At 39.8% G+C, this 852299-nt stretch overlaps 4 protein-coding genes, 1 non-coding gene and 3 pseudogenes across 12 annotated transcripts; 5 read left to right on the top strand and 3 right to left on the bottom strand.

Annotated features, from left to right (window-relative positions):
• The first annotated feature begins 9759 nt into the window (after positions 1-9759).
• Positions 9760-577309, top strand: SLC25A21 (solute carrier family 25 member 21). Of its 5 annotated transcripts, none has more exons than XM_066277782.1 (10): positions 9762-11938; positions 345058-345106; positions 426314-426397; positions 520799-520865; positions 527864-527923; positions 531857-531964; positions 545505-545669; positions 571424-571605; positions 572511-572563; positions 575724-577309. In XM_066277782.1, exons 1-10 carry the CDS (start codon positions 11869-11871, stop codon positions 575783-575785), a joined length of 900 nt encoding a protein of 299 aa, XP_066133879.1. In that variant the 5' UTR covers positions 9762-11868; the 3' UTR covers positions 575786-577309. The 5 variants fall into 5 exon arrangements, with proteins under 5 accessions (XP_066133880.1, XP_066133879.1, XP_066133884.1 ...); XM_066277784.1 differs by lacking the exon at positions 9762-11938 and adding an exon at positions 138728-138883; XM_066277785.1 differs by lacking the exon at positions 9762-11938 and adding an exon at positions 234258-234321.
• LOC136335069 (histone H3.3A-like) lies at positions 228430-229345 on the bottom strand (annotated as a pseudogene).
• Positions 320887-325533, top strand: LOC136333949 (protein PBDC1 pseudogene; annotated as a pseudogene).
• Positions 571458-597733, bottom strand: PAX9 (paired box 9). Of its 4 annotated transcripts, none has more exons than XM_066277781.1 (6): positions 597346-597732; positions 593342-593735; positions 591965-592591; positions 588939-589081; positions 579930-580152; positions 571458-571544 (listed from the first exon to the last, which is right to left on the bottom strand). In XM_066277781.1, the coding sequence occupies exons 2-6, from the start codon at positions 593343-593345 to the stop codon at positions 571534-571536; spliced, it is 1008 nt and encodes a 335-aa protein (XP_066133878.1). In that variant the 5' UTR covers positions 593346-593735; positions 597346-597732; the 3' UTR covers positions 571458-571533. The 4 variants fall into 4 exon arrangements, with proteins under 4 accessions (XP_066133878.1, XP_066133877.1, XP_066133876.1 ...); XM_066277780.1 differs by lacking the exon at positions 571458-571544 and adding an exon at positions 578025-579715 and having other exon boundaries at positions 597346-597733; XM_066277779.1 differs by lacking the exon at positions 571458-571544 and having other exon boundaries at positions 578025-580152; positions 588939-589078; positions 597346-597730.
• A 54544-nt stretch (positions 597734-652277) lies between these two features.
• Positions 652278-653510, top strand: LOC136335065 (heterogeneous nuclear ribonucleoprotein H-like; annotated as a pseudogene).
• Positions 653511-679787: 26277 nt separating this feature from the next.
• Positions 679788-681163, top strand: NKX2-8 (NK2 homeobox 8). The gene is made up of 2 exons (XM_066272191.1): positions 679788-679944; positions 680607-681163. Exons 1-2 carry the CDS (start codon positions 679788-679790, stop codon positions 681161-681163), a joined length of 714 nt encoding a protein of 237 aa, XP_066128288.1.
• Positions 681164-697505: 16342 nt separating this feature from the next.
• On the bottom strand, positions 697506-697579 carry TRNAP-UGG (transfer RNA proline (anticodon UGG)). Its single transcript has one exon. It is a non-coding gene; the product is annotated as a tRNA-Pro (tRNA).
• A 68160-nt stretch (positions 697580-765739) lies between these two features.
• Positions 765740-767748, top strand: NKX2-1 (NK2 homeobox 1). The gene is made up of 2 exons (XM_066276802.1): positions 765740-766112; positions 767015-767748. Exons 1-2 carry the CDS (start codon positions 765740-765742, stop codon positions 767746-767748), a joined length of 1107 nt encoding a protein of 368 aa, XP_066132899.1.
• The last annotated feature ends 84551 nt before the right edge of the window (positions 767749-852299 follow it).

The raw sequence follows: 852299 nt of genomic DNA, 5'->3' as shown, positions 1-852299 counted from the left end.
TCAAAAGTCACAGCAAAAGAAGAAAATTTGTAAAGCAGCAGAATGAAGGCAAACTTGTCATGTACAAAGGAGATTCTATGAGATAATCAGATTTATCAGCTGAAACCTTGAAGGCTGCAAGGTAGTAGACTGATATATTCAAAATGCTGGAAAAAAAAACCTGTTAGTCAAAAATATTATATTCTGAAAAACTGTCCTTCAATCTTGAAAAAGAAATTAAGACTTTCCTAAATCTGGAGTAGTTCATCACCACTAGACCTACACTATATAAAATGCTGATGGGAACCATTCAAGGTGAAGCAACAAGATGATTAACAGCACTGCATAACCATGTAAAAATATAAACCTCCCTGGTAAAGGGAAATGTATAGACAAATATAGAATCCTTAGTATTGTAATGTAGGTGCATAAATCACTTTTAAGTGTGGTGGGGAATTTAAAAAACAAAAGCATAAAAAGTAATTGCAAATCTATGTTAATACTATGTAACATAAAGTAATTTTTGTCATCAGTCACATCAAGGGTGGGTCAGAGATGTAGTTTTATATGTGGCTGAATTTACGTTATTAAGTTAAAAAAGATTTTTTTGTAATTCTAAGATGATATATGTAATTGTAAGGTGACCACTAGAAAAAATAAAATAAAATAATCAATAAAACAAAATAATTGAGACGACAAAGGAAAACATTGGGAAAAAATTACAAGACATACAGAAAGCAATGAACAAAATGGCAATAGTAAGTCCTTCCTGATCAGTAATTACTTTAAATGCAAATATATTAAATGCCCCATTTTAAATACATTGATCAGCTGAATGGATGAGAAAGCAAGATCCTGCTATATGCTGCTTACAAGGAACTGATTTTAGATCTGAGGAAGCATAGCCTAGATGTGAAAGAATGGGAAAAGATGTTTTATGAAAACAAGACCTAAAGAGAGCAGGGGTGGTCAATACTTATGTCAGAAACTGTCACAAGGGATAAAGGGCATTATATGATGATAAAAGGGTAAATTCACACATACTATATAATAAATTATAAATATATATAAACCTACATTAGAATTTTAAGATACAGGGGTGGGCAAAAGTAGGTTTATAGTTGTGAGTATGCAAAACAGTTACTAAAGCTATTATAATAATTATAACCTGCATGTCTTTTTACATACAAACAACTGTAAACCTGTATTTGCCAACCTCTATATATGAAATGAACATTGAGAGAACTTAAGGGAGAAATAGATTACAACAGAATTTTGATATTTAACTTTCAATTATGGATAGAATAAGACAGAAGATCAGTAAAGAGACAGAAGAGTTGAATGACACTATAGACCACTTAGACCTAACAGACATAAAGAACACTACACCTAACAATATCAGAATATATAATCTTCTCAAGCACACATGGAACATTCTCTAACATATGTTAGGCTACAAAACAAGTCTTAACAAATTTGAGAAGACTGAAATAATTCAAAGTATCTTCTCTGACCACAATGAAATAAAGCTAGAAAATCAATAGCAGAAGGAAAACAGGAAAATCTGCAAATATATGGACGTTAAACAATTCACTCTTAACCAATAGGTCAAAGAAGAAATCACAAGAGAATTTAGAAATCTGGAAACAAATGAAAATAAAAACTTTATATATCAAAACTATGGGATACATACTGCAAAAAAGAGTATTAAGAAGGAAGTTTATAGTAGTAAATACATGTATTAAAAATAAAGATCTCAAGTCAGCAACCTAACTTCATATCTCAAGGACTAGGAAAAGAGAAATAAACTAAACCTGAAGTTATAGCAAGAGAGGAATTAATAAAGATTAGAGGAGAGATAAATAGAAAATAGAAAAATCAAGGAAATCAAAAGTTGATTTTTAAAAACAAATCTCATTGATTTGAGAAAAAGAGGAAAGGAGTATGAAAGAGAGAGAGAGAGAGAGAGAGAAGCATCAACTCATCCCACTTGGTTCCATTTAGTTGTGCACTCATTGATTGCTTCTCATATGTATCCTGATCAGGAATTGAACCTGTGACCTCCATTTGCTGGGGCAACATTCTATCCACTGAGCAATCTGGTCACAGCAAGTTTATTTTTAGTAATAGCAAAAAATAAAAAATTGACATGCCCTTAGCCCTGGCCGGTTGGCTCAGTGGTAAAGCATCAGCCTGGTGTGCAGGAGTCCTGGGTTTGATTCCTGGCCAGGGCACACAGGAGAAGCGCCCATCTGCTTCTCCACCCCTCCCCCTCTCCTTCCTCTCTGTCTCTCTCTTTCCCTCCTGCAGCCAAGGCTTCATTGGAGCAAAGTTGGCCCGGGCGCTGAGGATGGCTCTGTGGCCTCTGCCTCAGGTGCTGGAATGGCTCTGGTTGCAACAGAGCGATGCCCCAGATGGGCAGAGCATTGCCCCCTGGTGGGCGTGCCGGGTATATCCTGGTCAGATGCATGCGGGAGTCTGTCTGATTGCCTCCCCATTTCCAACTTCAGAAAAATACAAAAAATAAAATAAAATAAAATAAAATTGACATACCCTTATCGAGATTAAGAGAAGAAGACTCTAATAACTAAAATTACAAATGAAAGGGGACATTGCCACTCATGTTACAGTATTAAAAAGGATTATAAGAAACTACATACTGTGAATAACTGTACACCAACAAATTGGTTAACCTGGAAGAAATTGATAAATTCCTAGAAACATGTAACCTACCAATACTGAAACAAAAGGAAATTTTTTAAAAAATGAACTGATCTGTAACTAGGAAGAAGATTGAAGCAGTAATGAAAAACCTCCCAATGAGGAAATGTCCAGAAGTAGATGGCTTCACTTGAGAATTCTAAATAAATAAGAATTAACAGCATTTCCTCTAAAACTCTTCCACAGGATTGAAGAACACTTCAAAACTCATTTGATGAGACCAGCATACTCTGATACCAAAACCAAAGACATAGAAAGATAAATGCAAACCAATATCTCTGATGAATATTGATGAAAAGTTCTCAAGAAAATACTAGTAAATTGAATTCAGTAGCACAGTAGAAGGATTTACCATGACACATTGAACAAACTGACAGCTGTTAGAAGGAAGGAGGGTTAGGGGACTGGGTGAAAGAAGGAGAGAGAACTAAGCAAACACACAAATAATACCCTAATGACCTCATTTTAATTTGATTACTCTGTAAAGACCCTATTTCCAAATAAGGTCGTACTGAGGTTCTGAGGGCTAGGACTGCAACACATCTGTTTTAGGGGAACACGACCTTTAACAATATCTGGAGCAACATGAAAATGAAAATACAACATACCAAAAGGTATAGGATGCAGCAAAAGCAGTGCTAAAAGGAAAATTTATAGCTGTAGATGCATATATGAAATATTCAGAACAGGTAAATCCATTGAGACAGAAATTATATTAGTATTTGCCAGGGGATGGGAGAAGGGTAAATGGAAAATAATTACTTAAAGGGTATGAGGTGTTTTTCTGTTGTGACTGATTCATTCACAGAATTAATATTTCTTATTTGCCTACTATGTTCTGGGCACTATTTCAGTCACCTTTGCAAGGATTTCTGAATTCAAAAGAAGGAAAAGACTAAGAATAAATAATACAGAATACATCTAAATGTTGAAAATTGTAATGAAGGGAAATAAATCCGCCTACCTAAAGAGTGAAAAGGTTGAGGAGAAGTGCAATTTTAGACAAATAGAAGCTGCCTATTGAAGTAATGTTTGTACAGATGCTTGAAAGTCATGGTAATGTCTAGGAAAAGAACATTCCTGGAATGCCAAGAGGGGAGCATGCTTAGGAATGCTGAAAGGAATGCCAAGAAAATCAGTGTGATAAGAGCAGAGTGAAAGGGTGTTAGGAAATGAGTCTGGAGAGGTAGGGAAGCCAAATTCTGTAGGATCTTTTGGGCTATTGCTAGGACTTTGGATTCAATTCTAAGGATGACAGGAAGCCACTAGATAGCTTAGAACAGGTGAAAAATATCTGAAACGTTCTTTAAACGGATCACTATTGGTGCTGTAACTACAGTATTCAATTTATGGTAGTGTCCCAGACATCAATGTCTAGATGATCAGTTTTAAAATCAGGAAATGTCTGGCTTTCCCACCCAACTCTTCCCCTAAGTAGTTTGGTAAATTAGACGAGGGCCTCAATCTCTTCCTGTCACCTAAGGAACTGATCTCTTCCAGGTCTATCATTCTATGGTTCTAGAAAGTTAAAACAGACTTCACTTACTAGCACTTTAACGTAACCAGTTATTCTTAGCTGTTGGGCAGATAGAGTATATTATGCTCACTTTGTTAAATATGACGCTGCCCACGAAGAGGCCGTTGCCCAGGTGATATTAATGTGTGTTGAGAATCCTTGTAGCCTGGGGCTTGGTTTTGGGATTAAGCCTTTCCCACCCCATTTTGATGTGGGGTGGTACAATCCAATCATGCCTCAGAGAAGTGACTTTGTATTAGAGACTTCCCTACTTTGTATATTGGATTAGAGGTTGTGAAGCTACAGTATAAAGTGGGGGCCGAACGGGAGTTTGCTCTCTTGGTTCCTGAGATTATCATTAGAGGAGAGAGCAGAGCAGAGAGCAGAAGGAGGCCACATGGAGTAGGCCAGGAGAAGCAGCCAAGATGGCGGAGTACTGAGTGAGATGCCAGTTTGTGTAGAGTTTGTATCTGGGATAAGGAAGGAGATGGGGAACTGAGGAGAATAAGGCTGGTGAGCTAGAAACCTTTGATTCTAGGAAACTCGGATAAGTCAGTGGCTTTGTGAGCACTGAATGTGATTGGATTTGGGAGCCCAGTGTGTGTTTTTTACTTGCCCGTCGGGTGCAGGCTAGAATGAAAGACTATGGCCCACCAGTTTGTGGCTCCGTTGTTTCTTTACCGACTGTCCGAATCCAATGCGAACCTGCTTGGGCTGGGCTGCTTTGATGGTGGTGGCTCCGGCCCCGGCTTCTGGCCTTACATTAGCTAAGGGCAGTTTTGCCTACAAGGGACATTTGGCATATCTGAAGACATTTTCGATTGTTACAACTGGGGAGTGAGTTACTCCTGGCAGCTGGTGGGCAGAGGCCAGGGATGCTGCTGAATACCCTGCATTGCTCAGGGTATCTGGCAGCACTCCCACAACAAGGAAGTATCTGTCCCCAAATGTCAGTGTTGCTGTTATTGAGAAACTCTGACATAATAAATGGAAAATTCACACCATTCACATTTACATGACTTATAGCACTGAAGTAAAGTGTTTTTCTAACTGCAGATATATAAGGGTTTTGATCCAGCTTATCAGTGCATTGTTTCTCAAAGTCAGGGATGACACAAGCTTTTTACTATGAATAAATTTACATCTTGAGTCTTTTCTGTATGGGTAAAAAGCTGAAATTAAAATTAGACTATTATAATAAGTTAGGGATTCAGAAAGAGGCCTCTAAATTATACATAATTAGGTTCAAATAATACCTCAGTAAAATACTCAATGTGACTTAAGGCAAGATACTTAATCTCTGTGATAGAGTTTCTACATTTGTAAAATGAAGATAAGAATATCTTTGTTAAAGGGATATTGTGAATGAGATAACAGGTTATAAAATGCTTAGCCCAATGCATGGCATAAGGCGGCTGTTTTCAACCTTTTTGCACTTGGGGACTGGTGAAAATAGAATTATTTCAGGGACTGCTAAGGCAGAAATCACCCTGAGCATAAGTGAATTCAACTTAAGATCACTGGGTCTATAATCTTAATACAACATCAGGGTGGTTAACTCTCTTGTGGACCAGCATGAAATTTCTGGCAGTCCAGTCTGTGGACTGGCAGTTGAAAAACACTGGGATAAGGTAAACATTAAACAAATGTTGTAATTATTACAATTTGCTAGGTAGGTGGAATGTGGCCTGGAGGTTGCAGGTTGCTCTTCACTCTCCTAGAATCTTCCTGATTTTCCCCTCCCCTATTCACTTTTATTCTTTCTAATTTGCCATGAAACAAGATATTACATACCCATCCTACCAACCTTTTAGAATTGTGTCTAAAATTAGTTATAAGTGAAGACCTGGTAGGCTCCTAGGAGGAAAGTGCATGAATTTCTACATGTTGACTGCTCAAGGCCTTAATTCCTAGATTCCCCGCTGTGTCCCAAATAAGAGAACTGTCATATAGGGGTAAGGAAAAGTAGGCTTACAGTTGTAAGTACATGAAAGTATATTCTTGTATTATTATGTATTAATTATAGTATTTTCCATACAAACAATGAAACCTACCTTTGCCCACCCTGTATAAACGACCTCCATGTGTTGTTTCTATTATATCACAATAAAATACTGAAAAAAGTTTTCCAAGTCATTCTTTTGTCACACTGCCCAGTAAAGTTTCTTGGAATTTAGAAATGCTCTGTTAGGTGATGGGATACTCTAATACCCCCGAACCTAAGACATGTCCTAAATAATAACAGGATGGCTTGGTATTTGTATGTGATAAGCCACTGAGACCTTACTTAGAGCAATGATGCTCAGAGCCACAGGTTTTAAAGCACATAAGAGTCTTCCTTGCAAACAGCACATTTGAATACTTCTAATACTTTTGCATAAGAATAATATACAATAATCTTTTACATAGTTCAAGAGTTATAATCTCTTCTACAGAGTGAGGCAAAAGCCGGCTTACATTTGTAAACCTGTTCCATGAATGCCAAAATTTGCATTTGTGTATCTATATATGCACAGTGTAGACATATAAAGGAAGAATCTCTGGGCCTGCAACAGCTATGTATCTTTCAGTGAATGGTATTTTAAAATGTGTTTCCAGTCATAGTATGTTGAGTACCATAGGATTATATTGTATCCTCTAGTTATACATTGATTAAGATAAACTTTAGACTGGAGGAGAACAAACTCTTTTAGTTAGACATTGATGAAGGCAAACTTTAGACTGGAGAACAAAATCTTTCTTTTTTCTTTCTTTTTTTTTTTTTTTTTCTGAAGCTGGAAACGGGGAAAGACAGTCAGACAGACTCCCGCATGCGCCCGACCGGGATCCACCCGGCACGCCCACCAGGGGCGACGCTCTGCCCACCAGGGGGCGATGCTCTGCCCCTCCGAGGCGTCGCTCTGCCGTGACCAGAGCCACTCTAGCGCCTGGGGCACAGGCCAAGGAGCCATCCCCAGTGCCCGGGCCATCTTTTGCTCCAATGGAGCCTTGGCTGAGGGAGGGGAAGAGAGAGACAGAGAGGAAGGAGGGGGTGGGGGTGGAGAAGCAAATGCACGCTTCTCCTATGTGCCCTGGCTGGAATCGAACCCGGGACTTCTGCACGCCAGGCCGACGCTCTACCGCTGAGCCAACCGGCCAGGGCTGAGAACAAAATCTTTCAATGTGAGCAAATACTGACATTTTAAAGGATGGTTCTTCACTCCCTAACTTTTCCCTAAACTGTGGTGGACACTGCTGGTTCTCAATGTTTTCCCCTTCTTGCATATATATATATATATAATTTATTTATTATTTATTTTTTAATTTCTTTATTTTCCTGTAAACACTGCAACCCAGCACAATACTACTTTTCCCAGTCTAGGGATAGCTCTCATGACCAAGTGAGATTTGTATAATTTCCAGGGCTTTCTTTATTCTTGTCACCTTTCTTCCTCTCTGCTGGATGGAGCCTTATTTCATGGCTTACAATTAGTCTATTAAATGAGGGAGAAAGTACATTTCTGTCTTGTATAAGCCACTATTATTTTGGTCTTGAACAATAGCTGATCCAAAGACCTAATAACAAAAATTTTAAAGACATTGAAGAAATTGTCAGAAGATTTAGTTTCCAGCCACTCAGCAAACTGATAAATCAATAATTCAATTATGTAATTCTGAACAAAGATCAGCTAAATAAATAATAATTTTAAAAATATAAGCTTGATACATTAGCACTTTAATCTCAAGATATTGCATATCATATAAAATAATTATATAAAATGAGTGTGTGATAGAATGTAGGGAAAATGAAATAGTAGTAAATCAAGTACATTTTATTATTGTTTTGCTCCAGTGCTAAATTTCCCAGCATTACAGGGATATATCCTATAACCAGAGCCCTTAGAACATTGGGTATTTGTTGACTTTGAATTGACACTGGCTGATTCCCAAACTCCAGAATGTTCTTATTTATTTATTTATTTATTTATCCAAGAAAGAGGAAGGGAGATAGACTCCCACAAGCACCCCCACCCAGCAAACCCTTATGGGGGGCCATGCTTGCAACAGAGCTATCTTGAGCACCTCAGGCAGAGGCTCCAGAGAGCCATCCTCAGCACCTGGGGCCAATGTGCTCAACCATGGATTTGGGAGGGGAAGGGAGAGAGAGGAGCGGGATGGATGGAGAAGCAGATGGTCCCTTCTCCTGTGTGCCCTGACCAGAATCAATCTGGGACATCCATGTACCGGGCTGATGCTCTACCACTGAGCCAACTAGCCAGGACCCAGAACAGTCTTATACCTAGATTGCTCAACTATTCTAGAAATGTTCAACTAGCTTACATGTGATATCAGGTCTTTTTTACTCAAAGAAATCTGTTCTAGTCAAGAATTTTAAGAGGTGGCAATTTTCTAACAAGGTATTTGGAAGGATGTCTGTGAGGGTCTTCTGAATGAATCCATTGGGGTCTTGAGATTGAGTGTTTAGTGAGATTGCAAACATGTATCTACCTCCTCAGGTTAAGATTTAGATTTTAAGGTACTTACTCATAGAAATAATACATTGATAACATCAAAAGCCTGCTTTTAAATCTTTATTGACCTCAGAGTATTATTGTTTTTCCTAAAATAATCTAGGGAAGGCACAATTTTACTTACATTGCAAGATGGTAGGAATATGTGCTCTGCTAGGGATTCTAACTATTACATTGCCAGCACATAGGAAAGTGATGAAATTTAGTAAATTCTCAATGAATGAATGAATGTAGAATTTGGTTCACTGTATTCCTTGGGGTTTAATAGTTGTGACTTTTTTTTTTTTACTTTAAAATATCCCTTCTTATATAGTATTAATAAAAAATTAAATTGGGGGACATTTAATTATTTTAAACTTCTGTGTGATAGAATGTAATTTGGCTTGTGGTTAATATTTAAATATATAATCCCATTGCTATTAGGAGAGGAAATCCTGGAATTGAATTCCACCTATATTTTTTACTTATTGTGTGATCTTGGGAAACTCAGTTTCCTCATTGGAAAGTGAGGAAAATGTTTTCTATAAGCTCTGAGATTTTGACTTTAGTGCTTAATATATTATAGATTCTCAATATTTGTTGAATAAGTAATTCTTTATTGCACTCAAGACCTAATTTTTATTATTTATTTATTTATTTATTTTTGTATTTTTTCTGAAGCTGGAAATGGGGAGACAGACAGACTCCCACATGTGCCCAACCGGGATCCACCTGGCACGCCCACCAGGGGGCGATGCTCTGCCCCTCCGGGGCGTCGCTCTGCCGCAACCAGAGCCACTCTAGTGCCTGGGGCAGAAGTCAAGGAGCCATCCCCAGCGCCTGGGCCATCCTTGCTCCAATGGAGCCTCGGCTGTGGAGGGGAAGAGAGAGACAGAGAGGAAGGAGAGGGGGAGGGGTGGAGAAGCAGATGGGCGCTTCTCCTGTGTGCCCTGGCCAGGAATCGAACCCAGGACCTTTGCACGCCAGGCCAACGCTCTACCACTGAGCCAACCGGCCAGGGCAAGACCTAATTTTTAAGTAGTAAAAGACTGAGAGTGCTAAAAAGCTTTATCTGAATAGGAAAAATGTTTGAAAACTATTTCTTGGTAAACATTTCAAACTTAGTAATTTTATTTTTATTATTTTTTAATTTTAAGGGTTTATTTCATGACTAATTTTTAGAGAGATGAGAGAGAGAAGGGAGGGGGAGAGGAGCAGAAAGCATCAACTCATAGTTGCTTCCCACATGTGCCTTGACTCTGCAAGCCCAGGGTTTTGAACCTGAGACCTCAGCATTCCAGGTCGACGCTTTATCCACTGTGCCAGCACAGCTCAGGCCAAACTTAGTACTTTTAATAAAAACTATAATCAAATGAGAAACTAGCAGTAAGTCTCCCCAATTTATCACTAAATTTGCCAGTTAGGTATCATCATTAACAGCTTTTAATAGTTCAGCCTAAGAAATAAAAATGTATGAACCAGTGTTTGTTTTGTGCATTTAACTGGAAGTTATATATATATCAAATTGAACCATACTATATTGCTGATATTCATATTTTGGCCTTCAAAAAATGGCAATTTTATGTTTCAAACTAAATATATTTAGTACTGTATATCATGTTTAAGAAATAATATAATGGGGTACCAATGTTTCTTGTTTTCCCTTGTACTTATATCATGCCTGTTAAAAGGTGTGGTATTTTTCTAAAATTTTATCTTTACTTTCAATTTTATTTCATATGTTTCAGGTGTATAGCTTAGTGGTTTGACAATATATATACTTTACATATTGTTCCCTTCCATATTTCCATTACTGCAACATACATAGTTATCACAGTATTGACTGTATTTCCTGTGCTCTACTTATTTCTCTGTGACTATTTTGTAGTTACCAATTTGTTTCTTAGTCCCTTCACCCAGTTCTGCAACCCTCCCTTCCCTCTGGCAACCACCAGTTCTGTGTCCGAGTCTGTTTCAATTTTGTTTGTTCATTTTTTAGATTCCATATATAAGTGAAATCAGATAGTACTTGTCTTTCTCTATTTCACGAACATAACACCCTGTAGGCCCATTAAAATATTAGAATGTTTTTCTCCTGTATAGTATTTGCAAGTTGTGGTTTAAAGAGTATAAATTAGTATTTCTCTTTTGCTAACTATCCTAAAGGGGTGGTAATTAAACTTTTTATAGAGAGACTACACTAGTATTTCCTTAACTTCCTTGATTATTTAGGTCAGTGGTTCACAAACTTCAGTGTGTGATAATCACTGGAGAACGTATTCAAGCACAGGTGAGCCCTATGTCCAGAGATTCTGGTTCCGTAGGTCCTGGTGGGATCATGAATTTGCCTTTCTTAGAAAGTCCCACATCACGCTGATGCTGCCTGGGATATTTTGAAAACCACTGACCTCTAGGGTACAGAAGACACTTACTTGTCATAATGCCTCTTCTACCTTTTTTTTTTTCCTTTTTGATCTTTCAGTAAATAAAACTCAATTTAATGAGGTATAAGATAAATTTCCTTCAGCCCAAACCATTTTTGGTATAGTTACTATATTAGCTCAATTGTATGACAATTGTAAATTGGATTTGCTCTGAGTTAGTTGCTACAGTCCACAATTTCCGGACAGCTAACTGCAGGGAGTTTGTCCACCTGTCCTATCTTTAGAACCGCACTGTGTCTGGCTTGCCAGGAGGAGCAAGGGTCGCGGCAGCACTGCGGAGGGAACTCCAGACCAGGGCCACTTCTCCACTTGCTTTATCAGAGGCGGCACGTGCAGCCTGACAAACTGCAGGACGCTCCCGATAGGGAAGCGTGTGGGCGCCAATCTAGGAGCCCAAACACGACCTGCTGCGGTTGGCCGAGCCGAGCCCCTCCGCGCGTCTCCTCCGCTCCAGAGTCCCTCGTGGAGCCAGCCGAGCCAAGCGGGGACGAGAAGGAGCCCCTGCAGCAGCGCGGCGGGCCGGCTCCGACCCGCGGGAAATCGCGCAGTGAGTCTGCGCGCGGAACCGCAGCTCCCGAGCAGTCGCGGGGTCGCCGCTGCTCGGTGCCAGGCCCAGCCTAGCGCGGATCCCAGGCTCCGGAGCCCCGGCTCTGCAGGCCGGCGTTCAGCCGCGAGCTCGTCCCGCAGCTCAGCCCGCTCCGCCGTCCCGGCTGCGGAGATGTCGGCCCAGACCAACGTCGGCTTCGCGAAAGAGGCTTCTCGGCAGATCCTGGCCGGTGGTTCCGCTGGTAAGGTTGCCCTGCAGGGGACTCGTCGCTCTTCATTTTTGCGTGTCTGCAAAACGTTTCTCGGACAAGGTTCCCGACTGAAGTTTCCACTTCTTTCCTGAAAGTCCGAGCGGCCGACGCTGAGTCTGAGCCGGCGGAGAATGCAAAGCAGGCCGGGAGCGGGCGGCGAGGGCGGGTGCCCCGGGGTCAAGGCGCCGGGCGCTCTCGGCGGTCGCTCTCAAGTTCCCCTCCTTCTCGGTTCCTAGCCTGAGAAGCAAGGCAGGCGGCCCTGGGCCTGCAACTTGGAGGAGGCCTCTTTGCCTGGCTGGGTGTTTGACTTGAAATGATCCCGTTTCTGGTAGACTTAGTTTTGCTATCAATTGTAGCCTCTTTCTTCGGAGTTAACTCACATCTTGCAAATCCTCTCTCATTAAAGTGTGTACCTCAGGACTCCACAGGTCTTACTGTATACTGTGCTTGCTGGAGGCTATTCGTGTCTTAAATAGGCATATTAAAATTAAATGCATATGTTAACACATATAAACACCTTTAATAGAATGGGCTCACATTAATTTATGGAGAGTTATGCTATGGAAAAAAAATGTTTAGGAAAAAAATCTGTGAAACTAATCGTGGAAATAATTACTAAGTGTGGCTAGAGAAAGTTACCCATGAGATTATGTTATGTGAACATATTTTAAAGATATTCTAAAATATAAATTATGAGTTGATTGAAAAATTAATTGTACTGTGATGCACTTTTATTATAAGTAAATTACTATAATTCACTCCTCACTAGAAAACATTTATATAAATGTAGATGTTTTCTTAATATATTATATTATGGTAACACTAATAAATCATATTAATTGCAATGACTAGATGTCTAATGTTTAACTTCTACTAGTAAAATTTACATTATTTTCAAACAAATTTAGACTTTTTATAAGGCACTACTAAAAATTATGACTTGTGTCCATTATATCATAAACTTCATGAACTGCTTGCATCTCAGGGGTACCACAAGCAGCCAGATGTATCACTTAAAATCTGTACATTTTCATAAAGATGGTATTTCATTAATATGGTAACAAGGCATGAATTTATTACTGTAATCGTGCTATGTGTCTCCATTATTATGATATTAGTGGCTCCACTGTCTACTCTTTTAGTTGTTTCCCTGTAGAGATAAATTTGCACCAACTTAGTAGCCATTTTGGTCAAATTCCACAATGTTCAAAATTCTACCAGCTGTCCTTGATTCACTTGATTCGGAGCCCCTGATCAAAGAAAACTGGCCCAATAGGAAAGTGAAATTAGTTGGTGAACATCCTAAATGATGACTGTTTATTCACGATCATCAGCATATTTGCTTAGATAATCATACTCTGTATTACATACAGCTCAACTCAAGGGATGTTAAAAGTAGATCAAATTCTAATCCTACTTACATTGTTTTGTTGGATGATAAATATTTGGCACAAATATAACGTGATTTCACCATGTTCTTATAATTTTAACTAATATGAATGAAAAATAGTACATTTATAAGATAAATTAAACATTGCATAGTTGATTTATACATTTAGTACTATGGAATTGTTGGTAAATGATAAGAGTAATTTACACTTTCATTACAGTGAAAAAAAAGTCATTCTCTTTTTTGGTTGGCCAATAACATTTTCATAAAATTTTATATTTATTGGACTTTAATAAGTGCAAGCTAATCTTATTCCATATGCCTGGTCAGGGCCAAAAAGAAGTTAATATACAAGAGAATTAGAATTTTAATGAATACAAAAAATGTATTAGAGTTTTGATTACAGATGCTGCCATCAAATGGAACACTTCTGTCTGTGTATACATTATATGATCTTTTGATGGTAAAGACTAAATATACATTCTAGAGTTCTTAAGGGGAAAGAAAAAGTAGCTGTGGAGGCTTATTAGAGAAATAGCAGGGTATTTTATGGAATTCAGCCTCTGGGATGCATTCCTGGAACAGAGTGGAATCAGGAGCTGCAGCACTAAGAGGAACTCAGAAAATGAACTCTCTCTCTCTTTTAATTGATTTGAGAGAGAGAGAGAGAGAGAGAGAGAATTGATTTGTTGTTCGTTATATGCATTCATTGGTTGATTTCTTGCATGTGTCCTGAACGGGAATCGAACCTGGCACCTTGGCATATTGGGACAATGCTCTAACCAGCTGAGTTAGCTGGCCAGGGCCAAAAGTGAACTCTTGCCATCTTTTCCTTTTTGTCTTTGTCAAATAGTTAAGCATTTCCAAGGTAGCATGGTAGTGGCTAATAATAGGGTCACAAGTAATATTACTACAGCTGTTAAAATGGCGTGCTATACTTTCATAGACTTTCCTGGTAAGGAGTAAAATTGCCCAAATGGATTCAGACATTTAATTACTTACACAGACCGCAAAAACAAGTCATTATGTTGTCAGTTCCCCATGTCCCTTGTTCCACAGCTAAAATACCAAACTGAACAGGCAGATGATGGACAGTATGAGCATTAGTTTTCTCTGCTGTTGGTCCCTCAGAACCACAGCCAGAAAGTTTTATAGATTTGCACTGAAGTCTGCAGCTTTATCCTAAGTAGGAGTGAGGTGGAAAAGTCTTGTGCTCAGCTCAACAGAGGGAGATTGATGAGAAATGGCCTTGTGAAAGCATTCCACACGATGACTCTCAGCAGCTCCTCAGCAGGCAGCTAATCTTTCCTTAGGCTAGAAGAAACAGCGAACCAGCAAGGCTAGTAATTCCAGGTCCTGAGTGGGAACTGCGTGGAATACGCTTAAAGAAATAAAAGGATGGGTTTGGGAGGGCTCTGCAATGCTGCTAGCAAGAATAGAGCACGTTCAAAAACCACTTCCTCCTTTAATTATAGAACAAAGTGGACCATTAGCAAATCAATGAGATCTCTGATCTTATCTCCAAGGCAACCCAAGAATTTTACCAAGTGCAGAAAACCCACCATACATAACATCTTAACTTCACATACATAACATCTTAACTTCACACAAAACAGGATAGAAGAAACTTGCCTTCAGTCTTTCCGGGTGACATGGGGTAGGATGAGTATAAACAATCCAGCACCACAGCTTAACAGCCTTTAGTAACTTCACAGAACAAGTGAGGTGGGGGGTTGGGCAGACTGTTAACTTACAGCCAGTTCCCTACACCTCTGTCCCCCTAAAGTCTAAACTGCAAAAACCCTGTTGGCTTTTCAGTTCCAACATTTCCAAGACTCAGGTCAGGCTGTGGTTTAAGCCTTGCCTCATGGCCGATGTGGAGATATGCAAGGTTGTCAGGGGCCACACTGTGGGTCTGTCTCCTGATGCTTTTCTGATGTCTCTGTCAGTCTTCTTTTCTGCACTTGTCTGCTCTTCAGTCCACAGAACAGAAGATGTTCCCAGCAGCTCCTGATTTATGTGACTTTGATTTCTGTTCTGTAGGGAGAGCAAGAGACTGACTGGCTATTTTCAGTTCTAGTGTAAAATCCTAAGGAAAGACTCAGAATAACCAAGTATTAGTCAGGGACCCACCTCTGCACCAATCAATTACAGCTAGTGCCCATGTGGATGGTTGGGGCAAGGGTGGGATGGGGATCTTAGATGAGATTTTTTCCAGAGAAGTTTCACACATCATGAGAGGGGCTATAGATGTCTTTTATAATGACATAAGCCTATCTTATATTAAAAAATGGTTTGTAATATTTGTATTAAAAGACCAAAGAGATTGGTGCACTGACAGTTGCTTAGACAGTGCACTTCTGAAGACTGGCCTTGAATTTGTTGCTAGCTCTTATACATAGATATTGTTCTCAATGGCAACTTGGTTTTATATGATAAAAGCTGTGCTTAGGACAAGTCAATATATACTGGAGTTTTACAGGCTTCTAGTCTGCATTCTCAGCTTCATGTAGTAGCATAAGCTTCAGGTGAGAGAACAAAAGCCAAAGATAAGAGCTTTAGGAAGATCACTAAGGCCTAATACCATAGAGGGGTTAAGGATGAGAAATGAGGAGAGAACATGGGATCAGACCCTTGGTACTCAACATGGTCCAGGGATAAGCAGCAGGGGCATGATATAGCACCTGGAAGCTTGGTAAAAATGTAGGATTTCAGGTCTCACTCCAGACCTACCATATCAGAATCTACATTTTAGGAAGGTCCCCGGGTCATTGGTTTGTACTTCCAAGTTTTAGAAGCACTGCACTAGAAGACCTTTGAGAAAAGAGAGTCCATAGGGTTGCAAAGGGTTGCCAGTTAAATTCCTTGGTTTTTATTTCTGACTAGAGAGAGAGAGGAATGAATTCTACATGCCTTGTTAATTGCCCTCAATTTACGTAACTTTCAGATTTATTTTCTACCCTTCTCCTACACATTCCATTTGTTTTCTGCTAAATAGATCTGTTAACCATTCTTGAATGTTGCCTGTACCTTTCCACCTTTATTTCCAATGCCTGGAATGCCTTCCCCTTGTTTTCTCTACCTATTGAAATCCTATCCATTTTCCAAGGCTTAGCTTGAAAAGTATTTTCTGTATAAATGTTTCCCAGATGGCCTCTACAGCCCCATCCAGCTTTAACTTTCTCATTAACATGTGAAAATAATAAAAATGGCTAACATTTATTGAGTCAATACTAAATGCCAGAGCCAGTTCTAAGCTTTACATGTATTAACATTTTTAATCCTTATTGCAATTCCGGGATGAAGAAACTGAGGCACAAAGGGCCTAATTAACTTGCCTATGGTTGCACAAGCATGCAACCATTTCTATAGAAAATCAGGTTAGGAGAAGGACTAGTAGAATACTATTTCCATTAGAAGTTGGAGAGATCGCCTGACCAGGTGGTGGCGCAGTGGATAGAGCGTCGGACTGGGATGCAGAGGACCCAGGTTCGAGACCCCGAGGTCGCCAGCTTGAGCGTGGGCTCATCTGGTTTGAGGAAAAGCCCACCAGCTTGAACCCAAGGTCGCTGGCTCCAGCAAGGGGTTTCTCGGTCTTCTGAAGGCCCGTGGTCAAGGCACATATGAGAAAGCAATCAATGAACAACTAAGGTGTTGCAACGCGCAATGAAAAACTAATGATTGATGCTTCTCATCTCTCTCCGTTCCTGTCTGTCAGTCCCTGTCTATCCCTCTCTCTGACTCACTCTCTGTCTCTGTAAAAAAATAAATAAAAATTAGCCTGACCTGTGGTGGCGCAGTGGATAAAGCGTCGACCTGGAAATGCTGAGGTTGCCGGTTCGAAACCCTGGGCTTGCCTGGTCAAGGCACATATGGGAGTTGATGCTTCCAGCTCCTCCCCCTCTTCTCTCTCTCTCTGTCTCTCCTCTTTCTCTCTCTATCTCTCCCTCTCCTCTCTAAAAAAATGAATAAATAAAAAAAAAATTAAAAAAAAAATAAATAAAAATAAAAAAAAAAGAAGTTGGAGAGATCAAGTCAAGTATGCTATCCCTTATAATTTTTGTACCTCTTATTAGTTTATGTCTCTTAGAAGAACTTTTATCTATGAATACAATCTTTATAGTCTTTATGCTAAATAGTATCTTGCTCCTTCCAAATAGTTTCATGTGTGGGGGCACAAATTAGCTTTTAGCCAAAAGAAAATTCTCAGTCTACCCAGGGCCTCTATGTGCAGTTGGACGGATGGTTGCCTTCAAAAGGACTGGCCATGGTGCAAGTGGGAACCAAAATGTGGCCCATTCTCTGATTCATCATCTATTAATACCTGAGCAGAGATTTGTCCACCTAGAGTAGAAGGGACACCTTTTTCTGTTTCTAACAAAAGACACCAAATGGGTTGGCGGCAAACCTGATGGCAACAGTGATTGAATTTCCCCAAACTAGCTAGAGCCCCTGAGGTCCCTGGGCCTCAAGACCCCCCAGATCCTACATCATTACACTGCTCATCAGCATAGCTCCAGAAAGTTCTCTTTTATGCACATCTCTTCCTTGGAGCCAGGAATATCGCTCATCTCAGACATGGTCCCTAATGCCCAGTGTGGCTTTTCCACGTGTTTCCAAATCTCATGCGGTTCTTATGTCAGGTAAAAACCTGTGAGGCCCACTCAGATGAGTTTTCCCTACAAGTTCTCATAGGGTTTTTGCATCCAAGGTCATCTGCCAGGGTCTCTAATGAATTCCCCTCGGAGCTCTGAGAGACCCAGCTCTTACCAGGGTTGTCAGGCTCCTTCTTGAAGGCATGCCGAGGACCTGTCCGTACTGAGTTCCCTTCAAACACTGGTATTTCCAGGACCCGCCTGCTTTGCCTCCCAGAGTCTTATATTCCTCCAAGTCTGTAAATTCCATTCAGACTATTTCCTAGAACTTTCCCCCTCTAGATATCACTGACACAATCCGGGCTGCTGTCTCTTCCTCTCCAGCCCTTCCCTAGTCCCTGGATTCTGTAGGCGCACACGCCAATTACTGTCTTTATTTTGTGCATCTCCCTGGAGAAGTTTTAGTCAAATTGTTCAATCAAAGTATCTTGGAAACAAGTTCTCCAGTTTTGCATTAGACACAATTTTAAGTACTTTGTGCAGTTTATCTAATTAATCACTTTCAAGGAGTGAAATGAGGAAGTGGAAAGAAAGACCTTCTATTGGGGGAGGGAAACCTGGGTTCATGAACAGGCTTCTGGGATGTTAACTATTGAGAGTATACGTATATGACATGTGCATTGAACTGATGTGCAGGAGTCTCAGGCTTTCAACCCGGATAGGTTACTAAAAAGGTAGAGGTTAATTTTAAATCTTATTTTTTTTAAACTCCTGATCTTATTTACTGTATTTCCCCATGTATAAGATGCAACTTTTTTCAAAAAATTTGGGGCCTAAAAACTGAGTGAATCTTAGATAGTGGTTATAGAAGTATGGCATTTCAAATGCCGTAGATGGAGCTCAGGATGACGCAATATATGAAGACAGTGATTTGTCGTCAGACACAGATGAAGACAAGCTAATGGATGGGAGTTTTGACAGTGATGAGGAGTTGTGTGAATTTTATGATGAATAAAACTTGAGTTCAATAACTTTATGTAATACATTTTTTTTTCAAATTTTGGGCCCCAAAATTAAGGTGCGTCTTATACATGGGAGCATCTTATATATGGGGAAATACGGTATCTTCCTTTTCACAAGATTTCTACCTTTTTTCACCCTAACCCATAATAGTTAAAATGCAGTAAAGAAAATGCCTTAATGGGCAGTATGTATACTAGTAGTCCTCTGGATTTTAATTTGGACTAGGTAATAAAAGGCCTGATGCACCCAGGGTGGTAATCAAGTTTAAAATTTTGATCAAGGAACATTCTTTTTCAGAGTGGGTACAAAGGGGACACACATGTGATTTGGATAAATGGCACCTTTGGAAATTCAGAATTTTGGAAAATGCAATTGTTTGATAATAAATAGCAGGTTGTAGTGAAACAGGTGAGCCTTTATGACACATCAAAGGGAGGCTGGAACCCATTATCTGGGTAATTAGGGAGGGAAAATATCTCTTTATTTCAACCACATAGGAGGAAGCAACTCTACTGCTCAAATTAATTATAAAATACCTTTAGGGATGTGTTTTAATTAAAATGTAGTCCTATCTCTTAAAGAAAATCTTGATCTCCAAAGTATGAATTTAAGAACAAATGAAATGTGAATTGCATAGCCACATTTCAAAGCATTTTTTATTTTACTATCCTTTGCTGAAAGACATTTTAGAAGTATAAGTGTAGTGTCTGGGTACATGATTCAGTTGACATAAAACAGCTTCTATACAACATTTTAGGAAAACCTTGTTAGAGCAGCCCCTTTTCACCCCCTCCTCCTGCACCCCTCCCATTCTGTTCTTGACTACACATCTCAGAGCAATGAGGACCTGCTGTTTTAGGTATACTACAGTAGGTACACAGAAATGATTGTTGACTGTATTAGTGAGTAAATATCAGAAGCACAAGCCACGGAATATTATTCTTAGGGTTCTAGTCATCAGACAACTTGCGACAGTACTTTTAGCAATACGTTCTTTCATTGTAATCATTCAGTAAACTAGGTGAAAAAAATTGCCTTCAGGTCTAAAATCTCTGCCATCTTCTGAGAGAGGCCCATGGTCATTTTTTAAAATTTATGTATCATTTTTCATTCCAGGACCCAAACTGAAAAGAGATGCAAAAATCACTTTCAGCCCTGGCCGGTTGGCTCAGCAGCAGAGCGTCGGCCTGGCGTGCGGGGGACTCGGGTTCGATTCCCGGCCAGGGCACATAGGAGAAGCGCCCATTTGCTTCTCCACCCCCTCCCCTCCTTCCTCTCTGTCTCTCTCTTCCCCTCCCGCAGCCAAGGCTCCATTGGAGCAAAGATGGCCCGGGCGCTGGGGATGGCTCCTTGGCCTCTGCCCCAGGCTCTAGAGTGGCTCTGGTTGCGGCAGAGCCACGCCCCGGAGGGGCAGAGCATCGCCCCTTGGTGGGCAGAGCCTAGCCCCTGGTGGGCGTGCCGGGTGGATCCCAGTCGGGCGCATGCGGGAGTCTGTCTGACTGTCTCTCCCTGTTTCCAGCTTCAGAAAAATACAAAAAAAAAAAAAAAAAAAAAAAAATCACTTTCAAATGTTGTCATGGTTAAAGTAGGGGGCATCTTAAAATGGCAATTTAATGACACAATAAACTGAGGAACAAAATAGAAACAAAGGCAGGGTCACAGGGAGCAGATGGACAGCCGTCAGAGGGAAAGGGGGAAGAGAGAGTGGGATCAAGGAAGGTGAAGGGATTAGCCAAGTTATGTGTGCAGAACATATAGACACAGACAACAGGGTAGCAAGTCCCAGAGGGAAAGGGGGATGGATGTAGGGGTAGGGGGACTGAAGGGGGTAAAATGGGAATGGTAAGAGTCTTTGCATGGGTCATGGGGGCACGATGCAGGGGTTGAGGGTGTTATAGTGAATAGGACACTTTAAACCATGTCAACACAATAAATTAAAAATTAGAAATAGCAATAAATGAAACCAGGTTAAGGGACTTCTACAGGATTATTCATAATTATTCTAGATAGTAACTGATTTTTCTTCCTAATTGTCTTTTTTCCTTTTGCTTTTGAATTACTGTATTATGTTTGTGTCAATGATTTCCATACTTCGATGTGATTATGGTATGCTCATCATAATTATTCTGTTAGGTCTGTATCTTTTGGATTGTTATCGACAGTCTGTATTAGTTTGCCAGGGCTGTTTGAATAGTGCTCCACAAACTGGTTGGCTCATAATAACAGGACTTCATTGTCTCACAGTCCTGGAGATTGTAAGTCTGAAACCAAAGTGTGGGCAGGGCTGGTTCCTTCTGGAGGCACTGAGAGAGAATCTGTTCCGTGGTACTCTTCTAGCTTTTGGCAGTTTCCAATAATCCCTGTGTTCTTTGGCTGTTGACAGGTGGCTTTCTCTCCCTCTTTGCCTCTGTGTCCACATTTCTCTCTTCTGATGAGGACAGCACTCATTGGATTAGGGCCCACTCTAATCCAGTATCACTTCATCTTCACCTGATAGCTTCTGCAAAGACCTTATTTTCAAATAAGGTCACATTTTCAGATACCAGAAGTTAGGAATTAAACATTTCTTTTTGGGGGACACAATTCAACCTACAGTAGGCATTCAGTTGTATTTTTACCTTCATAATTGTGTTTCTCAAATTCATGTCACATATCTGAAGCTATGGTCCTGTGTTTCTTTTCCTTTTCATGTAAAACTTTGTGAAAAGTTTCTCACTCAATTTTCAACTACTGTAGTTGGCATATCTGACTTTCTGCTGAAACTGTTAACTACTGGTTTTCATTTTTAATTTTATTTAATATTTGTGGAATTTCACATGTCTGACCAATTTTTCCCTTTCAAGTTGCCTCTGCTGTTGATTTTTACCCCCTTCTTCATATCTCATCACTTTCTTATTGTTCCTCTTCTTTCTCATTCCTCAAAAATGCTGTCCTGCTTTCCGTCAAGGTGGTGGCATAGGTAAACACTGTGCTCATCTCCTCCCACAACCACATCACATTACAACCAAACTACAGAACCGCCACCATTTAGAACCACCTGTAATCTAGCCGAAGAGAAGTTCTGTAATTTAAAGATATACAGAAAAAGCCATGTCAGACTGGAAGAAGGGGCAGAGACTGGGGTCGGGGTGGCCTCACGCCCATGTGTGGCAGTTAGAAATTGGGAGGGGCACCTCAACTCTGAAAGTCCTCCCTGAGTAGTGAGGGGTCCCAGCCCCATACCAGGCCTCACAGCCCAGGGTTCCAGTGTCGAGAAGAGAAGTCCTCATAACTTCTGATTTTGAAAACCATCAGGGATTGTGGCTGAGTGGCTGATTGTAGATGGTGGCTGGAGTCCCAGGCATTTCTTTTAATGGCCTCACAAATGAACTTGAACTTACTTGCTCTGAACTCCAGAGCTGGGCAGCAGCTCGAAAGCCATCAGAGACATAGGGAGAGGACCTGGATTGCCTGGTTTGACATGAGGGCTAGAGGGGCAGCTTTCTCTCAGACACAAGAGATGGCAGAGGCGATTGTTCCTTTGCTGAGCCCTCGCATTGCAGGCACAGGCTGGGTCATATCTGAGTCTCTATCATATCTTTTAGCCCCTCCCTGGTGTTTTCCTGAGACCCTGCTTTGCCCAACATGCAAGTGCTGCCTACAAAGAAACTCACTTTTGGTTGGATGGCACACATAGTAAAGGGATGGAAAAAGATATTTCATGAAAATGGAAACAGCAACATGCTGGGTAGCAATACGTATACCAGACAAACTAGACCTTAAAACAAAGGCTATCACAAGAGGCAGAGAAGGACCCAGCATCGCCACTTCAGGTATTTATCTAAAGAAACCCAAAACACTAAATCGAAAAGACATATGCATCTATATGTTCACTGCAGTATTATTTACAGTAGCTAAGCTATGGAAGCAACTTAAGTGTCCATCGTTTGATGAAAGGGTAAAGAAGAAGTGGTGCATATATACCATAAAATATGAGTCCACCCTAAAAATGAATGAAATTTTGCCATCTGCAACAACATAGGTTGTGTTGAATAATATAAGTCAGACAGAGAAAGATAAATGTTATACGATTCCATATAGCAGAATCTAAACAAAATAAATGAACAAACAAAATAGAAACAGACTTATAGATACAGAGAACATTTTGACAGTTGCCATATGAGAAAAGGTTTAGGAGGATGGATAACAAGGTGAAGGGATCATGAAGTACAAATTGGTAGTTAAAGATAGTCATGGGGATGCAAAGTACAGCACAGGGAAGAATATAGTCAATAAAATTGTAATAACTATATGTGGTGTCAGATGGGTATTATTGAGGTGAAAACTTCCTAAGTTATATAAATGTTAATTGGTGGGTTGTATACCTGAAACTAATAATAATATTGTATTTCAAGTGTAATTGAAAAATAACACATTTTTTTTTTCAAAATTATGTTTTACAGTGTATTAAAGTTCTTTGCCCTATATCCGCTATTATTTCCATGAACAAGCCTATCTGCTTTTTGGCTTCAGCATTATCCATTTTCAAATAACTCTTGGATTTATATATTCAAATCCTCTCTGCCCTGCAGACAAATTTCTAACTTGTACAGTTAAAATAGCGTGGAATCAACAGTCACGTGGACTAATGATTTTCAAGAAATGTTTCAGAGCTAAGTGTTTTTGTTTGTTTTTTAAATTATTATTATTTTTTATTTTTATTTATTCATTTTAGAGGAGAGAGAGAGAGAGAGGAGGGGGGAGGAGCAGGAAGCTTCAACTCCCATATGTGCCTTGACCAGGCAAGCCCAGGGTTTTGAACCGGCAACCTCAGCATTCCAGGTCGATGCTTTATTCACTGCGCCACCACAGGTCAGGCTCAGAGCTAAGTTTTGAAACTGATATTAGGTGCTCAGATATCATATTCTCTTTTTGTATAGTTAAACTCATACTTATTTTGAGTTCAGTCCTTTTCATTCATTCTTTTTTGCTATCTTAAGAAGTTACATGCCTGACCAATGGTGGCACAATGGATAGAGCATTGACCTAGAATGCTGAAGTCCCAGGTTTGAAACCCTGGGTTGCCAGCCTGAGCGTGGGCTCATGCAGCTTGAGCGTAGGGCCACCAGCTTAAGAGTGGGATCACCAGCTTGAGCATGGGATCATAGACATGACTCCATGGTCACTGGCTTGAGCCCAAGATCACTGGCTTGAGCAAGGGGTCACTGGCTGAGCTGGAGCCTCCCAGTCAAGGCACATATGAGAAGCAATCAATGAACAACTAATATGCACAATTACTAGTTGATACTTCTCATCTCTCTTCTTCTTGTCTCTCTTGCTGTTTCTCACTCATTCGCTCTCATGTGCGTGCACGCAAAATAAATAAATAAATAAATAAATAAATAAACGTGGGCGTTTGTTTGGGTTAGGTGGATCAGACCTAGTTAGCCAATAATTTTGATAAGGCTAATGGGAAACTGAGATAAATCTTTAGTACTAACATTCCTTGGATGATTACTATGTGCAGGGCATCTTACTTGACTTAAATCATCAATATTTTCTTGAGTATGAGGAAAGAAATTAAATAACTTGCTTGAGACCAGTTACAGAGCATGAACTCAACTCTGTTTTCCTTGCTTTCAAAGCTTGTACTCCTACCCACTACCCCACCCTGCCTCACAGTGTGCAGAACAAAAAATCAGGTTGGCAGCTGCATACAGCGTATTACTTTCCTAAGGCCTCTTGTCTTTCTGTTTGGGGTAAATATTGCCGCTGCTCTTGAGCTCGAGTACTGATGCACAAGCAGGGTCTGCCCTTGGTAAAACAGGGCATTTCTTGTGTTAGCCAGGTCTCTAATGCCAGCCACAGCATAAGTATGAAATCCTCTATGTCACCCATCAAGGGCTCTGTCATCGTCAGTGGGTTCCCTCTTTTCTGCCGGCCCCTACAGACAATTCATTAGGAATGAACTGAATCTCAGTCCTCAAGTAGTTGAACCCTTGTGTAACTAGGCAGGACACCAGAATGACTCACTATAATGAGAACAGCACGAAAGCAGACTGGACAAACCTGACTATGAAAAAGGGGGGAATTTAATTTGAATAAAATAGGTGTCTTGAGCCTTTTTGTTTGCATGAATCTGGTAGCTTTAGGTTAGAAGCAAGGGTGAGTTTAGTTGAATGTCCATAAAAACTAGAATGGACGCCTGACCAGGTGGTAGCGCAGTGGATAGATCATCGAACTGGGATGCGGAAGGACCCAGGTTTGAGACCCCGAGGTCGCCAGCTTGAGTGCGGGCTCATCTGGTTTGAGTAAGGCTCACCGGCTTGAGCCCAAGGTCGCTGGCTCAAGCAAGGGGTCACGCAGTCTGCTGTAGCCCCGGTGGTCAAGGCACATATGAGAAATCAATCAATGAACAACTAAGGAACCGCAACGAAGAATAGATGTTTTTCATCTCTCTCCCTTCCTGTCTGTCTGTCCCTATCTGTCTCTCTTTCTGTCTCTGCCAAAAAAAAACAAAAACAAAAACAAAAACTAGACTATTGTAGGAGAAAGATATCACTTTGGGGAAAGTATAATAAAATATGTATTTAGTAGAATTGAATGACAACTAAAATAGAATTGTGGCACAAAATTTGAAAGATAGAGAGAGAGAGAGAAGAAGAAGAAGAAGAAGAAGAAGGAGGAGGAGGAGGAGGAGGAGGAGGAGGAGGAGGAGGAGGAGGAGAAGAAGAAGAAGAAGAAGAAGAAGAAGAAGAAAAGAGGGAAAGAGGAAGCAGAAACTGAAAGAAAAAAAACCTGACCAGTGGTGGCACAGTGCCTAGAGCGTCAACCTGGGAGGCTGTGGTCCCAGTTTCAAAACGCCAAGGTCACTGGCTTGAGTGCAGGCTTATCTGGCTTTAGCTCAGGATCATCATGATCCCAAGGTCCTTGGCTTGAGTCCCCTGCCCCCCCTTAGGCACAATATGAGAATCAGTCAATGAACAACTAAAGTGATGCAACTACAAGTTGATGCTTCTCATCTCTCCCCCTTTCTCTTTTGGTGTGGGGGGGGGAGAGAAGACACATGCCATCAAGTGTGCAAAATCAGAGGAGCACAATTATAGGAAACATTGGTTTTTATTATTGTTGCTGTGATTGTTATTATTATAATCACTACTTTGGAGAATGATTATAGAGATAAATTAAAACACTGAAATAAATTACAGGTACTTCTCCAGAGATTCAAGATTGAGCAGGGTTGTTTTAGAGCAGTGGTTCTCAATCTTTCTAATGCTGTGACCCCGCAATACAGTTCCTCATGTTGCAGTGACCCCAAACCAAAAAATAATTTTGGTAGCTACTTCATAACTGTAATTTTGCTACAGTTATGATTCGGAATGTAAATACCTGATATGCATTATGTATTCCATTACTACAAATCAAACATAATTTAAACAGTGATTAATCACAAAAACAATATTTAATTATATATTGAGAAATATTTATTACTAATGGACCTCCTTACCTAGTGTATTGGAGCTACCATTCTGTAAATAGCTGCTTAACTAATGGATCTGTTTTTTCCAGATTAGTGGCAAGTTTTCTATATAGAACAGTGTGAACTACGTCATAGGATATACTGCAGTTTCTGCACAGCATGGTATCTTTCAGGGCTCTTTCACACTATAAAGCAGCGGTTTCAGCAGTGGAAGCCACATCTCATTTACTTCAATGGGAGACCCGTGGGTTCCGCAGAAGGGAGATTCCCCCGTATGGCAGAAATGCAGTTCCGACACATTTCTTCCTCTCCTATTCAAGTCAATGGGAGGCCGCAGCAGATTCCGCTCAAATATAGACCATGTTGCTTAATTTTTTCCACGCTAGAACTTTTCCTAGAGCAGAAAAATTCCAAAGGTGGAATCTGCCACCCCCAATAGACTTCTATAGGAGGCAGATCTTTTACACTGCAGAATCCGCACAGCAGATTCCTCAGTGTGAGGCCTCTTTCAGTCTATTGGGGGTGGCGGATTCCACCTTTGGAATTTTTCTGCTCGAGGAAAAGTTCTAGCGTGGAAAAAATTAAGCAACATGGTCTATATTTGAGCGGAATCTGCTGCGGCCTCCCATTGACTTGAATAGGAGAGGAAGAAATGTGTTGGAAACTGTCATTTCTCCGCCTCTTATTGAAATCAAAAGGAGACTGCAGCGGATTGTGTGGTAACCCGAGATTCTTGGGAGCGCTCTTCCACAAAATCTGCCGCACTCCCAATGAAATCAATAGGAGGCAGATTCAATGCAGGAAACCGCTGATTTCAGCAGTTTCCTCATTCAGAATATGGGAAAATAGTGGGAGATATGGGAGATAATTATCCATTGGGGAACAGTGTGAACTACATCTTACAGTGGTCTCTTATAGTATAAGACCGATGTAGTTCACACTGTGTAAATGTATGGTGCTTTGTGTAAGTGAAAGTTGCTTTGTGTACTGTGTAATGATTACACACAAAGCACCTTACACTTACACAGTATTGTGTGTATGGTGTGTGTACTGTTTTTACATTATTAACCTTTTTTACACCAGCAGGCTGTCTCGCAGGCTCTCTTGGCTCTCTGCCTCTTGCCTCTCCGCCTCCTAGGCTTCTGTCCTCCGGCGCTTGCTGCCCCCGCCCGCTGATGACGTCAGCAAGCGCCGGACACAGGTAATGCGCTGCTATGGACTGTGGAGCGTCCCCCCCTTCCCCTGCCCCTTAGGCCCCCAACGGATCATGCAATCACGTCTGCGCATGACCGCAGGCATTCAGTTTGGAACGCACATCCATAACGGCGTGCGTTCAAGCTGCATAGTGCTGCTGTGGATGCTAGCGCGGCTTCTCAGCGGCTAAAGCCATCGGGAAATATGTATTTTACGATGACTTTAGGTGACCCCTGTGTTTTGTTCGTTCGACCCCCGCCGGGGTCACGACCCACAGGTTGGGAACCGCTGAGAGCTTCCTTCTAGGGCAGTTACATTTGCTTTGCTACTATGTCACAGTGGGCAGTCACATCCAAAACTAAGAACTCCATTCACTACTGTGTATACCTATAGATGGCGCTGTCTTCCTAGAATTTTGGTGATTTGCTAAAAAAAGAAAAAAAGGCTTTCTGCAAACATTTGTAAAAGTGTATTAACTTCTAATTAGATTTTAGCTTCCACTGTTGTAAAACATTTGGATCAGTTGCTTTGCATAGATCATAGAGGATTATACATTTGAAAAATATAAAGGATTATAGTTTTTAATTAATTTTTAACTTATGATTCTTATTTTTGGAAAAATAGGTTCATGTATCTAAGTAAAGGAGATGGAAGGAACAGTGTTGCTATAATATTTATTTTCTTTGTGGTGGTTTTGCTTTCATAATTTGAGTACTAGGCCAAACAAAATTGTTGATGAGCTTAGCATAAATGTCATATTAATTTAATTTAATTACTTGTCGGTCTTGGAGATTCCTTGTGAAGGTGAAACTCCTAGATTACAGAATTTTGTTTCTTTAAATTTTCGGTTAGAGTGTATATTACACTAATAGTAAATATAAGCTTCAGTGAGCAGGGTCAGGAGTGCTGAATGTATAGTTCTTTATTTCTCTCTGAGGCAGCCACTCAGAATGACATTTTTGTTTTGTTTTGTTTTAATCTAGCAGGCTTTAACATAAGAAAGTAAGTGAGATATGTGAAGAATATATTTTTCTTAAACATAAGTTCCAAACAGGAAAATATTTTTTTAGATTAATACACACTGTACTATAGAGTTAAAGGGAAATACCAGAAGTCCTTGCTCATGTAAATGAATTTTTAACCACAAGATGGCAATATAACTTTCCCATATCTCTTAAAACATTTTTTAAAATGATTACTAAATTAAACAAAGTATTTCTTTCTTAATGAGAAGTCTATGCAGCTATGACTTTTTTGGAAAATTATAAAAAAGTTGAATATTGAAAGTACTTAATATAAGAAATGCTAAAGATCCAGTGATTCATTTTTCTTTGAGCAATTATAATTGCACTAAGAAAATTTTTATTTTATATTAAGTTGAAAGTGGGAATGTGATGGTATCAAAATTATAAGATATATCAGCATCTTTCTTTTAGAGAGCAATATAATCTCATGTTTTCCTGATGGGGCATCAAGAAATAAGACTTTTTTTTCCAGTTTCCTTAATGTTTTCATGGAGATCTGCATTGGCCTGTTCCTTCTATTCTTTCAAGCACACACATGCTGGAGATTAGAAGGTCAAAACAGAGAAGCAAAGAAGGGAGAAAAACAGTAGAGACACAGGCACCAAATTTATTTAAAAAAGAAAAAGCAGTGGTAATAATATCTATGTGACCCTTACTGGATTTATATTTTCCAAAATTTAAAATGTATTATTTGTCCATTCAATAGTGGGTATTTATTTTTTTATTATTTTTTTATTTTATTTATTTATTTATATTTTTTTTACAGAGAGAGAGAGTCAGAGTGAGGGATAGACAGGGATAGACAGACAGGAACGGAGAGATGAGAAGCATCAATCATTAGTTTTTCGTAGCGCATTGCGACACCTTAGTTGTTCATTGATTGCTTTCTCATATGTGCCTTGACTGTGGGCCTTCAGCAGACTGAATAACCCCTTGCTTGAGCCAGTGACTTTGGGTTCAAGCTGGTGAGCTTTTTACTCAAGCCAGAGGAGCCTGCGCTCAAACTGGCAACCTCGGGGTCTCAAACCTGGGTCTTCCGCATCCCAGTCTGATGCTCTATCCACTGCGCCACCGCCTGGTCAGGCAATAGTAGGTATTTAAATAGCCATTATCTAGTATTATATGTATTTATAATGCTTTTGTTGGTATGCTGACATATTGCATAGTATTATGGTTTACATGGATGCTTGCCATAATTACTTTATTTATTTTTTTATTATTATATATGATTAATTAAAAAGATTGTATTGGAGCTATTTCTTGTTCTTTTTTTTTTTTAAGTGACCAAGTTTTATTTATTTATTTTATCTCCAGGCCTATTGCAGTGTTTAGACTATAGTAGCCACTCAATAAATCTGTTTTTATTCAAATTGCATTTGTCATCAAGCAATACAGTTCTACTGAGATCTGTTTTGCTAATGTGTCATTAATGTGGGAGAGGTGAACACAATGCCTTCAAATTCAGAAGCCAAGTACTCTGAACTCTTACATAGCATCTTATTTTGCTGATCATGGAAGGAATGTTCTTTATAGGAGTGATAATTTCACATAACAGCACTGAAAGTAAAACTTTTGACCTAAGGTGTTTCTCAGTGCAAATGGACCTGTGCTAGACAGCGTGATTTCTAGAATGGAATATAGGATGTATAACCAATATAAGATGCCCGATGGCTGTTTGTATGTAATTGTACACAGAAATACTTTGTATTTTAAACTCAAAAGGGAAGTCTGTTACTTTCCATGATTTATGTAAGTTAGAAATGGATGGCAAGTTTTTTTTGTAAGCAAGTTACATGAAAAAAAAAAAGATGAATGGTTACCATGTATAGTAAAAACATAGAAGACAACTATATAACAAAAAATAGGAAATGCAGTTACTATGGATTAGAAAAAATATAGTTTCATGTAACATTATAAATGTCTGGATAATGTACCAGAAATCTCTAGTTTTAGATTAGTTATTTGCAATCAGGGTGCATTTCCCTCTAGAACAATATTATGTAATTTGTGGGTGAGCCATGAAAACCTTATTATTTTAAACTTGTACTAAGTGTGTAAATACCACTAATAGGAGCCCTGAACCTCAGGGCGTTTAGGACCCTTAACCCCAATTCTTGGGTCCTTCAGAGGTTTGCTTCCATGAACATTTCCAGGGATCTAAGCAGTAGGGAAAGAGAGTGAGTGACTCACATGTGCAGATTGCCTGGTGTCTTTTCTTTGGCAATGAGATAGGAATGTGCCAGAAGCCAAGAGGAAAAGGGTGTGAGCAGGACCAGGAGGGCCGTTGGAATGAGGCTTCACATTCACAAAGAGCACCTCATAAATGTAAACTTTTGACATTGCTTTTAAGTAAATCTAGACACAAAGTCATTGCCTTTGTCATTGCAATTGTATGTGTTAAAAGCATTTACATGTAAAATGTAGGTATCTAAAACGACGTTTTAATAAGTCTGTTAGTTGGCATTTCTTTTTTGCATATTGAGAGTCTTAGTAAATAGAAGTGTCTTAGGTCTCTTTCAACCTCTGTGAGAGTCTGGTCCTAAGGGAAAAGGGTGAATGGATCCCAGAGGTTCCTGGCACATACAGACTTGTGCAGTTAATAATGGATGGATGGATAAGTGTATGTATGTATGTATGTATGTATGTATGTATGTTGAATATTCAGACAGCAGCGGAGGATCAAAGGGGAAGTGGAAACCAAAGAATTGTAATAGAGGAGGCTTCAAGGTTGGAGAAAATGGGGGTTGTAGTGGTCATTGATATGTATAAGTTGTTAGCAAATTAACTATTTCTACATTGGAATATGTCCGCTTTTGGTTTTACTTTGTGCAGTTTATATGAATTCATATATTCTTGTATTTGAGGAAACATGAGAGAGGTCATACTTTTAATATTAATACATTTATATATATTTTTAGCATTGTGTAGCTAAGAAAAGAACCCTATATTTAATTTTCAAAAAATTCTAGTTTTTATATTGTGTTGAACTATAACGTCGACATGTTTATTTAAATGTAAAAATGCATAATATTAGTTGTTAAATAAATGATGTAGAATAGTGTCAGATATTAAAATATTCTCTTCTTATTTCTATCAGTAAATGATAAACTCCCTGAAGATAAGAATCATGGTCTGTTTGGTACCCTGCTATATCCCCAGTGCCTAAAACAGAACCTGGCATAGGATAGCTACTCAATCAATATTTGTTGAATGAATGAATGAATGAATGTCCAAATTATTTTGGTTCTCAATTTTGAATGTTAACTTAAAAAACTTTAAGCCTTTCATCCAGATACTGGAGCATATATTGCTTCCAAAATGATCTGGACAAGTCGGTGCATATCCCTCCATGCCTGATGCATGTCATGGGTGATGAAGAGAATCATTGCTACTCACCTGCCCCCAATGTCAGACATTACCCCAGAAACCACACACTACTAGTTATTTTATTCCTAATAGCTTGGAAAGGGAAAAAAGGAAATCCAAAGAATCTTAGTTTTCTTGCTCTGGTTATACTAAGTAAATCTTGGAGGGACTTTAATCCTAGGTATTTAAATTCTCATTGATTCTGCACTCCTGAATGCATGTCTTCCTGGACCTTGACTATGCATGGATATAGACCTCTTTCTTCCCAATATCTGGTTCCCTTGGAATGTTAATAAGAAATATGGACTATCTAATTGTTAAGTTGCTTATTGTTGGAAGTAGTTTTATTTTCTCTAGTTCAAAGGCCACTGCATTAGTTGTATTTGCCCCACTCTCCCTCAGGAGGAGCTGAGTCACTCCTGCTTGTGTTGTAGACACAGAGAGAAACATGTAGTCACATGATGGACACTTCAGTGGGTTCAACGTAACCTAATATTTTTAATTTTTTAAAATTTATTTATTGATTTCAAAGAGAGAAGAAAGGAGAGAGAAAGAAACATCAATTTGTTGTTCCACTTATTTATGCGTTCATTGGTTGATTCTTGTATTTGCCCTGACTGTGGATTGAACCCACAACCTTGGCATGTTGGGATGATGCTCTCTAACCAACCCAGCTAGGGCCACAGAAACTTAATCTTTTTTTTTGGTAATAGACAGAGAGAGGGACAGATAGGGACAGACAGACAGAAAGAGATAAGAAGCATCAATTCTTCGTTGTGGCTCTTTTGTCTCAGTTGTTCATTGATTGATTTCTCATATGTGCCTTGATGAAGAGGGGCTACAGCAGAGCAAGTGACCCCTTGCTTAAGCCAGCGACCTTGGGCTTCAAGCCAGTGACCCTGTGCTTCATGCCAGTGACCTTCGGCTCAAGCCAGCAACCATGGCGTCATGTCTATGATCTCATGCTCAAGACAGCGACCCCACACTCAAGCTGGTGAGCCCCTGCTCAAGCCAGATGAGCCTTCACTCAAGCCAGCGACCTCAGGGTTTTGAACCCGGGTCCTTCATGTCCCAGTCTGATACTCTATCTACTGCGCTACCTCTTTGTCAGGCCGTAGCAACCTAATCTTAATTTTCTCTTCTGGTCTGTTAATTTTCTACTCTGGTGTCCCAAGGAGTTATTTAACCCATTTGTGTGTGTGTGTGTGTGTGTGTGTGTGTGTGTCTGTATTTTCTTCACACACACATACACAAATTGATCAACCTTATTTTTGTTCTCAGGTCTTTGTTTTGGAATTACACAGCTTTCCAAAAATAATTACATAGATGGCAAACTTTTGAGTACACTTATGGGAGTTAAGCAATTAAATAGGTACAAATGAGATCAACAAAGAAGGAAATATGCCACCCTACCCAGAGGCACCCATGTTTTAATAGTGCACTTTACCTTATAAAGAGAGTAGAGGTAATACAGGTAGGTAGTGTCCTGAGGGCATCCTGATGCTTTACCTGGCATCAGATTCTGGCTCTGATACTCACTAGCTATGCTACCTTGAGCAGGCAGTTTAACATTTCTGTGCTTCATCCATAAAATAGAGATACATAGCAATCTACTTTATAAGGGCGTTGGAAGGATCAGTTGGGTTAATACATGAAAGTGCTTATAATTGTGCACTCAGTTAGTGGTAGTTACTATTAATGAAGAGGGAAAATGTAGGAGTATTTAGGCATATTCCAAACATTTAAAAATATCTACATAGATGAGTGACACATTATATGAACATATGCTAAATGTAATTCTCTTCTACAATTTATAATGTAAACTGTATTTTTTTGTTTACTTTCTAGAAACCTAATCTTATTTTTGCTTAATTCTAATTTGGGGTGGTAAAGTTTTGTTTTGTTCTCAAACCTGGATATCATTAATATAATTTTAGTTTTCACCAGATGTAGTGGTCTTTCTATTCCCAAATAGTCATTAGGTTGCTTCTGGGAATTTCCTTTTCAATATTCCTTAGAGAGTCTATGAGAGTGATTTTCAAATCACATTCCAGGGTCACCTATCAAATAACTTGAGTCATTCCCTTCCCTCATGACCAACTTTTTTTTTTAGTGAGAGAGACAGAGAGAGAGATAGGGACAGACAGACAAAAAGGGAGAGAGATGAGAAGCATCAATTCTTCATTGCAGCACCTTAGTTATTCATCGATTGCTTTCTCAAATGTGCCTTGACTGGGGGGCTGCAGCTGAACCAGTGACCCACTGCTCAAGCCAGTGATCTTGGGCTCAAGCCAGCGACCATGGAGTCACATCTATGATTCCATACTCAATCCAGTGACCCCGCACTCAAGCTGGTGAGCCCACGCTCAAGCCGGATGAGCCCGCGCTCAAGCCAGATGAGCCCGTGCTCAAAGCCAGTGACCATAGGTATTTGAACCTGGGTCCTCTGCGACCCAGGCCAATGCTTTATTTACTGTGCCACCACCTGGACAGGCACAACCTACTTTCTTAAGAAGAAAAAGGCATTTATATTTTTGTGGGTATTCAATTATATTTGTCATTCATAGTAACTTTTGGGATCTTAAAATTGGAGAGTATTATTTGGAGCAAATTTTATCAAGCATTATTAACCAAGACAAGTAATAAAGGCCTTGTCCTTAATTTATAATAGTTATTTCAATATCTCACCCAAGTGATAGAGACCAAGTGATTGACAACTGCTTATTTATAGATTAACTAGGATCGTCAGTCCTTTTTTCAGGATTTGAAAGCAAAATTATTACCAAAGTATGTAATTAACTGTTTATCCTTTTCTCATTAGTTTCTGTGTTTTTTCCTGATCCCTCAACCCCAGTGTTTAGTATTCTCACTCGGGGAGTGTCCAGGGCTATCCTCCGTGGCATCCCATACTTTTCTGGCTCTTGTCAATAGCAGTCTAACCTGATTTTTTTAAGTGAGAAGAGGGGAGATAGTGAAACAGACTCCTGCATGCACCCCCCCAGGATCCACCCAGTGGGGTTGCAGATGCTCGAATCAACTGAGCTATTTTTAGCACCTGAAGCTGTCATGCTGGGACAAACTGAGTTATCCTCAGCACCAAGTGGCATACTCAAACCAAGCAAAACCACTGGCTGCAGGAGGGGAAAGAGAGAGAAGGGGGAGGGGGTGGGTGAGAGAAGCAGATGGTCACTTCTCTTCTATGCCTTGTCCAGGGATTGTACCCAGGACATCTGTATGCCCGGTGATGCTCTATCCACTGGCCCAACTGACCAGGGCCCTAATCTGATTTTTTAAGACCCTCTTTTTACCCTAGGAAAATTCTATTGTAGCTAAATTGATAAATGTAATTATTTATATTTTATTCCATGGGATGGGGTCTAAACAGTGCCTTTCCCCACAAAAACTCAAAGTTACGACAGGACAATCAGGGAAAAGGCTTTTGAGCCACCTATAAGATAAAGTGGTCCTGTCTGTTTCATTGCCCCAAATGTTGGAGAAAACACAATAGGTATCTTTCATGGAAACCCAAGTATCTGATTCTTGCTGCTAATGGTTACACAATTGTCAGTTAAATGCCTTCTCATCTTTTCCTCTTAGTTTCTCCCAAGCAACACACACACACACACACACACACACACACACACACACACAGATAAGCATATACACCAAAGTACTTTTTAGCTGGGCTTTAAGCTGCTGACCTATTATTTACATGATGCCATTGTTGTCACTGTGGATATAATTTTATTTTCAGAAAACTTTTTTGAATTAGTTTTCCCCAATGTCCATGAATTCATTCAGAAAACATTTCTTTTTTTGGGGTGGGGGTGGGACATCAGGGAGAGAAATGAGAAGCATCAACTTATAGTTGTGGCACTTTACTTGTTCATTGACTACTTTCTAATATGTGCCTTGACTGGGGGCCTCCAGGCAAACCAGTGACCCCTTGCTCAAGCCAGCAATCTTGGGCTCAAGCCAGTGACCATGGGTTTATATGTATGATCCCAAGCTCAAGCCAGGGACCTCACGCCCCAGCTGGCGAGCCCATGCTCAAGTCCTTGACCTTGTGGTCTCAAACCTGGGTCCTCAGCATCCCAGTCGATGCTTTATCCACTGCACTACCATTTGGTCAGGCTCAGAAAGCATTTCTTAAGTGTCATGTGTATACCCGGCCCTGTGATAACAGGTATGTGTGCCTGATCGGACTTTTTTTTTTTTTTAAGATTTTATTTATCCATTTTTATTGGCGAGAGAGAGAGAGAGAGAGAGAGTGGAAAGAGATAGAGAGAACAAGGGAAGGAGCAGGAAGCATCAACTCCCATATGTGCCTTGACAGGGAAGCCCAGGGTTTTGAACTGGCAACCTCAGCATTCCAGGTCAACGCTTTATCAACTGCGCCACCACAGGTCAGGCCTGATCGGATTTTAACCATGAAGAATGTGCAGCATGGAAAGGCTGGTATCAGTTGACTAGTCTGCTTGCCAGGAGATTGGTGCTTAGTTTACCAAGCTTCACTAAAATGTGGTATTTTGATTTTGTAAGCTGGTTAGAAACATTGCATTAAAATACAATGGGGACAAATTTTGTCCCTTTTTGGCCAAACTTTTTTTTTTAACTTGAAAAAGGAATTTCAGTGTGTAAAACTTTCCATTATAAGGCCACCTGTAAACTTAAAACAGTGAAGCTGCTTTTTCAGCTGCCTGCATCTCTGTTTCTGAACTGACTAATATTGACAGATAAAGATGGCTTCCCCCTGAGAAAGACGGTCTTGTTTGTGGTAATTCTGTCAGGACCAGGAGGAACAGGTCTCCGGATTTGAAGGGAATGCAGAGATGCAGTTTACACACAGAATCATATGCTGGCTAGCAACTAAAAAATAATAGTCAAATAATGATTTCATTGTTCCTTCCTGTGTCCATGACGACCGAGAGGTATGCAGCTGGACTAGAACACTGCCTGGGAGTGTTCTTTGCTTCAAATACTACACTTTTGAGAAAGTTTGCAATTTATTCTACAATCAGGCAAAGGAGAAAACTGGATTAGAAAACATTTCTAATATCTTGCTAATTTTAGTGCTTTTTATATCCCTGAAGGTAATTTTTCCGTCACTTCTCTTCACTGTGACTCTGACATTCTCTTATAAAAGAATGTGATGTATGGCATAGCTTCTACCATGATGGCAATCAGTCATGAAGAGATACCACCTGGGCATTGGACGGAGCTGTCATTGAGTTCTTTCAGCTGGTGAACAGCAGTAGTGGGCAATTTCTTAATTTTTCTAATTGTCATGTGCTTATTGATAAAGTAGGAGTTAGTAACAGTTTTTTCCCATAAGGTCGTTGCAAGTTAAATGAGATATTACACGAAATACTTAGCCTGCTGCTTGGCATAAGTATGTACTGCATAAATAGGTGGTTTGTTGGTTTTTTAAGTAATCTTCCCTCCAAGACTGGAAACTTCCATCAAGGCAGTGGTTTTCAGTCTGGATGGCACCTTAGAAACACCTGGGTAACTTGAAAAGATACTGATACTCAGGGCCACACTCCAGATTGACTAAATCAGCATCTTTGGGGGAGGGCAGATTTGGCCCAGGATTTAGAATTTTTAAAATTGCTCCAGCCCCTCCTTCTCCCCTTCTCTTCCTCTTCTGCTCCCGTAGCCAGTGGCTTGATTGGTTTGAGCATGGCCCTGGTTACTAAGGATAGCTGGTTGGAGTGCATCAGTCTCAGGTGCTAAAAATAGATCGGTACTCGAGCATCAGCCCCAGATGGGGTTGCTAGGTGTATCTGTTCGAGATGCATGCAGGAGGAGTCTGTCTCACTATCTCCCCTCCTCTCACCTAAAAAAAAAAAAATTGCTCTAGCCGATTCCAATGTGCAGTCTGTTGAAATCAGGTTGAGAAATACTGTCCCTGAAGATGGGGTCTATATCATATTAAAACATTTAGATGAAAATGTGTGAAAAACTTACTGATGTGAATATTTTGAAAAAGTAAAACTCAGGCCCTGGCTGGTTGGCTCAGTGGTAGAGCGTCGACCTGGCATGCAAGAGTCCCGGGTTCGATTCCCGGCCAGGGCACATAGGAGAAGCGCCCATAACCTCCCCCTCTCCTTCCTCTCTGTCTCTCAGTTCCCCTCCTGCAGCCAAGGCTCCATTGGAGCAAAGTTGGCCCGGGTGCTGAGGATGGCTCTGTGGCCTCTGCCTCAGGTGCTAGAATGGCTCTAGTTGCAACAGAGCGACGCCCCAGATGGGCATGCTAGGTGGATCCCGGTCGGGCGCATGCGGAAGTCTGTCTGACTGCCTCCCTGTTTCCAACTTCAGAAAAATACAAAAAAAAAAAAAAAAAAAGTTAAAATAAATAAATAAATAAATAAAACTCAGCATGATCTAGAACAGGGGTTGGGAACCTTTTTGGCTGAGAGCTATGAACGCCACATATTTTAAAATGTAATTCCGTGAGAGCCATACAACGACTCGTGTATGTTATGCATTATCCAATAAAAATTTGGTGTTGTGGCCCTGGCCGGTTGGCTCAGTGGTAGAGCATCAGCCTGGCATGCAGGAGTCCCAGGTTTGATTCCCGGCCAGGGCACACAGGAGAAGCGTCCATCTGCTTCTCCCCCCTTCCCCCCCTCCTTCCTCTCTGTCTCTCTCTTCCCCTCCCGCAGCCAAGGCTCCATTGGAGCAAAGTTGGCCCAGGTGCTAAGGATGGCTCTATGGCCTCTGCCTCAGGTGCCAGAATGGCTCTGGTTGCAACAGAGCAACGGCCCAGATGGGTGGAGCATCGCCCCCTGGTGGGTATGCCGGGTGGATCCCGGTCAGGCACATGCGGGAGTCTGTCTGACTGCCTCCCCATTTCCAACTTCAGAAAAATACAAAAAAAAAAAAAATTTTTTTTTGGTTTTGTCCAGGAGGAGAGCTGTGATTGGCTCCAGCCACTCGCAACCATGAACATGAGCAGTAGGAAATGAATGGATTGTAATACATGAGAATGTTTTTTTTTTAACATTATTTTTTTATTAAAGATTTGTCTGCAGGCCAGATGCAGCCATCAAAAGAGCCACATCTGGCTTGCAAGCCATAGGTTCCCGACCCCTGATCTAGAAAAAGAGTGACACAGTACCCTGCATATCTTGTTACAGGTATTTTGAGTAACTGAATGGGGAAAGCTAAATTAAGTCATTTTTCAAGGGACCACTTACTATCACATCATGTAGAGCAAATCCACTGAGAAAGGAATGGAAAATTATAAAAGATATAGGAACCCAAATTTTGAATGTGAGAGTACACAAATGGAAACTATACTAAAGCCAAATTATTTTTTATAGTTTAGTATTTTTTTTTTTGTATTTTTCTGAAGCTGGAAACGGGGAGAGACAGTCAGACAGACTCCCGCATGCGCCCGACCGGGATCCACCCGGCACGCCCACCAGGGGCAATGCTCTGCCCACCAGGGGGCGATGCTCTGCCCCTCTGGGGCGTCGCTCTGCCACGACCAGAGCCACTCTAGCGCCTGGGTCACAGGCCAAGGAGCCATCCCCAGCGCCCGGGCCATCTTTGCTTCAATGGAGCCTTGGCTGCAGGAGGGGAAGAGAGAGACAGAGAGGAAGGAGGGAGGGGGGTGGAGAAGCAAATGGGCGCTTCTCCTATGTGCCCTGGCCGGGAATCAAACCTGGGACTCCTGCATGCCAGGCTGATGCTCTACCACTGAGCCAACCGGCCAGGGCCTAGTTTAGTATTTTTTAAAATGAGTTAATTGAAAGAAATAATAATAAAATAAATCTGTTTTATTTTAACACAAAGATCTTCAAACACTTCCTACTTAGATCATATCATATCTGTGCTTGTTTAAATTTTGGGGAAAACACAAGAATATATGCTTTTTATATTGCTTATGCTGAATAGTCATCTTTAGCCACCTAGTATAGCATTAAATCTTTAGGAATGGGAAGGCTAAAATCTGAGATAAACTCAGTTGTATTAACTATATAAGAAAACTTGAATTTCTTACTGGAAATCTAAAAAAAATTAATTATTAAGTTTTCAAGATCTTATGAAGTTTAAAACAATGCTATCACGACTTAACATTTTTGAAGGGATTTCTTAGCCCCCCCCCCCCAAGTTCTTCATTTCCAAAGTGAATTTCTCTATATTTCAACTTATTACATTATTTTGGTAAGCAAGCTAACTCAATTTTAAGCTTCTTCAAAAGAATATTTCAAATAAATCCGTTATCTCACATTCAGTATTTGTTTCCCTGCATATATAGTTTTAACCTGCATATACAGGGTGGGGAAAAAGTAGGTTTATGGTTGCTCATATGGAAAATAATACAATAATTAATAAATAATAGCCTGACCTGTGGTGGCGCAGTGGATAAAGCATCAACCTGGAAATGCTAAGGTCGCCGGTTCGAAACCCTGGGCTTGCCTGGTTAAGGCACATATGGGAGTTGATGCTTCCAGCTCCTCCCCCCTTCTCTCTCTCTGTCTTGCTCTCCTCTCTCTCTCTGTCTCTCTCTCTCTCCTCTCTAAAAATGAATAAAAAAAATAATGCAAGAATAAACTGTTTCAGCTACTCATAACTGTAAACCTACTTTTGCCCCATTCTGTATTGCTGCTAATCATCATAATAACTGCACTGGTTCACTATGTGAGTTTTCCAGATACTTTTGTATATACATCTCTTATTCATTTTTCACTAAAACTCACTGACGATGGATGTCAAAAATTAGCCTCATTTTATAGGTGGGAAATCTAAGGCAGTTTATTAGTAGACAGTTTTAACTGAAGCGGGCAACTTTTTAAAAAATTTTTAGTCAGATGTTTCTTTCATTAACTCACTTATTTATTTACCAAGCATCACCAAGCTACAGATATGTGTCAGATGCAGTTTTAGGCTATGGGCATCCAAGATGAGTAAGACAGACACACTTCATGACTTTAAGTAGTTCCATACACAGTGCCATCAAGTTCTTAGCCTGAATCTATTACCGGGGTGAATACATGACCTGAAATTGCCATAGCCCATGCTACCACCTCTTCTAAAACATAGGCAGAAAGAAGAAAAGAACTGAGATGGTTCAGAAAAACCATAACTACCACCTTCTATGGTTACATATTGTGACAACCTACTAGATGCAAGATCAGCCTGGACTCTAAATACCATTTTCAGCCGTACTTCTTGGTGATTTCTGCTGTGGTGTTTTATTTTTTATTTTTTTGCTTTGTTTTCTTTTTAAATGTATTATTCAGTAATGTTTTAATTTGTTTTTTTCCAGCTTTTCAACTGCTAATGTTTGTTTACTTTTTAGAAACTGTTTTGAAGATTAAGTATTTTGGTTTATTTTTAATGCTAATTCAACTCACATATTAGCTGGCTTTTGAAGTAATCCTGTGGCTGAATTAAAATACTCTCTCTAGACACAGATGAAAATCTACAATAAGGTATAGAGTTTAAATTTCATTAAGTTGTCTTTAAAATATATTAATTTTTTTTGCTGATTGTAAAGTCTTGGAGTGAAGTTATTGCCTTAACTGTCTTTTGTAATTAGCCATATTTATTTTATTTTAAAACATAAAGCAGGATTCAATTAAATGAATAGAGCTATTTTAGTTCTTGTTAAGTATTCATATTTGCCTTAAAGGAAGGAAAGTTCAGAAAAAATATCATTAGTATTTTAGTTACTGAGTGGAAACATTTTATGTCTTGAAAATTTTTCTTAACTATTTTGCATTTAAGAATATATGAAGAGATAAAGGAATAAGGTATGATGTTGGAAAGTTAAAACATAAGTATTATTAAGCAGCAAATAAATGAAATATTTTTGTATGAAACTAGTTTAAGTTAATGTCAATAAAGTTTAAATTAGTTCAGACTTTTCTTATTAGAATAAATGTTTCCTTTTAAAATGCATGATAATCATAATCAAGACAAATTTGTCCTGTTATTTATTTTCAAAATGATTGTACATGTTTAGCAGACTTTTGATTTAAGTCCCCAGTGATATATTGGAGACAGATGTTTAGATGACCTCATGTTTAAAGTAATGTTATATTTAGAAACAAGATTAAATTTTCCTTAAAATCTTTCCTTATAAGCTAAACTGTATGGTAGTATACAAAAACTAATCAATGATTTGCAGTGGATTAATGCAATTTCTGGATTTTAAATAAAATTTTCTATCTTTTATGAAATTCCACATAGTACAAAAGAGCTGATTATGAAACAGCTGTTTACAAATGAAAATATTGTTTTTGGCTGACCAGCTAAATGGGAAACAGATTTGAAAAGTTCCATGAATTTGAATGCAAATGTACCATATCATTTATATCAAACCAAAAACATTGGTAAAAAGCTGCAACATGGTTTACCAAAAAAATTCAGTTCAAGACTGTTTCATAGGTTATAATATAAACATTTAAAATAGCTTTTCCTTTTTCAAAATGAATTTTTCCTTATGAAAATCAATATAACTCAATATGTAGTTAGTGTATTGGGAAGGTTTTTAAGGAACTCATGAGCAATATTTAACATTTCGGTGAAGAGCAATTAGCAGACCAAGTTACTAGAAGTGTATAGGCAATTGAGTAGCATGAAATAGATAAAAGATAAGAGATATTGCTTAAAGCCAGCAAATTAATATATGTGGCAAATGTGTGTAAGGTAGAGCCATATAGATATTAGAATATTGTCATTTTCAGCAGCGGCTAGAATGTTATATTGAAAATCACATTAATTTGGAAATTATAATTTCAAAAACTTGGTACAATGGAAACCGTAATCTTTTCTCTGAAACTTTCAAGTTATTAAAAATTGTTTACTTTGAACATTAGTTTACATAAAAAGAGATTATTTAAAGTCCTTAGGAATTGTGAATATGACTATTGAATGCTAAAGTAAGTACATAGCCTACTTGGGGCAGTTCATGATTTAAAACTTCTAGAAGACCTAGTGTTTCTTTCTTTTATTTATTTGTTTATCTCTCCTACTGTCTTTGTTTTTGTCTCCATTTTCTATTTATTTATTTATTTATTTATTTATTATTATTTTTTTGTATTTTTCTGAAGCTGGAAACGGGGAGAGACAGTCAGACAGACTCCCGCATGCGCCCGACCGGGATCCACCCGGCACGCCCACCAGGGGCGACGCTCTGCCCACCAGGGGGCGATGCTCTGCCCCTCCGGGGTGTCGCTCTGCCACGACCAGAGCCACTCTAGCGCCTGGGGCAGAGGCCAAGGAGCCATCCCCAGCGCCCGGGCCATCTTTGCTCCAATGGAGCCTTGGCTGTGGGAGGGGAAGAGAGAGACAGAGAGGAAGCAGGGGGTGGGTGGAGAAGCAAATGGGCGCTTCTCCTATGTGCCCTGGCCGGGAATTGAACCCGGGTCCCCCGCACGCCAGGCCGACGCTCTACCGCTGAGCCAACCGGCCAGGGCTTCATTTTCTAAAAGTGTGATCATGTTTCTATAGTAGCTTTTTAAAAAATCACCTGGGGAAGTAATGCCTTTTGGGGGGAGGGATATTACATTTAGTTCTGTTGTCACTACACTATAACAAAGTGACTGATGATCACTTAAGAGAGAAGCAAGTGGAATATGTGCAGATATTTTCAGAAACAAAATTTGGGGCAAAACAAAGACAAAAAGAGTCTAGGAATGCAAGCAACATAAGTAAAAGCACTTTAAACTGGGATACTGTTTTTTTTGATATTGATGAATGTGCCCATACCTGACTTGTTTTCGACATAGCCTGTTGAGTGTCAGTAGTCAATGAATACTTGTAAAATTCATTAACTGACATCAGACATGCTAAATGGTAATGGACTGTAAATTATGAAGAAGGGTTGGTGTCTCATGGCTCCTTTAATGAGTTAGCCTTTACTTTTGAGACTAGCAGAGCTCATTGCCACTTCTTGATAAGGGTGACTATATCATTGTGCTGGCTTATATTGCATCATCCCATTCTTTGTGCTTCACTCATAATCCTATAATGCAGCAGTGTATAAAAATCAAGCAGCTGGCACAAATGATGCATTTAAGAGCCACTAAAAAAAGTTTTCTTATTTGCTTATATTTCAGCGTAATATAGTCACACTCTTGACATAAACAAAAGAAAATTTTACAGAAAATCAGCTTATGTCTATGTTTCTAACAAGGGGCTAAAATTGGAATTTTTGTATATGGCCATAGTCAAATTTTGGAAAGAAACGTACTTGACACATGAATAAATAAAAATTCTTAAACATAAATGTAACATTTTAATACTAGTACAGTATTTAAAAAGCATTACCATACTGATTTTGTCAAATGTTTCATTGTCTTAAAATTCTCTGTTATACCTATGTATCTCTCCCCCAACCCCATATAACCCCTGACAGCTATGACCTTTTTACTATCTATATTATTTTCTTTTTCTGGTATCTGTCATACAATATGTTGCCTTTTCAGACTGGTTTCTTTCACTAAGAAATATGCATTTAAGGAACCCCCTGTCTTTTCATGCCTAATAACAGTCCATTTTATGAGATACACCACAATTTGTTTATTGATTTACCTACCTATTGAAGATACCTTAGTTGCTTTCAAGTTTTGACTATTTGAATAAAAGCTGCTATAAACATTTGTGTGCAGATTTTTGTGTGGGTATCTTTTGAATTTATTTGGATAAATACCTAGGAGTGTGCTTGCTAGATTGTTGAGATATATATTAGAGACAGAATGAGGAGAGAAATGAGAAGCATCAACTCGTAGTGCCTTCACTTTAGTTGTTCATTGATTGCTTCTTGTATGTGACTTGACCAGGGTACTCAAGCTGAGCCAGTGAACCCTTGCTCAAGTCAGTGGCTTTGGGCTCAAGCCAGCAACCTTGGGATCTTGTCAATGATCCTAAATCAAGCTGGCGACCCTGCGCTCAAGCTGTTGACTTCAGTTTCAAACCAGGGACCTCAGCATTCTGGGTCAACTTAATTGTAATAATGACTCTGATACATAGAAATATCCGCAATTTTAATAGTAAGAGAGGCAAAAATTCGTTTCCTGTATTCATATAGTTGATTTTTAAATAAATACTTTTTGTTTCTTCCTACATAGAATGCATAGGAATGATAAGCTATTTAAATTTATGCTTTTCCACTGTTTGTTTATTTTTTATGGTATGTCAGTGTAAGATCAACTAATAATTTGATAAGACCCTTAAAATTAATAGTTGAGGATGATTTATCTTAAAGATAGTGGAGAACAGGGCACATAATAAGATGACTAAAAGTCATCATATTATTAGTTATAATAGAATTTATTTATTTATTTATTTTTGTAGTTTTCTTGAGTGAGAAGCAAGGAAGCAGAGAAACAGACTCTTCAGTGTACCCAACTGGGATCCACCTGGTAAGCCCAGTAGGGGGTGATATTCTGTCCATCTGGGGCCCTTGCTCTGTTGCAACCAGAGCTATATTAGCTCCTGAGGTGGAGGCCATGGAGCCATCCTCAGTGCCTGGGCCAACTTGCTCCAGTGGAGCCTTGGCTGCAAGAGAGGAAGAGAGAGACAGAGGAAAGGAGAGGGGGAAGGATGGAGAAGCAGATGGACACTTCTCTTGTGTGCCCAGACTGGGAATCGAACCTGGGACATCAACAAGCTGGGCTGATGCTCTACCACTGAGCAAACTGACCAGGGATAGTAGAATTTAGTTCTGTGCTAAGTATTATTCAGAACTTTTGATTCAATGTACATCCTTCTATCCCCCATCCGTCAAATAATCAAGGAATTTTTTTTTTTTTTTTGCATTTTTCTGAAGCTGGAAACAGGGAGAGACAGTCAGACTGACTCCCGCATGCGCCCGACCGGGATCCACCCGGCACGCCCACCAGGGGCGATGCTCTGCCCACCAGGGGGCGATGCTCTGCCCATCCTGGGCATCGCCATGTTGCGACCAGAGCCACTCTAGCGCCTGAGGCAGAGGCCACAGAGCCATCCCCAGCGCCCGGGCCATCTTTGCTCCATTGGAGCCTTGGCTGCGGGAGGGGAAGAGAGAGACAGAGAGGAAGGCGCAGCGGAGGGGTGGAGAAGCAAATGGGCGCTTCTCCTATGTGCCCTGGCCGGGAATCGAACCCGGGTCCTCCGCACGCTAGGCCGACGCTCTACCACTGAGCCAACCGGCCAGGGCTAATCAAGGAATTTTTAAGCTAAGGTAGATATCAGTAATATAGATATTCAAGATGAATTTAGTCACTGAATTATCACAACTATACAAATGACAATTATTTATATAATTTTCACAATGCCTAACATTATTAAGCACTTACCATGTGCTTAATAAAGACATGTCATCTTTCTATCTTCCTTCCTTCCTTCCTTCCTTCCTTCCTTCCTTCCTTCCTTCCTTCCTTCCTTCCTTCCTTCCTTCTTTCTTTCTTTCTTTCTTTTTAAGCGAGAGGAGGGGAGATAGTGAGACAGACTTCCACATGCACCCTGACTGGGATCTACCTGGGAACCCCTATCTTGGGCTGATGCTTGAATCAGCCAAGCTATCCTCAGCACCCGGGCCAATGCTCAAACCAGTTGAGCCACAGGCTGTGAGAGGGGAAAGAGAAAGGGGGAAGGGTGGGGGAAAAAAGCAGATGGTCGCTTCTCATGTGTGCCCTGACCTGGGATTGAACCTGGGGCATCTGCACACTGGGCTGATGCTTTATGTACTGAGATAACTGGGTAGGGCCCATAATTTTTATTTCATTGTGGTCAGAATACTTCTCTCACTGCACTGGCCAGTGCCAACAATGATATATACCTACAAGGTCGTCCACATATGTCTGCTAACTGACAACTGCATTAGTTAGTACCAGTCAACTATAAAACATCGTGTTTAGAATACAGCAATGAACTTGGGCTAATAGCACCAGAATGTTCACACAGGGACTTAGTAAATGAAATGTCATCATAACAGCACATGTCTGACTCAATGACATGGGCTAGCATTACACTAAATAAAGTCTTTTGCTTCTTTCATAGACACCCACAAAAATTCTGAGGTTAGTCAGTATGACTGTTAAGGCAGGAAGTGCTTAATTTCTTTACATTAAAAAAAAATTTAAGTTTGACATTTACACATAAAAATACACAGATTTTTAAGTATAAAGCTGGACAAATTATTTCAAGTTTACAGATTTGTGTAGCCATTTCCCCAGTCAAGAAATTGAGAACTCTAATCAGGCAGTGGTGCAGTGGATGGAGCATCATCCTGGGACACAGAGGACCCAGGTTTGAAACCCCAAAGTTGCCGGCTTGAGTGTGGCCTCACCAGCTTGAGTGCAAAGTTGCTGGCTTGAGTGTGGGATCATAGACATGACCCCAAGGTTCCTAGTTTGAGCCCAAGGTCACTGGCTTGAGCAAGGGGTCACTCACTCTGCTGTAGCCCCCCCCCATCAAGGCACAAATGAGAGAGCAATTATTGAACAACTAAGGTGCCACAACTATGAGTTGATGCTTCGCATCTCCCTTCCTGTCTGTCTATCCCAATCTCTCTCCTTCACTTAAAAAAAATAGAAATAGAGTATTACCAGCAACCCAGAAGCCTCGCCTTGGGCCTTCCTCCAATCATTACCTTCTTTCTCTCCCCTAGTAGTAGGGCATTTAACTTTGGCTCTTTCTTTTTAGCAGCCAGATATCCCCAAGCCTTTTTGATGAGGCATATTTTGCTTGCCCTTTAGGAGAACCCTTTACAATCTGACCAAAGCCGGCACCTCCTTTCTATGGTTATTTTCCCCATCTGTTTAGAGCTCATATCCACAGTGTATTGTTGCCTCGTTTAATCAAGCAAGGAATGTCTCAGAAGTATGTGTTTCATAAACTACTTAATTATCTGAAATAGTCACTGCCAGAGGCTTAGTGAGAGGCCACCAAATCTTTGGCTTTATGTCTCGATCGGGGCTGATGTTTCTCAAAAAGAGCCATGCCATACACATAAGCTTCTGTGAATTTTAAGAAATAATTTCCTTTAATTTTTGCTTAGGTCAGAGTTTCTACCATATTTGTAGTTGTAGTAATATATTGTATTATTTTTTCTTAGATTTATGCTTTTAATACCGTAACATGTTGCATAAGCTTGTTATAAGTAGAAAAGTTAAAAGTTATCAAAGGGCAGATCCAGTTCTCATGTTAAACACAGCAAACGTGTTCTGCTGCTGTCTCAAGGATCTATGTCATGCCATCTATAGACTCAGACAGGTCATTGCTTTCTTTTAGTGAGATACTCTGTTACAGAATGAATCTAGGCTGCCTTAACAGCAGGATTCAGCTTTATTTTTATTCTTTGTCATTCTTACAGTATACTATCGGTATTGAGCCCTTGTTTAGAAAAAAAATGTCTTTTAAAAGTTTTTGATAAATGCCCAAAACATTGGTCTTAAGAAAAATTATTGAAATACTTTTCTTCTTCTTTTTTATAAGTGAGAGGAGAGGAGCTACAGAGACAGATTCCCATAGGCATTCCCACCGGGATCAATGCAGCAACCCTTGTTCTGGACCAATGCTCCCAACTGAGCTATTTTTAGCACCTGAGGCAGAGTCTCCTTGGAGCCATGTGCTCAAACCAATTGAGCTGTGGCTGTGGGAGGGGAAGAGAGAGTGAGAGAGAAGAGGAGGGGAAGGGATGGAGAAGCAGATGGTTGCTTCTCTTGTGTGCCCTGACCAGGAATTGAACCCAGGATATCCACATGCTGGGCCAATGCTCTACCATTGAACCAACTGACTAGAGCCTTAAGATACTTTTCAAATGAATTTGGAGACTTTAATTCAGGCAAGAAACAAATATGCATTCTTTAATTATAATTATGAGAACTTTGTAACCATATAATCTAATCAGAAAAGACTCTAAACCTATTTTGAAAGCTATAGGCACACTGGAGTATTGATTGTCTGCCTTCTGGGTGAACTGTTTTGAGCACTCATTTAAAATGTACTTAATACAGTGTTTCTATCTCAATGACAGAATGTGGGAATTTGAGAAATATGTAGCTTCTCTCTATTCAGAATCAATCCTTTTATATCTCAAGGGCTTAGTTATGGTTTTTGTGAAGTTCAGGGCTGTTGCTGGTCTAAATGTGCTTCTTAGTCACTTAAGAATAATCCTGAAAGGAATACTGGGTAATTCTGGGTCATTGCTGAAGGGGGAATATCATGTTTTCCTTTTTCTCACCCCAACAATTATGTTCCAATCCAGACAAATGGGAGTACACAAAGTAGCTTGCCAGCAGGAAGGTCCAGACAATAGCATCGCCAGACTAGATGGTGACTTGAAGCTGGGGTGTAATAAAGCACCAGTAGGTAGGTTCCTCTTGGTCGTCAATCCAAGAAAGTGATATTTATGGGACTGTGAGTATGGCTGTCATTATACAATTCTGTTCTGAAGTTAGCATTGGAGGATAAGCTGGGAATTTCTGTAAATAGCAGCTGTGGTTGTAGCAGTGATTCCCTGCTCTCTGTCTCTTGTCCTTCTAGACCAGCATTTTCCAGTGGGTCTCTCTGCATTGATAGAAGTGCTCGACATCTGTGCTGTCCAACATGGTAGTTACTAGCTACATGTGGCTACTGAACATTTAAAATGTGGCCAGTGAAATTGAAAAACTGAATTTTTGGACCTGGCCGGTTGGCTCAGTGGTAGAGTGTCGGCTTGGTGTGCAGGAGTCCCGGGTTCAATTCCAGGCCAGGGCACACAGGAGAAGCACCCATCTGCTTCTCCACCCCTCCCCCTCTCCTTCCTCTCTGTCTCTCTCTTCCCCTCCCGCAGCTAAGGCTCCGTTGGAGCAAAGTTGGCCCAGGCACTGAGGATGGCTCTGTGGCCTCTGCCTCAGGCGCTAGAATGGCCCTGGTTGCAATAGAGCAACGTCTCAGATGGGCAGAGCATCGCCCCCTGGTGGGCATGCTGGGTGGATCCCGGTCGGGCACATGCGGGAGTCTGTTTGCCTCCCCATTTCCAACTTCAGAAAAATACAAAAAAATAAAATAAAAAAATAAAAAAAGAAAAAGTGAAATTTTCATTTTATTTCAATATTAGCATTAATTCAAATAACCATGTGTGACACTGGTAGCTACTGTATTGGTGGCACCATTTAGATTATGCATTTGTGAAAACCAAGAAATAATTGTTTCAGATATAGAATAATGGACCACATTGACTTGGAGACTTACAGTTCTTTGGACTGGGGGGGGGTTTCCTTTGTATAACACATCAAAATAATGTAATGCAGTCTAACTCATGCTTCACTTTAAGAGAGAAATCCTTGCTAAACAACCTAATTTTGGGGGACTTAAAGCACCAGATAGTTATTGTCTCAGTTCTGGAGGCTAGAAGTCTAAATGTTTCAACAGGATTGGTTCCTTCTGGAGGCAGTGGGGAGAAGCTACTCCGTGCCTCCCCGGCTTCTGGTGGTGGCTGGTGAGGCTAGGCACTTCCTGGCTTAATTTGAACATAGGATTTTTAAACCATTGCAGTGTGGGTATTTCTGAGGAATGCCTGTTGATCTGAAAGTAAGGAGATACAGACAGGAATTTCTGTTTCTATAGGAATGGTGGTATTTAACACAGGCCAGATAAAATCATCTTCCAACTGCTAAAGAGAGAGTATAATATGACTTTGCTCTTGGTAAGTTTGCTTGTTGAAGTCTTAGGTTTTTTATATTAGAATTGCATTCTCATTGCTTTTTTGGCCAATAGCAAAATATTTGGTTTCTTCTCGTCTTTAAAAAATTTAATAGCCTCTTCTCCTTATGACAACTTGATATAGCCCTTACTGATGTCAGTGTAACCCATCCCTACCAAAATAAATCCACAACTATTCAAAACTGGAATAATAAATTATGTTGGTTTTAGTCCACTCTGGCTCCCTGAACAGATTTTTAGTGTTGAGTGTTCTACGTGCCAGTGTATATGGCTTGAGACAAGACAATTGAATGTAGCAGTCAGCTAGAGAACTAACTGGTCTTTGTGGTCTTGAAATTTTACTTTGCATTGATCAGTGAAAGTATAGGATTTTAGTTTTATAAAAGTTAAAAAGAGCAATTTGAAACCCATTCTGATTCTGTGCCAATAATTAGTAATTGCCACATACTCTTTCAAGCGTTTGCCTTTGAGGGGGAGAAAGGCAAGAGAATCACTAGTTGTGAAAGAGAAGGTCTCAGTTACAGAGAACTGAGGGTGCTGGAAATGCCTTATGTAGCATCAAATTAAAGTTCAAATCCAAGAACTTTGTTTCGACTACATGAGAGCTATTCACATAGGTATCCATAGAGGGGTCTTTCTGGAGAGGCAACTGATGAGCAGAAATTACTGGAGTTTGCAGTGAGACATTCCTGGCTTTGAGTCCTGGTTCTGCCACTCATAACTATGTGTCCTCGGGCAAATTTCCTAAGCCCTTTGGGCCTCAGTTCCTTCATTTGTAGAACAAGGTAAAAATACCCACTTTTCAGGGTATATAGAATAATGCTTGTAAATATGCTTTGGACTAGTTGACATTCAAACAAGGTAGTTTTTATTATTAGTCCTACCTAATTTGGGGCTGTGTTATTATGACAAGTGCTACTTCTACCACTATGTTGCTTTTCTCTTTTGCTTCACTTTAAATGAACCCAATGCTCTTCAAATCAGACTGGACAAGAAATTGCCCTTTAACATTAGTGTTGTAGAAACGTGTTTCAGTTGGCTATTTTTTTCAAAGCAGACCTAGTACCATGGTCTTTTTTCCCAAACACAGGCCTGGAGCAAAAAGTACAAATTATTAGTTTACAGAAGAACCTCTTTCTGTGAATTCCATTAAAGACAAAAAATAAAAGAACCATGGATTTTTAGGATTTTCTTCACAAGGGAAACTCCTTGAGAGTAGGGAGGTGACTAGCATATCCTGAATGTTCCTTTGTGCCTGTATCTAGCAGCTAGTTTATAAATGCTTGTTAAATTGTATCAGACTGACAAGTCCTGTGAGCTTTTTGCTATAACTGAACTACGCATGGAAAACAAGGTGGTGACAAACAGCTTCTTACTTTTTGTTGCATTGCATATATTGCATAATTTTGCCAAAAATATAAAATTACACACATGTACATTCTTCCTTGCTACAGATTCTTTTGACTGTCTCAGTAGCTTGTAATGTGAAATATACACATTGGCAAAGTGACATCACAAACAGAGAGTGAAGGTTAAATACTATGTGTATAATTAAGTTCCGCAAATGAGTTTCCTCCCTTAATTTAGGTATAGAATGATAAGGGCATGGATATTGGTCAGATTCCATTTCAGTGACTCTAGTAAAGCATCAGTGCTATCAAGCCTTGATTGATGGCTTTGTAATGATGGCCTGTTGATCCAATGTCTGAACTCCCACTTCCATGACAGGCAGTACAACGAATGCTCGTTCCAGCCCTCATTAATGACAAAGCTATTGAACTCCTGATTGTAGTGTATACATAGCAGGGAGGAAAGCCCTCAGCCAGGTCACAGTGGAGCAGTGCCCTGACTTATGAGTCAAATTAGAACATAGACAATATTTTTAACCTAAGTTGTGTATAGAATAATAAGAAATATGATGAAAGACCTTGGGACTACTTCCTTATATATTACCCATATTTTTGAAAATTTTGTTATCATCCATGGGACTATAGTTCAAATAACATAGTTACTGCTAATATATCTGAGCAAAAAATACTTCTTCTAAATTGTTAGGTGTAAAGCCAGTAGCCACAGCCGCCATCACAGCTGCCTGGCCCGTGCAGGTTCACATTTGATTCAGACAGACAGTTATGAAACAGCGGAGCCAAGAACGCGGGTGAGAAATACACACAGTGGGAAAACACTTCCCTTTCCATTCAGGGCTCCCAAAGCCACTGACTCATCCCAGTATTCCTAGAATCAAAGGTTTCTAGCTCACCAGCCTTATTTGTCTCTGTTCCCATCTCCTTCTCTCTGCACAAACTCTCTTCTCTTTCAGCACTCCACTGTCTTGACTACCTCTCTTCTGCAATGCCAATGGCAAGAACCGAGAGAGAAAGTGCCATGTTTTATAGTGTAGAAATGGAAGCCTTTAAGCCAGCCTTTAAGAACCGCTGTTTTAAGCCAATATACAAATAAGGAAGTCTCTGATACAGAGCCACTCATCTGACGCATAAATGGGATTCCTCGTAAGAGTGCACCACCTCACATCATGCAACAGTTAAGGGTGTGGGGAAAAGCTTAGTTTTGAAAAGATCTTAGTATTAAAAGGATGGGAAAGGCTTAGTCTTAAAACTAAGCCTTACCAGGGGTCCCTAAACTTTTTACACAGGGGGCCAGTTCACTGTCCCTCAGACCATTGGAGGGCCGGACTATAAAAAAAACTATGAACAAATCCCTATGCACACTGCGCATATCTTATTTTAAAGTAAAAAAAAAAAAAAAAAAAAAGGGAACAAATATAATATTTAAAATAAAGAACAAGTAAATTTAAATCAACAAACTGACCAGTATTTCAATGGGAACTATGCTCCTCTCACTGACCACCAATGAAAGAGGTGCCCCTTCCGGAAGTGCGGTGGGGGCCGGATAAATGGCCTCAGGGGGCCACATGTGGCCCGTGGGCCGTAGTTTGGGGACCCCTGCCTTAGGCTATAAGGACCTTGCCGACTTACAGCCTATCCCCCACACCCAATGCAAACTATAAGTGAGCAAACATAGATATCATATTTACAAACTTATTTGACTGACATTAGATTTCCTTGACAAGAGTTCCTCTTGACAATACAATGAGGTCTTGCCACAGATTTGGGCAGTCTAACTGAAATTCTGCGTATCCCAGTAGGCTCCTCCTCACTGTGCTAAACCATAAAAATATAATGGCTGTTTCATGGGTCCATAGACTTGGAGTCTTTTAAAACACCAAAAGAAAGGGATTTTGAAAAACTAGAATTCTCCCCTGAAGACTGTCTACTCCTGATCATCCTTGTTCAGATAGAACAACAGTAATTATAACTCATAAAGTAAATATTTAATAAGAACTTGCAAGCGGCCAAAAAGTGCTAGGTGGGTATGCCTCTGGAGCTAATTATTATATGTAAAGTAATAGTTAGCATTTGGATAAATGATTTTCTGCCTCTTAACCTAATTATAATTGTTCTGTGTTTTTAAATAATTGCTATCCTCCCATCAACTGGAGTGCAGGAGTTACCCTCACTTATCTAACTCCACCAAATAACACAATTAAAGAAAATCTAACCCAATGTAAAAACAAAAAAGTCAGAGAATTTTATGATTATTTTAATCCTTTTTTTTACCTTGTTTCCCATTTGTCCTCACTAGATTCATATTTGAAATCCAAATAATAGACATTTCTGTCTGTCTGACTCTGTCTGACTACCTACCTACCTACCTACCTACCTATCTACCTACCTATCTGTTTTTAAGAATAAACAATATGCCTTGGCAGGATGGCTTAGTTGGTTAGAGCAGTGGTAGTCAACCTGGTCCCTACTGCCTACTAGTGGGCGTTCCAGCTTTCATGGTGGGCAGTAGCAGAGCAACCAAAGTATAAATAAAAGATAGATTTAACTATAGTAAGTTGTTTTATAAAGATTTATTCTGCCAAACTTAGCGAAAATCTGACATAAAGTACTTGGTAAGTAATTGTTATGATATGCTTTAACTTGCTGTAACTCTGCTTTATAAATTTTATAAAGTAAAGTTACTTCCCTACTTTATAAATCACCATTACTGTGGAACCGGTGGGCGGTTAGAAAATGTTACTACTAACAGAGATACAAAAGTGGGCAGTAAGTATAAAAAGGTTGACTACCCCTGGGTTAGAGTGTCATCCTGAAGAGGTTGCATGTTCGATCCCTGGTCAGGGCACAAACAGGAACAGATCGGTGTGTCTGTCTCAGTTTCTTCCTTCCTTTCTCTCTGAAATCAATAAAAAATCAAATTTAAAAAAAGTGTGTCATTAAAAAAAAGTAAGCAATATATTGTGAGATTTAAAAGCTTGGGCATTGGAAACAGATGCACCTAAGTTTTGCTCAGTAACTTTCAGAAAATAATTTCTTTAAGCTTTAGTTTCCTCTCCTGTAAATTGGTGTAATGATAATGTCTACCTTAAAGGATTATTATGATGGTTAAATGACATAATCCATAAAGAGTGTACACACAGTGCCTGGTTCATGCCTTATGTTCAACTCATGTTAGCTCTTACTAGTTTTGCTTACTAATTGCTACATAGGTTGGAAAACAGTGACCCACAGGTAGACATCTGAGGGGGTGCTATAGTACTGTGACATGACTTTTACCTAGCGCAGAGCTCTTTCTGTTGCCAATATTTGCATAACAGTAACATCTGTATGCAAAAAAGACCCAAAAAGAGGTCTGATGTTGCTTTAGTATTATTGCATTATTTTACTGATTACTGACGAATGACTTCTCTAGCCAGGTAAGTTTTCCTTCCACGTGCTTCTGTAGTACTTTGTTATTTCATGTATTTGTTTTTGTCCTCATATTAATTCTCTCTTATAAATCTTTCTTTCCCATTTCTGGTGGGAAGATTTTTAAGAATATTGATAAAATATAAGATACACTTAAATGGATGACAAAGATGACAAAGGGTCTTAGGAACCATTTCTGACGGGAAGGTGTTTAGTCCAGAAAATAAAACATAATGAAAGATTATACCATGAAAGTTAGATTGGACTTCTGTGTAGCTCTACAATGCATAGTTTGAATCTGTGGGTAAGGGTTACAGCTCCTGGTATGTAATGAAGCTAGCACTTTCTAATTTAAAATGGATTACATGCTGGAATCAATAAGTTATAAATTATGTGCCCCTCTTGCTCTTTTTTCCATTTTCCTTTACTCATTTGCATTTACAGGTCAGTGAAATTAGGAATTTGGGATTAATTGAGCTCATGTTCATACAACTGACCACAGGGTGAAAATCATGCGCCATCCTGACATCAGCCAAAAGGAAGGGCCCAATACCGAAGACATGATCATTCCAATAGAGTATTATGAAAACCAGGGCCACGCTATTCAAAAATTGTCATAAGCTGTACCTAGGAGGAAGTGTGGTCGTTAAACTAGACCCAGCAGAAGTGATCTAGAGTTCTGGAAAAGTTTGAAAGCCACTTTTAAAGGGTGCACGGTCACCCTCAGTGTGACATTTGGGTACTTTATGAAGTCACTAAGATTAAAAGGCCTGTATTAGCTATGATACAGTTTGCAAAGAAACGTTTATTTGGCCCTTTTATTAGTTTCAGACTGTCCTGTCCTCATTTAGCAAGTGACCTCAGTTCTATAACACCCACAGAGCTCTTTGAGTTTCCCCTTTATAAGAGGAAATAATGAAGGATGAAGCTGACAGTGTTTACACTAGTCAGGACGTTTTCACTCCTCAAGGTGCAGCATATATATTTTTTCCTACTGAGTTTATATATGGAGAAACTTTGGGTTGTGTTCTTTTATTATTACTGCTGGGCCTGCCAATGGGAATGCTGCCACTTCCTAACACCTGGAAGAGGGCACTAGATAAAATAGCCCAGCTCTAACTGTTTCCCTCCACTATTTTTTTTTCTTTTGTATTTTTCTGAAGTTGGAAATGGGGAGGCAGTCAGACAGACTCCCACATGTACCCGACTGGGATCCACCTGGCACGCCCACCAGGGGACGATGCTCTGCCCATCTGGGGCGTTGCTCTTTTGCGACCAGAACCATTCTAGCACCTGAGGCAGAGGCCATGGAGCCATCCTCAGTGCCTGGGCCAACTTTGCTCCAGTGGAGCCTTGGCTGCAGGAGGGGAACAGAGAGACAGAGAAGAAGGAGAGGGGGGGGGTGGAGAAGCAGATGGGCGCTTCTCCTGTGTGCCCTGGCCGGGAATCGAACCCGGGACTCCTGCACGCCAGGCTGACGCTCTACCACTGAGCCAACCGGCCAGGGCCTCCCTCCACTATTTTTATCCCCACAATTGAGCCAACATGCCTGGCAGTGAAACTTGAGGAATGGCAGACATTGTAGTCTACAGTGGCTTTTTATTCAAGACACCAAGGTGAAGTCCATAGACCTGATGCTCCATGTGCTGCGCTGTTGCCCCACCTGTGTCCTCTGCATCACCGTGTGGTGACTATGCTTAGTGTTCTATGTTTCTAACTCTGGATGAATTCTAAAACTAGGCATTGCTTTCTTAGAGAACTAAAGGCAGTCTTGATAAATGTTAAGTCCCCTTCGGTTATTTAAAAACATTTGCCATTTTTACTTTTTGTAATACATTTCATAATAAATTTCCAAGACAGATTTGTTCAAATGACATTAAATGCATGAAGAATATATGTTTCTCATTCAAATGTCTAAGGCCCAAATGTTTAAAACACAGATTAAACTTGGAAGTGGTAGGTGAAAAGATAATTTGCTCCAGTAACTTTTACATAAAAATTCCTAGTTATTAGAGGAAAGGGAAACTACTGTTACATCTAATTAATTTCATAGTCAGTTTACATAAAGAAAAACTTTTAAGTTTTGAATTACTGAATTTAGAAGGTATAAAAACATTATCATATCATTATATTTTGTGGTTAAATTTTAATACAATTTATGTAGTTTATGTGAAGTGTGTTCTTCATTTGATAGAGTCACAGAAATATTCCCATCTTATTTTCTATTTCCAAAGTCTGAACACTGCATCTTTGCAGCACTTAGGTTGTTAGAGTGTCGGTCCTCTATGACTTCTTCGTAGAAGAGAGCACATCCTCTTTCTCCCTTGTGGATCAGTGGCCCTTCTTCAGTTTGGACCCCACCTTTAAGTATGTGGGCTTTTTATGTATTAGGTCAACAGAGCTGTTCTGTTGATGAGTAAACTGTCCAACAGCTAACAGGAAGGTAACTTTCCTGGTTCCTTTTAGACTTCTTTCATAGATCTCAATATGCCAGTGGGAGAAAAAGTGTTTTGCTTTTGTGAGAGTGCACATGGTGGAGCAGTGCCCCGCCCAGCTCTGACCCAGGCTGATTCTGAATGTGTCCATTCCTCCTTGCTTTGGATCTGAGAAATGACGACAGCAGTAATCTATCTAGTTCGGGAACGAGGGATTCCAAATTAGCATATTTTTGAATAAGATAAGTTGCTCAAAAAGTTATTGCTTTAACAAATCCAGTGCTTTAATATTTATTTTTGCTAAATATATTTTTTACTCTAGTCAACTGAGATTGTGTTGCACTTTATACTACAGGGGTTTTGCCCTGTAAGTTCTATTAATGTAACACCAAAATGGTTCCCTGAAAAGCACTCTTCACCTTGACATTCCCACTCTACTTCTCTTCACCCACTCAGTTTGATAACGGCCCCCTGTTTGCCACAGTGGTCTTCTCTCTTTGGCTAAACCATGCCCTCAAGGACCCAACACTAGGATAATCTTCTAATTTATCAAGATCAGTAAAGTGGAGTTTTTAAATAATTATTCTGGGAGAAGAGGCATCAGCTGGCACTGTCCAGGAATTGACTGTCACCCTAAAGCAGAACAAGGCACCGTGAGATCTATGGCATTGATATAAATCACAAATTTACTTCTAGTTGTATGTCAGGAGAGCTTAAAACTTTCAGTTAAAAAGGGATTATAATGGTGGATTTTCAGGTATCAATTTCTAGGTAAGGAAACCATTAGAGTCAGAAAATAATGAGCCCGTAAAATACAACTCACTGAATTACTCTGCTGAAATTTAAGGCTGACTTCATTGACTGCCTGAGAAGTCATCTCAATCCTTAAATATCTTCAAAATAAGAAAAATAACTTGAACTGTTATCAATGATACATTGAATAAGTTAGCTATATATTTTGCCTTTTGAGGGGAGGAGGGAATCTAGAAAAAATATTAGTCATTTTGTAGTTAAAATATTTGTTGATTTAATAGAACATATATACTGTCTTAGTGATTGGACCTCCTTCTAAATTGACAAACATAAAAATGATGTGTTTGGTGAATAGGATGTTTCCAGTAGCTACTAATTTTTCTTGGTTATTCTGTATTTTTATCCTGAGATTTTTCCTTGTATTTTAACATTTAAGAAGGAGATGGCAGTATTGAGCTTTGGCTCTGACTTGACACTTTGAAAGAGCTTGGAAATCATCATAAAGAAGTATCTCTTTAGCTAAATTCAATTTCATCTCTTGAGATTTTATTTTCTACCCTTACTTCCCTCTGTAATTCCATCTGGAGAATGAAAGAGTGCTCTAATATATGTTATATTAGATCTGTCACACAAGATACTATTAAATTTCTTATTCTCATTTCTGCACATCTAAGAGTGCTGTTGATTTATGGAACACACAGAAACAACCCCTTCTGAAATAAAACAAGGGCCAGCTCTAGAATGCAAAAGTGTGTTTACGATGTGCCCATTTTCCTAAGGCTTTGACAGGAAGAATTAACTGTACATTTCCAGAACACAAAACACTTCACTGAGCCACATCGTATAGTAAATATACTGCTCTCTGGGAATAAATTTTTCGTTATTTCTTTTCTTAGGGCAATAGGCAACTGCTAAGAAGATGACTTTCTCCAGGGCTGATGCCCTGAAACAAGGTTTAGATGATGAGAGGAATTATTTACTTAGTCTCCATTCACATCCACTGTTTTGCCTGCATTCCAAGTTTCAATAGAATGATTCATGTGCCTTTTAGCTGCATGTTCAAAAATAAAATAAGTAACAATGCCCTTTGTCAATATCAAAAGCAAGTTAACAGTGCATTTTTTAGGTTATAAACTCTGAGAAAGATAGAATGCTATCACGTAAAGTTGTAGTAAGTTGTTTTTAAAAGTATAAGCCAAGATTAACAAACTAAGCTGCCATGTCAAAGGATCTTGAAACGGCAGTTGGAATAGCACCCAATACTCCAGGTTAATGTTTTGAAACACTGTCCTGCCATGCTTAAAATATATGAGAACAATATGTGAGATTATGTGGCTTTCTTTGAAATCTGGGCAATTAAATCACATACAAAAAAAGATGTGTAATTGTTTATTTGATTATCATTGAGTGTGGGATTTTCTTTTGTACCTTTATTTTTATGTTTAAAATTATTGTTGAAATGCTATGCGATGAATAATTTATGGATTTAGCTAAGCCAGCAAGCCTCTTTGGTTTCCCTTACAAGTGAAGGACCCAACAACAACATCTTCATTTCATATTGTTCCGATAAATTTAATGACATTATTATTATTATTATTATTATTTGAACCAAAAGGAAATTTCTTCTCAGCTGGATTCTTTCACTGTAGGTTTTAATCGCAAACTTTGAAAATGAAAACATAGTTATTATTTTTTATTAAAAGGATAGTTAGTTCCTTTCTGGTTAGTTTGGAAAGATCTGTCTGGTAAGGGTTTCCAATAATGTTTCTAAGGACCTAAAAAATGTAATGCTGAGTTAGAGAATGTAACATAGACCTTTAGTATCGGTGTATCTTGTGGGCTGTAAGATGCACACACAATGAATGTATAGGCATAAGACAGTTCTTTAAATTCCCAAAACTCTCATTAAGAGTAGGCTACTTAAAGATTAGCTACTCTGGCGAGGACATAGGTCTGTGCATTCGGGACCATGCTCATCTGTGAGGTGGGTACAAGTGAGAGGTTGTACGTTGCCACCATGACCCTTGTAATGCAGTGTCTTATATATAACATATGTTCACCTAAGGTTTGTTGATCAATGTAAGTTTTGTGACTATCCTTGCTCAATTTTAACTTTTCTTTTAAAGAGCTGAGCTCATCATTGAAAAGTCTTTTTCAACTTTCCTATCCTTTGTTATAGAATTGTTCTTCTGGTCTTATTTTACATAAATAAGTCTAAATATATTTTTATTACATGTATTTTTAAATTTTAATTCTTAATGTCAATTTAAGTAGAGGAAATACTTCAAATCTTTAAATATTTTACTTGAAGTGCTAAATAATTACAATTATAATATCTGAGGCATTTCTTGTTTTTTTGCTCAATTAGAATGTGCTTTAGCTTTTACTAGATATGAAATCTTATACTGGTATAGAATGAAACAATTCATTAGACTTGATGTTTCTTCCATGCTTTAGTTATCACACCAGAATTTTAAGCCACTTAAATATCTGGAGACTGAACGCAGTTATCAGTAGAATTTCCTTAACTCTTTTGTCAGCAGCTTGAATAGGCATGATATGAAATATAGTCTCCTAACCCCAGGAGGGTTTCTAGGAGAAACAATTAATATTAGGAAAATGCTCTTTACTTGGATTGTTAGTGTTTATATATAAAGTAAATAAACCTTGAGAAAAGGCTTTGAGTACTTTGGAGTTACTCAATAATGAGATTTTAAAAATCAGTGCGTTTTCTAAACCCTTTCTTCCAGTCCTTCCTGTGTCTTCTGTGCACAGGAAGGCTTTCGATACTTTTGCCAGTGATGTGTGATCTTTATGGGAAACAATTCCTCTCGATGTTTATTTATTAATGTGTTCATCAGACTTTCCTACAAACTAGTGAAGCAGAGAAGGAGACCTGAGAAGGGCCCTGTCCTGTTTCTAATTCTATGTAGGATCAATTCTTGGCCAACTTCATTGCGACCTTGGCAGTGCTGCTCTCCCAGACCTGTGCCTCACTGCCATGTGTAAAGAGCCACCTCTTTTAGCCAGGGTTGCGAGGATATAGCCCAGGGAGAAGATGTCAAAGAGCTTAGGACACTTGGTTTTGAAGAAACTCTCTTTGATTGAGTGGTCATGGTACACACATTAGCCAAAGACTTGGTGATATGCTCTTATCTGGCAAGCCCACATTTGGGGCAGGATATTATTCTGGATAAAAAGGACATTATTTCAATCTCTTTGGAGCCAGAACAACTGTTATCTTCAGCTGAAGTGCCTATAGTATCTAGATATGTACCCAAAAGAACTCACCAGAATACCATAGAATTTGTTTCTGAAAAACAAAAATAAAAACAAACAATAACCCTCCCCAATAAAATGACATTTAGTTTAAGTTGCCCCACACTTCCTCACAGCTACTTCCTTTCATATGCTAATTTGAAGAAACTCTATGATATACTGATAATGTGAAATTAAACAGATTGTTTACTCTTAAAAATAGCATGTTTTATTAGAACAACATCAGAGGGCCATTAGAAAAATGATTTAAGTATTGCACAACAACAAATAATAGTGTCTAGTAAAACTGGATCTATTCTTTATCTTTGAAATTTCTAATATAGTTGGTCTATTTAGAAAAATGTATTTACTTGTTCATCTCTTAAATATGTCTATTAAGTTCAGTTTTAGCTACAGTACAAATAAATTGGTCTTAGTTACATTGACTTCTTGCAAACATCATTTCAAAGTAGGGCTTAATGTGGTTGAACATATTGCCAGAGCAGTCATCTTATTTTTGTCTGAGGGTGGTTGATTACATCTATCTTTTCCAGCTTACAAATGCCAATATATTTAGAAGAATGCAAACCCAACGGAGGCCATTTGTCATCACACGTTGATTGTAACTCTGTTTTATTATGGTACATACGAGGAAAAGCAAACAATGAAAGTCTGAAGAAAAATGGAGTGTCAAGACATGCTAAACACTTTTATTATACTACCATGTTTTTTTTATATTTAAGTCTGAACGATGTTTTATTTTTATTATTTTTAATTAATTTTAATGGGGTGACATGGATAAATCAGGGTACATATGTTCAGAGAAAACATCTCTAGGTTATTTTGACATTTGATTATGCTGCATTCCCATCACCCAAAGTCCAATTGTCTTCTGTCACCTTCTATGTGGTTTTCTTTGTGCCCCTCCCCTCCCTCAACCCTCTCCATCTCCTCCTCCCCCACCCCGTAACCCCCACACTCTTGTCCATGTCTCTGAATTTCATTTTTATGTCCCACCTATGTATGGAATCATATAGTTCTTAGTTTTTTCTGATTTACTTATTTTGCTCAGTATAACGTTATCAAAGTCCATTCATGTTGCTGTAAATGATCCGATGTCATCATTTCTTATGGCTTAGTATTCCATAGTATATATGTACCAAAGCTTTTTAATCCACTCGTCCACTGACGGACACTTGGGCTGTTTCCAGATCTTCGCTATTGTGAACAATGCTGCCATAAACATGGGGGTACATTTCTTCTTTTCAAACAGTGCTATGGTGTTCTTGGGGTATATTCCTAAAAGTGGTATAGCTGGGTCAAAAGGCAGTTCGATTTTTAATTTTTTTTTTTTCATTTTTCTGAAGCTGGAAACAGGGAGAGACAGTCAGACAGATTCCTGCATGCGCCTGACCGGGATACACCCGGCACGCCCACCAGGGGCTACGCTCTGCCCACCAGGGGGCAATGCTCTGCCCCTCCGGGGCATCGCTCTGCCGCGACCAGAGCCACTCCAGGGCCTGGGGCAGAGGCCAAGGAGCCATCCCCAGTACCCGGGCCATCTTTGCTCCAATGGAGCCTTGGCTGCGGGAGAGGAAGAGAGAGACAGAGAGGAAAGCACGGCGGAGGGTTGGAGAAGCAAATGGGCACTTCTCCTGTGTGCCCTGGCCGGGAATCGAACCCGGGTCCTCCGCACGCTAGGCCGACGCTCTATCGCTGAGCCAACCGGCCAAGGCCGATTTTTAATTTTTTAAGGAATCTCCATACTGTTTTCTACAGTGGCTGCACCAGTTTAACATTTTTTTTTCTCTACCACTTTTGATGCTTAATAACCTGGATTATTAAAATATATATAAGTATTTTTTCATGTTGAACTCATAAATAGCTTTCAATATCTTAGTAGTAAATATACAGGCAGATATAAAACATAATGAATGTATGAGTTCAAAGCATAAGATTTAAATATTATATATGGTATTCTCCAAATAACTAGAGAAAAGTCTCTGAGGAAGGAAGGCAATCTCAGTAATAAAATATAATTGGTTTGTGCCTACATATATACTGTATTCTGTGTCTATATTTGCCCAGTTCATGTACACAGTCTTTGTAATTGACTCTATCACTATTTTACTGTCATGAGGAATGAAACAAAAAACTAAAGAGGAGAAGATAAAGGGGTGATAAATAGTAATGGAAAGAGAAAGGACTTGGACTGGTGAACACAGAATACCATAGACAGATGGTAGAAGGAACACAGAATCCCATATACAACCATATCAAGATGGTAGAAGGAATTTATGTTAATCAGAGTATAATCTAAGCTTCCATAACAAAAAGACTCTAAAATATAGTGACACAAAAGAAAGAAGACACACAGGAGTTTCTTTTCCATAAGGTCAAGGAATAGAGGTTACTTTAATTTTTTCTGATTTCCCTAGAATATGATCCCCACATGCATAAAACTAGCTGGATTACCACCACTGTTTCTTTGTCCCAGCCTGCGTCGGTGGTGATGGAGTCATAAGGGGGTTGGGAACGCAACTTTCTTTCTTTCTTTTTTTTTTAAAATTTTATTTTTTAATGGGGCGACATCAACAAATCAGGATACATATATATATTCAAAGATAACAAGTCCAGGTTATCTTGTCGTTCAATTATGTTGCATACCCATCACCCAAAGTCAGATTGTCCTCTGTCACCTTCTATCTAGTTTTCTTTGTGCCCCTCCCCCTCCCCCTTTCCCTCTCCCCCCCCCTCCCGTAACCACCACACTCTTATCAATGTCTCTTAGTTTCACTTTTATGTCCCACCTACGTATGGAATAATGCAGTTCCTGTTTTTTTCTGATTTACTTATTTCACTTCGTATAATGTTATCAAGGTCCATCCATGTTGTTGTAAATGATCCGATGTCATCATTTCTTATGGCTGAGTAGTATTCCATAGTGTATATGTGCCACATCTTCTTTATCCAGTCGTCTATTGAAGGGCTTTTTGGTTGTTTCCATGTCCTGGCCACTGTGAACAATGCTGCAATAAACATGGGGCTGCATGTGTCTTTACGTATCAATGTTTCTGAGTTTTTGGGGTATATACCCAGTAGAGGGATTGTTGGGTCATAAGGTAGTTCTATTTTCAGTTTCTTGAGGAACCATCATACTTTCTTTCATAATGGTTGTACTACTTTACATTCCCACCAACAGTGGATGAGGGTTCCTTTTTCTCCACAGCCTCTCCAACATTTGCTATTACCTGTCTTGTTAATAATAGCTAATCGAACAGGTGTGAGGTGGTATCTCATTGCAGTTTTGATTTGCATTTCTCTAATAGCTAAAGAAGATGAGCATCTTTTCATATATCTGTTGGCCATTTGTATTTCTTCCTGGGAGAAGTGTCTGTTCATATCCTCTTCCCATTTTTTTATTGGATTGTTTGTTTGTTTGTTGTTGAGTTTTATGAGTTCTTTGTATATTTTGGATATTAGGCCCTTATCTGAGCTGTTGTTTGAAAATATCATTTCCCATTTAGTTGGCTTTCTGTTTATTTTGTTATCAGTTTCTCTTGCTGAGCAAAAACTTCTTAGTCTGATGTAGTCCCATTCATTAATTTTTGCCTTCACTTCTCTTGCCTGTGAAGTCAAATTCATAAAATGCTCTTTAAAACCCAGGTCCATGAGTTTAGTACCTATGTCTTCTTCTATGTACTTAATTGTTTCAGGTCTTATGTTTAGATCTTTGATCCATTTTGAGTAAATTTTTGTACAGGGGGACAAACTGTAGTCCAGTTTCATTCTTTTGCATGTGGCTTTCCAGTTTTGCCAGCACCATTTATTGAAGAGGCTTTCTTTTCTCCATTGTGTGTTGTTGGCCCCTTTATCAAAAATTATTTGACTATATATATGTGGTTTTATTTCTGGACTTTCTATTCTGTTCCATTGGTTTGAGTGTCTATTTTTCCGCCAATACCATTCTGTTTTGATTGTCGTGGCCCTATAATATAGTTTGAAGTCAGGTATTGTAATGCCCCCAGCTTCATTCTTTTTCTTTAGGATTGCTTTGGCTATTCGGGGTTTTTTATAGTTTATCATATAAATCTGATGATGTTTTGCTCTATTTCTTTAAAAAATGTCATTGGAATTTTGATGGGAATTGCATTAAATTTGTATATTGCTTTGGGTAATATAGTCATCTTGATTATATTTATTCTTCCTAACCAAGAACAAGGTATATTCTTCCATCTCATTATATCTTTTTCGATTTCCCTTAACAATGGTTTATAGTTTTCATTATATAAGTCCTTTACATTCTTTGTTATGTTTATTCCTCAGTATTTTATTTTTTTTGTTGCAATCGTGAAGGGGATTATTCTTTTGAGTTCGTTCTCAATTGTTTCATTGTTGGCATATAGAAAGGCTATTGACTTCTGTATGTTAATTTTGTATCCTGCGACCTTACTGTATTGCCTTAGTGTTTCTAGTAGTCTTTTTGTGGATTCTTTGGGGTTTTTGATGTATAGGATCATATCATCTGTAAAAAGTGATACCTTTACTTCTTCTTTTCCGATATGGATGCCTTTTATTTCTTTGTCTTGTCTGATTGCTCTGGCTAGAACCTCTAGTACCACATTAAATAAGAGTGGAGAGAGTGGACAACCCTGTCTTGTTCCTGATTTAAGAGGGAAAGCCTTCAGTTTAGTGCCATTTAATATGATGTTAGCTGATAGTTTATCATATATGGCCTTTATCATGTTGAGATATTTTCCTTCTATACCCATTTTGTTGAGAGTCTTAGACATAAAATTGTGTTGTATTTTATCGAAAGCCTTTTCTGCGTCTATTGATAAGATCATGTGGGTTTTGTTCTTTGTTTTGTTGATATGGTGTATTACGTTAACCGTTTTACTAACTGTTTTACGTATGTTGAACCATCCTTGAGATTCTGGGATGAATCCCACTTGATCATGATGTATTATTTTTTTAATATGTTGTTGTATTCGATTTGCTAGTATTTTGTTTAGTATTTTAGCATCTGTATTCATTAGAGATATTGGTCTGTAGTTTTCTTTTTTTGTGCCATCCTTGCCTGGTTTTGGTATGAGGGTTATGTTGGCCTCATAAAATGTGTTTGGAAGTATTGCTTCTTCTTCAATTTTTTGGAAGACTTTGAATAGAATAGGAACCAAGTCTTCTTTGAATGTTTGATAAAATTCGCTGGTATAGCCGTTAGGTCTGGACTTTTGTTTTTGGGGAGGTTTTTAATGGTTTTTTCTATTTCTTCTCTACTGATAGGTCTGTTTAGGCTTTCTGCTTCTTCTTGACTCAGTCTAGGAAGGTTGTATTGTTCTAGGAATTTATCCATTTCTTCTAGGTTGTTGAATTTAGTGGCATAAACTTTTTCATAGTATTCTACAATAATTCTTTGTATATCTACAGTGTCTGTGGTGATTTCTCCTCTTTCATTTTGGATTTTGTTTATATGAGTTCTTTCTCTCTTTTCCTTGGTAAGTCTTGCCAAGGGTTTGTCAATTTTGTTGATCTTTTCAAAGAACCAGCTCCTTGTTCTATTAATTTTTTCTATAGTTTTTCTGTTCTCTATTTCATTTATTTCTGCTCTGATTTTTACTATCTCCTTTCTTCGGCTGGTTTTGGGTTGTCTTTGTTCTTCTTTTTCTAGTTCCTTAAGGTGGGAAGTTAAGTGGTTCACTTGGGCTCTCTCTTGTTTGTTCATATATGCCTGGAGTGATATGAACTTCCCTCTTATCACTGCTTTTGCTGCATCCCATAGATTCTGATATGTCGTATTGTCATTTTCATTAGTCTGTATATATCTTTTGATCTCTGCACTTATTTCTTCTTTGATCCATTCATTTTTTAAAAGTATGTTGTTTAGTTTCCACATTTTTGTTGGATTTTTTCCCTCTTTTTTGCAGTTGAATTCTAGTTTCAAGGCTTTATGATCAGAAAATATGCTTGGTACAACTTCAATTTTTCTGAATTTGCTGATGTTGTTTTTGTGGCCCAACATATGGTCAATTCTTGAGAATGATCCATGTACACTGGAGAAAAATGTATACTCATTCACTTTGGGATGAAATGTCCTGTAGATGTCTATCATATCCAGGTGCTCTAGTGTTTTGTTTAAGGCCACTATGTCTTTGTTGATTCTCTGTTTGGATGACCGATCTAGAGCCGTCAGCGGTGTATTGAGGTCTCCAAGTATGATTGTATTTTTGTCAGTTTTTGTTTTAAGGTCAATTAGTAGCTGTCTTATATATTTTGGTGCTCCTTGGTTTGGTACATATATATTAAGAATTGTTATGTCTTCTTGATTCAGTGTCCCCTTAGCCATTATGAAATGTCCATTTTTGTCTCTGAGTACTTTTGCTGTCTTGCAGTCAGCATTATCCGATATGAGTATTGCTACGCCTGCTTTTTTTTGGATGTTATTTGCTTGGAGTATTGTTTTCCAGCCTTTCACTTTGAATTTTTTTTTATTCTTGTTACTTAGATGAGTTTCCTGTAGGCAGCATACAGTTGGATTTTTTTTTTAATCCATTCTGCTACTCTGTGCCTTTTTATTGGTGAGTTTAATCCGTTTACATTTAGTGTAATTATTGACACCTGTGAGTTCCCTATTGCCATTTTATAGATTGCTTTCTGTTAGTTTTGTGTCTTGTTTGATCCTTCTCTTTCGTTTTTTAAATTTTTGAGTCTCTTTCTTCTTCTCTCTGTTGTGCCTCAAGTTGCTTGTCTTCTATTTAACTAATCCTCTCTTCTATCTGGCCTGTTCTATTACCTAAGCTTGTTACTTCGTTTTTCAACTCGTGAATTGAGTTTTTCATCTCTGTTTGATTTGTTTTTATAGTTTCAATTTCCTTGGACATATATTCTTTGTGTTCATTGAGTTGTTTTCTGAGCTCCCTAAATTGCCTTTCTGTGTTTTCTTGTATATCTCTGAGTATTTGTAGGATTTCTGTCTTGAATTCTCTGTCATTTAGCTCCAAGGTTTCCAATATCTTAAATTTTTTCTCCATAGATTTTTCCTCATCAAGCTGTGTTACCTCTCTTTCTTTTGTATCCATGATATTCGATTTTCCCTTCCTTAATGGCATCTGAGGGTGGTTTTGTTGATAGTATTAATGAGATTTAATAAAGAATAAAAAGTTAAAAAAATAAAAAATCGAAAAGAGTTGGTTTTTTAAAAAAAATTAATAATGAAATAAAGAAAAATAAATAAAATAAAAATTTTAAATAAAGGAAAGTATCCCCCCCCCTCCTTTTTTCCTCCCCTCTCCTCTCTCCTCTTTCTTGAGAAAATCTTGTGGTGAACTGTGAATTATAACAAACAATGCCTGTGATGGAGGGCCTGAATTGGGGAAAAGTAATAAAGGGGCAAAAAAAAAAAAAAGAAAGAAAAAAGAAGGGGGTATGGACCCAGAAAAAGCAAATAAGGAAAAAATTTGGATCAAGAATAAAATGATTTGCTTTTAGGTGTTGGTTGACTAAGATTTATGATGAGAAGAGTAAGAGGGAAACAGAAAAATGGGGGGACAAATTAAAAAATTACTATTGTATTTAGTGGAACAAGAACTAGATAAAATGGAGAGCCAGGGATGGGAGCACTGCTAGTGAGTTAAAAAGGTGAAGTAAAACCCCCCCAGAATGCCACAAACATAAGTTTGAGTCCCAGATAAGATAATTTGTTTGTTATTGAGGTTTGAATGAGAGGAGATGTAAAGGAGAGAGGAAGAAACTAATATAGAGGGAGAAAAGAAAGAGAGAGAGAGAGAAAAAAGAGGGAACCACTAAAAGAAGAAAAAAGAAAAAAGAGGAGAGAGAGAGAGAGAGAGAGAGTTAAGGGTTTTGGAGTGCAACCCTCATAGAGAGAAAGGAAGAGGAAAGAAAAGATAATGGGAGATGTAACACTTATGGGTAGTGTAGTTCAAGGAGAGGAGAGAGTAAGACCGGCAGAGAGTTAATCGGCCAAATTGGAGGAAAAAAAAAATCAAGAATGAAGATAAGAGAAACAAATGAACAAATATAATAAAATGGGATAGGTTATAAAGTCTGCAGATTATTCTTGATTTTGAGAGGTTATCTTCTTGCTTTTTCTTTTCTCTCCCTCTTCCTGGTCGGTGACTCTGTATCCCGGGTTCTGCCCCTTTGGCACGCTCAGGTAGAGGTTTGCAGTTGATAAGTCTCTATGGCGATATCATGTATTGTGCTTTAGTCTCGTTGGCAGTCGAGGCTCATTAGCATTTATAGGGTTCGACAGTGAGAGAGTCCGTGTTCCTGGAGCCTTTCTCCTAGTCTTTCCTTCCTCAATTAGTAGCCTGAGAATCCAGCTATAGGGTTGCTGCTGCCTCTGCCTGGATAGTAAGAGGTTCAAAGAGCTGGCAACTCTCCACTCTATTTCCACTCAGCACAGGGCTCTGGATAAGGCTCAGTCAGAGCTGCTAGCGTAATCAGGCGGGGCTTCCGCCCACTCAAAGACCTCTGACTCTGCCACTCTGTCCAGTAACACAGGCGGGCGCCCACTCCCGGGCGCTTGGAGGAAACTCTCGCTCACTATCTGCGCGTGCAGACCAGGATATCCGGCCAGCAGTCTCACGCTCTGAGTGAAACCCCCAACCGCATGGAAAAATTCCAGCGTTGGAATTGCCTCTCTCTTCGTCCCCATGTGCGGCTTTGCAAGGCGCTGGGGTGGCCCAAGATTCCGCTTTTTGGCCCACGCAAAGGCCCCTAAGTCTGCCCCTCTTTGTGGTAACACGGGCACGCACTGCCAAGGCACTCGGAGGAATCTCTCGCTCACTATTTGCGTGCACAGACCAGGATATGAGGCCGGCCGCGTTTCCCTCTGAGTGAAACCCCCACCAGCACAGAAAAGTTCCACCATTGGAATTAGTTCTCACTCCCTCCCGTGCGCGGCTTTCCTAGGGCGCTGGGGCTGCCCAGAGATTCCGCTTTCGGCCTACACAAAGGCCTCTGACTCTGCCTTTCTGTGGGACAAACCGGATGCCCACTCCCGGGGCTTTGGAAGGAATCTCTCACCCACTATCTGCGCGCGCCGACCAGGGGATCGGGGAAAATGGCTGCCCCGCTTGTCTTTCTTTGTCTGAGTTTGGCGCTAGTGTTAGCTTGTATTGCCCGGGTTGCCACAGGAACAGTTTTTCCTCAGCTTGGACCCCCGTGCCACAGCCTGGTTTGGCCATTTGTGCTGCGGCCTGGATCTATTCACCCCCTTTGCCCGCCTCAGTTTCTATATTCACAGATCCCAGAGAAAGCCGCCCTGTTTAGATTAGTGAGGAAGGCGGAGCATTTCTTACTCCCTATTTCCTTCGGGGTTTGGTTATATATTTAGCCAATTTTTCGCTCGACAATACCTTCGGTTGTATTGCGAAACATCTGGAGGCTCCAAGGATAGGTTTTTTTTGTTTCTGGTTGAAGACCTTGTTGAGTTTTGGGGGAGATTTATCGGTATCGCTTCCTACCCTGCCATTACTCTCGCAACTTTCTTAATAAAGATGTGAACTGAAATTGCTTATATCACTTCCTGTTATATTGCATTGGCTGGAAATTAGTCATTTGGCCATAACTGGCTACAAGGGAATCTGGGATGTATAGTTGGGAATAGGCAATTATGTGCCCAAAAGGAAGGAAGGACTATTGGAGAGCTCTTTCTGGGCTCTGTCAAAGCTGTCTCTGATAACGGTGATCTTATGTAATTCAAATTTCTGATTTTATTTATATTTTATTTTTAAGATATGGTTTATTTAAAAAATTTTTGAGTAAGTGAATTTATTGGGGATGACATTGGTTTGCAAATCCATACTGGTTTCAAGTGTACGACTCTGATTTTCTTTATTTCCTTTCCCCTCCCCCCCTTCATTCTTATTCTTCTTTGCTTTCACTCCCTTGTTTTATACTATAGTAATGACAGTGCTAATATTTAACCTAAATAGCTAGGGTTCACCAGTGGCTTGTTCTTTTCAAAGAAGGCTATAGTGTTTCTCTGGGCCTGCAAACTTTAAGTTAACTTTTTATTTCATAGAATATATTACCCTTGTCAGCTTTAGTTCTTTATGGAAAAAGGTGAAATATAGCAAAGAGAAGGAGGAAGGGAGAAAAGAAAGAGAGAAAGAGAGAAAAAGAAAAAAATAAAGGAAAAGAATGAATAAAGGAAACAATGAGAATATGTATAAGCTTTATGAAGGCAGGTATTTTTGTCTGTTTCATAGCTATATTTCCAACATTTCAAATATTTCCCAGCTCATTGGTGCTCAAATAATATTTGTTAAATAAATGAATGAAACATTTTTTTTCCCGTCTCACTAAATTATCCTCAAGTTTGTTTCAAACTTTCATCAAACACACTAGTTTTTCATTAGAAAGATCTTTCCTGAATGCCAAATAGTAGGAATTTGCTATCTGCAGATTCAGCTTAATATTGTCTTGAACTGCCGCTTGATAAGGGACTTAACTCTGTTTTAGTTTGGACTTCATCTTTCTTTCTTTCCTTTTTTCTTCTTTTCCAACTGAGAGGAGGGGATAAAGAGACAGACTCTCGCATGTGCCCTGACTGGGATCCACCTGGCAACCCCTGCCTGGGGCCAATGATCTGCCCATCTAGGGCTATGCTTGCAACTGAGCTGTTTTTAGCACCTGAGGTGGAGGCTCCTTGGAACCATCCTTAGTGCCTGGGCCAATGTGCTTGAACCAGTGGAGCCATGGCTGCGGGAGGTGAAGAGAGAGACAAAGAGAATGAGAAAAGGAAGAGGGGAAGGGGTGGAGAGGAGATAGTGGCTTCCCCTGTGTGCCCTGACCAGGAATTGAACCCGGGACATACACATGCCGGGTAGATAATCTACCACTGAGCCAACTGGCCAGGGCCAGATTTCATCTTTCAATTTAGTTATTGCTCTAAGGCAGTGAGTGGTCCCCAATCCCTGGGCCGTGGACTGGTACTGGTCCGTGGGCCATTTGGTACTGGTCTGCAGAGAAAGAATAAATAACTTACATTATTTCCATTTTATTTATATTTAAGTCTGAACAATGTTTTATTTTTTAAAAATGACCAGATTCCCTCTGTTACATCCGTCTAAGACTCATTCTTGACGCTTGTCTTGGTCATGTGATGCATTTATCCGTCCCACCCTAAAGGCTGGTCCGTGAAAATACTTTCTGACATTAAACCGGTCTGTGGCCCAAAAAAGGTTGGGAACCACTGCTCTAAAGCATGTTTGGGATAGGCTTACTATATACCAGAGGAAATGTACTGGAGGCACCCTATGCCTTAAACATCCTTTGGTTTTCTGTGGAGAGTGACCTAACACAGATAATAATATGACATTCATTACAATAAAATTATACTTTCTAATTGACTCTATTATTTGACTGTTCTGGGTTTTCAAACCAAAAGTAAGTGATAGAGAAAATGGGTTTCCTAAAACAAGGCCCCAGTAGCCAGAGTCTAGAAACACTAGAGATGGCCATCAATGCCTTCCCTCTCTCTTTATCTTACACTCTTTTCCAGAGCCTCAGACAGCTCATTATCAGCCTTTAAAAACTAGTATCTGCTTTATTTATTTTCTTTTTCATCCACATGGAGTTACAGAAGGTACCTTAGAGATTCTAAAGCTTAGTGATTTGCAGTCTGAACTGGGGGCTAGACAGGAAGGTGACGGGCGAAGCTCGGGTTTCCTGTGCTCTTTCCAACCAGAGCGCGTTCGCTCATCATTTGAACAGGTTGGGTTTGTTAGTACATTTTGCTGAAAAAAAGAAAGAGAGTTTTTATTTTAACAAAAGTTTAGAAACCTTCCATTGAGCTCAACTGCCTGACTCTGTACATTAAAATGTTGAGACTGGTAGAGAATTAATTTTTCAAAGATTTCAAAAGCAGAGCCAGGCCCAGAATTTCCTTCTCCTTGCTCCTGGGCTGCATATCTTCCATGACGTTGGGCATGCACTGACTCCAAAGCATCCTTGTATCAGTGACTTGTCAGTATTCAAAAATGAATGGTTTTAGTTTCTGAAATTAAATAGTGAGGTATGGCATAAAATAGGGAACCAAGCGCTTCCAGTATCTTAAAACCAGATAACATGTGATAAGTGTTGGTTTAAACAGTCTATTGCTCCATTGTGAATATTATCAGTTACCAATAAAGTTATTTAGGAATGAAATATTTTCATTGCCATGCATTTAACTGACAATGATTAAGCACAATGTGATGGGGCCCTTTATAGAACTGGATCGTATATTGTATAAAGTTATGTAACTAGATATAACTGCTGGGGAGATCCTGTGGGTGGAGTTGACCCTGGCGAAGTAAGCACAGGGGCTGGCCTAAGGAGATGTGGTTAGGCGTGATCCCATGGTCCTCTCTCCTGTGCTTGTCAACCCAAGCTAGCACTGTCGTCCTTGTATCTTTACCATATCTTATATCTGTACATGTTATGTTTCGGGTTCTGTGAAATAAAAGATGAAGATTCCTTCATGCTTAAAAGAGTCTATCTTATGCCCCGTTTCAAGAGGATGTGCTTAATACTAGAGTCTGATGATAATTACCTGTTCTCTGTAAACCTGTTAGGTAATTTTGATAAAACTGAAAGTTGCTTTCATCCTACTATTTAATATCTTATTTTGCATTTAATAATGAAGCAAGTTCTCTAGGAAGTAGTTTTCTTACTAACTAATGCCTTTGCAAACCAATATAACCTCCTAACATAAAACATAATTGCCTGTCTGGATAGCTCAGGTGGTTAGAATCGTCCTGAAGCACAGAGATTGCCGGTTTGATCCCCGGTCAGGACACATACAAGAAAAGATCAATGTTCCTGTCTCTCTCTATCCCTTTCTCTCTCACTAAAATCAATAAAATAAACATTAAAAGTAATTAAAAAAATAAAACATAATTAATATGCCCTGGCCGGTTGGCTCGGTTGGTTGGAGCATTGCCCCGAAGCACAGAGGTTGCCAATTCAATCCCTGGTCAGGGCACATACAGGGACAGGTCGATGTTCCTGGCTCTCTCTCTCTCTCTGTCTCTCTCCCTTCCTCTCTCTAAAATCAATGAAATAAAAATTTTAAAAAAATATATAACTAATAGAAATTCACAAAAAATGAGCTCTTTGATTCCATAGAACATGGTTAGAAAGTCTGAAGGTAGTGTTCACAAACTATTGTTTTATAACAAGTATACAGTTTTTTCACAAGTATTGAAATGTTCCTTATAGAAAGCAGAGGTCAACAAAGTCATAAGCTTTGGTTCTTGGAATACTATGAAGTTATAAAAAATACTCTCTCTCTCTCTCTCTCTCTATATATATATATACATACATACATACATACATACATATATATTTTTGAGAGAGAGGGACAGACAAAGGGAGAGAGATGAGAAACATTAATTCTTCATTGCAGCACCTTAGTTGTTCATTGATTGCTTGCTCATATGTGCCTTGACTGGGGGGGCTGTAGCAGAGTGAGTGACCCATTTGTCAAGCCAAGGACCTTGGGTTCAAGCCAGCGACCTTGGGCTTCAAGCCAGCAACCTTTGGGCTCAAGCCAGCGACTGTAGGGTCATGTCTATGATCCCATGCTCAAGCCAGCAACCCTATGCTCAAGCTGGTGACCCTATGCTCAAGCCCATGAGCCTGCGCTCAAGCTGGGTGACCCTGCACTTAAGCCAGTGACTTCGGGGTTTTGAACTTGGGTCCTCTGCATCCCAGTCTGACACTCTATCCACTGTGCCACCACCTGGTCAGGCTCAAAATATTTTTAATAATAATATGTATTATAATCTTTTACTTTCATTATAAGCGTTTAAGCTATTTTGATTTTAGACATGCAATGTTAATAATTTTCACATCTTTGTGAGAGATCTAACTGGAAAAATATTATTCATTAAATTTCTGGGTTTTTTTCTTTCATAAAGACCCCAGATTATCAGTAAAAAACAATTAGTCAACTGTATGGCAGTTTTACAATGTGAAATTTGTGAAAGAGTGTAGTTATAATCCCTACAATTATTCCCATTCTGAGAGATGCCTCAGGAACCATGACAAAACCCAGGTCTATAAAAACCAGGTGACTTGCTTGTTCTTAGGCAAGTGTTAGAAGTAGAGCTAAGGCACATACCGACTATATGACATCATTTGCTGTCACAAGCACTCTTTATAACAGGTAAAGATGAAAAGACTTTTCAAAAAGCCAAAATTGTTTTTATATATATTGGCTTTGTATTTCTCATTCTAATGCCTAACAAATCAAATTTCATTGGAGCAATTGGGAAATGTCTCAAATCTGACATGTTTGTTTTAGATGCTGAAAGGTTTTCTCCTTTCCTCCTTCCATTTCTCTTTTTCTCCCTTCCTTTGGTTTTTTCTTTTCCTTATTGATCAGAGATTTATTGCTTAACTGAAGTAGAGTTAGTTGTTACGGTACTACCCCACCTCCAAAGCAAGGTAGAATAGTCCACACCATCATATATCCTTGTCTCAGTCTAAAGCATTTATTAAGAGCCCTCTATTCACATGATATATTGTGACTTACAAAGCTGTGAATTTTATAGGGATTAACTGATTGAGACTTCTCAATTTATAGGTGAGGAAATTGACCCAAATTCTGCTTTTGTGAAGTGGGACAAGTTTAAGAATAAACACAATGAATATATTTAAATTTATTCTCTTATTTTCAATCAAGGAGATGAGTACACTTAATGAGATGATAAATTAAAATGGAATAAAGGAAGTTATAGACTATGATGAAATGGTCAGTATGTCAGAAATTAAGGTGAGGGGAATGAATGGATGGAGATAGGGAACCAGAAGTTGAAAACTGAGGATGTAATATCTTATCCATTTTAGATGTTCCCCCTTCTATTATTGTGAATTTGCAGATCAAAAAATCAGAACACAAAGAGGTCCACACATACACATACATGTACATGTCATGATAGAGCTCACACTGTTTAATTCCCGATATGTAGATGATTTTCTGAATTTTGACTAATTGCTAGAGCAACAAGGTCTCAATAGCCTTTTTCTTTGTAAAGTGCATATGTAGCTTTTCTTTCTGATGAATTACTTAGCAGTACTAGCCTTTTAAATTATTTTAAATATCAAGACAGTTTATTTTTAAATTCTGGTCCTTTTTCTTGTGTATATGGAAATAATGAGTCAACCAGAAAGTGGATGTTATATAATGAAATTAACAAAGCTTCCTTTTCAAGTTTCTTTACATAGTTTCTGATTCAGTAATAATGGTTAAGAATGACTTCATGATTTGTTTGTGCTCTTTTCTGACACCAAGGTTTCTATTACAAATGTTTGTTTTGTAACAATAAAATAAAAGGCATTATGTACTCATGAACAAAAAGTTCGTTAACAAATTTAATGCATCTCCCTTCATACACTGCACATGATGGGAGCTCAGCAGTTCTAGAAGTTTCCTATACAGCAGTTTGACACTTGTAACACTTCAAAATATTTTACATTTATGTTCTTCTTCATAATAACACAATAATATCATCTTGGAAAGCAGGAAGAGAGCAAACATTAGCATTCCCAATTTTCACATAGGGAAATTATGGATAACAAAGCTTAAGAGGTTCTCCCAAGGTAGTGGAATAGAGCTTTTCTAACAGGTCAACTCTGTAATCTCTTGCCCAAACTTGGACATTATTGACATTGACAAGAGCTGCTATTGATAATTAAACTGGGATAAGAGATATGAAGTTGGACTGTCTCAGGGAAACTGAGACTTGTTGCCACTTTACTAGGATCCACAGCTGATTCTCACATATTTCTCGGTGGTTCTCAGACTTCACCTGCGTTGTATGTATACGCGAGTACAAGCAAAGGCATGTAATGGTTATAGGAGAGGGAATAGTCAAGTTTCTACTCTGGAAACTTCACTAATTGATGTGAGTTCTGGGGCACACCTCAAGCATGTTAACACCTCTCTGCTTCAGTTCTTTCTTAGTGAAATAGGGATGGATAATAATAATAATAATAATACTTATGGGGATGATATAGTACTTGAATGAGAAAAAATCTTGAAGTAGTAGTGTCTTGTACTTAGTAGGCACTATGTGTATTTGATAAATAAAAACACGAATATTGACCTTGGTAACTACTTTTTTTTTTAAACTTAATTCATTTTGGAGAGGAGAAAAAGAGAGAGAGAGAGAGAGAGAGAGAAGGGGGAAAGGAGCAGGAAGCATCAACTCCCATATGTGTCTTGACCAGGCAAGCCCAGGGTTTTGAACCGGCGACCTCAGTGTTCCCGGTCGACGTTTTATCCACTGCGCCACCACAGGTCAGGCAGTAACTACTTTTTTAATAGGAGAATTTAGAAGCTGTTTAGCTACGAATATTAGTTTTATTTCCGGGCCACATTTCTGAATCAATTCTTGGAATATTGTCTACTTCATACTTTTAAAGCTAAATCAGCTTTTTATCTAAAGCTATATAAAATTACTAATGTCTATTTTAATGCCATTGAGGGCTCTGATCTGATTATTGTTTTATTATGTAGCACTATTCACAGATACATGGTCAGACAGCAGAGGCAAGCTAATTCTCATCTTGGACTATTCTGAATTTGTGATTAAATAAAATTTCATCATAATCTATAATTTTATGAATTTTACTAATAGAATTCTATTTCAGTTCTGTTTTATAGATCTTTATGTATTTATGATATATACTCTGTTACACTTGTATTACTTAGTTTCTTCATCTTAATAACTCAAAATATCTGGGTTTTTTTTTCTTTTGGAATAGATAACCTTATTTCTGAAAATTAAAAATAGAAACAGTCAAAGATGGGAAACATAAAGAAAGGCATTTACCCTGCAGTTAGTGTCGTGGTGACTTGGCACTGAGAAATATAACCCACATGTCTGGGTCATTTTTTTTTTTGTCCCTACTGGGACACCTCGAGCTTCTGTTTTGTGTTCAGTGTTGGACACCTCATTCCCTCTTAGCCCTTTGGTTTGCCCAGGCAGAGGCAGTTCAGTCAGGCTGCCTCTGCCTGAAGTCATTGCTGATATGATGTCCAATACTCTGAGATGTTCATTATCTATTTTATTTGGTGTGTGAATGATTCTAAACCTCCTGTTTTCCTGTGCTTTAGAGTTTTGCTTTGCTCTCTGTTATGTGGCTAAAATGGAATCCAGTTCTGAATATTCTATTTGATCTTCTTTCTATCTCCTTCCATAAATTACCACCCTTCTTAATACTTCCCCAGCTTTCTCAGTGATAACAATGCCACAGCTAGAAGATGGAGGTGAAGGAGCAGAAATCCTAGGGAACTGGTCAAAGTCCCAGAAGAAAGAACTATATGTGTATTATGTTTTCTTTAACACTTATAAACAAACAGGTAAATTTTCCAATCCTAACTGCTGTAATCATATAAGTAATAAAGTTATATTGTTTTCTAATAATTTAATATTTAAACATTACCTTTAAAATTTATCAATTATTTTAATGTTTTTTTAATGATACGTTATATAATACTGCGAAACAGATAGTCTCATTGTCTTTATTTTACAGAAAAGGAAACTGAAATGTCAGGGAATTCACATAAGTTATTTAACACAGTTAATAAAATTAAAATCTAGTACTATTTATAATAAGGAAAATAAAACACCCATAATTTATTTTATTATCCATTTTAACATTTAGTGCATTTTTTGTTGCTTTTATTATACATATAATGTTAGTATAAATATATTTAAATACACAGTAACTTTACATAGTTAAAAGCATTTCTGTATTCTGATTTTTAAAATTACCATTGTGTTAAAATGTCATTTAAAAATCTTTGCAAACAATTATCTAAATTCCATTGTACAGGTAGAAAGTTTATTAGACCAGTCTCCTATTATTGAACATTTTCTTAATTTTTTTTTTTTTTTGTATTTTTCTGAAGCTGGAAACGGGGAGAGACAGTCAGACAGACTCCCGCATGCGCCCGACCGGGATCCACCCGGCACGCCCACCAGGGGTGAAGCTCTGCCCACCAGGGGGCGATGCTCTGCCCCTCCGGGGCGTCGCTCTGCCGCGACTAGAGCCACTCCAGCGCCTGGGGCAGAGGCCAAGGAGCCATCCCCAGCGCCCGGGCCATCTTTTGCTCCAATGGAGCCTCGGCTGCGGGAGGGGAAGAGAGAGACAGAGAGGAAGGAGGGGGAGGGGGTGGAGAAGCAAATGGGCCCTTCTCCTATGTGCCCTGGCCGGGAATTGAACCCGGGTCCTCCGCATGCCAGGCCGACACTCTACCACTGAGCCAACCGGCCAGGGCCTTAATTTTTTTTTTAATAATTAGAAATAACATTATAATGGATGGCTTTGAATGTGAGTAGTTTCCATTTATCCAGTTATTACATTTTAATAGATGTTGAAGGTTTTTAAAGTGTAGAATGGTATTCTCACCCACTGACACCTCTTGTGATCAATGATTTTCATCAGTAGCATTGGCCAAGATTTAGGGTATATTCTGCCGCCATCAGTGAACAATCTACTTGCAAAGGGAGTGAGTTTATGACTTTGGCCTCATCAACATTTTCTGTGTTCATGCAGAGTCAGACAAGCAGACTTAGAAGAAATACGAAAGGAAAAATAAAAACGAAGAGTTTAGTAAAAATGTTAAAGGTGAAAAAGAAGAGCTATATCTATGTTGGGAGAAAAGAGTGGTCAATTAATAGTTGTGCTTAGTGTAAAACTTCTCAACATTCTAAACCTGTTTGGTCAGGCATTTTTAGATAGCATTAATACATTACTTCACAATACATGATAAAACGTCTTCATAGTATGTGAAACAATTATATTAGATCATTTCACTAAATTTGTAAGTTTATAATGGCTAATTAAGTTGTTTAGCAATGAAAGAGGAACAAATAGGCTGGATGAGACAGAGAATGATAATAATAGCTTATATTTATTTAACTCAATTTTTACATGTAATGTCTACAATATAAATCATGTTCTGCAACTATCCAATCAGGTAGGTATTTTCCTCATTTCATTCATATGGAAACCGAGGTTAAGTCAATTGTCCAAAGTCAAGTGGGTGGGCTGAGTCCATTGTCTAATCACTTGACTACTGTTTCATACTGTCTCCAATGGCCAGCTTTACTTTACTGGTCTATGTTCCAAAGGAAATATACACTCAATAGGAAGTAGAGAAGTAGGCTTCCAGCCTGATTAATGTTGAGTGCAGGAGGTGATCTGCTTATTTTAGCTTACCGTATGTCCAGTGCCTTGAATGGGTAATGAACCATGAATGACATCTGCACCTCAATCTCAACTAGGAGATATCCAGTTTAACAGACATCTATTAAGTGTCTACTCTGGGTTGGGGTCTGGTAAGACAAAGATGAATAAGACATAACCCTGACTCAAGAAACTCATAGTCTAAAAGGAAAATGGATATGAAAACTATTATTATATTACAGTGTGCTGTGACAAAGAAGGATGTACAGTACAGCAAAGAGGAGGGAAACCTTGGAAAAGGAGGTGACATTTGAAATTGGGAGGAATAAAGTTTGCCTGGAGATAAGGGTGAGGGGGTCTGCTAATGATGCTTGTAGCTACAGAAGTTAAAGCATCACCTGTTGTTTGTTTTCATTTAATTTAGAAGGCATGCTGTGCTGTGTTTGGAGTTAGTCTCACACTTTTTAAACTATGGGATTTCAGATAAATTATTTAATTTCACAGAGCTTTGGGTTCTGAATCTAGAAAATTAGGGGAAAGTATGCTTATCTCAATTTGAAGATTAAAGAAGATACATATACATTCTTTGCCTGCCATTGTTGATGCCCTGCAAATAGTGATTATATAACAAAAAGAACATTAAAAAGTGTCTCAGAACAAAGACTTTCTTACCTCAGGGCAGAAAAGCCTGGCAAGGTCTACCAAATAAGTGAGGAATAATAAAAATAAAGAGCTCTCCTTCTGGAGTTCAGATTCTATTTATGACTGCTAAATGGAGACTGCTAAGAATAAAAAGCCTTAAAAAGACTCAGGAGGATTCTTATGACAACAAATGACTGTTACAACCGAATATTTCGATGCATTAAGTGTAAATTACTCAGAAGCATGTGGATTAAATTTCCTTTCAGCAGTTCACAGGCCGAAACGTTAAGGGGAAAGAGATGTGAGAACAGGCCCTACTGGGTTAGGCCCAGGAGGGGTCTAGGTAGACGCAGAGACCCAGCTGACAGTGCTCCCTGGGGAGGGGAGGGAGCAGAAGGGGCAGGGAAAGAATACCATACCCTTAGTCTAATTTTGGGGAAGTTCATATTATTCGGAATCAATGTGGGCTTAGCTTCAAAGGTTTAAGAAACATTTAATTACAAAAAAAAATTAGGTTTCTTTCTTCCCCCAGTTTTATTGAGAAATACATAATTGACAAACATCACTGTGTAAGTTTAAGGCATGCAGCATGATGGTTTGATTTACATATATTGTGAAATAATTACTACAATAGGTTTGGCTAACATCCATCTTCTAATATAGATACAATAAAAAGAAAAGAAATAAAAACCATTTAAATTTGTATCAGGAGATTAGATGACAGTCTTTGGCCCTGAAAATTATAAAATACAGAAGAACTCTTCATGTTAAAGGAGATAATATCCTGGAAAACCAAACTTCTTTTGCAGCAAAAATGGACTGGTAAAAAATCATGGTTGCAGTCTCTCATTTTTGAGACGAGATTTGAGGCCCAAGGAAGTGAAATGACTGGTCCAGCATCCCCAGTGAGTTTGTGACAGGGTTAGGAATAGAAACTGAGGTTGTCTAAGGACTTTCGGACTCAAGAAAATCACTTGGCTTGGTCAAGACCACACCCTGAGCAGAGTGGGCACTGATGGGATGTTAGTCCATGCCTTTCAGACTCCAGAAGGGCACACACTGACTCCACACTGCTGCTTTAAAATTAATTGGCATTGCCTTTATTACAAAGGTAGTTCATGTTAAATTAGATGGTATAGATGGATATTAAATGAGAGCCAAGAATCTCCCTTCCTCTCAACAATCCCATACCCCACCCCACCCCCAAAACCATGCATTTCCATTCCCTGGAGCTAAATACTGTGATGTTTTTTGGTATTTACTTATAGAAATTGCATGTATGTATCTTTTTAAAGAGTTTTTATTTAGGAAAAAGCTCAAACTTACAAAAAAGTTGGAAGAAATATAGAAAAAATCTTTTACTCAGATTCATTGCTGTTGACATTTTTCCTTATTTGATTTATCATTTCTTCTTTAAAGTTCTGTCTCTCCATATGCCCATCCATCCATCTGTTCGTCCATCCATCCATCCATCCATCCATGTATCCATTCATCCACATTATTTCTTTCTGAACCAATTGAAAGCAAACTGCGAACATTGTGGTCTTTAATGTCTGTCTTAAACTATTTGGGCTGCTTTAATGAAATATCATAGACTGGTGGCTTATAAACAACAGAAATTTATTTCTCACAGTTCTGGAGGCTGGGAAATCCAAGGTCAAAGTACAGGCAGATTCAGTGTCTACTAAGGATCAGCTTCTTGGTCCATATATGGTTGTCCTTCTCACTGTGTCCTCATGTGGTTCAAGGGTGATACTCTCTGGCATCTTTTCTTATAAGGGCACTAATCTCATTCATGAGAGCTCCACACCAATGACCTAGCCATCTCTTTAAGGCCCCACCTCCAAATATTGTCGCATTGGGCATTAGGATTGAACATATGAATTTGGTAGAGACATAATCATTAAATCTATAGCAGTCCCTAAATATTTCAGCTTGTATTCCTGTGATTAAGGATATTCATAAACACCACACTGTTGTCAACTTCAATGTAACTTCAATAACTTTGTCATTGATAAAAAACTCTTATAAAAATTGGTCCAACAAGATACTGTATGTATCTTTTCAATATTGTCTAGTTTAGCCTCATGTATTGTACTTTGTTGTTATATCTCATTAGTCCCTGTTAAACTGGAACAGTTTTTCAGCAGTTATTTAACATTGGCATTTTTGAAGAATTTAATCAACTGATTCTTTTTTTTTTTTCTTCATTTTTCTGAAGCTGGAAACAGGGGAGGCAGTCAGACAGTCTCCCGCATGTGCCCGACCAGGATCAACCCGGCATGCCCACCAGGGGGCGATGCTCTGCCCCTCTGGGGCGTCGCTCTGTTGCATCCAGAGCCATTCTAGCACCTGAGGCAGAGGCCACAGAGCCATCCTCAGCGCCCGGGCCATCTTTGCTCCAATGGAGCCTCGGCTGCGGGAGGGGAAGAGAGAGACAGAGAGGAAGGAGAGGGGGAGGGGTGGAGAAGCAGATGGGCACTTCTCCTGTGTGCCCTGGCCGGGAATCGAACCTGGGACTCCTACATGCCAGGCTGATGACCTACCGCTGAGCCAACCGGCCAGGGCCTCAACTGATTCTTGTTTTGGGTTTATGTGATGTTTCTTTATGCATTCTTGGGTGGAATACTATATAAGTGATAATGTGTTCTTGTAGGATACCATAACTAGACACACACATACATGTTCATGGGTACCTCATTTGTGATGCTAATTTTGAACACTGGGTCAAGGTGTTGTTAATTTCTGTCTTTTCTATTCATGCCTTTTCTGCAGTATCTTTTTACTGAATATCCTAGTTATTTCAATTCAACAATATCTATTGAGGTACTGTGTGCTATATGGTGTTCTAGAGCCAGATGATAGAGCAGTGATCAAAATAGACAAAATTTTTGCTTCTCACTGGCTTATATTTTATTTTGGACATGTATTTGGTATATATTCCATATATTTCAATATGGAAAGTGATTTCATTTTTCAAAAAACTGGATATTAGTATTTTACTTTGCTGCACTTACATCCTATAATTTATTTAATCACCATGATGACCATTAGATTGTTTCCACTTTTGTTTTTCTTTTTTGTTATTACCAACCATGATGCAATAAGCACCCTGCAATGTGGTATCTTCATTTAGATGCACATGTGTACCTGTATGTATGTGTGAGTATTTATGTGTGAGTATATGTATATATCTGTATGTGAGAATGCTTGTATATGTGCACGTATACAAACTTATGTATCTGTAGCATAAGTTCCTAGAGGAGAAATTTATGGTTCAAACACATTTGGTTTTTACATTTTGATGCTACAATTTTTCTCTAATTTTTGTTCTCAGGACAGTGTATTTTGTTCTCAGCACAGCACTGATGTCATCCTTTTCTCACCAAACTGGACACTATCAGCTGTTTTCATCTTTTCCCTACTAACAGGAATCATCTTAGCTGGATGGTAATGAAGAGTCCAGCATTTTCCTAGTCTGGTGTGTAGACAGCCTGTCTGCTGCAGTTCTCCTAGTCTGTAGTTCCGTAGAGCCCTGCCTCTGGTGAACAGGACAGATCACGGGTGGCAACTTTAGAAAAATTGCCTAATTCTTTTTTTTTTTTATTCTATCCTTAATGAGATATACTAGACAAATAAAAACTGTATGTATTGAAGATGTACCATGTAATGTTTTGATACATGTATACATTATGAAATGGTTAGCATAGTAAGCCAATTAATATATCCTTTACTTCACACAGTTACATTTTTGTGTATGTGAAAACAATTAAGATCTACTCCCTTAGATTTCAAGTATATAGTACAATATTTTTGAGAATAATTACCATGGTTTACATTAGGTCTCCAGACCTTGTTTATTCTACATATCTGAGCCTTGTACCCTTTGACCAAGAATTCTTCGTTTCCCCCTTCCTGCTACCCGGTAATTGCCATTCTCTCTGCTCCTAAGAGTTCAACTTTTTAGATTCTGCATGTGAATGAGAACATGGAGTATTTGTCTTTCCATATCTGGCTTTATCTTGCTTTGCATAATGTTCTCCACGTTTATCTGGATTGTTGCAAATAACAAGATTTTATTTTTTAAAGCTGAATGATATTCCATTATATTTACATATACATATCTTATCTGTTTATTTGCTGATGAACAAACACTTAGGTAGTTTCACATAACATATGAAGTGCTTTTACATTGTGGTTTTGATTTGCACTTTCCATAGTACTTTTTCATATAACTGTTATCTTCTTTTGAAAAATGTCTATTCATGTCCTTTGTTTTATTTATTTATTTATTTATTTATTTATTTATTTATTTATTTTTATTATCATTTAAGTAAGAGGAGGAGAGATAGAGAGACAGACTCTCACATGTGCCCCCACTGGAGTTCACACAGCAGCCCCCATCTGGGGACTATTCTCTGCCTATCTGGTGTCATGCATAAATGAGCTATTTTTAGCATCTGAAGTGGAGACTCCACGGAGTTATCCTTAGTGCCTTGGACCAATGCGCTTGAGTCAATCGAGCCATGGCTGTGGGAGAAGAAGAGAGAGAGAGACAAAGAGAGAAAAGGGTGGAGGGGTGGAGAAGCAGATGGTCGCTACTCCTGTGTGCCCTGACTGGGAATCAAACCTGGGACTTCCACACATCGGGTCAACAATCCACCACTGAGCCAACCAGCCGGGGCCTCCTTTGTCTGTTTTTAAATTGGGTAGCTTGTTTTCTTGCTGTTATTTGAGTTCCTTATATATTTTGGATATTAACTCCTTATCAGATGGTTTGCAAATATTTTCTTCCATTCTGCAGATTGTTGCTTCACTCTGTGGATTATTTCCTTTGTGGTGCAGAAGCTTATTAGTTTGATGCTGTCCTATGTATCTATTTTTTAATTTTGTTGCTTGTGCTTTGGGGTTTATATTTAAAAACTCATTGCTCAGACCAATGTCAAGAAGCATTTTTCCTGTTTCCTTCTAGTAGCTTTAGTTTCAGGTTTTATGTTTAAGTCTTTAATCCATTTTGAAATGATTTTTGTACATGGTGTGAGATAATGGTCCAATTTCATTTTTCTGCATGTGATTGTGCAGTTTTCTCAACACCATTTAATGAAGAGACTGTCCTCTTCCCTTTGAGTGTTCTTGGAACCTGTGTCAAAGATCAGCTAGATAGAAATATGTAGATTTACTTCTAAGCTCTGCACTCAGTTCCGTTGCTGTTCTGTAACTGTTTTTGTGCCAGTTGCGTGCTGTTATGATTACTCTAGCTCTTGTGCATTCTGAAATCAGGCAGTGTGATGCCTCCTGCTTTGCTCTTCTTGCTCAAGATTGCTTTGGCTTCTGAGGGCCTTTTGTCGTCCCATAGAAATTTTAGAATTGATTTCTTCTATTTCTGTAAAAAATTGCCATTGGGATGTTGATAAGAATTGCATTGATTTGTAGATCATATTGGTGGTACAGACATTTTAACACCTAAGTCTCAATTGAAGCCTGTTATGGAAAGAAATCTTTAAAATTTAAATTCTACACTTGACCATGTTACTATGATATAGGAATGTTATCTAGGGCTTAGAGACATTTTTGTAGGAAGCTAATGAAATAGTGTAATTATGGATTAATAACTGAAAAAATATACATTTTAAGTACAACTCTTATGCAATTTCTATATGATATGAAGAATGTGTTAAAATAGTCTCCAAAACTGCTAGTGTATCACTCAAATATTTCTGAAACATATATGAAACTAAAGAGAAAATATTTGTTTATGGAACATCTTCCTTAGAATTATTTAAACTGTTTAGCTAGATGGCCTGAGCTCTCTTTAAGGTTATTACTGTAGTTTATTTTGTGGGGGCTTATTGGGTGGAATTCTACCACTTTGGGAGAAAAAGCAGATTAAATTATTTGTTTGTTGAAGAAACCATTAATTTTTCCATTTACGTCTTATCCATTCACACCTCCCCCCTTTTTCCTGTAAGTCCTCTCTTTTCCATTCATCCTCCAAAAGGGAGGTGTGGATATTTTGAAAAGGAAGCCTCTTTCTTACATGCTATGAATTGTGCCTACAATGGGCTAATTGCCAAAGCAGTTGGCCACCTGTGGGAGTAATTAGTCACTTGTCAGTCCTTCTGAGGTTAGTCAATTGCAGTTGCAATTTATTATACACACAGTGTTGCATCCGCAAATAACTATGGCTGTTAAAACCACCCATAGAGGGAGAAAAAAAGCTGGGAAAATTTTTTAAAAAGTTGGGGTATTACTTTACATTTATAAATGAAGCTTGATTTTCAGACTATGGCACTATCTTACTAAAATAACTCAGAGGGAAATCTAAGGCCACTGTATATGTATGAATGTATATACAGTTGATCCTCATTATTTGCAGATTTAGTACTTGTGAATTTGCCTACTTGCCAAAATTTATTTGTAATCTCAAAACCAATATGTGCGGTGTTTTCATGGTCATTCACAGATGTGCAGAATTATAAAAAATTTTAGTCATCTGAAGTCATGTTTCCAGCTAAGGTTGAATAAGATGACACTCTGCCTTCCTGTTTAACTCTTATACTGTAAACAAGTGGCCCTTTCATGGTCTATTTAGTGCAGTGTTTTTCACATTTTGTTGCTTTTTTGGTTGGTGATTTTACTGTTTAATGTGGTCCCCACGCATAGTGCTGAAATGCTGTCTAGTGTTCCTAAAAACGCAAGAAGGCTGTGATGTATCATGAGAATATTCATGTGTCTGATAAGCTTTATTCGAGTGTGAGGTATAGTGCTGTTGGTTGTGGGTCAATGTTAATAAATCAACAATATATAAAATAAGGTGTCTTTAAACAGATAACACAAAACACACATAAAATAAGGTTGCATACCAATCAGTTGATGAAAAGGCTGAGACCAGAGGCTCACGGGAACTTAACGTAGGTTCAGAATTCACTAATTCAGTGCTCATGTTGACTTTACGGAGTGTAACTCAGACAAAAATGAGAAGATGGTGCTTATGTGGCTGCACTTATGAATGAAGAAACGGTCACCTGGCTCTAATACCCAGGAAGGGAATTAACTACAGAGTCCCAGTATGTAACGGTGTAAACCAGGGGTAGTCAACCTTTTTATACCTACCGCTCACTTTTGTATCTCTGTTAGTAGTAAAATTTTCTAACCGCCCACCGGTTCCACAATAATGGTGATTTATAAAGTAGGGAAGTAACTTTGCTTTATAAAATTTATAAAGCAGAGTTACAGCAAGTTAAAGCATATAATAATAATTACTTACCAAGTACTTTATGTGGGCTTTTTGCCAAGTTTGGCAGAATAAATCTTTATAAAACAACTTACTATAGTTAAATCTTTTTATTTATACTTTAGTTGCTCCGCTATTGCCCACTAGTGGGCGGTAGGGGCCAGGTTGACTACCACTGGTATAAACATTCATTTTTATTCCTCTTGGTTGAAAGAAAGGAGTTCAGAGTTTCTAAGTAGTCTATTTGGGGGTCATACCCAATCTATCTGCAAGCTATCTTTCTCTCCATCTGGGCCCTTCCAACTATACCCTCTTTAGCTTCTCTGAAATTATAGGCCAGGATTTACAAGCTTCAACCAAATATTGAAAGCTAAGCAGCATCAGCTTCCTAGGATGCAGTTAAAAATAACACATGATGAAATTCCCAATCTCATCACAGACCACATTTGTTACCTTTTTTGCACTTATATCCTCAATGAAATGCAGTAAACCTTTGAGCTGCAACAGGAGATCACAAGAGTGAGCCCCGCTAACTAAATCGTTCTGGGTAGTGTGTGAAGGTGTCTTCTGTATCTGGGGCTCTGCTTGCATCATTCCATTTGGCTTTTGTTTCTCTCAGGCTTGGGGCTATGTTGCCAGCAGCAAGTATGCTGACTGAAAACTGTCACAACAGCGATCATTACAATCCGGGAGTTGAATTTGACTGGAACATATGTCTTCAATTTTAATAGCTCAGCTTCCCAGATGCCCTAAAGGAGAATATTGCCTGAGAAGGAGCTTTTCATGTAAGAATAATTTGTGTTAAGTAGCTCAGTGATCTGTTTGTTAGGTTAGAGCTGACAGTTTGTTTATATTTCTAAAGGGGTATGATGAATGGGGGAGAAGTTGATGCTAATTAGCCTAAATTGTTCCTAAGAATGTAGAGGGTTTTGCCAGTTTCATTGTTTCTGTTTCTTTGCACATTTTAAATAATTGAATGGAGCTCAGACCATTCATCATACTATCAGGCAAGATGGAAATAAATGAATTTAGCACGGGTCCATATGTGTGATGGAAGATGTCACTATAGGGCAATTAGATAAGACATCAACTTGGGGCTAATGCAGACTATTCTAACCCATTTGCATAAAAATATCAAACATGAATGTTTTCATTTACTCTATTAATTATCTCTGTCATCACAGGAGAATATAATCCTTCTTTTTGAAAACCCACCTACCTGCATTAAACAAGTAATGCCACGGAATGAAATTTTGGCCCATGGCTTCTGGACAAGATCTCCGGCCATAATTTCTAAGAAAGTTCCCTCCCCTCTCCCTGATGTCATCAAGTACCATTAGGAGACCTGTTTGAGGATGGGCTCAGCGTCTGGCCATGTAGGTAACAGAAAAGGCAGCCGAGGAACATTTTTGAAAGTTGGGAATCATGTAATGGCATGAATTCTAATTGAATTCACAGTAAGAGCTGAAGTACCAGTAGGGCATATTTTAGCTATTTCTCAAGAGTTGTCAGATGTTTATTTCTCATATATGCTGGTTACATGGGCCTGAGTTGAGCCAGCATTTCCTCTAGGTAATAAGGCTAACAAGAATGGATTATTTTATGAGTGTAGGAAAATATATTTGTTATATATATTTTGTTAACACACATATTTTGAGAATTAAAATAAGAAAAAGGATATGAAATTTAGAAAGTCTATAGTATTTTTCAACCTTTTAATTCTCATTGGAGGCCATTCTTTTTTAATTTATGCACATAAAACACCACAGGAAGAGATGGTATAAATCTGTGGACTGTGGAGAATGAGTGAACATTTTTGAATCAGGATCTTTAAAAGGGGTGAAATTTGAGTATGATTAAGTTAGGAAAAAGCCTCGCTTACGGCGGAAGTCAGAGACTCTGTATACATTATGGGCATGTCATGGCTTTTAAAAAGTTATGTTAGACTTCTATACAAATTGTGAAGGAATTTGTATAACCCCAAACAAAATTCTGTGTGGTTCTGAACTTTTCCAAAGTTGAAAAAAAGAGGGAGAGAAATAATACTGGTTGGTATTCCGATCAGAAGCAAGTCTTACTGTCGGGTGGGCTGGTCACTTGCACTGCCTGGGTGTTTTCTTGGTCACCAGTTTTCTCAGAAGGAAGTGATCCGATGGCTTATGCTAGCCACGTCTGTGCATATATGCCCTATAATTGGCATTTACTAAGGAGACCTTCAGTTTGATGGATGACTGTCAGAGCCGGGCTTGCTGGCTTTGAAGAGAGTTGACTTTGCTTGAGTTTTGTTATATTAACTCATTAGGACTCTGCATTGCTTCAACCCGCTCTTTGTTTACTTTCTTATAATTAAGATTTTCGAACAATCGATTTTCAGAGACTTGGCAGGGATCCATTCTCAACCCAGAGACGTTGCCTGACAGAAAAGTCTGCAGCAGACCTGTATTCACAGGAAGAACCCCTGAGCATTAGGAAGGATTTTGTACTCTTTCATTTAGCTGCCCAGTTAGCTAATTGATTTTAAACATAAAATGATTTATTAATTATCTTTACTTTATAGCATTACCTCTATAATTATCTTTATGTTATATCAAGATATCATTATTCCTCAACTTTTTTAAAAAAGTGAATCCTACAGAGACAGCATCTGCAAATTAAAGTATTTAAAATAAGAGCTTGTTAGGTATTATGATATTTTAACAACAACTTAAGCAAATAATTAAAAAATAATTAGGGATGTAAAAGGCCATCTGAATCTAAAGATACATTTTTCAAGAGAAACATTCTAATATATACTTAAACATTCAACTGTGAATTTTCAATAAGTCCCAACTGTGTTTTTAATTTTATGATATGAAAATCCCCAAAGCTGTAGTGACATATTTAATGTTAAAACTGATTGACTTTCTTTTTGGAAACCCCAAAGAAAGTGCACCTGAAAATGAGGGTCTTTTTCAGTATGCATTGGTGAGGCAGTGTTTCCTGTAGGGTTTGATGTAACTCCCACAAACTACGTGGAGAGGCATAAAACGATGATGTTGTGTTCGATGTATGTGTTTTTAAAAATAGTTTTAGCTGCTATCTAGAAAAACTAAGGGCTTGAAAAGAAAGGACGTGCTTTTACAAAAAGCAAACATGGTTAGAGTGTTTGCACTACGATTACAGACTAACTCATGGTTGTCTCATTTCTGACTTGTTAAAACTAGTTGATGAGTTGATTATCTATGATGTCTGTTTAACAGAGAAGGTAGCTTGATGAGTAGATGCATTCATCATGTCATCCCAGTATCTAGATGAGTGAGAAAGGAAAATAAAGAATGAATGAGGAAGGAAAAATAAATAACCTCTGTTTGTGAAAATGAATGTGGTGCTAGATCATACCTGGTAGGCAATGCTCTAAGTAATGAGTTCTTTTAGAGTAATTTTATGAGGAGTGCTTCTTTAGAACTGTAGTAGGTCTCTTGACTAGCCTTTACAGAAGAAAAGGGAAAATGAAACTCATTGTTTTCAGGTCACAGATAATTCAACTTTCCTTACTTTCTAAAAGGAACTTGAATTAGCAGAACAATGTTTAGACTCCTTTGCCAATGAAGACAACCTTTTAAGTTTAGTGATGAAGTTGATTCATTTTTATTTCAGTCAGATGATGGAAAACATAACTAATTGGCTCCTTATTTGGTCCATGATGCTCAGTTAATGTATTCAAAGTTATTACTAGATTTAAAAAAATGAATTCACAGGTCAAAACTTCTTTTATTGTGGAGGAAACTGGCAGTCATCAAAAGGGCCATTAAAAAACAGTTTAATGAAGAAATATGTGACTGTTTAAGGAAAGCGTCTAGTCTAAACTTAGCAGGAGGGCCAAGGATTCTTTTTTTTCTACTAGGTTGCAAAAGTATAAGAAAACAATCTTGCATCTTTTAGGTTTCTGCCTAAATTTTCCTTTCAGAAAGTCATTACTTTAGCTGCAAAAATAGAGTATTATTATACATTAAAAATCTGAGGCTAAAATCAAGTCTTCCTACTCATTTTATATTAAAATGTGTGAAATGGTATCTTTTTATTTTTAATTGATGTATTAGTGGTAACTAAGCCTTTAATTTTAAGTCTTTTTCCTTTCAACCTAAAAAAATGGCTAGCACTTATTGATAGCATCCTCTGTAACAAGCACTGTTTTAAGTACCCCACATGAATTAATTTATTTAATCATCAAAACCCTTTGAGATGGGTACTGTTATTATCTTTACCTTAAAAGTTCATAAAAATGAGGTATAGAAAGGATAAGTAAATTGAACAACGTGGCAGTGAGTAAATGGTAGGTTGGGGATTCGAACATAGGCATTCTGACTTCAGATCCAAAGCCTTTAACCATCTGTAAAGCAGCCTTTAGTTTGGTTAAGTAGCTGAGGAGCTACACAAAATCTCAATCCACCAAATTTATCATTCAAAAGATATTATGGAACAGTATTCCAAAGAATATAAGGGATATTATGTTAAAATAACTGTACATATAGTAATATCCTTTTTTTCTTAACTTTCATATCCCAGCTTATGACTAACTGAAAGGTTATAGGCTAACAATGTGATCAAGTTTATACTATGTATGATTGTCATGTTTTGGGAGGGACAGGATTTGACCTGTGGCCTACCTGAACAATTATAATATTGAACCACATTACAACAGAGTTCTGCTTTGTTTTAAATATATAACTATTATTTTGAAAAGGAGATAAAATAACAATAATAAAAAGAAAATCTAGACTCTAAGAAGTAGTTTCTATAAAAATTTGTCAAGTTTTCAAAAGTGAATGTTTTGAAATCTGTTTAACAAAGTCCAGAAATATTTAGGTTCAATAAAGGAGACTGGTTTTTATCACTAGGCTAGAGTAATGAATTCTGGTATAATCTAAGCTGATTAGCTTTAAAAAATTTTGTTTTATTTTTGTAACATTAAGAAAGAAACATTGCAGAGTTGAATGGATTACAACTCATAAGCCTCATTGAAGACAATGAATGCAAAGGTATAAAATTTCATACATTTTTTTTAAATTTTAAACTCCTAGACAAAGGGATTTTGATTGTCTAAATATCTTTGAAGTTTCTAGCAGAATATGATGTCCACATACCCCTGATGAGAAGAGTCAGATCAATGTTTTTATCTCAAAGTAAAAAGAAAACAAAAACAAATTGTGCACAAAGATAAAACTATTTTTAAATCATTTTTGTAGGTGAATGTAAGCAATAGCTATTATTTTTTTTTTTTGCTATTTTTTTTAGTGTTTATTTATTCATCAAAAATTGACTGAATGTATACCAGAATGAACAAGGCAGGTAGTCCTTTAATGAACTAATATTCTAATAAAGGAGAATAAACATTCTAATAAAAAGAATAAACAAAGCAAGAATATAATATTTAAAATGATAAAAGTTATGAAGAAAGTAAAGCTAAATAAGGGGATAGAAAGTGATGTCATTTGGGGCATGAAGTGGTATCTATTCTAAAAAGAGTGGTTAGAGAATGTTTCTGAGATGCTGATATTTGAGCAAAATCTAAATAATAAAACAAAGCAACTGACATTTCTAGACTACCACCTAGGATGAATAATTTTTAATATTCACTTCCTCTTTAACCAAAATTATTTTTAGGAGTAATCAGGTAATGAAAAGAATGATAATAATAGCCAGAAATAAATATTACAGGAGAGTAATGGATTAGTACATTTTAATGACATTGTCTTTTTTTAGAAGAGGAAAATAACATATCTTACATAGTATGCTGTTTGCATTGTGCTTCAGTGTTTTAAACCTCTATTATTTGAACAACTCTGTTGAGATACACATACTATTTAATAAATTTGCTCTCATTTATGACCAGCATCTTTCACTTAACATCATGTTTTGAATGTTCATTTGTATTGTAGCATGTATCAGTATTCATTCTTTTTCATTGCTGAATAATATTCTAGTATGGATATACCACATTTGATTTATCCATTCATCAATTGGTAGACATTTTGGGTTGTTTCCACAGTTTTGTTATTATGGATACTTAATGCTACTATAAACACTAATATACAAGTTTTTATGTGAACACATGTTTGTAGTTTGGAGGGTATATAACCAGAGTGGAATTGCCAGGTTATATGACAACTTTATGTTAAATCTTTTGAGGAACTGCCAGAATGTTTTCCAGACTGAATGATACCCTATTTTACATTCCCACCAGCAATGTATGAGGGTTCTAACTTTTTCATATTCTTGTCAATACTTGTTATTATCTTGACATTTTGATTCTGTGCATCCTAGTGGGTATGAAGTGGTAGTTCGTTGTGATTTTGATTTGCGTTTCCATGATGACTAATGATGTCAAGCATCTTTTCATTTTCTTACTGGCATTTGTATATTTTCTTTGCCTATTTTTAATTGCATTATTTGTCTTTTTATTATTGAGTTGTAAAGATTATTTATATATTTTAGATACAAGTTCTATATCAGATATATGATTTACAATATTTTCTCTATTGGCTGTCTTTTGCTCTTTTTGATGGTATCCTTTCAAGGTAAATGTTTTCAATTTTCATGAATTAATTTTCCCTTTGTTGTTTGTGCTGTTGGTGTAATACCTAAGAAACTATAATTTAATCCAAGCCTGACCTGTGGTGGCATAGTAGATAAAGCATCGGCCTGGAACGCTGAGGTCACTGGTTCAAAACCCTGGCTTCCCTGGTCCAGGCACATATGAGAATTGAGGCTTCCTGCTCCTCCCCCTGCTTCTCTCTCTCTCTCTCCTCTCTAAAATCAATAAATCTTTAAAAAAGAAAGTTTTAAAAGATATCATAAAGATTTAAACCTATCTTCTTTTATTATATACTCTTATATTGTTTATATTTTTTCAATTTTTTATTTTATATTCCTTAGTTGCACACCAATTTCAAAAGCTATATGCCTCCTGTGTTCAATTGTAGCATTATTTACAATAGCCAAGATACGGAAGCAACCTAAATATATGCCTCTCGTCTTTTCAAAAGTTTTATAGTTTGCATTTAGGTCTTTGGTACATTTTGAGTTGATTTGAGATGCAGATCCAACTTTATTCTTCTGCATATGGATATCCAGTTGTTCCAGCACTATGTGCTGAAACGACTTTTTTCCCCATTGAATTGTTTTGGCACTTTTGTCAAAAATTAATTGAGTGTAAATGTGAGCATTTATTTCTGTACTCTCAACTCCATTTCAATGACATATGTGACAGTCCTGATGCCAGTACCACATTGTCTTGATTACTGCAGCTTTGAGGAAATTTTTGAAATTGAGAAGTGTGAATTCCCCAACTTTGTTTCTTTTGAAGACTATTTTGGCTATTCTGGCTCCCTTGGATTTCCCTATGTTTTAAATATTGAACACAAATAAAAATCACAAGAAGTTAAAAACAAGCATGACAGAACTGAAGTAACTCAAGTTCTGTTTCTTCATCTTTTCAATCACTGTGCTACCATAATTTATTTCGATTTTATTGCTTAAACTGAGCAATGTAGTAACATAGGGTTTAGAGACACAAGCTACTCAAAATATAACTATTCTAAGTCTATTAGTGATTTTCTTTTGAGATGAATGTAATTATCTATGTCTTTGTTTGTTGAAGTCTACCTGTATACCTGGGATTTCTCCGAATTAGCTTCCTTGAAGAATACAATGTTTATTAAAGGGCAAGTAACAATTTTTTTGGGGGGGAAGGGAGCAGTATATTTTCACTAACATTATTAAGAATTGCTGATGACCGTGTTCTAGTTGCTTTTACTATTGTTATAAAATTCTCTAAATTACCTGTACACAGGGTGGCTGCTCCTATCATCTTACTCTTGGGGTGCCACTGAGGAGGAGCAGATCATTCTGAGATCTAGAGGAAGAGCCTCCCCGGAAGAAGGAACAGAAGTGTTAAGCCCTTTCATTACGAGTGAGTTTGAAAATGAAAGGAACTGAAAGAAAACTATGATTGTCGCTAGTACACAGAAGTGATGGATGAATGGGAGAACATGAAGTTGAAGAGAGTGGCACCAGGGCAAGGAGTGGTTTATAGGTAGGGCCGCCCTGTGATTTCTAACCCAAACTATGGCACTTGTGAGAGTGAAAGGTTACAGTTAATTATATCAAGGCAACAAGTTTGATGGGGCTGTGCCAGGAGAATTAGGATGCATAGTCATCCTGCTTAAAGAATATGGTGCAAAGTTGTATTTTCACCAACCCAAAAGGACAACTGCGATGAAAGCTAAAAATTCTTAAATGCAAGCAAGCAATAATATGATCTAGTACCATTAGTAATTTGTGAATTAGGGAAGCTAAAAAGCATATGTAGAATAGTGGTTTAGAGCAACACTGATCCAACTTTAGCGTGCATAAGATCACATGGAGGGCTTGTCAAAACCATGGCTGGGCCACACTTCTTGAGATTATGATTCAGTAGTTTCTGTATTTCTAACAAGCTCCCAGGAGCTGTTGACACTGCCAGCCCATGGAGGATCAGACTTTGAGTAGCCTGATTTAGACTTTAGAGACTTGGTTTGTATTTGGGTTTGTTTTGGTTGTCAGCTGGGTGACCTTGGACGCATTAAATATTCTTTCCACATCTTTTTTTCTTCATCTGGTAAAATGGGGACTATAATAACTCCTGCCTTATATAATTGTTGTGAAGAGTAAATGATGTAAAGTACTTGGTATTATAGTAAGTACTTAGCATATGTTGTTGCTATAGTTAGGAAGAAGACTAATCATGGTGGATAATACTTGTTAGATAAAACTATGAACTTGTTTCAGATACTACATTATCTCTAGAAGTACATAGATGTACATGCCCTAGAACAGTGTATCAGTGCCTGACATATAGTAGGCTCAATATACTCTTTGAATGAATAAACAAATTTGTGAATCCACTTAATAGTACTGTGTGGTCTGAAAGAATTGATTCCTGTTCTGTTATAACTCTTATTCTCAGGGTAAACAAACCTTCAACAAAATGAAGAGACAACCCACTGAATGGGAGAATATATTCACCAGTGATACATTTGATAAGTGGTTAATATCCAAAATTTATAAGGAATTTATACAACTCAACACCAAAAAACCCCCCAAAAAACAAAACAACAAAAAACCCAACTTCCAAAACAATGAATTAAAAAATGGGCAACAAACCTGAATAGACACTTCTCCAAAGAGGACATACAGATGGCCAATAGGCAGATGAAAAAATGCTCAACATCACTAATCATTAGAGAAATGCAAATTAAAACCACCATGAGCTATCACCTCACACCTGTCAGAATGGCTACCATTTATCTCTAAACCAGCAAACAACAAGTGTTGGTGAGGATGTGGAGAAAAGGCAACCCTTGTGGCCTGTTGGTGGGAATGCAGACTGGTGCAGCCGATATTGAAAACAATATGAAATTACCTCAAAAAATTAAAAGTGGAACTGCCTATGACACAGCAGTAGATAGCATATAAAAGAATTGTGGTACATTTACACAATGGGATACTACTTAGCTGTAGAAAAAAAGAAGGAAATCTTAACTTTTGCAACAGCATGGATGGACCTGGAGATTATTATGTTAAGTGAAATAAGCCAGACAGAGAAAGACAAATATTATATGATTTTACTCATATATGGAATCTAATGAACAAAATAGAAACAGCCTCAAAGATGTAGAGAACAGACTGACAGCTATCAGAGGGGTGTGGGGGGGGCTGGGAGGCTTGGTGTGAAAGGTGAAGGTATTAAGCAAAAAAAAAAAAATACAGACAGGGTTGGGGGGAGATTGAAGAGGGTATAGTGGAGCTAAATGGTGATGGTAGGAGACTTGACTTGGAGTGGTAAACACAATACAATATACAGATGATATATTTTAGAATTGTACACCTGGAACCTATATAAAGTTTTATTAAACAATAAGTGATTTTACTTAAGTTGCTGTACTGAATTATTTATTTATTTATTCATTTTTAGAGAGGAGAGAGAGACAGAGAGGGAGAGAGAGGAGAGAGAGACAGAGAGAGAGAAGGGGGGAGGAGCTGGAAGCATCAACTCTCATATGTGCCTTGACAAGGCAAGCCAGGGTTTCGAATCGGTGACCTCAGCATTCCAGGTCGACGCTTTATCCACTGCGCCACCACAGGTCAGGCCACTGTACTGAATTTTAGCTGTGTTAAACACAAAATTATAAAATATCCCTTATTTATTATTGTGGAAGAACCACTTAAAAAAAACAACAATCCCTAATTTCTATAGGAAAAATAATACACCAAACTGCTGTGAAGATGACCTACAGAATGAAACCTGCTAAGATCAGATCTGAATGTTTCCTGTTTTGTACAGTGGCTGTGTGATTTCCACATGGTAACTGTAGGTACCTGAGGGGGACTTGAGAACGGAAGAAGAAAGAAAACAAACATTTTTTGAATACTTACTATGGGCTAGGTCCTTTACCTTGTGCCAGGAGATTTATAGGTACTAATTCAGTGCTCGCAGTCATCATGTGAGATAGGCAGGCATCACCACTCCCTTTTGCCAAAGCTTTAAGGAAGGAGACAGGGCGAAATAGGTGGAATCAAAGTTCTAGTCTAGGTGTGTTTACAAAGCCCACTCTTTTACTACTACCTTTGGAAGGGCCACTTAGAAAGTCACTATGGTTTTCCAAGCAGTGTGGCAGAGTTGCTGCATTTTTATACTCTCCTAGCTTTATTCTAAAGACAACTTAGGTACCGAGGAGTTTCTAATGTGGTGTTTAGTTGCAGTTAATATGGCAAACGTGGTCTCTGTTGTCATGGAGCATAAAGTGAAGAAAACACTGTACACAATTACAACAGTATGTGATGAGTGATACAATAGAAGTTAGCGTGATTTACAAGCATAGCCAGGACCTTGATCTAGGTTTACGCAAAGAAAGATGGCCCTAAAAAGGTGACATTTGAATTGGGGATTGCAGTGAGAACAGTATGTTTCAGCTGAAAGTATGGCAGGTTCTGGGGACTGAAGGATGCTCAATGTGAATGGAAAGGAAACGAAATAAAGTTGAAGCAGCTGGGAAGTGGCACAGGTTAGATAAAGTCTTTTAAATGAAGGTGTTTAGACTTGATTATAGCATAATGAGAAATTACTGAGGAGCATTAACGGAGTGTCATGACCAGATTTGTGTTTTATGAGGATTAATTACTTCAAGAAGGATTCCCACAAGGGTTTTGTGAGAGTAAATGGATTCGATAGGAGTAATATTAATGGCAAATAGACTGACTAGGATGCTGTTTTGGCAAAATTGGCAGAGATAGTGATGACTTAGGATCATGGTGGAGATGGAGATACATGGATATCAAAGTGGTATTTGAGAAGGCTGGTTGACAGGGCTTGGTCATGACTAGGATGAGACAGAAGAGTCAAAGAGATCCTTGGATTAAATCATTTGTGCTACATGCATAGACACTGAAGGCAAGGAACATAGGGGGAAAGCTGGGGAAGGGAAGAGACAGAGAAGAAGGACATGAGTTCACTTCTGAACATGATGCATTGGAGGGCTTATGAGATACCAAGTAAGCTGTTGTTTATTAGAAATTTAGATGAGCAGGTCCAAAGAGGGTGACTACTAGTATCGATACATGGATGGTAATTGAAGCTCTGGAAGTCAGTGCAGTTACACAAAGTGCATAGGATGAGAAAAATAGGCCCTATGTTGTATTTTCTGAAGTTGGAAACGGGGAGGCAGTCAGACAGACTCCCGCATGCGCCCGACCGGGATCCACCCGGCATGCCCACCAGGGGGCAATGCTCTGCCCATCTGGGGCATCGCTGTGTTGCAACCAGAGCCATTCTAGCGCCTGAGGCAGAGGCTATAGAGCCATCCTCAGTGCCTGGGCCAACTTTGCTCCAATGGAGCCTCGGCTGCGGTAGGGGAAGAGAGAGATAGAGAGGAAGGAGAGGAGGAGGGGTGGAGAAGCAGATAGGCGCTTCTCCTGTGTGCCCTGGCCGGGAATCGAACCCGGGATTCCTGCATGCCAGGCTGATGCTCTACCACTGAACCAACCGGCCAGGGCTAAAGGATCTTTTTCAAAGTGATGATTTATTTATTTTTTTAGCAAGAGAAATTGAAAGAGAGATACAAGAAGGGAGAGAGATGAAAAGCATCAACTTGTAGTTGTCGCATTTGAGTTGTTCATTGATTGCTTTCTCATATGTGCCTTGACTGTAGAGCTACAACTGAGCCAAGTGACACCCTGCTCAAGCCAGCGACCTTGGGCTCAAGCCAGTAACCATGAGGTCATGTCTATGATCCCATGCTCAAGTTACTGATCCTGCACTCAAGCTGGTGAGCCTGCACTCAAGCCAGATGAGCCCAAGCTGGCGACCTTGGGGTTTTGAATCTGTGTCCTCAGCGTCCTAGGCTGAAGCTCTATCCTTAGTGTCACCACTTGGTCAGGCTTAAAGTGCTGATTTAAAGATAATATTAGGGTGAAAATAATTCTAAAATGTTTTTAAGAAAAAGAGGAAGTCTTGTGAGCCTGACTGTTTCCTTTCTTTTTCAGAATTGATTTCCTTTTTACTTCCACCTCAAGTGAAGTCATACAAGTTCTAAGTCAGAGTCTCTTCTGTTGCGGTTAAATTGATTCTTGAACACAAACCATTTTAAAACATTAGATGAAAAATATGGAAAACGAAGGAAAACCAAAGCATCAAATTAATCATGCCTAAAACTTTTTGAATTTAGCACAGCATCAAAGCAATCAGGAAAGGGAGTACTGCCAACATTCGGTGATGGCGAAGAAGGACCTTGCTCCTTTCCCCCCTTTCTACTCCTGACTTCCAGTATCGTTCCCTTTAAAAAATCCTTCAGAGATAGGGATCTCTTTGTATTCTCTCCCATCTGGATGTCACAGGTGTGTGGCAGAAACCAAGAACAATGGCTCTCAATTAGCTCTTTAAAGCAGGTCCTCTGACTAAATGGCAAAGCCAATCTTCTGTTTTATTTTTTTATTTATTTTTATTTTTTGTATTTTTCCGAAGCTGGAAACAGGGAGGCAGTCAGACAGACTCCCGCATGCGCCCAACCGGGATCCACCAGCATGCCCACCAGGGGGCGATGCTTTGCCATCTTGGGGCGTCGCTCTCCCGCAATCAGAGCCATTCTAGCGCCTGAGGCAGAGGCCATAGAGCCATCCCCAGCGCCTGGGCCATCTTTGCTCCAATGGAGCCTTGGCTGCGGGAGGGGAAGAGAGAGACAGAGAGGAAGGAGAGGGGGAGGGGTGGAGAAGCAGATGGGCACTTCTCCTGTGTTCCCTGGCCGGGAATCGAACCCGGGATTCCTGCACGCCAGGCCGACGCTCCACCACTGAGCAAACTGGCCAGGGCCGCCAATCTTCTGTTTTATGTGGACAAACGCATGTCCTCAAAGTTTGACCTTTGGTGGGATTGCCTGGACCCTTCTTCCTTAAACACATGGTGTATCTATACCTTATTCTGACATATCATCCAACTTTGTTTCTGTTTTTGCCTCTGGGGAAGATAATGTGGTTTACATTCTTTTAGAAGTCTCGGACACCAAGAATGTTGAGGTCAGCTCAACTGGGGAAGTGAAGAAAATGTCAGCTAACCCAGTGGTGAAGCCTTGGGAGTGTGCTCCGTGTAGGCTATTTTCTCCATTTTCCTTTTTTTTGGTTTTCTTTTTCCTTTTGTGTGTGTGTGTGTTTTAATTTTTTTTATTTTTCCTAAGTGAGAAGTGGGGAAGCAGAGAGACAGACTCCCGCATGTGCCAGACTGGGATCCACCCAGCATGCCCACCAAGGGGTGATGCTCTGCCCATCTGGGGCGTTGCTCCATTGCAACCGGAGCCATTCTAGCACCTGAGGTGGAGGCCATGGAGCCTTCCTCAGCGCCTGGGCCAACTTTGCTCCAATGGAGCCTTGGCTGCAGGAGGGGAGGAGAAAGATAGAAAGAAAGGAACAGGGGAAGGATGGAGAAGCAGATGGGCGCTTCTCCTGTGTGCCCTGGCCAGGAATCAAACCTGGGACTTCCACATGCTGGGCTGACGCTCTGCTGCTGAGCCAATTGGCCAGGGCCTCCTTTTGTATATTAACCACAAATAACCTAAGTGTTTAAAATCAGTTTTATAAGAAGCCACCAAAAATGTTGGAAGCTTCTCAACAGGTTTTCAAGGAAGCCCTGAATAAAATTGATTTTGTATCATGACTGATAGATCAGCTTTCTTTCTTTACCTGATGTCTCCTGTTGATGCAAAATTTATGGAAATCTCAAATCAAGAAGTGTAGCAGAAGAAATGGTTACATTTCTCTAAGGTAATTTTTATTAAATGAAATAAAGATTGCTTAGTCAGAAAGATCAAGGAATGAGAGACTTGTATGCCCTTCACAGAAATTGGACACTGGTGTGTTTTATGGGCAGCTCTCATTGAATGCAAAGAAATAGCTTTCTTTGAAAATTTAGAAAACATTTATAAAATGTCTTTGGTTTTAAATCCTTTTGACTTAGAAGAAAGAAGGCAAATTCCAGTGGAGTATATTAACATTGAGGATGTTGTTCCCAGCAGATTTTAGTGTCCTTGCTTTTTTTTTTTTTTTGGTCAAAATTTGGGGATTTACTGAACATTATTTAATACTCTCATTTGGTTTTGGGAAAAACACAGCAACACTCTTACACATACACACATATGTGTAAAAAAAAATTATTTATTTTTCTTTAAGAAATACTTTCATACTATTTAGCAAAAATTGTGAGTGGCATGTAAATAACTGGTGCTGGATGGTTTTGGAAAGAACAATATATGCTTTTGAGTATTTTTATGGAGGGGTGTGCTCCTTATACACCTGGCTTTTGTTTTGAGGCATATTTCCGTATACTGTGTCCCATGTTCTAAAATCCCTTTGTTATTCTTGCCATAGAGATTTTCATGGGTTCATAGATGATGCCTCAGTGTATAACTTAGGGAAAGTAAAGCAGTTCCCTTGAAATCCAGAGACCTTTCCAATGCCGAAAAGTAAGTAAAAGCAGATGTTGTAAAGTTTAGAAAATCAAGACATTATTTTCCTGTTTCCATTGAATTTTTTCTAAACACATTATAAATAAGCTTTGAAGTAATACAAAGTCCTCTGTTTATTTGATAGCATCTTTTGTAAAACACTTTATCAATGATTGTTTGAGTTACAGACTGACTGACAGTCGGTAAAAGAACTGTGCTAGTAAATACTGTACAACACGACAGTGCTGAAATTACCTACAGTGTCTGAGTCACTTAGGTTTCTCTTTCATTAAACCTTTGGGGGTTTAATGTTAAACAGCTCAAATATGCTATAAGAATACAAATATGGAACCTCAATATTTTATTATCACATTTAATTTGATATTTGTGGGTACATTAGTTTACTATGCAGTAGAGAGAACCTGATTTATTAATCTTTAGAATTATTCTGCAGAGGGTGGCCCAGGAGTTTGAAGATAAGGCTATGTAGGCCACACTCTTGCCTTCCCCTCATTCTCTAAAGCAGACTCCTATTAAACTTTTAAAACTCTTACAATGTGGTCTCTAGAAAGGAAGGCTATTTAAATGAACTGTCATTCTCTAGACTGCTTCTAAAACTTAATATTTAAAAGAACCCCAGGGAGAGATCATTGCCAGAGTAAGGTGTTGGCCAGCTCGGGGAGGGCCCAGGACAGGTGCCCATCCTCACACGTTCCCCCTGGCGCTCACCATTTAGAGTCACTGAATGTCTTCCAGCTGTTAGAGGATGTCCCAGACTCAGGACAGCATCCCTGGTGGGGATGTTTTCAGGGTCTAAAGCCAATTCTGGAAATGACTGGCTGCTAAAATAAGAAATGAGGGAAATCAGTTCATATCCATGACATATACCTTCATCTGTCTGTTATTATATTCATTCAGCTAGGTCACATATGGCTCAATAATCAAATTACCACCCTATATATCTTCAATCTGCAGGTTCATTTAACTACCATGTGAACATGGGAAAACAAAGATAATCTAGGCTGTCTTCTCTTTATTTTTTCTTTTAAATATATCTTTTTTTTTTCATATGTAAGTAAAATTCTTGTAGCATTTCCTTTTTTTAATTATTTTTTTTAAGTGAGAGGCAGGGAGGCATAGAGATAGACTTCCACATGCATCCTGACCCAGATCTACCCTGTAAGTCCCCTACTGGGTGATGCTCTGCCTGTCTGGGGCTGCTGCTCCCTAGCTTGGTCATTGAGCTACTTCAGTGCCTGAGGCGAGGCCATGGTGCCATCCTCAGTGCCTGGGGCCAACTTACTCCAACAGAACCATGGTTATGAGAGGAGAAGAGAGAAATATGGAGAGGGAAGGGGAGGGAAGGGGATAAGCAGATGGTCGCTTCTCCTGTGTGCCCTGACTGGGAATTGTACCCAGGACTTCCACACAATGGACCAACTGGCCAGGGGATAACATTTCAAAAATTGTATAATATAGAAAGCTAATATCTGCAGTGGCATCCTTTCTCCATTCTCATTTCTTGACTTATATATATTGTTAATAGTTTGGTGTGTATCAAGTACTTTTGAATGATTAATGGAATTTTCTATTATAATACTATTATGACTTTTTAAAATTAATTTAAATGAAAAATGGGCTGGATCTATCAACATTTCAAAGATATATAAAATTTAAGTGGGGGGGAAAGCAATCTGTTGTTTTGTTATTTATACTTCAAATTCTTTTAAGTACCATTTGCAACAGCTTATAGTAAAAAAACTAGGGCAAAGGAAAATGTGGCCAAGGATTATTCAGTGAGTGGAAAGGAAGGGAAAGAAAAGGAAAGGGAGATATTCAGTGAAGAAGAGAAATGCTAAGGCAAGAAGTGCTAGTGTTGGAAAGCTATACCATTCGATAAAAAACATTGCACAAAGTTTCAGAGAGGGCCCTGGCCGGTTGGCTCAGCGGTAGAGCGTCGGCCTGGTATGCGGGGGACCCGGGTTCAATTCCCGGCCAGGGCACACAGGAGAAGTGCCCATTTGCTTCTCCACCCCCCTCCCTCCTTCCTCTCTGTCTCTCGCTTCCCCTCCCGCAGCCAAGGCTCCATTGGAGCAAAGATAGCCCGGGCGCTGGGGATGGCTCCTTGGCCTCTGTCCCAGGCGCTAGAGTGGCTCTGGTCGCGGCAGAGCGACGCCCCGGAGGGGCAGAGCATCGCCCCCTGGTGGGCAGAGCGTCGCACCTGGTGGGCGTGCCGGGTGGATCCCGGTCAGGCGCATGCGGGAGTCTGTCTGACTTTCTCTCCCCGTTTCCAGCTTCAGAAAAAAATACAAAAAAAAAAAAAATGATTAAGGTAGTACATTAAAAAAAAAAAGTTTCAGATGGGTCTTTGCACTTCTTTCTGGGGTGCAAAAGGAAACCAGTTCCTTTGAGAAAAATTTGTATGAGTAACTCATCTACAGTGAAAATATGACCTGCATAGGGTCCACATAATCAACAATGCTGCTTTTAGGCAGGGACAGGGCCTCACACAACTTTGTGTTTCCAGGACCTTGCTGTCCAACAGCCCTAAACGTTTGATAGAACAGTAGATGAATGGGATACTGAATGAAGCAATGGGAGTGTATATTTATAATGCACATGTGTTCTAACTGATTGTTTCTTATTGCTTCATTACCCATTAAATTCAAGAGCATGATGCTAAGTTTGTTAATTTTTTTAAACAAATATTATTTAGTCTCATAGTTTTAGGGGCTATAAATACTAATGTGTGTAAGTTAGTGTGTGCCCTCATAGAGCTTATAATCTAGTGGCACAATAGATAAGTTAATAAAAACACCCAGCTATACTATAGAGAGAGAATAGACAGCAAGTTCTGGGTGCGGGGAGAGCCCTCAGGAAGAGTAGCTCCTGCAAACCAGGTAAAGGGAGGAGTCACATACCAGCTCTGCAAGGGGTGAGCAGAGTTTGAGGCATATAGCTTCCTTGTCATCTGCCCAAGCGAGGATAACAGCACTTGGATTCTTGAAGAGAGAGTGGTCCTCTTCACTGTCAGATATTTCAGGCAGGATTTCACAGTAGTAAAATGGTTAAGTACTTCTAATGATTGAAAATTGCGGTTACTAGCAAGTATCTGCACAAGAGGTATCCTTAGCTTTAAACTGAAGAAAAGATACACACAAAGCAGTAGAGAACAGGTATGATTGTAAAATCTGATGTATCAATCAGGTTCCAGCAGGAAATGTCACACTGAAGAGAGATTGGTAGAAGAACTATTGAGAAGATTGGGCAGATTTTAGGAATCAACAAGGGACAGTGCAGTACCATGGTCTGGCAACAACAAGGGGAGATTGTTAGCAGCCCTGGCCATGGCTAACGCAGGAGGGGAAGGCTGCTTTGTAGGAGCTGGATCTTTTTTTTTTCTTTATTCTTTTACTTTTTTCTTTTGTATTTTTCTTTTTTTTTTTCATTTTTCTGAAGCGGGAAACAGGGAGAGACAGTCAGACAGACTCCCGCATGCGCCTGACCGGGATCCACCCGGCACGCCCACCAGGTGCGACGCTCTGCCCACCAGGGGGCGATGCTCTGCCCATCCTGGGCGTCGCCATGTTGCGACCAGAGCAACTCTAGCACCTGAGGCAGAGGCCACAGAGCCATCCCCAGCGCCCGGGCCATCTTTGCTCCAATGGAGCCTTGGTTGCGGGAGGAGAAGAGAGAGACAGAGAGGAAAGCACGGCAGAGGGGTGGAGAAGCAAATGGGCGCTTCTCCTGTGTGCCCTGGCCAGGAATCGAACTCGGGTCCTCTGCACGCTAGGCCGACGCTCTACCGCTTAGCCAACCGGCCAGGGCCATGTATTTTTCTGAAGTTTGAAGCAGGGAGGCAGTCAGACTTCTGCATGTGCCCAACCAGGATCCACCTGCCATGCCCACCAGGAGGCGATGTTCTGCCCATCTGGGGCATTGCTCTGCTGAGGCCGGAGCCATTCTAACATCTAAGGTGGAGACCATGGAGCCATCCTCAGTGCCCAGGCCAGTTTTGCTCCAATGGAACCTTTGATTGCGGGAGGGGAAGAGAGAGACAGAGAGAAAGGAGAGGGGGAAGGGTGGAGAAACAGATGGGCGCTTCTCCTGTGTGCCCTGGCCAAGAATAGAACCTTGGACTTCTACACGCCAGGCCAATGCTTTACCACTGAGCCAACCGGCCAGGGCTGGAGCTGGATCTTAATTAGAAAGAAACCATTTGAAGCTATGCCTGGAGAGGATTTAGCTGGGGAAATACTCAACCTTCTCCCTCCTCCTGCCTTTGAATTCTTATAGGTACATTCAGTTGGTCAAATTCAAGTGGAAACCAGACAAGAGGGAATGCAGTTTACAAAGTCATTAGAAATTAGCCTTCAGGGAAGGAAGTCAGGTGGAAAGCTTCAGAAAAGTGAATCTGGAGAGGCAAATGAAGAATATCTAGCACAACTGAGGATCTTGGTTTCTAATTCCATTAATGGAATGCTATCCCATTTTCATTCAATAACGGATATAAGTTGTAGGTTATAAAATACAGAAAACATCATTTTCAACCCTAGAAAAAGAGTACCAAGTCCTTAAACACAAACTTCTCTGTTGTGAGAAAGCAGTTTTTCTTGTTACTATTCCTGAAAGGGTTTTATTGTTAGTGCTACAGAAAGGGTTAAGATTTATCCATTTGTATTAAGTCGTGTATATGAGTAATAGTTATTTCTTCTTTCCTTATTTTCTGAAGTAAGATGCTACCTGATCTATTTGGACAGAGATGAACATCATTCCTGGGGAGATATGGAGACTGATTCTAGAAAGGATTAAAAAACTAGGTTTCTCGGCTTCTTTCTAGAGCTTTCTGGGGATTTTCTATCTCAGATGTACAAAGGTTTTATTTATCTATTTTGTTGATGTAGAAGAAAGGCAGGAGGTTATTTGGACATTACAGATGTGTTCCAAGAGTACAGAAGTCTGGAGAAATGATTAATTTCAGTGGGATCACAGGAGGCCACTCTGGTTTATGCCCAAATAAGACAAGTCAGCATTTTTTCTTGAGCAATTGCCAGAGAGCATGGTGGCAGAGCCTTTAACTAGGATAACTAGGATACTGTGTTTCCAGATCCTAAAAGAGCCTTTTGTAGCAGTGGCAGGCTGGCCGGGATGAGCCTGAGAACCATGCTTAAGGGTGACACCTTCTCCCAGGACAAATATGACAACTATGTCACATAACTGTATATGGTTTTCATTATTGTTGTTATTTTTGGTACTTAACGATAATATATCTGATGGTGACTGTGTTATCTATACATGCATGGGGGGTTGAAAGGGCTACTTTATGAGCAGTGGTTCTTATAAGCTTGCTAGACATGGGCTGATTTCTTGTGTTAAGTGATATTTCTGGAAACTAGTCTCATGACTCTTCATTTTTTTGTAGTCAACCAGAGAGAGGCCTTGTCTCAGGTAAATCCCTACTTCGTACCTATTTCTGACTGAGTGTGGAAGGTTCCTGACAGTGATACACTTTCCCCAACTTCACTATTGAAGAAGCCTCTAGGACAGCCTGAGGGTACTGGAAATTAGACAGTGGGTTCCAGGAGAAGGAGTGCTGTCGAACTTGGAGCTTAATCTGGGGAAAACACAATGAGCATGAAAACAACATATTTCATAGATTTCAAGATAAAGTTCCTTGAAATCAAGGTGTATTTTATTATTGCTGTGGCCTTACAAATAACTAGCATTTTTCTTCTTTAGTGGCCAGTGGTACATGTGATGGTTGGCGTCTTTGAGTGTTAAAACACTGAACCTTGAAAGGACGTTTGTAAATAGAATTCGGATATTTCCCTTTCTTGAATAGAAACCGGGATATTTCTTACGACTCAAATATAACCTATGAATGTGATACCTAGTTAATGACTAGTTAACTTGGTAATATTTTGTGATGACTATCAAAAATACTGTATTAGCAGACATTCTGAAGCTGCATTCTGGCTCAGCGCTTGTTCAGTTTAGAAGGTAAGTCTTCAATGGGTAGGTAGTAGAGAAGTGTCTGCATGGGACCCAGGCATTTACCTTCTTTCTTACAAATTAATTGAAAATGAATGGTTACAAGAAGTGTATATTTTAAAAAAGAGGAAGGGTGGATTGGAAGTCAATTACTTTAAACTGTTTAGTGCTGCTGGGCCTCTGAAAAAGTGGCTGATAGACACACATTGTCTGGTAATGACACTGACGTATTGTATTCTGAGGTAGGATTAATTTAGCGTGTTTTTAATTTTCCTCAATACCATGTAAACATCTTTGCTTTGTTTCTGTACATGCCAAGAAACTTTCTAAGTTAGCTTTCCAGGGGATTTATGCCCTTGAACTTCTATTGGATGTTTTATAAGTGGGTAATCACTTCGGAATGCGGCTTAATATGATCATAAATGGACAAATATTCTAGTATTTTTCTCCTTTGCCTTTTGTATGGTCACTGTACTTAAGCCTGTCTTGCAGGATTATTTGAAAATTCTGCTTTCAAAAAACCCCAGAACTCTTGATATTTCAAAGTCTTGTGTGAAGAAGCCTTACTCTGGGAAACCCGATGTGACATCTTGGCCAGTGGGGAAGGCAGCTCTGGATTAGAGGGGGTTAGCCTGATCGGGGCAGCTTGCTTCTCACCTCTACACCCTGTCTTCGCTGACAAGCGCCATTTCACCCAAAGCCCTTCTTGATTCCAGTATATGTGGTGATTCCATAAGTATCTTAATCATTTCCAGGCTTGCTTATAAATTGTTTAAGAATAAACAATCTCTCTTTGTGCCTTGCTATGTACCAGAAACATGGTGTGCAGTTCTGGTCAGTAACCCTCAATAAAGACATGATTAAAGTGAAAGTTCACTGACATGGGCAAAAGAATAGGATCCTATACTGATTAATTTGCTTAAATTAGTGAATTCACTCATTAAATTTGTTCTGAGTGTAGCATAAAAAAAGAAGGGCCTTTTTATGTTTACAAAGGAAGAAGGCTATGAACGGGCACATAATTAAAATCCATAGAATTATGAAAACTATGCTTTCTTATTTATTGAATCCTGGCTCACTAGAACTTAGGGCATTCTCAGAAGCTTAAAAGAGATCTATGATGAGTAGAAACTTGTGGAATGCATTATCCCAGGATGTGGGAGAGATTGAAAATATATGAATTTATTAAAAGTTTAGATAAGCTCATGAATAACAGATTGAGTAAAACAATGACACTTTGGTATATGTCTATCACTCTTGAATGAGATCAGACATATTCTTCTTTTATTTAATTTATTTTTTAATTTTTAAACTTTTTTTAGAGAGAGAGAGAGTCAGAGAGAAGGATAGATATGGACGGACAGACAGGAATGGAGTGAAATGAGAAGCATCAATCATTAGTTTTTTGTTGCGACACCTTAGTTGTTCATTAATTGCTTTCTCATATGTACCTTGACCATGGGGATAGCAGACTGAGTGACCCCTTGCTCGAACCAGAGACCTTGGGTCCAAGCTGGTGAGCTTTGCTCACACCAGATGAGCCCCACACTCAAACTGGCGACCTCGGAGTCTCGAACCTGGGTCTTCTGCATCCCAGTCCGATGCTCTATCTACTGTGCACCACCTGGTCAGGCCAGACATATTCTTTTACCACATGTTTCTTGTATACCCATCAAAGAAGGAATATTGTTTTGAATTGGCCATTGGTCGGATATATTGTATATTAGTTTAATTAGGTAGGTAAGACAACTGCTAAAATGTGTGTGTTGGGGGGAAACTGGACTCATTGATTATCTGGATTCCAAAGACACGTAAATAAAATACCTGTGTGTGAATTCCAAGACAGTGGTGGTGGGAAGTTATGAAAGAGTGTACCTCTTATGATAGGGGCAGCTGATCTTTGTTACCAGAGGAGCAAACAGTAACGTGAATAGGTTGGACACAGCCAGAGTTAGGGATCAAGGACCCATTTGTTTCCTAAACCACCATGTTGCTCATGTCAAGCCTTTTTGTGTGTGTGTGTGCAGAGAACCAAGGTTTTGTCTGCAATTAATGCATAATAAATGAGACCCAGCCATATACTATATAAAAAAAGAAATAAAAGTTTCCCTTAAACTATATCCTTTAAAAATGTTCCTGGAAAGGGGCCTCTTTTCTTTTATTTAAAACAACACTGGAAATGTGGTAGAAATATTTTTGTAGTAATTTCTTGTTTTACAAATAAATTTTATTGGCATTCTTTGTTGTCTCTCCCAGTATGAATTAGTTCCTTACATGATTTACTTCTGTTTTCAACGAAGAAGGCTGAAACTAATTTAAATTAAAACAGCCTGTCTTTCTATTAGAATGCATGAGGTACTGTTTCTCACCTTCTGGCTTCACTGATGACGGTATGTTTTTTTCTTTCATCAATTTGCTCTCATGTTTTAAAACCATATCTCTAAATGTGTTCCTAAACATGCATTTATCCACACATGAGCGACAGAGGCATATAAAAGTTATGGGGGCATAAACTATTACTGCAACATATATTCTATAACATGTCACAACCAAGTTCTGTTCTCAGCACTTGTCTTATGAGATCGGGGTATGGATGGGTGCTCTCAAAAACCATGTCCCTAAATCTGCAAAAGGATCAGCAATGAGACGTAGATACTTATCATAATTAAGCATCCTAAATAGTAACAAGAGAAATACCTTAAGTTTTTTTTTTTTAAAGACTTGAATTGCTTTATTTAGCTCCTAATGTTTTGGGAGTCTCATGAAGTATAAGAAAATATAAATTTGTGGTTAGAGACCTTTTTCTGCCATATTGGTTCTTTATGTCTTCTTATGTCTTTTACACAAGATACAGGGGGTCCTCGGATTATGACAGTATCAACATACAACATTTCGAGTTTATGATGCTCACTTGCATAAAAATTTAAAAAATTGAGACTTGAGTCATTTTTTCTGTTACTGTAGTATAGTGTACATTATAGTATTTTATGTCCTTTTTTTTTTACAGAGACAGAGAGAGAGTCAGAGAGAGGGATAGATAGGGACAGACAGACAGGAACAGAGGGAGATGAGAAGCATCAATCATCAGTTTTTCGTTGCGACACCTTAGTTGTTCATTGATTGCTTTCTCATATGTGCCTTGACCAGGGAACTACAGCAGACCGAGTAACCCCTTGCTCAAGCCAGCGACCTTGAGTCCAAGCTGGTGAGCTTTACTCAAACCAGATGAGCCCGCGCTCAAGCTGGCGACCTCGGGGTCTCGAGCCTAGGTCCTCCGCGTCCAACACTCTATCCACTGCGCCACCGCCTGGTCAGGACCTTTTCTTTTTTCTATGGCTTAGTTGTGTTTCTTTTTTGTTCTAGATTATGATTTTACAAATGTGTTAGGATAGGTAAGTGACTTAAGCTAGGGTGTGTTTTGACTTACACGAAAATTCAGATTACGTTATTGTCTAGGAACAGAACTGTGTTGTAACCCGAGGATCCCTTTTATACATATTAGGTGTTAATAAGAAGTAAAGGCCTGAATCTAGAAGCATTTAGAAGTATTTTTCCAGTCAAGTGACTTAAGTGGTTTTAAATCAATTAATACAATTAAATCACCTCTAAAATTTGATACCAAATGATTTCTTTATGACACAATTATACATGATGTATTAATATCAAAGAATGCAACTGAAAAAGAGGTTGTAAATAAATAAATAAATAAATAAATAAATATATCTCCTTCTAAGATATATATTTAATGAAAATTTACTGCAGGTAAAATCATCATACATTAATTTATGTTGCTTTGACAGTTTAAGAAGCATTTCATTACACATTATTGCATTTGACCCACCAAAAAACTATGAATTATCACTCCCACTTTATAGACAAGGAAGTTGGTCTCAGAGAAAGCACTTTAATCAACATAACACACACAAAAAAATTCTCGTAATCAGCTTCCCTTTCTTCAGGCTTCTCTCCTCAATTCCATTTCCTGCATGGCTGCCAGAGTAGCATTTCTTCTGCTTAAAATCCTTTGAAGACTCCCCACTGCCTCTATATTCATGTGCATAGTATGGTGACTGTACTCACCTGTACCTGCCCATGTTCAAGTCCAAGGCTTAGAAAACTTTTTCTGTAAGGCCCCATATAACAAATATTTTAGACTTCACGGTCTGTACGTCTGCCAGACTATGCAGCTGTTCTTGTGGCGTGAAAGCAGTCATAGACAATATGCAAACAAATGAGCATGACTATGTTCCAATAAGACTTTATTTACGAAAAAAGGTGATATGCCAGATTTGGCCTGCAGGCCAGTTTGCTAACCCTTGGTTGTGTACAAGTCAATTCCTTAGAATATGGGAAGGAGAAATCAGAAATTCTAATTATATTTTGTTTTTAATCCCATCCTCTTGAATTTTAATTTTTTGTACGTTTTTTATAATATATAGTATATTCACTTAAAAATCTATCTTCAGAGAACATGATTAATTTTATTTTTCAGTAATAGGATTTGTATTTTATAAGGTTGAGAGACTAACTTTGCTCCATTGACTCACACCCGAGCTCCTCCTGGTAAGTGTCAAGACATACCAGGCAGTTTTCCACCTCTGTGCCTTTATTCATTCTGTCTACTCACGTATTTGGCATGCTTTTTGCTGTTGCTTTTTCTTGTATCTCAGACTTTCCATCTCGAATCCTTTTCCTTCTTGAAGTATAAATTGTTAAAATTCCTTTCAGAAGGATCTGCTAGAAGAAAAATCTCTTTATTTGCCTGAAAACATCTTTATAATAAAGATATCTTTGCTGGCTATAGAATTTTAGGTTGGTGTTCTTTTCTCAACACATTGAAGATATAATTCTACTGCCTTTGGCTTCACTATTTTTGTGAAGTCAGCTGTCAAACTACTGCTATTTTGGAGAGAATTTGCCCTGTACTTTTCCGGCTGCTTTCACTTTGCCTTTTACTATGATGCTTATTCATGAGCATTTTACCTTATTTTCTGCTCAAGATTCATTCATATATGAATTTGGATTGGTGTCTTGTACTAGTTCTCCAAAATAGTTAGAACTGATAAAATTTTATTTCTTCAAATTTTGTCGCTGCTCCTGCCTCATTTTATTCCCTCTCCTTCTGGAACTCCAGTTAAACATATATTAGCCCTCATTCCTTATTTCATCTATCATAACCTATCTTTCAATATTTGTATCTTTTTCCTCTTTGCTGCATTCTGAATAATTTCTTCTGCTTTATTTTCCCTCATCTATGTCTACACTGTTGAATTTATGTTCCTTTTTAGCCTTTTTATTTGAAAATAACTTCAAAGATTTAAAACATAAAGATAGGTTGCAAAAATAAGAACAGTACAAAGAACACCTGCAAACCCTTTGCCCAGATATATCTATTAACAAGATTTGCTTTATACTTTGTGCCCCATCTCTTTGTCTCTCTATGTATAATTATTACATATAATTTATATATAGATATTCAATATACAGATATGTGTGTATATATATGTAAATATTTTTTCTGAAGCATTTGTGGATAAGGTACATACATCATGGCCCTTGAGTACTTCAGTTTATTTCTGAAGTATAAGGATATTTTCATGTAACTACAGTGAAGTAATCAATTTTAATAGCTTTTTACATGATTAATTTAAATTTAACAATTAGAAATTATTGGTACACTGCTTTTCTCTAATCTACTGCCATATTCAATTTTCTCCATTGATTTAATATGGTCCTTTATTGCATTTTTTTTTTTTTGAATTTTTCTGAAGCTGGAAACAGGGAGAGACAGTCAGACAGACTCCTGCATGCGCCCGACCGGGATCCACCCGGCACGCCCACCAGGGGCGACGCTCTGCCCACCAGGGGGCGATGCTCTGCCCATCCTGGGTATCGCCCTGTTGCGACCAGAGCCACTCTAGCGCCTGAGGCAGAGGCCACAGAGCCATCCCCAGCGCCTGGGCCATCTTTGCTCCAATGGAGCCTTGGCTGCGGGAGGGGAAGAGAGAGACAGAGAGGAAGGCGTGGCGGAGGGGTGGAGAAGCAAATGGGCGCTTCTCCTGTGTGCCTTGGCCGGGAATCGAACCCGGGTCCTCCGCACGCTAGGCCGACTGCATTTTTTCTCTTCAGTACAGTGACCTGTCTAGACTCAGGTACTGCATTTAGTTGTCATTTCTTCTAAGACTCTTTTAGTCTAGGACATATATTTAACCTTTCTTTGTCTTTAATGACATTTTACATTTTGGGAGACCATAGCCACCATGCTCAACTTTTAAAAACAGAATATTCCTAATTTGGGGTTTGTCTGATGTTTCTGTGTGATTCGATTCAGGCTATGCATTCTTGCCAAAATACTATGTCAAGGAGTGATACTGTATCTTTCTCAGGGTATTATATCTGGAGATAGTGATGTTAATTTTGATCAATCAGTCAATTTATGCAATTTCTTCACAGTATAATTATTGACCCCCTTTGCAACTAATAAGCAGTTTGTGTGGTAATATTTTCAAATTGTATATATATCCTACTCCTGGGAGGGGGAGATGGGGATTTCTTGTTCAAAGGGTTTAATATTTCAATTATGTGAGAAGAATAAGTTCTAGAGATCTACTGTATAACATTGTGCCTATAGTTAATAGAACTGTATTGAACACTTAAAAATTTGTTAAGAGGGTAGAACTCATGTCGTATTCTTACCATAATTAAAACAAAATTAAGCATATATCAGTGGAAAGTAATAAAATCAAATAAATAAATTAGCTTTGCATGCAAAACCAAACAAAAACAACAAACCCCAATATCCTGCCATTTACAAAAATCTTGTCCTTAGTACAGCATTCACTGATAATTCTTACCGGATCTAATTCTTACTACAATTGCAAAAACTATGCATTTTAAATTAATTTGAATTTTAGATCTCTAATTCTTTTCAAATTTGCTAGGGCACATTCTGATACTTCCCTTTTCCTTTTAAATTTTATGTCCACTTTTTCTTTACTTTATATACCATAAGAATACATTTTTTAGGCCCTGGCCGGTTGGCTCAGTGGTAGAGCGTTGGCCTGGCGTGCAGAAGTCCCGGGTTCGATTCCCGGCCAGGGCACACAGGAGAGGCGCCCATCTGCTTCTCCACCCCTCCCCTTCTCCTTCCTCTCTGTCTCTCTCTTCCCCTCCCGCAGCTGAGGCTCCATTGGAGCAAAAGATGGCCCGGGCACTGGGGATGGCTCCTTGTCCTCTTCCCCAGGCGCTAGAGTGGCTCTGGTGGCGACAGAGCGATGCCCTGGAGGGGCAGAGCATTGCCCCCTGGTGGGCGTGCCGGGTGGATCCCAGTCGGGCGCATGCGGGAGTCTGTCTGACTTCCTCCCCGTTTCCAGCTTCAGAAAAAAAAAAAAAAAGAATACATTTTTTAATATTTTATGTCCAAAGATTCAATACCTGAAGTCTTTGAAGATCTGTTTCTGCATTTTACCCCTGCTGCTGGTTCTAGTGAGGTACTTTTCTTTTTTTAAATGATGTGAATTTGGTCTTCAGATTCACTCAAAGACATCTATGACTAGTACGTCTCAGGAACTTTTTCTTCTAGGCTGCTCAGCAAAAACCAAAAGTATACTTGGTCCCCTGGGATATAGGGTGAGTTTATTTCTAGTTCCACTCTTCCCTTGAGGGTGTAGCCCTTTTGGGAAAATAGTTTAGTGTAGAAATCTCTTCAATTAGTTTCCTTACCTGGCAGAACCTAAGCTTTGATTTCTATTTCCCCTCACCCTGAGAGGGCTACAAATGAAAACTCAGTTACAGGGCCCTCCAATTATGACAGTCTTGACATAGAACCTTTCAAGTTTATGACTTTCACTCCCATAAAAACTGAAAAAATTGGGTCGTCATTTTTTTTCTGTTCTTATAGTACAGTATACAATACAGTATATTTATGTTCTTTTCCTTTTTCTGTAGCTTAGTTGTGTTTTTATGATCTAGATTATGATTTAACAACTGTGTTAGGATAGGTAAGTGACAGGCTAGGGTGTGTTTCAACTTACACCAAAATTTGGGTTACGTCAGTGTTGTAGGAATGCAACTATGTTGTAACTCCAGGACCCCCTGTATTTAACAAATATCCTAGACGAAAAGCAACGCCAGAGTTCTGCTTACTTCTCTGAGCTCCTGTTTCACCTGAATTTTAGCCTAGTTATTTCATAGTTTCTTGTCAGCTTCTTTAACATTTTTTATGTTATTCCATATTATTGTTTTCAGTGGGAAGACTGTTTTGAATAACTGAGGGAGCCATATTCCCCTCCTCCACTGGGATTATATCTGCATTGAGTGTTTTTCTCCACGTGGTCTGTCTCAAACATCTCCTTAGGTTCTAATCTCGGCTCATGTAGCAGCCCCCCCACCCCCCAGAAGCTGATTAAGGTCAGTTGAGGCCCTGGACGCAGAAGAAAATATTGGGCCCCTTAAAAAAAAAGAGAGACAGGGAAAATAAAAATACATTTTAACTATATTTTAAAATAAATAAAAATTATTATGTATTATTAACGTTAAAGTTGTACATATGAAACCAAACATGGTGTCATTAGAAAAAAGTGTAAAGCTGGGGTTTTGCGGGGCCCTTCAGAAGTCGGGGCCAGGGCGCACACCCCATGTGCCCACTGTTAAATTCGCCTCTACAGCCCCCCATAAAGACTTTCTTGAACAAATGTGTCCCCCAAGGTACAAGAGATTATTTCCTCAGTGTAGTTTGTTCTAGTGTGTATGCTGCTTTATTGTGTGGTCTCTTTGTTTTGCCTTCCTCTCTGTCTCTTCCAAATAGACCACAAGTTCTTTGAGAGCAGGTACCATGTGTATGCATTTTTGTGTTCCCAAGGCTGAATGCTGTGGCTGGCATATAAGGGGGACTTAACTGAGGTCAAATGAATGAATAAAGGCAGATCCAGCTTCCTGTTGGACTGTATCATTGAGAATGGTTGTCTTATTTGTCTTTGTGACCTCAGTGTTTAGTGCAGTATCTGTCACATAGTTGGTGTCTAATAATTGCAACAGAAATGTTTCCAACCTGGAACTGAGACAAGGTAAAGGAGAGAATGACTAGTACAGTATACAGGCCAGGGAACACAAGCAGGCTAATTCATAGAATGGGGTCGTAGCAATGGTGACAGAAGTACTGTGAGTCCTGAAGGGTTACGGTCTGGTTTGTCCAGCCACACAGAAGCACATTTGTAATGTTTTGGTATTTATAATTCACAGCAGTTTAGAGGTTCAGGCTAGGGAGGAAGATCTAGATAGGAGACATAATTGAATCAACTCCAGAACTAGGAAACATAAGTGGTGACACTTGATGGCACAATGAAGGTAGTTTCAGAAAAGGTCTTCTTTGACTGGCATTCTGGTCTTACGATTGGGTGGTTGTGTGGGACTGTTGTGTGTGTTTTTAGCAGTACATGGGTTGCCTCTTAGGGAAAGTCAAACTTCTTTTGGGTTAGCCATTGCATCAGGGCTAAATTACCTGGAAAGAGGTCTTACTTCTGCCAGTCCAGCATTTAAGACTTTAGAGTTCAGCTACTTCTATCCTGATTCACCTGGCTGCCCCAACTCAGGAAATGCCAGTCAAGCTGAAGTGTCCACAAATTTATGGTAATTGCTGCTCTTGGCCCTCCCTATACAATTTATCCCCCAATTTTTGTCTTTGCTGTTATATTTTTCCATTCTAGTATGCCTCTCTCTGTCTACTCAGGGTTCAAGGCCCAACTAAAATTCTATGTTTGCTGATACCCTTTACTACTTTAGCCCATTGACCAAACTCCCATAGCTTCTCTGAACCCTCAGCATTCTACAGTACATTTAATTATATTCAATTTTGACCTGCTTCTTAATTATTTCCCAATCTTAGATTTATTTCTCTTTCCCAAGCTTTTTCTTTCCAACTTCTATTTATTTATTTTTTCTTTAGACAATTAAATTTAACAGGATGACATTGGTCAACCAGAGTACATAGATTTAGAGAAAAAAACTCCATATCATTTGGACAATCGATTATGCTGTATACCCATCACCCAAACTCAAATCATCTTCTGTCACCCTATATTTTATTTCTCTTTAAGCTCCTTCCCTTCCCACACCCCCCTCCCTCTTCTCTCTTCCCCTCCCCTTGGTAACCATTGTACTTTTATCTATGTCCATGAGTCTCAATTTTGTGTCCCAGCTATATATGAAATTATACAGTTTTTAGCTTTTTCTGATTTATTTATTTCACTCAGTATAATGTTATCAAGGTCCATCCATGTTGTCGTACATGGTACTGTGTCATCATTTCTTATGGCTGAGTAGTATTCCATAGTATATATGTACCACATCTTCTTTGTCCAATCTTCTATTGAATGACATTTTGGCTGTTTCTATGTCTTGGTCACTGTGAACAATGCTGCAATGATCATGGGGGTAGATGTGTCTTTACATACTCATGTTTTTTAGTTTTGGGGTATATTCCCAGTAGAGGGATTTTTGGGTCATATGGTAGTTCTATTCTTAATTTTTTGAGGAACCACCATACTTTCTTCCATAATGGTTGTACTACTTTACATTCCCACTAACAGTGGATGAGCGTTCCTTTTCAAGAATAATTATACAGTGTGTTCGTAAAGTCATGGCGCACTTTTGACCAGTCACAGGAAAGCAACAAAAGACGATAGAAATGTGAAATCTGCACCAAATAAAAGGAAAACTCTCCCAGTTTCATACTTATTCAGTGCAGTTCGATGTGGGCTCATGTACAGATTTTTTAGGGCTCCTTAGGTAGCTATCCCATATAGCCCTACAGACTCGTCACTGACTGATGGCCTACCAGAATGGAGTTTCTCCACCAAACTGCCAGTTTCCTTCAACTGCTTATCCCACCGAATAAACGTGCTGATATTCACGTTGCACTTTGCTCACGGATTCAAATTTAGCGAGCCACGGAACACACTGAACTTGCCTCTGTACTGTCCACATCTTCACTGGCATGGCTGTGGGCTGCTCTGCTGTATACACGGTGTTACGTCATCATCTGCACATGCACACATGCTGCCACATCATCCTACAGAAACTGGGAGTGTTCCTTTTATTTGGCGCATATTTCACATTTCTATCATCTTTTGTTGCTTTCCTGTGACCGGTCAAAAGTGCACCATGACTTTACAGATACACTATAGTTAAAATGACCATATATACTAATTTAATGCAATTCCCATCAAAATTCCAATGTCAGCCCTGGCCGATTGGCTCAGTGGTAGAGTGTTGGCCTGGCGTGCAGAAGTCCCAGGTTTGATTCCTGGCCAGGGCACACAGGAGAGGCACCCATCTGCTTCTCCACCCCTCCCCCTCTCCTTCCTCTCTGTCTCTCTCTTCCCTTTCCGCAGCCAAGGCTCCATTGGAGCAAAGATGGCCCGGGCACTGGGGATGGCTCTGTGGTCTCTGCCTCAGGCACTAGAATGGCTCTGGTCGCAACAGAGCGACACCCCGATGGGCAGAGCATCGCCCCCTGGTGGGCGTGCCGGGTGGATCCTGCCCAGTCAGGCGCATGCGGGAGTCTGTCTGTCTCCCCGTTTCCAGCCTCAGAAAAATACAAACCGCCCCCCCCAAAAAAAATTCCAATGTCATTTTTTAAAGAAATGGAACAAAAAATCATCAGGTTTATATGGAACCATAAAACAACCTTGAATAACCAAAGTAATTCTAAGGAAAAAAAATGAAGCTAGAGACATTACAATACCTGAAACTATACTACAGTACCACGATAATCAAAACAGCATGGTACTGGTAGAAAAATAGACACACAGACCAATGGAACAGAATAGAAAGCCCAGAAATAAAACCACTTATATATGGTCAAGTCATCTTTGATAAAGGAGCCAAAAACACACAATGGAGGACAGAAAGCCTCTTCAATCAGTGGTGCTGGGAAATTGGAAAGCCGCATGCAAAACGAATTAAACTTGACTACAGTTTATCTCCTTGCACAAAAATTAATTCAAAATAGATCAAAGACCTAAATATAAGATCTGAAACAATAAATTACATAGAAGAAAACATAGGTACTAAACTCATGGACCTTGGCCATAAAGAACATTTTATGAATTTGACTCCAAAGGCAAGGGAAGTGAAGGCAAAGATAAATGAATGGGACTGCATCAGACTAAGAAGCTTCTGCACAGCAAAACAAACTGACAACAAAACAAATGGGAGATGATATTTTCAAACAACAACTCAGATAAGGGGCTAATATCCAAAATATATAAGGAACTCACAAAACTCAGCAACAAACAAATAAACAATCCAATAAAAAAATGGAAAGAGGACATGAACAGACACTTCTCCCAGGAAGAAATACAAATGGCCAACAGATAAATGAAAAGATGCTCATCTTCGCTAGCTATTAGAGAAATGCAAATCAAAATTGCAATGAGATAGCACCTCACACCTGTTGGATTAGCTATTATCAACAGGACAGGTAATAACAAGTGTTCTTTCCCAATCTTGATTCCCTAATGACTGTTGTATTCACCCTGCTGGACCATTGACCTATTTGTGGTACCTGTTATGCACTCAGGAAGTACTAGTTGACCTTTTGAGTACAGATAGAGACCAGTTCTCACATCTCTCTAAACATCCTGTCCCATATGTGCTAAAACCTCAGAGAATTTTAGTTGTATTGGATAGAGGGTTCTCTTTATTTTATTTTATAATCTGTTTTATTTTATTTTATTTTTTTTATTTTTTTATTTTTTTCATTTTTTCTGAAGCTGGAAATGGGGAGAGACAGTCAGACAGACTCCCGCATGCGCCCGACCGGGATCCACCCGGCACGCCCACCAGGGGCGACGCTCTGCCCACCAGGGGGCGATAATCTGCCCATCCTGGGCGTCGCCATGTTGCGACCAGAGCCACTCTAGCGCCTGGGGCAGAGGCCACAGAGCCATCCCCAGCGCCCGGGCCATCTTTGCTCCAATGGAGCCTTGGCTGCGGGAGGGGAAGAGAGAGACAGAGAGGAAAGCGCGGCGGAGGGGTGGAGAAGCAAATGGGCGCTTCTCCTGTGTGCCCTGGCCGGGAATCGAACCCGGTATAATCTGTTTTATAAATGTATGATAAGCAATCTTGTGGTTTTCCCCAGCTTCAGGCATTCACAGACTTAAATCTTCCAGAGGTGCACGGCCAGAATGGGCAGAATCACCATCTATAGATAAAGGCTGTGATTTAGGACTTATTCTATTCATGACTCTTCAGTGAGAACACAGGCATAGTATCTTTACCCTGGAATAGCTACTATACCATGGAGATACGGTGTTGCTCTCCTTCCCTGGCTGCCAGTGCCTGTAGAATTTGGTTTAAATCAACACGTTGGTGAAAATTATACCAATTGGATTTGTTTAATCCGTTCATACTTAAAATTAAAGAATCACCAAAACAAAGTATTTCATTTCTTTTTTTCTGTTTACAGGCTCTCTGCAGTGCTTTATTTAGACTGCCACAGCTACTCTATATATGGCAGGAGCTCTCAGTGGATTATTGTATGTGGGCTTTCTGCAGGGGCTGTGCTCTTCTCACCATTTTCCCATGGCAAGCTCTGCCAGCCCTCACAGTGCCCTGGTGCTTTAAGTCTCCTTTCAGAGGTGGCTTCCCCTTAGGCAGTCATTCCGAAGAGCCTTTCAAGAACCTGAAATGTTGCCATTGGAGCGTTTCCCAGAAGGAAATTGAACCACAATTTTTTGAAGTTCAGGGAACTCTCTACCAGGAGTATGTCATGTGTCTAGACATATTCTGATGTGTTTTTCATTACAGTAATGCAATAACATGGGCTGCACTAAGTGATAGGGTAAATTCATTAAGACTGTTTCTGTGTCCCTTGCTTTCACATTGGGGGAAGGACACCATGAACTGGGCACCACCTATGTGCAGCACCTGCCCTCTTGTTTTCTTTCTCTTCTAATCATGTTTGTACTTATTTCTTTTCTCTCCCTATTTTTGCTCCTCACTTTTTTCCAAGTAGAATAGAAAAGTAAAAGATGATCAATTCCATTGTAGTTTTCGGCTGATTAGAGAGAAAAAAACCCAAATCTTACTGAGCTGACTAATAAAGAGTTAGGGAATTACCAGTAAATCAGAAGTTGCATAAGGGAGAGAACAAAACTCAGCTAAGGAAATTGGGATCTCTGCTGCCATGAATAAAATAAATGAGACAGTGTAGAATTATTGTACAAAGACTGGGTGGTCTACAAGAAAGAGGGCAGATTGTGCAAACTGACATTTGAGGAATCAGCCTGAATGTTGTTGCTTGGGACCAGTGCTGTTTGCTGGTGTCATAGCAAAATATGCTTTATTTGTGGAACATTAAGGAGCCCTGGCCGACAAGGGAAGCTCTGAAATATAGGAGGGCTTAACCTCTTTCTCTCTGAGGTGTGCTTCCTATTTAGAATGGAAAGTTCAGAGACCTTTGCCTTAAGAATTCCCCTGGAATCCCAGCTGGACCTGCAGGGAGAAGACATTCTTTCCAACTATCTGCGTTCACTTCCTGGTGCAAACTTTAGTTTCAGGGGTGGCTACCACCCACTGTCAGCTTCAGTTTACAGCTAGAAAGAATGGCTCTGTTGGGCAAAACATCCCCTGGCTCAAACTGCTCTTTCTGGTTTGGATTTCTGATACTATTGTCTTAACCCAGTGAATTTCCTGACTTCTGGGCTCTCCCCTGCTTTAACCTCTAGGATTACTGTGCTTTTCCTCACCTTGTCTAATTTGCTTAACTCTATTCTCCATTTTTATTTTTTATTCTTTTTTTTTTTTTTTTTTGTATTTTTCTTGAAGTTGGAAACGGGGAGGCAGTAAGACAGACTCCGCCTGCTCCTGACCGGGATCCACCCGGCATGCCCACCAGGGGGCGATGCTCTGCCCATCTGGGGCATGGCTGTGTTGCAACCAGAGCCATTCTAATGCCTGAGGCAGAGGCCACAGAGCCATCCTCAGCATCCGGGCCAACTTTTGCTAAAATGGAGCCTTGTCTGCGGGAGGGGAAGAGAGAGACAGAGAGGAAGGAGAGGGGGGAGGGGTGGAGAAGCAGATGAGCGCTTCTCTTGTGTGCCCTGGCCAGGAATCGAACCCAGGACTCCTGCATGCCAGGCCGATGCTCTACCACTGAGCAATCTGGCCAGGGCCATTCTTTTTTTTTTTTTTTTTAATTCAGTGAGAGGAGGGGAAGCAGAGACAGACTCCTGCATGTGCCCTGACCTGGATCCACCAGGCAAGCCCACTAGGCCCTTGGGGATGATGCTCTGCTCATCTGTGGCATTGCTTGGTTGCTCAGCAACTGAGCTCTTATTAGCACCTGAGTTGGAGTCCATGGAGCCATCCTCAGGGTCGGGGGCCTACTTGCTCCAATCGAGTCATGGTTGCAAGGGTGGGGGAGAGAGAAGAGAGAGAGAGAGAGAGAGAGAGAGAGGGAGAGAGAGAGAGAGAGAGGAGCAAGAGGGGGAGGAGAGAGGGAGGGCTAAAGAAGCAGCTGGATGTTTCTCCTGTGTGCCCTGACCAGGAATCAAACCCCAGACATCTTTTCCATTTCTTTTTTCCCCCCTTATTTCTGACCTCAAGTAGCCATGAATGCCCATGAAATTGTTTTCTGTGAACTTGGAGTCTCTATTTCAAGGCTGCAAACTTGGTGAGCTGTGGACAAAATCTGATTTGCAGTTACATTTTGTTCCACACTTAGGGTTTATTTACATGGTGTGTGTGTGTGTGTGTGTGTGTGTGTGTGTGTTTGTGGGTTCTAATGGAATCAATTGCTAATATTTTAACAATTGGAAGATTTCACATTAAAATCTAGACTTCTGATGACCTATGAAGAATTGAAAGATTTGACAAGCAAGGCCTGGGCTGGTATTTCAGTTTCCCCCTTTAGTTCTCTGTGGTTCCTACCATGCCTTGTTTTTCCCGTGGATATTATTAATTTTTAATGTAACAGAGTTAAGAGAGAAATGAAATACTTATTTCAGTCTTTGTAAATAGTTTCATAACAAGATATCCTTCAGTCTTGTTAGCTGCCTGGTCCCTTTGAAAGCCCTTGAATTTGTGACCAGACCTTGCTGGTGTGGGGCTTGCTGAGTGTTTTCTAGGTTTGGATCCAGAACTGTGGCACAGTTCTCCTCTAGCCTGATGGTCCCAACTCTGCCAGTGCCGTCACCTCGAGTAGCTATTGGAAAATGGCATTTCAGATGCCAGATTCCACCTGCAGGAGGCCCTGTTTACACTTGTCAGCTCTGTGAAGATTGTCAAAGAGGCTGATGCATGCAGGTGCACCTTTGTGGCCATTTTCTCCTGGCGATAAACACCAACACCCCCCCCCAATAAAAACTCTGTTCTTTATGTTTTTGTTTTTTATTGTTTGCTTGTTTCTTAACCTCTTCCATATGGAATTATAATGTTTTAAAAAATATAGTTTGAATTCATATAACATCATCCGGAAGCCCAGCCTAGGAACAATATACCTTGTCTCAGAAGGAGGGAAGAACAGTTTGAGTGATAGTAACGTATTGAAAGGTGCTATCACATATTAATTAATCACTACATAATAGTTAATAGTGCAGACTACAGAGCCAGAGTCTTTGGATTCATATTTTTACGCTGCTACTATCTACCTGAGTGTAACTGTGGACAAGTTACTTAACCTTTTGACTTAGTTTATCTGTAAAATGGTGATGATAATAACAATATAGACTTCATAAGGACCATAAGGTTAAAAGCTCTTTATAAAGTGCCTGCAACTTTAAAAATACCCTATAAATGTTGGCTATTACTATTATTTGAATGTCTCCTATATGGGGGCTGTTGTGTTAGATACGAGATAAATAAGACGTGATCCTTACCCTGAAGAAACAGATGGTTTAACCTATGAGAAGAGACCTAAATAATGATAGTAAAATATAACCACAGATTCATTCAAGTTATAATAGTGACCAGGGAGGAAGGGACCCCTATCTGAAAAAGCCCCAGAAGGCTTCATGTAGATGTTTATCCTTTCTTGAGAGAAGAATTCCTTAAAGAAGAATTTTTGAGAGAGGGAACGGGCCACCCCCAGTGCAGATAGCATTCACATTCATCTGACCTAGGAGTGCAAGGCTAGGCAAGGCTCTCAGAAGCAGATGGACAACGGTACCAGTTTGTACATTCCTCTGAGTGGAAAAGGACCAGTCTCCCAGACCAACTGCCAGCTTCTGCAAAAACTTGACCGTATGTGAGAGATCGTCAGAAGATCTTGCTATGGCCTTCAAGCCCTAATGTCCCCAAATCCAGTCATATTTCATATATTGTTATGGTACATTTCAGAGCTACATCTGTCTAGGTCAGATAAGGCTCCTTCTTACCAGTGACAGAACAGAATCCATGTTCCCTAAAACTGGAAAAGGCTTTGAATATCATCTGGTCAAACAAACCCCTTCATCTTTTATCTCCCGTCCAAGTACTAACCAGGCCCGACCCTGCTTAGCTTCCGAGATCAGACAAGATCAGGCACGTTCGGGGTGGTATCGCCATAGACCATCTTTTATCTAAGAACATTAAAACTCATGGAGGATAAGTAACTTTTATAAAATGACTGATTACCATACCTGACAGGCCTGGACCTAAAAGAGATGACTTTATAATTTTATATTGTTTTATGAAAATGATATAAAACCAAGACAGCCATTGAAGGTCTACTTTAACAGTTGCACACACAGGGTGGTCAAATGAGTTGTATCTTTACTGAAGTAAAGTTTACCATATGATAAACTAATGGTAGTAGATATAAGGCTTTGTTAGGTAGTATGGACTGTGTTTTTCATAATAAATGCCTGGCATTTAATAAATATTTGCCAAATTGACTTCAACAGATTTGATTGAATTGTATGAATATTTTAGTAAAATGTGGAGACTAATTTGCCACTGATATGCTTCATTTATTTTTTAAAATTATTTTTGAAAACCTGGAAAGCTTTGGATCAATAGATTGTAGTTCTACTATGACTTGAGTCTGGAAAGTCCAGCTCTAGGATCTCATGTACACATTCCAAATTCAAAATTGCACAGATATGATCATTGCTGCACTGGCAGAAAGCTGTTTCTATGCTTATACTTAAGAATAAAACCCAGCCTGACCAGGTGGTGACACAGTGGATAGAGCATTGGACTGGGATGCAGAGGACCCAGGTTCGAGACACCGAGGTCGCCAGCTTGAGCGCGGGCTCATCTGGTTTGAGCAAAAGCTCACCAGCTTGAACCCAAGGTCACTGGCTTGAGTAAGGGGTTACTCAATCTGCTGAAGGCTCACGGTCAAGGCACAGATGAGAAAACAATCAATGAACAACTAAGGTGTTGCAACGCACAATGAAAAACTAATGAGTGATGCTTCTCATCTCTCTTGTTCCTGTCTGTCTGTCCCTGTCTGTCCCTCTCTCTGCCTCTCTCTCTCTCTCTGTAAAAAAATTAAATAAATAAATAAATAAATAAAATAAAATAAAACCCATTCTAGGCCCTGTGAATTGAGGTTTGGGCTGAAGTTCCCTCTGTGTAATCTGTGTGGGTCTCTGGGTTCTTGATATTTATTTGTTAAGATATTATTAGTGTTCTAGATCTTATTATGCATATATTGTTAAAATGGAGAAAGCACTTGAACACCAAAGCCTCCACTGACATGAAGAGCAGCTTGTACTTGTATGAAAAACTCTAATTAACATAACAGTCTAAAAAATGACAACAATGTAATTCATCAGTAGAGAGAAAAAAAGGAGAATAAGATTGAGTTTACTTCCAATTATTCATTAGAATCAGTCAATGCTGTAAGCCTTTTGTTTTCAAAGGACTGTTACAGTTTATCTCATAATTGCTAAATGTTGAATTGATTGGGAGAATTGTACAAGATTTTTAGGTCCAGTGACATTTTGAGGATATGAGTAGGGAGCTAGAAAAGTCAAAGGAAATCGTACTACAGTTAACTATGCAAGTTCTGCATTTATAACAATTTGTCCAATCTGTAGCTGGACTTGCTAAAATTTTCCTAATTTAAATGTATAAAATTGATTGGTCAGAGAAAATAAATACTGTATAAAGGAAAAGGAAATCGGGACCCATCTGTAATCCTGAGTTAGGTTCTAGCTGTCATATTGTATCATAGATGAAAGCAAAACGAATTTGTTTTTTTCTAAAACAGACATGAGGTGAGGAATGTCAACATTGCAAAAGCTAAAAACAGTTAGAAAGCCCATGACTAAAGAGAGGTTATTGTAGCAATGCACACATATTTGAAAGTTCTAAATCCAAAGGGAAGATAGTGGTACTGCCTTACTTTAGATATAATAGTAAAAAATTAGAGGAGGATTTACATTAAATTTGAAATAAATAAAATAATTTATGACATTATCTAAAATGGTCTTTGATTTTCTTTTGAGATGGGGTTAAAAAAAAATCCAACTGTCCACATGCAGAAATTTATTTAGATGCTTTCAGAGATGGGAATGAGAAGATTTTGAAGTATGTGAGTCTTTTTGGATTCAGGGTTAAAATCAATACCTTGGCTAGATAAAGGTTTTTAGACATTTGTAGGGGAGAAAGAACAGCCTGCGGGTTTGGAAAGGTGTGATGGATATGGATGAATGCTTGCCCCTTATGTTTAAAAATAAATTATCTTTCAGTGTTGACTTGGTTACAGACTCCAAGTCTGTAGTTTTAGGTCAGTGCACAGCAGGGTGGCAGCCAGAATGTATGGCAGGCCCGTTGTGTGTGGACCTTGTGGGAAAGGGTTGTGAGTCGTTTCATGAACTGGGAGAATGTGTAAATTATGGAGATGTGTGTATCTGTCCTTTTATGCAAACAGATTTGGTATGTTATTCAAGAGAATTTTTACTACTTATGCAGTCTCATGGTGTCTTCTTTTAGGCCTTTATCTAAACTTTTAAAGAAAAGAGGGGATAGGAATCTTTGTCTCCGGTCTGCAACTCCGATGCTCACTTATGTCTAGGTCCTTAATGGGGATGGTTGAATCTCACCTAGAACTGTCACCTGGGGAGCCTACCTCCTGGTTCGCCAGCAGGAAGGTCTCAAGAGTAGTTGGCTTTCTGTGTATGGCAGATCCTGTCTATCAGAAAGAATGCTTTAAAGGGCTAGGAGCAAATTTCAAGGCTTCTAAGTCAGAAGAAATCCTAAGATATCACTTCTTCTGTATTCTCTGACCTAATAAGCTACTAAAGCCAGCCTAGATTCAAGGAGAAGGAAGTGAGATCCACCTTTCCATGGGAGGAGCAGTGTGAATTAGTGGCTACACATAATCTACTTCAGGCTGCCCTCTGTCAGAGTATTTATATCCCTGCATTCCCTCCATGTACAAAATGTAGTTAGTTATTTCCTTCCCAATTCCTCCCAAACTCTCATGAATGGAAATAGGGCCCTTATAAGAAGAGACAGCTGACACTAGACACTAGATAACTTGCTTCCACTTTCTCTGCTCTCTGCCACATGATGACATGGCCAGAAGACTGCCATCTGCAAAGCAGAAAGTGCGTAGGTTCTCACCAGAACCGAATCTGCCAGCACCTTGATATTGGACTTCCTAGCTTCCTAATTGTAAGAAAGAATATGTTTGTCAAATCACTCAGTTTATGATAATTTGTTGTAACAGCCTGAATGAAGACATTATCTAAATCAGATACAGATGCTAATGAAGTTCTTTGGGTGTGATTTCTCAGTGTAGTGTTCTCTGGCATAGTTCCTTTTGATCTAATGGTCTCTGAATTAGAGACAAGTTTATCTGTCTGCTTCATTTCCCACCCTATACTCCTGACATATGATGGTGACAAAGGCATAAGATAATCTACAATATACATTTCCATTCACAAAGGTTGGTAAAACTGGAGGCACATAGCCATGAAGGTCTATAGCAATTATGAACTCTACCTGGTCAGATGTCATTCAGTCCTTGGTTAGGGCTAGGTCGTTCTCTTTGGAAATAATTCTCTATGGCTCTTGACATTACCCTTTGGGATTTTGTCTTCACACTCTGAACTATTCTTCCTTTTTCTTGCTATGTTTACAAAGGAATAACCTTGCCAATTTGATTCTTGCCAGTGTTAATTTGGAGGTCCAATTCTCCTTTTCCTTTTGGATGGTCTTTGTGTCTATTAGACAGAGCTGATACAATTTTTTGGGGGGGTATTTTTCTGAAGTGAGAAGCAGGGAGGCAGAGGAACAGACTTCCGCATGTGCCCAACCAGGTCCACCTAGCATGAACTGGGAGCACCCAACCAGTTCACCAGGGGGCGATGCTCAGGCCATCTGGGGCGTTGCTCCATTGCAACCGGAGAATTCTAGTACCTGAGGTGGCAGCCATGGAACCATCCTCAGCGCCTGGGCCAACTTTGCTCCAATGGAACCTTGATTGTGGGAGGGGAAGAGAGAAATAGAGGGGGAAGGGTGGAGAAGCAGATGGGCACCTCTCCTGTGTGCCCTGGCTGGGAATTGAACCCAAGACTTCCACACTCTGGGCTGACGCTCTACCACTGAGCAAACTGGCCAGGGCTGATACAATTTCTTTTTTAAAAATGTGGTCTTCCTGTTATAGTCCACTTAATTAAACAGAAGCCAATCTGCATTTTATTCCAAAACCTTGCCCTTCTTAACCTTAAGCTGAATGTCTGTGATCTGTGGGGCAATGACTTTAAAATTATTAGAAGCCTATTTTCTAGTTGAAAAAGTCTGTGAGGCACAACTTCAAGATTTTTGGAGCCTTCATTGTCTAGCAGAGGGAGTCTAAGAGGCATACCTGCAGGATACTTAAAGACTCTACTATGCAGGCACTGAAATGTTCTGGACGGCTCACCAAAGGAGTTTAGAGCCCCATGCAACAACTTTGTTTTGCTGGCAGGCTTTTTTTGTAGGGCTCTAAATTTGACTTTTGCCCTGGGGCAATTCTGACTTGAGAATACTTTGCTGAGAAACATTAGAGATGAAAAGCAATTTTATAATATTTAAAAATAGAAAGTCCTAGATTTTTTTTCCTTTCTAAATTCTGCTAAAAACATGAAAATATTGTTTTTTTCAAAAGTTCATTTCTATTTTTTGATTATTGAAAGCCACAGATGTGTCAAGTTTTTGGCCATATAGAAGTGTCCCCCTTGACCCCCCAAACCCCCTTAGCTTTCTCTTACTGCCTCCCAAGTCCTTACACTCTGCCCAGATTTTTTAGTCATCCATACTGGTGTTCTGCAAGCTCTTCCAGCTTCCCCCCACCACCTAGTCCCATAACCAGGGTCACATAACTAAGGTTTTGTTACTGCAAACTCTGTGTTCAGGTATAAACATTTGTTTTAGTTATCTATTGATGCATAACAGTTATTCCAAAACTTAGTGGCTTAAAATAAAAATTATTTTATTATGTCACGTAACTTTATAGGTCAGGAATTTGGTCAGGGCTCATCTGGATGATTCTTTTGTTCCATGTGACACCAGCTTAAGTCACTTGGTGGTATTCAGTTGTAGATGAATTAGTTTGAGAGATCCAAGATGTTGTTACATGTTTGATGACTTGGTGAGGACGGCTGGGAGGGTAGGTTATTTGGAACTGCCTTATAATGATAGCTCAGGTCTTCCAGGGAGAATGTTCTAGGAGAACCAGAAAGAGGTTATAAAGCTTAATATAATCTAGGCATTTAAGGACCAGAATGTTACTTCCATTGCATCTATTGTTCAGGAAAGTCACTAAAGCCAGACCATGATAACAGAAGGGAATTAGATTTCATGTCTAATGGGAAGAATAACAAAGAATTTGTGTTCATCTTTAATCTACCATATGTTTTATTCCAAGAAGACCATTTAAAGAAAGGGCTAATTACTAATTCATGGATTTAAATATATTTGATGTGCTTTAAGCATTGCATCTATTTTTAAAAAAATTGATGCTCAAATTGTCCATTTTTGGTTAATATGAGCCTCCTCAAGTTGACCCCTAGATTCTTTTGATCTGAAGTGCCACAACTGAGTTGATGCTTCTCATCTCTCTCCCTTCCTGTCTGTCCATCTCTCTCTGTTTCTCTCTCTTAAAAAAAAAGCATAAAAACAAACATGGAAAAATAAAAATGGTTTTTAAAGAACCAAGATATTTAACATTTATAAGGAGAATTCTAAAATATTAGTTCCAAACTCCATGTGCAGTAAGCAGATTTGCCCCTTTAAAAATGCTCTTCAGGTTATTTTGACCCATTGCTGTAATTGGAACCACTGGCCTAAAGTTCACACTATCAACTCTTCAAAGTTCTATAACTCCATCACTGTAGCAAGTTATATGTTGCAAAACACACTTCTTTAGTTCTTCATTTAAATGCTTTAACAGAACTCTAATGCTGTGAGTTCAGTTTTATCATAGCATGGATAAAAATGCTTGCTCGCTTGCTTTCTGCTGCTAGCCATCATGCCTTCTGTAACCAAGGACGCTGGACCTTGTGCACTGCCTTAATGTGAGCACCTTATATAATCAAGGACACAGCTCTTGGCCTCTTGGTCAAAAGCCACTTCTCTTCAGGCAGCCCATAGAAGTTTGGGGCACTTGCCCCAGCCCACTTTCTTGAGAAGCAGCTCTTTTCCCTGCCTGCATGCCCACATGCAGAGAAGCGGTTTCTCCCTGTTCTCTAGCTCCTTTCCTGGCCTGGTCTCTCCTTCCCCGCCAGACTATGGTAAATCAGGGGTCCCCAAACTTTTTACACAGGGGGCCAGTTCACTGTCCCTCAGACCGTTGGAGGGCCGGACTATAAAAAAAACTATGAACAAATCTCTATGTGTACTGCACATATCTTATTTTAAAGTAAAAAACAAACAAACAAACAAAAAAACCAGGAACAAATACAATATTTAAAATAAAGAACAAGTAAATTTAAATCAACAAACTGACCAGTATTTCAATGGGAACTATGGACCTGCTTTTGGCTAATGATATGGTCAATGTGCTCCTCTCACTGACCACCAATGAAAGAGGTGCCCCTTCCGGAAGTGCGGCGGGGGCCGGATAAATGGCCTCAGGGGGCCGCATGTGGCCCGCGGGCCATAGTTTGGGGACCCCTGAAAATGGCAGTGACACACCGCCCTACGGCCCATATATGTTCTTTGTTCTGACTGAATCCAGTCTGAACCTACAGGGCCTCGACCTCCTGCATTACGCATAGTTAAGGAAATTTATTAAGTATATATAACTTGCCTTTTTGAATTTAGTGTCAACAGTTCTAAATTTAAATAATTCAAATAATGGTTTTAACCTGAGAGTGAAAAATGAAGCAATGTCAAACCTCCTTTCATGCATTTCACAGGGTGTGCTGGGTACTCTCCCTGTCCACACTTCACTCTTCCCAGCCTGCTCTGCAACCAGGGCTGCCGCTGTGCTGCTCGGTGGGCCCCGTGGGCTCCCTTCCTCTCACTTCTAGTTGATTTTAGCCAATGGGAGGCCCTGGGGGAGATCAGGTGGGTGGAAGCAGAACAGGGCCAGAATTCTTACTTATCCCCTGTGTTCCTCCTGGTCATAGTGGTTTGGCTGTGTCCCTTGGACAAAGACCACGTCTTCTATCAGACAGCCCTTTTCATGCAGCTGTCCTCTTAGGGCCTAGATGTCCCTTGCCCTGTTAGCTTCAGGGGTGGGAATAACTCCGCTTATCTTGGGGTGCTGAAGGATCCATTGTTTATTTCCTCAAACACTGCCCACGTAGCTGTAAATAGACCCTTTCTCAAATTATCCTGTTTTCAATCGCAATCTGTTTCTCACCTATTCTGACCGAATCGTAGGTCATTGTTGCCTAAAAGTTTCGTCTAGGTAAATTCACTTAGTCTTACTTTATTTACTCTTTTTTTTATTTCGCTTAAGACATAGACTTTTGAACTTTATTGTGCAAAACACGGAAAGTCAAAATATATATATACCAAATATATAAAATTGTGATGAGTTTTGGATTTCCATTTTAGATCAATGACTATTGTAAAAATACACATAATAGATTTGAGGAGGATGATAACTGTAATAGGAACTAAAAGGACAATATCTAAAGGACCATACACTTTTGTAAATAGTTGCTAACAAATGTTATTTTTTAAATTCATTTTAATTTATTGTGTTAACATGGATTCAAGTTCCCACTGAATATAACACCCTCACCCACCACCCCCATGTTCTAATTTACACCCCTTTAGCTCCCCTCTCCCTAACTTTTTCTTCCTTTCCTTCTGGGATTTGCTGTCCTGTATCTGTATCTATGTGTTACGTATATATAATTTCACTAATCCTTCATCTTCTCTGATCCCATCCCCTCATTCCTCTTCTCTCTGACAGCTGTCCCTCTGCTCCCTGTGACCCCACCTCTGCCTCTATTCCGTTCCTCAGTTCACTTTTGTTCATTAGATTCCACATATAAGTGAGATCATAGGATATTTGTCTTTCTCTGCCTGGTTTATTTCACTTAGCATAATAATCTCCAGGTCCATCCATGCCATTGCAAAAGGTAAGATTTTCTTCTCTTTCACTGCTGCGTAGTATTCCATTGTGTGTATGTACCACTGCTTTTTAATCCATTCACCCACTGATGGATACTTGGGCTGTTTCCAGATCTTGGCTATTGTAAACAATGCTGCCATAAACATGGGGGTGCATTTCTTTTTTTGAATCAGTGATTTGGTATTCTTAGGATGTATTCCTAAAAGTGGGATAGCTGGATCAAAAGGCAGTTCCATTTTTAATTCTTTGAGGAATCTCCATACTGTTTTCCACAGTGGCTGCACCAGTCTGCATTCCCACCAGCAGTGCAGGAGGGTTCCCTTTTCTCCACATCCTTGCCAGCACTTACTCTGTGTTGTTTTGTTAATGAGCGCCATTCTGACAGGTGTGAGGTGGTATCTCATTGTGGTTTTAATTTGCATTTCTCTGATAATTAGTGATGTTGAGGATTTTTTCATATGCGTATTGGCCATCTGTATGTCCTCTTTGGAGAAGTGTCTATTCATTTCTTTTGCCATTTTTAAATTGGATTGTTTACCTTCTTGGTGTTGAGTTCTAGAAGTTCTTTATAAATTTTGGCTATTAACCCCTTATCAGACATATTGTTGAATATGTTCTCCCATTGTGTGGGTTGTCTTTTTATTTTGTTAATGGTGTCTTTTGCTGTACAAAACCTTTTTAGTTTGATATAGTCCCATATGTTTATTTTGTCCTTTATTTCACTTGCCCGTGGAGATAAATCGGCAAAAAATATTGCTATGAGAGATGTCGGCAAGCTTACTGCCTCTGTTTTCTTCCAAGATGTTTATGGTTTCATGACTTACGTTTATTACTTTACTTACTTTTTACTTTATCTATGTTGGGTCACTTCTAGTGTTGCCTGGTAGCTGGGAAATGAGTTCTGCCCTTCCCTCCCACTGAAGCTAGTGCTCCCATCAGTGTATTTCCTGTCTGTACTGTTCAGAGCCAGCTGTGCTCTTCCCGGCCACTGTGCCATCACACGTGGTGCCCTTGCTGCTCCTGCCTTCTCAGTGATCTTCGACAGCAGAAAAGAACCCAGGGATATTTCTTCAAAACATTATTCTAAAGAGTATTTATGGAGTACTTAGGTTTATGGAGTGGGAATAAAGCAGAAAAGATAAACGAAGTTCCTTTTCTCATGGAGCTTTATATTGCTGGAGGTCCCCAGTGTTAAAGAGGTAAACAAATACGCGAACAAGGTAGTGAGCTAGTACTCAGTCCAATGGGAAAAGGTGGGATAAGGTAGATTGATGGGAATATTTGGGGTATAGGGGGTGGTTATTTTGGATTGAGAAGCCTGAAGGGTAGGTATTATGTACTATTATACTTTAAAAACCAAACACATAGGTGGTAAACCTGACTTTTAGTCAGGAAAACTAAAATTCTGATTTGCCTTATGCTCAGAGAGTGGGCCATTCCAACTTCTTACAAGTATAGACTGCAGGTTAGTATTTTCATAGGAAGCTACCTTGAATTTGAGAACTACTGAGCTACCCCTTCTATTCTGCAAAGTAGAGATGATTTTGGCTTGGGAAACGATGGGAGATGGGCCTGATTTGTCATCTCCTTGTACTCAAATGAATGAATTCTATTAAAGCAGCTTGTGCTTCTAAGACTTAGTACAACCACAGGAATATATGGTCCCACGTTGCTGCTGTATTAGGAAAATTGTAGCCCTCAGGTTTAGGCTGATTAATTAGGAAAAGGATCCAAGGCACCTCTCTACTTGGTAAGCAGAAGGAGAGCTGCCTTCCAGCTCCAGCTTGCACTCTCTATTGTGAATCTATGTGCAGTGCAAAAACTGGTCAACTCCATGTTCCACATTTCAGGTTATTACATGGAGTCACTTAGTACATATGTGAAGATATATGAAAGATGTCCAATTTCCTAGGAAAAGCAATTTTCTAGGAAACATATTTTTGCGAAACTTCATTAAAGGTACACTTTATTTTCTACCCTTCTTATTATATATTTTTGCACTAATACTAACTTTGTACTTCTAGAAGTACTAATCCTTTTCCTAATTAATCAGCCTAAACCTGAGGGCTACAATTTTCCTAATACAGCAGCAACACGGGACCATATATTCCTGTGGTTGTAGTAAGTCTTAGAAGCACAAGCTGCTTTAATAGAATTCATTCATTTGAGTAGAAGGAGATGACAAATCAGGCCCATCTCCCATCGTTTCCCAAGCCAAAATCATCTCTACTTTGCAGAATAGAAGTGGTAGCTCAGTAGTTCTCAAATTCAAGGTAGCTTCCTACGAAAATACTAACCCGCAGTTAAATCGCTTTGAACTCACTTCACACTAAGTAAAATAAATCATGACCAGGAGCTTTTGAAAATAATCATAGGCTTTCTTATTTCATATGACAGTCATTCCATATTTCATACCCGTTTCATACAAGTATGAAAAATTATATTAATGTAGTATTTTGGGGCTTTATGAACTATATCACATACTATGTTTATAGGTACATATAGTTAACAGCTGTGCTGTCCAGTACAGTAGCCACTAGCCACATGTGGTTATTGAGCACTGGAAATGTTGCTCATTAAAATTGAGCAGTGCTCTAAGTGTAAAATACACTCCAGATTTTAAAGACTTAGTACAAAAACAATGTAAAATATCTCAATACTTTTTATATTGATTACTTGTTGAAATGATTATATTGGATATATTATGATAATTAAGATATATTATTAAAATTCACTTTTTAAAAAGTGTGGCTACTAGATTAGAAATTATACATATGATTCCAGTTATGGTTCATTATATATCTATTACTCAACATTGTCTAAAGTGTGTACCTTTTTGTTGTTATTTTAATAATTCTTGAATCCATTGTGATCTGGGATGACTCTCAATCTTTTTATATTCATGATTTTTTTTTTTTTTGGCAAGACTTACTGACTTGATTTATTCAGTTACTATGTGTTGAAGTATTGGAATTTCAAGAACATTTGACAGGTTACGTTAGTAGTTCTTAACCCTGACTGCTTTATAATCTTCTGTGGAGATTTAAAATAAATAAAAATTACCTTAACCCTACCCTTGCAGTTTCTGACTCAGAGGTTTCTGGATGGGTGGGAGGAGTGGTCCAACATATGTTTTAAGAACAAACCCCCTTCAGGTGAGTCAGAGTTGAAAATAGCTAGTTACAAGGCTCCAAGAGGACATCTACTATTTGAAGTTAAGGCAGCCAGGGTAAAACTAGAGGGTATGGCTGCTCTGGTTATTAGTCTGAGTGGCTAAATCTCAGGTTCCCACTGAGATTTAAGCCTGAAAAGTTGAGTGCTCACAAGACATCAGCTCCCTTGATCCGCTCAGGAACTCTGAGACAGACAGGCTCACCTCTGTTCACAGATGAGCAAGATGGAAACTCGGAGCATTTAGGTAAGTACTCTCTCATTGAACTAATATGAGAGTGAAGTTTTGAATTATTCTGTGGATATTTCAGCTGTCATATCATAGACAGGCAGCCAGTGACATATCAATGGTTATGGACAAGCTTTGCATTTTTAAGTCTATTGAATGATGTAGGTCTCTTGCACCTTCTCACCAGAGTGCAGAGCTACACTTTTTGTTTTTGAAAATAAGGAAGATATGGAAAGTTTGTACTGCCTCTTCCCTTCCCCAGTCCCATAGCTTTCCTTGAATAGAATGTAGTTGATTGAAACACATGAGCCAGTTTATGGTTACAGTAGTTTCCTACCTATGTGTTAATATAAAGTGGTGGTTAGCATATGGGAAATGACATGGCTGCTGACAGAAATATGTATTTGTATGGTCTACCTTAATCTTGCAAAATCTAAATGTGTTACTGTTCTTATAAGTTCTCAGGCGATAGCATTCTTTTTTTTTTAATTAATTAATTTATTTTTTATCTTTCTGAAGCTGGAAACCGGGAGAGACAGTCAGACAGATTCCTGCATGCGCTCGACCGGGATCCACCCGGCACGCCCACCAGGGGGCGATGCTCTGCCCCTCCTGGGGTGTCGCTCTGCCGCAACCAGAGCCACTCTAGCACCTGGGGCAGAGGCCAAGGAGCCATCCCCAGCTCCCGGGCCATCTTTGCTCCAATGGAGCCTCGCTGCGGGAGGGGAAGAGAGAGACAGAGAGGAAGGAGAGGGGGAGGGGTGGAGAAGCAGATGGGCGCTTCTCCTGTGTGCCCTGGCCGGGAATCGAACCCGGGACCCCTGCACGCCAGGCCGACGCTCTACCACTGAGCCAACCAGCCAGGGCCTCAGGCGATAGCATTCTTTCCTGAAGGTCTTCTTTGGCTCCCTTTCAGATATGTTGAGGGAAGTAGCGGTCATTTTTTAAAAGAGTCCAAATAGATAAACATTGTAGACAGTTGAAGAACTTTGTGATGAGGGCTAGACACAAGATTATTTTGTTTTAAGGAAAGAAATTTGTAAGGAATAATTTTCTGTCTATAATAGGAAGAGTCTTCATTCTTTGGGTAATTGTGGTGAGTTCCACATTAATTTTAAGTGTTGCTTTTCTTTTCCTCTAAAAATAAGGCAAATCAAAATATATATTCCTTTTAGGGCTAGTATGAAATTCAACACCAATAGTTCTGTGCTATGAATGTATTTGCTTTGTTTCCCCTGATACGCCTGATGAAGACAATTTGGGCCTGTCACAGAGTGGGCAGTACATTGAAAACTGCATCCACTTCTCATGAAATTCAGGAAAGGTTTTGCTTTCTGTCACCATATATGGATATTGTTAAAACACTTGTTTTCTAAGAGCAAAGCAAATTAAAAGCACAAGATTGCATTTTGATTTTTGACCAGTCTGAACTTCTTTACTGCCCCATTTCAAAAATCTGCTGGGACTGATTTAATAGTTCTTGTAATGTTACATATTTTCCGTGTTTCTGAAATGATTGTGCTGTCTGATAAGTAATTACTCAGCATTCATTCATATTTTTGTGTTAGAATCTGGGTTTGGTGAGATCCAGAGCCTCCTGCTTCTGCCTCTTAGTGAAGTACCGCAAAGGTCCACAGTCCGCCCTTTGCTACAGTGCCACTTTAGGTCATGTTTTCTTATTGTTTTCGTACTTCTGACTTTGTACTGCCTTCACAACAGTTGATTAGGATCAGGTATCCTTGCATTCTTACACAAAACCTACACTTCAAATCATATCTCAGTTGCCTGGCCGAAGTGTCTTCTTTGCATGTTTTGAGGGTCTGCACTTGACAGCCAGGCTTTATTTCCTCCACCTGCAGTGCGCTCTTTCCAGACTCATGTGAGTTGATTTCCACCTTGGTTTGGGGTTCATACAACTACGGAAGTATGTGTTTCTTTAGCCTCAAGGCCTTTCAAATTCTTTGACTTGTTGTGACTTTTAGAACTTATTGAACTTCTTGGAAGAAATATTTTCGTAGTTCCTGTATAAGAGATTTCTTTGTGATTAGTGCAACTCAGTAGTTGCTTAGAGGCTTTTGAACTACAGTGTCTTAAAACAAACTACAGTAAGGCCAAATGTTTCAGATACCATTGTCCTATTTAAGGCAGACTCGGGGAACCATTACAGAGTAGGACCAGGGGCGTTGTGAGAGCGGCAGACATAGTTCAACATTTCAACTGCCTATAACAGTGTGGTTCACTTTCAGTTGTTTTCTTGTTTCTGCTAGGATTTAAGAGTCCCTTATCCTGTACAATCTGATGGTGATGGAACTTGTAATTAGTGAGAGAGGGGCGAAAGTAAAAGTGGAGCACAATCATGAATGTATGCAGATTTTAAGAAATTAGTCTGACATCTCCTTCACGGACATACAGAGAATGCCTGCGACAGGTTTCACTTTACAGTCTTTTATCTCTTTGGCACTTTGATATTAATCACAAAGTATCTCTAACAGAAACTTTAGAATTTGCAATTATTATTAAAAGTATTAGTGGAAGTTTGATTTAATTTAAAGTGCCATTTTGAAGCTTAAATTTAATACCTCTTCCTTCAGCTATCTGCATGGTGCAAAGCATTAACATCCTTCTTTAGGGGACGGAAAAAGTATACGGCCAATATATGTATGTCATAGTCTGTAATAGTGTGAGAGCAAACCAGTTCATATGGATAGACAAGCAATTTTCGAACCTTTTTCATCTCATGTAACACATAAACTAATTACTAAAATTCTGTGGCGCACTAAAAAATATATTTTTCACCATTCTGACAGAAAAGGGGGGGCATAATTTTGATTCATTCACACCAGATGGCTATTGTTGTGTTGGCAGTTGTCATTTTTTTCCTTGACAATCCAAGAGAAAAGAGGTCAGTGCCCCTGACTAAAATAGTCAGGTGTTTTAAAAATCTTTGCAGCACATTGGTTAAAAATCACTGGATTATACAGGCAATTAAGGCATCATATATGCTCTGGCCTTCCTGTTCATGGCAATAGATTTGGGAAAACTTGACAGCTTCCATGGTGGAATAGTGAAGCCAGATCATTGCAAATGAGGATTATAATATACCTAAATAATGGGGTTGTAAGGATTAAGCAAATTAATTTATGTAAAGCACTTAAAACAGGTCTGGCACAGAATAATCCTTCGGTAAAGTGATAACTGTTGTTATATTTAGGTATTGAAATGAAAACATTGGTAATAAAGTGTCAATGTGATCATCTTGAGCATATTTTGAAGTACTAGGACACCATAATCTCTGTAATTCCTCATCCAGAGGGAAAAGATCATTTCATGGATACTGGAGTGGAGAAATTGTTACTCTTCAAACACCCCAGAGTGAGTCAATCACAGAGTCGGATAGAGAACCCATGTTTCCTACCTCCTCATCAGGTGTGCACCATGATCAGTATGACTGATGTTGAACAATGGTTTTGCTGTTCAGAGCCTGACCTTCCAGATCCAAATGGAGATTACAAAGCAAACAAACATGAGTTCTTGTTTTTGTTACCCTGGGGTGGAAACTGCTTGAGACTTTGGGGAATTCAACTCATTACTTTGAGTCTCTGAATGTCTGGGGGTTTCTTCAAACTCAGTTCCTGTCATTATTCTGTGGTTCTCGATGAAATGCACTCTTTTCACTTTCCAATTTTGAATATCAGTGTAGTTTTTTCCAGCAGTTGGTCTTTTCTTTCAACTGTCCATACTCTCACAGACTCCTTTAAATGATGGAAAGTAATAGATGAAATAGTAATTACAAAAGCATTACAGAGCCCATTAGTTCTATGGTAATGATTCCCAGAGATCTCTTCTTTGTACTGTAGTAATTTAAAACGCGCCTGTATCACGCCACACACTTTCATGTCCCCTCGGAAGTCCCAGTATAGGGATTTGATTATTTAGCGTCTCCGTTCCAGAGAACTGCGTATACAGAAATGTTTGTGAATTTTAGAATCATATTACTTCAGATTTGAAAGGGATCTTTGGAGATATCACACACAATTGGTTTTAAAGCTACGCTTCATGGAATTTCTGGCACTTTAGAAGCAGCACACTGTGGGGGTAAGGCAGTAGGAAACAAGATCTTCCTTTTTCATTTCCCCAATATATATTTTTAATATTTTATATCTAAGTCATCATAATATTTATTTTTAAAGAAGGAAAGGTTTTTCTGTTGGACAATGTTTGGGAAATATTGATCTAGACCAGCAATTTTCTTCTTTATTTTTTTCATGTTTTTTAAGTGAGAGAAGGGGAAATCGACTCTTGCATGTGCTCCGACTGGGGTCCACTTGGCAACCCCACCTGGGGCTGATGCTTAAATAAATTGAGCCATCCTCAGCATCCAGGGCCAACACTCAAACCAATCGAGCCACTGGCTGCAGGAGGGGAAGAGAGAGAAGGGTGAGAAGAAGGGGGAGAGAAGCAAATGTTCATTTCTCATGTGTGCCCTGACTAGAGATTGAACCTGGGACATCCACATGCTGGGCTGATGCTCTATCCACTGAGTCAACAAGCCAGGGCCAAGACCAGCGATTTTCAATCTATTTCATCTCATGGTACACATACACTACTAAAATTCTGTGGCACACCAAAAAATATATGTTTTGCTGATTTGAAAAAACAATAGGTATAATTTTGATTCATACACACTGGATGGGTATTGTTGTATTAGCTGTTGTGTTAACTGTGCCCCTATGTGATCAGGTATTGCATGTATTAAAATTTTTTGTGGTGCACCAGTTGAAAATAATTTATTTAGACCAATTTTCTCATCTTGCCCAAAAGGAAATAAATGGCAAATAAATACCATAATCTTCAGGGTTAGAGATTTTGTCACAAGTTTTAAAACCAAAAAATGTTGGAAATCACTACTTAATTTAAGTCAAGACAGAGTTAGTGCCACTGCGCCACCACAGGTCAGAAGACAGAGTTAGTGCCACTGTGCCACCACAGGTCAGAAGACAGAGTTAGTGGTGTAGTTTCAAAATTTACTTTTCTCACAAACTTGAAATATTTCTTGCTTTTTAGTACTTCATGACTGTACTCTACCTTAAGAAAGCCCAATAGTGTACATAAAAATTTAAGTTGCTGAAACTAAAGAGAATGATTAGTCGCTTAACGCAAAGTCAGTGTTCCCATAAATACTGAGGCAGTAGTTCCAAAGGTACATTCAAAACTGACAGTATTTCTGATATCTGCTTACTTGTAATCTTTCAGAATCCCTTTTATGATATGTATCAAAGTATTGAAATTTCTATGGATATATGGAAGTATTTTTTTAGTTTGTTTTTTTATTAAATTTATTGGAGTTACATTGGTTAATAGGATCTTATAGGTTTTAAGTATACGTTTTTATGATACGTGATCTCTATACTGCATTGTATGCCCATCACACAAAGTCAAACTAGTTTCTAGCACCTTTTTTTGGTCCCCTTTTCCCTTCCCTCTGGTAACCACCATATGGTTACCTGTGGTTGTCTATGACTGTGAGTTTCAGTTTTATATCCCACAGAAGAGTAAAATCATATAGTTCTTAACTTTTTCTGACTGACTTATTTTGCTTAGCATAATATTCTTAAGGTCCATCCATGTTGTTGCAAATGGCAGAATTTCATCTTTTCTTATGGCTGAGTAGTATTCCATAATATATATGTACCATATCTTTATCCAGTCCTTTTTCAAAGGACACTTTGGTTGTCTCCATGTCTTGGCCACCGTGAATAATGCTGTAATGAACATAGGGGTGCATGTATCTTTGCAAATAGATGTTTTTGAGTTTTTCAGGTAGACACTCAGAAGAGGGATTGCTGGGTCATATGGTAACCCTATTCTTAGGTTTTGTTTTGTGTTGTTTTATATCTTATTTGTTCGCTTTAGAGAGAGGATAGAAAGAAAAGGGTAAGAGGAATGGGAAGCATCAACTCAAGTAGTTGCTTCTCATATCCCCAGTAAGCCTGAGGTTTTGAACCGACTTCAGCTGTGGACAAGGCCCACCGGGGGTGAGGACGATGGAGATGCAGAGACCCGACTCTGGAGACCAGGCTCAGTGATGCAGATCCACTTTATTCAGGAAGTAAGCTAGCTTATATACATGGGTTCAGCCTATAGGGTGTTACAGCGTGTTCTTCAAATCCAATGGCTAAAAAGATCAGGAAGCTGCCTGCTTGGCGCTGAGTTACTTCCTTACAGCGGGGGAGCTCCTTTCTGGGTGTGCCTAGGAGGGTTTCAGGAGCTGGAGTATTCTCACAGCATTGCATCAGCCACAGCTGCTAGGAATGCGCTCTGCGCTCTACCTACATTCAGCATTCCAGGTGTACCCTTATCCACAGTGCCACCACAGGTCAGGCTATTCTTAGCTATTTGAGGAACTGCCATACTGTTTTTCATAATGTCTGTACCAGTTTACATTCTCATCAGCAGTGAATGAGGGATTCCTTTTCTTTACAACCTCTCCAACACTTTTTATTTCTTGTCTTGTTGATAATAGCTCATCTAAGGTGTCAAGTGTTATCTCATTGTAGTTTTGCCTTGCATTTCTTGAATAGCTAGTGAAGATAAGCATTTTTTCATATATCCGTTGGCCGTTTGTATGTCTTCTTGAGAGAAGTGTCTGTTTAGGTCCTCTCCCCAATTTTTAATTGGATTATTTGCTTATTTGTTGTTGATCTTTGTGAGTTCTTTATATATTTTGGATATTAATCCCTTTTCAGAGCTGTTGTTTGTAAATATCATCTCCCATTTGGTTGGTTGCCTTTTCCTTTTGTTGTTGGTTTCTTTTGCTGTACAGAATCTTTTTAGTTTGATATAGTACCATTCATTTATTTTTGGTTTTACTTTTTGCTTTTGGGTCAAATTCATAAAATTCATAAGATGTTCTCTTTGACCAAGGCCCATAAGTTTATAACATATATTTCCTTTATGTAATTAATTGCTTCAGATCTTATATTTAGATCTTTGATCCATTTTGAATTAACTCTTGTGCGTGGGACAAACTATAGTCTAGTTTCACTTTCTTGCACGTGGCTTTCCAATTTTTCCAGCACTACTTATTGAAGAGACTTTCTTTTCTCCAGTGTGTGTTTTTGACTCCTTGGTCAAAAATTATTTGCCCATTTATGTGTGGTTTTATTTCTGAGCCCTTAATTATGTTTCATTGGTCTCTGGGTCTGCTTTTCTGCCAATATCATGCCATTTAAATTATCGTAGTTCTGCGGTATAATTTGAAGTCAAGTAGTTTTTTGTTTTGTTTTGTTTTTTTTCCTGAAGCTGGAAACGGGGAGAGACAGTCAGACAGACTCCCAAATGCGCCCCACCGGGATCCACCCGGCATGCCCACCAGGGGCGACGCTCTGCCCACCAGGGGGCGATGCTCTGCCTCTCTGGGGCGTCGCTCTGCCGCGACCAGAGCCACTCTAGTGCCTGGGGCAGAGGCCAAGGAGCCATCCCCAGCGCCCGGGCCATCTTTGCTCCAATGGAGCCTTGGCTGCGGGACGGGAAGAGAGAGAGGAAGGAGGGGGAGGGGGTGGAGAAGCAAATGGGCGCTTCTCCTATGTGCCCTGGCCAGGAATCGAACCCGGGTCCCCCCGCATGCCAGGTCGACGCTCTACCGCTGAGCCAACCGGCCAGGGCCTGAAGTCAAGTAGTTTGATACTGCTAACTTTGTTCTTTTTTTTCAGGATTGCTTTAGCTATTCAGTGTCTTTAGGGGTTCCATAAATTCTGATGAACTTTTTTTGTTATATGTCTTTAAAAAATGATACTGGGATTTTTAATGGAAATTACATTAAAACTATGTATTGCTTTACACAGTAAGACCATTTTAACTATGTTGGTTCTTCTAATCCATGAACATGGAGTATCTTTCCATTTTGTTGTGTCTTTTTCGATCTCTTTAAATTGTGCTTAGTAGTTTTCAGTATGTAGGTCATCATTCACATCCTTTGTTAAGTTTATTCCTAGATATTTTATTCTTTTGGTTGCAATTGCAAAAGGAATTGTATTTTGCATTTCTTTTTCTGAAGGTTCAGTGTTAGTATACAAGAGAGCAGTGGATTTTTGTACACTGATTTTATATCCAGTATTTCTTTAGTTTAAAGTAATAGTTTACTGTTTGTTTTTAGAAGAAGAAACATGTTTAAGTTTGCATTTAAATAAATAAGAAAAGGAAACATTTTGTATTTTAATTTTAAGTGTTTTATTTATTGGGAAACTAAGATCATGCTATTATATAAAAAAGAAAGCTAAATACACTGAATTAAACATATCATTAATAACAAAATGGGGAAAATTGCCTTTTAATCCTTGACTTATGTTGATTCTTAAATACTTTTATCTAACTGCTGAGTGACTTGGTTTTTGGCACTGGGGTTGTATTGGAAAGAAAGGCACAGTCCCTATCCCCAAGAAACTGGTAGTCTAAAGGAGGAGACAGGCAAGTAAACAAGCAGTTATGAGAAAGGGTGGTAAGTGCAATAATCTGGGTCAGTACAGGGAACTTCCAGAACGTGTAGGAGGGGCACTGTCCTCTGTATGTAAGGAGTGGTGACTAGTCAGAGGAAACTTCCTGGAAAGGTAATATCCTAAAATGAGACATCAAGGGCAAATAAGCAGAAGCAGTTGTGAAAGCGTTTAAGAGGGTCACAAATTCATCCTAGGCAGAACACGTGAGGTAACAGTGAGGAGGCACATAGGAGGCTGCAGGTAGCTCTGTATGGTTGAGGCTCAAACAGGAATGTGAGGAGAAAAGGAAACAGGCTATTGTAAGTAATACTACAGTGAACATAGGGGTGTATATATCTCTTCAAATTAGTGTTTTAAATTTATTCAGCTAACTACCCAGAGGTGGAATTGCTGGATCATATGGGTGTTCTATTTTTAATTTTTTGAGTTTTGATATTTATCAGTTTTGATAAAAAACTGATTTCCATACAGTTTTTTATAATGGCTACACCAATTACAATCCTATCAACAGTGCACAAGGGTTCCCTTTTCTCCACATCCTTGCCAATAATGACAAGACATAGAAACAACCTAAATGTCCATCAGTAGAGGACTAATTAAGATGTGGTACATGTAAACAGTGAGGAATATTACTCAGCCATAATAAAATGAAACCATTTGTGACACATGGATAGACCTAGAGGGTATTTCTCTAAGTAAAATAAGTCAGACAAGGAAAGATAAATACCATATAATTTCACCTATATGTGAAATCTAAAGAACAAAACAAACAAAAAACAGAAACAAACTTATAGACACAGAGAACAAATTAGTGATCACCAGATGGGAGAGGGGTTAGGGTATGGGTGAAAAAGGTGAAATATTAAGAAGTACATATTGCCTATTATAAAGATAGTCACAGGATATATAGTACAATGTAGGGAATATAATCAATAATATGTAATAATTCTGTATGGTGTTAGATGGGTATTAGACTTATTTGGGATGACCACTTAATAAGGTATATAAATATCTAATTACTATGCTGTATACCTGAAACTCATATAATAGTTTATGTCAACTGTAATTGAAAAATAAAAATAAAAGAACTAATAAATAAAATAAAAAAGAATTTAAGCAGGAATGACTTACTTAGATTTGCGGCTTAAAATTTCACTGGCTGTGATCCGGGGAGCAGATTAGAGAGCAGTACAGCTGGCTGGCTGGCTGTGCCTTTGTGTAGGGGAGTGGAGTCAGTCTGAGTTAAGATGAAAGGTAAGAGCAAGGTAAGTAGGTGCATTTAACTAATATTAAGGAGGTGGAAAATACCAGGACTTGCATTGTCTCTGAGGCTACAGGAGGAGTGGATCTGGGATGACCCCAGGATCCTAACTTGGACTGTTGGTGGCCAGTTGAGCAGAACCTAGAAGGGGAGCAGGCTTGGAAAGTGAAATGATGCCATCATCCTGAATGCACTGAATGTATATTTCCAAGGGTTAAAAAGTGGTGATGATGTGTCTTAAAGAGTAAAATACATAGGTCTAGAGAGCAGGAAAAATGATCTGACCTGGTGGCACAGAGTTGGTAGGCTCTGGCATGTTAGGAAGAAATTGAATATGTAAAAGGTAGCAGAAGAGAATGATAGCTTAAGTATAATGGACTCACTGTTATAAAAGAAATTCACACATGCCTTGGATTACACAATAAGCATGTTTCCCCAAATGTTGTGTGAACAAAAGCTTTATAAATTAATTTTTAAAATTTTATTTATAAAATTACATTTAAAGGGGTGACATTGATCAATAAGAGTACTTAAGTTTCAGGTAAACATTTCTATAGCATGTGAACTGTCAATTATGTTATGTACTCATTACCCAAAGTCAAATCATTTTCCATCACTGTATATTTGTCCTTCTTTTCGCCCTTCACCCTTTTTAAAAGTTTACTGAAGAGATTAGTATATTGTAGAATCTAGTAATGTAAGAATGCTTTTTAAATATATAATAAATATTCTCCTAACTTATCTTTTTCAGAAATATTTTGTGTATTGATTTTTTAAAATCAAAGTATATCTAAATAAGATTTCTGTAAAGAGTTAGGAAGTGTACCTGGAACTCAAACTACATTCGTGTTTTCTATTTTGTACAAGAAACTTCAAAAATCAACAAACACGAGGGTGTGGAGAGAAGGGAACCCTCCTGCACTGCTGGTGGGAATGCAGAGTGGTGAAGCCACTGTGGAAAACAGTATAGAGATTCCTCAAAGAATTAAAAATGGAACTGCCTTTTGACCCAGCCATCCCACTTTTAGGAATATACCCCAAGAACACCATATCACTGATTCAAAAAAAGAAATGCACCCCCATGTTTATGGCAGCATTGTTCACAATAGCGAAGATCTGGAAACAGCCCAAGTTTTCATCAGTGGACGAGTGGATTAAAAAGCAGTGATACATATACACAATGGAATACTATGGGGCCATGAAAAAGAAGGAAATCTTACCTTTTGTGATGGCATGGATGGACCTGGAGATTATTATGTTAAGTGAAATAAGTCAGCAGAGAATGACAAATATCATATGATCTCACTTATATGTGGAATCTAATGAACAAAGTGAACTGAGGAACAGAATAGAGGCAGAGGTGGGGACACAGGGAGCAGAGGGACAGCTATCACAGGGAAGGGGGATGAGGGGATGGGATCAGAGAAGGTGAAGGGATTAGTGAAATTATATATACATAACACATAGATACCAGATAACAGGACAGCAAATCCCAAGGGGACGGGAGGATGGGGACAATGGGGGACAAATGGGTGGGGATGAGGGAGTTATATTCAGTGGGACACTTGAACTCATGTTAACACAATAAATTAAAATTAATAAAAAATTGAAAAACAAAACAAAATAAAACAAAAAACCATGAGACAGTCTAAGAAATTCCTTTAAAATTTGTTAGTCATCTTTTGGAGATGGTAAAATTAAATTTGTTTTTATTTCATATGTAAAGTTCTCTACCCAGAAGGAATTAGAGGACATTTTGGAAACAATAGGTTGATGATATCATGAGTAAGAATTTTTGTCCCTCAACACAACTGAATATTTTTGCTGTTCTTGGAAATCAGAATAGACAGTTTACTGTGTCCTGAACCCAGCTTCCAGCTAGCCATGTGGCAGTTGAAGCAAAAATATTTTACATTCTGCACTCTATTTGCTCACCAGCTTTAAAAACACATCAACAAACTCAGAGTATTGGATTCCAATATCTGTTTTTCTATGGCAAGTAAAGGTCACCCCTTAATGTTTTACAGGGGAGAGGCAGTGGAGGAAGAGCGTTACCAGGGAAGCACTTTCCCTAGCAGAAATTGCTTAAATCCCTGCTTCTCCACTTGATGTGTTGAGAAAATGAGGATTGATTCACTGAAGTTTTCCTGACCTTCTTACACTCATTTACTGCAAGTTAGTCTAGTTTAAAGATAGAATATCTTCATATTTAATGCAGACCAGAGGCTTTCCTAGTTTTGGTGGTGGTGCTGTTGAGAGAATTGGGATTTTTAATCATTTAAGCAAAAATGTATCTAAATTGTCACCTGCTAAGTTCTGCATGATGTGAAAAAAATGGCAAAATTGATGTTCAACATGACATTTCAGTGTTTACTTAACTGTATATTTAAGCCCATTGCTGCACTTGACTGGCATGGACTCTGCCAAAGTCACCTTACTGGAATTGAAACTGGAAGCACTTTCCCCTTTTACATATTTAGTAAAGTGTCAGAAAATTCTGTAATTGCCAGGTTGCTCCTACTCAGCAGAAATTGATCTCATCCATGTGGAGGTGAAAACTCACACCCTCACCCTCACACACCTGTGCTTCAGCATTTTAGTGTGCCACATGGGTCTCTCCCAGAAAGAGCAAATTATAGCCAGACTGATTATATTTCCAATTGGCAAATAATTAATTAGTTTTGAACCCCTTCTCTGTCAGAGACACTGAGTTGCTGGAAAGTTAGGGGCAAAGCCTTTTCTTCAGGAACTTACAAACCAGTTGAATAGCAAAATTAAGATACAAGAGCTCATTTCTCCCCACAGAAGCTGTGTTTCCAAGAGCTATATTTTAAGCCTTTTGCTCTTGTCCATTCTCTGTCCTTTTTCTTCTTCAAGCCTGAAACTGTGAGGAAAAGTATATGTCCATCTCCAAACTTCTGTGTAGTATAAACCCATATTTACATCCACCTAAATTCTGGACTTCTCCCTTTGAATGTCCCACACAACCTTGAACTAAAAATATTAGAATAAATTTGTCATCTTCCCCCGCCCTACTTTCACTCCTCAACCCATTGTCTATTTACTTAGTTGCTTGAGCCTTCACTCTGGGAATCTCCTGGACTCTTCTCTACACGTTCACTCAATCAGTGAGTACTTGGAATTCTCTTTCCTCTGTCACTTCCTCTCTGGTCGTTCCACTTCCTTCAGTCTCTACATCTGCCATTTGAGTCTCAGCCTTCGTCCTTTCTTGTTAGTCTACTTTGATATCCTTTTAATTGGTCTTCCTATCACTAGCCTAGTTTTCTTCCACAGTAAAAAATAAATTTAATGATGTTATTCAATTGCTGTTTTAATACCTTTAATAATTAGTTTCTTACCTAGCATAAAAGGTTCTCCAACTAACCTCATCTATCCCCACCATGCCAGGCATATAGAACTACTTGTATCTCTTTGACCTTACCCTGTGGCAAATTTCTGCCTAACCATCTAAACCTTAAGCATTAGTTCCTCTAAGAGGCTTTGCTGAACCTCCCCCTGTGTCTGATTTACATGGTCTTTGCAGAGGCCCCCAAAGCCCTGTGTTTCCTATAATCATCAAGTTTTTACCATAAACTTTACTATAATCATCAAGTTACTTTTCTGTCTCCACATTAGACACTAAATAGATCTTTGAGGGCTGGAACCTAGCCTTTAGTGCCTGTATATTCCGGAGCCTAGCACAGTACCTGCTACATATTAGAGGCTCAATAAATGCCTCTCAGAGAGGCACATCCGTGCGATGGGAGACGACTGAGCAACAAAAGTAAACATGCTAGTGGTACATACAACAACACGGTGAATCTCTGAATAATTGTGCTGAGTGAAAGAAGTCAGACCAGAATGGGCACATGCAATAGGATTCCACTTATGTAAGATTCTAGAAAATATAAATTAATTTGTAGTGACAGAAAACAAATCAGTGGTTGCCTAGGCAGAGGCAGGAATGGGAAAGAGGGTTGACAAAGGGTTGTGGGCACTTTTGTGGGTGATGAATATGTTCCTTAGCATCTTGAATTGTAATGGTTTCACAGGAGTATGCAATGTAAAAAATTGTCAAGTTGTACCTTTTAAATACAGGTGCAAAAATAGCTTTATATTTGTAGTACAAATCAATAATATAATAATTGATTCATAATTAAAAAGTTAAGAAATTAATAGTAATACAGGAGTGAACTCTGTTGTACACACCCACAACTGTAAACCTCCTTTTGCCCACCCCTGTATATGCTGTTTGTTGTATGTCAATTTTACCTCCGTTAAAAATAATGCCGCCCTGGCCAGTTGGCTAAGTGGTAGAGCGTCGGCCTGGCGTGCAGAAGTCCCGGATTCGATTCCCGGACAGAGCACACAGGAGAGGCACCCATCTGCTTCTCCACCCCTCCCCCTCTCCTTCCTCTCTGTCTCTCTCTTCCCCTCCCACAGCGGAGGCTCCATTGGAGCGAAGATGGCCCGGGCGCTGGGGATGGCTCCTTGGCCTCTGCCCCAGGCACTAGCGTGGCTTTGGTCACAGCAGAGCGATGCCCTGGAGGGGCAGAGCATCGCCCCCTGGTAGGCAGAGCATCGCCCCTGGTGGGCGTGCCGGGTGGATCCCGGTCGGGCTTATGTGGGAGTCTGTCTGACTGTCTCTCCCCATTTCCAGCTTCAGAAAAAATACAAATAATAATAATAATAATAATAATAATAATGCCAATAAGAAAGAAGACTGAATGTGTCACTGAATGCTTTAAACTTTATTGGGAGGCCTGACCTGTGGTGGTGTAGTGGATCAAACGTCGACCTGAAATGCTGAGGTTGCCGGTTCAAAACCCTGGGCTTGCCTGGTCAAGGCACATATGGGAGTTGATGCTCCTCCCTCCTTCTCTCTCTCCCTCTCTCTCTCTGTCTCTCTTCCCTAAAATGAATAAAATAAAATAAAAATAATTTAAAACAAAAATAATTAAATTTTATTGGGAGACGCTCCCAGGGACTTGGTCAGAGAGGCAGAGTAGTATCTGCTAATTACCATGGTGCTTTGACAATGGAACCATGTCTGGACTTGGGCTGCTGGTCCTCACTCCCACCTCTCTGTCGTTGTACCTTACCTAATAACTACTTAGCAACTGTTCCCTGCTTCCCTGGTGTCCGGTTCAGTTGTTTGGGGTATTGGAAATAACTGAAACTTTGAATCATGGGGTTATGAATTATTTTCCAGAGGAAGGAAAGAGGAGACTGGGGAAGTGCATGTAGGTGTACGAATGGCACTGATGCGAGGAGTCCAGGCCAGGGTGCAGATACAGGCCTCTGGCAACTGTGACTCTTAGGGTGCAGGAATCTTGTATTAAGGAAAGTAGAAAGTGACTTGCTGTACTAGTCCCTTACTAAGAAAAGTCCCCCCCAGAATGAATGCAAGTTCACTCTACGATCTGTAAGGCCCAAAATACCCCCCCAATATTTTTCTCAACTCCTCTCTCTGGAGATACTTTATTCCATAATAGAAAATGAGGTTTAAAATCGAAAACCCTTAAAAGAGTAAATATTTTTATGATATTTCGTTTCAGTTGAAGTTTAAGTAATATCACCTCTTGCTGTTTTTATTGGAGAAGTTATAAATTAGGAAAGCACGTAACACCTGAGTTTGGGAAAGGAGAGAGGACTCTTACAAATGCTGGAGGGCCGACTCGAGGGGAGAAAAACAACATTTCAGATGTTATGATTTCTCAGCTCTTTTATCCTTCATTTTTATACAGATAGAAGGTGGGTCTACCTTATGTTACCTCAGAAATCTTGAGTCCAATGGACATGACAAATATGTCTAGGTGACAACAAAGGTCAGTAAGTGGCCATTAGAGATATGCTTAGCTCTAAGAGACCCGAGAGCATGACAACCAGAAAAGCAATTTCAGACTTTGGCTCAGTCAGATGTCCATGTTTCTTGATTTTCCTTTTTACAGTATAGCAAACACAGGAGGGAGAGCTCTAGAAACACACAAAAAGTTTTTGATACGATCTTTCTGAATCCACAAGAAGCTTTACATTTAAATTAGGGCAAGAAGATGCATACAAATGGAAAAACAAAAGAACAGGAGCTGAAGAATCATAGAAAAAAATAGAAAACATCTGCACAACGTAGAAACATCTTCCTGAGTGATTTCTCCTGTCAGTGTGCAAACAGCATGGCCAACGTTATTCGGTTGAACAGAACCATATGGGGTTAGTGTGGGAGATGATTCCTAGCAGCCTGCTGAAGGAGGGACATGAGTTGATATGGATGATCTGTGAAGACTTCTGGAATGGGCAAATGTAGAGGTAGGGGGAAATGACTTTGAAATTCTCTGGAAATGTGTAATATGATGAGGATCAGATTCTGCTGAAATGTAAGCTGGAAATGTGTCAGGAGGACAGGGTTAGAACATGAGCAAGAGAAAAGGGAAGAGATCACTGACTTTTTTGAGAAATATTATTAATAGGACAAAAGTGAAAGACATGCAATTAGCGTGAGAAAGGGAGAAGGAAAAGAGATGGAATACTAGCCTTAGTTGCTAAGTGATCAAGAAATGGCTTCTTCGTATGAAAGCGACGTTGCTCATTTTAGGCTTTCCTCCTGTAGAGAATTTGGGTAAGACTCAGAATCAAATGAACTGCTTTTTAAAAAAGACTGGTTATTAGCAGTAAATGTAAGATTATCGTGATGTCAGTACTGTACAGTAAAGGGGAACTTTTGAAAAATTCAAGTCTGTTACATTGCGAGAATAGCCAGGACTGAGAAACTCTGCCAGAGAAGGGGACTGGGAGGTACCTGTCTGCAGGCTGAAGAGCACAATGACTTACCTCTTTGTAAACGTTTGAAAAACTTAGAACAATTTGCTTCACCAAGAACTCTGAAGCCAAGTTCCTCACAGCCCCTCCCCACACTCAGCTCCCCCCTGCACTCGACTCCCTCACCCCCACCTCCCTCATCTCTGCTTCGAGATTGTCTTTAACCTCCAACCTGTCATGATGTATGCACCAGGGCACATTGTAAAATAATTTGATGTTCATTTATGGTGAGCAAAAACAATTCCTAAATCATTTTTCCAGGCCACCTGTAAACCAGTGACAGAGCTTGCTAAGTAAACAGGAAAGCCAGCATCCTCGGCTGCAGAAATCACACACTCACACAAGAATCAGTTCTCTGGGTAGGTAGGCCGGTCACGTCCAAACAGCTGCTTTCCTTAGGCTTTCCTCTCCTTTCTCCTCCCTTGATGTAGAAAGTCCTTAACTTCCTATATTCGTGTGAAAAAAAATTTTCCTTCATTAATAATGAAATGGAAGCAGAGCTATTTGACTTGAGCTTGACAATTTTGGAAAGGACAGAAAAAGAAACCAATCAGATCACTGATGGAAGAGCATACAGAAGAATTCCTTATAAGGAGATAAGCATTTTGGAATTTTTTTTAAACTGAGAAGATATTTTATCTTGTTGGTGAATGTTGGGTACGTGTGGTAAAGGAGTTAAGAGAGCAGGTGTATTTTAAAACTGCCTGCAGTAACGGGAAAGGAAGGAAGAAATCCACTTATCATTGCATAAGAGTCAGCTTGAATCTCTGGATCTGCAGTTACTTTCTGAGTATAGCACAGCGTTGGCAGAAGACTCCAACTTGCTAAGAGTGTTAAAAAGAAAAAAGAAAGGAAAAGAAAAAAAGAAAAGATCAACTCTGGCATTTCCTATTGGTTGGAAGCTCTTTGGCTTTCTGCTTGACTATTTCATGTTATCATTGGCCAAGCACCTTTGCTGGGAGAAAAATACTAGTGTAAATTTTACTGGCGATGCGGGAGTAGAAGCCATAAAAATTCTCAATTTCCCTTTTAAAAACTTAACTCATTTATCCAAGAGAAATGAATACAGAAGGACAAGAGATTTTAAACTTCCCGTCCATCTGGGTGCAGCAGTGTATTTTGACTCCAAGCACAATAAAACAACCTTACTTGCTGGTGGTATATGACATAATGACCCAAATATGTTTTTAAAAAATCATTTATTGCTGTACATAAACAACGAAGTTAGCGCAAGGGATGATAAAATAACACGGGTAATTCTTCCTTCGCTGGGAACCATTGGCGGCCCATTAGGATTCCAGATGGAGCTGTGTGTGCTTTCCCATTTGTTTTCCAATGTCTAGTGCTGATGCCCTTGGTACCTTGATGGTGCTTGTCAGGCATGTTGGCTTTTCAGCTTGAGGTCTTCCGTGGAGAAACACACCGGACAGGCTCTGGGCTATAAAGCACACTATTGTCTTGGGCCCAGTTTGTTGAGAATATAAGACCCAGGGCAGCCTCCTGCCAAAGGTCAAATACCAGCTAGACCAGAGTTCCTCAAGTCAACACTGGACCTCCCTACGCAAGAGATACTTCAATTCTTGCTGAAGAAAACATGTTTTGCTATTTTTATCACTTCATAATAGCAGAGATTGTTACAGTACAAATATGCTGAAATGCAATTTGATAAATTATTTAGTGTAGTTTTTTTTTCATTAAAAACAGCTCACAGATGAAATAAAAAAATAAAATTTGTTCCAGTGTTTGGAGCATATAAAAAAGAAGTAATCTCACAGCCCAAGAGACAGTTTAATAAGCAATAGTAGAGGGTGTGGTTGTAAAACTATACAGATAGAATCATTGTATTTCAGGCAGAGAAAGAAAACAGTTAAAAATAGAACCATAGCTAATTCAGCGAGTACCTTGACTGCCAAAAATGCATGTCTGAAATCAGGTGGGTGTTTCTTTATGAGACACTTAGCCAAATGTAAAATTTATAGCCAGGTCTTGTACAGACTCTAGCAAAGATTCAGAGCATCAGGTTATTACAGGGCTACCATTAAAGATGCTTTAAATTCCCCAGCTTTACTCTCCTCACTCCAGGGGTCTAGCCTTAGCTAGTTATGATTGGGCCTGGCCCAAATGCTCCTATTAGACAGGGATTTTGATATTTGACAATACAGTTAGTTGTGGAGCTGAACGCTCTTCCTCCTGGGGAGCTCAACTCACCCCTCCTGTGTCCAACAACAGCAACTTCCCTTTGCTTCTCACCACGTTTCACCTGTGCCCTGGCCTAGCCAGTAGTAGGAAATAATGCTTAAAGAAAACAAAATAACTAGCAGATGGCTGAGTGTACTCTGGGATGAATAAATTATAGCCGCGAAGGGGGAAAGTGAGTTGGTGGATGTACACTGCTGTATTTGCCGCCGACATACAGGATGCTCAGCACAATGACCTCAACATGTACGAGCTTCACCGCCATTAATCACTTCACATAATTCAAGCCAGAAATTTAATGAGCCCAAGGGATCAGTGACCCCTTGGAGTGGAAGCTGAGAAAGTGAACTAGAGGCAAAAGACAGAATTGACTTCAGATAAGATGGCAATGGCTTCTCAGTTCCCAAGAAACTCAAGTGATTTTAGATGGATTTTATCCCATGTGGAATCAAGTAGAGTACAGTCATCTGAAGAGCTGCACACTCTATGGTAGGTTTATTCTCTCTAATAAATAATAAATAGTTATCGCCCCATGACATCACAGTGTCATTTAGGAAACTTTTCTAAGTTGCTAAATGGAACACAATGCGCAGCCTTTAGAAAGCAAAGGGCCAATTTAATTCATCATCAGAATAAACCAGGGCATACCTGTACTGTATATAACACCTTTAATTTGAAACAGATTTGAGATTTAAATGTAATTTTTGTCCCTTCTTTTCCAAGTGAGAGTAGGGGAGATACAGAGTCAGACTCCCACATGCGCCCCAACCAGAACCCACTTGTCAACCCCCATCTGGGCTCTATGCTCTGCCCATCTGGGGCCATGCTCACAACCGAGCTATTTTTAGCACCTGAGGTGGAGGCTCCATGGAGCCATTCTCAGTGCCTAGGGCCGATGCACTCAAACCAATTGAGCCATGGCTGTGGGAGGAGAAGAGAGAGATAAGGGGAAGAGGGAAGGAGAAAGAAGCAAATGGTCACTTCTTCTGTGTCCCCTGACCAGGAATGGAACCTAGGACATCCACATGCTGGGCTGATGCTCTACCACTGAGCAAACTGGCCAGGACAAATGTAATTTTTTTTAATCACAAAATTTTTAGTCTGAAAAATTTGGAATTTTCCGAATCTTGATCCATTTATCCATCCATGGTACCTTCTCAGTCAAGCCACATGTTTTATAGCTATCTCCCTAGACTAAGGAAATAAAAATGTATTTACATTTATTAATATTTTCTGAATAGTTCCATCAACAAAGGATACCAAAATAAAAGGGTATTAGAAAACAAAAGTAGATTAAAAATACACTTAGTTTCTTATAGACCCACTGACTCATTTCTATTAGTTATGCCCAGTTTCTTGTGACCCTGAAGTGAGGAATATCAAGTGGATAGACTTTGTTCTAATTATTGTGTGTCTTTTTTCTCCTTGTTGCTTTGTTAAGTTTTTCTCACAGCATCTTTTGTTTCAGTTTCCTCAGAAAATATATTAAGATTTTTTGAGGTGCAAGTAATCCAGATGCCCATTGGTGGATAAATAGACAAAGAAAAAATGTAGCATTTACATACAATGGATTGTCATTCATACTTAAAAAGGAAGAAAATCCTATCACATGCTACAACAGGAATGAACCTAAGGCCATTATGCTAAGTGAAATAAACCAGTCACAAAAAGCCAAATACTGTATGATTCTACTTGCATGCAATATTTAAAGTAATCAAATTCATGGAAGCAAGAAATAGTGGTTGCCAGGGGCTGAGGGAAGGGGAAATGGGGAGCTGTTATTTAATGGGTTGTTCCAATGTTATTTAATGAGTTATTATTTAGTGAGGAGTTTACAGTTTTGCAAAATGAAAATGTTCTGGATGTCTATTGCACTACAATGTGATTAAACTTAACATTGTTGAACTAGTCACTTAAAAAATGGTTAAGACAGTTAAGGTCATGTTATATGATTTTTTTATACAATTAATAGAAAAAATGAAGACGTTGATTTTATTTTCTTTACCTTTTTACTATTGATTAGAACAGTCCCACTGATATAAATTGAGATTTGTTTAAGTTCTCCCCAAAGGCAGGAAATACATGGATTGAAGTTTAAAATAAACATTTTATTATAAAAAATATCAAATATTTACTGAATAAAGTAGTATAATAAACCACATATATCCATTACCAACTATAATTTTATAACAGTTATAATTAAATTATAAGTATAATTTTGTTAATCTTGTTTCATCTATGTCTTCACTTTTTATCAGGAGTATTTTAAAACAATAAGTTTTTATTTTCAATTTTTTAAAATTGAATTTATTGGGGTGACACCAGTTAACAAAATTTTATAGGTTTCAGGTGCCCAATTCTGCAACACATCTCTATATACCATATTGTGTCTCACCTTCCTTAGTCAAGTCTTTGTCCATCAATCACAATTTATCCCCAGTATACTACCCCATTTCCCCTTAACCCCCAGCAGTACATTTCACACTTATTTCAGAAACTCAGAATGTATTGTTTAAAAATCTTGTCACATAAAAATAATATTTGTAACTTACATGTAATGTTTTTGTAGGACTTTAATTTTTTTAAATGCAAAATTCCAACAGCTTTATAAAAAACTATAGAGAAAGTCTGAGATTAAAGAAATAGGAATGTTTGAATAGGAGTGATCTGACCCTTCATTTTTTGTGTGTGTGACAGAGACAGATAGGGACAGACAGTCAGGAAGGGAGAGAGATGGGAAGCATCAATTCTTCATTGCGGTTCCTTAGTCTCCTTTTTTTTTCTCTTTTTTTTGCATTTTTCCGAAGCTGGAAATGGGGAGGCAGTCAGACAGACGACGGACTCTCGCATGTGCCCAACCAGGACCCACCCGGCATACCCACCAGGGGGCAATGCTCTGCCCCTCTGGGGTGTCACTCTGTTGCATCCAGAGCCATTCTAGTGCCTGAGGCAGAGGCCATGGAGCCATCCTCAGTGCCCGGGCCATCTTTGCTCCAATAGAGCCTTGGCTGTGGGAGGGGAAGAGAGAGACAGAGAGGAAGGAGAGGGGGAGGGGTGGAGAAGCAGACGGGCGCTTCTCCTGTGTGCCCTGGCTGGGAATCGAACCTGGGACTTCTGCACACCAGGCCGATGCTCTACCACTGAGCCAACCGGCCAGGGCCTTCCTTAGTCTCCTTGGTTGTTCACTGATTGCTTTCTCATATGTGTCTTGACCAGGGGCTACAGCAGAGCCAGTGACCCCTTGCTCAAGCCAGTGACCTTGGTCTTAAGACAGTGACCTTGTGCTTCAAGCCAATGACCATGGGCTCATGTACTTCTTTATGTCCGAATTTGTTACTGCTTAGAAAGTGCTAAAGAGTAGAGGACTAAAATGTTTAATTTAAGGAATTGGGATTTCATAAATAGAACATATTTGTCTTTTATGGATAAAATTGGAAGAGAAAGCTCTTCTAAAGTGTGGTTGTTTTACCACTACTGCCTGGAGAAGAGGAAAGCACTACTCTGGGCCCATCTACTGACCAACCGGGTGACATGGGATGAGTTGCTTCAACTCTCATGGCTTTAATATCCTCAGATGTAAAATGATGACTTTGGAAAGGATAGTTACTAAGGGCATTTCCAATTAAAAAATTCTGTGGTTTGAGAGTAGGAATAAATATTTTACTATAAAAAATTTCAAGTGATTATATTCATGGCTGAATTTTCTGTAGTAAAGGCTCTATAGCCTTTTTTTTAAAAAAAAAGATTGTTTATTTATTTCAGAGAGAGGGCGGAGAGAGAGACAGCAACAGCAGGCGAGGAGCGGGAGGCATCCACTCAGTCATATGTGCCCTGACCAGGCAAGCCCAGGGTTTTGAATCAGTCATCAGCATTCCAGGTCTACGCTTTATCCACTGTACCTCCACAGGCCAGGCTAAAGGCCCTAGCTTTCGACATGGTTGCCACTATTCACAGGTTATAGAAGTTGAGACATCTCATATTTCAGCCATCATCAAGTGAGGAAGTATTTGTGATGCAAAGAAACTTGTATATTAGTGTAGAATAGTTGCCTAAATATCTTTCTAAGTTCTTTTAATAAAGGTTTTATAGAAGTAGATATGATAAAACAGTATTTTATATTCTATACCCATTTTACATTCTAAATTTTTTAAACTTGAAATGAAAATAACATATAGCCTGACCTGTGATAGCACAGTAGGTAAAGCATCGACCTGGAATGCTGAGGTCGCTGGTTGGAAACCCCAGGCTTGCCTGGTCAAGGCACATATGAGAAGCAGCTACTACGAGTTGATGTTTCCTGCTCTCCCCTCTTCCCTCCCCCCCCCCCGCCTTTCTCTTTTCTTTTCTCTCTCTCCCCTCTCTCTGAAATCAATAAATAAAATCTTTTTTAGAAAAGAAAATAATAAATAATGAAATATTGTGAACTGAGTTGTTACTTGGTCACTTTGAGTCAAGGACTTCTTTAGAACATGAATTTCTTCATTCAAGAATTCAAGAGGAAACGGAAGAATGCGTGGGAAATATGCTTTGAAATGACTGGCTGCAAGGGTGCAAACATTGTGGTTGTAAAAAGATACTGTTCACACCTTTCAAGTGCAGTTGTTCTTCAGGGTGGTCTGTGTGCTTCATCTATCTAATCTCATTTTTATACAAGGTGTCATGTCTTTCTTTAATGAGCACACGCAGAAATGCTTGCTGTTGGAAGGCTCTGGGTTGTTAGAGAGTGGCTCTGTGTTTAGCCCAGAAGAAAATAGGGAAGAAGGTGGAGGAGTGTAAAGAATGCCAATCTTGAAAACTCCACTTTCCTTCAAAAATGTCCAGCTCATCCTCAGAGTATACGCATATGGTCAAGGAAACAAAGGAAGAAGTAGAGTACCATTTCACATGGATTTTGCTTCATGACAGAGGACTCTCTTTTTTTTTTTTCTTTTACACCCTTCTGAAGCTAGAAGCAGGGAGGCAGTCAGACTCCCGCATGCGCTCGACCGGGATCCACCCGGCATGCCCACCAGAGGCTGATGCTCTGCCCATCTGGTGTTGCTCTGTTGTGGCTGGAGCCATTCTAGCACCTGAGGCAGAGGCCATGGAGCCATCCTCAGCATCCTCAGCACCCAGGCCAACCTTGCTCCAATGGAGCCTTGGCTGCAGGAGGGGAAGAGAGAGATAGAGAGGAAGGAGAGGGGTAGGGGTGGAGAAGCAGATGGGCGCTTCTCCTGTGTGCCCTGACTGGGAATCGAACCTGGGTTCCACATGCTAGGCCGATGCTCTACTGCTGAGCCAACTGGCCAGGGCCAGGACTCTCTTTCTGAATAAATTCTTCAAAAAAAGTTGGATCAGATTCCCAGTCTCGAGGTACCCATACTGAAATATCCAATGGTTGATTTCAATTTCCTTGAGCCACCTGGTGCCAGTTTATCCACTGAGATTTAGAGACCTTGGATCAAACCCAGACAGTCCAGGACCTTCACCTATATACAACGTGACCAACCAAGTGGTTATAGGAACACTTTTCTCAACAAATACGTATGAAAGGTCTGAAGCCCTCAGCCCATCACATTAGTCACTATGGGTGTCCATTTTCTCGCTTCCTGCTATGTGTCCTCTCTGAAGCTGAGCACTAGGTCCAAAGCAAATTTCTAAATCAACAAATTCATCATTGATGCTAATTACTTAGTTTCCACTAGATTTATCCCTGGAATTCTGTCAAGAAGAGAGGAAAATAGTAATATCTTAGGAGACTAATCCAGAAAAAAATAGGAAAAAAGTATAAATATGGAGCAAGACATTTTCAGTGTAGATTCAGGAAAGATTTGTTCCCAAAATGGAGCTCAAGAACTTGTGGCAACTGAACTATTATTCAAAGGTGTAGAAATATCAGGAGTAACTGCGAAAGCTGGAGAGAGATTAGGGTCTCAAAAGAAGTATTTGAGAGGAAGGGAACTGACTTTTCAAAGAGGGAGCTTCTCCCTTTAGCATAGGGAGTCTATCTGAAAGTACTGCTCCAACACTGCTTCTGGAAACATGTCTACAGAGAACGCAATGAATCTGACCTCATACTTTGACTCAGTAATTAAAGATGCATTATTTACTTGGCTCCAAGGGAGCAGACTTTCTTGATAAATTAGAGTTAATGGCATTTGCCTATTCACTGAGATTTATGCAGTAACAACAGCAGGCTTTGTGTTTCCTGAAAGGAAAACACTGTGTGAAGTGGTGGGACCCTTCTCCTATTGTCCCCTCCTCAGACTACAGACAGCTAAGAAGGTAGACTTGCTCCTTGTGCCCTGTCACCTTTGAAGATCTACCTTAATAGAATTTATGTTAACTGTTATGAAGGGGAAAAAGTAAACGTTCTTTTAGAATTTATGTTAACTGTCATGAAGGGGAAAAAGTGAACCTTCCTTTTAAATAGCGTATTTCCCCATGTATAAGACACACACGTTTTTGAAAAATCTGGGGTCTAAAAACTGGGTACGTCTTGTACAGTGGTGGTAGATTTTTTACTTGCATTTCCTGCTTTTTCACGCTTGTTTTTGTGCTCATTGTTGAAGACAGTGATTCATCATTAGACACAGATGAGGACAAGGACAAGCTAATGGATGGGAGTTTTGACAGTGATGAGGAGTTGTATTAATTTTATGATGAATAAAACTTGAGTTCTATAATTTTATGTAATACTTTTTTTTTTCTCAAATTTTGGGCCCCCAAATCAAGGTGCGTCTTATACATGGGAGCATCTTATACCTGGGGAAGTACAGTACTACCTTTCACTGAGTGCCTCTCTAATTCTTAGGTTAGTTGTACACTGTTGATCTAATTCCACAACACAGTTTCTGAATGGAAACCCCAAACATGATATTTTTTTCATGAAAGAATATTGACCCACCCCAAAAAGGATCTTAATGCCGAAACATTTTGGAGAAATAAGAAACACGTGACTCTGCTGTTTCTGTTACTCTGGTGTGCTGGCAGACACTGGTTAGGATGACTGGCAAGGATGAGCAAGAAACACCACCTAGACTTAGTAAAGCTACAAAACTATCCCACTGGAAAGGTAAACATGTCATATTTTACAGCCAACAATAATAATTATAACAAGAACATCTGAGACTTTCCCCTGAGCTTTACATGACCTACATAATTTTCTTTAAAATATTAATTTTCTGATGCAATCTTTTTCCTCTCCTTCTCCTTTTTTTTTTGTTGGGAACTAAGTTGAATGTACCTTAGTGAACTAAAATGCTCAAAAGATGTCACTTTATTGAAGAATTGTTATTCTATAATTTAAGTAGTTTTTAGGGTGTATTATTATTTGTTCAGACATTTAGTATCCATCCAGTGGTATAATGGAAGTTGACTTAAAAATTCACAGTGTCCAAGACTTTCAGTCATTGTTTTCTTCAAAAACTTAACATCTTATATCAGATATATATATATTATATATATACATATATAATATAATATATATTATATATATATTTTAGTGAGAGGGACAGAGAGAGGGTCAAATAGGGACAGACATGAAGGAGAGAGATGAGAAGAATCAATTCTTTGTTGCAGCACCTTAGTTGTTCATTGATTGCTTTCTCATATGTGCCTTGATGGGGAGAGAAGCTGCAGCCAAGCCAGTGACCTCTTCCTCAAGCCAGTGACCTTTGGCTTTAACCCAGTGACCTTTGAGCTCAAGCCAGTGACCATGGGGTCATGCCTATAATCCCACGCTCCAGCCAGTGACCCCATGCTCAACCCAGCAACCTTGGGTTTTGAACATAGGTTTTATGCATCCTAGTCTGATGCTGTATTCACTGTGCCACCACCTTGTCAGGCCAGATAATATTTTTAAAAAATATTTTAGACATTTAAAAATAATTACTGGAAAATAAAAACAAACAAACATCAACAACCTGTCATTGTTTTGTCCATTGTTACCAGAGACAAGCAGAAGTAGGAATAAAGTGCTGAAATAAGGGAGAAATAGCAATAATGATGATGCTTGAAAAATCAAAAGCAAAAGTCCACAAAGAAGAAATGGAACCTGAAGCTACTTGAGTAAGTTATTTTACTGTGAAGTAGGTTCAACACAGGAACCTCTTCTTCAAGAGTATTCCTTTGATCGAATTCTTCATTAAAATTTTTTCTTCTCTACCACTATTGGTATGCCAAGACTGAATTAAAAAAATAAAAATGATGTACACTATTAATGAGACTTGTTTGGGGACTCAAGAAATAGTTATTCACTGGTTAATCTTAATAAAAAAAATCTCTATACAAAAAATGATTTTTACAGATATTTAGGCATTAGGAAATAATACATTATTTCAGTAAAACTTGAAGAACTTAGTGTTTTAAATTTAAATATTAGAATATTTTCTCAGCATAGACACTAAAAGTTATTACTATAATATAATTATGTATTGAGTAATTATGTCTTGAAAGATTTAATCAATTGGTATTTGAAAAGGTTTCTAGGTAAAGTTTTTAGAAGATTACGTTTCTGGAATTTTTATACAGTGGAATTTCTGATGCTACAGTAAATTAAAATGTTGGATGATTTTCATGTGATATCCTATTTCACTAATACAGAACAACCTTGAACTACACTAGAGCAATAATTACTTAACCTAAATCAGAGACCAAGCCAGGCCAAACAGCTGTTTTCATTTTGTTAGGAGATCCATCTGATTTGCTCTTTTAGTCAACTTTCATTAGTGTAGAAGACAAAACTTCACTGGAGTTTTTAACCCTGAGTTCTCTGCCTTGTTTGCTGCCTGCTATAAAATTGCATGGTTGAGCTGCCACAGCCGCTGGACACGCGCCGGAGCTACTGTGGTATCGTGGGAGGCTCCGCTGCAGCCCAGCAAAGGGGCTTCATGAAAACAGAGAAAGTCTAGGCGCTTCCCTCTGTCCTTGCAAAAAACAAAACAGGCAAAACTGGTCATCTTTATTCTGATTATAGGAAAAGGCTTCTGGAATGAACAGCTGGGTTGAGCTTCTATAGTAGCAGAAACTGTCATCTGACAGTTGTCACCAGCCAAGTAATGGCTGAACAGTCTGGGAAACTAAGGAAAGAATGTCAGAGACACAGAGATAGGATATTTGATTTCAAATATGAGTTCCTGGAGGGTAGATATAGATGATTGGGTATTAAGTCATTAACCCTAAATGTTACCTCCTACATGCGGTTGTACGTTGTTGGGCAAATAAGTTTATAAAATTTGTATTTGGTTTTGCTCACTCTTATTGTTAAAAATGGCCACTGACCATGTGGTTGCATTGCCAGGTGATACTGTTGATTGCCTTCATGCTTGGGAAGGAGCTTGGTTATGCTAATATGTGCTGGAGGAGGTGTTTTCTGCAGAAAGTTTGTGAAGAGGGAGGAGCTAGGAGGCCATTTTGGGAAGAGGCCACGTGGTTGCAGAGGAGAGAGGAGGCATTCAATATGGCCAGATGCTGAAGGCGAACAGAGGTGAGGGGCTTTGTGAGCTCCTCTGGACTGGTGGTAAGGGCCTTTGATTCTAGGAACAACCAGAAAGAATGGGTTTTGGTGCCCTATGTGTTTGTTTTTACTGGCTAGCAGAGTGTGAGCTAGAATAAAAGGATTGCCCACCAGTTCTTAGCTCTGTTGTTTCATTAGCGTCTATCCAAATCTTACGGGAACCTGCATGTGCCAGGTGGCTGTGACAGTGGCCGCAAATACTGGATTTACATACATCCTCTCTTAAATTGTGAAACCAGTTTCTGAGAATTTCTAGAAATGAAAATGCACAAGTATTTTATGGTTTGTGTCATGACTTTAGTAGTTCTGTGAACGTGTGGTCCCTACTCTCTCTCCAGTTAAATTAAGGTGAAACAATATTGAGGCCCTTGTGACTTCATGGAAAAGGTAGCTTAAACCATTTAAGATTGTTGTTATTAGGAACAAAATCCTTGGAATTGTTGGTACTGATCAAATCTGGTTTTCTCTCCTCTCAAAGCAATCTATATAAACTCCTTAAATAAACAGAACCTGGCAAGACAATAGGTTCTCTGTGGCTACATAGATTGGCCTAAGTAGAATTAACCACATGAAGACATCTATTAGTCACGATGAACGCTGACATATTTCTGCCATATTACAGACCTACATTTCTTAACCACATTTCTTTCAGAAAAAGAATTTCATAACTAAATTTTTTAAATCCTTTTTTTAGAATAATCACAGTATATGATAGCATACTGTAGCTCTGAGAAATCCAACAGAAAAAATGTCTTTTAAACCTAGTTAATTTAGTGTTTCCCAAACTTATTTGAGTATGAAACACTTTTTTTCCCTCACATGACATCATAATATCCCACAAAATAGTTTTGATCACTCATTTAGGTTGGAGCACATGTTATATTGATATTATCTAATTTAATTATTTCTTCATAGGCAGAAATATGTGGAATTTAAAGTTGATGGGGGAAAGCAGCTCCTTTTGGTTCCTATTTTTTTAAATAACAAAATACTTCACAGGTCGTTTTCCTGCTGCTAGTGAAGAAAGCCAATGGGAGGTTACCAGCTCAGCCAGGACTCTTCATAAATACCTTTATTAAAGGCTTATCATTTTGACAAAACCCAGAGAATTACAGTAATGCCTCTGCCTTTTCTGGAAAACCCACAACATTTAGTGTTGGAGAAAAGTCTTACTGAGAATAATTGAGAACTAATGATATGCAGATTATTTCCTGTGGTGCAACAGAATCCTTACCAAGAGCCATAGATTGCTTCCTGGATGTTAGCAAGCTGAAAAGAGAGAAACCTAGTTAAAGATTGCTTCTTTCTTTAGGAAGTCTAGTCTTTAGGACCATTGTTGGTATCCTCTGGGTGCTTTCCTGTTACATAAAACACAGTGGATTGTGTCTGGGTTAGCTCCTGGCACCTATGGTGAAGTATCAATGACTGTATACCTGGACTAAGGCTTCTTTCCTTTGTGCAGGTTCCGGTAGTGACCACCTGGTGTTCTGTTTAGTTTTTTTTTCACACCAGTTTGAATTTATTCACTAGCCTCTTTATTACACCTCTTTTTTCTTTTTTCTTCCCTTTCTCCTTCCCTTTTTTTCTCTCTGCCTCCCTCCCTTCCTTTCTCCCTCCTTCCTTCTTCCTTCTCTCCCTCCCTCCCTCCTTCCCTCCCTTCCTTTTTTTAGGAAGCTTGAACAGGAGTTGCTAAAATTGCATCTGTAACATGCAAATCAAAGGATCCTAGACCTGAAAATCTGTCTGAAGTTTACTCTTTCACAGTCAATTTAATAAAAAAAGAAGGTTGCTAACACGTTTGTTTGTCCTACAAGAATGAGGAGAAAGCCAGATGAGAAGAGGACTCTTTAATTTGAAGAAATACATCTTTTCTTCAAATACATCTTTTGGAGGGCAGAGCTATACAGTATATGTGTTTGTTTGTTATCCTCTAGTTTTTCACTTGGTGTTGAAACAAATATTTCAGCCTTGCCGATGGCTGAATCTGAACAAAAGTTAATTTGCTGTTATGATCATTGCATTAATTAAAAGCAGAGCATTAGCAACATGTCTGATGGTAAACCTCAGGTCATTACTTTCACCATGTTGGGCAGATAAAATATATTATGCTCACTTTGTTAAAGATGGCGTTGCCCAGGTGAAATTAATGTGTGTCTCTGTGGGCAGGCAGGATCTTTGTAGCCTGGGGCTTGGTTTTGGGATTAAGCCTTTCCCACCCTTTTTGATGTGGGGTGGTACAATCCCATCATGACTCAGAGAAGTGACTTTGTATTGTATATTGGATTAAAGGTTGTGAAGCTACACTATAAAATAGGGGCAGAACAGGAGCTGGCTCTCTTGGTTCCTGAGATTAGCAGAGAGGAGAGAGTAGAGCCAGCAGCAGAAGGAGGCCACGTGGAGTAGGCCAGGAGAAGCAGCCAAAATGGTGGAATGCTGAGTGAGATGCGATGGGGAACTGAGGAGAATAAGACTGGTGAGCTAGAAACCTTTGATGCTAGGAAACTCGGATAAGTCAGTGGCTTTGTGAGCACTGAGTGTGACTGGGTTTTGGAGCCCAGTGTGTATTTTTACTTGCCCGCCAGGTGCAAGCTAGGATTAAAGGCTATGGCCCACCAGTTTTTGGCTCCATGGTTTCTTTACCGACTGTCCGAATCCAATGCGAACCTTCATGGGCCGGGCGGCTGCTGTGATGGTGGCCCTGGCCGTGGCTTCTGGCTTTACACACCATCACCAGCAACATCCACAGCCAAAACAATTAGAATTATGTTTTTATATTGTATTGTTTTCTTTAGTTTCAAAACAACATTCATTTATTTTTTAAAAGATTTTATTTATTCACTTTAGAGAGGAGTGGAGGGAGCAGGAAGCATCAACTACCATGTGTGCCTTGACCAGGCAAGCCCAGGGTTTTGAACTGGTGACCACAGTGTTCCAGGTTGATGCTTTACCCACTATGCTACCACAGGTCAGGCCAAAAATTACTTTCACTTATTGTATGGCCAGTAACCGCTGCCGTTGTGGCCATTCACATGCAGGTTCTCAGTGGATTCGGGCAGACAATAAAGAAACAGTGGAGCCAAAAAATGGTGGGCCATTCCTTTATTCAAGTCTCCTACTGGCCGACAAGCAAACACAGAGAAAACACTTCCCTCTTCATTCAGAGCTCACAAAGTTACTGACGCATTATCCGGTTCCACAACCAGGAGAATCTTCTCCACCTTCTCCTAGAATCCAAGGCCTCAGCAGTCCCAAAGCCCCTCACCTCTGGTTTTCCATATGCACTCACTCTGCCAACACAGCTTCTTTCTCTGCAAAACTGGCTTCTCTCTCTTTCCTTCTCCTTTTTCTTCCTTTTAAAACTTTTCTGGCACAAAAACCTCTCCTCCAGTACACATTAACATAACAATGGCCCTTCCCAAGCAGGAAAGTAATTTGCAATTTCACAGATCACATATACCTGGTGCTGCCCAGTGCCATTTTTAATAATACAAGTGAGCAAACTAAAAAAACACAAATTTTACAAACTCATTTGCCCAATATTTATGTTATCTCATGTTCTCAAAACAACCTCAAGAATTAGATAAGGTTGAAACTATTATTTCTATTTAGATGTGAGCAAAGTGAGGTTCATAAAGTTTCCATGACTAGCCCACTGTCTCAAAAGTTCATGACCACTGAAGTTGAGACTTCAAACTAGGTTTTTTCTGATATCCAGATTCTCTCTACTACTCTATACTGTCTACAATTGTATAGTTCGGTCTTGTAGTTCTCAGCAAATATTTTGTCTCACACTAACTTAAAAAAGTACTCATCCTGCTTTTAATAAGCTTTTAGAGAGCTTTAAAAAACCCTTTAAGTTTGACAGTATTGATCTCGAATATAGTTATATATTTAATGTAGTTTCTTCAGTTATTCGCAAACAAAATAACAGCTTGTAAGTTGAAAGATTTACATTTACAAACACAAAGTGTTTTCTAAAAATTTTGCTGCCTCATGGAACACAATAAAAACTCCTCTGCCTCATTTCTGAAGCTAGACACAGGTACATAAGGAAATTAATCACAGTCACAGAATGACAAAAGATTAGAGGTCAAGTATTTAAATTTCTACTCTGTTGCTTAGTTGTGTAAGTTTGCTTTTCCTGCTTAGATCAAATACAAATGAACCAGAAAAGAAAAGATGCCAACACCTATATACATCATCAGTAACAAACCTATTGTTCTGTGTAAAAAGCAACATTATTTTCCTCCTCTAATAGTCTTTAAAAATTGATAAAAGTTTATCTTCATCCCAAGGGTAAATATATATATTGAGATACCCACCTTATTTCTTATCTAGAGGATGATGCAGACTTCATTCAGAGAAACCATATGCTAAAAGTTGAATTAATTATGCAAGCTGCTGACTTTGGTGTATAAAGAAGATACCAGTGACTCACTATAGTACTCGGGCGTGGTCTTTAAAATGTGGGTCCAATCATGGGTTACACAGAACTGTCTACACACTGCCCTCAAATGACCCTGCTTGGAACCACCGGCACTCCCATGAGACAGGGATTAGGATGCGATTTTTGTCCTGTGCACAAGAGGTGTAGGGTATGTTCATCATCAGTCCAAAACAGATGACTCAGTTATAATACAAAGCACGGGAGAGAATAGGCCTGCCTCACAAAGGTCAAATTGCCATTAACAAAGCTCAACATTGGAATGAAATGATGGATTAGTTCAGTTAGGCAAAATCTTGCTTACTCACTTTGCCCAAATTAGCACATTTTTTTTTTTTTTTTTTGTCTTCAGTGATCTGGATAATTGCTTCATTTTGCTGCTGTCCTCTGAGGAGGCCTGGCCTTAAACAGTAATTAGCATGGCATGAATAGCAATTTGTCAGTCCAATTCAATTCAGCAAATAAATTTATGGAGCACTCAGTACGTGTTAACTACTATGCTGTGTTTTGAAATTCAGAGGTGGCTAAAACATGGTCCCTGTCTCAGGAGTTCCCAGACCATGCCAGCCAGGAGGAAACAGACTCACCACCCCTGTAACACAATGTGTAAGTGCTACATTAGTGAGAGGGGACTGTTAGTCAGAAGTCAAGGAAGTACTGTTTGAAGTAAGTGTAAGCAGGAATAAAGAGTATTTGGAAGGGTGTTCTGAAGTTCAGCATTCATTATTTACTTTTGAGACTGTAAATGTCAGATAGTAGAGAATTAAACCTCTTGCATACAAAGGCAATGATAGTTTTAGAAAAATATTTACTGATGAATCAATGATAGAGAAAAGGGAATCCTTTATTTTTAATTTCTTTACTATTGTGAAGGTAAATTAGTGCTCTTTCTAACAGAGGAAATAACTATGAACTCTTGACCAAAGGTGCAGGGAAATTGGATCTTTTTAAGCACTGATATTTAAAAAGGTTCCTCTTGAACTTTAGAGATGGGGCACCAATTTAAAACAAACACACATTCTTAAAGCAGCACAGTGGTGCCCACCTGTACCCTAAGGCTGTTTCTTCCATTTAAAAGTGAGTCCACATTTTTCCGGCAGCATGGGAAAGTCCCTACATAATAATCCACGCTAAGGAAAAGGTTGACTTTTGGAATAAAGATTGACAGTGAGATCCCCTCCAGACAACCAACTGCAGCAAAGATTGTTATAAAATGCCACTCAGGTTTCCTTTCTTACTTTATTATTATTATTTTTTTTTTGCGAGGGGTGGGGATAGACAAGAACAGAGAAATGAAGGGAGATGGGAAGCATCAACACATAGCTGTGGCTTATTAGTTGTTCATTGATAACTTTTTCATATGTGCCTTGACTGGGGGGGGGGTAGGAGGGCTACAGAAGAGCCAGTGACCCCTTGCTTATGCCAGTGACCATAGGCTCAAGCTAGTGACCTTGGGCTTCAAGCCAGTGACCTTTGCGCTTAATCCAGCAAACATGGAGTCATGTCCATGGTCCCATGCGTAAGCCGGCTTCCCCCTGCTCAAGCTGAATGACCCTGCTCTCAAGCTGGTGACTTTAGGGTTTGAACCTGGGTCCTCAGTATCCCAGGCTGATGCTCTATCCACTGCACCACCGCTTGGCCAGGCAAGAATGCACTCAGGTTTTCATCAGAGGTGCATACCCATCCTGGAGGTGTGTTTAGCCTGCTGGTAATCACAGTACTCAAAGGCAATGTTTGAGAGTTGGGCTGAAGAAGTGAGGCTGGAAGAGGAAAAGGACCCTGTAAGAAATCACCTTAAAGTGATAATCATGCCTGCATCAAGGTTTCCATTAGGTTATCTTCTAAAACCTCTTCTAGTTTAGTAATGTTGATTAACAAAAGCATTTGCTTGGTGTAGTTTGTCTAGAAGAAGTGATTTGTTCTATTCCATTCATAGACGACATTAATTTTCAGAATTTTTGGGCGAAGTCAAAGGTTGTGCCCTGGGACCATAAAACTAAGAAAAGGCAATTATCTCATATTCCAGATTCCATGATTAGCGTACTCTCTTAGGAGGATTAATTGGAAATGTGTGCCTAGGCTGAAAATATAGGATAAACTCAAAGCAAAAAGTATATACAGAATGAAATAGTAGTATTCTAGGGTAGAGGTGATGACACCCGGTACTAGGATGAAGGTAGTAGGAAAAAAAAAAAGTAGAAAAACCCCCTCAAAGTAGGAAATATAATAAAAGAAGGAGGGGCAAGATTAAGTAACAATTCAATGAAGGTTGAATATGGTACTGAGTAAAGTTGGAGTGCTGGTTATAGAAGCCGCCACTGGTAAAGTTACAAAGTGAAAATAATTTGAGAAGAAAAGAGGAGAAAGATGAAGTGTTGATTTAGGACCAGGCTGGTAGAGAGGGGTAGAAAGGCAGAGAGGAAAAGATTTATCTTATGTATTGATAATAATAATAAAAGAGTTTTCTGTTAAACACACATCTCAAGTGATAAGGTCTTACATGGAACTGACCTTCAAAAACAATTTTAAAACATTTTTATGATTTTAGAGAGTGAGAGGAAGGAAGAAAGAGAGAGAGAATTTATGCATTCATTGATTGATTCTTGTATGTGCCTTGAGCAGGGATTGAATCCACAGCATTGGCATATGTGTACCACGCTCCAACCACCAAACAACCTGGCCAGAGCAGAAGCAATTTGCTTTGGAATATTAAACTGCTTTCCCTGTCTCTGTTCTTCTCACAGTTGTTCTATATCAATAAACACTTGGTTCAAATTGACCATAATGTTAACATTTTTTATAAGGAACATTTCAAACCAAATTATGTTGGGTTTTGTTTTTTTTTTTAAGAGAGAGAGAAAGAGAGAGAGGCAAGCGAGAGAGAGACAGGGACATCCAGTCAGCTGTTTTTTTATGTGACCTGACCTGGGAATCACTCTCTGGGACGATACTCCAACCAACCTAGCTGTCTGGCCAGTGCTTAATTTTTATTGATTTTTAGAGAGACAGAGAGGAAGGGAAAGAGGAGGAGGGGGAAGGGAAGCATTTGTTGTTTCACTCAGTCCTGCATTTTTTTGGTTGCTTCCTGTGTGTGCCCTTGTTGGTCAAATAAGTTTGTAAATTGATATATATGTTTACTCGCTTATAGATTGATTGTGTGTGGGGGAGAGGCTGTAAGCAGGCCAAGTCATTATAGCCTGAGGCTTAGTTTTAAGACTAAGCTTTTCCCCATACCCTTGACTGTTGCATGATGTGGAGTGGTGCACTCTTATGAGGAATCCCATTATGCCTCAGATAAGTGACTTTGTATCAGAGACTTCCTTGTTTGTATATTCCATTAAAAGGTTTTGATTTTGATACTATAAAGTGAGGCAGACTGGGAGCTTGCTCTCTCTTGGTTCCTGCTATCACCATTGCAGGGGCCTCCCTGATCCCTTGCCCTTCATGAGAAAAGCAGGTTTTCTGCTTTTCCCTTGGCTTCTCTTGTGGCTTGCCTGTCTTGGTGAGACACCAGTAAACAGAATGGCCCACCATCCTCTGACTCCACCATTTCTTTACCATCTGCCCAAATCCAATGGGAACCTGCATGTGAATGTCCACGATGGCGGCTCTTGGCCATACAGCCCTGATCGGGGATCGAACCCACAACCTGTTGTTTCGGGACAACACTCTTAGCCGACTGAGCTAACCAGTCAGGGCCACATGTTGAATTTTTAATAATGGAAATACATGAAAGACTATTTCCTAATGTGATTGGCATTAGTATAATATATGTAAAATATTCTTATTACAAAATAAGTTTTTCTATAATTAGCTATGTTTTACATTCTAATTGTTATCATTACCTATTATTTTAATGATATTTGTACTACATAAAAAATGATAATAGTAATCTCTCAGATTTCTTCTACTTTATCAGTGGATTTCTAGAGGATTTTTTATTTTTTTGAATAAGAAAGGTATATAAACCCTGTAAGAAAATAAATCCCCTATGAGCCATCTAATTCTCAAAGGTGTAGTTTGGAAATAATCCCCCTACCTCTGTCATCTAACATCACTTTATTTTTTTAAATGCTATATCTCCTTTAGAAATCTTATCTCCAAGGAGGCTAACTTTAATCTTCTGATGCACTCTGCTAGGTCTGTTAGAATCCTTTGGGAATATTCTAGGGAGAGAATCTCCTTCGATGTACTTTTCAATCCCTGTTATTTTTGGACCTCTCTTCTGTATCAAGGCACAATAGTTACTGGATAAAGTTAACAAAAGCACAAATTGTATTATAAGCTCTTTTCCTGGAACTTACTCTGGTACCAAACTCTCCTTCCCCTTCCCATTTCCAGCCTCACCAATTTGCAAGTTGTTCCAGTTTACATCAAGCTGTGATTTAAAATCTGTTAGAGAGCTCAGCCTGTTGATTTACAGAGTTGAAGTCTGCATGGAGGAATCATCTGTAATGGGATTCTTTGCTCCCTGGAGAGTTATTATCTAGCAAAGATGTAAATTACTGCAGAAATAGAGGAGGAGGAAGAGGAGGGAGGGGGAGTATGCTTGGTAAGAAAATGATATACTATTGATCAGAGCAGTTGTTTTATATCTTTTTATTTTTCAGTGTAAAATTAAGTGTGTGTCCTGAGAAAAAGAAGAAGGGAATATTTAGAAAATTGAGCGTACTGTATCTGTTGCCCCTTTCACTTAGTAGACAATGTTTTGATTTGTTTGGTTGACCAGTTGTGTCTTCATTAAATTCTCCCTGTCTCTCCCTATCCCTTCTGCCCTTGCTTGGATTACTTTTTAAGGTACTAGTTTTCTGTAATTTTATGTGACAGTGTATTTGAATCTGATTTGCAGCCAGGATTCATCACAATCTGCCTTTGCCCTCTCTGTGTTATCCCTGAATCAGATGACAATATTGGCTTGATCAAGGTAATATACAAGGTATGGTAATATACAGTTCTAAGTGAAAATGTCCTAAATACATTGCCAGTATAATGAAACTGGCCAAGAGAGAAATAGGTGACCTCAGGAAATGTCTGGCTTAACAAATGTATATCTTTAAATTGGAAATCTAATTATTTGCCTTAGATTTGCACTGCTGGGAACCTAATGCAAGACCATGTTAAATAAACTTATTATTTCCGTTTTTTATTTAACCTGTGGGTTGTAGTATGACCAATCTGTTTTCTATCCTCAATCAACAGATGATTGTATTTGGTAATAATTTATCAAGAATAAAAATCTGTTTTTGAAACTAATCACCTCATGTTAGGTCTGCCCTTTTTCAAAACCACCATCTGATATTCATTTTGTCTGCAAGACAAACATACTGATGAAAATGCATATAGCACAGGATACAGCCATTGGAATGAAGTGTTTCCACTCTTTGTATATATTTAGAACATTTTCTGTTTTCCCAACAGATGGACCAAATTTTAGTATTAAAGAAAAAAAAAAATCAATTTTACATAGTACAAACAAATTGAACAAGTACATTGTGTATTTCTAATTACTTTCTAACAGAATATCCAGTGGAATTTGGGGTCAAATCAGGTCATAGCTAAACCCTGTGATTTGAAAAAATGTGCCTTTTTTTTTTTCATATTTACTAGGGTTTTTTTTCCTCCCAGATTTCTGGGTTAATCTCTAAATGGGAAATATGAAGTTTCATGTATTTTCCAAGCCTTTAAAATTTTTTTCAATTTATAACTTGTTTATGTATAAGTATCTTGAGCTGGTTTCTTTATTTTTCTTTTTAATTTTTCTTAAGTGAGAAGCAGGGAGGCAGAGAGACAGACTCCCACATGCGTCCAACTGGGATCCACCCAGCAAGCAATGCTCTGCCCATCTGGGGCCATTGCTCCATTGCTCGGCAACTGAGCTATTTTAGTGCCTGAGCCAAGGCCATAGAGTCATCCTCAGTGCCTGGGGCCAACTTGCTCCAACTGAGGCATGGCTGCAGGAGGGGAAGAGAGATATAGAGAGAAGGGAAAGGGGGAGGGGTGGAGAAGCAGATGGTTGCTTCTTTTGTGTGTTCTGACCTGGAATTGAACCCGGGACTCCCACATGCCAGGCCAGTGCTCTTCTGCTGAGCCAACTGGCCAGGACCTTGAGCTGTTTTCATTTTTCTGGGATTCAGCAACCTTACTATGTAAAGTTTACCAAAGTGATACATGGATGATAATCCTCAAAAACATTTTTTAAATTGTTATTTAGGGCAAATAACTCTGCCCTTCTTCCTATAAATGAGCTACATGGCCTGACTTTTATCTAGCCCAGTTTTGGCACTAGTTCTTTTACATAATTGACCAACATTCCCAAATCTACATTATTAAAAAATATATTAACTTCTTCAGATATATTTGAATTTATATTAAATATTTACATGTGTTTTTCTTATAGATTTAAATTTAATGAAAACTATATTAATTTTATCTCATGTTTTAGACTGTGTTCCATATCTTTATTTTATTAATGAGAAGAGTTCTAAAATTTTATTTTTAGAAGATAAATTCTAGTCTTTTTTCCTCCTCATTCAAAAAATCATGAATGTAGTTATTTCATTCTCTTTCTTTAAGCTTTCTGTGGCTCCCCAGTATTTGCAGGATAAGGGGGCTCCTTAGTCCTTCCTCATCTGGTTGCACCTATCTTTCCAGCTTCAGTGTTCCCCTCCAGCCTCAATGACCTCTTCCTCACTTCCTTTGCTAGGTCCCAAAGAAACAGTCTTCTGGAATTTGATATCCTCTTACACGCTTTTGTCTAGCTTCACCAGTTGTCCATTTGACCTTTCCCATTTCCTTTCCTAGCATATTTCCTTAAGTTCAAGACTTAATATTATATTCCAAGAGTTCCTCCTGATTCTGCAGGCCTGACTCACAGCTCCCCAGTGCCTCTATTATGTCTGTGTTTCATAGGATTTCCAGAGTATTGGGAAGATGGATGGCAAATAAGTAAACAAACAATTTCAATTTGTATCAAGTGGTATAAAGAGAATGCATAAGTGCAAGGAGAAATAAAAGTAGGAGTAGGCTACTTAGAAGTCAAGGAAGGATTGTCTGAAAAAATTACATGTAAGCTGAGACCAAAGATTTGAGAAGGAGCTAGCCATCTCAAGTGTGGAAGGAAAATGTTTCAGACAGAGAAGCACATACAAAGTTCTAAGATGAAGAAGAGATTGTGTATTTGAGCAACTGAGAAGAACCCACTTGGCTCAAGTGTAGTAAAATCACGGCTACAATGGCATGACATAAGATTGGAGAGCTAGATGGGGGCCAGTTCAGGCTGATATACACCATTAAAGGCTTTTAAATAAAGGAATGACGTGAATAGATTACATTTCTTGATACTGTGTGGAGAATAGATTGAAAGGGAACAAGAATCCCAGAGAAACCAATAAAAAGGCACAGGTCTGGGCAAGAGCTAAATTTGATTTTGTAATAAACCCATTGCTATCTTCAGAGTAGTTACTGAAAGTTGTAGTTCTTAAACAGTTCTTTTGAAACCTAGATGAGACAATATTTTATTTCTGCTACAGTAACAGTGACCTTGGCTGGAGAAGTAGTCAGTTTTGTGTTAATGCAGGTGATACAGTCTAAGAAAGGAAGAGTAGATTTTTCTCTAAGTGCAAGGTGACACCATGGAGGGTGTTAGGCATGGAGCGAGAGGATCCAAACTGTGTTTTAGAAAGGAGTATAAAATGAATTAGAAAATTGTGATAGTAGAAGAAAGCAAATAAGATAGGAGGTTATTGTAAAAACCAAGTGAAACTTGATGGAGACTGAAACAGGGTAATGGCAATGGAGACAGTGAGGAGTAGACAGGTCTGAAACATGTTTAGGGTTGGATTGGAAGTGGGGAATAAGAGAAGAAGATGTCCCTGGTCTCTTGAGTGAACAAGTGAGTAGAGAAAGGTTTTGTTTAGTAAGATAGGGCAAAGTGTTGAAGGAAAGATTAGTAGTTCAATTTTGGAGTCATTAAATTTGAGTCATTTGTGCCTAAATATTTTTTTGAGTAGACAACTAAATATATGAATCTGAAAATACACATGCATGTATGTATTTGTAAATTAAAGAAAGATTGCACTATGGATATTATTTTGCTATTTGATATTTTTCATTAAAAATATGGAATTTTTTTCATATCTATAATACAGATTTACTCTATTATTTTTTAAAGTGGCACATTAGTATAGCTATAGCATAATTTAATCAACAGTTCCTATACATGATTGTTATAATGCAGGGGTCCCCAAACTTTTTACACAGGGGGCCAGTTCACTGTCCCTCAGACTGTTGGAGGGCCATACTATAAAAAAAACAACTATGAACAAATCCCTATGCACACTGCACATATCTTATTTTAAAGTAAAAAAACAAAACAGGAACAAATACAATATTTAAAATAAAGAACAAGTAAATTTAAATCAACAAACTGACCAGTATTTCAATGGGAACTATGCTCCTCTCACTGACCACCAATGAAAGAGGTGCCCCTTCCAGAAGTGCAGCGGGGGCCGGATAAATGGCCTCAGGGGGCCGCAGTTTGGGGACCCTTGTTATAATGGATAGTATTGTATAGTTTTACAAGTATTTCTGTAGGATAGATTTTGAAAAGTGGAGTTGCTGGATCAAAAGGTAGGCACATTTTAAAAATTTTTATTTAGAAAATTTAATTGGGTGATATTGATCAATAAGAATACACAGATTTCGCCTGACCAAGTGGTGGTGCAGTGGATACAGCGTTGGACTGGGATGTGGAGGACCCAGGTTCGAGACCCCGAGGTCACCAGCTTGAGTGCAGGCTCATCTGGTTTGAGCAAAGCTCACCAAGGTCGCTGGCTCGAGCAAGGGGTCACTTGGTCTGCTGTAACCCCCCCTTCAAGGCACAGATGAGAAATCAATCAACTAAGGAGCTGCAACAAAGAATTGATGTTTCCCATCTCTCTCCATTCCTGTCTGTCTGTTCCTATCTGTCCCTCTCTGACTCTCTCTGTCTCTGCCACACACACACACAAAATGTTGGTCAAATAAGTTTTTAAATATGATATATATGTTTGCTCGCTTATAGTTTGTATTGGATGTGGGGGACAGGCTGTGAGCAGGCTGGGTCATTATAACCTGAGGCTTAGTTTTAAGACTAAACTTTTCCCCACACCCTTGACTGATTGCATGATGTGGGGTGGTGCACTCTCATGAGGAATCCAATTATGCCTTAGATAAGTGACTTTGTATCAAAGACTTCCTTGTTTGTATATTGGATTAAAGGTTTTGATTTCTACACTATAAAATGGGGGCAGACCGGGAACTTGCTCTCTCTCGGTTCCTGAGATTAGCATTAGAGGAGAGAGCAGAGAAAGGCCATGTGGAGGAGAGGAGAAGCAGCCAAGATGGCAGAGTGCTGAAGGAGAAGCCAGTTTGTGTAGAGTTTGTGCAGAGTGAAGGGGATGGGTAACAGAGGTGAATAAGTCTGGTGAGCTAGAAACCTTTGATTCTAGGAAAACTCGGATAAGTCAGTAGCTTTGTGAGCACTGAATGTGAGTGGGTTTTGGAGCCCAGTGTGTGTTTTTACTTGCCCGCCAGATGCAAGCTAGGATTAAAGCTAATGGCCCACCAGTTCTTGGCTCCATTGTTTCATTACTGTCTGTCCGAATCCAGTGCGAACCTGCATGGGCCAGGCGGCTGTGATGGTGGCCGTGGCTACTGGCTTTACAAAAGAATACACGGGTTTTAGGTAAACATTTCTATAGTATTTGAACTGTTGGTTGCTTTGTGTACTTATCATCCAACGTCAAATCATTTTATATCATGGAGTAAATGTCCCTCTTTACTCCCCTTTCCCCTTCCTCCTTCCCCCCAAGCTCCTTCCCCTGGTAACTACTCCACTTTTATCTATGCCCATAGGCTTCATTTTTATATCCCTCCTATGTGTGAGATCATATATATAGTTCTTAGTTTTTTCTGATTTAGTAGTTTCACTTACTGTAATGTTCTCAAGGTCCACCCATGTTGCTGTAAATGGCAATATGTCATTATTTCTTATGGCTGAGCAGTACTCCATTGTATATATGTACCACACCTTCTATATCCAATCCTCTACCAAAGGATACTTTGGTTGTTTTCACATCTTGTATACTACGAATAATGCTGTGATGAACATGAGGATGCATGTGTCTTTGTGTACCAAAATTTTTGAGTTTTTTAGGTAAATACCCAATAAAGAGATTGCTGGGTCATATGGTAGCTCTATTCTTAATTTTTTGAGGAACCATCATACTTTTCTCCATAATGGCCGTACCAGTTTACATTCTCACCAGCAGTGAACGAAGGTTCCCTTTTCTCCACAGCCAATCCAACACTTGTTATTAGTTGTCTTACTGGTAGTAAGATAGCTGAGAGGTGATATCTCATTGTAGTTTTGATTTGCATTTCTTGAATAGCTAGCAAAGATGAGCATCTTTTCATTTATCTGTTGGCCATATATATATCTTCTTGGGAGAAGTGTCTGTTCAAGTCCTTTCCCCATTTTTTAATTGGATTGTTTGCTTGTTTGTTGCTGAGCTTTGTGAGTTCTTTATATATTTTGGATATTAACTCCTTATATGAGCTGTTGTTTATAAGTATAATCCCCCTTTGGTTGGCTACCTTTTTATTTTGTTGTCAGTTTCTTTTGCTTTGTAGAAGCTTTTTAGTTTGATATAGTCCCATTCATTTATTTTTGCCTTTATTTCCCTTGCATTTGGGGTCAAATTTATAAAATGTTCTGTATGGCTAAGATCCATGAGTTTAGTAGCTACATTTTCTTCTATGTAATTTATTATTTCAGATCTTATATTTAGGTGTTTGATCCATTTTGAATTAATTTTTGTGCAGGGGGACAAGATGTAATCAAGTTTCATTCGTTTACCTATGGCTTTCCAATTTTCCTAGCATCATTTACTGGAGAGGCTTTCTTTTCTCTGTTGTGTATTTTTGGCTTTTTTGTTGAAGATTATTTGCCCATATATATGTGGTTTTATTTCTGGGCTTACAATTCTGTTCCATTGGTCTGTATGTCTGTTTTTCTGCCAGTACCATGCCGTTTTGATTATCATGGCTCTATAGTATAATTTGAAATCAGGCAGTGTGATACCTCGAGCTTCATTTTTTTTTCCTCAGGATTGCTTGGGCTATTTGAGGTTTTTTATGTTTTATACTAACCTGGTGATTTTTTGTTCTATTTCTTTAGAAAATGATATTGGGATTTCAGTGGAAATTATATTACATTTATATTGCTTTAGGTAATATGACCATTTAACTAGGTTGATTCTGCACATTTTGGATTCAGATAGAAACTGCTACCTTTGAAAGGAACTGCACCATTATTCATGTATTAGGGCGCCAACTTCCCTAACATTGGAGCCTATCAATTTATTTTATGTTTTACAATCTGAAAGGAGTGTTACCTTAGTGTTATTTTATCTTCCTTAACAACTTCCGATCCATGCTTTTGACTGTCTTTTCATATGTGTATCAGCCATTCCATTTTTTGGTCTTATGTTAAAAGATATGAAATGATTCTAGAAATCAAGAAGCAAAATAATATTCAGATATTTAAGAGAATGAAAATGAGAAATTTAAAAATGAATGAAGAGAGGAAGGGAATGGGAAGAACAAAAGGAAGGTTATTGGATGACATGAGAATTTTGGAGAGTGGTTGGTAAGGGGAGGGTTTAATATTTTACAGAAAATATCATTTATGCTTATTGTGAAAGTTGTACACTAACAAAATATTAGAGATAGCTCTTAGGACTCAAAATTTTAATGTCTTCTTTTTAACCTGGATATTAAGAGACTTTTGGAAACAAATCTGCACATGCTCAAGAAACTTTGATGGTTAAAGATAAAGTTACCATGGAGTCTGAAGAAGTACTTTTCCCAAGAGCAGCCCGGTATACTCACAGAGCAGCTCCGCTTGCAGGCGCTACGGCAGTTACAGTGATCCTGGTAAGAGGTCTCCCACCGCCCTGTGCATCCTGTTCTATTAATAAAGGAAATGTCAACTAAGGCACTGGGGATTAGACACAACTAATTTTCTAAAATGCCATTGAGTTGATCTTTATCTGTAAAGCCAACACAGACATATGAATGGTTAAAACGAGCTCTTTGCTTCTCAGATTTCAGTGGGATAAAGTCTGGTTTTTTATTTCACACTCATAGAACAGCAGCTCTGGATGGTAAGAAGTTTTATTTTTTGAAGCTGTTATTTTCAAATACTTCTCCAATTATTAGGGTCCTTTTGAGTATATATTTTTAAATTAAACAGCAATTTAACTTTTGTTTAACTAGACTGTGAGCTCCACATTCCACCACTATTTCCCCAAGAAGTCTGATACTGTGCTCTCAAAGTTACAAGTTCATGGTGGTTGGACCAAACTGGCATATCCCCAAAGCACACTGGCCTTCTCTGGAGACTATTTATGATCAAATAGGTTTTGTCATTTTAACACTAGGAATGACAAGCTAAACACAGCCCAACACTGTGGATTCTTTGTGGTGACCCTTTTAACTCCAAGAGCTCTTGTTTTTACACTGAATACCCTAAGTGCTGGGTCTATTCTAAAAATTGAGTCCTTTAAGCCAAATAACTACAATTAAAATTTGGAATTTTGGCTACTGCACACATGCAGACATGTTCTAAAAGTGTTACGTGTATTAAATGATGGTATCATGAAATACTAAGAGTCAGGATTCAACTAAAATTTATCAAAACCCTAGAAAGTATTAAACATTCTGTTGATGCCTTGAAACTGAGGTTAACATCTGTGATAATGGAGAGTTGTTTACTACTTTCTGCATATACAGTTTATGCTATTTGTGGACATGTTTGTTATTTTTCGGATATATAATTTAGCTTCTAATTTCCTTTTTTCCCCCTTCTTTTTAAGTGGGAGGAGGAGAGGTAGAGAGACAGACTCCCACATGCCCTCTGACTGGGGTCCACTCGGCAACCCCTGTCTTGGGCCGATGCTCTGCCTATCTGGGACCATGCTGGCAATAGAGCTATTTTTATCTCCTGGAGCGGAGGCTCCACAAGCCATCCTCAGCACTCAGGGCTGATGTGCTTGAACCAGTCGAGCCATGGCTGCAGGAAGAAGAAAGAGAGAGAGAGGGAGAAGGGGAAGAGGGAGGGGTGGAGAAGCAGATGGTCACTTCTCCTGTGTACCCTGTCTGGGAATTGAACCCAGGACACCCCCACACTGGGCCAATGCTCTACTACTGATCTTTTGGCCAGGGCTAGCTTCTAATTTCCTAATCATCTTATTTTAAGGGTGGTAGAGGCAGAAGTTTCTTTTTTTTTTTTTTTTTTTTAATAAATTTTTATTAATGGTAATGGGATGACATTAATAAATCAGGGTACATATATTCAAAGAAAACATGTCTAGGTTATTTTGTCATCAAATTATGTTGCAAACCCCTCGCCCAAAGTCAGATTGTCCTCCGTCACCCTCCATCTAGTTCTCTGTGCCCCTCCCCCTCCCCCTAACTCTCTCCCTCCCTCCCTCCCATGTCCTCCCTCCCCCCCCCACCCTTGGTAACCACCACACTCTTGTCCATGTCTCTTAGTCTCATTTTTATGTTCCACCAATGTATGGAATCATGTAGTTCTTGTTTTTTTCTGATTTGCTTATTTCACTCCTTATAATGTTATCAAGATCCCACCATTTTGCTGTAAATGATCTGATGTCATCATTTCTTATGGCTGAGTAGTATTCCATAGTGTATATGTGCCACATCTTCTTTATCCAGTCTTCTATTGAAGGGCTTTTTGGTTGTTTCCATGTCTTGGCCACTGTGAACAGTGCTGCAATGAACATAGGGCTACATGTGTCTTCACGTATCAATGTTTCTGAGGTTTTGGGGTATATACCCAGTAGAGGGATTGCTGGGTCATAAGGTAGTTCTATTTGCAGTTTTTTGAGGAACCACCATACTTTCCTCCATAGTGGTTGTACTACTTTACAGTCCCACCAACAGTGAATGAGGGTTCCTTTTTCTCCACAGCCTCTCCAACATTTGCTATTACCCGTCTTGTTGATAATAGCTAATCTAACAGGGGTGAGGTGGTATCTCATTGTAGTTTTGATTTGCATTTCTCTAATAACTAATGAAGCTGAGCATCTTTTCATATATCTGTTGGCCATTTGTATCTCTTCCTGGGAGAAGTGTCTGTTCATGTCCTCTTCCCATTTTTTTATTGGATTGCTTGTTTGTTTGTTGTTGAGTTTTATGAGTTCTTTGTAAATTTTGGATATTAGGCCCTTATCTGAGCTGTCGTTTGAAAATATCAGTTCCCATTTAGTTGGCTGTCTGTTTATTTTGATATCAGTTTCTCTTGCTGAGCAAAAACTTTTAATTCTGATGTAGTCCCATTCATTTATCTTTGCCTTCACTTCTCTTGCCATTGGAGTCAAGTTCATAAAATGTTCTTTAAAACCCAGGTCCATGATTTTAGTACCTATGTCTTCTTCTATGTACTTTATTGTTTCAGGTCTTATATTTAGGTCTTTGATCCATTTTGAATTAATTTTAGTACACGGGGACAGGCTGTAGTCGAGTTTCATTCTTTTGCATGTGGCTTTCCAGTTTTCCCAACACCATTTGTTGAAGAGGCTTTCTTTTCTCCATTGTGTGTTGTTGGCCCCTTTATCAAAGATTATTTGACCATATATATGTGGTTTTATTTCTGGGCTTTCTATTCTGTTCCATTGGTCTGAGTGTCTATTTTTCTGCCAATACCATGCTGTTTTAATTATCGTGGCCCTATAATATAGTTTAAAGTCAGGTATTGTAATGCCCCCAGCTTCATTCTTTTTCCTTAGGATTGTTTTGGCTATTCGGGGTTTTTTATAATTCCATATAAATCTGATGATTTTTTGTTCCATTTCTTTAAAAAGCAGAAGTTTCAATGTTAAATTTTTCTTATAGTAGGTTAATTGCAAATGGGATGAAATATGTGAATTACATATACAAAATACACATTTGATGCATCAAGATAACATAAAAATGAAATTTGATAGCAGTGGCTTTTAAACTTTATTCTTATATATTACAGCTATGTTTTCATTACATAGATTATACATCAAGCTGTCTTCTAACATCAGTGATCATATACAATAATAGACTTTTGGATTTAATATCCTTGATTTCACACTTCATACATAGTCCCAAAGTCCTGGCAGGTACTTATTTGTCATTTTGCTGAAGCGTGGACCGGAATCACTTGTGCAGGATGGGAGCAGATCACTTTCATCAGGGAGTGAGCCCAGCTGACACTCTGTAAGAATTTACCAGCGCAACTTGGTTATTCCAGTCTGGTCATCACTGTATTATACCTTCTGTGAAGAGTGAACATTTAGTTTATTTGTGAAAAGTTGTCCAGAGAAAAAAACTAAGTGGTATGGTATGAAGTGAGAATGCAAAAGCCTATGAGAAATGATACTTATTTCAGTATGATTTAGTTGTATGAAGTGACCCTATTATATGCTTACAAAGAAATCAGAAGTGCTTTGTAAATCTGTGTTGGGAGTGTTCCAGCCAATGGGAAGGTGGTTTATCAGGTAAGAAATCTAGCAAAATTGAAAAAGCCATTGATTTTTGGTTTGAGAACATGTTTATCATTTGGGGGACAAACGGGCTCCCATCTACTTATTAGGTACTTTCAACAGGATTTAGTACATAAACACTGTACATGTATTAGCTGTGATGGTGATGGAAAATGATGATGGTGTGATTCTGGATGGAGCTGTTTTGAGAGAAAACTGACTTCCACGGGTATTTCCATACACCAGTTTCCAAGGGTCTGCTGTATTGTCTTGGGTTAATGACAAGTATAGAAAAGTAGAATGTTTGATGTGATTTTGTCAATTGATTCCCATCACTGCTCATTCCTATAGAGCAGCGGTTCTCAACTTGTGGGTCACGACCCTGGTGGGGGTCGAACGACCAAAACACAGGGGTCGCCGAAAACCATCGGAAAATGCATATTTATTATACAATACATTTTTAAATAAAATATGTATTTCCCATGGCTTTAGGCGACCCCTGTGTTTTGGTCGTTCGACCCCCGCTGGGGTCGTGACCCACAGGTTGAGAACCGCTGCTAAAGAGGGTCTTATGTAGTGGTGCCCAAACCTTTTACACAGGGGGCCAGTTCACTGTCCCTCAGACCATTGGAGGGCCGGACTATAAAAAAAACTATGAACAAATCCCTATGCACAGTGCACATATCTTATTTTAAAGTAAAAAAACAAAACGAGAACAAATACAATATTTAAAATAAAGAACAAGTAAATTTAAATAAACAAAATGACCAGTATTTCAATGGGAACTATGGGCCTGCTTTTGGCTAATGAGATGGTCAATGTCCAGTTTCATATTTCTCACTGCTAGCCGTAACAAGTGATATGACGCGCTTCCAAAGCCGTGTGTCCTGCGTCACTGGAAGTAGTACTGTACGTGAGCGATGCCGCGCTTTGTGGCATCCGCATCCTGTGCTCCTCTCACTGCCCACCAATGAAAGAGGTGCCCCTTCCAGAAGTGCGGCGGGGCTGGATAAATGGCCTCAGTAGGCCGCATGCGGCCTGCGGGCTATAGTTTGGGGACCCCTGGTCTTATGAATCTCAAAAGACAAATATCTCTATTACTTTTAATATTATCTCAATTAGAGTCACTGGGGAAAAATGCGTGCAATTATGAATGATTTCAAATAGACACAAAATCTCATAGAAAGTTAGAATTAAGGCATTTTCAAAAAGGTCTTTTTAAAGATTTAGAAATATTTTAGAGTTTGGATATATGTCTTTCTTTAAATTCTGTCTGGAAAACTTCTCTCTCATGCATGTCTGGCAGATTTCTCCTCTGATTCCCAAGCCTGAGTCCAAGTCCTGCTTCTCGCTGAAGCATCCCAGGCTCCCTCAGGCTCATGTACCCTCCCCCTGCTGCCCACGTTCCTCCGGCCCCTCTTTCGCCCAGTAGCCAACAGTCTGCCTTGTTGTGGCTGTTACATCCTGGATTGCAGTAATTTGTGTTTCTTATGCTACACTGCAAACCTGTTGAGGAAGAAAGTAGGTCCTCACTAAAATGTGAATGAACCTCAAATCATTTCACATATGACAATAATATTTCAAGCGATGCAGGTGTCAGGCAATAACTGTATCAGAAAGAATATGAGTTCCTCCCCACCCCCTGAAAGAAGATTTTGATATGAGTTGATAACACATAACTTCTGTGGAGGAAAATTGTTTCTGTAAAACATTTATTGAGTATCTAGTGCATTTCAGGTGCTATGCTATTATATTTCATGTTTCCTCTTACTGAATACTCTTGACAATCCCATTATGTATGAACTTATATGTTCCAAATTTTTGATAAGGAAATTAAGGCTAAAAGGGTCAGTGTGTCCAAAGTCACAGGTATTATAAATGGCAGGGTAAGATTTGAACCAGATGTTCTTACTCTAAGTTGAGTTTTCTGCCCACCATTCTATTCAAACTGAGTTTTGATTTTTTTAAAAGACTTTATTCATTTTAGAGAGAAGAGAGGGAGAGAAAGAAGCAGGGAGGAGCAGGAAGCATCAACTCCTATACATACCTTGACTAGTCAAGGCTGGGGTTTTGAACCGGCGACCTAAGCATTCCAGGTCGACACTTTATCCACTGTGCCACCACAGGTCAGGCAAGTTTTTAATTCTTATTCCACTTAGTCTAGACAATTATTTGAGCTCTAGAGACAGTTTTCATACTATGTCAAAATATCTTAAGTTGTTAAAGCCTACAAAACTATGATATATTTCCTAAACCCTGTCTCTCCCCACTATCTATAATATGGATTTATAGTTAACTTTGCCTGTTTGATCCTGTCTTGTAAACATGAATGCCTGGACTAGTTGGACCACTGAGAAGATAATGTCAAGACAGCAATCTATCTGTAACATTCAGTGAGCGTTCCAGGACTAGGCAGTTGCTTTTACTGGGGGCAACAAATGAGTCAGATGATTTTCATTACAATTAGACAACACACCAATTCAGAGATGTCTCAGAGATGGTAAATTAACACTTAGGGACAAATGGAAGCCTCCTTCCTTTTTTCATTCTTTTCACCAGATCTTTCTGAATTAATATTTTTCGTACAAAACCAAATTAAATTTTTTGATCTTTAATATCCCTTAGTTCTCCAAGGAAAAGCATTTACTCTATCATTGAGGTAAATGAATATATTGGCTCCGAGCAGCGACCTCACTTATATGTGGAATTTAATGTACAAAATAAACTGATGAACAAAATAGAATCAGAGGCATGGACACAGGCAACAGACTGACAGCTGTCAGAGGGAAACAGATTTGGGGGACTGGGTGAAAGAAGGTGAAGGGATTAGCCAAAGAACATATACGTAACACACAGACGCACACAACAGTGTGGTGATGGCCAGAAGGAAGGGCAGAGGTGGGCAGAGGTCAGGAGGATGGGGACACAGAGACGTGGCAAGGGGCAGAGGGTGCAAATGCACTGGGCAGATGTGGTTTGTGGAGTGGGGCACTTTGTTGTTTGCTGGATTTCTTTGGTCACACAAGAATAAATGTATTAGAAGCAATAAAATATATTTGCAGTTTGGGTATAAATTATTTTTTGTTCTAAACAATTCTTTACCTAACTTCATTGTTAAAATAATTCAGACATGAAACTGAGGGAAGAACTTTAAAGGAGGAACAGCAAACAGCATTTTTTTTTTTTTTTTTTTTTTTTTATAATTTTATTTTTTTAATGGGGTGACATCAATAAATCAGGATACATATATTCAAAGATAACAAGTCCAGGTTATCTTGTCGTTCAATTATGTTGCCTACCCACCACCCAAAGTCAGATTGTCCTCTGTCACCTTCTATCTTGTTTTCTTTGTGCCCCTCCCACCCCCTATCCCTCTCCCATTCCCCCCCCCCCGTAACCACCACACTCTTATCAATGTCTCTTAGTTTCACTATTATGTCCCACCTACGTATGGAATAATACAGTTCCTGTTTTTTTCTGATTTACTTATTTCGCTTCGTATCATGTTATCAAGATCCCACCATTTTGCTGTAAATGTTCCGATGTCATCATTTCTTATGGCTGAGTAGTATTCCATAGTGTATATGTGCCACATCTTCTTTATCCAGTCATCTATTGATGGGCTTTTTGGTTGTTTCCATGTCCTGGCCACTGTGAACAATGCTGCAATAAACATGGGGCTGCATGTGTCTTTACGTATCAATGTTTCTGAGTTTTGGGGATATATACCCAGTAGAGGGATTGCTGGGTCATAAGGTAGTTCTATTTGCAGTTTTTTGAGGAACCACCATACTTTCTTCCATAATGGTTGTACTACTTTACATTCCCACCAACAGTGGATGAGGGTTCCTTTTTCTCCACAGCCTCTCCAACATTTGCTATTACCTGACTTGCTAATAACAGCTAATCGAACAGGTGTGAGGTGGTATCTCATTGCCGTTTTGATTTGCATTTCTCTAATAGCTAAAGAAGATGAGCATCTTTTCATATATCTGTTGGCCATTTGTATTTCTTCCTGGGAGAAGTGTCTATTCATATCCTCTTCCCATTTTTTTATTGGATTGTTTGTTTGTTTGTTGTTGAGTTTTATGAGTTCTTTGTATATTTTGGATATTAGGCCCTTATCTGAGCTGTTGTTTGAAAATATCATTTCCCATTTAGTTGGCTTTCTGTTTATTTTGTTATCAGTTTCCCTTGCTGAGCAAAAACTTCTTAGTCTGATACTTAGGAATAAACATAACAAAGAATGTAAAGGACTTATATAATGAAAACTATAAACCATTGTTAAGGGAAATCGAAAAAGATATAATGAGATGGAAGAATATACCTTGTTCTTGGCTAGGAAGAATAAATATAATCAAGATGGCTATATTACCCAAAGCAATATACAAATTTAATGCAATTCCCATCAAAATTCCAATGACATTTTTTAAAGAAATAGAGCAAAAAATCATCAGATTTATATGGAACTATAAAAAAATTAATGAATGGGCAAACAGCATTTAATGAAAGTGTCTCCCCCTACTCCAGTATCATCTCCTAGTGGATGGTGAGCTGAGCTGTACAGTATTTCTTTGTCAGGTCATCTCTGCATTACACCAGATAGTGAAAATTATGGGTGCTACTCTACCAAATGGATCAGGCGAGTCATCATAAGACAAACTTTAAAAATCAATGGTAGGAGAGGTGCCTTTATACTGATGTTGTTTTCAGTTGGCTGCAGGACACTGTGAGCTTTGGGGCTTCTTGCAATGGCTGGAATCACCCCATTCCCCCCCCACACACACACACACATCTACACTCAGTGGTGGGATTCCTCTGGTTCCCACAAGTTTGGCAGAACTGATACCTAATTTTCTGTTCAGTCCGGCGAAACGGTTGTTAAAATGGCACTTGTAATCAGAGTTCTCTCTAAGGTGGGCGCCTGGGCAGCTGCCCAATGTGGAAATCACAAATTTATATTCCTTACTCTTTTTTAACATTCATCTGTGCAACAGTGTATTCTAAGCGCCCGTAGTGATGTTCATTCAGTTTATAGGTGAAAAAAATTTGACAGAACTGTGCTTGTAATATTTATTTATTCATTTCATAAAACTCATTATACCTTTGATGAAAACTACATTTTAATTCCCTTGTATTTGTTACTTCAGTAAACAAACATATAACTGTAAAGAGAAAAAGTCCCAAACAAGCAGGGGTAACAACTTGTATTGTTTTTTGTCAGGTAATATTTAATAGCTTTTCATTAATACATTGTGTCCATAAAGTCATGGTGCACTTTTGACCAGTCATAGGAAAGCAACAAAAGACGATAGAAATGTGAAACCTGCACCAAATAAAAAGAAAACTCTCCCAGTTTCATAACTATTCAGTGCAGTTCAATGTGGGCTCACGCACAGATTCTTTAGGGCTCCTTAGGTAGCTATCCCGTATAGCCTCTATAGACTCACACTGACTGATGGCCTACCAGAACGGGGTTTCTCCACCAAACTGCCGGTTTCCTTCAACTGCTTATCCCACTGAGTAATGTTATTCCTATGTAGTGGCGCTTCGTTATAAATGCGCCGATATTCACGTTGCACTTTGGTCACAGATTCGAATTTAGCAAGCCACAGAACACACTGAACTTTTCTCTGTACTGTTCACATCTTGACTGGCATGGCCGTGGGCTGCTCTGCTGTATACATGGTGTTACGTCATCATCTGCGCATGCGCACATGCTGCCACATCATCCTACAGAAACTGGGAGGGTGTTCCTTTTATTTGGTGCAGATTTCACATTTCTATCATCTTTTGTTGCTTTCCTGTGACCGGTCAAAAGTGCACCATGACTTTACGGACACACTGTACTTTAAAACTCTTTCTTAAAACATAATTGAGTTTTGTGTACCTCTTCTATGGTTCTTATTTAAATATTAAACGCGTGAAATAATAAACTACCTTATAGTATATCGTTTTTTTATACATAAAATGGTCATTAGGGCAGAGAACCAGTTATTAAATTATTTAAATCGCACCACTGCCTACACACATACCTTCTTTTTCAGGCTCTGGAGGGTCAGAGAAGTATCAAGATTATATATCTAACTGTACATATTTTACACAAATATGAATAAAAATAATTAAGGCAAATATCTAGAACTCTGTTTAGTTATTCAGCCCAATATGCTCTTGCTTTGGAGCAAAGGATACACTCATTGATATTTGGAGGAATGAGAAGCCTGACAAATTCATCTGGTAGTCTTCTCCCGCAATCAGTGTTAGGCAGTCTGAAAATCCAGAAGGTCCTTCTAGCCTGAGGGTTATTTCGAGGGGGGGGGTGAGTAATGATAGTGGGAGAATGCGTACAATCAGAAGTAAATGCAGAATCCTTGAGCGGGTAGAGATTTTAAATGGAATTTAGTATATTTTAAAATGTGCCCATCCTACTTTTGTTGAAAAGATGAGTGACTATATGATAGATGAATGGCTATCAATAATATCTTCTCTTAAAGTGTGCCAGTAAAATCAAGATAGATGAACAAGGCTTTTTTTTTCTTATCAAGAAAAATTGGTTTCTTGGGCAAGTTCTGAGTGGCCTGGAAGTTCTTAATGCCAAAATAAGTTCCAGGACATCAGAGGTTACTTGTAGCAAGGCTTTTGCATGAATAGTGATGGAAAGGGCTGCATATAATCTGGCCAAGCTAGGTGATGGTGATGGCCAGTTCTTGGAATAACAATGCCATTTTATAAGAGAGTCCTCTGCAACAGATAATTCATATGTCAGTTTGGCAACTAACCTCTTTATTTTTCAGTAAGCTTTTCTTTGTCCCTATTATCTATTTTTCTACTCTCCAGATTACTGTCTTGTTCCTTCACATTGGTAAGTGATAAATGACTAGACATTGCTTGCTATTGTAGAAAAAAAATGTTTAAAAAAATTGATTTTTTCCAGGGTTATGCCATTTCTTTGTTTTAGGAGATCGTTGGTAGGGTGAATAGTAACTTTAATGACTATTACTAGAAGAAATGGCAAATTAGGGAGCACTTAAATAAAAGTTTTCCTTGATAAGTAATAATATATTTATGTGATTCTGAATTTCTATCTCTTGTCAGACTTGACATTAATTTAGTATGGCTTTCTTTTTAAAAATGGAAACTACCATAAAACATATATATTCTTTGTAAAACAATCCCGATTTTAGAAACATTAAAATGCGGGAGGAAATAGGTATTAAGGAAATAATTTTGTTTGAGGTTTGTCTGCAATTCAGGAGCAGTGTTTTAGGAAATTAAATATTGATCAATTTGGGCAATATGGAATTTTACAGACACTCTCCCCCCCTCCACCTTCCAGCCAGTATAATAAATTATTGAGTGGCTCTGCTAGAGGTTTCCTTGTCATCAGTCTTGATTTTGCACAATTTTGATAAATCTTTTTACAGGTACTTTACTTTAGCAAGTTGTTTAATAAGCATATAAATATGTTTGCTGTTATACACAATTTTAAGATTGCAGTGTAATTTGAAGTGTAGACAGAAATATAGAGCTATTCTTCAAAATACAATGCTGAAACTAATACATGAAATTTTTATTCAACATTTGAAAACACCATAACAGGTTTAGAAAATGAGGTCAATGACTGTGCTTCGAATGGATGAGACAATGGTGGGAAACGCCCACACTTCTCAAATATGAGACAGTGTTTATTATTCAGATATTTAAACAAAAATATATTTATTTAAACAATTTACATTATATTTCACGTAAAGGTTTTTTTCTAAAATTTTTAACTGAGAAGTGGGGAGGCAGAGAGACAGACTCCCGGACACGCTCTGACAGGGATCTACCCAACATGCCCCCTACAGGCAATGCTCTGACCATCTGAGGCTGTTGCTCCATTGCTTGGTAACCTAGCTATTTTAGCACCTGAGGCAAGGCCATTGAACCATCCTTAGTGCTGGGGGCCAACTTGCTCCAACTGAGCCATGGCTGCAGGAGGCAAAGAGAGAGCTAAAGAGAGAGAAGGGAGAGGGGGAGGGGTGGAGAGGCAGATCGGTGCTCCTTCTGTGCCCTGACTGGGAATCAAACCTGAGACATCCACATGCCCAGCCAATGCTCTTCCACTGAGCCACCTGGCCAGTGTTAAAGGTCTTTTTGTTTGTTTGTTTGTTTTTTAATTGCTTTGTAATAGTAATACGTAGATGGTGGGCTGAAGCCAAGAACATAATAAATTTACCAATACCTAGAAAATTGATTTTATAAAACTTCATTGTTATTTACTCAGCCAGTAGATAATGAGCTCTGTTTTATAAGGAAAAAAAAAGGAAAAAATATTCTAGGGATAGTATGGCTATATACTCTGTTTTATATAGGCAAGATACATACTATCTGTGTTTTATGCTATTATTCTTTCCCTTTTGTATGCAATGTGCTTAAATTCTACATGCACTGATTTTGTATATATACCTTTGAAAAATATTAACTTTGAATCACATTTTATATATATATATGCGTGAAAAGTATATAATATATTTATTCATAAGGGAATATAAATTGCAAAACATACATAAAACAAATCTAATCCATTAAGTGCAGTATTTAAAAGCAAAATGTATGATAACTAGCTAAATGCGTTCAATTCTTAACAGATGCTGTATTAGATTTCATAGTATTTAACAAACCTTTTTAAAAACTTTTATGTATCATTATATTATCTAATCATGGCTACTTAATAAAGTATAATAGATGGATATTGAGGTAGTTCTTAAAGAATAAGTAAGAGAAACCAAACAAGAGACCACATTGGCTACAGATGGGAACTAAGAACCAAAAACAAGAGATTAGTTTTGAAAAGCTGCTTTGAGCTGCCTGTGGATCAAAATGAGATTGAACGTGAAGACTTGCAACTCTGACCTTAGCTGTCTTCAGAATTCTTTTTTGTCATGATGTGTTTGCATGTGTGCACAGAGGTATGAAGGACAACAACCTAATGGAATAGCTTGGAAAGTAACATTATGAAGAGCAGTATCCTTAGAGGATTGACTGATTTCACATAAGTTTGTCGCCTGGAGCCCTACTGCCCTTGAATGGCTGGTTGAGACCCTGAGCTGGGATCTGAAGGGATGGGTATGAATCATAATGAAGCCCTTGACTTTGCCCTGTTCTTATTCTTTTTTCTAGAAAGGAGGCAAAAAAAATGGTGTTTTAAATTAGAAAGCAGTGCTGTGTAATAGTTGTGAGACTGGGCCTTGAAATCAGCAAACTTGCTTTGAGTCCTGGCTCTACCCCACACTGGTTTCTCCACAGCAGGTGCTTCTGGCTAATGAGCTATTTACTAGGCTCTTAAGGGTGGGAAGGAGGGTGTGACCTCCCAGGGGCTCTGCAGCTGGTCCCTCTTCTGGAGGACCCCTCAGCAGGCTAATGGCTACTCACGCCAGAGGCAAGAGGTGCTTAGAAAACGGCTGGAACAATTCTGGATTTTGTTTTTCTCAGAGGTGTTTACCTGATCATTAGCACAGAAATAGTAGCATAGAAAATGTTCAATCCATCCATCTTCCTGTCTGGTGGGTTTTTCAGTTACTTCATGAATTATGCATTTTCACTGACTTCACACATAACTGTGGCCCAGGTGCCCTCAGATGCAGCCCTAACATGAAATCCATATGTTGACTCTGCAGCCATTTTTATTTTTGTTTGAGACAGGTTTCATGTTGGTAGATAAAACACTCTTGACATCTTTAATACCTTTTACAGGGTCTTCTATAAATAATAGTCAGTTGATAGTTTTTCCTCCCAAGCAATGATGATATTTCAAAATAGAATTTGGTGGCTGGCTGCAGGTTGTTTTTAGAAAATAAAGACGAGCTATTTACTTGCTTTACCACCAGATGCCTCTTTTATTATTTTGCCATTTAAAAATGTTGTCTTAATGCCTCATAGAACATGTGGCACCAATGAGCTAATCATAATCAAAGGATATATTTATTCTAAGAGTGTTTGCAGGTAGTGTTTTATTGAAAAAAATCACATACATTAAAAAAGTATATATCTTAAATATACAGTTTGACCAATTTTTACCAATTGCTTATGCCACGTGACTGGTGCTCAGAGCAAGAAGCAGACATTACCAAAACTCCAGGAGCCCTTCTTTGTAACTCTTTCTCATTACTATGCCCTCTAAGAAACCACTAACCGAACTTCTAACATCATATAGATTACTGTTGCTGTTTTTGGACTTCATAAATATAGTGGTAGAGAATGTTCATTTTGTGCCTGGCTCCTTTGCTCGGCATTGTCTGTGACATTCATCCATGTTGTTGCATGAGTTTTGATTGGTTTATTATAACTGCTCTCTGGTGTTGAGTGAATATTTATACTATCGTTTCTATTGATGAGTATATGGGTAATTTCCAGTTTTTACCGATTATGAGTAGTCCCATTATGAATCTTCTTATAAATGTTTCTTGGTGAACATATGAACGTTTCTGTTGGGTATATGATGAGGAGGAAGAATTACTAAGAACTGATGCAGTGCTCAGCTTTCCTCGATACTCTCAGTTTTTCATCGTATCTATTACCTTTTAAAAATGCAAATAATCACTGAAGCTCTTTTGCTACACTATGGTTTCTAAACTAGGGACTTAACAGAAAAGCTGCACCAGAATGTCATGTACTAGACCTTATCTCTAATAAAGACAATGGATTTATGTAGCTATACACTATTTACTATACACACAATATTCACTAGACTGTTAGCAGTTTGTGATAGTTTTACCTGAATGTTATTGCATTTTACCTATTTAAGTGGCCTTGGTTTTTGCCCTGCTTAGTAATCATCTTTGTAACCTTCACACCTATCACTATGCTGTAGATTCTCTTATTAAAGCTGCTTTACAGATAAGGTACAGAGAAGTTAAGTAACTCAAAGCTATAGAGGAAGGCATATGGGAGAATGTGGCTCCTTCTTCACATGTAAGTCATATTAGATCTTTAGTAGCCTGACCAGAGTATAATCCTGAAGACCAGACCTGTGTGCAGAGAAAGCTTATAGGGCTGGTGGGGCCTCTACTCCACAAAAGAGAAAGCATTTGGACAGTTTATATTAAAATGGCTGAGATGAAAACTTTGTTTCTTATAGTATTTACCAATGCTAAATTCACACCAACCTGAGTGAGCATAGCAGAGAGAGATGATTAAGAATAAGGGCCCTTGGCCCTGGCCGATTGGCTCAGTGGTAGAGTGTTGGCCTGGCGTGTGGGGGACCCGGGTTCGATTCCCGGCCAGTGCACATGGGAGAGGCGCCCATTTGCTTCTCCACCCCCCCCTTCCTCTCTGTCTCTCTCTTCCCCTCCCGCAGCCAAGGCTCCATTGGAGCAGAGATGGCCCGGGCGCTGGGGATGGCTCCTTGGCCTCTGCCCCAGGCGCTAGAGTGGCTCTGGTCGCGGCAGAGCGACGCCCCGAGGGGCAGAGCGTCGCCCCCTGGTGGGCAGAGCGTCGCCCCTGGTGGGCGTGCCGGGTTAATCCCAGTCGGGCGCATGCAGGAGTCTGTCTGACTGTCTCTCCCCGTTTCCAGCTTCAGAAAAATACAAAAAAAAAAAAAAAAAAAAAAATGAATAAGGGCCCTGGCCCCGGGGTTGAATCCCCAACATCCCACCCAGAGGTCTGGGTCTCTGCACACTCATCACACCTGCACTTTCCTTATGATGCTTTTTGCTGGGGTCACGCACTACACTTGTGTCTTCCCGGCTTCTCTGCCTGACCGTGAGCTCACTGAAGAGCAGATGCCATGTCACAGTCATCTTTATTCCCTCACTGTGCTCGGGGCTGTGCCTTGATGATAAATATCAATATGTATTTGTGTAAGGAACAATAAAATAGTATTTTATGTGGTTTACTATTTATATTTCATCTACTTTCCAAAGAACCAGAAACAACTTGCAAGAAAAAAAAAATGCAGAATATTGTATTTACATGCTTTGTGGCAGTTGAGCTAAGCAGGTTACAACATTTAGGAAATGACTTTGACTAAAACTTCTTGTAGTTTAATGCAGAGTGGAAAATACGCTGAGTAAAATGACTCCTGTTTTCTGAGAGAAAATAAATATATATCTTGGAAATATGGTTTATATGTCTGGCTCCCCCCTCTAGACAGAGCAACTTTTGGTGAGTAGGGTATGTGTCTTATTTAAATTTGTATCCCTGGAGCCATTCACAGTGCTTAACATGGAATGAATGAAAAAGAGGAAGAAAGAAGGAAGAAAAAGAGGAAGGAAGGCAGAGAGATAATACATTTCTGGGAACAATCATTAAAGCAAGACTGTTAGAATGACTGACACATGTCAGTTAAATCATGACTCCTTTACTTGCTAGATGTGTCCCCTTGAGCAAGCGACAACCTCTCTGGGCATCAATCATTATCTATAGTGTTGGTTAATAATACCAACTACCTCTTAAGGCCCATATGAAATAATACACTTAAAGATCCCGGCATATATGATTACTTGACAAACAAGTAATTGATTTATTGAGCACATTTTATCAGGGGCTACAACATACCAGACACTGTTCTGTGTGCTGAAGCTACAGAATTAAGCAAAAACAGTGCCCCGATTTTTATGGCACTTGCATTCTAGTGGGCTATGAAGGCAGAAAAGAGCCATATAAAGTCAGAGAGTGGCAAGTGCTATGAAAAAAGTTAAGATAAAAGCATGGAAGGCATCATGGTGGTGAGGCTGCTCTTCTACATGGTGTGGTCAGAGGATTTCTCCGGGTGATTTGGCATCTGAGATAGCTGAAGGCAGGAGGGACTGGAGCGCAGAGGTCTGGGGGAAGAGAGAGCAGGTGGAGGAGCAGTGATGTAAAGGCCTGGCAGGTGGAGTGTGCATGTAACTACAGACAGCCGGGAGGCCAGCGAGCCTGGAACACAATGAGTGAGAGGGACAGAGGGGAGCTGAGTCCGGGCAGGAGCTGGGGCTTGATCATGACCTTCCCTGTAAGGACTTCTGAGTTTGATGGAAAGCCATTGAAGGGTTTGGGGCACGGGAGTAATGGAACCTGATTTATCCCTGAAAAAGATAACTCTGGCTGCTCTATGGAGAAGAGATGGTAGCAGGGTGTGTGAGGAAATAGGGAGAACAATCAGGAGGCTATTGAAATAGGACAGACAAGAGTTGATGTTGGCATAGACCAGGATGGTAACAGCGGAGATGGGAAGAAGAGAATCAAGTGGGATACATATAAATGTAGACTTGAACAGATGGGGGTGAGAGAGAAAGAAGAGTTACTTTGTGAAAGAAAACTACAGACCAATATCTCTAATGAATACAGATGCTAAAATACTAAACAAAATACTGGCAAATCGAATACAACAATATATTAAAAAAATAATACATCATGATCAAGTGGGATTCATCCCAGAATCTCAAGGATGGTTCAACATACGTAAAACGGTTAACGTAATACACCATATCAACAAAACAAAGAACAAAAACCACATGATCTTATCAATAGACGCAGAAAAGGCTTTCGATAAAATACAACACAATTTTATGTTTAAGACTCTCAACAAAATGGGTATAGAAGGAAAATATCTCAACATGATAAAGGCCATATATGATAAACCATCAGCCAACATCATATTAAATGGCATAAAACTGAGGACTTTCCACCTTAAATCAGGAACAAGACAGGGTTGTCCACTCTCTCCACTCTTATTTAACGTGGTGCTAGAAGTTCTGGCCAGAGCAATCAGACAAGACAAAGAAATAAAAGGCATCCATATCGGAAAAGACGAAGTAAAGCTATCACTTTTTGCTGATGATATGATCCTATACATCGAAAACCCAAAGGACTCCACAAAAAAATTACTAGAAACAATAAACCAATACAGTAAGGTCGCAGGATACAAAATCAACATACAAAAGTCCACAGCCTTTCTATATGCCAACAATGAAATATTAGAAAACGAACTCAAAAAAATAATCCCCTTCACGATTGCAACAAAAAAAATAAAATACCTAGGAATAAACATAACAAAGAATGTAAAGGACCTATATAACGAAAACTACAAGACATTGCTAAGAGAAATAGAAAAAGACACAATGAGATGGAAAAATATTCCTTGTTCTTGGATAGGAAGAATAAATATAATTAAAATGGCCATATTACCCAAAGTAATATATAAATTTAATGCAATTCCCATCAAAATTCCTATGACATTTTTTGAAGAAATGGAACAAAAAATCATAAGATTTATATGGAATTATAAAAAACCCCGAATAGCTAAAGCAATCCTAAGGAAAAAGAATGAAGCTGGGGGCATTACAATACCTGACTTTAAACTATATTATAGGGCCACAATAATCAAAACTGTATGGTACTGGCAGAAAAATAGACACTCAGACCAATGGAACAGAATAGAAAGCCCAGAAATAAAACCACATATATATGGTCAAATAATCTTTGATAAGGGGGCCAACAACGCAAAATGGAGAAAAGAAAGCCTCTTCAACAAATGGTGTTGGGAAAACTGGAAAGCCACATGCAAAAGAATAAAACTCGACTACAGCCTGTCCCCGTGTACTAAAATTAATTCAAAATGGATCAAAGACCTAAATATAAGATCTGAAACAATAAAGTACATAGAAGAAGACATAGGTACTAAACTCATGGACCTGGGTTTTAAAGAACATTTTATGAACTTGACTCCAATGGCAAGAGAAGTGAAGGCAAAGATAAATGAATGGGACTACATCAGAATAAAAAGTTTTTGCTCAGCAAGAGAAACCGATACCAAAATAAACAGACAGCCAACTAAATGGGAACTGATATTTTCAAACAATAGCTCAGATAAGGGCCTAATATCCAAAATTTACAAAGAACTCATAAAACTCAACAACAAACAAACAAACAATCCAATAAAAAAATGGGAAGAGGACATGAACAGACACTTCTCCCAGGAAGAAATACAAATGGCCAACAGATATATGAAAAGATGCTCAGCTTCATTAGTTATTAGAGAAATGCAAATCAAAACTACAATGAGATACCACCTCACCCCTGTTAGATTAGCTATTATCAACAAGACGGGTAATAGCAAGTGTTGGAGAGGCTGCGGAGAAAAACGAACCCTCATACACTGTTGGTGGGAATGTAAAGTAGTGCAACCATTGTGGAAGAAAGTATGGTGGTTCCTCAAAAAACTGCAAATAGAACTACCTTATGACCCAGCAATCCCTCTACTGGGTATATAACCCCAAAACCTCAGAATCATTGATACGTAAAGACACATGTAGCCCTATGTTCATTGCAGCACTGTTCACAGTGGCCAAGACATGGAAACAACCAAAAAGCCCTTCAATAGAAGACTGGATAAAGAAGATGTGGCACATATACACTATGGAATACTACTCAGCCATAAGAAATGATGACATCAGATCATTTACAGCAAAATGGTGGGATCTTGATAACATCGTACGGAGTGAAATAAGTAAATCAGAAAAAAACAAGAACTACCTGATTCCATACATTGGTGGAATATAAAAACGAGACTAAGAGACATGGATAAAAGAGTGGTGGTTACCAGGGTTGGTGGGAGGGAGGACGCAGGAGGGAGGGAGGGAAAGAGTTAGGGGGAGGGGGAGGGGCACAGAGAAAACTAGACAGAGGGTGACGGAGGACAATCTGACTCTGGGTGAGGGGTATGCAACATAATTTAATGACAAGATAACCTAGACATGTTTTCTTTGAATATATGTACCCTGAAATATTAATGTCATCCCATTAACATTAATAAAAATTTATAAAAAAAAAAAAAAAAAAAAAGAGTTACTTTGTAAACTCCAAGATTTTGAGCCCAGAGAACTGGGTCAACTGGAGTTATCATTAACTAAAATGGGAAAAGATAAAAAATATTTATTTTTTTGTTTCTGAGTGGTGGAGAGAACAAAGATTCTTATTTGAGTATTCTTTTATTCATTTATTCACTCACTGTTCATTGATCTGCTGTATGATAGGCACTGTTCTAGGTTCGGGGTAGATCAGTGAGAGGGAAAAAAAATGACAAAAATTGCTTCCTTTTAGAAGTTCTCATTCATATGGGAGGAAGACTATAAGTAATAAATAATGCATAAGTAAATTTGCTGCTACTGTTTCAATTCCCTTGTGAGTTCTTTATTTACTTCTCAAGCAGGTGGGCCATAACATCTTCCATTGTCTCTGATGAGACTTTCTTTCCAATTTGCATCTCTTTTTTTTTTTCTCAGCCCTCTTCAGATGCAATAAACAGACTCCTCTTTGGCACACAATTCACACCAAATACTGTCTCTAGACATCATTCATATATGAATTTTCCACAATGAAATATGTGTATGCATACTTATCAGACTTAGTGTTGCCTAGATAGTTGTGGAGGTGAGGTGATCTAATTTCAGGGTAGCAGCTCCTTCCTGCTTAATGGTAAGTTTTTCCAAGTGGATTATTCATTCCAGAATCATCTTGTCAATTTTTTGCCTCAAATTTATATTTCTCTGCCCATACTCAAAACCTGTATAACTTCTTGTTCACCTCAGTACACATTAGTGCAGCACTTTCCAATGTATTTCACATTACTCTAAATCCAAGAGACAGACCATAGAAAAAGTGTTCTTTGATCAAATAAATTTAAGAAAGTCACATGCCACATACCCTGCTTAAAAATTCACATTGTGCGTGCGAGATCATTTTTGAGGCTTTGAGAAGTCTCCCAGTAAGAAACTTGTTTAAAACTCTGTTTGCTCAGCATATATAAGGCTTACTTTATCATAAAATAGGAACCTGCTAACATTCTGCAGAACTAGTATTTTAGAGTTCACACTTGGGGAAAATGCTGAGTGGGCGGACAGCTCTGTAGGTGAGAAATCCAGAGAAATGGGTTCCAATATTGAAGCTGGCTTTGTTTGTGTAACCTTAAGCAAGTGGCTAACCTCTCAGTTCCCTAGATTTCTCTTTTGAAATGGTGGTAATAAGCAGGCTCTCTCCTAAGAATGCTTTAGGCTTCTCCTAGCATCTCTAAGTGTATAAAACATAAATGAAAGCACTTTACGCACGTTCAAGTAGTATAGTTTAAACCTTACTTTTTGTGACTTGTCAGTCAAGCACTTAATTTCCATGTCATGTATATACTAAAGTAATATTTATTTTTACCTTACACAGTAATTTTCTTGCCGAGTTAAGTTTCTCTCTCATCTCCAGCAGTCTAATCTGTACTTGTTATTCATAGCTAAGTGTAAATTCTTCCTTTCTGCAGGAAGCCATCCTCAGTTCAGCCTCCTCTCCTCTGTCCCCTCTTTACTCTTTCGGTCACTCATTGAGAAAGTCTGTCTCTCCTCTAGTATGTAGCTCTGCAAGGGCACAGACCTTCTTCAGTGCCTGGCGCACAAATAGGGGTTTAATTAATATTGCACCGAATCCTAAATTGTTTCATTTTTAAGAATTACATCATTCTGTTTCAATTTTGGCATACATGAAATTGGGGGCAGGGAACTCTCTTTCCTTCATCTTGAGTGTGTTTATCATCAGGGTTCCCACAAGCTAACCCTTCACGAACCTGCTTTGGGTCTGAGAACACACTGCCCCGCGGTTCAGGCACTGCCTGCTCCCCAGCCCAGGTCTGGGCAGGCCCTTCCCTCTTCTTCCTTCCTTTTCCCTGAGTGAAGTTAAACACTGATCAGTAGAAGTAGGAACAACTCCAAGGCTTCCTTTTCTCTCCTTTCTTTTGAAATACTTGTTCCTCATTTGAACCTCATTACTATTTGTTTTAGTTTCATACCCTGTGTCTTTGTCACCCGTTCCTGTGTAAAGACGCTTGGAGGAGACAGAGCCTATGGCCTCCGCTTTGCCTGCGAGTCTTCAGAGAATGCTGAACAGCCTAGCTGAGGAGCTCTCCGTTTTCAGCCCACTGTTTTTTATTTCTCAACTGAATTGTTTTGGTTCCTTTGCTTCTAAGTTCTCTGTAAGGCCGTTTCCTCACACAGACAATAACTGAGGGGAAGTTAAGGAGAGGAGAGTAAACATTTGAACAGTAAAAAGGAGAACAAATAGGACCTATTGTAGCCATTGTGACTAGTCAACAAGTTATATTTGCTGCTCACAACAATATATTATTATCTCTACCTTTTCCTTGAAATAGTCACAAGGAGGTTAAGTAACTTTCCCAAGCTAGAAAGTAGAGAGTCCAGGCTGTGGCCCGCAGACATCTGGCTTCAGAGGCCTTTCTTTACCCGCTGTATGTACTGTTACCATATGAAGTAGGCAGCCATTAATGTCTGATGCTGTGCATCTGTGAGGACCTGCTCAGGGCTGGCTAGCATGACTTCCATATGAGCAGATGAAGCACGGAGAACTTAGAAGATGAATATTTGGTGGGCCAAGAGAAGTTAGCTGAACAAAGTACTAGTTATTAATGAAGACATTAACCAAGAGAAAACACAAGGAGTGTGATAGAGTGTGAGGACAGGAATAGTGCAAGCCAGCTATGGCAGTGACAGAAACAAAGGACGGATAGTATGTAGACTGGTTAAAAACTCTGGAGACGTGGCTGGGAAACCAGGCTCTACCGATTTTAGCTGGCTCATAGGTGAGTCATCTACGACGGTGCTGTAAAGGCAGTAGTTGACCATTCCAAGGTCTGAGTGACATGGTCACTCTATATCATGGACTGCTTTCTTAAAGATTTTCACAAGTATTTAGAGTCTCTACACTATTTTATAATAAACGTGTCAAATTTGGGAATGGATCATGATGAGCCAATAAAGCATCTTAATTCCCAATGAGGAGAAAAGATGTTTCATATCATTTGTAGTGGCTGTCATAGACCCTACATGAAATTAAATGTCCTGTGTCCCTTTTAATATTTCTGTCCCAGGAAATGTCAAATAGTCTCAAAATCTGATATTAGATAAATATTTTTATAAGGCTTAACTTTTTTTGTATATTTCAACTCAATAAATATAAGCCTTTTAAAAAAAGATTTTACTTATTCATTTTAGAGAGAAGAGAGAAAGAGAGAGAGAGAGAGAGGGAGGGAGAGAGATAAAGAGAGAGAGAGAGAGAGAGAAGGTGGGGAGGAGCAGGAAACATCAACTCCTATATGTGCCTTGCCCAGGCAAACCCAGGGTTTTGTACCAGTGACCTCAGCATTCCAGGTTCATGCTCCATCCACTGCGCCACCACAGGTCAGGCAAATATAAGCTTTTAATAGTACCCATGTACAGTGTGCCCGTAAAGTCATGGTGCACTTTTGACCGGTCACAGGAAAGCAACAAAAGATGATAGAAATGTGAAATCTGCACCAAATAAAAGGAAAACTCTCCCAGTTTCATACCTATTCAGTGCAGTTCCATGTGGGCTCACACACAGATTTTTTTACGGCTCCTTAGGTAGCTATCCCGTATAGCCTCTACAGACTCGTCACTGACTGATGGCCTACCAGAACGGGGTTTCTCCACCAAACTGCCGGTTTCCTTCAACTGCTTATCCCACTGAGTAATGTTATTCCTATGTGGCGGCGCTTCATTATAAACGCGCCGATATTCATGTTGCACGTTGGCCACGAATTCGAATTTAGCGAGCCACAGAACACACTGAACTTTCCTCTGTACTGTCCACATCTCGACTGGCATGGTCGTGGCCTGCTCCGCTGTATACACGGTGTTACGTCATCATCTGCGCATGCGCACATGCTGCCACATCATCCTACAGAAACTGGGAGGGTTTTCCTTTTATTTGGTGCAGATTTCACATTTCTATCGTCTTTTGTTGCTTTCCTGTGACTGGTCAAAAGTGCACCATGACTTTACAGACACACTGTATGTGGGTCTGGTTTGCTTTTGGTCTGGGAGGTAATCTTTTACTAAAGAAACATAAGAGTCCTCTCTATATTGATAACTCTGTGATAAAAACAAAATATTACCTGGATAAAGAGAAAAACCTGAAAAATGAGATTTTAAAAATCCACATCAGGCATGTAGGAGCCATCATTTTACTCCTCCCTTTTGCCTCAAATAATAAAATGGAAAGGGACTTAAGGGAAAACTTGAATAATATCAAAGCTGGATAAAGAGGAAGAACAGTGAGATAGTCACCCAGGGCACCAAAACATTACACAAAAGGTCACCTCTGTGAATGAGTTGCTTGGGTTGGGCCCCGAAAAGATATTCCGCATAGTAACAGATGATTGCCATTGGGTTGACTTCCAAGGACAGTGGGTCCTGTTCATTGTGGGCCTTTGGTGCACAAATGGAGATCTGGTGGTCCTCCAACCCCCAGTCCTTCCAGCTCCCCGAGTGCGTGGGTCTCATCAGTGTTATGTGACTATTTAATAACCTCAGTTTGAACGGGTCCAATAATTAGTGTTCTTGGGTGCGGAGGGAATCCAGTGTTTTGATCAGGCTGTGCCCTATCTACACAAACTTATTAAAGTGACAAGTCTTAATTCACTTGGTATTGCAAAAATGCTGAAGCTAACAACTTGGCTCTTTATGATGACAAGAGGTGGCATTGTGCAGATAAGACAATACAATGACTAGTCAAGGGTTTCAGTCCAGAACCTGATCTCTAATTAACACAGGGGATTTGGGCTAATCATTTGGACCTGTGTCAACTGCATTTTTTACTTAATTCTCTTTATGTCACTTATAATACCTCAAGAGATCCTAATGATAAGCATGCTAAGCAAAAAAGGTTTCTTTGGAAAACCCTGAAAAGTCATAAGCTTCCAGGTAGATTATATACTGTTGGGCAAATACGTTTGTGGAATCTGTATTTGGGGGGTTTACTTACTTTTATTGTTAAAAATGGTACTGCCCACATGAATGGCCATTGCCAGGTGATACAGCTAATTACTTTCCTGCTTGGGAAGGGGCTTGGTTATGCTAATGTGTGCTGGAGGAGGGCTTTTGCGATGAAAAGTTTGAAAAGGAGGATCTAGGAGGTCATTTTTGGAGAGGAGAGACCACTTTGTTTTAGGAAAGAGAGGCCACTGGATGGCAGAGGAGGCAGACAGCAAGATAGCAGGAAGCTGAAGGAGAAGCCAGTTTGTGCAGAAAGAAGGAGATGGGGAACATAGGTGAATAAGGTTGGTGGGGCCTTTGAATCTAGGAAAACCTGGATGCGTCAGTAGCTTTGTGAGCCTTGAAGGAGTGGGTTTTGTTGCCCAGTGTGTTTTTACTTGTTGGCTGGTAGGAGTCTAGAATAAAGGATGGCCCACCAGTTCTTGGCTGCGTTGTTTCATTATTGTCTGTCTGAATTAAATGGGAACCTGCACAGGCCAGGCTGCTGTGATGGTGGCTGCAGCTACTGGCCCTACATATACCAAGGAAGAAAATATAATAGTTATAAAATCTCACAGACTTGACTAAAGTGGATGTTTTTTATGAATTTGAAGCATTTTATTGCTGAAAGAAATCTCTGAGAGTAGATAGAGTCTAATTTGCTCAATACATTGAAGCCTAGAGAGGTTGCCTAAGGCCACAGAGATTTGCCCTGATGTTTCAAGTTGCCAAATGTTTTGAAAACACCTTCGCAAAAGAAGTAATTGCCCTTGGAATTGCAAATAGAGCAGGAGGGGGAGATTTTAGTGCTTTCCCCTAAGTAGCCCATAGTTTCCAGCTTCTTTTCTTTTCTTATTTTTATTCAGGGAGAGGAGGGGAGACAGAAACAGACTCCTGCATGCACCTCTGAACAGAATCCATTAGGCAAGCCCACTAGGGGGTGATGCTTTGCCCATCTGGGGTGTTGCTCTGTTGCTCAGCAACTGAGCTCTTCTTAATGCCTGAGGCGGGGGCTATGAAGCCATCCACAGTGCCTGGTGCCAGCTCCCTCCAATCAAGCCATGGCTGTAGGAGGGGAAGAGAGAGAGAGGGAGAGAGTGAAAGAAACGAGAAGGGGAAGGGTGGAGAAGCAGATGGGCATTTCTTCTGTGTGCCCTGACTGGGAATCGAACATGGGACATCCACACGCCAGGCCAATGCTGTACCACTGAGCCAACCAGCCAGGGCCCAGCTTCTTTTCTTTAAACATGAAATGAAGGAATGCATTTATGAATTCTGCTGCCTTAATTTTGCCCTGGTGTTTTTTATTTCACGTGAAATGTTGCAATCAGTGATTCTCACTACATAGCTTTTCTGATGAGTTTGGCCCAAAACCCTCACTACTTAAATATTATGTACTATTTATGGTGCAAAACGGAAACGTTGAAACTGAACAGAAAACTAGCTTGAATCAATAAAATTAATGTAGAAACCATATTGTAGGCTTAGAAGGGCAGGGTGAAACTCATTGTGACTTTCAGTCATTTGATCACAGCCAGGTTTCATGGCCAAAGGAAATAATTTTAGAAGAAGAATCCTAGAATGTCCTCTTAGGGTCCTTCAAGCAGATACTAACTTAGATTAGATGTGTAAGGATTTTACTAGAAGATACCAGGGTCAGCCTCATGGGTGAGGTACACAAAGCTCTGCATTTAGAATACTTGCTTTAATGCTCTGCTCTCCCTGTCTTGAAATTCTTTTCTTTCCCATCACCAAAATGGATTTGTTCAGAAAAAAACAAAGGGTTACAATCTATTGCACAAAAATGTGACAAACTGCGTGCACACTGTTGAAATTCTTAATGATTTTTTCAGTTATATTTCATTTTTAAAATTTTTAATTAATTTTATTTTATTGTGTTAACATGGATTCAAATGTCCCACTCAATATAACACCCTCACCCCTCCTGCTTGTCCCCATTATGCCTCCTTTGCCCCCCTCCCCCTAACTCACTCCCCCCTTCCTTTTGGGATTTGCTGTCCTGTTATCTGTATCTATGTGTTATGTATATATAATTTCACTTCACCTTCTCTGATCCCATGCCCTCATCCCCCTTCCCTCTGACAGCTGTCCCTCTGGTCCCTGTGACCCCACCTCTGCCTCTATTCCGTTCCTCAGTTCACTTTGTTCATTAGATTCCACATATAAGTGAGATCATAAGATATTTGTCTTTCTCTGCCTGGCTTATTTGAACAAAGAGTCTCACATTTTCATTTTGTACTCAGATTGTGTAGTTGATCCTGAAGGAAATGTCTGTGCAAGAAAATGGGGAGGGAGCCAGGAGAGATGGCATAGTTCTGCCTGAGCTCTGTGTAAATTGGACCCTGAGTGAAGGTCAGAGGAAGAAAGGACAATTGGTAGAAGCCCCTCAACTTCAGTACAGTCTGAGGAATGTTCCGCATAGCCATCACAGAATAGAGTCCACAAGCCGAGTTGCCAGTCAGAGGAGCCCGGAGCTCAGTGACTCCCGGGAACCTTCCTGCTTCCGCACTGCTGCCGGCTCAGTCATTGGCTGGGAGTGGCCATGGGAGGCATGGTCTCGGCACCAACAGCAAGGTGGAGTTCAGAGCAGCAGCTGGGGCCCTGGGTCATTTATGCTCCCTGTTGGAGGTCTGTGTGACATAATCACGTGATTCCATATAACACTCCCTTAGCTCTGCCTGTTGATTCTCCGTATCAGTACTAGTTTCCTATGGCTGCTATAACAAACTGCCACACTCAGTGGGTTAAAAGAACACAACTTTTTATCTTAGAACTCTGTAGGTCAGAAATTCCAACATCCTGGACCAAGTCACGGTGTCAGCAGGGATGTATTCCTTTCGACGTGCTCTAGGGAAGAATGTATTTCCTTACCATTCTTCAGCTCCTGGAGGCCTGCAGTCTTTGGCTCATGGCCTCATTTCTCCATCTTCAAAGGAAGCACCATTGCATCTCTCTACATCTTTATTCTATAGTTAGAATATCCTCTGACCACAGCTGGGAAATGTTCTTTGGTTTTAAGGATCCATGTGATTAGAATGGGCCCACCTGAGTGATTCTGGATATTTTCTCCATTTCAAGTTTTTCATTTATTCACATCTGTAAAATTCCTTTTTCCATGTAAAGAAGCTTATTCATGGGCTCCAGAGGTTAATATGGAACATCTTTGGGAGCCATTGTTTTGCCTGCTACACGATTTTCCCCTTCAAACTAGCTTTCTTCTCAAATTTCTCTCTCATCTTTCTTTCTTCCTTTTATTGCAAGGGGGTGTTTTGGTTGTTTTTATGCCACTTAGGTCATGAAAGAGGTGGCAGTTTGTGACCTATGCAGTGGACATAAATGATATTGATGTCAAATGAATGAATGAAGTACTATGTTTTACCTCAAATTAATGGTAAGACACTTAAAGGAAAACTTATAAATTCATTAATTGTGAATGTATGTGTTGTATAATTTCATTCTAAATACACTTTCATTTTTAACCTTGCACTTACATCACCTTGGGTGTGTTTTTAAATCCTGATATCCAGGCACACAAAGGACTAATTAAATCAGAATCACTGAGGCTAAAACCCATCCATGGTTTTTCAAAGCTTCTGGTTGATTCCAGTATGTAGCCATAGTGATAATGCTTCATATGCTGTAAACTGTGTAATCTATTTTTTTAATGTGGGCAAGGGCAAATGAAAAGTTTTTAAAATTAGATTTTTCCACAGTAGGTGTTCTTTGCAGTGAATAACTTTGATTTGTAAGATCTAATAGACTGATGAATAGTAAATAGTTTTATCAGAGGCTACCCATGACCTATAGTCAAAGACTAAAGACACCAATGGTTTATTTGTATTTTTAGAATAATAGAGAATAAGTTATGATTTTGTTCATGTTCTCTCTGTCAAAGCCTCCACTGCTATAAAAACCTGAAAGGCATTAACATTGCGAGACTTTGAAGCAAAATAAGTTAACAGACCAAGAAGATATTAAAATTGCACAAAATAGGGGTGGAGTTCACTTCTGGGGCTGCTGTGGCATCTGGGGACCGTAGGTGTCCCGGGGTCAGGCACGGAGCCAGACACCATGCGGCTCCCCGCTACACAGCACCTGCTGCTGTGGTGGGCGAGCCCCAGGAACTGCATCAACCACCGGAGTCTGCGTGGCTCGCCCATGCTCCTCCTCTCCTCAGCGCATGCTGCAGCTGAAGACTGACCCCAAAGCGCTCCAGCCCAAGGAGAACTTTGGGCTCTGTACTGAATCACAGGAGAAATTGGTTTCTCCAGGAGACTCTGATGTCTGAGCAGGAGAGACAGATTACAGCTAGAGAAGGGGCCAGCAGGAAAATTCCTGAAGATGGCAGCAGAGTAGGCAGACACACAAACTCCCAGCTCTCACCACCAAACTGGAATACAAATCAATTTAGGAACAATCAGCGTGAAAAACCAACTCTGGACTACAAGAACAGCTCTCAAAAACCAAGGAGCAAAGAATAAGCCACAAAAACCTGGTAGGGAGTGCCTGTATCTCCCCTGCTTACAGGAACTGAGGTGGGGGGAGTGTCTGAATCTCCCCTGCTTACAGGAACAGGGTAGGGGTGGTGAGGCTGAGAGCCCAGAGGGTCTCTCACTCCAGGGAAAAGAGCAGAAAATACTGCTCACAGCCACTTGCCTTGCAACCAGAGAGCGAGGTGTGTTGAAAGGGCCAGCTTGTCTTCCAAGAGGAAAGGGAACAGAGAGGGACAGACAGTGAGGGGCAGAGGAATGCAGGGGATGACCTGAGGAGCTGACTCATCCAGTGCTGGAGGTGGCCATAGCTGGGGGAGGGGCTGATCCTTCCACAAAACAAAAGACTAAATTGCTTTTGGGGCACAGATCTCCAGACATCTCTCCAGTTCCAATCAGCACAACAAGACATAGCTGAAAACAAGAAGTAGGGAGGAGGGGCAGTAACTTAGGTCTCCATGGACATCTGAGATACACCTCCTCCTACTGAAGCTGAGAAAACACCCTTCCACCAGAGAGATTAACTGGTACAAGAGACCTTCAGAGTCTTAGGTTACACCTACCTCATTCCTGAATACAGTTTCAAATTAGCCCCCTGCTGAGATCAGTAAACAAGACTACCACCTGTTAAAAAACAAACAAATCAAGACTTCAATGCAGCCCAAATCCGAAAGTGGATTACAAATAATAGCTGATGCCAACCTAGAAGACCTAGAAATAACACAATTGAAAACTGGAGGCAGACAACACCAAGCCTAGACTCAACCAGCTCTACAAACAACACACCCAAACACACAGACATAATGAGGAGACAAAGAAGTCCAATCCAAATGAAACCACAAGAAAAACCTTTAGGAGATGAGCTGAGTGATATGGAAATAACCAAACTTCCAGATGCGGAGTTCAAAATAATGATTGTAAGGATGCTTAGGGATCTTAGAACAACAATGGATGGTCATTACGAACACCTCAATAAAGAAATAGCAAGTATAAAAAAAGATATTGAAATATTAAAAAAGAATCAGTCGGAAATGACAAATACAATATTAGAAATGAAGAACACAATGTAATGAATTAAAAACAAGACAGATAGAGCTGAGGATCAAATCAGCGAGTTGGAGGACAACTTGAATGAAGGCAAGAAAACAGAGAAGAAAAAAGAGAAGAGACTCAAAAAGTCTGAGGAGACTCTGAGAGAGCTCTGTGACAACATGAAGAGAAACAACATCTGCATCATAGGGGTTCCTGAAGAAAAAGAGAAAGAACAAGGGATAGAGACTTTGTTCAATCATATCATAGCTGAAAACTTCCCTAAATTAATGCAGGAGAAACTCTCAAAAGTTCAAGAAGCATGGAGAACTCTATTAAAGAGAAACCCAAAGAAACCTACACCAAGACACATCATAATTAAAATACCAAAGCTAAGCGATAAAGAGAAAATATTAAAAGCTGCAAGAGAAAAAAAAGTTATCACCTACAAAGGAGCCTCCATAAGGATGACATCCGACTTCTCAACAGAAACACTTGAGGCCAGAAGGGAATGGCAAGAAATATTCAAAGTAATGCAGAACAAGAACCTACAACCAAGACTACTTTATCCAGCAATTTAAAATTGAAGGAGAAATAGAAAGCTTCCCAGACAAAAAAACAAAAACAACTCAAGGTATTCATTACAACCAAACCAATGCTGCAGGAAATGTTAAAGGCCCTGTTGTAAACAGATCAAAGTGGGAAAAGAATATAGCAAAAGAGGAATACAGCTTTAAAGAATAAAACAGCAATAAACAACTACATATCAATAATAACCTTAAATGTAAATGGATTAAATGATCCAATCAAAAGACATAGAGTAGCTGCATGGATAAGAAAACAGGACCCGTACTTATGCTGTCTACAAGAGACACACCTTAAAACAAAAGATGCACTTAGATTGAAGGTAAAAGGATGGAAAAAAAACATTTCATGCAAATGGAAATGTAAAAAAAGCTGGGTTAGCAATACTTATATCAGACAACATGGACTTTAAAACAAAGGATATTTTAAGAGATAAAGAAGGCCACTACATAATGATAAAGGGAGTAATCCAACAGGAAGATATAACTATTGTAAATATCTATGCACCCAATATAGGAGCACCTAAATATATAAAGCAGACTTTGATGGATATAAAGGGCAAAATCAACAGCAATACTATAATAGTAGGGGATTTCAATACCCCACTAACATCACCAGATAGATCCTCAAGAAAGAAAATAACAAAGAAAGAGCAGACTTAAAGGACACACTAGATCAACTTGATTTAATAGATAGCTTCAGAACCTTTCACCCTAAAGCAGCAGAATATACATTCTTTTCAAGTGCTCATGGTACATTCTCTAGGATAGACCACATGTTAGGGCAAAAAAGTGGTCTCAACAAATTTAAGAAGATTGAAATCATATCAAGCATTTCTCTGATGACAATGGCATGAATCTAGAAATGAACCACAACAGAAAAGCTAAAAAAAATTCTCAAACACATGGAAACTAAATAGCAGGTTGTTAAATAACAAATGGATTAAGAATGAGGTCAAAGAAGAAATAAAAAAATTCCTAGAAATGAATGACAATGAGCATACAACAATTCAAAATTTATGGGACACAGCAAAAGCAGTACCGAAAGGGAAGTTCATATTCTGAGGAGGCAAGTCTGGTACAATATTTGCAAATCAATCAATGTATCATCACATAAACAAAAGGAAGGAGAAAAACCACATGATAATTTCAGTAGATGCAGAAAAAGCATTTGATAAAATCCAGCACCCATTCATGATCAAAACTCTCAGCAAAGTGGGAATACAGGGAACATACCTCAACATAATAAAAGCTATCTAGGACAAACCCACAGCCAACATCATACTCAATGGGCAAAAATTAAAAGCAATTCCCTTAAGATCAGGAACAAGGCAGGGGTGCCCCCTTTCACCACTCTTATTCAGCATAGTCCTGGAAGTCCTAGCCACAGCAATCAGACAACAAGAAGAAATAAAAGGCATTCAAGTTGTAAAAGAAGAAGTAAAACTGTCACTATTTGCAGATGATATGATATTGTACATAGAAAACCCTAAAGTTTCATTCAAAAACTACTGGACCTGATAAATGAATTCAGCAAAGTGGGAGGATATAAAATTAATATTCAGAAATCAGAGGCATTTTTATACACCAACAATGAACAGTCAGAAAGAGAAATTAAGGAAACAATCCCCTTCTCTATTACAACCAAAAAAATAAAGTACCTAGGAGTAGATTTAACCAAGGAGACTAAAGACTTGTACTCAGAAAATTATAAAACATTGATAAAAGAAATCAAGGAAGATACAAACAAGTGGAAGCATATACTGTGCTCATGGTTAGGAAGAATAAACATCATTAAAATGTCTATATTACCCAAAGCAATCTATAAATTCAATGCAATACCAATTAAAATACCAATGACATACTTCAAAGATATAGATCACATATTCCAAAAATTTATATGGAACCAAAAAAGAAGACGAATAGCAATCTTAAAAAAGAAGAAGAAAGTGGGAAGTATCACACTTCCTGATATCAAGTTATACTACAAGGCCATTGTACTCAAAACAGCCTGGTACTGGCATAAGAACAGGCATATAGATCAATGGAACAGAACAGAGAACCCAGAAATAATCCCACAGCTCTATAGACAACTGACATTTGACAAAAGAGGTATGGAAATACAATGGAGTAAAGACAGCCTCTTTAATAAATGGTGTTGGGAAAATTGGGCATCTAACTGAAAAAAAATGAAACTAGATCACTAACTTACACTATTCATAAGAATAAACTCAAAATGGATAAAGGACTTTAATGTAAGCCGTGAAACCATAAGCATCTTAGAAGAAAACATAGGCAGTAAGCTCTCCGCCATCTCTCGGAGCAATATATTTGCTGATTTATCTCCATGGGCAAGGGAAATAAAGGACAGAATAAACAAATGGAATGATATCAAACTAAAAAGCTCTTGCACAGCTAAAGACAATAAGAACAGAATAAAAAGACAAACTATACAATAGGAGAACATATTTGACAATACATCTGATAAGGGGTTAATAACCAAAATTTATAAAGAACTCGTAAAACTCAACACCAGGAAGACTAATAATCCAATCAAAATATGGGAAAAAGAAATGAATAGACACTTCTCCAAAGAGGACATACAGATGGCCAATAGGCATATGAAAAAATGCTCAACATCACTAATCATTAGAGAAATGCAAATTAAAACCACAATGGGGTATCACCTCACACTGGTCAGAATGGCGCTCATCAACAAAACAACACAGAATAAGTGCTGGTGAGAGTGTGGAGAAAAGAGAACCCTCCTGCACTGCTGGTGAGAATGCAGACTGGTGCAGCCTCTGTGGAAAACAGTATGGAGATTCCTCAAAAATTTGAAAATCAAACTGCCTTTTGACCCAGCTATTCCACTTTTAGGAGTATACACCAAGAACACCATAGAACTATTCCAAAAGAGAAATGCACCCCCATGTTTATGGCAGCATTGTTCACAATAGCGAAGATCTGGAAACAGCCCAAGTGTCCGTCAGAGGACGAGTGGATTAAAAAGCTTTGGTACATATATACTATGGAATACTACTCAGCCATAAGAAATGATGACATCGGATCATTTACAATAACATGAATGGACCTTGATAACATTATACAGAGTGAAATAAATCAGAAAAAACTAAGAACATATAAATCCATACATAGATGGGACATAAACAGAGACTCAGAGACATGGACAAGAATGTGATATTAACGGGGGTGGGGCGAGGAAGGAGAGGGGGGAGGGGCACAAAGAAACCAGATAGGTGACGGAAGACAATTTGACTTTGGGGGAGGGGTATGTAGCATAATCAAATGTCAAAATAATCTGGAGATGTTTTCTCTCAACATATGTACCCTGATTTATCAATGTCACTGCATTAAATTTAATAATAATAAAAAATAAAATAATAAAAAATTGCACAAAATAGAAAGGTAATTCACAAATGGAAGACTTAGAATAAACATATATTTAGAATATGGAATCCATAATTGTAAATAGGAAATTGTAGGACATTCACATTTTCTAGTGTTAAATTTTTATAATCCCAAGATTTGCCAGCCAGTATCACTTTAAATTGGATTAAACCAAGTACCACTGCAACACACTTTGGGAAGTATTTGGGGGCATCATAAAAATAACCCAAAAGAAGCCTCTGGCCAGACATGCTTGGGAATCACTTCAGAGAAACTTAAGGAACCATTTGACCCAGCATTGGGGAAACGGAAAGAGAACTTCAGTTATTTGCTTATTTAACTATTTTTAAAGACATAATTAGTTCTATTGAATTATTGCAGTGGAAGAAGGCTAGAAATGTGAGAACTAGTGCAAAGTAAGAGGAGAAATAAAGGCAGTGGTAATTCACTTTGAAAATGTTGAGAGTTAATGTTGAAATAAGAACTCTGATGGTTTAATGGGTTGTTTCCCTTTGTTTATTGCTGGACACTGAACAAGAGGTTTTAGGATCCGTATATGGAAGAGGTGTTGGTAGGATCAGTGTACCTGCCTTGCTCTGTTCCTGGTGCTGCTCAGGGTCAGTTGAGGGCAGATCCAGACAGAAGGATCTATTACCCCAGGGTCCCACTCAGCTGTTGTAGAATGGACTTAGTCCCCCTGCAGAGCATGTAAAGCTGCTTAGGAGCGAACAGCAAGGATGCATCAAACTGCAGACAGAATGTTGACTCAGTTTTCCTCTTTAGTGAATGGTCACCTGCAGAAACAAAAATTAATTTTCCAGCCCTTTTATTGAACACACCTCACAAATTTCAACATTCTTGAATAAGTAGCAGTGAAAGGGAAATGTCTTGATTACTTTATTTTCCCCATTCTCACAAAGAGATGCATCCATCTCCTTTTCTCTATCTAATTTCTGTTCTTGACTTCTTCTTGCAAAGGGAACAAACATAACAGAATGCAGAATCTTTGGGAGCACCTTTAAGTTATAGTGCATGTTTTTTCTGTATACCTTTTTCTAAACTGTGAAGCAGAGAATATAACATGGTTTTGGGAAGGACATTTCTTTTACTCCCTGAGATAAATCAGTTGTTAGAAAGTGAAGTGTCTTCTTCGTACAGAATTCATTATCTCTGAGATTGCTAATACAGTGTGTGGCTGATTTATCATTATGTGTAAATGAAAAATAGTTCTTCTCTTTACGAAGGCACTGCAAAAACTCTCGTCTTTTTTCAGTAAGTGGATTGTTTTCCTTACAGACTTGTTGTAGTTCTCATTGAGTGTAGTCATTTTCTGGGTTTATGGTAAACTTAGGTGAGCGACTGACAAGTGGCCACATTTAGGGGATTGATGAAGTGTTCCATTCCCTCCTTATAAATTCACCCTCAAGTACACATATTTTCTGGGGACCTTCTTTCCACGAAGAGAGTTGTATTAATCTCAAATTAGTTAACATTTATGATGAAAACAACAATAAAATTTATTGTCTGGAAGTGAAAATATCAATTCCTCATACCCAATTTGCCTGCTGTGCTTTGGTATAACCTCAATCAAAACTGAGTCAATCAGGAATGACCTCATAGGGTCACTAACTCCAAAATTAATTCTGGTTTTAATGATATATGTCTTTAATTTATACCTAAAAAGTGTGGACCACCTGTGTTGTTGACTGGTTGTGATCATCTTGAGACCTAAGGGATTTGTATCAGGAGAAAATCCAGACATGCAGGATACATGTTTCTTTAAAGAAATCTTATAAAAATTATTTTCTCAATTAAATCTTAGTTACATTTTATTTGGTAAAGCCATAAAACTTGTGGCTTTGAAATGATTGAATATATGTTTGTGATTTCTTTTCACTAGTTTCTTTTCTTATTACCCTTCTCCAATGACACCATTCATGTAGCATAACCACAAGCCTTTTAAAGCACATTTCCTAGGCAGGGCTGTGTTTGGCAGTGGGCTATAGCTTACAGTGATACAATTTTATAGAAAATAACAGAATTAATAAGATATATTCTGGTGAGCTAGAAGTAAATGTTTATGATTATTGTCCAAAGCCAAACAGGAAAATGTTAAAGCAATAATAAATATGCACCCTGTCCTTCCAGTATACCAGCTTAAGCAAATTTTTGGCTGGAAAAGCATAAGTGAGTAATTAGATAATTGCTGCCTTGATTGAGCTTAATAGGAAACATTTCAATTAGGCTAAAACTACACAGAAAGGAAGTGGGTTTTTTACAAAGGGAAACATTCCTTGTCATGCAACTGTCAGCTCGTGCCCACACTAAGAGATGGGATTAAGTGGATCTCTGCAAAGGAAACAAAAAAAGAAATGATTGCGGTAATTAGACCTATACTTAAACATTGTGTCTTCTGATAGAATTTCTTGATGATTCTAGCTCCGATAACGATAACGTAGCCCCTATAAATGTCTTGCCTGTAACAAATTACTGCCTTAAATCTGTGGCAAAACAAGTTCCTGGGGAAAAAAAGTTATGATTTTCTCATACTACAAAAACTAACATTCTAGAATTGCAGTTTTCTTCGCCAAGCCACCTGCATGCTAACAAATAATCAGAAAAGCCATTTGGGGCTAGTATGCATGGTTAATAATTTCTCCTTAGTATACCTTGAGTATATATATCCAGTTGCTGACTCAGCGCTTGGGCCAGATGTAAAAAGACTCCTTTCTCTGAACAAGTGTCCAAGGAATAGTGCTATTCTCAATAACCTGGGAGTCCAAGTACTGATATGACCCCTCTGACCTGTCAACATAGGGGTTTTCTCCACTGGGAGGGCAAACGGGTCCACCCATAGGTGGTTAAATTCTTATAAATGATGCAATTACTGATGGCCTCTAGCAAGTTGCAAAGTGCCCAGCCCAGGGCCTCACACATACAGACATTTACTGAATCATTAATATTATTTTACTGCTGCTTTCTATGAAAAAGAAAATAGCTTGAGCTCTTGCTAAATGAGAAAAGGATAAGCTACTGCTAGAACACTGAACTGCTATACCACCTCTATAGAAATGTGACACGCCACCCAAATTTCATAAAAATTTTGACAAGACAAACGTAAGTCTCATTTAAGGTATGCTGAGTCCAAGGCACTGAGTTAATGAAACAGCCCAAAAAGCAGTCTGTTCTTCCTGTCTCTCTTGGGGGACTATTTTCTCCTTCAGTGTACCTGCCCTTGCAGGGGAAGTAGCGTGAACAGCCCAGGTTAGGGAACAGCAGCCCTGAAGAAGCCATTAACTTCCTTGTATTGCGTAGTGGTCCAGAGCATGGCCTTAGGATGGTTTTTAATTTGTTCTCTGCTACTAGCCTTGTGACCTCTGGCAAGTTACTTCACTTTTTCAAACTTGGGTTCTTTGTGTATGAAATGGGTGTAATGCTATTACCTCCCTCCTAGTTGTGAGGAATTAGTGCAGTAATGTTGGTAAGACCTAGGCACATTGAAGCACTCCAGCCCTTGGCTCCTAAGATTACTAGAAGCCAAGAGTTCTCATAACAGAGCACAGTGCTTAAGAAATGCTTTTGGAAGCCAGCAGTGCCAAGGGTTTGCTGCCACATGCCCTTCTGTACTCAGCAGCCAAGTTTACAGGTATTGAATGCCATGTGCTGGCCACCTTTTGTCTGCTTCTGTCCGTCCTGCAGAACGGAAGTCTGGTGTAAAGGTTGACAAGACAGAACCGAGAGGAGCTGAAACCCCGCATCAGGCGGCCACTGTGAATGGTCCTCTTATTTCCGATTGGTGTCGTTCAGCAATCTGACAGGTAGGCCTTCTCCCATTGTGGTCAAGAGCTCTGTGCAGAAAGCAGCACTCAGTCACTCCCAGGTGAGGCAGTCGGATATATGACGTTCATTCCATTCAGTGCTAATGACTGGAGATGTTTCATTTGATGACTGACACTATTAGGACTTGACCATAAACAGGCTTCAGTTGTAGTTGACTTTTTAGGGTCCATTTGAAGGGTAAAGTGTGAGCTGTTGAATAGAATGATTTGCATTGTATTTCCTGACCATAAGGTTGGAGAACTTGGGACAGGGCTGACTCTAAATTGTTGGAATAATATTCTTACAAATCGGCACTATAGTTTGTATAGTAGGCAGGGTAGTGAAAGTTTCTTGGGAGGATAAATTTATAATCATTTCATGTACCCCATATGGAGTTATTTCAATTTCTTTTTTCTCTCTGTTCAAAACCAATGTAAGTTAAATTAAAAGGAACTTCAGACTTTCATTTAGTAAGTAAAACCTTAGTTTTTTCCTTTGGGGTGGTGGCCTAGTAAATGAGGAAGCATAGGGGAATCCATGATGAGTTCCACAGAGAGAGCTGGGATCAGTCCCATGGAGAGACGTAGGACAGTGCTGTTAGGGCCGGGAGGGCTCTGTTCAGTGACAGGCCTTTGTTTTTCATGAGGAGCTGATAGAGATCTGTCCCCCCTGTCCCCGTTTGTCTTTAGACTAGTTATGATCAATTTTTCTGCATGGAGATGCCAGCCTGAATCCCAAGTGGAAAAACCTCCCTTTTGCAGGAAGGCGCGGGTGCTGCCTGTGCCTTAAAGGACAGAGAAGGCTTGTCTTTTCCCGGATGCTTCTTCTCGGCTGGTTGTGTCAGGACAGCGCCCCGTCCCTAGGACCCTCTTTCCCTGAGGTTTCTGCTCTATGACAGCAGCTTGACTTGCTGCCAGAGAAGCTGGAAATGAAGGAAGTTTAAGATAAATATCAATGGTAATTTTTTTCTTGGTCACTCTTTCTTGCTGTGTCTTTTTGTTTTGTTTTTTTAAAGGAAAATCATGTGTTCATATCCTAGCTTGTCCCTGTAGAGGGTCAATTACAACCAGTTGGCTATAAATCTAATCCAAGAAAAACACCAAGAGGAGGAACTGTAGCACTAGATACTGAGGCCTTCTAGAACCAATATAATGTTCAGAACGTGTCGGCTGTGAACTAAGGGCCTTTAAGCAACACTTTAAGACCCAGCACTTCCCAGCATGGCCCCAAATGAATAAGAATTAGCCAGGCATTTGTGTACAGTTAGGTTTTTTGTGTTTTGGGTTTTTAAAAAAAAAAACTTTTAGAAGTTAAAATAATACTTCAGTGAAAACTTTACAAATAATGTGATTAAAAGTTCATTAGCAGGCTGTCCATAGTCAAAATAAAACTGTAAAAAGTTGGTTTGGTTAAGTCCTTTTCCTACCCAAAGTCTTTGATGTCATCCTGCTTCCACTATTGTATACTTAAGCAACTTGCTACATTCACTGCCCTAACCGTTAATATCTAGTGAAGAAACAGTATATATTAAGAAAGAGGTCTTCACAAAGTTCATGGAAATATGAATAATTACATTTTAGAAACTAAAAAGAGTTTTGGAGGTGGCAGCCAATGGAAACCTTCCTGAAACATCTAAACTCCGATCACTGCACATGCAAACAGTTTTGAAAACCAGAAAATTTCAGAGGACTTCCTGTACAGAGGACAACAATAGTGCAGCTGCAGTCACCACTTCCTGGGAGAGCAAATGGCAAAGCAAGCATTTTTTGGCCTTCCATACAGGTGAGAACGGAGATCTAATTTCTTCATTCTGCATATACATACAGTATGAAATATCATTTGAAAATGAGAGCAGTAAAGACCCCATGCCAAATGGCAGTACTTTTTAAAAATTGATATTTGCATTCTTTGAGACATTTGTCTTCTATCTAATAAGCTTCTTGAAGACATTCTGACAATGTGCTAGAATTCTAGGGGGTTTTTTTGGTTTTTTTTTTTTTTTGCATTTTTCTGAAGCTGGAAACAGGGAGAGACAGTCAGACAGACTCCCGCATGCGCCCGACCAGGATCCACCTGGCACGCCCACCAGGGGGCGACGCTCTGCCCACCAGGGGGCGATGCTCTGCCCATCCTGGGCATCGCCATGTTGCGACCCTCCTGGGTGTCGCCATGTTGCGACCAGAGCCACTCTAGCGCCTGGGGCAGAGGCCACAGAGCCATCCCCAGCGCCCGGGCCATCTTTGCTCCAATGGAGCCTTGGCTGCGGGAGGGGAAGAGAGAGACAGAGAGGAAGGCGCGGCGGAGGGGTGGAGAAGCAAATGGGCGCTTCTCCTATGTGCCCTGGCCGGGAATCGAACCCGGGTCCTCCGCAAGCTAGGCCGACGCTCTACCGCTGAGCCAACCGGCCAGGGCCGAATTCTAGGTTTTTATCTTATTATTGCCAAACCATGTGATGGTGAGCAAGTAACTGAACCTCTGTTGGTCTTAGTTTCTAATCTATAAATCAAGGGTGTTTAATTAAAGGTTTAGGTGACCATTTCCAACTTTTACTTTCCAGAATCCATGAATCACATTATCCGTTAAACCTCAGCCTTGACCGTGACTCAGAATCAACTAGGGAGCTTTGAAAATTACAGATACCAGAGCGCCATCCCACAGAAGTTCCAATTCAGTAGGTCTGAGGGAAGCTTTTAAAGGCTTTTTAAAAGTAGATATACATCAGGGGTGGGATCCAGTCATTTGGAATGTGATGAAATAGCTTATGAAAAACTACCTATTTTGGTTTTTATATCCTGGGTGACCACTTCTCTAGGAAAGGCTTTTGAAAGCTCCTGTTTTCATGCTGCCACAGTACAAACATGCCAACATCCAATATACCAAGTTACATTATATCAAGTCAGAGAAATGGTAGGAGAGTGTATATACTAACAATGACCTGTGGGAAAAGCCTATCCTGTTTTATCTAGCTCATAAAATTGTCTTAAGCGTAGATATGCAAGCTTGATAGGAAGGATTAATTAGGCCCTGGCTGGTTGGCTTAGTGGTAGAACATCAGCCAGATGTGTAGATGTGGAAGTCTGGAGTTTGATTCCGGGTCAGGGCACACAGGAGAAGTGACCATCTGCTTCTCCACCCCTCCCCTTCCTCTCTCTCTCTCTTTCTCTCTCCCCATCTCCCATAGCCATGGCTCTATTGGCTCAAGCAAGTTGGCCCCAGTAGCTGAGGATGGCTCCCTGTCCTCCACCTCAGGCATTAAAAGTAGCTCGGTTATGGAGTAATGGAGCAAGGCCCAGATGGGCAGAGCATCACCCAATAGGGGGCTTGCTGGGTGGATCTCAGTGGAGGTGTGTGTGGGAGTCTTGTCTCTATGCCTCCCTTGATCTCACTTAATTTTTTTTTTTAAAAAGAAAGAAATATTAAGCAATTTTGCATTTAAACATTTCAATCAAATAGGTTACCTCTCTTATCCAAGATTACACAGCTAATAAGAATGCAACATTTCTGTTATGTCTCACTCATGAGCTTGTGATCTCCACACAAGCTATGTTGCCACAAGGAGGAGAAGATGGGTTATTCCGCATACACATGACTTTCACTTGCTCCTGTGGTCATTCTTACACAAATCTCTCTGGTTGGAGGGCTGTCTGTGTAATCCCCAGCCTCCATTCTATACTTCAAGAGCCCTTTAACTTGGAATTTTAGAAAAATAATGAATGAGAATGGTCAAACCCAAATAGAAGACCATGATAAGGACATGATGAGATCAGCTCTCTTAAACCCAGCTGTGAGTAGATTAAAATGTATCTTTTTGGAAAGTAATTTGGCAGTATATATCAGGAATCTTAATTATAGTCACATTCTTTGACTTAGTACTTCTACTTCTAGAAATCTGTTTTTAGGGAATAATCATTGGTATAGACTAATATTAAATAAAAAATTGTATTCTTTAAAACATTATGTGTAGTTGGAAAAAATGGAACAATCTAAATATTTAGTGAAGGTGAATAGTTCACTATACTTAAGTACATCCATATGATGAAATATTATGTAGCATCAAAAATAATGCTTCTAAAGAGATTTTAATGAAGTGAGGAAATATTAATGATATTATATGAAAAAAGACACAAAACTATATGGTATGACCTCAGCTATGAAAATAAAAGATGTAAGCATTAAAAACTCCAAAATGTTAACAGTAGTATCTCCAGGTAGTAGGATTATAAATAAAGTTTATTTTCTTTCTACTTTTTATGCTTTTGAACATTTTTTCTAAAATAATTATGTATTATTTTAAACATTAAAACATGCTTATGAAAAAAGCATAATAAAGTTTGGTTAGAAAATGAAGATTGGACAGAAATAAATGAGGGATAGTAGATGAGAGAGCTGAGTTCTAAATAAATCTAAGCAAGCCCACCAAAATGCCATTTACTTTGGTAGAAATTCTTTCTTTCTGGACTGCATTTTCCCCATGTTTAAATTAAGGGAGTGGCCTGACCAGCAGGGGCACAGTGGAGAGAGCATCAGCCTGGGATGCTGAGGTCCCAGATTCAAAACCCCAAGGTCGCTGGCTTGAACATGGGCTCATCCAGCTTGAGTACAGGCTCACCAGCTTGAGTGCAGGGTTGCCGGCTTGAGCCCATGATCATCAAGAAGATCCCATGGTCACTGGCTTGAGCCCAAGGTTGCTGGCTTGAGCAAGGGGTCACTGGCTTGACTGGAGCCCCCCCACCCCCATCAAGGCATGTATGAGAAGCAATCAATGAACAACTAAAGTGATGCGACTATAAGATAATGTTTCTTATCTCTCTCCCTTCCTGTCTCTCCCTCTCTGTCTCTGGCTCTCTCTCTCTAAAATAAAATTAAATAAATAAATAAATTAGGAGAGTAAATCAAAAGAATGTTAAAGAACTTTTTTATCTTTAAGATTTTAAAAAAGACTTATTCCAATCACAACCTTGCTATAAAGAATTCCTATTTTCTGATAAGAACAAAATAGAAGTGTTACCCAATAATTTCTGTAGTCCTACTTTTTTTTCCTGCCTTGAAATAGTAACCAGGCTATTGCAGAGATGGTGTTTCAAATGCATTAATAGTTTAGTGGCATAGGAAAAGATCAATTCAGATAAGCATATGGATACATAAAGGGAAACTATGGCTGATTAGATACTCTGAAGGTATTTACTTTTACTGGATCTGGATAAATTAGAAGCCTGATTTTCAAAGCATCTGTAGGATTGTAAGAAGCCAGTGAATGTCTGTAATATTAAAACAAAGCAATAAAGAAACAAAGAGCAGCCAAAAACAAAACAAAGCAAAAAAACAAACAAAAACAAACAAAAAAATAACAAAAACAAAGAAACAAAACACCCACTCTCCAGTGCCTGACCAGGCAGTGGCACAGTGGATAATGCATTGGCCTGGGACACTGAGGACCCAGGTTTGAAACCCCGAGGTTGCTGGCTTGAGTGTGGGCTCACCAGCTTGAGTGTTGGGTTGCCTGCTTGAGCATGGGATAATAGACCTGACCCCATGGTTGCTGGCAGAGCCCAAAGATTGTTGGCTTGAAGCCCAAGGTCACTGACTTGAGAAAGGGGTAACTGGCTCACCTAGCATTTCCTTCTCCCATCAAGGAACATATGAGAAAGCAATCAATAAACAACTGAGGTGCTACAACCAAGAATTGATGCTTCTCATCTCTCTCTACCAGTCTGTCTGTCTCTCGTGATTAAAAAAACAAACAAACAAAAAAACCCATTCTCCAAAAAAATTATTTCTCTTATCATGAGAACTGAAATCAGAAAGGGCAAGAGATGAGATTAGGAGAGCTAGACTGAGGCTTGCTGTATTATGAGATTACTAACCTAAAACTTCTGAGTTAATCAGTATTGCTGTAAAGAGGAATTACATTATTTCGTGCTAGTTATGCCTTAGGCTCCTGGCGGAAGGAAACCCAAATCTTCCATAGGAAATTGAACTCATTGTAGGCTTCCAGGATTCCCACAGATTGAGTCCAATTAAATATGAGTTCATTAGGATTGGCCAAGTAGGGCAAAAGCCCAGAAGGGTCAGGACATTGGTTACACACAGGTGGGTCAAGTAAATAATTGAATGGATTGAGGATAATGGGAATAATAGTCTTACTTTTGGGGATGGATGTTACTAATATGAAAAGGGGAAATATAGGATGCACCTTCTGGCATTGGACTAAATTGCAGTTAATGGATGAATTTATGATTTTCAATATATGTAGCTAAATATAGAAATAAATACAAATGTAAAATTGTGTATATATAGACATGCATGTATATGTCTGCATACATACATTTGTTGCTCTGTCCACTTAAGAGTTGAGAAATCTCAGTAGTAAAGAGCACACCTGACACAGAGATCTTCATTTCTAATACCATTCTTCACTAAAAAATACCTAAAGCTGTTTGGAGAAATGTCTTGATTTCAGGGTTGAGGCAGGGATAATATAAGATAAACATCTTATATCAAAAAATATATACTCAACAAATGATGAGGATATGGGGAAAATATATGTAAAATAGTTTGAAGGGGCTCTGATTGGCCAAATCTGGGACAATTCAAGCATTAAAATAACAATACTAATGGATTCTATCACATTGAATAAAATAGGAATCCATGAATCCTCACTGATATTAATAAATAAATAAGTACATGGAGATAAGAAAGTCTTTTCTATAGTAGAATGATGAGTATTAAAATGTAGAGGAAGTAATATATTTAGAAAATTATAGCTACCATTATAGTAATAATTCAGTCAAGAAATAGAAACATATACTAAAATTTAATATCATGTGCCTCTCATGTTGTCCTGAGATAACAGCATAATAGTTTTAGAATCTGAATCTTATCATGAAGAAGCATCATAAAAACCCAAACTGAGAAGCATTCTATGAAATCACTGGCCTGTAATCTTAAAGGAATGGCAATACCATGAAGATTTTTTTTTTTTTTTAGTTGCCATCAATAAGAAATTTACTTGTTTTAAAAAAATCCAAATGCTGGCATTGTCCAGAAAAATTTAACAGGTTTATTTATATTGTTATAAAGTTGAACTGCTGAAACTTGTTCAATACTTTATGTCCCCACATTTATATTTAAAAAATTCACACATAAATGAAAATGGAAAAACCACCAATACCTGATTTCTGTCCCCTATTTTCAACTTGCAATCATATACTTAGGTACCTTTTGACCCCATGGAAAAAAAATATCTAATGTTCAGAACTACCAATAACAGGAAGAAGAGAAATTTTTTTTTAAAGAATGAAATGTTTCCCATCATAGTGGATTCTTCAGCACGTTCTCCACGTATGTGGTGTGCTAGCTGGATGTCTTTTGGCACAATTGTTACACGTTTGGCATGGATAGCACACAGGTTGGTGTCTTCAAAAAGGCCAACCAGGCTCAGTGGTAGAGCATCGGCCTGGCATGCGGGGGACCCGGGTTCGATTCCCGGCCAGGGCACATAGGAGAAGCGCTCATTTGCTTCTCCACCCCCCCCCCCCTTCCTCTCTGTCTCTTTCTTCCCCTCCCGCAGCCAAGGCTCCATTGGAGCAAAGATGGACCGGGCGCTGAGGATGGCTCCTTGGCCTCTGCCCCAGGCACTAGAGTGGCTCTGGTCGCGGCAGAGTGATGCCCCGGAGGGGCAGAGCATTGCCCCCCCTTGGTGGGCAGAGCATCGCCCCTGGTGGGCGTGCCGGGTGGATCCCAGTTGGGCGCATGCGGGAGTCTGTCTGGCTGTCTCTCCCTGTTTCCAGCTTCAGAAAAATACAAAAAAAAAAAAAAAAAAAGGCCAACCAGATAGGCCTCACTTGTCTCCTGCAAAGCACCAATAGCTGTACTCTGGAAGCGCAGATCTGTTTTGAAGTCCTGAGCAATTTCTCGCACCAGGCGCTGTAACGATGAGGTTTCTTCACCCCTCCAGTAGAGGGCGCACTCTTGCGAGCGGCTTTGGTGGTCAGTTGCTTCCTCGGTGCTTTACTACCGGTCGATTTGCAGGCAGTCTGCTTGGTACGAGCCATGGTATACCATGGTATAGAGACCTCTTTACTTACCCCCCTTCTCCTTCGGCTGGAGCTCGACGAGCTAGAGGCAGCGCTGGCATTGGAGAGCCAATACCATGAAGATTAAAGAAGGATTGAAGAACTATTTGAGACTTAAAGAGACAGGAAAGATGTAGGAATGAGGTACACTGTGTGATCCTTGATTATATTCTTGGGAAAAATTTGGGGATCTCTTGATAAGGAGTATAGGAAAATCCTCTGTATTATTCTTGCAGTTCTTCTCAGTTTGAATTTATTTAAAAATAAAACATTAAAAAAATTATATAGTTTTTTTTAACATCGTCAAATAAGAAACAAGAGCCATTGGAAACAAAATCCAAAACTTAAACTTATGAAAGATTTAGATATTTGAATTATAAGGTAAAAATATTAAATAATGCTATAAAATATTTAAATAAAATTTCAAAAGAAAAAGTGTACAAATATCAAGAGATTCTTTTAAAAGTATGAAGCAGGTTAGAAAAAGAACTAAATTTGTAGAAGTGAAAAAAATAGTTGATGTTAAAAAGTCAATGTACAGGCCAAACAGAAGATCAAAAACTTGAAAATACTATTAATGAACTGGAAGTACGAGCTAAAGAAATTATCAAAATGTGGCTTAAAGAGATAAAGAAAATTAAAAATAGAATTGAGAAGTTAAGAGACATGGAAAATGCAGGGTATTCCAGTATATGTCTAATAGAATGCCCAGATGATATAATAAGGGGAATAGAGGGGCAACAATATTAATAGAAAATAACTATGTGGTGCATATATACAATGGACTACTACTCAGTCATAAGAAATGATGACATATAGCCATTTATGACAACGTGGATGGACCTTGAAAACATTATACTGAGTGAAATAAGTACATCAGGAAAAACTAAGAACTATATAATTTCACATATAAGTGGGATATAAAACAGACTCATGGACATAGATAAAAGTGAAGTGGTTGCCAGGGGGTGGGGGCTATTAGGGAGGGCGTGGGAGGAGGAAGTAAAGAGGGACAAATACATGGTGATGGAAAATGATTTGACTTTGGGTGTTGGGTACACAACACAATCAACAGTTCAAATGCTATAGAAACTTTTACCTGAAACCCATGTCCTCTTACTGATCAATATCACCCTGTTAAAATTAATTTTCTTTCTTTTTTTTTTTTTTTTTTTTTTTGTATTTTTCTGAAGCTGGAAACGGAGAGAGACAGTCAGACAGACTCCCGCATGTGCCCGACCGGGATCCACCCGGCATGCCCACCATGGGGCGACGCTCTGCCCACCAGGGGGCGATGCTCTGCCCCTCCGGGGCATTGCTCTGCCGCAACCAGAGCCACTCTAGCACCTGGGGTAGAGGCCAAGGAGCCATCCCCAGCGCCTGGTCCACCTTTGCTCCAATGGAGCCTTGGCTGCGGGAGGGGAAGAGAGAGACAGAGAGGAAGGGGGGGGGTGTGGAGAAGCAAATGGGCGCTTCTCCTGTATGCCCTGGCCGGGAATCGAACCCGGGTCCCCCACACGCCAGGCCGACGCTCTACTGCTGAGCCAACCGGCCAGGGCCTAAAATTAATTTTCTAAATAAAATTTAAAAAAAGAATGAATCACACTTAAAAAAAGAAAGAAATAACTGATCTTTAAAACATGAAAAATATAACTCCACAAATCAAGCTATTTCTACCATATACCAAGCAGGAAAATATTTATAAGTCTATACATAGATATATCATAATAAAACTGCAGAACATTAAAGAGACAAATTTAAAAACAGCCAAAGAGAAAATACAAATTTTCTAAAAAGGAATAAAACTTGGAAACGAACAACCTTATAAACAGTAACAGTGGAAGCCAGGAAACAGTGAAATAACATTCATACAATGCTGTCAACTTAGAATTTTGTAACCAGCCGAAATATATTTAATAATGAGAATGAAGTAAAGATATTTTCACAAGAAAACAGAGTTTATCTGTAGTAGTATTATGGATTGATTTGTTCACTCTCACAATTCCTATTTTGAAGTCCTAACACCAGAATGTGAATGTAAAGAAGTAATTAAGTTAAAATGAGACCATTTGTGTGGGCCCTGATTCAAAATAACGTCCTTACGAGAATAAGAAATTAAGATACCAGGGTGCATGTGTGCACAGACAACCATGTGAGAACAAAGCAGCTAGAATGTGGCCACCTGCAAGGCAAAAAAAATGCCTCAAGAGAAATCAGTCCTACCAGGACCTTGATCTGTAGTTCAAGCCACCTGAGTCTGGGGCATTTTGTTATGGTAACTGTAGCAAATTAACACAGAAGGTCTTTCCATTTACCAGAGGAACTTTTAGAAACACAATTTATACTTCAAGAAGAAAAAATGACCTTAATAGGAATGTTTGAGAAGAATTTGTTCTTTGTTTCATGTATGCAAGTTCAAAAGGATGAAAATAAGGTTACTGTGTTGTCATTTTTGTGGGTATTATACTTTCTAATTTTAGATTAGATTGTACATTCTACATTGAGGTGTGAGTATTATCATGGGAAATAAAATTTGTGTGTGTGTGTGTGTGTGTGTATTATGGACACACATAGAGATATATATCATCCATTAAAAATTGTCATCTTAGTGTCACCCATTCCACAGTATTGTTCTGGGTTCTTTGGCTCTTATCTTCTTGAGAGAACAATTTCAGTTGAGAAACACAAATAGCAAAGCAGATTCATTTAGCAAAGAGAAAGTGCACTTGAAAGATTTCCGGAGAAGACAACTCAGACCAGTCTGAGTGCTCCACTTGGTTACATAATCAGGTTTTTATGCTGAACTGGGTACCTCCCCCACCTCCTGACTCCTCCTTCCCAGTCAGTAGGCTCCTGGCCATTGCATGCACACACCTTTGCCAGTAGTGGGCAGTCGTATACCTGCACTGTTCGTATTTTGAGGCCATGAGCATGTCTTTTTCTGTCATTTTGCCCTTGTGCCTAGTGTCATAGCCTTGTCAGTCCCATAGCGCATACTCCCCCATGGGTGTGTAGCTGCCTGGGCCATATCAGAGGCTGGGAACCACAGTCAGTCATCTGGTTATCAGATGATAGTTATGTTTAAGGTTGATACTCTCTTCCCCTTTCTGTCCCCCTCTCCCCATTCATGTCTGATTAGTTATCTGCTCTAACATTACAAGTGTTGCAGTAGTTCTGCCACTGCTCAAAATTTTTGTTATGCCCTTAGATCCATTTTGAGTCACAGAATCAAGCATCTAATTGTTCATATAAATGAGGTACTTTATATTATAATCACATCTTGACTTTAGCCAAATGCTAGTCAGCTTATGTTTTTTACCATAATTTCCTCCGATGGACATTTAGATTTTTATATAAATTTAATTAAATTCTCAAAAGAAAAGCTTTGTAATCACTGAAGGGAGTATGGAAAAGAGAAAGAAAAAGAAAGAAAGAAAGAAAGAAAGAAAGAAAGAAAGAAAGAAAGAAAGAAAGAAAGAGAAAGAAAGAGAGAAAGAAAAGAAAGAGAGAGGGAAAGGGAGGGAGGGAGGAGGGAGGGACAGAGAGAAGGAGGGAGGAAAAGAGGGAAGAAGGAAGGAAGGAAGGAAGGAAGGGAGGGAGGGAGGGAGGGAGGAAGGAAGGAAGGAAGGAAGGAAAAGGGAGGGAGGGAGGGAAAACAAAAGAAAGAAGTCTAAGGGCCAGCCAAAGGATTTTTTTAAAGTGTCATGTGAAAAGAGAATGCTGATGCTATGTGTTTGTCTTAACAAGACACAACTTTGAAAGAGAAAAAAATCTGTTTCAGTTTTGAAAATTAAGTATCTTTATCTTTTAAATAATATCTTCTGTCTCACTTTGAGAATGTATGATGTAAATAATGGTGCCATATACTGTGCTATATCAGAGAAGCTCTAAGAAAACACTTTATTCGAACACTGCACTTGTGTTAGAACAGACAGAAATTCCTTCTGTTTGAGAGGTTTTCCTCTGGAAGCTGTGTTGCTGTAGGAGAGGAGAGGTGCGACGACCACCATGCGTCCCCCAGAGTTTGGGGAGAGCCAGTGGCCGTTATTCCAGAGCTCAAGATCCCCGTCCTGCTTGTGTTTTCTTTTTAGGAAAAAGCTACATTATTTCTGGTGGTTTTATGATACAGCACACATTCTGAATAAGATGTTTCCTGAAAGTCTTGTTTTTTAATTACTTATTAAAACCCTTGAGCATTTACTATGTGTTGGTGGGTCTACAAAACAAAAAAAATAAAACTGAGTTTTCCTCTCTGATCAATAAAAAAAAAAGCCTCATTTGTATCAGGTGAAGGAAGGAAGTGTTTGTTTAAAAATGAGCCAACTCTCCTCCCCCTGACCCCCTGTCCTGGGCCCCACCAAATTTCAAAAAGCAAAAACAAAACTGTTGAGGACAGATCAGGCAATGGGTCACTAGATCAGAAAATAAATTAAAAGAGCATGAAACAAGTAATCAAATCAAGTTAGAAAAAAAAAGTGCCTTGAAAGCAAACTCCTAAATATAAAAGTGTAACATGTTTTAGAGGAAACAGAGGTCATGTAAACATTTTGTCCTCCATGTACACAAAGGGAAAAATAATGATTTTTAAATTTTCTGAGTAATATTTAGTCTGAGTACATATGTTCCGGCTGAGAAATAACTTGAGAGGCTGCGATGATGAGTAGCTGGTGGGAAATGGGGCCCAAGGACTTGGGTTCAGCAGGGAGGCAGGAAGTGCTTTTCACGCAGGGCTCCCAAAGCAGGACAATGAACTCCTTGGTGTGGCAGGTGTGACCACACAGGAGGAGGAGCATGCCTGAGGTGCAGATCTTAAATGAAACTTGGTTCCTTCTGAGGCTGAGTCTCTGCTGTCCTACCTGGTGCCTGGGCAGTGACTCAGCAGTTCCTAAGGGCCCTAGCCTGAACTGGCCTCACCCTAGGGGCGAGGTCCTCCCAAGCTTGGAGTAGCAGGAGAGGTAAGATGCAAATCCTGTTACCATATTCTGATCCTGCATTGCACAGGCACTTTGTATTTGAGTTTTTTTCATCGACAGGCCATGGCTTGTCCTTAAGTTCCCACTCATCATTTAATTTCAGTGATGCCTAAAATATGGGCTAAACAAAATCGAGTAATAGTATAGGCAACAACAGAAAGAAGTCTGAGAAGTGAGTGTGTGGCTATGAGCCTTGTGAAGATATTTGAAATAGGGTAGGGTTTGCCCACTGGAATTACTCAGGTCCATGGGGCACCTTCTGACCAGTCCAGGCCGGGTTCTCAGATGACATGTACAGGAGGGGGCCCCACCCCTTGCTGGGAACCTGCCTACAATTATTTCATGGGCTCTTTGCATGTTACTTCTCTCCTGTGCTGCGTGATTGGTGGTCTGCCGTACACTGTCCAGATGTTTTCCTGTGCTATTTCATGATTATTTTTCAAGTGGTCTCTTAGTCAAGGGATGGTAGGTCAGCACATGGAAACATCTGCTCTTACCATTTTTCTAAGCAAACAGCAGATGGCATTGCTGCTGTCCTTTTGATCTGGAGCAAAAATTCCCATGGCTGAGTGTTGGTTTAAGTTGATGCTGCCTGGCAAGGGACTGCCGGAGGGTTGCCTCCCCCAACAGTAGCACTGCCTGCAGATGTTTTCTCTGCAACTCTCATTTTTAGTTTGCTTCTTCCTGTGACTCTACTTCTGCAGGGTGTCATGAACTTTGATTCTTCCTCCTGTGTCTGTTACTTGATCAGCCTCCGATATCAACTATGGCCCCCAGGTTTTCTCCCATTTGTCACCTGTCAGGTTCTACTAGTGTTGCCAAAGAGAAGACAGTAGAACTGTCTGTCTTGGTCACCTTAGGATTTGTACATACCATGGACTAAATAAGTTTATTTGGAAAATAGCTGAACTACCAAGCTTTCTGTAGGTGCTTCCTCAGCCAAACAAGATCATTTTAAAAGTCCATTTTTAATAGTTGAGTTTGTAAAACTTTAATGTATGTGTTCTTTTAATTTGTACTCACTGAACAACTGTTATCTTTATGAACAGCACAAATGTACAATTTTTTTAAAATTTTTGTTTTCTGGATGGAGTGTTAGTGTGTTGGAAGAAAAAAATATATACCTTAAATTTTGTCTTGATTTATATTGTATTTTCAATGTATATATTTCATTGTGATATAACATTTAGTCATCTGTTGTACTTCCTCATTCTCTAGCATCTTTCTATGGTAGGTATTTCTTCTTTGATGTCATTAGTCAAGTTCTTTATGTATGTTTTTATTTCTTCTGCCTGGTTTCATATGTCCTGTCAAGAGTTCTGGGAAGCTTCAATTTCCTCATTTGCAAAATGGAATAATTAGAATATTTTCTTTTCAGTATTGTTCTGAAGACTATATGAGATAATATGTGCTGGAAAAGTGTTTTTAGAATGGCACTCATCTTCTTCGTCATCATCATCATCATCATCATTACATCATTAGTAGGTCAAGAAGTCAGAGGACCCAGCTTGATTATTTTCTAGCTAAAATTTTGGGCACCATAATTATTTCTTTTTCATCACAGTTTCATTTATTTTTTATTGCTTTTCATTATGTGCTTGGTTTTTTGTTTTATGTATTCAAGCTCTGAACTAATTTTTGTATATCCCTGGAGAAATACATTCAGATATAGTTATTAAAAATTTTTTTAATTTCATTTGATATAAATATTATAGTTTTGGGCTAAAAAATTCCCAGGTTCATACTTGTAACTTAAACATGGTATAGTAGTTACACATATAATATGTATTATTCTAATCTTTTCATTTGGTTGTTGGCGATATAAAAAATATATATAGCCATATTAAACTTTTACAGAGAAACTTATATATAATGCGGCATGCTGCAGATAATCCCGTGCCTTTACATGTATTCCCAGTTTGCTCTCTCTCATCGGAGTTCCACCGCTGCTCTGCACAGGCCATGATGATACACAGTGCCAGGCATGTATGCCTGGAATTGCTTCTTGTGTATCAGATGGCCAAGTTGCGGTAGCTCCACTCAATGTTTGGGGGTTTTTTTGTTTGTTTTGTTTTGAGATTTTATTTATTGATTTTAGAGAGAGGAGAGAGAAGTCGGGCAAGGAGTGGGAAGCAACAACTCATAGTAGTTGCTTCTTATATCTGCTTTGACCCAGCAAGCCTAGGGTTTTGATCCAGCAACCTCAACCTTCCAGATCGACGATGGGTCAGGCTGATGTCTGGTTATATTCTCACAAAATTAGACTTCAAATGGCCCAATTATTTATGATACAAAATTTTACATAGCAGAGGAAATATAAGCTTTTGGAATATTAAGCAACCCCTGAAGTTTTCAGAAAAAAAAAATACGTGTATCTGCTATTTTTAAAGACAAGTTCTCAAATGCAGAAGAGTTGTTGAAGGTTTGTACACGCCATTCTTTTAGAATTACATTAGCAAATAAAAAGGGAGGAGTAGAGGGAATATTTAAAGAGAAAGAGTGACTCATGTTTCTAACAAGAAAAGGCAGTCACTGACTTTGTGTGGAAACAATGCAGGAGCACGTCTGTTAACGGCTAAGTCATTCTAGAAGTTGGGATTACTGAGAGTCAGTAAAGTTTAAATACTGGTGATTAGTTTATGTAACACTGGAAAAACAAATCTCCTGCTATCTTTCAAACAAATATTTCTGGTGGGCCCATCCCAGTGTCCTTTTATTTCACTTCTACTCAACTCTTTTGGAGTCTGTCAAATCCTTTTATTAATATGTTGCTCTCCCCACCCCCATCTGCCATATGTAGCTTTGGACACAAATGTGAATAGGGCTGTCCCAGAGATTCACCTATTCTTAGCTAAGGTTAGCACTACATCTGACTTTGTCCATGCAAATTTTGATTTCAAAATGTGATTTGTCACACTTTCATTTCCTTTTGCTCTAGTTAGGCTCCCAATTTTCATCCTTTCAATACATTTTCTTGTGCTATTTCTTTTCCTTTTTCTCTTTAGAACTTTCAGTTCATTTCTACATCTATTTTGTTTCCTTTGATCTTCAAAGCTTATTTTACTATCCAATTGAATTTATTTAAGAACCTGTTGTAATTTATTGTTACTTCAAGTTTCATTCTCCAAGGAAACTTTTTCTCTTATGAGTTTTCTAACATTTTTTTTCTGAATCAGTAAATTGGTCCATTTTCAACTCTAGGAAATAGACTCCAAAATTGTCCTTGACTTCTCTCCTGAACCCAAATCTGTATTTTTCATTCCCTCCTAAACAGGTGTATGTTAGTGTCCCTCCAATATGATGTCACCACGTTTGGTAAGGAAACCACTCAGTCATCCTAGCCAGGAAATTTGGCATTTTCTTCATCTTATTCCTTTTCCTCTTGCTCTGCATTCAACTGCTTGCCACATCCTATTAAGTCAGCTTTCTGTTTCTCACACTGATTTGCACAGGTCCATGATCATGACATTGTATTCACTCAGCCCCTAACCACTTTTCTCTTCCTCCAGTGTTCCTGATTGACAGCTCATCTTCCTGCTCTTCCACCATTCCCACCACATGTGTCATCCTCAGCTGCTCTACCCCTTGTACTTACAGTCCATTTTACAGCTGTCATATTTTTCTTCCTAAAACGTCTCTCTAATAGTTGTTTATTTCTGCTCTAGATCTTTCAGTTCTTCTCTCCTCCCCCCCCCCCAGTTTTCAGCTGACAGGTCAAATACTACTCAGTAAAGCCATCCTTGGCCCTATAATGTTGCCTCTAAGCCTACTGCTCAGTCTTCACTTTTCTTGTTCCTCTTTCCTATTCTGTCAGTCGTTACCTCCCCTTATAGCTTATTGTGTTTGTTTCTTTCTTTTTGGCTTAAGATCTATGAAGGTGGGACCATTGCCCTAATTATTCTTGTATTCTCCATGGTGCCCAGAAAATGCTTTGTGCATGCTTGGTACTTGATAAATACATTGTATGTTGAAATATATATATATTTATATTAAATATATATATTTATATATATAAAATATAAATATATATATAATTATACAGTAATCTCCAAGATCTCCACTTATTTATTTTCTTTTTAACACAATATACACAGCCAGTGTTTCATATTTTCACATGACTCCAAGACTCAGGACCTCTCTTTCCAAACCAGGACTTGTATTTCGAGAAGGAAGTGGGAATGAACCCCTGAAAAGCCTGTTCTTGTCACTTCTGGATTAATGGGGAAATGCTGAAGGAATCTGGAAAGCTCATTCCAGTTTGCCTTTCCAAGCAAGCTAACGTATTTACCTGAACCTTAAAATTTGCGGTTTTATGTGTTTATATAATTATAATTATGTAAAAAATATAATTATTTTCTCTGCTAAGAGGTCTGAGTTCCTGTGGGAAGAGATTGGTTGAATATATTCAATGTGTAAATGTTGAATGTACAAATGAATATATAAACATAGGTTGTATAAATGCAAAAAAGTGAAAAATTTTAACATAATTTCTTTTAAGATATCTTCAGAGAGCAAAAGATTAATGATATACCTAACCTATAGGAAATTGTTACAATTATTTTTATCTCACAAGGATACCTACATGAAAATGTTAGGTTGAACTATATGAAGCTGATAATGTTTGGGTGTTTTAACAAAAGCAGCAGTTTTACATGGTCAGCCTACTCAGGCACAGAGTGGCCTTAGTCTTAAATCTGTGGAACTTCATGTTAGTGCTGGTGATCTGTGCGCAGCTGTTTTTTTTCTTCACCCTGACCTGGGTTATTATTTCACTTTTGACTCACCCAGTGGAGATGGAGTGTTAATTAGTAATGCTGTTCGTTTGGCATTACTGGTAATTATTGGCTTAATTCCCTGATAGTAATTGGTTCATATTCGTTCATAATTAGTTGGGTTTATTATACCAGTAATTAAAATATAAAATTAATTGAGCATTTCCTTTACTTTGAAGTTGGCCTAAAGGTATAGACATGCAATGTCATGACCCTGACTCAGTAACCTCCATACTTGTTGGTGAATTCTGCTCTTTGGCTCATCCATTAATTTATGATTTCATCAGCAAATGTTCCTGATGAAACAGCATGCCATGTCAAACAGCAGAGGGTTCCTGACCTCAGGAGAGATGGTATGAAAAGTGCCTGCCTGAGATCTTTGCTCAACGACAACCACTGTGAAAATGATTATTATGTTGATGGTCATAATCCCAACTGATAGTTAGATATATTTTAAAATTTTTCTCCTTATAATAAAAGAATCATTGATACATCAATTTTTTTCTTCTGTCATTTTCATGACTAAGGAGAATGAGAAGAATCCAAAGAGATGACTTTATTAAGTACATACTAAGTTGTATCTACTTTATAAGAATCTATTTAGATCTTCATCAACGGAATCAGGCACAGTGGAATTCCGAGATTCCCCCTGTTCTGCTCTTCCCCTGTCCTAAGGCTCTGAAACAGCTAAGAAACATTACACCTGTGACAACATGCTTCAAAACTGTATCTGCCTCTGTCAACCTGCTTGCAATGGAAGAATTAAAGTACAAAAGTAAGGGTCTAGGGTTTGGGGGGCCCTAGTAGTTCAGTTGGTAGTATTAAAAAAACCGGAGTGTGATTTCAGGACCCTAAATGTCAAGTAGGTTCACTGTGGTTCAGCCCCTAATTGCATGGAAGTCCTCCACAGCCACAGACTGTACAATAGGAGAGCAGAGCTCAACAAACCTATTCCCAGTCCTGGAAAAGCAGCTCACGTCACAAGCTCAGAGAAAACCCCCAGAACATCAACCTTGGGTATCAAAGGCCACATAACCATTTATGTAATTCATTTATATCTTCTTTGTACATGAGAATCACATTTCCCAAAATTTAATTGGAATTGTTATGAAAATTGTTCAGAAGAGGAAAAAGCTGAATTTTCTTAATTTCCATACTACTTCTCTTCTGGCACTGTCCTTTGCTTTTCATGTCTTTGCAACTTCATAATGTAGAAGAGTTCAAGCCTGAATGAACTCTAACACCTTTGTTCATGTTCGACTTTATTAAATCTGCTTTATTGAGAAGAATTGACCCCCTCGGTGCTTTCTGTAGGGAGTGGTCTGTATTTCACTTTATTTGCTTTGTTATATGTGCAGGAAAACATCAGACCCTCAAATAAAATCCCTTGCTCAGCTGCTTCACCCTGGAAAGAATACACTTTCTGGCCAGATGGCATGGCATCATGTCTCCCTGTTGGGGTAGCTCAGAAAAGACAACATCCCTGGACACTCTCCACTCTCAGTCGGCGGAGGCGCCTTAGTTTTGTCAGGTGCTGTAACTTGGACCCGACACTGAGCTACAGCTCAGGAGACAAAACAGTTGGAAAACTTGGGGAAAGGCTCTCAGGGTCAGTGAAATTTACTGTGGGCAGCTGCCGCTTCAAAGCCACTCTCTGTGCAGAAGCCTATTAAGAAGTAGTCGGTGGCGTCCCCGCCGTTTCCCCCAGCATGATGGATGATGCCCCGAGAAGAGAAAAGGCTTCCTGTTCCGTGGCGGTGGCTGTCCTCTCAGCCGCCTCGCCGCCGTTCTTAGGCTTTTTGTGTTCCGTTTCTAACCATTGCATTCACCGCTCCACTACATTCAATAATAACCCGGGTTTGTCGGAAATAACCGACTGTGACTCGCCGGTGACGGCTTGTCCATCAGCAGGACCTCCCACTCTCAGGCAGGCAAGCCGTGAGGTCGGTGCAGGCGACAAGGGCAATGTGGGAAAAGAATCCGGCTGCGTAAAGACGAATAACAGAAGTTACTTTAGAAGTGCCTTGACCTTTTGCCTAGAAAAATTTTCCTTTTGTCTCACATTAAGAAGCTGCTCTTCCCTGCCCCGCTCTCGGCCCGGTACTTGTCCGGCTAGCTTCCACTATGGAGCTTTGCTCCACGCTGGCCCTCGGCTACGCCTGCTCTTCTCTCCTGGTTCGCTGTCTTTGCTGCTACTGATTTTTCCATGATCAGGTTTGGAGCCTTCTTGCTTAGGTCAGAGCACCCAAACCCAGGTGCTCATACGACAGTGCCCCTTCCTTGAGGCGCAATGACCACACGCCCTACCCAACTGCGCGTTTTTCAAGGGCAGGGACAATGAGAATGATGAGTCCGTCCTCATCATGGTACCTTCAGTGCCCAGTGTTCAACGTATATTTGTTGCTGCTGGATACAGCTGAGACTTAATTTCCATATCATTAAGGAAACAAACGTACTTTTATATCCTTTACTTAGGCATAAATAGATAGACAACATTCACACTAGTGGGTACATTTTAAGAGCAAGGCCAAGTTGCTTTCTTAGTAACAAATATAGCAGCCCTTCCTTTTGTGTGTGAAGAAAGGTTATAAAAAAATCTCAGTATTTGTGTATCAAATGCATTTGTATATTTTGAATCAATTTCTGTCTTATTTACCTTATCAAACAATGGCTACCAGGTGCTGCTGTGTGTTTAGGACAGGCAGCCCTTTGCTGTTGTGGAGAGATGACTGACACAGACAAGATCCCTGCTCTCCTGAAGCTCACCAGCTAGGAACATCAGATAAAGACCAGAAAAGAAAGTACTCCTTTGTGGTAGGAGAATCACAGTACAAAGTACTGTGTAGGAGAATCACAGTACAAAGTACTGTGTAGGAGAATCACAGTACAAAGGAGAGAAAGGTCGAATTCTCTCCCCTTTTAGAAGGTCCAATCTGTGGAATCATGAAGGTGAAAATGAAACTGAACCTCAGTTCGTGGTGACTTGGGGATGGTAGCAAGTGCATTTTGTTGTTTTGTTTAGATGAAGCTGATGAGTGAAATATTCGGGAAAGTAAGAGTTCACAGGAAGGTTTCCCTTTTCTATCTGATTTAGAGATTTCCTATTCCCTGTGAAATTACTGCAGGGATTTCTGAAGGTGATGTCTGAAAAGGAGAAACTCAAAGAAGAAAGGTCTGGTTCCTTCCAGTTCTCCAGCCAGAGTAGCCCCATGTTGTCTTAGAATCTCACTAGAAGAAAGAGTTCTGCTGCCATGATTTGCTAACTTTTACTTAGACTGCAGAGTCCAAGAATTCTTGTGCAGCGCTGATGACAGTTGTTAGTCAATCTGAATGTCAGAGGAGAAGCTAACAAGCTGGGAGGTGTCAGTATAGTGTATGGACACAGAGAGAAGCAGAAACATTTCCTATGAAAAAAGCAAGGGATTGACGATAAGATTTTGACACTGATCTACTGATCAGTTGGGATGTTAGACTGTGCTGAATCTGCCCCAGAGCACACAGGGTTCTTCCTTGAGATAACTGATTTGAAGAGAAAAAAAACGACCCAAACAATTTCTTTGATCAACTCAGGAATTTCTCTGAATTTGTCTTTACATTGCTTACAGGTCCATTCTCTGGGGTGAAAAATAGTAGGAAGGCTTGGAATATCAGTGTAATCATAGAAAAGTGTGTTGATGGGCCCTGGCCGGTTGGCTCAGTGGTGGAGCGTCGGCCTTGTGTACGGAGTCCCGGGTTTGATTCCCGGCCAGGGCACACAGGAAAAGCGCCCATCTGCTTCGCCACCCCTCCCCCTCTCCTTCCTCTCTGTCTCTCTCTTCTCCTCCCGCAGGGAGGTTCCATTGGAGCAAAGATAGCCCGGGTGCTGGGGATGGCTCCTTGGCCTCTGCCCCAGGCGCTGAAGTGGCTCTGGTTGCAACAGAGCGACGCCCCGGAGGGGCAGAGCATCGCCCCTTAGTGGGCAGAGCGTCGCCCCTTGGTGGGTGTGCCAGGTGGATCCCGGTCGGGCACATGCGGGAGTCTGTCTGACTGTCTCTCCCCGTTTCCAGCATCAGAAAAATACAAAAAAAAAAAAAAAAAGGAAAGTGTGTTGATGAACAACTCCTTCCACTTTTTGTACACTTCCTTGAAGTGTTTCTTTGGGATAATAAATGAGGCTTAAGAGCAAGAGGGGAGAAGCCACCTTGAAAATGGAGATTCAGCCTGACCAGGCGGTGGCGCAGTGGATAGAGCGTTGGACTGGGATGCGGAGGACCCAGGTTGAGACCCCGAGGTTGCCAGCTTGAGCATGGGCTCATTGGGTTTGAGCGAGGCTCATCAGCCTGAACCCAAGGTTGCTGGCTCAAGCAAGGGGTCACTTGGTCTGCTGTTGCCCCCTGGTCAAGGCACATATGAGAAAGCAATCAATGAACAACTGAGGAACCACAATGAAGAATTAATGTTTCTCGTCTCTCTCCCTTCCTGTCTGTCTGCCCCTATCTGTCCCTCTCTCTGACTCTCTCTGCCACAAAAAAAAAATTAAAAAAAAAAAAAAAAATGGAGATTCAGCTGTTCCTCATGCCTGTAACGCCACGAACCTATCTGCTTTCTTATCTTCAATATGCTGCTTATCCCAAACCAAAGCTAGATTTACAAATTGTTGTCAGATGGTTAGGGCTGTCTTATAAACTGTGATTGTTTTTATTTTTGAATATTATATTTAAATGGAAATATAAAATTTTCATAAGAATATGAAGATTATTTGTCATAATTTAACAAGAATCTATTGCAGTGAGAGAATAGGAAATAAACCCAGAAGGAAACAACTTCTGGTCTAATGTACTCTAAGAAATATTGTAGTTGCTCCAAAATATTCTACTTTTATTTCTGATAGAATAAATAAGAATGTTATATTTTTTATTTGGAACATATTTCTATGTATAATTGGTGTGTATCTATATACCAAAACCAAAATGAAATGATTCAAACATTTGCATGTTAAAGATTATAAAATTCTTTATAAATATTATTATCTCATGGGATCTTTGTCCTTTGTTAAAAGAAAAGAAATTTAAATATATATTAACTATTCTTAAAAATAGAAGAATCTACATCTGAAACTAACAACAATTATAATCAAGATTCACTGATCTGGTTGAGAAGATGATTATTTTTAAAAGAAGCTAGCCTAAGACAATAAATTTAGTGAAGTGAAAAAGATGGACAATAACTATGGAATTGTTGAATTTATGTTTACATGGAAAGTCAAAGTGATTGTAATATGAAATATGATGTCCTTTGATTAAGGCATAACTCTATTCCATAGGTCAGGATCCAAAAGAAGCATTTTCAGTTTACCTTCAATTTGATCAATTCTGCAGATTCCAAAAGGGAAACAAAGCTAACAGATATTTGCAAAAAGAATCAAATTAGCACATCTGATAGCCAATTGAAACATATCTTTTGAAAGTAACAACATTTAAAACTGAATAATGAATAGTTCTTTGGAAGACAAAGAGCCCAACCAGAACCATTTCTTTAAGTGACTTAAAAAATCCCTTTCTTAATTTAGAGAAACATCCACGTGGATAGAAAAAACAAACTAAACTAATAAAACACATCAGAACTAAATTGATAAAACAGATAAAAGCAAGTCATTACCCTCCCCATCACGAGTAAGTCTATAATTCTGGTAAAACGAAGCTGAATAGATTATGTCAAAGTTGAATAGTTTATTGTCTTGAAATGCATAACTAAATTATAGTTCTGGGTGAGCACACTGAATGGGATTATGTGATTATACTATAGGCACCAATTGTATTTATATTTATATTTTCTAATGCTTAATACCTAAGCATATTTTTTGAGTGTTGACAAGGTACCATCAAAATTATTTTGTCCTTTTACTGCATCTCTCATGAGAGGATCTTTAAGAGCTTTATTCACATTAGTATGTTATTCCCAGGATTACTCTTCCTGTTTTATAACTGAGGAAACTGCTTTCCATGTATATAAGTAACTTATTCAAAGGCTCAAACCAAGTCTCTAATAGGGCTTCAAAGGCTCTCCTGATTCCAGGTCTTGACTGTTCCACTCTCGTGATTAACACTTGAAGGAGGTGTTTTGCAATGGTTTTCACTAAAGAACGGTCATGTGGACCCCATTAAATGAAGAATTTCTGAACATTCATGAGGGATCTGTTTTGTATAGTCTATACAGAAAGGGGTTGCTGATCAAATGAATTTATACACACACAAATTGTTAACTTGCTGCATAGAATGGTTGCCAAACATTTCATGTGCATTGGCTTATACTCAATATACTGATTATAAACAAACTATTGATTCATAAATTAGGATGCATATAATTAGAAACATTTTATTGGGATTTGGTTTGAGTCCATGATAATTAGTATTTATGAGAAAGTAATAAAACTATATTCATTTAAAAACATACTAACCCATTTTAGTTTTTCAAGGAATTTGACTAGGAAATTGTACATGTTCAGAAGCAGTCTTGGAAAATTAAAGCACTAAATATTCTTTGTATATAGAGCAAAAGTGCATTTCAAAAGGAGTTTTCTTTTCTTTTTCTTTTGTTCTTTTTTTTTTTTAAGTGAGAGGAGGGGAAATAGTGAGACAGACTCCCACATGTGCCCTGACCAGGATCCACCCGGCAAGCCCTGTCTAGGCTCGATGCTCGGATCAATTGAGCTATCCTCAGTGCCCAGAGCCAGTGCTCAGACCAGTTGAGCCACTGGCTGCGAGAAGAGAGAGGGAGAGAAGGGGGAGAGGAAAGGGGACAGAAGCAAATGGTTTTATCTCCTGTGTGCCCTGACTGGAGATCAAACCCAGGACGTTTGTATGCCGGGCCAACGCTCTGTCTACTGAGCCAACCAGCCAGGCCTCAAAAGGCGTTTTCAAGGGAGGGATGGAGAAGAGTATGTGAAATTGTGAATGTAGCCAATCTACTGGACAAGAAAAGCCATTCTTCACTAAGTGTTTTTAGTGTCTCTTCACTTCAGTTAGCAACTTTCTTCACAAACAAAAAGCAGTGATGTTCTATCTAGGATCCCTTAGGATCCCTCTGGACTGTGCCATGTAACTAGAGGCTATAGGGTACACCTGGCACTCTGAGCAAGCCTGGGAAGTCAGAGCAAGCCAGGCCTGGCTTGGAATGAAGGTAGGTACACTTTTCTGCATGAAGCTTTGGTAACTCATTTTGTAGGAAGGGTTAAAGGGTATAGTAGTCCCATTTCCCACCAGCAAAGAGTCAAAACATGCCTTCTACCAAGAAGGTACGGAATACCAGGTACAATAGCCTGTATGGCCAAGTACATCGATTCAACTATTTTTATCACAACCCTATGCATGGTTTTGTATCTTTGTGTTTAAGGCAGATAGAGTTATTATGGTCACTACACAAATAATCTATTATTTTAAAATAGAAATTACCCTGTTACCCTGTCAGCATGAATACCTTCTTTGCTAACATGCTGCTTAGAATCAACATAATCTGAGGAGGGCCATATTCTAGCCTCTGTTCACATGATCTAAGCAGCATTTTTGTGTGACTTTGGGGACTAAAACAAGAAAGGAGGAAAATATTTAAAATAGAATAAGCTTACTGGCCTTTTCTCACTTACTGTTTCTTTAACCGCTCTAAAATACTGTGGGAGGATATGTCCTAACCTTTGGTGGAAAGGGAGGCCTATTTGTAACCAAAAGAAAGTGGAAAATATTCCTGGAGCATTATGATGTTCTTTTTCAACATCTTAAAAGACTAAAAAAAATGATATAATAAAACTTCAAAGTCTGCCAACTCAGGTCTCAAAATAGCTTTTGTGCCAAAAACTAAAATTGCCGTTATTTATATTAATCGTTCTACTGCACTACCAAAAATAAGGAAGAAAGAAAGAAAGAAAGAAAGAAAGAAAGAAAGAAAAGAAAAGAAAAAGAAAAAATAGAAAAAGAGAGAAAAGAAATTTTGGTTGAGTCAAAACAACATATCTGCTACCTACACACCAAATTCTAGAATTCCAGAAAGAAGTAAATTATAAATTATTAAAAGAAAATTTCATTGTGTTTGGTATGCCTAACCCTTAAAAGAGACTTCTTTATTTTAATTTTTAATTTTTATTTTTTTCAGTAAGAAGAGGGGAGATAGTGAGACAGATTCCCGCATGCTCCCTGACTGGAATCCACCTGGCAGCCCCCATCTAGGGCCAATGCTCAAATTAACTGAGCTAACCTCAGCACCTGAGGCTGACAGCCCAACCGAGCCATTTTCAGTGCCCAGGGCTGATGCTTGAGCCAATCGAGCCACTGGCTGCGAGAGGGAAAGAGAGAGAAAACGGGGAGAGGGATGGGGAGAGAAGCAGATGGTCTCTTCTTTTGTGTGCCCTGACTGGAAATCCAACCCAGGACATTCATACGCCGGGCTGACACTCTATCCACTGAGCAACTGACTGGCGCCAAAAGACACTTATCTTTAAAGACAAGAAAAGCTGGATGGTTACTGGGTATTTTATTATCTTTTATTAAACTAAGGAATACTTTCTAGAGTCCTTTCTGGATAAAACATACACTACTACTATCATTTCCTTTTCAGCTATTTCAGCTGCTGATTTTCATTTTGTACCACATATTTGATTATGTTTTTAAAGCACTGCACTAAAGAATAGCATGGAGCCGAGTAGATGGAAACAAGGATATTAACACTAATAAAAAATAGATATGTGAGAGAAATAACTTTGGCAGCAGGCTTGAGAAAGAATGGATGGTAGGAGAGAGTGGAGGTAGTAAGCCACTTTGAAAGCTGTTGCAATTGTCCAGACAAAAAATGAGGAGATCTAAGACCACAACTATGGAGATGGAGTTGAAATACTTCCAAAAGGTAGCATTGTTCATAGGGCTGACCTGGGGTTCTAATTCCCTTTCTGTCATTTCTATTTGAAATGTTGCTTCTATGAGAAATTATGTTTTAAGACAGAGGAAGGTGGAGATGTGTCTGTCCTAGAGATAGCTCTCACAACTGCCTCAACATCTGGTGGTTTCAAGGAGTTCAGAGTAGGCCCTGGCCGGTTGGCTCAGTGGTAGAGCATTGACCTGGGGTTTAATTCCCAGTCAGGGCACAAAAGAGAGGTGATTATATGCTTCTCCTTCCCTTCCCCTCCCTGTTCTCTCTCTTCCCCTTCTGTAGACATGGCTTAGGAGGATAGCTAGTTGAACCTTTGCCTCAGGTGCTAAAAATGGCTCAGTTGCAAGAGGCCCCAGGTAGGTAGAGTGTCAGTCCCAGATAGGGGTTACTGGATGGATACTGGCCGGGTATATGCAGGAGTCTGTGTCTGTTTCCCCTACTTTAGAGAAAGAAAAAAAAGAAAGAAAAAATAAAAGGATTCTGAGTAGAAGGTCTGGGAATACTTCTTATATCCCCTACTTCACGTCTGGTATATATTCATATGCAAAGGGCATTTTTGAGACATTGTTACATTACTCTGGACAGGCCTGTATTTCCCTTGCTCTTGCCCTACACAGACAATAGCTTTGGGTGTCTATTAGAGAGCCTAGCTGCTGTCTACTCCTCACCAGCAATGGAGCATGTGTGTCAGGAAGGGAATTCTTCCATAGCCTATGGGGCAAGACTGAGGCTAAGGTCAGAAAATGGGTCAGCAGCATACCTGGAGCCAAAATGACCCTCTAAAGACCATGCCTTTTTAGAAGGTCTTCCAGGCCTTGTGTAGTAGTGGTGACTTTCTCATCAAAGGTTTAGAGCAGTGTTTTTCAAAGTTTGGCCTTTGGATGACTTTTATCTGAAACACCTGGAGAAGCTTGCTAAAACCATCGATTCCCAGGTCTCCTTCCAGACCGTCAGAATCAGACTCTCAGGAGGTGGGTTTTTACAAGCTCACTCAAATAATTCTGCACATGAATGTTGGAGAACCATTGTCTTAAACCTTCTCACATTCATACATTGTCATTAGTTTAAAAACCAGTACAGTGATGACAGCATTATGGCTGTCAGAGTTCTACTGGAGCAATTAGGCTCCTGTATGAACCACCCTTTTTTTGATTTTTTGGCACATAGAAGAGTTACACATCACAAGCGTGGCTCCATGCTCAGGATGGCTTGAAGCACGGACTCACCAGGGCTATTTAAATAGGTGTTCCCACAGATGATCTTGCTTATTTTGGCTATAGCTATGTTTGATGCTGCCGAGCCAGACTGTGCCTATAACTACAGTCTATGACTTTACATTTCTCATGCTGGAGGGATCTGATGCAAAGGTACCAGCTAGAAAAGAAATCAGGGAATAATGCCAAGGCCTTCTTCAAGGAGAGTGGCTCAGAGAAGGGAGAGAAAGAAAGGACCGAGGTGACCGGTTAAGGCAACAAGGGTGAAATATAACACAAAAGAGACAGCAAAAGCATGACATCAGCACCAAGTTTACATAAGAGCATAGGGGAATGTATATGAGAAAGGTATTCTCAAGAAATAGAAGTAATTATTTTATTAATGACTTGAAACACGTAGGTATTCATCTGATACTACCTCTACCTGTTTTCCTCTGCTTTCTCCACTTCTCTCTGCTAGCCCCAAACAGAGCTCTGGTTCTGTTTTATGAACACAAATTTTTTTCATCCTGACTTGTTCTTCATTGTTATTTTAGAAATTCTGGATTGCTTTCTCAGCCACAAACGCATGTCTATGTGCGCTTATGTGGTCAGAAATGAAAATTAGAATATTTAAAGACACTTTCGGGGGGGTTTAGAAAAAGTGAAGAGGTGAATGTCCTGATATGAGTGAATAGAATCACATACAGAGGACTTGGGACCTAGCAGTCCAACCAGTCAACTCCACTTGCGTTCACTCCATGATAGGATTTCTGGTGGAGGGGAGGAAGGGAGGAGAATGAGGGGCATTTGGTGGAGGAAGCAGTGGGTCAGCTGCCCCCTCAGTCAGTGTGCCATGGAGGAGTGGGACACAGCACCACCCACTGAAAGCAAAACTGAGGCTTGAATTCATGCCACACACTCTGGACTCCCTCCAAAGACATTTGCAACTGTTGGCGCAACCACAAGAAGTACATGACAGTGATTTTCTTACTCCATGTTTTGAATGGTAGAATAATTTATTTAGCATTTAGTTACTAAGCAACTAAAAGGCTAAAAGTTTGTGGAGTCAATATGTACAACCTGATAAGACAGTTAAAAAAAATCAGGCCTGAAGAAGTGTGTTAATCTACCAAGAAGCTAGTTCCAGAAGATAATGTTGGAAAGTGGTCCTGTACTGGAGGCTTCCTGCAGGTGATTTGACTCTTTCAACTCTGTTCTGATTTATATGGATGGCAGCCTCATATAAGCTCTTGAGAACCAAGTGCCCATACTCAGTGTCCTAACTCTGGCTCCTTTGCAGGTGTGTGTGAGTGTGAGTGTGTGTGTCTACACACATGCATGTGTGAACCTGACAGTATTATGTGGGAGGAGATTGTCAGTCTCCCATATCTGGGTAAGGCCGCAACACCTGGTGACAAGACTAGTTTCCACAAGGCATAGTTAATAGCTCTTAATGTCTCCAATGTCAGGAAGCTCGCCTCTGAGCCAGTGCTCAGTGTTCACTGCATAAGGACCATAATGAAACACATACCTGCAGGAAGACTTCAAAGGAGTTTGATCTTTGTGTTTCCTAATGGGACAGTCTCTTAAGTAGTTTCTTAATTATGAAACTTTTTTCAGACTCACTTTATTCTTCAGTATGTAAAAGAAGTGTGTGTACTGATCACATAGGGCGAAATATAAAATTGAATGTTGCTGGAGCTGGAGCTGGAGCTGTCTGTGTTTCTGAGTATTGTCTGTCTTAGACAGGGGGACCCAGAGAGCTGGGTATGGTTACTGCGTGTGCTGTATGGCATGCAGGCAGTTAGGCAACAGGGGTTAATAGAGGCAGTTGTAACTGTTTTGGCAGTTTGGCTGTCTGGGAAACACACCTGGAAATGGCCTTGTTGAATTATCCTTAGTAGCTGTTTATGTGTATGTAAAGGCCTAATGGCCTAATGCCTGAGTGTTTTTTTTTTTAAAAAAAAGAGCCTTAAAAAGTAATTCCTGGCCAGTTGGCTCAATAGTATAGTGTTGGCCTGGCATGCAGACATTCGGGTTTGTTCCCCAGTCAGGGCACACATGAGAAGAAGCGACCATCTGCTTCTCTTCCCCTCCCTCTCTCCCTTCTCTCTTCTTACAGCCAGTGGCTCAGTTGGTTCAAGCATTGGCCCCAGGTGTTAAGGATATAGCTCAGTTGATTGGAACATCAGCCCAGACAGTGGTTGCTGCGTGGATCCTGGTTGGGGCACATGTGGGAGTTTGTCTATTTCTCTCCTCTCACTTAAAAAAACATTTTCTGGAAACCTTCTTTCCTTTTCCTCTGGTAACATGTAACCCAATCATGTCCTGTGTTATATGTGTTCAAGGTAATCAGCACTATAGTTTATCACTTCCAATGGAAATGTTAGACTTTTGCCTAGTTATTGAAGAGAGAAAGCTATACACACATACATACACACACACACATCTGCATATATACATATATAAAATCATTGAACATAAGCAAAATTCTATATTAATGAATATCCTTATAAGAACAGGTTGATAGTGTAACATCAAAGGGGTACCAGAAGGAGAAGAGAGAGAGCAAGGGATCAAGAACCTATTTGAAGAAATAATGACCAACAACTTTACTAATCTGGGGAAGAAAAAGAACACACAAGTACAGGAAGCACAGTGAGTCCCAAACAAGATGAACCCGAAGAGGCCCACATCAAGGCACATCACAATTCAATGCCAAAGGTTCAAGACAGACAGAATCTTAAAACCACAAGAGAAAGACAGTGACCTACAAGAGAGTGCCCAAAAGGCTTTCAGGTGATTTCTCAACAAAAACATTTAGGCCAGAAGCAATATTCAAAGTGATGAAAGCAAGGACCTACAACCAAGACTACTTTACCCAGCAAGGCTATCATTTAAAATTGAGGGAGAAATAAAGAGCTTCCCACACAAGAAAAAAACTAAAGGAATTTATTACAACCAAACAGCTATTACAATAATGTTAAAGGGCCTCTTTTAAGAAAGAAAAAAAAGGAAGAAAAAAAGAGCACAGTTAACAGAATAAAATGGCAATAAATACATACCTATCAATAATCACTTTAGTTGTATAGGACTTAAATGCTTCGATCAAAAGACATAGGGTAGCTGAATGGATAAGAAAACAAGACCCACGTATAAACTGTCTAGAAGAGACCCACCTCAGAATGGAAAATATAAACAGACTAAAAGTAAAGAGATGGGAAAATATATTTCATGCAAATAGAAATGAAAATAAAGCTGGGAAAGCAATACTTATGTCAGATAAAATAGACATTAAAACAAAGGCTATAGTAAGAGACAAAGAAGGACACGACATAGTGATAAAGGGAGCAATCCAACAAGAGGATACAGCCCTTGTAAACATTTATGCACCCAACATAGGAGCACCTAAATATGTAAAGCAAATCTTGATGGACATAAAGGGAGAGATCAACAGTAATACATAATAGTAGGGGATTTTAATACCTCACTGACTTCAGTGGATACATTTTTTAGCCAGAAAATAAAAAAGACAACAGTGACCTTAAATGACACACTAGATCAGATGGATTTATTGATATCTTTACAGCATTTCACACCAAAGCAGTAGAATTTATATATTTTTTAAGGGTACATGGAACATTTTTTAAGATAGACCACATTAGGACACAAAACAAGTCTTAATTAATTTAAGAAGATTGAAATCATATTAAGTATCTTCTCTGACCACCATGGTTTGAAATTAGAAATCAATAACAAGAAAAAAAAACTAAAAAAACATACACATACATGGAGGCTAAAGGATATGTTACTAAACAATGAATCCAATGAGATCAGGAAGAAATCAAAAGATACCAGTAAACAAATGAAAATGAACACACAAAAACCCAAAGTCTCTGGACACAACGAAAACAATTCTAAGAAGAAAATTGATAGCCTTATAGGCCTACATAAAGAAACAAGAAAAATCTCACCTAAGCAATCTAACTTAACATTTAAAGGAACTTGAAAAAGAACAACAAACAGAGCCCAAAGTGAGTAGAAGTAAGGAAATAATAAAGATCAGAGCAGAAATAAGTGAGATAGATTTTCAAAAATGTACAAAAGATCAATGAAACCAAGAACTGGTTCTTTGAAAAGATGAACAGTATTGGCATATCTTTTACCAGATGCATCAAGAAAAAAAAGAGACAGGACCCAAATAAATAAAATCAGAAATAAAAGGAGAAGTAACAACTGGCAGCAAAGAAACACAAAAGAATGTAAGAAAACATTACAAACAACTATATGTCAACAAATTGGGCAATCTGGAAGAAACATAAATTTCTAGAAAGATATAATCTTTCAGAATGAATCAAGAAGAATGAGAGAATCTGAATAGACAGATTATAACTAGTGAAATCAAAGCAGTAATAAAAAAATTCCTAAAAAACAAAAGTCCTGAACCGGATAGCTTCATAGGTAAATTCTACCAAACAGAAATATTGCTGTTTCAATATGATATTTATACCAGCAGCTGCATTTGAAACCCTAATCAAAGTTATTTTGTTCAGGCAATGTGATTGGTTTCTCATATTGGGGGGCTTTATGTCATTTTAGTTCTGGTTGATGAAAATGGTTTCTGACTGTTGGCACTTGCCTGGAAAGGAGGAGTCAAGTCAGAACTGACTGTGGAGCAGGAAAGATCTGTAGAGATTACCTGTGTTACCCTCATACCTAAACAACTTGCATGATGAGTGAAGAAATAAAAATCCAGACAAGTGGATTCCTTTATCCAGGATCACATAGCATGTTAGTGAGTGAGCCATGACAGGGACTCACTCAGAGTTCCGGACTCAGTCAGCATGGCTCATTTCAGCATCAGCTGTGAACACTTCCCACAGACATGCTGGTGAACGCTGGCCTAGGCACCTCTTGCTCCCTAAGGCCTCTTCATGTTGCAGTGCCCCTTATTTAAGTGGGTCTGTGCCAGTAGCAGCACCTGACCCAGGAATGTGAGGGAAGCAGAAGAGGAGAAAGGAGGGGATAGGGATGATGGCCATGGAAGAGTGTCCTGTATCTCTAAAACAGATGGACTTTCTTTTCTGTGACCTGCAAAGGATCTCTGATGGCCAAAATGCTTTGAGCAGCGGACAGTATCATTAAAATATTCATTCAGCCTTTCATTGTGGTGCCTTTCAAGAATAATACAGATTTGGGTGAAAAACTCTGATTTCATTTCTGTTTGTATACATACAGAGACATGAAACTGGGGGTGCCTAAGCATTTTGGCCTTATCTCTGTAGCAGATGCTATGTCACCATGGGCAAGCCACATGACATAATATATAAATGAAATGATCTATTTTTGTCACTCTGAAAAATGACTGTTGGATGATATAGCATGTACCATAAAAATTTTATAAAACAAATATCAGGTTTTTTCTTTTTCTTTCAGCTTTGATGGATATCTTTGTGATTAGTGAGTTATGTCTGCTGAGACCCTTAGGGAACTCATAAAAACTGATAGAAATAGTTTGATGTTCTATATATCTAAAAACTAACATAATTCCTCTTTAGCTACATAAAGTAGGTTTATGATAAATATTCTATTTGTTGAAGAAATAAATGAGTGAATGAGAGAATGCTAGAAGATAAAAGTGGCTGGCTAAGTTACCAGAGTTTGAACTACTTTAAAAAAACAACAACATTGAACAACATGAACTTGATGCGTTTGGTAGACACAGGTACAGTATGCATTACTAAGTTCCAAATAAAATGCTATACTTTTCACCATTTCTACAAGAGATTTTATTAGATTTTCTTAACTAGTGTCATATTTTTTGGCCAGGGCATTTTTAAACCAATTCCACATAAATAAAGTTCTATTTTGTCACCATGTCATAGTAAAATAAACTGCTTGTACTCTGCATCCCTGCCAAAGCCAGAGCAGACGGGAAAGCATATAAATGTGTCAGTATTCAGGGAGAGAAAACACATAAATGCGCATGGCGACTCTTAACTCCGAGGCCCAGCATGATACTAATTCATTTGGGTGACATTTAGAAAGTTACTCCCAACATAAATAATATGTATATGGTGGGGGGTATCTCTGACAGACACAAAGTTGAAAAAAATGGTCTGAAAGAATGTAGATCAGATTTTACAGGTGCTTGGAACCTTAATGTACAGTGATAGATGACCGTTTTGCTGAAGGTTGACATAATGTTGAATGGAATGTTTTGTTTATCTCTGGTACCAAGTTTATTGACCAGCACCGAAGGGTAAGACTAAGCTGAGGATTGGAATGGTCTTTAGTTTTTTTCTTTTTGTGGAAACTGTTTTCTATGTCCCACCCCCTCATGGGCAACAGTTCTTAAGTTGTTTCACAGATATCATTCCACAAGATGGATTACTCTTTTAAAAAAAATCTTAGGTCTAAGTATTCATTACCAGAGGTGCAATTGTTGATGGGTAAATATGAAAAAATAAGCAGAGAAGATTTTTTTACCACATTTATCATATGTCTTTAATCTTGATTTGTCATCTCTAATGTGTCTACAGTTAAATTCCCTTGATTAATGTTGAGTTGCTACCGGGAGTGCCTATAGATAAAAATCACAAAACTCAGAAATATACAAGACCAGCAAGTCAACCAGGCCATCTGAGTGACAGCATAGACTTGTCCCCATGGTGCCCTTTCCCATGTGGATGGAAATAGTTGTAATGAAAAATAGAAAAAAACTTTCAGTATCAATCCTAGTGATAATTTCCTTTCATCACTTAGTAGGAAATTATCATGATACAAAAGTAAATCCTTTGGGAAAATTTTCTAAGTACTTAGCATAAATTATTTCTTTAAAATGTCAACCCTTATATATATCTAGTCATTATAACCTCTTGAGCAATACTGTACATTCTTCTTTCCTTATGGTTGTACCTTTCGATTTAATTTTGTTATTTTCATCTTTAGTCACTTTTAGTTTGTTTGCTCAGTTCACTCATTCATTCATTCAATAGGTATTTTTGAATGCCTGCACTATGCCAAGTTTTGGGGAGGCTACAAAGATGCATCAGGAAAGGAAATGTCAGCTGGCTTAAAACATAGTAGAGCAGATAAAACAGATGCAAAAAAAAAAAGCCCCAGTATAAGGAAGAATGTGATCCATTTCTTTAGAGTTACAGATAGAGTTGGGAAAGGCAGATGCAGAAATGATGATTAGTTCTTACTGGAGGGCCCTGGGAAGGCTTTCTAGAAATGGTACTACTGGAGGTGGACTTTCAAGAATATCTGGAATTCCCACCTCCAGAGAGCAGGAAGAGGTAGAGAATAGTGGTCACAGGCACAATGAAAAACAGGAAAAGCACAGAGGGAGGGAAGAAAGGGAGAAGGGAAGGAGTCAGAAAATAGTGGAAACGTAAGTTGGGAGTAGATCAGCAAGGAGCTTGAGAATCCAAGCCAAAGATTTCAGGCCTGCTTCTGGAGTCAGGGAAGAATTGAAAGTCTATAGCTGAAACCAACTTGGTCAGAACTGTGCACAGGAAGAACTCGCTAGGATGGAGTGATGGATAAAGAGACCAAAAAGTGAGGAGGCCAGTTGGGAGGGCTTGAGGAGAGGGAGAGAATTTCTATAAAAGCACATGGACAAAAGGGGGGAAGTGGGGTAGAAAGATGAAGCAGTGGTCACAGGAGAGGTTCAGAGACATTTCTTACTGGTGGTGATGCATCATGGTTGGGTTTCAAGGTGTCAGCCAAGTGACCAGGAGAGACAGGAAGAATGCAAGCACATTCACAAGAGATGGAATGATAAAACTGGTTCTGGACACCAGCATAATCTGGTTCTATGGAATCATGTTGTATATGTCTTTGAATCTTCAATTTCTAATAATGTGTGAATGCTGAATAAGGTTGGAAGATTTTTAACAAGCAAAATTATCCATGTTAAGATGTCTGTTTGGAAAATCAAGCAAATCATAATTGATTTTCTCTCTTCATAATGTCTGATACATAGTATACATACACTTAAACATATGTTAACTAACTAATAACCGTAGGAGTGGTTTAAATGCATAAATGGTAAATAAATATTTTTTTAATTTTTATTTATTTATTTTTTAATTTTTATTTTTATTTATTTTTATTTTTTTATTTATTATTTTTTCTTTTTATTTTTCTGAAGCTGGAAACAGGGAGAGACAGTCAGACAGACTCCCGCATGTGCCCGACTGGGATCCACCCGGCACGCCCACCAGGGGTGATGCTCTGCCCACCAGGGGGCGATGCTCTGCCCATCCTGGGCGTCGCCATGTTGCGACCAGAGCCACTCTAGTGCCTGGGGCAGAGGCCAAGGAGCCATCCCCAGCGCCCGGGCCATCCTTGCTCCAATGGAGCCTTGGCTGCGGGAAGGGAAGAGAGAGACAGAGAGGAAAGCGCGGCGGAGGGGTGGAGAAGCAAATGGGCGCTTCTCCTGTGTGCCCTGGCCGGGAATCGAACCCGGGTCCTCCGCACACTAGGCTGACGCTCTACCGCTGAGCCAACCGGCCAGGGCCTATTTTATTTTTTTGTATTTTCCCGAACAGAAACGGGGAGGCAGTCAGACAGACTCCCTCATGCGTCTGACTGGGATCCACCCGGCACTCCCACCAGGGGGCGATGCTCTGCCCATTCGGGGCGTCGCTCTGTTGTGACCAGAGCCACTCTAGCGCCTGAGGCAGAGGCCACAGAGCCATCCTCAGCGCCCAGGCAAACTTTGCTCCAATGGAGCCTTGGCTCCGGGAGGGGAAGAGAGAGACAGAGAGGAAGGAGAGGGGGAGGGGTAGAGAAGCAGATGGGCGCTTCTCCTGTGTGCCCTGGCCGGGAATCGAACCCCGGGATGCCTGCACACCAGGCCGACGCCAACACTCTACCACTGAGCAAACCGGCCAGGGCCTATAAATATTTTCGAATAAGTTTTTCTATTATTGGAATAATTTCCAAAGTGATAGATTTATCCCCTCTTTGTACAGTTGTGTATACTGAACACAATATTTGAAATATGGTTTTATGCTGAAAAACTGTCAAAATTAGTGTCAGCCAGTAAAAAACATGAACTTTCAGCCATTTATTTGCAATATGAAAGAAAGAAAATTACCTAAAAGTTTTTACTTCTCTTAGTTTTGTCATCTATTGAATATCACTTTGAGTAAACACGAATATATGTTTTTCAGTTTGATGCTAACCATTTAATAACTTTTTACATGCTGGTGTGTTCTGTTTTGGCTTTTTTTTTGAGGGGGGTATTTCTTATTCCTGACTTGATATATGCTTTAAGATTTTATTTTATCAGATGTTTATGCCATATTCATATTTATTCCATATTCATAGTTAATGTGAATTTTATGAGTTACGAAACAGTGACTATTAATACAATCACTGTTATTTGGCCCAGTCTGCCATTTACACAAAGTAGCCTGAAAGTTCCCTGCTGTATTTATGTGAAATTCAAAAGTTGGTGATCAAGAAATATATATATCTTAAAGTCCAGGCACATTGCTGATGAGTAATAGCTTATAGCATTTCTTGTTATCATTAACCAAATATTTTCTGATACGCTACTCCTGATAAGCAAAAGCTTTTTGGTCATGCACCATAATACAAGTCAATTGACACTTCAAAACTAAATAGGTACAGGTAAGATTGAATAGCAAAATGATAAATATCAAATTCTGTAACACCACTGAAGGATCCAGAGAACACGGGTAACTACAGCTAGATGACAGATGAGTAACCAGATCTAAATGTTCTGTAAATACCCGGTCATTTAAGCAAAGTCTTATTGCATATCCTGTTCTTCATATCTGAAACATGACAACCTGGAAAGTGAGCCCAGACTATAGAAGGTGTAGTCTTTTTGCCAAGAGACCTGTAAATATAGGAATCTTTAAGAACATCAAATAATAGACAATCTCCCTCCCCCATAAAACTGATGCTCCATTTCCTGCTTTATTATCTGTACTGCCAGGAACTGAAAGGATGAAGACAGTCTTTCATTCCACTGTGATCCTCTTTTTTCGGTTTATGTTTACCTGCATTCATTGTACCTGAAGCAACACTACCTGAAGGATATAGGCAAAAATGAAGCTATTGCAAGATTCCTTGCCCAGGCTCTATATAACCAGTGAATCATTCCATGGGATTCCAGAATGCAAAGTTGTAGCTGGAGAAATCTCTGGATACCCCAAAAGCCTATAATCTGAAACTCTGAATTGGTTCTGTGTTTTTGTGTGGATCTGTGCTGTATATCCACAAGGGTAGATCAAGATTGATCTCTTAGTTATGCACCTTCTTTGTAGGGGTATCAGGTGCGCACTGCTGTCTCTTTCCACAGGCGGGAAAAACAGGCTGACTCTTGGAATTGAGTAAGCATGTCTGGTGTGCCTGAGTTTCATTTATTTATTTGTTTATTCCTCCACTGATTTATTCTCTTATTCATTCACTCACTCATTCATTTATTCATAAAATATTTACAAAATTTTTACCTTAGGCACTGAAGTCAGAAGACAAAAAAAAAATTCTTGTCCTTGTCTAGTAGGACACTAGAAATGAACATCTATATGATACAGTGTCATTACTTCTAAAATAGTATTAATATGAGTGAAATGTTATATGATACATTGTCACTACATCTAAAATAGAATTAATATGAGTGAAATGATAAGTAAGGGAAATCGAGAAGGAAAATAGGCTGTTGAGGTAGAATTAAGAAAAGGTTACACAGTAAATCAGTGACTCCCAAATGTTGCTACTTGAACCATGCCTATTCATAATGAAGTCTTTTCTAAGTGGGTGTGAAATAAGGAAAATCAAGACTACATCTTCATAAAATTAGTTTTAATTCAAAGAACTGTCATTTTAAAGATTGTCTTCTTTCTGCTTCTGTACTATTAAATTTTTCTTTCATGAAATAATGGTGAGAGTAGATAAGGGTAATCTAAAATTTTTTCTTGCTTGGCAAAATAAAACTTGGAAACTCTTTGTTACTCTTCATGATTAAAAATAAATTTAGGTATGTAAAATATTGTAGTTTGAGGGCCACCAATATTTGAGGAGTCTTTTTTCTTAGGATTACTTATTTTCCAAATCCTGATACCAGTTAAAAACTAGTAAATCCAAGCAACTTAATTTATTTCAAAAGGTAAGACTACCTGGCCCTGGCCGGTTGGCTCAGCGGTAGAGCGTCGGCCTGGCGTGCGGGAGACCCGGGTTCGATTCCCAGCCAGGGCACACAGGAGAAGCGCTCATTTGCTTCTCCACCCCCCCCCCCTCCTTCCTCTCTGTCTCTCTCTTCCCCTCCCGCAGCCAAGGCTCCATTGGAGCAAAGATGGCCCGGGCGCTGGGGATGGCTCCTTGGCCTCTGCCCCAGGCGCTAGAGTGGCTCTGGTCGTGGCAGAACGACGCCCCGGAGGGGCAGAGCATCGCCCCTGGTGGGCAGAGCTTTGCCCCTGGTGGGCGTGCCGGGTGAATCCCCGTCGGGCGCATGCGGGAGTCTGTCTGACTGTCTCTCCCATTTCCAGCTTCAGAAAAATACAAAAAAAAGAAAAAAAAGAAAAAGATAAGACTACCTGAAAATATATTACTTTTAAAGAGGGCAAAGTATCTTCACAGACAGTTCTTAAGAGGCAAAGTCATTATCGAATTAGTTTTTGACAAACATCCTTATGTGCATCCTCTTTTTGAACTCACGATGGTTAACCATGCTTTACCATAAAACTAATAGACAGGAAAATTTGAAGTATGGACTAATGTCTGCTTCAGTGAGATGTATTTCTACAGTAAGTGGATTTGTTTGTGCTTCCACTATAATCATTAAAAAACCTCCAAATTCATCTGCCCCATTGATAAAGAATTGCTGAACTGGCTAGAGTTTCCTAACACCTATCGCTCATCTGAAATGCCAAGTTTTCCTCACTGTGATCCACATCCGTGGGAAAACTCTGGAACTACAACCAGATGGTTACTATCTGTGCAGGTAGTGAACGCCCAAACTAAGGTCCAGGCACCCCAGCCCCACACTCTCTGGGTCCTGGGTATGTCCAATAACAGAACAGGGATGAAGAGCAACAAATATGTCCTTAATGGGATAATTTTACTCTGCATGGTATTGAAATGCCAATTCTTACCCAACCACAAGGCAGAGTATTTGAAAACAATGTGAGCATGCACAATGATATTTAAGAATGAAAATAAAATATTATATTTAACTGTTGTTATATAAGCACACATAATTTATTTGTACAAATCTCAGATTCTTTTCTTTCAAGAGACTGGCCTTCTCTCTTTCTAGAAAGAAAATAGTAGCAAGCAGTTGGCATGGTTTTGCTTTTTCTTATTGTTCAAATTAGCAATGGCTAAAATTGGAGTAGAACTAGCTTATTTTCTTAGTGTCTCATGATATGCCTAAAATTTAAAATTGCAAAGTGTAAGAGGGAACAGATTTTAACAATAGCTTTACAGTTTAAGTTTCAAGAAAGAATTTTTTTATTCAGTCATGGCACTTTGGGATATTTTAGAAATCAAATACTTTTTATTTTGTGTTTGAGGAAACTGAGGCTCAAAGATGATAAATAAGCATAACCAGATCTAGACTATATAATCACAATAGCAATTGAATTGTTTTAATAGTATTATATTTTAATTGTTTGTTGATGGTTTTGCAAATCAATTCTTTGCAAAACAATATCTGTTTCTTGCACAAATATTTTGACAAAATAAATTACGTTGTTTAATGAACAGCATGGATAAAGGAAGCCCTATTTCTTTTATTTGCTCTAGTGACATGGCTAGAGTGATTGACCGTGTCTGCGCATTGTTTAGTAGAGAGTTTGGAATTTTAAGATACAAGGTGTTGCAATGATTCAGAGACAGTGCTGTGGAAAAAGTAGTAGAAATAACATAACACCAATAGTCTCCAAATTTCCTGTTTTTTAATGTACTCACTCTATTTTAAGTTGTTATGTTGCTTAAACCCTATTTCTGAACACAACTATTGATTGCTTAAAAATAGCTATTTGTCTTGGTAATAATTAGCTATTTTCTTTTTTATAATGGCAAGAGAGAAATCAAATTATTGCTCTTTTTGTGTAATTTTAAAGCAAGGAAGAATAGTTCATGGTGTGTGGCTTAGTCACCAAAACGTTGTCTCTGAGACAGACAAGAAAGCCGCCCCTGTAGCATGTGGCAGATGGGTGGCTCCAGATCACTGCCTTGTTTTCTGGAGATTCAAGGGCAGAGGGTGCTCCCCATGTGGTTCCAGCAACCACAGCGGAAGAAATGTAGGAGTTTAGGATGTGGAGCTTTTGCATTTGGACTCCTGGGAAACTGTTGTGGGAGGAGCATGGAATATATATTCCTCACTTCCTGGTTGGAATATCCTTCCACACTCTGCAATAAGAGTGGAGGGACTCAGGCTTTGATTCCTGCTAGAAAAGGGGAGAGAGAGAGTGAAGAAGTGCAACTGGCCCATTTCTTCAAGTAAGAATTTACAAAACAAGTAATTTGATTATCCCCTGCAATGAGAATAGAAATTGGAAGGTAAGCTATGGGGCAAGTTGTAGTTGACCCTGAGGCAAATAATTTTTTGTTTTAACACCAGAAAGTTACTCAGTGTTTCCCATATCCCCCTTGAATTAGGATGAAAACTTTTACTGGCCAAGGACTGTGTTTGTTTGTTCATCATTTGTATCCCCTAAAACATGATAGAAGCTATGGATTAGTCTGCTAGGGCAGCAATAACAAAACACTGCAGACTGGGTGCCTGAAACAAAAGAAATTTATGTTCTACAGTTCTAGAAGACAAAAGTTCAAGATCAGAGTGCCAGTAGAGTAGGTTTCTGGTGAGATCTCTCTTCCTGGCTTGCAGACAGCTGCCTTCTCACTGTGTCCTCACATGGCCTTTGGAAAGAGAACTAGATCTCTAGTGTCTCTTCATCTTCTTATAAAGAACATCAGTCCTACCAGCTTAAGGCCTCACCCTATGACCTCATTTAACCTTAACTACCTCCTTAAAAGACCTATCTCTAAAATACAGTCACTTTGGGAGAGTGGGGTAGCGCTTAGGGCTTCAATCTATGAATTTGAGAAGTGGACGCTGTACAATCTGTAACAAGCTAGTAAAAGTTTATTGGATAAATTACTAGATAAAATAAATGTTATTCCACAACAATATACGGTATGTGTTTTTATAAAAGTATCTTGCAGGAAATGCTGTGGTCCAGGGTTTCCCCAAATGTGTTCTATGGGATACTTTCAAGATGCTCTGTGAGAACAAAATTTACATCATTTAAATAGATTTGAAGAACTCGGCATATGCATCCCTCTCTTGGAGAGTCAGATTATACATCAGCACATTAAAGTTTCTGAGATCTACTTCAGAAAAGAAAGCTGTTTTACTGTACTGAACCTGGAGTTCCATGTTATATCCACATGTTGGATACAGAACTCTCTCTCTTTTTTCATATATATACAGGGTGGGGCAAAAGTAGGTTAAGCTTTTCACATGGAAAATAATACAATAATTAATAAATAATACAAGAATAAACTATGTTTTGTTTACTCACAACTGTAAACCTCTTTTTGCCCAATGCTTTATATACGTACATCAGTAGATGTCCTTAAAGAAACCCATTGTCTGTCTGCCAGCTTTGGAAATTTCTTCAACCCATGCTGAGGGGGAATATTCTCACAGTTAAGGAGATTTCTAGTTTATTTTGTTTTTCATTTGCATCTCAACTCAGTTCCAGACTCCAGACAAGGGGAATCTAGAAATAGACATTACTATATAAACTTAAAATTGGTATCATGGCAATACAGTGTGTCCGTAAAGTCATGATGCACTTTTGACTGGTCACAGGAAAGCAACAAAAGACAATAGAAATGTGAAATCTGCACCAAATAAAAGGAAAACCCTCCCAGTTTCTGTAGGATGATGTGGCAGCATGTGCGCATGCGCAGATGATGATGTAACACTGTGTATACAGAGGAGCAGCCCACGGCCATGCCAGTCGAGATGTGGATGGTACAGAGGAAAGTTCAGTGTGTTCTGTGGCTCGCTAAATTCGAGTCCATGACCAAAGTGCAACGTGAATATTGGCGCATTTATAATGAAGCGCCACTACATAGGAATAACATTACTCGGTGGGATAAGCAGTTGAAGGAAACCGGCAGTTTGGTGGAGAAACCCCGTTCTGGTAGGCCATCAGTCAGTGACGAGTCTGTAGAGGCTATACGGGATAGCTACCTAAGGAGCCCTAAAAAATCTGTGCGTGAGCCCACATCGAATTGCACTGAATAGGTATGAAACTGGGAGAGTTTTCCTTTTATTTGGTGCAGATTTCACATTTCTATCATCTTTTGTTGCTTTCCTGTGACCGGTCAAAAGTGCACCATGACTTTACGGACACATTGTAGTGATAAAAATGAAAGTTATTTAACTAAAATAAAAATTTATCCCATAAATGTGGAAATGACTAGAAAGGAGAAGCCCTTCAGACATGGGGCTTGGAAGGAATGAGGTATGATTGGGGGGGGGGGTGAGTAGAAAATTCCCCAGAAAGAAAAGGAGCTTGTGTGAAAGATGATTTAACTTTTATTGTGCTTTAAAGACAAATAAAAACCTTATATTGAATTGCCTCAGTTTACAAACTTGCTCAGCTTTTAATTAACTTATTTTAGTGCATGACATGAATTGCAACTCTTCATTGAAATACACATGAATACTGGTAACAGTGCATAAAAGGCACGGCTGTAGTGAGTTTCCACCATCAGATCAAGAGGAGCATGAAGACAAGTGCACCAACGACTATAAGTGAAGATCAGGGTTCTTTCATTATATCTCAAAAATAAGGGTGTTGAAACTGCCTGGAAGTAGAGAATTTTTCATTGTAGCGATTGAGACAAGTCATTGTTTTTCCTTCGTGTGACTCTCAATAGAGAGCTGAGCTGGTCAACACTGGCCTTTTAAATACTCTATAGTTAATTCTGGGCTTAACTGGACCCCATTACTTTATCTACCTAAGCCTCAATTTCCTTGTTGATAAAATGTAGAGTTTAGACAAGGTGATTATTAAGTTCTTAACCAGCTTTCACATTCTGTAACTTTTATCCATTAGATTAATTATTGTAAAACAGATACATAATGCAAACCACATGTGTAAATTCAAATTTTCAAGCAGTCACACTTAAACAAATTCACGCTAGCCATATTTCAGGTGCTCAATCGACACTATTGCTAGTAGCTGTCATATTTGACTGGACAGGCTCAGACATAGAGCATTAGAAAGCCAAATTTTTCATCACTATTTGATACCTTAGAGTACCTTTACTCTGCTTTTCAATGGTGGTTATTTTAATTGTATTCTATTAGATGTCTGGCTGCTTCCATTATCTTTAAACAGGTTTTCATTTAATGATTTCTTAGTTTTTTCTACCTCTTTTCCACTTAGCACTATAGAACAGTTTCCTCTGAGTGTAAACTTGTTAGTTATGCCACACTATCTGCGATGGATTTGTAACTTATCCTTGTTGAGAATGACAAGCTTAACAGAATCCATTCATATGCTAATTTAGCATAAAAACTCATTCTACCGCATATATCTAAGAGAAGTATATCAATCTATACACCAGTGAACTCTAAAAATGTATTGTTTTCTGATTTGTATTATCCCATCTGACTAGAGTAGCGAGTTATAAAAATTGGAACCTTTGGCTTTATATACATATTCTGAGCATGTAGGTATAGCATATATAAGGCAGTACTTACAACTGTGTCTATAGTTGAATGTATGATATAGATCTGAAGGCATAGTTGCATACTTAAAAACTGGAATTTCTAAACTGATGCATCCAAATTTCCATCAGAGCTAAAACTCCTTATTAATACTCTATTTTTCTGTGCTCTTACAGAATGTTCGTACTTTCTTAAGTAATGATGGTTCCTTCTTAGAAGAAAAATAAGTATCTAGTTACTAATACAACATTCCCTGAGAAGCTCTCACTATTTCCACATACATATTTAAAATAGAGTAATGCCTAAAATGTGTTTTGGGTGCAATACTTCTAAGTCTTAAAAACAGTCCCTTCTAAGAGGAAAAATGAGTATCAGGTTACTAACCCCATGAAACCAGAGAGGCTTTTGCTATATATGTTCAGATACATATCGTTTAAAATAAAGTACTCCCTAAAATGTGTTTTGAGTGTCACATTTGAGAGAGAAAATGTGTGCAGGTGACGAAAATGCTCTGGTTTTAGTGGCACAAAAGTAAATCAGACCTGAAGTCCCATCAGATGTGGGTGTCTTATATGGGAGACGGCTGTGGAACAGTCTGTGTCATGCATTTCGGAGCCGACATGATAAATCATCATAAGCTGAGGACCACCACTGTGTTTGTGGAGCGAAACCCCAGCCTTTCTTTGCTGGATAATAAATGACTGCACGGCTGGAAAGGAGTCATATGTTTCAGACTGGCCAAAGACAAACTATTTCTGAATCCAGTCTTTTTAATTCACCTGTGCATCCCACATTATTACTCAGGTGCGAAGCAGAAGTGCTTTTTGTCTTCAAGGCTGAAAGACCCTTTAGTTTAAATTATGAACCTTCTCTGGATTTTTTTTTTTTTTTAGAAAGTAAAATAAATGCTGTAGTGGTTACTAGTTGTAAAAAGTTGTTAAAATACACAGGTTCTGCCCCATTTCCAGTGAAATGCTGTGATTTAAGAATGCCTGTTTATTGTTACTTGGTGTGCAACTGAGCTATGCAGGTAGATGTAATTGGATTCCCTTTCTCATTCCTTTTTATGCATTTCATTATCACTTATGGGCTGTTTCAAAAGGTGAGAGTTGAAATAGCCTAAGAAAAAAGTACTAAATAATTTTTAGAAACCTTTGGTGATCATGTGAGAAGGGTGAGGAGGGTTGGAGGATTCGGAATTAAGTTCTCAGCATTAAAAATATATATATTATAAAAGAGAAATCATTTCCAGAATGGGGTTGTGACATGACAGAGTGAAAAAAAATGTTGTAATATTATGCCACGTAATATTTTAACATATAAAATATTAAAACATGTTCCAAGAACAGGTTGGTTTGTGTTAATAGCTCATTTCCATTATCTGTCAAGTTAAATTTCATGCTCAGGCCAAGATACGCTGACAAGCTAGAGGTATTATTAAGATTACAGGGGTGGTCATCTTTCACTGGACTGCTAGGTTGGACAGTTGTTGAGTAAAACCAACTGTTACTTGGATTTTAATTAACTGGATATTTGAGAATTGTGACAACACATTTGAAGTAATGATTTATGGAAGAAAAATTTTACCTACTCAGTATTTAGCAGGTCTTTTTCTTAATACTGATTATATCAGGCAGGCAGATGCGTATATAAAATAGAAGTTTAAGGGAACACTTGTTCATGTCATTGAAAGATATAAAAACACAAATGCTAAGTGTTTTTTGGAATTGCTATTGCTGTCATTTGCTTATGGGATCATATATTTATTGGCATCAATAACTGATAAAACATGAGTTTATTTATGGTACACTTAATTTTACTTTATGAATGACATTTAAAATAACCACATACACATGCTTACTTCTACATTGATATAGGCTAGTGGCTAGTAAATATAGAAATTATTTAGAAAAAAGAGAAGTTAATCCTTGAATGTACCTATAGTGCGTAAAATTTCAGACTTTTTTTTTCAAGCTTTAATATTCTATTTTAGTAAACTTTTTACTATATTAGTAAGTGTGAAAACGAAGTAAATTTGCATTTGCAAACTTATTTCATGTATTATTTATGATTGCTAACATTATTTTGCTTGTTTCTTGTTCTGATCTAATATTATTTTTATATTTACAACATCTTCAAGGTAAGTTTTCACTAATTCATCTGATGCCTTTATCTTGTACTAACAGAAGCATGAACATGATTTACAACAAAGGTACATTATAGGACCAGAGAATATGTTGCTAGCTTGCTTATATTCATAAATTCAAACTCCTAGATTTTGAACAGTGAAATGGGGGATCATGATTTTTATTGAATAATATTAGGTATGTTGTGATAAATACACATAACATAAAATTTACCATGTTAACCATATATAAGTGTACGTACAGTTCAGTGGCATTAAGTGTGTTCGTGTTGTTTTGCATTCTCTCTTTCATCTTGTAAAACCAAAACTCTGTTCCCATCATACAATGACTCTCCATCTCCCCTCCTCCTAGCCCCTGGGAACCACTCTTCTGCTTTTTGTCTTTATGAATTTGACTACCCTAGGAACCTTGTATAAGTGAAATAATAAAATATTGGTCCCTTTGTGACTGCTTGTTTCATTTAGCACAATGTCTTCAAGGTTCATCTATGTTGTTGCTTGTGTCAGAATTTCCTTTCTTTTTAGGGCTTAATATTCCATTGTATGTTTATACCACATTTTGATCATCTATTCATCTGTCAAACACTTGGGTTACTTTTAACCTTTTGGCTATTATAAACACTGCTGCTATGTGTACAAATATTTCTAGTTCCTGCTTTTAATTCTTCTGAGTCTTTGACCAGTAGTGGATTTGCTTGATTATAAGGTTAAAATTTGTTTTAAATAAGCTAAAAATGAAATATATCACTTATGTACATGGTATCAATTCATATTTCTATGTCCTTTTTAAGCAATACTCTTAACTTTACTTTCTTCATTAAAATTCTTATGTCCTTCATTGAATAAAGATAATTTTCCTCATTACCTGGTAGTTTTGAATTAAGTATGGGAATGTTCAATTAATTAATTAATTTTAAGTTGATTTTTAAATTTTATTTACTTTTTTTACAGAGACAGAGAGAGAGAGAGTCAGAGAGAGGGATAGATAGGGACAGACCGACAGGAACAGAGAGATGATTTCGTTGCGACACCTTAGTTGTTCATTGATTGCATTCTCATATGTGCCTTGACCGTGGGGCTACAGCAGACCAAGCAACCCCTTGCTCAAGCCAGCAACCTTGGATCCAAGCTGGTGAGCTTTGCTCAAACCAGATGAGCCTGCGCTCAAGCTGGCGACCTGGGGGTCTCGAACCTGGGTCCTCTGCATCCCAGTCCGACGCTCTATCCACTGCTCCACTGCCTGGTCAGGCAAGTTGATTTTAGAGAGAGAGGAGGAGGATGGAGGAAGAGAGAGAGAGAGATCAACTTGTTATTCCACTTATTTATGTATTCATTAGTTGATTCTTGTATGCGCCCTGACCTGGGATCAAACCTACAACCTTGGCACATCAGGATGACACTAACCAACTGAGCTACCTGGCCAGGGCCTGGGAGCATTTTATAATGAATAACAACCTCTGCTTTTACACTCAAAGGTAGTCCCAAAAGACTAGAATAATAACCTTGGTCAAAGGAAGGAAGGTTTTATGTGGACCTAATTTTAGAGTACATAGTCTTGGCTTTCTGTTTTATTGGTTTGGTTTGTGAAGTAATGCTCATTGTACTTGAAAAATGACAAGAGATAGAATGGGCTGGGAGAACAAGAGAAACAATTGTGGGGGTGTGTAATGGGGGTGGTGGAGGAGGGTAAAGTGGGCAGAAGTGGTGAAGGAAGGAAACTTGACTTGCTGTGGTGAACACACAATACAGTGTACAGATGAGGAGTTGTGGAATTGTGCACCTGAAAGCTATATAATTTTAACCAGTGTCACCCAAATAAAGTCAGTAAAATGGGAAAAAAGAGAGAGAGAAGCATGAAATTTATCACTGTTAATGAGGTCACAGGTCATTTCTGTGGGCTTTGAACTGTTTACAAATGTACAGTGATTTTTTTCAATAGTAGTTGTTTGTTCATGCCTGTGCCCTGATTGGCCACTTGGAGCCCCACCCTTCTGATGCTGGAGCAGATATATTGCTCCTCAGACTGTCTGAGGGGGAATATCCTGTCACCACGTGCAGTGTTTCCTCATCTACAGTTTGCTCTTCTGCTATCGCAGTTCCCCAAGTCATCGCATCTCTATGTCCTTCGCAGTCTTCCCTGAAACAATCATTTTAACCACCACTTAGAGCTGAAAGCACCACCCTTGCTCGGAATTTTCACAGCAGTTCATCTGAGCCCACTGTGGCTATCATTTTTTTCTTCCTGCTATTTGTCACATGTCTTTCTCCTCCCACTAATGGCGGGCTCTGACGTGGGTCGATCCTGCTCTGTCCCACAGCATGCTGGGCCGCGGGCCTACATGTGGACAGGCTTCAGGACCGGACCCTGACAACCAGCCTGAGAGCGCAGAGTGCTCCACCTCTTCATCAGGGTCACCTGCAAAAGTGCAGAGGGGAACACAAGACCGTGGCTCTGGGATGTGACTGGGCTGGGAGGAGGGCAGAACTTACGTTCCTGCTAAGTTCAGATTTCAGAGAGAATTATGTCCTTTGAAGGAAGCTTCTCTTGCCAGTGAACTAGACCTATCAGTTTATTTTTTCTCCTTTTATTCCTTCTCTTTTAAATGTACTACTAATAATTTCAATCAATATAAAAAAATCTATTACTATATATTTTCTCCATCAATCAATCAAAGTTCTTATTAGGTTTCTTAGCCAGCTAAAGGATGCTTGCTAACTGGAAGGCAGTCAGGTGGTCTAGGACAGTGGTCCCCAAACCCCGGGCCACTGACCGGTACTGGTCCGTGGGCCATTTGATACCGGTCCACAGAGAAAGAATAAATAACTTACATTATTTCCGTTTTATACCAGATTCCCTCTGTTACATCTGTCTAAGACTCATTCTTGACGGTTGTCTCGGTCACATGGTACATTTATTCGTCCTACCCTAAAGGCCGGTCCGTGAAAATATTTTCTGACATCAAACCGGTCCGTGGCCCAAAAAAGGTTGGGGACCACTGGTCTAGGACATGAGTCCTGTTCTAGCGCTAAGTTTTCTATAAGAACCATTCTGACCTGAGATGACAGAGCTTCGGGGTAGCTACTCAGTTCACTGGATGGAGCCGAAGGGGTTATGCTGGTATGAGCCTGGGCTGTCTCACCACCCTGCAGTCTCACAAGAACCAGAGGTACAAGGGGCAGTTGGTCTGGTTCTCTCATCCTGCAGCAAGGCAGGGACTTTGAGGGACAGAGACACAGCCCTTCACTGGTGTGATACTGAGAATAGTTCATTCATGCTCTCTGATATAAACTTACAGATGTGTAAAATATGATATGAAAAAACCCAATTATATTAGCTAAAATATTATTTTTTAAATTGAGCATCAGTATAGTGTATACAATAAACCTTAAGCATATGGTTAAGTGTGAGATATCTGTTTAATGCATAGGTTGAAAATAGGATGCTCTCCATGATTAAAGATGAGGGAAAGACTATTAATAAGAAAGAATGTATGTATGAACCTCTCTCATCATGTATGAACTAAATAAACATTAGCCCAGCTATCTAAAACAATATAGCTGTCTTTTTTTTATTATTGATTTGAGAGAGAGTGAGAGGAAGGACTAAAAAGGGAGAGGTGGGGTTAAAGGGGAGAGAGAGAGAGAGAAAGAAAGAGAGAGTGGTATCAACTCATTGGTTGCTTCTCGTATGTGCCCTAACTGGGGATGGAACCTGAGACCTTAGTGCTCAGGGACGACTGCTTTATCCAATGAGCCACGTGGCCAGGGCTCATGTAGCGCTTGATAAAGCAAAGCCGATCTAGAGTAAATAGTGGGGTACTTGCACTTTAGTCACCTAAATCAGTATGCAGTTATGGAAAGCTTGACACCTGACTTACCAAAGGTAAGTCCTGTTATAACCATAGTATGATTTGATCTTTCTGTGTCTTCATCATAAATATTTACCAACTATATCATCAGTAACAATAAATTAGGGGATATATGTAGTCCTTGAAACATTTATAGGGACAGTACACTAAATTCCATTTCTTTTTTTTTATTTAGAAAATTATATTTAACAGGGTGATATTGATCAAGAAGAGTACATAGGTTTCAGGTAAACATCTCTATAGCATTGGAACTGTTGACTGTGTTGTGTGCCCATCACCCAAAGTCAAACCATTTTCTGTTGCTGTGTATTTGTCCCTCTTTACAAGTTTCCTTCACCCCCTTCCCCATATCTTCCTTCCCCTAGTAACCTCTTCATTTTTATCTATGTCCATGAGTTTCAGTTTCATATCCCACCTATATGTGAAATCATACAGTTCTTAGCTTTTTATGATTCATCCATTTTCTAATGTAGAAAAATGTAATAAGACATTTCTTTAGGAAATCATAGAGTCTCACAATTGGAAGAGACCAAGAAGGCACTAGGGAAGCTTAAGTGCTGCCTGACTCCCCTGGTGAGTGTAGGGACGCTGCCTTCGCTGGCTCACGTTGAGCTGGGGACTCACTGCTCCAAAGGCAGAAGCTGTCCAATAGAACCATACCTTCCCAGTCCCAAAAGACATGGGAGGCGTGGCTCAAATTTAAATTTGCCTTTCTACTAAAAATGCTCTGAAGGAAAAATAGGTATACTTCTGTACATAATATTGACATTTGAAAATTCCAATTCACTGTTAAGAGATGTGTGTAGGTAGTGTTTGGTGACTTGTGTCCCAAATACAGACAGAACCTGACCAACAGGCTATCACTTGATTTCATGAAAATTGTTTGCCTGACAGAGAATAGACTAGGGTGACCAGCTTTGGCAGAATTTTATCAAGAGAAAAGAAAATTGCGCAATTCTTATTTTCACTATGTTATATTCTCACACAGCTGGTCTTGTTACTCCTTGTCACCTCTACCCCTCTGACTTCTCTGTTTGTCTTTGCAGAAAATTAAAATCATGAGATTTGGGCGCATCCTTGGAATAAGTCACCCCAGATACTTTCCACTTATGTTTTTTTCAGAGGTGTGTGATAGAAAGCACGGGTTAAAATAATGTGTTCTTTTCATGGTCATGCCTCTGAGACCCCAAAGAAAGAGACTCGTGCACTGTCTCTTCCACTAGGGGCCAGCACAGCTCTGCTCCCTGCTTTTTTCCTTTTCTGGAGACAGTTCAGCTGATCCTCCAGCCTCTCCAGTGACGTGGACTTTGAAGGTCTGCTTTATTTGTTTTGTGTGTTAAGTTTTACTAACTTTTACCAAAAATATTCTCCTTAGACTGGCTTTCTAATCACTAAGAATTTCAGTTTCAAACACTATTCAGAGTCTTATGAATTTAACTCATTACAAACAGCAAGAGCTTTTATTTTTAGTCTGAAGTCAGTATTAATTGTGAAAGAATGAATAATGGTCAAATTAAAAAAACTGTGATATAAATAAATTTCAAGAGGCATGGCATATTTCTGAATAAGAACACACTTATAGTTGCTTACCAGTTTGTTATTCAGGAATTAGTTTTTGAACTTGCTAATAGCTATTCTTCCTTTAAAGTTGTTGATGTAATTTGGTGTATTATTTGTTTTGCTTCATCTGATTACAGTTCAAATTTATTTGAAAAACTTCTTACATATTTCAAAATGAAGATAATACTACCATATTTACATTCAGTTATTCACTTGTTATAGTATTTATTCTACATATGTAACAACCTCTCAAATTAAGTATTTGTTGTTCATCTACTCTCAAAGGTTTATTTCTTTTTAAATTTAGTTTTTTAAATAAAAATTTGAATTTTTCAATAATTACCTTTTAATATTTTGATTATTAATGAAGAATAGCATGTAATATTATTCTGTGAACTAAAGCATAGTTTTACTTAATTTTGTATATTTTAAGCTATATAAGAAAATACAATAAAAATATTTCATACTGTAACTAAATATATACCAAAGATCTTCTACCAAAAAATACCATCAAAAATGCACATTAATGTGGTAAAAGTATTTATTTAAATGATGGGAATGAGATGATTCAAGATTATAACCAAATTCTATAAATTTTAATTTTATTTGCCATTATCTTGGTAATATAAGTTAAAGCTTTGCCATTATTGTTGTTGCCATTATGCCTATTTTTTTATGTCAAATATATAGTCAAAATATTTTCTGTATAATTGTGTGCAATGTAATGTTTGAAAATGATGAGCCATGAAATGCTGACTTCTTTAACTGTATATTTAAGCTGATGGCATAGCTTGATTAATAAAAATGTGAGATGACTTCTTTTTTCTGTTTTCTGATATAATATGAGATAGAATCACTGATGTTACTGATCACACACACATTCTAGAAAAGACCACTGTGTGTGCTCAGAGAGTTTGATTTGATACTTCTTAGTGGCATTTTGAGTAAAACTAGGATTATTCAAATTTCAGAAACCTTCTGGACCTATGTAGGTACAATACATGCTGCATAATTCTACTCAATTCTGCTTGTTTCTTTTAATCTGTGTAAGTATTTTGTGTTCAGAGAAAAAGAAAACAAAAAGCAATGAAGAACTGTTTAATCTGAAACAGAGGTTTTTTAAGTTCAGCCTCAGAAGCAAGATCAAATGATCTATCCAGTCATTCTATATCTATAATTCCTTCCCAGTTTTCTCATATTTCTCAGATCAGCCCAAATCCTGGTTGAAATACTGTATTTTGTACTTTGTCCATTTTCAGTATCAGGCAATCATAGTATGATCAAGGTTCTATCTAACATCAAAGATAATCATCTGTAAGTTTGAAATTCTTTGTTGCTGTGAAGTTCAATAAAAAGATTTTAGTGTTGAATTCAACCCAGACCACAGAATAATTAAATTCATTGTTTTTGATATGTTGCATGGGAATATGTTATGTAATTCAGTTACTTGCATCTTTGCAATTTATTTTCTAAAAGGAAAAAGTCAGGCTATTAGCTATATATGGCAACTAAAGAAAAGTGCACTGAATGCCCTTGCAATGTATTACCTTTTTGTGTGTTTGATTCAGGTGCCTGTGAAAGGATGCCACTCATACCTTCATGGTTAAAATGCTGTCATTTCTACCATGTACACCTATTCTTAGGACTTTTGGTATATAACTCAACCATTTAAAAAAAAGCTCAACCTATATTCAGGTTAGTAAATTTCTTTTTTAATCTGATGAGAACCGTGAAATCATTGTACAATAGTTTCATTCCTTTAAATTGAATAGAAACTAAATTTAAAAAAAACCATGTCAATGGTTTCAAATACATTTTTGTTCTTTTTCAACTCCAAACTAGCTAGTTGTATGGTAAGATAATGTTATAATTTATTGATTCAAAGAGACTACTGAAAGTTTTTAAAGTTGACTGAACTTAAGAGCAATTATGAAACTTTTTCAATAGGCATTTTAGAGTCTATATTTTAAATTTTCTTATTAGATTTCCTTTCTATAAAACTGTGTGGGAAAGTAGGTGTGTCTCCATAGCTAAGGTGATTTTTAAAGTTACTGCTCTAGGATAATCTGAAGAGGAAAAGGATCCTGAGTATAAAAAAGAAATATAAAATAATCAGTAACTAGATTTCCTTATTTGTTACAGTTCATATTCTTAGTGAATAACCTTGTCTATGTTTTCTATTTATTCATTTAAGACTTTTGCTCTTTAAGTGTTGCTGATGGTACTCTGGTTCTTTTAAGACCCCGTGTCTTCTGAATTAATTTTGCTTCCTTTGGTGAAATTAATAAAACATAAGTAGAAATGCACATTTACAACTTATTTACATATGTATGTAAATATTGAATACCTTTCCTTCAAATAACCTATTGATCTCTTTGGTATAAAATACATTTTTAAAAAAAGGCTTCTTCACATAGGACAACAAGAGGCAGGTGGTTATGAAAGTATAAGAAAGGAGAGGGACTGGTCTCTGGGAGATTTGAAAAAGCTCCAGGTAACCTGGAGATGGTATGTCAGAAAGATTTAAGTGGACAAGAAGATTATGAGATGAATGAGAAAGAGGGACAGTCAGTCATGTTTACCCAACAGAGCCATTTAACAAAAACACTGTCTTGACAATACATGTGAATGTACTCTTTTAAATCATATTGTGGCCCAAACCCTCCCTCTGTCCCAGTTCTTGACGGAGGAAGAAACCAGCTGTCCTTCTTCCATCCTTTATGTAGAGAAACTCATCTTTCTTTCCTTTTTCTCATAAATGCCTTACCACAAATTTTAGTTTACTAAAACTGGTTACAAATTATATGGGAAATAGAATTTTACAACAAAACCTCATTATTAAGCAAAATCTGTTGTATGAAATTAATATACACACCAGTCACATGTGTGAGGAGACTTCATTAATTATAAACAGTTGATAATTTAAGTAGTAGTAAAATCCGTTAATATATTTAACTATGATCAGATTTGCTAAGATTTGCTATTTAAATGTATTACTCGTTGATACATTTCCGACCTGGGCCGGTTCACCCCTCCTTAGGCAACCTGGTGGTCCCTCACTCCCGGGAGGTCACCATATTGATGCTGAACTTAGTGCAGACATGCCATCAGCATAGCGCACTACAGCCCAGAACTCCTGGGCTCAAGCGATCCTCCCGCCTCAGCCTCTCGAGTAGCTGGGACTATAAGCGTGCGCCACCACACCCGGCTCGTTGATATATTTCAATGATGCAATGAGAAAAATAGATTTCTGGTGTGTTTATTTATAAATTTGTGTTTTACTCATCATATAAACCATACTTTCAAACAATCCTAACTTGACTGTTTTTCATCAGGTTCTTGTTTAGAAGTTTGTGAGATTAACTAATTGCTAAAGAGTGCAAGTTTTTTCATGGCTCATTCTGTTTGGTCATTACAATGAGCAAAATAACCAGATGTGATCTTGGTGATCAAATTGGACTGACTATTCAATGACCCAATTGATTGTTTGGCAATCGTTTGTTGTTATGTGTTGAAAACCAAAATCAATTAAACAGAAGAAAGCCTATTGGATCCCACACATAGACAAAAGCTTAGTGGGACACAGACTTGGAAGGGGGTGGTACAGACATGCCAAGGATGCCTTCCTGCTTTCCCTCTGACACTGTCCAGAGCTTGCTGGTCTCCAACAGCACCTTGCCCTATCACACAAACAAGGTGGTCTTTCCTTTGTGAAAACTGTGTCACCTGGCACCAAGTAAGCCTGCCTGATTAGAGTGCTAGATCAGTAGACTCCTGGGGAGTCCTGGTCAAAGCCAGAACCAGGGGGTCTGTGCCATGGGGACTTGAGTGGGTACCATCCAATGGTCAACTTAAATCAATGTCTAGGTGTTGCCAGGAGAAAACTTCTCTAAGAAAGAGAAAGTAAGAAGAGGTTCAACTGTGGGCCCAGTATAAAGCTTAACAACATGTTTTCAGGGGCCATGTTTGAGAAAATAGTCTAAATCAATAGTAGACCTTCAGGCCTTTCCTGAGTGCTCAAAGGGAAATAAAAGCCAAATATTATATTTAGTTCCTGGAAAAAAAAAAGAGAGAGAAAGAATAATAATAAAGTGTCCTCTTCAGAAAATATCCAAAGTAACAGATTGATTAAAAAAATAAACATATTTAGTTATCCTATTCTTGTTTATTATATACTTTTATTTCTTTGTTTCTTAGCTCTCTATCACAAACTCAGTCCTCAAAACAACAACAAATAACCTTTACCTCTGTGCCCGGAGATTTTGAGCATTTTCTAGTGTCTCTCACCTCACGGCTTTGCATGTGCCTGGATTGCCCTCTGCCCCCTTGCATGGAGTTCTTTTTCTATTGGATAGACTATCAACTCTATATTAACTTGTCTCTCTCTGCCCTGTGTTATTCTATATATTATTTTTGTTTGTTTCTTTATGATCCGAAATTAGGTTGGCATGGTTTTCTTTACTGTCTCACTCTCTGCCACTGTATTTCCTTCATCTTGAACAGTGACAGGAGCATCGTAGGTGTTGAAAGACAGTCAGGGGAGAGAGTGCTGCCCTTTGAAACCTACACATCACATACATGTTGCCAGTGCACAGCCATGTCCAAAGGACACCAGTGTCACTCTCGACTCTGCTGCCCCAGTCATTGGTTTTTGATATGGTTAAGCAAAAGCATTTTAGTTTTTCCCTTGGCATTATTTGTACAGGCATTCTTAACTTAGTCTGGTGTCCTTTGGAAGGAAAAGTTAAGTCAAGCTACACATGTCCACTCCAAGTTAATCCAAAGGGGAACACTTCAGAGGGCTCCTCCTTGGCTGTATTCTGTCTAGCACCCAAGACAATGTGGAACAGTGTGGGACAAGGCATCGTCAGTATTACTACTGTTTAGATAGACATAGCAGTTTCTACAATGTGACTACATGGTTTTATTTGACAAAAGGCATTCAATCAACTAGCAGAAGAAAAGCTAGCAGCGCTCTGAACAGAAGCAAATATTTAGCAAACCCTCTGGCCTTTATTTTTCCTTTTAGCCTCTTGAGCTGAATGAAGTGTAGCATCTATCTGTCCTTGTACCTCAGAAAGAATTCTGGCTGCATCCTCGTACCTCCAGCAGCATGAGTGTACACGCAGCAGGATGAAGGAAAATATGTTCTCTCCCTGTATAAGTATTTATTACATATCTAGTAGCTAAATAAAAGGCAGTTTGTAACTCTTCTAGAATGTCAAATTGAGAAATTAAATTATTTTCTTCTGAATAATCTAAAGAGATAAAGTAGGAAAAATAAAATCATTTTTAAATTATCATATTGACCTCCCCCCATTCTAAAAAAAGCCCAGGATGTATACCTATATTATTGTTCTGGGTATTTCTGCTGATTAAAAAGCATTGAAAATAGATCTTGCCTTATAATTCACACATGCTTTGAAAAGATCTGTGGGTGAAATCCTTAGGAAAATGTTCCCAGAGAAGCTTTGGGTATTTTTTCCACTCATTCTGAGAAGTTCTGGTCTGTGCTTTAGTTATCATTTTACATTGTCAACACTTGTATCACAAATCAGTTACTAAACGTGGAAAAATTGCCAATGGTCTTGAAAGCTAATGCAGGGTGGTAGTAATCATTTAAAGGGCTTATCTGTCTTCCTTGAGCAACACAGAAACTGAGAAAAGGCAAACAGTACAAATGGTGGCCAGGATACCGGAAATGGGGAGGGGTTTGAGGGGAGGGATAATGAAAAGCATTCCATTCTGTTTGGGTCCTTCACAAATCCTAAGGAGATAATAGCTCATCCAGTCAAGTTTATTCCTTACTTTCAGGAAATGCCACACAGGTAAATGAAGAAATTATTTGAAGAGGGATCATGATGGGTGTGGACTGTTTGTGATTCAGCTTGGAAGAAATGCAGATGCAAGTTTCTTTAGCCTGACTAGGATTGATTTCCCCTAATGGGGTTCTCTCAGCCTCTAGGATTGTTGGCCTAAGGTCTGCAAAACTGATAGTACAGACTGATAAAAGCCCACTACCAATAACTGAAGGAAACGTGGAATAATTTACCTTGGAGTAACTATGCCATCATTTTTAAATTATAATTTACATGTTATTTAGAAATTAAATTTGATGGGGTGACATTGGTCCATAAGAACACATAGGTTTTAGGTAAACATCTCTATAGCATTTGAACTGTTGATTGTGTTGTGTGCCCATCACCCAAAGTCAAATCATTTTTCATCATTGTTTATTTGTGTATCTCTACTTCCCTCCCCCAGCCCTTCCCCCACAACCCTCTCCCACTGGTAACCACTTCACTTTTGTCTATGTCCATGAGTTTCAGTTTTATATCCCACCTATGTATGAAATCATATAGCTCTTAGCTTTTACTGATGTACTTATTTCACTTAGTATAATGTTCTCAGTGTCCATCCATGTTGTCATAAATGGCAATATACCATCATTTCTTATGGCTTGGAAGTCCATTGAATATATGTGCCACATCTTCTTTATCCAGTCTTCTATCTAAGGACACTTTGGTTGTTTCCATGTCTTGGCCACTGTGAACAATGCTGTGATGAACATGGTTTGCATGTGTTTTTACATACCAATGTTTTTGAGTTTTTCCAGTAGATACCCAAAAGGGGATTTGCTGTGATACATGGTAGTTCCATTCTTAATTTTTTGAGGAACTGCCATACTGTCTTCCATAATGGTTGTACTACTTTACATTCCCACCAGCAGTGAATAAGTGTTTCCTTTTCTCCACAGCTTCTCCAACACTTGTTACTACCTATGTTGTTTATAACAGTCAGTTTAACAAGTGAGAGGTAGTATCTCATTTTTTTTTTTTTTTTTTTTTGCATTTCTCTAATAGCTAACAAAGATGAGCATCTTTTCATATATCTGTTGGCCATTTGTATATCTTTTTGGGAGAAATGTCTGTTCAGGTCCTCTTTCCATTAATTGAATTGTTTACTTGTTTGTTGTTGAGCTTTGTGATTTCTTTATGTATTTTGGATATTAACCCCTTGTCAGAGTTGTTGTTTGTGAATATCAATTCTCATTTGACGACTGCCTTTTTCTTTTCTTATTGGTTTCTTTTGCTGTGAAGAAGCTCTTAGTTTAATAAAATGTTCTCTACAGCCAAGGTCCATAAGTTTAGTACCTATGTTTCCTTCTTTGTAATTTATTATTTCAGACCTTATATTTAGGTCTTTGATACATTTAGAATTAGTTTTTCTGCATGGGAACAAAATGTATTCAAATTTTATTCCTTTTTCATATGACTTTCCAATTTTCCCAGCACCATTTATTGAAGAGGCTTTCTTTTCTCCATTGTGTTTTTGGCTACTTTGTCAAAGATTATTTGCCCACAGATATGTGGTTTTATTTCTAAACAAATTGTTTTTTCCTTGACATTCAAAGCATGCAGAATTCTGTGCTTTAAACTCTTAGAACTATATAAAATGTCCCTTTTTGTTTCTAGAGAATCCAAATATATTTTCCTTTTACTTACTTATTTTTCTAATTGCTTTTGTTGAAGTGACACTGGTTGACATAGTTATACAGATTTCGTGAGTCCAATTCTACAACACATATCTGTACATTATGTATATTTATCTTTCAAAGGAAAAGCCAAAAATATCTTATTTTACAGAGACCCTGAAATTTAAAATGGAGAAGATAAAAAAGCTGTCACTGTACATAACATTTTTTTCAGAACTAGTTTCAAACATTTATCACAATAATACTTGAAGGGTACTCCCTCTCTCCAGGTTTCTATGCTGGATTTGCAAACAGAGTTTCATTCTGTTTAAAATAGGCTATAATCTGATATACTCAAGAAGATGACAGTGAGGAAAACTTGGAGTTAAATTATCTAATCTATCAGATGTTAAACAGTGACAATAATGAAATAATGTAGCTCTACTTCACTAAAAATTCATGATGAATATAGATTGTAGGTGGCTCCCTTATGAACCTGTTTGCTCCTCAAACTAATTCAGTTATCAGAGCTAATCTAGAAAGAGAATCATAGTGTCAATAGTGATGCCATCTTTCACATAGTGAGGGAACCCAACACAGTTACCATATTAGAGTTCATGTCAGCATACAGGGGGTTCTCTCATGCTAAGCTTGAGATCAGTCCCTTGTCTGGGCAACTTGCTCCAAATTGAAATGGAAAGATGTGAGGAATAAAATGATTTAATTATGATTCAAAATTATCCTGTTAGGAGATTCCTATAGAAGATTAAAAGCTTTAGCCAGAACAGCATTCTGGATATTGTATGGACAGTTAGAAAATATACACCAGCCCAAAGCTTTAGGGTCCTGAGTGGATGTTTGGAGGTGGCAGTGGCAAAGTATGGAATCTAGATTGGATTGAAATCCTTCTAGGATATCTTGAATTAATCACCCCCATTTAAAATATGCTGATAAGAGTATTGAGAGTTCTCGTGACAGCTCAGAGGAACCAAGAGGTTTCAGCTGCTGGGTATGTATGGGTGTATGTCTACATATATCATATATGTATGTATGAATGGATTTGACAGGGGTAGTGGTGGGTAGGTTGCAGTTCAGGGGTAGTCAACCTTTTGATACCTACCGCCTACTTTTGTATCTCTGTTAGTAGTAAAATTTCCTAACCAACCACCGATTCCACAGTAATGGTGATTTATAAAGTAGGGAAGTAACTTTACTTCATAAAATTTATAAAGCAGAGATACAGCAAGTTAAAGCATATAATAATAATTATTTACCAGTACTTTATGTCAGATTTTCGCTAAGTTTGGCAGAATAAGTCTTTATAAAACAACTTATTATAGTTAAATCTATCCTTTTATTTATTAACCAAAGTTGGTTGCTCTGCTACCACCCACCATGAAAGCTGGAATGCCCATTAATGGACGGTAGGGACCAGGTTGACTACCACTGTGTAGTTGCTGTATATATGTATGTACATATGTATGTATGTATGTATTTGACAGGTTAGTTGTGAGTAGGTTGTTTGAAGTATCTTGTGAAATGAAACCCCAAAAGTGAAAAATCAAGAGTACTAACATGGAAAGAGTACCTAGAAAATGTAGTAGGTGCTTAATAAATATATCTTGAACAAAGTTTTGGAAATAAAAGACATTAAATATATAAAAGTTTTAAGTTCTCAGCTCTTCTACTGTGTATATGTGTGTGTGTAAAATGTAATTAGAGAGCAAGAATGAGAATTTTAATAACTGCATTTTATAAACTAAAAGCAGAGAGTTCTACCACCTTCTTTTCACCCCATGAGGCCTGGAGAATTGGAAGCTAAGTTGAAATGCCATAGGAACTAGGATGATTAATTTCAGTCAGTGGTTGGTGGCTGGTGATTTATAACTTTAATATAAATGAAGAGTTAATTTCCAAGGGATGACATTCTTTTATGTTTCTTTTTAATCTCCCAAGATAAAAGAGATATAGATTTGGTATAAGGGAAAAATTGAGTCTACTGCTCAGAATGTTGTGTAAGTTATTAGAATTTGTGGGCTTGTTCTTGCTTACTTTAATTATAGACATTCACCTTTCTGAAGAAATCAGTTAACCCTTCCAAAAAGTATGTGAGGTCACCTGGGTTAGAATCAATAGTAAAAGGCCTATGCTTTGCCTGAGATTCAAACAGTAGGTCATCTACTCAAGTCCTAAAAGATTAATAATAATATAATTCTCACTTGTTATCCAAATAAGTCTATTTTGAAACAGCTTGGGTTTTACCAAATATAGCTTTTAAAAACACTATTATGGAACTTTAAAAGACCTAGTTAAAGTTTGATATTTTTCTAGCCAATAATTTTGTATCCACTCTACTTGAATGCAAGCTTGTGGTTGAAAGCAATTCCTGAGGTTTGCTTTCAACTGTCAGCCATGCTTAGCATCGGAAGATCTTAGGGTGCTAAATTCTTGGGATCCAAAACTCTCCTTGCCCCATCTCTGTTGTTGATTCCCTTTCTCGGAAACGACAAGAATTACTGTGAGTGAGGTGGAAAGAGAAAGGAAACCCCATTCTGGTCATTTTTTATCCACATATCTACAGCACAGAAGCAGAAAGAGAAAGAAACACCTCCAAATGACTCAGTTTGTTATTTGCCTTGCCAGGAAGTCTTTCCATCCTGGGACGCGAGGAGGGCACTGAACAGTTTCTTGATTCCTCTTGCTGAGCTCAGAGATAGATCTGTAGCCGAGGCAGGTGGAGAGTTAGTAAGTTTAGGTTCTTTGTTGAGTGTCAGTGTCTCCTTCAGTTTTGAGTGTCTCAGCCAGAAAACATTTGTGAGAAATTCTCTTCTTTGAGGGCCCAGATATTTGATAATAAGATACTTAAACCAAACCTAAAAATTTTGAGCAGAGATAAATGAATTTTATTACAGTTAACCTCCTAAGATTAAAAAACAGTTCTGCCTTTGAAGCTACTATGGAACAAATACCCTGGTGTAGCAATGTTCTTGTTTTGGCACTTGAGAGCTGGTAGTGTGACCTTCAATGGAGGAATAATCCCACCAGTCAGGGGTTTTTCTCCGAAAGCTGCAACCAGATGATTTGTTTTAAAACAAATCAAGGGTGGTCAACCCAAATTGAGCTCATGCTCGCCGTCTCAACTTCATAGACACAAACTAGACATCTAGTTAGTTCTGTCCTGTGTGAGGAACCATCTTTCAGTCATTCGGCCAATTTCAGCTTTAATTTCAGTTCCTAACTTGATCTGACTAGGAGTGGGTCCTGATTTTAGTCCTTCAACTCACCCCGCTTTCATCTTGGGATTTAAACTTCCATTAGAATAACTACAGTATGCTTTTGACTTTAATGTGATTTTTATGTAATGCTACCAAACAACAATACCTAATATTTATTTAGTGCTTTTTTTAAAGCTCAAAGTAATTAATGTGTTTTAACTTGTTTAATCCTTATAATATCTTGTTAGGAATATTAGAAGTAAACTTTATGATCTTCATTTTGTAGCTAAGGAAATGGAGTCACAAAGTAGTCAGTGACTTTGCTAATGGTCTCAGTTCCAAGTGCACTCATGAGGATTTTTCAGTGTTTCTGCCTCCCCTCTTCAGGGGATCTTGTTGCCTTGCTAGGTACTATAAATACATTATACAGTGTATAGTTTTACTATTCTCAGGCCCATCAAGTTTAATGGGATAGCCTGGCATGGTTCCTAGAGCAGGATCATGTACATGATAAATATTACTTTATAAGATGATGTATTTTGGATTGAATATGGATTACAGTTTTTTTTTTAAATGCAACCAAGGGGAGAATGTCTTATTTAATTTTGTTTCTCAAGTATCCAGTGTGGTACCTGGCACATAGTAGGCTCTCAATAATAGTGGTTAAACAAATGAAAACATCTTATTTAAAAGTAGCATGATAATCAACAGAATACTATTAAGACAAATAAAAGGAAATACTACTTCACTCAGCAGGAAGTGCTTAAATAAGACAACCTATCTCCACATAAATCCCTTGGTTCTTGTTGAGGATCAACTACTGATCTGGGTAGAATGTAACTCCGACCAAGTGTTCTGACTTATAGAGTCACTGATCTTTAGAGCTGGAAGGACCATTTGAAATCTCATAAGCCTTCTCCTTTAAAAAACATTTTTTTTAATAGAGCTAGAAATTGAGACTGTATTTTATTTTGCCTTTAGGAACAAAAATTAATACACTGACAAATTTAACTTTTGAATTGCTTCATTGAATTATCTGGGAGGTATATATTTTTTCTTATTTCTGTGGAGGAATTCATTAGACTGAGGTCCAAAAAATTTAAATGACGCTTTGGGAATCACATAAGAATTTATTACTTAATCCAAAAGGATTATATTTTAAGATTATTTCACAGACAATGGACACCAATGTCAGAAGCACCTCTTTCCAAATAGCATGTCTTTTATATTACAAAACATCTTTTATTTATTTATTTTTGTATTTTTCTGAAGCTGGAAACGGGAGAGACAGTCAGACAGACTCCCGCATGTGCCCAACTGGGATCCACTCGGCATGCCCACCAGGGGGCGACGCTCTGCCCACCAGGGAGCGATGCTCTGCCCCTCCGGGGCATCGCTCTGCTGCGACCAGAGCCACTCTAGCGCCTGGGGCAGAAGCCAAGGAGCCATCCCCAGCGCCCGGGCCATCTTTGCTCCAATGGAGCCTCGGCTGTGGGAGGGGAAGAGACAGAGAAGAAGGAGAGGGGGAGGGGTGGAGAAGCAGATGGGCGCTTCTCCTGTGTGCCCTGGCCGGGAATCGAACCTGGGACTTCTGAATGCCAGGCCGACGCTCTACCACTGAGCCAACCGGCCAGGGCCTACAAAACATCTTTAATGAGCACAAAATACATGGTTAAATTCTCAAAAGCCATTGGAAATTAATTTAGTTATATATTTTTAAATTTAAAATTTTATTTTTTAAAAATTTCTTATTATAGTTTCAGGGTACAACACATTGATTAGGCATTTATATACTTTACAAAGTGATCACTCCAAAAAGTCTGGGGCCTATCTGACACCATCTGTAATTATTACAATATTATTGACTATATTCTTTATGCTGTACTTTACATCCCTGTGACTATTTTTATAACTAAAAATTTTTTTTTTTTTTTTTTTTACAGAGACAGAGAGTGAGTCAGAGAGAGGGATAGACAGGGACAGACAGACAGGAATGGAGAGAGATGAGAAGCATCAATCATTAGTTTTTCATTGCGCGTTGCAACACCTTAGTTGTTCATTGATTGCTTTCTCATATGTGCCTTGACCGCGGGCCTTCAGCAGACTGAGTAACCCCTTGCTGGAGCCAGCGACCTTGGGTTCAAGCTGGTAGGCTTTTTTTTTTGCTCAAACAAGATGAGCCCACGCTCAAGCTGGTGACGTCGGGGTCTCGAACCTGGGTCCTCTGCATCCCAATCCAACGCTCTATCCACTGCGCCACTGCCTGGTGAGGCATAACTAGAAAATTTTAAATTTAGCTACTCCTTTAATAATGTACATAAGGGTTTTTACTAAATTTTCAGTATTACAAATGTTACAGTGAACATTTTTGAATGCTATGTGATTGCAAACACTTGTTATAATTTTTTTTTTTTGCTTGTTTACTTCAGTCAATTTTATTTACATCTACTCTTTTCTATTACATTTACTGGTTTTTACTTCAAATAGCTTTCAATATAAATATGGGTATTGACTATTTTTTTTTTACTTTTTTTTTTTTAATAATTTTATTTTTTTAATGGGGTGACATCAATAAATCAGGATACATATATTCAAAGATAACAAGTCCAGGTTATCTTGTCGTTCAATTATGTTGCATACCCACCACCCAAAGTCAGATTGTCCTCTGTCACCTTCTATCTTGTTTTCTTTGTGCCCCACCCGACCCCCTATCCCTCTCCCATTCCCCCCTCCCCCCCGTAACCACCACACTCTTATCAATGTCTCTTAGTTTCACTATTATGTCCCACCTACGTATGGAATAATACAGTTCCTGGTTTTTTCTGATTTACTTATTTCGCTTCGTATCATGTTATCAAGATCCCACCATTTTGCTGTAAATGTACTGATGTCTCATTTCTTATGGCTGAGTAGTATTCCATAGTGTATATGTGCCACATCTTCTTTATCCAGTCATCTATTGATGGGCTTTTTGGTTGTTTCCATGTCCTGGCCACTGTGAACAATGCTGCAATAAACATGGGGCTGCATGTGTCTTTATGTATCAATGTTTCTGAGTTTTTGGGATATATACCCAGTAGAGGGATTGATGGGTCATAAGGTAGTTCTATTTTCAGTTTTTTGAGGAACCACCATACTTTCTTCCATAATGGTTGTACTACTTTACATTCCCACCAACAGTGGATGAGGGTTCCTTTTTCTCCACAGCCTCTCCAACATTTGCTATTACCTGTCTTGCTAATAACAGCTAATCGAACAGGTGTGAGGTGGTATCTCATTGCCGTTTTGATTTACATTTCTCTAATAGCTAAAGAAGATGAGCATCTTTTCATATATCTGTTGGCCATTTGTATTTCTTCCTGGGAGAAGTGTCTATTCATATCCTCTTCCCATTTTTTTATTGGATTGTTTGTTTGTTTGTTGTTGAGTTTTATGAGTTCTTTGTATATTTTGGATATTAGGCCCTTATCTGAGCTGTTGTTTGAAAATATCATTTCCCATTTAGTTGGCTTTCTGTTTATTTTGTTATCAGTTTCTCTTGCTGAGCAAAAACTTCTTAGTCTGATGTAGTCCCATTCATTAATTTTTGCCTTCACTTCTCTTGCCATTGGAGTCAAACTCATAAAATGCTCTTTAAAACCCAGGTCCATGAGTTGAGTACCTATGTCTTCTTCTATGTACTTAATTGTTTCAGGTCTTATGTTTAGATCTTTGATCCATTTTGAGTTAATTTTTGTACAGGGGGAGAGACTGTAGTCCAGTTTCATTCTTTTGCATGTGGCTTTCCAGTTTTCCCAACACCATTTATTGAAGAGGCTTTCTTTTCTCCATTGTGTGTTGTGGGCCCCTTTATCAAAAATTATTTGACTATATATATGTGGTTTTATTTCTGGACTTTCTATTCTGTTCCATTGGTCTGAGTGTCTATTTTTCTGCCAATGCCATGCTGTTTTGATTGTTGTGGCCCTATAATATAGTTTGAAGTCAGGTATTGTAATGCCCCCAGCTTCATTCTTTTTCTTTAGGATTGCTTTGGCTATTCGGGGTTTTTTATAGTTCCATATAAATCTGATGATTTTTTGCTCTATTTCTTTAAAAAACATCATTGGAAGTTTGATGGGAATTGCATTAAATTTGTATATTGCTTTGGGTAATATAGCCATCTTGATTATATTTATTCTTCCTAACCAAGAACAAGGTATATTCTTCCATCTCATTATATCTTTTTCAATTTCCCTTAACAATGGTTTATAGTTTTCATTATATAAGTCCTTTACATTCTTTGTTATGTTTATTCCTAAGTATTTTATTTTTTTTGTTGCAATCGTGAAGGGGATTATTCTTTTGAGTTCTTTCTCAGTTCTTTCATTGTTGGCATATAGAAAGGCTATTGACTTCTGTATGTTAATTTTGTATCCTGCAACCTTACTGTATTGGCTTATTGTTTCTAGTAGTCTTTTTGTGGATTCTTTGGGGTTTTCGATGTATAGGATCATATCATCTGCAAAAAGTGATACCTTTACTTCTTCTTTTCCGATATGGATGCCTTTTATTTCTTTGTCTGGTCTGATTGCTCTGGCTAGAACCTCTAGTACCACATTAAATAAGAGTGGAGAGAGTGGACAACCCTGTCTTGTTCCTGATTTAAGAGGGAAAGCTTTCAGTTTAGTGTCATTTAATATGATGTTAGCTGATGGTTTGTCATATATGACCTTTATCATGTTGAGATATTTTCCTTCTATACCCATTTTGTTGAGAGTCTTAAACATAAAATTGTGTTGTATTTTATCGAAAGCCTTTTCTGCGTCTATTGATAAGATCATGTGGTTTTTGTTCTTTGTTTTATTGATATGGTGCATTATGTTAACCATTTTACGTATGTTGAACCATCCTTGAGATTCTGGGATGAATCCCACTTGATCATGATGTATTATTTTTTTAATATGTTGTTGTATTCGATTTGCTAGTATTTTGTTTAGTAGTTTAGCATCTGTATTCATTAGAGATATTGGTCTGTAGTTTTCTTTTTTTGTGCCATCCTTGCCTGGTTTTGGTATGAGGGTTATGTTGGCCTCATAAAATGTGTTTGGAAGTATTGCTTCTTCAATTTTTTGGAAGACTTTCAGTAGAATAGGAACCAAGTCTTCTTTGAATGTTTGATAAAATTCGCTGGTATAGCCGTCAGGGCCTGGACTTTTATTTTGGGGGAGGTTTTTAATGGTTTTTTTCTATTTCTTCTCTACTGATAGGTCTGTTTAGGATTTCTGCTTCTTCTTGACTCAGTCTAGGAAGGTTGTATTTTTCTAGGAATTTATCCATTTCTTCTAGGTTGTTGAATTTAGTGGCATAAACTTTTTCATAGTATTCTACAATAATTCTTTGTATATCTACTATGTCCGTGGTGATTTCTCCTCTTTCATTTTGGATTTTGTTTATATGAGTTCTTTCTCTTTTTTCCTTGGTAAGTCTTGCCAAGGGTTTGTCAATTTTGTTGATCTTTTCAAAGAACCAGCTCCTTGTTCTATTAATTTTTTCTATAGTTTTTCTGTTCTCTAATTCATTTATTTCTGCTCTGATTTTTATTATCTCCTTTCTTCGGCTGGTTTTGGGTTGTCTTTGTTCTTCTTTTTCTAGTTCCTTAAGGTGGGAAGTTAAGTGGTTCACTTGGGCTCTCTCTTGTTTGTTCATATATGCCTAAAGTGATATGAACTTCCCTCTTATCACTGCTTTTGCTGCATCCCATAGATTCTGATATGTCGTATTGTCATTTTCATTAGTCTGTATATATCTTTTGATCTCTGCACTTATTTCTTCTTTGACCCATTCATTTTTTAAAAGTATGTTGTTTAGTTTCCACATTTTTGTTGGATTTTTTTCCTCTTTTTTGCAGTTGAATTCTAGTTTCAAGGCTTTATGATCAGAAAATATGCTTGGTACAACTTCAATTTTTCTGAATTTGCTGATGTTGTTTTTGTGGCCCAACATATGTTCAATTCTTGAGAATGATCCATGTACACTGGAGAAAAATGTATACTCAGTCACTTTGGGATGAAATGTCCTGTAGATGTCTATCATATCCAGGTGCTCTAGTGTTTTGTTTAAGGACACTATGTCTTTATTGATTCTCTGTTTGGATGACCGATCTAGAGCCGACAGCGGTGTATTGAGATCTCCAAGTATGATTGTGTTTTTGTCAGTTTTTGTTTTAAGATCAATAAGTAGCTGTCTTATATATTTTGGTGCTCCTTGGTTTGGTGCATATATATTAAGAATTGTTATGTCTTCTTGATTCAGTGTCCCCTTAGCCATTATGAAATGGCCATTTTTGTCTCTGAGTACTTTTCCTGTCTTGTAGTCAGCATTATCCGATATGAGTATTGTTACACCTGCTTTTTTTTTGGATGTTATTTGCTTGGAGTATTGTTTTCCAGCCTTTCACTTTGAATTTGTTTTTATCCTTGTTACTTAGATGAGTTTCCTGTAGGCAGCATACAGTTGGATTTTCTTTTTTAATCCATTCTGCTACTCTGTGCCTTTTTATTGGTGAGTTTAATCCGTTTACATTTAGTGTAATTATTGATACTTGTGAGTTCCCTATTGCCATTTTATATCTTGCTTTCTGTTAGTTTTGTGTCTTGTTTGATCCTTCTCTTTCGTTTTTCTATCTTTTGTTTTTATTTGGTTGTATTCCATACATCTTTCCTCTGTTGCTATCTTTTTTTATCTCATGTGCTTCTGTGGTGGTTTTTTCAATGGTGGTTACCTTTGAGTAATGAAAAGGGTCCCTACCCTGTTCATTGTAGCGAACTATTTTGTGAGTACTTTTGCACTCCATTGTCCTTTGCTACTGTTAATCTCCATCTTCTCCCCCTCTTTCTTTTTGTTGTTGTCACAGTTTAAATTTGGTTTTATTGTGTTCTTCTTGGAGCTTTTACTTGTGGCTCTGTTTTTTTCTGTTCTTTGTATCTGATTGGAGAACCCCCTTTAGTAATTCCTGGAGTGGGGGTTTTCTGATGATAAATTCCCTCATCTTTTCTGTATCTGTGAATGTTTTTATTTCTCCTTCATATTTGAAGGATAGCTTTGATGGGTATAGTTCTCGTGGCTGAAAGCTCCTCTCTTTCAGGACTTTAAATATTGGGGTCCACTCTCTTCTAGCTTGTAGAGTTTCTGCTGAGAAATCTGATGATAATCTAATGGGCCTTCCTTTATATGTTGTATTCTTCTTTTCCCTGGCTGCCTTGAGAATTTTTTCTTTGCTGTTGGTTTCTGTCAATTTCATTATGATATGCCTTGGAGTAGGTTTGTTGGGGTTAAGAAAACTCGGAGTTCTGTTTGCTTCTTGAACTTGAGGCTTTAGTTCTTTCCACAGGCTTGGGAAGTTCTCATCTATTATTTGTTTGAGTATGTTCTCCATTCCATTTTCTCTCTCTTCTCCCTCTGATATACCTATTATTCTTATGTTATTCTTTTTGATGGAGTCAGATAATTCTTATAGGGCTATCTCATTTTTTTTTAATTTTTGAGTCTCTTTCTTCTTCTCTCTGTTGTGCCTCAAGTTGTTTGTCTTCTATTTCACTAATCCTCTCTTCTATCTTACCTGTTCTATTAGCTAAGCTTCATTTTTCAAGTAACATTTTCAATGTTACTTCATTTTTCAGCTCGTGAATTGAGTTTTTCATCTCTGTTTGATTTGTTTTTATAGTTTCAATTTCCTTGGACATATATTCTTTGTGTTCATTGAGTTGTTTTCTGAGCTCCCTAAATTGCCTTTCTGTGTTTTCTTGTATATCTCGGAGGATTTTTAGGATTTCTATCTTGAATTCTCTGTCATTTATCTCCAAGGTTTCCAATATATTAAATTTTTTCTCCATAGATTTTTCCTCATCTATCTGTGTTACCTCTCTTTCTTTTTTATCCATGATATTTGATTTTCTCTTCCTTAATGGCTTCTGAGGGTGGTTTTGTTGATAGTATTAATGAGATTTAATAAAGAATAAAAAGTTAAAAAAAAATAATAAAAAAATAAAAAATCGAAAAGAGTTGTTTTTTTTAAAAAAAATTAATAATGAAATAAAGAAAAATAAAATAAAATAAAAATTTTAAAAAAAGGAAATTATTCCCCCCCTCCTTTTTTCCTCTCCTCTCCTCTGCCCTCTTTCTTGAGAAAATCTTGTGGTGAACTGTGAATTATAACAAATAATGCCTGTGATGGAGGGCCTGAATTGGGGAAAAGTAATAAAGGGGCAAAAAAAAAAAAAGAAAAAAAAGAAAAAAGAAAAAAAAAGAGCGTATGGACCCACAAAAAGCAAATAAGGAAAAAATTTGGGTCAAGAATAAAATGATTTGCTTTATGTGTTGGTTGTCTAAGAGTTATGATGAGAGGAATAAGAGGAAAATGGAAAAATGGGGGGACAAATTTAAAAATTACTATTGTATTTAGTGGAACAAGAACTAGATAATATGGAGAGCCAGGGATGGGAGCACTGCTAGTGAATTAAAAAGGTGAAGTAAAAACCCTCCAAAATGCCACAAACATAAGTTTGAGTCCCAGATAAGATAATTTGTTTGTTATTGAGGTTTGAATGAGAGGAGATGTAAAGGAGAAAGGAAGAAACTAATATAGAGGGGGAAAAGAAAGAGAGAGAGAGAAAAAAAGAGGGAACCACTAAAAGAAGAAAAAAGAACGGAGAGAGAGGGAGAGAGAGTTAAGGGTTTTGGAGTGCAACCCTCATAGAGAGAAAGGAAGAGAAGAGAAAAGATAATGGGAGATGTAACACTTATGGGTAGTGTAGTTCAAGGAGAGGAGAGAGTAAGACCGGCAGAGAGTTAATCGGTCAAATTGGAGGAGGAAAAAAAGTATCAAGAATGAAGATAAGAGAAACAAACGAACAAATATAATAAAATGGGATAGGTTATAAAGTCTGCAGATTATTCTTGATTTTGAGAGGTTATCTTCTTGCTTTTTCTTTTCTCTCCCTCTTCCTGGTCGGTGACTCTGTACCCCGGGTTCTGCCCCTTTGGCACGCTCAGGTAGAGGTTTGCAGTTGATAAGTCTCTATGGTAATGTCATGTATTGTGCTTTAGTCTCTTTGGCAGTCGAGGCTCATTAGCATTTATAGGCTCCGACAGTGAGAGAGTCCGTGTTCCTGGAGCCTTTCTCCTAGTCTTTCCTTCCTCAATTAGTAGCCTGAGAATCCAGGTATGGGGTTGCTGCTGCCTCTGCCTGGATAGTAAGAGGCTCAAAGAGCTGGCAACTCCCCACTCTATTTCCACTCAGCACAGTGCTCTGGGTAAGGCTCAGTCAGTCAGAGCTGCTAGCATAATCAGGCGGGCTTTCTGCCCACTCAAAGACCTCTGGCTCTGCCACTCTGTCCGGTAACACAGGCGGGCGCCCACTTCCGGGGCGCTTGGAGGAAACTCTCACTCACTGTCTGCGACCAGGATATCCGGCCAGCAGTCTCACGCTCTGAGTGAAACCCCCAACCACAGGGAAAAGTTGCAGCGTTGGAATTGAGTCTCGCTCCGTCCCCGTGCGCGGCTTTTGCAAGGCGCTGGGGCGGCCCGAGATTCCGCTTTGGCCCACACAAAGGCCCCTGACTCTGCCCCTCTGTGCGATAACACCAGCGCGCACTACCGAGGCACTCGGAGGAATCTCTCATTCCCTGTCTGCGCGCACAAACCAGGATATGAGGCCGGCCGCGTTTCCCTCTGAGTGAAACCCCCGCCCGCACGGAAAATCTCCACCGTTGGAATTAGTTCTCCCTCCCTCCCATGCGTGGCTTTCCCAGGGCGCTGGGGCTGCCCAGAGACTCTGCCCTCGGCCCACTGAAAGGCCTCTGACTCTGCCTCTCCATGGGGCAACACGGGCACCCACTCTCGGGGCCTAGGAAGAAATCTCTCGCCCACTAACTGCGCACTGACCAGGGATCAGGTAAAATGGCTTCCCCGCTTGTCTTTCTTTGTTTGGGTTTGGCGTGAGTGTTAGCTTGTATTGCCCGGTTTGCCACAGGATCAGTTTTTCCTCGGCTTGGATCTCCGTGCCACAGCCTGATTCGGCCGTTTGTGCCACGGCCTGGATCTATTCACCCCCTTTGTCCGCCTCAGTTTCTATATTCACAGTTACCAGAGAAAGCCGTCCTGTTTAGGTTAGTGAGGAAGGCAGAGCATTTCTTACTCCCTATTTTCTTCGGGGTTTGGTTATATATTTAGCCAATTTTTCACTCAACCATACCTTTGGGTGTATTGCGAAGCATCTGGAGGCTCCAAGTATAGGTTTTTCTGCTTCTGGTTGAAGATCTTGTTGAGTTTTGGGGGAGATTTATCGGTATCACTTCCTACCCCGCCATTACTCTGACGTCATATTTTCACTTGTTATAATTTTTTAAAGAAACAAAAAACTCCTAAAAATGTAATATATATTTTAAAATTTGATAAGAATTGCTAAAACATCCTGCAAAATAGTTGTGCTTTTGTACACTCCTATCCAACAGTATAGCATCATTTTTCTCTCCACACCATTATAAATTTAACTATATTATAATTTGGCGTCACCATTCTCAAAATGATGCAAGCAAAAATTCTGAGAGGCATTCCAGTTGCTGCTCCCATATATCCAGTCAGTTAGTATATCCTGTCAATTCTAATTCCATGTCTTTTTAATTTACCTGAATTATTATTGCCTTAGAGGACTAGCTGTTCCGTCCTCCTTCCTATGCCTCCTTTAGTCTATTTTCTACACTTCAGCTTTGTAACATGTAACCCCAAACATTCTCTTTGGCTGAACATCTATTAACGACTCCCCATTGCCTCCGTAATAAAGTATAATGTACTTCTCAGAGCCACCCATCCTCTGGTTTCAGCCCATTATACAGCCTCCCATTCCTGGGCCCCTCCCACTCTGCACTCTGTCTGGCAAGCTCTTCTCATCATTGCTCAGGTGTCCTCCTCTGAGAGACTTCTTATTTGCCTATAATTTGAATTGCATGCTCCTCCTCCGAGAAACAATTTCCTACTCATAGTTAAAGTGATATTTGTGATTTTTCACTGCATAAATGAAAATAACATGGCTTTCAAGAATTCATTTATTTCTTCAAGGAATATTTATTGAGGGCCTTATATGTGTCAGACATGATCCCAGCCTCCACACTTAATTAAGAGAGTCAGGAAATTAATGCAAGGTGCACTAACCTCACAAGCGGGAAAGCAAACTAATTATGGGAGTCCAGACAAGAGGTGTGCAAATTTGATAGAACAGTTCAGGGAAGCCTTTCTACAAGAGCTGAATTTTGAAGAACAAATAGGAATTATTGAAAAAGGCAAAGGCGTGGGTTATGAAAAAGAATATAGAGCATTTGGCAAAGCCAACACTCAGGTAACTACTGACTCCCACAGATAGCTCCAAGAACTTTGATATGGTGAGATGGACTTACAAGGAAGGGCATGGTGGGGGCTGCCACTTGAGAGGTAAGGGGATGCCAGAATGTGAAGGCTCTCATGTGTTAGACTGGAGGGCTTAAACTTCATTGTAACCATCACTGAGAGCCATTGAAGGATTTTAGGTAGAAAGATGAGAGGCTTGAATTATCTGTAAAAATACTATTTGAGTAGTGGCATGAGGAATATAGAGGATTGGGTTATAGATGATAGAGCAGGGGTTTGATGGAAGGTTTAAACAGCCTGAAGGGAAAAATGAGTTGTATAATAAACGAGTTCAGATTTCTATAAGGTGACGACAATGTGAGTGAGGAGGAGTAGGTAGAATTGAGCAACAGTGAGAAGGTTCATGGAAAAATTTGGCGACTCATCCGGATGAGCGGATGACTGAAAGGGGAGAGTTTAACATGACTCCCAGTTTTCCAATTTTAGCAACTTGTGGAATAGTGAGCAGTAGTTAGGTTCCTACCTTATATCCTTATATTATTCTAAAAATCTCACTGATATTTAAAACATTGAGCAATAGAAGACTGTTCATAGTTACTCTGAGACCCTGACTAATGTTGTTTGTTGTGGTGTTTTTCAGCTTGCCAAACTTTAGTGGCTTGAAACAACAACTTATTAATACATCTCCTGTTTCTGAGGATTGGTAAGCTCTGCAAATCAGTTCTCACGTGGGATTCAGCTAGATGTATTTGAGGCTGGGACCATCGGAAGGCTCTCAACTCACATGTCCAGTGCCAGGCAATAATGACTGGTTAGACATTTCTCTCTCAAGAGTCATCCTCATGTGGCTGCCTAGGGTATCCTCACAGCATGACATTCTCAGAATAGTTAGACTTGTTAAGCATTAGTTGGCTCCCCCCAGAAGTGAGAGTTTCAATAGATTAGGTGGAAGCTACCTGTCTTCTCATAAACTAATCTGGGAAATCATCTGGTGTCATATTCTGCTGATCAATGCAGTTATAGACCTGCCCAGATTCAAGAGAATGAAAGAATAGTCTCCAGTTCACAAAAGTGGGATGGTTGCACATACACGGAAGGAAAAAACTGATTGCAGCTATCTTGGAGGAAGGACATGTTACAACTTCTTGTCACAGTTCTTTCTTGAGTGAGTCAAAGTATCTCACCTTGTCCCCTTAAGTATTTTTTTCTGTATCCTAGAGGTAAGAGACTCCAAGCACCACCTTTTATGTCAGATTTACATGATGTTTATTCTATTGAACATTTACGCAAATGTGCTATTTCTAACCCATAAAATTTCTATCACTTTTCCATTATCATACATGAAACCTTCTTTTATTTAATATTGGATAATTGGAAACAGACTTACCTTTTAAGAAGAGGAAAAAATAATTACAATGTTTACTTTTTCCAATCACCTCCAAGATAGCAGTAGCCAATGAACTAAAGCAATGAAAAGCACATTTAAAACATTATTGATCCAAATACATTATCTTTATAAAAGGCCCTGTTAATAACTACTTAAGGTGGGAATCTAATTCTCTACCTTTTTGTTAGGAACAAAAGTCTCAGGAACTGTGAGTGGGGTGTTCCAGTCCTCCTGGGAGAAATATTTACCACAGACCACTATATCCCAGGCATCTTCCTAGGCAGAGAGTAATTCATTTTTTCCTGGGAACCTCAGAATATGCTCACTTGTTTAGAACAGGTTTATTTTCCATTTATTTTTATGGAGGCCTTACTTGGTGTTAGGTACTAAATTACCATGACTTTGAACTTTCTATAAAACATGATGATATTAATTTTGCTCTTCCTTATATGTTGATAGAGTCGTACGAGATTGTTTATGGTGATTTGAAGTTTTCAAAAATGCTTCAAAATAATAAATGCAACGTTTCCATTTTCTCTGTGTAGTTATTTCTAACAAGGCTGCCATTATGCAGAATGAGGGAGTTCTTTCTTTATTTCCCTCTAAGTGCTGTTGATATTTATAGTGTTAGTTTTTCCCGCAAATAAACTTCTTGAACAACCAGGCAAACTGTTCACATTTCTCCAAAATGATTCGTGGCCAGGAAAATGGGGTACGTTTTAGGAAGAGGATTTTTTTTGCAGGGATTTTGTTCTGATTGAATAACCAGATGGAGAGTCACGGATTTGAGAATGTTTAGCTGAGCAGTTCGGCATTCTCTACTGGGTTCCACAGTAGGGTGCCAAATAAAAATCACAATTTAAGCTGTTATGAATTAATGAGAGTCTGCAATACACATACCTACTCATTCTAAGCCAGACCTAAATGTGCATGCATTGTGAAGAAATACGTCTGAGGATAAACACAGATCCGGAGTGTACAACATTTAACCTCCCGTTAGTTAACCATGGTCAAGTTTGGAAAAGTGCTTCCATTATTAAAAAAACAAAAAAAAAAACCCAAAAAACCCTCTACTTAGAAGCTTAATCCTGTCATAAAAATTTATTGAAATCTGGCAAAAAAAAACTCAAAATGAATAATAATCAAATTAACCACATTTTTTTTTAAAGCAAAACTGTCACACTTAATGTTTCTGGCATTATTCCTTAAGTGAATTAGTCCTCTTTGGAGTACCTGTTTATTTTTCACATGTGACTATTATAATTTCTTATGCTGTGAATATTGTCGGGATTTAAGAATTATTCTGAGTTGTTTTAAATACAAGGGTATTCACCTGATGTTGTCATAATAAGCCAGAGCATATATCACAAGGGAGAATTTACCTTCCCCTGGGAAAGATTAGATACTTTAGGAAATCAGCATTCATGCTTTTGGGCCTCTAGGGGGTCATTAAGAAATCACCATTTTAGTTATACTTTCCATTGCCTCAACTTGTGTACCGGGTACCGAGAAGTCCTGGTTTCTACGATGAAGGGGTAGAGGAGGAATTTTTTCCCCAAGTAGTTGCTCATTCTCTGCTGTAAGGATATTAACTGTCACATCTGTGTTCTTAGCCACCTCAGAGAAGATATTTTATTGTTAATATTTTGGGGGACATACACAAAGCTGGATTGAAGTCAGTTTTGGTTGCTATTTCCATGCTTATATTAGGCAGAGCATTGTGGATATACATAATGACTTTGCTTTAAAAGATCAAGTATTTCCCCAGAAACTACATACTAGACTCCATGTCTGTAGAGTCACCATTTCCTGATCATCTAAATAGAAGTAGCATCAGAATCTATATTGAGCCCAGCCTGTGGTGGCACAATGGATAAAACATCAATCTGGAATGCTGAGGTTGCTGGTTTGAAACCCTGTGCTTGCCTGGTCAAGGCACATATGACAAGCAACCAGTGAACAACTAAACTGAAGCAACTTTTAATTGATACTTCTCACTCCCACCATCCTTCTCCCCTCTCTCTGTAAAATCAATAAATAAATTTTTAAAATAAGTAATCTATATTGAGTAAAATGTGGCCACAGTAAAAAATTTCAAGGGTCTGCTATTGCTACAGACTCCCACGGGGATGCCTAGCCCTGCCACAGTTGTCAATGTCCTTAATATCCGACGGGAAAACAAAGCAGGAGAGAAGCCCCTGTGTCCCTCACCTGTGAGTCTTTAGAGCCCCAAACAGAGAGGTGACCCTTGGAAGAGAGAATAAGTGATAAAGAAAAGGTTCAGGCTACCCATGGGTTGAAATAGCTACATAGGTCTTGAAAATGTTCAGATTATTTATTTATTTATTTATTTATTTATTTATTTAGTGTGTGTGTGTGTGTGTGTGTGTGTGTGTGTGTGTGTGTGTGTGTATGAGAGAGAGAGAGAGAGAGAGAGAGAAGCATCAACTCATTGTCCCAGCTAGTTGTGTCACAATTACTTCTCATATGTGCCCTGACCAGGGCTCAAACCAGCGACCTTGGGGGTTGAGCCAGTGACTTTAGAATCTAGCCCATGACCATGGGCTTGTACCAGTGAGCTCTAAGGCAGCACTCTACGCACTGTGCCACCATCCAGGGTTCCTCACATTATTTTAAATGTCTAAAATATTATTTTATGAAATGAATAATTTGACTTGTTTTTTGTCCATCAGTGGCATCAGTGCAACCTAAGAAATAATCTCTAATGTGCCAAAATGAAGAAATGATGCATATTCTACATGGGCTTTGTCATTTTTAACTTTCCAGTGATACAGAATTACTGTATAAATGCCCTCTTTAGATTTAGTGGAAAACTGCAGATAGTTTTTACAATTCATTCTTGGGCGGGGGGCAGGGAGCAGCATAGAAAGATTAAGGATGTATTCTAAAATATTTAGTCTATAATTCAAGTGCCAGTGAATACCTAAACTGCTGTCTGAGACCGTGTTCTGATGACCTCTTCCAAATCCACTGAATTGGTCCTCACCCAGGTGCTCTTTCACATACCAACTTTAGTGAGTTTCATCACCTATGTTTATGCCCTCTCTGATGTCCCTGTTACCTGACTTCTTGGTTTTTTTGATTTGGCATCTTAATATAAGTCACTCCACCTGTATCCTTAAATAGTTCTGACAAGTTCCCTAATAGTGTCACACTTAACCTCTACTGATATATCTTTGCTCTTCCTTTTCCATCGTTCTCCATCCTCTGCTCTCTCTCAAATGTCGTTGTTTAAATTCTTTGTTTAAAATCACTTTTTTAAGTGGTGAATGCGTGTTTTGTGTCCTAAGAAATTGTTGCCTACCACAAGGTCAAATTGTGGTTTTTCATTATTATTCAGCTAAAAATATTTTATAATTTTTCTTGATTTCTTTTTTTGTGACCTGAGTTATTTTCAATTATATTCTTTAATTTCTTATCTGTTATTGATTTTATTTAATTCAGCATGGTTGAAGAACATACTTCTGATTTCAGTCTCATCAAATTTGTAAGTGTTTGGTGTTCTTTTTTAATGTGTTTTAGTTTGTCCCTCCCCCCACACGCTTCCCTCCCCCACAATTAAGTTACTTGTGGATCATCTTGGTTCTTTCAAAGCTTGTTTTCAAGTTCTTAGGGATAGATATAATGTATCTCTTATTCCAGAGCTACTTCACCTGGCAAAAGGTGTGACCCTTTTGGACTTTCTACTTAGGGCTCCATGTTTTCTATGACATCTCTATTCTGGCTATTTAAATTATTTGAACATATCACAGCCCTAGTGAGCTCTGGGACATTTTAGCTCCAGCTTCCTCAAGTTCTTTGCAAGTCTTGTAGAATTTTATTACGTATATGTCTGCACCCTACAATTTAGAAAAAAAAAAACCAAAAGGACTCCCATGAAGATTTCTGGAGCTGCTTCTCTGCGTAGATGATTCCTATTTGGTATTGTTTTTCCAAATTACAGCTGCCTTGGCCTTCCTCAGTTCTAATTTCTGTCTCCTCAGTTCAACAAGACCATGATACCTTGGTTGGTGCCTGTCCCTTCCTGCACTGCAGTTTAGAAATATAAGGTGATGGAAAATGATTTGACTTTGGGTGATAGGCATACAACATAATCAACAGGTCAAATGCTATAGAAATGTTCACCTGAAACCTATGTCCTCTTATTGATCAATGCTACCCTGTTAAATTTCATTTTCTAAATTAAAAAAGAAAAGTTGATTCCAGGAGAAATGCAGGAGCAACCACAGAGATAACTTCATTTATTTCCCTTCTTTTAGGGAAATGAGCCCCAAATTGCTGGTCATCAATCATCTGAAAACAGCTGCTCCATATTTTGTCTGCTTTTCTAGTTGTTTTTGGTGGGAGGGCAAGTTCTCCTGTGAGAACAAATGATGAACAAAATTAGAAGCTTCTATACTGTAATTTTAAAAGTGACTTAAATCAAAGCATAGCATACATACAGAAAAGTGCATAAATCATGAGTGTTTGGCCTAACAAAATTTTTGCAAAGTGAACACATCTATCTAAACCAGAATCCCAGAACCTAACACCCAGAAGTCCCTTTTTGTCCCCTTCAAGTCATTAGGTCCTCCCTAGGGAAGTTAACCAGTATTCTAGTACCTACTGCCCTAAGTTAGTCCTGCCTTCTTTTGACCTTTATAGAAGTGGAATTATACAGTATGTGCTTTATGGCGGTCTGTCTTCTCTAATTCAGTATTACATTTTGAGATTCACCCATTTTGTTTTATATAGCTCTCTGGTTCAGCGATTTTCAAAGTTTTTCATCTCTCGGCACACATATACAATTACTAAAACCCAGTGGCACACAAAGATATTTTTTGCCAATTTGACAAAAAAAATTGGTATCATTTTGATTCACTCACACTGGACAGCTATTGTGTTTGTTGACTGTTGTTATTTTTTTATTTATCAATCTAAGGAAAAAGAGGTCAGTGCCCCCTGACTAAATAGTCAGATACTACATATTTTAAAAATTCTTGTGGCCCATTGGTTAAAAATCACTGCTCTAGTTTATTTAATTTATTGCAGTAGAGTATTATTACAATGTCAATTAATTTATTCATTCTGATTCTAATGATTTTATTTGATGAAATAATATTTATTACATTATCACTTATATATATTTTTTGGTAAGTATATTTTATCTTTCTCTGTTGGGTCTATTCCTAGAATGGAACTGTTTCTCTTTATTTATTTATTTATTTATTTTTATTTATTTTTTTAAATTTAAGTGAGAGGAGAGAAGATAGAGAGACAGACTCCTGCATGAACCCTGACCATGTCCACCCAGCAAACCCTGTCTGGGGCTGATGCTCTGCCCATCTGGGGCCATGCTTGCAACCAAGCTGTTTTTTGCACCTGAGGTGGAGGCCTCACGGAGCCATCCTCAGTGCCCAGAGACAACACACTCAAATCAATTGAGCCATGGCTTGGAAGAGGAAGAAAGAGAGAGAGAGAGAAGGGGGAGGAGTAGAGAAGTAGATGGTCGCTTCTCCTGTGTGCCCTGATCAGGAATTGAATCAGGGACATCCACATGCAGGGCGAATACTCTACCACTGAGCCAGGCAGCCAGGGCCAAATCTATTTTGTTTGCTAGTTTATATTGTTCATTAGGTTCCACATTTAAGTGAAATAATATGATACTTGTCTTTCTTTGCCTGGCTTATTTCACTTAGCATAATACTCTCTAGGTCCATCAGTGCTGTTGCAAAGGGTAATATTTCCTTCTTTTTTTAAAGCTCAGTAGTATTTCATTACATAAATGCACCACAGCTTTTTTGTACACTCTTCTACTGAAGGCACTGGGGTGCTTCCACATCTTGGCAATTGTAAATAACACTGCAGTAAACATAGGGGCACATAATTTCTTTTGAATTAGTGTTTCAGGTTTCTTCGGATATATTCCCAGAAGTAGAATCTCTGAGACATAAAGCATTTCCATTTTTAATTTTTTTTTTTTAACAGGGACAGAGAGAGAGTCAGAGAAAGGAATAGATAGGGACAGACAGACAGGAATGGAGAAAGATGAGAAGCATCAATCATCAGTTTTTCGTTGTGACACCTTAGTTGTTCATTGATTGCTTTCTCATATGTGCCTTGACCACGGGCCTTCAGCAGACCGAGTAACCCCTTGCTTGAGCCAGTGACCTGGGTCCAAGCTGGTGAGCTTTTTGCTCAAACCAGATGAGCCCGCGCTCAAGCCGGTGACCTCGGGTTTTCAAACCTGGGTTCTCCATATCCCATTCCTACGCTCTATCCACTGCACCACTACCTGGTCAGGTCATTTTTAATTTTTGGAGGTAACTTTATACTATTTTCCACAGTGACTGCACCAGTCTGCATTCCCACCAACAATACACAAGGGTAGAGAACTTTTTTACATGTTTGTTTATACAAGATGACATATCTTCTGTCCCCTTTTAACCTGACTTTTTAATATTGATTTGTAAGAAGTATTTACTTGTTCAAGGTAGGAGTCATTTATTGGTATATGTATTACAAATATCTTCTCCCATCCTAGAAATTTCCTTTTCACAGTCTCAACTATTCTTCTGATGACAGTTTAAAAATTTAGTACAACCAAATTTATCATTTTTTCCCTTTATGTAGCTTTTACTGTGTCCTGTTTAATAAATCTTTGCCAACCTCAAATTTCTGAAGATTATCTTCTATGGTTTTTCTTTTTTTTAAAGTTTTATTGTTTTACTTTTGATGTTTAGATGTACAATCTCTACATGATTTTTATATACAGCATGGTGCAAAAGTCAAGATTCATTTTTCTTTTATATGAATATTTAATTGTCCCAGTACCATTTATTGAAAAGACCTTTCTTTCCTTACTGTTCTACAGTGGCACATTTGTTATAAATCATGTGATCCTATATACATAAATTTATTAGTGAATTTAAAAATTGTTTCCTTGGTCTATTTGTTTATAATTATGCCAACATCACAATGTCTTAGTTACTACAGCTTTCTCACGCATATGTAGTACTGTCAGGCCTCGGACTTTGTTCCTAATCATGATTGCTTTGGTTCTTCTTGGCTTTTGCATTTCTTTCTTTCTTTTTTTAAAATCTTTTTGTGACTAGAGTCAGAGAGAGACAGAGAGAGGGACAGATAGGGACAGACAGACAGGAAGAGAGAGAGATAAGAAGCATCAATTCTTCATTGTGGCTCCTTAGTTGTTCATTGATAGTTGTTCATTGATTGCATTCTCATATGTGCCCTGACCTGAGGGGTACAGCAGACCGAGTGACCCCTACCTCAAGCCAGCAACCTTGGGCTCATACTGATGAGCCTTGCTCAAACCAGATGATTCTATCCTCAAGCTGGCGACCTTAGGGTTTCAAGCCTGGGTCCTCTGGGTCCCAGTCCGATGCTCTATGCACTGCGCCACCATCTGGTCAGACTAAATTTTTAAGTGGCTTTTGCATTTTTATGACAAGAATTAGCTTGACAAATTTTTATGAACATATTATTTTAGCATCTCTAAGAACTAATAGTATGTACCTTGCATGTAGAAAGTACTCAATATCTGAATGAACAAGTGAAATAATATTCACTTCAATGGAGAAATAATTGCTACTACTATTTTCTCATTTGAATATAAAGTTCGTTGGACTACAATTTCTAGCTTGTATGTTAGAAGAAGTTGTTAAACAACCTTAAAGGAAGACCTAATTTTTAAGACTGCATTAGACCTAAACATCCTTAAGTTGCTTTACAGAACACTGAAAAGCAAGCAGATTCACTTTCCCATATGTAATTGATTTTAAATTATGAATTAATAATTATCAATTTAATTTTTTTCCTAATACAGAGGTGGTATGTGAACAATATTTATTGAACAAAGAAAAAATGATGAGTAAATTAACTCTGGTTAACTTCAGAATTTCTTTTGGATAAAGTACTTTAACATTTCCCATAATATTAATGGGATTACTAGTGTTCTTCCTTTTCTACTTTTTTTCCTCTTCTTTTCCAAGTGAGAGGAGGGGAGATAGAGAGACAAACTCCTGCATGCACCCCGACTGGGATCTACCTGGCAACCCTTGTCTGAGGCCGATGCTCTGGCCATCTGGGGCCATGCTCCAAGCTATTTTTTTAATGCCTGAGGCAGAGGCTCCATGGAGCCATCCTCAGTGCCCAGGGCCAATGTGCTTGAACCTCTGGAGCCACAGCTGTGGGTGGAGAAGAGAGACAGAGAGAAAGGGGGAGGGGAGGAGTAGAAAAGCATATGGGCGCCTCTCCTGTGTGCCCTGACTGGGAATCACACTTGGGACATCTTCATACCAGGCCAACACTCTACCACTGAGCCAACTGACCAGGGCCCTTTATATTTTTATAGCTTTTAGCTACTGTAATTATCTCTAATACCCAAACTGCAAGAATGAAGGTAAAAAATAATTAAAAATTTTATTCAGTGTAACATCACTATAGAAAACACATTTCTCTTCCCTGTCTGTGCATTTCTTACAGGTACACTTAAAGAAGGTGTGATATAAAGTCTATGCTTGGGAATGGCCCAATTTTTGGAAGACATATGGCACTTTCTCAACATGTGGAGTCTCTCAAATAATATTTACATGAGTTTGTTTAGAGTTTGTTAGGGTAGCTGTCCTGATTATAAAGAATACTTAACTTGCCATGATTTTAAAATGATGTAAATATAAACATTGTTAAAATAGCTTGAATCCATATTTTCAGAAATTATATCTCAGTCCTGACACTTGAATGTGAACATAAAATTTCAAAGAAATGTTTTCTGATTCTAAATTTTCTATGGAAATAAAAGTGTATTTGATACCAAGAGTGAATTTACCAAAATATATATTTTTTTCAGGCATGTATCTCTGTAATAGGACATATATATATTTTGTTCAAAGCACATTTTGTCCTTCCATAAATGTAGCTAGAAAACAAATACTTATAAAATTAACACAGTATCTGCAAGAAATGTTAACTGGTGCACGTCCCCAATTTAGCAGAACTTTGAAACTTGCTTCTTCAGCTACGTTTTGAGTGTTTGTTTTTATTTGACTGATTTCCAGAGTTGAAATGAGCAATCAGAAATGAAAACTTTGGAGAACTGACAAAACAAAATATCTTCAGGACATCTATACAGAATAAGAGCTTTCATGGTAGTGTAATTTCACTTATAGGGAATGAAATTCATTGGCAAGATTTGCTTTCATTCATCACAATTATTTGTCTTTTTGTCCTTAAGTATGTGATATGATAATGTGGTCTGTGGTCTTTACTAAGGAAACATTTTGATTGCAAATCAAGTGAGAGCATTACATACCTGATTCAATCAAAATTTTTACTATTTGTTCTTTGGTCTCCTGAATAATTACCAAAAATTATTTACATACACACATGTACACACACACACACACATACACACACACATTTGTCCCATTCAATGGAAGGAATAGCAAAGAGAAATTTTAAAATTTGAGGAGATAGAGAAATGGCTTTGGACATAGGAAGTACCATTATAATAGTAGTCTGAACCTGGAGTAATGTATCATTCCAGTTCTAGTTTGCTATACCTCTTAGCAGGTGTTCATCAAAGGTTAAAATACACTTAAATTTAATTCAGTGCTTCTGCAGATGGGTTAAGGATTTTTACCCAAAAATATGACTCCATAAAAAAATCATGTTTAAACAAGTATAAATAAACCTAATGAAGGTATAACCTAATAAGAAATCCCCTAATTTCTAACATGGAAATGGCTGTTTAAATCTTACTGTGAAGCACTTTAAAGTATTATATCTAATGCCAAGTGGATTTGGTGAAGAGTTTTGGTTTAAAGGGATTTAGAGAAGACTTGACCATCTGAACTGATAATAATGATAATTTCTCGTATTTACCTTTTTGCGATAAATAGTTCTAAGAGCAGGGGAAGAACATGAACTCTGCACTGGACTCTTTCTTTTTTTATTGTCTGTTCCCCCTGTTTTAGTTACTATCTAGAAGTACTGTCTGATCCTATAAAACCTTTTTTCACAGAGGAGGGTTGTTAAAAAAAGAAAAGAAAAAAGAAAAATTTATGTGTCTTACACTTAAAAGGATCTTTTGGGCTTTTCTTTTTACAGCTTCTGCCCCCCCCCCCATTTGGATTTGGTGTTTTTTGGAGGGAGGAGTGAATGTTTTTCATTAGTTATTTTTAAAGGTAATAAACATGACAAAGTTATAGCTTCCCCATTTTTTTCCTACTTTTACAGTTGTGTTGGTTTCTGATCATTTACAATGAAAAAGTATGAAATTTATTGATACTAAATCAATGGTGATTTTTAAAACATGGCTCTAGATTTACACAATTATTGTGGACAGTATTTCTCTGCTTTTGGAGAAATCCTTTTAAAGCCCTCTGTGTTGGGCTTTCTCATCCTGCAATTCTGAAAAAAATTTTGATTCAAGTCCAGCCAATTCCTTATGTCTAAATCGGGAGTCTGTAATAAATTTTGTTTTTCAGGAAGGATTTAAATCAGCTTGAGGATGATAGCTTTTCAATAAGTTATTTGGGAAACTGGGAATGTTTGAGAAGTACTTCTTATCATGTTGAGTTTGGGCATTTTGGAGGAAACCCATGGCATCCCACAGTCATCCCTTGATCTCTGTAAAGACATGTGATTTTGGGTGGGTGACCCATGGGTCTGACTCAGTGTAGCATGGCTATTTGTGGACATCTGGAGCTCAAAGTATGTCTAACATCTGCTATACTTATGTTAAAATTTTTTGCAACTCTTTCAGCTCAATCTTTATAGTAACCCTTATGCAATAAGAACGCTGGCCTGAGCGAAGGAACTCATGGGCCTTTCCATTTTATATACCTTTCTGGAGAGTCTACTTGTGCATCACCATCATGAAAGCCTTTGTCTCTCCCCCAAGGTCTAGGACCTTGAACACTGTAGATATTCGTGCAGAAAAATTGATGCTAAAGGGTATATCTCAGACCCCAAAAACACTTGTAATCACAAAATGGCAGAAAATGGTAGGATTATAATGCCAGTTTCCAGTTTTCAAATGAAAACAGTTCATTTACCCTTAGTCAGGTAGCAACTAACTGAAAATAAAATCTGCATTTCCTGAAACTTCATCTTTATCTGTAAGTATTTTTAATATTTTCTACTAATGGTGCCATACAAGTGGTAGGTATCGCCTAGCTTTTTATAAAATTAACATTGCATATATTAGACTCTTAATTTTCTTATACTATTTTAATACTATTTCAGTAATGTTTGATTAGGAACCATTCTAACTGTATATGCTGCCAATTTGCCTCTATATTTTCTGTATTATTTATGTAGCTTTGAAGCCAAGCATGGAAGCATCGTTCAATGTGCAGTATTGGTTCCTTTGTTTATTTAACTGTTCAGCATTAGTCAGTTGCCTCTTATGCACCATGCCTTGTGATGGATGCTGAACATCTATCACAGTACATGGGTTCTGTTTTTTGAGGAGCTCACAGTTTGGTGGGAAAGAGAATAGAGAGCTATAAAATTATTATAAGAAATAAGATGTAAACAAGGAACTGTGGAAAGGAGGATTCATTTTGTTTGAAGGTACCCAGTGGGTATTCATCAGGCAGAGAAGGTACCCCAGGCATTCCCACCCCAGCTGGCTAGAGGGCCAGGGTAAAACAACCTGCAGCTATTTTCTTGGGCCCAGAAAGCAGGAGGCCCGCCTAAGAGAGAGATAAGATCGGAGTCCTGGACAACGAGATGGGATTGAATGAGTCATCCTCCTCCGTGTAGTAGGCAGCCACTGAGGTAACGGACCAGACACGCATGAAGAGTGAAGAGAAAGTTGAAGCAGAAGGAGGTGTAGTAGAGGATATTGTTAAAATCTAGTCAAGAAATCATGAAGGCCTGAGAAGAATTGTAGAAATGGAGAGAAGGGAAGAGATTTGAGAGAAACCAGATTTAGAAATCCCAGGATTTAGAGACATGCTTGGACCTGAGGGGTAAGGACATCTAGGATAACGTCCAGTTTTCTGACCGGGATTACTGCATGTGGAACGCATGCACGGGGAGAGCCAGTGGAGGAACAGATTGATCAGGGTGGGGGACTGTGGGAAGAGGGATGAGAGATTCTGGGCCTGTCAGAAGGTTCAGGTGTCCGAGACACATCCAGGTGCAGCTGTCTAGGAGGCAATTTAAAAGCCAGGTCTGGGCCTTAGATTCTATCTGGACATACAAATCTGAAAGTCAACATTCAAAGGCAGTAGTGTAAGCTAATTAATTATCTTAGTAATTGCTACAATTCTGTCAAGGTCTCTACACATTCTTTCAAAATTAATTGTTCAAATGTATGTTATTTATACAAAATCAACACTTCATGCCTTTATGGATAGCATCTGACAATTAGATAGCATCTCTTTAGGGGTTTCAGTAGACTCCACCAGCATCTTCACATAATCCTCAGTTGTTAAATAATAGATTTAAATGAAGCTTAATCAAAATTATGTTGGAAAAACATTTTGTTTTGTTTGTTTTTTGCTAGAACAGTATGAATAGCTTTAGCTTTGAATTATATACACACAAGAAAGAATGAGAAATATATATATATATATATATATATATATATATATATATATATATATATATCCCGACAGTACTGGTATAAAAATTAATTTTTGAGAGGACAAAAGATAAATAGCTCAAATGAGAAGTGATCTCTTCAAGAGACAATATCTGAGCTCTTTTCATTCCATTTTATGATCCCCAAGATGCTGTTAGCATCATCAGAAAATGCTTGTATTAACAACTGCCCACATCTCTAGGTCTCTGCTCTTCTCAGTGACAGTATCTCATAACTGAGAATCCCAGAAGTGCTGGATTCATCTGAACCATCCTGTGGTGGGTTTTTTTTTCTGCAAACTACTTTTTTTTTTCTGTTTTCTCAAACCTTACCAAAAGTTTTGAACATTTTCTTTTATTTCTGTAGTCTTTCCACAGAAATCCTTAAATTTGCTTCTTATCTGAAAAAGATTTTAAGTATGCAGGCAGCAATGTCCCTCCAGTGGGTGGCTCTCAACTTGACTCTGATAAATTATTTAGAGATGCTGATTAGGTTACATGGGGGCCATGACCTTCAAGGATTTTGTTGATTTGTCCTGTGATTACCTACCAGTCATTTTTCAAGGTCAACGTACGTGCAGCAGTGCTAAGGGAAGCTATCATATAGTGTGTAACTTGGCTTGAGATAGAATGTTGATGTCTTGTTATTAAAGGGGACACGGGGCAGAGTACATAGCCAAGGCTGGTGCCTGAAAGTGTGATGATACCTCTAGGATGTCACAGCAGGAACCTCAATAGCTCTTCAATGAAAGTCAGATGTCCCACAGAGGAAGGGACATGGCATGCATCTCAATAAGCTGATGGGCATGATCCTTTCACTTTGCAGGGATAGAATTTTACTCAGATGGCCATGTGGTTCTTAATTAAAAGAGTTTGCTCTTTGACAAGACCAACAATATTATTTTCTAGTTTCATAGTTAAAACGTTGATGGTAAATTTTGTGAGATTGTCTTGTCTTTTGGTTATAGAATTGTCTCTAGCATCTTCTCATCCCCCCCTTCACCCCTGTTTTCTGAACTTCTGGTGTAATTAAGTTTTGAGAAAGAAGAGAGAGTATGCAAGTTTGCCCTTGTTAAAGACAGGTTAATTCTGGACATGGCTTTCCATGTTGATATTCCCCAGTTAGCTCACAGCTCATAGTAGAATTCTGTTGAAACTGTGCCATGATATACTGCCAGCAAGTGGGAGTGGTGAAAAATACTAGGAAGACTAGTGACGGCTAAAATAACACAAAATAGTACTGCTGTCATCACCTGTTTCAGAAACACAGACCTTACCGAAAGTGCAACAAGAGGACCCTTACATATTTGATAGTATTTTAAGGAGAATAGTTAGCTTGCATTTCTCTGACCATTTTTAGGATGAAAAAATACTAATTTTTAAAAAACAAAAAATAAAAGGAAACTAAATCATGTTGTATTAAACAAGCTGGCCACCGGATGATTTACCTACCCCCTCTATTTATTTTTATTTAAAATGCTTCGTCTCTATTAATTCTTGCAATTCGAAATCAACTTTTAGTTTCTTTCCTTCAGGGAAAAGACAATCATTTAGTCTTTTAAAGTCCTTGCTTTGTGTAATAGCCAAATTTCAGGGAAATATAAATGAAAACCACTTGCTGTGATTAAATCTGAAACTAACAAATACTTCCATGCATGCAACATAACCACTTTTTTTTTTTTAACTGACATGATTATTTGGTGCAAGATACCCTATTTGTAAAATGTTTGCATTTGGCTCATCATAAAAGGTGTTTTCTTTTTTTCTCCTTTCTGAATAAAAAAACAACAACCCCAATTAGTCCTGATTATGTGTTGTCACTCACTTTATGTTCTTTTTCCAATGCAAAGAAAAAATAAACAAAACACAGAAGTGAGTCTTAAATATCAAAGATCAAACAAAATGAAGGAAAAAAATTCATTACCCTATGGACTCTTGGAAATGAAAATGTAAAGTCTCCCGGAACCACCCTGCTGGATGTAATGTTGCTGCGAAGCACAGGCAAAATGCTGTTTATATTAATCATCCTTCCCTGGAGCTTCCATTGGCAATCAACTGCTGTGTTTCAGCTGCAGAGCTTACCTTCCCGATGTTTTCTGTCACTGGCTAGTGCTGGAAAATGTTTCCACAGGCCTCAAATAAACCAGATGGAGACCGTACTGTCTTCTACAGCACTGACAAATCACTTATTAATTTTTGTTATGGTGATTAAAATCAATCAAATAGAAGGGAACATGGAAGCAAACTAAACATGTATTTTATGCTAATCTGGAAGTTTTTTTTAAAGTCTTTCTGATTTTTAGATAGTTTATGTTCATTTGTTCTTGTCCACCTTTTGCCAATGTCAGTGCATTTAGCTTTAGGTTAAAAAAAATCGCCTTGGAAAAGTTACTTGTTAATTTATGTAATTGCAACTGTACCATATTGTTACTTCTTATTACATGACTTAACAATATTCTGCATAATCACATCTTGTAAATGCCTAATATTTCTTGGAGTCTTTTGATCCTTGTCAGACTGCTCCTCAAACCTTACTTTATTGTGATAATTTAAAATGTTTTGACTTCTCTAATTCTGAATTTCAATCTCTATCAAAGACATACCCATTCAGTGCTTTCCATTCATGTTTCAATACAGTATTTAATTTCATATTAAGATAATTAATACATAATATTTGCAGTGATTAATTTAATGAGAATTTAATGATCCAAAAAAGATTCTTTTGACAACATATGATTTACCATAGTCTAAGAAATCTCTTCACTCAGACTTCTTAACATCTGTTTTTCTACCATGAATGATGAGAAGGATATAGACATCTACTCAGACATTCATTCTTATCTCTCAAAATTCATGTCAGATATTTGACTGCTTCTACCTCTACTTTAAGGTTTTCTTTCTTCCCAAGGTATGTTTTATACTTTAACTATCTAAACAATATAGAAGCTTATACAGTTGCCTTTGTTTTAGGGACTTCTCTTTCTTTCTTTCTTTCTTTTTTTTTTTTTTCTGAAGTGGGAAGTGGGAGGCAGATAGACAGACTCCCACATGTGCCCGACTGGGATCCACCCAGCATGCCCACCAGGGGGTGATGCTTAGGCCATCTGGGGCGTTGCTCTGCTGCAACGGAGCCATTCTAGTGCCTGAGACAGAGGCCATGGAACCATTCTTAGCGTCTGGGCCAACTTTGCTCCGGTGGAGTCCTTGCTGCTCGAGGGGAAGAGAGAGGCAGAGAGAAAGTAGAGGAGGAAGGGTAGAGAAGCAAATCAGAGCTCCTGTGTGCCCTGGCTGGGAATTGAATCTGGGACTTCCACACGCCAGGCCGACGCTCTAACCCTAAGCTAGCTGGACAGGACTGGGACTTCTCTTTCTTAAATATCATTTTCAGATCTTTAAACCCATATTGTATAAGTAAATAGAAAAGATAATGACCTTAAATAATGAAAACTTAAAGTTTCGTTATGACTTGAAGTTGGTATTACTGTTATTTCTCAAGAGAACAAACGAATTTTCTCTGCCAGTGACAGGTGGGAGTGCCGCCCAAGTTGATGGGGAGAGGACCTAGAAATTGGGGGGAATGTGCCTTCTACTTAGGGAGTTCTTCTTTCATCAAAGATGCTATGACAACATACATTTTTAAAAATGTATTTCTTGTTCTCAAAGTCCTCACAGTCCTGTGTGGGTGGAGAAAATTAGGAGGTAGATTGGTGAATAGAACATTACAATCCACTGTGATGCATTTTATGAGAGCTAAGGTATACACCTAACTTCACTGGGATAGTCCAGGTTCGTCAATTGCCTAAGGAGGAGAGAATTGAGCTAATAATTTAAGCATTGACTTTAGCCAAGCAGAAGCTTAAAATATTTACAAAATAATGTGTGGGCAAACTTTATGCACAAAAATTCATTTTATGCGTTAAACATTAACTTGTGTTTGTATGTCCATTTGTTCAAAAATAACCTATAGAGTTTTATTTTATGATGCAGACTGTATCAATTCAAATTTAAACTAAGAATATGCACATTTGAATGCCTTTGTAATGAGACTAGATACTCAGTCATAATCCACTAGGAGCTGATTAGTGCCTGTTACTTGAATGGCAGCATCAAGTACAGCAGAGTGTGGGTGAAGAGCTGGGGCTCTAAAGTTAGATGAACTTGAGCCCCAGATTTTGGCTCTGCAGCTCACCAGCTATAACCTCAGGCATGGATGCTGGTACATCACCATTTCTTATAAACCTTATGGTTGTTAGGAGCAAAATGTATGTAAGACAGCTCAGCATGGTCACTGGCAGACAGTATTTGTTCACTAAATGTTCACTATTCGTAGAGTGATAGAATAAGTGACTAAACATTATTATAAATTCTTAAGACTTAATTAAATAGATCTAATTCTTTCAACAAATTATGTCTCGGGGTAAAACTGAACTTTTTTGGCAATGGATGGGTAGTTTATTAGTTTTTTTCTTTGTTTGTTTACTTTTTTCTGAAGTGAGAAACAGGGAGGCAGAGAGACAGACTTTCGCATGTGCCCAACCAGGATCCACCTGGCATGCCCACCAGTGGGCGATGCTCTGCCCATCTAGGGCATTGCTCCGTTGCAACCAGAGTCATTCTAGCACCTGAGCAGAAGCCATGGAGCCATCCTCAGTGCCTGGGCCAACTTTGCTCCAATGGAGCCTAGGCTGTGGGAGGGGAAGAGAGAGAGAGAGAGAGAGAGAGAGAGAGAGAGAGAGAGAGAGAGAGAGAAAGGAGAGGGGGAAGGTTGGAGAAACAAATGGGCTCCTCTCCTGTGTGCCCTGGCTGGGAATCAAACCTGGGACATCTATATGCCGGACTGACACTCTATCACTGAGCCAACCAACCAGGGCAGTAGTTTATTAGTTTTTAATTCCCAGGATACATTTTATATTTAAGGTAGAAATTAATAATGAGTAGTATAGTATACCATATAGAGAAGACAAATTTTATAAATACATAGATTTAAAATAATAAGTAGTTATAGTAGGTACATAGTAAATAAATACTCAAAAGTTTTATATATATATATATATAGAGAGAGAGAGAGAGAGAGAGAGAGAGGCTTATGGTTGTTCATATGGAAAATAATACAAGAATTAATAATAATACAAGAATAAGCTGTTTTGCATACTCACAACTATAAACCTACTTTTTTTGCCCTGTCCTGTGTATGAGTATATGTAATAATTATTTAGAAGATAACTTTAGTTCAGGAGAGCAAAGTGGTTAAGAGCATAGACTTGGGCACCATACTATTGGGTGTGGTTTGCTTTTTCTATAACTAATCACTTCCAAAATTTAGTTGCTTAAAACAACAACCATTTTTATTATTTCTCACAGCTCTGGGGTTGCTTGGACTCACATGGGCTGTTCTCCAGCTGGTCTTGACTGGAATTGTCTATGCAGTTACACTGAGCTGGTGGCTGGGGCTGTAAAGGGCAACATGACTCCCTCACATGGCTGGAAGTTGGTGCAGGGTTTTGGCTGGGACTGGCGGGCCTCGGGTCTCTTTAGTGTGACCTCTCCACATGGTGTGTGTTTTTCTCTATATGGTGGCTGGGTCCCAAAAAGAACTCTGCCAGCTTATGAGCAGACACCAATGTGCGAGTGGCTCGTCAAGCCTTTCCTTGTGCAATATATATATACTTCATGTCTTCTTGTCAGAGCAAGTACATGGAGACAACCTTCCACCAAGGCAGGGATACTGAGCAGTGTGGTTTATTAGTGACACCGAAGTAACAGTCTCTACAAAAGAACTGGATCCCAACTTCGCCCTTTAGTAGCTGTGTGACCTTGGGCAAATTATTTCTTCTCCTTCTTAGCCAGTTTCAGTCGTGGTGCTGATGAGAGTAGTAGGTATAGTAAGAGTAATGGTAGTGTAGTAATGGTATAGTAGTACTGCCCTTATCTAGAGCTTCACTTTCCACAGTTTCATTACCCACAGTCAATCATTATTGGAAAATATTACCTGGAAAATTCTAGAAATAAACAATTCTTAAGTTTTAAATTGCAGGTCAGTATGAGTAATATAAATGAAATCTTGTGATATTCTATCTGGGATATATCCATGCTGTATATATAAACTCCCTGCCCATTAGTTACTTAGTAACCATCTTGGTTATTAGGTCAACTGTCACCATATCACAGTGCTTGTGTTCAAATAAGTCTTGTTTTACTTAACAGTAGCCCCAAAGCATGAGAGTAGTAATGCTGGCAACTCAGATATGCCAAAGAGAAGCTGTAAAGGGCTTCCTTCAGATGAAAAACTGAGTGTCCAATAAGATGTTTTGAGAGAGACCACATTCATGACTTTTATTATAGCATATTATTATAATTATCCTATTTTATTATTAGTCATTGTTAATTCTTACTGTGCACAATTTATAAACTATATTTTATCACAGATATGTATGTATAGAAAAAACATAATATATATAATATATATAGTATATATATACTATGTTTTTTTCTATACATACATATTATATATATATGGGGTTCAGTACTATCTGTGGTTTTGGCGTGCACGGGGGATCATGGAGGTATCTCCCGTGGATAAGGAGGGACTACCATAACAGGCATAATAGAAGAAATACCATCCTCAGATGAGAGCAAAGCTTCATGACAACTGCTGATTTGGTTTTACTAGACCTTTTAAAAATCTATGGTATTTTGACTCATAGAACACTAACAGGTTGAGTTTACTTTCCCTTTTACCATATTAAAAACAACTAAACTTTTTCTTATAGTTCAGGAATAAAAAACACACTGAATTTAGAGAAGCAAATCATAATTTACTAATGACAATAAATGGAGCTTTGATTTAAAGACTTAATATAAAGAGTTCTTCCTGGTTTAGTTAAGAGTTTTACAGATCATTAACCACTTGACTGCTATTCAATGAAGAAATGACTATATTTCCAAAATAAGCCAATAATGAGTGCTTAGCACTTTTGTGACATTTCTAGGGGAGTACCACAAATAGTGGCCAAGAATTACTTAGTAATATCTTTGTTTTATTTTATTTATTTATTTTTTTATGGGAGACAGACACAGAGAGAGAGGAACAGATAGGGACAGACAGACAGGAAGGGAGAAAGGTGAGAAGCATCAATTCTTCATTGGGGCACCTTAGTTGTTCATTGATTGTCTTCTCATATGTGTCTTGACTGGGGCTACAGCAGAGCAAAGGATCCCTTACTTAAGCCAGTGACCTTGGGCTCAAGCCAGAAACTTTTGGGCTCAGCCAGTGACCATGGGGTCATGTCTATGATACCACACTCAAGCCAGCAACCTTGGGGTTTTGAACCTGGGTCCCCTGCATCCCAGACCAATGCTCTATCCACTGCACTACTACCTCGTCAGGCCAGAAATATTTTGTCTTATATACAATTATTAATTAATTATTTTGTAGCCACATTTCTTTTAATAGCTAAGGTGATATGATACAGTCTGAGCACCATTTGTATTCACCATTCTTGGTTTCATCTGATACTTTGTTCTTCCTAGAAACTGAGTCTAACTTCAAAGTTACTACTTTAGGTTTTTAAAAGTTACATGCCACATGCTCAGGGGAATCCCATAAAGTCCAAAATGTCTTAAACAGTGGCAGCACCTTTTTAATGTGTTTGGAGACGGTGAAGGTGACAACTTCGAAAAGAATAACTCTCACTTGTGTTGGTTAGTTCTAGTATGTTTCCTTAGAAACAACGCAAGCCAAAAACCTATATTCTACTTTATTGTCCTTTTTCATATTTTTCCTTGGCACACTACTTGCATTAAAAAGTTGAGCTTATTTTCAAATATTAATTAATATTTTATTTTTATGTTGTACCTCTAAGTATATGATTAAAGCTCCTTGAAGATAGGTCCTTATTCATTTTTAGTGTCTTCCATGTCATCTCAATTACTACTAATAATAGTTAATAAATAATTGATACTTTGTGATTTCCAAAGCATTCCTAGAGATGTGAGCCCAGATTTCCTTCCACAATCGTGTGCAGGCAGGATTTTCCCCTTATGATCTCCAATCTCCATTCAAGAGAAAGTAGTGGAAGTTGGGTCATTTAGAGCACCATTCTGGGTCTGTAACAAGTAAGCTAACAGGCAGACACAGGAGCTGTCCAAACATTTTGGGGATTATAGAGGATTCAGTGACTTTTCTTTTATCCATGTTGGAGATGCATTTTTAAGGGGCCAGCACAGACCCTAATAGCCATTTTCCAGGTGTTGGCAGAGGTTAATAACTTGTTAGGACCCAGACAGTTTACTTCATCATGCATGGGTTGTAGCCATTGTGACCATCTACACACAAAGGCATCATGCACATCGCATGGTTTTTACTTTGTAGTACGTACCCAAAATTTCCCCCTTGGTTTAAATATAAATCATAACAGGATTCTCTCAGAAACTGCGTTTTTATGGAGTGCTATTATCTTTCTCATATGTCTCTGGGATTTTCCAAGTATTTACAATGAACATGTATTGCTTTCTTTTGTGTGTGTGTGTGTGTGTGTGTGTGTGTGTGTGTGTGTGTGTGTGATAGAGACAGAGAGAGACACAGAGACGGACAAATAGAGACAGACAGACAGGAAAGGAGAGAGATGAGAAGCATCAATTCTTCATTGCGGCACCTTAACTTTTGACTGATTGCTTTCTCATATGTGCCTTGACCGGGGGGGGGGGGAGGGGGAATACAGCAGACAGAGTGACACCTTGCTCAAGCCAGCGACCTTGGGCTCAAACTGGTGAACCTTGCACTCAAGCTGGCAACCTCGGGGTTTCAAATCTGGTTCCTCTGAGTCCCAGTTTGATGCTCCATCCACTGTGCCACCGCCTGGTCAGGTGAACATGTGTTGCTTTTAAAATTAGAAAATGTTATGTTTTGCTTGAATGATTTAGATTTTTAATAACATTTTTTAATATAGGAACAATTATGAACATTCTTTTAAGTTTAAATACTAGATAATGTTAAAAGTATTCTTTTTTTGTGTGGCAGAGAGTGAGAAACAAAGAGAGGCACAGCTAGGGACAGACAGGAAGGGAGAGAGATAAGAAGCATCAATTCTTTGTTGCGGCTCTTTGGTTGTTCATTGATTGCTTTCTCATATGTGCCTTCATGGGGGGGGGACTACAGCAGAGCAAGTGACCCCTTGCTCAAGCCAGTGATCATGAGGTTACGTCTATGATCCCACACTCAAGCCAGTAACCCTGTGCTCAAGCTGGTGAGCTTGTGCTCAAGCCAGATGAGCCTATGTTCAAGCGGGCAACCTTGGGGTTTTGAACCTGGGTCTTCTCTGTCTCAGTCCAACAATCTACCCATTGTGCCACCACCTGGTCAGGCCTATTAAAAGTATTCTTAATTCATTTTCTTTCAAACTGGAGCAGGATAAGTATTCCATTTCATCTCTCAAATGTTACCTTTTCTAATCTGATTATCTACCTCTACCTCTTTATAACAAACTGCTTTGTTTTCAATGTGGGGAAAAACTCAGACTAGAGTGAGAATTCCAGGCAGTGTCTCCTTATCCCAGGTCACTCCACTTTCACTGTGTTCTTTTTCCACATCACTTCCTCTTCCTTAAGCCACACCCTGAACATTTCTCCCTTTTTTCTATCAGTATATATTTTGAGATGTATCCATTTCTCAGGTTTGGTGACAGTTCAGGACCAAGGGACAAGGTCACAGAGATTATAGACTGTCGAATGTGTGACAAGGCGGCTCATAAAGAATCTAGTCAGATGTCCTTTATTTGCCTTTAATTAACTACAGCTGCTTTTTATGTTTCGAGCTGATCTTTGATCTGCTTTCCCCTTCAGACCTCTGTGCGCAAGGTAGTTAAAAACGAACTAGGAGGCCAATTTTAAAGACAAAAAAAGAATAAAGAAAAGAAAATCCCTCTGGGGTAATCAAATGACAGTCAGTCGAAGCAGCAATGAGCTGCTAGCCTTATTCATTAGAGAACTTAAACATGTCAAAAAAGTGGAATAACATCCCTGCTGTTAGATCAGCCTCAACAATGAAGATTACAGCAGCTTTGGGATGCATGAGTGGGCATACTTCTTGTGAAAACAAGTTTATTGAGGAGCATTTTACAGTGGCACAGAATCTAGTTTACCCAGTTTCATAGCAGTAATATTGGTTCAATATGCACTGAGAAATTTTACCCTCTAAGAATGGCAGATTTATAGCGTAACCTTGCTCTAACTCAGTGGGCCTTACAATTAGGTTTAGAAAAACTTCCTACAGGTTACATTGCTTGAATGGATGGCCTCTGTTATACCACTTTACTTTTTGCCGAAGTATTTACTATATAGTACATGATCTGGCATAAATTTTAGTTTGGTAATGACTTTTTAAATCTTGGAATCTTTCACAAGTCAGGGTCATTGATAGAGTCTTCTTTTGAATCAAAATTCCAACAACAGCATCATCAGTTGAGTAAAAAAATCAAGTGTTCCTTGGAGCAGATAATGTTGGACTAGAGTTTAAGAACTGTTTTAGAAAGAAGTCTATTCTAATCATATACAAATGGCTTTCCCTGTGACATTTTTTTTCTTTATTGTAATCTGTTGGAGCCTGCTTATTATTTGAGGGCCCTTAATAACTTGAGAGAACATTCATTGATTTAAAAAGGAGAAGACCAAGAACTTCCCAATCCTTAGTTTTTCACCGTGCATTTTCAGTTTTCATAGTGACTCTTCCTCCTAGTAAATTCCAGGAACAAAAATCAACTGCGGGAAATCTCTTTAACCTATAAAATTTAAGGGAAACAAACACTATTTTCTTATCCTTAATAGTGACATTTTTGTTGAGGCTAAAACTAGGAAGCCCTTTTGAGTTGCTTCATTTCAAGTTTTCCCAGATGATATGTTATCGTTTTGTTTATTTCTCCAAATTTATTGACTTGTGCATGGTCAAACTATGAGTCAGGGTTAGGACTTCTCATTAGCAAACCTGTTGCTTTTTCCCATCACATCACTTGCTTGGATCTTATAGTCATGTCCTGGGTCTTGCCCTCCACTATTACTGTTAGAGGATGTTCTTTTAAAAGACAAAAATTCATTAGTAGGAAAAGCAATGTATGTGAAAAATATAGACACTTTGTCCTCAATTAGCTTAATGTTTATTTTAACTCTTCTGTATTTGAAGTTTGAAAGAACTGTCTAAGAACAAAAAGAGGGCAAGGTGAGACTTTATTTTATATCTTTTCAAAGCTCAGCAGTTATGCTCAATTAAGATTTAGAATTAGCATCTATAGGGTTGGGGCACTTATGTGGTCAAACAGTCAAAGGAAGGAAGCAGGAGAGTAAGATTCAACAGAACGGGAGGAGCGTGTGTCCCTGAACTCAGTTCAGACAGATGTAACCTTGTGTGTGTGTGTGTGTGGGGGGGGGGGGGGTGACTCAGAGATGCTAGAGAGTTCAGCTTTTCAATTAACCCAGAGATCTAATTTTTTTTAAATGTGAAAACTCATAATTTCTAGATGTTAACAATAATTCATGTTTAAAAGAACACTATGTGAACTGAACAAAACACATCTGTAGACTATTTTCCAAGGGTAGTGCCTCAATCTTCTTTTCACTGTTTACTGCTTGGACAAGCTATAACATGGCTTTCAAAAAGTAGGTGAGCAATTTTGATTTCCTTATGAATGACACTGTGTAATAAAAAATGTTCATGCAAACTGATAAAAAATATGGTGGCAAGGTTAGTTACAGATAACACTGCATAGTGATGACTTACAATGTGTTCGTACACTCTTTAAACGGCTCCTCAGGACAACCCTGACAGGCCAACAAGACTGTTGTTGCTTTTTTACATTTCCATTTTACACAGAAGACCATTGAAGCTCAGTTCTTGATCATTTTCAAGACACAGAATCTTTGGGAAAATTGGTGAGAGTCATGGACTTCTCTTGCATGAAAAAAAAAATACTAAAATAATTAGCATTTAATTATTAGGAGTTCAGGGATACCTTTCTCTTTCCAAAGTCTAACCACAAGTTAAGAACCCCTGGATAGAGAACTTGAACTGAGGTTTTCAGAGCCCTGTGTATATGTCTGTTATTTCTACTACATAATGCTTTCCTCCTTACAGAAGATCTCAGTTGAGACAGCGGCCACCAGAGTAGAGCCAGCCCAGACTGAAGAGTCACCTGCAGTCCCTCCTGTGCTGCTGCCACCAGGGTGGCTGGACTCGGAAATGCGGCTGGGACCGGGGAGGATGGTCTCAGCGGTGCAGCGGGCCCCTCATCACTGAGTCTCTAGAGGTCTCAGGGTTGTCTGAAAGGTCCCAGAATAACAAATGAGAGTAGCCACTCTAGCCCATGCCTGTATGCCAGACACTGTGCTGAGTTCTGAAGTCAGTCCAGTTTTTACCTCCATCGCACAGACAGGGAAACAGCTAAACCAACATTATCATCCTGACGCCACGTCTGACACTATTAACCGCTTTGTGATTCTGGTTTTCATTTTAGAGTGAGAGAAGAAGGCACAGGGCAGGGTGCTCTAGTTGGTTGTCATTCTTAAAATACATAATACTGTAATAAAAGTTCCTGAAAAGTCCATTGCTTTTTCTTCTAAGAAAAAATGGATCCCCCCCCCAACAGATAGCATAAATTAAAAAGAAAATACTGTGTACTTAAGAAGGTAAAGGAAAAAAAATATTTAATTGTACCTAGTATAGGGGTAATTTTCATATATATATATATAAAATTAGTCATTGCTAAACCCTTGTTAAATTGCCAAAATCACTGATAATCTGTAGTAATCTTCGATGTCCCTTAAAGGCAAGTAATAATATATTCATCTGCAACACAACTGAGTGGCCAGTATTTCCAAAAATTGAGGGAAATAATACATTATGCAGTTAATTTCTATACTTTCCATGCATACTTTTGTGTCGCATAAAATGAGATATCTACCAAATTAAAATGCCATACATGAAACTTATACAAGATACAGATTTAATCATATTATTTATGTGGAAAACTTCAGTACTCAAGAATATAGCACCTTAAAAGAAATGTATAACTGTTTTTTCTATTTTTAAATTATATTTTTAATTACAGTTTATGTCCAATATTATTTTGTATTAATTTTAGGTGTACAACATAGTGATTAGATAATCATATACTTTACAAAGTTCCCAAATTATAGAGTGATTCTCTCTGATAAGTCTAGTATCCACCTGGCATCATACATAGTTATTACAATATTATTGACTATATTCCCTTTGCTGTACTTTACATCCCCGTGACTATTTTATACCAGTAGACAAATGCATAACTCTTAATGAGTTATGTAAACCCCTTGTTAATTGAATAGCCTTGGAGTTTATGGAACATTAATAATGTTTATTCTGCAATCTGTGCATAGATTAATTTGCTATGTGAATGATACTTGAAATGGAAATTTAAATTTCAAGTTAAGATTCAAAATGGAGAATCTGAATTCTAAAAAATATTTCACTATTATTTAAATGTTAGGAAACTTAAATAAAGCATCATTTTCCCCCTCTATATTCTTGGGAGTAATTTCCATTTGAAATTATATTTAGGTTTTAAAGCAAGATTTTCTTTTTTACTTAGTGAAAGGAGGGAACGCAGAGATAGACTCCTGCATGTGCCCCAACCAGAATCCACCTGGTAAGCCCACTAAGGGGCGATGCTCTGCCTATCTGGGGCCTTTGCTCCATTTGCAATGGTAGCTAGTTTTTAGTGCCTGAGGTAGAGGCCACGGAACCATCCTCAGCGCCCAGAGCCAATTCACTCAAATCAAGCCACGGTTGCAGGAGGGGAAGAGAGAGAGAAGTGAGAGGGTGAGGGGGGAAAAAGCAGATACGCATTTCTCCTGTGTGCCCTGACCAGAATTAAACCTGAGACATCTATAGATCTGGCCGATACTCTACCACTGAGCCAAACAGCCAGGGCCAAAAGCAGAATTTCTATTGCAGATCTTGTTTACGTACAACACTCTCTGTTGTCACTTGTTAAATAAAGTTCCCCATTAACTAGTACTTCTTGGACTCAAAATAAAATAAAAATTGATATTTTGTGGTGGTGTTTTTTTTTTTCAACAAAAAGCCAGGCAAGATTCTAAAAGTATGTGGTCTAATTTGTTTTTTAGTACTGAATATATTTTGTAAAAATCTATGCATTTTTAAATGCACAATTCATGTATAGTGTTTATGCTTATGAAATTAGCTTTTACAGTGCATCTCTTCCCTAACCTGTCAAGAAAATAGTTCACCATAATCCAGGTTAACACACAGCACATCATTTTATTATCTTGACCCCGTATTAGTTGAGATTACTAATCTTGTGTAATTATACCGCTACTTTGAAAGTTTGTTAGCTTCCATTTCATACTTTTTCAGTTTAAATAACTTCTGCTATCATTGATACGTAAAGACACATGTAGCCCCATGTTCATTGCAGCACTGTTCACAGTGGCCAAGACATGGAAACAACCAAAAAGCCCTTCAATAGAAGACTGGATAAAGAAGATGTGGCACATATACACTATGGAATACTACTCAGCCATAAGAAATGATGACATCAGATCATTTACAGCAAAATGGTGGGATCTTGATAACATTATACGGAGTGAAATAAGTAAATCAGAAAAAAACAAGAACTACATGATTCCATACATTGGTGGAACATAAAAACGAGACTAAGAGACATGGACAAGAGAGTGGTGGTTACCAGGGGTGGGGGGAGGGAGGACACAGGAGGGAGGGAGGGAGAGAGTTAGGGGGAGGGGGAGGGGCACAGAGAAAACTAGACAGAGGGTGACGGAGGACAATCTGACTCTGGGTGAGGGGTATGCAACATAATTTAATGACAAGATAACCTAGACATGTTTTCTTTGAATATATGTACCCTGAATTATTAATGTCATCCCATCAACATTAATAAAAATTTATAATAAAAAAAGAATCTATGTAAACACAATAAATTAAAATTAAAAAAAGAAAAAAAAAGCAAGCAAAAAAAAAAAAAAAGAAAGATTTACTGAAACTCTGCCATATCCATCTGTTTAATTATTGTCTGTGGCACAGTCCTTGCTACAATGGCAGGGCTGAGTAGTTTCAACAGTGACTATGTGGGCTACAAGTTTAAAATATTTACCATATGGCCCTTTATAGAGATGTCTGATGACCCTGTCCTCAGAACCACACCAAAGGGCGTACTATGGGAAGCTCAGTCACAGGGTCTGAGCTGTGGCACCTGTGGCGTCTTGGGACCATCCTCATCACATTCTCTTCAGATGAGGAATAAGCAAGACCAGGTTTCCAGGGAGCAGGTGTGGGTGGCCCATGCCATCTCTCTCCCGGGGGAGCCGTCTCTCTCCCGGGGGAGCCGTCTCTCTCCCGGGGGAGCCGTACAGCAGCGATCCTGACACTGAGATGGTGTGGGCCCTGAGGGCACACCAACGGCGGACACAGGCCGATTTCACCAGCTGACCCACAGTTCCTGAACCTCACCAAGGTGGATGACTAAATCCACTCTGAATTTTCAAAAATATTTTGAGAAAATAGGGGTAGATGTATTGGACCCAGAAGAACTCAAATCAGTACCAACTAAAGCGAAGAAGTAGAGGCCATTCTGTTTGAAGTTTGATGGGGTTAGAGAAGACTTCAAGCTATGGTGCTTTGCTATGACTGGATTGTTCTCAAGGCTACACTGAGGAAAACACCATCTTTTCCCCCAAGATACAATTTTTTTGATACAATATATATATTGCCATTGAAATTGCCTGAACTAGAAAGGCCATAACAAAGCAGTTTACAACAGTACTCAGGACAAAGAAGGAAAAGGGCCCAACAGAGAAGAAAAAGAGAAAACCAACAAAGGAGAAAAGAGAGAAAAAGAAACCAACAAAAAAATCAACAGAAGTGGTGACAGAGAATAGTACTCTGGAAACTGTGACTCAGGTGAGCGACAGCCATGATGCCACCTGCGGAAACCCCTGTGGTGACCTGCACGTCCTTGATCCTGCAGACGGACACGTTTCGTAGCCTGATGGTCAGGAGCTGCTCTGGTCGTTCTCTGGTCTGAGCTGACTGAAAGACTATGAACACGGTCATGGCTGACTGTTTCTTGGTGTATTTTTTCTTGGTGCTCTCCACTGGTCAAGTAAGACATTTTCTAAGTAAATTTCTTTGGGTTCTTAAAAAAAAATGTAGGAGATTTAATTGTTATAGCTATTCTGAAGTAACCCATAAAATATGCCTCTCAAAATTCTGATACACTATCAAAAAAGAGTTTTGACAGGTATCTCCATCACATTTCTCATGATAAATTATAACTACCATGTCAAGATAATTTAAAAATCAAGGCGTTTTCTTAACAGCTTTTAAAACAGGAGCTGTCTGGGTGCAAGATTCCTTTCTCTGCTGACAGACGTGCTATTGTTTTATAGCTTCCGGGAACTTACAGAAATGAAGAACTGAGATCTAAGCAGTGTTTACCCAATCTTTTCTCCTGTGCAACATTTATGGTACCATTTCAAGATAAAGAATTCATAATCTCTCAAAATAAATAAATAAATAAATAAATAAATAAATAAATAAATTCTGCTACTGCTTCTTTGGCTTATATAAAAAAATTGTCTCATTCTCAACCTTTTTCAGACAGAAGGTATGTGATTTTTTTAGCTTATCACAGACTTATCTTTAAAGGTTACAAATTAATGTGTGTCCTTTCTTACCCATCTTCCCTCTTCTCCCTCCTGTTACCCTAGTGGTTCAGGCCTCCTAAGTTCTCCTTCAGATTCCCATCTCATGACCTAATGCCTGAGGTTTTCTTCTTTTTCTTTTCCTTTTTTCCATGATGCAATGTTCGCAATAGCTGTTCTGTAATGTATAGCATATATTGGTTTGAGAATGAAAATTTCACTTCTGTAAAGTGGTTTGGGACACACTTTTGTGTGAGATTCTATGCCAAACTGAACTGTGGATTGCAACATGCAGCCAAAGGTGCCTCTCTTTGCCACTCCAGGAAGTGATTTACAGTTTGGGCAATTACAATGCCCGATTGCAATGGCTGCCAGAGTTATTATGTGAACCTTCCAAACAGGGGTCATGTCTTCCCTCTTTCTGCACACCTTTTCTGATACAATAAATACTTTATAAATGGCATGTTTAGGTGAGCCGAGGCCTTATCCACAAGTTGACATAACATCTTATGCTGTTTATGCATATTTAAAACTTGAGCCATTTTATTTCCTTTCCAAGTTTGCTAAGCTCACAGGAATATAAAATAACCAAAGTATAAACTAGAGTTCCTTATAGGAAAGTATTTTTTTGTGATGAAGTGCAATTAATTAGTCCCAGTACTGTTGTCAGTGGATGGTTAGTAGTGGGGCAAGGAGTTGATGAATTAGGATTAAAACTTAACTATTAAGAGAAGGAAGCAGCAAGAGTATTATTAAAATATTCTAAACCCAGTCTTATGTTTCAGACTACGAGGGAAAGCATGCTACAACGAGATTTAACACTCTGAAATTCTCTTTCCTATGGCCCTCTATTGAGGGATACACATATGATTCAAGCCCCACTCATCTGATGTTCACAAACTCCTGCCCATAGTGATTGGCCCAGGGATTTACATGTGATCAATGTGTGGCCAATCAAAGCTCTTTCAGCAATTCTTCTGTTGCCCCAGCATAGAAGAGTCCAGCTTGCCTCCTGCGTATTAAGGATGACAAGACAGGAATTGGGGGTTCTCTGAAGCAGCATGCCTCTCTGCTAGGGAAGCTCGGTAGTAGAAGTGGATAAAGACAAGCAGAGACAAGCAGATGAGGGAAGGGGAGAGAGAGTCGTGGAGCCAAACATCCCTGCCATTTCCGTCACTTCAGTGATGAGCCAATAAATTCCCCTTTTGTGTTGAAGCTGATTTGTGTTGAATTTTATCTAAAACAACCAAAAGAAGAGCTCTGGCAAATTCTTTTGATTGAAATAGAACATCTACATGAATAAGAAAGAGTTGTTTCTCTCATACAAATTCTTCCAGCTGTTCACTGGTAAGGTAAAACAGAAAACATGGAATATGTATGTATTCATATAAAATGGAAAATGCCATTTTAAAATACAAATTAAACTCTGCAGTGGAAGAAACAGTACCATTTTATTTTTTGGCATTTTAGACTCTTTGCTCATTTTAATAATTGTGTTATGGCTCAACTTGAGGTATATCTTCCACATCAACTTTAAATCTCTTGTTTTTAAATTTGGTTCTCAATTACTAGTGCTTCAGATGCCAAGGCGAGAGAAGCATTCGGTGCTGCTTAAGTGAACACAGTGTCAGCTCACAGCCTTGGGTCCACTTACTTCATAATGTCACCCTTCTTTTCTGAAGAGAGGGTAATACCCTTTCCTCCGTGGTGGTAAGTTGAATTTAGTTCAGAAAAGTTGCCATTTGTGAATTCATAATACAGTTGGCAACTGTGTGGTAGTGCTGTTTGATATAGCATCTGTATGTGTCAGGGTTAAGATTAACCGCTTCAGAGAGACCCAACATACCATGGCTGAAAAAATAAAATGTTTCTGTTTTTTCCATGTATGTCTTGCTATTGATAGTTCAGGTCAGCATGGAATTTCTGGTCCTCGTCGACACTCTGGGACATGAGTTCCTTCCATTAGCTCTTCCACTACACCCTAGGACACTGTGTTGTCATCTGTAAGATATAACTTAAGTCACTACCACACTGACATTCCAGTTATCAAGAAGAGGTAATTAGTTTTGAAAGAGGTATATTCATAGCCTTAGGCTCTCTGATTCACACAATCCACAGGTGAAAACCTAGCCACGTGGCCACACAGAATGGATGCTGGGAAAGACCATCTTCCTGAGATGTCACAGACCCTGGAAGAAAGAGAAAATGGGTTCTGGTGGAGCACCATGTTGTTCCCAGGACTGTAGATCCCCTGTTAGTTGCTGCCATTGTTTTACGTCTCCTATATTATTTTGTTTATAAGAGGAAAATGAAAAAATTTAATCTTGTAGCATCAAAGTAAAACGTGAAGAAATTAGAGTTAAAAAAGAAATACTGCTCTTCACTTTTTATTTATTCAGAAATTATGTGGTCACTAAATCTAGTCCTTGAGTAAATATAGAAGTCACTCCTCTACTATGAAGTCATCCACAGAGTATTTGTACAGTCTGCAAAGTAGATAACATTAATTTACCTTTTTACAGATTGGCAATGCCCTCATGACATTACGTTTATTTGTCTATATTTTTAGATTTTGTAGGAACCCTGCAGAATTCCAGGGTACATTGTCATTGTTTTAATTTTCAACCAGGAAGATATTCTAATGAGGACACATTTTAAGTTGCTTGACAAGAAGTTGGGACTGCCTTTCCTAGAAAAGATGATAAAGTCTTTTAAAATGTATATTTTATCAATTACTGTCTAACCTTGCCTCAGAATATGAATATGAATGTGTTCATTTATTTTTGAGGACTTAATCTTGTAGTTTCAAAATCTTTCACAATAATTTTGTTTGGGGGCTTAAGCCATCTTTGAAGGCTTGTATTTGTATAATTGTTTTATTCAGTGTTTCACACTTCCAGCAATTCCCTATGATGTGTTGTTGATTAAATATATTAACTTCTTTTTTTATTAAATTTAATGCAGTAACATTGATAAATCAGGGTACATATGTTGAGAGAAATAATCTCCAGATTATTTTGACATTTGATTATGCTGTATACCCCTCACCCAAAGTCAAATTGTCTTCTGTCACCTTCTATCTGGTTTTCTTTGTGCCCCTCCCCTCCCCCACCCCCTCTCTCCTTCCTCGCCCCATCCCCCTCCCCCCAACCCCTCACCCCTGTTGCCATCACCTTCTTGTCCATGTCTCTGAGTCTCATTTTTATGTCCCATCTATGTATGGATTCATATAGTTCTTAGTTTTTTCTGATTTACTTATTTCACTCCGTATAATGTTATCAAGGTCCATCCATGTTATTGTAAATGATCCGATGTCATCATTTCTTATGGCTGAGTAGTATTCCATAGTATATATGTACCAAAGCTTTTTAATCCACTCGTCCTCTGACGGACACTTGGGCTGTTTCCAGATCTTCGCTATTGTGAACAATGCTGCCATAAACATGGGGGTGCATTTCTCCTTTTGGAGCCGTTCTGTGGTGTTCTTGGGGTATATTCCTAAAAGTGAGATAACTGGGTCAAAAGGCAGTTCGATTTTCAATTTTTTGAGGAATCTCCATGCTGTTTTCCACAGTGGCTGCACCAGTCTGCATTCCCACCAGCAGTGCAGGAGGATCCCCTTTTCTCCACATCCTCGCCAGCACTTATTCTGTGTTGTTTTGTTGATGAGCGCCATTCTGACTGGTGTGAGGTGATATCTCATTGTGGTTTTAATTTGCATTTCTCTAATGGTTAGTGATGTTGAGCATTTTTTTATATGCCTATTGGCCATCTGTATGTCCTCTTTGGAGAAGTGTCTATTCATTTCTTTTTCCCATTTTTTGATTGGATTGTCTGTCTTCCTGGTGTTGAGATTTACAAGTTCTTTATAAATTTTGGTTATTAACCCCTTATCAGATGTACTGTCAAATATGTTCTCCCATTGTGTAATTTGTCTTTTTATTCTGTTCTTATTGTCTTTAGCTGTGCAAAAGCTTTTTAGTTTGATATAGTCTCATTTCTTTATCCTGTCTTTTATTTCACTTCCCCGTGGAGATAAATCAGCAAATATATTGCTCCGAGAGATGTCAGAGAGCTTACTGCCTATGTTTTCTTCTAAGATGTTTATGGTTTCACGGCCTGCATTTCAGTCTTTTATCCATTTTGAGTTTATTTTTGTGAGTGGTGTAAGTTGGTGGTCTAGTTTCATTTTTTTTGCAGGTAGTTATCCAATTTTCCCAACACCATTTGTTAAAGAGGCTGTCTTTACTCCATTGTATTTCCTTACCTCCTTTGTCAAATATCAGTTGTCCATAAAGCTGTGGGATTATTTCTGGGTTCTCTGTTCTGTTTCATTGATCTATATGCCTATTCCTATGACAGTACCAGGCTGTTTTGAGTACAATGGCCTTGTAGTATAACTTGATATCAGGAAATGTGATACCTCCCACTTTATTCTTCTTTTTTAAGATTGCTGAGGCTATTCATGTTCTTTTTTGGTTCCATATAAATTTTTGGAATATGTGAGCTATATCTTTGAATTATGTCATTGGTATTTTAATTGGTATTGCGTTGAATTTATAAATTGCTTTGGGTGATATAGACATTTTAATGATGTTTATTCTTCCTAACCATGAGCACGGTATATGCTTACACTTGTTTGTATCTTCCTTGATTTCTTTTATCAATGCTTTGTAATTTTCCGAGTACAAGTCTTTAGTCTCCTTGGTTAAGTTTACTCCTAGGTACTTTATTATTTTTTTTGTAATAGTGAAGGGGATTGTTTCCTTAATTTCTCTTTCTGACTGTTCATTGTTGGCGTATAAAAATGCCTCTGATTTCTGAGTATTGATTTTATATCCTGCCACTTTGCTGAATTCATTTATCAGGTCCAGTAGTTTTTTGACTGAGACTTTAGGGTTTTCTATATACAATATCATATCATCTGCAAATAATGATAGTTTTACTTCTTCTTCTCCAACTTGAATGCCTTTTATTTCTTCTTCTTGTCTGATTGCTGTGGCTAGGACTTCCAGGACTATGTTAAATAAGAGTGGTGAAAGGGGGCACCCCTGCCTTGTTCCTGATCTTAAGGGAATTGCTTTTATTTTTGCCCATTGAGTATGTTGGCTGTGGGTTTCTCATAGATGGCTTTTATCATGATATGTTCCCTGTATTCCCACTTTGCTGAGAGTTTTGAACATGAATGGGTGCTGGATTTTATCAAATGCTTTTTCTGCATCTATTGAAATTATCATATGTTTTCTCCTTCTTTTTGTTTATGTGATGAATCACATTGATTGATTTATGAATGTTGTACCAGTCTTGCCTCCCTAGAATAAATCCCACTTGTTCATGGTGTATGATTTTTTCCATATATTGTTGGATCCGGTTTGCTAATATTTTGTTGAGGATTTTAGCATCTATAATCATCAAAGATATTGGCCTATAATTTTCTTTCTTTGTGTTGTCTTTGCCTGGTTTTGGAATCAGAATTATGCTCGCCTCATAAAAGGAGCTTGGAAGTCTTCCTTCCTCTTGAATTTTTTGAAATAGTTTGAGAAGGATAGGAGTTAGTTCTTCTTTGAATATTTGGTAGAATTCAGTTGTGAAGCCATCAGGCCCTGACTTTTCATTGTTGGGAGTTTTTTGATAATTGTTTCGATCTTATTTGGTGTAATCAGTCTGTTTAGGTTTTCTGATTCTTCCAGATTGATTTTTGGAAGATTGTATGTTTCAAGGAATTTGTCCATTTCATCTAGGTTGTCTAGTTTTTTGGCATACAGTTCTTCATAGTATTTTCTTACAATATTTTGTATTTCTGTTGTGTCAGTTGTTATTTCTCCTCTCTCATTTCTAATTTTATTTATTTGAGTCCTCTCTCTCTTTTTCTTGGTGAGTCTAGTTAAAGGTTCATTGATCTTGTTTACCTTTTCAAAGAACCAGCTCCTAGTTTCATTGATTCTCTGTATTGTTTCTTTAGCCTCTATGTCATTTATTTCTGCTCTGATCTTTATTATTTTCTTCCTTCTACTACATTTGAGCTTTACTTGCTGTTCTTTTTCTAGTTCTTTTAGATGCAGGGTTAAGTTGTTTATTTGAGCTCTTTCTAGCTTCTTAAAGTGTGCCTGTAGTTCTATGAACTTCCCTTTCAGTACTGCTTTTGCTGTGTCCCATAAATTTTGTGTGGTTGTATGCTCATTGTCATTCGTTTCTAGGAATATTTTTATTTCTTCTTTTTTTTTTTTTTTTTTTACAGAGACAGAGAGTCAGAGAGAGGGACAGACAGGGACAGACAGACAGGAACGGAGAGATGAGAAGCATCAATCATTAGTTTTTCGTTCTGCATTGCGACACCCTAGTTGTTCATTGATTGCTTTCTCATATGTGCCTTGACCGTGGGCCTTCAGCAGACCGAGCAACCCCCTGCTTGAGTCTGCGACCCTGGGCCCAAGCTGGTGAGCTTTTTGCTCAAACCAGATGAGCACGCGCTCAAGCTGGCGACCTCGGGGTCTCAAACCTGGATCCTCAGCATCCCAGTCCAACACTCTATTCACTGCGCCACCGCCTGGTCAGGCTTTTATTTCTTCTTTGATCTCATTCTTAATCCATTCGTTTTTTAACAACCTGCTATTTAGTTTCCATGTGTTTGAGAATTTTTTTAGGTTTCTGTTGTGGTTCATTTCTAGTTTCATGCTGTTGTGCTCGGAGAAAGTGCTTGATATGATTTCAATCTTCTTAAATTTGTTGAGACCACTTTTTTGCCCTAACATGTGGTCTATCCTAGAGAATGTACCATGAGCACTGGAAAAGAATGTATATTCTGCTGCTTTAGGGTAAAAGGTTCTGAAGATATCTATTAAATCGAGTTGATCTAGTGTTTCCAGTAAGTCTGCTGTTTCTTTGTTAATTTTCTTTCTTGAGGATCTATTTAGTGATGTTAGTGGGATATTGAAATCCTCTACTATTATAGTATTGCTGTTGATCTTGCCCTTTAAATCCATCAAAGTTTGCTTTATATAGTTAGGTGCTCCTATATTAGGTGCATAGATATTTATAATAGTTATATCTTCCTGTTGGATTACTCCCTTTATCATTATGTAGTGGCCTTCTTTATCTCTTACTATATCCTTTGTTTTAAAGTCCAATTTGTCTGATATAACTATTGCTACCCCGGCTTTTTTTTTCATTTCCATTTGCATAAAATGGTTTTTTTCCATCCTTTTACCTTCAATCTATGTGTATCTTTTGTTCTAAGGTGTGTCTCTTGTAGACAGCATATGTACGGGTCCTGTTTTCTTATCCACGCAGCTACCCTATGTCTTTTGATTGGATCATTTAATCCATTTACATTTATGGTTATTATTGATATGTAGTTGTTTATTGCCATTTTATTCTTTAAAGCTGTATTCCTTTTTGCTATATTCTTTTCCCACTTTGATCTGTTTACAACAGGCCCCTTAACATTTCCTGCAGCATTGGTTTTGTTGTAATGAATTCCTTGAGTTATTTTTTGTCTGGGAAGCTTTTTATTTCTTCTTCGATTTTAAACGATAGCCTTGCTGGATAAAGTAGTCTTGGTTGTAGGTTCTTGTTCTGCATTACTTTTAATATTTCTTGCCATTTCCTTCTGGCCTCAGGTGTTTCTATTGAGAAGTCGGATGTCATCCTTATGGGGCTCCTTTGTAGATGATGGCTTTTTTTCTCTTGCAGCTTTTAATATTTTCTCTTTATCACTTAGCTTTGGTATTTTAATTATGATGTGTCTTGGTGTAGGTTTCTTTGGATTTCTCTTTAATGGAGTCATCTGTGCTTCTAGAACTTGTGAGAGTTTCTCCTGCATTAATTTAGGGAAGTTTTCAGCTATGATATGATTGAACAAAGTCTCTATCCCTTGTTTTTTTTCTTCTTCTTCAGGAACCCCTGTGATGCGGATGTTATTTCTTTTCATGTTGTCACAGAGCTCTCTAAGAGTTTCTTCAGACTTTTTGAGTCTCTTTTCTTTTTTCTTCTCTGCTTTCTTGCCTTCATTCAAGTTGTCCTCCAGCTCACTGATTTGATCCTCAGCTCTATCCATCCTATTTTTAATTCCTTCTATTGTGGTCTTTATTTCTGATATTGTATTTGTCATCTCCAACTGATTCTTTTTTATACCCGCTATTTCTTTATTTAGGTGTTCATAATGACCATCCATTGTTGTTCTAAGATCCCTAAGCATCCTTACAATCATTATTTTGAACTCTGCATCTGGAAGTTTGATTATTTCCATATCACTCAGTTTATCTCCTAAAGGTTTCTCTTGTGGTTTCATTTGGATTACACTTTTTGTCATCTCATTTTCTGTGTTTGGGTGTTTTGTTTGTAGAGTTGGTTGAGTCTAGGCTTGGTGTTGTCTGCCTCCAGTTTTCAGTTGTCTTATTTCTATGTCTTCTTGGGTTGGTATCAGCTATTATTTGTAATCCACTTTCAGATTTGGGCAGCTTTGAAGTCTTGATTTGTTTGTTTTCTTAACAAGTGATAGTCTTGTTTACTGATCTCAGCAGGAGGCTTCCTTGAAACTGTATCCAGGAATGCGATGGGTGTAACCTAAGACTCTGAAGGCCTCTTCCACCAACTAATCTCTCTGGGGGCAGGGTGTTTTCTCAGCTTCAGTAGGGGGAGGTGTATCTCAGATCTCCATGGAGACCTGAGTTACTGCTCGTCCTCCCCACTTCTTGTTTTTAACTGTGTCTTTTTGTGCTGATTGGAGCTGGAGAGATGTCTGGAGATCTCTGATCTGGGAGCAATTCAGTACTGTTTTGTGGAAGGATCAGTCCCTTTCCCAGCTATGGCCGCCTCCAGCACGGATGAGTCAGCTTTTTTAGTTTGTTTCCTGCATTCCTTAGCCCCTCACAGTCTGTCCCTCTCTCTTTCCTTTCCACTTGGGAGATAAGCTGGTCTTTTCAACACACCTTGCTCCCTGGTCGCCAGACAAGTGGCTGTGAGCAGTATTTTCTGCTCTTTTCCCTGGAGTGAGATCCCCACTGGGCTCTCAGCCTCACCCCCCCCCCTCGTTCCTGTAAGCAGGGGAGATTCAGGTGCTCCCTTCCAGGTTTGTTATGGCTTCTTCTTTGCTCCTTGGTTTTTGAGAGCTGTTCTTGTAGTCCAGAGTTGGTTTTTCATGCTAATTTTTCCTAAATTGATTTGTATTCCAGTTTGGTGGTGAGAGCTGGGCATCTGTGTGTCCGCTTACTCTGCTGCCATCTTCAGGTCCCTACCTAAGGTATTATTAACTTCTTTTTAAAAATAGTTTTTTTTAAGTGAGAAGAGGGGAAATAGAGAGACAGACTGTTGCATGTGCCCCAACTGGGATCTACCCAGCAACCCCTCTCTTGGGCCGATGCTCAAATCAGTTGAGCTATTTTTAGTGCCTGAGGCTAATGCTTGAGGTAGTTGAGCTACTGGCTGTGAGAGGGGAAGACAGAGAGGAGGGGAAGAGGGAGGGAAGAGAAGCAGATGGTTGCTTCTCATGTGTGTCCTGACCAGGAATCAAACCCAGGACGTATGCTGGGCCAATACTCTATCCACTAAACCAACCAACCAGGGCCTATTTACTTCTTAAGGTGTACACATTCTGGTCATTATAGGATCTTAGTTAAATATCAATATTTATAAAACCATAAACTGAAAAAAACCTTGAAGATCAAATAAAAACAAGGAATATCTGCTGAATCCTGTTCAGGAAATGGTGAATATCCTATCCATTGATGTAGTTATTTACAAACTTGGTATTACTCAATCATACAATCAAAATTTTGTTCATTCAATATTTTTATTCAATATGTAGATGATGTGCCATACCTTGTTCTAGAAACTGGGCATACAGAGAAAAAACTTCAAACTTTAGGTACAATGTATTAATAAAAATGGGACGTAGTAGTTATCTCAAAGTTAATTCATTCCTCCTCATCTTTCCAGCTCTCTCCTGTGGTATCCTGACTCAGACAGAGCCAACAAGTTCTTTTTTTGTTGCCAGAGAGACAGAGAGATAGAGAGAGGGACAGACAGAGACAGATAGACAGGAAAGGAGAGAGATGAGAAGCATCAATTCATAGTTGCAGCCTATATGTTTTTCATTGATTGCTCTCTCAAATGTATCTTGACTGAGGAGTTCCAGCTGAGCCAGTGACCCCTTGGGCTCAAGCCAACAACCTCGGGCTTCAAGCCAGTGACCCTTAAGCTCAAGCCAGGGACAATCAAATTATGTCTATGAACCCAGACTCAAGCCAGCAACCCCACACTCAAGCCAGCAACCTTGGGTTCAAGCCAGTGACCTGGGGCTTCAAGCCCGTGACCATGGGGTCATGTGTATGATCCTTCACTCAAGCCATCAACCCCTCGCTCAACCTGGTGAGCCCGCACTCAAGCCAGATGAACAATGCTCAAGCTGGTGACCTTGGGGTTTTGAAGCTAGGTCCTCAGCATACCAGGCCAATGCTCTATTTACTCTGCCACCACCTGGTCAGGCCAGAGCCAACAAGTTCTTACCACCATGTCCTGATCCCTGTCATGCTCTCACTTCCATTCTTCCTAGCTTAAGTTCTATGTTTAATCATTGTTTTGCACACAGTCTTTCCTTTGGTCTCTCTCACTTTCTCATATTCACGTGGCAAACCTCATTCTGGTTTAATCTTACTCTGCTTGCACCTAAACAGCCAAACGCAGCAAAAAGTGACACTTTTAAATTCATGACTATTGTCCTCACCTGGACTCTTATTGCCAACTAGTAATCACAGTACATTTCCCTGCTCAAACCTTCCCTCAGTCCCAAAGATCACTATTTCATGCCTTCTATCTGGTCTCTCCAACTCCTTCTCCCTCATTCTGACTCTTAGTTGATGACCTTGCTCCCCATTCTCCGGAGGAAGTGGTAGCAAGCAAAAGAGAACCAGAATCTACAGCTATGTGGGGGAAACTGTGCACTGCCTTCAGATATGTGCTCACAGATACTGCTGAGTGTTAGTTTTATTAGAAAAATACGTTCTCATCATCAACATCTATGAAAATATTTGCTTCAGATTTTTCAAGGAAGGCTGTGGCTTGACTTGCCCCAAAAGCATAACTTTTAACTATATCTTTCAAACCTACCAAATCACATTGCTTATTTAGCCAATCCTGTGTGCATAATATTAATTTACTGTGCCACAAAGGTAGTGTGCCTTAACTGTTATTGGAGGAAAGCATAATATATTCTATTTCCCTTTATGAGTCTCACATTGCTTATAATTGAATAGGGCTACCACATTTTCTGGGCAGGCTATCAAATAGGATGTTGTAATGATTCGCATGACTAGTAGAGTAGATGAAAAAATATCAGTTCTGTCTGTAGCTGTTCTATTTTTGAATTTCAAATTTGCAAAGTTTGAAATCGTTTATTTCTCTGGTTCTTATTAAAAACTAAAAAGATTCTTTTATATTTTAAAGAGTTAAACATGTCTAACAAAATCAGTTAAGTTATGTTATTAACAGTATGAATTTCAAAGGACAAAAGAGAAGTCTTAGATTTAATTTGAACACACCCTGGAAGGGGCTACAGTACAATGCAGAATTGTTTTTTTTGTTTTTTTTTTTGCTTGATAAATAGGTGGCATAGGCTTCACCTGTAACTGACATCTTCGAGATGCTTGAATGCCTCAATTCTCTGTCTGCACCACTATCCTTTTGCAGTTCATGGAGATAGTAAGATGTTTCCTGCTTTATAAAATGTTATCTTAATTATCTTTGGAATATATCTGTTCTACTTAGAAGATAGGTATGGATCAGTAGACTTACTTCATATTTTAAACATGACATGGGTTCCTTGAATGACTGAGGGAGTCCCCCTCCTATAAACTAAATTGATGAAATTTTGTCTCCTTCATACCTGGAAAGGAATCTCATCATTGTAGTAGGTGTATTCTTTTATATAATGAAGTTTCTTTTTCAACAAGTATTTATTGAGCCACTGTTATGTATCAGTCATGCTCTGAATAGTTAGTGCATATTGGTGGGTAGTACAAAGATCTATGCCCTGATGAAGATTACACCCCAATGGAAGATATAGGAAACAAGCATAATAAATTAGTATATAATGGAATGTGTTGGAAGTTGACAAGTACCATTGAAAAGGGAAATGACATAGCAGCATGAAGAGTTTTATTAGTGGCAGAGTAAGGAGGGACAGACCTCTGTGCTATAGTGGTCAGGGTTACCCACTGATTATGTAAAGGAAGTTGGTCAAGTAAAATCCAGGGGAAGGTCACTCCAGGCAGAGGAAACAGCTAGCACAAAGGCTGAAAGCTGAAGTATAGTCCTGGAAAGTTTGGGAAATAGCAACGATGCCCCTGTGGCTGGAGTAGAATGAGTGAGTGTCAGAATAGAAGGAGAGTTGATGAGAGAAAGAATGCATACCAGGATGTCTTTTCTCTGAGTGAAATGGGGAACCAGTGCTGACGAGAGGAATGATGTGAAATGACTTACACTTTTAAAGGCTCACTCTGGCTGCAGATAGAAGGGAAAAGACCAGTTACTGGGGTGCTGCAGCTAATCAGCTGAGAAATAATGTTCCTGGCTCGGACCAGAGTATGGGGCAGTGGAGGAAGTGAAAGGTGAAGGAAATCGGGATATATTTTAAAGTAAAGCCAATGGGATTTCCAGATAGATTGGAAGAAGGTTTTGATAGGAAAAAGAGTCCACAATAATTATAAAGTTGAACAGGTTGATTTTTGTTTTCTTTTATTTTTTGTTTTTGAGTAGAGTGAGAAGGGTTGGGATCCTGTTTCAGACATGGGCATTGTGAGATGGATATTAAATATCCAAGTAGAGATATCAAATGAGCAATAAGATATTTAAATCTAGACTTTGAAAGAAAAGTCTGGACTGGAAATGTGACCTGGTAAGTTGTTAGCATATAGATGGTAATTAAAACAATGGGTTGGGTAAGATCACCAAAAAAGCGAGTGTAGATAGAGACTTTCTTGAGTGCATTTCATGTATTTGATATTATTTACTCAGGGGGCCTATAAAATTAAAGACTTCCTTTTCTTAAAGAGCTCGTTGTTTGTATTTGATCACATATTTTCACAAAGCTAGACAATGTCATTCACATAGACTAGAATGTCTTGATATATATTTCTACATATTTCTAACCATAGCATGGTATGATAAATGGTATTCTTGATATTTGCAGTGTAACATAATGTAATATAATTGGTCACATAAAATGGAATTGTAGAGAAAGAAACAATATATTGACAGTGATAAGAGGGCAGAGTAAATTTTGAATACTTTGTTTTCAAATAACATATCTTAGAACAGATTAATCTAGAATTACATTGTGAATAGTTAAGATTAAGACCTTACTTGAAGGATCACTTTACATTATTCTTTAATAAATGATGTTCAAGTCAACGTCTGGGCACCCAGTTTGTCTTTTACATTCTCCCATCCTACTGCTAAAAAGGCTGGAGCTTACGGCAGCACTATTCCGGGTGAAGACAGGGTGGGCGGAAAGGAAGGCAGAGGAGTGAACCGCAGTGCGGGTTTCTGTACTTTAGGACTGCATTAGGAGTGAGCATGTGTGGGCATGTCGCATAGTCGGTCAGTCACCAGTGTGGTGGTGCCCTCTCTGTGGTCTTTTTACCGTGGCCCAGGTTGTAGAGAGATGGATAAACATGTGAATCTTCTGCTTTATGTGATAAGCATTTTAAATCTCCAAAATAAGACCACTCTCATCCTTTCTGGGAAGAGATGCCCTTAATGTGGTTTTCTATCCCCAGTTCTAAGGAAAAAGGATATTCTTGAGGTATACATTATCTACCAGTGATCACTGGCAAAGTAGGTGAAAACTGTAAGAACTGCTTCCTGGTGAGATTCCTATTTATATTCATATTTACATATGACATATATAGATTTTCAAGTGGCCTTTGCCTCACATATATCAACCTTGTGACCTAGGACCAGTAATCTCAATTATAAGGAATGCCCAGGCAACAGATGAATTAAAACATTACTTAAAAATTTTTAAATAGTTGTCCACTTTTTCTGTTACTAGTTTTATGAGAACAATAACGTAGCTCCTTAAAAATAGTTGACAGTTTGAGATAAAAGTAAATAGTAAAGCAAGGTTAGAATTGATGTAGAACATAAACAGCAACATTGCTTAATGGAAATAGCAGCAGTAACTCACTGGGCTTGAAACATTGTTTTATGCATATTTCTATTCTCTGCTCAACATCCCCTTCACTTAAGAGGCCATTCTCAATGTGTCATGTCTGCGTTTGTATTTGAAGTCCATCAGCCTTGCAGGCACCCTCACTATTGTATGGGTATGACCCCAGCACCTAGCCCAGCACTCTTGCAGCACTCAGCTCCCAAGAATCATCGGGGAATCATGAGGTGCTGACTGACTAGTTGCTTTCTCACATATCAACAATAGTTCAATTCTGCATTTTCAGTTCTTTCAAGAACATTCTGTGCTGTAAGTCATATAATTTTTCCCGACTTATCTTTAATTGCTTATTTGGATAATGTTCAAACTAATGAAGTATATACAGAATAAATAGCTGCCAGTTTGGTTTATGTGGAGAGTCAGCTGATGTGATGGTCTATACAGGAACCCTGATCAACGTTTATTTATTTATTCAATGAATTTGAGTGCTGGCCATTGTGTAAAGTGATGAGAATGCAGAGGTGAATAAGGCAGGCAGAGAATCGGTCCTCACTGAGCTTTCACACAAGAAAACAGTCACAGTGACATGCAGTAACCCAAGTTCAGGGTACTGGGGAACACATCAGAGGGTTCCTATATCAGAATTAAGTTCTAGTAAAAATGGAAGAAAACCCAGATAGCTATTGTTTAAAGAGAATAGACATTTTTCTCTAACAGGAGCATTTGGAGGTAGACAAACCAGGACACCACCATGTCAGGGACTACTTCTATTTTGTTACTTGCTGTGTGTGGCCTCTATGACCAAAGTCACCTTTTTGTCTAAAATTGCTACTCTAGCCCTATGTCCACATTCCACCAGCAGGAAGGAAGGGAAGGGAGGAAAGGAGCAGCCTCCTACCTTTAGAAAACTTACCCAAAGTTGCTAAAACCACTTTCTTGCATTCCATTGGCCACAGTTAGTCACATGGTCATGCCTAGCAAAAAGGAGGCTGGGAAATGCCATCTTTATTCTGAGTAGCCAGAAGGAAAAGGGGATGAGTACTAGCAGTCTGTGCCCCAGGATGTCTAGGGCAATGGCTACCCAAATTGAGAACTCAAGGTACGTTTCTCAGAAATTTATGTTTGTGTGTGACCTCACAGAAGGACAGCATTCCAGAGAAAAGGAAAAGCACAGGGACCACTGAGAAAAACACTGTTCTTTCACCAATCATGACTAATCATTGCACTTTTCTTAGGAAACGAGGTGTGGTTCAGATTATATAAGAGGAAGGGGATGCAGGTGATGTCTAGTGCAGATTTGTGGTTAAACAGGCCAAGAGACCTTGTCACAAGAGGTAGAGGCTGGAGCAAGGTCTGTGACAGAGTGGTGTTAATCTTTTCCCTGAAGTGTTGGCTCGGGAAGGCATGTACTTGAGTCAACTCAAAGAAGGGAGCATCAAGGACTCTTCAAGGGTACAGCTTCTCTGTGCTCATGATAGGTCAGATTAACATTACCAGTTCCACTTGAATCCTACTGAAGTGTCACGAATCTGTAGAAACACTAAAACCATTTACAATATGATAAATTCACAATGTCAATCTGCTTTGGGCTTTCTTAGTTTGCGTAAGGTCCAGCTTTATAAAATTAGTCTTTTGTCTAATTTTTAAAAATCCAATAGCAACTCTTGCTTGCTTGTTATTGTGATAAATAAGCAATTGCCTCAAATAAAAATAACTATTCTCCGGGAAGAGAAAAATTATTAAAATCTTACTCCAAAAATGCACATCAACATACTAGAACAAATTCACAAATAAACTGGTATATATAAATTTGAACAGATTCTCAAAGTTCTGCTGTTTTTTTTTTCTTTATGGTTTCTATTTCCTTTATTTTTAATTTTTAAAATTTTTATTAATTTAAATTTATTGTGTTAACATGGATTCAAGTGCCCCACTCAGTATAACACCTTCACCCCCACCCCTGTGTCCCTGATTACACCCTCATTGTCCCCCTTCCCCTCACTCCCTTCTCCCTTCCCCCTTCCCTCTGGGATTTGCTGTCCTGTTATCTGTATCTATGTGTTATGTATATATTATTTTACTAATCCTTTCACCTTCTCTGATCCCATCCCCTCATCCCCTTTCCCTCTGACTGCTGTCCCTCTGCTCCCTGTAACCCCATCTCTGCCTCTATTCCATTCCTCAGTTCACTTTGTTCATTAGATTCCACATATAAGTGAGATCATTTGATTTTTTCTTTCTCTGCCTGGCTTATTTCACTTAGCACAATAGCTGTTAGTTTTAATAAGTCGCTGAATTATTGGTTCTTTCAGTAAACTTTTAAAGAGGTATATCAACTAGTGTTGTTCGGTGTTTATTATTTTGCTCCTTTTCTAATGCCAAGTCAATGGGAGAAGCTGTGTGTACTTTCTTTGGTAAACTGATTCTTGATGACTTATTCCTTTATGCTCATGAGATGCACAGAAGTACCCTTAGTAGACATCTACCTGCTGCAGTGCTTGGTAAGAATGTTATTTTGTAAGTTTGAGTTTCTGGGGTCAATCTTGTTGATGGATTAGAACTTTATCCTCTTTTAGCTAATATAACACAGCATAAATTAGAATAATAACATTCAAGAACAAAGACACAAACATAGAATACTAGATCTCCAAGGTATTAAAGACCATTAAACCTTTCCCTTTACAAATAAGGAACTGATGCCCCTAGCTGTAAGTTATGATTTCCTGAAGACACCAGAACAAGAACTCGGGTCACTTGATTCTTACTTCAAGGTTCAAGGTGAATGTGAGTTTTCAAGCTCGAGGAAGTGTATTGAGACCTTACTGTTTGCAAGGAAGAAACCCATCCATGGGATCTTGAATGACAAGGTTTATTCATAAAGCAAAGACAGTGGCTCAAAGGCCTGCTTTTGTGCCCAGTAATTCTGTTACTTCTGTTCTCTGCTCCTTTCTCCAGTCTCCAGGCAATTAGTCAGATTTGGCCAGTGACTTGGTTACCAATGACTAAAGAGCATTCTTGCTGGAATGAAATTAATATTAAATCTTGTTAGTTTTAGCCAAAAGAAGTCAAAATATAACTTTGTAAACTATAGCAGTCTTATGCAGGAACAACTTCCGAAAGCTTCTTTGGAAGCAAAGCTGGCCTTTAGGAAGGTTCAAGACCTTTGATCTCCCTAGATCTGACCAGTAGAGGAGTAAAAGACATTTGTGTCTATAAATATGATGGGAATGAACTAAATTACAGGTAAGATCAAATTGACTTTGTTTGCAAATGAAAGAGAGGTTAGTGCTCTGCCCTTAAGAAACTACCCACAAATACTGTAGGGTGGCTTTAGGGCAAATAGTTAAGATTGTCAACCTTAGTTTGGTTCTCTTCAAGTAAAGATGCTGGTGATACTGACTTTATCCAGTAGTGGTACAGATCAGGGATAATGTGTGTTAAATGACCATCACTGTGTAAGGACTGCAGGTAAAGTCACTGTTATGATTATTACTACTACTCTTGTCTGCTCAAACAATAGGAAGGACTTTACAGTGGATTTGCAAAAAGCTGTAAAAATACTTGCTCGTTGTACAATGGTTAAGATCATGGGCTATGTGGGATTAAAAGTACTTCCTAGCTCTGAGATTTTAGACAATTTATTTAATCTATGTGCCTCAATGATCTCAGCTGTAAAATTAGGATAATATTACTTTCTACCACAAGGAGCTCTTGTGGTGATTAAATAAGATGAACTAAGTACTGCTTAGAAGAATGCCTAGCATACAATAAACACTTAATACCTGTTCTCTCTCTTTTTTTAAGTGAGAGGAGGGGAAATAGTGAAACAGACTCCCACATGCGCCCCAACTGAAATCCACCCAGCAACCCCATCTGGGGACGATGCTCGAGTACTGAGCTATTTTTAGCACATCAGACTGATGTAGTCACTCCCACAGAGCTATCCTCAGCGCCAGGGCCACACTTAAAACAATTGGGTCACTAGCTGCATGAGGCAAAGAGGGAGAGAAGGGGGAGAGGGAGGAGGAGATAAGCAGATGGTCACTTCTCCTATGTGCCCTGACCGGTTGGCTCAGTGCATAGGGTGTCAGCCTGGCATGTGGACATCTCAGGTTCAATACATGTTCTCTATTAAGCTATCAATCATTATCTTTAGTTCATGAATGTTGAAACTGAGGCTCATGATTTGCCATGTTGGTAGGTGGTGTAGGGGATGCTGAAAGACCTCTCTCCCTTCTTTCTTCTTTTCTTCCCTCCCTTTATTCCTCATATATCTGTATATTGGACTGGATTGAAATAACAGTAATTCCTGCCTACTTGATTGGGGTTCAGGACACCTGACTCCTTTTTATTTTCTTTTCCCTGCAGCCCCAGCTCCCTGCTGTGCCTAGGTACTCACATATCTTGCTTCCACTATACTAAAATCACATTATACTTTTGTCTTTTGTCACTAGCCTACAACTACTACCTGCCATGTCCAAAGTCCCAAATGTTTTATTTGAATCTTCATACTTGAGAAATCAGTAGGGTCAAGGAAATAAGAACGAGTGTTTACATAAGTGTTTATTGGACTTTTCTTTATCATATTTCAGGTCTTGTGGAAATCTGCCTGATGCACCCCCTCGATGTGGTGAAAACCAGGTAAGGTTCTGCATGAACAAGTTTTATTGACTTTGGCTGATATCCAAATTAAGGTCTGTCAGAGTACTAAATGCTAGAACTTGTCCCAGGCCAGTAGCTTCTCCCAATAATGCCATTAATATTTACTTCTTAAAGAAAATACTATTTGACAGATAAAATGTGAACAGTGAAATTTCTGGATTGAGGTCATTTAAAGTTATATAATATTTTACTGCCTTCACATGACAACCATAAGGGATGACTTCTGGCTAAACTGGTTAAGTGAGTTAAATTTATCAAAATGCTATAAAAAAACCCCTAAACTTTATGAATTATTATAGCAGACTTTCATTTGGCATTGTGTATAACAGATTGTTATTTAATAGTCAGCATTTTGATGTGAGACTCCAAAAATTTCAAGTCAACTTCTTAAATGGTGCTTAGAGAATGTATTCCTAGAACTGTTTGCCAGTGCAAAATACCATATTTCCAAGAAAATGCATTTGCTCTTGAAGGTAGAGACAAATAAGGGCAATGCATTAAATCTGTTTACCAAAAGAAAACAATCTTATGGATTTTAATATGATCTAAAACATTTTGAAAAGTTATCCTGTGGTTGAATTATTAAATTCTCTGTTTTTTCAAATGAGATGTTCTTAACATGTAGTGAAATTGTTCATTTATTTGTATTGTGTAAAACCCAAGAACATGATCCCTGGGTTATAGCGTAATAGCAAACAGTGCCATATAACAATGGGTTTGAACACAGCCTTACTGCCGCAAGTAGGAAATACAACAGTCCCCTTTATCCATGGCTTCTCTTTTTGAGGTTTCAGTTACCCATGGTCAACCATGGTGCAAACATATTAAATAAAAAATTTCAGAAATAGGCCCTGGCCTGTTGGCTCAGTGGTAGAGCGTCAGCCTGGCGTGCGGAAGTCCCGGGTTCGATTCCCGGCCGGGGCACACAGGAGAGGCGCCCATCTGCTTCTCCACCCCTCCCCCTCTCCTTCATCTCTGTCTCTCTCTTCCTCTCCCACAGCTGAAGCTCCATTGGAGCAAAAGATGGCCTGGGCGCTGGGGATGGCACCTTGGCCTCTGCCCCAGGCGCTGGAGTGGCTCTGGTAGCCACAGAGCAACGCCCCGGATGGGCAGAGCATCACCCCTGGTGGGCGTGCTGGGTGGATCCCGGTGGGGCGCATGTGGGAGTCTGTCTGACTGCCTCCCTGTTTCCAGCTTCAGAAAAATACAAAAAAAATTTTTTTTTCAGAAATAAACCATTTATAAGTTTTGAATTGTGTGCCTTTCTGAGTAACGTGGTGAAATCTCTCACTGTCACCCTTTGTTCTGCCCAGGACCTGAATCCTCCCTATGTCCAGCATATCCACACTGTGTGTGCAGTGCCATAGGTTTCCTGAGAGAGAGAGACCATATTCACATCACTTTTATTGCAGTGTACTGTTTTAATTGTTCTATTATTAGTTATTGTTGTTAATCTTTCACTATACTTAATTTATTAACTAATCTTTATCATGAGTATGTATGTACAGTCATCCCTTACCATGTTGCAGTTCACTTTTTGCAGTCTCACTGTATCATGGATTTTTAAATTATATATATCTAATTTTGTATTGTGGATTTTTTGCTATATTGCAGGATTTTGTGGTATATAGGTATTTTTATATATTTATTATTTTAATTATTTTTGCAGTAAAATAAACATTTTGTAGCCTAAAACATTGAAAACAATATAAAAATATTGAAAATATTAAAACATCATCAATCAAGTGTAGTATATTCACTGGTGAGTACTCATATAGAATTTTATATGTTATTAAAATTATGTAGGTTTAAGAGTGTAGAAAGTGTTTAAGAGCATAGGAAGTGTTTATAAGAGTGTGGGAAAGGTTAATAACAGTGTGGGAAAAGTTTATAAGAATATGAGGAGGGTTTATAAAACCTTAAAATATATATAAATAATAAAATAAATATAAGGTTGCTACTTGGCGGACTTTTGCCTATGGGGGGGGGTTCTGGAACCTAACCCCCATGATAGAAGAAGGACCACTATATTGGAAAAAACAGTATTTATAGGGTTTGGTAAAATCCATGGTTTCAGGCATTCACTTAGGGTCTTGGAATGTATCCCCCCACAGATGAGGGGGGATTATTATTGTACTTGAGGAGCCAGGCTGGTCACTGAATGAACATTTTGCTCAATTTACTAAAGAGGCTGCAGAATCTCAAGCTGGTTGCTGAAAGCAAGGGAGGGTGACTATGACGTGCATACCATATTATACTTCTAATAGTGATAAAGATGAGAATTTGGCCTGTGTTTTAATTCAGGCTTTAAAACAAAATACCACAGACTACGTGGCTTAAGCAAGAGACATTTATTTCTGACAATTCTGGAGGCTGGGAAATCTAAGACCAAGGTACCTATCAATTTGGTTCTTGATGTGGGTCTTCTTGACTTGCAGACAGTCAACTTCTTTCTCTGTATTCTCACATAGCAGAAAGAGAGATCTCTAATGTCTCTTCTTTTTCTTATACGGGCACTAATCCCATCACAAGGGGCTCCATCCTCATGACCTCATCTAAACCAAATTACTTCCCTAAAGTCCCACCTCTAAATACCATCCCATTGCAGGTGGGGTGGGGAGGGCTAGGGCTTCACAATATGAATTTGGGGGTTTTCCAACATTCAGTCCATAACAGCCTCAAGTCACCAAACCCAAACAGAGAAAGAATAAAACCACACATATTTAAATGTAAAATGTGTGTACTCCCTGGACCATCTTTGTAGAGTTTGCAAACATAAAGCAAAATTCACTGGCATGTCCTTAAATTTCGTGTTAACCTTCTTTGAAAAGCCGAAATATTTTTGCTAGTCTCACTAAGGAGTAAAAGTGTCTTTTTCATTTAAGGGCAATTGCCTAAATTTGTGAAGTTTTCAGATGAGCATGGAGGAGAAGAAACAAGAATGATTTAAACAAGATATCATATTGAAATTAAGGTTATACACTCACTCAGTCCTTCATTCATCCATTTAGCAAACATTTTGAGTAGCTAGTATGTGTGGGTTCCAGTCTAGCTTTGCCCTCAAGGACTTCATAAGAATTTCATCACAATGAATTTCAAAAACTAGTACAGTTGACCCTGGAACAGTGGGGGTTAGGGGCGCTGACCACTTGCACAGTCCAAAATCTGCATACAACTATTATTTCATTTCTTTGTATTGGATTTAAATAGAATAATTCTTAAAATGGATGTGCCAAGTTACTGGAGCTTTAAACCTTCTTCGATGTATTTTCATGCAAATGGATTTATTTATTGGGATTAGTCACATGCCTTTGCCTTCTCTCAAGGGATAGGGAAAATCCTTCCAGGTGCCCTAAAAGAGGAGGGAAGTATATTGAATAAAACCCCACAATCAGAGAATAAAAGCTCAAAATATGTGCAACTGATTCTGCAACAGAAGTAGAATATGTAAGATTGGTAGATTTATCACTGGGCCCTAACACATAGGTGACCGGAAGTAGACAGGACAAACTAAATAATGCTAAAATCTTTTCAGTATTATAGGAGATAACTACATTTCTAAATAAGATAAACTGTAAACTAGAAGCGATGATATATAAGGTCTACTGGAAAGTTCTGTCCATTTCTATCACAACAAGTTTCCACACGTAAGCACATGTTTATTTGGTGCATGTGTGCCTCTCTATTTTTATCACTTAATGTATACATACTGACATAGCAAATTAACTAAAACAAAGTTGATTCACGTTAGTCTTATGTATGAAGCGATAGTGTACCCATGGCTACTGATAAAGTTCATTTACGCCACTGTATTGTATACGAATTTCAACAAGGAAGAAATGCTACAGAAGCATGTAGAAATTTATTGAAAGTGTTTCGTGAAGGAACAGTTTCTGATAGGACATGCAGAAGATGGTTCGAAAAATTCAAAACAAGTAATTTCGACCTTTCTGATAAGCCACGTTCTGGGTGCCATCTTTGATCAATGACGATGTTAAGACCATGTTGGAGCAAGATCCTTTTCTGACAACATCGGAGATTGCAGAAAGGCTTAGTTCAGCTCAGCAAACCATTTTGGACTATATTCGGAAGATAGGATTGGTGTGGAAATATATTATTTAATAAAGTTTATTGACGTTAAGAAAAATTTGTATTTTGTTTTATTCCAAAAATGGACAGAACTTTCCGGTAGACCTTATATAAAACTATGTAGCATTATTTAAGCAGGTCACTTTCCTAAATGACATCTAAGGGCACTGAGTTCTGAGTTGTTGCAGACATTGTCCAAGTAGGGCATGGCAAGCCAATTCTCACTTGATTTACAGGGTTTTCTTGTGGGCTGTTTTTGCCTATTCGTAGATATTGCTTGAAGGCTGGTGCACTTAATTAACCTGAGTATAGAAATAGCTCATTTCCCACAATATCTCATGTGCTGGAGTATGGCAAAATAAATGTGTTTACTTCTTGAAGTCTAGTCTTTTGGGGTTTTTGTGCCTTATTTATTTATTTTAAATTGAGAAATTAAATTTAATGGGGTGACATTGGTCCGTAGAAGCACACAGGTTTCCAGTGTACATTGCCAAGGCATGTGAACTATTCATTGTATTGTGTGCCCATCATGTGAAGTCAAGTCCACTTTCTAGCACTGTATATTTGACCCCCTTTATTTTCCTTCCCCTCATCCTCCTCCCTCTGGTAACCACTTCACCTTCTGTCTATGAGACTCAGTTTTATATCCCACCCATGAGTGAGTGAAATCATACCTTTCTTAGCTTTTTTTCTGATTTACTTCTCTTTTTTTAATGAAAGAGAACAGAATCTAATAATGTATTTTCAAATTCTTTCTTCACAGGAGTTTTTCTTTCATTATTTGTTTCACTTTGTAAATGATCAGTTTTCTTACTCCAGGCTGGAGGGTGAAGGGGAGTAAGCGGTGGTGATCCTGAAGGCAGGGACCGGGCGACCTGCCCGAGACTGGAACCATTAGCAGATCAGTCTAGTGCCAGCTGAAGGCTCAGAGGAACACCAGCTGTGGCCTAAAACTCACTGCCTGACGCAGACAAGGAGGGAGAACAGTGGTGGGATTCAGCCGGTTCGCACCGGTTTGCGCGAAAATTAGACAGATACCTAATTTTTTGTTGAGTTCAGTGAACTGGTTGTTAAAATGGCACCTGTAATCAGGGTTCTCTCTAAGGTGAGCGCCTGGGCAGCCGCCCAATGTGAAAATCACAAATTTACATTCCTTATTCTTTTATAATGTTCATCTGCACAACAGCATAATCTAAGTGCCCATGGTGATGTTCATTCGTCCATAGATGAAGAAAATTACAAGTGAGGATGCCAATCAAGAAGCAATATGGAAATATCTTAAATAACAGTTTTATTGTTTTTTTGTCAGGTATTATTTAATATTTTTATTAACATTTTAAAAGTCTTATAATCTAGTTTTTTGTACTGTTTATTCTTATGTAAGTATTAAGTGCATGAAATAATAAATTACCTTTCAGTATATAATTTTTTTATACTTAAAATGGTCATTAGTGCAGAGAACTGGTTGTTAAATTATTTGAACCCCACCACTGCAGGGAGGGCTCTGATCTCACTTCCCCTACTCTTCAGTCTCCCAGTAGTGCCGCTTCTGCATCTGAACGCACGGAAGCCTGGACAGCCCAGCCTGGCACATGGCAGTCCCTCTGCGTAATGGAGCAGAGCAAAACAAGGGAAGGGTGAGAAATGAGTCTGCAGACAAACAGAACCAGGACTGACATATTGTCATTTTACTGGGTTTGGAGAAAAAGCTGACATAGCATGAATATTTTACTGAAATATTATTGACATATAATGTTCTATTCGTTTCAGATGTGCAACATAATGATTCCATATTTGTGTACATTGCAAAAGGATAGCACAATAAATCTAGTTAACATCCATCACCACATAGTTACACATTATTTTCTTGTGATGAGAACTTTTAAGATCTCTTCTCTTAGCATTTTTCAAATATACAAAATAGTATTACTAACTATAGTTACCATGCTGGAAATCATACTCCCAGGACTTACTTACTTTATAACTGCGAGTTTGTTCCTATCGATCACCTTTGCCCATGTGACTCATCCCCAACCACATAGGCTCTGGTAACCATCAGTCTGTTCTGTGTTTCTGTGAACTTGGTGGGTTTTTTTTCTTCTTTCTTTTTTAGAGTCTATTTATAAGTGAGAGCGCATGGTATTTGTCTTTTTTATTAAACTTATTGGAATGAAATTGGTTAATAAAATTATATAGGTTTCAGGTGCACAATTCTATAATACATAACCTGTATATTGTATTGTGTGTTCACCACCCCAAGTCAAGTGTCTATCACTGTTTATCCTTCCTTCACATTCTTCTTCCTCCTCCACTGCCCCCCTTTCTCTCTGGTAATCACCACACTGTTGTCTGTGTCTATGAGTTGCTTTTTTTTTTCTTTGCTTCATCCCTTCACCTTTTGCACCCGCTATTTGTCTTTGTCTAAGTCATGTCACTTAGCGAAATGTCCTCAAAGGCTATTTATCATCCGTGTTGTTACAAAGGGCAAAATTTTTTTCTTTTTTATGGCTGAAGTGATATATATCACTTCTTCTTTTTCATTTATCAATATTTAAAAAGTTATCAGTTCAATCCCCAATCCATGCAGAAACAGATCATTGTTCCTGACTCTCTTTCTCTCTCTTTCTTTTTCTCTCTCTTTCCCCTTCCTCTCTCTCTAAAATCAATAAATCTGGTATGAATGAATAAAAAAATTTAGACATTTAGATTGTAAGCACGCATTTTTAATTCATTATGCTTAACAGAAACTCACTTTGCATTTAAAAGATTAGAAATTATAATAAAAAAATCTTTGATGGAGAGATTTTAGGCACTGTGGCACCAGGCTTTATAAGAAATAGCTTTGCTACTCCACGTAAGTATAGCTCCAGGAGCAGACGTAAGGTAAGCAGAGGATGGCCACATGAGAGTTGCTTTGCACTAAGGGTCCTCACCAAATGCTAGTGCAGGAGATTAACTACAATGCTGTACACATGGCAGTTAAGTAGAGTCATAGTCTCCTTTGAGAGTCTCCTCAGAGATTTTCATATATACTGTTTTATAGTTCTGTTCATACACAGAGAACTTTGTGTACAATTGTGGTGTCAACTGATGGTAGATGGTCACTGGTACCAATTCACTGCCAACAGGAATCCCCAATTTAGGGTGCGGGGAAGAAGATAAGTTTATTTAGTGCAAAACAGCTCAATTGTGATACAGCCTGGCTTAGAAACAGCATGGTTGTGAGGCAGCTCTGGGCCCAGGCCCCTTTCTAGCTAGACAGTTCTACTGTGCTCCTCACCAATCTGCTCCGTTCTGTGTCGGTCTTCTCTGCTTTAGGACAGCTTCATGTTTCAGCTCGGCCATGAAAACTCAGTCTTTCATAGAAAGGGAAAGTGTGCTTTCAGAGACAGACAGGAGCTGGCATATAGAGAGAAGTCCCCATCCTGTCCCCTGATTGGTCCATCCTCATGCAAATGAGGACTCCAAGTCCACACAGTTTGATTGGTTTAAAAGATAGTGTCCTGACTGGTCAGAATGGAGCCACTCTGACAGGTTAGTGAAGATGTTGATGGAGATATAACTATGCAGCTCCAATTGCATGGGGAAACCCTCTGTCCTTTTTGTTGAAATAGAATTCTAGGAGCTTCTTTATAAGGGCTGGCTCACATGGTAGCAACACAGTGCAGGCAGGCAGTTCAGTGCAGAGGCAGATAGTTCACTACAGGTGTCTCCCAGAAGTGCAGTCTTCATGAGAGGCCCCTGTGCTAGGATCTTCTTTTCAGTAGATAATCTTCTTTCTTGGTATCCACAACCCTCTGGTTAAGAACCCATAGCTACAAATGACAAAGACCCTATTTACTTACATAACTAGGAAGACCAACAGTAGTTTCTGTCTTTGTATTCTCCAGGAATTTAGCACTTTTGTTTGCTTGATTGTTTGTTTGTTTTTAAGATTTTATTTATCGATTGTTTTAGAGAGAGAAGTGGGAGGCTGGAAAAGTGGCAGCCACTCATAGTGGTTGTTCTTGTATGTGCCTTGACCGAGCAAGCCCAGAGTTTTGAACCTGTGACCTCAGTATTCCCAGTTGATGCTCCATTCACTACACCACCACAGGTCAGGCTAAAATAATCAGTAATATCTCATATCTCTGATATTGTCTCTTATTCTTTCTCTCACTCTTGCTCACTTCCTCTCTCCCCTTCTCCCTTCAGCTTTTCTTTTACTCTATGGGCTTCATTTTAGGGTGGCTTTTCTTACTTGGCACCAGATATCCCCAACAGCTTCAAGTGTACACAGTCCTTGGTGTTTCCTTGACTCTCTCTGAGGATAACCTACCTAACAGTTAAGAACTCTGGGGGGAATACATCTAACTGGAAAATTCTAGAGTGAAGCTGTCTGGATTCAAATCTTGTTTCATATTATCCATGTAACCACAGGTCAGGTAAGTTGTTTACCTTCCCTGTGTCTTAGTTTTCTCATCGTGTGTGTGTGTGTGTGTGTGTGTGTGTGTGTGTGTGAGAGAGAGAGAGAGAGAGAGAGAGAGACAGAGAGAGACAGAGAGAGACAGAGACAGAGAGAGAAAGAGAGAAGGACAGATAGGGCAGACAGACAGGAAAGGAGAGAGATGAGAAGCATCAGTTCTTCATTGTGGCACCTTAGTTGTTCATTGATTGCTTTCTCATATGTGCCTTGACCCGGGGGGTTCCAGCCGAGCCAGTGACCCCTTGCTCAAGCCAGCGACCTTGGGCTCAAGCTGATGAGCCTTGCTCAAACCAGATGAGCCTGCTCTCAAGCTGGCAACCTCGGGGTCTCAAACCTGGGTCCTCCGCATCCCAGTCTGACGCTCTATCCACTGCGCCACCGCCTGGTCAGGCTTCTGATCTTTAAATGAGAACAATAATGATATCTGCATTATTGTGAGAAATAAATGACTGCATAGGTGTATATGTATATACGTATATATATATAAATACTTATACATACATGCATATATAAATACTTATACACACACACATATATGTATATCATGTTCAAAACTTTTCAGCAAAGGAAAGGAAAGGGGACTACAAAGATAAATGGAGTTTATAAGGTAGTCAGGGAAACACAAGGGTGAATACAAAGTGTGGGAGAGGGAAAATGCTTGATATGGAGTCAGGCGGTTTCAAGTTTCCAAGCCAGAAGATGTGTGTTCTGTGAACACTGCATTTAAACTCTTCCTGAGCAGGGTGCTTGCAAGTAGAGAGTCCTTCTGGGCCAGAGAGCATTGGTTTAGTCTATATGTTCCTGTTGACATCATTCCACGCTTCATTTTAGGACTGTGTGCTGACATTGTTAGGTAACCCAAGGCTAGCACAGTGCCTGGCCTTCTGGAGGTGCCAGCAAATGCTGTGGAATAAATGAGGTTTTGGTAACAATCAGAAATAATAGCCCTATGAATTGTACCTCCAAAGTAGAAGTCTAGAAAGTGAAAAATGTGGAGTTCTGTTGTCTCCATTTTCAAAATGTATAGAAAGGGAGAAATTAATGGATAGGATGGTGGGCAAAAGCATCTCAAACTATGGTGGAGTTTCAGGGTCAGAATTGGGAATGAGTGAGGTGAGAGGGGTCCCACTGGTGTGTGCCAGGAGAGGTGGGCGGCCAACCAGCACGAGGGATCGAAGGTGCCAGGGAGCATGGCTGTCAAGCTTCAGGATGGACTCCATCTGGTACCACATTGGCTAATCAAAATAAAATGTATGCACATTTTTAATTTTGAGTTTTCTAGGAACCACATTTTTAAAAAGTTAAAATAAAAGTGAAATTAATTTTAACAATTTATCTTCTTTAACATCACATACCCAAAACATTGTCATAGCAACATTTAACCAATATAAAAATTATTGATAAGATATTTTGCATTTTTTTATATCAATCCTTGAAATCTGGTGCACATTTTACACTTAAAGCACTTCTCAGTACTGACTGGTCAGTCACCTATCAATGCTCAGTAACAACAACATGGAGCTAGAGGTGAACAGATAAGACAGTCCAGGCCTGAAGTATGATGGGAAGGAAGTTCTTTCAGAAGAAGGAGACGTGGTCCAGTGGCTCCTTTGTAAGAATACTCTTGTTTGGAATGGGGTTGACAGTTGTAAATAAGCAGGCTCCTAGGTGGGAGGGAATTTTACCACATATGTATGTGAAGGTTTGTACCTGTGTTCAGAAAGTGGCATTCAAAGCCCCAAAGATTTCTCATAGTTACAGCCCAAGGGGGTTTTAGCCTACATCCCTTTCATACTTTTATTTCCAGGAAGGGAAATAGTTCATTGTGCTTCAGGAAGAAAGAATTACTGAGGCATTTATTCTGTTTCCCTCCACACACAATCATTTTCATCATTTTTGTTTTATTTCATTTTTGAAAGGGGCATAAATCAGGTGCAAACTAAATTAATTAGCGATCCTGTAAGGACTGGTCCTTTAGAAGCACATGCTGCTACAGAGCTGCAAGGCACATGTTCTGGAGAGCGTTGGGAAGGGAGGAGAGAGGCACTTCACGTCTCCTTACAGACTCAGGCTGCTGGTGAGTGGACAGGTCAGTGCATACCTTGCCTTTCATCCTCCCTCCCATCAGGACTTAACTTGCACTGAAAAGTCTTATCATACTTCTCTCATAGCATATCAATCACTGTGTGAATTCTAAAGACTCACATGGGTTAAAAACTTGGCATCCATGTGTCATTATATATGTGCTTATGGGGCTTTTACTCAAACTGTTGAGATTGATTTACACTCTATCAGTGGCCGCCAAACTCCCCCGAATCCAAAACTTTAAGGGTTGGACCCACCAATATTTATGTTTAACACCCTCCTGGGTGAATCTTTAGCAGCGAGCCCAGACTGGTCACTGGGTCAGCCTTTGGAAACCAGTGCTGAATACCCTATAAGGCAGTTCAGTAAAAAGTCTTCACGTAAAGAATTTCTCGTGTGTGTGTGTGTGTGTGTGTGTGTGTGTTTGTGTGTGTCACATCTCATTGACCTGTGGTTCTCATTGGTTTCATTTATGGAAACTGCTTTGTTAGCAGTGAATGAAGGTGAAAGGGCAGAAGTTCCTTGCAGAGTTAATCATGTGGTTTGTGAGAACAATATGAGAATATATTATCTACAGCCAGAAAAAAAAGAACTACAAAAAACACATTTTGTCCTACTGAGTGGAGTTACAGGGACAAAAACCAATGCCAGAAAATAGGAGAAGAGTGAGTACTGGTTGCTATGGAGAGAAGGTAAATGTCTCTGATGGGTAAAAATGATTTAGAGGCATAATCACACCACAAACTTTAATAAAAAGAAATCTGAGGATGGGCTATGGTGAAGGGCTGCTTTGTGGGGAGTCCAACAGAGTGAAGAGATGAGGACGTAGAACACTATGGCCCTCTTTGCGGGGGCAGAGAGAGAGGGGAGAAAAGCCGTGAACTGGAAAATGAACACTTAATTTAGAAGTTGGACTGGGACGTTGAACAACCATCAGGGCCAACAAAACAGCAGGATAGAAACAAAGAAATGAAGAATGCTTTCCCCCAATAGGTCCTCTTTCTTAAAGGAAAGGAATCCTTTTAAATGGGGACACAACAGTGGAAAAGCTTAGGATGGAGTAGTAAAGGCAGCAGTCTATAGGATTAAAACAATATTAATGGGGGCAGCTGAGAAGTTTATTTACATATGTTAATGATTTGTCCATGGTATAAAACATCAAGATCACATTCAGAGTTACATCATGGTTATGACTGATTTCTCACTGTGCGTAGACATTCAGGGCTAGACCACTTATCATGGCTTGTTTCTAACCACAGAGAAAATGTGTCTGAGGTAAAGCATGCAAGGAGTAGAACCACAGTCCTGTAAACTATATTTTTTTATTGGGACTTTGTCATGTAACTAATTCAATCAACAGCAACATATGATAGTATAAAATGGTTACAGGTATCCTCAAATACATGTGAGTGTAAGTTCGACTGTGCATTGGAGTTGCTTGACTCTTTTAGGGTTTCTCTGGGATTTGGTTCATAATTGAAATGTTTTTTTGTAGTGACTGAGCTATAGCAAGGAAGTACTGGGTGGGGAGCACCGGCAACTCTGCATTCATTATGTAATTCTTTTCCATACAGTCATCAGTAGAGATTTTATGTATTAACATAATCAAATAAAAATGGTGCACAAGCTGGATATATTTGGAAGGGATAGAGGTGACAATTAACTATGTTCTTCTTGGCACATTGTAGGTCTACAGTGAATATGTGTTAAGTGAATAAATGTGTGCTTTAAAATGACATTTGTTCTCACCTAACTGCTTTATTACAAATTAAATTCATCATGGCTAATGAGTTCACGGCAGACTTTAAAAGGCCCCACATTTCCAAAGTGATTTAATTCAGAAAACTAATATAACCTCAGCATCACCCTAAAACCAGAGAAAACAATCCTATTCCGTGCACTGTTCAGAATGCTGCATGTCTACATGTTGGATAGGCGTCCCTTTCTGGAGAAAGGCAGGGGGTTTGGGGGTAATGGCCATGGCCCATGAAGAGGTTTCATTAATATTTATGCTGGGATTTTTTTTTACTTGGATATTGTTCTGCCTCTCTTTAGGATAACAAGGGTTGTATAGGAACTGTGGAAAACTCAGAAGGGTCCCCACTCGAAAGTCTTGTTGCCCCCTCACATCTGGTGGTCCTCTCCACTTGAGCATGAGGCAGTCGCGATTGTTTCCTTATCCATAGGGAGTGTTCCACGCGTGTCAGCCTTGGCTGCTACTGCTCAGTTTAATCACTTGTCCAGGAGCCCAAGAGCGATGAGGAGGAGACAGAATGAGGAGACACATAAGGACTTGTTTCCCTGGGGCAGTGGGGGGCAATCAGTCCCAAAGATCTTATACAAAACAATCTTGCTACCATAGGCTAAAGTTATTTTTCAGATCAATTAATAAGGAGAAAATCATTTCCTTTTACAAAATTCAGTCAGCGCCCCATACATAAAATAACTAAGTTTTATTATGTTAAATCAACTGTAACTCACTTTATAATCTTTCACTGTTGTTTCTAATATTTTTCTTTCTTTTTGTATATGGAATTCTTTTTAAAACCACTCCCTACAGAAGCATGCTGTTTTTATGATTCACGTTGTGGAAACTTTGTAAAGTGTTCCATCTTTCCTTAAATGGTGTTTTTGTCTATATTCATAAGGTAAGGTTTTGGCGTTTATTTAAAGTACAGTAGTGGCTATTCCTCAGCTAACTAAATAAGCTGAGGAGATTCTCCCTTAGCTGGTTGCACAAGGTATGTTCTGCTGGCACTCTCTTTTCCTTCTGCTTAACTTTACCAATGGTCCTAGCCTGGAGCATGAGAAGGAAAAGCACTAATGTGTCCTTTTTCATTTTTTAAAATATAGTTAATATATGGTATTATATCAACCTATACACTCTTAATGATCATCAATGGGCTTCTCCAGACATTTTTTTTTTTTAGATGATAGGTAAATGATTTTTAAATAAGTTTCTTATCTTTGTCAAGGGAAAACAAATTCTTTTTTTTTAATTAAGTAAGAATATGTGAAACAGAGAGACAGACTCCCGCATACTCCCTGGGATCCACCCAGCAAGTCCCCTGGCAAGCCCCCTAATGGGGATGCTATGCCCATCTGGGGCCGCTGCTCCATTGCTTGGCAACTGAGCTATTTTAGTGCCTGAGGCAAGGCCATGGAGCCATCCTCAGTGCCCAGGGCCAACTTGCTCAAACCAATGGAGCCATAGCTACAGGAGGGGAGGAGAGAGAGAGAGAAAGAAGGGGGAGGAGAGAGGTAGAGAAGCAGATGGTCACTTCTCCTGTGTGTCCTGACTGGGCATCAAACCCGAGACTTCCACATGCCAAGCCAATGCTCTACCACTGAGCCAACTGGCCAGGGTGAAAGCAAATTCTGAAATGAGCATTAGTATGAAGGCTATCTCGCCACCACCACCCCACTGCCCCCTAGTCCCATTTAAGATTTTATCCCAATTGCTTTTAAATTATGAGCAACTTCATTCATCTACTTATTTAGTCAGCTCATCACAGGTTCCCCTACAATGAGATATTTTGTCTTAGCCATGGCTTAGATTTCCATTTGGGGTTACTAGAACTTAATCTAACAATAAAATATATGAATAAAATAAATTGATTTGGGATCATTTTGAATTAAAAACCAAAGTGAATATTTTTCTCAGTGTTTTTTGTGCCATCATAAATTTTTCTCAGATGATCTATTTTAAGTACAGGGGGGTGGATTTGGAACTGATACATGTTTATTTTCAAGTGGCTATTTAAAGGCTATTTGAGATAAAACCTAGCTCTAAATTCAAGAAATAAAGTGAGAATTAAAAATGTTTTCTATGGCCCTGGCCAGATCAATTAGAACATTGTCCTGATACCTTAAGGTTGTGGGTTGGATCCCTGGTCAGAGCACATGCAAGAATCAACCAGTGAATGCAGAAACAAATCAGTGTTTCTCTCTCTCTCTAAAATCAATAAATATATTTTTAAAAAATGTTTGCTACCTTTTTTTTTAGATGTAATACTTATTTTATTGTAAACTATTTCTAGTTAGCTCTAAGCAGTTTGCCACCAGTGAAAATAAAATTGTCTTACCCAGGAGTGTTTGCTCTTCAGCTGTGTCTATTTAAAAGACAACAACACAGGTGCTTGTCTCATGAGGGCTGGAATATGACTCAGGAAGTCAGGTGTAATGGAGGAAATACTTTAGGATACTTAGTTGGGCTTTTCCTGTAGCGTGAGAAAACTTGCAAGTGCTGAGAGAGAAGCCACTTGAGAAGAGAAAGCTCTGACTGTGAGCTGACCCTGAGACGCTCACTCCGACCGTACCCATGGGAGAGCTGCCTGTGAGTTGAGCATATAGTGGGAATCAAGCCTAATGAAATCTAAATTGTTGGGGTCGTAGCACAGCTTCAAGCCTTGGTTATCATGGATATTCTAGAAGATTGTTTTTCCTCCCTGTGAAACAAAAATAAAAAATAATAAATTTCTTTAGACAAACATAAATTTAAGGCTAATGATGTAATATCATAACTGTGAACCTTGACCAAAATTGATAAAACTGTTTAACAGTCCTGGAAAATCGATTAATTCTCAAAAATATTCTTGTTGAGATGGCTAAAATAGGCTTATTGTTTTTGCTTCACAGTCAGGGCGCAGCTGAGATTTAGTTTTGACATAATGAAGAAGTTTGCAAAATGATAAATAGGGCTGTATATTCTCTCGATGCAATTCTACATACTCTGGGCCAAGTTCTTACAGAAGAAAATTTTCCCATTTGGGGTTATTGAATAATATTTTCTGCAGTGAAACTTTTGTGAGTACCTAATAGGTTGCATACTTTCCTTTTATAGCAAAAACAATCCAAAATTAAACTAAATATCCTCAGTTTGGGCTAATGAAGATCTATCTAGGATATACATTTCTATTTTTTTATGAAAGAAAACAACATATCATAGTAGACAGCTCACTTTCAGATGTAATTCTGTACAACTAAATACTCAAAGAAAAAAAATAGGCTTTAGAATCTGTTATCCTTCTATTTGTCTCCTTTTAAATTCTGAAAAGTAACAAGTATGCTCAAGGTTTCTTTTCTAGATGTTCTAAAATGGGAGCTGGTTAGAATTCTGGCCGTTTTGCTTCCAAAGGACAGGTCAGCAGAGGCGATCCCTCTGTGGCCAGGCTTTCGGTGTTAAGGGAGATAGTGATGAACACACGTCAACCCCGGGAGGCAGCAGGGCATGCGGGAACGTGAAGACTGGAGACCGGTGGCCCAGTGTAGCACTGTCGGCCCCAGAAGTTCGTCAACAGAACTGCTCTGGGACTTTATTTCTCACCTGGAAAGTAAGGGTATACCTCCAAATGACCTCACAGGCTTCTTCCAATTTGATATTGTTTCTAAATCTATGTTTTCATTGCTTAAAAATAACATGATCTGAGCACATATGTCGCAGTGGAATTTCTCTACCCCTTGAACATGCCATGCTATCTGCTGGGCTCAGTTGTCATCTTCCGTGAAGGTCTTCTCTGGCCATGTCATCTAAAGTGGCCTCCTGTGTTCCTCTTCCTCATTGCCCTATTTATCTTCTCTCTAGTCTTTGATCTTGTCAAGTTGGTTTGCTTGTCTACTCACTAACTGCCCACCTCCACTGGAATGTAGGATTCTAAAAGCAAAGAACCATCTTCCTTTCTGTTCATTACTGTATGTGTACAGTGTCTAGAAGAGTGTTAGCACACGAAGAAATTGTCATTTGAACCTGGGATGGTGGCGCCTCTCTCAATTCTGTCTATTCTCTTCTGCCAAGGTTCTACCTTCCTTCTTCAGTCCAGTGCACTGGTGACCACCTCACCGACTAGACTAGAGCAAGAAGGACTCATCTTCTGGGTGATTCTAGGATTGCCGGGCAGGGCGCTGGTGACAGATGGGCCTCGTGAGGCCATCCTGGATGCTCCTTAGATAAATGTGTTTAGTGCACACAATATTTTATTTCACCTTTGCACCTCATAAGCCTGTTTTTTAAATAAATAATGCCAGTTGGAGTAGGCAGAGCTGTTGCATTTCTCAAATTAGTTCTTTTTGTTAGCTTAGTAATTGGCCTAACTCTTATTTATTTAAAGAGTGTAGAAATATTTTTTACATCAGGATTTGTTAGGCATCTTAAACATTTTTTCTTTCAGATCCGACTAGGATTAGTAGTGTCAAGCAGGGCTCCAGCTGTATTTCAAAACAAAAATAATGTGTGACTTCCAAAAGTAATATTTTCTAGTTTCTTCTCCTAGAATCTGGGAGGTGGACTGGGTGGGGGAGAAGAGTGAGAGGAAGGACTTTATTAAGAAAATGTTAATCACTACTTCTGAAACAATAATCTTGGAATAATTTTTGTATTTACACTATGTTTGGTCCTAACGAATTCTAAATTAGCATTTCTATTTCCCTATTACATACTAAAAACTTAAGTAGATTATTTATTTTATTTTATTTTATTCTAGTACTAAAATGAGGAAACTTCTTTTATATTTAAAAACACAAAAAAAATGACCCTGAAATTTATCTTCAGGTTGAAGAATTGGAAAAGAACTATTGTCTGGCATTTTGATGTCCCAGAGTGTGCGAACACTGTCCCTGTCCAGCTGCTGCCCAGCCGGGTTCTGGGGGAACATTCAGAGTGGTGTTTGGGCAGCACAGGGAGTGGCGAGCATAGTCAGGGTCCTGTATCAGGCAGCTGTTCCAGGCTGCACACTGTAACAAGGGAATGGGAGGAAAGAGAGAAGCATTCCCAAATGAAACATCATTCTCAGGAAATGAGCCAAAACACCTGTGAGAGGTCGGGGGTCAGAAAATACACACTCAGGGTTCAATATTTTGATCACATTGCACAAAAGAAAATGATCATAGATAGTGGAGAAAAGAACGTCTGAAATTTTATGAAGAGACTGGGAACTAAACAGTTTTTCTCCCATGACTCTGATGTTTTAGAAAATGTTTCCAGAATTGACACTGAAACTTTCTGGTGGCCTCTTATTTCTTAAGCATCGCGTTGAGAAGTTATTTATCTTTTTCTGTTAATTCCCAGAGGTTCACTCTGGGAACCTTCTGCACCAGTTCCTTGGCCTGTGCTTCCAGGGCGCTGAGAGGGGTGGGGGAGGTCCGGCAGCAGAGATGGAGAGACAGCTCGGTCCTGAATCGTGGGCAGCTCACTTCTATGGAGGAAAAAGTGGTTTGGAAACATTACTTCATGGGACCGCCAAGTGAAAAAGAGGGTGTTTTTTCCATCTCATTTCCCAGCTCTACAGTCTCTGAAATCTGCCTGATTCTTGCCAGGTGTCGAAGTATAACCTTTTCTTGTCAACCACGCATGACTAATGATTAATCTAATGACTGTGCAAAGTTTGAAATTCACATTTTAACTCACTGGCTACAGTATGTCTTCATAAATTGTAAAAATAAATAAATAAATAAATATGTTTCCCTGGAAAAAAGCCAATAAAAACCAAGTTTTAGTCTTGATTGCTACATTCACTTGCAGTTGTTGACCCTGTAGGTGGTCAAGGAGAAATAAAATGGCAGCCCCCACCAGCTTGTCTTCAGGCCTGTGACCCCAGCCCAGCACGTAAGGCCAGGGCCTGTCCCCTACAGGGGTCTTCATGATGTCAGCATCATTGGGCAGAGCAATATTTGACTCTTAAACTGCTTCCCTTACAAGCCACAGTTTTTCTCTTTTCACTGTTGCCTGAAGGCAGCAGGAGGGCTGAAATATCCCGTCCTCTTTTAAATCCCCCAAGATGATTTGAAACTTTAAATGAAGAAAGACCACTTTGATCATTGGCCATTTACTAATTAGGTAGTCATTCTCAAAAAACCTCTGCAAAATTGTCTTTTCTCTACCCTATGTGTCAAAGAAGCAAGATCTCGAGGAGTCTTCTCTGTGTTCATGCCTGCCCCAGGGCCTGCCTTGAGTGCTTATAAAAACAAATCTGCCTCTAGCCAAGCAGTGGGTAATGGGACCTGGAGCCTCTCTGCAAGGTCACCTGTTTAAATAGAGACTCCTGTAGACCTGCCCGGAAGGTGTTGCCATCAGAGGGCTTCTCACTCACTTGCTCTTGGGGTCTTATAGGAGGTGAACTTCCAGCGTTGGTCCTGTCTTCCAGAGCTCTCTTCAGATGGCCCATCTTCCTTGCAATTGAGTATAAGAAGTATGGAGTACCAAACCCAGGCAGGTCTAGACCCCAGGCAGAAGATGAAGCACACTTTAATGCAAAGAGTTTCCTTTAAAATTAAAATAGAACGATTCCATTTGGCTACTGGAGTGTGTTATAGAGCCATCAAACAGTGGCAAATGTAAAAAGACCCCATGGAAATGTGAGGCCTGTAAAAATCATTGCAAAAAAATGATGCCAAAATTGTTCACAGAATTAGATGGCTTCTGCACCAGCAGCAAGCTTCCTTGGACAGTACAGCAGATGAGCCTCTCCCAAATTACATTAAAAGATAACAAGCCTGGATGTGAGGGTGATCTGGCTGCGACATCTGTCACCCCATTGATCGTCAGGGTTGATTTGGCTGATCTGGCTGGCTAGGTGGGTGTCCCCTTCCTCCCTCACCACTCTGTGTGCATCCCTCCTGAAGCTGCAGGCTCGATCCAAGAGGATGACCTTCCCCAACAGAGAAGAGGACCATTCTTCGGTCAAGGGTATACAAGTAGCTGCACTCCCCTGCTGGAACCTCCAAACAAGTGTCAAGATAACAAGCCAAATATTTGTGACTCTCTCATTCTTTCTATCTTGATTCCACATTTTCTGTGTGGGATATGTTTCCAGTGCCCAGCTTCCAATCTCTATAAATCCATCTTCTTCCTGTCCCCACCGTTAAGTGCAGTCCCTGTCTCATTCAGATTCTAGCTGTATTCACTCAAGGAAAACAGCCCTGTTGTTGTCCGCCTCTGCTATACCAGCAATGTCCCAGGATGTGGAGATCTCAGGATTTCCACATATTGGTCGCCACCAGCCCCGGTTCTGGCACAGCCCTAATTAGCTACAGAGCTCTCCAAACTGGTGTCAGTTGTCCCCTTTCTTCCCAGTTTATGGAGGGAGGGTATCTTAGCATCAGCATTTCAGTGAGGTTGACCCCTAAGCCCCACTAGCAGAACTAGCAGGCTCCAAAAACCCTCTCTTCTTCCAAGTCATGTCTGAGCAGCCAGGACTGCAGCCTGAGCTGAGATCCAGATCAGGACTGGCCTGACTGCTTTGGAATCAAAGAATGAAGTCCGGGTAGAAACAATATACAGAAGGACAAGCTCAAGAGAAGGAGAGCAAACAAAGTCAGCAGTTCCTGGTTAGGGTCATAAAGCTCCTACTTCCTTTACGGACCAACAATAAACAGAGTCAGTCACCAATCAGTAAACATTCCTCTCCACATGAGTAGGATTTGTGTTCAAAGACACCAGATTGGATGCCGCCTTCCCTACCTTGCTTTTTTCTTCCCCCAAGAAACCTTTTTTTTTTTTTTTTTTTTTTTTTAAGGTTAACCACAGTTTCTCGACCTCAGCTCTGTTGACACTTGGGCTGGTAAATTCTCTGTTGTGGTCTGTCCTGGGCTTTGTAGAATGTTTTAGCAACATCCATTGCCTCTACTCACCAAATGCCAGTAGTACCTTCTCCTAGTGTGATAACCAGAAGTCTCCAGACATTGTCAAATACTCTTTGGGGGATAAAATCACACTCCACCCTTGTTGAGAACTACTGAGTTAAGCAAAGAAATGAATGCATTGGTCTCATTTATAACAGTCATACGTACTGATATGACAAATATCACAAATACCAGTGAGTCATCAGATTAAGATATGATCCAGAAGACATGGTACCATGTTTCAGGAGTTGCTCCACAGTTGGGAGGTCTGTAATTCTCAAACTCTAGTGTATGTCACATTCATCTGGAGGTCTGGTTTAAACACAGGTAGTTGGGGCTGTGGAGGTGGGGCAGGGCAGGCCAATAATTTGCATTTCTGACAAGGTGATGTTGATACTGGTGTTTCCAAAACACTACTGGGCTAGACCTTTCTAGATTGACACTTGACCTACCAATGGTGAGGAGGAAGCTATATTATTTTAAGCCTTCTGTGTGTCTATATCTTCCTCTTCATTGCCCACCATCCAGGGTCATTTGGCCTCTTTTTCCCAGGAGTCCCTTGACAGTGCCTCCCCTTTTGACATCATATTCTCTTTGAGAGATATCCCAAACTTTTCTCAATTACTTTGCTTCAATAAAACTGTTTGGCTGTTTGATCCTTAGGACCATTTTTTGCTTCTTTTTTAAAAAAGATTTATTCAGAAAATTAAATTTAATGATATGACATTGATCAATAAGAGTACATAGGTTTCAGGGAAATATTTCTATAGCATTTGAACTGTTGATTGTGTTGTGTGCCTATCACTCAAAGTCAAGTCATTTTCCATCACTGTATATTTGTCCCTCTATACTTCCCCCTCACCCTGGCAACCCTCCACCCCCTAACAACCACTTCACTTTTATCTACATCCATGAGCCTCAGTTTTATATCCCACCTATGTGTGAAATTATATAGTTCTTAGCTTTTTCTGATCTACTTGTTTCACTTAGTTTAATGTTCTCAAGGTCCATAAATGCAATATGTCATCATTTCTTATAGCTGAGTAGTATCCCATTGTATATATGTACCACATCTTCTTTATCCAGTCCTCTATTGAAGGATACTTTGATTGTTTCCAAGTCTTGGCCACTGTGAATAATGCTGTGATGAATGTGGGGGTACATGTGACTTTGAGTATCAATGTTTTTGAGTTTTGGGGGTATATACCCAGTAGAGGGATTGCTGGGTCAGATGGTAGTTCTATCCTTAATTTTTTGAGGAACCACCATACTTTTCTCCGTAATTGCTTTAGCAGTTTACATCCCCACCAGCAGTGAGGGTTCCTTTTTCTTTACAGCCTCTCTCACACTTGTTACCTGTCTCAATGACAATAGCCAATCTAATTTGACTACACCTTGTCCTCCTGCACAAAAATTAATTCAAAATGGATCAAAGACCTAAATATAAGATCTGAAACAGGCCCTGGCTGGTTGGCTCAGCAGTAGTGTCAGCTCAGTGTGTGGAAGTCCCAGGTTCAGTTCCCAGTTCTCTCTCTCTCTCTCTCTCTCTTTCTCTCTCTTTCTCTCTCATATTCTCTCCTATAGCATGGCTCCAATGGTTGAGCAAGCTGGCCCCAGGGCACTGAGGATGGTTCCATGGCCTCACCTCAGGTGCTAAAATAGCTCTGTTGATGAGCAGCAAACCAATGGCCCCAGATAGGCATAGCATCGCCTGGTAAAGGCTTGCTGTGGGTCCCACTTGGGGCACATATGGGAGTCTGTCTCTCTGCCTCCATGCCTCTTAATAAAATAAAATAAAGTAAAATAGAAATGAAATATCCAAAAAAATAAATTACATAGAAGAAAACATAGGTACTAAACTCATGGACCCTGACTAGGATCCACCCTGCAAGCTCTCCATAGGGCAATGCTTGCCCATCTGGGGCTGCCACTTTATTGCTTGGCAACCGACCTATTTCAGCACTTGAGGTGAGGCCATGGAGCCCTCCTCAGTGCCCAGAGCCAAATTGCTTGAACAATTCGAGCCATGGCTGCAGGAAGGAAAGAGAGAAAAAAAGAGGGAGAGAGAAGGAGGAAGAGGGAAGGAAAAGCAGATGGTCACTTCTCCTGTGTGCCCAGACTGGGAATCAAACCTGAGATTTCCACACACCAGGCTGACACTCTACCACTGAGCCAACCGGCCAAGGCCCACATTTTCTGCTTTTGAATTAACCCATGCCTAAGCATCAGAAAGTACTAATGGGCACCCAGTCTCTGCGCACTTGTTAATCCTCCTTAGATTTAACAAAACAAACTATGAAATCATAGAATACTGAGGGGATGGCTTGCCCAGTACAGGAAAACATGTTTTATCATTGACATTTTGTCATAATTACTAAGAAATGGTGATAATAAAAAGCAATCCAAAGTTTATGATTTTTTATAAATTCTTTATAGACAACACACCCCCGTATTGCTTGCACCTCAAGCAAACCACTATCACCACTTTCCCTTGGTAGTTTTCAAAGATGGACAAATGCCTCCTCTGCCTCATACCCTATAAAATTACAAAAGAGATCATCCCCTTCCTATACTACAGGTTTCTGTACACTGTAGGTTTCTTAACAGGTGCTTGACTGAACACTGTGACTATCTATGTTCCTCCTTTATTGATGAGATCACATCCAGACTCCTTGGTATGACATCTGAGGAATTTTGAGCAGGACACCACTCTATGATTTTCAGAATCCACTAACTCAGATGCAGCTACATTCTACCTGCATTAGACTATCATTTATTATTTTTCAAACACAACCTGTAACTACACATAATGGTGATAGTAACAATAATTAAACAATTAGCAACTACCTTATGGAGCATTTGCTATGTGCTATGTATATTTATTTATTAGGTTGTCTATTTTAATCCTTCCAGCAAGCCCATGAAAGAAGCACTATTATTATCCCCATTTTACAGATGAGGAACATGGAACTTAGAGTCAAGAAATGATGTAAAGGAGACAGCCAGGATTCAAATCTAGGCAGTCTAACTTTATCCACTGGACTTTTCTGGGTTGGTACTTGACCTGCCAATAGTGAGGTAGGTACAGATGAGGCAGCTGAAGTGTTTTCAGCCCTCTTCTTCCCATCTCTTTCTGTGTTAAGCACTCTATACACCAGGGGTCCCCAAACTTTTTACACAGGGGGCCAGTTCATTGTCCCTCAGACCATTGGAGTGCCAGACTATAAAAAAAAAACTATGAACAAATCCCTATGCACATTGCATAAATCTTATTTTAAAGTAAAAAAACAAAATGGGAACAAATACAATATTTAAAATAAAAAAACAAGTAAATTTAAATCAACAAACTGACCAGTATTTCAATGGGAACTATGGGCCTGCTTTTGGTTAATGAAATGGTCAATGTTCTGTTCCATATTTGTCACTGCTAGCTGTAACAAGTGATATGACGCGCTTCCGGAGCCGTGACGCGTGCGTCCTGCGTCACCAGAAGTAGTACTGTACTTGAGCGATGCCGTGCTTTGCGGCGCCGCCACATACAGTACTCCAGGAGCACAGAATGCGGTCATCTCTCACTGACCACCAATGAAAGAGGTGCCCCTTCCGGAAGTGCGGTGGGGGCCGGATAAATGGCCTCAGGGGGCCGCATGTGGCCCGCGGGCCATAGTTTGGGGACCCCTGCTATACACTATTTGTATTTGCAAAGATTACTCTCATCCAGCTTCTGCTTGGGGACGTTCTCCCATCATTCAAGATACAACTCAAATATGACTACTTCTGTGATTCCTCTTCTACATCTCCAGGTTCAATTAACCCTTCTTTCCTCTGACACTGAATAAAACTGTGTCTGTGTGTGTCTATAATGAATATAATATGTATGTTTCCCACCATAACGTTATTAGAGTTTTGTAGTCCCCTCTGTGAAAATATAAGATCATGTCACATTTATATTATAGTTATTCCTAGCATCTAGTACCGTTTGTCTTACCAATAGATATTATATAAGTGCTAATCAAAGGAATGAATAAATGAAAGGAATGCTGTATCTCAACTTCAAATATTGCTTTTGCTTTAAATGATCACAGGTCACATCAATTTACCATGATTGTCAAACATGAGTTGAAATGAACACTTGTACCTGTACTACTGGTTTCTAGAGTTTGAAAGATTTTCACTCACAATATATGGACTGTGTTCTCTAATCCAAGTGGAACAAAAGCACAAGATGCATAATGCAGCAGGGTTTGTTCAGGGGTCTCAGAGGACACCTAAGACCTCTGAAAAATAGGGTGTTGGCTGATAAAAGTCCCAGGGATCAGACCTTTAAAAAGTGGTGGCATTTGTCACTGGTCCAGCAAAATCAGGAGTATACAAGCTGGAGCAACTGCAGCCGTCAAAGCGCATTTCCCTGTATAACCGATTATTTAGTCGAGTAAAATGCACAGTTGCATGTCCAAATGGGCAGAGCAGGAGCTTCTCAGGAGTGAGATAGCAGTCCGGCCCCACACAGGAACTGAGTGTGATGACCTGGGCCGGGAGCAACAGTTCTAGGAGTTGAGGGAATCAGGCTGGTCCTGGTGCTGCTTCGCAAATTAGGAAGTGATTTCTAGAAGTTTGAAATGAATGCTCAGATGTAAAAAACAGTGTGCCCTAGCCACACCATACTTTAGAGAGGGCTAAGTGTTTGTGCATAAGAGGTTGACAAACTGAAATAGGGTTGTGTTCTGTTGGGGAGTGTTCAGACAATCGGCTGTGAAATTGTTCTACTTGAGCACAGTTTCCACTGAGACAGCGTCTCGCGTTTTGCAATTTTAGGGTTGTCCTTGGGAGAGTTCAATGGAAGCAGAACCCTGCCAAAACATTTATCTGGAATATATGATTCATATTTTATCATTACCATTTTCAAGCAAACGATTTAATCATACTATTTCCTGCTGAATAATTGTTTTGGTTGTAGAGCCAAATTCTTTTGTAATATTCTGTTTTATTTTGGCTACTGAAACAATCTTACAGTGTAAGTACTTTATAGCACTCCTGATTTTCACAATAAGAATTTATTGTCAGAATTTATTAGCAGGGATATATGTTCTAACAGATTTACAATTTTTTTTTCCAGTGCATGGAAGCAATTTGATCCTGTTTCATGTTTATGATATTCATTATATTTATATTCAGTCTATTGGGTTTCAATGTAAAATTTAAGGAGTGTTTCCTGTATGGTTTTTAAATATATATGTAAAACTGAATATGCTGAGCTGTGTATTTGTCTTGGAAATATTAGAGTGACAATTTTCTTATCCAAGATTTTATGTATTATGCCTAACACATGATAGTAGACTCCCAAAGAGTACAATCACTATGTTCTTCACACACAAACAAAAGAGCCAATAAGAATTTATTAGTGTATGTGAAGGTACACTTTTATTTTCCTAAGTTTTTATATCTTGTGAAAATTGCATATTTCATGTAATATTTGAATTCTGGGCACTCTAAATGAGCCCAATTCAGTTATATAATGCTAAGACCTCTAATAGTACTTCAGCTGTTATAGACACATAATGCAAAGAAATTGCATTGACATTTTAATATGCTGTCACTTTAGGATACACCATGAAGTGTGAACAGAGCACAGGGCGCTTTATGCAGGTGTGTCTAATTGTTAGGGTTTTTTTTTTTTCCTAAATAGTAATGGTATAGTTAATAAAAGATGTAGAATTGCGGAAGAGTGTTTCCTTGCTAAAGCAAATGAACCAGGTTCACTTTTACTGGCTGGTGGAAACAGATTGGATCTTATCATGGTTTTTGTTTTGCTCTGTGCAGATGGTTTGCTTGGTAGATTCTTCCTGTTCCATACAATAGAAGAAAGGATACATAGCATGCTCATTTGGATAGCAGTGAGTGTATTTCCAGTACTTTTTTGGCTTTGAATTAAAGTCTGCAACTGCAAAAATAATCCTAAATTTGGGGGAGGTAGATCTATTTTTTTTTAAATTATGTAACAGTGTTTTCATTAACTCTTCCAAATGTTTAATATGCTTGGTATCCTTCCAGAGTACCATGTTCATTATTTAGGAATTAGGGAAATCTCCATAAAGTAGCTGATCTGTCCCAGGAAAAGACTGTTTTTGGATGTGGTCATCATGTTGGCAAGCAAGCGAGCAAACGAACATCAGTATATATAAAGCAACCCTTCGTGGGGTTCTGGGGATTAACAGCTCAGAGAAGACTCTTAGCTGCTCATTTGGAGGACACACATTCAAATGTAAGTCTCTCTCTCTCTCTCTCTTTTTTAAATAGGAGATACAATATTTTGAATGCCTAAATATTATGTCGTTAAAAATAATGATTTTCATAACTTTTCCTAGTCCCCATTTTTAATCTAGTTTATAAGTTTATTTTATAATCATCCATATTTAGCTGATTAATTCTCCTGACATAGGATTGAGCATTTTGTTACCAAACAAATTATATTATTCATAAAAAAATAGTTTGCCTTATCCCAAACTAACAGGTGTCCCTGTTCCTTGATGTGACATGGTTTAGAACTCTGGAGTACTCCAAGGTGACTTACTTTTCTGGGTTCTTAAATTCTTGCTGCTTGATTATAGAAACTCATGGGTATCACCTTGTTAGGCAGGCTCCAGTTAGGTAAAGGAATTCTGATCAATTTGCTCAGAATTGTCTCCAGCTGTGCGGGTTTCCGTCCTCGGTGGAACAGAAGCTGACCAAACTCTCCCTTAATTGCTTGCCTCTTTTTCTTCAGCCACTGAAATTAGGTGTGATTGGGCCCTAACAAATCATGTGACACATATGGCCCCCAGGTTATTTTACATACTTTATTTTGTGCATAGTAAAGAGTAAGTTTAATAAACGATTAAAGACTCCAGCCTCTGTCAGCTTGTTCATAATTAGACAATGTTCCTTTAAATAAATTTACCACACAATTTTCAACACTGTAACATAAAATCTTAAGTTGTATCTCTTATTTACAAAGGACTATAGAGTGTCACAATCTTCACCATTTCCACCGTTTCCACTGAGGAAGAATCAGTGGAGAAAACAGAATTTTCTGTCACCTGCCAAGTACTCTGCATACTCCCTGTGTTATGCATCAACTCTGAATTTCTAGCAGTGAATGCAGAAGTTCCATGGAGCATAATCAAGTCCAAAATATTGCTTCCTAAATAGATGCTGAATCCCTACTCTCCTTTTAGGCGGAAAGGTGCTGAAATCTATTCAGAGATTTTAGGAAGCTTCCGTGCCCTGTGCTTATGGTGCTATGAAGTGCCTGGGGAGAACCGGTAATGTGGAGAAATTTATATGTTATAACAAAGCAATCAACTATCATTCATTTTTCCAGTGTGGTTACAAGGTGCCCTGGTGAACATTATTTTTGAGGGATTGAAAGAAAAGGTAGACAACTCTGAGTTCTGAGTGAGTAGCCTTCTGTGATCAGAAGCCTTTTTCTTAAGAGAAACTGTTGACAAAGGTTTTTATTTTCATCTTCTTCAAATGCTGGTAAGCTAAGTATGGAAGGAATTTTAGTTTTAGAGCAATACAGGCCTGGGTTTGAGTCTTGACTCTATGACTAACAGCATGAATCGACCAATTACTTAACTCATCCCAGGTTTTCTAATCTGTAGAAGAGAGATCATGATATTCACCTAATGGAACTTGTATTAGATCCTATGATGTGTGTAAAAGGCCATGCAATTTCTGGCAAAGAGTCAGTCATTGGTGGCAATCATTACATCTCTTCAAATACAGATTGGTATGGTTGGAAGCACACATGAATATCTTGTTTGCTTTCTAAGCCAGGAAGTAAGGATAACATCTGTTTAGGTAAAGTTCAGGCTCCTCGCCGATCTTCGGGGCTCAGGCCACCCCTTTTCCTTGGGATAAAGTCCACGGTCCTCAGCTGTGTCCGCTGTCGGGCCTTTGTCACATCTGGCCTTCGCATGCTTTTCTCTCCTCTTCTCCCGTCATTTTCCCTGTTGTACTCTGTGCCCCCAAAATGGTTTTTTTGTTTTGCTCTGTCCTCTTCCTCTGCCCACACTGCTTTCTCTGAGTGGAACAGTCTTCTCCCTTCACCTTATCACCGTATTCCTCTAGTCATCCCCTTGGCTAATTCCTCATCCTTTAGGTCTTTGCTTACCCATCACTTCCTCTGGAAGGCCCTCTTTCTCTCATCTGTTAGGGTCATGGATCCACCTGCTACTGTGTGCTCCCTCATGTTCCCTTCTCACAGCACTTCAGTATGCAAAGTATTGCCAATTACATGTTTATGTACCTATATCTACCTGAAACTGAAGGTTCTGTGGCTATAGGACATACACGTCATTCACTTGGACCAGAGACTGGCACAGAACTGGAGAACAATAAAGATATGAATTAATGGGAAAATTAATTAATTAAACAGTAAATTAACAAGTAACTGGAAGTAAGTGCAACTTGAGAAAAAAAGTATAAGCCCTTGATTACGAGAAATGAACTCAGCAAGATAACAGATCATAAGGATTCTGTCCTAGTCTGGCATGAATTAGAGCAGCAGATAAGCCCTGGTAACTGACTTGTAGGATCCACCAGTGATGTAGATAGACTGTCCCAAATATTAGCACAGTCCCAAACTTTGGAAATGTTCTTTCTTTTTTTTACTTTGTATCTCTTGGAGTTATTAGATGAGGTTTTGTACATGACAGACTATCCAGAAACTTCCATTTCATTAAATTGATATAAAAGAACCAAGTTCTCGCTTCTCCCTCAGGGATGGTATTGGTAAAATAAGTTACTTCACCTGGAGTTAGATTGTTTTGACTTACTTGCAGACCAGTAGTGATAGTTTTTGCTTGTTGTAAAACATAGATGAGCCCCTTTTATCACTGTTATTTCCTTAATGTCTGATTTGTTACATCAGGCTGTCATTTCAAAAATGTATAATTCATCCCCTGGCAGTCCAAAAGAGCCATGCTTTAAAACTAAATGTACTTATTATGAAACTGTCTTATAAAACTATCCCCTAAAGTCCTCCCCGTACCAAATGAAAGGGGTACAAATGCAGACGGGTTGGCGGAGGCAGGGAGAAGCAAGAGGAGACCTGTCCAGGGAGGTCGTGGAGTAGCCCACACAAGCTCATCTTCCCATATTTTATCTCTACAGTTTATTTCAATGTTACATTACACTTTGTAATGTATCAACTTTTGTATTTATCCCAAGTATTACAATAAATTAGGAGCGCCAAGAATATTCACAGTATTGATTTTACAACTTTGTCAGTTCCCTACTTTCCTTAGTTGGAAAAGCATGAAATTAAGAAAGAGTTTTAGGGGTTTAGCGTGATTACCTGGGCCTGAACTAACAGGGAAAGAAATGAAAATTTAGAATTGGATCAAGTTAAAGTCCTTTCAAAAATCCCAAATGGAGATAACAACAAAACACACACACACGCACACGCACGCACACACACGCACACACGAGTGGATTTGAGCACATGGGATTCCAGACAGCCTGATTTGATTCAATTTCACTATTGTTTGTTGGTCTCTTAATACTTGAAAAAAGGAAAGAGGGTCTGCTTCACCCCACTATGCTCTGGTCAACTATCAAGGAAGCCATTACCAAAATAAGAAACGTAATTTGAAATATAGAACTGCTTTTCTTAGACAAAGAACTAGTACTGATTCCATTCACAGGGATTCCATTCACAGGGATCTTTTGTAAGCAAGAGAAATCTGTTGATTGTTTGAGGATAAGAATGCCTTGACTGCATTTCTACCAAGAGTAGATGAGACCCTGCTCTGGGCCAACTTCCGTTTTGGGGAATTGCATTCCTTAGACTCGAGTGCTGCGAGGAGCCCGTGGAGACCCCGCGTCCTCCCTCTGTTCCGTCCCTGTGGCAGAATGCTGCTGACAGCTGTTGGACAGCTGAGGCAATTCACCTCCAAAGTTGCATAATTTGGAAAGGGCTTTGGGATCCATTTGGTTGAAAGGTTGTTAATTATGATGATTTATTGACACTGGGAATGAATCTGGGTCTTGACAGTATGGAGAATGTACTTAATGTCTAATTCTTTTGCTTGTCCCACTGCTAAGTCCCTGAGTACCAGAAAAAAAATTCTAATCTCTTTGTGCCTTATGAATAGGGTCCACAGTTGCATAAAACAGAATCTCACTGACCTTGTGAGGTGGGGGATAGCTTAAAAAGGAGAACATTGCTTATTAACAGTACATTATGATTATCTCAGTTTCTAGTGGTTTTCTGCACCTCGTCTTTCAACTTTGACACCCTGCTCTTCTCTCTTCCCCTTTGCACGTGGCTGCTAGGAATGTCTCTGTCTGTCCTTCAGTTCACACTGCCCTTTTCACGGGTTAGCCTTTAACACCTCTTCCTTGAGGCCCGCCTCCACTATTGGTCCATATTCAGACTTAACCTTTGTATTGCTTCCAGACATATCTTCCTAAAGCAAACAAACAAAAAAAGAACTAAAGCAAAAATCTGAATGTTTCATTCACCTTTATACCTGAAAACATTCTATTAAAAAAAAATTAGCATTTTTGCAAAGCCACAGACAGACCTTGTCCTGGCTCCAGTGTTTTCCAGCTCCTAGCTGTCTAATCCTGTGCACACTCTGCTTCCACCACAGTGACCTTCTCACCTTTCCTCAAACATGCATGCCCTTCTCAAATTCTGGGAGCCTTTACACATAAAAACCCACCTCCTGGAGGGTCCTCTTTTACCTTCTCTGTCTGGAAAACACCTACTCATCTTTCAGCGCTCCTCAAATGTCACCTCCTCTGTTCAGTTCTCCCAAGTAGAATAAGATGATTGTGGCATTTCTTACATTGCATGACATTCTTCTGTTTCTGTATCTATTTCCTCTACTACATTATATTTTACAAAGATGGGGCCTAGGCTGTACTCATTTTAGTCTCCTCAGTAGACAAGGTAAATACTAATAAACGAACTAATAAATGTTAGATTCAGTTACTACCTAATAACCTGGCTTTAAGTTCTAGACATTGCAAAATGTATAAATCCAATGGCTGTGTATTTGAATGAAATGATCAGATTTACCTGAAAAAATATTTATAAACATCTGTTTATGCATTCATCCATGCATCTGTTCATTCACTCCCAGACATCATGGTATACACATTCCTTAACCAAAACTCTTGTACACTCCTGGTGGGAATGTAAAATGGTACAGCTGCTTTGGAAAACAGTGTGGAAGCTATTCAAAATTTAAAAATAGAACTACTGTATGACCCAGAAGTCCTATTTCTAGTTATAGTATATCCAAACAAAATTAAATCCAGATCTCAAAAAGATATCAGCACTCTCATTTTCATTGTAGATTTTGATTATAGCTTCACTCACAAAAGCCAAGATTTGGAAACAACTGAGATGTCTACCAACAGATAAATAGAAAAAGAAAATGAGTATTATTCATAGCATTAAAATGAAGGAGATCCTGCCAATTATACCTCAATAAAATTGGTTTAAAAAAACTCTTGAGGACAGAGATGTTTTAGAATTCAGAAATGTTATATTTTATAAAAGTAACATAGTGGACTTACTTATTATGTATATTACAAATACCCAATTAGGGTCTGGGGTATCACTCCATAATCCTTCACAGTAATTCTGACCCTAAACATAAGCACATTCACACTGAATGTAATACAAATTACACATAACTTCACTTCTGGTTCAGGTAAGGTTTTCCCACCAAATGAGTTTGCCACAAACTTGGGGGGAAATTATGGTTTTTGGATGTTTTGAGTGTCTGGATTTGGGAACTGTGGAAAAGGATTAGGACCTGTGTGTGTATTTGCCTATTTATTTTTTCTCTTCCTTAAAGTGTAACCTCATTGGGGTCATAGACTTTGTCTTGTTCACTTGTATCAGTAGAACTGTGTCTGACATTTACTATGAACTCAATAAATTTCTGTTGAATGTTTAGATAATAGAAGGATACATGGATATATGAATTAACAGAAGCCTGGCTTAGCCTGATTAGAGGTGGCACAGTTGATAGAGCATCATCAAGTTCGAAATCCAAGGTCTCCAGCTTGAGCACAGGCCCTCCAGCTTGAGCGCGGGGTCACAGGCTTGAGCAAAGGATCATCAACGTGATCCCAAGGTCGCTGCTGCATCGAGGCCAAAGGTCACTGGCTTGGAGCCCAAGATTGCTGGCTTGAATTTAAGGTCGCTGGATTGAGCAAGGGGTCACTGGCTCAGCTTGAGCCCCCCAGTCAAGACACATATGAGAAGCAATCAATAAACAACTAAAGTAACACAACTATAAGTTGATGCTTCTCTCCCCCTTTCTGTCTGTCCCTATCTCTTTCTTTCTCTCTCTCTCACATGTGTGCTCTCTCCCAAAATAAATAAATAATAAATAAATAGTCTGGTTTAATGTAGAGAGAATCCAAATAATGGAGCCTATCTTGTGTTCCTAAGCATGGGGTTTTTTTCATGGACTGTAAGTTCTTAGGGATCTGAAGCACTTTGTTTTGATCATGTCTTGCTCTCTGATGCTTTATATAGTTTAGTAAGTGTTGTCTGTGTATAAGGAATTATAAATTCCTTTTATAACTAGAAAGTAGTAGTTTGAATTTTTTGAGAATATTGAAATTCCTTCTAGAAAGTTCCCTAAGTTGCAAAAAAACAGAGTAATGTGCTTTGGGTTTAAAAGTAAACACTATCAGTCACTCTTCACTGGAGCTCTGGGTATAAAAGGAGCAAATAAATATTCTAATCACCATGTTTTAGAAATATATTGCTTTACACTCCAGTTTACTGTCCATGTCCAGTGCTGAACTATAAACTTTTATTTCCCTCATACAAACCCCCAAACATTTATCACATTAAAAATGAATCGTCTGTTACGTTCCAACCATAAACTGAATATAAACAGAGGCAGGAATTATGATCTCTGGAAAACTGGAGAAGCGCCGGTGTGCGATCACAATATTTCACCCCATAAATCTTCAAATCCATATTTACATTGAATTCCCAGACTTGCCCAGACTTGTCAAAAGAATGTCTAAAATCCTACCTGATTTTTTTGTTTACAAGAATAGGTGGAAGCCCATAGCAAGTCCTATTTGTCAAAAGAGGAGTTTGAGGCAAATCTAGTTATTTAGCCATCAATTGAATCATATTCTTCTACAAAAGTTTTATTTAAAGTAGTTCAACTTGAGACACTTTTCAGTATGGAAAACTTCTCTGCATTCCTGAAAATCCCAGCGCCTCATACATGGCTTGGCACATTTCACATTTCTCTTATGTGTAAGAGAGAGCACTTTTAGAATATGATTTGACTTATGGCATATCTAACTTTCTGTACTAGTTAACTAGAGTATAATTTCTACTATATTTTAAAGTGAATCTCAAGGATGTAAGGTTTGCATTCATCCATGTAAAAATTGTACTTGATCTTTGTGTTTTTCTATATGTTTTCTTTCATGTACTATGAAAATGATGTCTACTTTTTTCAGAAATCCATCCATTTATGTTGCTATTCTAGGCAATTAGGATAGTCAGATTTTAAAATTAATATAAAACAAACCCATGCTTTATTCCCTGGGAGAAGTGAATTTTTCCAGGGTCAGCTTTAGTTAAATTGTTAGCTTGCCTCACACACATACGCTCCTCGTAAGATGGAGAAGCTACTTTGCAGGCTGGCTTTGTACCATGTTTACATGATTACAATAGGTCAAATCTGACATGGCGTTGAAAGAAAGTTCCTTTTGCAGCTAATTAATTAAATGCCGCACAAAGCATGCCATCACCTAATAAAAACATCAGCTTGTGAGAAATGTTTACTGCCCTTTTCAAAAACTTCCCCTTGGATTTGGGCATATGGAATATTACATTTCATGTACAGCTCTGGCTTCCCGTGCAGCTTTCAAACGCTTGCTGTGTCCCAGCCAACGGGGAGATTCTGTAAGGAAATTATTAGCCCTTGGCTAGGCTCTCAGGCTCATGATTCAAAATGACCAGCATTCATTAAACTTTATTACTGAGCTGCGTGAAGTTCTTTGGATTAGGAGACGGCATGACCCTCTGTCCAGATTTTTGAATGGTGCTGAAGCTTTTCATTAACCTGGAAGCCTTCTATTTACATGGTTCACAGCCTGGTCTCAGCTCACTTGGAGGTAACAAAGGGTGTCCGGACAGGAGGGCAGTGGGGGTCCCACTTCTCTAAGACTTCCATCTGACTCTGATCAGGTCAGCATTCTAACTCCTGCCTCATTAGCTAAAATAAAATGGGACTGATTGAGTAGTCAGGGATCATAGTTCAGATTAGGCTTCATCTCTTGCTCACGCCATCTCTGGGTAGCACAGTTTTTATGGGACCGAGTCTGCTGGGTCCTCCCCCAGTGTGCTGGCGGCCATGCTGGCACCCCGTGTGCCAGCGGCTGGAAGGGCACCTGGAAGGACACTGAGTGAGGCTGTGCCCACATAGTATCTGGAGCAGGAGCAATTAATTCTCCTTGACAGAAAACTTGCCCTGAACGAAAAAACACTTATTTCTGTAATGAAATGGGAATTATAAGTTAAGTGTGATATGTTCTTAAAGCGTGACAAGAAAGTAAGTACTGAATAAATTTTTACTAACCTGATTAATGCTTGATTCAAATACTAATAAGTTAGGTACTTTTGAAACAGCTGACTTATTTAGTACTGCAGAGTATTAAAATCTGTAGCTCTGCTCACCTCTAATGGGACAGACTGCCTTAGTATGCCTCCTCACATGATTTGTGGAAAGAACGCACCATCATCTATGTACTATTTTTATCAAAAGTTTTTCTGTTGAACCTGGAAAATTGTAAGGAACCGATGATCAGTCAAATTCAAATTGTGACACATTCCATAAACAACTGGACTGTATTCTTCAAAAAGGTCAGTGTCTTGAAAGACCAAATAAAAGGTCAGGGAGCTCTCTTACGTTAAGGGATGGATACTAAAGAGACACGGCAATTAAATGTAATCTCTGGCACTGAGCACAATAAACAAACACAAACTACAAAGGGCATTATTAGGAATATTGGGGCAGTTTGAATATGGATTGAATATTAGATAATATTATTGCACCCATGCTGAATTTTGCAAATGAATTTGCTTCTGTTAGAGAATGTCCTTATTCTCAGGAGATGGATACTGAAGTATTTAGGGCTGAAGTATCCTGATGTCTTCAACTTAATATCAAGCTATTCAGCAAAATATGCATGTTTTACACACACACACACAGAGTGAAAGAGAGGGAGAAAAAAATGTGTGGCAAAATGTTAAGAACCAGTGACTCTAGATGAGTTCTACCAAGGAGACTCATAATATTTACCTCATGGAACTGTTTTAATCATTAAATTAAAATGACAGAGACAAAGTGAATAGCACACTGCTTAGCTAAATGTGCCCATGGGGCTAACAGTGAATTCTGACAGCTCCCCCTTCCTTGGGTAAGCCACGGAGTTCTTTCATACAATATCCTACCTAATTAGCTTCTCAGGTTGAATTGACAGCTATTGTGAATATTCTTACTTGACACATGAATTTTTTTAAGCAAGAATTTCTGTGTAGTATTTATTAGCCAGGCTCCAGTCCATATGGTGCCAAACATGTCCCCTAGCAAGTTGTTTCCTCTTCACATTCAGGGCCAGTCACCTGAGAATAATGGGTCCTGGCGCCTCTTGTGCCCTGGCCCCACCTCTTCCTGTCCCCACGCCCAGGTTTCTGTTCCTGGAGCATTGCAACGGGACTGCCATGTAGGTGCGACCCCTCATACTCCCTGTTTGTAAATCTCACTTTATTCATTTCCTGCTTATAACAAAGATTGTGATTTCCTCCTCACTTCATGCCACCTTACACTCCAGCCACTTTTTCCCTTATTGGCACCAGTGTAAGTTAGGTATTGTGTTTAGCTGTAAATAATGGAGAGTCCTCCTTTCCAAATAAATCAGGAATGTAACCCTTTGATTTCACCTGGGACCCAGACTCCTTCTACCTTCTGCCTTCTCTGTTCTTCATCTCTGGTTCCCATCCTTTTGCAAAGTCACTTCATAGTGCAAAATGGCTGCCAGGGCTCCGCCTGCAGGTCCAGCCTCCAGGCAAAAGGAATATGCTTCCCAGCTGAGTCAGCCACCTTCAAAGTAAGCTCCTGAGAGCCTCACCTAATAATTTCTGCCAGCACCTCACCAAGTTGCATGGAAGATTAAGAATTGTAGTCTTTCCTTGGGCATATTGTTGCCCCAAATAAAATTAGGAAGAAGAGGAGAAAGAACATTGTCTAGGCAACTAGCAATCTGGCACTCCAGCATCTGCCAGTATATGATTGGATCTGATATTTGAGTATAGATTATAGGCTGAGGGGGAAGGCATACAAAATAGGACACATCTCCCCTGGAAACTTATACCTTATTCAAGGAAGCAAACATGTAGAAAAATTAGAGGAAATTTTGTCACTAATTTAAATGAAACTTAGAGAAGAGAAATGGAGGGGGGCGGGGCTTAGTCAGGGTTTCTGGCTATGCATAAGATTTCTTTTTTATTTTTTTAAAAGATTTTATTTATTGATTTTAGAGATAGGTTAGAGAGAGAGAGAAAGGTGGCGGGAGGAGTGGGAAGCATTTACTTAGTAGAAGCATTTACTGAGAAGAAGTAGTTGCTTCTCATTTATGCCATGACCAGGCAAGCCCAGGGTTTCAAACTGGTGACCTCAGCATTCCAGGTTGAGGCTTTATTCACAGCACCGCCACAGGTCAGGCAGATTTACTTTTATACTGAATTTATTGGGATGACACTGGATAGCACAATTATACAGGTTTCGGGTGCCCAGTTCTACAACACATCTCTGTACACTGTGTTGTGTGCTCCCCCCCCCCCCAAGCAAAGTCTATCATTCCTAACAGATAGGGCAAGAGAATTGTCCAAGGAGAAGAAGCAGCACAAGTAAATTAGAGGAAATGAGTAGTCTGGGTCAGTGCCTTGGCCTCACTTAGCTGGACAGAAGAGCAGAAACTAAAATGACAGGGGGAGTGGGGATGGGCTATGGAGGATATTGATGATAAGAAATAGCATTTGATCCTGATGAGCTAGGCAATAAAGAGATATTGTAGGTTCTTGAGGAAGGTATTAGTTAGGTAAAGGTAGTATTACAGGAAGACTGTTAGTTAACAAATAAAAGTAAATAAAGAGGCTGGAATTAATAAGTGAGCATAGGTGTGAGTTAACATAGACCCTGTATTGAGAAGTCAGTGGAAACAGAGAGGAAAGGACAAACCTGGAAAAATGTTTGAAAGAAAATTTGATGATCATGCAATATAAGGAAAGGAAAAATACAGGATGATTCTGAGGTTTCTGGCCTGTGAGAAGAGTAGAGCTTTTGGGCAAAGTGGGTAGGTGTGTATCCTAGAGGACTTCATACATTTGAGAAAGAACCTTGAAGAGAGGGTAGAAGAGATATAACAGAAGTCATTAATAATTGTTATAGAAGTGAGAGCCCAAAAGTTATTACTACTGAGTTCATTGAGACTTGAGTGATGCTTTTGTGTATTTAGCTATGTGTATTTTTCAGTTAAAAGGTGTCCACTAGTTTTTTGTTTGTTTGTTTGTTTGTTTGTTTTGTATTTTTCTGAAGCTGGAAACGGGGAGAGACAGTCAGACAGACTCCCGCATGCGCCCGACCGGGATCCACCCGGCACGCCCACCAGGGGCGATGCTCTGCCCCTCTGGGGTGTCGCTCTGCCGTGACCAGAGCCACTCTAGCTCCTGGGGCAGAGGCCAAGGAGCCATCCCCAGTGCCCGGGCCATCTTTGCTCCAATGGAGCCTTGGCTGCGGGAGGGGAAGAGAGAGACAGAGATGAAGGAGGGGGAGGTGGGGGGTGGAGAAGCAAATGGGCGCTTCTCCTATGTGCCCTGGCCAGAAATCGAACCTGGATCCCCTGCACGCCAGGCCGACGCTCTACCGCTGAGCCAACCGGCCAGGGCCTCCACTAGTTTTTTTTTAAAGGATAATGTCTTCATGAGCGAGACAACTGACATTTTTGAAATCCTTGTGTACTACATATAATAGACCAACTAAGGACATCTTGATACCTTATACTTCAAGAAACTCAAGGTTTACTGTGTTGATTCTTCATAAGAAATGAGTATTTCATTTACTCAAAATTCAAAAGAGAAAAAAATTATAATTTAATTGGTGTTTGCATCACGTCAAATACATTGCCATACATAATTTCATTTCATCCCCCAATAACTTTGTCTTTAGAATCAGCACAAGCGTGTGTTGTCCTCAGTTACACAGCCAGGTGATGGAACTAGCATTCAAACTCAAAATACTAACGTCAAACCTGTCACCACCCTGTGCTGTCCCTCTGGCCGTCTTGATCTTTCCCTTCTCACTGGCTCATCAGGCAGGCTTCAAATCTAATGGAAAGTTATTCATCTTCAATTTCTGGAACTCACAGCTTAGCCTTGTGTGTTATCTATTTCTATTTTACAATATTAAGTGAGGAAATTTTTGGATAGACATTTGGTGGTTCCGAACCTAACCTAAAGAAATTGATGTTATCAAGCCATTTGAAGGACAATACATTTCCTGAAATTTCATGTAAATTAATCTGTCCAAAACAAACTGATTCGGTTTTCTCATTAATGAGGCCAGTAAGGAATTATCTCAAGTTACCCATTTGGAGAACTTTTTAAAAAATGATGTTGAAAACACTGAAATATTTGTTAGATAAAAGATAATTTCAAATAGGGGTAATATAACAGTTATTTTGCTTCAAAGTTTCAAAAGATAAAGATAAATGCATTTGTGCTTGAAATAAACTCTTCCTTTTGTTACTCATTTTAAAAGTTTGTCTCTAATTACAGAGGGATTGAATCGCCTATGTTTTTCCCAGTGACTTCTTTATTAATCATTTTTCTTTTAAAGCTCTTGTTTTTACTCTTGACTGTGACTTTAGTTCTACCCTGACATGTGACAATGAAACCTGTCAAAGAATGTTCTCCTGGAGTTAGCTCTGTGAGGCCAGTTTCCCTCTGAAAGGTCACCTCTGTGGTGCTGCTGCTGGGACAGCTAGGGCTTAAGTCACATCTTTCCCTTCAAGTCACAGCCCATTCCTCACCAGCTTTTAACCATCTCCCAGAAGTGAACTAGATTCTCTGAATCTCCAGAGGACATTTCTTTTGCATTGGAGTGTTTTTCCCAGGTGTATTTGCCATTGTTTGACTGCTTTCAAGGGCAGACAGGAATGACTTTCTGATATGTCAGATTAACTCGTCAGAGTGAAAGGGTGTCATTAGAAAATCCACCTCATAGTAGATACTCAGTGAATGGTTATTATATGCCCCCTAGTACATACAAATGCACGTGCTCTCTGTTTTGAAATTTAGTTCAAGAGATGAGTTGATGTGTTACAACCATGGGGATTTATCATATAGTGTGTCAGGATAATTTAAATAAGAGCTACTCACGGTTGACTGTAAATGCACTTTAATTGATGTCTAATAACCTTCCTATGGAAAATGGAGAATTACTGTAAGTGATCTTGGCTAAACCTCAGTGACTTCTTTAAATGATACATCAAATAAAATTATCAAATATATTTTATATAGTAATTATGTGGATTAAAGAACTTCATTTAGCTGGATGCAGTTAGGTAAATTACAGAATGCATACTCCATAGCAAGTGAGATGTTAGAAAAAACACTAACTTTGTAGCAACTTGAAATTTCCATTTAGAGATGAGTAGATGTCCTGGTATAATGTACTTAATCAACTAAAATGCTTATGAAAAGGGACAGGTGTGTTTCTTCTGTCAGCTCATGACTACTAACCAACTCGGCCCTGGAGATAAGCATCACTGTTTCATGCCACCATACACAAGAATGCTGACTCATGTGCTAAATAATATCTCCCTGATTCTGCAACCTAGACTATCAGTCCATGTAATGAAAATTGCTTCTGCCAGTGATCTTTTTCCATCTTCCAGTCTCCCTGAAATTTACTCTGTCCATCTCTAAAGTTGATTCCTCCAGACCAGGTCATCTTTTGAGGGTGTGAGGCTGTTGATGTCGCATCCTGTCCTTTACACCCCAGCCATATGACCTCAAGTGGGCTACAGCTTGGCAGGAACAGATTCTGTAAGGTCTCTATTATAGGCCTAATTTATTTAGCAAAAGCTACACAACCTCAGTATATGCCGAGTGGTCATCCAGAGGAGATGCAAGTGCCATGTGCCCCAGCATGGCTTCCTAGAGAGCCTGGCAGGGCTGTGCAGCTGCCAGCACCGGTGTCTGGGAAGGTACCATCATGTGGCTCTGCAGCTCTCCAAAAACACGCAATCAATTCAGTCTTAAGGAGGAAGGAAGGGAATCTTTATAGCTATCTAGGACCCTGTGTTTTTCAGCTAAATGCTGCATCAGCAAGCTCACACCTCACCCGGAGGAGAAGGCAGAGTGAGGGCTCCAGCAGCTCTGAGCACTCTGCCACCTCTGGCCAGCTCTGTTTCTCCCTAGCACACTTCCTAATGCCTCTGACTGAAATCCCTCCATGATCGCTCTTGGTGTTTGTGACACTAGTTTGGTTTGGTACCACAATCCTAAAAGCACTTACTTCCATCCACCTTCCATGTGGAAAGCTTTAGAACACCTGGATCTATCATCTTTTCCAGTGATTCTAGGATGACGGCTCGGTTCCCAGTGCTCATCACTGATGAGGACCTGGAGCTTGTCCGCAGACCTTGCTGCCCAGGAGTGAGCGGTGGGGATGGAAAGCTGACCCTGGGTCTCGGGACTGAAGAGCTTATTCAGTAGAAAACGGGAGGGCAAGACAGCAGCACGGCAATGAGTTCACGGTCTCGAAAGTTTCCCAGTGTGACGCAGGCAGAGTCTAGCTGTATGAGTGAGTCATGGAAGTGTAGTGTGCGAACACGTCACAGGAACAGAGAAAGCTAGGAGCTGCAAAGCCAGGACGTCTGCAGCTGCCTCCTGCTCTCTGCTCCCAGGTGCGGCCACCTCCAGGTCTCCCTAGATTTGCCACACCTCTAATCACTGCTCGCTAGCCCCATCATTTTCTCACCAGACATTTCCCCCACCCCTTCCTTTGCCCTTTACCTGACCCTTCCCGACCCTCCTCACTACCCTCTGGAAGAGGCTGCTGCTTCCTCTTCTCAACACACATAGGTTGGCATGCTTCTCACTTGCCCTGGCCATCATTCTTGATCTTCATTCAGCCTCGTTCTCTTTCCCTCCTTGATCATTTACCGACTGCCTGCTCATGGCCACATGACTTTCCAGCACTCCAGAGCCTGTTTCCCGATGACACTGTCAGGCTTCCCACCAGGCACTTAACCTCCATCCTCACAGTCCCTGCACCAGCTCTGGCTTTCTTCTCCTTGCGGGTGGGGCCTGGAAACTCACGTTCCTAATGTCAAATCTGAAATTTCCCTCGCGGTGCTCTCCCCCTGTCCCCCTCCCCATATGCTGCACCTGCTGTCTCTCCTGTTCAGGACTGCTGCCCTTTGACCCCTTCTCCTAGTCCTCCACTCCCTTGTGCCTCACCTGGCTCTCAATCTGGATGCCCTTGGCCAGCCATTTCTGTCACGTGTAATCCTAGCTGTGTTCTCTAGTCCCACAGCAATTTGACAATACTTCTAATTAATTTCCCTTTGAGTCCTCAGTCTCTTTAGGCTCCCCTTTCATTCCACAAGCCACCGGTCAGTCGTACACCCACCCATCACTGTCTGCAGGTGAACTGGCCTTCCTTTCTACTGAGGAAGTTGGGGCCATCTGACATGATTTCCTTCAAAAACCCTCTGGTCTGGCTTAAGCCTGTTGCTTCTCTTGTCTTCCTTTTTCTTTTTTTAATTTTCAATTACAGTTGATATATAATGTTATATTAGTTTCAGGTATACGACACAGTCTTTATTTTTGTTTTTAAAGAAGTATCTTGTCTCTTTTCTAAGATGGGTTCCTCCTGCTTCCACTTCTCTAGGACTGACTCTAGCTCTTCTTTCTTTTGCTTCTTCAGTTTTTTCCTTCTAATCTGATTTTCCTAACTACAAATATGCTCATCTCCCTCATCCTTTAAAAAAATATCTTCCTATTAATTCCTCTTATTATTTTCCCCTTCCCCCTTTTCTTAACTACTAAACTTTTCAATGAAGAGTACTTACTGTCCACACCTATTTTCTTTGCCACCTGCTTATTCCATACCGGGTATGCTGATCCCCACCTCCACCATTCTGCTGAAACTGCCTTCTTGAACACAGATTCATGTAGTGCTTTAGTCTAGCAGAGCATAGAGTCCAAAGCTTAGATCCCTCTGTCTTCATTACAGAATGCTTCCAAGTTAGCATCCAACACCTCTGTGTTTAAGAACTACATTTCTATTAGTCTGAGACTATCCATGAAATGCAACAAGATCGTAATGAGCCCAGTTCTAAAGCCTTCAAACTGGCAAATGAGAATGTGAATACACGGAAACATTATCCACTGTTCACAAAACAATATTTTGAAAAGAGTTGCACTGATACATCATGAGACAACTATCTTGTGCTTCGCATAAGATTTGTGGTTTGACCCAAGTTGGGTTGTAGCAAATATCAATGGATCTCCTACACATTTCACATATTCCTTCCTGCTGCTTACTATTAGCAAGTTCCAGAAGCAGCAGTTGAGCTCAGTAACAGAAGAGCTCCTTAAAAAAAGCATCCTAATTTACACTAAACACTCCTGAATTATAACTTCATACAGAGCAGGAACCGCCTATCCTGCATGTCCATTAGATTTTCTCTGCTCCAAACATTGTACAGTGGAATCAGGATATGGTCGAATGCAGAGACTGGGTTCGGTTCAGTTTGCCAACAGTAGCGGAGTGTCCACTCTGTGAAGATATTCGGTCAGACTCTAGAGGGGACACAAAGGCAAGTTGAGATGAACTCCCCGCTCTCAGGGAGCTTACAGTCAAGTAGTAGAAACAAGACAAGTACCTAGAGACCACAACTGATGGGACACAAGACGATGGTGAGTGCCATACAGAGAAGAAAGGAACCACTACATGGAGGGGACTCTATTCTAACTCCCAGCAGGAAAAGGTGAGCCTCTGAAAATGAAGACTGAGAAAAAGCCAATAGTTTGACCTTTATGAATATTCTTGTTCTTTCCGGAAGGCTATTGAGAAAAGGACACTTTTATTTAAAAGCCAGAAATATCTATGAACGCATATTTTAACAAATGCTAAACCATTAAATTCTTATTTAGAAAATGTTAGGTCCTTGTGAATTTGTCAAAAATGAATTGTATCATTTGTGTTTTCTGGAAGGTGGCTTTTTGTGGGCTAAGTGTTTGTACTAAAATGTTTCTATCTCTTGGCATTGTGTCCATGTAGAGTCTTCCTAACCAAAGAAAGGTTTCAGCAGAGGAGGCAGGGGCCCCCCTAGGGAGATAAAATGCCTGTGTTTCCTTGCAGGAGGTCCAGCTCTCTCAGACAAGTTTAATAGCCATTCAGGCACTGAGAAGATCTTATCTCATGTCCCTATTGGTTCAGGGTCACTTGCTGGCTCACATTATATTGAAATGTGGGCAGAAAGAGGGAGTAATTTGTTAATGTCATGTAGGATGAACTTGGTTGGAAAGGGAAGTGTACCCGCTTTATAATAACACCAGTGTTTCCTTGCTAATCCCTTGGCAGGTTCATTATCTGTGCCGCCCCAGGCGACGGTTAGCTTATCGTGAAAGTGAAATTTAACCCTCAGCGTGAAATTAATCCTCAAAGACTTATGTCTGTTCAGTCTAGAAATAATACAGTCTACGTGATTTTATAATCCCTGACTCTTTTTGCATAGGTGCTAAATTGTTATCAAGATGTTATAGTGCAAGCCAGGGAATTGATTTTTGTTTACCAGAGAAAACTAGACAAATCTACAAGAACAAAGAGACCGATTTCTTACTTCAGGGTTGCAGTTGTAAACCCCACATGGTGGATGGCTGTTTATTTAAGCATTAACAGGGTTACCATTTGTGGGTAATCATACTCACACTAGCACTGTGTTTTATATAATATATGAAATAATAAAGAATTTTTGTAAAAAATATCACTGGACAAGCAAGGCTCTTTTGCTCAGCTTTTTGGACATTTGATGTGGAAAAACTGGGAAACATTGTGAGAATGCCAAATGAGTGTGAGTGGTTCCTTGTCCAGTCAGGAAAGCTTTCACAAGGGTTTAAGAGTATAAGAGGAAGTGAGGCTGTGTCCCTTTTCCTGTTTCACAATATAGGGCTTATTCTTAGCCTTTTCATGTCTCCTCCTTTCTGAGGTGCCTGGGCAGTGAGGGGGAGAGATGGGGGGACAGGTTAGGATTGAGAAGAAGGGGGAGAGAGCCAATATTTACTGAGAAGTATACGTACCAAACAGTTTACACAAATTGTCTTATTTCATCCTCACTGCAAAAGACAAAGGAGGTATCACTTTTTCAGGTAATGAAACAGAAAGCTTTAATATTCCTGTCCAAGTTTGTGCATTGAGTAAGTGGCATAGGCAGGGTTTGAACCCAGGTCTTTCAGACTCCAGAGGCTTTTTTCTATTTCCACTGTGTCACAGACCTTATCCTAAGAAAAGTTGAAAGATTTGAAAAATCAGTAAAATCTTGCCTGATTGAAATTCACTATTTTCTCCCCAAACTGCAAGAGTCTCTTGCATTTTACCTAGTTGCAGATTATTTATATTTATTTTTTCTTTTTATTTAGTTTACTGGGGTGACACTGGTTAACAAAATTATACAGGTTTCAAGTGCATAATTCTACGACACATCATCTGTGCACTGTATTGTGTGCTCACCACCCCAAGTCAGGTCTCTGTCCATCACCTTGTCTCCCCCCCACCCTCCTCTGCCTCCCCAGTTCCAGTTAGAGTATAAATGTTCCCCTGTGCAATGTGATGACTTATTTTTATTACATTCTCAGGTTCCTTGTAGTTCTACATACTGCATTAGTACAAAATTAACCCATACCTTCACTTTTTGCACTTTAAAAGATGGTTGTGAGATAAATGCTCAAAAGGCTCGAGGGTGGAGGATAAGCATAGAATTTACAGAACTCTTTATTCTTAAATATTTTAAAGAGGCCTTGGCCGGTTGGGTCAGTGGTAGAACAACAGCCCAGCATGTGGATGTCCCAGGTTCAATTTCCAGTGAGGGCACACAGGAGAAGTGACCACTGCTTCTATACCACTCTCCTCCCTCTTCTCTCTCTCTCTCTTTTTCTCTTGCAGTCATGGCTCTATTGGTTCAAGTGCATTGGCCCTGGGCACTAAGGATGTCTCCTTGGGGCCTCTGCCTCAGCTACTAAAAAAACTCAGTCGTGAGCATGGCCTCAGAGGGCAGAGCCTGGTGGATCTGGGTCGGAGCACATGCGGGAGTCTGTCTACTCCCCCTCCTCTTACTTGGAAAAAGAAAAAACATGTATCTATTAAGGCAAGGTCTTCTGAATTTAGGATATATATCTGATTTGTTATTTTAATTCAGCAACTGCACATTTATTAGCAGTCTACCACTGCCTTGTTATCTACGTTACACAATTTTCAATAATGTTTGCTGAGAGAACGTGGACTTTTAAGAGTTACAGCTGTACCTGTGTACATCCCTACTCTGCCAAACACTTTTATCAAATTTGCGTTCCAGAATTGATTCTCTCATGCCTGGGCTATTCTAACATCCTTATTTACTGTTGCTTCCTGTGGTTGACGTTGCTTGTCACTCTTCAATGGGAGGAAATTAAATTGGTCTGGCACAATCCTCCCTTCACAGAGCCCAGTTTGGTGGAAGCCAATGCTCTTTCCTAAATAGATACAAATAAACTATTTGATAATTTACTCTCATTTCAGCCTATTTTTTGTTACCTACTTCTTTTTGACTCTACATGTGCTTTTCCCCCTAAACTTCTAGAACATTCCTCCTAATCTTTCAAAAATCATATGTTTAGTTCTCAGGACAAGGTGATTAGTCCTTAATTCCTTTTAAAACTCTAACAAGGCTCTGTCCCGTGCTGGGTTAAATCCTGCGAATCCACCTATGAGAGCATTCTGCTCACTGCCCCAGAACCGTCCTTGTTGGCATCACAAGTTAACTGCTTCAAATAAGTTTTCTCCGTTTAACCCCGTCTATTCTCTAATCCATCAACTCAATTTATATATCCTATCTCTTTTAAGTGTTTATTTATTTTCTGTGTGTGTATATATGAAATTTATTTGAATAGTACTGTATATTTACTTTGAATTCCCTTCTCATTGATTTTTAAGCTTTCTTATGTACCATTTTTTTTTGTCTCCTTATGCCTGGTATAGTTTACTACATATCTTATAGAGGAATTAAAAAATTAACTTTAATTGGCTTAGATGGAAATTTTACATTTTAGTGAAATCAGTATTTTTTCTAATTTTAAGTAAATTATTCAGACTCTGGTAAACAATAAGCATTTATTTTAGTAAAGGTAAAAGTAGATTCTGATAAAAATGTTACTTGTTTAAATACACAAGAAAGGGTGGCATCTATTTTGTTTTCTGATATTTGTTTAGTCATTGTAGAGTGCCACAGAATGTTCCTTTGAAGTGATGATTTTCACAAGGGTAGGAACAGTCATTTATAGTGTTTAAAAAAATAATCTTAAAAAGGCATAAAGCTGCAAACAAGCAGTAAAAATTTGTTGCGAAGTCGATTCTTTTGAGAACCCAAGGATACCTTCCTGTTGGCATTTGTTTATAATTTTGTTTGTTTTTCTTAAAATTACTTCCAAATTGTCAGCCTGCAGAAAAGCATGAAAAGGTGTAATAATCACACTTCAGATCCGTTAAGTTAATGCAGAATATTATGGAAAATTGTTTTAACTCTTGAAAATCCCTCTACAACTATAAAAGTGCAAATGAGATTGTCCCTGCTGTTTTAGCTAGGCCTGTGAGCCTCAAAGCAATAGGATATTTATAAGAAAATTCCAGGCATAGCAGTGCTGCCATGATCCATATGACCCAAAGTTTCCAGTTTTTGTCTCTTGCCCTGTCTAAAGAGAAACAAAGAGGCATAAATTTTCATTGGAAGATTCCAGACCATTGTTATGACTCATTATAATGAAGATTTGCATGTTATTTTATTAAGTCATTAGGGCGATTTGGAAGAAAAAACACTTTCATTTTGATTGCATTTTGGTGATTTTCACATACTCATCTCTCCAGAAACAGCCTCAGCTTCTCCACAGCACTGATCTGAGTAACTGGCTCTTCCTGTTTTCCACGGAGGAATTTGGCTTTCTTTAAGGCTATACTGACAATCCCTGATGTTTGGAAGATTTTATTTAATTCTTATCAAACGAGCAAAGACACAAGCATGGAAAGGATGAAGATATCTGTGTATTGATCTTTTTCAAATTTTATATTTGGAAAAGACTACAGTGATATCTTCAACTGTGACTCAAATAGCTTGACGGAAAAAAATATTGCGTATTTTAGTCTTTCCAATGTTCCTAATTTGGTTTGGAATTTAATTCAGTAGATTCCATTCTGAATTTCTCAGAAAACATTTTTGCCAGCCTTATAGGCATTGTAGTTTCATCCTAGGGATTGGCACATCTCATAGAACAATCATAAAAAATTGTTTAAGAAACACCAGGGAAGCGTCTTTATCTTTACTCAGTTGAAAACTGTCATAGCAAAATTATCGTGTGGTGAAAACTTCTTTTTTTTTTTTTTTTCATTTTTCTGAAGCTGGAAACAGGGAGAGACAGTCAGACAGACTCCCGCATGCGCCCGACCGGGATCCACCCGGCACGCCCACCATGGGGCGACGCTCTGCCCATCCTGGGCGTCGCCATGTTGCGACCAGAGCCACTTTAGCGCCTGAGGCAGAGGCCACAGAGCCATCCCCAGCGCCCAGGCCATCTTTGCTCCAATGGAGCCTTGGCTGCAGGAGGGGAAGAGAGAGACAGAGAGGAAAGCGCGGCGGAGGGGTGGAGAAGCAAATGGGCGCTTCTCCTGTGTGCCCTGGCTGGGAATTGAACCTGGGTCCTCCTGAAAACTTATTTTAAACATATAAACAACTCAAGTAATGAGGAACTATTCAATAAGTAGCACCAAGCTTATAAGAAGAGAACTGAATTTGAAATTTAGAATATTTTCCTAATTCTTGTGCCTACTCTATGTACTAGATATTTCCCCACAACAAACAAAACAAAACAAAACCCTGTATTTTAGCCTTAAATCAGCTTTTTAAGCCAGAGCATTCCAATAGAAATATAGTGTGAGGCATATATATAATTTTAAATATGCCACATTTTAAAAAGTAAAAAGTCCATACTCTCTAAAATACATCTTATAGAATGCAACAGTTAAAGTTTTTGTTTGTTTAAGTGAAAGGCAGGAAGACAGAGATTTCCCTGATCAGGATCCACCCAGCAAGCCCCCTACCAGACAATGCTCTGCCCATATGTTGCCGCTGCTCCGTTGCTCAGCAAACGAGCTATTCAACCTCAGCCAATTGAACCATAGCTGCAGGAAGGGAAGAGAGGGAGAGAGAGAGAGAAAGGAGGGGGAGGGGTGGAGAAGTAGATGGTCACTTCTCCTGTATGCCCTGACCAGGAATTGAACCTGGGACTACCCCACACAAGGCCAACGCTCTACCACTGAGCCAAGTGGCCAGGGCCCAATGGTTAAGGTTTAGTCCCAGCAAAATGCTAAAGTTAGGTTTAATGGGAAAAGCTTTTGTACTTCTTTACCTTTTAAATTAAGTCTACATTGGTCAAAATAGATTTATTTCCTCAGTTACTCTAGCCACATTTCAACTGCTCAGTAGCCATATATGACTACCAAATAGGACAGTGCAGTTTTAAACCTTTGTGGATTTTAGTTCTAGTGCTATTTATTTATATATAAATATTTGTGACAGTGACAGAGAGAGGGACAGATACGGACAGACAGACAGGAAGGGAGAGAGATGACAAGCATCAATTCTTTGTTGCCGTACCTTAGTTGTTCATTGATTGCTTTCTCATATGTGCCTTGTCTGGGGGGGCTACAGCAGAGCGAGTGACCCCTTTCTCAAGGCAGGGACACTGGGCTCAAGCTGGTGAGCCTTGCTCAAACCAGATGAGCCCACACTCAAGCTGGCAGCCTAGGGATTTCGAACCTGTGTCCTCCACATCCCAGTCTGACACTCTATCCACTGTGCCACCACCTGGTCAGGTTCTAGTGCTATTTTAATAGTCTTTTTGTAGGTAGTTATTGTTTAGAAGAAACATAAAATAAAGATAAATTGCTTTCTACAGATCCACTAGAAATCAGCATAAATAAAGTGCCTTTGTACTGGACTAATTTCTCAGTGTGCTTATGTTCCTGGTTTTAGCTGGGTATGTGTGTGTGTGGGGAGGCTTGGCAGGGAGAGTGGGGAAGTGTGATAGAGGGGAAACTGGCTATAGGATCAAGCTATTACTTTTCAAAACAGAGAGCCACTCCTACTTTGAATTCGATCCCATGAAGTCTGGTAAATTGAAGCTCCTGCATATATTCCAAGTCATGAAATTGATGGTGTGGGGTATTGAGGAGGGGTCAGTGGGGGTTTCCCATGTATGGTGAAGGGCAAGGAGAATGTTCCATAAGAATATATTAATTTGGAAAAAGAACTGTCCTTTGATCTTAAGCTTATTACAGCTTATATAAAACACAAACTTTAGAGTAAAAATATTTTTTCTCTCATTTTGCTTTTTCCTAGGGAAGCAATGTATTTTCTAGTTTCCCTTTTTCTGAAATAAGCAAACGGGCTCGACTGTTATCACCAAAATCTTACTAGTATAAAATTATTCAGAGAAAAATAAAACCTTAAAAATGGAACTTTGAATTCTGTACCTGAATGTTCACACAATGTGTACAGTATCTTAAGACAGACACTTTTCCAGAACGGCCTGGTCTCCCATGGTGAGACACTTCACAGCAAACGAGAATGGAGAGATATTTGATATAAAAATAATTTTTCATTCATTTGGGTGCTTATGTAGCATCGTTTTGTTGGGAACTAATGACAGTAAAAAGAGTGTGAATAATACCAAGTAAATGTGGAAGAGGACATTGTGATTAGCTCTTTGCTAAAACTGTGTGACGTACCCATGGTTTATCCAGGCTAACACAAAGATGGTTTCCCCAGAAAGAGTAACAGGGAAAAAACATGACCCTGTTTATTTATACTTTTTCTCCCTGTTTGTTTTTAAGAACATTTCTATTTCTAAATGTAAAGGCTTACATTCTAAATGGTGTGCTGGGCTTTGCACTGTGTACAATGCACAACCCTGTGAAAAGTACCGATGTTCTCTCAGTAGTGAAGCAAACCCCTGGGGGGAAATGCAATAGCAAATGACGGCACTCAAATAGGTGAGGAGGAGTGAAGAGAAGGGAAAGTCTTACCAGAAGAAATGAAGGCGAGCTTCTGGTAGACCTAGTTTGCGGTGCCTGCAAACTCCCCCCATTGGTGTGAGTTGCCATCACTCAGAGTCTGGACTGAAGGGATGGGCCTGAGGACCACGTGTGCAGAAAACTCCATCCCCTGAATGGAGCGAGCCATTGGGAGAAAGGAGACGCCCTAAAGAATTTTAAATGTGTAATGGTTTTGCAGTGAGAAAACCTACAGAAAACAGCTGACATTCTCAAATTTAGGTAATTTGAAGAGGATATATAAATGGGTTTATTACAAAGGTAGGTATGGGCAGGGTATAAAGAAACCAGAAGGAGGAACTCAGGATCCCAGGGCTACCAGCAGCAGGAGGTAAAGCTGTCACTACTCGAGCTCAGATGCATGTGTGAAGGGAAAGGTTGCCCAAACTTGAAAGAGGGTCACGAAGAGAGGGCTCCTTGGGAGGAGCAGTGAACATCTGTTGACAGAGACAAGCCCGAGGAAGCCTCACAGGAAGGACCCAGACAAATAAATACCACAAACTCATTTTCCTCTTTTCTCTGTCACCTGCCAGGGCTTTCCAGTGACCAAACCTGACTGCAAGGCAAAGAACATAGGAGTCTTTGAGGCAATCCACGCAGATCATCTCGTGGGGCACTGAAAAGGGTAGAACAGGGGTGAGAGGGACTCCGGAGGAGCAAATGAAAGATACTTGGCACATGTCGTGGCAGAAAGGAGTCAATGGTGGTTACTGGGTCTGTGTCACTTGACAGCATGGCTGGGTTGCTCTATGAGAGTCGCTGCTATTGGGAGCAGGGAGCATGCATAACCAGAAGGAACTGGTCTGCAGATCAGTTAGGGCAAATGGAGAAGCAGTGACAAATAAACCCCTATATTTCAGTGGTTTACCCCAATAAAATATACTCACATTATAGTCCAATGTGAGTATTACGAGGTGATAGGAATTTTTCCCCAGTGTATGATTTGGACTTCTTTCAGCTCGTGACACTGCACCCACTAGAGCTTCCTCTTTGCAAGTGATTCTGACTTGATGTCAGATGGAGCTAGATGATAAAATGTGTCTTGCAAAGTACATCTTGCAGGTGGAACAGTATAGAGAAGCCAGAATTGTTTTCTAAAAAGTCTCAGTCTAAACTAGATAGAGGGTGGCGGAGGACAATCTGACTTTGGGCGAGGGGTACGCAACATAATTTAATGACAAAATAACCTAGACATGTTTTCTTTGAATATATGTACCCTGATTTATTAATGTCATCCCATTACCATTAATAAAAATTTATTAAAAAAAAAAGTCTCAGTCTAGAGTGGCACACATCACTTCAATTCCATTGAAAAGAACTAAATTACCTACACCTGGGTATACGGGGGGTTCAGGATCTGCTTATCTGGCTGTATAGGTACCTCCCGGCATCAACTCCACACAATGAGAAAGGGAGCAGGAGGTTTTAGGTGGACAGCTTATCTCTTTCACCACAGTCCCTGCTGGATTTCCCCTGTCCCAGTCCCAGGTCCAGGAGACCTGTTACCCCTTCTTGTCACATACAATCTCTGTAATGGCCCCCTTCCTCTCTCCAATGTGTATTGCCTTGAGACATATCAATTATAGCCTCCAAAGCTTGTGGTGAAGGCATGCTTATTTAGGATAGGTATTGCAGTGTAGCAAAAATGTTATCTGTTTGTGCCTCATAGTTCTAGAATAGTCAAACGTGGGATTTTAAAGAAAATCTTCATCTCATTTGTATCCAAAAGTCTGGTACCTTGAGTTGTATACTTGTTTACCTATGGCAAATATTTTCTTAAGTCATAAAAACTTTTAGAAATTGTATAGCTTTTAATTCTCTTGATAGTTGAAACTCAATTAGACACAGTAATGTTTCTAAAAAAATAATATCTGTTTGAACCAATCTTAATTGCAGAAAGTCCTCTTGGTATTGCATATTCAAAGTTATGAATATGACTAAACCATTGAGAATACTCATTTCTTCCAATCTCGTTTTTTCCAAGTTGTCTACATTCAAGGGAATGAAAAAAATTAGGGAATATGTGCCAACAATTCTATAAATTATATGAAGATTTTTTAAAGAGACATTTCAAATTGTGGAATTGCAGCTGTTCCATGATTTCTGCCAAAATTTGACCCAACACACATGCGTGGGAGTGAGTGGACTTAGCAGTTCCAAAAGTGTTTGTGCTGGGAAGTAGAATCTTTGCAGTGACTCTCTCTCTCTCTCTCTCTCTCTCTCTCTCTCTCTCTCTCTCTCTCTCCTTCTCCCAGAAGGGATAGTGTAGTACTACCAGAACCAATATAAAACCACAGTAATTTGGTCAGAATTCTGAAAACACGTAGGTTTTTCAAAAATCGTTTTTATCTTTTTCTTAAAATTTCCAACCAAACATGTGTCTGTGAGAATCTAAATAACAGACACCACACAGTCCATGGGGAAGAAGTGTGTTGGTCAAATAGGTTTGTAAATATGGTATATATGTTTGCTCGCTTATAGTTTGTATTGGGTGTGGGGACAGGCTGTAAGCAGGCCGGGTCGTTATAGCCTGAGGCTTAGTTTTTAGACTAAGCTTTTCCCCATACCCTTGACTGTTGCATGATGTAGGTTGGTGCATTTTCATGAGGAATCCCATTTATGCCTCAGATAAGTGACTTTGTATCAGAGACTTCCTTGTTTGTATATTGGATTAAAGGTTTTGATCTTGACACTATAAAATGGGGGCAGACTGGGAGCTTGTTCTCTCTCGGTTCCTGAGATTAGCATTAGAGGAGAGAGCAGAGAAAGGAGAGCAGAGAAAGGCCATGTGGAGCAGAGGAGAAGTAGCCAAGATGGTGGAGTGCTGAAGGAGCAGCCAGTTTGTGCAGAGTTCGTACAGAGAGAAGGAGATGGGGAACAGAGGTGAATAAGGCTGGTGAGGTAGAAACCTTTGATTTTAGGAAACTCAGACAAGTCAGTGGCTTTAGGAGCCCTGAATGGAAAGGGAAGTGTTTTCCCACTGTTTGTATTTCTTGCCCACCGGGTGCAAGCTAGGATAAAGATGATGGCCCACTTGTTTTTGGCTCTGTTGTTTCATTACTACCTGTCCGAATCCAATGCAAACCTGCATGGGCCAGGCGGCTGAGATGGTGGCCGTGGCTACTGGCCTTACAAAGTGGAAAACAAACACAAAAACAGGGAAGGACATTTTATCCACTGAAACAGAATGTGCAAAACAAATAGGGGAACAGAATGAAGAAGGGATCCTTAAGGCTGTAGCCAGCTGTACACTGTGTCATCATCCTCAGGAATCCTTCCACCAGGAAAGGAGACTGTGCCTGCCACCTGCCGGAGGGGCTCTACCTGAGCATGAGCACAGAGCCTAGGGGAGAGAACACTAGAGGAAAACCGGAGGCTGCAGGCTGAGTGCTCCTTCCCCTCTTTCAGAGCAGCTCATTCTCCGGGAAAGTTCAAACTCAGCCACAAGCCACTTATCTCAGAACCTCAAGTCCCTGGCACAGAACTGAGAAGTAAAACGCATGTGTGAATGGCCTCTGAACAGCCAAAATAGAAGTTGCGACGGGCTGAGGAGCGTGTAGGACAAAACCATACAAAGGAAATGAAAAACCAGCAAAGCACCGAGGCCATTAAATATGGAGTAGCCTGGCCAAGCCTTGGGAGGCCTGAGGAGATCAGTAACACAGGAGACTCCCTTTCAGAAGGGAGTCCCATCAACCTTAGGCAGTGCAGAAATGCTATGTGGGGTTCCCTATGTACTATCTAAGAAGGCAAGGAAGAATATGACAGATTGGGAAGGGCTCCATATGATTAACACTTTAATGCTGTTTAATCTCCAATTGGAATGCAAACTACTTTTTTGTAAAAGGGTTGATGTCTGAGTTAAGCCAAGTGTATAACCTAAGTCACCCACACAGAGTAGGTCCACAAATGATAGCTGACTTCAATTCTCTGTCAGTGTCACAATTTTGCTCCTTTATTATACTCAGTGATAAGGTTTTACTTGTGAAGGGAGGGGCTAAATTTCCAAAAGGTTAAATTTAACCTTTACACTTATTTGATGATTAATTGAATGAGAGTGTGCAGTTTAATTGGACACAACCAGAATTCACCATAACCAAAGTTTGAAGGAGGGAGTTTAAATCTTATGTATTCACTACCATCTTCTTACTTCAGTCTCGTTTTACTTTTTTAAAAATTGATTTTAGAGAGAGCAGGGAAGGAAGAGAGACAGAAAATATCAATATTGAATTGTTGATCCATTCATTTATGCAGTCATTGGCTGATGCTTATATGTGCCCTGACTGGGACTGAACCCACTGATCAGGATAATGCTCTAACCAACTGAGCTATCCGCACCCCCCTCCCCGGGGGGCCAGGTCTCATTTTAAATGAATGCCTTATGTTTTGTTTTTAAGATTTTAGGCAACCTAGATTAACTAAGATATCCAAATATCTGCATCTTAATTTGTGGAATAGAGAGAGTTGTTTTTTTAAGGTAATTAAGTCTTAAAATACAAGGTTACATTTATGCAAAAGCTGTTAGTTGGAATAAGATCAGCATTTTATAAAATTAAATAACTTAAACTGTCTTGTAGTGCTTTGCTACCTGCCAAAGTACTCACCTGTAATTCTGCCAAAAATATTAGTTGTTTTCTATGAAACATTTGGTTAGTTAGTGAAGCTTAGTTTTCTGTACAAGTTCTGTAGACAAGTTAAGCCTGCTCCTGGTGGGAATAATCCATGCATCTCTTTGGTTGCCACTGTTCTAAGTGATTTTTAATTATTTTTAGGATGTTATTTGATGATAATGAGGAAAACACACCCTTCCACTGGGCCTCTTCTGAGCATGGGTCATGAAATAATGGAATAGTCATCATCAAAGCATTCAGCTGAGAGAAAGAGAGGAAGGAAGGGAAAGAGGGAGAGAGCAAGAAGGAGAGAGAGTTGCAAAGCTCATTAGTTGATACTGGCCTTGAGGATGCTCCTCAGTCACACAGTAGAGACCTACACATTTGGAAATAAGTAAACACCATAGAATAGGTGCTAGATAAATTAAGAAAAAAGTTGGGGGAAAGGGGGTAGTCCAGAATATATCAAACCAGTTGTCTACAGTGAGAGGGCTGAAAGGAATCATGTGATATCTTTTGATCTTCAAATAAGACAGCATCTAAATTCTTCTAAAAGATATCCATCCCACCTCCCTATGAAGAGATCTCTTTCCATCCACTGTTGGTGCTCTAGACCAGTGATTTTCAACCCTCTTACACTTGGAGACTGGTGAAAATATAATTATTTTGGGGACTGCTAAGACTGAAATCACCTTAAGCATAAGTAAATTTGAGTGACATCATTGGGTCTATAATCTTCAAACAACATCAGGGTAGTTAACTCTTCGCAGACCAACGCATAATTTCTGGAGACCAGTGGTGGTTGAAAAACACTGCTCTAGACAGTGAAGGATCAAATGAAATGGACACATTGGTGCATCTCTGAAAGCTGGCTCTCCCCACCACAGTTAATTCAGGACTAATTTCTTTAGAGTTCCAGAGATAAACATCAAAGGCAATGCAAGTAATGTTATTACCTTTTTGACAACTGAAAAAGCTTCACTTCTAGAACCAACTTTACTGATCATTCACAGAACTAGAGAGACAAATCTTCAGGAAACCTATTCCCTCTAGTCTGATTCTTTTCAAGCTTCAATCTGATAGTTTTTGGGGGTGTTTTTTCTTCCAAGTGATTTTAACCTTAAAAATACAAGGAACTGTGAAACTAAGGGGCAATCTGAGATGAGATCTTACATGTAAAAGTGCTCTTAGAGGTAAAAGTGATTTACAACCAAGCAGAATGATGACCACTTCTTTTCATGTGGGGGTGATCCACATATGAAGTGCTTTTGAAGACTGCCCACATTTGAAACTGATAATTTATTCAAATCTTGGTAACATAAGAGATCATCTTAGTGTAAAGATGAAAATGTTCCTTGAAATTTTCTTCAACTATGATGAACTTGAACTTGTTTTCTTCCTTATTAACCCAGTTTATTTATCTCCATTCCCCAACTTTCTAGCATAGGCATTTATGCTTACAAATGCAAAGAAACAACCCACTCTTTTCAACTTTATTTCTTTGACATTGTGAAAACTATCCTTCCTTATGAGTGCTAAATAAACCATGAAATAGGCACATTTAATCAGTTAAAATAAAATGGAATAGTACATTGGGTCTCCAGAGACTATATATTCTTTGACAACCTCCTCACTGAGAACCTGGGTTTTGGTCTCTAGTGCATAATTAGTTTCTGTGAAATGGCTCAGCTCCCAGGGTCAATAGAAGGTTCTGGTACATTTGACTGCTTTCTAATTCTCTGTTCTGGAAATCTTTTATGGAGACCAGAAATCAAGAACTTCGGTTTCATTTCGAGCAATGAGCTGACATTGAACAGGTAAGAATGATATCACGTTGTCCTCTGTCACCACGCAGTAGGTGCTATTGGTGAATGCTAGCACCCAAGGAAGTAGGTGGGGAGGATCAGAAAGAGGAAGAATATAGCTAATTTTTCTCCGGTTTTTGGGTTGGGAGGTCAATTTATTATCATTTTTTAATTTTACAATTATAATTGACATACATATTATATTAATTTCAGGTGTTTACCCCCGTGATGAGATATTATATAACTTACGAAGTGATCATCCCAATAAATCTTGTACCCATCTAAAGCCATACACAGTCTTCAGAGTATTATTGACTATATTCCCTATGCTGTACTTTACATCCCATGACTATCCTGTAACAATCAAATTGTACTTTTTAAAAAATGTTATTTATAAAATTAACAGGGTGCCATTGAACAATAAGAGTATGTAGATTTCAGGTGAACGTTTCTATAGCATTTGAATTGTTGATTATGTTGTATATACCATCACCCAAAGCCATATCATTTTCTGTCACCTTATATTTGTCCCTCTTTACACCCTTCCCCTCACCCCTTCCTACCTATCATTCACTTAAGTCCCCTTCCCCCTCCCCCACATTCTCTTCCCCCTGGTAACCACTTCATTTTTTCTTTTTTTTTTAATTAATTTTAATGGGGTGACATTGATAAATCAGGGTACATATGTTCACAGAAAACATCTCTAGGTTATTTTGACATTTGATTATGCTGCATTCCCATCACCCAAAGTCCAATTGTCCTCCATCACCTTCTAACTGGTTTTCTTTGTGCCCATCCCTTACCCAACCCCTCCCTCTCCTCCCCCTCACCCTGTAACCCCCACACTCTTGTCCATGTCTCTGAGTCTCATTTTTATGTCCCACCTATGTATGGAATCATATAGTTCTTACTTTTTTCTGATTTACTTATTTCGCTCAGTATAACGTTATCAAGGTCCATTCATGTTGCTGTAAATGATCCAATGTCATCATTTCTTATGGCTGAGTAGTACTCCATAGTATATATGTACCAAAGCTTTTTAATCCACTCACCCACTGACGGACACTTGGGCTGTTTCCAGATCTTCGCTATTGTGAACAATGCTGCCATAAACATGGGGGTGCATTTCTTCTTTTCAAACAGTGCTATGGTGTTCTTGGGGTATATTCCTAAAAGTGGTATAACTGGGTCAAAAGGCAGTTTGATTTTTAATTTTTTTTTAAGATTTTTTTAATTCTTTGCTTTAATTTTTTTTAATTTTTCTTTTATTAATTTTTAGAAAGGAGAGAGAATGAGAGAGAGAGAGAGAGAGAGAGAGAGAGAGAGAGAAGGGGGAGGGAGGAGCAGGAAGCATCAATTCCCATATGTGCCTTGACCAGGCAAGCCCAGGGTTTTGAACTGGCGACCTCAGCGTTCCAGGTCGACGCTTTATCCACTGTGCCACCACAGGTCAGGCAGATTTTTAATTTTTGAGGAATCTCCATACTGTTTTCCACAGTGGCTGCACCAGTCTGCATTCCCACCAGCAGTGCAGGAGGGTTCCCTTTTCTCTATATCCTCACAAGCACTTATTCTGTGTTGTTTTGTTGATGAGCGCCATTCTGACTGGTGTGAGGTTGTATCTCATTGTGGTTTTAATTTGCATTTCTCTAATGATTAGTGATGTTGAGCATTTTTTCATATGCCTATTGGCCATCTATATATCCTCTTTGGAGAAGTGTCTATTCATTTCTTTCGCCCATTTTATGACTGGATTGTTTGTCTTCCTGGTATTGAGTTTTACAAGTTCTTTATAAATTTTGGTTATTAACCCCTTTTCAGACATATTGTCAAATATATTCTCCCATTGTGTAGTTTGTCTTTATATTCTGTTCTTATTGTCTTTAGCTGTGCAAAAGCTTTTTAGTTGGATATAGTTCCATTCGTTTATCCTGTCTTTTATTTCACTTGCCCGTGGAGACAAATCGGCAAATATATTGCTGCGAGAGATGTCAGAGAGCTTACTGCCTATGTTTTCTTCTAAGATGCTTATGGTTTTACGGCTTACATTTAAGTCTTTTATCCATTTTGAGTTTATTTTTGTGAATGGTGTAAGTTGGTGGTCTAGTTTCATTTTTTTTTTCAGGTAGCTGTCCAATTTTCCCAACACCATTTGTTGAAGAGGCTGTCTTTACTCCAATGTATGCTCTTACTTCCTTTGTCAAATATCAGTTGTCCATAAAAGTGTGGGTTTATTTCTGGGTTCTCTGTTCTGTTCCATTGATCTATATGCCTGTGTTATGCCAGTACCAGGCTGTTTTGTTTACAATGACCTTGTAGTATAACTTGATATCTGGAAGTGAAATACCTCCCACTTTATTCTTCCTTTTCAAGATTGCTTAGGCTATTTGTGTTCTCTTTTGGTTCCATATAAATTTTTGGAATATGTGTTCTATATCTTTGAAGTAAGTCATTGGTATTTTAATCAGTATTGTATTGAATTTATAAATTACTTTGGGTAATATAGACATTTTAATGATGTTTATTCTTCCTAACTATGAGCACGGTATATGCTTCCACTTGTTTGTATCTTCCCTGATTTCTTTTATCAATGTTTTATAATTTTCCGAGTACAATCTCCCTGGTTAAATTTATTCCTAGGTACTTTAGTTTTTTGGTTGCAATGGTGAAGGGGATTTCTTCCTTAATTTCTCCTTCTGACAGTTCATTGTTAGTGTATAAAAATGCCTCTGATTTCTGAGTATTGATTTTATATCCTGCCACCTTGCTGAATTCATTCATCAGGTCCAGTAGTGTTTTGACTGAGACTTTAGGGTTTTCTATATACAATATCATATCATCTGCAAATAATAATAGTTTTACTTCTTCTTTACAATTTGGATGCCTTTTATTTCTTTTTCTTGTCTGATTGCTGTGGCTAGGACTTCCAGAACTATGTGGAATAAGAGTGGTGAAAGGGGGCACCCCTGCCTTGTTCCTGATCTTCAGGAGATTGCTTTTACCACTACACTTGTATCTATGACCCTAATCTCAGTTTTATATTCCATCACTGGTTAAAAACTACAGTTCTTAGCTTTTTCTGATTTACTTATTTCACTCAGTATAATGTTCTCAAGGTCCATCCATGTTGTCATAAATGTCACTATGTCATCATTTCTTATGGCTGAGTAGTATTCCATAGTATATATGTACCACATCTTCTTTATCCAGTTCTCTATCGAGATATACTGTGGTTGTTTCCATATCTTGGCCACCGTGAACAGTGCTGCAATGAACATGGGGGTGCATGTGTCCTTACATACCAATGCTTTCAAGTTCTTTGGGTAGATACCCAGTAGAGGGATTGCTGGGTCATATGGTAAATCTATTTTTAGTTTTTTGAAGAACCACCATACTTTCTTCCATAATGGTTGTACTAATTTCCATTCTTACCGGCAGTGGATGAGGGTTCCTTTTTCTCCAACACTTGTTATTACCTGTCCTGTTGATAATAGCCACTCTAACAGATGTGAGGTGGTATCTCATTTGTAGTTTTGATTTGCATTTCTCGAATAGCTAGAGTCATGTATCTGTTGTTCATTTGAATATCCTCTTGGGAGAAGTGTCTGTTCTGGTCTTCTCCCCATTTTTTAAATTGGATTGTTTGCTTGTTTGTTGCTGAGCTTCTTAATCCCTTCACCCTTTTTCACCCATCCCCCCAACCAGAGATGGATTTAACTGCAGGTGCATCAGGCATGTGCCCTGGGCCCTGACTTCTGAAGGGTCCCACAAAACCCCAATTTTACACTTTTTCTAATGACACCAAATTTGGTTTCATATGTGCAATTTTAACATTAATAGTACATAATATTTTTTATTTATTTAAAAATATGGTTAACATGTATTTTTATTTTCCCTGTCTCTCTTTTTTTAAGGGGCCCAATATTTTCTTCTGTGCCCGGGGCCTCGACTGACCTTAATCGGCCTCTGCCCACCCACCCAACCTCCCCCCCCCCGGGCAGCTGTCAAAATGCTCTCTGTATCTGTGATTCTATTTCTGTTCTGCTGATTCATTTATTTTGATTTTTAGATTCAATTGTTGATAAAACTGCAGTTATTTTGGGAATATGGGGAAATGATGGTACTTGTCCTGACTATTATAATTTTAATATTTCATTGATGAAGTTGATTAGCTCTCTCTATCCTCATTTCCGCAATAATGGGTTTTATTTCTAATCAGTGAGCCACCCTTCCGTTACTCTCACATGCAAGTTAGTTTCATACTAATTGACCACTGCAATGGCCAGCCTATTTCCCAGTACACTAGGGAGAATGTAGGTGATGTATCTGGGTATGAGGTAATTTGTTGATGACATTAAATGAAAATTTAATCAAATATATGTATAATACACATATGTATATTCAGAGAGTGATAGTACTATCATCTAATATTAAGCATAGTTTTATTTTATGACATATATTTTACAAAGAAAAATGTCTGAAAGCCATGCTAGTCAAGCTTTTGTTTAATTGAGACCAGTCTATGCTTGGAGCATTTTCGTTAACAACTATGTCAATTAGCCTGTTTTATTGCTTGCGGTTTAGCATTATTAGATTTAAATTGTAATCTCTAATGATCATTTGTCTCTGATATGTTAATTAGTATATTATCATTAAAATAGTTTCAGAATTATATTGTCAGCACACTTAGTTATTATCCCTTAAGTAATATACCTGTATACAACTGGAAGAACTTGTGCCAAATGACAAAATAAACTCTCTTACCATGATTCATTTTACACTGTCAAATTTTATGCATATTCTAAATACTAGAAATACCCTATGTCTTATAAATGTGTAAGATGCACAAAACTGGACCTATTTCATCACAATAATCAGGGACACATAGGTAAATGTTTATTGTAACAAAGTTTGTGGCTGCGAAAATGATGTAGCATTTATAGGATATTAAAGTGTACTGTTAAAGTATAGATTGCAAAATGGACAGTCACAGAATGTCAGACTAAATTTCCCTGGCTTGTGAAATGAGACTGCAGTTAGATGTGTCTAGGATCACAGGAAATTGCAGGCTCTATGGGTTCATCTGATATTTCAGAGAGATCATGTTTTTGAGATTTTGTTCAAAATTCCACGGCACAGAGTTCCCTTGCTTCTGTGGTCTCGCCAATATGTTGTTACTTTATCTGAAGTAATTATCTAGGCTGACTGAGCACTCCAGGTTACATATTTCTTCAAATTATAAACTGTTTTATAATCACATTGAGAAATTTATTGGTCTCCTTTACAGTATCATAAACGCTAAGCTGTTCACCTAGCCCTACCTATGCCTAGCAAAGACATCCACACTTTAAACAGGCAAAGGACTTTTTATTTTTACCAGGTATAGCTTTCTATTTCTTTTATAATCAGGCTCTCCTAGGAAAGTGTCTTTATTTTTCCTGAATTTTTAGAATAATTTGATAAATAGCCAAGTATGTATAAGTGCAGCTTTTGAACTTCAGTTAGTGATCACTGCTGGGGCAGAGCCAAACTCAAGACGCTTGTGGATTTGTTAGCATTATTTTATGGTGTTAATTGATGCCAGGCTCCTATTGTGAACCCAGCAGCAAAGGCAATGTTTAAAGTGCAGGTGAATGAAGTTCCTAGAATCTCTATTTAAGATTTGTATTCTGCCTTATCATAATTATTTACTAACACCTCCCTGCCCTCGCTTGTTTGTTCTCTTCTAGAAGGCAAGATCTGTGGTTTATTCATCTCTGGGTCCCTAAAACTCTTAACCATGCCCCTTCTGCAGATGAGGATGTCAGGAAATGTGTGGACGGAAATCTGTCTAGAACTGTAACCCACACCCTTCCAGTGTGATTAAAGGACTCCGTGCTCATTGTTGCTAAGGCAGTGCTATGTGGATTAGTATTATAATCTGAAGGAAAACAAAATACTCATAGGTAACTTTTTTTTCTAATTGCCATTCACAAGCACCAGGTACTTAAAATTGGAACAATAAAACTATGAACATAGAGAAATGTTAGAAGGAAGCTTTTCTTTCCAGCGTTTGCTAAATAAATACCTGGCAGAATCATCCCCAGAATCAGCAGACTCGTCTCCCTGCTGTCTAATGTGGTCTTTCTGCAGGATAGCAAATGCAGGGGCCCCGTTCCGCTGCAGTTCAGTGGTTAGCTACTCATGGGAACAGGAACTTCTTCCCCTGGGCAAAATTCACCGGTGACTTTTCAGAGTTCAGGAAACAAATATACATGATGGGAATTTTTCTAAAGATGTGCTTTCTAAGGCCTTTCCTCGGAGTTTGTTGAGTGGGTGTGTACACCTAAATTTCAAAAATTTAGATGTGCCTTTGCATGTTCAGTCTGATTTTGACCATGCTCAATCAACCAGTAAGAAAACAAACATACTCCTTAGAAGTAGCATCTTATTTGGTCAGATTGGCTAATTACAGTGAATTAAAATCTTTATTTAATCTTTCTACAGTTATCCTTTTAATGTGTTCTGTAATTGCAAACCTTTAGTCTGTTAATCTCAGATTCATTAGTGGGTTTTCTAAGTGTTTATTAAGGAGCACATGTAGCATTCCTGTAATTATTAATAATCTTTGTTCATTCCACATTTACGAAGATCTCTGCAGGGAGCTCCATTAGGGTGCATCACCACTTATCGTTAGTGAGTAATTTTTATTAGCAGTCCCCACTTTGGGCTTTACAAAACAGAATGAAATCTCTCTTCTCTTCTATGACTAACAAACTCAAATATTGCCTGGGTCACTGTCCCTTCAAAGCCAAAGTGTCCTCTAATTTCTGCTGTCCTACTTGACTGCTAGGAGAAAGGCAACAAGATATTAAATTACAGATTTCACCAGTGATTGCTATTTATTGGTGACAACATTAGAGTCATAGCTGGTGGCTCTTAGTCTGTTTCAGTTCCCCAAAGTGCCTCACCTCCTTTGACACAAAGGTGTTATTTTTATGAAGCCCAGTGCATTATGGTAACATAAAATTCCACTCAGGAAAAAAAAATGTGCCATTTAGGACTGTTTGGGTTAGTAAAGGTCCTCTGCATACCCACCCTAAACAAAAACCAAGTCTTCCTGCATCATCTTTGGTAGCTGAAGTCTCTTTAACAGGGACAAGTTCTGAGAGAAACAGTATACTATATCAAATTAAAAGCCACAAAAAGGAAAAATTATTGATGTAAGTACTTTTCTGAGTGCAGGGTTGAATAGGGGAAGTAGCACAAGAATACTATTGAACTGGAAAATTATCCAGATGTGATGCTAAAAATAAACTTGACCTGTCTCACTGCTTTGGTCAAGATTAGTGGCAGTGGTCCTGGCTGGTTTGCTCAGTGGATAGAGCATCAGCCTGGTATATAGATATCCAGGATTCAATCTCTGTCAGGGCATACATGAGAAATGACCAACTGCTTTTCCCTCATCCCTCTCCCCCTTCTCTCCCTCTTTCCCTCCTACAGCCAGTAGCTCGGTTGGTCCAAGTGTCAGCCTCAGGCTCTAAGGATAGCTCAATTGATTTAAGCATCGGTCCTAGAAGAGGGTTGCCAGGTGGATCTTGGTCAAGGACCATGCAGGAGTCTGTCTCACTATCTCCCCTCCTATCACTTAAAAAAAAGAAAAGATAAAAATATAAAAAGATTAGTGGCAGTGTCACAGGGATGGCTTGGTCTGGCTTTTGCCCCACCGTCACCCCCAAATCTCCATTCCTTCCCTAAAGCACCACAAATGATCATCTGATCTAAGTAAAAAGCAGAGTGCATCCTATGCAAATATAGCTTCAGGACAAATCTCATGGTCTACCCTAATCTGATTTTTGCCATTTAAGTGCTGCCCTTCATACAAATATATAAATTACATATACATGTATACATACATATATACATATGTGTGTGTGCATGTGTTGGGGGTGGGGGGTCCTAAAGGCTTTACTACCAAGAATAGACTCCATCTGACATCAGTATTTTTAAAGAATATGGTAGATTACAAAATTACTTTGTGATTTTGGAATTTTCAAACAACCTCATCCCATGGCTTGTAAAGCAGCACAGCCACTGTACTAATTACAGACGTGGCTCTTTTCTGGCCATAGCTTAAGTGTTCTAACAAGCTGAATGCCTGAAGTGGCATTCTAACTGTCCTGAGAATCAACAACAGACCAGTTTAAAATCTGGTATCATTACTGAGCACACAATTGAGTTGGTGGGAAATGCTGCAGTCATGGCTCTAACTGGGTTAGAGAAAATTATTTTAGGGAGTGAGATCATTCTCTAGCTTTTAAATTTTTTCTTTTGTAACCGTTAAGCACCCCTTTCTTGCCCTGACAGAGCAGTTCTTATACATTTGCAGGGAGTGTAGGGCTGTGTGCCCTGGTATCATGGCTGACAGGACTGCTGGCCTCTGGGCAGTAGAGTGTAGCTTTTGAGCCACGCTCCATTCCATTGTGTGGTTTTTAAAATTTATTTTTAATTTACTGTGTTGACATGGTTTCAAGTGTCCTACTCAATATGACACCCTCTGCCCACTGCATCCTGCCCCCCATTCTCCATGCAAAGTCTCTTTCCATTCTCATTTACCCATTTGCTCTTCACTCCTCCTAACTCCATCCCCCTTTCCTTCTGGGACTTGCTACCCTGTTGTCTGTATCTATGCATTATGTGTGTATAATCCCTTCACCTCCTTTAATCCCATCCCCTCTACCCCCTTTCCCTTTGACAGCTGTCCATCTGTTCCCTGTGACCCTGCCTCTGTTTCTATTTTGTTCCTCAGTTTATTGTGTTCATTACATTCCACATGTAAGTGAGATCATATGATATTTGTCTTTCTCTTCCTGGCTTACTTCACTTAGCATAATAATTTCCAGGTCCATCCATGCTGTCGCAAAAGGTAAAATTTCCTTCATTTTTATGGTCATGTACTATTCCACTGGTATAAATGTACCACAGCTTTTTTATCCACTCGTCCACTGATGGACACTTGGGCTGTTTCCAGACCTTGGCTATTGTAAAAAATGCTGCAATAAATATGGCGGTGCATATCTTCTATTGAATTAATGTTTTGGGATTCTTAGGATATATTCTAGACCTGGGATAGCTGGGTCAAAAGGCAGTTCCATTTTTAATTTTTTGAGGAAACCCCATACAGTTCTCCACAGTAGCTGCACAAGCCTGCATTCCCACCAGCAGTGCAGGAGGGTTCCCTTTTCTCCACTCCCTCACCAGCACTTGTTGTTTGTTGATTTGTTAATGAGTGCCATTCTGACAGGTGTGAAGTCATATCTCATTATGGTTTTAATTTGCATCTCTCTAATGATTAGTGACATTGAGCATTTTTTCATATGCCTATTGGCCATCTATATGCCCTCTTTGGAGAAGTATCTATTGAATCCTTTTGCCCATTTTTTAATTGGATTGTTTACCTTCCTGGTGTTGAGTTTTAGAAGTTCTTTATAAATTTTGGTTATTAATCCCTTATCAGACATATCAGAGAATATGTTCTCCCATTGTGTGGGTTGTCTTTTTATTTTGTTAGTGGTGTCTTTCACTGTGCAAAAGCTTTTTAGTTTGGTATAGTCCCATTTTTTTATTTTGTACTTTATTTCACTTGCCCAAAGAGATATATTGACAAAGATATTGCTATAAGAGATGTCTGAGACTCTACTATGTTTTATTCCAGGATTTATAGGGTTTTGCAACTTATATTTAAGTTTTTTATCCATTTTGAATTTATTTTTGTGAATGGTGTAAGTTGGTGGTCTAGTTTCATTTTATTGCATGCACCTGTCTAATTTTCCCAACACCTTTTGTTAAGGAGACTGTCTTTACTCCACTGTATACACTTGCCTCTTTTGACAAATATTAATTGACCATAAAGGAATGGGTTCATTTCTGGGTTCTCTATTCTGTTCCATTGATCTGTATGCCTGTTCTTATGCCAGTACCAGGCTGTTTTGAGTACAGTAGCCTTGTAGTATAACGATATCAGGAAGTGTGATACCTCCCACTTTCTTCTTCATTTTTAAGATTGCTGAGGCTATTTGGGTTCTTTTTTGGTTCCATATAAATTTTTGGAATATTTTTAGATCTGTGAAGTATGCCATTGGTTTTTTAACAAGAATTGCTTTGGGTAGTATGGACTATTTAATGCTGTTAATTCTTCCCATTCATGAATATGGTATATCCTTTCACTTGTTTTTATCTTTGTTGATTTCCTTTTTCAGTGTCTTATAACTTTCTGAGTACAAGTCTTTTACCTCATTGGTTAAATTTATTCTTAGGTACTTTTTTGTTGTTGTTGTTACAATAGTGAATGGGATTGTTTACTTAATTTCTCTGACAGTTTATTATCGGTGTATAAAAATGCCACTCATTTCTGAATATTAATTGTATATTCTGCCACTTTGCTGAATTCATTTATCAGATCTAGTAGTTTTTTGGCTGAGACTTTAGGGTTTTCTATATACAATATCATATTGTCTGCAAATAATGATAGTTTTACTTCTTTTCCAATTTGGATGCCTTTTATTTCTTCTTCTTGTCTAATTGCTGTGGCTTGGACTTCCAGGACTATGTTGAATAAGAGGGTGAAAGGGGCACCCCTGCCTTGTTCTTCATCTTAAGGGGATTGCTTTTAATTTTTATCCATTGAGTATGATGTTGGTTGTCGGTTTGTCATAGATGGCCTTTATCATGTTGAGATATGTTCCCTGTATTCCCACTTTGCTGAGAGTTTTGATCATAAATGGGTGCTGGGTTTTATCAAATGGTTTTTATGTATCTCTTAGTAAAATTATGGGATTTTTATTCTCCATTTTGTTTATGTGATGAATCATATTTATTGATTTGTGAGCATTGTACCAGCCTTGCCTCCCTGGAAAAAATCTACTTTATCATGTTTTATAATCTTTTTAAAGTGTTGCTAGATCCAATTTGCTAATATTTTGTTGAGAATTTTAGCATCTGTGTTAATCAAGGATATTGGTCTATAGTTTTTGTTCTTTGTAGTGTCTTCACCTAGTTTTGGAATTAGGATAATGCATGCCTTGTAAATGAGCTTGGAAGTCTTCCCTCCTCTTGAATTTTTTGGAATAGCTTGAAAAGGATAAATGTTGGTTCTTCTTTGAATGTTTGGTAAAATTTGCCTGTGAAGCCATCCAGTCCAGGACTTTTGTTTACTGGGAGTTTTTTGATAACTTTCCATTTCATTTGTTGTAATCAGTCTACTCAAGTTTTCTGAATCTTCCAGATTCAGTTTTTCCAGATTGTATGTTTCTAGGAAATTATTCATTCACCCTGTTTGTCCAATTTTTTGGCATATAGTTCTTCATAGTATTTTCTTATAATCCTTTGTATTTCTGTGATGTCAATTGTTACTTCTCCTCTTTAATTTCTGATTTTATTTATTCGAGTCCTCTCTCTTTTCTTCTTGATGAGTCTGGTTAAAGATTCATCAATTTTGTTTACCTTTTCAAAGAACCAGCTCTTAGTTTCATTGATCTTTTGTACTGTTTATTTGGCCTCTATGTCACTTATTTCTGATCTGATCTTTATTATTTCCTTCCTTTTACTTCCTCTGGGCTTTGTTGGTTATTCTTTCCTAGTTCTTTTAGGTGCAGGGTTAGATTGTTTACTTGAGATTTTTCTTGTTTCTTAAGTTGTGTCTGAAATACCATCAACTTCCTTCTCAGGACTACTTTCACTGTATCTCATAAATTTGAGGGTTATATATGTTCATTTTTATTTGTTTTCAGGAAATTTTTATTTCATCCTCAATCTCATTGTTAACCTATTTGTTATTTAATAACATGCTATTTAGCCTCCTAGTGTTTGAATGTTTTTCAGTTTTTTTATTGTAATTGATTTCTAGTCTGATGCCATTGTAGTCAGAGAAGATGGTTAATATGGTTTCAATCTTCTTAAATTTATTGAGACTTGTTTTCTGTCCTAACATGTGGTCTGTCTTAGAAAATGTACCATGAACACTCGAAGAGAATGCAGATTCTGCTGCTTTGGGGTGAAATGTTTTTGAGATATCAATTAAATCCAGTTGATCTAGTGTGTCATTTAAGGCCACTGTTTCTTTGTTGATTTTCTGTCTAGAGGATCTATCCATTAATGTTAGTGAGGCATTAAAATCTCCTACTGTTATTGTATTGCTGTATATCTCTCCCCTATGCCCTTATGTCCATCAAAATCTGCCATATATATATATTTTTTTATTTTTTCCTGAGGTGAGAAATGGGGAGGCAAGGCAGAGAGATGGACTCCTGCATGCACCCGACCGGGATCCACCTGGCATGCCCACCAGGGGACAATACTCTGCCCATCTGGAGCGCTGCTCCATTGCAACCAGAACCATTCTAGCACCTGAGATGGAGGCTATGGAGCCATCCTCAGCACCCTGGCCAACTGTGCTCCAGTGGAGCCTTGGCTGTGGGAGGGGAAGAGAGAGACAGAGAGAGAGGTGAGGGGGAAGGGTGGAGAAGCAGGTGGACGCTTCTCCTGTGTGCCCTGGTTGGGAATTGAACCTGGGACTTCCACATGCTGGGCAATGCTCTACCACTGAGCCAACCAGCCAGGGCTGCTTTATATATAAATATTTAGGTGATTCTATATTAGGCACATAAGTATTTACAATGGTTATATCCTCCTGTTGGACTGCTCCCTTTATCATTATGTGGTGACCTTCTTGTCCCTTGCTATAGCCTTTGTTTTAAAAGATGTTTTGTCAGATATAAGTATTGCTACCCTAGCTTTTTTTTTTCCTTTTTAAATTTCCATTTGCATGGAATATTTTTCCATCCATTTACTTTCAGTTTATGTGTATCTTTTGTTCTGATGTGGGTCACTCATAGACAGCATATATATAGGTCTTGCTTTCTTATCCATGCAGCTACCCTATGTCTTTTTATTGGAGCCAGAGGCAGATTAAGGTTGGTTGAGGTCCTGGGCACAGAACAAAATATTAGGTCCCTGGTCATTAGAAAAAAGTATAAAGTTGGGTTTTTGTGGGCCCCAGGGTACACGCCCAGTGCACTTGCCGTTAAATCTGTCTCTGATTGGAGCATTTAATTCATTTACATTTAAGGTTATAATTGATATATACTTATTTATTGCCATTTTATTCTTTAAACCTATAATCCTCTTTCTCTTTATTTCTTTTTTTCTTTCCTCTTCTTATAGCAAGCCCTTTAACATTTCTTGCAGTACTGGGTTTGTGGTAATGAACTCCTGTATATTTGAATAATTTCTTGCCATCCCTCTGGCCTGAAGTGTTTCTGTTGAGAAGTCATATGTCAGCCTTATGGGGCTTTTTTGTGGATAATTGCTTTTCTCTTGTAGCTTTTAATATTCTTTTTTTGTCTATAATCTTTGGCATTTTAATTATGATGTGTATTGGTGTAGGCATCTTTCAGTTTATCTTTGATAGGATTCTCTGTACTTCTTGAACTTTTGTGACTTTTTCCTTCATCAATTTAGGGAAGTCTTTAGCTATAATTTTTTTAAACAAGTTCTCTGTCCCTTGTTCATACTCTTCTCCTTTAGGAATCTCTATAATGCAGATGTTGTTTTTCTTCATGTTGTCTCAGTGGTCTCTTAGAGTTCCCTCAGCCTTATTGAACCTCCTTTTTTTGCTGCTCTACTTCTGTGCTTACATTTACCTTGTTCTCTAAATTGCTGATTCGATCCTCTGCTTTATCCAACCTGTTGTTGATGCCTTCTAGTGCAATCTTTATTTCAGATATTGTATTTGACATTCCTGGCTGGTTCTTTTCTATGGTTTTAATGTCCTTTTTAATGCTTACTAAGTTCTCATTGTGATCATTCATTCTTACTCTAAGATCCTTGAGCATCCTAATCACCATTACTTTAAACTCTGTGTCTGATCATTTGGTTACTTTCATTTTATTTAATTCTCTTCCTGAGGATTTCTCTTGTTGATTCACGTCAACAAGATTTGGGTCATATTTCTTTGTCTGCTCATTTTGTCTATGTTATTAGCTCTGCTCTGACTCCCAAATTTATTGTGACATCTTTATGAGGAAGATGAACTCAGTGGTACTACCCTCCAAACTCCTTGATCTAGGAATGTTTCTTGAGGGTTATATTTACCCCCCTGTAGTATGTGAGTCTTGAATGCTGTTGGCCCTTTTATGGGTGGAATTAATCCCTCAGGCTGGCCAGCTTTAAAGGTCAACCCTGATCACATGTATTAGATGCAGTGCAGTGTCTGTCCTATGGAGTGTAGTTATTCTCTGCAGGGTCTGGCGCCTGCTGGACTCCTTCTTTGGGTGTGCTGTTTGTGTGGCTATTTGAGTCTACCATAGATGTAGTATGCCACTCACTACTGGTTTTGTTGGTTCTGGGTCCTATTGGGTGTGGTTCAGGTACAAGTTGATGTCAGACATTGTTTATAACCCACTGTGAGCTACCTGTCTTCAGCTACCCCTCTATTCACTGTTTGTATCTGTGTTTTCTGTGCCTGGATAGTGTGGGAGGGGACAACCTGTGTATAAGGATCAGCTTCCTCCTGCTTAGAGCTGACAGAAACTCTGTGAAAGGGCCCAAGCTCCTTAAGATTTGCCTCCATTTTTTAGCTGCTACACCTCCTCTTGCAGTTGCCTGGTCTTCCCACAGAGTCTTCTGTAGAAAGACTGTAGTGTGGGCTCAGACTGGCCTCACCCCACCAACCCCTCCACAGGTTACAAGCTTGGTAGATTAGGGCAGCTGAGGTCTGGATTACATTGTTAATTGTAATCAGGGGTCTCTTGGTCAGTAGTTCAGTATGGGGAAAGCAGCCCCTACCTCAGAGCCTAATCCATCAGCCACTGCTGGATACTGCAACTCCATTTCTCCCCGGCGAGATGAGCAGCAGGTTCAGGTGGGTGGGGCCTACAGTCCCCTCTGCAGAAGTTCTTTCAGCTGGGGAGCCCCTGGTCTTAGGGAGGAATATTGAGAGAGTCTTCCACTGTAGCTGATTGTGCCCCTCTGAAAGGTCGCTAAGCCCCTTGACCCAACAGTAGGCTCCAAGGAACTCACACTTTGAATGTCTGTGCCCTAACCCTCTCTCCCTTCCCTCTGTGGAAGTTAGCCCAGCGGGGCAGGATATTTGGCACTTGGCCTGGCTGATTGTGAAGTTCTACTTTGGCTAATGCATTGTGAGCTGCTGTGCAGGTGTTGACAACAGAAAGCAGAATTCACCTCAGCTGGGTTTGCTGTCTAATGAGCTGTCCCTTTAGATATGCTGCTAGTGATGGTAGTTGGGTGCTGCTCTGATGTTGTTCATAGCTAGTCACAGGAAGTGTTGCTTCTGGGTCTCTAAGGAGGGAACCCAGCACAGACCAGTGTAAGACACTGCCGGTGACTGGCCCTCAGCAACCTGTTTGGAGCTATAATCAAACCAGAGTTTGTGGCCGCCTCTACTGGGCTTAGGTTCACATGGAAGGGCAAAGCTACACATCAAAGCTGGCTTTTACCCACACTAGGCCTGAGGGAAGGTCAGCAAAAGGCCCAAGTTTCCCTGAATCCACCTGCCTCCTGGTGCTCCTGTCTGCTGGCTGCTTGTTGAAGAGTTTGGCCACTGAAAAAATGCTGGTAGAGTCTAGATATTGGGGAAATTTAGGGATAAGGAAAGATGGCAGGTATGGCTCCCACCCCAGGGCCCCAGTTGTCAGTCTTTCCTAAATTTTTTCAGACCTCAGTATTGTGTGGCCCCCAGGAGTCCAGTGGGTATGAGCTCTAAAACTAAACAATTTGGTCTGCCCACAGTCCAGACAGTTACTAGGGAGTCTCCCTTGAGGTGGAAGCACCAATCATATTATTGGGAAAGTGAGGGGGAAAGCTCCGGCCTTGACACCAGACAACTGTGTCACTGTCATGCCCTGTGCTTCCTCACCAAGGCTGCTTACTTCTCAGTCTGACCCAGTCTCTATGATTGGGGCAGGAGAGACTCCTGAGGGTGGGGCAGTTGCTTCTCCCCAGGCTGATGCTGCATGGAGGGGACTTCTCCACCCAAGGCAGAAGGCAACTGCAGTACTGGAGAGTGACTCAGCACCGGGGATCTGGTGGCCGTCCCCCATTACATCTCTCCCCAAGTCTCCCAATTTCACACTCTTGTTGCAGCTCTAGTCTTCTCAGCCCTTCCTCACAAGAGCCCCGGGTAAGTGGCTATGAATGAAATTTTCTGTGCTGGCCCATTAAGATAGAGCCTGCATATCCGAGAGCTCCATCTCTTTCTCGTGGGCAGGAACCTTGGCTCTTTTCACTGCCAAACTAGGCCCCTCTACAAGGTTCTAGGGCTCTAGGCTGGGGCACTGGCCTGGGCTGAGGATCCTCCCCTCTTAGGGCAACCGTCCCCACAGTGAGAGTCCCTCCAGACCTTCCACCCGCTTGCTCCTGGAAGCCAGCAGCCCTTTCCTCGTTTTCGCCTTTCCTACCAGTCTCGGTGTGGCTTTTTCTGTGATCCTTGATGATGGATTCCTCTTCATTTAGTCTGAAGTTGGTTTCTCAGGATGATTGTTCTTAAATTTAGTTATAACTCCAATTTGGTCCTGGGAGAAGACAAGTGGAATGTCCATCCACCTACTCCCTTGCCATCTTGGCATCCCCCTTTCCCTTGTGTTTTATTCTGACTGGATGTCAGACACTAAATGTTTCTTGAATGTTGTACTTCATTGTCCAATTTGTCAGTTTGGCAGCAATTTTTCCTTTTAATAAAAGAAATTACTCAGATGGAGATTCCAGATATGTCTAAGCTGTTTTTATTAGGACAATGGAAAAGTCCAACCTTTTTTTCCAAATACAATCAAAAGTAGTAGGACTTTGCCTTTGTAATTCTACAAAGAGTAGTATTATGTAACTAGAAAATTATCTCCCCAAAGCACAAGAGGGAATTTGTTAGCACAGAATACAGCTTGGAAGATGCTGATATAAAACTTCACTCCAAAAGAGAAACCTTTTCAGCTGCTGAAATGTAGTAGAAAGGAGAAAGGAAGTAGCTGCTTTACATGAATGACCAAAATGCACTATAATTATATCAACTTGAAACAGATAAACTGATAACTCTGTGATCACAATAAGTCATGTGTAGTGGAACTAAATACTGCATGTACTATCTCTGCAATGTGTAGACAAGCAGTGAGTGCAATGTACAATAGAAGAGGCAGTTGCCTGACCAGGTGGTGGTGCAGTGGATAGAGCGTCGGACTGGGATGCAGAGGACCCAGGTTCGAGACCTCGAGGTCGCCAGCTTGAGCGCGGGCTCATCTGGTTTGAGCAAAAGCTCACCAGCTTGAACCCAAGGTCGCTGGGTTCAACAAGGGGTTACTCGGTCTGCTGAAGGCCTGTGGTGAAGGCACGTATGAGAAAGCAAACAATGAACAACTAAGGTATCACAACGAAAAACTGAAGATGGATGCTTCTCATCTCTCTCCGTTCCTGTCTGTCTGTCCCTGTTTATCCCTCTCTCTGACTCTCTCTCTGTAAAAAAAAAAAAAGAAGAGGCAGCTATTTTTGCCTTAGCCTGTTTCATGGGACCTTCAGCTGCATAAGCAGTAGAGAATGGCAGGGAGGCCTTCCTGAGTAATTAGTATTTACCATGCCTGTCTTTCCTGTTGTACTGCTCAACAAGGCACTTGTGGACTCTCCTCATGTAATGCTATTTGGATGTTGTCACTCCTGTTTGTAATTAACATAGCATTATTCATCAGACAGTCAGCCTCTACATGGAACACTCCTCAAGGATTCCACTGACTGTCTTTGTTGCCGGTTCTAATGTGGATGGGTAAAGTTTAATCCCAGTTATCTAGCCCAAAGAGATCCCTCCCTTTTTCCTTCTTCCCTCCAGTGTCTCTGCATCATACTGTTTTCTGTCGGCCACAGCCACTCATAGAGAGGAGATTGTCTCCAGTGAGAGTGATACATTTGTTTATTCAGTAACTATAAAAAGTCATTGGCTGACATCAGATTCTGTTCACCAACATTATTGCTTGCATATAATAATCTATTGGCACCAAACTTATCTTAACTTTAAGCTTCTAAACAGTAGGATTATGTCTTATTTCTTCATAATGCCTCAAATAGTGGAGTGCCTAATATATAGTAAATGTTCAAGACCTCTTATCAGCTTAATAAATAGTGATTTGGAAATACCATCTGTTGGATTCTGAAAAAAAGAAAGAAATTGCAACTGGTAAGTGAAGTGCTTAGACTTCCAATGGCCAGGTTAGAAAACTAGTTAATTATTAAATAACTATCCTCTGTATTTGTCTTTGTTTAAGCTGCCAGAAGACCCACCTTACCCACGCGTGCAGACAGCAGATGAGGCTGATGTCTTCGGCGCAGCAGGACAGTTCCCAGGCATTAGGTCCCCTTGCTGACTCTTTCACAGACCCTTCTAGGAGCAGAGTCACATAACTGAAACGGCCACACAGAGTTAGCTGAAGTGCTTAGCTGAGGAACAGAAGAAAAACAACTGGCCTATATTTTATCTTGTAAATGTCCTCCTCTAACCCTCTCAGGTCAAGGAAGTAGCTCTGAGCAACTGAAAACCACCAGCAGAGTGCCATCATTCCTGTCCTGAGGCAAACCTGGGAGGTTCCCACGGTGGGGGAGCTTTTCCTTCACTTGCTTGAAAGGACACTTTTTCCTCATGGGCTTTGTTTTTCTCCTCTCCCACCTGAAAAGCTGCCTCCTGGCTTGCTCTTTTGCTTCCGTAAATCCTACAGGACCAGCTCAAATCCCTTCTCCTTCCTGAAATCCTTCCTGGTCTCCTCAGGGAGCAGTAACTGCTCCTCTGACGAACACCTGGGCAATGTGGTGCTGTTGCTACTTGACATTTCAGCTGTTTTTCCCTTATATTATTAATTTTTTTCTCACCTATTTACTGTGCTTCTTGAGAGATAATGTCTTGGGTTTTTGAAAAACCTGTAACATCTTATTTCATATGACAAATATTTTTAGAATACTTGTAACTTGGGAGAAAAGCATCTAGAAAGTATTTTGACTGAGGTAAATTAACTTAATAAGAATTATTATAGCTATTATGAGAAAAATCTATGAGCATATAACACTTTTATAATATATAAAACCATTTTAAATTATTTTCTTAAAAGAGTAGAGAACACTCTTGGACTTCCCAGCTAGAAATAAGAAAATGTTTCATACTCAGCAATGAATGTAGGTTACACACGTGCAAACAAAGAAACGGAGCTTGTGTTATCCCATCTACATGCAGTAGTCCAGAAATACCAAGTCCATGGTCCATCTACTTAACCATCAAACCACGTTCTTGATTCTAGACAGAACTGCTTGCTGAGTCTTCTTGGCCAGTGATAATGCACACACCAAATGTATGTCTGGATTCACACTAGTTTAAATGTTCTGGTCTAGGCCCTGGCCGGTTGGCTCAGTGGTAAGCATCGGCCTGGCGTGCAGGAGTCCCGGGTTTGATTCCTGGCCAGGGCACACAGGAGAAGTGCCCATCTGCTTCTCCACCCTTCCTGTTCTCCTTCCTCTCTCTCTCTTCCCCTCCCGCAGCCGAGGCACCATTGGAGCAGAGTAGGCCTGGGCGCTGGGGATGGCTCCATGGCCTCTGCCTCAGGCAGTAGAGTGGCTCTGATCGCAACAGAGCGACGCCCCAAATGGGCAGAGCATCGCCCCCTGGTGGGCATGCCGGGTGGATCCTGGTCGGGCGCATGCGGGAATCTGTTTGCCTCCCTGTTTCCAACTTCAGAAAAAAAAAAAAGTTCTGATCTAGTATCTTCTGATAAGCTCCAATCAATTGAAGTTTCAGAGGTATGGTTTTTGCTTACAAACTAACCTTCTAAATACTATCATGCTAATACAGGTATAAGTTTGACACAACAAGTATGAAGATGAATATGACATTTGCAACTTTGACAATAGTAGATCTAGGGCTGTGTAGTATTACTTGCTGGTTTGACAAGGCTCAAGAGGTGCCCGTGTTAAATGTATCATTTTTCAGGTTCATTCCTTTTGTTTCATTTTTTATTGCCGTCATACATATTCTGACACTATTATCTTCACTTCGACTATTGTATTGCTTTCGAGTTCTGCCCTCCATACTCTCATTCTAATACACCCACTCAAGCACTAAATACTTTTTAAGGATTTAAATGTGCCAAGCAGTCTGCTGGAAGACTTAGCTCCCGCATTTCAGAAAAGCTAGTCTCCTAAACAATAATATTCAACAACTCTCCACTTGACAAAATCAGATGTAAGCCAGCCTCTCTTTCCAATCTTATTATATACTGTTTCACTCATATGCCCTACCACTTCAAAGTAAATCATTCACTGTCTTCTGTGATATATGTGTCAGTTTTCAGCATAATTCCCCAGGGCCTAGAACTATAGAATAAATCACTCTTAGAGGTAGAAGTCATGTTCCTATCATAAATCTAACAATCTGAGGGAAAAAAAGTATCTCAATGTAGGCAACATTAGAGGTGCTTTTGAAAATTATTTTTTAAATGCTTGGTAAAATTGAAGAGGCAGTATGAACAGGAATAGGGCCTTCCTTCAAAATTGGAACAAGGAAGTTAAACACTCAGAGTAGGTGGAATAAAGAAATTCAAATACAGAGAACAACTGGGGTGTGGGGAAATGAGAGCACTTTTCCTAAATCTCTTTAGAAACAAACCCCAGGGTAAAGGCTATATAAAAGTAAAGTGAGGAAATTAAGACCCTCACACTGAAAACTTCCACATTTTGAAGGTTAGAGTTCCAAGATGTATGATCATACCCAAAGAGAAGAAGAAAAAAGAATTTAGCATTTTAAATGGACACATTTGTATTGAGCACCAACTGTATGCAGAGCATTGTACTTCTGCATAAAGACCCAGGTAGACTGAACTACCCACAGCAGGGGTCGCCAAACTATGGCCACGGGCTGCATGCGGCCCCTTGAGGCCATTTTCCGGCCCCCGCCGCAATTCCAGAAGGGGCACCTCTTTCATTGGTGGTGAGAGGGGCACATTGACCATCTCATTAGCCAAAAGCAGGCCCATAGTTCCCATTGAAATACTGGTCAGTTTGTTGATTTAAATTTACTTGTTCTTTATTTTAAATATATTTGTTCCCGTTTTGTTTTTTTACTTTAAAATAAGATATGTGCAGTGTGCATAGGAATTTGTTCATAGTTTTTTTTTTATAGTCTGGCCCTCCAACGGTCTGAGGGACAGTAAACTGGCCCCCTGTGTAAAAAGTTTGGGGACCCCTGACCCACAGCGACCATCTCTGCTCCTTCATGAAGCAGTGAGAGTAAACTGCATCACAATACAGTGCCAACTCTTGCTCTAGCACAGGCTTGGGTTCACCAGGATGAACTCCAAATTTACAATCAGGATCAGAATGAGGCTACAATCGCTGCTCTGTATTCTTAACCTGTGTGTTAAATTACCATCAAAGAGCCCTAATTAAGATACAAAATAGAGCTACTTCTTTGTTTCATATGCATCTTCAGATTTCTGAGTTATACATTAAGACAATCTGTGACATCTGTGTATGCTTTTCACAAAAGAAAAAAGCATAAATGCCTCAGGGTGCATCTGTCTGGCAAAGAAACAGATGGAAGAAAAAAACCTGTTTTAGTTTCTATTAAAGTACAGTGAAATATAATAATTTTAAAGGTTGATAAACCATCAGCCAACATCATATTAAACGGCATAAAACTGAGGACTTTCTACCTTAAATCAGGAACAAGACAGGGTTGTCCACTCTCTCCACTCTTATTCAACGTGGTGCTAGAAGTTCTGGCCAGAGCAATCAGACAAGACAAAGAAATAAAAGGCATCCATATCGGAAAAGAACAAGTAAAGCTATCACTTTTTGCTGATGATATGATCCTATACATCGAAAACCCGAAGGACACCACAAAAAGATTATTAGAAACAATAAACCAATACAGTAAGGTCGCAGGATACAAAATTAACATACAAAAGTCCATAGCCTTTCTATATGCCAACAATGAAATATTAGAAAACGAACTCAAAAAAATAATCCCCTTCACGATTGCAACAAAAAAAATAAAATACCTAGGAATAAACATAACAAAGAACGTAAAGGACCTATATAATGAAAATTACAAAGCATTGTTAAGGGAAATCGAAAAAGATACAATGAGATGGAAAAATATTCCTTGTTCTTGGATAGGAAGAATAAATATAATCAAAATGGCCATATTACCCAAAGCAATATACAAATTTAATGCAATTCCCATCAAAATCCCTATGAGATTTTTTAAAGAAATGGAACAAAAACTCATCAGATTTATATGGAACTATAAAAAACCCCGAATAGCCAAAACAATCCTAAGGAAAAAGAATGAAGCTGGGGGCATTACAATACCTGACTTTAAACTATATTATAGGGCCACGATAATCAAAACAGCATGGTATTGGCAAAAAATAGACACTCAGACCAATGGAACAGAATAGAAAGCCCAGAAATAAAACCACATATATATGGTCAAATAATCTTTGATAAAGGGGCCAACAACACACAATGGAGAAAAGAAAGCCTCTTCAACAAATGGTGCTGGGAAAACTGGAAAGCCACATGCAAAAGAATGAAACTCGACTACAGCCTGTCCCCGTGTACTAAAATTAATTCAAAATGGATCAAAGACCTAAATATAAGACATGAAACAATAAAGTACATAGAAGAAGACATAGGTACTAAAATCATGGACCTGGGTTTTAAAGAACATTTTATGAACTTGACTCCAATGGCAAGAGAAGTGAAGGCAAAGATAAATGAATGGGACTACATCAGAATTAAAAGTTTTTGCTCAGCAAGAGAAACTGATATCAAAATAAACAGACAGCCAACTATATGGGAACTGATATTTTCAAACGACAGCTCAGATAAGGGCCTAATATCCAAAATTTACAAAGAACTCATAAAACTCAACAACAAACAAAAAAACAATCCAATAAAAAAATGGGAAGAAGACATGAACAGACACTTCTCCCAGGAAGAGATACAAATGGCCAACAGATATATGAAAAGATGCTCAGCTTCATTAGTTATTAGAGAAATGCAAATCAAAACTACAATGAGATACCACCTCACTCCTGTTAGATTACCTATTATCAACAAGACGAGTAATAGCAAATGTTGGAGAGGCTGTGGAGAAAAAGGAACCCTCATTCACTGTTGGTGGGACTGTAAAGTAGTACAACCATTATGGAGGAAAGTATGGTGGTTCCTCAAAAAACTGAAAATAGAACTACCTTATGACCCAGCAATCCCTCTACTGGGTATATACCCCAAAACCTCAGAAACTTTGATACGTGAAGACACATGTAGCCCCATGTTCATTGTAGCACTGTTCACAGTGGCCAAGACATGGAAACAACCAAAAAGCCCTTCAATAGAAGATGTGGCACATATACACTATGGAATACTACTCAGCCATAAGAAATGATGACATCAGATCATTTACAGCAAAATGGTGGGATCTTGATAACATTATAAGGAGTGAAATAAGTAAATCAGAAAAAAACAAGAACTACATGATTCCATACATTGGTGGAACATAAAAATGAGACTAAGAGACATGAACAAGAGTGTGGTGGTTACCAAGGGTGGGGGGGGAGGGAGGACATGGGAGGGAGGGAGGGAGAGAGTTAGGGGGAGGGGGAGGGGCACAGAGAACTAGATAGAGGGTGACGGAGGACAATCTGACTTTGGGCGAGGGGTTTGCAACATAATTTGATGACAAAATAACCTAGACATGTTTTCTTTGAATATATGTACCCTGATTTATTAATGTCATCCCATTACCATTAATAAAAATTTATTAAAAAAATAAAAATAAAAAAAAAATAAAGGTTATAAAATAAGGTGAAGGCTATATAAAAATACATCAATAAATTCTATGACAAAAACGAGAGAATATTTTGGATTAATCTGAAAAGGCTGAGTTTCCTAAGACTTTGAAAAATGAGAAAAACCATTTGGCAAAATCCTTAACGTGTAATTTTTTTTGTTTGGTTTTGTTTTAGGTTCCAGATTCAGCGATGTTCAACTGATCCAAACAGTTATAAAAGTTTAGGAGACAGCTTTCGAACAATTTTCCGAACAGAAGGGTATGTATGGTTCTAAGCATATGTTGATAGAGAGATTTAAATATATTATTACATAACATGTTTTTTTATTTTGAATTGTTTCCTTTCTTATTAGGGGAAAATGTTTAAAGGGGTGCCTTTCTAGATTTTTAAGTTGTTCCTGATAATGTAATTGAAAATTAAATATGTATACAATAAAACTTATCATAAAAATGATATTAATAGTTAGTTTGATAACTAGAGGACAATTTCTGTTTCTTTTTAGAGTTCTCAGTAACTGGGATTATGTAAACATCATAGTTCCTTATTTTGATTCCAAACTATACTGCCCAGATGTGTTCCTTGTTTGCATTGTGGTTCATGAATATTCAATGAAAGCTGATTTATGTCAGAAATTGATGTGTCAAATTCATTATCCTATTAGATGAACAAATAAATAGAACATTTATATAAGCAAAACTTGTCTTTGATGCATAGATTCAGTTAAAGACTTTAGCATAATCAACCAAAGAATATTAGATTTGCTTTTCGAAGTTGTTTTCATAAGAGAATTGGTTGAAAATAATTATACAAAAATGATGATAACAATAGTGATAATTAGTGTATTTAGCCTCATCATGTACTAGGAATCCTTATAACTCTATGGGTTCAGTTCTATTAAGAGCCATCCCAGGTGGATCGATAAAGAAACCAAGACTCAGAGAAGTTTATAATATTTATATATCTGGGGATCATGGAGCTGGGACTCAAGTCTAGGTCTGTTTGACTAGAATTTGAGTTTTCATTTTTTCACATCCTCTCAAACACTGGACATTGTCAACCATTATTTGGTGTATCTTCTACTCACATCTATCTCTTATTCCTAATATAATAGGTAAAAAATGAAAAAGTTTTAATAATATTCCTTTGAAGTAATTTGAATTAAGCATCTTTATGTCATAAAGTATAATTTCTTTTGTGAGTTGCTTATTTGTGTCCTTTATCCATTTCTCTTAGGTTATATTTTTTTAATGATTTGTAGGAGCTCAGTATATTGTTATAGGTGCTAATCTTTTGACTTGGGAATGCAAATATTTTTCATAACTTGTCATTTGTCTTATAACTACAGTGTCCTACACCTTTCAGACATTTGTATTTTTTGAAGATTGTAATTTTGTGACTATATTTGTCTGTCTTTCTTTGTGATATCTTGATGTTACTTTTTTAAAATTTTATTTAGAAAACTAAATTTAACAGAATGACATTGATCAAGAAGAGTAGCTAGGTTTCACATAAACATTTCTATAGCATTTGAACTGTTGATTATGTTGTGTACCCATCACCCAAAGTCAGTTCATTTTCCGACAACTTATATCTGTCCCTCTTTACACCTTTCACCCCACCCCTCCTCCATCTCTCCCCTATATCCCCCTCCCCACCCCCACCCCCGGTACTTTTTTTTTTTTCTTTTTTCTTTTTTTTCTTGTATTTATTTTTAATGGGGTGACATCAGTAAATCAAGATACATATATTCAAAGATAATATGTCCAGGTTATCTTAAAGTTCAATTATGTTGCATACCCATCACCCAAAGTCAGATTGTCCTGTCACCCTCTATCTAGTTCTCTTTGTGCCCCTCCCCCTCCCCCTTTCCTCTCCCTCTCCCCCCTCCCCCCGTAACCACCACACTCTTATCAATGTCTCTTGGTCTCACTTTTATGTCCCATCTACGTATGGAAAAATGCAGTTCCTGTTTTTTTCTGATTTACTTATTTCACTCCGTATAATGTTATCAAGATCCCACCATTTTGCTATAAATGATCCAATGTCATCATTTCTTATGGCTGAGTAGTATTCCATAGTGTATATGTGCCACATCTTCTTTATCCAGTCATCTATTGATGGGCTTTTTGGTTGTTACCATGTCCTGGCCACTGTGAACAATGCTGCAATGAACATGGGGCTGCATGTGTCTTTACAAGTCAATGTTTCTGAGTTTTTGGGGTATATACCCAGTAGAGGGATTGCTGGGTCATAAGGTAGTTCTATTTTCAGTTTTTTGAGGAACCACCATACTTTCTTCCATAATGGTTGTACTACTTTACATTCCCACCAACAGTGGATGAGGGTTCCTTTTTCTCCACAACCTCTCCAACATTTGCTATTACCTGTCTTGTTAATAATAGCTAGTCTAACAGGTGTGAGGTGGTATCTCATTGCAGTTTTGATTTGCATTTCTCTAATAACTAAAGAAAATGAGCATCTTTTCATATATCTGTTGGCCATTTGTATTTCTTCCTGGGAGAAGTGTCTGTTCATATCCTCTTCCCATTTTTTTATTGGATTGTTTGTTTGTTTGTCGTTGAGTTTTATGAGTTCTTTGTATATTTTGGATATTAGGCCCTTATCTGAGCAGGTGTTTAAAAATATCATTTCCCAATTAGTTGGCTGTCTGTTTATCTTGTTATCAATTTCTCTTGCTGAACAAAAACTTCTTAGTCTGATGTAGTCCCATTCATTAATTTTTGCTTTCACTTCTCTTGCCTGTGGAGTCAAATTCATAAAATGCTCTTTAAAGCCCAGGTCCATGAGTTTGGTACCTATGTCTTCTTCTATGTACTTTATTGTTTCAGGTCTTATGTTTAGATCTTTGATCCATTTTAAGTTAATTTTAGTACAGGGGGACAAACTGTAGTCCAGCTTCATTCTTTTGCATGTGGCTTTCCAGTTTTCCCAGCACCATTTGTTGAAGAGGCTTTCTTTTCTCCATTGAGTGTTGTTGGCCCCTTTATCAAAAATTATTTGACTATATATATGTGGTTTTATTTCTGGGCTTTCTATTCTGTTCCATTGGTCTGAGTGTCTATTTTTTTGCCAATACCATGTTGTTTTGATTGTCGTGGCCCTATAATAGAGTTTGAAGTCAGGTATTGTAATGCCCCCAGCTTCATTCCTTTTCTTTAGGATTGCTTTGGCTATTCGGGGCTTTTTATAGTTCCATATAAATCTGATTATTTTTTGCTCCATTTCTTTAAAAAATGTCATTGGAATTTTGATGGGAATTGCATTAAATTTGTATATAGCTTTGGGTAATATGGCCGTCTTGATTATATTTATTCTACCTAACCAAGAACAAGGTATATTCTTCCATCTCATAATGTCTTTTAGATTTCCCTTAACAATGGTTTATAGTTTTCATTGTATAAGTCCTTTACATTCTTTGTTATGTTTATTCCTAGGTATTTTATTTTTTTTGTTGCAATCGTGAAGGGGATTATTCTTTTGAGTTCATTCTCAGATGTTTCATTGTTGGCATATAGAAAGGCTATTGACTTCTGTATGTTAATTTTGTATCCTGCGACCTTACTGTATTGGCTTATTTTTTCTAGAAGTCTTTTTGTGGATTCTTTGGGGTTTTCGATGTATAGGATCATATCATCTGCAAAAAGTGATACCTTTACTTCTTCTTTTCCGATATGGATGCCTTTTATTTCTTTGTCTTGTCTGATTGCTGTGGCAAGAACCTCTAGTACCACATTAAATAACAGTGGAGAGAGTGGACAACCCTGTCTTGTTCCTGATTTAAGGGGGAAAGCCTTCAGTTTTGTGCCATTTAGTATGATGTTAGCTGATGGTTTATCATATATGGCCTTTATCATGTTGAGATATTTTCCTTCTATACCCATTTTGTTGAGAGTCTTAAACATAAAATTGTGTTGTATTTTATCAAAAGCCTTTTCTGCATCTATTGATAATATCATGTGGTTCTTGTTCTTTATTTTGTTGATATGGTGTAATTACGTTAACCGTTTTACGTATGTTGAACCATCCTTGAGATTCTGGGATGAATCCCACTTGATCATGATGTATTATTTTTTTAATATGTTGTTGTATTTGATTTGCTAGTATTTTGTTTAGTATTTTAGCATCTGTATTCATTAGAGATATTGGTCTGTAGTTTTCTTTTTTTGTGCCATCCTTACCTGGTTTTGGTATAAGGGTTATGTTTGCCTCATAAAATGTGTTTGGAAGTATTGCTTCTTCTTCAATTTTTTGGAAGACTTTCTGTAGAATAGGAACCAAGTCTTCTTTGAAGGTTTGATAAAATTCGCTGGTATAGCCGTCTGGGCCTGGACTTTTATTTTTGGGGAGGTTTTTAATGTTTTTTCTATTTCTTCTCTACTAATAGGTCTGTTTAGGCTTTCTGCTTCTTCTTGACTCAGTCTAGGAAGGTTGTATTGTTCTAGGAATTTATCCATTTCTTCTAGGTTGTTGAATTTAGTGGCATAAAGTTTTTCATAGTATTCTACAATAATTCTTTGTATAGCTACGATGTCCGTGGTGATTTCTCCTCTTTCATTTTGGATTTTGTTTATATGAGTTCTTTCTCTTTTTTCCTTGGTAAGTCTTGCCAAGGGTTTGTCAATTTTGTTGATCTTTTCAAAGAACCAGCTCCTTGTTCTATTAATTTTTTCTATAGTTTTTCTGTTCTCTATTTCATTTATTTCTGCTCTGATTTTTATTATCTCCTTTCTTCGGCTGGTTTTGGGTTGTCTTTGTTCTTCTTTTTCTAGTTCCTTAAGGTGGGAAGTTAAGTGGTTCACTTGGGCTCTCTCTTGTTTGTTCATATATGCCTGAAGTGATATGAACTTCCCTCTTATCACTGCTTTTGCTGCATCCCATAGATTCTGATATGTCGTATTATCATTTTCATTTGTCTGTATATATCTTTTGATCTCTGCACTTATTTCTTCTTTGACCCATTCATTTTTTAAAAGTATGTTGTTTAGTTTCCACATTTTTGTGGGATTTTTTCCCTCTTTTTTGCTGTCGAATTCTAGTTTCAAGGCTTTATGATCAGAAAATATGCTTGGTACAACTTCAATTTTTCTGAATTTGCTGATGTTGTTTTTGTGGCCCAGCATATGGTCAATTCTTGAGAATGATCCATGTACACTGGAGAAAAATGTATACTCAGTCACTTTGGGATGAAATGTCCTGTAGATGTCTATCATATCCAGGTGCTCTAGTGTTTTGTTTAAGGCCACTATGTGTTTGTTGATTCTCTGTTTGGATGACCGACCTAGAGCCGTCAGCGGTGTATTGAGGTCTCCAAGTATGATTGTATTTTTGTCAGTTTTTGTTTTAAGGTCAATAAGTAGCTGTCTTATATATTTTGGTGCTCCTTGGTTTGGTGCATATATATTAAGAATTGTTATGTCTTCTTGATTCAGTGTCCCCTTAGCCATTATGAAATGGCCATTTTTGTCTCTGAGTACTTTTGCTGTCTTGTAGTCAGCATCATCAGATATGAGTATTGCTACGCCTGCTTTTTTGTGGATGTTATTTGCTTGGAGTATTGTTTTCCAGCCTTTCACTTTGAATTTGTTTTTATCCTTGTTACTTAGATGAGTTTCTTGTAGGCAGCATACAGCTGGATTTTCTTTTTTGATCCATTCGGCTACTCTGTGCCTTTTTATTGGTGAATTTAATCCATTTACATTTAGTGTAATTATTGACACTTGTGAGTTCCTCATTGCCATTTTATAGATTGCTTTCTGTTAGTTTTGTGCCTTGTTTGATTCTTCTCTTTCGTTTTTCTATCTTTTGTTTTTATTTGGTTGTGTTCCATACATCTTTCCTCTGTTGCTATCTTTTTTAAATCATGTGCTTCTGTGGTGGTTTTTTCAATGGTGGTTACCATTAAGTAATGAAAAGGGTCCCTACCCTGTTCATTGTAGTGAACTATTTTGTGAGTACTTTTGCCCTCCATCGCCCTTTGCCACTGTTAATCTTCATCCTCTCCCCCCCTTTCTTATTGTTGTCACAGTTTAAAGTTGGTTTTGTTATGTTCTTCTTGGAGCTTTTACTTGTGGCTTTGTTGTTGTTGTTTTTTTATTCTTTGTATCTGATTGGAGAACCCCCTTTAGTATTTCCTGGAGTGGGGGTTTTCTGGTGATAAATTCTCTCATCTTTTCTGTATCTGTGAATGTTTTTATTTCTCCTTCATATTTGAAGGTTAGCTTTGATGGGTATAGTATTCGTGGCTGAAAGTTCCTCTCTTTCAAGACTTTAAATATTGGGGTCCACTCTCTTCTAGCTTGTAGAGTTTCTGTTGAGAAATCTGATGATAATCTAATGGGCCTTCCTTTATATGTTGTATTCTTCTTTTCCCTGGCTGCCTTGAGAATTTTTTCTTTGCAGTTGGTTTGTGCCAATTTTATTATGATGTGCCTTGAAGTAGGTTTGTTGGGGTTAAGAAAACTTGGAGTTCTGTTTGCTTCTAGAATTTGAGGTTTTATTTCTTTCCAGAGGCTTGGGAAGTTCTCATCTATTATTTGTTTGAGTATGTTCTCCATTCCATTTTCTCTCTCTTCTCCCTCTGATATACCTATTATTCTTATGTTATTCTTTTTGATGGAGTCAGATAATTCCTGTAGGGCTATTTCATTTTTTTTAATTTTTGAATCTCTTTCTTCTTCTCTTTGTTGAGCCTCAAGTTGCTTGTCTTCTATTTCGCTGATCCTCTCTTCTATCTGGCCTGTTCTATTAGCTAAGCTTGTTACCTCATTTTTCAGCTCATGAATTGAGTTTTTCATCTCTGTTTGATTTGTTTTTATGGTTTCAATTTCCTTGGAGATATACTCTTTGTGTTCATCTAGTTGTTTTCTGAGCTCCCTAAATTGCCTTTCTGTGTTTTCTTGTATATCTCTGAGTATTTTTAGAATTTCTATTTTAAATTCTCTGTCATTTAACTCCAAGGTTTCCAATATCTTAAATTTTTTCTCCATAGATTTTTCCTCATCTCTCTGTGTTACCTCTCTTTCTTTTGTATCCATGATATTCGATTTTCTCTTCTTTAATGGCATCTGAGGATGGTTTTCTTGATAGCATTAATGAGATTTTATAAGGAATAAAAGGATAAAAAAATAAAAATAAAAATAAAAAATTGCGCGTTTTTTTTAAAAAAAATTAATCATTAAATAAAGAAAAATAAAATAAGATAAAAATTTGAGGAAAAAAAGGGAATAATTCCTTCCCCTCCTTTTTTCCTCTCCTCTCCTCTCCCCTCTTTTTTGAGAAAATCTTGTGATTAACTGTGAATTATATTGTACTAAATAGAACAAACAATACCTGTAGTGGAGGGCCTGAGTTGGGGAGAAGTAATATAGGGGTAAAGGAAAAAGAAAAAAAAGAAAAAAAAATACAAGATATAAAAATTTTTTATATATAAAAAAGGGGGGAGCAGTATAGACCCACAAAAAGCAAATTAGGAAAAAATTTGGGTCAAGAATAAAATGATTTGCTTTTAGGTGTTGGCTGACTCAGAGTTATGATGAGAGGAATAAGAGGGAAACAGGAAAAAGGGGTGGAAAATTAAAAAATTACTATTGTATTTAGTGGAACAAGAACTAGATAAAATGGAGAGCCAGGGATGGGAGCACTGCTAATGTGTTAAAAAGGTGAAGTAAAAACCCTCCAAAATGCCACAAACTTAAGTTTGAGTCCCAGATAAGATAATTTGTTCGTTATTGAAGTTTGAATGAGAGAAGACGTAAAGGAGAGAGGAAGAGACTAATATAGAGGGAGAAAAGAGAGAGAGAGAGAGAGAAAAGATGGAACAACTTATAGAAGAAAAAAGAAAAAGGAGGAGAGAGAAAGAGAGAGTTAGGGGTTTTGGATTGCAACCCTCAAAGAGAGAAAGGAGGAGGAAAGAAAAGATAATGGGAGATGTAACACTTATGGGTAGTGTAGTTCAAAGAGAGGCGAGAGTAAGACTGAGAGAGAATTAAATGACCAAATTGGAGTAGAAAAAAAAAATCAAGAATGAAGAAAAGAGACACAGACGAACAAATATAATACAATGGGATAGGTTATAAAATCTGCAGATTATTCTTGATTTTGAGAGGTTGTCGTCTTGCTTTTTCTTTTCTGTCTTTCTGGTCGGTGACTTTGTACCCCGGGTTCTGCCCCTGTGGCACGCTCTGGAAGAGGTTTGCAGTTGATAATTCTCTATGGTAATGTCATGTATTGGGCTTCAGTCTCGTTGGCAGTCGAGGTTCATTAGTGTTTATAGGCTCCAACAGTGAGAGGATCTCTCACTGTGAGAGTGTTCCTGGAGCCTCTCTCCTAGTCTTTCCTTCCACAATTAGAAGCCTGATAATCCAGCTATGGGGTTGCTGCTGCCTCTGCCTGGATAGTAAGAGTCTCAAAGAGATGGCAACTCCCCACTCTATTCCCACTAAGCACAGGGCTCTGAGTAAGGCTCAGTCAGTCAGACCTGCCAGCATAATCAAGCGTGGCTTCCTCTCACTCAAAGACCTCTGGCTCTGCCCCTCTGTGGGATAACTCGAGTGCCCACTCCTGAGGCGTTCGGAGTAATCTCTTGCCCACTCTCTGTGCGCACCCACCAGGATGTCAGACCAGACAGGTCACACTTCGAGTGAAATCCCTACCCACACGGAAAAGATCGAGTTTTGGAATTGGCTTTCGCTCTATCCTCGTGCGGCTTTCCCAAGGGGCTAGGGCTGCCTGAGATTCCACTCCTGGCCCGCTCACAGACCTGCTCCTCTGTGGGAAAAACACGGGCGCCCACCTCTGAGGAGTTCGGAAGAATCTCCTGTCCACTCTTCCTGTGTGCGCACTGACCAGATTATGAGTTTCAGGCGGGACGCCTCTCACTCCGAGAAAGCCCTCTGCCCACACGGAAAAGTTACTGGGTTGGAATTGGCTTTCGCTCTGTCCCCGTGCGGCTTTCCCAGGGCGCTGGGGCTTCCGCTCCTGGCCCGCTCACAGGCCTCTGACTCTGCTCCTCTGAGGGAAAACACGGGCGCCCACCTCTGAGGAGTTCGGAGGAATCTCCTGCCCACTCTTTGTGCGTGCGCACTGACCAGATTATGAGGATCGGGCGGGACGCCTCTCGCTCCGCGAAAGCCCTCCTCCCGCACAGAAAAGTTACGCCGTTGGAGTTGGCTCCAGCTCCCTCCCTGTGCCCGGTCCCCTCAGGGCGCTGGGGCTCCTAGGGGATGCTGCTTTTTGCCCACACAGAGGCCTCTGACTCTGCTTCTCTGTGGGTTAGCACGGGCGGCGCCCACCCCTGAAGTGTTCGTAGGAATCTCTTGCCCACTAACCACGCCAACCAGGAGATGCGGAAAATGGCTGCCCCACTTGTCTTTCTTTGTCTGGGTTTGGCGCGCGCGTGTTAGCTTGAATTGCCCAGGTTTTTCCATGGCTTGGATCTCCGTGCCACAGCCTGGTTTAGCTGTTTGTACCACAGCCTGGAACTATCCACTCCCTATGCCCGCCTTAGTTTCTATATTCTCAGTTCTCAGTGAAAGCCATCCTGCTTGGATTAGAGAGGAAGGCGGAGCATTTCTTACTCCTTATTTCCCCTGGAGTTTGACCATATATTTAGCCAATCTTTCGCTCGATCCTACCTTCGGGTGTGTTGTGAAGCATCTGAAGACTCCAAGGATAGGTTTTTCTGTTTCTGGTTGAAGAACTTGTTGAGTTTATGGGGAGATTTTCGGTATCGCTTCCTACCGCGCCATCACTGTGACGTCTCTCTCCCCCGGTACTTTTAAAAAGGCAACCATCCACTAACCCCAAGATTATAATCACTTTTTTTTTGGTACTTTCTACATTTAAATCTTTATAAAAGATTTTTTTTTTCATGTGAAGTGTGGTAGATAAGAATTAAATTTTATTTTCAAGTGATTAAATTGTCCAGACACTAGTTGTTGAAAAGAATCCAAACTTTTCTCATTAAATGGAAATGCTAGCTTATTTCACATATTAAACTTTCATGTATGTCATCGAATTTTTCTATTCTGTTTCTCCATTTCCTGTTTTATCTCATTAACTTATTATCTCTATCATACTATTTTCATTATTTTATCTTTGGAGTATTTTGGGAATATGTAAAAATATGGCCTACAGTATAAGTGTAAATTCTTTATCCTTGTGTACAGAGCCCTTCTAATATGGCCGTCTCTTCTTCTTCAGGCTCATCCACACATCTGCTCTAGGAATAGCAAACGGTTCAGCCCCTGGTCTCTCACAGTCTTATGGCTTTGCATGTCATTCCCTATTCCTGGAGGAACAACCCCTAATTCACACTAGAAACTACAGCTCTTCGTTCCTGGGAGCCCTTAGGTTTTACCCTCTCTGACCTCCTTTTCTCTACCACATGCTTTCTTTACTAGTCTTTCCTTCTTTATATACATATGCTATATAAAGTAGAGTACTCATCACCCTGATTTATTGTGCTCATTTTCCGTTTCCCTTCTCCCACTCCAAAAATGTATTTCCCTAAGGGCCATGTCTCATTCACCTCTGTGTTTCTGATGCCTGTATTTGCACTGGGTAGAGAGACTCAGTAAGCATGAGCGGAACAAGTGAGTGAGTGTCCTTGCACCAACATTGTAATGATGCAAAATGGAACAGGGATCACAATTCTTGCTGTAGACCACCCACTCTGAAGTTATGATAATGATCTTGATGCTTGATTAAATATTTTGAGGTCACCTAGTGACATAGGATTAGCAAGTTTTTGCTGTGACACTGGTGGTGGGACGCCTAAGTTCCATAAATTGATAGTGTACCTACTGTACAACAAGTATGGTCAAATTTATGTTTATGTTACCTAAAATATATATCATAGAAATAAGTCCCACTATATTATGTACTTAAATAGCATGTCCTTTTCCAGTAAAACTGTGGTGTCTGCATTGCCAAGTTCTGTAAGCTGTAACAGATATCTCTGATTTGGATGTGGGAGTTCCTTAGCCAGCCTCTTCATTTCATGTGTGTTTTAGGAAGAATTTGATGTTTCTGCTTTGATATCAAGTAATATAACAAACATACAGTATGTGTGGTCCTTGCATAGTAAAATTGCCCTTTTCCTAGACTATATGTGTAATTGCTTCTAGAGCAAATTGACATTCTTTCTGTACTGCCGTTAGATCTGGACATGCTGTTAGCCAAAAGCCAGAATGCTCCACTTTTAGAGATGGAAATATTTGTAAAAGAAAAAACTGCCTGTTATTTTTGATACAGACTAAGAGCATTTAATGGCCTTAGGTTAAAAAAGAAAAGAAACCCTTTTAACACATACTGTGTTGAATTTTTTTTTCTAGTAAAAGCAGTTCCTTTTGATTTTCTTATTTAGCTTTTAGAGTAGAGTCAGCTTTCCAGTGTATTCCTCTCCGTCAGGTACAGAGCAGCCAGTTTTAGTCCGTGGTATGCAAGCACAAGTAGTAGTCAATTTGACTATTTGCATATTTAAGACAATTCATCTCTCCTGGTTTTTCCTGTCTTCCCCAGGTTAAATGTTTTGAAAGCTAGTCCTTTTCTGTTGTTTGAAAACGTTAAACTTTGTTAAGATACTTAGAATTTTCACAAATGTCCCATTTCCCCTCTGGAAGAAAATGAACTGATGGTTCTTAGAGATGTAATACCCCATCTTCCCAGAATCCACCTGTTTCCAAGAGACAATAGCTCAATCACCTGGCTCCAAAACCCTTTACTGCTTCTAAGATTCCTTTTCTCCATAAAAGCATAGATACATCGTACTTTCATTAAAGGCATACTTTTTCAACCTAGCTTTACCGAGGTGAAATTAATTTCAAGTAAAAATAAACACTTTCCAAACTCTGAGTAAAGATTTCTACAATATGAAATCATCATAATTAGTTAGCTTTCACCATCACTGTTTCCTCTAAAAAAGAAGAGAGAGCTCGGAGGAAAAGGAACTTGCCACTGTTAAGAGTACCTTCATCATCACCGTGATTCTTCATCTTACTCTGATTTGACAAAAATAAACGAACAGGTCTGTCTACTGTAATTGTGAGCCCAGAAAGACACAAAGATGTAGCTTAGCTGATTAGGTGCCTTTAAAACCAATAGGTTTGTTTTGTACTCTCACCATGAAGAGTGGCTGGTATCTCTACTGTGTTTCCATGCATTGTGCCTCACTTGTGTCTGCTTCAGAGCATCTCATAAATGTTTGTCTAGTCTCTTTCATACTTGTCCTTCCTTTAAAGCAAATGATTGAGATGTTTGCAGATGGTGAGGGGATTATAAATATGCTAATAAAAAACTGGAACAGCCCACCCTCTTACTCTTCCTCCTCTGAAAGTGCCTAGTGGCCATTTTTCCTGAAATAAAAGAGAAAAAAGTATTAAACAGAACTTACAATATTCTGGTGACATAAATAAAGACAAGAAACTAATATTTATTTTCCTCAGTGTAGACACTATGCTAGGTACTTTTTCATTCATTATTCTCCACACAGGGCTGTTCTCAACACAACACAGCATCATTATGTCTGCCTTATGTATGAGGATACTGAAAATCTGAGAAATTAAGTAATTTGCCCAAAGCCACCCAGGTATTAGTGATGTATCATGGTTTTTCTATTATACTATATCACCTTTCACTAAACACCGAATTCTGTTATGCATTGAATGTAAAGAAGACAGTGTGGAAGTAGTGGCTGTAAATGCCTAATTTTTAAGTACCTTTGGTATATACCTACCCTCAAATCACACAGCAATTTAAAGTAGCTTTCATCTCCTCCTTCAAGTGAAGTCTGAAAGCTCGGAGACACCAGTATATGTTCAGTCAGCCAAATCTTGTTGATTCTGGGGCGGCACCACAAACCTCTAACAACTTGAGACTTAATCCAGTCATTGCCCCATCCCTTACAGATAGCTCTGTATCCCTGAAAAGTTCATGGTTTTCCATCCGTCTCCTCTTATCCTGCATGCGCCTTAGTTTTCTTATGAGAAAAATTCTTGGGCATTGGTTTGCCCAAGGCAAATAACTAGGAAACAACTAGGCCAGATTAAACTTAGTTTCAAATGAGAAACATGTTGATTGCTGGTGCCTTCAGAAATATGGTATTCTTCAGAAAGTAGAAAATATGTGGTTGCATTTGAGGGCATTTGAACTGTGTTTTGTTTCACGATTTGTTTTCTGTAACCACTGATGCTGCCCTAAGTATCATCTTACAATCAGACCACTTGGTGATTATAATATTTTCTAGTTAAATGACATTTAAGGCCTTGTTTTATGAGCTCCAGCGTAATTGGCTAATTTGGTAAACTCCAGATGTGTGAGATAATGTGCCACTCGTTGAAGTGCCTTTCAGACAACATAAATGGCACAGCCCCAGGAGGTATAATCACCCCTCTTGTTTTCATTAAGAGGGGGAATGAGTGGCTTTTGACACAGACAAAGGAAGTGGGGCGTCTACAAGTCAAAATCAACAACAACCTGGTAAGATTTAGACATTTTCTTTTTACAGGTGAACTCACTACAAGATCTTTGGCTTTGTTGGTGTCTTAGTGGGTCTACTTTTTAAAAAGTGGCTTGTGTAATCTAACATGGCAGGTGATTTTGAAACCACTCTGAAAATAGAAAGACCGACCCCTACAGAAACTCCCCTAAGTAAGGCACTCTCTGGAAACTGTCCCTCACTGTCAGATGGAAGTGACGAGGGGGACAGAGTTGAAGGGACAATGGAGGAGCTGACCCTCACCCACAGCAAGGAGTATTGGTCATTTGAGCAATCAACAGCTTCACCACCCAAAGCAAGTTCCAACTTGACAGGGCCCAGCAGTTGCTGCTTTTTCTTTCTTCCTTCTACCCTCTTTATTATCCAACAGAAACCGACTCATCTACCCAGCATTGCCAACCGAGAGTGGGCAAGTGTTTCTTGGCGTTCCTGTTCCCTAGAGCAGTGGTCCCCAACCTTTTTTGGGCCACAGACCGGTTTAATGTCAGAAAATATTTTCACGGACCGGCCTTTAGGGTGGGATGGATAAATGCACAAAATAAAATTATGCGACCAGCGTAAAAACTGTGGTATTTTTAAATATAATTGTCGAACTTACGAGGAAAGCATCAAGAGTGAGTCTTAGATGGATGTAACAGAGGGAATCTGGTCATTTTTTTAAAATAAAACATTGTTCAAACTTAAATATAAATAAAATGGAAATAATGGAAGTTATTTATTCTTTCTCTGCAGACCAGTACCAAATGGCCCATGGACCGGTACCGGTCTGTGGCCCGGGGGTTGGGGACCACTGCCCTAGATCCTAGGGCTGGTCTCCCCTATCACTCTATATAGATCAGTGGATTTCACAAAAGTTGAGCCACAGGGCACTGTGGGCTCACTGCCTCTTAACCAATGCATTTTTCACTCAGATGAATATTTACAGAATGTACCCCAGGCCACCTAAACAGATAACCTGCAGGGAATAGCAAGTGTATGTAGAGCACTGGGGGTTGACTGGGGTTGCCCAAGTGAATTCATTCTTGAGTTGGTGCCAGCTGTGCACGGTGACTTCCGTAATAAGTTTCCTGATGCCTAGAGTAACTTATCTCCTTTCTTTTTGGTTTTACCACAGAGACCCTTCTTGGGACCCTCTAGACCTCCTTTGAGTGCTCTGTTTTTTGTTTTTGTTTTTGTTTGTTTCCAGCTTTATTGAGATATAATTGACATATATAACATTGTGTAAGTTTAAGTGTACAATATGATGATTTGATGCACACGTATATATTGAGAAACGATTACCACAACAGGGTTAGTTAACACCTCCATCACCTCATACGTGTGTGGTGAGAACATTTAAGATCGATTCTCTTAGCAACTTTCAAGTGCACAGTGAAGTATTGGTAACTGTAGCCGCCGTGCTGTGCACTGGATCCATGCTCCTCTGTTTTACGTGAGGAGGAAGAGGGGCACAGACAGTTCCAGCTGCTCCTGCTCCCATGCTACGGAGTTCAGCCTGGCCTGCACAGGCTGCTGCATGATGGCACAGTGTCTGCTTTCGCTAGGAAAGAAGGAAACCAGAAAGAAAATAGCACAGAATGTGAGAGTTTGGAGAATAAACTATAGCAAAGCTGTCATCTAAGTGATAGGCCCAGGTCCACTGTAGGTGTGGCATCCTGGAGACTGAAGCCACAAGTCTTTTCTTGTTTTGGAAAGAGAGGAAATGGGTGATCTTAATTCAGGCATGAGCCTATGATTATTTATCCTAAATAATCTGTGTTTCTTTTAAAAATGATTTGTCAATGCTTTAGGACAGTACCCTCATAAGTTTTCAGTCATAAAATATATATAGTTGCTTTTCACAGAAAGTTTATGCTGTGTTCTAAGAACTTTAAACTCTGATTATTTAGCAATTCAAGTTTGAAAATGAAAGGATGAAGAGTAAGGAGGAAGAATATTGAAGAAGCATAGAAAGTAGTTAATTTTTATATTTTTTAAAAAGCCAGACAGTTGAACTATTGGTACATTATTTGGCATTTCTATTTTACCAGATTGTTTAACACCATTACGAAAGCAAGAGTTGTGGATTTAAGCTGTGTTGGGCTGTAAAGTCGTCTATACATTCATGGAGTGGGTAATGCATTTTCAGATGCTCAGAAAGCAGCCTCCTGAGGGCCCTGAGTTCTGTTTCCTTTCCTAAATCAGAGGCCTTTTGTTCTGCCCACAGAGCGACCTTTAAAAAGATTTCAGCTCCTAGATTTCCCTCCTATCATCACCACAGATTGTTAGCTGACAGTCACACTCCCACTCCCCCAGCCTCTCCCTAACAATGCTTTCTGAATTACTGACTGGCTTTTGGCAAGGATTTAACTGTTGCCAAAGAGTAAGTGAAAACGTTTGCAGTGATGTCAGCCCGTCAGCAAGGCCTGATTAAGAGACTCTCAGCTCTCTGTGCTGACAAGAAGGGAAGGAGGACCAGTTGTTTGGGTGGAAGCAGTTGTCTTTTGGGAAGGTTTGCTTCTAAATTCAGAGCCTGAGCAGATATCCCCTGTGCTTTATAGAGTGTGTGTTAATGGGAGGTGAGGAGATTTCATAGTCAGTGGGAGATATCCCACTGGAATTTTTTTTAAGCCTTATAGTAACTCTGGATTTCTGATGGGCTAGAATCATAGTCACCTCGGGAAAAAGAATGTATCTTTACCAAAAGCAAAATTCTTTTTCTAGTGGCGGTGAAACTGAACATTTTCAAATGAAAACGAAGAAGAAAATCTCCTAAAAACTCTTCTATTTATTCTAAATCTCCTTTTGTAGAAAGTAACTTAGGCATGATTTCAAACAGATGAGGTTAAAGGAAGTAATATTTCATTTTCATCACTGATTTCATCTAGTGTCTCTGGCTTTGTAGAATTACATCATTTAATATACTACCATTTTGGTAGGATCTTCTATTCCTAACCATATGCAAATTTGCTGCCATTTTATTTTCCTGAGGAAAAAAAGGTCACTTAAGAAGTTATGTACACACATACATATACACACATGCACATGCATGTATTTAAATTCTAACTGAATTGCTTATGCATAGTTTGGATTGGTATATTTTCTCTGTAAATCTTGTGAATCAGACGCCATTGGAGTTTTTACTCAGTTGCTGCTTTATAATCTGTTTAGTCACCCAATTACACTGCTGTAATCACTGGTCCATGAATTTTTTGTCTAGTACAATGACTTTAGCTTTACTTTTCTCCAGGTCTTTCAGATTTGATACTGGAGGAAAGGAGAAAATTCAGACAATATTGTTATAGTAATGATTGTATTCAGAACCACTGTTATCATTTTAGCCCTTTACTGTTTATAGAATGTGTCCACATGTGTTAACTCACTTGACACTTATAAGAACGCTGACAGGTAGGAAGGTGGGGAGTATGAACTCTAGTATGCTAGCCAAGAAACTGATAAAATGTTAAGGGACTTGCCCAGCATCTCACAGCTGTCATTTGCTGGAGTAAGGATTTATCCAAGATATTCTGCATCCAATACCATGCTCCCCAACCCTATCAATAACTTAATGGTAATATTAGCAATAATAGAAGCGATACCTGAGATTTATACTGTTGCCATTATTATGGATTCGAAGCATTGTCGCATCTCATCTCACTTGGCTGAATAACATTTGGGGAAGGTAGGGAAGAGCTGTGGTTGATTATATTCTATGAACTGGAAGACATCAGCAGAAAGGAGTTCAGTGAGATTCCCAAATAAGAGTTGGGGTCCGAAGATCAGCACTCACAGAATACAAAGGTATAATTATTTAATGCTATCTTGGGCAAATGAAATTGGACTAAAATGTATTTTTAAGTGTGGCACCATCAAAGATAGAGGCCCATGATCCTTAGGACAGGGCTGACTCCAAAAGGAAGTTACAGGATTCAGTTTAAGGTTAAGGCTTAATGCAGTTATTGGATCTGTCTGTGTTTTTGCCTAACTCAACTTGAGTATTGGGTAATAACCAGGAAAACCTCATGAAACACAAGATAAGACATTTAACTAAAATTCCTTGCATGAATTGTCAGAAGGATGAAAACTCTTTTAATTGCAGTGTGTGTTGAAATATGTGGTCACTAAAACCTAGAGCAGATGTCAGCTGTATGCAGCAGTCTTGTTCTCCTCCTTATAAACAATATATGTTCTTAATTCTCCTGTCTGGCCACAGAGAACTCATAGGAAAACAAAGACCCAGTACAAGGAATTCTAATGTAGACACAGTCTCAGTAGTGACAAAAAATGAGATAAAGTGTGAGATTAACTTTGGAAACTCTTAAAGAGACTTTGTAAGTTTATGTTAAATGAATGGGTTCTTTGATTTCTTTACATAAAACCTTTCTTAAATTAGAAGAATCAAGAACCAAAATGAAAGAAAAGAATGTGCTCTGTTGTCATTACCATTTGGTATCCTTTAAATTTTCAGTGAATAGGTCAATGTGCATTTCATAATCCACATAACAAAATTCCCATAAATGGGCACTATTTATAAAGGAACCAAAATTAAAAGAATATTGCAATGTAATCCATTAAGCAATAGGACAAATAGTACTGAGCCCTACCAATACTGTTTTCTCTTATACATACACAACTATGATAAAGTTTAATTTATAAATTAGGCAGTTTCACAGATGGAAGATTTGTTCTTATTTAGATCTTACCAATATCAACATATGATTTTTTTTCTTTCTTTTTTAAGCCCAAGACTTTCTCTTTTGCACTAGAAGGGAGCACTTTATGACTTCTCTTTGGCATATCCAAATTGCCAGCACTATTACTCTTGGGCTTTGGGTCCATTGTTAAGTAAAATAAGGGCTATTTGAACATAGGCACTGCTACACCATGACAGTCAATCTGATAACCAAGAGAGCTATTAAGTGAGCAATAGGCAGGTAGCATGTGCAGAATGGAGACCCTGGACAAAGGAATGATTCAAGTGCCAGGTAGGATGGGGATGGAGTGGGGTGTTGCAATCTTCCTTCCTTCCTTCCTTCCTCCCTCCCTCCCTCCCTCCCTCCCTCCCTCCCTCCCTCCCTCCCTCCCTCCCTTCTTCCTTCTTTCCTTCCTTCCTTCCTTCCTTCCTTCCTTCCTTCCTTCCTTCCTTCCTTCCTTCCTTCCTTCCTTCCTTCCTTTTCTTTCTAGTGAGAGGTGAGAAGGCAAAGACAGACTCCCACATGCGCCCCAATCGGATCCACCTGGCATGCCTCCCGCCCACTGGACAATGCTCTGCTCATTTAGAGCCACTGCTCTGTTGTTGCTCAGCTATCTAGATATTTTAGCACCTGAGCCATAGGGCCATTCTCAGTACCCAGGGCTAACTTGCTCCAACTGAGCAATTGCTGCAGGGGGAAGGGGGAGAGAGAGAGAGAGAAAGAGAAAGAGAGAAGAAGAGAGGGAGGAGTAGAGAAGCAGATGATGGCTTCTCCTGTGACTTCTACATGCTGGGCCAATGCTCTACCACTGAGCAAACCAGCCAGGGCCATTGCAAGATTTCATCACACTACCCAGAATGATGAACAATTTAAAACTTATGATTTCTTATTTCTGGAATTTTCCATTTAATATTTTAGACCATGGTTGAACATGGGTAACTGGAGAGGTGGAAAGCACTACTATAGATCTGGCTTCATGTACAAAATAAAATGTATGTTAGACTGCAAAAATTTTTCTTAATCACTTATTCACTCCTTAATTCCCATGATCAGGCTTTTGTCTACACCCATCTTGGCAACCTGCTCTCTCAGAAGCCAATACAATCCTCTATCCTTTTGCATAGAATCTGAGACATTGAAGATTATAAAATGTGCTATTATTTTATGTACCATTGGAAAAAATATGATGACAAGTAAGCCCCTTAGAATGACTTAACAATGGATATGGGTTGAGTGAGAAGGAGGTACTTTAAATGACTTTCTAATTTTTGACATGCATGTGTAGTGATGGACAAATTACACTACTTGCACATTCATAGATTTTTTATTATTTCCCATTGATGCTAGGCTACCAACAACCACCCCAGTGATCCCCAACCCCTTGTGTTGATGCTGTTGTATAATCTCCTACTTTTGATCATGGACTAGGCTTATTGACTCTCTTCTAATGAAGAGAAAATGGAAGAAGTGATGAGATGTCACTTTTTTTTTTTTTTGGTATTTTTCTGAAGCTGGAAATGGGGAGAGACAGTCAGACAGACTCCTGCATGCGCCCGACCGGGATCCACCCGGCACGCCCACCAGGGGCGATGCTCTGCCCACCAGGGGGTGATGCTCTGCCCATCCTGGGCGTTGCTATGTTGTGACCAGAGCCACTCTAGCGCCTGAGGCAGAGGCCACAGAACCATCCCCAGCGCCTGGGCCATCTTTGTTCCAATGGAGCCTTAGCTGCGGGAGGGGAAGAGAAAGACAGAGAGGAAGGAGAGGGGGAGGGGTGGAGAAGCAGATGGGTGCCTCTCCTGTGTGCCCTGGCCGGGAATCGAACCCGGGACTTCTGCACGCCAGGCCGACACTCTACCACTGAGCCAACCGGCCAGGGCTGAGATATCACTTTTAAGATAACTATTTTCAAAGACTGGCTTTCATTTTCATATTCCTGTATTACTCTTCTTGCTCTTTTGGTTTCTGGCTTTTCCATTACTTTGAGGGAAGCTCCCCTATGGAGAAACCTATGTCACAAGGGAATGAAGATGAGTCTGAGCAATAACCAATGAGGACTTGAGGCCCTCATCCCATCAACAACCTGGGAGAAACTGAATCCTGCCAATAACCACATGAAGTGAATCAGCCCTCCACCAGTCAAGCCTTAAACTAAGACCTCAGGTCCAGCTTGTTCTTGATGGCAATCTCATGGGAGACTTTGATTCAGGGGCACATGTAAACCATGCTCAGTTTCCTGACCCACATAAATTGTGTAATAATAAAATTTTACTGTTGAAGAAATTTGTTACACACAAATAGTTAAATAACACAATACACAAGAGCAAATTTGAAACCTCTGACATATTTATTTGGGGCCCACCATATCTGAATCAAATCTTTCAGGCTTTATCTTAACTAGAGTCATCCCATACGTTTTATTTTCAAGCCCTTCTAGACCAATTATAACTCCTTAAGCAATTTTTCTCTGCATGTTTATAAAAAAAATGGTATCCCCACTTTTGTTCAACTATGAAAATTCTGGTCATACATAAATGCCCAACTCATATGCTATCTTCTCTCCAATGCTTTCTCTCATCATCCAAGATGGAAATAATTTGCTCCATCTGTTCTGTTGTGGCACTTTAATCTTCCATGATAACATTTCTCTTTGCAGTCAGGTATACCTGGATTAGAATCCCACATATAAGTTTTAAAACCTTGGGAAAATCATTCTATCTCATTATACTTCAGTTTCTTAATTTGTAATATGGAAATAATAGTATTGACTTGACTGTGTTGCTAGCACTCAGTATGTAAGTTAGTCCATAAATATTGTAGTTAATATAAAATTATTATAGTATATCTAAAGTAAAAATTATTGTAGAAAATATAATGATGAAATCATCTTTGGGCCTCCTAAGGTATGTTACACAGTTCTTTGTATATAAATATCACCCTGTCTGGCCTGTGGTGACACAGTGGATAGAATGTCAACCTGGAATGCTGAGGTCACTGGTTCAAACACCTGACTTGCCTGGTCAAGGCACATACTAGAAGCAACCAATGAGTGAAGCAAAGGCTAGAGTGAAGCAGCTACTTTTTGTCCCATCCATCGTAAAATCAACCAACCAATCAATCAATCAATATATAATCATCCCCCAACTTAAGTTTGCTGATTTTAATTGAATGATGGGTGGTTTTGTATACTCAGCTATTCTAGCCACATTAATACAGAAAATAAATATAGTCAAATTAAAACTAATGTGAAGAAAAATTCATTACCCCTGTGGTATCATTAAGACCAAGACTCTAAAGATAAATTTCCTGTCTCTCCAAAAAATAACTTTTTTATAACAGCTTCAAGAAGATAATAAGATATTGTTAATGCCCATGTATGTGTCTCAAGGTAGAGGGTTGGATTTTGGCATATAGTTGATGAGACTCACCATTGACAAGTATTGCTGGGTGGTTTTTAAGGACTTTAGTTGGGGAACATGTTCTGTCTTCACTACAGTCCTTCAGACTTCCTGCCTAAAGTTTCATAAGCACAGGGACCTAAAATAGTATAAATAAAAGCCAATATTCTGGTCAATACAAAAGTGAAATAGAATAAAATCAAAAGAATATTTAAAACAGAATCAAAGACAAATCAAGAGTTAGAATTTTAAAAGCCAGTGTTAATACACTTATGGTTCCAGAAACCACAGAGTAGCCGGTATCAGAACCACCCTCCTACTTAAAACAACTGTGGCTATTGTATAAACTACACAAAACTACCTTTCTGAACATATTAGAAAAGCAGGCAGAGCTCATGAGGGACTACAACACCTAAGGAAAGGAAGCCCACTGCAGTGAGCTCTACGGTTAGTCCTGTCAGAAAGGTTGAGGAAGGAGTTAAGACTTAAGTCTTGGTTGAGGACAGGAGTTAGAGTTGGCATTCAAGGTTGCCAAATGGCTGGGACCTAAGGGTCAAAAATCCCAGAGAAGAGGGAAACTGCAGAGAATGGAACCAAAGATCTACCATATATGTTATTTTCCCTTGAAGCATTTGCCAACCCTTACGCTTCATGTCAGTTGCAAAGCAAATACAAAAACAAGTTGGGAAGCTATAGAGATGAGCAGAAATTTCAGCAGCCCCATGATACTGGGGAAACAAATTTTTGAATAATCTGACAGGGATTTTTAATTTAATTTTCATATTGGGAAAATATACATAAAATTTATCATTTCAACCATGTTTAAGTGTACAATTCAGTGGCATTAAGTACATTCATTTTCTTGTGAAACTATCACCACCATCCATCTCCAGAATTTTTTCATATTCCCAGATTGAACTCTGTATCCATTACACAATAACCTTCCCTTCTCCCTCCCTCCAGCCTCTGGCAACCACAGTTCTACTTTCTGTCTCTGCATTTGACTATGCTAAGTACTTCATATCAGGGGAATCATACAGTATCTATCTTTTTATGTGACTGTCTTATTTCACTTAACATAATTTAAGGTTTATTCATGTTGTAGCATGTGTCAGAATTTCCTTCCTTTTTAAGGTTAATACTCCATTTTATGTATATACCACATTTTGTTTATCCATTTATATGTCAATGTTCACTTGGGTGGTTTTCACCCTCAGCTGTTGTGAACAGTGCTGCTGTGAACATAGTGTACAAATTGTTTCCTTGAATCCCTGCTTTCCATTATTTGGGTTGTATGCACAGAACAGGAATTGCTGGATCATATGATAATGGTATATTTAACAGACAGGTAATTTTTAAAAGATAAAATAAATATGTTTAAGAAAGTAAAAGATGGAAAATTTCATCAGATATATGAAATCTGTTTTAAAAAGTACTCAAATGGGAATCTTGCAACATACTATAACAGAATTCAATAGGTGGGTTTTCAGCCCACTTTTTTGAGATTTATTAAAAAGATTTTATTTTATTGATTTTAGAGGGAGGAGAGAGAAAAGTGGGAGTGGGGGTGAAGGAACAGGAAGCATCAGCTACTGGACAAGCCCAGGGCTTCCCAGCATTCCAGTGGCCCATGTTCCAGGTCGATGCTGTGCTCACTGCACTACCACAGGTCCACAGTTTTCATCCCACTTATTGTATTTTCATGCGTAATGTGTGAAATGATTTTTTATGTTCTTAAATATTAGGGACCATGATAGGTGCTAAGCACTTTGCTAAGTGCTCTACATACATTAACTTAGTTCTCACAAAAAACTACGGGGGGGGGGACCACCATTCTTCTCATTTTATCAACAAGTCAATGGAGGCCAGAGAATTTATGTAATTTCTCTAATGTTTCATAGGTTGTAGAAATCTGAACCCAGGTAATCTGGCTTCAGCTCTTTTTTTTTTTTTCAATTTTTTTTTTTTTTTTTTTACAGAGACAGAGAGAGAGAGAGAGAGTCAGAGAGAGGGATAGACAGGGACAGACAGGAATGGAGAGATGAGAAGCATCAATCATTAGTTTTCCATTGCACATTGCAACACCTTAATTGTTCATTGATTGCTTTCTCATATGTGCCTTTACCGTGGGCCTTCAGCAAACCAAGTAACCCCTTGCTTGAGTCAGTGACCTTGGGCTCAAGCTGGTGAGTTTTTTGCTCAAGCCAGATGAGCCCACACTCAAGCTGGTGACCTCGGAGTCTCGAACCTGGGTCTTCCACATCCCAGTCCGAAGCTCTATCCACTGCGCCACCGCCTGGTCAGGCTGGCTTCAGCTCTTTATCTCTACATTTTTTTTTTTGTATTTTTCTGAAGTGAGAAGCAGGGAGGTAGAGAGACAGACTCCTGCATGCACCTGACTGGGATCCACCCGGCATGCCCACTAGGGGGCGATGCTTTGCCCATCTGGGTTGTTGCTAGCACCTGAGGCGGAGGCCATGGAGCCATCCACAGTGCCAGGGCCAACTTTGTTCCAATGGAGCCTTGGCTGTTGGAGGGGGAAGAGAGAGAGAGAAAGGAGAGGGGGAAGGGGGAAGAAGCAGATTGGTGCTTCTGTGTGCCCTGGCCAGGAATCAAACCTGGAGCTTCCACACACTGGGCCAATGCTCTACTGCTGAGCCAACTGGCCAGGGCACTTTATTTATTTATTTATTTATTTATTTATTTATTTATTTATTTATTGACAGAGTCAGAGAGAGGGACAGACAGGGATAGACAGAAAGGGAGAGAGATGAGAAGCAACAGTTCTTCATTGCAGCATCTTAGTTGTTCAATGATTGCTTTCTCATATGTGCCTTGCCCAGGGGGCTACAGCAGACTAAGTGACCCCTTGCTCAGGCCAGTGACCTTGGGCTTCAAGCCAGCAACCATGGGGTCACGTCTATGATCCCGAGCTCAACCCAGCAACGCCATGCTCACACTAGTGAGCCCACGCTCAAGCTAGTGGCCTCAAGATTTCGAACCTGGGTCCTCCACATCCCAGTTTGATGTTCTTTCCACTGCACCACCACCTGGTCAGGCACCTCTACATTATTTTGAAAGAAATTAAAAAAAGAAAAAATGGTTCTGCTGTGGCTGATTGGCTGGAAATTTAGTATATAAATGGAATATTAAGAAACCAAACTGCTTGGTCACATCTGCTAGGGCACTGGACTCTTATTGCAATGTGACTTTTACAATTTTTCAGATGTTCCTTCTGGACCATGGAGCACTATTTTATAAATTTTGGCATGGTTTTTTTTTTTAAATGCATGTTTGACACATAAGGAACACTACAACAATGAACAGAACATCCCGTCTTTTTCCTTAAACTCTAAATTGCTCAGGGCCACAAAATACAAACCCAGGGTTTAAAGTTGACACTTTCAATTTCCTGGTTTTGTGTTTGTGGATCTCATTTTCAGGATGCTGACATTTTCCCTTTTCTACATCTCCGTCTTCGCCTCTTCCTCTCCCCCATCACTTGTCTTAAATTTTTAATCTTTTTGCCACACCTCCTCAGAGCATGATAGCTTTTGATGGCCGATTTCTTCTCCAGTGATGGGACATTCCTTGGGGAAATCCATTTTCCTTCAGCTTTGGCACAGAAGATCATAGTCTATTATATAGAACAAAAGGAGTATTCATCAGGACTTGAAGATTCCCAGTATATTTGCCTTCAGCTCTCTCTTCCTCAAAGTCTTTATTCACTCAGGTTACATTTCTAAGTGTCCCACATCCTATTTTATTCTCTTGTTTTGGACCCTGTACTACAAAAAAAAAATTCTTTTCCTTTTTTTTTTCTTTTTTTCTTTCTTTCTCTGTCTATAAAGAAAAAGAGCTTCTCACTTCAGACAGAATTAAAATAAATAAAATTAGAAGAGTATATCTTTTTGTGATATTGAACAGTCACATTATTAAGTATTCCCAAATTTCTCTATGGGGTAAGACCCCATTTTCCAAAGTTTACAGAGCTTTTCGATACAGAAGGTGAAGAGCGAAGAATAACATTATTCCAGAAAAGAATAGATAGGAGGATCTTGTTTATATTTGTGCCGTTTCTTTACCAGTCTTAGAAGAATACCGAACTCATCAAGCAAATAGTACTTAGTGGCTGCCCATGTGTACATAATCCTCTGTTAGCCAGCACACAGCATACATTAAAAAAAAGACATAGATGTGACCTTCTAAAAGTTTAATTCTGCAATGAGAAGGACTGAATAAGCAAAAATTATTGTTTCAGTCATATGATTCTATTAGCTTTTGTGGAAAAATCTTTCTGAAAGCAACTACAAAAATGGTAGTGATCCGACCACTTGGAAAATAGATTTGCTTTTCAATACCTCCACATCTCTTTACATCCCTTCACATCTCTTATATAGCCTTTCTCAATCACAGAAGACCCACAAAAGCTGTGAAGGGACTTTCCAGACAGAAGTAAACTGTACCCATAGGGAATAAAAATCTTCAAAGTGTCCCTTTCATTGAACTTATCGCTTTTCCTACAACAAATGGACACATCAGACATAAAATTTAATTGAGACACACTAAAGTAAGGGTCTGGCTTACCTGAATAGGAGAGGTTACAGCATTCCATTAAGGAGACAGCAAGGCGCTAACAACGTATTGACTACTTTATATCACAGTATATTGAACTTCTAATCACCATCGACTATTTGGACCATCATTTATTTAGGATTTCAACAACCTCTCATTAAACTCTGCTGTGTGATTCTATTTTACATTTCTTTTCCTGTGTGTTTGTTTTAATTTAAGAGCTAGTGTGCATATTGACAATTCTTTGACAGCAAGAGTAAAACCACCAGGAGTGTATCTGTTTATTGAGGACTGACAGCTTTATAGCTAACATAAAAATAATCTAATGTTTATTGGGGCAAATGTTTGGACTGAGGATTAAGTGAAACTACTGAATAGAGAAAACGTTTTCATCCTATTTAGACTTCTCAATAAAGTTTGGAATCAACTACATTAAAACTTTTTGGTGTTGATTTCTTTAATGCTCCTCCCTTAATTCATTCCACACCCCACCCCCTCCACTTCACCACCCCAAATTATATTTACAACAGGGGTTTTGAAGTAAGTAAAAACTTGAAAAGGAAGATGCTACCGTGTGGAGATTTGTTGCTGCAGCAGTTACATGGGCCATGCAAACTTGCAAGATAACAGTAAAGCAGAGGCCAAACCACATTGCTCACATTATAAACTGCTTTTTCTAATGTTTCCTGTAACTTACATATAGTAAGAGCTCTTAAATTTTTTTGTTTGGGGTTTGTTTGTTTGTTCCTGTTACTTTTTGTGTATGTGTGACAGGGACAAAGAGACAGAGAGAGGGACAGATAGGGACAGACAGACAGGAAGGGAGAGAGATGAGAAGCATCAATTCTTTGTTGCGGCTCCTTTGTTGTTCACTGATTGCTTTCTCATATGTGCCTTGACTGGGGGGCTATAGCAGAGCAAGTGAAGCCCTTGTTCAAGCCAGCAACTGTAGGTTTAAGCCAGCAACCCTGGGCTTCAAGTCAGCAACCATGGGGTTATGTCTATTATCCTATGCTCAAACTGGCAACCCCACTCTCAATCTGGTGAGCCCACACTCATGCCGGCGATCTCAGGGTTTCAAATCTGGGTCCTCCACATCCAAGTCTGATGCTCTATCCACAGCGCCGCCATCTGGTTGGGCTGTTTCTGTTACTTTTAATTATTGTTGGCGGGGAAGAGGAACAGAAATGGCTTTAAACTGTTAAGTTGTGTGTTTTTAGTTTTGTCTTTAGCTAAGTATCAATAGTGTTCGATTGTTGTCTTTCTTTTAAATGAGACATCTAAAAGGTTTAAAAAATAAGCTCTTCTCTCTATAAGTAGAAATATTATCCACTTGGAACTAATCTATTAGTTTAAAGTCGTTCATTAAACTATTATTAAATTAACAGTGCTTAACTTTAATTTTTTAACTTAATGTTAATTCAGATTACCACTAATAATGTTTTCCTAACATCTTTGTTCCAAAAAATAAAGAATATTATACACATCTAACTCATCCTAGCAATGTTTAGGTCGGCTATTACTAATCCTCTCTTTCACCCCCCAAAACACACACACCTGATCCTATTTTGCATTGAGCAAAATAAATGGGAGAGAAAAAAATTAAGCAACTTGTTAAAGTTTGCTAAGGAGTGGCTGCGGACCCAGAAATGAAAACCAGGTTTAATAGCTGAGTTCAGCACCCTGAGATAATGACGTAAAATACATTGGCTCTTTCACTTGAAAAAAACTGTGTATCTCCTGACAAAGTTGATATGTGAACATTCAACCAGCTCAGTTTTCAGTTTCACCATGGGAACTAAATGACACTATGGATATGGGTAAGTTTTTGTATAAGTGTGCTCTTTATCATGCATACAATGTGAACAGACCAAAGGGATTCTGGGAATATCAGAATCTTCTAGCAGCTGAAAGGTAGCTTTGACAAAGAATCATATACCAAATATGCATCTAAAATGAATTAACATGTCACCACCAGACAGTAGTTAGCTATTCAAGAGTCAGGTTCCTGTTGCACCCATCTTGGTGTCCCTAGGAACTGCCTGACGTATGCCTGAATCACAGATGGAATTCAACAAATGTTTGTTGAACTCAACTAAACTTAACTCTGTTTGTATAGATTTGGTCTTGAAAGAGGAAGGAAGGGAGGAAGGAAGGAATCTAAAAATGTGTGTTTTCCTGTGAGAAGGAAGAAGAGTTACTTCTGGGAATGAAATTTACATTTCTGTTTATCCTTGCTTGTAGTCCTTGAAACTTGATTATTGAATTCATCATTAATGCAAAGTACAGATAGAGCAGGGAGTTAACAATAACTTCCTAACTGGCAATATTTCTGATGGACTAAACAGGCACTATAAGATTACTCCCTGTCACCCCTGGCCGGTTGGCTCAGTGGTAGAGCATTGGCCTGGCGTGCAGAGGTCCCGGGTTCGATTCCCGGCCAGGGCACACAGGGGAAGCGCCCATCTGCTTCTCCACCCCTCCCCCTCTCCTTCCTCTCTGTCTCTCTTTTCCCCTCCCGCAGCCGAGGCTCCATTGGAGCAAAGATGGCCCGGGTGCTGGGGATGGCTCCTTGGCCTCTGCCCCAGGCGCTAGAGTGGCTCTGGTCGCGACAGAACGACGCCCCGGAGGGACAGAGCATCGCCCCCTGGTGGGCAGAGCATCGCCCCCTGGTGGGCAGAACGTCGCCCCCTGGTGGGCGTGCCGGGTGGATCCCGGTCGGGCGCATGCGGGAGTCTGACTGTCTCTCCCCGTTTCTAGCTTCAGGAAAAAAAAAAAAAAAAAAAAATCACTCCCTGAAACTATTTACTTAAAAATAAAAGACTTGGAGTGAAAATCACCAAAGTATCTCTCTCTCTCTCTCTCTCTCTCTCTCTCTCTCTCTCCACAAAATAAGGAAGGAAGGAAGGAAGGAAGGAAGGAAGGGAGGGAGAGGAATATGGCCTTGGCCAGTTAGTTCAGTCAGTTAAGAGCATCATCTTGACACAACAAGGTTGTGGGTTCTATTCCCGCTCAAGGCACACACAGGAAGCAACCAAAAAATGCACGACTGAGTGGAACAACAAATGCTTCCCTTCCCTTCCCCCTCCCCTCTCTCTCCCTTCCTCTTTCTGTCTCTCTAAAAATCAATAAAAATTAAGCCCTAGACAGATAGCTCAATTGGAGTATCGTCCTGGAGCATGGAGGTTGCTGGTTCGATCCCAGGTCAGGGCACATACAAGAATAGCTCGATGTTCTTATCTCTCTCCCCCTGCCTCTCTTTCAAAAAACAAAAACAAGCAACAAAAACACTATCATTTTCTTCACTAAATTGAACACATAATTTATTCCTCAATAGATTTCATTTAACCTTAATTCTTTTCTGCATCATGTCCATGGTGGTGATGAGTGCCTAACATTTTAAAGTGCTACAATGTTTCATCATGCAGAGATTGCTATTAAATGTATAGTTATGGAGTTTATAATTAATGCATCAACTTGTTAGCTCTTTTGAGAGTTAACTGACTTAGAGCCTTATGGGCTTTTCTGATTTACATAGTGTAACACTTCACTTTCTTAGTAAATGAGGGAAGGCATTTCTTCCCTTGGTCAGGCACCACCATGGTTGTCCTTTATCATATTTCTCGTGACTTTGCTGCCCTGGAACAATTCCTGGCATAGGTTATGCTTGTTCTCGGGGTTATGCGCATGCTGTGTTGCAGGTGTAAGGTCTGCTCCTCTTCCCCCACCCCCCAGCCCATCTACATGAACTGCTTGCCTGTTAGTTTTCAGGCACAGCTCATGACACTGCAAGGTTGTCTGCTTCATTCTGTGAGCTTGGTCCCTGGTTTCTCCTCTGGGTTGGTGACAGGAATCTGCACAGCAAACAGTTGGCTCCTGCCTGTCATCCCAGGCAGGGCCAATGGGCTTAATTATGGCAAGCAAGTCACACCACGCAGACCCAGCCTGTCAGTCTTGAGTCCACACTGGCCTGTTTTAGAAATAAATTTTTCCATCTTGAGTTTCTGTGATTGGAAATCTAGAGATCATAAATAACCTTTTGTAAATACATCCTTGCTTTAAAACCCAAATCAAAAACCTCTAGTGACATGCTCAGTCTAAGTGATCCACATTTTATTTTACACTTCCCGTAAGATGTCTGGACCTTTGTTAGAATCTGTTCGGCAGGCAGATTTGTGAGGCCAGCTAAATACCAGTCTCTCCTCAAGAGGCTGGACTTAGGAAATCCCCCCAGGGAATCCAATAGCTCAACAAAACTGCCCCAAGCAAAATTTTGATCACAATGGATTGATCTACTTGTCATTTAAACTTACCAAACTGACCATTTTATTTATGATTCTTAGGACTTAATAATGAAGTAAATCATTTTCTACCTGTATACTGCTCAGCAACATTTAAAAACTATGTTCTAATTGTGGGTGGGTTTTTTTAAAGCAGTTTTCTTAAAAGTCCTCATAAGAAAAAGATCAATTTAAATAAATGAATTTTTATTGTACCTTTAAGGTGATGATAATAAGCTATGGTCATATAGGTGGTCTGAGAATTCCTTTATTTGCCCTTGATTCACAGGTCATAAAAAATAAAGCTGTCTCCAGAATGGTCTAGTCACCTCCATATCATGGCGTATGATAAAAACAAGGCAACCAGTGCATACATTCTGCTGCAAGCAAAATTTGAATTATTTGAAATTTATGAGATTTTCATGTTGTTGATTTTGAGTCAGTTTCATGCATGAGTCATTGACATAAACAAACCTTTAGTGTTATTACTTGGACAAGAGTCTTTTTTTACTAAGATGTTTATATATATCATCGATTAGCAGGTATACAATTAGAATTTTGAGTTACATAATCATATTTCTTCATCTTGTTTCCGTCTGGAACAAGTGTGTTACATATTGGTGTCGTATGTCTGTTAAAAGACTCATTGCAACATATTTTATTAAAACCCATTCATTAAAAGTGAGGTTTCTTTAAAGCAAACTTTTTTCTCCTTTGGTTTTTTGAGGAAATGAAAACACTTTTAGAGAGAAGTGAAAATGACTAACTGTGGATCCACTTCATACTCACTGCTACGCCCCTGCTCTCACACTCTGTGCCCCAGCCCTGATTGTGTGCGTTCCTCGCCTGTGTGGTATTGTATCTGCACAACCTTGGCCACAGACCCATTTTTATGCCTTTGCCTTGATTTTGCTGATTGACGCCTTCATCTCTATTAACTATTTATTTTCCTTTGAGGTAACATCATGTTCACTTTCCAAATCTGTATTTTTTTCATAGCCCAATAAAATAAATGTGTTTCATGAACTTCTTTGATTTGCTTCTTCTTGCCAAGTTTTTTCTGCTCCTTTACGGAGCTCAACAATGCGTATTTTACACTGGATCTCTTGAAAGTAAGTGTGTGTGTCCTGATGAAGTTCCATTGTATAAATAAAACCAAGCCAAAACTTGCCATTCAAACGATAAGCCAGCAGAGAATAAAGGCCATATGTCAATACAGAGAAAAGACTGGCTGCAGCTATTTTCCCGTGCTTGGTATTTACAGTGATTTCTATGGAGACCGTACATGAATTTCTGAGGATTGAAATTGTCCCTGGGGATGTACACAAGTAACTCTGAAAACAGTTGGTCTTTTAACTTTGGGTTCATCACATACTTATGCTTGTCCTTTTCCTTAACTCCTAATTGCAAATAACATGACATGTATGAGACCATCATGATATTCATGCAGGGAGATTTGTGTGTGTGTCACATGGGCAAGGGAGGGGGGCAGAGGGTGAAGAGGTGTGGGAAGAGGCTGCTCCTTCAGGATGATTATGAGGCACAGAATAATGCAGTAGCTTCTTCACTGCTTAGAGGCTCATCCACTTAGTCTGTTTATTCAGATTTTTCTGTTAGTGGCTTTGCCAGGACCAAAAGCAATCTGCCTCGATAGCTCTTCTATCTCCATTCTCCCCACATCCTACCTCTGTTTTCTCTCAGTAAATAACTGATTAAGAGATTTCAAATTGTGAGGGGATTTTCCTTTTGTATTCCCTACATAGTACTGAGAGATGATTGGATCTCAATTCTTTGCCTATATGCTGCCTGTTTATATCCAGACCTTTTATTTTATTTTTGAGCTAAGCATGTGCACATATATGTATGCTTAAAGATAATTATTTTTATTTTACTCAGATTTGGAGGAAAAAAACAGAAAAATAAAGCCAGTTTAGGGCCCTATTTCAAGGGATAAGGACAACTATAGGAAAACAAGGATTAACAAATAATATGAAAGAGGAGTTTTATGAAAGGAGAAGTGGAGAGAAGTGCTTTTAAGATGTGGGTTTAAGATACGGTAGGATCTGTGTTAGTGGGAAAAATATTTTCCTTGATGGAAATCCTGGGGGTGCTGGGCAAATGAGTACTATTTCAGAATGCATGATACCAAAAATTAATCCTATACATTCTTTTTATTTTTTGTAATGAGAAAAGAAGTATTACAGGGTAGGGCAAAAGTAGGCTTACAGTTGTTTATGTGGAAAATAATACAATAACTAATGAATAATAACACAAGAATAAACGTGTTTCATATAGTCATAACTGTAAACCTATTTTTGCCCCACCCTGTGTATTGGGAAAATGCTTTTGTGCTGACAGATTAAACTTTAGACTTTTAAATACCAAAATTCACAGCACAAATGTACAAATTAAGCTTTTGGTATACACAGGATCCTCTTAATGTGTCCAATTCTACATTTTCAGAGGGTGGTTAGCTGGATCTTTGCTCGCCCTGCTGTTGCCCACGCTTTGGACGTTTCACAGTTTATTAGCAACTAAAACATAGACCAATCTTTTATTTATTTAATACTTGGGCCCCCATTTTCATGGGGGAAGAGTTTGTTCCAGCCTGTGACTATAGGTTTTCAATTACCCATGTGGTCTGCCTCCCATTAACAGGAATAATTGGGAACTGGATGTACAGAAAACAGATTCACAGCCATTAAAAAATTCTGCTGTGAATATGAATTTTACAGACTTTTTAAGTTTCTTCAGAAAGATCATGTTTTGTGAAGATTTCAGATACGAGGTCACAGATATACACTGTTGCACACACTCATGTCTCTCTCCTACAGTGTAAAATCTCTGCTTCCTTAGGGTCAGCATGGGACGCATCACATGAGCCATTGGCACAACTTTTAGTTCTGTAGTAAATAGCTTTGTGGGAAAATACTTCCTAGTCCAACTATACCTTAGAGTATTTATAAAACAGAGAGTACTTATCTAGTTGCACTAAAATTTCTCTCATACTATTATTAAAAAGACAGCATACAATCTCTTTCTGAAAGCTTTCATTGACGTATAATATGGAAAGTACATGTAAGTGTACAGTTACAGTGAATTTTAGCAGGCTGGATACCCCTGTATACAACACTCAGATCGAAAAACAGAATAGTCTCAACTCCCAGAAGCCTCCTGGTGCTTCCTTCCATTCACCATTGCACCCCACCCCCACCAAAGGTAAGGACCATCCCAATGTTGACTCTCTTTAATTTTCAAATATCCAGCGTTTTCTCACCAGGTTTATTGGCTGATTTTTGTGGGAGAGCAAAGGGAGGTGGTTAATCCCCTATGGCTGACTTCTTTGCATTGTGGGATTTTTCTAGCTGTTAATTATTAACTTTTCCTTAAAATAAAACTTCCATTGTGTAAGGAGAAAAACTACATGAGCACAGTACATGTGATATAAATCACTTTTATGTCTGTGAAACAGCTGAGTTTACATTTTTATTACATTGTTTGAAAAAGTATCTTTTCATCTGGAAAGAATCAGTTTAAAATGTGATTGTCAACACAACTAAACCAGTTTTCTGTTTAAAATGGCTGCTAGTGGAGCTAAGAACTATAATTAAGCCAGGTTTTTCTCCATAGACATTAGTGACTAAAACCTGGAGGTCTTCTATGATTTATAAAAGAAATTTTTAGATTTTAAAAGTCAGGTAATGTGTTTTTGTTTAGATGGAGGAAGTAAATAAGTAATAAACAAGAATATTATTGTAAAGAGAAGAATGTTTTCCCCTGAAAGGTGATTTAGTGGTGCAGTTTTAAGTTAAATTCAAAGTAATACATGCAATTATAAAGTATTGCCTAATAGGATTAATTTAGTTTGAAAAAGATGCTTACTTATTAATTAGCAACTTGCTGCATAACTTTTTTCTCTAAAAATGTTTAGATTTAAATAATTCTGAGAGGATCCTTTTAGAAATATGCTACAATTCAATTAGATTAACCATTCTAATATAAGTATAAACAGTAGTATTAAAGCCTATAGCCATTTGCTGCATTTAATTTTGAACTCAAATATTAAATGAAAATTGATATATAACATGTTCATTTTATTATTGAAATACTGTCTTTGGAAGATCTAATATAGATTTTGGCTATACACTTTCCCTTGCTTCCAGTGTCGTGATGCTATGATATATGTAGTTTTGTAATAGTCCAACCTTCCAAAATTCCTGCTTTGAAAAGTTTATTTTTCAAAATGTAGGGCAATCATCACTGTGCAATTGTGTGTGCTAGCTAACCTTTCATCTTAAAGCAGATTTCCCAAGTCCCATTATTTTGTGGTTTTCTAACAGAGGACTTATTTTTAAACTCTTGAAAATGTTGCATGCTTTTTGGAGAATAAAAAGTCTCGATAATACATAATTGAGTGAACTCTCTGTTTAAACATGAGCGAATAGAGACCATTTTAAAGATCCCATATGGGTTTATGTGCAAAAGAATTTTGTGAATTAAGAATCCTTCCTCCATAGTTGTTTTTTCTTTTTCTTTCTTTCTTTTTTTTTATGAGCTAAAGCAGAATAAATTCAGCATTTACCCGGCACGAGTAGACGTGGCAGAACTCCAAAGGCAGAGGAGAGATATGGACAATTTATAGATTGAAACGGAATAATGCTCCAACCCTCAAAAATTAGGTTTGGAAAGATTTGAAATTTTTGCACAGATCTGAAATCTTTGATGATGATAATTTGTTTTTGTTGGGATACTTCCTTGGAGCTAGTTATTAATTATTATTCTGCTTATTACTTTTGAATTATTACTGTAAATATACGTACATCCTAAGATGCCACCATACTGAGAAGGAAAATTTAACCTTAACAAAAACACTTCTAGGTACCAAGGCCAGAAGATATTAAATGCCCCTCCATGAAGCTACAGATCTCATCTCAAAAGTTCCAAACAGTACTTTGTACCAACCATTCTCTTTTTATCAACTATTGATTTGGCTGGAAGTACTCTTTTTCATTAGAAAAAAATATGAAATCTGTAGTAGAAAATGAATATTTACATGGGCAAGATAAACTTTTTTTCAAACTTATCTTTTAGTTTTCTATATATTTTCTTAAACATTGTATATTTATCCAATCTTGCCTATAAATGAGTTTCTGCCTAACAACAGGCATAGGGTATAGTGAATGCTGCCTGGTTTCTTGGAGGAGAATTGAGGAAATTAATTTTTTTTTAGGAGGGAAAGGTGCTAGCAAAATGGAAGCATAATGACCACTTTAAATACGTATATGTGTATCAAACTCCCAAAACTTTTCTTTTCAAAAAATTTCCATTGATTTGAGAGAGAGAGAGAAGCATCAACTTGCTGTTTCACTTAGTTGTCCCATTTAGTTGTGTCCTCATTGATTCCTTCTCATATGTGCCCTGACCGGGATTGAACCAGTGACCTCAGTGTGTTGGGACAATGCTTCATCCACTGAACCACCCAGCCAGGACCCAATAGTTTTCGTTAAAAAAAGTTACATGTTCATCCTTCAGTCCAATCCTTGTCCTTTTTTTCTTAAAGATATTTACTTCTCCCACCTCCAACTCACCCCCAAAATATTTCAAGGAAAACAGATTATCAGTAGAAGAATTTCAAACATCAAATGAATTCTACCATTTATTTTATTAAATTTAACTATTTATGAAATATTTTCATAGTAATACAATGTCGGTATAACTCCAAATAATGAAACTTCCTGTAATTTTTTTTTAATTTCTGTTATAAAGTTAATAGATGTATGCATTATACTTATTAGTTCATAAATGAAATTAAGTATATATTAGACAATAAGTTCAAATGTTTACACATAATTGAAATAAAATACATGTACAAAAACAACAAGGAAACATTAGGTAAATATCTTTTTCTGGGAAATCTGTTCATATTTTATTTGGTGGCATTCACAGTAAAATGAGTAAAACCAAATCTACAAAAATCCTGCATCACCTGGAATTTATAAATTTGACAAGTCCATTAAACCATAACCTTTATGGCTAGAAAACTGATCTTTTCTAAGTAAGTAAAACAACTACAGAGAGAAAGCGGTGACTTACTTTTCATGAGGGCCAAACCAGTAAGACAAGTTTAGCTTCTCAGGGATATGAGGTCTTCTCAGGAAAGGAGAAGAAAGACAGATGACAGCAAAGCACATACTCGCAATATTGGTAGAATCCAAAGATTTCCATCAGGATTTCAAATATATGCACAGGCATTTCCTTAGTTGGTTGTGAAATGAAAGATGCAGCTTAAAAGCTAAATAGTTTATAGTATTTACAAGAGTATGTTTGGAGCCTTTTTGTTTTTCAACACGTGCAGATGGAGGGTGCCTCTCCTCAGTGCTGTGGCCATCCTCGATTTAAAGGGTGGTGTCGCGCTTGGGCCCAGGTGATCCTCAAAAGGGTGGGCTGGGCTGTGGAGAGGCAGCGTCCCCAGCGCCAACCCTGGTGGCTCATCCTTCTATGACCGCTGCTCTTTGTTGAGAATTTTTGGCAGTGGCAGAAGTTTGCAGCTTCAGATAAGAGCGGCTGTTCTCAGGTAATGCCCTCCATCAGAGCCCTGATGACAGACTCTGGAGTGCAAGTTTTTTCAGGTGCTCTGTTTGCTCAGTAATCTTTCAGTGCCAATCTCTCCCCAAGAGTGAACGGGACCCATCGGTAATGGACATCAGCCATTAAGCTCGTAATATTTGTCATATATCAGGTTACGGCTTTGTTACTCTCAAGTGATGAATGGAGGCCGTTATGCTTTGAGAAAATGAAGCAATGCTGTAAATATGTCCGAACTTATCAAAGTGGTTGCTTTATTTCTTCCATTTCTTGAGAAATAAATGCAGTGCCCCACAAATGTTGGTCGTTTTCTTTCAAAGTATGAGGAGCAATGTGCTTTAAGTTAGTGTTTGTAGTTGCTTAGGGTCCACATCAAACAAATAATTCTCAGAGTGTCTACCCCGTGTTTGCCTTGGTTTGATACAGCTGAGTTTACGTGTTGCACAAGCAGTCTGATTAAAACAGGCATGTTTGCAAAGAACTATTCAAAGAAACCATTTGTTCCTACATGAAAAAAAAAAACAAAAACAAAAAATCAAGAATGAAGGTGTTAAAAAATAGCTTGAGAACAAAGCAATTCTCTGTCTTAATTATTTCTATATTAACCAGACATGCGTCTATGTCACAAGAGGAAGTAATCCTTTTAAAAGACTTCTTAATGTATTTCAGTAGGAGATAGTTTCTAAAAAATGATATCCTACTTAATATTATTTTGTACACACATTTGCATCTGTTTTGTTAATGCACTCATGCAGTTATTTGGAATAATATTAATTCCATATAGCCTAGGGGAAAAATGTGTATGCATTCTTTTCATCTTTTCTACACTGATGTCAATTCCAGCATTAATTTTTTAATTCATCAAGAAAGTTCGTCTTTTTTTTTAAACATCTAGAGGTTAAGTTCTAGAACTGGCATGCTGAGTATGTTTTAAAAGCAGTTGAATTTCATCTGTTGTTTTTGTAATTAAAAAAGAATTAATCCCATTGACCCCTTTGTAAAGAAAAGGAAAAGTCCTGAGGTATATAATAAAAGAGGACCCGATCCAGGATTGACTAAGTGGCTGCTCCCTGCCACACCCCACCATAGTTTTCATGGCTTCTCAGGATATTCTGAATAGAGCGTATTTGAAGAGGCACTTCATTGACTGTATCTTGATCGCCTCTCACCTCCTTTCCTCTCCTCCTCTGCTCCTGCCAAATAATGCAGAACTCCCTCAAGTCGGAGAGCAGGTGTCTGGGCATGATGCATGAATCCAGCTCATCTGAAGCCACTGAGTAAATGTTAAAGAGCCTCCCCAGTCCCTGTCCCCGCACTCTAGCTTTCATTCTCAAGGCTCTCCATATTGACTCTGCAACCCTCAAGCAAGAAAACTTGTGGAGGACAGTGGCTGCGTGTGTTTATTTTACTACCACAGGCTCATAATTGCCAGAGAGGTGAGGGCTTCACCTCCATCAGTTCTAATTGCTGTGAAAGCCTGCGGGCCTCTACCGAGGTCGGAGCATGGCTCAAAACATTTCCTGTAAGAGGCTGGGGCCCGGGGTGCAGGGCCATATGCCAAGCTCTTTCAAAGTTTCCCCTCACCCCACCCCCACTTTATGTCATTTCTCTCTCCTTTTTTAGATGACCCTTAAAAGGCTTTTAAAGTGCAAGGGCATCCAGTTGGAAGAAGGGAGCAGTACCTTGCATGGGACCCCTGTGTTCTAAAAGAGAATTAGCCTGGTCTCAGGACTCAGAGAAAGAATTTTGCAGAGGCGTTGTTGGAGGGATACAACTGGCTAAGAATTTCTGCTCTACCTACAAAATGATGTCCCCAGGAATTTAGACATACATTAGGAATATTCTGCAATTCATATAGTAGCAATTCTCAGGATTAGTTTTCTGATGGAGCTGTTCTAATCAGCCTGTCCTAATTGGAGAAACAGTGCAGAATATCTTTTTAGTGAGTTATTTATAGAAAAGAAAGTCATCCCTAGGTTTCCCAGCATTTAGATTCAGCTATTCAAAAATGAGTGTTTGTTGTTGTTGATTTTTAAATGCCAGCATAGCAATTATATTTGAAAAATAATATAGATGCTTGAAACGTGCCGAACAGCAGGGAACAAGAATAATCTCTAATGAGTGCCTACTCCGGTGCTGGGTTCTTTATACACGTTACATTATGTGATCTTCACAACAACCTTTGAGGTAGATTTTTATTGTCCTCATTTTATAGGTGGAAACCAAGGTGCCCGAGGTCCCACAGCTAATAAATAAACCCATGCGTGTCTGACTCCAGAGCCCACGCTCCTGCCTGTGCACCAGGGTGCCTCCCAGGATCAAACCCGCAGGCAGGGTCTTAAATAAATAGAAATATCCCACTTATCCCCAAGAATGTTCAGTGATACCACATTTTTAGTTTCTATCAAAATGCTTCACTTATCAAAGCAAAATTTCAGTGTCTATTTCTAGCCGGTCTCAGGTCACATAATCTGTACATTAAGCACTCAATAAAGGCTTGCAAGAGTTTCCCCACTCTACCACAGTGGGACTTTGTAGTATAAACATGCATTACAGAAATGAAAGCTCAAACATCCATTTCCACAGGTGTTACCTGTGCATGTCTGTTCTTGCACCTTCATTATTCTTCTTACGGGGTGACTACATCTGGCCCCTTGAATGTGCTTTCATCAAAAGAATGCTTTAATATAGGACCTGAGTGTGCAAAGACAACCAACTTCAAATTGAACTTGAATTATGTAGGATGCTGACACATGGATCTATATACCCTGCTTTTTGTATTGTAATTTTAAACCACAGAACAATGGTAATGCTAATAATAATTTGTATTCCAGTAGCAACTTTCGACAAGAAGCTCAAAAAGCTTTATGGCTATTGTCTTTGTAAGCCTTTCACCATCCCTCTGGGGAGGATGGGGGGGAAGAGATATCTCCACTCTTCACAGGCAGGGCAGGCACAGCAAGGTTATTTTCTAGATGGTTGGCAGAGGCATGGGTCAGACTAGTCAATATATTTTGATGAAGCCAACAAGCATATATTTTTGTTGGTTTGGTTAGTTTGGTTTGTTGTCAAACCCAAGACTCAGAGTCAGAATCTCAGGGGAAAGGAGGAACAGCCGGGAGCACATGGCTGCCCTGCTCCACCCAGTAGCACCTGCCCCCATGCCAGAGAGGAGGAGTCAGCTCTTAATGGATTTCCTTGATCCTTTCTTGTGGGAGGAAGGACCACATGTTCTCAGGCCAGTGTTGCACCCCATGAGGGTATAGTAACTCCTTGAAACACTGTGTTGGACCATCTTTTCCCAGCTACCTCCCTTCCTGAGAGCCAGCCCCTCAGGCCAAGGAATAGTGAGGACAGCTGACCTTTCCGGAGCATCTAAATAGCTCATTATAACTATCAGTTTCAATGTTGCACCTCTTTGCTTCCTACATGAAACATTTTTTAAACAGCAAACTGCCAAAAGTAGGTAGTATATTAAGTAAGCTTACAGAACCCTAAAACTCTGTTTCTATATCTTTGAAATGGGATTCATGATAGCTGGTTCATGGTGTTAGACAGCAAGTGGCACATGGCAAATGCTCAGTAGATGCTTTTATTTCCATGTCTCCTCCACCTCCGTGGAGGGAAGAGAGAGAAAAAGCTGAACCCATCCGATTTGGCCCCTTACTTCTGCTCCTCCACTCTTGTGTCTAGATGTTGCCTGGTTGACCTTAGTTTACAGATCTGTTCCCAAAAAGAAGCAATGTGTGCTCCCATCTGCGCACACCTGAAGTCACTGCCCCCAGCCTAGTCTAGGTATCTCAAATCCTGAAAAAGATTAAGGTTGGCCATAAAGCTAAAACTCGTAAGTGAAGATTTTTTCTAGACTGTGTGGTGTGTTCTCAGGCCACTCACACGTAGAAACAATGCTTGCCACTGTTGAACTAACTCTCGGGATATCTCCAGCCCAGAAAACTAGCACATAATAGCATGTGGGTCATTCAGACTATGCAGGTGTATGTTTCTATTGGGAACTATTGAACTTCTTGCATAAGAAGTCTGATTTAAAGTACTGTCTCTTTAAATGTGAGGCTGATCAAATGTGTCTGCTGAATTCTATGCTGGAAAATGCCAGAAACCACAGCTTAATTTAAACATTGCCCAAATCTGTCATTAAGAGGTTAACGTAATGCACCATATCAACAAAACAAAGAACAAAAACCACATGATCTTATCAATAGATGCAGAAAAGGCTTTTGATAAAATACAACACAATTTTATGTTTAAGACTCTCAACAAAATGGGTATAGAAGGAAAATATCTCAACATGATAAAGGCCATATATGATAAACCATCAGCCAACATCATATTAAACGGCATAAAACTGAGGACTTTCTACCTTAAATCAGGAACAAGACAGGGTTGTCCACTCTCTCCACTCTTATTTAATGTGGTGCTAGAAGTTCTGGCCAGAGCAATCAGACAAGACAAAGAAATAAAAGGCATCCATATCGGAAAAGAAGAAGTAAAGGTATCACTTTTTGCTGATGATATGATCCTATACATCGAAAACCCGAAGGACTCCACAAAAAGATTATTAGAAACAATAAACCAATACAGTAAGGTCGCAGGATACAAAATTAACATACAAAAGTCCATAGCCTTTCTATATGCCAACAATGAAATATTAGAAAACGAACTCAAAAGAATAATCCCCTTCACGATTGCAACAAAAAAAATAAAATACCTAGGAATGAACATAACAAAGAATGTAAAGGACCTATATAACGAAAACTACAAGGCATTATTAAGAGAAATAGAAAAAGACACAATGAGATGGAAAAATGTTCCTTGTTCTTGGATAGGAAGAATAAATATAATTAAAATGGCCATATTACCCAAAGCAATATATAAATTTAATGCAATTCCCATCAAAATTCCTATGAGATTTTTTAAAGAAATGGAACAAAAAATCATCAGATTTATATGGAACTATAAAAAACCCCGAATAGCCAAAACAATCCTAAGGAAAAAGAATGAAGCTGAGGGCATTACAATACCTGACTTTAAACTATATTATAGGGCCACGATAATCAAAACAGCATGATATTGGCAGAAAAATAGACACTCAGACCAATGGAACAGAATAGAAAGCCCAGAAATAAAACCACATATATATGGTCAAATAATCTTTGATAAAGGGGCCAACAACACACAATGGAGAAAAGAAAGCCTCTTCAACAAATGGTGTTGGGAAAACTGGAAAGCCACATGCAAAAGAATGAAACTCAACTACAGCCTGTCCCCGTGTACTAAAATTAATTCAAAATGTATCAAAGACCTAAATATAAGACCTGAAACAATAAAGTACATAGAAGAAGACATAGGTACTAAAATGGACCTGGGTTTTAAAGAACATTTTATGAACTTGACTCCAATGGCAAGAGAAGTGAAGGCAAAGATAAATGAATGGGACTACATCAGAATAAAAAGTTTTTGCTCAGCAAGAGAAATTGATATCAAAATAAACAGACAACCAACTAAATGGGAAATGATATTTTCAAACAACAGCTCAGATAAGGGCCTAATATCCAAAATTTACAAAGAACTCATAAAACTCAACAACAAACAAACAATCCAATAAAAAAATGGGAAGAGGACATGAACAGACACTTCTCCCAGGAAGAGATACAAATGGCCAACAGATATATGAAAAGATGCTCGGCTTCATTAGTTATTAGAGAAATGCAAATCAAAACTACAATGAGATACCACCTCACCCCTGTTAGATTAGCTATTATCAACAAGACGGGTAATAGCAAATGTTGGAGAGGCTGCAGAGAAAAGGGAACTCTCATCCACTGGTGGTGGGACTGTAAAGTAGTACAACCATTATGGAGAAAAGTATGGTGGTTCCTCAAAAAACTGCAAATAGAACTATCTTATGATCCAGCAATCCCTCTACTGGGTATATACCCCAAAACCTCAGAAACATTGATACGTAAAGACACATGTAGCCCCATGTTCATTGCAGCACTGTTCACAGTGGCCAAGACATGGAAACAACCAAAAAGCCCTTCAATAGAAGACTGGATAAAGAAGATGTGGCACATATACACTATGGAATACTACTCAGCCATAAGAAATGATGACATCAGATCATTTACAGCAAAATGGTGGGATCTTGATAACATTATATGGAGTGAAATAAGTAAATCAGAAAAAAACAAGAACTACATGATTCCATACATTGGTGGAACATAAAAGTGAGACTAAGAGACATGGACAAGAGTGTGGTGGTTACCAGGGGTGGGGGGAGGGAGGACTTGGGAGGGAGGGAGAGAGTTAGGGGGAGGGGGAGGGGCACAGAGAACTAGATAGAGGGTGGCGGAGGACAATCTGACTTTGGGCGAGGGGTATGCAACATAATTTAATGACAAAATAACCTAGACATGTTTTCTTTGAATATATGTACCCTGATTTATTAATGTCATCCCATTACCATTAATAAAAATTTATTAAAAAATAAATAAATAAATAAAATTAAAAAAATTTTTTAAAAATTTAAAACATTAAATAAAAAAAATTAAAAATACAAATTAAAAAAAATTTAAAAAAAAAAGCTCCTCTGGGATGCCTAGGCTTCTCTGGTAAACTCTAAAAACTTATCAACAAAGTGTCTGACAACCTGAGTAATAATTTTTGGTGGTACAGGGTGACTTTCAACAGAAAAGATGAAAAGACTGTCCAAGCCTTAAAATGTTCTTTCATATTTTTATTATTTTTTTAATTTTAAAAAATTTTCTCATCCCAGAAACAGTTGGGCATGTGCCTCACTGACTGGTGAAGACTCTAGGGGTGAAAGGGAGGGAACAGAACCCAGGATGTAGTTCCTGATTTGCATTTAGTTCACACTGACTCCTTGTCCAGCTTAGGGCCATTCTGGACACCCTGGGGCCTCCATTCTAATGGTAAGACTGCAGCCCGCCAGTGGTAGTTTGAATGTGTCTTTATTGAATCTGTTTTCTGAACAATTAGAACTCTCTACTTTAAGTAAAAAAGTAAGAGTGAGTTGATCTCCTCATCCACCCCGCGTCAAATTTAAATTCATGCCCATTTTAACTTAAAATGATTGAGCACAATGGAGAATGCTTTAGACACTTTTCATAGTTTGCATCATCCCATAGTCAATAAAGGTACTTGATCACTTCGTTTCTACTTGTACCTGTTACTGTACATGGGTACATGCAGCTTGGCCCAAGGTGGGGGCAATTTGATATGTGTGTGAGGAACCTGGGGCACCAAGATGCTACTGCTGCTTCTGTTTAAACACACTTATATGCCTATGGAAAAGCTTGTGATGAGTGACGGTCTCCTGTGAGAGTGTCCTTTGATGCAAGCTGTGTACCTTTAGATGGTGCCAGGATCAAAAATGCTGGGCATGCCTTTTTAAGAATTGGAAGTGGAGTTCTATGAAGCCAGTACACATGCTATTGTTCAGACTACTTTAGGCAGCAGAATGGAAACATGACTAATGATTAAATGCTGTTGCATTAAAATCAGGTTCTGTGCAAGAGGGACACTGTTCTCTAAGGTGTTTTTCATGTGGGCATTTTGATGGACATCCAGAAAATGTTGCTCATGTATTTGTTTCACTCAAAATTTGTTAGAACTGACTTCAGGTTTTCGATAAGTATATTGGATACATACATTGATGTCTAGTTTGGACTGTAAGTTGGCAAAGACTTGCTCTGCTGGTTTTAGTGGGTGCACAGCATACCAGCCCATGAAGGAGGTATCACCCATGGATTTGCTCCCTTCTCCATTGATCCTGCCATCTCCTAGGCTCTTTCCAATCCTAGGTCTCTTAATTGATCCCTCACCAATTCCTGGTTCTTCTGAAACTTTCCTCTGGTTCTTTCTGCCTCTCCATTCCCACTACTTCCATTGTAGCTGCTTTAACCACCCTTTCTGTTTCCTTCCCCCTTTCTATTCTCTTCTGTATCTGCTTGTCTCAACATCGCTATCATCATGTCTTTCCTCTACTCAGAAATTTATATAGGTGCCTCATTACTTTCTATGTGAAGTCAATTTTTTTTTTGTATTTTTCTGAAGCTGGAAACGGGGAGAGACAGTCAGACAGACTCCTGCATGCGCCCAACCGGGATCCACCCGGCACGCCCACCAGGGGCAATGCTCTGCCCACCAGGGGGCGATGCTCTGCCCCTCTGGGGCGTTGCTCTGTTGCGACCAGAGCCACTCTAGCGCCTGGGGCAGAGGCCAAGGAGCCATCCCCAGCGCCTGGGCCATCTTTGCTCCAATGGAGCCTTGGCTGAGGGAGGGGAAGAGAGAGACAGAGAGGAAGGAGGGGGGAAGGGGGGAGAAGCAGATGGGCGCTTCTCCTGTGTGTCCTGGCCGGGAATCGAACCCGGGACTTCTGCACGCCAGGCCGACGCTCTACCACTGAGCCAACCGGCCAGGGCCATGTAAAGTCAAATTTGACACTACTCTACACTCCTGCATAACTTTCACACAAACCCCAAGTATCCTCTTCTATCTCTTTGAGTCGGTCACCTTGATGTCCTTCACATCATGCCTTTATTCATGCTTTTCCTCCTTTCTTGGATACTCTTTTCCCTCCTCTGCTTTTCCAATCCTATCCATACCTGAAAATCTAGAACAAGCCCCGCTTTAATTGAGTCTTGTCAAATCACTTCTACCCTCACTAACCTGCATATTGTGTAAGTAGCATTTCAGTTACATTCATAGGTAGGAAGTGGGGTGCACACATACTGCTTTCCAGGCTGGTAATCAGTGTTCAGAGAGCAAGGATCTTAGCTTAGGGTTCACAGACCTCTGGAGGGGTAATACAACACCATCAGATGTTTTTGTGTGTAAGTGTGTTTTTCCGAGGAGAATCCATATTCTTCATTGATTCTAAAAAGAGTCCTTGACTTGACACTTGAAACAATGTCAACACAATAAATCAAATAAAATTTAAAAAGGGGGTCCTTGACAGAAGAGGAAAAAATAAAGTTAGAACCGTGATTGCTGTTAGGAAATATTAGGGTGCTGCCACTGCCCTCAGTGTAATTGGGATCTTAACTAGAACTCGTCTTAACCCCACATGGAATAACAGAATGGAGTATTAGTCAAGCACTTGATTAGCCAGAGAAAAGCATAGCTACAGGCTTCAAGGCTTTTGCAGCGAACCCGGAAAGCAGTCACATGGGCTGTGGTGGGTGCCGGTGCTGGGGAACAGAGGGCAGGGACTTGGTGTGCCAAGGGTGAGGGTAACAGACATGAAGTGGTAAAAGACAGAAATAAATTAGCTGTATAGTCCCAGGAGCTTTTACTGGGGCGATGAAGAGAGATATGCCATCATCTAAGAGTAACTAAAGTTTTGGAAGAATGGGGGTGTTGAATTGAGTTGGAGGTGGAAAGGAGACATCAAAATGGACATATGCCCTGGGTCATCAGCACAGAACAAAAAACTAAGAGAGATTTGGGCATTTTTGAACACAGTCTTGTTCAAGTGTTTTAGTTGTGCCCCTAAAGCTAACTTTAATTATCAGAGGACAGATGCTTCTACTTTTCTTGTTTCTAAGCATTGAGTTCAGGTAAATCCAGGTTTAAAGCACAGCCATACCACTTTGAAACCAAATGCATGGATTCTCTCTAAGCCTCCGTTTCTCTCTCTCTCTCTCTGAAAATAGGAGGTAATTATTTTGGCAAGTGACTATGAACACCAAATTTAAAAATATATGTGTATTTATATACTCAAGCTGCCATAACAAAATATCACAGACTGGGCAGCCCAAACAACAGAAATGTATTTTTCACAGTTCTAGAGGCTGGGAGTCTGAGATCAAGGAGCCAGCATGGCCAGTTTCTGGTGAGAGCTCTCTTCTAGGCTTATAGATGGCCACCTTCTCATATACCCTCACATGGCCTTTCCTCTATGCATACATGGAGATTGGGCTCCCTAGTGTTTCTTCCTTTATAAGGACACTAATCTCTTTGGTTAGGGTCCCACCCTTATGATATCATTTAACTTTAATTACTTCTCTGAAAGCCTGTCTCTAAATATCATTACATTAGGGGATAGGGCTTCAACATATGAATTTTGAGGGAACATAAACATTCAGTTCATAATTGTATGCAAAAAGCATAGTTTAGTTCCTGGCTTAAAGTAAGTACTCAAAATACATTTAACAGATCCTCATTCATTCAACAGTGATTTTTTTTTCAGCTGCAGTTGACATACAATATTAGTTTCAGATGTACAACATAGTGATTAGACATTTTTATAATTTACAAAGTGATTACCCAGGTAAGTTTAGTGCTCATCTGCCACTATTCGTAGCAATTACCCTATTATTGACTATATTTTTGAACTGTACTTTACACCCCCATGACTGTTTTTAATAACCGGCAATTTGTACTTCTTAATCCTTTCAGTTTTTTACCCCTTCTCCTAATCCCCTCCCATCTGGCAACCATCAATTTGTTCTCTGTATCTATAAGTTTATTTCTGTTGTATTTGTTTATTTATTTTGCTGTTTTGTTTTGTTTTTGTTTTTTTTATTCTACATATAAGTGAAATTATATGGTCTTTGTCTTTGTGAACTGAACACTGAGTGATGAGAAGCCAGCTTATTTCACTTAACATAATACCTTCTAGGTCCATCCATGTTGTTGCAAATGACAAGAGTAATATTCCATTGTATATATGTACCACAACTTTATCCATTGAATAAGAGTCCCTCGGCATGTTTGGTATTGTGTTAAGTGCTGAGATAAATGTAAATCTGACAGAGTGTCACCTTTGAGCCATTCACAGTCTAGTCAGGGAGAAGATACTTTAATTGATGATGGCTGTAGTGATAGATGTGTCCATGAGGTGGAAAGGTGGGTGTAGTGTTCAAGAGTAAATGATTCCTGCTTCAACCTGTCCCTAGCATCTAAGAACAGAAGGGCCTACCTGGCATTCCATGTCACACTGAAGTGAACAAGACTTATGATATTTTGTAAAATGAGGAAAGCAGGTGTTGACATTTACTCACTGGCCACCTCAGCAGAGATCCCCCAAGTCTACATGAGAAAGCAGAAACGCACACCAGGAGGATGGCGAGGCCTCTATCCACGCTGGTTTTTGCCAGAAATCTCCTTACTTTGACACTTGGACCCTTCCATAGCCTGTTGGAGTGGCCTCATTTCATGGCATCTTGCTTCTAACAGAAGTGATTCAGGAGGGAAAGAAATGTAAGCGGGATCCATGAGGTACTAAGATGTTGGAGCATGGCTTAGCTGTGGCAACATCAGGAATTGGGAGACTGACTGAATCTAAAAATAACATGGAAGAAAAACCTGCAGACTTCAAGAAGTCTGCACGAATAGGGATGACTCCTTGGACACCAGGGCAATGAAGAAGAATTGGTGCAGGAGTCCTGGAAAAACAGCCCTCCACACCAGATCATTAACTCTCTGTATCAGATTTTAGAACTTTTTGTTTCCTTTCTCTTTGTATATAAACCTCCCTTTCAGACTCCTCAAAGGACATTATCTTTTTCACCATGGGAGGCAAGTTTAGGTTTTCTCCCTGGCTCCTCATTTGGTTACCTCTTGAAATGAAATAAACTGTCTTTGTTACATTAAAAAAAAGAGAGAGAGTGAGTGAGAGAGTAAATGACACCCAAGCTGAATCTTGACTGGATGGTAGAAAGAGCCAGGTAAGGACAGGAGAAAGAGTGTTGTGGGCAGAGGGAAAACCACATGCAAAATTGTGATCTATGAGTGAACGTGGCATGTTCCAGGACAGTGGGTATTCTGGTGTATCTGGGGGCAGTCAAAGCTGGGAAGCGACATAGAGACAGATGATGAAATAGCTAACACTTTAATCCTGACAGTCCTCTAGTCCACTGAAGAATTTAAGGCAGGACAGTGACTCGACCAGATTTATGTTCAAATCCCACTTTTTAGGTTTGGATTTCAATGTCATCACATACTATCTTTATGATTCATGTAAATTACTTAATCTCTCATGTCTTGTTTGTTCCATTAAATGAGATAATAGATAACTACTTCATAGGGTTACTGTGATATTGCTCAACATATGGAAAGCTCTCAGTATCTAATACATTTAATATGCTTCATAAATGTTATATATTATTATTTTAATAAAATCACTCTGGCAACAATAGGAATGTTTCAAAGTGGAAAGATCCCTGCAAGGACAGCTCCTTTAATCAATTATAATCATCCAGCTGAAAGATTGTGACCCTCTTTTCTTCACTACGCCTCGAATACAGGGACCTCCTTTCTAGTCTCAACTCCACCATGCTCACCCCTAATTTATTCCTCTGCCGTTTCGATTTCTTCTACCTGAAATGCTCTTTCTCCCAGCTCTTTGCAGGGATGGCTTCTCATCACTCAGTATTCAGTTCACATGTATCTTTTTCAAAGAGATATTCCCTGACCATTCTACCTAAGGTAAACCCCCTTCCTGGTCATTCTCTGTGACATCAGTCTACTTGTTTTTCCTTTATAGAAGTCATCGTGTCTGAAATGCTCTTTTGTATTTATGTGTTTGTTTTCTTTTTCTTTCACTAGAATGTATTCAAACTAGTGCACCTAAGACTAGGCCTGTTCATAATAGTGCTCAATAAATATTATTGGAGTGAAGGAAAGTATGAACATTTGAACTAAGAAGATGGGAAAGAGGAAGGAACTAATATATGTTGAGTAGGCATTGTACTACATACTTTTTGAGTCTTGTGGGCAGCCCTATAAGTTGGTGGCCTCATCATAATATTAAGGAGGAAACTAAAGCTCAGAGAGATTCGTAAGTATCCAATTCCTCTTTCTACTCACCATCCTCTTCTGACTGTTTTACTTATTACAGGAGTGGGGAGGAAGGAGTAGAGATATGTGTGGAATAGTGAAATCAAAATGCCTTGGAGAATGAGGAGAAGACCAAGGAATAAGCCTGGATATGCTGAAATTTAAGACAAAAAAGAGAGAAGTGAGTCCAGTGGAGGGACCTTGAAGGAGCGATCAGGAAAGTAGTAAATACCTGGGGGAGGTAGCTATCGTGGAAGCCGAACGAGAAGAACGTTGTAAAGAACAAGGAAGCATCATCGGTGTGAATACAGCAGAAAGCTCACTAAAGGACTGGGAGTTCCCACTCCAGGTGGCTATTGGAAGATAATGACTTTGGGAGCATGGGTTCAGCATCACAGTCAGGGTAAGAGACAATATAATGAGTATAGACTCTTAAAAAAGAATGAAAAAGACGAAGTCATTGATAAGTAGAGAGGCTTCTGGAGGGTGTATTAATTTCTTAGGGCTGCTGTAACAAATTAGCACAAACCATATGACTTGAAACAACAGAAATTTATGTCACTCAAGTCTGAAAGTCAGCAGGGTGTAGAATTGGTGCCTTCTGGATGCTCTGAGGGGAAATCCGTTCCGTGTCTTTCTCCTAGCCCCTGGACTGTTTCTGGCCTTGGCATTCTCTAGCTTTGGAAGTATAACTCCAGTCTCTGCATCCATCTTCACATGACCTTCTCTATGTGTCTTCTCCTTTTCTCTCTTTTATAAAAATACCTATCATTCACAATGAAATGGAAAGATATTCTGTGTTCATGGATTGTAAGAATCAATGTAGTTAAAATGGCCATATTACCCAAAGCAATATACAGATTTAATGCAGTCCCCATCAAATTCCCAATGACATTTTTAAAAGCAATAGAACAAAAAAAAAGTCATCATATTTGTGTAGAACCACAAAAGACCCAAAAAGGCAAAGCAAGCCTGAGAAAAAAGAACAAAGCCGAGGGATCACACTGCCTGACTCCAAATTATACTATAGAGCTACAGTAATCAAAACAGCATGGTACTGGTGGGAAAACAGACACCAGACCAATGGAATGGAACTGAGAGCCCAGAAATAAAATCACATATATATGAGTAAATAATGTTTGACAAAGGAGCCAAAAACATACAATGGAGAAAAGAAAGCCTCTTCAATAATGGTGCTGGGAAAACTGGAAAGCCTCATGCAAAAGAATGATACTAGACCACAGTTTGCTTCCATGTATAATAATTAATTCAAAATGGGTCAAAGATCTAAATATAAGATCTGAAACAATAAATTAAATAGAAGAAAACATAGGTACTAAACTTATGTACCTTAGCCATAGAGAACATCTTATGAATTTGAATCCAAAGGCAAGGGAGATAAAGACAAAAATGAATGGATGGGACTATATCAAACTAAAAAGCTTCTGCACAGCAAGAAAAACCAAAAAAGCAACTATCTGAATGAATGGGAGGTGATAATTGCAAACAGCAGTTTCAACAAGGGGTTACTATCTAAAATATATAAAGGACTCATGAAAACCAAACAATCCAATTAAAAAATGGGCAGAGGACCTGAACAGATACCTCTCTGCAGAAGACAAATGACCAATAGATATATGAAAAGATGCTTAACTTTGCTAGCTATTAGGGAAATGCAAATCAAAACTATAACATCACACCTGTTAGATTGGCTGTTATCAATAAGACAGGTAATAACAAGTGTTGGAAAGGTTGTGGAGAAAAGGGAACCCTTACTCACTGATTGTGGGAATGTAGATTGGTACAACCATGGTGGAAAACAGTCTGGCAGTTATTCAAAAAATTAGTAATAGAGCTACCATATGACCCAGCAATCCCTCTACCTGAAAAACTTGAAAACATATGTTCACAAAGACATATGCACCCCCATGTTCATCACAGCATTATTCACAGTGGTCAAGACATAGAAACAACTAAAGTGTTCTTTGATAAAGGATTGTATAAAGAAGATGTGGTACATATATACAATGGAATACTACTCAGCCATAACAAAAGATGAAATACTACTATTTGTGACAACATCGATAGACCTTGAGAATATTATGCTAAGTGAAATAAGACAGTCAGAAAAAGCTAAGAACTACATGGTTTCATTCACATGGCATACAAAATTGAGACTCATAGACATCGACAATAGTAGGGTGGCTACCAGAGGGAGGTGGGTGGGAGGATCGGCTGGGGGTAAATATACAGTAATGGAAGATGATTTGACTTTGGGTGATGGGCACCCAATATAATATACAGATCATGTATCATAGAAAAGTACAACTGTCTATAGCCATACCTCCCTGAATGTACCCGATCTTGTCTGATCTTGTAAGCTAAGCAGGGTCGGACCTGGTTAGTACTTGGATGGCTATCCAAGAAACATAAAACTGAAGCCTATATGATCCTATTAACCAATGTCACCCTAAAATTTTAATTTTAAAAAAAGGTGGGATCATACAGTAAAACAAAAACAAAAATCACCCAACATAGAATTTAGGGCCCACTCTAATCCACGATGATCTAATCTCAAGATCCTTTCATTATATCTGCAAAGACCTTATTTTCACATAAAGTCACATTCACAGGTTCCAGGAGTTAGGATTTGGACATATCTCTTTGAGACCACTATTCAACCCACTACAGAGGTCAGGTTTTGTTGTTGTTGTTTTGTTTTGTTTAAAATAAAAGGGACTTAAGCTAATTTTTATGTGAGAAAGGCAATAACTGACAGATCAAAACCTCTGAAGAAGCATGAGCTGATGATGCTGATAGAGAAGCACACTGACAGGAGGAGGAGTCTCTAATTCTCTGAGACAGGATGTGTGAAGGTAAATAGATTTGAAGGAGAGGAGCTAGCTGTTGACAGATATCCTCCCTGATAACCACTATTTACTCTGTGAAATAGGAGGCAAGATTATCTGCTGAGAATGGAGGGGAAACTTGAGAAAAGTGGTGTGAAGGTTAGAAATAGCACTTCAGAGAATAGAAAAAAGACCAAGAATTCATAGCGTGATTGTCAAGTCATTTTGAGTTCCCAGTTGATATTGGGCTCTATACATTTGCGGGAGCACCAAACTTCAGGTCATGTGATGTTCCCCAGTGATGCCAGAACCTGAGGATAGGAGCAAAATAAGCAGTTGATGGAAATTTTTAAGGATTGATGGGTTGAGTATAATTGTAAAAAAAAAAAAAATTAGAGAGGATGGTAATCCATGAGCAGTTCTAATAGACTGAGTTGAGTGGTCACAATGAGAGGAGTAGGCCCAGGTATGGTTAAAGGGCAGATGTAATTGAATCAAGGCAGTGAGAGGAGCAGGGCAAGGATAAAAGATAATGCTGGTGACAATGTCTCAAAGCGTCTCAAGTCCCAGTGATGCAATGCCCAGGCCTTGGGAACAGGTTGCTAAATTGAGGTGGTGGTAAAGAATTTTGACAGTATAAAGTCAAGAAAATATCGAGCTAGGGTTTTTGGATAGGGATGGGGAGATTGCTAAATATGATAGCTAGTATTGATGAGTACAAAGTGAAAGAATTAAAATCCTCCTCGCTAAATGTGAGCAACTGGCACAAAGGTCACTCACAGCCCTGAACAATGGGAGAAAGCAGAATGAATACCCCTCTGCTTAGAGACAGTCAAGAAATGTCCAACCAAATGGTTGCTTGGTTATGAATATAGAAGATTCTCTTTGAATGGGTTTCAAACACATATAGTCTCCCAAATCCTCTTTTATGCCAATGACTTCATAGTGGGAACGCCATGCAGCCCAATGCTCAGACCGGTGTCTCTTTTTCCACAACTAGAGTTGACTGTTTTTACTTGCAAAGCCTTTGTCAAATTGTAAGAGTATATAAATTAGCTGGGAAAGATCTTTTCCAGGAGGCAATACAGACTTCATGTCCTTGGTTACTTTAAACAGTTCTTATGTATAACTTTTAAGTGTTCTGAGAACCAAACTTAAACATAGGACTGAGTTTCTACTCTTCCCCTTTTCCACTGTTGATTTTCTGAGTGGCAACCATTTACCTTTCACTAAGTATTCACTAAATACTTCCTTTTACAAGTCCTATGGGAATTAATTCCTCCTCAAACAGTTCTTTGCAAATGAGCAATTTGCAACTCTAGAGTGAGGGGGGTAAAATCTCATGACTGGTAAGAATAAAGCACACAATTACTGTTGTTATATTTATTAATATTATGCTGCACGAATGATTTAAATAAGATTTTACATAAGCACCAATGGGATCCATTTTAAATTATTTTAAATATTTACTTAAACATGTTGAATACGGCTTATATCTAAAATACAAACATGAACATTTTCCTCTAATTTGTAACAATTTGTTTAAACAGAACAACAGGATAGTTGACACAACGTATGTTGCTAAGGAAAGAAAGAAAGGTTTCTAGGCTTAGTCAATGTCCTCAAAAGCCAACAGAACCTAAATTCTTACTGTACCTTTTTGTTTTTCACTTAAAACTAGTCACTAAAATAACTCAACTTGTGTTAGTTAATAAGATAGATATAGAGCCTTCTGTTTATTTTAGAATTTGGAGTCCTGAATCAAAATTTATCTAGCAAGCTATCAGTTCTTTTCCTCTTTCTGGCTTTACCTGAAGTAATCTCAGGAATGATAGTGGTGGGGGGTGGATTTTTTATTTTTGTCTGCTTTTAATACTTTTTCCAATGTAACATGGAATGATATCTGCTACCATGCAAGTCAAAGCAATTTGTAGAAACTAACAATATAATCAAAGAAATCAAAAGTGCACATTAGATGACTATTTTCTATACCTGCTGAGTAATTGATTAGACTGTTAGAATTTACAAATATCAAGTTTCTACTATATAATAGATATTTCTGAATATTAATAAAGGAACCAAATTCTTTTTGTTCAAGAGTTTACAGTCTAGTAGAGAATTATACCTACATAAATCACTACAATAAGTGGCAAAAGGTGACATATGCTATTAGAGGAATACAAAGAAAGCACTCCTAGAACTTTCTTCTACAGAGGAAAGAAGAAATCTGAGCTGACATCTGGGCATTCACCTCACTTGCTCAGTTGAGGTAGACATATTAATCCAAGACATCTACAAATGTCCATCAAATAGACATTTACTACAATGCATGTTTATTCATTACATAAAGCATCAATGAATACCACTGAACCTTCACCTTGTTACAGTTCTGTTTTTTCCCACTGTCATGTATGTGTGTGTGTGCCTATGTATATATGTATGTATGTAAAGGTTAAGAGCGTGTTCTTTGAAGTCAGAGAGACCTGATTGGACAAGTTATTTAACTTTGCTAAGCCTTGGTGTTCTCGTGTATATCCTGTTGACAACCTTAGAACTTATCCATTGGATTATCATGAGTATTAAATGAACTTGCATAGCAGTGGGCATCTGGTAAGCATTCAACAAATGTTACTTTTGGCCCTGGCCAGTTAGCTCAGTTGGTTAAGAGTGCTGTCCCAAAACAACAAGGTTGCAGGTTTGATCCCTGGTCAGGGCACACATGGGAAGCAACCAATGAATGCACGACTGAGTGGAACAACATATGAATGCTTCCCTTCCCCCTCCTCTCTCTCCCTTCCTCTCTCTGTCTCTATCAGTAAATAAAAAAATTAAGATTTGGCTGGATAGCTGGTTTGGTTTGAGTGTTGTCCTGTAGAGTGGAGGTTGCCGGTTCAAATCCCCAGTCAGGGCACATACAGGAGCAGCTTGATGATCCTGTATCTCTCTCTCCAAAAATAGTACTATTATATTTACTATTAGTTTGCTGCTTCTTGTCAATATTATGAGATTTTGAGCTCCTTTAGTACAGGGATCATTTATTTTTCTTTTTTAAAAACTTATTCAAAACATAGTTCTAGATTTCAAATACATAATAGATGTATGTTGCTTTGACTTTTAAACTTTCTAACACATTCCCTCTGAGACCGGTGAAATCTGAGGACGAGGCAAGTGCAGAGTCTTTTTCTACCACATACTCTATTTCTGACTTACCACTTATATGCCCATTAGGGGTCTTTCCAAGTGAATGTTAATTCGGTGACATGGGTGCCTTCGATGGTGAGGCTGGTATTACAGCAATGTCTGGGGGCACTAACTCATCACTCACAGCTAAGAAGACACAAACATTCCACATTGTTGTTTAGCCAACCAGAGATTTATTTTTTTTTCCATCTCAAAATCTGTCAGCATGAATGCAACCAGGCAAAATATTTTAAGTTTACTTTGAAAGAACGTGAAATCCTCAAGAATGCTGGTAAATGCAAGATATTTTTTTTCTTTAGCATAGGGCTTCAACACTAACAACACCTTTAATGAGCTTTTTCTTCTGAACAATGTACAGTGATCTCCCATTTCTTAATTCAGAATATCTATCTATTGCCGTGCCAATTCATAGTCAGAACAAGAGATATCCATGTGTGCAACCTGTATATTCATTTAAAAATTTTTTCTTTCCTTTTATTTTATTGTGCTTTGAATTGCAACAAACGAAGATGTAGTTAGTGATTGTTACCATTCCCAACAGCAGTGTGGGTTTCTCACCCTAAATTATGTAACACTGAACTGCCAGAGAGCTGTGCAGGAGACCCTTGGCATTCACAGATTTAACACTGTAGGTTTTGAATATTTGCAATCGACCATGAAGGTTTGTGATGTGTTAATTGGCAGTTTTGCTGAGGTTCAAATTTGAATCACATGTACTTTGAAGCTAGTGTTGTTAGGGAATGATTGAGGAGCCAGTGAGTTAGCCTAGTCAGCCGCGTAGTGTCCCTCTCCAGTCGGAGTTTTTGTTCTCTGGTCCTGATGTAGTCAGTAATTTGGTGATTAAAAACTTGGTTTCTGTGAATAAGGAAAATAGTCATCATATGAAAGATAAAATAAGTAAATATTTCAGAGATATTTGGTTGGTTTGGAAAGATATGTTTTGGAAATAAGTACATGTCTGTCAAAAACAACAACAAACATTCTTGAAAATGTCAGGAGCTGGAACCCTGACCAGTTGGTTCAGTGGATAGAGTGTCAGCCTGGCATGTGGAAGTGCCAGGTTTGACCCCTAGTCAGGGTACACAGGAGAAGCACCCATCGCTTTTCTCCCCTTCCCTCCCCCCTTCTCTGTGTCCTCCCCTCTCGCAGCCAGTAGCTCAATTGATTTGAGCATTGGCCCCAGACCAGGGTTGCCAGTGGTTCCCAGTTGGGGCACATGTGGAAGTCTCTCTGTCTCCCTTCCTTTCACTTAAAAAACAAAAAGTGGCCCAGTTGGCTCAGTGGTAGAGCATCAGCCTGGTGTGTGGATGTCTCGGGTTCCATTCCTGATCAGGGCACACATGGATCTGCTTCTCCTCCCCTACACGTGATCCTTCTCTCTCTCTTCCCCCCTCGCAGACAAGGCTCAGATGGTTCAAGCGCATCAACCCTGGCACTGAGGATGGCTCTGTGGAGCCTCTACCTCAACTGCTAAAAATAGCTTGGTTGTGAGTATGGCCCCAAATGAGCAGAGCATAGGTCCCAGACGGGGGTTGCGGGGTGGATCCCAGTTGGGGCGCATGCAGAGTCTGTTTATCTCCCCGCCTCTCATTTGGAAAAGAAGAAGAAAAAAGTGAGGAGCCTGTGCAAATACCTCCATATTCAAAGACTTGGAGAATTTTTATGCCTCAGGATTTACCCCTTGCAAATATCAAGGATTTCTAAACATGTAGTTTAGAGCAGTGATTCCCAACCCCGGGACTGCGGACCGGTACTGGTCCGTGGGCCATTTGGTACCGGTCCGCAGAGAGAGAATAAATAACTTACATTATTTTTGTTTTATTTATATTTAAGTCTGAACGATGTTTTATTTTTTAAAAATGACCAGATTCCCTCTGTTACATCTGCCTAAGACTCACTCTTTTTTTTTTTTTTTTAATAAATTTTTATTAATGGTAATGGGATGACATTAATAAATCAGGGTACATATATTCAAAGAAAACATGTCTAGGTTATTTTGTCATCAAATTATTTTGCAAACCCCTCGCCCAAAGTCAGATTGTCCTCCGTCACCCTCTATCTAGTTCTCTGTGCCCCTCCCCCTCCCCCTAACTCTCTCCCTCCCTCCCTCCCATGTCCTTCCTCCCCCCCCCCACCCTTGGTAACCACCACACTCTTGTCCATGTCTCTTAGTCTCATTTTTATGTTCCACCAATGTATGGAATCATGTAGTTCTTGTTTTTTTCTGATTTACTTGTTTCACTCCGTATAATGTTATCAAGATCCCACCATTTTGCTGTAAATGATCCGATGTCATCATTTCTTATGGCTGAGTAGTATTCCATAGTGTATATGTGCCACATCTTCTTTATCCAGTAAGACTCACTCTTGATGCTTGTCTTGGTCACATGATACATTTATTCATCCCACCCTAAAGGCCGGTCCGTGAAAATATTTTCTGACATTAAACCGGTCTGTGGCCCAAAAAAAAAAAGTTGGGGACTACTGGTTTAGAGGGTCTAGATGAGATTTTGATGTACTAAAACATCTCCTTGCTCCGATTCTGATACACTTGAAATATGGCTGCTGAGTGCCAGGCTCCCCGAGTTCTCTCTGACCTATATGGAGGCCCCCAGTGGTATGGCTCGCTCCTGCAGGAGCTCCTGCAGCCTGAGAGCAGTGCTTGGTGGTCCTGAAGCACACATTCTGGGAATGTAAAATCTCGTGTTCGGGCAGCTCTCCCACCCTTTGGGCCGGAGGAAAATGGTGCCCCATCTGATCCCGCTTGTGAGCTCAAGCTTTTGTGCATCAGGAATCTGCACTTACCGGACAGGGTTGAGGCCAGGGGACCCAGACACCATGCTGGGTAACATGTGTTCTCTGGTACACTGCAAAATAAGACTGTTTTTGTATAGCTTAAATGAATTTAATGTAAAGGAATATACTTTATTAATATTTTTATGTTAAAATGTGCTTTTTAACAAAATGATTGGGATGAAAGGTGGTAGGGTTTTTTAATATTTCTTACTTGACAAGATTAAAATTTAGAGACTCTCAAAAAATTATCTCTGAAATTCTGCTTATCTGTGAACTCTAGAAGGCTATACATGTACTTTTAAGGTTGGGCAAGGGAGACACTTCTCTCGAGAGCACAAGTTCTGCTCTCAATTAGGAGTAGACATAGTACAACTTCTGGGCTTTTTTTCACAAGAGCATCTGAATCCTCCAGTCACACTTGATCCTAGCTCTTCTGTGGCAGTGTGTCTCTTCGCCACTTAAGCTATTGGGCCAGCTGTGTTTACATATCTTGAGCCAGTCAAAGTAAATGATCTTTGTTCTGATAATAATGGAGGAAGTTATACTTTGCATTCATGAGCCACATCAAAAAAAAATTATTCTTGGCTGTCATCCAGAAATGACAATTACAAATGCAAGATTTAATCAGTGATTTATTTTGTATCTTTTCCTTTTTTTAGTTGCAGTATTTCTGTTTTTGTAAGACATAGGCAGTACTCGAGGAATGCTAAGATTTACCAATTAAGGGAACTGTTAGATGATAACTCTTTTTGTGTGTGTGACAGAGACAGAGAGAGAGAGACTGAGAGTGGGACAGACAGGGACAGACAAGAAGGGAGAGAGATTAGAAGCATCAATTCTTCGTTGCAACTCCTCAGTTGTTCATTGATTGCTTTCTCACATGTGCCTTGACCCAGGGGACTACAACAGAGCAAGTGACCCCTTGCTCAAGCCAGCAACCTTGAGCTCAAGCCAATGACCCTTGGGCGCAAGCCAGCATTCATGGGGTCATGTCTATGATCCCATGCTCAAGCCAGCAATCCCAATTGAAAGCTGGTTAGCCCACGCTCAAGCCGGCAACCTTGGGGTTTTGAATCTGGGTCCTCCACATCCTGGTCTGATGCTCTATCTACTGCACTACTGACTAGTCAGGATAGGCAATAACTTTTTAAAGCATATTAAAGATTTAAAATATAGCATTCAGGCTGAAGACTAGATGAGCTGTCAGGTAACGAAACTTGAGTGAACAAGATATTATTCTTGAAAACCAACATCTTCATGTGTTGTTCATCGCAGTGGAATGTTGATATATCAGTTACTACACTGTGGAGTCAAAATGCAGCATCTTAAACCTGATCCTCAGGAAAGGTCTGGAAATCTTGACTTCCTTGATAAAAACAAGAAGGGGACTAGTATTGCATGAGAGTATAAGGTGGACATCGAGTATAAGTTCAACATCTAAATAAAACAGATATGCAGACAGGCAAGACGATTACAAGAGTTATAGAACATAGCCAACAAAATTTTAAGACTAATTCTACAGATAACATAATTACATATGCCAAAATGAGGTACAGGCAGCCTCTAAATCTACCTATGTCCCCAGTAAGGGAATGTAAGTAAGAAAGACATAAGTCAAACCTGATTTCCTCATAGTAACGGTTATAACAGGGAATTATATGCCTCACCAAGAGTATGATGCCTAACATTTTCTAGAAATCATAAATAATCAACAACAAACGCTGTGTATACATAGTGTAATGCTTTCTGAAACAGATATAAACCAGGGCAATCCTTCAGGTCCCAGTCTTAGAGACAAGCTATGTCTAGACTGGAGCCCCTTGACTTGGATGGGGATGAACTCTAGACAGCGCTCTGAAGAGTGGCTGCTATGTTCAGACGCCAAAGTCTCTGACCTGACAGGAAATATAGATTATTCATTCTTCAAGCAAGGCAACCTGCCAGGCCCCATGAGGACACAATACTAGATAAAGTAGAAAACAATGTTTGCCCCAGAAGAAGTATAAGAACTCTTAATTAAAGAAATGTAAAAATAGACATGATACCACAATTTAAGTATCTTATTGCCCCTAGAGGTTTATATTCTGAGAGATTTCTTCAGTTTCCCTGTCATGAGTTCTATTTTTGTAGAGAAAACATGGATCTTCATGTTTTAAGAAGAATTTTAAGCAACAAAGGAAGTTTTAAAAATCCCATTATACTTTTGGGAGAAGAAATACACACATGTACACATGGGCCATCCAAAGATAAAGTGCTATCCTTATTGAGTATTTGGATAATATGGAAATAATATGATAAGAACAGATTCCCCTTGGGATTTTTAGAAATTTAGCTCTGTTTTGTAATCACTAATATTTTATTTTAAAATCCTTTTCCAATGTTGATAAATAAAAAAATTTTTTAATTACAATTGACCTTCAAAATATAAAGAGTTTTTAAAGCAGTAATACCTAAAATGCTAGTGAAAACTTTTTTAAAAACATAAACCAATCAAGAGGGCAGAGAAACTTTTGGGTGTGATAGATATGTTTATGGCATAGATTGCGATGGTGGTTTCACAGGTGTATACATATCCCCAGACATAGCAAATACATACAGTACATACAGTACTCTGTATGTCAATCATACCTAAATAAAGTGGTTTAAGAAAAAGAAAAGAATCCTTCAAAAACTAGCTCTTCCATTCATGAGAATATTGAAGGGAGAGGGAGAACATATACCTGCCCTGGCAATTCCCAGAGGAAGAAAACATTTGGAATTGTTAGAAATACAATAGAAGTGTTTTAAAGAACCAAGATAGAAAACAAAGACAAAGAACCTAGAGTTGGATAATCAAGAGACAGGCCCTACTCTTATACTTCCAGATGCATCCGTGTTATCCACAGACATTTTAGTAAAATCCTATCATCTGTTTCCCTCGGCTTCAACTGCCATAATACCAGGTGACATTACGTCAGGTGACATCATATTGCTTTGCAAAGGGTTATAGCATAAATATGATGGAGCACATGTTTTGTTTTTTTTATCACCCAGTATAATTATAATAGTAGCTATCATTTATTGGGTACTTAGCCAGGCATGATGTTAGCCTTGTGCCTGCATTACTCACTTTTATTTTCTAAACAACCCTAAAGTGGGGCTCTTGTTATATCTCATTATTTATAGACATGGAAGCTAAGATTGAAAGCAGTTATGTAACCATTGCTACTGTTATAGAATCTGGGGAGATTTGAACCCAGGTTTGTCCAAAAGCAGCTTTTAGTCCACTGAAAGCAGTCGGTGTCTTATTGCCTGGCAGAGGGGTTCCAGATGTAGTGGGGATGCTGGAACCACAATTAGAAAGCAGGATGAGTCAGAAGAAATGGACCTGGGATCAGAGTGGAACACGTACCACTACAACTTTTTAAAATGGGCCATTAAAGTAATTCTAAAAATAAATGAATAAGTCAGTAAGCTCAAATCATTGTCAGTTGACTGATTTGGGTTTTCTCTTTGTGTTTGAAGGTTGTCAGCGCTTACAGAAAGTGATACAGTTGTTTCTGTCATTGTTCATTTTGATGCTGACACTGATATTATGTGTGTCTCTCTGCTTACGGTGTTCTCAAACTGCAGCTGGCCCCCTTCCACCACCTGCTCTAAGTGAGTGACTTGCTGGCCCCTCCTCCAATGCTTAACATACAAAGCCCATCTCGAATGCACGGAAGCCATTAAACAAAGGCTATTGTCAGCATGGGTGATTTCAGGGCCACAGATACGTGGAGAGCCAATTTTAGAGTGGAGCTTCCCGGTTTCCATGCTGCAGAACTCACTGCAGCAGCGTCCCGGGAGTGGGCCCAGGTGTGCTCATGATTACCACAGCCGCATCACAGCAGTATCTGCAGTACCAGATGTCCAGTAAAAAAGGGTTAAAGCTTCAGATCCAAGCCTGTTTTGCCACCTCCTTACAAAGTGCCCTAGTGAGACAATCCTTTGTGATTACTTCATTATTCATCACCTCCCAGCAGATTCCAGCAGGCTTGATTTGCTGGGCTAGAAATCCGTTTGGGTGTCATGTGTCAGCTAAACAGGCTTAGTTACAATAGAGCCTGATTAGTTTTCACCTTGGCCTCATAAAATGTGGCATATGTATTAGCATAATGGATTAGGAGGAAAAAAGCACTCACTATGAGAAGTGAGTAAGTACAGTCCTAGGATTTACACATTTGATCCTTGGTGTATTTGACTCACTAACTTTTCAAGATTTGATGATTCCTTTTTTTCCCCCTAAAATAACTAGTTTCAGATTCTTGCTTTTTACTTTTATACTCACTTTCCTAAAAATACCACACAGAATTTATAGATGTGATCTTCATAGTCCCTCTCCAAGGGAAATTGTAGTACCACAATCTACTCTCCACCCTGACAAGAGATACTCATGGTTATATATGTGCCACCATCCCATGATTCACTGGTCAGGATTCGCTCTCAGTTGATTGATGAAGGAGTCACTCACAGACGTAGAAATTTTCTCTGGCTAGAGTATTGTTTCCAATTCCATTCTATTTTGTTAGCATTTTCTACATATAAGAGCCATTTTGAAAACACCATGAGAGGTACCATGTAGATTTTTTTTTTCTGAAGTGAGAAGCAGGGAGGCAGAGAGACAGACTCCCACATGCGCCAGACCAGGATCCACCAGGCAAGCCCACCAGGGGGCGATGCTCTGCCCACCTGGGGTGTTGCTCCATTGCAACCAGAGCCATTCTAGCACCTGAGGCGGAGGCCATGAAGCCATCCTCAGCACTCGGGCCAACTTTGCTCCGATGGAGCCTTAGCTGTGGGAGGGGAAGAGAGAGACAGAAAGAAAGGAGAGGGGGAAGGGTAGAGAAGCAGATGGGTACTTCTCCTGTGTGCCCTGGCCAGGAATCAAACCTGGGACATCCACATGGCAGGCCAACACTCTACCACTGAGTTAACTGGCCAGGGTGCCACATAGATTTTTTTTAAATCCCTAATCTAAGAGTATTAAGTCTACTAAATGATTAATAAGCACACTGAATATAAATAGTATATTTATATTCTATTCAGTAGAATCACTGAATATAAAATAGTATCAAATTAGAATGAAAGCTTAGAGTAAGACAAAAGAAAGAATACTTGAGTGTCTCCAACATGCCTGATGTTATGTCCTAATTGTTTACACTTAAAACTATGTAAGGATAGCTGTGTCATTATGGACATAACTACCACCACACAGTATTGGCATTTTGGAGACACATGGCAATATTCTCTCCCATTCCTGGATTCCTACTGGGTGCCACTCTTTGTGCTGAATGCATTATGTCTGTTATCTCATGTAACCCTCATGCCAATCCTACAAGGTCCCTTCTTAGAGAAAAGGACATTTGGTCTGGCTTTGTGTGGGAAGAGAGTTTGATTCTGGGGACACGCTGAGTTTCAGGTCCCAAGAAAATAGTTTCAGGTTCCCAGAGGAATTAGGCAGGTGGGCGAGAGTGAGAACTCTGGGCCACGATAAGCTTTGGAGCTGAGTATTGTCTGCTGAGTACTATGTACTGCCATCTGTAAGGGGGAGCTGAAGCTGAAGGGAGTAAATAATGTCCAAGTGAGGGAGGGAAGACAAGTCCAAGGACGAATCCTTTTGAACACATGTGCAGAGGTATCAGAGGAAAAGGATGTACAGGAAATGCTAAGAAAAAAAACACAGGAGGAAAAGTGGAACAGTGTACTATGTATGTAACTTCTTCCTGTTTTGACTTTTCATCTTTTCTAGTATAACCTGAATTTTCCAGGGTACAGCAGACTGGTAGCAAAATAGTAGACAACAATAAACAGTGTTGGTATCTACTTCTACACCCTTTAGCTAAGCATTGGTACTTATACTTTTCCTTCTGGCCTCTAGTTCTAGTCATCTACTGCTGTGTAACAAACAATCCCAAAACATTGGGGCTTGAAACAACCACATTATTTCATTAACCCATTTATGGGTCATAAATCTGGGAAGGACTTGGAAGGTGCCTCTCACTGCTCCACATGGTTGGCTGGGGCAGTTGGAGCTAACCAATCCTTTCTAAGGTGATTTCTTCACCCACAAAGCTGGTGCTTCAGGGCTCCTTGGCATTTAGCTTTGTCCACATGGAGTCGCATCCTCCAGGGCCTATGATTTTCAAAGCATGGTGCCTTCAAGGTAGTCATACTGCTTACATGGCAGTTGATAGCCACAGAAGCAAGTGTTTCTAAATAAAAGCAGTGGAAGTTCTAGTTGTGTAAGGCCTGGGCCCCAAAACTGGCCCAGCAATACTTCTGCCATATTCTGTGGGTCAAAATAGTCACAGAGTCCATAGAGATTACAGAATGGACACAGACCCTCCTAAACCAGCTAGTCCCAGAAGTCTGCACAGGGGGTCTCAAGAGCAAGACAGCCAGTTATCCTGTGGTCCACCCTGTTCTTCCTCCAGCATCATATCCCCTGTGCAAAAAGCACCTGCATCACCTGAACATCTGAAGCCATGTGTGATGCCTGTCACACACCCTGCTAGGGACCTGCCATCACAGCAACACTATAGGAACATTCTTTCCTCTTACTGTATATGCCATGGTCACTGTCTGAACTATTGGAGCTCTAAATACATCAAAGCCATGCTGGGTCCTGTGCCACTGTGTGTGTGTGTGTGTGTGTGTGTGTGTGTGTGTGTGTGTGTGTGTAGTGTAGGTAGTTTGAGTCTGGAGTCTCTTGTATTACTATTACCTTGGTCTCCAAGCAATGCACCTTGTATTTTAAGGTTGCATATGAAAACCACTCTTCTTAGTGGTTTAGTCTCTATTTTTCTTGTTTTTAATAGGATTCCACAGTACTCAAACCCAGTTGCTACTGGGGGCTGGGCCAGGGAAGCAGTGTCAATGGAAGACTGCACTCTGACCCAGGGCTGGGGCATTGTTATTGGGCCAAACAAACATTCCTAGATGGCTCCGCCTTTGGAATGCATTTTATCTTGGGAGGATACACAGAGTCTATGGTAATGGACTTGATGGGATTGCTTTTTCTGGTCTTCTCAATGTGCTCCACTGTGACTGGCTTCTACATGAGCACCACTTTGAAAAGAGCAGGAACCCCACCACAACAGTGACCATCCATTTCAAGCTTACCCTACTCTTAACACCTGAGATGATCCAGCAAGTGTTTATTATGCAGCACAAGCAGCTCAAGGTTCTTCCTGGTATCACCTTCAGTGGCAGAATGACTAAGTAACACAGAATCCTCATTGAAAGCGTTCATCACCTTTGTAATTAATCAGTTATTTGTTAGTAATATAATACCCTCTTCCTCCCCAGTGGACTGTAAACCCCACAAGGACAGGGAAAAAACTGTGATTCACCCCGGTATCTCCAGCACCACCTGAGCACAGCTTAGCAACACGTGATAAATATTTGTTACATGAGCAAAAAAGAGACTTGTTGAGTGAATGCACAAATAAACAAATGAATGTTATCTCTAAATCCTTCCAGAGACAAATCCAGGTCTGAGCTTTGGTGGTCCTAATTCAATCCCACCCCAGAATCAGTGTGTCGACTTTTTATTTGGTATTTGGAAGTCTATATTGAATATAATTTAATTAGCATGTTTCACTTGTTTTAGAAAATTGCAGTGTTAAGTTTTGAAACTCCAAGACCTAATTTCTTTGCTGAGCATGGTTTAATGGGCTTTTTTCCTCAAGCTTGAGGAAGATAATTATGGCATGATGTTCACCTTCTTGTAGTAGCATCCATATAACTACCAGAGTCTATCAGAGTCTATGTCATTTAGGTAATGGGTTTATTTCTGCTAATGATTTGAATAAGTATGTTTGATTAATTGAATGATGTATTCTTAAAGAGATACTATAATACTAGCATTTATTGAGGGCTTACTACGCACCAGGCACAAGTATAAGCTCTTTATAAACATTATCTCAATTCACATACCAACTCAAAGACACTGGCCTAATGTCCCATTTTACAGATGAAGAAACTAAAGCTTAGAGGGACCCATGTTCAAGGTTATACAACAACCAAGTGGTTGGGCTAGGACTTTGAAATATTCAAGTAAATTTGAAATATTTGGGGAAGTTTAAGTTTTGAAATACCCATGATTCTGCTGTTGCAAACTCAATCTCAAATTCTTGCAATCTCTCTGCCTTTGGACAAATCTCCAAGCTGCCTTTCCCAGGAGGCTGACCTAATTTGCATCAAGGGCTGGGCCAGGGCAATCTCAATGAAAGGCAGCCCTCGGACCTGGAGTGGCCTCTCCCCTCCTGCTGGCACTGTTCCTGAGCTCCGTTTCCTCCTATAGAAAAAAATTAAATAAAGAAAGTCTACCTCAGGAATACCATGAAAATTAGATGACACGATGTGCATAAAATAACTAATTCAGTGCCTAATATGTCACAAGTACCCCAGTATGAATTGGTATTGATAGGGTTATTATTACTGCTGAGGTTTCTGGATACATGGTGGATGTATTCTGCAGGATGACTAAAGGGGGAGAGAGAGTCTCAGTTCTGGGAAAGGACTAACTAGTTTTGGAAGTCTTGCATTAACTAAGTATATCACTGCATGGGACCTTTTAACATATGCAAATACAGCTTGGATTATTGAAATCTACTCGGAATCCCTCATAGCTATTTATATTTTGAAAGATTTTGACACTAAAAAGAAGCAGATTTGAACTATACATTTCCTCCTCTCTCATCTACACTCAACTTTTAAGCAATAATATAAACAGAAATCTGGAAGAAGAAAGAAAAAAAGAACAAAAACTAAAATAGGTCCCAGATATTAGCTATACAAGATGAATAATTAGCACCTGATCACCAGAGTTCACTGTGTCCTTGAAGCCACCCCGCCTGCTATGCTCAATTTGCATATCTTTGTAGTTGTTTGCTACTTTGATCAAAATTTACTAAATGCCATAATAGTCTACATTTTTGCATGTTCTTTTTCTATTCTTATAGACAGATCCCATTTTAATTCTTAAATCGCTTCTCAGCAAATATAACGTTAGGAGACCAGAATAGTGATTCACGAACCAAGCTCGTAGGCTGGCCCTTTTCCAGCTTGCTGTGTGGCCCTGGGAGAAGTCAGTTACGATTATCGGTTTGTTACTTTATCTACCAAATGCATCTTATGATCCTCTATGACAATCTGCGTAGGTGAACTGATTTTCAGTAATTTTTGCAAATTATTTTAAAATGCTCGTCAGCAGGCTCTGCAGCTTGATTAAGTCAGCTTTAAAATGAGCCAACTCTAGTGAGTCGCCAGTGTTTTCCCGGTTTACGTCTTTTGAGAGAAGCACAGTTGCTGCCCCTTCAAAGAAGTTGTTTGAAGTGAATCCTATTGGGAAGACTTGTCTTGCACAGAGCAGGGCACTAATGTGATACGTGCTCAAGAGGAGAAAGAAAAAGGACAAAGGAGAGCAGCAGAGTCACACCCCCAGGCTGGCCGTGCCAACCTAAGCAGGAGGAAAACACTCTAAGGTTTCTGTTTGAATGCACAAACTGAATGGTGATGTGGCGCGTATAACTTTTCAGAAGATGACAGCGAGGGCCCGAGCCGGGTCCCACAAAGGCCAAAGATGAAAGGGAAGAGGAACATCTCTGGCTGTAATTAAAGAGATGCCTTTAAGCCTGGTCTAGACATCCAGTTGGTTTTCAAGGAACAGGCTCTGCAGTCTTTAAGAATCTGCCAAGCAACTTTGGCAAGAATGAGAAATAATAATAAGGCAGAAACCACTGGCTATCCTTTTTCTTTGTGTTTTTCTCTTTCTTCTTCCTTTTCTTTCTTTTCCTTCCTTTCTCTTCTCCTGCGATCATCTTTCTTTCCTTTCTCTTTTCCTTTCTCTCTGAGATGGAGTCAGTCAGCCTTCTAAAGAGCATTCTAGACACTCCAGCATTCCCTGTCACCATTAGATATAGAATGAATGAGGGAGTTAAATGGGAGGTGAAACCACATTTAAAAAAAATATGTGCGAGGTAGCTTTTTGCTCTCAGACATCTCTGACTAAGCCATTCCTTTAGCACAGAAAAATCTTGGGTGTTTCGACAAACTCTGGGTGTGCCAGTGTGGAGCAGGCAGTTTCGTCCCTGCTATAGGCAGGGGATGGTACTCAGTTTGTGTTTAATTTTAACTTTCCACTCCCACTAAATTTTAGAGGCTTTGGTTGGTAGGGACCAAGCTTCTTCCTTCCATAAGACATGCAAAAAAGAAATTGTAGAGTCTCTTCCCTAGATATTCTCACCTAGAAGGTCTTATTATCTTCCCTTAATTAATAAATGAACATGGTAATAAAAGTCAAGTAATTATTCAGTCATGCCTGGTGAAAAGTGACTTGGGTTGACTTTGCCATAGCCTGTGACAGGGTAGAACACAGCAGTGCAAAGGCTCCATGACAGGGGAGGCAGCCCTTGCTACACCTGGAATTATAGTGACCACATCTCTGGGGCACAGTCCCCGGTAAACCGCCAGTAGCTGGCCACCTTTTCCTCCACATCCTCATAGAGAAAGCATGCACTGAATCATCTACTGAGCTAACATAAGAAAAATATTGTCCAAGGACTTAGAATTTTACTGTTACTGCTTTAGTCGTTATCATCTGGAGGTGAGAGCTCTGAGCTGTGAGGTGAAGTGCCTGTTAACTGAGTTATTCTGTGATCCTGCCCTCTTTCCTTTGTGAGACAAGATGAGGTCATCTTAGGCCAAACAGCAATGAGAGAACATAAGGATTATGAGGACTCACTTGTAACCAAGGGACTGTGTCAGCAACACAGAACATTTAGAGTCTGTCTGCGAAGAGTTTCTAAAATCAAGGAGTTTGAAGATTTTCGCGTCCATACAATGGTCTATCCATCTACGGACTTCAAAATGGAGATGACGTTTACAGGGAGAGCGTCTCCTGGATTTCTGAGAAGGAAACTGGGGACACATTTTAAAATGTATTCTCTAGATTTAGATGGCAACTTTACTTTCACACAAAATAGGTTGCAAGTATGAAGGGTGCCCACTCAACAGAGCGTATTCAGAAGAAAAGAAAACATTTCTGAAGGGATGTGTAAGGCAGGCCTGCTGGGGCAGGTTCCCACTCACAGGGCTCTTGGCAGGGTTTAAAAAAAAACCTGCCGGAGCTGCTCACCAGAGGCTGGAAGGTCACTGACTAAAGGCTGAGCCCTGAGTCCTCTCCGGGGGCACTGCTGGGTCTGAGGGCGCCGTCTCAGAACCCGGACTGAGCACAGGGTGACATGAACACACCCACACAGCTCTAGGACGCTTGGCGAAATGTCTCTTGAGCCCCCTGTGACGTGGATAATAAATACATGCTCCAGAAGGGAAGCCAACCAGCCCCCAATGAGACTCATTTTTTCTCTTCCTCGAACTCCGTTGTGAGCCCTTTCCCTCAGGGCTGCTCTCTTCTGTGCCATTTCAACTTTGAGCAGGACCAAAGAATTAGCTTCCAGCCCCTCCCCCACTCGGTATGAGTCTAGTTCTCATGCAAGAAGAGAATTTCAGGCCTTTGGAGTCACCGAGATTATGTCTCTTCTCAACTGAAAATGCAGAAGGGAGTTACTGCTGCTTTTCCCCTGTCGGAGCTCACCAAACCCAGGTTGATGAACCTCATGGTAGAAACGTCCTTTTCCTTTTTGACCTGGCTAACTCAGGAGACAGGAAAACTCTTCTTTATACTTGAGCAGTTTTGCTTTCAACACAACCTTTCCAAAAGTTTCAGACATACCTAGGGACCTGACATAAGTGGCTGCACTGGAGACATCTAAAATCTGAATATCAGAAATACTACACCCATCTCCTGGGCTGTGCCCTGCGCCTGGAGCAAGGCGGTCGGGGCCGTGTTCAGGTTCATCTTGACCAGACCTGCCTGCCTGGGAGTGAGGGTTACAGAACCCAAAGCGAACTGCTCCCGCAATGGGCCACTTAAAACCTTAGCAGTAATGTTCAAGGCCATGCAGGCAGTCATGGAGAGCCCCCAAATCACTTCTTCAGCAAAAATACTTCAAGAGAGGTATTGGGCATTAAGCTGAGGTTAATCACCACTGTGACCTTCCCTTCATGCCAGCTCTGGTCTGAGCCACCAAGTGCTTACCATTCATTGAATGCCTGTGGTGTGCAGGACAGCTCCTGAGACACTCATTGTTGCACTCGCACTTTTCTGTTACATAATGGAAAAGGCAAAGCCTGTTCATTAAAGTAGCTAGTCCCACCACCGTGCAGTGCGTACCTAGCCCTCTCTTCTGGAGGAGGGTGTGCCTTATGCCATGCATGGTGACAATTGCTTATTCTAATCATTTCACCACGTGTGCTACTCAGAGTGGTTAACAAGCTGATTTGAAGAAAAAGAACCTTTGAACTAAAAAATATTTTGCTTTTGCTCACAAAGCAGACATTTTAACAAATGCTAGTGGTGACTTCGGCATCAAAAGGTATACAGAGTTAATACCAGTCCATTTTTGGAGGTCATGCCATCAAATTTTGACTCTAAGCAAAATCTAAAAACCATTTGCATATTCATAAATCTTAAAATCAGTTCTAAAAAATCTAGTACATACAAAATAAGAATGAAATAGATCTTTAATAGGTTAATATGAAAGATGTCAAAATACACTAGGTACAAAGGCAAGTTATAGACCAATACATATAGTATGATTCCTCTTATGCTTAAAAATATTTATCTATAAGTTCATGTGTTTGATATATATAACAATTTTTGAAAATCTCCAGAAGAAAATGTTCAAAGTGTGTTCCACAATAAGTACAGAAATTGAGAGTGTTTAGAAATGTTATAGCAGTTTAGCCTGACCAGGTGATGGCGCAGTGGATAGAGCGTCGGTCTGGGACGCGGAGGACCCAGGTTCGAGACCCCGAGGTCACCAGCTTGAGCGCAGACCCATTGGGTTTGACCAAGGCTCACCAGCTTGAGCTCAAGGTTTCTGGCTCGAGCAAGGGGTCACTCAGTCTGCTGTAGCCCTCTGGTCAAGGCACACATGAGAAATCAATCAATGAACAACTAAGGAACCACAACAAAGAATTGATGTTTCTCATCTCTCTCCCTTCCTGTCTGTCTGTCCCGCTCTCTGACTCTGTCTCTGCCACACACACAAAAAAATGTTATAGCAGTTTAATATTGCCACTACAACCATGTGTGTGATATATATATTTTTTTTGTATTTTGTAATTTTCCGAAGTTAGAAGCGGGGAGGCAGTCAGACAGACTCCCACATGCACCCAACTGGGATCCACCCAGCATGTCCACCAGGAGGCGATGCTCTACCCTTCTGGAGTGTTGCTCCATTGTGGCTGGAGCCATTCTAGCACCTGAGGCAGAAGCCATGGAGCCATCCTCAGTGCCTGGGCCAACTTTGCTCCAATGGAGCCTTGGCTGTGGGTGGGGAACAGAGAGACAGAGAGGAAGGAGAGGGGGAAGGGTGGAGAAGCAGATGGGCGCTTCTCCTGTGTGCCTTGACCAGGAATCGAACCCAGGACTTCCACACACCGGGACAATGCTCTACCACTGAGCCCACCAGCCAGGGCCTCATATGTATGATATATTGAACTTAAAGGTCTTTTAAATGGGTTTGCTTTTGTATGTCTTTGTGTGCTGTTTTGTAATTGTGCTAGAATTCTTTTTTTTTTTTTTTTACAAAAGTACTGGTCCATAAAAATTGGAGATAAGAAAAGAGAGTATTCCTTTACCACAGTACATTTGAGAAACACTGTTCTAGGAACATAAGCAAAGAATTGTATTTACACTTTCAGTTGATATTTTCCATCCTTATGTATTATCTGAATATTACCTTTAATATGTATTATTTTATTTATTTATTTATTTTAAGCGAGAGGTAGGGAGGCAGGGAGGCAGAGAGACAGACTCCCACATGCATCCCATCAGGATCCACCCAGCAAGCCCCCTACAGGACTATGCTCTGCCCATCTGGGGCCGCTGTTACCTTGCTTGGCAATGGAGCTACTTCAGGCCTGAGGTGGAGGCCATGGAGACATCCTCAGTGCCTGGGGCCAAATTGCTTGAAACATTTGAGCCATGGCCCCAGTAGAGGAGGAAAGAGGGGGGAGAAGCAGATGGTCGCTTTCTCTGTGTGCCCTGATGGGGAATCAAACCTGGGATTTCCACAAGTCCGGCCAGTGCTGTATCGCTGAGCCAACCAGCCAAGGCTTGTATTACTTTTATGATAATAAACATTTTGAAATGTTTAAATTTGGTTCTAAGAACATATGCTAGGTTAGTGGCATTATCTATACAGACTTCATTGACACATTTGTCCTAGAGCTTTAATCACAGCATCTCTTGAGCCTTCTTCCTGCTCAGAAATTGCCCACACTTCAAAAAGAAACATTTTTTTTGGAAGGAAGGCCAAAGGATTCCAGGATAATTGGCAGGCAGTGACCAATCAAGAAACACTACCCAGGCCTTCCGGGAGCACTGAGGTCTTTGGTTGGAGCCCCAGCCCAGCCAGGACCCGTATGAGAAGCAATCAATGGCACAACCAAGTGGAGCAATGAGTTGATGCTTCTCTCTCTTTCTGTTTCCTTCTTCTTCTCTATCTAAAACAAACAAAAATACTGCCCATTTTATAAAAGAAGTTTTCCACATCCTTAAACACAGCGTGGGTAAGATCTTCTCTCACAGATGACAGAGCTAGGCTCACTTCTCATTAAAATCTCCTCACTGGATTACTGATCCAAAATCGTCCAGGGAGCCTGTGAACCACGTAATGTTTCTTGCTTTGCGTCTTCAATTATGCATCTTTGATACGGCTGACAGATGTAAAGCGGTGTGCGTAGCCAAGCAATCCCCTGGTGGCTGCACATGTGCAGGGGAGGCGGCAGAGCACCGCCTTCCAGCTCCATCTGGCACCAACTCCATCCCATCACTCCAGAACCTTTCTTCTCCCTCCACCTTCCCTCAGCCCCCAGCCCTCCACCCCCCACCCCCACCTCCACCCCCTTGCATGCGCTGGCATGGGTCGGGTGAATACACCCACTTTCACTCCAGGCCTTGTTCCCGGACTCCCAAGTCAAATGGGAATGCTGTGCCAATCTGAAGAGCCACCTCTTTTATTATGGGATGGCATGACCCCAACATTCCATCAAACTTTTCAGTGTAGAAATCAGGCCAAATTCTGGCTCCTTCTCAAGCCATGGCTGCCAGGACCATATAGAAAAACATCTGGCTGGATAGTTGAAAGCACTTGGCTCAGCTGTGCAGGAAATCCATTGTCAGCCCTGAGTCCCAGGCTCTCATTTGCCGTCCTGGTAGGGCTGCCAGGCCTCTACACATAATCCACCTGGTCCCCAGGGGAGAGGCTCAGGCTCCATCACTAGGAACATGGGTTGGACGCTCTGTAGGATGTGTGTCCAAGCCCCTTGGGTGAGGCCCAAGGGGTCAGTTACCATCACCACAGGTCACTGACAGAGATGGAGGGGGGGAGCCACCATGTATGTCAGTATTTCCATTTTTTTCTTTTTAGTTTAGATTTACAGATAGCAGTTTATATATATATTAATTAAATTTTACTTTCCTACACTATTTCCTCGATACTTATAATTTTCATCTTAAATACCAATTTTAAAGTTAAAATTATGATAATTGAGTGTGCATTGAGTTTTTTTGTTTTCTGACCTTTAAGTTCATCAGAAATATATGTAATTCCTCCTTCGCCACACATTCTGCTTTTGGTAGTAAGGATTTCTCTATGAAAATTCCTGAATTCTGTAGAAGGGCATACAAAAAAAGAAAACAAAACAAAACAAAAAAACAAGTAGAGTTAATAAAACCTTTGCTATTAAATTTAACATTTTCTTATATTACACTTTTATTCCTTTCTTTCTCTTTTGTACACTTTCTCTCATATTTTTACATCATCCGTGCCTTATCATTTCAGTGCTGACAGTGTGTGTGCCATGTGGGGTGGGCCCTGGACAGACTGTGGGCTTCAGGGTCAGAGGGCCTGGGCTTCAATTCCCTCTCAAGCGCTTCCTAGCCATGTCACTGTAGGCTCGCAGAGTCTGTGTTTCTATATGTGTAAATAAAGATGAAATATGACTATGTATGTTAAACAACCCTCCTTAAATCTTATTTTCTTTCCCTTTAATGTACTTGGAACATATTTTTCCTTACCCATCTCTTTTTTCTTCTATTATGGCTTTAAAGAAGTAGAAGAGTAGTCAGTGTACAGCAATTGGTTGTATATACTTGTGTGTGTGTGTTACGTATATATACAACAGAATGGCATATAATAAAGCTAAATTTGTCTTTGGCCATATGACTAGAATTATAACATTTAGAACAAGGAGGTAATGGTCTTGCTCAACTGTGATCAGATCAGCCCTCGCTAAGTGTGCATTTTTGTCCAGGAACTCCTAGGGCCTGGGGTCCTATTATAAGAAGAAAAACATCATGGTGCTCAATAATCTTCTTCAGATATTTTGCAATTTTCAAGAGGATTAAAATTAGGCTTTTTTTTTTTTTAATATGGCCTGGTGTATCAGTCAAAGTTCTTCAGAGAAACAGAGCCAATAAGATAGAGGGAGGAATGAGAGGACAGATGAATAGGTAGATAAGGAATTGGCTCATGAAATTATGGATGCTGGAAAATTCAAAATGTGCAGAGCTGATGTACTACTTCAAGTCCAAAGACTGGTAGCAGAAAGAGCTGGTATCTCAATTTAAAGGCCATCAAGCAGAAGAATTCTCTCTTACTTGGGTGAGGGTCGGCTTTTGTTCTATTCAGGCCTTCAACTAATTGAATGATGCCTGCCCACATTATGGAGAGCAATTTGCTCTAATCAGTCTACTGATATAAATGTTCATCTCATCCAAAAACATCCCCAGAGAAACATTAGATTAAGGTTTGACCAAATTTGTGGCCCAGTCAAGTTGACACATAAAATTAACCACCACACATGATGATTAGAATCAGAGGAAGGACACCTGAAAATAGCACTGAGCTCAAAGCCGGCGAGTCTTTTCTCTCCAATGGCAAAGTCATCTGAGGAATCTGATGGGCACTCTGAAAGGATATTGGGTCCTGTCATGCGATGATCAGGTGCCAGGTTACCTGACAGGGACGTTGCAGAGGGAAATCTAGCTTCAGAAGAGAGGATTAAGGATTCTGAAGGGTCCTTCCTAGTCTAGAGATTCTAGAATTCTATACTGAATATTGCCTTTGCTTCTGGTGGGTCTTACTAAATGATTTGGTTTTAAATCTTCAGTAGCCTTACAGTGTGCAACTACTATTCATTAAGTTCCCTGTATGGAGAAGAATGAATCTAAGAAGCATGAACTATTTTTAAAACTTAATTTTTAGAACATCCCAAGAGACTACCTTGGAAATCATGGTCTCTCCATTTTCCTTACTTGAAGAACAAAGCAAAAGCTTATCAACTACTGCTTTAAATCCTCCCAAAATGTTCTCATTTTTCCTGAAGATCTCTATTTCTAAGTTTTCTCTTCTTTTCCAATAGATGGTACCTCTTCTAAATACAAGTCTTATTGGCTCAGCAGTATCTTCTCAATGAGGCCTTCCTTAAAGACCCAATCAGAATTAGTATCTCCTTCCATCTACGTAGCATACAGTTACCCTGATGTTTTATTTTCCTTTTAACTTTTTACTCTCTCTTATCATCTTATAATTGTGGTAAAATATCCATAATATGAAATTTACCATTTTAACCATGTTTAAGTGTACACTTAGATGGCATTAAGTGCATTCACATTGTTGAGTAATCATCACCATCATCCATCTTCAGAATTATTTTCATCTTGCAAAACTGAAATGCTATACCCACTAAATACTAACTCCCTGTTCCCCTCATCCCAGCCCCTGGCAACTACCCCTTCTACTTGTTGTTTGTCCTTTTGTGTCTGACTTACTTCTCTTGGCATAATAATGTCTTTAAGATTTGTCCATGTTGTCACATGTATCAGCATTCCCTCCCTTTTTAAGGTTGAATAATATTCCATTGTGTTGGATGCTTTCACCTTTAGAACATTGTGAATAATGCTGCTCTGATCATTAGTATACAAATATTTATTTGAGTCCCTGCTTTCAGTTCTTTTGGGCATATATCCAGAAGTAGAATTGCTGGATCATACCGTAAATCTATGTTTAGTTTTTTGAAGAATCACCATACTGGTTCCACAGCAGCTGTACCGTTTTACATTTTCACCAGCAATACACACGCATTCCAACTACTGCACATTATCTCTATCCCTTGTTATTGTCAGATGGTTTTGGGTAACAACTATTCTAATTGGTTTGATGTGGTATCTCATTACATTTCCCTAGTAATTAGTGGTGTAGATCTAGCATCATTTTATTCATTTGTTTGTTGCCTGTTTATTGGCTGCATTCACCACCAGGACCTAGTCTCTGTGGGTATCAGAAATGTATCTAAGTTGTTCACCACTTTATCTCTGACCCAGAGAGCCATGACTAGTGCATAACAGATACTCTGTTATTTGTTCAATGAATAAATGGATAAATTTACTGGAGAAAAAAATTCAAACTCCAAATATGGAATCCAAATTAATCTTTAGACATTCAATTTCTTAACTGAGATAAGTAAATGTAACTTACATTACTGAGTATTCCTTGAAAAATGGGAGGAAAATACTCTTGTATTTTTCCTGCCTCGTGGATAAGTTACACAGATTAATGGGATTTTGTGGCTGGATCTCTCCAGCTTGTGGAATTGGTAATTGACAAAATTATGGCATATTTGCTATTTCAATGACCAAATTGGATGTACTGTTGGTAATTACTACCAAGTATATATTATCTCAAGAAGTACTTGCCGATAAATTAGTGAAGGGTCCCCGAAATGATAACTAAATGGTAACTAACAATACAGACTACATGTGGACATGGAACTTTTTGAGACAGAAGAACCCTAACAATCAGTTGCTTTGGTGAGAAGTGTGAACACTAAGATTAGTCTGTAATTCACAGGTCTTTTGTCTTCAAAGAAGTACTTGATTTAGAAGCTACATCTGTGGGCACACTTTCCATGCAGTGTTTCTTCTTTAAAAATCAATCACCTGCAGAACCCCAGAGAAGCCTGACTTCTTTGTTGGTTCACTCCATACAGCATAAGGAAAGTGTTTTCCTACATTCTTCAGCTCAAACAGCCATAGGTGTGGTCCTGCTTGTTTTACAGTGGAGGCTACTTCCTGTTGTACCTGTTCTGCCAAGTGCACGACTGTTAGCAGAATGAGAAAAAAGTATCCTCACTTAAATTTTGTTCTCGTATTTAAACCATCAAAACATGCTTTACAACCAAAGTTTCTGCTAGTCTTGATAGAGAGAGGTAGAATGAAACATTAATCTCCTTTAAAAAGAAGTGGGCAAGATAATAATCTGTTTCTTGCATATTTCAGTGTTGCTCCTAAATAAAGCAAAGAGAAAACTATTTTAAAAAGTAGGAACAAAGTCCCTCTAATGGGTATTGGGAAGACGTGACCTGGTACCCCATTCAGCATTGACTGATGGTAAGAATAGCTGTAACTTTCTAGTTTCTAATGCCAGAGATTGCCGTATCAGAGACATGGAGCACACCTGTCATTAGCAGTTGGGTCTCGAAAAGAGGGTACATGGTAGGCTAGAAAGCAGAGAAAAGTGAGGATGAGTTCATGAAGCACCTAGGGGAATTGCCTAATATTGGGACTAAGTATTCTAGCCTGTTTCCTACCAGATAGACATCGTGTAAGAGAAGCTCTAGGTCATTAACCTGATGGGGAAGTATGATTTTCTATTTTTTAATGTGTAGTTTTTGGACTTTCTGCATCAGATTTATGGTAGTTTTAAAAATGAAAATTCCTGAACAGAGCTTTACTCAGACCTGCCAAATTCACATCTCTGAAGGTAAGACACCTCTTTTTAAGAAGAAAAAAAAAAAGGACCCCCCCCTCAAGTTTCATTGGCTAAAATGAAATCTCATAATTATACAATTAGACCCAGGAGAATATGGACAGGTGATTAAATCAATCATGCCAGAGTTAGAGAGAGTTCCTCTTCTTTGAGCAAATCCCTCAAAGATGTGAACATCGCAGTTAGGTTTTTGTCAGCATGGAGAAGAGGTGTGCTGATTGGGTGGGTGCAAATGCTGTTTGTTAGCAGAGGTTGGTAGCTGATGAGGGATAGTAACTTGCATGAAGTGTGGGTTTCCTCAGCTGCCATTTCCTGACGTTTGTTCATGTTCACTAGATCAGATGCCTAAAACTTTCCTTGTTTATAGCCTTTTTTGGTGAAGTCTAGGTGACTCCAAAGAAAGCAGGGAGAATTGACATTTGGTGGAAAAGTGAAAAAAATGATCTTGTAATAGTTCAGATGCAATTTTTCTATTTACAACACCATCAGACTAAGTCAGTGGGAATATAATGTATTTATTCTTTTATTCAACAAATATTCACTGAGCAGCAATTATATGTCAAGTCCTGTATTTAGCCCTGGTATACACTAGTAAATAAAACAGACAAAAACTATTATGTCCTTGTGAAGCTGACATCCTAGTGGGAACAACTGAGAATAAATAAAACAAGCAGGCAAACTGTACAGCTTGTTTGAAGGGATAAGGTCTATAAAGAAAAAATAAAGCAGGCAGAATAGATGGGTAGTAATAAGGTGAGGGTGGTGAAATTTTAAATAAGAGGTGAGGTCAAGCTCACTGAAAAGGTAACGTTGGTACAGAGTTTGAAGAGTTGAGTTGTGGTCCATGAGGGTATGTGAAGGAGAGGATCCCAGACAAGGTGCAGCAAGTGAGAGTGTGACCGGTCCAAGGAACAAGAAGGTCAATAGGGCTGAAGAGGAGTGAACCAAGGAAAGAGTAATAGGAGATGAGGTGGAAGACACCGCACAGTATAGTGGAAGCACATTGCCTGAGGCCTTTGGAGGGACATGAGTATTGCTCTGAGGGAGACAGAAGCACATGAAAAGGTTGGGAACAGAGGAGTCACATGACCTACCTTTTATTTTAATAGGCCTTTTCTGTCACTGTACTGCAAATAGAATGTAGGGAAACTAGTTAAGAGGCTATCACAATGGCTCAAGTGAGAGATGATCGTCGAGGGATGGACCAGAGTAACACAGAGAAATAAGAGAGAATTCAAGTAATGCTGTCAAAGTTTCTGGTCTGAGTGACCGGAAAGAGGGAGTCACTGTTATCTGATCTGGAGAATATTGTGGATGGAACAAGTTCGTGAAGGGAGAATCAGGAGTTTATCTTGAACATGCTAATTATGACACAGAGATGTTGGGTGGGCAACTGGATGAACTGGAGAAGTATTACAGTTATCAGCATTTGGATTATAATTAAAGTAATAGGACTGAATGAAATCACCAGGGAGAGGTAGCCACAGTCCAGAAATGAAGTCCTATGATAGTCTTCTGCATTGTTTTTCAAATATTCTACATAAATTACCCAGCTTCTGGTTTTCTAGGACAGTGAATGCAGGAGTTAGGTAGAAATATAAGCTTTAACTTTAATTTCATTGATAATATTGTGTCATGAAGGAAAAATTTTCAAAGTGATCTGGAAAACAGTACATATCCAGAAGTCCATGTAAGACTTTGACTTATTACATCCCAGAAAGCTTGGTGACCTCCCATTTCACTTGGGTTTCAATCAGTTAAAGAAGAACTCAGGCTCTTAAAAAAAACTCTGGCGCAGGAGGTAGAATGCTGTTTCCCAGTGGACTTGCCTCTCTTGCCTCTTCTCTCTCTCTCTTTCTCTCTCTCTCTCAGCACAGAAGTCAAGCACAGCATTCAAGAGCAGAGGCTTTGGAGTCAAGTAGACCTGGGTTCTTATGCCAACTGCACTGCTAACCAGGTGTTTGACTAGTAGAAAAGTTGGTTAACTTCTCTGAATCTTTGTGTACTTGTCTATAAAATATAAAGAGTAGAGTCTTTAAATGGGAGAATAATTGTAAAGCAATTAGCACAATGATTGCTATTTTTTGTTTCTAAAGTTTCCCTCAATAGACCTAGTTCTGTTAGAAGTCCAGCAAGAGGCACCTCAAGAAATTAATGTGGGACTTACTATAGTAACTGGCGGCCATAAAGAGTTAATACATTTCCAAATGACTTATACTTTGGGAGTAGTCTGCTCTGTGCACTTAGTGAACAACATCTTTGACCTCAGACATGTATGAATTGGTTGTAGCGGAATTCCACAACAGGGTGTGAATTCCTGATGCACTGGGTCACACACTTAGGTAAGGGCCATTTTGTGAAGGACATCTCTGGATTCTGAGGCTTTCTGTTCCCGCTATGGTCATGTGTAGCTCTGCAGCAAGGTCAGGCTATTAAATCATGTTATTTACAATGTAGTAACTCATTTCCATAAGCACTTGTAAGAGAGCTGGCATAAAAGACATCTCTATTCTGACAGGAATGCTTTAGAATGAATTTGCTCACCTTTTGTGCCAATGGTTTTTTGTGGTGGATAAATGGTTAGCACATGGTTAAGCCAGAATTCAAACCTAGAGTGTGGCTCCAGAGCCCACACTCCTGCTCACTACATCATATTGCCTTTACTGACAGGTAGCATCAAATCAATGCTAAGAGTGCCAGATGGTAGTGATAAAGAACAGGTGTGGCCATTGTCAAGCAATTTATAACCTGGATTAAGTATGGTAATGATGTGAATAATAGACACTCTATTCAGTTAAAAATATACAAGTCATTCAGACCGTTAATATGGATAATAATTCATGTCTGTGTATGGATGAATCTACAGTGTGTCCGTAAAGTCATGGTGCACTTTTGACCGGTCACAGAAAAGCAACAAAAGACGATAGAAATGTGAAATCTGCACCAAATAAAAGGAAAACTCTCCCAGTTTCATACCTATTAAGTGCAGTTTGATGCAGGCTCACACACAGATTTTTTAGGGCTCATTAGGTAGCTATCCCGTATAACCTCTACAGACTCATCACTGACTGATGGCCTACCAGAACAGGGTTTCTCCACCAAACTGCCAGTTTCCTTCAACTGCTTATCCCACCAAGTAATGTTATTCCTAGGTGGTAGCGCTTTGTTATAAACACGCCGATATTCACGTTGCACTATGGTCACGGATTCAAATTTAACAAGCCACAGAACACACTGAACTTTCCTCTGTACCATCTACATCTCAACTGGCATGGCCGTGGGCTGCTTCGCTGTATACACAGTGTTATGTCATCATCTACGCATGCGCACATGCTGCCACATCATCCTACAGAAACTGGGAGGGTTTTGCTTTTATTTGGTGCAGATTTCACATTTCTATCGTCTTTTGTTGCTTTCCTGTGACCAGTCAAAAGTGCACCATGATTTTATGGACACACTGTATATAAATATGTGTGTGTGTATATGTATAATTATATGCAGGGGTGGGCAAAAATAGGTTTACAGTTGTGAGTGACATTCTTTTGAGATAATAAAGCCATTGTGATAATCATAACCTGCATGTCTTTTTCCATATGAACAACTGTAAACCTACTTTTGCCCACCTCTATATGCATAGACATAACTATAGGGGTTATGTTTTGAATATAAGTATATTCTTATATACTCATTTCTTATTTGAATACAAGTATATTCAATATAATGTTAATTGTTATTATGTGCTAAACACACAAATATGTAAGGCAACATCTTTCAAGTACTGCAGGCAGGTGCAATATCAAGATTTTGTCTTCTGCCATCTCAGAGAAGGATGCTTGGAGAAAATTGTCCTAGTTGACCTGGGGAAAGTGAGACTCCGGAGTCAACACTTGATCCCAGGAAAGTGTGCTTAGGTAACTTAGTGCTTGGAACAAAACATATTGAGTGAGTGAGTGAGTGAGTGAGTGAGTGAGTGAGTGAGTAAGTGAATAATAATTACTTCATGAATGGAAAAAATGGAAATTAAAAACAGGTACCAGAGGTAAGAAAAGGGGATTGGTGAGAGCATGAGGGGAACTATACTGGAGCGAAGCCTCTTCAGCGAGCCTTGTTTATCAGAGAAGGACTTTGTGACTCATGATCAAGTCCTCTTTCCTCTTTCCTGGCTTTCATTCAGGCCTAGTCTTTTTCTCCTTCCCTCCCTCCCTCCCTCCCTCCCTCCCTCCCTCCCTCCCTTTCTTCCTTCCTTCCTTCCTTCCTTCCTTCCTTCCTTCCTTCCTTCCTTCCTTCCTTCCTTCCTTCCTTCCTTCCTTCCTTCCTTTTTTGAGTCCTATTTCTCATAGTTGCCATCCACATGAGTAAATGGCTGCTCTTATGATTCTTATTTTCTACTGGAAATGAGTTCATCTTTATAAGCAAGGTAATCTTCAGTCACTGAAAATTAATACACTTTTAGCATAGTTAGTTCTTAATCAGTCTCTTCCTTTGTAGATTAATGGAGCAATTAATACCATATTCTACCCACATTATGTACTACTTTAGTTTTTTCTCAAAATATCTCTTTCTTTCCTTAGCATTTTCTGTCGGGGTTCTGGTTCTCATATCACGCTGTTGCCTTCCTTGGCCTGAACTGTGCAGCATGTTGAGTGCATCAAGCACCCTGCCAACTGCCCAGGGAACGGAGCCATGGACCTGCTTCCTGAGTGATACTGACAGCTAAGCTAATTTTGTGTGTCTTAGAAAATCAAAGTTGTAGTTTATTTTAGACACATCAACAAAGTTTAATTGTCATGATAAAATCATACTGAAAGTTAAGTTAAAATTATGTGTTCAGGAAAACTTGAAAGAATTCCTTCAGACAGCATATAATGAAAGGAGTATGGTTTGGGGTAACAAATACATTCAAGGAACATATGCAGAAGCTTAATTTAATTAATTCTCTTTAATGAAAATTAATAACTATATTTTTTTGTACCTGAAGACCTGATACGAGTTGAAGCAGGGAAAACTTTCCTTAGCTTTTTATATTAGAAAATTAGCTAAAACTTTAATTATGTTGCACTTACTTGAAATTCAGCTGATCCTTTGCTAAGAAGAATCTGTATCACTTTTTAAGCTGGTTTTATCTCTCCTTTAATGGGTACACAGTTTTCCCTCTCTTCTTTGCCTAAATGAAAATGGCCTAAAAATGCATGTAATTTTTTGTGTGTGTGTGACAGAGACAAATAGAGTCAGAGAGAGGGACAGATAGGGACAGACAGAGAAGAAGGGAGAGAAATGAGTGGCATCAATTCTTTGTTGCGGAACCTTAGTTGGCCATTGATTGCTTTCTCATATGTGCATTGACGGGGGGGCTACAGCAGAGCGAGTGACCCCTTGCTCAAGCCAGTGACCTTGAGCTCAAGCTGGTGAGCTTTGCTCAAACCAGATGAGCCCACACTCAAGCTGGCGACCTCAGGGTCTTGTACCTGGGTCCTCCATATCTCAGTCCGACGCTCTATCTACTACGTCATCACCTGGTCAGGCTGCATGTAATTTTGAGAGCTTCAGGTTGCAGATTCTACATCATGCAAATAACAGAGCCATGAAGCCTCACTCTTTCATTAGGATTTCTTGAATCAGTGTAAATGATATCAGAATAATGCCTTAAAGGTTTGGTGGTGGGGCCGAAATTCTGCCCTGGGACATACAACCTATTGAGCAATAGAAGAGCAATGGGAGCTCACACTCATAACTCAGGGCTTAATTACAGAGCTACAGCATGTGGGTAAGAAACTTGGATTCGACAACAGCAAAAGAAAGAAGATAATGTATGCCTTCAATCAGCTTTGTATTAGGAGATCCTTCAAGGGAAAATTACGTGAAAGAAAGAAGGAGGAAGAAAACAAACTCGCAAGATCCCTATTTCAATATAATTTGGAGAAAATGACTGATTTGGGTTGGTCATGATGCCAGAACAGATGACTCAAGGCTTCCAAACAAGAAATGGAAATCAGGAGGATGCCTGAAGCCTGAAAGAACAAATTTTGAAGACTTGATTGACTGTAAGGCTTCAGAATCAACTGTACCAAGATGAGCTTGGATCATTGCCCAGAACAGAACTGAATGGTGATGTTCATTTAGGTCCTGACTGTTGAAATAAAATAAAATGTAGTAATTGTGCTCTGTTAGGTACACAGATGTGTTAATGCTTCCCAATTTCCCCAACTGGTGATCTGGTGTCACTTTCCCTGTCACTCGTATTTCATGCTTCACTGGTGACTGTTATTGCTGCTCTGGATGCTTGCTGAATGCCAGGTTTTTGGCAAAGAAGTGGGATCTAGCCAGGTGAAAAGCATCCTTCTCATGCTGCATGTGAGTGTGCTGTAGGTGGCTTGGAAAATGGCTTTGTAACTTGGAAATCATCTCTTTAATTGGCCTTTTCAGGCTCAGATTATGTGCATCTTGATGCTGGCATTCTGTGTGATGGTTGCTGGACCTTGGTTATGAATCTCAGCAGTGTGGGCCCCCACGCCCTTTGTCTCCAACAACCAGGGGAAGCCTCCGTTTCTACGGGCAGCAGGTTTGAACATCGATCTTTCCTCTCTTAGTTGGGAAGATCATTTATTCATGGTTTCCTTATAGTCATATCTCAGTAATCTATCTGTTGAGTTTTATAACCTTGCTGATGGACAACAGGGTATGACTCCCTCTGAGGTCATTTTTGAAGCAGCTACAGTTTCCCTTCTTCCTTGGGGCTGCAGTGAAGCAAAGATCCCATATTGTTGCTCTAACACCAATACCCTGCTTACTAACTTAGTGACTTTGGAAATTTCCCAGCCTGCCTGGAGGAGCAATCGAACTCTACAGTACAAATTACTTCCAAACAAACTTTTTCTACATGCCATATTAAGGAAATAACAGTAAAACCAACCCAGAGCGGAAAAAAAAAGAGGGACAGCACATGTGATTTTTCCACTCTTTCTTGGTTTCTTTACCTGAGTCAAAATTTGACTGTTCTATTTACTGTTTACCACAAAGTCTTCAGATTTCAGTAGCTAACTTTATGCCATCCAAATGGACTAAAGATGTTGTCAGGCACAAGAGTTTAAATAAGGATCTGTTTAGTCTCTTTGGGTCCCTAAAATTTGGACCTTAAGCAAGGTAACCTAAAATTGGAGCCTACTAATGAGAGACAGTAAGAAGGCTTCTTCGAGGCTTTGACTGGACATAAGTGAAACACCAAGATGGGACACAAACTTGAACTCTAAGGAAATTCCACATTTTCTTGCTTAATACAATCAACACCTTTTCATTGGTTGGTCTGTGATCTTGGAGTCACCCAATATGTTAAATAGCTTCATGCTGTAAAGTGGGGATAGGGGCAAATGAGGAGTAAAATTATTTTGTGGGGTTTGACACAAATCTGTATTTCAAATAAGCTAGGTATGAGTTGCATCTTTGAGAGCAACACATGCCGTGCAGTTTTGATCTCCATTTTATAGATGTACATAAGTAATACAAGGTGCATTTTGATTACACAATTAAAACCAAATGTGATCCAGTATTGTAGTACTCTATGTCTACTTATGTTTCTGAACAACAACTCTGATTAGTGTATGAACCAACATTATTAAAGACCTGAAGCCCCATCCTCAGGTTTGCTTCTGCATTCTCCACGTTCCGTCTACAGTATGGGGTTCTCTCATAGGTAATCATCCTAATGGGATAGGATTTTATCATGTGATGGACTCTTCAAAGAAATCATCTAAAACCATTTTTTAAAATGGCTCTCACAGTCTCCTCCTAAAAGCTTTGCTTAACATTTAACAACTATCTTTGCTATAATTTTTTTTTGAGGAAGGGAGATAGTGATACAGACTCCTACATGTGCCCCAACCAGGATCTACCCAGCAACCCCTGCCTGGGGCTGATGCTCAAATCAACCAAGCTATTTTTAGCACCTTAAGCTGATGCACTGGGACCAACAAAGCTGCTATGATTATGATTTAAGAATTACCATTTAAAACTTTTTCTGAAATGGGGGTGTTAAAGGCTGTTTGTATCAAAATATTTTTAGTAGGTTAATAGAAGACAGAGTTGAAAGCTCAATTAGTAAAGATTTATTTTTAATTTTACATAATCATAAATTTGGAGATAGGATGCCAGAATTAGTTAATTCATTGATCAAGATCCAGGTCCTTTCCATCTTCTTGCTGGCCATCCTCAGCTTGTGGGTAATTATAACTCACTTGGATACAGCACACAGGTACCTCATGCAGCTACAACAGCATCTAACAAAGAAGAGGGACTTTGTTTTGCATGTGCCTCTTTCCCTTAAGTTGGAAATCCATGACTTCCAGCATACATTCTTTCCCCATGATGGTCTCATGGGCTAGGTTTGGGTCATGTGTCTATGCCTGTGACAGGATTCCACTAACACAGTAATGGGACCACCATGATTGGCTTGAAGAGTTCTGCTTTATCCTTGCACTGGACAAGGGCTTTCTTCCATAAGCATAGACAGTGGTGAATACCTGCTCCCCAAGGAACAAGGAAAGGTTTCAGGAATATCTGTTGGGTGACCAGCCAACAGTACTCCCCACTGACTTTTTGGATAACAGTGTTTGTTGTTATTTCTTTAAGTGAGAGGCAAGAAGGCAAGACAGACTCCCGCATGAACCCCAACCAGAATCCACCCAGCAAGCCCCATACCAGACGATGCTCTTCATGTTTGGGCCACTGCTCTGTTGCTTTGCAACCAAACTATTTCATTGCCTGAGGTGAGGCCACAGAGCTGTTCTCAGTGCCCAGGACCAACTTTTGCTTGAACCATTTGACCATGGCTACAGGAGAGGAAGAGAGAGAGAGAGAAAGAGGGGTAGAATTGTGGAGAAGCAGATGGTTGCTTCTCCTTTGTGCCCTGACTAGGAATCAAATCCAGGACTCCCACAAGCTGGACTGATGCTCCACTGCTAAGCCAACCGGCCAGGGCCACAGTTTTTATTTTAATACCTAGTACGAGTATCTCAGGGGTTTTTTTTTTTATTATATTACTGAAGTAAGTATTATTTTTCCCGTACACTGACAGAATTATACTGGTGTGTCTTTTAAGGGCAAAAGTTATCCTGGAAGGAGAACAAACTTTATCGTAGGGCCTACTTTTATTTTTTTCCCATTCTGATTAAACTAGAAATATATCATCATAAACCCAAAAGCTTTCACAAAAAAAAAAAAAGAAAGAAAAGAAAGAGAGATCTCATTCATCTCAGCCCAGCCCTATCAGTGACACAGATAGGGTTTCACAATACTGTAGAACAGAATGGATGGAAATGGAATGGAACCCTGACTGTTAGTTGCCGTTTCTGCTTCCTTCTAAACTAAGAAACAACAAGGCATTTTTGCAATAGAAATAACTTTCCAAAAAGTGTTTATAAAAATAGTTTTATTTCAAGAAAAACTGCAATACATTATAGCCCAGGAGGCAAGGACATGGACTGTGAGGACAGTGGAACTTGGCTACAGTCACTGTATCCTATTTGGCATGACATGATGATAGGCCTCACCTGCAAAATGAAGAACATAATCACACCTACTTGAAAGGCTTGTGGGAAGTGAGTGAAATTAAAATATGTCCATATGCCTTTATATAATTAATCTTAACAGAGTGGATAGCACATAGTAATCATTCAACAAATCTGACCAATTTTACTTATAACACTATCAACAAAAGTTTCTGAACACCCAAATTAACATTTTCCTACACATTATACTTAAAATCAAACTCGATTTTCAGAAGTAGCAACTTTGAGAAACAAAATATGAGGCTGCCATATAGTTTATACTATAGTGTTACAGGAGGTCTGGCATTGGTTCTTGTGCCTCTTCCAAAGAGTTTTCCAAACTGGCTTGATGTGGGTCAGAACTAAAGCCAGAGTGGTGGCTTTACTGTCTTTTCAGGGAGATGAACTGCCTTCGATGCTGTATAAACAGAATCTCGCTTTCTATCCATCCAAGGCATGTCAATTTGCTTCTTGAGAAAGAAGTCATATGAAGCATGTTGATAGGGCTGTCGCAAATCTCTTAACTTCCTTAGTTATGTCTTGGTAAGCTACACGTTCTGTATTTCAAGCTAAAACTATATACAGGAAGGAAAATTTGGCACAATGAACAGTTCATGTGGATATAAACCTCAGTTCTTTAGTAGGAAAAAAAGTGATATAAACCTCAGTTCTTTAGCAGGAGAAAGGGGTATAAATGTCCATTTTTTTTTAGCAGAAAAAAAAAGAGTATGTCCATCATAAAACATTACAAACCCTTTCTGTTTCTTAGATCTGTATATCATACTTTGCATTAGGAAAACGTTCAGTAATTTTCAACCAAGTTGGAAAATAGCTCATCAACTTGAGCTTTTGCCTACATTCTCTTGCTCAGATTTTGGGTGTGCCCATTCTGATTGGCCCAGGAGCCTGTGCTAACTGACAAGAAGTCTCTTTATGTGAAAGGGCATAGGACTGAGGCGCTGCAGCGGCCGCTCAGCGGGAAAGGCTATGAGGTTTCCTTTTTGGATCTAGGACTTTGCATTGTAAGTAATAAACTCAACTCAAACTTAAGTAAAAAATTAAATGTAGTATAAGTGTAACTGTATCTCAGAGAATCAAAAGCAAAGGAAAACACCAGTATTCAAGAAGAGTTGAGGCCTGACCTGTGGTGGCGCAGTGGATAAAGCATCAACCTGGAAATGCTGAGGTTGCCGGTTCAAAACCCTGGGCTTGCCTGGTCAAGGCACATATGGGAGTTGATGCTTCCTGCTCCTCCCCCCTTCTCTCTCTCTCTCTCTCTCCCCTCTCTATAATGAATAAATAAAATCTAAAAAAAAAAAAAAAAAGAAGAAGAGTTGAGATGTAACTAGGCTTAAGGAAATCTTGGCATCAGAGGCACACTCACAGCACTGGGCTTCTTTTCTCTATCTTGCTTCTGTGTTTCCCTAAATGGTAGCTTCCTTCTTTATTATCAGTGCATATTGACTTACTTCAAATAACTAAAGACTGCTGTTGATTTTTCAGCTTTATATATTAGAGCTTCAACCACATAGATCAAGACTGATGTTTCCAGTTCTAATTCCAAAATCATAGGGAAAAAAAACTCAGGTCTAGCTTGAATCAAATTAACTGGGGCAAAGAGACAGAATACCATTTGGATTCATTTGGTGAGGTGCCCGATCAACGGCTGCCGACAAGCAGTATCATTATACCAATATGTTGGTTCTGGTGGTTAAAAAAAAAAATTGTGGGAGGGGCTGTTCTCACCAGAAGAGGTGCTGGTCCAACTATTCCAGAGATGTCCACTATTTTATGGATATCTGTAATACATAAAAAATGAAGTCGAGAGCAGGCATATAGATCAATGGAACAGAATGGAGAACCCAGAAATAAACCCACAGCTCTATGGACAACTGATATTTGACAAAGGAGGTAAGGGCATATAATGGAGTAAAGACAGCCTCTTCAACAAATGATGTTGGGAAAATTGGACAGCAACCTGCAAAAAAATGAAACTTGACCACCGATTTACACCATTCACAAAAATAAACTCAAAATGGATAAAAGACTTAAATGTAAGTCGTGAAACCATAAGCATCTTAGAAGAAAACATAGGCAGTAAGCTCTCTGACATCTCTCGCAGCAATATATTTGCTGGTTTATCTCCACGGGCAAGGGAAATAAAAGACAGGATAAATAAATGGGACTATATCAAACTAAAAAGCTTTTGCACAGCCAAAGACAATAAAAACAGAATAAAAAGACAAACTACACAATGGGAGAACATATTTGACAGTACGTCTGATAAGGGGTTAATAACCAAAATTTATAAAGAACTTGTAAATCTCAACACCAGAAAGACAAACAATCCAATCAAAAAATGGGAAAAAGAAATGAATAGACACTTCTCCAGTGAGGACATACAGATGGCCAATAGGCATATGAAAAAATGCTCAACATCACTAATCATTAGAGAAATGCAAATTAAAACCACAATGAGATATCACCTCACACCAGTCAGAATGGCCTCATCAACAAAACAACACAGAATAAGTGCTGGCGAGGATGTGGAGAAAAGGGGACACTCCTCACTGCTGGTGGGAATGCAGACTGGGGCAGCCTCTGTGGAAAACAGTATGGAGATTCCTCAAAAAATTGAAAATCGAACTGCCTTTTGACCCAGCTATCCCACTTTTAGGAATATACCCCAAGAACACCATAGAACGGTTCCAGAAGGAGAAATGCACCCCCATGTTTATAGCAGCATTGTTCACAATAGCAAAGATCTGGAAACAGCCCAAGTGTCCATCAGAGGACGAGTGTATTAAAAAGCTTTGGTACATATATACTATGGAATACTGCTCAGCCATAAGAAATGATGACATCGGATCATTTACAATAACATGAATGGACCTTGATAACATTATATGGAGTGAAATAAGTAAATCAGAAAAAACTAAGAACTATATGAACCCATGCATTGATGGGACATAAAAATGAGACTCAGAGACATGGACAAGAATGTGATGGTAACAGGGAGTGGGGTGGAGGGGTGGGGAGGGGGCGAGGAAGGAGAGGGAGGGGGTGGGGGGAGGGTAGGGGCACAAAGAAAACCAGGTAGAAGGTGATGGAGGACGATTTGACTTTGGGTGAGGGGTATGCAGCATAATCAAAGGTCAAAATAATCTGGAGATGTTTTCTTGGAACATATGTACCCTGATTTATCAATGTCACTGCATTAAAATTAATAAAAATAAGATTTTAAAAAAAGGAAGTCGATAGTTCTAGCTCCCTATTTGCCAGCAAAGACTGCCGTGGTCCTTGAGAAGTTCCCATTAATGCTTTCCATCTACTGTTAGAAAGTTCAGGGTGGTGGGGTGGCTGGAGGCAGTGGTGGGGATGATTGGACATGAAAGGAACCAAGCAGGGCAAAGGGAAGAAGGATGCATTGCGGAAGCATTGCCAACATGAAGCAGAGGGCTCTGGACCTCCCAGATCTTTTCAGATTAAATCCTTATGCTTTTCCCAGCTGCCTCTCTTCCTTCTTACCTTACACCTCATTTTAATATTTTCTCCCATAATTTTAAAAATGAAGACCTTCTGTGTTACTTATAAGACTTCTGTTCTCCAGAGAAGCAATGCTCTACTTTAGGCAAAAGTTTGAAGTAAGGCAGAGTTTGTGTCTTCAGAAAAGTACTTTCCCATGTCCTCTTGTTCTTTTTCTTAAAATAACAAAATCTGAGGGTTAGAGGAGACCCACCTGGAAGGCCAGTGAGTCCATCCATTTCTGGCATCCATGACAAGTGTCCATCTGGACTGCTTGACTACATATCATAAAGGGGCACTCACCACTTTTCAGGCAGGCCCTGTCTATCTCTATATAGTTCTGATTGTTAGAACTGCCTCCTTGTATTGAGCTCCTACTGGGACAAAAATGTGTCTTTCCTTGTTGTTTGCACCTGTTGGTCCTAGTTCTACCACCTGGAGACAAACAAACAAGTCTAATGTCTTTCCTACATGCTTGCCTTCCGAGAGACGCATAATGCTATGTTTCTTCCTGTGATCTTTCTTTTTCACGTTCAACAACTGTTCCTTCTGTAACTGTTCCTGTAGTATGGGATTTCAGTTACCTCTATTAACCAGGACACTCTGTTCTAGAAGCTTTACTTATTTAAATGTTCTTAATTCTACCCCCCCTCAATAATCGTGCATAATCTTCCAGATGTGGAAAAATCATCACGGAAAGAACAGAACTAATAATGTCTTTCATTAGAAGTGTAGAATTTCAGGGAAATTGCATTTATCTTTTGGGAAGGGCAAACCTATGCTTAGTCACTCTCATGCTGAAAACTATATAATAATTAATTTATAATGAAATTAGAATGATAAAAAGTAATGGTATTTAAATTTTACAAGTGAATTTCAGGGATCAGTAGTTGATTTTTTTTTTTTTTTGTATTTTTCTGAAGCTGGAAACGGGGAGAGACAGTCAGACAGACTCCCGCATGCGCCCGACCGGGATCCACCCGGCACGCCCACCAGGGGCGATGCTCTGCCCACCAGGGGGCGATGCTCTGCCCCTCCGGGGCGTCACTCTGTCGTGACCAGAGCCACTCTAGCGCCTGGGGCAGAGGCCAAGGAGCCATCCCCAGTGCCCGGGCCATCCTTGCTCCAATGGAGCCTTGGCTGCGGGAGGGGAAGAGAGAGACAGAGAGGAAGGAGGGGGTGGGGGTGGAGAAGCAAATGGGCGCTTCCCCTATGTGCCCTGGCCGGGAATCGAACCCTAGTCCCCCGCACGCCAGGCCGACGCTCTACCACTGAGCCAAGCGGCCAGGGCCAGTAGTTGATATTAAAATGAAAGAAGGTAGAAGGAATTTGTGAATTCCCATAGTTCTTCAAATCACATGTTTGCTTTACTTCTTATTATTAATGCTAGTACTCTCCATTCAGAGAAAGAGTATGCAGAGTAAATGCATATCAGGGGGTTATTTGATTCCTTTCTTCTCTTCATAAAAGTCATATGCTTAACAAGAACTTGCATTCTGGGTACACACACACACACATACACACACAGGCTCAAGTAAAGACTCTAATGCACACCTAGTTTTCAAGGAGCTAACAGTGTAAAAGCTATTAGCCCTGGCCAGTGGCATAGTGGATTGAGTGCCACCCGAGAACACCAAGGTTGCCGGCTCAACCCCAGGGTCACCAGGGTTTGAGCCCTGGTCAGGTCACATGCATGCAAAGCAATCAATGGCACAACTAAGCAGAACAGCAGGTTGATGCTTCTCTCTCTCTCTCTTTCTCTCTCTTATTCTCTCTCTCTCTCTCTCTTTCTCTCTCTTTCACACATACACACACACAATAAGTAAAGCAGTTAACCAAGGAAGAGCAAGAGGTCACCATGTTGGATTGAGTGGCACAGTGGGTTAGCCTGAATGAACTCTTATTCTTGTTTCAAGAGCACAGCTAGAAGTAGAACCCAATTTGAAGAAGTTGGAGTGAATCAGGAAATCGCTAGCCCAATGTAAAATGGGCATCCTAACATAGGAACACACGAGTACTGCTTTTATCTGTGGTCACTTAGGAGTTCATCAAGAACACTGTCTCAGGAAATAATGTAGAATATTCTCTTTTATTTATGTATTTTCAGGTTTAAAATGAGGTTATAACATATATAGGTAAAGAGATATAGATGATATAGATATATAGATATAGATATAGGTATAGATATAGATATAAATATAGATATAGATAGATATAGAGATATGGATATAGATATAGATAGGTATAGATGAAATAGATATATAGATATATATAGAGAGGAATTCTAAGTTAGACAAATTTAAAACTTTCTAATGTGAAATAAGTGATGACTTTTTATAAGTTTTTGTGTGTGTGTGTGTGTGTGTGTGTGTTTTTCTGAAGCTGGAAATGGGGAGGCAGTCAGACAGACTCCCGCATGTGCCCGACTGGGATCCACCTGGCACGCCCACCAGGGGGCGATGCTCTGCCCATCTGGGGCATTGCTCTGTTGTAACCAGAGCCATTCTAGCACCTGGGGCAGAGGCCATGGAGCCATCCCCAGCGCCCGGGCCATCTTTTGCTCCAATGGAGCCTTGGCTGCGGGAGGGGAAGAGAGAGATAGAGAGGAAGGAGAGGGGGAGGGGTGGAGAAGCAGATGGGCGCCTCTCCTGTGTGCTCTGGCCGGGAATCGAACCCCGGACTTCCACACGCCAGGCTGACACTCTACCACTGAGCCAACCGTCCAGGGCCGACTTTTTATAAGTTTTATCATAAGCATATCTACTTTTTTTTCCTAAAATTATCTGAATATATGACAAGTTCCTCAGCATTGGCAATAGGAGCTGTCTCAGGCCCTGTGAAACTACACATCAGCAAGGGAGTTTGACATTTCTTCTGTCAGCAACATATGTTCCTAACCTGCTTTACCAAATAAAGGCACAATAACTTATTTTCTAATCCCTTTGCTTACATACACTCTTTGATTTCTCCAACAGAATGTTCGGTTTCTACAAGGGAATTCTGCCACCCATATTGGCTGAAACACCAAAAAGAGCAGTGAAGGTGAGTAGTGTGTGCCCTCCAACCAACACAGACCATAGTGATGGCTTCAGTGTTCAACGTCCCACATCAGCCTGTGAGACATTAATGTGAATTCAATGTGAGATAAGATATTTAATGCGCAAATTATAGCATAATGTTATTATAATTAGACTTGATTAATCTCTCAAATATTGGTTGTAGAATTTTCTTTTCAGGTAAGGGCATTCCCTTCTAATGGGGAAATTCTATAAGAAGCACCAGGGTAAATGAAATTCATGTAATCACAACCAAGCAATCACAACGTAGCTTGGACTTTTTCTCAAAGCAATCCATCAATTTTTCTTTGGAGCAATAATTATTAAAGAGAGAGGGAAAAGAGAGGGGAGGAGGGAGGTAAAAAAACCTTTCTCCCTGACTTATTCCCATTTTATGAACGGAGCAAACGAATACACTCTATTTCTTTGATATGATTCACATATAACACATTTATTTGGCATGCTAACTTCACCCCCTTCATCTCCTCTGTTAAAATTTTCTATTCTGGTTTTTACAAAATTATTACTCTATTACCCTGATTTTCATCTTCTTAACCACATAACTATGGAGTTTATGTACTATTTACTGGTTCAGTATCTGGATAGAAACACAAAGCTCTGGTGGGATCTCCGAAGAAGAAAAAACTAAGTCTAATCAGTTTTTTTTTCTTTTTTTTTTTTTTTCTTTTTTCTGAAGCTGGAAACAGGGAGAGACAGTCAGACAGACTCCCGCATGCGCCCGACCGGGATCCACCCGGCACGCCCACCAGGGGCGATGCTCTGCCCACCAGGGGGCGATGCTCTGCCCATCCTGGGCATCGCCATGTTGCGACCAGAGCCACTCTAGCGCCTGAGGCAGAGGCCACAGAGCCATCCCCAGCGCCCGGGGCCATCTTTGCTCCAATGGAGCCTTGGCTGCGGGAGGAGAAGAGAGAGACAGAGAGGAAAGCGCAGCGGAGGGGTGGAGAAGCAAATGGGCGCTTCTCCTGTGTGCCCTGGCCGGGAATTGAACCCGGGTCCTCCACACGCTAGGCCGACGCTCTACCGCTGAGCCAACCGGCCAGGGCCTAATCAGTTTTTTATATATTTTTTCAGACAAAAGTCTTAATCACAGTGACTAACTGGTATTGACCCCCATACCCACACCACTGACAATACTAAATATGGCTTTCTCTTTCCACAGTAAGGGTAACTAACATAAACTTAGATTGAAAGACTTCCTTTTCAACTGACACAAAGCTTTTTTCACATGCATTACTCACTTTATATTTCTGATATTTCTGAAATGTAAGAAGGGGCAGCTTAACTTGACCTGTGGCAGTGCAGTTGGTAAAGCATTGATTTGGAATGCTGAGGTTGCCAGTTCGAAACTCTGGGCTTGCCTAGTCAAGGCACATATGGGAATTAATGCTTCCTGCTCCTCCCCTCCCCCTTTCTCTCTCTCTTTCTCTCTCCTCTAGCTCTTTTCCCTCCTAAAATAAATAAAAAAAAAAATCTTTTTTAAAAAAGAGACAGCTTATATACTTTTACTCAACAAGATCAGAGGATGACTACATTAAAATTAATGCTAAAATAACTACATACCACATATATACACAAACAGCAACTGTTACATTATGTCAAAATAATGATTTAATAGGATTTACTTCAGGTGTAGAATTCAGAAAGCAAAGCTTTAAAACACACTTTCTCTATAAATTCACCCTCTTTGTTGCCATAGTTTTTGTGATTTTTATATTATTACTTCAATACAAATTTCATTATAAGGATCTGAATCTTAGTAAAGAATCTGGAAAAAGTTCACCAAAGTACACAAGAGGGCTGAACTGGATTCTGAAATGGCTTCACTTGATAAAAGATTGCCCAAGTAAACAGAGCAGAGTTCCTGTTCAAAACCAAAGTTGTCTCCATGGAATAATATGTTCGTTTGTTCAGTGTTTTACATTTGTAAATAAAGTAAATTATTATTAGAGTTTTTCCTGGAATATTTTTCCTTAATACTATACATTGGAGACAATTTAAACTTTAAGACAATTAAGGTTTATCAATGTTGAACAGCCTTTCATGGAAAAAAAAAAAGTTGAGTTTTACAAAACTGAGTTAGTCTCTACTTAAAAAAAAACAGTGCTCCCTGCCAGAGCAATGGTTAACAGATGAACTTTCAGGCAACTGGATATGGTGTATGTAACCCAGACATCTTGTTCCAAGTAGTTTTTACCTTAAAATTATTGAGACATATGGTAAGTACGTTGGCTTTTTAAGTATAAGTTGGAGTTAAAACTGTATCTTTGCCAGATGGATAGCACTATTTTTTAACACAATTTATGAAAACATTCATTTTATAGATATTTATCTTAGGATTTGTGAGGAAAGCGATCATCTTATTGTAACAATTTCATACATCATAAACAGCTTCATTGTATGTCATCAAAGTTTACTTCAGAAAAAAATATTTAGAGACCATACACATACACACACACTTATGCATGTATGTGGTATATGAATACTTTATACATATATGGATATAGATATAGATTATCCTTGGGAATGATACCTCAGTTACAATCATTACTGCACTCAGAAAGAGACATTTTTTCTGTACTATATTCTTTTAAATGAGACTCATTAAAATAATAAGACTCATTGATGCTAAATAAATGAAACTTCCTCTTTTACAAAATAAGACAATTAGTGTTGCAGACAGCAAAAGGAAGTGAAGACTTGGGAAGAGACCGCCTGGTTCCTCAGAAACAAGAAACAACATGTCCAAGGTCCAGGGCCTGTCTTGAACATCACAGTTCCAGAACACCATTTTTCCATGATTAGACCCTAAAGGACTGCATATTGCTAACCAAACTCACGAGAGATTATAAATTGTGAAGGCTGCTTGTTCACCACTGTCATGACGTCTACACATAGTAGATGTTCACTCGATATTCCATAAGTAAGTGGTACTATATAGAGAGAGAAACAGAAAGAAAATTTGTTGGTTTATGACAGGAGACACTTCTGTTCTGTTCCCCAAAATTCCCACATCTACTATTCGGAATTTCTGGGAAGCCGAGACTTCCATTTCCAGCTGAGATGTAGTAACAGGGACCAGATTTACTCTCCTGCCTGAAACAACAACAGAAAATGAATGAAGTATGAAACCATAATTTTCAAGACACTGGACCTCAGACAAGGAAGGACAGAGAGACGGGAAACAAAGGCGATGAGCCCTATGGTTGCCCCACCTTGGAAGGCTTCCCAGGCCCAGGGGCAGGCAGGGGAAACAGAGACAGAGTCCAGTGGAGTCCCTGGTTGAGAAGATGCAGAGAGGCCAGGGAGGGCAAGGGAGCTAGAGCTCACCAAAATACTGGAGAAGAGAGCTGTACAGAGACAGAGCTCCTAAGATCTGCAGAGGGACCCCTTAAGTATTCAGCTGAAAACTGACCAGTGCGTGCACATAAGGAAACTAGCCAGGCCTGAGAAAGAGCCATCCTTGGAATCAGAAAGAAAGGCACTCCGAGCCACACAAGGCTGAGAATAGTACTTGTTCCTACCAGTCAAACTGGAAGGCTTCAAAATGCACATGGCATCGAAAGAACTGCTCGGATGGGGTTTGCCTCCAAAGTAATGTAATGAGAGAAAGTCAGAAAGAAGAAAACATGTTTTTACACTGGAAGGGAACAAGGTGGCCCATCATCTCCCAGAACTTCCCTGGACCCAGTGAGGATCTCTTTGAGCAGTGTTTCCAAAAGGTGGGTCGTGGCCCATGAGTCATAAAATCAGTTTAGTGAGTCACTAGATGTAGTGGGTCATGACCAGAAATTGTTTCAATGGAATAGAATAGAAACAGACTTACAGATGGGAAAGGGGTAAATACCGTATTATAGCGATGTTTTGTTTCAGTTAGAAATACAAGAGCCCCACTGTGTGCATGCATGTGCATACATGTGCTTGTGTGGAGCAAATATTTTGTACAGAGATTGTGGTTGAAAAGGTTAGAAAGCTGTCTGGAGGGACTCTGGGCTCCAGGGTCAGGGGAAGCAAGCCTCAGCAACAAGAACACCAGGGCAGAGAGTCCGCGCTCAGCAGCACGGAGCAGAGAGAGCATCGCAGTTGAGAGCACACGCAGGCCTTGGAGGTAGACAGCATCTGAGTCCTTTCGCTCACTAACTGAAGGACACAGATCGATAGAATGGGGATCATGGCTGTATTGGCACTGTGATCTGATGACGTTTTGTGGATTAAATGCAGGAGCACACGCTAAGACCTTAGCATGTTGCCTGAACTGCAGCAGCCTCTCCTGAGTGATGCACACAACTAAGACATTTATGATTCCTTTAGTAGCCGCAGTGAAGACAGGGAATGGAAAATAAAACTTTCTGAAAATCTCCTATGTGTAAGGCATGTCAGGAAATCTTACATACAAGCTTTTATTTAAGGACTGCTCCAAAAGGTAAGTTCTGTATTCCTGAGGGTTACAGAGGTCAAGTGATTCACACATGCTTTCACAGCGAAGTCGCATAGCCAGGATTCAGACCCAGGACCGTTCCCACCAAAGTCCCAGCAAGGTAGTTGTCAAAAACAGTAATGATGATGACCATAACAAACGAAGAAAAAATTAATTATCTTTAAAGCTGAAGACTAGAATGCATTTCCTCTCATGGTTAATGGTTTCTAGTGCATCTCTCATCAAAACAGTGGTGGTCCTGGTGGTATTAATATAACTCCAGGACATAGTTTCAGGGTTTATCTCCACTGGTGGATTCAGCCAGTTCACACCAATTTGGCAAAACCAATACCTAATTTTTTGTTAAGTTCAGCAAACTGGTTGTTAAAACGACACTTGTAATCAGGGTTCTCTCTAAGGTGAGTGCGTGGGCAGCCACTCAATGTGGAAATCACAAATTTACATTCCCTACTCTTTTTCAACATTCATCTGCACAGCAGCATATTCTAAGTGCCCGTAGTAATGCTCATTCCATCCATAGGTGAAAATAATTGCAAGTGAGGATGCCAATTAAGAAGCAATATGGAAATATCTTAAATAACAGTTTTATTTTTGTCAGGTATTATTTAATATTTTTTCATTAATTTTTTTGTGTGTATGTGTGACAGAGACAGAGAGAGGCACAAATAGGGACAGACAATCTGGAAGGGAGTGAGAGGAGAAGCACTAATTCTTTGTTGCGGCTCCTCAGTTGTTCATTGATTGCTTTCTTATATGTGCCTTGACCGGGGGGCTACAGCAGACCAAGTGACCTCTTGCTCAAGCCAGCAACTTTGGGTTCAAGCTGGCGAGCCTTGCTCAAACCAGATGAGCCTGTGCTCGAGCTAGTGACCTTGGGGTTTCGAAACTGTGTAATCCATGTCCCAGTTTGATGCTCTATCCACTGCACCACTGCCTGGTCAGGCTTTTTTCATTAATGTTTTATAACTCTTTCTTATAACAGAGTCTAGTTTTATTGTATGTACCTCTTTTTCTGTTCTTATTTAAATATTAAATGCATGAAATAATAAACTACTTTTTGGTATATATATTTTTTATACTTGAAACGGTCACTAGGGCAGAGATCCAGTAGTTAAATTATTTGAATCCCACCACTGGTTATTACCACCCACTGGGTTGTTAGGTCAAAATGGCAGAGGCTCCCTTTGTTTACTGCTGCATTTCCAGTACCTCTTAGAACACAATACAATATTTGTTGAATGAGTAAATGAGTGAATCCCATTCCTAGAAAAGTCTACAACCACAGTTAATCTAAAGAAGCATGGCATAAAAGTAATTCGTGATCTTTAAAAGAATGAAAATCTCTGGGAAAGAAGACTGAGCAAGACCTTGGAGTTTATGCCTAGATGTTTGGGGGGATGGTGGCACTTACTTGTAGAGGGGTAGGCACAGGTAAAGAAAAAAAAGAATGAAAATCTATCTGGTGATGTAATGACTCTTCAGGTGCCCATTAGACCTATTTGAGCCACTTCTATACCACATAACTACCTCTTTCTAGCAACAGAGTATTATTTAGCCTCCAAATCTATCTATATATATTCTTTTATTGTTCCATTTTACTGGGTGAAAAAGTGATAGAGTAGAAGACATGTGTGATCATAAAATACCCATGCTATTTCTGGGGTCTTGAGAAACAGACCAGCAGGGCCTAAGAGAGAACCTTACCAGAGTTGCTTGTGGTTACCTCACAGAGCACCCAGGAGCAAAACATTGTGTTCAAGCACAGGTGTTGCCCAAAATGCTGAAGGAAAAAATTGTACTTTGGGTATATTACACAAAGTGATTGATTCCATTTGTCTTCTTAGAAATTCATTTTCAGAAAAATAATATTAAACATCATCTACTGAAGGAACCAACATAATCTTCTTCATCATCATATTGTAGAGGTAGACTGAGCAGCTCTCCTCTGCTCAAGTGCAGGACAGTCTGGCTTTAAGCAAGGATGGACCAGATGACCTCATTGGGTCCTTTCCTAGTTATAATGACATCTTCATCATCACTGAGTGTTGAGAAATTTCATGGAACAGTGGAAAGACACAGCAATACAAATGCAAGTTAAAGCAGAAAAGTGGATGTCTTTCTCAAGTTGGTTATTGGGCATTCAATGGGAAAGCAATTCATAGAGAAAACAGAGGAGACCAAAGATTTCAGGTCTCTATGCCTATAATTTTGAATCAGTGCCATGAAAAGGAAGTCTATTGATGTCTGGGGAAACTGAAAATGGTCATGGTAAATGGAAGCTGTATGGTTCATTTACTGCTATAAAGGATTCCATCAGCTCTTCTGTAGGTTATTATAGCTGCATTTGAAAATGTGAATGTTAAAGCAAGATCCAATAGCAACTACCCCAGACCAGATTAAAAACTTTTCAATGTTTTATCATTTTTTAAAAGTGCTGGTTAATATGATTTACTAAAGAAATTTGAGTCAATTAAAGGGTTTGTTGCAAGAAATTATAAATCTCTGTGTTTGGTTTTGTTTCACAGTTTTTCACCTTTGAGCAGTATAAGAAATTGCTAGGATACATGTCACTGTCACCAGCATTGGTAAGTGAGAATATTTATTATACTTAAGTGTGTATGTTATTTCATAAAGCAAACTCTAGAAACAAAAAAGCCTTTTGATTCCCCAAGCCCAACTCCTAAAATATGAATTTGAGTTATTCAATGTTCAGCTACTTGTTGAAAACCATCTTCCCAATAATTCACAATTTGGCTATTTTATAGCACCCACTGATGAATTTATAAAAATAATGATATGGTAGAAAGGCTCATATGAAATACAGTCAAGAATGTAAAATAAAGAGTGCATTTGTCACAGACTCTTTTAAAGCCAAAACATCCATGTTTATCTAGCGTACATATCTATGCAAAATTCAGTATGCCTAGAATTATTTCCTAGCCAGTTAGTTTTTCAGCTTTTACTTAGGCTGTAGTAAACATTAGACTTCAGGTTACTCTGTGGTCAGATGCAGACTGAAGAGCCTCTTACAGTCAGAGAGAATAGTGATCTTACAATGACACATCTTTTCTTCTTGGTGACTTTTGCTACTTTTCACAAAATGAGTTCAATTGTCTTGACCAGGTGGGTTCTGCAAATATGTGTGTGCAACAAGAACTTCAGAGGAAGCAAGTGCAGAAATTTCTTCAAATCTACAAAACAAAGTAAAATCTACATTGGCCCTCTCATTGAAAAATCCCCCCAGTTTGCCTGCTGTAATGTACCTCAAAACTCAACCAGAGAGGTGGCCTCAACTCTTTAATTACATTACTCATAAAGGTTCACTTCAGAATATTTATTCTGCCAAATAGACTATCCAAAAAGTGTCTGCCATTTAAAAAGTCATGCATATCTCTTTTCTAGGAAGGATCCTATTAAGAAAACTATTCATATGGCTTAGCATTATGACAAAGAAACCTCTTGCCCAGCCTCCTACCTAAACAGTGTGGCTCTGAGGTGGCCTTATATGAAAGAAGTGGCAGTGTGAGCCCTAAAATTAGCTAAGTTATTTTTTTAATTCCTGAGTGTCTCTCCTTAATGTCACTCTTCACTTTGAAAGCCATCTTATAAAAAGAACAATTCAAAACCTTTCTAGAAAAAAAAGACAATAAAATATGGTCTCCAGAGGGCCAGCCGGCTGTTTCCATGTGGAGCATTGGTACCATATGAGAGAGCACAGTTCTCTTGGCTCTTTTGGGAGTTGAAGCAGAAAAGCATTTGGCCACTCCAGCTGCTGTAACCAAACGTATGCAAACTGTATACTGTATACAGTTTTCCCCTTTTCTTGAACTCACTTATTCCCGTTTCTTTTTGATACAGCTAGACACTAAAACAGCCATTAAATGTCCCCTGGTGCTCTCACATGAAAAGCCTAGGAGGCTGGGAACCCGACAGTTACTGCTTGTCTCTGGAACAATCTGAGTAACATGATCTGCTGATAGCTGATCAATTCTTTTGACAAGGGACTGCTGAACACTATTTCTGACAGCAAATATAGCTGAGTTTATAGAACAAAAAAAGTGAATTACTTGGGAGATTGCATATAGTAATAAAAACCTGAACATCTGGATTTTAGCTTCTTTAGTTAGAAAATTTGGGACCAGTATTTTTCCCCCCTGCTTTTGACTTCCCTGTTGGAAGTCCAAGATACATGAATAAAATAGTTGGTCTACAAAAATGTTTAAAATTGTAGTGAAGAAGTTTGAAAGGAAAGCATCATTAGTCCCTCCCTCCCTCCTGGAATCTGATACAATGCTGTCCGTCCTTCCTGTCCATCTATACGTGCAATAGTAAGAGTGGTTTTTGTATATCACTTTACAAAGGGCTTTCACACATGATTTTGAGCCTCAGAAGAACCTTGTTAAGTAGGGAGATTAGATAGTATTGTCTTCATTTTACAGATGAGAAAACTGTGAATTATAAAGGATCCAGTGGTGTAGACACAGAGCTGCAGCCAGCACATACAGTGTCTTAATGAATGATGAAAAGGCAGCCCTTCCTTCTGACTGACGCTTGCTTCTGCGGGGCTCTGGCTTGGCAAGCAGGGTGCAGGCTGCACATCACGTTCCGCACACACCTTTGTACTCATTAAATTAATTAAATTAATCTTTTTAGTTAAATTTTTTATTTAAAATTTAAATTTTAAATTAATTAGTTTAGTGAAAAAAATAGTTTAAAATAATGAAATTAATGTACCTGCCAGCTCTGGTCTAAATCAGCCAATAAGTGGCAAAACCAGGACCTAAATCCAGACCTTCTACTCTGGACCCTTGGTGTCCCTTCTGAGGGTGTAGAGCATTCCTTTCCCCTGTCCCTTTTTAATCTCCTACTTTGAAGAAGTTAGAGACTCCTAGTAAGAGTTCTGTGTTCTTTACTCTTCATTGGCTTTCTTTCTCCTCTTAGTTTTAGACAGTACTGCCTCCTAGAATGAGAGCTTCAGCAGCACTAACTTCTTTTTTAGCATCTGTTTTGCAGGTCTGAGGCTTTGTTTCATTTTGTTTTCCTGCTGTGTGTGTGTGATGTGTGTGTCAATCATTGTGATTTTTCTTTTTTTACTTGATGCATATTTCCCATTTTATTAAAAAAATTTTATTTATGAAATTAAATTTAATGGGGTGATATTGATCAAAAAGAATACATAGGTTCCAGGTAAACATCTCTATAGCATTTGAACTGTTGAGTATGTTGTGCGCCGATCACCCAAAGTCAAATCATTTTCCGTCCTTGTGTATTTGTCCCTCTTCACTCCCCTCCTCTTCTCTCCCATCCCTCTTCCCCCAACCCTCTTCCACGAGTAACCACTTCACTCTTATCTATATCCATAAGTCTCAGTTATGTCCATAAGTCTCAGTTTTATGTCCCACTTATGTGTGAAATCATACAGTTCTTAGCTTTTTTTGATTTACTTGTTTCATGTTCTCAAGGTCCATCCATGTTGTTGTAAATGGCAATATGTCATCATTTCTTATGGCTGAGTAGTATTCCTTTATCCAATCCTTTATCGAGGGACACTTCAGTTGTTTCCATATCTCAGCCACTGTGAATAATACTGTGATGAACCTAGGGGTGCATGTGTCTTTGAATACCAATGCTTTTGAGTTTTTTGGGTAAATAAATACTCAGTACAGGGTTTGCTGAGTCATATTATAGCTCTGTTCTTAATTTTTTGAGGTACCACCATACTTACATGATGGCTGTTTTTATACAGATTTTCTGAAAAACCTTTAAGTGTTCTACAGAAAAATTCTACAAAGTTGTTTTTTCCTACTGCAGACATTATTAACAATCAGCAGTAAGTCATTTTTTGATAAATGTTCTAGATTTTAGTTGAGGCCTTCAGAATAACCTACCCATTTCTGAACTCATTCCTTGGCTTCTAAGTCTAGAAGAATAGGGCAATTACTAGTTTGTTTGTTTTTAAATAGGGAAACGAATAAAAATTGCATTTTGTTTGATAATAGTTTAGAATAGTGACTAAGAATATGGTTATAAATTTAAATGTTTTCAGCTATACTGTTTGGTCACCTGAAATTTTGCTTTTTATAAACACTTTATTTGCAGTTCGGTTCCTTGAATTTTGTAATCTGCTCAATAAATATATTTAAGTAGATGTTTAAAAATGAAGCTCTCCTTTTACAAATCAAACTGTCTTTTAATTGTTACATGTGTAGATGTTTAAGTATTCACCTTAAATTAGTAAAACAACCTTTCTGTTCATTAAAGGGAAAAGTCATTATTAATGGGGCTTTGACATTTTCTTTTGAATTGTTAGGATGTGATTTGCAGCTGCTATAATTTCTTCTTTATGAATTGTCAGTATCGAACAAGAACTAAAGTTATTTAGTAATAGTATATAGATGTATTTACATAAGTTTCTTCATTCTCATTATAACATTCAATTACATAGTTTAATAAATAAGGTGCTTAATCCAGTACACATAATAACTTCTTTAAAGTATTGATTGCTTTAATTTTTCTAGACATTTGCCATTGCTGGACTGGGATCTGGACTAACAGAAGCCGTTGTGGTTAACCCTTTCGAGGTAGTGAAAGTGGGCTTGCAAGCCAATCGGAACACATTTTCAGAGGTAATCACTTAAAGTTTTCCTATTGTTGTGGGAATGTAAAAAATATGTTTAAGTATATAGAAAAAATTGTGAACCCAGCTTGTATTCACTGGTTAAAGTCATAGAAAACTATTGCTAAAGGAGTAGCTTAAAGTAGTCAAATTTCTCCCACAAGGAAAATGTTAACAAAATGTATTAAAGTCTGATGGACAAACACATGTTTACACATTTTTATTTTAGAGTTTTAATATAATGTATAATGACTTACTTGGAAATGGTTTCCCTACATTTGGCAACACTTCTATTTCATATTATACTAGAATTGACTATAGCAAAAGCCACTGAGGCTTTTGATAATATTATTGTGTTTCTATAAAATTTATGAAGTCATTTTTAAAAATTACCTCACTCCTTTCCCTACTCCACCCATGGCCCTCCCCCAAAGAGTCTGATCATCTGTCAAGCTTGTCTTTTGGTTAAATCTCAATGAGCAAGTTACTGAAGCTGTGTAGACATCACCACTTGGATAATGATAGGTCTTGACATTTAATCTCTGGTACATGATGTTCTGTAAAGACAGCTTCCCTTGGAGTGTGCTGCCTTCTTCCTCTCATTTGCCTAATAATTCTCATTACCACCAAGCCAAACTGTTCTTTTTTTAAAATTATTTTTATTTATTCATTTTAGAGAAGAGAGACAGAGAGAGGGAAAGAGACAGAGAGAGAGAAGGGGGAGGAGCAGAAAGCATCAACTCTTATATGTGCCTTGACTGGACAAGCCCGGGGTTTTGAACCAGCAATCTCAGCGTTCCAGGTCAACGCTTCACCCACTGCGCCCCCACTGGTCAGGCCAAGCCCAACTGTTCTTGCTTTATTCTTTTGGGTGCCAAGAACAAGGTAGAGAAAAAGTAAGGGGTTTGGTATTCCAACTCCTTTCTAAGCATTTAAATTTAATTCTACAACTGGGTAGCATGTGGTATAAATTGGTTTGGAGTATTTGCTGATCTGAATGTGTCTGTAGAAAAGTTCCCCTGCTTACTACATAAGCAGCTGCTAGTGGGTGGAGATCACTCTCATTCCCTCCCATCTTCCTACCTGCTGGTACTGCCTGAGAGCTGCCTGGCAGCAACTTGAGCAGGGGTGTGGGAATGGGGGCTGGGGAGTACTCACCCATAGCTGCCAGGGCCTGAGGAAGACAGGGTCGGCCCACTACAACAGATGGTATCGGTTGTATTGACTCAGATGAAGTCAATCCTAAGTAAGGGAGATTTTTTTTTTCCTTTTATGTTTCAAAAGATTGTTTTAATTGCAGGATATGTAGCACTTTAGAAATGGTTGAAAATCCCTGTATTATCCTAGTCTTTGTTTCTGTTTTTGCTTTCTTTTATTCTTCCTTGAATGTTGGGAAAATATGGGAAGAACTAGGAAGAAATAAAAGAAACAATTTTCAAATGCCTTATCAATGGGGACCATTTGAAACATTCCCCATGGAATCTGCTCAAGGAACACTTGGTTTGTTAGACTGGGAGAATTAGCAGCTAGAAGCAGGGGCGTATTAAGGTTGGTTGAGGCCCCGGGCACAGAAAAAAATATTGGGCTCCTTAAAAAAAGAGAGACAGGGAAAATAAAAATACATGTTAACCATATTTTTATTTTATTTTATTTTTTTATTAATTTTAATGGGGTGACATAACCATATTTTTTAATAAATAAAAAATATTATGTACCATTAAAGTTAAAATTGCGCATATAAAATCAAACTTGGTGTCATTAGAAAAAAGTGTAAAGTTGGGGTTTTGTGGGGTCCTTCAGAAGCTGGAGCCCAGGGCGCGTGCCTGGTGTGCCTGCCATTAAATCTGCCTCTGGCTAGAAGAAAATTTTGGAACTCTGCATCTAATCCCTCATTTTCCCCACTGGGAAGCTTGTCTTGGAGCAACAGTGAATAAGCAAAGGGACTGACTGGCCGTGAACTGCAGTCCTTCCTCAAGGCAGCATGGGAAGTGGAGGCTGTGAGCAGGGAAGTGCCAAGGAGCTCACAGGACTGAAAATAATGAGTTATCACAGCACTTCCACTCGTACCTAATGTACTTTTTCTCTCCTCTGCTCTCTGCAAGGTTCTACACTGAGGCCAAGTAAGAGCTGTTAACGTTCTGCATGTGTGAAGGCCTTGCTAGAACGTGGTCAGTACCTTTCCAGCCCCACACAAGAATGCTGCATGTGTATGTGTTCCCAGTTCATCACACGAATACCATCTGTGTAAATTGTTTATGTCTATGCAGCCGTTTTCTAAGTGGAGAAGAAAGGGGTACTTGTTTGAGATCCTTTCTTTTGCATAATCCACTGAATTGGATTCATTGTCAGATATTTGCTTAGACAAAATAAAGTATATCAGGTATGTACATTAAAAGAAACATTGCAATATTACTTCAACTAGTCAGAACTAAGCACAGTAGGGATCACAGAGGTCACACGTATCAGCAACTATTAGGATTCAGTAGCTGAACTGAGGTGCCTCTTTATAGGCAATATTGATTAAATCTAAAGTTGTTAGTAGTGCAGTCACCAACATAAAGTAATGGAAGTGTGCCTATCACAAAAAATATCTGAAAGATATAACACAGGAAGAATAGAAAATTTGGACCTATTTGATTAAAAATAACTACCTGATACTTTGGCAGTGCAGCTATTTTCTGTGTCTTTTGTCTAAGATCCATTAATTCCAGCACCTTCCTCCAGTGACTAGCACTTTCTTTTTCCAAAAAAAGGATGCCTTTTTCTTCTTCTGAACCCATGTTATGCTCATCTAAACATAATACTCACAAAAATTAGGGGATATTTCAAAATAAATATGAAGCGATAAAAAAAGAAGCTTTTTTTTTAATTAAACAAGAACATCAGAAAAGCAAATGACAAGTCAGAGAAAGTTGTTTGATTATGCAAATGAGATGCAAAACCAGCTTTGATTTCATTGGTGAAAATGCACTATACAAAAGCCTGAAGGTGCTGGAGTATCTGCACGTTCCCTGATCCCTAGTTTTTGTGAGCAGTGTATTAGGTGTGTTCACTTCAGCATTCATATGGCCAAGAATAATTATTGCTCTCTTTACTCCAAAGCTTTGTGGGTTGTTAAGAAGTAGGAGGAGTCGGGGGTTGAGGGTGGAGTAGGGGAAGAGGAAGAAAGAAAGGAAGAAACTAATTAATTTATGCTCAGTGCACTTAAAAATTGTACTTCTTTTATTTTAAGAAAAAGTTTCAGTCTAAATATAAAGGTAATGAGTATTTATGTTAGAAAACACCCAAAAACTATGTATTTCTTTGTATACATATGTATATAAATGTACTAAAATAATCTAGAGCAGCACTGTCCAATAGAAATGTAATGTGAGCCACATTTTCTAGTAGCTATATTAAAAAGGGTAAAAAGAAACAGATGAAATTAATTTAATACTATATTTTATTTAACCTAATATATCCAAAATATTATCATTTCAACATGTAATCACTATAAAAATTATATGAGATAATTTGCACTCTATTTTCATACTTAGCCTTTAAATCTCATGTATGTTTTATGCTTGGAAGCACATTTGAATTTGAACTAGGACATTTCAAGTGTTGAATAGCCACATGGGTAGGGATGTCCTTATAGGGAAATGCTGGTCTAGAGGAATTCAGACAAATATCTCAATGGTTACCTCTGGAAAGGAGGATGGAGTTGGGGAGAGTAAGGCAAGAATTTAATAGAATGGTTTTGAGTAAATGTTTAATATGAGAACATATGGCCCTGGCCAGTGGTTCAATGGATAGAGAACCAGCCCGATGTATGGATGTACCAAGTTCGATCCCTAGTTAGGGCACACAGGAGAAGCGACCATCTACTTCTCTTCTCCTCCCTCTCCCACTTCTTTCCAGTGGCTTGAGCATGGCCCTAGGCACTGAGTATAGCTCGTTATTCGAGCATCAGCCCCAGACAGGGGTTGCCAGGTGGATCCCAGTCGGGGCACATACAGAAGTCTGTCTATCTCCCCTCCTCTCATCTAAAAGGAGAGAGAATGTGTGTGTGTGAGAGAGAACATAGTCAGTATTCTGTGAATATTTACTCTAAAAAGTAACAGCTGCTCATCATAGAAGATTTGGAAATATATAACAGTATAGAGAAAAGTAAGTGATCCCAAATGAAAAGTTCCAGTGGCTCTGCCAGGATCAAGCTTGTTTTCAGGGAGAAACTTCTCAGTGGCTCCCGGTGGGGATGCCTGGCTAGCTGGTCTTAGGACTCACCAGAGTCCTCTTTTGTTAGGAAAGAGTAATAGTAATAGTCACAGCAAATGGTGTAATGATGGTTAAAAGAGATATATTGAATATTTGTAAAGCTGCTAATACAGTCTGGTATATAGTGATGATTTAATAAGTGTTAGTGGTTATTATTATTATAGCATGCTTTTTATGAGACTTTAAATGTGATGATATATGCAAATATCTTCACACAGCACCTGATACATGGTAGGCATTCAACCAAAATTAACTTATTTCTAGTTGATCTTATAACTCCTTAAGTGTAAGTAGAGACAGATTTATCGAGATGTCCCCCTGATTAATATTAAGCAGTCACAGCTGACTCCAGTGTGGGCATGAAAACAGCTCATTGAGCAATGGTCTTCTTCATTAGGTCATTCTCAGCTGCCAGTATGATCCATTTAGCCTAATTCTTTATCAAGACCAACGGGCTGACAGCCTACTTTTAGTGCCTATTGACAAGGTCTTTAAACTCAGATGCAGGTCCACTGTCATCAACAATAGCAGCTGGGTATCTGCTTGCTCTAAATAACGAGCATATAGCAGCAGAAGTTAGAGGTGAAACCAAAAGCATTTGAAGCCACTTTGAAATGAATTCTACAACAATCAAGATATTCTTCCTTGGAATAGTCGTATAAAGTTAATATGGGTTCTTGGTCAAGGCTTCTTAGTCACTTTCCTGGAGGTTGTGAAGTGAGCTCATTTTGAACCTTTTCAGCTGCTTACAGCTAGCAGCGGTGGTGGAATGCTAAATGGATGGGCAGATGCAGAATGATGACTTGACAGCCCATTTAAGAAAAGCAGAGCAGGTTCCCCAGAATCGTTTTGCAAGTAGATAACTCTTGCTCTGCAAATACTGTGAGTTTCTCAGGCAGCATGTCTTCCCTCTCCTGGGCATGAACCACCCTAGATGCTACACAGTAATTGTGACTTTTCCTATGTGGTCAGTCTGAGGAAGGGAGTCACTAATGGATCCTTCATACATGAACATTTTCTAAGAAGTTGCTGATGTTGAGAGGGGCTCTTCACTGGAATGCCAGCTAAGCATTCGATATTACAATAGTCGATATTACACTTAACATCACACTTAAGCCATAGAGGCAGTGGCAGAGTGATGAGATGGGAGCAGGAGGACAGCCATGGTCCAGGGTCTGCAGACCGTGGTCTAGAACAAGGTTGTGGGATATAAGAAGATGCCCCTGGTCCGATGGGGAGGGCATGGCTGATAAAGAGCCAGAATGGGGGCCTCTGAACCATAAGATTCAGGGACAGGGACCCCTCTAGCTGGGGTTCAAGGGCATGACTGGGTGGGAGCAGAGGCTGTGTCTGTTATGCTCTTGGAGCCCTGAGTGCAGCTCCCATCAGGCTTTCCCAGGAATGACAGGTACTCGGCTGCTTCCAGCTGCCTGAGTTCTCCCCTCTGTGGTCTAGGACTGATTTTCTAGCCAATTAGAAGTATGCTATCCATAAAATATCTCTTTCACCCAGGTTAGCCATAAACTATTCTAAAAATATAAAGGAAACTGTGGTTAATTTGGTTTCTGATACTTCTCTCATATTCTCCCAGCTTTTGTATAAAGTATTTAAATAGGTGTGATTGACTTGTCTTCACGTTTTAAATTGCCACAATATCAAAGACTGTAAGCCCCTCCATACCTCCTCCAATTCCAACACTAGAATCTTGGCCAACATGTTAAAATTCACAGTGAATACAAAAAAAAAAAAAAAAAAAAAACTGGTTTGAAAAGAAAGAAAGAGAACGAAAGGGAGGGAGGGAGGGAGGAAGGGAGGGAGGGAGGGAGGAAGAAAAAGGAAAAAAGAAAGAAAAATAAAAACAGAAAGAAAGAGTTCTGGTCTCTAATTTAAATATACTTACCTTCTGTGGGGAGCATAGTAATCACAGCTTTGTCATGCTCTGGTTTGGCTCAGTGAGTATCAAAACATGTTCAGATAAAATCCGGGTAGACCCTGATTTCGCCCTGTCCTTCAAACTCAACCCCAAGCAAAGTGTGGTTCTGGTCTGTAGTCTTTTTGGTTAGGGACTAGGCTTGCCCAAGGATTTCTCTACTGAAGATGGTTTGCACATCACTCTTGCCAAAAGCGTGACTTTGTAGCTCGTTGTCCTTATAAGAACTTTCTCCCCTCCTAATGGGATGGGTGGGGTTTTTTTTTATCTGTACACTTACAAGACCTAGAAGTCTCATATCAGCTGTGTGAAGCCAAGCAGTATTCAGCTGGTATGCTTTCTGCTAGCCTGGAAAATGTGAATTTCTCCCCAGGAGCAAAATCTTGTATGAATTGTTTCCCAGTTTTTTCTGCACTTTGAAATCTACTTCAAAGTTATTATTTGGCTAACGGGTTATGTTTCCCTTCCCTTGAGGTCTCCCTCTGATATGTGGATGGGGCCCACATTTTCCTTCTAGTCTGTCCTTTTTATCTGCATTACATATGAACATGATCGTTCTCACCCCAAAACACAAAACTAAGCCTTTAAGAAATTGCAAGAAACCTCTTTCACCTCTGTTTTGTTTTTGAAGATGTTCAGTCCAAGGGAAAAAAATATAGTCTTCTACATATGCTCTATGATTATAATTTTAGGGATCCATGAATAAATAGCAATCGTGTCATGGATAGGAGAATCTTTGAAGATAGGGATTTTTTTTTGTTGAATCTGGTTTTGAAGCGTACCATTATATACAGTTCTAAACATTTTATCCTGGGGCTTAAAATCTAATAGAAGCCAATTAAATCACATATGATATCACAATGCTTGGTGATTGTTTTCTCCATAAACAATTAACAAATGTCTAAATTTAGATATATTATGTAGAATCAGCATAAAGTGAATAAAAGGACTGTGCTTTGTGAACATCTCTTTCAAGAAGATGAAGTTGAGTTATATAGAGAGTGAGTGTGTGACTTTGTTTACAGATAGTATGAGAAGCCAGCTTCCAGGGCATGTCAACGGTTATGAATGATGTATTGAATTCAGTTGAAATTTTTCCGGCATTACTATGAAACACTGCCTGGAAACTGTTCAGTTCAAAAATTATTTCTTTCCAGTCTATGATTCTTGTGGGCATAAAAGTGAATTATATATATGAATCCATTCCTACAGTTATCTTTCAACAATACCTAAGGCAGCAGCCAAGTTGCCTCTCTATTATCATTTACAGAAAATAGCGTTTAGTCTTCCATTCAGCTGTGCCAGCAACTGTAGGGTTTTGCTTTCAGAATGGAGACTTTGAAGTAATGATAATCACTACCATTTACAGAACATCTACTACATGCCAGACACTATGCCACATGCTTTACGTGGTTTTTCTTTATTTGATTTTCTAATAAATGTATGTAATTCTTTTAAATTACAAAAGTAATACATGGAGTTTCTTTTCACAAGTCAAGTGATACAGAGCTATCTAATGAGAAAAATAACTGACGATTCCTGCCAACACCTCCCTCTAATCCTGTTGCTGTTGTAATGACTGTATATCCCCCCTTTTCCTGATGTTCCCTCACACTTGGTATTCCAAATCCTCCCATTATCCCCATAAGATGGCTTTACCTCTATTTTATAGATAGGGAAAATAAAGCCCAATGAAAGTAATGTCTCTAAGAAACTGAGTATTAATGTAGAGGTCTCTTTCTAGTCAGCCTCAGTTCTTTCATTGGGATGAAGAAATGTGCTTAATTAAGAAGCTTAAGGGAAAATCAAAGGTGTTTCTGGACCCATGAAAAGCAGCCATGTTGCTGGTTTCCTCTGGCAGTCTTACCTGTGCTCTGGGCCCCTCCGCCTCTGCCCTGCCAATAGTGCAGGGGCAAGGCACCGTGTCAGCACTCTGGTCTCCTAGAAGCCCCGTGCTCCTCCAGGGATGAGTATTTGGAATCAACATAGTATTAATGTAGCTTTGTCGCTCAGCATTTGGGAGAGTTTGTTTACAGTAAATCATTCTCACAGAACGTTTTTTAAAAAACCTATTTTTTAAATATAACACTCTAATGTATAATTACATTTTAGGTATCTTTTTGTCCATTATTATGACCTATTTAAATAAGCTGTAATGCTAAATTAGCTAAAATAAATTGTAAATGTGGGATTTTTTTGGCCTGACTCCTCTCCTTTCACTTACATTTTATTCTCAAATAAATGGAATGGTGGGGTTTTTTCTCTCAAATTTATGAAAATTCTTCAAAACTTCATTTGAGTAATGAAAAGCATAAGTGATCATCCGTCCCTGAAGAGCAAGGGTATTTTCCTACATAGTTCTGGCAGTTGGGATTTCTCTTTTTAGGCAAAGCAGTATTTTTCTAAAGGACCCAGATACGGACACTTGCTCCATTGTATAAACCTCTCATCCAGTCTGCTTTTCAACCATTTGATGAAGTCTGGTGCAACACCTTATTCTATTCGCTCTAAAATGCAACAAAATTTACCTCACCAGAAGAAGCAAGTAAAGGAACGAATGTGGAGTGTGCTGTGTTTTGACATGGTGTGCCGAGAGCTCTCCCCTGGTTTTAGGGATGGAGAAATCCACTGACATACTTCCCTCGCCTGTAACAACTGGCCATTCTGTGATCGCTGTTTATCCAGGGAACAGTGCCTCCCATCTAAAACTTCTGCCTGTGACTTCGCAAGCTATTTAGAGCCAGCTATGGTCAATAGTTAGATGTAAGAACTCCAGAAAAAAATGGCGTGAGCTGCCATACATCATCTCAGTGATTTGTGGGTAATACTGAGCTCTCAGAGAACAAGGACTCAGTGCCCTGGAGTGGTGCCTGGGAGCATTGGATAGGCAAAGGATCTTCTCTCTTTATTAAGCTTCTTAAGGACTTTTAAAACAGAAATTTGATTCCATAGTTCATAATTATCATGGAACCTTCTCATGGGTAGATATAAAAATTATCAGCATATCTCTCCAACTAAAAATCAAAGCAAATATATCTATGTTTCTAGAATATGAGCTAAGTACTGTACTAGACACTTAGCACAGTACATGACACCTTAGGAGGCACTCAGTAGATATTGCCGAATAAATGGTGGATGAAAGAACAGGGAGTCCCCAGAACTAGCAGCTGGCAATAGCAGAAATCAAAGTTAAAGAAGGTTTTGAGTTCCCTCACTTGGAAATACTGTGGCAGGGACCAGTGAACTGCGATTTCCAGAAAGAACGTGGAAAGCAGTGTGGCCGGTGTCACACCAATCCACTATTCTTCCATGCTGGTAGCTCTGATGCAGTCAATAAAAGCTACATCTAGAAAAGTTAGAATGCCATCTGGTAACTAAATATGGAAATTGGAATGAGTCTAAATATTGGAAGGAAACCAAACTCTTGGTGACCTGCTGGGTTGGATAGTATTGGAATCATTTGGCTGATGATGCTGATCAGTCACCACTTGGTTTTGAAATGAAAGCCCAGTAATCAAATAAGTTTAGTAAAATTCCTTGTGTTTACAGAGATCTATTCAAAGTGATTCTATATTTTCCTATTTAAGCATCCTAGCGGAAGTCATGTTTTGCCTTTTCTAACTCAATATTTGCTTACATGTGTGTGATACAATGCTGCTGAGTGAAGCAAAAAACACACTTCTAATTTTTATGGGAATTAGAATTCAGGCTTTCTTTAATCTCAAGGGCCCACGGTGCAAGAAAAGTACATTTGTGTTATTATTTATCTGTAGGAGTTGTATTGTCAAACTCTGAAAATCGTACTGCATTTTTGACAAGAGTGAATCCACAGAATGTGAACAGCACTTGGATTAGAAGCAGAATTCTCATTAAGCCATTTACCAGTGTTTTCCTTAAAGAATACTACATAACAATCCTTGGTTTCCTCACCTGCCAAAGGAGAAGCTTATGCCTGCTGCCCACCTTACAGTTGTTTTGAGAGAAACCGTCATGTATGGCAGGATAGCAGAACTGTGCCGAGTATGAAAGTACGAACTTGGAGTCATGACTATTGGAGGGGGGAGAGGGTGACTCAGTTTGTACTTGACACTACCACTCACTCTGTAATCTTTGGCTAATAATTTAAACCTAGTTTCTTCATCTGTCAGATGGGGGTAACGATAATGCTTATCTCACACACTTCTTGAGAGGATCAAATAAGATAATACATATGTAAAGTACTAAGGATCTATAATAGTGGATAATATTGATGAGCACATACTGTGTTCCAGGTACCTGATAACTACATAAATGTGTTCTCTAGGCTGTAATCTGTGTGAGGCAGAGGCCCAGTTAGTGTGTTTTTCCATTGCCAACCTTTGCTCCTGTGTGGTCTTACCCCTACAGTCCATAAACGTACAGTGTGAGTTCTTACCTATGATTCTTGCTGAGGGATAGGGACCAGGCCAATTTACAGGTTCTGCTGCTCCAAAGAGGAAAGCCTCTGGGGTAAAGAACTGGTGTGGAAGGAGATCTCTAGCCCAGGGATTGAATTTGGTTGAGCCTCAGGAAATAGACCTATGATTTGCATTGTGGATGCATTTCTTCTGGCTTTGTCACAGGGGCCCAGGGCTTGGGAAAGGGAGAGGATAGTCAGAAGAAATGAGAAGAGGCTGGTTGTTCATGTCTTTCCTCTTCCCTCGAATCAGCTTCCACCTTTTGATTGTCATTGCCTTCAACTAACAAAATAATTACCTGTTATTATTATAACTACCTTTTTTTTTTTTTGCATTTTTCCAAAGCTGGAAACGGGGAGGCAGTCAGACAGACTCCCGCATGCGCGCGGCCGGGATCCACCCGGCATGCCCACCAGGGGGTGATGTTCTGCCCCTCTGGGGCGTCGCTCTGTTGCATCCAGAGCCATTCTAGCGCCTGAGGCAGAGGCCACAGAGCCATCCTCAGTGCCCGGGCCATCTTTGATCCAATAGAGCCTCCGCTGCAGGAGGGGAAGAAAGAGAGACAGAGAGGAAGAAGAGGGGGAGGGAGGAGAAGCAGATGGGTGCTTCTCCTGTGTTCCATGGCCGGGAATCGAACCTGGGACTCCTGCATGCCAGGCCGACACTCTACCACTGAGCCAACCGGCCAGGGCTTATAACTACCTTTTTAACAGAACATTGCTATTATTATTGAAAGCTAGCGTACAGTGAATTTTTACCTAGAACAAAAGTCATTGACTTATTTATCATCACAACCATTCTATGAAGACTGTATTATTACCCTTATTTCACAGATGAGTGAAGTGAGGATAAAATAGTTGCCACACTAATGAATGGTGTTGCTGAGACTCAGATCTGGGGCTATCTGGCTCCGACCGCCTGTATCTAGCCTTCGATTTACTTAATGATTCTTCCTAGAGTTCAAACTCAACAAGGCACATGAATTCAAAATCCACATGCTATACTGTTTTGCACCCACATAACACCCAAGCCAGTGAAAACCAGGCAGTAGACTACCAATGAATGCCATTTGATATTTGTTCATCTTCACCAAGATCTAGCAGAAGTCTTCTCTTTTAATTCTGATAATTTAGCACACTAGCATTTTTAAACCATAGAAACATCTTTAGACATGTTTTATTTAAAGAAAGCTATATTGATCTGCACTTTCATTCAGAGCTGTTGGTTCCTGTTTTGCTCTCGAACCTAGATGGCCTCTGAGTTCTCATCTTCCTGAACTGCCAGGCCTCAAAGCAGGTGAGGCTGGAGAGAAAGCTTGAGGTAGCTGCGGGAGGCACATCTGCTGGCCAGCCTACACCCAGGCGGCCGCACTTCTGCTCTGCTCCTTCCATGGCCAGGAGAAGGCCGCCTCCTTCCCTCTGCCCTCCAGGCCGCCTTCCTCGAGCAACAGCCCTGTGCCTAGCAGTTTGCTCAGAACTTCTCAAGTCTCTTCAGCAGAAATGAACTTTGGCTCAAAATGTCCTCAAGCCTATTTTGAAAACCAAAATAAACAATTTGGGTTGATAGTCAGTGTGCCAGAACACAAACAAAAAAGTCCCATTTTGTAAAACAAAGTGAACTCTGACCTTCTGAGAACTCTTGCTTTTCCTACATGAAATGTCTTTTGTTGTTTTAAGATAGGTTTTCATGTAATTTTTTTTCATGTTACAAAAAAAAAGGGTTTCTTTAAGCTTAATATAATTTATTACAACCAATCCTCTAAAGTGAAAAGATGAAGCTAAGTGTAAAATTGTTGCTAGAGTTTTAAAAATATTTATAAGCAAAAACTATAGGATTTACTATATCAACAAGCTCAGTTAATGTATTATGTTAATGACAGAACTATAAATACAAGTTAGAGTAAAAGCCTTGATTGGATTTGCTCTATTCTGTTCTGCTGATGCAGCTTTAATTGCACACAATGAGAAAACACTTGAAGTCAGAAAGCATATCAGACTGCCATGCCACTCCTGCTACCTGCTCCGGTGAAATAGCAAATGTCATGCCAGCCGCATGCCTTATGGGCAAAATAAACACATAAATACTGAGTATTTCTCTCTGTTTACTATTGAAAATTTAACAAGAAGAGATACCCCTTGTACTATAATCTCCAGATAGGAAACAACCTTTTTAGAAACCCATATATTTTTTTGTAATTGTATTATAATGAACTATGAGCCTACGGTGAGATCTTTAGTGTGTTCCAGAAGTAGCAATAGACTGGATCCCAGCAGTCAAGGTATTTCAACCTTGGGTAACCAATCAGAGGACTGGAAAGGGGTAAATGAAAGGTAACTTTGTATTCCCAACACCATTGATTTATCATTTACCACAGAAAGTAATACACACACTGATTGCCCGCCTTCTTGGGAAAGTCTACAATCAACTGCTATTTACCCATGCCCTGTTTCTAACTTAGCAACAGTTTAAACTATTGAGACAATGTAACATTCGCTTTAGAAAACATAATTAGAAAGGTAAATGCACTGATTTCAGGAACCAAATATAAATTCCTTTTGGATTATGCACAGTATGGACTACCATTGTCTCCATACTGCTCATCCCCTCCATCAGTGTGGATAATCCAGAATTGGATACATCTATTAACATGTTGAAAGTGGTGATAGTTATTACATGACATTAATTTCACTAATTCCACCAGGGATGTTTTCTTTGCCAACAATCTTCCCTTTAAGGTATGTTGTTATGCATACAATTTTGTTTACTTTTGGGTTTTCCTAATTTTAAAAGCATGGATTTAGGACTGATTGTTCACATTGGGGAAAAGAAGTCCCTAATAATTCTGGCTTGAAGGGTAGCTAAACAGCAATTTACTCTATTTCACATTCCCAGAGATGATCTTTCTGGTTTTGCCCTCTCTCCTGCAGCGACCATCCACTATGAGTTATGCAAGACACATCATTAAGAAAGAAGGCTTGGGACTTCGGGGCCTCAACAAAGGGTTTACAGCAACTTTGGGACGTCATGGAGTTTTCAACATGGTTTATTTTGGCTTCTACCATAATGTCAAAAACATTATTCCCATTAATAAGGTAACTACTTAATAGATTAAAATCTTGGAGTAAAAAAAATCCTATCAATGTTGATAGCTACATGTGTAGAGTGTTTATTACGTTTTGATCACTGTGCCTGAGCATTTACGTCAGTTAAGTACTTTGATTTAGCCTTATTCATTTAGTTTTGTTATCCTGTTTTGAATTTGGAAAGTGAGGCTTAAAAAATCAAGAAATTTGCTCAAGGTCACACAGTAAATAGCAAAGCAAAGACTTGAACCCAAGTCTGATACCAATTACATACCTGAATGTCTGATTATACCTGAATGCTTCCCATTCATCACTAATGGGAATTTCTAGAAACTATGATGTTACTTAATTTTTATCTCAAAACCATAACTTTCTCAGAAAGTTTAAATTTTTGTATTCTAAATAAATTCTGAGCTCATGGGGGAAACCGTCCGCCTAAAATTTAAATCTCATTTTGGTATTTATTTTTAAATTTGCCTAAGTTAATGAGGACAAGTAGTAAACGAGCTTTTCTGGGATCATTTGATTTTGAAGCAAAATAATAATAATCATTATTTTGTTAATGGAAACTTATGGGTGTCAGCAGCCCTTTAACTTCTAGGAGATAAAAGAAGCACCTGATATGCTTTAAAATGAGCATCCTTAAGCTTTCTCACGAGCTTTCTCTGCCATCATATTGCTTGCTAGTGATGAAAATTGCATTCCGGGAAGCAGTAGTTGGGGAAACATTTTTCACATGCAGGCAGTTTCCCACAGGGGTTCAGTTCTTCGTTTTGCTTAGTACAAAAGTATCGAAGGACTTTTTTTTTTTTTTTTTGCATTTTTCTGAAGCTGGAAATAGGGAGAGACAGTCAGACAGACTCCCGCATGCGCCCGACCGGGATCCACCCGGCCCGCCCACCAGGGGGCGATGCTCTGCCCACCAGGGGGTGATGCTCTGCCCCTCCTGGGTGTCGCCATGTTGCGACCAGAGCCACTCTAGTACCTGAGGCAGAGGCCACAGAGCCATCCCCAGCGCCGGGGCCATCTTTGCTCCAATGGAGCCTTGGCTGCGGGAGGGGAAGAGAGAGACAGAGAGGAAGGCGCGGCGGAGGGGTGGAGAAGCAGATGGGCGCTTCTCCTGTGTGCCCTGGCCGGGAATCGAACCCAGGTCCTCGAAGGACTTTTTATAAGTCAAAAAATGTTTTGAATGTGGCTATTGCCAGACTATTCAGTAAAATTATTTATACCGATCTCTGCCCAGCTATTCCCCATATTCGAGGCCAGAACTTATCTCAAGTATCAGAATGGCTGAAGCCAGAGTAAGTCCTGCCTTAACAGACCGTTAACATCACCTCACTCACTAGTCAGAGTTGTTAACCAGATTTCACTGTATTTGGAAGGCTCACTGAGCAGAAGCTTATGTTCTGTTGGTCTGAAATCTAGGACTGACCACAAGTTATGTAGATGCTCCCACTGACTGACAAACCTTACTCTGGCAGTCTACAAAGCTCTTCTCCTGTCAAGTTCATGAAGCAGAGAAACGGACTGCAGTAAACACTTGGGTCCCAGGTGACGTGAGAGACTCCAACTCTTAATATAGTAAGACCCTTTTCAGCTGGGATGGGGTTAGACAATGTGAGGCCCAGGACAAAATGAAAATGCAAGGCCCCTTGTTCAAAAATTAAGAATTTCAAGAGGGCAATGGTAGAACAATAGACCAAGCATCGAGCTCTTCAAAATGACTGGGCAGGTCACACCCCCTTGAAGCTGACTTTGGCTTTCAGACTCGCAGATGAGCAATCCATACAACCTGGGTGAAGTGTCTGGGCCTCCCTTTCTCCAGTTACCCAAAGGCTTGAGTCAGAGAGAAATTACACACAATGCAATGACTTGTATAAATAATTTATGTATATTATATAGGTATCATACAGGTTGTGGCAAATGTAAGTTTACAGTTGTTCATATGGAAACGAATACAATAAGTAATAGATAATATAAGAATAAACTATTTCACAACTGTACACCTATTTTTCCCCACCCTGTATATTTCATTACATATATTTGTGCATGTATATTATTTATGCATATATTATAATATAATTAACTTGGTTATATTGAAGAAAGAAATTCAAGAAGATCATTAAGGTTTATATATGGTCATATATTGTTAATACTTAAAAATAGGCTCAAGTGCAAACCTCATCCTACAATTAACCAATGCACATAACTTATTCAGTGTTGTACATTATTAAAAAGGTAAAAACAGGAGCTTAAATACTCATTTTTTAAACAACTTCATAGTATCCTGAAACTATGGAAAGAGCTCTCTTATTTTGCCAGTTCACAAGGATGAGATCATACTGGCTCATATAGGCCACACTTACCTTGACTGAAGAGCACTGAGAAGCCAACAAAATGTTGTAAGCAGAAGGGTGAACCTGACCGCTCTGGCTGCAGCGTAGAAAGTGGTGGAGCTGGCTGGTGAGAGGAAGGCAGGGGGCAAGACGGAAATGATTTCAATGAGAAATGCTGGGGTATTGGACAATAAGAAATGGACAGATTGGAGAAATCTTTAGAAAGCAAAATCTGTAGGATGTGGTGATGGAGTCTGCAGGTATATTGAGAACAGGGGTGGTGGTTAGGGGGGATGCCAAGGTTTTTGGCTTGAACAACTGAAAGGATAATGGTGTCAGTCACTGCGAAAGAAAACCTTTGAATGAGAAAAAAAGTTTATGGGAGAATATTATAGGCTTCGCCTGGAAACTGAGTTTAACCACATTTGGAACGAACTCCAAAGTGCAGATGTTGAATATTGATTGTGGGTCCTGGAGTTTGAGAGGAGAGATCGGAATTGGAGATACAAACACTTCGAAGTCATTTGTGTGCCTGAGCGAGTGCACTTTTACAGGAGTAATGGTCTTAAATCCTCACTTCCCTGCTCTGAGTTTCAGCATTTGTTTGTTTTTGATCTGCAAATTAAGAAGCTAAGATTGTTTTTTCTACCCGACAAAATTGTTTTGAGGGTCGAAATCAATAATATGTGACGTTGTTTGTGAATTTTAAGGTGCCATAGAAGTGTTCATTGTGATGGTGTTAATGGCAGGGATGAGGTAAGGAGGAGAGGTGAGTTGCTGGTAGGAACCGTTAGCACGCAGAATTGCATGAAGAATTTTTCCCCAGGACTGTTTCTTTTGCATGTAAATTAACACTGCATTTTTTCTTCCCTAGAACAAAGTCATTGATTTTATGTGTTCTGTAATCTAAGCCTGATTCAAAACCGGGAAACCAGTATTCTTTAAATTTAAACCATAATAAATCAATCCTTTGAGAAGAGGAAGGTATGATAATCATTAAAACATGTTGAAGAACGTCATCAAGTTGTTAACCATGAGGAGGAGGTGCTGTTCCTTGAGATCTTTATTCCATCTTTGCTGTCAGCTGTCTCCAGCCATACGCTTTGGAGAGTTTGTTTACAGGGTTATTGTTCCAATTCCCTCACCCAGCAATTGGTCATTTAGTCTTTCCAAGGAAATTTGAAATTTCAACAACCCTGAGTGGTATGGGATAATTCTAGATTTTTGTTTAATTTAATATAGTTTTAAATATATAAATCATCTTGCAGTGTTTTCTGTTTTTGAAGTATTTGATTTTACAAGAAATTGTCCACAAAGATTATCTTGGGAGAGTGAAAATTGGGAGTCGTGTGTGCACATGCGCGCACATGTTTGTATGATATTTGTATGTGGGGTGGGGACAGGAGAAAGCAAGCAGCAGTGGAGGGAAAGTAATTTTTCTTTATACCATTTTGAGCTGTTGGAAGTTTCTGTAATAAGCATGTAATAAATCAGTGAAAAATTTAATAGAATCTCATAAAATAGAGTACCTAGTTAACTTTTTTACATTTTACTGAACTCTAGGGCTATGCGTACAGAGGTGAAATAAGAACTTGAAACAGTAAGCCCAGATAACAGGTCCGATATCCACCCCTGGAGTTTTTAACTTTAACTCTTCAGATTGGTGATCTCTCATAGATACATTTTTCAAGTTATTACAGAAATATGTCGAACTTCTGTGCCACTTCATACCATTAAAACCATTTTTATAGCTCCCTGATTTTGCCCAATGATGTCGTTTTCAGATAAGAAAACCAAATGGGAAGTGAAGGCCCAGAGCTGGAAGTTCCTGAGGTAACTTAGCTGAGGTCAGATAGTGGTGGGGCAGGGGGCGGAGGGGGGGGCCAGAGGCCAGAACTCTTCCCACTGAACCATGTCATACCTCAACTCTACATTTTGCCCATAATTTGTCACACATAGTTATCTCTTTTTTTTTTTTTTTTTTTTTTTTTTTTTTTTGCATTTTTCCGAAGCTGGAAACGGGGAGGCAGTCAGACAGACTCCCGCATGCACCCGACCGGGATCCACCCGGCATGCCCACCAGGGGGCGATGCTCTGCCCATCTGGGGCATTGCTCTGTTGCAACCAGAGCCATTCTAGTGCCTGAGGCACAGGCCATAGAGCCATTTTCAGTGCCCGGGCCATCTTTGCTCCAATGGAGCCTCGGCTGCAGGAGGGGAAGAGAGAGACAGAGAGGAAGGAGAGGGGGAGGGGCGGAGAAGCAGATGGGTGCTTCTCCTGTGTTCCCTGGCCGGGAATCGAACCCAGGACTCCTGCACGCCAGGCCGACACTCTACCACTGAGCCAACCAGCCAGGGCCATAGTTATCTCTTAAAATGGGTTACTAACATTTCAATAAGTGAAATAGTTAGACTATCTAGTAATATAACCAAATTTCTCTTGTGCCTCATTCAGATCTGTAACCTGAAGTTCCCTTTTCACTTCCTTAGTCTATAATCCATGAAAACACACAGAATTAGAAGACACAGCACTGGAAAACCTGGAAATTAACAGCTTGAAAATGGTGACCTGTGTTATATTCTCTCAGCCTTATTCTAGGATCTGGCTGTTCCTGCTGAAGGGTGAATAAGTGGCCATGGAATTCATTTAATGGAGGCATTCATTTACATCTTGCAGTAAATGGAATGAAATGTCAGCATGAGGAATTATCCCTCACCCTGGCTGGGTAGCTCATTTAGTTGGAGCTTCATCCAGATATGCCAAGGTTGTGGGTTCAATCCCCAGTCAGGGCACATACAAGAATCAACCAAGAAATGCATAAATAAGTGAAACAACAAACTGATATTTTTCTGTGTCTTTCTCTTCCTCTTCTTCTTGCTCTCTAAAATTAATAAATAAAAGTTAGAAGAAAGAATGATCCCACTTCTCTAGAAAGAGGCCATCACTTCTCGAAGTAAAGCCCATTAGAAACAGATAGTGAATGACTTAAATGCTGGCATCATTTTCAGATATACATTGGTGTAAGTTTTCATTTGAAAAAACACTTTCTTTAATTCCCCTTCCAAGGTGGGGATGTTCAGAGCATAATATTTGTGACGTTAACACAAAAATAAGATTAAAATGTAGCATGTCTTTAATATCTCTGTAACCTCTGTATCTAGTTCTATATTTACTGTTTTTCATAGGTGTCCATAAGTATAATAATAATAATAATAATAATAATAATAATGGTAGAAATCACTATTTTAAGCTCAAGACCGTCAAGAGTATTTATTGTGCTTTTAGTTTGCGTCTTAATTAAGCATGCTTGTAGGTTATTGTGCCAAAACAATAGAATTTTTGGGTTGCATTTTGCTATAATATAAATTACTTGTGTGGGTTAGAAATATTCTAGGAGAAGCATTTCTTATAAGTTTAATCTTTCATGCATGTTTTTCTTCCCTTCAGATTTTACATATTGATTTTAGAGAGGAGAGGGGGGGAGGGAGAGGGAGGGGAAGAGGGAGATGGGGGGAGAGAGGGAGAGAGTGGCAGTGGCCCAATCTTTAATACTTAATAAACCATTTAGACCTGTTCCTGTGGTCATTTTACCACAGGCAGTATTAAGTCAAACATATCTACTTCATTTTCTTCAGCAATAATACCCATAAAAGACTGCCTTTTAAAAATGCAAATGCTTTTCTTTTTCTTTTGATTTTTAATATTTTTTTTGTTTTGGAAATTCTATAGAAAACCTGAGGGTGGTGCCAAGCACACTTCAGTTTATCAGAAGGAATGTGGAAATATGTTAGTTTCCTAATTTAGAGCTATATCCTTCCCTAAGGTGAGCACTAAGCTAAATGAAAAACACATCTTATGGAGCCACTATGGAGAACAGTATGGTGTTTCCTCAAAAAATTAAAAATGGGCCTGACCAGGTAGTGGCGCAGTGGAGAGCATCAGACTGGGATGCTGAAGACTCAGGTTCGAGACCCAAAGGTCGCCAGCTTGAGCACGGGCTCATCTGGTTTGAGCAAGGCTCACCAGCTTGAGCCCAAAGTTGCTGGTTCAAGCAAGGGGTCACTCGGTCTGCTGTAGCCCCCCAGCCAAGGCACATATGAGAACATAATCAATGAACAATTAGGAAGAATTGATGATTCTCATCTCTCTCCCTTCCTGTTGCCTGTCTGTCTCTGTCCCTCTCTCTGACTCTGTCTCTGTCACACACAAAAAAAAAATTAAAAATGGAACTGCCTTTTGACCCAGCTATCCCACTTTTAGGAATATACCCTAAGAACACCAAAATCACTGATTCAAAAGGAGATATGCACCCCCATGTTTATTGCAGCATTGTTTACAATAGCCAAGATCTGGAAACAGCCCAAGTGTTTGTCAGTAGGTGAGTGGATTAAAAAGCACTGGTACATATACACAATGGAATACTATGGGGCCATGAAAAAGAACAAAATCTTACCTTTTGCTACAGCATGGATGGACCTGGAGATCATTATGCTGAGTAAGATAAACCAGGTAGAAAAAGGCAAATATCATATTATCTCACTTATATGTGGAATCTGATAACAAAGTGAATTGAGGAACAGAATAGAGGCAGAGGTGGGGTCACAGGGAGCAGAGGAACAGCTGTCAGAGGGAAGGGGGATGAGGGGATGGGATCAGAGAAGGTGAAGGGATTAGTGACATTATATATACATAGCACATAGATACAGATAACAGGACAGCATATCCCAGAGGGAAGGGGGGAGGGGTTTGGGGGGAGGAGGAAATGGAGTATAATGGGGGACGTGGCAGTGAGGGGTGAGGGTGTTATACTAAGTGGAACACTTGAATCCATGTAAACACAATAAATTAAAATTAATAAAATTTAAAAAATAAATGAAAAACACATCTTTGGGTGAGTGGAGACCATAGACAGAGTTGTTTGTATTTTGAAAAGAAGATTCTCACCCTAGTCAGATAGCTCAGTTGGTTAGAGCATCATCCCATAGAACAGAGGTTGCCAGTTCCATCCTCAGTCAGGGCACGTACAGGAACAGATTAATGTTCCTCTCCTCTCTCTCTCTCTCTCTCTCCCTCTCTTCTTTTCTCTCTAAATTAATGAATAAAGAAATTTTTTTAAAAAAAGAAGAATCTCAGTAGAATTAGATCATAGTAGGATTTAATTTATGACCATTTATTTCTCTGATTCTCTCTTACTCGATCATTGGTCTTACCAATCATCCGGGAATTGGCAGGATTAGAGCATTAAAGTTCATTAAGAACAGCTCTCCTTTCTGGTGACCAGCAGGATAGAACTGCTAGTGTATATTATCTATAAAATTCTAGGATATTTGACAAGATTCTGCAGTAAAAAGCAGAATCTTTCATTGGCAGTTTCCACAGACTCCCAGTGTGTGCTGGGAAGGACGAATAGGGGAAGGCAGAGTGAAAGTGAGCAGGGGTTCAGATATTTTATTTCTTTTTTTATTTAATTTTTTATTAATTTTAGTTTATTGTGTTAACATGGATTCAAGTGTCCCACTCAATATAACACCCTCACCCCACCCCTTTGTCCCCTATTACTCCCCCTTTGTCCCCTCCCCCTAACTCCCTCCCCCTTCCCCTCTGGGATATGCTGTCCTGTATCTGTATCTATGTGTTACGTATATATAATTTCACTAATCTCTTCATCTTCTCTGATTCCATCCCCTCATCCCTCTTCTCTCTGACAGCTGTCCCTCTGCTCCCTGTGACCCCACCTCTGCCTCTATTCCATTCATCAGTTCACTGTGTTCATTAGATTCCACATATAAGTGAGATCATATGATTTTTTCTGCCTGGTTTATCTCATTTAACATAATAGTTTCCAGGTCCATCCATGCCATCACAAAAGGTAAGATTTCCTTCTTTTTCACAGCTGCATAGTATTCCATTGTATCTATCTATATATATATATATCTATAGATATAAATATAGATATAGATATATAGATATGTACCGCCACTTTTTAATCCACTCGTCCACTGATGGACACTTGGGCTGTTTCCTGATCTTGGCTATTGTAAACAATGCTGCAGTAAACATGGGGGTGCATTTCTTCTTTTGAATCAGTGATTTTGTATTCCTAGGATATATTCCTAAAAGTAGGATAGCTGGGTCAAAAGGTAGTTCCATTTTAAATTTTTTGAGGAATCTCTATACTGTTCTCCACAGTGGCTGCACCAGTCTGCATTCCACCAGCAGTGCAGGAGGGTTCCCTTTTCTTCACACCCTCGCCAGCACTTATTGTGTGTTGATTTGTTAATGAGCGCCATTCTGACAGGTGTGAGATGTTATCTCACTGTGGTTTTAATTTGCATTTCTCTGATCATTAATGACGTTGAACATTTTTTCATAGGCATGTTGGCCATCTGTATGTCCTCTTTGGAGAAGTATCTATCCAGGTCCTTTGCCCAATTTTTTTTATACATTCCTTTTTATTTTTTATTTAATTTATTCATTTTAGAGAGGAGAGAGAGAAGGAGAGAGACAGAGAGAAAGAAGGGGGGAGGAGCTGGAAGCATCAACTCCCATATGTGCCTTGACCAGGCAAGCCCGGGGTTTCGAACCAGCGACCTCAGCATTTCCAGGTCGATGCTTTACCCACTGTGCCACCACAGGTCAGGCCCTTTGCCCATTTTTTAATTGGATTGTTTACCTTCTTGGTGCTGAGTTTTAGAAGTTCTTTATAAATTTTGGTTAATACCCCCTTATCAGATGTATTGGCAAATATGTTCTCCTTTGTGTGGGTTGTCTTTTTATTTTGTTCATGGTGTCTTAAGATACTTTCTTAAATAAATTTCAGGCCAAAATTTTCCAGGCAGCTACCACTCAAGTGGATGGAAATGAGGTGCAAGCAGCTTTAGGTTCTCAGTTGGTTCCTTCTATTCATTCATTCCACAAGTATTCATGGCACATGTACTATGTGCCAGGCACCATCTCACTAAGTGTCAGCACTGCTTCTACCTTATTGGGTTTACAGTCTAAGATAGGAGACAGATAATACACAATTCATTACACAGGAAACTAAATCATCAAAATCATGTTAAGTGCCGTGAAATACAACTATCAAGCTGTGGGAATTCATAACCAAGTATCCTAATCTAAACCCATGGTGGGGCAGGGCAATGTTTAGGCTGGGATTCACGTATGAGAACTAGCCAGGCTAAGAAGAGAATGAACAGAGGTGTGATTTTCCAGGGGCAGAAAGAGGCTTGGGGAGCTGGGAGAAGACAAGGAATGAGGGTAACTGGTGTACGGTGAGCCATGGGGGAAAGGAGGCAGTGGCGGCTACAGAGGGCGACTGGGCCAGAATGTTTTAGGCAAGTCACAGTAAAGCAGTTGACTCCCGTTTAACAGATTAAAATTAAGGGTCATGTCAAACAAACATATCACATAAATGGAACTAAACGGGCTTGGGAAAGTTTCATTTATAGAAGAAGTCTAGAAGTAGAATTCTCATGAAATACACTTTGTTTAAAGACTTCTTGATCATCTGTCTACCTCCATATCAAAGTATCTCAGTGTTTCTACTCTGAATTTCCAGCCTTTAGAATTTTGTTTTGGGAATGTGGATGGCTAATTTTCCTTGGGGCCAGTGCCTTTATTGAGGCAAGGAATAGATAAAGCACACCAAACAGAAAACTCTGACAGGATTCCCAAGGAAATATTTTAATACTTTCCTGCATTTTGTATAGTACTCAGTGGCACAGCTGACTCTCAGAATTTATTACCTACCCATATAATAAATAAATAAATATAATATAATATTAATAAGAGATGTGTGTGTGTGTGTGTGTGTGTGTGTGAAATAGGTGACAATTTTTAGGCTTAAGCCCAACCCATTTTTGCATTGTATGCATTTTATAATTTGGGTTAAGCAATTAAGACCTTTAAAATCATTTTACATTTCATAACACTTTACAGAACATATAGTTTAGGTGGGGAAAGGAATTTTCATGGCTATTTCCTGAATGGCCACATTCAGATGCTGAGCTTTCAACGAGACTTTGGTTTTATTCTAAAGCCCAGAGCTCTGCAAGGATAGGATCTTGGGAATATTCCACATTCCTTAAAGATTGCTTATCAATTCAACCATCTTATTTTAGTTAGTGACCTTCTGTGGAATGAAGAGCTAGCATTTCTCCCAAATTATCTCACATGAAGGAAAAACAAATACAGTAATAGATTCTCCTGATAGCTATGAAGTGGAAATGAATGAGGTTTTTTTTTTTTAAGCATCAAAAGCAGGTATTTTCATTAGTAGACAAAAAAAAAAAAAATGATACCTTGGCATCAGGGGAAAATGCTTTTGTCAACATTTATGAACAGAAACCAAAAGAGAACCAGGATTAGAGAAAATGAAAGGTACATAGTGAGAGCTGACCACTCATAGTTGCCTTGTACCCACTAATACTTACAATATCTAAAATGCAAATTTCTTCCTTAAAAAAAAGCAGTTCACTTTCAGTCAAGCTGCCTCCTTGTTCAGTTATCAGAAGACAACTATGATTTAACCCACTAAGTCATTTTTATGATGACCACTGTCATCTGTGGGGCAGGCAACGATGAGGGGCTACTATTTGGCTTATGGGTGTTACTAGGTGCTTAACCAATGTGTATATTTATGTCCTTTGTAGTTGCTTCTGAGACCTTGGTCCTTTGTGTAGTAAGTATGTCTTTATAAAGGAGCGTAAAGAATCTATTAAACACCTACAATGTGCCAGGCCCAGTATTCATACAAAGATGGGTATGGCATGACTCAGCCCTGTGAGAGGCTTTAAAGGGTCCTCACAAAGAGCGTCACAGAGTTTGGTGCCCCTCTCTAATAAATCCTGGCAAAGATTGAAACCAGGCAATATATGCCAGAGCCCATGCCTGTAATCATTGTACCGTAATTCCTTTACTCTATGGCAGGGGTCGGGAACCTTTTTGCCTAGAGAGCCATGAACACCACAAATTTTAAAATGTAATTCCATGAAAGCCATACAATAACCCGTGTACGTTACGCATTATCCAATAAAAATTTGGTGTTGTCCCGGAGAACAGCTGTGATTGGCTCCAGCCACCCGCAACCATGAACATGAGTGGTAGGAAATGAATGGATTGTAATACATGAGAATATTTTGTATTTTTAACATTATTATTTTTTTATTAAAGATTTGTCTGCGAGTCAGATGCAGCCATCAAAAGAGCCACATCTGGCTCGCAAGCCATAGGTTCCTGACCCTGCTCTATGGGTATGTGAACCTTTGAGTCTTTCCTTCTTCAGAATATATTCACAGTTCCTCAACCCCTCTTCAAAAATGACATGGCTTCTGGTTTTCTCTGCAATTTGTTTCTCCCACAATAAGTGCATCAGATTTGTCAATGTCAGTATTATAACTAAATACAATACTACAGTTGTAAGTCGATCAATTCAGAGTACACTAGGTTCAACCCTTCCTGTGATCTGAACACATGCCTTTCTTAATATAGCCAAAGATAGGACAGAGATGAACTCTTGGAGGATTTGTCAGAGTCTTGGAGAGAGTTACAATGGGTGCTATTTTACATCAAGATGTATAAATCTTTATGGTTAATTAAAATCCCTGTTACATGAACAGCAGTCAAGATTTTCTCATCCTGAACTTCTACAGTTTGTGTTTATTCTGATTAAATTTAACCCTGTGGGTCTAGTCCAGTGCTAGAGCCTGTGATGGATATTTCTAGTTAATGTTCAGTCCCTCATCTGTCCTTCTAGCTTCCCTTCCCAGCCTGTGTCATCAGCAGATCCGACGAGCAAGCCTTCTACTTCTTAACTCAGGTTTATCTGGCCCCTCTTTCACAGAATCATTTCATTTAGCCAGAAGATGGTTCTCCTGCTATATTCCTCTCCATCCTCTGTTCAGCGTTTTATTCATTCGCTGTCTTATTAATCAAGATAACAAGGGAGTCTTGTTCAAGTGGTTTTTTGAAACCAAGGGCAATTCAAAAGGAAACAAAACTTTCAAGAATGCGTTACTAGAATGGGTTTTCTAAAGTTTCTTCATTTGTCACAAACTTCATGCTTGTATCACCTCTTGCTTATAGCCTTGAGGAGATGAAGGACCACATCCTGACCAGCCCAAACTGTTGATGGCGATACACTACAAAGGTGATAGAATGGATTTAAGTATAGAATTGATGTGTTCTGTGAGCACAAACTGACTGTTCATAATATTATGAAAATAACTGTGAAAGAACCTATTAAAATTGGTTTGTGCCACATGTTTATATATAATCTAATTGCTGAGCAATAGATTAATTAAAATGTTCAGTTCTTTTTGAATCATCCTGCTATGGTCATGAAATTCTTGTCCTCAAACAATTAACTCACCCCCTCAGGGAAGAGGGACTGCAAAAAAGTGTTATGAAACCCTGACAATGATGTGACTCCTTGTGGGACCACCATATTGTCTTTAATTTTCTTATCCAAAGCATTTTATGGCAATCTGTTCTAGTCACTTCTGGATGATAATTTTAGCTCTTCACATGGCAATGCTATTTGAGCGATTTTTGACAAGCGACTCTAAATCTACTTTAATTTCATCCAAGGCCCCTCCTAAATAGAGCATATTTCTCTCCATGAGCCCCCCTCAAGGTTGCCTGAGTTACCAGGGTACACTGACTTCAAGTTAGGTCTTTGGGAACTCTGTAAAAATGACACAAAGCTGAAATAGAGAGGATTTCAGATTTGGTGTGGTACCAGGAAAACTTAAAGGGTGAGTGAATTGTGGAGAGCAAAGGAAATGTGATTTGGACTTACAGGAGGTAGGGAGACTCAAAGACTGTATGTTAATGTGTGTATTCATGCTGAGTTTCTTTAAATGAACTCAGCTCAGTCTTGCCTTGTTGGGAGCATCAGGCTTCCTGGCCTATCTCCATCATGGCCCTGTCCTCACTAGCTAACAATTCTTACTTCCCCCATCTTCTTTAACCCCCTCTTTCTGGCACATCTCTGTGTGGAATGTCTTCTTAAAGATGCCAGACTCTAATCATAAAGGCCTGCAAGATGGGCAAAGTTTCTCTGTTTATCTAGATCAGAGGTAGGGACCTTTTGATACCTACCGCCCACTTTTGTATCTCTGTTAGTAGTAAAATTTTCTAACCGCCCACCGGTTCTACAATAATGGTGATTTATAAAGTAGGGAAATAACTTTGCTTTATAAAATTTATAAAGCAGAGTTACAGCAAGTTAAAGCATATAATAATAATTACTTACCAAGTACTTTATGTGGGCTTTTTGCTAAGTTTAGCAGAATAAATCTTTATAAAACAACTTACTATAGTTAAATCTATCTTTTTATTTATATTTTGGTTGCTCCGCTACTGCCCACCATGAAAGCTGAAACGCCCACTAGTGGGCGACAGGGACCAGGTTGACAACCACTGCTCTAGATAGCAGCCAGTTGGCCAGTCACTAAGCAAGGCATCAAAACCCATGCCAGGGGCCCTGGCCTGTTGGCTCAGTGGTAGAGCGTTGGCCTGGCAGGCAGGAGTCCTGGGTTCGGTTCCCAGCCAGGGCACACAGGAGAAGCGCCCATCTGCTTCTCCACCCCTCCCCCTCTCCTTCCTCTCTGTCTCTCTCTTCCCCTACCGCAGCCGAGGCTCCATTGGAGCAAAGTTGGCCCGGGCGCTGAGGATGGCTCTATATAGCCTCTGCTTCAGGTGCTAGAATGGCTCTGGTTGCAACAGAGCAATGCCCCAAATGGGCAGAGCATCGCCCCCTGGTGGGCATGCCGGGTGGATCCCGGTCGGGCGCATGTGGGAGTCTGACTGCCTCCCCGTTTCCAACTTCAGAAAAATACAAAAAAAAAAAAAAACCATGCCAGAGAAGGTGAAAGGGAGGCATATCCTTTTTTTGGATCAATATATTTTGCCTCTCTGCATATTAACTCCTGAAATGCCACTGCCTTAAATTACTGATGCTGTCTTTAGCTAATGGCTATATAGGTGGATTAGATCGTTAAATTACTTACAAATATGTACTATGTTAACTGTTAATTGTTTTGAGTCATATGATCCCATTTCTGGTGGCTTGATGCCATGCATTGAATTTTTAGAAGTTGGGGGACATCATGGCTCTTAACATTTTGGGATCACTAACTAGTGTAGCTTGTTAAGCTTTGAGGAGTCTATAATAAGCTTTGGGGAGTCAGGGAAACACATCAGTTATCCTGAAGAGGGGCTGGTAAATACATCTCTTTGGCTGTGCATTCATGAAAAGATCACAATGTGATGGAAACAGCTCGATAGTTCTATTAAGAGACCTGGTGTTAATTCCCAATTCTGGTACTTACCAGCTGTATCTTTTTGGCAAGTTATACCTCTCTCTGCCTCAGTTTTCTCTTTTGTAAAATGGAATGTTAACCTTAGCCTTAAAATGTTTGGAAAGGAATAATTAATTTTTTAACTGTGAATCTTGGATTTTGTATTGCTATCAATGCATGTTGGTATTCATGAACATTTCAGGCTACTCAGCTTCAATTTAGTTACAAGTCCCATATTTCATGGGAAAAATTGGAAAATATTTAGAAGAAAAGAATAAAACTCATCTGTGGATGAGGAAATAACACATACTACTTATAAATAAATGTTTAAAAGGAACTTTTTTCAGCATGAGAAAGTGTTATTTTAATAATGGTTTTTAAATCATGATGGATTACATAAAGAATGGTGACAGTTGATTGCCCTTGCAATTGAGCAAAAAAAATTAGAGTAAAATAGTTTATGCTTATGCATGAGGATTGTGGGTTAGGAACAAAGAAAAATTTTGATTGATGACAGGTGGAATAAATTATGGTAGTAAGTTGGAAATTTTTAATAACTATAGTTTTTCATCAACATTCATATCCATTTACATAATTAAGATATGTTTCATCTTAAATATTTTAATTGGACTAGGAGACATTTTTTTCCATCAGTATTTTAAATTTTTTTATTTTATTATACTAAAAATACAACATGACATCTGCTCACAACAAATTTTTTTTTAACAGAGGCAGAGATAGACAGGGACAGACAGACAGGAACGGAGAGAGATGAGAAGCATCAATCATTAGTTTTTCGTTACACGTTGTGACTTCTTAGTTGTTCATTGATTGCTTTCTCATATGTGCCTTGACCGCAGGCCTTCAGCAGACTGAGTAACCCCTTGCTGGAGCCAGCGACCTTGGGTCCAAGCTGGTGAGCTTTTTGCTCAAGCCAGATGAGCCCGCGCTCAAGCTGGCGACCTCGGGGTCTCGAACCTGGATCCTTCTGCATCCCAGTTCGATGCTCTATCCACTGCGCCACCACCTGGTCAGGCTGCTCACAACAAATTTTTAAGTGTACATTATTATTGCCTATTGGTACAATGTCTCTAGAACTTACTCATCTTGCTTAGATAAAACTTCATTTACCCCTTCCCAGTCTCTGAGAACCCATTCCACTCTTTGATTCAATGAATTTGACTATTTTAAATACCTCATAGAAGTGTAATTATGCAGGATTTGTCTTTCTGTGATTTGCTTATTTTGTTTAACATAGTATCTTCAAGGTTCATCCATGCTGTCACATATTGCAGAATTTTCTCATTTTTAAAGACATAGTGTTCCATTGTATGTCTATGCCACATTTTCTTTATCCATTCATCTGTCAATGGACATTTAGGTTGTTGTCACAATATCTTGGATATTGTGAATAGTGTTGCAATGCATGTAGGAATTGCTGATATCTTTTCGAGATCCTCACTTCAATTCTTTTGGATAAATACCCAGAAGTATGATTGCTAGGTCATATAATAGTTCTATTTTCAATTTTTGAGAAACCTGGATATTATTTTCCATAGAGGCTACACCATTTTCCATTTCCACTAACAGTACACAGGATTCTGATTTCTCCACATCCTTGCCAACACGTGTTGTCTTTTGTTTTTTAATAATAGCCATTCTGAGAGATGTGAAGTGATATTTCATTGTAGTTTGATGACATTTCTCAAGTAATTAGTAATGTTGAGCATTTTTTCAAATACATGTTGGCCATTTGTGTGTCTTTTTTAGAGAAATATCTGTTTAAGTCCTTTTCCCATTTTTAAATCATGTTATTTGCTTTCTTGGTATTGAGTTGGAGTTCCGTATATATTTTGCATATTAGCACCTCTTCAGATATATGATGTGCAAATATTTTTTTCCCATTCCCCAAGATGCATTTTTACTCTTTTTTTCCCCTTTGTTATTTAGAAACTTTTAAGTTTGACATTGTACCATTTGTCTTTTTTTGGTTTTGTTGGCTGTGCTTTTGGTGTGTTCATGAATCATTACCAATACCAATAATGTAATGAAGCTTTTCCTATATGTTTTCTTCCAGGCGTTTTATGGTTTCAGTTCTTATGTTTAAGTATTTAATTCATTTAGTTGATTTTTGTGTATGGTGTAAGATGAGGGTTCAATTTCATTCCTTTGAGTGTGGATATCCAGTTTTTCTCACACCATTTGTTGAAGACTGTCCTTTCTCCATTTTTTTTTTTTATTTTGGGTACCTTTGTTGAATATTAGTTGACCATATGTGCTTAGATTTATTTCTGTGCTTGTTATTCTGGTGAATTGGTCTATACATCTGTCTTTATGCTAGTACCATACTATTTTTGATTACCATAGCTTTGTAATATATTTTGAAATCAGGCATGTGATAACTCCAACTTTATTCCTCTTTCTCAGGATTGATTTGGCTATTCTGGGTCTGTTGTGACTCTCTGTTATGGTAATGTACATTAGGAAGGGCAGGCACCTTTTTCAGCCTTCCTGAACTAGCCTCATAACAGAGAAGACCCCATGATTCAGTCTAACTAGAGGATTCTGGAGGCCTGCACCAACTTTTTCTCACCCCGTGGAGAAGCAGAGCTATTGTTTTTGTCTGCTCACTCTGTCCTGAGCAAGGAGAGAGCTGTGATGTCTACCGGTCCAGAACTCTATCTCACTTCTTCCCCTGGTGGCTAGACTGCAATGGACCCATCAAGACTCCAAAACTGGAAAGAAAAATGACAGTTTTTTGGGGAGCCTCCAAGAAGTTGAGTGTTGGGTGTACAGAGCAACTCTTCCCTCTGAAAAGGAAAGCTGAGAGCTGGGATTTTCTTTTCTTTTATTTTTTTTCCTCTTTTCCAAGTGAGAGGAGGGGAGATAGAGACAGACTCCCACATGTGCCCCAATTGGGATCCACCCAGCAACCCCCATCTGAGGCTATGCTCCCAACTGAGCTAGTTTTAGTGCCTGAAGTGAAGGCTCCACAGAGCCATCCTCGGCACCCAGGCCAATAGTGCTTCAATCAATCAAGCCATGGCTGCAGGAGGGGAAGAGAAAGACAAAGAAGGGAAAAGGGTAGGGGTGGAAAACCAGATGGCTGCTTCACCTGTGTGTCCTGACCAAGAATCAAGTCCAGGACATCCACACGCTGGGCTGATGCTCTACTACTGAGCCAACCAACCAGGGCTGAGAGCTGGGATTTTTATCTGCTTACTCTGTATTGAGCAGTAGAGAGGATTATGGCATCTACCAGCTTGTATTGTCATCTCCATTCTCTTCACGTGGCTCAACTCTGCTGAACCCATCAGAGCTCCAAGCCTGACAACACAGAAGCTAGTCCTTTGGGGAGTCTCCTCAGAAAAGTTGGGGTGCTGAACATGCAAACCAATTTCTTCCCTCTCCTGGGAGAAGCTATGAACTAGGAAATCTTCCTGTTTGTATGGCACTACACTGAGGGGATAGCAACTCTGGTGGAAATCTCCCTACTGGCCTCCACAAAGCTAGTTTTGTGTTCATCAAGGGTGCAGGAGATTTGCAATTAATTTTTAGATTTCACACACAGAGAATTTGTTCATAATTGTCACTGAATCAGTGTATCTGTGGGAAGAAAGTGGGTCCAAGACTTCTTACTCTGCCATCTTGCTAATGTCACTCCTTAGGTTAGGTGACATTCTGGATCTCTTCTAATTTTATGATTCTAGCATTTTATTTTCTACCACCTTAATCTTCCCTTGGACTGAGAGGTGATCTCCTTGGATGCTGAATTAAACTACAGTCCTGACAGGCAAACATATGTCTCTAATTCTACAAGTTGATACCTGGCAGTCTCAAGGCTCCTCTATCTTTTGGCTTCTTCACTTTTAAATAATAGAATCTTGGCCTGACCAGAGGTGGCACAGTGGATAAAGCATTGACCCAGAATGCTGAAGTTGCTGGTTAGAGACCCTGGGGTCACTGGCTAGAGCATGGATTCGTCAGCTTAAGTGAGGAGGAATCCCTGGCTTGAGCACAAGATTGTTGACAATTCCCAAAGGTGGCCAGCTTGAGCCCAAGGTCCCTGGCATAAAAAGCCCAAAGTTGCTGGCTTGAGCAAAGGATTGCTGGCTGAACTTGAGCCTGAGGAAGACATCTCATTATTACAAGTCACCGTGACTTAGTGAATGGCTGGCCCTCTGGTTTGAGGGCCATATTACCTGGAATGTCATTTTCCCTTTTCCATTAGTTTAATTTAAAAACTGGAAAAAGATAATAATAATGCCAAGACACTCACTATGTGCCTGGCTCTGTGTTAAGCGCTTTTTGTATTTTGAAGACTAATAATATCTCTGAGCAGATGAGGTTACTGAGGCTTACAAAAATATTTTACCTTCAAGGGGATAGATTTTGAATTAGTCAAAAGAAAGCCAAGATTATGTTACTTTTTTATTTTGAGAGAGACAAGAAGGTAGAGAGAGAGAGATCAGAAGGGAAAGAGAAAGAGAAAGAATGAGAAGCATCATCTCTTAGTTGTTTTCACCTTAGTTGTACATTGATTTCTTCTAAGTACCTGACAATTGACTAAGTTTTTAAGAGATGGAAGCTAGGTGCTTTCTCATAGGACATTAGTAGTAAGAGCCCCGAAGAAACTTTCTCCTTCCTACTTCATGTTTCCCCCTGCACTTCGTTCATTATTTCACTTTAGTGGTCATTACACTGTACTGTGACACTGGATTATACACTGTCCTCCACCCCTCTCTGAACCGTTTACTTTCACACTCAACTCTAGCACCCAATGTAATACCAAACATATAGAGATATCCAATAAATATCTATTGGATGAATACACAGCAAACGGATGAGAAGCAATATGATGTACTGATTAAACTCATATGATTAGGAGTCAGAAGAACTTGAGTTCAAATCCAGAGTCCACCTCTTATAACTAGCATGATCTTGGGAAACTGATTTAACTCTTTAAGTTTCATGTTTTTGTCTGTACAGTGGTTTACATGCCTAATTCATTGGGTTCTTACATAATATATGTATTTTGTATTGTTTTGCATATAACATTATCTTATAAAATGTAATATGACTAATAGCACTATTATCTCTCTTAATGAAAATAATACAAATATCACTACATGGGCCCTGGCCGGTTGGCTCAACAGTAGAATGTGGGCCTAGCATGTGAAAGTACCAGGTTCAATACCCAGCCAAGGCACACAGGACACACGCCCATCTGCTTCTTTACCCTTCCCCCTCTCCTTTCTCTCTCTCTCTCTCTTCCCTTCCTACAGTGAAGGCTCCATTGGAGCAAAGTTGGCCTGGGCGCTGAAGATGGCTCCATGGCCTCCACCTCAGGCGCTAGAATGGCTCAGATTGTAGCAGAGCAATGCCCCAGAGGGGCTGAGTATCGCCTCCTGGTGGGCATGCCAGATGGATACTGGTTGGGTGCATGCTGGAGTCTGTCTGTCTCTCCCCCGCCCCCCCCACTCCAGCCCTGCTTCTCATTTCGGAAAAATACAAAAGGAAAAAAATATTATTACATGTATATTATTTTATTGCTTGTATTTATTTTGCTATTAATTGGTTTGTTATTTGTTTCTATGGTTATTAATAGTGGTATTGGAGTGACTTCCTGATAGCCAGTACAGAGTGACTCATTCAGGCTATGTGATAAGTATCACTGACACCCGACAACCTCGCATCTTGCTCTGGACTGAAGAGAGGTTAAACAGTTAACATCATTGCCTTTAGTTCTGCAATCTAAAAGACACAAAGCCCTGCTTCCACCAAAGAGAAAATTCTTCCCAGCACATCTAGAGCCTCTTAGAACACCACTTCTTGAGCCCAAGGATCCAAAGAGATGGACCATAATTTTAGTTAAGCAGTGGATATTAGCATCCATCAGAATAATTTGGAGGACTATTTACACAGATGTAGGGAATCACCCATATAACCTTGAACCTCTATGACTTGGATTGGGGAACTTCAGTTAAAAGCCCTGAGTGAATGTCTCTGGGACGCAAACACCAAGAAACTGTAAGTGAATGACCTTTGTGCAGACACAAAGGAATGCATGTGAATAGGTTTTAGAAAATTAGCCTAGAGGTTCTAAATTGCCCCTTCCTTTGTGCTTGTTAATTAGCAAAAGAAAAAGAATGTACTGACCCAAATTAGCCCTTTCTCCATGTCAGCAAAATGGCCATTAGTCATTCTTTCCCATTATCACCTGATCTCCCTCCCCTGTAATCCTGTTACCTCTGTTCTGCTTCTGATAGTAAAAGCTGAGGGAGAAGAAGATTCAGGAGGTCTTCTTTGCCTCCCTTGGCAGGCCTCCCCCTCTCTTCCTCTTGACATGAGTTTGTGTCTTGAGTAGGTTTCTTCCCCATGACACTGGTAGTTCCCAGTGGGCTGGAGTATTACCCAGAGATTGCCAGGCTTTAACCCCCAGAGTTTTGGATTCACTAGGCCTGGAGTAGAACGCCAATTTTCATTTCTAGTGAGTTCCCGTGTAATAGTGATGATGGTATTTCAGGAATCGCACTTTGAGAACCACTGAGATCATAGATACAGTTGAAGGATGAGAAACCTGACTCCTGAGTAGAACATGTGCAGAAGCTTTTCACTAAAGTGAATTGCCTGATAACTCCTGTAAAAATGAAGGTGTCCTATTTTCAGCCCCAATATTTTCAACCCTGCACTACCTTTTCCTTACTTTTTAAATTTATTGGTAAGGGAAATGGTTTCATGGAGTTGTTTTTAAATTTTATGAGCCTGATAAGATCCATAGTCCCTCTCTCCAGAAAAGCCCATATGCATATACACACTACATATAATTTCAGGAGGTTCTTGTACTCCTTCTTCCATCAGACCACCCACTGACCCTTAGAAGTATCAATAGAAAAGCTATGCCCTAAGGCAGAGTCTTGAGTTCACTTGAATGTAACAGAGATTCTCTTCTTATACTTAGCCTTTGATTATGTATACTCATCTGTAAAAAAAAAAAAAAAAGGAATATTAATAATAGATTTTACCTCAAATTATGAAAATGAATGATGTAATAAATGGAAGAGCCTAATTTGAAAACCAACAATGTCAAATATTACCTTTTTCTCTCTCTTTGTAATGCTACTACAATAGTCCTCATTCTTGAGGCAAGTGGATGTCTCTCCCTACTAGGGGAAGGGTCAGGAAGTATAAGAAAAGAGAGCCCAAAGAGTAATATTTCAAGACCTTACTCTGAGCCCATTGCATTCTTTTGCTAAAATCTGGTCAGTCTGCCATATTACGGTTCTCTCTGTGAGTCACTGAGCAGTGGGGTCTAGCATGCCCTAGGCCTCGCTGTGTGACCTAAGAGTCTCAATTCATTTTTCATGAACACTGCACTTTGGAAATGTCCAATGCCTTCTCATGTCCCCGTTTTAATGCCTCCTGACAGAAAGACAGAAACATAAAATTCTAATCGGGGTTCTTTTCCAGCCTAGAAGGCACTGAATTTTGAGACATAGTAATTAAAGGTTAAGCTTTATTCTCCCTGTTTCTACCAAAATAAATAATTACATTGATAGGCCAATCAGCAGGCATTTATTTAGCACCTACTGTGTATACCGTGCAAGATACAACACACAGGGGAGTAACACGTGCGTCTATGCTGTGCCTATTCACTGTTCAACTGGAAGATACAGCAAAAATAAACCAAACACAGGGTGAGCCACAGCAAGGACGTCGATTGTTCAGGCAGTTTTTCAGGACAAAAGAGGGAGAAATTGGTGTTGACAGGGACCCGTGAAAATCTCACGAGCAATGTGAGGTTTAAGCTGGACCCTGCTGTAAGGTGAACATGGTGCAGAAGGGTATTTTAGGCTGTAGGAATAGTTTGAACAAATGTAGAAGTTAGGAAAAGCTTGGTATAAGTTTGTGATATGATGATTCAGCCAGTGTGACCAAGTATGTATTTGGGGGTAAAGGTGTAGAACTTCAGGCTAGAAAGGTACGTTGGCAGCACATTGTAGAAAGGAAGCCAAAGAAAGGCCAGATAAGGTGCTTTGCCTTTCCCCTCCGTGCACTTGGAAAGGGCTTAGCGTCCTTGAGTAGAAGGATACCTGAAGCGAATCCACTTTTATAAAAAGAGAATCCTACTGTACGGTGAATAATAGGCAAAAGAGGGCAAGAAGAAAGCAAGACCTGGTAAAGTTGATGGGAATCAGAGTGAAAGCGCAGAGAAGTGGGAGTAGCACAGAGGCATCTGAGAGGCAGCGTTCATTTGAGGATGACGAGCTGAGAGGGCTCCCCTTGGCCAAGTTGTTACTTAAAGCAGACAGTGGTCACAGAGGAGGAGATTGGCTGGAGGCCCCAAGGCCAGGTGGTGATGGATACCTCTTGGCCATCCCAAGACTTTCTTGTTCCTAGAATACCTAGAGAGGGAACAACTGACCATATGCTTTGCTGGCATAAAATATCAAAATCACTGATTTTGGACATGATTTGGACAAAATCACTGAGGACAGCCTAGCACCTTTAGAAGTACTGAAGGTCTTTAAAAATAACTTTTAAGCACTTTGCCAGGTGAATCAATCTGGGAACCCAACCAAGGTGGGTCTGCAGTGGGGCCCAGGCATCTATATTTTGTAAAGCTCCCAGGTTATTCTGATGGACAGCTGGATTTGGAAACTACTATAGGACCTTGGTATTGTGCTGGGAAACATGTACGAAACACAGTCAACATATAGTGCCAGTGGACACTGTGATAATGGCTTGAAGACCTTAGGTTTTGGTCTCCACCAGTGTCTCAAGCACCATAACCTTCATTGAGTGTCTTAGCTTACCCTCTGTCTTCAGCAAACACATCAGGAGATTAGGAAAGGCTACAGGCGTGACAAGTTTTCTGAACTTACCAGAAGGCCATTGTGTATACAAACCATCCTCGTCACTTTTGTCCTTAATTGAAATAGAAAGAGAGCTTGGGACCTGGCCTGTGGCTCAGTGGCTAGAATGTCAGTCGGGCATATGGACATCCCAGGTTTATTTCCTACTCAAGGTACAGAGGACAGGTGACCATCTGCGTCTGCCCACTCCCCTTTCCCCCCTTTCTCCCTCTTCTTCTCCTGTAGCCAGTGGCTCGATTGGTTCAAGCATGACCCCAGGCACAGAGGATAGTTCAGCTGGTATGAGTGTGACAGCCTCAGGTGCTAAAAATAGCTCAGTTCTGGAGCATTGGCCCAGATGGGGTTGCCAGGTGGATCCCGGTTGGGGCATGTGCAGGAGATGGCTTCACTATCTCCCCTCCTCTCACCTAAAAAAAAAGAAAAGAAAGGAAAGGAAAAAGAGCTTGATTGTATCACAGAGACACCATCAGAAAGTCTTATTATAGGGTATTTTCAGTCTTATGAAACATAATAATACTACCCATTTTCTGTCAGGCTTTTACAGTATCCATAGGACTTCGATTACTATTAGTGTTTTTATTTATCAGAAAAATCATATAGTTCAAAGGTAAGGCAGGTGTTAAAACGTTCCTCTATACATTTGGCTCTGTGTCATTTGGCGTCTCGTGCAAGGGCAGACAACCAAAGCTGGCCCTGACTCTGTCATCCACCGGAACTCCAATTCTGCTCCTGTGCGCTAATGGAGAAGGGTAAAATAAAGGCATTTTTCTCTCCTTGTAAAAGAGAAAAAGTGGGGGGTGGGGGAATTATTTAAACATACCTCACTCACACTGCAATCAGTGCATTGTTTTTCCTGTTGAAACACCCTGTTGGTTTTTAAATCCCTTTAAACCTATTGGCACCTGTATGGCCTGGATCCAAGAATTATTACCAAACCTCTTGCTTTTTATATCTAGCCACATAGGAGTTCTTGTGATGTCATCAGGCTCTCGGTTCAGTTGAAAATTTCAAAGCTTCCAGAAATTTTCTTCTTCCACAGAACTAGAAGCATGCCACACTCAGATCTGATTTTGTTTTAATTAAGCAGAGGTGTTCCCCTTTTTTAGTTCTCCTGCTGGATAAAATAGTATCATAGTACCGGAATTGTTCCTCTGTAAAGATACATCTGAAATATTGACCAAAAGAGAAGGCAGAGAACAGATGGGGGGGGGGGGTTTCCACTAGCAGCTTATAGTATGTAAGATGACCTCTCTTCAGGGCAAGAACAGGCTGAAAACATAATGAGAACTTCCCAGCAAATTCATTATAACAAATCATAATGTGAGCTCACTGGGCACAGAAATAGGCTGAAGGAAAGTGACTCCCACATAAGACGTAGTTAAATACTTTGATGTCAGAGAGCAGAGCAGGGAGGGGTGGAAAATCAAATCAGACCAAAGTTAAGGACCTACATTTAAATGGAAAGAAGAAATATTTCTCTCTCTCTCTCTCTCTCTCTCTCTCTCTCTTTCTTTCCTTAGCCCTCTCTCTGAGTCTCTGTCTCTCTCTCTTCTTCCTCCTTTACCAGGAAGGAAGAATAAGATTCAGGAACAATGGGTTGTAAATTCTTCAGCCAATTAGTCCAGTAACTTACTACTGTTTATAATGCACAGAATGTCACAGGCTGTTTTGCGGCCTCCCCAAGTTGGTTTGTTAATAACAGGAAGCCAGCACTTCTCAGTACAGTGGATCAGCTACACGTGAAAATAAATGCAAAAAACCTGGAGGGGAATAGAAGCAGACCGAGAGTAGCCTTGATTTAATTTAACATTTGGGGGTCTACACACAAATGAGCATTTTAGTAGGCTTCATGGTGGAAGTTGCTGTCATTTGTAAAATATTCTGGCCAATTAGCTAATAGTGTGCTTGGATTTCTCCTGTTTTGATACAGTAATACTAAGTACATTGTGAAGCCCAATTATACAAATCATCCCCATATGCCATACCAGTCTTTCTTTATGAACTGTGTTTATAAATCCTGTGTGAGGAAATGTGTACTTCAGCAATTTAGACCATGTGTAAAAACATAGCCAATGGGATTGTCAAGAAAACAAGTTCCAGCCTAGGAAGTCCTAATGTGTTCCGCTGGAATAACAGGAGGGTGCCGGGGAGTGCAGTGCTCGGCCTAAGTACATATTGCTTTAGCGTTCAACCAATTTAGGGCTTCTGCTTCCCTTTTCTGTTATTTTATTCTTCTTTTCTTTCAGGATCCAACCTTGGAGTTTTTGAGAAAATTTGGGATTGGTCTTCTCTCAGGCACAATAGCTTCAGTCATTAACATCCCTTTTGATGTTGCCAAAAGTAGGATTCAAGGGCCTCAGCCAGTTCCTGGAGAAATCAAGTACAGAACCTGTTTTAAAACAATGGCAACCGTCTACCAGGAAGAAGGGTAACACATTCTTATTTTAACAAATGAGCAAGACTCAGGGATTGTTCAAAGCATATTGTAGTTCCATTTTGAGAGCCATTAAGCCCTCCTAAATTGGGTGTGTATCTGAGAAGCTCTTGGGAATAGGTGACAAACTTTGTGAGAAAATACAATAATCAGATGTTGGCAAAGCATTTTAACATCATCAAGAACCACGAACCACCACCATACAATATGCTGCGTGTTTATCTTAGAACACTAAGATGAACTTTTTGCCTGTCAGTTTGCATAATACCCTATTGCATAACCAATGCCCTATTAACGTGTGGGCAGGGGAATCATTGTCTTCTGACTGTAAATCTAATCAATATGTCGCCTATTTATATTCTCCTGAGAAAATTAAACATGAGAGTTCTGTGAAAATAGTGTTCTTTTAAAAAATTTAAAGTATGCACCTTTTTCTGATGGTCTTTTTTTTTTTTTAATCTTACTTTTGTCTCTTCACCCGAGCCTTATTATCAAATAAACATGTAATTTTTTATTATTTTGATCTAAACTGCATCCTATTTCCAATGTAAAGACTGAGTTTGTGGTCTTTGAAATTCAGTTGCTGAAGTCACTGTGTCCATACACTTAGCTGTCTTGAAAGCAGACCTGCTCTTAAAGCCAAACTCATCATGCTGATGAAAATCATGCTTCTGACTGAACAAGCCAGCGTAGCTCGGGTAATAAAGAATTAATGGACTCTTTCCCCCGGTTCAATTTTTTTCCAGAGAATATTTAGCCAGATAGTGTCTGGTTTGGGATGTGTGTAATTTCAAATAATTTTTTTTTAATAAATGCTGGATATGCATTTCAATAAAGCTTAAGTACAACTCCATTTTGTTTGAAGAGTAAGAATGTTGCTCTTTTCCTTTCTTTTGTAGGATTTTAGCTTTGTACAGAGGCCTGCTTCCCAAGATTATGAGGCTGGGACCAGGTAATGGTGTTTTTATTACTTATATCCTTCCTTCTTCATTGTTCTTGGCGTCTCTTTTTTTTCTCACTTGTGTCTCTTAGTAAAAAAACCTTTTCCCACTGTGAAAGACAGAAATCTTGAGTGGCCTATGAGCCACTTTATATCCAAAGCCATCCATTAGAAATGTTCTATCTTTGATTGTAAGGGACTATTTATGTCCCTGCTGGAGGCTAATGGAAGCCAAAGCCCAGCTTAAGTCAATAGGGAAGGATCCCAGCCAACTAGAGTCTGAGTGAGCACCCTGGTTTGTACACGGAGGCTTCTGGCTAAAGAGGAGGACTTCCAGGGTGTGAGGGACCAGCCCAGCAAAACGTTTCCTGGTGCTCCTTCTTCATTCCTGTTTCTGCCTCAGCTTCATTTCAGAAAGAGAAAAGGAGGCCGATTTGCCTCCATGAATAGCAAGGGCCACTTGTCTTCAAGGTCACCCCTGGGGATTGGGGAAGCTGCAGCCTGGCACCCCCAGGCCTGGCCTTGGTCTGCCTAGTGGTGAGGTTCCTGGCTCAGGTCCTTACCTCAGGTGCCAGCCCAAAAAAAACCCGGCTGCCATTCCCTCGGGGAATCAGCTGCCTCTATGTAAATAGATAAGAAAATAACTGCTACAGACTCAACCGCCTGGGCAAATAGTCTTGGATTATAAGCAACCTTATGAATAAGTACGGAAGTATACATAAGACCACAATTTTTTTTTTACCAGGCCACATTCACCTACTTAGACATCCTGGTAATCTTCCCTAGAACCTTGCCCTATGCCTCTCCTCCCCCCCCCCTCCCCCCGCCCTTCACATCAATGTCCTCCTCACTTAGCACACTCACACACACACAGATTTACCCTTAGGTTTCAACCTAATGAACCAGCATTTCTACCAACCTGAGTATAGAACAACAATCTGTAAATTGAAGCTACTAAATAGTGCACACTTTCTTGTATTTAGAAAACACATCCTCATTTCCCAGTTCAACTTTCTTAGGCATTTAAGCATGGACTTTATGTCACATTTGAGATTTAGACCTGCCTTGGTTACTTATTGGCCCATGTATAAAAAGAACCCACTTATAAGAATATTGGTGAATTTGTACAACTCTCTCTGCAAATACGTGGTGTTTTTTCTTCACCACACAGTAAATACCTGCTTGGAGACCTAGCATTAGAGAAAATCAGAGCACTGGCCCTCACCCAGCTTTCCCAGGAGGGGATGGGCCCAGAAAAGCTGATGACCCTGGAGAGTTTAACTAGAACGGCAATTGACTGGAAACTTAATCCAAAACTCTTTAAATAATCTGACCCCAAGTTTTGTTAGAGGCTTGCAAATGTTTGGTTGGCTTTTTTAAATGTTTTTGCATGAGGTGTCCTGAGTCACTGTGGTGTTAAATCCAACGAAAAGCATTATGAATGTCCTGTCCAAGCTAAACAACACTAACTGGAAATCTTATTCAAAACCTGGCCTCTGCTCTCATCCCAAATGTGCAAGTTCTACCAATCTCAAATGAAATAAAAGTAGAGGGAAATGGTAAGACTTTTGAGTTAAGGATAAGATTTTTTTTTAAAAGAGAGAGAGAGTGTGCGTGTGTGTGTGTGTGTGTGTGTGTGTGTGTGTATGTGTGTGTAAAGAAAAGGAAGGTGAGCCTGGAATTTCCATCCTTCGCTCTGGACAGGCATCCCATCCTCCTTTTGTAATAGCCTTAGCAGCGACATGTGGCTAAGATAGGTGGTACCTCCCATGAAGGGAAGACCTTGAAGTCTGTGGTTTAAACTCCAGGTATCACTAGGCTAAGAACTAGACCAATTCTGTGTTCTTGTCTCACACTGTGAATAGTCAATAAGAGTCAACACAGCAGTTACATACATATTAACCACCTTCTGCAGTGTGTCCCTCATCTGCCAGAGCACCAAGAGGGCTACAGCAATGAGATGGGCCAAAGAGAGTGTCTACCTGGGTTAAAAATGAAAATTACAGCCAGACAATTGCCTTTGGTAGAAGCTTATACAAACCTGTGCAGCCTGCAGATATTTTTAAAAAAACAAAACTTATGACAGTGTGTATAAAATAACTAAAATCAAAATCAAGTTCTGTTTCTTTTCATTGGAAGTCAGTCTTCTGTTCATGCAGCCATATCTTCTCCAATTGGGGAAAACAATTTAAGAACAAAGCCTATTTTGATACTTCAAAAATTATCTCTAGATAATTGTACTGAGGATGTTTGTCCACATTTTTATTTTTTAATATTTTTCACACAGGCATGAAAGGATAGAGAGTGTCTTAGAGGACACAGAACATGTGCGATTCACCGCATTAGATAGAACACAAAATCACCCACATACAAATGCTCTCCTGATGCTTAGGGATTCGGCAGGCATGCTGCCTGCTTTCTTGTATTATATTCCTCTTGGCATATTACATAGCAAGCTTCTTTGCATCCAGTTATATAACTCTTCTCTACCGCAACAAATGGTGCTCTTATGATATCCAACCCCTACTACCAAATTTTCAAGTGCAATCCATATATTTCCTAGGCAGATAAAAGAAATGTAAACAAAAGGGGGTTGAAAGCAAGCTTAGTTTTGCGATGCATTTATATATATATATATATATATATATATATATATATATATATATACTCAGAAGCTATTTTTCACGAACAATCCAATTTGAACATGTGAGAGAGAACCAGTCTCATTCGTCAAGCACCGTCTTAGAGATTTTCTTCTTGAGTGCAGCTACAACAGCGCTGATTGTGGACTGGAATGGATAAATCTTTTGCCTACATAGGAAGAACCTGAATGCTACTTTTCGCCGAAAAGCCACATGCCCTTACATGACTAAATGTCTATATTTATTTACTTTTAAAAATTAAAAGTGCCCGAAAAGGAATCTGATGAGAAATTATGAAAGTTACAGAAACTCATGGGGAAAAACTGTATTTGGAGAGTCAAGATGGTCTTGATTCTGATATGAGATTTTTCCACCATAGTTTTATGTCTTTGCATTGGTGCTCAGGAACTGGTGATTGTGAACAGCCTGCTGGACAGGCTGTGTGGGACTTGATGGATTCAGAAACTCGGTGGGAAAGACAACACTATTTTACAGGACTTGTGATAAAAGCCAGCTCTTTTCTCTTCTAGGTGGTGCGGTGATGCTGCTGGTTTATGAATATGCCTATTCCTGGCTCCAGGAGAGCTGGTGATTGCCTATAATGCATTTTTAAACCCCTTGAGATAATGCAGATTTGCTCTACAGCACCTTAAGACTATTGATCAACTAAGCTGATACAATTATAAATTATAATTAAACAATTACAAAGGGGAAAACAATTTAAGAACAAAACCTATTTTGATACTTCAAAAATTATCTCTAGATAATTGAGACTGTAGTTATGGCTCTACCCATAAAATAGTAAGAAGAAAAATGATATAAGGCAATGAGGTATGTAAAGTGAATATAGAAAAACAGCATAGAAACTACATTTCATAAAAGTAATATAAATTTTGTGACCTATGTTTTACTTACATTGCTTCACAATGAAAATCCATTGTCCTGATAATTATTTTTTCCCAAGAAGCCAAGAAAGCAAAATAAATAAGTAAATAAATGCCAAAATTTAAATAGGTATTATAAGAATTAAACTTTTCCATAAATAATATTTAAAAGTCACAAAGAAAATATTTTTAAAGTGCACTAAAATGGCTTTTTTAAAATGTTGACTTTTATGTTAGAATGTTAAAATGTTTGGTTTTCTTTAATAATAATACACATCTCAGCTCTGTACTCTTAAATCTACTTTATACTTTACACTGTTGTTTAAAGCAGGTCATATTTTAAAACTCTGATATTTGAAGTCTTTTATGACAAATAGAAACATGAAGTTATAGCAAACTACTTTCACAGAGTTCCCTTTGAAAACCAGTTTTGTTGCTGAAACCTGCTCATGTTAAATAACAGATTGCAACCACTCCTTGGGCTCATTTGTGCTATCTGTATTTGCATCCAAATACCTTTGTTCAGAATTCTTACCTGTGCCATTGTTAAAAAGAATGCTTAAAGTAAAAGTGCATTTCCAGGTTATTAGTTAGAAATGACAGCCTCAGGTGTGAAGCATGCTATTTGCAGTGTTAAAAATGTATTATTCAAGGAAAACAGTTTCAAAATAAAAGTACATTCTTAGCATTTCCAACAGTTCCTGTACTAACATGCACTCCGAAAACAATCTTCTTGGCCTGATAGAACCAAAGGAGTTTATGTCTGCCTCCTGAAATGATGCTACTTCAGTGGCTAAGAGTCAACAGAAACACCTGCGCCTGCTCTTAAGTACTGCTGTGCAGTATTTCCACCGTGAGGCTATGTCCTAAAGCATTTTAAAAATAAAAAGATAGAAGATAGCATGGTAATTATTACTTTTTATTAATTTAGAGCATTTGAAGTATAAAAATAAAGGCTTTTTGACATTCTGTATATACATACACAGCCTCCCGTTGTACATCCTTTCCGGTGTGTCATTTAGTTTATAGTTCAGCCCAGTATTCAAAAGAGGGTCATTAGAAGTGGAAAAAACAAGAGAAATAAGAATGTGTCTGTTGTGCAACGACATTCTACCTTTGCAGGTAATATTCTTGCATCCTGTGAGAGAGAATATAGCCTGCATAGAGACCATGAAATTTAACCTTTAACCTCTCCATGGGGATGGGATGGAAAAGGATCTCTGAAGAGTGCATTTGCCAGTTAAAAAACACTTTTACCCCCTCAGAAACAGAGAAGACATGTCAACATTCACCAAAAATAATAATGATTAAAAATCAAACAATCCCAAGCCTACATCCCATTCCATTTTCCTTCTCTTATTTTTTAAAAAGTAGCTTTAAACCATAATTGCTTTGAATAACAAATTGTTTTTGGGATTTCTGTTGTCTTTTTAAATTTATTTTATGTGAATTCATTATTGCTGAGAAAAGACCTAGATGGAAAAAAAGAAAGAAAAAAATTAAAGCTTTTATATCATTAATATTAGATTTTTAAGAATACAAGAACCAGAAAAATTATAAATAGCGCAATAACAAGAGATTTCTTAATTTAAAGAAAATACCATTTAGTTATGTTTTCATACAAACAATTGATAGTTTTTTTAAAGACTTCTAATAGCCACCTCAAAACATCTGATAAGGAATAATTCTGTACCTTATGTCAGTTTTTCTAGATGGCAGGAGAGTCCCTGTATGGTATGGTTTTAAAGTCTCCACCAAGATACTGGATTGGTATCCTTGTTCCATTGGGTTTATAGTCTATTTTCTCACCAGACTAGGAACTCCAGATGTCAGTAGGAGTTTTACAAGATCAAAGGAAGACCATGGCCCTGAGAGTTCATCTGCTCCTTCTGCTTCTTATTCTCCTGAAGTTATAATCCTCTGTTTGTAGCACTAAATTTTGGTCGCTTTAGAAATAAATGCAGTTCAAAGCTCTCTATAAGATATCTGCTGCTTGAAGAAAGCAGTTCCTTGGACATAACATGTATGTCAGAAATCTGCTTACTGTTTACATCCTAGCAATTTAAAAACCTAGCTAATCTAGCCATCTGAATTTTAAATGAAGCCATGAAACCGGCGTGATGGAACCAGATTGCCATGTAGGATGTGCACAGCACAGACAGGAAGAAATCAAAATCACCTAACGAATGCATCTTTAACACCCATATCTAGCGATATGCCCTTTTCGTCATTGCACAGAATTAATACTAAAACCTTGCAATATATTAATTTTCCAATAGGTGAATTGTACCAATGTTGTTAAAAACGTAGTGTTAAGCCTAGACTGCCAAACAGGAAGAACTTTCTGAACAGAAGAGGTAAAAACTATAGAATTTTGCCCAAGATAGTTAGCTGCTTTAAAATACAACACATAGTCACCTGTCCCCACACACACCCACCTATCAGTAACATTGAAATTGGTCTAGAGAGACTTATCAGTCAGATTGTGTCTTGTAACTCCAGAAATGAATAAAGGGAAATTTTAAAAATTAAATAGCATTTGTATTTCTAGTACCACCACCAGTTTACCCAGATGTGAAACATGCCTCTGTACAACAATGTAAACTTTACAGCAAGCCATTTTTACATTCGTTAGAGAAGAATTTTCCATTGTCTCTAAATTACAACATAATTTTGGGCTGAGATTGCTGAACACACAGGTAAGCCAACAATAACAGTACAATTTAGTTTCACAGTGGTTTTCTTAACATCAAGTTCATATTAAATGTCTTTGCAAAGCGTTTCACATTAAATGTTAAGTTTCTAAGTGACTTCCTCTAGAGCTTTCTTGTTCAGATATTTTTCACCCTCTTGTCCTTGTCTGTTTGGCATGTGTGTTGTTTGACTAGGATACAAAATGGAAGACTGGCTTGTTTTGTCTGTTTTTTGAATCCTCTGCTGTAGAAAGCAAATGTCCTTCATGAGATGTTGAAGCCTTCACTGAACACACAGAATTTATGGCAAATCCAGGAACAGGAGCCTAAGCAGCCCACCACCAAACAGAGACAAAGACGTTGCCAGAAAGTCACCTTTGCAAAAAGAAAGAAAAAATAGAGAGGGGTGGGGGAGGGGGACATCCCATGGAATAAAAACACAAATGTACCATCCAGAGTCCATATTTACACACTAATAGAAAATATAAACATTATCTTATCTGGAACCAAGTCAAAACACCAGGAGGAGCTAAGTTCAGATATTGCTTGTGTTATACCTATAGTCTCCAACAAAAATAGGTTCCCCCTTAAAAATAAAAGATCACTCTAACAAATCAATTATTGATTGGTTTCCTAATGGTGAATTAAGGCTTATCTGGTCACCTTATTTGATTAGAGGGTGTGGCATAGCATACCTTTTTTCTATATGTATTTTTCTTTATTGATTTTGCAAAATCTCAACAATTGCACGTTTCAAAAGTTTAAGTTGATTTAGAATAAATATACACATGTGGTTTTACCAAAGACTATTTTAAAAAGCTTCTTAAGCCCTTTGAGGGGTGCAGGTTTCTTCACTACATTAAAACAGTGTGTGGGCAGCACAAATGTCTCATTCAGTCCTTAATATTGCTTTTGTTTTCAAATCCTAACGTCGTGTCAGGTTTTCTGTGAAAGAGAAGTTATGGCAAGAAATATTTAAGTGTCATCAGCACAAAGGATGTAAGTCTGTAAAGCCAGCTCTCCAGGCAAAAGGGCAGGAGGCAGGAGGGGTGGGATCTGAGATCAGGGCAGAGGGGGAGGTGTGCTGAGGGGAACCTGGGCGAAGCTGTTGCAGACGGAATTTCCCGTCAGAGTGCAGAAGCTGTGACAGAGTGACTACCTTCTCTGGCGGCCTGCATTCCCTTAAACGCCAGCGATGCGGGAATGTCACAGTTGTGGGGAGAAAGAGGGGTGCCACTGGCGTGTTGCCATCCATGTCCAGAAACATAACCAGAAGGAGCAGCACTGTAGGTCATGTAAGGCGACACTTGGGCTGGGGTCGGATAAGGAGCCATGGTGGATGCTGACACAAAACTGCTCACGGCTGGGAGACCGTTTGGTGCCTAAGAAGGGTAGGAAAAGAGGAGAGGTGAAGAGAATCACATTACAGTAGTGGGCACTGCACGGGGTCTCCCAGAGAGGTGGGCTGTACCTTCTGAGTAGAGGCAGCTAAAAGTATTCTGACTCAACTCTCCGATTTTTTTCTTTTCTTTAGATTTGACCCTAAGTGTATTCTAAATGCTTTCACAGTCCTGCTTCTGAATCAAACATAATGCCAAAGACAAGATGTTACTCTTTCCCCAGAGGTTGTGAGGAGGCTATGACCAGAAAATTCCCAGTATTTGCTTTGCTGGTCAAAATTATAGCAAGACAGTGCAGGGTGAGGGAAGAATTAGTGGTGATTAAATACTCTTAGAATCTGTTCTGCTGTCCATATGACTGTCAACCTTCCCCATACTCTGGTTTTGTTTGGCTCTTTTGTTGAGGTGTTTGTGAAGGGCCTGGTTGGTGTCACTTTTATTTCTCGTTTAAAAAAAAAAAAAAAAAAAAAAAAAAGGCCACAGAGTGTGGGCTGTCAGTTTGGAAGCTCAAAATGAGCATGATTTTTGTTAAATAAAACATGGGCAGTATTTTAAAACATCATGTTATAAGTGCCGGCTGGACAAAGGACATGCAAAATCAGGCATTTTGTCTTTTAAGGGTTTTTAAGTGAAGATTGGGGGGATTTTTTAAGAGCTATTTTATCAAAAAGAAAACTGGCCATTCAACTATAAGAGAACTGCATATGTGTGGTCTTGAAGTTGGAAAGTTCGCCTGCGAAGTTTTGGATCCTGTAATGTGAATTTTTAAAAGCCACATAGATACAGCTCTTGAAATGAATTTAAATTTAAAAAATCCCAGTTTGCAAACAGAACATAGCAACTCAGGCAGGCCCGTCTGCCTAGAAACCAGTACTCACTTGGCATCCAATATTGTTGGTATTGTTACTATTAACAACACTAAAAACACTGATTTCTAAGCTGACTCTGGCATGAACACTCAGCATCCTTCTTCAAGTAATTTAAATTTTCCCTTCAATTTCTACATTATTTAACCTCGCCTGTGGTGGCACATCGGCTAAAGCACCAACCTGGACCATTGAGGTCGCTGGTTCAAAACCCTGCGCTTGCCCGGTCAAGGCACATATGGGAGTTGATGTTTCCTGCTCCTCTGCCTGTCCTTCTCCTCCCCCCCCAAAAAAAAGAATAAATAAAATTTTTAAAAAAATTCTACATTATTTAAAAATAAAAAGTATATCCTTTTTCCTGGTAGGGATATGAATGAATTGACAGCAACAAATTTCCTAGTGAAATTAAGATGCAAATAATAGGTTTATTAGTATTAAAACTGATTGAATCCTTACAGGTTAAGTAAAGCAGGCATGTGTGGATTAGATGCTTTTTCCAATTCAGTAGCAACATAAGAACTGTTTTCTAATTTATTATTGTCACTTCCACCTCTCTGAGAATGCAATGGTGGAGTCTCAAAAATGATTTTCTCCATTTAGATTACACTTGAAGAATAGACGCATGAGTATGATTTAACACTGCTCATGAATTTCTGACAAGATAAGACAAAGTCGAAGGGTTAACCTTGTATCCTTGGTCTGTCAGAGCAGATACCTCATGTTCTGTTTGTCAAAATACCTGTTCTTTGATAAAGGGGAAAGAGGACAGGAACCGAAGGATTCTTGAACACGTCCTGGCACCAAGAAGTGTTCAACATATTTTATCAAATAAAGAGGACTGTGTTGTACTCTTCAGTGTATAATAAATATAAGATAATACATAAGAAGTACAACACAATGTTGAATTAAAATTAAAATGTATTACAAGGGTCCCAAAGGGTAATACTGTATTTTTAAACAAAGAAACATTGCACATCACTCTTTAACATAAATGAAATCTTATTCACTTTTTATACGCAATGATACAGATTATGGAATTTAGCCATTTCCCCTTGGGCACTTGGCAAGTCAGCGGCCACGTGTTAAAAGAAGTTATCACCCCGGTCTGACATGAGGGTGTAGCAAATATTTTTCTGCTTTTGCTGGACAATTAAAAGATAGACACAATTTGATCTCCAACTAGAGCATCTTTTGAGATACCATCTGGTAAAAGATTCTTTTTCTGGATTCTCATTGTTATATCCTCATTCTGTTTCTTAACTTCTAAAAAAATTTTTTTTCCTTCTTTCTGAGAATGGCTCATTAGAGAATGGCTCAAAGGAGGCACTTTGAGGCTCTCGGCAGATGAGTATAAAGACAACGAGCTATCAAACTGTAGAAGAAATTCAGTATTGCATCGAGATTATAGTTCTGATCACATTTCTTTGGGATTTTTCTCAATAACCTACGAGAAATTTGTTTGGAAAGGAATCATTCCAGCTCAGTTATGCAAGGGTGTTTGATTCTGCATTCAGCCTCTTCCATGCTAGCATTAATTAATATTGTTTATTATTGATGACAGTTCTCTCTGAAATATTTGCTTTGTCATTTTTTCTTTCCTCCCCTTACACCCTCCCCTTGGAACCACTGCTCCTTCGTGTACCCCCTTTTGGGGGGCTCCTCAAATGTTTTGCTGCAATATCTACAATCCCATTACAAGTACCTACTTCCTTTTTTGCCCAGAACTGTTCTCCCTAAGAAACCAGGCTGGATTCTTATCTCAGAGAGAGTTCCTTGAAATTTAGGGGGAAGGCAGAGCTTTGTGTTTAAGCCCATGTTACTTTCAGGTGCTTTACTTATTCTCTGACTTCATTTGTTTATCTAGTGTAAAAACACTACTGATTTTTCTATATTTGTCCAATTTCTCACACTTAAGGCACCAAACTTGCTTTTATGTTATTATTCCTATTAGTATAAATGTTTCAGACATCTAAAATCTGCAATCTGGTTAGAGAAATTTTAGTGACTTCGTTTCCTCTATGTTGCAGAAAGGAAAGCTGGGAAGGGAAGCTGGGAGAGGTATTGATATCCACAAAAAAGCAAGGGAAGGCTAAAACGTTTGCTAAAAAAAAATCTTGAAACTTAAACAGTATAAAAATAGCTCTGAGTTTTCCCTCAGGTTAAAGTATGACCTACATTTGGAGTAAAAAGTTTTGTTTCAATTTTTCTTTTTACTTTGAAAGTTCAGATTTATAAATTTAGGGGGGGGGGAATGGCATAAGCAAGATGAGAGAATAAACATTTTTTTAAAGTGTTCCTGCCACATTCATTATTCATACTAGTGACTCAATAAACCCATCAATTTTCTCACTATTAATTTTGAAACATGACATTCATAAAAGATATAAATCTCTACTGGGTAAAGCCATTGTCATTTATGAAGCAATCACTGAAAAAGTTGAACTTTCCACCACAAGGAAAACAGCTACAGGTAGCACTGATGTTTGTTTATTCTTTCCAGTAAAGGAGTGCATAACTTAAACTCCCCAAATCTGTTTAATGTTTTCAGTGAAGGGCATGTAATTAATCTGAAAAGCTAGTTAGGCTGGGTAAGAGACTACCAAATGTACACCATAAATATAGTGGGAGCAAACATGCTAAATTACTCTATTTAATTGGATTGTAAATATGATTTATAAATCAACCAACATATGGAATCCCTGGGGAAGAGTAAACAAATTTTCCAAATGAAACCCCAGCAATGGGCATGTAATGGAAATCTCATTTTTGAAAATGACTCTACCTAAAGATTCCATAAATAAGACCTCAATCCATCAACCCCCTTTTTTATGTAAATCATCCTAGAAAGCAATGAGAGAATCTTTTCCTTCAAAGAGCTGTACAAGGGTCCTCTCTGAAGCAAATTATATGGACTATCTAATTTTGAGAATGAGATTTACTAATGCAAAGTAAAATAGACCAAGTTGCATATTCTGGAAAAAGTAAGTGACTCGCTTTGTTGAATATTTTTAGAAAAAGACAGATTTTATCCCACTGACATGAAAGGAAATTGTCCAGAAAACAAAATACCTAAGATGCAATGTAGTTAGTTAAGGTTACGACAAGAATGAATGAAAAGCACGAGTCTTCATTTCATTTGTTCTAAAAGGTTAGAAATAGAGATTTGCTGATTCTTAAAAATGTTTTTAAATGAGTATGTTGAGAAGCTGTATTGGCAGAGAGCTAGCTTATTAATAGTTTGAGAACTTTCTTAATTATCTCATATCCCCACAAAATAGGACACATTAGAGGTGTTTCACAGTCATCTTTAAGTTAGTTCAGCCTTTGGAAAGCAAAATATGTGATACTTGCTTTAAAAAAAAAGTAAGCACCCTTTATCACAGAACATGTATTACACTTTAAGTAAGTAAAATGAATAAAGCTATTTTTTTTTAAAGCAAACAAGGATCTAACCTAGCCATTTCATTATGTGATTGACAGTGGTTCTGTTTATTCCCACCCCCACCCCAACCCTCAGAAAATGAAAAGACATTAGTATCCAAACACTAATGACCATTAAAAAAAAACTGGTATGACAACTGTCTGGCAATTAGAGGTTATAAACTATTCTTCAAATTCTGGGAATTGTCTACTCAACGTTTTCTCTCTTGAAGAAAACAGAAATAGTAGTGCCAAATTCTCTCCCCTCCACCTCTCATCCACTCCTCAGTTCTGCTTGGTCCTCCCCTTATGACAAAATGAGTTTACCTGGCTTTATAACGAAGTAGAGTTAGCCACAAATAGAGTTGTGCTTTATCTAAAAATCAACCTCGATAGATATCATAAGAAAGAAAATGGTTCAGTGCTCGCTTTGGCAGCACATATACTAAAAAAGAAAGAAAATGGTTCAGATCTGAACATAAACAAAATTTTCTCTTTTGGGTAAAATCATTTTTCTGACTGTTCTAAACTTCTTACTTCGTTATGCAATGACTTAGTGAAACATATCTAATCAAATGAAATGAAATTTGTAAATAGGGTTTCAACATTCATCCAGAAAAGTCTTGATTAAATGTCTCTAGATAAATAGAAAGCTGCTATTTAATTTTTTATAAATTTTATGTTTCTGAATGTTATTAAAAGTGAGGTAGGCTTAAAATTTTTAATCAGTTATTTTGTATTTTATGAGACTTTTTACTGACATATAATTATTAATTTTGCTTTAAACCACTAATAGTTAAAAGCTAACCAGGTTAAAGAATGTTTTACATAATAGATAACATTATCAATTTCAAAGACATTCTATTGGCATATGCCCAAGATTGCATTCTCTCTACATATGATAAATTATTTAAAACAAAATTAACTTTAGTTGATATTAAGAAAAATCCAGTGAAAATTATCTTATATGTTCACAAGAACAGTATGCTCTCAAGGAATACCTGTTTTTAAAATAATGCACTAGAAATTGTATTCAATATTCTGAAATACTATATTTCAAATACAATGAACAAATGAATCTTCATAAGACTTTCAAATTAATTTGTCTCTAAATTCAACTATTTTCACACCTCTGAACTTTTTCTTAAGTTCAAGTGTTTGTAGCCTATTTTTTATTTCTGACATCTCAATTAGTAGCTAATGTTATATGAAACTTGTAGTCTGAGTTAATTATATACTATATGAAAATGAAGATACTCAAAGTTTATAAATCTACCATTCAGATACTTCCGAGAACCAGTATGCAATATTTTTTTCCTGAGAAAGTATGCCTAATTGTACATTTTTCAAAAGTTATTCAACTGTTTATAAACTTTAAATAAAAGGAGGAATTGATTCACTAAGTACAATGTAAAAAGATAGCTATATTACAACTCATTGTTATCTATATGTGGGTGGGGTTTTTTTGCCATTCAATTGCATTTAATAGAGGTTTTATTATTTCAAGAGTAGAATCAGCCATTAAGAACCAGAAAACACTGTTGCAATTAAGAATTAGATGAGATGAAAGAGTTCTAGCCCATATAAAATGTGGGTAAAAAAAAAAACAAAATAGAAAAATATTTTTCTCTTCTTCTCAGAGGTAGACAATAAGGATTTCTGAATAACACTACAAAATATTAATTGCAGTGTAATATTTGTGTGTAAGACAAATTTGAACATTCTAAATTAATGTTTTAAAAACAAAAGGTGTGTGTGTTACAAATGTGCATAAGGTTCTAATTACTAGCAGCTGGGCATCTCTCTTTGCAGTTTAAACTGAAAATGAAAACTAGATTATGGTTATCAATTTTACCTACAATCAGTTGTCAATTCAGCCTCTTTGATACTTTTATAGGTGTCTTCTGGGAATAGATTATGCTCTAAATCCTATAATTCAGAATTCCCAATTTCCTCCTTTACATACTAAAATAAAACAGGGATTATTTTAATTGTACTGTTTAATAACAACCCTAAAGGCCCTAACGTATTATTGCAAAAATTTTGAGGATATTTTTTACCAAAGACTTCCAAATTTTGTTCAATGACATATACATACATATATACATATATATATAATACAAATATGTAGGTGCAACACCCCTTACCATTGCATGCTTATGAGCAAATATTAATGTATAATTTTGCCCTCAAAGAATTCAATGTCTAACTTCCAAAATTGCTAGGTATGCCTATATTGAGGATATTCAAATTCCAGTGAATTACTTAATTGTAGCTTGGTGTACTTCTTTAACATTTGCTTTAAACTGTGTTATTTTTCAAAGAGTATAATAAATTAGTATAAAATAAATAAATTTCAAAATTGCTCAGAAAATGACAGTCTAGATTTATGTGCCCACTTAGCACATCTTCAGTATTAAGCGCTATTTTGATCATTGTAATAGAGTAATCACTGATTTAATTGTCCTTAGAAACTTTTCAAGTTTTGAAATTTTACATCATTTGAATTCTCTTACTACATGGCAATGCAGAAGATTAGCATATTGCAATTAAGAACTTTCCAAATGTAAGTTTTATATAAATATCTTTTTTCTCTGGAAAAAAATTAACTTGTTTTGTTAAGTATTCAGAACAATACTTATATGGCCACATATTTCTTTAAGTCACTTGCTTTCATAAATTTGATAATTTAGTGATTAAATATTCAGTGTATTAAATGTAATCTACTTTCTTTTTTAAATTGATTTTTAGATAGGAGAGAAAGAGATAGAGGAGAAGCAGGAAGCATCAGCTCATAGTAGTTGCTGCTCCTATGTGCGTTGACCAGGCAAGCCCAAGGTTTCGAACCGGCAACCTCAGCATTCCAGGTCGACGCTTTATCCATGGCGCCACCACAGGTCAGGCAAATGTAATCTATTTTCAATGTTCTAAATATACAGAATAGATCGTTTGAAACAGTGTTCTATTTTTATTTTAAATAGGTAACTTTAGTTTTGAAGTGTAAGTGTAAATCAACCACTTCTAAACAAGTTTAAATACTAGACCTATAATTCAAAGTAAAAATAATCATTAAGGGTTTTTGGATTATGACACTATTTTATATATAAACTGGGTTCATCACATATATGTGGGAATTATAGGCTATTCTATAACTCTATTCTTCATGATGTTATTCTAAGAAATAATGAGCTAATAAAAACTACTGGGCACCTGTTAAATCCTTTCACTTACCACACTGGTAATGTTAGTGAGTGCCTACTTTCTACATGCCATATGTTGGCGTTGTCTCACTGGATCTTCCCAGCGCCCCTTGAGGTTGGAACTCTTTTTTTCCTCATTTTACAGATAAAGGTTCTAAAAGGTTAAATAACTTGCTTCAGGGGCGCTGGTTTCAGAATCTCAGAGTTCTTAAATATAATGCCTACTACCTCTTCTTTACAAACTAAGGGCCCTTTTGTAAAAACAAAATAACAAACTTTCTTATAATTTCCCATTGGCTTTAGACTCAGAAAAGGGATCCTCTTTCCTTGATGCTGTTTTATGTGATGTTTATCATGAGAGAGCTAGTAATACATATCTGTTTTGACAAAATAAAGAACAAAGATAAAGTGGAAATGGGTTTGTCAGAGAAAATAACAACTAGAAAATTTTCCCCCTGGTGAATAAAAGGAACAAGTTCCATTTGACCTAAAAATTTTAGTTTTTACAGATATGAAAACATTGAAAGTTTTAAGAGTTCAAAAGAATAAAATTAAAACTGGGTATTAGGAGGCTTTGGAATTGGAGTTTGATATTAATAAATTTGCAAACCTGCTCAGCTCTACTGATCTGCTCGAAAAACCTTACGTTCTTTAAAGTTATTTTGGGGGATTTTGTTGTTGTTTTTGTTCTTTGAGAGCTTTGGCTTTGAACTCCTAATTCTAGAGTCGTGATGAATTTAGCGACTCAAAACTCGGGCTATTATTGTTGTGGTTGCTTAGTCTTTCTCAGGGAAAAAAAAAAGGAAAAGCAAAAAGAAACACGAGTGGCTTAATATTTCTTTAGGAGAGTCGGGGGACGGACAGAGGGGGGGAAATTAAACGGTCCACAGCCAGTCCGTATAATTTGAGGTTTCCTCACTAAGCTCCCTCGGGAGGTTCCGGCGTGACCTTTCATCGGGAAACGGTGACTTGATGAAAGTCTGTTCGGCTGCCCCGTCCTCGCTGCTGCAGGACAAGCCGCGCGAGTCTGTGCTGGCGGCGCCCGGGGCGCGGGTGGGAGCGCGAGGCCCCGACCCCGGGCTCAGCGTCCCCGTGGGCCGTGCCGCCTCCCGCGCGCCCCCCGCGGGTACCTCGGGGCCCGGCCTGGCGAGGGGTCAGGCCTTCGCTGCGCCCTCGGCCTCCGCTGCGCCCTCGACCGTCCGGGCCTCCGCCCGCCCCGGCACCCGGCGGGGACAGGAGGGGACCCGGGTCTCCGAGCCGCCCCGCGCCCTCGCCTCCTCACCTGGCCGTACTTGGCCTCCTGCTCCACGGCGCCCTTCTCCAGCCCGTTGGCCGCGTGCGGGGCGGCGGCCGGGAAGCTGCTGCGGCCCAGGCTGGCCCAGTCCTCCACCTTGGGGCTGTGGTAGGGGGAGCTGTCGCTCACTGCTGGGGAGGAGCAGACGCGTCAGGCTGCGGGGCCCGCCCGAGCGGCCCCCGAGACGCCCCCGAGACGCGACCCGAGACAGCGGCCCGCCCGCGGCCCGCAAACGCTGGGGTCCCGGCCCCGTGGGTCCCGCCCTCGGCCTGCCCCTGCAGCCAGGGCCCGGGGGAGCGGGCTGCCCTGCCGGCCTCCCCGGCCCTCTCACCCACGCCTGCGGGAAGATTCTTTTTTCAACCGACCTTTATTTTCTTCTAGGTCCTCTAGAGAAAGCAGTGGAAGGAACCTGATAGTTTTGCCAAATTTTCCCAAAATTTGGGGAAAGAACCCGTGACGCTGGATGTACCGCTCTCCCCAATGCTAACCTAGCCTCGACCGGGGGTTGACACGTCTGGGAGCGGTGGGGACTGAACCGGGAGGAGCGCCCCGGCCTACCCACCCCCGTGCTGGGCACAGGGCCGTCCTAGGCTTTGCGGACCTAGCAATTCCGGCAGAGATGGAACAATGGACTTGCAAAGTTCTTTGCAAACATAACAAAATGCTGCCCACAATACACATGCAAAATATATGTGCATAGGTTTTTGCCTTGTGTGTAACTAACCTTGACTGACGCTCTATCTCCATACATGAAATAAGTGAGGGTATGTGCATATGACTCAAAAGTAAATATAACCACCACAAATGCCACGTGTGTCAGTGGTAAGGTTATAGAGGAAGGATTGTTTTGATTTGTTTTATGATATAAAAGGTTACAAAAATGAAAGCAGAATTAAATGTTTTTTAAGGAGTAAAGTCATCAGTTATCCTTTATGTTCTTAATAAAGATGCAAAGAAAATTAAATAGTGTAAACTGATTATCACAATACCTAGGGGTGTGCATACTGAATCACTGACATCTTTAAGTGACCAAGTGTAATTTAAAGAGAAGATGTTTGAAGACTATGAGCAGTGTCCTTTTGTCTTTGGGACAGATAGGTGAAGGATCAGATTTTGACAAAACCACTACAACTTGATTTTAAACACTTGCATCTGACATAGGGCTAGGAAGCAGTGATCGTTTTGTAAAAATGGTCATTTATAGAAAACAATTGTTTTTGCATTCACAGATTTGTCTGAAAATGGGTTGTTTAAAGCTGGCATCCAGACTCAACAACATCTAGAATGAAGAGTTACTACTCTCAACAATCCAACACTTTTCCAACTGACATTTGGTCTGATTGTAGGACCCCTGGGGAAGAAAAGTATTTTTTTCAACTCTGTCAGTCTTCTTTCTCTGTTCCTCCCCCTCTCCAAAGAATAAGAATGTGTTCCAATTTGCACCAGGAAACTGCATTTTGGCCCAGAACTGCCCGTCTCTCTTGGCCTTCCCAGACAAAAGGCAATCGGTGGGCACAAGCCTGGAGTTATCTTAAGAAATCGAGATCCCCCTGTGAGCCCCGTTTCTGCTGATCTCACACTTTCCCATGAACAGGGGCTTCCTTTAAATGTCAGTGAGGTCAGTTTATCCTATAAATCAAGAGCAAACTCTCTCCAACTAAAGCTCCAACTAGCTCCGAATAAGACAAAACTGAATGCCTAGAAGGATCTTGTAAATTCACAGTCAGAGAAAAAGAAGATGAGAAACTGGGGCTCTGCTTTAATTACTTAAAAGATCATTGTGCCAAAGTGGTGATAAACAAGAAAGGCGGGAGACAATTATTTCCTCCCCCGTTCCTATTTAATTTTTCCTTTGTACACTTTAAACTTTTGGCTGAGAAATTAAGAAGGTAGACTCTTTATCTCTGCTATATTTAAATTCTGCACCTAGGGCATCTTTACTTTCTTTTCTCTCTACCGAGGAAGACATTTGCGCCGTCTTTTGTTTATTCTTTTGTTTTGTTTTAACAGCGCAGAAAAAGAAAACAAACACGGGGCTCTTGAGGAAGCCCGAGGGAGCAGGAGGGCTCGGGAAATCGTTCTGATCAAGCAGAAAAGACACTTGGGGCACTGCAAGGTCAAGGGGGAGACAGGAAAGGAACGGTGGGGTGACACCGCTGAAAACGTTAGAGACTGGGTGTCCCCTCTCACTTCCGGGGACCGAGGGGCCCTAGGAAGCGGCAGGAGCGGAGAGAACAGGACAGAGGACAGCAGGGAGCTGCCGCGTATTTTGTCTCCATCACAGCAGCGATTGGTGCCACTTCCTAAGATATATACAGTGAAGTCTGTTAAGGAGAGAGAGAGAGAGAGAGAGAGAGAGAGAGAGAGAGAGAGAGAGAAGAAAATTAGTCCCAGAATGAGCAATGCAGTAACATGCAAGTTACTAGTAGTAACTTCAGGACCTCCGTTTCCGAGGAAAATGAAGTGAAGCATAAGAATGAAACCAATTAGGTGACATTTGAACTTCCTGCCTGAGCAAATTTGGCCTGATTGCTAGAATTCTTAAGAAGAATACTGCAATTTCCACAGGGTGCCCGACTCCTCGCGGCCGCATCTGATCCCCAAACAGGCCGCCTGCAGCGGCGTCTGGAGCCGGCAGCCCCAGGCCAGCCCGGGTCTCCCCGGCTGCGCCCCAAGCCCGGCCCCGGCCGCACGCCCCGAGCGAGCGAGGCGGTCTGAGGCTGCTGCGGCGCGGGAGGCGGGGGAGGGTGGAAAATGCGAACCATGTGTCGGGGACGGGGAATGTTATGGGTCTGGTAGTTTGAGATGAGGCAGGAGACTGTGTGTGGCAAGGAAACCAAGGGCATGAATTTCAAGTTAATGAGATCAGAACACCCCCTGGGAGGAATCCTTACATTTCCAAGGGATAAAGCCCCAGGTGGTGGGAGAGGCTCGGGCGGAGGCAGCCAACACTGAGACCTCAGCGAGGGTGCGGAGGGAGCTCCAACACCTCCCAGAGGCCCGCGAGCTCTTACCTTGGTCCGTGATGGAGCGAATGCCCAGGATGTCGGTGACGGAGTGGGAGGAGGGCCAGGTGCGCGGCATGGCCACGGAGCTGGGGATGGCCGGCACGCCCGGCGGCGTGGGCACCTTGGCGGCGGCCGCGGTGATGGGGCCGGGGTAGGAGTAGATGTGGTTATAGGGCAGCGCCGGCTGCGGCGCGGGTTGGTGCTGCTTGTACGAGTCGTAGTGACCCTGCTGGGCCAAGTTGCCGATCTTGTTACGCAGGATTCGGCTGATGGAGCTCACCGAGGGCACGTTGTACTTATCACACACGCCGTCCGCCAGCAGGCGGTCCCGGATCTCCCAGGCGAAGATGCCGGGGTCCCTCTGCTTGTAGGTCCGGATGTGCTTCACCACGGTGGGGGTGGTGACCCGAGGCTTGCTGCCCCCGATGGCTCCCGGCAAGATCGAGCCCGTCTCGTTGTAGCGCGCCAGGATCTTGCTGACGCAGCCGTGAGAGACCCGGAGCTGGCGGCTGATGTCACACGGTCTGATGCCCAGTTGGGCCAGTTCCACGATGCGAAGCCGGATGGCGTTGGGTAGCGGCCTCCCGTTCACGAACACTCCTCCCAGCTGGTTCACCTCCCCAAAGGCTGGCTCTGCAAAACAAACACGCGGCGCGCGAGGACGCACACCCGCAGTCTGGGACAGCTGCCTTGTCACTCGGCCTCCGTGCGCGTCAGGGGGCAGGGCGGAGGCACCCGCCCCGGACCGGGACCCGAGCTTAGACCCTGCGGCCCCCGAGCTGCGCGGACCAGCCCCTTCCCTCCGCGGTCGAGTCAGACCCCCGCCCTCATTCCGGCGGTGCCTGCGGCCGCTAGAAAGAAATGAGGTAGTGAGACGCAGGGCCACTCCGAGCGTTCGAAAGTCTCGGAAGCAGGCAGGGAAATCGGTCTTGACGCCTGTAACCGGTTCCTATCCGACTACTCGGTGCTCAAGTCCTTGGGCCTCTCCTGCTCGACCCCCCAGCGGCCCGCCTTGGGGACCTACACAGTTAGACAAAGTCTGGGGGAGGGTTTTCTTTCTTTTCTGTTTTGTTTGCGTGTGTGCACGTATGTAAAACAAAACTTGGTCAGCCACTGGGGCTGCGGGGCTTGCTGATGCCACCGCTCCCCCCTCTTAAAATCAGAAAATGGCCATCAATAGCAGCCCAGTAGCCAGCGTTTAGACTGAACTGCTGTGCGCCTCTGACCCTTCGTGTGTTCCTACAAGTTGTAGAAACACGAGCAAAGTCAATAAGGACTGTGTGAGCGTTCAGAGGTGCGCGCCCTCGCGCTCAATCTCCCTCCCTTTCTCGCTTGCTTCCTCCCTCCCTCCCGGCTCTGACAGCGTCCTCTGCCGCCACTCACCCATTGCTCTGAGCAGCGCACCAGCAGGGCCCCAGATCCGGGCTCCCAGAAAGAAACTTTTCTCACGGCCTCAGTGGCCCAGCTTGTCGCTGCCCCAGGCCGTGGGTGCCTCCTCTTTTCCCCAGGAGGAGGCGGTGAGAGTGCAAAAGGAAGGAGTAAAAGGAAGTCTGTGCCCTGATGAAAGAGGCTTGAGTTCTGCATTTCAATCTAAGCAGCAACGTGGGCTGGGCTGAGCGGGGCCGGGCGGCTCTGTCTATCACTCACTGGGGACACGCCCCACGAGGAGGAGGGCCCGAGCGCAGGCTGCGTGGTGATTGGTGCGGGCCAGTGAGCGACAGCGCGGTCCGGGAAAGTCCTTCCGCTGTCTCTTGAAGCTTGCTCCGCACCTGGGTGACTAAATACAATGAAGATCGGTGTTTGACACCTTCCGAGGAGCCACGCAAATAGATAGCAAAACCAAGCTGATAAAAACGCTGAATAAGCAAACGAAAGCGTTTGGTCCCAATGTGAGAAACTCGAAGAGGGAAGGGGCCAAAGAGAGTTCTTTGAGGGGCAGACTAACGTCTTAGACTTGTTACCAGTCCACACTGCCTTACGCCAGGTGGCAAAGCGAAGGTGTGGGAAGGTAGGCGGCCTGAGAGACAGGAGGTTAGGGAAGATCGAGGCAGAGGGAGGGGCCGCAGATGCCGCCAGGTGGAAACCCCTCTTCTGCCCCCGCGACTAGCCCCATAGAACAGTCTCTAGAGGAGGGTCCACCCAGGAGCGCGGGCCGGACCTCAGCCACGCTGGCTGCGGGCAGCGCCCGTCGTGCCGAGCACGGAACCGCAGGCTGCTAACGCGAGCGCAGCCGCCGTCGAGCGACGCCTGTGCCCGAGGAACCCTCGGCGGAGGCCAGGGCGCCGCTGTGCTCAGCCCAGGCCCTGCTCCGCTGGGGCTCGGACCAGACATTTGCTGGTGTTCCCGCACCAGTAAACCACTGCAAAGGGGGGTTGTTTAAACATGGAAAAGACTTGGTCGCAAGAAGATGAACACCCGGCCTGCCTGTGGCTGTAATTCCCGCGTCTTCCGTTCAGCTACCAGAGGCCCTGCTGTTCAGCCTACCTCTGGGTTTCCACTTTCGTCCTCCCTAAATTTAATCTGAAGCGTACAGCACTCTTTTTGGTGGCCAAAATTAATCACATTTTGAGTGTAGGTTATGAAGAATGCCAATCAAAATTTACAAACAATATGGAGAATATTTTTAATGAACTTGGGGGTTAAACTGCTTCAGGTCTAGATATGCTTACTGATTGCTACTGACAGTCATAAATAACGCTCATTTTGTGCACAAAGACTTCAGGCGGATCCTTCCACAATCCCAACGGAGTGTGTGACTCTGCTCTATAAGCGACAAGAACCCAGGAAAAACTAATGATCATCATCTTGTGCATTGCGAAACAAACAGCAATCTCCAGGTTCTTAGTCTCCTATAGTGCACCCTCCAAGTTCAAATTTACAAGTATTAAGGATTTCAAAGATAGAACAGATGAATTCGAACATACAAAACTCCTTCCTGTTGGGTTCTTGTGTAAAGTCCCATAACTAGAAATACAGTACTTGAACTTGTCCGCCTTCCTCCGCCCCCAAATGTTTAAAATCTCGAAGTTTGCCTTGATAGGGATTTCACCGGGTCTCCCCCCCCCCAATATCTGTTGTGTGGCACCGGCAGGCACTTTGCAACGCGGAGGTACTTCGGGTTTTAGAAGCAGCAGCTAGCTCCTTCTTGGGGCTGGGGTGCAAATTAGCTGAGATTGCGTTATCTGAGGAGAGTTTACGATTTTGCCTTAGGCTTGTTCGTAGGAATAAACATTCTGGGCATTTTGATCAAGAATCCCCGACCCCTTTCCCCGCAGAAACAAAGAGTGACTGGCGACTTGCTTTGAGCAGACTCTGTTTGGCTCGAGCGTTCCCAGGGAACGCTCCGCGGACTCTGCAGGGCTGCGGAGCCGGTGAAAGGCTGTCCAGTCTTCGGAACAGCATGGCGCAGTGCCCCGATGTGGGTCTAGGAGCTCTGTGAGGGCTTCAGCGCATCTCCAGCACCAGCCCAGAATGACCCAGAGACTTGGCGACTTTAGAGTTCTGGACAAGTGGACCTAACACATGCCTCCCTCTCATTCCCCCTCTCTTTCAGCTGCCTCATCTCCCGCGCTCCTGAACAGGCCCGCCGCTCTCTCTCCGTTTCCACCTGCAGGACACCCCGAGTGGGTGGGGGAACGATGAGGGTGTCTGGCGCTCTCCGCTCAGAGCTTTCCCGAGGGCGCACGTGGACTCTTTGGCGTTTTGGATCACTAAGTGTCCGCGGCAAGCCGAGGCCGGGGCCCCAGGGACAAAAGGGGATCTTAGAGGAAGGGTCTGATGCCAATCTCGCCCGGGACGCAGGGTGCTGCAGCCAGGTAGCGGGCGACCCCGAGGAACGAGAGACTAGTGACCTGAAAGAGGGACAAGGAGAGAAGAAAAGGAGGGGGAGAGGGAGGAGAGAAGAAAAGGAGGGGGAGAGGGAGGAGAGACTCAGGGAAAGTAAGCCTCGACCGCGGGCGTAGGGATGCAGGACTGTGAAACAGAGCAAGGCTCAGTTGGGGTCAGTGCCCCCAGGTTACTGCGCGCTCTGGACCCGAGAGATCACACAGAGATAGGAAGAATTTCCACTGAAAGAAATTTAGACCAAAACCAAAATACAACCAGTACGGCCTGCAGCTGACGCAGGTTGGGGGGAAGCTGAAAGTCCTTTCAGGGCGCAGCCATGGCCTCCTTTGCAGGAGACCCACTCTCTGGGTCAATATTTACTCGGTGGGAGACTGGGAACTGGCCTGGCGAGGCTGTGCAGCAGGGGCTCCGGGGGGAGAACCCGTGCGCCTAGAATGACGGGGACGAACGTGGACAGCGGCCCTAGAAGCAGCCAGGGCCCTGGAGTCAGAGGCGGCTCGGCCTGGGCACGCGGCTGGGAGGACTTTGGGCCGCGGCGCCCCTTCTTGGCTGTGCTCCTGCCCTGCCCAGCGGGCCCGGGCCAGAGGCTGTAAAGTCTCCATAAATCTGTCAGCGTCCCAGCGCCGCGGGCGGTCACCTGCGGCGCCCGCTCCCAGCACTGGCGGGCCTGAGTGGAGACGCCTCCAGTGCACTGGAGCCTTCTGAGGCCGCCTTCGCGCGGCCTGGCAGAGCGCGCCCCGGGCTTCCGAGCTTGGCCCCAGGCGCTACCAGCTGCGCAGGGAACGCGAGCGCTCCCCTAGTTCTCCAAGCCTGACTGAGGCCCCGGGCTGCCCTGCGGGGCGCGGTGCCCCGGGCTGTGTGGGCCGGCGGCTGCAGGGGCGTGGGGGCCAGCGAGAGGGGCGTGGGTTTGCTCTAGAGAGGGGCTGTTCCCGTTCGCATTGACGAAGAGCAGAGTTAGCAGAGGAGAACACTGAGGAGAGGATTCTCCAACTTGCCTGTCTGCCAGTAGCAAGCGAGACCCCGTGTGCTGTCCGGGCGCTGGTGACCGCCGCCCGCCCGGGGGGTTCTGGTGTCGGAGCAGACAGAGTCTGAGCTCCCAGGTGGGTTTTTGAAGCACAATGAGAAACAGTTCTTTTCACGGTCGAAGGGGGACTGCGGTAGCGGCAAGATCTCAGGGTAAGTGAAGGATTGTGCTAGGCGAGGAGAGAACAAGAGGCTGGATTTCTCCAAACTCGCCAAACTGTGCTGCCAAGCCGGGGCCGTGGATTTCAATCCCGATCCGCCGGACCTCGCAGGATGAACGGCCGCTCCTCGGTCCCCTCGACCTCCCTGCGACGCTGCCGCAAGTGGCCGCCGGCCGCGTACCGCGCCCAAGGCGCAGGAGGGTCCCTCCGGAGCTGAAGCCGGGTGGGGACACGCTCGGAGCGGCGGGCGGGCGGGGGCGGCGGCTGAGGGGAAGGGCCGAGCGGTGGGGAGAGCGCCCCCGGGGCCTCAGCCCCGCCAGGCGAGGGGGAGGGTGGGGGCGCTGTCGGCACACTGACCTGCGGGGCTGGGCTTCGCCGGCTGCACGCAGGGCGGGACGCACCAGCCCAAGTAGAGGCCGCAGGGGCCCCCAAGAGGAGCCCGGAAAATTCTCCCGGAGTCGCCAAGGCCTCCCCGCGGCCTCTCCGCCTTCCTGCCAACGATGCTCGCAGAACAACACCCTCTTCCCAGAAAGCAGCGGCCTGGCAGGTCGGCCCGGGGCGCGGAAACCTTGCTGCCGGCCGCGGGGTTGGCCCCGGGGCTGCGAGCGCTTCTCGCCCGCGTTCTCCTTCCGAGGACAGGGGAGGGGCCTGCTTGCTGCCTGAAACCCGCTTTTAATTCCCGCCTGCCTGTTTCCGATCACTCAGGGTTGGTTTTTCTGTTTGCTCACTCCTTCTGTTACAATAAAAACAATCGACATTTCTTTTCAGTTTCCCCGTATTAGCGTCAGTCAGTAATTATTCTCCGCCCCTCCCCCCACACGTTGAGGCGAGAGAAGTTGCTGGTACCCTGACGTTGGAAGGGTTCCGAGTACATAAGCAAATCTTCCTAAAGACTTTAAAGCAAAAATAAATAACGGCCCGGGAAATTGCCGTGACCCTAGCATCACTTACTGAACGCAAATTACACCCATTTTTCAGTTTTCAACAGCAGAATTGCTTTCAGAAGGATGGCGCGGAGCCCTGTGTGATATGATTACATTTGTTGATTAAGTCCGCAAATGAAAGCGACCACATTTTTGTGCAAGGGGCAGAACTCGCGTCTGCGGGACGGCAAGTGCGGTCAAGGATCGGATTCTGGCTCGGCGGACAGGCAAGCAGGCTCCCCGGGGGCGGCCGAGCCCAGTCTCCCGCCAGAGGGAGGAGAAACCTGACCCTGCTTGGGTCGGAGCCTCTGTGGAAGCCGCGCCGCCGGTGACTCGGGAGAGCACCTTCTGCGGCCACGCAGCCCCGAGCTGCGGCTCTCCAGAGAGTTGCAGCTGTGTGTGGGAAAAGCAGGGACTGGGGGGGGGGGGGTTGTTTTTTTTAAAGACCCTGCCCTCAGGGTCCCTGCGAGAGTAGTGGGACTGCCTCCTTCCGAAGACCCGATTGGCCTAAAAAAAGGCTGGCCGGAAAAGACAAACGTGAACCAGGCCGCGCCTTTCAGCCTCGGTTTGGCTTCAAGCAAATGCAAAGCCCCGCGGGCTCCCCACTGCAGCTTCATTACGGGGGTGGGGATGCGGAAGCCTGCTAGGAACCGGAATCAACCTGCGGACCAGAACCTTGGTTTTAAGCACGGGCATTCCTCGTATTTTCAATGATGCGGAGAACTGGGGCCTGCTCGCTTCGCGGTCCCTCAGGATTGCGAGTGGCACGTGTGCCTGCGCATCGCCCGGGGCCTGCCCTTCCGCGCGCCCGGGCTGTGCACGCAGTGGTTCTGCTCTGACGGCGCGCTGCTCCCGAGGCGCAGGGTTGCCGAACTGTCGCCTTCTTTGGGCTAATTCCACCACCGACTAGCCCCGCGTTGACCCTTGGAGCTGAGACTCCTGCTGCTCTGTCCTCGCTTTCCCTCAGGAAATAGGAAGCCGGGATTCGGAGCAGAGAGTCGGGATCCTAGTCCTGGAAATTTTCCTGCGGTCTTCGAGTTCCTGGCTACCTCTCTCCAAGCGGAGTCACCTCGTCATAGCGCCACCTACAGGTGTCAGGTTTGATCGGACTCCCGAAGTAGTTTTTGCCAAGGTTGGGAAAGGCCTTTGAAAAGCCACAGAACTTCGATAGCCCGAAATGTTCAGTTCCCCCGTGCAATTCCTCTTCCACCCTCAACTCTCGGCTGGGCTTCAAATCCCCGTACTTTTCTCCATCATGCTCCAAAGCATATCCCACTTTAGTCTTTTCAGGATTCGCTGAAAGCCCGCCTCCGACAGGATGCTAGGCTGGATACTTTCGCGGTCCCCAGAAGCTACCAAGGGCTGAGGCTGCGAGCTGTCCCTGCGCTGGAGCGGGGAAAGCCGGAAACCGCAGAGGCCCCGCGCGGGGACAGGCAGTAATAAGCCCACCCTTATCCAGCTCATTTTACAATTTGCTGAATGATCAGAACGTCCAAACACTCGCAATAATCTTACAAAGGGAGGTATTATCGTTCCCGTTTCACAACAGATAAAACAGAGACGATTAAATAAACGCACACACGACACTGGGATTAAATGAGCTCACATGGTTAAGCAGGTGGGCATGTGAGACGCACCGTGCTCTTCCCATTTCCCTGTTCTTCAGGAACAGCTCACGCTGAAGCCTCCTTACCACAGGTGTCTGCAGGAAAATTGGACATTCCCATTCCCCGCCGCCACTTAGGGAAACTTGCCTAAGGCAGCTCCGAGACCTTGCGGCAAAGCGGGGCCGCGCGCCACCCTCCTCGCCACGGGCACAGACTCCGTGCCAGCGCAGGGGGTCGGATCTGGCACCCGTTGTGGCCACTGTCTCCTGGTCCAGGCTACTCAGAGCACGGAGGCGTGAACTACAGCGATCGGGGGCTCGTAGCCTCCCCCGGGCGCTCCTGCGGAACGGTAGCGAGAGAAGCAGAGCGGAGACCTGGGAGAGCTGGGAATGATCTGCTTCCTGAGAGCTGCTCCCCCATGGCCGGGGCACGCCCGCCCGGCGCGCTGTCCTGTCAACAGACCTGCACAGAAATCGACGTTTGACTTTCTTGAGAATTCGGTTTGGTGTGTGCCTGTGGGTGTTTCTTTTTAAGACCACTGGAGTGGGGGCAAACCAGAAGAAGCAGAAGTGCAATAAAATTAGAACCCTTAATTAACAGCTAGCTGGACCCAAGTGGCTCCGGAGTACACGCGGGAGCTAGCCACGCCACCTGCCCGGTTCTTCTTGCTCTGGGGTGCATCTTCGTTACGCTAGATACAGCAGAGAAATACATTATTTCGTTTTTTAAAAAGCCATAATGATAAAGAGATTTCAGCGCACCCTGCGAGAGGTGGAAACAAGAAGAGACAGCCACTAGGTTGTTAGGGGCTAGGGTCACTTTCCTGGCCTGGAAAATTGTTTTTCAGCTGCAGCTGGTGCGGAATTCGCTCTGTCATAGTCCCTTGTGTGGGGGTTCGGTGACGGGGCTCCTCCCAGTTTGGACCCAGGAGCTGGACTGCGAAATCCCAAGCTGGTGTTTTCAGGTTTAGGACAGAAACTGCGCTCCTCACCAAGGATCTAGTCACCGCATCTTGGCCGGAGTCACCAGAGCTCCGAAGGCCAAGGAGAGAATGATTCTATTCTTGCGGCAAGGGTCAGTATTCCAGTAATCTACAACCGGAGAGCCCCCTCTTCGTGTCTGGGCTCCGTCCTGCCGGGACTGGGCAGGCTCAGGTAGGCCCCTCTGCTCCACGAGAGGCCCCTGGAAGCGCTCAGGCGCACTCTCTGCTGCTCCCTCCGTCGGCGGAGCGTCCTGTCAGTCTAAAACCCCTACCTGCACACGACCAGCTTAGGAGCTGGCCTCCTGGCTCCCCGCAACGGCAGCGGCGTTGGAGATGAGCGGTGTGTTAGAGCCAGTGAAAGCACCGAGTGTGACGACCTCGCCCTGTACACAACTCGAGGGCAGTTTGGGGGAAATGGCTGAGGGACCCAACAAGGTGCTGTTCCGTGGTTACGTGGTGGTTAGTGAGAAGAAATGTAAAAAAGGAATAACTATAGCCTCTCACAAGCGTCTCTTTTCTGAGACGGGGCAGCTAAAACATGGTACATCTTTGAAGAGTAAATGACTTTCAATTCCCCCCCCCCCGTGGGAGAAAATGGAAGGTTTTAAAATTAATATGAATTAGCCTAGATTCTTTTTCAAGAAAACCCGAGTAAATACTATTGGTTTTGTTCAGTGCACGTGTGTCCTTTGGGCAGACGTGAAAAAAAAAATTTTTAAGAGTTTTTTAAGGTGTAAAGGAATTTGCATATTTAAAAGCTACCCACACTTTAAAATGTATATGTAGATGCTTAAGGGCATATTTTAATTACATGATTCGACTTTGATAGTGCATTTAGTAAAAATCATGTTTAGATGAGCATTGATTGAACAAAAATCATTATAATTAGTAAGAATGAGAATAGTAAAAAAACTGTGAGGGAAGAATTAGGAAGATAAAGGTTTTTTAGACAATACCAACTTTATTTTTTGTATTTAATCTCAATTCCTACAGTTCTGTGTTATTTTAGCTCTTACATATTAAGTCATTACGATTTTTGTTTCTGTTGCCGAATCATATCCAGCCATTAGGTTTAATAGCTGCAGTGGAGGAGAGACAGGATGGCAAGAAAGAGAGATTAGCACCAGAAACGCTGGGCCTGGTTCTTCTGTATGATGCGGAGGCTCCCGCAGTGCGGCTGCCATTCTTGACAGATTCTTGAGGAAGACGGGATTGGGAGAACAAGGCTTGTTCCATTCCCTGCAGGGTCAGGTTGTCAGTCCGTGACAGAGGCTGGCCTGAGAGCCACTTCTTAGGACAGAAAGCCAAGGTCATGACCACAGGGGACCTTTAAAAAGCCCCTGGCACCTTCCTGCAGGACCAGAGGTGTGAATCTGATGTTCTGGCGAGCTGACAACACAAATTCCCAGAGCAGTTTTTACGGCCTCAGGGATTCCTTTGGGATTGCATTCTGCCCAGCCACATGGTTCTGTTCCTGAGACACCCCTTTCAGGGCTGGAAAAAATAATGATCCCATTACTCAGTGTAAAAAACTTTCCATAATGCCAGTTTAAGCAAAAAAATTTTAACCCTTGAAAATCAGGAAATAGAAAAGTTAAAACTCTTTTAGTTGGGTTAAATCAGCCTTGCTGCTCAGGCTGTATAAATACAAAATGTATTTACAAGCCTCCCCAGCAAGGCCGTTCAGCGACCAGGCACTGTTGCCGCTGCGTTGCCAGGGAGAGCACTGCAGTGCCGCTCGCCTGAGCAGTCTTGCCACTGGTGTTTGGATGCTTCAGGCCAATAGACTTTAGTGGTTACTTGCTAGATGCAAGTGCTGCACTGCAGGTATTGGGAAATGGGTTTGAATATTAAAGAAAGCAAATTAACTTGCAGGAGGTGAAAAGCCAACTCAAAATAAGATAGAAGCATGACGTAAATGTTTACATACCTCTCAGATCTTCCAGACATTAAATCCAAAGGATTTTATCATTCAAAACCAGCTCTATACATTTCTTCAACTCTGACACAAAATGGCAATTGGTATGAATAGTGAAGAGGTGTACTTTCCTCAATTTTTATTTTAGAACTAAATGTGTGTATTCATCCATAGTTTTTCCCAAGAAAGGAATATACAAAAGAAAGATATATTATTTAACTTCTGTGCTTGGAATTTCAGGCATTGTTGAATTATATAAAAATTATGACTTCTAGAGTGTCCTCCAAATTGTAGTCTTTCGGTGGAAGGGTAGACAAGCAGTGTGCATGAGTTTTCTTTTGGAATCAGACTTTATATTTTAGTTGTAAGACAAAAACACCTTAAGACTTTCTATTTCTCAAGGGCTCTCACTGACTCCTCCCCCAAAATAAAATTAGAATTAAAAAAAATAAAAGGCAGAGAAACTAGAGGGTTAATCTTGTGGAGTTATACGTAAAATGAACCACTGCTTCTGCCCACACATGCACATGATCTGTGTGTTTCATCATGGAACTGCTAAATCACATGCGGGTTTGAGGGGATAAAGGTCTTAGGTGCGGTGCAGGCATTATTATTTCTATTAGAGCAAATTAGTCTCATTGGGGAAAATATGCCCTTGGGGTAAAATAGAGATTGAGTTATATAGGAGGAATACATAACAAACACTTGGATGATACTACATAAAAGCTGTATTTCTTTTCCCTCTTAAGGGAAAGTTTTTTCTGTTAAAAGAAATGATGGGGGGCAAAGCTATGCAGTCTGTATAGGTCATCTGTACATCTATACAATATAAACACTATCTGTACAGAACTCAAGGCATAATTTGAGATTTCATAATTCTATCAACCAGCTGTCCAAAAAACCTTCAAACAAATACAGTTGTAAATTCTCTCCCCCTAAAGACATACTTCTCATCATATAGTTAAGCCTAATGAAGCAGATCACCCAGAAAAGCAGGTGTGGAGGAAATTTGAAAGAGCACATAACATATTGGGTATGTTTTCTAATGACTGGCATGTCTCTAAACAGAGGAGACTACAAGAAAAGGAAGTGTGTGTATAATGTGCTGTCCTTTTACAATTTTTTTGACCTAAAAAGTATTTTCAGAATCCACATAGGTAATTTCCATGCCTTTTCCAGTATATTGTTATTTAAGTAAATGTTCAGAAAGGTGAATTCAAATGAATGATTTTTTAGGAACCAAGCCATCCTGGTAAATATGCCTACCAAACAGAGCCAAATGTGAATGTGAAGATAGTGAACATCAGTACAGACTGAATGACATTTGGGGGGTGGGGTAAAGAATAGTTATTTTAAGCAGGAAGATAAAAAATAGTGAAATATTGATTGCTGATTAAAACGCGTTTCTCCTTTATATCACCCTCTTAAGGCATTTAGGAAAAGCAAATTGAATGAAGGACTTAATAGCAGAAGGATACAAACACTGTCAATTAAATTCACTGCTGTTGTTGCTACAACACATATTGCCAGTATGTTTGTGTATGTATGTCTGTGTATCTCAAAAAATAAACTCAGTGAACTCAATTATAAGAAAAGTTGCCAACATATCTCTGAATAAGCTATCTCTTACAACTGTGTTAGCTTTTCAGAAATGTCCTATACTCAAAAGGCTGACTTTATCACCCTTATTTGCTTCTAAATTTGATAAAGATACTGTGTTCAGTCTATGAGCTGCTTTGTAGATTCACAAGCCCTTTTCCCACTACCGTTCCTGTAGTCAGTGCTAACTTGAGGAAACACAGAATCTTTCTTTGATGCATGACATCACTATGCCTACAAACATGGGAGTATAAAATGGTAACTAAAATTACTTCAACTTCAACCCACTAACTAGCGGGAGCTATGGACACCAGGAGAGGTTGTCCTTCAATACTATATCCTACACTTTCCCCTTCCTTCAGCTCCATCTCTACCCCTATCTCTAATACACTGATTTCTCTCTCTCAAACACACATGTGTGTAAGCACACACACACATATCTATATACTATCTAGAAGAAAGCAGATTTTGTATAAGATTTTGATTTTTAAAATGTTCTCTTCTAGTTAAAATTCCATGAAATCCTTGAAATATCTTAAAGCACATCAGGAAACTAAGCATAACATTACTAAGATGAGTTCCAGTGATGTAATAAAGCAGTTAGCATTTTTCACATTAGATGCTTAAACCACCATAAATACATATATGCTTGAACCTGTCTTGAAGCTTATATTTTAAAGAAGCTGTGAAACAGACCTTTACATGTTTAGGAGAAATTAGCATGAAGCTAACACAAGGTCAGCCTTTGCCATCTGTACTTGCTCACAAATCCTTTTGCCCTAAAATCAGGTAGAGTGACCTTAGTTTACAGCATTAGGGAAACACAGGCTTCATGCACTCAATCCAAAGCAGAGTTAGAGGAAATGAGAAGCTATCAAAATTATCAGTGGCTAGTTCTTTCTGTGATCACTGGTTTAAATCCACATGTGCAGTTGCACCAGAAACAATGATTGATTTAGACAGAGCTTTGGCTAGTTATCTCCTAGAGCTTTCTTGTAACATCAATTTGGGTTCTTTTCTGTAGTACAATTCTAAATGCTGATCTCAGGGCTGCTGTGTTCCTTGGTAATGGTTGGAAGGGGAGAGGGGATTGGTTACTCATCTGACCTTTCAATAACTCTAAATTCCAACTGAATATTTTAGACAACTCACTTCTCTGGTCACATGCCAAATAAAGTTTGGCTCTTTGCTTCTTAGACTACTTATGCATAGCATAGGGAACATATACTCTTTAATGACTGTTAAAGGTACCTCACAAGACCTTCCAAAAGGAACAGATCTCCACCCAAATCTGAACCCAGGATATCTATGTGTTGAAGATGGTGGTTGGACCAAAAATATTGGTATTATCATCTTTTCTATAATAATATTTCCAGAAAAGAACAGAACGTGAATTTTACTGCTTTCTTTGCAGGGATGAAGGTCAGAGTGTCAAACTGCAGATCTTGGGTCCTCAATAATGGGCCACTGTGTCTAACCTCCTCAACTTCTTTTTCCCACTTATAGGAAGGAACAAAATAAAATGTTTTGTGGAAGTTTATATTGAAATGAGGTCAGGTAAACTAATGACTGCTTGGTATTTTATGACAAGTTTTATAACCTTGCAGTTGCCATAACTTTCAAACGATCATCAATAAAGTTTTATTGCGAAAGGGTCGCCATGTGTCTGAATGCTTTTGCACATAGTAAAGGCCTGCTGCCCCATTGGCTTAGCTCCCCGGCCCCTTTTCACTCCAGTCATAAAGTCCTCCTCTTTTTATTGAGGGTTGAAAAGTCCTCAAGTCTGTTCTTCATCAGGTTGGCAATTCCATGACTTCGTGGACATTATTTATTTTCGATTAAATGATGTATACAACCAAACTGCAATAATATATACTGTATTAAGACTTCTGAAATTAGATTTTAAGAGGACTCAGCAAATTAAATGACAGTCTTTGGCGGGGCTGAGGGTCTGAGGATAGTTTACTCCAGAAACACATGTTTGAATGCTAGGCTCCGAATATCTGTATACCCCCAGAGGGCGGCCATTAAATAATTAGGCGCTTAGGGGTGGATAATAGTCTTCTCAAAGACAAAACAAGTTAAGACTTCTCTAGCCAACTAGAAAACCTTAACGATTTAGGACACCTCGCGTTTCGTCCTACCCTGACTTGTCCCAAAGGAGGAAAAGAGGATTGGATCAGAGCTCTTGTTTGCCTGATTGTCCTCAAACACAGACCCAGAAACCTACCCTAGGGTCAAACCAAGAACTCCAACTGTCTAATTCGCAGTGTCAGCTCTCCAGTTCGGGTTCAAGTCCACGTACACCAGCCCTTCCTTGTCTCCTGTCAAACCTTATGTGGAAAGGAAGCCGAGAATAATGTCCTGCGATTTGGATAAAGAAAGCTGTAACGAAAATATACAAAAACGAAGCCTCTCCTGTATGCACTCTTCAGACAGCTACTCTCCTTCAGGCGAGGGTTGCGACAGGAAATGTGGCAGGAGTGCGGCCAGAATGGCGGGAGGAGGAGGGGCAAGAGAAAACTTCCAAAATCGGCCGCAAGCGCTTGACCCATCCCGGGACCTGAGTTCAAGAGCTTGCCGGGCCAGCGACCCTGGTGGAACGACCCTCGTCTCCTTACTTTTTCGAACCGACAAGTGCAGAGTCGTACCCCTAACCATCCCCAATTCACACGGTTGCTCTTGGAAAAGTTATCGGTGAATATCCCCTCCCCCGCGATCTCCCGAAACTCTCCGCAGCGCAGTGGTTCCACCTCTTTCCAGGTTCGGTGTCCTGTACCGGGCGATTCCGGACCTTCAGTTCCAAGCGACGGTGCCCGCTGCGCGTCTTGATCCCGTCCCGTGGGCCGAGGCCTCCAGAACCTGAGATCCGGGACTAGCGCCCTGAGCCAGACCCGCGGAGCGCGGAGAATCGCCGTCCCGCCGCCCCGCCGCTTGGCGGCGGAAGAGCTCAGGAGAGCGCGCCCGACCGGCCTCCTAGCGCAGCGCGCGCCGGCCCTGCGCCACCTTGCGAGCCTCGGCCGCGGAGTCAGCCAAAGGCAGCAAACCGCCGAGACCTTTCTAGGCGCTCAAACTTGAGGGTGTCTGTGTGATGTTTGGTGGCACCTTGAGCGCGTTTGAGTTCCCCTAGGAGAAGAGGATTTCGTAAGGGAAATACCTTCCAGCTTGCCCCCTATCTCCTACCTATGTCCACTCGAGACCCTGTCCTGGGCGCTCCCGATGAGGCACCGACAGCTGCCACGGTCCAACAAATGGCGCCTAGGTCACCAGGGCGGGAGCGGGCTCAGGTGGAGCTCGAGGCCAGCACAGGATCCCTACACGTCCCAGAGCAGAGCGTCCTGGAAACACTGCTGATGGGGTCCCGGCCGCAGATTTGGGGGTACAGGCTCGCTGCAGGCGGGGTTCGCACGCCAGTTCTGTTGGGGAGCGGCCCGGTGCGCCGCTGCGCGCAGCGATGGGCTGGGGCGCCCTCTCCCGAGGAGACCCCGCTAGAGGAGCGGCTTCCCGGGCTGCGCCGCGCGCGGCCCAGGCGGCTTCCAGGCTGCGCCCATACACCCTTCCCGCTCGTTTCCCCTCCTGACGCCGCGAAGTACCTCCAGAAATAGCTGTGGTGACAGTTCCTGAGCCGGGGTCGGTGTCCTCCCGCAGTGGTGAAAGGACGGTCCTAACTCTCGGGATGATTTGCATACACGCACGCACCCGAGTTCCTGTGCCCTGACCAGGGGAAGGCTCAGAAAGGCGTGACGGCCTTGATCAGCTATCGAGACCTCTTGGACCCTCATCACGTCCCCGAGAGCCAGCTTTTCTAGACTCCAGCAAGAAGTGGGAGGAGGTGGCTTGAGCTGAGGAGTGTTTGTGACCCCCAAGGCAGGCTTCAAGTTACAGTGAGGCCAAGTCTTCTAGAAGGTGTCCAGCTCTCTGCCCACCGGACTTGAGTACAGCCAGTCTGTCTTCAGTCACTTCAACTTTCTTCCCCGGATGCACTCAGCCGCTCTCTGCACCATCACGGAAGAGAAAGCTTTTCTTCCTTTTTTTTTTTTTTTTTTTTAACCCAGCAAGGGTAGAAACATTTGAAAGCAACGTTCTAAAAAAAAAAAAAGAAAAAGAAATTAAGTGAAGGTGGAACCAACACTTTCAGAAATATAGAAAGAACAGTTTTCAGACTTAGGTTTCTGATGTTAATTACAGTCGAGCCTCTACCCACCCCCATTCCCCTTCAGGGCATACGATTTCTGAGTTCCTTTCTCTGGCTTCATTCATGCTGGGTTTTGAAAACTTGGGCTTCTCTGTTGGTGAGCAACGGTCCTTGAGTGAAACAATAGCAGGCTAGTAGGTCATTTCTCTTTACACATTGTTATTGTAAGTATATATTATTAAAATCAGCCAAGGGTGGCTGTGAAGGGAGAATCTGAAGGTGGAATCCTCCTGTGCAAGTTATCTTTGGTGAATTGCGCTGGTCATGTTCTTGCTATAATTATCCTGCTCCCCGAACAGTGCCTGGAGAAGTGTTGCTGTACTTTTAAAGCTCTGGCCGAGGGGCTTCAGGTAGCTAATCTCATCAGTCTAGAATAGCACACTAATATAGTCATATTTATTGAGCACTTGCTATGTGTCAGGCACTGTGCTAGGTGCTGGGGGTACAGTGACAGAGAGGAAAGACATGGCCTAGCTAAACCATTTGGATGGTAAAATATGGCTCTTATCTAAAGATTCTCTAGAGGGCCAGCTGTTTCCTTCTGGCAAAAGGAAAATTTTTGTTTCTATCCTCAAATGTTCTCAAATACAATTATTCTCTTTGTAAGTCAAGCAGAGGGAGGCCACAAAACAAGAAGATTCTCCAGCCAAGCTGAACTTAGCTTCTCAGTTCTGGAATCCAGGTGTCTTGAGTATCTACCCCATTTTGATGATTCAGCCAACATGAGCTTGTCTTTTTTTATAGCTTCTGTAAGACAATAATAAGACAGTAATATCAAAAGTAGTGAAATGCCCAGACAGAAAAAGAGACACAGATAAACAATGGCAAGCAGGTCATTCCTTTTAAGGATGTCCTGTTGTAACAAAGCAAATGCTGCACAGGTTGGCACCCATCTGTCAGGGCAGGGGCACCTCCCTGCTTATCTCCCAGCTCTGCTCCTTTCCTTCTTTCCTAGGGCAAAGTACAATTCTACAGACTCACCCAAACAAAGATCTTCAGGAGACCCCCTTTGGGCCCTTCAACATGGAATTTGGAAAGCCCCCAAGGTCAGGCAAGAGGAAAGGCTCTGAATGGAAAGCATCGGCCCGCCCTCAGAGCTCTGCTCCACAGGGGCCCAGAGGAGTTGTGGTGAGTTTGGTTCCAAGCTTCATCCCTTGAACCTCTCTTTGCCACTCTTCAGAGGCCTCACTTCCTGCCCTTAATTGAAAGCCACAAACCACAAGCTCTTGCAGGGTCAATAAACATAATTTCCTTCTTGATAAGGCTGCCAGAACGAGGGAATGCTTTTCTACATTTGCACATTTTGTATAGCACTTTTACACATATTACTTCACTTACTAATCTTGATAAGCTTTGATAGTCTGCATTTGGGAACTCTGAGGCACAGAAATAAAGTGACTTTTATTTAAAATGCAAGGTAGTACAGTTAGTACAGCTATAGGTTTGTATTTCAGTAAAGAATTTGACAAAGTCCTTTATTTCAGCCACAGGAGCTAAAATTAAGAAATGTGGCCTGGGTGATATAATTGAATGGCTCATACATTCTTCAAAATAAACGGTTTTTCTTTTAAGCATATGTGTCAGAAACTAAGCTCCTTACCGGAGATACAAAGATAGAAAAGCCATTGTCCTTAGCCAGCTCATAGTTGAGTGAGAAAAGAGATATGTAAAAGTATATTAGCCATACAAAATAATATAAACTTGTCATAAAGGTAGATACAAAATGCTATAGAAATGCAAGAGGGTCCCAAGAGTTTGTCTTCAGGCTGATAAGAGCCTGTGGGCATGTTTCCGTATTTGTGGAAAACATAGCAGAAAAATATAAGAAATATGGAAGAGGACACTAAGTATACAAAATACCTTAAGTAGACAAGATAATTGATCATAAGTAACACTAATCAATAGATGGTAAATGCAAAATTCTGCATTCAGACACAAAATATAATAATTGCACAAATGTATGAAGGGACTGTCAAGGATGGCAGCACAAGTGGACTCAAGACCTCCAGGTGATTGCAAGCTCAACATAAACCTATTATGTTGATGTTCTCAGCTTGTGCTAAAGGAGTGTCCAACATAAGGGTGATTATTCTGCTCCACTGGGATCAGAACATGTATCACATATTTTGGTCTCCACACATTTAAGGGACACTGATAATAAAAGTGTATGTGCAAAGTGATGCTACCGGAACGGTGAAAGACCTTACACCAAGTCTAGTAATGGGTGATGGAACTGGGATTGTTGTTAAAGACCAGAAGACTCAGGCTGGATGGCATAGCAGTCCTCAAATCCTGAACAGCATAAAAAAGTTGTTGAATTTATTCTGTCAAAACAGCACAGCTAAGGTTTTCTCAGTTTGTAATCCAGAGATTAGTGGAGGAAGTAAATCATCCTCTATGAGCTTGACTCTCTTTTCGTAGTAGGTGCTCCATTAATGTACGGGCCATGACTATCTTTTTCGCTCAGTAACCCCTGTGCCTTGCTCAAAGAAGGCAGTTGATGAGATTCTGTTGTAGGAGCAAATAAATGAATTATTCCATATGTCTCCAAAGGACAGAACTGAGACTCAAGGGCAAAAGAATAAAGCTGGATGACAAATGAAGTCAATTAATTTGGCTATTAATTAGGATCATTGATGTAAGTAAAGATGGATAATTTAGATTTGTTATTTCAACTACTGCTCATCTGTTTGGCAAGGAACTTTTGTTATCCTTAAAATTTATTCCTCCTTAAGGGATATTAATTAAAGAGGAACCTTACTGGACCTTGGTGGGCATTCTAGTTTCTTGATAACTGGAGGACTCACCAATATGTAAGTTCTTCTTGAGTATGGGCGGAACATAGGGAGGGAGAGCCTAGATAAGACCTTGTTTGATCTTAGCTGCAATTTAGACCTGTGAGAGCTGATCCCAAGATTATTTAACTCATTTAGAAAAAAGGTTGTTAACGTTTGGCTGCGTTCTTTGTAAGTTCAGTGAGTTTCAAAAATTTTCAAACGATATAGTACTGATTAAAGGGCAACCTCTCATGCTCTGGTTTCTCTTCAGATTGTATAAATCTTTTGCCTTTTTAAAGGGCAACCTCTCCCAGTATCCATAACTTCCTCAAGTTACTGAGTACAAGTTGAAATAATTTCAATTACCATTTCATACTCCCTTGTTTGTAGGCATGGTGATGTCATACATCAAAGAAAGATTCTGTGTTTCCTCAATTTAATGTTGACTTCCAGGAAGGATAGTGGGCAAAGGGCTTGTGAACCTACGAAGCAGTCCATAGACTGAACATTGTCTTTATCAGGTTTAGAAGCATGTTGTGTAAAAAAAAGATAATGATATATATTTTTTTTAAGTGAAAGGAGGGTAGATAGACTCCTGCATGTGTCCCGATGCTCAAATCAACCAAGCCACGGTCTGCAAGAGGGGAAGAGAGAGAGAAGAGGGAGAGGGAGGAGAAGAGAAGCAGATGGTCACTTCTCGTGGGTGCCCTGACCAGGGACTGAACCTGGGATGTCTGCTTGCTGGGCAGATGCTGTATCCACTGAGCCAACCGACCAAAGCCTAAAATAATAATATTTTAACTAGGTTAATTTTTCTAATCCAGGAACATGAAATATCTTTTCATTTCTTTGTCTTTTTCATTTTCTCCTATTAATGCTTTGTACTTTTCAGTATATATGTCCTTAACACCCTTTGTTAAGTTTATTTCTAGGTATTTTATTCTTTTTGTTGCAATTGCAAAAAAATTATTTCTTTTTTGATTTCTTGTTCTGAAAGTTCATGATTAGTATATAGAAATGCAATGGACGTTTGTATATTAATTTTGTATCCTGCAACTTGACTGTATTTGTTTATTGTTTTTAATAGTTTTTTGGTGGAGTCTTTATAAAGAATCTATATAAATGTTCCATAAAAGAATCATGCCATCTGAAAAAAGAAGTAAAAAAATTTTTACTTCTTTTCCAATTTGGATGCTTTTTATTTCATTCTCTATCTGATGCTTGTGGCTAGTACTTCCAGTACTATGTTGAATAAGAGTGGTAAGAGTGAACATCCCTATCTCGTTCCTGATTTTAGAGAAAAATATTTCAGTTTTTCACCATCAAGTAAGATATTAGCTGAGGGTTTGCCATATATGGCCTTTATTATGTTGAGATACTTTCCTTCTATACCTATTTTTATTGTTTTAATCATATTTCTCAAAGCAGTATACAAATTTAATAGAATCCACATAAAAGCCCAATGGCATTTTTTATAGAAATAGAACAAAAAATCATCAGATTTTTATAGAACCACAAAAGACCTTGAATAGCCAAAGCGTTCTGAGGAAACAACAACAAAAAATAAATAAAACAAAGCTGGAGGTATTATACTCCCTGACTTTAAATTATACTACAAGGTGACAATAATCACCTTTATTGGTAGGAAAACAGACACACAGACCATGGAACGGTATTGAGACCCCAGAAACAAACCCACATGTATATGGGCAAATACTTTTTTTTTTTTTTTTTACAGAGACAGAGAGAGAGTCAAAGAGGGGAATAGATAGAGACAGACAGGAAGGGAAAGAGATGAGAAGCATCAATTCTTTGTTGTGGAACCTTGGTTGTTCATTGATTGCTTTCTCATATATGCCTTAAACCGGGGGCTACAGCAGAGCAAGTGAACCCTTGCTCAAGCCAGCAACCTTGGGCTTCAAGCCAGCACCTATGGGGTTAGGTCTATGACTCAATGGTCAAGACAGCGACCCCGCGCTCAAGCTGGTTTAGCCCGTGCTCAAGCTGGCGACCTCGGGGTCTCAAACCTGGGTCCTCCACATCCCAGTCCAATGCTCTATCCACTGAGCAACCGCCTGGTCAGGTAGCAAATAATTTTTGACAGAGAAGCCAAAAGCGTACAATGGAGCAAATCTCTTCAATAAATGGTGCTGGGAAAATTCAAAATTCACATGCAAGAAATGAAATTACATTGTTTGTTCCCATGTATAAAAATTAACTCAAAATGGATCAAATATCTAACTGTAAGAATTGAAACAATAAATTACAAAGAAAACATAGGTACTAAACTGATGGACCTTGGTCTTTGAGAAGGTTTTATGAATTTGACCCTAAAGGCAAGGGAAGTAAAGGCAAAATAAATGAATAAGACTATATAAAGCTGAAAAGATTTTGCATAACAAAAGAAACTTCCAACAACAAAAAAAGTCAGCTAACTGAATGGGAGAAGATATTTACAAACTAGAGCTCTGACAGGGGGTTCATATCCAAAATATATAAAGAACTCATACAACTCAATACCAAACAAACAATCCAATTAAAAAAAGGACAGAGAACCCAAATAGACACTTCTCCCAAGAAGACATACAATGGTCAACAGATACAGGAAAAGATGCTCAACTTCACTAGCTATTAGGGAAATGCAAATCAAAACTACAATGAGATACCACCTTATACCTGTTAGATTAGCTTGTATCAACAAGACAGATAATAACAAGTGTTGGAGAGGCTGTGGAGAAAAAGGAACCCTCATCCACTGTGGTGGGAATGTAAATTGGTACTGCCACTATGGAAAACAGATGGAGGCACCTCAAAAAATTAGTAATAAAGTTACCATATGACCCGGCAACCCCTCTTCTGGGTATCTACCACCCCAATCTGAAAACATTTCTTTGCAAACATATATGCACTCCATGTTCATTACAGCATTATTCACAGTGGCCAAGACATGGACAAAACCAAAGTGTCCTTTGATAGTTGATTAAATAAAGAAGACATGGTACACATATACAATGGAATGCTACTCAGCCATAAGAAAAGACGACATACTGCTATTTGTGATAACATGATGGATCTTGAAAATATCATGTTAAGCAAAATGAGTCAGACAGAAAAAGTAAAAAATGATATGATTTCAGTCATATGTGGGATATAAAACTGAAAGGAACAAATGAACAAACAAGAAAAACAAACCAAAGCTCATAGGCACAGACAGCAGTATGGTGGTTACAGTGGGAAAGGGGTAGGGGTAAAAAAAAAAGGGTAAAGGAGGTCAAATATATGGTGATGGGAGATTTGACTTTGGATGATGAGCATACAATGCAATATATAGATGATGTATCAGAATCGTGCTCTTTATTAACCACTGTTACCCAATAAATTTAGTATAAAAATAGTGATACCCCCTGCTTGTGGAGGTGTAGAAGGACTGAGTACCTCTGGGGTTCCAGAGGGTTCAGTCTCTAAACTATTAGCTTATCCACCCCTCCCCCAGATGTATTGGCCACATGCCCTGACCAAACTGCAGTGTGAAATTCAATTCAGACAGCATGACTTCTAGCTCTTATCAAACTGTTGATTTTTAAAATGATCAATTATGCTTTGCTGCTTTCGTCTCTACTGGTCTTCTTAAAAACATTTTATTATGTGTTAGTTTGGGGGTACAGTTTAGTGGTTAGACAGTTGTATACTTTACATAGTGTTTCCCTCCATATTTCTAGTACCCACCTGGCACCATACATAGTTACCGCCATGTTATTGACTATATTTCCTGTGCTTGCTTCCTCATGACTATTCGGTACTACCAAACTGTGCTTCTCAGTCCTTTCACCTCTCCCACCCAGTGCCCCACCCCCCCTTTTCTGGCAACCACCAGTTCTCTTTCTGTATCTATGAGTCAGTTTCATTCTGTTTGTTTATTTTGTTCTTAAGATTCCACGTATCAGTGAATTCATATGGTATTTGTGTTTCTTTGACTGACTTATAGCAGAATAACTTCTAAGTCCATTCATGCTGTTGCAAATGGTAAAATTTTATTTATTTTTAATGGCCAAATAATGTTCCATTGTATATACAAGGGTGGGCAAAAGTTGATTTACAGTTGTAATACAAATAAATAATACAATAGTTAATAAACAATAATACAAGAATAAACTTTGTGTTTTGCATACTCACAACTGTAAATCTATGTTTGCCAACCCTCTATGTACCATAGCTTTTATCCACTCGTCTGTTAACATGCACTTGGGCGGCTTTCATAGCTTGGCTATTGTAAATAACACTGCAGTGAGCAGAGGGGTGCCATATATTCTTTCAAATTAGTGTTTTTAGTTTTTTCAGATAAATACCCAGTTGTGGGATCACTGGGTCATAGGTAGTTCCATTTAAGTTTTGAGGAAACTTGATACTGTTCTCCACAGTGGCTGCAACGGTATTCATTCCCACCAGTGCCCGAGGGTTTCCTTTTCTCCACAGCCCCATCAACACTTGTCATTTGTGGAAATACTAATTATTCTCTCTACTAGTCTTTATTTGGAGTTTTAGCAAGTAACATCTCCCTTAAATTAGACATGTTGCAGTTGGTCAGGTTATCTTGGAAGCTCGCTAGCTCTTGTAGCTCATGAAGGCAGGTAAGAGATGAAACGTTGCCAAGGGATGCTCAACCCTGGCCTTCAGAATGCTCACAGAATTTCCCCATCATATCCAGGGCAAGAAAGGTGTGAGACACACTTCCTCCAGAGTTGTGTCTGTCCCTTGAAGCAGAAACAGTTTCTGTGGAGAAGCTCAAATTACTTGTGGATCAACCTTAAAACAGAGGAAGAGAAACAGAAGATATCATCAGCCTCACTTTGCTGAGAAGGAAATCCAGTGTTCTCTCCCTCTAATCTTCCCCCATGCACAAAATTAAATATTAGAACAATTGCTTAAATGTTGCATGTAATTCTTTCAATGAGAAAGCACACAAGTTAAATCATAATAAAAGCCAGTGTTTACTATTGTGCCCTCTGTCCTGTGCTAAGCATATAGCATCTCTTATTTAATCCTCACAACAATGCCATGAAGGAGGGCCTATTGTGGCCTTCATTCCAGAGATTAGGAAACTCAGAAGCAGCATAACTAAGTAACTTGCTTGAGGCTACATAGGCGTTGCATGGTGGACCAATAATTCAGAGTGTTTTCATTGCCAGGTGAGGGTTTTCTTACTCTTCTTTGATGTTAGTATCATGGAAAGATGGAAACCAAGACAGTGCGACTTGTTTCTTAGCCATCATTTTATTTTTATTTTAAAATTTATTATCATTAAAAAATACTTTTGCATAGTAGAGTTCATATTTTATTTCAATTTGTTTCAATTTCACAGATTTCTTGGCCTTGAGAATCTACATTTTGTAACATGTAATTCTGTCTGGACAGGGTTGGATGTGATGAGTTAGTATTCAGGTTAGTCACATTTTGTATCTGCTTCCTTTGATGTTGGTTCTGTCTGAGGCATGATTGTAGAATTTGAAAGTTCTTCCAACATCCAAACTGCTCTTTGTCTTCTGGATCCTAGAAATAAAAACTTAGGCTTCTTAAAAAGAAAAATAATAGCCACAGTAGACAGCAATTACCTATGCCAGACACAGTTCTAAGCACTTGCAAAACCCCTTTGAAGAAGGTATTATTATTATTCCTCCCATTTTACAGGTGAGGAACCAGAGGCAAGAGTGTGTCCAAGTACACATTAAAGATATATTGGCACTTTGGGGTAAACCCAATTATATACTATACGCTTAGGTGAGTCAGTTATTAAATTTAGTGAGCCAGTTGTGAAACTTGAATATAGGGGGGTCTTAGGTTATGACAGTCTCGACATACAATGTTTTGAGTTTACAACACTCGCTCCCATAAAAACTTTAAAAAAATTGAGACATGAGTGTTTCGGCTTTTGCCGTTAGTGTCGTACTTATAGACGTCAGCGAACTATCAATAGTTTGGAACAGAAGTAGTCATCAACATTCCAGACTAGCCTGGAACAATTCTTTAAGAAGGTAGAGAGGCTTGCAACAAATCCTGTACCCTCTACATCAGCTGCTTCTCAAGATGAAACACCTGTAGTACAGGTAGAATCATCTCCAGTGTCTCCTGTATGTTCCCTAGACAATCCTAATTCACCTGACCCAGTATTCCAGCACTTTCTGCAGGTTCTCCTGCCTCTCCAAGCTTCCTCCTCCCTATAGGTCACTCTCCCACCTTGCAATACCCCTCCGAGTATGCAAGCCAACCACAGGAATAAAAGTAAGGGATTTTTTTAACACTCATTTTTTCTGTTACTACAGTACAGTATTTATGTCCTTTTCCTTTTTCTGTGGCTTAGTTGTGTGTTTATGTTCTAGATTATGATTTCACAACTGTGTTAGGATAGGTCAGTGACTTAGGCTAGGGTGTGTTTTGACTTAAACCAAAATTCAGGTTACATCACTAGTGGGAACGGAACTGTGTCATAACCCAAGGACCCCTTGTTAATGACCAAGTTATGTACATTTACAATTAGTTTTCTAAACAAGTTAATAAATATTTAAAATGTCCTGCTTCCTAATTATATTACTACATTTTTCTATCATCTGTGTTCTTGAGGTTGTCTCTTGTGTACATATGGTAGAAATACCAAACAATAGCTTACTATAATGGTGTGCTACTATGCATCTCTTTCAATTCTGTATTCAGTGACATCATGTCATAGCTTTAAATTTGCTGTGGTGTAGTGACATTATAAAAATCAGCAGTTACTCCAAACAAGATTTTGTTTGTTTGCTTGTTTTTTGTCCCAGAGAGCCAGTTGTCAGATAGCATACCAGTACACAGACCTCTAGGTCCAACACTGTAAACACGGGACCTGAGGAACCTAAGGACAGAGGAAGTGAAACAATGCTCTAGAAGCGTGGTTGAGAAGTGTGCTTCCTGAAGACAGACCGCCGGATGGGAGTCACGGCTTGGCTCCTCACTGGCTATGGAAAACTAATGCATTACCTCAGCATTTCGAACTCCTCCTCTTTGCTAGATGCCAGGCAGAGTCAAAGTAAAATTTGGGTAGTTTTAAAAACATTTTAAAATTCACAGGAAGGAAAGGACACTTAGGTCAAGATTAACTACACCATATATGATATATGTCTGTAGTTGCAAATTCTTACTAGAGTTTAGTTTGTAAACTTACTAAAGTTACTAAATCTTATCTATTTTAGGACTATTTAGTGGCACAACCATAAGGATCTAAATTGGAGTTGTGCATAACAATATTTTGATGACTACAACAGATTATCTTCATGAAAGGGAAGGAAGAACTATCCAAAATATGTGACAGTACCAGTTTACTAGTTAGTTTAATTCATTCTTTCTCCTCTGTGCAGGGCGGAGGGATGACTTTGACAGATGCCTGCTTACCCGAGGCCTTACAACATGGGAAGAAACAACCAGGGAAACAACTAATTACAAATAATGCAACAAGAACCAACATTTTACTCCTCACTTTAAAAATATATTTGTTAGGAATCAAAGAATCAATGATAATTTTAAAGAGATAAACAATATGCTGAGTGTTTGTGTGAGAGAGTATAGGAAGACATGGTTAATTCTGACAGGCCAAAGTTAAAGGCCTGTGTACATTAAGGATGTTATTGTGACAGTCTTACAGCTGTTCTTTTGTTTGTTTGTTTGTTTTTACAGAGACAGAGAGAGTCAGAAAGAAGGACAGACAGACAGGAAGGGAGAGAGATGAGAAGATGAGAAGCATCAATTCTTCATTGCAGCACCTTAGTGGTTCGTTGATTGCTTCCTCATATGAGCTTTGACTGAGGGGCTACAGCGGAGTGAGTGACCCCTTGTTCAAGCCAGCGACCTTGGCCTCAAGCCAGCGACCCTGGAGCTCAAGCCAGCAAACATGAGGTCTCACATCTGTGATCCCATGCTTAAGCCAGCAACCCCGTTCTTAAACCAGATGAGCCCATGCTCAAGCCGGTGACCTTAGGGCTTTGAACCTGGGTCCTCCATGTCCTAGCCTGATGCTCCATCCAGTGGCCACTGCCTGGCCAGGCTTACAGCTGTTCTTAAGGGAAAGGTAGATTAGTATGTGTGTGGGAGGGATGGTTCTTGGAGTTTTTGTTCATTTTTGTTTTGTTTTGCATTGCGTTACTGAGAAGAGGACTACATTTAGCACAATGTAAGATATCTGTAAGTGATCATAAAATGTATGTGGTTCACTGTAAATAGCTCTGAACTTGAGATTTAGGGGAACTGGATTCAGGTCCGATTTTTGTCACCAGTTACTTTGGGAAGTCATTTTACCTCTCTGAATCAATGACAAAATTTGAGGCTTAAATAAAGTATTCATAAAGACCATTTGAACTCTAATACCCTGAGATTTACCTTAGGATAAAGATAGGGGGGAAAATGATTTGCATTGAGAGACATTTTTATCTTACAAGGTCCCTAGAGAGTTTTTTTTTATAAATATTTTATTTATTAATTTTAGAGAGAAGAGGGAGAGAAAGGGGTGTGCTTTCTCTCTCTCTCTCTCTCTGTGTGTGTGTGTGTGTGTGTGTGTGTGAAGGAATGGGAAGCATCAACTTGTAGTAGTTTCTTCTTGTATGTGCCTTGACTGGGCAAGCCTGGGGTTTTGAACTGACAACTTCAACATTCCAGGTCGATGCTCTATCCACTGCGCCACCACAGGTCAAACAAGTTCCCTAGACTTGACTACTCATGTTGATAATGGAGGAAAAGATGGAGGTCAGGGTCACTATCCTTGCTGCTGATGAATTGTTCTGTTAAAATCTTTCCAGGAGATAATTGCAATAGCCTGGCCCAGGACACACCTGAGTCATGGTAAGACAAATGATGCTATAAAACAATCCCAAGGTTAAATGTATTTCAATTAGGTTTTTTCTTCCTTTCTTTCTTTTTTGTGAGGGAGAGAGAGATAGGAAAGGAGAGAGATGAGTAGCATCAACTTGTAGTTGTGACACTTTAGTTGTTTGTAGGAATATGATGTGAAGACTTGCAGAGTTAGGACAGTTAGAGACAGTGAAGTGCCCTAGGGTGAACGCCCTGAGTGTGCCAGAGTCCAGGGCCTCTCTAACCTCATACTGGAAACAGTACATGATGGAAATAGCAAAATAGCAGGATAGGATTCAGCAACATGGAATATTTAGGCTCTCAGAACAGAGATTAGAAGTCAGCATGTTCATTGTCCTTTACTTCACCCCCTGAAAATTTCTGCTGTCTGCTTCTTTGAGTTATTTGTACTTGCTAATAAATGTCTGAATAAGGCTGGGGATGGGGCTTCAGTCCTTGGATCTGCTGACTGGGGCTGTTGCCTCCCCTCAGCCCCTCGGAGCATGCCATCTGGTCTTCGAGTAGTTCATTGTTGCTGTGACAGTTCATTAATTGCTGTTCTTATGTGCCTTGATCCATGGTTCCAGCCAAGTGACTGACCCTTTGCTCAAGCCAGAGACCTTGGGCTTAAGGCAACAACTTTGGGATCATGTCAGTGATCCCATGCTCAAGCTGGTGAGCCCATGCTCAAACTGGCAACGTTGGGGTTTTGAACCTGGGACCTCAGCATCCCAGGTAGACTCTCTGACCACTGCACCACCATGGGTCAGGCAATTTCAACTAGGTCCTAATTCATTAGTTACATTTGTAGAAGACAGCTATGATGTAGGAGTTCTTCCCTATATGTGAGGATTTGGAAAACTTGTTTATTTAGTGCTTTTCTGTTACTACCAATCTTTTTTAAATATGAAATTCCTATTTTACTTTGACCTTAATTTTCTTAAAATTCCTTATATTTTATCATCTTCTGCATCTCCCCCCCTCCCACTACCCAGCATATATCTCCTAGGACTTACTGATTTCAACTACGTGACTTTACTTACACAAATTCTCAGAAGACCAAACGTGTACAGACAACATGAAAAGTGGTTTTTCCCTTGGTCCTTTTCTCTGCATGTGGAACTCTCACTGGTTTCAAAGAGTTTTAAATACACCTTTATTCTGTGTGTCTCGTGAATTCATGGGAAAGAGCTGTTTCAAGAAAGCATACCTGTAACATCCCTGGTGTTGGAAATGCATAGAGGTCAGAGTCAAGTGTGGGTGCACATGTGCAGCTCACATTGTAAGGTGAGAGGGGCCTCTTGCTAAGTCTCACATGCCATTCAGAACTACTGTTACTTTTTCTGACAGGGGAAGCCTTAAGGTTTTGATCAGCTATTTGTCAGCAATAGCATAAGAGGTGTTGACGTCCATCCTAACTTGGATGCACTGATATGATCCAAAGAATGAATGTGCTGTCTTGACCCTCATGCATGATATTCATGCATGTCCCATAGTGAGGTTAAGAAATTAAAAACACAAAACGTGCACTTGAAGTCTGAGTCTATGTAGACCAGGATGAATTTCAGAAGACTCCCACTTATATGACTCATCAATTTTAATTACCCAGCTTATCTATCTAAAGAAACCCTGTATTTCTGAGAGTAAAATACTGATTGAGAAGAGGGAAATATTGATGGAGAGGAGGACCTGTTCTATTGTTCATGAGTTAGGTGTTGATGGTGGAAGAAAGGATCCAAGATTCAGGCAAAGGAAATAGAGAATAGAGTTCATTAAAAAAAAAAAAGCCTCAGGGGGAATTTTACAGCTTTATATTATTACAAAAGCAGTATATGTAGCATATTAGGAAATAAAAATAAACATGAGTTTAAAAAAACACATTTCTACTAACACAGACAACCACTATCAATTTTTAGTGTATATATTCTTCTACATCTTTTTCTGTGTATGTGTGTGGTACTTGCTAAATGAGATCACACTGTACTTGCTTTTTTACTGAACAGTCTTTACTTTCCATGTTAGGATATGTTTAGTGTTCATCTCATAAAATAACTAGATGAAATGCAAATTTTCCAGTGACCCCAAAATGCCCTTTACAGGATCTTACCTAGGACGCCTCTCACATCTGCTTTTGTTCCTTATGTCTCCATTTCAGAGTAGCAGAGCTGTAACATAGACTGACTGAGAGGCTAAGCCAGTCGTCCTAGGGCTGTCACCCTGTCTGGTTGTGTCAGGCTGTTTCCTTGTGATGTTGTCTAGCCTATTCCTGCTTCTGTCTTCCCCAAGTTGGAAGTTTGATTTTTGAATCGAAGGTTTAGAGTGGGAGACAAGAAGAACCTGAAGATTTTGTGAAGATCAAGAAATAATAGTGATATACAAAATATATATCAAATGCCAAGAAAGGGGGCAGGGAGAACACAGTAAAAAGATCGTGGTGTCTGAAGCTGGAAGAGGTTACTATGGTCGTGTGAGAGGGGTTCTTTTGGAAGTTCCAGAAATAACAGGGACATACTAAGTGGGAAATGGAGACTCAGATCCATTACAGTTTGGTCATAAATACAAATGTGATCTCAATCATGTCCACAGGCTGGTAACATTTGGGTTAGACCTGGAAAGATGTTCAAGATGTGTAACCATAAAGGTAATGCATGCACATAGTTACGTAAAAGAAAAAGTAAATTCTCCCTTTCCCTGATCCCCACCCTGCTAACATTTGCTGCTTCTGCTTTTCGTATAACAGTTATCATTGTAACTTAGAAAAATATAACAAATATGCTTCTATTTTTTAAATTAGATTCAGGCCTTTTACATTGGCCTCTAGGTACAAAATGTGAGGAATTTGGAATCCTTAAATCTTGAACATTTTGTCACTCAAGCAAGAATCTTCCACACACCTCTGTCTGAAGAGTTGGCTTTCATTGTTTTTCTTTCTGAATCTTCCTGGGTCATATCAGGTAGCTGCAACTTCTTCCATCTCATGTGTTCTTCTTTCTTGGCTTTTAGATTTTGCTGGGTTACTTCAGAAGTAATGTTTTTCCTGGGTGTGTGGCTTACTAAACTTACTGAACTCTAATGCTTCTGCAAGGGCCTCCTTTGGCCCTCACATTTGAAATTGGTCTGTGTATAGAAAACTTAATCGACACTGCTCCATTGCTGTCTGCAGCTCCACGTTGTCAGTGTGAGTTGGCTGTTGAGCTGGGGTTCCGTGACAACTGTCCAAGGCAGGAAAGGCTTTTATCTGGGGGAAAGTCTTCAGAGTTATCCACTGCCGGTGGCTCTACTTCTTTTCCTGAGCTGTTGTGGGAGTCCAGACTTATCTCAAGCTTTGTGTTGCTTTTCTTAGCCTCCAACTTGGTCATTAGTAGACCTCCCAGACATATTTCCTAGTCCTTTGCAAGAAAAAAGCTGCCTCACTGGTCATTTTATTTGCAGAGGGAGAAAACAAGCCGCACTCATCCCAGTTGTCCCAGATGCAATTCTTTAACATCCCAGACTAACTTGTAAATTCAGAGCTAGCATTACCTGAGTGACCCCCTGCAAATATCCCCTGATAAAGGCCTTTATCTCTGCAGACTGGGCTTTTGTTGCCTCTAGTGTAACATTTCCACTTGTCAAATGTCTTTTCTGTTGATTAGAATTCTTCAAATATTCTGAGTAGTTGAAGACTCTTGGTCTTGTTTCTCACTGCTCTAATGATTTGAATTTAGAAACTAACCTTTTCTTAATTATTTCAATGGGACCTCAGATACAGTGTGGCTGTGAAGAAATGCAAGAAACATTGTTTATTGAAAAGCCCAAGAGAGCATGCATACATACATATACACACAGATGTAAGAAATACTGGAACGATAATGTGGTGAAATTCTAACTGGTTTTCCTGCAGAATGCTTATTTATGGTTACTATATTCTTCAGGTTTTACTTTTGTAATGATCATAAAAACAAGTGCATGAGTGTGTGTGTGTAGGAAGGAAATGATGGCTTTGTCATGGATAGATAGGGAGCCAGAGCATAAACTTACTCAGCAGTGGACGTTTTCAGTTGGTCAGGAAGCGTCTATTCTCCCTCCTTACAATGAAATGCAAGGCAAACATTTATATGCCTTGAGCCCCTCAGCAAAATCAAATCAAGAAAACGAAATATTTACTGAGCACTTCCTATGGACAATGCTAACTAGTAGATGGTCAGGAAGTTGCTCCAGGTGAGAGCAGACCTGAGGAGGGGACAGTGGCAAGAGGCTGGCTCTGAGATAGACCCTCCAACAAGGTCCAGTCTGCTTTGTACTGGAGGGTCCCCCAAGAGACTGGGTAAGTTCTGAGCCTCCTTCCAGGTGTTCTAATCTCTGAGACTATAAATGTCATGTTACCCATTTAATCGGATTCCAAAAGGGCTTCTTGGCAGAAAAATATGGGAACTACTGTGGCAGATCAACTACAAAGACAAACCAGTTTATTGGTTCAGGCTTCAGAAGAAACACTAGATGAAACTAAATTTGCTGTAAGAAAAATGTGATAAATCTAGTATTACTTAAAAGCTTCTAAAGCAATGGTGGATAATGATAATAATAAGTTGCATACCTCTTCCACATGCACAACTTCTGCCCTGTGACTTCAAAGAAGCTCTCGAGTCCAGGGGGAGACATACAGCCCTGCCGAGGATATATTTATGGGGCCGTTATGGCACCTAGGATGTTCCTGTTATACTCACCACTCCAGCCTTCAGATTTCCAGGGCCACAAAAACAAAAGACTTGAAGCATTTTTAAAGAGAGGGTGTGCTTTTTCCTATAACACAAATGATCAGGTTTGCATTGTTATTACTCAATTTCAAACTCTTGGCATTAATTCCACTTACAGTATGCTTTGCTCATTTTAATATGGAGAAACAGAACTGGGAAAGTCCTTCAAGCAGCTGTCAATGGAGTAGACTACTGGTTGCTGTATTTAATAAATGTCACCAAAGAATAATATGTTTGGCTCACACAATGGATCTTAGCAGAATAAGTGAATCTAATAACCTGGTTTGGTGCACAGAGGGCCATCCAGTGGTGGGATTCAGCTAGTTCACACCAGTTTGACAGAACCAATACCTAATTTTTTTGTTGAGTTCGGCGAACCAGTTGTTAAAATGGCACTTGTAATAAGGGTTCTAAGGTGGGCACCTGGGCAGCCACCCAATGTGGAAATTACATTTACATTCCTTACCCTTTCTAATGTTCATCTGTGTTCAACATATTCTAAGCGCCTGTAGCAATGATCATTCTGCCCATAGGTGAAAAAAATTACAAGAGAGGACACCAATCAAGAAGCATATGGAAATCTCTTAAATAACAGTTTTATTGTTTTTTGTCAGGTATGATTTAATATTTTTTCATTAATATTTTAAAACTCCTTATAATCTAGTTTTGTGTGCCTCTTTTTAAAATTTTTTAATTAATTTTAATTTATTGTGTTTACATGGATTCAAGTGTCCTGCTGAATATAACACCCCACTCCCACCCCCCCCACCATGTCTCTATTTATACCCTCTTTGCTCCCTTCCCCTAACTCCTACCCTTCCCCCTAGGATTTGCTGTCCTGTTAGCTGTATCTCTGTGTTATGTATATATAATTTCACTAATCCCTTTACCTTCTCTGATCCCATCCCCTAATCCCCCTTCCCTTTGACAGCTGTGGATTGTTCTTATCTAAGTATCATATTAAGTGCATGAATAGTAAACTACCTTTCAGTATATTGTATTTTAATACTTAAAACAGTCGTTAGGGCAGAGAACTGGTTGTTCAGTTATTTGAATTGCACCACTGGGGCCGCCATCCCTTTAGTGTGTGAAGTGTCGGGGATTACAACTGCTACATTCATTGGCTAAAGATCAGGGAATGGCTGTGGCACTGAGGCAAGTGCCCTGCGTGAGAATGCCGAGTGGTGGTGGGTGTGGCAGAAAGCAGGACGGTGGCCGTGGCGGAGCCAGTGCTGAGGTGCTGAGCCAACCGGCCAGGGCCCTAGGCTTCTAGTTTCTTATTGAGTTATTTTTCTACTAAAGTTAGTTAACTGTCATTTTGTTAAAGTGTAAATATGGTGGAATAAAGTGAAATATGTGGTTTAAAAAAAAAGTGCACTTGCCTATTTCACTTTGCAAGTATTTTAATAAACTTGACTCTAAGTTCTATGAGGACAAGGTCATGTCTGTCTTATGCACAATAGTATTCCTAGGGTTTGACAGAGTCTGGCATAGTTTAATGCCCAAAGAATGTTTGTTGAATAAATGAATGGCTTAATGAGCATATGTTGTGTTTCACCAAAGTGTGACAATAACTTAAATTTGAATAGCGCCTCACCCTCTACAAATCTCATGTATATAGTTTCTCATTTGATCGTGCAACAACCACATAAGACAACAATCACAATTGCCATTTAACAGATAAAGAAATAAGATGGAAAGCATTACTCAAGCATGTGTTAGGCATAAATAAAAGTGAGGCTAGATTTCAGGATGTTTTCGTTTGATCAGAGGTCTAACTCTTTATACAACTTCACCTACTCTGATAAGGCGGATGAGTATCATACTTCACAACTCGCAAAGCCTCTTTACTCCGTTGGTCTTTTCAGCAGCCATCCTAGTTAGAAGTCATTATCTCAACTTTATGGATGAGGAAACTATGCCCAAGTCACATTACTAATGGGAAAAGCCCAACTTGATCTTAGGTTTTCTGACTTCAAATACAGTTTGTTTTCTACCATAAAACCAGTGACACCCCCTCTCTTGTTGTGCCCTGCCTCTTCCACTATCAGAGACAAGCCCCTCTCACTGCCCCCTCCTCCCTGAGTACATCACTCTTTATACCACTCTGGGCAGCCATGCATGTAATGGACATGTTTGTATTTTATATGTTCCTTCCATTTATATCACATTAACCAGTTTCTGATCACCGCCTTATTGTCTCCCTTGAAGCAGGAGCAGTGTTCTCTTCCTCATATACCTAATTCTGTCCTCCTAAGTAGATGAGGCTCAATAGATTATACTGATTTGACAGGCTATCTAACCTGTCAGTATTGTAGATTCCTCATGTTTCTGACAGGAGTACGAAAATGAATAAATTGTTATTTGACATAAATTATTATGCATCTAAGGTGAGTAGCTGTTTAAGAGGCTGATATAAAATAATTTATATTTCCAAAACCAAGTGGGGAAGTATACAAACGAAGAAGCAGCAAATGCTTAGATGTTAACAGGATGGCAAAAACCGGGTCATTTGGAGAATACATTCGTTACGTTTAGTGCATATACTCACATGCATGTACACAACCCTTTAATTTTTCCTTATAATAAAATTAAGTGCTCATCAGCTATTTAAATTTTTTTTCTGGGTTTGTTTTTAAGAGTTTCATTTTATAGAGGTTGGATACTTGCACTTCTTCAATTTGATCTTGAACTCAGATCTCAGTAATGTGAGAATATAGAATTTTGGATATCCACACTCACTACACCTTTGGAAAATTACTTTGAAACATTTGGAAGTTTTGTATTGGAGGGCAGATTGGGGGGGGGGGGTAGGAGCAGTTTTATTACGCATGTTCTTTTATAGGTTGTGGCCAGATATTTTCAATGTGCTATTATCCTACTTTTATGGAGTTCTTGGGCCCTGTGGATATAAACATCTGGGAATAAATGGTTGACTGCAAGCTATATGCTATTCTGCCTGGGAAGAAATACATTTGTGTTGCATTTAAAATTTAATGAATTATTCACAGGGGAAGTAATAACTTAATAAGTATACTAACTACACATAAGCAAAATAAGAGTAACATTTTTTAAAGCCCTTCTACTGGCTGTATTCAAATATTCCATTTGTGTTTTATTTACATTCATATGATCAAATCATGCAGATTCTTTAAAAAAAAGATTTTATTTATTTATTTTAGAGAGGAGAAAGAGAAAACAAGAGGAGGAGCAGGAAGCATCAACTCCCATATGTGCCTCGACCAGGCAAGCCCAGGGCTGCAAACCAGCGACCTCAGTGTTGTAGCTCGATGCTTTATCCACTGCGCCACCACAGGGCAGGCAACAGGTTCTTGTCTTTACAAAATGGCCATGTCTCTCATGGGAGCACTGGGGAAGGAAGCTAACAAAGTGAACGAAGGAAAGGTTGTGCCGCTTCTGTCTGTTCGGGCGTTGAGTTGAGATGGCACATGAAATGGGATTTTATGAGGGGAGAAAATCGACATGTCTATGAGGAATTCCTCTTTTAAAAGTCTTTTTAATTCTAGAGTCTCTCAGACTTTAGTACTATACAGCAACTAAAACTGTTCTTATAGTACTTGGTCCTTTTCTTCCTTTAGCCTCACTTTCTCCTTCTCTCCTTTTCTATCTTTTTTCCTTCAATCCTTTCTCAGACTCCCCGGGGAAGGCTCTGACACATCTCAAAGTGTGGAGGTCCAAAACCCAATCTCCCACGTCACTTCTGATCCCCTGGAATCTGACCACTATAAGTTCCAGCTCTGACAGCCAGTCTCATTTCTGTGCCAGTTCTGGGCTGCGTTTGGGAAGTGATCCTTTATCTGTAGGTCAGAGAATCCCTCTGTTTACAACTTTCCCAACTGCCTGAGGAACAGCCTTTGCATTTGCACTTTGCCTGGGACAGGCTTTCTAAGAGCCTGCAAGGTTGGAGCTGGACGAGAGAGCTCCGCCTCTCTCTGGTGGCTGACACTCTGACAGGGAGCTATCATCATCTAATAGATCCCAGGATAACAGCGGCTCAGATTCTTATGGAAGAAGAGAGCCTGGGTTACATCCAGCTTTGATTTTGCTCTTCAGATTAAAATTGATCCAAGTTGAGGAAAGCAAAGAATGAGAGAGGAGAAAAGAGAGAAAGTGGGGAGAGAAAGAAAAGAAGGACAAGAACACATGTGCGTGTTCAAAATTCTAATAGAATTGGGCGAGAGCCATTGAATACCTTGTCCAGTGCAATTGTAAAGTCTGCTTTCACCATCAGGAGTGGGCTTTGGCATCTGGAAGTGATTTTGTTCTGTGATTGCCTTTGGACTGCAATGCTTGTTGGTTCTTTACTAACAAGCAAGCGCAGACCCAGAGCAAGCCTTTCATGCTAACAAGCAAACAAGCCATCAAGCTGCAGATTTCAAAACCAGAGGCAGGAGGCGGATGTGAAGTGGGTCAAAATTCTGTAGCTTCTCAGGGGGAAAGAAGGTTGAGAGAGAAAGGGAGAAAATGTGCCTTTGTCTTTCTTAGTCCTTCTCAAAACACGTGGGAAAGTCAACAATTATTTCATAGTACATATGTCCTTTTACGTATTTCCAAACTCTCGGAATGCACAGCTTAGGGCAAGCAGTTAAAGGCACTGTACTCTGCTCAGCTCCAGAACATAAATTTGGTGAGCAAAATGTCTGTGGGCCCTCTTCTTTCAGAAGCATTTGAGACCTCAGATCTCCAAGCATGAAGATCTGAGACCATATTTCCTGTCTCTGTCCAGATTCCCTCAGAACACACCCGTTCAAATATGGACAGAGATTAAAGAGGTGGAATGTGGAAGATCAACTGGGCTTCTCTCAATGTATAATAACATTTTGTTCTCTGCAAACTTTATGCCATAACCTGTTCTAATTTTGAGATGCTTCATTTTGACGGGAACCAAGACTTCAAAAACTAAGATTATAATTTAGACACTTTGGTGCCACAGAGAACTGCCCATGAGTTTTTAGCATTGACCATTTTTTTATTAATTATAAGAGGGAGGCAAGCCAGGCTTCAAGAGTAGATGGTTTAAAAGAAAATAGATTAGAGACTTGAAATTGGACTAATAATGACAACAGTATGTGTCAAGATTTCTTTAATACCTATAATGAGCAGGCACTGTCTTCATATCTGTGATTGCTTTTATTTAGTCCCACCCAGACCCAGTGGCATGAATTCTATTATTACCCCCCATTTGTGGGCGAGGACATGGAGCTTTAGGAAAGTTTCTTGTCCAGAGCCACACAGCTAGTAAAAGGCAGAACAAAACTGGAACCCGGGAATCACAGAGAATGTGGAGAAAATTCACTGGATTTGTGTTTTAGGCTCACTCTCCTCAACAAACTGCAGTATAGCTCAGCTCTCTCCAGAATTTGTATATGGTGCGTGTCTGTGGTGCATGTGTCCGTGGTGACGTCAGTGCTTGATTTCTTTAGGAAGATGGTTGATATAAATAATTTTGTGTATTCCTTTGCTATTCAAAGAGATGAGCCAGAGTTATGTCCAAGGGATGTGAATGTTACATTCCTGCTTGTGTTCTTTGTTGCCCCTAAAAAACAAGGCTAGATTAAACTTCCAAGGATCCCTACCTCATGATGCTCTAGCCCTGTGGATTCCCTTCCCCTTCTGTGTTCAATGGACCTAGTGACTTGCTTCTAATAAATAAAACAGAGCAAAACTGGTGGGATGTCGGTATTGATATTAAATGGACGTGCTCTCACTGGCTCCCTCTGAAGGAAGCCTGCTGCCACATTGGGAGCTGCCTGGTGGAGAGCCCTCCTGGCCAGGAGGCGATGCTTCCCACCAGCACCCAGGAAGGTCAGCTTGGAGGTGGACCCGACCCTGGCTGAGCACTGAGATGACTGCAGCCCTCACCAACACGCTGACCTCAGCCTTGGGAAGGACCTTGAGTGCCGGGCACCCCGCTAAGCTGCTCCTGGATTCCTAGAAACCAGAAACCAAGATAATTGCTGTTGTTTTAGCTCACTAACTTTTGGGGGACAGTCATCCTTTCTGACTCACAGCTTCTTTTTCCACAGTTTCAGTTTGAAAATATTAAATGGAAAATTCCAGAAATAAACAATTCGTAAGTTGTAAATGGGACACTGCTCTGAGCAGCATGATGAAATCTCACAGCATCCTGCCCCCCCCCCACATGAACCATCCTTTGTCCTCTATCCTCACTAAGTCTGCTTCCCACCTGGTGGTCACTTAGTAGCCAGCTGGGTTATCAGATCAACTGTAGCGGTATCACAGTGCTGCATTCAAATAACCCTGAGTTTACGTAGCAACGGCCCCAAAGCCCAAGAGTAGTGATGCTGGCAAGTCAGATATGCCAAAGAGAGACTGCAAAGTGCTCCCTTTAAGTGAGAAGGTGAATATGGATATTTTTTGAGAGAGAGACCAAATTCACATAATTTTTTAAATATCAACATATCATTAGATTGTTCTATTTTATGAGTAGTTATTGTTGTAATATCTTATAGTCTAATTTATATATTAAACATTATTATAGGTATGTATGTACAGGGTAAAACAGTACGTATGGCATTCAGCACTCCTACCCATGGTTTCAGGCATCCACTGGAGGCCTAGGGACCCCCCCCCGCAGATAAGGGGGGACGACTGACTGTAGTTTTTACACAGCATAGGTAACTAACACACTAAGGGTGAAAGGAAGAGAGGAAAGCCTCTCCTCTGTGAATACTGCTGAGAGAGCTGACAAAGAACCCTGGTTCACTGAGTCCGGCCAAGTTTGTTTTTTTCGGGCTATTTCCTGTCACTGAACCGCAGGCTTAGCTGCAGCTGGGTCGCGAACTCAGCAGCAATCCCCTCTGTCTTTCTTAATGGGGGAATTCTCAGCTTTCTCCCACTCTATTGATCACAAGATGATTATGTTGATTGGCTGGGGAAAATAAAAGAGAATGTAAATTAAACGTTTATATCTTTTTTTTTAATTTAGACAAATTTAACAGGGTGACATTGGTCAACCAGAGTACATAGATTTAGAGAAAACATCTTCACATCATTTGGACAGTCGATTATGCTGCATGCCCATCCCCCAAAGTCACATCATCCTCTGTCACCTTCTATTTGTTTCTCTTTAAGCCCCTCCCCCTCCCCCTGGTAACCACTGCACTCTTGTATTATCTTAAATAAAGATGCAAGATGGCAAAGGCACTCACTAAGTAAGAAACAAACAGCCCCCATGCTGCTCTCAGGCGGCTCCCCATGCAGTGGGCACAGCCTGTGAAAGGCGAGTGTGAATCATCCTGAGACCACCAGCAGTCACGTGGCTCTGCATGACAAGCAGTCACCTCAGAACAACAATCTGCCAACCAAAGAATTATGAAAAGAACTAAAATCTTTAGTCTCTTGAGGTAACACCCAAGAGGGGAGTCCATCCTTAATGCGTAGCAAACATCTTTACAATCACCTCTTTCAATTTCAGCCACTCTGAAAATCCTCCTCACTGTTGGCAGCTGCTCCTCCTAATTCCCACTCACCTCGCAGTAAAGTACTCTTTTAAACCTAGCCTTTAACTGGCTGTCTCCTCCCCTTCTTTCCTGTTCCTTTCCGAAGGTCATCCTCGTGCCCAGGAGAAACATACTGGTCAGCGTGGGCCACACTGGCCTATAGGTTGTTTTGTCTGGCTTCTACAACAGTCAAGAAATTTTGTACAGAAATCCAAATTTTGGACTAGACTTGAAACCTACTTAGCTCTGGCCCCAAGAGGGCTCCACTCTGACCTGGCAACAGCTGACTGAGCAGAGTTCTGAGCTTCCTCTTCTTCTGCCTCTCAGACCTGCACTCTGCTGCTTCTGTATCACCCCATCACCTGCTGCGTCTCTGCCGTGTCCTTGCGCGCATTCCACTTTATGACTCCTGTTCTACCTTCACACCACCTCCCAACACTGATCTCAAGATGGAAGAGACACGATACCACCAGAGTTTTCCTCAGGGCAGAGTGGAGGGAGGGAGAATGGAATGAATATACACACAGTAAAGATATTTTTCACTACTACATGCAAAGTTGTAAACTTTGGTAAATGCCTTGAAGAAAAAGTATAGCTTTTTGCTCTGTTCCTGCAAACACCATGACTAGGATTATAAAGCCTGTGTCCTTAACTACCAGATGGCATAGTCTTAGTGGAAGGTGTCCTGGTAGCCTAGTCAGAGTGTGTTGAACACCTGGGGTCTGCTATGCCCATGTTAATACTGTTAAGGGGCCCTGAGAGTTGCTCTGGTAACTTGGGGAGCTTGGGAAGAGAAGTCTGAGAGTGTTTGCTCCGCGGAGTGTCATGGCCCTGCTCTGTTTTAAGAAGGAAACCAGGAATGAGCTGACAGGTTTGCTCTGGCAGCAAGAGGCCGAGCTTGCTCGGGAAAGGAAGACCAAGGTTTATTATGATTGAGCGAAGCTCCTAATTGCCACTTTGGATAGAGCTTAGTTTTTAAATTTATATTCTGTAGCCAGAGGGCCTCCCCTCATACAGGAGTGCTGCAGCCCAAGTAGTGGCTGGTCATCTTGTAAGAAATGGCTATTTACTTTATTTTTAGTAAAAGTTTCTTGGAAACTTTCTGACTCTTGCCTCCTTTTGGTGCCCCTGGCTGTCAGAGGCTATTAATAGGAACTAGCAGGGTTGAACTTTGCTCACAGCCATTTAGCCTTTTCCAAGGAGCCTGTTTTTTGTTTGTTTGTTTTTGTTGTTTGTTTGTTTTTGGTTTTGTTTTCTTTTCCTTTGGGAGAAAGAGCATGGCTTCTGTCTCTTTTCAGTCTGCCATACCTGGTGGCCCAGAAAACGCCAGACCCCAATGACGGGCCCTTTGGTTCACTCTAAAGATGGTGACCCTAAGAGCTTTTCCTCCCAGGAAAGAGATGCCAGGAGGGGCATGGAGAGATGCATTCACCCTATGGGGAGGGGCTGGGAGTGCAGGGAAGACTGTGTGGTCCACGGCTACCCACTGGATGTCTTCCCTCTTCCCTTCAGATCCGCTCCTTACTCTCTTCCACTCTGCTATGGACCCCAAAGGGCTCACCTGATGTGTGGACCACATCAACTGGGTCCTCAGTTCTCTGGTTTCCTTTTGGGTTTGGCCAGTGTAGAACATGGACAGGAAACAGGTGTGGTGGATCTCATTCCCTGGACCCCATGCCGTGGGGTTGCTGCTCTTAACGGGAGACTCTCTTCATACAGCTTGCTCCATTCAGATTCTGGAAACCATGTCCGCCCTCCTTCCTTTCAGACTTGGGGCAGGGATGAAGCCTAACTATTACTACTCATAAAGTTGTGTCTACCTGTCCTGTCCGCACCTTTGCAAATACTTTGCTTATTAATCTCAAGTTATTGTAATTTGAGTGTGTCATCTGTTCCCTAGAAGTGACAGCTATCCTTCCCAAGGCAGATCTTCAAGAACAAGACTGTCCCCTGGCCAGGTAGCTCAGTTGTTTAGAATGTTGTCCTGGCATGCAGGTTTGATCCCTGGTCAGGGCACATACAAGGCACAACCAATGAATGTATAAGTAAGCGGAATAACAAATCTCTCTCTCTTACCCCCTTACTCTCAGACTTTAAAAATTAATTTTAAAAAAAATTTTAAAAAAAGAATAAGACTACCTTTCTGTAAGGTATTGTCCCACTGAGGAAGAAAGAAGGGCATAGCTACCAAGTGTGAAATAGGAAAAGCTTTATTTAGTACAGTGCTTCCCGGACGACGAGGTTCTCTGGTTCGGGATACAGGGGCCAGAGAAGTCACTGAAGGTGTAATTTATAGGGTTGGTAGGGTGATGGCAAGTTGATATGATGTGGAGAAATTTCATTGGCTGACAGGCGGTCGGTCTTTTTCAAAAAGACTTCTGGGAAGTTTCTTTTGGAGCGCATGGGTGTGGGCGGTTCCAGCCAAAGATCCTGGGGGAAGGTTCCTCACGTGACCTTCCCCCATTGCCAACTGACCTCACATTCTGACCTTTTATGTTAGATAAGGGCGCTGCTATTCATCTGGCTACTTACTGCTGCTTAGGGGTGTCGTGGGGAGGGGAGGTAAGAAGGTGGTGACTCTGAAGGGAGTTGCGTATATGGGTGCAGAACATCTGTTTTACCGTGACTCGAGAAACCTCGTGGATGCAGTTCTGTAAGAATCTAAAAAATAGGAGCAAATATTAGTAATATGCTGATAATTAGAAGAGGACCTAGGATAGGGGCAACCCAGGTGAGGATGGGTGGCTGCCACCAGGAATTAAGTGGGTTGTAGAAGGAGAGGTCTTTGTGTAGTTTCTCTTGCCGACGGTTGAGGACATTGATGTTTTCTTCCATCAGGCCAGTTGTAAAGCCAGTAGCCAAAGCCACCATCACAGATGCCTGGCCCATGCAGGTTCAAATTTTATTCGGACAGATGGTAATAAACAATGGAGCCAAGAACTGGTGGACCATTACCTTTAATCCTAGCTTGCACCCGGCGGGCAAGAAATATACACAGTGGGAAAACACTTCCCTTTTCATTCAGGGCTCCCAAAACCACTGACTTATTCGAGTTTTCTAGAATCAAAGGCTTCTACCTCACCAGCCTTATTCACGTCTGTTCCCCATCTCCTTCTCTCTGTACAAACTCTGAACAAACTGGCTTCTCCTTCAGCACTCTGCCATCTTGGCTGCTTCTCCTTCCCTCCATGTGACCTTTCTCTGCTCTCCTCCAGCATGGGCTCCTCTGCCCCATTTTATAGTGTAGAAATCAAAACCTTTAAGCCAATATACAAATAAGGAAGTCTCTGATACAAAGTCACTTATCTGAGGCATAAATGGGATTTCTCATAAGAGTGCACCACCCCACATCATGCAACAGTCAAGGGTGTGGGGAGAAGCTTAGTTTTGAAAAGATCTTAGTATTTAAAAGGGTGGGAAAGGCTTAGTCTTAAAACTAAGCCTTAGGCCAGGGGTCCCCAAACTATGGCCCATGGGCCTCATGCGGCCCCCTGAGGCCATTTATCCGGCCCCTGCCGCACACCCAGAAGGGGCACCTCTTTCATTGATGGTCAATGAGAGGAGCATAGTTTCCATTGAAATACTGGTCAGTTTGTTGATTTAAATTTACTTGTTCTCTATTTTAAATATTGTATTCGTTCCCATTTTGTTTTTTTACTTTAAAATAAGATATGTGTAGTGTGCATAGGGATTTGTTTATAGTTTTTTTATAGTCCGGCCCTCTAACGGTCTGAGGGACAGTGAACTGGCCCCCTGTGTAAAAAGTTTGGGGACCCCTGCCTTAGGCTATAAGGACCCTGCCTACTTACAGCCTGTCCCCCACACCCAATGCAAAGTATAAGCAAGCAAACATATATATCATATTTACAAACTTATTTGACCAACACCAGCCTCATTGAACAGCATTGCTTCCTGCTTTAACTCACTCTGGTGGCAGATTCCCAGTGGGAGGGATAGGAGCAAGAGGGGGATATTCAGGGCCCAACCTTTTAGTGAGCAGGAGACGGGTAGGGCCCAGTGGTTCCAACTGCCAGCAGTTCTGCATAGCGGCAAGCTTGAGGCAAGAAACATGGTTAAAAATGAGGATAATATTGATTATGGGGGAGCCCTTGGTAGTGAGAGAGATGTTGTCAGCTGGATAATGGCTCCAAGACTTTGTAGAATGTCCCGACCCAAGAGGGGTACAGGGCATGATGGAATAACTAAGAAGGAGTGTGAAAAGGGGATTCCGTCCAAACTGCATGTCAGGGGTGGCGTGTGAAGTGGAAAAGAAGGGGTCCCATCCACTACCATAACCGAGACCTGTGAGGGAACTAGAGGTCCAGAGCATGATGGCAAAACAGAGAAGGTAGCCCCCGTGTCCACAAGAAATGAGATGGACTTACCCGCTACCTGCAGCATTACCCTGGGCTCGGTGAAGGTGATGGAGGTCTCTGAGTCTGGGCCACATCAGTCATTCATGAGGCCTAGGAGTTCGAGTGGTGGGCCCACCTGGCTGGCTTGGCCTCCCATTTGGGTGGCTTGTCCTCCACGTAGAGGCACTGAGGAAGAAGAGCCTGTTACCTGAAAGGGGCAATCGCTCTGCCAGTGATGGGCTGCTTGCAGTCAGCTTAGTGGGTGGCTTTGGGCAGGGGTACTGCTGGGTACAGAGACCTTGCTTGCCACATTTAAAGTAAGCTCCTGGTGGGTTTCCTCTCTGAGGCCTGGACTTGGGTCAGGCACCTCCTATGCCTTGCCCCGTTGCTCTGTTGGCCTCAGGGTTGCCACAAGAGCAAACTGGGTTTGGAGTGTTACCTTCTGCTGCATGTGGGCCTGGTGAACAGCCTTGGCCTTTTCCTACTAGTCGCGACCATTAAAAACTTTAAATATCATGTTCATCAAGTCTTAGATAGGAGTTTGGGGGTTGAGAATAAGAGGAGGGGGCGCTCATGGGGAGCCTGACACCAGATCCAGCCAGAAATGCCAGAGCCAGAGGCAAGACAGGGCCAGGAATTCCTGCAAGAAGATCGGGGTTGGGCCATGGGGTCAGGAACCCTGCAAACCTGGGTGAGAGCCAATGGCTGGTGGAGGAGGGTCTGATGGCAGAGGGGTTTAAGAACACAGCAGAGGGCCCTGGTCTGTTGGCTCAGCGGTAGAGCATCGGCCTGGCGTGCGGGGGACCCGGGTTCGATTCCCGGCCAGGGCACATAGGAGGGGCATCCATTTTGCTTCTCCACCCCTCCTCCTTCCTCTCTGTCTCTCTCTTCCCCTCCCGCAGCCAAGGCTCCATTGGAGCAAAGATGGCCCGGGCACTGGGGATGGCTCCTTGGCCTCTGCCCCAGGCGCTAGAGTGGCTCTGATTGTGGCAGAGCGACGCCCCAGAGGGGCAGAGCATCACCCCCTGGTGGGCATGGCAGGTGGATCCCGGTCGGGCGCATGCGGGAGTCTGTCTGACTGTCTCTCCCCGCTTCCAGCTTCGGAAAAATACAAAAAAAAAAAAAAGAACAGAACACAGCAGAGAAGGGAGAGGCTCCTGGCCAGCAGGGGGGGGGGGCTTCCTGGAGGGAAGAGACTTGAGCGGGAGAGGTCTGCAGAGGGACCAGAGAGAGGTCCCAAGGGAGGGGAGCCCTCCAGGGGTTGGGCAGGAGGGGGAGAGAGTTGGGGGTCAGCGAAGGAGCAAAGATCAGGAGTGGAGGGTTTAGCTCAGGTTTCTCTGGCCAAAAATTTCCTGTGCCATAGAACAGGGGCACAGAGATTAGGATAGGAGTGCAAATACTAGAAGCCCTGAATGTAAGGGATCTCCAACCATTTCCCAGTTTTTTTGATGATAGTTAAATTGGTGAGGATGTTAAAATTGAAAGTCCCTTCAGGAGGCCACCTGGTTCAATTATCCAGTGGGTATTGTGGGCTGGCCATAGTGGAGAAGATCAGTTTCTTCTTCGTTAGGGAGGGAGAGATTCCAGATAAGGCATTCCAGGAGTGTTTTTGAGCCAGGTTTAGATTCCTGTGTCTCTATGGCCGCCCTCAGTCCTTGGAGTGATCAGAGATGAGAATTGGCATCTTGCAAGTCAAGCTCTGGCCACCGGATAGTTAGGTAGAGTGGGTGTGTCCGGGATGTCTCCATGGGCACACATGCACTCGGAATGGATAAGAGGTCCCTGATGCAGTTGCAATTATGAATAGAGAGTCTCAGCAGAAAGAACTGAGGGGAGGCTGCAGGCAGGGGACTTACCACACCATGTGCCGAAGTGGGTGGGAGGTCGGAGGTCCTGGTTCTTCCTCGAAAGGGAGGGGGAGAGAAGCAGTCTTTTGCAGACTTCAAACTCCTCCCGGGTTTTGGCACCAAATGTAGGTATTTTCCTCACCAAGGAAGAAAGAAGGGCATAGCTACTAAGTGTGGATAAGCAAAAGCTTTATTTAGTACAGCACTTCCTGGATAAGGTTCTCTGGTCTGGGAGACAGGAGCTAGAGAAGGTGCACGGAATCTTCTGCTGGGGGTAATTTATAGGGTTGGTAGGGTGATGGCAAGCTGATATGACGTGGTGAAATTTTATTGGCTGACAGACGGTCATTCTTTTTCAAAGGGCTGCTGGGAAGTTTCTTTTGGTGTGCATGGGGGTGGGTGGTTCCCGGGCCTGGTTCCTCACGTGATCTTCCCCCATTGCCAACCAACCTCACACTTTCTTTGGGAGCAGGATCAGATTGTAGACTTCTGTGTGCCAGGACTGCCATGCCCATCCCCATGCTGGAAAGTAGAGGCAGACCCCACTGTCCATAGGTAAAGTTGAGTTGGCCCAGCTCCCCTTGTTCTGGCAGGACTTTTTTTCTTAGAATCAGGTGAGAGCCACTCTGGGACTGGCTACCAAATTTTCTGATTTTCTGGCAAGTGCTCCTTCCACAGCCTAAGCCCAGAGGCCTGTACTGGTCCCTGTGCATGAAGAATATTTAAATATACACCAGTAAAGAGTCTTGAAGATATATATTCTTACTGACTCTCATCATTGCTCCTCTGTCTTCATTAAGCAAGGATGAAAATGGCTTTGTGAAGTACATATTTCTCCTACAGGAAGCTCAGCTTGGCTCTCATGTGCTCTGTAGTATATCTACAAAATATATGCACAGGTATGTGGTCTACCTCCTTGAGTTCCCTCTGCATTATGAAAAGAAAAGCTAGAGGGTGAAAGAGGGTCTCTGATGTTATACAACAGTTCTTGGAAAGAAGCACAAGAACATAGACATATATGAATACACACATGGCCTTTTTGGGCACTGGAACTTCTGTGTGTAGAAAGTCCTTGTCTACTTATTTCAACAAAGACAATTTCAAAATACTTCAAAGAATCATGTAAAAAGACCTGAGGTGAGGATGTAGGGTCAGGAGCAAAATGAATAGGAATAGAAGGTTTAAAAATGCAAGTTTCACAAACTCTTCCAGGAATAGAAGAGTAAAAACATACTCTACAACAAATTACATGAGACAAGTATTACTCTGATGACTAAACCATACAAGAACATTACAAGAAAACTAATAGACAATAATTCTCATAAACATATATGTAAAATCTCATAAACATATATGTAAAATCTGAGTAAATAGAATTCAGTAATATATACAAATGAAAATACATAAAAATTTTGAATAAGGTGAGGTTTATCATACAAAAACAAGATTGGTTCACATTTATGAATCAATCAATGTAATTCAACATTATCAACAAAATTAAAAAGAAAAATCATATTAACATCTGAAAAGATGCAAGGGAAAAAACATTTTATAAAGTCCATTCATAATAAAACTTTAAATAAACCAACATTAGAAGGAAATGTTCAATTCTGAAAAAGGGCACCACTAAGAGCCTACAGTTAATATCATGCTTAATAGTGAAAGAATGAGCATTTTACCCCTAAGGTGGGGAAGAGGGTAAAAATGTCTTCTATCACCACTTCTAGTCAAGGTTATGCCAGCAACCCTAGTCAATGCAACAAGGCAAGAAAAGTAAATGAGTTATATATCTTAGAAAGGAAGAAGCAAAACTGTATTAGCAGATGACATGAACATCTACATAGAAAATCTCAAAAGAATTACAACAATTGCTGAACTTCTATGTGAGTTTTGTAGGTAAAATGATACAAATGTATTATAAAAATAAATTATATTTCTATGTATTATCAATGAACAATTGGAAATTGAAGTTAAAAGTACAATTTAAGATGTCATCAAAATGAAATACTGAGAGATAAATTTAACAAACTATTTACAAGACCTGTATGCTATATATTCTGTTGAGCAAGTCAGAGAAGATCTAAATAAATAGTTATACACTGAGTTTATGGATTGAGCTGTTCAATATTGTTTAGATATCAATTCTCTCCTAAATTGATCAACAGATTTAACAAATACCAATAGAATTTCAGGAGGCTGTTCTTTTTTAGAAAATGAAAACCAGATTCTAAAAAGGACCTAGAGCATCTAAAACAATTTTGAAAATGAGAAACAAAGATGTGGGATTCATAATTCCTGATTTTAAGACAATATAACATTACAGGCATTATGGTATTGGTGTCTGTTATAAAGACAGTATGGAATTGATGTAAGAAGATGATAGCTAGATAGATAGATAGATAGATAGATAGATAGATAGATGCATGCAAATATGGTCAATTGACTTTTGACAAAGGCACTAAAATAATTGAATGAGAGAAAGGATGGACTTTTTAAACAAACAGCACTGAACAATTGGAATAACTAGATGTCCACATCCAATAAAATAAAATAAAATAAAATAAAATAAAATAAAATAAAATGAACTTCAACTCATATTTTGTATCAGATATAAAAATTCTTGAAATGTATCATAGCTCTCAATTTAAGAGAAAAAACTATAAAGGATTTAATTAAAAACTCCCTTTTAAAAGATAATATTAAGGAAAAGGAAAACTAGGAGAAAATATTTTTAAAACATGTATCTGATGAAAGACTTGTATCCCAAATATAGACAGTACTTACAAGTCAATAATAAAAGCAAAATATTTTAACACACACCACCAAAAAAGAAATATAAATAGCAAATAAATAAATGAAAAGAATACCTAGTATCATTAGTGTTTAGGTAAATGCTAATTAAAATTACAATAAATACTCACTAGAATGGCTAAAATTTTAAAGATTGAAGATAGCAGGTGTAGACAAGAATGTGGTACAACTAGAAATCACATCCACTGCTGGTGTGAATATACTTTAAAAAACAGTTGGTAATTTCTTATCCAGTAAAACATCCGTCTATCATATAACCTAACAATTTTATTTCTGGATATTTTCCTACAAACACTTGTAGGCAAATATTCATAACAACTTTATTCATAAAAGTCACAAACCAAATGTTCATTAACTGTGTAAATGAGTTTTGGGTCTTTCATGTATGTTAATTCTATCCACAATGAAATTCTACTTAGAAATAAAAAGAAATGAGCTATTGATACATGCAATGACATAAATGAATTACAAAAACATTTTCCTAAGTAAAAGAATACAGACAGAAAATTCCATTTATATGATATCCTAGAAAAGGCAATAATGTGTAGTTGCCAGGGGTCAGAGGGTTAGGAGGAAGATAATGACTTCAAAGGAGCAGGAAAAAAACATTTTAAAATGATGGAATTAGCCTGACCTGTGGTGGTGCAGTGGATAAAGCGTTGACCTGGAAATGCTGAGGTCGCCAGTTCGAAACCCTGGGCTTGCCTGGTCAAGGCGCATATGGGAGTTGATGCTTCCTGCTCCTCCCCCTTCTATCTCTCTGTCTCTCTCTCCTCTCTCTCCCTCTCTGTCTCTCTCTCCTCTCTAAAAATAAATAAATAAAAAATTTTAAAAAATGATGGAATTATTCTGTATCTTGATCATGATGGTGGCTATATGACTCAACACATTTATCAAAACTCACACAATGCTTCACCTAAAAAGGTAAATTTTATTGTATATAAATTATTCATCAATAAACCTAACTTTAAAAAAATTAAAAATATAGGTTTCTGTTTGTTACTGCACTAAAATTTATATCTTCAATAGTAAAGGAGGATAGAGTACAGAAGCACTCATAAGACAAAGTACTCTTGCATATATGAAAAAATTTTCTCTTAATAATCTAATAGTGGTCAGGGCACACAGGAGAAGTGACCATCTGCTTCTCCACCCCCATCTCTTTCTCATTCTCTCTCTCTCTCTTACCCTCCTGCAGCCATGGCTCAAATGGTTTGAGCAAGTTGTCTTAGGCATTGAAGATGGGTCCATGGCCTCACCTCAGGCACTAAAATAGCGTGGTTGTCTGAACAATGGAGCAGTGGTCCCAGATGGGCAAAGCATTGCCCCACAGGGATCTTGCCAGGTGTATCCCAGGGGGGTGCATGGTGGAGTCTGTCTGTTTGCCTCCCTACCTCTCACTTAATTAAAAAAAAATAACCTAATGGTAACCATCCACGATAAAAACAATACTGAAACACAGCTTAAAAAAAGAAGAAACAGGGAAAAGAAGTATGGAATACTGCCAAACAAAAACCACTGACAGAAACACAGAAGAATCAAAGGAGACACAGAGCTACCAGAAAACAAAACATAAAATGACTATAAGAAATCCACAAGTGTCAATAATTACCCTAAATGTAGGTGGACTGAACTCACCAATGAAGAAGCAGAGTATCAGATCAAAAAGCAAAACCCAACCATATGTTGCATTCAAAAGACATATCTAAGTTGCAAGTACAAAAGTAAACTCAAAGTGAAAGGTTGGAAAACAATTCTCCAAACAAATAATACCCAAATAAGAGCAGGTGTAGCTATACTAATATCTGATGATGCTGACTTCAAGACAACAAAGGTAACAAGAGACAAACGTGGAGATTCATAATGATAAAGGGAACACTATATCAAAAAGACATAAAACTTTTTAATATATATGCACCAAATCAGGGAGCACCAAAATATATAAGACATCTACTAACTGATCTAAAAGTAGAAACAGACAACAACACAGTTATACTTGGAGATTTCAACACACCATTAACAGTTTAGATAGGGCATCCAAATAGAAAATCAATAAAGAAATATCTACTTTAAACTACACACTAGACCAAATGAACATAATAGACATTTACAGAACATTTCATCCCAGAACATTAGACTATACATTCTTTTCCAGTGTGCATGGAACATTCTCAAGGATAGACCACATGTTGGGCCACAAAACTAACCTCAACAGATACAAGAGGGTTGAAATTATACCAAGCATATTCTCTATTAGGTTTTGAAATTAGAATTCAACTGCAAAAGAAAGTAAAAAAAACCCCACCAAAAATGTGTAAATAAAACAACATACTTGTAAAAAAATTACTGGGTCGAAGAAGAAATAAAAGTAGAGATCAACAGATATATGCAAACAAATGAGAATAATAGTATGACATATCAAAACTTCTGGGATGCAGCAAAAGCAGTAATAAGAAGGCAGTGCATATGATTACAGGTTTATGTCAAGAAACAAGAGAAATCACAAACAAATAGCCTAACATTACATCTTAAAGAACTAGAAAAAGAAGACCAATGGCAAGCTAAAATCATCAGAAGAAAGAAAGTAGTAAAACTTAGAGCAGAACTAAATGAAATAGAGAACAAAAAAACTAAAGAAAATATTAATATAACAAAGAGCTGGTTCTTTGAAAAGATCATTAAAATTGACAAACCCCTTGCTAGACTTACTAAGGAAAAAAGAGAAATGTCTCATATAAACAAAATTCAAAATGAAAGAGGAGAAATTACACAGACATCATAGATATAGAAAGAATCATACTAGAATACTATGAAAGAGTATATGCCACCCAATTAAACAATCAAGAAGAAATGAAGTTTCTAGAACTATACAATCTTCCTACACTGAGTCACAATAAAGTGGAAAACCTAAATAGACCCATAAGCTGGGATGAAATACAAACAACTATTAAAAACCTCCCCAAAAATAAAAGTTCAGTGACAGATGGCTATACTAATGAATTCTACCAAACATTCAAAGATTTGGTACATATCCCTCTCAAAGTCTTCCAAAAAATAGGAGAAGCCATAACACCTAACACATTTTTATGAGGCCAATATAACCCTGATACCAAAACCTGGCAAGGACAACACAGAAAAAGAAAACTACATGTTGGAGACTGCAAGCTGACAGGGTCTTTGAAATTTAGATTTATGGAGGATAAAGAGGTGCGGGGAACTGGTAGTAAGCTGACAGGGTCCTTGCTGCCCATCCTCCACCTCACTTGCCTGATTAAGTTTCTAAAGGCTAAGCTCTTCCCCACAACCTCTGAATGATGAAGTTGGTAAAGGCAATTTACATACTCTTCTCCACACCTCCATGTAAGCTGTGATGCTGGATTGTTTCTACTCATCCTATTCCCCATGTCTTTTGAAGAGACTAGAGACAGTTTTCTTTTTACTCTTTGTTTTGTAAAGTTAAGATGTTATACATGGTGGGCATTTTTCTGCACTGGGGCAAACTCTTAGGTTACCTTGGAAATGTGGCTTTATATCTGAGATCTCTTTGATTTGCAAATAACTTTGCTTTACACTATAAAAGTAAAAATTTTGGGAGTGTAGTTGCTTTTTGGTAGGCCATCAGTCACCATAAGACCTCCTGATCCCATTCTTTTTCTTTCTGTGTTTATTTTCTAATCCTCCACTGTTTCCACCCAAGACCCACAAAATTATTTGTTGTGCTGGTTCACGACAACTACAGACCAATATCTCTAATAAATACAAATGCAAAAATTTTAAACAAAATACTAGCAAATCAAATACAACAACAGTACATTAAAGAAATAATACATCAAGATAAAGTGAGATTCAATTCCACAAGCACAAGGATGGTCCAACATATGTAAATTGGTCAACATAATACATCACATCAACAAAACAAAGGACAAAAATCATATCCTATCATTAGATGTAGAAAAGGCATTTAATAAGATACAACATTCATCTTTGTTTAAAACATTCAATAAAATGGGTATAGAAGGAAAGTACCTCAACATAATAAAGGCCATATACCACAAACCATTAGCCAATATCATACTAAATGGTGAAAAAAAAGAAAGTTTTTTCTTTAAAATCAGAAACAAGACAAGGCTGCCCAGTCTCTCCACTCGTAGTCAACATAGTTCTGGAAGTTTTAGTTAGAGCAATTAAGCAAGAGAAAGAAATAAAAGGCATTTATATTGAGAAAGAAGAAATAAAGGTATCACTTTTTTGCAGATGACATGATCTTGTATATAGAAAACCCCTTTGAAAAACTATTAGAAACAATAAACAATACAGTAAAGTCTCAGGATACAAAATCAATTTACAAAAGTTTATTGCTTTCCTATATGCCAACAATAAACCTTCATAAAATAAACTAAAAAACAAAACAAAACAAAAAAAAATGTCTTTTACAATTGCAACAACAAAATACCTAGAAATAAACTTAACGAAAAGTATGAAGGACCTAGACACTGAAAACTACGAAGCATTAGTGAAGAAAATTGACAAAGACACAATGAAATAGAAAAATATTTCATGTTCATGGACTGGAAGAATCAACATAGTTAAAATGACCATATTACTCACAGCATTATACAAATTTAATGCAATCCCTGTCAAAATTCCAATGTCATTTTTTAAAGAAAACAGAACAAAAAAAATCACCAGATTTATATGGAACCATAAAAAACATCTGAATAGGCAAAGCAATCCTGAGAAAAAAGAATGAAGCCAGAAGCATCATATTACCTGACTTCAAGTTACACTATGTAGCCACAATAATCAAAACAGCATGGTATTGGCAGAAAAACAGACATATAGGCCAATGGTACAGAATTGAGAGCCCAGAAATAAAACCACATATATATGGACAAATCATCTTGCACAATGGAGCCAAAAACACACAATGGAGAAAAGAAAGCCTCTTCAATAAATGATGCTTGGAAAATTGTAAAGCACATGTAAAAGAATGAAAGGACTACAGTTTGTCCCACTGCACAAAAATTAATTCAAAATGGATCAAAGACCTAAATATAAGATCTGAAATAATAAATTACATAGAAGAAAACTTAGGTGCTAAGTTTATGAATCTTGGCAATAGAGAATATTTTATGAATTTGACCTCAAAGGCAAGGGAAGTAAAAGCAACAATAAATGAATGGGACTATGTCAAACTAAAAAGCTTCTGCACAGCAAAAGGAAGTGACACAAAACAAAAAGGCAGCCAACCAAATGGAAGATGATATTTACAAACAACAGCTCTGATAAGGGGTTAATATCCAAAATATACAAAGAACTCACAAAGTTCAGCAACAAACAAGCAAATAAGCCAATTTAAAAAATAGGGAGAGGCCCTGAACAGACACTTCTCCCAAGAAGACATACAAATTGCCAACAGATATATGAAAAGATGCTCATCTTCACTAGCTGTTAGAGAAATGCAAATCAAAACTATGAGATACCACCTCACACCTGTTAGATTAGCTATTATCAACAAGACAGGTAATAACAAGTGTTGGAGAGGCTGTGGAGAAAAAGGAACCCTCATTCACTTCTGGTGAGAATGTAAGCTGGTACAACCATTATGGAAGAAAATATGATGATTTCTCAGAAAATTAAGAATAGAACCACCCTATGATCCAGCAATCTCTGTACTGTATATTTACCAAAAACCTTGAAAACACTGATGTGTAAAGACATATGCACCCCCATGTTCACTGCAGCATTGTTCACAGTGGCAAAGACATGGAAACAACCAAAATGTCCTTTGATAGAGGATTGGATAAAGAAGCTGTGGTACATATATACTATAGAATGCTACTCAGCCATAAGAAATGATGACATAGTATCATTTATGACAACACAGATGGACCTTGATAACATTATACTGAGTGAAATAAGTAAATCAGAAATAGCTAAGTACTATATCATTTCACATTTAGGTGGTATATAAAACTGAGACCCATGGACAGAGATAAATGTGAAGTTGCTTCCAGGGAGAGGGGTTGAAGGGGAGGAGGTTAAGAAGAGGGGAGAAAAGAAAGACAAATATACCATGACGGAAAATGATTTGACTTTAGTAATGGGTACACAACATAATCAACAGTTTTGCTATAGAAATGTTTACTCGAAACCTATGTACTTTTATCCATCAATGTCATCCCATTAAATTTAATTTTCAAAATAAAAAAAAAGAAAGAGCATCATCCCACTGAGTGGACAGACTGGAATACAAAAAAGAGTAGGGGCTTTGAAATATTTAGTCCTGGGTCAGTCATTTGTTAATGTTACCTTTGAGCAAATACTATAAACCTCCTTGCCTTGGTTTCCTTTTTGTAAAACAGGGAAATAATACCTACCTTGAGAGGTGGCCATAAAAATTAAGTGAGACGTGTATAATGTCAAGTATTTAGTGCACAGAAAATTCCAACCAGTAATTGACCTTGTCATCATCATTAATTCTTTAATTAGGCTCAATAAAGAGTGCTCTAAAAAATCAAATGAAATATGTGGGTAGGCAAGGAAGAGATGAAACTGGAATTAAGATGGAAATTTTATTTTATTTGTACCAAAGGCTTGTTCTATAAAGGATTTAAGGCAAGCTATAAAATATGTACAAATAAAAGAATAAAAATAAATAATTAAATGAGCCTATATATAGCAAGGAAATGAGCAGAAAAATAGTAGTGTTTATACAGGAAATGTACATCCAAAGATCTTGATATTTGCTTTGGGCGAGTCACAAATTTGGCTTTAAAATTTTTCAATAATTCAGTGTAAAGAGCTCAAGATTAATACTTTCCACTAGCTATGAACAAGTGATGTCATGAAGAAAATGCATATTCTAAGGTCTTGGTAGTTGCTGGGTGAGTCACAAATTTGTTGAAATTTTTGATAATTCAATGTAAAAAGGAAGATATTCCGAGCTTCGAGATTCATATTTCCCGCTAGCTACGAACAAGCTAGGTCATGAAGAGAAGTACAAGTTTTCCTTTTACCCATGAGGCCTCATGCAGAGGAAACACAGTCATGAAGTGGGTGGTTTCTCAGCCGCAGCCCCCATAAATTCAAAAACGAGTCTCCTGTAAAACTCTGCAGTGTATGCCAAAACACAGGTCCACACTTCAACAAAGGAGCATAAGACTCACATGGTTTGCTATACTCCTAAGGTAAAAAATTTAAAATATCCAGAGGAATAGCTACCTATCTTTTCCAGCCAGCCACTATCCTATAAATACTTTTAAAAACTTTTGAGAAATGTTGAAGAGCAGAGAGTTCAAAATTGTAAGTCCTGTCAATAATCTGAAGGGTGAATATTTTGAATTGTTAGTTAAAGGGAAGGGCAGTCACTAGCTAAGAGTAGAGTTAAGATCCTTTGAAAATAAAGGAGTATAACGAAAACCCACCTCTGTACGGTGGTGGGATGAGAGACAGACTATGGGCAGGGTCAGAAATAACTGCAAAGAAACAGTCCTGCTCTAAGGAACAAGGAACTGAGCTCCCAATCTCTGAGCTATTTACATTGAGGCTGTAATAATTTTATCCTGGAAAAATTTCAAAGCAGATGTTAGCAATCACCCACCAGGCACTGAAAAAAAAAACTCAATAAAATACATATAGAATTTTTAATTTTAAGCAGTGTAAGTTCTGGTCAAATACTTCAAGATGAATTAGTTGCAAATCAGTGAAATTCACAGATAGTAAAATGATTTGCCCAGTGATAGGTAATTATTACCTATAAGTCACATGAAACCTGGAATCCATCTGCCAAGGGTAATTAATTTAGTTTAGAGAGGTTGATCTTTATTTCTGGTAACATTTAGATATTAGGGTCATAGTAAATGTATATATATATTTAGTTGAGATAGAATTCATATAAGATAAAATGAACCATAGCCATTTAAAGTGTACAATACAGTAGGGAGTGAGTTCATTCATGATATCGTGCAACCATCACCTCCATCTAGTTACAAGAAATTTTTATCACCCTCCAAATAAGCCCTGTATCTATTAAGCCAGGGGTTGGGAACCTATGGCTCGTGAGCCAGATGTGGCTCTTTTGATGGCTGCATCTGGCTCGCAGACAAATCTTTAATAAACAAAATAATAACTTTAAAAATATAAAACATTCTCGTGTGTTACAATCCATTCATTTACTACCACTCATGTTCATGGTTGCGGGTGGCTGGAGCCAATCACAGCTGCTCTCCGGGACAACACCAAATTTTTATTGGATAATGCGTAACGTACTCGAGCCATTGTATGGCTCTCACGGAATTACATTTTAAAATACGTGGCGTTCATGGCTCGTTCAGCCAAAAAGTTTCCCGACCCCTGTATTAAGCAGTCAAACCACTCCCTTTTCTTTCTTCTTCAGCCTCTGGAAACCAGTAGTCTGCTTTCTGTTCTTATGGGTATACCTATTCTGGATATTTCCTATAAATGGAAACACATGTACAAATACATGGCCTTTTGTGTCTGGCTTGTTTCACATAGCATGATGTTTTTAAGATTCTTCTACATTGCATCATGTACCTGTACTTTATTCCTTTTATGTCTTAATAATAGTCCATTGAATGTAGAGACCACATTTAGCTATTCATTCATCAGCTGATGGACATTTGGGTTGTTTCCACCTTTTGATTATTGTGAATAGTACTGCTGTAAATATTTGTGTGCATGTATGTGTGTACAAACACTGTGCTTGATAGGTATTGGATATCCTGTATTTTCCTCAGTTTAAAATATTCTGCAAAGAGCCTGTGAGTTTGCTGTAGTGGCCAGTGCCTCCCAACACACAGTTGGGCTCCTTTAATCCTAGACTTGTGGAAAACTGATTTTAAAGCACAAGGCTTCCATGACAGGAAGCTCCAGAAAGGAGGGAAGCCTGTTTAAGAATGCTGACTATGCTCAAAAATGCACTCTTACATGATTCTGGTGTGGAAGGGAAAGTCACAAAGAAACACTAACGAGTCCAGACTTAGAAAAACAGGTCCCATTGATGGACAGTGTGTATGTTTGGGAGGAGACATAGGTACAAACTTAAGAGGGTGGTGCAGATACATAATGGCAGGGCTGGAAAAGTTGATGCCCGAAGTGAGGTAAGTCTTACAAAATGTTCTCAGACAGCTAAAAGGGACAGTACTTTTCAGAGTAAGGAAGTTTAGAGCAAGAAAGATCAAAGCAGAGGTAGGCCAAGATTTTAGGCTGTTGTAATATTTATGAAGGTCAGAGAGAAATATAAACCTCTGATTGATTCTGTCGCCCTCGTGGGGAAGAACGATGTTCAGGCTGAAGACACTGAATATGGTAGCATGAAGGCGTGTGCTGGTCAGAAGAGCCTGAGTGTGCTGTGGTGACAAACAACTGCAGAAAGACAGTGGCTTACACTATAGAGGTTCAATTCTCATATGATGTTCTTTACACATCCAGTTGGTTTCCAGGAGGCTGTCCTCTGTGTGTGGGCTCAACATTTCAGGCTGCTTTGGTCTTGTGTCATTGTGACATTGACATGTGCTTCCATTCAGGGGACGAGGAGTACTAAGAATCTCACAGAACTCTGAAATGTTTCCACACAGGAGTGACAGTCTTCACTTTCTCTCATATTTCATTTGCCACAACAATCCACAGAGTCTCTTGCTTTGAGGGAGTGGGAAGGGGAAATCCTCTTGAGCACTGGAAGAAGAGGGGTTGGAAATATCAACAAGTAGCAGACATGCCCACATAAGGTCTCTCTACCTTCTTTCTCAATTCTGCTACAAGCCTACATTTCCTGACGCTGGGAACAAGTTTTTAAATCATGTACAATGAAGAGACATAGTCAACAGAGGGATTTTATTTGACCCTTTACTTCTAAGTGGACAGAATCTATCCTGGAGCCTCTGTGGTTGGATTACTGCTTCACTCCGCCTTCTCAGGTGACTGTGGTCTAGGCGGTAGAATGAAGGATGCTTTCTGGACCCTGCCGTGGCAAAGGGGGCAGGACTCTGGGTGGGGTGAGGGGAGGCAGGATTCTAAGAGCTTAAAAGTGGAACATGTGGCCAGCAACAGAGAGCAAGTTTTTTGAACAGCCTAAGTTATTTAGTATTCAGTCCCCTGGGGACTTCAGGGTGCTATACCTTGGCTGAACAATGCAAATGGCTATGTTGCTAGGTTATCCTAGTAGCTGCATTATGGGTATGTAGAAAAGCCAAATTTATGGGCACTCCATTTAGAGTTATAACAAATACTAAAAATCCCTTAAGATTAACTACAGGAAGATCCTTTTATGAGCAGAAAGGAGCATTTGCAGCTCTGCAAATCTTTCTCCAATGCCTCATCTACTTCCTGATATACTAGTGCCTAAAAAGCTTTGCAGTCCCCTCTGTGTTTGATTTCACACCCTGCAGGAGGCTGGACTCTGGAGTTGATTAGACGTTGAATGTGGCTGTAGATCAAGCAAAGAGGGGTGTCCTGTCAGGTCTCCTCTTCAGTAGTAATCCTGAAAGAACCACTGTGTAACCTCCAGGCTTCCTAGGACTGGTCTCATGAAGTATTGGAGTTTATAACAGGTCACTATCAACACTTTAATTTCTGGAATAAATTTTGAAATTTGTCCCTGCTGTTTACAGTTGGTATAAACCTCAACTGAACTGAGGTGCTCTTCCCTTAAATGGAGACTTTGACAATGTTAAGAAATACACAACTAGCAGAAGGCATTGTTTCCACTTTTCTCTAACCTGTTGCTTATTTACAGCCCATCAGCAAGCAGATCAAATGGATCAAAGATTGGCTATAGTTCTGAGAAAACTTAGAACTCAACTGTAATTCCAGAAAAGGACTGAGTGTGGCTCTTCTGCTGACTCAGCTGGTGAGCTTGCGCTCAGCAGCGCCACGCTTTTCCGGCCGTTCTTTAGCAGAGTTCCTATGCTGTCAGCACTGCGGAGTTGGTGCACGTGTGTCTTGGGAGTGACACAGAAAAGAGGCTGGTATTACATTTTAAGTATTGGCCCCAGAAATTAGAACAAAATATCCTCCCATGCAATGCTGAACCTCTTACTCAGAACAGACCCATTTATGGAGCAGAGACTCTTTTAGAAAACCTGGCCTGTTTTTCCAAATAAATGATGTGTGCTTCACTTTCAACCGAAAGCACAGACAAGAATAACGGAGAGAATTCTGGAGTTAATGGGACACAAATATGTTGAAGTATTCAAATCAAACAACTTTGAAATGAACTGAGTGTTGAAGCACACAGGTCCAAATACGCAGCCAATGATGGCTTCACATGGCTTTGAGGGTTCCACTTTGGATGCAGCAAGGGAGAAATTGTTCAGTTTTTCTCAGGGTTGGAAAACATGCTGAATAGGATAACACTGCCGGTGGACTTCCAGGGGAGGAGTATGGGGAGGCCCTTGCGCAGTTTGCTTCACAGTTAATAGCTGAAAAGGCTCTAAAGAAACATAGGAAAGAATAGGGCACAGGTATATTGACATCTTTAGGAACAGTTGAGCTGAAGTGAGAACTCACTATGAACCAACATGAAAGCTTATGGCTATGCTGCGGCCAGCTCCCTGTGACAGATCTGGGCCTGGCAGAGGGTATAGCAGTCAGGTGGTTACATTGGAGGTTATGGATGCCATGATGACCATAATAGCTATAATGATGGCTACGGTTTGGGGTCAGGTAGATTTGGAAGAAACCTTAATTATTGTTCTTCAGGAATATCTGACCACAGATGTGGGGACTGTGGCTCTACATTCTACAGCACAACAGGACACTGTGCATACAGGCAGAAATTGCCTTACAGAGCTACTGGGAATGACATTTACATATATTTCTCACCACTCAACTCTGTGAAAGTACATGTTGAAATTGGTCCTAATGGCAGAGTAATTGGTGAAGCAGAGGTTGAGTTTGCAACTCATGAAGATGCTGTGGCAGCTATGTCAAAAAAAAAAAAAAAAAAAAAAAAAAGGGCAGTCTGACCTGTGGTGGCACAGTGGATAGAGCGTCGACCTGGAACGCTGAGGTTCTTGGTTTGAAACCCTGTGCTTGCCTGGACAAGGCACATATGGAGGTTGATGCTTCCTGCTCCTCCCCCTTCTCTCTCTCTCCCACCCCCTCTAAAAATGAATAAATAAAATTTAAAAAAAGAATGTTTAAAAAAACCCACAAAGCAAATATGCACCACAGCTATGTAGGACTCTTCTTGAATTCTACAGCAGGAACAGACGGTGGTGCTATTGGTAGCCAAATAGTGGGAGATATGGGCTTGTCAACCAGTCCAGTTTTGGTGGTCTAGCCAGCCAGCAGCTGCTTGGTGGTGATGCAGAAGGCTAAAGGAGCCAGAGCAGCATGAGCAGATATGGCCAAGTATTATGGGAAAATTTCAGTGATTTTTAATCAAATGTTGCATAGGCAGCCAAGAAGCAGTGAACAGCAGCTACCTCAGTAGTGGAAGCAGTAGCATCTTTGGGAGTGCATTGGGAGTGCATGGAATGGAAGGGATGTCTAGCATGTTCAGTATGAGTGGTGGATGGGAATGTAGTTCATTCTTATCATTGATGCTTGGTCAATATTATTTTAAAGAGAAAACAATACTCAAGCTTAACTGTTTCTAATACCAGCTTGTGATTTATGCTTACTCTAACTGGAAATTAGGATTGCTTTAAAGACATATGTTTCACCATTCTTTTCTTCTTTTCCAAGGAGCGATAGAGACAGATTCCCACATGCAACCTGACCCAGATCCATCAGATAGCCCGATAACCCCCATCTGGGGCCGATGTTCTGACCATCTGGGGACATGTTCACAGCTGAGCTATTTTTAGGTGGATGGAGGCTCCATGGAGCCATTCCCAGGGAACATAGTCAATGCACTTGAACCAATCAAACCATGGCTGAAGGAGAGGAAGAGAGAGAGAGAACGAAGAGGGGAGGGGTGGAGAAGCAAATGGTCGCTTCTCCTGTGTGCCCTGACTGGGAATCAAACTTGGGACATCCACATGCTGGCAACACTCTACCTCTGAGCAAACTAGCCAGGGCTCAGTATTTTTTTAACATAAATATTCATCTAGATGTAACAACTAAGTTGAGTAAACTATAACTGTTAAGCAATTTTTAGCTTTTCTCAAGTTAGTTCTATTGTAGGATATAGTTAAGCAGTAAAAATATTTAAGTAAAAGCAGTTGAATTATGTTAAATGTTGATTTTATAACACATTACATTGAACACTGGAAACGTTGAAAGATTTGCTTTCTTTTGGTAAAACTCAATATAGAAGCTGTGGCTACAATTACAAAGTAAAATATTCGGCATGTTTGTTAATTCTAGTTTCATTTAATGACTTCTAAGACACATAAATTTAAGTTCCTTTTAAAGTTAAACAGGAAAATTGAGATGCAATACCAATACTTTAGGATTTTGATCTTGGTATTTGTGTGAAATTCCGGGACCTTGATTAAAATCTTCTTTATATTATGATTTTCTTTTAGGTGTATTGTGCTAAGTAAAACTTGTCAAATAAATCTTTCTTTCAAAAACAACCAACCAACGACAACAACAAAAATGTCCCAGGGACTGCAAGGATGTGCCAGGCTCTGAGTCGCAAGCTAGCCAGTCCCTCATTTGGGAGATTTTTTATTAAATTCATGCAGATTTCAGAGATAGCTCTAGAGGGCAGCAAAGACAAGCGTGGTGCATAGTTTCCTTGATGAAGGACACATTAAAAAAATGCAGGCTATCACATTTTTTTGCATACGATGCCAATTTTTAAAAATTTAATGTCTGGATTGAAATAGTTTCCAGATTGTTCTAGAAACACAGAACAAGTCTTATAAGGCTTGTAGGGTTGTCAATTTAGTTCAGACCTCCTTTCATTTTACAAAAGAGGAACTGGCCCTGAAGGGTTAAGTGATTTTGCTAAGATCATCCCGTTTGATAGTGGCAGTAAAAGCCAGCCCTGCCCTTCCTCACACTCACACATACATGGACATGCTCTCTCTCATATTTAATCCAGGTTCTACAAATGTCTTTTCCATCCTGAAATCATTTGGTCATCATGGAAGCTTGCATTCAAATACATACTTACATCTTATGAAAAATGTCATCTTATGACTGACATTTTTATGCTTGAAGCTGGTGGGTTTTAAGTGCAGTAATTAAACTTGGACAGATTGGTTCTCCTAAAAAGCCAGATCTACATTTTTTTCAGACAACACTTCCAGGCTTAGAACTCTAGGTGGCGACATAGGACTTTTCTTTTGCTTTCCAGGCGTGTCTACAATCTGGACAATTTCAGGAAGAAATCTTATTATTTCGGTTCTTGACCCTAGTATCTAATAGCATTTTCTTTTAGCTAAGCTAATGATGAAGGCCTGACTGCTCACTTCTTAGACACTATAATTATTTTAATTATAATCCTCTGACAATGACTGCTATTTAACAGGTCATACTCTGTTTTGTCATATATTTGTCAGTGTCATATCTAGAGAGAACATTTTTATTTATTTTTAAACTTCCTAGTGTTCACGTGACTGCTGCCTCTCTGCTTCTCTGAGCCACCCCTGGCTCCTACACACTCTCCCAAGCCCAATCACACTCTCCAATTCTACCCACCCACTCCCCTCACCTCCATGCCTTCACCAAACATTTTAATTCAGTGGGTTAGTTTTAATTCAGTGGATATGGGCATAAAAGACCATTCTGAAAGAAAAATAAACTCAGAGGATAGTCTGGTAAGTTGGGAAGGGAGAATGACACTTCATGCAATAATTTTCTGGATTCATAAGAACTCTAGAACAGGGTTTCTGAAAAAATATTCTAAGACCCACATGGGATGCTTATGGAAATGAAGAATTCTTAGCCAAATGTGGACTTGCCAGGTCACAATATCTGGGGATGGGTTCTGGAATCTGTGCTTGAACAGAGCTGCAAAGAAGCTGAAAAAAAAATTTTTTTTTTTTAATCAGCTGGTGGCGCCATTTCCATCTCCCTCGCTGCTGCTGGTTTACTGGCCCGCTGCCTGATTCACAGTCCTGAACGTGGAGCCTTGCAGTTGATGAATAAAGATAGCCACCCTTCTCCCAGAGTCTGCTTTTCCCTCCTTTCCCCTAAGGGTAACCTGACCCCAGAGCACCTAAGGACTCATAACTAGAAGGATCGTATGGAATGGAAAGAACTTGAACTTTGGGATCACAGAGGACCAAGATTGAATCTTGGATCCATTGTCAAGTGCTTTACCCTGCAAGGGCTTCAGTTTCTCAACTAACCACAGTCACACTATTCAGAGATGGCCAACTATTAACATTTGGGGAGTATTTTCTTCTGGTATTTTGTCTCTTTTTTCCATCCCCTTTATTTTTTACTTATTGATTTATTTTTCAATTACAGTTTACATTCAGAATTATTCTGTATTAGTTTAAGGTATACAACATAGTGGTTAGACAATCATGTACTTTACACAATGGTCCCCCCAATATCTCCAGTACCCACCTGGCCCCATATACAGTGTGTCCGTAAAGTCATGGTGCACTTTTGACTGGTCACAGGAAAGCAACAAAAGACAATAGAAATGTGAAATCTGCACCAAATAAAAGAAAAACTCTCCCAGTTTCATACCTATTCAGTGCAGTTCAATGTGGGCTCATGCACAGATTTCTTAGGGCTCCTTAGGTAGCTATCCCGTATAGCCTCTACAGACTCGTCACTGACTGATGGCCTACCAGAACGGGGTTTCTCCACCAAACTGCCGGTTTCCTTCAACTGCTTATCCCACCGAGTAATGTTATTCCTATGTGGTGGTGCTTCATTATAAACGAGCCAATATTCACGTTGCACTTTGGTCACGGATTCGAATTTAACAAGCCACAGAACACACTGAACTTTCCTCTGTACTGTCCACATCTCGACTGGCATGGCCGTGGGATGCTCTGCTGTATACACGGTGTTACATTATCATCTGCGCATGTGCACATGCTGCCACATCATCCTACAGAAACTGGGAGGATTTTTCTTTTATTTGGTGCAGATTTCACATTTCTATCGTCTTTTGTTGCTTTCCTGTGACTGGTCAAAAGTGTACCATGACTTTACGAACACACTGTATAGTTATTATATTATTGACTATATTCCCTACACTGTACTGTATATACATCACTTTAAACTTTAAAAAATAAGATTTTAGCTTGACCTGTGGTGGAGCAGTGGGATAAAGCGTCGACCTGGAAATGCTGAGGTCGCCGGTTCGAAACCCTGGGCTTGCCTGGTCAAGGCACATATGGGAGTTGATGCTTCCTGCTCCTCCCCCCTTCTCTCTCTCTGTCTCTCCTCTCCCCCCCCTCTCTCTCTCCTCTCTAAAATGAATAAATAAAAAAACAAACAAAAAAACCTGCCACTCTCTTAAAAAATAAGATTTTACACTTAAAATTATTTTTAATAAAATATAATTTTTAAATTCACAATATACAAATATATTCTCAATGCAGAAATTCAAATTATCAGTATATAGATGAGATTAAGGTCCCCTTTTGTAGGTAGAGCGCAGAGCACATTCCAAGCACCTGTGGCTGATGCAATGCTGTGAGAACACTCCAGCTCCCAGAACCCTCCTGGGTGGAGCTCCACCGCTATAAGGAAGTAAATCGGTGCCAACCAGGCAACTCCCTGACCTTTTCAGCCATTGGCTGTGAAGGACACGCTGTAACACCCTATAGGCTGAACCTGTGTATATAAGGTAGTTTACTTCCTGAATAAACCGGATCTGCGTCACTGAACCTGGTCTCCGGAGTCGGGTCTCTTTGTCTCCGTCGTCCTCACCCCCGGTGGGCCTTGTCCACACCCTTTAACCTTTCCAATTCAAAGTTCACAGCAAGTAGAATTGTCCTGCACATTGCTCTGAAATATGCTCCCATGATGTGCTGTCTCATTTCAGGAATCCTTCCTACATATTAGTACATGTAGATCCATTTCATTTTTTTGAACTGCTGCAGAGCACAACTTTTTCTCTAGGTCAACAGATTCTTAAAAACTTGTACATATACTTTTGCATACTTCTTTTTCATTTCTCTTATGAGGTGAATATTTTCCCATTTCATAATAGATCCTTCAGAAATCATAATTTGAATGATTTTTACAATATTCCAGCATATAAATATTCTCCAATTGTTTGATATTTAGATTGTCCTTCGTTTTTGATCATTGTTCCTTTTTAACAATCAACTTGATGCCTTTTTATACCCACCATCCCCATGGCTCCCTTAATTAGGCAATGTATATATATATATATATATATTTTTTTTTGATGATAACCAAATAATTCAAGTGTGTGAAAAGTGGCAGATAAGGTCAAGATCATTTTTGTAGTTTCTGCCATCACCTTAGGCAAAAGTTGCTCTTCGAGTGAGGATGGATGTTGAATTTTAACCTCTTAAACTTCTGTTGAAACTCCACTCTCTTCAGTAAAATAACCGAAATAAAATGAAGGTATCTTTTCCAGAACTGTTTACTTTGAGCAGGTGTGCATTTTCACAATCAGAAGGCAAGTTTGCAATCAGTTTCTCTAATGGAAAAGGCACTCTTATAGAATTAATCCATGCACAGCTCAGAAGAAGTAAGACTTTCCGAAATTGATTGGATTAAGAGGGCTCCTTAAAATCAGAAATGCTTGGGCACTCATCTCCTGTGCTGGGTAATTGACCGAGGTCTTCAAACCATCATCCTTCATGGGAGGTACTTGGCACAGATTCATTGTAATTTCAGACCCTTCAGGATTAGGGTCAATTAAAACCATAAATAGAAATGAGCTGCCATTATTATCCCTAAAATGGTACCTAACACCTTCACCTGACCCACTCTTGTATCATGTGATACTTACAAGCAGGCTTGCTATACCTGATGAGGCACAGCCAGATGAAAGTGCTAGGGATAACAGTCATGGGAAGGGATGTGTGAGTTTTAAGTGAAACATGAACTGGAGTATCTGTTTTGTCCCTCTAAAAATACAAGGGCAGCAGAAAACATTGCCTCTATCCCTGAGGATATATTAATCAAATATCACTAGAACAACAGATAAAGCACAACACTGGAAGATTTTAAAGACAAAATAAAGTGCACCAGTGAGTAATGGCAGTTGCAGATTAAAATAATGATGGTGGCGTAGTGGATAGAGCGTCAACCTAGAACACTGAGGTTGCCAGTTCAAAACTCCAGGCTTGCCGGGTCAAGGGTCAAGACACATACAAGAAACAATCAATGTACAACTAAAGTGAAGCAACTATAAGTTGACACTTCTCCCCCTGCCTCTAAAAATCAATCAGTACAATTTTTTTTAAAATAACATTGAGAAGGAAATTAATAATGTTAATATTTTCACATGTGAAAGTACTGTGGGTATTCCAAGTATTCAGTGTTTCTAATAGAATTTCAGTGCTCTTTCACTCCGAGAATTTATATAATTTTGGGTTCAATTTAGGTTGTAGGATTATTTTGTTATTTAACATCTGCTATTTTGGGGAGTGTGATTAGAGGGCTGATCGCTCAGCTCAAAGGAAACTGATCTCTCTGTGTTCCTCTCTCTGTCTCTGTCTCTCTCTGTCGCCTCCTTCTCCCCACTTTTCTTCTTCATCCTTTGCTAGGTTCACCTGGTCCAAGAAGAAAGAAAAATAGGACTTTGACCATTTGTGATGTTACAATACCATCACTTGTGACATCTGTAATTAGCTTAACACCTTCCATGATGTCGGGAACATTGAATGCCATCTCCATTTGACTGAGAGCAAGTGAGGCAGGACAGGGTGAATGGCTCGTGGCCACCCACTAAGATAGCAGCAAAGTTAGAATTAGGACACAGGGCTTTTTGAATTCCACAGTACTCCTCCTTTCTCTTTACCCTTCTTTAACATTTTGGGCCAAATGCTTTCTTTCTTTCTTTCTAGTGAAAAGCATTTCTTTCACTAGTTTCTAACCACAGGTCAAAAACCTATCCTTTAGCCATCTAATGGGTGGAACTTTGTTTTTGGTCATTCACTCCTAACTCCACAGGGTGATGAGACACAGGGTCTCCAGGGAATTGGTGCTGGGAGCCTGAGGGTGAAAGGTCATCCCCTTCTCCAGCCTCTGCTCCTCCTTTGGTGAGTTGTCAGGCAGCCTCTCATCCATTGATCAATCAACCCCGACCCGCAGCCTGCCTGCCATGCAGCTCTTGCTGATTTTATCAGAACAGGAATCTTCTCCTCAACTTGTTTGCCCTCTCCCATCACCTCCATGCCTTTCCCACCATTCTTTCTCTATCCTATTTCCTCTCTGGTCCTCACAGCTGCACTGACTCCATCTCAGGAATTAGTTACTAACTTTCTCCTGACTTGGGAAGGCTTCCATGTATTCTCACTCAGCTCCTCATCTATTGCAGTCGAATCAACCCATAAATGGGGATGTTTGTGTGTGCACAAATGAGATAAATAGTGGATAAACCAATGGATAATTGCCATAGGCTTTTTAGAGCCAGGAGCAAACTTGAGATCATCTGATTCAACCAATTCATTTTTATAAATGAAGAAATTTAAAAGAGGTAAAAAGTTTTCTGTTATACAATTACTGACACAAATACTATTAACTAGATCTTCTGACATTCAAAGTGCTTTTATCCTCCCATGAAACCATCCAGCTTCTACTTATTGTAATTCTTTTTAAATGTATTTTTCTAATTGCATTTTTTATTTTAGAGATGATACATTTTTAATTTAATTAGAAAATTATGTATTCTCAACTCTATTAATTTATATTAGGTGTGTCATACAGTGTTTTAAAAACTTAAATTTTTTCCTTAAATGTTAAAGCAATACATAGTCAATGTGAAAAACTTAAGTAAAAGAACCCATAAATGGAAAATAATAATTACCCAATTTCACCAAGCAGAGAAAATCATTTAGTGATTTCCTTCTACATAGTTTCTATACCCTGTTGAAATCATGCTGTTTATAGAATTTTATATTCTAGGGGTTTTTGCTTGTTTGCTTATTTAATATGATACTGTGAGCCTTTACTGTATCACTGCAAAGTCTCTGTACACGTGATGTTAATAGCTACATACAGTCCATCATGTATGGTAACGTAGTGACCTTAGACATGCCCCTAACTCTTGGCATCTAGGTTACTTCCAACTCTCCATTTCTTTTAAGGCAATGGTGCAACAGTACCTATGCATATATACTATTTACATATATTTCTAATCTTACCTTGGGAAAAAATCCTGAAAATTAAACAGATGAAAAGCTATTTACATTTTTTAAGGCCGTGATACATTTTACTCAATTGCTTTCCAAGTAGGTGATGCCAACTGACTCATTTACCAACAAGTGTGGACAAGGCCCACCAGGGCGTGAGGACGATGGAGACTCAAAGATCCAACTCTGGGGACCAGGTTCAGTGACGCAGATCCACTTTATTCAGGAAGCAAGCTAGCTTAAATACAAAGGTTCAGCCTATAGGGTGTTACAGCGTGTTCTTCACAGCCAATGGCTGAAAAGGTCAGGGAGCTGCCTGGTTGGCGTTGAGTCACTTCCTTACAGCGGGCGAGCTCCCTCCTGGGTGTGCCTCGGAGGGTTTCTGGTGCTGGAGTATTCTCACAGCATTGCATCAGCCACAGCTGCTAGGAACGCGCTCTGCGCTCTACCTACAAACAAGCTTTAGAGTATTTCTTAGGGTTTTTCTAAAAATAGTATCTTATTTTTAGATAAGTATTTTTGATATCAGTTCAGTCTTGACTGGTCAAAGGTCTAAAACAGTTGCAGCCCAACACCAATTCTACATTAAAATTGCAAACAGGAGTCACGGCCCCCTCTGTAGCTGTGTTCTTTTAGATTGTTGTGTTCTGTACAGGTTAGTCGTGTGCTCACCTTGGCACTGTGAAAGGAAGTCAGCACTTAAAAAAAAATTTTCTTTTCTGACTATGTACATTTACTGAGCTCAGTGTATCTGAAAGCCTACTAAGTGGCAGACAATGGGCCATGTGCTGGAAACCAGAGGTAAGAGACAGAGGTTCCAGCCTGCTGTTGTTCTCAGCATGGAGGGAGGACAGTCACAAACACCAGCAGGGAGGACAGAATGATTGTGCTTGCTGCTGTAATGGGTGTCTGCACAGGGTGTGGGTGCTCCCAGACCAGGATACAGAACCGGCTGCTGGAGGCACAGGCAGCTTTGTGGGAGATACCACACTTAGGCTATCTTTTCAAGAAGAAGATTGTGCCAGACAGAAGACTCGAAGAGAGTAGAGGCCAGGCTGGAGCTCTCGCACAAATCTCCACTTGTGACCTTGGGACAGTTACTTACTTCTCTGCACCTCAGATTCCTCACCTGTAAAAAATACTATTAGTATAAACTACTTCATGGGACTGGGGAGACTGAGACAACACAGGTAAAATGCTTGGACAAGTGCTCAGGGCATTGTCAGAGCTGCGGAGATGTTAAGAGCATTATTGTCATAGCTGAAGCACTGAGTCCCTGTGAGGAAGTGGTGGGAAGTGTGGGACCGGCAGCAGAAGGGTCCATCTGTGACATTCTGAGAAGGAGACACTGTACCTTGACATCTATCATTCCCTTCATGGGGTTTGGAGTCTGGAAGGTCACTGTCTAGAGGCAGGAGGCTGCCCCAGTAATCTCCTCAGAGTCCTTCCAGCGCCGAGACACGGTTTCCACTGAGAGCACACAGCCCAGCCTCAGTCTTGGGCACACAGGGTTACAGAACACAAGTCCTTCCATTTAACCTCCTGCCAATAGCCAAAGGAAGGTATCGTCTCTGACCTCTGGAATTTGTAATGGTTAACACTTATTCAGTGGGAATAATTCTTTTAATATTTTTGAACTACTTAGACAATAAATTCCTGGGGGGGGAGTATAAAAAAAGACTCCCAATCGAAAGAAAGATCATAGGAATTTTCACCAACAGTGGAAGTTGGCTTTACTGAAAGAGAATGTAAAACAACATGGACTGACTCAGCCCATGGAATACAGACTGCTCATTTTCTCTCTTTTCTCTTGTAGCTTAAAATAAAGCAGCAGGGAGACAACTGTGGTGCAGCCGCCAACCCCATCGGCAGCCCCATCACCCAGGGTTGGCTCATCTCCGGCTACCTGGTTAGTGCCTGACTTCAGTCCAGGCACGGCTCCCTACTCTCCCTGTCCTCTGTGCCTCAGTCTTCCTGCCCCCACCCCAGCCCCCTTCACACCCTTTGGCTGTGCTCAGCTCCTTGACAGCAAGTGGGTTCCCAGAGACGCACTGTCTTCCCCTTGGAAAGATTGACAGCCTAGGAGAATGGGAACAACCGCACTGCCCAGTTTGCACTGGCTGTCCTGGCACAATTATTCCAGTGCCCCCTTTCACTCTTAAAAGTGTTGTTTGGATCATAAATCACATGCAAGCTCTATAGTCACATATATATTAAACATTTAGCCTCTCAAGGCCAGGGATTGGGCCATTTATTTAATCATTAAATCTCCAATACAGTGTCACAAAAAAAGCATCTGATAGTCTTCTGTACTCTCCATAGTCCAACAGTCCTGCTGCCATAAAGGCTCTGGGACCTAAACCTCAGTTTTCACATCTGTAAAGTGGAAATAGTAATCCTTACCTTCTGGAACTGCAAACAAAACAAAGGAAATACTAATTTTATGTTCTGAAAATTGTAAAATATTATGTAAATGTTATTTTCCAGAGCTTGCCACAATTGCTATATGATAAGCATTTCATACATGCTTGTGACTGAATAGATGAATAAACTAGTAATAATGTTAATAACTTTCTGTGGGGAGATGATGAATTCTTTAAAATTTTGAATGCTATATTCAGCAATCAAAACTGATTTATAATTCTACCCGAAAGCTAACCTATAGATGAGTTAGCAGAATGAACCTCTCTCTCCTTTTGGCTTGCTATGAAGACTGGAAAGGAAATAAACTGAAACTATCAGGGCACGTAGGAAATGAAGCAGAAGCTGAAGGTGGACACGGACTCAAGTCCTTTCTGTAAATCCAGGACTGACAGATGACAAAAGAGGAGGAGGATTTATCCTACCTGGTTTTCTGGTAAAGGTCATAATCTTTAGAGAGGACTGAGGTATCATGGAGATTCAAACTGGATTTCCTTTTTTTTTTTTTTTTTTTAGAGACACAGAGACAGGAAGGGAGAAGGGAGAGAGATGAGAAGTACCAATTCTTCATTGCGGCACCTTAGTTCATTGATTGCTTTCTCATATGTGCCTTGTCTGGGTGGGGGGCTCCAGCTGAGCCAGTGACCCCTTGCTTAAGCCAGCAACTTTGGGTTCAAGCCAGTGACCATGGGGTCATGTCTATAATCCCATGCTCAAGCTGGTGACCTCAGGACTTTGAACCTGGGTGCTCAGCATCCCAGGTAGATGCTTGATCCATTGTGCCACCACTGGTCAGGCCAAACTGGTTTTTTTGGTTCCTGTTTCACTTAGGAGTGGTGTAGAACTCAAGGGAAGTTCATCTTTATGCCAGTGTGGAAATCCCTCTGCCTGGTGCACTTTAAGACTAGAGCAGTTCCTCACTAACAGGCACTATAAAATGCTAATTGATTTTCTTTTTCTTATTTGAAAGGGAAGTACAATTAGAAAACAAAACATTGATGTTAATTTTTTTCAGCCTGGATTTTAGAATGTATAATTTTGGAATCATATAAGTCTGACTTCCCTATCAGATTTCACTAGTCAGACTAAAAAAAAAAAAGGAGATTCTGACAAAAAGGAAGAATCTCAACTCAACTAAACAGCATTAAGTAATGACTCTGCATATTTCTGCTAATAGTGGAATTGTCCCTGAACCAGTTAGTCATTTGGTATTTTGATGCATTTAAGCCCCACATAAGTCATATAGGCCATGGGATCTTTTATTGAATGATAGTAGATGTGAGCAAAACATGCCTTTTCTTTTAAAAGCAAAAGTTTTAATGTAGAAAAATTAATAGCCAGCTTGTCAATGACTGAATTTCTAATTTATTTATGCTTATCAGATGCGGTCCTCTCCAAAGGTCAAGGAGTGGGGTCGTGGGGTCTTAGAGCTCTGTGAGCACTGTTAATAACACAAGAGTAGCAGGAGTGGAAGAGCCTTTTCTCAACCAGCCCATTGTCCAGTTGGGCTTCAGGATACATACATAAGAAGAGAGGGAGTGAGAACCATTCTACTGCTCTGGGAAACTAGTAAGAAGCAGAGACAAGATAAAAGTAGAGAAGCCAAACTTTCTACAAGCTGAGAGAAGATGCAATACTTTTGGGCTGTGACGGTTCAAATTTGGGCATGAGATTTTTTGGTAGTTCCTTCCTGCTTGGTCAGTATTATTAAACACCCCACAGCATGGAAGAGGCCCTTAGCTTCCCACTTCATCTCGGTTCTGATAGTCTCAAGTTTTTGGTCTTGCTCATAGAAGCCTGTGCTCAGACTCTACCACTTGTCTTCTCACCCCTAAATTACTGTGGTGCCCTGATTTCTCCTGCTTTGATTTTCTTAGGGGCTCATCGAGATGACCTATTCTTTCCCCTTCTGGTCAATGCAGGTTTCCAAGTTCTTAATCCAGTCACTTGGCCAATGCATCCTCCTAGGAACCTGAATTCATTTAGTAGAGATGTAGCAACGTGGCAAAACGATCAGAAGTGAAGCAGCACAGAAAGCTTTCCCACACAAGTCTGGGAGTAGGAGACAGCCGAGGAAGTGACAGCGTGCCGCCAGGCACACTGTGAGCCTCCTAAGCTATATAGCAAAGCTAGAAGCTTTGGAGACAGGAACATTTGGATTTCTCTCCTGGGTCAGCCACTGTTTGATTTTGGACCCTATTAGAGTATCAGTATTTACATCTGTAGAATAGGAATATCATAAAACATAAGTCCCAGATTATTACATCTGAATGAGCTACCTTTTATAAAATGTTTAAGCACTCTGCTTGGCATACTGCAGCTTCTTCTCTACAAGTGAGAAAAGAACTGCACAGAGTAGGCTATCGCTGACCCCTCAACTCAACGGGGAGCTCCAGGGAGAGGACTTAACCCACCTGGGGAGATGCATCCACAATTAGTAATAGCACAGTAATAACAATTAGGTTCTTAAAGAGAAGCATTAAAATCAAGGCAAGATCGCCTGACCTGTGATGGCGCAGTGGATAAAGCATCAACCTGGAAACACTGAGGTTGCCGGTTCAAAACCCTGGCTTGCCTGGTCAAGGCACATATGGGAGTTGATGCTTCCTGCTCCTCCCCCTTCTCTCTCTCTCTTTCTCTCTCTATCTCTCTCCTCCCCTCTCTAAAATGAATTAAAAAAATTAAAAAAAAATCAAGGCAAGATCATGAACCTTCCCTTGTCAAAGACAATGTCAGAATGAGGTGTTCTGGTTAACTGGATAGTCTAGTTAAGAGGGATTTTTCATCACATTGATTTTCACATAATGAAAACAAAACATTTCTCAAATATACTATATAATAATTATTATGATATATACTATAAAATATATAACACATGAATTCTCAGCTTTTCAAATATTATAAAATTTTCTATAATGTGAAAAGCATGCAAAATACAAATTACTTTGGGGGAAGGAAAATATTTCAGGATCCTTTAGTGGCCAGCAACACCACTTTGTATATTATCTTTCTTTGAGTCTAGTGAGTTGAATCATGTTCTACCTAAATATATGTTTCTAGAAAGCCCGGCGGTCATACGAAATGACCGCTGTTCTAGATATTATAAATTGTAATTAAAATGATTTGTGCAAAGGTGTCTGCTAATTCAAACTGAATTACCCAGGGCAGGCGGCGAGGACGCCCCTTTGCTTAGTGCCCCACGGGGTTTCCCCCTTCTACTTGCTTAATTGCTTAAAGTAGAGTGCAAAGAAGGAAACCACTGGCGGTACATTTCTTAAGAGGCACCACTAGCTCAATAAATAAAGGTGATTTAAATAATAAAATGTTAATTCACATGTCAAAGATCTCTTTGTACACAACATTTCTTGTGTAGATCTTTCTATCATTTTTTACAATGTTTCCGTACTTGCAACATTGAGAAAATCCTTTCTTGCCATGGTCAAATCGATTAGTTTCTAACTTGAAGTTTAAGGACTGACAGTGTTCACATTTAATATTCATGTCACCAGAGGAATGCTCAAAAATTAAAGTTTCTCCGCTTGAAACTGTTTTAATCCTTTTTGTGTTTCGGTCAGCATTACTCTGTCGTTTTTTTTGCATTTCTCTCCTGCCTTTGTTCAAGGGACTCATTTTGTTGAGACAGGCTTTTTTGTCTTGCATCTGAGGCAAGCCTTGTTTCTCTATGCTCATCAGTCTCATTTTGCCTAGAAAGACGCATTTGCTCTGTGACTGAAGCAAGCCTTGTCTTTCTCTGCTCAGTGGTTTCTTTTTGTTGAGAAAGCCGTTTTTGTGCAGCTTTAGCTCCTTTTCTCTCCTCTTCAGTGCTCTATTTTCTAGGAGGCATTCTTAAAAGAAATTATGTTAAGACGTAGTTTTTATGTAAAACAGATGATTGCCAATGCAAACAAATGTTCACCTTCCCCCTGACACGCTCAATTTGTGTTCAGCCTTAAATTGTTTCAAAAGCAGATGATTGCCAATGCAAACAAATGTTCGCCTTCCCCCTGACCCGCTCAATTTGTGTTCAGCCGTGGCAACTTCTCCCCATTGGCTAGTACAGTTACGCAAGCAACCAATAAGCTATTGGCGACAAACAGACACTTAAGCCACATATAATAAAGATAATCTTGGGTACATGTGAATGTGACCTTATGTGGAAATAGTAAAACTTGCATATGTAATTAGTTAAGAAGAGGTCATACTGGAGTAGATGGGCCCTAAATCTAATGATTAGTGGCCTCCTAATAATAAGACACAGAAATACAGACACACAGGAGAGAAGTCTATGTGACAACAGAGGCAGAGCCTGGAATGATGCAACTGCAAGCCAAAGGACACCAAGGATTGCTGGCAACCACCAAAAGCCAGGAAGAAGCAAGCAAGGATGCTTTCCTGGAGCGTTCAGAGGAGCACTGCCCTGCCGACATCTTGATTTCCAACCTCCATACTAGATGCTTGAGAGAAGTCCCATGTTCTGTTGTTTTAAGCCACTGAATGTGTGGTAATTGGTTATAGCAACCCTAGAAAACAAAAATATCAGGTAATTCCTGAGTGAAAAGATGATGTACACATTTTATTACTTGTTCTCATAAAAGTTGAAGTTCTATTTTATGGAGAAATGTTCCTTAGTACACTTGGAATCACACTCATTTAATAATATTACACTTTAAAAATAATGCGGTATTATTTAAAAGTTAGATTTATATCAAATTATAGTACGTAAAATAATATGCTAAATACCCTGAAAGAACTCACCATCAGACACTCACGTTCAGCAGAAACAATTGGAAGGCAGTTCATCATTCCTATATAGCAAATTTTCAGGAATAAAAGTAGCCAAGTAGTGTGACATTCTTATTACCTCTTAACCCTCCACCTTTACTTTAAAACTTTTGCTCTTCTCTTATTAAATTAACTATTATCTGGACCTGCTAGAATTGACAAAATGAAGTCCCATTTTGAACAAAATGCTTTTTGTTCCCTGTAAAGTAAAAACTTAGCAGAAAACTCTAAGCATGAGAAAGTTGGAGTTCCCTTTTATTTGCAGTCTTTATCAAGCAAATAATATTCATATTTCAAATTATGCAAATAAGCATTTACATGATAAATCATAATTGCTCTCAGACAGCTGTTTATAATTGGGTAAATGAGACACACTTTTAAATTGTCTAAATACATACTTACCCATGTTTACATATTTATGCACTAGACTGTAAGTGTTCTAAATCAGCTGTTCCCATCTATTGTGTCTAATAACAGACAAAAGGAAGAGAACTTCTTTGTACAAACAGCAAAATCCCTTTTAACTTGCCCTGAGATTAAAAGGCTTGCCAGTTCTCTCAGACAAGGGCTGACTTCTCTCCATATACCCCTTGCCCATGACATTTCACAATACCTCAAACAGGAAATGATTTTATATCAATTTGGTGGGATGGGAAATTAATTCTGATTCATATTCTTATCTGACTAGATATCCTTGTGGCAAAGAAGAAACATGTTCCTACTAATGGACTGTTTTCCTACATAAAACGGCCAATTGTCTTATATTTAGCACTATAGTCTTATGTCAATAAAATAAGTCAACAGGTATTTCTTTTGAGAACACAGCAGAAATACAGAGTGTGGTATCTCTCCTGGAGAAGATGGAATGAAGGCATTTGAAATGTTCTGAGAGCAATTAAAAGGGAAGGCAGACAGTGTTTAGCTAAAGGAGCTTAGAAAACCAAAGAAGGGGTAGGATGTACGGCCTTGGATGAGGTGGCCTGGGTTTTGAAGACCCTGGGAGCTGGCTCGCTTCCTCTTGTGCAGTGAGGACTGTCTTGTTGCCATTTGGCAGCCATAGATGAGCAACACAGGACAAATGGACAACCTTCTCCCTATCACATTCACAAGCAGCTGCCCGGGAAAACCTGGGACTGGATGTGAGAAACAACCATGAAGGGAAACAGAGCCGTCTCTTCTCTATTTCTTATAGTTGGTGAATTCTACCCTTAAAAAAATGAAATCTCATTGATTTCCCTTTGGTTTCTTGAAGTAGTCAACATCTGCCTTGTTTCTGGTCCTCACCAAGCAAATGCATTTGTTTCCAATTTATCTAATGCAGTCCATCCATGGTGCTTTGTATGTGCTAAGGGAAGAATTTTACCACAAGTTGCCCTGGCTGGATTAAGAAGACAGAAATGGGCCTGACCTGCAGTGGCGCAGTGGGTAAAGCATCAACCTGGAACGTTGAGGTCGCGGGTTCGAAACCCTGGGCTTGCCTGGTCAAGGCACATATGGGAGTTGATGCTTCCTGCTCCTCACCCTTCTCTCTCTCTTTCTAAAATGAATAAATAAAATAAAATAAAATAAAATAAAGAAGATACATAAATAAGACTGAAATGGTGCTTCAGGGTTCACACTCTGCCATTGGGGACAACAACCACCTTTGCCTGCAGAGACTGGAGAGCCAGGAGCAGCTTGCCAGCCTGAGGCCAAACTGCAGGGTCTGAGTGACGACGGTGAACTTACGGAAATCTCTTCCGTAGCAGCTTTTCCCTCATTCTGTTAGAAGAGCTTCGTCAGGGACTTGAGATGCAGGGTTGCTGGAGCAGAAAGAGCCCCCGATTAGGAAAATATGTGATCCACATCGAACTGTGAGATGCTGGGCAAGCCACTCACCCTTTCTCTGAGCCTCAGTTTCTTCTCCTGTGAACTAGATAGAGGCACTTCAGTTCTGTGGCTGATGATCCTAAACTTATAGCACAGCTCCCAGCAGCTCTGAGTGTAAAACTCAGCCTTTCCACAGGTATCACACCTCCCCAAGATAGCTTATTCTTACCAACAATTGTCACAATTAATTTAGCACCTGCTAACTGTGGACAAGTACCCTGACAGGCCCTTTACATAAAATATTTTATTAATCCTCACAATACCCCTAAGAACTATTATTTCCATTACAGAGATAAGAAACTGTGACTCTCAGAGATGACAAAAGTTGACCCAGGTCATTCAGGCTTTATTGGATGAACCAGACTTCAAACCCAGATCTGGTTCTTTCTGTCTGATCCCCAAAGCCAATGCATACTAAAAAAAAAATTAGATTGCTTTTTCTGAACTATGTCTTATGCTTTCCTGGATCAGCCTCCATACTAGCTCAGCACCTGCTATTCATGAGTTACATATATATTTGTGGATTACAAGTTTCTCAAAATTTCTGCTTCTTGAAGGACTTGTATGCTACTGATAATAAGGCTGGGTGGGTGGGCAGCTTTGTAGTGGAGAGTGGAAGGGGGTTACATATCTGTGCAATGAAATTGACTCTAGTTAGTGCTTACTCACACTCATTTAGCCTTCTGGATCGACTAGGAGTGAGACTGATGAACTTCTGCCATGTGGGTTGTATTAGGAGGTAGAGAATTGGCTGTGGATACAATCATGGCATGGAACAGAAATAAGAAAGTTCCCTCCACCGTGGCTCCCTCCTGAGCAGGACTCTCGGTGGCTGGCCTGCCCCCCCACCCCCAACTCCAAGTCTCTGTCCCCAGAATTGACTCGGACCACCTTGGGTGGTCGCTCCCATGGCCATTATGCACGTGCTGCTTTCTGCCTGTTGACATTAGGGGACCTGCCCCCACCTTCCCTTTGTTTCACTCTCCATTTAAGACACATTTGTTCTCACTGACTTTTAACTGGTTTTCAATGTATGTTCATTGCTGGGGTGAGTTATCTTTTTTAAAAAAATGCAACTTACAAAGGGTTTCCGTGCTGCCCAATTAGCATTGTTAAGCTGTTTAGAAACAAACATAATTTAGACCAGATGCAATCACACTCTGCTAGTCACTGAGATGCTGCTCAGAAGCAAGTCACAACTGGATTTCTAGAAATCAGCCTCTGTTCCCTACAAGCACTTTGAAAAGACTGCAGGCCTTCAAGTTTCCTAACTGGTATCTGACAAAACCACTCTTCCTTCTCTCCACTTCCTGGTGTTGCTCCTCCAGAGGCGATCCAATCAACTCTGCCGTGGGCATCCTTTAAACACCTCCATCTAGCTGGTAAAAACCATGGCAGGATGGAGACAGTGACCACTAAGTTGAAACAAGCATTCACTCTCTCATTTTCCCTTCCCTTTATTTAAAAAAATTTTTTTTAAATTTATTCATTTTATAAAGAAGAGAGAGAGAGAGAGAGAGACAGACAGACAGAATGAAGAAGGGGAGGAGCAGGAAGTATCAACTCCCATATGTGCCTTGACCGGGCAAGCCCAGGGTTTTGAACCAGAGACCTCAGTGTTCCAGGTCGATGCTTTATCCACTGCGCCACCGCAGGCCAGGCTCCCTCCCTTCTTCCCTCCCTTCGCCTACCCTTCTACAACTTCTCAGTACAAACACCTCTGTAGTGACGCTAGCAGGTTTCCCTCCATGCTGCCTGCCTGTTGGGGATGCTCTTGTGACAAATCAGCTGATGTGAGAATCAGGACACTGCTAGGATTTGAATATGAAAAAATTTCAATAATGGAAAATAAGTGTGCATCATAAAAAGAGATATTCACGTACTTTTCCTAGTGGTTCTATGAAAGAAATGATTAAGATGATAACTCATGAAACCTGGGTGGTTTTTATTTTAATTTTATTTTAGAAGCAACCAGAAGGCCAAATTCAGCACCTACTAATTACATTGTATAACCCTCTGCATTTTGGCATCTGAGCATTCACAAAGTTTGCCATTTTTAATAATTATTTTAATGACATGTAAGAAATAAAACATCTAACTATAGGCATATGTATTATTTCTTTGATTTTCCCTTTTGCTTAAAATAAAAAGGGTGTGTTTCTTTTTTGTAAGTGGCCAAAGACAAAGAAGCAACTAAAGTCTAATGTGTGACTATCCTTTTTTTTTCTCACACCACAAACCACTCAAACTGCTGAAGAAAAAAAACTGTGTTTCAATTACGTATCCAAAAAATGTGTATGTCCTGATGCCATAGCCATTCAGGAATATATCAATCTACTTTTTATAAACTAATTTTATTTGAGCTGGTAATGAAAATAAGCAATGGGAATATACTGTGTCAGATGCAGGGGTCTCTACAGTTGGCTTATGTGGACCATGGACAGCAAAGCTGGAAATAGACTTCATGGAACTATGGGGTACTGACCTAGGATTGATTATAAATTAAACAAAAACTTGAAAAGAAGGTGGAATAAAGAAAATAATACAAGTTTTGTATATAATATAATACAATTTTTCAATATTAGTTTTCAAGATAAGCAAAGCACTCTTTCTTAAATGCTTCAGGTTTATGTTACCAAATAAAATGTTATTTAAAAAAATTTTTTTAAAGAATATTTATTGACTTCAGCAGGAGAGGAGGGAGAGAGACAGGAACATTGAGCTGTTCCTGTATGTGCCCTGACCGGGGATCGAACCGGTAACCTCTGTGCTTCGAAATGACCATTTAACCAACCGAGCTGACCAGCCAGAGCAATAAAATGTTATTTTAAGGATAATCCAAAGACAGTTTAGGCTAGATACTGTTAAACGAAAGAAACTTGTTTAGTAGGAGAAAACCTTTTTTCACTTAATTAAAGGTCATCACCAATTAAAAAATACAAACATAATGAAGATGACTTTATTATCTTGGGGATATTCAAGCTATCATTAAAAATCTCATCTTAAAACATACAGCTATATCACATATAGTTGTGTTAGGTACATAAAATACCACATATATTTTAGAATCAGAATTTCCTTGAAGTCATTACTTAATTGTTTTCCTAACTTGAATAAGCCCAATTTATGGGTATTAAGATTCAGAGCAAGCCAAATAGAACAATAAATGTTTCAAGAAATTCTAAACATTGTTCTTCATACCCTGTTGTTAAGATAAAGCTAAACCCCAAACGCCCAGTGTTGAGCTTTGTCATTTATATATTTGCCTGATGTCTCCAGAGGTATAGTTTCCATGGTAAGCTCCCTGTGCACAGGAAGCAGGGTAGTGGAATGTCTCCTTCCAATGAAGAACTTTTCACTGAACAGTGATAAAGGCCAATAACCTCCTTCTCACAAATGATTGAAAAACAGAACACGAAGGACATTTTTATTTTGTTTTGTTTCCTTTGTGTGGCATGTGACTTTAGTGCAAATACCCATTTAATCAAGAATACAAAGACAGCCACCTTTGCTGGCTAAAGAGTTTCCAGAGACTGCAGCAAACATATACAGCTTTTACTTTTTTGTGAGAAAATTCCCGCTGGTTGTCATTTCATGCTCCTGTTGTGCATTTTGCCTTCTCTTGGAAGAGGGAAAAACATGTTTCCAAAGGAGTATTTAAGAGTAAACTAAACAGAATCTAGAAAATCTTGAAATGCTTTAAAAAGCTTAAGGGTAGCTACTGTCATTTACATTTTTAAAATTTGAGATATAATTGACATATAATATTGTATTAGATTTAAGTGTACAACATAATGATATAAAGGAAAATGATTACCAGAATTAGTTTAGTTTATATTCTTCACCTCACAGTTACAATTTTTTGTGAGTGCTCTTAGCGACTTTCAAATATAAATATTGTTAACTACAGTCACTGTTGTCTATTACATCCCCAGGGCTTATTAATCTTATAACTGGAAGCTATTGTCATAAGTTTTTAGAATTATAAAGACTTTGGGAAAAGAATATAAAAGCCCTGATTGACTGGAACTTTCTGGTTCATGCATTTTGTTTTTTCTCTTCGAGTTGAGATAAATTGAACCTGTAGCTCTAAACAGCACAGGCTGTTTTTCTCTCACCTTTTAATCATTCTTTTCTAATACCTTGTATTATAATAGACTTCTTACTCCTCTTTAGGTCCTCTTCATTCTTCCTTCTAATTTCTTCAGTTCTAGAACTGTCACTGTCTATGTGCTCTCTAGTCTCTCCTTAAGCTTTGCTTCTTCTGGGTAATCTGTCCTGACTCTGGGTGCAGTAACAAGTGTGAGGGCACATGGCAACCTTCTCAAACGAATGACACATTTTATATTTTATTACTACTGCTATCATCACCACTAATAAGAAAATGAAATGTTTGATCCTTTAGCCCTCTGAGATGCTGAGCTCCTTGTCTTCACCAAATATTTACAAATACTTTTCCAGAATAACAACTGGTTTGGTGTCTGAGTTGCTGTCAAGTAAGACAGAAACAGTATCTCACTTTAATAATGCAACCCTTTTAAAATTCCAAAGTTAATCTCAAATAAAGCCAAGCTATAAGAAAAGGGGGCCTCACTTTGGGTAATTTCAGAAAAAGGACTAACTGGCCGATCTGAAGTCCTGCTGGTCGTAGCTGGCCCTGCAGGCAGGCCTGCGAGGTCCTGGGGCGAGTGCCAGCAACGTGCTCCTGGGGCCGTCCACTCTGTCACATCTATATACGACATGGAATGTATCTGTATGCAACATGAAGTGGGACTTAGGGCCTGAACCTTTACTGTGGAAATATCAATAAGGACCTCATGTTATAGAAATTATATTTATAACAGTCAAGCAAATGAATATAAATTGGTCCCTTCAAAATAAAACATTAGACAAAAATGAGAAGTTCAGCTCTGGACAAGTAAGATTAGGCACCCTCCCCAAGGTGGGCTGGTAGGTTTATTCCAATAACTGATACTCCATGCTATCACAGCTAGTCTTATTATACCATTGTAAGGTAAGGAAAATAACAGAAATATTTAATAAGCTAAATTAAAAATTTTTTAAGTTATTTGCTGGTTCTTTAGGAAGTGGAGACTACAGATATTTAACAAAGTACATTTACTTTTTACTTCATTGAACCATTTTATCTTAGGCTTTTTTTTCATGTATATTCCTAAAAAACTAAATAAACATATTAAGAAAGAAAAAATTTTTCTCCCAAAGATCAAAAACAATAACCAAGAGTCCATGTATAGTCAATATTTTAAAGAATTTCAGGTGGTATCTTTCAAATCTTGTCATTTGACATTAAACAATAAAACCTAAAGCCCATTTTAAAGATGTACTAAATTCCCAGTCTGAAAGTAATTGCTGTCCTTGTCCTGTGTGTATATGTCACCAGCACAACTAAGACAATCACAGCCAAGCCTGGACCACCACCAAGCAATCGATTATTAGCCATTAAAAGGGAAATGTTTACTTATTCATGGCAACTAGTTTTCAGAAAGAAAGGCAAAAGGTCTGATTCTAAATGTTGCCTTTTCTTTCCATCCTAAAGCTGATCAAGATAATGCAGTTCTTTTTGGAAGTGTCAAATGCCCATTTTTATTTTCCTTTTGCTGTTTTAACCAGAATACTGATAAAGAGGGAAGAGCAGTTGCTATGAGGCAAAGAAAAATGTCCTGGCAGTTGAGGGCCCTCCATCTATCAAGGGGAATTTGCAATGTTGCCGCTCTTCAATACTGTATAGATTTGCAGGGTTTTGTGAAACACTTAACCAAAATGGAAGGATTTAAAAACAGAATGTAAGATATAGATGTAATCATTTTTTTAAAAAAAGAATCAAGATACTTTAGTTTTATTTCAGAAATTTCTACCTTAAATTCTTAGGCACACAGCAGTGATGATCATCTCGGATAATACTTTTGAAAGGATGATTAGTGCTGACTGCTTAAATATATTCACTACAGCACAGATGCCTAAAGATTAAAAACTCTTACTGGGATTGAGATGAAAAGTACCTCCAATTACAGGGAAACAAACACTTAGATAATTAATAATACTCACAAGCTATGTTCAGTTGCAAAATAAGTGTCCACAACACTAAACAATATTTTAGTAACTGGAAAGATATGCAGTTTATTTACTTGTGACTCTAAGAATCTCCTATGAATTGGAGGCAATTTATATAAATATATCCAATATGTATAAAACTTAATATCTTGACAACTTTTTCTGTTGACCCAATATGAAAACAATTTTCTCCTTTCATGTCCTTGAATTCATCTGATGTGAAGAGGCAATAAAGAAAGCGTCTTTCTCTAATAATTCTGGCCTTCTACCCCTTTTCCCCCACTTCTCCAGAAGGCACACAGTTTAAATGAAACAACTTCTTGGAGCCCCGAGGTCCTGACTCTTGAAGATAATTTAGACAAAGCCCTAAAGCAGCGTTGAGAGGAAGAATGAACCAGCACAAAGGTGCCTATGAAAGAAGGGAGAATCCCAGAAGAAGTGGGGGAAGTTGCAGTGCTTTCTAGAAGCAGGAGTTAGTTTCCCTGGGATATTCCAAACACAAACTGCAGTCTGGGAACACTGTTCCCAGGTCAGGGAAGGGGAGGCTAGAATTCATATTCGGAGCTCATCTCAGAGCAAGGTTCTCCCCAGAGCATAACTGCTAGATGAGGGATGTATCTCCTCTTTGGGAGCCAAATACTAAGAGTAAAAGCAAATATTTGATGCTGAAGAGCTCTTAAGAACTGAAGAGTGCCATTTACTTATTTCTACATGTCAGTGAGGCTTAGGATGTTAAATAGATTAAAAGGCTAAGAGAGGTCAGTCACTCCAGGAAAGACCCCTCTTTTACTTCTTCTAACTTGGTTCTCTCTCCAAAATTGTTATCTAACCCACCCCTCTCTTGTGGAGAATCCGTTGGAAATTCAAAAATGGCACATCCTCTCCTAGAACATTCTGGAGAATATGAAGTCAGAGTCCTGGGGATAAGAGTTTCAGAACAAGAGACTAATACAATGAAGATGATTTCAGAAAAATTCCAGAGATGTGGAATCATGAGACTAGTGTGGTTCTTAGAAGTCTTCAAATCTGTTCTCCTCTGTTTCAGATGGTTAAATAAAAGAGGTTCAGATGAAGGAGGTGATTAGAGCTAGTTAGGGACAGATCTGGGATGACAACCAACTCCCAGGCCAGAGCTGCTTCTGCCTGACAATGCATGGAAGTTCTGCCTAAGCTGGGACTCTGTCCTACAGCTTCCCTAGGACAGCCTTCGTCAGTCATCTCCTTCCACCTCTCTCTGGAGATGGGCTGGCCGAGACGCCAGGCATGGAACTCTAACCAAAGGAAGTCCCCAAGGACCTGGGATCTGACCGGCCTCTCGGATGCTGGAGCGTAGGTGCTGAGGCGTGGTGGGTGCCAGGTTTCCAGCTTCTGCCGCACCCTCCCCCTTTTTGTGTTCCTCCCCCACTGGACTACCCCCGGTTCCCTTCTCCTCCCCATCTCAGAGAGGACAGCTAAGTCATTTCAATTTAATCTTATTTTAAAAGACATAACTAATAAATCTATTGCCGGCACCGCGGAGACACGGCCAGCAGAGTCGATCTTGCTCCCAATCCCATTGAACCCCATTGAAAACCATGACAACACAGGACAAGCTCTGATTTATCCCTGCGCGCTAAAGTGCATTGTTGAGCAAGCGTCAATCACGCATTATTTTGTACTGAACAAATGCAAAATCTTGACTAGAACAAATGCTTCCAACAGGTCCGGGGCGTCGAGCTCCATTTCCCCTTTGTCAGTGGCCTAGCGGTTGGCCTGGATTGGATTGCCTCCGCCGGACCACCCAGCGCGCTGCGCAGCCCGGGGCGCCTAGGGCACGCTTGACAGGGAAGCTGCTAGGGAGGATGCGCTTGGCCCAGCGGCGCCACAGCAACTGCACGGGAGCCAGGTCCGAGTCCAGCTCAGGTGGCCCAGGCCACCCAAGTGCCGCGCCCCTCACAAAATTTAACAACCAAAACCCCCAACCACTGGCTGCCAGAGGAGAGGCAGCTGAAAATGCGCTCGCTGAGCAACAGACTGAAGAGCAGCCGAGTCGAAACCGTGGGCCATCAAAATGTATCCATTCCGGCGGTTCTTCGTGCCTTCTACATTGAGCATTTCCCTGGGTTGGGCTGTGGGGACTAGAAGATTTTGGAGAAAGCCCGGGCAGGTTGTCTTCTGTTCATCTAATTCTCCCAATCCGTCCATTACCTGATCAGGCCCAGCAGGTGCCACAAAGCGAGGAGTCTCGGCGAAGGCCTGCTCTTGAGCAGACGCCGCATTGCCGGCACTATGCATAACATTTAGGCCAAGGAGCCGGCGCTCACAAGTGGCGCCAGAGGGTCTAGAGACCCCAAAGAGGCCGCAAAGTGCTCATAGGCCGCCCTGTAAAACGGGGCTGCCCGTGAATTCTAAAGCGCGCTGGGGCTCAACTCTGAGGAGTGCGCAACGGACAGCGGCCATGCAGAGATGGGCCAACAGGTCAGGCACTTCGGAATGAATTGCTTGGTCGGTATGGAAAAACGGGGCAAGCCAGGACTCCCTGGATGTTTCCAGCCTCCTCAACACCCCTGAAGTTGTGGGAGACGTTTGGGGTATGAGGAGGCTTCTAGCGGCCCTTAAAACCTTTGGCCCAGATGCTGGCGGGGCCAGGCCATTCCTCTGTGCCCATCTGAAACTTTTTGTCTCTGAGGCCTTAGGAACCTAACCAAAAAGAGAGAGTGCACCAGTTTTAACGCCGTCTTATAAATCACTTTCCGGATAATTGCAGGAAACAGACACTTTAGCAAATAAGCTCGAGGAATAAGTAAACAGAGAATAAATTCCTGGGTGCTCATAAACTTATACAAGCCACCCCATCCATCCCGGAGCTCCTGCGGGGCCAGGCCCTGTGTCAGCCAAAAGGAGGAAGCTGGGATGGGCAGGCGGGTGATGGCCACCTCTTGCCACCCAAGATGTTATTCATCGGTAACAATCCCCATTATCTGTTCCCACTTCGGGCTAATCAGACAGAATTGCTAATGCCGAGGGTAGCTTCCGGCTGCCTCTGGGAGGTAACGGGGAGCCGAGGGGCGGGGGACGGGGCGGGGCAGAGGTGGCACCTTCTGGGCTTTCCGGGGCTTCGATCCAGCACTCATTCAGGTACTTAACACCCTGGAAACCCGGACCTCGCCTTTCAAAGCGTCCCGGGTGGGAAAAGCTGTTTATATAGACTGGGATGCTGCTGTAAACGCGCTAATACCTCGGCAGCCAGCGCATGGCGTGCGCCTCTTACAACCATCAGTAGAAGCGGCTTCCCCAGCCGCCCCTCGGTTCCCAGTCTTACTTGACCCTGGCCTCCCTCTCCTCCTAGGCCATGACCACCTCTGGACGCCTCAGCTTCACCGTGCGCAGTCTCCTTGATTTACCCGAGCAGGACACGCAGCACCTGCGGAGGCGGAAGCCCGAGCTATGCGCCCTGGGTCCCGGGCGCTGCGCCACCTGGCTGGAATCCGAGCGCGGCCCTTACGCGTGTGAGTGAGCGGAGGACCGCGGCGGGGGTGGAAGGGGCGCGCAGAATCCAACGCCCGACCCACGTTGGGTTGTATTTTTTTCAGTGTTCTTTCCCTGTCCTCAAACCCCTATGCGTAACCCAGGCGACACATCCTGAGAGCAGATCCCTGCGCCTGGCTCTAACGCCAGGTACTTGGGCTTCTGTTTCCAGGGGTCAGAATGTTTAAATATTTAAGCAAGGCCTTTAAATGCTTTAAAACGCGGCCACGTTCGCCAGCCCTTCGGTGTGGGATGGGCAGCATCGACGAACTCAGCTCTCCTGGATTTAAGGTTTTGCAAATCTTGGCAAACTGTAGTGCACTCGACCCAAAGGTGGCTCGTGTTAGTGAGCCAGCTTGCGGTAAATCCACCTGCCAGCCCGGCGACCAGTGTGGATTTGTTTTAAGGGAGACCCGAATGGGTTTCTCTTGGGGGCGCGGTCTGAGGTTGTGGTATAAAAGGTCATTGAATTCAGAGAGGCGGGTGTCCAGATGTGGGCCCAGGGAAGGAAACTGCCTCACCCCAGAAGCTGCCGGGCAGTGGTGCGTCCTCCGGCCGGTAGCTGGGCGCCCGCGCGCGGGAAGCAGCTGGCGTGCAGAGGGGTTCGCGCCTCACCAGGCCGTGTCTCCTTTGCCGTCCTCAGCCTCGGACGAGAGCAGCGCAGAGACCAGCCTGCCCAACTTGTCGCAGCGGCCGCCCGCTCAGCCTGCGTCTCCGGGCTCGGAACCCGGGAAGAGGAAGAAGCGGCGGGTGCTGTTCTCCAAGGCGCAGACACTGGAGCTGGAGCGGCGCTTCAGGCAGCAGCGCTATTTGTCGGCGCCGGAGCGTGAGCAGCTGGCGCGCCTGCTGCGCCTCACGCCCACGCAGGTCAAAATCTGGTTCCAGAACCATCGCTATAAGCTGAAGCGCACGCGAGTCCCGGGCACCGCGGAGTCGCCGGACTCGGCAGCCGCAGCCGAGCTGCATGCGGCGCCCGGCCTGATGCGCCGCGTGATGGTGCCGGTGCTGGTGCGTGACGGGCAGCCGAGCGGCGGCAGCCGCGAAGTGGGCGCGGTCGCGGCCCGGGACGAAAACGGCGTGACCCCAGCGGCCGCTTGTCCTCTACCCAGCTACGCCACCTTCAGGCCGGGCTCGGCGCTTGGCCTTTTCCCAGCCTACCAGCACTTAGCGTCCCCCTCCCTAGTCTCTTGGAACTGGTGAGGCAGCTTCGGGGCGCGGAAACTGGGACCGCCCCAGACTTTGTAGTGCGCTCTGCGGCGGGAGGATTGGAACCGGAGGGCTGGAGCGCTCCCCGGGCTCGCCTCTTGGCCGGCCCAACGTCCTTGGACGCCGGAGTCCCCTGTCTAGCTCTCGATCTGCCAGCGCGCAAGAAACTTTCGCCAAAATGTCCTCCGTCCATCTCCTCTTCCCTCGAATTCCAGACCCAGAGCTAGATTTTTATTGCTTGAACTTTATTTGTATAATTTTAAAAATAGCTATTTGTATGGGAAGCAACTTATTTTAAAAGAAATAGAATATTTTTCCTTTTTGTGATGCTAGAATGAAATGTATAGGGTTGGGTCCCCTTGCAAGCCTGCTGGTAATGTAGGTGCGAGCTGTTTTTCCGTGACTAGGTGGATTAAGGGCTACTCCGAGTTGGGTCGCAGTCCCTACAAGAGTTTAGGAAAATTTAGGTGGGTGGGGACAGGGAGGAAGTAGAATAAACTCTAGGGTCCCTGTTATTTGGAGGTGGGTCTGGACCGAAGGCACAGAGAAGTCCCTCTGTGTTCCCTGAGCTGCTGGTGTTTCAAACATCAAAAGTCAATCCAGTGGGGCACGGACAAGACAGGGCCGGAGCTTCTGCGTTCTGCGCGCTGGAGCAGCCCCAAGGCGGTTGCAAGCCATAGGTTTCTGGAAAACGACAGCCAGGACCCAGGGGCTCGATGAGCACTAGGAGAACGTATAAGCCCCAGTTAAGCCTTCCAGTGCCTCATCTGGCAACTGTGATTTTTCTGTCGCTTCTTGGTGCTACACCTAATCCGGGTGGGGTGAAGAAACCAAAGGGTGGTAGGGAATGGCCCACCTTCGGGCTGCCAGTTGGGGAAGACCGGTTTTGGAGAGCCCTTGTGGCCCAACATAGGTGTGGGATATTCTGGGGGTCTCATTTCACCTAGGGCCCCAGTGCATCCTAGGCTGGGGGTCTAGTGTTTCATTCCCACCGTGACTGCTCTGTGCCTCAGTAAATGGAGCAGCAGGGCCTCCTATGCAGTGGGCACTCGGAGAAGATGTGAGGACTTCTCTGCCTGGTATCCACTGCACGGAACTTTGCTGAGGAGAGCATTTTGGGGCATCAGATCCAGGCAAGGGAGCAAGGGCTCAATGAAGTCCAAGAAGAGTAGGCATTGAGCCTGTTGGGGGTCTCTTGTTCCAGGAGGAGGAGGAGGAGAAGGAAAAGGAAGAGTGGATTAGAGGGTGTTATCACCTGGGATTTGGGGAATGGGGAGAGAAAGGGGAGAGCAGGGGGGCAAGGGAGTGGGGTATTTGGGTCTCAGCTGCTGGCCACCTTGCCTTCCATATGGATGTGGTTATCTTAGAAGAATCTCTAGCGTTAAACCTCCTTTTGTCTTGCCAACTGAAAGAGGCATTGTTAGGCCTGAAAAGGACCTAGACAAAATCCACACTGTTCCGATTCAAGACTCTATTTAATCAGTCCTTGGTGACAATGCAGTGGGTGTTAGAGAGGACAATGTTATCTTTTTAAACCCTGTGGCCTTCAGAAGGACAAAGGGCTTGAATTTTATGGGCTTACAACTTTCAGTTAGAACTGTGCCAGTGTGCAACAGAGATTATCAATTTGTATCATAAAACCTCTTTCCAATAAATGGTTACTGGGAAGAGAGCATGGACATTGTAAGACATATATTGGAAATCACCCCGGGGACATCCTACTTAAAGCAGATGGGAAAGAGAAGGAGGAAAGGATTTCTGAAGAAGGCCTGAATTAAGACACGTCCCTGTAATCAGCTGACTGGGTGCTTGATTTCTCCTAAAGGGCTGTTTATTCCAAGGATGGAGGTAAAGATTTATAGCGTGTTTCTGGATGTGTGGTACTAAGTCCTGAATGTTCTTGGGAAGAAAGTGCAAAATCACCATCTGTTCAGTTTCTTCCTTTCTTTTTCTGGAGCTCCAGAGAACGCAAGTCTTGCACAGTAGGGTGTGTAAAGTGGAGAAAGCCTATTAGATCATGAGGCCCCTCGGAAGAAGGGGTCTGGACTATGGAGAGAAACTCCTTCCAGGAGGCTTTTTGGGAGAGTGTGTCCGCAACCAGCTTCATCCAGAAGTCTAACCAGTAAGAATAATCATTTGTCTGCTTCCCAGCAAGGTGGGCAGAGTCATAGTAAGATGTCCACCAGCAGGCCAGTCTGTATCCTGGGCAGGAGGAGGGCAGACATTTCCTATAACACTAGCATCAGGAACCATCAGAAAGAAACTGTTACTTGCTTTCTTTTTTCTTTAGACCCTGTCTGTTAGAAAAAAGCCATAAATGGGAGTTAAAATGGGAATTTAAAATGCACTCCCATCACCACGACCCATTTTAGAGACTCAGGCTGTCATTGTCTTCTGTTTTCACCTGTGATAAGTGGAAAAGGTAACTGTCAGTTACCTAACATGAGGTTTTCCAGGCTCTGGCAAGGGAAGCTGAATAACTTCTTCTCTTTCCCATCTGCTTTAAGAAGGCATCTCTACCAGCAGCTGTGAAAACAGGGGCTTCCTCCCTAGATGAGAGTATTTTAAACCTGTCACCCAACACCAACATCACAAGGCAGATTCACACACTTACGGAAACGTGCTGTGCTCCAGGCATCGTTTAGGGACTTTCACAGTTGACCTCACAGAAACCTTATGCACTGTATATGTAATACTCCCATTTTACAGATAAAAAACTGAGGCTGAATGTGTGGGAGTAAGTGACTTGTCCAAAGCAGTTGTAAACCTTTAGTTTTATAGAATATTACTGTTGTCTTTGACTTAACCCGCATTTAAGCCACCCTCCAAACCGCTGTAAGGAGAACAATTTTAATTTTGATATGGTGACAATATATACAGTACCCAACCATCACAGACCTGTCTTATGGACAGTCTGGAGGATGAGAGAGCATGCCACAAGCTCTCTGCACAGCTCAGGGCCACTAACAGAAACTAATCACATGATATAACAGTAGTTGCTAACATTTTAAATGCTTCCTGTGGACCAGGAAATATTCTAAGTTCTTTCACTCATATTAATTATTCAGTCTTCACAACAATCCCGTGAGATGGTGCTACTATTCCCACTTCACAGGTCAGGACACTGAGGGCCAAAGCACTTATAAGTAACTGTCCAGGTTCACACAGCTAGAAAGTGACAGAGGAATAAACCCAGGCCGTCTAACTCCATATCTCATATCTTTACCCACGTAGTGGGGATTATTCCCCATGCCTAGTTTATGTTTTATTTCTTCCAGTTGAGAGGCCTAGTTACTTTACAGGTGCTTCTCTAAAAGACATGATTTTAGTATCTTTTAGTTTCCCTCCCTCCCTCCCTCCCTCCCTCCCTCCCTCCCTCCCTCCCTCCCTCCCTCCCTTCTCCCTCCTCCCACCTCCCAATCTACCAGACCTCAGCTTTTGGACACAGCTAATGTGTTTCCCTCTGTCTGTTTGTGTGCATTCTTGTTCAGCTGTCAATGAAACACAGCTCTTGTCTGCAGGTCTCAATATTTTCCTATGACTATCATTCCTCCATTCTTCCAGGAAAACATCTGCTGCTGCTGTCTTGACACCAATTGTCTGCTGGGGGTTTGGTTTGCTGCTGACTCTGATAAGCTCCTCTAAGCTCTTCCACCCCTGAGCCCAGATCCCTGAGGAGCTTATGACTGTGCCTTTCCTAGCCCTTTCCCCAGTATCTTTTTCCTCCCTAAGTCTCTAGTGTTATCTTTATTATTAAATATCATCCTCTTCACAGTTTCTCTCTCTTCTTCCATTGTAAACATTTTCACTTCATCTCACTTAAGTCTCCTGTGGATGGAGATTGCAATTTTCACTTCAGTTTTCTTTCCTCATTGTTCAGAGGATCTTACATCTTAGCACATCTCTTATCTGACCAATTTAGCACTTTAGGACCTTGGATAATGTGGCACACTGATGGGTTAGAAGGAAGTTATTGGAGCCCAGGTTAACCTATAGCTTTCTTATTAACAGTGGTGTTTAGATGTTTATTGTTCTCTTGCCTTGTTTACACAATTAATTTGCCTCTTCAAAATACACACACACACACACACACACACACACACACTCTTCACTACCTTTAAAACATTTTAAACTTAGAAATAAAATGCCCAGGCAGGATAATTACAGGTATGTATGGTGAAATTGTTAAATATATTTATCTGTTCTGGGTGTTTCTGTTAACCAACTCAAGTAGTTTATCTGTAAACATGAACAATAGAAAGTCAAAAGTTTTTGGAATGCTGAGAAAGTACCGTACCTTCACCAAGGCATGATCATTTCTCTGCATATGGTTGCATTATTTAGTATTAAAAAATCTGCATAAGGAATTATATCCCTCCTCCTCCTGGTCTCTTATCACTTTTCCAAGCCTTGACATGGAAGGGGATTTACTAACTGGTACCTGAATTGTTTTCACAATTCCAATTCTGCACTTGTTAACTCCCCTCCAACCCCCAGCCCAGACTAGTAACTTAAGGTATGTGACATATCCCTTTCTCCTGTGCACTGACCATTTATGCTGCTCAGTTCATAAGCTCACCAAGGAACTGAGCACATTTCCTACAATGCTGCTCCACAGTATTGTGGTGTAACCAGGAAGAGTCAATTAGGCTATTAAACAGTCGCGCATCTACCCTAAATTTTCAAGTACAGAGGTTCTCATGGAGAGTTTTTATCATTTATGCAGAAAAAGTAACATCACATTTTAGAGATAGAAGATCTTGTTTATCTTCAATATTCAGCCTTCTGGACCAATAACAATCTCTACATCTTTATTGAGGTCATGTAATTTCCAAAGCTGTTCTAATTTCACTATAGTTTCTGTGACTAGGGTGTTGTGGAAGGAACATCTGAGGGGATCTTTCGTCGCAATGCTTAACTTCCTCCAGCATCCTGCCTGGATCGTCCTTTCAAATAAATGCATGTTCCCAGCTAAAGGCTCTGAAAGACTGTCCCGTTTCTCTCCTCCTAAACCAAGTGCCCCTCTCCCTTCATAGAGGCTGGATAGGATACATGGCAGAATTTACTGGGAAGGGAGTGGAAGCTGCTTGCAAATTTTACTGGAGATAAAAGTGCCAAACATTCATTAAAAGGGCCCTTGAATCTTTCACCTGAAATGTCTGTTATACCTTCCTCTTGCAGCTTTGCTGAAGAATAGTGCTTTAAGCAGACCTTCTTCCTAGAGAAGTTAACAGCTTTGGTTTAAATTATCTCTTGGGAGATAAATTCTCAACTAGAGGAAACCTTGATTTATCCTAACGTGTCAGGGTCTGACACAGATAAGCATCAGTGAAATGACAAGTAAGCTTTTTAACAACCAAGTTGTGAAATTCAGAGCAAGAGACAGAAAACATCAGGAAAAGACAAAATAAACCTGGCCTGGCAAGCAAGAAAGGAACTGCTTCTCTGGGAAGCTTTTTACTGCCAATGATGGATTCTGCCATCTGTCTGACCAAGTGTTTAACGGTGCTCCTAAATGACTGGGGGAACATTTCATATTGAACTGAAGTCAAATGTAGAGATATGGGAGATTTTCTGATTTTTTATATTATGGATGAAACATTATCTTAAATAAAACTAATGATTTTATTGTTTTAGGGATGTGTGGGGGCAAAGGGACTAACCAAATAAAATACAGCTCCCAGAATTTTTCTGTCTAAAAACATTATAAGAATCTTCTCTATCTTTACCTAACTTGTCACTGATTGAGAGGAAAATAAATGTGTACTCAAATACTTCAGGTGTGCTGAACAACTGAATCATCTAATTCTACAACCATCTTATTAACTTGGAAATTTTAAGTAAGTATCCTATACATACATATAATACACATAAGTGGCTATGTAGAAGATTTTTGAAATGTTTAGTTCTTTTTCTTAATGAGAAAGAAAAACTCTGTAATCTCACTTGTGAGACCCATATAGAGTGCATGGTTTGTTGTTGTTGTTTTTCTTTCTAAAAGCATATTTTCTTTGTAAGGTAATATGGAACATAGAGAAATGTATAAATAAGCTATGCTTTTAAATATTTTCATACATTTGATTTCTTGTTAATTAAATAGTGTTATAATGAATAAGAGAAGCTATTAAAAGTGTTATAATGAACAGGTAAGCTATTAAAAGTGCTGGGGAGAAATTTCATTTGTATCATTGTTACTTATAACTGCAGAGAGAAAGGATTGAGATCATACTGGTTTGGAAAGAACAACTCTCCTCTGCCCTTCAGTTTCCTCTTCACTGCAGCCTCAGATTGTTCCCTCTACCAAGAGTCATGGATTGGAAACCACAATCATTTCTGCCTTTAACAAGAAGAGGGGAAAAAATAGCTATGAAGCAGGACAAAAGGACATGGACAGAGGAGCTGGTTGTTATTTACTTGGCAAGAATTCAAACAGGGCACTAAAGTTTCCAGGGAAGCAGTAATCTACATCTTCTGGAAAACCGTGGACTTCTGAGAGCTCCACTACCCAAAACCCGTGTCTGTGAAGCTTTGGAAGAAAGGGCTATAGTTAATTCTAAATTGATTTCAGAATGTTTAGTCACCTTCAGTCCCTCTGAAAAGGCACCTTTGCAGTTTATTTAACATTAAGTTTCTCCTGTGATTGTTGCTATATGATCTTTAGTCAGCTAATTTGTGGACAACAGAGGGAGGCTGAGAAACTTATCTAATCTTAGGCATTCAGGTGTGGGGATTCTGGTTCTAACGAAGGTGGAAACTCTTAACTTCTAACCAAACTACAATTTTGTTGGAGCCCCAGAAGCCCACTTCTGCACAGATGTGATAGCTCATCATTGCGTATAAGAAAGACAAAGGCCAAAGTATCTACCAAAAGGAATCCAAATTTTCTTTAAATTGACCCTTAACCTTATGAACATAATTTCCTGTGGTTTCCTTAGGAATGCCTTATTTTCCCATAACTTCATGACTCTTGTTCAAGACTTTCCTTCATCCTGTTTCTAGGAGGTCTGCACCCAGATCTCCTTCTTCCCACCTCTTTACACACTCAAGTTTTGAACCTTCAGTTCACCTCAAGAGAGTCAACTGTGTTTTTGTCATCCAGCCATCATACTAATTTGGAACTTATTTTTAGACCATATGTTTTGCTAAGAAATATCCTACTCTATAGGTTACTAACTCTCTTTCCTTTCTGAGAATGATTTCAGTTTTAGAACTTTTTCCTTATCTGTAAGGCTTTCCCTGACTGATTGGAATGCAAACCAAGAATTCACTTAGGCCCATCCTATCTTAAGTGGTAACTAAACTCAGAACTCTTTAATTTAGAAAGATAGAATGGAAAGAACGTGAATGTGAGAACTGATCAATCCTTGATTTGGGGAAAAAATACTTGAATATTAATTATCACTTTAATTGTATGAAATTATCCTTAGGCCTTTATCTAGAGATAATAGTGCCTACTACATGTAATTAATATGAGTATTAAATGGATGAATAATGTCTGATAGTTGGAACTGAATAAATATAATCTCTACTCCGTTCTACAGAATGCACTTCAGTCTTTTGCATACCTCCAATGTAATGTTCAGTTTATTACAGCAGTCCGCTTGGATGAAGTTTTGCAAAACACAAAACCCCACCATTTCAGTGGCTTAACTACAAGGTTTTTTATCCTGATTTGTGTCGCACATCCCTGCAGCCCTGTACCATTCCACTCATTCTAAGATGCAAATATTGTAGAAGGAACAATCCCTTAGATAGGGCATCTCCCAGACAGGAGAAAGAGGACATCTGATGGCTGTTAAAGCTTCTAATTGAAAAGAGGTGTATATATCACTTCTCGCATTTAATTGACTAAAGCAAAGTCACATGATCAAGTTTAATATCAACTGGGCAGGAGAGGCAGTGGATAATTTGAAAAATAATACAATCTACTACAATTGTATTCTTCAATGTTTAACTTATGATCAAATATACATGCTTAAAATGTTAAATTATTCCTTTAAAGTTTCAGAAAAAATATGAGAATGTGATGTTTCGTACTATACAGTATATACTACAGAAGAGTAGGAAATATGTCTACTCCCATTACGGTGAACAACATCTATGCCACAGGCTTTTAGTGACATTTTGGAGAGTGGTCAACACCCAACTTTACAAACAGGTAAGAAAGCATCAGAAACACCATGAACACTGATCATCATTAAGGACAGTGTGTTTAGCTACTTAATTTGAGGACTATTCCTGTGGAGATTCTTCTGTATCTGTAGGTGATCAATATCAGTGCAAGGACCAATTGCATTCTCACTGACTTTATTACTTACTATTGCAGGAAGTCCACTTATAATATGGTATCAGAACAATGGAAGTACAAACAGCTTTAATTTGAAATGTCAGAAAATAAGTTCCTCAGTCCAGTTTCCATATAAATCCACAACACAGCTTTGCATATTACCTGATAGATAAACAAAAACACAAAGCCTGTTTTTAGTTTAGGACCATACTTTATTTAACCAATTCTCATTGATAAATGTGTGTGTGTGTGTGTGTGTGTGTGTATATAAATTTCCCTTTATTAATTCCCTTTATTAATTCCCAATCCCTTGATGCCCTCACTTCCCTCCATCTCCAACTTAAATTCCGTGACCAATCATTAGAGCTACATCCTTGAGCACACTCTCAATCTCCTGACCCCCTTCATTTCATTATACACAGGCAAAACTACAACTTTTGTTAAATCTAACTGTCCATCTACTCTGCAACACTGTATGGCTGGAAAAAAACATACAAACACACTGATTGGTATCACTTTACATTTATAACTGCCGACTTCAAATGAATCCTTAATGGTGCCAGGCCATCAGGCTAAATGTCTCTAGACCATTTTTTCTTCCATTATCCTCTTTGACTGTTTCATCCACTTTGTTTTTTCTCAACTTCTCACCTCCTCCTCAATTCTTACACTCAGGTTCTTACTTCACTGTGAAAACTGAAATATCCAGAAGAGAGATCATCCATAGACTCGTACCACCACATTGTTGCCTGCACAGTCAGTGTTCCCTTATACTGTGTCTTCGCAGCTGTTACCATAGACGAATAGTCCCTGCTCCTATATATTCCAAGGATAACACTCTAGTAATTTTGCTCCCTTGCTTATACATTATCGTTTTTTATCAGCATACAAACATGTTGCTAGATCCTTCATCTTAAGGTATTTTCTCTTCACTCTTCTTCCCTTGTCAACTATCACCCTCTTTTAGCAAAACTCTAAATACTGTCTATACTCACAGTCTTCAATTCCTTTAAAAAAATAAACCACTTGGCATGATTACTGGCCTTTTATTGATTGATTTGAGAGAGAGAGACATTGATTTGTTGATCCATTTATTTATGCATTCATTGGTAGATTCTTAACGGGTTCCCTGACCAGGGATGGAACCCACAACCTTGGCCTATTGGGATGACACTCTAACTAAACTTGGCTACCTGGCCAGGACTTCACTTTTTAGTCTTCTATTTCCTCTTATTATCTTTGTTGAGGTATAATTTGTATACAATAACATTCACTAATTGGATGAGTTTTGACAAATGTAAGAATGTAATGTAACAACCACTCCAATTAAGGTAGAGAACATTACAATCACCCAAAAATGTCCCCAAGTGCCTATTTGTAGTCATTTTCTTTTCGTCACTCCCAACTTCTGGGAACCACTGATCTGATTGCTGTAACTGTAGTTTTGCCTTTAATTTTACTTAAGTGGAATCATGAAGTGTAGCTTATTTGAAAACTTCTTGTATGTAGCATAATACTTTGTGGTTTATTTATGTAGTATTTTTTAGTTTCTTTTATACAATCCTGTCAATAATCATCACACTATTTATTATTATACAATTAAAAGCCTCTAAGCACTCATACTACTCAACCCCTGAGCCTTACCTGACTAAATCACTAAAACATACAACCCCTTGAGAAACAAACTGAACGAAAATTTATTCGCCTCTTTTATTACCCCTACAATAGTAGGATTACCTGTTGTTATCTTAATCATTATATTCCCAACCATCCTATTTCCTTCCTCCAGTCAACTAGTTGCAAATCGATTAATTGTAATACAACGATGACTCCTCCACTTGACATCAAAACAAATGATAATAATCCACAGTCAAAAGGGACAGACCTGAATCCTCATGCTAATATCACTAATTCTATTCATTGGATCTACAAATCTCCTTGGCCTTTTAGTTATTTTTCCTTTAAATTATCAATTTTTGGCTATTATGAATAAAACTGCTATGAACATTAATGAACAAGTCTTTGTGTATACATATGTCTTTATTTCCCTTGGGTAAATACTTAAAAATGCAATTGTTAGGTCATATAAAAGTATATATTTAACTATAAAAGAAACTGCCAAACAGTTTTCCAAATTGGCTGACCATCTTGCATTCTCAGTGACAATTAAAATGAGCGTTCTAGTTGCTCCACATCTTCAACACACAAGGTTTGTCAGTCTTTTTACATGTTAGCCATTCTACTGAGTTGTAGAGATATTTCATAATACTTTTAATTTGAATTCACTTAATGACTCATGATTTTGAGCATCTTTTCATGTGCTTGTTATCATATATCTTCTTTGGTATGTGCCTTTTCAAATCCTTTGCCCATTTAAAAAATAAATCAGAGCCCTGGCCGGTTGGCTCAGTGGTAGAGTGTTGGCCTGGTGTGCTGGAGTCCCGGGTTCGATTCCCAGCCAGGGCACACAGCAAAAGCGTCCATCTGCTTCTTCACCCCTCCCCCTCTCTTTCCTCTCATGTTCTCTCTTCCCCTCCAGCAGCCAAGGCTCCATTGGAGCAGTTTGCCCGGGGCGCTGAGGATGGCTCTGTGGCCTCTGCCTCAGGCGCCAGAATGGCTCTGATTGCGGCAGAGCGATGCCCCAAGATGGGCAGAGCATCGCCCCCTGGTAGACTTGCCGGGTGGATCCTGGTCGGGCGCATGCGGGAGTCTGTCTGACTGCCTCCCCATTTCCAACTTCGGAAAAATACAAAAAAAAAAAATCAATCAATAAATAAATCGGGTTATTCACATATTAGTAAATGATACACCACATAAACAAAAGGAAATATGTGTTGTATTGGAAGAGCGAGAAACAGACATTTGTCACACAACCAATTAGCCAAATTAGAGAGTCTTTAATGCTACCACGTGACCACACGGAGACCTAAGTCGTTCATATCAATGTGGTGCTAACTACAGTCTGAGACTAGCTTTTAAAGCTTTTAAAAAATTACATACTGATTGAGGAATGGGAAGGAGAGGAATCATAGCAGTAGGACAAAGCAGTGAAACAAGCTCTCTTACAATGTTTATCTATAGGGTTAATTCAGGGAGAAACATTCTGAGAACACCTGCAACCTTGCAAAGCTAGCCCAAGGCCACAGTCTGGGAAACTAGCCTCAAGGCCAGGAATAGGGAGTCTTTTTAGAAAAAATAAGTTCTGCTAAAAGTCTCTTTGTTTTAAAGAAAGTAAATTCTGCCAGAAATTATTCATGTTAAGAACCTTTCTTTTCTATATTTCAGGTGAAAATCACATTATCATATCAATAGATGCAGAAAAAGCATTTGAATAAATCCAGCACCCATTTATATTAAAAACTCTCAGCAAAGTGAGAATAGAGAGAATATACCTCAAAGTAATAAAATCCATATGTGACAAACCCATAGCCAATGTCATACTCAATGGGCAAAAATTACAGCATTTCCCTTGAGGTCAGAAATAAGACAGGTATGTTCACTATCACCACTCTTATTCAAGATAGTACTAGAAGCCATAGCCACAACAATCAGACAAGATGAAGAAATAAAAAGCACCCAAATTGGAAATGAGGAAGTAAAAATGTCATTATTTGCAAATGACATGATGTTATATTTAGAGAATCCTAAAGATTCCACCAAAATACTACTTAAACTGACAAATGAATTCAGTAAAGTAGCAAGACACAAGATAAATATCTCGTGTTGCATTTTTATATACCAATAATGATCTCTCAGAAAAGGAAACTAAGAAAACAATACCATTCACAATTGCTTTAAAAAGAATAAAATGCTTTGGAATAAATGTAACTACCTGACCTGTGGTGGCACAGTGGATAAAGCACTGACCTGGAACACTGAGATTTCCTGTTTGAAACCCTGAGCTTGCCCAGTCAAGGCACATATGGGAGTTGGTGCTTCGTGCTCCTTTCCCGCCCCCTCTCCTCCTCTCTAAAATAAATAAATAAAGCTTAAAAAGTTAAAAGAAATTAACCAAGTATGTAAAAACCTGTAGTTGGAACATATGACACTGAAAAAAGAAGTTGAAGAAGATACAATTAGGTTGCGGTATATACCATGTTCATGGATAGAAAGAATTAATATCATTAAAATGTCTATATTAGCCAAAGCAATCTATGGATTTAACACAATTCCTATCAAGATACCAATGGTGTATGTCACAAAACTAGAACAGATATTCCAAAAATTTATACGGCACTACAAAAGACCCTGAATAACCACAGCAATCTTGAGGAAAAGAACAAAGCTGGGATACATGCAAGAAAATGAAACTAGACCACTTTCTTATACCTTCTTATATGAGACACAAGAATAAACTAAAAGTAGATTAAAGACAAAAGTATTGTTAACACTTTAATATTAATATTTAATTTTAAATATTAATAACTATAAAAATCCTAGAAATAAACACAGGCAATAAAATCTCAAACATTTCTTATAGAAATATTTTTTTCTGATATATCTCCTCAGGCAAGAGAAACAGAAGAAGAACTAAACAAATGGGACTACATCAAACTAAAAAGTTTTTGCACAGCAAAGGAAACTGCCAACAAAATGAAAAGACAACCCACTGAATGGGAGAATACATTTGCTGATAATATCGAAAATTTATAAAAAAAAAAATTATAAAACTCAACACTAGCAGAGTGGATAGAGCACTGACCTGGAACGCTGAGATCACCAGTTTGAAACCCAAGGTCGCTGGCTTGAGCAAGGAGTTGCTGGCTCAACTTGGGCCAGAGGTGCAATCTTCTTCATCAAGACATGTATGAAAACATACAGATGGCCAATAAACATATAAAAAGATGCTCAATGTCATTAATCATCAAAGAAATGCAAATTAAAACCACAATGAGATATCACTTCACACCTGCTAAAATGGCTATCATCATAAATCAACAAACAATAAGTGTTGGAGAGGGTGTGGAGAAAAGAGAACCCTGGTGCACTGCTGGTGAGAACGCAGACTGGTGCAGCCGCTGTAGAAACAGTATGAAGTTAGCTCAAAAAATTAAAAATGAAACTGCCTTATAACCTAGCGTTTCTGCTCCTAGGAATTTATACAAAGAAACCCAAAACACTAATTTGAAAGAATATGTGCACCCCTATTTTCATTGCAGTGTTATTTGCAATAGCCAAGATTTGAAAGTAGCCCACGTGCCCATCAGTAGAGTGGATAAAAAAGCAGTAGTACATTTACACAATGGAATTCTAGATAGCTATAAAAATAGAAAAAACTCTTACTTTTATCTTAACATAGATGGACCTGGAGGGCATTATGCGACATGAAGTAACCCATCAGAGAAAAAGAAGTACCGTTCAATTTCACTCATATATAGAATCGAATGAACAAATTAACCAAAAAGCAATATAAAGATAGACTCATACATAAAGAGCAGGCTAAGAGCTGGGGGGGGGGGCACAGTGAGGAGTTGGAGGTATTGAACAAAAAAGGACAAAAAAAAGAAAAAGAAAAATCTTGGACACAGGCAACAGTGTAGTGATTGTTGGGGTGGGGGAGGTAGCAAAGGATATGGGGGTATGGGTGACGGACAAAGACTTGACGCGGGGGGTGAACACACAATACAGTGCACAGAGATGTGTTGCAGAATTGGCACCTGACACCTGTATAATTATGTTAAACAGTGTTACACAAATAAATTCAATTAAAAAGTAAAAAATAAACCAGGTTGTTGGTCTTCTCATTAATGTTTTTTATAAAGTTTCTTTATGGATTCTGGACAGACATCTCTATTCTATCAGATGTGGGTCTTCAAATACTTTTCTCTCAGTTACTGACTTGCATTTTTATTTTTTAAGGTTGTTTTTGAAAGAGCAACATTTTTAAATTCGGATTACTCTATTATTTTCTTTTTTATTCTAACTTATTTGTTCTAAGAAATCTTAACTATCCCAAGGTCATGAAGATTGTTTTCTAGAAGTTTTTCTTATAGAAATTACATACTTTTAGCTCTTAAATTCAAGTCTGTAATTCATTAAGAGTACATTTTTGAGGAAAGGAACAAGGGTTTTTTAATTTATTTTTATTTTTTGCATCTAGCTATCCAGTTGCTTTTTTTAATCAGTGTGTTTCCTTATGACCTGTATTACCACCTGTGACCATACATAAAGAGTCCCAACACTATTATTAAAAACTATTTTTCCCTTTGAATTATCTTGTAACATTTTGTTAAACATCGACTGATTTATGTCTATACTTGTACCAATATCACATTCTTTTGAAAACTGTAGCTTTAGTAAGTCATGAAGTCAGGTAGTCTGAATTCTAAAACTTTGTGGTGTTTCTCAAAATTATTTTGGATACTCTAGATAATTTGCATTTTCCAGTAAATTTTAGAATCAGCTTGTCAATTTGTATGTTTTAAAAGTCTGCTAGGATTTTGATTGGGACTACTTTGTTTGTTTGTTTTTTTCTTTTTTTTCTTTTTGTATTTTTCCGAAGCTGGAAACGGGGAGAGACAGTCAGACAGACTCCCGCATGTGCCCGACCGGGATCCACCCGGCACACCCACCAGGGGCGACGCTCTGCCCACCAGGGGGCGATGCTCTGCCCCTCCAGGGCGTCGCTCTGTTGCGACCAGAGCCACTCTAGCACCTGGGGCAGAGGCCAAGGAGCCATCCCCAGCACCCGGGCCATCTTTGCTCCAAAGGAGCCTTAGCTGCGGGAGGGGAAGAGAGAGACAGAGAGGAAGGAGGGGGTGGGGGTGGAGAAGCAAATGGGCGCTTCTCCTATGTGCCCTGGCTGGGAATCGAACCTGGGTCCCCCACACGCCAGGCCGACGCTCTACCGCTGAGCCAACCGGCCAGGGCCTGATTGGGACTACTTTGAATGTATTCCTCATGTTTCTGTTTAAAAGATATTTTCACTGGGTATAGGATTCTGGATTTTGCCAGGGTTGGGGTTTTTTTTTTCTTTCAGCACTTTCAATATATTGTCCTGCTGTCTTTTGACCTGTGCACTTTCTGATATCAAGTCTTCTGTCATTATTTTTATTTCTTTTCAGATAATGAATATCTCCCCTAGCCACTTTAAAGATTATTCTCATGATCACTGTCTTTTAACAATTTGATTATGTTGACTTATGGTGGTGCAGTGGATAAAGTATCTATCTGGAATGCTGAGGTCCCCGGTTTGAAACCTTGGGCTTGCCTGGTCTAGGCACATATAGGAGTTGATGCTTCCTGCTCTTTCCCTCTTCTGTGTGTGTGTGTGTGTGTGTGTGTGTATATATATATATACACACACATATACATATATATATAATATTCTCTTAAATGAATAAAGTCTTTAAAAATTAAAACAAAAAACAAAATAATAATTTAGATTATGATGTGCCTTAAAGTAGCTTAACTTGTTTTTATTCTAAAGTACTATTTATTCTTGGGTTTCTTGATCTTTTGGGTCTATGAGTTTATAATTTCAACAAATTTGTATTATTTGCCTTTATTTCTTCAATTATATTTTATGTCCCTTTTCTTTTCCAAGTCTCCTCTCCTCTGGGACTCCAGTTACAGGTATGACAATCATTAATGTTGTGGGGTTTTTTTTTGTTGTTGTTGTTGTTAGTGTTTGTTCTCTCTGTGCTCCATTTTGGTTTGTTTCTTTTGCAGTGTCTTCAAGTTGACTTATATGCTCTTGTATTTTTATTTCTAAAAGTTTTATTTTATTTTATTTTTATTTTTTTTGTATTTTTCTGAAGTTGGAAATGAGGATAGACAGACAGACTCCCACATGCGCCCAACCGGGATCCACCTGGCACGCCCACCAGGGGGCGACGCTCTGTCCACCAGGGGGCGATGCTCTGCCCCTCTGGGGCATCGCTCTGTTGCGACCAGAGCCACTCTAGCGCCTGGGGCAGAGGCCAAGGAGCCATCCCCAGTACCCGGGCCATCTTTGCTCCAATGGAGCCTCGCTGCGGGAGGGGAAGAGAGAGACAGAGAGGAAGGAGAGGGGGAGGGGTGGAGAAGCAGATGGGCACGTCTCCTGTGTGCCCTGGCTGGGAATCGAACCCAGGACTTCTGTACCAGGCCGATGCTCTACCACTGAGCCAACCGGCCAGGGCCTAAAAGTTTTATTTGAGTCTTTGGTTGTTTGTTTGTTTGTTTTTTAACATACAGGCATATCTTGGAGCTATTGTGGGCTTGGTTCCTGACTACTGCAATAAAGCAAGTGTCATAATAAACTGAGTATTTCAATAATGTAAGTCATAATCTTTTTGCTGGTGGAAGGTCTTGCTTTGAATTTGTAAAAAAAATGCAACACCTATGAAGTTCAATAAAGTGAAGTGCAATAAAATAAAGAATGCCTATTTATTTTTCATATCTTTCCTCATTAAGTTTATATTTCTCTTGACACCCTTAAGCATATTTGTAAGATTTATAGTACTTGTTTTAAGGTCTATATATATGAATTTGATTATCTTTGTCATTTCTTGTTCTGTCACTTGATTGCTTTTTATTCTACTTGTGGGCCATATTTCTCTGCTTCTTTGAAGTCTAGTAAATTTAATTGGATACAGAATTATGAATTTTATTTGCTATTGGATTTTGTTGTATTCCTTTGAAGATTGTTGATCCCCACCCCACTCCACCCCCAGCATCCAGTTAAGGTACTTAAGAATAACTTTAGTTCTTTTGAAGCTTGATTTAAGCTTTGTTAGGTTGAATCCAGAAAAGCCTTTATTTTGGGAACTAATTTAGTCTTATCACTGAAGCACGACACTTCCAAGGACTCTAACCAATGTATTTTGGTTGGTGGGGACATGAACTCCTTCCAGTATGGTGCAATCTCCAGGAATTGTTCTGGCTACTCTTTCCACAGCCTTGGGGAGTTTTCTCTCATTAGAACAGAAAGACTCAAGAGAACTCTTCCACTGATCTTCAGAGCTTCTCCTCTGTGGAGCATACTCCTTTTTAGTACTTTGCCTTATAAATTCTAGCTATCTTGGTATCCTCAAACTTCGACCTTATTCTCTTTAACTCAGTAAGAATGTTGGGTTCTTTGGGTTTACCTTTACTGCAGTATGGTAAAACTGGCTTTGAACAGAATGCTGGGAATCTTAAGGCTCATCTCATTTGTTTGCCTTCTTTGTTTGCCTCTGTTGGCTATTGTTCTGTGTCTGAAAAGCATTGTTTCATGTATTTTATCATGTCCATTATTATTTATAGCTGAAGGGTGATTCCTGTTGTGCTAATTCTTCATGGTCAAAGAGGAAATTCTCCCAGTCTCCTGTAAACTCATTCTAATAATCTTTTGCTCCACAATTCTTCTAAAACTCTTTGCATCAAGACCACTGATGATTTTCAGATTGTCAAATCTAATACTATCTGTATTTAGGATTCACAAAAGTCTTTAACTTTTTTATAGAATCATACAACTACTATGGATGACATAAGTAGGGTGATGTGTATGAGCACTAGGTAAAATTGTATAGCATTTAGGTCTAAATAAAAGTAGTAATGGATTCACAAGACTTTCTTAGCATGGGGCTCATTTAGGCAAAATGCAACTTATTTAAAAATGTACTTGGGATTTTGTTTTTATTCAGCTATGGTGAGAACAACAGATCAGAAGACAATTGCCATTGGAAATGTGGTTTGTTAGTCACTGTTTCTAAGAGGTGTGAGTCATATCACAGCATGAGGGTCAGTCAAGAGGCAGAAGGAGCAAAGGGAAAGGATGGACAAAAGACTTTATTATGGTTTTTGTGGGAAGGAATGAGCCAGGAAAGGTAAGCTGCTGATCAGGCATTGGGTTGTATAGTTTGAATAATTTCAGTGGGCTCTGGGATATAGGAGTGGACCTTACTTGTCCAATACCTGGTGCTGGAGTGATCAGTGCAGAAAAATATTGCTTCCTGGAGTATAAAAGTCAGATAGAGAAGGTGGTTTGAAGTATGAGCTCTGGACTGGTTAGTTTGCATATGGAAGGCATGCTTGCAGGAATATTGTTTGTTATCTCTAGGAATTAGCTAACTCTGGGTAGACCAGTCCCTCCCCTGTCCACAAGGTTCCAAGATGTCAAAGCATCATGAAATACATATAATAAAAGGCATGTTAATACACAATAATAACAAACTCACCTACCTCACAAAGATTTACCTTCATGAGGGAATGCGAAAAAGGAGATATAATGATTCTGGAAACTCTGGTGCAGTTTTGGATCTAGAGGTCAAGGGTCAGACCTTGCAGTTTATGAGCTACTGTAGTCTCTCAGCTGGTTACTAGTCTCCTTACTTCTGGCTTTCCTTCCTTCTCCACACAGCATTCACAGTGATGTTTATATGATGCATATCTAATCACATTGTTCAACTGCTTAACACCCTGCAGGGGCTAGCCACTACTTGCAGGATCAAGCTCAAGTTTCCTAACATGGGCTGTAGCTGTTATTTATTTTCATTTCTTGCCGTGAGCCACTTCCTCTCCCAATGCCCTACACTCACCAAATCCACCCCCTCAAACATACGCAATATAAAAGCTGTTACACTGAATTTCTCCCCATTCTTTAAAGACATCAAACTCTTCATTTTAGTTCTTTCACTTATTCCCTCTTGTTCTATCTTCAACGGGTCCTTCAGACCTTGATTCAAAGACATACTCCTTAGAGAGTTTTTTATTGACTATCTCCCAAACCCAGTCAGCTTCAAGGAACCCACTCAGTCTTCATAGTGCGCTGTCTGCTTCCGCCTTAGAGCTCTATCCACACTTTTATAATTGCCTATTTACTTCTTTTACTTGTGATAAGGACAGGAACCATGTAAATTGTGTTCACCTCTGCATTACTGGTACTTACTATGGGACTTGACACATGACAGCCTTTCAGGATGTACGTGTCAAACCCGTATGAATGCATGCAGCAGTGCTCCAGAACCAGGCCTGGGTAGTGCAGGGATGAGATCTAGGCATCAGAGGGGTCAGAGATGAAACATTGGTTTGAGAAGTGCCTCAGGCTTCCAATCCTTTTTTTTTTCAAGTGAGAGGCGGGAAAGCAGAGACAGACTCCTGCATGCACCCCAACTGGGATCCATCTGGCAAGCCCCCTACTGGGAGATGTTCTGCCCATGGGGCCACTGCTCCACTGCTCGGCAACTGGGCTACTTTAGCACCTGAGGCAAGGCCACAGAGCCATCCTCAGTGTCTGGGGCTAAGCTGCTCAAACCGTTGACTGCAGGGGTCAGGGGAGGGGGTGGAGAAGCAGATGGTGGTTTCTCTTGTGTGACCTGACCAGGAATTGAACCCTGGACTTCCACATGCTGAGCCAATGCTCTACCGCTGAGGCAACGGGCCAGGGCTTCCAATCCTTTTTTTTTTGGTTGGGATGACTAATGTTTGGCCTTAGTTGGGGAGATCATAAACTTTCACTTTTGACCCTGAATTACAACCAAACTGCTCTCCAGGGAAAGAGGAAAGAGGAAATGCAGCATTTTCTTGCAAAATTTCTTCTTAGTAAGTTCTCGCTGGATCATTGAGTTCCTTATGCTCAAACAAGTTAATACACTCATCTAGAATAGTGAGTGTTAGAATCTCAAACTGATTCAAAATAGGGATGACTACATGAAGAAAATGAGTCATAAGAAATCTAGTGTTGTTAGAAACTTTGAGATAGTCTTCTTTAATTTCAGCATTAGGTGGATAGAGGTGATAAATATTATACCTTCATTTTTCTGAAATTATAATGTAAGCCATATTTTCCAGAGAAAAATAAAGTTATAAAGGATTTGAGAAAAAAAAATCTCAAAGGCTAAAGAAAACATTGTATAAGAAGAGAAGTTATTCAAACACCTGCAAAAAGAAAAAGACATGGTGAGGAGGGTGTGAGGTGAGGTGTTGAGTAGCTGTAATTCATTTGATTAAAGTCTGGACTAGGAGAACTGGCCTGAAATTGTAGCAGGATGCTAAGGTTAGACAGGAAGGAAAGAGAGCATCTCTCTCTGTCTTTCTCTTCAGACACACACACACACACACACACACACACACACACACACACACTAGCAAATCAGTTTATAGTTAATTTGTTTAAAAAGCAACCCCATTAAAAAAAGAGGGTATCAGACCACTTTCTAAGGCAATTTTAAGCATTAAATAACAGGATATTTCCCCCCTCTATGAATTCCTTTTAGAAAAAAAAAAGACACCCTACATGGTTTGATTACTTGTATTTAGAGCTTTGTCAGCATTTTTTCCCCCACTTCAAGGAGCTGTTTTTAGAAGTTGTGGAAAAGGTTGAAAATTACTGATAATGTCAACACCATCATCAAAAAAGCAAGCATGCTGATACGTGTACCCTCTGGACAATACATTAGGAACAGATGGGAATGGGGGCAGGGTGGTCACTAAGAGCAGAGGCGGGGTCTGGTAGTGTTCTTCCTTCTTATTATGTCTAAAGGCCCAGAATCTGAGAAAGATATATCTGACTACAAATATTTGATGTCAAATTCACCAGCATCAGCCAGAGCTAGGTCTAGTGGATTTCTAAATACAGACAGATTTAAGTGAATGTAATTTAGGCAAGGTCTTGTCAAAGTTAGACGATTATTAGGAAGCTCAGACAGGGATTTGTGCACTTCAGATAGCTGGGTTTGAAAACCAGTCAGTAAAGTCCTTTGCAATTTTTAGATTCTGTGACGCTATTATGTGTGTGTGTGTGTGTGTGTGTGTGTGTGTGTGTGTACAGTGCCAGCTGCAGCTGTTTATTACTCTGAGAATTACCCTTCTCTGTGCTGTGGCTTTCCACTCCACAAACTCCCTCTCCACTAACACATCTGTAGCAGCAAGAATGGCTTTACAGCCTGCTCTGACCTTTTTGTTGCCGATGTTGTTTAGTGTGGGCTGGGGGTGGAAGGCAGGGAAAGGGACAAAAGTGTCCCAGATTGGAGCAACCACCTAGGGAGGAGCCCATATTTTTCCTAGAAAGGGCCACGATTTTCTGGTCTGTCTTCCTATGACGGATGAGTGCCTCATCTGGAGGAGATTAGAATTCCACTGTTAACTATTTTATATGCCATTTTTCTTAGGTTATCTGTGCCTCCACTTTTGCTTTCTATTGTTATTTTAAGTTTTTTCTAGCTCGCTCCCTGAGTCTTTAGGACCCGAATTTCTCTCTGGCCTGTGGCCTTGCCACATTGCTAATTGTCACAGTTGGTTCTCTTTCAAGACTATGTTAGCAAAATTGAGGTTTTTTTATGAATATGTTGCCAAATGATAAAATGTATGGTGATTACATATTTACCTACTGATTAATCCTTTTTGTCCTTAGATTGTATTTATTCATTTTAGAGAGGTGGGATAGAGAGAGTGAGAGAGAGAAGGGGGGGAGGAGCTGGAAGCATCAACTCCCATATGTGCCTTGATCAGGCAAGCCCAGGGTATCAAACCAGCAATCTCAGTGTTAAATCCTCTTATTTATTAAAAAAAGTAAATAAATAAACCCATGATTCCCATGATTGCTGTACAAAATCAGAGAAGCATAAAAAAGAAAAATGTCAAATAAGAAGTTGTTTCAAAGCTAAGTGACAGCCAGGTGTACTTTCCTGATGGTAAATGGGATGTGCACTGGTCTCGGAATAAAGAAATGGGTTCAAATAGAGGAGCTGTTGTTTTTCACTGCAGGCTTTCAACAGCTCAGGAACACGGAGGCCAGAGAGAAATGTGGCTGCATGGCAAAGGTTCTCATGCGCGCAGCCAGCAGTGACGGGGAGAAGGCTTTTGCTCTGGAAAATCAGGAACTGGGGTGTTACGGTTTTAAAAATGTCTGTCCATTTTCTCTTTGTCCTCACCTACCCTACTCTCATGGCAAATACTAACCTTAAAAAAAGAAATAAAGAGGAGGAAAAAAGACAATATTGAATTTGATATCTCTTCATTTAGAATAGCCTTTAGAATAGGTAATAATTTCTATAAAACAATTTTTTCTGGAGCTGAAATATTATTGGGTGAAAAGAATGAATCATGTGGAAAATCAAACTTTTTCTAGTACAGTACAGTGTTTTATTCCTTCAAAACAAGGTTCTTATACCTCTGGTCTCCTCCCCTGTGCCTCCTGCTTCAACCCCTAGAGGGCAGCATGCCCTCAAAGAAACTCAACCAGGGCCCAATTAGAAGCCATTTAAATGGCCAATTACATTCTTGACTTGTTATTTATGGACCTTAAAAACAAAAACAAAACCAAAAAACCCCCCCCAAAAAACCACAACTCTGAAATCTCATTAGAAACATCATAAATATTTTATGAGAGTATTATCAATTTCTAATAACTGCCGCAGAGGTATGTTTTGTTAACACTATTAAATAAATAGAACTACAATCCCTGGGAAATTAAGAGACCTGTTCAATCTGAGTCAGCTTTCCTGCAAGAACTTAGGAGGAAGCATCTCTGGTTTCTTATAAAGGGTTTGCTTCTTCTAAAGGGATTTTCTGTCATAACCTCTCCTCTGCTGCCTCCCTTCAAACTTCAGGGTGAGAAGGCGAGAGTTAGATAGAGGTCCCCGCTCCCTCTTCTCATCCACCCGCCTCTTTCCTTCACTTTTTTTCGTTCTTGGCCTTTGAGCACGTGGGTGATAGATTTAAGCAGTGGAGACTGGGTTCTTAGCTGTCCTCCTTTGGTATCTAAGGTCCACTTTTGCTTTCCCTCACATCTTCATCACTGCCTCATTCACGGTGAAGACAGATGCACCACCCACGTCCAAATCCTAACCACCCAAGAATACAACAAAGCCTGCTGTACACACCCTTCAGGTACTCCAAGCCAGCTTTGCTGGGGCTCCTTGGGCACACCTCGCTGGGGTCTGTGTCTGGGGTTCCATTCAGGCCCCTCAGTATCTGCTCTTCCTTCAGAAACCCTGGGTTATAATCCAGGCTCCACCATTAATCAGGGTCGCATGCTTCTAGCTGGCAAAATGAAGGATGGTACCAAGCGCCTTCACCCACCTTGTAGTGAGACAGATAGGGATTACCAGTCACTCTGATATACAAACCACCTTGAAGAGCAAGGTAACACCATTTCTCCTATTAATAGGGTACATCAGTGAGGTTTCCATACCAATTCTGGTTTGATTTTTGGATTTTTGGTTAACACTGTCTTTTTCTTAAAAGATGCCTGGGTTTGGGTAAATAAAATAGTTTTTCTCTATGTATGAGATGTTGTCTAAACAGGACACTAGACTTGTTTTTTTTAATGAAAAGTAACCCTTCCAGTATTGAAAGGCAGTATCCATTAATTCCATCAAACATTATTTTCATAAGCAAATATGTTTGAAAAAATTAGCAAGTAAATGCATAAATAAATTACCCACACTGAAAGCTGTCACTGGCAGATATTATGACATGTTTCCTGTTCACTAGTTTACATTTCTTTTGAAGCAAATTTCTGGCTGACAGTGTTTCTGCCACAGATGGTATCCTCACCTGTTTCATTGAGGCCTATTTAGAATACAGTTCTAATGTAGGTTTTATTCCATGGAAAGCCACCTAGAGATAATTTTAAATGATCATATCGACTAACAAACACATAATCAAGAAGCTCTTAAAATTTTATTAAAATTCAGGTTTCTTCCCATTAGCAAACCTGCTTCATTAACATATTAATAGATAATGTTCCTGCTCATAATTAGTGTGTATTTTCTTTGCATCATTGTAGTTGAAAAATTCAGGTGGAGTTTAATAGAAAAGTTTTTTTTGTTTGTTTGTTTTTTTTAATTTCTGCCAACAAAGCCCCTGGGAAAAACAACTGAGGCTCCCAGCCACCATTTCCATTTTAATCATCTGCTTCCTCCTGTCCACAGTTTTCTGTCCTTAAACTCCATTTTATCATTGATTTTTCCTGTATGCAGCCTGCTGTGAAATACAGATATGATGAGCAATGTACTACATGCAAATGGCGAAGCTTTGGTCCACTCACTGTAGAATGAATACCACCTGCAAAAGGAAACCCATATACAAAAATATTTTCATCTAGTTTGAGAAAAGTGAGAACATTAAACTTGAAAAAAGCTGATTTTCTTTCTTTCTTTCTTTCTTTCTTTCTTTCTTTCTTTCTTTCTTTCTTTCTTTCTTTCTTTCTTTCTTTCTTCTTTCTTTCCCTTCCCTTCCCTTCCCTTCCCTTCCCTTCCCTTCCCTTCCCTTCCCTTCCCTTCCCTTCCCTTCCTCTTTCTTTCTTTCTTTCTTTCTTTCTTTCTTTCTTTCTTTCTTTCTTTCTTTCTTTCTTTCTTTCTTATTGAGGTGAGAGAGGGTGGATAGTGAGCAGACTCCCACATGCACCGGGACTGGGATCCACCCTGCAACCTTATCTTATGCTGATGCTCCAGTACTGGACTATTTTTAGCAACCGATGCTGATGTTGGGAGCAACTGGAGCTGCCCTCAGTGCCCAGAGCCATATTAGGAGCAATTGAGCCACTGGGGAAGAGGGAGATAAGGGGGAGGGAGGGGGAGAAGCATATGGTCACATCTCATGTGTGCCCTGACCTGGAATCAAATCTGGGACATCCATATGCTAGGTGGAGGTGGTACTCTATCCACTGAGCCACAGGCCAGGGCCTCATTTTTTTCTTTAAAATAAAATAATTTTAAAACTACTTGTTCAAAATATCAGTGTATAGAACAGGAAACAGTGCCCATAGCCATGTCTCTATTGAAAATAATATTTGTTTTCAGGAATGGTATCTTACAGAGAGGAATAATTCAGGGAGCCAGCTAGGGAGATTGTTGTTTTTCTTTTTAATGACTGAAATATTAGATAGATTAAGTCTATAACTAAGATCCTTAGAATAAAGCCACATTGTTATTTTAAAATATTCTCACTGAAATGTAGCTGTGATACACTAGCAATAAAAAGTGGAATTAGTATTATCTCTTCAGGTGACAATCTCATCATAAATAAAAGGGAAAGTGATATTTATACTAAAATAGCAATTACCTTCGAGTATGGTTTCAACAATTAGCTAATGCTATTTACCAAAACTGTTCTAAAACCACACCACTCTGTGACTTTAGAGTTCATCGGTGATCCAAGGCAGAAGCTGCTCACAGAGTCTCAGCATGTTGGACCCTCTTGTATAGAACAGAGAATTTGTTTCCTTATGAGAAGCACACATGATAGGCCTTCTGCACTCTAGGGATAGGGTCCAGTGTTTTCAGTCTTAGTAGCATCTGGTTACCCAACTCAGAAGCAGATGTGGGCCCGGAGAAATCTAGCGACTCTCTCTTTGTCCTTTAGCTTATTAAGAGCAGGGCTGGGGAAAAAAATCAAAGCCTTCTGATTCTTTTTTTTTTATTATTAAAACCACATCTCTCAGAGAAAAATTAAAATGATGCCTATGAATTATTAAAAAGCTATAACATGTTTGCTGTGAGGAAGAGTAAATTTAATGTGATCACAGAGAACGTTTTCATCATTCACCTGGGACAACAGCTGGATAAAGAGCCGGTGCAAACCCAGGACTGAAGACCTGGCGGGGCGGTAGGACAGCAGCTGCTCGGTGTCCTTTAGTGGTATGATCTTAAACTAGTACTCTACATTGATGACTTAAACTTGCAGGGCATAGTACAGCACTGTCCACTAGAACTTTCTGCCATGTTAGAGATCCGTCCTGTCCAATACGGGAATCACTGGTCACACATGGCTACTGAGCACTCAGAATGTGGTTAGTGCAACTGGAAAACTAAATTTTATGTAATCTTAACTAATTTAAATTTAGATAGCCATGTGTGGCTGGTGGCTATTGATTGGACAACACAGATTTAGTATTTATATATGCCGTGGGGGAGTTCCAGTCTGAAAATGTCAGTGAGCTAGAGACCCCTGGTGGAAGCGGCTGTTATCTGCAGGACCATGAGCACAACTTGGTAAGGTGGGTGATTTTTTCCCCTAAAATGCAGATATTTCAGGACTGTTCACATATTTTGATGCTAACATCATCACTTAATGTGACATAAAAATTCTCCAAGCATTAACAGGATTAAATAGTGAATAATTTAGGGTTTTTTACACTAATTGATGTTCACTGTGGTGATATCAAGTTTCTGTAATTAGCTTACTAAAAGCATACTGGTGGTACAGTAAAAACTGGCTTGAAACACTGCATTTTGGTCATCTGGAGTTAGTAATGGAACGCCCTAGGTCCCAGGCATGCCAGGAAGCATTCTGTAGGAAGGCTGATGTTCTCAAACTCCGTTACATCAATTAAGAGAGGCTACAGCTTGACCAATGACTACACTAAATTGAAGACAACGGCTGTTTGATCACTTGACTAGGAAAGGAATGCTGATGTTAACCCTCCCCCTCACTTACAAACACCACACACAGCTGCCTCAATATCTTAGGTAAGCCAGTATCCTTATATTAGCTTATAAAGAAGAGATTTTGGCAGTAGTGGGATTCAAATAATTTAACAACCAGTTCTCTGCCCTAATGACCATTTTAAATATAAAAAAATATATACCTAAAGGTAGTTTATTTCATGCATTTAATACTTAAACAAGAACAATAAAAGAGGTACACAAAAATTGATTGTTATGAGTTTAAAAAGTATTAATGAAAAATATTAAATAATACCTGACAAAAAAACCCAATAAAACTGTTATTTAAGATATTTCCATATTGCTTCTTGATTAGCATCCTCACTTGCAATTTCTTTCACCTATGGACGGAATGAACATTACTGCAGGCACTTAGAATATGCTATTGCACAGATGAACATTAAAAAAGAGTAAGAAATTTGTGATTTCCGCCTTAGAGAGAAACCTGATTACAAGTGCCATTTTAACAACTGGTTAGCTGAACTCAACAAAATATTAGTTATCAGTTCGGCTGAACTCATGCAAACTGACTGAATCCTAACACTGTTTTTGAGTTAGTGTTTTCATTTTCTTTGGCTAGATAACCAGAAGTGGAATTGTTGAATCATGTGGTAGTTCTACTTTTTAATTTTTTAAGGAATCCCCATACTGTTTTCTGTATTGGCGGCACCAATTTACATTCCTCCCAACAGTGCACAGGGGTTTCCTTTTCTTCACATCCTCACCAATCATTTTTTTGATAATAAATACTTTAAATATTATACATATATAATGAGAACTTCTCACATTGTAATTATCTGTGTACTGAATTAAGAATCATTTAAACTTGCAATTACCATTTGAATCTATGACTTGTACCACAAAAAATAAGTTTTGTTTATCACTAAATAATATTAAGAGTCCACTTCCTGTGCTGCTGTTTTATGATGTTTGCTAAATAAAGAGGACAAAAAATGTATGTAGGACAAAATTTGGCAGGGTGAGGAAAAACATGTACACATTCTGGACATTTTCAAAAGCCTTTGTTAGCTTTTTTTTTTTTATCTTTTAATTGCAAAAAAAGTAAAATGAAATAAAATACACCTTCAAAGTGAAGCTTCTCATCTATGTAATGCTGGGTTTCCTGGCAATAGTTATCCTCTGTGTGTTTTTGCCCACACATCAGGTTGTGTTCCTCCACTCTTTCTCCCACATCCATCATGTATGTAGCTTCCAAGTGTGGCCCTTATTTGGATATGTTGTTCCCTGCCAACCACGATAGGACTCCTACCTCCGGCCCTGTTTCTTGCCCCTTAAAAGGGACCCTGGCAGGGCCAGCTGCATAATTTGCAGAGCCCAGTGCAAAATCAAAATGCCAAACACTTTGTTGAAAAGCAGGAGAACAGTGCCATCAAAGGTACTAAATAAAAAACATTACAAAACCAAACAGTCTTACCATATGACCCAGAAATTGAGTTTCTTCTACCTAAAGGAGATGAAAACTTATGCCATACAAAAATCTGCACATCATAATTGCCAAAATTTAGAAGCAACCAAGATGTCATTCAGTGTGTGAGTGTATAAATAAACTGTGTGGTATATCCATACAATGAAATAGTATTCAACAGTAAAAATAAATGAGCTGTCAAGCCATGAAAAGACATGGAGAAAACGTATATACATATTACTAAGTGGAAGAAGCTAATCTGAAAAGGTTGCCTGCTATATGATTTCAATTGCATGACAGTCTGGAAAAAGGTAAAACTATAAAGATAATAGAAAGATCAATGGTTGCCAGAGGTTAGTGGGATATGAGGGCTGCATAAGCAGAGCACAGAGAATTTTTAAGACAGTGAAATTTTTCTCTATGATACTGTAATGGTGAATACATGTCACTGTTAATTTGTCCAAACCCATGGAATGTTTAAGAGCGAACCCTAATATAAACTATGGTCTCTGAGTGATACTATGTCAATGTAGGTTCACCAGTTGTAACAAATGTACAACTCTTGTAGGGAATGTTAATAACAGGGGAGACTATGCCTGTGTGGAGGCAAGGGATGTATGGGAAATCTCTGAACCTTCCCATCAGTCTTGCTGTGAACCTAAAACTGCTCTATAAAGTAAAATTTATTTTAAAAACAAAGATGCGATATTCCTCTTCACAGATTTGGCCCACTATTCTTTTTTGGATAGATTGTAACTACATCTTATTATAGTTATTGATTCATCCTATTTCTTCCAAAAGTCCATGGAAACTTTCAGTATTGACTTCACTATAGCTACAGGATGCCTTCATCACCCAGGTTCTGTTTTAATTGTCCAAGGAAAGATTCTCTGTCCTCTACCTTTTTTTTTTTTTTTTTTTTTTTTATTTTTCCGAAGCTGGAAACAGGGAGGCAGTCAGACAGACTCCCGCATGCGCCCAACCGGGATCCACCCGGCATGCCCACCAGGGGGCGATGTTCTGCCCCTCTGGGGCGTCGCTCTGTTGCATCCAGAGCCATTCTAGCGCCTGAGGCAGAGGCCACAGAGCCATCCCCAGTGCCCGGGTCATCTTTGCTCCAATGGAGCCTCGGCTGCGGGAGGGGAAGAGAGAGAGACAGAGAGAAAGGAGAGGGGGAGGGGTGGAGAAGCAGATGGGCACTTCTCCTGTGTGCCCTGGCCGGGAATCGAACCTGGGACTCCTGCACGCCAGGCCGACGCTCTACCGCTGAGCCAATCGGCCAGGGCCTGTCCTCTACCTTTTTAATTCCTCAATCTAAGGCATTTTTTCCCTCAACTAACGTCAGTACCAAACAACCCTATGTAAACTTTAATGGTCAATTCTACAGTCTGTTTGAAACTATTTTCTTTTTTTATTCAAGTCACAATGGTTTGATTGAAATACACTAGTGTGCACAGATATTATGATTTATTCTTTTATAAATAAGTATATCTCATGTCTTACATTTTTAAGTAGAGACATAGACATTTTCACCAAAAATAAAATTATAAGACATCCTTTAAAGAATCAATGGAAGTAAAGAACTGATACATGATCCAACATAGTCAAATCTCAAAAACATTAGGATGAGTGAAAGAAGCCAGACACAAAAGACCGCATACTGTATGACTTGATTCTATGGAATATGCAGAATAGGCAAATACATAGAGACACAAAGTAGATTAGTGATTGTTTAGGGCTGGAGGTGAGGAATGGGGAGTGACTATTAATGGACATAAGGTTTCTTTTCAAGCTGATAAAAATGTTCTGAAATTGGATTGTTGTAGTGGCTACACAACTCTGTAAATATACTAAAACCATTGAATTATACCTATACAATGAGAAATTTTTATGGTGTGAAATTTTTTTCTCAATAAAGTGGTTAAAAAAAAGTAAAAATCAACCTGACTGGTAGTGACACAGTGGATAAAGCGTCGTCCTGGAACCTTGAGGTCACTAGTTCAAAACCCTGGGCTTGCCTGGTCAAGGCACATATGGGAGTTGATGCTTCTTGCTCCTCCCCCCTTCTCTCTCTCTCTCTTTCTCTCTCTCTCTCTCTCTCCGTCTCCTCTAAAATGAATAAATAAATAAAAATAAAATAAAAAATAAAGAGTAAAATCAATAGAAAGACAAGTACTCTATGACTTCACGCAGTTGTGGAATCTAATGAACAAAATAAACTAACCAACAAAATAGACACAGACTCATAGATACAGAGAACAGATTGACAGCCATCAGAGGGAAGAGCAGGTGGGGGCTGGGTGAAAAAGTGAAGGGAATAAGCAAAAAAATAAAAAACCTCATAGATACAGACAGCAGTACAATGGTTACAAGAGGGAAAGGGGAGTGGGGGGAGGTAGAAGAGGGTAAAGGGGGATAAATGGAGATGGAAGGAGACTTGACTTTGGGCAGGTGAACACACAATACAATATACAGATGATGTATTATAGAACTGTGCACCTGAAACCTATATAATTTCATTAACCAATGTCATCCCAATAAATTCAATTAAAAAACAAAATAAAATCAATGAATATGAGCCTCTGTTAGACATTAACATCTAATGCTAGCTCACTGTCTTCTTTGCCTCTTTGTAACTTTCTATTTTTACCTTTCACAGTAGCCTTCTAAAACTCACCCTGTAACTTTAGAACCGAGAACGCCCAAATATTCTTTTTTTTATTATATCATGAATTTAATACTTAAATAAGAACAATATAAGAGGTACACAAAACTAGATTATAAGAAAGTTTTATATTAATAAAAAATATTAAATAATACCTGACAAAAAACAATAAAACTGTTATTTAAGATATTTTCATATTGCTTTTTTTTGTTTTGTTTTATTTTTTGGTTTTTTTTACAGAGATAGAGAGAGAGTCAGAGAGAGGGATAGACAGACAGGAATGGAGAGATGAGAAGCATCAATCATTAGTTTTTCGTTGTGTGTTGCAACACCTTAGTTGTTCATTGATTGCTTTCTCATATGTGCCTTGACCGCGGGTCTTCAGCAGAGCGAGTAACCCCTTGCTTGAGCCAGCAACCTTGGGTCCAAGCTGGTGAGCTTTTTGCTCAAACCAGATGAGCCCATGCTCAAGCTGGAGACCTTGGGGTCTCAAACCTGGGTCCTCTGCATCCCAGTCCGATGCTCTATCCACTGCGCCATCACCTGGTCAGGCCATATTGCTTTTTTTTTTATTTTATTTTTTAAGGATTTTTACTTTGATTATATGATTTTTCTTACTGTTCTTTTTATTAATTTATTGTGTTTACATAGATTCTAATGTCACCCATGTTCCTCAGTACATCCCCCCTGTTTTTCTCCCCATAACACCCTCCCCCCTTCCCTCCAGGATTTGCTTTTCTGCTCTCGTCTCATCCTATCTCCCTATCATCCCCTTTCCCTCTGTCCACTTTCCTTCTGATTCCTTTGATCCTGCCTCTGTCTCTGTTCCGCTCCTCAGTTCATATTGTTTGTCAGATTCCTCATATGAGTGAGGTCATATGATATTTTTCTTTCTCTGCCTGGCTTATTTCACTTAACATAATAGTTTCCAGTTCCATCCATGTTGTCACAAAAAATAATATTTCCTTCTTTTTCATGGCCCCATAGTATTCCATTGTGTATATGTGCCACTGCTTTTTAATCCATCATCCACTGACGAACACTTGGGCTGTTTCCAGGTCTTGGCTATTGTAAACAATGCTGCCATAAACAGGGGGGGTGCATTTCTCCTTTTCAAACAGTGCTATGGTGTTCTTGGGGTATATTTAAGTGGGATGGCTGGGTCAAAAGGCAGTTCGATTTTAATTTTTTGAGGAATCTCCATACTGTTTTCCACAGTGGCTGCACCAGTCTGCATTCCCACAGCAGTGTATGAGGGTTCCCTTTTCTCCACATCCTCACCAGCACTTACTCTGTGTTGTTTTGTTGATGAGCGCCATTCTTACTGGTGTGAGGTGATATCTCATTATGGTTTTAATGATTAGTGATGTTGAGCATTTTTTCATATGCCTATTGGCCATCTGTATGTCCTCTTTGGAGAAGTGTCTATTCATCTCTTTTGCCCATTTTTTTCTTTTTCTTTTTTTGTATTTATCTGAAGTTGGAAACGGGGAGGCAGTCAGACTCCCGCATGCGCCCGACTGGGGTCCACCCAGCATGCCCACCAGGGGGTGATGCTCTGCCCATCTGGGGCATTGCTCTGCTGCAACCAGAGCCATTCTAAAGCCTGAGGCAGAGATCATGGAGCCATTCTCAGTGCCCGGGCCAACTTTTTGCTCCAGTGGAGCCTTGGCAGCGGGAGGGGAATAGAGAGACAGAGAGGAAGGAGAGGGGGAGGGGTGGAGAAGCAGATGGGCGCTTCTCCTGTGTGCCCTGGCCGGGAATCGAATCCGGGACTCCTGCATGCCAGGCCAACGCTCTGTCACTGAGCCAACCAGCCAGGGCCGCTTTTTCCCATTTTTGGATTGTACTTTTTATCTTCCTGGTGTTGAGTTTTACAACTTCTTTATAAATTTTGGTTATTAACCCCTTATCAGACATATTGTCAAATATGTTCTTCCATTGAGTGGTTTGCCTTTTTATTTTGTTCATATTGTTTTTAGCTGTGCAAAACCTTTTTAGTTTGATATAATCCCATTTGTTTATTCTGTCCTTTATTTCCATTGCGATGGAACAAAAATATGTGTGACTATATTTAATCTATCACATCTTGATATTTAATATTTTATAGAAGTATATCAAGATCAGAGGTTCGTAGTCTTTTCTGTAGGCCTTATACGATTATAAAGATTTAATTAAAGGCACTAATCTTCTCCCAAGAAAAATGTGAATTATAGGTACTACTTACTACAGATGAAAAAGCGGCTCTGTAATAAATCTAACCAAAAGTAACCTCACAAGGTGATCTGATCATAAATTCCTAACTGGGTAGGTCACAGTGGGTGGTAATACTCCAGGCATATAACTTCATTTCTAAAAGGTTTATCTTTATTTTAAGCAAGCTCTGCCCATTGTCTTTGTGCATCTAGGTTAACACACCTTTAAAACGCCTCTTTTTCAGAATCCTTGGAAGCATAATCACCCTCAAAAGAGCACATAATCTTGTTAACTATCCTGTAATCCAGCACTACCTAACCACATATTTAGTCAGAGGCACTGACCTCTTTTCCCTTAGATTATCAAATAAAAAAGTGACAACAGCTAACCCAATAATAGCTGTCTAGTGTGAATGCATCATATCCGGTGCTACTTTTTTTTGTCAGTTTGGCAAAAAACATATCTTTTGGTGTGCCACAGAATTTAGTAATTAGTGTATGTGTGCCATGAGAAGAAAAGGTTTGAAATCACTGCTGTAATCCAATTTGCTTTCTCCTACTTTCATGTAATCCTGCTTATGTTCCTTCTTTAATTCCAAATGTATAATACAAAAGAAACTGCAAACCGACATTCTCAGGAGCATTTGAGATCTTGCTTCCCAACATCGTTGTCAGTTCTGGCTCAGATAAACTCTTACAGAAATTCCCTGCAGGCCCTGGCCACACGGTTCAGGGACAGAGTGTCGTCCCGGCGCACCGAGGTTGCGGGTCTGCTCTCTGGTCAGGGCACATGTGAGAAACAACGAATCAATGCACAGCTAAACGGAACAACTAAATGGAATAATGAGTTCTCTTTCTCTCCCTGTCTCTCCCTCTCCCTTTTCTCCTCCTTTCTCTCTCTCTTTCAAATCAACGAAAAAAAAAAAAGAAAAAATATTTTCTACAAATTTGTACATTCTTATGTCAACGATACCAAAGACCACATGATTTTGTTACAACAGCATCTCACATCTAGGTACCAGCTTTTCTCTTATACTTAGGTGCCACATAACAATGTTTTGGTCAACAATGTGTTACTGGTCCAAAGTCGATGTGTGTAGTGCTTCAAAAGGCCAAAACTCAAAACATCAGAGTCTGGAGTAAGAAAATGTTTATTGAGAGAGATGATGCCAACCAAGAGGATGGGAGACTTAGTGGTGTCGGAGAGCTTTCTGCCTATGTTTTCCTCTAGGATGCTTATGGTTTCATGACTTACATTTAAGTCTATTATCCATTTTGAGGGTTTTTTTTTTTTTTTTTTTTATAATTTTATTTTTTTAATGGGGTGACATCAATAAATCAGGATACATATATTCAAAGATAACAAGTCCAGGTTATCTTGTCGTTCAATTATGTTGCATACCCACCACCCAAAGTCAGATTGTCCTCTGTCACCTTCTATCTTGTTTCCTTTGTGCCCCTCCCACCCCCTATCCCTCTCCCATTCCCCCCTCCCCCCCGTAACCACCACACTCTTATCAATGTCTCTTAGTTTCACTATTATGTCCCACCTACGTATGGAATAATACAGTTCCTGTTTTTTTCTGATTTACTTATTTCGCTTCGTATCATGTTATCAAGATCCCACCATTTTGCTGTAAATGTTCCGATGTCATCATTTCTTATGGCTGAGTAGTATTCCATAGTGTATATGTGCCACATCTTCTTTATTCAGTCATCTATTGATGGGCTTTTTGGTTGTTTCCATGTCCTGGCCACTGTGAACAATACTGCAATAAACATGGGGCTGCATGTGTCTTTACGTATCAATGTTTCTGAGTTTTGGGGATATATACCCAGTAGAGGGATTGCTGGGTCATAAGGTAGTTCTATTTTCAGTTTTTTGAGGAACCACCATACTTTCTTCCATAATGGTTGTACTACTTTACATTCCCACCAACAGTGTATGAGGGTTCCTTTTTCTCCACAGCCTCTCCAACATTTGCTATTACCTGACTTGCTAATAACAGCTAATCGAACAGGTGTGAGGTGGTATCTCATTGCCGTTTTGATTTGCATTTCTCTAATAGCTAAAGAAGATGAGCATCTTTTCATATATCTGTTGGCCATTTGTATTTCTTCCTGGGAGAAGTGTCTATTCATATCCTCTTCCCATTTTTTTATTGGATTGTTTGTTTGTTTGTTGTTGAGTTTTATGAGTTCTTTGTATATTTTGGATATTAGGCCCTTATCTGAGCTGTTGTTTGAAAATATCATTTCCCATTTAGTTGGCTTTCTGTTTATTTTGTTATCAGTTTCCCTTGCTGAGCAAAAACTTCTTAGTCTGATGTAGTCCCATTCATTAATTTTTGCCTTCACTTCTCTTGCCATTGGAGTCAAATTCATAAAATGCTCTTTAAAACCCAGGTCCATGAGTTGAGTACCTATGTCTTCTTCTATGTACTTAATTGTTTCAGGTCTTATGTTTAGATCTTTGATCCATTTTGAGTTAATTTTTGTACAGGGGGAGAGACTGTAGTCCAGTTTCATTCTTTTGCATGTGGCTTTCCAGTTTTCCCAGCACCATTTATTGAAGAGGCTTTCTTTTCTCCATTGTGTGTTGTTGGCCCCTTTATCAAAAATTATTTGACTATATATATGTGGTTTTATTTCTGGACTTTCTATTCTGTTCCATTGGTCTGAGTGTCTATTTTTCTGCCAATACCATGCTGTTTTGATTGTCGTGGCCCTATAATAGAGTTTGAAGTCAGGTATTGTTATTCCCCCAGCTTCATTCTTTTTCTTTAGGATTGCTTTGGCTATTCGGGGTTTTTTATAGTTCCATATAAATCTGATGATTTTTTGCTCTATTTCTTTAAAAAATGTCATTGGAATTTTGATGGGAATTGCATTAAATTTGTATATTGCTTTGGGTAATATAGCCATCTTGATTATATTTATTCTTCCTAGCCAAGAACAAGGTATATTCTTCCATCTCATTATATCTTTTTCGATTTCCCTTAACAATGGTTTATAGTTTTCATTATATAAGTCCTTTACATTCTTTGTTATGTTTATTCCTAAGTATTTTATTTTTTTTGTTGCAATCGTGAAGGGGATTATTCTTTTGAGTTCCTTCTCAGTTGTTTCATTGTTGGCATATAGAAAGGCTATTGACTTCTGTATGTTAATTTTGTATCCTGCGACCTTACTGTATTGGCTTATTGTTTCTAGTAGTCTTTTTGTGGATTCTTTGGGGTTTTCGATGTATAGGATCATATCATCTGCAAAAAGTGATACCTTTACTTCTTCTTTTCCGATATGGATGCCTTTTATTTCTTTGTCTTGTCTGATTGCTCTGGCTAGAACCTCTAGTACCACATTAAATAAGAGTGGAGAGAGTGGACAACCCTGTCTTGTTCCTGATTTAAGGGGGAAAGCCTTCAGTTTAGTGCCATTTAATATGATGTTAGCTGATGGTTTATCATATATGGCCTTTATCATGTTGAGATATTTTCCTTCTATACCCATTTTGTTGAGAGTCTTAAACATAAAATTGTGTTGTATTTTATCGAAAGCCTTTTCTGCGTCTATTGATAAGATCATGTGGTTTTTGTTCTTTGTTTTGTTGATATGGTGTATTACATTAACCGTTTTACGTATGTTGAACCATCCTTGAGATTCTGGGATGAATCCTACTTGATCATGATGTATTATTTTTTTAATATGTTGTTGTATTCGATTTGCTAGTATTTTGTTTAGTATTTTAGCATCTGTATTCATTAGAGATATTGGTCTGTAGTTTTCTTTTTTTGTGCCATCCTTGCCTGGTTTTGGTATGAGGGTTATGTTGGCCTCATAAAATGTGTTTGGAAGTATTGCTTCTTCTTCAATTTTTTGGAAGACTTTGAGTAGAATAGGAACCAAGTCTTCTTTGAATGTTTGATAAAATTCGCTGGTATAGCCGTCAGGGCCTGGACTTTTATTTTTGGGGAGGTTTTTTATGGTTTTTTCTATTTCTTCTGTACTAATAGGTCTGTTTAGGCTTTCTGCTTCTTCTTGACTCAGTCTAGGAAGGTTGTATTGTTCTAGGAATTTATCCATTTCTTCTAGGTTGTTGAATTTAGTGGCATAAAGTTTTTCATAGTATTCTACAATAATTCTTTGTATATCTACGGTGTCCGTGGTGATTTCTCCTCTTTCATTTTGGATTTTGTTTATATGAGTTCTTTCTCTTTTTTCCTTGGTAAGTCTTGCCAAGGGTTTGTCAATTTTGTTGATCTTTTCAAAGAACCAGCTCCTTGTTCTATTAATTTTTTCTATAGTTTTTCTGTTCTCTAATTCATTTATTTCTGCTCTGATTTTTATTATCTCCTTTCTTCGGCTGGTTTTGGGTTGTCTTTGTTCTTCTTTTTCTAGTTCCTTAAGGTGGGAAGTTAAGTGGTTCACTTGGGCTCTCTCTTGTTTGTTCATATATGCCTGAAGCGATATGAACTTCCCTCTTATCACTGCTTTTGCTGCATCCCATAGATTCTGATATGTCGTATTGTCATTTTCATTAGTCTGTATATATCTTTTGATCTCTGCACTTATTTCTTCTTTGACCCATTCATTTTTTAAAAGTATGTTGTTTAGTTTCCACATTTTTGTGGGATTTTTTTCCTCTTTTTTGCAGTTGAATTCTAGTTTCAAGGCTTTATGATCAGAAAATATGCTTGGTACAACTTCAATTTTTCTGAATTTGCTGATATTGTTTTTGTGGCCCAACATATGGTCAATTCTTGAGAATGATCCATGTACACTGGAGAAAAATGTATACTCAGTCACTTTGGGATGAAATGTCCTGTAGATGTCTATCATATCCAGGTGCTCTAGTGTTTTGTTTAAGGCCACTATGTCTTTGTTGATTCTCTGATTGGATGACCGATCTAGAGCCGTCAGCGGTGTATTGAGGTCTCCAAGTATGATTGTATTTTTGTCAGTTTTTGTTTTAAGATCAATAAGTAGCTGTCTTATATATTTTGGTGCTCCTTGGTTTGGTGCATATATATTAAGAATTGTTATGTCTTCTTGATTCAGTGTCCCCTTAGCCATTATGAAATGGCCATTTTTGTCTCTAAGTACTTTTCCTGTCTTGTAGTCAGCATTATCCGATATGAGTATTGCTACACCTGCTTTTTTTTGGATGTTATTTGCTTGGAGTATTGTTTTCCAGCCTTTCACTTTGAAAATGTTTTTATCCTTGTTACTTAGATGAGTTTCCTGTAGGCAGCATACAGTTGGATTTTCTTTTTTAATCCATTCTGCTACTCTGTGCCTTTTTATTGGTGAGTTTAATCCATTTACATTTAGTGTAATTATTGATACTTGTGAGTTCCCTATTGCCATTTTATATCTTGCTTTCTGTTAGTTTTGTGTCTTGTTTGATCCTTCTCTTTCGTTTTTCTATCTTTTGTTTTTATTTGGTTGTATTCCATACATCTTTCCTCTGTTGCTATCTTTTTTATCTCATGTGCTTCTGTGGTGGTTTTTTCAATGGTGGTTACCTTTGAGTAATGAAAAGGGTCCCTACCCTGTTCTTTGTAGCGAACTATTTTGTGAGTACTTTTGCACTCCATCGTCCTTTGCTACTGTTAATCTCCGTCTTCTCCCCCTCTTTCTTTTTGTTGTTGTCACAGTTTAAATTTGGTTTTATTGTGTTCTTCTTGGAGCTTTTACTTGTGGCTCTGTTTTTTTTTGTTCTTTGTATCTGATTGGAGAACCCCCTTTAGTAATTCCTGGAGTGGGGGTTTTCTGATGATAAATTCCCTCATCTTTTCTGTATCTGTGAATGTTTTTATTTCTCCTTCGTATTTGAAGGATAGCTTTGATGGGTATAGTATTCGTGGCTGAAAGTTCCTCTCTTTCAGGACTTTAAATATTGGGGTCCACTCTCTTCTAGCTTGTAGAGTTTCTGCTGAGAAATCTGATGATAATCTAATGGGCCTTCCTTTATATGTTGTATTCTTCTTTTCCCTGGCTGCCTTGAGAATTTTTTCTTTGCTGTTGGTTTGTGTCAATTTCATTATGATATGCCTTGGAGTAGGTTTGTTGGGGTTAAGAAAACTTGGAGTTCTGTTTGCTTCTTGAACTTGAGGCTTTAGTTCTTTCCACAGGCTTGGGAAGTTCTCATCAATTATTTGTTTAAGTATGTTCTCCATTCCATTTTCTCTCTCTTCTCCCTCTGATATACCTATTGTTCTTATGTTATTCTTTTTGATGGAGTCAGATAATTCTTGTAGGGCTATCTCATTTTTTTTAATTTTTGAGTCTCTTTCTTCTTCTCTCTGTTGTGCCTCAAGTTGCTTGTCTTCTATTTCACTAATCCTCTCTTCTATCTGACCTGTTCTATTAGCTAAGCTTGTTACTTCGTTTTTCAGCTCGTGAATTGAGTTTTTCATCTCTGTTTGATTTGTTTTTATAGTTTCAATTTCCTTGGACATATATTCTTTGTGTTCATGGAGTTGTTTTCTGAGCTCCCTATATTGCCTTTCTGTGTTTTCTTGTATATCTCGGAGGATTTTTAGGATTTCTATCTTGAATTCTCTGTCATTTAGCTCCAAGGTTTCCAATATATTAAATTTTTTCTCCATAGATTTTTCCTCATCTAGCTGTGTTACCTCTCTTTCTTTTGTATCCATGATATTCGATTTTCTCTTCCTTAATGGCATCTGAGGGTGGTTTTGTTGATAGTATTAATGAGATTTAATAAAGAATAAAAAGTTAAAAAAAATAAAAAAATAACAAATCGAAAAGAGTTGTTTTTTTTAAACAAAATTAATAATGAAATAAAGAAAAATAAAATAAAATAAAAATTTTTTAAAAAAGGAAATTATTCCCCCCCTCTTTTTTTCCTCTCCTCTCCTCTCCCCTCTTTCTTGAGAAAATCTTGTGGTGGACTGTGAGTTATAACAAACAATGCCTGTGATGGAGGGCCTGAATTGGGGAAAAGTAATAAAGGGGCAAAAAAGAGAGAAAGAAAAAAAAAAAAATGAAAAAAAAAAAAAAAAAAAAAGAAAAAAGAAAAAAAAAGAGCGTATGGACCCACAAAAAGCAAATAAGGAAAAAATTTGGGTCAAGAATAAAATGATTTGCTTTTAGGTGTTGGTTTTCTAAGAGTTATGATGAGAGGAATAAGAGGAAAATGGAAAAATGGGGGGACAAATTAAAAACTTACTATTGTATTTAGTGGAACAAGAACTAGATAATATGGAGAGCCAGGGATGGGAGCACTGCTAGTGAGTTAAAAAGGTGAAGTAAAAACCCCCCAAAATGCCACAAACATAGGTTTGAGTCCCAGATAAGATAATTTGTTTGTTATTGAGGTTTGAATGAGAGGAGATGTAAAGGAGAAAGGAAGAAACTAATATAGAGGGAGAAAAGAAAGAGAGAGAGAGAAAAAAAGAGGGAACCACTAAAAGAAGAAAAAGGAAAGGAGAGAGAGAGAGTTAAGGGTTTTGGAGTGCAACCCTCATAGAGAGAAAGGAAGAGAAGAGAAATGATAATGGGAGATGTAACACTTATGGGTAGTGTAGTTCAGGGAGAGGAGAGAGTAAGACCGGTAGAGAGTTAATTGGCCAAATTGGAGGAGGAAAAAAAAGTCTCAAGAATGAAGATAAGAGAAACAAACGAACAAATATAATAAAATGGGATAGGTTATAAAGTCTGCAGATTATTCTTGATTTTGAGAGGTTATCTTCTTGCTTTTTCTTTTCTCTCCCTCTTCCTGGTCGGTGACTCTGTACCCCGGGTTCTGTCCCTTTGGCACGCTCAGGTAGAGGTTTGCAGTTGATAAGTCTCTATGGCTATGTCATGTATTGTGCTTTATTCTCGTTGGGAGTCGAGGCTCATTAGCATTTATAGGCTCCGACAGTGAGAGAGTCCGTGTTCCTGGAGCCTTTCTCCTAGTCTTTCCTTCCTCAATTAGTAGCCTGATAGTCCAGGTATGGGGTTGCTGCTGCCTCTGCCTGGATAGTAAGAGGCTCAAATTGCTGGCAACTCCCCACTCTATTTCCACTCAGCACAGGGCTCTGGGTAAGGCTCAGTCAGTCAGAGCTGCTAGCATAATCAGGCGGGCTTTCCGCCCACTCAAAGACCTCTGGCTCTGCCACTCTATCCGGTAACACAAGCGGGCGCCCACTTCCGGGGCGCTTGGAGGAAACTCTCACTCACTGTCTGCAACCAGGATATCCGGCCAGCAGTCTCACGCTCTGAGTGAAACCCCCAACCGCAGGGAAAAGTTGCAGCGTTGGAATTGAGTCTCGCTCCGTCCCCGTGTGCGGCTTTTGCAAGGCGCTGGGGCGGCCCGAGATTCCGCTTTGGCCCACACAAAGGCCCCTGACTCTGCCCCTCTGTGCGATAACACGGGCGCGCACTGCCGAGGCACTCGGAGGAATCGCTCACTCCTTATCTGCGTGCGCAAACCAGGATATGAGGCCGGCCGCGTTTCGCTCTGAGTGAAACAGCCTCCGGCACGGAAAATCTCCACCGTTGGGATTAGTTCTCACTCCCTCCCGCGCGTGGCTTTCCCAGGGCGCTGGGGCTGCCCAGAGACTCTGCCCTCAGCCCACAGAAAGGCCTCTGACCCTGCCTCTCCGTGGGGCAACACGGGTACCCACTTCCGCGGCTTAGGAAGAAATCTCTCTTCCACTAACTGCGCACCGACCAGGAGACCGGGTAAAATGGCCGCTCCGCTTGTCTTTCTTTGTTTGGGTTTGGCGCGAGTGTTAGCTTGTATTGCCCGGGTTGCCACAGGATCAGATTTTCCTCGGCTTGGATCTCTGAGCCACAGCCTGGTTCGGCCGTTTTTGCTGCGGCGGCCTGGATCTATTCACCCCCTTTGCCCGCCTCAGTTTCTATATTCACAGTTACCAGAAAAAGCCGCCCTGTTTAGGTTAGTGAGGAAGGCGGAGCATTTCTTACTCCCTATTTCCTTCGGGGTTTGGTTATATATTTAGCCAATTTTTCACTCAATCATAACTTTGGGTGTATTGCGAAGAATCTGGAAGCTCCAAGTATAGGTTTTTCTGTTTCTGGTTGAAGATCCTGTTGAGTTTTGGGGGAGATTTATCGGTATCGCTTCCTACTCCGCCATTACTCTGACGTCATCGAGGGTTTTTTTGTGAATGGTGTGAGTTGGTGGTCTAGTTTCATTTTTTTTGTAGGTAGCTGTCCAATTATCCCAACACCATTTGTTAAAGAGACTGTCTTTACTCCATGGTATGCTCTTACCTCCTTTGTCAAATATCAATTGTCCATAAAGGTGCGAGTTTATTTCTGGGTTCTCTGTTCTGTTCCTTTGATCTATATGCCTATTCTTATGCCAGTACCAAGCTGTTTTGAGTACCATGGCCTTGTAGTATAACTTGATGTCCAGAAGTGTGATACCACCCTCTTTATTCTTCTATTTCAAGATTGCTGAGGCTATTTGTGTTCTTTTTGGTTCCATATGAATTTTTGGAATATTTGTTTTATATCTTTAAAGTATGTCCTTGGTATTTTAATAGGAATTGCATTGAATTTTTAAATTGCTTTGGGTAATATGGACATTTTAATGATGTTTATTCTTCCTAGCCATGAACACAGTATATGCTTCCACTTGTTTGTATTTTCCCTGATTCTTTTATCAATGTTTTATAATTTTCCGAGTACAAGTCTTTAACCTTTTTTGTTAAATTTACTCCTAGGTATTTTTGTTGTTGTTGTTGCAATAGTGAAGGGGATGTTTTCTTAATTTCTCTTTCAGAAAGATAATTGTTCGTGTATGAAAATGCCTCTGATTTCTGAGTAATAATTTTATATCCTGCCACCTTGCTGAATTCATTTATCAGATCCAGTAGTTTTTTGACTGCGACTTTAGAGTTTTCTAGGTACAGTATCATGTCATCAGCAAATAATGATAGTTTTACTTATTCTTTTCTAATTTGGATGTTTTTTATTTCTTCTTCTTCTCTGATTGCTGTGGCTTGGACTTCCAGAACTATATTGAATAAGAGTGGTGAAAGTGCATTGTTTTTTATCTTAAAGGGATTGCTTTTAATTTTTGCCCATTGATTATGATGTTAGCTGTGGGTTTGTCATAGATGGCCTTTATCATGTTGAGGTATGTTCCATGTATTCCCACTTTGCTGAGAGAGTTTTGATCATAAATGGGTGCTGGGTTTTATCGAATGCTTTTTCTGTATCTATTGATATTATCATGTGGTTTTTGTCCTTCCTTTTGTTTGTGTGATGAATCACATTGATTGATTTGCGAATATTGTACCAGCCTTGCCTCCTCAAAATAAATCCCACTTGATCATGGTGTATGATTTTTTTTATGTATTGCTGGATCTGGTTTGCTAATATTTTGTTGAGAATTTTAGCATCTAAATTCATCAGGGATATTGGCCTATAGTTTTCTTTCTTTGTGTTGTCTTTGCCTGCTTTTGGAATCAGAATTATGCTCACCTCAAAAAAGGAGCTTGGAAGTCTTCCTTCCTCTTCAATTTTTTGAAATAGCTTGAGAAGGATAGGAGTTAGTTCTTCTTTGAATGTTTGGTAGAATTCACCTGTGAAGCCATCTGGCCCAGGGCTTTTGTTTGTTGGAAACTTATTGATAACTGTTTCAATCTCATTTGTTGTAATCTGTCTATTTAGGTTTTTTGATTCTTCCAGATTGATTTTTGAAAGATTACATTTTTCAAGGAATTTGTCCATTTCACCTAGGTTGTCTAATTTTTTTGGCATACGGTTCTTCATAGTATTGATATTTTCTTACAATCCTTTGTATTTCTGCTGTGTCTGTTGTTACTTCTCCAAACTCATTTCTAATTTTATTTATTTGAGTCCTTTCTCTTTTTTTCTTGGTGAGTCTGGCTAATGGTTCATCGATCTTTTTTTTTTTTTTTTTTAGTATTTTAATTTTATTTATTTATTTATTTATTCATTTTTAGAGAGGAGAGAGAGAGGGAGAGAGAGAGAGAGACAGAGAGGGAGAAGGGGGAGGAGCTGGAAGCATCAACTCCCATATGTGCCTTGACCAGGCAAGCCCAGGGTTTCGAACCAGCGACCTCAGCATTTCCAGGTCAACACTTTATTCACTGCGCCACCACAGGTCAGGCGGTTCATCGATCTTGTTTACTTTTTCAAAGAACCAGCTCTTGGTTTCATTGATCCTCTCTATTTTTTTTTTTTTAGTCTCTATGTCATTTATTTCCACTCTGATCTTTATCATTTCCTTCCTTTTACTTCCTCTAGGCTTTACTTGCTGTTCTTTTTCTAGTTCTTTTAGTTGCAGGATTAAGTTGTGGTTTTTTTTTTTTAGCTTTTTCTCGCTTCTTAAAGTATGCCTGTAATGCTATGAACTTCCCTCTCAGGACTGCTTTTGCTGTATGCCACAGATTTTGAGTTGTTGTATACTCATTTTCTTTTGTTTCAAGGAAATTTTTTATTTTTTCCTTGATCTCATTGTTGACCCAGTCGTTGTTTAATAACATGCTGTTTAGTTTCCAAATGTTTGAGCGTTTTTCAGTTTTCCTATTATAATTGATTTCTAGTTTCATGCCATTGTGATCAGAGAAGATGCTTGATATGGTTTCAATCTTCTTAAATTTGTTGAGACACATTTTATGCACAAATATGTGGTCTATCCTAGAGAATGTACCATGAGCACTTGAAAAGAATGTATATTCTTCTGCTTTAGGGTGGAAGGTTCTGAAGATATCTATTAAATTCAGTTGATCTAGTGTATCCTTTAATTCTGTTGTTTCTTTGTTAATTTTCTTTCTTGAGGATTTATCCATTGATGTTAGTGGGGTATTGATATCCCCTACTATTATAGTATTGTTGTTGATCTCTCCCTTTATGTCCATCAAAATCTGCTTTATATATTTAGGTGCTCCTATATTAGGTGCATATATATATATATATATATATATATATATATATATATATATAATGGTTATTTCTTCCTGTTGGATTGCTCCATTTATCATTATGTAGTGACCTTCTTTATCACTTGCTATAGTCTTTGTTTTAAAGTCTATTTTGTCAGATATAAGTATTGCTACCCCAGCTTTTTTTTTTTTTCATTTCCATTTGCTTGAAATATTTTTTTTCCATCCTTTTACCTTCGGTCTATGTGTATCTTTTGTTTTGAGGTGCGTCTCCTGTAGACAGCATATGTACGGGTATTGTTTTCTTATCCATTCAGCTACCCTATGTCTTTTGATTGGAGCACTAATCCATTTACATTTAAAGTTATTATTGATATGTAGTTGTTTATTGCCATTTTATTCTTTAAAGTTATATTCCTCTTTTACTATATTCTTTTCCCCTTTGTTCTGTTTACAACAGGCCCCTTAACATTTCTTGCAGCATTGGTTTGGTTGTAATAAATTTTTTTGTCTGGGAAGCTTTTTATTTCTCCTTCAATTTTAAATGATAGCCTTTCTGGATAAAAAAGTTTTGGTTGTAGGCTCTTGTTCTGCCTTACTTTGAATAAGTCTTGCCACTCCCTCTGGCCTCAAGTGTTTCTGTTGAGAAATCAGATCTCATCCATATGGGGGCTCCTTTGTAGGTGATAGTCTTTTTTTCTCTAGCAGCTTTTAATATTTTCTCTTTATCTCTTAGCTTTGGTATTTTAATTATGATGTGTCTTGGTGTAGATTTCTTTGGATTTCTCTTTAATGGAATTCTCTGTGCTTCTTGAACTTGTGTGACTTTTTCCTGCATCAATTTAGGGAAGTTTTCAGCTACGATTTCATTAAACAAGGTCTCTAACCCTTGTTCTTTTTCCTCTTCTTCAAGTACCCCTATGATATGAATATTGTTTTTCTTTAGGTTGTCACAGAGCTCTCTTAGAGTTTCCTTAGATTTTTTCAGTCTCTTTTCTTTTTGCTGCTCTACTTCCATGCTTTCACTTATCTTGTCCTCTAAGTTGCTGATTCGATCCTCTGCTTTATCCAGCCTGCTTTTAATTCCTTCCAGTGTAGTCTTCATTTCTGATATTGTGTTTGTCATTTCTGTCTGGTTCTTTTTTATGATTTCTGTGTCCTTTTTGATGCTTTCAATTTCTTTACTGAAGTGTTTATTAAGTCCATCTATTGTAGCTTTGAGATCTTAAAGCATCCTAAAAATTATTATTTTATACTCTGCATCTGGTAATTTGATTACTTCCGATGTGTCCAAGACTTCATCAGAGGATTTATCTTGTTGAAGCATATGACCTATGCTTCTCTGCCTACCCATTATTCTCTATGACTTGTAGGCTTCTTCCAGCTGTGATCTCTTTATCTAGTAGAGCCTCTTTGAAGTCTTGATTTGTTTGTTTTCTTCTCAGTTTTCTTAACTCAGTAGTAGTCTTGTTTACTGATCTCAGCAAAGGGCTTATTTGAAGCTGTATCCAGGAATGTGGTGGGTGCAACCTGAGACTCTGAAGGCCAATCTGCCAGCTTCTCTTCTGGGGTGGGGTGCTTTCTCCATTTCAGTAGAGGGAGGTGTATCTCAGATCTCCATGGATACCTGAGTTACTCCCCCTCCTCCCATTTTCTGTTTTCAGCTGTGTCTTGTTGTTCTGATTGGAGCTGGAGAGCTTTCTGGAGGTGGTTCACCTGGAACCACTTTAGGCTTGTGCTTTGTTGAGGGTTCAACCTCTCCCCCAGCTATAGCTGTCTCTGCACTGGATGAGTCAGCTTCTTAGGTCACCCCATGCATTACTCTGCCATCACTGTCTGTCTCTCTCTCCCCACTTTCCTTTTGGAAGACAAGCCAGCCCTCTCAGCACATCTCATCCCCAGATCCCCAGGCAAGTGGCTGTGAGAGATATTTTCTGCTCTTCTCCTTGTAATAATAGCCCTTCTGGGCTCTCAGTCTCACCTCACCTTCATTCCTAGAAGCAGGGAGACTTACCGTGCCTCAGCACTTCCTACCAGGCTCGGTGTGATTTCTTCTTTGTTCCTTACTTTTTGAGACCTGTTTTTTTAATCCAAAGTTGGTTTTTCATACTTATTATTCCTAAATTAATTTGTAATCCAGTTTGGTGGTGTGAGCTGGGAGTCTGTGCGTCTGCCTACTCCACTGCCATCTTGGTTCTCTTCATATTACTTCTTTATTGGCATCCTCACTTGCAATTTTTCACCTGTCTTCTGGGCCTCCAGCTTGTTCCACTAAGTCCCACCTCATTGACCTCCAAATATTTTTTTAAAACTACTTAAATACATGAAAAATATAAACAGAGACAAAGATAAGGTATACAATTATTATTTGTTTTATAAAATCTTCCCTAATTCCCATAAATTGGAAAATTTGCCTAATAAATTTTAAACATGCTTATATCTTTGGTTTATTTAAGCTCTATGAAATTTCATTTGTTTTATGGAAATTATCTAAGCAGAAGTAGAGAAGAGAACTGGCCCAAACTAAGGCTGCTGCTATGAACTGAATGCTTGTGGCCTGCCAAAACTCGTATGTTCAAGCTTAATTCTTAATGCCATTAGGAAGTAACTAAGTTATATAAGTAGAACCCTCCTGAATGGGATTAGTGCCCTTATAAGAAGAACTACATAAAACTTGTTTCCTTTTTCTATGTTCTCCATCAGGTGAGGATACAGTACAAAGATGACCATCTGCAAACCAGGAGGCAAGCCTCACCAGAAACTGGATCTATCAGCACCTTCATCTTGGACTTTTCAGCCTCTAGAACAGTGAGAAATAAGTGTTTGTTGTTTATACTACCCACTCTGTAATAAATGTGTTAGAGCAGCCCAAACAAAGCTGCTGAGTGAAGGTACCAGGGTCAGCAGAGCCAAAGTCCCCCAGCATTCACAACCACTGGGACAAAGTTGCTTCCAGTAGCAAAACTTTGGCTACATAAGCAGTCCTTAAACATATAGAAGTTGTCTGGCTGCAGAAACTGAGGTGAAAAAAAGCAGAAGAGGCCTGACCTGTGATGGTGCAGTGGATAAACCGTCGATCTTGAACACTGAAATCGCCAGTTTGAAACCCTGGGCTTGCCTATTCAAGGCACATATGAGAATTGATGCTTCTTGCTCTTCCCCCTTCTCTCTCTCTCTCTCTCTCTTTCTCTCTCTCTCTCGCTTTCTCTTCTCTCTATAAAATGAATAAATAGAATCTTTTAAAAAGCAAAAGCAAAAGAAAGCTGAATGTAAATCAATAACAACTGACATTATATTCCACCACTATGAACCAAGCACTGTGCATATTCAGTTAATCCAAAGAATAATTCTATGAGGTATTATTATTTCTAAAATATAAATAGAAAAACTGAGACTCAAAGAAGTTAAATAGCCTGACCTGTGGTGGTGTGGTGGATAAAGCGATGACCTGGAAATGCTGAGATCGCCGATTCAAAATCCTGGGCTTGCACAGTGAAGACACATATGGGAGTTGATGCTTGCTGCTCCTGAGCCCCCCTTCTCTCTCTGCTTCTCTCTCTCTCTCTCTCTCTCTCTCTCTCTGTCTCTCTTCTCTAAAATGAATAAATAAATAAAAATAATTTAAAAAAAAAAGAAGTTAAATAACCTTCCCAAGGCCTCACAGCTAGTAAACTAATCTCCATGTATGTAATGTTAGGAAAATATCAGACCTCTCATTTGGTTATAAGCCCCAGAAAATTACTTGTCCATACTAAAGACAAGAACCTAACTGGGACCTGCTGTTCCATTGTGAAACTTGTGAGTTGTATGGTTCAGAATTAAAACTGGCATTATTATCAATGAGGTAGTTGTTTTCTTTGTGCTTGCCTATTCTGTTCCAGATTGCTAAATTTTTATAGCAAGTGTATAAAAATGCCCTTTAGATGTTTAACCCATTACAAAGGGAATTATGCATTATTACTTACTTTAACCCCCAGAGTGCTGTGATTAGTCCATCTTTGGTCAAATATACTTCCCAAGCAGTCTGATTTATGAATTTTTCTGGGCTGTGTTAAATGGCATCCCATTAACATGAACATGAATGAGGAGTGAGGGGTGGGCTTGGTACAAAAGCATGACCTCTTATTAGTTGCTATTCTGATACTTTAATTGTCAGCACTGACTCAATGGCAGGGAGAGAAGGCTCATAGGAGAAGATGTAGAAAGACTATGCTGCATTTTGCAGCCTTTTCCAAACCATCAGGGTAAAGAATTGACTGCTACTCACATCCATAATTACATGTGGCACTTTGGCTCTGTAATTAAATTCAAAATAAATCATGTGCAGCAATTTGTTAAATTTAAATAATGTACAAAAAAATTAAAAGATCAGTGAATAAAATGAGCTTGAACTTAGGGAGATGATTGGAGGAAAGACTATATCATTCATTCAAACTAGCAAGGTTTGCGGCTGTAAAAATAAACTCAGTAACACTTAACTATGTTGAATCTAGGGTGTGGTGAGGCCATTAGAATCTGTGCCATTAGACTGGATTATAAAGGAAACAAGTGCACTAAGCCCTCATGTGCAGGAAATTCTAAATAGTGAGTTTAAAATAAGTAATGTTAATAGACTGTTTTCAATTTATTTTCCAAGTGATTTAAGGCCCCTTAAGATTGACACATAATATTTATTAAAATTTAGTGGGATATTCCCAGTTTTTCAGAGGAAACTGAGGTACAAAAAAGATTTATCCAAATCAGTATCAGAATTAGGACAAATCAAAATAACTATATATAACAGCAACAACAATACCTCACGCTTGCCAAATATATTTTGGTTAAAAAGCAATCTCATATGCATTAAATTAGTACATGTATCATGAGCTATTCTAGAAAAGGACTTGACTTGTGGCAGTTGGGAGACAAAGACAGGACAGGGTGAATCGGACAGTCCAGGCAGGACTGGGTTTGACCATGGATGTTATGGACAGCGGGATGGAGTAGATGAGGGGATTTTCTCCAGCACTGTCACAGAAGGCACTTCTAGGCTCAGAACTTGGATAGTAGGCATGAATGAAGTAAATGAATTATCATTCTAGAACATAGTGTGCTAGTGTGGTTGTAAGTATAAAGGTTTCCACTTCTCCAGGTGGGTCAAATACTAATCAAAATATTTCCCCATTACTTTTCTGGGTTCTGGGCTGAGACATCCTTGTAAGAAAAGACAGATTGACAGGAGAAAAACAAAAGTTTAATAACATGTATACCTCCTGTATACATGATATAGACCCAGAAAAATGGAGTGACTCCCTGAAATGGGCTAGAGCAACCACCTTAAATACCATATTCAGATGAAGAAAAAAAAAAAAAGATGTGGAGGGTGGAGAGGGAGTCAGTTATGGAAGAGTACCAGAATACTAAGGAAAGCATGGTAAACAAAGGTAAGGTTGCCCTGGCCATGTAATTCAGTTGGTTAGAGCAGTTTCAATACACCAAGATTGCAGGTTCAAGCCCTGGTCAGGGCGCATACAAGACTTAACCAATGAATGCATAAATAAGTGGAATAACAAATCAATGTCTCCATATCTCTTCTCTCATCCCCTTCCTCTTTCTCTAAAATCAATAAACAAAAAACTAACTAAATAAATATAGTGTAATAATAATAAAAATGAAAGGTAAGGTTGTTATGCAGATTTCATTCCTTGCCTTCCCCATTGATGAGTTTCTAGAGATAAAGTCATCCCCTCACCCCTTTCTGGTACAGAGAGGAATTCTGTGCCCCTACAGTTCCCAGCCTATAAACATACATTGTAAAGTATGTGACTGTACTGAATATTGTGGGCCATTGTAACAAAATGATAAGTATTTGTGTGTGTCATGCTACAACATTAAGATGGCCGTCAATAGAAATTTTTCACTAGTCAATAGAAATTTTTAAGCTCTACTATAATTTTATGGGACCACTGTCATATGCAGCTTGTATATGTGGTTCATTTGTACAAGTGAAATGCTCAGATTCTCTGATTCTATCTTGTTCAAGCCTATTTTGTTTCTATGGCCTTTAGGTTAACAGCTTCTTGAGAATAGACTCATTAGAAGTATTCTGCTTCTAGCTAGTTTTACAAAACAACTCCTTACCAAAAGGTACCTATCCCAAAGAGATAAGGGAAGTATGTACAAAACCAATGATTCCTTATCAAAGGTTTGCAGGAAGCTCATGACTGGACTCACATTACCTAGAGTGGACAGACTAAGAACAAAGAAGTTTCACAATCTTCCTTGGACCCCTACTGCTGCTCAGATGTCTGTGGTTGTCAATCATCCCTTGCCACTTCCATTTCTCCTTCCCTTGACATAAAATAAGCCTGAGCTTTCTTAAAATGGATTACAGACACCACTAAGTTTCCCATCTTCTTGGTTGGCACCATCTCTCTCAATAAACATTTTCTTACTCCAGACTCTGATGTTTTGAGTTTTGGCCTTTTGAAGCACTACACACATCGACTTTGGACCAGTAACACATTGTTGACCAAAACATTGTTATGTGGCACCTAAGTATAAGAGAAAAGCTGGTACCTAGATGTGAGATGCTGTTGTAACAAAATCATGTGGTCTTTGGTATCGTTGACATAAGAATGTACAAATTTGTAGAAAATATTTTTTCTTTTTTTTTTTCATTGATTTGAAAGAGAGAGAGAAAGGAGGAGAAAAGGGAGAGGGAGAGACAGGGAGAGAAAGAGAACTCATTATTCCATTTAGTTGTTCCGTTTAGCTGTGCATTGATTCGTTGTTTCTCACATGTGCCCTGACCAGAGAGCAGACCCGCAACCTCGGTGCGCCGGGACGACACTCTGTCCCTGAACCGTGTGGCCAGGGCCTGCAGAGAGTTTCTGTAAGAGTTTATCTGAGCCAGAACTGACAACGATGTTGGGAAGCAAGATCTCAAATGCTCCTGAGAATGTCGGTTTGCAGTTTCTTTTGTATTATACATTTGGAATTAAAGAAGGAACATAAGCAGGATTACATGAAAGTAGGAGAAAGCAAATTGGATTACAGCAGTGATTTCAAACCTTTTCTTCTCATGGCACACATACACTAATTACTAAATTCTGTGGCACACCAAAAGATATGTTTTTTGCCAAACTGACAAAAAAAAGTAGTACCGGATATGATGCATTCACACTAGACAGCTATTATTGGGTTAGCTGTTGTCACTTTTTTTTATTTGATAATCTAAGGGAAAAGAGGTCAGTGCCTCTGACTAAATATGTGGTTAGGTAGTGCTGGATTACAGGATAGTTAACAAGATTATGTGCTCTTTTGAGGGTGATTATGCTTCCAAGGATTCTGAAAAAGAGGCGTTTTAAAGGTGTGTTAACCTAGATGCACAAAGACAATGGGCAGAGCTTGCTTAAAATAAAGATAAACCTTTTAGAAATGAAGTTATATGCCTGGAGTATTACCACCCACTGTGACCTACCCAGTTAGGAATTTATGATCAGATCACCTTGTGAGATTACTTTTGGTTAGATTTATTACAGAGCCGCTTTGTCATCTGTAGTAAGTAAAACCTACAATGCACATTTTCCTTGGGAGAAGATTGGTGCCTTTAATTAAATCTTTATAATCGTATAAGGCCTACAGAAAAGACTAAGAACCTCTGATCTTGATATACTTCTATAAAATATTAAATGTCAAGATGTGATAGATTAAATATGGTCACACATATTTTTGCTTTAATTAAAAATTTTTATTAATACCTGGAAACTCATCCATGGAGAACCTCAAGTTAAAAATCCTTGGCTCGGCCCTGGCCGGTTGGCTCAGCGGTAGAGCGTCGGCCTGGCGTGCAGAAGTCCCGGGTTCGATTCCCGGCCAGGGCACATAGGAGAAGCACCCATTTGCTTCTCCACCCCCCCCTCCTTCCTCTCTGTCTCTCTCTTCCCCTCCCGCAGCCAAGGCTCCATTGGAGCAAAGATGGCCCGGGCGCTGGGGATGGCTCCTTGGACTCTGCCCCAGGCACTAGAGTGGCTCTGGTCACGGCAGAGAGATGCCCCAGAGGGGCAGAGCATCGCCCCCTGGTGGGCAGAGCGTCGCCCCTGGTGGGCATACCGGGTAGATCCCAGTCGGGCGCATGAGGGAGTCTGTCTGACTGTCTCTCCCCGTTTCCAGCTTCAGAAAAATACCAAAAAAATAAATAAATAAATAAAAATAAAAAATAAAAATCCTTGGCTCAAGTGTTAGTGTATTTTCATTAACTTTAGTTGACCCTTTTCATCTGCAGGCATACTTCTTTTTAAAGTTTTTTTTTAATGTTTATTTTATTAATTTTAGACAGATAAAGAAGAAGAGCGAGAGAGAGACAGGAACATCAATCTATTCCTGTATGTGCCCTGACCAGGAGTAGAACCAGCAACCTCTGTACTTTGGGACAATGCTCTCTCTACCCAATTGAGCTATCTGGCTAAGGCTGCAAGCGCCCTTCTTTATTTAGCTTGTTAAATTGTTTTTCACTGTTATAACTTTAATTATTGTTTCTGTTTCAAGTGGTCATGATTTATCTTTATAAACCTCAACCATCCATATGCAAGCTTTCTATGCTCTGTATGTTATTATCATTAGCTTCTTAGTTGTTATTTTCATCTCTGTCTTTTCATTTGTAATTTTAGCAAGCTTCTCAAGTATTTTCTCCATATTACTAATTTGGTTTCCTTTAACGTCAGTTTATTTCTTTATAGACATACCACTTAAAGGCAATGTGTCTTATAATGATGTATCTTAATTATTGCTGTATAAAATTGGGGGGAAAGGAAATCTGGCTTTTTTTTTGTGAATCTGACTAGGATTCTGATTAGACAAGCCATGAACTTGAAAAAATAGTTGTTGAAGCAATTTAGGAAATCTGAACATGATCTGGGTATTAGATGTACTAGGAAAGCATTATTAGTTTTACTAGGTGTGATGATGAAATTGTAATTATATTATTTTAAGAAAAAAAAGAAAGCCTATATGTTAGAGATAATTACTGAAATGTTTACAGGTGAAATTATATAATGTCTGAGATTTGATTTAAAGTCTTTTACTCCAAAAAAAGAAAAAGAGCTTGGGAAGACAGATTTATAAAATGATTCACAAAATATTGGTAACTGCCTAAGATGAGTGATGAGCAAATGGTGATTATCATTTCAATCTCTTTATTTGTGTATATCTTTTAAACATCCCACAATATAAAGTATAAAAATTGTGGGGGGAAAAATCTGAACTTTACTACTTTTAATACAGATTTAATATACTCTAGTTCTTTCATTGTATAATGATGTCTTTTCTTAAATCATCCCAGTTCCTTTATCTTTCTACCTGTGTCTCAATCAACTTCCTTTTCATCTTGGTCTGCTATTTTATACCATCTTTTATGTCTTATTTCATAAAATAAGTTTAAATTTTTCCCCCAAGTGAGAGGAGGGGAGATAAAGAGATAGACTCCTGCATGAGAGCTGACCAGGATCTATCTAGCAACCCTTTTCTAGGGCCGATGCTCTGCCCATCTAGGGCCATGCTCACAACAGTTATTTTTAGCACCTGAGGGGGAGGCTTTAGGGAGCAATCCCCAGCACATATGTCACTTCTCCTGTGTGATGACTGGGAATCAAATCCAGGACACTCACACTCTAGGCCGATGCTCTACCACTAAGCCAACTGGCCAAGACCAGTTTAAAGTTGTCTTGAGAACTCTAAGCAGAAGTCCTGTTCTTACAAAAAAAAAAAAAAAGTTATTTTTAAAGTATGTTCTTTTTGACCATCTTAAAACTATTTTCTCCATTCTTTCATTGATTGCTTTCTCATATTTGCCTTGATCGGGGGGCTATAGCAGACTGAGTGATCTCTTTTCATTCCCTGTGTTAGTTCACTTTCTTGCTTACTGTCCTCAAAGGAAACATTTTCTAGGCCTGGATTTCTCCATAATCACGAAACATATATTCTACTTGGTTCCCTCCTTGTGCCCCAGGTGTTGTTACACTTTTCTTGTCTGTTTGAAGTCAAGTTGATATAAATTGCAGTAAACCAGAATCCTAGGGCTTATCAGAAGGATAATGAAATGCTGAAAACCCAAGCAGAGAAATTCCATCCCTATAGTATCTCTCTGCTGTGTCTAGTGAAGCTGCTATGCTGGACACAAAATGTCTGTATCCAGAAAGTTAACATTCTGTTTCTATTTGGCCAGTTATTCATGGTTAAGTACAAATGTTTGGCAAGATCTCTTAGCAACTGCTGCCAACGTGAAACAACTCAAGTCCCTGTCACTTGATCAGTTCTGTTCTTGGTGGTTTTCCATTGCTACTTCTTTTAATAACTGCTTGTTAGCACTGGTGAAATGGATCTCAAGTAGGTTCTATGGAACCAAGTGTTCCTGTGTGGTTTTGTAATATGTCAACTGGCTAGGCCAAACTACATTTCCCAGAATTCTCTCTCCTATGTGTTTCCAGTTAGGGTGGGTCACAAGAGACATTCTTGTATTAATTTGAAGGACAAAAATAAGTCATGGCCATTTTTTTAATAGTTTACATACATTGTCATTTACATGTTGGGTCACCTGTTGGTTTGCCAAAGCACCATCTTCCCCTGGAACTTCCTTTGCCTTTTCCAGCTCCTAGGCCAGGTATGTGTTTTTCTCCATGACCAAAGGCACATTCCTCCTGCAGGACACCCATGCCATCAAGAACAGAGGCAGTGAGAACTGACACAGTGTATTTCAGACCGGGCTGTGAATCCCCATTTGTCCTTTCTTTTCTGCACTTTAAATCCATCTTCCCTTTCCAACTGCCTACCCTGTAGACTCCAAATTTTATTATCATATGTCAAATTAACAGCCTTACATACATTTCAAGATCAGCTTTCACAATTGAAGTCAAATTCCTAAAGCAAAGCATGCACTCTCTTGCTTCCTCTTCTTCCTGAAATAAATCTTTTACTTCTTTGTGTGTGTGATGGAGAGAGAGAGAGAGAGAGAGAGAGAGAGAGAGGGAGAGAGAGACATACAGGGATAGGCAAACAGGAAGGGAGAGAGATGAGAAGCATCAATTCTTCACCACGGCACCTTAGTCATTCATTGATTGCTTTCTCATATTTGCCTTGATCAGGGGGCTATAGCAGACTGAGTGATCCCTTACTCAAGCCAGTAACCTTGGGCTCAAGCTGGTGAGCCTTGCTCAAACCAGGTGAGCTCTTGCTAAAGCTGGCAAACTCGGGATTTTGAACCTGGGTCCTCTGTGTCCCAGTCCGACGCTTTATCCACTGCACTACCGCCTGGTCAGGGCTGAAATATATCTTGATATAGCTATCTATATCTATCTATGTAGCTATGTATTTATGTCTCTATATATCTATCATCTATCTATCTCCTGGTGATTCTCCTTCTTTAATTGAATTTTGACTGATAAAGCTACCCATCTAATCCATGAACTATGTAACTTCCTGTTATTTCATTTCAAAGTTTGGAAATACTGGTTGGTTACTCCCAGGTCTCTTCAATTTAACTTTGTGGTTATTTTCTTGTTTCTCAGGAGGGGGCTTTTACTTCAACACTTATTTCCTTCAGTCCATTTGAATGTGCACTTTATTTAGTATGCCTTTATTTGCTGACATGATATTATCTTTGCCTAGAAAATTAGAAGCAATGATCCAATCATGAGGGATTCAGGTCCTAAGGTTTATGTAACCATTTTTTTTTTCCAGCTGCCTCTTGGGAGAAAAAAGGTTGTTCACTCAAATCTAATTCTGTATGTTCTATGTCCATACAAATGTCATTTTACTAATTCTAGCTGTTGGTTTGAAGAAGTTTGCAGAGAATAATAATAAAAAAAAAGACACTTGCTCCACTTCCAGCCATGACTGAGTAATTAATACCAAGCATGCACTTTCACTTTCTCAAGTGGAAAACTAGTTAAAACATATGGAACTGCTGCTTCTCAGACATTAGATCACAATGAGTTCAAACCTGATATTTGAGAAAAGAGAAATAAATAAGTAGAGCTCTGTGATCACCCCAGCTTTCTACCTACAAGGTCAATCTGGCTAATGACACAGGGAAGGGATCCTAAGCAGCATAGAGTGCTCTTGCTAAGTTTAGGAGACAGAGATCAAAGTTTAAAAGGGTGTGATGGTTGGACTATGTGGGAAGAGGCACTAGAGAGAAGGGAGCTATGCCAAGGAAGAGCTCCAGAAATATGCAAAGTGTCTACTTGAGTTTTTGCCCAAATACAAGCAGCATATAAAGAGGATGAGATTCCAGAAGGCTAGGCAATTAATGGAGCAATAAACTTAAAAGTTTCCATAGTTCACACTGGTTTAGAAAGTGTTTGAGTTCTAATAAGGTAGAATGTAGAGACTTTATTGACTACTAGGCCAATCAGTAGGGATCACAAAAATACCATACCTTAGTAGTAAAGTAACTTAATCATAGAGTAAGGCTGCTTTAGCCCTACTTTAAGCAATTAAAAGTAAGCTCTTGGCCTTAGTGGGCTGGCTCAGTGGATAGAGTGTTGGCGCAGGGTATGGATGACCCTGGTTGGATTCCCAGTCAGTGCACACAGGAGAAGTGACTATCTGTGTGCTTCTCTCCATCTCCTTCTCTCCATTTTCCCCTTCTTCCTCTCCCATAGCCAGTGGCTCATTGGTTGGAATGTGGGCTTTTGGTGTGCTGAGGATAGCTTTTTGGTCCCAGATTAGTCTCAGGTTCTAAAAATAACTCAGTTGATCAGAGCATTGGCCCCAGACAGGGATCACCAGATGTATCCTGGTTGGGGTGCATGAAGGAGTCTGAGGGTCAGTCTCACTATATCCCCTCTTCACACTTAAAAAAAAAGTAAGCTCTCAAAGTGAGCAAGCTAATCAGCAAGTAACATATTTGCCTGACAAAAGAAAATTCAACACTCAGTGAAGAAAGTAATAAAATCTAGATACTGAATAATGTAACATTCAAATATCTAAGGTCCAATTAAAAAATAACTATGCATGTCAAAGAACACAAAAATGTAACCTAGAACCAGAAAAAAAAATCTAGAATGAAATAAACACAGAAATTATGGAAATAATGGGTGGGCAGATAAGACTTTAACACTATTATAAGTAGTATATATTCAAGGATTTAAAGGCAAATATAATCATAATGACTTAGGGAAATAGTAGACATAAAAACAGTAAGTGAAACTTCTAGAAGTAAAAAAGTATAATATATGCCATTATAAATTTATTTGATGAACTAAAGATAAAAGTAGACAGGGCAGAAGAAAATATTACTATTACTGGGTTTAAAGACATAGCAATAGAATTTATCCAAACTAGAGCATGAGGAGAAAAAAAAAGGGCAAATGCTCAATGATTTATAAGAAAATTTCAAGCAGTCTAGCATTTTTGCAATTGAAGTTCAAAAAGAGAGAGGATAGCCTAAGATCTCCATTTTGAAGCACTTAAGTCGCTGGCTTTGAGCAACAGTTCATCAGCACAGCGGCGCTGGCTTGAGTGAGAATTGTCCACACAATCCCAAAGCTTGCCCAATGACCCTAAAGGTCGTTGGCATGAAAAGGCCAAGGTCGCCAGCTTGAGGGAGGGACCCTGGCTCAGCCGGGTCAAGGCACCTCTGAGAAGCAATCAATACACAACTAAAATGCAAGCAACTATGAGTTGATGCTTCTTACCCTCTCTTCCTTTCTCTCTCTCAAAAAATAAGAGAGAAATATAGAGAATCCAGAAAAATTATTTGAGGAAATAAGACCAAAAAATTTCCAATTTAGTAAAACTAGAAGCTCACATATCTAATAAATTTAACAAATTTTAAGCATGGTAATCATAAAGAAAATCCTACCAAGATGCATAATAAACAAATTGCTGAAAACAGTGACAAAGAGAACAATATTAAAAGCAGCCAGGAAACCAAACATAAGAATAAGAGGCCTTTATCATGTTGAGATATTTTCCTTCTATGCCCATTTTGTTGAGTGTCTTAAATATAAAGTTGTGTTGTATTTTATCAAATGCCTTTTCTGCATCTATTGATAAGATCATGTGGTTTTTGTTCTTTGTTTTGTTGATATGGTGTATTACGTTAACCGTTTTACGTATGTTGAACCATCCTTGAGATTCTGGGATGAATCCCACTTGATCATGATGTATTATTCTTTTAATATGTTGTTGTATTTGATTTGCCAGTATTTTGTTTAGTATTTTAGCATCTGTATTCATTAGAGATATTGGTCTGTAGTTTTCTTTCTTTGTGCCGTCCTTGCCTGGTTTTGGTATGAGGGTTATGTTGGCCTCATAAAATGTGTTTGGAAGTAATGCTTCTTCTTCTATTTTTTGGAAGACTTTGAGTAGAATAGGAACCAAGTCTTCTTTGAATGTTTGATAGAATTCACTAGTATAACCGTCTGGGCCTGGACTTTTATTTTTGGGGAGGTTTTTAATAGTTTTTTCTATTTCCTCCCTGCTAATTGGTCTGTTTAGGCTTTCTGCTTCTTCATGACTCAATCTAGGAAGGTTGTATTGTTCTAGGAATTTATCCATCAGCCAACATCATATTAAATGGCATAAAACTGAGGACATTCCACCTTAAATCAGGAAGAAGACAGGGTTGTCCACTCTCTCCACTCTTATTTAACGTGGTGCTAGAAGTTCTGGCCAGATCAATCAGACAAGAGAAAGAAATAAAAGGCATCCATATCAGAAAAGAAGAAGTAAAGGTATCACTTTTTGCAGATGATATGATCCTATACATCGAAAACCCGAAGGACTCCACAAAAAGATTACTAGAAACAATAAACCAATACAGTAAGGTCGCAGGATACAAAATTAATATACAAAAGTCCATAGCCTTTCTATATGCAACAATGAAATATTAGAAAATGAACTCAAAAAAATAATTCCCTTCACGATTGCAACAAAAAAAAATAAAATACCTAGGAAAAAACATAACAAAGAATGTAAAGGACCTATATAACGAAAACTACAAAGCATTGTTAAGAGAAATCGAAAAAGACACAATGAGATGGAAAAATATTCCTTGTTCTTGGATAGGAAGAATAAATATAATCAAAATGGCCATATTACCCAAAGCAATTTATAAATTTAATGCAATTCCCATCAAAATTCCAATGACATTTTTTAAAGAAATGGAACAAAAAATCATCAGATTTATATGGAACTATGAAAAACCCAGAATAGCCAAAGCAATCCTAAGGAAAAAGAATGAAGCTGGGGGCATTACAATACCTGACTTCAAACTATATTATAGTGCCACGACAATCAAAACAGCATGGTATTGGCAGAAAAATAGACACTCAGACCAATGGAACAGAATAGAAAGCCCAGAAATAAAACCACATATATATGGTCAAATAATTTTTGATAAAGGGGCCAACAACACACAATGGAGAAAAGAAACCTATTCAACAAATGGTGTTGGGAAAACTGGAAAGCCACATGCAAAAGAATGAAACTCGACTACAGCTTGTCCCCGTGTACTAAAATTAATTCAAAATGGATCAAAGACCTAAATATAAGACCTGAAACAATAAAGTACATAGAAGAAGACATAGATACTAAACTCATGGACCTGGGTTTTAAAGAACATTTTATGAACTTGACTCCAAAGGCAAGAGAAGTGAAGGCAAAGATAAATGAATGGGACTACATCAGACTAAAAAGTTTTTGCTCAGCAAGAGAAACTGACATCAAAATAAACAGACAGACAACTAAATGGGAAATGTTATTTTCAAACAGCAGCTCAGATAAGGGCCTAATATCCAAAATTTACAAAGAACTCATAAAACTCAACAACGAACAAACAAACAACCCCATAAAAAATGGGAAGAGGACATGAACAGACACTTCTCCCAGGAAGAAATACAAATGGCCAACAGATATATGAAAAGATGCTCATCTTCATTAGTTATTAGAGAAATGCAAATCAAAACTACAATGAGATATCACCTCACCCCTGTTAGATTAGCTATTATCAACAAGACGGGTAATAGCAAGTGTTGGAGAGGCTGCAGAGAAAAGGGAACTCTCATTCACTGTTGGTGGGACTGTAAAGTAGTACAACCATTATGGATGAAAGTATGGTGGTTCCTCAAAAAATTGAAAATAGAACTACCTTAAGACCCAGCAATCCCTCTACTGGGTATATACCCCAAAACCTCAGAAACATTGATACGTAAAGACACATGTAGCCCCATGTTCATTGCAGCACTGTTCACAGTAGCCAAGACATGGAAACAACCAAAAAGCCCTTCAATAGAAGACTAGATAAAGAAGATGTGGCACATATACACTATGGAATACTACTCAGCCATAAGAAATGATGACTTCGGATCATTTACAACAAAATGGTGGGATCTTGATAACATTATACGGAGTAAAATAAGTAAATCAGAAAAAACCAAGAACTACATGATTCCATACATTGGTGGGACATAAAAACGAGACTAAGAGACATGGACAAGTGTGTGGTGGTTACCAGGGGTGGGGGGAGGGAAGACGCGGGAGGGAAGGAGGGAGAGGGTTAGGGGGAGGGGGAGGGGCACAAAGAAAACTAGATAGAGGGTGACGGAGGACAATCTGACTCTGGGCAATGGGTATGCAATATAATTGAATGACAAGATAACCTGGACATGTTTTCTTTGAATATATGTACCCTGATTTATTAATGTCACCCCATTAACATTAATAAAAATTTATTTAAAAAAAGAATAAGAAACTTTGCATTAAAAATAAGAGAAGGCAGAAGACAATGGAATAACATCTTTAAAATGCTGAAAAAAATATTACCTCATTAAATTGTATATATTAAGTATCTACAGCTTTTGGTAATGTCAATTATAATTCAATAAAGTGCTTTGAAAAGAAAAAGATTGTCAACCTAGAATTTTATATCCCCCCCAAATCTTCAAAGAAGAATGCAAAATAAAACATTTTCTGACCAACAAAAAGTGACAGGCTTTATTAACAGCAGACTTGCAATACAAAAAAGGTTAAAGGAAGTTCTTTAAACTGAAGAAAAATGATACCAGATAGAAAAGAAGACCTGCACAAAAGAATAGAGAATGCCAGAAATGGCAAATTAGTATGTATAAAAGACAGTGTCTCTGTTTTTAAATTTAATTTTTAAATAAGAAAGTTTATGACATATGTAGATGTAAAATATATGACAATAGCAGAAATAATGTGAAGAAAAAGATGTATTATACTTTTGTAAGGTCTTCACATTTTATTATAAACTCTAGAGAAATCACTTTAAAAAAAAATTAAACCAGAGGAGATGACGTCAGAGTAATGGCGGGGTAGGAAGTGATACCGATAAATCTCCCCCAAAACTCAACAAGATCTTCAACCAGAAACAGAAAAACCTATCCTTGGAGCCTCCAGATGTTTCACAATACACCCGAAGGTATGGTCGAGCAAAAAATTGGCTAAATATATAACCAAACCCCGAAGGAAATAGGGAGTAAGAAATGCTCCGCCTTCCTCACTAACCTAAACAGGGCGGCTTTCTCTGGGATCCGTGAATATAGAAACTGAGGCGGGCAAAGGGGGTGAATAGATCCAGGCCGCGGCACAAATGGCCGAACCAGGCTGTGGCACGGAGATCCAAGGCGAGGAAAAACTGATCCTGTGGCAACCCAGGCAATACAAGCTAACACTCGCGCCAAACCCAAACAAAGAAAGAAGAGCAGGGCAGCCATTTTACCCGATCTCCTGGTCGGCGCGCGCAGATAGTGGGTGAGAGATTTCTTCCTAAGCCCTGGGAGTGGGTGCCCGTGTTACCCCACAGAGAGGCAGAGTCAGAGGCCTTTCTGTGGGCTGAAAGCAGAATCTCTGGGCAGCCCCAGCACCCTGGGAAGGCTGCGCACGGGAGGGAGCGAGAACTGGTTCCAACGGTGGAACTTTTCTGTGCTGGTAGGGGATTCACTCAGAGGGAACCGCGGCCGGCCTCATATCCTGGTCTGCGCGCGCAGATAGTGAGCGAGAGATTCCTCCGAGTGCCTCAGCAGTGCGCGCCCGTGGTTATCGCACAGAGGGGCAGAGTCAGGGGCCTTTGTGTGGGCCAAAGTGGAATCTCGGGCTGCCCCAGCGCCTTGCAAAAGCCACGCACGGGGACGGAGCGAGAGCCAATTCCAACGCTGCAACTTTTCCATGCGGTTGGGGGTTTCACTCAGAGCGTGAGACTGCTGGCCAGATATCCTGGTCTGCACGCACAGATAGTGAGCGAGAGTTTCCTCCAAGCGCCCCGGAAGTGGGTGCCCGCCTGTGTTACCAGACAGAGTGGCAGAGCCAGAGGTCTTTGAGTGGACAAAGGCCCCGCCTGATTATGCTAGCAGCTCTGACTGACTGAGCCTTACCCAGAGCCCTGTGCTGAGTGGAAATAGAGTGGGGAGTTGCCAGCTCTTTGAGCCTCTTACTATCCAGGCAGAGGCAGCAGCAACCCCATAGCTGGATTATCAGGCTATTAATTGAGGAAGGAATGACTAGGAGAAAGGCTCCAGGAACACGGACTCTCTCACTGTCAGAGCCTATAAATGCTAATGAGCCTCGACTGCCAACGAGACTAAAGCACAATACATGACATTGCCATAGAGACTTATCAACTGCAAACCTCTACCTGAGTGTGCCAAAGGGGCAGAACCCGGGGTACAGAGTCACCGACCAGGAAGAGGGAGAGAAAAGAAAAAGCAAGAAGATAACCTCTCAAAATCAAGAATAATCTGCAGACTTTATAACCTATCCCATTTTATTATATTTGTTCATTTGTTTCTCTTATCTTCATTCTTGATATTTTTTTTCCTCCTCCAATTTGGCCAATTAACTCTCTACCGGTCTTACTCTCTCCTCTCCTTGAACTACACTACCCATAAGTGTTACATCTCCCATTATCTTTTCTCTCCTCTTCCTTTCTCTCTATGAGGGTTGCACTCCAAAACCCTTAACTCTCTCTCTCTCTCCTCTTTTTTCTTTTTTCTTCTATTAGTGGTTCCCTCTTTTTTCTCTCTCTCTCTTTCTTTTCTCCCTCTATATTAGTTTCTTCCTTTCTCCTTTACATCTCCTCTCATTCAAACCTCAATAACAAACAAATTATCTTATCTGGGACTCAAACTTATGTTTGTGGCATTTTGGGGGGTTTTTACTTCACCTTTTTAACTCACTAGCAGTGCTCCCATCCCTGGCTCTCCATTTTATCTAGTTCTTGTTCCACTAAATACAATAGTAATTTTTTAATTTGTCCCCCCATTTTTCTGTTTTCCTCTTATTCCTCTCATCATAACTCTTAGTCAACCAACACCTAAAAGCAAATCATTTTATTCTTGACCCAAATTTTTTCCTTATTTGCTTTTTGTGGGTCCATACTCCCTTCTTTTTTCTTTTTTCTTTTTTTTCTTTTTTTTTGCCCCTTTATTACTTTTCCCCAATTCAGGCCCTCCATTACAGGCATTGTTTGTTATAATTCACAGTTCACCACAAGATTTTCTCAAGAAAGAGGGGAGAGGAGAGGAGAGGAAAAAAGGAGGGGGGGAATAATTTCCTTTTTTAAAAAATTTTTATTTTATTTTATTTTTCTTTATTTCATTATTAATTTTTTTTAAAAAAACAACTCTTCAATTTTTTATTTTTTAACTTTTTATTCTTTATTAAATCTCATTAATACTATCAACAAAACCACCCTCAGATGCCATTAAGGAAGAGAAAATCGAATATCATGGATACAAAAGAAAGAGAGGTAACACAGCTAGATGAGGAAAAATCTATGGAGAAAAAATTTAATATATTGGAAACCTTGGAGCTAAATGACAGAGAATTCAAGATAGAAATCCTAAAAATCCTCCGAGATATACAAGAAAACACAGAAAGGCAATTTAGGGAGCTCAGAAAACAACTCAATGAACACAAAGAATATATGTCCAAGGAAATTGAAACTATAAAAACAAATCAAACATAGATGAAAAACTCAATTCACGAGCTGAAAAATGAAGTAACAAGCTTAGCTAATAGAACAGGTCAGATAGAAGAGAGGATTAGTGAAATAGAAGACAAGCAACTTGAGGCACAACAGAGAGAAGAAGAAAGAGACTCAAAAATGAAAAAAAAATGAGATAGCCCTACAAGAATTATCGGACTCCATCAAAAAGAATAACATAAGAATAATAGGTATATCAGAGGGAGAAGAGAGAGAAAGTGGAATGGAGAACATACTCAAACAAATAATAGATGAGAACTTCCCAAGCCTGTGGAAATAACTAAAGCCTCAACTTCAAGAAGCAAACAGAACTTCGAGTTTTCTTAACCCCAACAAACCTACTCCAAGGCATATCATAATGAAATTGACAGAAACCAACAGCAAAGAAAAAATTCTCAAGGCAGCCAGGGAAAAGAAGAATACAACATATAAAGGAAGGCCCATTAGATTATCATCAGATTTCTCAGCAGAACCTCTACAAGCTAGAAGAGAGTGGACCCCAATATTTAAAGTCCTGAAAGAGAGGAACTTTCAGCCACGAATACTATACCCATCAAAGCTATTCTTCAAATATGAAGGAGAAATAAAAACATTCACAGATACAGAAAAGATGAGGGAATTTATCATCAGAAAATCCCCACTCCAGGAATTACTAAAGGGGGTTCTCCAATCAGATATAAAGAAAAAAAAAACAGAGCCACAAGTAAAAGCTCCAAGAAGAACACAATAAAACCAAATTTAAACTGTGACAACAACAAAAAGAAAGGGGGAGAGAAGATGGAGATTAACAGTAGCAAAGGACAATGGAGTGCAAAAGTACTCACAAAATAGTTCGCTACAATGAACAGGGTAGGGACCCTTTTCATTACTCAAAGGTAACCACCATTGAAAAAACCACCACAGAAGCACATGAGATAAAAAAGATAGCAACAGAGAAAAGATGTATGGAATACAACCAAATAAAAACAAAAGATAGAAAAACGAAAGAGAAGGATCAAACAAGACACAAAACTAACAGAAAGCAAGATATAAAATGGCAATAGGGAACTCACAAGTGTCAATAATTACACTAAATGTAAACAGATTAAACTCACCAATAAAAAGGCACAGAATGGATTAAAAAAGAAAATCCAACTGTATGCTGCCTACAGGAAACTCATCTAAGTAACAAGGATAAAAACAAATTCAAAGTGAAAGGCTGGAAAACAATACTCCAAGCAAATAACATCCAAAAAAAAGCAAGCATAGCAATACTCATATCGGATAATGCTGACTACAAGACAACAAAAGTACTCAGAGACAAAAATGACCATTTCATAATGGCTAAGGGGACACTGAATCAAGAAGACATAACAATTCTTAATATATATGCACCAAACCAAGGAGCACCAAAATATATAAGACAGCTACTTATTGACCTTAAAACAAAAACTGACAAAAATACAATCATACTTGGAGACCTCAATACACCGCTGACGGCTCTAGATCGGTCATCCAATCAGAGAATCAACAAAGGCATAGTGGCCTTAAACAAAACACTAGAGCACCTGGATATGATAGACATCTACAGGACATTTCATCCCAAAGTGACTGAGTATACATTTTTCTCCAGTGTACATGGATCATTCTCAAGAATTGACCATATGTTGGGCCACAAAAACAACATCAGCAAATTCAGAAAAATCGAAGTTGTACCAAGCATATTTTCTGATCATAAAACCTTGAAACTAGAATTCAACTGCAAAAAAGAGGAAAAAAATCCCACAAAAATGTGGAAACTAAACAACATACTTTTAAAAAATGAATGAGTCAAAGAAGAAATAAGTGCAGAGATCAAAAGATATATACAGACTAATGAAAATGACAATACGACATATCAGAATCTATGGGATGCAGCAAAAGCAGTGATAAGAGGGAAGTTCATATCACTTCAGGCATATATGAACAAACAAGAGAGAGTCCAAGTGAACCACTTAACTTCCCACCTTAAGGAACTAGAAAAAGAAGAACAAAGAAAACCCAAAACCAGCCAAAGAAAGGAGATAATAAAAATCAGAGCAGAAATAAATGAATTAGAGAACAGAAAAACTATAGAAAAAATTAATAGAACAAGGAGCTGGTTCTTTGAAAAGATCAACAAAATTGACAAAACCCTTGGCAAGACTTACCAAGGAAAAAAGAGAAAGAACTCATATAAACAAAATCCAAAATGAAAGAGGAGAAATCACCACGGACACTGTAGATATACAAAGAATTATTGTAGAATACTATGAAAAACTTTATGCCACTAAATTCAACAACCTAGAAGAAATGGATAAATTCCTAGAACAATACAACCTTCCTAGACTGAGTCAAGAAGAAGCAGAAAGCCTAAACAGACCTATTAGTAGAGAAGAAATAGAAAAAACCATTAAAAACCTCCCCAAAAATAAAAGTCCAGGCCTTGACGGCTATACCAGCGAATTTTATCAAACATTCAAAGAAGACTTGGTTCCTATTCTACTCAAAGTCTTCCAAAAAATTGAAGAAGAAGCAATACTTCCAAACACATTTTATGAGGCCAACATAACCCTCATACCAAAACCAGGCAAGGATGGCACAAAAAAAGAAAACTACAGACCAATATCTCTAATGAATACAGATGCTAAAATACTAAAAAAAATGCTAGCAAATCGAATACAACAACATATTAAAAAAATAATACATCATGATCAAGTGGGATTCATCCCAGAATCTCAAGGATGGTTCAACATATGTAAAACGGTTAACGTAATACACCATATCAACAAAACAAAGAACAAAAACCACATGATCTTATCAATAGACGCAGAAAAGGCTTTCGATAAAATACAACACAATTTTATGTTTAAGACTCTCAACAAAATGGGTATAGAAGGAAAATATCTTAACATGATAAAGGCCATATATGATAAACCATCAGCTAACATCATATTAAATGGCACTAAACTGAAGGCTTTCCCCCTTAAATCAGGAACAAGACAGGGTTGTCCACTCTCTCCACTCTTATTTAATGTGGTACTAGAGGTTCTAGCCAGAGCAATCAGACAAGACAAAGAAATAAAAGGTATCCATATCGGAAAAGAAGAAGTAAAGGTATCACTTTTTGCAGATGATATGATTCTATACATCGAAAACCCCAAAGAATCCACAAAAAGACTACTAGAAACAATAAGCTAATACAGTAAGGTCGCAGGATACAAAATTAACATACAGAAGTCAATAGCCTTTCTATATGCCAACAATGAAACAATTGAGAACGAACTCAAAAGAATAATCCCCTTCACAATTGCAACAAAAAATAAAATAAAATACTTAGGAATAAACATAACAAAGAATGTAAAGGACTTATATAATGAAAACTATAAACCATTGTTAAGGGAAATCAAAAAAGATATAATGAGATGGAAGAATATACTTTGTTCTTGGTTAGGAAGAATAAATATAATCAAGATGACTATATTACCCAAAGCAATATACAAATTTAATGCAATTCCCATCAAAATTCCTATGACATTTTTTAAAGAAATAGAGCAAAACATCATCAGATTTATATGGAACTATAAAAAACCCCGAATAGCCAAAGCAATCCTAAAGAAAAAGAATGAAGCTGGGGGCCTTACAATACCTGACTTCAAACTATACTATAGGGCCACGACAATCAAAACAGCATGGTATTGGCAGAAAAATAGACACTCAGACCAATGGAACAGAATAGAAAGTCCAGAAATAAAACCACATATATATAGTCAAATAATTTTTGATAAAGGGGCCAACAACACACAATGGAGAAAAGAAAGCCTCTTCAACAAATGGTGCTGGGAAAACTGGAAAGCCACATGCAAAAGAATGAAACTGGTCTACAGTTTGTCCCCCTGTACAAAAATTAACTCAAAATGGATCAAAGATCTAAACATAAGACCTGAAACAATAAAGTACATAGAAGAAGACATAGGTACTCAACTCATGGACCTGGGTTTTAAAGAGCATTTTATGAACTTGACTCCACAGGCAAGAGAAGTGAAGGCAAAAATTAATGAATGGGACTACATCAGACTAAAAAGTTTTTGCTCAGCAAGAGAAACTGATAACAAAATAAACAGAAAGCCAACTAAATGGGAAATGATATTTTCAAACAACAGCTCAGATAAGGGCCTAATATCCAAAATTTACAAAGAACTCATAAAACTCAACAACAAACAAACAAACAATCCAATAAAAAAAATGGGAAGAGGATATGAACAGACACTTCTCCCAGGAAGAAATACAAATGGCCAACAGATATATGAAAAGATGCTCATCTTCTTTAGCTATTAGAGAAATGCAAATCAAAACGGCAATGAGATACCACCTCACACCTGTTCGATTAGCTATTATTAGCAAGACAGATAATAGCAAACGTTGGAGAGGCTGTGGAGAAAAAGGAACCCTCATCCACTGTTGGTGGGAATGTAAAGTAGTACAACCATTATGAATGAAAGTATGGTGGTTCCTCAAAAAACTGAAAATAGAACTACCTTATGACCCAGCAATCCCTCTACTGGGTATATATCCCCAAAACTCAGAAACATTGATACGTAAAGACACATGCAGCCCCATGTTTATTGCAGCATTGTTCACAGTGGCCAGGACATGGAAACAACCAAAAAGCCCGTCAATAGATGACTGGATAAAGAAGATGTGGCACATATACACTATGGAATACTACTCAGCCATAAGAAATGATGACATCGGAACATTTACAGCAAAATGGTGGGATCTTGATAACATGATACAAAGCGAAATAAGTAAATCAGAAAAAACCTGGAACTGCATTATTCCATACGTAGGTGGGACATAAAAGTGAAACTAAGAGACATTGATAAGAGTGTGGTGGTTACGGGGGGGGGGAGGGGGGAATGGGAGAGGGAAAGGGGGAGGGGGAGGGGCACAAAGAAAACAAAATGGTATGGGACACAGGGAAAAAAAAAAGTTAAACCATTGGTGACATTAAAGTGGAAGGCTTCAAATTGCTCAACTACCAAAAGAAGGCTGAAAACAAGGGGGAATAAACAACACAGAAAAATGAGAACAAATATTTGACAAATAGTATGATATAATTAAATCAACCATATCAAAAGTACTTTAAATATATATGGTATAAATATCCTAATTAAAAGGCAGAAATCAGGCCCTGGCCGGTTGGCTCAGTGGTAGAGCGTCGGCCTGGCATGCGGGGGGACCCGAGTTCGATTCCCGGCCAGGGCACATAGGAGAAGCGCCCATTTGCTTCTCCACTCCCCCTCCTTCCTCTCTGTCTCTCTCTTCCCCTCCCACAGCCAAGGCTCCATTGGAGCAAAGATGGCCAGGGCGCTGGGGATGGCTCCTTGGCCTCTGCCCCAGGCTCTAGAGTTGCTCTGGTCACGGCAGAGCGACGCCCCGGAGGGGCAGAGCATCGCCCCCTGGTGGGCAGAGCGTCGCCCCTGGTGGGCGTGCAGGGTGGATCCCCGTCGGGCGCATGCAGGAGTCTGTCTGACTGTCTCTCCCCGTTTCCAGCTTCAGAAAAATACAAAATAATAATAATAATAATAATAATAAAATAAAAGGCAGAAATCATCAGTCTGAGTAAAAAAGCAGACCCAACTATATGCTGTCTATAAGAAAAAGATTAATTGAAAGTCACAAATATATCAAAAGTAAAGAGATGGAGCTCGTTTATTGTAATGGCCAAGTAGCTCCTATTTAACCAACTTTTCACAGGTAACTATAAATTCTAAACAAAATGTAAAAACAACTACCTAAAAGCCTGGAAGAGTAAACAAAACTAGGCAGAAACTAGGAGTATCTCGGTGAAAGGAACAGCATTGAAGGATTTTCTGAATTTTATCGCCGTTTAGGCCACAGTATAAACTACAACTCAGAAGCCCACAGAGTCTTTGCAATGAATCATTCACCATGGATGCAATCCAGGATCACTATGAAGAGAAAAAACAAATGAGGAACATACACAAAAGATAATCAATGAATACCAACTCAAAATGACTCAAATGTTGAAATTATCAGACAAATATTTTAAGCAGTTATTATAACTATGCCCAAGGACATAAAGGAAAATATGCTTGTAATAAGAACACATGGAAATTATAAATAAGAACCAAATGTCAAGACAGCAGCCTGAATGCATGGGGTCATGGTGCCCATGGTGGAAGTGAACCTGAAGGGCCTGAAGAATCCAGGCCAAGATTTTAGTTTAGCTTGTGATTTAGCTTATATTCACAATAAAAATTCTGGTGTTGACCCTGGCCGGTTAGCTCAGTGGTAGAGCGTCAGCCTGGTGTGCAGGAGTCCTGCGTTTGATTCCTGGCCAGGGCACACAGGAGAAGCGCCCATCTGCTTCTCCACCCCTCCCCCTCTCCTTCCTCTCTGTCTCTCTCTTCCCCTCCTGCAGCCAAGGCTCCATTGGAGCAAAGTTGGCCCGGGCGCTGGGGATGGCTCCTTGGCCTCTGCCTCAAGCGCTAGAATGGCTCTGGTTGTAACAGAGCAATGCCCCAGATGGGCAGAGCATCACCCCCTAGTGGGCATGCCGGGTGGATCCCGGTCAGGTGCATGCAGGAGTCTGTTTGACTGCCTCCCTGTTTCCAGCTTCAGAAAAATACAAAAAGAAAAAACAAAATTCTGATGTTACAAGTTCAAGTTCACCTGATTCAATCAGGTTCTCTTCATCCAATTTCATAAGATTTATCTCAGTTTAAGAGCCCATTAAAAGCATTAATCTTCCAAGACCTGATAATTAAACCCTGTGGTATAAATTAGGTCATTATTACAGAATTTGTCAGGTTAACATTGCTGCTATTCCAAAGTCCAACCACAGGTCTCTTTTCCACTAAAACATGTGATGATGACCAGGAAACCAAGATCTAGTACAGGCTATACTGTGCTTCTGGGGCTTGGGCTTACACTTGGTTATAGTCACATTAATTGTGTCAAGAAAAGGACCTATTGAGCTTAGCTATAAAATATATCAAAGGTATTCTGTACTGCTACATGGATCAGGATGATAAAGTTCAGAAATTTAAGCAGGACCTAGCCCAATGCCCAGCGAAGTTAAGCAACTCCTGTTGGGTAATTTATATCTTCAACAATATGGAAGGTGTTGAGTCTTTGAGTAAAACTTTCATTGGATTCTCTGACCATGATGGCAGATTCTGCATGTGCACATGCGCGTGCACACACACACACAAAAAAAAAACAAAAACAAAAAACACTCAATGGTATCCTTGTACCTGGAAGCATTTACCATATCAACCAACTTTACAGATTTGATCACATATTAGGAAAGTTTCTTTCTCTTTGAATTCATGTTGGAACATATCAACTACCCAAAGCACAGACAGATTAATGTGAAGTTATTAATGACTATGCCCATTGTACTGTAAAGAAATCTTCAAGTGGACTTGCAAAAGCAGATCTAAACTAACTGGTGAAAACAATTCATTAATTTCAAAGATATGATATTCAACTAAATGAAATTGATAAAAAGGTAATATGATTACATTTTACAGCATTGTCCCCACTCCCCTGGACAAAAAGAGAAACATATAGCTATTTAGCAAAGACTCTGATACATTTTCTGCTGGAAGGAGAAGTCAAGCCAAGCAATAATGACCCATGTTTGATGAGCTAGTGAGATAGGCAAAAGAAACTCTGTTGAGACACGCTGTCCACAGTCTTTGTTTTGTTGTTGAAGCTTAATGAAGGTATCCATAAACGAATGAACTGATCAAGTTGGTGAGGCATGTGAGGTGATTGCAACTCTTGAATGGGTAAAAAATACCTTTATTCCAAGGGTAAAAATACCTTTATTCAAGGTTAAAAATTCTGATGGCCATGACAACAGTAATAATAATCTTCAGTGAATGATACAAAATATTTAATATGGAAAATTTTTCTCTGCTTGTTTAATAATCTAATAGAGCATGAAGATTAATCTTTGCTTTATGTTTTTTGATCACTTGATATTGTCTCATAGGTCGCTGAGATTCGGCTTTTATTTTTAATGTTTTTTCTTCCGCTTTTCAGGTTGGATCATTTCTATTATTCTGTTTTCAAGTACTTTGTTGTCTCCAACACAGTTTCTTCTGCTATTTCCGGTCTTTCTTCAACTCATCCAATGATTGTTTTCCCATTTCATATATAAGGGGGGCAAAAGTAAGTTTACAGTTGTGAGCACAGAAAACCCAGAGTTTATTCTTGTATTATTACTTATTAATTATTATATCATTTTGTGTTTTTTTATTTTTAGTTGATTTTAGAGAGAGACACCAATTTGTTATTCCACTTATTTATGTATTCATTCTTGTATGTGTTCTCACCAGGGACTAAACCTGCAACCTGGGTGTATCAGGACAGTGCTCTAATCAACTGAACTACCTGGTCAAGGCTCTATTATTTTTCAATGAACAACTGTAATCCTACTTTTGACCTAACTTGAATTATATTGCTTTTTAGTTTCCAAATTTCCATTTGACTTTTTAAATAGTTTTCATTTCCCTGATAAGTTTTCCCATATGTTCATTTATAATATATTAATTTATCTCCAAATATATACATATTATATATATATATCTTTAAATGTACTTTTCTATTAATTTCAACATTTTGGTCATCTAGAAGTCTGTTTTTGTTAACTGCTCTCTGTAGAACTTGGAGACTATCTCCTATATCTTTACATACTAAGTGATTTATTATTATAATCTGGCCATTGAGAATAACACATTTTTAGAATCTTTGGATTCTATTAGTATTATTTGAAGAATATTGATTTTTGTTCTACCAGGTAGTTAAATTACTAGCTTATTCCCCGTTGAACTTGTGAAACATTGATTTTACACATTGCTAGGTATATTTATTTTCCCCTCACACTGGAGGCCAATCTTATAATCCTGGGATATTGCCTTGTCTATGGAAACTTTCTTGTGATGGAAAGTTAGGAGCATTCACTGAATCCATGTAACTTGGTGAGACTCAAACTTCAAACTCTTCTGCTCAGCTTTTACATTCTTTCTTGTACTGTTCTATGCTGAGCTCCTTGGACTCTCTCCAGTGCATATGCATTCAGGGATTAGCTTGTGATTTGACTGGCATTTAAATCCAAATTTTAGGTCGCCCTCACAATGACTGCTCCTCACCCTTGCAATGGGTTCTTCTTTCCTGTAATTTTCCTACCTTAATTTTCTAGGTATTCTTGTAGCCTCTAACTCTGTTGTCAAGCTGAAACAACTGGGCTTTTATGATTGTCTTCTATCTGCCTTGTGCTCTGTGGTCGGAGCTGTGCCCTCTGAGGAACAGCCTTGTAAGCTTGAGTCTCACTCTGTAAGTGGTTCTGTTATGGACTAGAACCCCCTTTAGTTCCTGCCTGCTTTTGATCACTTGCCAGTGCCTTTACAGAATTGTGTGTGTGTGCTCCAGAATTTATTATTATCTGAGAAAGGCTAAGACAACATTACCAGTATGAGAACTTCTATTCAAGAATATACACTTAAAACAAGCTTGATAGGTGATTCTTATGCACTCCAAAGTTTGAGAGCTGCTGCTGTCTTAGACAAACTGCTGCGCTTAACTTTGTCTTTTCAAGAAGTCCTCTTTACTACAAAGAAGAATTTAAACTCTTTAGGTACACTAATCATACTGCTTTGATGGTAAGAATAAAGTCCTACAAACATAATAGCTATATTCTTCCCCACAGCGTATTCTTAATACCACATTGTCCTAAAAGGACTAGAATCTGTTTGTTGGAAATCAGAGAAACGTTGTAATATGGTGGAAAATATACAGTATGGTTCCATAATACTTAGTTGTTAAGTTTTAAATGTGACAGTGCCTAAGGTAAAAAAATTAATAATACTGAAATTACCCTAGAAAATTCTATAAAACTGTGACAAAATTTCCTGTATATAACTTGGTGTGGTATTTTTATGCACATTAAAGTTGAGAACTGAGCTAGACAGAAGGGTTATACACAGAAATTCTCTAAGCACGTGAGTGAACATTCAAACTATGTTGCTGTTAAAAATAACTACAAAATTAGAAGGTATGGAATGAAAGATAGAAAGGAAATTCTTAAAATTCACATTTGTCTAAGCTATGACTTTGGAATATGGCATACTGATAGTCAAAGCCTAGCTTTACTGTTTACTAGTTATGTTATCTTCAGTAATTTACTTGATCATTCTGAGCCTTGGTTTTTTTGTCTATAAAAATTTTTAAAAATATTACCTCTCTCTTGTAATACAAATGGCAAAGTGCCTGGAACTATTCCTGGGACATGTCAGAAGGGAGAGTGCAGGACTTTCCTTTTATCTAAGCCTGCTCTGCAAGCTTAGTTTTCAAAAGCCCAGGAAAAATGCATTTCTTACAACTGGTTTGGAATTCAACTTGTTTTCCTAATATTTTGTTTTTAAAGGGACAAAGGTTTCAATGAACAACTTCAATTTAAGCACAAGGTAACCTTTTGAAAATTTATATTGTTGTTTAAGCTTCACTTTCCCAAAATAATGCACCTGGATGGATAATTTATAAGAGACTTAGGCAAGAGATAGCCATGATAATGGCAATTACATCCTGGAAAGGCTTAAAATAATGATTATGGAACTCTGATATTTGTACATAGAAATATACTGAACCGCTGTTATGGAAGCAATCGTGGTAGTTCCATAATTTCCACATAGGCTGCAGCGAGAGGTGACAATCTTTTGTGCCTTTGGAGTGAATGGAAAGAAGGGTCATGAAACAACTTACACAGGTAATAAAAAATAAAATTTCCATATCAGAGTCTGGGGGCAGTTTATAGAGATCACTGGAGGAGAGCTAAGCCTTTCCAATGTCCCTTACTTTTGTCCTGTGTCTGGAAATGTTGTAAGCCAGAAGACAGTAGAGCAATACCTTTAAAATATTGCTTGAAAAAAGTACTGTCCACCTCTAATCTCTACCTAACAGAAATACCTTTAAAAAACAAAGATAAAAAAGATATTTTTAGATATGCAAAACCTGAAAGAATTTACCACTTTCAAACCTATACTACAAGAAATGTTTAAAAGAAATTCTTCAGGCAAAAGGAAGATAATACCAGACAGAAATATGGATCTATTTGAGGAACACCAGAAATAGTAACTACATGCAAAATATAAAAGACTCTTTTACTTAGTATTTATATCTTATTAAATGATAACTGTGTAGAGTGTATAATATATTTAGAAGTAAAATGTATGATAACAGTAGCACAAAGAACAAAATTATTTTTTATTTATTTTAGAGGAGAGAGAGAGAAGGGGGAGAGGAGCAGGAAGCTTCAACTCCCATATGTGCCTTGACCGGGCAAGCCCAGGGTTTTGAACCGGCAACCTCAGCATTCCAGGTTGACGCTTTATTCACTGCGCCACCACAGGTCAGGCCACAAAGAACAAAATTGATTTGCTGTTACGACCAGTTGAATGAGATAGAGAAAAAGTTTGATATTCAGGTATTTTGTTTGAAAGTTGCTTCAGATTAATTTTTTTCTCCCAAATTCATATGTTGAAGCCCTAACCCTCAGTGGAACTATAACTGAAATAAGATATTTAGTTGGTAATTAATATTAAATGTGTTAAATGAGGTCAAAGGGCCCTAAGCCAATGGGACTGAGACTTTATGAGAAGAGAAAGAGAGAGAGAGAGAGAGAGAGAGAGATCTTTTTCCATCATGTGAGGACACCATGAGAAGGTGCCTCATATAAACCAGGAAGAATCTGCACCTGAAACTGAAACTTGTAGGACCTTGGACTTTGCAGCTTCCAGGACTGAGAAAATAAAGCTCCATTGCTTGAGCTGGCAGTCTAGGGTATTTTGTTTGCAGCCCAAGCAGACTAATACAAGAGTTAATGGAGGCAGTGGGGTAGCAGGGAGGGGGAGATATTTCTACCATTTGGCTAGATCAAGGGTACAGAGTAAGAGTCAAGTTGAGGAAAGGTAATGAGTTCAGATTAGGGTCTGTGACATTTGGTGGACATTGACCGGAGGAGGCAAACAGCTGGAAATACAGATCAGAGTCACATATCTGGGAATCATCAACAGTAAGTGGCAACTGAAGCCATGGAGATGGGTATACAGTGGAGAAGAGTTGGCCAGAGACAGAGGAGTACAACCATGACTTAGTGGTGATTCTAAACCAATCAAAGAATTTTGAAAAGAGAGGATTAACAATACCAAATGCTGTAGCACAGTGGGCCCATTTCTGGGGACATGTCTAAAAGATTACCATGGTCCTTAAAAGCAAGGACCTTAAAATCACATAGCCATATGAAACAATTAGAAAATCATTCAATTAGGGTGAATTGTCTTATTAATGTAACAGAAGTGCAATAAAATTTTGTCCATTTAACAAAAAAAAAATAAACAAACAAAAAAGGTTTCATTCATTTATTCTGAATATTGAGCTCCTACTGTGTGCCAGACTTTTAGTTATTGGAAGAGGTAATTGGGTTTTTTTTTTTTTAAAGAAGAGTATAACTTAGTTATACTCTTAGTTATGGGCATAGGAATTACAATATTTTGGCTAAGTGGAAAAGAACAAAAGCTGATTAATTTAAGCATGAATTACAGGGAGGGAGGTGGAGAATATTCAGTCTGGACAAAAGTGCGAGGAGGGAAATAATTGAGGAGAAAGCCTGGCTGGGTGGGCTGATGGCTTAGAGGGCTGCAGGGCATCACACTAGGATGGCCAGTCCCAGAAGGATTCTTGCTCAACATCTTTTACGCTATGCACCTGCAGTTCCAGCAGCGAACAGAGCCCCCTTGTGTCAAGCAAGTATAGCCATTGCTTTCTGCAAGCTTTGGACACAAACGAAGTACAAGCTACTTCACTGGTCACCAAATACCTGTATGTGTTCAATTACCGTCAGACACGGAGAGGAAATTCTCATAACAAGATTCCAAGGCAAAGTATAATTAGGAAGGGCTTTAAGTATCACATTGTGGCCTGATCTGCATACACACTGGCTCTTTCAAAAAACAGGTGCAGGAGGCTGGATGATCCCAAGAGTCGATCATAACCTACATTGCAGTGGCTTTGGGTGGACCGACTAGCAACCGGAAATATAGTCGTGTGTGTAATACCGGTGAATAGTTAGGTGGGCAAGTTTATGGCGGATGAACCCTTACCAGTCTCATCAAGACCAGCCTTGCGGAAGAGGACCTAGGAACAAAGCTTCTTCAGAGCGGCCCTCAGATGAAGTTCTCCTAAGTGGCCGGAAGAGGGCGCTGCTAATCTCCTCCGTCTGCAGTTTTCTGGGACAGATCCCGAGTCCTAGGCGGCGAGGGGGAAGTCAGCCTTAGTCACTTTTCAAAGAACCCAGAGCCGCAGAGATCTCCCGGAGTGCTCCTAGGGTTGCGGCTGAGGCTATCTGAAACTTTTTCCCTGCCAAATGTTGGCAGCTTGGGGAAGGATGGGAAGCTGGGGAGGAGAAGGAAACTGCGGCGCTGCTAGCGACTCCGCGGGAAACGTGAACACGCAAGCTCATGGGAGCAGAACTGTTGGCTGCGGTTCGATGGGAGTTTGAAAGTAGAAAGAACTGCAGGTTTCTGCCATCTAAAGTTAAGTGAGTTTGCACAGGTCCTGTGGCGAAATAGCCTTGCTGTCCTGAGGATTCTGCCGGCACCCGCCCTTTCAGTCTCAGCAAGGCTAAAAAACTTTCCTACAAGCCGCTCACGCCCTAGATTTCCTCTATGGGTGTCCCTGCTCCTTAGGATGGGGGTTTCCACTCTGTTCGGAGTATGGTGGAATCATCATTATCCACTGTCTCGCCGCTGGCAGGCTCTTAATTTAAACAGTAACGAAGAACTGGGAGGAAACAAGTCGATTCGCTGTGGTTCGGGCTCAGCTCAGTGCGTCTGTCTCCTGTGGTGCCGCACTAGCCTCGCTGGGTCTCCGAGCACCTGGGAGCCCACGCCCCTCGCTTCCCACTCCTGTCTTGATTTCTCCACATTTCAAAGAATTCTTTTATCTCTGAGTACCTACCTACCCCCTTCTCTCTGCATTGAAAAGCAATCTCCAAATTCGCTCCTACCCTCGACCCTTTCCCGCCAGAGGGCGCCCTGGAGTAAGTGGAGGGGTAGGGGCTCTGACTATACCTTGGAACCAATTTAATATAGGCTTGAATTACGTGACATGAAAACACAGATTCTGAAGGCCTGAAGGCGAGGTCTGCAGTGAAGGCCAGGGGAAATCTGGCCTTCAGTGCAGACCTCACCTCCTCCTATTCCAACCTCAGAGCACGCAAGTACAGGGAGAAGACGGCACAGGAGCTGCGCTCTGACGTCCTGGGGTCGATCCTTCTACCCTCCTCCCCGCTCCCAGGGCCTACCCAGAGGCCAAGGCTTGAGGGGAGGGTCCCCCAAAAGAAAGTCGCCCTAAAAGACCCTAGAGGGTCAAGCCAAGAGGGAGAGCCCTAGAGGGAGCGCGCTCTAGCGCAGTCTCCAACATCTCTTTCTCGCCTTCTCCTACAGCCGCCCTAACGCACAGCCCCATCCCCGCCTGCGCGTAGATCCTGGAGAGCTTCCGAAATCTCGTGCCAGTGGGGGTTCTGTGAGGCCCTTAAAAGGAAGGAAGACTCCCTCCAGATTAGCCTCCTCCGTTCCTTGGATCTCGGGATTGGAGAGCAGCGATCCCCAGCGCCGAGCTGCGTCCCGCTTTCTGCTCCCTGAGCTGGCTTGACCCGAGGGCACCCAGGAGTCCGGCACAGCCGGCTCTTGGCTGAGGAAAACTTACCCTCCGCGGGCCTGGGCCCGGGAGCTGACGAGGGACCCAAGGGTTTCATGCAACGTATTAGAGGATTGGATTCACAGACTCTATAAACCCAAGTTACAGAATCAGAATGACTCCTTTCGTTTGCTTAACAATTTCTATGCTTTTCAAACTCACGCACATAATCTCAGCCTTAAATACTTGGACCCTTAACACAACATAGGGAAGGTTATAACCATTTTACAGCTCCAGGAATGGGTGCTAAGAGGCTTTATATCCTTAACCTAACATTTCCTGAGGCACTTGGGGACCTCAAGGATAAATAAAATAGGTTCTTGCCCTTGAAGAGGGGGGCTAGAAAACCACATCTTAGTTTATCTTGCCTGTAATAAGAGTAGCTAGAGTGTCTCCAGGGTGTGGTGGGAGTCCACAAAGCTGGGAAGTGGCAAAGCCAGGCTCGAATCCCAAGACTTCTGACCGCGACCCACGTGCTCTGCCCACCATCTCTGAGCACTTGAAGGCTGGGAAAAGGTTCAGAAACCCACACACAAACTTTCCTTACAAATGTCTCTATCTCGGCCGGATCCCGGAGTAACACTTATCTCCAAATAACTACATACAATTTGAGTGATTTATTATTAATTTGTAAGCTCCGTGTGGGTAGGAGCCACATTTTATTTGTTGAAGGCTAAATTTTCAGGCCTAGCACAGAGCCTGGCACAGAGCCACCGACACTTAATAATTATTTGTTGAATGAATCACGAATTGCGATAAAACTCAGAGCAAAATAACACCACCATGGAACATGGTCTGTCGCTGCCCAAGAGGTGTGAAGGACTAAGGGAATGAGAAAAATGTGGGGAGTGGGGTGGAGAACAGACGTTCCTGTCTCATCCCCCACCAGGTCTGAGCCACAGACCTTGAATTAGCCTTTTGTATGAGTCCTCTGTTCAAGTTCTCAAGGACGTGACCATGGGAGGAGAGAAGGGAGGTTCCTTTCGGCCAAGCGGGTGGCATGCAGAGGAGGATGGCAATTCCCAGCATCCCTGACCAAACTTGGGCCTGCGTCTCCTAGATTCCGGACGGATCCGGGGCAGCGAAGCAGTGTGGCGGGGACTGAGACGGCGCGTGCGGCTTCGCTGGCCAAAGCTCCTGTCGAGATCAGAGCGGAGCCCTGCCCCGCCACTGGCCGCAGCACCCTCCCGTCCAGGAACAAGCTAGTTCAGAGATGAAGGAAGACGCGCGGGCCCTACGGGGCGGATGCAGGGTTCCCAGATATCTCATGCAGCCAGGAAGCAAGTACTAGTGTAACCGGGGTCCGCCCAATTAAAGATAAGTCCAAGAGGTGCTGGAAGGACACACTTTGACCAGGAAGAGGTGCTGGGACCAGGGGGATGGCGGGGGTGGGGTGGGGAGGGGGGTACTCTCAAAGCCTTTGCTTGGACCAGCTCAGAGATACACCTTTGCTCCACAAGACACCTTCGTTTTCTGGCTTATTCTTGGTAGTGTAGCACATCTTGGAAGGAGTGCAGCGGAGTGTGAGTGTGAGTGTGTGTGTGTGTGTGTGTGTGTGTGTGTGTGTGTGTGAAGGGGCAGGGCTAGGAGAGGCGCTGCAAAGGCCCAGGCACAGTCTGACGAAGGCAAGTCCTGGTGCTGTTGCTCGCTGGCCTGGTTGCCCAGGAGAAGGTGGAGCAGGAACCGTAGTCCGCAGTTCCTCCTCCCCCAACCTTTAGTTCCCGCTCGTGCTAGAGCCCAGACCCAACGCCTGCTGCCTGGGTGCCGATCCTCGTCCCCAGTGCAAGCCAGGGGGTGGGGGTGTAGCCAGCCACGTGCTCCCGTAACTGCTGCGGAGCTGGAAACAGTCCTAGGAGCGAAGGCCGAGGGAGCACGAGGCAGGGCTCAGGGACTGTGGAAAGTAATCAAACTCTTCCTTTCACTCAGATTTAGGGTCTTAAGAACGGGGTACTACCTGGCCTGTGGTGACGAAGTGGATACAGTGTCGACCAGAAATGCTGAGGTCGCTGGTTCGAAACTCTGTCAGGTCAAGGCATATATGGGAAGCAACTACTATGAGTCCTTCCCACCCCACACTCCTCTCTCTAAAATAAATAAAAACTTAAAAAAAATTAAGAGTAGGCTACTAATGATAAAAATGTAGAAATCTCCAGCTCTTACACTGAATTAATAAATTTCCAATGCTTTCAAAGTACTTTTATGTGCCCAGTCTTTGCTTGCTTGAATCTCACAAAAACCTTGTGAAGAATTGCCTCTATTTCTAAATAGCATTGAAATTGGGAGAAGCGTTCAACGTTTTGCATTTGGTGTTTTTTACACTTACCAATAATAAGACATAATGGAGAGGAAGAAAGAAAGAAAAAGAAAGGACGGCTAATTGGGAAACCCACCCCTCCTTGGCATTAAGACCTCACTCAAGACCTAGGCCTGAGGCTGGGTCCCGCCTGCAGATAAGATCTATATTTAGTTTTGTCCGCTTTCCTGGACCGTTCACTTGAGCCCAGCCTCGTCTTCCCTCCTTACTCCTTAGGCTTAGACATGACCTTGACCGAAGTGCAGTTGATGGGGTCCTTCCTGAAAGTGCCCGAGAAGCCCCTCAGAAGGAAGGGCAAGGGACCGGGTTGACACTAGTCTTCGCAATACAACGACAGGCGCCTCTGCGTGGAGACAGAGGGTTGTTTTCTCCAATGCCACGGAGGGAGCCGCACACAAACGTGGGCCCACGCGGGCTGGAGGGTGTGCCCTGAGCTTTCCGTCCCCTTGTAAGGATCCTAGGTGGTGAGGAAAGAGAATGTTAGTATAGAAATTGGCTTTGGATTGAGGGAGTGCAGAGCACTCCTCAAATATAAGATTGAAATTAAAAGCTAATAATAATAATAAAAATCTTTCCTACTGTAACTGCTAGTAATGGCAAAGGTGCCTAACCTGCTGAATTATATCGTTTAAGGTGCCTGTTCATCACTGGGAGTTCCTTGAACCTCTACAAGGAGCGGAAAGAAAATAGGAAAACAAAAACCAAATTCGCGAAGCCTCCTTAACCGGCCTCCGCAGTGTCTCGGAGGCCCCAGCCCGGCCCGGGAACGCTCCCATCCAGCCCCTGGGGCGGGGAGGAGGCTAAAACAGCCAAAGAACACAAAAAAACAAAACAACAAAACGTGTAAAATTCAAGGGCAAAAACCGGAGTGGGTCTCAGGGTTCCCGCCACGCAGGGCTGCGCTCCCCAGCGCGCTCGGCCGGGCCGGGGCCTGGCGGGAGGAGCCGGGCGGACGCCTCGGGCCGGGCTGGGCCGCACCGCCCGCAGCTCCTCCTCTCCAGGCGCCAAGGACCCTCGAAGCGCTGGGCTCACACTTGAAGCCTGGGAACGCGAAGACAGGAAACCCACTTCCTCCTAAGCAGTTTCTTGCTCGCCGGATGAGAGGTGTCCAATTGAAGCAGAATGATCCTCATCTACTAATATCCAGCGTGGCCACAAAGCGACTGGCCATTTACGCCGCCACTTTAAACAAAGATATTTGGTTATTCCCAGGGAAGCAAGTGCACTTTTGCATGGCTGAGCTCGGGGCGGAGGAGAGCCTCAGCCCAGCCTCCCGCCCTCGGGGCTGCCCGCGCCTCTGCGTTCGCCCCTTCGGGCGTGCGGGCTCCGCCGGGGTTCAGGCTCGGTCCACCCGGGACTCGCCCTGCCCGCACCCTTCCCTGAGCATCCGAGGGGAAATCAGGTGGCCCGGGACCCGGGTGCTGGGCCGGCGGTGCCCTTGGCGAGTCAGCGCCATCCCAGAGCCCCGAGCGCCCAGGCTGTGGCGAGGGCCCGGGACACTAGGCTTGTCCGAGGTAGGGCAGTTTCAGGGACGGCCCCTCGCGTGAACCCCCCTCCACCCTCCCGGTTACACCCGCCGGTACACGCTTGCCTCGGCCCGGGTGCGGGGCTGGGGAAGGGGAGCCGCAGAAGTGTTGGGGGTGGCGCGATGGGGGCGGGGGGCGGTCCGGGTCCACCGCGAAGACCCTGAGCTGGGGGCGGGGATCTGGGACCCCCCGCTCGGCGCCCCCTCCGTTCGCTGAGAACCTCTCTTCGGTAGAGGGAAAGGGGGCGGGAGCAGAGGTGTTCCTCTGACGGCGGCAGTGGAAGCAGACAGACTGACAGACACGCGGCCAACAGTGCAGCCCCCCCGGGCTCGTCCCCGGGCACGCCAGCTCCTTTGGCAGAGACCGGGCCGGGCGCCGCAGCCCGCTGTGGTCCAGAGGCAGTGGGGGCGCGCGGCTGCGAGGCCGCGGGAGGGAGGAGCAGCCCCGCCGGCTCAGGTGGCCCCGCCGGCCCCGCTCCGGGCCCCTCTCTGAACACCTGTCTCCGCCCGGGAGTTCACTTCGGAACTCCGAAAGTTGGTTGCAAAGCAGCATTCACCTCCCTTCCTTCCCCAGCACCAGCTCTCCCCTCGGCTGCTCCTCACCCCACCCCCCGCCCTGCCTCCCTCGGCTCCCTCCTCACCCCTCCCCGCCTCCCTCTCCCCTGCGCGCCGCCCGCACCCCACAAAATATTGGGGTGGGGGTTTCCGGGGGAGGGGGATAGAAACGCTTCGGGTCGCGTCTCTGCCTCTCTCTCTTGCTCTCCCTCTTGGAGACGTACAAATCCTGACAAGTGAAACTTGAAGGTGTTTACCTTGTCATCAGCATGTAAGCTAATTATCTCGGGCAAGATGTAGGCTTCTATTGTCTTGTTGCTCTAGCGCTTACGCCCCGCCTCTGGTAGCTGCCTAAAACCTGGCGCCGGGCTAAAACAAACGCGAGGCAGCCCCCGAGCCTCCACTCAAGCCAATTAAGGCGGACTCGGTCCACTCGGTTACGTGTACATCCAACAAGATCCGCGCTAAGGTAACACCAGAATATTTGGCAGAGGGAGAAAAAAAAAAAAGCAGCGAGTCTTCGCCTTCCCCCTCTCCCTTTTTTTTCCTCCTCTTCCTTCCTCCTCCAGCCGCCGCCGAATCATGTCGATGAGTCCAAAGCACACGACTCCGTTCTCAGTGTCTGACATCTTGAGTCCCCTGGAGGAAAGCTACAAGAAAGTGGGCATGGAGGGCGGCGGCCTCGGGGCCCCGCTGGCGGCGTACAGGCAGGGCCAGGCGGCTCCGCCGGCGGCGGCCATGCAGCAGCACGCCGTGGGCCACCACGGCGCGGTCACCGCCGCCTACCACATGACGGCGGCGGGGGTGCCCCAGCTCTCGCACTCCGCCGTGGGGGGCTACTGCAACGGCAACCTGGGCAACATGAGCGAGCTGCCGCCGTACCAGGACACCATGCGGAACAGCGCCTCGGGCCCCGGATGGTACGGCGCCAACCCGGACCCGCGCTTCCCCGCCAGTAAGTGAGGCCGCCCCGCCGCGGGGCCGCGTGCTCGGCGCGGGAGGAGCGGGGAGAGCCGCCCGAGAGGCGCGGCGCCTGCCGGCTGCGCGCGGGACGGCAGGCTGGGCGCCGGGCAGCGGCGCCAGGGAGTCGGGCGCGGGAGCTGGGGTCCTTCCCCCTGTCGGACTGAGGGGCTCCACGAGAGGGACACTTAATAGCGGGACCTGCAGGCAGGTGCCGGTATCAAGCGTGTCCCAAATGCAGCCGACTGGCCGCTCTGCCCCACGCTGGAGACTTCTGAGCGCCGACGGAGGCGCCCCCTCACTTAGGGAGTCAGGGCAAGTTGGCCGCGGAAAGGCGCGGCCTGGCCGGGCGGGGGGCTGCCGAGCCGGGGCGCTCGGGCGCGGGGCCGGCCTCTCCACGCTTTAATCAGGTGGGAGGGCGCGCGGCTCCAGAGCGGGATCTCAATGGCCAAGCAAGGGCTTGCACGGGGGCTGACAAGAGAGAGGGGCCACGAGGCAAAGCGCGCTGGGGCGTTAGCTTTCTGAACACCTCTACCTCCTAAGCTCCTAAAGTTGGGGTCTTACCGTCGAACCCGACCTCCTGGCCAGGGCCCCGTTCGCCGCCGGTTAAGCCCGCGACTCTTGCCACGGTTGGGTACGAAAGGAACAACCGTGCTTTTTGGGTGGAGCGCTGACACTGAGGAAGGGAGCCGGGGCTGAGGCGGGAGCGCTCTAGTGAACCCCTCAACGGCACGGCCAGGGCGGGCGCTGGCGCTCCCCGCGACTCAGCTGCTCGGGGCGAGGCGGTCTAGGTGAGGAGCGCGCCGTCGGGGCCGGGCTCGGCCGGCCAAAAGCGGACGGGAGAGGTGGCCTGGCCCGGCCTGGCCCCGGCCGACGCTGTGCGTTTGTCGCTTACAGTCTCCCGCTTCATGGGCCCGGCGAGCGGCATGAACATGAGCGGCATGGGCGGCCTGGGCTCACTGGGGGACGTGAGCAAGAACATGGCCCCGCTGCCAAGCGCACCGCGCCGGAAGCGCCGGGTGCTCTTCTCCCAGGCCCAAGTGTACGAGCTGGAGCGACGCTTCAAGCAACAGAAATACCTGTCGGCGCCCGAGCGCGAGCACCTGGCCAGCATGATCCACCTGACGCCCACGCAGGTCAAGATCTGGTTCCAGAACCACCGCTACAAGATGAAGCGCCAAGCCAAGGACAAGGCGGCACAGCAGCAGCTGCAGCAGGACAGCGGCGGCGGCGGGGGAGCTGGGTGCCCGCAGCAGCAGCAGGCGCAGCAGCAGTCGCCGCGCCGCGTGGCTGTGCCGGTCCTGGTGAAAGACGGCAAACCCTGCCAGGCGGGGGCCCCGGCGCCCGGCGCCGCCAGCCTGCAGGGTCACGCGCAGCAGCAGGCGCAGCAGCAGGCGCAGGCCGCGCAGGCGGCGGCGGCGGCGATCTCCGTGGGCAGCGGCGGCCCCGGCCTGGGCGCACACCCGGGCCACCAGCCCGGCAGCGCCGGCCAGTCGCCGGACCTGGCGCACCACGCCGCTAGCCCCGCGGCGCTGCAGGGCCAGGTCTCCAGCCTGTCCCACCTGAACTCCTCGGGCTCGGACTACAGCACCATGTCCTGCTCCACCTTGCTATACGGTCGGACCTGGTGAGAGGACGCTGGGCCGAGCCGAGCCCAGCGCACTGCCTCGTCCTGTCCCCCTTGCCCGACGCACACACCAACCACCCGGCTCTCCAAGCGCTTCAGCTTTTCTTAACAACCTGTCCAGTTCAGACCACGGGGAAATCACAAAGGCCCAACAGCTGGACGCCTTTTCTTTTCTTTGTTCCTAAAATTTGTGGAAAATTTTTAAAAGAAAATACAAACAACCAAGCGAATCCAATTCTTTAAGAAGCCTTTAAACAGAGAAGGACAAAACTAGAACAGCTTTCGGGGTGTCTTTTAAGTGGTTGAAATGGGGTTCCCACGCTCGGGCGGGGCATAGTTTGGAGGGGCTCTGTGCTGACACTGTTCTGTACTCTAAAGGTCGCAAACTTCACTCTGGGTACACTGTGCCAGCAAAGTGGGCTCGCTTGTAAATACCAGGGTTCCTTTGAAGGGGAGACAGGGGCCGAGGAGAGGAAAGACACTGCGACAGAACCCGCCTGTCACTGACACAAAGGAAATGGCCCTCCCGGCAACCTCCGGCTGCCCAGGCTCAGCCTGCGGCCCTGGCTAAAACTGGTTTATGTTTGATGTGAACTTGTAGCTGTAAAACGCTGTCAAAAGTTGGACTAAATCCCTAGTTTTTAGTAATCTGTACACTTTGTTGTAAAAAAAAAAAAGTCCCCGCCCCCAGCCCATCATATTTTTTATGGGTACTGACAACTTTGTGTATATTATCTGGCAGTTTGGTATTTGAAGCGTCAGTCTTTTTTCTGTTGTAACTTATGTAGATATCTGGCTTAAATATAGTTCCTAAGAAGCTTCTAATAAATTATACAAATTAAAAACATTCATTTTCTGATTAAAAACCCACCTTTTGTTTGGTTTTGATTTGGCATTTTTGGTTGAGGAGAGTGGTGACTCATCATTGGCCAGATGGGATTTGAATTGTTTAGTGGCTCAAAGGAACCTGAACGGGCTAAGGAGTCCTGGCCTTCTGCCTCTGAATTAAGTAGAACAAAACCTTGAGCAGTCCTGGGACTCGGCAATAAAGAGGAGAAACGCTAAACCACTTCCATCAGGAGGGAAAAGGAGAAAGAAAGAACTAGACGAAGGGACTAGTTTTCAGAGCCAGGCTTCTGGGTTTTTGAAATCTCAGAAGAATCTACCGTGGTCTTATACAGCTAAGCTAATACCCTTGAGTGAGCTCTTTTTACTAAACCGTTCTCCACTGTAGATTGCAACATCTGTCTTTTATTTCTAATCCTCGCTGAGCGTCTTCGGGATTAGAATTCGGTGGGAGGTTGTTTTTGAAAGTGGAGAAGTTGTTACCAGGTTGTTGTTTTTTTAATGTTTGTGTTTGTTTTCTGCTTTGAACCGGCTATTCCTGAGCAAGGTTGGCCGCGGATGTCCCCTCCCACGGCCTCTCTAACCAGGGGAAGGGTCCAACTGGGCTGCTGGCCTGGGGACACTCTCTCCCACCCTATCCTCTGGATGGGACTTTGAGATCTGGACTTTTGCTCTTTGTTTTACCGGTTTCTATTTCTGGGCTCCTAAATCTTTGTAGTAACCAATCTTTCACCCGCTCCCAACTCCCCACCTCTCCCCATTCACCCTAGGCCCAGCAAAATAAGAACAAGAATAAAAATAAGAATAATCTTTGATGTTTCTTCCTAACTCTTATTTCCGGGTCTCTGTAGTGCCCAGATGTGGCTACTGGGGAACTCTTAGGGTTGCTCTGGGGAGGAGAAGAGAAAGTAGTGGTTGTGGACAGAGATAAGTTGATGGGACTACAACTTCCCTGTGCCACACCCTGATAAACCTATGAAGAAAGGTGGCCAAGTGGGCTGTGGAGAGCTAGCTGCCCCTCGCAGCACTTTTTCCTACTCCTGGAAGTGTTTGCGCGGGCATTGACTCATATTTATCATGTGCTCATTTCTTGTCTACAATTTCAACTTTTCTCTTTCTTGCCTCTCCTCATCATTTCGTCCTCTCTTCTTTTCATTTCATTGAATTTCCACTTCTCTTTCTGACCTACAGCCTCACCCCACAAGAACTTGTCAGGGATGTCGCCAGGCCTTAGGCCTTGTTCGGAAACTGCAGCACTCTTTGTTGACTTCCCGGAGGTTTGCCTTTGGTGAAGCCTCAGGGCCAGAGAGTAGGGCGGGCTTCCTCCGCAGAATTCTGGCTGCTGAGATATGTTTCCAATATCCAGAAGAGACTGGGAGATTCGGACAGGATGGTTGGTTGGGGTTAGGGCATGTGCTAGGTGGGGAAAATCTCAGCAGGCCTCACCCTTTGGAAAACAAGCAGAAATCCTGGAAGTTTGAACACATGTTGGAATGGGCAACAGTGGTCTTAGGACAGAGTGTGAGTGGTCAAGGCACCCAGCTCATGCCTAGGGGATATTTGGCTCTAAAGGTCCCAATTCCTTGGAGGTGGGAGCTTCTGCTCAACATGCCCTGTGCCCAGCACAAGCGTGGGCGGGTACAAGATGGGCAGTGCCGGACAAATGGCCAGGTGCCTGCCATCCCCACCGTCTCCTAGCCGGGAGCAGGTTCCTGACCGTCACAATTTTAATGGGCTGTGGTACTATCAGACTTAGAACACTCACAGTGATAGAGTTTCTATCAAATGCACTGTTCTGCCCACCATTTAGAAAGAGCCAGCTTAATTTGAAGTCTGTTTCCTTGTCCCAGGGAAAGGTAAAGTCAGTCGGTCCATAGATGGGACCAAAACAAATAGGGCCTTGCGGTCCACCAGCTCCCGCACATGGCCAGGAGACTGTGGCTGCAGGAAGAAGCTCTGAGACTCAAGCTGAGACGTCTTTGTAGAAAAATAGATACAGCCTCAGCTCAGAGAAAGACGGCAGCCAGGGGCCAACTCCCACCTCCGCATCGTGGTGGCCGTTTTGGAGCCGATTGCGTCTTCCCCTGCCGCAGACCTCCCTTACCCTAGGTCTCCAGTGTGGAATGTCTGGCCCAGGTCGTGTCTGGCCTCCCCTGAGGGAGAAATCAGCCTTCTGGGGACGCTCCTGGCGCTGAAGTGCCTGAGAGAGCCGGAAGCTCCCCCACGTGCGGGAGCGCCGCAGTTTGCCCCCAGGTCTGGCAAAGTTGAGTGCCCCGCCTAAGCAGCCCACCCATTCCTAGGCCCCACGGGGTTGGGGAGTGGAGAGACTTTGCAGACAGCACCCCCCCTTCCTCCTTCCCCCCACCCTGCCATGTAAACACGAGGACTTTCTGGAGAGCCCTGGAGAGAGGTTCTAGTGGGTTGGGGACCTAAAACCCCAGACTTGGCTTGTTTGATGTTTAGCATCCCAGCGCGTCTCCCACCCCCGCCCCAGCCCGGGGACCCAGCGCTGCGGGCCGCAGAGGCCGGAAAGCAGCCCTCTCGGCTGGCGCGGCCGGAGGCCGGCCCGGGCTCGGGAGCAACGCGCAGTGGGCTCAGCTGCTCTGAGGCAGGAGACCGGCCCGGGCCGCTGCCCCCCCCACCAGAGGCAAGAGCGGGGGCTACTGAGGGCCGCGAGGCCGGGAGGCGGGTGGGGGCGGCGGGCCTGGGAGAGGAGCTGGCCTGGGGGCACCTAGCGAGCTCGGCCCCCCGAGGGAAACCGGAGCCAGGCCGCGGCCGACCCCTGCAGAAACGCTCCGGGCGCTGACTCCCGGAGAAGGGGGACCCGCGCTCCGGCCGAGGGACTCGCAGGACGCAGCCCCCTTCCCGCGGCTAGGGATGGCATGTCAAAGAAGAAGACTCGCTCGGGAGCCTTCGAAGGGATTGTAAATCTTCCGAGGCTGGCGAGGCCTCGCTCTGGCGGTGGGGTCTGCGATTTTGAAACCCCAGAGAAGAATGCTCGCAATTCAGAGGCCACAACCTTCTTCCAGCGCACTCACGGGCTTCTGGGCGTCGGTGAAGGGCTTTCTCCAGCGCGAGTCTCTGCTGCGACCCGAGATAAGAGGAAACGAGAGCGGGATTTTCTGACTTCCAACTCATTAGGGACCAGGTAAGGTCAGCGCTTTCTCTATTATGTCTTTATCTTAAAAGCGGGTCAATTTAAGATAAGGGGAAAAAGTCCAGGATCTGTGTGAACTGTGCTGATAAAGACTGACCCCTTTTCTGAACTAAAAGCAAGCCAGGCAGACCATTCATTTTCTATAAACGAGAGTTGTGAGAAGCTGCGGTGAATTCTGATCGACTATCTCCCGTCTCTCTAGACATCGCCTCCTCCCCCCCCCCCCCAACTATTAGCGAGGGAGCAGCGTGAGCAGAGATATTATTTGTGGAGAACTAGAAAACCGGTTGGGAAATGTGGATCTGAGATGATATGGCTCTTAGACATAGTTTGCTGACTTGTTTGTTTCAAATACGGCTTTCTTTTAGAATGGAAGGAAAGTGACAGACATTAATATTGAGAGAAATGAGTCTGTTTTTTCTTGCTCAGCCAGAACCGTGTTAGGAGAGCCTGGACACCACCTTCCTCTACCCTCCCTACCTTCTTGGCTGGTGTGTTTGTGGTTGTGCAATTGTATTCTTGTAGCTTGAGATCGCCCTCTGTGGGGTCCAATTTGGGCTCCTGCTTCCACTTGGAGTGCAGAAAGTTTTCAGGTGCCTCTTTGGCCAGTAGCTTCTGGAAGGAGTGTCTTATCCCGAGTCACCATCTGTAGTGAGCTTGTCCACCAAGTGGCTGGAGGAATCGGGTATGGGTGGGAGTGAGGACTGCATTTGGTGAAGGGGAGGGCCAGGGTCTGCATGCCTCCTCCCCCGTGTAGTTGTGTTTCTGAACTTTTCCTGATGATTCTCAAAGGAATGGAAGAGGAGCAGGCTCAGCAACCTGACAGCACAGCTTCTGTCTCATCTGAAGCCATAGCTGAAGTGGCTGGCTGCACTTCCCTCTGACAGTGACCTAATGCCCTACTTGGAGGAGGACATCTAGGAACAGACCCAGACTTCTCATTTGACAATGTTTCTCATTTGGTCTCTGCTTCCTAAACATGTATTGTCTTTGTTATTACAAATTGTAACAGTTTTGGAAAGCATGAGGTTTAAATCCATTTTCCTGTCTTATTTCTTTTTTAGTTACTTGCAGCACACAGCAGTATATTCGATCACTATTAGTGCTCTGCTTGAAATGAAAATAAACATTTTAAAAATTGCAGGCAATATGCCTTACCAAAGAGGACTTTTCCCTCCAACATAGTAATGGCATCTGATTCTGCCCACTCTGTATGTAGGCACAAGTGGTTGCATACAGACACCTGTCCATGTGTGTAGTATAGAAGTTTGTGCACTCTTGTATCTATCTTATATGTCTATTTTATAATAGGCTTAAAAAGAAAAATTTTAATCTGGGATTCTCCTAGTCGGGATCTTAGAGAACCTGTTAGATGCAAGGAAGTTGAGCCTATTCATGACCTCAATTAAGATGTCACATAAAACTGAGTTTTCCTTTAAAGAATCAAGTAAACAAAAACTTTCCTTAGTTTTACCAACTGTGAAGGTATCTTCACATGACACTTGAGAACTAATTATGTTATAGGGGAAATATTAAAATTTATTATTAAAGAAAGGAAACTTGTTGCCCAAGTCACACAGCTGCAGATGAGATTTCTTAAAGCAATCTGTAAAAAATTGTTTTCATGTGCTGCATGTACATTACCCACTAATAAAAGTCATTAATATAAATCGTTTGTTACTATTACCAGTTAACAAAAACAAATGGAAATGTTTTTGACCCTTGCTTGTAGCAAATGCTCCCCCCAAGCCCCCTCGTGTCCTTCCTGGTGTAGTGGAAATAAGAGAGCAGGTCTGAGTGTAGTCGCCAAGAAAAGACAAACTTTTTCTTCTCCCTTTCCCGATTTCACACATTTCCAGGAATCCTGTCATTGACTGTCAGATAGAATTGTCAATAACAACAGGCTTTTGGTGCCATATTAAACACTCATTTCTAGGGATTTTGGTGATTGTTGATAGTGTCATTTCTACAAAATCAAAGCTGTTAGCCATATGAAAAGTGTCCCTGGATACCCTTCCCCATGGAAGCCACATAGTCTTTCTTGTGAAAATCACAAGGCATCTACATTGCCCATCACTCTCCCTCCTCCCGATGCAGTTGCTTGAAGGTGGCCACAGCTCTGGGAAAATAAGGGTTTATTTGGTCCTCGTGCCACCGATTTACCTGATCTCTCCAGAACACACTGGGCTGAGTGTGTGCGTGCAGATGTAAACCTGGGAATTACCGCAATAACACGAAGAAGACTGAGTGCTGGTGCCTCTAAGCTAGCTGCTTGCTCTGTTCTAACTATAAGACCTGGTCAATGACTTAAGGCATCTGGCTATGCTTGTGTATAGAGGAGACCTCGGAAGTTAGTGACCCTGCAGGCGCCCCCAGAGCACAGGTTTCTAAGCAGACGTGGAGCGGTAGGCTCATTCAGAGGAGACTGAAGCTTCAGGGGATGGACCCCTCTCCTAGCCTGGCCACTCGCAAGGTCTGCAAGGGTGGGGACTAAGGGAAGCGGAGCAAACTGGGCACGGCGACTTCATCCTTCCCTTCTGAGTGTGCTTCAGAAAGCATTGCAACCCTTGCACCACAGGCGTGCGCAGAGCACACAGCCCCACTTTTAGCCAAGGCTAGAAGTTGTGCTTGGTTCATTATCACTTACCACCCTGCTATATTTACAGAAAGGTTGATTACTGCTCCCTGGCAGGACTGCTGAGGCTGAGGCCTAGGTGTGGTAAATATTGAAAGTGCTGCAATCTGTCAGACCCGCAACTCACACAGCAGGTAAAGCTCAGATATCTGTCCACACATCACCTGGGTTTCAAATGGAAATCAAACTGGAGAACCTTTGGAAATAGTTAATAGAAAGCCAACCCACCCACAGCCATAATTTAGCACTAGATGGGGGCAGAGAAAAATCTTTGAGACCTATAGTAATATACAAGAACCTTCATCGCATCTCTACCAGCCGCATTTTACTCTTCCTGTATGACTGTTTCTCAACAACTATAATGCCACACCATCCCAAAATTAGTTGTTGAAAATTCTCAACATGGTTAAATACCTAGATTTTGTTGGTTGGGTGTCTTTGGAAGCTGGGAGTTTGTGTGTATGTAGTAAGACAAGAGAGAAAAGGAGAGGGGACCAGAAAAGAGGGGAGGAGAGGGGAGGAGGGAGGAACAACTGTGACTAGTGAATGTGTGTGGGATTCTGCTGGTGCTTTTGATACAGCTGAGAGCCGTGCTGGTTATAACTGGTCTTTAGGTCAGAGTGTTGGGGCGGGGTGATATAGAATGTTTGGTGTTTCAAGGGTGATGCTAGTGGGGAGGGCAGGGGAGCCCACTGGGAGGCAGTGCCTGTACCGTGTATTTGCCTTGGGCCAGTAATACAATGGCAATGTAATTATCTAACTGAAACATGCTCAAATGGCAGAAAGTTGCAAAATAGATTTACCTCCCTGAGAAGAGAGGGAGCTGGTTACAGAGGTCTGCAGCCATCATCCTTTTTTCAATACATTTTAAACAAGAGGATCTAGGGAGTGATTCTGATTCAATACACATAATCAGTTTGCAAGTCTTATTTCCATTTGAAAACAGGGCCATTTGCAATCATAAGAGCCGGACCGGCTGAAAGATACCGGTGCTCTCCGAGCAGATGATGGGTGACAGAATCTGCAGGCAAGCGCTAAATATTTTCTTCAAGCCTCAGACGTTATGCACCAGTCCTTAGTCCTGTTTTATTTTGAATCGAATACTCCTGTTGAATATATAACTTAATTGCTTTAAAAATCCAGACTCCATTTGGAGGGGGAAAACCCGGCAAGAAAGGAGAGAAACAATGTTTGTGCTTCTCCTCGGCGCTGGTTGAGAGTCATTTCGAGAAGAGTCCACAGATACAAGATTTGATGAAAAATACAACCTTCTTTCTAAAGGAAGGGCGGCCGGGAGAGGCTGTCCGGGGCTAAAATTCGCGGGTGGAAGCGGCGAAGCCCTGCCTGGGTGTGGCGGGGACCAGCCGGTGTTTGCGGGCCAGGGCTCAGAGCCGCGACCAAGGCCCGGGGGCCGGCTGCGCGGCCACCCAGTGGCACAGCCAAATAATACCTGGAAGCCCCTCGAGACCCCGCGTTTTCAAGTTGACTGTCAGGGGTTTCAGCTAAAAGTGTGGGCACTGAAAATCTCCACTTATTATCTGGCTATTTGTCTTAGAAAGTTTTAGTGTCCAAGCGGAAGCAGATGTCTGGGATACCCCTTCCCTGCCCGTGGCCTCTGTACTCCTCACCACCTTCGGGCTCCCCTACAGCTCGTGTCCTAGGCCTCCGCCCCCCCCCCCACCCCGTGGCCGCCCTTCCCATACCCAGCGCCAGGCACCGCCGTCTGCCCCCCCCCCCCCCCCCACTTAGCAGCCCCCACCTCTTGCTCAGGCCAGCCAGTGGTTCTTCATCCATTCCACTCCCGGAAACACCCCAAACCTTTTCTGGAGACCACGCCAAGAAGTCTGGTGGGCAGATGAGTAGAAATTTTCTGTGTATTTCAATTCCAGAATATATATATGTATATTTGATCACTGGGTTCCGACAATGATACAAACCCTAACTGAAAGAAATTTTGATAACATATTTTTTGAACAAATAAAATCAAACAAACAAACTGCTGCTGTTTCCCTGATGAGCTTTCCTAAGGAAAAGGGAGATAATTGTCTCTGCACAGATACCAGTATCTAATGAACTTTCTAATTGTTTGAAACTCATTAACAGTGTATGCTCAATGCCCATTCCACTTTTAGTTTGAAAGGGCATGATTTATTAACCTCAAGTTGGTGCCTCTTGGGCAGGCGCTGTGTTTTTAGATGTCCTTGCAAAGCTTTATTGCCTCTGAAAAGATCTCAGGAGAGCCACAAGATGGAGGGGGCATGTGTGATAAAATAAGGGTGTAAGGATTGTACACAAGTCTTGCTGTCTTGCTCAATTTTCTGCAAAATTTATCTCCAAAGCCCCGGTTTTTTCTTTAAACAGATGTCAAATTATAGCGTCCACAAAGATCTGAAGACATCTCTCTCTCTGTCTCTCTCTCACACAACAGCTGTAAACTCTCTAGATTTTTTTCTTCTCTAGAACCCATTCCCTGGATAAACAAGAGTGGTTCTGGGGCACTAATTCACCCCAAGCCATGGGGAAAGGTCAGGCCTTCCACAACAGGGAGTTTCCAGGTTCCCTATATTCTGTAAACTGGGAGCACAGATCTACCAGAACTGATGGGAGTGAGGATGAGGCTGGGACCAATAGAATCCAATCAGCTAGGGTGAGCAAGAGCTAGTTCACCTACCTGAAGAAAGGTCCCAGCCTAGGCTTGGCTGGGCAGACAGAGGGTTGCACAAGAATGTGCCCGAAACATCAGAGAGCCAGAGCAGGCGTGGAAGGCAGGAAGTTTCAGCCATCTAACGGGCCCATACAGATATGGAGACTACAGGATTATTTCAGAGAGTGGTGGTTGATTTGTGCTGATTCCTCTCCACTCTCCTGGTCCTCCCTGGGAGCCAAGGATACCCAGGTTCAGAACTGTGGCCTCATCAGGAGCAATCCCAGTCAGGGAGAAGAAACCTCAGCCTGTCTTCCTCAGGGAGCCCCCTCCCTGTCTCCCAAGGCAGGAGACCCTGCCAAGGGCCCAAAGGTCATCTGCAGGAGCATTGTGGTTTTATATTTATAGTTGGATGTGATTTTATCTACTTTTCATTAGTTTCCACCTCATTTTCTATTTTGAGATTTCAGTGCCTCTGTTTTACTTGCTTTCTTGTCCAATTCCAGCCTCACAGCACAGTCTTATTTCACAGGCAGTTTGATATCATTTTCCTAATGTCACTACTAGGAAAAGCAGATAAAGTGGGCTCGCTAAGCCATAAAGAATGAGAGCCAGTAAGGTCCACGTGGGAGGCCAGTTGGCGGGATGAAAAAGACCAGAGAATCGCCAAGGTCACCCTATCAGGGGACTAGCGAGAAAAATTACAAAAGCAAAGAGAAGCCGCAGCGCAGAGAAACTCAATTAATGTCAGTAGATAGGAAGGAAAGAATGAATACAGCCCCGACCTGAGGTATATGCTTGGTTTGGTCAGGAGTAGAACAGGATGAGGAAGAAGCAGATGTGTGTATAGCTGTTTCTCTCTGAACTGAGCGGCAAATCTAACAACCCCTTCCTTCCATACGGCCAGAATTTAAGAATAGGGACTTTCTGCCCGAGCAAATTAAAAGGCCACGGAGCTAAGGAGCGAGGGACGGGGGTTAGCCTGCCAGACTCCAGCCTGCTCCTCCAGCCTGGCCAGCTCAGGGCTCCGCACTCTGGGGAGGAAGAAAATCGGGGGAGGTGGGGGGCGGGCCTGGAGAGCAGAGGATGCAGCCACCGGGAGAAGGAATAGTCGCTTCTGAAAACTAACGTGGGAACACAAAAATCTTTTCTTTCGCGCAAGTGCCTCACCCCTCTTCTCTGCAGTTGAAGAAGAGACTAGAAGCAAGAGAACCTCTGGCTCTTTCCTGACCCTGGTGGGTGTGCAGCGCCCCCTTTCGTTCCTGCCAGCGCGGCCTCGAAGGAGGCGCCACAAGAGCGAGCCCCGGCGGCCTGGGAAGATGGCAGAGCGGTTCCGCTGGAACTCGGAGCTGAGGCCTTCCGCTGCCCTCACCTTCGGGTTCTGAGCCACGTCCCAGGCCGGAAAGCAGGACCAACGAGGGCCACCGGCTCTCTGCCCTCAGCCGTCCTGGTCCTGCCGCCGGCGGGCCTGTCCGGAGCCGCGCGCGCCCCCGCGACCTCCCTGTCCGCGGCCTCGGAGCCCGCCCTGAGGCGCGCCCGCAGTCCTGTCCGCTCCCGCGCTCTGCCCCCGGGGTGAGGGGCGGCCCGCCCCGCCCGCCGTCCGCGGTCACCACCCCCTCCGCCTCCTCCCCGCCACCCTAGCCCGCTTGCGAGTTTCTCTGAGGGCCTTGATCCCGGGCCCTTCCTTTGTCAGGGTCACGCACACACTGGGAATGTTTTAGCGGCAACACACCAACCCCCGCATCCCCCGGCAGGCCGCTGTGCGGGGAGAGCCTCGTCCGGTTGGAACCGCAGAAGGGAACACGTGGGACGCCTCCCGGCCTGTGCAGCGCAGGCCCCCTCGGCAAGGCCCGGGGCCCGCGCCCGCGCGTCAGGCCGGGAGCGCGACCCCCGCCGGGCCGGGCTGGGCGGGGCCGGAGGGCGGCTGCCCGGACCGCCCGGCGTCGCGCCCGCAGCTCGGCCCGCAGCTCGGGGCAGCCGCCCGCGCCAGCCCTGCCCGGCCGCGGCTCCTTCGGGAAGGACTCGGAGTCGGCGTGGCCGTCCAGCGGCCGGTGCCGGGCGCCCGGCTTCTGCCCCTTCGCGTACCTCTTTAATATTCTTCGGTAATTTCGGAGGCGAAGATGTTCAACTTTGGGGGGAATTTGTTTCATCTCCCCGAAATTTAGAAAGGGAGCCTTCAAAAGTCTTGATGCTTGTGTTTATTATTTTTTTTTCTAGCATTCCACTGAATACGAAGCCACGGATCAAATCCCGTCACTCATTTGGGGTTAGCTTCTACCGATATTTCACACGGAAAACAAAACTGGGCCTCTCTTATTTGTACTTGTCCTTAACCTTTGCAGCCACTGCTGTAGATGCGGCTCTGTCCATTCTCTAATAGATTTTACCAGGGGCTGGTGACAGAGAACTGATTTCTTTTCTATTAGGGTTTAGCACATCTTTGTTGAAGACCTGTAGAATGACCAGGGATTAGATTTGCATCTCTTAGACGCCCTGTGTGGTCTTTGTGCGAACCTTGTAACTGTTAAAAATGACTTGTTAGGAAGCGTGTGGGCTCTCATCGCTCTCCTTTTGACAGAATGATTGTGAAATTCAGATCGGCCCTGTAGGATTTAGCCCGCAGATTCCACCTGAACCCTAAGCAATTAGACCCTAATCTCACTGCAATCATATTTGAGTTAGGATTTGTTGCACTTTGTTTACTTCAATTAAAGCAGAGGAATAATCCTCCCCCCTCCCCAGCATTTAAAGTGAAATCTCCAGGCGTAAAACCTCAAGACTTCTTAGAAACGGTTTTGGTGGTGAGGTTTCTTTTTCTGTGCGCTTCCTCCTAGTCCTCATGCCCGCCCCTGTCCCATTGAAATAACTCTTTCTTCCCTTGTTGCACGCTAATGCCCCGAGTATCTTCGCAGAGGTTGAATTCAGATCGTCCGGGAACAATTGTATTGAGATGCCGCCAGGTGCGAGGGGCGGCCAAGTTCCCGGCGTCCCCAAGTCCCGGGCTGGGCATTTAGGTCCTGCAGGCACCGAGCTCTCCCACCTTTGCAGCGTGCTGGTCCCTGAGCAAACTCTGGGCAGGGGCGCAGGGCTGGCGTCTCGCTTCCTGCGGCGGAGCAGGCGCTGCCTAGGGGAGCCCACCCCTCGGGGAAGCCTCGAGGTGTTTTAGCTTTCGCCCCGCGGCCTGCGGCGCGTCCGGCGGCGTCGGAGGCGGAGAGGGTGGGCTCACCCGCCGCGTCCTCGTCTCCGCGGGAACCCGCTGGGCCAGCGTTTGACCTCTGCGACTTGGCCCCGCAATCCTCCAGGCCCGGGGCGGCCTCTAGCCGCTCCCTGCCCGGCCCCAGGGCCCAGAGCGCGGGCCTGGGGCGCCTCCGCCTGCCCGGCGGCGGAGGGCCAGCCGCCCAGGTCTGCAGGATCTCAGCAATTGTCAGGGTATTTAACCCGGTGCAGTTCCCAAGGGCCGCCTGCAGTTACTGTCAAGTCAAATCACCTTAGTTGTAGTTCTTGATCTATTTTGACGTTATCGCCTTCTTATCTGGTGCAACTTTATCACTTTTATGTTCTTAGACATCTCATTTTGGGAGACAGATAACAACGACTCTGGATTATTGTTTTGTTTTGTTTTTTCCATTTTGCTCCTACAGAGTTTAGTTCGGTTCCCTACATTACTGCTTCATCTTTCTCAGTTTATACTGACGTAGGAGTCAAGATAGGATGTCAACAAGAGGAATTTTCTGGCACAGAGGACCTCAGTGTCATTTATTTGAGAGGGGAAGAGGGAGACGCCGATTTTAAACTTGCCAATAAACTTTTGAATAGCAAGTGCTCTCATTATCGTTCATCACAGGGGGAAAAATTTATGTTCTTTGTATTTTATTCCATAAGAATTAAGGAAAGCCAGTTTATAATCTACTTCTATCTGCTTTTGCGACTAAAACATTTTAAATGAGGAGAAAGTACTTTGCTGACACTAAGTATTGTATAAATGGGAGCAATGCTAAGTAGTTTAAGTAAGTGGTGCTCTCCCCATATTTTATGAGGAGGAGTCTATTTTAAAGAGACTCATCTCTGGATAATTATTTTAGCTAGTTATTCTTAACTTTATTAAGAATTCTTAAATTTTGAGGGAATGGATGGGAGGAGATGGTCTTGGTGTTAGGGATGAAGGGGAGCAAGACTGTGATAACATCTGAGATCTACCAGGAGTCTTGATCTGCCTTATTGAGGATCCCCACTTTAAATCAATCCTGTGTGCCATCTAGCACAGGTTTTCATCTGTGAGTAGTAACTGTATCAAAACCCTAGTGTGACCATGACAATTGGGTAATCACACACAAGGCATCAATGCTAATGGAGAGATTCTGTAAATATGTTCCTAGTGAATACCCAGATAACAGTCACAGTGGAAGGGTCAGGTGCCACAAATCATATATTTCTCTGCCAAGGGTTGCCAGTCATCTGGGCTTGGAAGGACATTAATAGCCTTTGCATTCTCAGAATACTCTTCTCAGTCTGTGATTTCACTTATGTGACCCTACTTCTGTTATTAAAAAGCTGGCAGGCACAATCAAGGGCAAGCAGGTTGGCTACCTACCCTCCTGGCAGCTCTCCAATATTCCCATTTAGCTGCCAGGAGACAAGGAGAGGAACGAATTAGTCATGTAATCCTGCAGTAGTATCTGGAAAGTACCAGGAAAACTTTAGAGGCAGCAAGTGAGTCCACCAATCAGCCTTGTTTCTAAATTCTCCACTTCATATATATAACAGATCATTCCAGGGGAATTCACTTATGGGAAGGGCAGAGAGAAGAATGATATAAGAAGTGACTGGTGTAGGAGCTCTTGAGAGCAGTTTCTTTGGAAAGGGAGTTGTAAGTGTGTTATTTGATAGTCCCAGTTTTGAAAACTGCCACAAGTAGAAATAGAATTCTCATTAGTAACAGGGAGTAAAAATCAGGAAAAGTGTCCCCTATCTAATAGTAGGAAGAAAAAACCAAGAGCTTTCAATGAAATCTGGAGGATTATTACTTCTTGTCACTGGAACAAACTTCTGGCTCTTCACGTTTGCTTTAGTAGAGAAATTGTTGCTAACTTGCTAAGATTTAGGCGCTCAACTTTCAGAGAAATGTGAAATTGAAATAATATAATAATGGTTTCCCCCTCCTCAAATTGAAACAAATAAGCAATTGACATACAGGGATGTTGTAAAGGCAAAATACATCTCTCTCTAATGTTAGTGTTCTTTCATTAAGGATGCAAAATCAAGGAGTGTAGAATCAGAAAGGTGAGCAAGATTCTCTTTGTTGGCAGGATGGTTCCTTTTATTCTACTTTTACATTGCAAGTGGCTTTGTGATCTAGAATGAACTATCATGATTGATGATAAAGCCATAACTTTTACTAGTAGGTATCATGAAATATAAACAGATTTCATCCAAAAGTCTTCTCCAGGGGATTTACTTGTGTAAGAGGCCCTGTCGCACTTTTTGAACAGAAAAGTACAATTCACTGAAGTATGAGTGTTCAGGAAGGCCAGAAAAGTGTATTTTTAGAAGGCCATTATATTTTCTAATATGTCAGAAGGTTTCTAGATGTGAGATAGAAAAAAACTATTTTTTTCTAAAATTATACTATCATTACATTAGCATATTCTTAAAGAATGGAGATAGATATTACTCATCCACATTACCAGAGGGAAAAAAATATTAAAATCCAGATGACAGATTTGTGCTTTATAATTTAAACAATACTGAATGGTTAACAATCTTCCAAGTTCATTTAAGCAGAAATGAGAGAGAAGCTCTATAACAATGGATTAAAAAAATCTTATTTTACAGATATGTGTAATCCCCTATTTTATTAGCTTATAATGAAAACCATTACTTGTTCTTGCTACTAAGAACTATTTTAGTGTAATGGATGCTTTCAGATGCTCAAGAAAACTGAAGCCTACTTCTTTTTATAAGTTCATGAAGAACTTTCAAATTGTTCCACCCAAGTTGTAGACATAACTATATTTTTCTTGCTTATTAAGTTGTACAGTTAGAATTTATGCTAATGAACATTTTTCATCCTAACATTTTCGCTAGAGAAGTACCCCCCCCAGAATAGAAATCAAGTGAACAGAAGGAAATTCTAAGCTTATATGATTTGATAGTGGTTACATTTCACATTTTTAAATTAGAGGTATAAACAACTATATTCACTTTCCCCCTTTGTGTATCTGCTGTTACCTTTGTATACCTACCTACATGGTGTCTGGCACATGATAGTTGTTCAATAAGTTTGCTGAATGAATGAATTTATGAAACACTGTCCCTATTTCCCTTGCTGTAATCTTTCCTGATATGCAGAAGTGTAAAAATAAAGGAATACAATAAACATTTTTTAAAATGTGAACAAAAACTATTAAAATTCTAGGTGTGATGACTCGAAATGACAGAAAAAAGTCCCCAGCCTATGTAGTTAGCAAAAGAGGAATCACTTACATTCCCCTGCCTATTCAAATAAAAACCAAGAAAATGCTTAAAACAAATAAAACCCTCTAAATCTTAGATACAAAATGAACCATAAAAATGAATACTTGGAAGATCCTTAATTTCTTTTTTTATTTCTATGGTATACCCCTATTCAAGATCTTTAAAATTCTAAATTTCTTCTGAAGTGGTGAGAGGACCAGAAATCCTATGATTATTTTGAAGATGGGGGTGGTAACTAGCCCATGTGGTATCATATACATTAAAAACTAGGGTGGATTGTTAATGGTAATACTGCATAGGGCTGCCCTGTGAAAGGCTGTTCTATGGCCAAGAGGAATAACATCATTATGTAGAAGCAATGGCTACTATTACAGTGTTCCCAAATTTTATACTTTAGTGAACACCTTTCACACTTGAGTAGGGGCTGCAGCATTGGGGCACACTGGAAGCAATGGAATGTAGTCAGGGGGAATAAAAAATTTGTGAGTAGCTTCAGATCTGGGATGCTCTGCGCCTTATACAGGCATTGGCAAAAGTAGGTTTACAGTTGTGAGTATATGAAAAAGTTTATTCTTGTATTATTGTTTATTAATTATCATATTTTATTTGTATTACAACTGCAATTCTACTTTTGCCTACCCAGCTTTTGCCCAAACAGCTATAGGAGCTTCTCTTCATTGATTTGGAAACTGATTCAAAATTATGTGCATTTTAAGGGAAGACCATACTGGCAAATTCTTCTGTATTTAGATGTGAAGCATTTTATCAATATGAGGGTATTGTTTCAAGTGGATAATGTATGTTAATGTACTGAAAGTATCCTTGGTTTCAGCCAAGTGGGGATTCTAGGAGCATTTGCATCCAAGCAGCATTTGCTTAGCAAAATGGGGACAACTAGGAGCCAAACAGCAATAGAACCTCAATAACTAAATCTTAAATCTAAATTCTATTTATTTAAGACCAAAATTCTTGTTTAGAGTACTCATTTGGCACAATGGTACTGTTCTCACTTTCTGTTTATATCCAAATATACATTTATACTTGTAGTGGGTTACAGGTAAGTCTTGTGTTCCCAATAAAAGAGAGCTTTAAAAGAGAATGTTTTCCACCAATGTCTGAATGATGGCGACTCATTATTTACCCTAAATTATCTTCATTCACATATAGGTAGGAGTTGATATTTCATCACCAACTTCATGCTAAAATCAAACCACTATAGTCAGAGAGTGATTATAAAAAAATTGTACTTAGAGAAAATAGTTGATAGAAACCAAAAACAGAGGTTGATACAAATACCCTGCTATCAAGGTACATCCAGTCTGGACATTATACAGAAGAACGAGGGGATATCACCATAAGGTGTAAAGATTCTGTGATAAAAAAATATAGTAGTCTATGTATTGATTTATTTCTTTAGTCAGTAAACAATCACTGGGTGCTTACACCAGGCAAAATACTGGCATGGAGAAAAAGACATGTATCTGACCTCTAATATGATGCATTTGAGGAGACAGGCCTGTAAATAGACAGTACAGGTCAATGTAATGAACAGTGGAATCCTAGGGGAAAAAGCATTTATATTTGGCAGGAGGAGAAAAGGTAACACTCAAGTTCATTCTCAAAGGGGAATGTTATTAGGCATTCCAGGTGGAGGAAACAGCATGTGCAAAAAAGTCCATAGGTGATGAAAAGCATATGTCCAGGGAATCATACCTGGTTTAAATTGCTGGAGCAGAAAGTGTGAGTGAGGAGAATGTTGGGAGTAAAACTGAAGGGATAGCTTGAGTGAAACTTTGATGACCCTGAATGCCAGATTGAGAAGTATAAATTCACCTTGAAGCGGATGGAAAACCACTGAAGAAATTTAAACATCATCAGATTGTGCATTTTAGAAAGACCATGAAGTCAGCAGACTGGAGGATGGATTGGAAGTGGGGACACATTAGTGACAGTGAGACTGGTGTTTGTTTTAACCTGCCTGCTTAGAGGAAAAGTGCTATTTCACTAAATAGAAACAAATCTTCAAATCCTGACAAGAATGAGGGCATAAGGGTATTTTTCAAAGAGGCACCTTTTTAAGGAAATGACTGTTCACTTTGGGTAAAAATTGCTGATTAATTTTGTATGCCCTGTACATATCTATTAGGGTCAAGTGAACCTTGCTCAGTGTTTTTAACTTAATTATATGATTGACATCCACCTGAGCTGACTTCTGTTAACTGTATTGAATGACTGCGTATTGTTGTAGAAAGAGTGCTACCAGAAGTCAGGAGATTTGCCTCTAGTTCATCTTTACATATTAGTCTTTGTAAGACCTTTACCTCTTTGGGCCTCAATTTTCTTAGTTATAAACTGAAGGGCACAATGTAAATTATATGTAATGCCACTTTATTTATATAATGCTATGATTTGCGACTTAGCACTTGTTAATCTCTCCTATTGTTTATCTCTTACAAGAGGAACAAAAATATTTGAAAGATAATTTCAGGATGTGTTATTTGGGGCAAAAATTCTGATTTTATTGCACTATACTGAATACATTTAGCTTTCCTCCTGGAAATAGTAGCATGTTGGTAAGCATGCTACATGAATCACATTTTATCCTCATATAAACAAAAAGAGAACTATTTAATCACTTTCAAAGTTGACTACCTAAATTTTGAATTTAGCTGTAATTTTAGGGTTATGGCCTTTTCTTTCCAAAATGATTTGCTTCTCAGGGCAGATAACTGTATGTTCTCAGAAAGTTAGTATATGGATAAAATTATAATCCTTAAAATTATAGAAAGTGTGTGGCTTCTAATAATACTCTCCTTATTTTAAATTCCACATTTCCTTGGAAACTTCCTGTTATTTAGTGCTCTTTTTCTTTTCTTTTTTCCACTTAAGGGCCTGTTTACATTAGGAATATATCTTCTAGAGCTCTGAGAGTTCATAGGGTTTGTACCTACAAAGCCACACAGCACTGTGTTGCTGTGCTTCAGAGACCCGCAGGGGCCCACAGCAAATCAAAATGTTTTAAATGTATGACATGTGTGAAGTTGATGAGAATTCATAGCTTTTCTCTATCAGGGCTTCTCGAGCTTAAATCACCAGAGGAAGGTGAGTGCAAAGAATTTTATTTAATGTTTTAATTCTAAAATCCTTCCCATCCGTTGTTCATGGTTCCTTGTTTTAACTCTGTTCTGGTAAGCAGTCTACTTACAATATATATATATATATATTCATGCTTTAAATTGCTTTTCAGAATTTTCTGCTTAAACCACAGCTCAGATGTATAAGTTTTAAGAGGAATTTAAATGTGCTTTGAGAATGTAATCATGTACTATAGAACATGCAAAATACATGTGAAAGACCACATGAGTGCTGTTAATGCAACTGATTAACATTATGCTTTAGAAATATTTTCAAGTTTATCTTTTAAAATTCAAAAAAAATATTGCAGGAATATTTTAAGAGATTAAAAAAAAAGCCAAAATGCTGTGGATTTTGAGGTCAGCTGTTTTTAAGTAAAAATCCATTCAAAGCAAAATGAAAAGCATTGTGTAGTGTGTGCCAGCTAAAACTGAGAACACAAGAGCATTGCAGTTAATTAAAACCAATCAACAGGATGCTTTGCAACGTTTCTCACATTCACTCACCATCTGACCTTCATAATATGAATTTCCCAAAGTTGATGCAAAAAGGAGTAGAAATAAATATATAAGGCATTAAAATATATGATGTATTTTAATTGTTCTTTTCGATAATTATTTTTAGGTCATTGTTATGAAAATAAGATTATGAAAATCTCCAAATGTTCTATTTGTGTTCCAGGGGGATGATCTTTATTACATTTTATGTTTTAATTTTATATGTGTTTGAACATAAGAAAAAAACATCAATTTTTGAAAATAAAATTTTGTGTATGTATTTGAATTATGATTTCTATATGGTTATTGTACTTGTGAAAGATAACTAGGCTCTTCTTGGACTGTTGTGTCATATATTGCAAATGATTAATTAGTATTATACAAATAACAAGGTAGTGCATTTTAGCTGTTTTCATATTAACAGAATACTGAAGTAAGTTAACTACATCAACATCTGTATCATGTCTTTAAAGAATCTGCAATACTTAATGTTATTAAAGTTCTAAAATTTATTCAATACTTGGTTCTGCTAAAAAATTTTACCTTAATTTTCTTTATTTTACATCAGGCATTGTTCTACTAGGGCAGAAATACGTGCTTTTGTCATATTTTAATGAAGTTTATAGTCTGTTCATTTCAATAACATTTGTCCCCCTCCCTTTGTGTGTGTGTGTGTGTGTGAGTGACAGATTCTTTGTTACGTTGTCTTCTTACACTAAAGGTAGAGCTCCCTCTGGGCCACTGAGGAGCTTTAAAACAAAATGTAAGGTAGTTTATTTAAAATGGTCAACTTGATTTAGAAATATACATATCTTCATGGTAGTTTATCTCCCTCATAAAAGCTAATTTGTGAATGTCTAGCAGGTGCCCCTTTTAGAGGCAAAGGTAGCTGTGAAACTGGTGCTATTAATAAGAGAATTGTCTTCTAAATGAGTTGATTCTTTTCCTGTATTTATAAAATACACCTCACTGATGGGAGTAATTTACTCTTCCGACTGCAGTCCTCTCTTCCCGGAGGGAAACATGCTTTAGAAGAAAACAGTTCACTTTTGACTGTTTTTGTTTTTTGTTTGTTTGTTTTGTTTTGGTGGGTATGTTTTCTCTTTTCGCATCACACAAGATACCTTTTTTCCCTCTCCGTGCTCTTGAAAACAACTTTTTGCTAAATGTTTTCTTTTCTTGAATGCTCATTATATATATCTGTAGAAAGGATGAAAAATAGTTTGAAAGAACTATATTCTCTCTAGCACTAAACATTTTTCTTTGTACTCTTCTTTGCACTGATTTGATCTACTTTATTGCAGGAGGGTGTCTCTTAGCTGGGTTCTCTTTAGGAAATTTACTTTTTCTGCTGCTTTACAGAGACAGATAATTTTGATGAAAATACTTTAGAAGGCTCATCTTATACAGAAAAGGGCTGTTTTAGGGTGTAAATATCTTCTGACTACAGAGTCTATTAAATACATAGTAATGTTTGTGTTTAAATTTTTTAAATTAGAATATATTTTCATCTCAGTTTTGGAGTACTAGCTACAAATGTTTCCTGCTCCAAGAAAAAAACAATTTCAATCAACAAAAGCCTCAAACTGGCTCTGTTACATTTAGTTTGATTTATAGGAATTGGAACAATAATGCTGTTAAGATGCATATTAATATAACTCTGCTATCTCTAATGTCATTATTTCATAAAGAAAACAATTTACATAGAAAAGTCATTTGATAAAAATAATTGGTTCAGATGAAATGAGACACACATTCTTCTGCCAGATAAAGACTCAATAGCTACTCTGACTTCAGCAGTTCTTCATTAAACACAATTCTCATTAATCTTAAAGTCTTAAGAAAAAAGCCATGGTCTTTATTTTTATAATTACATTATTTTTAAAGAAGTGAAAAAACCTAGGGGAATGGAATAAAATCTCTAACAGAATTTACTGGCTTTTACTCAATTTTTAAAAATGTTTCTTAGGGGACAGGAATGCCGTATGTTTAGTTTCAGGACAAAGGCACCTTTTTAAATGAAGAGGTTAAAGAAAATGTATAAAAAAGTTTGTTTAATAGAAAGTAAGAGAGCTAAGCTTTTGGTTCTAAAAACTACCTATATTACAAAATTAGAAGATGACTAGCATTTAATTAACTTTAGAACTAATATAAGGCTAGTGTTTAGTAAAAAGCATCTTTAAAAAATAAATTAAAGGAATTATGAGCAACTTCTGGAACTTACTTTGGGTTATATGTGCAGCAGCACATTGTTTTACTATTTTTCTATGGTTTCCTATGGTACCACTGATTTAACTTGTGAGTATAGAAAACTTATGTAACTTTAGAATGTTTTCAGGTAGTGATTTTATGCAAGACTAGTGTTATGCAATTAAAAACAAAACAAAAACTTCAGAGTCATACAACATTAATTAACTAATTTAACAATTATAGGTTATTATTATTATTATTTTGCTTGAAAAATGACCATGCTATATAGGTCAAGAATGAAAACAATTCAAGTTCTTATCAATATTATAAATTGCTCTTTTAATAGGTTAGCAGTTACTTAAAATTCCCTGGTATCTGATCCATTAATATTCATTTTTATATTTTGAGTCATATGTATTTAAAAATTTCAGATCATTAAATGATGCTAGCTGCATGCTGTGCTAAGGTTTAAAAAAATCTACTGTAAACTAGTTGAGTTCACTTAAGAGAGTGTTTACATTTATATTGCTTTTCTATAGAAATAAAGGTGCTAAATTTAATTCGTCATTGTTTTTCTGCTAAAATTGCAAATATTTTGTTAAAATGTTTTTTTATTTGGTAATGAAATAATTTCATGGATACTATTAAATCTTCACTTTCTTGACTACTTTCTATTAATTTTTAATTTCTTTAAAAATATATATTATTTATTTTTAAAAGAATGAGTAAATATGTTTAGAATTCAAAATCACCTTAATAAAAGAGTTTAAAATCTTCAACAGGATTGGGAACTATGTAATTGTCTTTCATTTGTCTGTCTTGTACAGGATTTGACAGAACTAACTAGTGAAAACTAACCCAAACCAGAAATCAATTGGAAGAATTGTCAAGAAGGGAAAAGGAAGAGTTGCAGGAAATGCTATTTTCCCATCAGTGTCTAGGCATGCATACATTAAAGGCATAAAAGGCAGCAGGGGGAGAAACAAAAGCTGTATACAGAGGATTCTGCAAGTCTTCATTAACTAAATGAGAAAAAAAATGAAATCATTCTGCTCAAACTTGTTCATGAATAAAAGGAGAATCGCTTTTGTTAAATATGCTTGGTGTGATTATCAAGCAAAAATTTTTTTCTCCCAGACATCTATGAATAAAACATGTGTTTGAGCATTAGGTAAACAAACAATAAATGGTTGCGTTCAGTTGCAACATAATAACATTTTATTTAGAAAACATATATAATCATATTTGTATTGGCAATCCAAATTTAATGACTTCTTTCAGTAAAATTAAAGTGCCGCACAAATAACATCTTATGCATAAGGATTGCTTATTCGTTGCCCATTTTATTTTCTATTTTTTTCAAAGAAACAGATTTTTAAGATCTCTGCTGAATCATACATATACCAGAGGAAGCATGATTTCTTAGAGAAAAAAATTCTTCCAAATATTAATTTTAGGTTATAGACGTTATAAAAATAAAATATAAAATATGTTTCTGAGACTGAGTTGGAAAAATGTTCTTAAGTCTGGTGGAGCTTGCGCTGATTTGAGCAAGGCTCTGTGTGCGGCGAACCGCACGCAGTCCTTGGCTTATTAGCCATTTCATTAACACAACATCTCTGTAAACTATGAATGAGAAGAAACCATTTACAATAAGGAAAGCAAACAACAGAATGAATTTCCTCTGTTGGTGTTTTATAAGACTGTTAAACAGAAAATGGAGGAAAGAACTCTCTTTAGATGATATCACTTAATTAAGTAAAGCATCCTAATCAGAGTCCCCTCCAATTGTAATGACTGTAGGGAGTCAAGTACATTTCTGTCTATATTAAAGTATCTAACTGCAATGATTTATTGATATTTATTTTAGAAGCACTACAGAAAAGCAATGAAACGAAGAAGCAGGGAGAGAGGGAACACAATATGGCTTACTGCAGGTACAACCAGAGCACTTCAACAAAATTCCTAATTTTCCTGTAGGAGGGTTTTCTTTCTAAAATCAGAGCTACAGCTTTAGATGGGGACGTTTCTCTCCTGCATTTGACTTTTTCCAGAAATTCACTGTAATGTTACTTTGTTCGTTGGGTGAATCTTGATTCACTATCTTCACTGTAAGAATCACCACAAATGGGTGGATGAGCACCCGCACAGACATCACTGAATTGCATTCCACACCTATTTTAGTCATACAACACAGCTTCTCTGTATTGGAGAGAGATTTGAGGAAGGAGAGTAAATATTCTGTAAAGACAGGCAGACATTGGCTGCCCTCCAAACGGCACACAGCATAAACCTGTTTATCTGCTACATTTCACAAATCTTAAAAACATGTGAATAATCAGGCAAGCAATGGGATAAGTGATGCACACTAGGAACTCGAACCAATATTCTGATGAGAGGTTACTATAATATGATGCTAAGACATTGGGACAAATAGACTTTGTATTGTAGAAACTGCACATAATAAAGTTGACTAGTGGTTGAAAGAAAATATTCTGTGAATTTGAAGAGGAATCCAAACCCTGTGGACTTTGCTTGGGTATTTATGTGCAAGTTGTCTGCAGAACTGTGTTAAAAATGCACGTTTACCCTCCAGTAATAGGGGCCCATTTGTACTTGGACTTCATGTTAGTTATCAAGATAGTTTATTTCTGGGTACCTAGATTTAATATTGGAGACTTGTGCCTTAAAACCCCAAGTTATGCCAACACATATATTTGAAATTAAATTATGAGACATGCTTAGAATCTATTCACTTTATAGAATCAAACTTTTCATAGAAAGTTACATTCATTTTTATAAATGAAGATGAATTGCTTGGTAATAGTGAATTAGGCAAGCAATGGTATAATTATTGCTTTATTCTCTTCTTAATTTTTGTTACTTCTTCTTTATGTGCTGGTATTTTAAACCCTCTTTTCCTTATTTCAATGGTTTTTATGCATGTAGTTGCAAGTGGAAGTTCTTAAAGCTTTTGGGGCTAACTTTAGAAGTAAGCTTTGGTTTTGAAGATCTCTTAAGACTTTTATGAATTTCAAGTTTGAGTTTATTTCCATAAACTATACCCAGTTATAAATAAAGCAAGATGAATTATCTAGTTGATATGTTTGTCTATAACTTCTAATATAAACCTAAAATCTTACTACCAAAGAAATGTAGGTTTCTCTACCTTTGCAAACACAAAATACTATTACAGAAAGAAAAGTAATCATGCAAGACATTTAAATTAATGTTGTATACCCCCTCAATTTTTTTCTGAGGACAGAAAGGCACATTGCTAAAAACTTTTTGATATGAGAAAACTTAGATTAGTAACCAAAGAAATCATCATCTGAGCAACCGTGAGTCTTGGAAAAGGTAGGTGACCTGGTAAATTGATATTCTAAATGTAATTTTACTATGCTCAAGCTTCTTGATGAAAGCCTGGCTTCAAGAGGACCTATGTTTGAGTTTATTGTCCACTGTATCTACCAACTTCTTTTTTCTTTATCTTCTTGCTTCTTGTCTCCGGTTCTCTTTCTTTAGGATCAGGCACTGAGACTGATTGAATGGCTCCGATTATCAGCATTTGAAAACCTAATATCAGAATCTACCACTTTGTGTAAGTCTGCCTTGAGTAGTCTCTCTTTCTCTCATTGATTTCATGGAGAGAGGAAGGGAAAGAGAGAGAGAGAGAGAGAGAGAGAGAGACCGACAGACAGAAACATTGATCTGTTCCTGTATGTGCCCTGACCAGGGATCAAACCCTCAACCTCTGTGTTTCAGCATGATGCTCTCTATTCAGCCAAACTATCTGGCCAGGGCTGAGCAGTCTCTTCTTTAGTAATGGGACATTTACATAAGAATGGATCATCATGTCTTCTTCATTTCCTTCTGGGCTTGTAAAATATGACACACGTGTTTTTTTTTCTTTCTATTTTTGAGTCTATTGCATTGGAAATCCTGCTGGAAATACAAGATACAAACTAAAAAGCATTCCTAAAAAGATATGTGCAGGTAAGTGTCAAAGGGAAGTCTGTGGGTGGTCAAAGGTGATATTAAAACTATTGACAACCTTATCAACAGTCTGAAGACCCAACACATTTGTTTATAATCACAGGAAATTTTATTCAGCTTTCTGTATGAGTTGGGTTTTGAGTTTATGTCCATGAAGTGAAAACTAGTTCTGTGAACCTCAGTTAAGGTAGACCATAGCTCTTTACTCAGCCATAAAATATTCTTTTGGAGCATTTTTAAAATGATGGTTATTCTGAGTCAAAAATGATCACTAAATCCTATATAATGTAGACCCTAATATATAATATAGACCCTATATAATATAAACTCTATATAATACATAATATAAATAGACTGACTACAAGTGAATGTTTTAATTATAAAAACAATACAAATAGAATTTAAAGTGAAAGCAATAGTTTCTTTTCCCTAACTCCCTCAATCCCATTCCCCAGTGGTGGCCATTATTAATAATTTCTCATATACTTGAACAGACATTTACAAAATTCACATGTTAGTATATCTTCTTTTACATCACTAATGGAACCATGCAATACATTGACTCCTATGAACTTGCTTTTACTCACTTAGCAGAATATTTTGGCTATGGTTCCATGCCTTACACAAGGGCTACTTCATGCTTCTAGTAGTTGTAGAGGACATCAAATAATACGCTGTTATGGATGAATATTTAGTCTATTTTTTAGTCTTTTTGCTTTCTCAAATAATATTTTGGCAAACATGTGCATATTTTTGTGTACTTCTTTAAGTATATGTGTAGAATTAACTGCCTAAAGTGAAATCGATATATAAAAACACATTTACAATCTCAAATAATATTGCCACATTATTACAACAAAAGAGGTTGCACCAATAGACCTTTCATTGATAGTTTTTCAGATTAGTTCTGTGTGACTTATCTGCCTGCCAGTCCATCTCTTCAAACTTGAGTAAACATTGGTCAGTAGCAGCTGGGATGACCTAGTGGAGGGAGAATCCTCTATGGCTTATGTGCTAGGACAGCAGTGCGGCAGAGGAGCAGTGGGCACTGGGATGGTGAAGGAAAGAGCTGAAAGAAAAGCTGCTGTCAGTTTGAGTCCCAGTTTGAGTTTTCACCAGTGCTTCTTGCTAGAAGTTTTCCTGAGCAGAGTGGAGTCACAGAGCAGGATCAGGAGCCATTCACACAGTCATGAGAATGGAGATGAAGGTGAATTAGAATCTTGTTACACACACACACACACACACACACACTCCCTCTTTGTTCAGATTCTAATCCAGGTGTGCACTTGCTTTTACTTTCTGTCTTGGTCTGGTCTTAATTGAGAAAAAAGAACAGCTGCCTTGCCACAGAACTGCTACTTTTCTTATTTTTATTTTTATTTATTTATTTATTTATTTATTTATTTATTTATTTAGTATTTTTCCAAAGCTGGAAATGGGGAGGCAGTCAAACAGACTCCCTCATGCGCACGGCCGGGATCCACCTGGCATGCCCACCAGGAGGCAATGCTCTGCCCATCTGGGCGATGCTCTGTTGCAACCAGAGCCATTCTAGCACCTAAGGCAGGGACTATGGAGCCTTTCTCAGTGCCCGGGCCAACTTTTTGCTCCAATGGAGCCTTGGCTGCAAGAGGGGAAGAGAGAGACAGAGAGGAAGGAGAGGGGTAGGGGTGGAGAAGCAGATGGGCGCTTCTCCTGTGTGCCCTGGCCGGGAATCGAACCTGGGACTCCTGCACGCCAGGCCGACGCTCTACCATTGAGCCAACCGGCCAGGGCCTACTTTTCTTTAATAAGAATGAAGTTCCATACATTTCCAAAGATAGCATATTAAGTTGGTTTGGGGAAAGATAGTAGGATAGAATTAGATCTTGAAAATTCTCTGGTACTTCCATGAACTGAGATAATGAAGTTATGAGAGAAAGAGATAGAGAAAAAAAAACTTGGGAGAAAAAATGTTGATGATGATTAGATGATTATAAAAGACAGTACATTGCTGAAGAGGGATACGATCATCACACAAACCACAAAGGGACGGGAAAGGTCACTGGTGAATAAGGGGTGGTTTTACACCCTTATACATTTCTGCACTGATTCTCCTCACTACTGCTACTGTTAGTGCTACTGCCCCTGCCTCTTCAGCTCATCTTAGCTATTCTTATCTATAAGATTACACCCAAGTGATAAGCCCTGCTTACCCAGGAAGCTATTGGCAAGGGTATGGAAACGTGGAAGTGGGTAAGCATCATGGCAGGTGACTAACCACGTTCATTCACCAGTTTTCACCAGTTTCCTTAATTGCACCCCCCCCCCATATCGTTTAGTCTCTTAGCTGGTCCCAATCAGTTCTGTGGAGAAGTGTCCGAAAAAGTCCTGGTGATTTAGGAACAAGACTTTCAAATATGATAAAGTGACCATATAACTTATCTACCCTAAACCTAGTATCAGTTTCTTTTTTGAAGTGCTAGTGAGTCATTCCTTTTATGCAATTACCACACAAATGTGAACATGTTAATGCGAGTACTTGCCAGCAATCAGGGCCACTTGTTACATAACATCAGTAAGAGGGACTCAGGTGAGAAACAACTCTGATTATAGGTATTGAGCCCAAATGCACATCAGTTGTTACTCTGAAATGTATTTCTTTTAGCAGCTAATTGAAATACTTTATCAGTGAAAGTCTTGACACAAGCATTATACAAACACACCTAGGAGAACACAGGGAAATTAAATAAGACTTATAATATACACCTTAACAAAATGATGGCTTAATTTGTGCTCCCTTTGTAATTTTAACTAAATATTGTGGTGAGTAGTTCTGACTTTAAATCCTAAGTCTATGGGCATTTATTACGCACAATATGAAAATACTTCAGGAGGCTGTGATTAACGCTGTGGTATTAAGGCACAGTTTACAAAGACTTTCAATCAAAGACAAAAGGCCCAAGTGGATGATGAAACACATGAAAAGATGTATGTGTACCTCCAAGGACTTAATTCAGACCTGCTCATATCAGTTCAGGTCTAGCTCTTGGCTCATCAGGAATGTCCCCAGATAAGCATTCTCTGCACCTGGCCCATGGCTGCCATATGGATTAGTGTAATGCCAGTGGCCGAGAGGCATGTCCACATTGGATTCGGACAGACGGTAGAGGAAATGCGGAGCAGGAAAGCGTTGGGCCATTCCCATTTAATAGAGTCTTGCAACAGCAGATGAGTAAACAGGCAGGGAAAACTGCTTCTCACAGCAGCAGGTGCATGAACAGCACAATGGCCCCTCGCAGTGGCAGACAGGCAACCTGCAATCTGCTATCCATCTTACATAGACTACAAACACATAGACTTACATTATACACATGTGATTTTGCTGTGTGCTTACACACTAATCAGGCAAAGTGCAAGCAAGCAAGCCTAACACAACTATTTTCCCAACATTTAACCTCTAGGGTATGGTTGCCAGATGAAATACAGGATGCCCCATTAAATTCAATTCCAGATAAACAATGAATAATCTTTTTTATAAATATGTCCTGAACATTCCATGTGACATACTTTGGCAGACATATGCCCTAGTCTTTGGTGCTTACTCTCTGAGGCAAAATATCTCACAGCTATAAGACCTTCAGATCCAAAATTTTAATCTCATCCCCACTGGAGGCTGCCTCAACCTCTGTTGCTTAGGCCTGTTTCCTCCTAATAGAGCATTTTCTTAAGGCTTCATATTTTCAAAGAATATTTTAAACATTAGTGATTGAAGGGAGATATTAGCTGACTTACCACCAATTGTAACATAGAGAAAATTATTTTTTATAAAGTTAGAAACAGGGAGTTGAAGACAGACTCCTGCATGCACCCTATCCAGATCCACCTGGCAAGCCCCTTACCAGGTGATACTTTGCTTGGCTGGGCCACTGTTCCATTGCTTGGCAACGAGCTATTTTAGTGCCTGAGGTGAGGCCATGGAACCATCCTCAGAGCCCCGGCCCAACTTTGCTTGAACCATTTGAGCCATGGCTGCAGGAGGGGAAGAGAAAGAGAGAGAGAGAGTGGGGGAAGAGTGGAGAAGCAGATGGTCACCCCTCCTGTGTGCCCTGACTGGTAATTGAACCCAGGACTTCCACATGCCTGGCTGATGCTCTACTGCTGAGCCAACTGGTCAAGGCCTGCAGAGAAAATTCTAATATCTACTTTCCTTTCTGCTAATTTTTCAGAGGCATGTCCTTGAGGTTCGGTGCTAGATTTAAAAGGGCAGCAGATGTGAAATGAAATAGGAGGGTTCCTTCAAATTCAGTTTATACCCCTAGGTTGGTCTCTTGGGTTTGTAATAAAGGTAGACACTGAAACTTTTTGGCTTAAATATTGTTTTCCTTGTTTATTGATTTGAGAGAGAGAGAGAAAAAGAAAGAAACATTGATTTATTACTCCACCTTTTATCTATACATTCATTGGTTGACTCTTGTATGTTTCCTGACTGGGGATTGAACCTTCAACCTTGACATATTGGGATAATGCTCTAACCAACTAAATTACTCATCCAGAGTGACACTCAAAGCTTTACTCAAAAATTTCTAAATCAAGCCAAATACCACCACTACTAAAATCCAGCCAAAGGTACTGGAATAGAAGTGTGGTACAATAAAGAATAAAGAGTATAGAGCTGGCAGACTTGACATGGAAGCCTGACTCTGTGCCTGAACTGGCTGTGAGGTCCTAGGCAGGGCATTAGCCTTCATGAACCTCCATTTTCATCTCAATAAAATGGACACAGCAGGGCAGCTATGAAGAAAGAGACTATATGCAGAAATGATTTGTAAATGTCAAGTTTGATCTAGATGTTTGTAGTTGCGATGATGATGAGGAAAACGATGGCCAGTTCAGAAAGAGACATTATTTTTAGTCAGTTACTAAAGAGATTTTTTAAAATAAAGAGGTATTTTAATTCAGACTAAAATTTTTATTACCTACTTGGTTCACAAGAATTATATACATAGGAGTATTGTTTTTATATGGGTTGAGAAAAATAAACTAACCTAATTCATTACATGTTTAGAAAAAAGCTCACTAAATGATTTTTTTGTTTAAAATGGGATGTTTTGGAGTAGAATATTTTATTTATTTAGAATCACATTGAAAAATGGACAACAGAGAGTGACCCTGAGAAATATTTTGTTTACAGCCTTTTACTCTTTATTTTGGGTCAGCGCTCAGTCAACAACCAGCCTATTTATTTATTAACAGCCTCAGACATCTTACTATAATTACTATTGTTATTATTATTTAGCATAAAGCCTTGGGGTTCTTGATGCACAGAGAAGGCTTTCATGAGGTGTTGAGTGTACCCACTTACTCAGAGATAAAGAAGAGGGAGCGAAAAAATCGGACCAGAGGTCGTTTGGCTGCCTGTTAGCACTTGTGTCCTATGGTCAAGGAAAAGAGTGCAGGCTTCGGGAAGACTGAGCTGTCAGTGTACCAGATGGCAACTCTGATTAAAGAGTATTATCCTTGTTTCATTGACTTCATTTTTTTAACTATACAACCACTATGAATGACTTCTAGAATATAACAATCACTCCTAACTCTACCTTCCAGAAGTTTGGAAAGCTCACAAGCTATCAATTTATATTGCTCTCTGCCCCCACAAGTGAGGCTATGAGGGGTCAGAATTCTGCCACCCTGTCTGAAACCCCCAAAGGGGCCCATTATGGTGTTCTCCATGGAGATCTGCCTTCACAAATGCATTTCAACCTAGGCATAATGTGGCGTAGTGAGCACAATTTCACTAATTCCTGTGATGACAGGACATAGCATAAAGTTAGTCAGTAGATGTAAAAATTACAGAATTTTAAAATTCAGAAATCTAAAGTTCTAAACAAAATATACAAATTTTCCAAAGAAACTCAGAATATGTTAGTGCTAAGAGTCTGTCATCAAGGGTTCAACAAATCTGGAGCTCCATTTCTTATAGGAGTCTCAAATTGCTTTTTATTTATTTGTTTGTTTGTTTATTTATTTATACATAGAGAGGGAAAAGGAAAGGAAAGAGATGAGAAGCATCAACTCATAGTTGCAGCACTTTTACTTGTTCATTGATTGTTTCTCATATGTGCCTTGACTGGGGGCTCCAGTCATCACTTGCTCAAGCCAGTGACCATGCACTCAAGCCAGATGAGCCTGTGCTCTAGCTGGCGACCTTAGAGTTTTGAACCTGGGTCCTTAGTATCCCAGGTTAATGTTCTATCTAATGTGCCACCACTGGTCAGGCTTTTCTTTCACTTCTAATTTCCACATTTGACCTTTAGTGTAAGTAAAATAGAGTCCCATCTCCAGGCTGAAAGTGTCCTCACCTTTAGAATCCAGAATCATGTAATCTCACCCAAGAGAATGAGGTGTGTGTGTGGGGGGGTCAAGTGGGATTGGTCCAAGTCAGTTACAAACCTTAGGAGTTGGAGCAGAGTTGTTACTGCAGAAAACCCCCCAGAAGACCTGTCTTTACCAAGCCTCCTAAGACTTCTTAGAGCCAGCCATATTGCTTTGATAACATCTGCTGTGGAGACTAAATGGGAAGAGGCATTCTCCTCCTCTTGTTCATGGATGACGGTGCGCATGGGCCTGTCTGTGGTCTGGGGTCCATTATAACCAGCTGCAGTGGTGCCCAGGAAAGGGATGGGTGGCTGAGTCTGTGCAGAGGCAGTGGTTTCCAGAGAGGCACAGGTGTGGTGGAGCCTGGAGCGCAGTGCACCCAGTGGGGAGACAGCAGTGTTCTAGTCTATAATAAGTGTGGTTACACCTACAGGATACAGTAGTACCCAACAGAGCAGTAAAACAAAACAAGCAAGGAAGAAAGGAAGGAAGGAAGGAAGGAAGGAAGGAAGGAAGGAAGGAAGGAAGGAAGGAAGGAAGGAAAAAGAAAGAAAGAAAGAAAAAAAGAAAGAAAAGAAGAAAGAAAAAAAGAAAAAAGGAAGAAAGAAAGAGAAAGCATAAAAATGTCACCTTCCACAAGCATTATATAACCAAGCACTTGTGAGACAGAACTCAAGAACTGTGTGTGTGTGTGTGTGTGTGTGTGTGTGTGTGTGTGTGGTGAAAGAGGGCAAACTCTATTTTAGCCATTTTATCTCTCTTCCCCTTTCCTAAAAGCAGTCCTAAAAGTTGTTACTAAAGTAATTAAATGATAGTCCCTTCCTGGCATTTGACTAAGCTACTCCTGGACTCAAAGCCTCCTCTGGTTTCCTGTAATACTGGGATTGGATCCAGACATCTCCACCTCCACTCCAGAATTTCTGGACTAATAGTACTATTTATCTTGCAGGATTGTTAGGAGAACTAAATGATGTAATACTTGAAAAGGGATTAGAACAGCACCTGGCACGTAGGAATCCCTCCTCAGTATCAGCTCTAATATGGTTGCTGTCTAAATTCATCTCCCAAATGGGTCTCGTTTTCTGTTTAGTGAGCTGTGAGAGAGACATAGGCTTAAATTGTGATTCACCACGTATAAGCTCTATGTCCTTGGACAGATGAACTTCTTGATAATGTCCCACTCAACACCTGGAGGGTGGTGCACAGGCAATTAAACAGCAAAAGTAATACAGAGCTATAAGAAGAATACACTTACCCAACCTGAGTTAGACCAATAGATTAATTAAACAATTCAGTAAAGTAGAGAATCTTAAGAAATGTTATCTACATGTTTTAAATGTTTTATTTTAACTTAAGCAAGTTGTGGTGTGCATAGGAAAGGGGATGAAGATGAAGCTGGTAGAGAATTTTGGAAGCCACATGGACCTAGAGATTAGTATGCTGAGTGAAATAAGCCAATTAGAGAATGACAAACACCATATGATGTCACTTATATGTGGACTCTAATGACACTAAGTTGAGGAACAAAATAGAAACAGAAGCATAGACACATGGAACAGATGGACAGCTGTCAGAGGGAAGGGTGTTGAGGGGAATGGATGGAAGAAGGTGAAGGAATTAGCCAAAAAACATATATCCATACCACATAGATACAGATAACAGAGTGGCAATAGCCAGGGAAGGGGGGTGGAGGTAGGGGCTGGATTGCAAAGAGGGGACATAGGGACAGAAAGAGACTCTGCTTGGGGCGGATGGTGCTCAATGAGGTGTGCAGATGGTGTTATATTGAGTTGTACACTTGAAACCCATGTGGTTTGGCGAACCATGTCATCCCAGTAAATTAAAAAATAAGTAAATAATTTTTTAAAAAAGAGTAGCTGAAAAAAACTATAAACAAACAAAAAACCCAAAATGAGTGTACGTCTCATTTTTGCACAGAACACTGTGATACAACTGTTACAGTGTCTTGTTAAATGCATTTTCTCACGACCTTGAAGAAGTGTTTTAGTATGTGTATTGTATAACAGATAAAAGCTCTACTCATTTAAAAGTGTGCTAAATCTGCTCTCAAGTATGACTCATGTACGTGCATTACAACCCTTTTTTGTTTAAAGTGAGAGTAGAGGAGATAGAGAGACAGACTCCATGTGCCCTGACTCCATGCGCCTCCATCCACCTGGCAACCCCATCTGGGGACAATGCTCAAGTACTGAGCTAATTTTAGGACCTGAGGCTGATGATACTTGGACCAACTGAGCTATCCTCAGTACCTGAGGCCATGCTTGAACTAACTGAACCACTGGTTGTGGGAGGGGAAGAGGAAGAGAAGAGGGAGTGGGAGGGGAAGAGAAACAGATGGTCACTTCTCTTGTGTGCCTTGACCAGGAATTGAACTGGGGTGTTTATATGCCAACACTCTTATCTACTGAACCAACCGGCCAGGGCCACAAGCCTTCTAAAACACATCACTACATGTATTCCAAAGTGTGTGTAAGTTCCATTCACTGAAAATATACCCTGTTTCAACACAATTTGTAATCCCCATGTTTATAATGGGTTACTTAAAAACTGTTCAGTACAATATTCTTTCATTAAATGGAACACTAAATTCTGTTATACATTAGGTAAGTATTTTACAAGACTTAGGGTTTCTCAACTTTTGTGCAAACTCTGTTCAGCACTGTGTTGTTTCATTAAAGAGATCTAACTTATCCATGTGCTTTCAGTACAGAGAATTCATGCACTTTCAAAATCTTTTCAGTTACGTGTTTCTTTAGTCTTGTAAAACAGTATTTCAACAAGCTTATAAGCATGCTGCTATTTACAGAGTGTTTTTTTGTTTTTGTTTGTTTGTGTTTTAGCTAACTGAACTCAAACAAATCCTGCAATACAGGTAGCAAATTTTTATTTTTATTTTTTTTGTATTTTTCTGAAGCTGGAAAGGAGGAGAGACAGTCAGACAGACTCCCGCATGCGCCTGACCGGGATCACCCGGCACGCCCACCAGGGGTGACGCTCTGCCCACCAGGAGGTGATGCTCTGCCCCTCCGGGGCGTTGCTCTGCCTCTGCCACGACCAGAGCCACTCTAGCGCCTGGGGCAGAGGCCAAGGAGCCATCCCCAGTGCCCGGGCCATCCTTGCTCCAATGGAGCCCTGGCTGCGGGAGGGGAAGAGAGAGACAGTGAGGAAGGAGGGGGGGTGGAGAAGCAAATGGGCGCTTCTTCTATGTGCCCTGGCCAGAATCAAACCCGGGTCCCCTGCATGCCAGGCCAACGCTCTACCGCTGAGCCAACCGGCCAGGGCCAGCAAATTTTTAAAAAAATCACTTTTGCCTGACCAGGTGGTGGCGCAGTGGATAGAGTGTTGGACTGCAATGCGGAGGACCCAGGTTCGAGACCCCGAGGTCGCCAGCTTGAGCCCGGGCTCATCTGGTTTGAGCAAAGATCACCAGCTTGGACCCAAGGTCGCTGGCTCGAGCAAGGGGTTACTCGGTCTGCTGAAGGCCCACGGTCAAGGCACATATGAGAAAGCAATCAATGAACATCTAAGGTGTCGCAATGAAAAACTGATGATTGATGCTTCTCATCTCTCTTTGTTCCTGTCTGTCTGTCCCTATCTATCCCTCTCTCTAACTCTCTCTCTCTCTAAAAAAAAAAATCACTTTTATTTCACAAGTAATATATTTAAAAATTAGAAATGTTATAGACAATACCCTATTAACCTTCTTCTGACCTTGTTCCCTGCTTTTCCCCCAGAGACAAATATTATACAATAACCTAAAGGTATAGATTTATATATATAGATAGAAGTCTAATTATAAAATATTGGGTGAAAAAAAGCAAGTAGATGATAAACATGGGCAAATAACATCTTTTATATAGGAAAAGCCATGTCATTATGGTTTTTTATGTCATTATGTCATTTATGTCATTATGGTTATATATTTTTCATAGGGATGTGTGTGTGTAGTACACTCAAGTAGTAAAATTTCATGCAAATTTTTATCAATTATAGCTATAGGATACTTATCTTTATGCATTCTGTAATAAACTGACCTGACTCAAGAAGAAGAAGAAGAAGAAGAAGAAGAAGAAGAAGAAGAAGAAGAAGAAGAAGAAGAAGAAGAAGAAGAAGAAGCGAAGAAGAAGAAGAGGAAGAAGAAGAGGAGGAAGAAAAAGTTTATATGTTCTTTTAGGGACAGTAGAAATCCACAGAAAATTTTAGCCTGACCTGTGGTGAGGCCATGAGTAAAGCATGAACCTGGAATGCTGAGGTTTCCAGTTCAAAACCCCAGGCTTGCATGATCAAGGCACAGATGAGAAGCAACCACTATGAGTTGATGCTTCCTGCTCCTCCCCTTCCTTTTTTTTCCTCTCCTCTCTTCTGCTCTCTTCTCTTCCCTTCTTTTCTCCTCTGTCTTCTCCTCTCTCTAAAATCATTAAATAAAATCTTTAAAAATTTTTTTGAAAGAGGGCACTAACATTATCAGAATTGCATTTCAGAAAGATCCCTTAGACTGCAATCCTGGGGAGAGATGGTGGTGAACGTGGGTGGATGGGGATACCGGTGAGTGATGGTGGTAATCCGAACTGACCATAATGCTGACAGGGTAAGGGAGAGTGTGTCAGAGGTGAGGATAGAAGAGACACCTAGTAAAAACCCAAATGTTTTTGACTTGTTTTACTGATGTAGAGAATGGTTCAAGGTAGATTTGAGGGGGAATATTGGTGCAGCTTGGAACATACTGAATTTGAGGCTTAAAGAGACTATGTGACATCCAGTAAGTAGCTGTACATGTAGATCTCAAGGTTATATGTGGCCAGAAAGTCAGGTGAGGTAAAAAATAAAAAGTATGCAATTACTTTTTAGCAATGTGGAAACTCCTGATGACATTGGTGGAAGCAGTTTTAGAAAGAAGGCCGGTATGGATGCCAGACGATACTGGGTTGAGGACTATAGAGGGATGAGGAAATGACTGTGTGTTTGGTCGTCTGGAGAAGCTGGGCTTTGAAGGAGAAGACAGAGTAGAGGAGCGCAGCAGCTCAAGATGAGTATAGGATAAAGAAGAGCACATTTAAACGCTGCTGGAATAGATCAGTAGAAAGGCGAAGTTGCAAATGAAAGCAAGAGAGGAAATAGGGGAATTAAATGGAGAAACCCCCACTTGTTATGGGATTAACACTATTGTGAGGGGATCCATGGGCATATAAAAAGCATCAAGCACAAAATGTGCATATGGCTAGTTAGTTTCTTCCATTCTCTGTACCGTGTCCATTCCTTAGTTTATCTTATTTGTTTTTATCTATAACCTGATGTGGCTGCTTTGGCCTGTGCCTTCTAGACTGCACACCTATAGTTTTAGAAAACTCCCCACGTAATACTGGATGAAGTTTAGGAACTATTATGACTGGCCTAAAGTTTTGCCTGTCCCTTTCCCCATATTCTTCCACAGTGCCAATAATCCCCATCTGGCTAATTAAAACATTTGATGTTATTTTATTTTAAAATTATAGTTGGCATTCAGTATCATTTTATATTAATTTAAGGGGTACAACATAGTGGTCAGACAATTATATAATTCACAAAGTGATGTCCGATATTTCCAGTGCCCACCACTCAAAGTATCTAGCCTTCTTGTGTTTTTTACTGAGCCAAGATGAACAGCTCCTGTTCATTATGGAAAGAAGCAATCTTCTGCCTGACCAGGCGGTGGCGCAGTGGAGAGAGCATCAGCCTGGGACACTGAGGACCCACGTTCAAAACCCTGAGGTCACCAGCTTGAGTGCGAAGTCTCCAGCTTGAGTGTGGGATCATAGACATGACCCCATGGTCACTGGCTTGAGCTCAAGGTGTCTGGCATGAGCAAGGGATCACTGGCTTGGCTGGAGCTGCCCGGTCAAAGCACATATGAGAAGCAATCAATAAACAACTCAAGTGCTGCAAGTTGATACTTCTCTTCCTTCTCCTCTCTTATCTCTCTCTCTCTCTCTCTCTCTCTCTCTCTCTCTCTCTCTCTCCCCCTCTCTCTCTCATGCATACTTTAAAAAGAAAAAAAGAGGCAATCTTCTCCCAGTAGCCTTATTCCAGTTCCTATCTTTAATTATTAAAATAATTATTAATGGAGCTAAATACTTACCCCAATGCTTGCACACAGTGTTCAAAAATGTTCATTTCCCTTTCCTCAGTGATTGTTTCCCCCATTGCTCACTTCTAAGCCATTTCTCTGCCATCACTACCTCCCCGCTTTGATTTTGTTTTTTTTAGCACTTTGGTATATTTCTTTCCAATGTTTCTATACTTTCAAAAGCATACTGTTTGGTTTTTTTCTTCACTTGATTTTTAATGTGGGCATTTTCCCGTCCGTATGAACATCTGTGATCTTTGACCACTGCTAGATGTGCCATCTTACCAAGCCTCGTGTCTTCACAGCAGACATCCAGGTGCTCATGTGTTCACAAACACATCTTCGTCTACATTGCTGATTATTCTCCTAGGCTTCTCGAAGTGAGATTACCATGGTAAACATTTTAAGAGGAATAAGAAAGCCAGTTCACATTAAGGATTGGAAGTTATACTGCTGTTTTCTTACCGGCACAGTACTGAAGTTTTAAGTCAGATTGATATTACAAAAAAGAATGGCTTTATGAATAACTGAAGGAGCATCATCTTCACCTAACTCTATAATGTTAGACTCTGTTCAAAGAGAACTAGGTAGATTTGATCTCCACATTGTAAAAGTTTATAGTCCAAGAAAGACATATTGATGCAGGCAGTCTAGGGCAATCACAGTTAAAGGAGCAGGACCTGAGTACCTGAATTACATAGACTGAGGAGTAAAGAGACCAGTGGAGATTGGCTGGGACACCAGCCTGCACCTGGGCCAAATGTAAAGAACAAATGTGTGGTCTGGTCACTCCCTGTGAAGGTCCCATTTGTAACCCACTTCCTTCTCTCTTCCAGTGCACAGTAACCAGTGGCTGCTCTTGGAAAGGTAGTGTAACAAACATATGCTTGGTTCTTTAACTTCCTCCCTTCTTTTCCTCTTCACCTACCTTTCCCATGTTATTCAGGTAGGTCTCAGACCAACCCTGCCCTCCTCAGTGGGGGTGGTAGGTGGCACCAGTTTGAAGAGCTGACCAGACCTCCTTCAGCTAGTCAGCTTGGAGTTGTGTTTGGAAGCCATAAGCCCTGACTGTGGTTGTCAGACCTCCCAAACACCACCTGCTGCTTGTCTGTCATCATCATCTTCAGGTACTGTGCTCATCTGGCTGGACCTCCTCCTCCTCCCCTCTGGTGCAGCTGTCCCATGAGTGCCCTCTTCCCCAGCACCAAAAGAGAGCCCGTTTAGATTCCAGGAACAAGCCAATCCTTGTTTGTGTCATTCCTACCAATGATAAAAATAACATTAATAGCAACAAGAAATATTTAGTGAGTGCTTACTATTATTTGTTTAATTGCTAGCCCTTCCATTCCTGGCCATGACAAGGGACATGCTATATTGACCCCTGAAGAGAGATGATCACACATGTGGACAAAAATATTAGCACATTACCACTGGCATCAAACTTAATATCCCCTGTTTACCCAGAAGAGGGCTATGGGGGAGGGAGAGCAGAAACCCTACTGTGGTAGTGCTCTGAATAGTGCATGAACTGCTTTGTACAGCAAGACAGCCATAAAGATGGAGGTCGTCAGAGGTCAAGGTGTTGTCAATAAGAATATTCACTAAAATAAAGGCACTGACTTTATTCTTGGGCAGATTCTTTTCCCAGGGAGTGTTTAATCCGTTTACTTAGGTGTTCTGTTTTTTTTTGTTCTTCCTAAGTCTGATCTTTATCTGTTTTACTGTGTTTCAGCTACAAGGGTAGAAGAAGTTAATTAGAAAGAACTTTTTATAGCTTTCTTTTTCTATATTGAATTCATGCTACTGTGAACCTGTTTTTTTTTATTATGTGGGTATACAGTAGCTCTCTGACCACTGACCAACTGAGAGTCAATTACCATAAAATATCCATCCACCGATGAGGATGAGTTATAAGTTATGGAAGGTGTTTGGTGAATGCAATTTATTTTATTATTTACTCTCTCATCTTGGAGTAATCATCTAGTAAAACAAAAATTATAGATTGGTACTTAAAATTTTTTGTTTGTAAGAATGCTATTCATCCATATTAGATTTAAATTTATTTTCAAATTTATTTTGCTAATTTTACTTTCTGTGTATGAATCACATAATCATGTTATTTGACGAGGTGTCCACTGGGGTATTGGTAGTATTCATAAATATGTTTAAATAAGTTTTCTTATGCTTTGAGATAATTATTTTTCATTTGTGGCGAATATTCTTTTGTTTTTATTATTAGTTATTTTTATTGCTTAGAAGTGAAACATTTTTGTAACTATATATATTTTTTCTTTAGAAAGAGAGATAGAAAGGGAGAGAGAGAGGAAGAAAGATAAAAAGCATCAACTCATAGTTGCATTAATCTAGTTGTTTATTGATTGCTTCTCATATATGCCTTGACAGGGTAGGTGGGGCAAGACAAGCCAGTGACCCCTTCCTTAAGCCAGTGCCCTTGGGCTTCAAGCCAACCACCTTTGGATTCAAGTCAGTGACCTTGGAATCATGTTGATGATCCCATGCTCAAGCCAGTTATCCTGTGCTCAAGCTCGTGACCTCATACTTAAGCTGATAAGCCTGCACTCAAGCCCATGAGCCTGCACTCTAGCTGGTGACCTCAGGGTTTTGAACCAGGGCCCTCAGAATCCCAGGTCAATGCTCTATTCACTGCGCCAACACTGGTCTGGCTGTATTTGATCATTGTATTTCATTTCTTATTTCTCATTTTGCTTCAATTATAAGAAAATTATCACTTTAAAGTGGTATTAAAAACCATATTTTTCCCTCAGGGTTCCATTCCTTACCATCCTTTAGATCTTATACTGACACTCTCTGTGCATCAGAGCCCAGGCTCCATCCCTTTTAATAGATTATTTTCAAAAAGGTTGAATACTTATATTATGACTTCAACAGAGCAGTTACCTGCCGAGTCCATTGTCCATCTGTTTGTCCTAAATTTAGGACCATTTCCTATTGCTTCTTTTTGTCTAAGAGGTCTGTGGCTTACTCTATTCACTCACTGTTTCATTTAATTAATTAATTAATTCACACATTCACTCATTTATTCATTTGTTATACATAATACACAGACTCTATGATAGCCTCTGACGAGTACTGCTTCCTGGTGTGTCCTCTTGAATGTGAGTAGGACCTGTGACTTGCTTATAATCAATAGAATGTAATAAAAGTAATATGTTCCTTTTATTATTGTATTACATAATGGAGGTCTCTGTCTTACTAGAAGATTCATACTAAAGACTATCCTTGCTGGTGTGCTGAAGTAAGTGGCTCTGCTGGGGAAGCCCACTTGGTGAGAAACTTCTCTCTCTAGTCAACAGCAAGGAAGAAGATGAAATCCTTGGTCTTAAAGTTTCAAAGAAATTAATTCTGTTAAGAATGTGAGTTTAGAAGGGGTTTCTTCCGCAGCTGAGCATCCAGATGAGTACACAGTCCAGCTGACAACTTGTTTGCAGTCTTGTGAGACTAAGTAGAGGGACCATCTGAACTATGCTCTGACCTGCAGAAATTGTGAGATAAGAAATAAGCATCATTTATTTTTGTATTTTTCTTAAGTGAGAAGTGGAGAGGCAGAGAGACAGACTCCCACATGTGCCCCACAGGGATCCATCAGGCATGCCCACCAAGAGGTGATGCTCTGCTCATCTGGGGTGTTGCTCTTTTGCAACCAGAGCCATTCTAGTGCCTGAGGTGAGGTCATGGAACCATCCTCAGCGCCTGGCCCAACTTTGCTCCAATGGAGCCATGAGTGCGGGAGGGGAAGAGAGAGACAGAGAGAAAAGAGAGGAGGAAGGGTGGAGAAGCAGATGGGCGCTTTTCCTGTGTGCCCTGTCTGAGAATCAAACCCAGGACTTCCACATGCCGGGCCGACACTCTACCACTGAGCCAACCCACCAGGGCAAGTGACGTTTTTAACCACTAAGTATGTGGTAATTTGTTATGTGGCATATATGAATATACTGTGTTATGCTAAATACCATATATGCCTTCTTTTGGTACTTGAAGTAGCTCCATGAGGCTTATACTAATATTATTCCCATTTTACAGATAAAGAAACTGAGGCTCAGAAATTGAACTCCAGAACATTCTGCTTTCAACCACTGTAGTATCATGGCATGTTTCATTTAAATATATTTCCTTATTTTATGGATTCAAGTTTATCATGATTTAAAACTAGGCACACTTAGTACACAAAGTAGATGCTTTTATAAGTTCAACATATAAAGAAATTTATTAACAATTGTGCTTTACTTTATCATATATCTCAGAAATAATGACATATATTCATAAATAAAGTTTCTCTTTTGTGTTAAAATAATGATGGACTGTAAACTATTTAAAAAGAAGAATCATGACTGAGACAAACTTCAAATTTCTGGAAATTGATCTGGAATTAGAACACTCCAGTAAACATTAGTTTACATTCCCACCAACAGTGGATGAGGGTTTCTTTTTCTCCACAGCCTCTCCAACACTTTTAACCTGTCTTGTTGATAATAGTTAATGTAAAGTAGTACAACCACTATGGAAGAAAGTATGGTGGTTCCTCAAAAAATTAAAAATAGAACTATCATATGACCCAGCAATCCCTGGGTATATACCCCCAAAACTCAAAAACATTGGTACGTAAAGACACATGCAGCCCCATGTTCATCACAGCATTGTTCACGGTGGCCAAGCAATGGAAACAACCAAAAAGCCCTTCAATAGAAAATTGGATAAAGAAAATGTGGAACATATATACTATGGAATACTACTCAGCCATAAGAAATGATGACATTGGATCATTTACGACAACATGGATGGACGTTGATAACATTATACTGAGTGAAATAAGTAAATCAGAAAAAACTAAAAACTGTAGGATTCTATACATAGGTAGGACACAAAATTGAGACTCCTGGACATGGACATGAGTGTGGTGGTTACCAGGAGGAGGGGAAGGGAGGCGAGGGAGTAGGTGGGGGGAGGGGAGGGACATAAAGAAAACTAAATTTACAGAGGACAGTTTGACTTTGGGTGATGAGTAAACAACATAATCAAATGTCAAAGTGATCTGGAGATGTTTTCTCTGAATCTATGTACTCTAATTGATCATTATCACCCTGTTAAAATTAATTGTCTAAATAAAATTTAAAAAACAAAACAAAAAAACCCATATATTAGGATGTGCTGGGTTTTGAATTTTGTCTTTAACTTTGTTGCAAGAGGAAAACATTTTTTGGGGTTGTGGTGCTGGGTCAGAAAGGTAAAGAGATTAAGCAAAGAACAAAACCCTCAGCAACGCAGACAATTACTAAAGGGAAAGTGGGAGTAGCGAAGGTAGAAGAGGGTAAAGGGGGGATAAATGGTGATGGAAGGAGACTTGACTTGGGGTGGTGAACACACAGTGCAATACACAGATAGATGTACTATAGAATAGTGCACCTGAAACCTATATAATTTTATTAAACAATGTCACCCCAATAAATTCAATAAAAATTAACACTAGCAAAAGACTAAAACATTTTATCTTGTGTTCTAACTTTCTCATTTCTGATCAAGTATAAGGAAAAATTAGGAAATGGAGAGACTTAAAAATGCTTTTTATTTGAAGAACTAAAGTTCTATTTGCTTCAGTGTTCTGAGGAGCTGAGATGGGATTGTGACCCCACTACTATGTCTTCTAATGAGAGTTCTGTCTATTTTGCATTTATCATATGTTAATTATTCATAATGCATATTTGAGGAATTTGGAGTTAGAGATTCACCTGCAGTATTTGGGATACCACTGGAAGTCTACATCAACATGGAATTTATACAGCAGCTGCTGCTAGTCAAGGCTAATGACGGAATTTCAGTTTAATAAAAAGACCCCCAACTGAGCACACCATCTTGAAAAAAGTATACTTATCAAACAGCTTTCAATCAGTTCAAGAGAGACACCTTAATTGGGAAGAGGAAGCTTTTCAGAGTGGCTTGTCACCATGCCAATTTCAGATCAATAGCTTTTGCTTTATATTGAGAAACCAAACCTACATCCTCTCTATTTGAATAAAGAAGTCTTTGTTTCATCTGATAATGTTAAATGAGATCTTCTTTTATTTCACCTCTGTCTTCATAATAAACATGAGCAAAATATAGACTTGTGATTATAAAGGTCATTATTGTTTTTTAAATTTTAAAATAAATCATATTTTTTGTAATAGGAAAGTAGTGCTTGGAAATTTTTATATTTCCAAAAAGTTGTTTGTTGAAAGAAAATTATGTGAGTATAATGAAACTATGGTGGTTTAAGTATAAGAAAAATATGCAGGGCAATGATGATCTGGGTTCATATAAAATTATTTTGGAGAAACTATAGAGAGTCATCTACTTACAAGAAACAAACGAAGTAGGTTTACTTTTGGAAGAAAAGATTTGGAAAAGTAAAGGGACTTAGTCATCAAGTTCTTAGTTTCCTTGTGAAATGGAAATGTTTGTTCAAACTGGTAGTTTTCAAACTATTTGTAGACAATGGCTCTCAGTGACAACAACAGAGAGCACAGCACAGTAGGTGGATTAGGCGGTGCAGGTAAAGGCAGAGACAGTGGGGGACCAGGAGCCCAAGGTGGGGTGCAAGGCCAGCCTTGAAGGTGAGGGTCCTTTCTAACTTCAACCAGAGCATATCTTTTTTTTAATCTTTCTCTTTCTTCCTCTTCTCTTTTCCTCTCTCTTTCCTTTCTTCCTTCCCCTTCCCTTCTTCCTCCTTCCCTCCATCCCTCCCTCCCCACCCTCCTTCCCTTCCCTTCCTTTCCCTTCCCTTCCCTTTCCTTTCCTTCCCTTTCCATTTCTTTTCCTCCCTTCTCTTCCTTCCTTCCCTCCCTCTCTCCCTTTCTTCCTCCCTCCCTCCCTCCTTCCCTCCTTCCTTCCTTCCTTCCTTCCTTCCTTCCTTCCTTCCTTCCTTCCTTCCTTCCTTCCTTCCTTTTCTTTCTTCTTTTTCTCCTTCTTTCCTTTGTTCTGTCTTCCTTCCACTCTCTTTCTTAATCTCCTTTCTTTCCTCCCTCCCTTCAAAAGTTTATATCTATTTATATAGATATAAATTAACATATAAAAGTATTGAGTTTCTATATAAGATTTCTTATTTAAAAACAGGGTTCTACTGCTAAAATGTAATTTGAAAATTGCTGGACTAGACAATTCTAAGTCCTCTCTCTTCTGTAAATTCCTTCCTTCTAGTAATTCTTTAATTACTTTTAGGATTTCAAACTCCAGGAACAAAATAAAAGGGAAAATTACAAATCTTTTAAAATGTGCAACAAATATCTATCTTCCTGAGTTGTAGTTCTGCTAAGAGACAAAGTCATGGGTGAAATGGCATTTTGTAGGTCCCTACAGAAGTACGGGGCTAGGTTACTAGGTCTCTTTTTCAGAGTAACTATGCAGAACAGAGAGCCATGCTCACTTAGGCACTTCATCTCCTCAATGATGTTTGGACAAACTGACAGAATTATGGCCTAATTTAAAAACTCAAGCCTCTTTCATTTAGAAAATCACATACTGTAAAAGTCAGGGGGATACTTTGAAGTCATTTTCCTCATTTTATATATGTACTCATTTATTAAATCAATAATTGTTATTGAATCTGAGTGTTTGTCAGTCACTATGATAGGTGTTGGGGTTATAGTACATTGTCCCTGTCCATATGGAGATTATATTGTAGTGGAGGAGGCAGCAATTAAATAAATAATCACACACATAAGCATATAATTGCAAATATTTTAAAGTGCTATTAGGTAAATGAACAGATTCTCTGAGAGCATATGTTAGAGCATACATGAGAACACTAGGCTCTAGAACAGTGGTAGTCAACCTGTTCCCTACTGCCCAATAGTGGGCATTCCAGCTTTCATGGTGGGTGGTAGCGGAGCAACCAAAGTATAAATAAAAAGATAGATTTAACTATAGTAGGTTGTTTTATAAAGATTTATTCTACCAAACTTAGCGAAAATCCGACATAAAGTACTTGGTAAGTAATTATTATTATCAATATATGCTTTAACTTGCTGTAACTCTGCTTTATAAATTTTATAAGGTAAAGCTACTTCCCTACTTTATAAATCAGTGGTCCCCAACCCCTGGGCCGTGGACTGGTACCAGTTTGTGGGCCATTTGGTACTGGTCCACAGAGAAAGAATAAATAACTTACATTATTTCCGTTTTATTTATATTTAAGTCTGAACGATGTTTTATTTTTAAAAAATGACCAGATTCCCTCTGTTACATCTGTCTAAGACTCACTCTTGATGCTTGTCTCGGTCACGTGATACATTTATCCATCCCACCCTAAAAGGCCAGTCCGTGAAAATATTTTCTGACATTAAACCGGTCCGGGGCCCAAAAAAGGTTGGGGACCACTGTTATAAATCACCATTATTATGAAACTGGTGGGCGGTTAGAAAATTTTACTACTAACAGAGATACAAAAGTGGGCGGTAGGTATAAAAAGGTTGACTACCCCTGTGCTAGAGAGTGCAAATGACTTGCCTCAAGTCACTGAACCATGCACTGCAGAGCTGGCCCTCGACTCAGCAAAAACAGCCTCAAGTTCTCTATCTCACCAGCTTGTCTGTGGAAGTTTAGGCAAATAGTACAAGCAATTGATGGAAATCAGAAATCTGTGTCCTCCTTTCCTGGCTTTCCCACTACTTTGAAAATGTTGGGCAGCTTTGGGAGACAACTAAATAGCTGCACAAAGAATGGAAGCTTCAAAGTTTTGAAAATTCTTTTCTTCTTTGCTTAAGGTATCTCTGCTTGCAATGTGGTTGGTTAGGGGCTGAAAACAGTTTGCAGAGGTAACGAAGTCCACTATTAAAGAAAACCAGTTGTTTAGCAGCTACAGCAAGATTACTAATTAGTAAAACTTTCAGGCTGCAACCAGGTTCAATAGCTCCTTTGAGTCTACTTTGTTGTGAGACAGGTGGCTTTTTTGTTGTTGTTTATTTGTTTTTTACAGAAGGCCCAGTCCAAAATGTACATCTATTTCCATTACAAACCTTTGCCTGGATAGGTTTGCCGGATGTATCAATTAGGAGAAAACCCAAGTGAAACCATCATTATCACAGTTATCAACTAACAGCAACTTATATAATAAACCCATTTTTCTGCTTGGAGACTGAGTTCGTCGGGATAGCTTTTAGCACATACAAATAGCAAAGAGGTTATTTTCTCTGGAAAGAACCTGAAGAGCAGAATTTCAGTGGAGAAGTTTGATGGCAGATTCATATACTTTGGATATCCAAAAAACATACATTGGGAAGCTGTACCTGTCTACATGGATGCCATCTATCTCTGGGAAGCACCTGCCCTCAGGTGATAACAGTTTAAAGTCCTTCCTAGTGTTTGAAGGGATGTGATTCACTTGCCTTAATTTAAAGTTTAAATCTGTTAAATGCCATTAGTTTAGAATGTTAATTTGTTTTTATATAATCAGATTTGAATTTTTATTATATTTAGAAATTATTTGTACATATATACTATCTATAAGTCTTTGCATTACCAAATCAATGGGATTATAGAGTACATGTTGGGTTTTTAATGCCACTATTTTTTTTCTTTTGCAAATCTACCACCTCATCTCCTTTCCTGCTGCCTCCATCCACACCACAGCCCATGCTATCACACTGGCTTGAATCTTTGTATATTTGCAACCCATGCCCATATTATCCTATGTAAGCATATATATAAGCATATATATAAGCATATATATATATATAAAAGTATATGTACCTTCATATGCATAGGTTTTAGGGGAGGCATTTTTTTTTTTTGGTATTTTTATGAAGTGAGAAGCGGGGAGGCAGTCAGACAGACTCCTGCATGCTCCCCACTGGGATCCACCCAGCATGCCCACCAGGGGGCGATGCTCAGCCCCTGTGGTATGTTGCTCCACTGCAATTGGAGCCATTCTAGCACCTGGGGTGGAGGCCAAGGAGCCATCGCAGTGCTGGGGCCAACTTTGCTCCAATGAAACCATGAGTGTGGGAGGTGAAGAGAAAGATAGATAGAAAGGAGAGGGAGAAGGGTGGAGAAGCAGATGGGTGCTTCTCCTGTGTGCCCTGGCGGGGATTGAATTCAGGACTTCCACACGCCTGGCTGATGCTCTACCACTGAGCCAATCGGCCATGGCCTACGGGAGGCATTTTTAATAGAAAAATAGGATCATATTACATACCTTTTGCCTACATTTGTCTTTTTCACTAAGAAATAACTTAGGAAAAGATCTCCAAGTCAACTGGTACAGTCTAATTCATTTTCTACTACTTCTATGCTATAGCTGCACTGTGGTATACTTTATTTTCAGTTTTTTCCTATACTGAACAACGCTGTGACTAACTCCCTGTGCATATGTCCTTGTGTGCTGGGACTTTCATTTTTACAGTATAGCTTTCTACAAGTGAGACTTCTGAGTCAAAGGATGTGGCTACTTAGTTTTAATAAATGTTTCTAGGTTGTTTTCAAAAATAGATTGTAACTATTCTCATTTCCACCAGCAATAATGAGAGTACCATTTCTCCCTGAATCCCTGCCAAAAAAGGAAGTATTGCCTTTTAAAGTTTTTTCCAGACTGATGAATTTAAACCTCACTGTTACTTTACTTTCCATTTTTCTAACTACTGGTGAATTTAATATCTTTCCATAAATTTTAGGCCATTTGGTTTTGCTCCTCTATAAGTTGACAATTTACTCCCTTTTTATTCTGTATTATATGTTGGAAGATCTAGTTGTATAATCTTATATTTTTATCTATGTTTGATGTTTTTTCTAAATTTCTCATTTGTCTATTTTTGTTATTTGACATATTTATTTTAATATAGCTAAAAATTTACATTTTTTACAGCTTTAGGTTTGTTGTCTTAGTTATGAAAATTTCTCCATACATATACATTCTTGAAGATTTTTTTAATTTTTATGTTTAAGTTTTTAACTCATCTGAAATTATTTTTGTATATTAATTGTTCAACTTAATTTTTATATATCATTCAAAAATAATTCAGCTTTTCCCACTGAATTGGACTATTATCTTTATTATATGTTAAATTCTCACATATATGTTTGCATGGAAAAGAATGCAATAATCAATGAAGAATAATAATAATACAAGAAAAAAACTGCACGTTTCACATATTCCCAACTGTAAACCTACTTTTGCCTCACCCTGTATATATGTGTTTGCACCCACTTTGGATACTATTCCGGTCCTACTGATTTGTCTATTCCTCTGCAAATACCTGATTTGTTTTTAGTGCCTTTTTGAGATTTTCTAATGTTTAATAAAGCATGTCATTCCTAACTATTATTCTTATTTTTCTATTTAAAATGCTATTGAGTTATAACTCCAGAGATTGTCCTTTTAAGTAAACTCAAAGGTCAGCGAGTGTAAACAGAAGCTATATGTGTCTGTCCGGGACAGAAGCTCTAAGAGCCAGAACATGATTTCTTTCATTCTCTTTTCCTAGCTTGGTGGTAGAAGAAGCACTTGTGGAGATGAAAATCCTTTCAGCCTGGGTTTTGAAGAGACAACGATGAGCAGAGCTACCCTCATGGTTCACATTGGACATGTAGAATGAAAGAGAAATAAACTTTGGTTACGTTAAATAAAAAAGATGTGAGTTTCTTTGTTACCTCAGTTGCACCTAGCTTTTTCTGATGAATAAAAATGTAAGGTTATGTCAGATAATACCTATAAACACATATTTCAAAACTAATAGATCAGTAAATACTGTACTAGCCAATACAATTAAAATTACTAGCAAACAGCAACTACAGTGCAGCTATCCTTATGTCTAGAGACAGGGCTTTCTGGCCATATAGTTTAATTTCAGGCGATTAAGAAGATTCATGCAATATATAGATCAGGGGTCCCCAAACTACGGCCCGCAGGCCACATGCGGCCCCCTGAGGCCATTTATCCGGCCCTCGCTGCACTTCCAGAAGGGGCACCTCTTTCATTGGTGGTCAGTGAGAGGAGCATAATTCCCCTGGAAATACTGGTCAGTTTGTTGATTAAAATTTACTTGTTCTTTATTTTAAACATTGTATTTGTTCCCGTTTTGTTTTTTTACTTTAAAATAAGATATGTGCAGTGTGCCTAGGGATTTGTTAATAGTTTTTTTTATAGTCTGGCCCTCCAACGGTCTGAGGGACAGTGAACTGGCCCCCTGTGTAAAAAGTTTGGGGACCCCTGATATAGATGATGTGTTGTAGAACTGTACACTTGAAACCTATATAATTTTATTAAGCAATGTCACCCCAATAAATTCAATTAAAAGTTTTGTAATTTGTAGAAGTCACCAGTGGGGTGGGACTGGAGTGTGGAAGAAAATACAGGTACTAAAAGAAATTTCTGTTCCACCTGCTCAATGTTTAAGGTCTATAAAAATGCAAACCATTTCACAATGATAAGATGATAGTCTGTTGATGTAAAGAAGGAAACAGAACACATTTTGAAGATAACGATTCATACCAGGAATTGCAAACTGATGGCCCATTATACCAAACCTGGGCCATAGATGTGTTTTACTTTGATCACAGTGTTTATTTATTTATTTAAATTTTATTTGCACAATTAATTTTAATGGGGCGACATTGATCAATTAGAGTACATATATTCAGAGAAAACATCTCCAGATCATTTTGACATTTGATTATGTTGTATACCCATCACCCAGAGTGAAATTTTCCTCTGTCACCTTTCATATGGTTTTCTTTAAGCCCCTCCCTTGCCCCACCCCCTCCTTCATCTCTCTTCCCCTCCTCCTGGTAACCGCTGCACTTTTATCTATGTCCCACCTATGTATGGAATCATACAATTCTTAGTTTTTTTCTGATTTACTTATTTCACTCAGTATAATGTTATCAAGGTCCATCCATGTTGTCATAAATGATCCTATGTCATCATTTCTTATGGCTGAGTAGTATTCCATAGCATATATGTACCACATCTTCTTTATCCAATCATCTATTGAAGGGTTTTTTGCTTGTTTCCATGTGTTGGCCACTGTGAACAATGTTGCAAGAACATGGGGCTGTATGTGTCTTTACATACCAGTGTTTTTGAGTTTGGGGGGTATATACCCAGTAGAGGGATTGCTGGGTCATAAGGTAGTTCTATTTTTAGTTTTTTGAGGAACAACCATTCTTTCTTCCATAATGATTGTACTACTTTACATTCCCACCAACAGTGGATGAGGGTTCCTTTTTCTCCACAGCCTCTTCAACACTTGTTGTTGCCTGTCTTGTTGATAATAGCTAATCTAACAGGTGTGAGGTCGTATCTCATTGTAGTTTTGATTTGCATTTCTCTAACAGCTAATGAAGATGAACATCTTTTCATATATCTGTTGGCCATTTGTATTTCTTCCTGGGAGAAGGGTCTGTTCATGTCCTCTTCCCATTTTTTTATTGGACTGTTTGCTTGTTGTTGAGCTTTGAGTGTTTTTTGAATATTTTGGATATTAGTTCCTTATCTGAGCTGTTGTTTGAAAATATCATCTCCCATTTAGTTGGCTGTCTGTTTTATTGTCAGTTTCTTTTGCTGTGCAAAAGCTTCTTAGTCTGATGTAGTCCCATTCATTTATCTTTGCCCTCACTTCCCTTGCCTTTGGAGTCAAATTTATAAAATGTTCTTTATGGCCAATGTCCATGAGTTTAGTACCTATGTTTTCTTCTATGTAATTTATTGTTTCAGATCTTATATTTAGGTCTTTGATCCTTTTTGAATTAATTTTTGTACAGAGGCAAAATGTAGTCGAGTTTCATTCTTTTGCACGTGGCTCTCCAGTTTTCCCAGTACCATTTATTGAAGAGGCTTTTTTTCCCCTCCATTGTGTGTTTTTGGCTCCTTTATCAAAGATGATTTGACCATATAGATGTGTTATTATTTCTGGACTCTCTATTCTGTTTCATTGGTCTGTATGTCTGTTTTTCTGCAAATACCATGCTGTTTTGATTATCATGGCTTTATAATATAATTTGAAGTCAGGTATTGTAATGCCCCCAGCTTCATTCTTTTTTCTTAGGATTACTTTGGCTATTTGTAGTTTCTTATAGTTCCATATTAACCTGATGATTTTTTGTTCCATTTTTTAAAAAATTGACATTGGAATTTTGATGGGAATTGCATTAAATTTGTATATTGCTTTGGGTAATATGATCATTTTAACTATATTTATTCTTCCTATCCAAGAACAAGGAATATTTTTCCATTTCATTGTATCTTTTTCAATTTCACTTAACAATGCCTTGTAGTTTTCATTATATAGGTTATGTTTATTCCTAAGTATTTTATTTTTTTTGTTGCAACCATAAAAAGGGATTTTTTTTTGGTTCATTTTCTGAAGTTTCATTGTTGGCATATAAGAAGGCAATAGACTTCTGTATATTAATTTTGTATCCTGCAACATTACTGTATTGGTTTATTGTTTCTAATACTCTTTTTGTGGAGTCTTTGGGGTTTTCGATGTATAGGATCATATCATCTGCAAAAAGTGAAACCTTTACTTCTTCTTTCCTAAATGAATGCCTTTTATTTCTTTCTCTTGTCTGATTGCTCTGGCTAGAACTTCCAGCACCATGTTGAATAAGACTAGAGAGAATGGGCAGCCTTGTCTTGTTTCTGATTTTAGAGAAAAAATTTTCAGTTTTTTGCCATTTAATATTATGTTAGCTGATGGTTTGTCATAAATAGCCTTTATTATGTTGAGATATTTTCCTTCTATACTCATTTTGTTGAGTGTTTTAAACATAAAATGATGTTGTATTTTATCAAATATCTTTTCTGCATCTATTGATAGAATCATACGGTGTTTTTTCTTTGTTTGGTTGATATGGTGTATTATGTTAACTGTCTTATGTATGTTGAACATCCTTGTGATTCCAGAATGAATCCCACTTGATCATGATAAATTTTTTTTAGTGTGTTGTTGTATTTGATTTGCTAGTATTTTGTTTAGGAATTTACCATCTGTATTCATTAGAGATATTGGTCTGTATTTTTCTTTTTTCTTGTCCTTGCCAGGTTTTGGTGTGAGGGTTATGCTGGCCTTATAAAGTGTGTTTGTAAGTATTGCTTCTTCAATTTTTTGGAAGACTGAGTAGAATAGGAACCAAATCTTCTTTGAATGTTTGATAAAATTCACATGTAGCCGTCTGGCCCTGGACTTTTATTTTTTGGGAGGTTTTTGATAGCTCTTCCTATTTCCTCCCTGCTTATGGTTCTGTCTAGGTTATCTACTTCTTTGTGACTCAGTCTAGGAAGATTATATTGTTCTAGGAATTTATCCATTTTTTTCTAGATTGTTAAATTTGGTGGCATATAGTTTTTCATAGTATTCTACGATAATTCTTTATATATCTATGATATCTGTAGTGATTTCTCCTCTTTTATTTTGGATTTTGTTTATATGAGTCCTTTCTCTTTTTTCCTTAGTGAGTCTTGCCAAGGGTTTGTCAATTTTGTTGATGTTTTCAAAGAACCAGCTCCTTGTTTTATTGATTTTTAAATAGTTTTTCTGTTCTCTATTTCATTTATTTCTGCTCTGATTTTTATTATTTCCTTTCTTCTGCTGGTTTTAGGTTCCCTTTGTTCTTCTTTTACTAGTTCCTTAAGATGTGATGTTAAGTTGTTTACTTGGGCCCTCTCTTGTTTGTTCAGATAAGCCTGTATTGATATGAACTTCCCACTTATTACTGCTTTTGCTGCATCCAAGAGATTCTGATATGCTGTATTGTCATTTTTGTCTGTCTGCGTATGTTGTTTGATCTCTGCTTTTATTTCTTCTTTGACCCATTCATTTTTTAGAAGTATGTTGTTTAGTTTTCACATTTTTGTGGGTTTGTTTACTTCTTTTTTGCAGTTGAATTCTATTTTCAGAGCTTTGTGGTCAGAGAATATGCTTGGTATAATTTTAATCTTTCTGAATTTGTTGATGTTAGTTTTGTGGCCCAACATATGATCAGTTCTTGAGAATGTTCCATGTACACTGAAGAAAAATGTATACTCTTGCATTTTGGGAAGAAATGTCCTGTAGATGTCTATTATGTCCAATTGTTCTAGTGTTTCGTTTAAGGCCAATATTTCTTTAATGATTTAATGTTTGAATGAATGATCTAGTGCCATCAGAGTTGTATTGAGGTCGCCAAGTATGATTATATTTGTGTTGGTTTTATTTTTAGATCAGTTAGTAGATGTCTTATATACTTTGGTACTCCTTGGTTTGGTGCATATATATTAAGAAGTGTTATGTCTTCTTGATTCAATGTCCCCTTTATCATTATGAAATGACCATCTTGTAGTCAGCATTGGTAGAAATGAGTATGGCTACACCTGCTTTTCTTTGGATATTATTTGCTTGGAGAATTGTTTTACAAACTTTCACTTTGAATTTGTTTTTATCCTTGTAGCTTAGATGTGTTTCTTTAAGGCAGCATACAGTTGGATTTTCTTTTTTGATCCACTCTGCTACTCTGTGTCTTTTTATTATTTATTTATCTATCTATCTATTTATTTATTTATTTTTGTATTTTTCCGAAGTTGGAAACGGGGAGGCAGTCAGACAGACTCCCGCATGTGCCCGACCGGGATCCACCTGGCATGCCCACCAGGGGGCAATGCTCTGCCCATCTGGGGCACTGCTTTGTTGCAACCAGAGCCATTCTAGCACCTGAGGCAGAGGCCATAGAGCCATCCTCAGCACCCGGGCCAACTTTGCTTCAGTGGAGTCTTGGCTGTGGGAGGGGAAAAGAGAGCAGAGAGGAAGGAGAGGGGGAGGGGTGGAGAAGCAGATGGGCGCTTCTCCTGTGTGCCCTGGCCAGGAATCGAACCTGGGACTTCTGCATGCCAGGTTGACACTCTACCACTGAGCCAACTGACCAGGGCCACTCTGTGTCTTTTTATTGGTGAGTTCAATCCATTTACATTTAATGTAATTATTGACACTTGAGGGTTTCTTATTGCTATTTATATATTTCTGATAGCTCTGTTTCTTGTTTGATTCTTCTCTTTTGTTTTCCTGTCATTTGTTTTTGTTTGGTCGTATTCCATACTTCTTTCCTCTGTTTCTTCTTTTTTTAAGCCATGTGTTTTTGTGGTGAGTTTTTCAGGGGTGGTTACCAATAGGTAATGAAAAGGATATATATTATATTCACCGTAGTACATTATCTCATGAGTGCTTCTGCACTTCATCCTCCTTTGCTACTGTTAATCTTTGTTCTCTTCTCTTTTTTGTTTTTGTTGTCACAGATTAATCTTGCTTTTATTGTGATCTTGTTGGAGCTTTTACTTGTGATTTTGTTTTGTTTTGTTCTTTTATCTGGTCAGATAACCACCTTTAGTATTTCCTGAAGTGGGGGTTTTCTGGTGATGAATTCCCTCATCTTTTATATATGTGTGAATATTTTTATTTCTCCTTTGTATTTGAAGGATAGCTTTGATGGGTATAGTATTCTTGGCTGGAAGTTCTTCTCTTTTAGTACTTTAAATATTGGGGTCCACTCTCTTCTAGCTTGTAGAGTTTTTGCTGAGAAATCTGATGATAGTCTAATGGGCCTTCCTTTATATGTTGTATTCTTTTTTCCCTGGCTGCCTTGAGGATATTTCCTTTGTCATTAGTTTGTGAAAATTTCATTACAATGTGCCTTGGAGTAGGTCTGTTTGGGTTAAAGTATCTTGGTGTTCTGTTTGCTTCTTGGATTCAAGGCTCTAGTTCTTTCGACAGGCTTGGGACGTTCTCATCAATTATTTGTTTGAATATGTTCTCCATTCCATTTTCTCTCTCTTCTCCTTCTGATATATCCATTATTCTTATGTTGCTCTTTCTGATGGAGTCAGACAATTCCTGTAGGGCTTTCTCATTTTTTAAAATTTGTGAGTCTCTCTCCTCTTCTCTCTGTAGTATCTCTAGGTGCCTGTCTTCTTTGTCACTAATTCTCTCCTCTATCTGGCCTGTTCTATTAGCTAAGCTTGTTACCTCATTTTTCAGTTCACATATTGAGTTTTTATCTCTCTTTGGTTCCTTTTTATAGTTTCAATTTCCTTGATGAAGTATTCTTTTTGTTCATTAAATTGTTTTTTGAGCTCTCTAAGTTGCCTTTCCACACTTTCTTGTATTTTCCTGAGTATTTTTAGGACTTCAATGTTTAATTCTCTGTCATTTAACTTTAAGGTTTCCAAGCAATTGAAATTTTTTTCTAGAGACTTTTCAGTATCTATCTGAGCTACATCTCTGTCTTTTGTATCCATGATATTTGATTTATTTTTCCTTAATGGCATTTGAGAGTGGTATTGTTAATAACACTTAAAGAATAAAATAAAAATTGAAAAGATACAGTGAAAAATGAAAATTCTATAGTGATAAGTGGAACAAAAGCTACAGAGAACAAGGAGCAGGAACTGAGGAATGATGAGAAAGGAGTTAAAAAATGAAGTCAAAATTAAAAAATGCCACAGAGAAAAATAAGAATTCAAAATATAATAATTTGTTGATGAATGATGATTGAATGAGAGAAAAAGAAAAAAAAGGTTTTGAAATGAAACCTTTATAAAAAACAAGAACAAAAAATGTAACAACTATAGATAATGAAGTTCAAAAGGAAAAAGAAAGAATAAGAAGGAAAGAAGATAAAATGACCAAAATGGAAAAAGAAAAAAAAATGAAAAAAACATTATAAAAATGTAATTTTTTCCTGGCTTTGAGAGGTAGCTTCTTTCTTTCTTTTTGGCAGGTGGTGCTGTACTACAGGTTTTGTCCCTGGGGGGGTTTTGGGTAGAGGTTTGCTGTTGTGTCACTGTGGCGATGACATAGGTTAGGCCTCAGTCCCGTTGGTAAGGCAGGGTTTATTAGGGCTTTGAGGCTTCGACAATGGGAGACTCCGTTTTTTCAGATGCCTCTCCCCATGTCTCTCCCTCCTGAGCTAGCAGCCTGGGGACTTAGCTATGAGGTTCACCCCAGCCATTGCTTGCAGAGCAAGAGGCTTTAAGAGCAGCCAGGTCCTTCCTCCAGTACTGCTTAAAGCACAGTTTTGGGTAAGGTATGCCAACCAGAGCTGCTAGTGAGAGCAGGCAAGGCTGGAAGCCAACTGCAGATCTAGTGCCTTTATAAGGGTTGGTGGACAGGTCTAGTACATCTCACTGTGCAGCAGGCTGGGAGTCGATTGCAGATCAAGTTTCTAAGGGCCCCTGGGCATGTCTAGTACACCTCAGCACTCCATGGGTCTAATCTTCACAGGCTTTTTCCTTGGGTACTGTTTGGTAGCCTGCAGCAAGCCATGTGTGCGCCCAGCCCCCACGACTTCAGCAGTACACACAGAGGCCTATATCTGCTTACTTAGGTGGACAGCACCTGTGATCTCAGAGCCGGAAATGCAGAAATGTGCTTTGAAACCTGTATCCGCTTGCAGAGGCTCCTGCCCGGACAGTCCCAGTCCCAGGGATCCTGGCCTTTGCACATGTCCTGAGTTGATGGTCCCCGTGCTGATGGTCGTGGAGCTGGCAGTGCCCAAAGATGCTGGCAACAGCCCACACAGATATCTGTCGCTGATAATCTCCATCTAAGCCCTCCAGCCTGCGAGCATGCAGGCCCACACCAGTGGTGCCAGGTGGAGCTATTCGCACACCGCCCAGGATCACAGAGCCAGGAGCACACAAAGCTGCTGGCATCAGCGCCAGCTCCTGTGGGCACTCCGCACCAGTAACCTTTGTCGGAGCCTGCCGCCCGTGTGTGCCCCTCATCTGCGATCTCAGGCAGAGCTAGCGTGGTTTTCCCCCTGCTTGATCATCCACCTTAACCCAGCTTCCTCCCCCTGCCTCTGACCTTCCACTTCAATTGGCTTCAGATGAAAGTGGTCCTTCCTCAGATCAGTGAGGAAAGCGAAATGCCCCATTCTCCATCTTATTTACTTCAGAATAGATTATATATTCAGTCACCTTTTCGCCCAATCATACCTTTGTCTGGTGTGTGTATATTTCAGGTGCTCCTGAGATTTTTTTCTCTGTCTTTAGTTGTTGAATTTGTTGAAATTTCAAGGGGAGATATCGGGAGCACCCCTCGCAGACTTATTTCTCTGAAGACAGTGTTTTAAAATCAGGGAAACAGCCTGACCTGTGGTGCAGTGGGTAAAGCATCAACCTGGAATGCTGAGGTCATAGTTCAGAACCCTGAGCTTGCCCAGTCTAGGCACATACACGAGAAGTGATGCTTCCACTCTTACCCCACTGCCTTTCTCTCTTTCTCTCTCCTCTCTCTAAATATCAGTAAATAAAATCTTAAAATCAGGGACATACACACACAATCACACACTCTTTCAGCTTCTCTTAAAAAAACTGGAAGACCTTGCAATTGTAAGATGAGATCATATTTCAGCATGACCCAAATCTTTGGTGCTGAGTAACTGCACTGTCCAATTTACCAGTGTCCCCCACTCACCCCTTATTTTATTATACCCCATTCACTTTGCCCACTTATATTTCCTACTGGTCCAGAATTATGTATGAATTGTGACCCCTTGGTATTTATACAGAAAGGAAAGTTGGTTATTTCTTGAGTAGTAGGTAGAGTGAGCTTTAGGTATGAAGAAGATAAAACACTGTAATAGAAGGAAAAGTGAGGCACTGATGCCTAAACCATTTGGTATCTTTTTAAAAAAATTATTTTTATTTATTTATTTATTCATTTTAGAGAGGAGAGACACAGAGAGAGAAAGAGAGAAGGGATGGAGGAGCAGGAAGCATCAACTCCCATACGTGCCTTGACCAGGCAAGCCCAGGGTTTTGAACTGGCAACCTCAGCGTTCCAGGTCGACATTTTATCCACTGCACCACAACGGGTCAGAAAATTTTGGTATCTTTTTGATAGAATCTGCTAGTAGAGGAAGAGACATTTGTTTTCCTGTAGGAAAGAATAAAAATAGATCTTAGATACCTCAGCAGCAATTTTCATCATCAGATCAGATCTAGACTACATGAGCTAATTAATTCTCTCAGCCCCTTCATAGGGTGAGAATTACAGAAATACCAATCATTCATTAGTCAGAAAACAAATGTAGGAAAACATTTTCAAAATCTCCTGTCACCTTGAAAGAATCTTAATACAAGCTACTAAATTATTATTAAAACTTGCAAACTGAACTCAATTTTTCATCTATTAAGGGAGATCTAACAAAGAAAAGGGATTGGGTAAAAAGGTCTAGAATCTAGATTGTTAGGTTGTTCAGTGTATAATTCCTATGCAATTGCTTAAGTATTATCTAAATCTTTTCACATTCATATCCCTTAAAATCTCTCTTGTGTTAATCACATTCATTTTGGTTTCATTTTAATTAAAAGAAGAAACATCTTCATACCATTACAGCCTTAGAGTATGCTAATTGACCTAGTTTTCAAAGGTAGAATCACCAAAGAAATGATTGCCTCTTGTTACCAATAAGACCAAGGTAGCTTGTACAATTTAATGGAGCCTCACTACTGACTTCCACGGTCTCTAGCACTATTTTATTAATGCACTAATTTAATTTAAGGTATCAGTAAGCATGGTGGGTATCAGATACTGCTCCGAAGTAATGACTGTGTTTTCTGAATTCTCTGAGACTGACAGTGGGATTGAGAGTGAGGCATTCTTGAATCTTTAATGATACACCTCTTTCTGTTTGCTGATTTTTTTAAAGGTCATGAAAAGTTGGTTGAAGAAGAGGGGAACATAACATATCTGTTTTTAAATAATCTAAAACTCAAATATATCTCATCAATAAACTGTCACTTCAGTTCTGCTTATTTTTTGGACAGGAAAGAGGCGAACATAAAAAGGGTCTGCAGTAACCTTGTGGATTAAAAAGGGACCTTCTCAAATCAGAGATGAGGGCTTTCCACCTGCATTCTTCAAGCACAGACTTTTTAAAAAAATTAAACAAACTTTTAATTTCAATACCTTGAATGCCTTAGAAAATCGCACCATCACTGATACATTGCTGAAATAACTTTTTATTCTTCAAACATAATAAAGCTCATTTTTCATAGAATTGTTATATAGCTTCAAATAGAATAAATACAATAGGTAATGAGCTGCTTTCTATTTTCATTCTAGTTACAGCGAAGGAATTTTTTTTTTATTCTGGATGTTAACGGTTTTCTTCAAAAAATACTCTGGAAACCTTCTATAAATGAAAGGAATGTGTATAGTATGTAAATTCAAAGTGTGCTGTCCTCATTTACCCAGTGGAATTCAAAATAAGCCCCAACTTGTGAACATATTAAAGCAGATTGAAATGGATATTAGCAGGATTTGTAAGGAGAAGCACTCCAGGCAGTCAAACATGCTCTGCACGAGAACTTTGATAATGTTATTTTACTGATAATTACCTGCCGGCTGTCACCTCAAAGTGGGATTTCATGCAGTTTCCAGTATTTAAATATTATATTCAGAGCCAGGCCTGCAAAGACATTTGTACCAATCTGGCCATGTCCATTTTATTTCACAATTATCTGTGGCTTTCTTCATGAAAAGCAATGCAGTTAACTCCTTTTTAATTGTGTTTGATCTGTGTGGGCAAGAGAATGTCAACACCATGCTCCCACTTTCTGGGTCCAGAGCAGGTTCTGCATCCTCTCCCTCCCAGACATCATCAGACCTCAGCAGCACTTCGAGACTAGCATGAATATTCATTTAATCTAAAACTAGTTGCTGGGGCAAAACAAACACCTCACACTTAAACGAACTAAAGGAGGTTGTAATGTAAAGGACCAACTTGTGTGGTCATCCTGGGCGGCCAGTACCTGTGGGTCTTCTGCTCTGCAGATAACTTTCTTCTCTCTGCCACCATTGCCCCTAATGCTCTTCCCCCACACTGAACTCCTAATTAAATTTAACAGTTACAAGAGTTTAAACTGTATTCCTTTTTAATTGTATTCTACTTTGTATTGGCTGATGCACAAGTCTGAAAATGGATATTACAGCTTTTTATGATATAATATCACCCTAATTGGTGCTTCATAGTCCATGGCTGAATTCTTTCCAATTAAGCTCTAACATACAGTAACTGTTTCTCTCTGCAAATGCTGGAAAGCCATTCACAAGAGAGGACTGGTACTGCACAATTCCGAAGTACCTTAATGTGTCAAAAATGTTTTGTGAAGAAAGCTACACTGTAAATGCAATCACCTACATTGGTGTTCCCATTGTTAACTGGGAGTGAAAGTATTGCTAATTGTCCTGCGTTTTAGCTGGGTTTTTAAAGCATTATGTAGTAAGTACACCGGAGGGTCAATTTGTGAAGTGAAATACTTAGCATGCAAAGCGTAATACAAGATGCTGTGTAATACTTGACCTCTCAGCATAATAAATGTAGCAGTGAAACGCTGTGCATTCAGTATCCACTGAATAGAGCCTTCGCAGTGGAACAAAACCAGAAAATGTTCTCTTCATTCCTTTTTTTTTCACTAAGCGAAAATTATTCTTTATAATGGCCATTGCAGCAATTAGCTGGCATTTGGTAGAATAAATGTGCAGAAATAGCAATTTCTTATTTTAAGCGAGATTTTGTATGGAGCCTGCAAATTACTTGAGGTATATGAATAATTGTGCCTTGGCATTATGCTACAGAATAGGGTGTGGGTGGATATAAAGATTTCCTATTTGCAGTTAAATGTTTAGACATTTTATTATTTTAATTTCACTCACAGTCTGCCTGGATTGACCCTGCTTTCCCATTGATCATTTCATGTGCGCCTGCAGGCAAGTATGCAGATGGCAAAAGACTCCCATTTAGTGCACTATGTTTTTTATGAATGTGACATGTAAGTGCAATCAGGTCTCCTCTGGAGGCAATGGCAGTGTTTAGTCTCTGGAATCCTAAATCAATACAATTTAATAATCTGCATGGAATGAACTTTTATCAGTGTTCTCTGTGGTCAAATGCAATCGAAAACTTCATTAAATTTTTATCCAAAGTTTTTCACCTTATTGAAATACATTCTTTCAGATGTTTGTGATTCATCTAATTAGCCTTAAGAAGGCTATTTTTTTCTCTCTCAAAGTGATTCAGTTAATTATGTCCATATATTCATAATTACAAGGTGGATGAGTTGGGTAAAACTGAAATTAGGAAATCTGCAGAGAGATTCTATGATGTTTAGAATGTAGAACATAAAAAGGGAATGAGGAAGGGAGAGCAATGAAACACTTTGTTTTAACTCCTCAGCTGAGCCCACCCCCCAACTGCCTCAGAGTTTTTTGTCTCTATTTATTCACTTATCATTTGTAATCCAACAATTTCCAAAAATTGATTTAAGACAAGCACACAGTGAAGAATAATAATAAAGCAAACACTACAATACTAAGAACACTTGACTAATGTGTTGAAAGCTATCTTTTGAAAGTTATTTTAACTGAAATATTAAAAATCTTTATAGTCATTTAAAGATGAACTGTTCGAACAGTAATAAAAAGAGCTCCTTTCTCCACTGACTCTACACCCCCGGTCCTGCTACCATCTGTGATTACTTTTGCCAGTTCCTTACATGTTCATTTCCACATTTTAAAGTCCTTGCTTCTGATTTCAATTCTTCACACATTTTACTTGCATATTCCAATTATGCATATTCTACATAATATCTTACATTTCAAGAAATTTATTTTTGCCTGACTGATGGTGGCACAGTGGATAGAGCATTGCCTGGGATGCTGAGGTTTCAGGTTTGAAACCCCAAGATCACTAGCTTGTGCAGGGTGTGCTGGCTTAACTATGGGATCATTGACATGACCCCAGTCGACGGCTTGAGCAAGGGATAACTGACTCCCTTCCCCCCTCCACAGTCAAAGCTCATATGAGAAGCAATCAATGAACAACTAAAGTGCCACAACTAAGAGTTGATGCTTTTCATCTCTCTCCTCTCTCTCTCTCTCTCTCTCACACACACACACACACAATTTTATTTTTCCCTAGGCAACTTTTCTATCTTAAAAAATTTGTATTTAAAATTATGCTTTGGAAAACATATACACATAACACATAGAACAGACAACAGGGTGGCAATAACCAAAGTAGGGGAAGAAGGGCAGGGGGTAGGGGTAGAAAGACACTCTGCTGGGAGTGGAGGGTGCACGATGCCATGAGTAGATGGTGTTATATTGAGTTGTACACTTGAAACCTGTACTGTTTGACAAACCATGTCATTCCAATAAATTAAAAAGTAAGTTAAATACATAAAAATCAAATTATGGTTTGGATTACTTTTTAGCTAAATAAAAAGACAGTCTAACGTAATTTTCTTTTTACCTAAAACTTAAGCACAGACACCTTTTTAGTCAAACTACTTTTCTTTCTATCATTGATTAATTCCATAAGTTCCTCTGCCAAATGCTATAATGAAGGCTGCCCATTATCACATGACCCACTTCACCTTTTAAATCCAACCTGTGGTCCTACAACATTGGAAATAGTCCCCATTAGTTGTTGTTAATCTAATGTGGGTAAAATAACATTGTGGCATAGCAAGTGGATGCCCAATCCTTCACCACAGTCTGCACAACACTTGTTAGCCGGTCTTCTTCACAACAAGACCTGGAGCGAGGTATGCTAACACATTACAGTATTGTTTTTGCCCAATCATTATGCTCAAGGTCAAACTGCATAACCACTGGCCAGAAAGAATTGTACATGGTTTCTGTTCCACTTTAACCCTTCATGATTTTTTTTCCAGTGGGGTAAATAATAAGTCAGAATCACAGTTTTAATATTTAAAAATTTTTATAGTAAATCCATGTAATTAGTTTTTTAAATTGTATTGATCTTCCTCAACTGACAATAAGATTACATCCTCATAAAACTATGGTAAGTTGAAAATATCTTAAAATGAAAATGCATTTAATACAACTAAGCTACTGAACCCTAGCTTAACTTATTCCACCTTAAACATGCTCGGAACACAATATTCCCTAAACCGCTGACAAGACAGTAAGTACACGGGAGACTTACGGATTCTTTGCCTTGGTGACCGTGTGGCTGGCTGGTAGCCAGGATCGCTGTCGCTGCCCCGCATCGAAAGAGCGTCGTGCCACGTCTCGACAACTCAGGAAAAGATCAACATTCAAAAGTCAAAGTACATTTTCTACTGAATGCATATTGCTTTTGCACCATAATAAAGTAAAAAATTCGTTAAGCCCAACCATCTTAAGTTAGGGACCATAAGTAGATGAAATGAAAGAATGTGAGTTATAACGTTATCTTAATTACTCCTTTCTAAAATGTTCCTCCCGAATCTTCCCAAAGGAGAAGAATGTAGTGAATTAAGGGTAAAATTTCATCCACCTCTTTGAAGGGTACACACAAACACCCTATAAATAATTGTATAAGTAAAAATATTGGCATGTTAAAGCAAAGAGAAATGGCATCTGTGTTTTCAAATTGCTGTTATTAAGGAATAATGCCTGGCTGTGGTATCACCCAGGTAATTATTTTTATCAATTATTTCCTGTCGTTGTGATTATATAACAAATCTTCACCACATCTTGAGAAGTAAACAAGGGGCTTTAAGGTAGATTAAAAAAAAAGGCGGTGGCACAAATAGTGAAAATCTGTTGTATATTGAACTACTAGCCTCAGTATCATTGGAAGTTTTATGATATCATTGCCATAAAATCTAATGACAATATTTTTACGTGGAACACTTATCGAGATATAACCTTTCTCTTTTAGAAATTCAGCAGCAGCTATATAGACAATGGTACCTACATAGGGAATGCTTTGAGTTTCTACATGAAAACATAGACTTCCTTCCAAGAACACATAGAATTTCCTTGGGAAACTTCAACAAAGAGGGCAGGTTTCACACAGCTCACTCAAGCCAGACGACTCTCCCTTTTCCAAATCTGTGTTTGTTCTCCTACATCATGCTTCCATGTGGTGTGGGCTACTTTGAGGAATCTTATCCTCATTCCTACTTCTGATTATTCAACTCCTTCTTCTCTTTCAAGTTCTAGGTCAAATACTCTCCTCCATGAAGCTGCTTATGCTGTCCTACTTAGAAGGAATCCCTCCCTTTTCTGAACCATGAGAGCAATTTACCGCTCTACCTCTTGGTCATTTGTCTACGTTTCATCATCCTGTTTGACTGGAGATTTCCTGGCAGGAAGATCCATGTCAAAACTAATTCCAGTGCCTTGCACATTGTGAGCATACAATAAATACATCTTATGTAAATAAATTTTACCATCAAGATTCTGATAGGTTGTTCTTTATTACATATGGCCAAGAAGTTAAAACAATCAAGAGAATGTAAGCATTTTAAGAATACTTAGTCTACAGTTTAGAACACAGCATTGAGCTTTTCTGATAGTCTCCTAAGTTTCCAGATAGCAGGCAATTTCGCATGTTTAGATCTTTCTGTATCAAAGACAAACTAGTTGTCAACTCAGCTGAGATCTTTTCCTACCCCACAACTACTGTGCAAAGCAATTCAGAATATAAATTAGTAATTCTTCTCAATCAACCCTCAGTCATGAATATCATATGTATGGTTTGTGATCTTGAACAAGCCATGTAATCATTCTAAGCCTCAGTTTCCCCATCTGTAAATTGTTTTCTCTTTTTTTTTACAATAATGCCTACCTCACATAGTTATTTTAAAGATCAAATAATTGATCTAAAGGGTAGAAAAATGGTATCATTCTGGCAGGGTTATCAAGAGTCATGTGATACCTTTTGTCTTTATTAGAGAAAAGGTGTTCCTTTCTCATCTATCAGAAAATTGTTCTAATAAATAAATAAATCAATGATGTCTATGAATTGACTGGCACTCCTTTTGCACTATACAACTGTTCACAAGTCCCAGTATCTTGGTGATAATAATTATAATGATGATGGTGGATTCTTCTTATTTTTAACTGAGAAAGTTTTGGCACTATTTCTGTAACCTAAGAAAATTCTGAGAAATCGAGCTACTTAAAAAAACATACATAACTCATTGTATTATAATGATCTGAAAACAGTTTTACCTCCATTACTAGACTGTGGACAACATGTGGGCAGGGGCCACAATTGGCCTGGCACCTAATAAGTGTTCAGTAAAAGCTGGTTAAATGAATGAATAATACTGTATGTATCTCTGACACACTTTAGCTACTTGTTTCCTCTCAACACACCCAAGAAGTGGCAGGTTGAGATGTGGTATCAGAAAAAAATAATTTCCTATACTTAATTTTTTCTTCCCTCAACACTTCAAATTTTTTTTAAAAAATAATTGTTTTATATTGAATAACCATAATATAAAGTTGAACATTAAACATTTGTTTTCTGATGCTTATATTATATCGAGCTTGATTTTTCACATTGTGTAAAATCCAAAAACTTCAAGGTACACATAAAGTCCATCATACTTTTGTTTGTCTTATTTTTGTGAGAAATGGCCAGGTTCTAATACTATCTTTTCTCTTATGGCAAAATGTTGGTAGGTAAAATGGGGTGGCATCAGGAGCGTCATTCTTACATTGTCTCTGAGTCAGGTTAAAGACAGATAAACTCTAACAAACCATAACTCTTTTATGAATGGTTATTTGCCATTTTGCTTACCTGGCAGAAAAAGTCAGTTTATTAAAAAACCAACAAAACAAAACAAAACCAAAGGCACCAGTAAACGGTAACTAATATTTTTTAAGGGTTGTGTACCAGCAAACATTGTCTCATTTGATCCTCATATTGTACGTGGGAGAAACTATTATTACCCCCAAGTTACTGGGAAAGTATCCTATATTATTCCCATGTTACTGGGCAATTGGATGATTTTCTCAAGTTGTCTTATGATTCTGGGAAAGAGCAGAATCAGGACACGGGTCTGTTTGGGTCCATAGTCTGAGCTCTTAATTCTTATTCTTTATTCTCTCCAACTCCACCTCCTCTCCTCAGTGAACTGCCCATGCACTAGTGTAACCAAGGGGATGTGTGTACACCTTGATGGAACTGCTTACCTAGAGCAAACCAATCTCCAGGGCCTGTGGGCAGAGATGCACAGGTTGTCCAGGAAAACACAAGCATTCTTTTCACTTCTGAGGGAGGGCACTTCACGCAGCTAAGAAAAAAAATAGCCTTGCATCTGACTGGTGGGCCCTGGGTGAAAGAGAGAACCCTCCAGCCCACCTGGGAGCTGCTGCTGTGGACTGGAGGCCCAGGATACCCCAAACTCCCGTGTGTGCAAGGTGAATCCAGGCTGCTACAAGATGCTCAGAACCCAGCTTGTGGCTCATGGAGGAGCTTAGTGCTGGTGTTAGGGGAGAGGCAGAACAGCAATGTCTCCCATCCTGACCTAAAATTTTCAACACAAGGGAAAGGGTAAATCTAAACAATTTACCCAAAGAAACAGGCAAAACCTCATCTGATAGACCCTGCCACAGGATTCTCTTCAAGTTTGATTTATTCCGTATTTACACTGGTAGTCTCAAATTTGGGGTATAAAATAATCTGAAGGGAGGGGGCTGTTAAAATTCATATACTGAGATCCTCTCTCCTAAAGTTCTCATTCTGTGGGTTTGGGGTGAGTTCCAGGACCTTGCATTTTAGAACATGCCCAGTGAGATTCTCCTGTCCCTCACTAGAGAAATAAATTCTGAGAAAAGATCAGCCTGGGGTTAGGCAAATTTTGAGAGAGCTGGTGGTCTGTGGGGTTATAATGAAGCTTACTAATAATATTCTCTGGCCTGGACGGTTGGCTCAGTGGTAGAGCATCAACCCTGCATGTGATGTCTTGGGTTTGATTTCTGGACAGGGTACACAGGAAAAATGACCATTCTCCCCCCCCCCCCACATCTCCCCCCCCCCTCTCTTTCTCTCTCTCCCTCCCCTACTCCCAGGTTCGATTGGTTTGACTATCGGGGGCACTGAGGATGACTCCGTGGAGCCTCTGCCTCAGGTACTAAAAATAGCTCTGTTGGGAGCATGGCCCCAGATGGGCAGAGCATCCGCCCCAGATGGGGGTTGCCGGGTGGGTCCCGGTTGGCACATGAGAGAGTCTCTCTATGTCCACTCCTCTCACTTGGAAAAGAAGAAGAAGAAAAATAATATTCTCTAGGAATTCTCATCTTTGTGGAGCTGGGTAGTGCTGATAATGTCTGAGGCTAACACCCAAAGTTTTCTGTACTCCTCAATACCTGCTTCTAGGAGAACTTTGGGACAGGACTGAGGGTGAGGTGAGGGGCAGAGAAGCTTCCCTGTGTGCATGCAGGAGGATGCACCAGTGTGTTCCCTGCTGGTCTTGCTGGGCAGGCCTTCCAGGCCCACCATGCAGGAAGCAGGCAGAAGGACGCTTCAGCTTCAAGGAGGGCTGTCTTCTGAGATAAGGCTTCGAGGGTCTGAAGAGTTTCTCACAACAGATCATTCATTCATCTGACAGCTGTAGAGGCCTCACGGATCAGCTTTAGGCCTTGAGCCTTGCACATGCTTTTCCTTCTTCCTGAAAGGCTATTGTCCCCCAGCTTTTTCTGGTTAGCTTGACTCTTCCACACCTGGCCTCCCAAGGAGTTCTGCTCCCCCAGATAAGCCCTCATGGCCTCATTCACCTGTGCAATGACATTGGGGATTCGTACCTCTCTTCCTTACTTATGAGATTCACAAGGGCAGGGATTGTGTTTAGTTTAGTTTGTTTTGCTTTAATCTTTGAGTCTCTTATAAAAATAATTTTTTGAAATCCAGTTTTTCAAATGAAACTGTCACATTTAGCAATGTACCAGTCTCTGTTAGACTGGATTAATTTTCTGTTTATAAATTATACAGTATACTATATTAGATACAATGTTTTCACAGTTTTGAGGATTCCTATGAAGGTTGAATTATTGATTTCAACTTTGTCTTTATAATAGTATTTTAAAGAATATTCTATTGTCAACAGTTAAGGGTCACAGAATGGTTTAGCCTTTTTGAGAATATATTTAAGATTCAGGAAATGGTATTTGATCATTAAAAAACAAAACTTTTAAAATAAATTTTAATGGGATGAAATTGATAAATCAGGGTTCATATGTTCAGAGAAAACATCTCCAGGTTATTCTGACATTTGATTATGTTGCATACCCATCACCCAAAGTCAAATTGTCTTCCATCACCTTCTATCTGGTTTTCTTTGTGCCCCTCCCCTCCCCCTTCCCCTCTCCCTCCTTTCCTCCCCCCCACCCCGTAACCACCACTGTCTTGTCCATGTCTCTGAGTCTCATTTTTATGTCCTACCTATGTATGGAATCATATAGTTCTTAGTTTTTTCTGATTTACTTATTTTACTCAGTATAATGTTATCAAGTTCCATCCATGTTGTCGTAAATCATCAGTTTTCAACCTGTGGGTCGCGACCCCGGCGGGGGTCGAACGACCAAAACACAGGGGTTGCCTAAAGCCATCGGAAAATACATATTTATTATACAATACATTTTTAAATAAAATATGTCATAAATGATCCAATGTCATCATTTCTTATGGCTCAGTAGTATTCCATAGTATATATATACCAGAGCTTTTTAATCCACTCGTCCACTGACAGACACATAGGCTGTTTCCAGATCTTCTCTATTGTGAACAATGCTGCCATAAACATGGCGGTGCATTTCTCCTTTTGAAATAGTGCTAAGGTGTTCTTGGGGTATATTCCCAAAAGTGGGATAGCTGGGTCAAAGGCAGTTTGATTTTTAATTTTTTGAGGAATTTCCATACTGTTTTCCATAGCAGCTGCACCAGTCTGCATTCCCACCAGCACTGCAGGAGGGTTCTCTTTTCTCCACACCCTCACCAGCACTTATTCTGTGTTGTTTTGTTGATGAGCGCCATTCTGACTGGTGTGAGGTGATATCTCATTGTGGTTTTAATTTGCATTTCTCTAATGATTAGAGATGTTGAACATTTTTTCATATGCCTGTTGGCCATCTATATGTCCTCTTTGGAGAAGTGTCTATTCATTTCTTTTGTCCATTTTTGATTGGATTGTTTGTATTCCTGGTGTTGAGTTTTACAAGTTCTTTATAAATTTTGGTTATTAACCCCTAATCAGACGTATTGTTGAATATGTTCTCCCATTGTGTAGTTTGTCTTTTTATTCTGTTCTTACTGTCTTTGTGCAAAAGCTTTTTAGTTTGATATAGTCCCATTTGTATATCCTGTCTTTTATTTCTGTTGCCCGTGGAAATAAATTGGCAAATATATAATTATATATATTGCTGCTAGAGATGTCAGAGAGCTTACTGCCTATGTTTTCTTCTAAGGTGCTCATGGTTTCACAGCTTACATATAAGTCTTTTATCCATTTTGAGTTTATTTTTGTGAATGGTGTAAGTTGGTGGTCTAGTTTCATTTTTTTTTTTTTGCAGGTAGATGTCCAATTTTCCCAACACCATTTGTTGAAGAGGCTGTCTTTACTCCATTGAATGCTCTTACCTTCTTTGTCAAATATCAGTTGTCCATAAAAGTGTGAGTTTATTTCTGGGTTCTCTGTTCTGTTTCATTGATCTATATGCCTGTTCTTATGCCAGTACCAGACTGTTTTGAGTACCATGGCCTTGTAGTATAACTTGATATCCGAAAGTGTGATACCTTCCACTTTATTCTTCTTTTTCAAGATTGCAGAGGCTATTCATGCTCTTTTTTGGTTCCATATAAATTTTTGGAATATGTGTTCTATATCCTTGAAGTATGTCATTGGTATTTTAATTGATATTGCATTGAATTTATAAGTTGCTTTGGGTAATATAGATATTTTAATGATGTTTATTCTTCCTAACCATGAGCATGGTATATGCTTTCACTTGTTTGTATCTTCCTTGATTTCTTTTATCAATGTTTTATAATTTTCCTAGTACAAGTCTTTAATCTCCTTGGTTAAATTTATTCCTAAGTACTTTATTTTTTTGTTGCAATAATGAAGGGGATTGTTTCCTTAATTTCTCTTTCTGACAGTTGTTAGTGTATAAAAATGCCTCTGATTTCTGAGTATTAATTTTATATCCTGCCACCTTGCTGAATTCATTTATCAGGTCCAGTAGTTTTATGACTGAGACTTTAGTGTTTTCTATATACAATATCACATCATCTGCATATAATGATAGTTTTACTACTTCTTTTCCAATTTGGATGCCTTTTATTTCTTCTTCTTGTCTGATTGCTGTGGCTTGGACTTCTAGAACTATGTTGAATAAGAGTGGTCAAAGGGGGCACCCCTGCCTTGTTCTTGAGCTTGAGGGGATTGCTTTAAATTTTTGCTCATTGAGTACAATGTTGGCTGTGTGTTTGACATAGATGGCCTTTATCATGTAGACACATGTTCCCTGTACTCCCACTTTGCTGAGGGTTTTGATCATAAATGGGTGCTGGATTTTATCAAATGTTTTTCTGTATCTATTGAAATTGTAATGTGATTTTTCTCCTTCCTTTTGTTTATGTGATGAATCACATTGATTGATTTGCAAATATTGTACCAGCCTTGCCTCACCAGAATAAATCCCACTTGGTCATAATGTATAATTTTTTTTCATATATTGCTGGATCCTGTTTGCTAATATTTTATTGAGGATTTTAGCATCTAAATTTATCAGGGATATTGGCCTATAATTTTTTTCTTTGTGTTGTCTTTGCCTGGTTTTGGAATCAGAATTATGCTCGCCTCATAAAAGGAGTTTGGAAGTCTTCCTTCCTCTTGAATTTTTTGAAATAGCTTGAGAAGGATAGGAGTTAGTTCTTCTTTCAATATTTGGTAGAATTCACTTATGAAGCCATCAGGCCCCAGACTTTTCTTTGTTGGGAGTTTTTGATAACTGTTTCGATCTCATTTGGTAATCGGTCTGTTTAAGTTTTCTGATTCTTCCAGATTAATTTTTGGAAGATTATATGTTTCAAGGAATTTGTCCATTTCATCTAGGTTGTCTAATTTTTTGGCATATAGTTCTTCATAATATTTTCTTACAATGTTTTGTATTTCTGTTGTGTCAGTTGTTATTTCTCCACACTTATTTCTAATTTTATTTATTTGAGTCCTCTTTCTTTTTTTCTTGGTGAGTCTGGTTAAAGGTCATTGATCTTGTTTACCTTTTCAAAGAACCAGCTCCTTGTTTCATTGATCCTCTGTATTGTTTCTTTAGCCTCTATGTCTATATTTCCACTCTGATGAAAATAAATTATTTTATTTTTTCCTTCCTTTGACTACCTCTGGGCTTTACTTGTTGTTCTTTTTCTAGTTCTTTTAGATGCAGGGTCAAGTTGTTTATTTGAGCTTTTCCTAGCTTTTTAAGGTATGCCTGTAATGCTATAAACTTCCCTCTCAATACTGCTTTGCTGTGTCCCATAAATTTTAAGTTGATGTATGCTCATTATTATTTGTTTCTATGAATTTTTTTTATTTCTTCTTTGATGTCATTGTTAACCCATTTGTTATTTGATAACATACTATTTAGTTTCCAAGTGTATGAGTATTTTTCAGTTTTTCTGTTGTGGTTGATTTCTAGTTTCATGCCATTTTGATCAGAGAAAATACTTGATATGATTTTAATCTTCTTAAATTCGTTGAGATTGCTTTTGTGCCCTAACATGTGGTCTATCCTAGAGAATGAATGTACCATGAGCACTTGAAAACAATGTATATTCTGCTGCTTTAGGGTGAAATGTTCTGAAGATATCTATTAAATTCAGTTGATCTAGTGGGTCCTTTAAGTTTGCCGTTTCTTTGTTAATTTTCTTTCTTGAGGATCTATCTAGTGATGTTAGTGGGGTATTGAAATCCCCTACTATTATAGTATTGCTGTTGATATCTTCCTTTATATCCATCAAAGTCTGCTTTATATATTTAGGTACTCCTATATTAGGTGCATAGATATTTATAATGGTTATATCTTCCTGTTGGATTGCTCCCTTTATCATTATGTAGTGACCTTATTTATCTCTTCCTATAGCCTTTGTTTTAAAGTCCATTTTGTCTGATATAAGTATTGCTACCCCATCTTTTTTTAAATTTCTTTTTGCATGAAATATTTTTTTTATCCTTTTACCTTCAGTCCATGTGCATCTTTTTTTTAAAGGTGTATCTCTTGTAGATAGCATATGTATGGGTCCTGTTTTCTTATCCATGCAGCCACCCTATGTCTTTTGATTGGATCATTTAATCCATTTACATTTAAGGTTATTATTGATATGTAGTAGTTTATTGCCATTTTATTCTTTAAAGCTGTAGTCCTCTTTGCTATATTCTTTTTTCCCTTTGATCTGTTTACAACAGGCCCCTTAGCATTACTTGCAGCATTGGTTTGGTTGTAGTGAATTCTTTGGGTTTTTTTTTTTTGTCTGGAAGCTTTTATTTCTCCTTCAATTTTAAATGATAGCTTTGCTGGATAAAGTAGTCTTGGTGTAGGCTCTGGTTCTGCATTACTTTGAATATTTCTTGCCATTCCCTTCTGGCCTCAATTGTTTCTGTTGAGAAGTTGAATGTCATCCTTATGGGGGCTCCTTTGTAGGTGATAGACTTTTTTCCCTAGCAGCTTTTAATATTTTCTCTTTATCACTTAGCTTTGGTATTTTAATTATGATGTGTCTTGGTGTAGATTTCTTTAGGTTTCTCTTTAATGGAGTTCTCTGTGGTTCTTGAACTTGTGAGACATTTTCCTGCACTAATTTATGAAAGTTTTCAGCTATCATGTGATTGAACAAAGTCTGTATCCCTGGTTCTTTCTCTTCTTCTTCAGGAACCCCTATGTTGTGGATGATATTTCTCTTCATGTTGTCACAGAGCTCTCTTAGAGTTTCCTCAGACTTTTTGAGTCTCTTTTCTTTTCTCTTCTCTGCTTCCATGCCTTCATTTATATTGCCCTCTAACTCTCTGATTCAATTCTCAGCTTCATCCATCCTGCTTTTAATTTCTTTCATTGTGGTCTTCATTTCAGATATTGTATTTGTCATTTCTGACTGATTTTTTTTTATTATTTCAATGTCCTTTTTCATATTTGCTATCTCTTTATTTAGGTGTTCATAATGACCATCTATTGTTGTTCTAAGATCTTTGAACATCCTAACAATAGTTAATTTAAACTCTACATCCTGTTGTTTGGTTATATTTGACTTATTCAGGTTATTTTCTGGGGATTTCTCTTGATTCATTTTTGTTGCATTTCTCTGCCTTCCCATTTTGTCTGTGTATAGGAAGGTTTTGGCCACTGGAGTCCAATGCATGTGGCCTCTGTGTTCCCAAGGTGTGGTCTGTCTGCAGGTCCGCCACCCCTCTGCTACTCCCTCAGGCATTCGGGTATGGGTGTTGCTGGTACCAGCCTGCTGGGGCTGTCACTGCGGTTTCCACCTCTCCTCCACAGGAGGGGCTGTGATCATGTGCCCAGGTCTACAAGCCTCGGTGGCCTTGGCCTTCGCTCCTCCCCCACGAGTGGGGTTATGCATTGCACCCAGGTGCAAGGCTCCTCCTTGAGTGCAGGGGTGAATACCTTTGCTCATTTGCAGGCCTCCGCATGTTCTAGGCTTTTGTCCCACCCCCACTGGAGGAGCCTGCTTGGGTTGGCTGCAAGCCTCCACTCTGCAGGCTGGGCGGGGCCACATGCGGGTGTTCAGTTGTGGGACTCCGCCTATTCTGGGCTTCACCCCACCCCTGCGGGAGGAACTGGCTCATGCATTGGGTCACAAGCCTTGGTTCCCTGGGCCAGGTGAGGCTGCACGCTGCATGCTCTTGCTCAGCAGCAGGCCTCTGACCCTTCTGAGGCTCTTGCCCTTCCCCCATAGGCAGGATTTCAGGCCAGCCTGCAGCTGGGTCTGACCACTTTTGCGCATCCCCTCCACCCCACCCCCCGCCTCCCACAAGACTGAGCTCACACCCCAGCCTCAGTCGAGGCTGGCTGGCTTCTGACCTTGCCCACGGAACCATGCTTCTGCATCCCACTGCCACTCACCCTCTGGCAAGCCCTCAGCGGTTAGGGTGGCAGTGCTGCAGCTCAGACCCTAACACTTCATACTGTATTCCTGGAAGCTCTCTCGTTCTAAGCTACTCTGTTCAGAGTGCTGCGGGAGAGCTTGTTTGGCTAGTAACCTGCTTCCCTTTGCTGGTATTGCTGTTTCCAGGGGATATATTCCCTTCAGATTTGGAGAGTGACTCAGCCCAGGGGTTAGGGTGGCTGTCCCTCAAAATGTTTCTCCCTGTGCCTCCTAGATTACACTCTCTTCCAGCTGCTCTGGTCCTCTCCTCTTTCCCATCCCCTGGAGCCCCAGGTGAGTGGCTGTGAGAGAGGTTTTCTGCATGGTTCCTTTAAGAAGAATCCTGGGTCTGAGAAATCTGTCTCTTTCTCACAAACAATATCCTGACTTGTTTTGTAGCTAAATACTGTCTCTACACCTCTTCTAGGCTCTGGGGCTGCAGGCTGGGGTTTTGTTCCTGGGGTTCAGGACCCTCCCCTTTCTGCTAAACTCTCTTCCCGCTATGCAAGTCTTTCTGGGCTGCCGTTTGCTCTCGAAAGCTGGGCAGCCCTCTCTGTGTTTCCACTTTTCCTACCAGTCTCAGTGTGGCTTCTTCGTTGTTCCTTGGTTAAAGAGTCCCCTTAGTTTAGTCCAAAGTTAGTTTTTCCAGATGATGGTTCTTAAAATTAAGTTGTAATCCACTTTGGTTCTGGAGGTGGAAGTTGGTACATCCACTTACTCCATCGCCATCTTGCTGCTCCTCTAGAAACCAAAACTTTACTCAAGATTAGTACCCTAACTCTGACATTCATTCCTTCAAGTACAAATATGTTAAAGATGTGTTTAGAGCAACTAAATAAACATAAACTGTAGTGATTTTAGACACTAATTTCTAGCCACATAAAATTAAGGCTGATATGCCATTTGAGGCATTGGTGACAAAATGGAAAAAGAAAAATTCTAAATGACATTCAGCATAATGGAGGGAAAAACTAAGTCAATTGAAACAATCTTATCCCATATGTAATACTAAAATTTAAAAATTTAATTCCTAGAAACAAAAATTAAGTCCACCATATCAGCAAGAAATTGTAAAACAAATATTAGTTATGTTTGCAATTTGAAAAAGTAGAAAGTTACAGAAATTAGAAGTAGTCAAAAATAAAATGCTCAATTTTTATTTTTTATTTTCTAGCAAAGTTAAGATATTTTTACATAGTTTTATGCACCAAATAATTTGAAATGAAAGGACAAATGTTCTCAAAGATGCATGAAGGGAGTTAGGAGGCTCACAGGGATTGGCATAATTTAATGAATTGTAACTTTAACTTCAAATTTGATTTATATGTTACCAATAAAACTGAAATTTGCAAAAGAAGATTTAAAAATTGGCTTGAAATTCTATAAATGTACCTGACCAGGAAGTGGTGCAGTGGGTAGAGCATTGAACTGGGACACAGAGGACCCAGGTTTGACATCTTGAGGTCCCTGGCTTGAGCGTGGGGTCATAGACATGACCCCATGGTTACTAACTTGAGCACAAAGGTTACTGGCTTGAAACCCAAGGACGCTGGCTTGAGCAAGGGATCATTCACTTTGCTGTAGCCCCCCATTCAAGGCACTTATGAGAAAGCAGTCAATGAATAACTAAGGTGCCGCAACGAAGAATTGATGCTTCTCATCTCTCTTCCTTTCTGTCTGTCTGTCCCTCTCTATGTCTTTCTCTGACTCTATCTCTTGTCTCTGTCAAAATGAAAAGTTCTATAAATGCTAAAAGATAGCTAAAATAAGAAATAAACTAGGAAATAATGAAGCAACAATATTATATACTAAAGCTAATATTAATCTTAGACATTGGCAAAAACAATTTTATAAGTACTAAATAGTGAACAAAACTAAATGTTTTTAAAATCTGCATAAAGCTGAATATTTCTAAGAAAAATAACTAACACTTTGTATTTATAAAATATGAAATATTTTATGAATATAAAATAGATCCATAGGAAGACTAAACTACAAATTAAAATTCCTCAAAGTGCTGCTATAAAAAGTAAATGAAAATTGATAAACTGAAACCATTATATACAATTTCTTGAAAATTGTATAAATAGTTAAAAATAACATGATTTGGTTAATAATTACATTTGGCAAATTTGACAAATTAGTGATTCTGTAAATTGATCATTTGATTAATTAACCTTGCAGGGTTGATTTTTAGCCAATTGGCTAGTTTCTTTGTTTTTTTTTTTTAAATTTACCATTGTGTCTTCAAAACCTGTTGCAATGTGTGGCATGTGGTAGGTACTTGATAAATAGTTGGGAATGAATGAATGAATGGACTGTGCTGGGCGAAGAGAACACAAAGGAAAATAAAACTGTCAGGTCTCCTGGCTTCAGGGAACTTACATTCAAGGGTGAATTGAAGTTCAACTATTTTTTTGTGACAACTTATGTAACAACAGTGCGACTTCATCCATGCCTTGAGCTTGTACTTGCATTTACTGTATTTGGGGGTTATTTAAAGAGAAATATAACTTTATTCTACAGAGATGTTAGAAAACTTTTCAAATAGGCCAGAGTAAGGCAACATTGCACAGGGTTGTTTGACAGTAAAAGTTCAAATCAAATGAGTAAAACTCTCAAGGTAAGTTCTTGTATAGGTGACGTTCACACAGCACTTTGTTCGGAAATGGTGGGCAAACAGACATTGAGTGATAAAAGCAAGCAGAGAGCAAAGAAGAGCCAGGCCACCCTATTCCTGTGAATCATGGAGAAAGTGCTTACCCGAGAAAGTCACACTTGGGCTGAAGTCTTTGGTTTTGTTTTGTTTTATTTTTGCTACCCCTTCAACTCACGTCCTTGTCTATGATCAGAGTGAAAGGAAGTGAGGGGAGGGTAAGCCCATGTGGAACTTCTCAGAGCTGACAGCAGACAGGTAAAATGGATGACCAGGGAACCCAGCACCTGTGCTGGGCCCGCGTTGTCATGAGCTTGTGCAACTGGTACAGTAGAGCAGGAGGTTTCTCCTGTGCACTGAATTTGAATTAAACATGCTAATTTGAGGTCTCTTTCAAGTATTTTGTTTAACTCCATTGGCCTTTAATTCCTTTATATTGCATTATTTAATGTAATGTTATTTATATATGAAGCATGTTATGCTTATTAACCAATGTGCAAAAATCCGAAGCACAGATTTTCTGTAATGGGCTAATTACAGGACTTTCAAGCCACCTACTGAGTTTTGCTGAGCTTCACAACAGGTTCACTGAACTGGATAAATTTATTCAAACGTGTGGAAATGAACCCCATTCTATGTGTTACGGTACTGGGAAAACACACAAATTATACCTCAATACCAGTTTAATGGGTCAAACAGTGAACCTGAATACTGAACTTATCTACCTCTTAAAATAGTGGGAGCTGGTAGTATGAAAGGGAAGTGGCCCATCTGAAAGAGTTTCTTCCTGTTTGTAAACAGTGCAATAAAACAGTAAGGCTGGCGATGAGGAGCAAGCTCTCCACACTCAGAAAACAGAGGTGGGTTGTCTTCTAGTGACCTTTAAAAATACATAACTTTCATAACTGAACCTAAGTGTGGAGCGGAGTGAGCAAAGCTCAGCAAACACACGTCTCCAGCGCAGCCCTTTAATCTCTCCAGTCGGGAACAAGAGGCGCATTTTCTCAGTACGTGGTTTGGGAAGAATTCAGCACAGAGTGTTCAGAGTTAGAAGTACAAATAAGGTATAAATATGTGGTGGAATTAAACACTCTCTTCAAACCAGCTTCTCTCCTTCCCAAGCTTGATCAAACAATAGGGATACGTGCATTGACCAGGTTAGTATGAATTCTTCACTAATCCATTCTCAAATGTTCTTTTTTAGTTTAAAAGTTCCAGAGAATTTTAGGTTTCAGTTCCATGGCACCATATTTAGAACTATAATGTCATCATAAAAATACAAAGATTGTGGGGGGGGGGGCAGGAATGGAGGCAGAGAGAGAGGTTTGAGAGCATTGTCAGAGTCAAAATTGAAAGAAAAGACTCTATTTTCTATATATGTTGAATTGCTGCCAATTGAAGTACTGTTTTCCAAAAGATAAATGCACACAAACACACATGCACACACATTCATACTAATATATGAATACTTCTAATGTGTTAGATTCTTTGTTTTACAAAATAATTAATCAAATGAGTTGTTAATATAGTGACCCCTCTTATGTACTATTTAAAACAGAACTGTATTCACACAAAAAAATGTATTGTCCACCCCAACAGCAAATCTACTGTATAAAGTGAGCCATCCATATAAGCCAAGGCTCTTGAAAAACAGTGGACTGAGAGAAAGTTTGGGAAGCTTGAGCCTGGGATAAAGATAGACATTACTTTTAGTTTTTGATAGCTTCCTGTAGTAGAGGTCGATCTATTCATTATGTCATGAAAGGGAAAAGAATGTCATTTCCAAGTCTGAAGGAGTTCCAATGTTGTCGTCAGGGCACCTTATTCACAATATACAATCCACCCCATGGCTGACAGTTGGGTGTTGATAACCTGTCCAGTTCTCAAAGCCACAAAGCCTGGCAAGTGTCACAAATCCCAGTAAGAAGAGCATTCTCCAGGAAACGAGGTGTGACGCAGGCCAGCTTCACCAAGACTCTCAGACCAGAAAAATAAGAATTTAAATATGAAATACTAAAATTTAACACATGACTAAAACAAAATAAATGGTGCACCACTGAAAGCATTTGAGGTAATTAATCAATGCTGTGTTTGTACATATCATTAAATATATTATACTCAGTTTAGATTTGATTTCTATGCTCCTTTTATAGAGTTAAAAGAAAATACGTTTGAATTCACGCTGATACCGAAAACATGCTCCTAGCTTCTAGTTTTTTTTTGGATTTCACATCATTTCCATTAACAAACCGCTATTTGCCCTCTAATAAAATATGTCATTATGCTTTATTCACATCACACAAAAGAATCACTGAAAAATCACCCCAATGATGGCCGATAATTACACATTTTACTCCTGTGCTAGCGATGAAGAGATCTGTTCATTGGAGAAAGCAGGTGCTGGGGCATCTAGCTAATAGTCAATGTGTGCCGTGGTAATTAGCCACTGCGATTGCTAAAATTAACAATTAGCTAACATGCAATTCTCTTTTTTGCAGGCTGCAGTTTACTTTGTATAATCCGTGCATGTTCTTAGTAATTATTCTGACAGCTTATTATTTTTATTTTTTCTGGTTTGAACACAGCTTTAACATTTGTATCGGGCGACCCAAATGTTCAACAGGCGGGGGTGAAACAACTGCTTGACTAGGCATTTTTCTGAGGCATACATTTGGCTGTTTTCTTAACTTTCAGTTGTTAGGGAGGAGAGGGTGGGGTGAGAGCTACAATCCTTTCATGGAGACTGTTTTCTCCCCTGGGGCCTTCTCCCAGGGCAGTGCATCCTGACGCTCTTAAAAGGAAAACTGTGCAGTCAGCAGCCATTTCGACTCAGGGAATAACTCCAGGGATGAAGTGCCAGAGCCAAGTTGGTCAAAACATCTTTTTTTCCCATCTTTCCTGGACTGTGTCTTTAGCTAATGCATTTGCTGCCCCTGTATAACACCTTCCACTCCTCTTATCGTGGGAGAAAATGTAGCATCCTCTGTGGGTTGTTCTTGCCCGGGGCTATATGCTGAGATAATTTCTTTCTTTCTTTCTTTCTTTCTTTCTTTCTTTCTTTCTTTCTTTCTTTCTTTCTTTCTTTCTTTCTTTCTTTCTTTCTTTCTTTCTTTTTCTTTCTTTCTTTTGTTGCTACAGCCTTTTAATGAAATAAGCCTGATTAAGTAAGCAGCAGCCTGCATGTGAAAGAAAACAAATAAATTAAAAGGCAAGGGAGTAATTTGTTTCCAGAAATCCTCTAGAAAAGAAATGCAATGAAAATCTTTAAAGCATTCAAGTAAATTAAATTGTGGCAACAAATAAAGCAAACCGCTATTCCAAACTGTATTTGTTTCCTAGAGTGACCAACAAGCTACTGAAAATATAGTGGTATGAACAATACAAATTCTATTATCACACAGTTCTAGAGGTCAGAAATCTGAAGTGGGTCTCATTGGGCTAACACCCAAGTGTCTCCAGGGCAACATTCTGTTCAGGAGGCTCTGTTTGCTTGCCTTTCCCAGCTTCTAGAGCCTGCCAACTCTCCTTGGCTCCTGACCCTTTCAAAGACGGTAAACTGCATCTCCCTCACTGTTCTTCTGCAGTTATGGCTCCCTCTAATCACAGGTATGAAAGATTTTCTGATTTTAAGGAGCTATGTGATACATTGAACCCACCTGGATAATCCAGGACAATCTCCCCATCTTATGCTCCTTCACTGAATCACATTTGCAACATCTCTTTCGCCAGGAAAGGTGACATATTTACAGATTTCAGGAATTAGGACATGGAAATCTTGGGAGGGCCATTATTTTGCCTATCACACAAACCATTGAAAAATATACATATGGTGAGTCTGTGCTTCTCTACAGCTGTGAGTGAGTCACTGTGCACTTAATGTCAGGGAACTGGATTATTCAGGAGAGGCGAGGCTCACGACAGGGGACAGTGGATTTCTGTGGTCTCCATAGACAATAATTCCTTAGGGCCTTCTCATAGAAGGTTTCCTCTTTTCTGGTATTATTTTTAAAAATTTTATTTAGAAAATTAAATTTAATGGGATGATATTAATCAATGAGTACATAGGTTCCAGGTGAACATCTCTATAGCATTTGAACTGTTGATTGCACTGTGTGCCCATCACTCAAAGTCAAATTATTTTCTGTCATCATATATTTGTCCCTCTTTACTCCCCACCCCAACCCCTGTCTTCCCCAACCTCCTCCCCCTGGTAACTACTCATTTTTATCTGTGTCCATGAGTCTCAGTTTTATATCCCACCTATGTGTGAAATCATACAGTTCTTAGTTTTTTCTGGTTTACTTATTTCATGTAGTATAATGTTTTCAAGGTCCATTCATGTTGTTGTAAATGATAATATGCCATCATTTCTTATGGCTGAGTAGTATTCCATTGTATATATGTACCACATCTTCTTTATCTAATCCTCTATCAAGGGACACTTTGGTTGTTTCCATGTTTTGGCCACCATAAATAATGCTGTGACAAACATGAGGTTGTATATGTCTTTACGTATCAATGTTCCTGAGTTTTTTTTGGGTAGATTCCCAGTGGAGGGATTGCTGGGTCATATGGTAGCTCTATTCTAAATATTTTGAGGAACCACCATACTGTTTTTCATAATGGCCGTACCACTTTACATTCTCACCAGCAGTGGATCAAGGTTCCTTTTTCTCCACAGCCTCTACAACACTTGTTGTTACCTGTCTTTTTGATAATAGCCAATCTAACAGGTGTGAGGTGGTATCTCATTATAGTTTTGATTTGCATTTCTCTAATAGCTAGCAAAGATGAAAATCCTTTCGTATATCTGTTGGCCATTTGTATGTCTTCTTGGGAGAAGTGTCTGTTTATGTCCTCTCCCCATTTTTTAATTGGAATGTTTGCTTGTTTGTTGTTGAGTTTTGTGAATTCTTTATATATTTTGGATATTATCCCCTTATTAGAACTGTTGTTTGCAAATATCATCTCCCATTTAGTTGGCTGCCTATTTGTTTTGTTGTTGGTTTCTTTTGCTGTGCAGAAGCTTTATAGTTTGGTATAGTCTCATTCATTTATTTTTGCCTTTACTTTTCTTGCCTTTGGGGTCAAATCATAAAACATTCTTTACAGCCAAGGTCCATAAGTTTAATACTTATGTACTCTTCTATGTGATTTATTGTTTCAGATCTTAAATTTAGGTCTTTGATTCATTTTGAATTAATCTTTGTTTTTTTCTAGGCTTCTGAACTTACACATGGAGCCAGTGCAGGCCATGCTATGTCCTGTGTTGGGCTTCTGGGTTAGCTGGGCCTTTTCATGTTCTTGATAAGAATGCCACCTTTTGCAGGGGTCTCCAAACTTTTTACACAGGGGGCCAGTTCACTGTCCCTCAGACCATTGGAGGGCTGCCAAATATAGTGGTCCTCTCACTGACCACCAATGAAAGAGGTGCCCCTTCCAGAAGTGCAGTGGGGGCTGGATAAATGGCCTCAGGGGGCCGCATTGCAGCCCATGGGCCGTAGTTTGGGGACGCCTGTTTTAGAGTATGGACTTTGCCTGGTTAAGAGCTATCATCCTCTATACTGTGCTTTATCATAGTGTGAGGCTGTAGCATGCTGGCTTACTGTATAAATGAGTGGCATAGATTACTGTCCACAGAAACTCTGAACTATATGAGGAAACAAAGCCCACTGCAGCTTTAACTTATTATACACAGTGATGGAGCAGCAAAGCACTAAGACCCTGTCTGTGTATCAATGTGAGCCCAATGTCAGGGCCCATAAGGGCTTCAGCAGACATTAGGATAAACCTAGACAATAGGCCTTAGGACTGGCTGAGGAGGGCCTGGCTTAGCAGGTGAGGTCAAGGAAGAGAGTGATGGCAGAAGTTGGGACCCAACTTGTGGTAGTAAAACATAACAACATATTCTGTTTGTTTAAGTGGGAGGGAGCTGGAATTAGCAGAGTCTTCCCAGAAGAGTTTGGCAAGTGGGAGTCACCCAGAGAACGAATCACTACTGAGTTTAACTAAGGTGAGATCTCACAAAGTCTCAGATGTTCCTGCCAAGTACCAAAGGACATAGGAGTATTGAGGTGTGCCTTGTCTTAAGAAAACCTACTCTTCAAAATAACAATGTGTTAGATTCTTTGGTTTACAAAATAATTCCTCAAATGAGTTGTTGATATAGTAACTCCTCTTATATACTATTTAAAACAGAATTGTATGCACACACAAAAACATGTATTGTCCACCCCCAACAGCAAATTACAGTTTGCTGAGCCATCTATACAAGCCAAGGCTCTTGGAAAACAGCGAACTGAAAAATTTTGGGAAACTTAAGCCAAAGCTTTAAAATATCTTGTTAAAATCAAGGTGTTTGCCTCAACTCAAGAGGCTGGCCTCGATGTGGTGATAAAGTTTGGGAAAGGCTAAACTTCTTCAGTGGCAAGGCAGGGTAATCAGAATGACAGCAGGAAAGCTGAGCAGTACATTTGGGGGAAAATGTGTTCTAGTTAGAAGACATGTCATCAGAGGATTGTCCTTACCTCACGTAAGAACAAACGCGGTCACACAGAATAACTGCACTGGACATGCACACAGCCATCTGTCTCCATGACTCCACACTATTTCTTCACTGCTGGCTTTTCACCAGTATTCTGTACTCAGGACAACATTTAAAATATTTACAGATACCAAGACTCACTGTATTGGAAAATAGTTTGAGTTCCCAGAGGCAAGCCTGAAAGAGTTGGGAATAGAAACAAAAATTCCTAAATTCTTCTCTGATGTTGGTATCTTTGGGCTGGATATTCACAATATGGGGATTAGTGAAATGAAGACGTTGTTTGGGATGTGGACGTGGAAGGTGGTGGAGTGGCACGGTAGAGGGAGAGGGAGAGGCTGGTACAGTGCTACCT

This window comes from Saccopteryx bilineata, chromosome 4, assembly GCF_036850765.1.
Source record: "Saccopteryx bilineata isolate mSacBil1 chromosome 4, mSacBil1_pri_phased_curated, whole genome shotgun sequence".
In the NCBI taxonomy this organism is placed as follows: Eukaryota; Metazoa; Chordata; class Mammalia; order Chiroptera; family Emballonuridae; genus Saccopteryx; species Saccopteryx bilineata.
This window is presented reverse-complemented; position numbering and strand designations above follow the sequence as displayed.

Coding starts and splice junctions, on each gene's coding strand:
- NKX2-1 (XM_066276802.1), top strand. CDS start 765,740: ATGTCGATGAGTCCAAAGCACACGACTCCGTTCTCAGTGTCTGACATC. Junction 766,113..767,014: donor GGACCCGCGCTTCCCCGCCA/GTAAGTGAGGCC, acceptor TGTCGCTTACAG/TCTCCCGCTTCATGGGCCCG.
- SLC25A21 (XM_066277782.1), top strand. CDS start 11,869: ATGTCGGCCCAGACCAACGTCGGCTTCGCGAAAGAGGCTTCTCGGCAG. Junction 345,107..426,313: donor CTCGATGTGGTGAAAACCAG/GTAAGGTTCTGC, acceptor GTTTTGTTTTAG/GTTCCAGATTCAGCGATGTT. Junction 545,670..571,423: donor ACATTATTCCCATTAATAAG/GTAACTACTTAA, acceptor CTTTTCTTTCAG/GATCCAACCTTGGAGTTTTT.
- NKX2-8 (XM_066272191.1), top strand. CDS start 679,788: ATGACCACCTCTGGACGCCTCAGCTTCACCGTGCGCAGTCTCCTTGAT. Junction 679,945..680,606: donor CGAGCGCGGCCCTTACGCGT/GTGAGTGAGCGG, acceptor TGCCGTCCTCAG/CCTCGGACGAGAGCAGCGCA.
- PAX9 (XM_066277778.1), bottom strand. Junction 589,082..591,964: donor TCGCTCCATCACGGACCAAG/GTAAGAGCTCGC, acceptor GCTCCTCCCCAG/CAGTGAGCGACAGCTCCCCC. Junction 580,153..588,938: donor AGGAGGCCAAGTACGGCCAG/GTGAGGAGGCGA, acceptor TACCCTTCTTAG/GCACCAAACGGTCTCCCAGC.